General features: G+C 36.5%; 2 protein-coding genes and 1 pseudogene across 5 annotated transcripts; 1 reads left to right on the top strand and 2 right to left on the bottom strand.

The window, feature by feature from the left end:
- Positions 1-88,963: 88,963 nt before the first annotated feature.
- Positions 88,964-89,364, bottom strand: LOC699392 (large ribosomal subunit protein eL37-like). Its single transcript, XM_077947601.1, has one exon. It carries the CDS (start codon positions 89,335-89,337, stop codon positions 89,044-89,046), a length of 294 nt encoding a protein of 97 aa, XP_077803727.1. The 5' UTR covers positions 89,338-89,364; the 3' UTR covers positions 88,964-89,043.
- A 13,782-nt stretch (positions 89,365-103,146) lies between these two features.
- ATRNL1 (attractin like 1) lies at positions 103,147-934,216 on the bottom strand. Of its 4 annotated transcripts, XM_002808513.4 has the most exons (29): positions 933,533-934,216; positions 907,688-907,771; positions 905,824-905,937; positions 899,915-900,043; positions 898,394-898,602; positions 876,628-876,802; positions 871,257-871,344; positions 865,615-865,870; positions 822,295-822,478; positions 796,822-796,976; positions 779,330-779,414; positions 777,609-777,817; positions 776,174-776,292; positions 760,470-760,602; positions 756,028-756,209; positions 745,197-745,410; positions 743,376-743,564; positions 725,537-725,755; positions 708,683-708,820; positions 647,138-647,231; positions 615,172-615,224; positions 579,270-579,364; positions 574,040-574,118; positions 571,939-572,096; positions 528,828-528,889; positions 504,720-504,798; positions 329,162-329,269; positions 205,172-205,286; positions 103,147-105,075 (listed from the first exon to the last, which is right to left on the bottom strand). In XM_002808513.4, the coding sequence occupies exons 1-29, from the start codon at positions 933,820-933,822 to the stop codon at positions 104,954-104,956; spliced, it is 4,137 nt and encodes a 1,378-aa protein (XP_002808559.3). In that variant the 5' UTR covers positions 933,823-934,216; the 3' UTR covers positions 103,147-104,953. The 4 variants fall into 4 exon arrangements, with proteins under 4 accessions (XP_002808559.3, XP_015003741.2, XP_015003742.2 ...); XM_015148255.3 differs by lacking the exon at positions 329,162-329,269; XM_015148256.3 differs by lacking the exon at positions 708,683-708,820.
- On the top strand, positions 191,558-193,040 carry LOC144331353 (uncharacterized; annotated as a pseudogene).
- Positions 934,217-992,923: the final 58,707 nt, after the last annotated feature.

The following is a 992,923-nucleotide window of genomic DNA, read 5'->3' as shown; positions in this document are numbered from 1 at the left end:
ACCTGTGGTTCTGTGAACATGAGCCTCCCCTCCCCAGCAAGGCTGGAAATGTTACTAGTGGAGGGTGTCCAGGTTCTTGGCGCTTTGAACAAAGAATTGGACAAAACACACAAACAAAGCAAGGAAAGAATGAAGCAACAAAAGCAGAGATTTATTGAAAATGAAAACACACTCCACAGGATGAGAACAGGCCTGAGCAAGCAGCTCAAGGGCCCAGTTACAGAATTTTCCAAGGTTTAAATACCCTCTGGTGGTTTCCTATTTGTTTCTTGGTGTACAGTCTATGTAAGTGAAGTCCTGGCCTGCAATCAGTCTGGTTGGTTGGGAAAAGCAACCAATCAACCGCTAAAGTGCAGTTACAAAGTTACACTCCTATGCAAATGAAGAATTGGCCTGCAACCAACCTGACTGGTTGTGGGAGGGGACCAATCAGAGGTACTTTCAATGTTTCATCTGCCATGCAGAAAAAGAGGGGGGTTGCAAAGGGAGTAGCCTCTGGCCCTTTTGTTACTTGGGTGTGGAAAGTTGGAGTTTTCCTTTTGATTTAGTTCTAGGAAGTCAGCCTGAATAGGCCTTAGGTTCCCTGCCTTCCAGACCCTATTCCCCTGCCTCAGAGACACCCCCCAAAAGAGAGGACAGACTTCTCTGTGTGTTCCCAGTCCACAGACTCTGAAGATACAGACTTTGGAGATGAAGTGACTTGACTTCTCTGAGCCTCAGTTTCCCGCATGTTGTCAAATGGAGTAAATACAAGAACCTGCCTCAGGGAGTTGCTGTGAAGTCACTGTGTTGGTAACAGCTGCTGTTGTAAAGAAGATGACAACAAAAACTGACGGTGACACTAACAGTAAAACTGAAAGTGATGCTGGGACCCAGGAGGGCATTTAGGGCATTTAGTAGGAGTCTGAATGTGCACTTTTTCATTTTTTGAGACCAGGTCTTACTCTGTCTTCCAGGCTGGAGTGCAGTGGCGCTATCTCTGATCACTGCAATCCCTACCTCCCAGGTTCAAGCGATCCTCCTGCTTCAGCCTCCTGAGCTGAGACTACAAGTGCATGCCACATACACAGTTAATTTTGTATGTTTTGTAGAGACAAGGTTTCGTCATGTTAGCCAGGCTGGTCTTGAACTCCTGGGTTCAAGCGATCCACCTACCTCAGCCTCCCAAAGTGCTGGGATTATAGGTGTGAGCTACTGCGCCTGGCCACTGACTTATTCTTGAAAGAATAGATGAACTGGTTTCCCCTCAGGCTCATTCCTTCCTCCATTAGCAAGTTCGCTGGAGGCCTATCATGTGATGGACTCTATCTTTGGGAAACAGAGAAATATAGATTCCTGCCCTACTGGAAGTTTATGTGCTTTTCTCTCTTCCCTCTGTTCAGACCTTGAAGAATTCAGACTTTTCAGGGAATGGAGGGAGCCTCTCACTCTAAGGAGGTCATTCCATCTGATCTGCCCTGGGGACGTACGACAGAACCTATGACATCCCAAAAGACAGCTGGTTCTTCTAATACACAATAACAATCTTGTGGGAGTAAGATTCTCCTGAGTTACGATGCCTCATGTGCCCTTGTTCATTGATTTTGTTAGGAGAGACTGAAGTCTTCAAAAGATTGCCAAGTGCCTGCTACCATTTACTAAATTCTTGCAAGACAGGCTTTAGTAACTCATAACGCCTCAGCGTGTTTACCTCAGCGTGTTTACCCAGTTAAATGACATTGCATTTGGTGGAGAAGAGCCATTTCTGCATCTACTCACATCCTGTCACTTAATTGTCATTGTATAGGAGTTCATTAACATTGCCTTAATTTGCTATGAAGAGTTAAAAGGCTTTCAAATCTAGTCAAATTCAAAAGCAGTTTATTTGCCTTTTATGGTGATGGAAATGATGTGCACTGTAAATAACCTTATGTTCAACACTCAGTGATATTAATTTCACTTGACTTCATGACTTAAGGTCAAATATGTTAATCAAAGCCGCTGTCATTAACACAGTTTCCTTTTCTATTAAGTGATTATGATCACTTACTATTAATGAGTCGTGAAGTTTTAATAAATTTTTGCTGGTGTGAAATTACAAAACAGTAATTATGACACATACTGTATGGATGGCTTGTTCCGTGATGTAAATTTGGCCCAGTGTTGGTAAAATACAAAAGAACCGCAAATAATTAATTAGTTGCTGCCGTGGCACCAAAATAAGCCTTCACTGTGAAAGCAAATGAGTGACAAATGAAGAGCCTTTTGTTGTTATTAGTGAACTGTTACACAGTGAGACCTGGGCTCTCAAAAAGGCCTGATCCCTCAAAAACGACATTTGACTAAAGCCAGAGGAAAAATATCTGCAAGAATTCTTCTGGGTTGAAGTCAGTTTTTCTGGCATGGGGCTGATTATATGACAGTAGGGGACAGGAGGAGGATTTTGAAATAAAATTGAAGTGAAATTAAATGTTGATGCAGATGGATTGATGGGAATGGTACTTTGGAATTAGCATCTCAAGGCTGAGAGACCTCCTGTGAGCCTGGGAGAGAAACAGAGGCCTCAAGGATTTACCACCTACATTGAGAGCTCGTTGCAGAACACATCACAGTCCCTAGAGGATTATGTCAAAATGAAGATTCCTGGGCACTGCCCCCAGAAATGTTGGTTCAGTGAGTCTGGAATAGGGCCTAGGTGCCCGCACACACTCAGGACAATTCTGATACAGGTGGTCTCTGGCACACACTTTGAGAAATAATAATCTAGAAGGCCTAAACCACAATTCTTCACAACTATATAGGAGTCAAAATCCTCACCGCAAACACTAATGTACCAAGCCCCATATTGGGCACAAGATTGTGAATTTTCTACATTGTTTACAATCAAGTAAGAAAGGGATATGTATATAAAAAACAAATATATCATCATCTAAGATTTCTTGAGCATTTGCTTATAATGTGCCACACACAGAGCTGAGTATTTTATATGCACAATCAGATTTGACCTCAACACAAGCCCATTTTTCAAATCTGGAAACTGAGTCACAGAGAGATTACATAACTTGCCCAAGGTCACGCAGCCAGCAAGGGTCAATGCCAAGCTAAGAAGTGGGCTCTATTATGCAGGCAGTAGACAGCAACTGCACATGTTTAGATAGGGGAGAAACACAACCAGAGGGCTTAGGAATGTCTCCTGGGACAGCGCTGTGAAGCAGGGACTGGGGTGGATGCAGGTGAGCACCCTGGGTAGCAGTTTCAGTTGTCCAGGGCAGTGGTTTGCAAACTGCTCCCCAGAGCCTTGGAGGTTTTGGGGTGTGTTCAAGGGTCAATGTTGTGGTGGAGGTTTAAGTAGAGTTCCTTATCCTTTTGCTGTCCCCTTGACACCCCTGTTCACTTTTTTTTTTTTTTTTTTTTTTTTTTTTGAGACAGAGTCTCGCTCTGTCACCCAGGCTGGAGTGCAGTGGCGTGATCTCGGCTCACTGCAAGCTCCGCCTCCCGGGTTCATGCCATTCTCCCGCCTCAGCCTCCTGAGTAGCTGGGACTACAGGCGCCCGCCACCACACCCAGCTAATTTTTTGTATTTTTAGTAGAGACGGGGTTTCACCGTGGTCTCGATCTCCTGACCTTGTGATCCGCCCGCTTCGGCCTCCCAAAGTGCTGGGATTACAGGCGTGAGCCACCGTGCCCGGCTCACATGTTGTATCTGCTGTTGGAGAATGTTGTCATGTCTGAAAACGCCTGGCTTGGGACACGCAAGGAAAGGGGCAGAAGGTAGAAGTGCAGGCTCAGAAATACTTCCAGGATGGGACAGGTGGGGGCCATGAGACTGAGTTGGAAGTTGGGCCTGGGTTGTTTAACCTGCTGGCACAGGGTTTGGTGAGACAGTTCATCTGGAAGTCAAGAGACAAGTCCAGAGTTTGGGGATGGAAGATTTGATATTTATTTTGGAGTCATCTGTGGCCAGGGAATTTATTCTAGAAGGAACACAGCCAGCCAGTTTCTGAGTGAGGCTGAGAAAGACCCAAGTGCCTGTTCGTTCTGGGTACCGTGCCAGGGATGGTAAACTATCTATCACTAGCCAGGGATGGTAAACTATCTATCACTAGCCAGGGATGGTAAACTATCTATCACTAGCCAGGGATGGTAAACTATCTATCACTAGCCAGGGATGGTAAACTATCTATCACTAGCCAGGGATGGTAAACTATCTATCACTAGCCAGGGATGGTAAACTGTCTATCACTAGCCAGGGATGGTAAACTGTCTATCACTAGCCAGGGATGGTAAACTGTCTATCACTAGCCAGGGATGGTAAACTGTCTATCACTAGCCAGGGATGGTAAACTGTCTATCACTAGCCAGGGATGGTAAACTGTCTATCACTAGCCAGGGATGGTAAACTGTCTATCACTAGCCAGGGATGGTAAACTGTCTATCACTAGCCAGGGATGGTAAACTGTCTATCACTAGCCAGGGATGGTAAACTGTCTATCACTAGCCAGGGATGGTAAACTGTCTATCACTAGCCAGGGATGGTAAACTGTCTATCACTAGCCAGGGATGGTAAACTGTCTATCACTAGCCAGGGATGGTAAACTGTCTATCACTAGCCAGGGATGGTAAACTGTCTATCACTAGCCAGGGATGGTAAACTGTCTATCACTAGCCAGGGATGGTAAACTGTCTATCACTAGCCAGGGATGGTAAACTGTCTATCACTAGCCAGGGATGGTAAACTGTCTATCACTAGCCAGGGATGGTAAACTGTCTATCACTAGCCAGGGATGGTAAACTGTCTATCACTAGCCAGGGATGGTAAACTGTCTATCACTAGCCAGGGATGGTAAACTGTCTATCACTAGCCAGGGATGGTAAACTGTCTATCACTAGCCAGGGATGGTAAACTGTCTATCACTAGCCAGGGATGGTAAACTGTCTATCACTAGCCAGGGATGGTAAACTATCTATCACTAGCCAGGGATGGTAAACTATCTATCACTAGCCAGGGATGGTAAACTATCTATCACTAGCCAGGGATGGTAAACTATCTATCACTAGCCAGGGATGGTAAACTATCTATCACTAGCCAGGGATGGTAAACTATCACTAGCCAGGGATGGTAAACTATCTATCACTAGCCAGGGATGGTAAACTATCTATCACTAGCCAGGGATGGTAAACTATCTATCACTAGCCAGGGATGGTGAACTATCTATCACTAGCCAGGGATGGTGAACTATCTATCACTAGCCAGGGATGGTGAACTATCTATCACTAGCCAGGGATGGTGAACTATCTATCACTAGCCAGGGATGGTGAACTATCTATCACTAGCCAGGGATGGTAAAATCTATCACTAGCCCTAGGAGGTCTGCACTCCTAGGGCGGATGCTGTGCCCACCTGGCAGAGGAGGCTTTACTGAGTTGCAGCAGAGAAGGTTGCACCATCGACACAGCAGCTACCCTCACTGAGCACCCACATGTGCCGTGCACTTTAAATATCATCTCATTTTCTCCTCAGGAAAGCCCAGGAGGAAGACACAGTTATTTCCTCCATTTTAAAGATGAGACTAATAAACGTATCTCATGTGGGTAAGTGAGATTCCAAAGCTTGTGTTCTTTTCTCTCCACCTGTGATGACATTGATAAGACCAGAATCTATCTTAAGTATTAAACAACAAAAGACAGGGCAGCTTCCGTTATACAATGTAACCCAGACAGATGGGACCTGCCAGTTATGCTAATTCACAACTACACAGCTGAGCCTTGCAAACACTTTTCAAAGCCAGCCCCAGCTTGGGGTCACTCCTCCTGCAAGGAGAGGCAGTTTGTCTAAATTCAAAAATAGACAAAAAGGGTCCAAGAAGCAGAACTCCCACCCAAGGTGGTCAAAGTAAGAAGGAAGGAATACAAAATATGTCAGAAACTGGGTAAGGCATTTCCTATTACCCATCAAACACCTTATTACACTGAATAGGTTACGTGGGAAAGGTTTCTTTCTGTTAACCATTGCAATTGTCAACGTGAAGCACGAGTCTTCCAAGAATTTTCTGTCAAGCTCCTAACAAGTCTCAGACCTCACAACCGGAACCACAGTGCCTCTGCCCCATGGGTGCCCCATCCGAAGGCTTGTCCTGGTTTGCCAAGATCAGTGTAAGAGCCAAGCCAATGCTACTGTCTGTGTTCTTCACACACAGCGTCATCACCCTTATTCTTAGCAAGACTAGCGTCATTTAGCCTTACTTTATTAAGTTTTTATCCTCCTTTACCCAGGCAGGAGGCAAAAATTGGTAAGTGACTTGAAGACAAGGTAGGGCCAATGTGGAAACAAAAATAAAGATGCAGTAATCTGTAAATAGTTCCAGGGAAACATGTTTCCAAAGAGAGAGAGAGAAAAGTTAAGATGGCCCATTGCCCAGATTCCAGGGTAGGACTGCCTGTGATGTGGGAATTGCCCCTCTCTGACCACAGGAAAGCTTGGCTCAAGTATGTAACAACTTGACCCCCAGGGACTATCCTAGAGTAGTCACTGGTTTCATTTTAAATGGTGAAAACAAGAATGAATATCGAATTTTTGTTGAGCACTAACTGCGTACCAAGAACTCTGCTCAGTGCTCCTGGGTACATCTCCTCTGAGGCAAGGTGCACCTGCAGGGTCCAGGTAGATCCACGTTTCTCAGAATGAGAAGACTGCACAGATCTCAGTGTCAAAGACCTCTGTTGGGTTTGTCAGTCCTGGAAGTCTCCAGGGCTCCAGGGCACAATATTAACAGTGATTCTTTCCAGATGGCAGGACCTTGGACGATTTCTCTCTACTTTTTCATAAATTTTAAATGTTCAATATGGAACAATTAGTTTACACCACGAAAAGCACATCAAACTCTACTTTTTAAAAGTGTGCCAATCTATTAATTTGTCAGCTATAATAAGGAGAGTAAGGCTTTGCTATCAACGTGAACCACTGAACAACTACTAAGAAAAGGGCCCTAGGTCTTCCAGCACAGCCTGGAACAATCACTCAGGAGTTGCCAAGTTCTCTTTCAGCTACTTTCCTATTCCATCTATTAGTCTATTGTCCTATTTATTTAGCTAACGCTTGCTTGGTTCCTGTATTAGTCTGTTTTCACACTGCTATAAAGAACTTCCTGAGACCTGGTAATTTATGATGAAAAGAAGTTTAATTGACTCACAGTTCCACATGGCTGGGAGGCTTCAGGAAACTTACAATGACGACAGAAGGCGAAGGGGAAGCAGGCACAATTTTCGCATGTCAGAGCAGGAGAGAGAGAGAGAGTGAGGGAGGAAGTGCCACAGTTTTAAACCATCAGATCTTGTGAGAAGTCACTCACTATCATGAGAGCAGCATGGGGAAACCACCCCCATGATCCAATCACCTTCTACCAGGTCCCTCCCTTGACACATGGAGATTACAATTCGAGACAACATTTGTGTGGGACACAGAGCCAAACTATATCAGTTCCAAAAAGGATATTGACAGCTTCCATACAATTTAGCCAGAGAAAAACTTGAAGTGGGTGAGAAACAAGAGGCAAAGTAAAATAGCAGGTGAACCCAGCACATGGGCCACACAAGACCTAGCCACTTTCAACTGGGCCGTAAACATGGCTGCAGCAGACAACAGTAAAGAAAGGCACACTAATTGCAGTTACACTGATGGAGAGCACTCCTGAGATCAAGAGAAAGCTTCTTAGAAGAGGCATGACTATTCCCAAGACTATGAAGGGAAAGTATTTGTTGCAGAGTACCTGGTAAAAATGACACTTGGTGACATAAGAATGATCAATGTGCTCAACAACATCCCTACTCTATGTCAGCCATGCTTCTCAGGGGGATTCTCTTACAGAAACAGACCAAAGGCATCGCTCCAACACACTGTTCAGGAAAGGAAATTCTAACGGGCCGTGCGATTGGGTCCAAGACCTTTATTCACTAGTGGTCTGAATTAATGCAGGTTTTAGGGTATCTTGAGCAATAGCACCCCAGGAGGTATGCAAATGTTTATTTTAAATTTTACCTTCAATACCTTTTAAATATCATAAATCTTTCAAATCATATCATAAATATAATCATATTACCTCAACTCAAATGTGCTATATAATAAATTCTAACATTTTGGAAACTACTAAATTGATGAATCATGCATCTGGGTTGATGTGTTCTTTTGTAGCCCAGACAATGAAGCCCTTACCATACTGGTTTAATTGGAAAGTTTTCTGAGATGGCCAGGTACACTGTGGAAGAAATAAATATTGCCAAGTGTACCCTCTTATCTATGTGAATTGTGACATTCTTAACCCACATGAACAAAACCTAATGTAGTTACCAATTAGATGGGAAGGTGAATGTTAGAACGCGGCTGTCCCCTTAACTCTTAATTTCAGTTTTGGAGTCATTAAAGCAACCTCTTTGACTAGGAAGACATAATAACTAAATGCTATGTGGTTCTCGGATCCTGAAGCCAAAAAAGAATATTAATGGAAATACTAGTAACATCTAAAGAAAGTCTATAGTTTAGTTAATTTTATTATAATAATATTAATGCCAGTTTTGAAAGTGTACCAGTTATATAAGATGTCAACATTGAAAGAAATTGATAAAGAATATACTTCTCTCTATACTATCTTTGCAAATCTAAAATTATTGCAAAATAAAGAGTTTAAAAAATTTACACACTCTCATTGTTTTCATTTATTAACTTTGTAAGAGCATATTAGACATTTGAGTTAACAACATGGTTACATAATATATTACAATGCCATGTGACTCTGTTTCATATATTAATGATCCATATCAGATTCCATTTGAAGAAAGGATTCTGTGGTATAAATTTGATAATTGTCCTTCCCCTTTACCAATAATTTAGTCCAAAAGACATTAGAGGGAATTGAGCAAGGAAGGTGAGCTTGCTAGTGTGGTGGGGGGAGCCTGGGTGGTGCAGGACATGGGCAGGGTGTCATATGCCAGCTGGAGTAAGGAGGATGTTCACACAGGGGGGCAGCTTTGTGCATGGAGTCCGGTCCAAGTGGGGAAGAAACGCTACCCAATGCAGAACGTCAGAACTGAGAGGAGCAAGGGGAGCTTTCACGTGCAGGGGTGGCTCAGCATGGAGAGTCAGTGCTCAAGAGGGTTGAGCAAAGCGTCCATGCAAGCAGGCAGGATGGGGGTGCACCCTGGTGTGGGGAAGCAGAGGCCAAACAGAGTGACTGAGGAGAGCTTCTGTGTAAGGGTGCAGCCAGCATGGGGAGTCAGAGCCTACATACGGTGAGCAGGGGCACCCCAGCGGACGACTTTTGTATGGCAGGGCGCCATGGCAAGGGGGCAGTTAGAGAGGAGGATGAGGCCAGTTGGAGAGGAGGCCATGCTTGGGATAGGGGTGCAGTAGGCACCAGTGACAGGAGACTGGATGCACACAGGTTACTCGTCAAAAAAGTTGATATACTAAGGATAATAAGAGTCAAGTTTCTTATTGTCAGAGAGTTACAAATAAAGGGAGACAATTAGAAGGAATTTTGTGATATTACATCAGAATTGGAAATGTCACTGTAAACTCTTGTTTTTCAACATACAATGTTGAAATAAATAAAAATGTAAATATGCATGTGTCTGTATTACACATACATATAACCCCTTGCCCTGTCCATGAGAAGGCTGGGAACAGCAATGTCCCAACAGCCGTGAATACACCTACTGGTGAGACCTCATTTTTGAAATACCATCCTCTATTAAAAGAAACCAGGGATCCCTGGAGAAACAGCTGATTCTAGGGCTGGAAATGCGAGGAGTCTGGAATATTTTGTCATGTCAAAAGTTAGGAAATAGTCAAAGAATAATGGGAATGTGTCAAATGAAAGGGCAAACCACTGGTCACATCTGGAAAATTTGGATATCAAAATATATAAATGGGAATAAAATAGGAAACTATGGGCCCATACTGACATAACTACAGGAATAAATTCAAAATTTGATACGGAGTGGGGTGTTTACATAGTCTCAGAGAATGTCTCCATAAATTAATACTTTCTAATTACAAGCAAGTGTCAAGGGAGTAACTTTATACTAGAGAAGCTTGACAGATACCTTAATCTAGTGATTTAACTTAACACTGTTAGAAATAGGAGGAGTCAACATTTGATGTCACCTGATTGGAGGCTTAGGAAGAACTCATTGTTGCTTCTGTAACATTCCCACTGAAGATGCATCACCTAAATCTAATCATAAGGAAATATCAAACAAACCCAAATTGAGATACATTCCACAAAACATCTGACCTGTAATTTTCAGAAGCTTCATTGTCATAAAAGCTTCAGAAAGACTAAGTTAAAAGACAGCAAAAAGGCAGGACAACAAAATGCAACACGCTTTCCTGAACTTAATCTTTTTGCATAAAAGACATTATTGGGACACTTCACAAAATGTGAATGAGGCCTGAGGATTTGATGGTAGGAATTTAGCAAAACCAACTTTCTGATCTTGTTGGTTATATTGTAGGAATGTGGAAGAATGTCCTGATGTATAGGAGGTGCACAAAAATGGTATCCAGGAGTGATGGGGTATTCACGTCAGCAGCTTATTCTCAACTCTTCAGGACCAAAAAAACTTATTTGTCAAACTTTTCAGTAGGCTTGAAATTGATTCACAAAAATATTTGAAAATCATTGAGGTAGCAGAACAGATAAGATACATGTCAAGGTCCCAAACCTACACAAGGAGGTCACCCCATCTCTACTCAGAGATGACCATCTGAGTGGACATATTGCAGAATGAAGAATTCCTTAGAGTACACCCCAAAAGATCTTCTCTTACAGACATATAGATATTGATGAGTTTCATGTCATAGAGCATAATTATGATCATTTTATCTTAGAACATTTTTGTAGTAAGAGACTATACACCCACCTTATCCATAGGAACGCACCATTGAAAGGCCCATGGAGTACAAGGCTGATGGTCCCACCTACAAGAGCTACTTGCCAAAACTGATGCCAAGAGGACTGAATGAGGTGAATTGCTGAAGTGTTTATTAGCTATAAAGAAATTATTAATGAGTTTTCATTCTGGCAATAATTAAATAGCAGGGGCAGTTGTTTATGAGATTAATTAGATGAGATCATCTGAATCCATTAATCCAAGTAAGTGCTGAGCATGGTGAATGGTACAAAGTACAGGAACACCACTGTCATCATCATCCTCATTATGATTATTATTATTGCTGTTACTGGTCATTCACAGCTAGTAACAGCAAACTATCTCCATGGCAAATTTTTATATTATTCATCACAGGTGGGCATACTCCAAGCTCATTCAAAAGTAGCATGCAATCACCAAGAAACAAGCTAACAACTGTTTCCTCAATTTTTGAAATCAGTAACTGATCAGCCCAGCAACGATTTGTGCTGAGACAGTGATTTACGTGGGGTTATCCCAGTGCAAGCCTCAGTAACTGGGGGACTACATTATGTTCACACACATTGGCCTATAATTGGTTCCAGCCAGAGAGTCAAAGGCGAAGGAAAGGTCTGTGAAAACAGCAATCTAATAGTGCTTCCAGTTTATTTCTCCATCTGAAACTCCTGTAAAACACTGACCTAAGAAATTCAGGCTAGCTGTGTACTGAGGATAAGACAGATAGAGTCTTAAATGGCACACCAAATAAACTAATTTGTTTGTAACTGGGAAAAGAACAAAAAGGTAACTCAATATCTATGCTAGCAAAATAACAAACTAGGTACCTTGACCAATTTTCTCACTGAAAATAACTAAAAATGCTGGCAAAAATGGTAAACACCTTCTGAATTTCATTGATGAGCTGGCAAGGAAATAAGAAACATTAAGAAAAAAAGTAAAGTGAAGGTCTGAACCCAAGAATTAGGCAGAAAAGGGACTAGCTTTCACCCTGGGGGCATTTGCAGAAGCAAGAATATTGAGCTTCGAGTTTCACAGCCTCACGAGGCACCAGAGACAAAATACAAGGTCCACCTGGGATGAGAAAGTCAAATAAGAGACCTTAATTAGTAAAATCCGGATCCCACAAGCAGGATTTTCAGAGTAGAATGGATTATATGTAAGTCCACTACCTCCTTACCACCAATGGGGCTACCAGAAATGTTACCATTCTTGAACCTCAAAACAGAGGAAAAAGGGAAAACAGTCCCTGAGAACTGATACCCACAAGCTGGCCCTCACTCAGGTTTGCAGCCTAAATTCTTATGACCTGGGAGTCTGAAAATCCTGAAACCAACAATTTAAGTGGTTCTACAGTAGTAGTGATCCCAGGCATCCAGCAGAAGCTAAATGAAATCCTCTCTGAAGAAAACCATCTTCATCTCACAGATAAAGAATTGCCACACACAAAGTTCCAAGGAAAATGAGCAAGTCTTGCTCAGCACACAGGAAAATAAAGGACCATAAATAAGAATCAGCAAGAGCAAACAAAAATCAGTAACTACGACTTCAGATCCTGAAATTAGCCACAGAACATAAAATCATTGTTCATAGAAATTAAAGGTAAATTTGAATATAAGCAGAGACAACGAAACTGACAAAAATATAAAACTATAAAACTTTGTAAACATAAACTATAAAAATAAACTAATAAAGCTGAAGACAGAAGTAGTGAAGAAATTATCCAAATTTCTGTTCAGAGATGACAAAGGTTTGGAATACATGAATGAAACATGAAGAAACAGGAAACACAGATTAAAAAGTTTAACATATGTCTAAATTAATGGTGTTCAACCAGGGGCAACTTTGCCTTCCAGGGAACATTTGGCAATGTCTGGAGACATTTTTGGTTGTCACAACTGGCAGGGGTGGTGGGTGTGTGCTACTAGCATACAGTGAACAGAGGCCAGGAATGTTGCCAAACATCCTACAATATTTTGGACAGCTCTGCACAAACACGAATTATGTCAATAGTGCTGAGGTTGAAAAATTGTGGTCCACGTGGAGTTCTGGTATTAAAGTATAGTGAAAATGGGGCAAAAAGTAATATCTGAAGACGTTAAAAGAATCAATTCCAATGAATCCCCCCCAAAAAGATATATATAAAAAATACACATATAAAACTTTAATACATCAAAGGGAAGGAGCAAATGTTTTAAGAACCAGAGTACACTAGGGGTCTTTATACTATTCTATGTTCTTAAAAATTTTCTATATTAAGAAGTTAAAATTTTTTTTATAAGACTAGCCAAAGAACAAAGACAGACTACCTTTAAAAAACTGATAGCTAACTTTTCAACAGCAAAAATGAAAACAAAAATGCAATAGAATGATATCGTCAATGTACTCAGAGAAAGATTTTACTGTCAACTATAATTTCATACCTCGTGAAAATATACTTCAAGATTAAGGGAAAAAGCACTTTCAGATAAACAAAAATGGAGTTTTTTGACTACAGACCTTCAATAAAGGAAATTCTGAGGGATATACTTCAGGAAGAAGAAAAGAGATTCCACATAGAAGGCCTGAGATCCAAGAAGAAATAGAGGGAAAAAAATTTGATTATTCAAAATGATGATGATAATAATAATAATAATGCCCTGAGGGTTAAACTGTCACCAAATAGTTACTTGAATAAAGCTTGTGTATAAAGCACTGCACCAGGCAAATGCATAATATGTATTCTTTTTTTTTTTTTTTTTTTTTTGAGATGGAGTCTCACTCTGTCACCCAGGCTGGAGTGCAGTGGCCGGATCTCAGCTCACTGCAAGCTCCGCCTCCCGGGTTTACGCCATTCTCCTGCCTCAGCCTCCCGTGTAGCTGGGACTACAGGTGCCCGCCACCTCGCCCGGCTAGTTTTTTGTATTTTTTAGTAAAGATGGGGTTTCACTGTGCTAGCCAGGATGGTCTCGATCTCCTGACCTCGTGATCCGCCCGTCTCAGCCTCCCAATGTATTCTTTTCAAATGCACATGAAACATTTAAAAATTTGATCACATACTCAGCCATAAATAGGGTAAGATACATTGTAGTTTCAGGGTAGTATCAATTTACATCTCTTGCCTTAACATCCATCTGTTGTCATAGATAGCAATCCAAAGACCAAGAGATCCAAAGACACATCAGAGATAAAATGTTAAAATAAAAACACAAAGGCAAATCTTAAAAGCAGAAAGAGGAAAGAGACTCGTTACATATAAAGGAACCTCAATGAGATTAATGGCTAATTTCTCATCTGAAACAATGGGGGTCAGAAGTCTGTGATATGACATATTTGAAAGGCTGAAAAATTGTTTAAATTGTCAACCAAAGATTTTATGTCTAGCAAAACTATCTAGCAAAAATGAAGGGGAAATGCATTCCTAGATAAATAAAAACGGAGATAATTTGTTGCTAGCAGAACTGCCTTATAAGAAATGCTGAAGTTAGTTCTTCAACTTTGCTGAGAGCAAGTGACCTCAGATGGTAATTAGAATTAATGTGAAAAAAATAAAGAATGTCAATAAAGGTAATTATGTATGTAATTATAAAAGACAGTATAATTGTATATACTTTCTCCATTCTATTATTGACTAATATAAAATATACTTGCATAAACCATGTACATAATTGCATTGTTGGGGCTACAACATAAAGAAATCTAAAATATTTGACAATAACAGCTCAAAGAAGTGAGTGGAAACAAAGCTGCATCAGAGTAAGAAAATGACAGCAGTTAATCAAATCCACAGGAAAAAAGAAAGAGAACCAGAAATAGTAAGTAAGAAGGTTAATATAACCAACTCTATAAATATATATTTGTGATCCACTCTTATTTTTAAGGACATATTGTAAAATTATAAAATTATTACAGTATATTGCTGGGTTTGTAACATAGATAGATGTAATACGCATAATAATAACAGTACAAAAAAGCAGAGGAATGAATAGAGATATCTAGGAGCAACATTTGTATATCTCATTGGAATTTAGTTAGTATAATAACGACATAGATTATAAAAAGATGTATATTGCAAGACCTAGAACAACTGCTAATAAAATAACCTTTAAAATATGGTAAAATAAATCATAAAAAGAGTTAAGATTATACACTAGAAAATATTCACTTAATGCAAAAGAAATCAGAAAGGTGGAACAGAGGAATAAAAAAGGCATAAGACATATAGGAACAGAAATCTAAATGGCAGACATATATCCAATTATGTCAACAGTAACATTAAATGAAAATAGATAAAACAATCTAATCGAAAGGCAGAGGTTGTCAGACTGGATAAAACAGACAAGATCTATTTGCTGTCTATCTACAGAAGACACATTTTAGGTTCAAAGACACAAAGAGATGGAAAGTTAAAGGATGGCAAAAAAGATATAATGTAAACAACAATTCCAGGAAAGCTGGGGTTGCTAGACTACTAGCAGGCAAAGTAGAATTTAAGACAAAAAAAGTTACTAGTAATAAAAAGGGGCATTTTATAATGTAAAAAAGTCAATCCATCACGAAGATATAAGAATTATAAACACATATGCACTTGACAAGAAAGCCCCAAAATACCTGAAGCAAAAGCTGACAATAATGAAGGGAGAACAGACAGTTCAACAACAATAGCTGGAGACTTTACTACCCCACTTTCAACAATGGATAACCTCTAGGCATAATATCAATGAGGAAACAGAAGATTTGAACAACACTATAGATAAACTAGATATAAAAGGCATCTGTAGAATATTCTACCCCAAAATAGTAGAACATACATTTTTTTCACAAATGCACATAGAACATTCTTCAGGATAGAACACAAGCCCTGATATAAAACAAACCTCAATTAATTTAAAATGATTGCAATCACACAAAGTATGTTCTCTGACTGTAATGGAATGAAATTTAAAAGCAATGATAAAAATAAACTCAGGAAATTTATAAGTATGCATAAATCAAACTACAAACTCCTAAACAGCCAATTGATCAAAGAAATAAATCTCAAAAGAAACCTGAGAATACTTTGAAATGAATGAAAATGAAAACACAACATACTGAAATTTATGGGATGCAGCTAAATCAGTGGTTACAGGAAAATTTATAGCTCTAAAATGTCTATATTTAAAAAAAGGAGAAAGACTTCAAATCAATTATCTAACTTACTACCCTGAGACACTAGAAAAGAGCCAAATAAACTGATAGCAAACAAGAGGAAAGAAAAAATAAAGATTAGAGTGAAAATTAATAAAATATTATGGAGTTACTTCTCTGTTTACAGCCTTTCTGTGTCTCCTCAGTGCTTTTAGGATAAAATCCAAACTCCCAGGTCATTCAAATCTCTTCAGAATCTGACCTTTGCTGACCTCACCGACATTATCTCCCATCACTCCCCATTTTTATCCTGGGACTCAGCCACCCTGAGTGAGTTATGAGCCATCTTTCAGATACCGTATATTGAAGTGTAGTGGTTAAGTATAATCTCTGAAGAAGTGAGGAGTGATTGCTAATGGGTACAGAATTTCTTTTGGCAGGTAACAAAATATTCTACAAGTGATTGTGATGGTAGTCGAACAACTTTGTGAACACACTAAAAGTCACTGAATTATACACTTTAAATGAGTGAATATGTGTAATGAGGGATATGGCAGCAGACCCAGAGCAGAGCCACACAGTCCACAGGGATGAACTGCCAGCAGATGACTAGCTGGAGAGCCATAAGACTCCTTCACCTGTTCTCCGTGCACTGTCTTCAGGGGTTGCATAAAGGGAATGCCCACATTGGGTATACTTCAGGAGGCATCTGACCTTCCAGTAAGAAAAGGTCCCATTGGGCAGGTCTGGTTCTTCACCAGTGTATTCCTCATTGTGGTTAGTTGAAATAATTACCAAATGAATGCAATGTCAGGTTAGATTTGAGGATTCCTGGGGAAACTGCCTCCCCCTACACAGACAGACCTTCCCTAATAACTTTCCAACCTAAGCCTCACCATAGCTCACATTTGAACACATGCTATGTGCTCCATACTATCTTAGGAGATTTGTAAATATCAACTCATGCAATCCTCAAAACAACTCTAGGAGCTAGATATTATTCTTATCCCATTTATGCATGAGGAAATTGAGGCACAAAGAGGAAAAGTAACATGCCCATAACTAAAAAGTGGTAAATATGAGATCTAAACCTAGACACACTAACTCTGGGGCCCATGTTTTTCACTTCTTCACAGTGCCTGCTATTTTACTATGCAAGATTGTGTTTCCAGATTCCTCTGCCGAGGGTTTGGTTTGTTTTTGTAATCTTAGCAATATTCCTAAAGACTATATTAAATTGTTACCTATTCAGGTTTACTTCTTTTTTTTTTTTTTTTTTTTTTTTTTTTTTTTTTGAGATGGAGTCTCGCTCTGTCACCCAGGCTGAAGTGTAGTGGTGTGATCTCGCTCACTGCAACCTCTGCCTCTAGGATTCAAGCAATTCTCCTGCCTCAGTCTCCAGAGTAGTGGGGATTACAGGCACGCACCACCATAGCCAGCTAATTTTTGTACTTTTTGTAGAGATGGGGTTTCACCACATTGGCCAGGCTGGTCTCGAACTCCTGATGCCAAGTGATTCACCTACCTCAGCTTCCCAAAGTGCTGGGATTACAGGCATGAGCCACTGTGCCCGGGTCAGATTTACTTTTTTGTTTTTCAAGGACCATGTCACTTAAGGAGGCCCAGGGAGAGTGTGGGCAAGGACCCCTGGCACAGTTAGTGGCATCTTAAGGTGGACTGAGCCAGAGGGTAATTATAAATTCAGTCTTTAGGGGGGAGGTGGCGGTCAGAAAGGTTGTATCAGTTCTGAGCTTTAAAGGCTAGGGCAGGCTCAGCCTATGGTTTGGTGGGGTAGATTAATTGCAAACATGGCCCCAGTTTGCCATGTGTCCCATGTATGTCCTTTGTAAGGTGACTTTGTAGCTTCTTCATCAAGAAATGGCATCTGCTTCCTCACAAGAGGTGGTCTCGTGATGCACTTTAGCCAGTAGAGCTTTGTGGCTCAAAGTTCTGAGCCCGGGCTTCCAGTGGCCTCAAACACCTTAGCACTCTCCTGGATGTCTGCCAACTGCCCCACACACATGGTCAGCTGGCCTGATGGGGGATGACAGATCATGTAGAGTTCAGCTGTTCCAGCTGAGGCCATTCTAGATTAGTAAGACCCCAGCTGGCCTATCAGCTGACTGCATGAGTGAGCCCACCGAACACCACAAGTAGTATCCAGTTGAGACCAGCCCAAATTACCAACTGCTAATAGTAATTGTTTTCTGCAATCATGTAGGGTGTGGTGTGTAATACAGAAACATTTATTTGATCCCATTGGTGAGGAACAAGGTTTGGAAGGGGGAATATGCAGGAACAGAACAGGAAGTGAGGCACAGACTGAGGCCCTGTGGGAGGCTGAGGACCCAGCCCCTGCAATGTGGGGTGCAGTGGGAAGCATTAGAAGGGGAAAATCCCAGGGTCTGGGGTCAATTTTCTTCCAACTGAATGGACTGCAAGGATCTGATATCCTCTCCAAGGTGCGCAAGAACAACTCTAACGCTGATGTGGAATCTTCAGGAAATAGAGTGCTTAGGGCAGGGAAGTGGGAGGATATGGATGGGATGGCAGAAGCAGATGGACGGGCAAAGACTGAAGCAACTCCTACTTTCCAGATGTGCCGCAGGCAGACTCTATCAGATTAACCTCCCCCCGCTCCAACCCTGGGTGGAAGACCTGCTGGATATGCTAAGTGGAGGCTGCAGAGAGCCAGGGGCCAGGGACGCCACCCGTCACTCATTCAAGGGCGCTTTTCCTGAAACTAGTGGAATGGAAATGTGCTACTAACAATCAGCAAGATCAAAGAAGGAGGTCTGCCCTGTGCAGGTGCTCTTCTGAAGTGCCATCTGTTGGCCCTGGCTTCTCCTATCAGGGCACAGCATTCCCACAGAAAGGATTGCAAAGAAGAAGTGGAACCTGGAACATGTTTATGATCTAATGCAAACAGCAGGTGGGGTCTGTCAGTTCTGGGAAGCCCCGAGGAGCAAGGGGAAGGACAGGCCAGGCTTCTCGTTTGTCCCCAGACAATGGCAGCTGGGGATGGGGGGATAGAGGGTGAGCTTAGCCAACCTTCACAGGTACCAGCCTTAATTTCCCAGTTCTCCCAAATCCTCCTGTGGACAGCAAGCTCCCCGGGGCTTCACTTCTCTTCTTTACAACTCCGCCCACTCCCAGACACCAAGAAACCCACATCAACAAAATTAACCCAATAGTCACCCATCCTGGAGTCAGACAGACTGGATTAGAATCTTGACCCAACCAGATATTAACTGAGTGACACTGGGCAGGTTACTTCTCAGGTTCTGTTTCTCTTATCCACCAAAGGACTTGGAAGATGGCAGTCCCTCCACCTCCTGGGGCTGTGGTGAAGAGGTGACATGCTCAGCACAGGGTCCAGCACGGAGTAAACCCACCCGTAGTAAGTATCCTTGTCATTGTCATCATTCAAACACTCACTGAACATCTGCAGAGGGCCAGGTATTGGGGGCTTGGGGTGCATCAGAATGGCTCCTACTCCTGAAGGACTCAACAGAATGAATGAATGATTTACAAAGCAGATAAGAGCACCTTACCCTCAGAGACCCCAGAATGGTAAGCAGGCAAGGGGCTCCCCTCATTCCTGGAGCAGAAAGAGCAGATGGAGCCTTTCCATGAGGCCCTCTCTGTTTCTCCTCTGCCCTCTTACTGCTCATCCCCCAAGAGTTAAAAACTGGCGGAAGCATCATCTCTACAAATTAAAGTCACCCAAGTACACTATAAAGTTTCCTGCACATTATACTCAGGGAAGCAGGTCCAAGCCGGACTTCCTCCTTCTTGGAGAAGCATCCAAGAGGGAGGAAGCTTCCTAAAACATCTGGAAGATTCAGCTGCTGAGGATGAAGCTCTTAGGGCAGACAGAGGCAACAGACAATTCCAGAGGCCCGGTGGGGGTCTATTAGAGAAGCTGCTTCTCAAACGTGAGTGTGCTCAGGAAGCACCTGGAGCTCTTGTTAAAATGCAGATGCTGATCCAGTAGGTCTGGGGCAGTGCCTGAGAACCTGCATTTCTAACAGACTCCCCTGTGAGGCCAGTGCTGCAGCTCTGTGGACCACACTTTGAGTAGCTAGTGTTTATCTAATCTAGGCTACAGGAGAATCACCTGAGAAACTTTTTTTAACAGCTTTATTGGGGCATAATTTACATACAGTGTGTACAAAGAGACATATCTTACCATTCATCCATTTAAAGTGTACGATTCAATAGTTTTTAGCAGATTCACAGTTGTGCAATGATTACTTTAAATAATTTTAGAACCAATCTTTGGTTGGGCCAAGATTCTAATCCAGTCTGTCTGACTACCCTGGATGGGTGAATATTGGGTTAATCTTGTTGATGTGGGTTTCTTGGTCTCTGGGAGTAGACAGAGTTATAAAGGTGAGGTGTGAAGCCCCGTGGGCCTGCTGTCCACGGTGGGATTCGGGAGAACTGGGAAGCCGAAGCTGGTACCCATGAAGGTTGGCTAAGCCCACCCTCCATGCCTCATCCCCAGCTGCCATTGTCTGGGGACAAAAGAGAAGCCTGGCCTGGCCTTCCCCCTACTCATCAGGGCTTCACAGAACACCTGACAGATCCCCCCTGCTGCTTGCATCTACACAGCAAGACCCAAAGAATATCAGTACCAGGTGGTGTTTGTCTAGATGACACAAATACTCTTACATTCAGAGCAATTTCATACACGAAGCCACTGCCACAGTTATTCCCTGGTGCAGCGTAAGACACCCTCACTCGAGAGAGATTTACTGCCATAAAAAATATTGCCCTGCTGGCCAGGAAAGCCGCAGTGCCTGCTGTACCCGTCGGAGGCCCGCTGCCCACGGCCACACACACCAATCTAAGCAGGATTATTAAAGCATAAATCCCTATCGCTTGTCTCCCTCTCATTGAGCCAAAGCATCACCATGTTCATTAACAGGAAATGTGAGGTTATATAACGTAATTGTTATAACTCTCCAAGGATAGTGCGGGTCATACATTAGGCTGAGATTTCAACCTTTAAAGATAAGGGGAATGTCATTTTTATTAAAAAGGACCACAAAGCATAATGAGAATTATTACCCCAAATAGCCAAAATAACCCAGAATCCATAGAAAGGAATGCTGATAATTCTGTCTAATACTGTGGTCTCCGAAGCAGGTGTGCAAATTAAGCAGCTCAAGGGCAATTGCCAGGGATGCCCAAACAGCACCCAGCCCTACACACAGACAGAGGGATGTATGGCACCATGAATCCTGACGCCTGCTGGCCAGGGACTGCCCAGGCTCCATCTGCGTTCCCTGCCTGGGCTGGGGAGGGGTAATCCTGTGGCTGCCCTGGCTACCCTCACCCTGGAAGACCTGGGCTGGCACCAAGGAACACTCAGCCTGGGAAACCCAGGTGGCTCAGGAGAGGAGGCCAGGCCTCTGTGACTGCTCTAGATCTCCAAGTTTGGGTGCTGGACTTCTCTCCCTCCCCTAGATGCTCCTCTCAGCCCTCTGTGAGCTGCCAGAGCCAATGACAGTGCACCAGGGTCAGACGAAAGTGCTCTAGGGTCCGAAGCCACCTCATACACATGGACTCTGAAGCATCAGCCAAAGTCACCAGCACTTGCCCCATCTGCCATATATTTAAGGGATCCCAGAATAGGTTTACAGGGGGCTGGGTGCAATGGCTCATACCTGGAATTCCAGTGCTTTGGGAGGCCAAGGTGAGAGTATTGCTGGAGGCCAAGGCGAGAGTATCACTTGAGACCAGGAGTTTGAGACCAGCCTGGGCAATATAGTGAGACCCAATTTCTACAAAAAAATTTTAAAATTAGCCAGATGTGGTGGTGTGTGCCTTAGTCTCAGTTACTCAGGAGGCTGAGGTGAGAGGATTGCTTGAGTCCAGTAGTTGAAGGCTGCAGTGAGCTATGATTATGCCACTACACTCCAGCCTGGGCAACAGAGCAAGACCCCGCCTCTCTAAAAAAGAAAAGAAATGAAATGAAATAGGTTTCATGGCACATTAGCTGTGTAGAGAACGGGCCATGGGTGGCCAAGATGTTCTTGACTACAGAGTTTCAAGAGATTTGAGAAAACACTGAAGAGTCCAAAATTTTGACCTGAGATTGCAAATTGCTGGTTTCCCTAGTAAGCCCAGTCTCCCTAGGTCTGCATCCGGTTAATGCCCCGCCATGCTCAGGATGTAAGCGTTCCTAGCTGGGCGGTTTCCCTCATTGACTCTTCCTGTCTCCTGACCTCCATCCCGCAAACACGGATTGGGAACTTCTGAACTGGAGTCTGGCTATTCACCCACCCATCCCTTTGCTTCAGGTACTCCTTGGTCCTCTGCCTACCTGTCTTTGAAGATGTCTTACTCTGTGGGTGAAATCTCTTCCTGGTTCCCACTGCCTGCCCTTCCCCTTCTTTGCGCTTTCCTGCAGCTCTGCCTTGGGGGTGAGGTTGCTGTGCTGCCCACGGCTTGACCCCTTGGCCAGATGTTGAGGGCAGACACACAGTACCCAGACCAGTGCCCTGCATCATGGAGAAGGTCTCAGTCACTCCTTCAGAATCCATCGCAGTTGCACAAATAGGAAGTGAGGAAGCCAACCAAGCTCCTTCAAATTCATTTTCCCACATGTCTAATTATGCTGGAGACAGTAATGACCCATCTACTCTATAGCTCAAGGAGAAGTTCAAGGCCCAAAGAGAAGAAGAAGGGATGAAAATCTGAAGACACACAGGCCCCGTTCAGGGTGCACCCCCAGCCCCTCACCCTCACCAACAAGAGTTGCTCAGGCAGGAAGTTCTGCTTCAGCTAATCTCAATCTTTCTTGTTGCAGTTTAAGCCAATTTTCTGGGCAGCGTGATGCACTTTTCATCAAGGACACATGGGTGGATATTATGTTTGAGAGTGGCTATTACGGGCAGGCTTAGCGGATGACAGCCTTTTAAGTTTTCAGAAGTGTGTGTGGCTTTATTCTATGCCATATGGACTTCCTGCTTTGTTGTTCTGCATATTTAAAAACTCATCTTCTAGCTTATCTATTTGAAATACATGTAATTCATTGGAACAGTCAGGACATCAAATAAAAACATGTTTGCAGTTTCTGATCAATACCGCAGCAAGGGAAGTACTTAAGCAAAGAAGACTTACACTCCAACCTCAGAGCAAGCCTCACTCAAGAATGTTCCAAAGCTTCACTTCTCCAACTCCCTAAAATCCTGAACTCCTGAGATTTCTGATAAAACACAGAAACAGGTGTTTATAATCAGGTTGGTTTAACCTTAAAAGTATGTTTTTTAAAAACAATTGTGCAGTTTTATCGATGTTTGTAATCAGGTATCCTAAGCTGGAAAAGTGTTTCCTTAAGACAGTATGTGCAATTTAGATCATATACTCTTATGTACGATTTAAAAAGTCATCCTTAGACAATGACTGTAGGTGGGATTTTGGTAGCTCCTTTCTCGTAAAGAGCTCCAGGCCCTTGAACTTAGACCTTGTGGAAATAAATATTGAAGGAGATGCTGGTATTATGTTATCTTTACAAAATACCCATAGTGAAACCAAGTGTTAAAAAAAGTAATCAAATCCTTCACACAGATCTGGATGGAGTACTGAAACTTTAATTAGAAGTGTCTCCTCCACCCCTCATTTAGTACAGGAGGCATTTTTCTGTGTGTGTGTGGTCTGATTTGGGATGATATTAACTTTTTATAAAATGTGCATATGGGAATGTCCTCTCTTCCTATAACCTTCCAGTTCTCATTATGTTGGGCATGAGTAAAATACTTAAGTTTTAAAATGCTCCTTTGAGGAAGGAGGACAGACAGCTCTTCGCTGATGTATATCAAATCTTTGCTTACAATTAAAAACAAGGAGCATGCAGACATTTCAAAACAAGTTGTGGGGGTTTGCCAAGGCAGACTTTCAATTTCTAGATGCTAGATCCAACAGACCCTCACAACAAGGTGCTCTGCTACAAACCGTGGGGCCGCAGTAGGGCTGATGACATCCTGATAAGGGAAGGTCTTCTTAGGGTCATGGAGAAATGACCTGAGACACTATGGTGGCAGGGGAGAGGCTGGTGAGTGGCTTTTGAACCCCAGTTCTGGGACTTGTGGATCCCAAAATGTTCCCTAAGTGAAAAGCCAGAAACACAGGTATCTGCAGCTTCTGTGAATGACTGATCCATTCTCCTAATGATTCCATGGGAACAAAATGCCTATGGAACAGTGGCAGAAAGAAAACTAATTCTGAGCAGGAAACCACTGAAGATCTCAAAGAGTAGAGGGAAAGAACGGAAATTCATTATTTTCCTAATGGGGCAAGAAAGTATTTTTCATCCAGTTATGATTGATAAAACAGACAACCTGATTGTTATTAAAAATCAAAGGATTCATTGGCCTCTGGAAAGGCACAATTGCCATGTTTCAGATCTGAACAAAAGGGTTTGGTCTTCATCATTTCAACTGACATGACAATTTTTAACTTCAGTGACAATTTTAAAAAATATGTATACTGTCCGGATATTCCTTTTAATTTTCAATGCTTTTTCTATCCTCAGAATGAGCACAAAATCAACAGATATTAGAATCAAAAATTCACTACAAAACCCCTTGAAAAACTGAATGCATTTTATTTTTGTCAACTCTCTAATAACTAAATCTATTTGCTAATACAAATAGAAAAATATTAAAATAACAATCATTATATACCAAAAGATTCCATTATTTTCTCTCAGCCTCACCCCCCTTCCATTCTACTTTATTGTCTTTATTATAATAAGCACCGGAAGATAGAAGATGTGAAAGCAAGAAATCCTGGTTCCAGGGAGGCAATTGCATTTCCAAGCACAAGAATTGATCATCTACTTTTCCTATTCATGCTGTTCAAACTCATATTGGTCTTTCTAATTTTAACAGCAAAAGTCAGCTTGGAAAGAATGATTTTGTGCATATTTTCACAATATGTTAACAATTCCAACAGTGAGAAGTCAATAGTTACAGCATACATCATAATCATCAAGACTGCATTAAGATGGGATAATTATGAAAGAAAAAATATATATTATTTGTGTCTAATAGCATCTCTGAATGATGAGAATAGGGCCTTGCTCGTGAGAACACATGTTTGGTAATTGAGCTCTCATTTTGAAGATTAATTGTTCAGTGACAGCTGTCTGAGACACAGTCTCTTATCACTGATGGAAAATGGTCCCCCTGAGTCAGTCCTTCTGGAGTCCTAGGCTGGGCTGACAATATAGGAAAAGTAAAAAGCTCAGGGCTGTGGTTTTGTAAGGGTGTTCGGTCATGGTTCTGCCTCAAATAGATCAATCCTTCTTAAGAAATTCAATCTCCCACCAGACTTAGGGCTGTGATCCCCCAAAGGGTGCTTTGTATCCCAAAGGGGGCAGGTAAGTTCATTTTAGGTGAGATAGATGTGGAATTTATTTTAATCACTATGTAGTTACTTTCTTGTGTATTATTAAAAATACAATTAGCACATTCAAATGTAATTTCAGAGGTAGGATTACTTAGAATGAAGCAGAGTAACAGAAGCCAGTGTATTTAGGTACATGGAAAGAATAACAATAAGTACAGCTGCCCTTGGTATACGTGGGGTATTGGTTCCAGGTCCCACGTGAATACCCAAATCTGTGCATACTTAAGCCCTGCAGTCAGCCCCGTGGACCCCGCATATGCAAAAGTTGGCCTTCAATATATGTGGATTTTGCCTCCCCTGATTATTATATGTGAAAAAATCCATGTATAAGTGGACCTGTGCAGTTCAAACCCACATTGTTCAGGAGTCAACTGTAAATTATAATGCAGGCATTGCTCTGACATGGCAGGAGACATGAAGATGGTTTGCAAATGACTAAGGTTTGGAAACCAGGCTGTGAAATTTTATTTCTTCCTACACAGATAAGACAGAAACCCTGACTCTTTTCACTGGAAGAAAGGTCCAGAATGAGGGGAGGGGGTTTTGACTGCATATGTCCAACACTCAAATTGAATTCAGATACAGCAATGCTCCCTAGTGGGCTTAAAAACAACACGAGTTTATGTTTCCAGGGTTCTCCACATGCGGTCCTCAAAATTACAATCCAGCCTTCAACTTTGGCACAGAAATAAGAAAGGTAGAAGCTAAACAATGTGCACATCTCTGAATTCTATGCCTTAAAAGTCTCCCAAGCACTGCTTTTAAGAATCCTGCTGATATGGTTTGGCTGATATGGTCCCTATCCAAATCTCATCTTGAAATGTAGCTCTCATAATTCCCCATGTGTTGTGGGAGGGACCTGGTGGGAGATAAATGAATCATGGGGGCAGCTTCTCCCATACTGTTCTCATGGTAGTAAGTCTCACAAGATCTGACGGTTTTGTAAGGGGTTTCTCCTTTTGCTCATCTTTCATTCTCTCTTGCCTGCCACCATGTAAGATGTGCCTTTTGCTTTCCACCATGATTGTGAGGCCTCCCAGTCAAATGGAACTGTGAGTTCATTAAATCTTTTTCTTTGTAAATTACCCAGTCTTGAGTGTGTCTTTATCAATAGTGTGAAAATGGACTAATACACCTGTTCTCTCAGATCCAAAGACTTGGAATTATAGATACCACTGGGATCTGCAACAACCACCACCACAACATCTGCACTGTCCATGGTCAGGTCCTGTTCTAAGATCTTGACCCAAATTGTCCCATTTCAGCCTCTAACACTCCTGGGGGATGAATTATTATCCCCACTTTATACACGAAGCAACTGAGATGTGAGGAACTAACAGCTAGCACAAGAAGCTAGATTTGGGCCCACGTCCAGAGGCTGACCTCTTAACTGTTACAAATATTATACTGCCTCGAACTTTCTATCACTCAGTGCAATCCCATCATCAAACACTCTGGACTATGAAGAGTCACATCAAAGACCAAGTCCAGAGAGACTGAGCCGGGAACATGGAGGTTGCTGAAATATCACCTCTTCACCCAATTGCTTGCTCCCTCTCCTGAAGGTTGTGGCCCTAGCTTGCCATCTATTTTTGAGAAAAGAGTAAAGGTGTTGTCATTATAAAGTGAGATGCTTGTAAGAAACTGATAGGTAATTGCTTTCTTTCATTTTTACTTAAATTTCTGGTAAGAAAGAAATGTAATGTTCGGTGATAGCATGGTAGAAAAAAGTCTGATCACTACATCTCAACTTGATCACAGAAATGAAACACTTTTAGCCTTTTCTTTTTTCAAACTTGATCTTCTCTCCCAGGCTCCATCACTTCAAGATCAGATACGCCTTATGAGAAAACATGATTGAAGATAGTCTACTCATCATTTCTCAGCTTTCCTTGGTTTTTCCCAAAGAGAGCACCTGTTAGGATGCACAGAGGTGATTTTTCAAATCTACTGTCAAATTGCTTATGAGAACGACTCCTCTTCTCAAGGTCAAATTAGTCTTTGAAGAATATTTGGAATCACTGAAGGAGAATTACTTTTAGGCATCATAATGATAGGCAATAGCGAAAGAACTCCAATCCCTTTTAGGGTGATTATGAGAATTAATCAAATGCTAAACTCAGAAAATGAGAAAAATATGCACTGTGTGAAGACAGACACACATTATTTGAGATGGGCAGGGTGCGGGTGTGGAGTTTCTTCTGCTTTTTTGCCGATGCTACTTAATGCCAAATTTCTGACGTACATGTGGGGAAGCTGCTAGGTCAAAGGCCCTGAGTGTGTTTTCCAGTTACAATAAACCCTGTTAAGTTAGGTTGCAAGAAACACATGTATATTTAGCATGGGAACAAGACAGAAAACCATCAAACACTGCAAGTGCCAGCTCCTTCTCCACGTCTGAACAAAGGCACGAAAAGAACACTTAACACTTGAAAAAAGCAAACTGTGTAGTTAAACAACCTAACAGGGACATCCCCAAAATGAAACCACTCAAAAATTCAACCAAGCAGCTTTTGACACTGTCATTTTTTCTTTCTCTTCAATTATCTCCATTAGGCCAGCACCAAAACCAATGGCAAACCCAGAACCACCATCTGCAACTCCAGCTGGGATCTGGGGGACAACCAGCTACAGGACAGGCCTAAGTGAAGGGCATGGCCACATTCCTGTCCCTAATCCTGACTGACACCCTACAGACCAGTCATTACAATCTCCCGTCCCATTCACATTGGAGTTTCAGAACAACAAAAACCACGGGCGTCCACATTCTCCGAGTCATGAACTAGATCATTCAAAGAGCCATCACTAACCCCCTGTGTACATTGCAGGCTGAGAGCTTACCAGAGCCATCCCGTCCACTTCAGGAATGACTAATGGTGACTGGGCACTTACTGTGTGCCAGGCACGGTGTTTGCAACTCTGCTATGTCTTCTTTTGGACAGTGAAGATTCTCATTTTGCAGGTGAAAAAACTGAGGCTGGGAGAGGTCCACCTGGCCAAAAGGCATGTAGATAGACCAGCCCTGGCCCCTGGGTGAGGCTGCAGACTCCAGACCTCGTGCTGTCTATCCTGGCTAGTTCAACTCCAGCTGAAACTGGGCCTCTGAAGTTGATGCTGACAACAACCACTCTGCTGCACAAGTCCCTCGAGAGGGACCCACACGAAGGGTAAAGCTGCCCTGCAAAGCATGCCTTTTCATTCATTAATTTGGCAAATATATGAGCACCTCCCATGATCCAGACCTGTTTTGGACACTCCAATAAAGCAGTGAACAAAAGAAATCAGCTCTGTAAGTTAAGGAGCGTATATTCTAGTGAGGGGTGGCAGACATACCCATAAACAAATAGGAACTTCGGTGGTTAGTTTTAGGGAAGAATGAAACACAGTGTTATGTGTTGGAAGGGTGTTATTTCATGCAAAATGGTCAGGAAAGTCCTCTCTGATGAGAGGACTGAGTAGAGACCTGAAGGAAGCAAGGGAGAGAATCATGCAGACCACTGAGAGCAGAGTATTCCAGACAGCAGGGACAGTGAGGGAAGCCTCTGAGCATGGGTGTGCTTGGAGGAACATCAGGAAAGAACAACTGGGTTTACGGGACAGGGAGCAGTGGGAATCTGACAACCACTCATTTAGTGGAACACACACTGAGAACCCACTCTGAGATACCAGGCCCGGGGAAGACACAAAGAAGCAATCCCAGCCTTCAAGGAGGTAATAATCCCATGGGTGATTCAGGATACCTGAAAGAATTACTTGGAGAACAAGAGACAATGAAGCAAAACGAGCTGCAAGGGGAATGTCGAGGAGACAGAAAGAAGCATGTCGAGGAGTCACAGAGCATCTCTGTGGCCAGGGAGCATCTGAGAAGGCAGAAGAGGTGCAAATGTCTCTTGGCCTTCAAGAATAGCAGAATTCAAAAAGGTAGGGAAACGGGGGAGGATTATTTACTCCACAGCACGTGCTGGGCACATAGCATTTACTCAGTGAATCCTGGTCACACAAGCAATAAATTATCAGCAAATAACGAGGCAGTGGGAGGTAAAACTGGAAGGCTAATTGAGATCATACCTTAGAAAGAGCTGAATACCATCCTACAGGAATTCGTAGAGAATTAGTGTGTTTCCCGCATGTTCTCGCTTGTAAGTGGGAGCTGAACAATGAGAACACGTGGACACAGGGAGGGAAACAACACACACTGAGGCCTGTCCAAAGGGTTGTGGGGGTGGGGGAGCATCAGGAAAAATAGCTAATGCACGCAGGACTTAATACCTAGGTGATGAGTTGATAGGTGCAGCAAACCACCATGGCACACATTTACCTATGTAGCAAACCTGCACACGTACCCCAGAACCTAAAATAAAATAAAATAAAATATTTAAAAAAGAATTGGCATGTTTGTGTTCATTCTTACCTTAAGAACAATGATAAATGCACTATGTAAATTGCAACCTTATTTTTCATTATCAACCACTTTGGAACACATTGGCTTAGCTTTGATGGAGCTAAGAAGATACATAGTACATAAGTTTAAATTTTTCTTTCACTGGCTTTGGCACCAGCGAGCCTGACATTAACAAGACTGGTCTATAAAAGCATGTCATCAAGTTGCATTTTTCACAAAGAGATGGGAGGCCAGGCAGAGCCTAGATCTCCTGAAGGATAAACTCAAAAATTCACAGGTAATTGCTTCAGTAACCCCAGATTCTTCCTAACGTTAGGGATGCATGCCAATGTAGATTGAAAGTGCTGATGGGCTTGTTTTGTTGGGAAATGTCTGAAGAATTTTCACACAGCCCTATTGCACTAAAGCACTTGAAGGAGACTAGTAAATGACATCACATTGGTTGGGGAAATTTTGTTTTTGTTGTTGTGGAAAAAGTCTCAGGGTAGGTGAGCTGTTCCATTTTTCTCTCAAGAACCAGGGCAACATGTACACTTCAGAAATGGACTATCCACGTCCAACTGTCAGGAGAATCAGTTTTGATGTAAAATTGCAATTCGAACTGAAGACCAATATCTTGCATGCCATATTAAATAAAACATCACATGAAGCTTAGAAGCAGTAGGATAGAGGGGAACAAAGTTTGCAAAAATTTAGCAGAGTCACAGATGCCAGTGAAACCCAAGACAGAAGCTAACTTCCCAAGACACTGTATTATAGCCTATTGCTTCTAAAAAGGAATGCATAAACAAGTGGAATTAAGCCACCATAGAGCTAGCAACTATTATAGGAAAAACTGATTTGCTTATTTGATCAACAGAACTCTAACAGCAGCATCTGCGCTGCAAGAGGTAATTCACAATCAACATCGCTTGGCACCATTGCTGAATTTATTACAAATTTCAAATATATCAACCTGTGTCGGTTTCTACTGAGAAAACAAGACTGGGGTTCAGAATTTCCAGCTTGTGAGGTGGGGTGACCATGACAGCTCAGAGAGAATTAGCCAGGAAGGGCAGAGCCCTGGCTTTAATCCCCCCTTCAAATCCATTGGCTTCTTCTGCCAGAGTTTACCTAACCCAAGCCCACCCTGGCAGGCTAAAATGCACACCACCCCCAAGATGGCGGCATGGGTGCAGGTGGAAGTGGGGGAAGTTGTCTTTTTTTTTTTTTTTTTTTTTTGAGACAGAGTCTCACTCTGTCGCCCAGGCTGGAGTGCAGTGGCATGATCTCGGGTCACTGCAACCTCTGCCTCCTGGGTTCAAACGATTCTCCTCCCTCAGCCTCCCGAGTAGCTGGGATTACACCACACCCAGCTAATTTTTTTTTTTTTTTGTATTTTCAGTAGAGACAGGGTTTCACCATGTTGGCCAGGCTGGTCTTGAACTCCTGACCTCGCGATTCACCCGCCTCAGCCTCCCAAAGTGCTGGGATTACAAGCGTGAGCCACCATGCCCGGCCAGGTTTTCTAGTCTCTTCCTTTAATCCTACACACTCTTTCGTAAGCAGCCAGTCAAGGTGTGGGAACTTATTCCCTGTTGTGCACCACTGCCCCAGCAACAGCATAAGGATGCCTGGAAGTGAGGGTTCCACAGGTGGTGGAAAGCTTGGTCTGCCTGGGAAAGATTAAGTATCTCCTATTTTTTCAAAATTTGCATTAAAAGGCCAATGAATGGACACCTCCCTGTACCTCCTCAGTAAAATGACTCAAGCCCTGAGGCTGGGAGAGACAAGTTTGATGGATTTTCAGGAGATGAGAACAGGAGCTGCTGTGATCGATATCCCAGAACCATGCATCGTGTGGGATGGAAATGGTCATATTTCCTGTGCTCTGATGAGGACTTTATCTTCTCAGGTCCAGGAGGAGGAAGAAAAGCTTGACTGATCTTTCTGATGACTGCATTATTAAAACTTCCTATCTCTCACCATTCCGTTTCTTTCTCATAGTCTGGTGACCTTTGTTATTAGATGGTGAAGAGAGAGCCTCGTTGCCTTAAACCTATGATCCATTGCCTCGATTTAGTATTCTATTTACTCAAAAACATATCTATGGCCCAGAACCTCTGGCGATATGTTGGAAATACAGATGGGAAAAATATGACTCTTATCAGCTTAAGTGCTTGGTTTAAAAAATAGCCCAGAGCATTATCTAGCAGAAAATATCAGACAATAGATGCAATGTGTTGTATCCCAGGCAAAAAGGTTAAGAAAATGGGAAGGTGGCCAGGTATGGGGCTGCTATGTTTACGAAGGACACAGGTAAAGTCCAAGTACTGAGAGTACAAAACTGAAGGCAAGGATTGAAGCCCATGTGGGTAAATCTTTATTTCCCAATTCTTCCCTCCTTGATGCAGTTGTCCCATTTACATATTCGCTTTGATGAATTATAATAATGGCTCTGAATGGTACAAGAGTGCTTGCAATACGTATTTATAGAAGACTAATTTATTCAACACATAGTCTCCAGGGAAGAGGGCTTGACTGATGGTGTGTAAATCTGCACATGTGAACAAGCAGCTTTCTTTTTCCTCGTCATGGAAAAGAAGCATGCATTTCCATAACTGACATATGGACTCTGAGGTCCCAGGTAGAGAAATGCAACTTGAAAGGTCCACCTCCTCATAAGAATATCTTCTGTGGAATCTAAAACTTGGAAACATGTGATTTTTTAGTCCATTTAGTTGAACTTCTGGTGACCTCAAAGAGAGAGCCAGCGGGCCCAGATCATCATAACATCCAGGTCTAAGGGAACCGTGGTCTTCAGGGGCAGCCATGAGGAAATGAAACCAAAGACTCTAAACTCCTGGAGGTTGTCAAGCTTCTGTTTAACATCAGCTCTGACACGCAGGTCTCAAGTTCTTAAATGCCTGCGGTAGGAGGTGCTGTGAAAACAGTACTTCATGGCTTTTATCTTTGCCGTCTTGGTGATTATAGTGTTAGAGAAAAATGTACTGAGGTTTTCGTTGGTGGTTTGTTTTTCCCTGAATTAAGATTCCACAAAGAGCTAGGGAAGGACTTTTTGCCTCAGACTTCTCTTTGTTTTTGTTTGTTTGTTTTTAACTGGCTGGCCAACTATCCAAATCATGTCAGGATCTAAGAAGCTAGCAGTAGTCAAGAAAAACAAGACCATTTTTGGCAAACATGAGTACTATTCCAGATTCAAGGCAAGTTCATGAGCCAGCTTAAAGGCCAAAAAAGAAAGAAGTTAGCTGCAAGTACCAGGAGTTCTAAAAAGTGATGGTATGGAACCAAAAAGGTGGCATGCAAACTAATCACTGTCCAGGGTTTGTAGCAAACCTGCACTCCATCTAAAATACTGGGTGACATCAGCACCAGTTTGGAATGTTGAGCTGGAACTCCATGTCTAGACCTGAATCCTTTGCTATGGACATTCCTTCAACAGGGAAGGGTAAGACCCGAGACCAGAGGTTCGCCTGGCCTTCCCACCAAGATTGCAGTTAAAGCAGACGAATCCTTCAGAAGAAAAGCACATCTGACATCAAAACCTCTTTTTGGTAGGTATATTTAAGGGGCTGCATTGAGAGGTGGAGTTCAGTTTCCCTCGCCTGAACTGGGGCCCTGTGACTGCTTAACCAACAGAAGGCGTAGAGGTGAAGCTCCTGAGCCCTTTCTAGCCTTCAGTAGGGCTGGCATCTTCAGATTCTTTCCTCCTGCAATGTGTGTGCTTGAGAGAAGCTGGGCTTCCATGTACATAGTCCAGCTGGAGAGAACATGCAGAAACACTGTGCAGAGAGAGGCCCTGAGACCACACAGAGAGTGAGAGAAGACCAGACATCCCAGCATCTCAGGTGGCCTCCAGACAACTCTGCCCCATTTTACTTCAACTAGCAGAAAGATCCAAGTAAGATCAAAATAACTTCCAGGTTGAACCAAGTCTAACCCCAGAACTGTGCAATATAAGAAAATGTTTGTTGTTTTAAACAGCTAAACTCCGGGGTAATTGGTTATATAACAGTGAATAACTACAACACAAAAGCATCTGAATGTATTTTTCATCCACGTATTGATTTATTCATCTATTTGTCCATTTAACAAATACCTGCCTGATTCTCTGCAATAGACCCAGCACTCTGCTAGTTACTGGGGAATCAGACGTGACATTCCTGGTTTTTTTCTCCCTTGGAGCCTCCAGCATCAGAGACAACCATGACCTTCGAACAAGGAATTATAGCCATGATGGATGGCATAAAGTGCTAGGATCAGGATGCTGTGATTGGAGTACAAAATAGCCAGCACCAAACAATTGGTAAAATGTACAATGCCCAGCATCCACTCACAAATTACCAAGCATGTAAAGAATTCAAAAAAAGTAACCCATAATGATGTTGAAAAACATCAACAATTAAAACAGACTCACAAATGACACAGATGATTGAGTTAAAAGGCAAGAACATTAAAACAGCTATAATGATATTCCTGGCCAAGGCAAGACATGGAAGGAAAAAGAAAAGACCCAAACTAAGCTTCTAGAGATGAAAACTACCATGAGATGGAAAACACACTAGATAATATTAACAGCAGATTAGATAGAGCAATTGGGAATACATAAAATGAAGCACAGAGAGAGAAAAAAGATTAAAAACAAAACAAACAAAAAGCAATGATCTGTGGAACAATATCAAATTCTCTGGATTGGGGGAGATGGATAAAATATTTGAAGAAATAATAACCAATTTTCCCTGAATGTGATGACAACTATAAATCCACAGATCCAAGATGCTCAGGAAACCCCAAGCCCAAGATATATGCAGATAATCTTTGACTTATAGTGGGGGTATGTCTTGATAAACCCATCCCAAGTTGAAAATATTTTAAGTAAAAAACACATTTAATACACCTAATCTACCAAACATCACAGCTTAGCCTAGCCTACCTTAAACATGCTCAGAATATTTACGTTAGCTTACAGTTGGGCAAAATCATCTAATGCAAAGCCTATTTTATCATAAAGTATTGTTGGGAACAGGCCCCCAAATCTGGCCATAAACTGGCCCCAAAACTGGCCATAAACAAAATCTCTGCAGCACTGTGACATGCTCTTGATGGCCTTGACACCCACGCTGAAAGGTTGTCGGTTTACCAGAATGAGAGCAAGGAATACCTGGCCCACTAAGGGCGGAAAATCGCTTAAGGCATTCTTAAACCACAAACAATAGCATGAGTTATCTGTGCCTTAAGGACACGTTCATGCTGCAGATAACTAACCAGAGCTCATCCCTTTATTTTGGCCCATCCCTTTATTTCCTGTAAGGAATACTTTTAGTAAATACTATGACTGGCTTGCTGTCAATAAATATGTGGGTAAATCTCTGTTCAAGGCTCTCAGCTCTGAAGGCTGTGAGACCCCTGATTTCCCACTCCACACCCTATATTTCTGTGTGTGTGTCTTTAAATCCTCTAGCTCCACTGGGTGAGGTCTCCATGATCGAGCTGGTCTCAGCAAAGTATTGAATATCTGATATAATTTATTGAATACCATACTGAAAGTGAAAAACAGAATGGTTGTATGGATTCTCAAAGTATGGTTTCAACTAAATGTGTATTGCTTTTGCACTGCCATGAAGTTGAAAAATCATAAGTCAATCCAGCATAAGTCAGGGACCCATCTGTATATAAAAATATATACCAACATATTTCATAATCGGATTGTTTAAAATGAGTTATACCAAGAAAAATCTTAAAACCAGCCAGAGGAAAAAAATACGTTATGTACAGAGAAACAAAAATAAGATTGATAGCAAATTTCTTGTCTAAGTAATGTAAGACAGAAGATAGTGGATTCACATCTTTAAAGTCCTGGATGAGGGTGCGTGTGAGAGACAGAACTAGCTGGATTTCCTAGGCGGACTAAGAATTCCTAAGCCTAGCTGGGGAAGGTGACCACACCCACCTTTAAACATGGGGCTTGCAACTTAGTTCACACCCGACCAATCAGGTAGTAAAGAGAGCTCACTAAAATGCTAATTAGGCAAAAATAGGAAGTAAAGAAATAGCAAATCATATATCATCTGAGAGCACAGGGGGAGGGGCAATGATCGGGATATAAACTCAGGCATTCGAGCAGGGAGTGGCAACGCCCTTTGGGTTGCCTCCCATTGTATGGGAGCTCTGTTTTCACTCTATTAAATCTTGCAACTGCACACTCTTCTGGTCCATGTTTGTTCCAGCTCAAGCAGAGCTTTTGCTCGCCGTCTACCACTGCTGTTTGCTGCTGTTGCAGACTCGACTTTGACTTCCACCCCTACAGATCCAGCAGGGGCACTGTGCTCCTGATCCAGCAAGGCACCCATTGCTGCTCCCAATTGGGCTAGAGGTTTGTCATTGTTCCTGCATGGCTAAGTGCCTGGGTTCGTCCTAATTGAACTGAACACTAGTTGCTGGGTTCCACAGTTCTCTTCTGTGACCTATGGCTTCTAACAGAGCTATAACACTCACTGCATGGCCCAAGGTTCCATTCCTTGGAATCCATGAGGCCAAGAAACCCAGGTCAGAAACAAAAGGCTTGCTGCCATCTTGGGGCAGCCCACCCCATCTTGGGAGCTCTAAGAACAAAGACCCACCAGTAACAGGTGGAAGGAAGCTCCAAACTCCCAACCTAGAATTCTATAGCCAGCAAAAATATCATTCATAAATAACAACAAGAAGCTGAGTCAGCTTTTCATCTCACATTTTCTGGATTCATAATTTAATTTGGTTGTCCAGAACTGACAAGTTGATTGTAAAATTTATATAGAAATGCTAAGGACCTAGAATAATCAAAATTACTTTGAACAAGAACAAAGTAGGAAGACACACTAAATTATTTCAAGGCTTATTATAAAGTTACAATAATTACAACAGTGTGGTACCATGTAACAGTTAAAAAGAAATGATCTAGGCAGATAGTGAGGGTAAGGAAGTCCTCGGTAAGGTTTCCCTTTTAATAAAAAGCAGCCCCAAAATTACTTCTTTTCTAACAGCAGCCTGTAAAATTGAGCTGCAGACATTGATGAGCAAGCTGGAAGCCTGTATGGGTGAATGTCTGCAGGTATGACCATAAGAAAAGGCTACATGGGGGCATGTTCAACATGGCGGCCCCATCTTCCCTTTTCTTTGTCAACTAAAGGAAATTAAAGGAAAGTTTTTACAACAATGTGTACAATAAGAAGCAGACAACATGGTGCCAACCAGGTAGAAAACTCATTTGCATAATAAAAGATTAGGGTAGGGTGGCCAGCTTCTTCACATGCTATATACACATCACACCTGCTCCAACCAATCTTTGGGCTCTATGTAAATCAGACACCGCCTCCTCAAGCCAGTCTATAAAATCCCACACACTTCACCACAGGACCAGAAGACCCACTTGGAAACTCCTCTCTCTCTGCAGGAGAGAGAGCTTTTCTCTTTCTCTCTATTAAAACTCTTTCTCTATTAAGCCTGTGCTCTTAAACTCACTTCTTATGTGTCTGCATCCTTGATTTTCTTGGTGTGAGATGACGAACCTCGGGCATTTACCCCAGACAATGACATTGCTTCAGTACTGGTGTAAAATGGAAATATAGATTAATGTAACAGGATACAGTTTAATTAAAAAGCACTTTATTGCTAAAAAAAAAAATCGAACAATCATGTGAACCTTCAAGGAGTTATATAATCTTTGTGCTGGTGGAGGATCTTGCCTCGATGTTGAGGGCTGCTGACTGATCAAGGTAGTAGTTGCTGAAGGATGGAATGGCTATGACAACTTCTAACTTTTTTTTTCGTTTGAGACAGTTTCACTCTTGTTGCCCAGGCTGGAGTACAATGGTGCCATCTCAGCTCACCGCAACCTCTGCCTCCCAGGTTCAAGCGATTCTCCTGCCTCAGCCTCCCGAGTAGCTGGGATTACAGGCATGTGCCACTGCGCCTGGCTGACAACTTTTTAAAATAAGACAGCAGTGAAGTTTGCTGCATTGATTGACTCTTCCCTTCAGAAAATCTTTCTCTTCAGCATGCCATGCTATTTGATAGCATTTCACCCACTGTAGAACTTCTTTGAAAGTTTGTGTCAATCCTTTCAAAACTTTGCTCCATTATCTACTATGTTTATGTAATATTCCAAATTTTTTGTCATTTCAACAATATTTATAGCATCTTCAGTAGGAGTCAATTTCATTTCAAGAAAATTTATTTTTGGCTCATTTATAAGAAGCATCTCCTCTTCCACTAAAGCTTTATCATGAGATTGAAGCAACTCAGTCACATCAGGCTTCACTACTAATTCTAGTTAACCTTGCTGCTATTTCCACTACATCTGCAATTACTTCCAAGTCTTGAACTCCTACAAGTCATTCATAAGGGCTGGAATTAACGTCTTCCAACTCCTGCTAATGTTGATATTTCAACCTCCTCTCATGAATCACAAATTTTATCAATGGCATCCAGAATGGTGAATCCTTTCTAGAAGGTTTTAAATTTACCCAGATCCATCAGAGGAATCACTAGCTATGGCAGCTACAGCCATATGAAATGTTTTTCTTTTTCTTTTTCTTTTTTCTTTTTAAGAGACAGGGTCTGACTCCATTACCCATGCTGGAGTATTGTGGCAAAATAATGGCTTGCTGCAGCCTCAAACTCCTGGGCTCAAATGATCCTCCTGCCTCAGCCTCTCAAGTATCTGGGACTATGGGCTCACACCACCATGCCTGGCTGATTTTTAAAATTTGTCCTTACATTTTTTAGAGAGAAGGTCTCACTATGTTGCTCAGGCTGCTCTTGAGCTCCTGGCCTCAAGCAATCTTCCTGCCTCAGCCACCCAAAGTGATAGGGTTATAGGTATGTGCAACCATGCCTTGCCAGTATCTATTTCTTAGATAACAAAACCTGAAAGTCAAAATTACTCCTTGACCCATGAGCTGCAGAAGGAATGTCGTGTTAACAGACATAAAAACAATATTAATTTCCTCGTGCATCTCCATCAGAGTTCTTGGGTGGCTAGGTGCATTGTCAATGAACACTAATATTTTGAAAGGCAACCTTCCTTCTGAGCAGTAGTTCTCAACATTAGGCTCAAATTATTCAGAAAACCGTACAATAAACAGATGTGTTGCTATCCAGGCTTTGTTGTTCCCATTATAGAGCACAGGCAGAGTAGATTTAGTATAATTGGTAAGGGTCCTAGTAGTTTTGGAATGGTGAATGAGCATTGGCTTCAACTGAAAGTCACCAGCTGCATTTGCTTCTAATGAAGAGTTAGCTTGTCCTTTGAAGCTTTGAAGCTAGACATTGACTTCTCCTCTCTAACTATGAAAGTCCTAGATGGCATCTTCCTCCAAAAGAAGGTTGTTTTGTTTACACTGAAAATCTATTGTTTGGTGTAGTCACCCTCTTCAATTATCTTAGTTAGGTCTTCCAAATGACTTCATGTAGCTTCTACATTAGCACCTGCTGCTTCACCTTGCTCTTTAATGTTATAAAGATGACTTCTTTCCTTAAACTCCCTAAACCAACCTCTGCTAGCTTAAAACTTTTATTCTGCATCTTTACCATCTGTCTTAGCCTTCACAGAATTGAAAAGAGTTAGAGCCTTGCTCAGGATTAGGCTTTGGCTTAAGGGAATGTTGTGGCTGGTTTGATCTTCTTTCCAGACCACTTTATATCAGCAATTAAGTCATTTTACTTTCTTATCATTCATGTGTTCACTGGAGTAGCAGTTTCAATTCCCTTCAAGAACTTTTACTTTGAATTTACAACTTGGCTAACTGCTGCAAGAGGCCTAGCATTTGGCCTACCTCAGCATTCAACATACCTTACTCACTAAGCTTGATCATTTCTAACTTTTGATTTAAAGTGAGAGATGTATGACTCTTCCCTTGAACATTTAGAAGCATTTGTGCATTGTTAGTTGACCCAATTTCAATATTGTTGTGTTACAGGGAATAGGGAGATCTGAGAAGAGGGCGAGAGACAGGGAAATGGCTGGTCAGTACAGCAGCCAGAACACATGCAACATTTATCTATTAAGTTTATCATGTTATATGGGCATGGTTTGTGGCAACCTAAAACTATTACAATAGTAAAATTAAAGATAACTGATCACAAATAACCATAACAGACATAATCATCATGAAAATGTTTGAAATATTGTAAGAATTACCAAAATATGACTCAGAGACACAAAGTGAGTACATGCTGTTGGAAAAAAATGGCACCCATAGGTTTGTTCAATGCAAGGTTACTACAAACCTTTAATTTTTAGAAAATGCAATATCTGTGATGTGCAAAACAGCAAAGTACAATAAAATGAGTATAAAAATTAGTATATAAAATGCCTGTTTGTTTCACCACAATAAGAAAAGGAAAAAGCTATTCATATAAGATATCCCTTGCAGTGTTGTGTGTAATAGAAAGACGACCAAAAACAATCTAAGTACCTGTGGATTGGGGGCTGGTATAAAAATTATAGCACATTTTTTAAATGTAGCTATTAAAAATAATTAGATGGTTTCCTATATATAGGAGATGCTCCCCAAAGCTGATTTCTAAAATAGACATAAGCAAGACACAGAACAGTGTGTGCTCCCAATTGTGTAAATAAAAAGGAAGAAGGAAGGGGCTAGGATTATGCACACACATCCAGATACACACAGTTGCATATGCATAGGGTATTTCTGGAAAGATATATAAAGAACTGGCACCAACAGTTGCCTCTGGAAAGGGTGAGAGAGACACCTTTTAATTCTCTGAATTTTTACCATGAGCATGCATAACTTTTTCATTTTAAAAAGTTGTTAAAACAACTGGTCACCTACGCACTAGAAGATTTCATCCTTTTGCAGCTTCCAGTGAACATCACTCCCACACCGAGCTCCTCCCTCTTCAGTAACTTATCCAGCTTATTCCTCACTTCAAAGCCTCTCCTCAAATCTGCTGCCTCCGAATCTGCTGCCTCCTCTAGAGATCCTTTCTCCCTTCTTCCTCTTCCTGATAAGCCTCTGGAAATGGTGGTGATGCCTGCCATCCCTGCTTTCTTGCCTGCCAATCACTCCTCAGTCTTCTGCCCTCTCACTGTCCCTGACTGCTGTCACTCCATGCCCTGCAACTACTGCCTTCTTGCCTAACTCAAACGCTTTCCTCATTGCTGCTTTTCCTCACTGACTTCCTGGCAGTATTCAGTAATGCTGATTGCTTCTCTGTCCCCAAATTCTATCTTCTTCCCTCCCTAAACCATAGCACCATGAGTCTAAGAGCTGCTTGATCACCACCGCCCTATCCTTGGTACTACACAACACCTGGCGCACACCAGGAGCTCAATGCATGTTTCCTGAATGAACTGGTCCTCCACTTACTCCTTTTGTTCTGCAGACTCTTCTTTTTTTCCCTAGCTGAGCACATTCTTCAATGCTCACACTTTGCCTTTCTGCTCTTCTCTCTGTTGACACAGTGTACACCTTTCCCCTACCCAGCCATTGATACGATAGTCTCATTTGTTGCTTCTTCTCCAACTCCTACCTCCAAGGCTTTGTAGAAAACATTCCTTGGATGGCATACCACCAATTCAGAGTCAGGAGCTTGTCTGAACTCATTTGCTCCTCCAAACCGGTCACCTCTCCACTTTTCAGCAATTTGTGATTGTTAATTCTCACTTATTCTTCTATGCAGTTGATAAGGCTGACTGCCTCTTCCTAGAAATGTGGCTGCCCCTTCCTCACTCACCTCACCCCACTACTGCATCCCTGATACAAGCCTCACCCTCTCAAACCCAGTGCTCTACAGCAGACTTCCAACTGGCCGTCCTATCTCGTATCTCTTGCCTTATCAATATTCTTCACACAGCCATCAGATTACTACTTTAAAAACTTTTTCACAGCCACAACTAAAAATGAAGCTACTCACTTAAAAATGGTTAACTCAATGTTATTTGAATTCACTTTAATTTTAAAAAATCAATTGCTGACCCATTGTAACATCTTACTAGTTCCCTCATTAATTAATGAGTAAATAAAATCTTGAACAGGTGTTCATTAAAAAAATTAAGCTACTTTACCCTCATGCAACCTGCATAAAATACTGTAAATGGTTCTTCAACACCCTCATGAAAAAGTCCATATTTCTCAGATTGGAATTCAGCATCCTGGGATGTCCATTAGAACTTTCTGCTGTGAAGGAAATGGTCTATTACTGCAGTGCTCAATAGAACAGGCACTAGATACATGTGACTGTTGAGCACTTGCACTGTGACTAGTGCAATCAAGAAACTGCATTTTTATTTATTTAGTTTTAATTAAGGAGACTTTAAATAATGACACGTGCATTCTGACTCTTATTTTGGACAGCACACTCCTAGACAATCTGAGGAACACTGGTCTTTCCTTCTAATGTTTTCTCCCACTTGTCTTCAGTGTGAACTCCCTTTGCAGCCAGGCTGATCTCTTCTTTCTCTTTGGAATGGGTTATGTCACTGAAGATTTTCATTCTTTGCTTATTCCTTTCCTCTATATCCCCTCTTGCTCTCTTTCACCTATCAAAACCTTCTCCATGTCCAATCCTTATCATATCTTCTCCTGGAAGCTTCACTGATGGTCAACAGTGCTTTCCTTGGCTCAGTTCCCTGGAGACTCCATCTGCAGTGCTTACTCTGGTGCTCAATGAAACTGCTCTTGAAGAATGGCGTCCTCTGGGTTTGTCTAGATCCTCTCTCTAGATGGTGAGCTCTTGATCAAGAATACTTTGTACTGTTTTCTTGTCTCCATCTCCAGCTCATCTTATGTCTCACCCATACTCAGAGCATGGTAACAAGACAGCAGCGAAGTGACCAGATAACAACAGTGAGACCATATGCTCACTTCTCCATTCACATTGGCCACTGTGATATTCAAATGAGCATGAGCTGATAATATGAGAAGACTTGCCTGAGCTTTCATATCTATGAGGAAAAAGTGTTTTATAGTATATCACACATGGTCTTCATGTTTTTCTTCAGTGGAAGATTTCTCTTTCAGTCTAAACCCCAAAATTTGTTGAACATATCCCACCAATCGTGTCATTGGGCCATGTAAAGAGAACAAAGGTAACTCAAGGGGACTTAGGTAGAGTTGTGTATCAAGCCAAGAGAGTGAGAAGCTGTGCCTGGGGTAATGAGATAAGCAGGCAGTGGCATTTTGGAAGGGTGTTTTTGAGGAAAATCTACTTTCTTGTGCAATGGAATTGATCATCCTATACCTAAATTTGAGCAAGTTCAAACACAGAGGCTGAGCGTAAGCTGCTTAGTATGATGAAGTAAAATCCAAGTGCTAGGTAGGAAAACATAAGTGCAGATTAATGCATAAAGAGAGAATCTGAGAACTCAGACAGTGCCTGAAAATATGTACCATGCTTTGATCATAAACTCTCTTCTCTTTTTGGCCATTTTTGTTAAAAAAATTTACCAGTTCTTTAGTGTAAAAGAACTAGAAATTAATCAGACCCTGGCTATATACTACTGCTAGTAACAATAATAAGGAGGAGGAAAAAGAGAAAGAAGAGGAGAAATAAAAAAAGAAGGAAGAGAAAGAGGAGGAGGAGAAAAGAAGAGGAGGAGGATGAGGAAGGGGAAGGGAGAAGGAAAGAAACAGGAGGAAGAGGAGATGGAGAGAAGAGACATCAAAAATAGCAGTGGTAATAAATATTATAATTGACTATGATAAAATATATATAGTTTTCCTCCACACTGTAGTTTCAGTTGTTCTCAACTAATTTGTTGGGCTGTCTTTGTAAAGCCTCCAGTGAAAGAACATTTCTACTTGCTGTTACAGATAAGTATCTGAACTGAGCAGACCTTGCCTGACTTTGCAGTCAAAATTATAGTGCCCAGAGCAGATAAACACAGGGAAGCAGTCAATTCCCCTACAGAATTGTGTCTTAACAGAGCTTATTTCTCTGTGGATAAGTGCAACTCAGGCTGGAAGTGAGTGGCCCCAGAATATAACGGATCATTCCTGCAGTCAAAGACCTATGTCATGGGTATAACAATCCTGTGCAACGATTATAAAGACTAGAGAAAATGAACATAGCTTAATCAATGGTGGAGATGATAATGACAATGAAGATTATAGGGACTTGGCAAAGGAGTGGTAAAGGCCTTTGTGGCCTGAGATCCTGGAGAAACGGGCCAGCTCTCTTGGCTCTGAAGGGTTTGGCCAAGACTTCCTCATGTCCTGGGGCAGGGGCCAAGCTATAGAAAGGATCTTCATAGGGAGAAGGAGTCTGCCTCAATCTTCCTCCCTCCCACCCAGGGCTACATATAGGTGCCATTGTGGATGGAGACATGGAGGTTGGACCAAGCTTCCAATGCAATTATAGCCATACAAGTGAATGGAAAACTAAATTCAAAGAAATACAGAAGAAATACAAATATTGTGAAAAACATTATAACCCCCAGGGCTCGGCTTCTGTCTTAGAAACACAAACATGGCCAGGTGTAGTCGCTCACACCTGTAATCCCAGCACTTTGGGAGGACGAGGTGGGCGGATCATGAGGTCAAGAGATCAAGGCCATCCTGGCCAACATAGTGAAGCCCTGTTTCTACTGAAAACACACACACACACACACACACACACACACACACACACAGACAAATTTGCTGGGCATGGTGGTACATGCCGGTATTCCTAGCTACTTGGGAGGCTGAGGCAGAAGAATCACTTGAACCCAGGAGGCGGAGGTTGCAGTGAGCTGAGATCACGACACTGTACTCCAACCTGGTGACAGAGCGAGACTCTGTCTCAAAAAAAAAAATAAATAAAAAAAATAAGAAAAGAAACATACACACACACACTCTCTCTCTCTCACATACACACACACATACACACACACACAGTGATTATACCAGAATGATCATTCCCAACACCCCTTTTCCTTTCAGTAAAGAAGAATTGCAGGCCATACATTTCTCTAGCTGGGTTATTGATTTTTGAAGACAGCAGTATGACAAAGGGAGGGCCTGATCAGGACTGAGGTGATCAGAAAATATGGTTGAGGTACAAAATGGACAAGCCTGGAAGGAAGAAAGCCATGTATCAGCTGAATAGTCCCAGTGACCCTTTCCACCCAAACAAACAGGAGCTACCTCTGACCTGGCTCTCTCCTCTTCTCTAATATAATTCAGGTTTGAAAACATCTGACCATGACCAGAAAGCAGCATGCACCGTACCTGCTAATGCTGCCTATAACAGAAACCAACTCTTCTTTTTTCCGGTTCTGAACAATAAACAACAGTTAGGGGGCCAAGGACTCCATGTAATCCTGTCAACTGCCTTAGGACGTAGGTATCACTATTGTCCTCATCTTTCAGATGAGACAAACCTACTCAGAGAACTTAAACCATTTACACAAAGTCCACACATGCTAAGTGGCAAAGCCAGAATTTATACCAAAGACGACCGGAGGTGAAGCCCCTGCCTGTGACCCCTATGCTGTGCTGCATGCAAGCAATGTCTCCAAGGGCTGTGGTCACACTGGCCAAGTCCTCAGCATCTCCCTGTATGGAGAGGTTGCCCCTGACTACTTGTCATGTGCCCAAGGCATTCCCTGGGCTGCAGGGAAGTTGACTCAGGGTTGAGAGTGTATGGGAGGGAGGGAGTCCTACCTCAATTTCTCTGGCACTGGAGATGCTACTGCTTCCAGCCTAGATTATAGTTTCCTCTGTCCTCTATCTGTGATTAAATCATGGCATCTTCTATGTCCTGTCTCCTCTAGAACTATTTTGGTAACTCTAGTCGCCAACCCCTATTGCCTTAATGTGTGGTCTACATCCCACGCTGACTTAGTACAATCCTCCTTCAACCCTCACATGGCCGTTCTAGACGCTGAGCGGGTGGGGACTTGTATTAGTCTGTTTTCACACTGCTACAAAGAAATATCTGAGACTGGGTAATTTATAAAGGCAACAGGTGTAATTGACTCACAGTTCCTCATGGCTGGGGAGGCTTAAGGAAACTTACAATCATGGTGGAAGGGGAAGCAGGCACATCTTACATTGCAGCAGGCACATCTTACATGGTGGCAGGCAAGAGAGAGCGAGAGCAGGGAAAACTGCCTTATAAAACCATCAGATCTGGTAAGAACTCACTCTTATCACAAGAACAGCATGGAGGAAACCACCCCCAGGATCCAATCACCTCCCTCCCTCAACACATGGGATTACAATTCAAGATGAGATGTGGGTGGGGACACACAGCCAAACCATATCAGGCCTGTTAACTTAGAAATGGGCTGCCCAACATGGTAGCCACTGGCCACATGTGGCTTAAGAGCACTTGCAATGTGGTTAGGCTGACTTGAGATGTGCCAGCAGTAATAAATGCACAGAAGTTTCCAGACTTCCTACAAAAAAATTAAAATATCATGTTAATAATGTGTTTATATTTATTTCATGTTGAAATAATATTTTGAATATATTGTGCTTCATATGTTATTAAAATAATGTCACAGATTTCTTTTTTACCTTTTTAAGTAGCTGTGAAAAAATGCTAATTTCATATGTGGTTGATATTAATTTTCAACAGGGCAGCTGTGACATTAGCCTTGGCATCTCCACCATCCCCCTACCGGCCCTGGCTCCCAGTTCCTGCTAGGTGAGTGTTTGAAGACCTGACTCAGTTGTCACAGCCTTGCCCTCTACCCTGAGAGTTCAAGGGGACAGACAGCTCAGGGTGACAGGCCCCTAGGGCCAAGAAGTTAACCTAAAGCACTTTTAAGGGGCAGCTTCCAGGTCAGCTTGGCTTAAGGTCCCCTTGGAAGCTGTTTTCTCAGCACTCAGAGCCAGAGGGGAGCAAGGGGCAGGGCAGCATCTGGTTAAAAACCAGAAAAATCCACATGAGGCTCTCACAAACATTGTCTCCGAAGGAATTTTGAATAATGAACAAGGGAAATGAAAACTCAATTTTCAAAAATAAAAAAAAGAGTCAAATTAAACTAAATTGAAAAAAAAAATAACTTCTCGGGGCTGTCAAACAACAGAAGAGAATTTGCGAAAACATATTATTCTTGTTTCAGGGGTTTACCAGATAGATTGATTTGGTGATAAGGGGCTCCGAAAGCTATTTTCTCAGCTTCAGCAGAAGTTAACCACCTCAGAATGCCTCAGTATTTAGCTCTGCAGCTGACAGCAACCATGTCGGGGAAAAGCAAGATAAATGAATGAACATACTGGATCAGAGCCCCTAGCAATCTGTACAGCTCTGTCCCCGGCGGCCACGATTAACATCGAGGCCAGTTTAGAAGTCTCACATTGTTATTCCGGGAACAGGACGGCAGCCAAAGTTCAGTGACATGGAACCTGTTGTCAGCAGCCCTACAAATGGCCAGGAAAGTTTTAATTGGTTTTTCAGCCAGGGAGACAAAGGGGGAAATGGGGAGTGGGGGCGGGGTGGGGACAGACATTTTTTCTAATGTTCTGCTGTAAGCAACTTCCAGCCTCCAGGCTCCAGCCCCCAAAACATACACACGGTTTTCACTCGTTTTTGCTCTGGGTGCAAAGCAAAGCAAAATCGTTTATTTATGTTTCTCACCATGAGACCGAGCAATGACACACTTGTAAACATTTGCTCTTGCAGGGAAAAAGAGAAACCTAATTTCTTGTGTGACACTTGTACAACCCCACTGTGTTTGGATATTTTTGAGACAAGCAATAAAGGAAAGGCTCTGTCTTCAAAGACTGGTTTGTTCCTGCCGTTTCTAAAAACAAAGGTGTTCTCGAAAACATGTCTAGAAAATGCTCCCAAATTCCAGGTGGTGCTTCTGTTCTCTCTTCCCTCCCCCCTGCTCAGCTTCCCTGAGTCCATTACTAATTTCCCGTCACATCCCAAACCACAGATATATAATATTGCTGTTCCAGTCACCGGGGAGAAGGAAATGCCTTTTATTAAAAGCTGATAAATAGAAGTGACAGATTGGAAGGTCTTGATGGGATGCGCAAGTCAGAGTGTGTCCCTGGCCCGGTCCTTCTGTTGGCTCAGGAAGCTTGTCGTTCTGACCTCTGTCTGACCTCAAGAATATATCAGAGCAAAATTCGCTCAGCTCCATCCTCCATCAACCAAGAAACTCACACGGAGTGACAACTGTGTACTGTGCTCCTGGAAGAAGACACCGAACAAGCCAGCCAACCTCCTGTGGTGGGGTGGGCTGTGCAGGGTGTACATGCTGGGGCCCCGGTGGTTGAGCTTGGACACCAAGAGCTCCCAGCTCGGGCCAAGGAGTGCTGAGGTTTTTACAATATATGTGATCCTGGTAGACAAAACACGCACACACACCTTCCTCTATCAGCCCGTGGGTGGCTCTACTCTCTTGTTTGGAATGAAAGTACACTTAGTCATAAATTTGAGCGACAGTAAAATGCAGCGGTCATATGTATAGTGTCTAGAGCCAGACGGGCCTAGGGTCAAATGCTAGCTCCTGCAGATACTGACCATATGACCTCAAGTCATTTGTTAACCTCTCTGAAAATGAAAATAACACCTGTGATTATTGCTATACTGCAGTTCTATCCAATAGAATAGACTGAAAGTCACCAATGTAAACAATGTATGTAATTTTAAATTTTCTATACTTTAATTTTCTATTACTTTCTATACTTTTCTATATTTCTAAACAATACTTTAGAAGGTAAAAATAAAACAGGTGAATTAAATTACATTTGTATCTAACCCAATAGATCCAGAATGTAGCCTTTCAAGTCTTTGAAATCCAGTGTCTATTTTACACTAAAAGTGCATCTCAATTCAGATTCACCAGTAGTCACAAGTGGTTAGTGGCTACCATATTGGATAGCTCAGCTCTGGGGGTTAAATAAGTCAGCACAAGCCCAGATGCATAGAGAACGTTCAGCAAATGCTGGCCACTATGACTGTTATTAACACATCTGCTTAGGAAAATGTAGATGAGGAAGTCAGAACTTTCTTCCATCATGGCTGCACTGAGTTAAAGCTTGTTCATTCACAAGTCAGCCAGCAAGGGCTCATGTGGTGTATCTAGTGTGCTTTGCACCTGGCTAGGTCTTACAGGGTGAATATACCCATAACCAATAAATCCATCATTCCTGCCTCCAGGAAACTTGCAGATGAGCTGATCACAGGAGTTAAAGTATCACAGAAATGTCATTAAAGATGAAAAAATAGAGCTAGACAGGGGAAGGGACTAACTTAAGGAAGCAAAAATAGCCAGGACCAATGATCTCCAATTTATGAAATGATCAACTCATTAAGTGCTTGGTGAAAGGCTTAGGGCTGTAAGTCGGAGAGGGTAAGGTCAGACAGGGCTGTAAGACTCTGGAAAATTTCACTCTTGAGGCATGAGGAGAGGGGCAGGCTGTGCCAGGAAAAGTCACTTAGGTTGAGAGCACATGGATTCTCCTTTCATCAAAACTCACCTATCCTAGCCTCATACTGGGGCATGCCTTGGCACTGTATGGCGAAGGACCAATGACTTCAGCAACTATCCCAAATATAAGAACATATATTTGTCCCTCTCCACAAACATGATAGCCCATTAATTAACCCCAAATCTCACCATGTTAGTGAGAATTCTGTCCCTGTTACAAATCTGTGGGTGATAAGTCTGGGGTGAGGGAGAGGCTACAATCCTGTCCCATGGTTTGCTACTCTGAGAGGTCCAGGTAGGTCAGCAGGCAGGCATCTTCCTCCATACCTGGAAGGTTAAGCACCACCTTCAATGGGGGTCAATGCTCTCTTGAATTCCTGTAAGTCCTGAACAAATAATGATGCCTTACCAGCAGCCAACTACAATGACCAGGCAAATGTGAAGAGAGACAGCCAACACAAGAAGAGAGTGTAGACCATTGATGATGCTACCTGGTAAGGGTGTATTCTGCCAACCACCAAGTCCTTATATGTGCACAGCATCTTGTAAATTGCAATCGGTTTTATTTGAGCCTCACAAACACTTTGTTTGACAATGGAGCAGGTAATGAGGACCTTTTTAACTCCCATGTCTTCTGGCTCTGACTTCCAGTCCTCTAGTCATGAGTCAAATACATGTGTAATTATATTGAATGATACATATAATAAGCTTTATTGAAGAGTGAGAATAACCTAAAATCAGGACTTTCCCATAATAGTCATGCAGTAAGACCAGTTCAGGATGTCACAGGGCAGTAGATAACCATCTGCCTGACTCATCAGCCCAGCAAGTAGCACTCACTAAGAGTCAGGTGATCTCATAACTGGGGATAGATGAAGTTGTTAAAAGGTGATTCTCCTGAGCTGAGGTCAAGGTAACCATTGCCAGAAGCTCACACAGACCCAAATCCTTGGGGAGAGGTCTTCAAAAGGCCCCTTCTGACAGATCTCCAGGCCTACTCTGCATTCCCTTTTCTTCCCTTCTCTATTTGTCAATTAAAGGGAAGAGACTAAGTCAGGAATAAGGCACTTAGATCAGTGAGGTCTCCTTTTGACAAGGTCAACAAATTGAATAGAAAAACCAGAGGAGCCCTGAGTAGAAGTGCTGTCCAGTCACCACCTCATCCCATTGGTGAGTGCACAGTGGCCTTGAGAGCTCAGCAGCAAGGTACAGGCTAGACTCCAGATGATGACAACCCAGGGCTCCTGAGTAATCCCTGCTCAGAGGCCAAATCACTTTTCTAGGAAATTTTGTGCTCTAAGCAAGGGCAGGCTCCTGAGTGACTAGATGTATGGCCTGGGTTGGGTGACTTGAGCTGCCTGGCATGTCTACCGTGTCTACCCTGCAACTCCTAAACAACTATAAAACCCAGTCCTTCTCACCCTCCCTGACTCATCTATGCATTGACTGTCCAACCCAAGAGCATTTACTGGACATCAACTATGGGGAGCTCAGGATCGTGTCCCCAGAGCTTCTGAGCTCATTTCTGCCCCATCTCTTCTCATGCTAAACACACTGTATAATACCAACAAATGGATTTCCTAAAATACTTTTGTTTTGCCACTATGAAGTTCAAATTTTTCCTATGTTCTACCATAAGAGTTATTTTAAATATTAGAATTCCTTTTTCAAACAACTTCCTGTAGAATCCCAATAGATTATGGACTTGGACCTTGAATCGCCAGCCTTGTGCTCAAGTCCCTCCGAACTTTCCCTCATGGGCTGACCATCTCCTAGCCACAGGGCCTCAGATCCTATCTAATGGACTAGGTGAGCAACAGATGCCATGACACCTCTATCATTACAAAATCAGCCCTGGCCTACTCTTTTGTGTCCTGGGGCTATTGTAACAAGCACCACAAACTGAATAACTTAACAGAAATGTGTTGGAGGCCAGCAGCCTGAATTGAAGTATCAACAGGGTGATGCTTCCTCTGAAGGTTCTTGGATAGTATCTGTCTTAGTTTCTGGTAGTTCCTTGGCTTGGCAACATAATTGTAATCTCTACATGGTGATCTCCCTGTGTGTATGTCTTATTTCTGTCTCCACATTTCCCCTTTTCAGGAAGAAGCCAATCATATTGGAATGGAACCTACCCTAACAATCTCATCTAAACCAGAGCAACTCGATCTTGAATAGGGGCTGGGTAAAATAAGGCTAAGACCTGCTGGGCTGCATTCCTAGGTTAAGGGATTCTAAGTCACAGGATGAGATAGGAGGTTAGCACAAGGTAAAGGTCATAAAGACCTTGCTGATAAAATGGGTTGCAGTAAAGAAGCCAGCCAAAACCCACTAAAACCAAGATGGCAATGAGAGTGACTTCTGGTCGTGCTCACTGCTATACTCCCACCAGCACTATGAGAGTTTACAAATGCCATGGCAACATCAGGAAGTTATCCTATATGGTCTAAAAAGGGGAGGCATAAATAATCCACTCCTTGTTTAGCATATAATAAAAAAAACTATAAAAATGGACAACCAGCAGTCCTTGGGGCTGCTGTCTATGGAGTAGCCATTCTTTATTCCTTTACTTTCCTAATAAACTTGCCTTCACTTTACTCTATGGATTCGCCTCGAATTCTTTCCTGCACAAGATCCAAGAGCCCTCTCTTGGGGTCTGGATTAGGACCCCTTTCCAGTAACATCTTTCTGGTGACCACAAAAGGTACAATACTGAGAAAACCCCCAATCCAAAGGCTAACTTTGGGTAAGTGGTGGGGTCTGGTAACACCTCTGTGAAGACCCTATTTCCAAATTCATTCCATTTGAAAGTACAGGAGGTTAGGAATTCAACATATGTTTTGGGGGACATGATTTAATCCATAATAACTACCCAGAAGCATCTTTGTGTCTGCCCACCCAACCCAGGCCAACTTCCCTCTGTGCTCCCAAAGCAGTTTTTAGCTTCTTAAAGCCACAGCTTGAATCTCAAGCATTTCCATTTCAGAAGAGAGTTTTGTGTTGACATTTCCATAACTAAAGGCTCCAGTTTGGTGTTTTTCCAAAAACAAAGAAACCATTTAGCCCATCACCACTTTTTATAAGATGGCAAGTTCTGGCTTTTTAAAGGCAAATTGTGTTTCCTTCTTTGCTTTTTTAGCTTTAGCGCAGTAAGATTTCAAAAATTTTAACGTCTGTGTTTCTGCTTAGGTACTGTGCAATATTAATATACATTTATTTCATGAGTTCAAATGATTAAATGTTTGTGAATATAATGAAGTCAGTCAATGAGAAAAATGAACCTAAAACTTTGAAATCTGGGCCTATGGAAGAAAATGGCAATCTGATATCAGCCTCAACATGAAGTTTATTTGTATATGTGGTTTAAATTGTACAAAATGGAAAAAACCTTGATTCGCTCCAGTAAAACTGGGACCATTTACAGTTTAATAGCACATACTACAATCTCAGAAGTGCCTTCCATTAAACAGCTATGGCCAGAGTTTTATTCAGAGAGTTGTTCTAGTAGCACAAGTTAACCCACTGGAGGTCAACAATGTGTTAGAATTTAGTGTAAATCAAATTTGCATGTGCCAATGTAATTGTATTACTGTTTAAAATATGTAATTTGGAAAATTAAATTTAAATTATTTACAGAACTCCTGAAGTGCCTCTGTGGTGCTCTGGGCTTCTTTGGAAGAACATAATTAGAATATCTCTGACCTACTCAGCCAGATCCAAGCTCCTCTGTGTCTTACCATCCCCTTCCACCTCATTCTCTTTTGCTCCTCCAGCATGCAGCAGGCACATCTAGCTTCAGGCAGATCAACTTCTCAAGGATCCTGGTTCAAGTTCAGTGTTAAGTCTTTTTCAAGTGTTTTGTTTACTCTGTGACCACCCCAGCTCCACCTATGTTCCTGATTCTGTTTCTTGACTTTTGAGTCCTTTTCACTTTTCAGTGTCCACTTACCCCTCCACCAGACATCTGCTGCAAACTGTGATGTACAGAGTGTGGCTATAAAGACAATCAGACCACAGTGCTATCCTGTGGAGCTCCAGGGGCAGGTGCAGGGGAGACACAGTGTGAACAGGACATTAGAATACAATGAGGTTGCTGGTGGAATGAATGGAGGGCAGGCATCTGCAGGATCACAGAGGAGCAAGGAATTCCCTTGGAGGCCTCCAGTATACCCTGGTTTCTGTCATTTATGAACATCAGGTTGCTGCCAGTTTTCATTTTATTGTTCATGAATGTGTTCATAGGCATTAGCTCTGTTTTCCCCCATCCCAATTCCATTAGAGACAAGCCTCAAACACCTTTGCAAGCCCCTCAGTGCCAGGCACAAGGATAGGCACATAAACATTTAGGAAATGTATGTTGGTTGATCAATAAAATAAATACAAGGATAAATGTAGATGAGGTCAGAGGAGGGGAAGATTGTAGGCAGAAAAGTGTCCAGGGGTGCCCATAAGGCTCTACAGTATAGTGCAGAAGGTCACATTTGCCCTGCCAGCATGGCATCCTGCAGGGACCATATGGTTGTGCATTTAGCCCTGGCCCCAGTTATGATGTGGCCTTGTTCTGGTAGCTTTCTGCTGTCACTCCCTGGAACTGCAAAGTAAGACTTTGTACCTTCAGAGCAGATTTGACTGGTCAGGCCAAAGCCAATAGTGTTTTGCTAGAGGATTAACAAAAGCTCTGGTTTATAACACTTGCCAATTGCTGTAGTGTAAATATTCCCATCATGGTTAATTTCAAGCTACCAATGTGACTTCACTGAACAGGGAGCTGAGAAGAAATGCACACAATTGGCCAGTATGAGCTAGCTCAGACACAACATTGCTTGAAGTTAATGTTTCATGCAAGGGATCTCATTCAAGGATGGCTCCCTATAATCAAATAGGACATCCTGTCTTTGATTAATTTCTATTTCACTGTCAAAATTAGAATATACAAGAGCTTATTCATAGTACAAGACAGAAAGACAGCCGAATGCCTCCCTTCCTTCTAACTGTCTGTTTTGATGAGTAAATAGTGATTGACTGGCTTACAGATGAGACAGATCAAAACCAAGAACAAGATGCTATGCTTTGCAGGACTCTGAAGGTTCTGGCTCCTGAGTGTCTCATTACATTTGCATTCCAGAAATAAAGCCCATCCTAAGATCCTATGCAATGTTTCTAAAGGTAGGGTCTGCAGACCAGCCTATGAAGCTGTGAAAATGAAGATTTTGGTCCCATCCAAACTCCACTCTCAGATTGCAATGTGATAGCTCTGTGGTAAGGCCCCTGAATGAGCACTAAGGTATAAAAACTATTACTCTACAAAAGATTTTGGGGAGAGATGCAAGACTGCTCAGGCAACAACTTACTATGGGCCAGTCTCTGTTCTAGGTGCTGGGCAAACAATGACAAACAAACCAGACGCAGGCCTTAAACTTTAATGGAGAGGTTTCCCCTTTCTAACTTACCTCCCACACTCCCTTCCTCTCCTCACTTACCCCATCTATTCTTATTGTAGGATCCTTCCTCCCCAGATGACAGCTGATCTGCCTTCCCAAGCCATAGGGCTAGACCTGGCACGTGTGGCCCCTTGGAGCTAAGACCCTGCTCAGGGGAGGCAGCAGAGGGTGTGCACGGCCCTTCAGACCCTCCATCATCTTACTGTGGGCATTGGGGTAAACAGGAATCTCAGACTCCAGAATACTAGAACATTTCAGAGACACACATCTTGGAAAAGAGTAGAACTTTGTGAATGCCCATCCATCTGCCAAAGAGGAACGTTCTCTCAGAAAGATCCTGTAACCCCAAAGACTCAGTGTCCCACCTTTTACTAGGTCAGCACAGTTCTTTCATTAGTGTCATCATTCTCCTTTCTCAAGGTCACCAGTTTCCACTCACTGGGAGTAGCTTAAAGGGCTGACATAAGTTCAAAGGGATACGGGTCTCCTGGCTACGGTTTAGTACCAAATTTATGAATGCTGCATGTCAGTAACAGTTGTTGCTTTGACTGATTAGCCAGCCTGTAAGAGCAACGAGTAAAAGTGACTTTCATGAGATAGTTATTCAAACTTCTCTTCCAATTCCTGAGCCATGTCTGCAGTGACTTTGAAATGCAGATGGCAGACATTATTGTTCTGTATCCAGATTCTCTCCTTAGAGAGCCTGGTGGATTTGCTTTTCCTGCCATGGAGGAAGAAACACTTCTCTAAAGTTCATGCATTGAAAGCCCATCTGTTGGAGTCCTCTGACAGGCATCATGGGTGTAGACACCCCTAATTTGCCTCTGTCTTTGCCATTGCATGGTCCAAAATTCATGAATGGGGTTCTTTGCTTACCTCTTGTAATTAATCTGTCTCATTGGGAGAAAAACCCAGCTAGCAACAGTGCAGCTTGTGTATCTGCAGGCAGCAGACATTACACCTATTAGAAGTGCATGCACCAAGTTTATTTTTCCATCATTAACTCTTCAGGTTTCTAAAACCAGACAGCTGGGTGAGCAAACAAATGAGCCTATGATCGGCAACTGGGCCAGTTGGTGTGGTCTGGGGGAGGACACGGGGTCAGTGAGCAATGAATGGGATGCATCAGGTCTAAGGGCTTTCTGTTGAATGCCTGCCCCAGGGAGCACTTTCCTCCTCAGCAAGTGTCTGCAGTTGAGTGGAGTGGTATGACGAGCAGCCTTTTTTCAGAAGCAGGCGACCACAGCTCCCTTCTGCGTGTAATGGTCTCTGTTTTCCCCTCCCTTTTGGCAATTAATACTGATGCCATACTGGTTTTTAGGAGGTGCCATTTTCCTTAAGTGGGCTCCATCTGTGAACTTTGCTGAGTTCTGGCACCCTCCATGGGGGCTGGGAATAGCACCAGGCTTGGCCATTAACTTTCTTGTTGGCAATTTCTGTTCTCTGCTGTTCTGCAGAATTATATATGTGATGGGAAGTACAAGCACACATGGCCCTACTCCAGAACTTGGTTCTCAGTGGTTTGGACACTATATTAGTCCATTCTCACACTGCTATAAAGAACTGCCCAAGACTGGGTAAATTATAAAGAAAAGAGGTTTAATTGCCTCACAGTTCTGCAGGGTTGGAGAGGACTTAGGAAACTCACAATCACGACAGAAGGGGAAGCAAACATGTCTTTCCTCACATGGTGGCAGGAAGGAGAAGAAAGAACTGAGCAAAGGGGGAAGCCCCTTATCAAACCACCAGATCTCGTGAGAACTTACTCACTATCATGAGAACACCATGGGGGAAAGCAACCCCCAGTTACCTCCCACTGGGCCCCTCCCACAACATGTGGGGATTATAGGAACCACAATTCAAGATGAGATTTGGGTGGGGACACAGCCAAACCATATTAGACACATCTGCTTTACTGGTTTGTGGGTGCTGGTCTCTTTCTAGATGATGCTCTAAGTGGAATCTCTTGGCTTGTGGAATCTTAAGAGCAAAACATATGGGGCATAGGTGAGAGGAGGGGAAAAGAAGCAGGCTTTTCAAAATGTGGATGCTCATTACTTGAGGCCAACACATGCAAATTACCTTTTGGATGAAGGTTAAAATACAGTTTTTAGAGGAAGTGTTCACCTCCTTAACTTCTGTGGGCCTAATGTGCCTATGGTTGTGGGCACCTGTTCTTCTCTCTCGCTAGCCATTCCTTCTCAATTTTTATCTGAAGACTCACTTGTTACTGCCTTGGTAGCACGGCTTACCCACTGTAGTCTGAATGTGTCCCTCCAGAATTCATGTCCACTTTGTGGTGATATTAAGAAGTAGAGCCTTTGGGGAAGTGATTAAGTCATGAGGGCTCCGCCCTTATGAATCAGATTAGTGCCCTTATAAAAGCGGTTTAAAGGTGCGCCTTTCCACCTTGTGAGGATGAGCCTAGAAGATGCCATCTTTGACAGCCCTTATCTGACACCAAAGCTGCTGGCACCTGCATCTTGGACTTCCCAGCCTCCAGAGCAGTGAGCAAGAAATTTCTATTGTTTAGAAATTACCCAGTGTGAAGTGTTTGTTATAGCAACCCAAATAGACTGAGATACTGCCTAAAACTGAGTGTACAAAAATCATTCTGTATTTAAATCAGAGTGAAGATCTCTGTGCTTTCTCTTTGTGACCCACCAGATTCATCAGCACATACATGCTCTGGGTAGATTGGTTGACTTCCAGACATTTGTTCCATCCCTGCCTCAATCCCCCTTCCCGATGATTGGTCCAAGAAAGTCATACTAATTCATTCCCTTTGCTATTGACTGGTTCAAGAACAGGTTTGCAGCCCAATCAGACAACAAAATTTGAGGGGATGAGAAAGCCTTAGAAAGAAGCAGTTTCTTCCCTACATTCATCCAAGTTTCCACCCTGGTCAGCCAAGATATCCCCGTCCAAATCTACATTTTTAGTCTGTTTCTTTCCTGAGCTCCAACTCCCTGTATCCAGTTGCCCACAGGAATCCCAGTGCGGTGGAGTGTCATGAGTAAAGCCCTGGGTAGGCATTCAGGAGAACTGTTGTTCCCTGACCTCCGAAACTGTTGACTTGTTGGGTTGTTCCACATGACTCATGCTAGGTAAAATTCAATTTTTACAACCAAATTTGACTCCAACCTTCTGAGCCCTGAGCCCCTAAAGTAGTTAGCTGCTCCTCCTGCCTACCAACTCTGTTGGTTAATATCATCACTAGTTATCCTGAAACCAGGCTGCAAATGTCAGGTTTACCTTCAATTCTGCCTTTCCTTTATTCTACCACTTGCACTAAGCTATCCAACCAGTGCCCTTTCTCATAATTCAGTCTTGCTCCTGCCCCTGCCTGTGGGATCTGCCTCCTTGAGTATAAGGAGGATAATTATATTAGCTCCAGATCCTAGGTGCTTTGTACAGTCTCTTTCCTCTGAATTGATCTACCATGTGGATATCACACAATTTCTAAAGGTACTGATTTAACTCCCTCTGCCCTCTGCTCAGAAAGATGAAAAGGCAACTGATTGCCTTTAGAATAATTACACAACTTTGGTGCACTGTTCATGGATCAGCATGATCTAGCACTAAATTCAATTTTCAGCCTTATGACTCACTATTCTCATGTTTTCTTGATGCATATTTTACAGAGCTTGGATTGGGTTAAATTGTATCCCCCCAAAATTTGTTTCTACCTAGAATCTCTGAATGTTCCCTTATTTGAAAATAGGGTCTTTGAAAATGTAATTAGTTAAGATGAGGTCATACTGGATTATAGTGGGTCTTAATCCAAAGACTGGTGCCTTTATACAAAAGCCATGTGGAGACACAGATACACACAGAGGGAAACACTGTGTGCAAATGGGGGCAGAAGTCAAAGTTATGCTTCCACAAGCTAAAGAACACTAAGGACTGCTGAAAACTACCATAAGCTACAATAAGCGAGAAAGAATCCTCCCCAACAGGCTTCAGAGAGATTACGGCCCTGCCAACACCTTGATTTTGCACATCTAAATTCCAGAATTATGAAGTTAGTGCTCTAGGCTAAATTACTACTATTTCAAGACAGTTAGTTTACGTCATGGCAGCCCAAGGAAACCAACATAGGGCCTTTCCACAAACTATTCTCTGTTGTCCCATCTCCATGCTTCGGTCCACATTTCCAAAAATCCCTTCTCTCACCTCTTGTCCTTTGACATCTGTAGATTTCTAGGAATTCAACAGATAAGTTACCATAAGCAGCCCTACAAGGCCTGGAAGGGATTCTCTGCCCACTTGTCTCACGAGTACTTTGCACGATGGTTTTCCAAGCTGTCTCCCCCTAGACTGGGAATCAGACAACCCTAACCTGGTGCTCATCCTCTTTGGTGCTCTGCCACCCAATGCAATAGGCCATGGGCTATGGTGGGATCTCAAATGTTAAGGGAAAGATGGAAGAATGAATGAGTGAATGTACTCCTTGACAAAAGTTTGTACTGGACTTCCTTTTGTGGAGAAGGTAATGGCATATTTGTGAGGCAGTTAGCAAGCTGGGGAGGGCTATGCCCATTTGTTTATTCTTCCAGGTGAACTTTAAGATAATATTTCAAAGTCATAAAAACATACATGGGGACTTCATAAGAATTCCTGTCTTTATATTATGTATTCAAGTATTCTTTTTATTAAATTTTTCTAAACAGTTTTGAGATATTTTGAGATATAATTAACACATAAACTATACTTTTGTTTTTTTTGGACAGGGCCCCACTTCCTTTTCCCAGGCTGGAGTGGGGTGGCATGATCACAGCTCATTGCAGCCTCGACTTCCCAGGCTCAGGTGATTCTCCCATCCTAGCCTTCTGAGTAGCTTGGACTACAGGGGCACCCAACCATGCCCAGATAATTTTTTGTATTTTTAGTAGAGATGGGGTTTTGCCATGTTGCCCAGGCTGGTCTTGAACTCCTGGGCTCAAGCCATTCACCCACCTCACCATCCCAAAGGGCTGGGATTACAGGCATGAGCCACCATGCCCAACGAAAATGTACGTGTTTAAAGTGGTATTCAAATTGATGTTTTGACATTTGTATATAGCAATGAAATCATCACTATAATCAAGATAATGAAAAAAATTACCCCATAAGTTTCCTTGTGCCCGTTTAAAAAATTGTGATAAAATTTGTATAACATAATATTTACCATCTTAACTATTTTTCAGTGTCTAGTTCAGTGACATTAAGTACATTCACATTGTTGTACTGCTACCATCCATCTCCAGAACTTTTGCATCTTCCAAAACAGAAACTCGGTTCCCATTAAATATATCACTTCCATCCTACTCCCCTCTAGCCTCCAGTAATCACCATTCTACCTTCTGTCACTATGAGCTTGACTACCATAGGTACTTCATATGCATAGAATCATACAATATTTGACCTTTCGTGACTGACTTGTTTCACTTAGCATAATGTCCTCAGGGTTTATTCATGTTTTAGCCTGTGTCAGAATGTCCTTCATTTTTATGGCTGAGTAATAGTCTATCTTATGTATATGCCACATTTCCTTTATCCATTCATCTGTCAATGGATACTTGTGCTACTTCCACCATTTGACTATTGTAAATAATGCTTCTCTGAACGTGGCTATACAAATATCTGTTTGCAACTCTGCTTTCAATTATTTTAGGCATATACCCAGACGTGGAATTAAGGAACTGTTACTTGTGTCCTTATGAAATTCCACTCTTCAGCCCCCTCAACCCCCATTCCCAGGCAATTGTTGATGTACTTTGTCACTATAGGTTAGTTTGTATTTTCAAGAATTTTAAATAAGTAGAATAATACAGTATGTACTTTGTCTTCTTTCACTCAGCATATTTATTTTGAGGTGCATGCATGCTGTTGGGTTTACCCACTCCTTTTTATTGCTAAGTAGTTTTCCAATATATAACTATTTCACAATTTCTTCATGTATTCACCTGTTGAAAGCCATTTGGGTTATTTCTAGTGATTATAAATAGAGCTGGTATGAATGTGCATGTACAAGTCTTTCTATGGATATGTGCTTTCGTTTCTCTGAGGTAAATAGCTATGAGTGGAGTAGTTGGATCACATGATGGGTGTATGTTTCACATTTTAAGAAACAGTCAAACTATTTTTTAAGTGATTGCATCATTTAACATTTCCATCAAGGTATGAAAGTTCCAATTGCTCCACATCCTTACCAACACTTGCATTGGGTGATCTTTTAAATTTAGGCCTTTCCAGTAGGTGTGCTGTGGTGATATGGTTTGACTCTGTGTGCCACCCAAATCTCAACTTGAATTGTAATCTCAATCGTAATCCCTATATGTCAAGGGAAAAAGGGAGAGAACCGGTAGGAGGTGATAGGATCATGGGAGTGTTTTTCTCCAAGCTTTTCTTATGAGATCTGATGGTTTTATAAAGTACAGTTTCACCCGTGCTTGCTCTCTTTCTCTCTCTCTCTCTGTGTGTGTGTGTGTGTGTGTGTCTCTCTCACCTGCTGCTATGTAAGATGTGCTGGCTTCCCCTTCGCCTTCTGCCATGATTGTAAGTTTTCTGAAGCCTCTTAGCTATGCTCCCTGTTAAGCCTGTGGAACTGTGAGTCAATTAAACCTCTTTTCTTTATAAATTACACAGTCTCAGGTATTCTTTATAACAGCGTGAAAATGGACTAATACAAGTGGGATCTCACTGAGGCTCAATTTGCATTTTCCTATTGACTAATAATGTTGAACATCTTTTAATCTTTATCAGCCATCTGTACGTCATCTTTGGTGAAGCATCTGTTAAGTCTTTTGCCCTTTTAATTGGATTACTTGCTTTTTGTATTGAGTTTTAACGTGTCTTTATATATTCTGGATGAAAGTCCTTTAACACATATATACTATTTTCTACCACTCTGTGACTTGTCTTTTCATTCTCTTTACCGTGTCTTTTGAAGAGCAGTAGTTCTTAATTTTTATGAAGCCTTATTTATCAATTTTTGCTTTTATGGGTCATCTTTTCAGTGATTCATATAGCTCTGTCTAACCAAGGTAACAATTATTTGCTTGTGTGTTTCATTCTGGAAGTTTTATAGTTTCAGGTTTTACATTTTGGTCTGTGATCCACCAGGAGTTAATTTTTTTATATAGTGTGAGGTAGGGATCCAAGTTTATTTTTTGGAAGGGCCTATCAAATTGTTTCTGCAACATTTGTTAAAAAGACTATTCTTTTACCACTGAATTGCCTTTGTATCTTTATCAAAAATCAATTGACAATAAATATGTGGGCCTTTTCCTGGACTCCTTTCTCTGTTTCATTGATCCATTTATCTATCTTTACACCAATACCATACTATCTTGGTGAAGTCTTGAACACAGACAGTACATGTCTTCTTTGTTATTTTTTAGGGTTTTGTTTTTCCCTTTTTCCAATTCTAAGGTCCTTTGAATTTCCATGCATATTTTAGAATCAGCTTGCCAATTGTATTAGTTTTCTATTGTTTCTGTAACAAATTACCACAAAATCAGCAGCTTATACCAACCTAAGTTTATTATCTCACAGTTCTGCCAAAGCTTGACCTGCATCCTACTGGGCTAAAATCAAGGTGTCAGCCAGGCTGTGTTCCTTGTTAGAGACTCTAGGGAATGCTCTGCTTCTAAGATCATGCAAGCTGCTCGTGGAATCCAGTTCCCTGCATTAGGAAAAAGCTCCCCATTGCCTTGTTGGCTGTCATCTGGAGCCTGCCCTTAACTTCTTTATGCCTCTCTCATTCTTTCCACATGGGCCTCTACATCTCAGAGCCAGCAATGGTACACTGAAGCTTTCTCATGTCTGGAATCTCTCTGACTTTTCCTTTTGCCACCTCTTTCTACTGCTGCCTCTTCTTTCAGTTCAAGACAGTTATTTGCTTTTAGGAACACATGTGATTAGTTTAGATGGGCCTGTGGCTAGAGAAGAGGGTTTGGGGACAGGGAATATAAGAACTTCCTAGAAGTAAATCAAATGGAAACACTTCAGCTATAACAAGAAATATCCTCTCCATTTACATAGGGTGTCTGCCAAGTAAATGACTTGTAACTTTACTTCACCCTCTTCATTTACATAAGGCGTACACCATGTAACCAGTGGAAACCTGTAGAGGATGTTTAAACCCCAAAAAATTCTGTAACAGGGCTCTTGAGCCCCTATGCTCAGGCCTGCTCCCATCCTGTGGAGTGTACTTTCATTTTCAATAAATCTCTGTGTTTGTTGCTTAATTCTTTCCTTGCTTTATTTGTATGTTTTGCCAGTTCTTTGTTCAAGGTGCAAAGAACCTGGAAACCCTTAACTGGCAAGAAGTCTACCTGAATAATCCATAACTTCCCTACGTTAAGGCCCATAACCTTAATTATATGTAAAAAATCCCTATTGCATGCAACATAACATATTCATCTAGGGATATGGGCATTATTGAGGGGTTATTCTGCCTACTCAATTAAAAAGAAAAGCCTGTTAGTTAAGATTTTGATTAAGATTGCATCGAATCTATGTTTCAATTCGGGGAGAATTGACTTCTTAATGACTGAGTCATCTGATTCGTTAACAAAGTATCATTCTCCATTTATTTAGGATTTAATTTCTCTCATCGATGTTTATATTTTCAGTATACAGGTCTCACACATCTTTTGGTAAGATTTATTCCTAAGTGTTTCATGTTTTGATGATAAGTGATATTTTTATTGTAATTTTAATGATTTGTTCCTAGTAATAAAAATCTAATCAATACTTTATATTGACCTTGCCTCTTGCAAACTTCCTATACTCACTCATTAATTCTAGCAAGATTTTTTGTTTTTTTTGTTTTTGTTTCTGGTAGATTTCTTAAGGAGATAATCATATCGACTGTGAATAAAGACAGTTTCAGTGCTTCATTTCTAATCTGAATACCTTTTATACTCTACCTTTCTTGTGTTATTGCACTGGCTACAATGTCCAGTACAATGTTTAATAAAAGTAATGAGATCAGTCATCTTTGCCTTGTTCAAGTGTTAGGGGCAAACAATCATTCTGTCACCATTTAGTGTGATGTTACCTATAGGTTTTTTGTAGATGCTCTGTTATTCTTAGTTTGTTGACATCTTTCATTAGGAATACTGGATTTTGACAAATGTCTCTTTTTTTGCATCCACTGAGAGGATTGGTTTTCTTTTCCAGTCTGTTAATATGATGAATTAAATTGATTGATTTTCAAATGTTAAACCTATCTTGTATTCCTAGTATAAATCCCACTTGCTATGATGTATTATTCTTTTGATATATTAATTCTATTTGTTAATGTTTTGTTAAGAGCTTTTACTTATATGTTCATGAGGGATATTGGTCAGTAGTTTGCTTGCAATGTCTTTGTCTAATTTTGGTATCAGAGTAATGGTGGTCTTACACAATGATTTGGGAAGTAGTTCCTCCTCTTTTATTACCGGCAAGAGTTTGCATAGAATTAATATAATTTGTTCCTTAAATGTTGGGTTATAATTCACTAGTGAAACCATCTGGGCCCGAAGCTTTTGATTTGCTTTCTTATTATACATTTATTTAATAGATAAAGGACTATTCAAAATATATTTTTTCCTGAGTGAGCATTGGTAGTTTGTGCCTTTCAAAAATTTTTTCTGTTCATCAAAGGTGTTAACGTTTATTGGCATAAATTTGTTCATAATATTATTTTATCTTTGTAATATCTAGTAGGATCTATGGTAATATCATCTCTCTCATTCCTGATATTGGTAATTTGTGTTCTCTCTCTCTTTCTCTCTCTCTCCCTCTTTCACCTAGTCTAGCTAGAAGTATATTCATTTTATTGATACTCTCAAATAACTTGACTTTTATTTTATTGGCTTTATTGTTTATCTGTTTCCTATCTCATTGATTGTCACTCTGATCTTTATTATTTCATTTCTTCTGCTTATTTTTTGTTCAGTTTGCTGTTATTTTTCTATTTTTTAAGGTGGAAACTGAGGTCATTTATTTTAGACTTCTCTTTTTTTATGTATTTCATGCTACAAATGTCCCTCTCAATAATGCTTTAGTTGTATTTCACAGATTTTTTTTTGCATTTTTATCCTGTTCAAAGTATTTTCTAGTTTCTATTTGATTTCTTCTTTGATCTGTATGATATTTAGAGGTGTATTAGTTAGTTTCCAAATATTTGGGAATTTTCCAAATTTCTTTTTATAATTGATTTCTAATTTAATTCCATTGTGATCAGAGAAATACTTTGTATGGCTTGAATCCTTTTATATTTATTGAGACTTGTTTTGTAACCCAGCATGTAATTTATCTTGGTAAATGTTCCATGCATATTTGAAAATAATTTGTATATTTCTATTTGGGGCTCAACTGTCCTATAAATGTCAACTGGGTCAAGTTGGGTGATATTGTTGTCTTTTATATCTTCATTAATATTCTGGATTTTTTTTCCCTTCTTCCAATAATTATTGAGAGAGGGGTGATGAAATCTCTGCCAATAACTGTGGATATGTCTGTTTCCAGCAGTTTTCTGGAGTAGGGGGAGTATGGAGGTGAGGAGGCTGAGCGCTATCCCTGGCCAAGAGCTAAGAACAAAGCATCACAGTTGAACATAGCAGAGAAGGGCAGCAGTTTGACAAAAAAAAAAAAAAAAAAAAAAAAAAAAAAATCCAAAGTACAAGAAGGGGCCCTGTTACAGTGGCCAGGATAGAGGGAATGTCTCTTCCAGAAGGAAAGATGCTCAGATGGGCTGACCTCTTCGCTAACTTCCTCTAACACGGAGGTTCTCAGACTAAGGTGTGAATCAGAATCACTTGAGGCCTTGTTCAAACTGACTGCTGAGCCCTACCCTTAGAGCTTCTGGTTCACCGAGTTTAATTTGCTTGTGATGCTGGTCTGGGAACTGCCCTTTGAGAAGCATTGTTCATGCAGCAGGCTCTGCCTTTGCTGTGAGTCTTACACCTGCTCCCCTCTGTCTTGAACACTCCTCTACCCCCACAGCCACCCAGCCCTGGTTAGTATTTCATCAGCTTCTCCAATTCTTCATAACCAGGTTAGTTGCCTCCTCTGGGTGCTCCTAAAGCCCCTGTACATCTCCTTGTCACATTCTGCAGTGATTGCTATCATCTGCCATCTGTCCTCTCCCCCCTAGGGCTGTCAGATCCCTGGAACAAAGGCTCTGTCTTGCTTGTTCACCATCGTACTCCCAGAGTGGAGCACTTGCTCAAATTTTCACTGCACAAAGGATGTGTAATTCCCCAACGTTTGAGTAGTCACACAAAGCCTTACCTGAGCTTTCCATAAATTCTGTGAACCAAATAGGAATTATAATGTCGACACTATAAGCTATCTGGGAATGGGACCAGAGTCTGCGGAGACTTTTCTTTCCTTCTTGGGTGTTAGACTTGGGAAAGAAATACACAGAACCAGAGTGGAGGTTTGCAGTAATTTCAAATGTGCCTTCTCTTTGCAATTTCTTCCTGGAACACACACATAACAAGTCACAGGGTGCTGTGGCTCCCTCTCAGAGGAGCTGTTTCTGTCATTTCTTAGCCCTTCAGGGCGGCATCTGCTTTGTGTCGGTGGCAGCAGTCAGGTCTAAAGATAAATGATCCAGGTTCTGCCTTGATGGATAGCTGCCCCCAACAAATTGGCATATGATCTGCAGAGGTATTCTTTAGAAAATGTGACAAATGGTGACAGATGAGGAAGGTGAGCTGTACTTCTGCTGCCAGATACACCAGCTCTGAAGAAACTTCCTGTAGTGGATGAAAACTCGCCCACCAAAGATTTAAAGGCGGGGGGAAAAACACCTAGTTCAAATCGCGAAATTAGGAACACAATGAATTTGAATAATTTTGCACTTCTCAGAGATGCTTTCACTCAATTTTTAAAATTACCCAGTGAGAGAGTCTGGAGTGGGGGTAGCATTTCCATTATTCTCATGCACAAATTGAGGCTAGAAGAGGTTCAATGTTAACCCCAAGGTCACAGGGAGCAGAGACAGGGCCACAGACCATTCTTTGCGATCCCCCATCCAGGGCTCGTCTTAAACACTAACAAGGCAGTGGGGTGAGGACAGCGCTTTCATTTATGTTGCTACAAAGTAGTAAAGGAAAGGCTGACTGGTAAGAAATGATTGTGTACACATGCTTTATTCTTGAGGCTGATTTATGGGAGAAAAGCATCGTGGGAAAGCATATGGTTACAGCTGAGAATGAAAGAGAATCGTGTTTTTTGTCATTTCAGGTACTCGGGCATGCCACATTGCCCAGCAAGCCCGAGGTGCGTGGCGGGCGGGTGGTCTCTGCTGAATGCCTTTGATGCAGCTTTATCCCTACTGTAAAGGGGCCTTGAGGAAGCCGCTCATCCACTCTCAGACTGAATTTTGGCATGCATCACTTTAGGGGACACAGCTAGGGACCATGTACCAGCCTCGGGCCAATTAAGCCTAAAACAAATTCTTAGGCTGCCAGAGCACAGATTACACTTGAAGTGCTGTGGACTCCAACCCACAGTGTAAAGCCTGGACGCGCCCCAGTAATTGGGCTGATGCACCGGCTCCGTCAAAGGCCTCCCTAATGACCAGTAGTGCTGGCTGTTTGTTTAGGAGCATTTAAAAGCGAAAGTGCTAGAAAATGCAGTCAGGGAGCCCACAAGCCTGCCCCCCTTCACTTCCCCGGAAGTCATTTGCTGGACACACACTCTGGATTTTTCTATCAAATCTAGGGGCATGGGTAGAGGAGCAGAGATGAAAGGTCAGAGAAGCCAGAGTTATTAAAGCAAGAGCTGAGAAGGCTTCCAGTATGAACAGCAGCCTCAAATCAGGTGGGAAAAAAACCATGGATTTTTCATCAAGAAAATACAAGCTCAGCATTGAAGAGGAAACAATTATTCATGAAGTCCACACGTTGTAAATGCACGACCCCTCGTCCCATTGGGGAGAGATTCCAAATGGCTAATAGCTTCAGGATGATTAATTTGGGCTAGATTAACTTTGTGTTATAAATGGATCAAATCCACACAGTTTAGAGGTTACAAAATAGTCCCTTCCCTGCAGTGCATTTTCATACACAGAAATAAGAAAATGAGACTCAAGGAGGAGATAACTTCACCTGCTGGATTCCACAGATGTTTTCTGAGTGCCTGCTACATGCCGATGAGGAATACGCCTACCGCCAGGAAGACACAATCTCCTAGGGGTTTGCCCCTTGGGCAGGAGATGCACAGTGACCAGGTTTCTGGATCAGAGAGGTCCTAACAGTCATCACTGTCTAGACTAAGGGTTGCACACCAAAATACACAGACTGGCCGGGTGCAGTGGTTCAAGCACTTTGGGAGGCTGAGCAGGTGGATCACTTGAGCCCAGGAGTTTGAGACTAGCCTGGCCAACATGGTGCAACCCCGTCTCCACTAAAAAATACAAAACTTACCTGGGTGTGCTGGTGCACACATGTAATCCCAGCTACTCGGGAGGCTGAGGCAGGAGAATAACTTGGACCCAGGGGGAGGAGGTTGCAGTGAGCCGAGATCATGCCTCTGCATGGGTGACAGAGCAAGACTCCGTCTCAAAAAAAAAAAAAAAAAAAAAAAAAATACACAGGCTGCCTCTCCCTCTGATCCAACCAAATCTGAGGCTGGTACCAGACACGTGTGTTGTTAAAAAGCTCCCCAGGTGAATCAGTTGGAAGCCAGCCTAGTCTAATTCTCCCATTGTCCTGATGAAACTGAGGCCCAGACTAGGGAAGGACCATTTCTGGCGTGAACCGCAGCCCTGCTGGGATGAGGAATCCACACTCCCAGCATCCCCAGCAATGCTTTTTCTCCTGTACCTTCTGGTCACTCACTGGTCATCAGGAAGATTATGATGTCCACGGAGGTGTGCCCTGGCCATGGATAGCAATCATTCCAACTGGGCAGATCTGGGAATGTTTCTCGGCAGAGGTGGGATCTGAGCTGAGCTTTGACACATAGGCAGTGATAATAACAACTTGTTATTACTAACAACACCTGCCTGTCCAGCCCCGGGCCTCTGTTGGATTTCCCCTCCCCTACATCTCTGCCAACACCTCTGCTGACAGGTGGCTCTCTCCCTCCCTCTTCCTCTGATTAGACAGAGATAATCTTCTTAATAGAAAACCATCCTCTGGAAATCAAGAAGGAAACTAAAAACAACCACTCAACTAGAAAATGGACAAAATACATGAACAGCTAAATCACAGCAAAAGAAGTGCTAATGACTTGTGCGCCGGTACACTTATGAATAAGAGAAAGATTGACATCATGCCGGGGAAACCTCTTCTTACCTAATAGGCCAGGAAATCCCAGACCCTGAAAGCAGTTGGGGAACCTGTGGCAAAATAGACATTTGAAGGCTTTTTTTTTTTTTTTTTTTTAAAGACAGGGTTTGCTCTGCTGCATTGGCGCAATCATAGCTCACCGCAGCCTGAAAATCCTGGCTTCGTGTGATCCTCCTGCCTTAACCTCACCAGTAGCTGTGATTACAGGTATGCACCACACTCAGCTAATGTTTTCATTTTTTGTAGTGACAGGGTCTCACTATGGTGCCAAGGCTGGTCTTGAACTTTTGGCTTCAAGCAATCCTCTCACTTCAGCCTCCTAAAGTGCTGGGATTGCAGGCAGGAGCCACCATGCCCATCCTGAGTGCATTTTTTATGGGAGTACAAAATGGCACAACCCATGTGTAGTCAATCTGGCAACATCTATTAAAATCACAGTATTGCTTTAACTTGTGATTCAGCAACCCCACTTTTGGGTCCGAATCTTTCTAATCTCCACCCTCTCCAAACAGATACAAAATCACACACATACAATCAAGGCAATGGGTCCACGGCAAGTCAAGGTTGGGCAATGAAGCATTATCTGTAGTCATAAAAGACTGGAAACAGCTAAAGAATTCGTCTATAGAGAATAATGAAATCATGGCACGTTTGCCCAGTGCATCTACCACATTGCTAAGGAAGAATCAAAAATCTCACATGGAAAGTTCTCCAGATATATTTTAAGAAATGAAAGGAAAAAAAAATGTGTAAAACAGTACATAATGCATGCTACATTTTGCATTAAAAGGGGGAAATAATACATATTTGTGTTTGCATGTGTTTGCATGAGGTAGCACTGTGAGAATTCTTAATAAATTAATAAAAGTCAGTGTGGGTATGGTAGACCCCGTGTGACAGACAAAGCAGGTGTGAGCACAATTTGTCTGTGTATCCTTCCTTATGTCCTCTTTGATTTTTTGAACCTTGTGAATATATCACTTTCTCCAAAAAATTAAATGTAATGTTAACAAGTCCTTCCTCACATTCAGTCCACACCTGTGCCCCCAGCTTCTGGCCCTGCCCAGCTCTGATGCTGAGCAGTGCACACATGGTCCTTCAGAACCGGGGGTGGATGTTAGGGTCCCTTTTCAAGGCCTTCCTCACCCACCCCCCGACCAACTCAAGCAGACAGGGTCCCTTTCTCACCCACTGTGTGTCCTCAGGGAATTGTCGGTGTTCGCATCCACTTGCCTTTATAATTCTAAGGCTGTTCCTGACTTGGACCCTGTGAATATCATTAAAGAACCACCCTCGGAGCCGATATTTACAGAGCTTTTGCTATGTGTCAGGACCACTGAGAGCACTCACAGCGTCACCTCATTTCATCTTTGCTGCAGTCCTGTGGAGTAAGTATGGTGCATATACCAATTTTGCAGAAGAGAAAACTGAGGCCTGGAGAGTTCAATCAGGTGTCTGAAGACACACAGCCATCTCAGCCCCGAGACAGGGCTCCTGGATGCTGTCTCTGCTGTCACAGTAACCTTCAACTCGCCTGCATCAAAATGAATGATAGTAAAAAATAATAGCCGGGACCTGCCAAGAGTCACTATTCACCAAGCTCCGTGTTAAACACGTGTGTTCCTTCATGTCGTCCTTAGAACAAACCTGAGCAGTGGACGCAGTCTCCCTTGTACACAGGTGGAAACTGAGGCCCAGAGAGGTTAAGAAGTGTGCTGTGGTCACAAGCTAGTGAGAGCAGAAGCTGCCTGGACTTTCAGTCTCCTGGTGCCCCCTACGCTCCCCCAATTTCAATGTGCTTCTGGTTTCTCTTTCTATACTCCAGCTCATGATGCTGATAGGATTATGGGTCTTTCTCCAAGTGTCATCTGCCCCCCACCTGTGTCATGTCCCCACACCTAGTGAATTCTCAGCACACAGGTGGGCAATCAAAGGTCTGTGCCCCTTCTTGCTACCTCTTAATCACCACTCTTTTACTGCCTCCCTGACGCTCATCTCCGGTGCTGGGAGTGAGACAGGAGGGAGAGAAGGAAGAAATCTCTTTTGGCTACTTGCATTGGCTTGGATGCGTGGGAAGGACTGAGTTTAAAGGGTCACCTCTCCTCTGGGACCTTCATCTTCCCTGCATCTGTGTCACAGTGACAGGGAGCGGCCCCTCCCAAAGGAGATCCCAGGGCAGAATTGGGATCAATTGACTTTTGAGCTGGCCTGTTGCACCCACAGTTTTCCGTGGTGGCATAAGGTTTTATTGTTGTTTTACTGCTCGGACATTAAAGTGTTTATACACAGAGCCTGGCTGGGGCAGCCCCAGTGCAGGCAAGGCTCATTTCTTCTTTCTTTCTCCATTTACCGTCAATGTTCTAAATTGCAGTGACCCATTAGGACTATTAGGACCGAAAATCAGAAGGGACATAATGCAAGTCTTTCCTAGGATCTGGGACTGTCAAAGCCAGAGCCACACAGCAGGCTCCAAGCCCACGAGAGCAGAAAAAACCTGGGGACACAGAGTCAGCTTTAAGAAACGAAATTCAAGAAAAAGCCCAGCATTAAGAGAAAACTGCATTTGTTAGGAGAATTCATGGGGAAAGAAAAAAAAAAGTTGTCACAGGAATATTTTTTTTTTTTTATAACTCAAAATTTCCAAGTTTGTGGAGCTCAGTGTCTGATTCTCATCCAAGGGGAATTTCAAAAAGTGCTGGATTAGGGAAACGCGACTGAGAAGCAGCAGAGCTGCTGGGAGGCTGCTGGTCATTACTGAGGCAGGAGATGGAAGGTGTCAGGGATCAGAATATCATCTGAACAGCTTGGGAAAATCTCAGAGGGAAAGAGGTGTGTGATCCCTTCACTGGCACACCCCCCCACCTTCCTCCACCTCTCCTGTGGCGTCTGGTGTGGGTGTAGCTCAGCAGCCCAGCTGTGCGAGTCGGGGGGACCCTTCTTCCCCTGTGATGGGCAGCCCGAGGGCAGGATGCACACACTGAAGTCTGCAGTGAAGTCGCTGGTTCCACCCAAGTCAGAGGAGCTCATTGTCCACAAAAGCCCTACCAGCCAGGGATCAGACGCCATCCTAGCCACACACTGAGGAACCCCGAGAGACCACTGAAGCTCTGTAAACCTCTGTTTCCTCATCTGTTAAGATTCCTTACAAGCAATCTCTGCTGGGCAGATGAAAAGAGGAAATGCAAAAGCCCTTGACCCAATACCTGTCCCTTCCAGGAATTCAATGTCCATCAGTTCATACGTTCATTCCTTGTCAATAACTTAACCATCTTTATTTCACTCATAGAACCCTGCAGTGCATTCTACACACAAAGGTGCCAAATAAAGAAGTTAAATTGATAGAAAACGAATCAACTAGAAATAAACCAAACCTTATACAAAACCCTCCCTCCCAAAACACAGCCAAAATCTTAGGCAATAGGTGGAGGTTGCTTTGAACTTCGCCATTCTCCCCAGTTCTTTTCTGACTTCAGCCTGTCTTTTTTGCATATCTGAAATTAATATGTTGCTGAGCATAAAAAGAATAAACAGTGCTTCTGTTCGTCGAGTGCTGCCCGAGCTATGTATCCCCAAGCCCTGTGAGTTGCCTGCCAGTTACTGATGGGGAAACAGAACGGGCAAAATTTGAAGATTCACTACCTCACCCCCCATGAGGAAGTCGGCAGCCCAGATTCACAGCCGATTTTGCAGCGGTTCCTCTGCCCCACAAATGCTCTGGCCTCCCTGAGCAGAGTCATCTTATAGGGATGCAGGAGTGTCAGACTGGGGGTGGATTCTTTTCTCTCTCCCAGTAGCACCTATTTAACACATCCTTAACAATAGCACTTCACAACTGGTTTCCAACACAGAGGGTAAAACTGATCACATTGTTGCATCTTTAAACCTCTGTCTGCAGATCATTAAATACTTAATCTGGGGTGAATTGGAGATGTTCTAAACAAATAAAGCAACAGTCAGACATTTTCCAAAAAATAAATCTGACTCCATAGTGACAACAAGATACACTCACGCATGGAGAGGACACTGTATTCTGCTGTTTGTTTTTAATGTTTGATTTACTGGATAGAAAACACAGCCCTTGTGAGTGTCTCCAGGGCTTTGAGGGGGGGGTCTCCCTGTAGCCCTAATCCCTGGCCCTCACCAACCTTCCCGAGATTCAACGCCCCCCTCCCCACCAAGGCCAAGGCCGAGCCCCCAGCCTGCCCAGGGAAGCTGCTTTTGTGCCACCGCTGGCCCCAAGAAGGGCCTTTGAAAACCCTCGAGCTGAGATGCACTCAGAGCTGCTTGAGACTGCTTCACAGTAAGGGTTTATAAAGCCCTTTTCCCAGAGAGAGGCATAGCCTGAGAAGTGTTTCCAAAATTGGTGCAATTTGGGACAGTGCAATGTTTAGTCTAACAGGTCCCGCTTCTCACGAGTCCGCTTCCAAAAGCAGGGAAGATTCTGGCTGCCTCTAAAAGGGCCTGCTGTAGGCTTTCTCTCCCCTGGGCTCCACATTCTTCCACAGTAGACAGGATCCTTAGAAAGAACTGGAAGGCCCTTACCCTACAGCCCCCGTGGTGGCCCCAAGCCCTCCGATCTTCTCTCTGCAGAGTGGAGGGAGGCCGCTCAGACCAGGCAGGGAAACAGGTAAGCAGGAGGCAGCAAGGGTCAGTGTGGAGAGGAAGCAGAGCTAAGCTCCCTCCTCCAGCAGAGATGGGGAGCCCAGGGACCTGCCAGAACCCCAGGCCTCCCATTGCCCAGGCAGCTGCATGACTTAAAAAGAAATTAGTCAAGGGCGAGAACTGAGGGCTGGAGTCTCCTGCAGTCCATCAACAAGCACTTTTGGAGCATGCACTAGCATGTCAGGGACCTTTCCAGACACCCTGTCCTGACAGAGTAAGACTGAATACTTAAACTTGTAAGATAAATGAAGACCATTTAAATGAGAACAGGCAGAGGCATGCAGAGCTTGCTATAGCAAGGGAGTCAGCCACTGACACTGGTGTTTGGCAGAGGCTCCAAGGCAGGCAGGGGAGTGGGAAGGCTTTACAGCAGAAAAGAGGAAGGCATGCTTGGATTGGAGGCTATTAGTATGGGCAAGCTGGAGGCACCTAGAAAAGAGGCATCCTATGCAACTGATTAGGGCTGTATTTTGGGCTGTCTCTGGTTGGTCCTGAGTTGAAGTTTGCACTCACAGACCAAGTCCTGCCCAACCTGAGTAGGTTGCTGCAGAGGCTGTGGGTCAGAGTGCTATTGTCATGTATGGTCTGGTCACTGTCCATTTGTATATTCGGTCTCTTAGGAATCAATGTCTAATGATGGGACCATAAGATACTACTACACACCGGTTAGAATGGCTAAACAAATACAATGAAACAAAAAGTGACAACATGAAGTGCTGATGAGCAGGTGGAGCAACTGCAGCTCGCATCTATTGCTGGTGGGAATGTCAAATGGTACGACCACCTTGGAAAAAAGATTGTCAGAACCCAACTAGCCCACTCCTAGATACCTATCCAAGAGAAATGAGGACGTATGTGTACACAAAAACTTGATCACAAGGGGTTATAGCAGCTTTATTCATAGTCACGCAAAACTAGAAACAACCCAAATATCCTCAACAGAGAATGGATATACAAACTGTGGTATATGTTTGCACCAGAATACTATGCAGCAATCAAAAGGAATGAACTACTGATACCCAGCAACGTGAATCCTGCATGTATTATTAAAACTTTTTAAAAGGAGATGGGAATCTTGCTGTGTTGCCCAGGCTGACTCAAACTCCTGGGCTCAAGTGATACTCCCACCTCAGCCTCCTGAGTAGCTGGGACGACAAGCATGCACCACCACACCTGACTTCCCAAATGCATTATTCTAAGTGAAAGAAGGTAGACTCAAAATGCCACATACTATACAATTCCATTTATATGATATTATGGAAAAGGCAAAACTGTAAGGACAGAAAAGCAATCTGAAGAGAGAGTGGTTATTAAAGGGCTGGGAATATGCTGAGTCCAAAGGGGGGCAAGTGCATTTTGAGGGCGATGGAATTGTTCTCTGTCTTGATTGTGGTGGTGCTTATAGGGCCGTGTGATTTTGTCAACACCCAGAGTAAATTTTATTGTACATAGCTTATATCAAAAAGATGGAAAAAATATAATTATGGGAAGTTATAACTGCTCGGAAGAAAAAACAATGCAGAGGCCAGGCTTGGTGGCTTACGCCTGTAATCCCAGCACTTTGGGAGGCCGAAGTGGGCAGACCACTTGAGGTCAGGAGTTGGAGACCAGCCTGGCCAACATGGTAAAACCCTCATCTCTACTAAACATACAAAAATTAGCTGGGGGTGGTGGTGGGTGTCTGTAATCCAGCTACTCAGGAAGCTGAGACAGGAGAATCACTTGAACCTGGGAGGTGGAGGTTGCAATGAGCTGAATCAGAAAAAAAAGTGAAAATAATGCAGGGGAAAGAGGAGGAGAGAGATACAGGGGGCACAGTTTAGTTGGGTTTCCAGAGAGGAACTGGGAAATGACATTAGATCAGAGACATTTGATTTAGGGAGGATATGACTCTCTAGTGGAGACTGTTCTGGGCTGAGGGACACAGGATAGAGGTGGGGACAAGTGTTGCAGGGAGGTGAGAGAGGGGACACAAGTGCTGCAGGCACATCATGGGGCCTGAAACCCAGGACACACTTTAGATTTGAAGGTGGCTGGGGAATACCAGAGGGTTTTATGCAAGAGAAGAACTTGATCCAACGGACACCTGCGAAGGCTGGCCCTGGCTGAAGTGTGGAGTGTGGAGCACACGGGCAAGCCGGGAGGCCAGCAGGTGTCCATGGCCCATGTCCAGGTGGCGGGTGATGTTGGCTTCACTCAGCAGGGGACTGTGAAGGCCTGAGCTGCAATTCCATTTGAGGCAGCTTGGGCGATAGAGACAGTATTTACTAATTGATTCTCAATGAGTTGTGAGAAAATACAAGAGAAGGGCATCTGGGGTCAATTGAATAGTGAGGCAAGTGGGCCCAGTTGGGTGTCAGAAACAGTCAGAGAAGGGGCCATGAGATATTAGATTGGTACAAAAGTAATTGTGGTTTTTGCCACAGAAAGTAAGGGTAAGTACTACAATTACCTTTGCAGCAGCCCAGGGAAAGCCTCTGGATTCCCAGGCTCCTGGCTCCACAGCTCCCCTCCCTTGACAATCCCTAAGGAAGCTTGGAACCCCTCTGTCCCCAGGTCTCCACCTCTGCCTCTGCCTCCTCCCATGGCTCACCCACAGCCTGCGGTTCCTGCGCAGCCCTGGGCCATAGACCACCTCTGACTGCACTGCCAGCTCTCTGTCCTGCGGCTCCCACACCCCTCATGCTGGAGCCTCTCCAAGGGCTTTGTCCAGCATCCTGGCCTGGCCTCTGTTCTGGCTGCACTGTCTCTCCACTATTCCATGCCTTCCTTCCATTTCAAATGTCTGTCTCTCCATTGGCCACTCTCAAACTGGTCTGGCTTCTTGCCTATCAGCTGCCTTGCATTTCCTTCTGCCTGTAAGATGCTCCTTGGAGCCTCTCATTTAAGAGTTTGAAAGCCAAGCCAGTTGTCTTTTCTGGTGTGCCTCTCTGTGATGGGTGTCCACTCAACCCACATTAGACACCTCGGGCCTCCCCTGCACCGAAAAGTTCCATTGTCACCTCAACTGGCCTCTGGGCATCTCTCATCTACAGCCTGGCTCCTTCCTGCCATTCCCACTGTCATTGCCTAGACTCTGGCTACGACCTCCTTTGCCCCCACTGGAGTCTCCCTGTCTCCTTATTTTCTTCTCCATCCTCCTCCTCCACGCTACTGGGACAACCTTTCCAAAGCTTACATGGCTATCGGGGCCTTCCTTATAAGCTCCAGCCATCCCCACCTGCAGGACCAAAGCCTTGCTCTTCGGAAAGCACCCACTGCCCCCCACCAGACTCTTTCTGGCACAGGGTGATCATGGAATTTATCGTCTAAACCAGGCCACTTCTGAGCGCAGAGGGCACTACTAGAAGTCACGCTGTGACAACGGGCACGCATTGGGACATGTGGGGTCCTGGCTCTGGCCTCATCTGCAGCCCTGTTTCCCACCTCTAGCCCCAACATGATGTTCACAGGGTCATCTCATCAGACGAGTGACACCTCAGGCCAGCCTTGGTGCCCATGGGCTGTGTTTTTCCTTTTGTTTGAAATGACATTCTTCCTCCCCAGCTAAACTCAACCTCGCTTCTCACTCAGACACAGCTTTCTCCACACTTGTCTGGAAAAGTCTGCAAAAACTGTCAAGAGTGCCCTCAAAATCCATCCTGCTCCCTCTGGCTCTGTATTGGTGAGCACTCCAGCCCTGATGACTGGCAGACAAAGCGGCAACTTTGAGCAGTCCCGTAGGATTCATCTCAGTTTCCAAATCCATGAAATGGGTATAATCGCATTACATGTCCCATTCTCATGCAGGCTGCTGTGGGCACTGAATAAAGGGTACGAGGGAGTCACCCAGTGCTGTGCCTGATGGATGGGAGCATTTGGGTCCTCAATTCAATTGTTTTCTCGTAGTATTGTAGACAGTAGCTTCCCTCATTAAAAAGTAAGAAGTGTCCAGGCACAGTGGCTCAGACCTATAATCCCATCACTTTGGGATGCCCAGGTAAGCAGATCACTTGAGGTCAGAAGTTTAAGACCAGCCTGGCCAACGTGGCAAAACACTGTCTTTACTAAAAATAAAACTTAAAAAAGGCCAGGCGTGGTGGCTCATGCCTGAAATCCCAGCACTTTGGGAGGCTGAGGTGGGAGGATGACCAGGTCAGGAGATTAAGACCATCCTGGCCAACATGGTGAAAACCCATCTCTACTAAAATACAAAAAATTAGCCAGGCATGGTGGCAGGTGCCTGTAATCCCAGCTACTCGGGGGCTGAGGCAGGAGAATCGCTTGAACATGGGAGGTGCCACTGCACTCCAGCCTGGTGACAGAGCAAGACTCCATCTCAAAAAAATAAAAAAGAAACAATAATAATAATAAAAAAATAAGCTGGGCACAGTGGTGCGCTCCTGTAATCCTAGGTACTTGGGAAGGCTGAAGCACGAGAATTGCTTGAACCCAGGAGGCAGAGGTTGCAGTGAGCCAGGATTGCACTACTGCATTCCAACCTGGGCAACAGAGTGAGACTCCGTCTTAAACAAAACAAAACAAACAAAACAATACAACAACAACAAAAAAAGAAGAAGAAGCATAAAGTCATGGTTTCCTCTTCTCTACGACCCTAGGTAAAGGCCCGACTTCTCCGCAAGTGCCCAAAAAACATCTGAATAATGGATGACACTGGAGGACGAGCAAAGAAGGCTGGCATCTGAGCAATTTAGAGACACGCTCCAGGGCCAAGCAGAGTAATTAGCTACTCCTTTGCAAGGGTCCCCAGGAGAAGCCAGGCTCCTAGGAAGGCCTGGGGAGAAGGGGCGGCCCAGCCGGTGCAGGCTTGGATGAAAAGTCCCGCAGGATCACTCCAGCCCAGGCGACAGAGCCGTCACCTCCTCTGACTCCTCTTCCAAGTGTTGTGGCTGGGTGTACTGTGAGCTCATTAGTAGGAGGCTCCTGTCATCGGTCTTTAATAATTGAGTGTTTCCCCATCTCCTGGCACATCTTGTATATGTGTTAAACTCCCATTGAACACCACGCTTGGCTGCTCTGCTCTTCAGCAGCCTGTGCCAGTGAGCTGGAGTGAGCAGAATTTGGGAGAATTTCGCAGCAACTCCTGTCTCCCCAAGCCCATTGTGTCTTAGTGGGTTACAAGGTGTCCAGTGCATCAGGCCAGTTCAGAGGCTGGTGTCTTGACAGTCCCGCATCACCATAGACCACATAAACCCCCTACCCCAAAAGAAAGGAAAAAGAGAGAGCACACGGAGCTTTAAATAGAACCAAAAGCTGTTTGCTATTATGCTAAAGCTGGAACAAGGGGGTTTCTTTCATGGAGGATAAAAGACTAAAAATCGATGGCAGGGTTGTCTGAAGACTCAGGTTATTTCATTTCAAGGGGGGAAGAAACCAACAGGAATCAGTTATTCCAGGCCTTCTCTATTAGATTTAGTTCAAAGATACCACTCATGTTGGCAGTCAAGCAGTATAGGCTATTTATCTGAAGGATGCTTGATGATCCATTTGTTTATTGATTTAGTTAAGCAGGTGTAAGTAACCTTGTTTACTTGGAAGAAAAAGAGGTCTTGCTGTGAGAAAGAAACTGTGTATGGGTTAAAAAAGAGTTCTGCTAACATAAAATAGAAAGAAAGTTGGAGTAGAATAACAAAACCTAGTACTGTCTAAGCTCTCAGTCAATTCAGAAGAATCTGAAATATTATGTCAAAATGATGGTTTGCAAAGAGGGGGAGACGTTCTCATAAAACCCAGAAGTGGAGAAAAATGAACCCAAGCGCCTGGAAGTAATGGGTAGTCAGGGAGTTAGAGAGAGAATGGTCCATGTGTTTTGTGTTTGATGCCTGCAGATTTGAAACCTTGTCAGGAACACGGGAGGGAGTTGGAGATTCAGCCAGAAAGACGGCTTTTTATCCTCAGGCAAAGAGATATGTTAGTGTATACAAAAGAGGGAGCATCCTTGAGGAAAACCAGGGCGTCTTCTAAAGAGTCAGGTATTTTAGGGAACAATGGGTTTCTGGTTGCTTACAAAACTTTAGGACAAGGAGCTAAACATGGACAGAGTTATAAGTTGGTACTTCAGACATGAGCAGATAATCTTACAAACAAATGTGTAACTATGAAAGGCAGTTGTGGTGCATAAGCAGTAGGCTCTCTTGGAAGAAAACCATTTAAAAAGGTACTCTCCAATCTTGCTCTGTCTCTGGAGCCTTCCAGGGTAATTTTCCTGTTTGGCTGGAGGTTGGCAGCTGCAGTCATTGTGGCTACCATGTGAAGGAATGGGCCTTGCACATGGCACAGCACATGCGAATGTTTTTCTGTGCCCTCCTGACAGGATACTGCGTTCCTTCACCACCCTCCGGAGGCACCACTTCTGATGTCACAGGCCAAATGCTTGGTGACTTCCCACCAGCACGACCACATGGGACTTTCAAAATCCATCCAGACCTAACCACCCTTTACCACCCAGACTGCTTCCATTCTGATCCAATCAACCCTCACCTCCCCCAGATTGTCCCCAAGCCTTGTCATTCATGTCCTATGTCCATTCCTGTTCTTTGGCACTTTTTAATCCATACTTAACTCAGCAAGCCAGAGTGGTTCTCTTAAACCATGTAACGGAACTCAAGCTAAACAGCACATCTCTTGATACCACTTGGAAATGTGTGCACAGTCCCCTGAAAACCTGTGTAAGGATGCTCATGGCAGCACTATTAAAGAGCACTCAACAGAGCCCATTAACAACAGAACGGATACACACACAGATGTGGTTTTGCTCCACATCTCATCTGGAATTATAGTTCTCATAATCTCCACATGTCACGGGAGGGACCTAGTGGGAGGTAACTGAATCATGGGGATGATTTCCACCATGCTGTTCTTGTGCTAGTGAGTTTTCACCAGATCTGATGGTTTTATAAGGGGCTTTTCCCCTCCTTTGCTCTGCACTTCTCCTTGCTGCTGCCATGTGAAGGACATGTTTGCTTCCCCTTCTGCTATGATTGTAAGTTTCCTGAGACCTCCCCAGCCATGCTAAACTGTGAGTCAATTAAACCTCTTTCCTTTATAAATCACCCAGTCTCAAGTATGTCTTTATTAGCAGCGTGGGAACGGACTAATACACACACTACAGTCCTTCTGCACGATGACACAGCACGGAGAACAAACCCCTCCTCGCCACAACATAGGTGAATCTCACGAACATAATGTTGAGCAAAAGAAGCCAGACAGGAAAGAGAAAATATGTCATCATCCATTTACATGAAGTTTACAAGTAGACCAGTCTAGAATATGGAGATAGAAGTCAAGAAAGTAGTTACCCTTGGGTGGGAGGCAGAGTAGCAACAAGGAGGAAGAAGTCACAGGGTTCCTCTGGTGAGGCCAATATGCTGATTCTTGGTCTGGTCCTGGCTAAAGAGGCTTGCTTTGAGAAATTTCATCCAGCTGTACTTTAATTAATTGCATGCTTTTCTCTATGCTATACTTTAGTAAAATGTAAAACATTTCAGATAGTTGCATAAAGTGAGATTTAAGAATGGACAGTAATGAAGATCATGAGAACTGTTTTATATGCTATGGGCATAGAATATTTAGTGCAAATTTTGAGTACTTTGTATTGGTGATATGAAAGAATTACTGTTAAATTAGAGCCGTTAAAGGTTATAAAAGAAAATTGGTACTGATATTACCATCTCCACACCATTTTTTTCACCAAAGGTATTTGGTACTTGTATTCTAGATAAAGTTTTTAATGTAAGTTTTTGAGGCTGTTTTATACTATTCGATTGAGGGTATAGTAAGACCAACTTATGGATATCTTTATCCCAAATATCACCGGTACAGTGGGGAGCAGGTCAGATGATACAACTGTTATCTTCCAAACCTTTCAATGGTCCCATCTCAGAGTCAAAAGTTAAGTGCAAAATGTCCTCAAGGCCCACAAAGCTCTGCTTGGCCGACATGCCCTCCCCTTATTTACTGGGCTTTGGGCACAGTAGACTCCAGCACACCAGGTGTACAGTAACCTCAGGGCCTTTGTACCAGTTGCCTTGCTGTCTGGCTGTCCTTCTAGAACATTCTTCCAGATGAAGGCAAGCTTTGTTCCTCACCTTTTTCCATTTTTGTTTAAATGTCACTATATTAGTTCATTTTCACACTGCTATAAAGACATTCCTGAGACTGGGTAATTTATAAAGAAAAGAGGTTTAATTGACTCACAGTTCTGCATGGCTGGGGAGGCCTCAGGAAACTTACAATCATGGCAGAAGGGGAAGCAGGCATGCCTTTTTATACTTGGTGGCAGGTGAGAGACAGCCAGCAAGAGCAGGGAAAACTGCCTTATAAAACCATCAGATTTGGTGAGGACTCACTCACTATCATGAGAACAGCATGGGGGAAACAACCCCTATGATCCAATAACCTCCCTCCCTCAACACCTGGGGATTATAATTTGAGATGAGATTTGGGTGGGGACACAGCCAAACCATATTAGTCACTGTCTCTGTGAGTCCCTTCCTGACCACCAGCCATCCGCACCCTCCTCTGCTTTTCCTCCTCATAGCACTTACCTTTCATTACACTACATTATTTGGTTACTTATATTTATTTTCTGTTTCTTTCCATTAGAATGTAACTCCATGAATAAATGAATTTTCATCTATTTTGTTCACTGCTTATGTCCTTGTGCCTAGAAAAGGACTTGGCAGGTAGCAGAATTATCAGGGGAATCCACCCCTGATGATTCAATGTGAGTCCTTTTCTATTTTCCCTAAGTGTTGGCCGGTCTGAGAAATAAAGGGAAAGAGTACAAAAGAGAGGAATTTTAAAGCTGGGTGTCCACGGGAGACATCATATGTCGGGAGGTTCCAGGATGCCCCCTGAGCCGTAAAACCAGCAAGTTTTTATTAGCACTTTTCGGAGGGGAGGGGGTGTACAAATAGGGTGTGGGTCACAGAGATCACATGCTTTAAGGGAAACAAAAAATCACAAGGCAGAAGGTCAGGGCAAGATCACAGGTCAGGGTGAAACTAGAATCACTAATGAACTTCCATGTCCCATGGTGCACACATTGTCATCTTAACAGGGTTCAAGAGCAGAGAACCGGTCTGACTAGAATTTGCCAGGATGGAATTTCCTAATCCTAGGAAGCCTGGGGGTGCTGCAGGAGACTAGGGCGTGTTTCATCCCTATCTACATTTGCATAAAGGCAGACACTCCCAGAGCGGTCATTTTAGAGGCCCCACCCTGGGAATGCATTCTTTTCCCAGGGCTGTTAATTATTAATATTTCTTACTGGGGAAAGAATTCAGCGATATTTCTCTTACCCATATTCAGTAATGAGAGAAATATGGCTCTGTCCTGCCCAGCCCACACACAGCCAGACTTTAAGGCTATCTCCCTTGTTCTCTGAAAATCGTGTTATCCTGTTCTTAAGGTGCCCAGATTTCATATTGTTCAAACACACATCCTCTACAAACAATTTGTGCAGTTAACACAATCATCACAGGGTCCTGAGGGGACATACATCCTCAGCTTGCGAAGATGATGGGATTAAGAGATTAAAGTAAAGACAGGCATAGGAAATCACAAGAGTATTGACTGGGGAAGTGATAAATGTCCATGAAACTTTCACAATTTATGTTCTCCTGCCATGGCTTCACCTGGTCCCTCCGTTTGGGGTCCCTGACTTCCCTGACTTCCCACAACAGCAGAAGTTTAGTATTCCATGAATGCAAGGGTGAAGGAATTAATGAATTTACAAAACTTGCTTTGAATCCCATATGGTGTGAAGCAAACTAGAAATGCAGGCAACATCCTGGTCAATAAAACTCGGTTGTAGGAATTCCTTGAGCCAAGTTTAAAGTCAGATCAGGACTAAAGAAAGGGGGAAAGGCTTATTTCCCTGAATATTCCCTGCCTCCAGTCTCCCTGTGTTTTTATTTGGGTGCGCCAGCTCACTCTTTCATTCACACTAAACAATATTGGTGCACCTACTATGTGCTAGGCTGTGCTGGTTGCAGGATCCCTGGTTAAATGGCACCATGATGAAAGATGATGAAGGATGAGAATCATTTTTAAGGTTTAAGCATTACTGGTATTATCTCAAAACATCATCACTGAAACCATCACAAGAAACTACTATCTCCTAATTTTATATCCTAATTTTACAAAGAGGCTTTCTGAGGTTAAGTGACTTGCCCAATTTATTGGCGCCAGGAAATGGTAGAATGGGGATTTGCACTAGCCTGCTGGGCTCCAGCCTGCACTCTGCTTTCTCCAGTGAGAGACGAGACTTCAGCCAGAGCTCATCAGGACATGAGTGTTTAAACCAAATCACACCATCACAGACCAAAGAACCAAAGCACTGGCCACAGGGATGTTGTCAGGACATGCATCATGGGGCCTTTGAGGCGATCCTAAAAGACCGGCTGCATTTTGGCAGGTAGGGCAGAGGACTGGGTGCAGAATCAAGGAGGGCAAAATCTGAGCAAATGGATTGCAAATGAGCCAACCCCAGGGAAAAGCAATTCAAGGAACTTTCTCTGCCACCTATCCTACGGCGGACAAGATGATCAAGCTCTTTTTCTGAGACTATGATGGTGGATGTGAAAAGGGTCTGGGATATACTAGGTTTGCAATAAATGTCAGTTTCCCCTCTTACTATGCCCAGGGTTTGGGGAGTCATAGAAAGAACATAGACATGGAGTATTCTATTTCTTCTAAGTAGGTCTGGCTCTGACAAACTCTTTAGACTGATTGCATTTCCACAAGAGTGATGTCACAATCTTCTCCTTGCTGGGGATAAACCCCCTCTGCTATAATCAAAGAATCACAGTGTTTCAGGACTAAGAGTGGCCCCAGCTCTCCCAAGACTCTCCTCTTCAGAGTTAGACAGGAGAGGACAGGTAACTGATTCCTGATCACACAGCTAGTTGCTCAGAAGTAACAAATTTATGATTACACAGCTAGCTGCTGGCACCCTGAGAACTATACTAGGTGATTCAAATGTGGGTGCATGCAAATGATGGCCACCAGGGTAAGGGAAAGGGCGGGAATGATGCCCTCCCGCCTTGCCCTTTACCCCACAAACCCCCTCCCTGACAGCATCCCTTAATGGCTATGGTTAGGAAAGTCAGCTGTCAGTGACACTTGGGTCATGGTTGGTTCTTTCTCCTGCAAACAGCACCTCTTTGGGATTTCTGGGTTCATAGATAGTCAAAGAATAAGATGCATAGTAGAATACCAGATTACTTGACTATCTGTGGGCTTATGATTTTCCATGTGACATCCACTTAATCAGACTATTCAGTGCTCTGGAATCTGCTATTTACTGATTATGCCTCATTTAAAATCATTTTCTCCACTGCCATCTACCAGACTGAATTCAAGCCCCTGGAGAGGCAGTTCCCCGGGTGGAGGCATATCGAATGTCTCTGGGGAGTCTAATATTTTACCTACTTGCATAAACTATTGTGAGTGACTTTTTTGAAGCGGCTTTCTCAGGAGTGGGAAGAAAAGAAGCTGGCTAACAGTGGGATCTCAAATACCACCAGGCACAACTGAGAGACTGTCCTGAACAATGAAGGAGGAATAGAGCTGGAAAGAGGGTCAGGCAGTGAAGTGTGGAGTGGCTGGGGTGCAAGCATCCCTGACACAGAGAAAGGAGAAACACCCACGGAGTCAGGGGAAGGCCTGACGCTTTGCCATCTGGCAGACCTGGGTGTGAATGTAGCCCCACTTACCAGCAGGTGGCCTTTGAGAGTGACTTAACCCCTTTGAAGTTTCTGTTTCTTTCTTTATACAAATGAGGCCAATGATTCTGCACACCGAGTTGTCAGGAGGGTGAGTAGAACTGAGCCTGGCATGTAGTAGGTGTTTCACTGAGCTGGCACCCTGCCTTCCATGTTAAAGCAGAAGACACCATTTACCAGCCTTGGCTCCATTAGCCTGGAAGGTGGATTGATTGCCAGGAAAATGCCTCAGTTCTCCAAAGCCTCTTGAATAATTATCTCATGGGCTTTGTCAGAGCAAATGAGGTCTTGCCATACTGTTTCCAAAGAAGCAAAACAGGGATGCATTAGAGGCCCATTTTGTTCAAGAGACCTTCTTGTACCACCAGACATCAGAGTAATGGGGAAACTAGGTTTAGAGTTAGACTATGAACTGGATTCTTGGGGAAACTTTCCCAGCTTGGATAATGATGAGAGCTAATGTCTTCACAGCACCACCATGTGCCAGGCCTGTCCTGAGTACTTTATGCCTGTAACTCACGCGCTCATCTCCAATTGTAGAGAAGTCTTGAAGTAGATACCATTATTATCTGTGTTTTGCAGATCAAGCAACTGAAGCACAGAGAGGCTGAATCACTTGCCCACAGTCAGTCCAGGACATGAACCCAGACTACTTGGTTCCACAGGTCATGAGTGCAGCCGCTGTGCCACACTGCCTTCCAGTGCCTCAAAGAGAACAGGTTAAGTGACCCAGATTGGACAAATCTGAGGGTTCAGCCCAGCACTCTGGACTTCTATGCCATCTGAGGACTGCCAAGGATTTCAGTGCCAGGGAATAAGCCCAGACCCTCTTTTCTCCAGGAAGAACGGGGGTCCAGGAATGAGTGCTGTGGTCCCTGCACCCTCCAGGGTCTGTTGCCCACGTGCCCTTTCAACATCAGCTCTCCGCCTTTGCCAAAGCAATTTGATGGCTATGTTTTTAGGGAGGAAACGGAGGCACAGGGAAAGTGGTAGTCAAAGGTTAAATCCATTTACAGCCAGCATTTTCTGCCTTCTAACTCTTAGGTCTCTTATAGATCTTGTATTCAGTGTATTTCTTTGTTTATTTGATGAGGCAGTTCAGTATGACCAGTGCACCCTTGGGGAGGCACTTCTTCCTCCTCTGTAGGTAGAGAATATGGCAGCCACATCACAGGTGACTGGAGGGAACTGAGTTGAGTAAGGTTCTACATACCACATCCCTAGGACAATGCACCACAGCAAGTATTTAATGAGTGGTAGTCCTTTTTGGATGGTGTTTATTTGTATCATAAATAAATTTAGTCATGCATGAACCATATTCAATGAGTCTGCGGGATGAGTGAGATCATTCATAGGAAGTCATCATCCGTTCAGATCAGCTCCACTGGGAATGACAGAGAAGGAAGTAGTAGTGAATAAAACGTCCAAGCTAAATCCCTCCAAACAATGAGCTGAAATCCAGAGCTGAAGGTGTATTTCTAGCTCATGGCAGGCTGAATCAATTTGGCATATTGGCTATATTTCACAATCCAGATACCCAAATGTGAAAAGAAAATATTCTCTAATTGAACCATTTTCTTCTCAACCTTCCACTCCAACTGTGGCAGGATAGTAGGCAAGAAAAGAAAACTCAGCCACTTGAAGGTTTCCCTGAAGGTTTCCAGTCGTTTCAGCCCTCCTCTCTTCCCTAAGCCACATCTACGTTCTTGTGGGGCAGGGTGATGTCAGAGATGGGGTTCGAGCCTCTACGTCATTTGGGAAGGTGTTTCCCGTTCCCACCAACTTTTGACCATAGTGGCATCTCTGGTGAGGGCCACTGCATGGTTTTGCTCTGATAATCAGCCTCTGTCCCCTTTGGTATCTGTTGAGACAGCTGGGTCCTTCACTGGCCATGGGCTTGCAGAATCTACAGGCTACTTCCAATAGCCAAGACCTTAAGACACTCCAATTTGCACGTGCACATACACCATGCACACACACATCAAGCACACACACATATGTATCCCCTTTGGTGTTGGTCCAAGGAGAGGGGCAAGGGGGCAGGGCCTGGACTCCCTTCCATACATTCTTCCTGCCTCCATCTGGTCATCTACCATCATCTCTTTCCATGACTAAGAGGAATGGCCTTTGGCTGAATATTCTGTTCAACCTATTGCTTATGCTAGGACTTGGGCCTTTGTAACCTCAAAATCCAGAATTGAATATTACTGTATTATTTCTTTTTGTATTTTAACTTGGGGCTTCTTTCTTTTGAGATAAGGAGCCAAGCTGTGGTTTTCTTGAGGATGTGTTATATTTTCAGAGGGGCACCACCAAGATGATGTAAATAAGGGGAATGTTAATGTGCACGCATGCACGCAGGTGTTCACACACACACACACAACCACTCTAAACTTCATATATCAGTCCTCGCCATTGGCAAAAGGTTGCACCACAAGGCTCAGATGTGCCAGTGAGGCAGTGCTGAATATTCCTTTATTTCCAAATAAAGAAGTCAAGGGCCAGAGGATCAGGCTCTGTACCCAGCAGACCTGGAGGTGGAAAAGATGGCTCTGCAGCATGGTGGCCCACCAGCAGTGGAAAGAGCCACAAAGGTGGCTGCGTTGCAATGAGCACCATTTAGAAGAACATGAGCTTAGGAGCAGACGGCAGGTCTGCGAGCACATTTCTGAGAAGAAGCTGTGCTTGCAAGATTGTGACAGCTTCTTCCCCCTCCTTCCCAGCAGTGAAAACAATTATTCTTCACATTAGTCTCCCTCAGTTCAGACCCTCATCCATCTCTATCCAAATGGCCTGAGATGAACAGTCCAAAGAGCTTCTTTAAAAGCCTCCATCAGCACAAACGTGCCAACGCCAGGAATGGCTGCTTCTCCTTCTTGGAGGTCAGGCCTTCCCGTCTGCAGAATTATGGCCTCCCCCGGGCTGGCCTGAGCTGTGGCCTTTGCCCATGGCCATGGCTGTGCATGAGACCTTCCCGTCCCCTCTGAGTCTTCTCCCGAGTCAGCTCGCATCCCTTCAAGGTTGCTAATGGCCGCCCTTTATTCACTCCGGCAGCACGTTTAGTCTCCTCAGAGCTGGCGCCTTGACCGTTCTCTGTCTTTATTGTCCTGTCAAATGGTTTTGGTGGAGCAAAGTACAATTTACTCAAATCACTGTAGAAAGGAATCAGAAAAGCATCTGTAAAGTTGGTTGACTAATTGTGCTCCTTCCTTTCTATTCTATGAGCAGCTGAAGTGAAGCTGTGTGTGTGTGAGGGAGGAGGGGTGCGAATCTCAGGTCCACCCTCCTGTTACCATGTCTTGCAGGTGGGCAAGGTAATGATGGTAACCAATGACCTGCAAGTAAGATGGCGCAGGATAACTGCCTCTGTGAGCTTCCTGGAGTCTAAATCTTATCCTAACCCAACTGGGACTGTATTCTAACAGGTTTTGAATGTCTTGTCAAAAAAAAAAAAAAAAAAAAAACAAAACTATCTATAATGTCATTTGTATTTATACTGAAATAATTAAAAATAACATTGCTGGGTTTAAAGTTGTCAAACAGGGAATGTCGAGGGCTGCCACATGGGCATGTTCACTTCTTGGTGGCTGCTGTAACAAATTATCACAAACCTAGTGGCTTAAAACAATAGAGATGTGTTCTTTTTTTTATTTTTATTTTATTTTATTTTTATTTTTTAAAACCAGAACATTTATTGCATGACTAATCGCTGACATTCTTAAGATGAACTAGATGCTGCAACAGCTGCCCTCTTGGGTTTAGGTGTTGTTCCTTCACGGAATCCATGCCTGAATCTGCGGTATACAATTTTTAGGTGCCTCATTCGACCAGTTGCGGTGGTATTTCGTCTTTCAGCCTTGGCACTCCAGTTATACTTTCTCTTGCGCTTGGCAGGGTAGCCACATTTGCCACAGGTCGACTTCTGAAGGTGGTAGGCCTTAGAGCCACAGCGGCGGCACGATGTGTGCGTCTTATTGCGACACTTTCCAAACGATGACGTTCCCTTCGTCATATGGCTTCTGCCGAGATGTGTTCTTTTATAGCTCTGGAGGCCAGAGGTCCAAAATGAGTGGTACATGGCTAAAATTAAATTACTGGCAGGTCTTGTTCCTTCTAGAAACTCCAGAGGAAAATTGATTCTGGTTCCTTCTAGAAACTCCAGAGGAGAATCCATCCTGTAGCCTCTCTGGTGGCTGATGACATTTCTTGGCTGATACTGTCCTCACTCCAGTCTTTGCCTCTGTTGTCGCATTGCCTTCTCCTCCTCTGTAGTCAGTCAAATCTTCCTCTGCTTCACTCACAAACACACTTGTGATCACATTTAGGGCCCAAGTGGATAACCCAGGGTAACCTTCCCATCCTCATATCCTTACCTTAATCACATTTACAAAGTCTGTTTTGCCATATCTGCTAACATCCACAGGTTCCTGGGATTAGGACATGAATATTTGTCCTAATATTCCATCTGTCATAGTGAGGGGCCAGTTTCAGCTTGGACTCTATTCAGAAAGTCATGCTTCCTGCCAAAGGGAGTGGAAGACATGTGCCCTTTGTCTCGGCACCCAGAGAATACTAAAATGGTCAAAGTGCCAGTAGACAGGGGACATAGCTGCAGGGTCACCCAAGTGCACCACAACCATTCCCTGGGTTAGCAGTAATATAAACAGCCAGTATTTTGCAGAACATTTTGGAGAGAAAAGTAGTGGTCGCCAAAACAGGTGACATTCCCAGTCTAAGTGATGAGGAATTTTAAGACTGCACAGACACTGATGGGTTGCCCACCCTAAAGCCATTTCCACTTATCTTGCTAACATAATCTTGATTTTCCCAAGTTGCAGTGTGCTCAGCCCAGGAAACAACTCCTTTGGATCATACTTTGAATAGAGAGGGTCTAGACTGATCCCATTCCCCCTTGCCAGAAGATTCACTGGTCTAGGGTAAGCATGTGGCTCAGTCTCAGCTCATGAAAGCTGAGAGGATATGCTGAAGGGCAGGTGGGCTTCTGAAGATTTCCCTTCCTGATGAAACACAAGAGGGTTTTAAAGAGAAAGCAAGATCGCCCCTTCCCTGCCTTCTTGCTTTGCACAGTCATGTGAGGAGGTAGGGCCCGGAGCCATGGCGGCCATCTTGTGACTGAGATGCACACATTGGTGGATAAAAGCCAATCCACTGAGGGTGAGAAGCAGAGCAGGGAAACACCTTTGAAACATCAAAACAATCTCAGGACTGCCCACTGCCATGCTGTCTTGTTAAGTGAACTATAAATTCCTTATGGCTCATTCCACTACTACTCAAATTGTCTGTTATTTGTAGCTCAATGTACCCTAAGTGATGAAACAAACATAAGGTCCTCAGAAGGAACCAACAAAACAGGGACAAGGCACAGAAAACTGGAGTTCAGATGCAGCCTCCTGGATACCAAAGACCCACCCCCATTCTTCCCAGCGAAGAGGAACCTTACATTGCTGTCCGAACCCCAGTGCATGGCAGTGTATCACTAAGCATCTTCCTGAGGAGTTACTATATGGCGATGTGCCTAGAGCACTCACTCTTGAGTTTGTAACAGAATCTTAAGAATCCTTTAATCATCTTCAAATGTCACAAACTCAACATTCCCTTCAAGTGCCATGATACCTGAATTGGGTAGATGCTAACGATAATAGTTAGGACTCTGATGCTTACACTGAACTACTAAACTAGGTAAGTCTCATTTCCTCCGCCCCTCCATTTAGAGATACTCCGGCGTGTCCTTTTTGGGATACTTATTTCAGTCTGGTTATATCAGGTCTCCTGCACGTACCTTCCAAATCAGAGGGATGTCCCTCAGCTCCACGCATCACAGCAATCAACCACACGATTAATTAATCTTGAGTGTAACTTAAGCTACTTTAAAGCAAATTCCAGGCAAACAGACATAAAATACCTATCTTTCTTGCTGAATTGCTTGTTTCAATTCCCTCATTGATATCAGACTTAATTATGCAATATCTTAGAAATACACAAACATCTGCGATTTTATTTCAAAGTGTATTTGAAAGACAAAGATTTCAATGCCCTGTGTGGTTTCAGGCACATGATGGATCTTACTGAGGCTGAGGTGGGGGGAAAAAAGAAGAAGAAATAAACCAAACTCCCTTATTCAGGTGAAATAGAATTCAAGCTATGTCGAATAATCTAAGGAGGACGACACTGACTCATTTCACAATGTAGATTCTAGGTCCTATACTGATTTTTCTTTTAAGGAATGCACCTTTAAAAAGTCACCTCCTCTGTTGGGACATGGTTAAAGTATGTCTGTACCACTGATTAGCTACATAACTTTTAATCTAGGAGGTTACTAATTTGTCTGACAACTCCCTGACCATCCGACTCTGTCCTTCTTTTTTCTGAGTCAGCATACTCACTCTTAGAGAAGCCTGCATCTTGCAGAGCTGTCACTTCTATCAAACACAATGCCCTCAGGGTTTATGCTCATCATTAAAGAAAAAAAAAACTTGTTAGAGTATTAGCCAGACCCAGTGCAGCGCCGTTAAATTAATTTTAGAAATGTATCTAGGTCAGACATCTATCTGCATGTTGCATACAAACACACCAGCTAGTTACTTAGTATTTGCATGTTTCTAGGCTGTTAGGGCCATGCTTGATGGAGAATTACCCTTTATTTTGGCCCCAGATGGAAAAATGGTTGTTCCTGTTCAATATAACCATAAAGTAATTGTGGTATTTCTTCTGAAAGTTGGCCACCGCAAAATATTTCCAATAATCTTTTTAGAAGACTGTTTCTACAGGGCATCAACATTCCTGTCTCTGTTAACTGGCAATTTTTATACAGAATCGTTTGATGCCCAAATAATTTATGAATCCTCCACATCTCATTTTATCTTCTGTGTGGAAAGAATGTGTTTCATAAAATCCCTTTAGAGGTAACGAAGTTTCAACACAAAGCTGAGATGATGAAGTTACAATATATAGTCCTTTGGCTACCCAAATTGAGCTTCACTGAGAAATAAGAATTTAGTATTTTGGTGCTGGTGGATAAAGAATATTTAAAGTATGTATGATGCAGAGGATCTGTATGAGAAAATATAAAATCTCTGAGAAGAGTCTTCAATACCCATGTTCTTTCAATATGCTAGGATGCCAACCCAAGCATAACCAAAGGAGACCAAAAATATTACAGAAGGAAACCTTTTGACCTTGCACATCACATTCCTAGGATGACTCGTGTGCCATTTTAAGAACATGTATTTCTTGTGGAATTGAATGAAGCTGACAGGTCCTCACAGTCTTCTCAGAGCTATTTCATAAAAGCCATGGCAATGCAGGTAAGCACAATAGCATTATCACCAGCTGAGAATTCAGACAGAATCTGCCAGTATGTCCTGAAAAAGGCCCTTGTTAGACAAATAAGGAAACCAAGGTTGGGACAAAAAGAAAAAGTAACCTACCTAGTCCCACAAGCATGCTTTAACTGAAAAGTGCTGTGTGTGAATTCCTGTTAGTATGCAATCTGTATAAAGAAGACCTCCATGCTTAGACAGTGTTTATGATAGCAACACTAGAGTTCTAGGAAGGAATGTTAATGCCTTTCATAACAACTTGTACTGTGACTTGACCCGATACATATACTATCTAGAGGACACATGATAACTGGTGCTTTGTTTTTCCAAAGCTTAAGAGTCGAGGAAAAGCTGGGTAAATGACAGCAGAAGACACGGTCCACTGCTCAGTAAGCCCAAGGAGTAGAGAAGGGAGGTGTGCTTAACACTATCCAAGGTAAGTACTAACGAAGCACAAGTGTCACTAGATTGAACTATTGTGCTGATGACTTTTTGCACTGGACTGAAACAAGCATTGCAACTACAGCCTAGAGATCTGAAAATCCCAGCGACGTGGAATACGGACGAAATGATGGCATCAAGATGTAATAGCAAGTCACTTTTGATTAGATCACTAGCACTTGTGACCCAATGATGTGACATGATTAGGTCTGAAGCCAGCCCAGGAACACGCACAGTGATGACTGTGTGATTCACCAGGCTGACTCATGGGCATGGTGGGTCACGGGCAACTGAAAGTCTAAGACTTCCTGAAGCTGGAGAGAGCTAGAGCTCATTTACCTTCACATGGGAGACCGAGGACAACTTGAAAAATGAAGGGTGCCCATTAGAAAATGGAGACTATGTCTTGGATTAAAAAGGTTTCTGTCATTGGAAAATATGATAAAGGAATGGTGGTCAGAGTTTCTGACATCATTTTTTCTGACACTGTATGAAGGTTGTGTGTTAATCACAGCAGGTTTGGGGGAAGCAACACATGGTGGATTTTTCCCCTGTCTGCACTTGCTAGCCATGTGAGCTTAGACAGGTCAATGCTCTAAGCCTCAGTATAATGGGGACTCTAATATTCTTCTTTTACTGGTTGTGGGAGGATTAAATAACATGGCATGGTGTGTAGCCCATAGTAGGTGCTACCAAATACTCGAACTTTCAGAAGACGCATTTCACTACAGGGTCATCTTTTGACTTGATTGCATGTCTACTAATTAATTCTATGTCCACTAATGAATTTTAAGGGCAAATGTAAATGCAATTAAATAATCAATGAAACCAGTATGAGGATCTTCTCGCTTCTTACTCTCGTAAAACTACCTTATGAGAGTCAGAAAAAAATAAACCAGCATTGACAGAACAAAAACGAGTCATAATTGAATGTATCACACTGTGCATGAAGATTATACAACTGAGAGGCACACTGGGCCAATTCACAGCCACCAAGGAAATTATGCCACACGTCAGGGAAAGCCCCAGCAGAGGAGGTCAGCGTGGGCAGCAAGGGGGCACGTGCCCCAGACAGAGGCTTGATGTGAATGGCCTTCTCCCTGAAGCTCCATGAGCAATTTAGCAACTCCGTGAAGAATAGTTCCAAGGAAAACCGATTGCGTCCTTAAATAGAGCTCCCCAAACTTGTCTGTTAAGAATCAATTGCAGCCTTATTTAAAATACTCATGTCCAACAGAACACCAGATCATTCTTATTAACAGCAGGGCTGAGAAATGTCTCCCTGGTCTAGCTTTTCACAAGTCAGTTTGGTGCTAGCATTGCCCATTTGCACAGGTGTACCACGACACTATTTCCATTTAAAAGTTTGTTTTCAGGTGTTTGTTATTCCAGCAAAGCCCTCCAAGGAGCACTCCATGAATTAAAATACAGACAATAATGTCATCCCACTTACCCAACTCCACCACTTAGCCCCTGCCCAGAAATTCACCCTGGAGGCCACTTCAGAGACATATGAGGACTGCCTACTTTCTGGCAGAGACCCTGTGAAAAATATGCTGAAATATATGAGGAAGGCAGATTCTTTGCTCAGTGCTGCATTCAAACCACGACCGCCTTATTTTTGATTTGTTTCTAACAGTTCTCACATGGCGATCCTCGAGTTCCAGCATTACTTGAGAATTTGTTGGAAATAAACATTCTGGCCCAACCCCAGACCTACTGAATGAGAAACTCTGGGAGTGGGCCCCAGCAATCTGTTTTAGCACACCTTCAGAAGATTCTAACGTACTCTAAAGTTTGAGAGCTACTGGTTAAAAAACAGACAAACAGGCTGGGCATTGGTGGCTCATGCCTATAATCCTAGCACTTTGGGAGGCCGAGGCAAGCAGATCATTTGAGGTCAGGAGTTTGAGACCAGCCTGGTCAACATGGTTTCACTGTCTCCACTAAGAAAAAAAAAAAAAAAAAAAAATTAGCTGGGTGTGGTGGCAGGTGCCTGTAATCCCAGCTACTGGGTAGGCTGAGGCAGGAGAATCGCTTGAACCTGGGAGGTGGAGGTTGCAGTGAGCCGAGACTGCACCATTGCACCCCAACCTGGGCAACAGAGCAAGACTCTGACTCAAAACAAAAACAAAAAACAGACAAACAAAAAAGCAGGCCATTTCCCCACTTATTTCAATACAGCGACCCACTAAGTTTGTAACTAGTTAGGCCTCCCAAACATTTGTTGAGATTTTTCTACATTCAGTTAGAGGAAGGTAAAAAAATAAACATCATTTTCACATGATTGGCATTCTGTAAAGTAGCTATGATTCGAAAACATCAGAGTGAGACAAAAGCTGATCATTAGAAAAGCAGTTATTCTAATTTCACTACTTTGAGTATTTACTTTCGTAAGGGCAAAGTCACCTGGTGAAGTCATTTTTCACACAAACTAGGATCTAATCAGGCTGCAATGCCTCTTCAAGGCGCAACGGCTGCAGAACTTATGAATGTTTGTGTACATTGTAGGGTTTGATTTTAGCTGCTCAAAATATGAACAGCCACTCAGTGACAGTTGTCCAAGGGATAAAAAGAATGTTTTAAATGTAATGCTTATTTGTAATGTATCCTCCAGCATTCTTTCGCTACATATATATACGTATACTCTTACATACATGTTTCCTACTTTTCCTAGTGTATATAACAATTAGGAGGATTAAGATGTATGTATAAACATATTCTATATACAGAGAGAAATAAAGGTTGAATGTAAGCAGGCTTTAAATGGGAGAAATTGAAGTCCATTATATTTACACACAAATATATAAGGAAAAAGTGTACTATGGAATACAACATACTCTATTTCTTAATTCTCGCATCGGTTTAGAAAACTCAAAAGAACACAGTTAAATGAACAGGAATTGAAGGCGCATGATGGATGCATCCCTCATAGCATTTAAATCTCTTCCACTTGATTAAAAATTCCTAGTTCCTCTTCACTGAATTGTTTAGAGTTTTTGAGAAGCCTCTGCCCTGATTAAAACAAATTAGCATCAAAGATCCCCTGTTGAATGAGAAATCATTAATTGAGAAACATGCAATGCTCCTTAATTACCTTTAGAACAGTGAGAGAACAAATAATCTCAGGTTCCAGAGGGCCCTGCCTGCTCTGCACTGTGGACTCATTTCGTGTAGCTGCTGGAATACAACTCCAGCAGCAAACACTATTGGGGGATATCAATGCAAGCTTTAGTAAACACACTGTAGATTGTTTATCTAAAAGAAAAATATCTATCTAGGTAATGACTAACCGGAAGACAGGAAAACGTTTTAGTCTGTTATTTCAACGAGAGCTTTAAAAGTGTTTTACATATGCCAGTATTGATTGAGAAAGAATGTGAGCTGCTCTTTCTGATACAAATTTTAATGCTTTGTGTAAAACACTTCATTTATGCAATTACCTGATAAGATTTCAGATTCTTAGGTACAGATGTGTAAACTTTATCATTTAACAGTGGAACGGAAAGCTCCAAAGTGTTAAACTGTACAAAATCCAGCTACAGATGGAAATTCAAATTATGATAGGGCACCATATTTCTTCCTTCCTTTATATACCAATACAATGATTATGATAGCTTAGGTAGGTCAGTGATAAATGATGCATCCCTCCACCTTTAAAATCTGGTAAACCTTTCAGAAGACCCCATGGGAACGTCAATAGAAAATCAAATTGTTACAGATATTATGACAAGGTAAAGAAGGTTGCTGAATGCTTGTACACACAGTGCCATATGGAGAGGCCTCTGACAAGAGGGGCATGGCACTGGGTGTGAGGCTCTGAAGATTCTAGAAGCACATTCCTCCCAAGCACCCTGGCAGATAGCAATGTTATCATTTTTCTACATGGGGTAAATAAAGCATAGTAAAATATAATTATTCAGCTGAGGGTAGAATTTTGGTTTTATTCTAGTTTTCCCAGGCCTCCGTTTTAACCACTAGATCATGCTTCCTCAGCAGTCTTTAAAAAAATTGACAGAATTGATTTAACTATCTCTATTTTTTGGATATTTTGGTTCACCATACAGTTTACAGACTGATTCAGATAAAATAAAGCACAAAACTTCCCAAACAATGTTGCCATAGAAGATCTATATTAATGTGATTAAGACCCAATTTGGGGAATTTGCATTTAATTTTTAGTGACATGAAGTGACATATTTTACAAGTTGAATTACACTTTTTACCAACAGTCTTAGTAGATTTCAAACTTTGTAGAGATTATTAATCACTATTCTTTGTCTTGCATCCCACCAAGACAATAAACTTGATGTTGCTACAATCTTTGCTAATATCTCAAATAGTCCCTTAGTGCCTACATTATAAGGGCAATTATCAAGACTCCATCAAGAATATGTACACAAAGTAATTTGCACCAAAAAAGAGAATGTTATTAACTGTCTTAATGCAGTAAAGAGGACTATAAGCATGGTCGTAATATTTTGAAACAGTAGGGAAATTGTTTTTTCTCAAAGGGTTCCCAGGAAGGTATATGCTTTTTGGGATATCCACAATAATGATCAATCCAGTAATGTGCAAAATGAAAATGGTTCAGATATATTATCACTTATAAGAATTACTAAAAAAAAAAAGGCCATCACATAACTGTCTTCTAGACATTGCACATAAAAAGAAAAATCATTTAAACATTGCACATTATGTATGAAAACACAACCAAGGCATCCTTCTACGTCGTTAAAAATTTCTAGTTTGTAAAGCTCATCATAGACACAGCCTCCTGAGAAACTATTCTGTAGTTCTCCCTTCTAGAAAGGCTGCTTCAGTTAACAGCCTGCACTGGTAGAGTTTTGGTTTGGTTTTGTTTTTGGCTTTGGAAGGTCAAATTGGAGCTGTCACTTCAGAAATCAACAATGAGTGAACACTGGATTCTCAGAGTTTTTTCCCTCTTCTGAGTAGTTCGTCTGCCCCTAAATGTTTGGGGAGATCATATTATTTTATCCTTACATGGAAACAAGTTTCAAAGGAACTTGGAGATCTCACTCTCAGAAGGGAATAGTCTTGATAAGTAGCATATCCTGTTTGCCATTATCTATTTGTGTTGCAAGGTAATTCATTTCAGGTTGAAATCAAATTGCTTTAAGCTGAGCTGGTGTTTTTATTGGTGTCCTTCCAGTCGGCCTTCCCTTTTAAGTGCCATCGTATTTCAAACAAGCTGATCTAAAGGAAAAAGATTACTGCTGCCAACGTGCATTGTAACAAGGGAATGAAGATGTGCAAGACCTATTTGATGTTATTTATTTATATTTAAAACATTGGTAGAGGTATGAGAGAACTAGTCTGCCACCGGGGGAATGAGCTGACTAGTTGGTGAAGGGTTAGGAGAGGTGTGTGAAGATGAGAAAGAACATCGAGCACAATTTGTTAGTATTTACTATAAAACTGTCATTTAAAGTTGAGGAAGGTAATATTTAAAATATGTAACAGACATTGTAAAAATCTTGAAAAACACAACTCTAAATCACCAGGCAACACATACCATTGGTTCCAATTGCAATTGAATTATTTGGGAACTTTGGCACATATATGCACTTTAGTGGTACTGCCACAAAAAAACAAAAACAAAAACAAAAAAAAAAACGGGAAAAAATCAACGCCCATGATTCACTGAATTTAAGTGTGTGGACCTTTTCATAGTAAAAGGAGAGAACATTTAACCATGATCTACTTATCATTTCAACAACAACAAAAACCCATCGCAAAGCCTACATGAGGTAGTGAGCATTTTTATCTTAGAAATTTAGATAACTGGCCCATGGCATTAAAAAAAAAAAAAAAAAACTCGGCATTTGAGTTAAAATTCGAGTATTTCTTCACACAGGACCTGTTCTAAGAAAACTTATATGTCACTGGAAAGAACAAAATTTAAAATATCTTTGGGCAATAGAGGCTATAGAAACACAAAGAATTATAAAAGAATGTGCTCGCTAATGCTATTTTCCTAGGCAGATTTTCTAGAGTGAGATTTTCTGACTGTGCACACAGCCAGGTTAAAGAAACTTATGTTTAAACAACCATCTTCCCTGAGCGAAAATACCACTTAGGCCAGATACCACTTCTGCCAAAAATAACCAGAAAGTACCACTTCTGCCAAAAATAACACAGGTTAAAGCTTTTGAGGGTGAGAAGAATACAGTGTTCCTGTGAACGGTCTTTCAAGGGTTTGGTTTCTTGTTCAACTAAAACTACTCTGCACCTAATCCCTGAAGAGTGAGAAGGTTGGAATGGGAGTGAGGGTGGGTGGGGGTGTAGTTTACAGAAGCTAATTTAAAATTATACTGTTGTTTCATATTTGGAAAACAAAAAAATACTAGCTGTTTTCATAGTAGGGCTGGAGAAAGTAAAGCTTAATACTATCTTGGCTGCCATGGCCATGCCAGGTACCCTGATTCTAAACAATTGAGGAAGCATGTAAGAATCTGGAGAGGGAATTGTGTGTTTACCAAAAGGGTTATAGGTTGGAGCTGAAAGAACGCCTATCACACACACCCGCCACTCACAGGTGATTTCTCTGAGCAAATCCTTTTAGGCCAGAGAAAAGTCAGTTTTAAGCTCAACTCTCCGAATCTCGTTATAACCACTGAGCCACCATCATAAAGCTGAAAAGGAGAGTGAGGCTTACATGTTCACAGAGCAGCTGCTGCTCTCTGTTGCCAGAGTCCACCCATCACCCTACCTACTTTGGGCGCATCTTCATCCAGGACCCTCCAAAAGCTGCTTTCTTCTCGGACGTTCCTGGGAGACGGCAGCCAGGCTGGGCGTGTTTGTCAAGGTTCGGTGGTCCTCTTCTTCCCAGCCCCTTCCTGGCCTGGCCTCTTGGAGGTGGGATGGGGAGGAGACCATTCCATGCCCTGGAGCACAGGCAGAGCCAGCTTCAGGGTTAGGGCTCAGGTCAGGTTCTTGGCAGAGCCTATTTGAGGCCCTGAGCCCAGGAAGTATCCCACGTGCTGGGCCCAGGTGCTGTGGGGGAAGGGGGCTGGAGAGAAGAGAGAAGTTTAGATCCTCCTTGGTTTTGTCCTTCTCGGTGAGACCTGACGGAGGCCTGGCAGAGCCATGCCACTGAAAGAAGGCTGGGCCCCAGATGACCACATAGGGACCAAGCCCAGAGCTTGCCAGAGAACGTGCAGGCTTTCCCCAGAAGACTCAGCTATGCCAGAGCTGCCCTTGTCTCAGATAGCTGACTTTTACTCTAAGTAAGAGCAATTTCAATAACACATGTCCTGTGGCGTAGACCCTCATTATAGCTAGAATCTCAGCTGCTAGGCCTTGTGAGTTTTGCCTTTAATTCTCAGGAACATTCCAAGTGCTCAGCACGCCCTTCACAGCGAACATGCAGGAAAGGTCAGTGCAAATCTGGTGAAGAGGAAAAGAGGGGAAAATGTATTTTGAATGTCAAAATTCAGTAACAAATTTTATGATCACCTCTTCGATGGAGAGAGGCTTTTTCAAGTTCTCAGAGTGCTTTTTCCTGTGCGACCATGGAAGGATTAAAAGAGAAAAAAAAAACAAAAACAAAACAAAACTGCATTTGGCAGTGGGGGTTGGAAGAGCCAATGTTTTTATTTCAATAAAGTCCTGATTAACAGCACATTATAATATAAAATGTTGGCTTTCTAAAATGGGCTTGAACTTTTACACAATCTGTTTTTAACCCTGGCATGCACACCGGCGTACATATATACTGATAGGAGTTCTGGTTCTAATTCTTAATTTCAAAAAATTTTGATAAAACTAAAATGTTAAATGTACATTCTAATGAAAACACTGCTGTAACACCAACCAGATGGCTTGTATTCCTTGGAAAATTCTTTAACGCATTTTGAATTAGAGCAATAACTTCGTTATTTAAAGAACTCCCTCTAATGGTCGATAAAGGCAGCACTTTGACCCAATGCCGTTTCCCTAATTTGCCTAATGGTAAGAAGCACTGAGGAGCTTATTAAGAGTACTGCTCTCCAGGGCTTACCCCAGTGTTTCTGAATCTAAATCTCTAGAGGTGAAAGTGGGAATCTGCCTGAACCCAAGCAATTCCTGTAATCAGGTAAATTTCAAACTCACCCTAGTGTATGAAAAATGGGTTTTGAAACTTGACATTTAAAAAGAGCATAGGCGGGTAGAAATAGTTCCTTTGATCAGTTTTTTTAAAAAAGATTTTTTAAAAAAGATTTTAAAATCTTTTTTAAATATAAGACACCTTTCAAATCATAGTTTTATCTTCACTGAAAAAAGATGTATCATGTATAACCACAAAATGTAAGCACTGACCCTGTCTTGCCTAATTTGTATGTGAAAGGTGACCACTGATGCTCTTGTCTCAATGTCATCAGTCAGTAATTTTATGAAATACTCTCCTAAAACTGTAGAGATTTAAGAAGAGTTTAAGTCTTTATTGACCCAATGTCAAATTCGTTTCGTAGAAATCCCTGTATCTTAGAAATACAGGAACTTGAGTTATTCAGGGAGTCTTTCTGAAAAACCTGATTGACCTTTACCTATGATGAAAAGATGGATGAAAATTAATAGGTGGATTCATAAAACAACTGGTAGAATAAGAGTGGCCCGGTGTCCCCACGGTTGTTAATGCCAGCTATGCTGCATCAAGGTCCCAGTGTGGGAACTTTTTGTGTGTTACCATCTAGCCTCCCAATGCCTCGAAAGGTGGGCACCATTGCCGCCCTTTACAGATGGAAGCCTGAGTTTCAAAGGTGAAACGCACCCAGCACCACACACCTGAAAGCTGGGTCCAGTGCCTGTTTTCCAGCCTATGTGCCAGTGTGCACCCTAAATGACCTTATGCCATGAACTGCAGCCATACAGTCACCTCTATCTTACTGCAGCCAAAAGAAAATGAGATGTTGGGAAGTAAAGCAAGGATCAATTACCTTTTTAAACATGTCCTATTTGAAGTTTTCCTATTGAACATAACACTATAGTATATGGCATCTCTGTGTATCACTAGAATGCATTTTCATTTAAAGCAATTATGAGAATCCTAATCCTCTTAAAATTTATTAGCTGAATCTGTATGTGCAAATTCTTTTCCAATAGGAATTTTCTAGTTCAAATAGAATCCTCAGGTTAATTTTTAAAACTCCACTGTATTTAACCAATTTTTTTTTTTTTCATATTTGGTAGAATAAAACGTCCTAAAATCTAAGGAATTTTTCAAAGTCATTCTAAACTGAAATGTTTACAATTCCATTAAGGTTAGTTTTCAAGAGAATCAGCCATTTAACTGAGAAATTCTGGGAAAGTATCTGCATATTTGTGTGGTTTTATTTAAAAAAAAAATGAAAACATCCAAATTTAAACTGTCTGGAATGTAGGGGGAAAAACCAAGACACAGACTCAAAGTGATTATCCTTGATCCTTGATGTCTTTTCAATCCACTTCACCTGAGGGCAAAGAATTTATTGCCAGTAAAAAGCTTTGATAAGTTAAGAACTAATTGCATAATTAGCCACAGAGTTAGCAATATTTGGCCCAGAAAGGTATAGTATGACTTTAAGTTAACATTGCATTGTGTCTCATAATCCTCCACAATTTGAATTTTCAAGTTTTAAGAACCCAGTGGGATTTGAGGTGAATAAAACTTGATAATTCTTCCACAGTAATACCATCTGCTTAGCCTCCCTAAAAATATAGCTGATATAGATTTTACATCTAAATCTGTATGTTTTTATATTTTTATTACATACGCTTTCTCTTGTGACAATTGTTAGAGAATTAAATACATTGGGCCATCACTTTTATAAAATGATTATATCTTTGTAATCACTAGTTATATCAATTTATTTTTTAATGGGAGAAGTCAACATTTAAAGGGTCCAAAAGAAGCTAATAAAATTACTTGATTGTTTTTAGGAGACATTTACAAACTTAGCTCATTCCTTTAGTGAGAGAGAAAATATCACAGGGAAGTAGAAACAACCAGTGGCCTCCCCCTCCAAAACCCCCACAGATTATAGATAAAATTACTAAAATTACTCTAAGAATTTGTCTTATTTTTAATGCATGGAAAATAGCAAAATTATCATGCCAACATGAGGAATATATACTATAATTCATAAATGCCTAATTATCAAAATAATGACATAGTCATGGTAAGATGCAACCTAGCAATCTTATATAAGATGCAACTACATATTGTATAATCATTCCTGTTATATATTACATTCAATCCTCATCAAATTAAGCTATGTATAGATGGCATTATGAAATAAACATTTAATATCACGATAGGGTCGTAGTCTGCTACTGTACAACCATGGCATGCAAGTAACTATGCATTAGCTGTAAACAGTAAGGTGTCATTACCTTCCAGAAATCCAAAGAATGTGAAAAGTACATATATAGTACTAAACATCGATTGTATTTAAATGACCTTCATATTTAACAAAGCTATATCATATACAGCAGCTTTGGAGATTTCTGTCACTGTTACACATATCTTGTCGTCACCCTGAAGTTAGGAAAGTGCAATTCCAAACTACATCTGTTAATGCTACTGAGCTTTAGTGAACTGTGGTCAGTATTAGGATGTAAATGATTCTATGTTCTAATGTGAAGTCTATTTTATTTTTCCTTTCTGCCATAATTCAGAATTTTGAGTCATTAAGAGTATGCTGACTGTGGGCAACCATGATCATATTTTCTAAACCACAGATTTTTTCTCATGGCAGGGATGTGCTCATGAGAGCACATCCCTTAGGAAGAAGACTCTGTTGATGCTTGCCAGCCAGTGCTCTTCTCTACTTGTATTCTAAGTGGAACAGTTGGCAGGAAGGAACTCAGGTCATCTTGAGAGACGTTGCCTCTAAAATACATTTTGTAACATTTGTAAAAGGTAGTTAAAATATAGCAGCTAGGAGAGGAAGGGCAAAGAAAGATCCATTCTTATAAAAATGCAGATGGATCATTTAGGTCTGATCCAATGATTCTTAGGCAACTAAAAATTATCATACTGGAGCAGAAGCTTGTATGCTGTAAAATAACCATTTCGGCTCTCTTCAGGTCGTGGCATTGGAGGCTGTTTTTGGAAGGAGGGGAACAACTGACTGCTGGACAGGCTTTTCCATGCTCTATCAGCTCTGATAATGAGTTAGGCAGTTGGCATGGATGACAGGAATGTCCTCTACACCGAGCATTCTAATAAACCTCCTGTGAAGTTGCACAGAATGAGTTGAACTCATTCTGATCTGCATTCCAGTTAGATGGAAAGCGGTCACATTCTCAGACTGAGTTTGGACATGATATGGTCATGTGAAATATTTAAATACATTACCTACATCCTACTACATCAAAGTCTGGCCTTCACATTTACAATGAGATAAAAGAGCATTTAAAGCCATTGCAATGTATTCATTCCCTATTCATATACAGGTGATTCAAGTTGGCTTATGAGGCAAAAACTGTACAATTCTCATCATTCAGGCATTAAAAAATGTCTTTCTTTAAAGTCTTGGGATATAAACAGTTGATTTATATGAATTACATATTTTTCATCTTCATTAAGAAACAATATACATCTTTTTCCAGAGTAGTTTAATGTTAGCTATAATAAGCCTAAGATAGTGGTAAAAACGGACTTTATCGCCTGTGACCATCAATACTTTTATAAAACTCATGAACATTCTTTGGCCACCTGGGTCACTGCCCATTTGGAAGGAAACTGCACTCAGGCTCGGGATGATACAGAGATTTGCCTCCATAAAATCCGAGGCCATAGAACAGCTTTAACAGAAGCCCAGAGTAAAACAGTACAGAATATACAGGAGCGGTTTCCATTTCTCAGACACAAGTTCCTTGACGTGTTGAAAGGTGTTTTCGATTCCGGACTCCAGAAGTCTTATCTTTACTATCTGAAGCTTTCTGTTGTGAAATATCTATTAGGGCACTGGCAATGGCAAGGCCTGGAAGAAAAGAGAAAAGCATTTAAATGCTTGCTTAGACATTTCTGGGATGGCAACAGTGGTGGTGAAGGACCCCGTCTGTTAGTGCTTTTCATTTAGTCATCACACGTTTGGCTGTGACTGGAAGTTTTCAAGTAGTTTGCCCTTCACCTAAAATGTTTCTTGACTTGGGCATGTGAACTGCATGAAGGAAGAAGAACAAAGGTCTAAGAAAGTTAACTGACTCTGACCTGGAACAGTCACATCAGTGTTTGACAAATTATCACATCTAGTTGTGCATAGGACCCTAAGCCTTCCTCTCTATGTCTGAACACAAGTTTGCTGTGGAGGTACTAGAAATTTTCAATGTTACTATTTTTTTTTTTGGAACAAAACTAGTCATGTTAAGATTTTTAAAAATATTTCAAGCAGTTTTAGGTTTACAGAAAAATTGAACCAATATTGAGATAAAATTACCAACTAACGTCCATCACTTAAATTACGGTTTACTCTTTCTGTTGCATAGTTCCGTTGGTTTTGACAACTGCATAATGCAGGGTATCCACCATTAAAGTATCATACAAAATAGTTTCACTGCCCTAAAATACCCCCGGCACTTCACCAATTTATTCTTCTCTTTTCCCAAGTCTCTGGCAACCACTGATCTTTCTTTAATGTCTCTGTAGTTGAGCCTTTTCCAGAATGTTGTATGGTTGGAATCACACAGTACATAGCCTTTCAGATGGTCTCCTTTCACTTACAAATATGTATTTAACATAGCTCCATCTCTCTTTTTTTGGTTTGATAACTCATTTCCTTTTATTGCTAAATTATATTCCATTGTGCGGATGTGCCACAGTTTGTTTATGCACTCCCTACTGAAGGACATCTTGATTGTCCTTGCTTCCAATTTTTGGTAATTGTGAATAAAGCTGTTAAAAACATCTGTGTGCAGGTTTTTATGTGAACATAACATTTCAATTCATAAGTACCTAGGAGCCTGATTGCTGGATAATATGGTAAGCTTATGTTTTCGTTTAGTAAAAAAAAATTGCCAAACTGTATTTCACAGTGGCTGTGCCATTGTGTATTTCCACCAGCAGTGAATGAGTTTTTATTGCTTCACAACCTCACCAGCATTTGTTGTTGTCAGTGTTTTCGGGGTTAGCCGTTCTAATAGGTGTGTGGCAGTATCTTACGGCTGTTTAAATTTGCAGTTCTCTAATGACATATGATGCTGAGCAACTCTTGATATATTTCTTTGCCAAATGTATATCTTCTTTAGTGAGGTGCCTGTTCAGATCTTTTGCCTGTTTTTCATTGGGTTGTTTGTTTTCTTTCTGTTGAGTTTTAAGAGTTCTTTGAAGATTTTGGATAACAGTTCTTTACCAGATATGTGTTTTGTAAATATTTTCTCCCAGTCTATGGCTTGTCTTTTCATTCTCACAAACTGTTTTAAAAAGTATAAAAGCATTCCATGGATAGAGTTATGCTATGTACAAATGGACATGGAAGAAAGCTCACTTGACATGTAGCTGACACGTGTCTTAAGTATTAGAAACGGACCTTGAGTATTATTAACAGAAAGTGACCACAAAGGCAGAGCTGTAGCTATCACAGGTAATTTAAAAAGTATATTGTTTAATTATGTTGATCTGCTTTGTTACATTGTTTGTCCAATGATGGACAGGAACACTTGGTAAGATGCTCAGGGACAGTAAATTTATATTTAAATTTATGGAAGCAATAGCTCAACCAGATAATTTGGCTTATCATAGCTACATATGAATCATTTTCATATATGTTGAGTCCCATGTAATTCTTGAGTAAAACCAAATGTATCAAATCACCATACTAAACCATGAGGCCAGACTGTTTGGCCTTGCTTAAGAAAAGGCCACAAAAGGACTTTTGGCTCATTTTCCTTTCTCCAAGATCTTCAAGACCTGATTTTGAATTGAGCTGACCTCTTCTCCACATGTTACTCTTAGAGGAAGATCATTTTCAGATCTTATCCTACATAGAATATCATTGAATTATTTTGTTCCTGTGGGTCGGTTAATTCTAGGTAAGAGTCACATATTTCCTGGCAGGAACAGAATTCAGAGATTGATGGACAGAAAGAAATGCCAGTAAAGGGACGTGGGCACAGTAAGAGGAAAGCAAACTAGCCTAATGCAGTGTTGTGGGAGTCAAGGGAGGGCCAAGCCCAAGGAGTCTGTAAAAAGTGGCAAACAGGCCAGCAGGGTAAGGCCTATGGCAAAGGCCATTAGACTTCCTCAGAGAAGATTCTGGTGATCTTTGAGTCATTTCTGTATCTAACTGAGGATAGAAGCCTGAAAGTTAAGCAAGGAATGGAGTGACAGAAAGTGTGGCCAGCAGGCGTAAGTTCCATGTTTAAGATGCTCAGCAATGGGAAGAGATAAGTAAGCTTATCTACATAACGGAAGTAGCAGTGTCAGATGGAATACATGTGGATGCATGGGATTATGTAAGTGCATTATTTAAAGGAAAAGGGAGCCTTGGGTACATTTGAAAACAGAAGAGAAGAGATTTGTGGAGAAGGAGAAATTTATGGTGTTAGCAAGGAAAGAAATTACAAAATTACAATAAGCACTGGCTAACCTGATAAATTTACAGATTCACCTGGTAAGGGTTGCTCTTAGGTAATTTGCTCTTTCAGGATATTAAATATCATCCTGAATTTTTTAGAGTTACTACAAGTTCAAAGTTTAAATAAAAACTGTTTTCTTGACCTTTGAAGAGCACATGGGAACTTCTGAAGAGTCTAACATAGATGTTTTAAACACTTATTCTGCGGTAGTTAATAATTATTTCATTATTTGTTTAATTAACGGAGCCGAAGGACCTTGTTGTTATTTTTAAAATCACAGATTGTGGTGGTGCTAACTAAGAGTTCAAGCTGACCATAAGTTTCTGCTGATCTTCTGGCATACTTCTGTCATTATTTACAACTTCCTGCTATTTTATTCCTGGCACCAACTAATCCAGAGACAGCCAAGCATGACAAATAATATATGTCTCCTTTAATGTGGACAGAGACTACTTACACTAATTTCAATGATCACAACATCCAAGTATGAAATCATGTTATTCATTAAACTACTGCATGATGTAGTCCAAATAAGCTCTGAAAAAATAATACTTTCCGTTTACATGTGAATGCAAATGTTTTCGTTACAGAAGATATATCATCAGGAGAGGAGTAAACAGTTTGAGTTGCCAAAACAGGATATTCTATGCTACTTCAAAACTGCCACTGTATCGCTGTATTTCATGAAGTCCAGAACCTAATTGAAGCAGCGTCTCTCACAACATGTCCTGGGTTTACTAATGATTCTGAAACTTGGAAACACATTCAGTTGAAAATTGTAAATCATATTTCAGTTCTTAATTTACAAATAAAATTGCAAATCATACTTATTTTTAATTTGACAGCTTTTTGTCATTTCTTATGAAAATGTAACAACTGCATTTTCAGATCCGTGTAAATGGCAATGTGTATGTAGAAAGACTTGCACTTCTCTAGGCAGAGATATTTAAGTGTTCACCATGGTGCACTCACAGAGAACACTCAGGGCCACTTGCCCAAAGTCTTGTCTGCCCATTTGATGGGCCAAACGACGTTTCATTTGGCTTAGGTCCTTTACTGGACCCCACTGCTTGTGGCCCATCATGAGTTACTCTTCTTTATAAATCTTGTAATTTAATTATGAATAGGATAATAATCATAATAACTGCATTTATATGTGTGTGTGCCTTAAATATCAAGTTATTACCACTTTCGCATTTCTTCATGTTAAATATAAGGTGAACCTTAAAAAAAAAATCAGAAGTTGCTATGTTCTTGTTCAACCTACAAGAGAACCTAGATACAAGAATGAAAAAAAAGAGACAAAGCCCCTATCTTATTGAATTCGATAGTGTGTATGGAAGACTCACTAAAGAGAGAGAGAGAGAGAGAGAGAAAGAGAAAGTAATCTCTGTCATTGCCTTTCAGCACACTTTGTTATTGTAGGGAATCTAATTTTCTTAATTGATAAAAAGAAAAGTCAAGTCAATAGCTTTTTTACAAAGACAGTATTACCTCCCCCATCCCCTAAATGTAGCGGTTATATTCTGGTAAGAGACCGAACATATAGATAATGCCCAGACCATGTATAAATAGAATTCTGACCCACAACTTGCAGCAACCTGCTCAGGAAACCAAGCTATGATCTGCAATAACCAGCCCAGGAAGCCAGCTTGCTATGTCGACTTGTAAGAAGTCAGACTGCTATCTCTAGTAATAACTCACGAAGTTAAACTGTAATCCCTGTCATGAATGGCTCCAAATGGCCAGGACTTGATTAATAAATAACAGCTTCCCTAATTTGTGTCCTCACTTCCAGCCAGAGGAAGCCAAATATGTACCCCTAACCACGTAGGATGCCCCACTTCTAGTTAGCCTGTCTACAGCTCCCACAAGCCAACAGCCTCTAATCATGGCACACCTGAAGCTTCCCTTTTTTCACGATAAAGCTTTCCCACTCCTGCCTGTCTTTGAGTCTCCGCCAAAACACAAGTGAAAGTGCTTGACTCTCTTGCTATAGCAAGCTCAGAATACACAACTTTTGCTTATTTTCATTTGCTTGGTCTTGGTTTATTTTCACACTGGCAGTGAAGACATAAGGGTCGTTTGCGATCTTTTCTGGGTTTTAAAAAAGATACGTATCAATAAAAGAAAAGCAACCTATCGATAGGTTCTTTGTGTTGCCATTTTCGGCACACACTTTCTCTTGTCTTTCCTGAGAATTTTTCCCAGTGAGAGGTCCTCTGGGGATGATCCCGCACTCCTTGTGCCATAGGAGGAAGTGCTTCCTCCTAGTCGGATGCTGGGCAGCGGCCCATGCTGCATGCTGCTAGAGTTCCATTAAAATCAGGTCACTCCAGAAGATCATTTTTCAAAACGTCACACAAATCATCTGATGAAATTCACTTACTGTGTTCTCTAGGCCTAGCACAGTTCCGTGTTATCAAAGCAATACAATTAACTGGGGGAACAATTCATTATTTTAGACTGGTGGTCTAAAGGAATTTCATTTACCATGTAAAGATGATGCACAGATGCTGCAGGCTAGCAGGATTTACATAAAAATATATCAGTAGATTTAAAAAAATGCTGGGGTTTCAATAGTTATTATCAGCTTTACCTTTTTGTACTTTTAGTGCTTAAACACTAGACAGTATGACATTTAGATGATTAAAATAGGAAGTATAAACCGCATAGGAAGGAACATACCATCCCTCTGTTTCCTGTTCCATTATCCATGGTCTCTTGGTGTTTCAAACTGGTCCTTGCTAACAGAGAGTAGCCTCAGTGGCTGCTCTTGTTCACCCAGGGCAGGACAAGCCCTAAAGGAAGCAGGCTCCGGCCGGGCGCGGTGGCTCAAGCCTGTAATCCCAGCACTTTGGGAGGCCGAGACGGGCGGATCACCAGGTCAGGAGATCGAGACCATCCTGGCTAACACGGTGAAACCCCGTCTCTACTAAGAAATACAAAAAACTAGCCGGGCGAGGTGGCGGGCGCCTGTAGTCCCAGCTACCTGGGAGGCTGAGGCCGGAGAATGGCGTGAACCCGGGAGGCGGAGCTTGCAGTGAGCTGAGATCCGGCCACTGCACTCCAGCCTGGGCGACAGAGCGAGACTCTGTCTCAAAAAAAAAAAAAAAAAAAAAAAAGGAAGCAGGCTCCTTCAGGACCATAGTAATTTCCCTCAGAAAATGGGCACAACTCAGTGGTCCCTGGGCTGGATGCCAAGAGTTACCACAGCTATTTTTAAAGCTTATTTTTAATTGACAAATAATTGTGGATATTTATGTGATACAATGTGGTGTTTTGACCTATGTATACATTTTGGAAAGATGCAATCAAGCTAATCAACATATCCATCACCTCTCCAACTTACCATCTTTTTTTGTGGTGAGAATGTTAAAAATCTATTCTTTTAGTAGTTTTGAAATATATAATACATTGTTATTAACTGTGGTCACCATGTAGTGCAACAGATCATTAAAACTTACTCCTCCAGTCTAACTGGAGTTTGTACCCTTAGATCAACACCTTCCCTTTCACCATCCCTCCCCCTTCCCCTAGCCTCTGGTAATTAGCTTCCTACTCTGAATTTCTGAGATCACCTTTGTTAGATTCTACATATAAGTGAAGTCATACAGTATTTGTCTTTCTGTACCTGGCTTATTTCACTTAACGTAATATGCTCCAGTTCCATTCATGTGTTGCAAATGACGGAATTTCCTTCTTTTTAAGGCTGTATAATATTCCATTGTTTATAAAGACCACATTCTCTTTATTTATTTTTTCCCTTTATCCATTGATGGACATATAGCTGCTTCTATATCTCGACTATTGTGAATAATGCTGAAATGAATGTGGGAGTACCCCACAGCTATTTTGTAAATAAGTAGAACATACACCAAAATCAGACCTGCACTTGCAACCTTAGGAAAAAACAATATGTAACTCCTGAAATTTAAGAATTTTATTTATCTTTAAACATGTGAAAACATGACCTGAAGAGACAGCAATGTAAATAACAGCTAAATAATTAAATGGTAAACATGTCTTTTTAAACCACTAAATTTGCAATGAAAACCACCAAGGAGAAACATCAGGAATTTAGTCATTGTTAGCAAAACTCTAGTTTTCCCTAATGGAAGTGAAATGGTAATAGTAGACTTCAGCAGTAACAATCTAATCATAAAATTACTGATGTGTGTTTTTTACAATTATGCAGAACAATTAATAAGTACAGTAATAAAATACTGCACATCAAATGAAATTGTCTTGGAAAGAACATTCCTGCTTTATATACAAACAGAGCACTTCCATTTTACATTTGAACAAAAGCCTCAGAAAAGTCATTCATTTTGAAATGCTCTCCTCCGAAGTCTGTGTAAAAGCAGGCACCACTATATATTTTAATTTTCCAGGAAAACAGCTTCATTAGGCGTGAAAGGTTAATTGTAGGTTTAAGTGGAGTTCAGGGAATGGTGCCGGGTCTGTAGTGAATTGTACAGTCTGCTTCAGGACGACTGAATGAGTGCTATAAACTGTTTGCCCTGCCGAAATGTTTTACTACCTCATTTACTATCTGTCTTCTTTTACTGCTTGTATTTGTAGTTCTTCTAAACCTTTAATGGCTACAGTTTTATTTCACTGTAATCAGATTTAAATGGAAATACCATGCTGGGATGTTTAAATGTTTTTCCTCTGATCGTATATAGCTGCATACTACTGATCAGAGTCTTGGCTATCCTTCACATGATTAAGAAAGTGACTTTGGGAAACTTTGATGTTACATAGACTCTAACTATTGTGCAGACTTAATTTAACATTCAGTGTGGCCACCCTCGCCAATATGCAACTAAGGCTGGATGCATAATTAGAAAATATGCATTTCCATTTTCATTTATCTGTTGGAAGGCCAGCACAAGTGAAGTCATTATTAGGCAAAACTCCAAAGGTTACATTGTTGAACAAAAATGGAAAAACTTCAAGCGAAGACACTGGAATGACAAATGCTCTAGTCAAACTTGTCTGATCATTTGAAGAGCTATTTCCCCTCACCTACTAAAAACCAGTGACAACTACAGATGCCAATGTTTAAATATAAATAGTCATTGTATTCTGGTTATAAAATTTTGCTTGGCCTTTAACATATCATAATATTTTACAATTTCATTTAAAGACACACTGTTCAAGTTATAGAAAATGTTATCCTACTCTAGCACCACAGACACCTTATCCAACACTTTCTATAACATTGCTGAGCACTCCCTCACTTTGATACAAATTGTTCTCTCATTGGGTAGAATGTGCTGAGTAAATCATGACCATGACTGTCTGAAATCATTGTTTTTAATGCAAATCCTCACTGTTCTTGGCAAGTGATCTCATCAGTTCTATTTTCTAATTACATACTCAAAACTTTACTTGGTTTATTTAAAACATTTTGTTGCCATTGATTTTGGAGACACAAATACTTACCAGAATCAGACTTGCAGCTACCTTTCCAGATGGTTAAGTAAATTTGGAACTCAAATGGAAATTCCTTCTTTCTAAGCCAAGTGGAGAAATATTTTCTAGTATTTTCTTCTTTTAATTAAAAAAAACCCCAACAATTCTGATACTTGACAATCCTTATTGTAAACCCTAGTCATTCTTAATTTAAATGCTTACTGCTCATTGAAGAAATGGAATGATGGTGGTATTGTAATAATGGCTATGTTTTATTTTTCACTTGGTAGAGACATTGTATTTCAGTGTTTCTAGTGGAAAAATGTCATTGGCTGCTTTAAGTGAGGTTATGTATGTGAAAGTGTTTTATAAACTATAATGTATTATATAAATTTAGTTAATAATTTCAATAATAATCTGTTACTACCAATAAGCAATCACAGTCAAACTATAAATGCTCAGAAAACTCCAAAGACTTGAGGATTAAAAAATCATTTGAGAAGCAAGTAACTTCACTCGACAAGTGTTCCCTGAGCACCTGCTATATGCCAGGCACTGCTTTAGTCCCCAAGGATTTATCAGTGAAAAAAACCAATGATATATGAAAGATTCTGTACCTCTTGGAGTTTACATTATAGTGGATCTAGCACATGAATTCTTTTGACCAAGTCATTGTGAGGATTAAATGTAAAAGGGCTTAAAAATGCCTGGTATATAAGAGTTCAAAAATGTCAATCTTCATCATCATCATCGTCATTCTCATTAACATCAAGTGAGAAGCTTGAAGTCAAATAGGAAATAGTAGACAAAACTCTAGGCACTCAAAGATTTTGCCTGTATCTGTAAAAGCATTCATTCATGCAAAAATCAGTGTGTCTACCATGGGTTGAAATGCCGTGTAAGGAAAAAATTATTAGAAAGATAGACTCAAAGACAGACAATGCCAATTTACAGCAACATCATCAATGAGGTGATTCTGTATACAGTCCTCAAAGCAGAATTTATGTGATGCCTGGGATGATGAAAATGAGAATTTGCTCATGCGGAAATACATGACTTACGTGTGTTGTCCATTCATTAGGAAATGCAAAAATAACCGAAAGTGATAATGGCAAAATAGAGGAATGACAACATTCAACAGAGAAAGCATTTGTTTATACTAATATTGCTCATGTCATTGGAAATACTACTAATAATGGACTTTTATCATTTTTCAGAGTTACAAAATGCTTTTACATTCATTATCTAGGTTGTTTCTCAAAACTATTCTGTTGAAGTGGGTCAGGAAGCTATTTTTGTCCTGATGTCACAGATGGCCAAAATGAGGCAGGGAGCGGTTAAATGACTAGTTCATGCCCACACAGCTGGTGACAGTGGTGGCACCTGAACCCACGACTCCAGATCCCTTGACCTGCACTCTGCTCATTTGCAGCCAGAAGAATGAAGTCGCTACTTTGGTGCAAATGTCTCCCACGTGATTGTGAAACAGAAGAAAAAGAAAAACAAAACTTAGTACAGATGTGAAATCAGCTATGGTCAAAAACATTGAGTAATTGCTGATAGTAATAAAAACAGTAATGATAATAATACAAAAAACCATGATTGATTCTGTTAACATCAACTGAATGCTTGCAATAAGCCAGGCATTACCGTCAGCACTATATATGCATTATTTTATCAGGATATGCAGTTAGGAGTGGGTGACGATACAGGTTAAATTGAGAAACACGTATTGAGGGCATATTGCAGGCAGTGTTGTAGCTGGCTGCTCTCAAAGAACATCAAACTAGGGCAAAGATGCAAGAGCTCCTAGATTTGCTGACAATGGCACAGAGACCAACTCTGTGAAGTAGGCAGAAGCCACAAGGAAAAGAAAGATAGAGGTGTGATCTCTAAGGGGAATGTGGAGGTTGACGATTCCCAAGAGACATGATCTCTGAACTGAGACTTGAATGATGAAGAGGAAGAAGTACACTGGCAGGAGGGGTATAGTGTGTTCTGGATACTGGAAACTGCAAAATCAGCAGCATGGAGAGAAGGAATATTTGAGAAACTTCGGGACATACGTTGTAAACGGAACGATGGGAGAATGGTAAGAGAGAAGACAGGAGGTCAGCAGCAAAGGGTCCACAAAGCGGCCTTAGGTGTTACACTAGGACTTTTATTTTTAATCTGCAAGGCAGAAAGAGCCATGGAAGGATTTTAAGGAGTAGAGAGGCATAATCAGATTTTCATTTCAAAGAGACAGTGTAGCATGGAGGACAGACTGGAGTAGGGGGTGAGGCTACTATTATTGAAACCAGATAAGAATATGGCAATAAGGAGAGATAAAGGTGATGGACAGGATAGATATTTAGGAGAGAGTACTATGGGAGATAAAATAGGGCACTCTTGAGTACCTGGGTGCATACAATTGGTATTCACAAGCATATGATGGAACAGGAATGGCCAGGGTGTGTGGGAAAGCAGTGGATCATTTGTTTGGCTTCAGACATACTGAATTTGGTAACCTGCAGGTCATTATAGTGGACCTGTCTACTTGAATATGCAGGTGTGAAGCTTAGGAATAAAATCTATGCCAGAGATGCAGAATTGGGAGTAATTAGCATAGATGGAATCTGAAGATTTTATAATTATATAGGCGGGGAATGCTAGCTGTTGCAATAGTTAAAGCCTGAAATCTCAAGGGTTTAACAAAATCGAAGTTTGTTTCTCATGACGTAAAGTGTTCCTGATTGGTGGCAGGCTGTCTGGAAGGGGATAGAGAGGAACACAGCTTAGCTCTGGTCTATGGCATTATTTAGGGTCTCAGACCGATGACACTTCTGTCATCCTTAATCCAGGGCATCCACCAATGTGTTGAGCGTTGGCATCTACATGGTAGGCAGAAGATAAGCAGGTGGAAAAGGTACCCCCACTCTAAAACACTTTGTTCCCATGCCATTAGCAAGAACTGCTGCCGGGCAACACCTCTCCACCATTCAGCTGGGGCGGGGGTGTGTGTGCAAATCTTGGGTGGAAAACTAGCACTCTGCCATGAGAGTGGATGAGGCTTCCCTAGTAGAAAGAATAGAGTAAGAAAGGGAGAATACCCAGAGGAGGGCTGATGGTGAAGAACACAGGAAAATGAAGAGAGGTAGGAGAAACCAGGAATGAGATTGTCCACAAGCTCTACAACACTGGTCAGTAGCTAGTTATAACCTGTGGATCCTGTTTCTGTTTGCAGCAAATAGTCCCAAAATTCCATGGCGACTGTAAGCCAGCTTAGTTTGTGGCTTCCAAGCTGCTCTTGACTTGAAATTCAGCATGTCTCTTGAGAAATTTCTCTTGGAAAGCAGTTAGAGTAGGTGGCTGCTAAGGTCACTTCTGGTTCTACGAATTCATGACTGCAGCTGCCTTTCTTCATCAGCCCATGGGCGAGGACCACCCCTGCTGGCTTCCCCTCCATGTGTGCTTGCAGGCGGCAGCAGAGTGGGCTGCCACAGCATTGCTGTGAAGTCAGGGGATTGGATGGGCTCAAGGACTCCCTGGCTAGAAATGTGCATTTGGTCTTGTTAGTTAATGACTTGAGAAGGACTGAACATAGTTCTACAAGAATGAGAACTGCACTGGTAGTATCAGCTATGGTTTGCATTTATGGTTAGGTGCCGTTTCTATGATGCCAAAAACACTAGTGAAGAAGCTGACTCTAAGTTTCACATTACAAGAGTAAAGAGACTGGGCAATGTCAAACACCTGGCTGGGACTTGATCTTGTGTCTAGCCATCTCTGAACAGCCTGGTTGGTTGGTTGTTTTAAAATTTCCTTTTCTAATTGGAAGTCCCACCATAAGCGTAACTCAGTTCCTGAAGGAATTGCTTGCCAAATGGAAGAATCAGTTCACCTTCCATATGAGTTCTGATCTCTTTCAAGGGATCTGTGCAAAGTTAGAACCAACAGGAATGTGTTTTTATTTGTTGTTTTTTTAAGCTCAGATACCTATTTATAAGAAATTATATTACAATTTAAGTCAAGGCTAAAGTGTTGGGTAGTGATGCACATAATAATTTTCCATAGTATTTATGTGAGGGTATAGGAAAGTATAGGAGACAGATACAAGGCTTATAATATTACATAGCACAGATATACCACAATGAATATTAAAAGACAAGGTATCAACTAGAAAAAATGAATGTTAGTATTTTTCAAAGTGATATTTCTGCTCTCTTAAGTTCCTAGCAGTCAATATTTTTAAAAGTTTGACATCAAAATAAATAGAAAATACACAATGATCTCTGCAAAGTCAAAATATTGTTTTAACAAACTCCATTGGTAGAACAAATTTATGACTTCCATATAAAACTAGATCATGGCAAAATGGGAGAAAAAAAAACTAGAAAAAATTATGCAAACACTCACTTGTAGCCATTCAGATGAAATGGAAGGGAAAATGCTGTAGAGAATCATGATTTTTTTCTATTAATATTATTATAAATTGCTTAGACCTTACTGAAAGTTATTATAGATAATGTAATGGCCAAAGGCATTTTAACGAAAACAGGTATGTCTGTAGCCAAATTGATCCTTGATAAATCTCCTTTGCTGAAGGAAAAAGCAGTAGACTTGGACAGTACATTTCTCAAAACAGACTTGAAACCTTTCCTCTGATGTCTGCTAAGTGATCCGGGACCCTGAGAGTACACATGCTCTCCAGTAATTCAAAACGGGGACTTTTGGAAAGTTGTTTGATTAAATGACCTCCTTTAATCTAACAGAGGATTCTCTGAAGCAATGTTGAGAATCTGACTGAGTATATCCCATAAATGCTGGCCCTTTTGAGTGAAAAAAGTGTCATGGTGCCCCATTTTGCCTTTGGGAGCAATCAAAGTGGCCTCTGAGCTACTATAGATTGAGAAGTGTCAGAAAGAGTCAGCACTAGTGAGGACCTTTCAAACTCCACAGGCAGGTAAATCAGAGAGAGAACAGACTTCAGAGTGATCTGGAACTTTCTGATGTTATATTCAGGGGGGTAAATACTGCCCTGCATCCACTCCATGGTATTTTCAGACACAAAGAGAATTCTCATAGATTGGTTCCACAATCCCTGCTGGCATGTTTCCTCGGTCATTTGACATGTGTATCTGCAGAAAGGGGCCCTTGTTAACCATAGGTTCCCCATAAGATGGCAACATGATGAGTTAAGGGATGGATGGAGATAGAAACTATTAGCACATGTCATTACAGAATGTCATTTGTGGGGAGAGATGGAAAACTTTATTCTCTTTATTAGGCATATTCACTTTGGATGCCGTGTACCTACTTTCAGTAAGTGCCTTAGCTGGCATGAAGATGAAAACACCTTTCTTTCAGGTCAATAAAGGGAATCTCTTATGATCAATGGCTGATTAAAGCAAGATCTTCTGAGCAGTAGGCTCTGGGCTGTGTTCTGTAAAGAGTTTTCAAATTAATCTTCCTCTGAGGTCTGGGCAAGGGGCCAGTTCACCATCCAGCTGTCTCTGACTTTCAGCCCAATGGTACATGAGTTCCCATAATTAGAGTAATCATTTTATTTTTAAATAAAGAAAAGAAACTTATATTATCATTATACTTTAGAGGCATTAAATCTAAGAAAGTGCAGTGCAGCAGAAGTAAGGTACTGTCAGGTTTCAAAAAGTATAATTTAATCAGATTTAGTTTCATATTCTCTTAAACCCAACTTTCACTTACTAAAATTGGAGAAATGCAGATTACAATTTGTATTTGCAAAGATATTTATCATTTGCCCTAAAGCAATGTAAAAGCAAATCTTGAAAAGACAAATATATGGCTTATAATTAACCTGGATATTCACCCCTCCCCCCTCCCTTAGTAAAAGGCTGTAAGACTGTTGTTAAAGCATTTGACAAATTGGGATCCTAATTATAAGAACAAAAGCAAATCCTCTGTGAATAACTGCATATTTAAATTAATTATATTTTGTCCCTCTTTCACTTTCAGGAGTTGGAAATAGCAGACCAGTTGTTTTTCTTTCTTTGTTCAAGTGCTAACTGAGAAGAGGATGGAAAAGTAAAAATACTGACCCTGAGCCAGTGAGCCACAGTGCCAAAGGGCTACCCATTACTTCTAGAGAGTTAGAATAATCTGCAAAGATGAAAAGTCAGTGAACAAAAACACATTAACCCATAATGCTCATGCCCAGACATTTACCATCCACCAGTATGACTCTTAGTTGTATATTTAATGCACTCTTTGTAGCAGATTTTAAAAAATGCTATCTTTAAAAATGTTGAGTGAGATGCCTGAGATAAAATGTGGTTATATCTTTGTGCAGAATCACTTATGTGACCAAAATTGACCCAGGTGAATATTTTAGCTAAGCCAATTATACCCCAAATTTGATTTTCATTCAAATAAAACCAATAGTTGAATTGTAGGTGGCTGAATCGCCTGGCTGTTGGACTGAACTGTTCAGATCAGTATCAGTTAAGATGCTCTTCGTGGGGTGTATGACTAGTTCTGAAGCTTATGTATGGCTAGTTCTGAAGTTTATGGGATGTATGACACGTTCTGAGGCTTATGATCCGACCTGAAGAGGTTTACACTTCAACTCTGAGCATGGTCTCTATTCAGATGTGCAATCAAAAATGACCGAAGCAACTTCTGGGGAAGGAAAAAACCAAATAAATCTCTAGAATGACTGTGGTTAAAAACACATCTTTAGTAATTTTAACTAATTTGGGAAAAGTACGGCTTGAAGAAATAAACAAGGCATACAATGTCACATTAAAATAATGTTAAAATACAGACACTGGCATTAAAGTGTGAACTGGGCGTAGCTTATCAACCATAGCTACAGCCCCAGAGTTCAAGTTCAGAGGAAATATTTCCTAAACTTCCTAGAATGTCAATATTTTAATATGTAAGCATCTATACCACATTCTTTGGAAAGATTTTAGGAACTGCACCATCAAATTTCAAATGGTGCTTCTTTCACAGGTTGCTTAACCTTCCTCAAACATTGAGATTGGGTTAGTATTTGAAAAGTAAGGTGAACGCAGAGAAAAAATATTTTTATATAGGAAAGTAATCTGTTCAACTTCCCATCTTTAACATATTGGCATATGTTTTGTTCTAGTATTAGTCAAAATTAGCTTTGAGAGTTCATATGAATTATCCCATAATGTAGCCTAATCACTGCTGACATTTTGAAGGAAGATGTTAAGGCAGCCAAGATAAAAACTAAAAAGTGGACACAAAAATATTACACATGTTCATCACAAAAATTATAATGGTCCTCCGTGAAGTTATTTTTTCTTAAAGTAAAATCTGAAAGTGACCATGTCTGGAGGATGGATAAAGGATAAGGCAAAAACATTTTGGATATGTTTCAGTTTCAATTTTATTGTTTTGTCCATTTTTATGACTTTTAATATGACATAAATATAAGATAGAATGAGTCAAAGGATGTATGCTTTAGTTTTCGCTTTTTCAACTACAAAGATTAGACCCAGAATTAAGTGAACATTAACTCCTATCAGGCATTACCTTCAGAATTTGGTGAACCTTGCAAATTTTAATGTTAAAAATGAGAAGTGTTTATTATTACACAAATTCCTAAATACCAGTAAGAAATAAGTGTAATCAAACATAGCATCTATAAATTTTTCCTTTTTAAAAACATAAATTAGCCCCTACAGTTTATTTAGTCAATATAAAAAGTTGAGATTTCCCCTTGTTGAAATGAGTAAAAATGCAATCATGATGCAAAAATCAAAAGAAAACACAGATTTCGATTCTTCATGTTTTCCAGGATCAGTATTCAAAATGGGATTTGTGAATAGTTACACTAAAGAAGAACATAAGGATTCAGTGAGTTTGAAAATAACTTTGTTTTGGACAATCACATTGAAGTGAACTTAAACAATCTTAAAAGTATGAGATAATCAAGTTTAAAGGACATGTTTCTAAAATCATTCTTAAAATCTTATTCCCAGTAATAAAGGTGCTTTTCATACCCACATACATGAAACACTGATTAAGTCCTATGAACCAAGAAGTTGAAAAATATTTTATCATATGTATACTAGTACTCTTTGTATTATCAATATGAACAGAAGCAAAATACGTCTCTATTTTTAAAAAAAATCTGTTTTACTTCTGGTTTTGATCAGAATATTCAAACAGGAAAAAGATAAGAAAGTGATCACCAAAAACTGAACCTGGGACCCTTGGTTTGAGATAATTAACTAATCAATAGACAATTCTTCTCTCCAGGGAATGCATAGAAACAGACATTTATTCAGTAACTTTTCAGACTTTCATACAAGGTAATTAATACAAGCTTCACTATAGAAAATTACATTTTAATGACTTTCTGTGCAAATTACATGAATTTTATGTAAGGAAAAGCTTATGAAGTCTAAGATTTTCTTTCCACCCAAGTTATTAAAATTTGTGTTTGAATATAGTTCCTTTCATTAACATTAAATCAGTTAGCTTTAATTTATAAAAAAAGACTGCTAAGTTTTACCACAATAGTTTGCACAGCTTTAATTTGCATTCATGAAAAAACACAATAAATTAATTTGCTACTTGGAACGAATTTGACAAATGCATTAATCATGAAGAAACCAAATTCAGTTTTCTTTACTCTTTCTCACAAAGATAGATGTAAGATACAAGACTACTGATGTTAGCATTCTTTAAGCAAAATGAGATGTAATGATAATAATGAGGATATTCATAGAACTAGAGAATTGGAGAGCTGGAAGGAGCCTTAGAAATTTCCTGGTTTAACAAATGGGAAAAGAACAATTCAGTCTCCCAAACAGTCCATAGAGCCGAATTCTGAAGAGGGATTATTTTCATTTTCTCCATTGGAAACCACCACAAAAGTTAGACTTTTTCAAGTACTGACTAGTTTGGCTTTGAAATTACTTTGGTTCTTCCTGAACCGTGCTACTTCTTGTCCCTAAAGTTTTGAGAGTACAGTTTGAGCTCATAGATTATGCTAAATCATAACATGAAAAACTTACAGCAAAATATAGGTTTTTTAACAAATAGCATGAAAACAGCACTAAAACGATTCCCAACACCTACATTGCGCACTGATTCTCTTGACAAGTCAATAAAATATTATCAAACACATTTACAAGTTTGTATCTCTGTGAAAGGTTTGGATAAAGAAGCATTTAACAACAATATACTGTATTGCAAATATTTCTCTTATTTGCTAGTTGTCATTTCATGCTTATTTTTTAAGCTTCAAACTTTTGCTTTTATATATAGTTCAAGCTGAAGATCATCTTAATGTTTATATGGTGTTTGGAAAGGACTTCCCTACTCTTAGATCATAGCAAGATTCTCCCATGTTATCTCCTAATTTTTTTTTAAATTTAATTTTTTGGTATTATTGAGAAAATTCAAAGGAAGCAACAGTACTCACAGTACTGTTACTGAAAACAACAGTAATCACAGTATTCTTAGCAAATGTTCAAACATTATTAATCATTTTTGAATGAAATAGACTTCTACCAGTTTTCAAAGAGAATGCTTCCAGGTTTTGCCCATTCAATATGATACTGGCTGTGGATTTGTAATAAATAGCTCTTATGATTTTGAGATATGTTCCATCAATACCTGAGAGCTTTTAACATGAAGGGATGTTGAATTTTATCAAAGGCCTTTTCTGTATCTATTGAGATAATCATGTGGGTTTTGTCTTTAGTTCTGTTTATGTGATGGATTATATTTATTGATTTGTATATGTTGAACCAGCTTGCATCCCAGGGATGAAGGTGACTTGATCATGGTGGATACGTTTTTTGATGTGCTGCTGGATTTGGTTTGCCAGTATTTTATTGAGGATTTTTGCATCGATGTTCATCAGTGATATTGGCCTAAAGTTTTCTTTTTTTGTTGTGTCTCTGCCTGACTTTGGTATCAGGATGATGCTGGCTTCATAAAATGAGTTAGGGGAGAGTCCCTCCTTTTCAGTTGTTTGGAATAGTTTCAGAAGGAATGGTACTGGCTCCTCTTCGTACCTCTGGTAGAATCAGGCTGTGAATCCTTCTGGTCCTAGGCCTTTTTTTTTTTTTTTTTTTTTTTCTGGTTGGTAGGCTATTAATTACTGCCTCAGTTTCAGAACTTGTTATTGGTCTATTCAGGGATTCAACTTCTTCCTGGTTTAGTATTGGGAAGGTGTATGTGTTCAGGAATTTATCCATTTCTTCTAGATTTTCTAGTTTATTTGCATAGAGGTGTTTATAGTATTCTCTGATGATAGTTTGTACAGTCTGTGAGGTTAGCGGTGATATTCCCTTTATCATTTTTATTGTGTCTATTTGATTCTTCTCTCTTTTCTTGTTTATTAGTTTAGTTATGGTCTATCTATTTTGTTAATTTTTTCAAAAAATCAGCTTCTGGATTCATTGATTTTTTGGAGGGTTTTTTGTGTCTCTATCTCCTTCAATTCTGCTCTGATCTTAGTTATTTCTTGTCTTCTGCTAGCTTTGGATTAGTTTGCTCTTGACTCTCTAGCTCTTTTAATTGTGATGTCAGGGTGTCGAGTTGAGATCTTTATAGCTTTCTGATGTGGGCATTTAGTGCTATAAATTCGATTTGAGATCTTTATAGCTTTCTGATGTGGGCATTTAGTGCTATAAATTTCTCTGTTAACACTGCTTTAGCTGTGTCTCAGAGATTCTGGTATGATGTCTCTTTGTTCTCATTGGTTTTCAAAGAACTTCTTAATTTCTGCCTTAATTTCATTATTTACCCAGCAGTCACTCAGGAGCAGGTTCTTCAGTTTCCGTGTAGTTGTGCAGTTTTGAGTGAGTTTCTTAATCCTGAGTTCTAATTTGATTGCACTATGGTTTGAGAGACTGTCATGATTTTAGTTCTTTTGCATTTGTTGAGGAGTGTTTTACTTCCGATTATGTGGTCAATTTTAGAATAAGTGCCATGTGGCACTGAGAAGAATGTATATTCTGTTGATTTGGGGTGGAGAGTTCTGCAGATGTCTATTAGGTCCACTTGATCCAGAGCTGAATTCAGGTCCTGAATATCCTTGCTAATTTTCTGTCTCATTGTTCTGTCTAATATTGAAAGTGTGTTAAAATCTCCCATTATTATTGTGTGGGAGTTTAAGTCTCTTTACAGGTTTCTGAGAACTTGTTTTATGAATCTGGCTGCTCCTTTATTGGGCGCATATATACTTAGAATAGTTAGCTCTTCTTGTTGCATTGATCCCTTTACCATTATGTAATGCCCTTCTTTGTCTTTTTTGATCTTTGTTGGTTTAAAGTCTGTTTCATCAGAGACTAGGATTGCAACCCCTGTTTTTTTTTTGCTTTCCATGTGTTTGGTAAAATTTCCTGCACCACTTTATTCTGAGCCTATGTGTGTCTTTGCACATGAGATGGGTCTCCTGAATACAGCACACTGATGGTTCTTGACTCTTTATCCAATTTGCCAGTCTGTGTCTTTTCATTGGGGCATTTAGCCCATTTACATTTAAGGTTAGTATTGTTATGTGTGAACTTGATCCTGTCATCATGATGCCATCCGGTTATTTTGCACACTAGTTGATTCAGTTTCTTCATAGTGTCATTAATCTTTATATTTTGCCCTCTCTCACCACTCCTATGCAACATAGTATTGGAAGTTCTGGCCAGGGCAATCAGGCAAGAGAAATAAATAAAGGGTATTCAAATAGGAAGAGAGGAAGTAAAATTGTCTCTGTTTGCAGAGGACATGATTTTATACTCAGAAAGCCCCATCATCTCAGCCCCAAAACATCTTAAACTGACAAGCAACTTCAGCAAAGTCTCAGGATACAAAATAAATGTACAAAAATCACAAGCATTCCTTTACACCAACAACAGAGAAACAGGGGACCAAATCATGAATGTACTCTCATTCACAATTGCTACAAAGAGAATCAAATACCTAGGAATACAGCTAACAAGGGAGGTGAAGGATCTCTTTGAGGAGAACTACAAACCACTGCTCAAGGAAATAAAAGAGGTCATAAGCAAATGTAAAAACATTCCATGTTCATGGATAGGAAGAATCAATATCATGAAAATGGCCATACTGCCCAAAGTAATTTACAGAGTCAATGCTATTCCCATCAAACTAACATTGACATTTTCACAGAATTAGAAAAAACTACTTTAATTTCATATGGAACTAAAAAAGAGCCCGCATTGCCAAGACAATCCTAAGCCAAAAGAACAAAGCTGGAAGCATCACCCTACCTGACTTCAAACTATACTACAAGGCTACAGTAACCAAAACAGCATGGTACTGGTACCAAAACAGACATATAGACCAACAGAACAGAACAGAGACCTCAGAAATAACGCCACACATCTACAACCATCTGATCTGCAACAAACCTGACAAAAAGAAACAATGGGGAAAGGATCTCCTATTCAATAAACAGTGCTGGAAAAACTGGTTAGCCATATGCAGAAAACTGAAACAGGACCCCTTCCTTACATCTTATGCAAAAATTAATTCAAGAATGATTAAAAACTTAAATGTAAAACCAATCCATACAAAAACCCTAGAAAACCTAGGCAATAACATTCAGGACATAGGCATGGGAAAAAACTTCGTGACAGAAATGTCAAAAGCAATTGTAACAAAAGCCAAAATTGACAAATAGGATCTAATTAAACTAAAGAGCTTCTGCACAGCAAAATAAACTATCATCAGAGTGAACAGTCAACCTACAGAATGGGAGAAAAGTTTTGCAATCTACCCATATGACAAAGATCTAATATCCAGATTTTACAAGAAACTTAAGTAAATTTACAAGAAAAAAAAAACCCATAAAAAAGTGGCAAAGGGTATGAACAAACACTTCTCAAAAGAAGACATTTGTGCAGCCAACAGATATGTGAAAAAAGCTCAACATCAATGATCATTAAAGAAATGCAAATCAAAACCACAATGAGATACCATATCACGCCAATCAGAATGGTGATTATTAAAAAGTCAAGAAACAATAGATGCTGGTGAGGCTGTGGAGAAATAGGAACGCTTTTACACTGTTGGTGGGAATGTACATTAGTTCAACCATTGTGGAAGACAGTATAGTGATTCCTCAAGAATCTGGAACCAGAAATACCATTTGACCCAGAAATCCCATTACTGGGAATATACCCAAAGTAATATATATCATTCTACTATAAAGACACACATATGTTTATTGTGGCACTATTTACAACAGCAGAGTCATGGAACCAACCCAAATGTCTATTAATGATAGACTGGATAAAGAAAATGTGGTACATATACACCATGGGATACTACACAGCCATAAAAAGAGTGAGATCATGTCCTTTGCAGGGACATGGATGAAGCTGAAAGCCATCATCCTCAGCAAACTAACACAGCAACAGAAAACCAAACACCACATGTTCCCACCCATAAGTGGGAGTTGAACAGTGAGAACACTTGGACACAAAGTGGGGAACAACACACACCAGGGCCTGTTGTGAGGGGTTGGGCGCGAAGGGAGGGAACTTAGAGATGGGTCAATAGGTGCAGCAAACCACCATGGCACAGGTATATCTATGTAATAAACCTGTACATTCTGCATATGTGTCCCAGAACTTAAAGTTTAAAAAAAATAGAATTCTAATTTTTGATCTACTACATACATATATACATATATGTTTTGTGTATATATGTGTACCCACATATATTTTGTTGCTGGGTTACATGAAGATATTGATACAATAATTTAAATCAGGAGATCACTTCATTAGAGCCACTTCACTGTTATTAGAAACACTTCAATCCTTCAGCTAAGGCCTGGACAAGAAGATACTGTAAGGGACTACAGAATAATCTTTTAAAAATTAAAAATCTTTTGGAGACTCATACATTATATTGATTCATGGAAATTATTTATATTCCCCCTTTACTGTGGGCTAAAGTAACACTGATATCTTAGGAATAGGAAGAGAATAACCCATCTGCTACCTCACCATGCATGGTATTTTCCTTGTGCTAAAAATTCTAAATTCTTTTGATCCCATTGGGTCTTTGTTTCTGTAGAAATAAATTTATTTCTTCTCCTCTTAACCTATTGTTCTTTCCTCTATACATTGTTTTTATATGAAGAACTTGCCTTACTTATTTTCTTATTAGATTTTAAAACTTAAAACATGTTCTTATACTACTACATATGTCAGATGGGAAAACTCAGCATTGATGGAGTATTTCTGCTAAAGATAATCTTAACTGACTTATGAAAATGAAAACTATCGCAGGCTTCCCAGGCTGGGTACAGTGACTCATGCCTGTGATCCCAACACTTTGGGAGGCCAAGGTGAGAGGATCCCTTGAGCCCAGAGTTTGAGGCTGCAGTGAGCTTATGATTGTACCACTGCACTCTATCCTGGGCGACAGAGCAAAAACCTGTCTCTAAAAAAAGAAATTAAAATATAATAAGTTTTAATAAAAAGAGATTGAAGATTGGGGTGATGAAAATGTTATGGAAATATATAGTGCTGATGACTGCACAATTGTGACAATATGAAGCCACTGAACTGTACAATTAAAATGGTTAAAATGGCAATAAATAAATAAATAGGTAGGTAGAATGAAAACTATCCTGGTTGCTTATTTATTTATATGAAAGGATTTTATTACTTTATGTTAAGTATATTTAATTTTTCTGGGTTACTCATAATCAGAAAATGTAAATGACACGAAATTTTAGCTAAGTGACTACATGCAAACCACCCTTTATCTGCTTTCTTTATTAAAACATACAGATCCCTGTTGACAAATGGTTTTTCTAAAAGACAAGTATTAAAATCAAAATATTTTCCCATACTCAGATAATGTCAAACTGTCCATATGTATTTAGAGAATTTCTTCACTTCAAGCAGATCTTAGTGCTGAAAACCAGTGAACATGGGGGCAGGGTTCAGAGCAGTTTCAGGCCCTGGTCTGGCACCTCCTTGACCTACAGCCCTGGGTAATGAGGCTGGCAGCAGTCTCAATAGCTGAGCTATCCTTCATCCTACAACTGGAGGTGAGTCAACAATCCCTAAGGCAGGGAAGCCAACTAATGTTTAAGAAACATTTTCAGTCATATGTTTAAAACACAATAATTTTTGGTTAACTCTCGATTAGTCACAATATTAAGTTAATCTGTTTTTATTTTCTAATACTTGAAAATGTGGTGTTATAAAAAGGTTATGTAAATTGGGATAATCCCATGTAAAAATGAGTGGATTCACCAACACTTTACGCTACCACAATTTTTAAAAAAGATTAGCTACTGCATGAAGTGAAATTGACTAACATGGTATTTCTTCTGGGATTAATACTGGGTATACTTAGGTGTCTCTACTAATTGTTCTCAACACCTGAGCAATCTCCTTAAGAATCAAGCCCTAACAAGGAAGAAGAGCTATAGCTCAAAGGTAAATTAGGGCTGTATTATCAAACTATAATACAGTGAAAACCAGAAATATGGGGGTAAGAGGTGTAAAAGAATGTAAGAACCTTAACAGTTATTGTAACTGGAGCCTCTTTTCTCATCCTTTAAAAAAGGTGCTAATTTTCTTAATCCAGTCTGTCACTGATGGGCATTTGGGTTGATTCCAAGTCTTTGCTATTGTGAATAGTGCCTCAATAAACATATGTGTGCATGTGTCTTTACAGCAGCATGATTTATAATCCTTTGGGTATATACCCAGTAATGGGATGGCTGGGTCATATGGTACATCTAGTTCTAGATCCTTGAGGAATCGCCGTACTGTTTTCCATAATGGTTGAACTAGTTTACAATCCCACCAACAGTAAAAGTGCTCCTGTGTGGCACATATACACCATGGAATACTATGCAGCCATAAAAAAGGATGAGTTTGTGTCCTTTGTAGGGACATGGATGCAGCTGGAAACCATCATTCTTAGCAAACTATCACAAGAACAGAAAACCAAACACCGCATGTTCTCACTCATAGGTGGGAACTGAACAATGAGATCACTTGGACTCGGGAAGGGGGACATCACACACCGGGGCCTATCATGGGGAGGGGGGAGGGGGGAGGGATTGCATTGGGAGTTATACCTGATGTAAATGACGAGTTGATGGGTGCTGACGAGTTGATGGGTGCAGCACACCAACATGGCACAAGTATACATATGTAACAAACCTGCACGTTATGTACATGTACCCTAGAACTTAAAGTATAATAATAATAATAAAAAAAAGTGCTAATTCCTAGAGTTTTCTTCTTTATCTTTTTCAAAAAAACCGCTTTATTGAGGCATGACTGACATACAAAAAGTTGTACATATTGCTTCTTTATCCTTTAATACATTTTAGTTCATATATAAACTTCTGAGACAAAAAAATACTGCTTAAATGCAACCTACCTCCATATCCTTTAGACTATCTATAATTAATTTTTTCTCTTCTTTTTGTCATTTATTCTTCCTCTGTCTCTTTTTAAACCACCCCTTTTAGTTCCAAGCTTCCTTTACTTTCAAAAGCAGGTGGTGTGATTGCTGGTATTTGACATTTTTGATTAAATAATAGCATTATCTAAACCATCTTCTATTCTTCAGGGACCTCCTTTTGTGAAACTCCAAAAATGTCTTCTAAAATCTTCCTAACGCTATCTTATTCTGTGAGCAACTCAGACTGTCATATCATTATTTGATACTGTAGAAGAGAAGGAAATTTCAGATGATTTCAATAACTATTTCTGTTATTGTACTATTTCTAACTTCTCATTTTAGTTCACAGATAATTTCCATTTAAATATCTTCTATATATACATTAGTTATAGAAATAAGTGCTGATATTTTGATACTTCTTAACTTCTTTTTTCTCTTAAAAACTGTTTTTTGCAATTTTAGTGTTAATATCTATGTAATATTGGGTTTAAACGACTTCTTTTTATGTGTATTGACTAGAAGAGCTCTTGCTTTCATTAATGGTTCCATCTAATGCTGTGAAGGTGACTGTTGTAAAAGACACAGTAAAAATGAATCCAGATTTTGGTTAACCAGGCAAGGTCATTTCAAGGGATAGCTTAAATCTATTCCATGCACTTTTGGGCTCCCCTTCTCCTTATACAGATTCCACCTGGGGGCCTTTAGCAAATGAGTCTCAAGCCAGATCTGGCTAGATGGGGTCTTGTGCCTCTCTTAGATTCTGGGTGTCTGTAACACAGGTAAACAATTATATCATTCCCCAGCAGGGGATGGGTGACTGTCTCACAATTACAGTCTTCATATTACTCCCTCTTGCTCACAACCAGTCATTTGCCATTTCTTTGGAGGTGCCTGTACTAGCTCTGGCTTTCCTGGTCTGAGTTCCATGAGTAGCAGCAAAGATGACAGAGGTGAGGACAGAACACATTTTACCACAACTCCACGTGCCTGATATGATCAGAATTAACTGGTAAGGCAGAGTTTGGGGTGACCTGCTGGACATCCATGAAGGTGAAAATAAAAAGAGCTCAAAATATGTTTGTTTACAAAATCATGAGTCTAACATAACATGGGCATGGGGTAGTGGAGAATAATGTGACAAGATTGCTGTCCATGAGTCTAAATTTTGAGTTGTTAGGAAGGATGAGACTGGACTTCAATGACAAGAGGATACTGGGGGACACAGGCAGGTGAGCAGACTCTTAAAACAATGATAAATTTCAATTTATAGGGTTATGGAGTGAATATGTCCCCCCCAAATCCACATGTTGCAATCTTAGCCCACATGTGATGATATTAGTAGGTGGTACCTTTTGGTGGTGATTAGGTCATGAGGGTGGAGCCCTCATGTATAGGATTTGTGCGCTTATAAAAGAGATTCCAGAGAGCTTTCTCACTGCTTTCCACCACGTGACAACACAGCAAGAAGACAGTATCCATGAATCAGCAAGAAGGCCCTCACCAGACACCAAATCTTCTAGCACCTTGATCTTGGATGCCTCAGCCTCCAGAATTGTGAGAAATAAATGTTTGCTGATATTTTTGTTGTAACAGCCCCATGGACTAAGACTCTCTCTCTCTCTCTCTCTCTATATATATATATATGTGTGTGTGTGTGTATGCATATGTACATATGTATACATATATGTATACATAATTAATATTATGTATTAATACATATTATGTATACATACATATTCAGTATGGCATCTATAGCACAGAATGTTAACACCTTCATCATCATTTTATCTGAAGAAAACCAGCCAACATTCACTGTGATTTTTAAATGTTTGCACTTTTTGATAGACTTAGTGGGAAATAATCAGACATGTGGGAAGTTTCCAATATGCCTTCTGCACCTATCACTGAGGAACTTTGAGCTGAGATCATAATGAGTAGAGCTGTATTAGAAAACATTCTCCATTCTGCTGTACTTCCTCCAGGCTGAGTGAACACACTGCTTCTTACTGAGTATGTTTCATTTAGCATTTCAGCCAGCTTTCCAATTTAGCTAACTTTCAGGTTCTCTTGTTAACTTATTTACTTGTGTGCCCAAGTAGAATTGGAACACCTCTTCTGCATAATCACAATCAGTAGAATTGGAACACCTCTTTTGCATAATCACAATCTGTTGACCCCTTATCTTTTGAAGATCTGATGCACAAACTTAGGGCAATGCTGGTTCCCACTGGAAATGTGGACCTCAGTGGTGGTATTTCTTCTTCCCATGGGGTTACGTCTGCGAAGTTTTATTGCTGAGTCAGGAATTTGAGATGGGTTTTATTTATGTCTAGAAGTTTTATTGCTGAATCATTTTAGGCAGTCACAGTCAAGTTCTTACGTTTGCTAGTTATTTGGAAATATTTTACATCCTTATAATGTGAAAGAATTTGCAGATTCCCACTGCAGATCAGCGATATTAAACACTAAGGAACATTTATTACCTCTACCTATCCAAATTCTGTTCATCCCTTCAGACCCAGATCAAGACCCAGCTTCACCAGCAAGCTTCTCTGATTATCAAAGACTGCACTAAAATTTCTCTCCTTCTGAACTTCTTTAGCACCTAAAGCCCATATTACATAATTCGACCTCTGGTGGTTTTGTTGTTTATTGCTGTTTTAGCAGTTACCAGTGAAGAGGGTCTGGCTGTGTGTTTTATCCCCCTTTGCCATTCCCAAATCCCTAACCCCACTACATCTCTACTATGTAAATACTTATTGGTTAATTCTAAAAATTCTAATTATTTCTTCAGAGTTACTGAAATAATTGCCTCGAAATTATTTAAACTTTTCCTGGGAATTTCTTAACCTTATATTCCACAAGGAATGTAGCTAGCACTACTTCTTGATCTGTACAACTACTTAGAAGGCAAAGAAAAGACACTAAAAAGGCAGGGTGCAGTGGCTCATACCTGTAATCCTAGGACTTTGGGAGGCCAAGATGGGCAGATTACCTGAGGTCAGGAGTTCAAGACCAGTCTGGTCAACATGGTGAAACTCCGTCTCTACTACAAATACAAAAAAATTAGCCGGGTACAGTGGTGCATGCCTGTAATCCCAGTTACTGGGGAGGCTGATGCAAGAGAATCGCTTGAACCTGGGAGGTGGAGGTTGCGGTGAGCCGAGATTGTGCCACTGCACTCCAGCCTGGGCTACAGAGCAAGACTTCATCACACACACACACAAAAAAAGACACTAAAAAATAGATTGCTGTAAGCTAGGACACATATCACACAAATCTGAGATTTTTTTTATTCTACAGCAAGGCAATAAACATTTTGAAATGGAGTTTAAACGTGATATAAATCTTATTTCTGGGACCTCTTATTTACTATTTTAACAATTATTAGAAATAGAATTTTACAAAAGAAAAGCCAATCAACCAAAGAATACTTGTTAATAATTACAATAGCAGTGACTTTTGTTGCCCCCACTTATTTTGTTACTTGTTAATATGGAAAATACCAGGTGAGGGAGTGCTGAGCTGACCTGAAATACTGTAGTAAGAATCAAGCCCTGCAGAAAATTTTCATTGGAGCATTATTATGAACGAAATGTGGTTAGCATAAATATCTTAAATATCTAGTGAGCTTTTTCACGGGGTCATTGTTCCTTACAAAATGAACTATGAGAAAAGTAAATAATAATTTTTCCTTCAAAATATTAATCACATATGAGTTTTTACTCCATGGTAAGGATATTTAAATAACCTCTCTCATTGAAAACAACACAAACAAAAAACCAAAAACCACTACATAGTGAGCAGACATTTTGCTTACTTTGTCTAATGTAGTCCACATGATCACTCTAAAAGGTGAATATCATGGCCCTGTTTTACAGAGGAAGAAAGGCAGGATCCAGAGAGTGCCCGAGGTAGCACAGCTACTAAACTGGCAGTTAGAGTTAGACGCCATCTCAAAGCCCTGACAAGGTTCAGCTTTGGCAGTGTTGCCACATTTGTGATTCGGACTGTACGACCTCTATGGTTGTATATAGCAGCTCTCTTCACTTGCACTGCAAAAGTGAAAACTTGGAACTTAATTTTTGTACCTAGAGGCAGTTCCTGACAGGGGGCCGATCCTGAGCCTGGTCCTCCTAAGCAAAATAAATACCCAGACAGAAGGAAAAGGGAGATGTTGGAAACACGGATTCAGGGTATCTCAAAGTGGGATACAAATAACTTTCTCTTGGTCAGAGAAAGAGCTCCCAGTAAACGGAAGACCCTGAGCTCCCAAGGCTGCAGCTTGTCTCAGCGCTGAGACGTCTGGACAGACGCAGAGTAGCTGGGGAGTTGGATGTCTGGCAGTCTACATTGTCGGGATCTTTCTCCTAAAGAAATATTCAAATAAGACTTTCATGAATTCTAATGCATGTGGGGTTACACAATGAAAATCAGTACAAAAATAGGATTTGCTTTACAGAAATTTACCGTGCAGCCACGTGCTATAACCTATGTAGTCCGTGAGGCGAGGGAGAGCTGAAATCATAGCACGATGTTCCCTGTCTGTGCAAGTTCACTTGCTTTAAACGTTCTATTTACAGCCATTTTGCTTCTTTGCCTCTGCGTTGGTGCATGACCAATAGACCGAGACTATTTCAAACAAAAGGTCTCTGAGGGCCAAGGCTATGTAGACTTGACTTGATGTGTGGAACAGCAGTCAGAGCCCAACAGGCCTTGTAGGAATTTATAATGTTATTTGGGGCTGGTAATTATGATTAGGCTACAGCTTAAATCTGAAGCAATTTGGCAGTAAAGTTGAGACCAAAACATGGAGTCACTGCCTTCCAGCAGTCACAGTCCAGTATGCGGTGCATGAGTATGATGCTGCAATTTTAGGGAAGATGACTGCCCTTTAAGATGGTCCATTCAAACTGGAAAGCCTTCTAGACAAATTTGTGAGAAGGAGTTGACTCACCAATGTGCCTGCGAGCACTTTCAAACTATACTTTAAACGATGCTTTGCTTTGAACAAATCACTGGCCCAATTCTTCCCTTTCTCTGAGTCTGTAACTCCCATTGAAATCAATGAGAACTGAATATTCAAAAGGGACCAGAGAACAAAGTTGCAGGTTGAATTAATGGGATAAAGGAATGCAGATCTCTTAAAGCCTCTGCAATTAAATTGTGGCCTTATACAATCCTCTAGGGTCACCAGCAATTTGCTGGCCTAGGAAAGCCAGCTGACTTCACTTTCAGAGGTGTCACAATTTATAGCATGCATTTTCTTAGACATTAACGCATGATCCTTCTTAGCTCAAAATCTACCTCCTCACTCTAATCTCTTTAGAACCTGATACCTTGGAGTCTGGGATTTCATTCACATGTCCTTATCACCAGCTAAGAGAATCAATCAAAAGGCAAGACATTCATTTAAAAGTGCACAGCTAAGCACATGTGGATATATTATTTTTCTATGCATATATTAGTTTATGCATCTTATCTATATCTGTACCAACACATATATTTATATATCGTATGTTAATTATCTGATGTTTTTCCCAACTAGAATCAAAGCTCCAACTGACAAGAACTTTGTCTTATTTAATCATTACATCCTTAGCACTTGGCTTCACTGTAACTGTCAAATATTTTTGATCATCGAGACATTTACAAACATATTTGACTAGATATTCGTAATGCCACAAGAAGAATATTTCAGTAATTCTCTTAATTTTTTTTGTCCAAAGACAAAAACAGTATCACTTACTAACCATATACTGTATTCTAGCTTCTTTCCAAATACTTTTCTTTCTCAGTAAATTTTAACAACAGTGGAGTGTGATGTCATATTTTTACATTTTTGTTACAAATAGTTTAGAAATGGAGGTTTAGAGAAATTAAACAACTTTGCCAAGGACACAGAACTAGGAAGGGTCAGTACACAGAGCAGTAGAAGGATGAATCCTCTTCTGACTGCAAAGCCCACACTCATTTCCCTTATCTCACTTCTTAACATTTGAACAATCGGGAAAAGAAACATACTTATAAAATGGAAAGGTCTCCACCAGTCAACCATAAGAAACAGTGATGACTATGAAGTGGCCTTCAGTATGGGGAAGTACCAAGTAGGTGTCCAGATAAGCTGAAAGGGAATGAAGTGACAGGAAGGAAAAGTCTGGGACTGCCTCACCAGCAGAAATACACCAGGCACCTGGAAGTCCTTGCTGGTTGCTTGCTCACTGCTCAGGACAAGACCACTCAAGCTGGGTACGTATGTGGCATAAACCAATCTCCATCTGCCTTGACTCATTTGGTGGCCTATTCCATACAACCAAATCTCTGTTCTTTGGTCAACGTGACCTCAGAATCCCATCATTTCCACAGGTGTAATAGACCACACCAGATTTCTTCCTCTCTATCCTATCCTTCTCCGGTGATTTCTGTCTTCCCTGATATACCATCTGTATTAGGTCATTTTCACACCACTATGAAGAAATACCCGAGATTGGGTAAATTACAAAGAAAAGAGGTTTAATTGACTCACAGTTCTACATGGCTTGGGAGGCCTCAAGAAACTTACAATCACGGTGGAAGGGGGAGCAAACACGTTCTTCCTCACATGGTGGCAGGAGAGAGAAGTGCCAAGTGAAGCAGAGAAAACCCCTTATAAAACCATCAGATCTCCTGAGAACTCACTTACTATCACGAGAACAGCATGGGGGAACTTCCCCATGATCCAATCACCTCCCACGAGGTCCCTCCCCCAAAATGTGGGGATTATAATTTGTGTTACAATTCAAGATGAGATTTGGGTGGGGACACAGGGCTAGGTCATATCACCACCCCTCCCAATATCTTCATGAAGTGTTTCAAATGCTAACTACATTCCCAATTTGTACCTATTCCCAAAACCTACATCAGGGTAGGTTGAGATGCCCCCAGTCACAGTTTGGGGGCATCCATGAGCAGTCTGGATAGCCCCAAAGGCTGTGAGCCATGCATTGTGACTCCATCCATGCTTTCTGCACCGGCTGACATTGTCCTACACTCTGGAGGCTGCTTCTATTGCCCTTAACTAAACACGCGAGCAGTGCTGGGAGGCACAGCATTGTGTAACTGGAAGCTGAAAGCCATCTATGAGTTAGATGCAGTAGTAGTAATAAAACCTACCATGTACTGTTTCCTCTGTGCCAGGTATTGCACAGATGATTAAATGAAATAATCCAAATAAAAGCTTACCACCCCAGGAGGTAGAAGCTGCTATCCCCATTTTATAGTTGAGGAAACTGTAGATTTACAGTAGTTAAGCACTTTGGCTAAAGGTTTGCAACTGGTCTGTGACAAAACTGGGCTTTGAATCAGGTCTTCTGGCCCTAGAGCTAGTCCTTTGCCATAGAGCTACCCTGCAGGGGTCTGGGTGATTTTTGGAGCCACCTTTGGGGGCTGGTGTGGATGGGGATGATCAAAGGACTCGGGACTGTGTTGGTAGAGGACATCTGCATAATTAGGCAACTGGAATGTTTAAGATACTGAGGGCAGCTGGGGATATGAATGTTCTGTATGTGAAAAAGAATGAAAATTTGTAATCAGTTAAAATATTGCTTTAGCCACATACTGCAATTTAGTTCATAAAGTACTTTTGCAGTCTGTTATCCATCCCACTAATAGTTTTTTCTCTCCAGTGCCTGCATTCTAGGCTACCAGCAGCAGCTGCTCCAGCTTCTTTACCACATCAAAGTTTTCATACACATTATCTCACAATTTGTCTGCTGAGGTAGGTTTAGGGGACACTGGGGGGAATTGGGAGCTCCGGGCAGTCTAGTGACTTTGCCATGGCCACACGGTTAGTAAGTGGTGGCAGCCAGGTCTGGTCCTCAGTCCCATGCTCCCTCCCTGACTTGTGTGGAGGAAGACCCTTGTCACTTCACCATTGCTACCATATGAAGAGTGATGACATTCTTCCAAGATTTCAGGAGAATTAATTGTGGTTGACATTTTGTGACATCCTTAAATATTCTTTGCATTACTATGATATAGCACAGAGCTTTGTGATAATTCATGGAATTTTTTTTTTAAACCATTCATCTAAGCTGTCAATTTTCTACTTTTATAAATCATGTTGTGTTGAGCATTTCTGTTTTGAGTATTTGACGAAATTTCTAATTATTTCCTGAAGGAAATTCCTAAAAATGAAATTACTGAACCTGAATATGAACTCTTTTGAAGCTCTTGATACATAGCTCCAGTTGCTTTTACTAAAAGACCTATCACACTGTTCCTCCACCAGCAGTATTTAAAATGTGCCTATTTCATCACATGCACACACACACACACAAAGATATATATATATGTATATCACTAATTTGACAGGTGAAGATTATTGTTTTAATATCGATTTTATGGACTACTAGTTAGACTACATTTTGATTAATCATTAGTTTGTTTATCAAGTTTATATTTTGTCCCTTCATTGTATAGATATGTTAATTTCCTTCATTGATTTCTGTGAGCTTTTCCTATAATCAACAATCAACGGTTTATCATTTGTTTGTAGTATTTCCCTGGATTTCCCCCTTGCTTTGGCGGCATTGTTGTATCTTCATTATTGATGATGACTTCTAGAACTAGGCTGCCCTGTCTCCTGTAGTTCTTCCCCCCAAATGCTTCTCGATGTCCCAATGTGTGGGAAGCTGTTTAAGCCACAAGCCTGAGATTCAATCATTGAATAGTCTTGTGTTAGCACATGGTGTAGTGGTGAGAAACATAGTACATAAAGGAAGCACACCATACAGGGTTCTATGAAGGTATGCAGATGCAGGAAATGAATCATAAATCATGACTTTCCAGGCTTCAAACCTTCCAAATGGGACTACAGGCACGCACCACCATGCTCGGCTAGTTTTTTGTGTTTATACAAAAATGGCAGCTGCCTGCTAAGGGCTTGGTGGAGGATGAATAGATGGATGACCACACTCTTCTCTCCTGATTGCCACGCCCACTGGCTCTGTAACGTTAGACAAGTCAATTGCCTCAACTAATGAAATCGGGCCTCAATTTCATGATCTATAAAATGGGTTTTAGCCAGGTGCGGTGGCTCACGCCTTTAATCCCAGCACTTTGGGAAGCTGAGGTGGGTGGACCACCTGAGGAGTTCGGGACCAGCCTGGCCAACACGGTGAAATCCTATCTCTACTAAAAATACAAAAAATTAGCTGGGCGTGGTGCTGGGCACCTGTAATTCCAGCTGCTCGGGAGGCTGAGTCAGGAGAATTGCTTGAACACAGGAGGTTGCAGTGAGCCAAGATTGAGCCATTGCCCTCCAGCCTGGGCAACAAGAGTGAAACTCCATCTTGAGAATAAATAAATAAATAAATAAATGAATAAATAAATAAATAAATAAAATAGGTTTTAGGCCGGGCATGGTGGCTCACGTCTGTAATCCTAGCACTTTCTGAGGCTGAGGCAGTCAGATTGCCTGAGCTCAGGAGTTTGAGACCAGCCCGGGCAACATGGCAGAACCCCGTATCCACTATAAATACAAAAAATTAGCCGAGCATGGTGGTGAGTGCCTGTAGTCCCAGCAAAGGCTGAGGCATGAGAATCGTTGGAACCCGGGAGGCGGAGGTTGCAGGAGCTGAGATCGCACCATTGCACTCCAGTCTGGGCGACAAAGTGAGACTCTGTCTCCAAAATAAATAAATAAATAAATACAAATAAAATGAGTTCTACACTGGGTTGTTGCCAAGATCCACTGAGATAACGAATACGAAAACAACTTGTAAACTAGAAAGCAAAAAAGGAAATGTCAGTCATGCATTTTAGTAGAAGTTTTGCTGTAGTTATTTACTATCTTATAGGAAAAAAATATTGGCAGGCAGGATGAGAAGTTAGGATTTTTCTCAGAGGGTTACTCTTGTTTCTTTGTGTGCCCGTCTCCCTGCTATGGTGTACATTCAAATGCCTCTAAAAGGCAGGCACCGTAGTCATTTAACTTGATTTCTATGGTGACCAGCACAGCCCAGTGACTGAAATATTTTCATGAAAAGTCTGCAGGAAAATTCTGCTCTACACACATATATATCCTGTATAGTCCATTAAAGGTTAGCATAAAATATTAATGAATGGCCTTTCCTCGCTTGTGCTGGGCGTGGCAGCCGCTAGGAAGAGCTTCACAGATGGGCTGCTGAGTACGGACAATGGGCAGGAACTGCCTGGTGAGCACATAAGGAGGGTGGGGGGTGGCTCAGTTACTGGAACAGCATGTGTAGTGGTCAGGAGGTGTGACAGGGTGACAGGGCATGGCCTGGGTCCCAGAAGGCTTCTCTGAGATGGGGAGACAGATGTTGACAAAAACCACCTATCAAAAATTCATGCACTCAGAATAGTCAAATTGAGTGCCCTTGACACAGCATTTAAGAAGTAAAAGAGGTCTATGTAAAGGGTATCACGACCAAGAGTGCGGCTGAGAATGTGGTAACAGCAGCCTCTCCGCTGACCTTGTGGCTTTCAGTCCTGTGGGTTTAGTCATTCTTCCTCCATATGGAGGTGACTTGGGGAGGATGTAATGTCAATGGCCCTTCTCAGGTTGGTTTCAGTTGCTTTCTTACCACCTAGTAGTGCTAAGGGATCAGGTGAATAAAAAGTGGAACCCTTCCGGAGTGCCAAGCCCTGTCCAGAGGTGAGAGCTCTCATGGTCTTCTCCTCCTCCACTCCTCCCCAAATCAGGTTGCAACATCCCTAGTAACAGCCAACTTTCAATTTATTTAGTTACTCCTAATGTCCATTGAGTAAAATGAGGACTCAGTTATTTGTGGGTATCCCATTTACTTTATTTAGGGAAAATAAGATTTAATAATGCCAAAAACATCCTTCTGTCTAGGAATCACTGACTGCTAGAAAGTTATCTCTGATTAACTATATGTTGTAAAAGGAAACGCACATTTAATCTGAATTTAAACATATTCAGTATATGTCCTCCCCTTTTTCGAGGCATGATAATTCTCCTTGGGAGTTCTAGAAAATCCCTCTCTAACATTGGCTGGCATTTGTCCTCCCACCATATTATCAAAGTGGAAAAAAGACAAAAAAACAAAAAAAACATGAAGCTAACCTGAAGTCGTGTCCTGTCTTCAGTATGTCTGGCGCCTGGCAAGCAGATCTGGTTTGGGGAGGGTGAGACGCAGTAGAAGCAACGGAAGACGAAGCTGGAAGGTCAGGATGGGATCTGATTTGGAAGAGCCCCGTATCTATGCTGAGGAGTTTAGCCTGTATCTTATAGGGGCTTTGTCTTAACCTCGATGGCAGTTTAAACCTCAAATGAAATACTGAATCCTGAGTACAGTGTGAAGTGGAAAAGCTGCCACTATTTGCATTTAATCTATAAAGAAACTGACGCATACAGAGATTAAGGAATATGCGGAGGAGGATATCACAGCTGCTAAGTGGCAGATCTGAGTCTGACAAGTCTATGCTACTGTTGCTTCTTGTACCTTTAACTGACAGGGCACGAGGAGGAAGGGGAGGGGGATTGCGCCTAGGGAGAGAGAGAAAACAAGTTCACTACAGCCGTGTAAATTATTATTTCACACAAAGTCTTGAATGAATTCCTTGCATGTGGCAATTCTCTAAAGAATATATGTCTATTTTCTGAATAAACAGTAGTGAAAACCCAGAGGTAAAGATGGAAAATAAAAATGACGGGGGTGTGCAGGCATGACGTGCGCACGTGTGCCTACATCCACTGCTCTGCCCACCAAGGGTCTACTGCACAGGGCATTATTACCAAGAGAATCAAAGGGAGGTAGTGAATCATACATTCCCTGTTATTAGGTTTAAGAAAAAAGTAATGAGTAGGAAGAGAGGCAGCAGCAACTTTAGAAGCAGAATGTAAGGTGCATTAGGGAACCAGTAGCAGGAGCAGAGTGAGATGAACCGAATATACCTCTGAGAATCACTAACAGCGTGTGCTAGGCAGCAGCTTAGGTGCCCTGAGAAATCTGTTCTTCTAGATTTTGCCACGGGCCTCTGTGGCAGGCAAAATAATGGCCCCTCAAGGATGCACATGTACTAAGCCTTGGAATTTCTACATGGCAACAGGGACTTTACAAAAGTAAAGTGAAGGCCCTTCCGATGGAGAGATTATCCTGGACTACCTAGGTGCGACCAATGTCATCATAAGCATTCTTCAAAGTGGAAGAGGGAGGCAGAAGAGGAGGTCAGAGGGGTGCAGGGTGAGAAATCGACCAACCAGATCCTGCTAGTTTTGAAGATGCAGGAAGGTGGGCATGAACTAAGGAATGCAGGCAGCCTTGAAAAGCTGGAAAAAGGCAAGGAAACAGATTCTTCCCCAGAGTCCCCAGAAAAAAAAATGAAGCTTTGCAGATCCATTTTAGACTTCTGACCTTCAGAACTGTAAGGTAATACATTTGTGTTATGTTTGAAGCTGCCTAGGTCGTGGTAATTTGCTAGGGCTTCCTATATGCTCAGAATTGTACTCCATGGAGAGGAGTCAAGGAATATTCAAAATCAAGCAAGCAGCCAAAGGGTTCTGGTTTTATGTGTTCACGGACTCTACATTTCCTCTTCTCTGCTGTTTCTTGTAGGAAGTAGAGCTCAAAATGACCAAATCAGAAAAACGAGAATTAGAAATAATTCAGGAATTTGCATGGTAATGGATAGGAAAAATAGCTATTACTTTTAAAAAGTTGATTACTTACAAAACTCATAAATAAGACAGTGTATGCTTTCTCCTTTGCCTTATTCAGTATACCTAGTGCGTACAGAGAAGTAGGTAGGCAGCTTGCTGGTTAGTTTGTCAAGGATTAAAATGAAGTAAATCCTAACAAGGCCTTTAAGACCTTCATCAGATCTTCCACATGTCATGTCAGAGTAAAAGGTACTCACATTAAATATAACATTTTATTATAAAATATTTTAAAAGTTTTTTATAATTTTATTTTAAAATATTTGCTCTAAGTATCTTATATAATGTATGATTGGTTACGATTATTCTGCAATGATCCTGCTTACTTGGGAATTCTAATGAAGTGAGCAATTAAACATACAGACTACAAGTATATTGAAATGTGTATGAAAACTACACTTAACAATAATGTGGGCATTATATTACATGTTGTAGCTAGTAAATTAAGGGATTTCTTAATTTTAATTTTGCTGCTTTCTTATTTTGGAGTAAAAATTTTGTTTTCATTGTCAAACATGTTCATAGGCCCATGGCCTTTTGCTCATAGTGCTTGATGGATAAAGTAGCCCTGTGAGATGAAATAGCAAAACAACACCTGCAACTAACTGAGCTCAACTGTATGAATGAGCACATACTGAAAGGGAAGAGTTAAGGTTACCATAGAAACTGTAATACAAAAATTCTGGAGCTAAATTATTACCAATCCAATCAGCTTGCTACCGCAGCTTCCTTTTTGATGATGATAAGCATTGTCATTAACGGGAGGCAGAATGGTATAAGGATCAAGAGAATGGACATTAAAGCAAGGCAATGATGAGCTCCAAGCCGGACTCTACCACTTAGAAGATGTGTAACTTTGGCCAGGTCACCTGGACTCTCTAGACCTCAAATTCCTCATCTAGGAAATGGGGATAGTAACAGTACAGGTTGAGCATTCCTAATCTGAAAATTCAAACTCCAAAATGCTTCAAAATCTAAAACCCTTTGAGCGCTGACTTGACACTCAAAGATCATATTTAAAGGAAATGCACATTGAAGCATTTCGGATTTTGAATTCCTTGATAAGGGATATTCAACCTGTACCAACCTCAGGGGATTATAAGGATTAAGTGAGTTAATATTTACAAAGCACTGGTACATAAGTAGTTTTATATACATGTTTCTGATTTTTTAAAAAAAGTATTTGTTCAAAATTTACGAAGTTCAACTATATGGCCTTCACTGTAAAGATGAAGTCTAAGATATAATCCTGTACTCTAGGCACTGAAATTCTAGGGGGAGGCATGTACTGGAATCCAGGTATGAATAAAGTAATATGAAAACTTTGAAGAAAGTAGTCAATTCTAATAATGAAAACTGTTTAACCCACTTATAGTTAACATTGTTTAATTAAAATATATCCAAATATTGAAAAATGAAATTAATCAGCAGATTTACTAAATGTCTATTTTGTCTGTAGGCCTGTGTAATCTACTGTGACTGTTTGGAATAAAGGCATTTGTTAAGAGAGGAGGAAAACAAGACAGAGGGTCTGCTTTGTGCCAGGGCCTTTTAAGATTTTCTTACTGAACTTTCTCAATCCTGCAACAAACTTTGAGGTACGTATAATCATTTCCATTTTACGAAATAGTTACCTGGGTCTAAAATATGTTAAGGCAGAGAGAAATCTGAATCCAGATAAAATTCTCACCCTCAAAGCCGAATTTACTTTCGCCAAGCCAGTGTTTTCAAACTTTATTAGCAGAAACCGAGCTTTAAAATAAAATCATGCATTGTTAAGTGTATTATTTTATTAGTGTAAATATAAGTTATGTTTATAGTTTTTAAAACACAGTCATAACAGTAAATATTTACTTGTTATAAAGTCAATCAATGAGAATAATGTGGGTATAGTGATTAACATAGAAATTGGAAATCAAAGGTTATGTAAGTTAGTCGCAGTTATGCTAGTCTCAGAGCTTGATTTATTTTTTTGTTATTGTTACATAGTATTAAGAAAACCCTGCATCACACAGTTGTAAATTTTAAAAGAGTTCACCCTATAAACCAGGCTATTCTTCAACTAAGCTGATATAGAGGCTTGAATGACATGAGTAGGAATTAACTTCTATTAAATTCTATTTCATAAAAACAATTATTTATCAAGTCCCTCCTTTATGTTAGGCATGGGGCTGGATGCCAGGGATTCCATGGTGCTCATGACAGATGTGGTTCTTGGCTTCCAGATAAGTGCTTGAAAGAGGAATAACCAGGTCAAGAACATTTACTGGAGTAGACCATTTTCAAGAACATTTACTGGAGTTGACCATTTACACGGATGGCTTTTTCCCATAAATATAAACACAGGGTCTAGTTAACCTCTTACGGAAAGATTTCTTTCACTTGAATTTATATTCACAGGTCATAGATTCTTGGCATCAAGTACAGCCTGACTGGAATCATTGGAAGACTAAAACCAGCCAGGCACAGTGGCTCGGGCCTGTAATCCCTGTACTTTGGGAGGTCGAGGTGGGTGGATCACTTGAGCCCAGGAGTTTGAGACCAACCTGGGCAACATAGGAAGACACTGCCTCTACAAAACTTAAAAAAAATTAGCTGGGTATGGTGGTAAAGGCCTATGGTCCCAGCTACTCGGGAGGCTGAGGTAGGAGGATCACTTGAGCCTGGCAGGTTGAGGCTGCAGTGAGCCATGATTGCACCACTGAACTCTAGCCTGGGTGACAGAGTAGGACCCTGTCTTCAAAGGAAAAAAAGACTAAAACCAATATTTCCTCCCTCTACTCTCCTTCACTCACTTAGCACTCAATCTCTGCTACAGTTTTAGTAACCCTGGGCACTAGACTAATTACTTTAGTAGCTGGGGACTGGCTCACTTTCTCGTTTGGGTAAGTGCCAAGCCAATAATAATCTTGAGATTTTTAAGGATTTATTTTGAACTCTTTCAGACTTCACTGTAATTTATGAAGCACTAAAGGGACTACATCCATGCGAGTGACAGAAACTCCAGGCTGAAGCTGCTCAAGCAATCCTAACTCATTCTATGTATCAATAACTCCAGTACCTGGCACTCAGCAATTATCAAAAATTGGAGAGAATAAACTGTGGATATATATTTTTAAAATTTAGCTCACTAGGACAAGAGAATCTGATGGCAGACTTGATGTTCTCTGGACTTTAATTTGTAAAGTGATTGAATATTTGGACTTAAATTTCTCTCCAGGAATTTGAAAATGGTAGGCAGTTTGTATTCAAACTTAAGGCATCTTTATGTTGACAGTTGATTAAGTATCCTAGCTTTTTCAGGTTGTTTGATCTCTACAACCTGTTATGCTGTCTTTTAGAAACATGACTATATATAATTTGAAATGGGGAATAGGAAATAGATTTTGAGCCTTGGCCACAGCATAGTCTTGGAGCTAATTTCATGGATGTACAGGTGTCATTAATCTCAGAGCTTGCGAGGGGGAAATCTACACCGTCTATAGTGATCCCATGGTGACTTCCAAAGCAGCATTAGTTGGCACTGGGAGAAGGGCCAGTAGAAGACAGTCTTACTCCTTGACAGGTTACTGATCTCTTTTCCTGAGGGCAACAGCCACACTGCAGGTAGGAAAACAAACAGCTAAGAGTGGTGGCCTAAAAAGGTGCTAATCAGATTTCCTGTGAAGGTGAACATAGTTGACTCAAAACCCAAATGCCACCCCTCTGGATCCAGCACCATGTGCAGTGCTGCCAAATTCTTCCAGGATGGTCCCAGCCAGTGCTGAGCTTGGTGGGAGTAATGGTACAGGTCCATTCCTGCCTGATGTGGAACTTCACTGGCAGGTATTGGCTTGAGGACTTTCCATCGGTCTTTTCAAAACTTTCTTAGGACTGCACCATGGTACCCAATCATTGTTCCTTCCTTTAGCCTTCCCCCTACTGCCTCCCACAGGTGCCAGACTTACATCCTGGTCTGAGGCTGTCCTTACTTACTCATGCTTCCTCCCTGTACCCTTCATAGGCATGTCCCCCAATAAAGCTCTTGCACATTTCACCTCATCTTGGTGTCAGCTTCTCAGAGGTCCTGACCTAACACACTAAAAAATCTTAGAGGGATGAAAGGATTTTTAAAATGCAAAGTTAAAATGAAATGCTTATGGGATCTCCTCGCCATTACCTTCTCCTTCTCCTCCAGCCCAAGTTCCTCTGGATACATTTTGCAAACCACTTCACAACATAGGAAGTATGGAGGAAAATGTGGTTTTACTGTGAGAAGAAAAATATAGGTGATTCTTTAGGAAATTCTGACGAGAGGAGATGAAGGCTGAATTGGACCCCAAGACAGGAGAAGGTATTAAAGGTGATAAATATAACACAGGAAAAGTCACACTTTAAGCTGAACAAAGAACTCTGGCTAAAGGATTTGAATCTCTTTTGGCTCCAAAGAAAGTTGCAGGTAAGGTTCTGAAGCAGGGAGTTTGTCATAGTTAAGAAAGGAAGCAATTAAAGTGAGAAAGTATCTCAGAAGCATTTTCCAGGTCAGTATGAATAGTAACAACATTCCAGAGATAGTGCTAACCAGACAGGGGGAGGGAGAGACTGGAGGCAAAATAAAATGCTCCTGAGCCTGATTGAAGCAGCTAAAGCAAAGTCCAGGCCAGGGAAATGGAGGACAGCGGCAAGATACTACGGAGAGGTTTGTTGCTCAGAAGACTGCTTGTAGTTTTGAAGTACATTTTCAAAGGGTAAAAAGCAATTTGAACTTAGCACCCACCAGATGCAAAATGAATATATCAATATTTTAAAACAATATACAGCATGGAGAGCTAGTCACACTTTAAATAATTCATTCCCTGGTAATTAACCCAAGAATGATATGATAAAAGAGAAACTTCCCCAGTTTGTGTCAGATTATGTATGTTTAAAATTGAAAACTTTCATAAGGTACACAAGGGGGCCAAGGGGATCACAGATTCAGAGGCTATCCTGAAAAGTCAGAAGCAGTCTCCAGATTTTGATAGATTTCTGGAAAGATGTATCAAAAGATCAGCTTGACACGGACAGCTGGTCTTCCTTGAAAATTAAGTTTCTGTGTACAGCGTTCTTCAGGTATCCAATTTCTACTCTCACCTCTGCCTCCAAAAGCAGGTCTCACAAGACTCCACTGCAGCAAAGACCTGTCAAATCCCCCCGTTGCTTTTCATTGCTGAGTTCCTCCTGTAAGTTGTGTCATTCGTGTTAAAATAACAAATTCACATCCAATTGATTTTTGAAGGAAGGAACTGCCTCCAAATTATTCGCTGATTTTCCTCAATATACAAACAAGCAGAAAGCGTAGGGGGAAAACACATTCGTGAATTGAGCTATTTGCTTTTTGTGTAGCTTCTGTCGTCAAAAACGTGGGGACATTCACTCCAGACTCTGCTGTTTTCACTTTCTAATATGAGGTCTCCACTCATCTCCATGCAAGTATTTCCCTTCCATTAATGTTAATGGAAGTCACTCTGGTGTATCAAGGGGAGAATAGATCCCTTTGTCTTTTTAATTAGTCCTATAAAAAATAAATGAATGCACTATGTGAGTTCTATCGAGAAATAAATTTTGGCCATCCATACTATGCTGCCTTTAAAAAAACATTTTTTTAAAAAAGAAGATAATATGTAGCTTCCTGGTTGGACACTAGCTAGGAACCAAACACATAAAAAAGTACATCAAGATTAAAGGGATAATAGGTAATTTTGTTCTTTAGGAAGATGATGTTACTAAGTGTGTCTGCAGAGCATGGGGCAGAATACAAAGCACAAGGCGCCTTTTAAGATGAAGCAATTGCAACCGCAATTTAATGGAGGACAAGAAAGCAATTAACAGTGTAAAGTCATTGATGCGAAGGATAGACCTCAGGATTAGAATCTTATTAAAACAAAGGCTGTACAACTTGATTATAATGAGCTAAGTTAAAAGATCTCCAAAACAATCTCAGCATGCAGATGTGAAAAATAAAACATAATTTATGCTATTATTACATTTTGGGCCCTATAAGGTGTTGGTAGCACTGAGATCTTTCACAGGTCAATCTCTAACAAACTGGACAGCTGCTGTTCGCAGGACTTAATTCTTCAGGACTGAACTGAGGGGATAGAGGGCATTTTCTCGCTATCATGATTATCTAGTCAAAAAATGATAGTTCAAAGCATGATGGTTTTTAGCACTGATGTTAGAAACTGTTCTAGAAAAGCAAAGCTTTTATTTTCCCCCCCCCCTCTCAGTTCTGTTCCTCTCTGGTGTTTTTATAATAACATCACTAAGACTGTCCTGCCGGTCAGTGTAAAGATAAGCTGTGGTTTGCAATGAACTAATCTGTAATCTTCTGACACTTTCCTTGCTGATTTAATGTTTTAAGATAAAAGCATACAAGGGATAGTGAGAAATGAGACAAAGGGCACCATATTAAATGAAAAAAAAAAAAAAAAAAAAAAAACCACTGCCTAAAATCCTGCCATCAATTAACAGTTACCATTTTGATTTGTCAACATCTCCAAGATGGAATAAAAATCTGTCTTAAATAGGCCCTTAAGAACAAGTTAAATAATTTTTTTCACTCAAATATGTACTATCTTTTTAATCAAAATAGACTTGAGTGAGGCTCATACTTTCCTTCAAGTTTTAAAGATGAATTTTATATTTTACAAACCATTTAATAAACTCCATATACATATTTTATCAATTGAGACATATTTGCTTCTATTTTTAATAGAACTGTTACATGTGTCCATATGAGAGAAAAATATGACCTAAAGAGATGACTTTTTCCATAAAATTTTTACATAGTAGGACCAAAAGATAAATTCATTAACTCTTAAGAGAATGATGACATTAATATAGTCGTCAATCTATGCTCCTTCCAGCAGTGTAGGGGAGTCCATATCTGTGCCATTATTTCACACTGGCAAGGAAGTGGACTCTCCTACATCATTGTAAGTCAGGTGGATGTAAAGTTGTAGCTATAATTTGCATTTCACTGATTACTAGTGAAATTGACTACTAGTCATATATTCACTGACCATTTATTTTGCTTCTTCTGTAAAATGACCCTTAAATCTTTTGCTATTTTTTCACTGTACTGCTAGTCTTTTTTATTGTTGATTATAGGTGCTCTGCATATATTTTGAATGATCATCCTTTGTTTAATATAGCTGAGGCAGTATAGTGTAATGTTGGAGTGATTAAAATAACAGACTTTGAAGCCAGTCAGCCTGGGTTCCAATTCCAGCTCTGCTACTTCCTAACTACGTGGGCATGAGCAAGTTCCCTAACTTCTTTGTGCCTCAGTGCTATCTACAAAATGGGGATGACAATACTACTTGTCTCATGGGTTTGTTGTGAAATTAGCTGCATTAATATATGTAAAAGCTTAGTATAGCATCTGACACATAATAAGCACTCAAAAATAACTAAATATTATTATTTGCCTTTTGCAGGTTTTAAAAATATTATCTCCTGTTTTGTAGCTTATCTTCTAAACTTTTTAAATGAAATCTTTTGATGAACAGAAGTTCTCAACTTCAATGTAGTTGAATTAATTTTTTCATGGTTTGAGATTTATATTAAAGAAACCTTTCTCTTCCTTTAAAGTCATTAAGATCTTTTGTAGACTGTCTTCTAAATGTTTTATGATATCACCTTTCATATTAAAATTTTAAGCCAAGAGGCATTAATTTTTGAGTTATAATGGGAGGTATGGGCCCAATTTCTCTTTTTTAAAAAATATGGACAACCAATTTTCCAGCACAATTTATTGGAAACTGTTTCTTTCCAACTTGTCTACAATGCCCACTACATCATGAATCAAGTTTCTGGATATGTGTAGACTCTCCACTTTTTAAAATTGGTTCATATACTTGTATTATGCCAGTAGCACATTGCCTTAATTAGTATAGCTTTACAATAATTCCTGAAATCCTGATAAGCAAATCTTTGCTCTTTGATCTTCATTTTCAGGAGTGCCTTGGCTAGTCTTGGCTCTATAATCAAGTTTTTATGAGATGAAGATATTTACTTTCTTGAGGGTGAAAAATTATTCTGGTGGAATCATTTTATGTTCTATATGGCTCTTGAGATCCTTTTAACCATCGGTCATGTAGAAATACTAATTTCTTTTTACAAAGATGATTTGTTACAGGAAATCAAGAATACAGGAAACTGGAAAAACTAGAGTAAAATCTGTCCCAAGTCCAGCGTCTCAAGACAATCACTATTAACAATTTTGCATATCTAACAGGCTTTTCTTTAATACATCTAGCTATATGGAGGTATATTAATATGCAACATTTTACTTTAAAAGTTTTATATAATGGCCCTGGCACAGTGGCTCACACCTGTAATCCCAACACTTAGGGAGGCTGAGGTGAGCGGATCACCTGAGGTCGCGAGTTCGAGACCAGCCTGGCCAACGTGGAGAAACCCTGTCTCTACTAAAAATACAAAATTAGCCGGGCGTGGTGTCGCGTGCCTGTAATCCCAACTTCTTGGTAGGCTGAGGCAGGAGAACTGCTTGAACCTGGGAGGTGGAAGTTGCGGTGAGCCGAGATCGCACCATTGCCTTCCAGTCTGGGCAATAAGAGTGAAACTCCGTCTCAATTAAAAAAAAAAAAAGTTTCAAGTTATGTATTCTGTTTGGCTGCTTATTGTTTTCCTCCACTCAGCCACACAACGTAGAGATCTTTTCATGTCAGTGAAAATTGCCAAATTTTAAACAATTTTAAAAATTAGTCAGCTTTGCTACAATAACAAACCCAACAGTTTCAGTGACTTGTAACTACAAGTATTGATTTCTTGTTTACACAACATATCAGGGGTTGGTCATTCATTACAGTTCTGCTTCATGTGCTGTCTCATTCCAGGATTCAGGTGGTCCCTGTTTAGGACAGAGGCAGAGTGTGGAACAGCAGAGTGGAGACCTGTTATAGCCTTAAGGTCTCCTAGACAAGGTGTGTGTCACCTCCACTCATATGTGTTTGGCCAAAAGGAAACACATGCTCTGCCCCACGTTAACAGGCTGGGCCAGTGCAATGCTCATACAGCAGCACTGCCAGACAGGGGTAGACACTCCTGTCTCGGAGATGGAGAAGCCCATGCGGGGGCAGCAGAACAGCCTGCCACAATGATGGCCTGGAAGTCTTTCACTGCAGAAATCACATGGTGCGAACTAGATTTTGAAAGCTAAATTTGGTATTTGATTAATTAATTTTAAAGTAAATTTGTCAATAGGAAACTAAGAAAAGGAAGTGAATAGACAATTCACATACATACATACATACCTATCAAAGAAAAAAAAGGGGGCCAGGCATAGTGGTTGATGCCTGTAATCCCAGTACTTTGGGAGGCCAACGATGGTCTTGATCAAGACATCCTGGCCAACGTGGTGAAACCCCATCTCTACCAAAAATACAAAAATTAGCTGGGCGTGGTGGTGTGTGCCTGTAGTCCCAGCTACTTGGGAGGCTGAGGCAGGAGAATCGCTTGAACCTGGGAGGTGGAGGTTGCAGTGAGCTGAGAGCACGCCGTTGCACTCCAGCCAGGTAACAGAGTGAGACTCCATCTCACAAAAAAAACAAACAAAAAAAGTAACGACCTATTTGAGAATATATTTAATGTTGCTAATAATTTTAAAGAAATGCAAGTTATGACTAACATGAACAATCACTTATGATGTATTAGATAAACAAAGAAGAAACAAATTTATGATATCCAGAGTTGGCAAAAGTATTGGTTATATATATGATCCACATTGTGTTTTCTTTTACATTTTAGTTTAAAAATTCGGGACTGCATCCTCAAATTTCGATTTTCACCTTCTCTTCCACAAAAATCTGGCAGCCTGGGCTCATCACTCCCTACTGGTGACAAATAGCTGGAGCAGAGAGTGCCTGTCCCTTTGTGAGGACACTCTCCCATTCTCTATGATCCCATCCCTCCCTATTGTCTTCCACCTGAACCATTCCTTCATTTAACTGGCTCCATGATCCTCAAGCATTTAAGCCTTGTATGTCTGCATAGATCAACTGTCTCTCCTTCCGATTCACATTTAAAATATTTCAATTTTCATTAGGATCAAAAAAGCTGAAATCAATACTCTTGAATATTTCTTCAAATATCTTTAATTCCTAAGAGGGGTTGCTAGATAAAGTACCTTCCAAATTTAGATTAAAAATTGCCTCACTGTCCCTGCAACAATGCATGAGCATGCCCGTTTTGTCAGACACTGCCAACATACGATATTATGCATTTGTTTCATCTTTAATCATAAATGATAATCCACTATAGTCATAACTTGCATTTCTTCAATTATTAGAAAGATTGAATATATTTTTATGTTCATATAGGCCATTCCTATTGCTTTCTTTGGGATGTATGTATGTATGTATGCATGTATGTATGTATGCATGTATAACTGCCCATTCACTTCCTTTGCCTAGTTTCCTATTGGCACATTAAAAAAATTAGTTAATCAGGACTCTTTATGTTAGGGATACTGATTCTAAGTGATATAAATAGTGTGCTAGTTTGATTTAGTCTTTCACTGAGGTTTTGGTTATAGGATTTATGTGTCGGTGTTGCAGTCACCAGCGATTAGTCTTTTTCTTTGTGGGTCCTCCTTATTACGAGTTTCTAAAAACATTTATTCATATTTCGAACTTATGTATTTATGTATGCCTTTTTATAGTACACTATTTTATCTATCTGGAACTTAAAAATTAATATAAAGAGTAATGGTTGAATTCATATTTTTTGAACACCTTCTAGCCAACTCTCCCCATACTATTATTGAAAAGTCATTCTTCCTCCATTTATTTTATATTCTTTATTATGGCGCTAAATTACCACATATATTTGAGTCTATTTCTGTATTCTTTTTCTTTTTAACTAATTTGTGTAGTGAGGCCAAGGCCCATATTGTTTTAATCTCTATAGTTTTATGTTTTAATATCTGGGATAATTATTCATGCTCCATTAGACTTTTCATTATTATTTTTTCCAGACTTTTACCAGATATTTTTATACCTTTATTGTCTTGAATAAACTATATAACCATTTTTTCAAGGCATCGTTTTACTGCGCTATCTTTGTCAAGTTTTGCATTCTGTAATAAAAGTGTAACTATTTACACTTGCTGTGGAAAACACTGAGTTTTTTCTCTATGCTGTGAAACTGTTTAATTAGCACAGGAATTACTGATTTCTTTGAAATATAAAAAAGTGATATCCTTAAATCATTTTGTGATTATTGGTCACTTTCAGCTTTCCAACTTGTGAATCATTACATACTTTATAATTTAATAGTACAGGCAGAACCATAATCAAATAATACATATTAGGAAGACAGCACATTACTGAATCTTCACAGAATGGGCAATACGGTTTTACGGTTTTTTTATAAAATCAATCTGCTGAACGTGTTAGAAGAATTTTACAAACATGGTTTGATGATGATGATGATGATGATAATGACAGCGACAACAATATAGAAAACGATAACGGGGCTCCCCTTCTCTCCTTTTGTATTCCTTTTCTTGCCTTACGGCAACCTCATTCACCTGGTAGATCAAATTAGTAAACACAAAGCCATCCTTTCCACATTCATATATTTTCTTTCCCCTGTCTGCTACTATCTTGACTTCTCATTTGAACCACTTGGCAAATTCCTTGCATCTTTCTAGACCCAGTTCAAGCATCAGCTCCTCTGTGAAGGCCTCCCTGATTCCTCTTCTGTACATCACTCTTGGATACAATTAGGCGTTCCCTCTTTGATTAAGAGTTCTTACACTTTATTGTAATTACTTGTGTAAATGTCTGTCTTCACAGGACATTAGCATCTTTGAACACAGGGCCCACGTCTTACTCATTTTTACATCCCTGGAATTCAGCAATGTCCAGTATTCAGTGGATGTTCCATAACTGTTTGCTGAATGCACAAACAAGGTCTGTGATTTTCCTGAGTGGAGGGGGACAGTGACAGGTAGAAGATGTTTCACTGAGGGTTTGTCAGATGAAAGAGTCATAGTCAAGAGCGAGTAGAAAGTGATTATGAATGTGCTGGAGCTTCCACAAAGCTGGAAATAATGCATTCACACTAGAACGGCAGGATGAGCACAGTCCGTGTGCAACACGCTGCTGTATGCCTAACCCTGCGGCAGCTGAGAAGGTACTGCTACTGCACCCGAGAATACTGAATGACAACAAATACCTCCAGGTTATTCAGCTGTATCCCCGGTGGACCAGTGCAGTGTTGTTCCTTCAACACACACGACCACCTTGGACTGTGTACCTCTTGTTTAATTGTAAATCATGCAAATATCTGATTATTTGTGCTAGTTATGAAGGTAAAATATTGTTTTTATTTTATTTTTTTATTTTTAGAAATGGTCTTTGGAGGAACCAAGAGAACATTACCAATATAATGGCAACTTAAAATACGAAGCTTTTGATGACATTGTTTTAATTACATAGCCCACTTCAGCATACTTCAGTCTTGATCATTATTCTGGATCTCATGCACACGGCAATTTGAGTTTTACTTAAGAAAACAAGTAAACTAGAATAACCACACACAGCTTGTGAGTGAAACCACAGTTACAACTGAGCGATTGAGAGCCATGTAATTAACCTAGAGGTATGGTAATTAACTACCAGGGGATAAACTAAAAGCTCATTTTGTAGACTCCAAGTGTTTCTACAGAGACCCCACATGTTATTTCAGTCTGCCAGAAGCAAAAGCCATTATGGTTGCCTTTGTACAAACAGAAGGAGGGATATATTTGTGTTGGATTTTTAAAGAACTGATATTGTCATTCTCTCCGTCCAGGAGTGTTATTGTGGGTAGTATAACAGACACCCCGCGATTTTGCTGCTAACTTAAACAATTATGATAAAAATGTCTTTCATAAGAATATATTCTAGATCTTTACAAGAATGCAACAATGGTCAATATCTTGGCATCAATTTCAGAAACTAATGTTCCTTGGGATTTTTTGGTGCTTCCCAGCACATTTCTGTTATAACTCCAGCAATTTTTTTTAAAGGTCTGGTAAATATTTTGTTATCTTAGAGGAAAAAAAATTCTCTTGGGTGCTACCTGCCTTACATACATTGCACCTGTATGTAGCCAATTTCAAAGCTCTTAGATTTCTGTAAAGGTGAGAGTAAAACATTGCTTACTGGATAAATTTTGGCAAGGCTAGCAAGTTCATGACCGATGCTCAGGAATTAGGGAAACACAACACAAGAGCCGAAATTCTGCTGCAGTCATTAATTGCATGTCCTATAAAGAAAAGAAACTCAGCCATCATCTCAGTCCCATTCCTCCAACCACTTTGTGGACAGTGGACCTACAACAATGACCTCTGGTGCATCTTCGATCAAAGATTATGCTAATTAGCATCACCGATTCCATGTCGGTTATGTTCAAGACACCTGGCTTTATATGTGGTCCAGGAGTCAGCTCAGGGCTTCCTTGCCACCTGAAGTCTCGTTGAAATTTCCATCTATTCCCCTTGCCTCTTTCCTCATCCTGTAGAAGCACAAAGTCTTTCCAAAGACTTTTTTTTTTTGGTTCATTTTTGAATAACAAGTTGTGATGGTCTTTTGAATTTTGTCTTCCCTGAGAAACTTTCCTTTAACCTACTGACCCTGGCGTGAAACAAAGGTCCTTATTTGGCTCCCACTATATCCACACCAAACATTTGTGAGTTCAACAGAAATTATTGTTTGCGTGGGGGCCCTGTGGAAGTAGTCACGTTGCATGCCAGGCATCTGTCTCACTTGCTAGCCGTTCACTGCCCACTGCCACCTCTGCTGCCCAGCCGCAGGCTCCTGAATCATCAGGAGGAGTGGCTGGATCTCTGTTCTCTGAATCCAGGGCTATTCAGCTTTTCCCAGGCCTGCACCCAAAGTGCTTATGCTAACCCATCAACATGCTCAGTAGAATACAGTCTTCCAACAGAAGATAAGATATAAAGAAAAAGAACACATTGTGCTATATCATCTACATTTTACTTTATTCACCCAAAATCTTTTGAGTCTTATATTATTTCAGTCTTATAGAAGGAGCAGCTAGATGCTCAAAGGTTAAATATATTACTAAAAGGCACACAGATTGCAAACCCAAAACCTTGCTCTTTCCTCTGCATCATACTCATTAAACACCTCTTGCTCTTTTAAAGTCTTTTCTCTCATACATACTCTTTTAAAGTCCTTCTCAGCGTTAGACTATCAACTTCTCCATAACTCCTTCCTCTCCACCTCACCTGGCTGCTGAATGACGCCACACAATCATGATCTTCATGTCCTGTCCCCATTTCCCTCCACCTCATGCCTAAAATCTTGAAATCCAGCCTTTGCCCTTACCTATACGATGAAACTTGAACCTGCACTGTCAGCAGTAGCTCCTGAGTTGCCAAGCCCATGGCCTCTTCACATTCTTTATTTTCCTCCTATTCTTGAGGCACTGGCACACAGTGGAGCATAGTCTGCTTATGGAAATTCGCTCCTCCCTAGGTTTCCATGACATATATGTTTATAAAGAATTCAATAGCAGTTTTTAAAAGCAACTTGTCTTGAGTCTCTCTAAAGTATTAATATAATTTTAATAGAAACAACTTTTGAGCTAATATTTTATCAACTTATGGAACATTTAGTTAAATTAGTTCATTTAATACAGTACAAATATAATTAGAGTTACAATCACAAACACTGGGGCATAAGCAGACTTGTGAAACAACTCGATCCCTTCTCTTTTCCCAGCTGCCTGAATTTTCTATATCTAGAGTAAATATTCCCTGATCATGAATGATTTCAATCAGAATTCAAATCCATTATGTAGTATGCAGTGCTATGACTTAATAAGATGGGTGGCTTGAGGAAACTCAGGCCCTCTGTAATCTCTAATGCATGCAGTAGAGTTTAAATTATATGCTTGCTATGCCTGCTTTCAAAAAGTTCATAGTCTTACAAGATATGTATCATCAGCATGAAATATTGCTAGCCTAGAATCCACTATTCTTATTAGAAGGTAACAACAAGTGGTGTATCATATAAAAGTTTTTAAGAGCAACTATATATATTAAAATTGCTGGTAGCTACACAGGACAGAAAGTATATTACTAGATGTATACATAACATGGGGAAACTGAAGATTGTTTTTATATTACACTTTTGGAAACTATAAATCCCCCCTTATTGGGTAAAGAGTGTCTTACACAAAAATTTACCATATTCCTTCTAAAGGAAATAGTAACTGTGTTTGCACTGTTTGGCAGGTCTCATAAACAAAAGCCATCAAATTTTGCTTTAATAACAGTCACCATTACAATGTCATGAAATTCCAGAAATATCTTTCTGAGGAGAGAAAAAAGCCTCAGATGCCTGATTTTAGAATAAACAGAGTAATATAACAACAACAACAAAAACCCAAAATATTTGAAAGGGTTTCAGCAGACTCAGTAGACTCTTCTCCATATTTACCTTAATATATGTCTTGACCACAGATATCATGAAGCTGGTTTTGCTTTTCTTACCCTGCATCTATCATTCAGGGAGTAAATGTGTGAGCATCTGTACTGCACCTTTGTAATGAATTGAGGAACTGAACTAACAATGTCCTATTTAAACTGCACAAAATTTAGAATATACAAGATTGTCTGATTAATGCAACAAAAAATCAGTCTTATCAAGCAAAGACAAACTTTTACTAGCTTACCTGACTGAGTTAAATCAACCTCAGCCAGATAATCTAACTGGTAAAACAAAAGAAAACTAAAGCTACCCTTTCTTGTGATATCTGAAGTTCCTGTCCATTTCGAAGATACAAATTCTCTACCAAAAGGAACCAAGTGCTCTTCTAGTATTTGGAGAAGAGTCATTTTAAAACAGAAGACATTGAAAAATAAATGTATAATGACTAGATCCAGGGCAGAGGAGTAACTGACAGATGATTCACGATCATTCTACCTTGCAACTCAGTCATCTGCTCCAAACATGGCATTATATATGCACAATATAATTTGCTGTACTGTTTACATGAAATATTTGCTTGAAGATAATTAAGTATCCCCTTATTTATTTGCCAAACTCTGTATTTCCAAAGAAAGACAAGGCTAGTGAGCCTGGTTTTTCGATGTTCTGTTCTTAGATGAAGTTCACAGGCACAGGCAGTTTAGAGATAACAATTGGCCTCCCTTTTCCTTCCAGAACACTTATCTTTTGCATTCTCTGCTTCCTGACCCCACGTTCTCCTGCTTTTATAAGTGTCCTCACTCTCGATTTTCTTCTGTGGTTGCCCAAGTTTTGAATATAAAGATAAATGCTATTTTACAGGTTACAAGCTTTCATTTACCACTAAAAGAATCTGTTTAAAATAAGATGAGCATACGAATTTTTTTTTAACCTGGGGAAGATAGAACATACTTTACAAAATAAAATGTCTGTTAATGCTGTAGGCAAGAGATGCCTACCCACCTGCCCACACACCTTGATTTGCACCCTCACAGCCAAACAAGAGTTTCTTGGGCATTTCATGAGTCTCCAGTCAGTCTCTGCAGTAAAAGATACCATCTGAGATAAACCAGGCTGACCGCCTCCAACTTGACAGCCATAACTCTAATATCCAAACTGAATATTCTTCTCATCGGAAACCTCCCTCAACACTAATTTGGCACAGAAGCAAACAGGCCATCGAGCAGACCTGTAAACTGAAGGTGTCAGACACTAAAAGGTACCATTAAGCTGATAAAATATCTCTGCATATGAGGAGGCATCATTTCGGGGCTATATTTCTTAGTACCTAAAGTTTATTGGCTCATTCCCCAAATCTGACAGTGTCCTTCATGAACTATCAAACATATCACAACACAAGCTATTAAAGGAAATAGAAAGTGTATGTTTCTCTAAATAATCTTTTCCCGTTGCAGGTAAACTTAATGCACTTGGAAAAAAATATGTGAAATAACAAGCAGCAGCAGTTTTCAAAAGATGATCTGAAGAAAAAAAATCGTATTTTATAGGGACTGTGAGTCACATAAAGCCCTTTTATACAGCACCATTACTGCAAATTTTAACAAAGATTCGGTGAAAATAGGTGATGAATGAGAGTGGCAGAGAAAGATTCATACTACTAAGTGCTCAATCAAATGTCTTTGTGTTCAATAAATAGCTTTAAAGATTAACTATGTTAGAGCTGGTGAAAAATGGAATCCTTCAACTTCTCATTCTCTGCTTAATAGGTTCCACATTCTTAACATAACACAGACTGCCACTCGGTCCCCATGTGCTCTGATGGTCTACCACCCACAGGGAGCTGGATGCACAGACAATGATTTATAAGGCTTACGAGGGCTTCTTTGGTTTTCCTGTGATGAACACCTTCACGATTTAATGTTTGTACTGTACATAAAACTAAGCATAAAGCCAAAAGCTAGTCTTATTTGTGTAAACATATATGAGCATATATATCAATGGAAGAAATGACAAGGTACTTTGTGGCCGTTGTCTCATCTGGAAACCACCACTCCCTCAATGCACACACGACAGAAACATTATCCAAATTGCTCATCACCCTAGCTTTAGAATATGTAACTTAATTAAATACACATATATTCTCTGGAATTTGGTTACTGTCTTGGCAAAATTCTACAAGTGTTTCCTTAGAGTCCATTTCCAAGGCTAAGTCACAGGGATTATAATGGGTAGATTAATCACATTACTTACATGTGCTCATTCTTGGGGTTGATAAATACTCGGATGTTTAATAAACTTCAATGTGGTGTCGTGGTTAAGAACATAGGTTTTAGAGGCAGACAGAGTTCGAAGCACATTCTGAGGCAGAAAATTGTGAGTTCTGTGATAAGAACGCCTGCACTGCAGAATTGTGAAAGAATTACTGTATAACAGTATATGTAAAACACCTTGTGCACTGTCCAGCACAAGGGCGTTATTCTGAAACTTTTCGGTAATATCACATATAGGAAGCCACGCTATTACAACAAAAACTGACTTCGGGCCGTGCATGGTGGCACATGCCTGTTATCCTATCTACTCGGGTGGCTGAGGGCATGAGAATTGCTTGAACCTAGGAGGCTGAGGTTGCAGTGAGCGCCAAGGCACTCCAGCCTGGGTGACAGAGCAAGACTCTGTCTCAAAAACAAACAAAAACCCCAAAAAACTGACTTTGGGAGGTGGGGGTGGGGATGGGGTCTGCTGTTTGTCAATTTAGTTAACACTGCCCAAAAGTGTGTCAGTAGCTGAAACAAACAGTAATGGACTAGGAGAGAAACGCTGTCTTCTTGCACTGCTCTGTATCTGCCTTTCTGCTTCTCTCTGCTTTTGTCTCCCCTCTTCTGAAATCCTGAGCCATTCACTGAATCAGCAATTTGTATTAATTGGTAAACATGGGAGAGGTTGAGTACTTTAGTGTTCTGAAAGTGACTCGGGCTTAGATCTTGTCCTCTTTCAAGAGTTTACATACAGCTTGGTAGAGATGACGAGTTTTCCCTCATAGCTGGCTCTGTGCATCCTCCTGGGCATGTAGGAGACTACATTCCATGGCACCATTCATTTAGGAGGAGTCAGATTACTAGTTCCAGCCAATGAAATGTCAGCACAAATGACATGCCATTTCTGTGCCCTGTCATTTAAGAGACTGTGAGTCTTCTCCATGCTTTGTGGCTGCCTTGTGAGCCACATGCGAGGAAAACGGCCTGATAAGATGAAGGGGGCCTAAGAGTGCTTCAGTTAGCCATGTTGAACTGGGTGTGATTGAAATTCAACTTCTGTTTATCTTTTGCAGCAACTAATGGTCACTTACATTGATTGATACAGAGAGAGAAAAATGCATAGTAATTATTGTAGAAGGTAATAAGGACCTTATAAGAGGATTTGAAGAGGACTTCAGCCGGGAAGATCATATTGAGGAGTTGTTCCTTTAATTCAATCTTGAAAGACAGGTATTATTTATTTAAGTGACAACGGAGGAAAAGGGCATTCCATGTGGAAGAACCACTCATGAAGACAGCCAGAGCGGTAAGGACCTGTAAGACATCACCTGTCATCCTCTAGGCCCTGGAAAAAACAGATGTGGTCTCTGCCCTAATGGAGCTTGCACTCTCATGGGGTGCCAGATACTAATCAAAGACACCAAAAATGAATGCTGAGTTACAACAGTGATAAAAACACAGGGGAATAAGTGGTGTAATTTGAGATCACAGAACAAGAGGAATGAATCTAATTAGGGAGATCAGGGAAGGTTTTCTGAGGAAGAAATGACTAAGCTACAATCTAAGGAACAATAGAAGTTCACTAGGTAAACTGAAGGGTGAGGAGAACAGAAAGTGAGAGAGGACTGCTACCTTATAGAACTCGGCATGGGACAAGTTCAGAGAGCAAGCAGGACTCCATCTCGTGGGACCACCTTACAGATTTCTGTCTTTATCATGAGAGCAATGGAAGGTCCTTGGGATGTTTTAAGCAAGCTGGTGATAAGTTCCAATATGCCTACCCAAAAGATTACTCTTTTCCACAACTTATTGTGGAAAATAAACTAGAGGGGATAAGAATGGAAGCAGGGGGACCAGTTCAGAAGATACTGCAAAATATCCAGGTAATACACAAGAGTAGCTTAGACAAGGATGGTGGCAGTGGAGAGAAAGAGCAAAAAAATAGGAGGGATGTGAGAGATAGTGAACTTGGTGATAAATTAGATATAGGGGTAAAGTAGAGGAAGGTTTCTGGTTTGCATGAGAGAGTGGATGGTGATGCCACTCACTGAGATGAGGAAAACTGGAAAAATAAATAGGTATGGTGGAAAAAAAAAAAAGAACTCTATGTTGAGCATTGTCATGGTCTGAATGTTTGTGCCCTTCCCCACCCCCTAAATTCATGTAGTGAAACCTAATCACCAATGTGATGGTATTAGGAGATGAGGCCTTTAGGAGATAATTAGGTCACAAGGGCAGAGCCCTCATGAATGGCCCTTATAAAGGAGACCCCAGAAAGCTGTCTTGCACCTTCTACTGTGTGTCGTTACAGTGAGACATCCGTCTAGGAAGAAGCTGCCCCTCACTAGACAGCAAATCTGCTGGTGCCTTGATCTTGCACTTCCTAACTCAGAACTGAGGGTAATAAATGTTTGTTGTTTATAAGCTACCCAGTTTATGATATTTTGTAATATTTTATAATAGCAGCTCCCAAAACTAAGACAAACATATTGTGTTTGGGGTACCTTCGAGATGGTCAAGAGGAAGTGTCAGAGAGACAGTCTACCTCCAGGTCCAGTTCTTAAAACAGTGCATCTCAAACTTGGATATGCAGTCGTATCACCTAGGGATCTTGTGAAAATGCAGATTCTGATTCAGTGGGTCTGGTGTGGGGTCCACGATGATGGATTTTTAACATGTTCACTAGTCAATGCCAATACATGATGCCTGCACATGGTTAGCACTCAATAAATATTTGGCAAACTAGAGTGAATGTACTACTGCAGAAAGTATTACAAATGAAGGGTAAACTAAAGGGAAAAGTAACTTGAACAGTCTGTACTCAAATTTAACAGAAACATCAAAAGCCTTAGAATGTTTATAACATTTGACAATAATTTTATGTTTAAGAAATTTCCCTAAGGAAATAATTTATTCTAAGGATATGCATAATGATGTAGTTATGAGGACAGTGTAACCCAAATTGAGAAAATGTATGGATCTGTTTTAAAATGAAAACTTCTTACAGACCCTCATTTTTGACTTAATTTTACTGTTACCTAGATGTGTGAAAATATGAAATTACATAGTAGCTGTTTAGGATTATGGTTCTTATACAACTGTACAACCCAAACAAATGTAAAACAAATCTACAAATTAAATACAACATTTACAAAACACATGACATTCAAAACAACAACATTAATTTAGGGTTACTAATGTTTTTGTTCTTGTTTTTGTTCTTGTTTTTGAGGCAGAGTTTCGCTCTTGTTGCCCAGGCTGGAGTGCAACGGTGCAATCTTGATTGACTGCAACCTCCGCCTCATGGGTTCAAGCGATTCTCCTGCCTCAGCCTCCCGAGTAGCTGGGATTACAGGCATGTGCCACCACACCCGGCTAATTTTGCATTTTTAGTAGAGATGGGGTTTCTCCATGTTAGTCTCGAAACTAATGACTTTTATGAGAGCCTTGATTGCTGTCTGCTGTGAATATGGTATCAATTTATTGGGTTTCTATTTTCATTTTTAGTTTTGAGTTTTATGTATCTCTGCTACCTCCATGTGATGGCTCAGTCCTATCACTACTTTTTGGTATTTGAGCTTCCATTCGTTCTGCATACTATGAGGTCATTTGGTTTCACTTGGTGGAACCAACTATATGATCATTTACTTATTTTTATTTTTATTTTTTTTTTGAGATGGAGTCTCGCTCTGTCGCCCAGGCTGGAGTGCAGTGGCCGGATCTCAGCTCACTGCAAGCTCCGCCTCCTGGGTTCATGCCATTCTCCTGCCTCAGCCTCCCAAGTAGCTGGGACTACAGGCGCCCGCCACCTCGCCCGGCTAATTTTTTGTATTTTTTAGTAGAGACGGGGTTTCACCGTGTTAGCCAGCATGGTCTCGATCTCCTGACCTCGTGATCCGCCCATCTCGGCCTCCCAAAGTGCTGGGATTACAGGCTTGAGCCACCGCGCCCGGCCGATCATTTACTTATTAAGCAGACCTCTGTCCTTTCTCATCAGCTCACAACAATGAAAGTGACACACAGCATAGCATACTGTGAATACAGATGCGAACGCAGGCACTGACATTGTCACAAGGTAATAATTTAGAATGAATGAATATGTTTTCATGAAAACAACATCTAAAAATTCTTTTAGAGAACCCTCACATGGTGAATAGTAAAATAATAGCAATTAATGTTGAAAAACTAGCCTAAATGTCCATCAAAACTGGTTAAATAATTTAGGGACTATCAATATTACAGAATATAATGGAGTTGTGAGGAATATGATAAAAGACAATAATACTTCATTAGAATGTTCACAATATACCGCTTCTAAAAAGCAGGTTGCAAGAAGTATACATATATATGTATGTACAGTGAGATTCATCTACAAGAGAGAATGAAAGCATATAGGGACAAAAGTTAACACTGATAAGGAATTACAAGTGATTTCTATTTTCTTCTGTGTGTTTTTCAATATTTTACAAACTTTCCATGATGAATATATATTAGCATTGTGATCAGACGAAACCATTGTTTTTTAAAAGAATTCTTGCACAAAGCATCTGACATAAAACTACTGGATTTCATAGCTTAGAGACAGGTCAGATTTAGTAAGACAGTGTCTAAGTGCTTGTTATTTGATGCACGCCGAGAAAAATACCATGAGACTTGCTTGGTGCCGCTCATCCCTGGTGGTAAGATGAGCCACAGTGGGCATCTTCCTGACAGAGCGGCAGGACTATCACTTTCCACCTTCAAGGAGCTAACAGTATTATTATCAGTTCTTGACATGCTATACAATCTCCCTGAGAACAATGGAATTTCAAATGAGACATGAGTCTTTGAATCTGTTTATTTATTTATTTTTGATAAGACACACATTTTACATAAGTACTCTCTACTTATACAGTCACTGTTCATCATTTAATTACATAGCTAATGCCACGGATTACAATAGTGAGTGCACAAAGATGTAATTATGGGATAAGTACCTGGTAATTTCTATTCTCTAAAGTGAAGACTGAATGTTAATTAGCTTTAAGCATATTACAGTAGGTGCAATTATCAGGTAATCTTTGGGAATGTGTACTTTTTGGATCAGCACTTATTAAGGAAGTCCCATGCAGTTACCAAGGAATGCTACAAAAAGCTGCAGACCTTTGTGCATGGATAAAAAGAAAGTATAATTAGAGAAGTCAATTCCACTGTCACCTTATTGGTATTACTGTATTCCCATTGTTCCCTTGTAATTCTGTCCCTGTAAATGCTCAATTATTCACTATTCCCAGGTACCTGGGATATTTGGAAAACCTGTACATGTGATGCATATCTAAGTATGAAATGCCTGAAGAAGCCAAGTCCATCAAATAGAACCTCTCTTCTGCAGTTTTTTTGCATTTAAATATGAAATCAGAATGAAGTGTCCAGGTGGCAGAATTTTTTGCTCCAGCAGCTGCAGTACCGACTCAGGAATTCGAAAGCAGAAGCCCAACAGATTAACGATTCCCCATAATATTATCTCTGTAACATGCAATTTGTTCTCAATGATAATTAGATATTTAGAGAGAGACATAATTAGGAAGAAGCGGCCTAATGCTTTTTGTTGTTGTTGTTGTTTGCTGAGAATCTCCTAACAGTCAGATGATCCACTATGGGAGCAATGTGATTCCGGTATTGGAATTTGCAGTAGCTGGCTATGCGGATATATGGCTTCAACATTCTGCATGGTGAAATAAAACCACCCTATATTCAAACCTTCCTCGAGTTAATTGGTGTGTCATATCTCCCATCCTTGAAAATAGGCCAGGATTCTGCTTATAAGGGCTTCACAGCCATGGATTACCAAAAGAAATATTGGGCCAGATATAAAGAGAAATGAGGTAAAATGTGATTTCAAATTCATTTTGGAATGCTGATGGCTAAAACAGCCATGTAAAGGTAAGGTCCAGATGGAAACTGCTATTATGACAGCTTGTTCCCTTTTTCCTCAGCTCTAGCACTGTTGCCACAGAAGCCCATATTTAAATGCACGCCATTCCTTCCTGAAATTTTACTTACTGAATCAATCATTAAGTCCCTTCCTATGAGCAGAGTGGACACCAAGCTATTCAAAATATCCTTCTTCATATCCACTCCCAATGCCCCCACTGCAGGCTGAACGGACAGTTTGAAAAGGCTGCCTCTGCATCTGATGAATGTAGGCCATTTCTGAACTGCTCAGAGATTCTTACCCAGGCAGAAGGCCTTAGTCAGAACATTCACCTCCAAATCAGTCATTTCTACACCAAAGCTCTAGAAGATCCCCTCTGCTCTCTCCTCCTGAAATATAACTACTAAACTGACTCCTAGCACTATTAATTAGTTGTCCTTTTAAAAAACTTCATGTGAAACCATATAGTTCATAGTCTTTTGTGGCTGGGTTTTTTAGCTCAACCTTATGCACACAGGATCCATCGGCACTGCTGCATGTAGCAGTAGTTCATTCCATTACTATATACCATACCTGGGTATCAGTACACTACAGTTTATCTATCCATGTTGTTATTGATGGTTATTTGGATTGTTTCCAGTTTTCAGCTATAAAAATTATGCTGCCATGAACGTTCCTTTGGTACACATATCCACCCATTTCTGTGGGGTGTTTATCTAAAGATAGGATTGTCCTGCTCACTCCCAACAGCTGTAGCTCATTCACTCATGTGCACAAGAGCTTTGTTTTCCTAATAGAAGAGTTTTATTAAGGACAGGTCTTAGATGGAGTGGGAAGGATAGCGGGGGAAGAAATAGAACCTATTCTCCATTGGAGTTTGCAGACTGGATGTGCAGGAAGGGTAAAGAGGTTCTTGCATGGCTGTTGTTCTGGGATGGGTGTAAAGAGAGTTGTCCAGGGTCCAGAAGGTGCACTCCTATCATCTGCGCAAAGCCCTGCCCAGCGCTGATGCCTTAGAGAACAGGAGTTTGGGATTATCAAGAGGCTGCAGGCTTGGATGGCTACTGGCATCTGCTCCCCTGATAGACCATGGCAGTGGTGAGGCATCTGTAAAGGCTTTATGGGAAGAGAACATGGGCAAGGATAGCTAGAGCCAGAAAGTTTAAACAGCTGGAATTACATCGTAACTGGCTTATTCCTTCTAGAAATAACTAGCGGCCCACTGGGAGCAGGGAGCACTAAAAGCTTGCTCTAAGGCAAGGCTGAAGTACCTGTAGACATCTGTCTATTTTACAAAACTAGTCACCATACAAAGTGGCTAATGCCATTGCAGCAGAATGAGCAAAGACCTAAGAGCCCTGGGGGGAATAGATGCCATTCTACTCCTAATCCTGCTTCGCACTCTCCAACTCAGACTCCTTCTTTACCAAAACATTCTCCCTTTCTCTATAAAACCACAAAGGAGAGTTGTAACACTGCCCACAAGGAGTCTGGAGGGCTTCACAGAGAAGATGACAATAATGTGTGACACTGGAGAGTGGAAAATTTCTCCAGGTGACAAGTCTTACAGGTTGAAAACATAGCACATGTACAGGAATGGAAGTACGAAAATACAGGGTACCTACGGGAAAGAACAACTAACTCAATGTGACTAGGAAGTGCAGTGTGGGTGTCAGAGCCTGGGATGGGGGCATCTTAAGGCCACTTATTTAGGCAGTTCGGTGAAAATCTTCTCAGCAGCCCTCAGTGGGGCAGACCTGACCACTGGCCTTTCTCCCAAAGCCTGCCACACCCCTAACTAGTCTGGGCACCCTGCAGGCATTCTAACGCACATGCTTATTTGCTCAGCTCTCAGTGTTTATTCAAGGCCTTTTGTGGCTCAGCTTTCCCACCCACAAATCTCTTCCCCAGAGACAGCAACTGTTTTTGAATGCTGAGTGTCAATCATGCAACATCTTCCCATTACCATTTATGCCCAGGGCCTGGATGTGTTGGTCTCAGTCTGATGGTGTTGGAGATGGGGCAAGAGTGTTAGGAACCAAGGCTGGGGAAATAAGTAAGGGCTGCATATGACAGGCTGGGAAGGGTGAACTTTACCTGTCAGAAATGGCTAGTCCTCAAAGATCTGCAGGTGACAGAAGAGGTGGTATGCATTTAAGGGAGCCACCTCCAGCACCAGTGTGGAGATAGGCTGGTGGATGGGAAGTGCGAGGTTGGCAAAGCCATTTAATGGTGGGTCCTGGAGCAGATTGATGAGCACAGTGTGATGCAGTGCAGGTGAGCCTGGAATTTAGAAGCAGACAGACCTGGGTAGGCAGCACTTACTAACTTGGGGCCATGATACTTAAACTCTCCCAGCCTCGCTTTCCATGTTTATGAAATGAACACAACGGATGAGGAAGATAGCCTATAATGAGTAAAAGACACCTAAAGTACCTAGCATATGGCAGGGCTCTGTCAATGTTACTTCTCTTGGTTTTTGAACTACAGAAATAGTCTTTGAGAAATCAGAGGGGGGATCAACACCAGTATTTAACTGAATGTAAAGGTTGAGGGAGGAGTCAAAGAGGACTTCAATATTTTGGTTAGGTAAGCCAGAGAGAGTATAGGAAATAAAGCTTTGTGGCTGAAAGCTATTGAGCTACAGAGTTGATGTGTTGGAGCACCCCTTCATCACCATCCGGCAAAAACAGAAGCAATCCACAGGGGCACAGCAAACTGCAAATGGCTGTGCGAGTTCCTCACTGCATAAGACTCCCGGCTGAGGGCTGGGTGCCGGCTGCAATGCAGATTCCACTCTGTGCCAAGCCATAAACTCTGGAGCAGGACAGCATTTGCTCAAAGGCAACGAAAGCTAGTGGTGGCCCTGGAACTATGGTACTCCCATGTATCGCTGGGTACGCAGCCTAGCCTCAGTGGAAGTACCCAGAGATAGGCTCATGTTAGCTAGGCAATGCCCTGAGCACAAAACAGAGAAAGCCCTTCATAGCGAGAGCCTGAAGTCCCAGAAAAGACAGGCCACGCATTGAGGGCACATGCCCCAGTACAGCTCCACAAAAATACAGTAGGTAGCACCTGCCTCTATGAGTCATTTTCACCCTGGGGGGATTAGGACATTCAGAGACTCATAGAATGTTAAAGTGGGAAGTGGCATTGCACCTCTATTCAAAGCTTGTTCTTTTTGGTTTCTCAAGGGGAAAACAACTCTTATGATTCCCTGCTTCTCCTCTTTCTTTTCTAAAGCAGTCCTTTCAAACCTCATTGATTACCATACATTGCAGCAAGGTAAATACTTAAGAGCATAAAGGGTTTAACTACTTTTACATGCACAAAAGACTCAGGATGAAAAACCCAATACTGATTAGGTAAATGCCAGGGGCACAATTGGCCTAGATGTTCTACAGCATCCATCAAATTCTTCCAGGCTCTTCCAGTTCCACAGTACCAGTCCTTTTCTTTCTTTCTTTTTTTAAATTGCTTTTGTTTTTGAGATGGAGTCTCACTCAGTCACCCAGGCTGGAGTGCAGTGGTGAGATCTCGGCTCACTGCAACTTCTGCCCCCCAGGTTCAAGCGATTCTCCTCAGCCTCCCAAGTAGCTGGGATTACAGGTGCCCGTCACCATGCCTGGCTATATTTTTTTAATTTTTATTAGTAGAGACTGGGTTTCACCATGTTGGCCAGGCCGGTCTTGAACTTCTGACCTCAGGTGATCCACCCACCTTGGCCTCCCAAAGTGTTAGGATTACAGGCGTGAGCCACCGCACCTGGCCCCTTTCTATTTATCACAGATCTTCTCTAGCCAAAGCCTGGGATTCCTTCACTTTTCTCCATAGTTCACCCTCTCCCATGGCCAGGCTCAGGTTGACCCCAGTGTCTCAGATCTCTGGGTCCTTGTAAAAGCAGGCTTTTCAGTTAGAGCTACAGAGTGCTTCTGCTTCTCCTTGGCTGACAGCCAGCGCCAGTTGAGGTGAAGCACTCTATTGAAAGGCTCCAGCAGGATGACTTTATCTTGGGAAATAACTTCGGTTCCTAGTCCAGCATATAAGCTGCTTCCTCCTGTCTGAAGCTGTTTTTGCCTTGTTTCCAGGTGCTTTTGGCATCATCTCTGCTGTGTTGGCTTTTACCATCTGGTGACTTTTGATTTCTAGCTTCTGAAACATTTCCTGGCTCCTGAGCTCAGCTTTTACTGCTTCACCCTGACCCCAGGCTTCTGCATACTGTTCTTTCAACTTGTTCCCATCCATCACCCACAGCCTCTCCGAGGCTCCCCTGATTTCCTGATGCCTGCGAATGACTGCAGCCTCTGCTGCTGGTTGAAATGCTTTCCTTGCAGCCACTCGAACCACAGTTGGACCAGAATCTCTAGTATTCCCTTCAAAAAAACTCACAGTGATTATCATTGTATCCCACAATCTATTGCTAAAAGGGGATTTAACGTGGCTAAGTGACTACTATTGTTTTTATTTTCTGTTTATTCATCACAGTCAGGATCTTCCCCAGTTCAGCTTCCATTCAGCCCTCTATTCCTTTCAAAATTCTCAGTTCCCTTTCTCACAACTCCCTTTACCCCATTATACAGATTCACTGAGTCTACACCCACCTTTTGGTTTATAAAGAAATCTTCCCTCTATCTGCATGTAGGGCTCTCCTATGGCTGCATAGTCCCAGGCTTTGAGCATTGACTTGACAGCTGAACTGTCTGGGTTGAAGTCCTCACTCTGTCATTTGTTAGCCATGTCATCTTGGCCAAGGCACTTTACTTTGGTTTCCGGAATCTATAAAATTTATTTTTCTTTCTTTTTTTTTTTCTTTTGAGATAGAGTGTTGCACATCACTCAGGCTGGAGTGCAGTGGCATGATCATGGCTCAGTGCAACGTGGAGCTCCTGGGTTTGAGCAATTCTCTAACTTCAGCCTCCTGAATAGCTGGGACTACAGGCATGCATCACCATGCCGAGCTACTTTTTTTAAATGTAATTTTTAGTAGAAACAGGATCTTGCTATGTTGCACAGTCTGAAATTTCAGTAAGTATGTTTATCCCCTGGGGCTGCTGTAATATTTAGATGAGTGTGTGAATGCATATACATAAACCTTTTTAACACTACCTGCCATAGAATATGCAACACATATGTGATGCCATTATAATTTTTCTCTTCCTTATACTATTTTTATGCCTATACATTTTCATCTTTTCTGGTTCCCACCACTGGAATCTCTCAATTCTCCAATCAAACAATCAATATTTAAGGGGTCAGGAGGTAAATTTTTCTACATGTACAGACCATGTTGCTGCTGGGCGAAGAAGCTACTTGTATGCCTCATTTATACACAGTATCGGGGCACTAGTATTACATGGTATTAACGGTATTAACAAAACACATGCATTATGCAGCAGAGTCTTGAAACTGAAAGGCTCCAATACAACGTCAAGCAGGACTTTCTTGCTCTAATTATAAATGAAGCAGATCCCCAGGTCCCTGTTTTGCACAGAGGAAATGCAAAAGGAAACTGCTTGTAGAAACAACAACAACAACAACAACAACAACAAACAGAGAAAATACACTCGTACCCTGGATTAATCTACCCAGACTAGAGATGTACTGATATGTCTAATTATCTGATACTCTGCAAGTTCAGAACCCTTCATGAGGTTCAAAGTCCTTGGCTGATGTGTGTGTGTGTAGACAGGTAAGCATATTGAGGCTTCTTGTCCACATCTATTTATTTCTTAGGGTTTCTTATAATCTATTTATTTCCTGGGAGAAGAGTCTTCCTACTGGCATTCTCTCTGGCCTAAGCCATGCAACAAGTAAATTATGTCTTTCATTGTAATGAGCAAATTGTGTGGCTTTAGGTTGGTTGGAACGAAGGCTTTTTCTTGCATGTGTGTGGCCAGTATGGCAAGGCTGGCCAGTAAGATCTGAAACAGATTTAGTCTAAATGAAATAGATTCAGCAAAGATTCTTCCATTTTTCTGCACATCAGAATCATATGTAAAGCAATCTTCAAACTAGATCTGCAGAGCCCTACAGAGGAGCGCTAAGAGCGCAGCGGGGAGAAGGGGAGTGGCAGGTCTTCTAGCCCTGGGCCACTTCTACCAGAGCTGTTCCCCTCTGATCTGGGAGTCGTCCTAAGAGGGGAGGATACTGCAGACAGGATACTGAGACACTATTTGGTTCCTGTCTGAATCCCACACAAGACTCTAAGTGTCCATTTAGTGCTGGGCCGTTTTAGTGCCTAGCACAGTGCTTAGGAATTTTCTTGGACTTAGTTAAAATTTTTGAGTAAATGAATAAAATATATGTGAAATCTACCTATCAAGAAAGAAATATTGCCAAGTCCCTAGAGAGATTAAACGAACATAGGATTTATATAGTTATGTGGTTGGCTGAACTATTTAATTGTAAAATTCGCTTACTGTTTGTATTTACTAGGATTTAGATATTGCCAAACAATGCTTTTGTTCTCAAAATCCAAATAAAATAATCTCATCCAGGTATTATTGCAAGAGAAATATTTAAACATCAGTGTACTTTACCCATTTATTGTCACTAACCTATTTCTGATCTACCTGTTTATACAAATAAGTAAAGCTTTTATGTAGGTAAATGTAGGGACCCTCTGGAGTGGGCTTTCCCAAACTTCCATATTCTGGAGAAGTGCAAGGAGAGGTTTTAGTAACTCCCATAGATGTACTTGATTTGAGCAAACCTGTAGCTTCCCACTGCGATGACCGGAACAGTATCCCAGGGCCTGATCAGATTCAGGGAGGTCTAAGGCTATATGGGTAGCTTTGTTTCTAGCCATGTGTATAGGCTATAGATATTTTTTTTGCAGGCTACATACAAAAGAGAAGTGATATCTCTTTTCACATTAATAGCAAATAAAATGACTGCCTTTCTACCTAAAGTGAAGTACAATGCAAGTAGCATCCTAGCTTCAATCAGATAAATGCCTTCTTCCCAATTTTGTTCTCGTGCTTCTAAGAAAGCCGGAAAAGTATTCTATGGTAATAGCAGCTCAAAGCAGAGTCTATTACAATATACCAGTTACTCATTTTAGTTTACAATTGCTTATAAAGCACAAAAGTTCTATGGTTTTTGGCTTGGATCCATAAGGCAGAAAATTTACTGTACTATGCTTCTAATTGTCTGCTATTCCTTTTAAAGGGAAAACCATTCTAGATAAATTGTTTGGCTGAAATGCTAGAAATGTTTTAAACAGAAAAAATGTTTCCTTTCCTGGAACTGTCAGAACATTTCTCTGATTAAAACATGGAAGATTTATAGTTAAGAGAATATTCAGAGAACAAAAGGTTGCAATTCAGTTTACTAACAACTTAAAAACACCAATTACTAAAAAATGCTTTAAAATTATTTTTTAATGTACACGATCTTAGCAATTAATTAACTATGCTTATCACTGTCAAATCTCTATAATTATACAGTAATCATTCATTCATCAAATCTTAATTGAGCACACACTGAATTCTATGTCTATTTACATACGAATCCCTTAACCCTTTCCCAATCTGGAGACTTCACTTCAGAGCACCTCAAAGATATGAAACACAATTACAAACCAGGGAATAGGTGGAAAAGACTCAGATAAGCATCTGAGCAGCAAAGAAAATGCCTGTTATAAAGTTTCTACGTTTTACTAGGTATGTGGGTATCTTCATGTTGTTAGGTCTCCTAGCCCTGGGCCACTTCTACCAGAGCTGCTCCCCTCTGATCTGGGAGTCGTCCTAAGAGGGGAGGATACTGCAGAGAGATGCAGAGATCCAAATACATATGAATTAAATAGAATAACAAAAGGATTGGTGACATGTGAAGGAAGAGCATATATTGTCTGTCAGGTACTGAATTAAGTATATTATAGACATTATCTCATTTTGAGCCTTTCACAATCCCCAAGAGATAAGTAGTATTAGTCCCATTGTACAGATTGAAAAATTAAAGCTAAGAAAGGGTAAGTGTCTTTCCAGGATAAAACACCCAAGAAGGGGTCCACATTCATCTAACTGCAAATCCAATGTTGTGATGTTCTGACCATTAAATATGCTGCCTTTTTCATTTAGTGTGTGTCTGTAGGTTCTGAGCTGGGTAATCTGAGGACAATTTGTAATTACATCCATTCCAAGTTCCAGTTTCACCTTGTTCCAAAGCTTAAGCCAAACACCCCCTTCCTACTCCAAGATTCCCAGTATTTGATCTACTTTGCCTTTCAATGTACCTGACACTGAACCTTTTAGTCTTTGCCTGGCTAATTCCCAGTCATCCTTCAAAGTTTCTGCTAGAATATTATTTACTCAGGAACACCATCTTTGACTGTGAAATCTAAGTGGGGAACCCTTGTTATACCCCCATGCCACTCTATATTTCCCTTTACTGCAATGGTCACAATTTGTAACTAAGTATGTATTTGTATAATTATTTGTTTGATGACTATCTCCCATACCAGAATATAAGCTCCATAAGGGCTGGGAACATACTTGTTATGCTCTTTGCTCAGCCAATACCTAGTAAGTGCTCAATACATACAAGTAAAACCAATGACCTGTGCAAAGCTTTCAGCACGGAAGCAGGTACTCAATGTACATAAGTAATATTATTTCATTAATGAATGGACTACTTAGATCCTTGAATCTGTATCCTCATTTCATGTTCCATTTTGTCTCAGAGACTGATGTCTTAGTTGGGGGAATTTCTTTTGGAAGTCCCCCTCCTGTTCTTAGAAAAAGTGCCCCTGAATTTGTTTCTCCATTTGTCCCGCAGGATAACTTAACCACAAAATGGTATCTGATCTGGCCAGTCCCTCTGGACTGCCTCCCCAAACTGGGCAATGACAGCAAGCTTCAATTGTCTAAATATTTTATTTATTCAGATTACCTAATTGTAATGATGCCAGATAAATGTGGCCTTGCCTACTAACATATTTAGGGTAAATCCAACAGCCTGCCAACTGAATTCAACCAGAAAAGAGCTCTCAAATCAACTTACATTAAAAACTTTGCTATTAATATAAAAATCTCTTTAATGAGTTCACTGGTGGAGATGTAGAATGCTGAGATGCGCAAAACAATAAATGATTTATTAGTCAATTTAATTCAATTTGTCACGAAGTCCTATCAATTTCCACTTTGCAATAACTTTTGAATTCATCGGAGCCTCTCCTTTTCTGCTGCAATCTAGACCCTCACCTGCCTGGATTACTGTAATTTTTCCTAGCTAATCTTTAGTTTCTGATCCCACTCTTTTACAGCTGAGTTTGTATACTCCAGAAAAGTAAATTTTCTTAAAACTGTGCATTTTAAGCTTGGGTCCCTGCTCAAAAATCCAAAATGGTTTCCCAATTCCTACCAGATCAAATTCAAGCTCATCTTGGAAGTAAGGGCCTTCCTAGCATCTTCAATCTTTCTCAGCAACCTCCTACTTCCAAAGAGCTCTGATTTCTGAGTCTTCTTTGCTCATATGACTCTCCACTTAGATTGTCATTGTCCCTCTATGCTGCCTGTCCAGGTTTCCATCACGTGAAAATCTCAGGTTCTGCTGACTCCATTTAACTTTTAGTAAGTGTTCTTTCTCTTTCACCTACATTTTTATCTTTTGTAGAAATGGAAGATACCCATATTATCTGTTATCTGCCTGAAGAGATTGTAGTTTCCTTCAGAGAAGTGATTATCTAGATGTTCTTTTGTATTCCTACGGTTTGTATATAATTAACATTAATTTCTTTCTCTGATAGTGCCTAGTACTTGAGAAACAAACTCAAGAAACACCTGTAAAGAAAAACAACATTTTATAAATTCTCAAGTTGTTATTGGATGGCAACCTAAGACAAGGCAGGGACCTGATTACCAGTAGGTGATGCTATCTCCTTCAATTAGTATTGCTCAGTGTGAGAATGGAAACTGCAATGGAGAGGCAGGGCGATCAGGGAGGTCAGCTTCAAGCTGAAAGGACTCAGCCCAGTGAGCTCAAGACTCCTCCAGCTATGGACGCTGCTTTCTAAGAAAGCCCAGTTGTGGCAGAAGACATCACTGACTGCCAGAAAAGGCAACAGATCTTCTCCAGCAGGCTGTCAGAAGGGCATCAACCATGACTTTCCCCAAGTTGACAAGCAAGAAGAGCTGTGGAGGAGATAGGAAGATGGAAACAGTGAAAGAGGGGAGAGTGGTGGTGCCATTTCTGGGTACCAATTTTGATCCTTTCAGACCTTCTGTCTCGAGTAATTCCTAGTACATCCAGAACCTTGTCATTAGTCATTCCAGCAGTTAGTTGCATCTGGATCAACACCTTTAACTGATCGATGCAATTACTGAAAGCCTTCTTCGAGAATTCTCAGTATCATTTCTCCTACCTGAACACTAAAATTAATGAAGTCATTCAATAAAATATTAGAGAAGAGTCCATAGGTATTGTCTCAGTCTCACTGGTCTTTGAATACATGACTGAAAAGTGGTCAATATATTTCCCTCTGCCGTTTTGACTGAAAATCCAAATGCTAATCTAAATAGACAATCAATACAGTAAACCACAGACCAAAGCTTTGGAGAAATGAGGTATCTTCTCCTTCTGGTCCAAAGGGACCTCACTCCTCCCTTTCTGAAACCAGAAATCACCTTAAAGAAAGGGTTAGATAAACTATATACCTATATGTTAAAAGGTTAAAAGCTTAAGACAAATAAATAAATTGTTAATCATAGAATTTCAGCAAGTTAGAGCAAGTATTTTGTGGTTGACTAGGGTGGTAAAGATCAAAAGGCACAACTTTTAAAATCATACAGTATATAGCTTCTCACTCTGAACAAGAGGTTGATATTTTTCAATCCTAGCAAAATTTACTTTTGGATGAATTTAGTAGGTTGTGAGAGTACTCCCAGGAGACACTTCCCCGCAATGTTTGCTACTTTAGGGTCTAGGTCCTGGTTCCTTGTCATCCTTGCCTTGGCAATATTTTTCTTTCATTGTGGCATCACCAGTGACACAAAAACAGCATCTTTGCTGACAGTACAGGTAGAAGTTATATGAAGGTCACAGGAAGCAAACAGGCAGACAGACAAATGAATATCTTTCTGAAACCGGCCATATCTGGCATGTAGATCTTAATTGATTATGCTTAGCTACCGCGTGGCTATTGTCTCCCATTTCAGGGTACTTATAAATACTATGAGGAAAACAAAGAAAGGAAACTGTGAAATATGATCGGAAAGATCTTCTTAAATGCTCAATAAATAGTGTGTACAGCTAGAATTTCACAAGGAGCAGCTATGCTGTAATTCTTGAAGATTCCCAGAAAACCTGGGTTTCCCAGAATTCTGGCCTGATTTACATAAACAAATCAAGGAAATGTTTTCCTGATGGGTTCTTCATTATTTCTCTGACAAATGCTAGAAAAATTGGCAAACTGAAGCATCTGCCTGATTTACAGTTGCTCTTTCTCTGGGGCTCCTGCAGTCAGGATATAACAGTATCTCCCGGAAACTGCAAATATTCACTTTATTTCAATTAGTTTTCTCCACACAGTCCACTGCTTCTTCAGCCAGCTCAGAAAACATGACTTTTAGCCTTGCTTAAGCTGCTTGACTTGTGAGATAAGCACTGGACTTCTACCTAGTCATTCCCTAGCAAGATTGGATCCTTTGTGTCTTATCAGTTTACCTGCTGGTATTTATTTAACACCGTTTGTGATGAGCTCTCACTTTTTTTGTCCGTTTGAATTTTGACTTGATATTAATTTATCTTTATTTTCTGATTAACACAAGTCTACCTTTGTGACCTAGAGTCAAATTTTTCTTTGAATAGGCTAATCCAAACACAAACGTTGAAATTGGACAGTACCCACTTTTGAATAAGACTTTAAGCTGACATAGTCCCTATTAGGCTTTTGAACTTTTAACAACAGAAAGCACTGACATCTTTCTGTCAACATTTTCCTGAACCACAAATTGTGCATACATTAGAAATTCTCTAGAAATGACATAGAAGTGCTAGGAAGCAAATGTATTCTTGTAGTGCAGGTCTGCAAGTCCGGGTAATTTCAGAATATACCACAGAAGCTGAAAAGATGGCAGATGCAAGAATTGGATTTAACCATAGATGATAACCCAATTTTCTTCATAGCACTGTAACTCAATAAGTCTTTAATGGCTTCTTAGATAAACAGATGGATGTCATCAAAAGGCACAGGATGATAAATCTGATTGGTGTCTGAATAATTTGCACTGCTTCATCCCCAAAACAAGTAGCAAGAGAAAAATGGGAGAACACACACTTAAGCCACAGCATGGGAGTTTAAATTATTTGATTAGAAACAGTTGTATTTTCCCAATGGCATAATATTGAAAACAACCAGAATGGCAAAGTCCAGGAAGTGCAATCTATCTTTTTAATTAGGGTTCTTCTTTTGAAGATTTATATTGTTTAGTTTAGCTGTGTTTATTCTTATTTAGTTGACTCAGTTTATTTTCATACAAATTTTCAAATATTCAATTAAGCCCTTTGGAAAACTATGACTTTCAATTATCCATGATAGCCCAGAGTTTATAGACCCTCATGTTCATGGTCCAATTTCTGCTGGTCAAGCAGTTCCTGCTTCTTTGAGTAGTTCCTTTCCTTGGATGCTTTTCATTTAGCTTATTTATTTATCTGGATCATTCAGTGGAATTAGATTTCAGATGGTTCATTGTCAAAAGTCATATATATATATAATCTGAACAGGCCTTTTTAGGACTGGTACTGTCAAATTCTAGACGCACTCTGATAGCCTCAACCTATTAGTGAGATTTATCCAGATGAATCCAAGAGAAAGGCTATGGCCCCCCAAAAAAAAAGTTCTAAAAGGAAATATGCCTTTTGTTGTCATTGTCACATCTGGGTTGTAAGATTATGGGAAAAATGCCTTAGTGTAAAGGCATTTTACTTTCAGATGGGTGGTAATGCTAATGGTCCTTGTCCCCAGAATAAGACACTGCTTTCAAATATGTCTGAGAGATTCAAAAGTTTACTAACTACAGTCATCATAAAAAAAAAAAAAACTTTTAAAGGACAGAACTGAAATATAATTGAGATCCTAGTTGAAGAAAAGCATTCCTTTTATTCCCAAAGCTCAAGCAATAGCTTTAAAATATTTGTATTATCCAATGTTAGTTTCTCTGCTGAAGTTAATTCTTAGCAACTTGAAATAATAATAGTAGGAAATTTGTATATAGCATTTACTATGGGCCTGATATTGTTCCTAGAACTTTATATGTTTTAACTCACTTATTCTTCATGACAACTACAAAGAAAAGAACTATTATTATCTTCAATTTATGGATGAGAAAACTAAGGCACAGATAGATTAAGTAACCTGCCTAAGATCACACAGCTACTAAATTGTAGAGCTAGGAATTAAATCTCAGACAGCTTGGCTCCAGAGTCTATGCTCTTAGCCATTTTAATGTTTTCCTGCTTTTCATAAAAGCTTGATTGATGTATAAAAATATCCATGATATTATCAGAAATAATGTCAAGATGGATTGGTTAGGTCACACTGAATATGAGGATAATAATCTCTGCTTTGGAATCTGGTTACTTAGTCATGCAGGCTGGGGAGTTCAGGGGTTAGTCCTTCAGGAACAGCTGGGTCCCAGATAAGCAGTGCTTACCTCAAATGCTCTTAGGATGCAGGTTATGCATCAAATAATGAACTGCATATTCCAAAAGCACTGGCTATATATTGGTACCGTTTGCTACCTGGTCCTTCATATGCAAAAGGATGGCCTTGTCTTAATTTCAGATGATTTCTGCTAGACTCTTCCTCTATTAGGCCTCTGCCAGCCTTCTGGTTTGCCAAAGGCAGGAGCCAATAGCTAGTCAATTGTGATCAACCCCTTGATTTGGAAAATCTGACTGCCTTTCTATGTCCCACTGCCATTTTCTTTAGGGAGAGAGTATGGCCAATTACCACAATTTACTATAGTGGTTTTTGTGACATTCAAAATACCTCAGTTGGCTGAAAACACTTGGTAAAATTTTCCAGAAAAGCAATTTAGCAATATGTATTGATAAACCTAATATGGTTCATACATACTAGCTTCCGAACAAGTATGTTGCCCAAGGAAATAATCAGAGATGTGGACAAAAGTTTTACCCAGAAATCTTTTTCACAGTGTTATTTATAACACCAAAAAAAAAAAAAAAAAAAAAAAAGTCTGGGAACAACATAAATAGCCAAGAAGAGGAGAATAATTAAGAAGTTTATGATACATCCATAAAATGCAATATGCAGTCATTAAAATTATGTTTCTGAAGAATTTTTAATGACATGGAGAAATACTCATTTTATAACATTCAGCAAAAATGCAGAATACAGAACTTCATTAAAAAATGATGGCACTTATGTAAAAAGAAATCCAAAAATGTCTAAAGTCCTGAATAAAATATGTGTTTTATTGGTTATCTCAGGGTTGTAAGATTTTTGTTTCTGTTTTCTAAATTTTAAACAATGAAAACATTAATTTTATAATCAGAAAATCAATCTATAAAACATAAATAGCCATGAGCTATGGGGGAGACTAGCAGACGTTTGTGTGTGGTGGTGGGAGATGAGTGGAAGTGAACAGTAGAAGAGAAATGGGTCCTCCTTTCCCACAAGGAATATCCCAACTCCCCTGGCCCCTCTTCCACCTCCACCATCCATAGGACCTGTGCATGCAGGCATGCACTCACAGGCACACACACAGACAAACATCTGACTGCCCAAGAAGCCTGGCTCTTTCCCACTCATGTTGGGGATTCCTGGCTACTACAGATGAGAAGAGAGTCAAAGCCTCCCATGGTATATTTTTATGCAAATTGCTCTGGCTAATAATGCTCCCACTATGAGGTCTTAAATTATTTAGGCTAAAAGTAGACTGGACAGCTCTTTTAATACCCCTTTGCAGAGTTTGTAATGCCTTATAGGTTGTGACACACGTGTGTCCTGGTAGCTTTAGGATAATTCCAAAAATAAAACCCACCAATTAAAAGAATAAAGACTTGCCACCAAATATATTCAAAAGAATATACTGTGGGCTTTGAAAACAATTTAAAAGGAGTCAAAACGTCTTTTTTTTTTTTTTTTTTTTTTTGAGACGGAGTCTTGCTCTGTGCCCCAGGCTAGAGTGCAGTGGCGCAATCTCGGCTCACTGCAAGCTCCGTCCCCCCGGGTTCACGCCATTCTCCTGCCTCAGCCTCCCGAGTAGCTGGGACTACAGGCGCCTGCCACCTCGCCCGTCTAATTTTCTTGTATTTTTAGTAGAGACGGGGTTTCACCGTGTTAGCCAGGATGGTCTCGATCTCCTGGCGTCGTGATCCGCCCGCCTCGGCCTCCCAAAGTACTGGGATTACAGGCTTGAGCCACCGTGCGCGGCCCAAAACGTCTTTTGCGCACACACATCAGTATTATATGAAACCAGTTGACACTGGCCTGGGAGTTAGGAGACCTGAGGTCTCATGCTGGTTCTCCTAATAATCATCTGTATAACCCTGGGCGAAGTGCATGCCTTCCTTAGGGCTTCTGTGTCTATATGTGTAAAATGAGAGGGGGAGAGTATGCATTCATTCATTCATTCATTCATTCATTCAGTGAAGCCTTGAGGGTAGGTGATATCAGGTGTGTGCTGGACATAGAGAATACTGTGATAAAGAAAGAAAGATGGCCCTCATCTCCATGGTGCTCCTAGTTTAGTTAAGGAGGCAGATGATAACTCTTAGTGTAATGAGTGGGCTGGAGAAAATGAGAGTGCACCCAATTGTCCCTATTAAGAGACATGGAGGTCACGGGTAACCTCATTGGTGAGAGTTTTAATAGAGAAGTGAGTGCTGAAGTCAGATTACAATGGGCTAGGGAATAAATGAAGACGGCAATAATAGATGCTAATGTAAGAAATTTTGGAAGAAGATGAAAGAGAAGGCACAGGAGCTAAAATAAGTTGTAAGTCCCAGAGTCTTCTCTGTACCTAAAATACTAAGGTGCGTATCACTAGAATATGTACATTTAAACTTCCAAGGTAACAGTCTTGAACAGGGCAGCAACCAATTCAATGTATAAGCTCTATGTTTGTATAAAAGTCACATGATGGTCTGGGCACGGTGGCTCAAGCCTGTAATCCCAGCACTTTGGGAGGCTGAGGAGGGTGGATAGCTTGAGAGGGTGGATAACATGACGAAACCCCATCACTACTAGAATACAAAAAAAAAAAAAATAATAATAATAAAAATAAATAAATAAATAAATAGCTGGGAGTAGTGGCACGTCTGTGATCCCAGCTACTTGAAAGGCTGAGGCAGGAAAATCACTTGAACCGGGAGGTGGAGGTTGCAGTGAGTCAAGATCGTGCCATTGCACTCCAGCCTGGGTGACAGAGTGAGACTTTGTCTCAAAAAATTAAAAAAAGAAATTCACACGGTGGTCACATTCCAAATACTAAAAGGAAATTAAGATGTGGAATTATTACTGTGAGAAACTGTGTATTCTCAGTCTGTGGCTATGTTAAAAAATACAAGATGGAAGTGGCGCAAGACAGCGGGCTGAACAAGATGAACTCTAGTTGTCTGATCCTGTTATGCTAATGACACTGAACTTGGAAGAGAGGAAAGAGGACCCCTTCAGTGAGAGGAAAAAGCATCCGAGGAACCCTAAGCAGCCTGCCAGGCTGCTGCTTCCAGTAAGGAGACTTTGACCTTGGCTTGTACCATTCTTTTCTACTGAAGATGGTATAAGTAAATGGAAACTTCCACTTATTATATGACATAGAAAAGACATTAATGCTTAAGCAGTTAGTTGCTTGGTATTCCTAGATGTGTTATCAAGATGACATTAAAGCCCACAGTGACAGCATGGAATTCTATTGCTCTAAAAAAAGAAATGCAAAAATTGAATTTAATTGTATAAAACAGTTAATATTTTCAATTAAAAGTTCTAGGTAATTCTTACATTACCAGTTTAACATTAATACTTTCTTAAAGGACAAATATGGTTTTATTTTTTAAAGAAAAAATATGTTTTTTTACTCTGTGAAAAATAAGAATTTCAGAAAGGCAGTTACATTCATCTCTACTGATCAGAATTCAGATTTATTATGGTAAAGGTTTGAATTTATTTTCTCATTAGCATTTTATCAATTGGACCAATTAGTCTGAGCAAGACTGAAATTCCCAGGAATTTCTGTTCCCTTCTTAAGCTGCTGGTGACACACATGATGTAAATTTACCAATTACGAGACTCAGAGGCGGATAAGCATCAGCAGCAGTGAAGCCTTGGGTTTGAATCTGAAGTGCTCTGGGACAAAAGATAAAATCATGTTTGATCTTTGAATTACTCTTTAAAATCCCTGGTAGCTTTTCTTTTTGCTACGTAAAAAAAAAAAAAAAAAACCCATAAAACAGCAGATTAAATGTAAGCTTAACATATGTCATGTTGGTGCCATTTTTCCTTCTTAGTTTTCTATGCTGTATTTAATGCTTTCCTGTCAGGAAACACTAGAGTACTGTACAAGGATTAAAGGCATAAACTGTAGAGTAGACACAAAAACTAGGTTCATATCTTGGGCCTGTCAGTTATGAGCTCTCTAACTACTGGTAGGTTTTTGACCTTTGATTTTGCTAATTTGTAAAATACACACAGCAGTATACAGAGTTACTCCAAGATTAAATGAGAAAACATAAGAATATGCGTATGATAGTGACTGACAACAGTAAATACGTGATAAATGGTGGTTTTTGTTTGTTTTCATTTTGGTTTGTGTGTATCTTTTGGACAGTTTCATAGACTACTTGAATATATTTTCTAAGTTCAGAAAAAGTCATAATAGGAGTGACATTTGCATTAGGAGCCCCTCTCCTTATAATTGTTCAGAACACCATGTTCATGTCAACATAATTTATGAATGTTTTAATAGGAAAGAGCTTCTTACTCTAATATTATAGTCTTGAGATGCTTAATTATCCAAAGCATTTAGAAAATTTTAACAAAAATATGGTAGCACATTATAAGCACAGTGTAATTTAGTAAATATATATCATCTTGTTTTATAATTTTATTAACTTTGCTCCAAATGTTGCATTAGGAGTTCTATACTTTTTGATTTATCTATAAAATATGGTTTTAAAATGGTAGGCAGAATTAGAGAAAAAAATCCACAAACTATTTAAAAGTCAATACTTTAAAAATAAGGCAATTCTCATAAACAAAATAAAGATGAACATTTTGTTCAACAATCCAGGAAAAGAAAAAGAATCAAGGGAAAGATTCCAGAGGACAGCACAGAAGCGTCCATAAGATTTGCCCATTTTCAGCGGCTAATATGTGAGTGAGTGGCCTAGCAGACGAAGCCTCATATGCTTCAGTATGGAAACTCAGCATACGGCATCACACAGACCTGGCTCTAAAATCAGGTCTGCAACCCGCTTGCTCTAAAATCTTAAAATAAAAAATGTGGGGCAAGTAAAGAAACCTTTCTGTAACCTAATTTCTTTACCTGTAAGATAGGGGTATTTTTCTATAATGGGAACATGGCTATACTACGTTATGTTTAAGAGTACAGTGAGACTACTTAATAAATAGAGATACACATACATATATAAAAATTGTAGGTTAAGTAAGCTTTTGAGGCTGGCCCAGGAACCATACAATGAAATAAATATGATTTCTATGAAAAAATAGAGCCTGTAAACTATAGATTGAACTTTGGAATATGACCAACTTATAAAAGAGTCCTGACAAAATACTTCTATTAACTTTTTACTTTGAGATAAATTTAGACATACAGGAACACTGCAAATGAGTACAGAGATCTCATTTGCTCTTCATTCAGCTTCCCCAAACAAAAACATTTTACATAACCAGAGTACAATGATCAAAATCAGAAAATCAACATTGATATACTATTATTGAATAATTAACAAACCCTATTTGAATTTTACCAGTTTTCTCAGTTATGTCTCATTTTTGGTCCAGGATTTAATTCAGGATTTCATTGCATGTACATGTTATTAGACTCTAATGTGCTATTTCCTCAGTCTTTCTTTGTCTTTTATGACCTTAGCACTTTTGAAGAGTTTTGGTGGTTTTGTTTTGTAAACTGTCCCTCAATTTGGATTCATCTGGTCTTTTCTTATGATTACATTGGTGTTACACATTTAACAAGAATACCACAGAAGTGATATTTTACTCTTCTCCATGCAGTATATCAGGGGGCATATGATTTCTCTATGTTTTATTACTAGTTATATTGACCTTGATCACTTGGATAAGTTGTGTCTGCTGGGGTTATTACAAATTTACTGCTTTCCCCTTTGTAATCAATAAATGTCTTGTGGGAAGATACTCTGACTATACAAATGTGTTGTTTTACAACATATTTTGCCCTATTAACTTTAGATTTCATCAGTGGTTCTTGCCTTTAACAATTACTACTGTGGTATTTGTCTAATGGCGATTTTTCTATTTCCCTTACTTCCACATCCATTAATTAGAATTCTACTATAAGAAAGTACTGCTCTCTTCTCTCCCACTTCTTCTTTTTTTTTTTTTTTCCTTGTGAAACTGGGCCTCACTCTGTTACCAAGGCTCTGAGGCTGGAGTGCAGTGGTGCAGTCTCAGCTTACTGCAGCCTCAATCTCTTGGGATCAAGTGATCCTCCCACCTCAGCCTCCTGAATAGCTGGAACTATAGGCACACACCACCATGGCTGGCTAATTTTTGTATTTTTTGTAGAGACAGGTTTTTATCATACTGACCAGGCTGGTCTCGAACTATCTATTCTTATCTATTCAATCTTTCAGTGTGGACTCATGGATCTTACATTTATTGAGTACTAATCCAATACTATACTTATTTATTTTGTTCAAGTTGTTCCAACTTTGGCCATTAGCTGCTCCTTCAGGTTGGCTCCTAAGTCCTTTTAACATGTCTTCATAATTTTTTGAGTACTTATTTTCTGGAACCATTAGATATTCCAAGCTTATCTTGTGTTGGCCCTTCTTAGCCCTGGAATCGACCATATACTCAAAAATCCTGGTTCATTTTATTGGAGAATGGTGTTATGAAACCAAGAGATGAGTGCTAAGTACATTTATTGCAACTGAGATATCATTGCTTCTAGGACCTCTCAGCAGGCAGCATTAAGAAACATACAATTGTATACCAGCACATATGCATACATCTGTATTTCTGTGTGCATCCACCTATATGTGAATAAACTCATGCTGATCCCTCTAATTCCAACCCAATGCCTCAGGGTTCATTCTAGTCTTCTCACTTTCCTCATATGTATCATTTTTCTCTGACAGTGAGAAAACTAGCTCTCATCATCCAGAAAATATTTATTTTGTTCAATCCTAGCATGGACATTAAATAATATCAGAATTGCTGGTCCATGCTCCTGTTTGTAGAAGCGAATATACAACTATCGTACATTCATATATATATTTTTGGTTGCCTTTAATGTTACAGTATATAGTCAAAATAATCATTTTCTAAAGATACTTAGGTTGCTCTTTTCTTCTCTATACCCCCAGCATAGTTATTTATTCATTTGAATCCATTTAGGTTCATTTTTTACAGTTTGTATTTAATTTGGGTTCTCCCACATCCTAACTGATTGGGTAGGTGAAAGGTCAGGTTTTTTAAAGGGTCAGAGTTATATACAAAGGTGTACTCAAAGAAGGGTCCCTCCAACTCCCCCTTTCATGGCTCAATTTTTATACCCCATCTCGCTTTATTTCCTGTAGGTAACCAGTCTTGTTGGTTTCCAACTTATCTTTCTATACATCTTTTGCAAAATGAGTAGACATTTGTAGATTTCCTTATAGTCCCTATTTCTTACATTAAGGACAGACACTCTAGATATCTGTATGCACTTTACTTTTCTCACTTAATACATTTTGGAAATAATTTCATATGAGTGTCTCAAGGTCTTCCTCATTCTTTCATACAGATACAGTGTATTTCATTTATGCATGCACCAACTTCATTTTACTGCTTCTCTATGTATGGTCATTCAGGTTATTTCCAACATTTTGTGATTACAAAAAAGTACTAAAATAAATAACTCATGCATATGTAGTTTCATATTGCTGGAGATGTATTTTAGGGTAAATTCCTAGAAGTGGGACTGCTGGGTCAAAAGAGTACAAGTGAGGCTGTGTTAGGTTTTGTCAAATTCCTCTCCAGCAGCGTTGCTGTGCCAGTTTGCATTCTTGCCAGCACTAGGTTGCCACACTTTTTAAATTTCACCAACATAATGGGTAAGAAATAATCTTTCAGTAGTGTTTTAATTTGCATTTCTGAGAAATGCTTTTAACGCAGATGAAAAAAGCTGGCTGAGGGAAAGTTCAACTGGACAGGCAAGAGCAGCACAAAGAGTTAAAATGGAACTTAGGAGTATTCTAACAAGACTATAAGTCACCTAAGAAGCCGAGCAAAACACGATGATTCTGAAGCATCAGGGAAGGTGAAAAGCAATAATGAGAGAACTGAAGTGATCCACTGGAAACATAAAGGGAAATTGAATATAACCTGTAATGCAATAGGCAATAGGTTTAAAAATTTGGCTTGTTTTTATATGTAACAGAAAATACTAATAACAAATAATGCTTAAAAGAGACTTTCAAAGTGCTTGAAAATTTTCAGTCTTAAAGAACAACTGTGATCTAAAAATCCACAACAAAGGATACAGGAGCCAGATAGCCTAGCAAGAATCAGCAGAAACTATAAATGGATGATCCAACCAGCAGAAGCACAGTCTGGTGACTCATACCTAGGCCGTCAAGAAAAGTGGTAGGAGCTCTGATCCTGCTTAAAGCACTGATAATAAATAATCTATGAAACATTATTTTTTTTCTTTTCTAATTTTTGTATAGATGGGTGTCTCACTATGTTGCCTGGGTTTGTTTCAAACTCCTGGCCTCAAGCCATCCTCATATCTTGGCCTCCCAAAGCACTGGGATTACAGGTGTGAGCTACTGCGCCTGGCCTCATTTTTGAGAAAAAGAAAAAGAATGGTGTTAAAAATGATCAAACAATGATCTTATGAACGACCAGAGTATCAAAGTGGTATTTTTATATCTGGAAAAAAATAACAAAAGACTGAAAGATATTTGTTAAACATAGAAAAAATCATGTATTGCAAAATGACTACTAAGACTTGAGACAAATAGGTCACAAGGATGGGGCTGAGACAACAGGCCTAGTTAGTAGTAAGGAACTGATTTAACCTCAACAAAGTTTTCATTTCTATTTCATAAACCAAATTTCAGGCCAGAGATTAGGGTGGTTTATCATTTTTAAAACCTGAGAAGCATTTGTAATTAATTTATAGCAAGGTACATGACAAAGGGCAGTAGAAAGTGTGAATTTACAGCTAGCTTAAGAGTTGGACTCTGGGAAGGTAGCACCAATATGTACAGGTGAGTAAGAGAAGTGGAGGAAATAATTAAGCAAATCTACTGGCCTTTTGCTATGTTGTAGGCACCATTTAGCCCCTACAGATATAATACGGGAAACATCCCTGCCCTTAGCTCACCTGGGTGGGAAGGAGACAGTGTAAGAAAAATTTTATAACAGTAAATGAAAAAAAAAAAAAACAAAGCAGAGGACAGAGGATGGGTAGACATAGGGACAAGTTTCATGAAGAGGTGACCTTTTAATTCGAAACACTCTTGGTGCAAAAGGGGAGGTGTGTATATTGGAGAGGGGCTGACGGGTAGGACAATCTAGGCAGAGGCAATGGTACCTGCAAAGGGACAGAGGTATGGTGCATTCATAACAAATGGCATTTTAAAAGTCCCTTTGGAATCCAGCACTGTGAGGCATCAAACATCTCCCTAAAATTATCATATTTTCAGAAAATATCAAATGGGTCACAGGGCACTAGAAAGGCATTTAAAAGGACAGGATTAAGCTTCAAATATGACCTTGAAACATAAGAGAAACTAACAAACTAACTGCTCCCTTTTTTGTGCAAGAAAAACTGTGGGCATAGATACACAATGCAGAATGGCATAAAAGGTCAGGCAGGGACAAAGGAGTCCTACTGAACTGCAAGTGGGGAAGCGGCCAACAGGTCAGGGCAGCTGGTTGAAAAGAGAGGTTAGGCACTGAGAAACAAACAAGGAGAGGAAAGCCCAAGAGGGCTCTTGGATTGGCTCTTCCATACAGTAGATGGTGGACTCCGAGGATATCTTTGGAGGTTTTTTCCGATAAGCCCCAGTTTCCTCATCTGTCAAACAAATGGACAGAGTCCCTTTGTACTTCATGTCTCTTGAATCGATAATATTTGGGAAGGTTGAAGAGCATTCTGAGAGTCACCAGATGACTCAAGCTAGAAGCCAGGCTCTTTAAAGGCCCAGATGGAAGGACTGGGAGTGCTGTATTGAACCTGAACTGAAGGCTGGGTGGTGATTTCAAAACTGCCTTCTACCACATGATGGATTATTATAGGAAGTATAATTAGCTGTTCTCTATTTCTAGAGAGATGAGAACAAGAAGAAAGAGAACAAAAGAAAATGGAATAAAATTGCAGTGAAGACTGTTAAATAACAGAATGAATTAGTCCCGGAAGTCATCAGCATGACTTCTGGGAATGTCTTTAGAAACAGTCTGTCTGTCCAAGATGATTCTGGACAGGGTCGCCAGCTGTGACTGCACACAGTTGGAGGAGCCGTATGTCATTTCAGTGCCCTTCCTAGCTCTGTGTTTCTGCAGTTGTATAATATTATGCATAAATAGAGTAATACCAAATTACCCCATTTATACATTTTATGTATCTATTAATATGGACAACAGCTTCCTTTCCATTTTACCAGTAAAGTTTTGAATACAAATGTAACTCAGCCTCTCTCCATTACAGCTCTTCCTTCAGAGTTAATTGCCTCGCAGAACACTTAAGGAGTCATTTTTCATTGTGATGGTGAGCAAAGGGAAGGCAGATGGCACAGTCATGTTATTGATTTGATGATCCTTGCCTGGCTTGTTGAATAAATGGAACTGAATGTATGGTCACTGCATCCAGACTTTTAGGGGCTTCAAGGCTCCATTCAAATTATATCAGACAGCAGGTTTAGAGAACAAGAATCCATTTATTCCCTCAAGGCTTCTAAATGATGATCCCAGGGACCATGTAGGATTCCTCAAACCACCTCCCTGAAGTCCTGTGGACCAGCTTCAGTCCCAGCTCCTAAGGAAGAAGATGAGCTCTCTCAGGTTTACTCCAGTGCTTTTACCTGCATGAAAGCTTTGGATATGCCACCCATCAGGGAGAGAAGCCTGCTCAACTTGCATGGGCTATGCTCACTTACAAATTATAAAGTGGATAAAAGGAGATAAATTACTCTCTTTTCAGAGGGCCATTAACTTTTTCCCTACAAGCTCTTAGAGAATGATCACTGTGGCCTTAAGGAGTTAATATAATTGTAATCAACATTTACCTTTTATAGAATTACATTTCTACTGCTGGCACTTGCTCCTCCACCAGGACTTTCATTAAGAGTAAGGGGACATCCACACTCAAAAATGCCTTTGGTAGATACTATGACGCCATTAAATAGTCTATGGCAGGACCCGAGATTAAACCAGCTATCAGTATAACATGAAGTTTTGATCAAAATTTGACCACACTTTTGGATTTGCTGAGGGACCACTGGCCCTATGAGGTGACCCCCAGAAAAATGTTTCTGTGACTAGAAGGAATTTGCAGGGCCACTTACCCACTCTTAACCTTTTATATATTTTCTCAAGTCACTGAATTTTCCTTTTTGGATCTAAGGAGTTCCCCTCTGTCTGCCTTTTGAGGGCTCTGGGTGGCAGAATTGTGCAGTACTGCCTGCTGGTGAATTATATTATTTTCTTTTTCTGGTTAGGTTTGTACAACATGTTACAATAAATATGAAGGAGGGGTAATATGAGCAGGGACTAGAACCAAGGTCTCTGGATCTCTCGCTCCCTGCTTGAGAGATCCAGATACCTTGGTTCTAGTCATTCTGAGACTCAGAACCCATCCACTCTTTTTAACTACAGAAGGAGGCTGAGTTTGTCCTGTAAGCCAAAATTTAGCCCTTCTCCTATTAGACTCGACATGACTAGAAAAATCTATACCTAAAATAATCTCACAAGCACACATCACTGCCTCCATAACTGTAACCACCCAAAAAGGCATAATCAAACTCTATTCCCTTTCTTTCCTCATCCCCCTTACCCTAGCCCTAATTCTAATGATATAACCTATTACCCCGAACAATCTCAATCACAACATACACACCAACAAATAGTGTTCAACCAGCAACTACCACTAATCAACGCCCATAATCATATAAGGCACCCGCACCAATAGAATCACCTCGAATCAATCCTGACCCTTCCCCCTCAAAAATTACCCAGTCACCAGTATCACTAAAACTAACCACCACTACTACCGCCTCATCCAAACTTAAAACCCATAAAACTAATATCACCTCCATTATCAACCCTACTAAAAGACCCCCTAAAACCTCAAATCCAGAACCCCATGTCTCAGGATACTCTTCAATAGCCATTGCAGTAGTATAACCAAAAACAACCATCATACCCCCCAGATAAACTAAAAACATCATTAAACCCATATAAGCCCCCCCACAACTTAAAACAATCACACAACCAATTACACCACTAACAATTAACGCCAGACCCCCGTAAATAGGAGAAGGCTTAGAAGAAAACCCCACAAACCCCATAACTAATAAAACACTCAATGCAAACAAAATATACGTCATCGCTTTCACATGGACTCCAACCATAACTAATGGTACGAAAAACCATCGTTGTACTTCAACTATAAAAGCACCAATGATTCCAATACGCAAATCCAACCCAATCATAAAAATAATTAATCGCTCCTTCATTGATTTACCCACCCCACCCAACCTCTCCATGTGATGAAACTTTGGCTCACTTCTTGCAGCCTGCCTAATTTTACAAATCATCACAGGCCTACTCCTAGCAATACACTACTCACCAGACACCTCCTCCGCCTTCTCCTCAATTGCACATATCACCCGAGATGTAAAATACGGCTGAATCACTCGCTACCTCCACGCCAATAGTGCCTCTATACTCTTTATCTGCCTTTTCCTACACATCGGTCGAGGCCTTTACTACGGCTCATACCTCCTCCTAGAAACCTGAAACATTGGCATTATACTCCTTCTTATAACCATAACAACAGCTTTCATAGGTTATGTTCTCCCATGAGGCCAAATGTCATTCTGGGGGGCAACAGTAATCACAAACCTACTATCAGCAATCCCGTATATCGGAACCAATCTAGTCCAATGAATCTGAGGAGGATACGCCATCGACAGCCCCACTCTCACACGATTCTTCACCTTACACTTTATTCTACCCTTCATTATCATCGCCCTCACAACCGTACACCTACTATTCCTACATGAAACAGGATCAAACAACCCTTGCGGAATCTCCTCCGACTCGGACAAAATCGTCTTCCACCCCTACTACACAACCAAAGACATCCTAGGCCTAGTCCTCCTTCTCTTTATCCTAGCGACACTAACACTACTCTCACCCAACCTCCTAAACGACCCAGACAACTACATTCCAGCCGACCCACTAAATACTCCCCCGCATATCAAGCCAGAATGGTACTTCCTATTTGCATACACAATCCTACGATCCATCCCCAACAAACTGGGAGGCGTACTAGCACTCTTCCTATCGATCTTCATCCTAGCAGCCATCCCCATACTTCACAAATCCAAACAACAAAGCATAATATTCCGCCCACTCAGCCAATTTCTATTCTGACTCCTAATAACAGTCCTATTAACCCTTACCTGAATTGGAAGCGAACCAGTAACCCAACCCCTTACCACTATCGGCCAAGTAGCATCCATAATATACTTCATCACAATTCTAATTCTAATACCACTGGCCTCCCTAATCGAAAACAACCTACTCAAATGAACTTGCCCTCGTAGTATAAACTAATACACTGGTCTTGTAAACCAGAAATGAACACTCTTCCTAGGGCAATCAGAAAGAAAGTACCTAACTCCACCACCAACACCCAAAGCTGGCATTCTAACTTAAACTACTTTCTGCATTCTTATGTTGCATAAACTTCATAAAATAACCCTAACACCAACCTACTCACAATATTACTATGTAATTCGTGCATTACTGCTAGCCAGCATGTATAATATATAGTACTATATATGCTTAACTGTACATAACACATATTATTACATATCAACTTAACATCCCAGACAACATGCTTACAAGCAAGTATCCTAATACAAGCTCCAACAATAATACATAGCACGACCTCTTCAAGCTTAACTTGTCCTCCCCATGAATATCAACCGAACCAATCCATGCCAGTCGTCCATAGTGCATTAAGTCGTTCATCGGACATAGCACATATTCATTAAATAATCCTCCTCACCACGGATGCCCCCCCTCACTTAGGAATCCCTTGTTCACCATCCTCCGTGAAATCAATATCCCGCACAAGAGTGCTACTCTCCTCGCTCCGGGCCCATAACTCGTGGGGGTAGCTATACTTGAGCTGTATCCGGCATCTGGTTCTTACCTCAGGGCCATAACAACCAAGATCGCCCACACGTTCCCCTTAAATAAGACATCTCGATGGATCACGGGTCTATCACCCTATTAACCAGTCACGGGAGATTTCCATGCATTTGGTATCTTTTATCTCTGGTCTGCACGCAACCCCATTGCAGAATGCTGACTCCCACCACATCCCGTCCTGTATGCGCCTGTCTTTGAATGTTTGTGCCCCACCTCCTACCAAATTCATACATTGAAGCACTAATCCCTGATATAATGGTATTTGGAGGTGGGGGTCTTTGGGGAGGACTAATTAGGTTTAGATCAGGTCAAAAGGGTGGAGCTTCATGATGAGATTAGTGCCCTTATAAGAAGAAATCAGAGTCCTTTCTCTCCGCTATGTGAGGATATAGCTAGAAGGTGGTCATTTGCAAACCAGGAAAAGGGCCCTTACCAGACACCAAATTGGCCAGGCATCTTGGTTTTGGACTTTCCAGCCTCCAGAACTGTGGGAAACAAATGTTTGTTGTTTAAGTCACCTAGACTCTAATATTTTATTAGCGTCTATAAGCAGCCTGATGTAATGAAGGCAGCAACCTTCTTTTAAATTCTCCCAAACCTATGTAAAGCAGGACTATTTAATTCATAACCAATTAAAAGTAATTTTTTTTTTTTACTAATTGGCAGTTTTATATAAACCAAGGTGTTAGCTATCACAAGAAATAATGAAGGAACTCACAAACTTATCCTTAACATTTATATTATTTTATTTTAAGTTCTGGGGTACATGTTGCAGATGTGCAGGTTTGTTACATAGGTAAATGTGTGCCATGGTGGTTTGCTGAACCTATCAACCCATTACCTAGGTTTTAAGCCCAGCATGAATTAGCTATTTTTCCTAATGCTCTTCCCCCTTCTTTCCCTCCCCCAACAGGCCCCAGTATATGTTGTTCTCCTCACTGTTTCCATATGTTCTCATTGTTCAGCTCTCAGTTATAAGTAAGAACATGCAGTAATTGGTTTTCTGTTCCTGTGTTAGTTTGCTGAGGATAATGGCTTCCAGTTTCATCCACATCCCTGAAAAGGACATAATCTCATTCCTTTTTATGGCTATATAGTACTCCATGGTGTATATGTACCACATTTTCTTTATCTAGTCTATCATTGATGGGCATTTGGGTTGATTCCATGTCTTTGCTATTATGAACAGTGCTGCAATGAACATATGCATGCATGTATCTTTATAACAGAATTATATATATTTCTTGGGATAAACACTCAGTAATGGGATTGCTGGGTTAAATGGTATTTCCAGTTCTAAATCTCTGAGGAATTGCCATGCTGTCTTTCACAATGGTTGACCTTTAACATTTTATTCATACCCACAACATTCTTGTTGTGTTGTTTTGTTGCTTCAGAGGCAGCTTGGTTATTGCAACACATTTTGATTTTCCTCTTTGGCTTTGTAAGTTGTCTTGACGAGTTTTAATTTTTTCCTATTTTCCTCTTTGACCACATTAATTATTTACCAGTCAATTCCAGCAATACCAGAAAGAGGTGGCAGGTGGGAAAGAAGAAAAAAGAAAAGAAAAATGTGTTGGTCATGTTTCAGTGCTGGCGGTCTCATTTTTCATTTCCATGAATTCTGATTTTTCATGTGAGTTTGTTTCTAATTGCTCAGCCTTGAAAGTATTCTTGAGTTAACTTTTAAGACTGACTTATTTCTGCAGCATGTTTAATTAGCCATGCTCGTTATTCTTTTTTTTTGAGACAGGAGTCTTGCTGTGTCGCCCAGGCTGGAGTGCAGTGGCGTGATCTTGGCTCACTGCAAGCTCCGCCTTCTGGGTTCAGGTCATTCTCCTGCCTCAGCCTCCCAAGCAGCTGGGACTACAGGTACCAGGCACCATGCCCGGCTAGTGCTTTGTATTTTTAGTAGAGACAGGGTTTCACTGTATTAGCCAGGATGTTCTCGATCTTCCTGACCTTGTGATCGGCTGCCATGGCCTCCCAAAGTGCTGGGATTATAGGTGGGAGCCACTGCGCCGGGCCCATGTTCACTATTCTTTAAGCTTCTCATCCTTATTTTCCTCTTTGTTTCCTTTACATATTAATCAATTTCTCACAATTAAAAGTGACAGAAAGATAAATTTAAAAGTCTGAAATGGGAGGATCATGAGCATGTCATTTTAGAGTGACAGTGGTCAGTAAAAGAAAACCCTTGTGCTATCCTCAAAACACAAACAGCTAATGGTCTTTCTTATAGCTAAGAAATGAAAAAGCAAAACAAAAACAAAAACATCTATAAAAAGCACTGTGATGTAAAAGTTTTCTGGTTTTAAATTCTTGCTCCATAATTCTTTACTATGTGGCTATAAGCAAGTTACTTAATATCCACAAGTTCATTTTTCTCATATGTGAAAGAAAAGTGGTAACACAGTTGATCTTTGAACAAGATGTTCAGGTTAAAGTCCCTGTATAACTTTTCACTCCCTGAACACTTAACTACTAATAGCCTACTGTTGACCAGAAGCCTTATGAATAATATAAACAGTTGATTAACACACATTTTGTATGTTGTATATGTTATATATTGTATTATTATAATAAAGTAAACTAGAAAAAGGAAAATGTTATTAAGAAAATCATAAAGAAGAGAAAATATACTTACTATTCATTACGTGGAAATAGGTCGTTATAAAGATTTTTATCCTAATTGTCTTCATTTTTAGTAAGTGGAGGAGGAGGAAAAGGAGAGGCTGGTCTTGGTGTCTCAGGGTGGCAGAGACAGAAGAAAATCTGCATATGAATGAGCCCACACAGTTCAAACCCATGTTGTTCAAGGGTCAACTGTACATACCTCATAGCAAGGACCCCCAACCCCAGGCTGCATGCCAGTACCAGTCTGTAGCCTATTGAGAACTGGGCCTCACAGCAGGAGGTGAGCCATGGGTGGGCGTGAGTGAGCATCATAGCCTGCGCTCCACCTCCTGTTGGATCAGCAGAGGCATTAGATTCTCATAGGAACATGAACCCTATTGTGAGCTGTGCATGTGAGGGATCTAGGTTGCAAACTCCTTATGAGAATGTAACTAATGCCTGATGACCTGAAGTGGAACAGTTTAATCCCAAAACCATCACTCCTGCCGCTGATCCCCAGGTCTGTGGGAAAATTGTCTTCCATGAAACCCGTCCCTGGTGCCAAAAGGTTGGGGTCTACTGCCCTGTAGGGTTATAGTAACTCAAAGAACACTATGGTGCAAAGAATAGATTCACAACAAACAGTATTTATGGCTTTTTTGTTTTTATGTTTTGTTTTGTTTTGTTTTTTGGGACGGAGTTTCGCTCTTGTTGCCCAGGCTGCAGTGCAATGGCACAATCTTGGCTCACCGCAACCTCTGCCTCCTGGGTTCAAGTGTTTCTCCTGCCTCAGCCTCCCCAGTAGCTGGGATTACAGGCATCTGCCACCACGCCTGGCTAATTTTTGTATTTTTAGTAGAGATGGGTTTCACTGTGTTGGCCAGGCTAGTCCTGAACTCCTGACCTCAGGTGATCCACCCGCCTTGGCCTCCCAAAGTGCTGGGATTACAGGCGTGAGCTACCACGCCCGGTCTTCCAACCAGTATGTTTTAATGACACCACCAACAATTGATGCTTTTTAATTGCCAGTTATCTTTTGTGAGGTTATCTGTCCTGAGTATAACTAATATGTGGACATTTCCATAAAATTCAAAGTAATTTATTTTTCTGGTCATAAAGGGTAGAACTGAGTTGGGCTCTTTCAAACTTAAATAAAATAGTTAAAAAAATTACTATCCAAGGAATAAATCAGTATTCAAATCATGAAAACAGAAGATCTCTATGATTGGTTTCAGACATGCTACATTGGAAATATAAATTGCTTTATTGTTTTGTGTCATCTTTCCCTAATATTCTCATGTTCATTGAACCTTAAATCTAAACAAGTTAGTTTTCATAGATGTATTCCATTGAAAGTACAGTTTGGGGCTTGATTTCTATCCCTGAGATATGTAGCTTGATCCATCTTACATGAAATATAAAAACACAAAATCCAGTCTATAGGGGTTGTGGGCTTGAAGCGAAATTTTACGTTGTAAAGTAGACATTTGTGGAGTATACATCTTTTGCATATCTTTTATGGTGAAGAGTCTCCAAAATTGTAAGATAATTTTATTCATCAATTAAATATTTATCAAGCAACTATTAAGTACCAGAAACTTGTTAGCAGCTAGGGATTCAAAGATAAAATAAGATACAGCCACTGCCTTCAGAGAGCTTACTACTGGGGAATAATGAAAAGAACACAGCAAGTTTGATATATGTTAGAAGGTGCAGATATATGTTAGAAGGCATGGGATTTCAAGACAGTGAGGTCACATTTGTACGGAGGGGACTGAAAAGGTCTCATGGAAGAGGAAATACCATTTGAACCAGGCTTTGAAAACAAGCAGCTAACAGAGAGGATTTCAGGTACAAGAAACAACAGTATGGCAGACCACACCTGCACTCAGAGAATCATAAGAAAAATATGTATGGAATGATAGGCCCAGCAGCCATCACAAAGATATTTATCTAGTCATTCTTCTCATGTTGTAGATGAAGAAACTGAAGGCCTGAGAGTTTAAAAATAATTGTCCAAGGACCCCCATGTAGCCAGTGGTGCTGCGCAGGTAGGCTTAGGACTCTGAGGTGCTAAACCCGGACGGGAAGTTGAGGAGAGGTCAGAGAGGACCCTTCATGCCAGAGTAAACGTCTGGACCTATTTCAACAGGCAATGAAAAGTCTGCAAAAGTATGAGGAAGTGATATGATTAGAGCTGTGCTTTCCTTTGGGAGCAACCCAGGTGAGAAGCAACCACTCCCAGAACAAAGCATGGAGGGAATAAGAATGGAAAAAATAAGATGTCTTCCCTGTCCGCTCCAGGGGTAAAACCTATGGAGCTTCATGATTACTGAGATGTAAAAGGGCAGAGAGAGAGAAGACAGGCTAATTTGAAGGTTTCAAACTTGAGCCACTCCGAAACAGACTTTACAAAAACAGGCAAGTCAGGGGAGAAGAGCTGGTCCGGGGAATGGTGGGAGGTGATAGAGGAAAGGGGGAAGGAAGGCTGACTTTTTATCTGAACGGGAGGAAATCCAGGTTGAGATGCCGGTGCTCAGCATGTGAGAGGTGTTGGCTGAAGACCCACAGGATTGGCAGTTAGCTGCAAAGAAGTTTTCCCTAAATGAGTGGAAAGGGTAAAAGAAGCTGGCTAAGGATCAGACCTGGGGGAAAGCCTGTATGCAAGGGGCAGACGAAGCTGAGGATGCACAGAAAGGAGGTGCTCTACAGCCATTGCCGCTAAGTGAATTCTAAGTGGGTACCTGTGATGGGTCAAGGCACAAAACAACAGAGGAAGGGAAAGTTTCCAGAACGTGGGGAGGTGAAGTGGGGAATAATCGACAGTCAAACACTACAGAGATGTTAGAATTGAGGAAAGGGCATTTTAATGACTATGTTTATCACTCGATTACTGCTGTGGACAAATATTAAACTTAGCAATTGTACATCTGTTTTACTTCACCTCTCTGTTCTTTGTTCATAGCACTTTAACACAACTTGTAAGTATGAGTTGATTTGCATGCGTTGATTTGCATGAATGTTTGTCTCTGCATAGGCTGTAACCTCTATGAGGGCAGGAACTCTGTTTGGTTCACTATAGTAGATCCAGTGCTGCCATATAATAGATACGTTTACACGTTTCTTGAATGAGTAAGAGTAGCAAGGGAGGATTCACAATAACTCTATTTTGGAAACAAGGGAAAATTATTTCCTTCTGTTGATTTTAAGGTCTTTTAATATCAGATATTTTTTGACACAGAGTCATATTTATTAGCAAGAATCTCAGATATTTGTTCTTATCTCTGTTGTTTCCTGGGCTATCTGCCTAATTTTCTAGTTTATTTTACCATGAATGCCACTGTTTCTTTCTTCTTTGTGAAGACACATACACTGGCTATAAACAATATTTATATTTGAGGTTAAAGGGCAACTAACATGCCAGATTTTTATAATGAAGTTTTGATGTAATTCAGTAGTTCTATTTCTTATTCTAGCCACCTCTAACAAAGAAAGTGCTAAGATTATATCAACAGATGTATTTCTACAAGTGTGAAGATACGGTGGCAGAATTATAAAAGAAAAACAAAGTCTGAAGGGATAGAAATTTCAGAGGCTGCTAGAAACTGGAAATTTGCTTTAAAAAACTGTCTTCAGAGGAGAAAGTACTACACTGTGAGCCAGCAGACCTGGACTCCATTTCCCATCCATCTCTGAGATTACGGGAAATGTACCTCTCACTGGTAGTGTTAGCTTCTTTTTACTCACTTCGAAAATGGGGGCACTCTAAACCACCTACCTCTTTCAAACATGCTAAGAAGATTTCATTAACACAATTTTAAGATTTTGTTAAATTTAAGGAGCAATGCTAACTATTTTTAGTCACTAATAATCAATACATATGAAAATAGTTTCCCAATGGCTCTGAGCAGCTGAAAAGATAAATTAAAGTACCACTTAGACGCGAGTTATTTGCTCTCCCCACCCCAAACTGGCATGACTTAGCATAATTTGCAGTATTAAACCGTGCAATGGGGTTAGAGTGAAACGCATCCTAGGAATCTAATCTAACCCCATCATTTTTTGCATGGGAAAACAGAAGACCCAGAGACTAAAAGACTTGCCCATGGTCCCACTGCTAGTTAGTGACAGAGCTAGGTCTAGATCTTAGGGCTTGTGGCTCCAAGTCCAGAGCTCAGATGTACGAGTTTAATTTCTTTTCCTGTGAGTTCATGGGCTTCTTCCTATTACATATGCTGAGTCATAGTTTCATTAGTAGATGCGCCATGGCATGCAGAGATTTGCATTTCACCAAATTTCTGAAGTCACCGGCAAAGATAAAATTGTCCTTACTACCATAAGCCCACTGCTTAGCAGAGACCCTCTAGGGCCTTCCTCCTTGACTTTGGGTTTAAAGGTTTTTTAGGAATAAGGGCTATGCTCCATTATCTTTATCCACAGGAGCACAGTGATGAGGGAGAGTCACACAGGCTGAGGAGCCAATGTCCCTGGGTTTGAATTCTGGCTCACTCACTCACTAGCTGTATTTACCCTGGGAAGTCATTTAATCTCTCTAGAGTTTTGGTTTTCTAAATAGTAAAAGTGGGATAATCATCTCCACAGAATCATTAAGAGGGTTACACCAATGAATATATAAAGCACTTAATATAATGCCTGGTTCTTTTTCCTTTTCCTCTTTTCATGAAATTAAACCAAAGTTCTCTTATTGTTATCATTATAAACAAGAAAGACATCCATGACACTGTGGGAAAATGATTATTTTAAACATTATGTAATATTTCTAGATTATTCAAAACAATCTAATCATCCTGCCCAAACTTCTAAGGCTAATGTAGAAAACTTAAAAATTTCAAAACCTTAGACTTTCTAGTAGTATTCTTTTGGTAATGGTATAGTCAATCATCTATGAGGCAGGATCATGGCAAAATTCTACTTCCAGTTGTAGCACATAGCTTCTTTTCAGCAGTGGAGATTTGGGCCATTGGGATTTTTGATCCAGTGAGAAAAGTTAATCTGCTTCTCATTAGGAAGAATCCATAAACTATGAAATCCATAATCTTCCATCACAAAGTGACAGCAATCATTATCATTTTCAATTTATGCTTCTGAAGAGCTCTATTTACTCCGTCCACATTTCATCTTAATGTGCCTCTAAAACGCTCGGGGACCATGCTGTCCGGGGTGACTGGAGACATGCTTGGTTGTTTAGTGTCATGCAGGAGAGTTACTTAATGTGTCCTGTTTTCATGGCGATGTCAATCTTTCAACCACTTTGAGATCAGAAGACAAAGTGGCTGCACAGTGAACATAGGCATAAACAACAGCATAAATCCCACCTTAACCAAAGAGTCTGGCATGGCTGCTCACAGAAAATACAGAAATGAAGCAGCAGGTTTACTGGGCGGGGGAGCAGGAAACCTAATTAGTCCAGCTCTAGGAATGCCAAAAAGCCTACTTAATATCTTTTGCCTTACTATTCTAAGCCCCCTAAAGGGAGAATTTCTCCCAAGCACCTAAATTTATTATATTAAAAAGAGATTAGTGCATGGGTAATCTAAGGGATGAGTCGGCACAGTTTTTCTTTTGACCTCTGGTTAAGACAAAAGCCATAAAGAAGGGAGTTCACACATTTCAGAAAGAAACTAAAATGGCCACGTCTAAGTATTACTTGCCACATATTGCTGAAGCAATTGCTGGTGGAAAGAAAATCAAATCCAAAGATAATGCTATTTTTTAAATTAAAAAAAAAAATCACTAGCTGCTCCTGAAAAGAGATGGCCAAAGTAGTTCCTGTGCATTTCTGTCACTCATTTTCAGGGTTGAAATCCACTGTATGAGAGAAATCCACCATGCTCATAGGATGCTTCTGCCTTTGCCGATCCTCAGGCTCAACCTCCTTAAATGCTCTTATTCATGCCAACGGAGAGTACACATGACACTGACATTTAGTAAGTTACATTTCAAACAAAGAGTCTGATAAAAAAAAATTTAGTAAGCTACATTTCAAACAAGGAGCCTGATAAAAAAAATTTGAGATTATGCAAAGTACTACAAGAAGACTTTTAAGCTATAAGAAGACTCTTAATGAATGCTAATTTAATAACTGAACAGAAACACTAACATTTGGAGAAATAAATAGCTCAACAGCCAAGAGAAGACCCCTGGCACCCTGTCCTTCACACAGTGGGGGTGGGGTCAGGAGCCTGCCAATGAAGCTCCGCCTCTACCTCCTCCTCAACTCCCCCAACCTGTCACCCTGCACAAATAGTGGAGGAGGTTCAACAGAACACAGGGCTTCTAGGAGAGGAATCTGGGAAAGGGTTAATTTGAACCCAGTTGCTCATTTTACTGAAATTAACTGAAGCTCATAGAGTCAAGTGGTTGCTAAAGGTCACATTTCCAGCCTACTATCATTGTCATCATCATCACCAAAATAACTTATGAACTGATTTCTATGTGTAGGGCACTGGGATGAGCACAGGCATATATAAGGACTTTCTGTAAAGATATAGAATAAACTAAACTTCAACAATGAGATAACCAGTGTCAGCATTTGGTTCCCAAGAGCCAATATGGTTCCCAAATAATCATTGGAATATATTTCCTCTCAAATGTGTTAAGTTTTAATTGGCTGTGTATACACTAAATATTTGGATGAGGAGTGAAAAAAATAGTCATTTAGTTCATAGATCGGTGTCAGTATTTTTCTTGTTCAGGGAAAACCTAGATGATGATATTGGAAAAAATTTTCTCTACAGATATTGCCTTTTTTCTTGCAGTGAAGTCAAGATATTTTATTTTATTGTTTCCCAACATTTTATTATTAAATATTTAAACATGTATCAAAGTTAAAAGAATTTTATAATGAATACCAGTATTCCTAGCACCTAGATCCTACCATTAACATTTTACTTTACTTGCTTTATGACATATCAGTCCATCTACCCATCTTACCCATCTTCCAAATTGATGGAGATAACAGATAATGCTGCAATTTAAAGAGTAGAACCACTGTCTTATTTCTGTAAGAGCTTGAAAAATCTACTAGATTGTTTTTAGAAAACAAAGAACAAGCTCATCCTGAATTATGTACACAGATACTCATCATAGTTTAATCCTCAGGCTCTGTAAAAAGTATGGTAAGCTATTTCAATCTTTTTTCTAGCTCTATCAACCCTGTTGACATTTTCAGTATTCATCCAAATGCTTGCTTTTGTAAAGACATGGGTTGTTTATTATAGACAGGCTCTCTGCTACAGATCATCAGGAAAAATTACCTGGAATGCTAGCAATAAGTAATTTTTATTCTTTTGCTCTACACTCTAGTATCCCCTCTCCCAATTATTCCTTGAGTGCAGATATACAGTGCTTTCTACATCTCACTCCCCTCTTATAACATCTATCTCACAGCCCTGTCATGAGGATCACATGTGAAAAATAGAAGAACATTTTAGAAAGAGTAAAGTACTATGCATATCTAAGATAACATTACCATTAGTAATCATAATCCAGTTGTTAGAAAACACAGCTGAGGTCATGGTTCACACTGCTACTTGTCTCTTTCATATAAGTCAAAAAGGACTTCAAAGGTTAAAGGGACAGAGAATTGGCAGTTGCCTTCAGTCTGCCCATCTCGTGAAGGATCGAGAAAAACCTTGATGTATATCACACAGACTTGTTTTCATTAGTGAAGTGTTTGTTTTGGAAATCATCCCAGTTTTAAAACAATACTTCCATTAGCTGTGCAAGTACCTATAATTATCCATCTTATCTGACCAGTGCCAAACTATTTTACTTATTGCATCCCATTTACCTCAGAGGTGCTGAAAGGAAAAGAACAAGACATTCATTCAATGTATGAAAAGGTGCAGAAAATGTTTATTTCTTTGAATAAACATCCATAAATGAACTTTGTATAGAAATTCCTGCAATAAGATATCATCAGGTACCATGAATGATGAATCTGAAGGTGTTGGAAACTCTTTGCTCCCATATATGGGAAAAATTCTGTAAACCTAACGTTTACAAGGCATAAAGTAGTACATTTTCCATTTTTTGTGTCTGGTTGGACACAAGTCAAGAAAGCGAGGAACAAATTCAAAGCCAAGTAGGGAAGTAAGAAAAGATAAAATAAGCAAGGAGGCCAGTTCATCATCAGTTACTGTTATTGAGAACTTGCCAGATTGCTGGCATTTTATTTTATGCTTAAGGGGAATTGAAGAGAAAAACAGATTTGAAATCACCCTTGCCCTCAAAAAGCATTCATTCCAGAGTGGTTGGAGAGAGAAAATAATCAGGAGACAGAAAAATTCAAAATTATAAAGATGGAATAGTATATGCAAAAAGAGAGAAGAAATAAGTGTGGTCTGCAATTTAAGTATGATTTATATCCCACATTGAGCATGCTTAGAATGTGGACAACACCACTGCAATGAGCAGACGTCTAAGAGGACAGGTATAATTATCCTCAAATCAAAAACATGCTTTTCCTACAGGAAAAGGCTCAGAACAAAGGCTGGCTGTGCCCACCTAAGACAGAGGGTTCCCCTGGCCCATGAACTCCAGTTGGTGCTGAAAGCAAGGGCATATCTTAAACCTACTGAGATGATTGCATGAAGCTGTCATCCTCTGATGCCACTCAACATTCCAAACATACATGTTCCCCAGTTTGGTTCCATATTCACAAAGCAAATTTCTAATCATATTTATAATTTGGTTTCCAACATGCCACACATACCGGAAGAAAGGAAGCTGGCTGGAAGGGTCTAGAACACGGTGGCCCTGCTAATGAGATTTCTCATTGTAATACCAGCAATTAATGCAGGTGTATGTGTAAACATTCATACATGTGTGTATTATACAGAAATACACACATATTCAACATGTGTTTTTCAGAGAAACACTGGGAAATCTCCATTTATAACAATGCAGCTATCTAGATAGTTGGGTAAAAGTTTGTATTCTCATAAAATTTTACCATGCTCTAAATTAGAACCTTGCAAAGATCCTTACTGTGCTACTTAGTAGCATTGTTTATTTCTTCTGTTCAGTCTACAAGTTCTGCTTAACTGCTGAAGGCTCCTCATTTATCATACCTGACTGCCCAGGGGGAGGGGCACCTGATGATCCTCGTGGTAGACAAAGAAACACAGTCAGAACAGCAGCTCTGTTCCCAGCACAAGGTTCAATGGCGATTGGCTTGGGTGCCCCCTGAAAAAGAAAACCCACTTTAAGTTTGCACAATTGACATAGCATTGCTATTTTAATTTTCATCTTATCTATCCTTTAGGTAGCTGTGCTGTACATTCCTACTTGTTCAGGACACACCATGTGTTATTTTAACACTAGCTCCTTGCACACTATAGATGTGCACGTGGCCTACATTTGAATAAATCAACAAATTTCACTATATTTGACGAACAGCTTGTGAGCCACAAAGTTATGCAACTTTTGTTCCTTTTTCCCAATTTTTTCCTCTCACCAATGATGTACAACACAGTGTAGTTTATCCAATTAAGTGATCACAATTCAAAATATTCTGTTGGCTTATCTTAATTTTCTTATTTTTACTGTCTACAGAGTGTACAACATGATGTTTTGATATATGTATACATAGTGAAATTATTACTACAGTCAATCTAAGTAACATATTCATCACCTGATACAGTTACCTATTTTTTGGTGGGAAGAGCACCTAAAATACACTCTCTTAGCAAATTTTCAGTATACAATACAACAGTATTAACTATAGTCCTCCTGCTTACATTAGATCTATAGACTTATTAATCCCACATAAGTGCAAGTTTGTACCCTTTGACCTACATCTCCTCATATCCTCCCGCTCCCTGTCCCTGGTGACTATTGTTCTATTCTCTGTTTCTATGTCTTTGACTTTTTTTAAGAATCCACATGTAAAAGTGAGATCAGGCTGGCATATCTTTAATACTGTTTTATTGAAATACCTACTTACTAATCACCCACCAATGCACTTGTATAAATAACTTTAGAAATAACATAGAGTAAATATATAATAATAATAATAATAGCAATAGCTAGTATTTTACTAAGTTGTTACTATGGATTAGGTGTTCAAAGTGCATTACATATATTGACTTATTTAAACTCACAACAACTCTGTAACATGAGAACACTGAAGCAAGAGGTTAAAAAAGCTTGCTAGGACTTGTATAGCTAGGAAGAAGTAGTTGGGCTAGCATTTAAGCTCAGGCAGGCTGCCTCCTGAGTTCACATTCTTAATCACACAATGCATGCCCATGACATGTGTGCATATGCAAACATGCACCTCCACACAAGTATACATAAACGTATGCACAAGTACACACATGTGTATACAAATCCACATATGAAATTTGGAATGAAACACAATGTGATCTTTGGAATAGTGAGGCTATCAATTTAGCCTAGGAATGTTAGTTTTGGCCATTATTTAAAGAGCTGTAGAAGAGACATGGTTGATATATCAAAGCAACATTTCCTAGTAAAGGCAAAATTAAATGGAAGAATAAGTACCATGGCTTTAATTATTAGAACAAATGATTTGTTCAGGTTTTTTTCATTGATGATATTTAAACTTTTCAGAAGAAATACAGACATATGCAGTCATTCACCTAGAATATTCTAGAATACTGCCGTTTCTAGAAAGTTTAATGAGGCATTAAAGATAAAATATGTCTGCTTTCATGTAAAACTTAGACTGAAATTTCTGGTGACAACGGTTTTATGTGGTTATAAAGGATTTCTCCTTTATAGCAACATAAATCTCATGTTTTAAAATTATCCTCATATAGATAACATTTTGGGAGTATTCAATATAAAGGTGAAAGTGGACATGGTGGTGGAAGTAAAGGGCATAAAAATGTTCCAAGAAAATGCTGTAAGCCATGTTGCAATACTTGTATCAAGTTACATGATCTATGGTTTTACACTTTAAAGCTTACATTTAATTTAACAGACTTATTTTTGAAAATGTTAAGTCAAAATTAGCATAAGTACATAGATATTCTCCAATGAGGTAAATATTTAGAGAATAGGTTTGTCATATTCCAAGGCTAAAAGAAAAATACTATGAAATGTTTCAAATCATATTTACAGGCTACCAAAAGTTATTTTAATTTAATAAATGCAAACAATATATAAAGGTCAATTGATTAAAACATACTAACAGAACATAAAATAAACTCAGGGTTTAAATGAGAGTGATATATTGGAAAAACCATACCTAAGAAACAATCAATCATTTCTACCAACGGGCAAGCTTTTCTTTGTTTTTCTTTTTAAACTCTCAACATATTAACTGATACTCTTCAGCATATCCAAAGGCATGTTAAAAAAAAAAAAACTTGACTGCAAAAATTAGAACAGTAGAATTATATATTTATATTAAAAAGTTGAGAAACAGTGGGTCTTGCTTTAGGAGACTGAGCAAAACAACAAATGGTTCAGTAGTACATCACTTTGATCTTTTTGCCCGGCTATCTTTCTGCTGCTTTTAACACAAGCAGAAAACATTTTAAAACATCAACTACTGGTGTTTAAACATCAACAGCATCAATGGAGAAAAAAATTAATAAAAAATAAGTAATCTTCAGGTGGAATATGGCCTAATTAACACTTTAAACTTCAGAGACTTAGCAACAAATAAGGACAGTGTAGTAGAATATCTCAAAAGTGGAAAGGAAATTATGCCTGCATAAAAGCTACTTCTACAAAATCTTCCTTTAAAAAATTACTCTCTCATTCTTAGTTCTACTGCTATTGTAAAGAAAACATTCAGAAATTTCTGTATATTGATAAACTATATAAAAGGAGATTATACTTCTATTTAAAAAAATCAAATTGACTTACAACTTGGTCTATTTTTAGGTAAAAGAATTTTAATAAAAGGATATTAACAAAAATATGAATTATTCATCCTTTTTAAAATATTAGTTACTAGCTCAGCTCTTTGATAACTTCTGGAAGAAATTCACATAATTTAAAAATTATTTCCAGAGAGTGTGTGGCAAATATCACTTTCAATACAGAATTTTATATACAAAAAAACCAAACAAATCACTTTATAGCACTTGAATTTTACAACAGAAAATAGCAAAACCCCACGAATGATAATGTTTCTGATACCCTGAGGTTTGTCAGTTGTTTCGTGATAACTACATAACCATGAATCAAAATCATTTCACAATGACATAACATGTTCACTGAGCTGTGCAATTTATCATGTACTTTCCATTGCTGCCTTTCAAAGAGATAAAGCCTGGGTTTGTTTGCCCACAGCACTCAGCAACTGTGATTTACTTCAAGGCATTTTCATATTTGTTGTACTGCAAGAAGTTGGTATTAGGCTCTACTAGAAAACATCACTGACAGTTATGTAATTAGCAGTCCTTGTGTATTAAGCCCACAGCACTTTTAAAAAGACTTGTTTTGTTCACTGTAGTGTTTTTAAAGCTATTGTACTCTTATTTTCAAGTTGCTGTTTTAGGGGCAAAAATTCTATATTAAATGCTTTCCATTTTTCAGCTCTTACAAACAGAAAAAAAATTACCAGAGAAGCTTCTAGAATCATGGAGATTTTCAAGATTATAGTTCTTAAAACTCATAATAATTTGTTCTGAAAATGAGGCCTTCATTTGAGCTCAGGATCAATCCTGGGAAACTGCTGCTACGTGAATCACTGCACGTTTGGAAAACATCAATGGGTAAAGCTGGTTACTTGTTTCTTCTTCCACTGGCCCTCTCCAATGGTGAGTGAGGGATTCACTTCTGTAAATCACACTGAGACCCATCACTAGAAACCGTATTCCAGCAGCTGAGGGCTTAACAGAATTATCTGATGTCCTTGGACCAGTCATTATAATTTAAGTGGGGTTTAGTAGAACATTCAAGGACTCAAGATTAAAAAGATGTCACATCCTTTCTCAAAAACGTTTTCAGTAGTTCCAAAGTAGAACTTGTAAACTAACTCACTTCAAGGCACAGGCGGGTAACAGAGTAATAATAGTTAACATTTATTAAGCACTTACTATATGCCTGGTATCAATACCTACCCAATGAGGCATTGACTATTTCCATTTTACAGATGATGAAACTGAAGGTCTAAGAGTTCAAGTGACATAAATAAAGTTGTAGACCTAATAGGTGGTATAACCAGGATTTGGACCAATGCAGTCTATCTTCTGAGCTTGTATGCTTAACTTTATGCTATATTACCTGCAATAGGTAGGAAGACTGACTTATCCTCTAGAGTAAGACAATAAAATGTAGCGGGTACTAACTAGAAAGTATAACTTTTTAAAAGACATTAACTCTTAAAATGTGTGCTGACCAACAGAACATGTCTGTGGGTCAAAAGAGGCTTGAGTCCAAAATGACATTCCCTACATACTCATCTAATCACATCCTTTATTCTGCACAAGCTCTATGTTTTAGTCAAATTAAGTGCTATTAGTAACTGTTCAACTGTTCCCAGGATTTTCAGAGTCATCTGTGCCTTCTTCACTCTTAGTCTTCCTACTGTCTAAGGCATCTTTCCCACAGGTCTCCAATGTTCCTGATCTTATGCATCCCTCAAAGCCAACTCGTGTCACTTCATCTATAAAGCCTTCTCTGATCTGAAATATTTAGTTTCTCCCTCTTTAGTTCTTTAACTTTACTTTTTGTGGCCCTCTTTATTTTCTACTTTGAATAACAGCTGGGTAAATGTCTATTTCCCATTGCATCAAGCTCCTTGAAAACAGGTCTTGTTCCTTATTCATCCCTATATCCCCTGTGCTCACTTCCTCTCTTTGAAATGTCCAAGCATGGTGCTTGTGCCGCCTTTTTGGGACCTATGTCTACCAATGTTTTATTGTACTTATTGATATACATGTTGTATAGCTCTGCTTCTGCAAGGCATATATTATGTTAGATTTTTGTTTGTCTTACCTATAGCATCTACTAGAGTGCATTGCACATGGTAAGTGAAAGAGTCAATGAATGAGTAAATCAAGTTGTCACAGAGGTCACATGGTGAAATAAGCGATAAGGCATGACCAAGTTTCTCTCCAAATTTGGATATTAAAGGGATAATAAAACACTAAAAATAATAATATGTAACATTTTCTGAGTGCTTACTAGATGCCTAGTGCTATGCTAAGTTTTTACATGGATTATTGTATGTAATCTAAATAGCAACCCTATTAGCAGGATACTGTTATTTTCCATTTCCTACAGATGAAGTAATTGAAATTCAGACAGGTCAGATGGTATTCTCAGGGTAAGACAGCTAGTGAGGGGCAGATCCAGGATTGAAACTCTGATTCTACAATCTAGGCTTTCAGCCACTGTACAATATTACTAAAAAATATAGCTTAAGAAGCTAAGGAGTCTCTCATTCTCTCGGCCTGACTATTAATAGTAAAAATCAATTTAGAATACCAGTTATAACAATTATATGCAGATACTTACCCCATTTCTGACTAGTGATCAGAACATATGAGTCCTCAGACCAGCTCTCCCACTATCTAGCTGTGTGATCCTGGGCTTGTTACTAAGTCAGTTTGCCCAGTTGGAAAACTAAGTCAGTTTTCCCCAACAGGTAGGTTGGATGATTTTTAAGGTCCCTTTCCTCTTTAACATTCTGTGACTATGGTTTATGGACAACCTCCAGAATCTGTGACATACCAATATCTAACAGTTTGTGTAAGTGTGGTGAAATTTAAAATTTCCAATCCTTAGTATTTTTTTCTTCCTGCTCAGTTACTTTAAATGGCACATCTAATTTTTAAAGAACAGTTTTATACCATATGATGAATACATCACATAAGACTAAATGGCCACCATCGCATGCCAAAAAAGCAATTAGAAAATTGAATCAAGGAATTAAGGATTAATGTGGGTATGTTATACCTGTCAGCAGTAATAAGTATTTTGACAAGAACAGAATAAATTCTGACAGTATGCACAAATACTAATCTGATAGATGAGTGAAATATTAAAAATGCAAACAACTACACATTAATCACTCTAACATTTCCCTACTAAAATACTTTTAATGTTATTCTTATCAGAATTCATCTATAAACAAAAATGAGTCTTTTTCAACAGCTTGCATGACTTGGTATTTGCTGTTTAATGAGTGTGGATACGAAATTTAGTTTTTAGTCACATTAGTAAAACTGAATGAATTTACTGAGTATTGTATTAAGTGAGCCCGATGGCTTTTGGCTCGCAGCTAATCAAGCGTGCTGATTCCATAGGATCAGCAAATACTAAGATTCCAGATTTCAAAAACGGATTCTCTGATTCCATTGTTTAGGCTTGGGGAAAAAAATGAAAGCAAAAATCACATCTTTCCTTATTTACTTTTTGTTTTGCATGAAATGATGAAGGAGAAAAAACACATTAGCTGGGTTTACTCAGTAGGAAGGAGAAGAATTCATATTAATAAAAGAAATTAAGCTGATGGACACTCTCAAAAACAGGGTTAAATTGCATTAGAAGCCAATTCAAAGAGAATAAAGTATTACATGTGGGAATAGGTAAAGGAATAAAACATAATCTTCACGGAATCAGGATGCTGCACTTGAGGTTCTGAAGGTATTCCAACCATAAACTTCATTTTCATATCCTACTAAATATCTCTCCTTGCTAAAATGCCTCCACGTTCAATCTGTGTTCAAAATTTCTAACTAAACACACGCATGCACACAAACACAGACACTCATATATACCCATATTTAAGGATTATCTTTATAGTATACTATCTAGATAAACTGAGTTTTGTAGTTATTTTAATTGTGTGGCACTGACTTTGGGAATAAAATGGTTGGATTGTGACAGCTTCAGTTTTATCACCTATTTTTCCCTAGGTGTTTAGGTACCAGAAAGTAAAATGAGACAACACTACCTCTTCTTGAGCTATTATACAATCATGCTTTGCCCTGAGTTGGTTAATAATATGAATGTTAATAGGAGGTGACTTTGAATAGATTATCCTTAAAAGTTGATTCCTGTTAGCATTTTTCAAAACTTTAAAATAGATTTTCTATTAAATCATTATCTTAATTAGATTTGTAACAACCTGTACTTTTCTCCACAACTCATTGCAAAAAGCAACCTAACCACTATACTTTACGTATGAATTTCAAAATTGAGAACATCCTTTCTGGCCTTGAAAAGTACTGTTAAGTGTGAGAGACAACTGTGCCTGCCAAATCAGTCACTTCTCATCTTGCTCATGCCCAGACTTAGGCTTTTTTTCAGGCCCCTCCATTCACATAGACTTCTTGCCAACATCTACCATTCCTGCCATATTGGCTTAAACCTCTCTACCTGCAAGAAGCTATGCCAGGTTATGCTAGGCCACTCCAGGACCTCTTTGCTCTACTCTCTCTCAATACTTCTGAGTAAATAACTTTTCCTTTCTAACCATTGAGAAGAAGTGCAACGTGGTGGTTATGAGAACAACCTTTAGCACCCAACTTCCTGGGTTCAAGGCCATGCTCTCATCCAAGCATGAGTTTGGTTAAAGCACTTAACCTTCCTGTGCCTCAAGTTCTTCATCTGTAAAATAGAGCTAAAAATACCTTACTCATATTGTTATCATAATGATTAAACGAGTAATATATATATACATGAAGTATAGCACACAGTAAGTACTAAGTCATTGATTATTATTACACCATTCTGTCCAGTTTTCACTTTGCTTTAGAGTTGTTCTTTGTTCCGTATGAAGAATATGCTCAACTCAAAAGATAGATATCTGAGGACACAGACCATATTTTTTAAAGTCTCTGTTAATGGCTTGATATGAATTAATTAAGAAATTCAGCCTTGAGGAGAGATTTTTTATTGATGGTTTTCAGGGTAGGAAAAATCTAATCCCAATGCCAAACTTCCCACACTTCCACATCAACACTGCCCCTGAATGCCTGCCTGTTCTTCCCATTTTTGTTCCCTGCTTTTATCAAGGAATCTGACCTGACTGCAAGCATTATATGTTGCAGAGAATAGACTTTCCCTGGCACCTAAGACTGAGGCATTTAAGAAATATTTTATGAATAAATGGATATTTGTTTTCCCTTTTCCAAATTGTGCACAAGGTAACTCTCAAAGATATAAACAAAATCTCAATCTAGAATAGATAGATGTAAACCAGCAGGAAAGTTAGAAAAATCAAGATCTTGGTATTATTTCCCAGGCTAGTCCATTCTAACACACATTATGCCATTCATTAATGTCAAATGCCACCATAAGAATACAGCTGATAGATAAATTCTTTTTAAAATGTAAATGTGCTCATTACTGGTGGTCGAGTGCTACATAGGCACAGTACCCACTCTGGTGAAGCATCATTTTAAGCTAAATGCAAGTCTGACTAATTTAGAGCCAAATGCACTGGAAGAGTTATGCACAGAGTCCTGGGGGTAATAGCGGAGGGAGGCAGGCAGGAGAGGGTATGTGAAGTTCTGGAGAAGGACTTTACCTTGCAGAAGATGACTAGGAGTTCACCAGGAGAATGATGAAGGAGGATTTCTGGCAGAAGTAAAGGCATGCACACAGAGGTGCAAAGACATATGGGTTGTATTGGAAACTGATAGAAGTTCATTGGGGAGGTTAAGTGTTAGGAAATATTCTGTAAAGAGGGATGAGGAGAGGCAACAGAGGAAGACTGAGGCCCTTCAAAATATCCAGGTCTCCCATTAGCCCTTCTCATCCTTCCTGACCATGGCTGGAATTCTCACTACCTGCTTAAAATGTGCTGAGATGCTAAGACAGAACCTGACGTGTGCAGCACACGGTGGGTCATGGGCAGCCTTCATCAAGACGTGGTGTGCATCATCCCTCATGAACACGAGCAAACCTCTCCCTATTAGGAACTTGCGGTGTCCCTTTATTAAACTATTAGTCAAATCTGTTATACTGAGGGAACATTAAATTAAAACATTTATTCCTGAAACTTCAATCATAAAAGTAAATCAAGAAGCACTGTGAAAACTGTCAGCAGAAAGAATAAAAGTGCAGATTTGGCAATATTCTTAATGAAGAATCAGATGTTCATAGATTCACATAATAAATGACTTTCTACTGTAATTATCATACCAGTCGCAACCTATTATAAGTACAAAAGCATGGACGAAACTTTGAATGAAAGAGTTTAATATGACTTGGTACAAAAGCATGTGTGTAATTACCTGGATTTCTCAGAGAATAAGTCATTTTGGATTGCAGAGTTTTCCCAGAAAGCTGAACATTAACTCTACAAGAGCTAAAGCTTTGCCGTTTTAGGGTGTTAAAAAATACTGCAAAGTTGCTTGAAATAAATAGCATTTTCTCTGCTTCTCAACAAGTCTGTAATATATTAAACATAATTTAATATTGTCTTGATGTTCCATGATCAACATTGTGAACATCAGTTTTCACAGAATGCTAAAGACACATAGAGTTGCAAATGTGTGAATGAATGTACAGCTATAGCCCTAGGGGTTTCTTTTCCCTCCTCTTCCCCAGTCCCAGAAACCACCAATGCCAGCTTGCTTGTTACATATTTGTTTCTTTACATAAATGCAACCTTTGCAGCTGCCACTGGATAAAGTGACTGCTTTTCTGTAAACCCCATCAGTGATACAAATACTGAAATGACCTTCTCAAGAGGTTGTCTTATTTTCCACAATATCTTCTTCCCTGTTGCTGTCAGTGTGCTGTGACCTGTCAGTAACATTCAAAGTACTGCCTAATTTCTACATTACCAATCCCATGTACCACAGACATCCTCTTGACAGTCTGTAACCATCCTCCTATGTCCCTTGAAGTTCGTAGACAGAGTAGCCTTTGCAATTTCAAGAATTTTGACAATAGAGTTTGGAAATAATCTTACTACAAAGTCTAGAAATACTTCAACAGACCCAAATGACTTTATTTGACATGAAGTGGGTGGGGGTTCAAATATTATGGGATTTTGAATAAATTACTGAACTTTTCTGTGCCACAGCTTTTCTATATAGAAAATAGAGATTATAACGCCAATCTTGCAAGTTTACATTGAGGATTATAAAGAATAATATACGATTAAGGCACTTAGTATAGAGCCTGGCAAAAAGTAGTTGTTTAAATACAATTTTATATTAGGTCAAATCACTTGCAAATGCAATTTTTAAAAGTCAAAACCAATTGAATATCAGCAATTTTATATGGATCAATGTTAATAGTTCCCTTTCCCTTCCTTCCACTTTGCTTTGGTGATTGATGGCAGGTAAATAAAGGAGGCTTACACATCAAGATCTTTTCTTATCTTTCTCTCCTGGGTGATGTCATTCTCTCAGGATTGGTCCGAAAGTATGGCTCCAGTATTCTAGTGTCTGGTCTAGAACTGAGTTCCAAGTTCAAACATTAGTCTATTGTGCAGAAGATGATATTTGATCAATGCTAGTGTTAGAAAGCTCAGAGGCCAAAGCCATTAAAAAGGACATATTCTCCGCAAACCTTTCAGCTCACACAGCAAACAGAAGAATATTTTATGGATGGATAGGCATAGAAACGCCCCCTAAGGGTGTTCTGGTGTATCTGTGTGTGGCTTGGGAAGCCTCTTTGCTCACCGGCTGTCTCCTCATTATTTCCTAAATTTAAATATCCCTAATTTTATAATCAAGTCAGGTCAGAGGGAAAAATGAGAGAAAGGATGGTAGTAGACAGAGGATGCTTTTTGCAGGTTTCTGGGGTCTTCCTGCAGGGATCAAAGTTATTTCTAGGTTCTCTGGAACTCACAATACAGGACTTGCTACCCTTGCGTATGACCTATGTAGAGTCCTTGTGTGGCCAAACTAAATACACTTGTGTAGCATTCCTTTAGGTCTTTTCCTCAAATTATCTAATATGTGATTGTGTGAACTCATCTACCACATGAGAGGTTGCTTTAGAAAATGAAGTATATGAGAGTGAATAATATCTCTTCAAATCTGTCTTTTCCCCAAAGCTCCTTTTTCAGTATGACTAAAAATTAATGGTCAGAGTCTGTGTAATGATCCTTTCCCTGGTTTTACTTATGCTGCTTTACCAACTCCCTGTTGGTCCTACTAATTATCTAATTGATTAAGCCTTCAAGGAGCCTTCTATCATTGGGTGGCGCCCACTGCACACATCTGGCTCACTGTATTTTCTTTTAAAAGGACAACAGTTAATTAAAAGAGCCACAGCACAAATGCAGGTATCAACTGGGAAGCAGATCTTGGTTGTTTCCTCAGTTGTTCTCTGCAGAGGGTTGAATAGCATCTCCTAAAAGTTCATGTTCATCCAGAACCTCAGAATGTGACCTCTTGTGGAAATAGGTCCTTTGCCAATGTAATTAGTTAAGATTAGGTGAGAGGTCGTACTCCATTAGGGTAGGCCCGGCCTACTTTTGATACAAGGAGATGCCACACGGGAGAGTCACTGAAGAGTTCACCATATGAAGACAGAGGCAGAGACTGCAGTGATGCATCTACAAGCCAAGGAGCACCAAGGTTTGCAGGCAATGCCAGAAGCGAGGGGAGGGGCACAGAAAAACACTCTCCTTCAGGGTCTCAGAGGAATCAACTCTGCCGACACCTTCATTCCAGACTTCTGGCCCCCAGACTGTTTTTTTAAGCCACCAACTTTGTGGCCATTTAGCCCTCAGGAGCTAATACAGTCTCCCTAGTCACAAACCAACCTTTAACAGAATGGCCAAGGAGTATTGACTGCTTGCCATATTTTTCTTTTGTTTTGGAAACGATCATAAGTATAATACGGTAACTTACCAGTCTCAACACCTCAGAATATTTCCCCTATTTGGGGGCGATTCAAGCCACTTTCACTTCAGAAGTTAGCTACATATCACTAGCATGGCAAATGCAGCTCACACAAAGGTCAATGGGGAAATTCACTTAGTTATGGGAATTTTGTGATCATTGTATGATTGATGATGTTCCTAAAATGGAAAATGGTGGTAATTGCTCCTTAGAACGCAAAGGTAGTATATGTTGTATGCTGAATTCCCCAAGAAATAGATTCTGAGATTCTGAGACATGTGTGCAGGAGGTTCATTGGTAAGTAGCCACAGGAACAACATCGGTGTGGGGTGACAGAGCAGAGCGTGGCAGAGGGTGAAGTTCACCTGTGGTGTGGCAGCCTCTGCCCGACTGGGTGGTCCTTTAGAGTTGTCTCACATCAAGACAAGAGGCTAAGCCTTTGAACCTATCCATGGATGGAGGCTGTCCTCAGGGGGCGGGGAATGACCATTGTGAGAGGCAGCTTCTGTCAGCAGCGGGTGATTCCTGGAGAAGGACTGGGCTCAGAGCTGGGAAAATGAGAGGCTCAGCCTCGAAGTGGGAATGCAGGCAGCACATCTCAGTCGTACTATAATATTCACAGTTCTGAAGAGAAATTTCCTTATTAGCTAAGAGTGACTGGGCCAAGGCCAGATTTAATATGTTATGGTCTAGATAAGGTTATTGGTCATTTATACTTTTGTTCCTCACCAAGCTTCTGAGGCCGCTCTATATTGCCCTTCCTAATTCTCCCATATGAGTGCTTGCTCTTCAGGACTGTAACCTTCCTCTTCAATTTTCCTACCTTGGCTGGCAACTCTGATGGTGATTTTTATCTTCAAGAAAGGGCAGAAAGTATGATCTGGTGCTAACTCCATGGCTAGGTCAATAGTCTAAAGAACTGAGTAAGCATTACTCAATATTTTATTCTTCACAGTTGGTATTCAAATGATTCAGTGTATCTTACTTTTTGTTAAGTCATGAAGCTTTCAGAGGAAGAGGTCACCTTTCCTCTGAAATAAGGTCACCCTTATTTTGCATTCAGGGACGGTGGAAGATGAGTAATTAATTAATCTTACCAAGGTTCTGTAAGATGTCAAAAGGGATGGCAGAGAAGACGCCAATATCCTCTGTTTGCCTGTGAAGTCATATTCTGTCTTGTAAAACTGCAAGTTTATATGTCTTTTCTCTAATAATAATAATAATAATAATGTCAACTATTATTAATTGAGCATGTATTATTTACTGAACAGTCCCTTGAGAAGTGGAAGGTGAACTAAAAGCAGTTGCAGGACACTGTACTAATTACTAATACATGTTCCAAGTATTAGCAACATTACAAGGTTTTTGAACCCAGAACATGAATATGTCATATTAGTTGTAAAAACTGCTGCAACAAAGCAAATTAAACCCTTTGGATGGAACATTTACAACAATACTTTGAAGATCAATATTGGTCCTTATCATACTAAGGCAAGAAAATACACAGCAGAAAGAATTCATTATCTTGAAGATTAACACATAAGAGTATACAGGCTGGACATGGTGGCTCACGCCTGTAATCCCAACACTTTGGGAGGCCGAGGTGGGCAGATCACAAGGTCAGGAGATGGAGACCACAGCGAAACCCTGTCTCTACTAAAAATACAAAAAATTAGCCAGGCATGGTGGCGGGTACCTGTAGTCCCAGCTACTCAGGAGGCTGAGGCAGGAGAATGGTGTGAACCTGGGAGGCGGAGCTTGCAGTGAGCCGAGATAGCGACACTGCACTCCAGCCTGGGTGACAGAGTGAGACTCCGTCTCCAAAAAAAAAGAGTATACAACCTCAAACTCACAGGCCTACTGTGGGGAGCAAGTTCTTAGAGTGGACTAAAGGTGTGGGGAATGCAGGGATATGATAGACAACTGGCTCCTGAGGGCATAGCAGTAGCCACCAAATTAACTGTAGATAGAAAGACAGTCAGTCGCCGGCATCCCATTGAGGTAGAGCAGTGAAGTGCTCCAGCGGTTGCGCATAGCACAGTCATGGAAAACATTCCATAAGAAATGTTTGCTCCAAAGGATCCCCATCAGGGAATTATCCAGACTATGAACACATATGGTGAAGAGCAGGCCCTGTTGCTTATGAGGTAGACCTTTAAACTAAAACTTTACAAGATAATGTACTTTATATTAGAATTCAAAAGAATTACAACACAGGATTAAATTAGGCAGTTTGTATTGGATAGAGGGTAAACATGTGGGCTCTGGTACAATACCACCTAGAATTAATTCTTAACTGCCCCTTACTTGAGCATGTTTCTTAACTCTCTGTGCTCAATTTCCTCATCTGTAAAATGGCAATAATTATAATATGTACTTCACTGGATTGTTGTAAGGATAAACTAAATTGATACTTACAAAGCATTTAGAATACTGCCTGGCATAGGGCAAGTGTTCAATAAATGTCAGCAATTATCATTTAATTTTATCATTTTTAATGGTCTGTTTAACTTAGCATACATTTTTACTATAATAATAACTTATTCTTATAACTTAGCCTATATCTTCTGATTCATGTTAGAATAGCCCAGGAGCTTATATGTGGCCCTGGTGTGACACAGACTTTGAGGAAACTCTTGCAGGCAGGTTCTACATTCAATACATTATGCCATGAAAAGTAAAATCAAGTTTGAATCTTGGCTCTACCACATACAGATCACGTGACTTTAGGTAACTAGACTAATCTTTCTAGGCCCAGGTTTCTTCACCTGTAAAAGAGAATAATAATAGTGCTAATCACTCATAAGGTTTTTGCAACGAGTAAACTCAATAACTTATTTAAAGCACCTGGTATATTGCATTGCATAGAGTAGGCATTCAATAAATGGCAGCTATATTATGATTTAGCTCCTTTATCGCCTTAAAAATATATTTAACTTTCCTGCTTATTACAAATGAACACCATACATTCTTAGTTTGCTATTTCAATTTCTTTTTTTCTCCTCTTATATGTCCTGAAGGAATTTTTAAAAATATCACTAAAAAGAAATACTGAGACATAAAAATACTTGTGATGGTCATTTTCCATTTAGAAAGGAATTACCTTGATACTTCACTGCATCTCTTCGCCATAGATCTTTCTACAATGAAACTGTAATTCACGATCTTGTCAGAGCTGGGGCAGGGGATTCAGGGGTGAGTATCAGATAAAAGATTCAGACAGAGATGCAGGATCAAGAAGGGGTGGCTTTGAAGAAAGCAAGCAAGCAAGGACGGCAAAAGTAAAGGGTTAGAAAATGGATAAATCAGTTGTGGGTTTAGAAGTGACATACATAATAATAATGGCCATTTTTGAATACCTAATGTTTCCTTTACCTGTGCAAGGAAAGTGGAAGAGTTGAGACTTGGACTCAGACTTATAATTCTGATGCCTAATTCTTCCCCAATTTCCATACTAGCATCTAGCAGTAATGAGATGCCACGGGAGACAGACAGACACATGTATCATAGTTCAAGGTCTGAGACTCAGAATCCAGAGAGTCTATGAGATTTGAAGGAATGAAGTGAGAGCAAACACAATATCAAATGATGAGCAAGTATAGAAGAAATACAACAGAAACGGTTTTCTATCCTTCCCTTAGCATTCTGCTCTGCTTCTTGGTAACAGAAGTCAATCTTCCCACATAGGTTGGTGGAGGCTCTGCAGGTGAGAAAAGGTGAGTGGCAGCTCCTGACCAAGATGAGGCCCACAAGGCAGGAGTCAACAGCACGAGTGAATGGTGGGAAAATCCTAGATTCCTCCCTATTTTACCTTGACTATTTGATAGCTTTCTGACCCAGACTACAGTTAATTTGAAAAGTTCCCCCTTCCACAGAAACTAAACAGTTTTCAAAGCAGAAATATAAATTAATTTTGCCAATCCTGGCAACCACTAACCCTCAAATTTTCTATGACCTTAGCTTTTTCCCCCTTTATTTACCTCATAAAAGGGAAGTTAGGACATATTAATCTCTGTAAATAGCTCCATACTTTCAGAGATCACCTCAGAAGAAGACTATTTGAGTAAGATGAAATTACTATTTGTCAGGGAATTTAATCATACTCTTTTTCTTGGTGTTGGTTTTCGAGTTTCTTAATGCCTTTAGTTAATAGCAGGTAGCTATAGCAATTTTAAAGTATCTCTTTCAGTTATAACACTCTCTGTTGGCTTTTTTAAAGCACCTAACAATTGACAATACTCTTTAAAAATCTCACTTGGAAAAAAAAAAAAGGTCTCACTTGGAAAAAAAAAAGGTCTCACTTGACTGTTGTAGCTACTATGTGAGGTAGTGAGAACAGCCTTTACTACCCAAACTTTACAAATGATAAAACTAAGGTTTTGTGAGTTAACAAACTCGCTTGAGGACACAAAGTAGCTATGTCATGTTAGCTGGTGCAAGAAGTGAACATCTAAACACTGACTCCTGGGCTCTTCGTAATACAGGGAACACCTTTCCAATTGGTTTGCTTTCCATGCTCCACTCCACCCTCACCCCAGTGTGATTTTCACTGGGGGGATTTTCTCATGAGCTCAGGTGCGCTCTGGGCTGTAGCGTGCTCATCCATATGCACTCATCTATGAGATGCTCATTCCTCTTTATTAAGGAACTATGACAAATATAATCTGTTGAAAAAAGTTCTAGATCTCCAGTTCTCTCTCCTCATATTTGAGAGTTCTGTACACTCTTGCAAATATGAAAGATGTAAGATTGAGAGATTAAAGGGAAACACATACAAGGAAGGAGGCCAGGAGGTGCTAGGAGGGGAGAGGGGTGTGAACAGGCCTCCTCTGGCTTTCACATGCTCATTCTCTCCTGGGAGCAAAGAGTCAGCGATGCACTTAGGGACAAGGGAAGCAAACTGGCCAATACCAACAAACCAACCAGGCCATCTGTGTTTCTGGAAGAAGAAGGGCAGGTGGGAGTATTTATCTCAGGAAATTGCTTTTCTTGATTTTTTTTTTTTTTTCAGAAAACGTGGAAAAATCTATGAAGAATGTGGGACAGGGAAGGGAGCAGAACACAAGAGAATGTATGTGGCTAAGGACTGGTGTCCACAGCCGGGGGATAAAAAGGCAAGGCCTGCTCTGTGCTGTAAAGCTGTAAAACTTTCCTTCTGCTTATTTTCATATGAATTGGAGAAAAGTCACTCAGGCACTGAGGACTGATGCACAGAAATTAGCTGACATCAGAGAGGCCAAGAAGTTATCTTTGCACAACTGGCCAAAGGCACATAGTTTTCCATGGGAAATGACCACGGAGCTTTGGTCGAGGTTCCCCAAGAGGCAAAGCTCAACTGTGACAGCTTCTTCAATATGCCGCCAAGTGCCTGTGGTTCCATCAGAAACCCACAGTGCAAAAACAGTCACACCTCTGCACCTTTTATTTGAAAAGCAATACATTTTCAGATAATGCTATTTTTTCTAACAGAGGGTCTACATCTGAACACACTTGAATTTTAGGAATTGGTGAACACAAGTTCAATGTGAACTATCATCACGACTCACCCCAGCCAAACAGATGGTCCGACTAAAACCCCTAAAGCTTATTGCTACAAAGTCTTGGTAACAAGACAGTCATTCAATAAATGTTTATTGAGCATGGCCTATGTGCAAGATACTGTAGCCATGCCAGATTTCTTATTACTCAGTGTGCTGCTCCATATAATGAGAAGGTTGATCTTGCTGAATTTCTAATGAAGAAATACATCAAATCTTACCTCAAATGTTGCCAATGATCCATTTATAAAGAGCAAACAAGAATTTATCCTGGTTGTAACTTTTCTCCTACATATTCTTAGGTTATTTAGCCAGATGAATTAGTTTCTGCTTAAACAAAAACAAAAACAAAAACAAAAAAACAAAACCAAAGCCCTTTGTTCATTTGTATATCCACAAACAAAGTAATATTGAGATCCGCCAATACACCACGAACTGCATATATGCAGCTAGGACTGCAGACTTTAGGCAGTATTAGGGCAGGAGAATTTTGTAGTAACAAAGGACTCTCTTGTTGCAGGTCTGCTGATTAAGTAATAGAAGCTAACACCTACTGCACTTACTGTAGAATAGAGTCAGCCCCTACAGTAAGTGTTTTGCACTGCATAGACCAATATAAAGGTGAGTTCCTATTATGTAATTACATTTATGAGACATTAGTCACGTAAAATCCTGAAAAAGTGGGGCTAAAAGGTGGCATTGCTGTGTTTGTAAATGCCTGAGGAACTCTCTCAGGGCAGTCAGACGAGAGATAAAACCATTAAGAGTACATCTTCTGGGGCCATCTAGTGTTGATTTTTTTCTGGTTTAGCTCTTGGGGAGTCTCCAAAACCAAAACGAAAAGAAAATCCCTTGATGCTGCAACTACTGAAGTGGAATTCCTTGGTGGCATAAGACAGAGAAGGTCTTGGAAAAGGGTATAGCTTTTTTTTGGCTTAAAAGAATATGCTAGCTCAGGAAGGGAAATGAGTTATAAATACCAAGGAGCGCTGTGCTGCTCAGCTCGCATGGCAGATAAGGAACACTTTACTTTCTTTTTTTTTTTTTCTTTTTGAAAAAGAAAATTTAAAAAGAAAGCCTACTGAAATTTCCTGAAGAGACTGCAAAGTGGAAATCGACATAAGCTTGATCATGTAATACAGAATTAATCTTCCTAAAAAGTTGTTTTTATCTACCTATGTGTCTTACCTGCTTAAAATCTCTTTGCTCTCTTCTCTACATAAACTCCAACCCAGTCATGGCTGGTCTGCTCTACTGGTCTTCCTCCTGACACCTCTGATGCTCTCAACTCCTATCTGCCATACATTTCCCTTTTCTTTTCCTAAAGTAGAAATACTCTGTAGAGATAAAGGATTATCTTCCTGTAGGTCTGGTCATTCAGTGCATTTTTTTTCCTTCAAATGCTATGTGGCATATCACTCTTATGATCAAAATATTTTATAAATCATCACTTATGGCTTTGGGTCTTCATGTGATATTTATGGAGGGAAATTCTACAGATAGGAAAACTGAAGAAAAGGATGATTATAAAATAGTGCCCATCTGCAGACGTTAGGACTCTTTATCTTGAATCCAAGGCCCTTTCCCCTAAAAATGCTATCAGCATGTAGAAACCTTGAGGTTTCTAATGACATTGGGAATTTGGAGAGGGCTAATAATGGGACATTACATTTTTTAAAGAGGAATTTAGTAATGCTCTTTTAAATTTATTTTACATTTATTTATATTTTAAATTTATTTATAAAGCTCTTTTAAATTTATTAGGAGACTCTTAGATTTGTCCTGCACAGGCTGAGAAATGCATACTTATTTCACTACTTGCACAGACTAGATCAAGGTGAAACTTGGCAGCCATTTAATAGACTATTAAGAAGGTTAGATTTGCAAACAACTCCCCCTAGTCCACTGAAATAGTAATAAAATTTAGGGAGGTAAGTATAATGATTATAATTTGAGCTTGTCTAAATAATACTGAATATAAAACATTAATTAAATCCTGAGGAATTAGAAAACAACAACAACAAAAACAGGTAGACAACTGCCACCATGCTGTGTACCAGAGTGAGAAGCAAACATCATACTGTAGCTACCTGTCTATTTAAACCTTTCATTGCAATTGAAATATCCTTTAGAGTACAATAACTGACAAGCCATGAAGAAGCTCTGCTTTATTTCCTTGATTTCCATTTTCCACAGTGCCTTTCCACACAGCTTTAACAGCTGCAGGCAGTCTGCTCTTCCAAGCCTTGCACCAGGCTTGGCGTTTCTTTTCTTTTCTTTCTTTCTTTTCTTTTTTTTTTTTTTGAGACAGAGTTTCACTCTTGTTGCCCAGGCTGGAGTGCAGTGGCGTGATCTTGGCTTACCGCAACCTCTGCCTCCTAGGTTCAAGCGATTCTCCTGCCTCAGCCTCCCGAGTAGCTGGGATTACAGGCATGTGCCACCACGCCCAGCTAATTTTGTATTTTTAGTAGAGACAGGGTTTCTCCATGTTGGTCAGGTTGGTATTGAACTCCCGACCTCAGGTGATCCGCCCACCTTGGTCTCCCAAAGTGCTGGGATTACAGGCGTGAGCCACTGCACCTAGCCTCAGGCTTGGTGTTTCTTGAAGCATTCATTCCATTCCATGTGAGTTGGGGCCTTTGTTAATGGATCTGCCCTTGGCTCCATTTGGGCTGCTGCAGTTCTCTGTGGTCCACTTGTCTCGGGTGCTGAGCAAGAAAGAGCTCTGGGGTACTTCCTTCAGAGACAGTCCCATGGAATCATTCTTTAGCCATGATTTCATTGTGATCACTGCTTAAGGCTAGTCTATTTCATGCTCACTGAGTCCAGGAAAGCTCCCTTGGGTCAGTATTCAACAACTGCCTTTGTTCTTATGTCATCTCTTACCTATGCCAACATGTGACACGTGGAGCCAATCTGTTGACAAAGCAGCTCTCATCTCTTCTCTAAATTTCATATCTATCGCAGGCAGAAGTTTGGTACAGTCGTTAGGATGTTATTAGAATTCTTTTGTCCATATGAAGAGTGAAACCCCCACCACACTGTGTAATATGTTCATGATGTGGTCATTCTTCTGGATAATCATCAACATTAAAATCGACCAATATCCTGCCTGTGACCTCAAAGGGATTTAGACTGATGCAACACAACATGGGAAATTGTCTGAGACACCTTATGTCCTGCCAGCATTATCTGCTAAACTGGTATAGGCTTCCTTAGATAACACATTAATCATAGGCACTAATCATGCATATTTTAAACTGTGAAATCTCAGCACACAAGCCAATGTTATGACTGTTTTATCCAGAAACAGTTTGCAGGGGGTGTGGCCTGACTGACCTGTAATACTTTGGCTCTTGCCTCATGGGCTTGTTGTTTATAGTTTTTATAAAGCAATGAGTTAGAGTCAATGCTGTCGGACTTTCAGACGTTGGAGGCTCCCTCTATGGCAGGGACACTGTCGTCGAGAGCTCTGTCTTTGGGCATGTTAATGGTCTGTCACACAGCACAAGAGGGCCAGTCATGATGTTCACTCCCATCCAGTTTTGCAAAGGAATCTGTCTGTGGGGAAACACACTTTGATAATATGTAGCTTTTTGATGTATGGGAGGTGATAGAGACAGGAGACAGATTTCTAGGCAGACAGGGATGGGTCCCTGGTGAAACTTGACCTATAAGCCAAGGATCCTCTGAAGTCTGAAAACCAAACCACCAATTCTGGATAGAGTCCATGGACTAGAGTGAGAACTTCTATTCCTGTTACCCACTCTTTCCCAATTGGTTCTTTCTGAATAATGCTTTTTAATCAATCGAATGTTGCCTTTTCCAAGATTACCTACAGCCTGCACTTCCTCATTCCAAATGCATATAAAACCCCGGACTCAGCTTCACAGATGGCTACCCATTTTCAGGTGCCCACTCACTGTCGAGAGCTTTTCTTTTGCTCAATAAAATTCTATTCTGCCTTACTCACTCTCTGGCATCCATGACCTCATTCCTCTTAGTCATGGGACAAGAACCCAGAACTTGCTGAACGGTGGGAGCAAAAAGAGCTGTAACACCCCTGCTCACCAAGCTGCAGGAGGTGAGAGTAAAAGGGTTGTAACATTGTTTCCCATACGCCAAACCATGGGAGTTAAAAAGCTGCTGGGTGCCACTCCCTCCAGGTCACCGAGCTGTAGGCAGCGGGAATAAAAAAGCTGTAACCCTCCCTCTTGCTTGCTGAACAATGGAAGAGAAGATGCCACTGGGTGCCACTCCCTTCTGCCGAGCTATGGGAGTGAAGAAGGGAAGCCACTCCTTCCTGCTTGCCAAACTGTGGGAGCAAGAAAGCTGCGACAGAGGGTGCCAATGTCCAGCAACTCAAGAGAAATTCAGAGGGAAATAGATTTGAAAAAAAATGGGATAGTATATTGTTTGATCCATTTCCAAAAATATACTGGAGAACAGTCATAGCTAGCATGACCATCTATAGATTCCCCAGGAAACAGCTCTCCAAGGAGGTAGTTTTTATCATAGGTGTATATTTCATGTGAGTTCACCCTTGCAAAAACTTCAAGATGTATAACACTAAATGACCAAAAGCTTAATTAATAAAAGCTAAAATCCCATGTCTACATATATAATACCAATTTCTGTTTATAGCACTCATTCATTCAGCAGTGCACCATTGTGCTAGGCACTGAGCTTAACAGCTGGAATAGTTCACGTGGGAAAGACACTAAGGAAAAGAAAAGGTCACAATGCAATGATACATAGGCTATACAAGCTTGCACAGCTTGATTAAGTATACGAAGTTGACTAACTGCTAGAGCTAGGAATCTTCCAGGAGAAGACAGCATTTGGCCAGAAAGCTGGGTCACAAAGGATTAGCATTTATTATTGTTTGGGAAGTCCAGAGAGAGTCTGTCATGCAGCTTGACATGGTTAAAACACACTGACAATTAACAGGAAAAAGTTGAGAGATACAGACAGAGAGGAACAGTGTGGACAGATCTCAAAGGGCCTGTGTGCTATTTGTCGGTAAAGGATTTGTAACTTTAAGCATATTGTAGGTAGTGAGATGCCATGTTGGGGGTGGGGGTGGCAGATTAGGGCAACTTCAAGCACGGGTGTACCAAGTTAATAATGTCTAAATACATAGAAAGTCTACTATATGCTAGGTCCTTTATTATTATTATATGTTAAGTTCTGGGATGCATGTGCAGAACGTGCAGGTTTGTTACATAGGTATATACGTGTCATGCGGTTTGCTGTACCCATCAACCCATCATCAACCCGTCATCTACATTAGGTATTTCTCCTAATGCTATCCCTCCCATAGTCTGCCACCCATCAACAGGCCCTGGTGTGAGATGTTCCCCTCTCTATATCCATGTGTTCTCATTGTTCAACTCCCACTCATGAATGAGAACATGCGGTATTTGGTTTTCTGTTCCTGTGTTAGTTTGTTGAGAATGATGGTTTCCAGCTTCATCCATGTCCCTGAAAAGGACAAGAACTCACCCTTTTTTGTGGCTGCATAGTATTCCATGGTGTACATGTGCCACATTTTTTTATACAGTTTATCATTGATGGACATTTGTGTTGGTTCCAAGTCTTTGCTATTGTGAATAGTGCTGCAATAAACATGCATGTGCATGTGTCTTTATAGCAGAATGATTTAAACTCCTTTGGGAATATACCCAGTAATGAGATTGCTGGCTCTAGATCCTTGAGGAATCACCACACTGTCTTCCACAGTGGTTGAACTAATTTACACACCCACCAACAGTGTAAAAGTGTTCCTATTTCTCCACATCTTCTCCAGCATCTGTTGTTTCCTGACTTTTTAATGATTGCCATTCTAACTGGCATGAGATGGTATCTCATGGTGGTTTCGATTTGCATTTCTCTAATCACCATTGATGATGAGCTTTTTTTCATATGTTTGTTGGCAGCATAAATGTCTTCTTTTGAGAAGTCTGTTCATATCCTTTGCCCACTTTTTGATGGGGTTGTTTTCTTCTTGTAAATTTCTTTAAGTTCCTTGTAGATTTTGGATATTAGCCCTTTGTCAGATGGATAGAGTGCAAAAATGTTCTCCCATTTTGTAGGTTGTCTATTCACTCTGATGATGGTTTCTTTTGCTGTGCAGAAACTCTTTAGTTTAATTAGATCCCATTTTTCAATTTTGGCTTTTGTTGCCATTGCTTTTGGTGTTTTAGTCATGAAGTCTTTGCCCATGCCTATGTCCTAAATGGTATCCCCTACGTTTTCTTCTAGGGTTTCTATGGGTTTAGGTCTTATGTTTAAGTCTTTAATCCATCTTGAGTTAATTTCTGTATAAGGTGTAAGGAAGGGGTCCAGTTTCAGTTTTCTGCATATGACTAGCCAGTTTTCCCAACAACATTTATTAAATAGGGAATCCTTTCCCCATTGCTTGTTTTTGTCCGGTTTGTCAAACATCAGATGGTTGTAGAGGTGTGGCGTTATTTCTGAGGCCTCTGTTCTGTTCCATTGGTCTATATATTGGTTTTGGTACCAGCATCATGCTGTTTGGTTACTGTAGCCTTGTAGTATAGTTTAAAGTCAGGTAGCGTGATGCCTCTAGCTTTGTTCTTTTTGACTAGGATTGTCTTGGCCATACGGGCTCTTTTTTCATTCCATATGAGATTTAAAGTAGTTTTTTCTAATTAAGTGAAGAAAGTCAATGGTAACTTGATGTGGCTGGCATTAATCTATAAATTACTTTGGGCAGTATGACCATATTCACAATATTGATTCTTCCTATCCATGAGCATGGAATGTTTTTCCATTCATTTGTGTCCTCTCTTATTTCCTTGAGCAGTGGTTTGTCATTCTCCTTGAAGAGGTCCTTCACATCCTTTGTAAGTTGTATGCCTAGGTATTTCATTCTCTTTGTAGCAATTGTGAATGCGAATTCACTCATGATTTGGCTCTCTGTTTGTCTGTTATTGGTGTATGGAATGCTTGTGAGTTTGGCACATTGATTTTGTATCCTGAGACTTTGCTGAAGTTGCTTATCAGCTTAAAGTGATTTGGGGCTGAGACTGGGGTTTTCTAAATATATAATCATGTCATCTGCAAACACAGAAAATATGACTTCCTCTCTTCTGAAATGAATACCCTTTCTTTCTTTCTCTTGCCTGATTGCCCTGGCCAGAACTTCCAATACTGTGTTGAAGAGGAGTGGTACGAGAAGACATCCTTGTCTTGTAACCAGTTTTCAAAGGGAATGCTTCCAGCTTTTGCCCATTTCAGTATGATACTGGCAGTGGGTCTGTCATAAATAGCTCTTATTATTTTGAGATACGTTCTATCAATACCTACTTTATTGAGAGTTTTTAGCATAAAGGGATGTTGAATTTTGTCAAAGGCCTTTTCTGCATCTATTGAGATAAAGATAATCATGTTGTTTTTGTCATTTGTTCTGTTTATGTGATGGATTACGTTTATTGATTAGCGTATGTAGAACCAGTCTTGCATCCCAGGTATGAAGCTGACTTGATCGTGGTGAATAAGCTTTCTGATGTGCTGCTGGATTTGGTTTGCCAGTATTTTATTGAGGATTTTCGCATTGATATTCATCAGGGATATTAGCCTGAAATTTTCTTTTCTTGTTGTGTCTCTGCTAGGTTTTGGCATCAGGATGATGCTGGCCTCAAAAAATGAATTAGGGAGGAGTCCCCTTTTTCTGTTGTTTGAAATAGTTTCAGAAGGAATGGTACCAGATCCTTTTTGTACCTCTGGTAGAATTCGGCTATGAATCCATCTGTTCCGGGTTTTTTTTTTTTTTTTTTTTGGTTGGTAGGCTATTAGTTACTGCCTCAATTTCAGAACTTGTTATTGGTCTATTCAGGGATTCGACTTCTTCCTGGTTTAGTCTTGGAAGAGTGTATGTGCCCAGGAATTTATCTATTTCTTCTAGATTTTCTAGTTTATTTGCATAGAGGTGTTTATAGTATTCTCTGTTGGTAGTTTGTATTTTTGTGCAATCAGTGGTGATATTCCCTTTATCATTTTTTATTGTGTCTATTTGATTCTTCTTTCCTTTCTTCTTTATTAGTCTGGCTAGTGGTCTATCTATTTTGTTAATCTTTTCAAAAAACAAGCTCCTGGATTCATTGATTTTTTGAAGGGTTTTTCTTGTCTCTATCTCCTTCAGTTCTGCTCTGATCTTAGTTATTTCTTATCTTTTCCTAGCTTTTGAATTTGTTTGCTCTTGCTTCTCTAGTTCTTTTACTTGTGATGTTAGTGTGTTGATTTTAGATCTTCCCTGCTTTCTCTTGTGGGCATTTAGTGTTATCAATTTCCCTCTAAACACTGCTTTAGCTGTGTTCCAGAGATTCTGGTATGCTGTGTCTTTGTTCTCATTGGTTTCAAAGAACTTATTTATTTCTGCCTTCATTTTGTTATTTACCCAGTAGTCACTCAAGAGCAGGTTGCTCAGTTTCTATGTAGTTGTGTGGTTTTGAGTGGTTTTGAGTGAGTTCCTTAATACTGAGTTCTTATTTGATTGCACTGTGGTCTGAGACACTGTTTGTTATGATTTCCATTCTTTTGCATTTGCTGAGGAGTGTTTTACTTCCAATTATGCAGTCAACTTTAGAATAAATGTGATGTAGTGCTGAGTAGAATGTATATTCTGTTGATTTGGGGTGGGGAGTTCTGTAGATTTCTATTATCTCCACTTGGTCCAGAGCTGAGTTCAAGTCCTGAATAACCTTATTAATTTTCTGTCTTGTTAATCTGTCTAGTATTGGCAGTGGGGTGTTAAAGTGTCCCACTATTATTGTGTGAGAGTCTAAGTCCCTTTATAGGTCTCTAAGAACTTGCTTTATGTATCTGGGCACTCTGTATTGGGTGCATATTTATTTAGGATAGTTACTTCTTCTTGTTGCATCAATCCCTTTACCATTATGTAATGCCCTTCTTTGTCTTTTTTGATCTTTGTTGGTTTAAAGTCTGTTTTATCAGAGGCTAGGATTGCAACCCCTGCTTTTTTTTTTTTGGCTTTCCAGCTTGATAAATCTTCCTCCATCCCTTTATTTTGAGCCTATGTGTGTCTTTGCACATGAGATGGGTCTCCTGAATATAGCACACCAATGGGTCTTGAGTCTTCATCCAACTTGCCAGTCTGTATCTTTGAATTGGGAGCATTTAGCCCATTTACATTTAAGGTTAATATGGTTATATGGAAGCACTAAAAATGGAAAGCAAAAACTGGTACCAACCACTGCAAAAACATACAAATTGTAAAGACCATTGATACTATGGAGAAACCTTATCAACTAACAGGCAAAATGACCAGGTAGCATCATAATGACAGGATCAAATTCATACTAGGTACTTTTCTAAGAAAGATTGAATAACACATATTTAATCTTTGCAAATATTTATGAGGTAGGTGCTTTTATCTCCTGTATTAGTCTGTTCACACACTGCTATAAAGATATACCTGAGACTGGATAATTTATAAAGGAAAGAGGTTTAACTGACTCACAGTTCTACATGGCTAGGGAGGCCTCAGGAAATTTATAATCATTCTGGAAGGTGAGAGAGAGGCAAAGCCATGTATTACATGGCAGCAGACTTGGGAAAGTGACTGAGCAAAGGGGAAAGAGCCCCTTATAAAACCATGGGATCTCATGAGGACTCACCCACCATCATCAGAACAGCATGGGCAAACCACCCCCACGATCCCGTCACCTCCCACCAGGTCCTGCTCTAGACACTGGGGATTATGGGGATTACAATTCAAGATGAGATTTGGGTGGGGACACAGAGCCAAACCATATCATCTCCCCATTATAAAATGAGGAAATGGAGGCACAGAGGGGTGAGACAGAAGTGACAAAGTTAGTCTACGATAGAGCCAAGTCAGTGCGACTTCAGAGTACACACTCTTTACCACGACTTTGTACTGCCTCTCAGATGAGGATCTGAACGGGTGCTCTAGAGACTGTGAGAAATGGACTGAATAGAGAAAACACTGGAACCAGAGCCCTTTGTCTGACAGGCTGTAGTCACTGGATGTGATATAGTGCAGGCCGACCTGTCTTCATTAGGAAAAAACAAACTGTCAGAGATCAGTTTTTAAATCATGAATATCCAAAGCCTTGAGATATGTTGCAAAAACGCGCTTAGTAATTTCCCCCAAAGATGGTTCCATCTCCTTTCTGTATCCTGATGGAGGACTTACTTGAAGCATTACAGTTCTGGACCACACAGGTAATGGGGTTCCCTGCCATAAACACCGTGTAAAGCTGGAGATATGCACAACTAGGGAAGACAACCAATATACTCTATTGTAACAGAAACTTATTAATCAGTAATAAGTAATAAACTTGATGGGCATGAAGATGACATTTACTTATGTGTGACAGAATGAAATGATGAAGGGGAAAATGAATATCATGTTCCAATAAATTATGAAATTTCTGGCAATGTCAAAACTTCAGTGATTTTTAGAGTAAGGCTCAGAGAAAAAGCTGTGTCCTACTCATTCTTTGAAAGAGGATGTACATAAATGATAAAAAGAGAGCAACCTAATATTGAGCTGTATTTTGAGGCCATTTTCACAGGTGGATTTGGGGCTGTAGTAACATAGCAGTGTTAGAGCATTTCCTGGTTTCATCTCCAAGGAAACACCCTCACTGCCACCTCTCCCACCTAGTCCTATTCCTCCACTTTAGCCAGGTGTTAGGATTTTTTTTGACTTATTTCTTGGAAATAGAATTCTAGTTTATAAATGAATGAAGGGGGTGAGGAGAAAAAGACCTGCTTTGAGATAAGGCAATGTTTCAGGTTTAGTTTAGTGTTTAGTGGCAAGGGCCAGTGACTTGGAGTGGAAGAACATGAAAAACTCTGCCTATTTCAAGCACTTGCATCTATACTGGGTATTTTATGAAGTAAAACTTAATTTTCATACAAAGTATGGGGTGCTACTGAGAGAGAGAGATAGAAACAGTGATAGAGAGGCAGAAATAGTATGTCAAAAGTATGAAAGGGCTTGAATTAGAAAGAGTGATAATAAAAAAGGGATGGATTTGGTGAGAGAATTTGGTGGTATAATTTGCAGGACTAGGGGATCACTTGAATAAATCATACTAGTGGTGAGGAAGTCAGAAGAGTCAAGAAAACCTCTTAATTTACTTCACAGACATTTTGAATTCCTAAATTTCTTAAAACCTAGAGATATAGGCCTGATCAGAAAAGTTCTCTATCCTCACAGAACTTGGTAGTGAAAATATTCTAGGTAGATAGTAACACAATTAACCAAGATATCAAGTATTACTGTAGGGGGAAAACAGTATAAAGAGTACACATATTAAAGTTAATGAGTTCAATTTTGAACATGCTTCATTTAAGATGCCAAAGGGACACTGAATGGGAGATGTCTAGTGAGCTGGTGGCTGATGGGCTTGTAGATTCAGAGAACCGGCATCACAGGCATATGGAGTGTGGCTGAAATCTGAAGAGGAGCTGAAATTATCTGTAGAGAACAGGTGGGGTGAAAAGAGAGCCTAGGAGGGATGCAACAGTCATCCTTAACACAAGGGACAAGCAGCCAGCAAATGATACTGTGATAGAGAAGTCTGATAAGGTAGATAAAATCTGGATTGGATATAATCATGACATGAAAGGGAAGAGAGTTTTGCGGGGTGTAATTGCCTGTTTTCTTTGAATCTGTCACTGGACAATAGACTCTGTGTGGGCGACGACCATGGCTTTCTTGCTCACCTTGTCTTCCCAGTGACTAGCATGGCATCTGGTACAAGGGTAGGACTCAATATATATTTTTGAATGACTTAGTGAAGGAGGAACTGGAAGTACAAAATGCTACAGTCGGTCAAGTCAGATAAGGACTGGAAAGCCTCTTCCGGATTTGCCAATTAGGAGATTCCTGGTAGTGCGAGGAAAGTGGAATTTAAGTGATTAGAGGGAAAATAACATCATAAATATCACTGGCTTTTAAAATATTAGAGATGTGAAGAACTGTTAGGAAGGGCACAGCCAACATAGTTTCTAGAAAATAACCTTTTTTTCTGACAACAGTTTAACTACAATGGAGTCGCGTCATATTAACGACTGCTGATTGCTAGACTAACATGAGAGAAGGATGCAGATTAAAATCCTTATAATAAAAGTATTAAACATTTTTAAATAGGGCATTAAGCCATCAGTATAATGCCAAGTCATTTTAAAATCCTGAATAACACAACAAGCCAAATGAGTTCCAACTGTTGCTTAACCCGAAAGCAGTTTAGGGACAGAACAGGCAAGCCTTGCTTGCAGTGTGGCTTCATGGTAAGAGAAGTCTATTCCTTTTCATAAAGCTCAGCAGCTCCATGCTTCTGGTACTTATTCACAGAAACTGAAACTAGTGAGTACAGTATTGGCTGACTGTCCAAAAAACAAACAAACAAACAAACTGAATCAAACAAACCGTGGACTTTAGCTTGGACTTCAGAAAATTTGTTTCCAAACAAGCACTTAGAAGCCCTGGAAAGCAATAAAATAAAAGGCAATTTGCACAGACTAATGGAGCAGCTAAAAGAGGAGGGAGTGGAGAATGAGTACTGTGTAATAAAGGAAAAGTTTTGTTTTGGAATTTTGTTGTAAAATAGTCTCTCCCTGATGATAAAACACTGGCTAATGACATCTAGAATTTTCTATTGGAGCCATGATAACTTCAAGTTTGTGTGACTAAACATGAAAACAGAAAAAACAACAACAACAACAAAAAAAAACAGCATAAAATCAAAGCCATATGTTAAAATTTTGTATTTGGGAGAGTAGCCGATGTCACAGGCTCTATTAAAATAGCTCTCAATTAAAAACAAACACAACAAAAATCTACTTTTTTATGGGCCAGTTAGCGTAGACATTTATTGCTAAGTGTTAATTCAGCACATGAAACATCTTGACAGTTTCTTTTCCTTCTTGTATAAGAGATGATTTATTTTTCCTAGTGAAACAAAAAGGTAGAAGAAGGAAAATTAAGATTGCTAAGCTATACCTCAACATAATCACCCTTAAGTGTTTCTCAGTGGGTCCACACAGGTGGCTCACTCTTCTTTCATGTCCTTCTATCATATATGGATGCATCTGGCTTTATTATATTGTAAGTAACTTTCAGGTAAAAGGCTGTGTCTCTTTTTCCTTTTTTGCCTGAGCCCTAGTGCCATATTTTATATTTAGTGCTTAATAAATATTGGTTAAATAAATTATGGTCTTTCAGGTGCTAGAAGTCCTCAGAGAATTTAGTCTCATGAAACTCATGCTGGGAATGTAAACCATGTTTATCATGACCTCAAAAATAATTTCATGATTTTTTAATGAAAAATTTTAAAATAGTGGTAGTACAGGATAATCATATTGATCCTCAATTCAAAGAGTCAAGGAAAACCTATGTTCTTGGTTATTCAAATCAGACCAGGAGTTGAAGCTTAAATTCTTGGTTTTAATGAGGATGTTTTTATATCTCTATGTTTCACTGGCTCTAGGGCCAAAATTGTGTAAGTAAACACGCAGACGGAGGCCTAGGGATTCTAAAGGCGTGGGGATTCTGAAGGGTCTAAAAGCTCTTTATTTCCAATCTAGCCTAAGAGTTGGGTTTAGGGAATCAATTTTCTTGCAAATTATCCAGCAACGCAGTAGGAAAAGGAACAGTTAGGTTAAAAAGTAGAATTTCTATTTGATGAAATAGAAAAATAAGGTTTGGTAAATACCTATTCTAACCCACATGTAGCTCCAGACATGATTCTATTCCAATTGTTGCTAAAAGATTTCAGAGGCATAGTATGGATCAGAGTTACCAGTTTTCTTTCTTCGATTCCTCACAGTGATGAGGGCATATGATACAGATGAAAGAGACAGGCATTACGTCAAGCAACACCTTAACATCTTGTAAGGTGGTTCTACTAAAAAATAGGAAAGTAGTTAAAGTGCCTAGTAGAGGACAGAAACTTAACAGGTAAGGCTGTTTTCTTCCTTCGTGTGTGTGTGTGTGTGTGTGTGTGTGTGTGTGTGTCTATAAGTGGGTCTAAACAGGTTGCTTACTCTTCTTCATGTCCTTCTGTAATATATGTATGTGTCTATCCCTGATGATAAGACACTGGCTAATGACAATATATGGCCTTACTTGTTAGGTGTATATACATTACTAATGATGTTAAATCTATAGAAATTCTTATGAGTGCCCCAGTATCTGGCACAGAGTAACTTCTCCCTAAGTATTTGTTGAATTAATGAACTAATGAATGAATGACTTATACAATATCTGATTCTTAAGCCAATGGAATGTTTCACTGGATTTCTCATTGTTTAGCAACATTCACGTGGAGTAACAGCTAAAAGAACTTAGTGAAACAATGTGGGCAGACTTTCCTTGCAGAACAAAGTGGCCGGCTGTGAGAAACTGTGGTTGGCAGATCACATTGTGTGACCACAGACTCAAAGAATCTGACCAATTTGGCAGGTAGAGCTAGATGTGCAGCGATTAACATCCGCACTTGCTGAATTTCAGTGATAAGATTGACGTTTCTTATGTTCTACTGTCACATTAGAGAGGGTGTTGTTTTTTTTTTTGTTTTTTGTTTTTTGTTTTTTTTTTTTGCTTGAAATTGTCTTGGTTAGTCCTAAGACTGTAATTCACTGAATCTGTTTCTGGACAGTGTTTGCAGAGAACATAATCAGGCCCCAAATGCATGCTTAAAGTTCATAAACTAAAGGTTTATGAAATCAGACTGGTTTCCTGCTTATTCTCCTCTTACTTGGCAATTTGAGGCTATAAGGTGATTTTTTCAAACAAGTATAAGGCAGGAAATCACTGAGAAGATAAAATACATAGTACCTATTCAGGGTTCTACTATTTTCTTATTTTCCAGCCTTTCTAAACAGACGCAGATCTAGAGGCTTCTCCCACTACTGCCACTTATTCTTTGCACACATTTCTACTCCTGGATACATATACTTTTGTTACATCTTTCCTGATAAAAGACCAAAGAGGAAAGATAGATTAAAAAAGGAAAAACCAAAGCCTGTGTTCTGAAGTCAACCTCCACTTGAAGATAGTCCACTAACATTGACCTAAAGATGGTAGAGTATTTTGCAGCTAGGTTAGTGTTTTTGGATATCTGTTAAGCTTTGCATAATTTGTGATTTAAGAAAAGTACTGAAAAAAAAAAACACAATGGAAACTTACGAATGTAGCATATTCTATATTAGAATACACACACACACACACACACACACACACACACACACACACACACCCACCCCAGCATCTGGATCTGTGGTGGTAAAACTCAATAGCAACTTCATTTTAGATACTTTAATTCAAGTATTAATACATGAACAGAAGAGGTCTATTACTCTCAAATAATAAAACCTGACTTTTCTACAATGTAGAGCTCTCACAATACGGGAGGAGATCCTTAGCCCCAAGTCTTAGCTTGTGAGTCTCTATTATATTCAGTTAAAAGTGAGAATAAGTTAACCCTGAAATAAGTATAGAAATAAACTATGCATTTCATATTACCATCACCTGGGACTAATTTTGTGGTGTTTGTTTATTTGTTTAATAGCCACTGTCTATTCATATCAGAAATCTGTAGGTGGGTTATCTTGGAAATGTGCTCCTCAGATTTTCTTCTAACTTGATCGGGTATGTTAACTGAAACTAAGATATGTAATATTCTTTGCCATTTTAAAACGTTCATTTCACATAATTATGGAATTTAGGTAGCATAGTAATTCTGTGGTGTAGACATTACAATCATCTTTTTAATGGATTAAGCCACTGGGGCCCAGAGAAACTTGGTAACTTGCCACAGATTTTCTACCAAGTAGGTACAAGAGCTGGAACTCAAACTCAGGTCCCATGACTAACTTTTTGTGTTTTCTGACCAAGCTGGACAGCAAGATGGGCTGCATAAAATGAAAGTGCTTTGTCAATGGCCAAACCAGTGCTGCTTCTTCCTCTCGGTCTTTCTGCCTTACCCTCTCAACTGAAGCCCTTCCTGAGACATGAACGTTAAGAAGAAACTCTTAGGAAGAAAACATTTCGTCTGCCTTGTCCAGTAAGCAATTGCTCATTTTAATACTTGGATCTCTGTGGGACTGGTAACTTACTATCACATGTGTCTCCATAACTGAAATTCTTCTTGTACTTCAAAAATTTATTTTCAAAATTTAAACTTTCGCTTTCAAAAGTTGAACTCTATCATTTGATTATAATGAGTGTATAAAAGTATCATTGTTAAAGGAACCACTGGAATATTCTGATCTTCAGCCAAGAATGAGTCTTGAAAATTCTCTTTGGAAATTGTTTTTTACTTAAAAACATTCTGTGGGACAAGTAACTTGCCATTGCCGACCATATCAAGATCATGATATTTTCTTCAATACGGTTATTATCATGACTCAAGGTTAAAAGTATGAACTGATTCATTAATTTTACTTTCATATGTACTCCTTAAATTGAAATACAGGAATATTTAGAAGGCTGAACATTAGGTCATTCACTTACTTAATCTTACATTTATGTGATGTCAGGGAGTGAGCTGGGTGTTGACCTAATTTACTCATTTTTTAAACAAGACATAATTTTAATTTTCTTTCCACAAAACAAAACACAATGGTAGATTCTTAACACCAACATAATGAGATTCACTGTCATTATGTCAACAAAGGAAAATGAAAAAAGATAACTTATAAGGTTCTTCTTTTCAGAGTGTACTTGGTTGTCAAATAATATCTTTTTGTAGGTACAAGATGATCTATGAATGTCCGAATAAACTTCATTAAAGGAGAAATGAAAAATACTACTTTAAAATGTCTGCTATAGTTAGCTTTTCTATAAATAGACCAACCACATTTTTCATCAATACCCATTACTGTTTATCTTTTAAGGATTTACAAAAACTACATATTATTATTCAGACATCTATTCTATTATTTAATACCATTTTATAATTGCCACTAACTTGATATTTTAATGGTGATGAACTTTGTTGTGGAAATTTAAAAATTAATTTAGAGAAGGTTATTTAAATGTTAGTGATAATCTAATGCCAAAAGAATGTTTCATAAGGATACCAAGTACAACCAGCAGCTATCTTATTGCAATAGCATAAAATCAGTTTTTGATATTCTGCCAGTGATATAATCCGGCAACTATTAGTGAAAAACAACAGCACGGTATTTTCACCATCTCAGCTTCAGTTTTCTAAACTTATGGACATGCTTTTTTAGTTTGATAAATATAGAAATTATGTGAAATAGACCCCTCTTTTGGGTATTAATCTCTAAGAAACAATGAAACAAAAATGCAACATTATAGTTGAACAGACTATACATAATAACTTACATCCCTGCAGGGATGTCAGGGACCTCTCTCATATTTTCAAGTGAGATGATCCCAGGCAGGGTGGGCAAAAGAACCCCAAAGAGGCACTTCAAAATGACATTCTAACAGTGTGAAAGAATGGTTTGCTGCCACGGCAATTTGGCTAGGGCGTTCTCCATTTAAAGAGGAAGAGAAGACATCCACATTCACCCTCTAGCATACTTTCTTCTATTCACAGTTTAAACTTAATAATTAATATTGATATTAATTCTATTAATTCTAGGGATGGTGAAGCAAAAGTAGGGAAAGGCACTTACTCTAGACTTGAAATATAAGAAAAGCTTCTTAGAGGAATACAATCTTACTGAGATCTGAAGGATGAGCAATAATTAGTTAAGTGTGGTTGAGAACAAGGGGAAAGGCCGGGCACGGTGGTTCACGCCCATAATCCCAGCACTTTGAGAGGCCAAGGTGGGTGGATCACCTGAGGTCAGGAGTTTGAGACCAGCCTGGTTAGCATGGTGAAACCCCGTTTATACTAAAAATACAAAAAAATTAGCTGGGTGTGGTGGTGTGCACCTGTAATCCCAGTTACTTGGAAGGCTGAGGCAGGAGAATCGCTTGAACTCAGGAGGCAGAGATTACAGTGAGCCGAGATCATGCCATCGCACTCCAGCTTGGGTAACAAGAGGGAAACTCCGTCTACTTAAGCAGGCAGAGAATAGCTTGTGAAAATATCAGTGGGGTATAAAAAGTTGGCCCTGTGAAGGTATTAGAATATGCTTATGAAGGCTACATATAGAGTAGAAGAAAAGAAGTGTGAAATATGTATGAGACTATAGAGGTAGCAACAAGATCCAAATGAGAACCTTGTAAACAAATAATAATGTAATAGATTTTATCCCAACTATACTGATAGTTACACTAAATGCAAATGGTCTCAACAGATGAATTAAAAGGTAGAGATTGTCATTTTGGATACAAAAGTAAAAGCCAATTATAGTTGTCCATATGAAACCCATTTTAAATAAAAATATGTAACATAGATTAAAAATAAAAAGGTAAAAGAGAAATTTCATGCAAACACAAAAGAAAGCTGGAGTGATGGATGTGCAACATTATGAATGTATTTAATGCCACTGAACTGTATACTAAAATAGAATTAAGATAGTAAATTTTAAGTCATGTGTATTTTATCATAAAAATAATACTTTTAAAAATAAGTATATATACCAAGTTGTTAACAGTGATTACTTTTGGTTAGTGAGCTTATGGCTGATTTTATCTTCCTATTTTTGATTATTAGTATTTTCAAATTTCACATATTTTTATAATTAAATGTTTGTTACCTGTATAATAAAAAAGAAATCTAAAAATTTTTAATTAAAGAAACAAAGCTACAGTGGCTATTTTAAAGGCACAAAGAGACAACTTCAGATCCAGGAATAGTACCAGAAAATATATAACATTATATAATGATAATGAAGTCAATTCATCAAGAAGACCTATCAGCTTCTAGCTAACAGTAGACAGCTAAATGTGTATGTGCTTAAAGATAACAGAGCTTCAAAACACATGAAGCAAAAACGGATAGAATATAAAGCAGAAATAAGTAAGACTACAATTATAGTTGGAGATTTTTAACACTTCTCTCTGAAGAAGAATCAGTAAGAATGTAGAACTAAGTATGTGGAACACATAATGGCATTATCAATGAAACTAATCTGACAATTCTAGAACTCCATACAAGAGCAGACACCTTCGATTCAAATCTACATGAATTTTTCACCAAACAGTCCATACTCTCAGCCATAAAACAAACCTTAACAAATTAAAAAAGATAAAAACCATACAATAGTATTCGCTGACCATAATAGAAATAAACTAAAAATGAATTTAAAAATCTGGAAAATTGTGAAACGTTTAGAAACAACACACTTGTAAATAATGCACAGATCAAAGAAATAGTCACAAGGAAAATTGAAAAAAGTTTTGAATTGAATAAAAATGAAAATATAACAAGTCAAAATTTATGCAATGCAGCTAAAGGGTGCTTGAAGGGAAATTTATAGCTTCAAATGCTTATGTTAAGAAAGAAAAAATGTCTCTAATCAATGTTCCAAGCTTCCCTCCCAGGACACTAACAAATAGTAAATTAAACCTAAACAGAGAAAAGGAAATAATAAAGATACAAATATCGATAACATGCAAAATAGAAAAACAAAGGAAAAAAAATCCATAAAGCCCAAAAGCTATTTCTCAGACAATATCAATAAATATGATAAATCTCTAGCCAGACAGACCAAGAAAAAGAAACAACATATATCAAGAATGAAAGAGAAGACATCACTATAGTTCCTATAGACATTTAAAAAATAATAAGGGAATATTTAAAAGATAAGAGACTGCCAATAAATTTGACAACTTAGATAAAACAATAAATTCCTGGAAAATCTAAAACTACCAAAACTCATTCAAGAACTATATAACTTGAACAGCCATATATCTACTAAAGAAATAGAATTTATTAAAGAATATTATATATAGTCACATATATAAACACTTGTGTTTTTACTTCCAAGAATTAACAAGTATTCTTTTTTATGTTAAAGGTGCTTCAAATCAAGCTTATTACCATAATCGCCACTTTATTATCTTACAAACACTGTCAAAATCACCCTCGCCGAAGGTTAATATGTCAAATAAAAGCCATCAAGTTCTTTTATGGAAAAATAAAAGAATATGTTGTTAAAACTGTTCCACAGAAAACCCCAAGGACTAGGCAGCTTCAGTGGGCAATTTCTACCAAATACATTTGAGGATGATATAATACCAATTCTATGCAAACTCTCCAGAAAACAGATGAGGAGGAAATATGTCCCCAGTCATTTCATGAAACCAGCATTCTTCTGATATTAAAGTTGCAAAAGAAATGGCAAGTAATAAAAATTACTGACTAGTATACTTTATGAACATCTCAGTAAAAATCCTTTTACAAATTGGCAAATTGAATCTAGCCATGAACAAAAAAGATATGCCATGACAAGTGAGGTTCACCCTAAAAAGGCAATGTCATTGGAAAAACCAATCAATTAAATTTACCATAACAACAAACGATACGAAGTAAAAACCGTAAGATTTTCTCAAAAATAAGAAAAATAATGTTAAAAGTCAATATTCATTCCTGGAAAAAATTTGCAGCAAACTAAGAATAGAAAATTTCCTAAACTCTGATAAAGACCATCTTACAAAACCTAAAGTTAACATCATACTTAATGGTAAAAGACTGAATGTTTCCCCCCAATGTATGAAATAAGATAAGGGCATTTGTTTGAATCGTTGCAACTCCACAGTGTACTAGACGTCCTAGTCAGTGCAACAAGGCAAGTAAAAGAAATAATAGGCATACAGATGGAAAAGGAAGAACTAAAATTCTGTTTATTTGAAGATGACAATGTTGTTTCATAGGAAACCCTAAGGAATCTACAAAAAAGCTATTAAAATTAATAACTTGAGTGTTGCAGTGTCACAAGATAAAAAGATAAATACACAAAAATTAATTGCATTTCAGTACTGAGTAGTAACAAACAATTGGAAATTGAGATGAAAAAAGCTACCATTTATAGTGGTATCAAAAATTTAAATAGGTACAAATTTATTAAAGTAGTTCACTAAAAATCCATTACTGACAGAAGTTAAAGAAAATCTAAATAAAAGAAGTAACATTATTTAACTTGTAGATTAGAAGAGACACAAGACTGCAGATATCAATTCCCCCATATTGATCCATACATTCAACCCAATCTCAATCATAATCTGATTTTTTTTATAAATTGAAAAGTTGATTCTAAAATTTGTATGGAAATGCAGAGGATCTAGAATAGCCAAAACAAATTTGGAAAAGAAGTACAAATTGGAGGCTTCACACTACTTTAAGACCGAATATAAAGTTACAATAACTAAGACACTGTGGGAGTGGTGTTAGGATAAACCTATAAATTGATGAAACAGAATGAAGTCAACAAATAGAATCATACATATATAGTTGATTGATTTGCAACAAAGTGGTTAAGGTAACCTAATGGGGGCAAAATAAATGCTGGAACAATGAGGAATTCTTATGAAAAAAACCTTCAGCCCTTATCACATACAACATTAAGAAAAACAAACAGACAAAACACGTGTCAAAATACAATACAGATCTAAACGTAAAAATAAAAGTAATAAAACTCCTGGAAGGAAGCATAAGAAAATCCTTGGTACCTTGAGTTAGGCAAAAAATTATTCAATTTGACATCAAAGCATGATTCATAAAAGGAGAAAAAGTTGAACATCATTAAAATTAACAGACACATTGCCAAAGTTGTATCAGTGGTCAATAAGCAAATGAAAAGATGCTCAACCTCGGAAGTCATGAGGGAAACGGAAAAACAAACCACGGTAAGGTACCCAATAGAATGGCTAACATTAAGAATGCTGACTAGTTCAAGAGTTAAAGGTGTGTGGAGCAGCTGGACATTTTGCACATTGCTAGTGGGAACGCGTAGTGGTGCCGCCCCTGTGAGAACAGTTTGGCAGTTTCTCATAAAGTTATACGTATACCTAGCCATACAATCTAGCAATACTATTCCTGGACTTTTACCCAAGAGAAATGAAAACATGTGCCTACAAAAAGACCTATAAACACATGTTCATAGCAGCTTTTATTCATAATAGCTCCAAACTAGAAACAAGCCAAAAGTCCATAAACTGATGAATGAATGATGAAATATTCATAATCAGGATATTTTTGTTTACTTATAATAAAAAGAAATCTACTTTCTTACAATAAAAAAATTTCTTCCTAGCACTGGTTTAAGTATTCTACACTGAAAAAGACATCATTTGGAAAAAGTCATTTATGTCATTTCCAACATGAAAACATACATTTGCAACATCATTTTAATAATGTCTTTCTCACTGTAGTCCACTTAAACCAGTACTACAAAGGGGGATAAAACAGATAAATTTGTTACCAAATATATTTTAATCATTTTATTAACATTTGTTTCAATCACTTATTGTTACTTTATGAAAAATAATAGCTGAATAATACACACAGCAAAGATAAATTATATAAGGTGGAATGATAAAAAGTAGTACTCTTCCAACTGTCTTCTCTCCAACTTCACATACACACAAAAAGAACAAACCTCTGAAAACTAGGGAGCCTGTAATTGTAAGGGAAACCTTTAATTAACTTGGGAAATTAAAAACGACTTTTATAAGGCAGTCCTAGTAACAAGACATGCTCAGATGAGCACATAAACACATAATAAAGAACAAGAAGCTATTTCAGGTATGCCATCGACTAGGTGGCATTTACATGGAGTTCAAAGGAAGCTAGAACTAAAATTTGTTAATGCTATTAACTAGATAAACAATAGAGTCAAAGTAGTGGGCCTTAATTCTATCTTGCATTATGTCTTTATTTAAGTGGCAATACATATTGATTGTAGAATGAACATAAGCATGACAATGAGGAGGCAACCACATTCTGAAAAGCCTGCCACCCTTTCAATGTGGTTGAGGTGCAGATCTAAATGTGAGTAATTTCTGTGTTTCTTTTTATATCCTGGTCAATTACTAATATTCTTCCAAATATTTTCTCAATAATTTCTGAAATCTCAGCAAGAGAAATCCTTTTACTCATGTGGTAAAATTATCAGACACTTGGAATTTAGTACCCATAATATTCACTTAAAAGTATATTGAGTAGGCCAGGTGCAATGGCTCACACCTGTAATCCCAGCACTTTGGGGGCTGAGGCGGACGGACTGCTTGAGGCCAGAAGTTCGAGAACAGCCTGGCTAACATGATGAAGCCCCGTCTCTGCTACAATTACAAAAATTAGTCAGGTGTGGTGACACACACTTGTAATCCCAGCTACTCAGGAGGCTGAGGTATGAGAATCACTTGAACCCAGGAGGCAGAGTTTGCAGTGAGCTGAGATCATGCCACTACACCACTGCACTCCAACCTGGGCAACAGAGCGAGACTCCATCTCAAAGAAAAAAAATAAAAGTACCTGAGTACAACTACATGTGTCCATTGGAGTTTATGGTAACTCACTTAAAAAGGACTCAGAAAAATGAAGCAAAATTTGCGAATATTTTAAAAACTTAAATTTGTCATCTTAAGATTTGACTCCAGAGGTTGTAGAAGGGAATAGCTAAAGTCAGGTGATTTTTCTTAAATTTTAATACTGAGGGAAAAATAGACGCTAATTGCCATCAACGCCTGTGTAGTACTTTCTATATACCAGGTACTATGCATATTAACTCATTTAATCCTCATACCAACCCCATAAGTGTTATTATAATTTGTATTTTAAACATAAAGAGGTATAGCACGTTAAGTAAATTGTTCAGTCTCATGCTAGTAATGGAAGAGCCAGATTTTAAACTCAGGCAGTCTGTTTCTAGAATCTACCTTCTTAACCATTAAACAACACTGATCTGACAAATTTCATATTCTAAACAATTAATTAATGTCTGTATATTATATAAAAGTTGATCATTTTTAGATAGCCCTGTTTCTTTGTCAAACTTACCTTAAGAATTGAGAAGCTTTATAGAATTAAAAAAAGGAAACCTGTGCAGTTTAATTTATTCTGATGAATTTTAGTGACTTGCAACTGTAGCATATATTTATTCTTGCCGGCCACCCCCTCTTTCATTTTATTAATTTCCTACAGGAAATTGCAAGTTAATAGAAAAAGCAGCACTGGAACTGCCTCATATCCTATAGTTATTAATTAAAGCAAAGTCTGGTTCAGTAACTTTGGATACTAAAAATATAGAGTTAAACAAAGCTGACTGCCTCTTGAAATGAAATTTCAACTTCAATAGTCTGTCTAAAAAATTTATGCATTAAAATTCACATCTTCCCTTAAAGAAATTCTCCACAAAATATTTAGTGAATACAGCAACTCAATATCTGACCGTTCCTCACTAAGACTTCAGAAGTAAAAGGAATCCAAGAAACACAGAAATACATTACTGAAGTTTAAATAAGTTCTTTTAAAGGCAGTTAGGCACATTATTCCACTATATTCCCATCTACAGGTTATTACCCACAATCAATAAAGCAAGGAACTGTATAAACTATCTTATTAATTTTATATAATGGTTAGTAAACTTTAAAATACTGTACTATAAAACTTTTAAATGTTTCTGATGGCTTTAGATCACACTAGATAATTTATCGTTTTATGTGGCATAAAGTGTTAGGTAAGTGGATACCATGCTGGGGAAAATGCACGTAATTTCTGAATGCAAAAATCTATTCCATTGTAGAGTTTTCTGACATGATTTGAGGTTATTATTGGGATGATTTTTAGAATCTAGTTCCATAAAAGTCCCTAAGTGACAAACATGCCAGATACGACTTTTAGTCACACAGGCTGTCTACTTGTGCTTGTATTATCTTCCCCACAGCCCCCAACCCTAACCCTGGTTTCTTCTACAGCTGAAGAAACAGGACCCTGACAAGTTTAAGGTGCTTTTTGGTTCTGTGATATTACATAGAACTAAAGCTCCCTGATGCCCTCTCACTGAACTCTTAGCATAACAGAGTCAAGTAGGTGATGCTGCCATGGAGTGAAACAGATGGAAATAGTAGTAAATGTTTGATTTAATACAAGTAAGATATGAGTGGTAGGAAGTTCCAATTTATGTAACCATTGTTTTATGGGTTTATGAAAACTTACCTTACATAATTCTAAATGGTGACAGACAGAGAATGGACCTGCACAAGTGGGTCACTCCAAGATGTAAAGAAATGAAAAAGTCATGGCATTGTTTTAAAAAATGTATCATCTTGAAATCAACACAATTTGCTTTCACAAGTGAGTGAATCATCCAAGAATAACCTCAGAATGGCGTCTTTGGGGACAGGCAAAACTTTCCAGTGTCAAGGGAACAGATGGACTAATATGATTACAGATAAGGCCACATTGGATTCTTGGGCTAAATAACCAAGGGGCTTCTTCTTCTATGATTAGGAGGTAGATGGGGAATGTTTGGGTATAGAATTGTACCCCTTGAAAAATAACTCCTAGAATTTTACATATTTACCTAAGACGCATGCTGTGCTGAACTCGATCTTCACCCACTCAACACACAAATGTAACACATACACACAGTTTGCAAATTACTCTTTAGACTTAACCAAAATGTTGTTAGACTAACCTACAAAACTATAGACTAAACTATAATTTAGACTAATCTTCTTAAAAAGAAATTAAGATATATTCCCAAGAAGTTATAAAGAATAAATTATTTACATATGAAATAATAGTTCCAAGTTGACTCCCCTGTAATCTTAATATGTTTCCCACTTGGGAGAGGTATAGATGAGAGGAAACCTACCTCCACTACATGATGTTACAACCCACTCAAAGTCTTGGTTTTTATTAAGGATCCTTGAGCCTTTGTTGTTTGTGGTACGCATGTGTCTCCGTCAGTTCAGGCTATCATAACAATTTACCATAAACTGGGTGGCTTAAACAACAAACATCTATTTTTCACAGTTTTAGAGGCTGAGAAGACCAAGATCAAAGCACCAGTAGGTTCGGTGTCTTGCAAGGGCACTTGTCCTACTTTGCACATGGCTGTCTTCTCATTGTTTCTTCACGTGGCAAAGAGCAAAGAGCAGGAGCAAGGTCTCTGTCTCTATTAGTAAGGGCACTAATGCCATTTATGAGGTCCCCTACCTCATGACCTAACCACCTCCCAAAGGCCCTGATTCCTAATGCTATCACATTGAGGGTTAGGATTTCAACACATACACTGTAAAGGGGCACAAACATTCAGGCCATGGTAGCATGAATTCAGGTATTTTGTGTGTCCTGGGGAGAGGTTAATCAAATAGATAATCAAAAAAGCAAGTTTAAAAGGCAATGCATCAAAGTAGTTAAGAGCCCCAATTGGGGAGTAGTATACAAACTTGCATCTAAGTCCTGGATATTTTTCACTTGCTACATGTTTTGGACCTTCTATTTAACTTCTCTAAATGTAGTTTTTTTCCTTTCTGAAGTACCGATAACAGTTACTGTAAAAATTAAAGAAGGTAATTATGCGACATTCTCGTATGTACCTGGAACATAGTAAAAACTAATTAAATGTCAGTGGTATGAGTCAAAATCATTTACAATGCATAACAATTACTAATTATTAAACAGATGTACCCTAGTCCATAGATATCTCGTCATCTTTATGTGTATTGGTCAGGCCATGATCCCAAGTACCAAGGAGATGTTAAGGAGTGCAGAAAAACACAAGACATAAAAATGGAATAAGTTAATATGTTCATAACAAAGTATACCCATTCTGACTTTGCAGTTAAAAGAGTTTATTTATATGTTAGTAACAATGGTTAAAATTTCCATAAAAGAAAAAAACATGCAAAAATGGCCTATAGTGAGAATTTCACTAGGATTCAATCTGTAGTAAAGAATGTACCTAATCAAAAAGATATATAAAATGCCCATTTGCTTAAAATGTAAAACAAAACAAAAAAAAAAGAGAGAAAAAACCCAAACTACTAAAACAAAAATTATGCAAGAATAAACTTCCCTCCATATCTCTAGCGGAAACTATAGGAGAAACTAAAAATAGAATGTGATTCTATTTGTTCTCATTAACAGTTTACATAGTGATGTTTACCTGCAAGGTCACATAAAATCATAAATGTAGTCTATATAAAATGCAGTCCTTATTCATATTTCAGAAATGGCTTAATTTACCTTTTACTTTCATGGCTGTTGTAAATTTGTGTTAATGCAATATATTATATCCTTCAGGAAAAAAAATGCACCATTTAAAAATATTAACATATAAATTTTATTGAATGAGGATTTGAACCAAAATAATCTTGCCAAATTAATTTAGGTAAGTATACTAGGTAAATAAATCAGCACCCTTTTACTTCTAGAAAGCATTCCAAGCAATTTCAAGTCATTAAAAATACTTTCAGCTGCAGCATTTTGCCTTTTAGTGTGGTCTTAGTGGTTACATGACAGCATTTTTTAGTATTGGCTGTATAGCTTTTATTATGTCCTGATAACAGCAGCATTTTAGAAAACTACAAAGAAAATGAAAATCAGGTGTAATTTTGGAACAAGTCTTCTAAAATTGTTAAATCAAAAATGACATAAATGTTGTAAGCTCTTGAAAATTCTAATTTCATATATTCTTTTTGCCTGTCAATGGGAGATGAACTCTTCCTAAAAGGACATATAAAACAGGTAACAAATTGCAAAGGAGTAAGGAGCCCCTGGATAGTATTCTGGAAAAGTTTTACTAATTTATCTGATTTGCTGATTTACAGATTAGCCTTATAGGCTTCTGACTTAATTTCTCTTACGTTAATAAACGTCTCATATAGATGAATGTCATTTTGTTTCATATCTATTTAGATTAAAAGCCAAGTCCCACAAGGCAAGAGATAGTCAATTATTTTCATTTTATACTGTTATTATGAAATATTGTCATTTTTAAAATGTACTTCTGGAGAATGAGATTTGTTCACCAACAGATTTTAAAGTGAATTTTAGGTGTCTAAATGCCAGAGAGAAAATAATGTAATCTCAAAACAGAACTTCAAATGAATTGTATTTATAATGATTTTGTAATTTTTTTCACTAAGTTTTCCCTGACAAAAATGATCAATTCTTTTTTTCCACTTCTGTGCTTACTATTATAAGCTTCTGAGAGTTAGCATCCTTTCTTTTCAAAGAAAAGTATGATGGACATATGGATTCTACATGATAAAGCAGAGAAAATTCCTCCCTGGGCAGAATCAGACCTTTAGTTTACTTTCATAAGTTTGAGAGGAAATGGCTTCAATCACTTGCCTGCTGAATGGTAGCTTTCCCAAAATATCAACAAAATCAGCTTTTTATAGCCTACCATATGACAAAGCTGAGTCCATTGTTTACCACCATAGGGGAGACAGCTTCCTTGACATGGCCTTAGTACTCTCTGGGAAGAGGAAGGCAAAGTGGGGATATTTGAGAGAATTTGGGTTTGGGGGTGTGTGTGTGGTGGTGGGGGCGGAAGGCAGACATTCTGTTTTTTTTTTTTTTTTTTTTTTAGGCAGGTTTTTCCATACGGGAGCATTTGATTGTGTGTCACTAATGTTGACACTAATGTCTTAACGTTGGTTAAGACATTACATAATAATTTAAGATTGGAAGACACACAAGATGAAGGTTTCACAATGAATTTTGGAGCATAAACATTCATCTGATGCTAACTGTGAAAGTTGAATTATTTAATATTCCTTTAAATGAATTTCAAAAAGTTTCTGAAAGGGACAAGAAAATCATTTGCACTTTTTATCTTCCTAGGCAAGAGTTTCTCCGAATAGTAAAATCACGTTGATGAAGACAGTAGAACAGTAAAGTCATGTTAACAAAGACAGCTAAAAAGTAAAGTCATGTTAATGTTGACATTAAGTTGTGTGAGTGTAGATCATTTTGTTTTGTAACCAATATAGTCCTAAACAATATTCCCCATCCACAATTTAAATACTTACAGAGTTTAGAAAATGAACAATAGTTAACCACATAATTTGCATTTCAAAGATAATAATACCCCAATATTTTTATTGCAAATAAAGGGCAGAATGGTTTGTTGGTTTATTAAATATAGTTGGAAGCAAAATAATTTGCTGAAATTTGAGAACTTTGTATACTACTAGTTTGATTTTTCTCTTCCTCTCACTGATCTTTATTCTCTTTCTCTCCTCATTTGTATCCTCTGTGGCAAGGTACCCTATTCCACCTTAAGGTTTTTCAAGTGGCCATAAAGATTGTAGTTCCTAGTGGACTCATATTTCCTCAAGGTCAAAACAAGCAATCATTTAAAGTCAGATGAGACAGGGGGTTAACTAGCATACCATTACCAGAGGTCTGAGTCACTAATGAATGGAAAATACAGGGTGTTAAAGCAAGAGAGGAAGGGTTATCCTCACCAAAGAAAAGGAACAGACTAGGACTACAGATGGGCAAGCCTGTGTTTAGGTGCAGATAATGACTAGGAAGACAAAAACTTTTCCATTTAGGTCAATGACTGGAAGATGGGGATGTGAACCTGTTTCTGAAGACAGGTTTGAGAAGAAGATCTCTATTTTCCTTAGAGAATAACAAGTTAACAGTCTTCACCTGCTCTGACTGCTATAACACAATGTCATAGACTGGGGTGGCTTAAACAACAGATATTTATTTCTCGCAGTTCTGGAGGCTGGGAAGTCCTAGGTCAGGGAACCTGTGTGGCTAGGGTCTGGTGATGACTCTCTTCCTGGCTTGCAGATGGCTGCCTTCTTGCTGTGTCCTCACATGGCAGAAAGAGAGAGGGAAAATTCACCCTCATGACCTCATCTAAACCTAATTACCTTCCCGAAGCCCCACTTCTTTTTTTTTTTTTTTTTAAATAATAATAATTTATTGCAGTGAAACAACATATAATTAACCATTTTAAGGTGACCCTTCTGTGACATTTTGTACATTCGCGGTGTTACACAACCACCACTTCTATCTAGTTCCAACACATTTCCATCACTCCAAAGTAAAAACCCCTTCACCATTAAGCAGATTCTCCCAGTTCTTCACTCCCCATAGCCCCTGGCAACAGCTGATCTACGTTCTGTCTCTATGGATTTACCTATTCTGGACATGTCTTATAAATAGAATCATATCATACGTGACCTTTCTGTGTCCGGCCTTCTTCAATTAGCATAACATTTTTGGGGTTCGTCCATGTTGTAGCATGTTCCCAAACTTCATTCCTTTTTACAGATTAATAATATTGCATTACATATATATGCCACCTTTTGTTTATTCATTGATCCATTGATGGACATTGAAGACTTTGGGCTATTATGCATAGTGCTGCTATGAACATGCATGTACATATACTTGTTTGATAACTTGTTTTCATTTCTTTCGGGCATGTGTACAGGAGTGAAATTACAGGGTCATATGGTAATTCTATGTTTAACTCTTTGAGGAACCATCAGATTCTTTCCATAGTAGTTAACCCATTTTGCATTCTCACTAGCAGAGTATGAAGATTTCAAACTTATTTATTTATTTATTTATTTATTTATTTATTTATTATTATTATACTTTAAGTTGTAGGGTACATGTGCATAATGTGCAGGTTTGTTACATATGTATACTTGTGCCATGTTGCTGTGCTGCACCCATCAACTCGTCATTTACATCAGGTATAACTCCCAGTGCAATCCCTCCCCCCTCTCCCCTCCCCATGATAGGCCCCGGTGTGTGATGTTCCCCTTCCTGAGTCCAAGTGATCTCATTGTTCAGTTCCCACCTATGAGTGAGAACATGCGGTGTTTGGTTTTCTGTTCTTGTGATAGTTTGCTAAGAATGATGGATTCCAGCTGCATCCAAGTCCCTACAAAGGACTCAAACTCATCCTTTTTTATGGCTGCATAGTATTCCATGGTGTATATGTGCCACATTTTCTTAATCCAATCTGTCACTGATGGACATTTGGGTTGATTCCAAGTCTTTGCTATTGTGAATAGTGCTGCAATAAACATACGTGTGCATGTGTCTTTATAGCAGCATAATTTATAATCCTTTGGGTATATACCCAGTAATGGGATGGCTGGGTCATATGGTACATCTAGTTCTAGATCCGAAGCCCCACTTCTTAATACCATCACATTGGGGATTAGAGCTTCAAGCTATGCATTTTGTGGGGACACAAAAACTCAGTCCATTAATGGTCATGGTAAGAGCCTCTGGTGCTGGAGATAAGCAGGGCAGGTGTAGAGATAAAGGACAGGCTAGAAGCAGCTCTTTCCTGGGGGGGAGTCAGACCTCTGGGGTTGAAAAAAACAGATGGTAACATACTTCATTTACTTCTCTTTCAAACATATATTTCTCCCCTTCTCTTTCTGTTTCTTTCCCTAATCATCTTCTCAACTGTCTCTTTCCTTCCTTTCTTTGATCATTAAATTGAAGTAGAGTGGAAATATGACAAGCATGGCATTAAAGTCAGACAGGCTTGAATGTAATTCTTAGGTCTGTCACTTGTAACTTAGCTGTACAAGAGACAGCTCTTGGGCAAGAGACATTTCTTCTCTTGGCATCAGATTTTTTTTTTTTTTGAGACGGAGTTTTGCTCTTGTTGCCCAGGCTGGAGTGCAATGGAGCCATCTTGGCTCACCGCAACTTCTGCCTCCTGGGGTTCAAGCGATTCTCCTGCCTCAGCCCCTGAGTAGCTGGGATTACAGGCATGTACCACCATGCCCAGCTATTTTTGTATTTTTAGTAGAGATAGGGTTTCTCCGTGTTGGTCAGGCTGGTCTGGAACTCCCGACCTCAGGTGATCCACCCGTCTCGGCCTCCCAAAGTGTTGGGATTACAGGTGTGAGCCACCGTGCCTGGCCCAGATTCTTTGCTAAAAGAAGAAAAGTATCAGTACCTATTACCTTACAGGTTACTGTGAGCATTAAAGATAAAGCCTCTAAAGTGGCTGGCAGAGTATCTGTATTGTAAGATTTTAGAAAATGATATAACAAAATTCTGCCATAATGCAATAAGTAGTGCCCCAGAAATTCAGCTGTGTAAAATGTAGGGTTGTGTTATTATGAGATTAGCTAAATGGTAAAGGTCAGCCTGTGCAACTGGCCGTCTGAAGTTCTGAGTCTATTTGATGCAAATTTCACCTACCCTGGGCTGAAGTTCGGCGCCACCTAGTGGTGGCTGCTCTAACATAAAAATTGATGGGGAGAATTCTGGGGCCTGGCTGGGACTTCTGGGAGAGCAACTGTGATTCCAGGAATCTCTTCGTTAATTGGTGAATGTTTTGTTGGCCTGATCCAGAGAGAATGGGCTGGGAGAATACGGGGGACCAACCCCCACCTCTCTGCTTCCTGAAATAGGATTGTCTGATTTTTCCCTGTCCAGCACCACCATGAGGGAGAGGCCTTCATGTTCCCTTCTCCTTCCTGAGAAAAGGAATCTGGTAGAGGACAGAAAGCTGCTGGTCAATCATTCTGTGTTTGAATTCAAGCTATTCTAATTTGCATCATTGCCAGGTGTGTTACTGTAGAATTTACTACTATTACAATTAATATGAGTTGCATTCATAACATTAAATTCAACAAGCATGTATTAAGTCCATATTGTGTGCAAAGCAAAGAGACAGGTATTGACAGGATCTCTGACTTAAAGAAAGCTTGTTACTGGTGGTTCATGCCTATAATCCCAGCACTTTGGAAGGCTGAGGCGGGCGGATCACAACGTCAGGAGTTCAAGACCAGCCTGGCCAACACAGCGAAATCCCATCTCTGCTAAAAATAAAAAAATTAGCCAGGCACGGTGGCATGCGCCTGTCGTCCCAGCTACTCGGGAGGCTGAGACAGGAGAATCGCTTGAGCTCGGGAGGCGGAGGTTGTGGTGAGCTGAGATCATGCCACTGCACTCTGGCCTGGGCAACAGAGCGAGGCTCCAACTCAAGAAAAAAAAAAAAAAAAAGCGTATTACCTGGTGGGCAAAGAGGTATTTAAGTAAAACTAAAACCAGGTAAGTAGTTTATTCTAATTGGAGAGATCAAGAAACATTTCAAGGAGAAGACTCAATAGTTCTGCAACTGAACAAATATCCTCCAGGATGAGCAAAGGCATGGAGGTGTAGATGACCAGTTGGTGGTCCGTATCAGGACAAAACCAGTTTGGTCAGCATATGGGGCAGATCATTTTATGGCATTTCTGAACATAACATAGGGTCCTAATACTTCTGCATTTTGGTATGGTACAAGAAAGCCACACAACGGGTCTTCTGAGTGAGAACACACAGTCAGCTACGTTTGAGACTTGAGCTCCAGCAGTGATGAGGGCAACAGGCAGCGGTATGGGGAGCAGACAGCTTTGAGGCAGGAAGTTAGAAGCCTCCTGTAACAGGTGACAGATAGCAGGAATCTCACCTAGGCTAACTAAATTTGGAAAAGAGAAGATGGAACAAATTCCAGAAACAAGATTAGTGACATGGGGAAAGGTAGGTGGGGGGGGTGGGGGTGGAGTAAAAAAAAAGTCTCTGAGGAAATTGGACTGTCTCACTGAAGTATTTGCAGCATTGACTGAGAAGAATTTGCATTTGTTCCTCCCTCTGCTTGCAACATGCTGGCCCAGAGAGCCCTCTGGTTGGCTACTGCACATCTCCCAGATCTTTGCTTGAATGTCATCTTATTAGTGAAGACTTTCCTAACCTACTTTAAATTGGAGCTCATTTCTATCCACTACACTGAGTACTCTAAACCCCACTTTCTTGCTTTGTTTCTTGATTGTCACAGGATTTATCACTGCCTAACAGATACTACAGGCACGTGCACACATACAATTTTTTTTTTTTTTTTTTTTTTTTACCTGAGTCTTCTGCTGACATGTACATTCCATGATGCAGGGACTTTTTGTTTGTTTTGTTCATTCTAATATCCCCAGTGTCAGTCCAAAAACTGGCAGAAGAAGCCTTGCACTTGATGGGCTGCATAGGCCTGCACCCCAGCCCCTCCTTCTGCCCCAGGTGAGCCTCCAGGTGCCTATAAAAGTTGATATCTGCTTGGTGAGTATCCCAGTGCCTGAGTGTAAAATTGAATTACAAATTAAAAAACACTATTCAGGCTGAGAGAGAGACCACGGAAAAAAGGAAAAGGTGTTATATTTTAGGACTTTTAAGGGCCTATTTTTCCTACTTTTTGAACACGAGGCCCTGCATTTTCATTTTGTACTGGGCCCCACAAATTTTGTTGTTGGCCTTAGTTGTCTACTAATTACATTTTGAATAAATGAACAAACTTCCCAGAAAAGACACAAATAAAAGCTTATTCCTGCCATTAACAGGAACTAAAAGTCCAGGTCCCTATATTTTAGAATAAAGCCTTTATGTTTGTTATTCCTATGTAATGCTTCAGTCCAAATATCATTTAATTCTCTTTTCATTTATTATATTTCTTGAATTACCTATAAAGTTGAAACTAAATAGAAACTAATTCACTTGCCTGTATTATGAAAATGGAAGAAACAAGGCATAATTCTGGTCAATGATTTTTGATACTAATTAAGAATAAAAACTCTACATTTAATGAACATTGCTCTTTTTAAGTTTATGATTTCAAAATAAATCAATAGATTTAATTTATATTATTAGCAAATTGTATATAGAAGGGTTAGCCCCCATGAAAAAGCTTCATTTTGTTATACTTTTTTCAGAAAGATCCTCTTTGGAGGACAACTGGCCAAACTGCTTATGATTTACTTTCCTTTCTATAATAATGCTCAAAGAGTTTGACTGAGATCACTGATAAGGGCCAAAGACTGGAATTGCTTAAGTTCTCAGCTTTCCACTTGAATGAGGCTAATTTAACAAGCATTTATCGCATTGCTACCTACCTCTATGTATCAGATATTTTGTTAAGAGCTGAGAATAAAAAGATGGAAAAAATGTGGTTCCTTCTGCCATGAACTTCAGTCTAGTGGGTGAGAAAGACATATTAAGTTAAAATATTGTGTGAGCTTTTCCCCTTCTTCTTCCCTTTTGCTTACCTGTTTCAACAATTTAGTCCTAAAGCCATTAGGGGCAGCAGAGCAAGGTAGGTGTCCATATTAGGGGGGAAGGGGAAACCATGGTGTGCCAGAACAGGGCATCAGAGCGCCAATGGAGTGAGGAGGTGCTCGTGAAGGAGGGCAGATGTGGCATCAGAACATGAGTGGGGTGAAAAAGGCATCCACATGTGGTAGTTGCCTAGTTTAAAGCTGTCCCAAGCAGGGTGATGATGGCATCTCCACAGAGAGGCAGCCTGGCATGAAGTATCTGAGAGCCAGCAGAGTGCAGCATGTTGTGGCCCATGTGGGGATCCAAAGCCTGAGTGAGGTGAGACATGTGCGCATTCAGGGGGACATCTCTGCACAGGGATTTGGAGTTCAGGTGCCCAGGTAGAGTGAGGAGGGAATCTAGATGTGGGAGTGATCTGGCACTCAGCACAAGGGCATTAGTAGGATAAGGAGGAATCTGTGTGGGGCAGAAGCCAGCCCAGCATGGGTGCTGGAGATTGAATGGGGGATGATATGGTTGGCTCTGTGTCCCCACCCAAATCTCATGTTGAATTATGATCCCGAGTGTTAAAGGTGGGGCCTGGTGGAAGGTGATTGGATCATGGGGGTGGTTTCCAGTGGTTTAGCACTTTGCATCATCCCTCTAGTGCTGTCTCATGATAGAGTTTGCAAGAGACCTGGTTGTTTCAAAGTATTTAGCACCTCCTCCTTTGCTGTCTCTCTCCCTCTCCTGCCAGTCACGTAAAGATGTGCTTGCTTCCCCTTAGCCTTCCACCATGATTGTAAGTTTCCTGAGGCCTCCCCAGAAGCAGAAGTCTGTATAGCACACAGAACCATGAGCCAATTAAACTTCTTTTCTTTATAAATTACACAGTCCCAGGATGTCTTTATAGCAGTGTAAGAATGGACTAATACATGGGAGACTGGAATCTGTACTGGGGAGGGGAGGAAAGCTGAGACCAGGAGACTGGTCACATCAAAGGAGGCTTTATTTTTGACTCCATACATTAAGGATAATGGAAACCAGGTTCATCACCTAGTTAGGTAAAGGAGTTATAAATATGGGAACAGATAAATGAACCTTGGATTCTGGATCAGAATTTTAGCCATTTATATATACTCATGGTGTTCAGTATATAGACAGAGAAATAAATATACATATAAATGTATATATACATATGTTTTCCAGCTCTGTCTACAGAGAGGCCTGGGAGCAGCAATACCTCAATAGCAATGAGCACACCTAATGTCAGATTGTGGCTTCTAAATACCATTTTCCACTAAAAGAAACCAGGACTTTCTGGAGAAATCACTGAGGCATAGAAGTACAAGATGAAAGTGGAATATCTTGTGCCAGAAAGTAAAGAGGGCAGATGAGGGCAGATGTGAGATGTGGCCTCAAAGAATATAGAGACTTTTCAAAAGGACCCAGAAGCCATCTTAAACGGGCCTCTCAGATCTGGGACAATTTGAGCATCAAAATAATGATAGTAACAGATTATTTTTCAGTGAATAAAATAGGAAGGTGTCATATAAATAAGGAAATATTAAATTGAAAGTTTGATAAGGAATGGGAGGTTTACATAGTTTAATAGTACTTCCCATAAAGTACTTATTAATTGTACAAAGGAAAATAATAATTTTATATTGAAGAAAACACTACCTTATGCAATGATTAAAGCAAACATCATCAGCAATGCACAAGATGAAACTGTGCACATCCCAACAGGATGCAATGAAAAGAATATAGAATTACTTTTGCTGAAGTGAATGTCACCACTAAAGATTACATTACCTCGATATAATCATGAGGAAACACTGAACAAATCCAAATTGAAGGACATTCTAAAATCCATTATAAAATAATTATTCAAAATTATCAAGCCCATGAAAGTCAAGGAAAGACCAAGAAACTGTTCTATACTGAGGAAACTAAATGCAGTGCATGATTCTAAACTGGATTCTTTTGCTATAATTTTGCTGTAAATGGAAAAATTGCTGTAACTTGAATGGAGTCTGAGGACTAGGTGTAGTCACACATTATTGTTAATTTCTCCATTTTGATGGCTACATTTTGGTTACGCAGAAAAATGTTTTTTTAGGACATGCCCATTAAAGTATTAGGAGATAAAAGTGTGTCAAGTGGCAAATTACTCTGAAATGGTGTGAGGAAAAATATTATTTATATATACTTGTAAATACTTTTTTGTAAATTTGTGATTGTTTAAAAACAAGCATGCATATTGTGTCACAAAGCCTGAGTTTTCTTGTGCATGCAAAGGACAGCAAATGTTAATCCCAAATCCAAACAGTCCGACTTCTTTAGGATTGTCTCATAAACTGTTTGATGCACACTTGCCTACTTGTCAACACTGACTGAGAGCCAATAACTTTATGATCAATATCATTATGACATTGTTGTCTTCCATCAATAAAGCTTTGTTTTGCTAAGTAGCTTTACTGAGATTTAATTCACATACCATAAAAATCAACGTGTTTAGAGTGGATGCACATAGTTCATTGATTTTTAGTACAGTCACAGAATTGTGCAACCATTATTGTCATCTAATTATAGAACATTTTCATCACTCACCACAAAGAAAAATCCCACACTCATTGGGATTATCAATCAGTTATTCCTCATTTGCACCCTTATTCATTGTATTTTTAAAACTTAATTCAGTTTCTACTGGTCCAAGGTGTGATGGTACATAAATATATTTGGTAGTCAATAAATATTTGATGAATGAATCAATTGCCAACTAACTGGTATTACAGCTATTCGACTGGCATCTTTATGGTTCTTTCTCATCTGCTACTTTCCATGTTTTTATTAAAACCAAAGTGGTCCTCAAGCATCTTATTACTAAATTAAATGAAGCTTTCAGCTTCTTCAAAGTTATTTTATAAAATCCATGGTATTAATATTAACTTTATTGTGGTTTAATAGAATATAGATGATGTGCTCCTATTATATCAATGTATTTTGGAAAGTGTTGAGGTCACTTTAACACAGATAATAATCATCAGCATATCTAAACTTACAGCCTTTGCCACATGGGCAACCTACCATCATTTTCTATGATGAGAGACTACATAAAATTCTTCACAGGCTGGATAAATTTATTACATGATTGAGTTGAAGTCGAATATATAAAAGAAGATATTTCTTCAAATATAACCTTATGACCAAAAATCAGTAGGGGCACAGATAATGACTAACCATACAATTATTTTTTTAAAAACTGTATTTTATTTTCATTGAAGTCTTGCAACAAGACTTTCTTTTCATAATCAGTTCAGTGCAGAACCCTTAAAAATGGTGAAATTATTATTTTGTGGTAGTGATGAAAAAGCGTTTGAGCCTCTTCTTTAAAGTATCTCCTTAAAGTTTTACTACTTATATGGAAATAATCATTTGTATATTTGTATTCTTCCAGATACTACTTATTCTAAATACCTGGCAATAACATGTCTCTCAAAGAACTGGATCAGTTTGACACTGAAGCTAGGTACCCTCTAGAAAGAATGATTTTTTTTTTCAAACTGAAAATAGATATTTCAATTATATTTTTAGAAGTAGAATTTTGTGTATATTTTTGTCTATTTAAACTTAGCCTTATTGAGCAGAGGATATAGTAGATTTAGCTATCAGTTAAAAACCTGTTTGAAGAAAGAAATGAAAAATGCTGAAGCTAATAAGTGAAAAAACTACAGAAAAAGTTATATTTTTTCATATAACATTTTGAATATCCTTTATCAAAAAAGCTTCTAGACTATGTATGGATAATTCATTGCTCCACAACTTTTGTTTCTGGTAAAATGCAGTCAGTGTAGAGAAAAGGCAGAACACTGATAAAATGCTACAAAAGAGATTAATTTAGATATATACTGCTACACTTAACTGCATACTGCTTTAGATAAGTAAAATGGCAATATTCTCAACAGAAGATTTAGATGCTACACCTAATATATGTTGATAGTTTAGTGATTGTCCAATCTAAGAATTCATTTCAGGGGCCAGTGACACAGTGATTACAGCTATTGTAGAACTCAGATTATAGCTGAATGATACATCTAGTTCTAACAACATAAAAAGAAAATGAGTACAGTTCTTTGGACTCTGTAGCATACAAAAGAAAGGTGGACATTGTTCCACTGAAAATTCTGTAGAAGAGAATAATAGCTAACTTCAACTAGATGAGGATGAAGGATACTTGCAAATAGGCAGCAGTCCCAATGATGATAAAGTTTCATTTGCATAACCTCTGATTACTCATTTTGATTGTATATGAAATGATTGAGCACATTATCAAAACAAAATGAGATCATCTGTGAAGCAGTATGCTTGCTGAAGTCTTTGGAATAAATCTAAATGGAAATTGTACATGGGATAATTCTAAGCAAAGCAAAGTCACTCTGAGGATTGTACCAGAGAACAAAAAGTTTGGCTGTCCGGATAAGCATGAGGCTTTCTGTTACCAGAATAGGTAACAAATAGCAGAAACTCTATAACCATTTAAATTTGTTTCAGGAATGAAAGAAATTATCTGCTATTTTTAGTAAAATTCAATTACCTTGGTCAGTTGATTTTGACTTATGTCAAAAGTGAAGACTGTCCTGTTAAGAGAGTTGGAGAAGAACCTAAAAATCTAGTAGGGGTATGCCAAACTAGGTAAGGAAGGTTGGAAAGAGATGGAAGGTTGGGGGTGAAACAGACAGAGCTAAGAGGGCTGGTGAAGGAAGAGGCAAGTTGATTGGGCTGAGAATAAGTTTTGGAGTATTCTGGAATAGGTCTAGGAACTCATCTATATATAAAGAGTGCCAGATATCTTAGCCTGTTGTTTCTACTAGAATAAATGACTAAATTATATATTATTATTTGCAAATATACATAATTGAAAAAACAATAAGAAAACATAAGGGAATGACTATCATAAAAGTTGGAATAGTGGTTACCTTTCAGAACACCTAGGGAGCTTCTTATTTCTTAACCTTTAACCTGGGTGGTGATTAGACAGATGTTTGCTTACTCAGGTGTTTGTTCTAAACTGTACATATGTGTTTTGTACACTCTCCTGTACACATGATATATTTCACAAATGATAATGAGAAAAAGCATAGGTAAGATGATGATAGATGTTATGGAGAAAAATAAGGCAGGAAATCTTGGTGGTTAGTATGTTGGCATGAGGAAAGGGAAAATACAATTTTAAAGGGTCTGGCTCTTTAAGGCCTCACTGAAAAGGTGATATTTGAGTAAAGACTTGAAGCAGGTAAGGAAGTAAGCTATGTGGACCTCTGGGAGAAAAGATTTTCAGCAAAAAAGAGAAGGATATTAAAAAGTCCTGAGACAGGAACATGTCATAATATATTCTTCCAAACATCACCATTGTCATTAGACAGATTCTAATTACCATTGATGGAATTTTAGTTTTTATTTATGTCTCTGACTCTTCTGGGTTATCTCATGTAAATCGTATAGAAACTGCATTGGTTTGGCAGATGGTAGAGTAAGAGAAAATGTGTTCAGTTCAAAACCCCCGAACATGTTTAATGCTAACAAGCATCTACACGAAGCTCGAAGTATGTGTAAGAAACTGAGTAAAGAAAATAGGCACCTTTTAATTCTTTCTATTTAAGCTTATTAAAATAAAGTAGTAGAAGATAGAAAAATTAAAATAAAGTAGAAGATAGAAAAAGGAGAATAAAGCTAGAAAAGCAGACGAAATATTACCTTAGGTATGGAATTTCTAAAAGCATTCTGGTCTAGATCTCTCTGACACCAATATATTCAGTTTAAAAGGTTTTTTTTTTTAAGTCAAATTACAAGTTTTTAAAGCTAAATGAGGCAGAATATTTCATTTTCCTTCCCTCTCTCTATCCTCACTCAAATTTGAATAATGCTCCTCTGGTTGGACATAAGCTTAACTGAATTATTGTTTGGACACTGTTTAGGAACAGATATTAAATCAGCTAAAATTCAATCGTAACAGAAAGGCCATAGAGGCCTTGGGGATTTGGAGGAAAGATTTAGTATATGAACCTTTTGATATTTGAGAGGTTGCCATTTTTTCAGGGTCAGAACCTCCCTGTGGAAGTTTTGGGGAACAGAAACTGTGGGTGGAAGTTACAATGAGCAAGTCAATTCAAGGAAAGAAGGCTCTTTCAAATAATAAGAGATTTTTTTTTCTTTTTAAACTAACAAGGCTGCTTTGGGGGCCACCGCGGGGTAGAGGCTGGGTGCCCACTTGTCAGATTGTCCTGCTCTGGAGAGGCAGGGTAAATGACAGACCACGCAGTCTGTGATCTCAGAACCAATTTGGGAAACACATCCCAAATGTGTTTTCCCAGAACGCACAAGAAAATGTGTTTGAAAAAAATACAAGCATGGAATATTTAATGGAACAAACATATCTTCATTCTCTGGCTAACAAAACTGTTTTATACTACTTTTTAAGAAAAGTCTGCTTATTCTTTGTCTCTTGTATAATTAATGCCTTTAATCCTTCTTCTGCACTATCCTTCAATCATGGTTCATTAAAAAAATAACCTCTTGGTTGTATGTTTATGTTGGATACCCTTTTCCAGAATTTAATCCTCACTTGTGCTGGAGCATTTAAACTGCTCAACTCTAATAGCAGATTTGCATTTGTTTTGACTTTTACTTCGAGGCAAAATTTTCCCATAGTTCTAGACATTTTGCCCTGGCTTAGGAAGCAGGGGGTCCTGATTAAAGTAAATGACTAAGACTGAGCAGGAGGAATGATGGGAAAATACAGAGTAGGGCAAAGAAATTTTAAAATAGGAAAAAATGACAAAAGCATTTTCCCAGTGAAATCATTAATTCTTCTGGCATATTTGCTCTGTTCTTGGAAACTCTGACCTAACAGTCCTTTGCTCTCCCAGGCAACTATCTGTGCACAACCCCCACAGTTGAACCCTTTTAGCAGTAGTGCTTGCTGCCCTGGGAGGAGCGCTGGGTGCTGTTATCACCAGCACCATCAAGCACACTATAATTTGTGCTATGTATCCCCATTTTGAAATGTGTCAGGAGATGCAGCGATTCAGGCTTTTTCATTTTTCTTGACAGCAGATTTAAATTTTTCAGACAGAGTACCAACTTTCTCAACAAGTTTTATTTTCTTTTTTCTTGAGAGCTAAATTGTTTGACTTGCTGTCAGATAAAACAAATTTTCCTATTTCTACCCTTTCTCATTTACATGGGATAAATAGTTGGGTAATAAAGAACAAAGAGCCCAATCAGAAGCTTAATCGGGCATAAAACCTGCAGGGATTTCGACAACAAAACCTGCTAACCACAGGAAGCGTTCTGCAAAGATGAATTCACTGAAACATTTAACTGAAGTTCTGTTACTTAAAGAACTGGTCAGATGCAGTTGAAAAGCAACTAAAAACGAGCGGTGTTCCCCACAGAATCCTTTATTTTATAACGTGTGAAAAATAGATACTGATAACACAACATCATAAAAAATGGCCACTCGAGAATGGATTTCATAATATGTTATTTCTAGGAATGAAAGAACTTTGAAGATCACAATGCTCCTGACAGGGATACAAGTTCATGTGCAGGTTATTACTGGCAATAGGGAAACTGCCCCAGCTGCCGCCCTTTGCCACAGTTAGGAAGGCTTCTGACAGCCCTCTCACAGGAGGTTGCTTATAGATTATGTAGGTCTAGTTGATTATTTGTTTTACTGCCTGCCATTCTAACACTGCCAGATGCATTAAGTCTCCTGTCACTTTCCAGAGACTGGTTTTCTGCCCAGTAGACACTGGTACCATTTTGGTGGGGACAATTTTCATTCTTGTAATTAGCTGTGGGCACTACTAATTGCTTTACTAATTACCTGCTTGAGAATGCCAATTATCTCCTTGCCCCCACAAAAGCATATGCAATTGGCTAATTAGACCTTCAAGTAGGCAACTAGAAATATAATTAACCATTTGAGAGAACAATTTGTTGTACCATCAATTTTGCACCCATAAAGGAGGGAAGCTTTGGTTTAATCTGTAATTTATGATGTGAAATGGAAACTGAACAGAACGTTGAGTCTTTATAAAGAAATATGAATGTTTACAGAGGGGGCAAATCAGAAATACACTATTTAGATAGGAAAAGATGTGCCTCGTTTTAAAAGACATCACTGAAATAGTCTCCCAATTTAAAAATCTATTCTATATGGAAGTTCAGAATTAATTTGACAGGTTAAGTATTTCACTTAAGAACAAAGTGGAGGAATGTTACTCGAAACCCAGTATCAACTCAGAGGATGCGCTTTCTGCATAGAACTACTGAGAAACATAACTACTACATATAAATCCAGCAGCCTATTACATTTTTGTTGGGAGCATGGTGTATCTCATATTTTCCAAGGGAAAATGTTACATACCTGTATCATTTTACTGAGACTACTGTAACAGATTACACAAATTTGGTGGCTTAAAACAATATAAATGGATTTTCTCACAATTTTGGAGGCCAGTGATTAGAAATCAGTTTGTGTCTAAACTGCTCAAATCTCTGCATCTACTATCATATTGCCTTTTTCTTTTCTGTCTGTTTTCAAATCTTCCCCTAACTCTTCTTCATAAGGACACTGGTGATTGCATTGAGGGTTTATGTAATAATCCAGGGTAATCTTCCATCTCAAGGTCCTTAACCTAATCACATGTGCAAAGATTCTTTTACCAAGTAAGATAATATTCACAGGTCCCAGGGATTAGGACATGATATCTTTTGGGGCAAATGGGGGTGCTGAAGAGGATTTTTTTAGCCAACAACAAACCCAAATGAAATAGGAGCTTGGATCATATTTTCAAAATAAACTTCAAGAAATAACACTCCAGTACAGTTAATAAGTAGTGGGACATGAAGTTTCTGAATACAATATCCCTAGTATGTGGATTACTATGAAGGTAAGACAAGTAAAATCTTACAAGTATATGATGAGAAAAAAGCCTGCACAAAAACCAAAAGGATATTGTTTCATAAGTTTCAAAATGATAAAATAGACGTATCTTCTAACAGCCAAGTAAGTAAAGAATAGTATTCCTGGCATTAGCTTCATCAAGTGAAAATAATTAAAGCTATGAGTATCAGGCTTAGTGGCCCGAATGGGTAAAGCCTGGCTATGTATTGATGTTGCAAATCTCTACTCTCAAGAGCTTAGAAAGTACAATGAATTTACAGTCTTAGATATCATTCTTTTCTTAAAGAATGACCTTCAATCACAAATAAGGTACAAGACTATTGAATACAAAGATGCTTCCAAAATCACTAGCAGCTTACACATTGACTTTGCCATTGATTGATGTGTTAAAGTAACAAATCCCAGGCTGGGTAACCATGGCAGACCATGTATTAAATATCAATTCACAGAATCAGTTAAAGAACTTTTGATATTTTCAACTTGAGCATGTAATTTACTATGAATAAAAACAAACATTATTATTTAACCACAGTTAGTAGCAGGCAGACATATTAATCCAATAACTTAAATACAATGTTTTACTGTTTCTGACAAAAAACAAAATGGCAAAAACATAATGTTTAGATTTCTGTGGGTGTTGCCGCAGTCTGACATAGTAAAAGTTTAACATATAAGAAACACATTTGGAAAAGAAATAGAATGCAGATAGTAGGTCAAATAAATAAACTATCACCATAGCAACTTAATATTAGTGTCTTGTCACCAAAAAGAGAAGATGAGGAAGAATTAGAGGTCTATAAGAACTCAGACTGGGTTGAATAGTGTCCCCTTTAAAATTCTTGTCCATCTAGAACTTCAGAATGTGACCTCACTTGGAAATATAGTCTTTGCAGATATAATTCATTAAGATGAGGTTCAATTGTGTTAGGGTGAGCCTTAAATCCAATGACTTACATCTTTGTAAGAAGGCCATATGAAGACACATAAGGAGGAAGAGGAAGCGCATGTGATGATGAAGGCAGAGATGGGAGTGATATAACTACAAGCCAAAGAATGCTAGGATTGCCAGGAACCACCCGAAGGTAGAAAGAGGCAGTGATTCTTCCCTAGAGCCTTCCAAGGAAGCATGGCTGACACCTAGATTTCAGACTTCTGGCCTCCAGAATAGTTAAACCACACATTTCTGTTGGTATAAGCCACGTAGTCTGTGGTAATTGGTTATGGCAGCCCAAGGAAACTAACACACATTTTGGTATCAAGTAAGGGATAATAATACTTTAAAAAAATCTGCAAATGGCTCTGGAATTTGGAATTGGGTAATGGGTGGAGGCTAGAAAAATTATGAAGCACATAACTGGAAAAGCCTTGATGACTTAAAAAGAATATTAGTAGAAATAAAAATGTTAAAAGTGATTTTGGTGAGGGTTCAAAAAGGAATGAGGGAAGCTGTAGAGAAAGCTTCTATGAGCTTAAAGAGTATATATATATATATATATATATATATATAGAGAGAGAGAGAGAGAGAGAGAGAGAGTCATGAAGAGAACGTTTCTAGAAATAAGAACATTAGAGGTGCCTCTGATGAGGTCTCATATAAAATGAAGAACATATTATGGGAAACTGGAGGTAAGTCAGTACTTGTTACAAAGAAATGAGTTGTGTTCAACTCAATTGTGTTGTATGGAAGGTAAACATGTACAGGATGAATTTGGATACTCAGCTGAGGAGATTTTGAAGCAAAGTATGAGAAGTCTGGCCTGCTTTCTTCTTGTTGCTTATAGTAAAATGCGAGAGGGAAGAGGTAAATTGAGGCACAAACTGTTAAGCAAAAACAAACCAGCACTTTATGATTTGGGAAATTCTCAGTGTATTTGGATAGCAAAAGATGAGAAAACATGCTCTGGAGAGAATGTGAAGGCTGTAGCTGGATGTTTTGTTGAAGAGATTAGGTATGTGGTTAACAGATCTAATAACCAATCTCAGCAGAAGCCAGCAATAGACATGAGGTCATCTAGAAAAGATCTGTGGAGGACCTTCTTGCGTAATGGCATAGATTCCCATGCATTGCATGAGCAACCAACACGGTTTTTGAGAATTTTATACCAACAAGCACTGCTAGGCTTGGACTGAAAGGGACACAGATGAGAGAAAACGGAGGAGGAATGACTCTAAGGGTGGAGCCACGGATGAAGAGGCCATACAGGGTGGGGATGCCCCAACAAGGGCCCACAGGATAGAATATTGTAAGAGAGGATTATTCCCAAGCCTTGAAACCTGATGCAACTTTCTGTGCTTGGTTTCAGATTTGCTTGGAACCAGTGATCTCTTCATTCCTTTCATTTTCTCCCTTTTGGAATGGGAATGTCTAAATCTATGCCTCTCTCACCATTGTATTTTGAAAGCAGATACTTTGTTTTCTAGTTTCACATATCCACCGATGGAGAGGGGTTTTGCCCCAGGATAGATCATACTCACAGTCTTACCTATACCTGATTTAGATGATGAGATTTGGGACTTTTTGAATTTTTAGATGAGAATTTGGATTTAGATTTAGTGCTGGAATGGGTTAAGACTTTGGGAGATGTTGAAATGGGGCAAATGTATTCTGCACATGAAATAGAACTTAACTTGGGGGAACCAGAGGTTGAATAGTGTGCCTCCAAATTTCATTCCCACCCAAAATGTGACCTTACTTGGAAAGAGGTCCTTTGCAAATATAATTAGTTAAAATGAGGTCATACCAGATTAGGGTGGGCCTAATCCAATGACTGCTATCTTTATACGAAGGCTGTGTGAAAACACACAGGGAAGAAGGCCATGCGAGGACTGATGCAGAAACTGCAACTGTAAGCTAGGGAACACCAAGGATGCCCAGAAACCACCAACAGCTAAGACAGAGGCATGGGATGGTTTCTCCCTCAGAGCCTCCAAAAGAAACCAACCCTGTTGACATCTTGATTTTGGCTTCCAGGACTGAGACAGGACACATTTTTATTGTTTAAAGTCACCAAGTTTATGCCAATCTGTTATGGCAGTTCTAGAAAACTAACACAGAATCCGCCTTGCAAATGATACACATCTAACTCATTTGTTTTACCTGTGGAAATCTTTTTGGATTCTACTACTACTCCATGAACCTTGGGCATACCTGTATCATGGGAATTATCATTTTTTATTGACATTATGTCTTAATATGTGATTCCCCCCACGATAGTTTATGGATTTGAAGGCAAGACTCATGTCTTTTCCTATGTATCCACAGCATCTAGGACTATGCCTGGCATACAAAATAAATCTTAATCCTAAGAGCCAATAAGCCCTGCGTGTAGTGATTATATAGTCTCTTTGAAGTTTTACAACACTCTATAAGGCATATTATTCCAATTTTACAGAAAAGAAAAGTAACATTCAGAAAATTTAATCTCTTGTTTTAGTTCACAAAACAAGAGATAAAGCTAGGTCTTCAACACAGTTCTGACTCAGAATCTTTTTTTTTTTTTTTTTTGAGATGGAGTCTCACTCTGTCACCAGACTGCAGAGTGGCACGATCTCCGCTCACTGCAACCTCAGCCTCCTGGGTTCAAGTGATTCTCCTGCCTCAGCCTCCCAAGTAGCTGGGACTACAGGCGCCTACCACCACGCTTGGCTAATTTTTGTACTTTTAGTAGAGACGGGGTTTCACCATGTTGGCCAGGATGGTCTCAATCTCTTGACCTCGTGATCTGCCTGCCTCGGCCTCCCAAAGTGCTGGGATTACAGGCATAAGCCACTGTGCCCGGCCCCAAATCACTTTATACTTCTTTCTCCTTACTATCTGAGCTAAAGAATTCCTGCCGATCTCCTGTAATTCACTTACAAGAATCAGAGAAAGAGTAACTACCCTATGAGCCTAAATGACATTCTATTTGAATGTGAAAACCCAAAGGTTATCTCAATAATATCTTAAATGTGTAGGTACTTTGCAATTTATACATATTTTAACATTTATTATCATACTTAATAGTCACAGTAAGCTCTTAGGCATTATTGTTCTATTTTTCCAAATGAACCTGCTGAGGTGAATGGAAGTTAAATGACATGTTCATAGTTATTTAGCTAGTAAGTCTAAGGGACTTGAACTTCTACTTCCATCTCCAAAATTGAACTCTTTTTATTTGATCATGACAGAGGCCCTTATGTCTATGGATTTTTATCAGTCTAATTTAGAACTTTAAAAGCATTTTTTGTCTCTTTACTACAGGCCCTTAATACACACTTAAATGTGTGTGTGTGTGTTTGGCATCATATAGACAAATATGAATCCATAGCCTCTAGTTTTTCATCCTGTTCATAAACTATTGAGAGGGGCTAAAAATTCACCATCACCTCTGCAGTGCTATTAGACTTTAGATGTCCACAATACATTATATTTATTGTCTGCTTTTAGAAAAAAATTAATCCATGCTGAATAATACTGACCAGATCACCAAGCCCTATTAATATCCTTAAATGAAGTATTTAAGATTTGAAGACATTCTTTAAAAGAGGCTGAGTCATGTGTACTGATTAATAAAAATGCCCCTAACAAATATACTTGATCAATAAACATGACAATGCTCTCCAGAATCTTTCATAACTGTCCTGTCCGTTTAAAAAATATTATGTGGCAAAACGATTTGCCCCAAGAGTAAGCTCCTAGAAACTCTTTTATATAGTTATCATCTTATCTTTTTATGACTGCTGCTATGTTAAAAGTCACCATTCAAGACATTTCACTGCCAAGGGTTATTATTAAGTTACAGATTGAAACTCTGAAGGTCAGAGAGGTAAAATGATTTTCCTAAAAGATCCAATAGAGTGACCAATAGAATCAAGAACATGACAGACTCCCAGTTTCAACTTCTCAGCCCTTTTCTCTTTTCAGAGCATTGAAGAGTCATGCTGTAGGATAGGCACAGCTGCTTTACAGGTGGCCTACTATGGCCAGGTGAATGAAATCAGCCACTTAATAATCAATTAGATGATGTGAGGCGGTTTAACAAAATGAGGAGGCTTAACAATTACCAAAATGTCAAGTTGTGATTACATCAACCGTTTTTCTTTTCATCATAATTATTTAACAGAAACTACAATCAACATTAGGGATAAAATAATGATAATTGAATGTAAAAGTTCAATTTCATTTTGCCCTGTTTATTTCTTTAAAAACAGATTTTGCTGTGCCTGCTGTTAGTTTCTAAGGAGCTTGGTTAAATAAACCATAAAGTTGAGATGGTTAAGGTTTGAAGCAGTTAAGAAAAGCTAAAGATCTTACCTGCTTCAGATTGAAGAATGTTTACTGGTTCAAGAACATCTGGACTCTGTGGCATATGGCCTCCTTACATACCACTTTATATGAGTTAAAACAGTGTAAAGACACTTAAACTGAGACATTTGCAGTCTTCCCATTTTCAAAAGCATAGTGATATTAACTCTTTCTTTAATCCTTTCTTGGGTTCATGGGTCATCATTTGGAACAAATATCCTAAATTATCTAAATATATCCATGGAGCTACAGGAATTACCATTCAGGGCAAAAAGCGAAGAGAATAAAAAACATGGTGGATAAGAGTTGATACTATATAACAGCTGACCATAATTACCCAATCTGGCTGATTTCAGCCAGTGGAGAAAGATTACTTTTCTTTAAATGGATGGGTTATTACTGAAATATAGCTTATACGGAAAATTGTAAAAATATTAAATGTATAGCTTGGTGAATTTTTATGAAGGGAACAGACCTACATAACTGTTACCCATATTAAAGGAGAAAAATAAAAGATTTTCATCATCCCAGAAACTTGCCTTATTCCCTCTTCCAGGCACTTGCCCCACATTCCCCAGGGTAACCACTATGCTAGCTTGTATTATCATAGATTAGTCTTTCCTGTTACTGAATTTGATATAAGTAGGATACTCTTTTAGTGTCTGGCTTCTTTCGTTCAACATTATGTTTGTGGGATTTGCCCATATGGTTGCATATAGTTGTGATTTGTTCACTTCAGTATTCCATTATGTGACTATACTAAAATATATTTTTCCTAATCTTGATTGACTTTTGACTGTCATACAGAGTGCTGCCAGAAACCATCTCGTACATGGTTTTTTTTTTTTTTTTTTTTGGTGAGCACTTGTACTCATTTCTGTTAGGCTTATATCTAGGAGAATTGCTTGGTCATAGAGTATGTATATGTTTAGCTTTAGAATATACGACCAAATTGTTTCTCCAAATGGTTGTACCAATGGATATTCCCAAAAGTAATGTGTGAGATTTATGGTGGTTTCACATCCTTGCTAGGATTTGGTGATGCCTGTCTTTACTTTTAGCCATTCTTGTGGATGTGTAATGACATTGCCTTGTGGTTTCAATTTGTTTTTCTCTGATGACTAACCGAAGTCGAGCACCTTTATATATGCTCATTGGCTATTTGCAGATCCTCTTGCGAAGTGTCTCCTCAAGTATATTGCCATTTCTCTATCGAGTTGACTGTGCCTTTTAAAAATTGATTTGGAGTTTACATATATAGATGTATATGAGAACTCGCATACATATTCCCTCTTCCGGTCTCCCTCCACTTTTCTGAAGCGGAAGTCTCGCACTGTAGCCGCCACAGCTGGGAATGTGCTGGGTCTCACCTGAAGCCAGTACATCTGAGTCTCACTCAAAGCCCGTAGCATTCTACCCAAAGCCCACAGCATCACTGCTGGTTTTTAAGGGCCCAAAGACTCTTTAGTCAGCAGGTGATGAATCTTGCCTGGCTTGGGTCCTTCCTTTCAAGGCCAGCAGGTTCCCTTCTGGCCCAGGATATATCTAGAAATGTCATCCAGGAGCTAGGGCCTGAAAAGGTGGCCTCATGACTCTGACCAATGCCCTACCCTATTGTTGCTAAGCTGGTAACCAAGTTGCAAGACAAAGTCCTCTTTACTCTTCCCTCTCCTCTCCTCAAACAGAAAGGAATCACTTTCATTGCCATGAGCTGTGCAGCCTGGGGTTTGGGGAGGGATGGCACAAGCGCTTCCTCAGCAGCCCCGACTAGTGTCTCACTAGGTCCTGTGCCCCTAGCCAAGGTCTACTGGCCCAGCACAACACTAGGACTTGCCTAGGAATTGCCGTCCTCGCGGCCTAGACTATGTTTCAAGTTTGTTGGAACCCCAGAGCACTTCAGCCTCTGGTGTTGAGGCTTGCTAATACTCAAGTTCTGACCACTGGAACAGGTGATTCCCCTCTGGCTAGGGCTGGTCTAAATGCTCCCTCTGTGGGTGCTGGTTTTTCTGCATCCTGTGACAGAGCAGCACTGAGTTCAATCACTGCGCTCTCCTTCTCCCCATCAAACAGATTCTCCATGCATGTGGCTGCTGATGAAGGAGGAGTGGCAGTGGCAATTTAAGACTGTATTTCCTACTCTCTTCAGTGCCTCTTTCAGCAATATGAAGTTAAAACCAGCAAACGTGATTGCTCACCTGATTTCTGGTACTTAAAAGGGTGCTCTTCTTGTGTGTAGAAAGTAGTTAAATTTGGTGTTCCTGCAGTAGGGATCATCAATGGCCATTTTGCTTTGCCCCTTTCAAAGAATCATTTTTCCAGGACATATCATGTGTGTATAAGACAATATGTTTCATACTAGTTTTATAGACTACATTGGCATTTTCTAAATGTTTTATACCAACCCTCGAGGAAGGCTAAGGCAGAACATTACCTTGTAAATCATTGAGCGTATTTCCTGTAAAAGCTAAGTTCTAATGTATTCAGTGTAATCTATTTTCTGATATTTATGGTTATTTGGACACAAATAATTAAGTTGTAGTGATAGAATGTAGAAAAAATAAAAAAGGATATATGCACAATCCTCCTAATATTTAGCTTTTAAGTGCCAATTATCTCAACTGTATTTTTGGCAGGAGCCTAAAGGAAGGAAATTCAATATGGAAATTTCTGGTAGGTGCCCTTCATTGTGTATATTGAGTATTGTTTGCTTTAAGATCCACTCGCTTTAGAGACCAGATATGTGAGTGACATTGTAGATACTCAATTATAAATATTAACTCCCTCAGAGCTAGAGGCATTCCACTAGCCTTAATTACCACCTCTAAACAGAGGACTCGCTGACCTAGAGCGCTGTCCTAACTTCTCAGCTGACTTACATCCACTATCACATTGAGAATGTTGGACATTATCAATCGGCCAGCCAACCACAACTCACATGTATAAAACTGAACTCATTCCCAAATTTGCTTTTATCTTCCTGATTTCCATTTCTGTTAGAGGCACCATCAAACTCCCAGGTGCTAAGCTTGAATTTCTGAAGCTTCTTTAAGTGCTTCTACTTCCATGCAATGGCCTACCAGGTGGGGGACACTGGGAGCAATCTGCCCTGGGTGCAGGCAGCAGAAGGAACATTGTTTCCAGGGAATTTAAGAACAATAATATAACTAAAAACTTGTCAATTCTAAGCAATGTCAATATCTTACTGAACCCCACTTTGGTACACTCTGCTGTCCTGTTGCTCTTGATACTGAATTGGTTGCAAGGTTATATCCTTTTTTTATTTTATTTTATTTTATTTATTTTTTATATATTTTTTTTATTATTATAATACTTTAAGTTCTAGGGTACATGTGCATAACGTGCAGGTTTGTTACATATGTATACTTGTGCCATGTTGCTGTGCTGCACCCATCAACTCGTCAGCACCCATCAACTCGTCATTTACATCAGGTATAACTCCCAATGCAATCCCTCCCTCCTCCCCCCTCCCCATGATAGGCCCCGGTGTGTGATGTTCCCCTTCCCGAGTCCAAGTGATCTCATTGTTCAGTTCCCACCTATGAGTGAGAACATGCGGTGTTTGGTTTTCTGTTCTTGTGATAGTTTGCTAAGAATGATGGTTTCCAGCTCCTCTGAAATAGCTCCTTGTATGTCCTTGGTTCAGGTCCTCATTGCCTTGAGGTCATTTTGCCTCTAGATTTGTCTTCCTCCAGTTCCTCCTACACAAGCTACCAGACTAACACCAAACAAAAAAAAAAAACAAAAAAGCTCTCAACTTTTCATTCCTCAGGTCATAATCTTTTAATGGCTTCCTGTTGCCAGCAGAATAAAGCCCAAGACACTCAGCATGGTATTCAAGGCCTAGGTGATCTGGCCCAATTTTCCTTTCAATCATCCTCTCCATACAGTCTGCACTGTAGCTGGAAAGAATCACGTATTCGATGTAATGCCTAAGATTTAGTTTCATTCACTGGATCATTCTTATCCCTTTCCTTACTCTTTTACTGTATCTCTGTTCACAATCTACTCATTCCTCTTTAAAGACCAACTCAGTGCTACCTCCTGCATAAATACTTATCCTCCTTTATACAACTATAAGAAAACTCTTCTCTGAATTCACTTTGCATTTTATCTGGTCTTTTAAAATGACATTTGACATTTTATACTTTGTATATTACAGTTTTTTTTTCCTTACCTCTTCTAATAGGCCATAAACTTCAACTAGCCCAGCATACTCTTGTCATCTAGTACATAGCTCTTGTTATTGTCACTCTTAAACCTCTTGAAGTTAGGGTCAAATTTCATTCATAGTAACCCTCAGCACCTATCTCAATGCTTTATATGAACCAGACAATAAACAAGCACCTCTTGAAAGGAAGAAAGGTTATAATATTCAGCTACAATTTCTAGCTGACTGTGGCTCAAACTTCTGTTTTTATTCTTCCCTCTCTCCACAATTCTCAAAGAAAGTCCTGCCTCTGAACATTATTCTTTATTCAATTGGATTTTGTCTTCCATCAAAACCACATGTTCCCAATAAGTTTCTTTCATGTTCCAAAGGGCTTAAATAGGCAGTGAAACTCCCAAAATTTTCATTTCAAGGCCATAATGATTTTTTTCATCTTCTGAACTCTCAGCTCATATTATCTATATTATTCACTTGATTCTTAATCATTTACTTCTTTGTTACGTTTAATATTTTTAACTCATGCATTGTTCCTTTTTTCCCCAAGGGTTGCATATTTCTTCCTAACCACACTGAGAGTCTTTTGTGGGTGAGGGCCTTGTGTTAAGCAGCTCAATTTTCCCTCCCACAGCATTTAGCACAGGGCCAGTTTTTGTTAAATGAACTGTTTATTTGAAAACAGTATATTCAGTTAGAATTGTATGCTGGATATCTTCTTTCTTGTGTTAAACTAGAGTTAAATTTAAATTTAGTAAAACTCATTTTAAAATACATCTAATATCATAGAATTTGGGTCAATTAATTTTTCTTAGTGCCACAGGATTATTACTGAATTTCAAGATCTACTATAGTAAATATACTATTTGCTCAGTAAGACTTTACATTTCTTGATATAACAAAGTCAAAATTGGTATACTAAAATTAATATTTTAGAAGAATTTTTCAAGAAAATGAAGCTGTATAAATATTTCATTCGGTTACTAGTAAATATAAAACTAGTAACAATTTTAAAAACTTTGCACTTTTTGCATGTTTACTAGGTGTCAAACACCTCACATCTTTGTTTTTCGCAACATTTCATAAAGAAAATGTTCAAGCATGCAAAAACGTAGAATTGTATATTAACTACCATATGCCTGTCACCTCAATTCTACAATTCTTAATATTTTGCTACATTGGCTCTATCACAGCCTCATCACAGATCAGTTTGTTCCTTTATTAATCCACCTTTTCTTTTGAGACAAGCACATTTCATCCTTAAAACCTTCAGCATGTATTACAATTAATGTTTATGCTTATCTGTACTGAGAAGAACTCCTGGCCTCAAGTGATCTGCCCGCCTCAGCCTCCCAAAGTGCTGGGATTACAGGCGTGAGCCACTGCGCCTGGCCCTTCTCATGCGCTCTTAAGATGCTAACCACTGCTGCAAACGGCGGCATTCAGTCCCAGAATTCCCAATAAACTGAATCTAATTTGAGTAGGGCTTGGAGGTGTGGCCCATCTCTCAAGATCTTTTCCAAGATATTCCTATGCCTAGAATGGTGGTGCTGGCTGTCAGCTGTCAGCTCATCAAGGGCTGTCAGCAGGGACATTGGTTCCTTTCCACATGGGTCTCTTCAAACATGAGCTTCCTTACAGCATGATAGCTTAGTTTCAAGAATGAATATTACAAGAGACAGGAGGGGAATCTGCCATTGTCTTCAAGCCTGGACACCAAAACTGATAAACTTCACTTCCACTATATTCTATTAGTCAGACAGTCAGATCCCACCCAGATTCAAGAGGAAGAGACCTGGACCCCACCTCTTAACAGAAGAAGTGTCAAAGAATCTGAAACCACCTTTAATCTGCCAAAAGAGGTAAGATTATCTAGCAACTGCACATTATTATGAAAGGTTCTTTATTCTTCATCAGGTCACGTTTTTCCAGGGAGGCCAAATGGCACTTGGTAGTGGCATATACTATCTAGCTACAGATACTCCATGTCCAGATTAACATATGCTTTACATACTTTGGAGAAGATCCTAGCGACTGATTTTGGTACTGAATTTACTTGCTAGATAATATACCACTTATTCCTGAACTATCTCATTTATTTTAAATATGTATCATCTTCCATTTGTGATTAAGCTTGATACCTGCCTAGATTACAAACTAATTGGCTATGTCATCAAGAAAGCAGACAGCCTATAACAGTGTTACCTCTTGTATAATGGAGCTGCTTTAATAAAAGAGTATTTAACTTTTCTGTAAATTCATTTTCTCCTTTTTTTTTTTTTTTTTTGAGATGGAGTTCCATTCTCGTTGCCCAGGCTGGAGTGCCATGGCATGATCTCGGCTCACTGCAACCTCCATCTCCCGGGTTAAAGCAATTCTCCTGCCTTAGCCTCCTGAGTAGCTGGGATTACAGGTGCATGCCACCATGCCTGGCTAATTTTTACATTTCTTTTAGTAGAGTCACGATTTCACCATGTTGGCCAGGCTGGTCTTGAACCCCTAACCTTGTGATCTGCCCAGCTCAGCCTCCCAAAGTGCTGGGATTACAGGTATGAGCCACCGTGCCTGGCCCATTTTCTCCTTCTTAAACACTTATCGTACCTTAAATAAAATTGTGCTTTTAAAAAATTATTGCACTGACTCCTTAAGATATATTACATATTTTGAAGTCCATATAGGATATTTGTCTTTTTAAGTTCAAATGTTACAACTTTTGCTATAGAGCTTTGGTTTCATGTTAATTTTGTTATATTGGGTAATAATTGGAAGGCTTTAAATCTTACAAAGATTCAATTCAGAGGAATAACCCAATATTTTCTAATTGAAGGAAAAACGTTGTTTCTTGAAGTCAAAGTAATCTATTAAGAAAGAAAGCTTTGTATACAATAAATTGAGGTTTGAAAATGAATACTATTTTACTTAGGTGTTTTCTATAAGTAAGATGAAAGGATAATACTATTCTAAAAAATCTGGCCAAGTATTGCAAAGCTGATTCAACACATTTTAACTTAAGTATTGAAATTCAATGCCAGTAAACTGACAAGCTAAAGCTGTATGTTTTAGAAGGGATCATTGGGGGTAAATATTTCAGAAGTATGCAGTGAGAATTACATTGGACAGAATGTAGTTACTCAAAATATATTACTTTTAAAATAAGTTTTTTAATGAACAACTCATGAAAAGCAGGATTTATTATTATTTTCTAAAGTATAATCTTAAAAATTAACAGCTGATCATTCAGAACCTCAATGGTATTCATTTCTTAGCTAACGTCTTATGACTATTAGTCAATGTCACAATAGCCATTCTTTTATTTAACTTCCTTTGATGCCTGTGGGATGGTGGTGGGAAGAAGATAGCTTTTCATTAAATTAAAAAAAAAATGACTTCATTTACTCCAAATATAACTCAGTGAAATATTAGCAAGAAGTGTTATCAGCGCTACCTGATCTTGAAAAAAAAATAGAGAAAATATTCTGTCAGTGGTAGGAATTATGTGATACTGATTATAGTGCTGTGTGAACAAAAGATGAAGAGGGAGATTTTAATAGAGAATACGTATCTTATTGTTGGACTGTACTAAAGTTGAAATATATGCTAAGAGAAAATAAATCTTGGCTTAAACCACAGCATACTCAAGATTGAATTGGAATATAAAAACCTCTTCTACCCAGAAGTGTTTTTTATAGTTTAGGTGACCAAGACTCTTATAGGCTTAATTACCCTATTATATGGGCCCTTAAAGCACCTTGCCCAAAGCTACCCCTAGCTTTCATTAATCTATTTTTTTTTTTTTTTTTTTTTTTTTTTTTGAGACGGAGTCTCGCTCTTGTTGCCCAGAATGGAGTGCAGTGGTGTGATCTCAGCTCACTGCAACTTTCAAGGCCCGGGTTTAAGCTTCTCCTGCCTCAGCCTCTTGAGTAGCTGGGATTACAGGTGCCTGCCATCATGCCTGGCTGATTTTTGTACTTTTAGTAGAGACGGGGTTTTGCCACATTGGCCAGGCTGGTCTCAAACTCCTGACCTCAGGTGATCTGCCAGCCTCAGCCTCCCAAAGTGAATCTACCTTTAGTGTTTGGCATAACCAGGTATTATCCACACTCATCCTAACTCCAAACCCTGGATGGGGAAATTATTGGTTATTCTAGGATGAGTGCTGGTTTGGGGTGTCTGTTAGAGATCAGTCTTTGGCTATTTTCAGCTAGACGGTTCATGAGTTAGGAATAGAAAGTGAAGATTAGGCTCTTGAACCTCAGGGTTAAGGGAGAGGGGACGAGGTCCAAATCTGAAACGATAATGTGGAACCTCATAAATCCTATACCTTTCCATAGAAGATCACACGAAAAGGGAGGCATACAGGAAAAAATAGTTAAATTTAATGATTCGCAAAGCCTCTAATTAACCCAAAAAGAATTTGGGTTTGAATTTCCGGTATTAATATTAGTGTTGACCATTTACAAGCCAAAATATTTAGGTAATCTGTAAGGAAACACTTGCGTTAACTAAGTTTGGAATTCACTCAGTCCACTACTATCAAATAAAATGAAGGCTGATTTCATGAGCATGTGATCTGTACAGGTGCAGGGGTCCCCAGTCTTAGAAGGGCTATAAGCTTGGCTGAACGCTCTGCTGAAATTCTTAATAATTTGTTTAACAAGTGGCTCCTACTTACATTTTGTACCATAGATAACACAGCCACACCTGAATAAGATCCACTGTGACTGGGCTATATCTTATATATTACTAGTGAGACAGAATAAAATAAATACTAAGCAAAAATGAGGTGTTGGCTAGCATAAGCTGTATAGTAATCTTTTTTAAACACCTTATTTTCCTGAGGCCCGATCTTCCCAAAGCAATTTTCTTGTGCTCCCTTTGTAGTCCAGATAGGAAATAACTTCACGTAGGAAGATTTTTACTCCTCTGGGCGTATGAATTTTAAGGGCAACTGAGGAATGAACTCAATGAAGAAATCTAAAAGGAATGAATTGGTAATGGTAGATATTTAGGAGAAAGTTTTTGGGAATGGATTTTTTGCCACTTTTCCTTTTATATACAATGTGCACTTCCCTTCAATATTTGAGCTGACAGCTGTTAAAAAGAGCCATTCTCCCTGCTCTTGCTCCCTACTGCAATTTCATTTCTCATAGCAAAGTCCCTCTTTTTCTGCTTCCCTAGTAGTTTTCTTCACTAAAATTTCTCTAATGTTCTTTGTATAAAGAGGGTAGCAAGAAAACACCTCCCCAGTCAAATATCAGTTGAAACCGCCTATTGGCTGTGGTTGATTTTTACCTCAGTCAGTAGCCACAATTTCCAAGACAATTTCCCTCCATGCTCTTTTATACCACCCCCAAATTTCTCTGCTCACAGCATTATGAATCTCAATACAGCTGAATCATGCAGGTCTGATTTAGCCTGCAAAAATGTCAGTCAAAGCAAGCAAGATGTACTCTTTGGCCTTGAGTGCTCTAAGCTGCTATGAATCACAGGTTTAGTTTTTGCCAAATGAAAAGCAATTTCACTTGCAAAAAATATCTGTAGGGATACTTACAGCTTTTAGCTTATAGGGAAAATGTACTTAAATTGTCCAGGGAAAAGGAGTTTGTGTAATACACATACACACACACACACACACGGAGTATATATTTTGTATATTTATACAGTATATATACAGAATATTGAATATATATTCAATCTTTTATGGAACCAGATAAAAGCTAGCATTTACTGCATTTGCTTTTAATTAAAATCTTTTTCACTTTTGAGCTTCATCTAATAGGTGTTAACCATTAGACTAATAAATTGCTTCTTCAGATGGACCATGTCAATGAGTTGATACCTAATAAAGTTCACGTTTTCGTAAGGGAACACTTCAGTGAGACTTGTTAATCGAGAATTTTGTGATTAGTTGCCAAAGTATTAAGCAACATGATATTTTCTCTGACTCCTATTTAAAAGCACCAGGCACAGTGTGAAATGCCATTGTGAATATTGTAATCAATAATTTTGGAATTTCTGTTCTTGAGGGAGAAGGATTTTACACAAATTGCTAACCTTCTTTTTCACCTTGGAATTCAATTCCACAAATTGCAAGCTTTGTTCTGTAGTGTGGCACTTCATCTCTAGCCACAGAACACCTATAATGGTCAAAGGAGCAGCTTTCGTTTCTTGTAAGGACTGTCTATCCTGACTTAAAGTACAACTTAAGATGGTGTTCAATATGTTCAGTCAACACTAGCCTTCAGCTAATCCAAGACAGCTCTAAACAATGGTTATCCAAGACAGTGGCAGCCCCATTAAGCTGTCTAAAACATCTCATCTTATTTTTCCCCCAAGATTGTTCTTGTTATGAGCAATTTTTGTGGTGTAGAAAAGAATGTGAAGAAGTAAGCATTTCGGATAACATTTCAGATTAGGCTATTATAGTAAAATTGAGCATCCCAATCAAGTCATTGAGCTTCTAAACCGATTTACCACATCTGTGATCTCTTATGTTTTTAACTATTGGGAAGAGACAGAAAACTATAACTGATTTCTCTCCTGAAAGCGTTCTCAAGGAAGGAAAGCATAGAAAAGGGTAACGCTGGTATATTAGATTCACAATCTGCTATAATTCAAAAAGCATTTTCTAAAAATGCTGAGAGATTTTGACCTAACAGGATTAAGAGGCAGAGAAGAAGTAAGAATTCTATGAATTCTAGTCCTGGTTGTAATAGTAACTTTGGTAAAGTCATTTAACCCTGGTTGCTCTGATATTTCTTTGTCTGTAAAATGGGAATGATGTTTCTTATCATAATGCCAGGGAAACATTTGATAAATGGTAGCAAATCCTTTCTGTTATTAACAGTGAGCTTCAATTTCTACATTTGACTTCCTCAAAAGTTAATATTGTTTGTTTCATAAAATTGCAATTTTGTTTTAAGATGAAACAATGTTAATATACTTTATATATTTTGAGTAGATATATACTTTTCAAGGGGAAGCCACATTTTTTTTTTTTTTTTTTTTTTTTTTTTGAGACGGTGTCTCGCTCTGTCGCCCAGGCTGGAGTGCAGTGGTGCGATCTCCGCTCACCGCAAGCTCCGTCTCCTGGGTTTATGCCATTCTCCTGCCTCAGCCTCCTGAGTAGCTGGGACTACAGGTGCCTGCCACCACGCTTGGCTAATTTTTTGTATTTTTAGTAGGGATGGGGTTTCATCATGTTAGCCAGGATGGTCTTGATCTCCTGACCTTGTGATCCGCCCGCGTCGGCCTCCCAAAGTGCTGGGATTACAGGTGTGAGCCACCATGCCTGGCTGGAAGCCACATATTTTAAAAGCACCTGACTTAAAAATGCTTTGGATATTTTTCATATTTTATACTGAACATGTAGTTATAATGAGAAAATCAATAAATTCTTTTAAAGAATGAGATAAGCAATGCAAATTACAAAGTATTTTTACTGGTTTTATTAAGGTTTTATTCAAACTTACCAACTGATGTTACCAGAAAAACCTTGAAGTATTTTTTTCTCAAAAATTTGAAGCTAACCATTTTAAATATGAATATATCTTCTGTGGATTACAGTGCATATATATAATACCAGAGTTTGTTTTATTGATTTCAATTATGTAATTTTCTCAACTTCAATTTTTGCATGTGTGAGTAATGGACATTTAATTTATAATTTGTTGGAAGATTTATGCCTCAATATGCTTTTGACACAGTCTGCCTTGAGGAAGACAGATATTTATTTTGAATAAACTTAATCAGTTACCTTTCTCACTGATTGGTTAAAACTATTTTTTTTTCTTCTGAAAAGTAGCTTAGAAAATATTGAGTATACAAAATTACATAATTCTATATCACTGATTACATTTCCTTCGAGTTTTATTGCTGTACTCAAGTTCTCTCTTATTTTCATTGTTTAGTATGCCATTTGTATTACTGGTAGAATCATTTTGAAGCTGAATGTACAAAATAGAACTTACAGGATTTAGGCTTAAAATAGCAATTTAAAATAAATATTGCTCTCAATATATTCATTAGATGGTATACATTTTTGTGCTTCTTTATAGACTTTCCCTTGATTTTTTTAGTTTAAAAAAAAAAAAAAAGCCCTTCAAATAGTAGTATAACCTAGACCCAGGTTTTCTGGAACCTGAAATTTTTGGAGCTTCGGAGGTCTTCTTTAAGAAAGAGAATATAAAATTAAGAAGAGTATGAAGTGTCAGTTTGGAAGGGACTTGTGCAAATGAGGGGCCCTTAGGCTTAAGCTGCATTAGCTTCAAAGTCAATATACGCCTGGGGTAATAGTTGTTTGACCCTTCCACATTGTTCAAAGGCATATTTATAAAGAAGTCAAGAACCTAAGACACAGTTTTTAGCAGTAAGAATAAGAGTAATAAGAGCTACTACTTATTGAATGCTTATGCTATGTAACAGGCATTGGAAGCCCTTTACATGTATGATCTTATTAAATCCTCAGAACCACCCTATGAGGTTGTTATTATTTCACTTTAGCTTATTGTCAAGGAAACTAAGTTCAGAGAAGTAATTTGGTCCAAATCAGCTGGTTATCAGATGATAGATCTGGAATATAAAACCAGGCATGAATAACTCCAAAGTCAGTGATATCCTGTCTCCACACAATCTTCTCAAAACAGCACAGCCCATTACTATGATGTACTGAGCACTATGTGCCAGGCACCATGGTAAATGCATGTAATCCTTTCAATAATTTTATAAAGTAAGTATCAATATATTTATGTTACGGATGAAATGAGAATCAAACATATGTCTTTTTGCCTCCATAAATATACTGTAAGAAAGGTAATTCACACAAGGTCTCAAGCACTTTCATTTTAATTCTGAGCCCACAGTATTGTTGATATCTGTATAAATTGCAGCTACAAATATTCAGGGAACGGAAAATGTGCACTATTTAGCAACACTTTTTCTTTAGCTTTGACTAATTTATGGGAGCAACTAGCATGATTAATAGGCATTCCAAAGAAACCTATACAGTTTCTTGTTTTAGTGCAGGAGAAGATAGCCTCCATGCATTACTTTTACAACTTCGAAACTGAAAAAACAGTATAAATGTCCATGGTTAAACAAATAATTTCTTTCCTTTAATTGCTCTGGAAACTTTCTCCGGTCTTATGATTGACAATGTGCCACTTTGGTTAACTCCTTTTTTATTGTTTTCATCTAACTTAATGAAGATAAGTTATTAATTAATACTTTCTCGTTCATATGTCTATGTTTTCATTTAATAATACAATTTAAATTTTTTCACTAGTAAGAAAAGAAAAAGATTTAAAAGTGACTCATTTAAAGATACAGAACTTAATAATAAAAATAATTTATATAGGAAGTGTCTTTTGTGGAAACAAAGTACTTTATGTTTTCTTGCTGATCACAGGAGCACAATCTATGAGTCTAAATTTAATAGGATAGTATTATATTCCTTTAATTTTAAAATTAAATGGGATAGTTATAAACTATGAAATTAAAATGAGCTAAGTTAAAAATAAATATTCTTTTAAAGTACAGTTAGGAGGAAGAAACACCTACTTGGCAATGTCAGGTAAAATAAAGGAGATACATAAACTTAGTGTGTTCACGGCTTGGAGTTGCTGCTGACAAGAAAAAACTGTAATGGTGCATATTCTCTTATAACCAAGAAAACAGTCAGTAGAACGATGATCAAAAAATAGAATACTCATTTGCTCCTTAAAATATGAAAATGTAATTAGGTTTCAAAGACATAAAAATTACATAGTGATTTGACAGGGCCTTGATATCCTGTCTTCTTAATTCCAACAGTAATATAAATAAGTAAATCTACTAAGTCATAAAATAGCAAATCATAAAGCAAGAAAGAAAAGGGTTTTTTAAAGAATCTCTGCAAGAGCAGAGAGACTATATAATATTAATAGTAATAAAAACGGCCACCATGTAGCTCTGATGATTTATTTACATTAGCTCTACTTCTCATAATAATTAGCAACATATATGTTATTATTCTCACTTTACATATGAAGAAACATGAGCGTGAAAGAGATTCAGCAATTTATATGAAGTCACGGAGCCAGAAACTGGAAGAGGCAGGACACAACTTACAGGCTGTGCAAGAAATGAATAAGAAATACTTTTATATCACACTATCAGTTAATCAATTATTGAGCAATGGGTATATTGATGTCTTCGACATTCTTACTACCAGTAAATTTATAAATCTGTGGTCTGGAAGAGAAAAATGACCTGCTTAAAATATCCATGAAGATGTTCAAATCACTCAGTATTAAAATTATAATGACAAAGCTCTGTCTAGAATTAGAATCCTCAATCACGGTCCTGGGATTATATTAAGACAACAAAGAAAACTCTACTGAGGTGTTTCTGATATGCAGTCAGGATTGGGATTCACTTTGATACATTAAGTTAAACTGACCAATAACAATGAGTGAAGTGACAAAAGAGATTAGAGTAAGCTAAACTATTAAGAAAAAGAGAAACATAGAGTAATAGGGATGATAGAGGTCTTGAAAGTTGGTGCTGGTTGATAGGTAAAGGAACAGGTGAAGAAAATTCTAGGGAGAAATACATGATGAACAAAAACATAGGTGCAAGAATGAGTCTGGTGCAAGGAAAGAAAAAGTAGTTAGGAGAATATGGGTAATAAGGAGTGCTACTGAAAAATAATTTGGATTTGATGTGGCACTCAACAGGGGACTCTCAGCATATAATCACAAGAAGGGACCTGTAGTCTACAGTAGTCTTCTGTAACTAATCTGGTTGTGGTATGCAGGATCCATGGGACAGGGAGCACAAGCACAGTCAATGACTGCAAAGTTCCCACCCTTAAGACTAGAATAATGATGGCATTGACAAAAATGGGGCTGTTGGGAGGAAAAGGCAGTTTGGGGGAAGACAATGGTACTTATTTAAGGAATGTTGAATGAATGATGAGTCTACCTGGGACTTGTTCAGTTAGGAGGAGAATTGTTCTGAAATTATTTAGGCTACAGAGGTGAAGATATGGTAAGGGTGTACAATGCCTGTGTTTAATAAATAAATGAGTGAGAACAGTTTGAGGTGATGGTAGAAGCACTGAGAAGAGATAAACTCTCGGGACACTGTGAGTCATGAGATAAAGCAGTGGGTCATAAAACCTTCATAATAATTATCATAAACCCTTGCAATTGTGAAAGGCTTTGCAGTCTAAAAAAATAATTCTTACAATAACCCAGTGATGTAGAGAGAGCGAATGTTATTATCCACAATTTTCAGATGGGTAAATTGCAGCTCAGAGTTTATATGACTTCCCCAAGGTAACACAACTGGTAATTAGGAGAGCCTGCACTCAAATTCCAAGGCTTTTGACTCCAAATTCTGTTCATTAATCAAGGCCAGTTTATATAATTCTAGAGAAGATTCAACCCATGAATGCATAATGGTCTGAAGATAAGAAAGGATTTATAAAGCAGATATTTTGACAAAGAAAAATAAGGGCAAAAAGCACTTTTTCTACACCTGATTGTGGATTTCATATCTTCACTCTATCCCCTTCCCTCTACAATGGAAAATCAAACTTACGTCCGTCATTACAATGTGCAGTGCTGGGGATTTTTTACAGCAAAGTTCCATCAAAATGTGAATTCATATACTAGTTAAAACTATGAGATACTACTTTTCTCCATTAGATTTTTAGAGTGAATTGTTTCCTAAAAGATGATATTGGCAAGGCTGTGGGGACATTTTCATAATTGTCAGTAAGAGTCAAAAGTTATGTAACAATCAGTGCTTCTTAACAAGGGACATTTAGTAATATCTGGAAACATTTTTGATTCACAACTGGAGGATCTGTTAAACAGCCTACAGCACATACCTTCACACAATAAAGAATTATCAGGCCAAAATGTCAGTAGTGTCAAGGTTGAAATACTCTGTTCTATAAAGATCAATTTGGCAATATCTGTCAAAATTACAAATGCCTATCCCTTTTGAACTAGCAATTTGACTTCTATGATTTTTTCCTCTAGATATACTTGTGTAAGAGGCATTCAATCAACAAATATTCATTAAACATTTATTCTATGAGCTAGGATTACAGTAGGAAACAAAAAATATCTCTGCTTTTTGGATCTAACATGCTAGTATGTGACAGGAATGAAGTTTGATAATGAAAGCAATAAAGAAAATACATAGTATGTTAGATGATGATAAGACCTTTAGTGAGCAAGAGGGGAAAGGATGGTTAATAAGGAGAGCTGGACAAAAATATTCACTGTTGCATTGTTTGCAATAGCTAAAGATTGGAAAATGTCTAATTGTACATCAATGGGAGACTAGTTGAATATAGTACTGTGGAACACTATGCAGTCATTAAAAATGAGGTAGTACCCTCCACAAAAATTAACTCAAAATGAATTGTGGACCTAAGTGTAAAATGCAAAATGATACAACCTGTAGAAGATAACATAGGAGAAAACCTAGATGACCTGGGATACTGTAATAACTTTCTACATAAAACACCAAAGGCCTAATTCATGAAAGAAATTATTGATAAATTAGACTTTATTAAAATTAAAGACTTGTGCTCTGTGAAAGACAATGTAAGAGAATAAGAAGATTAAGTTACAGACTGGGAGAAAATATTTGCAAAGGACATCTGATAAAGGCATGTTATCCAAAACATATGAAGAACTCTTAAAACTCAACAATAAGAAACAGTGGGTGAAAGACTGTTAACAGATACCTTACTAAAGACGATACACACATGGCAAAGAAGCATATGAGATGATGTTCTACAGATCAGAGAAATGCAAAGTAAAACAGCAATGAGATACTATTTCACATCTCTTAAACCGACCAAAATCCAAAACACTGACAACACCAAATCCTGGCAAATGCATAAAATAACAGGAACTCTCATTCTTTCTTTGCTCATGGGAATGCAAAATGGTAAAGTCATTTTGGAAGGCAGTTTGGCAGTTTCTTACAAAACTAAACTACCTTGACCCTATTATCCAGCAGTTGTGCTCCCTGATACCTACCGAAAGGAGCTGAAAACTTATAGCCATACAAAAATCTGCACGTGGATGTTTGTAGCAGCATAATTCATAATTGCCAAAACTTGGAAGCAACCAAGACTCCTTTTAGTAGGTGAATGAATAAGTAAACTGTGATATATCCAGACAATGGGATATTATTTAGCTCTAAGAAGAAATTAGATATCAAGACACAAAAAAAAACATGGAGGAGACTGGGCACGGTGGCTCACACCTATAATCCCAGCACGTCGAGAGGCCAAGGCAGGCGGATTGCCTGAGGTCAGGAGCTCGAGACCAGTCGGGCCAACATGGCGAAACCCCGTCTCTACTAAAAATACAAAAAATCAGCTGGGTGTGTTGGCAGGCACTTGTAATCCCAGCTACTCAGGAGGCTGAGGCAGGGAGAATCACTTGCACACAGGAGGCGGAGGTTGCAGTGAGCCAAGATTGCACCACTGCACTCCAGCCTGGGCAACAGAGCGAGACTCCATCTCAAAAAAAAAAAAAAATGGAGGAAACTTAAATGCATATTTCTGTGTGAATATACATTTCACAGTCTGAAAAGTCTACATACCATCACAATAATCATAGAAATGTATGATTCAAACTATATTACATTCTGGAAAAGGCAAAATTATGGAGACAGTAAAAAGATCAGTGTTTGCCAGGGGTTGGTGGGAGTGGGGATAGGAATGGGTGTGGGGATGATGCATAGGCAGAGCACAGAGGATTTTTAGAGCATTGGACATACTCTGTATATTATAATGGTAAATACATGTCATTACACATTTGCCCAAACCCACAGAATGTAAAACACAAAGAGTGAACTCTAGTGTAAACAATGGACTTTGGATGATTGTGATGTGTCAATGTGGATTCATCAACTCTAACAACTGTATCACTCTGGTGGGGATGCTGACAATGATGAAGGCTGTGCCTGTAGAGGCAGGACGTATACAGGAAATCTCAGTACCTACCTCTAAATTTTGCTGTGAACCTAAAACTGCTCTAAAAAAATAGTATTTAATTTTTAAAAAATGTAGTAGTTCCATAATTGCTGATATGGAATTATCTAGCAAGATGAGAACACTGTATCTATAAAGGAGATAACACAAATACTAATACCTATATACAATACCTCAAAGGAACACAAATCCCAAAAACAGTGATTGCCTCTAGGAAAGCAAGTAGGTGGCTAGAAAATTGAGGTGGAAGAATGGCTTAGTTTTCATTTTCACTGTATCTTCTTCTGTTTCTTTTGAACTTTGAATGTAAATGTTATGTAGTAGGCATTTAATATCTACTAAAACAATTCAGTATTTTTTCTAAAAGTGTTTTCATGCTATAGAATTTTTTAAAATATACATACATATGTATATGTCTGTATATATACATTAATGGATATTGTGTGTATACAAGCACATACACAGACATCTTTCTAAATACATGTAACAGATACACACACATTTTCTTAATTTATTAAAAACACAACCTGACACAACGATTTCCCTAGGAACCACCCTTATCCTGAATACATGACTGAGGTCAGGTGGGAAAAGAGTCCCTGAGGCCTTTCATGCTTAGGATATAAAAATCCATGAGCACAGAAATTGTGTCTGCTTTTTCAAACTCTAAGCAAATATTTGTTGAATTAAATAATTAATAAATGAATAGTCATTGGTTACTCCTATTTCTTCTCTGACCTAACTCATAGCATCCTACCATTTTTCTCTGCCTTCTTTTTCTTCCAATATATTCCCCATAATATCTCCAGAGAGTTTTATTCAAAACACATATTGATTGTGCTTAGAAGTCTTCTCCAGTTCTCCACTGTCTACATGATTCAGAATCTGTGTGTCCATCCCCGACTCCCCTCCCTTGCCTCTCATTTTCCTCAGGCTCCATGTCACAACTAGGCCAACTAGAACATGTTCCCTCTTGAATGGAATGCCCTCTGCTCACTAGGGAAATTTATCTTTTTTTTTTTTCTCAAGATTCTGCTAAAATACAGTCCTCTTATTGAATAATTACCCCACTTATTCTGAGCATAGTTTCTATTTTCTTTTTGTTCACGAGAATACGTACATTCTCAATGTATGTACTATGTCACGTGGTCTAGTATTTGTGTCTCTCCCTTAGTAGACTATGAGAGTCTCGGGGGAAGGCCTGTGTTATAATCATGTTTGCAATTCCAGATTTAACATAGAACTTGGTCTAAAAGAGTTGTTCAATAAATATTTTTGAATGATGGATAAATGAATGAATAAATAAATACATTAATTCATGGATTAATCTTAACCTTTGATACAAACTGCATAGAGTAATAGGATTAAAATATATATGCAAAACAAAAAAACTCACTGATAAGAATTTGAGTATATTTATTGCATGATAACTTTTATAACTTACATAAATTATTTAAACCTTCCCAATCCACCTGAAATTTTACGAAATATTATACAAATGCCATAAAAAGTGATGATCACATTTTAATAGACCTTTATATTTTATCTGTTAGTGTTTCTAAATAATTTCCATTTAAGTTAAGAGAGAACATTTCAAAAATTTAAACAAAAATGAGTAAAGATATTTCAACAGTTAGAAAAATTATATGCTTTCATTTTCTAAGCCACCGAAGAAATTCAAAAGTAAAGTTATGAAAGAATAATTAAGCCGGGTGCGGTAGCTCACACCTGTAATCCCAGCACTTTGGGAGGCCGAGGCGGGCGGATCACAAGGTCAGGAGATCGAGACCATCCTGGCTAACACAGTGAAACCCCGTCTCTACTAAAAATGCAAAAAATTAGCCGGGTGTGGTAGTGCGCACCTGTAGTCCCAGCTACTCGGGAGGCTGAGGCAGGAGAATAGCTTGAACCCGGAAGGTGGAGGTTGCAGTGAGCTGAGACTGCGCCACTGTATGCCAGCCTGGGCAACAGAGCGAGACTTCGTCTCAAAAAAAAAAAAAAAAGAATAATTATGTTAATCATTAACTAGTTACACGTACAACTTTATGTCATTAGAATCTGTCAATATAAATTATTGATAGTAACTTTCTAAAGCATGGAGTAATTTGTATTATTATAATTTATATAATGTTATATACTATTTTTGGGAGGTTAATTTTAGGTGGGATGTAAATGTACTCTTTCTCCCCAAATCATGTTACAATCTAGATAAATCACATGGCAGATTTCAGTTCTTTAAGTTAATCCTTAAGAAAATAATTCATAAGTCCTGATTATTTTTTAAATACTGAGTTCTATATTACTGTGTTGTTTCTTTTCACATTAAATGTCTGTTCTATCAATGAATTCTTAATTTTGAACTTTTCATTATTTTCTAGGATGTACTAGATTTTCTGCATTAAATTAATCTGACCCTTCTATATACTTTTAGCTATCATAGATGAGGTCATACAAATCCTAACAAATCTGCCAAAAGACCAGGCAGGCTTTCTGAAGAAGTCATCAGTGCAGTCTGAGCCAGGAGGAATAAAACGTTCAGGCTTACTGACATACCTATTAATAGGTTTTGAAACAGGAAGAAAGAAGGAAACTTAGTTTTTTGAATTCCTTTTTCCAAGCAGCAAAGAGCCTTCTACTGGGGCTGGGGCGTGACAGCTACTTCTCCTCTTCCCCAGAGTTCATGTGTGACGTGTCATACGTGGAGCAAGTGCTCAAAGCAGCTTTGGTGAATAATGAATTCTGACAATGGCCAATTCCTTTTTTACATAATTTGGATACTTTTATTGTGATCCTAGATACTTAAAAGACAATAAGTTGACATAGAAAGAGAAAAGAGCCCTTGTGGATAAGCTTCCTTAAAATCACCAATTTCTTAAGGGAGGAAAAACCAGAGGGAAATTAGTGGTTATTGCTGAGCCCCGACTTTGTTTCGGGTAGTATGCTAGGTGTTGTACCTATTTTAGCTCATTTATTTCTCACAACAATCCTGAATTAGTCATTATTGTGCCTGATTTTATTTAAGTAAACAAAGTTCAAAGAACTGAATTAACCTACCCAAGTCAACATCTTATAAGAGAAAAAGCTAGGATTTTTATCCAAGCTGGTTTGACTCCAAAGTTTATTCTAACACACCACTCACAAAACCCAACACCAACACCACCAGCAACAACAAATGTGCTGTTATTTTGTCCTTTCTTTTAATTGTATGTCATCTCAATTCTTTTTTGGAAGTAGGTGAGGCCATAGTAATAAATGCTGTCAACAAGGGCATCACTCTTCAATCCTGTTTTCTCAAATGAAGAATTTAATTGCAGCAATATTTAACCGGGGGGAAGTTATTTATGATTTTTGTGTCTCCACCATCCACATATCTGGATCAGCAGGTGGTCCAATGAGGTCTTAGAGCACTAGAATGTGTGTTCTAACTTTTTGCTTATCTCGCCCAATGTCTATGCGTCTCCTCCACCTCTCAAATTATTCCACAACGAGATGACAGAGTGCCTACAAAGAGGCAAACTTACAAAGTGCAATTATTGGCTTCTTTAATATGTGTTTTAACAGTATTTGAGGCCAATTCCAAGCACTTCACATAATGCATTATTATAATAGAACAAAAGTTTTCTAATAAAACCAGCCTTTTGCTATTATTTTCAGCTTTCTTTTGATAACGTGATTTGATTTTTTAAAAAAGGGCTCCAACAGTGCAGTCTTTGAAACTCTACCTCAAATAGGTCAGAGTCTGACTTCCCTAGTTGTGTTGTGCAGCATGAAAGGCTGCCTGTGTTTTCTCATGACTTTACTCCTCAGGAGACCTCCCATGGATCATTTCTCTTAGTAAAAAAGAATCTATTGACTGAGCCTATCCTAAAGCTAGCAAACTGGGCTTTCCATGGGGAAATAACAGCAAATTGAGTGCAGCTATTGACCAGCCTTCTGTAGTTAAAAATACAACAAACTATACCTTGTCTGATTTACTTTTAAATTACTGGTCATTTTCATGCTCTGCTGGCATTACTTACTACTTGACAACCTTTCAGACAAGTAGAACAAAAATACTGGACACTATCTGCTATCTGTTTTTGTCATCTGATATCCTGTGTATATGTACTAATGTATTTATTCATAACTGATAAAAAGAATATTGTGTTATATATGTGTGTGTGTATTGTTTCAGAAGAAAGATGTTTAAAATTCAATGGTTTAATTATACCAATAATAACCCAACATTTATATTTATCTTTCAATCAGGGTAATAGGATAATAGGAAATAATGTGTTCTACTAAGTCATATAATTAAACTCTAAACTGTTTTATTCAATTTTTAAAAGTCTGCTAGACATACCATTTAGGAATGTTTAAAATTAGTTATAAATCATTTTTATTTAAAATTCAGTACCAGTGAATATAAAAAAATATATTTTTCATTCATCTGCTGTCTTTTTGAAGGAGGAAAATGTCATCACAATAAAATTTATAGAATATTACATGTACTATAGTAAAAAATAAAACTAACTTCTTCCCTACTAACATTTAATCAGTATTTGTAAAACCAAAACCACAACCATTAAAACCAAAACCACAAATATATTTAGTACGAGTTTAGTCGTTTTTTTTTTTCTGGAAAGGGGAGTAATGAACAGTGTTTTGTAGAAAGTGTTAATTGAAATCATATGTAATGAGCTATATGGAAATATATATATTATATATCATTCTCTTTGTTCTGACTAAAATTCACATTTTTCTTTCTGTAAATTTTATCAGATCAATGTAAAATGTTCACAATTAGAAACTTTTATTTACTCAGGTCGGATGCAGTGGCTCATGCCTGTAATCCCAGCACTTTGGGAGGCCAGGGTGGGCAGATCACAATGTCAGGAGTTTGAGATCAGTCTGACCAACAATGTGAAACCCGGTCTCTATTAAAATTCAAAAAAAAAATTAGCCAGGTGTGGTGATGCATGCCTGTAATCCTAGTTACTCAGGAGGCTGAGGCAGGAGAATCACTTGAACCTGGGAGGTGGAGGTTGCAGTGAGCCGAGATCGCGCCACTGCACTCTAGCCTGGGTGACAGGGAGAGACTCTGTCTTAAAAAAAAAAAAAGAAAAAAAAAAGTTTTACTTACTCAAATATTTAGTGACTATACCATAAAATGCTTTAAAATTATCATCTTTACTTTTTAATACAAAAGAAAACATCAGTCAAAACCTAACTAATTAAAATTTTGCTCTACTGTAGTTTAACACATCTCACTAATTCTCACTTTTTCCTCACTCACTTGTTCTCACAAATGTACCCTGGTCACTTCCCCAGGGGCCGTCTGACAATATGTGTAGGAGACATTTTTGGTTATCACAAATGGAGCAAGTGGGTTACTGGCATCTAGTGGGTCGTGGCCAGAGAGGGTGCTAAACATCCTACGATTCACAGATCGGCCCTCCACAACAATAGATCACCAGTGCAAAATGTCACTAGTGCCTATGTTTTCTCATAGAACAACCCAAATATGTATTCACTAGTGCCAACTGTCACTAGTGTCACTAGCTGAGAAACCCTGATTTAAAGAGAAAGGTAAATCAAAACAGAAATTTATTTAAAAATGCCAGTTTCCTCAAGACAAAATACATTCAGTCTAACCCAGACTTCCTGCATCTGCGTAAACACAATAATATAATATAATCAGCACTAATTTTTGTATTTCTGAGCTCCTTTTATTGCTCTATATGATTAAGGTAGTATAAATGCCTATACTAATGGGCTGTTACAAAGACTGAATGATTTTAAAATTGTAATACAAATATTTTGTTATTGATACTATTACATAACAAAAAGTGTTTTTATAAAAACAAAATTGATTCTGTTGCATCTGCTCTACATAGTAAAGTACAAAAATAAGCTAATGTATTTTAACATTTATGTACAACCATTAGAATTAAAAGTATTCTGCCATTGCTGAGGCTTGAGTATGTGATTTTACCCTTACCGTGCGGACAAAGCCCCAGGAAGTTCGGACTGGGTGGAGCCCACTTTAGCTCCCTGGGACAAAGCACCTGGGGAAAGGTGCGGCTGTGGGTGCAGCTTTGGCAGATTTAAACGTCCCTGCCTGGCAGCTCTGAAGAGAGCAGCAGTTCTCCCAGAAGAGCGTTCGAGCTCTGATAAGGGACAGACTGCCGCCTCAAGTGGGTCCCTGACTGCCTCCTCCATGTATCCAGACTGGGAGACACCTCCCAGTAAGAGCTGACAGACACCTCATAGAGGAGAGCTCTGGCTGGCATCTGGTGGGTGCCCCTCTGGGATGAAGCTTCCAGAGGTAGGAACAGGTAGCAATCTTTGTTGTTCTGCAGCCTCCACTGGTGATACCCAGGCAAACAGAGTCTGGAGTGGACCTCCAGCAAACTCCAGCAGACCTGTAGCAGAGGGGCCTGACTGTTAGAAGGAAAACTATCAAACAGAAAGGAATAGTATCAAAATCACCAACATCAAAGACCAAAGGTAGATAAATCCACGAACATGGGGAGAAACCAGTGCAAAAAGGCTGAAAATTCCGAAAACCAAAATGCCTCTCCTACACCAAAGGATCACAACTTTTCGCCAGCACGGGAACAAAACGGGATGGAGAATGAGTCTGACGAATTGCAGAAGTAGGCTTCAGAAGGTGGGTAATAACAAATTCCTTTGAGCTAAAGGAGCACGTTCTAACCCAATGCAAGGAAGCTAAGAACCTGTAAAAAAAAGGTTAGACAAATTGCTAACTAGAATAACCAGCTTAGAGAAGAACATAAATGACCTGATGGAGCTGAAAAACACAGCATGAGAACTTCGTGACGCATACACAAGTATCAATAACCAAATTGCAAGTGGAAGAAAGGATATCAGAGATTGAAGATCAACCCAAAGAAATGAAGCAAGAAGAAAAGATTAGAGAAAAAAGAGAAAAGAAACGAACAAAGCCTCCAAGAAACATGGGACTATGTGAAAAGACCAAATCTACATTTGATTGTTGTACCTGAGAATGACGGGGAGAATGGACCCAAGTTGGAAAACACCCTTCAGGATATTATCCAAGAGACCTTCCCCACCCTAGCAAGGCAGGCCAGCATTCAAATTCAGGAAATACAGAGACCACCACAAAGATATTCCTCGAGAAGAGCAACCCCAAGACACATAATTGTCAGATTTACCAAAGTTGAAATGAAGGAAAAAATGTTAAGGGCAGCCAGAGAGAAAGGTTGGGTTACCCACAAAGGAAAGCCCATCAGACTATCAGCGGATCTCTTGACAGAAACCCTACAAGCCAGAAGAGAGTGGGGGCCAATATTCAACATTCTTCAAGGAAAGAATTTTCAACCCAGAATTTCATATCCAGCCAAACTAAGCTTCATAAGTGAAGGAGAAATAAAATCTTTTACAGACAAGCAAACGCTGAGAGATTTTGTCCCCACCACACCTGCCTTACAAGAGCTCCTGAAGGAAGCACTACACATGGAAAGAAACAACTGGTACCAGCCACTGCAAAAACATACCAAATTATAAAGAACATCGACACTATGAAGAAACTGCATGAACCAATGGGCAAAATAACCAGCTAGCATCATAATGACAGGATCAAATTCACACATAACAATATTAAACTTAAATGTAAACAGGCTAAACGCCCCAATTAAAAGACACAGACTGGCAAATTGGATAAAGAGTCAGGAACCATCAGTGTGCTGTATTCAGGAGACTCATCTCATGTGTAGGGACACACATAGGCTCAAAATAAAGGGATGGAGGAAGATTTACCAAACAAATGGAAAGCAAAAAAAAAAAAAAGCAGGAGTTGTAATACCAGTCTCTAATAAAACAGACGTTAAACCAACAAAGATGAAAAGAGACAAAGAAGAGCATTACATAATGGTAAAGGGATCAATGCAACAAGAAGAGCTAACTATCCTAAATATATATACACACAATATAGGAGCACCCAGATTCATAAAGCAAGTTCTTAGAGACCTACAAAGAGACTTAGACTCCCACACAATAATAGCGGGACACTTTAACACCCCACTATCAATATTAGACACATCAATGAGACAGATAATTAACATGGATATACAGGACTTGAACTCAGCTCTGGACCAAGCAGACCTAACAGACATCTACAGAACTCTCCACCTCAAATCAACAGAATACACATTCTTCTCAGCACCACATTGAACTTATTCTAAAATTGACCACATAATTGGAAGTAAAACACTCCTCAGCAGATGCAAAAGATCAGAAATCATAACAAACAGTTTCTGAGACCACAGTGCAATCAAATTAGAACTCAAGATTAAGAAACTCACTCAAAACCGCACAACCACATGTAAACTGAACAATCTGCTCCTGAATGACTACTGGGTAAGTAACGAAATTAAGGCAGAAATAAAGATATTCTTTGAAACCAATGAGAACAGAGACACAACATACCAGAATCTCTGGGACACAGCAAAAGCAGTGTGTAGAGGGAAATTTATAGCACTAAATACCCACAAGAGAAAGCAGGAAAGATCTAAAATTGACACCCTAACATCACAATTAAAAGAACTAGAGAAGCAAGAGCAAACAAATTCAAAAGCTAGCAGAAGACAAGAAATAAGATCAGAGCAGAATTGAAGGAGACAGAGACATGAAAAACCCTTCAAAAAAATCAATGAATCCAGGAGTTGGTTTTTTTGAAAAGATCAATAAAATAGACAGACCTCTAGCCAGACTAATAAAGAAGAAAAGAGAGAAGGATCAAATAGACACAATAAAAAATGATAAAGAGGATATCACCACTGACCCCACAGAAATACAAACTACCATCAGAGAATACTATAATCACTTCTATGCAAATAAACTAGAAAATCTAGAAGAAATGGATAAATTCCTGGACACATACACCCTCCCAAGACAAAACCAGGAAGAAGTCAAATCCCTGAATAGACCAATAACAAGTTTTGAAATTGAGGCAGTAATTAATAGCCTACCAACAAAAACGTCCAGGACCAGACAGATTCACAGCCGAATTCTACCAGAGGAACAATGAATAGTTTCCTTTTGAAACTATTCCAAAAAATAGAAAAAGAGGGAATCCTCCCTAACTCATTTTATGAGGCCAGCATCATCCAGATACCAAAACCTGGCAGAGACACAACAAAAAAAGAAAATTTCAGGCCAATATCCAAGATGAACATTGATGCAAAAATCCTCAATAAAATACTGGCAAACTGAATCTAGCAGCACATCGTAAAGCTTATCCACCACAATGAAATCGGCTTCAACCCTGGGATGCAAGGGTAGTTCAATATACACTAATCAATAAAGGTAATCCATCACATAAACACAACCAATTTCAAAAACCACATGATTATCTCAATAGACGCAGAAAAGGCCTTTGACAAAATTCAACAGCCCTTTATGCTAAAAACTCTCAATAAACTAGGTATTGATGGAACGTATCTCAAAATAATAAGAGCTATTTATGACAAGCCCACAGCCAATATCATACTGAATGGGCAAAAACTGGAAGCATTCCCTCTGAAAACTGGCAGAAGACAAGGATGCTCTCTCTCACCACTCCTCTTCAACATAGTATTGGAAGTTCTGGCCAGGGCAATCAGGCAAGAGAAAGAAATAAAGGGTATTCAATCAGGAAAAGAGAAAGTCAAATTGTCTCCGTTTGCAGATGACATGATTGTATATTTAGAAAACCCCATTGTCTCAGCCCAAAATCTCCTTAAGCTGATAAGCAACTTCAGCAAAGTCTCAGGATACAAAATCAATATGCAAAAATCACAAGCATTCCTATACACCAATAACAGACAAACAGAGAGCCAAATCATGAGTGAATTCCCATTCACAACTGCTACAAAGAGAATAAAATACCTAGGAATCCAACTTACAAGGGATGTGAAGGACCTCTTCAAGGAGAATGACAAACCACTGCTCAAGGAAATAAGAGAGGACACAAACAAATGGAACAACATTCCATGCTTATGGATAGGAAGAATCAATATTCTGAAAATGGCCATACTGCCCAAGGCAATTTATAGATTCAATGTCATCCCCATCAAGCTACCAATGATTTTCTTCACAGAATTGGAAAACACTACTTTGAAGTTCAGATGAAACCAAAAAAGTGCCCACACTGCTAAGACAATCCTAATCAAAAAGAACAAAGATGGAAGTATCACGCTACCTGACTTCAAACTATACTACAAGGCAAAGCAAAACAGCATGGTAGTGGTACCAAAACAGATATATAAACCAATGTAACAGAACCAGAGGCCTCAGAACTAACACAAACATATGAAAAAATGGTCATCATCACTGGTCATTAGAGAAATGCAAATCAAAACCACAATGAGATGCCATCTCACACCAGTTAGAATGGCAATCATTAAAAAGTGAGGAAACACAAGATGCTGGAGAGGATGTGGAGAAAGAGGAATGCTTTTACACTGTTGGTGGGAGTGTAAATTAGTTCAACCAATGTGGAAGACAGTGTGGTAATTCCTCAAGGATCTAGAACCAGAAATACCATTTGACCCAGCAATCCCATTACTGGGTATATACCCAAAGGATTATAAGTCATTCGACTATAAAGACATGTGCACACCTATGTTTATTACAGCACTGTTCACAGTAGCAAAGATTTGGAACCAACCCAAATGCCCATCAATGATAGACTGGATAAAGAAAATGTGGCAGATACACACCATGGAATACTATGCAGCCCTAAAAAAGGATAAGTTCATGTCCTTTGCAGGGACATGGATGAAACGGGAAACCATTATTCTCAGCAAACTAACACAAGAACAGAAAACCAAACACTGCATGTTCTCACTCCTAAGTGGGAGCTGAACAATGAGAACACATGGACACAAGGAGCAGAACATTGCACACTGGGGCCTGTTGGGGGTGAGGGGTTAGGAGAGGGATAGCATCAGGAGAAATACCTAATGTAGATGACAGGTTGATGGGTGCAACAAACCACTATGGCACACGTATACCTATGTAACAAACCTGCACATTCTGCACATGTACCCCAGAACTTAAAGTATAATAAAAAAGACACTTCTGGCCGGGTGAGGTGGCTTACGCCTGTAATCCTAGCACTTTGGGGGACCGAGGCGGGTGGATCATGAGGTCAGGAGATCAAGACCATCTGGCTAACAGGATGAAACCCGTCTCTGCTAAAAATACAAAAATTAACCAGGTATGGTGGCGGGCACCTGTAGTCCCAGCTACTTGGGAGGCTGAGGCAGCAGAATGGCATGAACCTGGGAGGTGGAGCTTGCAGTGAGTGAGATTGTGCCACTGCACTCCAGCCTGGGCGACAGTGTGAGACTCCGTCTCAATTAAAAAAAACAAAAACAAAAACAAACAAAGGACTTCTAGTTAAAGAGAATTTTTATTATCAAAAATATGAAAAATATGTGAATAACATCAAATATTCCACATTTGCATCCCATTTCATGTTTACAACATCACTGAACACAGGTATTATTATTCCTATCTTCTAGATGGAGAAATTGAGCTGTAGGTAAACTAATTCACCTAGTGTTATGCCACTATTACATAGGATGTAATAGTGAAGGGAGTCTCCCAAATTTGACCTTAGCCCTTGACCAAACTCACGCAGAACAGTCCTCACGCAATACAGGACAGCTTAATTGACAAAAGTGTTGGAAATACTTTGTTTCTATGGAATTTCACTGGTAAAGTAAATAAAATGAAAGAATGCTACTTACTTAAAATACTAGGCATAAATATATCAGAGGCTGGACAGTCTAAGTACAAAATAATTGCTAACATTAGTTTGCATAACTCTATCATTTTCTTGTCTATTTATGGAGCACTCACTGTCTATTAAAGTGCACAATATACTGTAAGCTCTATAGAGGCTTCTTTAAAATAGGTATGATATATCATACAGCATAGTACTTGCTTATGTAAATGTCTGTCTTCATCTAGGGGGACTATGAATGTCCTGGTGATAGGAATGTGCAGGCTCTTGCCATGGTCAACACCTATCTTCACTACACCAAATGTAATGGTCAATTCTCAGTTCTTCTCATCTTTTATTTATTGTCTGTTACCCTTGTTCTTATAAGAATGTAAGCTCTATGAAGGTAGGAGTTTTTGACTGTTTTAAAAATCACTGAACCCTACTGCCTATAACAGAGTTTGCTCATAGTAAGTGCTCAGTACATATTTGTTGAATACATAACTAACTCAATAAGCACAAAATCTTTCTTAGTCTCCTAGGTGGAAGTACGCTCTCATTTCTCTGAAATCCCTTTAAATCTCTCTTTCAGATGTTTCACCATCTTCCTTGCAGTATAATTATATATCATCTGATTCCCCTACTTGATGATGAGGCCATAATGAATTCTGAATAAATATTTTTAATGAACTCCATCCTCTATCAGTTTTGAAAACTGCTTTCTGTAAATTAGGAAATTCTCGTAAGATTCAGTCATTCATATTTATATTCATTCACATATTAATTCTAACTTTCGCACATTTGAAATATTTTGACTTCCTAAATCAGTAAAACTTTATAGCTGTAATACATTCATAGGGCTATAGGGTCAGATCTACAAAGTAAAGTACACTTAGATCTACCTACCATCCCTCCTTCCTTTATGCTGTTCTTCTCAGTCCTATGAATAACTACCAAAAAAGAAAAGAAAACCCAAATAATACTTTTTAGTTTATCATTTTATTGTTAAAAAACATATATATGTGTAAGTAAATGTGTACTTATAGTCTCCCTCTTCTTCGTCAAATAGTAATATATATTTGTTTTCAACTTGCCACTTTCACTTAACAATATTGCCTGAGATCATTCCACAGCAAAATATGAAAACTTTAATATTTTTACAACTGCATAGTACAACATAATGCCACACTTCATTCAACCAATTTCTATTAATACATATTTGGGTTGTTCTCAGTATTTTTTGCTATTACAAACATGGCTGAAAAATCTTTTTACAATATTTGACAGTGACAGAGATGAGTTTGTGGGATCTAAGTATTTACATATACACTCACGTATATGTAAACACAGTAAAAATTTCCTCCATAGAGGCTGTACAGTTTGCATTCCCAACAATAAATGAAAGTGCCTGTTTTCTCACAACCTTCCTCTTAAGAGTATTGTATTTGTCGTCTAGTGCTATAGTAACAAGTTACCACACATTTAGTAGATTAAAAACACAAATTTCTTGTAAATTTGTTTGAGTTCTTTGTAGGTTCTGGATATTAGCCCTTTGTCAGATAAGTAGATTGCAAAAAGTTTCTCCCATTCTGTAGGTTGCCTGTTCACTCTGATGGTAGTTTCTTTTGCTGTGCAGAAGCCCTTTAGTTTAATTAGATCCCATTTGTCAATTTTGGCTTTTGCTGCCATTGCTTTTGGTGTTTTAGACATGAAGTCTTTGCCCATGCCTATGTCCTGAATGGTACTACCTAGGTTTTCCTCTAGGATTTTTATGGTATTAGGTCTAACATTTAAGTCTCTAATCCATCTTGAATTAATTTTCGTATAAGGAGTAAGGAAAGGATCCAGTTTCAGCTTTCTACTTATGGCTAGCCAATTTTCCCAGCACCATTTATTAAATAGGGAATCCTTTCCCCATTTCTTGTTTCTCTCAGGTTTGTCAAAGATCAGATGGCTGTAGATGTGTGGTATTATTTCTGAGGACTCTGTTCTGTTCCATTGGTCTATATCTCTGTTTTGGTACCAGTACCATGCTGTTTTGGTTACTGTAGCCTTGTAGTATAGTTTGAAGTCAGGTAGCGTGATGCCTCCAGCTTTGTTCTTTTGACTTAGGATTGTCTTGGAGATGCGGGCTCTTTTTTGGTTCCATATGAACTTTGAAGCAGTTTTTTCCAATTCTGTGAAGAAACTCATTGGTAGCTTGATGGGGATGGCATTGAATCTATAAATAACCTTGGGCAGTATGGCCATTTTCACGATATTGATTCTTCCTATCCATGAGCATGGTATGTTCTTCCATTTGTTTGTGTCCTCTTTTATTTCACTGAGCAGTGGTTTGTAGTTCTCCTTGAAGAGGTCCTTTACATCCCTTGTAAGTTGGATTCCTAGGTATTTTATTCTCTTTGAAGCACTTGTGAATGGAAGTTCATTCATGATTTGGCTCTCTGTTTGTCTGTTACTGGTGTATAAGAATGCTTGTGATTTTTGCATATTGATTTTGTATCCTGAGACTTTGCTGAAGTTGCTTATCAGCTTAAGGAGATTTTGGGCTGAGACAATGGGGTTTTCTAAATATACAATCATGTCATCTGCAAAGAGGGACAATTTGACTTCTTCTTTCCCTAACTGAATATGCTTTATTTCTTTCTCTTGCCTGATTGCCCTAGCCAGAACTTCCAACACTATGTTGAATAGGAGTGGTGAGAGAGGGCATCCCTGTCTTGTGCCAGTTTTCAAAGGGAATTTTTCCAGTTTTTGCCCATTCAGTATGATATTGGCTGTGGGTTTGTCATAAATAGCTCTTATTATTTTGAGGTACGTTCCATCAATACCGAATTTATTGAGCGTTTTTAGCATGAAGGGCTGTTGAATTTTGTCAAAAGCCTTTTCTGCATCTATTGAGATAATCATGTGGTTCTTGTCTTTGGTTCTGTTTATATGCTGGATTATGTTTATTGATTTGCGAATGTTGAACCAGCCTTGCATCCCAGGGATGAAGCCAAGAAAAAAACAAACAACGCCATCAAAAAGTGGGCAAAGGATATGAACAGACATTTCTCAAAAGAAGACATTCATACAGCCAACAGACACATGAAAAAATGCTCATCATCACTGGCCATCAGAGAAATGCAAATCAAAACCACAATGAGATACCATCTCACACCAGTTAGAATGGCGATCATTAAAAAGTCAGGAAACAACAGGTGCTGGAGAGGATGTGGAGAAATAAGAACACTTTTACACAGTTGGTGGGATTGTAAATTAGTTCAACCATTATGGAAAACAGTATGGCGATTCCTCAAGGATCTAGAACTAGAGGTACCATATGACCCAGCCATCCCATTACTGGGTGTATACCCAAAGGATTATAAATCATGCTGCTATAAAGACACATGCACACGTATGTTTATTGCAGCACTATTCACAATAGCAAAGACTTGGAATCAACCCAAATGTCCATCAGTGACAGACTGCATTAAGAAAATGTGGCACATATACACCATGGAATACTATGCAGCCATCAAAAAGGATGAGTTTGTGTCCTTTGTAGGGACATGGATGCAGCTGGAAACCATCATTCTTAGCAAACTATCACAAGAACAGAAAACCAAACACCGCATGTTCTCACTCATAGGTGGGAACTGAACAATGAGATCACTTGGACTCTGGAAGAGGAACATCACACACCGGGGCCTATCATGGGGAGGGGGGAGGGGGGAGGGATTGCATTGGGAGTTATACCTGATGTAAATGACAAGTTGATGGGTGCTGACGAGTTGATGGTTGCAGCACACCAACATGGCACAAGTATACATATGTAACAAACCTGCACGTTATGCACATGTACCCTAGAACTCAAAGTATAATAATAATAAAAAAATAAAAATAAAAATAAATAAATAAAACCACACAAAAATTATATTACAATTGTGGGAATCAGAAGTCAAAAATGGTTCTCACAGAGCTAAAATCAGGGCGACAGCAGATTTGTACTCCTTTCAGAGGCTCCAGGAGAAAATCCATTTCATTGCCTTTTCCAGCTTGTAGAGGTTGCCCACATTCCTTGGCTTGCAGCCCCCTTCTACCTTCAAAGGCACTGACCACACCACTCTGACCTCTGCTTCCATCACCAGATACATCTTCTCCTCTGACTGACTCCTCTTTCACTGGTAAGGACCTTTGTGATTACTTTGGTCCCATCTGAGTAATCCAGGATAATCTTCATCTCTCATAATCCTGAATTTAATATCTTCAAAATCTCTTTTGCCATGTGAAGTTCTGGGAACTAGGATGTACGTATCTTTGGGGGTCATTTTTCTGCTGACCACAAGTATGTTTTCAATCTTTTTTTACTTTTGCCAATCTTATTGATAAACAATAGTAATTTCAGTGATTTCAATTAGCACTTTTATGAATGAATTGGAACATCTTTACCTATATTTAAGGGCCCTTTGCATTTATGTTATGCAAACTATCTTTTGATGTCTCTTGCCCATTTTTATAGAGTTGTTGGTCTCCTTTTAATTTTAAAAGTGTTTTATATTTTAGGGATAACAATGCTTTGTTTATGACAAAAATTGCAAATATTTTCCATTTGTTATTTTGCATTAACAAGTGGAAAATATTTGCAATTCTTTTAGTACCAAAAATTTTTTTCTAAATTTTCATATTGTCACCTTTATTAGCCTTTTCCTTTATTGCTTCTGGATTTAGAATCATGAGGTTACAGAGTAATTCACCTTTGTTTTCTTCTAGTAACGTAACAGTTTCTGAATTTAAATGTTTGATCTTTTTAGAATTTGATTCTGTTACATTTGGAACAGATTCAGTTTTCTCTTTTCCTGTAGAGCTGTTCAGCTATCCCAATACCACTTGCTGAGAAGCCCATCTTTTTCCTACTGATTAATGCCAATTTTTTCATTTACTACATTTCCACACTTAATTTGATCTATATATATTTTAATTCTGTTTTTATTAATATATCTTTCTTTAAAACTATTATATTTTATTATAAAACAACTACTCAGAGTTGGCAAACATTCTATTAACAACCTGCCAGTTAGTGACTGTAACTGAAATTAAAGTATTTTATTATGTGTTCACGTGTTCTTGCCCATGAGGATTTGAAGTGTTTGGGTACTACCTTAATTCCCTTTTATTTCCCTAGTGTCTAGCAGTGCTCTTTGCATATTGAAGATAATCAATAAATCACTATTTAAAATGTACAAATGAAAATGGTGGACAGTAATTCCCTGCTGGAATACTTTATGTTTAGATAACAATGCTGAGTTTTCCAACTAAATGTACAAATCTTGTTTGATCCAACAAGAACTCTGAGTGCTAGGCATGGAAGGTATTTCTTGCCTTGACTTTATAAATGAGAAACTTGAAGCTCAGAAATGCTTAAGTAACTTTCTCAAGGTCACATAAGCTAAAAGTAGAACTGGAACTGAAATTGTGACTCCAAATTTAATTTTTTTTATGTTAGAGATAAGATGTTTGGCATGATTTCATCCCTTTTTAGATATCTCTCTTTCCATTCTAAAATAATTTTCATCATAGGGATGTACATGTTACTAAGGTCTAAAGCTGACTAATAATGAGATGAATCAATTATTCTCCACCAAAAAGAATGCATGAGAGCTGAAATAACAGCTATAAAAGATCAGTTTTAAACATTATTCTGAGGATAATATTAATTACATGCCTGAGGGTGGTATTAAATAATAAAAACATGTGCGTTTTTGTTCATCATCTTTACTGTACACGTCTTTTACCCGTTTTTCTACTTTACTTATTTTTTTACTAATATATAATGAAAACTATGTGTAAATTTATATGTTTAGATATCAGCACAAGGCTCTACACAAAAGCAGCCCAGGAAATGTCAATACTGTATTTCTAAGTACAATTAACAGGACAAAAAGGAATGAACAAGAATAAAAAGAATTAGTAAGTTTTCTTTGTTTTGCAAGTATTGGTTTATTGTTTCTAATGATAAAGAGAGAAAACAAAATAAATACAATAAAAATACATAAAATTATTATAAAAAGATGGTTGAAATCCACTATGTTCTTATACTTAAAAAGTTGAATACCTATTTAACAAAATTGCTCTGATAATATAGTATCATATTCTAGTTTGTTTGGCAATATATTAACTAACTGATTAACTTAAGAACATCAATTTTGTACTTGAGCTCTGTGGTTCATCTTAAAGATTTACAGTAATATTTTTAATTTAAATACATTTCATTGTGATTATATTGAAAATCATCATAGACCCTAGTAAAATGTCTTACACATTTCATTGTTACTCTGGATCATTAAAAATATATTATTTAAACTAAATATATTTGCATTTAATAAATAAGCATTCTGAATCTAGATAAAATGTTCATTTCCAGAATTAAGATTCCTAAGGGAGAAAACAAAATTGCTGCTCTGGAAGCTAAACATAATGCTCTATAATCGATTGGTTCACTAAAAGGCATCAGCCATGCTCCCTTTGATGACAGATTAAGTAAATATGAGAGTAGACAGCACAAACATTATGGTATTCTACAACATATTGTAGCAAAGACTATGAACATTGGTCATGCTCTATAGCAAGCAATATGGGTGAAAATGTTTTATGAGAAATGTGCTTATAAAGAAATTGAGGAAAAATATTTATATTAATGATATAAATGGTGAGTAAATAGTGATATACAGCAAAGGGTGATTGAAATCAAAATGGTCTCCAGGGCTTTCAGAGACAGAGAAAAGTTCGACTTTTAAAAATAACCACAATGATCATAAAGATTTATTTATGTAAAGAACAATCTCCATTTGCATGTGTAATGGAAAAATCCAAAGTGAACAAGAAACTACAATCCCTACCAATTTACAACAGAGAGGCAAAAAATATGCAGCTGACCACTAACATTAATCAAATGAATTATAGATCAGGTAAGCATGATGGCCTGTTATCCTTCCTTTATTGTATAAAACAGCCTGGAAGCTTCAGGAGAGGTCAAATTGTTATCAACATTGCTGGCTGCCTTGGGAGTAGGTGTCTTTGTTAAATAATATCAGAAAAGCAATAGCAGTACATTCTACATGACTTACAGGCTTCACTAGCAAGGCCAGTAGATACAGCCACTGTAGGAATGGTTACATGCTTAGAGGCAACAAAGAATATGTAGCTCCTGCTATAGTCTGAATGTTTGTGTCCTCCCCCAAATTCATATGAAATCTAATCCACCAAGTGCTGGTGTTACCTACCAGGTGAAGTCTTTGGGATGTAATTAGCTTATAAGAGCCAGACTCTCAAGAATGAGATTACTGTCCTTATGAAAGAAGGCCAACGGAGTGTTTGCACCTTTCACCATAAGAGGATACAGCAAGAAGGCACTATTTATGAACCAGAAAGTGGGGCCCTCACCAAATACTGAATGTGCCAGTGCCTTGATCTTGAACTTATCAGTCCCTGGAACTGTGAGAAATAAATTTCTGTTGTTTATAAGTCAACAGAAGTTTACAGTATTTTTGTTGTAGCAGTCCAAATGGAATAACACACCTCTCACTAGTTGGAATAGTGAAGATCACTAGTGGGAACAATAAGATCAGAGGAAAAGAAGGCTGTCATTCCAGAGTCAAAAACAAGATCATGTCTCTCTACCACTCTAGATTCAAAAACAAGAGCATGTCTCATACAACCACAATGAATGATACCGTATTTGCGTTCTATTCATTACATATTCCTTGGTTAAAATCAGCCTCCTGAATAAGCATTTGGTTGATCTTTCAAGTAATCTGAATCTGTTCCCAGTATTACCACTGAATTATTGACCCAGTTTTACCTGCAAGATGCGGCCAATATCTTGATTGCCTTTCTTTCTTAACCAAGATGTGATGAGAGCAAGTAAGATAACATGCTGTCAGCTATTTGGAAGAATGAAGCAATGTAGAATTTGAAGGTGTTCTAACAGCATATGTAAGATAACAGGATCATCATTCTAGCACAGGTTGGGAGAATGAATAGAAATGAATTGGAACCCAAAGCTGTTATCAATAGAGGGTGATATGACACAATAAGAAAAGGCTGCAGGCTGTATTTTGTTTCTTTTCTATGATAACTATGTTCCTTATCAAAGTGAATCCCAACTCCTATTGCTCATTAAAGCTGTCATGTTTTCACAGTCTCATCTGCCTTATAATTGAAATTCTTATTTTAACAGCATTATCTTAATGTTATTGCTAGCTATGGAATGTCTTGTGAAGAGTGCAACATTAAAGTTAATTTGGCCCTACATCTTTGGTAATGTATACTGTCTGGAATATAATAAACTACAGATACTCGTACTTCAACTGAAATGTGTCAAGGTTACTTTCTCAATTATTGTAATTTGTTATAGGTGACCCCTAACATGGTTAGTTATCATTTCTCACATCTGACTAATCTCATATTGCTTGTGGTCTTTTTTGTTAGAGCAGCAAAAATCAGAATTCCTAATGATGTGAAGTTTTGCTTTCTTTCCTTTTTTTATTCTTAATTAAAACCTGTTATGCACTTCAGCTGAGCTTCCCAGTAAGAAAAACTAGATCAGTATTATAAGAATTAAGAAAGTACTCCTAGGATTATAGTCAATGTGTAACTCAAAAATATAACATAGTGAATAAAAAATAGGGGCCAATATTGTTAAGTGGCAACTTCCATTAAGCAAAACCTACAGTTCATATAATTTAATGTTTATTAAGTGCTATTAAAGAAACTATATACACAGTATGCTAATAAGCAAAACAATCTCACTTAATGAGCTTTTATTCCCATTGAGGTATAATGATTTTCCTATTGCTTATTGAATAAATGCCTGGACTAGCAAATACTTCACATGTAAACAGGTCAAATCAAAAGACTACTAAAACCTTAGGGATTAATACTAAAAGTTTAAAAATTCAAACATTTTAAGATAATTATTTCCAATATTAATATGATAAATCAAAATATCTGAGATTCAATTAAAAGTTAATCTTTGATGCCTGGGATGTGCTTCAAAATAATCAATGCTGAAGCTCGGGGTAAGAGAGCATAAAGATGAAACAAGATTGGCCATGAGTCAGCAATTCTTGAAGTTGAGTGATATGATTTATCTCTCTATTTCTATGTATGCTCAGTTTTCTTTCTTATAAAAGTTAAAAATTAACCTTTGATATTAATATTTCTTTCCTTCTTTAATGGAGTTATTTCACTAAGAAGGCCTCATAAGAACTGGAAAATACAGCCGTTTATTTTATGAAGATATTTTCCAAAATTCAATTTTTGGATTCTTGTTTTATAAGTACATATTATATACCCCCTACCCCTTGTCTTTCATTAAAGAATATTCCTCAGTTAATATCTATGCATATATAGCTATGGGAAAATTAACATTTGAAGATATGCATACCTATAAATGGGTAGCCAGACCTCACCAATGTTGGAAATTAATTTAGGTCTCTTCAAAATCAAATTTTGGGTTGGTGCAAAAGTAATTGCAGTTTTTGACATTACTTCTGCACCAATCTACTACAAGATACCATCACACAGTCATTAGAATAACAAAACAAAAGACCAAATCTCAATACCTAGTGCTGGTGAGGCTGTGAAGCAACTGGAACTCTCATGCGTTGTAGAGAGAAATACAAAACGGCATATACACTTTGGAAAACTGCTAAAGTTAAACATACTTTTACCACATGGCCCAGAAATCCTATTGATAGCTTTTCACCTGAGAGAAACAAAAATATATTTTATTAGAAAGACCTGTATGCAAACATTAATGATGGCTTTATTTACAGTAGCTCCAGGCTGGGAAAAATACAAATGTCTACTATCTGGTGACTGGATAAACAAACTGTGGTGCATATCCAATGGAATAAACTTAGCAATGGAATAAACTACTGATATATTTAATGGCATGGTTGGAGCTCATTGAAAGTCTGTGCTAAGTGAAAGAAACAAGACATAGAAGTCTGCATAAAATGTGGTTCCCCAGGAGGCAGAGGTTGCAGTGAGCCAAGATCATGCCACTGCCCTCCAGCCTGGCAACAGAGTGAGACTCTGTCACAAAAAAAAAAAAAAGTTCCATTTTCATGATGTTCTGGGGAAAGGCCAAACTATAAAGACACAAATAAGTGGTTGTAAGGGTCTATGGGCAGAGGGACGGGCCTTGCTTTCCATGGTGATGAGCACATTGTATATCTTGATTGGTGTGATCACTATATGACTGCACACACTTGTAGAACAAAGAGTGATGGAGTATGAATGAGGCTTTTCATTTGTATAATATATTTTTCTGTATTTTACAAAATTTTACAATTAAGATATATTAATTTTCTTAGAGAAATAGCTAACATTATTTAAAAATTAATAACTGATGTTATAACTATATTGACTCATAATTCAAGAATATGTAGGAAAATAATTATTGCGACAATCACATTGTCCTTCATTGCTTGATGAAAACTGTGTATATGTATTATGTGTGCATTTACATATTCATACACTCACATTACATTCAATACAGTGGGAGGCTGATTGGAGGTATCTAGTTAATCAAATATTATGGTGAAAAGAGGGTTTATATATTAATATAAATATAATGAAGTATCTTTATTACTAATTATACTAACATTAAACTTACTTAGATGAATCAAAAGTATTCTGAGATCCTATGGTGCTTTGGGTTTATCATTATATGCATGTTAATATAACACATGAGAAATAGTGTGTAGTAAGAGAACTAGACTGAAAGAGAATGAAATAAGAAGCAGTAGTAGAAGAAGAAAGAGATGATTCAAGGAGTGATATAATTAATGTCATTCTTAACAGCAGATTCTAACATATTCTAGAGTATCAATTATGTCATAAGCACCTTTGTGCTATCTGGAATGTCTAGTATAGTGCACTGTACTTTTTTTGCTTAAGGAATGAGGTCATCAAAATTTAATGTACTTTTAATAAAATGTTATTTGGAACTGTTTGAAATTCAATTTATATAGGCATAATTATTCTATTTTGTGAATGTAGTTTCTAAAAATTTCTAAAATTCCTCCAAGCACATAGATGTTATAATGTATCCTTCAAAGAGATTCAAGAGGCCACATATGCAATACATTTTTAAAAGTTTTGAAAGAATGATTCTTCTAATAGGAAGTTATAATTTATGTAAGTTTATTAATACTCAATATTTACTCATATTTATTCAAGTTGAATACATATTCATTTATATTTACTCTTAGAATAAAAACATATGTGTAGATGTGCACAATATACTGGCTGAACAACTTCTTTCAATGTGGTTACCAAAAGATTTTTCCTGTTCACTTAAAATCTGTATTTTTTCTAAACAAATTTCTTTTTATTTTTTTTAAGTCTGAGGTACTGTATGTGTATTTTAATGCACATAGTATTTTATTGCATTAAAATACAATAAGTTGCAAAATTGAGCAATGAAAACACAGATTTACCTAATTGAGAATCATCAATAAATAAAGAAAAATCAGGCAGTCCTAATTACTTTGTAACTCAAATATTTTTTAAGATCTTAAACATCAGTTTCCCCCTCACTTCTACTTGAATTGTTATTCACAAGAGTAGGGACTGTGCTCCTACATAATTTCTATATCCTCAATACTTCACTGTTGCTCAGCAATCCTTTTGATCACCTTAAGATAATGTTTCTCATTCATTTTTTCTTTATTATTTCTTTCTTTTGTTTCAAACTTCAATAATTAGTTAAACTCTACTATTTTAGGCAATTTCCTCTAGGACAAGAGAACAACAGAGACTGACTCAGAGGCAAGGACAGGGATGTTATGTGGAGTCAGTTTATTGGGGTGAAATAAGAAATGGCTGGATAGGAATGGTGGTATCAGATCCATGTAGGGTATATAGTATGTTATGTAGAGGAGTTATATATATACATTTTTCTTTTACTGTAAGAGATAGGAAGCTAATATGGTTTGGCTGTGTCCCCACCTAAATCTCATCTTGAATTGTAGTTCCCATAATCCCCATGTGTGGTGTCCTGGGAGGGACCTGGTGGGAGGTAACTAAATCAGGGAACGGTTACCTCCATGCTGTTCTTATGATAGTGAGTGAGTTATCATGAGATCTGATGGTTTTATACGGGACTTTTCTCCTTTTACTCGGCACTTCTCCTTCCTGCTGCCATGTGGAGAAGGACATATTTGCTTCCCCTTCCTCTTTGATTGTAACTTTCCTGAAGCCTCCCCAGCCATGCTCAACTGTGAGTCAATTAAACCTCTTTCCTTTATAAATTACCCGGTCTTGGTTGTCTTTATTAGCAGCATGAGAATGGACTAATACAGAAGCCATTGGGGAATTTTGAGCAAGGTGATATGAGAAGATTTGCATGCTAGAAAGATCACTTTAGTAGCAATGTGGAAAATTGCCTGGAAGAGTGAAGGCAGGGAAACCAGTAAGGAGGATAATGTAACAGAGCAGAAAAAAAAAATCATGAAGGCTTGAAACATAGGGCAGTAGTGAGAATAAAGAGATTCATTTAAGATATACTTAGGCTGTAGAACAGACAGGGCTCAATGACAGATAGAAAATGAAGAATCGAGTAAAAGGAGATGGATAACTCAGTTTTTGTCTTAACCATCACAGCCTTTGAAACAAATGTTCTACATCTCTTACTACTCTTAAGCCTCCACATTATACATCAAGTTTACTCTCTGCAAGTGACCTTACTTCTAAATTATCATGAAAAACTAGGAGATCATTGAAGGTAAACTCCTATCAAATAGAACGGCTCAAAATTTCCTTTGATCTTTACCCATCATTTTATTATCCTTTTTCATCTTTCTAAAATTAATACTTATACTTGACTTCTTGATACCTTCTCTGCTTTCACCTCCCCTTTATCCTGCTACACATTTTTTCCCTTGAATATTTCTTCCCCCAAAAAACTTTCTCTTGAAACTGCCAATTTCTTAAATTACAATCTCACGTCCTTCCTTCCTTTAAATATTGTCAGTTTCGAGATGGTCATCTATCCTTGTTGCATCCACTTTCTCATTTTCACACATCTCTTGTGGTCTGGCTTCTGCCATTCAATAGAAACTACTTCCTCAAAAGCCACCGATGACTGCATAATTACCAAATTCCATCTTCTCTCCTAGTGCTTGTCTTCATTGACTGCTTTGAAATGGATGACATCTTTTACCACACCATCCTTCTTGGCGTGCTGTCTTATTCTTAATTCTAATGGTTCTAAAACTCTTCAATCTTCTTAATTCTGTACTCTTTATCAGCCTGTCATTTGAATCTTTGTTTCCTTATAGCAATTTTCCTAGATTCTACCTTCAATTCTCTTTTCTCATTCCCATGACTTCAAGTACATAGGAAGAAGATCCAACCTACTGACCCCTCCCTCTTTTTGACCCAGACTATCCCTATATTCAGTTGCTTACGTTCTGTATATTCTACATTGTCAAAGTTTTCAGTGATATTTGCACCTTAACATTTTGACAATCACTAGTTCAGGGCCTGCCCTTTCAAATTGTTTCTCTACCTCAAATATTCTTCAATCCAATTGATGCTACAAAATGCTGCCAGTGTAATCTTTCTAAAATTAATCATAAAACTCTTCTCAAAAACCTTCTGTGTGATCCTCGGCATCTTGTTTAAATTGTCTTCCATGATGTGCTCCTACATTTGCTACTTTAACTCTCACAGCTGTTTCCTCACTGGGTGAATGTGGCCTTCACACTGCCTCACTCACATACCACCCTGTTTTCTCTCTCCGTCCCTCGCTCACCTTGCTCTCTCAACTTGGCATGCTTCTTACTTGTCTCCATCCTCACCTATTCGTATCTCTGCCTACTGACATTTTATGTACCTTTAAAGGCCAAGATAAATGACCACAACCTTTCCTGAAACATTCAGCAATACATTGAGTATTGTATTCCTTTTTCCTCTTCTTCATGCTTATTGCCCTTTTGGTATTAATAACATATTTTTATTAGAGGTATTTTTACAGTTACATATCTTTCCCGTTAGTCTGTAAGTTTCTGAAAGGCAAAGATAACATATTTTCCATATCTACCTCCCATACTGCTTTGCATATAGGTGAATATTTGTGGAGCCAATTGTTCATAGTATATAGAGTTTGGTTTTAAGGTAGAATTTCCAGTTTAAAATATGGAAAAATAAAACTGAGCTGTTATAACTTTTATTTTCTAAGATACACTTGGATGAATGAAAAATCAAGAAATAAAAACTCCTTCATAAACAATTACACTTAAACTTTACATATTTGATAGTCTGTTCCATAACATTGTGTGTGTGTGTGTGTGTGTGTGTGTGTGTGTGTGTGTGTGTGTGTTTAAAGACATAGGATTGGCTGGGTGTGGTGGCTCACACCTGTAATCCCAGCACTTCGGGAGGCTAAGGCAGGTAGATGACTTGAGGTTAGGAGTTTGAGACCAGCCTGGTCAACATGGTGAATCATCATCTCTACTAAAAATACAAAAATTAGCAAGGCATGGTGGTGTGTGCCTGTATTCCCAGCCACTCAAGAGGCTGAGGCAGAAGAATTGCATGAACCCGGGAGGTGGAGGTTGCAGTGAGCCAAGATTGTGCCATTGTACTCCAGCCTGGGTGACAGAGCAAGATTCCATCTCAAAAAAATAAGATAGATAGATAGATAGATAGATAGACAGACAGACAGACAGACAGATAGATAGATAGGATCTTGCTATTGCTCAGCCTGGCCTGGAACTTCTGGCCTCATATGATTCTCCCACCTCAGTCTCACAAGTAGCTGGGACTACAGGTGTGTGCCGCTGCACACAACTTTCTGCCCCACTTTTCTATGTCATTTATGGTAAATCCAGAGCTTTTCTCTACAAAGCAAATTTAAAAAGGCATATAATAATATAAACAAAATTATCAAGTGTAAATATAAGAAAAGGTCTCTGGTATGAAATATGTAAGAACTATGACCTTTGATGAAAAAAATCTATATTAAGATTTGAGGTAAATTTGCATATTTAATACTCTAAATTTTGACCTAGTTGCTATTTTATTTTCTAAGAAAGTAAAATATGGGAACACATGAAAATATTTATTTAGCTAAAGTATAACATTATTGATTTCTTAGATTCTACATATAAAATATCTAGCTTTACATTTTTAATATCTGGTATTTCACTTCATAAGATTCTATTTGATTTAACAGCATTTTATAGGATTCTTACAGTCAGGTATTCCATTGAGGATATAAACCTGATGAGATTATCTCCTACTGCATGTAACAGAAAAAAGGAAATACAAGTTAAGTTAGTAACTGATTTTATGTGAAACATGAGCAAAAAATATATTAAACAAACTCATAAATTTAGTGTAAAAGTAACTGTTATAGGCAACAATAGCCTAATAAAATATTTAAACAAAAACTAGGAAATAACTACTGCATACTACCAGACATACAATGAATACTTCAAGACAATCTAAAAAGTTAGAAAAAGGAGCCAAAAATATGACTAGCTGATTGCTGTTACTGAGAAAGTTGTATTAATTAAGATGTTAATACTAGTTTCATGTTAATGATTTAAACACAATCATTTAAAAATACATAGGAGTATTCAAAGGGGTTGACAATACTCAAATTTACCCTACTGTGTTTCATAGCTTGTGGAATGTTCTTTGGTGCAGGAGATACAATCTGCCCATTCTGTTGAGCGCAGTTATTTTTGGTGGATTCAATATGTTACCTCTTTTATCTGAGAGTAGGTGAAGGGTGGAGGACAGTGTGGCAATTCAGTCTTGTTTATCCAAAGCTATTAACACTGTTCCCAAGCATTGTTAAAACTGTATTCATAACTTTCCAATAAAGGATATTATAATCTTACTTTACATAGCCATTTATTAGTTGCAAGGATGCTATATAAAAATAGTTTATGCTAGATTGATTCAGCTGTGATATGACCATAACCTTAAATAATACATTATTCTCTTGAATGGCAGCCAGTATGAATAAGGTTGATCAGCCTTTTGTACATCCAAATGTTTCTATTTATTATGTCAGACACAGTGAAGAGAAACCAGTTTTTTGTTGTTGCTATTGTTCATTTTCATCTTTACATTTTCCTCCATCATAGATTATATTCATCTTAAATGATTTAAGATAAGATAAAAATAATATTTCAATAGCATCTTAAATGATTTAAGATAAAAATAAAATTTCAATAGCACAATGAAAAATTTCATTTGTAAAATTTTAATTTGGGATGTATACAATAATTATAAATATATATATTTAGCTTTGGACTCAGTGAATTCTGAATGAAAGATGCTAGCAGTATTTTACTTTATAAGGACAGTTAACCTAGGGCATTTATCAAATTATTTATTAAAAATGTAAACACATGACTTTTATCATGCTTAAACTTTGGATTATATTAACTCAAAGCCATGTAGATTTCAATAATTTCAGTAATACATTATATTCATACCATTTTAATAGTTCTATTTATATCATGTTAATATTGAAGAAGCACCATTACTTAATTCTTATTTCATGCTTCAATCAATCATGAAACTCATGATATTTATGTTACTATTACAAATCTGACATTTTCAAAAAATTTTTTTCAAAACATTGTCTGCTAAATGGTTTTGGTGAAGAAGGGTCTTTTTATAATTTTAAATGAAAGATGAAGAAAATTCCAAAGTGCTGCTGGGAAACTCGATCTTTCCTCACTTCAAGAACCAAACATGTGCCTATAAAACTCTCTTATTTATTGTCAATAATTTTCTTAAAATAAAAAATCATGGCTGGGCACAGTGGCTCACACCTGTAATCCCAGCACTTTGGGAGGCTGTGATGGGTGGATCACCTGAGGTCAGGAGTTCCAGACCAGACTGACCAGCATGGTGAAACCCTGTCTCTACCAAAAATACAAAAATCAGCTGGGTGTGGTGGTGCATGTCTGTAATCCCAGCTACTCAGGAGGCTGAGGCAGGAGAATTACTTGAGTCTGGGAGGCCGAGGTTGCAGTGAGCTGAGATCATGCCACTGCACTCCACAGTCTGGGTGACAGAGCAACACTCCATCTCAAAAAAAAAAAAAAAAAATCTTCTAAATCATTTATTATGAAGAATTTGGTAATTTCCTTACAATTTCTTTCTGTCTACTACCAACTGAAAATCAGCTCCCTCTCTTAAGGAAAATGGCTCATGGGGCCTATAGGCAACTATGTGCAATTAGGGATTGGGTCCTATAGAAATTCTGGTGGAGGGAACTTATGCCTTACTTTCTCCCCTTTGGACTGGCCAAGCGCATAGAAACCAGCATCAAGACTCAGTGTAAGAATTTTACAGAGGCTTGGTCTAGAGAGAACTGTAAACACCAAGAGAAAAGTCAATATAATTCCTCAAAGACTATACCTGGACTCTCTGGTCCCCAAGAGGCTTAGAAAAAAGCAGAATTGAGGGTCTGGATCCTCCTTTTCCCTGAAACTGGGGGAGTACCAAAAGGTCAGTAGGAAATGGGTGGTGTGACTGTTTCTATGCCACTAGCACATGAACAAGTGAAGCGGACCTCCCTTCCCACCCCTTTCGACTTGCCAAAGCCTGAGTCAAATTGGTGACAATGAAAATAGCGAGCCAAGGCCAGGAAGAGGAATGGCAATCCAAAGAGAACCTGTGTTCAGTAAAATAGAGTTGCCAGAGGAGACAGCTATAGATAGTGTAAGCAAGGCCTTCCCACTTCAAAATAACCAAATGCTTAATGAAGTATACTTTTTTCTTTGTTTTTAGACAGGGTCTTGCTCTGTGCAACCAGGCTGGAGGGCAGTCTACGATTATGGCTCACTGCAGCCTCGAACTCCCAGGCTCATGCACTTCTTCCACCTCAGGCTCCTGAGCAGCTGAAACCACAGATGAATGCCATCATGCCTGGCTATTTTTTTTTTTTTTTTTTTTTTTGCATTTTTTGTAGAGACAGGGTTTTGCCATGTTGCCCAAGCGGGTTTTGACCTCCTAAGCTTAAGGAATCCTCCTGCCTAGGCCTCCCAAAGTGCTGGGATTACAAGCATGAACCACCGTGCCTAGCAAATGAAGTATACCTTGTAATGCATTGCTGAGAATGCAGCCAGTAAGGGAATGCTCCAAGGCACCAGATAAAACTGGAGAGGGTGCAATGAGCAGCAAGCAAACATGACAACAGAGTGGCCCTGAGGGTAAAAGCTAATATAAGCAACTCACACGGTAAGAAAACTGAGTTTGAAAATACAAAAATTAGCCAGGCATGGTGGTGCACACCTGTAGTCCCAGCTACTCGAGAGGCTGAGGCAGGAGAATCACTTGAACCTGGGAGGCAGAGGTTGTAGTGAGCTGAAATCGTGTCATCCTGGGTGACAGAGCAAGACTCCGGCTCATAAATAAATAAATAAATAAAAGGAAAACTGAGTTTGAGATTCCTGCCCTATTCCAGAAACCCTGGAAGAAGAGACTAAAGAATAAGGAGAGGCCCTTGGTTTTTGGCAGAAGCAGTCCTCTATGAAGGAAAGCATTATTTAGGTCACTGGCAAACCACAAAGTAAGATCAAAGAGGAGCTCATAAAGATCACCAAATACACAAGGAAATCAGTCATAATGAGTGAGAGCCAGCAGAAATAATCAACAGATTTAGATTTCCAAGGATTTCAGATATTGAAATGATCAGATACAACATAAAAATAATTTTGTTTGGAATGAAAAATGAAGTAATGAAAATAGTAAGGAAGAAGAGACTTTCAAAAACTGTCAGACTTAAAAAAAGAACCAAATAGAACTTTAAAAAATAATAAATAAATCATAAAATATAACTTTAAAAAGTAATACAAATATGTGTTGAAAGTAATCCAAATGGATATAGTAGAAAGCAGGTCAAAAACAGATTTTATACACTTAAAATAATTAGTGAATTGGAACAATGTTCAGAATAAGCCAAAAGAAACAGCAGAGAGAAGTAAATAGAAAACAGAAGAGAAAGACTCAGAGATTGTGAAGATGGAAAGAGGTTTAACGTGCATCTAAGAGTCTTAGGAGAAGAATAAAGAAAATGGAGAAGAAAATACAAATGGGATAATGACTCAAGAATTTTTAGAAATAACCAAAGACTTGGATTCTCAAATATAGGAAGCACAAAATATGTCAAGCTGGTTAAATATAAATAAATGTATACTTTGTTCAGTTGTGATAAAACTGCTGAACACCAAACCCAGGGATTTTAGAGAGAAAAGCTAGATTATAAAGGAGTGACAATTATACTGAAGGAAAGTTTTTAGTACAGTAGTTTTCCCTTATCCATGGGTTCACTTTCCATAGTTTCAGTTATTTGTAGTCAACTGTGGTCTGAAAATATCAAATGGAAAAATTCCAGGAGAAAAAGATTAAATTGCACATAATTCAGACTTGGAAAAAGATGCGAATCATCTCTGTCTAGCATATTCAGCCTGCATCTACACTGTATAAACTACTTGCCCATTAATCACCTAGTAGCTGTCTTGGTTATCACATCAGCTTTGTAGAATCGCAGTACTTGTGTTCAAGTACCCTTATTTTATTTAATAATGGCCCCAAAGTGCAAAAGTAGTGATGCTGGCATGTTATTATAATTGTTCTAGTTTATTATTAGTTATGGCTGTTAATCTCTTGTTGTGCCTAATTTATAAATTACACTTTATCGTAGGTATATATGTCTCGGTTTGGTACTATCCCATATTTCAGGCATCCACAGGGGCTCTTGGAACATATTCCCTGGGGAAGGGACCTACTATAGCAACAATGAAAATCAGGAGCCAGCCACTGTTTTCACATGAACACAATGTTTGAGTGTGGTTCTCCCAGTGAAAGATAACTAGAATGCTTGATAAAGTATATTTTAAATAATTTCTTAGATTGTAAAGAGTAAGAGGATACTGAAACTGGAGAGGGGAATAGGAAGACTAAGAGTTTATTATCAAAAGACATATGCTAAAGGGATTTCTTAAAGACACAGAGCAGGAAAGTGGAAACATTTTAAGAGGAAGCTCTGAAGGCAAAGAACAACTGTGAGCAAAGATGTGTACACATGCAACAAACCTGCACGCTGTGCACATGTACCCTAGAACTTAAAGCATAATAATAATGATTAAAAAACAAATAAAATAGACAGTATGTCAGTAAATTTAAACACACATTGATCATATAATACAACAACAATAATATTTAATTCAAGGGATGACAAAACTCATAGAACTTAACAAAGGCAACTAAAACAATGAAAATTGGAAGCAAGATTTAAATTGTTCTTACATTGGGAAGAGGGAAAAATGTTCATTAATTTTTGACTTAAACTATGCCTGTTAAAACGTTAAGAGTAACAACCAAAAGAAAAGAAATACAATTTTATAATCCCAGCACTTTGGGAGGCCGAGACAGGCAGATCACGAGGTCAGGAGATCGAGACCATCCTGGGTAACACAGTGAAACCCTGTCTCTACTAAAAAAAAAAAAAAAAAAAAAAAAAAACTAGCCAGGCGAGGTGGCGGGTGCCTGTAGTCCCAGCTACTCAGGAGGCTGAGGCAGGAGAATGGCGTGAACCCGGGAGGCAGAGCTTGCAGTGAGCTGAGATCCGGCCACCGCACTCCAGCCTGGGCAACAGAGCAAAACTCTGTCTCAAAAAAAAAAAAAAAAAAAAAAGAAATACAATTTTATAACATCAATTGAGGAAAAAAGGGAATATTTTTTAAAGAGGGAAAAGTAATAGGAAATTCAGGATGAAAAGAAAGCAAATGGTCTTTGCTTTCGTCTGAAAATATTACCAAAAGACACAATAAGCTGATTAATTAAAGTAGAGAAAATATAGCATTTAAAATCAATATCTAAAGAGAGAAAACATTTATAGCAGGTAATTTACAAATGCTCAATATATTTGATCTAGAAGTAAAAAGGCAAGGAATGTTCCAATAGAAGGATGAAGAAAGATATCAAATGAGTTATTCTATCATTTCTAATTTTTCTAGAATTAATACAGTATTTCTTATATAATCAGATGACTATCAATAAATGCTTTTAAAATAGAAAAGGATAAGAGAATAATGGTCAACAAATGAACATCTAGGAAAAATACAAGTGGTTACAGACAATACAAAAATACTCAATTTTACTAACAATAAAAATTTGATTAAAAGAAGAAAGAAGGCAACATTTCTTGTATCAAATTAATAAAGTTGTAACAATGCTAACAATCATGTTTGACAAGGATGCGGGAAAATAGAAATTCTCATACTTTGCTAAAGATAGTGTGAACAGAGACATTTCTAGAAAGTAAATAAGCAATATACCTCAAGATGCTAAAAGTTAATAACTTTTGATTCAGTAGGTTTTTTTCATAAACTAAGGTCGAGTTATATACAAAAATTAAGTACAGTCTTTATAATAGTGTGAAATTAGAATAATGCTAATTGAAAATAAAATAGGCAAGTAAATGATGATATACCACAAAATAATTAAAACATATTTTTGAATCAAACTTAGAAGTGAAAAATGTTCTTATTCTAATACTGACAAAAACAGAATGCAAAATCACATATAAAATATGCTCTTAATTTTGTAAAAATACAAATATGCAAAATGAAAATGTTATTGGAAGGAAATAAAAGTTCTGGCACTGAATATTTATGGGTAATGGGATAACAAAATATTTTAATTTGTATTGTATCTGCATTAATATTTATCTATAATGAGGATGTATTCTTTACATAATCAGAACATTGATAGTAAATGATAATAATTAAAAACATAAAACATCACAAATCAGTTATAAGAAAAAAGGAAACCTGGGGAAAAGTAAATAAGCTAGCTTAGGCCAGTCACTGGAACTACTGTCCATGGATATGGCAGGACAAGAATGAGGAACCAGGGGGACCTCTGGCTGCGCCCAAGAGCAGAGGACTGGGGTCATCCTGCTCTAGGAATGAGGCCAGCAACGCTCTTAACAGGACAGCTGCTTCACTTCGACTGCCTTAGACTTTAACAATGTGTTTTTCACCTTGGGAGAGAGGTTTCTTACATAAGATACGAGGTTGAACTGTCCCAATAAACAGAGAATGAACTTCAGTGCGATGTCAAAATTAGCAGTTAAAACTACCAAATAGAAAGTAGACTCCAAATTAATTTTTTCTAGGTTAGGGGGCATTGAATTCACGTATGCTTCTCCATTGTCCAATGCCTTTTTGAAAACTCTACTTTATAGCACTCTTTATATGCGGAGAGAATCAAAACATTACAAATTTGTAAAATGAAAATTCTGGTATAAAGTAGTTAAATATATACACAGAATACTAATGAAATGATTAGTCTGGTAAAAATTAATCATGCTGTAAACATTGTCTTTAAAATTATTAATTAGCCTACTTGACTATAATTACCAAATAAAACCATCTTAAATTACTTTGTTTCTACAGAACTGTTACTTCATTAGCATAGCAAAACTACAAAAGTTATTTTTATAAGAAACTTCTAATATAAAAATAACAGAAAGCTTGTGTGCTGAGTTTATTGCAATTTAGTAAATCACTTTGATTTCTTTATAGCAATTTAGATTACAATGGATAACTGCTGGAATACTCTGATATACTAAGAGAGCCTATAACTTTCCAAGTGAAAGTTCTTCCTTAATATCCACAATTATCTATGACTATTTGAGCACCTGGAATCAAAGTATGCTATATGAACTTTAACTCTATGCTTTAAGGAACTCTATTCTTTACAAAAAAATTCTATAGATATATTGAGGTCTAAGATGTATTCTCAATTTGAACTAAAACCAGCACATATAAAAAGTAATGTGGGAAAGAAACCCTTGGGCCAATATGAGATTTGAACCCTGGTTCTTGCTCTAGGTGACCGAAATTGTGATCTTCAGCATAGGTCTGAAGCTCTCAGAGCCTCAATTTCCTCAATAGTAAACAGAAAAAAAAAAGATGAAATATGCTCTTCCTATTTTATATGATTGACTTAAGACTCAAATGAGATTGAGATAGTTTATGTAAAGGAATTTTGAAAAATAATGTTTTAAACTCAATTTAAACATTTCGATCGTTCCCAAGACCTAGCAAGTTCAAATTCAACCTCTAAAACAATCTTTAAAAAGAACAAAGTTGGCTGTAATCCCAGCACTTTGGGAGGCCGAGGTGGGCGGATCATGAGGTCAGGAGATTGAGACCATTCTGGCTAACAGGGTGAAACCCCGTCTCTACCAAAAACACAAAAAAACTAGCCGGGCGTGGTGGCGGCGCCTGTAGTCCCAGCTGCTGGAGAGGCTGAGGCAGGAAAATGGCGCGAACCCAGGAGGCGGAGCTTGCAGTGAGCCGAGACGGCGCCACTGCACTCCAGCCTGGGCGACAGAGTGAGACTCCGTCTCGGGGGGAAAAAAAAAAAAAAAGAACAAAGTTGGATGACTTACACCGTTAGATTCCAAAACTCGCTACAAAGGTAGAGTCATCAAGACAGTGTGGTACTGTCATAAGAATAAATAGATTGGTGGAATAATACTGAGAGTCCAGAAATAAATCCTCATGGTTATGGTAAATTGATTTTCAACAAGGGTCTCTAGACTATTCAATGGAGAAAGAAAGTCCTTTTCAACAAGATATAATCCAGTAATTCCACTCTTAGACATATATCCAAAAGAAATGTAAACATGTTTATACAATGTTTTTACACAAATGTTCACAGTGGCATCATTCATAGTATCCAAAAAGTGGAAACAACTCAAGTAACCACCAACTAATTAATGTATAAACAAACTGTGCCACATCCATACAATGGACTATCATTTGACAATAGAAATGACTGAAGCACTGACACGTGCTACAACATATATCAACTTTAAAGACATTATGCTAAGTGAAAGAAGCTAATCACAAAAGATCACATTGTATATAGTTTTATTTGTATGAAATGTCCAAAACAGTAAAATCTATAAAGATAGTAGATTAATTCTTGCCTAGGGCTAGGAGATGGGTGTCATGGGGAGGGGCTGAAGAAAAATGTGGGGTACGGGGACTGCTAAAAGGCATAGGATTTCTTTCAGAGGTGATGACAGTTTCCAAAATTTACTTTGGTGGTGGTTACATAACTGTGTATACCAAAAATCACTGCATTATATATATTAAATTGATGAACTATTGATATATGTTCTATATTTCAATAAAGCTATTTCCATAAAAATACCATATATTCATAACTAGATCTTGATCCCCAAATATAAAGGCCTTTCCTAAATGAGAATTTACATGTAATTATTTTTCCTTTGACATACTCAATTGAAATTTCTGAAAAAAACTGGTACAAAAGAAATAGAGGCATGCCAGTTATTAAGAGAACTGAGTAAAAAATAAAAATAGTAAGAATTCCAACAATTAATATAATGCTTTATGTTATACCAAGTATTTGCAAAAACGGCCCCATAGACAACAAAACAGTAAATCGGAATGAGTCATTTGTTCCCTCTCCTGATTTTAAACATGGAGATAAGTTCTCAAAGAGAATGTCACACACAGTTTCTCTCTCTCTTTTTTTTTGAGGAGTCCTACTCTGTTGCTCAGGCTGGAGTGCAGGGGTGCAACCGTGGCTCACTGCAATTTTGGCTCATTGCAACTTCGCCTCACTGCAATTTCCATCTCCTGGGTTCAAGTAATTCTCCCGCCTCATTTTCCAGAGTAACTGGGATTAAAGGCGTGCACCACCATGCCCAGCTAATTTTTGTATTTTCTGTAGAGATGGCATTTCACCATATTGGCCAGGCAGGTCTTGAACTCCTAACCTCAAACGATCTACTCGCCTCGGCCTCCCAAAGTGCTGGGATTACAGGAGTAAGCCACAGTGCTGGACCCAAAGTATATCTTTGAAAAAAATCTTTTAGAGAGGTTATCTTAGTGAAAAATACAAGAAATACATGAGCAAACAACTAGATATCAAAAGTAAAGGAGAACAAAGAAAGTTCACTGTTCTTTACATAGGCCATAATAAAGAAAGAAGTGCATCCATAATGTTTGGATAAAAATTACAGGTGTTATTAATATACGGAAGGAGAAACAAAGGGAAGTTGAGAGCATGTTAAAGTATTAATTTTATTTGAGATGGGCAGTGGAGGAATATGTTTTAAAAAGCTTTAAGCATAGCTAGGGAAAAATCACTATGAATCTTGATAAGGAAAGGGTAGCTATCAGCAACATAAAAATAGAATATGCAATATTCTGTTTAGTAGATGAAAATCAGTTTATGGACAGAAGCTGGGAAAAAAAACCCAAAAAGAAGCAAGGCTGGTAACAACACACACACACACACACACACACACACACACACACACACAAAATGGGGTAGCTGAAATAAGCCTTGGTAGAACAGTAGTTCATGTCAGTGTTAATATCAATTAAAAATCAATATCAAATGATTTTTATACCAAATCAATCAAAAAAAAAAAACCACATTGATTTGATTTATATCAAATCAATCAAAAAAAAAAAAACAAAAAAAAACAAAAAAACCAGGCCGGGAGCGGTGGCTCAAGCCTGTAATCCCATCACTTTGGGAGGCCGAGACGGGCGATCACAAGGTCAGGAGATCGAGACCATCCTGGCTAACACAGTGAAACCCCGTCTCTACTAAAAAATACAAAAAAACTAGCCGGGCGAGGTGCCGGGTGCCTGTAGTCCCAGCTACTCGGGAGGCTGAGGCAGGAGAATGGCGGGAACCCGGGAGGCGGAGCTTCAGTGAGCTGAGATCTGGCCACTGCACTCCAGCCTGGGCGACAGAGCAAGACTCTGTCTCAAAAGAACAACAACAAAAAAAAACAAAGTACATGAAAAAATAAAAAAGCTAACAGTTTTTTCCAGAAAGTACAGGTGTAAAACAAAAGGATATAGTGCAATCGGAAATGAAAGAATGAAATAAGGAATATCAGAGAATATGAACTAAAAATAAGTAGGGCTAGACTTTTTTTTAACTCTATAAAATAAAATTTAACGTTAAAAATTCACAATGATAAAGAAGGAACCAAAATTTGGAAAAAATAGAACATGAAGATGTAATGATTATGAACACATGGGCACCTAACAATACATTATTGAACACTATTAATGTGCAACTGACAGACTATGGTGACACAGTCTGTGTCATATTTGTTCCTTAAGTTTGTGAATTTTCTAGTTCTTTGATTATTTCTTTTCTTCTTTAGTCTGTGCATTACAGACATTTTTTTCTCTTGTTACTCGATTTTTAGCAGTATTTGAGAATGTTTTAAACAGATGGGGAAAAAAAGAATTTATAATAGTCCAAGAATAGTCTAAGTTTTCTCTGTGTGAAAGGTTTTTTACAAAAGTTATCTGAAACAAGGAACCAAAATGAAATTAGAGCACTTGCTGTACCTTTCATTTAATCATTCTCTTTTGTAATTTTTCCCCAAGAAGATATACACATACATTTCCTAATGTTCTAAGCTTCCATGGCAACCTGTGATCTAGAGTAGTAAAAAATCAAAATGTCTTAAAAATCATAGGGGAACATGCACCCAATATTTCATTTCCTCTAAAAACTGACCCTTTGAGTAGCATCCATGAGTTGTGATTTTTTCTTATTTTTTCAGAAAAACCAAAAATGCTACAGAGAGAATCAATTATATGTATACCTAGGTTTTTGAAGGATTCTATTTTTCCATTCCTTATTTCCCTTGACAAAAAATAAAATCTGAAAATGGCAACATAAAATTAGTCAAATAAAGGCATTTTTTGCGTTCTGGTCATGGTGTGACGCAGGGATTGGCCAGCTCTTAAAAAAAAAAAAAAAAGGCATCTAAAAAAGAATAAAATGCTTCAATTCTACAGTTTCTTAACCCTTCTACTTAAATATATTTTACCACATATAAAATGTAAACAAAAGTAATAAACATACAATTAAATTAGTATGCATCATAATGCTTTGAATTTTGCACCTTTAAGGGTTATTATTTGCAGAAACCACTTCATGGATTACTTTTGGATTCTAATACCATATTTAGTTGCATATGATTTCTGTTTCATCATACTCTATTTCTGCCTTTGCAATAAAGGAATGTAATAATACAGCAATTAACCACAAATAAAAATATTCATTTTATATGTGAGAAACATTCACTTCTCAATATTCAAAAATGAAGCTATGTAATTAAAATGCAACTCATCTCCACCCACGTTTTCTAAGTAAACTTTGTTAATAAACATAGATGTGAACTGTTAACTAGGGGCACAGAGTACTCCAAAGACTAAATATAGGTGCTTTGTTTCTCCGATCATACCTATATCTTAAATTCCCTCAGCTCCTATCTGTCAGAGAACGGCTGCCAGGTGAGCAGTCTGTCACTCTTGCCTAGGCTAATAGATTCTCCAGTGGCTTTGGTTACAGCTCATGTCATACTATTAAAACTATGTGCCTTGAAAATGGCATAACATATGTAGCTGAATCTTGTCAACTCTAGATAATCAGACTCTGTTTGGCTTCATAAGCAGATGTAGATTAGAGAAGCAATATAATAAATATGCAAACACAGTGGTCCTCTTTCAGCACTGCTGTTCCTACCTCTAATGGCCCTCGCAGAAACTCTGTTTGTTCAGCTCCCACTTCCAGAGCTACATCAACAGAAGCAAAGGGACGGCTGGCCATCTGTTGTCGTTCTCGAAGCAGTTGCTGGAGGGGGTTAAAAATGATTTGTCTTAAAATAGGTTTAAATGCTCATGAAATTCAACAATATCTGGTTCCCTTTTTTAACAAGTGGCATTGAAAAGTTAGGAATCATGTTACACACATATCCATATCTCGAGTACTAAAGATGAAAATTACTTTCTCCCCATGGCCTCGGTTATATGTCCACAGAGGCTTTTAATGTATGGTGCCTACAAATAACTTTTCCCTTGACCTCCATCCTGTAGGTCTAATACAATGTACTCAAAACCACTTTGAAAGTCTCAGGTGAGAGGTGCTACTTGAGTAAAAAGCGTTATTACAATGATGGCTGTGCCAAATTTTCCTACTGAAAATAACTCATACTTTTGTCTTAGCTAAAAAAGAAAAAAACAGTAAAAATATTTAAGAAAAGATAATGAAAAGTTGCCAGAATGCATTAATAGAAATTACAGGAACATATACCTGACAAGGCTAAGTTTTATAAGTCATTAGAATCCCCTGTCAACTGCTATGGAACCAGAAGGAATTATTATTGGCAGTGTTTATAATTTTGGTCAAAGCCTTTGTTTATTATTCAAAATGAGTCATGATTAGTAAGTTGAGAAATTGTGTGCAAGAACTTCTAGAGCACCCCCACATACTTGTTTCTTTCTCTTTGTGACTATTCTGGGCTTTGCCCAAGCTAAAACCAATAAACTAGCAAGTCCCAACCAACTACTAAGCTAATTTATCTTTTTGCCTCTCTTTGTAATTATAATATTCATTAAGTCATGATAAAAAAAATTGATGACCAGCACTAGATATTGCAACTTTTGCCCTTCTCATTCTATACAGCTAATAAAATTATTATTAAATATTAAAATAGGACGTGTGATGCAATTAAATACTCTTTAAAATGAGAAGAAAATTATATTATTGAAGAAAGGCAAAATTCTTGAACACAACGAATGGCTTCATTATTCACAGATATTTTTAAAGATTCTCTGTTATTAACTTAAAATGTTAACTACTCATCTTTGAATGTAAATGGATGTAGTCCTGTGAGTGAACATTCATAAAACTCCCTTGTAGATGATAAAGGAACACGGGCCAAATTATTTAAACACATGTTTATTTATTTAAGCAGAAGTTTAGATAATAAACTGCCATCACACTTTATTATTTAAAATTTTTGTTTTAATAGCTGGTTTTTATTATTAAAAGAGAACAGTCACATGACAATATGGGATAGAAATAATGCAACTGTTAATGAGTAACAATTTAAGTTTGTAGATTACATTTTTTTGAATAAATTCATTTTAAAAATACATATTCAAAGTAAAAAGTGAATGTGATCTAAATTTTCAAATTATTCACTTTAATATAACTTCAAAATTATATTATTAAAAATACAGTTCCTGGCAAATAGAATCTGTTTCTGCCTCTCTCAATAGGAATGGGTAATTGATCTGAATAGTATTTCTATGAAAAATGCAAACATAATGTTATTTCAGATGCTGAGGGATAGTAAATGCGGAAGACACCAGGTTCTTTGTCTTTGGTAACAACACATACACCAACATGCCCATACAACACACACATGAATATACAATCTACCCTTCCTATGATCATGTACAAATAGTCTTGAGAAAATTGTAAATTCCACTTTGTGTTTGAACACAATTTTCTAAGATTTGTATTATCAATTTTCTCCATTTGTATTAGTCTCCTCAGCATACAAATGGCATCTCATATGACAAGTGATTGCTAGAAAAAATGAACAGCTTCTTTTTCCTCATCTTGCCTTTTCCTTATATCTAAAAGTAAAAAGTCTACAAAATAGAATTAATGAATACTCAATATCACACATTGTAATATAAATCTGCAAATATTCCAAACTCACAATCGTTGACAAAAAATAGAGTGCCATGGACTATAATATGTTACTGTGCCTCCTAAAACTCATTAAAAAAATCAGTGACTGATACTTTTGTTCAATTTTTAAATTTGTAGAATGCAAAAGTATATTTAAAAATTCTAGTTTGTTTTCTGAGCTTTGTGTTTCCATCACTTTTTAGGAACTGAATGTCTACTAAATTACTTTATATAAAGAACAAGAAAAATATTCTTCCTGCCCAGGACTTTACTACTACAGCTTGTAAAGCAAGTCTGGTAAAATGGAAATAATTAGGGCACAATATAGAGTATTAGTAAAGTTACAAATAAAGAATTAGACAAATAAATTTATTCTGGGTCACCTAGTGGAAGACTGGTGAGAGAGCCCTTGCTGAAACAGCTGAGTTTCTGCCTCTGGGAGACTAATGCAAATGTTCTTACTGTGAAACTTAGGAAGAGAAAATCATTTTCCCCTGTAACACTCTTGCTTTAGTGTGATAGCCCTAAAATAATCAAATGGAGTAAATTGTGATGATCTTTGCAAATGATTTCTGCCCTCCTCCCCTATTCTTAACAATTGTCCTACTTTTAAATACCAGTCTCTCCACTTTTTAGCTGTTTGAGCTTAACCAAATTATTTGGACCTCTCTAAGCCTCAATTTTTCTCATCTATAAATAATAACAGTACCTACACTATGCCTATACCTTAGAGGACCTGTTTTAAAGCCCAGCTGTTGCACTTACTAGCAATTGGATCATAATCTCATTACTGAGGCCTTTCACTCATTCTTTCTCTCTATAAAATGGGAATAGCAATATCTTTAAGTCATAAGGTTGAGACTAAAGAGATCACACACTTGGGCTGTTCTGCACACAGGCTGGCACATTGTGAGCACTCAATAACTGCTAATTGGTACAATTATAATGTTAAATTTCAAGCACTATTTTTGTCTCCGAAGATGGCACACTAATTACCACAGGCCCATTTTCTTCAGCAATAGTGACACATTTTCCTCTACTAGTCTCCCTTTTAACAAATGTTGCAAATTTATGAGACAGTTGGAAAATGTCATTATTGTGCTAAAATGAATTTAGATTTGGAACTGCCTTCCACCATTTGTGACTAAGAGTGATAAAAACTCAACCTGAAAATTAGGAAAAAATATAGAGTATTTTCTTAAGAAATTTTGAAAATTAATCTATTTTCTAGGATTATGTTTTATATAAAACGAAGTTTAACATTTTGTATACCCATAAGAAGCCATATAGCAGATGTGTCTGTTTTATAACTAATCTGCTATTGCCAATTATTCAGCAGAACAATAAAGCCAAGAGAACAAATCGATCATAATACAATAGATTATAATCATACTGCCATAAACATTGTTGTGAAGAAAATTTAAAAATTAAAGAGATGTTAGTATCTTATTAGTTGTACATAGTAACTGTTTTGCTATTCAAAATCTCATATAAAACAAACCATGGAATTAAAAATGATATGAAAATCAGGCTGGGTGCAGCGGCTCACGCCTGTAAGAACTTTGGGAGGCCGAGGCAGGTGGATCACCTGAGGTCAGGAGTTCAAGACCAGCCTGACCAACATAGTGAAATCTTGTCTCTGCTAAAAAAAAAATAAAATAAAATTAGCCAGGCATGGTGGCACATGCCTGTAATCCCAGCTACTCAGGAGACTGAGGCATGAGAATCACTTGAACCTGGGAGGTGGAGGTTGCAGTGAGCCGAGATTACGTCATTGCACTCCAGCCTGAGCAACAAGAGCGAAACTCCATCTCAAAAAAAAAAGAAAAAAAGAAAAGAAAAGAAAAGAATATCTATGCTTAAATTTGACTACCAGGTAGAGTCGGGTAGAGTCACTGATTCTATCAAACATGAATACAGATAATTCTTCAACTTAATACTATTACTTCAAATATGGTATCATTCCCCAAACTTCATACTCGCTACCTTTCCAAATACCGCAAGACATATAACTCTTTGAATGACTTTAGGATAATAATCCTTAAAACTACACATACATAAAAAACAAAGCAGTAACTAACTCTGCCTGCAATTGGCTTCTAAAATGTTAATAGCATATATAAGTGATATGGGTTGACTGTGTCCCCACCCAAATTTCAACTTGAATTGTATCTCCCAGAAATCTCCCATGTTGCGGGAGGGACCCAGTGGGAGGTAACTGAATCGTGGAGGCTGGTCTTTCCCATGTTATTCTCACGACAGTGAATAAGTCTCATGAAATGGATGGGTTTATCAGGGCTTTCTGCTTCTGCTTCTTCCTCATTTTCTCTTACCGCCACCATGTAAGAAGTGCCTTTGGCCCCCCACCATGATTCTGAGGCCTCCCCAGCCATGTGGAACTGTAAGTCCAATTAAACCTCTTTTTCTTCCCAATCTCAAGTATGTCTTTATTAGTAGTGTGAAAATAGACTAATACAATAATCTTATATATATGTATATACCCATGCATATATAGTACATGGGCATGTCAATGTATGTAGAAAGTATAAGCATGACTATGCATATACATTAAGTAAATTACTATTGAAAGTAAATATATTATCACTCAAAGTAAAATTAAAACAAAAAGTCCAAAATAAGGGATTAAATGATGTCAACAAATGAGGGTCCTGTTGGCATCTGGATAACACTGATTATATAATTCATATGACCAAGACACAGTCTCCACAGATTTTTAGACCTGGTAGGAACCTCACAGATCCTCTAGGCAGGAAATTCTTCAACCTGCAGATCACAGACCTCTAAAGGGCAAATAGATGAGGACTAGAAAAGTTATGAACCTTTCACTAATAGATGATACTTTTAATTTTTTCCCTGCAATTTCAGTGGATTAAATCATTAACTTACTGCTGTCTTCAGAAGTTAACAGCCCCTCATCCTGAACCAAAATGTAACTCTACTTCCTTAAATTCTTTCAAGAAATAAATCAATCAACTCATATTAATGCTTAAAAATAAAACAAAAGGGAGTAAATTCTAAAAGCCAGCAAAACTACTTTAGATTTACTGACACATTCCTATTTGCTAGATAAGAATTTGAAAATTATCTTCAAGGCAGAATTAGTTCAAAGCTCAGACATTTAATTGGAAACATTTCATTTATTTGTTGTCTTCATGTAGCTCAGTGGTTCCCAAACTTTGTTTTTTCTGTAAACTTTGGCGTATATGCAATGCCACCCATACTCTATACTGAATGATCTTGTTTCTTAAAGATATCAGCCTTACATACTGATTGTAGATCATAACTTCAATGTAAAATTAGTCTCCTGGAACTCTGGAAATTGTCAATATTAACAAGAGCAGGGGGCTACAAACTATATGACCTGATAGCATCAACATCAAGAGCAGGGGGCTACAAACTATATGACCTGATAGCATCAACATCATTTCCTTGTAATAAGGTATTTTTAAAAGGTTCCTACTGGCAGGAATTAAATAAAATATACCTTACTTTTATAAGTATGGTCCTTTTAAGCATGGACTGTCATTGTTTAGGTTAATTTAGGAAATGTCAAAGAAAATGAATAATCTTCATTAGCAAATCTTCCTTATCTTTACATATCTATGTTATCCATTCCTACTTACACATCATGGGAGACAAAACAGTACTTCTTACAGGGGCAATTCTTTGTAATTAAGTTTTGAAGTCAAGAAAATGGAAGGGGTGCCTGAAATCTGTCCATTGATAAGTCTTCATGAAAATAAGTTTAATTTAAAAGGGATAAGAGCCAGACACAGTGGCTCATGCCTATAATCCCAGCACTTTGGGAGGCCAAGGCAGGCAGACCACCTGAGGTCAGGCATTCAAGACCAGCCTAGCCTAGCCAACATGGCAAAACTCTGTCTCTACTAAAAAATACAAAAAACGTATCCAGGCCTGGTAGTACACACCTGTAATCCCAGCTACTCAGGAGGTTGAGGTAGGAGAATGGCTTGAATCTGGGAGGCAGAGGTTGCAGTGAGCCAAGATCGCCACTGCACTCCAGCCTGGGACAACAGAGCAAGACTCCATCTCAAAAAAAAAAAAAAAAAGAAAAGAAAAGGAAAAAAAAGGGGGGGTGGGGGATAGAATTTTACCAAAATTTGAATTTTTCTCAACACAAAAGCTGTGTCTTGAAGCATATCACAAAGTTGTTAAGCAAATCGGTTAAGCTTTATATCTTTGGATAGACCTTGGTAAAATCATTTTTTGGTCAGGGGTATGATCATGCTAATTTGCAGTGTGGAGCAAACAAAGAAATATCCCTATCTGATTATCACATCCATTCCAGAAATTTCTAATATTTGCTAACACTGAGTATTTTGAAATAAATTAGGAAAGGGTTAGAATTTCGTCATTTCTTTTTAGTCTAAGTGAAACACTAACATGATCCAGCATAGACAATCCCTGGTTTTTCTCAACGGTGTGCTTGCTGACTTCTCATTAACAAAGAATTCCAACTTGTGAACACTTTTCCAAAAGAAAATCACTTAAATCTTCATAATACTGAAGAGTTAATATTGCATGCAAAACTTTGATTATGCAGATGATATACCTGTGTATACTTGTTTTTATCTTATACCTGATCACATATCTCATTTTGTTCCCTAATGAGAAATGAAGCTCTGTATGTCATGTGGCACATCTCTTCATGCTTTAGCAATAAGAAAATAATTTTCAGTAAAGTCTTAATGCCTTGTCAAGAAACTTCATTAAGGACTGGAAGCAAATTATGACGTTCTTCAAATTCCAAAGGATGATCTTGAATAGTTTAGACTAAAATTCTAGGAAAAAAATTCTTTTTTTCCTTTTTTTTTAAAAAAAATAAATAAATAAAAGCCTATTTGTAGAAAAATTTGATAGAGTTTTCTCATATCAAGATTTCCATGGTGAATAAGTTTGCTTGTAATAATTAATTGAATGAATTTTTACTGAGCTCTAACTGCATGCCGTTTTCCTAGGAACTGATGTATAGGGTAACCCTTTTGATTCTATTCAGCAAGCTTCTCCATGCCAGCAAAAAAAATACCAGGGACTCTTCTGAACCATGTGCCAGGAAACTGGAAGTTGGCAAACTGGCAGATAGTATAGTCTGATATTGCAGGAAGTATTTATGTAGCCTGGAGTTAAAAGCAACAAAGCTATTCGTTAGTGGATGAAGACGTCCATATATGCAAAAATATTGCAGAAGCTTTGAAGGTGACTCTGGGAAATTTTAAAATTAAAATATGGACTCTAAATATTTTCTGTGTTGACACAGATAGCATCACTGATAAAGACTTTGCCAAAGATGATCTCATTTCAGGATAAAAGAAATAATGCAAAATGGATTTATGTAGGAGAGTCTTATAAACTGTGCTATGGCTTGATACAGGCTATGCTTTCTGGTGACCAACAGGAAATTCAATGGGCCTTTGCAAGGTAATATTTTACCTTGCTTTTTGTACTTGTTTACATTAAAACGAAATGTTGAAAAATGAATGCTTATTGACAACTTTAAAGAATACTCTGGGCACTTAAGAATCATAATTAACAGCACATGGAAGTCTTGTTTGTTTGACATTGACTTACATAAACAAATAAATAAAAGTATTACAGAAAAAATTGCTGTGGGAAACAAAATGGTCAGGGGAAAGGTACCGTGCAGAAGGAAAGTGCTTTAGATGGAGTGGTTACAAAAGGGAAATGATATTTGCCCTGAAACCCTAAACAGTTAATCAGAATAGGCACACATCCCCAAAAGCTCAGTAGTTGAACATAGAAAAGTTTATTTTTTGCTCACACAAAATCCTCTGGTCTAGGTAACTTCCCATCTGGTAATTCAGCAATATAGATTGCTTCAATCTTGTCACTTTCCATCTCAACCCAAGACTTCCCGAAGAATCATGGCAGAAAAGGGACTAGTGAATTGTGTATGGAGTTTTCAGTGCTTCAGCCCACAAGTGACACACTTCATTATCAGAAATAGTCACACAGTCCAACCTAATTACACAGAAGTCAGAAAATGTAGGGTGGCAATTGGAATGTTAGGTGAATGGAACAAAGGAAGCTAGAAAAGAACTTTTCAGGCAGGGTCCGGGGGCTCACACCTGTAATCCCAGCACTTTGGGAGGCCGAGGCAGGCGGATCATGATGTCAAGAGATCGAGACCATCCTGGCCAACCAACATGGTGAAATCCCATCTCTACTAAAAATACAAAAATTAGCTGGGTGTAGTGGCACACACCTGTAGTCCCAGCTACTTGGGAGGCTGAGGCAGGAGAATCGCTTTAACCCGGGATGTAGAGATTGCAGTGAGCTGGGATTGCGCCACTGCACTCCAGCCCAGGTGACAGAGCGAGACTCCAATTCAAAAAAAGAACATTTCAGGCAGAGGGAAAAGCAAGCGCCACATTTTGAGGCAAGCCTGAGCTTAAAATATTCAAGAAACAGACAGAAAGAAGCCGGAATCTTAATAAGCAAGATGGTGAAGGGTAGACTGGCCAAAGGATAATATTGGGTTTATCAAGATTAAGATACACTGAAATCACATCTGTAAATCATTAGGCACACAGGAGCTAAATAAATTCGATTCATTGTTTTCTAAAACATAATTTTCTTTGTATTTCTCAGACAGTCCATTCCTATGGTGTTAGAATTAGCCTGGAACAAAATGGCACAAGAAATAGGTTTTACCATCCTCAACTAAAGTTATTTAACACATCATTCAGAAAACAGCAACAGCAGTTAATCTCAAATACAATGAACCTAGCTCTCTCAATAAGTATCGAAAGGTCAATTTTGTATGTAACCTTTTTTAATACAAAAGGCCAGGTGGTTATAATTTATCTGAGCAAATCAAAATGAGCAAAAGGATGAGTACTGAAAAGGTCATTTAAAAGCTAGATCCTCAGAATGGATTTTAATACATATTACTCCTCAAAGAGCAAAAATGAGAACCTGGTTAATTTCAAATTTTGAAATCTGCACTTGAAAAAAATTTTCACACATAGAATACCCCCACAGTCATACTATGGAGTATATTTCTTCTCAAACTTAGAAGTTTAAGTTGTGAAAGAAATACCTGTCCTGCTCTCAAAGAGAAGGACAAATGAATGCTATGTCTTTGACATCCAGGAAGTGCACAATATGATCAAGTCAACCTTGACAAGTGGAAATATAAAAGCATCTGACCACAATAGAAATGACACACTGACTTCTGCTGTGTGCCAGTAATTTATGACTTGAGGCTCTTGCTACAATAAAGCTCAGATCAATCTCTCAGTAGTTCTCCCCACCCGAAGAAGTAATTTACTAAAGAAAGATTTCTTTTCTCCCTGATTCTGGGAATTAATGCAAAGCTAATGATTCAATTCTGAACTACAACATGCTAGTTTCTAGGTTAAAAAATTCTAAATGCAACATAATCCAGTTAGCTTTTACATTTAGTGTATAAGGAGTTCGTGTTGAACATTTCAGTAGTTTATGACTATAATTTTGAAGTTCTTCAAGAGGTTCTTAAATCTTCCTGGCTACGTAAATGACCCAAACACTGGCATTTTCCATTTAATCAATACATATTTTTTTCTTTGAGGAAATGGGATTATTTTGCTATTAGCTAATGGAGTCATTTTTAGTTCAATATTGCAAAATGCTAAGAAATGGTTCTTCAGTAAAATGCTCCTTTGTGAAGACATCTGCTAAACATAATTTTTTAAGTCTCCAGTGGAAGATAGCTATAATGACCATTGACTAACTGGTGTGATAAATGAATAGGCAATCTGACTTGTTTTCAATATTTTGTGAAAGGAGACATGACAGGCATTTTTTTAAAAAAATGAATTTCAATTGTTTGAATTTTTTTAATGTGAAGGGCAGTTTGATGTAGCACAGATTACTCATGACTGATATAAATCAGCTTTCTTATGTACTTGGAACAATGTGTTAAACCACAAAAATCAAAATGTGAGAAAGTCACAGACTCATTGGAATAACTTATTCTCAGATTTGGAAGCAATACTGGAGCTTACTTAGTCCAATGTTCCTATTAAAGCAGGCTCAGAAGTGCTGTGACTTACCTGACAGATGGTCATCTAGGGCCCTTGAATACCCTGATACGAACTTTGATCAAGACAAGTCTTCTCTATTTAGCATGTCTATAAGTAAATTTTTGAAACTAAATTCAGAACTTCACATTGGTATTTATTATAAATTTTTCATGTTTTACTGTTGTGATTGCTTGTAACTTATTTTTTTTATTGAGTGCAGAATTCTCTTTGAACTTTTAAACTTCCAATGTGTTAGTTATCTCTCTGCATGTGGTCTTTCACGTTGACCCCTATTCCATTTCCCTGAACAGATCAATGCCCTTTGGGGGCAAAGAGAATAATCAAGATAGTGAGTTGCCATACTTGCTAGTAATTCAACTCAAATCATAAAAGCCACCACAAGAATGAGTTTTGCCTTTTCATATTCCAGGGTTCCCTCCATGTAGTATATCAAAAGATAGGACAGATAAGGTATATGGATTTAGAAACATTCAGTTTATTTTCAAACACTATGTCCACTCAAGGTGGCAAGAGGTATATAGGTACATGATACCCAAGAAGTTCCCTAGCTAGCAGACTGGGCATGTTTTCCCTTATTTTCAAACTTCATGAAACCATCTTTTGTCCACTGCAAAACTTCTCCAAAACTTAACACTCCTTAGCCCTTGTCCTGGAATACAACTTTTTGGACCATATGTTATTGAATTCTAATTTCTGTACTTTGTATACATTTTTATAAGGAGTGGGTTCTAAACTTGGGGCAACTGAGAAAGGCATCTGTGTATTTCTGACTTAGCTGGCCCCTCTCTAACTGATGACCAGACAGATTTCTTGGCTCATTCAACCTCTCATGGTCCAATGATGCTCCCAAGAACTTTGCAGCCTCTTCCTCTATGTCTTCTCTGCTTCACCAATCAACTGGTACATTTTCCTGAATGTATTGGCTTATGATATATTCCTGCTAAGAGGACACATCTAACCCTACAGTTATCTTCCCTTTACCAAAAGCATTTTAACTTTCACCAAATATATTCGATATACTTCACACTTAATCTACAAATTCCCTTTATTCTAATATATTTCCTTTCTATGAATTTTCCCATAAATATCTAAATTTGACAATCAGGCCATTTATTTCTCGGTTGATGAAAATTTTAAGTGGATCAGAGAAAAGAAATAAATGCTTCATTACCCTTTCTCTAGAAATGGACACTTACCTAGCAATCAATAATGAATTTATTGAACTGTTGGGGGTCTCTGATAAAGTTTCTATTATTAAGTAGACGCTTCTCATCTGCTTGAGATTCTGAACAAGTTAAAAAGTAAAAAGTGAAGATAGACAACACAATATCATTGAGACAGCCACGTAAAATAGGCCGCCTGGCAGAACCTCTGATAGGCCTGCGCAATGGGAGGAGTGCACACTGGGTGGAGCCTTGGGAAGTTCCTGCTATTTGCAGCTGGAGGAACCTGGCCTCTCCTGTTCTGGGGTGGTACCTGGGAGTCAATTGGTGAGATGCGGGCCTGTTAACAGGAAATTCTCTCACTTTGCTGAGTTTTTTTTTTTTCTTTTTGCCCAATAAATTCCATTTTTCCCACTCTTAAATGTATCTGTGAGCCTAACCTTTCACGGTCATGGGATAAGGATCCCATTTTTAGCTGAACTAAGGAGAAAGTCCTTCAACATCATCTTTATTACTGATGCTGTTTATTTCACTTAAATTTAGAAATCAAATAAGCCACTCCATTTCCTTAAGGATAGAAGAATTAACGGGGCAATCCAGAAAACAAAAATGAAGATCACTGGACTTCAACTAGGGCCAAGGCCTTAATGTACCGTTTACTATGCAAGTGCAACTATTCCTAAGCTTCGCTGAGGCAGTGACTTAATTATATGGAAAAAAAGGCTTTGGCAATTATTGAGCAGAATATTTGCTGTTATTCAACATATTAAACTACAAAGAAGTCAAGTTCTAAATTTATAGAACTCGAATTTTAATTTTTGTACTTTGTATACATATATATGAGCAGTGAGTCCCCAACTTGGGGCAACTGAGAAAGGTATCTGTGTATTTCTGTCTTAGCCAGCCCCTCAGCAACTGATGACTAGACAGCTTTCTTGGCTCATTCAATCTCTTATGGAGAGCTGATAGATAGATAGATAGATAGATAGATAGATAGATAGATAGATAGATATAAAATAGAACCCGAATGAGCTTTAAATGGTTACTGTGTATATAAATAGATATTTGTGTGTGTATATATAAACAGAATGTGAATGAGCTTTAAATGGTTAGTGTTAGGCTTAAGTAGCCAACACTAGTTCCTTTACCTAAAATTTCATTTTCTACTTCTTCCCTGACCACCTCAATTAAAATGCCAATCATCTTCACACAGATACACACACAAACACACACACACTGCCACTTTCCCTCTTCCTTATTTTGTTTTTCTCCACATTATTCTTTATCATCTAATATACTATATATTTCACTTATTTGTTTAAAGTTTGTCTCTATTGATAGTATTGGGATTTTTATATATGTTAATCTCAGCATCTAGAAAGTAGTTGGTAGATGGAAGATATTCAACAAATATTTGTTGAATTTAAAAATTAATTTAGGACCAAGATAGGACCTATGGATGAAACTTACAACCATTTAGTTTGAACACAAGCTCAAGGTCACTCTCTACCACGTGGTCTTAGATTGTCTCTGAATTGGCTAATGACAGAGGAGAGACAAATACTTCCTGGGAAGTGAAGTCATAGAGACATATAGTGGCAACAGCCACAGCAAAATAAGATTGAAATGCCTTCTGGTTAGTCACAAAAGCATGGGTGCTATTCACCAAACACAGTCACTCTCAATTTAGAGTTGGGATATATGGAAACTAAAAAATTCTTAAAATACTGTCTTGGAGGAGAAGGCTTGAATAAGATGTGCTTGGGGCTGATATGATTACAAATGTCTAATTTTTTTCTTTTTTTTCTTGAAACACTGTCTCGCTCTGTTGCCCAGCCTGGAGTGCAGTGGCACAATCTTGGCTCACTGCAACCTCCGTCTCCTGGGTTCAAGTGATTCTCGTGCCTCAGCCTCCCAAGTAGCTGGGACTACAGGTGTATGTCACCACGCCCAGCTTATTTTTGTGTTTTTAGTAGAGACAGTGTTTGCACCACGTTGGCCAAGCTAGTCTCAAACTCCTGACCTCAAGTGACCCACCTGCCTCGGCCTCCCAAAGTGCTGGGATTACAAGCATGAGCCACTGCACCCAGACACAAATTTCTAAATTTTGCAAGAAGGCAGCAATGTCTCTCTAAGAGATAAGTATGCATAATACCAAAATCAACCATTTGCTTATGGATTTCTCCCACTGAGATTTAAACTCATAGCTCATGAATTCTGGACAACTTGTATAGACTGATAGGTATCATGGCAAGATGAAAATCAGGGTTTCACAATCTACCCTTCTTTCCTTAGACACCACTGAGTCTCTGTTATGGTGTCTGGCCACACTAAGAACTAGGTTTAGGTATATCATTTTGCCTGAGATAACTCATTTAAAGGGTAGGAATTGGTCTGTTTTCTAAATTTGATGACTGCGTGGCCAGTGCTCTGAACATTTTCCATATATTATTAATAATTTGTATTATTTAAAATTAGGTCCATGGAAGGCTTGGCATTGAACTAATATAGCAGTGTTGACGCTGAAGGAGCTTTATGTATTCTGGTGAGAAAGAGACAATCCCAACTCTTCCTGTGAATGGTGAATGCTTATGGCTGAGATTAATATTGAAGAATGTTTAATATTTTAATAAGAAGTATTGAAGAATGGTTTTGGAATTTATTTGAAGAATTTTTAACTCACAAAGGCAAAATAATTTTAGACTTTACTTATGGTTTTAACTTGCCAACAAATAAAATCTTTTAAACTTTAATGATTGTTCCCTGGGAATTTGATAAAGTGAGGAGATTTTATTTAATTAGGGCATTTCTATGTTTTTGGAATTTTATTACTGATGTATCTTTATGCATTCTAGTATTAGAGTTATTTAATATGGCCATAGAGTTATATATAATTTAAGATAAGAAATAAGTTGGCGGTAAATTTCCAGCTTCGGATACAGAGTGTCATTGAAGCTGATTTGATATATGTCCTGTTCCAACCCATTTCAGAATCTTCTCAATGTAGAATCAAAACTGACCACCATGGATCTCAGGATAATGGTCAAAGCAGCTGACCTTAGAATTGGCCTCCTGCCCAAATAAACTGCTGATCTCCTCTCTCACATAGTTGACCACAGGCTTTATGGTTAAACTCAGTGGCCTAAGAGAACAGATGCAAGGCAAAGTTAGAGGGGAAAGAAAACCTTTTGCCCTTCCTAATTTTGATGAAGAAGTATTTTCCATAGTCTCCTAGCTTGTCTCCTGCTCTTACTCATTGTGCTCCAAGGAGGTGAAATGATTAATTCTACAGATGAATCTGCCTGTCTTCCTTTTAGAAGCAAATCTGCCTGCAGATGATGTGAATTTGATTTGGATCCTCTCTCTCATAACTTATCTGGGAAGGCTACCCACAGGAGGCAGCATATCTTAATGTATTATCCATGGCAGGTGACAAAATCTGCCTAATTGTGGAGTTCAGAATTAGCAAAATAATTTGGTTTATGGACCCAAAGTTATGTCCTTCAGCATGAGTTTTATCAATAATAAAAATGATATATTGACCAGTATTTTCAAATTAACTGTTTAATTCCTATTTGTTTAGAACCCAGAGAAAGCAAAAAGTGTTAATTATTGGCCCCTCTCAGAAGCCACCACCACCAACTATGCTATTACCCAGTGTCCATTTTTCGATCAACTTCAAAAGAACACCAGATATTCATAAATGCCATTATAAAGTTAAGATATATCATATCTGCAGCATAACATTGCTGTATCAGTCAGGTTATCCTTACAAAAAAGAACAAAAGTTCATTTTGAAGCCTTAACTCACTTGTAGCTTTACACTTTCTAATACCATTACTTAAACTGAATAAATGAATGAACAATTTATTGGGGTATTTTATTTTAGCTCTCTTGCCACAGAATCAAAATAGCTTTCCTGTAAACATTTTGGAATAAATGTTGCTAAAATCTGGGGGTATGTAAATGCTTCTCTTCGCTATTCTCTTTCCTTTCTATTATATACTCTCAAATGGCATGATGGTTTTCTCTCTCCCGGGACGCCTACATCCCCCGCCTGTTGGTTGTTCATCTTACTATTCTCTCTGTCTTCTCAAAGTTAGAGCTATTAGCAAAGCAAATCAAGAATGGATCACATCTTCAGCTTTCAGTGGAATATCCAGACAGTTTCTGCTTCCCTATAATTACTCTATCTTGATGCAGCGCCAAATGTGTAACCTGTCTGTGGGACAAAGACAATGTGTCACAGGTCATGCAATTATGACTACACACACTTTCAGCTCAAGGGAGATCTTTTGGAATTAATTCAAGTGCAGTACTCACTGCAGTCACCATCTCCAAAATGTAAATAATCTGATTCATGTACCCCTTTTCTATTTATTATACTCTTTCTGTCGATACTATCTTGGCTTACACTGATCTTCCATGTCAGGACTATCACATAAACAAAGTAAATAACTTACTGATGAAATACATGTTCCAAAGCTTCTAAATTTCACCCAAGTCTCTGCATGCTTTCAGTGTTATTTTATCATTTTCTTTGAGTATAGGATAAATGACTCTTTCGTTTGAAAAATGCTGTATATTATACTAAGTCATTAAAGAATTGAGATCCCTCTACAATGCAAGATGCTTTGCTAAAACTACAGAAACTAGCAAGAAATAGGACAGAGTGCTTGTCTTCCAGATTTGTATCCTACTTAGAAAATTGAGATTTAAAGCATAAAATGTTAACTTATAATAGAAGATTGTAATCACAGAACAATTCAGAAATGCAAATATGCAATCAGTTGTCAAATAAGTGGCATAAACAAGTGATGAGATTTTAGGAAAAGACATTGTCATGGACTGGACTGGTACTAAAGGCCTTAGATGTCTGTGAGACAAAGGATGTGTAGAATTTGAATAACAACATTGTAATAATTAAATAATAATTTGGGTTAAAATAATTCTTTCATTATACAATTCTAGTTTTGTGAGACTAAATGTACCCTTTTATCCTTCTTCTTTATACTACAAATTCCTGTTCATTATTTCTTCTCATTTGTCAAAGTCTATACATTGCTCTTCCTTTCTAACTTCTTTTTCTTCAAATCTCTCACATTTTCTCATCTCTGAATCCCATAAATCTTTTCCTGCCCTGCCTTTTCCATTCCCTTTTAATTACAGTAACCACAGGAACAAGATTTTACTCTTCAGATATATTGGAATAAGTTTGTGATACTAGAATTCAAAAAAAAACAGAACTACATTTGTGTCAATCATTTACTTGACACAAACTTTGCTCACTTAATATATATTTTTCTCACTATGTTTGCTCTTCATTACATATATTTCAGTATGTAATAGTTAGACATGCAAGGTATCTGAATGTGTGACATGCCAACAAATACCAATTGAATTCTAGCACTGTAGTGAGTGTTCTGGGTTTTCTTCAGAAACTGCCTTATATTCACTGACAATTCTAAGGCCAAGTAGGTCAAAATTCAAATAAATATGCAAATTATTATAAAGTGAATGAATTCGTATAAATATTATTAAAATAGATCTGAACATTTAACTGGTCTCTGCTACCTTTTAACCAGCTCTTCTTTCCATCAGTAATAAAAAAGTAATGAATAAAGGATAAATTATTATTCAATCTACTGAATGCCACTGTTGTCAACAAAGCACGTGTGTTCCCTTTCTGAGAATCCTAAGTAAACAATTATAATTTATTTTCCCAATTCATTGCTTACTTGCCTCAAAAAAAAAGTGAGATGACTAACTAAGCAAATTATATTCTAATTTAAATCTTATCTTGACCTTAAAAGGATTGACCAAAACCGTATTTTAATTCAAGTTAGAAGTCACTGTAAGCTCGTCAAAGTAATATACACCACAGACATTAGCAAATACACAAAACCAATAAGAGCTTAAATGATATCCTTTAGCAATTTTCTTGCTAACACTTCAGCTTGAATTTACAATAACATTTATGATAATTTACTGTATACTGCTAACTTAAAACATTTAATTGGAAATGATGCAAGCATACCTTTAGAGAATGATGTATCAGATATGGCAAGGCTCTCTCTAGTGCAAACGAAAGAGGAAGAGCAAATATAATGTCACTGGAAATTATGTCCCCTTCCTATGCAAAGAACTTAGCTGTTTCCAATAAACAGTATTGAAAATGAAGAAAGAGGCCGGGCGCGGTGGCTCAAGCCTGTAATCCCAGCACTTTGGGAGGCCGAGACGGGCGGATCACGAGGTCAGGAGATCGAGACCATCCTGGCTAACCCGGTGAAACCCCGTCTCTACTAAATAATACAAAAACCTAGCCGGGCGAGGTGGCGGGCGCCTGTAGTCCCAGTTACTTGGGAGGCTGAGGCAGGAGAATGGCGTAAACCCGGGAGGCGGAGCTTGCAGTAAGCTGAGATCCGGCCACTGCACTTCAGCCCGGGTGACAGAGCGAGACTCCGTCTCAAAAAAAAAAAAAAAAAAAAAGAAAATGAAGAAAGAGTTTATACATTTTCATATGTTTTAAAATTATCAACGTATGTAGATTTTGTTAAAACAATAATTCCCTTTAGGAAAATCACACTTTTTAAAGTGATTGTATCTTCATAAGAACCCTGTGAGTTCAGGCTCCAATTTTCTCAGGGAAAAGAAGCTACAAAGTAAATATGGGACTTACTAAAAGCTAAAGGCACAAAATATTCTAGTTAATAGTGCTACTTTTATTCTCATTATCTTTCTATTGCAGTATTGACAACACTAATCTATGTGAAGTAAAAAGCCAGAGAACCCTATTTTAAAAGATAAAGAGGACTCTGAATTCCATCCGGTAACTCCTGCCACCTTTAGAAATTATATTCATCATCCCAAATGTTTATGTTCCTTTTTAGTATTAGTGCAGTAGGCTGGATAATGATGATTTTATATAAATTTCATTATATATAATTTACATACCTTAAAAGGAAAGGGATTCATAAGATAAATTAGTAAACAGGAGCACATCAAGGAATATTTTTACCTAGTTGGCAAAAATTAAATTAATGAAGCACTTTGGCAAGAGTATTATTAAGAGAATGCCACTGGTTTGGCCCTTCTGGAAACTATTTGCTATCAGATATCAGAAACATCAAAAGTCCACATATCATTTGACCTAGTAATTCCACTGCTAGGAATCTATATTAATGAAATATATAATGAGCGATATAAGCAAGATTTATAAGTTTCTATGAAAGTGTCATTTATAATAGTGAAAAATTGAAGACAATTTGGTCTATTTGGCTGAATTTGAATACAAAAAAGATAAAATATCATACGACCATTAAAAATTTTTCAAGGAATTTTAATAACATTGGAAAATGTTAAGAACATAATTTTTTGAAAAAAATCAGAATAAATGTGTATATATATGTATATGTAAATGCATATATATATATATAATCACATATATATATAATCAAAATAAGGTTTGGAATAATGTTTACTTTGGCTTGAGGAATACAGGGAGATGGAATAGGGTAGGGCCAACAAACTTAACATGATATTGTGAATGAGGTTCAAAAGAAGAAAAAACTCACTGTAAGAATGATCCCAATTATATTTCTGTATCACTGATGTCCACATCTATACCTATAACTTTATGCCCGGGAAATACAAAAAGTGTTATCTTTAGAATACAAATTTTAATTTACTTAAATATACATTTTCTGAACTTTTCTATAAAAGTTTCTGTAAGAGGGAAAGAAGAAGAATATTAGCTGTTATTTTGATATCTCTGAATTGTTTAGACTGATAATATAAGAGTGCAATGATTTTGGAAAACAGTAGAACAATAAAATAATAATTTTTGCTATTTTAGAAAGCTGCCTTATTTGTACCCATTATTTATATTATATATTATGTGATACTACAGAATAAAAGTGACATGGATTAGTACCTGCCTGAGTTGAATTCATTAATGAAACAAGTTCCAGGAGAAATCCTGTATATAAGTAATTAAAATTGAGATGAATAATTCATCATATCAATTAAATTTAGAATTTATAAGAAATTACCCAAAAACTAAGAGAGAGGGTGTTGGAAGAATTTTCTGTGAAATAGAAGCATGCTTAGTTGTTGATGTTAGAGCTAGATAAGGAAGTAATCTTTTTCAGAAACCATTAAAGTAGCTTAGATTAATATCTGATTGTGTGTAGTTGTTCTCATAAAAAATGACCTAGTGTGACAAAACTTCAGTTGATCTAAACTGCATGGCATTATACGGGACTTTAAATTGGCATATTTAACTACTCAGGCTGTCAAATTAATTTAGATTAGGACTAAAGATATAATGACAAAGTTTGCCATCTGGTGGTCAGTGTGATACAAGTCGGATGTCTGCACTTAACATATTTCTATTTCAGAGTTTTGAATTGAGTGTAAAAATGTAAAGACAATATCGGTATTAAATAAATTCATGGATGAAATTAAAGCTGTGGCAGAGAAAAGTGCATTGTGTGATTTGGTCAGATAGTAGCTGTGGTGGGCTGAATAATGCCCCCCAAAAATCTCCAGGTCCTAATCTCTAGAATCTGTGAAAGTTTCTTCATATGGCAAAAGAGACTCTGCAGATGTGATCAAATTAAGTCTTAAGATGGGGATATTTTCCTGGATCATCCTGAAGGGCTCTAACTGTAATCACAGTGCCCTTATAAGATAGAGGCATAGGGAGATTTAACTAGAGAGAAGTCAAGGTAATGTGACCACTAAAGCAAGATGTGATAATACTGGTTTTGAAAAGGGCCAGGAGCCAAGGAATGCAAGAAATGTAGTTTTAGAAGCTAAAAAAGGCAAGATCATGAATTCTCCCCTACAGCCTCTAGCAGGGGCGTGGCTACAGAGACCTTGATTTCTGCAAGGTAGGACTAATTTCAGACTTCTGACCTTCAGAACTGCAAGGGAATAAATTGTTTTAAGCCAATGAGTTTACAGTAATTGTGTTGTACTAGTCACAGGGAAGTAATACGACAGCTAAGCGGAAGACAGCTTGAGGCCGGAATGATATAAGAAAATATAAGAAGTATGAAAACATTAACTCTGTCCACTAATTAGATGCTAAATATGACCATGTCTGTCAATAAGTAATGCATTAGCACACAAACTAATTTTTTTAAGCCTAGAAAAAGTTAAGATTGTTTAGAAAGAAATCAAACAGAATGCACAAAAATAAACTACTTTCTGCATAATCCCTGTGGTCCGACCTGATAATTCAAAGGAACAGAATAGTAAAAGTATTTTATTCTATAAATCTTTTGGGAGATAGTAATCTTATAGTACATGCATATTTTACTGTGACAGTGGTCTTATAGTAATCTATAGTACAGTAATCTTATAGTAAAAGACAGTAATCTTATAGTATATGCATAATTTTATAGTGACAGTAATCTTACAGTACATGAATATTTTGCTCACCAAGGTAATGTGATATATTTTAAAAAGTTAAATATTAACCAAAGCAAGGAACTCTCCTGTAGTAGAGAACAGATTTAGAGTAAAATGAGGCTTGAGATAAAATTCACTAAGGATAACGAAATGAAAAAATACCACTGATCTGGGAAGTAATAAATATACAGCATATTCCCTCCTTTTTAAAAAAATAAATACCTCTATTATTTTAACCAACCTTGTTTTCTGGGAAGTGAAGAAAATTTCCAGATATAATGCTAAAATATCTGTTAGTATTTGAATTGCTATAATGTGTACTTGTGCTTGAAAAACAGAAGCATACAGACAGTATTTTTACTTCTCAGGATCCAGAGGACGCAGGTAATCTGATGGCCAAGGTCATAGTCAGGCATAGATAAAACATAAATGAGATATATATGGTTTGGTTCAATTAACATTTACTGAGTACAGATCAGATTTCGGGGACCATGCTAGGCATTGAGATTCTCTGTCTTCAGTACACATAAATCAAACAGGCAATGAAAGAGAAATGCACATGCAGCCATGGGAGCCAAAGAGGAGGGCTGTCTCATATGAGAGCAACTGGACAGTGGGGCCGGGAAGGCTTCCACATGAAACGTGAGGTAGAAGAAGGAGTTAACTAGGAGAAGAAAGAGAACGAGAAGAGGGTTATGGAAGAAGAAAGGAGGAGAAAGAGAGATAGAATAAGAAAGATGAGGACATAATAAGCAGAAAGACTATAAGAGGAAATGGAAAGACACCAATATTTCTAATATTTCTATAAATAGCATAGAACAGTCAATATTTTACTTTCCTTAGAATATAAGAAAATGTATTGGGAATGAAGCTATATAGGTAGGCAAGACCTTATACCCCATATCGCAAAAAGTATTCTATAGGGATGGTGAATGTGGGTGTGTTAGCTTTCATTTTTTATCTTAAAAATTTTAGTTCAAGGCACAAAACAGTTATTGTTCATATTTATTCTGCTTAATATTTTTCCTAAAAATAAAATTATTAAATGTATCCTGAAAATAGTACATATAACTCATACATACAATTTAAAAATAACAGTTACATGGGTTGAAAATACGTCTTCCCAAAAAGGTAATGTTAAAGTCCTAAACCCTAGTATGTCAGAGTAGGGCCTTATTTGGTAATAGGGGTATTGCAGATATAATTAGTTAATACAAGGTCACAATAAAATAGGGTGGGCCCCTAATTCAAGGTGACCAGTTTCTTTATAAAGAGAATTCAGTCTAGAGAGACAGAGACATAGGGAGAATGCCATATGAAGAAGAAGGCAAAGATCAAAGGGATGAATTTGTAAGTCAAGAAATGTCAAATATTGCCAGCAACCCACCAGAAGCTAGGAAGAGGCACACACAGCTCTCAGAAGGAATCAACCCTACTGATATTTTGATCTTAGACTTACAGTCTCCAGAACTGTAAAATAATACATTTCTGTTGTCTCAAATATTCTCCTATACTTTTTCAAGTTTAAAAATTTTCTTTCTTTTAAGTCAAAACTGATTGTCTTTAATAAATCTGGGATTCATTTTTGTGCATGTGCAAATTGGGATTCTATTTCATTTTTTCCACAGTGAGTTGTCCCACCATCATTAATTAAATATTCTATCATTTTCCCACTGACTTAAAAATCAAGAAAACCTAAGTAATGCCATTCAGGACATAGGCATGGGCAAGGACTTCATGTCTATAACACCAAAAGCAATGGCAACAGAAGCCAAAATTGACAAATGGGATCTAATTAAACTAAAGAGCTTCTGCACAGCAAAAGAAACTACCATCAGAGTGAAGAGGCAACCTACAGAATGGGAGAAAATTTTTGCAATCTACTCATCTGACAAAGGGCTAATACCCAGAACCTATAAAGAACTCAATCAAATTTACAAGAAAAAAACAACCCCATCAAAAAGTGGGCAAAGGATATGAACAGACACTTCTCAAAAGAAGACATGCATACAGCCAACAGACACATGAAAAAATGCTCATCATCACTCGCCATCAGAGAAATGCAAATCAAAACCACAATGAGATACTATCTCACACCAGTTAGAATGGCAATCATTAAAAAATCAGGAAAGAACAGGTGCTGAAGAGGATGTGGAGAAATAAGAATACTTTTACACTGTTGGTGGGACTGTAAACTAGTTCAACCATTGTGGAAAACAGTGTGGCGATTCCTCAAGGATCTAGAACTAGAAATACCATTTGACCCAGCCATCCCATTACTGGGTATATACCCAAAGGATTATAAGTCATGCTGCTATAAAGACACATGCACACGTATGTTTATTGTGGCACTATTCACAATAGCAAAGATTTGGAATCAACCCAAATGTCCATCAGTGACAGACTGGATTAAGAAAATCTGGGACATATACACCATGGAATACTATGCAGCCATAAAAAAGGATGAGTTTGTGTCCTTTGTAGGGACATGGATGCAGCTGGAAACCATCATTCTCAGCAAACTATCACAAGAACAGAAAACCAAATACCGCATGTTCTCACTCATAGGTGGGAACTGAACAATGAGATCACTTGGACACAGGAAGGGGAACATCACACACTGGGTCCTATTATGGGGAGGGGCGTGCAGGGAGGGATAGCATTAGGAGATATATGTAATGTAAATGACGAGTTAATGGGTGCAGCACACCAACATGGCTCATGTATACATATGTAACAAACCTGCATGTTGTGCACATGTACCCTAGAACTTAAAGTATAATAATAAAAAAAAAAGTTTTATTATTTAAAAAAAAAATCAAGCCATAGATCAAATTTCCATATAATGAATATCCATGAACCTACCACTTAACCTAAAAACTAGAATGTTACTAGATCATTCGTCAACCTATGTGCTACTTCCTCATTTTATCTCCCTGCTTATCACTCCAGAGATAACCACTGTCATAAGTAGTTTTGGTACTTTTTGATATTTTTAACAATGTTCTCTTTTGCTGTGCAGAAGCTCTTTAGTTTAAATAGATCTGACTTGTCAATTTTTGTTTTTGTTGCAATCGCTTTTGAAGACTTAGTCATAAATTCTTTCCCAAGGTCAATGTCTAGAATGGTGTTTCCTAGGCTGTCTTCCAGGTTGTCTTCTAGGATAATTACAGTTTGAGGTCTTACATATAACTCTTTAATTCATCTTGCATTAATTTTTGTACATGGTGAAAGGCAGGGTTCCAGTTTCATTCTTCTGCATGTGGTTAGCCAGCTATGCCAGCACCATTTATTGAATAGGGAGTCATTTATTCATTGCTTATTTTTGTTGACTCCGTTGAAGACCACAGGGCCATAGTGTGTGGCTTTATTTCTGTGATCTCTATCTTGTTCCACTGGTCTATGTGTCAGTCTTTGCACCAGTACCATCCTGTTTTGATTATTGTACTCTTGTAGTATAGTTTGAAGTCTATAGTTTGTTCTTTTTGCTTAGGATTGCCTTGCCTATTTGGGCTTTTTTTTTTTTTTTTTTTTTTTTTTTGGTTCCATAGAAATTTACAATAGCTTTTTCTAATTCTGTGAAAAATGACTGGTAGTTTGATAGGAATAGTGTTGAATCTGTAGATTATTTTGGGCAGTAGATATTGATTCTTCCAATCCATGAGTACAGAATGTTTTTCATTAGTTTGTGTCATCTATGACTTCTTCCAGCAGTGTTTTGTAGTTCTCCTTGTAGAGATCTTTCACCTCCTTGGTTACGTGGATTCCTAGGTATTTTTTTGTGTGACTATTGTAAACAATATTCTATTCTTGGTTTGGTTCTCAGCTTAATGTTATTGGTGTATAGAAATCCTGCTGATTTGTATACATTAATTTTGTGTCCTGGAACCTTGCTGAAGTTGTTTATTAGTTCCAGGAGCATTTTGGTGGAGTCTTTAGTGTTTTCTAAGTATAGAGTCATTAGTGTTTCCTAAGTATAGAATTATATCATCAGCAAAGCAAGGTGATTTGACTTATTCTTTTACTATTTAGATGCCTTTTATTTCTTTTCCTTGCCTGATTGCTCTGGCTAGGACTTCCAGAACTATGTTGAATAGGAATGGTGAGAGTGGGCATCCTTGTCTTATTCCAGTTATCAAATAAAAAGCTTCCAGCTTTTGCCCATTCAGTATGATGTTGGCTGTGGGTTTGTCACAGATGGCCCTTATTATTTTGAGGTACGTTCCTTTGATGACTAGATTTTTGAGGATTTTTATCATGAAGGGAAGTTGGACTTTATTGAAAACTTTTCTGTGTCTGTTGAGATGATCATAAACTTTTGTTTTTCATTCTGTTTACATGGTGAATCACATTTATTTATTTGCATATGTTGAACCAACCTTGCATGCCAGGAATGTAGGTACTCAATCGTGGTGAATTAACTTTTTGATGCGCTGCTGGATTCAATTTGCTAGTATTTTGTTGAGGACTTTTGAATAACTTTCTTTTTTTGTTGTGTCTTTTCCAGGTTTTGGTATGAGGGTGATGCTGGCTTCATAGAATGCTTAGGGAAGAGTCTCTCCTGCTGTATTTTTTGGAATAGTTTCAGTAGAATGAATACCAGCTCTCCTTTGTATGTCTGGTAGAATTCAGCTGTGAATCCATCTAGCCCAGGGCTTTTTTTGGTTGGTAGGTTTTTATTAGTGATTCAGTTTTAGAACTCAATATTGGTCTGTTCAGGGTTTCATTTCTTCCTGATACAATCTTGGGGAAATTGTGTGTTTCTAGAAATTTATCAATTTTCTCTAGATTTTCTAATTTGTGTGCATAGAGGTGCTCATAATATTCTCTGAGGAACTTTTATATTTTTGTGGGATTGGCTGTAATATCATCTTTGTAATTTCTGATTTTGGTTATTTGGATCTTCTTCAATTTGTTTGCTAATCTATCTAGCAATCTATCAATCTTCTTTATCCTTCCAAATAACCAACTTTTGGTTTCGTTGATTCTTTGTATGGATTTTTGTGTCTCAACTTTATTCAGCTATGCTCTGATTTCAGTTATTTCTTTTCTTCTTCTGGCTTTGGGGTTAGTTTTTGTTTTCTAGTTCCTCTAGCTGTGATGTTAGATAATTAATTTGAGATATTTCTAATTTTTTGAAGTAGGTGTTTAGCACTATAAACTTCCTCTGAATACTGCTTTTGCTGCATCCCAGAAATTTTGGTATGTTGTATCTATATTTTCACTTATTTCCAATAATTTTTTGATTCCTGCCTTAATTTTGTTGTTTATCCAAAAGTCATTCAAGGACAAATTTTTAAATTTCCATGTAATTGTGTGGTTTTGAGAGATCTTATTGCTATTGATTTCTACTTTTATTCTACTGTAGATTGAGAGCATGGTTGTTATATTTTCAATTTTAAAAAATTTATTGAGACTTGTTTTATGGACAAGCATGGGGTTGATCTTAGAGTACGTTTCATGGGCAGATAAAAAGAACGTATATTCTGTGGTTAATAGGTATAGTTTTCTATAGATATCTTTTAGGTCCAAATGGCCAAGTATAGAATTTAAGTCCAGAAATTCTTTGTTAGTCTTATGCCTTGATGATCTATCTAATCCTGTCAGTGGGGTGTTGCACTCACCCTCTATTATTGTTCAGCTATCTATGTATTTTCATAGGTCTAGAAGGACTTGTTTTACGACTCTGGGTGCTCAATGTTGGGTGCATATATATGTAGAATAGTTAAGTCTTTTGTTGAATTGAACTCTTTATCAATATATAGTGCCCTTCTTTGTCCTTCTTTACTGTTATTGGTTTAAAGCCTGAAACTATCAACAAAGAATAACGGACAACATATAGCATGGGAGAAAATATTCACAAGCTATGCATCCAATAAAGGTCTAATATCCAGAATCTTTAAGGAATTTAAACAATTCAACAAACAAAAGGCAACTAACCCCAGTAAAAAGTGGGCAAAAGAGGTGAACAGACACTTCTCAAAAGACGACATATATGTGGCTAAAATACATATGAAAAATGCTTCCTATCACTCACCATCAGAGAAATGGAAATCAAAACCACAATGAGATACCATCTCACACCAGCCAGAATGCATATTTTTAAAAAGTCAAACAACAGTAGATGCTGGTGAGGCTGCAGAGAAAAAGAAACACTTACACCATGTTGGTAGGAATGTAAATTAGCTCAGCCACTGTGGAAAGCAGTTTGAAGATTTCTCAAAGAATTTAAAACAGAACTACAATTTGACCCAGCAATCCCATTACTGGGTATATATCCAAAAGAAATAAATCATTTAACCAAAAAAGGTACACACATTTGTGTACAATTCACAATGGTAAAGACATCGAGTCAACTTAAGTGTCCATCGATGATGGATGAATAAAGAAAATGTGGTACATATACATCATGGAAGTCTACATAGCCATAAAAATGAATGAAATCTTGTCCTTTGCAGCAACATGGATGTAGCCAAAGGTCGTTATCAGCTTATTAAGTAATAATAACATAGGAACAGATTAAGCAAATTAACATAGGAACAGAAAACCAAATACCACATGGTCTCATTTAAAAGTGGGAGCTAAACATTGAGCACTCATGGACACAATGATGGCAGCAACAGACACAGGAGGCTACTAGAGATGAGAGGGGAGGAGGAAAGGGCTGAAAAAGTAACTATGGGATACTATGCTCACTACCTGGATGACGGGGTCAATGGTACCCCAAACCTCAGAGTCATGTAATGTACCCACGTAAGAAACCTGCACATGTATCCTTGAATCTAGAATAAAAGCTGTAATTATTCAAAATAAATCATAAATAAACAAACAAATCAATGTTCTCTGACTGTGAATGATCCTTTATATCTTACTTTTTTCACTTCACCTTAGGTTTCTAACATCCATTTATGTTTCTGTGTGAAGCTCTCATTTATTCATTTTCATTTTACTCCCAATAATTTGCAATGACACATATCAAGTTTTTAATTCTGTGTGAGTTTGTTGTTGAACTCTTTATTCTGTTTCTTGATCTAATTGCCTATCCTTACACAAAAACATCACACTTCTTAATTACTCTAGTTTTATTTAAAAATAAAATTGGTATCTTGAAAGGCAAGTCATCTAATCTTATACTTCTTGGTCAAGAGTGTCTTGGATATTCTTGATATTTTGCTTTTCCATGTAAATTTTAGAACTATCTTTATATTTTATAAAAACCTGTTGCAATGGGAATTTTATTAAATCTATAGATCTATTTGATAACTTTACTACACTGAATCTTCTTAGATTCAGTAGAATTGATAACTTTACTATACTAGATCTTCTTATTCATAAAGTTGCTATTCCTCTCCATTTGGTTGAGTCATCATTAATACCTCTCAATAAAGCTTTACAAAACTTTATAATATTATAACTTCATAATTTTCTACATAACAATCTTGAGCATCTGTTAAAATTATTCCTAAATAGCCATTTTTGTTGCTAACATAGATATTTTTTTAAAAAATCACATTTACTATTTGTTGCTGGTGTATGTAAATATGAAATTTCCTTTAATGTATTTAGTTTATCGGGCTACTTTGTTAACTTTTATATTACTAAAATTTAATAACTTAATACAAAAAGCACTGAGAAGAATATTGCTAGTAATGGCCATTTCTGGATAGCTGCTCTTTTTTTTTTTTTTTTTTTGTCTACTCACACTTCTTCTTCTTTTTTTTTTTTTTTTTTTTTTTTTAAATGAGACGGAGTCTCACTCTGTTGCCAGGCTGGAGTGCAGTGTCACCACCTCGGCTCACTGCAACCTCTGCCTTCCAGGTTCAAGTGATTCTCCTGCCTCAGCCTCCCAAGTAGCTGGGACTACAGGCCTGCACCACCACGCCCAGCTAATTTTTGTATTTTTGGTAGAGATGGGGTTTCACCATGTTGGTCAGGATGGTCTGGATCTCTTGACCTCGTGATCTGCCTGCCTCGGACTCCGAAAGTGCTGGGATTACAGGCTTGAGGCACTGCACCCAGCCCACATTTCTTCTTGACACTAGTAACAACTGCAGCATCTTTACGTTCAACTGAACTCTATCAGTGTGACATATGTTAAGAAAATTCATTGTGTTAAAATGCCTCCATGATTTCCCCTGTCCTTACTTGTAAATTCTCCACGTATTCTGGTTCAAGGGCATCAGATTTAGCAAAATTCACAAAAATCATGTGGATACAAATCCACTATTTTACTTGGACTTAATTTGATTTTTTTTCTGTTAGAGTTGCTTGTTTTCATATCATTGAACTAGTTGCATTAGCACTAAATTAGTAAGCCTCTTCATTACATTTCATCTTATTATTATTTAATGCTTATTCTGGTAGTATATTTAAACTGGGTCCATTTCTCTGATTGTTGTGCAACCAAATATACATATAGAAACTATGAAAGTATCCCTAAAGAGTTAATTCCCATTTCTCTATCACTACAATGAGTTTTTCAGTATTAATGTGACAAAGAGTATAAATCAAAATACTCTGTCTGGCATTTTAAGCTCTACTTAGTGTGCTTCAAAAGGGAAAAGTGGAACAATTTAGAGTTCATCAATTATATCACATTAAATTAGCCTCCATCATTGGCTTGGCTCGACAGCCTTCATCTATTTTAATTTACGACAGAAAGGACAGCCAAGTACAGGATAGTAGCAAAGACACGGTCAAATGCAGGCTCTGTCTTCTTAGTTATAAAAAATGCTTTGTTTTTATAGTATTAAGATAGGCATTAAGATAAAGACCTCTAACTCAAATGACATTCCAAAATAGCATATCATATATGTCATAATATTTACATTAATAAAAGTAAATTATAATAGAATTCTGTATGTAACACACATAAATATTTTATTGATTAAAAAAATAGGCCAGGTACAGTGGTTTATGCCTGTAATCCTAATACTTCGGGAGGCTGAGGCAGGTACATCACTTGAGCTCAGGAGTTTGAGACCAGCCTGGGCATCATGGTAAAACCTTGTCTTTACAAAAAATACAAAAATTAGCTGGGTGTGGTGGTATGCATCTGTAGTCCCAGCTACTCAGGAGGGTGAGGTGGCGGAATCACTTTAGCCCAGAAGGTGGAGGCTGCAGTGAGCCATAATCACTACAGCCTGAGGAACAGAGCAAGATCCTATCTCAAAAAAACACATAATATGCTTGTATGTAAAGTATAAATTCCAACTGTGATATTCTGTTAACATGGCAGAATACATTGGTTCTTTAAACAAATTTACAAGGAAAAAAACACACTAAAAAGTGGGGAAAGGGCATGAACACTTTTCAAAAGACATACATGTGGTCAACAATTACATGAAAAAAAGCTCAACATCACTGATCATTAGAGAAATGCAAATCAAAACCACCATGAGACACCGTCGCACACCAGTCAGAATGGCTATGACATAGTTTGGCTTTGTGTTCCCATCCAAATCTTATCTCAAATTGTAATCCCCACACGTCAGAGAAGGCGCCAGGTGGGAAGTGACTGGATCATGGGGGTGGATTTTCCCCCTTGCTGTTCTCGTGATAGTGACTGTGTTCTCATGAGATCTGATGGTTTTAAAGTGTGGCATTTCCCCTCCCAGCTCTCTCTCTCTCTTGCTCTGACATGTGATGACTGTACCTGCTTCCCCTTTGCCTTCTGCCATGATTATAAGTTTCCTGAAGCCTCTCAGCCATGTGGAACTGTGAGTCAATTAAACCTCTTTTCATCATAAATTACCCAGTCTCAAGTAGTTCTTTATAGCAGTGTGAAAGTGGACTGATACAGGCTATTATTAGAAAGTCAAAAAATAACAGATGCTGGCAAGGTTGTGGACAAAAAGGAATGCTTATACACTGTTGGGAGTGTAAGACAGTTCAACCATTGTGGAAGACAGTATGGAGACTCCTCAAAGACCTAAAAGTAAAAATATCATTTGATCCAGCAATCCTGCTGCTGGGCATATACCCAAAGGAACATAAATCGTCCTATTGTTTTGTTTTGGTTTTTGAGACAGGGTCTCTTTCTGTCAACCAGGCTGGAGTGCAGTGGCACGATCTTGGCTCACTGAAACCTCTGCCACCCAGGCTCAAGCAATCCTTCTACTTCAGCTTCCTGAGTAGCTGGGATTATAGGCACATACCACCAGGCCCAGCTAATTAAATCATTCCATTATAAAAACCATGCACACATATGCTTATCACAGCACTGTTCACAATAGCAAAGACATGGAATCAACCTAAATAAGCATCAATGCTAGACTGGATAAAGAAAATGTTGTACATATATACCATGGAATACCATGCAGCCATAAAAATTGAATACAGTTGTATCCTTTCAGGAACATGGATGGAGCTGCAGGTCATTATCCTTAGCAAACTAAACTAATGCATTCATTCTTCAACTATTGTGATGTTACCATTAAATGGCTGGGAACAGTCAATGACTTTCTTATTATTTTATAATCTTTATCATTACCTAAGCATCAACAGGTAAATGTTCTTTATTTTTATTCAATTTAATATCCTTAGCATTTTCTTTGTTTATAGTATAGAAAATGATGATATTGTTCTAATATATAAAGTTATCAACATAATGAATGTGCAATTCATACTGAATGTAGATTACAATACAAATCACATTGACTCTTCATGGGTTTTAGAATGACATCATGTTAGGTTTAAAATATCGAAAGCTTGGACTGAATGCTAGGACATTCAAATAATAACTTACCCATTACTAATTTCACCTCCCATCTTTGAAAAAAAAGAATGTTGAAATATTATTTATAAATACTTCATACTTTTCAGAATAAAACTCCTATAAAAATAAGCAGTAGTATTATCACATTATCGAATTCCAGTGCTGTTTAAATTCCTAACTTTGATAATGGCTCCTTGAATTTGGACCTGACTGATGAGCATAAAAAATTCTCCTTCACGGCCGGGCGCGGTGGCTCAAGCCTGTAATCCCAGCACTTTGGGAGGCCGAGACGGGCGGATCACAACGTCAGGAGATCGAGACCATCCTGCCTAACACGGTGAAACCCCGTCTCTACTAAAAAATACAAAAAACTAGCCGGGCGAGGTGGCGGGCGCCTGTAGTCCCAGCTACTCGGGAGGCTGAGGCAGGAGAACGGGCGTGAACCCGGGAGGCGGAGCTTGCAGTGAGCTGAGATCTGGCCACTGCACTCCAGCCTGGGCTACAGAGCGGGACTCCGTCTCAAAAAAAAAAAAAATTCTCCTTCAGATTAGTACTATATAGCCAAAATTGAATTTGGGAGAACTCAGGGTATTGACAATGGTCCTTTTCTAAATTAATAAAGAGTTTTTTCTTTTTTGTTTTTCTTTTCTTTAAAAAAATGTGTTAGTTGATCTTTCTCTGAGCACCGTTTTGAAAGTATCACTCTTATTTCATGAAAATCAGTATTCTTTTGATATTTAGGAAATATTAACTAAATCCAAACCATGTTTCTCAACCCCTTTTATCTCTAAGGATTCATAAAAATGGATGAAGATTGTGTGTGTGTGTGTGATAACATTTGTAAAAAAAAAAAAAAACAAGAAAAATATAATGCACTCAAATTGCATTTCTACCAACCTCCACCCTCCCAAAATAAAGCAAGAAAAAGTGAATCTATTATTTAGGCTAGTCATAGAAAGTGCCTTATTCCCACCTAGGGAAAAGAAGCTTCATTTTTATAGTATCATTGTGTTCCACTCACAATTTTGTTAGTTGTATTGAACATCAAATCATGTTTAAATAAGCTTTAGTACTCTCCAAAATATCATTTATTTGCTATCAAGAATCTAAAAGGATGTCAGAAATAACATCCAGTATACACAAAATGAATATAGCAGTATCTGTGTCTTTGAAAATGTATTTTATATATAAATTCAAAAGTCATGCTTTGCATAGCTGTTTACATTATGAGAAGTTTTAACACTGCTACCTGGATTTTACTTTAATCAAGATATTTGTCTAGTATTTACTTCCTAAGAACTCATCCACATTAGTTCCATATTAGAGCATCCAAAGCCTTTCTATAATAAATTGTATGTATTCAGAACATGCTTTTACATATTTTTATTTTTTGAATTCATATATGCCTATATTTTTCAGTAACTTATTACTATAAATATGAACATATTTGTAAACACAACCAATCACCAGACAGGTCTAGTTTGTATACACCGATATAGAGTGGGAAGTGAGTGTGTGTGTGCGTCTGCATGGACTGTGGGAGTAGAAGTGAAAAATAGGGAAGTTATGTTTGGGAACAGAAAATGGCAAACAGAAAGAGGCATAGATAAGGAACAAGTACTATGATTTAGGGATTATACAGGGGTTACTATACAGATAGTCATTTGGTATTATGACTTCATACTATATGGATAGTCATTTGACTAACATTATATTTTCCATTCATAGGAGAATTAAAAGCCAGTAAGCTTCTGGCCCCTTATGCCTAGCACCCTGCTGTCAAAGACAGCCATGTGATGTTTAATTCTGTTTCTGGTCAATGATGGACTGTATATATTATAGGGCTCCCATGAAATTATAATGGAGCTACCCTATGTAGGTGTGCCCAATTTTTATCTTACATAAGGCATTATTGCATTTTTACTCTACTTAATTTTTATATTTAGATACACAAATACTTATCATTGTGTTCTAGTTGTTTACAGTATTCAGTACAGTGACACGCAACACAGGTTTGTAGCCCGAGAGCAATAGGCCATACCGTATAGCCTAGGTGTGTAGTAGGCTATCCCATCTGAGTTTCTTCAAGGAAACTATGATGTTCACACTATGATGAACTTGCCTAATGAGGCATTTCTCAGAAGGTATCTTTTCATTAAGTGATGCATGATTGTATAGCGTTTTTAATGTTGAACTTGTCTTACATTTCAGCTTGTGAGTAATTTGGTTTGGACAAAAGATACGGAAGCTAACAAAAAGACGAAGCCAATATTCTATAGAAGAAATGTAGAACAGCCATTGGATAAATAAAGTTGTCTGGTTCAATAGCTCTGCTAAATCTCAGCCAATATTTGCTTACATGAAATAGTGATGCATTTAGAACTCTTAGACTATTGGTAACAACCTGAATTTAAGTCTCATTTCATTTCTGCCCATAATAGGATATTAAAACAGAAATATATGTAAAAACATTTTTTAAAAAGTGGTTACCTTTCAGCCATTTAAAGAGTAACAAAACTATTACTATATATAATCATAAAGGGGCTGGTGAAATGCCCTTATTTGAATGAAATCTTTCCTTTTTATTGTGTTACATATAAACTTATCTAATTAATTTAGGGAAGAATTTTCCACAAAAATGCTCTTCAGTACATAAATATATCAAATATCAGTGATCTTGCTCAGTGCCTTTTTAAGGATATGGCAACTTGGAAGCAATATCGCCTATTATAAAGAGGGACTTTGCATTCAAAAGAGGTTTTGAAAAAACAAGGACTCTTCTTTACTCATAGGTTATATCTTTGGCCAAATGATAATGATCTTAGCATCACACATACGTTGAACAATAAGCTAGAAATATTCTGTTCTAAAATATCAACGTCTTCTACAACTATGACTTGTTTTTTATAACTATTTTCTACATATTATTTATACTGGATATCAGTATGTTAAAAATACATTCTAAATAAGTAAATAAAATGTTTTAAAAATACATTCTATGAATCTCTTATAGGATTATATTTCATTTTGTTTCAAATTTTTAAAAAATTATTTTATGGATTTAGGAATACAAGTGCTATTGTATGACATAGATATGTTAAGGGATCATTTTTAGAGTACTAGAACAATCTAACATCTGTTGTCAAGTTAAACTTTTCAGGGCCCATAGGCTCATAAATGTAATACAGTGACCTTCACCTGTAATGTACTTAGAACAATATATGCTTTGGGTTCATGGCTCCTGACTGAAACTTTGTATACTTTCAATGATATATGTCAATTTATTCTTCCTGCACAATCTTGTTTGCTAATCATTATTCCTGAACTCCTGCTTTACAAGTCAAAGAATAAATAGTTCTGTGTGCAATTAGATCCTCAAAGCAATAGGGTCCCATCACGCACCTATTAGCTTCACACATTATTAACAAGAGTTCAGTTGTTTAATAGCCAAAACTTTGCCTTACTATAGTTGGAGGAAATAGTTTTTCTTTAATTTGTTAAAGAATTAGGGATTTAAATTGTATTATTTGATTCAACTCTAGGAAAAAGTTTCAGAACCTCACCACGTCAAAACTGCCTCAATGGTGAAGAATTTTATATTTGGCTTTGTCAATGATTTCTTGGAAATGACACAAAAGAGCACTGGCAACAAAACTAAAATTGTCAAGTGGGATTACATCAAACTAAGAAACTTCTGCACAGCAAAGGAAACAATCAGCAAAATGAAAAAGCATAGTTTTGGAGAAAATATTTGCAAACTATGTATCTGGTAAATGACTAATATCCACAAAATATAAACAAAATCAACAACTTAATAACAAAAACAACAACAAAATTTAAAAATGAAAAATAAGAAAAAAGAAAAGAAATTAAAAAATGAACAAAGGAACTGAATCAATTTTTTATTTTTTTTCCAGACAGGGTCTGCCTATGTCACTCAGGCTGAAGTGCAGTAGCGTGATGATGTCAGCTCACTGCAACCTCTGCTTTCAGGGCTCAAGCCATCCTCTCAACTCAGCCTCCCAAATAGCTGGGACTACAGGCATGCACCACCATGCCCAGCTAATTTTTGTATTTTTTGTAGAGAGGGAGTTTTGCCATGTTGCCCAGGCTGGTCTCCAATTCCTGAACTCAGGTGATCCACCTGCCTTGGCCTCCCAAAGTGCTAGAATTACAGGCATGAGCCACCACACCTGGCCTGAATAGATATTTTTTCAAAGAAGGTATACAAATGGCCAAAATGTATATGAAAAGGTGCTCAACTTTAGTACCCATCAGGGAAATACAAATCAAAATAATGAACTATCACCTCATACCTGTTAGGATGCCTATTACCCAAAAAGCAAAAGATAATCAATGTTGGTAAGGAAGTGGAGAAAAAGGAACCCTTGTACCTTGTTTGTGGGAATGTAAATTGGTACAGGCACTATGGAAAACACTATGGAAGTTCCTTAAGGTTAAAAATAAGAACACTGGTTCAAGTGGGCTAACTACAGACATTGGACACCTGTTCTCTTCAGAAGAAAGCACCAAAATTATGAATAGATAGTCATACCTTGAATAGAACATCTCTACTGTGGACTGCTGCAATTTGAGCAATGGGAGATTTCTTATACCCACACAAATCCTGACACTAGCATAGGGAGTGATTTGCAGGGTCCATCAGGGCAATGCTCCAGAAAGAGGACTTGCACATGGTCACTCATTCCTGTCCCTGCCAAGACCTAAGCAGCAGCAGCAGCTGAGCACACTTGTGAGGGCACAGTTGCCATGGGACTGCATCCTGCTCTGGGCATCATAGCCCCAATATCTCTACATCCCATGAGCCCCAACTGACATCTCTCAGTGTCCACCCAGAGAACTAAAGTGGCACAGTGTTGGCTGGATCCAAAGATTCTGCAGAGTCCCCAATACTCTGGTCCAGAGGTCTCCAACCTCTGGGCCACAGACTGGTACCTGACCATGGCTTGTTAGAAACCAGGCCACACAGCAAGAGATGAACAGTGGGTGAGCGAGCATTACCACCTGAGCCCCACTTCTTGTCAGATCCGCAAGGGCATTAGATTCTCACAGGAGTGAGAACGCTATTGCAAACTGTGCCTTTGAGGGATCCAGGTTGTGTGCTCCTTATGAGAATCTAACTAATGCCTGATAATCTGAGGTGGAATAGTTTCATCCTGAAAGTATCTCCCCACCTACTCATCCCCATCTGTAGAAAAAATGTCTTCCAGGAAAAATGTCCCGGGTTCCAAAAAGGTTGGGGACTGCTGCTGTAGTCCACAGGGAGCACTATTACCTGGGGAAAGGATGGTACAGCATACCATCCTTGGGGCAAAGGAAACAAAGCACATGCTTTTCAGAGGTCAAGACCTCTATGTCTGGGACTATGAGAAGTGACTCTGTCTCCAGCAGTAGTGCAAATTTTGTACTTGGCCTTGCAAGCAGAGAGTGAGATCCCCTCTCACCAGCAAAGTGACCTCTCTGCTAGGGCTCATATGTAGGGAGTAGGACACCTTCTTTCCCTCTGCACACTGTTACAAGTACAGCCACTGCTGCTGCCACTGGAGGCTGAGGTGCATGAACAGAGGCTGCCTGTGTGGGGCTATGAATGGCAACTGTGCTCCCACTGATGGTGTGGCCCCAGCGTCCAGGACAGTGTGTGACACGCAGGGTCCCTCTCCACCTCTACAGCACCATTGCTGCAGAGAGCAGGACAGCCTGAGAGACATGTGTCTGGGGCTATGAATGGTGACCCCACACTACAGCCACTATCAACACCAGTGCACACTGATCAAGACCCAGAGATACATACTTTCCTGGCCCACTGCTGCCACTACCAGCATCCAAGCAAGCAGCCACTTAGAGGCCTAAAAATCAGTCTGTCTGGTCCTGCTAATACTGGTGCCAGTGTATGTTGCTCTGTGGCCCAAGATCAAGCATGCTTGTCCCACTGCTGCCAATATGGGCATAGCAAGATGAGGACAGTTCTTAGAGGAAAATTTCTTTAAGCAAACGCAAATGAAAACACAACATATGAAAGCATAACATACTTTGTTTGTGGGACACAAAAACAAAGCAGTGCTAAGAGGCAAGTTTTTAGCAATAAATGCCTACATAAAAAAGCCAAAAAGATTTCAAATAAACAATCTAATAATGCATCCCAACAATCTAATGATGCATCTCAAGGAGCTAGAAAAGCAAGAACAAACCACACAAAAAATCTGTAGAAGAAAGAGCCAAGTTGGAGGCATCGTATTACTTGACTTCAAAACACATTATAAGGCTATGGTAAACAAGGCAGCATGGTATTGGTATAAAAACAGACACATAGACCCATAGAACAGAATAGAGAACCCAGAAACAAATGGAAATATTTACAGCCAACTGATCCTCAACAAAGCTACCAAGAACATACACTAGGGAAAGGATACTCTCTTCAATAAATGGTATTGGGAAAGCTGGATAACTGTCTGCAGAAGAAGGAAACTTACACCCCTATCTCTCCTCATACACAAAAGTAAACTCAAGCTGGATTAATGACTTAAATGAAGACCCAAAACTATAAACTACCAGAAGAAACATAGAGAAAAATCTTTAGGACATTGGTATAGGCAAAGATTTTATGGCAAAGCCCTCAAAAGCACAAGCATTAAAAAGGGGGCGGGGGGATCATCCTAAATTTAAAAGTTTCTGCATAGCAAAGGAAACAATCAGCAGAGTGAATAGACAACCCTTTGAATGGAAGAAAATATTGGCAAATTACTAACTGACAGGGGACTAATATACAGAATATATAAGGAATTCAAACAATTCAACAGTTTCAAAAAAAAACCTCATTAAAACATGAGAAAAGGACATGAATAGTTGTTTCTACAAAAAGACATAAAGATGGCCAATGGGTATATGAAAAAAATACCCCAGCATCACTAATCATTAGGAAAATCCAAATCAAAACCACAATCAGATACCATCTCACTCAAGTTAGAATAGCTATGACTAAAAAGACAAAAAATAATAGATGCTGGTGAGGATACAGAGAACAGGTAACTTATATGTTGTTGGTGGGAATGTAAATTAATACAGCCACTGTGGAAACAGTATAGAGGTTTCTCATAAAACTTGAAGTAGTCCAACCTTATAATCCAACAATCCCGCTACTGGGTATCTATTCAAAGGAAATCGGTATATCAAGGGGATACCTGGACTCTCACGGTTACTGCCAGCACTGTTCATGATAGCAAAGCTATAGAATCAACCTGCATGCTCATCAATGGATGAATGAATAAAGGAAATGTAATATATATACACAATGGAATACTACTCAGCCATAACAAGGAACAAAATCATGTCATTTGCAGCAACATTGATGGAATTGGAGGACATTATGTTAAGTGAAACAAGCCAGGCACAGAAAGACAAATACTGCATGTTCTCACTTACGGAAGATAAAAGACTTGATTTCATGGGCAGAGGGAATAAAACCATAGATACCAGAGTCTGGGAAGGGTTGCAATGGGGACCGGGGGAGTGAATGAAGACAGGTTGATTAGGGGTAAAAACATACAGTTAGATAAATAAGTTCTAATCTAATATTTGGTAGCAGGCTAGGGTGACTATACTTAGCAATAATATGATGTATATTTGAAATAAGTACAAGAGAGAACTTGAAAGAATACCAATACACTAAAAATGATAAACATTCAAGGTGACTGATACCCCAATTACCCTGAATTGAACATCACACAATTTTTGCATGCAAAAAACACTTCCATAGACTCTGTAACTATATAAATTATTATATATCAACGAAAAGGGAAAAATTAAAAATAGAACTATCATTTGATGGAGCAATCCTGCTTCCAAAGGGGCAATGAAATTAGTATCTCAAAGAGGTACCTATATTCCTATGTTTATTTCAGCATTGCTTACAATACTAACAACCATGTTCATGTCCAACCTAAAGGTCCATTAAATTTGAATGGATAAAGAAAATGTGGTATATACACACAATGGAATATTACTTAGCCTCAAAAAAGAAGGCAATCTTGCAATTTGCAACAACACAGATGTACCCAGAGGATATTATGCTAAGTAAAATAAGCCAGACACCAAAGGACAAATACTACATGGTACCACTTACATGAGAAATCTAAAATGGCCGAACTCATAGCAGCAAGAGAGTAGAATGGTGATTTTCCAGGAAATGGGGGAAGATGGAAATGGAGAAGTGTGAGTCAAAGTGTACAAAGTTTCAGTTAAGCAAGATGAACAAGTCCTAGAGACCTACTATACAACACAATTGTATGTATAATTATAGCATAATGTGTATAATGATAAAGTATTATATACTTAACATTTTGCTAAGAGACTAGATTTTACATTGCGTTATGTAAAACATCATAATCCAAATCAAAATTGCTAACCATCAGGAAAATCCAAATCAAAACCACAATCACCTAAATCAATAAATAAATAAGGTGGAAGGAAATTTCTGGAGGTAATGAATAGGTTTATAGCATAGATTCTGTTGATGGTTCCATGGCTGTAAATATGCACAGTTTTTTGAATATGTCATCCTTAAATATAGTGGTTTAACAAAACTTTATATTATTACTCAATAAGGTGCTTAGCCAACTTCTACTCCAAATGTAGTAGTCAAGGTTTCTATCAGTTTTTTAATAGGTGTAATGCAAAATGATGGAAGATAACTTGGATATCAAGCCTAAGAGTGTGAAACATGAATTAAGTGACTCATTTGAAACATGACTCCTTAAAAGTAATCATATATTTGATATGTGCTGGTTTGGTTAGCTGACTTGAAATCTGTTCAGTTTACAAATGCTCATTGAGCACCTATTAATGTGCCTTGCAAACGTCATACTAAGTAATAGTGATGAAAAGATAAATAAGATAGAGTATCTGCCACTTAGATTTTACATTTTAGGAATGGGATTTTGTTAGTGTTCTAAAAACGCAGATAAATGAAGGTTAATAGCAGGTCCTACCAAACTCTCTCATTTTCCCATAAAGACAAAGGGTAAATCTTTCACACTTAGAAAAAGTCAGACTGAGGTTTTTAAGTAGGTGTAGCTCAAGAAATGGTGAGGCTAGAATTCTCTAGAACTATCTAAGGAAGCAGAGTCTTTTGCTGTAAGGAACCATTTGCAGTACTGTACTGTTTTCTTTCTCAAAAGGCAATGCTTCATCTTCAACCATTTAAACGTGGATGTACTTTTTGCTTACAGTGTGTCATTAATAATTCAGAATTTAGATAAAAATAGCACTTCCTTCTGAGAAAAGATAATAAATACTATTCATATTCAAATAAAATGCTAAGCTATTTTAAAAACGTTATTCAATTATTGGATAAATAATAAATAAATAAATAAATTATAAACATTGTTCTAATTTTCCTAAACATCTATAAATAAAGTTTGTAGAGGATTCTAGAGTTCTATGTATGGTAACTCAAAAGTGAACAAAAATTAGAAATAATATTTCATATTTAGCAACTATTTATTTTTATTTGAAACAGAACTATCGAGAATCTCATCATTGTGCATTTGGTATATGAAGAAGTTTTATTTTAAGAAATATTTAAAATTTAATAAAAATTTTGATACTTAAAATACATGCAAAATATAATATAGGCATCAATTGTATTCTTGGACTTAACAAAAGCATCAAAAGCCTAGTCTAATATTAAAAAATAGGCCTTTTAAAACCATCAAATAAAAATACAGATGATATTCAATGACAATATTCAATCTATTGTAGCAAATAGGTATATTTTGTAAAATACCTTCACATTCAATAACAATTTCATGTCTACAAAGACTGTCTATGACTTTGAGGTACTATAACATCTATAAACATAGGCTTTCCTACTTTTAAAGTAATTTTGGCATAAGATGAATGATCTAAGTGGATGATTCACACATTTTGGATTTCACAGACTAGTGATGATGACAGTAACTTTAACTCTTTATGGAATACTTACTATATGCCAGAACTGCTCTGTGAGTCTTACATGTATTATCTAATTTTATCTTAACAATCCACAAGGTAGTCATTATTGATATTTCCATTGTATAGATGATAAAATGATATCATAAAGATGCCAAATAACTTGTCTTAAGTCATACAAGTAGTACATGGCAGAGTTGATATTTAAAATAAATTTAGAAATAAAGATGAATAACTGACAGAGGAGTTCTAACTTCTTGATTTTGCTACAAAAGGGTATTTTTAAAATCTCAAACATCACTATTTTATAATAATTTTGTGGAAGACATCTGAATCACAACACAATTAGACCACAACAATAATTAACTGAAATTAACTTAGCTTAATAAAAAATTTTATTATCCTTATTTTTCTAATTGCACAGTAAAAACGTAGTCATAGGCCAGTACCCATCCATGGATTTATGATTGGAAATGGCTGACATACTCCAAATTGCTAATTCTATCTGTGTATAACTACTTACTTCTTACATGTTGAAATTATTCTAAAAGAAACATTATTTTAGAATATACTATATTCTGTGATGACAGCCACAAATCAATTAAATTAACATAAAAATGAGCAAGATTAACAGTTGTTAAGTATCATAACATGCTAGCCATTTAGATATATAGTGTGTAATATACAGATATTACACTATATGTGCATTACACTATTTAGTCACAATTTGGGTTGAATTACCTGGTTCAATTTATCCAACAACTCTGTGATGAACATATACTCATTCTAGTTTTTGGAAATAAGGATACTAAGATTCAGGGAAGTTAGATAATTAACCCAAGTTTATTGATATAGTACATAGTGGAACTTTTCTAAGGGAACTTTTACTCAAAAGCTCATATTTATTTTAAATTATGCTACATTATGGACAATAATGAGCTCTATTTGAACAAAGTCTCAGTAATACTATTTCTTAATGTAAATATCCTGAACCAAAGCTGTTTAAAAAACCTTAGAGATATAAAATTGTTGGGGGGGGGGGAAACCAGAAACTTTTTAAATTTGTAATAATAAATAAATAATTAGAAATGTTATTACAAAAAATGCTTGTAATAACATTATACACACACAGGCAACACAGTGGATCATTAGACACATAGAGAAAAATATTTCTTGCTATACTTCATATTTAAGTTGTAACATACCCTCAAAATGCATTGATTGATTTTGGAGGACCCAAGATAAATTTGCAGAAATATCTTTTTAAGAACATAAATATGCCGGGTGCAGCGGCTCACGCCTGTAATCCCAGCACTTTGGGAGGCCAAGGCGGGCAGATCACGAGGTCAGGAGATCGAGACCATCCTGGCTAACACGATGAAACCCCGTCTCTACTAAAAATACAAAAATTAGCCAGGTGTGGTGGCGGGCACCTGTAGTCCCAGCCACTCGGGAGGCCGAGGCAGGAGAATGGCATGAACCTGGGAAGCGGAGCTTGCAGTGAGCCGAGATCACACCACTGCACTCCAGCCTGGGCGACACAGCGAGACTCTTATCTCAAAAAAAAAAAAAAAAAAGAACATAAATATTATATACTATATACTAAAAAAAAAAAAAAAACTAGAAAGTTTAAATTATAAGCCCTTGCTAATGAAAAAAATATAAATTGTACAGAAATTACCAGGTATCTAAAACAATTTTCCTTTCAATTAACAACTACTAGGTAATAATTAATACAGAATAACAATAATTTCTGGATATGGAAATAATTACCATAAATAGTATACTGATACTATTCCTAGAAGAGCTTATGATTAGACAAAAATATGTGTATCAAATATCTAGATTATTATCTCACAATCTAATTGGGCTAAAACAAATACGGATCAATGAAAACTTTCTTAGGCAGAGCTTATTTATATGCCATGTCTATGCTTATACACTTTTTATTAATGTGTATGCTATTTATACTAAATCTTTAAGAAATAGCTTACATAAATTATATCAATTCTTTGAGGAATAAATTTCAATTTGCTTATACAAATTTCAACTTAAGAGTTTGTTTACATGGTTCTGTAATTCTCTGTGATTCATCAGAATTTTAATTATTTGCACTCTCTGGATTTTGGAGGTAAGTTTGGGTTGAATTTTCCAGCACTACAATTTATGTTATAAAATCTTAGTCATGTAATTTTATTGATACGTTATGTAGTCAGTGAGGCTGCTGTGTGGTTAATATCAAAAGGTTTAAATATATTAGGCATGCAAAGAAAAAAAATGCTAGTTCTCTTCTTCTTCCCATATATCTTGCTTGTAGGGTTTCTATCAACACAGAAAGCATATTCGTTTTCATTATCTAAGAGGATCTTCAGAAAAACTCTCTAGGTATAGAAGATAGAAATAATCCTTTCCTTACAGATAATGAAATTAATGTTTGAGAAATTAAGTGGCAATAAATTCAATACTGGAAAGCTTCTTTATCATAATAAAAATTATATAAATGACAGTGTCTTTTTGTTTGGTCTTCCAGGAAGCTCAGAGTCAAATATAAAGTTTAATATTTGCACCTCTGTTGGTCCAGAATTCCATGAAATAATTGAAAAGATATTTTAATATGGAATAACATACGTGTTGGTAGACAAATATATTTAAATTTAAAATATAACTTAATACATTATATCCTTACATATAATTTAAGATATATTAAAAACTTTATCAATTTATTTTACAAATGTCATTATTTTACAAACACTTTAGTAATGCTAATATGTACTTAATAATAGCTTTATGAGGAAAGTTTTATGTTTCCCTACTCCCCTTTTACAGAAGATGAACTCGAATCTCTGAGAGAATACGTAACTTGCTTAAAGTTACATAGCTAGAAAAGGCAGAACCAGAATTCAAATCCAAGTAATCTCAGTCTAGATTCTGTGCTTTTAATCTCTTTCCTAATACTGCTTCTGTTGTGATACTTTAAAATGTAGTTTCTTGATGAAACTGTGACTTAAGGTCTACAGCTTCTAAGAGCTAGCAGTTGCCAACTATTTTGTTCCTTTAGAGGGGGATTTCCACTGGTGGAGGCACAAGAGCATACAGGTAGGAAACTGGCTGGTTCTTCTCCTATCATCATCATCATCATCATAGATATGCATTATTATCTATTGAATGTTTACTATAAAATAGGCACATTTCTATACAGTTTACAAATAGGCATTATTTGGTTACCACAGCAACATATGAAGTATATATTCCTTTTTGTTTGTTTGTTTCGTTTGAGACAGCATCCTACTCTGTTGCCCAGGGTGGAGTGCAGTGGCGTGATCTTGGCTCACTGCAACCTCTGCCTCCACACTGGTTTCAAGCAATTCCCCTGTCTCAGCCTCCTGAGTAGCTGAGATTACAGGAACCTACCACCATGCCAGCTAATTTTTGTATTTTTAGTAGAGATGGGGTTTCACCATGTTGGCCAGGCTGGTTTCGAACTCCTGATCTCAAGTGATTCACCCGCCTTGGCCTCCCAAAGTGCTGGGATTACAGGCATGAGCCACCATGCCCGGTCCACATTCCTTTTTTCTTTTCTATTTCACAGATTAGGAAACAAAGGCACAGGATCATAAGGTAATTTGTCTAAATTTACACAGTAAGTTGTGGAACTAGGGTGAGACCTGTGTTCAGTTTATCTATCCTGCTAATCAAAGGGAACAAGAAAGGAAAACCCAATAGACTTATTTTCGCAGCTAGAGTAAGAACTGGTGTTAGACATTTATCAAGTCTAAAACAGTCTAAAAATAAAAATCACTACAACAATAAAGGGCTGCACACCAAGTTCACACCTTGTTTGACCATGAATCCTTTACTTTTAACCACTGCATTGTATTTCAGGATCAATTTATGGTAATGTGTTTCAGAAAAATTACCTACATTTCTTTTACATGTCACCTTTCTCCTTACACAGTAAAAACAGTTACCAATATAACCAAGAGCAGTGGTTCTCGAAAAGAGGTGGTGGGTGGGATGGCATATTAAAATTACATGAACGTTCTTTTTTAGTTATATATTCACCCAGGTAAATATGTGAGAATGAATGACCGACTGTGAGGCAAGGGAGAAGAGCAGGAAAAAGATCTATGTAGCTTGGAGAATTCTCCTCAGTTGACTATGACATGATAACTACTGAGTTACAGTCTCACAACACAAATACACTCTCAAGATGATTTAATTTGATGATCTAATAAAAACACAACCTTCTATCATATGGAAGGAGACTAGTATACAGTTGGAATTAAGAATGTGGTCTTTTGGAGTCAGACTGCTTGGGTTTGAATACCAGTCCTGCTACTTTTTGTGTGACACTGGGTCAGCTGCTGAACCTACTGCTATCAGTTCTGACATCTTTAAAGTGGGGATAATAATTTTACTGCCTCATTGGATTATTATGAGAAATAAATGAGATAATGCAGGTAAAAGTCCTTACATGGTAACTCAATGAACAGCATTATTACTATAGCACTTTGTTTAATACTTACTCTGTATTAATTTTGATCTATTAACTTTTCAAGGACTTAGTCTCTAATTAACACATGACATAGAAGGACCAAACAAATCTATTTTTAATAGTCCTATTAATTGACATTCAAAGCTAGATTTTAAATCCTTCTATTTTGTATATGAGAAAGATGTATTCATCATAATCCATTCCCTAGTAATAGCAGAATCCCATTCCACATGTCTGGAAAGAGGTATGCAATGTAAATTTTGATAATTTAAAAAGGGATATTATTCATAGACTGCCAACTAAAGCAGAACCACACTAGACTTCAAATACAGATACACTATAGGTATAAATCATTTCTCCTGAAACACAAAAACTGCTATGCGAGGTCAGACAAGTGTTCTCACAAGTCCATCATTCAGTCTAATAAATGTCCCAAGAGTCTCCCTGTTAAAGAGTATGGTATTCACATGATTATCTTTCCAAAGCTCAAGGATACACTTCAAGGATACCATTTGTTTTCTAGAGTCCACTTAATATATATATATAGCTACTGCTTTGAATACATCTCTTTCGTGAACGTATTTTAAAATTTGTGTCCATATCATTCCTTAATGTGTTTGATAAATATATTATTAATCCACTGAAAGAAGAATTAGTTTTGTTTATCTGATCTAGTCTTCCAAGACTTCAAAGCTCAGGATTCCTAACAGCTCTGGAACTATAGCCTTAGCAAATACATACAGCCATTAATTTACATAGACTTTTCATAACTGCATATACTTTAATAAGAGTTTTCTCTGCAGAAGAGACTGCAATGCTCACCAAATATTTCATATGATCCCCTATAGTTACTAGGCATCTTCAAATTAGGCAGGGCCATGTAACTAATTTTGCCAATAAACTGTGAGTGGAAATAACATCTATTAATTCTGGGTCAAAGCAGAGAAGATGTCAACTCTCCATGCACTCTCTCTACATCTGCTTTGGTGATCAGTGAGGATCTAGATGTGGCTCTTCTGTTAGCCTAGGTCTCTGAGTAACTAGATGGAAGAGAGAACCTTTGCTGATCTGTCTTACATATGCCTTAGAAGTGAGATATAAACCCCTGTCATATAAAGCCATTGATATTTCAAGGTTAATTTGCCATCACGGCATAACAAAGTCTACCTTGACTAGTCCAGAAATTGGTATCAGGAGTAGAGTGCTGCTGTTACAAAAACCTAAACTACGTGGCATTGACTTAGCAGGCAGATTATGAGAAAATTGATACTGGAAGCTGAACAGCTAGCAATCTATGTTATGCAGTACAAAAACATTTGGTTAAATGTTGTCTTTGATGAAGTGGGAGACAGATCACATATCTCATGTGTTTAAGTTCTAGGAGAAGATAGTGGAAAACAGAATATTAGTAGAGTATGTTGACTACTTTTAACAGGGTATTAAGGAAAGACCTTTAATCAAAAAGTAATGTCAGTTTACAAAGAGAAATGAAATGGAATTCAGAGAGTCTAAAAATTTGAGGCCTTGCAATTTTGGAAAAGTTAACTACTGAAGACCCTAAACAGTAGCTGAGAAAGACTTTGAATGACAGAGGCCCATTAAAATTTAATCAGTACCAAAGATATGATTAAAGGTATAGCCTTCATGCCTATTGTTAAAATTGTTGAACTCATTATGATGTCTCAGGGCAAATACCAAATTAGGGGTTATTACCCCGAAACATTTCAACTGGATAAAATGACTCAGGGTAAAGATCAGAATGAAAGTTTAACCTTTCCACAGAAGTCAGATAGTCTCAGTGTAACTCTCACTGAGTCTAGAGAGTGAAGCATGGGGAGGGAAAGCAAAGCAATGCAGCAGATCTGAGAATTACATCTCTAAAAAAAAACCTGCAGGCAGGGTAACTGGCACATAGGACTCACTGTAACCAAACAGATAAGAAACTCAGTGAGTTTCAGAGAGGGTTGTACTACAAAAGGAACAACAAACTTGTAATTAAAACAAAACCAACCAACCAACCAAACAAAAACTAGTACTGTTCAAGACTTAAAATTACACTTGGGCTACCAACTTGCTTTAAGCAGGAAGTAGGAAGAAAATCCTTCAATGAAGCCCCCAAGTAAGGGATATTCCACCACATGTACTTCAGATATGGCCAAAGAGGATAATAGAAAAGAAGTACCTTCCAGAGAGTACATGCCATGCAGGGACTCTAGGAAATAGTAAGGGAAGGACCTTCTCCCAGGCATCAGGATCCTTCACTTTCACAATTACTGCCATTTTTCCCATTTTTGAATGGAGGTTTTACACTGTTTAACCTATTCCTCTTCTACCATTGTCTATTGGGTATGGAGTGAGGAGATACTTTCTTTTATCAGTTCATAGGTTTCGGGACCAAGAAAGCCAAGTCAGAACATATTGTGCAGACTGTATCATATGACCAGATTTCTAAACTTGAGCCAGTTGCAGTGACTGGATGGGACTTTTGGGTTGTTCTCCCTTGCTGGCATCTATGATATGCATATGACATCTTTAGTGACAGAAATGATATAAATAACCTACAGGCACTTACAGCATTTGACTTAATATTTAAGTTCCTTTTGGAAGGAGACAGATAATATAAGATAAATATAAACTTTTGTCTTTAATGCTAATACTTACTATTATGCTATGTGCATAAGAATGATTATAGGTATTCAAATGATATTAAACACAGTTACAAACTGTTTCCCAAAACAGAAGCCAGAACTGAGTTTACCTAATGAGCAGAGTGGTAATAAAAGAAAATGTAATGATGATTTACTTTTCTTCAGAGTTTAATTCATTTTAACTACTCCACATAAATTTTTAAAATATTAACAAAAGTGGGAGAGTTCATTTCATAATCAATTTTATAAAAAGATTCGTAGTTTATTTCTTACCCTATAGAGATTGGTGTTTATTGTTCAGTTGTACTTATATTAGTTAAATCATAGAAATGATCCTTATATTTTGTACATGTACAGTGGTGTACACCTGTTTCTTAATGTAATGTTTTAGCTTGATGTGCCTGAAGAAATTTAGTATATGAAATAATGCTTGGTAAAAGCCAATAAACTCACTTCCTCTCTTTGTTGAATTATTATTTTTATATCATGCTTATTTATTGTTACATAAATCAGTCAAAGACCGCTCCTGTATATTGGTCCATAGATTGTTTATTTCTTCACAGTAGGCTGAGACCTGGTAGTTCAAAAGTAAACCTGTACCAAACTCAAATTTTCATTCGTTTCACTATGTTTTCAACATAGACTAAATAAGTAGATATTTAGGTAGTTAGAAGTAGCCTACTTTGCATACCCCATGAAACTGTGCCCAATATCTCCTGGCCCCAGGCTATAGATAAGCCCTGGGCTATAAATATGTCAAGCCACTGATGCCCTTTGGAGCTCTCTGACGAAGAGACTCAATGTAGTGCTGCTGAGGAAAATCATTTAGACAGGTAAGCCCCCTCCCTATCCTCCCCCTCCTCTGGGAGTTTCCTTGCTGTATTAGTCTGTTTTCATGTTGCTGATAAAGTCATACCCAAGACTGGAAAGAAAAAGAGGTTTAATTGGACTCACAGTTCCACATGGCTGGGGAGGCCTCAGAATCATGGCAGGAAGCAAAAGGCACTTCTTATATGGCGGCAGCAAAAGAAAAATGAGGAAGAAGCAAAAGCAGAAACCCCTAAAATAAACCCATCAGATCTCGTGAGACTTGTTCACTATCATGAGACTAGCATGGGAAAGACAAGCTCCCATGATTCAATTACTCCTTGTGTCCCTCCCACAACACGTGGGAATTCTGGGGAGACAATTCAAGTTGAAATTTGGGTGAGGGCACAGCCAAACCATATCACTTGCCATCCTCCCCTACTGAATGGTGGCTCCCATGCAGTAACTTCTGGACAGTTCCATGCTATGAGGGACTTTTCTGTATGCAAACCTGTCAAAGTGCTAGCAAAATAAAGCTTATGTATGCTACCTCTACCTGTGGCCGTATCTTTTTCATTGACTAGCCCTGAAATTCCTGGAACCCTTTATATTTGCATTTAGAGCTTTTAGCCCATGAGACTACATATACACATCAACAGCCCTGTAGTGACTTGTTTTCTTTTATTCATTCTTTCATAAATGCATTTATTCAACAGATATTAACCAAATGTGTACTATATGTAAGACACTATGCTGAGTACTCAGAAATAAGCAAGTAACACTGCCAGAAATAAAACCAAGTACAGCAATGGAAGAAGTACTGTAAATAAGAGGTATGTATCAGGAAACTTAAACATTTGTTTGTCTTTTGTCTCTTCTTTCTTTAACTGAGACGTTGGTCATGGGTGTTGTAGAAAAAACACAAACTCAGAAATAAGTTCCGTATTGAAGCATATCTGACATGATGTTCCCTGTGAGTGTCTCCATTCAACAGATGCTGTAAGTAATCAGCCATCCTGCTCTGCTTGTTTATCCATTTCCTGTCCCTCTTTCTCCACTGTTACTCTTTATTTTCATTCCCCCTCCACTCTATATGCTCCTTTCCCCCTGACTTATGTTTGCCTTTTCTTCATCCTTTTTTTAAAAAATACATTTGACACAGCATAAACTGGACATTAGATGTTAGAAAGTTCAGAACTGTGTTCTTAACTTCATACTTACTGGATCATAAATACATAAACAGATACAATTGTAGATAATACAGATAGACATACCGAATATAGACAGAGATCTCAGTCACTCACTCCAGATTATATACAACAAATCTGCTGTTTTTTCTCATTTGGAAAGTGAAGTTGCATGTGGATTAGAATTACTTAGATGACTGAGTATATAATTCTACTAAATTTTGCATATAAGATATATATTGCAGACTGTTATGCCAAGGTATTGCTGAATAAACATACACTTCTCCAGAAGTATTACTGACTGTTTTCTTTAATGAGTTAAGCTATGGTCAATCTCTAGTAAAATGTACAACATCTTTGAAACAGTTTTTGTGTTTTCTCCTGCCATGATTACTGAGAAACTTGCTTTCTTTAGTTTTTGTGATTAAAGTTTTGTGCATCACAACATCCTTCCCTTATTGTCACTGTATATGGTTTCATATGCTAGAGTAAATTTCGTCTAACATTAAGAATTATCCTTAGGAAACTATAATTAAATGGACTGTTAACTTTTGGCTATTAACTATATATATTATTATTATATATATAGTTAACTATTATATATACACACATATATAAATATATAATATAATATAGTTAACTATTATATATGTGTATATATGTGTGTATATAGTTAACTATATATATAAAATTAACTATTATTAACTATTGGTTAATAGTCACTGAAACGACTATTAGATTTTCTTTCCAGATAGATTGATTTGCAAAACTTTGCCCCGTGTTATTTAGGAACAACTACAAAGGGCTTGGAACTTCCTTTCTTGCTGAGAGCATTGCCAGCACAGCTCTGGAGACAGACAGCCTGGGATCCTGCGATCTTGACTTACTGTTTTCTAGCTCACTAGCTTTTTGACCTTTCTTTATGCTTCATCTTTAAGATATGAGCATAATAATAACCTATTTAATAAAGTTGTTATAAGAATTAAATTGAATATATGTAAAGTATATAAAAGACTATCTGGCACACAGTAAGCAAACATTAAATATTACACCATTATTAAAAACATCTTGCCAGGTATGTAATCACAGTGAGTACCCGAGTAGAAGTCCTATGGCCTTCTGCATTTTTTCCATTCTTATTTGCTGTAATAAAAATAACTGCAGTGAATAAAATGAACACTGAACCTTGGAAGATAGCATGCCTAGAGAAATATCTGTTAAAAGGACCTTCATTACAATGTATTTCTAGAGAAGCAGGAACATAAGGCAAGACAGAAGCTCCTAAAATGTCTGTTTGGCTTAAGCAGATAAATAATATACACCATGACAGAACATGAACTTTTCTTCTTCTTCTTTTCTTCTTCCTCTTCCTCCTCTTTTTCCTCTTCTACTTCTTGTTCTTCTTCTACTCCTTCTTCTTCTTTTTTAAGAGACAGGGTCTTGCTCTGTTGCCCAGGCTGGAGCTGGAGTGTGCAGTGTCACAATCATAGCTCACTGCAACCTTAAACTCCTGGGCTCATGAGATCCTCCACTCCCAGCCTCCCAACTAGCTAGGACTATAGGCTAATCTTTTCAGTTTTTGTATAGATTAGGTTTTGCTATCTTGCCCAGGCTGGTCTCCAATTCCTGGCTTCAAGCAATCCTCCCACCTAGGCCTCCTAAAGTGTTGCAATTACAGGCATGAGCCAGCATGTGCAGCCTAAAATGAGATTTTAAATGCATTCTAAACTGTGTGTAGGTTCAGCAGAAATAAGTAAGTAGTTCGTGTTCTCAAGGAACCCACAGTCTAATGGAGAGAGAGTAAATAGAAATGAACACAAACTATCACTAAGGTTTTAGAGAGAAATGTATCATATTTGGTGATACAGTCATGACATATTTCATAAAGAGGTGGTATTTTAACTGGGTTGTAAAGGCTGGGTTGAATTTTGATGAACGGAGATAATTTACGTCATTTTATGCAAAGTTGCTAGCATATGCAAGAATCACAGTGGTCTAGAAATACAGTCCATTTTTTTAGAAAAGTGAGATTTGTGGTGTGGTTGGAACTTGTGAAAAATAATACATGTATGACAAGCAAAATCAGATTTGAAAGGCTTTGCATTCCAGGCTAAATAATCTGAATTTTCCAAGAATATCTCTTTCGAAGAAAGTCTATAAATGGGCAAATAAACAGTCAAGTACTTAGAAAAAGTTCACCACTAGACTCGGAGCTCCTTGAGAACTGGGACTACATCTTATTCATCTTTGTACTCCCAGGATGTAGCTGACATGCAGTAGAAGCTCAGTAAGTGTAATAAATCAATGATTAAGTAAAATGGAATTTTTAAAAAATGAAGAAAGTATATTATTCAAGAATAGGCCAGGTAGTAAAATAACTCCAAAATCTCAGTGGCTTGCCATAAGAATGTCTATTTTTCACTTACACTACATGATGTCTAACATAGGTGGGCAGGGCTTTCTCTTCCACATAGTGACTTAAAGATCCAGGCTATCTAAAATTCTGACATCAGAAATGTCATGTTTATTCATACCTGATCTTCTCCGTTATGGTTGGGAAGTGAAATTTATCATGAAGCTCATAGCTTACTCTTCAAGAATAATTACTTGGTCTCAAATAACTGCAAAGGGCCTAAAAATGTGAGGGTGTGCATAGAATATTTGGTAAGCATTATTTCATTATTGTCTCTGCTGCAATATATTATTCTGGTCATCGAAGATCTCTTTGCTTTCTCCTTTGCACATAAAGACCTTCACTCCTAAGTCTAGCACCTGAGTTGGGATGACTTGGAGGCTGGGCCCAGTTAGATATATTAAGTGTAGTGTTGGCTTGTAGCCTTTTTATGTAGCCTGGGGTTCTGACAACATGGCAGCTCCCACGAGGAAGCATGCTGAGGGGGAATTTTCCAGAGAGACAGTGTTACAGAACAGTACACCAAGGACGAAGCTACACATCTTCTGATCTAGCCATGGAAGAAACACAGATGACTTCTTTTGCATCCCAATGGTTGTAAGTGAGTTGGTTAGTCCACATTCAAAAAGAGGGGAATAAGATTACCTGTTTATGGGGAAGTAGCAAAGTCACACTACAGAAGAATATATGGGATAGGAGATATTGTGGCCATTGCTGGAAAACATAAACTGTCACAGATGTTGAAATTGGTTATATTAATTTGCTTTACTTTTATATTACCTAGTGTTTGGTTGCATATAGTTCTTGATCTTAACATAACTGTACTTGACTTAAAAATCACTGGTACATATTAAGGGTCTCTCCTACCATTCCAATCATCTTTACCAATGGAGGTACCACTATTTTCTAGAAAATGCTGCTGTCACTGGGACTCAGATGCCTATCTGATATTGCAGTTCAGCAACCCTTACATGCCAGCTATTACTGTAGTTGCTTCTGACTCTGGGATTTGCAAGACGCTCATGGGGCCAGTTGCCCATCAATGGTAGACTGGATGAAGGAAATGTGGTACATATATACCATAAAATACTACACAGCCATAAAAAAGAATGAAATAATGTCTTTTGCACATTTATTTTTACTTCCCTTAAAGGAGGGCCACTATCTCACTCAGATTTGAAACTACTGTCTTAAATAGGATCCTAAATTCTGACCTCCCAGGGACAATCTCAAACACCTGCTGGGTATCTCCATCAGAATGTCCTGGTAATACTTCAATATCCACAAGCTTTACTGAACACTAGAAAACAACACAAACTTCTGGGACACGTTTTAGTAAATAAGGGGACCATATTCATTCCTAAAATCAGTATGATAAAAGATGAGCTGGATTGGATATGGGAGTGGAATAAAGGGAAATGTGGCAGGATTTGACAATGAACTAAGTTGCTAAAACAAGATGTGGTGAGGGTGGAGGAAAAAATACTATAACGTCATACACTGAAGACATAGTTATTAGTTTACTATGAACATAAAACTTCAATGTGTATGGAGATTCAGAAAGGAAATTCTTTTGCCTTTTTTCTTTTTTCCCCCAAATGAGATAGAAACATTAAGATTAAAAGTAATTTAAGAAATACAAAAATTGGCCAATGTAACAACTTAGTAAGTTGGTGAAATTAATGACAGATAATTAATCTTTTTGTAGTAATAAGGATCATACATAAAAAACACTTTCTGTAATAAGAAAGGTTATTATTTTGAAAATGTAAACCTAAGAAGCCTATATTCTTAACTTCTCAATGTTCAGCTTACATTTGCCTAACTTAATACTATTGCCTTGGGCTATTTTTATCCTCTTAATCATTTTCTTTGCACCAGTCCAAATGTTTTCCACTTTTTTATACATTATATTCTAAAACACTGTAATTTAAGTTTCAATTTATGAGACTATAAATATCGAATTAATAGAAGATGCTTCTATGAGTAATTCCTAAAATAAGTTTTGTTCTTTCAAAAGGAATACAATAAGTTGGAAAAAGAATAGACTTCGGAGGCAACCTCAATTGAAATTCCAGCTCGGCAACTTCCTAGGTTGTTTAATCTAGGGCAAGTCACTTAACCCCTGAGCTTCCTTTTTCTAATATTAAAAGTAAGGCTATCAATATCTACCATGTTTCAAGTTACTGTCAGGGTTAGATCATATAAATGCATTTAGAATATTTCCTGCCTGGGCATATATAAATGCTAGTAGTAATTGGTTTTATCATTAAAAGTATAATGTGTATATACAATTATGTTATTTGTTTTTCTTTCAATTATTGACTTGTTTAGAGGTTGTGACCAATAATATTTACAATTAAAATGTTATTTAAAGTGAATATTATGTAAAAATCTAGTGGCAGTGTCCCTGTATTTTGTTCATTTCTTTATAAATGTGTATGCAAAATTTATTGGGACATCTGGTTTCTCTCACCTTATGGGCAGTGTCAAGATAATATCATATCCAAAAATAACTCTATATACCCACAACTTCAACTCAAATAGATTGAAATGAAATACGGAAGTTCAGAGACGCTTTCTTGGGATAAGAAGAGAAGGGTACATTACTTACAAACAAACTTCATAAAAAACCTTTAAATCTCTTGCCTCAAAGATCCCTTTCCTTTGGAGGCTGCCCTAATTGTTCCCTGCCAAGGCAGTGGTCTGGCTGCCCTCACCTATCCCACAGATTCTATTACTCATGCTGTCATCTTTGTCCTTACCAAACAACCTGATTAGGGAAACAGTAGAACTCTTTCAGATAGCTTGAGGAGAAATGTAGATACTTTCCTTGATAGATGTCTTTCCTCAACTAGTTGAAGAATCTCAAAGACAAGGCAGATCTAATCATGATTGGAATGCTATCAAAATGTGTAGCGCAATAAATGTTAGTTAAAAATATCAAATATTTTTCCTTTTTCTTATATAGCACTCAGCCTATTGGAAATCTTTTATATTAGAAGCATCTACTCTATCCATTGCTTTTTCTTTTCTTCTCTTTCCTTTAGGCTGTATTCTGGACTCTATCTTGGAGAGTAAGGATGAAAAGGAGATACAACTGAAATCTGTTAATTTTGACATTTATTAATAGTTCTTAGAAAAATACTTGATAGAAAATTTGTCAAAAGGCATTGGACAAAAAGAAGACTTCTAAATCATCTTTTGGACACCATGGATCTGACCTCTAGGTTGGATCACTTCTGCCAAATGCAGCCTGTGTTTCACGACCACACAGTCCTTCTGAGACTTGGCTAGAAATCATCGTCCCTCTCCCTAAGCATGTACATCAGCATGTTCTGCAGTACTCCAACCCCACGACCACAGAATGCATATTCAAAACCAATTGAATCCTTAACCTCTTCAGTAGGATAAAGGTAGAGTGGCTTCAATAATACTGCTTTTTATTTCTGTAATATTTTCAGCATCTAAAGTGTTTAATCATTATTTCTCATATTTGATTTTTATACTAATCACAGAATTAGCTGACAAAGAAACTGTGAGTCACAAAGGTAAGAGATCAACATAGCAAGTAAATGGCAGTGACCTTGACCTGAACTCAGGTGTTCCATACCTTATTGAAACACAGGGCACTCTCTCCTTCTCCCTCTTAAAGAAATATATTTTATAGTCAAATCAAGGTCTTAGTCTCTAATCAATATAAGAAACAGTAAAGTATCAACCTTATATGCTTTAAAGAGTAACATGTATATGGCACCCACAAAATGGGCTGATTGCAAAGAGACTACTTGCTTAGTAGTTAAGAGAGTGATTTACTTTGTCTTGTTAAGAAAGTGTTAGAGTCTCTAAGACTAGAGACATTACTCACCAAAGTTATTATTAAAGTCCCAATATATCATATATTATGAAGTATTGTAGAATATGTTATATATAAACTTAAAAATGCAACTTAAAATATCAAATAATGGCAAAAGGATCCATTGCATTCTTTTTCACTGCAGGAAAAATTAAATGAAATACATTAATAACAATGATTGGAACTAATTAAATGAGCAAATGTGCTTTCATTTTCTTTCAACAGCAATAATGATAGCAAACACATCGAATGTATTATATGACAGTCATTTTTTTAAGCACTTTACATATATTAACTCTTAATCCTCACTATAACTTTATAAAGTATGATTACCTCTATGTATATGGATAGTATTTCCATTTTAAAGATGAAGAAATTGAGGCATTGAGACAACATGTACAGTGTTAAAAGCAAGTAAGAAACAGAGATGAAATATAAAACCCAGTTCTCTGGCTCCAGAGTCTGAGCTCTTAACCACTATGCTAGAATAATCCCTCTCAAAGTATTCAATTTTTTACATGTCTCGAATGTGAAAAGTTCCAGGAGTATAACACATTTCTAAATCAAAGAAAAGGGAGATGACAAGTTATGAAATTGGAGAGCTGTTAAAAACACCTCTAAGTAATAACACCTTTTCTTGTTCTGAGTTTTTACATTTGGCTGGGAATTCAGGTGAAAAACCTAACAATGTATATTGAAGTTCACAAACACCATCATATATGGGAATTAAACACCTGAAATTTTATCAAAGTTGTAGAAGAAAGGGCATTTAATCAAAATCTCCCTACTAGAATACCAATTTTACCTGGTATATCACCAAAATATTTTGGTGCTCCAGTGAATATATACATGATTTATTGCTTGGCAGAATGTACCTGGTCTACTGTTACAAAGTAATGCTCTGTTGCAAAGCTTCTGCACTTGCAGTATGTCAATAAAAAAGTCACTGTAGTTCACAAGAAAGGGATTCTCCCAGGAAAGGAAATGATGGGAATATATCAGAAGCACAATGAACCTGAACATAAAATGTCAGTTGCAAAGAAAAAAAGATAAATTTTGCAAAGTTGGCATTTACCTTATGATAAGTCATAAAAATTTATGATAGCTGCAATGAAATATCACAGTAATGTGATCTCAATATTAGAAATCTAGTATTTCTATATCAGATACACTCTAACTCTAGGGTGTATCATATTAATGGGTTGCATCTGCTATATTCCCATTTATAAATATTACATATCCTTCAGACAGCTATCATGTTCTGTCAGAAAAATAAGTAAAAAAGTAAAAATTCATATTTTCAATGATATGACATATTAAATTTGTTTAGTATAAATATTTTCTTAAGTCTCGGGGTAGTAGGCCACTTTAAATTTGCTAAAGCCTTTTATTTCTTTAAGCAGAATCAAAAACAAATTATAAAATAAAACAACATGGTATCAGATATTTACAAATAATCATTTGGAAACCCATTTTAGGTAAATTAAAGGTGGAAAGCCCTCTTCCTTCTAGAACAGGAAGCATTTTTTTTCTGGATCTAGTTCTATAAACCTTAAAATAATTTAATATCAATAAATCAGTATGTCTGAGGGGAATAATGAAATTTAGTTTTTAAAATCCTCAATCCTGAAAAGAGTGAGCAATCATATGACCATCTGGTTTAAATCTCAATTGTTAAAACAAGCTCATTAATTTATTAATAAATCAGAAGAGAAGCATTGATGAGAGTAGCAAAAGTAGTGAATTCTGTTGAACATAAATGATATAAAAAGGTTAAAGTTAAATGCCTGGTGAACTGTTTAAGACACAAATGTAAAAGATTTATGTAATCCTAGAAAAAAATGGACATTTTAAAATACTACTGACATTGAAACTGAACACAGAACTGAGTCATACAATTAGAGATTGTTATTCTGGTCACTGGAGGTTGCAGATGCTACCAAAATCATAAGATTTCATTTTGAAATAATGGTTTACAGATATGTTAGTTAAATTTAATATTCATTCTCCATTCTCCATCAAGATTAAATCCTAATGTAAGAAATCATAAAGACTAAATGTAAAGCTAACTGGGTAAAGAAAAATTTTAAATGCTTTATGGTTGCTAAAAAAAATTAATAGAATATTATGGAAAATTTCAGGCATAAGGTAGTAATATAAAGCAATATAACTAATTTTTGAGAATAGATGAAATAAGATCAAGCAGGAAAATAATTCTCCATTCAGGTATTTTGAAGTTAACGAAAGGACTATTGACCATTGGGGTAGACAGGCACAGGAAATTCACAAGGTATAATTCAGTGTAGGGATTCGTAAGAACTGGGGAGTCACACCACCCCTAAGCTTGGAGGGGTAATGGGAACAAGTGGTTACCAAGAAATCAAAAGCAAGAGAGTCACGTACAAAGGTCCCTAGACAGAATCCGTGACTTTGAATGGTGGATATGGCTACCAGCAATCCCTCCTGTATTTGTAGGTACATGCTACTTCTCCCATCAAGCCTCATCTCCATCCTTTGAAACTAAGTTGATTCATGACTTGCTTTGGCTAATAAAATGCAGTGGATGGTCCAGGTGTGGTGGCTCACACCTGTAATCCCAGCACTTTCGGAGGCAGAGGCAGGTCGATTGCTTGAGCCCAGGGGTTCGAGACAAGCCCGCAACATAGTGAGACCTCGCCTCTACAAAAAAAAAAAAAAAAAAATTTAAAAAATTAGCTGGTCATGGTAGCACACACCTGTAGTCCCAGCTACTGGGGAGGTTAAGGTAGGAGGATAACTTGAGCCCCCAGTAGTTTGAGGCTGCACTGAGTTTTGATCACACCACTGCACTCCAGCCTGGGTGACAGAGCAAGACCCTGTCTCAAAGAAAAAAAAAAAAAAAAAAAAAGAAGATGCAGTGGATGTAATGTTGTGGATGTAATGCTGGATCAGTTCCAGGCCTAGACTTTCAGAGGTCTAGAAACTTGTACTTTCCTCTTCTTGAACCCCTGAGCAATGATGTAGTGTTATTCAACTATAATAATATAGAGAGAAAAGATCAGCCACCCTGAGCTCTTCTAGCTACTCCAACTGAGATGCCAGACAGGTTCTGACTTCAGCTGACCTCCCAGTTCAATGTAATCGCATAAGCCAACACAACACGGAAAAGAGGAACTTCTCAGATTATTTATTAATGCAGAAAACCCATCAAATTGTGAGAACGAATACATTATTGTTTAAAGCCACTAAATTTTGAGATGGTTCATTACACCACAATAGGTAACTGATATACCTTGGGTTGTGCAGCACAGTCAGCCTTTGAGACCTTGCTAAGAAGGGAGTTGGAGACATAATATCCTGATCTCATACTCTATACCAAACCTACTGGAAGAAAAAGTACAAGGAAGTCTATTGGCACAGTCACTACAGTCAGCTTCTGGGGCAGAAAGCAGGGTAGACAGGGGTGAAGAGTGGACCTGGAGGGGCATGCAGAATATACCTAGCACACTACCAAAATGTACATATTCATATAAAAGCTGTGCTATTCATCTATAGTCATCCATAGTCCCTAAACTGCATGTATTTGAGATAATGGTCAAAATACAAGCACTGTACTTTCCCTTAGATCCTAAGGAAAAATTATTTGACTATCTTTAGTGTTGGCAAATTCTTTTACCCTTTAAAAGTGGATGTGAGTATTGCAAATAATTAAAATAATTAAAAGTTCTACAGACTAGTCTTGTGAATAGGGTAGGTGATCATTCTAGATGAGTGCTGTCCAATAGAACTTTTTGCTTTACATTTATGCTGTTTAATATCGAGAGGTTAAATACCAAGTATTTACTGTGCCTACTGAGGATTTGATATGACGCTGGTATGACTGGGAAACTAGATTTTAAATTGTATTTAATTTTAACTAACTTTAAATAGCCATATGTTGCTAGTGGCTGTCATATTAGATGGCTCAGATCTAGATATCATTCTGGGGAAAAATATGAGGCATAGCTATAGCAGTGAGGCTAATTTCTTTATGTGTTTTGCCAATTACCCCTGAAGGTAGTTCCAAATAATAAGTCTGAACTCTATTTTAATTATAAAAGTATGGAGTTGTAGAATTGCAGAAATATAGCTTTCCAAAGCAACCGAGCCAACTCTCAATAAACTAGGGTAATGGGAGTCAAGGAAGCTATGAATAATCCAAACACAGAGTAAAAGCATAAACAAACACATAAAAGCAACAACAAACTACTCAAAACATGATATACAATGAATTGAATATAAACTTTATCAGTTATTCATAATAGCTGATATTTAGACAGTATAAGTCAGTGTTTTTCAAACCTTGGATGACCTTTAAAATACTCTGGAAGTTTCTTTTAAAATTGTATATTCCTACATCAGAATTTCTGAAGATGAGGCTTAAGAATCCATATTTTTGTGAGCGCAACTTTTTACAGCTATCTTTCCACTTTCTTATAGGTGTCCTCTGAATTTCACTATGTCTTAGAACATTTAACTTTATTTATATTTATCACAATCAAATTACCATACCAATGTTATTGTCACCAACTTTTCACCCCGAAACCTAAGGAAATAAACAAAACCAAAACTGCAAAACAGAAGATGCCTCAAAGTTACAATCCATTTAAGAATCCTTAAGATTTAATGAGTCTGACAGTAAGGACCAGGTACCACTTTCTGAACAAAAATATACAGGAAGCACAACTTATTGAAATCGAGTCCTAGTCACAGGGTGGGGCTGCTTTGGTCCAAAGTCTGCCTTATTCGGTTGAATCTTTCTAGGTATGACTCTGTACAGGTTGCTCTGGATGAGCAACAGTGGTCAAACTATGACTTAAGGGCGGTCACGAGTTGTGTTTTTGTTTGATTTCTAACATTTATTTAGTAATTCTTTTTTTTTTTTTTTTTGAGACGGAGTCTCGCTCTGTCGCCCAGGCTGGAGTGCAGTGGCGCGATCTCGGCTCACTGCAAGCTCCGCCTCCCGGGTTTACGCCATTCTCCTGCCTCAGCCTCCCGAGTAGCTGGGACTACAGGCGCCCGCCACCTCGCCCGGCTAATTTTTTTTTTTTTTGTATTTTTAGTAGAGACGGGGTTTCATTGTGTTAGCCAGGATGGTCTCGATCTCCTGACCTCGTGATCCGCCCGTCTCGGCCTCCCAAAGTGCTGGGATTACAGGCTTGAGCCACTGCGCCCGGCCTATTTAGTAATTCTTAAATATATGCGGTGAAGAAAGAAAATTTCCAGATAGCAATAGATTTAAATTGGTGTCCATTTTTTATTAGAAGTTTTCACTGATTCTCAGTAGCTTTTTCATGGATTTCTTCTTCCTCCTCCTCGTCATCTGCCTCTTCCTCCCTCTCCTCTTCCTCCTTACATATTTTTCCCAAATATTGGTGCATATAAATACTTACGTAGGTTTGCATTCTTTCAAAGGCCAAAAGAGTACTGGCTGAAAGTCATGAGATGACATCCTAGTCTTGGCTAATTATTAATTTTTTGGATTATATAGGGTTAAGTCACTTACTTTCTTTTTGCCTTAGTTTTTTCTAGGAAAGTGAGGAGTGATCTTTGTATTAGTAATCTTTAAATATCTTCATAGTTTAATAATCAATGACTCTGTTATATATTTCTATTAAAAATAGTGCCTAAAGTCCTCTCCCCAACTCCTGTCTCCCAACCTACATCAGTAGTCTTTACCTTCTTGATTACTTTTATTTTAATGCTGGCCACAACAGCAAACATATTGCCTCTTCTATTGAACTACATTCTCTGGATTAATGAGAAACCGTTAGATGTTTTCCCATCTGGTCTTCAGTTTCAGTGGCCAAATGACCAGGCAGTAACAACATTTCTAGGATAATGTTCCTATGTTGAACCATTTTATCTGTGGCTTTAAAATTAAATAAACACAAACTCAGAATTTAATATCAAATGATAGATTTTTAAGTACAGAAACAGTTAAGAAGTGGAATAGCTTGACATAGGGCAAGGTGACCCTGATCCTGTAGATTTTCACCGCTGGATAAAATTACAGTTAGGTAAATTTAAAAGTAAGCATTAAAAGAAATACCTACAAATGATTTGGATTCTAATTCTAGGAGTGAAAATAAGAAAAAAAATACTGAAGTTTTTCTATATCTAAAAATTAAACTTTAAAATGTGAAAAGAGCAGAGTCTTCTATTAAAGTATTTATATGATAATTTTCGTGTACTGGAAAGTGATTATAAACCTTGATAAAAATAGACTAACTTGAAAAATGTATAACTATTTTATATCTGAATTTTATTTTATTGCAAAACATTCAATTGTTTCAAAGTGGTATGCTTATCTATACACAGTGATGACATATATTTAATAAGCAAAATACTGACTCATTATCTTGAACACAAATATTTTCTTTTCACATATATATTATTCATAGCAAATTAAAAATAGAAATTATCAAAAGCCTACATATATCCTCATAAACTATTATTGCTCATATCTAATAGCACAGCAAGAAAGAATACATTTGGGATTCATAATGGTGTCACGATTTACTGCCTTTCTTTGCTATGCTTTTGCTATGGTGAAGCTGTTACTGCTTTTAAAACACAAGTTCTGAATATCTGACTCAGCCATGGAGAACACAGCATAATACTGACTGTGAGGCTTCCTACAGATTGGTACAGGGAGTTAGTAAGTTCTGGAAAAGCCAGCCACAGAAGCTGTGTGGAACATCTCTTCAGTGGAGAACACTGGCAAAGGGACCAGGAAGGTAGTCTCAATGAGAACAGGAATCAGGGAAGGATGCTATTGTAGGAAGACTGGATTTAGGTGAGAGCATGGTGGGACAGACCACCCAGGATGAAACTCAGGGAAAGTGGGAGCTGTGGGAAAATGGTATGGGTCAAACAGTGGGATTTGCCAGTGAGCCAAGGCAGGTGCTAGAATTCCAAGTAAACTTCTTTGGCTACATCAGAGAAATATAAAGCAATCATAGGGCATACAGATTCACAGAGGCCACTGTGCCTGAAAATAACACTGTGGTATTTTCAGAACCAGAAAACTCATGGAGCTATTCAGCTTTAGAGGAACCTTACTCCTAAAGCAGATGGATCTCAGCAGGTCCAGTTTGTGTGTACATAAGCCAATGTGATTATTTGGCATCTATCCATGTTTAGTCCTCATCTCCCCCAAGAAGCTCTACTTGATGACATATGCCTACATTGAACTCATTTTTAACAAAACTCCTATAGGATTTGCGGCCTCTAACACACACTTTTTGTATATTATACTATTATATGATAAAGTATATCATACAATTTGAATTATATCACTATTTTATTCATATATGTCATCCTTTTCCAAGTAGAATGAAAGGTAGATAGCATATTATATATGCTTGTAAATCATAATTCCTATAGCTGTTCTAGGCATAATAACAGGTACCACATATTCTTTTAAGGAATTTAAAATATATAAACAGATATAGCCTATTTGATTATGTATGCACAAATATTACACTTAAAGTATAGTAAAAAAGTTGCAAATGGCTTAGATTATAATATACATAGTAAGGGTTTAGTGCATGGGCTTTCAAGTTAGAGAAAACCAGATTTGAATCGTGTTTTGCCTAGTTACTAGCCTGTGAGCATATCAAGTTATCTAAGTTCTTTGAACCTCAGTTTACTTACTGGATAAGTGGAAATAATAATAATTCATAGTATTGCATAAATTAAATAATACAATGTATATTGAGTACTTAACACAGGCCTTGGCATATACTAACCAGTTACAAAGAGACAATCAGATTTTAAAATTACACTAAATTTTAATTTACATTACAATTAAAATTTGAATAACTCTTCAGAAGAGATAACAGTAGATATTTCTTTACTTGATAGTTTTCATGTTTAACATTATTTACTTTAGATGCTAATATAAAGTAATCTAATTTTTAGTAGCAGATGTCAAGGATATATCAACTATTTCCTTTTTCCCTTAAATACTTTGAACATATGAATTTTGAAGTTTGTGTAAGATCAATGGCAAAATTATTATGATTTTAAGTAAAACTTTTCTATTTGGAGCATCATTTTTTATAATATATGAAAGTCAATTTGCCATCAAATTAATAATGCTGCCTTTGGAATGATCAGATAGGTGAAATTTATCTTCTATCATTAAAAAGTAATTTTTAAAATGTATTTTGAAATTCTATTATGAGAGTTATCATATAAATTCATGAATCAGATGTTACTGCCAACTAAGCATTCTACCAAAAATTCTCAAAAGATAAAATATCTTTTAAAAAATATTCAATAAGTTATAGAAATAAAGTATGACAAATTGGCTACAGGTGACTGGTCAAAGAGTACACATCTGACTACCACCAGCATAATTAGATAAAATTTAATGTTAATTGAGTCACAGCCAAACTCTACAGCATATGTCATGACTTTTATTACAGAATCTAGATTACTTCTGATCTTACGTTTGACATTTTAGTATGACAGAAAACCATGTGGTTGGTATATAGTCTAATCTAATGTAAACAGATTCGAGTCTCTTGAAATATAATCAACCAATAAAAAAGAACAGGTGAGATATAGGGTCACAAAAGCAAAAACTTTCTGCACATAATCATCTTATGACTGGAACTTATACATTGAGGGAGTTATTATCACATATCATAGTGATATCACCATAGAAATAATGTAGATTCTTTAGTTTGAATTTTATTAAGTTTAACCATATTGATCTAACTCATCTCTCCCATTTATCATTTTCTGTTTTCATTTAGTATATATCAGGAGAGCACTTAAATGGCACTTAGTACTAATTCAAAATTATTAAAACTGTTATTTAATGTCCAAAAGGGATCATTTAAAAAACATTTCTATGGATAAAATACCTAAAGAACATATGTTTGATAGTTTTTGAAGGCAGGATATAATGCAAATGTTGGTTGAGGATCTTGGAAGAGTTCTGAGGTAAATTAACTATTTTAGCAAGCTATTATTCCTTTTTCCTAAAACTAAAATATGGAAGATCCCAGTATTCCCTAGGTAATGTCTTGGATGCTGAGGATACAAAGAAATACATAGTCTTTGCCTTTTTAGGGATCAAGCTAGTAAGAAAGAACAATATACATTAATAATAATGATATTGCTCATATCCTACCTTCCTATAAATCTAAATCTAATGATTATTCTCATTTCCCTATACCTTTAATCCATTCCCTACTGCCTGTTTCCATCAGCATTTAAACCACTTTAAGATACCCCCATTAACATACATATAATTCTATTCTTCATATGTGTACTTACATATGTAAACACATGCATGCATGCAATCCATGCCCCTGAGCCACCACCATATTTACCAAAACTACAACCTTTTCTCTTCTTTCATGGAGAAAAATACTTGAAAGAGTTATTTATACTCACTCTACTTTCTCATCTCTTACTTCTCTAATCTAGGCTTTCTTCCCCACTTCACCATGGAAACTGTCTCAGTTAAAGTTTCTTTGTCACCTTGTTCATTTCTTTCTTTGAGCCCTTCTCAGTCCTTACTTATGTGTCATCCTGAAGCATTCTTAAAATATCCTTGCCTTAGAATGTGATACACTATAGTCTGACTTACCGCCCCCACTGCTTCATCTTATCTCCTTTGCTTTAATGGTCAGCTTATGTTGATGACTTCTAAAACCATACTACCAATCCTCATCTCTCTCATAAAACTCAAGCCCACTTATCTATATAATTAGCAGACATCTCCACTTAGATTTCTATCTATTGCTGCCTTCATGGTTTCTCCTCCAAAACTTGCTCACAGTTCACCCTCTCTATTTTGTTGACGATCACTACCAGCCAACTGGTTGCCTGGTCATAAACTCGGAGGTTTAGCCTTGAAATCTCCCACTGTCTGTAGGATGAGGGATTCAGAGCCCCAAATACCAGTAAATTACCCTGTCTTGTAGGTGCTACCTATAAAATCTCTCTGAAATCTGATCAGTCTTATTCTTCCCCACCAGGTGAATATACATTGGTTCAATCCCCTATCATGGCCATACATCCAGTCTCCCTCCCTCCATTCTTATTCTCCTCTTACCCACGTTCTACAACTAATCAGAACAACGTTTCCAAAATTACAACCTGTTCATTTCATGCTTCTTGCTTCAGGGGATCCTCATTAGAATAAAGGTAAACTTCTTAGCACAGTTTATAATGTCCTTTATAATCTGACCCATATTCTCCAGACTGATCTCTTGAAACACCCTCACTCATCATAAACAAGTCATCTGCTACTTTCCATTACTCAAATATGCCATGTCTTCCTGTTTTGGTTTTATAAGTATGTTTTTCTTGAGCTGGAACACTGCCTTCTCACCATCAGCCCTCTCTGCAGGTCTAATTCTTACTCACCTTTCTGGTCTCAGCTTAGATTTCACATTCTTTGAGACAATGTCTCCAATGATTATGCGTAAGTTAGGAACCTTTTTTTTTTTTTTAATAAAGTTCCATAGCACTATAAACTTCTGTATGTGTAGGACTCATTACATTAAATAATTGCCTATCTCAATAGCATATAACTGCCTAACTAATGCTGGCATAACTTATGTGGATATATTTTCCATGTGGGCCCAGGAGACTGCCTGGCACTTAGTGGATGCACAATAAATATATGTTGAATTATGTAATAAACAAATGAATAAAGGAGCTATATGCACAATATCATGGGAACACCAAGCAGAGAATTAACTGTGCTTGGGGGTTATATCAGTCAGTGCCTAAGAGGAAAGAGATGACACATTCAAATTAGGATAATTTGAGGAAGGTCCACAAAAGGATTATTTACAAAGGTGTGGGCAGAGTGCAGGGAAACTATATTGGATTGTGTAGGACTCTTCACAAGCCAAAAAAAAAAGGAGGGAGAGGTTATTAGAAGCTAGGGGAGAAAATTGTGTAGAGATGGTGATATGTTCTGGCTGTGTCCCCACCCAAATCTCATCTTAAATTGCAGTTCCCATAATTCCCATGTGTGGTGGAAGACACGCAGAAGGAGGTAATTAAATCATGGGGCAGTTTCCCCTATGTTATTCTCGACAGTGAGTACATTCTCATGAGAGCTTATGATTTTATAAGCGGCTTCCCCCATGGCTCAGCTCTCATACTTCTCCTTGCTGCTGCCATATGAAGAAGAATGTGTTTTCTTCCCCTTCTGCCATGATCGTAAGTTTCCTGAGGCCTCCACAGCCATGCTGAACTGTGTGTCAATTAAACCTGTTCCTTTATAAATTACCCAGTCTTGAGTATGTCTTTATTAGCAGTATGAGAATGGACTGATACAGATGGCTACCTTGAGAAAGACTCTGACCTTACAGCAAAGGATACAGCCAGCTTGAGGCAACCCTGCAGGGAAGAGGCAGAGGGAATAAATACCCTTATCTCACTAGTGTGCTTTACAAAACTCCAAGCTGATGCCTGACCTGATATCCTCCTGAGCACACAGGGAGGATATTATACCCCCTGGTACTCTCCCTCCTTCAGTGGAGAATGCTGCTAATTTGAAACAAATTGCTTAAAAGTTTATCAAATTATTCCTACCATTAAAAAAGGCTGAAACTTCCAAGACTCATAATTATCCATAGAAGAAGGATACTAAGAGAATAGTCTGTTTTTCATTCATTCAACAAATATAACAAATACCATATACATATATCTACCTATTTTGGGTAAGAGATCCCTAAAGACAAAAATCTGCTCTTTCCCTTAAGGGGCTTTGTATGATTACAAATGAGTAGACTCATATATAGATAGAAAAGGAAAAAAAATTACTAAGAGTATAAATTGAGAATTATAAAATATGAGGAGTAACATTAGTTGAAAGGTATAAAATTAAAAATAGGGTATAGTTTAACATTTATATGTCAAGATTTATGTATATAGAATATATTTGGTTTAAGACAGTTCATAAAGAGTTACGATTATGTTATTACACCAGTTTGATAACATTTTGTGGTATGTTTAGTTAGGATACATTTTATGTATTAATCCAGAGAATTCAGGAAACATGTACTGTCAGCAAGATACCTGGGTAGAAACAGAAAAGATAAAAAAGAAAAGCGAGAGTGTTTAAAGCAAAGATTTTTAATTGGTGAAAGTGACATCCCAAAGGGATGTTATGGAAATTTCTTGTGTGTGTGTGTCAGTGAGGGCGTTATGACAATGAATAGGGAAACAGCTGGTCTGGCATTTAATGGGCTGGGAATTCTAAAGATCCTGCAATGCTCAAGATACTTCCCCCACCGTGAACTGTCTTGACTCCTGCATGACATTCAAATGTCTAACCAAGTACTCACCCATTCATAATTATCTAAATCCAATCCCTAACGATATTTTTATGTAAACACTAAGTACATTTTGCACAGTTATTAACAGTGAATTTTTGAAGAATGCAACTGCCGTGTGCATTTTAAGAGAAGAAGACTTCCCTTCACTTTGTTTCTAAATTTATCATGAGTCATTTATCCTTTCAAAAAATGTCACTGTACTGCAATGCTGCCCGTGGTGGATGAGTCATCAAAACAACAAGCATCCATTTGTCAGCATCTGTAGCCATCATATTTCTGCTAATTCTATGAATAGATGAAAGCATCTAACTACATCATTATGTCTATAGCACAGCCATATAAGCATTTAGCTATTAAACATATATTGATTTATTATAAATTACCTTCATTTTATGTATCTTTTACATTAGGGCACTTTACGTTTTTTTTTTAAATCATGTATATTAAGTCCTCACCTAACATTATTGATAGGTTCTTAGAAACTGAGTTTAAGCAGAATGATGTATAATGAAACCAACCTTACTGTAGGCTAATTGATATAAACAAGAGTTAAGTTCCTGTGGTATATTTCTAATTACATAACATCATCAATTCTAACTAAAGACCTCAAACACTTCTAATATTAAACATTGAAACAAATGTGAGCTATATATATATTTAAGAAGGAGTAATTAAAGCAAGTAAGATAATGATTTACCCAATTTTTCGTGAGTCAGTGAGTGACAGTAATCATAGTGGTGGCGGAATATATCAGGGAATAAATGTTTGTGAAGTGAAAATTATAAGGAGAACCTCCCACCACCACTCAGTTCAAAAACAAACGATCACAAGTTGGGGGGTCAGTGAACACTCTCCTACCACATCATGTACTGCCATACACTTGCATGACTATAGTAAACTTTATGAAATTTTATTTTACAATAATTTTTATTCATTCATTCATTCATGCATTCATTCATTCATTCATTCATATTCCAACCAACTTATTCAAGTTCAGGGTGGTGGGTGGCCAGAGCCTATCCAGCTCAGGACAGCAACGCAGGTACCCACCCTGGACAGGATGCTATCCCTTCGCAGGGGACACTCACACACACACCCATACTTACTCAGATTGGGACCATTTAGACAGGCCAATGAACCTAACATGAACATCTTTTGGACGTGGGAATAAACTGGAGTAGCCAATACATACCCATACAGATATGGGGAGAATGTGCAAACTCTATAAAGATACTGGCTTCATCCAGGAAGTAATTTTTTTCTCTTTAATATTATATCAAAACAACACTGAATGAAAAGAAGTAATTTGAGGAGCTATATATATAAAAAAGTCATGCTGGTGGTGAGTTTCATTTCATGCTAATAAACATGACATTGCAAAGTATTTGTTATAATGGCACATAATTCAGAATCACTGGTTTACATTCATGGAAGCACAAGAGTGAAATGAGCCAATAATACTGTTGGAGATCAGTTAAGTATAGCAGAAGGCCTGGCTAATATCAAAGAGCAGAGGTGCTAATTTCAGTTGTCCTGGTCATGGGGATCCTGATATATGTTAATAACATAATAAAGAGAAAACTTGTGTGCAAATAAAGAGTATTTAAGGGCAGCAGCACATATGGTCATGCTTATTTTCCTATTTAGTGCATGGTGCAAGTAGGAGTTTGGGGAGGAAATTTTTGCAGTAGACAAAGGACAAAATCACAGGGCAAAGATCTTAGTTATAAATTAAATTAAAGAAAATATATTGACCCTAACAGCTCAAAGTATTCTTGCTTCTCCTACTGACATGATCATTGGTAGGATAAATAAACAGAACTTTCATTAAGTCACATCTGAATTAATTTTTTTAAGTTTTATTCATTAATATATGGAAAAACTTAAACTGATTTGGATTACTAGCTCTTTGTCGTGGCTTGTTGTTCTTGCTGTCACCTAAGTGAGCTGGGCTTGCCCAAAAGGTAAAAGTAAGCCTAAAAAATCAACACGCATATCAAAAAAACTGTTTACAAAATTCAGAAGAAGTAGTTATCACAGAATGAAATGATCATCTTGAATTCTACTTTATTTACTAAAATTTTATTCCTTAGGGTCCTTCAAACATTTTCATGTCAATCTATGAACAAAAAATAACTTGAATAATTAATTAATAAGGATATGAAAAGAAATTTTGGCAACATATGCCTATTACCAAGGATGCTCAAGATATAATTCACAATCCACTCTTTATATGTACTATTCATAAATTAGAGACTAAACTTTGTGAAACTTCCGTATTTGTATAAAGTGATTGCCCTTTTTTTCTGGTTATCAATTGCTTAACAAACCATACCCATAGTTAAATCACAACTGTGAGTCAGGAATCTTGGAAGAACTTGGATAGGTGGTTCATCTTTGACTCATGTCATGGCAGCTGGAGAAATGAGGACTGGAAAATCCACTCCCAAGATGGATTCACATTCTTCATTCATTTATCTGGTATCCTGGTGTCCTTGGTCTCTCTCCATCTTTCTCTGTCCCTTCTCTTTTCCCTCTTTCATTCCCCCTCACTCAGGGAAGACAGACTTAAATACATGGTAGCTGGCTTACCCAGAACAAACATTCTAAGAGCAAGAGCTCTAAGAGACAATAAGTGGAAATTGTCAATCTCTCAAGGTCTCGGCTAAGAAACTGGCACAGCATCACTTCTACTGTACACGACTGGACAAAGCCTTCTTAGAGTCCTTTAGGATTCAAGGGTAGGGGACATAAATCTCACCTTTCTTTGAGAGTAATGTCAAATAATCTGTGGTCATCTCAAATCCATCACATCTGGTCTGCAGCAATAATAAAAATGACTCTATTTCCATCAATAATTTTCATTACTCATCTAAACATGAACACCAACAACATGTACAGTTAAGGGGCTATGTAAAACACAGTCTCCTAAAGGAATTAAAATTTTTACTCAAAAAATGTAAAATGCAACCGTTAACAGTTAAACAATCAGTTTCCGAGGTAACATTTTAAATTAGTCAATGAGAAAAGAAGAATGATGGGAATGATAGTCTCTCATGTCTGTAATCCCAGCACTTTGGGAGGCTGAGGCGGGTGGATCACCTGAGATCAGGAGTTGGAGACCAGCCTGGCCAACATGGTGAAACACCGTCTCTATTAAAAATACAAAAAAGAGCCGGGTGTGGTGGCCGGTGCCTATAATCCCAGCTACTTGGGAGGCTGAGGCAGGAGAATCACTTGACCCTGGGAGGCAGAGGTTGCAGTGAGCCGAGATCGCGCCATTACACTCCAGTCTGGGTGACAGAGCCAGACTCCATCTCAAAAAAAAAAAGGAAATTCACAGATTTTCATTCTGTCTACAAGAGCAATGCCAGTCTCTCAAACAAATAACTGGAAAACACTTCCTGTTTTGAGAAAACGTCAGTAATGAATATTTTCAGACTGTATATATTTCAATATATATTTCAGACTGCATATATTGTATTTAGTTCTGAGGATAAAATACAGTTTTAGAGACAAATATGGTGGGTTATTTCACATTCTCACAGGAGATACCTGAGATAATCATATTTAATATCAGTATTCATGGTACATTGTTAATTCCAGAAGTTACACACAAAAAAGGATGTGATCACAGGCACATTTAAGATTTCATTTGTAGGTGAACCTCATGAGTGATTTTGTTTGACAACCACTAATGAAACAAACATTTATTTTGTGTCTGCTATGAGCCAGGGCACTATGCAGGATTGTTTTGGAGATAAAAAGATAAATAAAACACAGTATTTGCAAACAAGGAGCTTAGAGTGTTGGGGAGAGAAATGAACAAACAGGAAATTCCCTAACAGCATGACCAGTCGCATCACAGAGGTAAACACAGGCTGCTAGAGAACACAGAGAAAATACTTAGCCTGGACTGAGGGTTAACATGCATTGGAAGACCTTCCAGAAAACAATGATAACCAGAGTGCTAAAGGTCCATCGGAAGAATATTGTTATGGTTGTTTGAAAATAGGGGCCAGTTTTTGGTAACAGAGGACTTAGCAAACATTCCAAACAGAAAGGCAAAGTTTGCAAACAGATCTAGAAAACAAAAATCATGGTGGGTTCAGGGCAAAGGCAGTTGGGGTGAAGAGAAAATCTGGGGCAAGAAGTCACACTGAAAGATAGGCCTAGGGAGATTCCTGTGATCACATCATTTAGTGCCTTGTATTAGATGCTAATGAGTATGGATTTCATACTGAAAGCCACGAGGAGGCACTCATGACCAAAATAAATGTACATGATAATTTCAGATGAATACTTACATGTGCACAGCTACATATATAAAAGCTATTTGTAAACAGCCAATATAACACTTTTGAAAAGTGACACATCAGAGCTTAAAAATAAAAGCATGTGAAAGCCTTTTACATTTAATGTCATAAATCTGAAGGGTTTTACTTATCAGCCAAATGTGTCTTTTCAGTTGCTTACATTTATTAGATTACCTATTGATTTAGTTTACAGTTTTAGTGTTGTAATTATTTTATGCAATGACAAATAAAAACTATTATTTAAAAAGTAAATCAAAATCTTCAGTTCTAGTTTTTAACTAGAAACTACATAACTGACAATATATAAATTAGTAATAAACTTTCCTTTTTACTAAATTGAGGGAAAATCTACATGCATTATAAATCTCTTAATAATTCATGTATAATAAATGACAAATATTTAGTTAAAAAATAAGATAACCTCAGAAAAATTATTTTTATCCAAGTAAAATTTAAATAAATAGCAAATGTTCTCTTGTCTAATGGCTTTTAGGATTAATAATATATAATGTTCTCTTAAAAGTAAAATGTATGCAGAATGGTATGCACTCATTCTGATGCTTTTATAATATATGAGACTTCAAATATATACTGCTTCCTTAAGGTGCTGCCCTCAAAAAAGATCAATGACATTTTCTTATCAATTAATAGTAAAGGTTATTAAAATGTCCATTTCTTCTAGTTATCATAAATATGTTCTCAATTCTTTAAGCCATCTGCTAATGTTCACACTGGTTTGGTATATCTCAGTAATAATTCAATAGAAAATAGGTATGTTATTAATATGTTAGGGATAAAATGTGCATCAGAACTTCTTATTATTGGTCAGTGCAAGAATTTATACGTATCTGGCTTTTAACTCACATGGAATTCAGTGAATTACTTTCTAGTAATTGAGAATGATGAATGATTTTGTCATCTCAAATATAATGAGAAAAATACAAAATAGAAAAACTTCTAACTTTCCTTAGACTATGTCAGTCTAATGGGGACAAAAAACCTGATTTCTGGCAGGTATATTTGGATAGAGAAATGCTAACAATCCCCTTTACAGCTATGAAAAATAGGAAAAATTATATACAAAATTAAAACTGCATAAATCTTTACTAACAATTATTTAGGATTCTACTTTGCAGCATAAATTTACTACAATCCATAACAAATTTGTGAACAAAATGGTCATTTGATGTATAGAACAATTCTTTTTTTTTTTTTTTTTTTTTTGAGATGGAGTCTCGCTTTGTCGCCCAGGCTGGAGTGCAGTGGCGCGATCTCAGCTCACTGCAAGCTCCGCCTCCCGGGTTCACGCCATTCTCCTGCCTCAGCCTCGGAGTAGCTGGGACTACAGGCGCCCGCCACCACGCCCAGCTAATTTTTTGTATTTTTAGTAGAGAACGGGGTTTCACCGTGTTAGCCAGGATGGTCTCGATCTCCTGACCTCGTGATCCGCCCGCCTCGGCCTCCCAAAGTGCTGGGATTACAGGCGTGAGTGACCGCGCCCGGCCTAGAACAATTCTTATAACCTATTTTATAAATCCTTTAAACAAGGAAACTACAGTTGTTTTCATGATCATAATAGTAGTTAACTAAACAGTTCATTCTAACATATATTTTCTACAAGTATCTTTTCGTTGGCCGATTACAAATTCTCCATATCATATTTATTTACTGTTGCCATATAGGAGGATGATAAATTCATCACTAACCAATCATCGGTAAACAAAAAGCCAACTTCAAAATACATAATTAAAGCAAACTAACCAAACATGCCATTGCATCTTCTTATTAATCCCAATAGAAACACATTTAATAACTTCTAGCAAGATGCTTATGTAAAGATCGCCCTCTCTAATTTCTCATAAGTTGTATTAGTGTCACGAATGCCTTGCTCACATTTTTATTTTCTTTAAATTTCCAAATTTATTGAAAAACGTTAATCTACACATCCAGGAAGCTAAACAAACATGAAGTAGGATAAATGCATAGAGATCCACATATAGACACATCATGATTAAATTGCTGAAAGTCAAAGAAAGAAAAGGAGAAAATCTTGAAAGCAGTAAAAGGAAATGACTTGTCAGTTACAAGTGAAACCCAACAGTATTAATGACTAATTTCCTCTTTTTGATATTAGTATTTATTTATTTTTAAAATAATTTCAACTTTTATTTTAGATTTAAGGGGCATATGTGCAAGTTTTTGTTACATAGGCTAATTCGGGACGCTGAAGTTTAGGGTACAAATGATCCCGTCACCCAGGTAGTGAGCATCGTACCCAATAGGTAGTTATTCAGCCCTTTTCCTCTTCTCTCACTCACCGTCTAGTAGCATGAATAAAAAGACTGGATCACATTTTCAAACATACACTGTCTTTTAATTCATGCAGAGTCTAGGAACACTGATCACCCCTTATAAATTAAGTGGTGGCCAGTAGCTGAATAGGGCTTGTAGTTGTGTGTGTTTCCAAAGCAAGTCAGCAGAACATTCAATCTGACTCTCATTCTGCCTAGAACTAAGTATATGTATTGAAGCACGTGTAGATATTCTTAGCAGCACATATTCCACAAGGGGCAAATTAAAATATATTCAGAGTTATAAATTAGGAGACTTACTTTAGTGATTGGTACAAAAACCCTCCTGCAGAGAGAAATTATTCAAGTGGGAATAATCAATGAACCAAAACACAGAAATGCCTTTGGGACAAGTCAATAAGGAAAAAATAAAACATAAAAAACACAAAACAATGAACAACACAACATTCTATAAGCTCTTTCTCTTATTTAGCAGAAGTCAGTGCTTCTAAAATTGTTGACTTAAGTATACCATTTAATTTTTATTGGCAAAAGAAAGCAAAGTGATAGAAGAAATAAAAAAAGAAGACAAAACAACAAATCCAATCCCCTTCCTCTCCAGTTTCTTTTGAAAATCTTTTAAAATCGACATGATCAGTTTTTCTGTTCAAACAAACGTATCTGTGTGCATGTGTGTGCATTTCATTGGAAGTTACTTGTTTGTTTTGCTTTACCATTTCATTAGGTATCAAATTATCATCCATATTTGATACCTCCATAATCATTAATAATTATATTAGTGCCTTATACTCAACCAGCAATTTGACTTATGAAAGTCTTCTGACCAATAAAATTTTATTTATATTTAAATCATGATAAACAATATAAGATAAACAATGCCTCCATGATTTGAACAAACAGCATCTGAATTACCAACATGTTGAGCAATCGTGTCCAATCGTGTCAGCTCTGCATACACTGAGATTTCGACATCTTTGAACATATTGGGAAGAAGGTCATTGAACTGATTTATCCTGCATGTGCACAGCTTAAGTACTACAATAATGAAATCACGTTTGCGTGGAAGAAAATTGCCCAGTGTTAAGTTGCCAGTGGCCATGTTAATAAGGCTTTCTACCTAACTTGGCTGATAGAAGCTTCCAGATCCAATACTATTTATTTAGTAATTGTAAAACTCATAAGCACAGAAATGAGAAAAGATACTTTGTAAAGAAACATAGATAATTCAGGTCTATTGTTGTTCTTTATAACAATAGAGCTTTTAGTTCTATTCTCTAATTTACTGTCACTTTATCACTTTTATCTTCCACTTTAAGTCTGTTTCTTTTATTGGACTATCTATTCAACTGATAATTCATTTAGACTTTTGAAGTTACATGCCATAAAAACTCCACTTAGATGCTTCCTAAACGGTGGTTAATCTGCGCAAATTTTAAAGTTGACCTTAATGCAACAGCTTATTTCTGAAGTTATTAGGACACTGGGAAAACAGATCATGTCCTTAAAAGTGTACTTATTTTAAAGGTTTTCTTCTTTTCATTCACAAAATGAATTTTGCACAGAGAGATATTTGCAAAGTGCCTTTTACAATAAAATGCACAGTCATTTTCCCATCTGAATTCCATCTAGACAGTTCAGAATCTCACTTAAGCATCAGATGAGGTGTCAAAGTGCTTTGTTAACAAACTTATTTCCCAGATGCAGATAGAACAAGGACAGAAGGCTCAAATGCTCTAACATACCTAACAATTCAATTACAGTTATCTTATGGTGCCATCACATATTTTTCTTCAACAACCAAACAACCTCAGCTGGAAACCTCTAGCAATAACATAAATAAAGGACCATCTGGCTAGAATAATTAAGGAAGGCTGGAAATAAAACATTAATTAGTGCAGTATTTCAAATGACCTTCAGAGGCCTTATTATGAAATTATATCTAAAACAGGTAATCATTTATTTCATGTTGCTATTAAATTTAACTAGGCCTGAATAAATACAAATAGCAAATTTTTACTGTTTTAGTGAAGACTGTTGACTCAAAATGATAACATATTTCTTAACCACAATAATTAAAGCAACAAATAAATAAAACAAAATGTCACTACAAATTTTATAATTTATATAACTCAAATATCATATAATTTTAACATTGAAAGGTCCTTTGGGGATCATAACCCGTTATCTAACCTCCTTGATTTCTGGATGAGGAAAGACAGGCTCAGAGAAATTAAGTGATTCCCTAAGGCCTCACAACTAGAGAGTTACAGAGGCTAGAGGTGAACACAGACCTGATTCTCACTCAAGAAATACTCTGCATTGCAATGAGAATTCACACACAAATGTTCTACCGCAAAATGGCACACAACAAAGTGTGGTGGTTATTTTGCCACTTCAGTGAATTAAAATAAAATTTTCACAAAACCTGCCAATATATTAAATTTCAGGGCCACATAATGAAACACCACCAAAAGTAATAAACTACCTTAAATGGAGTTTGTGCAGAGATGAATAGCTATTTATCAATGGTTCCCTTTCTTTGGGGAGGAGTTAATGGTAGGAAGTAGTTGCCTAGAAAAGGACTACATATCACTGAGGGCTCTTTTCTGTTCCATTGGTCTATTATCTCCATTTTGGTACCAGTACCATGCTGTTTTAGTTACTGTAGCCTTGTAGTATAGTTTGAAGTCAGGTAGTGTGATGCCTCCAGCTTTGTTCTTTTGGTTTAGGATTGTCTTGGCAATGTGGGCTCCTTTTTGGTTCCAAATGAACTTTAAAGTAGTTTTTTCCAATTCTGTGAAGAAAGTCATTGGTAGCTTGATGGGGATGGCATTGAATCTATAAATTACCTTGGGCAGTATGGCCATTTTCACGATATTGAGTCTTCCTATCCACGAGTATGGATTGTTCTTCCATTTGTTTGTGTACTCTTTTATTTCGTTGAGCAGTGGTTTGCAGTTCTCCTTGAAGAGGTCCTTCACATCCCTTGTAAGTTGGAATCCTAGGTATTTTATTCTCTTTGAAGCAATTGTGAATGGGAGTTCACTCATGATTTGGCTCTCTGTCTATTATTGGTGTATAGGAACACTTGTGATTTTGGCACATTGATTTTGTATCCTGAACATCTACAACCATCTAATAAAAACAAGAAATGGGAAAGGATTTCCTATTAAATAAATGGTGCTGGGAAAATTGGCTAGCCATATGTAGAAAGCTGAAAGTGGATCCCTTCCTTACACCTGATACAAAAATTAATTCAAGATGGATTAAAGACTTAAATGTTAGACCTAAAACCATAAAAACTCTAGAAGAAAACCTCAGCAATTACTATTCAGGACATAGGCATGGGCAAGGACTTCATGACTAAAACACCAAAAGCAATTGCAACAAAAGCCAAAGTTGACAAATGGGATCTAATTAAACGAAAGAACTTCTGCACAGCAAAAAAAAAAAACTACCATTAGAGTAAACAGGTAAACTACAGAATGGGAGAAAAATTTTACAATATACCCATCTGACAAAGGGCTAATATCCAGAATCTACAAAGAACTTAAATTTGCAAGAAAAAATCAAACAACTCCATCAAAAAACTTTGCAATCTACTCATCTGACAAAGGGCTAATATCCAGAACCTATAAAGAACTCAATCAACTTTACAAGAAAAAAACAACCCCATCAAAAAGTGGGCAAACGATATGAATAGACACTTCTCAAAAGAAGACATTCATGCAGCCAAGAGACACATGAAAAAATGCTCATCATCACTGGCCATCAGAGAAATGCAAATCAAAACCACAATGAGATACCATCTCACAACATTTAGAATGATGATCATTAAAAAGTCAGTAAACAACAGATGCTGGAGAGGATGTGGAGAAATAGGAACACTTTTACACTGTTGGTGGGACCATAAACTAGTTTAACCATTGTGGAAGACAGTGTGGCGATTCCTCAAGGATCTAGAACTAGAAATACCATTTGACTCAGCCATCGCATTACTGGGTATATACCCAAGGATTATAAATCATGCTGCTATAAAGACACATGCATACGTATGTTTATTGCGGGACTCTTCACAATAGCAAAGACTTGGGACCAACCCAAATGTCCATCAATGATAGACTGGATTAAGAAAATGTTATACATATACACCATGGAATACTATGCAGCCATAAAAAAGGATGAGTTCATGTCCTTTGTAGGGACATGGATGAAGCTGGAAACCATCATTCTCAGCAAACTATTGCAAGGACAGAAAACCAAACACTGCATGTTCTCACTCATAGGTGGGAACTGAACAATGAAAACACTTGGACACAGGGTGGGGAACATCACACACCGGGGCCTGTTGTGGGATGGGGGGAGGGGGGAGGGATAGCATTAGGAGATATACCCAATGTAAATGACGAGTTAATGGGCATAGCACACCAACATGGCACATGTATACATATGTAGCAAACCTGCACATTGTGTACATGTACCCTAGAACTTAAAGTATAATAATAAAAAAATTCATAACATGCTATTCAGTGAAAAATAAAGCAGATTATAGTATGAATAGTATTATGCCCTACCTAATACACATGCATGGATATATATATATATATATGTATTTATTTATTTTAGTCCATAGGGAAAAGTATGGGAGGCCTTATAATAAAATATTAACAATAGTTATCTCAAAAAAAAAAGAAAAAGAAAAGGACTACATATCTCAGTCCTCTTCCAACTAGGTATGATCACATGCAACTATTTCTTGTTGCTGAAATGTAGCAGATGTGGTTATGAACCAGTTCAAGGCCATAGTTTTTATGAAGCCATAGAGCCAGATGCCTTCTCCGCTGTCTCTTTAACATTCTGCTAGTCACAGAGTCTAGAAAATGAGACAGTCATAAAATGGAAAGAAAAGGGGTCTTTAACTCACTCTATGGAGGAAAACATCTTACTGGTGCGAACATCCGCATTAAACTGGTCCATGAGAAGTAAACACATTTCTTTGGTCATTATATTCAGTATTACTATAGTATCTAATAAAGGGTCCAAAGCAGACCTTATGGACAAAATGTTCACACTACAGCAGCCATTATTATAAACTAATATCAATACGCAGTGTTAAATGAATATTAGAATAAAGTTATTCTTCGTTAAAAAAAAATCAGTATAATTTTAAGGCTCTTTCAATAAAGATCATCTCCTTTATACAGATCATCCATAACTTCTAGTATTCCCTTGGCTTAAATGGGCGTGTGTGTGTGTGTGTGTGTGTGTGTGTGTGTGTAAATTTTAAAATTTTGTAAAAACATACCAAAGATGATGAAATGGACTAGAGCAAGGTATAGGTGAAAGAATATGTGATCTAAAGGCTGATATCTGGTTTCAAGTACCAATTTTGCCTTGAGATGCCAAGGACTAAAACATGTCTGCGTTCCTCTTCACCATCTTATAACACTTTAGCTTTCTACTTCGAACACAATAGGGATGGCGTGGCAGGAAATGAGTGGAGCTTCAAGAACAGTAACAATGAAGTTCAACAACAGCTCCAGACTAACTCCATTCTGAATCACTGCCAGAGACAAACAGATTAAGTAAAACTAGTAAACATTCAGAGTATGTTTCTGACGTCTGTTATTGTCAATCCTCTTAGCAGACATACTAGGGATCCACATGGAACAAACACATCTTTTCATCTAAATGGTGTGCCAAGAACTCAGTTTGGTTAAATGACAAAATTCTTGACAAATTCTGTAGTGCTTTTATATGCATTCAAAAAAGAAGAAATATTCAGAGGGAGATATATATACACACACACACACGTATATATACACATGTATACATGTATATACGTGTATATATGTGTATATACGTGTATACATGTGTATATATACACACACATATGTGTATACATGTATATACACACACATATGTGTATATATGTATACACACACACATATGTATATATGTGTGTATATATATACACACACACACATATATGTCCCCTATATATATTTTATATATATAGAAAACCCATTGAGAATGGAATAGGAACAGTGTAGATGAGGAACAAAGGAAAAAGAACAATTTTCACTGCATTAGTTTTTGGAAATTTTTTTTCAAGAAAGACAGTGTATTTAAATGAAAATAATACATGTTTTTAAAAAATGAGTTATGGGCTTAAACAGAAGTATCCCATACAGTTTCTCATTTATATGATAAAATGTCATGTAAGGGAATGAACTGGACAAGCTTGATATATACCCTTCTATTTTTGAACACAGAACAGACAGTAAACAATGAAAACCTTAAGTGTGCTTCAGTCTCTTCGAAAAATAAACTATTTCAGCTTGTCCATTAGTCTCAAGTAATGAAGCAAAATCTTGGTATCTTGATAGCATCTCTGATCATATATGCTCCAAACTCAACTGAGAATGAATGTCAGAAGTGATATATGCCATTCTATCTTTCAAGTGACTGGTTCACAAATGGAACTGTTTCACGAGAAATTTTAGATAGAATGCAAAGCACATTTTGAGAATGAACTTACTGGAATCAAAGCGGTTTCCCCAATTAAGCATGTATAACAAGTAAAATAATAATAATTAAAGCTAACAACATCCCAGATACATTGCTTCTAAGCACCTTATATCTAGTTTTATAATTACTGCAAAATCTCTACTATGTATACAGATGAGGAGAGGCATTGAGGCATAATAACAGTCAGCATTTATTTAGTGTTTACTTTGGACCAAATTGTATATCCTTTTATTTCTTAAATTCTCACAGCACTGTGAAATAGCCATATCCAAATTTATCTTTAACATCTATCAAATCTTAAGAGGAGTAAATAGCTAACGAGGATTTGAACCCAGGTCTGTCTGACTCACAACCCTATATATGGCAAAAGTATACAGACTTTGGAACTGATCTGAATACAAAACGTTTGGGCTATGCGACCTTGAGCAAGTTACTCTCTCTCTTTGAGATTCATTCTCTTCTGTAAAAATGAGTTTAAAATGCCTACATACAATATTGTCGTGAGAACTAAATGTGAGAGTGCAGCAGTGTTTGGTATACATTGTGCGTAGTTAAGGTAAAGTTGGCCATTGTAACAGAGGCCTCCAAGAACACACAGACTAAAGAGCAAAAAAAACGTTTTTCTGTAACACAAAACAAGCTCAATGTGATTGGTTCAGGCTGCTAGGGCAGCTCTTGTGATCATTCAGGATCCCAGTTTCTTTCCAAGTTCTTGCTCTTTCACTTCCTTGAGCAATGTTTCTCAAACTTTTTGGTATCAGAATCCCTTTTTCCTCTTAAAATACACAGAGGATCCCAAAAGAGCTTTTTAAAAAACGTAGGTTATTGCCATAGCTTGATAAATCATTCCACAATGTATACATATATAAAGACATCACATTGTACCCTGTAAATATATACAATTACTTGTCAATTAAAAATAAAAGTTTAAATAAAAAACATTAAAAATGAGCATTTAAAAATATTAATTCATTTAGAATAACAATAATTTCTAATGAAAAACTATATTTAACAGAACCAAAAATTTGTGTCAAGAATGGCATTGTTTTATGTTTGCAAATCTCTTTAATGTCTAGCTGAATAAAGGATGATTGAATTCTCATATCTCTTTCTACTTTCAATTGGTTATGAAATGTTTTAATTGAAATAGATGAATAAAATTCAGAGACACACAGACATGTAGTTGTAAAGGGGAGGAAAGATTTTACTTATTTATTTCATTTTTATTTTTATAAAATAGAGGACGTTGGACGAGGTGTAATTTTTGTTATTTAAATATTAGGGTTGGTTTTCAGGTAAAACTAACACACTGTAACATTCACTCTTTAAATTATAGATTTCTGAATTTTGATACACATATACAGTTGTCTAACAACAACCATAATCAAGAAACAGAAAAGTTTTCTTCCATCAAATATTCTCTCTCTCAGGGACCATTTTTAGCTAATATGTCTCTATATGAGTCCCTGGTAATGACTATGTATTGACTCTCTATTTTTGTGGCCATAGTTTGTCTTTTCCAAATTTTCACATAAAGGGAATCAAATAAAATCTTCTGAGTTTTTGAAATTTTGCTTCTTTTGTTTAGCATAATGCATTTGAGATTCATCCATGCTATTATCAGTAGTTTAGTTCATTTTAGTACCAGGTAGTGTTCCAGTATGTAGATGTACCACACTTCGTTTATATATTCACCAGGTGATGAATATTAGATTGTTCCCAGGTTTTGGTGTTTATGAATAAAGCCACTCTAAATGTTCACATACAGCTTTTGTGTGCACAAAAGTTCTTGCTTGCTTGGGGTAAAGAAGAAATGAGATTATGTCATTGGTATGTATATGCTTAACTATACTTAAAAACTGCCTGTTCCTGTAGTCCCAGCTACTCGGGAGGCTGAGGCAGGAAAATGGCGTGAACCTGGGAGGCGGAGCTTGCAGTGAGCTGAGATCGCGCCACTGCACTCCAGCCTGGGCGGCAGAGAGAGACACCGTCTCAAAAAAAACAAAAAACAAAAAACTGCCTGTTTTTTCAAAGTGACTGTACCATTTTGTATTCTCAACAGCAAGGTACAGAAATTGTAGAAGTTCTGTGTTCTCATCCGGTATTTTAAGGGGTTTTTGTTTGCTTGTTTGTTTCAGGGTGTGCATGTGTGTGTGTGTAGTAGTAGTAGAATTGGGAGTAGCAGTGGTGTCATACTGCATTCTTAATTTGTATTTGTCTAAGACTAATGATAGTGAGTATCATCCTATTCTTATTGGTCATCCATGTATCTTCTTTGTTAAAGTGTCTACTCAAATCTTTTGCCCTTTTTAAAAACTGCATCATTTTTGTTTTCTTGAGATTTGAGAATCCTTTATATATTTTAGATTCAAGTTCTTTGTCAGGTATGTGCTCCACACATTTTTATCCCTGTCTGTGGCTTATTTATTCACTTTTACTTTGTAATTCTAATTTATCAATATGTTCTTACAAGGATCATGGTTTTGACATCGTCTCTAGAAAGTCTTTGCCTGGCCCAGGTCACAAAGATTTTCTCCTGTGTTTTGTTTAGGTATTTTATGATTTTCAGTTGTATGTTTAGGTTTATAATCAATTTTGAGTTAATTATTGGATATGAATGTCAAGCATGAGGTTAAAGTTATAATTTTTTTTGCATATTTATACCCAATTGTTCCAGCACTATCTTGAAGGGTTTATCTATTCTCCATTGAAACACCTTTGCATCTTGGTTAAAAATCAGTTGATCATATATATGTGGGTATATTTATGTTTTATTGATATATGGACCTACCCTTTAATGCATGCTGCACTGTCTTGATTACTGGAGCTTAGACCAGGCTTTTTCAACTTTGCCAATATTAACATTTTGGGCTGGATAATTTGTTTGAGTGCCACACTTTGCATTGCAAATGTTTATCAGATTCCCTACCCTCTATCCACCAGATGCCAGTAGAAACCTCGAAGCTATGAGAAGCAAACTGTCCCCAGACATTGCCAAATGTTTCCTGAGGGTGCAAAAGAGTCCCCTGTTGAGAGCCACTGCTTTAGAATAAGCCTCGAAATCAAGTGTTACGAATCCTCCAACTTCATTCTTTCTCAAAATTGTTCAGGCTATTTTCATTCCTTTGTATTTCCATATACATTTTATCAGCCTACTAATTCATAAAAAAGAGGTCCTTCACATCTTTTGTAAGTTGGCCGGGTGCAGTGGCTCATGCCTGTAATCCCAGCACTTTGGGAGGCCAAGGAGGGCGGATCACCTGAGGTCAGGAGTTCGAGACCAGCGTGCTCAGCATGGCGAAACCCCATCTCTACTAAAAATACAAATAGTTAGCCTGGCATATCGGCGGGCACCTGTAACCCCAACTACTAGGGAGGCTGAGACAAGAGAATCACTTGAACCTGGGAGGCGGAGGTTGCAGTGAGCCAAGATTGTGCCATTACACTCTAGCCTGGGCAACAAGAGCAAAACTCATCTCAAAAAAAAAAAAAAATTGCACTAGAAATTTTATTAGGAGTATGTTGAATCTATTGATTTGAGGAAGATTGACAACATTAATTCTTCTAATTCAAAAAATGCCTATTTTTTCATTAGTTAGGTATTCTTTGATTTCTTTCCTCAGTGTTTTGTAGTTTTCAGAACACTTTGTTAAATTCATATGTGTTTCCTATGTTAGGAGGTATTAGGAATTGTACTCTATTGATTTCAATTTCTTACTGTTCATTGTGAATATATGGAAATACCCTTGATTTTATATTTTGGCCTTGTATTTGCTACCCTTGCTAACATCATTGAGTTTGAAAACTTTTGTTATTATGCTGTACAATGTAATTTAAAATATTAGTAATATTATGATACTAAAATCTCTAGGTTCAAATATATAGTAATAACTCTATTTCTCTGTGTGTTTATTTTATAATAGTGCCAGCTTACATTATAGTTCACCTGTTTAAGTAATTAATTACATACTTTTCAAATATTCTATAGAGAGCTCATGAAATGATTATAATAATCAAGTTGAAATCAGATTGAGAAAGGAGTCTATGATTATTACATGGGCAAAGAATATTAAAATATTTTATATATAATAATTTTATAATTATCTACAATAATGAATTACCTTGTTTTTCTGTCCCTTCAATAGATATGATTGAATATCTAATAAATATGTTTCTTATCTAGTTGCATTGGCTTATCTTACAGAACAGTGCAAAATTAAAACAATTTTAACATAAAAGGTTTAAATAAGCATGTTGTTAGCTAATGCTTTATGAGAAAATTATGTAAATAGTTAAATGAAATAATACAGAATTTAGTAGAGTAGTAATATCACATAGGTGCAAACAATCCTCCATCTGTGGAGTCTAGTTTTTTTTATCTAGGAAGATCTTCCTCTTAAACAACCTGATTTATTTTCTCAAATATTAAGAACCATATCTACAAAGATGATTGGTTTTGGCACTGTAACAATATTTCAGGAACTTAACTGGACAGTTTAACTAGGGCAATGTGTGACTTCCTTAGAGTAAAAGCTTCTCCTATGAAAGCATGACAGAAGTAGAGACTCTCAAACAAGTAAATGGTAGCTCCTATTATATTCCAGTCTGGAAGGGTACAGAGAAGTCATCAAATGATTACACTATCAAGTTGAAATCAGACTTAGAAAGGAGGCTATAATTATTCCACAGTCAAATAATTTTAAAAGCTTTTATATAATGTTATAACTATGTACAATAATGAATTATATTATTGTTTTGCTGTTTCTTCAATAGATATGATTGCATTTCTAATAAATATACTTCTTATCTGCTTGCATTGGCTCATCTTCCAGACCAGGGCAAAATAACAATAGTGGTTGTAAGGAACTGCATTTTGTTCCTACCTTTAAAAGCAATGTAAAGGAAGGGATCCAGTTTCAGCTTTCTACATATGGCTAGCCAGTTTTCCCAGCATCATTTATTAAATAGGGAATATGTTCCCCATTTCTTGTTTTTGTCAGGTTTGTCAAAGATCAGATGGTTGGAGATGTGTGGTATTATTTCTGAGGGCTCTGTTCTGTTCCATTGGTCTATATCTCTGTTTTGGTACCAGTACCATGCTGTTTTAGTTACTGTAGCCTTGTAGTATAGTTTGAAGTCAGGTAGCATGATGCCTCCAGCTTTGTTCTTTTGGCTTAGGACTGACTTGGCAATGCAGGCTATTTTTTGGTTCCATATGAACTTTAAAGTAGTTTTTTCCAATTCTGTGAAGAAAGTCATTGGTAGCTTGATGGAGATGGCATTGAATCTATAAATTACCTTGGGCAGTATGGCCATTTTCATGATATTGAATCTTCCTATCCGCGAGTATGGAATGTTCTTCCATTTGTTTGTGTCCTCTTTTATTTCGTTGAGCAGTGGTTTGTAGTTCTCCTTGAAGAGGTCCTTCACATCCCCTGTAAGTTGGATTCCTAGGTATTTTATTCTCTTTGAAGCAATTGTGAATGGGAGTTCACTCAAGATTTGGCTCTCTGTTTGTCTGTTATTGGTGTATAAGAATGCTTGTGATTTTTGCACATTGATTTTGTATCCTGAGACTTTGCTGAAGTTGCTTATCAGCTTAAGGAGATTTTGGGCTGAGTTTTCTAAATATACAATCATGTCATCTGCAAACAGGGACAATTTGATTTCCTCTTTTCCTAATTGAATACCCTTTATTTCTTTCTCCTGCTTGATTGCCCTGGCCAGAACTTCCAACACTATGTTGAACAGGAGTGGTGAGAGAGGGCATCCCTGTCTTGTGCCAGTTTTCAAAGGGAATGCTTCCAGTTTTTGCCCATTCAGTATGATATTGGCTGTGGGTTTGTCATAAGTAGCTCTTATTATTTTGAGATACATCCCATCAATACCTAATTATCACTAATTTAATAATGTACTTTGACAAAGATATGTTCTTACTTTAATATGGTCCAGGTTATTAGTTTTTTCTTTTATGATTAATGATTTGAAAAGTCTCATTTAGAAAACTTTGCCTATTCCAAGATCATGAAAATATATGTTAATAAATATTTTGCTTTCACATTTAGATTTACAAAGTCTTTTAGAGAATCTAAGATAGCATTTATTAAAATTTCTACAGGAAAATATAACTTTATTTTTGTAATTTTTTTCAAACTCTTTAGGCCCTAAGGCCCTTTTATTCTCATGGATACAGCAATTGTTATAACACAGCTTTTGAAAATTCCAGGTTTTCTAGGAACTACACTATCAGCTGGTGGCAGACCAGATGCCATCTTGCCGGCACATCTAGAGACTGACAATATTTGCATTGTAGACTTACAACCTCTTTAGAAGTGATAAAGTGCATCTATTTTTAAACTCTTGAGCATGTTTATTTTTATCTAGTAAAATATCATATAAATATTTTAAACATTTTAGATTAAGCATTTTTCTAAGTTACATTCAAACAGTAAAGAACTAAGCATTTTTCTAAATTATATTCAAATAGTAATGGATGATTATCCAAAATAGAATTCTACTTGAATCCTTTGGTTTATGTGGGATATAACTCCATTAGGCTTAATGGACTACTAAATTATATGAATTTTTGACATTTTATTTGCATACTGTCTGGTGGTCAATTAAACTCATTGTTCCAGTATTAATTTCATCAGTCATAAAATACATTACCTTTTACCAGAATCTAAGGCTATCAATATCTAAATATATGTATCACCATTCTTTGAATCATCCTGTAAATAGGTCAGTTCTTAATATGGTTGATTGAATTCAAGTGCCATTATAGACACTAATGAATTGCCACTGTGTAGCATGAAGTGGAAAATCTGTTTCATTGTAGTGACCTGGAAAATCGTAAGGATAATTTGGCAAAGATATAAAAGTGCATAATAACCACGGTATGTTGTATATATCAAAAGTTGATTTTAGATGTTTTAGTGAATAACATTAGTTTGGCTTACTTTTTCCATAGATACTAATTTTAATTTTCAGAGCCTGGTATCAATAGTTCCTTATCAAGATGTTACATATAAAACTTGCTTTTTTATTTTTAAGAGGAAGCAAAATTTCAAAGTTCTCAGACTCAAGAACCCTCTTTTCCCTATGATAGTACTGGCAATTCACTTGAAGATAATAAAACATAATAATTATAATAAAGGTAAATTTATTTTATAATAAAGGAATTTACTTACAGTTATGAGCAAACATAGCCCTGCTAATATGTCCGTCAAGGGAAATATCAAATTGCTCACTTTCCAAGAAATCATTGGTGTCAAAATAGTTTGGGATATCTACGTTTTATTATTCTTAGAAATAATCTATGATCAAAGGACTTGTTAGATAGCTAAACGTGTTTCAAAATTCCATATTAGATCTTGCTTTCAGTATCTGTAACTCTTAAAATGCACATGTCACATATCCAAATAGGATGGTTTGGGAGTCAATAATGATAACCCATTACTAATTGCATTTATCTTGCAAAAAATTAACGACAAGTTAATTAACAACTCATAGCAAGTAACTACGAGTATTACTGACTGGACTTATTTTTGAATCAGAACCCATGGTTATGTAATCTTCTATCAAAACATTTCAACTCATAACTTTGAAATTACTATAAATTCTTACAAAAGAAAATAATAAACTTGTTTCCTTATAGTGTAAATCTATAGACAAAATTCAAACACACAGTAAGAAACTGTCCAAGACAAGTCCCAAACAATCAAATGTACAAACTTACAGTGATAAAAATACTTACATTAGCACAGACAGAATCAAGACTCACATACCTTTATTTCATGATAGAAATGGTTATCCCATTAGAGGTATGTGCATTTTTGCAATGACAAATGGGCAAGAAGATTGTCTCTTAAAATGCTAACTTTAGGCCAGGCGCAGTGGCCTGTAATCCCAGCACTTTGGGTGGCCGAGGTGGGAGGATCACTTGAGGTGAGGAGTACGAGGCCAGCCTGGCCAACATGGTAAAACCCTGTCTCTACTAAAGGGAAAAAAAAATATATATATATACACAGACACACACACACACACACACACACACACTAGCTGGGTGTGGCAGTGCATGTCTGTAATCCCAGATACTTGGGAGACTGAGGCATGAGAACCATTTAAACCCGGGAGGCAGAGGTTGCAGTGAGCTGGGATTGCGCCACTGCACACCAGCCTGGGAGACAGAGTAAGACTCTGTCTCAAAAAAAAAAAAAGAGAGGAAAAAAAAAAAGAAAGTTAATGTTAGGTCCTAGAATTTGTATTTGTAATAGTGACTCTTTTTTTTTAAGTTAGTTTTACATTATTCGTGTATTGTGACTTAGCAAAAAATCCTGTGTTTGTGTGTGTGATAATCTCACCAGTCTCTACCCTTAGGATTTTCCAGTATGATGAGTAACAAATAAATAATGGAGCACATTCATCCGCCTGATGCATTTTCCCTTTCTATTATCAGTTCTTTAGGCCTCTCACAGAATATCAAGTATATCACGACATGTAAAATTAGGTTGCTTGTCAAGATAATCAAAATATGCTACGTATTTGAGTGAAATTCGTAAGAGAAAGACAGTTCTTGTCCTTTACAAACTAGATTCTTTAAAACTCTAAACCATGTATTTTTAAAAAGAACCATCCTCTTTCTGATCCCTATTATTACTGTTAATGTAACAGGAGTTCTTATTTATAACCAACTTGATTACTCACTGAAGATCATATAAAAATAATCACGCGTTGATTTTTATTTATTTCTTTTTTTTTCCAGTCATGAAGTTATAGTGCTGCTTTCCTTGCAACATTTATTGGATCCACCCAATCCTTTTCAGCTCCAACCTCATAAGTCTCGTAGCATTATTTATTACTTCACATCTAGATAACTAGATTACTTGCCTATATGATCTCCTTGCCTCTGCCTAGTTCCTAGGCTAAATAACTTACTGTTGGGGATTTATATAATTCCACAGTTAATTGTTATCCAGAAATAATTCTTCCTTTCTTCTTTTTAGTAATAAAACATCCTGAGTTTTAGACAGGTACAAGGATGCAAAACTAAAACCCATGCTTCCCAGAATCCTTTTTAGCTAGCATTTAAATTTTGGTCAGCAGAGTATGAACACAGTGATGAGTACAACTATTGATATATATTCTTGATAGATGAATTTCCAAAGTGCCAAAACTTATTTCCCCCTAAATATGGGTTGGAATATAGACTCCACTTGCCATTGTTTTCAGATTACCACTATTCACAGCTCAGTCCTAGAAAACCACTGAAAATGGTCTCTAGGCATTCTCTTCCTTGTGATCTTGATAATATCAGAAGGTATCAATATCTTAGATTTGGTAACAGCACTGTAGTTTACAGATTTAATATGCTACTATAGGCAGTAATTAACTAGACCATATCATTATCTCTTTATTATAACTTTGATCCTTTGAAAACTCCTCAAGGTGTGGTATCAACACATCTGGCCTCAACAATTATGTGCTTTTAAAATCATGTTGCTGTTGAGTTACAGCATTTCCAAATGTCTCTTCCATCTATTCCCCTATATTCAATTATCTTCCTAAGAAGATTGATGTGAAACCTAGAAAACACATTACATATGACAGCATACATTGTCTTTTTATTTCTATATTCTATTATCCTATTTATACTGTAAAATCTTTGTTACCATGTGTAATATCTTAAGGCTCTTTTTACCATTTGTGCTTCCTATTTAATTACTGTTAATTTATTTTTATAAAATTTATATGTGTTTAAGGTATGTAACATATTTTGATATACATAGTGAACTACAGTCACGCTAATTAATAAATCTATCCTTTCATGTAGTTACCATTTTTTTGATGTGGTGGGAACATTTAGGATCTAGCCTCTCAGTAAGTTTCAAGTATAAAATATTAGTAACTATACTCTCCATGCTGCACATTAGATCTGCACATTGACCAACATCTCCCCATTTCCCATACACACCCCCTCCCCACCCCTGGTAAGCACAGTTTTACCTTCTTCTTCTATTAATTAGACCTTTTTTCTTTCCACATATAAGTAAGATCCTGCAATATTTTTCTTTGGTATCTGGCTTATTTCACTTAGCGTAATATACTCTAGGTTCATCCAGGTTGTTGCAAATGACAGGATCTCCTTTTTCAAGGCTGAAAAATTTCCAATGGGTGTGTGTGTGTGTATAATATATATGTTATATATCTATGAAATATAGATGTATACTATATATCTATTAAATATATATAAAATACAGATCTATTATAGTAAATATCTATTAAATATAGATATATAATATCTATTAAATATCTATTCAATATGGATATATAATACACATATAAATACTAAATTTATAAATACATATTTAAATATTTAAATATATATTATTTCTTTATCCATTCATCTATCAATAGACAAACGGGTTGTTTGCATATTTTGACCATTGGGAATAACGCTGTAATGGGAGTGCAGATATCTCTTGGAAAGACTTATTTCAGTTCCTTTGAATACATACCCAGAAGTAGATTTGTTGGATCATATGATATTTTTATTTCTAATTTTCTGGGGAATCTCCATATTGTTTCCTATAATGGCTGTACCAACTGACACTCTCACTAACAGTGCTTCAAGTTTCCCTTTTCTCCACATCCTCGCCAACACTTGTACTTTTTATTTTTTGATAACAGGCATCCCATCATATATAAGATAATATCTCATTGTGGTTTTAATTTTCATTTCCCTGATGCTTAGTAATGTTGAGAACCTTTTCATATACCTATTGTCCTTTTGTATGTTTTCTTTGGGAAAATGCCTATTCAAGTCTTTTGTCCATTTTTAAATTGTTTTTGTATTAAGTTGTATGAGAATTGAAACCATAAAATTCTGATAATTAAACAAAGGGAAAAAGCTCCTTGACACTAGTCTTGGTAAAGATATATTGGATATGACACCAAATACAGTCAACAAAAGTAAAAATAAGTAAGTGGGACTGTACCAGACGAAAAGGCTTTTGCACAGTACAGGAAACAAACAAAATGAAAAGGCCACCTGTAAGTTGAGAGAAAATATTTTAAAAATCATGCTGCTTCTTACAGTACCTCCTTCTGTCTTTGATTAGCTAACTATTACTTGTTCTTTAATATTCAATTCAAAAGTCAACATTCAACTCAAATACCATCTTCTCTGAGAAGCCGTTTAAGTATTCCTTGATCTCATTTAGATGTACTTCTAGTACTGTGTTCCTTACAGGATTTTTTATCTTCAGGAAACAGAATTCCATGTTTAAACTATAATAAAGAGTTAAGGATACGATAAGCTCACATAAAAGGAAGACTAAAGATGGTTCTGACTTCAGAGTTGGGTCAGCCAAAGATTCAGTGATGCCATCAGAAGATAGTTCAGTCTTGACTCTCTGCAGTCTCCAGTGTGGCTTCATACAACAATTACCATTTTGGAACACATTTTCTCATTTATTTTCACTGGCAAGAGAGAAGCTTCCTATCGCTTTCTCTTAAGAGCAATAAAAACATATCCAGAACTCCTCAGTAACCTCTCCTGCGGACTCTCATGGCTTAAATTGACGTAGGCATACCTATCCTTGAAAAAATCATGCCTGGCAAGGAGAATAGGGTTCATGATTACTTCAGACTAATTACTTGGAGTAGAACAGACACTGGTGAGTACCAGCTATGTCCCCTACACTCCTATAACATCCCGTATTCTATTTGAGCATTTATCAGACTGAACTTAAATTGTTGATTTACTAATGTTGGACCCACACTAAACATTAAGCTCTTTTTTGAGAGTAGGGACAGTATCATATTCAGTATCATATGTTTGTTCTACCTAGCACAGTGCCTACAACATATTATCTACATAATTATATCTTAATTTAAAATTCCAGATTAATCATTTAAAAACATTTTGGATAATGCCCAATTCCTAGCTTATTTAGCTTTGAAATGTTTGTAAAGATAAACATATAGAGTAATGGAATAAAAGTGAGAGTCCAGAGATAAACCCATACATCTACAGCCAATTGATTTTAGACATCAGGGCCAAGAATATTCAATCGGGAAAGAATAGACTCTTCAAAAAAATTGTACTGGGACAACTGGATATATTAGATTGCTGCAAAAATAACCAGTTGCCGGGCACGGTGGCTCAAGCCTGTAATCCTAGCACTTTGGGAGGCCGAGACGGGCGGATCACGAGGTCAGGAGATCGAGACCATCCTGGCTAACACGGTGAAACCCCGTCTCTACTAAAAATACAAGAAAATTAGCCGGGCGAGGTGGCAGGCGCCTGTAGTCCCAGCTACTCGGGAGGCTGAGGCAGGAGAATGGCGTGAACCCGGGGGGGCGGAGCTTGCAGTGAGCCGAGATCGCGCCACTGCACTCCAGCCTGGGGCACAGAGCAAGACTCCGTCTCAAAAAAAAAAAAAAAAACTGCAGTTTTTGCCATAAAAGTAATACCAAAACCACCATTACTTTTGCACCAACCGAATACTAATGCAAAAGTAAAATGACGTTGGACTCACACCATATATAAAAATTACCTCAAAGTTGATCAAAAACCTGATTACAAGAGCTAAAGCAAAACTGTTAGAAGAAAACAGAGGGGTAAATCTTTATGATGTTGGACTTGGCAATCAATTCGTAGACATGGCACCAAAAGTACAAGCAACAAAAGAAAAAAAGTATAAACTGAACTTCATCAAAATTTAAAACCTTTGTGCATTAAACAATATGTTTAAAAAAGTGAAAAGACAATCTACCGAATGGGAGAAAATACTTGCAAATTATTTATCTGATAGGGATCTAGCATCTAGACTATATAAAGAACCCTTACAATGCAACAACAACAAATCATCAATCCAACTAAGAAATGGGCAAAGAACTCAAATAGACGTTTCTGTGAAAAAGATACACAAATGGCCAGAACCATATGAAAAGATGTTCAACATTATTAGTTATTAGGGATAACCAAAATGAGATACGCCTTCACACCCATGAGGATGGCTGTAAAATTTTAAAAATCAAAAATAAGTGATGGCAAAAATGTGAAGAGATCGAAACTCGCATACATTGCTGGTGGAAATACTATAAAATGATTCTTTTCTTTTCTTTTTTTTTGTTTAAGACAGAGTCTTGCTCTGTTGCCCAGGCTGGAATACAGTGGTGCGATCTCGGCTCACTGAACCTCCGCCTCCCGGGTTCATGCAATTCTCCTGCCTCAGCCTCCCAAGTAGCTGGAATTACAGGTACACACCACCATGCCCAGATAATATTTGTATTTTTTTTAGTAGAGACTGGGTTTCACCATGTTGGCTAGCCTGGTCTCAAATTCCTGACCTTGCGATCTACCTACCTCAGCCAACATGATTCATTTCGAACTGTGGAAAACATTTTGGTGGTGTCTCAAAAAGTTAAAAATAGAACAACCATATTAACCGGCAATTCCACTCCTAGGAGTATACCCAAAAGAAGTGAAAACAGGTTATCAAACAAATACACTCGTGTTCTTAGCAGCACTATTCACAATTGTCAAAAGATAGAAACAGCCCAAATATCAATCAAGGGATGAAGTGACAAATAAATTGTGTTATGAAAATACAATGAGGTGGGGTGTGGTGGCTCATGCCTGAATCCCAACACTTTGGGAGGCTGAGGGGAGTGCATCACTTGAGGTTAGGAGTTCCAGACCAGCCTGGCCAAGTTGGTGAAACCCTTTCTCTACTAAAAATAAAAAAATTAGCCAGGCACAGTTGTGTGTGCCTGTAATCTCAGTTACTCGGGAGGCTGAGGCAAGAGAATAGCTAGAACCCAGGAGGCAGAGGTTGCAATGAGCTGAGATCTTACCACTGCACTCCAGTCTTAGAGACAGAGTAAGACTGTCTCAAAAAAACAGAAGTACTAATACATGACATAATCTGAAAAAACTTCAAAAACATAAAGATAAGGGAAAGAAGCCAAACACAAAAGGTCACATATTGTGTAATTCTATTTATTTGAAATATGCAGAATAGGTAAATACAAAGATACACTTCAGGTTGGTGACTGCCAGGGATCTGGCCAAGGAGAGAATGAGGAGCAACTGCTTAGTGGGTAGAGGGTTTTACTTTGTGGTGCTGAAATGTTTTGAAACTAGATGGAAGCGGTGGATGCCCATCTTTGTGAATACACAAAATGACACTGGGCTGTTTAAAATGGTTGATTTAAAGTTTTGTGAATTTTATCTCACTAAAAAATATTTTGTAAAAATTACCTCATTTATGTGCCTAATTATATTTCTATCATCTAATCATAAAATATGGAGGTTATATGCAGGCAAAAACCATGTCAAATATTAGGAGACAGAAATATACATGTGCTGAGGATATTCAAAAGGCTAATCAACAGCATACCCTCTCTGTTGATGATTTCTGCATGAGGAAACGGTTCGTATGCAGATGCTACTCTGGAATTCATATGTAAATCAACAATAATATAATAACTTGAGTTAGAAAAATAAATTTTATATATCTATATGAATAAGTAATAAATATTTTCTTTTCTGTGACAATTCACCTATTTTTCTTTCAAATCTAACCTAATGTATTCCGTAAAATACGAGAAAATCATTTGCAAGTTCATTGCTAGTATCGAATTTGAATAAGATGAAAAGTAGATTAAGAAGCACTTAAAACGATTTAAATTGCTGCCTGTCTAAGGAAACATATTAAACATTATCCAAGGACTACTTTGAAAATCTATGGTATTAACTTACTGTAACAGAAACAAATATACCCAACATGAACCAGAACATATTGAAACATTACAAAAGCTAATTCATGGACAGATGCTTAAGCAATATAGAGACCAAAAATGAAGTATTTGAGCCAAATTACTATTACATCTAAGTATGATAATTACCAGAACAGCTGATGTTTAAAATGAACCTATGCTGATTTGGCCACTGAGCAACATATAAAATAAAGAATAATTATTCCTAATTCCCTCTTCCACCTTCCAGAAACAACAACTGACATGGGAAACGAAAACAAATACTTCATCTGACAATTTATAGATTACGTATGCCATTGTTTTTAAGTTCTCTGTATTCTCAACAAAGTGAGTGTATGTATATGAGTGTGTGTGTGTTATAAAAATGGTGAATGGGAATAGGAACAGCTCCAGTCTCCAACTCCCAGCGCAAGCGACACAGAAGACCGGTGATTACTGCATTTTCAACTGAGGTACTGGGTTCATCTCACTGGGGAGTGCCGGACGATCGGTGCTGGTCAGCTGCTGCAGCCTGACCAGCAAGAGCTGAAGCAGGGCGAGGCATTGCCTCACCTGGGAAGCGCAAGGGGGAAGGGAATCCCTTTTCCTAGCCAGGGGAACTGAGACACACAACACCTGGAAAATCTGGTAACTCCCACCCCAATACTGCGCTTTAAGCAAACAGGCACACCAGGAGATCATATCCCACACCTGGCCGGGAGGGTCCCACACCCACGGAGCCTCCCTCATTGCTAGCACAGCAGTCTGTGATCTACCGGCAAGGCAGCAGTGAGGCTGGGGGAGGGGCGCCCGCCATTGCTGAGGCTTAAGTAGGTAAACAAAGCTGCTGGGAAGCTCGAACTGGGTGGAGCTCACAGCAACTCAAGGAAACCTGCCTGTCTCTGTAGACTCCACCTCTAGGGACAGGGCACAGTAAACAATAACAAACTCAGCCGAAACCTCTGCAGACGCAAACGACTCTGTCTGACAGCTTTGAAGAGAGCAGTGGATCTCCCAACACGGAGGTTGAGATCTGAGAAGGGACAGACTCCCTGCTCAAGTGGGTCCCTGACCCCTGAGTAGCCTAACTGGGAGACATCCCCCACTAGGGGCAGTCTGACACCCCACACCTCACAGGGTGGAGTACACCCCTGAGAGGAAGCTTCCAAAGCAAGAATCAGACAGGTACACTCGCTGTTCAGAAATATTCTATCTTCTGCAGCCTCTGCTGCTGATACCCAGGCAAACAGGGTCTGGAGTGGACCTCAAGCAATCTCCAACAGACCTACAGCTGAGGGTCCTGACTGTTAGAAGGAAAACTATCAAACAGGAAGGACACCTACACCAAAACCCCATCAGTACATCACCATCATCAAAGACCAGAGGCAGATAAAACCACAAAGATGGGGAAAAAGCAGGGCAGAAAAGCTGGAAATTCAAAAAATAAGAGCGCATCTCCCCCGGCAAAGGAGCGCAGCTCATCGCCAGCAACGGATCAAAGCTGGACGGAGAATGACTTTGACGAGATGAGAGAAGAAGGCTTCAGTCCATCAAATTTCTCAGAGCTGAAGGAGGAATTACGTACCCAGCGCAAAGAAACTAGAAATCTTGAAAAAAAAGCGGAAGAATTGATGGCTAGAGTAATCAATGCAGAGAAGGTCATAAACGAAATGAAAGAGATGAAAACCATGACACGAGAAATACGTGACAAATGCACAAGCTTCAGTAACCGACTCGATCAACTGGAAGAAAGAGTATCAGCGATTGAGGATCAAATGAATGAAATGAAGCGAGAAGAGAAACCAAAAGAAAAAAGAAGAAAAAGAAATGAACAAAGCCTGCAAGAAGTATGGGATTATGTAAAAAGACCAAATCTACGTCTGATTGGGGTGCCTGAAAGTGAGGGGGAAAATGGAACCAAGTTGGAAAACACTCTTCAGGATATCATCCAGGAGAACTTCCTCAACCTAGTAGGGCAGGCCAACATTCAAATCCAGGAAATACAGAGAACGCCACAAAGATGCTCCTCGAGAAGAGCAACTCCAAGACACATAATTGCCAGATTCACCAAAGTTGAAATGAAGGAAAAAATCTTAAGAGCAGCCAGAGTGAAAGGTCGGGTTACCCACAAAGGGAAGCCCATCAGACTAACAGCAGATCTCTCGGCAGAAACTCTACAAGCCAGAAGAGAGTGGGGGCCAATATTCAACATATTTAAAGAAAAGAATTTTAAACCCAGAATTTCATATCCAGCCAAACTAAGTTTCATAAGTGAAGGAGAAATAAAATCCTTTACAGATAAGCAAATGCTTAGAGATTTTGTCACCACTAGGCCTGCCTTACAAGAGACCCTGAAGGAAGCACTAAACATGGAAAGGAACAACCGGTACCAGCCATTGCAAAAACATGCCAAAATGTAAAGACCATCAAGGCTAGGAAGAAACTGCATCAACTAACGAGCAAAATAACCAGTTAATATCATAATGGCAGGATCAAGTTCACACATAACAATCTTAACCTTAAATGTAAATGGACTAAATGCTCCAATTAAAAGACACAGACTGGCAAACTGGATAAAGAGTCAAGACCCATCAGTCTGCTGTATTCAGGAGACCCATCTCCCACGCAGAGACATACATAGGCTCAAAATAAAGGGATGGAGGAAGATTTACCAAGCAAATGGAGAACAAAAAAAAGCGGGGGTTGCAATACTAGTCTCTGATAAAACAGACTTTAAACCATCAAAGATCAAAAGAGACAAAGAAGGCCATTACATAATGGTAAAGGGATCAATTCAACAGGAAGAGCTAACTATCCTAAATATATATGCACCCAATACAGGAGCACCCAGATTCATAAAGCAAGTCCTTAGAGACTTACAAAGAGACTTAGACTCCCATACAATAATAATGGGAGACTTCAACACTCCACTGTCAACATTAGACAGATCAACGAGACAGAAAGTTAACAAGGATATCCAGGAATTGAACTCATCTCTGCAGCAAGCAGACCTAATAGACATCTATAGAACTCTCCACCCCAAATCAACAGAATATACATTCTTCTCAGCACCACATCGTACTTACTCCAAAATTGACCACGTAATTGGAAGTAAAGCACTCCTCAGCAAATGGACAAGAACAGAAATTATAACAAACTGTCTCTCAGACCACAGTGCAATCAAACTAGAACTCAGGACTAAGAAACTCAATCAAAACCGCTCAACTACATGGAAACTGAACAACCTGCTCCTGAATGACTACTGGGTACATAACGAAATGAAGGCAGAAATAAAGATGTTCTTTGAAACCAATGAGAACAAAGATACAACATACCAGAATCTCTGGGACACATTTAAAGCAGTGTGTAGAGGGAAATTTATACCACTAAATGCCCACAAGAGAAAGCAGGAAAGATCTAAAATTGACACTCTAACATCGCAATTAAAAGAACTAGAGAAGCAAGAGCAAACACATTCGAAAGCTAGCAGAAGGCAAGAAATAACTAAGATCAGAGCAGAACTGAAGGAGATAGAGACACAAAAAACCCTCCAAAAAATCAATGAATCCAGGAGTTGGTTTTTTGAAAAGATCAACAAAATTGACAGACCACTAGCAAGACTAATAAAGAAGAAAAGAGAGAAGAATCAAATCGACGCAATTAAAAATGATAAAGGGGATATCACCACCGACCCCACAGAAATACAAACTACCATCAGAGAATACTATAAACACCTCTATGCAAATAAACTGGAAAATCTAGAAGAAATGGATAATTTCCTGGACACTTACACTCTTCCAAGACTAAACCAGGAAGAAGTTGAATCCCTGAATAGACCAATAGCAGGCTCTGAAATTGAGGCAATAATTAATAGCCTACCAACCAAAAAAAGTCCAGGGCCAGATGGATTCACAGCTGAATTCTACCAGAGGTACAAGGAGGAGTTGGTACCATTCCTTCTGAAACTATTCCAATCAATAGAAAAAGAGGGAATCCTCCCTAACTCATTTTATGAGGCCAACATCATCCTGATACCAAAGCCTGGCAGAGACACAACAAAAAAAGAGAATTTTAGACCAATATCCCTGATGAACATCGATGCAAAAATCCTCAATAAAATACTGGCAAACCGGATTCAGCAACACATCAAAAAGCTTATCCACCATGATCAAGTGGGCTTCATCCCTGGGATGCAAGGCTGGTTCAACATTGGCAAATCAATAAACATAATCCAGCATATAAACAGAACCAAAGACAAGAACTACATGATTATCTCAATAGATGCAGAAAAGGCTTTTGACAAAATTCAACAGCCCTTCATGCTAAAAATGCTCAATAAATTCGGTATTGATGGAACGTACCTCAAAATCATAAGAGCTATTTATGACAAACCCACAGCCAATATCATACTGAATGGGCAAAAACTGGAAAAATTCCCTTTGAAAACTGGCACAAGACAGGGATGCCCTCTCTCACCACTCCTATTCAACATAGTGTTGGAAGTTCTGGCTAGGGCAATTAGGCAAGAGAAAGAAATCAAGGGTATTCAGTTAGGAAAAGAAGAAGTCAAATTGTCCCTGTTTGCAGATGACATGATTGTATATGTAGAAAACCCTATTGTCTCAGCCCAAAATCTCCTTAAGCTGATAAGCAACTTCAGCAAAGTCTCAGGATACAAAATTAATGTGCAAAAATCACAAGCATTCTTATACACCAGTAACAGACAAACAGAGAGCCAAATCAGGAATGAACTTCCATTCACAAGTGCTTCAAAGAGAATAAAATACCTAGGAATCCAACTTACAAGGGATGTAAAGGACCTCTTCAAGGAGAACTACAAACCACTGCTCAGTGAAATAAAAGAGGACACAAACAAATGGAAGAACTACCATGCTCATGGATAGGAAGAATCAATATCGTGAAAATGGCCATACTGCCCAAGGTAATTTATAGATTCAATGCCATCCCCATCAAGCTACCAATGAGTTTCTTCACAGAATTGGAAAAAACTGCTTTAAAGTTCATATGGAACCAAAAAAGAGCCCGCATCTCCAAGACAATCCTAAGTCAAAAGAACAAAGCTGGAGGCATCACGCTACCTGACTTCAAACTATACTACAAGGCTACAGTAACCAAAACAGCATGGTACTGGTACCAAAACAGAGATATAGACCAATGGAACAGAACAGAGTCCTCAGAAATAATACCACACATCTACAGCCATGTGATCTTTGACAAACCTGACAAAAACAAGAAATGGGGAAAGGATTCCCTATTTAATAAATGGTGCTGGGAAAATTGGCTAGCCATAAGTAGAAAGCTGAAACTGGATCCTTTCCTTACTCCTTATACGAAAATTAATTCAAGATGGATTAGAGACTTAAATGTTAGACCTAATACCATAAAAATCCTAGAGGAAAACCTAGGTAGTACCATTCAGGACATAGGCATGCGCAAAGACTTCATGTCTAAAACACCAAAAGCAATGGCAGCAAAAGCCAAAATTGACAAATGGGATCTAATTAAACTAAAGAGCTTCTGCACAGCAAAAGAAACTACCATCAGAGTGAACAGGCAACCTACAGAATGGGAGAAAATTTTTGCAATCTACTCGTCTGACAAAGGGCTAATATCCAGAACCTACAAAGAACTCAAACAAATTTACAAGAAAAAAACAAACAACCCCATCAAAAAGTGGGCAAAGGATATGAACAGACATTTCTCAAAAGAAGACATTCATACAGCCAACAGACACATGAAAAAATGCTCATCATCACTGGCCATCAGAGAAATGCAAATCAAAACCACAATGAGATACCATCTCACACCAGTTAGAATGGCGATCATTAAAAAGTCAGGAAACAACAGGTGCTGGAGAGGATGTGGAGAAATAGGAACACTTTTACACTGTTGGTGGGATTGTAAACTAGTTCAACCATTATGGAAAACAGTATGGCGATTCCTCAAGGATCTAGAACTAGATGTACCATATGACCCAGCCATCCCATTACTGGGTATATACCCAAAGGATTATAAATTATGCTGCTATAAAGACACATGCACACGTATGTTTATTGCGGCACTATTCACAATAGCAAAGACTTGGAATCAACCCAAATGTCCATCAGTGACAGACTGGATTAAGAAAATGTGGCACATATACACCATGGAATACTATGCAGCCATAAAAAAGGATGAGTTCGTGTCCTTTGTAGGGACATGGATGCAGCTGGAAACCATCATTCTTAGCACACTATCACAAGAACAGAAAACCAAACACCGCATGTTCTCACTCATAGGTGGGAACTGAACAATGAGATCACTTGGACTCAGGAAGGGGAACATCACACACCGGGGCCTATCATGGGGAGGGGGGAGGGGGGAGGGATTGCATTGGGAGTTATACCTGATGTAAATGACGAGTTAATGGGTGCAGCACACCAACATGGCACAAGTATACATATGTAACAAACCTGCACGTTATGCACATGTACCCTACAACTTAAAGTATAATAATAATAAATAAATTTAAAAAATAAAAAATAAAAAAAAATAAAAATGGTGAATGATAAGTAACCAAACTATCTGAGAAGGGTTTAATATTTTGGAGTATTTTGTTTCAGGTCAATACCAGTCTTAGGGGTCACAGAGATATACCATGTGGTAGAAATTATTATTAGAAAAATATTTACTCTGCAAGGCAGGCTGGAGAAAATTCAGGAGATGATGGGGAAAGTGTGAGGATTGATTAAGTAAGGGTATAGATTCAAGGAGAATCTTCATACTGACAGAGGAACGAACAAGTTGGGGCTGCTTGAGGGGCTTAGTTTCACGGGCTTGGAAATGTCATCTAGAGAAAGAAGAGTTTGTTCAATGAGATTGGAAATATAGGCATATAGGGTCATTCCTATGCACCTTGGCATCCAATTCTAGGTTCTTGATTAAATTGCATGAATGGAGTTCTGGAAATAGGTTCTTGATTAAATTGCATGAATGGAGTTCTGGGAACTCAGGGACTGAATGTGTAAGGTTTCCTTTCTTTCAACCCTCATTTTTCTGTATTTATGTACAGATAAACGCCTGCAAAGGTGTTTCCAGAATGTTATGTATAAAAATTTCCAGATAGAATATTTGGGTTATATTTTTTCTTTCTTTTCTAAACTTTTTTGTTTGAATATTTTCAATAAACATGTATAATACTTTTCAGTAACAATAGTGATTTTTCTTAACAAAAAAGGTATAAAATTACAAGCAACTATGCCAAGAAAGTAATAGCATTAAATTATGAGTGTGGAAATACAAATTATTATTTGCTTCTTAGTATTTTTGAAAATTTCTGAAGTAAAAAATTCAATCAGAAATTTCCCTAAGCTCAAGAAATTTACAGTGACAATTCTTCCATTTTGAATTTCACCCACACAATTTCGAATGAAATTCTAATAATCCATGTTTGTGGCTACCAAAGACCCTTGTACTGAAAAACAAAATGTACTGTTCCAGATATATTTATATTTTCCTTATTAAAGGCAGCATCCATTAACACTGTGAAATATCAAATAAGACACTGTTATAAAACTCAAGATCTTATTCAGCTTTTAGGGAAGGTATATAATTTTTGTTTCTGCCAGTCTACACTGCTTGTTTTCCAATCTCCCTTCCACAAAGTATCACACTGAATTTTAAAGGCCATACCTGTTTTGGTTTTAATTTAGTATTGTGATAGTAAAATAATATTGCCTGAAAACATCTGAAATCATCTAAGCGGAATTAAAAAGTAGTTCTGGTTACAAATTCTAAAGATACTGCAGATCCAACTTAGAAATTTAAAGAAAAGGAAATATATCCTGTAACGAGGAGTATAAGCTATACAAAGATAATCTCCTATCACCCCCTAATTATTTTATATAGGAGCATTATAAACACTACTTTTATGTATCATATAGTCCACACCGTGGTGTGGTAGTAAATGTTTAACAGTCAGCTGTCCAAACAGTGGGGTAGGGGTCCTGATTTGCTGGGTTTGCAGGTTCCTATGTTGTAAACCCTCTCATTATGGCCTACTTCAAAATATCAAGGTGATGACACTGAACACAGAGTTGGGAAGAGTTGCACACAATAGACTCCTACAAATCAGCTCCATGCAGCTTCTGTATACCACTCTCACATTGCTTTTATATCTTATTGTTAAATTTTATAATAGAAGATGATATTGCTTAGCTTTTCCAAAACAATTATGTCATTCCAATAATGTTAATATTCAAGTCTTATATTTACAACTATATAACATATATGCTTATTGCTGACAATTTGTTTTGCTGTAAAAATTAAAAACTGATTCTTAAGAGGACCTTAATAAAATATTGTTTAATATTTTTCTATCTTTAGAAAACATAATTTAAACGTGTAGTTGCAAAACATACTACGAGGCATAATTATATTATTATAAGATCACATAATATATATTGTACTTAATATAATGAGGTATTTTAAAATTGATTATTGTATGCTATTGAATTCAGGGCTGTATCATGACTTTAGTAGGCCCAAAGCACTTTTGCCTTTGTTAGCTCCTTCTTTCCTAAACATATATTAAAAATAAATACATAAATTCAACAAGCGATATAGAAAAATTATATTTCATGACTTTGTAGGTATAGAAACAAATATAATCCTGCCTGGATTCATTATTAGATATTCATTATGATCATATTCATTTTTTTTTTACAATTTGAAAAGTAAAATTAAATCCTTTCATGAGTCCGTAAAAATATCCTGAGCCCTAGGCCCTGTACCCACTATGACTAATAGACTGCTTGGCCCTGTCGAAATGCAGCAAATTTGTAAACACATTATTTTATTAAATATCTATATTTTTATATTATAAGAATCAAGAAAATGCATAGTATTTTACTATGTTTACCTTTTCAAACCTATCATTAATTATGTATACCTTCTCTTCCATCTCTTTAATAATCCAGCCAGTCTCTCTCATATATTAGTATTTTTTAAAAAACTGATTGTAGTATTTGTTTACCCTCTCTATTTAATTTTTTTAAAATTTTTGTTACTTCATTATTTTTTCTTTGTAATTTATTTGGGTTTATTTTGTTGTTCTTAAATTTCTTATGTGAGATATACAGCTCATTAATGTTCAGCTTCTGTATTTGTTTTAAATATGAACAGTTAAGACTATAGAGTTTTCTTTAAGTACTGGTACTGCTTTTTCCATATTTCAGAAGGTTTGGTAAGTAATATTTCTAGTATTATTCAACTCCAAGTATTTTCTAATTTCTACCTGAATTACCTCTTTGTCATATTAGATAGTGCTTGCATTTTAAAATCTGCTAATTCCTGGCATTTCAAGTTAAATTTTTTAATGTCAGTTTGAAACTTTTTGCATTACACTAACAGAATGCGGTCTGTCTGAAACTGATTCTTTAAAACATTCAGAAACTTGCCTTTTGGTGTCATATATAGTTAATATTCACAAGTGTTGTATATGCACATACTTTTTTTGTTCCCTTTTTGATCAGGGTTCCATATACCTCATAAATCAAGGTGATTCATTACATTGTACAATTTTTAAATGATTTTTATATGCTTGACCTATCATTTACTGAGAAAGTTATATTAAAATTTCTCACTGATGGTAGATCTAATTTTGTCATTTTTAAAAATACAATGAGGCTATGCTATTAGGGAATTATAAATTATAATTTATTACACCTTTGTGATAAAGACAACCTTTTAGCAGTGAAGATTTTCTATCTTTGCTTTCTGTTGTAAATTCTATTTTACATAATATTAATACCACTACATCCATTTTCTTTTGCTTAGAATTTGTTTGATATTGTAAAAGTTATCAAACTCAAAATGGAGATGCTTGGGTCAAACCCCAACAAAACATAAAGATAAGAGGTTAAGAAGGGAGGACCCTCACACATACATGCTTATGATCAGAACAATTACAAATGCCTGTAACAAAAACTTTTGCCAATGACTTTTCAAACTTGAGCTTGCCACATGAGTTAAAGGACAGCTAGCTGGATGTATAAGAACACTTGCCTAACACTGTCTCCCTAATGAACTGGTATCAACTCCTGAGATAAGCCCTTATCACCAATACTCTCTTTGCTTCAAAACAAACTACATGTTCTTTTTCCTTTTGTCTTTAAAAGTTTATCCTTCCCTCAATGTCTTTGGATAGGTCTATGAATCCTACAGCCTGCATATCCTGGAAGTGCAAATTCCTTGCACACTCCTGAATAAACTCAGTGTTTTTGTAGACTCTCTCTTTGTCTTTTATTTAGGTTGACATATCTAGAATCAGAAGTGGAGCAAGATTACCTGCAAGGAGACCCCTTGAAACTATTGCTATGGGATAAAAGATGAAATGCTCCTGATTATTGTAAGTACAAAATTGCATGTAGGATTGTGTAAAGACAATGCCAGTTTGGACTGCCAGAATGAGCCAACAGTGCGTGATGTGCTTCCCCCTGCAGAGAGCCTACAAATGGACATACAGTCAGGGAGGTTTCACATCACCAATATTCCTATCCCAGAAAAGCAGATGTTCATAGCTCTGGGAATGGAATGCGACCCTTGAGGAGAGCCTATAAACGGACGCATGGGGGGTGTCTGTCCATATGGATAAGATAGGGCTATAAACGCCCTCATCTTGCCACGGCTCTTCTAGGCCTCTTTAGGGTTAAGGCATACTTCCTTCTGAGAATTTCTGGTCTAACCAGTTATCTAGCTTTATGTCCTGTTACTATGGATTGTTTGTAACCAGCTTTTGCTGCAACTTTTACTGCTGATTAATATCTTGCTAATCATAGGTTATGGAAAGACTGTGTTTCTGTTTTAAGGCTCTGTTAGAAATTACTGATGTACATACTATATTGTAAATTCTTACCTCTGTATACTGTACTTCTGCATACAGATGTTACGTTAAAGAACTACTTCATCCCCATGTGACCATCTCACCTCATAATCAAATGATCCTAAATCCCTCACTAACCAACCCCTGCCCTCACTAAACTTAATAATAAATGCTGGCATATCCAGTGCATTGTTGGCATCATGGAACCAGAAGGCGGTGACCCCCCTGGACCCAGCTTTCACTATCTTGTGTGTGTCTATTATTTCTCGATCTGCCGATCCGCCTGGGAGCAAAGAGAGAGCCCCATTGCATTGCAGGCTGCTGGCCAGATCCCGCAATTATTACCTTTGGAAAAAAGCAGTAATTCTTAAAAACAGTATGCAGCAGTCACCTGAGCCCTTGCTCTCCCCTTCCACACCTCACCGTTAGTGTCTGGTGAGTCTCCTCTCAGGCCAAGATGCCCTATTTTTGGTAGATGTTTCCTGCTGACTTTATTTGAGATCTGACTTAGATAAGCCCACTTGAATAAGGAACCTGCATTTCTCCTAGGATGACAAAAGACTTTTTGCATTTTTAAAACAAGTCCTGTCTATTACAAGGACATGTTGAGTTTCTGGTAAGTATACACTTTAAATTTTCATACAGCAGGGAAAATGATTTTCTTTGCTCTGAAAGATTAATAAAGATATTCAAATTCTAAAGGCATTCCAGAACAACCTTCCTTCAGGGATTCTAGGAGGGCTATATTATAGCACATTCTTGTACACATTTTTAAACTGATGAGGAAATTACACAAAAAAATCAGAGCTTGTCCAGGAGCAGTGGCTCACACATTTAAACCCAGCACTATGGGAAGCTGAGGTGGGTGGATTGCTTGAGCCCAGGAGTTCAAGACCAGCCTGGGCAATATGACAAAACCCCATCTCTACAAAAAATTCAAAAATTAGCCAGGCAGGGTGGTATGGGCCTGTGGCCTCAGTTACTCAGCACACAGGAGAAGGATTCCCTGAGCCCAGGAGGCCAAGGCTGCAGTGAGCCATGATTATGCTACTTCACTCCAGCCTGGGTGACAGAGTAAGACCCTGACTCTCTCTCTCTCTCTCTCTCTATACATATATACATATATATATACATATATATATAAAAAAATATATATTTTTTTTTTCAGAGCTCAATGGCCATTATTTGAACTCTATAAGAAAACTGCACCTATAACATTTACATGTACAGGCTTTCAAGTACTCTATGTATTGATTTTCTTCTGCCTCCTCTGAATCTGATTTTTTTTTGCTTGTATTAAAATAAAAACTGAATGCTTCAACAATCTTTGTAGTTACAAATTTAAATAAAAACAAGGAAAATCTCACTCAAAGATTGTTTTTCTAATGGCATTCCAATGATAGAAGGCGGCAAGGAATTAACCCCTAACTCATTTGAAAATGAAAAAAAGGGGAAATGGAGTAAAATATGCATTTTTTTAGAAAAGAATTTCTATGAAAACTGCTTTACCCAAAATTTGGTTTACAGCCATGATAAGATTACAGATCAGGACATATTAATGTCTCATGTCTAAAATTCTAAAATGAAAGCTATAATATCTTTGTGTGTATATGTGTGTTCATGTGTGTTTTACACATGTGCTATGTTGTGTCTACAGGGTAAAATCTACAGGTAAAATTAAGAAATTCTATTAAGATAGGTTTTAATAAATGAGAACTCATATAATTTAATACTTAAGACTGTTAAAATATTTACTAATTTACCCAAAAGCCTTTTAGTTCACATGCTTTGAGTAAATAATAAATAAGGTGGCTTTAAAATTTTTGGTAAAATAAAAATAAAATTATCTTTAGAATTGTTAGCATATATTTTTTAGCCTGGGTGTAATGGCCAGACAGTTTTATATTTGTCTCTAAAATGTTTTAAGGTCATAAAATTATATAAGCAGCTTAAAAGCAAAATGATCATCCTTTATGCAACTCCTTGATAAGCAAGACTGACATATTTTGGATATCTGTCCCTCCAATTCTCTGGTGAAATGTGATTTTCCAGCGTTGGAAGTGGGGCCTGGTGAGAGGTACTTGGGTCATGAGGGTGGATCCTTCATGAATGACTTGGTGTCTTTCCTGAGGTAATGAATTACCATGAGATCTGGTTCTTGAAAAGAGTTTGAGACCTCTCCCACTCACATCTTACCTATGTGACAGGTATGCTTCCCTTTCCTCTTCTGCCATGATTGTAAGCCTCCTGAGGCTTTACCAGAAGCAGATGCTACTGTCATGCTTCTACAGACTGCAGAACTGTGAGTGAAATAAACCTCTTTTATTTATAAGTTATCCAGACTTAGGTATTCTTCCATAACATAAAATGGATTAACAAAAAGACTAATTAAATATTGCCGGCTTAATGAAAACACTTCTATCTTATTAATTATCAGCAAAATACCAATACATTAAACCTTAAGATTCATATTTGGGTGATAAACACCTGATCTTGACAGGCTGTAACAAAAAGATAATTAGAAATGATGACTATCTTTGTCTAATATCTCAGTTTTTATAAGTAATCCAGGTATAGTTGTTAAAAATAAATACATCAGGTAAATATAAATGAGATAAACTTTATAAATGAAATTTTTATGTAATTTAAAAAGTAAAGTTATATTAAATTAAGCAACAGATATTCATCAAAAGTCTGGGTCATATCCAAATGAAATAAAATACTGAAAAATAAATGGTTAAACACAAAGTTTAAATTTCTATACTTTTAAATTCATATTACAAAAGTATCACAGCACCCATGCATGCTGCCCAGAGGCCTCAGGATCAGACTGCCTGGAGTCGGTCAATAGCACTATGGATGCCTGCAAGTGTGGCCTAGGGGCCTGAAGACTGGCCCACCCAGCACCCACCCCTGACACAATCAAAGCTCATGTGTACTCACCAGGGGCCTGAGAATCAGTTTGCTCAGGGCACACAGTCCACTTCACTGGTGGAGCTGCTATGCACCTGTGGTACTAGAGGCTGTGGGGCCAGCCTGCACAGGGCTCACAGTGGACCTTCCAGTGTTCACATGTGCCATTGATGGCCCCATGGAATGGCTCACCACACGTGGGACTCACCACTGCTGCTACCAGCAAACCCACCCTCTTCTGTAGAGGGGCAACCATGTACTTACACATGACCCCAGAGACCCAAGGATTGGCCTGCCTGATGTCCCTGTCCCCAGCAAAACCACTCCACGACCTACACAAACAACCACAACCTAAACCATGAGGAATACACAGGCATAACTGATGTTGATTACAGCCAAAGAAATCATATGAAGAGTACCTTACTGTACGGTCACAGAACCAAAGCCAAAGTACCCTATTCAACTGACACTATAAATACATCTAAAGGAAAAATACATCCTATGAAAGCTATTTCATAACACTAGAAGAAACAACAGTTACACCAGATGCATAGATATCTAGGTATGAACACAAGAAACATTAAAGGGCAAAGAAACATTGCATCACCCAAGGAACATAATATTACTCCAAGAACCACAGAAGAAAATGTCTTAAACGCATGAAAACCAAAATAACAATCTTAAGAAACCTCAGTGAGATAAAAGAGCAGAATATTATCCAATAAATAGAAATCAAGGAAAAATTGATGATCTAAATAATTCAACAAAATAATAGATATCATTATAAAAATCCAAATCTTGAAAATGAAGAATTTAATGAACAAAATAAAAAATATAAAAGATAGCTTCAACAACAGTGTAGATCAAGCAGAAGAAAGAATTTACTATCTTGAAGAAAGGTATTTTGAAATAAACCAGTCTGAAAAAAGAAAAAGGAAAAGGAAAAAAAAATTTTAAAAAGGCCAGTGTAACATATGAGATACCATTATTCAAATAAGTTCAAATACTTGCATTAAGTGAGTTCCAGAAAGGGAAGAAATGGAAAGCTGCATAAAAAGTTCTTATTTAATACAGTAACAACTGAGTACTTTCCAAGTCTTGGAAAAGACAAAGACAATCATGGCAGAAGACAAAGGGGAAGCCGAAACTTTACAAAGCCAAAACAGGAGAAAGAGAGATAGGGGAGGTGCTATACACTTTTAAAAGACCAGATCTCATGAGAACTCACTATCACAAGAATGGCAACAATGAGGAAATCTACCCTATGATCCAATAACCTTCCATAAGACCCCACCTATAATATTAGGAAGTAGTTTTCAAGATGAGATTTGGGTAGGAACACAGATTCAAACAAAGTAAGTCCACCCCAGGCCCTCCCAAATCTTACGTCCTTCTCACATTTCAAAATATAGTAATGCCTTTCCAATTATCTCCATGCTTTAACTCATTCCAGCACTAACTCAAAAGCCCACAGTCCAGTCTCATCTGAGATAAGGTTTGTCCCTTCTGCCTACGAGTGTGTAAAATAAAAACAAGATAGTTGACTGGGTGTGGTGGCTCATGCCTGTAATCCTAGCATCTTGGGAGGCCGAGGCAGGTGGATCATGAGGTGAGGAAATTGAGACCATCTCGGCCAACATGGTGAAACCCCGTCTCTACAAAAAATACAAAAATTAGCTGGGTGTGGTAGCACATGCCTGTAATCCCAGCTGCTTGGGAGGCTGAGGCACGAGAATTGCTTGAACCCAGGAGGCGGAGGTTGCAGTGAGCCGAGATCGCATCATTGCACTCCAGCCTGGTAACACAGCAAGACTCCATTTAAAAACAAAACAAAACAAAAAACCAAAAACAAGTTAGTTACTTCCAAGACACAATGGGATTATAGGCACTGAGTAAATACTCCCATTCCAAAATGGAGAAATGGGCCAAAAGAAAGTGGTTACAAGCCCCATGCCAGTCTGAAGCCAAGTAGGGCAGTCATTAAATCATAAGACTTCAAAATAATATCCCTTGACTGCATGTCTCACATCCAGAGCACACTGGTACAAGAGGTGAGCTCCCAAGGTGGCTTTGCAGGAGTTAGTCCACATGACTGATCTCATGGGCTGCTGTTGAGTGTTTGTGGCTTTTCCAAGCACATGGTGCAAGTTACAGTCGGCCCTAACATTCTGGGGTCTGAAGGATGGTGGCCCTCTTCTCACAGCTCCACTAGGCAGTGCCCCAGTGAGGACTCTGTGTAGGAGCTCCAACCTGACATATCCCCTCTGCAGTGCCCTAGGAGAGTTTCTACATGAGGGCTCCAACCTGCAGTCCAGCCAGCTTCTGCCTGGACATCCAAGCTTTCTCACACATCCTCTGAAATCTAGGCAGAGGCTCCCAAGCCTCAAATCTTGCACTGTGTGCATCTACAGGCTTGAAACCATGTGGAAGCCACCAAGGCTTATGGCTTGCACCCTTTGTAGCAGTGGCATGAGCTGTACTTGGGTCCTTTTAGCCATGGCTAGAGCTGGAGTGACTAGGATGTGGGGAGCAGTGTCCCAAGGTTGCACAAGGCTATAAGCCTGGGCCTCACCCATAGAAGCACACTTTCCTCTAAGGCCTCTAGGCCTGTGATAGGAGGGGTTTCCATGAAGGTCTCTGAAATGCCTTTGAGGCATTTTCCCCATAGTCTTGGCTACTAGTACATGGCTCCTCTTTACTTCTGCAAATTTCTGTAGTCTGCTTGAATCCCCCTACCTGCCCCAAAATGGGTTTTCTTTTCTACTACATGGTTGGGCGGTAAATTTTCCCAAATTGTATGCCCTGCTTTCTTTGTAAATATAACTTCCAGTTTCAAGTCATTTATTTGTTTATGCATATGAGTGTAGGCGATTAGCTGCAGCCAGGCCACCACTTGAATGCTTTGTTGCTTAGAAATTTCTCCCACCAGATAACCTAAATCATCATTACAAAGTTCAAAGTTCCACAGATCACTAGGGCAGCAACACAATGCAGTTAATTTCTTTGCTAAGGAACAAAAGTGAACTTTGCTCCAGTTCTCAATGAGTTTCTCATTTCCAACTGAGATCTCATCAATCTCACCTTTACTGTCCATATCACTATCATCATTTTGGTCATAACAGTTTAACAAGTCTCTAGGAAGTTCCAAACTTTCCTTCAACTTCCTGTCTTCTGAGGCCTCCACACTCTTTCAACCACTGCCCATTACCCAGTCCCAAAGTTCCTTCCACATTTTCAGGTATCTTTATAGCAATGCCTCCTTTGATACCAATTTTCTGTATTAGTCCATTCTCATATTGCTATAAAGAAATACCTGTGACTGGGTAATTTATAAAGTAAATGGGGTTACTTGGCTCACAGTTCTGCAGGTTGTACAGGAAGATTGGCAGCATCTGCTTGGCTACAATCATAGCAAAAGCTGAAGGGGAACTGGTGCCTTGCAAAGCTGAAACAGGAGGAAGAAAGACAGAGAGGAGGTCCTACACATTTTTAAATGACAAGATCTCGTGAGCACTCACTATCATGAGTATGGCACTGATGAGGAAATCTACCTCCATGCTCCAATCACTTCCAACCAGGCCCTACCTCCAACAATGGGGATTACATTTCAACATTAGATTTGGATGGGGACACAGATCCAAACCATATCAAGTATCAAGTCATATCTAAAGGAATCTCTATCAGGCTAATAGCAGATTTCTCAACAGAAACTGCACACTCCAGAAGAGAATGAGATTATATATTATATATATAATTATATATTATATTCAAAAGAAAAGAAAAGCATTCAACCAAGAATATTATACCTGACAAAGCTGTCTCTTCAGAAATGTGCAGAGATTTGCTTGTTGATATCTCAGACAAGCAAAAACTGAGGGAATTCATCACAACTGGACCAGCCCTACAAGAAATTATTTTAAAAATCCTATATCTGGAAGCAAGAAGACAATATATATTATTATAAAAACACGCAAAAAGCATAAAAAATACTGGTATAGCAGATACCCAAATGAGAAAGAAAAAGGAATCAAATGTTATCATTGCAGAAAACCACCAAACCACAAAAATAATAAAAGGAAGAAAAAAACAAAGGATATACACAATAATCAGAAAATGATTAACAAAATGACGAGAATATGTTTCAACAGAAAAGTAAAAACCTTGAATGTAAACACTTTAAATTCCCAACAGAACTGCTGAACTGACTTAAAAGAAAACAAGACCCAACAATATTATAGCTATAAGGAACTCACTTCACCTCCAAAGGCACACATAGACTTAAAGTGAAGAGATGAAAAAAAGATATTCCAGGCAAATGGAAAACAAAAGCATGCAGAAGTACTATACTTACATCATACAAAATAGATATTTTAAGTCAAAGAACAAAAGGGACAAATAAGGTAATCATATAATGATAAAGAGATCAGTTTGGCAAGAAAATACAACAATTGTAAATGCACACACACACACACACACAGGAGCACACAGATGTATAAAGCAAATATTATTAGAATCAAAGAGAGATATAGACAGCAATATAGTAACAGTTGGGAACTTGAACACTCTACTTTCAGCATTGTACAGATTATCTAGACAGAAAATCAAAAAATAATCATCAGACTTAAACTGCATTATAGACCAAATAAACCTAACAGACATATACAGAATATTTCAGCCAAGAGCTGCAGAAAACAATCTTCTCTTCAGTGCATCAAACATTCTCCAGGAGAGAACATATGTTAGGCCATGAAACAAGCAGCAACAAATATTGAAAAATCAAAAATCAAAATCACATCACATATTTTCTTAGATCACAAAGGAGTAAAACTGGAAACGAATAACATGAAGAACTCTGGAAATTGTAGAAATACACTGAAATTAAACGACATGCTCCAGAATGACTGATGGGTCATGGAAGACATTAAGGAGAAAAAAAAATCTTGAAACAAGTGAAAATAGAAAACAACATCCCAAAACCTAGAGGATACAGCAAAAGCAGTACTATGAGGGATGTTCATAGCAATAGAAACCTACATCATAAAAGTAGAAAGATTTTAAATAAATGATGTAGAGATGCACCTCAAGGAACGAAAAAAGCAAGAAGAAACCAAACCCCAAATCAGTAGAAAAAAATAAATAATAAAGATCAGAACAGAACTAAACAAAAGACAAAAAAAAAAAAAAAAAAAAAAAAAAAAAAAAAAAACCACATAATACAAGATCAGCAAAACAAAAATCTGGTTATTTGAAAAGATAAACAAAAATCAATAAATTATTAGCCAGAGTAAGAAAAAAACAGTGGAGATCCAAATAAATACAATCAGAAATGAAACAGGAGATATTACAACTGATATCATAGAATTGCAAAAACATCCTGTAGAAAAAAATATGAACTAGAAAACCTCAAGAAAATGAATAAATTCTGGGACACATAAAACTTACCAAGATTGAACCAAGAAGAAATAGAAAACCTGAACATATATAAAATCAGTAACTGGATTGAACCAGTAATAGTCTTCTAATAACAAAATACTCAGTACCTGATGGGTTCACTGCTGAATTCTAAACAACCTTTAAAAAATAACTAACACAAATTCTTCTCTAACTATTCCAAAAAACTGATGAAGAAGGAATTTTTTTCTAATTCATTTTATGAGGCTAGCATTAGCCTGAAACTAAAAATAAACAAGAATACAACAAAATAAGAAAACTATAGGCAAAAACCCCTGATGAATACAGATGCAAAAATCAACAGAAATACTAGCAAAGTGAATGTAACACAACATCAACAAGATTATACACAATAATACAGTGGGATTCATATGAGGGATGTAGGGGTGTTTCAACATGTGCAAATAATTAAACATGGAACATCACATCAGAGAATAAAGAACAAACAACACGATAATCTCAACAGACATAGGCAAAACATTTGATAAAGATATATCTTTATTGCCTGTCTAACATCTGCAACAGCAAGGCTCCTAATAGAATAATATTGGTCCAGTTTTGTTAAAATGATAGCCAACACCTTTGGAACTGACAAAATAGTACTTACCAATAGACTTCAGGCAAAATTTAACCAGAGATCCACGGCTTTCAAACATCCTTGTTGCTCTAATTTGCTAAAATGTTTTTAAAACTGACTCAAAATTTGCTGACCATCCTCACTGATGTGAGACAAGATGAACAATCAGGACAAGATCATCCCAGCACTGAGAAATAAAACCTAACTATGAGATGCTTGAGATGGTTGATCAGCAACGCTTTTAGAGAAAGACCTTGATCAAATGAGGAAATGTGAAAGTTGTCAGGATCAAAATGGAGTCATATGTGTCAAACTTGGACTCCACAAATGGAGTAATTTGTGTCAAAAATCAAGCTGGTAGGTTAGGAAGGGAGGGCCCTCATGCACGCATGCCTGTGATAAGAACTATTACAAATAACATCTGAAAGTCTCTTACTTGTACATATGCCTGTAACAAGAACTTTTGCCAAGGACTTTTCAAACTGCATCTTGCTATATGAGTCACAAGGACAGCTAGCTGAATACATAAGAAGACTTGCCTAACACACTGTCTCCACAGTGACCTGGCATCAACTCCTGTGATAAGCCACTGTCATCAATATTTTCTTTGTTTTAAAACAAATTATGTTCACTTTTTCCTTAGAAAGCTTCCTCTTGTCTCAAACTCTTTGGCTATGCCTATGATTCCCCATAGTCCACATATCCTGGATTAGTATCTATACTGCACACTCCGGAATGGAATGAGTATCTTTAGATAATCTCTGTTATTTAGGTTGACAGTATGTTAGTAAACATTGCGGCAAGAAAGAAGTTGCACACTAAAACTGGTTATTATGGTGAGTTTATTGAAAGAACAGTTTTAACAAAGGCCGAACTTCCTTGGTTGTCTTTTTTTTTTTTTTTCTTTTGAGATGGAGTTTCACTCTTGTTGCCCTGGCTAGAGTGCAATGACATAATCTCAGCTCACTCAACCTCTGCCTCCCAGGTTCAAGCGATTCTCCTGCCTCAGCCTCCCAAGTAGCTGGGATTACAGGTGTCCACCACAACACCTGGCTAATTTTTTGTATTTTTAGTAGAGATGGGGTTTCACCATGTTGGTCAGGCTGGTCTCGAACTCCTAACCTCAGGTGATCCACTTGCCTCGGCCTCCCAAAGTGCTGGAATTACAGGTGTGGGCCACCGTGACCAGCTCTCAGTTGTTTTCTTATTTTCCAATTCCCCCTTCCTCTTAGTTTTTGGCCTTGTAATTACTATCTCTCTTGTCAATTTAGTTCTTTGATGCTATTAATAAATTTTTTAAAATTGCATCCAGTATTTTAAAATTTACTGGAAAGATTGCTCTGATTAACATATCCCATCAATAAAATTCCCTACATTACTGGCCTTGATTTTTTGGGATGAAATATTATCCTAAATTATAAATTATGTTTCAAAGAATATTAATCATCTTAATATTAATAACCTTTCATGTCTATATGCATTAGATGACAACTGATAGCATTTAAGGAAATATATCACACCATTTAACTATTAAAATTGGCTTTTTAAATCAATTAAAAATGAGTTATAAAAAATACTTATTTCCTTACTACAAATATCTTCACAGTAGAATATAAACACCTGAAAGACAGTAGTTAATAAATAATTTATAAGTTTACTTAATACATATGCTAAACCTATTGAATTATATCATCCTAAGGGGAAACAAAATAACTATTCTATCGATTTATGTTTTCTAAAATATCTAACTCTGTTTAACTTTAAATGTTCTATTTTGACAATACCCAACCAATAATATCTGAAGTAGAATCTAAACAACCCAAGATAAGTTAAACAAAAATTGCTCTCCAAAGGAAATGTATGTATTGTGTAACCCTGAAATACTCCTTATAATTAAGGATTGCACATTAGATATAAAATTATTTTTCCATTGTTCTTATGATTTACCTTATTTATGTCACATGTATTAATCTGCTTATTTAACAACTCAATTTCATGGGCAGTTAAACAATACCCAAAGAGGTATACAAATGTCCAGTCCAGTCAGTTCCATTTTAAGCTGTTCTTTCACTAATTTTATCAAGAGGTATATAGTTAAAAAAAGAAAGGCCCTTTGAAAATTACTGTGTTGGCTGGAAAAGATTCATATTTTGAAACTCTAAATTTGTGTAATATATCATGTACATGTTTAAAATTTTAGAACAAATTAATGTTTATATTTGTTATTTTCCCTTCAGGGTAATCTCTATTAATTTAAAAAGTTATAATGATAATAGTCTTCATTCTGCCATTTTGAAGGTTCCTTAAGTATATAACTCAAGTCGATGATATTTAGTTGAACTTCAATAAAAAAGAATCAACTTTGGTTTCCCTAGCTTTGACATGCAATCCGATTTAACAATAATTGCTAAATAACATTTATCATGTGCTTAGACAAGGTAAGCACTGTTCTAAGACCTCTACATACAACAATTTATTTATTGTTGACACAACTTTATAACTGAGGTACTATTATTTTCCCTGATTCATAGACTTAAAAAATGGGCATAAAAGACATTTAATAACATGATTGAAAAACTGGCTCTAAGCCACCATGCTATTCTGTCTCTATTAAAGGTTAATCATAACCAAAATTAATTCACTCATAAGAATAAAATTATAAATAGCTGCAAGTATCATTCTGGGGAGTGCTCAGGCAAGAAATGAAAAATTCTTGATGAGGCACTGACTCATCACTTCTATAGAAATAAGCTATCAAGAGAAAAAACAAAGGTTTTTTTTTGTAGTCATATAGATTTGATAATGCAAAACTATTATCATAGAAATCAATTGTGTCATTTGTTTATTAAATTTCCTCTATTTGCTACTAAAATTTGGTTTTACTGCAAGTTTGGAAAGGCCACAGACTGTATGAGAGTGTAGCAGTTAAGAGCATAGTTTCTAAAATAGTGACACCCTGGGTTTGCATTGTGGTTGCTCCATTACTACCTATGTTATCTTGATAGTTACATAACCTCTACAAGCTTCATTTATAAAATGAGGATAATAATTTTATTCATCTCACAAACTGAAAGTTTTAGAAAGTTGAAAGAAAAATGAAAGTTTATTTTAGAAAGTATTTAGCATAGAATATAGCATAATACAAGGTAAGAGTAAGTTTATTTCTATTGTCAGTTATCTATTTCTATGGTCAGTTATCTTATGTCCATATGATTATACTCACAAAAAATACATCTCACAAAATCAGCATCCATAAACCTACTTGTCCCAAATGTACAGAGTGGGCCACAGATATTGTAAGAACAAATCTATCCTCCTTCCACTTATGTTGAGGGATCTATAGATGCCAGATCTTTTACCCTTTACCTCTCCTCAGTGTAACCAACTATTTGAATCTCAGATTCACTCCTTTCTGTCTCATATTAACAGTGCCAAAATTTGAGATTTTATCCCCTGCTTCCCCCCACAACACACTGCCCATTTCCCTATTTTCAGGCACTGTGTTAAAAAAAAAAATGAATAGGAGAAAGCAGGCAAAATAATCACACTTGTGCAGAGTAAGTGTAATTAAATACATTTGTGTATATTTCAGAACATAGAAAAACAAAATGTGAGTTCTTAAAGGACTGACACCATTTTAATGATTATTACAAAATAGTGATTCATAAAAACAAAGATTTATTTGGTTATTTAATATTTTTAACTCTAACTCTAAATTAAGCATTCTTAATTTATAATAATGGCCTATATTACTTAAACTCAGGAGTCAGGGTAAAGTTCCCTGTGGGTGTAACTTCCGGTGCTTCACAGCAGAGTATCTTTCCTTGAAAGTTCCTCAGCAGTGCTCTCAACTGCACCCATCCTGGCTACTCCACTGACAAATACTCAGTGTACTCCACATCATGTCGGCAGGGTGCGGGAGAACTAAAGAAACGGTGATGCTTCTGGAGACAGCTCTGTAATTTTGACCGAGTGAAGACTCTACAGCCCTATTACAATTATATCTTTAACAAATAATTCGGAATTTTCACCAACCATAACTCACGTGAATTAGTGTTAACCCATTTTAATAACATTAAAATAGATAAACATTTCAACTTAACTTACGTATTTTATTTAAAGATATTTATTAGCAATAAAATATTTTATATTAATAATACAAGTATAGTATTTAGATATACATAATCAGTAAGCTCATGCTATCCAAACAATTGGAAATTTAAAAACAATCCCCAGTAACTATTACAATTTGAATACAGTAAAGTAAACAAAAGCTTGAAGCGATTTTTTTTTTCAATTTTGTCTACTAGGAGTTATAACTATTGAGGAACTTATTGTTTCCAAATAAAAGTCCAAAGCGTATTTTTGACATTGAGAACAGAGAAAAGCCAAAGTTGTCTAGCTTTAACCTGTGGGTACTCTTGCTGAACCTAATCCTTTTAAGAACTAACGTTTTCATAATAGGTAAATAATTTTAATTTTCCAACAATGAAAACACTTCTATTTAGTGGCAGTGATGTATATTCTTGATATATTATGTATTTTACTTTACATATCCTTAATAATAAAAAATCTAGTGATTGTCCATGTATGATAATTAAAGTGACCGAAAATATGAATGCATACTTTTAGTAATAACCATGAATCCACTGTGATATATTTGGCCTACTATAACATGTGGTTATAATAAACTTTTGTCCAAAAGTATGGTATGTGGTGTTTTTGATTCTTCTTATTTGACCTATAGAAATTTTTCAAAATCAAAATTCTGATACAGAACTTCATAGTTCAGATCTGTTTTTCAAATGGTAGTAGCTCTAATAATCTGGAGAATTTCTGAACACCAGAGTTCAGATTTCTGAACTGTACATTTTACTCTTTAAGACTCTTTGTAGATGAGTAGCTATCGGTTATGGATGTGAACTGATGTATATCACATTGCTAGTAACACAGAATTTAAAAGATTTGCAGAGTCTTCTTGAAAAATATCACTGAGTAGTGTAACTTTCACTGCAAATTACCATGTCCTTAAAAACTCTGAAAATGCTAAGGGGAAAGAATAAAGACAATTTACGACATATAAAGGTGGGCTCCAATTGGAAAGGCAGTTGCTACTAAACCAATAGCATATATACTGGTTCCTATTTGACCAATAAAATGTAATTATCCCATGTAAACATTTATAATCAGTATGTACCCTCCTAGGTGAAATTAGATCAACTACAGTAATTGAAAATCTATGAACAATGGCATCTCTAACCTGAGAAAATATATCCAGTGGAAGAAGATGGTGATTTCCATATATGAAGAAGGAATAGGGTTGGCAATGAACCATGAAGTTTTGTGAATAATGAAATTACATCACTAGAATGGTGACTTAGAAATGCTAATCCAAAAGCAGTGAATATTTAATTATATTAGCAGTAACTTCGTTATCCTATAACACACTGCAATATTTATATCAGTGATATGCAATCTGCAGAATCTCTATAAATATGAACAAATAAGAATGGAATTGAAGAAAAGATACTGGAATTGGGGTCCAAAAGTCTAGATTTCAGTTCAATATCTGTGACCTTAGGGTACTAACAACAATGAGCTCAATTTCCTCAACTGTAAAAAGAGGGTTATATTTCCTAAACTCTCTACCATATAGAATTGGTATTAGGGCAAACATAACTATTGCTTGTGAAATCAAGCAATTTAAAGTTGTAAACGTTAAAGGATTATATGAATAGGACACAATTACTAAATACATAGCATGAATGGTTATCATATAATGATTATCATTTTTTAAGTAAGTTTTATATCCAGAGATCATAAACAGAAAGAGAATTCAAATAGATCAGATAAATCTAGAGTCTATCTCAAGTTATATTTTCATAGGTAGCAACAAAAAGAACAGTAACTAGATGCTATTTTATTTATTTTAAAGGATGAATTGAAAAATAATAGTTGGTTATTTAAAATACAATTAAATGTAAAAATATGACAGTGTCTTCTTTAAATTTTAATATACATTTGTCTTGAATTTAAAAATGTACCTAAAAAACTTGAAGGAACAGGCTAAGATGACAAGATATTGATTAATAAACAAATTATTGAAAAATACAGATGAATTTCATCATTTTGACCTTGAGTAGAAAGTCATTGAGAAATATCATCACTGCATTAATACATTTAGCAGTGCAAGAAGACAATGTCCCTCATACTTTATCATGCATCACTGAACTGTAACAAGCGCTGACAGTTAGAGAGCATATCTCTAAACATTATGACACCATCTTAGTGACAGCTGAAGAAGAAAACTGAGTACAATCATTGTTTCATATTTACTAGAACAGGCATGGCTAGAAAATATAAAATAAACTGATTTAAAGCATTTGGATAAACGTTTTTAATTCTGGCACTGTAGAAATAAAAATTGTGGGTGCATTTGTTTCGTCTTTTACCATCAGCAATTTATTTTCAATTCTTATGTATAATACTGTCATGGAAACATCTTTTTAAAAAGTAGTGCTCAATAACCTTGCCCCATTACAAAGCAATTCATGGCAAAGATCTTTTGCAGTAGCAATAATATTTGCATAATAATTGCAAGAAAGGAAGAAAAGATTGAAATGCTACAACTGTATTCTAAGAGTTTTCTTTTTCATAAATTAAATTTTCCCAAAAAGCACTTCAAAACCTCATTATTTTATTTCTGAAATTTGTTACTTAAACATTCACTTTTAATGGAATATAATATTCTTGTGTTATACCTTGAAAATGAAAAGCAGATAAGACTACTTCTTAATGAACATTATTGATTGAATATGTTGAACAAGAAGGGATATATTTTCAATGTAGCAATAAATCCAGCATGCAGCTCCCATTAACAGCTTGGCAGCTGTGCATTATTTTTCTATGAGTGTGTTGCTGAAAATGTACATTCCTAGAATCAAATATGCAAGCCTAATGTGTACAATTGCTATCTGAACTTTTGCCTCTCAATTAAAGCATCTATATGAAAAATATTTGCAAAATATACAACAGTGTACATTTGCAAAAATAACAATCCAAATCATCCCTAATACATTTCAATTCATGTCAGAACAATGTCAGAAAATGAATCTTAGGCTTCTGATACGTAGGAATACAATAAACTCAGATAAAAATATCCTTAATTTTCTTCTTTTTCTCCCTATCCCCACATTTTTTGTTCATTATGCATGCATCTTTCTTACTGATATAGTAAAGATCATCTCACTCTTATTTTTGTTTCCAAAAGCTAAGTTATATAGTAACTCAGTCTGTAGGAATTAGGATTACAAATGTTGGAAATACTTAGCATAGGATAAACAGATTGAATTATTATTATTATCATTATTTTGAGACTGATTGTACTCTGTTGCCTAGGTGAATACAGTGGTGCAATCATGTCTTGAATATTTTGATGAATGAGAGTCACTGATATTTTTTCGATCAATTTCCGTATGTGCATACTAAAAGGCACATGTCTATTTAATTATTCACTGTTGTATAATAAAACACGCTGAAATATAAGATGATCTTTGACTTACAATGAGGTTATTTCCCAATAAACCTGCTGTAAATTGAAAATATTGTAAGTTGAAATATATTTAATGCCCTCATAAACCCTTTGCAAAGTCAAAAAAATCAGAAATCAAACTATCGTAAGTTAGGGGTCATATGTATAAACATGAAAATAAATGTAAGTAATCTATGCAAAGGTGTAGTATTAAAATATGTATGCTAACTGTAGTTACAGAAATTTCTATTATTAGTTGTCATGTTTGCACATTCCTCAAGAAGTAAGCTTATTCCATCATCAAGATCTAGTATATTATTTGTAAGTAAGAAAGACAAATTACTAACATCAGATGGAGAGCGAAACCAAAAATCCTGCTCCATTTCCAGGGATCAGAACAGATTGCTCCTCGTGAACAAAAGATGATAGCAACATTGGACGCACAAAAACTTTGGCAGTCAAGGTATTATAAGGAGATAACTGTAGTAAAAACATTTAAATTGATGTATGCCTATAAACTTTGTAAAAATGACACTAAATATATATAATCTATATTTAGTACGTAGTTGTTATGCATAATTAGCCATCTTCTAATATGTCTCTCATGTTAATTTACGTTAAAATTTAATATTTTAAATAATACAAAATGTTACAATCCTCTATTACTTAGGACCTGTATAAAGCTCATAATTGAGATAAATATCTTTGGTAACATATATTTCAAGTACTCATTTAAGAAAGGAAGAAAATTGCAAATACAAAAATGAAGCAAAATAAGATCTCCACATCTGGCCTTAATTGAGTAACAGAGATCAGATTTAACCTCCTGCCATAAATAACTAGAAAAGTGGAGAGAATCTATGAAAGGCTTGCTTCCGGGTATTAGACAATAGGCAGAGAAGCACAGTGATTCTTTAGAGAAGGGAAACAAATAAAGTGAGTCAACAATTGGCCTAGTTCTCTGTCTTGCAGCATGGTATAGCCTGTGATGTTGAAGGGTAGCCTAAATGGGAACTGACTTAAGGAGTAAAAAGGTCTAAGTGCAGAAAGGCTGAGTTGTAGGATGTCAATCAGAAGAGGAGGGATATATGCTGAAAAAGAGCTCTAAATCTCTCTTTGAATTTTTACTGAATCCTAAAAGGCACAAAGGCAGACAAAGGGTGACCAAAAAATGGTGACTTGCACAGTTTCTGAGCTCAGAAAGGGCAGGAAGACCGTGGAGCTCCAACTAGCCAGAGTGGAGTCTTTGCTGCTCATTCAGAGTACTCAATAGAGTACTTTTGCTGATCATTCAGAAAATTCAAAAAGGATATACCTCAATAGTAGGCTGAATTCTAGGAAAAAAGCACAGTCAAGGCTTTCAAAAACAAGCCGCAAAAGAATTAAACCTAATCACAAGTAACTTCACTGTCTAGCAGAATAAAACTCAATGCTTATTAAAAATACAACCAAAATCATACACTCAGTAATGTAAATTTACAAAAATAATGTAAAAATATAGAATGTCTTGAATCAAATAAAAGTTTCTTTGACCAAGAAGCAGGAAATTGACTATAATGAGGGAAAAATAAGTCAGTAAAAAAAAATAGACCCAGAAATGACATCTAAAGAATGACATAGTATATGCAGATGAACAGATACAAGATAGAAGACATTTTTCAAGAAAAACTAGACAAAGATGAAAAAGAAAAGACATTTTTAAGGACCTCCAAGAGGTCTGCCTAGAATTCTATAATAATAAAAATATCTTTGAAAACTGAAGGCAAAATAAAATATTTTCCATATTAAGTGGAAAGAATCTGTTGGCAACCTATCTGAACTAATGAAAACACCAAAGAAACTTTTTCACGAGTAAGGAAAATGATTCTAGCTAAAATCATTTTTAGCTGGACAAAGCAATGGAGAGCAAAGGATAGGGTAAATATTTAGATAAATGTAAAAACTTTTTCATCTCAAAATTTCACTTGAATGAGATTTGATGCCTGTTTATTATGATGCTTGTAACACATATATAAGTTAAACGTACGACACAATGGTATAAGGTACAGGTGGGCGAAATAAATTGTCAGAAGTTTAATACACTGAAATGTAAATAAATTATAAGTTTCTTAAAATTTTAAATATGAGGGTACACTCTAGTGATATAATAATAAATATGTGTAAAATTTTTTACACATATTTACATTACACCATAAAACTCTTGTAATTTTTTAAGTGATATGGGTACTAGAAGCATCGCTTGCTCTAATGTTTGGTCTTTAGCTGTAGTACCTAAAACAGCTTCTAAAATCCTTATAATTTCCTGATTGATGGGGTGTGGGAGTATCTTAATGTAAAGCTCCTAAATCCCTTGGTATTTCCCAGGTGATATTAGCATCTTTTGTTCTAATGAAGTAATTCTTGGTGGGCTTTTGGGTAACTTCAGGAGGGCTGGTCATGAGAATGACTAACTTATCATTAGCTTGTAATTTTCAGTCCTATCCCCTGTCCTCCAGGGAGGGCAGTAGGGCTGAAGACTGAGTTAATTCATTATGCCTATGAAATGAAACCTCCATTAATCTCAAAACTGCAGTTTAAAGAGCTTCCAGGTTGGCGAACATCCACGTGCTGGGAGAGTGGCACACCTCCACTACATGGAGACAGAAGCTACTCCACTCAGAAACTTTTCAGACCTTGCCCTATGTACCTCTTCATCTGGCTGTTCATTTGTATCTGTTTTAATATTCCTTATAATAAACCAGTAAATTTAAGTAAAGTGTATCCCTGAGTTATGTGAGTCATTCTAGCAAATTATCAGATGATACGAAGGGGCTATAGGAAGTCCCAATTTATAGCCATTTGGGACTGGACTTGTGATTGCTATTTTTCTTTTTTTTTTTTGAGACAGAGTCTTACTCTGGCACCCAGGCTGGAGTGCAGTGGTGCGCTCTCTGCTCACTGCAAACTTCACCCCCTGGGTTCACGCCATTCTCCTGCCTCAGTAGCTGGGACTACAGGCGCCTGCCACCACGCCTGGATAATTTTTTGTATATTTAATAGAGACGGGGTTTCACTGTGTTAGCCAGGATGGTCTTGATCTCCTGACCTTGTGATCCACCCACCTCAGCCTCCCAAAGTGCTTGGATTACAGGCGTGAGCCACCGCACCCAGCCATGATTGCTATTTCAAGTGAGGGGCAGGCCTGTAGGACAGAGCCTCTAACCTTGTCGAGTCTGACACTAATTCTGAATAGTCAGCGTCAAAATTGAGTAAGCATATAAGACACTAAGTTGGTGTTGAGAGAGTTGATTTCTTTGTGTGTGTAAACAAAAAATCCCAAACATTTAGTGTCAGAAGTATTGTGAGTAAAGAAACAGTTTTCCTTTTACTTTATTTATTTATTTGAGACTGAGTTTTGCTCTTTTGCCCAGGCTGGAGTGAAGTGGCACGATCTCGGCTCACTGCAACCTCTGACCCCAGGGTTCAAGAGATTCTCCTGCCTCAGCCTCCCAAGTAGGTGGGATTATAGGTGCCCACCACCATGCCCAGTTAATTTTTGCATCTGTAGTAGAGACGGGGTTTCACCATATTGGCCAGGCTGGTCTCGAACTCCTGACTCTAGTTGACCACCTGCCTCAGGCTCCCAAAGTGCTAGGGTTACAGGTGTGAGCCACTGAGCCAGGCCTCCTTTTACTTCAATAAGTTCAAAATCCATGTTGTAAACTCTAGAGCCACTGTCAAAAAGAAAAGTAGATCTAGTAAGAAAATAGTAAAAAAAAAAAAAAGAAAGAAAAAATCCAAACAGTACTTAATTAGCCTGAAAAAAGGAGGGAAATGAGGAAAAAGTGAACAATGAAAATATAGAGAAAAAATTCAGATGGGAGACACATAGTATTGATAATTACATTAAAGTGATGTAGTCTAAACACTGCAATTAGAAATGCAGGTAGAAATTACTGTGCTAGAGTAACGAAAGAGATACAATTATATGCTGTCCATAAGAAACTACTTTTAAATTAAATAAACAGACAAGTTAGAAAGAAAGAAAAATGATATGTTGTGCAACTAGCATAAAAAGCTAGTTGGTTACACTAATATCATAAAAATAGACTTTAGAACATGAGTTAATACTACAAATAAAAAGGGATATTCATCATAATAAGATGTCAAATCATAAACAAGTCATACCAATCCTAAAACTGCATGCATGCAGTAACAAAACTTCAAAGTACATGAAGCAAAACTGACAGAACTGAAAGGAGCAATAGATACATCCACAATTATAGATGGATGTTTCAACACTTCTCTGTCACATTATAGAATAAGCAGACAGAACATTAGCCAGAATATAGAAGACATGAAACTACAAGCAAACATTGTCTAATCTAATTGACATTACAATAATTAACCCAATAATTGCATTTTTTTTCTAACATATATGGGACATGCATGAATGTAGATCATATTCTGAGACATAAAACACGTTTCCAATAGCAATGCGATGATATGTATATGGTCTACGTATGTGGTCTACGTATGCGGTCTAATACAGAACTAATTAGAATTCAAAAGCAGAAATATATATGGGAAACAATGTCAAATATTTGGAAATTATACAAAATACTTTAAAGTAAATAAATCATGAGCCAAAGAAGAAATTAAAAGAGCAAATATAACTTATTTTGAAATGAAAAAAATGAAAATGCAACATATCAAAATTGTGAGATGCTACAAAAGCAGAAAAAGAGCAGACTGTAGGAAATGCAATGCAGAAAGGATAATGTTTTCCACAATGGTTCTGGAAAATGTGGACATCCATACAGAGCAAAATAAATAAATAAATAAAAAACCTCAATCCTTACCTTATACCAGACTCTGAAATTAACTTGAACTAATCATATACTCAAATATAAAAGCTAAAACCATAAATTTTTAAAAATGGGAGAAACATTTTTGTAACCATCAAATAGACGTTTCCTTAAGTAGAACAAAGAAAACACAAACCACAGAATATTTTGTCAAATTCATCAAAATTAAAACACCTGCACTTTGACAGGTAGTAAAAATATAAAAAGCAAGCATACAGACCTGGGGGAAAACACTTGCATTGCCTAAAACTGACAAGGGATTTATAACCCAGAACATACCATATAAGAACCCTTTACATCTCAATAATAAGAATACTTCGCCAATTTTAAAAATGAGCAAGAAAATTGAAGACATATATGACAAAAGAGAAACAGATGAAAAGATATTCAATATCATTAGACAACAAAAACTGGAAATTATAACCATGAGATACTAGAGTAAAACTCCTAGAATAGTTACAATGAAAAATACTGAGAATACTACATGCTGGCAAGGATGTGGAGAAACGGGAACTCTCACATGGAGTAGGTGAAATGGGGTATTATACAATCCTTTTGGAAGAGGGTTTGGCATTTCTAATAAAATCAAACATATATTTACAGTAAAATCCATAAATTCTACTATTAGGCATTTACTCAAGTTAAATTTTTAAAAATTTCACAAAAGCTTCTAAACAAACATTTATAAAAGTTTTGGAATAGAACTTGGTGAAATAAATGAATGAAGTGGTATAACACATAAAATTACTTATATATCTCAATATCGTTAAGGTGGGTCAAAGAAGGGAGACAGGAAAAACACACACACATATACATGCTGCATGGTTCTATTTAAATGAAACTCTGGGAAAGACAAAATAAAATCCTTAGTGATAGAAAGCACATGCATGGTTGCCTGGATGGAGATGGCAGTGATGAGTGAATGAAAAGGGTCATGAGGGAACCTCTTGGGATTATGAAAATGTTCTTTATCTCGACTGTGTTGGTGGTTAATTGGATACAACTTTTGTCCAAATTCATTCAGCTATACAGTTAAAATTAATTGCTTTATCGTATATAAGTTATATTTTTATAATACTGATTTTTGAAGTTAGCACATTGCTATAGAGCGACAGTTTTCGTAGTGTAGACAGTGGGTGTTGGGGAGTTCTAAAGAATCTTTTTGAGGTTACAACTAAGTCAAAACTATTTTAATAGTCATTCCAAATTTCCATTTGCCTTTTGCACAGTGATGACGTTTGCCATGATGGTGAAAAAGCAATGATGGGTAAAACTGCTGGAACCTTAGCACAAATCAAAGCAGTGTTAGCAAACTACTAGTAGTCACTGAATTTTCACTGCTAAGCCCTTGTAGAATAACAAAAAAATCCAGGTTTACTTTACTTAAAAATATCCTTGATGCATCAGTAAAATTATTAATTTTATTAAATCTTGACTCAAGTACACCAAATGGGAAGGACAAATACAGCACTTCTGTAACTAATGAAGTATCTCCTGGAAATGCATTTATGAGACTGAGTTGCACGCTGATTTAGCTGCCTTTTGTGAAGCACCATTTTTAGTTGAAAGCACAAGTGACACAAACTATTCACACTAGATATTTTACAGATATTTTCACAAAAATGAATAAAGTCTGTCACTTGAAGAAAAATAACTGACTGTATTTGTCGGCAATGATAAAATAGGAAGGTAAAGCAAAAATCACAGTTTGGGAAAAATTGTATAGTACACTGTGAGCTTGATAGCTTTCCAATACAGTACTTAAAAGCTTGTTCTTATTATATTGGTGGTGATTTCTTGGTATTACAAAATGAAATGGGTCAATATTCAGAAGACCTGCATAACTTAGTGAATCAATATTTTCCAGAGAACCAATGCATGATGCTAGCAAATCTTGCATGGGTACAAAAATATGGAAATAAACTTCAAGAAATTACCACTTGTCAACTTTCAATAAAGTATAACAGAAAAGTATCCGCAACTATGTGTAAATACTTTAAAAATACTCCTCTCTTTTCTAACTATGTATCTGTGTGAGGCTGGATTTTCTTTAAACACCTCAACCCGACGAACGTATTAAAACAGATTAAATGTGAGAAACAGGTATGAGAATTTAGCTGACTTCTATTGAGCCAGGTATTAAAGAAACTTGTAAAGAGTGAAACAAAACCACTCTTCTAGCTTTAAAAAAATATACAGTTACTTTTATAAAGAATATGTTATTTATTATAACAGATATGAGTTTTTCATTATTTTAAAACTGATTTTTACGTTGAGAGGTTGAGGCAGGTGGATCACGAGGTCAGCAAATCGAGACCATCCTGGTCAACAGGATGAAACCCCGTTTCTACTAAAAATACAAAAAGTAGCCAGGCATGGTGGTGTGTGCCTGTAGTACTGGCTACTCAGGAGGCTGAGGCAGGAGAATAGCTTCAGCCTGGGAGGTGGAGGTTGCCGTGAGCCGAGATCACACCTCTGCACCCCAGCCAGGGTGACAGAGAGAGATTCCGTCACAAATAATAATAATAATAAATGTTTAAAATAAATAATGTAAAATGTTCTCAATTTAAATTTCCAAAATAGTAAATTTCTAAATTTCTAAATGTAAATTTCTATATTTCTAAAGTAGTAAATATCTATAGTTATACCCTCAGACCAAACAGTCTGAGAGCTGCTATACTGGATAAAGGAATATTGCTGTTAATATGCTGATGCTATTGCTTATTGCTTGCCTGGGCTTGCTCTCAGCCTGCTTCCCCATTTCTTCCTTCCTCACCTATGATGCAACAATTATATAACTATTCACCTCTAGTTAACTTACTATGTTCAAATTAGGTCTATTGCTCTTACGTCTTACAATTTTTCAATAGCAGCTAAATATCTGGATTTGTATGTGAAGATTTTAAATTTTTAAAACACTGTTTAGGCCAAAAATAATCTACGTATCATGAGTTGAGAAGTTCAGTTATATGAACACACCTCAATTTACTACAGAAATGAACAGCAATGTTGTTGAAAACGTCTTAATCTAAAGAGTTCACATAGTGGCCCAGCATGGTGGCTCACGCCTGTAATCCCAGCACTTTGGGAGGCCGAGGTGGGCAGATCACCTGAGGTCCAGTCTGGCCAACATGGTGAAACCCTGTCTCTACTAAAAAATACAAAAATTAGCTGAGTGTGGTGGTGGGCGCCTGTAATGGAGAATTGCTTGACCCAGGATGCAGAGGTTGCAGTGAGCTGAGATCTCCACACTGCATGCCAGCCTGGGTGACAAGAGTGCTACTCCGTCTCAAAAAAAAAAAAAAAAAAAAAAAAAAAAAAAAAAAAAAAAAGCTTGCATAAATGAAGTGTTTCATGTAATGTTTACAAAGTTTTTTCTAATATTTTATAATTAAAATTTCATCATTATTAACCCACACTTGTATTCAATTGCCATTTTAATTCACACAACAGATATTTAGTAAACCTAAAAATACAATTCTCTAAAATTGTGTCATCAACATAAACAGGTACATAGATAGACACTATTGTATATTACATTTACTTTATTTCTCAACCTTTCATAAAATTAAGAATTTTGTGTAATTATGAATAAATTATAATTTGAACTAGTTTTTAAATTTACATATGAATATTTGTTACAGAACTTACATGATTCACTACAGCCTTGAATTATTTTGGTATTATGGAAGAGAAGAACTAATTTCATTTCTCTACTGAGGAAAAAATTTTAGTAAACATAGAGAAAAATTATTACCTTACATTTAAAATAATTTAATGATGTATCCTTTGGAGTAAATATAATCAAAATGTTTTACCAGACTATTTAAACTAGAAGAAACTCATTTAGGACTGACATATTTTGTTAAATGCGAGCTGTGAATACCAAAGGAAATTAACAATATAGTGAAGGATTTTTTTTTACCTTTTTGGTTGTTCATACTTATTGGCAACCAAAATAAATAGGAAATAAATGTAACATTATAAATCAATTATTGTAGTAACAATAAATTTCACTTGATTTTAGGATACCAATAATTAGTCCTATTTGCTAAAGATTGATGTCTCAGATTTATAAATAATATTCTTAAACTAATATTCCTAAAAATAAATGGATTTATAACAATAAGTAATACTCGTATATTACCTTAAGGCTTAACAAAGTACATTTTCACATACAATCTTCCCATAGTCTACCATGTTAAATGTCAATTAATCTGACTGTCATGGGTTTCCAATACTGTCCTAGCTCTACCTTTTAGCCAATTCCAACTAAACACCCCTTCAGCTCACTGATATTTGCCCATTTTCCCTACTGTAAGATGTCAGGTGAAATTACTAAGATAAAAGCACAAAGACCTTCCTTTCCATTTGTGACTACTTTAACTTGTTCATGATAATCCATGAATGTCATTGTGTTTACCATAAGTTGAAAATTGTATGTAGTCATATATTTATTTAAATGATAATTTATGCCAACTGATTCAAATGAGAATAATGACTGGGCCGGCGTGGTGGCTCATGCCTGTAATCCCAGTATTTTGGGAGGCCGAGGCAGGTGGATCATTTGAGGTCAGGAGTTCAAGACCAGCCTTGACAACATGGTGAAACCCCGCATCTACTAAAAGTACAAAAATTAGCTAGGTGTAGTGGCAGGTGCCTGTAATTCCAGCTACTCAGGAGGCTGAGGCAGGAGAATCGCTTGAACCCAGGAGGCGGAGGTTGCAGTGCGCCAAGATCATGTCATTGCACTCCTGCTTGGGTGACAAGAGCAAAACTCAGTCTCAAAAAAAAAAAAAAAAAGAATAATGACATAATTTGGGAGTAACATTTCCAAACACCAACACAATATACATACAAACCATTATGTAACTTTTACTAATAGCACTTATTATAGCTCATACCTGTTTTCTAGTTACGAAACCATGGAGATGAAAACTTGGAACATACCTTTAAAAGTTGTTATCTTTTGACTTGAGATGAAGTAGTTATGACTGGTGATATATTAGTGAAATTATCAGCCCATTCAAGCAATTTCACAATAAATATAATGATATTTTGATTTTAAGTTCTAATGATTAATTGTTAATGCTTCATTATAATTAATCCTAACCTTTCAAATTGAGACCAAATTGTAACATTTCAAGTGAAGAATAATCAATCTATAAAATACTGAGTCATAAATATAAAAAACTGAACAACTGCCATATTGCCATTTTCATGTATAAAAAGATTCAAATGAATCAAATATTATTGTGCACTCAGATCTTAAAAGGAAAAGATAATAAATAGATCCAGCCACTCAAAGTAAGTGTGAGTGTAATATATGAGCAAACAAGGAAATGAAAATCCCTGTTTTTCTTTTTGCACAACAATTAAGCTCTTAACTACTGCCTTAATACATTTAACATATTAAGAGAAAAATGTAAATGGAAAATAAATTACCAAACTCGAAGTGAAAGCACAACAGCTTTTAATAACTATTTTCACTAGTTAGTATATAATATTACAAATCTCATGGCAGTCTATACTCAAAGTAGAAATATAATTCATGTGTGCTTGATATTTTCCAGTTGAAAACTAGTAATTTTATATAGATTATATCAGTGTCTCACACTTGACCCCTTTTAAAGCTAAAGAGAAGTAAGGAAAAAGGGAAGGAAGGAAGAATATGAAGGAAGAAAGGAAGCGGGGGAGGAAGGAAAAAAATTCAAACACCCAAAGTAACCCATAGAAGACTTTAATTAAAATGTCAGAACGGCTATCGTTTTGGACAGGCCTGTGATTGGGAGGAGACTTACTGGATCTTCCATGGTGCCAGTAAGTTTCTATTGATTTACATGAATGTTTATGGATGATGGTTACACAGAAGTGTCCATTCTGTGAAAATTCATCAAGCTATATATTTCTGATTTGTTTACTGTTCTGTATGCAAATTACACCTCAATGTTTATTTAATGAAAAATTTATGACTAGAGACTTGAAAAGAAGGCTCAAGAAGGATGTCATGTACCTCTAAGAGCTCTATTTGACTTGGAGCCACAAACCACCTGATCTCTTTAGAGACACAGAGAATTTAGTTGAAATAGTGTTACTGGCCTGGTGCGGTGGCTCACGTCTGTAATTCCAGCACTTTGGGAGGACGAGGCAGGCTGATCAGTTGAAGTCAGGAGTTTAAGACCAGCCTGGCCAACATGGGGAAACCTTGTCTCCATGAAATATACAAAAATTAGCCAGGTGGTTGTGTACGTCTGTAATCCCAGCTATTTGGTAGGCTGATACAGGAGAATCACTTGAACCCCGAGGCGGAGGTTGCAGTGAGCCATGATTGTGCCACTGCACTCCAGCCTGGGTGAAACAGTGAGACACAGTCTCAGAAAAACAAAACAAAACAAAAAACAAGTATTAGTGAAGAATTATTTTCTTATCCTAGAGTTCCTCATTAGGATATGCAAATTAAGACCCACCCATAGTCACACTATACCTAACTCAAATTTTGAGTCCTTGAGCAAGTTTATTAAAGCAAAGATGAAATTTCCCAGATTAAAAAAGGAAAGCTCATAAAATCTGCTTAAATTTAGCTTAAAAACACATCAATTATATAATCTGTAATATGTGAGAAATATAAAATATTAGGTAATGATTTATAATATAGAAGTCACATATGATATCACGCATATATATGTATAGATTATAGTACTTAGAATTCTTGAAGTATTATTGCTTTTGGATATCAAAGAATAATAAGTGTTTCTCCCTCTTCCAAGAAGAATTCTAAATCACTCATAGGTATATGAAAGTATAGTTTTATTTCTTCTGAATCAATAAAAGAAATATGAATTATGTCACAGCTGATAGAAATAGATCAAATATAAAGATATCTGAAATTGTACTGACGTATTAATATGTTTTAGAGTTTATTTTCTAGCAAGGTATGAAAACTCATCTCTCTTGGGTCATTTAAATATATTAAATAAAGTATATATATTTGGAAGAAAATAATTAAATTTGCATTTTAAAACAGGATAATGATAATAAGTGTAAGCAAAATTTTTATTTAAACAACAAAACTACCCATTTGACAACCATCTCAGAATTATTACAAGGAACTGTCTACACCAATTTTGTTTCAATGCAAATTTTAGATATAATTGTTCAATTATATCATTAAAATAGAGATGAATTGAGAATGTTTATGATATAGTTTTAATTGAAAAAATACTATAATATCCACACATACAAAGTATTCTGTTCCATTGGTCTATAAGTCTGCTTTTGTACCAATATCATGTTGTTTTAATTATTGTAGCTTTGTATAGATTTTGGAATTAGGATGTGAGATGCCTCAGCTTTGCTCTTTTTGCTCAAGATCGCTTTGGCTATTTAGCATCTTTTGTGGTGATTAGGTCATGAGGTCCCTGGCCCCATAAATGGATTGATGTTGACATCAAGGGAGTGGGCTAGTTGCCATGAGAATGGGCTTATTATAAAAGGAAGTTCAGCCCCTTCTGGCTCCCTTATGCTTGCATTATTTTGCCCTTCTGCCTTCTGCTATGGGATGATGCAGCAATAAAGCCCTCGCTAGATGCACGCCCCTCAACCTTGAACTTTTCAGGCTCTAGAACTCTAAGAAATACATTTCTACTCATTACAAATTACCCATTCTGCGTTATAGTGACACAAAATGGACTCAGATAGATAGATAGATAGATAGATAGATAGATAGATAGATAGATAGATAGATAGATAAAGAAAGAGGGACAGAGAGAAACAGAGAAATCAGGAACTCACATTCCCTAAAAAGAATTGCAAGTAGGCACATGTGGCTGACTATAATCAAATATATAGAGTTTCAACAACAAAAGCAATTATGTTTTGAGGAAGCTGTGCTGTTAAAAGTGCCACCATCCTGGATAAATAGAAACTGATTGCTAGAGAAAGAAAACAGATGATTTGTAGTATTATTTGGCAATAAAATGTACTTGGATGAATGTTGAAAATATTATACCAAGTGAATACCGCTAGTCATAAAGGACCACATATTATATGAGTTCACTAACATGAAACGTCCAGAATAGGCAAACCCATAGAGGCAAAAAGTAGAGGTGGCTACCTAGGACTTAGCGGGATGGATCAAGGTAGAGATGGGTGGGTCTGCTAATGGTTACATTGTTTCTTTTTAGGATGATGAAAATGTTCTGAAACTGTAGTGACAGTTGTAGAGTTGTAGAACTTTGTGACTACAGTAAAAGCTGCTGAATCGTACACTAAATGAATAAAATGTATGGTGTATAAATTATATTTTAAGAAACACCATCATTGGCAATCTCTTGTTTGTTTGTTTCAACTTTTAGATACAGGAGATACGTGTGCAGGATTGTTACATGGATATATTGCACAACGCTAAGGTTTGGGGTATACTGATCCCATCATCCAGGCAGTGAGCATAATACCCAACAGTTTTTCAAACCTTGTCTCTCCATCCCTCACTCCACCCCTGGCAGTCCCCAGTATCTACTGTTGCCATCTTTATGACCTTGTGTATCAAATGTTTAGCTCCCACTTAGAAGTGAGACTATCCAGTATTTGGTTTCTGTTCCTGTGCTAATGAGCTTAGGAAAATGGCCACCAGCTACATACATGCTGCTGCAAAGGGCATGATTTTTTCTTTTTTATGGCTGCATAGTATTCCATGCTGTATATGTACTACATTTTCTTTATCTACTCTAATTTTGATGTGCACTTAGGTTGCTACTATGTCTTTGCTATTGTGAATAGTACTGTGATGAAAATAAGAGTGCATGTGTCTTTTTGGTAGAAAAATTTATTTTCTTTTGGATACATGTGCAGTAATGGGATATATATCCAATCATCAAATGGTAGTTACAAGTTATTTGAGTAATCAGCTACTTTCCATGTAGTTGAAATAATTGAGATTCCCACCAAAGTATATAAGCATTTTGGACCTTCTTTGGACCAATGTTATAGGTAGAAGAAAGGTTGAGAAACTACACAGTGCCAGGAGACAATGTTCCATGAATATTTCATGTTTCTGCATGGTCAGAGTTTCCTGAACAAAAATTCCAAGTAACATGGGTTAAAAATGATTGAACAGCAAATAAGTCTTGTACAATAAAGATAGAAATTTCCAAGAAAATTTATGGACATCTCCCTCAGAGAGTTTTATTTACATTCCAGAGTGGTGAAGTAGAGATCTCTCCATCTTCTCCCCAGAGAGGACTTGCTTACATTCTAGAGAAGGTTCCCTCTCTCTAGAGGGAGTATGTCCCTCTCTCTAGAGGCAGTAGGGCCACATGTGCCAAGTACCCTATATAAGCTCCAAGATTCATAACTTCAGAGTTCCTCTCCTGTGTCATAAACCCCATTTTCTGTGCACGATATATCTGGTACTATGTTATCTTGTGGGAAACTGAGGTATAGGGAAGTGACACAGGTTACTTTGTGAGTAAAACGTCTAGCTCCAAACCAGAGGTCTCAAGATATTGCTAATATGTGTGTGTGTATTTTTGTGTATTCATATATGCTAGTGTGTGTATGCAAAATATGTATTAATATATACACGTATACGTGCATATCTTATATGTGCAAGTACAGTGGTACCTAGAACCTTTCATGGTTTCAGACTCAGTGCTCAGATCCAAAAAAGGCAGATTCTCAGATGCCGTGTTCAGATATAAGGAAGTGAGATAATTGAAACAGACGGATTTGCCAGAGGCCAGAGCCAAGAGTCATGAACTATAACTAGGGAGTTGTTCCCAGAAAACCTAAGCAAAGATTTCCCACTCACACAGGAAGGGGGATGGTGAAACCTCTGACCAACGAAGTTCAGAAATGCTAGTATTCAGGGACTACTATATGCATCCAGCCTTCTATTTCCAATTAAAGTGTTTATTATGATTATCTTCTTCTGTTTCCCCATTGAATGTTGAATGTGGTGAGTAAGGAGCCAGATAACTTGCATTTTTACTTCAAGGCTATTAAGATTAGACAATTAGATGAGATTTTGAGTTTCTTCCTGGAGGAGGCAGGTGGGAAGTGACTATATTCTATATACAAAAGGAAGGGAAGTATGTATGATAAAATAGACTGTAGTAGATTTATTAATATTCATAAATATTCCCCTTCCCTTCCTCTACTCCATAGTAGTAGTATGTTTTCTTCATATATTTATTTACTGGACAAGCAATGGACCTAGAACACAAATAATAAAGAGCACAAGCAGAAAAAAATATTAAACGTGTACCAAAGCAAATAATAACTAGACAACCAAAGGTTAACACACAGAAAGAAAGCAAACTGCTAAAGAAAATAACTTTTAAGATGATGATTAAAAACAGGGTGACACTAAAGATTCAAGCCTCTTCAACATGAAGAACAAAAGTAAGTCATGTGCTTAATAAGCCTACTCATCTTCTTAGGCTATGTATTCGTTTAAAATTCGTTAAAATTTCTGCATCTCTATCTGAAAGAAGCACTCAGACCTTTTAAATTTCTGTGGCCTATGGCAGTAAATGATCGTTATCTTTTAACGATCAGGCTCTACAATTCAGATTTATTCTTAAGGCTGGAGGAGTCAATGCTTTTAATGTAACTAACACTACATTGTATTATTTTGCGGCAGTATATTTTGCATTGTGAATCTGACAATGCTAAAACAAACTGCTATATTAAAGCTAACTTACAGAGAACCATCACAAAGGTGTGTCAGATAGAATTCAGTTTCACACAGAAAATAATAAACAAGAGCAACGAAGATGCCCTATCACCAGCGGAACTGTCTGACAAAACTGGTACTAACCATGATGAGCTCCTGACCTTTCTTGTGGAAGACTAACAGTAACCTATCGTTAATAACCAATTTGACATTTCTCATGTAAAGACTTTTGGGAAAAATTATGTGTTATATAAATAATTTTAAATCAAAGCAATGTAATTCAAAGTTACAATCAAAATTAATGAGATTTGCTAAATTTTTGTCAAAAATTATCGCTAAAAAGACAGACATAACTGTGTATCATGATCTAGGCCAAGGAAACATATCATCCTAACACTCAAACAATAAGGGGGTGAGGGAAATTTTATTTGTGTTTTTGGAAGCATTTGAAAGTAGACTTTGTACACTGAGAATTTAAGCTTTGTGAGGTCTGGAACTCTAACACAATTACTGTCAAAGGAACAGATATCAAAATATAGTTCCTATAACAATTTAATGTGTTTTCTTCATTAAGTAAATGAGAATCCAATGACAAAGCAAGGATAATTATAAAATACTGTGAATAAATACAATATTTTCCATACTGATATAGTAAGGCCTAAGAACTTTTTGACCAGGATTATTGATCAAAGAGTAATTAATTTTAAATAGGTTATTTAAATATTCCTCCAGCTTTATATAAGTAATAACCATTGCACATAATCCCCTGAAATTATTGGCAGAAGTTAGTTTATGTTTTGTTTTGTTTTGTTTTGTTTTGTTTTTTGAGACAGTCTCGCTTTGTTGCCCAGGCTGGAGTGCAGTGGTGCGACTTCGGCTCACTGCAAGCTCCGCCTCCCGGGTTCATGCCATTGAACCTGCCTCAGCCTCCCAAGTTGCTGGGACTACAGGCGCCCACCACCATGCCCAGGTAATTTTTTGTATTTTTAGTAGAGACGGGGTTTCACCATGTTAGCCAGGATGGTCTCAATCCCCTGTCCTCATGATCCGCCCATCTCGGCCTCCCGAAGTGCTGGGATTACAGGTGTGAGCCACCGCGCCCGGCCTCAAAAATATCTTAATATGTTATAGTCAAAGTCTAATTATATCCTAAATTATTCTTTCTTTCCAGTATCTACCATCACAAATCATTGAGATATGCATTTTTATTATATTTCTTATCAAATCTCTGTATCTTATCTATTTGCCATTCTCACAACCACTACTGATCAATATATTACCAGCTGGAATGATAGTCATAACTTATTTAGCACTGAAAATTCAGTCTAATCCTCTGAAAAAAATGCTAAACATGGAAAATGCAACAACTGCAAGGAAATTACTTATACTTGTTTTATATCTACCATTCTGTTCCAAGGACATTTGCAGTGGTAATATCTGCAAGATGGAAGAATAGGAAGCTCTTGATTTTCCCTCCTTCCATAGATGCACCAAATAAATATCTACACATTGGTCAATCCCTCTAGGAGAAAACCAGAAACTAGTTGAGAGACTTCTACATACTGGGAAAATAAGAATATACCCACATCAATACAGGTAGGAAAATCTGGGACACACTCACACACAAACCTTACCTAGGGATAGTTAGTACTTTATGACTGGGAAGGAATCCTGAACTCCCAGCTTTTCCGGGAGTAGTAAAGGGCTTAAACCACACATACAGCACCCCAATTTTAGTTGTTTCTCCCAAAGGGTTTGGTTCCTAAAACACTTAGCTTTGAAAGCAGAAAGAACTTTGCATTCATAAGTCTTCCTAGGCACAGAATACTGTGGAAGGCCATCTTACTAAATTTGTGGCTTTTGACAGAAGAGCACAGATACTGCCATTCTGTGTCTCTCAGGAAGGGACTTGGGAGAACAATGCTCTGACCTCTCTATCTGCCAATTGTCTAAGCTCCAGATTGTGTCCCCCACTGGTTGAGACCATCAGAAGCTGCAGGGCAAAAGAGGCTCATTGATGTAGTCCACAGATAAATCACCATCCATGGCACAGAGCTGAGGTCAGAGTTGGGGGTAGGAGAGGTATGGGAAGGGAGGATGGTCTAGAATGGTTCTGGAGAGCCAAACTGATCCTACATATTGGGTTTAACATTTTCCATCCTTTCATTTTCAACAGTACTGCCTCTTTATGTTTTAGGGGTGTTTTAGTAAAAAAAAGAGGCAAATTTCCATTTATTACCCAGTCTGATAGTCCCTGTGTGACCTAGTGAATTTGCATTTATCATGTTTATATTATGCTTGAATTTGCTTTTCATTTCTTAATCCTTTCTCTTTTTTTTTTTCATTTCATTTGAATTAATAAATTCCTCTCCTTTCTCCATTACTTCTTCTATTCTATTTCTTTACTGGTTTGGAAGATAAACTTTGTTATTTTATTGGTTAAAATGGATATTTTTTACATCTACTTTAAAAGTTTAGTGTCAATGGTTTCTTTACATACCTTCCAAACTTTGTAAGAATGGAAGACCTGTTTACCTTGGATCAATCTCTGTCCTGACTTACATCTGATTATTATCCACTACTTTAGCTATATCCTTTTTACAATAGTTTGAAATTATCATACATACACACATATATATTTTAATTTATATATATCAAACTAGACTTTTCATATTTAATTTTTATGTTTCTATGAGTTTTAATGCATGTGATTTTTGAATGGGTGCACTTCCAATAGCTATGCCGCTAGGTCAGAGTGTGTAGTTCAAATGAGATGCAGGAATTTCCCACAGATCCTCTTCCTGGCTCAGTGCAGAGTGAGTAAGGGGTAAACTCCTGTCCTCAGCTTCTCCCTGAGAAAACACATCTAACATGCCAACTTTTCCAGATATATCTCAAGGGACTGGCTTCTATCTTGTCTGTCTTGGGGCACTGACAAAACTTGGCACATATTAATCGGGTATCACTAAAAAAAAGATAGAGATTAAGATAAGCATAAAAGTTGGGGCACCTAGAATCTCTTGCTGATTAGTGAGGTACATCTCTTACAAGACACTAGTCCGATAACACAGGGAGAGACAGTTGTCTTAGCAAATGTGCAGAAACCAACACAGAGTGTCAATAAAAGTGAAGAAACAAAGAAATATGCTCCAAATAAAAAACCAAGATAAATCTCCAGAAACCAGCCTTAATGAAATAAAGCTATGTGATTTACCCAAGAGAAAATTCAAAGAAACAGTCATAAGGGTGTTCACACCAAGGTCAGGAAAACAATGCATGACAACCTGAGAATTTCAACAAAATGATAGAAAATATTAAAACGCACCAAACAGAAATCATAAAGTTGAAGATTACAATAACTGAACTGAAAAAATCAATAGAGGAATCTATTGATCAGCAAAACTGAAGATAGGTCATTGGAAATTAATCTAAGTAGAAAATAATGAAAAAGACTGAAGACAGCTTATGGGAAACAATTATATAAATTATAGGAGGATGAGAAGGAGAAAAAAAAGAAAAAGGGACAAAAAGAGTATTCAAAGAAATAATGGCTGAAAACTTTCCAAACCAGGGAAAGAAAACAGAAATCCAGATTCAGGAAACCTAAGGCACACCACATAATATGAATCCAAAGAGTTCCACGCTAAAACACATTGTAATTGATTCGACAAAAGTTAAAGACAGAGAGAATTTTGAAAGCAGTGAGAGAAAAAAGGCTTGTTACTCAGAAAATGCCATCAGATTATCAGTTGATTTTTCAGTAGAAATATTGCAGGCCAGAAGGGAGCAGAATAATATATTCAAAATGCTAAAAGAAACAAATTGCCAACTAAGAATTCTATACCCAGCAAACAGCCTTTCAAAAACAAAGGGAAGATAAAGACTTCCACAGACACACAAAAGCTGAGGGAGTTTATCACCAGTAGACATGTCTTATGAGAAATGCTGTAGGAAGTCACTGAAGTTGAAACAGCACAATGCTGAACAGCAACATGAATGAACACCAAAGTATGAAACTTATTAGCAAAGGTAAATATACAGGAACAGAAAGAATATTGTATTACTGTAAGAGTGGTAGATAGATATATGGTAATTTGCTATAAAAAGTAAAAGAGAAAAGTTTCAAATACAACTATAACTAAATTGGGTGAATGGTCCTACAATATAAGTAGTTGTAAATTGTGACATCAGCAGTGTATAATGTGAGGAAAAGAAAAGTAAAATCCGTGAATTCTGGCATGCAAGTGAAGTTAAGTTGTTATCAGCTAAGCACAGACTGTTATAACTACTAGATATTTAAGCCCCTTGATAACCACAAAGAAAATACCTATAAAAGTTACACAAAAGAAAAAGGAACTGCAATTAAAACCTAGCAATATGAACAATAAAACAAAAAAGAGGCAGGAAGTAAGAAAAAGAGGAACAAAAGAACCACAACACAAAAAGAAAACAGTCAACAAAATGGCAATAGTAAATCATTCCTTGTTAATTATCACTTTAAATATAAATGGTTTAAGCTACCCAATAAAAAGATATAGACTGGCCGTATGAATTTTAAAATCCAAGATTCAACTATATTCATCTATAAGACACTCACTTTTGATTCAAGAACACACATTGGCTGAAAGTGAAGGGATGGAAAAAGACGTTTCACGCAAATGGAAACCAAAAGAAAGCAGGGAAGCTAAGCTAATATCTGACAATAGATTCTAAGTCACAAACTGTAGCAAGTGACAAAGAAGGTCAATGATAATTACAGAAAGTCAATATAATTATAGAAGGTCAATATAATAATAAAGAGATTATTCCATCAAGAAGACATATTATACACATATACGCATCTTAGATCAGAGAATATAAATATATAAAGCAAACATTAACAACTAAAGAGAGAAATAGACAGCAATAATGATAGAGAACTTTGATACTACACTTTCAATAATGGATAGATCATCCAGATGAAAATTCAATAAAGGAACATTAAACTTAAGCTATACCTTAGACTTAATCAACACATATAGGACATTCTATTCAACAGTAATGGAATACACATTCCTATTAAGTACACATGTAATAGTCTCTAGGATAGATCACGTTAGACCACAAAACAATTCTTAACAAATTTAAGAAGATCAAAATCATATCAAGAATCTTTACTGATAACAATGGTATGAAAATAGAAATCAATGAGAGTAGAAAAATGGAAAATTCACAAATATGTGTAAATGAAACCAAATGCTTCTGAAAATGCAGTCAAGAAAAAAACTCAAAAGTATGTTGAGACAAATGAAAATGGAAATACAACATAAGAAAACTTATAGGACGCAGCAAAAGCAATCTAACAAGAAAGCTTAAAGTGAAAAATGTTTACTTTAAAACAGAAGAAAGATCTCAACACACCTCACATCAAGAAACTAGAAAAAGAACAAATTGAACCAAAAGTTAGCAGAATGAAGACACTAATAAAGACCAGCATAGGAATCAAATAGAAAATTGAAAAACCATAGAAAATATTAACAAAACTAAAAATTCTTTGAAAATATAAACAAAACCAATAAACCCTCAGCCAGAAGAAGAAAGAGAGAGGATGACATTAAAATTAGATATGAAAGAGGAAACACTATAAGGGATACCTCAGAAACAAAAAAGGATCATAAGAAATATTATGAACAATTACTTGCCAAAAATTGGATAATCTAGAGGAAATAAATTCCTGGAAACATGCAACATATAAAGACTGAAGAGAGAAGAAATAGCCTGAAAAGACCAATGACAAAAAAAGTGATTGCAGTGGTAATCGAAATCCTCCTAACAACAACAAAAGCCTCAAATCAGAATTTACAGCAGAATTCTGCCAATTATTAAAAGAAGAATTAATATCAGTAATTCCTAAACACCTCCAAAAAATGAAAATAGAGGGAATACCTCCAAACTCATTTTATGAAACTAGTATCACCCTCACATCAAAGCTGACAGAGACACCATGAGAAAAGAAAACTATACGCCAATGTTGCTGCTGAACATAGATGCAAAAATCTTCAACAAAAAACTCACAAACTAAATACAACAACACATCAAAAAGATTATTCACCATGACTAAGTGGAATTTATTCTTGGGAAGCAAGTTTGCTTTAACATACATGAATCAATACATGTGACATACCACATTAAAGGATGAAAGATAAAAACCACAGGATCAAGTCAAAGATACAATAAAAGCATTTGACAAAGTCAATATCTGTTCATGATTTTTTTAAATCTTAAAAAATTAGGTACAGAAGGAAATGTCTTGAACATAATAAAGGTCATTGATGAAAAGCCCAAAACTAATATCATAATAAATGGGAAAAAACTGAAAGCTTTGCCTCTAATATATGGTACAATGTAAGGATTTCCACTGTCTCTGCTTCTATTAAACATAGTACTGATAGTACTAGCAGGAGCAATCAGACAAGAAAAAGAAATTAAAGGTATCAAAATTGAAAAGGAAGAATAAAATTATAACTGCTTATAGACTGATCATGATTATACATGTAAAATACCCTATAAGACTACACACACACACGCGCACACACACACACACAACCTGTTAGAACTAACAAAACTAACAAATTCAGTAAAGTAGTAGCGTACGAAATTAACATGGTAAGATCAGTTGCATTTCTTTATATCAACAATGATCTATTAGACACACAATTAAGAAAACAATTCCATTTATAATGTCATCAAAAAGAATAAACTACTTAGGAATAAATTTAACCAAGAAAGTAAAAGATCTGAACAATAAAAACTATAAAATATTGATTAAAGAAACTGAATAATAAATGGAAAGTTCTGTGTTAATGGATTAAAGAATTAATATTGTCAAACTATCCATACTACCCAAAGAACTCTGCAGATTCAACAGAATCCCTATTAAAATTCCAATGATATTTTTCATAGAAATAGAAAAAACAATATCAAAGTTTGACTAGAACCACAGACTCTAAATAGCCAAAACAATCTTAGAAAGAAAAACAAAGTTGGAAACATACCACTTTCTGATTTCAAATTATATTATGAAACCATAGTGATTAAATATTATGATACTGGCATTAAAACACACAGACCAACGGAACCAAAAAGAGAGCTTCAGAAATAAATCCGAGCACATATAGTAAGTTATTTTCCAGAAGGCCACCAAGAGGACACAATAGGGAATGGATAGTCTCTTCCATAAATGGTGGTGGGAAAACTGAATGTCAATATGCAAAGAAATGAAAATGACCATTATCTTACAGCATTCACAAAAATCAACTTAAAATGAATTAAAGACCTAAATACAAGACCTCAAACTGAAAAACTCTTAGATGAAAATATAAGGAAAAGCTCTCAGATATAAATCTGGGAAATAATTTTTTGGGGTATCACAGCAAAAGCTCAGGCAACAAAACCAAAATTAAGAAATGAGACTCTATCATACTAAGTTACTTCTGCATAGCAAAATAAACAATCAACAAAAGAAAAGGCAGCTAAGGACTGGGAGAAAACATTTGCAAACCATGTATGTGTAAGGGGTTCATATCCAAAATATGTAAGAAATTCATACAACTCAATAGTAAAAAAAAAAACCTAATTTTAAAAAGGGGAAAGAACATAAATAGACATTTCTCCAAATAAGACATAGAAATGGCTAACGGATATATGGAAAGGTGCTCAACAACACTAATCATCAGGGAAATGCAAATCAAAACCATAATGAGATATCACCTGACACATGTTATGATGGCTATTATAAAAAAGACAAGAGATAAAAAATGTTGGCAAAGATTTGGAGGAAAGTGAACCCTGTACACTATTAATTGAAATGTAAATTAGCACAGCTATTACTGAAAACTGTATCGAGATTCCTCAAAAAATGAAAAAAAGAAACACCATATGGCTCAGAAATCTCTCTACTTTGTATATGTACATCCAAAGGAAACGAAATCAGCACTTCACAGAGCTATCTGTGATCCACGTTCACTGCGGCATTATCCACAACAGCCTGGATATGGAAACAACTCAGGTGTCCATCAATGCATGAATGGATAAAGAAATTGTGGTGTATATACCACGGAATATATTTAGTCTTAAAAAAAGAGATACTGGCATTTGTGGCAACATAGATGAGCCAGGAGGATATTATGCTGCGTGAAATGAACCAGACACAGAAAGAAAAGTACTGCATGATCTCACCTATATGTGAAATCTAAAAACAGTTCAAATATATACAAATAGGGAGAATAACAGTGGTTTTTAGGGGGAGAGAGGCAGAGCAAAAGGAGAGATATTCATCAAAGTACAAACCTGAAGTTACACAGGATGACTAATTATAGAGATCTGATGTATAGTTGAAAAATTATAGCTAAAAATACTGTATTGTATATTGAAAATTTGCTAAGAGAGTAGATTTCAGGTGCTCTTACCACAAAAAAGGTGAGAGCTTACTTATAATAATCATTTCACTATGTATATGTATATCAAAACATTATCTTGTACACCTTAAATATATGCAATGAAAAATAAATAAAAAATAAAAAATAATATTTGCAAAAATGCAATTGTGGCAAGTAGGTGACATTAGCATGCAGAAAGAGAAAGGTTTCTAACACTTGGGAAACACTAACAGAAATGGCAAATGACTATGTGATGAACAATGAAATGAAAGTAAAACACATTATAAAACATGTTGAAAAACACTCCAGATGTCAACAACACTAAAACTTCAGACATTCAGATAATAAATGCAAGAAAGTATACAGAGTTTACTTCTCAACTTAATCCTAGTTAGGGCAGAATTCTGACACTATTCTCTGCTTCATTGCAAATGAGCATGAACATTCTTTAATGCAATGCATTCTGTTTTAAAGGTTTTACTACACACATAATTGCTCAATCTCAGTTCTAGCTTAGTAAACAAAATGACTTGAAAGTCGATGGTCCATTAACAACACATATTTTCTAAAACTCAACATTAAGTGGTAAAAGATGAATATATATTACATGCTCTACTTAAATCATTTTTAAAATATGATTTTTTTTTTTTTTTTTTGAGACGGAGTCTTGCTCTGTCGACCGGGCTGGAGTGCAGTGGCCGAATCTCAGCTCACTGCAAGCTCCGCCTCCCAGGTTTCCGCCATTCTCCTGCCTCAGCCTCCCGAGTAGCTGGGACTACAGGCGCCCGCCACCTCGCCCGGCTAGTTTTTTGTATTTTTTAGTAGAGACGGGGTTTCACCGTGTTAGCCAGGATGGTCTCGATCTCCTGACCTCGTGATCCACCCGTCTCGGCCTCCCAAAGTGCTGGGATTACAGTAAACATCGTTGCTTTTTCCTTGCACCTTTTAAACTCGTTGTTATAATGGAAAGTGCTTAAACACTCTTTATCCCACGAATTTATAAAATATATATATATTTATATTTATATTTATTATATATTTATAATTATATATATATTTATATTTATTATATATAATATATATTTATTTATAAAAATAAATTCTATTTTAAAATATCTATAAGTTCAGTTACATCATATTATGCACATTGAGTCAGACCTAAAATGCCATAACCTGTTTTGAAATATTGTCTCAACCAATTTCCACAGGTTATAACCATTTCAAAGTGATTTACATTTGTCTATTAGCAATTTTATTTAATTAAGAGATGTTTCTAATATTTTACAAAGAAAATAGGCTAGGTTTAACATTAATAAGCAAAAAGGCAGAGAGGTGGAAAGTTTTGTGCCAGCACCCTATGTGTAGGAAATTGGTAGTCAATAACAGGGCTGAGCAAACCTTAACTGCCTTTGGTATCAGCAATGGCCAGAGAATTTCTAGGGCTCCTGAAATCAGCATGCAGAAATCAACTAAGGAGCATCTGGTGCCCAAGTAACATAGGATTTAAATGTGATTGAGACGGAAGTAGATGGGAACACATTTAGCAAGGAATTTCAGCCAAATATTCAGTACAAGTTGCGGCAAATATAAAAGATTAAGATACATGGTAGATTTGATATTAAATATTTTTGATAATGAAATACTAGTTACTGTCTTTTGATATAAGTTCCTAAAAACAAGTGAAGTAAATTTGAAGGAATTAGTTTTAGTGGAATAGCATTGGCAACTACAGTCTTTTTTCTTGAATAATTTCATTCATGCTTCATGTGTGTATATATATACATTTTTATATATGTAGTTATATATAAAACTACATGTACATATGTAGATATATGTATCTGCATATAGATATAGATATACATGTACATATGTAGTTATGTGTATATAGCTGTAGTGTTATATATAGCTTTCATTATATATGTATATATAGATACACAATATATGTCTTATATATAATTATATATAATGGCTGTAGTTATACATATAAAACTGCAGCTGTAGTTTGCTAGTTTGCTTTTTATCATAAGCAAGACAAATGGAATCATGATTTTGCAAGAAATAATTGAGATAACCACTTCCCAAAGAATGTTCTGCTTTAAGTGGTTTACACAAGTTTAGGTTACCCATTTCTTTCCTGTCACAGGTTCTCCTACAATCAGACACAGAAGTATCTTTTCAGCTTTGTCTTTCAATTCTTTTCTTAATTACATACCTGGCATTTGATCATTCAGTATTTTGAAAACAATGGTACTGTCATAAATGCTAGTATTTTCCAAGGACCTTCTCTGTGCCCATACTGACTTTTAATAACATCCTAACCAATTTATCCATCGAGCAAAGGGCTACATATTCTTGATAGCTCAAATGGCACCTATTTGATGAGGGCTATTCTAACCATCTGCCTTCACCTGGTGTTGGAATTTAACACTTTGTGTTACTCATTTATCTTGGTCACTGAGTTGTAACATTCCCAAGGACACTGTGACTTCTGCTCTGAAAATGATAGACAGGAGACAGGGAAATACTGGGTAGAAGAGGGCGGTTTTCCGACAAAGACCCTACCCTCAAGCCTGGATACCCGTGGCCCTAAATGAGAACAGGTATTTCTGTTTCTGTGCCCCAAAAGTCACTTTTGGCCTGCCACACTCCCTATCCTACCCCTAGCCATGCCCCCCATCCTGCTCCTATATAAACCCTGAACCCCAAGCTCCAGAGCAGACCAGCAGGTGAGGAGATGAGGAGGCAAGCAGACAGACAGTGGAACAATGTGAGGGAGAAAAGGAGAAGAGGGACATCTGAACACTGAGAAGAATTTGGCTGGGGGAAGTCAGGAAAGAGTTCGGCCACTGGGTGGCCCAACTCCAGAGGAAGATCACCTTCCCACTCCATCTGTGTTTCCGGCTCCGCATCCTTATCACTGAGAGCCACCTCTACCACTCAGTAAAACCTTGCATTCGCCTTTGAGCCCACAGGTCATCCAATTCTTCCAAGATGCCTGGCAAGAACTCAGGATACAGAAATCTGTCACACTGGCTCTTTACCCTGGCAATAGGGCAGAAGGTCCGTTGAACTGATTAACACTCAAGCCTTCTGCGGAAGGCAAAGCTGAAAGAGCTTGGTGACACTGGGGTTGCAGACACAACCCCCTAGACACTACAGTGGAGCTGGAGCCCAAAGCGCTCACCTGGCCTCTGCATCTGCCCATCTGCACACTCCCCTTCCTTCAAGGGGTCTGAGCTGCAGGGCGACCAAACAGGCAAGCCACACTCCAGTTATACATCCTGCAAAGGGAATCAGGGAACTCTCCCATTTCCAAAACAACCCCTGACAAACAGTATTTAACATTAACCAAGACTTAGACCTTGAATATCAATTTTATGGTATTAATTAGTAAAGTTATAGATTCAGCCCAGACCTCTCTCTGGAAACCCAGACTTGTATATCCAAATGTCTGTATGTCCAACTGCTATGTGAACCTTCTCCCCCTGCATCTCTTTTAGGCATTTCAAACTTAACCTCAAATAATGCTCTTGGCTGCTGTCTAACTTCCCTCACATTTTTGTCTTTCCCAGTTCTTATGGTTTAGGTTAAGGTACCACTATGTATCTAGTTGTTGAAGGCAAAACCCTAGATTGTAGAGTGAGAATTAGTCTTCTTTTTCCCACCGATTGCATCCAGTCTATCAGCAGTGACAATATATTCTACCTCAAAAACAAATCCTAAATTTTCCTCTGTCTCTCCACCTCTATTACCACCTATGTAGTCCAAACAACTATTTTCTCTTATACCCTAGCCTCCAAATTGTTCTACTTCTTCCCTTGTTCCCCTATAATCCATTCTCCATACCGCAGCCAGAGCTATGATTTTCTTTTAACAATTTTACTGTAATACCATATCTAGGGTAAAATTTACTGTGATGTATAATTAAATGAATTTTAGTATATTTAGAGTCATATAACTGTCATTACACAATCTAATTTTAGAACATTTCCATCACCCCCAAAACCAAACTTCTGTCCATTTGCAGTAATTCTTCATTCCAACATCCATCTCTAGGTAGTCTCTTTATATTTCCCTTTTTCTTCACATTTCATATAAACAGTATCATACAATACATGGCTTTTTCTATGTGTCTATATAAACTTGAAAGAGAATATACAAAACCTACTTGAGGAAAACATTTTTAAATTCCCTAAAGTCACAAAAGTAGAACAGATGGTAAGACATAGAAACACGTCTTATATGAATAGGAATATTTTATAATTTTATAAGTAACATTTTATAATAGAAATATTAGTTTATTATTATGAATAGTAATAGAAATACATGAATATGAATTAGAAGGTTCAATATCATAAAGGTAATAGTTGAAAATAAATTAATTTATAATTTTAACTCTAACAATAAATATACCGACAAGCTATTTTCTCCAGAAAGTCACAAACTCCTTATAAAATCTATTTTGCAGAATAGTTATAGAAAATAATACATAATAAAATTATGCAAGCAAAAAATGAGAAGGAGCCAGTCTACTAGAGAGAAAATATATTGTAAGGTCTCAATACTTACAACAATGTTGTAGTAGTGCCTGGATGGGTAATCCAATAGAAGCTAACAGCCCCAAAATATATGGAAATATAATATGCAGTAATAACAGCATCTCAAAATACAGGGGTAAAGAATGTATTAATAAATAAATAGTGTTGGAATGACCTAATAGCTATCTGGAAAACAATAAGTTGAAGCAAATACTTAAATGTGTGATAGATCAAAGATAGAAATTCTTCATCACTGCTTCCGTCCATGAAAAAATAGGACAATCCATTTTTCCACACTTTTATGTCTGAGCTGGTCCTATACTGATTTTGCCAATATAATACAGGTGCAGGTGACACTGTGGAAATTATAGGTCTAGTCTATAAAAGGACTATAAGCTGCCATTCCCTCCTCTTAAAACAGCTGCCATGGTATAAGAAAAGCCAGCAGCTATATGGATAGACCCATATGGAGGAAAATTGAGGTCCTTAGCCAACAGCCTGAGCTGAACTCTTAGTTAATGGGGGTAGAAGATTCTCCAACCCCAGTGAAGCTGACCCAGCTGATGCCATGTTGGGGAGAGATAAGCTATCCCTGCTGAGCACTGCTCAAATTATGAACAAACCCTATGCTTGGGTTGCTCAGGATGGCTGAAATCAACTGAAGGCTCAAATGAGAGCTCATGTGGAGTCCTAACTGAGGGCTCAGTTGAGGTCACTCTCTAGTAGTGTCAGCTCTCTGGATATAGGCCTCTTCACTGAGGAAGCCTTTATACATGGTAGCTAGATTCCAGAAAGGAGCATCTCATTAGTAAGCTCCGAAGAGGGAAGAAAAAGGATTGTCAGTATAATTAAGGGCTAAACGTAAAACTACCAACACATCACTCCAACCACAGTTGACTGGTCAATGCACTCATAGCCCCCATCTACAGTCAACATAGTACAGATGGGCATGAAAATCTGGATATTGAGGTCACTTGGGGGTGACCAAACTAACAGTGTACACAAAATGTAAAAATGAAGCCATAACTGGGTAAAATCCTGTGTAAACTTGAAGTAAGCTGAGTCTTTCTACCTATGATTCAAATTCCAGAAACCATAAAAGAAGTTTACAAAATTTGAAATCAAGCATAAATATATCTTCATGTTTGCTATGGTCAGGAAGTTTGTATCCTTCAAAATTTCACATGCTGAAATCTTTATCCCCAGCATGATGGTGTTGGGAGGTGGGGTCTTTGGGGAGGTGTTTCGATCATGAGGGCTCTGCTTTAATAAAAGAGATGGCAGAGGCCAGGTGCGGTGGCTCATGCCTGAAATCCCAGCACTTTGGGAGACCGAGGTTGGGGATCACAAGGTCAGGAGTTCGAGACCAGCCTGGGCAACATGATGAAACCCCCATCTCTACTAATAAAAAAGAATACAAAAATTAGCCGGGCATGGTGGCGTGCACCTGCAATTCCAGATACTCAGGAGGCTGAGGCAGGAGAATTGCTTGAACCCGGGAGGCGGAGGTTGCAGTGAGCTGAGATCGCACCACTGCACTCCAGCAGAAAGCTAGCTAGCTGCTTTCACCATGTGATGATACAGCTGTAAGGTGCCATCTATCAACCAGGAAATAGCCCCTCACCAGACACCAAATCTGCTGATGCCTAGATCTTAGACGTCCCGCCCTCCAGAACTGTATGAAATACACTTCTGTTTTTATAAGCTACCCAGTTTATGGTATTTTTTTACGGCAACCTTAATAGAGTAATACATTGTTTTTTTAAAAAAAAGTATTTAAAGAATTAAATGGTAAACTGAGAAAAATATTTACAACTCATACCAGAGACAAACAGTTATCCTACTCAAGGTTAAAGAGCTTCTAGAAATAAAGAATAAAAAGATCAACAATCTAAAAGAAAAATGAGTAAAGGACATGAATAGTTTGCAGAGAAAGAAAATACTGCCCTTGAACACTGGAAAATATTTTTGGCTTTGCTCTTCTTCAGGATGTGCAAATTAGAACCACTTTAAAACATCATTTCTTACTTATCAGATGGCAAAAATCCAAAGTTTGACAAAATACTCTTCATGCAGTTGGTAGGAAAATAATGTGGTAAAACCCTATAGAGGGCAATCTGCTAATAGCTATAAAAATTACAAATATATTTTCCATTAAGCAAGCAATTCCATTTGCAATTTCTCCTATAATTATATCTGCACACATACAAAATGAACAATGTACAAAGTTCATAACAATGAAAAAGAAAAACATCAAGAGTCTGTTTATAGGGACTAAATAAGTTGGGGTATAATCATACTGCAAAATAGAATGCATTTATAATAAAAGAAACAAAAGAGGTTGGCAATGGAAAGATATCCAGTTATATTGGTAAGTGACAAGAGGAATGTGTAGTAGAGGATACATACCATATTTCTTCAACTCTAACAGATGAGGTTTTTCACATTTTAATATTTCTAACATTGCAATGTACTTTATAATCAATGTTGTCACCCTTTAATTGCCAAGATTTTTTCTTTCTTGGTGTTACATAAAAATGTGCAAATTGAACTCAGGTTTAATGAAATATGGAAATATATTATTTTTGTATAATAAAGGAGGGATACAAGTTTACATATTTGCATATGTTGATGTTGGAATATGCAATATCATGATAAAGGAAACCTGGAAGGATACATAATAAACAAGTGTTTATCTATGAAGGCAGGGAGGGAAAGTGTGGACTAGGTTATAGATAAATGTAAAACTTTTAAATTTATAACTTTTTATTTTTTCCTACATTTGAATTATGTTAATATATTACTTATTTTAAAAATTAAATTAAATTGAAATAAAACCTAACACTCCAAAATCAAATTTCGTTTTTAGAAATCTAGTATAGAAGAACCTACATTTGTTTTTTATGTACTACCTCATATTCTAGCTAAGATGAAAGCTGAGTTTTTTCCAAGCATTAAGAACTTGCTGAGAGCTTTATATTTAGAATCTAAATTCTGGCAAAGATATTTAAGATAACATCCAGTTCACGTAGACACGAACATATGTGCTTTATAATCAATATTACCTGAAAATATTACTACCAAAGTGATGTTGCTGGCATTTAAAATCTTTAATAAAGCAAAAAGAACATAGCTTTAGTAATTGGGCATCCTATTTTCAATGGCTATACTTAAATTGTTTAGCAATCCTGTATTCAGGTAATTAAATTAACGTTAAATATTAAATTTTTAACATAAAAAGATGAAGCCAATTATAATTTATTCTGTTTCTTGTGAATTTCAATATTGAGTAAGGACTTCTCTTTTTCCTTCTCTTTATATTGAATATCACCATGATTCCATAGCCTGAACAAAAGTGCACTGGCCACTTACTATGTATGACAACAACTTCTGCCAGGCGTGATTCTATGTACCCACATTCATCAAATGTTTTATTCCACTGTTATCGTTAACTGCCAGCTTTCAGCAACAAAGTCACCTTCACTTGAAATCCAACAAACATTTATATTAAGAAAAAATAGGAAGTAATTCTAAGCACAATAATTAGACATATTAAGTAGAATAACAACTAGATAAAGGATGACAAGTACTCAGGCTGCCACCAAATATTTCACTCATTAGGTAGCAAAACTATACAGGTTTTACAAAGGTTAAGAGATCATAGACATTGTGACTGTTGCTTATTATGCATTATTCTCCTTGCCAAGATTTTTCTGGAGAGTGTATTTAGTTTTCACCATTCTCATTAAACTAACTGTTATTAAAATACCTCCTAGTTGTTCACTAATGAGCAGGTAATTCACTAATTAGGAAACATTAAAAATAAGTACATTTTAACAAAATAAAAATGTTCCTGCATTATTCTAAAATTACATCTCAACATAGAATTTGAATCAGTATATGATTAAAATTTTGGATTAAAAATAGACTAAAACTATCAACAATGACAGCAAAAGTGAAATGAATCTTAAAATTCTTCATTTTTTAATAGGCTGCCAGCATGCATGGCATCCCTGGCTAAATCATGTGATATGTACTTTTAATTAATATAAATTTTTTTATAAAATAGATCTGCAAAATTAAGTGGAAAACAGTTTTCACCAGGCAAACTCTAATTTTGAATTCATCTTCAGGACAAAATGAGATACATTTTCATTTAGAAAAACTTATTCCAATACACATGAAAGAGTAGCTAAAACACAGTAGTTCACTTTACCACACATATTAAAAGGAAAAGAAGGACAGTAATCTAAAAAAGCATTACTTTGAATTTGTAAAGTATTGACCTCACTAAACTGTGATTTAATACATTAAGATTCTGGATAATAATCAACTACCTACATAACATTTCACAGCTACCATAAGATTCTACACTCAATCTTTATTATAAAATTAGGAAATTTTCAGTTTTAAAACTAAATGCCACAGTTTACCCAATATTGGGTACTTGCTGAACAAGTGTGTTAAGCAAATAGGAGGTTCTTGACAAATACTTATTGTTTGTCCTGGCTGGACAAACAGGTATATCATTTACCACGCCTTCTACAAAATTGAATTTCAGTTGCTAGTAATTGGAATATGATTCATTAACAAGTGTGCCATTAAGTGATTATAAATGTGTTGATACTCATTGTTCTTGAGCAGCCTCCTGGGGTGTGTGTGAAAGCCCCTGGGTGGAATACCTACAGCCACAATCAGCCTCCTCTACTAACCTTAGTGTATCTTGCAAACATTATTTTAATATGTACCTTAATGGAAATTGTCTAGGTATCATAATACAGTAACAATTGCATTATTTCTAAATATAGTATATGTAAAAAAAAATCAATAATCTAAGTATCTAGGCAGTTTTTCTTGTTTCAGCTGACTGATAAAGTAACCTAAAGTAGTCCATAGAGGTTATAATTTAGCTTTCTTATATACTCCACTCAGATTCCTAAAATATTTATAATAGTCTCCATAGTATCATTTAGCAACTCAACTGTCCTAAAATAGTGCATTTTAATTAGATTTTGCATTTCAAAGCACATTCTACATAGAAAACAATTTTATGCAACTTATATCAATACCCTAAGATAAAAGAATAGCCAAAGGTTATATGTAAATTACTAATTATCTAAAGGAAGCAAAACTGATTTGCTGCTTAATTTATGTTAGCTCATCTGTTAGGCAAATAACCATTCTGAAAGTAATAATAAATTGTCCACATCTACAGGAGATATGTGTTTCATATTAAACAATATAATACAAAACCAGCTTCTAAGAATAGCATATTTCTTGCACTATGATTAGAAAACTATGGCTCTTGCCCAGGTGCAATGACTTACACCTGTAATCCCAACAATTTGGGAAGCTGAGGTAGTAGGACTGCTTAACCCTAGGCGTTCAAGATCAGCCTGGGCCATACAGCAAGATACCATCTCTAATAATAACAAAAAAGAAGAAGAAGAAAAAAGAAAACTATAGCTATCATATAGAATTGTTTAAACAATTATGTGTTTTCTGAAAGTCAAAGATAGTTTACCAATTATAGACCTCATTGGAGTTCACAATGTCAGTACTTCAGCATGAATAGAAATAAGAAATAAGAAGTTAACATTTTTACTCAAACAATTTTAGAGAAATAGACTGAGTAGAATCTTGCTAACCTGTATGTTTAAGGAAATTAATGTTATTTATGGTAATAACCTGGCATTTTTAGGAACAAAATATACTTTTATACTAGTAGAAAAATTTAGGATGGCAATAATAAATAATAAAAATAATCAAATGGTAAATTTGCAAAATATATAATGATTTTTAAAGTTTTTAATTATAATCTTATATAGTTTGATTGAAAATACTTACCATGTATAGATTTGAAATTTGGATGCTATTGTACCATAAGCTATTACTAGTTGATGAGTGTGTGCTTCTAAGCCATTCTAAGTCAATTTCCAAAGCAAGCCATTAGGATCAAAGTAGTAAATATTAATTGCTGTAAATGCATAGGTGGAAAGCTAGAACTTGAAGGCTGTAAGTCTGTACCATTACTTAACACAATAATACGATACAAAATTTATACTTGCATAATACAATAACCATGCAATTACATAGTCCTTCTACACTAATATAAAAAGCAGTTACACACACACACACACACACACACACACACAAACTCACACACACATTCATTTAAATGAAGGAAAAAGTAGCAGAAGCCTTTATTATTTTATATTAGTCATATTTCATAGAATTTATAACATGATCTAAAGCAGTTTGCCAACATTTTAATTTAATTCTCTAAGACTGTAATTTAGCTTGCTGTGTCTTAAATTTCCTACTGAAATTCTCAGTCATTTTCCTTATATTACTGTTATAAACTTGAGTTAGAGCCATGTAGTTTTTGAGAGTACTCCACTGTAGTGTGGTTCTAAAAATTATTTCTCAGAATTACATAGCTGGATTGGTATCCTGGAATTCTTAAAAATATCTCTCTAAAAGAATATTCTAAGTGCATTAGAAATGCTCCACTGTAGAAATAAATAGTAAAGAGAAATAAAGATATAAAGTGGTCAAAATGTGACTATAATGGAAAAAATACATTTTTGACTTCTCATCAATAGATGTGAAATATTTTTATGTTGCTAAATAATTCAGAATTATAACAATTTATTAGAACTTTACAGTTACATTAAAAATATACAAAAACAGGGTATAAAGAATATGCTATTATTAGTATAAGTAATGTAGAAAAAGATGTGTATTCATATTGCTTCGGTATATATAAAATAACTTCAGAAGAATATACACACACAAAAAAACCCTGATAACACTGATTAGCTATAGAGGGGAGGGAATAATTGAGTGGGTGGGTAATGCTGGTGGAAATGTTGAACTCTGAAACCTACAGACATATCACCTATTAAAAATAGATATGAAAACATGTACAAGGTATAAAAATAATGCTTGATTTGATAGCAAACTGTCCATGTTTATTTCCAATAAAGAGGAGATGACTTCTAAAAATCTCTTCCATTAATAGAATAAAATTTTATAATACCAAATTGCCAAGGAAAGGAAATACATAAATCTATTAAAAAGAGATATAAGAAAAAAATTATCTTCAATTCTAGCTACTCTAGGAACTAGAACAAATTGGCCACAGCAAATGAGTTTGAATAGGCTGTGGGAATACAGAATCAAGCTCTGATTGACTGCCCTTGTTCAAAGTATTGGTTACAACGCTTCATAATTGTTACAATAAAATAACAGTGGATTTCAGACTTGAAATAATTAATATCCTATAATAGTTAACATTTTCAATATTACATTCATGCATGAATCTAATACCATGTTCATTCAATATACTCTAATAACGCTTTACCTAAATATCATGACTAAAGTAAATGAATCATTTCAGTGAATGACAATAAACTAAATTAGACCATAATTATGCTGGCATCAAAATGATTTAAAAATAAATAAATATACTATACAGCAGGAATACCCAGTAATTTATAGATAAGGACAGTACAGGCTGAACACCAGTTCAGCATGATTTCCAGTACAGATGTGATTCTTGGACATGAGGAGAACAGGATTACTTATCTAATGGGGATATCAAAATCAACCAGACTAGGCCTCTTTTTCTAATTATATTTTAAGACATCCTCTTTGGTTGAGAACCACTGTTATAGTGAACCACTACTAGTGATGGAGTATGCACAATATCTATCATTCAGTATATTACCTATTTCCATGTTCCTTATAATGTGGTTGAATTATTGTGAAAGCCAATTATCCAGGATGCTATTATTGCAAACATATTTTTATTCTGAGATAAAATACAAAATAGTTACTAAGACAACTATGTATTGTTAAATGACTAAATTTATTTTCAGAAAATTAATAAAGTATTATAATAACTATGTTCAAATCACAATAAAATTATTTTGTTTAAGGTTTTTTTTCCTTAAATTAGAACCAGTAGAATATATTTTAAAAGCTCACATGACAAGAAACTTTAGTTCATAAATAATACATACTGCTGAATTCTGTATTAGGTTTAAATCTGTATATAAATGCCTAACTGTTAACAGTATATACCTAGCAAACAAATTCCCCTGCAAGGGGAGGTGGGTGGTGGCAGGAAGAGAATTGCTCAACACGGATGTGCGAATTATGGCATAATTCTTTAAATGAAGGAAATTCTATATTTTAAGCAACAATTTACAGAATGATGACTGAAGTTAATATGGAATGTAGGTAGCATTATCACCTGCAAACTCAACTTTTAACATGTCAAATCCTGTCAACAAAATTCAGGGAAACTATATTACTATCATTCCACAATAATTTATGCAATATAAAGAATCTTACACTGTTGCTTTAACAGGTGCTCACCAGAAGCAGATACTGGTCCCATGCTTCTTGTACAGCCTGTGGAACCATGAGGCAAATAAACCTTCTTCCTTTAGGTATGGTCCTTCATAGCAACACAAAAGAACTAAGAAATATACTGTATAGTATAATAATACCATCTTGATTACTATAATTTTGTAGTAAGTTTGAATTCAGGAACTGTAAATTTGTTCTTTTTCAAAAATGTTTCTGCTAGTTAGGGTCCTTTGTATTTCCATATAAGTTTTTGAATCTACCTGTCAATTTCTAGAAATGTATTAGCCCATTCTCATACTGGTTATGAACTTAAGCCCAATTTGTGCAAGACATACCTGAGACTGGTAGAAGCTTAATAGACTTACAGGTCAGCATGGCTAGGGAGGCCTCGGGAAACTTACAATCATGGCAGAAGGGGAACCAAACACGTCCTTATTCACATGGGGACAGGAGAGAGAATGAGTGCCCAGACTCCCCGTATAAAACTTCTGATCTCAGCTGGGCACAGTGGCTCATGCCTGTAATCCCAGCACTCTGGGAGGCCGAGGAGGGTGGATCACCTGAGGTCAGGAGTTCAAGACCAGCCTGGCCATGGTGAAACCCCATCTCTACTAAAAACACAAAAAATTAACTGGGCATGGTGGTGTGTGCCTGTAATCCCAGTTACTCAGGAGGCTGAGGCAGGAGAATCACTTGAACCCAGGAGGCGGAGGTTGCAGTGAGCCGAGATCACGCCATTGCACTCCAGCCTGAGCAACAAAGGTGAAACTCTGTATTGAAAAAAAAAAAAAAGAAAAGAAAAGAAAAGAAAAAAAAAAACCACCATCTGATCTCAAGAGAACTAACTCACTGTCATGAGAACAGGATGGGGGAAACCGCACTCATGATTCAATTATCTCCATCTGGTCCCTCCCACGTCATGTGGGGATTATGGGAACTACAATTCAAAATGAAATTTGGGTGGGACACAGACAAACCATTTCAACAATGAAGCTTGTCAGTTTCTACAAAGAAATTTGTAAATCACCCATTTAGAGCATAAGATTCAATAATATTTAAATTTTTCATAAAGCTGTACAACAATTACCACAGTCTAATTTTAAAACATTTTCATCATCCCAGAAAGAACCCATGTACCCATTAACAATCATTCTCCATCTGGCCCCACATTCCATCAAATACCCAAGCACAGCCCAAGGCAACCGTGAATTTACTTACTGTCTCTTTAGATTTGCCTAATGTTTTCAAGGCTCTTTCACTGTTATAACATGCATCAGTACTTCACTCCCTTTTAATGTAGAATAATATTCCATTTACACATATATCACCTTTTATTTGTCCATTCATCAGTTGCTGGGCATTTGGGATATTTCTACTTTAAAGCTGTAATGAATAATGGTGCTATGAACATTAATGTAAAAGTTTTATGTAGACCTATGTTTTCATTTTTCTTCAGTATTCACCTAAGAGTGGAATTGCTGGGTCATATGGAAACTTTAACATTGCAAGGAATTGTCAGACTGTATTACACTACAAAGTGGCAGTTTTAAATATCCAACAACAATGTAGGAGGGATCTAATTTCTCCATAGCCTCACCAACATTTTGGTGATAACTGGTGATGATTATTGGTGAATAATAATAACAGTATTATCAATCACAAGCATTTAGTGGTATCTTATTGTAGGTTTGATTTCTATTTCTGCTAATGCTAATGTTGTTGAGCATCTTTTCATTTTCATGAGTTGCTGACCATACACACACACACACACACACACACACACACACACACACACAGAGTTGTCCCTCGGTATCTGCAGGAGATTGGTTCCAGGATCTCTGCAAGAATACCAGAATCCACAGATGCTCAAGTAACTTACTTAAAAATGGTGTCATAGTGGCATATAACCTATGCACATTTTCCCATTTGTTGCAACCAACTACACCACTAACAATCAATGCCAAGCCCTTACAGCATCTCTAGATTACTTCTAGTGCCCAATGCAATGCAAATATTATGTAAATAGTTGTTATAATGTATTTTTATTTATTTTATATTTATTGTTATATTTTTCAACATTTTTTCAGAATATTTTCAATCCTTGATTGGGTGAATCCACAGATGTGGAAACCATGACTACAAAAGGCAAACTGCATTTATTATATGGAGAGATGCCTATTCAAATTCTATATTCATTTTAAGTGCGTAATTTGCCTTTTGATTACTGACTTGGAAGAGTCCTTTGCATATTTAGATACAAGTATCTTATCAGATATATGATATGCAAAAGTTTTCTCCCATTCTGGAGGTGGTATTTTCATTTTCTTCATGGTGTCTTTTAAGCAGAAAGATTTTAATTTCAATGAATTCCAATTTTTTTTTCTTTAATCATCTTTTCTTTTGATGTCATGTCTAAGAAGATTCTGAAAGATCAAGAAGATTTTCTTCTGTATTTTCTTCTAAGAGTTTTATAGTTTAGGTCTTACATATTGGTGTATCGATTCCTGTTGACTTTATTTGGGTATGGTGATATGAGTTATGGGTCCAACTTCATTCTTTTGCATGTGGCTACCCAGTTGCCTAGCTCCATTTGTTGCAAAGATGAATCTTTCTTCCATTTAATTGTCTTGGTACTCTTGTAAAAAACCAATCAACTATAAATGTAAGAGTTTCTTTCTAGATTCTCAGTGACATTCTATGGATCCAAATATCCAGTCTTATGCCCATATCACACCATCTTGATTACTATAATTGTACAGTAAGTTTGAATTTATGAAGTGTAAGCTTTGTTCTTTTTCAAGAATGGTTTTGTTGTTTAGGGCCCTTTGCATCTCCCTGTGTATTTTAGGATATACTTGTCAATTTCTACAAACAAGCTACCTAGTATTTGGGTAAGTATTATGTTGAATTTGTAGATCAGTTTGGGAGTACTGTCATCTTAACAATATAAAGTCTTTGAATCCATCAACATATAGTATCTTTCCATTTATTTAGGTCTTCTTTAATTTCTTCCAACAATGTTTTATAGTTTTCAGAGTGATATGGTTTGGCTGTGTCTCCACCCAAATCTCATCTTGCATTGTAGCTCCCATAATTCCCACCTGTCATAGCAGGTACCCAGTGGGAGGTAACTGAATCATGGGGAGGGTCTCTCCCATGCTGTTCTCATGATAGTGAATGAGTTTCATGAGATCTGGTGATTTTAGAAAGGGGAGCTCCCCTACACAAACTCTCTTGCCTGCCACCATGTAAGATGTGACTTTTCTCCTCATTCACCTTCTGCCATGATTGTGAGGCCTACCCAGCCATGTGGAACTGAGAGTCAATTAAGCCTCTTTTCTTTACAAATTACCCAGTCTTGGGTATGTCTTTATTAACAGTGTGAATATGGACTAATATACATAGTATATGTTTTCTACAGATTTTGTTAAATTTGTTCCTATGTATTTTGTTCTTATTGATGCTATTTTGAATTGAATTGTTTAGTTTTATTTTCAGATTCTTAATTGCTAATGTATAGAAATATAACTGATTTTTATATTGCTCTAGCATCCTGAACCTTGCTAAAATTGTGTATTAGTTCTAACAGTTTTTTTAGTGGATTTCTAAGGAATTTTATTTACAAAACATGTTATTTGCAAATAGAGACAGCTTTACTTCTTTCTTCCCAATCTAGATGGCGCTTATGTCATTTCCTTGCCTAAATGCCCTGACTACAATATACAGTAAAATGCTGAATAGAATTAGAGAGTGGATATCCTTGATTTGTTCCTGATATAAGTGATTTTAAAAAAGTTAAGTACGATGCCAGATGTGGGTTATTGGTAGACGCCTTTTATCAGGTTGAGGATTTCCTTTTTGTTCCTAACTAGCTGGGTGTTGTTATGGTTAAAGGTTGTTGGACTTTGTCAAATGCTTTTTCTGTATCTATTGAGATTCTCGTGTGATTTGCATCCAAACTCCTTTTATTGGTGAATGGTATTTAGAAATCAAAATCTAGGCAATATGTATGCTACAAGAAAGGGAACCAGAGATCCTTGGAGAAATGGATAATTCTAGGACTGGGGCAAGAAGTATACAAGCTAAACTTGAAGTTTCTTATAGTACCAAAATGTAAGAGGGGGCGTGCATGCACCCTCACACACACACACACACACACACACACACACACACACCAAGAATGAGAGTATGTTAGGAATGGAGGAACCGTTGGAAAGAGTTCTCTAATATTAGAAAACAAAATCTGGGTGCTAGATGTGCTTGCTGTAAACAGAATGTTGATGTATCTAATTGGAAATTTAAAAATAACAAATGCAATCTCTGTGCTTGCTATAGGTTTATTTAGATTTTATATCTTTTTGAATTGGTTTTGCTAGTTTGTGCAAGCTCTAGAGCTAATGATGGGGACAGTGGCCCATAACTCTCTTAAATAATTTTCCTGCTTCAGGAGCAGGGTGTCCAGCAGAGGTGTTACTTTTTTGTATTCTCATATTATCTCCCCAGTCACGAAATCTCTACCCTATAAGAAAGGTGGAGAAAGGGAGACTTGGGCCCTGTTATTATCAGGCTGCTATGCCTTGAGAAGAGCTTCTTGCCATACAAGTGGGGCTCATTAGAATGAGAGAGCCTCAGGCCTCAGCTGATTTTGTCTGGAATACAGCGTCTGCAAAAGGGAGCTGGGGGGATAAGAAATGCTAGTCACAGTGAGCTAGGAGCCAGTAGGAAGGGAGCAAGTTGAGGCTCAAATGCTTTAGATTTGCTGTTCTTACTGAGAATTAGTAGATTTTCTTAAACAAGTGTGAGGCAGGAAAATAGGTCTGCAGACAGGGAACTTAAGGTCAATTTGAGCAAACTTCTAAAAGAGAAAACACCAAGGTCTAGGGGCAGAAAATCTAGGGCCAATTCATGATGACTTCCCAAAACTGGATCAAAAGGAAAACGCCTGGGTTTGGGGGCAGGGAACCTGAGGCCAATTAACACCAACTTCCTAAAACTAAACCAAAAGGGAAAAAAAAAACCTCTCTCCCCAAGCTGAGTAACAAAGGATCAAAAGCTACTCTCCCTACAGCCCTCCCCCTTCCACCACATCTCAGACAGAAAAGGAGAGTGCCTTGGATAGGCCACAGACCAAGCAGGGACCATCCCTTTATCCACATGGGGTGCCAGTTCACCTCAGCCTTTAACTAGTCACAAACCAAAACCTTCTTCCAGATAAGGGGTAGCCAATAAGAACCTCAATTTGGGTACTTAAAGTCCAGAAAACTTTGCACCCAGGCCCTTGAGCAGCTTGCTCAGGCCTGCTCCCACTCTGTGGAATGTTTTCTCTCTTTAACAAGTTTCTGCTTTTGCTGCTTCTTTCCTGCATTTCATTCCTCTGCTACTTTGTGCGTTTTGCTCAGTTCTTTGTCCAAATCTCCAAGGACCTGGGCAAGGTCAAGACCCTCCACCCGTAACAAGTGTTTGTTTTCCGTATGCACTTAAAACTATTTCCAGATATTTTAAATGGTTTTTATTTTCTTTTTTTTGAGATGGAGTCTTGCTCTGTCGCCAGGCTGGAGTGCAGTGGCTGGATCTTGGCTCACTGCAACCTCTGCCTCCCAGGTTCAAGTGATTCTCCTGCCTCAGCCTCCCGAGTATGTGGGACTACAGGCACGTACCACCACACCCAGCTAATTCCTGTATTTTTAGTAGAGAGGGTTTCACCATGTTGGTCAGGATGGTCTCGATCTCTTGACCTCATGATCCGCCAGCCTTGGCCTCCCAAAGTGCTGGAATTACAAGTGTGAGCCACTGAAACCAGCCGGTTGTTTGTTTTTTAAAGATTTTTCACTAGTTAATGATGTTTGCCTGGGGAATAGGTCTCAGGGGCTCCTCTTGCTGTCAGTCTAGAAGTCATCTTGTTCTATTCTTTCTCATCAAACTTCAATCAAACTTTTGCATCTATCAGTCCACTAAAATTGCTGTTGTTGGGGTCAGCAATTATTTCTAAGTAGCTAAATACAATGGTCAATTTTCAGTTATTTCACTTGAACCACCAGAAGTTTTTGGACAACTGATAACTCTGTTCCTTTTTATACAGTGTTTCCTTGGCTTCCAGAAGCTCAGGGTTTTTTTCCACCTTCATTGGTAGCTGCTTTCCAGTATTCATGCTGGTTGCTTGTCTTCTCTCTGACTTCTTAAATTTGAATGCCTCAGGGCTTAATCCTCCTCTCTGTGTAAATTTATCTAGTCCCAGAGTTTCAAATGCCATCTACATGCTGAGATTCCCAAATTTAACTTCCTACTCAGCTCTGTTTCCTCATGCCAGATGCAACTCCTGCCTCCTCGATAGATCTAATTAGATGTCTAGTAGATGTACCAAACTTAACATTAAAAATTAAACTCCTTTCCCTAAACCAATTTTACTTGGACTAACCACAGAAGCACAGTGATCAGCTTAAAATCAGATCCTTTTAACCTAGATATCTTTACAAGTTTGTTGGAAACCCTTCAATAGTTTCCCAGCTCTGTCAGAGTAGAAGCTAAAGCAGTGTTTCTAGGCCAATAGTGCATATTAGAACATTTGAGGGCTTTAAAAATAAACACACTTGGCTGAGCCTCACACATAGAAATTCTGATTTTGTATATCTGACGGGGATGGAACAGTAAAATGGCATGCAAATACACACACACACACACACACACACACACCACACACACACACACACACACACACACGTTTTAAAGATCCACAGGTGATTCTCAAGGGTCTACTAGATTGAGAACCATCGCATTACAGTAGAAATGGAGGAGGAGTCCAAGATACACAGGAGTTGTTGTTAGTAATATTAATGTATAATGCTGATCATTCTTTGTATGACATATCAATAACAGCTAACATTTATTGAAGTCTGTTAGGTAAAATGCAGTGGGGTTATGCATTAATTCGCTTAGTCTTAAACACCTTATAAAGAAGGTTCTCCCATTTTAGATTGACTCTAAGAAACATTATTTCACATTTTAATATCTCTAAACTCTAATGTGTTTTAAAATCAATGACATTGTATAATCACTGCTGGCCAGATGACAGTTGTGATGTAGTTCTCATTGCCTGCACAGACATAAACTTGATTATTGTAGTCAATGATACTATGTGAAACATACAATATATTTAGCTTAACTCAAAAAGTGATTTTTAAAATCTTGGACTATGAAGGTAAACAAGCTGTAGCAAAACTTTACCCAATTTATTTTGCTTTTATTCTCCTCTCTGTATAAATATGAATGGCATACAACAAAACTATATCTAAATAATTATATAAGAGCTCTTTCAATATGTAGAAAATAAATATTCTCAGTGGGAAGTGAACATTGTGCAATAGTTGAATAAGTGTCATGTTTTCTTTGTAACTGGTACATCAAATAATGATTGATTGTGTCATAATATTAGATGAAATACAACATATTTCCTGTACAACAAACAGATGCATAAGTTACATTATAAGTGGTCCATTATGAAACCAACTTGTTCAAACTCAGGCTATCTGTAAAGTTCTCTGTATGGTTCAGTCTGACAGACTTGGTTTTAAGTTACAGCTTCTTCTTTTACTAGTTGTAAGCTTTGAGCATTGCACTCTGTCTCCTCAAATTCCTTATATAGGTAAAGGGCAAATATACATATTTTTAGTGTGAAAATTAAATACTATTTTTATTAAGTGCCTAACTTAAAATGTTAGGTCATGTTCTCTCAACTTGCCCATTATTTGACTATTTGTTTGCATTATAGTTATCAAATAACATAGTCATTCTTCTTTATCAAATACCAACAGACCCATAATTTCCATGCACGTTATGCTTGTGCATGTGTGATTGATACAAATAGCAACATCAAAAAAACTATGTCATGTATTTTCCAGTTAATAATATAGATTTTCAGATCTGTAAACATTTTTGAGGGCTGGGATTTTATTTGGCTTGTTCATTGCTGTACTTGTCTAAAAATATGCTTGAAACAACAATAGTGGTTCAATAAATATTTGTTGAAGGAAGGAATAAACTAATTTAATATTAACACAAATATGTCTCATCCTTTTTTTCAGTTACCTAATAAGAACACAGAACTTCTTTCTAGAATCTTTTTGAATGATATGAAATAGTTTTGATATACAAAAATCTCTCTGTAAGTATCTATAAATGAGTATAGTTTGAAAAGGTAGGCAGGTACATATATTTAAGATATATTTTCAGAAATCTAACTAGTGAGCCAAAGAGTTTTTAATTTTGATAAATAATATATGGAGTAAACATCTTTTATTTTTGCTTGCCCAGTATAACTCTCCCTTATTTTGAAAACAAATCAAGATTCTACTTTAGAGAATTATTCCTTTTTACTTCTCTCTGAGTTCCTGTGGATTTTATGAGGTTGAACCCACCCCTGAGCTCCAGGGTGAGCATTTGTGTTGAAAATAACGTTGCCAGATTGAGCAAATAAAAATACTGAACACTTGGTTAAGTTTGAATTTTAGATAAAAAATGAACTTTTTAGCATAAAAACACATATATACACATAAACATCAGACACATATATCGAGATATACATTCGTTTGAGTATATAAGACAGATAAGATGTTGCGGTTAGTGAGACTACAGTTTTTAGAATAAATCAATATAATGTTTTAGTCTAAGTGACTGGGTCTAAATATAAAGATAATAGCATATAATAAAGAAAAAGTGATTTGAGACAAATCTGTTATATTGCACATATAGTAAAAACAGTGTCCAAAGTTTTTTGGTTTAGGGTTTTTTTTTTAAATTAATCCTGTGTATAATTATGAAACAGTTCACATTTACTTCCATTACTAATCTGATTTCCAGAAAACTTTTCAATATATTCTATCTCCCTATGCATGACATCACAATAAAGTAAATCCAGGTGCTCCCCTAAGAACTCTGTACGTGTATGTGTGTGTGTCTGTCTGCCTCACTGAAATGTTTTAAAACTACAAATTCCCCAATAATGGGGTCAATGTCTTTTTCTTTATATCCTCAGTATTTATCAATTTGCTTATAATATAGCAAGAAACTGATATACCTTTGTTGAACAGAGCAAAATGGAAGCACTATATTTACCATAAGGTCTTTGGAAACAGGTTTAAAAGGCATATATCAGTTATTTTTCAAATCTCAGCCCCATACATATTTGACTTCTCAATTCAAGTTATTTTAAAGTAAATTTATGTTAAAATTTTCAAAGTATGATAACGCAATAGGCATGCTGAAGACCTGTAATTTCTAGTCTCACAGGATAAAGGAAGAAAATTAATACAATAATAATCATTTTAGTTTGCAATTCAATAAAAAGCAAATGACAAGCAACAGTAAGCTGACATTGTGGCCATTAACTGCAAAGACATTTATTTGAGTGAAATATTTACTAATGAGTTTTAAAAAGTATGTGTTTAATGGAAAGCTTTATCTATATGTTAAAATGTTTAAACATTTACAAACTACAGAGCTTTGAAGTGCTATGAAATTCTACAAAAGGTTGCAGGCAGTATGTAATCAGTTAATTTGAATTTATCCACCTAAAATAACACTTTCATTGTTTCCTTAATGTTTTTATTCTGTGCCCAGTCCTCTTTCTGTAAATATATTTAGTGTCTCAGGAGAAAAGAGTAGTTCAATTTGTAAAACACGGCTACATTGCATTAATATTACTTAGATGAGAGTCTATTTATCACTATTTACCACATCAGAGAATATTTTATAACTAATTGGTTTATATACCCATAAAATGTCATTATTAAAGTATAGTTTAATATTATTACTTATGTCTGGTTTTGTAACAATAAAACAGGTATAGAAGGAAAGAACTAACATATTTGCCTCTGGAAAACTAGTTTGTTACTCAAAGCTACTAAAACTCTACTTGTGGATATTGGTTTATTATTTTTAACTCAAATTTAAGGGTGATAATAAAAAATACAAATCTAGGTTTATGCTTCATGATTACAAACTGTGCAGGGAGATAGGGTACTATGAACATAAATTCAATCCCTCATTGGACATGTCTTATCCTCCAAATTCTCCTGTATTGATTTTGAAGCAGAAGAGAAGTCTAATATGTGAGAAATAGTAAAAAGTAGCGTGGTCGCCCGGCGCAGTGGCTCACGCCTGTAATACCAGCACTTTGGGAGGCCAAGGCGGGTGGATCACCAGGTCAGGAGATCGAGAGCATTCTGGCTAACACGGTGAAACCCCGTCTCTACTAAAAATACAAAAAAATTAACCGGGCATGATGGTGGGCGCCTGTAGTCCCAGCTACTCTGGAGGCTGAGGCAGGAGAATGGTGTGAACCCGGGAGGTGAAGCCTGCAGTGAGCCAAAATTGCACCACCGCATTCCAGCCTGGGCGACAGAGCAAGACTCCATATCAGAAAAAAAAAAAAAAAAAAAAAAAAAAAAAAGTAGTGTGGTAAAGTTCTACATTAAAATATTTTTAAACTTTAAAAAAACTGTAAATTTACAAGAATTAAAAAGGAAAAAATTGCTATCACATGAAATGTAGTGATCATTCAAATAGACTCACTAGTAATATGAAGTTAATGTAAAAATAACCCTTCCTTTGCCTATGGATCTTGTATTCTACAGATTTTGCAGTTAAAGTTTCACTGAGACATGCTACAGTTAAACAACTCAAAATGGAAAAAATTAGCTTCTTGTAACTATTAAAATAAGCATCATATTTGCACACATCATAGTCAAATTTTTGATCAAATCTCTTCATTGCAGTGAACAATTAAATATCTTCAACAATTAAATATCTTTACACCGTATGATACCTATTAAAATTCAAATTTCAGATTAAGAATGAAGATTATCAAGCATAAAAACAGCTCAATAGACTCCTTTTTACATATACTTGCTCCTGACAAATATTTTAATAATGTGATGACTATAACTGAATGTGCCACTGAAGCTAAATGTTTTTAACACCTCTGTAAAAAGGACAAGCTATATAAATGAATTCATCTTTCTAGTGTATTATAATATTTCCACTTATCAATATACACTTATTGTTTCCATTCATTAGCGCATCCCAAAAGAAAGTTTTCATCTTTTTAACAGGGTTACCATAGAAATTTGTTTGGGGTTAGTGTATGAAGGGGTCATATCAAAATTGAAGCCTTTTGTAGTTTCATTTTTTTTAATGTGTGTTTAAGAGCCCCTGAATTCTCAAGGGTGTTATTCAAAAGTCATAACATGACTGTCCTCTGAATTTAAAATTATGCCACAATAAGTATATCTGTGTTTATGAGAAAACAAAACTTTAGTTAAAAAAGTAACACACCTAGTTGAAGGAACACAATATGTTAAAACATTTCCAAAGATTATTTTCATTTTAAACTTTCATTACATTTGGAAACGCAACTAGTATAACTGCTGTAATAAAACTAAATAAATTCTAAAAAGAAAGAATCCTTTAAGTAACTTTCATTTACTGTAACACATAAACTGTCATTTTACTAATCAAAGGTGTCCTCTGAGCTTTACAATAATTGATCTCTTCAATGTTTTGAAGAGACAGTAACATTCACATAAAGAAATAATAGTGGGTTATTTTCCTTTTGGAAATACTACAGTTAATCTAATATTTAAAACTGAATAAAGAGAGGATTAGACATAAACATATTTTTACCTCCACTCACATGAAGTCTATAAATGGAATTAGCACATAACTACAACTAGTGTGGTTAAAAATCTCCAGGTCTCTTAAGACCAAAATGAAAACCAATTTCTTAACATAGTAGTTCCCCCTTAAATATGTTTCAACACACCCAGGGGATGCCTAAAACTGTAAATACTACTAAGCCCTATACAGACTATGTTTTTCCATATATATAAAAAACCAATGATAAATTTTCATTTATAAATTAGGTACAGCAAGAGATTAACCACAATAACAATGAAATAGAACAATTATAATAATATGCTGTACTAAAATTTATGTAAATGTGGTCTCTCCCACTGTCACTTCCCACCTCCCCCCAACATTTCTTTCTCTCAAAGTATTTTAATGTTTTTGGACTCCAATCGTCTGTGAGTAACTAAAACTATGGATAAGGGGGGACGACTGCAATATAAACATTACTAGCTAATAGCAGCTCTCTAATACTCATCAAAGTCAATGTCATCTTTACTTTGGACATCAATATATGAATAGTTTCTAAAATATTTAGGATTTTACATTTAAAGGAATTTATTAAAACTATATTTGAGAAAACTCTTCACAATATTTTTAACGTGTAATGCTATAGCATAACATAAACTCTCAAAACACGTTTTCTTTTTTGGAAGCGGTAGCAAATTAAATGCAAACACTATTATACACTTTAATAGAAAGAAGCACTACCTGGATGAGTTTTGGAAAGAAGGGCATTATATTAAAGGAATTTCCAGAGGACATAGTAATATTAATAATACAGATATAAACTGGAAAGTGATCCTAATCTAGCTCCCCTCTACTATTTCTCTTTTATCCTTTCCACATCTACCACATATATTGAACGATTCTGACTTCCAAAAGATAAATTTATATTAATATTTTAAAAATTAAAGTAGTATCAGCTTGCCAGAGCACCTGTTTACTATGTAATAAACAGCATTACTACACTGAGATAATACAATATTAGCCAAAATCACTTTGTCATTTTGAGAAGTATGAAAGTTTTATAGCTAAACTATTCATATTAGTTTTAACAAATATTAAATATCATTTTTAAACTTTAGTTACATGTAGACATTTATAGGGCTTGAAAGAATAGACCACAACTGAGAATTAACTCTAGGGTACAAATCCTTCTTTTAAGAGGTAAGGAAATTTAACTAGACCACTTACTTATATTTAGCTGCCAATTAATGGTAGAGTTACAATTCGATATTTTCACAATGCTATATTTACATAGACACATTTTATAAAGTTTAGAGATCAGATATTTAAATAGTGCTCCTCACGATGCAATGGGAACCGAGGATCCCTGATTGATTCAGCCTTCTCTTCTAATGATTAAGGACATAAATTGTCACTTGCCCTATTCCATTATGGAAGGAAGGCCTTCACACTACCTGCCTATAATTTTGATTTTTCCTTCCCAAATCTATAATTTTACTGTAATAGATCATCTAACATGTCTAGATGATTGTTTACCTCTGCAGAGAATTTGACTTCTTGCCAAATATTTATATATTTATATTTAATAAGCTTTTTCAATTGGATTACTTTTTAACATGCAGTCATTCCAAGTAAACCCTCACTGATGTTGCACTGGCCAGATACAGAAAATCAGAGAGGCAGAGAATATTAAGATGAATGATTTGAAGGCAGGGAGGGACTCCAGTTTACAAATATATTATACATAGGTACTGATCTTTGATGGGTGCTTAAAAATAGACTAAGAAGAACTCATGTCACTTACTAATTCTACAGCTTAGAACACCCTGGATTATTTTTACATCTTTAAATATTACATTTTTTTAAGTGGAAAAAAGAAGGTAAGCAATTATACTGTTGTTTTATATTGTTACCAAAAAAAAACCCATATAGAAATATATGGAGAAGTGCAATAGCAAATAAAATACTAAGATTAATACTAATAGAATATAGTATAATAAAAGAATACTGATAAAAACAGAAACTAGCTTTCTGAATAAATGAGATATAGAAGAATAAATCTACTGCATACTTTTGCTCCTCAGATGATTTTGTTTCTTCATTCCTTTCAATTAACAAATATACACAATTTACATAATCAGTTGTTATTTTTAAGAATATTATTGTTTTCATCAATTTTAGGATTATAAGAAAAATAATTAATTCTAATACAGAAATTTATCCAATGGATGTGCTCTTTAAACATAGTTGGATTAGATAATCAAAAAATGGAGAAGATTTGATTCCCAAAAAGAGAATGTTATAATAAATTTCTAGGCTATAAAATCTTTTTCAAAACCAAAAATATTTACCACTCAGAATTTTAAATTTCAACAGACACTCAAGAAAAATAAATTATGTCTTTATAGCATAACTAAATGCCTAAGTTAAATATATTACAAAATCATTTAAACATAATAAATAATTGTATTCACTATAAATTCCAATACCATTTTTAGAAACTAGTTTGCAACACACCAATGCCTTTACAAATACTAACTTAAAATTACAGTGATAAAGTTTGCTCTAAAGCTTAAAAAATACTAGAGTGATTTTTGAATATTAGTATGTAAAAATGATTTGAAATTCTGTATTCTAAGACAGCATGTTAATTAACAGACAATAGAGATTCACTTATTTGCTTAAATCTTTAAACAAAAGATTAAATAATATTACTGATACCTCTCTCCGTCGAGAAGCCCAACAAGTTTGTTTGATCTTCCATACCACAGCAGCCACCAGCAATAAGGACAGGAAACAACTGGAGAATAAAACACAAATAATTTTTGCTCAAAACTTATTTGAACTATGTAATTAAAAAAAAGTACATGAAAGACTCAAAAATATATGTAAGTAATTACTTTGTCTAGATAAACAATCAAAAATAGGATAAATTTCCAATGTTTAAAATGTTCTCTCAAATATAATAAAAATGTACAGGTAGAAAAAATATTTACATTTCTTGCTATAGATTATGGTCAATATTTAGAATTTTCTCTGTCAGAAGGAATGTAAATTTATAATTCCATTGGTCTTATGAAGCAACAGAAATCACAACCAAAATCTATTTAGAATTGCTATTATGAGTCATAAAATATGGAAATTTTATAAAACCAAATGTTACACATGTACATTTATATTATTTTTATCACTATTTTATATATGAACATATTCCAGTGGTTCCCAACCAAAGATTATTTTGCTCCCTCCCCCTAGGGATCATTTGGCAATGTCTGCAGCCATTTTTGTTTGTCAGAACTGGGAGAGGAGTGCAGGGGTGTTGCAAGAATTCTACAACGCTGAAGACTGTCCCCAGCAGCAAAGGATCAGCAATACGAAATATCAGTAGTACCAAGGCTGAGAAACCCTGGCATATGCTAATGTTTACATTAAGAAATAAGTCAGTTACAATGTTCATACATGTGGTCTAATATATTAGGTACTATATGCAATAAACTATGATAATGCAGGGTACTTTGTTAGAAGGAACTCAAGCCTAACAAATCTCAAAATGACAGAGATTTACATGAATCTCATTAATCAATTGCAACCCTGTATCACTGTTTATTTTCCCCTTATTTGCTCTGTAGTCATAGATTATGCTATGAGAAGACCCAGAAGTGAACAGAACTGGGCCATTACAGATTCACTGGTCACTGGACACCACAAGTAAAACCTGGTACTCATCCTTAATTGATAATCACTGTGTTCATCACTTGAGTCACTCATAAGCAGTGACAATTTTTGACACTTTCCACTCTTGTCAAGTCTTCAATACATTTTTTCTCCTTGCCTATGCCTCATTTGAAGCAGAAGACCTTAGAATATCCTTCAATGACAATGATAACAACAATGTCAATTTTAACATCTATCCATTGAGTGCTGCACACATTCCAGATGCTGTGCTGGATACGTCACACCGATGATTGGATTTAGTCTTAGAAATCCTTCAAGATAGCATATATTATTGTTATTTGAGAAAAGAGGAATCCAGTCCTCAGAGATTTTGAAGTTCATTGCTTATAGTCACACATGGAGTAAGTCGTAGTACCCAAATACAAATCCAGCTACTTAAGCCTCAAAGTTTTTTCCTTTCCATATGCTGGCAGCTCTGAGTGTGCCCACTATCTCATAATCATTCTGTTTCAATATCCGTTCTCTAATCCTGCCTGCAGAATCAAAGGAAATCTATTTTTTTAAAAGTCAGTGATACTAACCTTTCCAACCATAGAAGTGATTTTAACATAGGTACCCTTTATGTAATATTCAACATTTTAGGGGACACTTTTCTCAGAATTTGTTTTCAACAGAAAGTCACCATGATTTTCTAGAAATTATATAAACTGGTGTTTTCTCTACTATCAGACTTCAACTTCTCAACTGACAATACTAATCATTCATTCTTTAAAACTCTCTCCTGAATACATTCTTTCATTTTGTTTTGTTTTGTTTTGCTCAATACTTCCTAAATCAATATAGGTTCAATGAATATAGGTTACATTCCAAATTCCCTCTTTTAAATTATGGACATTCCTTAAAATTCACTTCATGCAATTGTGCTCTTCTTTTCTCTTGCCCTCAAAGAGAAAGCACAGTTATTTTCATGATTTCAACTATGACCTCAATTAAAATGATTTCCAAATCTGCATCTTTACATCTGTCAAAATGAGAGCATCTTATCCTTGAAAGGGATATAAAAGATTTCTTAGTTCCAAGTCCCTCCCAGGAAGGAAGTTCCCAGTACAGCTCTGATAGTGATACAGCACCTAATTAAATACTCATTGTAGCTGAGAAGTTGAGAAGTTGCTGACTCACAACTTAGTGCATTCTATTTCTAGTTAATTCAAATTTTGAAAATATTCTTTTTTTTTTTTTTTTTTTTTTGAGATGAAGTCTCGCTTTGTCACCCAGGCTGAAGTGCAGTGGCACAATCTTGGCTCACTGCAACCTCTGAACCTCTGCTCCCGGATTCCAGCAATTCTCCCACCTCGGCCTCCTGAGTAGCTAGGATTACAGGCATAGGCCACCACCCTGGCTAAATTTTTTGTATTTTAGTAGAGACGGGGTTTCACCATGTTGGCCACACTGGCCTCGAACTCCTGACCTCAGGTGATCCGCTGGCCTTGGCCTCCCAAAGTGCTGAAATTACAGGCATGAGCCACCATGCCTGGCCAATATTCTAACTTCTATCAATCAGTGCTGTGTCTGCCTTCTAGGTTAAACAAAATCAGTCCGCTGTATGCTAAAACTTCTTTATATATTTAAAGAATAGACAGGTTTTTTTGTATGGAGGATTGCCTCAAGTCCAGTGTCTCTCAACAAGGAATGTTTTTGTTCTCCAGGCGATATCTGGCAGTGTCCAGAGACATTTTTGGGTTTCACCACTTGACAGGCATCTAGTGGGATGCTACATAAATATCATACGATATATAGGTCGGCTTTCCAACAGCATTTTCCCAGCCCAGAATGCCAATATTGCCAAGGTTGAGGAACCCTTCTCTAGTCTGAATTATCATCATAGTGGTTATAATTCTGTTGTTATACCTGGATTAATAGTGTACCTTTTTTTTTTTTTTTTTTTTTGAGACAGAATCTCATTCTGTCGCCCAGGCTGGAGTGCAGTGGCGTGATCTCAGCTCACTGCAGCCTCTGCCTCCCAGGTTCAAGCAATTCTCCTGCCTCAGCCTCCTGAGTAGCTGGGACTACAGACGCGCACCACCACGCCTGGCTAATTTGTTTTGTATTTTTAGTAGAGACGGGGTTTCACCATGTTGGCCAGGATGGTCTCGATCTCCTGACCTCATGATCTGCCTGCCTTGGCCTCCCAAAGTGCTGAGATTACAGGCATGAGCCACCGCGCCCAGCCAATGTAACTCTTAAGATGTGGTACTGAGAATGGACACTGTAGATATGGTCTGAGGGTTCATTTATCTGAATTTCAGTCAGACCATGATACCCTTAAGAATTATGACAAAAATATTAATATCACCTCAAACCTACCATATCCAAGCTTAACCATTAATAATGTTCATGATTAGAAAAGCAACTAACATCTATTGAGTAATATGTACCAAGCACTATGCTGAGTATTTTACATGAATTATCTCTTTAATTCCTATAATTGCAGATGATAGATCATGTATACTGTCATGTGGTCATTGAAAACATGGGAAAGCTAAGTCACAGAGAGTTGAAGTAAATCCTCTAAGATTCAAAGTATTAAATTGCAAGTTGTTCCCTTTGCTCTCACTCCTCTGTTTCACCATTACTTTCCAGCTAAAATGTTAAAAACAATTTACATTTCAATTATATCATCCCTTACACCCAGATTACCAGATCCTGTCAACTGTTTCTTTCAGAATATCTGTTGCAGTAAAAATAGTATATATAGAAAAGTTACTTATATTCAGTAAACCCAACTTAAATACCAAAATGTATTTTTATTTGATTAATAATTCACAGCATTCCTCTTCCTTAAGAGTTACATAATAAAGATTCAGTTTGAGACAGGAATACTAGTTGAATTTCTCATGAGGAGCTTAAATTCTTTCTTATCTAAACTTTATGACTCAAATAAACATCATTTTTGTAATGATATTCAAGGATAGCATAAAATATACAACTTTCATAATTTCACTTCGTTGAAACAAGGAGTTATATACTTTAAGGTTTCGTATCAGATGCTTTCTATGCTAATTCCTATTAGGTTAGCAGTAAAAGAGCTAACATGATGTAAAAACTTGGCTGCTAAAATCAATAAACAGTGTAAGAAAATACTTTTAAAATAATATTCTCATAATTTCCAATAAATATCAAAAATCCAGTAAAATATATCTTACTACTTGGCATACAATAGTTGTCAATACATTTTTGCTAAATAAATGAAATTTTTATTTTATTTTATTTTTTTGAGACAGAGTCTCGCTCTGTCGCCTAGGCTGGAGTGCAGTGGTGCCATCTCAGCTCAGTGCAAGCTCCGCCTCCCGGGTTCACGCCATTCTCCTGCCTCAGCCTCGTGAAATTGGTTTTTTAATTGATTTGAATAACATCATTTTTTCTAATACTGAATGTCTCATTTGGCATTATTATCTTTATATAGGGTAATACTTTATCAATGTTCTTGATTTCTAATAAATTACATTGCAAACAAAAGTGACAGTTCTCTTAAAAAATATACATACAAACAAAAACCAGTTTATTAAGAACACTTGCTTTGTTAAAAAGCAAAACAAAGAAGCAAACAAACAAACAATAAATATTTGTCATATTTATTCAGCATAGTTAAAAAGTCACATTCTTCCTTTGGTGACTACTAGAGAGTCTCTGTCTTTATTGACAATCTTGGACACCTGAAGAATGACAGAATTTCCACCATCTGAATTTCTTGAATGACCATGTGAAGCAGTGTCCTGTATTCCATGCTATCCCTTCTGATATAGTTTGGATATTTGTCCCGACTCAAATCTCAGGTTGAATGGTAATCACCAGTGTTGGAGGTGGGGCCTGGTATTCGGGTCAGGGGAACAGATCCTTCATGGCTTGATGCTGACTTCACAATAGTGAGTGAATTCTCCTAAGATCTGGTCATTTAAAAATGTGTGGCACTTCTCCTCCCCTAACTCTCTTGCTTGCTCCTGCTTTCACCATGTGACAAGCCTGTCCCCCCTTCGCCTTCTACTATGATTGATGGGACAGAGAAGCTTTGCAAACTTTTATTATGTTAAATGACAGATTTGTAGGTTTGTGTATCCTAGTTAGCTTTTCTCTATCTCTTAAATCAAAGGGTTTAATGGGTAACATTGAACATTAGTATCTTTTAATTTGGTATTGTGGCAAATTTGTCAGAAAAAAATACGTATTTACGGCTTTCTTTCAGGTCTTCTTTTTCTATTATATTATGCAAAAGTTTTTATGCTCCATGATATAGATATTGGTGGGATAACTGGGCTTTCTTTTTAAAAAAAATAATATGTTGTATGATAATAATATCAAAAGATCTGAAAGGTTCAACACCCCTCAGTACAATCTGCCCAAAGGAAATAGGGAGTAAAAAGAACAAAGAAAGAAAGAAAGAAAACAAACATTAAAAAGAAAGTACATCAGCTACAGTAATAAAAAAGGGAAGCATAAAAACTTAGGGAGAGATATTTCAACGATTTGATTTTATTATTCATAAAATGGTCACTTTGAAAGGATTGTTAATGTAAAACAATTACATTGTTAATGTAAAAAAAAGGATTGTTAATTGTTAATGTAATAGAATATGGAACTTATTAGGTAATCTTATTTAGGTAAAATTAAAAGAATTCAATATAAGTAACATAGTGTGCTGTAAGGTTACACTGTAATGCAGGTTGCTAGTGACAAATAAATACCCTCTGGTGGTAATCTAGTTGGCCAATTGCAAAAAGAGATAATATTGTCGCTATTTTATAGCAATTTGAGGTTAACTGATCATAAATGTCAAGTCTTAAGTACATATTTTAAAAGATGGTTTGGATATATTATTTTATTTCACTGAAAAATGTTAGAAAATGAAGAAATTTACCTCCTAATAACTGTTATTCCACAAAATATCTTTAAATTTCATACCTTCACAACATTTAATGGATTTTTTTCTTACCAACTAAAATATTAACAGAATACACTTCTAACTTAAAATGCAATAAGAGCTATGAATATTAAAAAGAAAAAAAATTGCTTATATGTTCAAGTCATCAGTTTGAAAAAAGATGAAAAATCAAAAAAGCCCAGTGGTTGAATGTGGTAAATAATACACTCATAGAAAAAATTGGTACAAACTTCTGAGGGTTGTTAAGCAAGAGTTACTGAACCTTAGGAGCACTATCAGTTACGATTATTTCAAATGCAAGTAACAGAACACCTAACTCGAACTGGTACAAAGAAGAGATCTACATGAAGTTTACACTCTCTGGTATGAACTGAATTGTGTTCTCAAATTCATATGTTGAAGCCCTAACCCCCAGTGTGGCTGTACTTGGAGAGAGGGCCTTTAGGACACATTTAGGTTTAAATGAAGTTAATAAACATGGGATCCTGATCTGATATAATTAATGTCCTTAAAGGAGAGGCACCAAAGAACTTGCATAATCTCCCTCTCTTCCTGCATGCATGGAGGAAAGGCCATGTGAGTACACAGTGTGAAGGCAGGCATTTGCAGAGCCAGGAAGAGAGGTTTTACCAGAGACCAATAATTGGCACCCTGATCTTGAACTGCCTACCCTCCAGAACTGGGAGATAATACATTTCTATTGTTTAACCCACTTAGTCTGTGTTGTTTGGTTATGGCAGCCCAAGCAGACTAAGACACTTCCCAAAGTCCAAAGGAAGAAAAGTTCCAGGTTTGGTCTGATCAGGGTCCTAGATACATTTTCTTATGATTCTCTGGACTATGCATAACACTACACACCAACTTTATTTTCAGGCTTGTTTAACTCTTAGGAACAAAAATGATTGCAGCAGTTCCAGGGTTTATATAATACACTATTATACATGCCCACTCCTTACCAAACACTGACAATGCAATAAATGGCATTGGTACAACCATGAAGCTGGTGAGAGATAAACCCCATTCAAATTAGATGGTTTGCTACACAGCCACATGGAGGGAGTTAAATGAAGGCTGGAAAAGAATACAATCCACTAGATATCATTTATGAAAAATTTATAGAAGACTACCTATATTAACCTCTCTGCCACGGCTCTGTAACAGATTTTGAGTCTACAGAGCATCTTTAGTAACTCTTAAATATTTTCCTAAACCTCTACAGAAAATAGAGTAGTCTCAAGCCTCATCTGATGGAGTATTAGAGAGACTCATATCTAATAAGGAAAATCTTCCTGGGTAAGTCCTATTACAAGTAGCCTACCTGGATAATACCTTATTCTTTCAAACTTGTAACAAAAAGTGACAAAGGACAATGTATACAGTGTTTCTTCCTACATTAAATGTGTTTTGAAACACATCTTTTAAAACCATATAGTTAGGACAAAAGTTTTAATTATTTTGAAAACCTTTTCTAAATCATTAGTGTATAACACAATAGAGAAACCCTAAATATATAGCTCAATAAACTATCACAAAGACAATATACCCTTGAAACCACCAGCTTGAAAAAACAGAACTTAATTCAATCTCTCCTTCTCAAAAAGAACTATCATATTTATTTTTAATGCTATATTTTAGTTTTGTCTATTCCTAAATTTTTTACAAATATAACACTATCATATTTATTTTTTTGTTTCTGCCTCTATCATTCAACACTATGTTTGTGTTACCTATTTTGACCCTTTGGCATTCGTTTTTTTTCCCCCCCATTGCTCCACATTATATAAGTATATATTTCCATCCTATTATTTTTGGGTATTTTGGTTATTCCCAGTTTGGGGCATGTAAAACATGCTTCTATAAATATGGTTCACATGGCTTTGATGACATGGAATTGTTGGGCCATAGAGTATATGTAAATTCAACTTTAGAATATAATGTCTACTTGTTTTCAAAGCCATCGCATCAATTTCTAGTGTACTAAAAGTATTAATAGTTCCACATCCTCTCCAACACTTGGTATTATTTGTCTTTTTCTTTTTATCCACTGTAGTAGGTATATAGTAGTATTACATTGTGGTTTTAATTTGAAGTCCCAGATAAAAATTAAGTCGAGTGCACTTGCGTATTTTGTTGGACACTTGGATGTCTTCTTTTGTGACGTGTATGTCAGTTTATTGTCATTTTTGGAGGAGTTTTCAGACTATTTTTAATTGATTTATATGAGTTACATAGTGTGAATATAAGGCCTTTGCCTTTTATACAGTTTGCAAATATTTCATACCACTGTGTGACTTGACTCATTATAATGTGAATGGTGTCTTTTGATAAGAAAAAGTGTTCTTTTTTTTGTAGTGTAATTTTGTTATAGTATTTTATGTGTCCTGTTTAAGAATCCATTCTATATTCTAATGTTATGAAGAATAATTCCTACATTACCTTCTAGATGCTTCATTGCTTTTACCTTTCCTCCTAGAATTTATTTTATATTTGAAGCAGGGATCAAATGTCACTTTTCCCATATGCATAGGTAATAGATCTAGTACCTGATGAAAGTTTTCTTAAAGCACTAAACATTGAGAGATAGTCCTTGACTTGGTAATTAAGAATGACTACTTCCATTAGAGCCCTCTCCACTGTTATTTCTTTTTTTTTTTTTCTAGATGGAGCTTTGTTCTTGTTGCCCAGGCTGGAGTGCAATTGCATGATCACTGCAACCTCAGCCTCCCGGGTTCAAGCGATTCTTCTGCCTCAGCCTCCTGAGTAGCTAGGATTATAGGCACGTGCCATCGCTCCTGGCTAATTTTTGTATTTTTAGTAGAGATGGGGTTTCACTATCTTGGCCAGGCTCATCTCGAACTCCTGACCTCGTGATCCACCTGCCTCACCCTCCCAAAGTGCTGGGATTACAGGTGTGAGGCACCACGCCTGGCCTCTGCTGTACCCTTTAATCCATCTCTCTTGTACTACCTTGACTTTAAAAGGGATTGAGGTCTTGTTTATACTCTATAGATAATGTTGATATTCTCTACAGAGATATTTTGTTTTATCCATCTGGAGGCTATGGTCACGATGTATCCAAAGCTTTCGAAGTGCTTCTTGAGTCTGTCCAGCAGGAGGGTCACCCACTGTTCAGTCCAGGGCCAAAGCAGAGTTCTACCTGAGTTCAAAGCAGAGCTCAGTTCTCAAATTCTTTGGTATGATAATGTTAATTAGGATCAGATTAGCACACAGGCAGCTCAGGGGTGATCCCAGAAGTTTATAAAGCATTTGATGGGAAGGCTTTTCTATCTCCATTATCTCTCAGGTCCTTTCTGGTTTTGTGGGCTCTACTTTTCCATCATATGGCCAGAAACTACACCCTTTTCCTATCGCGCCACGTTTTGTGCTGGGAGGACAGATAAGAAGGAAATCAACAGGGTTTATCTTGGCTCTCTGTGACCAGAGCTCCCCTATGATTAGAAGAATATTCCTTTCCCTTGGGATTTTGGTTCTTACTGCTTCCTGCTGTGAGCCAGTTTGCTGCTGCCCATGTTCCTGCTTCAACTGACTGGGGTATGGGTGAGTGAATTCAGGAAAGGGAAAAATGGAAGGGAGGTCTCCCTCATTCTCTCTGAGTTTAAGAGTTCCCTTTTCCACATCATGGGCCAGAACTAGAGGACTTTTCCCTGTCCAAACTATAGTAGTTACTTTCAAGTTTCAAATTGCATTGACTTCAGGTCAGGGGGCACTAAAGGGGAAAAATGGCAAACTTCTAGACAGTTCAACAGTACTTTGAATTCAGGTGTTCTCTGCTCTGCCTGCTGATATCATATACCAAATAGCTGCCCATGAATTTTGTCCAGGTTTTATGGTTGAGTTCAGTTAGAGAAAAAGAGACGTGTGTTTACACACTCTTACCCGGGACTGGAACCCTATGGTGAATGTTTGACAAAGTTGCAAAAGCATTTCAAAATGGAAAGGATAGTTTTATAACAAATCATGGTGGAACAACTGGATATCCACATATGGAATAATCAGCATTGAATTACACCTCAACATAAACAAAAAATAACTGAAACAGATCACAGATCTAAATGTACAACATAAAAATACAGTCACGTGTCACTTAACAATGGGGATATGTTCTAAGAAATGCATCATTAGACAAATTTCATCGCTGTGCAAACATCTTAGAGTGTGCTTAAACAAACACTGATGGTGGCCAGGCGCGGTGGCTCATGCCTGTAATCCCAGCACTTTGGGAGGCCAAGGCAGGAGGATCACGAGGTCAGGAGATGGAGACCATCCTGGCTAACACAGTGAAACCCCTTCTCTACTAAAAATACAAAACACTAGCTGGGTGTGGTGGTGGGCACCTATAATCCCAGCTACTTGGGAGGCTGAGGCAGGAGAACGGTGTGAACCCAGGAGGGGGAGCTTGCAGTGAGCCAAGACTGCGCCACTGCACTCCAGCCTGGTGACAGAGAGAGACTCTGTGTCAACAAACAAACAAACAAACAAAAACATTGATGGTATACCCTACTACACATGAAAGCCATTGGTATAGCTTATTGTTACTAGGGTAAAAATCTATATAGCATGTTACTGTATTGAATACTGTAGGTAATTATAACACAATGGTTTTTGTGTATCTAAACATATCTAAACATAGAAAAGGTACAGTAAACATACAGTAATATAATCTTATAAGTACTATCATATATGTGGTCTTTGGCCAAAATGTTATGTAGTGCATAATTGTATAAAACTCTTAGAAAGAAATCTATGTAAACTTGAGTTAGGGAGAGTCCTTGGATATGACATCAACAGCATAATCAATTTTTTAAAAGTGCATTAAATTGAATTTTATAAAAACTAAAACTTTTCACTACATTAAAGATACCATTAAGAGAATGAAAAGACAATTCAAAGACTGAGGGAAAATATTTGCAAATCACATCTGGCAAAAAGAGTTGTATCCAGAATATACAAAAAACATTCAATATTCAAAAATAAAAAGCAAAACTAAAAAGCAATTAAAAATAGGCAAAAGATTTGAAAAATACTTCACCAAAGAAAATGAAAGTATAACTAATAAGCACATGAAAACATATTCAATGTCATTAGCCATTAAGGAAATGCAAATTAAAATTACCACAAGATACCACTGCACATCTATCAGAATGGCTAAAATAAAAAATGTTGACAGGACCAAGCACTGGTGAGAATGTGCAACAACTGGAACCCTGAGCTTTGCTGGTTGCAACACAAAATTGTGCAGTCACTCTCTGAAAAACAGTGGCAGTAATTATAAAGATGAATACATATCCACCCTGTGATCCAGCAACCCTACTTCCAGGTATTTATGCTAGAGAAATGAAAACTTATGTTTGTGTAAAACTTGTATGTATGTTGATCATGCAGCATTATTCATAAATACCAAAAAATGTAACAATCCATATCTCTCAATGGGTGAATGGGTAAACAAAGTGTGATATATCCGTATAATGAAATACTACTTAGCAGTGAAATGAAATGGACTATTGATACAAAAAACTGCCTTGGATGAATCTTAAATGCAGTAGGCTAAGGGAAAGAAGCCATTTGAATGACATTCAGGAAAAGGCAAAACTGTGAGAACAGAGATCAGGTCAATGGTTGCCAGGGTGTATGGGTGGGGAGAAAGTCTAACTGCAAAGAAGGTATGGGGTATTCACTGGGGCTTTGGAATTATTCTGTATCCTGGGAGAGCCGGTAATTATAACAAATGATCCATGTGTTAAAACTCACACAACTGTACTCCCCTCAAAAGGAATTTTACTGCACAGAAATTTTTAAATGCTTCCAACAGAAGTAAAAAACAAACACACAATAAGGACCAAAAATATGCTGGAAAAAAAGGCAAGTAATTAACCACTGCCCCGTCTAACAATGAAAAAGTGACTGGTATATTTAAGTATGAGAATACTTATGCTTTGAATTATACAGGTAAAAGGAAGCTTTTAAACAGTGGAGTTAATAATGTATGTTTAAAATAACCACTTTGGCTAATTTACATACAATATATTGATAGAAAGAAGGTAGAACTGGGGTTCATGTAGAGTATTAAGGAAAGAGGATTTCAATGAGTCCCAAGTATTCAAGTGAGTTAAACAGTGACACCTATAACTGAGCTACAGAAAACTGGAAAAAAAGAAAGTTTGCCAGTACAGTAAATTCAATTTAAAGCATGTTAAGTTTGAGGTGTAAAGCAATATTTAAGTCAAAGTGTAAAGTTACTGACATGACTCTCGGAGAAATCTATTTCAGCATCTAGTACACTAAACCTCAACTTTGTAAACTAGATGGTGAACACCGGTTTGACTAAGTTGCAAGAAAACGTACCGTCACTAGTTTACTCCCAGTGCATTAAATATTTTGCTTTACAAGAACAGTTCGGTCCTAAATAGCTACTTTATTCCACAACAAAACCATGGAGAAAATTCCTAAGTAAACTTCCAATACTGTAAGAAATCATGTATTGTTTCTACTTAGCAAAATCCATATCTTCAGGTCTCATTTCCATTCACATATCCATCATTATAATCTCATTTTTTTAAACGGGGACTTACATGTATTTGTAATTCTTCACAGTGCCTTTACCCATTTTTAAAAAACTTTCTGGCAAATATACCAGGATTATACCACTTTGATATAGAGATTCTGTGACTAAATTAGGTTTACTTTTTTCTCTAGGGAGTTACATTTTCTTCTTTTTTCTCTTTCAGAATATCTTTATGTACAACATGATTAAATGTCTTATTTTTCCCGAATCATGAACACCATACTTAGCTTTGCATTATTCTGCCCACGTGCATGCTTGCTTCCATGTAGCCATCTTTGATTGTTTTTTTCAAGTGCTTAACTCTTATTATTTCTTTGCCTGTTGTATTCTTTAGATTCTTCTAATCTTTCATTTTTAATTCATCTAAATATGCATCATCTCTCACCACTTTATGCCCACCAAGATGGCTATAAGAAAGGCAGTTAATACAAACTTTAGTAAGAATGTGGAAAAAATGAATGTCTGACCCTTGCTGGTAAGATTATAAAATGATACGTCTTCTTTAGAAAAAGCTTGGCAGTTTATCACAATGTTTAACCTAGAGTTACCATGTGATCAACAGTTCTACTCCTAATTATATACTTAAGAGAAATGAAAACATACATCCACATAAAAACTTATACACAAATGTTCATAGTAGTATTATTCACAACAGTGAATAAAGAAGAACCCAAATAACAATCAACTAATAAATAGAGAAATAAAATGTGTTATACACATAAGATGAATTACTATTCAGCAATAAAAAGAAACGAAGTACTGATCCATACTATGTTATGGATAAGAAACATTGTGCTAAATGAAAGTAACCAGTCACAAAAGAACACGTATTTATTGTATGATTCCATTTACATAAGATGTCCAGAATAGGCAAATCTATGGACAGAGAGTAGATTAGCGATTTTTCAGAACTAGGGGTATGTGAGAGGGAGAGGAGTGACTACCGATGAGTACATGGCTTCTTTTGGGGATGATGACATGTTCTAAAATTGATTGCGATAATGGGTGAAGAATAACTGTGCACTTTCAATTGGTGGATTCTATTATATATGAATTGTATCACCAAATAAAACACAAATTAAAATTAGAAATTGGAAAATATGTTTAAAAATTAGACAATGATAAGTAAAAGTAAAAATGTTAAAGATTTTTAGTTCTCCTATACGATTCAGGAGGATAAAAGAGATACCGATTAATATTATTGTTAGTTAGGGAAATACGCTTGTTAAAATTTAAGAGTAATCATTAAATAAAAAATATAAAACTATAATTCCTAAACTGCTAAAAGGAAAATAAAAGAATATTGGAAGCTCACTCAATTAATAAAAATCAGAGAGAAGAAAAAAGAAAATTTCCATTTATTTCCCTGTCACATAAAATTAAGAGATTCTCAGATTATTAAAACAAAACAAAAACATCCAGATATTTTTGGTATAAAAGAAACACACACAAAATATAACAACAGAAAAAATGTTAAAAGATATGCAAAAAGACACAGACACATTCTAATAAAGAAATACTATATTGATGCTAAAAATGTTCTTTAATGCAAAAAGTAACAATAGGAACAAAGAGAAATCCAAACGATTAAAACAATAATTCAACTCCACTCTCAGTAAAGGATAGAACAATCAGACAGAAGATAAAAAAAAGAAACAGAGGTCTAGAGCAATGCAATAAACCACCAAGATCTAATAGATATATACAGGATACTCTATATAAAAACAACAGAATACATATTCTCCTGAAGGGCACAGGAGACATTCTCCAGGACAGAATATATGTTAGGTAATAAATTATATCTTGAAAGATTTTAAAATATAAATTATAAATGTACAAAGTGTCTTTGCCACCCACAGCGGGATAAAGTTAGAAATCAATAACAGAAGAAAAACTTGAACATTAAAAAATATATGGAAATTACCAACACACACTTGATCAATGGATGAAAGACAAAATCACAATGAAATTAGAAAATATTTAGAGAAATGTGAAAATTAAAACACAACATACCAAAACTCATGGAACCCTGCAAAGCAGTGATAAAAGGGAAATTTTTAACTATAAATATACTAAAAAAGAAGAAAGATCTCAAATACACAACTTAACTTTACAACTTAAAGGACTAGAAAAAGAACAAACTAAATTCAAAGGTAGCAGAATGAAGGAAATCATAAATATTAGAGCAAGATAAACAATAAAGAAAATAGAAAAACAATAGAGAAAATCAACAATACCAAAAGTTGATTCTTGAAAAAGAGCAACAAAATTGGCAAACCTTTAGTTAGACTGACTAAAAAAAATAAAAGAGAAAGAAAACTCAAATTACTAAATTTAGAAATGAAAGTGGGGTCATTATTGCCAATTCTACAGAAATAAAAATGATTATAGAAGAGTATGATGAACAACTGTACACTAATAAATTGGATAAGCTAGGTGAAATGGACAAATCCCCAGAAACATAAAATCTACCAAGGAATAGAAAATGGAATAGATCTATAACCAGTAAGGAGATTGAATCAGTAATCAAAAATACCACAACAAAGAAGCCCTGAACTCAATGGCTTCACTGATAAATTCCACCCAATCATTTAATAAATAACTAATACCAATGCTCAAACTTTTCCCAAAAAGTGAAGAGGAAGGAACAATTCCTAAATCATTCTATAAGGCCAGCATACTACATATTAATGTCTACAGAAAGCAGCTGAAGCAGATTATTTTTAAGGAAGGAAGGAAGGAAGGAAGGAAGGAAGGAAGGAAGGAAGGAAGGAAGGAAGGAAGGAAAGGAAGGAAGGGAGGGAGGGAGGGAGGGAGGGAGGGAGGGAAGAGAGGGAGGGAGGGAGGGAGGGAGGGAAGGAAGGAAGGAAGGAAGGAAGGAAGGAAGGAAGGAAGGAAGGAAGGAAGGAAGGAAGGAAGGAAGGAAGGAAGGGAAGGAGGGGAAGGAAGGAAGGAAGAAAGGAAGGGAGGGAGGGAGGGAGGAAGGGAGGGAGGGAATGAGGGGAGGGAAGGAAGGAAGGAAAGGGAAGGGAGGGAAGGAGGGAGGGGAAGGAAGGAAGAAAGGAAGGAAGGAATGAAGGAAAAGAACGGAAGGAGAAGGAAGGAAGGAAGGGGAAGGAAGGAGAAGAGGAGAAGGAAGGAAGGAGAAGAGGAGAAGGAAGGAAGGAGAAGAGGAGAAGGAGGGGAGGGAGGGAGGGAGGGAGGGAAGGAAGGAAGGAAAAATAGGCAAAATTCTCAATAAAAGGGTAGGCACAATTCTAATATAGAAAAAACTTCAGAGTATTAATATTGTAAATATGTCAATGAATTTGTAAAATGAAACAAAGAGGACAATTTCCATTAAAAAGTCAATTACCAACTAGGTCAAGAAAAAATTAAAAACCTGCATAGACATAAATATTACTGAAAGTTAGTTAAATTTAAAAATCTACCCTCAAAAATATAAACTACAAAAAAAAAAATACAAACACATTACCAAAATCATTTTTTACAGGTTTTATACGTCAGTTCTATCAACTATCACACACAACAAATAACTATTGTGCCAACCACTAAGATATATACTTCTCTGGCCGGGCATGGTGGCTCACACCTGTAATCTCAGCACTTTGGGAGGCCGAGGTGAGCAGATCACTTGAGCTCAGGAGTTTGAGACCGGCCTGGTCAACATGGCGAAACCCTGTCTCCACCAAAAATACAAAAAAAAAAAAAAATTAGTCAGGCGTGGTGGCAGGCACCTGTGGTCCCAGCTACTCGGGAGGCTGAGGTGGGAGGATCGCTTGAGCCTGGGAGGCAGAGATTGAGTGAACTGAGATTGTGTCACTACACTCCAGCCTGGGAGGCAGAGTGAGACCCCATCTCAGAGAGAAAAAAAAAAAAAGTACTTCTTTGATCGCTGATGGCAGAGAGCATAACTGACTGGTGGCCCCAGCTACTGCACTCTGAAATCCATCATTTTATTCACACTGAGCCCATGCTTCCCAAGGGCTGTCCTTAGTCAAGGACTAAATATGGCAGAGATACCAAGGCAGGCCTGTTCCTGGGAGATGGAACACTCCGCTGATGGGTGACTTTTGCTCAAGGCTGCACCACTGGCATTAAACATTCTTAGAAGTGCCTTGCACTCTCAGGCTCTTTCACTCACCTTCCCTTTCTTCCTTCTCTCCCTCACAAAGGCAGGTAGGCATTGTGGTCTAAAGGTTTCCCATTATCTCCCCTCCTCTCTCCCAATTTCCCCTTACAGGGAGTTCCCCTAACACATTTATTGCTTATCTTATCTCATCTTGGCTTCTGTGTCTGAGAGGACTTATGGTCCAAGAAAACAAAAGGTAAGATGGAGATGAGGAACTGATTCACTCACTGACTGGCAGGCTAAGAGGACAACATCCATGTTGGTGGAACACAGTTCCTGGCAGAAGACTTAAATTGCTAGATTTCACCGGTAGTGACCTAAGAAAATGCCCTGATAGAGAAAAAACTTGAAGGTACAGCAATTCAGGCATTTGGAAGATGGGGAAAACACCTTCAAAAGAGAGTGGAGTAGACTGATTATCATTACGTTGTACTGATACCTGCAGAGGGATAATGAGAGACTGAAGGCCATTAAAAAACCTTACTGGCTAAATAAAAGAGCCAGTGGGTCTCTTTCATAGCTTTAAATGAGGCCCTGATGACTGACAGTAGAAATGCCAACATGAATGACCAGCAGGATGATGATCTAATTGTTATAGAATTGCAGAGTTCCGGAGATGACAGAATGCTAAGTCAAAGAAGTTGTGTTATACGAAAGGGCCATGGTTCAGGAGACCTAGGAACCTGAAATATGGGATAGGAATATCTGAATGAATGCTTCTGAAGATGTTGGTTTTACCGCCCGCTTTCCTAGTAATACTTAGCATTTTGTTATGCTGGAAGACACTAAAGAGTTCTTTTCTCTCTTAGGTAACAGGTGCCCCCTCACAAGCTGTCACCACTTCTTTTCTTGGCTGCCAGACTGATAAGTGGGATTAAATCACAGCATGACCCAACTGAGCCTGATAAGAAAGAAAATGGATTGCACAATTGAAGCAGGTGCAAGATTTAAGGAGCATGTACTGGCAGGGGCTGTGGAAGTATGACTAGATTTAAATATTTGATAAAGGGCAATGAAATGTTAAGACTGGATAAATAAAAATTCATTGATTTTGGTACACATTTTAGGGACCACAGAGATGTAATATCCTACTGAGGATTCCAGGGAATGGAGCAAACTTGTTGCTAGAGTGACTCGTAGAAGCCTGACAAATGCAATGTCCAGTACAAGTGAAATTGAAATGCCTGAGTTGTCCTGGTTTATGGAAGAGAAAGTTATAAAAACACTGAGAGAAGGGGATATGCTGGAATGGTTCATATTATATGAGGCCAGAAGAACTACCAGGTTGTGTTCCATGGGAGGACTGAGAGGACACCCTATGCATTAAGGCTGTTATGAATATGCTGATGAGAGAGGCACCAGTATTATAAGGAGGCTTAGAGTTGGCTCTCCTCTACAGAGCATGCCTGAAAATAGGAGAGATAGTCACAGGGCTAGGTTTGTTAACTGCCATAAAAAGATGGAGACTCAGAGTTAGAGGACAGGTGTCAGTGCTTAACTGCCAGAATCCAGAAACCACAATTACCATAATTAGATCAACAAGACTGTATGAACTGCCAAGAGGGTTGGCTCACAAAGAGTTGTAGGAATTATTAATAAAGCATGGTATTCTGAAGGGCAAAATAGGTGGGCAGCTAACAGTGGTACTATTTAACATCTGGTTTCATTTTAAGTGAGAATGAAGGAACAGGAGACTGAGGGTTGTTGCTTCAATGGAGGGCCATGTTTCTCTTCACAGTTCCCAGATTTCAGCTAATTTTCAAATTCAAAACCCATTAACTAATCAGGTGATTGAGTCTATAGAAGGAAGGTCCTTGAAACATTTTGAAAAGTGGGTAAAATGATCCCTGAAAATACCTACACCATATACTTAATTATATACACAGGCATATGCATGAGAATATATAGACAGTACAGGAGGAATAAGCAGACATTTTGACTTCTATTGGACATGAGGGTAGAAGCGACACAGACAGCCAGGCATTCAAAATATCATCCTGGCCTCTTATTAGAGTTGGGGTGTTCAGGGGGTGGGGGCACATAACAAATTCTGACTAAATTCTTGCTCACAGTGTGCCCACTATGTCAATGGAGCCACCCTTTGGTCATTTCCCCACTCTTTAAGTGTATAAATAGACCTGATGTACAAGGTAGCTGGAATAACCCCTACACTGTGTCCAGGGTTATAGGATAAGATCAGTCATAGTGGAAAAGACCAACTGGTAATCTCTGAAACTACCCCCAACTGGACAAGTTAATAAATGCAAAATGTTATGTCATCCAGTGATATAGAAAACTAATGCCACCATTAAAAGTCTGAAAGGTACAGGGATAGTAGTCTCTACCAAATCTCCATTTATTTCTTTACAATAAATAATTCAGACTTTCCTGACTCAAATACATCTACTTTTCCATTTTACAAATTTAAAAAATAATTCTTTTCAATTTTTGAATCATTTACTATATTACTTCACAGCAACAACAACAACAACAACAAAATCCTTTAGTTCAATAAATAAAAGGACTGAGATTTAGAGAAGCTAGGTGACTGCCATAGTTTGGATATTTGACCCTCCAAATAAAATGTTAAAATTTGACACCCCATGTTAGAGGTGGGGCCTAATGGGAGGTGTTTGGTTCATGGGGGTAGATCCATCATGAATGGATTGGTGCCATCATTGTTTCTCATGTTCCCATGAGAGCTGGTAATTTAAGAGTCTGGAACTTCTCTCCTCTCTCTCTTGCCTACTTTCTCACCATGTGATCTCTACACATACGAGCTCCCCTTCCTTTTCCACCATGAATGGAAACAGCTTGAAGCCCTCACCAGATGCAAATGCCAACACCATACTTCTTGCACAATCTGCAGAACCATGAGCCAAGTAAACCTCTTTCCTTTATATAGGGTTACTCAGCCTCAGGTATTCTTTTATAGCAACACAAATGGACTAAGACAGAAAACTGGTACCAGGAAGTGGCATGTTGCTGTAAAGATACCTAAAAATGTCAAAGTGGGTTTGGAACTGGAATGCTCATAAGATAGGAAAATGAGGGAAAGTTTGGGACATCTTAGAGATTGGTTAAGTGGCTGTGACCAAAATGCTGATTGAAATGTAGACAGTAAAGGCCATGTTGAGGGTCTCAGACTGAAAGGAGGAAATAATTCAGAACTGAAGCAAAGATAACCTTTGTTATACCCTGTCAAATAACTTTGCTACATTGTGTCCATGCCAAGCAGCAGTGCTCAAGAAGTGATGTGGCTGCTTTTAACAGCTTATGTTCACATGTGGGAGCAAATGAATAACCTAGAGTTGGAATTTATAATCAAAAGGAATAAAAGTTTGTAGAATCTTCAACCTGGCCATGTGGCAGAGAAGCAAAGAGTGTTTTCAGAAGAGGACACCAAGAGTGCTGGGGTAGCAAACACTTGTTAAAGAAAGTAGCATGAATAAAAGGAGTCAGGTACTATTCATAAAGACAATGGGGGAAAGACCCTGAAGGCATGTCACAAATCTGTCACAATTCTGGGCTTCCCATCACAGACCAAGAGACCAAAGAAGATGGTATGGTTTTGGATGACAGGCTTGGGACAACATTGTCATGTCCCATCTCTAGAAAGTGTTCCCCAAATCTCACTGCTCAAATGGCCGCAGGTATTGCTCCTGCTGCCACTGAAGGAGGCTAGAAAGTATGAGTAGTAGAGGCTTGGCAGCTTCCACTGAGATTCCAGGGGATGTATTGAAAAGCCTGAGTGCCCAGCCACAAGCCTGCCATAGGAGTGGAGACGCTGCAGACAGATGCTAGTGAGGCAATGCTGAGCAGAAATATGGGGTTGGAGGGCCTGAATAGAGTACCCACCAGGGAAATGCCTAGTAGAGCAGGGCCATGGTGCATCCATGTTCCCAGGGTACAGGATGTGGAACCAAGGGAGATAATTTTGGAGCTTTAATATTTAATGTCTTCCCTGCTAGATTTTGGATTTTCATGCAGCATGTTATCACTATATTTTGACCAATTTCTCCCTTTTGGAATGAGATGTTTACTCAATATCTGTTCCACCATTGTATCTTGGAGATAAATAACTTGATTTTGATTTTACAGGCTCACAGCTGAAAGGAACTTGCTTTGAGTCTCAGGTGAGAGTTTGGACCCTGGACTCCTGAGTTGATGCTGAAACAAGTTAAGACTTCTGGGAAGTATTGGGATTAAATGATTATAATTTATATGTGAGAAGGACATGAGGGATTTGAGGGGCCAGGGATAGAATGCTATAATTTTAATATTTGAACCTCCAAGCCACATATTGAAATTTGATGCCCAATGTCGGAGGTTGAGCCTAATGAAAGGTGTTTGAGTTGCAGGGGCAGATCCCTCGTGAATGACTTGGTGGTGTCCCTATGGTAATGAACTCATAGAGTTCTCACTCTATGAGTTCCCATGAGAGCTGGCTGTTTAAAAGAGTCTCTGGCTCTCACCTCTTCTCTCCCCATGTGATTGCTACACATGCCAGCTCCCCTTCCTCTTCTGCCATGAGTGGAAGTAGTTTGATACCCTTACCAGATGCACATGCTGGCACCCTACTTCTTGTACAGCCAGCACAACTATGAGCCAAATAAACCTCTTTTTATAAATTGCCCAGCCTCAGGTATTCCTTTTCAGCAACACAAACAGACTAAAATAGTGACCTACTTAAGATGGCACAAAACATTAAGAACAGAGCCAGGCTATGTCTGGAAGCGATCTCCCTAGTACTGGCCCAATTACGTTGAACTACACACAACATAGAGGTAAAATCTAACAAAGAGTTTGAGAACTGGCCCCTACAGAACTATGGCTAAACTGCAAAGCTGACACACTCAGCTCTTTTACCAAAATAACAGCAATAACAGTAAAAATGGCCTGATTGAGGGGTCTCCATAAATGTTAACCTGTTTTAAAATCTCTTAAAGTTTAGCAGTAACTTTATAAAACTTAATAATTAATAAGCTTCAAAATATCCTGTCCATATTTTTCTTAACAGTGATGCATTTTTAAGTGATCTAATTTACATTTCACTACTGGAAGAATTTAAATGACAAAAAACCCATCAAATATATTTTATCACACACAAAGATTAGAATATTTTATTTTACATTGTCCATGATGACAACATAATAAATAGGATCATCTCTAAGACATGGTACACATTAACAGTAATTTTCTTTTACTTAACAAAAGAGCTATTGAATTTAAATATGCACACAAATTCAAAAGCTTAAAATAAAAAACCTCAAGATTCAAATAATTTACATACATATTCAACTATGTGAAATTTTGCACTTAACCAAACTTCCAGTGAATTTCCATCAAGACTATTCTGCATCAAAAAGTTTTTTTTAGGCGAGATGTGGTGGCTCACACTTGTAATCCCAGCACTTTGGGAGGCTGAGGTGGGCAGATCATCTGAGGTCAGGAGACCAAGACCAGCTTGGCCAACATGGTGAAACCCCATATCTACTAAAAATACAAAAATTAGCTGGGCGTGTTGGCAGGTGCCTGTAATCCCAGCTACTCAGGAGGCTGAGGCAGGAGAATTGCTTGAACCCAGGAGGTGGAGGTTGCAGTGAGCCGAAATAGCAACACTGCACAGCAGCCTGGGTAACAGGGTGAGACCTGTCTCAACAACAACAACAACAACAACAACAACTAAAGTTGTTTTAATGCATTCAATAATGCTTGTTCAATTGTAACTTCTAGTACTTTCTAAAACCATATTGTAACTTTGTTAATAGCCTTAAAATTCATTTGTTTTCTGAAGTAAAAAGTTATAAAATATTAAACATATTTGAGATGTTTCCTCAAATTTCATTTTAAGGAACAAATTTAAAGTATGAATGAACTTTTTACACATATTAGTGATAAATAAGTTTATCAAAATACATTATAGAAATTATAGTATTTTAAGGTGCATAGACGAACATGATTGTTTTCAGAGTAAACTGACCAATATGGCAAAGGTTTCTCTTATCAAGAGAAGTAGAAAAATGAACAAGGAATGTGTGAATTGTAGAAAATAGTTTACAAATCTGAAGGGCTGTAAATAGAAATGAGAAATTGAAATTGTTATATATGGGCCCATATGGAGGAATTAGGAGAGATATCAGAGGGAGACAGATTTCAGCTCAGTTATAAAGAACAATTTGTTATCTGATGATAGAAAATGCTATCTGAGGAGCTGGTGAGCTTCCTGTCATTAAAGGCATTCAGGCATAAAACTGATCAGTGGTTGGGCAAATTATGTCCACAGGCTGAATTCAATCCAGTAGGTGTTTTTATAATAAAGTTTTATTGGAACACAGCCACTCCCATTTGTTTCCATATTGGCTTTGTCCACTTTAACACTATAGAAGAAAAGTTGCATAGATGCGATGAAGACAATACAGCCCACAAATTTTAAAATATTTACTATCTGGCCCTTAATGGAAAATCTTTGCAGACTCCAGTGAATAAGGTATTAGAAATTCAAATACTTTATGGATGTCTGGACAAGACAATCAACAAGATGATGTTACTTTGTGCTTAGAAAAGTTCCAAATACATCATCTGTGCTAAGGACTGAGTTGTGCAGGTCTTTACTGTATGGCAACCCAGCCAAGTTGATGAGTGTTGGTTAAAATTCATACTGCACTATTTTCAAAGTTGTGTGCCATGATGTGGGGCTTTATCTGCCAGAAAGAGAAGTCATACTTGTCTAATTTGCACAAAGCCACCCAAATGACCAGCATAAAATTCAAACATGAATAACAATGTTAACAAAAATAAGATCTCTTCCAATCCAGAGGATCTACGATCTCATAACACAGACATTCTATAACTTTAACTCCTAACCCAGAGTCTCTATATTTACATCCCATGGAAATGAAAATAAATGTTCCCTGAAAACAGTTTTCATGTTTTGACAAATGCTACAAACTATAACCTCTACTGCAGAATGACACATTGCAAATTAGCATTTTAAAAGCTCTGAGAAAGATTGCCAGTTGAAAACCAACCAAAAGAGCGCTATTTAACTTTAGGACACATAGCATTTTACAAAGTTGCTTCACTGTGGAACCCTTTTTATGAACCTACAATGAATATGTCACACAATTAACAAAATTATCTAATAAATAAACAAATTGGTTTAGTTCTTGTAGATGTAACTAATCCATGTGATGCATGCATTGTTAATTTCATTAATTAAAACAGGCTATAATTATTTATGTGATGGGGGACACAAAGTTATCCTCTTTCCACTGAATCCATTAGCCATTAAATAGTGTTAACAGCAAAATAATCTTGCACAAGTACACTTCAGCTATGTTCCCTCTGCTCTGTGGGATATGTTTAAGCATATAAAGCTATTCAAGACACACTCTATGATACTTTAAGGTTACAGAATTGGTCAATTATCTAACAGATTGACAGCACATATATCAGAATATAGGCTTGACAAGTTCAAAGTCAGTCAAAGCAAACTTTTACCTGAAGAAGGTGACAAAAAACTGCACAAGGTCCATGATTGTATTGTGTTGTGAGAATGCAATCTGAAAAATCAAAATAAAAAAAATTGAAAGTATGTTCTTCTCTAAAACCTGTGGTGATACTTTGTGACATTTGTAAATATAGTTTTTCTAAATCACCAAGACATTTGGATTGTCATATTATAAATCAAATATGTGATGGAATCAAAACTTCATCTAGAATACCTAATATATCCAACTGCTAATGATGGTCATAGCATAGAATATGACATGAAATATTTTAAAAACGATTAGAAAATTACTTTAAGGATATATGCTAAGAGTTTCATGTGAAATACTACGACAGATTAAATATGCCTAACCAAAACACCCAAATTTTCAACTCAGTTAAGAAAATAGGGAATTTTCTCCCTATATATCTTCATCTGGAGAAGCTTCATATATATATATATATATATATATATATATATATATATATATATACACACACACACATATATATATACACACACACACACACACAAATGTTTTGTTTCACACCATTCAAATAATAAAATATGTCACATCATTTTAAAACTTGTTAATGTTAATAAGAAGTTAATTTTAAAAGGTGAAACTAGCCAAAAAAGTTAAAATCATTCTCCATTTCTGTTAACATTATAGAGATCATACTATAACATCTGCCTTGAGGAAGAGTATTATAGTGTATCATTCAACAATATAGCATCTGGATAGAGAATAACTGATGGTGTAATGTGGCTTTTCACTTACTAGCCCTGTATATTTTGAAAAACTAGTCTATTTATCAGTTTCCCCATATGCGAATGGTAATAATAAAAGCATCTACCTTATAATGTTATAGAAAATCTAACTGAATTAATACAAATTTAATGATTACCATAATTTCTGGCATGTAAAAGTTACAATATAAACATTATTAAACTTCTGTATCATGTATAAATGAGATGTCAGTATAAGTGAGTTTTCTCACATTGCTGAAGCTAAACCATTCAGGTATTAAAATCTTTTTCTTTTAATAATATTTTATGAAAATCTTTCAAAAACATAATAGAATTTCTACTGAAAAGGAATGAGTTTTCTCTCCTGCTGTAAACAGCTGGAAAACCAGGTGAAGTATATGAAACAACCAATTTCAGGAATTGGACAAGTGGCCGGAGATTATGATCCCTGAGTGAAGAAAAACTAAGGAAATGAATCCTATAATTGTCCCAGCTTTCAGTGCAAGGAAAGAACACTAAGGAATTTAAATGGCATTCTAAAATAAGGGATGTCAGTATTTCTTATGTAAAGAATTACAGTAAGTTGAGAAAATGATTCTTTGGCATGTACATGTAAGCTTAAATATAGTAATATTCATTTCCTACGAGCTTCTAAGCTATTGAATTATGAAACACTTATACAAAGGCTGAAGAAAGATACTGGCATAGGAGATTGGTTATAGGTGAAAATATCATAAAAGATTAAAGAAAAAACATCTTTTAAAGTTTAAAATACTGAATTTTCTTCCTAGGTGATTGTCCATAAGAATGTCATAGAAATGAAGCTTATCAAAGAATATGGTCAACAAGAACTTAAATCCATGGTAACAGAATTCTGGAAACAATAATTAAGAACTAACAGGAAAATCTTCAAAATGATAATATTTTGAAATCATAATAAAGAAAATTAGTTTAATTAAGCAATAGGAGGAAACCTTATGCAGTGTTGATAAATATAAATGAAAAGGGGGTATAAGGAGCTTGAACAAAGGCTTAAATAAATTAGCAAATATATAAAAAAAGAGAACAGATGAAATAACAAAATAATAAATATAACATAAAATTAACAAAATAAGATAAAGTACAATTGCAGTAAATATCAACAGGCTGAATCCACATTGAAAGACAGACATTTTTGCAGTACATTAAAATATACAATTCAGCTTTATGTTTTTAGCAGAAAACACATATAGAACAGTGACACATTTTTATTCAAAATATAAAATACTGTAAGAAGATATAATAGGCCCTTAAAAACAAGAAAACATGTAAACCAATATTAATGGCAAAGTGAAATTCAAAGTCAAAACCTGATCAAATAAAACACTGAGACAAAGAAAATATAACAATAATAAAACAATATACACCAAAAATACAGGCCAAATAAGTAAAAACACAATGCCTGGACATATAAGGGGAATTTGATAATGACAAAATTTCGGAAGAAATTATTAAGATGCATATCTCTTTTAAAAGTTATCTGATCAAAAAGACACAAAATTAATCTATTTAAATCATTTAAATCATGTAAAAATATTCAAGAAATAGTCACTAAACAAGTTCTGTTCTAGGTGCTAGTGACACCATTGTACTAAGACAAAGCTCCTATTATTTTGGTGTTTATTTTCTAATAGCAAGAGGGAGAAAATAACCAGGTAAACTTGTAGCGGGATATCATAATTGTTGACAGTGGTGTTTTTAGTGGGAAAAAAAAGATATGGGCTAGGAGGATTTGCGGCTAATTTGGATCAGGTGGTTAGAGCTGTTGGCCACACTAAAGGGGTGATATATGAGCTTTTATCCAAATAAGATGTTTAAAACCACAAAAATGTCTGTTGGTAGAGGTTTCTCAAGTGTAAAGATGATGATTAGGTTAGACATGTTTATGAAAAGTCATAAGATCTGGAGTATTGTGAGCAAAGGACAGAGTAGTTGTAAATAAATTCGGACTAGAAAGCAAAAAGCAAGTCACATAGGTTATTGGCCATGACAAAGAGTTCAGAACATATTATAAGGGCAATGGGAACCCATGGAAAGTTTTGAGCTCTCGGAATGACATGATCTAACTCTCAAGAAAAATATCATTCTGGCTGTTGGGTGAGAAAGAAATAACTGAGGGGATCCAGAAGATAAGAGAGGAGGATATTTGATTTTTCTAGTCATAAGGTGACAGTAGCTTGCAGAAGAGTAGTAGTCATCAAGACAAAAATAAGTAGTTGGGAACATAATTTAGAGAGAGAAGTGAGGAGACATGCTGAAGGATTAGATATGACAGGTGAATGAAGGAGAAGAATCAATCATGACTATTGCAGTTTGCTCTCACAAGAACAAGTGAAAAGATATTTCTACTTACTGAGAATAGAAAAGGGCCATGAGGATCAAGGGAGAAATAAGAAAAGAAAAACTTACTTAGAATATGCTAAATGTGAAATACCTATTAAATGTTCAAGAGTAGACAGTAGCTACTAGCTTGAAGTTCAGAGGAAAGGTTAGATTTAAAAATTTGGAAATCAAAGGAACATAAATGTCATTTTAAAATCATGTACTTGTAATGATAGTCCCTAGGAAACAGAATAGATGCAGAAGAAATTATCTCTAAGAGGATATTCAGGGCCACCCCATCATTAGTGCTTAAAAGAAGAACTGGAAAGGTAGGTGGGAGGAAACCAGGAAAGGGTTGTGTCAAGGCGGTCAAATAACAGAAATGTTGCAATAAGAAAGTAGTGGTTGATTTTGTTGGTTAAGATGAGGATGAAAATATGGCTACTGGATTTAACAACATAAACTTCATGAGTAATTTACACAAATGAACTTTCAACAGAGTGGTGGGGATGTTAATATAAACAGAATAATATACGGAGAATGTGGAACCTGACAAAGTAGAAACAAACTACAGGCTGAACTTTCAAGAATTTATGTTACAAAACAGAGCAGAAATCAACAAGAACACAGACGATTTAAAATATATATTTTAATCCATAGAATATTTTAAAAAGAAGACAATAAACACTGTACAGAGAAAGTATTTTTAAAAATCTAAATGGTAGCTTTTATGAGCTATATTAACATATTCCAATAAAATAAAATTAAAACTATAATTTCAAATATGGCCAAAACAAGCTTAACTACTTAGAAATTAACAAATGCAATCCATGAGACAGAGTTCTGAGTGGGCAGTGGGAGTAGCAGGATAGTTTTTGATATCCTTGACTGCCAATATTAAAACATACAGCAGCTAAATTGAAAAGCCAAAAACAACAACAACAACAACAACAATTCTAACAAAAGTAAGTGGCAGATTATCCCCTTAAATGCCAAAACATAAACCGGTATGGGTAAATGACAAACCCAAGGTGTATATGCTACCAGTGTCTATGAGGCAGGAAAAAGAGGGAATCAACAGGAAAACTCAAAAGTTTCAAAAAGGTATTAACTAGAACTAGGCCAGTCCAATTTGAATAAGAAAGTGAAAGCAGAAGTGTAGAATTGCTCAATACAAGAGTAGGTTAGTTCAAAGGGATCCTGAGGAAGTTCTAAAGAAGCCTGGAACAGTTGGAGTACATGAATTTTCAAAAGCAACCAGTCAAATCTCTATCCCAGGGCAGGTCTCATAATGAGGAGAAACTGCTAAAAGTGAAAATGAAAATTAAGCAGAACAAAGTAAATATAGACAAAACAAAGAAGGTCCAACAAAAGTGGGGAAAGGAACTGAGATGGAAAATTTTCAGAGTAAGTGGCACATTTGCAGGGGAAAAAAAGTATTGATTATTAACATATATGATATTCAAATATGGGCCTTCACTAATCCATTTGTGCAATCCCTATTTAACTCATTATTATCACTCCCAAATATCTGCCATTCTTTAACATATAAAAAGATTTTGCATTTCTTTAATTTAAACGGTAAGTAAGTAGTGGGAGTAACCAACAGAGTAACAATATACTTAAATTGGTGAAGCACACGATTCAGGCTGGAATGGCAGAATTTTATTATGGTTTACCTGCCATCTGTGGATCCATATAACTAAGTGCCTTATAAGAAAGATCATAATTTCAGGCAAGTAAGCAAGACATACATACACATGAAACATCTCTATATATTTTTTTACATCTGTCCAAAGAATATTTGAATAAATAAAGTAGCCAGGGGAAAAATGACTACTTCTTCAAGTAAAAGTCATAAAGTAAAGAACCAAAACATTCTAAACTTTGAAATAATTATATTATCTATCTCTACCTATTAATAAATATAATAAAGACAAATGTAAAGAAATATGAATGTTATTTTGATTCCAGCTTGTTTTCAGAGAATAAGGTGAAATACCATTTCTGGGGGGGTGATGAGACACTTGGACCTCCCAAAATTAACACTATTTTTTAAATTATCAAAAATAATAGCTGCAGTTCAAATTAGGTTACACATGATACTTGAACATTAAGTAAAGTACTGATTGAAGACCTCAACCAACTACTGCTACAGATAATACTCTCCTACCTTTTACAATAAGGACTATTAATGGTGGGATGAAGTTTATGGGTAAAGTCTCTATAAAAAGTACCATCTGAAATACGGACTTTCTTAAAAACTGATGCAAGGGACACTCAGAGTAACTAATCTGTTAAAATAAATGGCACTGAAAAGTAAATGTAGACTCAGCACAAGCAGTTTTTGTACTTGGAGTCCCATCTGGGGGCTACAGGCTAAGGTTGAATATATTCCATACTGGCTATTCAACAGAAGAGTCAGCACTACAATTTGTTGTACAAATATTTCAAAATGTTCCTCCACCCGAGACTTTCCATAGAAAATTCCACAGGAAATTGCCTATGGGAAATACTGTTGCAGTCCATTGTCAGGTACATACTTTAAAAATAAGATGTAATTGATTATGGAAATGGAAGGCAGATCCAAGGATGATTTGGTAAAATTAGAAAGCAATACCAAGCAGACACTAACTCAGATTCTCTTTCAAGATTCCCTCTTATGGGGTATACATTTATGCATATATCAAATAAATCACTAAGTATCTATTATGTTCTGGGCATTGTACCAGGTCCTTGGATGTATCAGGGAAAAAAAAAAAAAGCTAGCAGTGAAAAAATTCTTACTGGGAGAGCAGATAATAAATGGTGATAATAATAAATTATATAATGTGTTGGAACTCAGTACGTGCTATGAGAAAAAAGAACATGAAAAATATCCTGTCTTCTTACTATTCACATGGGTGGGACAAGAAATCGCTCTTTAACGTCTAAAAATATGCAGAAGTGCTGAGATCAAGCAGAAAAATTAGATATAGAGAGCAGCAGAAAGAAATGAAGCACAGCATTAGGTTCAAGTGTATCTGGCTATTCTCAGTTTTTCTCTGTCTATAATAGCATACAGCAATTCCAGTACCCTTCTAATAAAACTGGAGGGTGCAGGGGTGCCCAATCTTTTGGCTTCCCTGGGCCACACTAGAAGAAAAAGAATTGTCTTAGGCCACACATAAAAAACAGTAACACTAACGATAGCTGATGAGCTAAAAACAAAAAGCAAATTGCAAAAAAATCTCATCATGTTTTAAGAAAGTTTACAAGTTTGTGTTGCACTGCATTCAAAGCCGTCCTGTGCCACATGTGGCCCGTGGGCTACAGGTTGGGCAAGCCTGTTTTCTAGGAAAAGGAATAAGCACAGACAAAGGAGAATCATTCTTAAGTGATGTTGGGCAACTGGTCTTCACATGCTTTGCTCTGTATCATGTAGGTCTCACCATAAATATTATACTTCTTAAAGACACTCATGTAAAGTAGTTTACTGCTCCCTTACTCTATAGTATTGTATAAAACTATGTTTTGTTTTTTTTTTTTGAGACAGAGTCTCGCTCTGTCGCACAGGCTGGAGTGCAGTGGCCAGATCTCAGCTCACTGCAAGCTCCGCCTCCCAGGTTCACGCCATTCTCCTGCCTCAGCCTCCCAAGTAGCTGGGACTACAGGCGCCCGCCACCTCGCCCGGCTAGTATTTTGTATTTTTTAGTAGAGATGGGGTTTCACTGTGTTAGCCAGGATGGTCTTGATCTCCTGACCTCGTGATCCGCCCGTCTCGGCCTCCCAAAGTGCTGGGATTACAGGCTTGAGCCACCGCGCCCGGCCAAAACTATGTTTCTCAAACTACAATCTAAAATTATTTTATGTTACTGGTTGATGATTAGTTAAAATGTCTTTTTCCCACTAAAATAGAAGCTCCTTGAGAATAGTAGCCTTGTTCATACTGTTCACAGCACTCTTTCAATGACTAGAACAGTAGTTGGTAGACAGTAAATAGAAAGAATTCAATAAAACTATTGAATAAATTATTATAAATAAATGAATATAATTTACAAATATGTATAAATAAATAACTTCAAGAAATCTATTGAATTAAATAGATTCAATAGCAAGATTTAGCACAGGAGTATTCTTAGGACTTCATATATCCTTATTAAGAGCTATGAAAGGAAGAAGGTACAGATGTTATTGTGTCTCAATTAGGTGGCATTACATGAAATATCATTTCTTAATGTATTAAAAATGATACCATTTTAAAAGAATGTTTATTTAGCCAACTGCTTTTAAAAAACAGTGAGACAAATCAATAACGGCACAATATTCTAAATATGTATTTTCTATGAAAGTATAGCTTCTCAGGGTATGGGATATTTATGATTGTAAAATCTATTATGGTCTAATTAGGAAGATTCGTATTTGTTGATGCCATGGCTAGAACATGACTCTTGCAAATAACGTTTTCCATTTTAGTTCTGTGGTATTCCCATGAAAAATATATGTTTACACAAGTTACATTTAAAGTTAGTTTTAAAACTTAAGCCAGTATAACTGCACCTTTGTAATTCTGTCTTCTGTAATAATTTCATTCATTATCCAGTGATTATTCAAAAAAATATAATCAAAATAAAAACTGATCAATGATACAATTTCATATTCTTATCTCCCCCATATGTTTAAAGAACCCCAAAATAATTGATAAGACAACATGCTAAAAACTAAGTTAGCTGAAACTACAGTAACCCTGATAATACATTTTGTCAATTCAAATGTAAATGTAAATTCATATTGAAAACATGTCCATAATCTAAAACTTGAATTTAAGATATGCTATATTTTTCATGAATTAACAATAATGATGAATATTTTAAATTTTCTGATTTTATGAAAAAGTTACATTAAATGCATTTGGACAGAGAAGTAGATTAATAGCTCGATATTTATTACAAAATGTCAAAATTTGTGAGAGAAAAATTCTTATTTTATGAAACATAAATTGATGTTTTTGTGCAAAATGTCAGCTTGCCATACATAATAAGCTCTGATATATTTAAGATAAACAAAAATGAAAATATAATATAAAAGAATGTGCTAAAATTATCAAGTTCATCTAATAAATTGAAGGGAAAGAGAGGGTCTTGCAAATCACTGTTTGGATTAAAAAGCATAGTTACATAAAGGAAGCTAGTTAACTAGTCATATCTTAAAGACAATCGGACTGCTTCAGGCAAGTAACTTGAGATCTTATTAGGTTATATTCTTACTTGTTCTTTTAAAAAATATAAATAAATTCAAATTGGAGATTAAATTAGCTGTTACTAAGATCCACTATGATAATCTATTCCATATAAAATTGCAACATATAATTAACATAATGATATAATAATATGTATAATTCAGACAAGGTAATATTTTTTAAAATATGGTTACACAAAAAATAGACAATTTCAAAAGACAAAATAAAACATATTTCTGAAATAAAACATAAGGAATAAATATACCAGACAGTTCTGCCTAAGTATCATAGCATATTATTCTGATGATAAATCCTTGGATATTGTTTATAAATATTAAATAGTTTAAGTTCTTTCTATAGCAAACACATGCCTAATGAATGAAGGCACTCATAACTTTCCTCATGGTTTAATACACAAACTTAACTGACAAAATGCTCTCTTTAATCCCAAAAGATGTTTCTGTGATTATCCTCCAAACACCTCTTAATTCCCTTGCTGAAATTTCCTCAGTGTTTCTCCTTCACTTTTAGTTTGACGTCCAATCACATTAACATATCATATACCAATCTTAGAAACTTAGCCCTTGCTTCTTTCTCTGCTAATAGCGTTAACACTGCAGTCAGATCACAGTACAGGCATATGTTAGAGATGTTGCAAATTTAGTTCCAGACCACCGCAATAAAGTTAATATCACAATAAAGTGGGTCCCAAATTTTTTTTTTGGTTTCCCAGTGCATATAACAGTAATGCTTACACAATGCTGTAGCCTATTAAATGTGCAATAATATTATGTCTAAAAGAAAATGTACATAAAATACTTCATTGCTAAAAAATGCTAATGATCACCTGAGCCTTTAGCATGTTATCTTTTTGCTGGTGGAGGGTCTTGCTTCAATGTTGACAGCTTCTGCCTGATCAGGGCAGTGGTTGCTGAGGGTTGGAGTGACTGTGGCAATTTCTTAAAATAAGACAACAATGATATTTGCCACATTGACTGATTCCACCTTTCAGGAAAGATTTCTCTGCAGCATGCAATGCTGTTTCATAAAAATTGACCAACAGAACTTCTTTTGCAATTGGATCGAATCCTCAAATCCAGCTGCTGCTTTATCAAGTTTATGTGATATTCTAACTCATTGTCATTTCAACAGTGTTCACAGTATCTTCACCAAGACAAGTTTCCATCTCCAGAAACTACTTTCTTTACTCATCCATAAAAACCAACATCTCATGAATAAAGTTTTATCATTACATTGCAGCAATTCAGTACATCTTCAAACTCCACTTCTAATTCTATTAATATTACTCATGCTACCTCTACCACAAGTGCAGTTACGTCTTCCACTAATATCTAGAACCCCTCAAAGTCATCCATGAGGGTGGGAATCAACTTCTTCCAAATTCCTGTTAATGTTGATATTTTGATCTACTCCCATGAATCATGTATATTATCAAAGGCAACTAGAATGACGGATTCTTTCCAGAGATTTTTCTTTGCCTAGATTCATCAGAGGAATCATTATCTATGTCAGCTATAGCCTTACAAAATGGATTTAAATAAAAATAGTACAAAAAATCAAAATTACTCCTTGATCCACAGGCTGCCAAATGGTTACTGTAATTAGACCATTCTTGCATTACTATAAAGAAATATCCAAGACCGGGTAATTTATAAAGAAAAGGGGCTTAATTGGCTCATAGATCCACAGGTTGTACAGGAAGCATGATGCTCGCATCTGCAAGGCTTCTGGGGAGGCCTCAGAATCATGGTGAAAGGTGAAGGCAGAGCAGGCACAGGAGCAGGAATGAGAGAGTGAAGGAGGAGGTGCTACACAATTTTAAACAACCAGATCTCTCAGGAACTCACTCACTATCAGCACCAAGAGAAGCACAAAGGGGATGGTGCTAAACCATTCATGAAGGATCCCTCCCCATGATCCAATCACCTCCCACTAGGCCCCCACCTCCAACATTGGGGATTACAATTGAACATGAGATTTTGGTGGGGACGCTGACCCAAACCCTATCAGTTATTGTGTCAGCAGGCAAGAAAACAACATTAATCTCCTTGTACATCACCATCAAAGTTCTTGAGTGACTAGGTACATTGTGAATGAGCTGTAATATTTTGAAAGAAGTCTTTTTTCTCCAAGCAGTAGGCCTCAACAGTGGGCCTAAAATATTCAGTTAACCATGCTGTAAATAGATATGCTGTCATGCTGGCTTTATTGTTCCATTTACAGAGCAAAGGCAGAACATATTTAGCATAATTCTTAAGGGCTGTAGGATTTTCAGAAGGGTAAATGAGCACTGGCTCATTACCAAGGCTCATAATCACCAGATGCATTAGCTCCTAACAAGAAAGTCATCTTATCTTTTGAATTCTGATGTCAAGCATTTACATGTCTTCTTTGCTATAAAATTCCTAGGTGGTATCTTCTTTTAGAAAGCTGTTTCATATAAATTGAGAATCTGTTCTTTAGTGTAGCTACTGTATCAATTAAGTTAGACATGTATCTTCTGTATCAGCACTTATAGCTTCACCTTGCACTTTTGTTATGGAGATGGCTTCCTTACTTAAACCTCATAAACCACCTTCTGTGGGCTTCCAAATTTTCTTCTGCATCTTCCTCAACTCTCTCAGACTTTGTAGAATTGAAGAAAGTTAGGCTCTACTCTAAATTAAGCTTAGGTTTACAGTAATGTTATATTGGTTTTGATCTTATATCCAGACACTCAAACTTTCTCCACATCATTAATAAAGTTATTTCATTTCCTAATGATTTGTGTGTTCACTAAAGTAGCATTCATTTCCTTCAAGAATTTTTCCTTTGCATTCACAGTTCAGCTAATTCTTCGGACGAGAGGCCTAGATTTTGGCTGTACTGGCGTTCGACATGCCCTCCTCACTAACTTAATCACATGTAGCATTTGATTTAAAGTGACAAGACATGCAACAATTCTTTTCATTTGAACACTCGGAAGCAACTGTAGCATTATTAAATGGCTTAATTTCAATATTGCTGTGTCTCAATGAAAAGAAGGCCTAAGGAGATGGAGACAAGAGAATGCCCAGTCAATGGAGCACTCAGAACAAATACCACATTAATTAAGCCGACTTGTCTTATATAGGTACAGTTTGTGGCACCCCAAAACAATTACAAATGTAACATCAAAGAGCACTGATCACAAATTGCCATAATCTATATGATAATAATTTTAAAAATATGTTTTTAAAATAACCAAAATGTGGTACAGAGACACAAAGTGAGTACATGATGTCGGAAAAACTGTACGAACAGATTTGCTTAACCTACGGTTACCACAAAACTTCAATTAGCAAAAAAACTACTACATCTCTGAAGTGCAATACTGTGAAGTAAAATACAAGGTATGCTTATACTGGTAGTTTCAAAACCTTGACATACATTAGCAAACCTCTGTAACTCTGTTTGGCACAAAATTTTCCCTCATCCCCTTACACCTTCCACCCATGGGTAACTCTTAGTCTAGAATCATTGCCTACCAGTTCTAGATCTTGTCTAAATGGCAATCCTCATCTTACTCCTGATTTCTCTACATACACTTCTACAACACTACTACTAAAAAGAGCTGATATTCATAAAGTGTTTACTATTTCCCAGGCACTGTGCTAAGTACTTTTTGTACATTAACTGACTTATTACCCTGAATTACCTCACCAATTAGGTAATGTCATTAATTTCATTTTATAGATGATTAATCAAGGCTTAGAAGATTACTCAGTCAATAAGCAGTGAAACTGAAATGAAAATTTGTGCATTCGGACTCTAGTTCTCAACTACTACACTTTCCTAACAACAATTACTCACAGTGTACTATCATTATTAGCTTATCTGTCCTTTTTCTTCATTTGACTTTATAATATTTGCAATCACGCATTCGATTATTATTACATTTCTAGTAACTAGCAAAAAATCCTAGCATTTTTACTTATTGAATTGCAATATCTACTAGAGATGTAACACTTGAGAAAGGAGAATAAATCTGAGGGCCCCCAAATCACTAAGCTAAAGGGAAAAATCAAGTAAGGAACTGCTTAGGGCAAACCTGCCTCCCATTTCATTCAAAGTCACCCCTCTGCTCACTAAGATAAATGCATATCTGATTTCCTCCTTTGGAGAGGTTAATCAGAAACTCAAAGGAATGCAACTATTTGTCTCTTATGTACCTATAACCTGGAAGTCCCCTCCCTACTTCAAGTCTTCCCGCCTTTGCTTCAAGCTGTCCTGCCTTTCCAGACTGAACCAATGTTCATCTTACGTATGTTAATTAATGTATCATGTCTCCCTAAAATGTATACAACTAAACTGTGTTCTAAGCACCTTGGGCGCATGTCATCAAAACCTCCTGAGGCTGTGTCACAGGCGCGTATCTTCAATCTATGCAAATTTTCTAAATTAACTGAGACCTGCCTCAGATTTTGGGGGTTCATATTTTGGTAACCACAAAGGGATTCTGACTGGAGATGTCTCTGACCTTTCACAAATCTCCTACCGGTGCTTGATATCAGCATGAGCGAACATTAGGGCTCAAAAAAATAGGACAATTTGCTGAGGTCTGGGAGCATACTGTCCAGAGAATCCCTGATCTCCCAAAATTTGGTTGAGATCTAAAGTTTACTTTGCTGCACAACTTCCCTTTTTTGGAGTTTTACTTGCTTCCAATAAGGAAGGCAAGATTTTCTGTTTCCATGATGATGAAAGGCAGATAACTCCTTTATGGAGTTTGAGCTCAGTTGCAGCAGGGAAGATGAATTCAGGTTTTTGTTTTTTAGTTGTTTTTTTCCCCAGCTTCTAGGATGGCAGAGTACAGTCTTCAGCCTGAGACCTATCCCTAGGTAAGGAGCTAAATTGGGGTTTTGTCTTGGCTAAGTTGAACAACCAGCTGGTCTTAATTTCTCCTTACCATTACAATATTCAGTAATCATATAACTTGTTTGTTTGTTGTCATTTGTTCGTTTAACTGCTTTTTTGTTGTTGTATGTTTTTCCTGTTTTTGTTCTTCCTTCGGTCTTTTTCCCATTGGTTTTAACCAACTCTATTGGACTTGATAAAATTTGAAGGAAAATTCCAAATTATGGGGAACAAGGCCTCTGAAGCGGCTAAATTACCCCCACCACCCCGATGCCCTCCCCTCCCTGCACACACACACAAAGGTGGAGTGGTGGGGGAGAAAATGGACAGCAAAAGAAAAAAAATGATTTTTTTAAAAAATTTTAACTACTAAAGGGGTTTTATTTACATAACAAGGCCACCTTTTTGCTAGCCAGGTCAAACTGAAAGAATAAGGTTCTGCCTTCTTTTTTTATTTTCCACCATGACATGCTGGATTTGGTTCCTGAATCCAACCCTTTATGGTTTGATACTTGGTACTTCTGAAATAGCAGCAATTTGTCCTAGCTGAAATATGACAATAAGATTTTAAATTTTTTTTAAAGGAACTCAATGGTTAAGCTTAATTAAAAGTTAACAACCAAGATATGTGTGTGTGTGTGTGTGTGTGTGTGTGCGCGCCTGTTTGTATTTAAAAGGCACTCATGTTTTTTTCTCTCCTAGAACATTGCCTTTTTTTGAGCAAAATATTTTTTCGGCCGGGCGCGGTGGCTCAAGCCTGTAATCCCAGCACTTTGGGAGGCCGAGGCAGGTGGATCACGAGGTCAGGAGATCGAGACTATCCTGGCTAACATGGTGAAACCCCGTCTCTACTAAAAATACAAAAAACTAGCCGGGCGTGGTGGCGGGCGCCTGTAGTCTCAGCTACTTGGGAGGCTGAGGCCGGAGAATGGCGTGAACCCGGGAGGCGGAGCTTGCAGTGAGCCGAGATCACGCCACTGCACTCCAGCCTGGGAGACACAGCGAGACTCTGTCTCCAAAAAAAAAAAAAAAAAAAGATTTTTTCTTCTCAGTTAACTGAATTCTGTTTTCTTCATTTACTTCTGCTCCCTCTCCTTTCTCTTGCACCATCTACTGCTTGAGGGACCTAAAATAGTTTAAAATAGCTTGGGGGTCCTTAAAAGAAATCAAAGAAGGTAGCAGGTTCCCTTTTGGGGAGAAACGTCTCTCTTTGTTTGTTTGTTTTATGGAATACCAAGAGAATAAACAGACAAGTTTGTCTTGGCTCTTAAACTGCTGGCTTTTGTATTTTGTAACCTGATTTTTAAAATTAAAATACCTATTACAACAGAGGCTACTTTGGGGTTTTAAGGAAGCGTGCAGTTCAGACACTTAGAAATGTCTTTGTTCAAAAAAAATTATTTTAAGAGCACTGTAAAAGCATCACATAGTCTAAGATCATAATTATTCTCCCTTTTTGGAGACCCAGGATTCAGTGTGGGCTCTGCCCAGAGCTCAAAGATCCAGTTTAAATATAGGTAGTCTGTATCTAAATAAAATTGGTCTCCTTATACAATTCTGTGATAGATTTCTATAATTTTATATGTAATTTGGCATCCATCTTTAATCTTCCGCTAGCATCACCAGACTTTTTGTTTCAGTACCTTATTATGTAAATTTTGCTATTTGATTTTCACTTGAGTTGTTTCCTTTAATATGCAAATTTACGGCTATTTAGTTGAAAACTCCTCTGGGTTATAAAACAGGTTATCAAGAATCTAAAAGTCTAAGATAGAAAAAAAGTCTTTATAAATCTATAAATCTAAAGATGTACTTGTATCGGCATGCCCAATACATCTATGTATGTTTGTGTTGTGTATACAATGTTTCACTACTGAAAATATATAAAAGATCTCTAATTGGCTTAGGAAAATAAAAGTGCTGAAATCAAATACCTTATCATGAAAAAAGAAAAGGCTAGTCAAATACTTTTTCAAGTTTATTTAACTTAAGTAGAATCTTTAATAAATAAGCCAGCTTTATTGGTAAAGTAATATTTAAAATGTCTTAAGAGTTGCCAGCATACATTTTTCTTTGCATTTATTAATCAAGCAATTTCATACTTATTCCTGCCAAATACTATACAGTGTCAAAATTTGGCATAGGGTTTACAAAACTATAAGCCCAGCCCAAGACAAATTAATCTTTGCTTCTGTAATCTTTGGTAAATAAGACATTAATATGGATTTAATAAAAATAGATATATCTTAAATTTAGTAAAATTACCAAAACTTCTAATTCTGTGGCTTTAGGTGGACTAGTCCACAGGCAATACGGTTTGTTTCAGGAAGGCACTGTTATCTTCGTCTTTGATTCAAAGCTAAACTATAAATTAAATTCCTCCTAAAGTCTGTTCAGCCAACGTCCAGGAATAAACAAGAATCAAGATGAAGTCAGTTAGGTCAAATGTTTTTTCTGTCTCAGGTATAATTTTGCAATGACAGTTCAATAACTTTAAATAATGACTATTGTAGTTTTCAAAAACAATCTAGGTAAATGATAAAAAGAAAATAGGTAAATGTAATGAGATAAATACTTGTAAACAAAAGTGTCATAATTTAAAATCTAAAGTTATATTAAATTAAATAATAGATATTTCATTATTTGGGCATTTTCCAATAACATATTTGTATGAAAACGTTCTTTCTAAAAAAAAAATTGTGTCCTTTTTGAAAACGTGAACAAATTTTGTCTAATTTAAAGGTTGTATTATAAGAAGGTACAAGGAACCAGGAAATAAGAAAGATGTAAAGGAAGTTGTAAAAATAAAAAGGGTTCTTTTGGTTTAAAAAAAAAAAAAAAAAAAAAAAGCTTAACGAAAAATAATTTAATATGAAAAAAAATCCTGTAGGGTAGATTTAGTTCTATAATAAAATAACTGGTTGTTTAAGAAAAGGGGATGATCAGGACAAACCAGAAAGTCCAAGTATGTCAGTAATAGTCTGTGTGAGTCACAAGAAGAGAATTTGTTTAAAAAAAAATAAAAACTTTTACATAATAAAGTTGTCTATAATTAAAGGGAAATTGTAATGGTCTTTCTAAAGACTGGGCTTGATATATACAAAAACATTCATACACTACATAATTGGTTAAAACAATGAAATTTTCTTAAGGGATTGATTTACTCAATAAATTATATGAGATTGGAACTTGTTTTTAACACAATGTTTAACTTTTATTGCATCTCAGCTTTTTAGGTTTTGTCTCCCCTTTTAAGGGTGTAAAATATCAAAAATTCTCCTTCAACACATTTTCAGCTCATATAAGTTTTTTCACTCATGTTCTGTTTGTTATTGCCTAAGGCTAATAATGTTTTAAAGACAATGTTTTCTTCCAACATAATGTTGTATGCAGTGCAAAAGGCCTTTTCTTTTCCCTTTGGTAACTGTCCTAAAAGATTTTACAGATTATTGAAATGATTCCTATGCCATTATTATTAAGTTTTGGTTTGCTTAGGAAAATAACTAAAATTAATTTTTAAATTAAGGTTATTACATACGCATATCCTTCTTTATGTGCTTTTAAAGTCCTTGTAATATTAAGTTACATGGTTTTAACTCCTGAGTCTAAAAAGGACACAAAGTCCTGCTAAAGCATAAACACTAAAAACAGTTAAAGCCTCATCTTCAGGCCCAGTAAAAGATGCCAGTCAAAATAAATTGCATTCCTGAGACACAGGGCCAGAAATTAAAGCTATTCAACTCCTCAAGGCCCAAGAACTATCACAGAGGAGGTGGGGATGTGAGACTGTTAGGGCTTTTTAAAAAAAATTATACTTTAAGTTCTGGGGAACATGTGCAGAACGTGCAGTTTTGTTACATAGGTATACACGTGCCATGATGGTTTGCTGCACTCATCAACCCATCATCTACATTTGGTATTTCTGCTAATGCTATAGAGGCATTTTTAAAAGATAAAGTTCAGGTTCTCTATAAATCAATCATTAATGTCAAAGGCACACAAAGGCAATACCACCACTGCAGCTGTGTCAGATTAACAAGGTTTTCTTAAAGCATTAACTGACTCCTTAATAAAGGTTATAAAAGGATTATGGAAGTTATATCCTATGGTCAAGATTAAAATTTTATAAATTGTTTATAAAATTTTAAAGAACAAATTTAATTGGCTTCATGCTATTTTTATTAGGGCTTCTTGTTTGGAAAATTAAGTCTCCTCTCTCAAAGAATACGGGTCTTTGCCTCTTATTAAAAATCCTTGAGTTATCACTTTGGTTGAAAGTACTATCTCAAAAAAAAAAATGTCTTACCTGAAATACCTTCTATGAAACAAAGTTCCATCAAAGTCAATTTAAAAGCCTATGTAAAAATATTATTATTTGGGTCAGGCACGGTGGTTCACGCCTGTAATCCCAGCACTCTGGGAGGCTGAGGCAGGCAGATCACCTGATGTCGGGAGTTCAAGACCAGCCTAATCAACATGGAGAAATCCCGTCTCCACTAAAAATACAAAATTAGCCGGGCGTGGTGGCACATGCCTGTAATCCCAGCTATTCAGGAGGCTGGGGCTGGGAATTGCTTCAACCTGGGAGGCAGAGTTTGCAGTGAGCCGAGATCATAGCATTGCACTCCAGCCTGAGCAGCAAGAGCGAAACTCCATCTCAAAAAAAAAAAAAAAAAAAAAAAAAGCTTATTCTTGCTGCACTTTATACGAATGATCAGGCCAAGTATAATAAAGCAAATCAGTCCTACCATGATTTGTCTGTAATAAAAATGGGAAACTGGAAAAAAAAATATATTTCAAAAACTATAGGACACCTGATGTTAGATTCTAGTCTTGCCTAATGTTTTTCAATTTTTATTATTTTCTAAGATTTGGACCAAATTCTAATTTTTATTGACTACAAATCTGCAAACTAAAGTTTTCAATTTGTTTTCCTTATTTTTTCCCCATTTTTTCTAATTTGGAGTCACCAAAAATCAAGCTGTGCTTTTGTGAAGCCCTGCAAACTAAAGCTAAACAACTTAAACTTCAGAAAAAAGTAACAGCAATCTATTTACATACATAAGCCACATTCATACCTGCCTACTGATATATGGACTTCAAAGTACTGTGGCCTATGTCAGTTATCCAGGACTTTTTCTTTGTTTGAGGTCGTGGTTTTTCTCCCTTCCTCCCCCTACTTTCTCTTCATAAACGTAAGTCTTCAAAACCTGCAAAAAATAAGCTTTCCTAATACTTGGAACCTACCTGTCTAGGAATAAACCATCCAAGCCATAAGAGATCAGACAAAACCTCAGACCAGAAACTTATTTTCTTCTGAAATGCTTTCTCCAAAAGATTATTTAAAGGAAAAGAGAGCAAACGTTAAAGGAAAATAAACCTTGGTGCCTCCAAATCACTAAGCTAAAGGGAAAAATCAAGCTGGGAACTGCTTAGGGCCAACCAGCCTCCCATTTCATTCAACGTTGTCCCTCGGCTCACTAAGATAAATGTATATCTGACTGCCTCCTTTGGAGAGGTTAATCAGAAACTCAAATGAATGCAACCATTTGTCTCTTATCTACCTAGAACCTAGAAGCCCTCTCCCTCCTTCAAGTCTTCCCGCCTTTACTTCCAGCTGTCCTGCCTTTCCAGACTGAATCAATGTTCATCTTACATATGTTAACGTCTCATGTCTCCCTAAAATGTATAAAACCAAACTGTGCTCTAACCACCTTAGGCACATGTCATCAAAACCTCCTGAGGCTGTGTCACAGGTGCATGTCCTCAACCTTGGCAAATAAGCTTTCTAAATTATCTGACACCTGTCTCATCTTTTCGGTGTTCACACACTCAATGTTCAAAGTAAAAACTCTTAAAATGGTTTCATTTTAGCTAAAGGTCAAGCTGTACTAGAAAACAAGCACTACTTTTTCACAAAGATTATATCAGTTAAAATATGTAGAATTTTATATCTGCATTAAAATTGTGCCCAATCTCTTGAGTTAGTTTCTTGAAGAGTATAATTTCTTGAAGATAAATGTTATTTTTGTCAAAAACAATATTGTTATAAATGTTAAAAAATAAAACAGAACCTTTAAAATGACAAGATAAAAATTAGTAATTATAATGCTACCTGTATTTAATTATAGTATTTACATATTTATGAGATTTCTTAAAGATTCTCAGATTTCAATTCACAAATCAAAGATTCATAATAGCAATTCATACTTTTAACACCATTTTATAGAAATTATAATTTTTTCATAACCTATCTTTTCCTGCATACTGTGTTAAGTAGCCGAAGGTACTCATTTTGTAAAGGAAATGCACTAAATCGACTTTATCATTCAGTCTTGTCTCTAAAACTTTAGAAATCTGGGTTATGTTTAAAAGCTGAAAGTAGCAAGTATATCCAACAGTCTAAGAGTAAAGCATGTTCTACTAACCAAAACATCAACTTTTTAATGAATATGTATTCCTATTAAATGAGTAATAAAACATTTGTATTACAAAAATACATTAATAGTTGTTAAGGAAACAAAACTATTAAAATTTTAAAATATTGATATCCATATTTATATTTTGTATATTAAAGTATATACTTATATATAGAAAGTATCTAATTTTTAAGAGATAGTCGCTATTCTGTTGTGACTGTTAGACTAATGAAACAGAATGTAGTAAAAGTGAGGTGCTTTCCAGAAGAAAAATCTTACAGAGATGATTTATTAGGTACCCCACAACTGCTGATATTTTTCCCTGAGGCATAGGTTTCCATTAATAAACTACATCCAAAACAATTGCATCATAGAGCTTAAGACTCATTATAATCAAAACATGATAAATTTTTAAAACCCACGTTGAAAGATCATGGCTTTTTGATTTTTTTAAAAATGAAATCTTACGATTATCCAATATAGCTAAAAACAAAGTTGAAAGTCATGTAATGTATGTAAAGTCATGTAATGCCATATATAGTTTACAGTAATTTATTTGTAACTTTAAAAAAACTTCTCTATTCTGTGGTATTTGGAATGCCTTTTATACCGGAGTATATAAGGCAAAATAATAAGAGGCAAAGAAAATAAGTATCAGACATATATTTAATACGGTATTTAAAATATTATTTTCTTAAGTCATGGGTAATTATTATATTTAAGTTAAATATAATGTTGGAAATAAGATGTTGCTGAGGACTAGTGAAATTCAGATTTGGTATCAATTTAATGGCATAAAGTAACTTATTCTTTGAGAAGATTCTTTCTAATGAGTTTTCATTCACTCATAGATAATTTCATGCTTTGCTGATGTTTCAAAAGTAAACTAGGCCAGGCGCGATGCCTCACGCCTATAATCTCAGCACTTTGGGAGGCCGAGGTGGGTGGATCACGAGGTCAGGACAACATGGCAAAACCCCACCTCTACTAAAAATATAAACATTAGCTGGACATGGTGGCACACGCCTGTAATCCCAGCTACTCAGGAGGCTGAAGCAGGAGAATTGCTTGAACCAGGGAGTCGGAGGTTGCGGTGAGCCGAGATTGCAACACTGTACTCCAGCCTGGCAACAGAGCAAGACTCCGTCTCAAATAAAAAGAAAAAAAAAGTAAACTTAACTTACACTGAGACTTTACAAGATAGCTAATTAGAACCAATTAGTTTGTACCACTTTGATGGAGAGAAGAGTGGTAAGCAACACCAGCACTTCAAATAGAACATCTAGGTGGACACATTGGGATTCATCAGGGAAAACATGTGACCCATGGAGAACAGAAAAGAGTGAGACAGAACAACTGCCCACCCAAAAGTGGCATTGATCCAAGGGATGTCCTCCACCATGGGGAAATGATAAGTGAGTGATAGTCCCCATGGACTCACATATGTGCCACAGACTTTTGCACCCTGCACTTAGATCCCCTACGAAGATCATAAAGATTAAGGAGATTCAGGGGAAAGATGAAACCCATCCATAGACTTTACGAATTTCAATAAAATAATACAGGACCTGACAGATAAAATGGCCATTATAAGAAAGAATGAAACTGATCTGATAGAGCTACAAAACACACTACAAAAATTTCATAATGCAATCACAAGTATTCACAGTAGAACAGACCATGCTGAGGAACAAATATTAGAGCTTTTAGGATGGTTCTCCAAAGTAACTCAATCAGAAAAAAAAAAAAATTAAAGAATTTAAAAAATGAACAAATCCTCTGAGAAATACGGGATTATGTAAAGAAACCAAATCTACAACTCATTGGTGCCCCTGAAAGACAGGGAGAGAAAGCCAGTAACTTTCTTCCCTATCCTTGCTAGAGAGGCCAACATTCATATTCAGGAAATGCAGGAAATCCCAAGAGATACCTCACAAGAAGACCATCCCGAAGACATGGAGTCATCAGATTCTCCAAGGTAGAAATGAAAGAAAAAATGTTAAATGGAGCTAGAGAGAAGGAGCAGATCATCTACAAAGGGATGGTCAGGCTAACAGTGGACCTTTGAGCAGATGCCTTAAAAGCCAGAACAGATTGGGAGCTGATACTCAGCAATTTTAAAGAATAAAAACTCAAACCAAGAACTTCATATCCAACCAAACTAAGCTTCATAAGAGAAGGGAAAAGAAGATACTTTTCAGACAAGTAAATAACAGAATTCATTACCTGCCTTATAAAAGGTCCTTAAAGAGTGCTAAATGTGGAGAAAAAAGACCACTACTGTCCACCACAAAAAGACACTTAAGTACATAGATAACTGAAACTATAAAGAAACTGCACAAACAAGTCTGCATAATAACCAGCTTACATGCTGACCCATCTTACGTGCAATGACATCCATAGGCTCAAAGTAAAAGGATGGAGAAAAATCTACCAAGCAAATGAAAAACAGAAAACAGCAAGGGTTGCTATTATAGTTGCAGACATTGAGCCAGTAATGATCAAAAAAGACAAAGATGGGTATTACACAATGGTAACGGTTACAATTAAAGAACAACTAACTATCCTAAATAGATATGCACCCAACACAAAAATACCCAATTCATAAAACGAGTTATTAGAGACATATAAACAGACATACATAACCACACAATAATAGTGGGTAATGTCAACATCCCAATGGCAATATTAGACAGATCATCAAGGCAGAAAACTAACAAAAATATTCAGAACCTGAACTCGACATTTTATCAACTGGACCTAACATACACCTACAGAACTTTCCACGCAAAAACAAAAGAATATATTCTTCTCATCTGCAAATGGCACATACTCTGATATTGATCACACAATTGGCCATAAAACAATTCTCAGCAAATTAAAAAAAAAAAACTGAAATCATGCCAACCACATTCTCAGACAGTAGTGCAATAAAAATAAAAATCAATACTTAGAAGATCACTCAAAATTATAAAATCACATGGAAATTAAACAACCTACTCCTGAGTGACTTTGGGGTAATCAATGAAATTAAGGCAGAAATCAGATAATTCTTTGAAACCAATGAGAACAAAGATGCAAAACACCAGAATCTCTGGAGCACAGCTAAAGCAGTGTTAAGAGGAAAGTTTATAGTGCTAAACATTCACATCAGAAAGTTAGAATGATCTCAAATTAACAACCTAACATCACACCTAGTGGAACTAGGTATTCAAGGGCATACAAAACCCAAAGCTAGCAGAAGACAAGAAGTAACCAAAATCAGAACTCAACTGAAGGATATTGAGATACAAAATCATACAAAAAATTAACAAATCCAGGAGTTCATTCTTTGAAATATAAATAAGGCTGATAGACCACTAGCTATACTACTAAAGAAGAAAAGAGAGAAGATCCAAATGAATACAATCATAAATGACAAACACAACGTTACAACCATTCCCACAGAAATACAAAACACCCATAGAGACTACTATGAACGCTTCTATATACACAAACTAGAAAACCTAGAATAAACTCCTTGAAACACACAACGTCCCAAGATTGAACGAGGAAGAAATTGACTGCTGAAGAGACAAATAATGAGTTCCAAAATGGAGTCAGAAATAAAAAGTCTACCAACCAGAAAAAACCCAAGACCAGACAGATTCATAAACAAAATATATCACTTGTATAAAGAGCTGGCACCATTCCTACTGAAACCATTCCAAAATTTTAGAAGGAGGGACTCCTCCCTAACTCATTCTACAAGGCCAGTGTCACTCTGAAACCAAAACCTAGCAAAGACACAATGAAAAAAGGAAACTTCAGGCTAATATCCTTGATCAACATTGATACAAGAATTCTCAAAAAAATACTAGCACAGTGAATGCAGCAGCATATCAAAAATCCAATCCACCACAATTAAGTAGGCTTTATCTTTGGGATGCAAGGTTGGTTCAACACACTTAGATCAATAAATGTGATTTATCACATAAACAGAGCTAAAAACAAAAACCACATAAGCATCTGAATATATGGAGAAAAAGCTTTCAATAAAGCCAAACATTCCTTTACGTTAAAACCTTCAACAAACTAGGCATTGAAGGAACATACCTTGAAATAATAAGAGCCATCTAGGACAAACCCACAGCCAACATCATACTAAATGGGCAAAAGCTATTAATAGCAGCATTCCCCTGGAGAACTTGGACAAAACAAGGATGCCTACTCTCACCACTCCTGTTCGACATAGTACTGGAAGTCCTGGCCACAGCAATCAGGCAAGGGAAAGGAAGCCCGGGAGGAACAATGCACTCCAGGCCAGATACTGCGCGTTTCCCTCGGTCTGCGTAACCAGCAGACCAGGAGATTCCCCTCTGTGTCTATGCCACTAGGGCCCTGGGTTTCAAGCAAAAAACTGGGCAGCCATTTGGACAGACACCAAGCTAGGTGCAGAAGTTCTTTCTCATATCCCAGTGGCACCTGGAATGCCAGGCAGGAAGAACCGTTCACTCCCTGAAGCCAGGGAGTGGTCTGGCTCAGCTGGTCCTACCCTGACAGAGCCCAACAAGCTAAGATCCACTGGCTTGAAATTCTCGCTGCCAGCACAGCAGTCTGAGGTCGAACTGGGATGCTCCAGTTTGGTAGGGGAGTGGCATCCACCATTGCTGAGGCTTGAGTAGGTGATTTTGCCCTCAGAGTGTTAACAAACAAAGCCACTGGGAAGTTCAAACTGAGCTGAGCCCACTGCAGCTCAGCAAGGCCACTGCGACCAGACTGCCTCTTTAGATTCCTCCTCTCTGTGCAGGACATCTCTGAAAAAAAGGAAGCAGCCCCAGTCAGGGACTTAAAGATAAAACCCCCATCTCCCTGGGACAGAGCACCTGCAGGAAGGGGTGGCTGTGGGCGCAGCTTCAGCAGACACAAATATCCCTGCCTGACAGCTCTGAAGAAAGTAGCAGATCTCCCAGCACAGCGTTCAAGCTCTGATAAGGAACAGACGGCCTCAAGTGGGTCCCTGACCGCCGGTGTATCCTGACTGGGAGACACCTTGCAGTAGGGGCTGACAGACCCCTCATACAGGAGAGCTCTGGCTGGCATCTGGCAGGTGCCCCTCTGGAATGAAGCTTACTGAGAAAGGAACAGGCAGCAATCTTTCCTGTTTTGCTGGCTCCGCTGGTGATACCCAGGCAAAAAGAGTCTGGAGTGGACCTCCAGCAAACTCCAGGAGACCTGTAGCAGAGGGGCCTGACTGTTAGAAAGAAAACTAACAAACAGAAAGGAATAGCAGCAACATCAACAAAAAGGACGTCCACTCAGAGACCCCATCTGAAGGTCACCAATGTCAAAGACCAAAGGTAGATAAATCCATGAAGATGGGGAGAAACCAGTGCAAAAAGGCTGAAACTTCCAAAAACCAGAACACCTCTTCTCCTCCAAAAGATTACAACTCCTTACCAGCAAGGGAACAAAACTGGATGGAGAATGAGTTTGACAAATTGACAGAAGTAGGCTTCAGAAGGTGGGTAATAACTAATTCCTCCAAGCTAAAGGAGCATATTCTAACCCAATGCAAGGAAGATAAGAACCTTGAAAGGTTAGAGGAATTGCTAACTAGAATAACCAATTAAGAGAAAAACATAAATGACCTGATGGAGCTAAAAAAACACAGCACGAGAACTTCATGAAGCATACACAACTATCAACAGCTGAATCGATCAAGGGGCAGAAAGGATATAAAAGATTGAAGATCAGTTCAAAGAAATAAAGCGAGAAGACAAGATTAGAGAAAAAAGAGTGAAAAGAAACTAACAAAGGCTCCAAGAAATAAGGGATTATGTGAAAAAACAAAATCGACATTTCATTGGTATAGCAGAAAGTGACAAGGAGAATGGAACCAAGCTGGGAAACTCCCATTCACAATCGCTACAAAGAGAATAAAATACCTAGGAATACAACTTACAAGGGATGTGAAGGACCTCCTCAAGGAGAAGTACAAACCACTGCTCAAGGAAAGAAGACAGGACACAAACAAAGGGAAAAACATTCCATGGTCATGGATAGGAAGAATCAGTCTTGTGGAAATGGACATAGTGCTCTGCTCAAAGTAATTTATAGAGTCAATGCTATCCCCATCAACCTGCCATTGACTTTCTAAACAGAATTGGAAAGAAACTACTTTAAATTTCATATGGGACCAAAAAAGAGCCTGCATATCCCAGACAGTCCAAAGCAAAAAGAATAGAGCTGGAGGCATCACGCTACCTGACTTCAAACTATACTACAAGGCTACAGTAATCAAAACAGCATGGTACTGGTACCAAAGCAGATACATAGACCAATGGAACAGAACAGAGGCCTCAGAAATAATAGCACATATCTACAACCACCTGATCTTTGACAAACCTGACAAAAACAAGAAATGGGGAAAGGATTCCTTAATTAATAAATGTTGGGGAAACTGGCTAGCCATATGCAGAAAGCTGAAACTGGATCCCTTCCTTACACCTTATACAAAAATTAACTCAAGGTAGATTAAAGACTTAAATGTAAGACCTAAAACCATACAAACCCTAGAAGAAAACCTGGGCAATACCATTCAGGACATAGGCATGGGCAAAGACTCATGACTAAAACACCAAAAGCAATTGCAACAAAAGCCAGAACTGACAAATGGGAATCTAACTAAACTAAAGAGCTTCTGCACAGCAAAAGAAACTATCATCAGAGTGAACAGGCAACCTACAGAATGGGAGAAAATTTTTGCAATCTACCCATCTGACAAAGGGCTAATCTCCAGACTACAAGGAATTTAAACAAATTTACAAGGAAAAAAAACAAACAACCCCATCAAAAAGTGGGCAAAGGCTATGAAGAGACACATCTCAAAAGAAGACATTTCTGTGGCCAACAAAAATATGAAAAAAAGCTCATCATCACTGGTCATTAGAGAAATGCAAATCAAAACCACAATGAGATACCATTTCACACCAGTTAGAATGGCAATCATTAAAAAGTCAGGAAACAACAGATATGGAGAGGATATGCAGAAATAGGAACACTTTTACACTGTTGGTGGGAGTGTAAATTAGTTCAACCATTGTGGAAGACAGTGTGGCGATTCCTCAAGGATCTAGAACTAGAAATAACATTTGACCCGGCAATCCCGTTACTGGGTATATACCCCAAGGATTATAAATCATTCTATTACAAAGACACATGAACACATATGTTTATCGTGGCACTGTTCACAATAGCAAAGACTTGGAACCAACCCAAATGCTCATCAACGATAGACTGGATAAAGAAAATGTGGCACATATATACCATGGAATACTATGCAGCCATAAAGAAGGATGAGTTCATGTCCTTTGCAGGGACATGGATAAAGCTGGAAACCATCATTCTCAATTCTCAGCAAAGTAACACAAGAACAGAAAAAGCAAACACCGCATGTTCTCACTCATAATTGGGAGTTGAACAATGAGAACACATGGACACGGGTGGGGGCGGGGATCACACACTAGGGACTATTGGGGGGTGGGGGGCTGCGGTAGGGATAGCATTATGACAAATACCTAATGTAGGTAACAGGTTGATGGGTGCAGCAAACCACCATGGCACGTGTATACCTATGTAACATATCTGCACATTCTGCACATGTATCCCAGAAATTAAAGTATAATAAAAAAAGAGAGATCTTCATTTCTAATGTGTAACACTAGAAGATTCAAATAATTGTAGCAATGCTTACAATAAAATAATTTATAAACTAAGCCTTTAAAAAAATAGAGAGGTTGAGTGATTGAGGAGGGTGTTTGGAGGGACATTGGTTAAAGGATACAAAATTAAAGTTACATAGGAAGAATAAATTTAACAGATTTATTGTATAGAATGGTGACTAAAGTCAATGATAATATGCTGTATTCTCAAAAAATGTTGAGAGAGTGGATGTTAAACACTTGCACCACAAAAATGACAACTATGTGAGGTAATGCATATTTTAATTAGCTAGATTTAACCATTCCAAAATGTATATATACTTCAAAATATCATGTTTACATGATAAATACAATTTTATCTGTCAATTAGTAATAAATAAATTTAGAAAACAATAGCTTAAATGGAAAAGATTCCATAGACGAAATAGAGGAAGTTATAAATAAATTACTCTACAAAAAATACCAGTACCAGAGGTTTCATAGGGAAATTCTAGTACGGTTTCAATAACCAGGTAGTTTAAATGTTCTACATATTTTTATAAAACAATAAAAATGAAGGAACACTTTTTAATTCTTTCTATAAATAAATTATAACACAGATGCCACATCTGACATAGACAGTACAGGAAAAAAAAGTTACCAATATCACTTATTAATATCAATGCACACCTACTAAATATTTGCAACACCACACAAAAAACAGACCATGATCAAGTGATGGCTCATTAAGAGCTTACACTCATTTTTGCTCACATAGTGATTCTTGCCAACTCCTTCTCTCAATTTCATGATTAATATTCTCCCTATTGCATGCTCCTGATTTTTACCTAATTTAAATTCTTTAGGTCAATAAATACCTTATATTTCTTCTTAGTCTCCCCCACATAATTAGCACAGAGCAAATTTTTTTTTTTTTTTTTTTTGAGACGGAGTCTCACTCTGTCCCCCTTGCTGGAGTGCAGTGGCCGGATCTCAGCTCACTGCAAGCTCCGCCTCCCGGGTTCAGGCCATTCTCCTGCCTCAGCCTCCCGGGTAGCTGGGACTACAGGCGCCCGCCACCTCGCCCGGCTAGTTTTTTTGTATTTTTTAGTAGAGACGGGGTTTCACTGTGTTAGCCAGGATGGTCTCGATCTCCTGACCTCGTGATCCACCCGTCTCGGCCTCCCAAAGTGCTGGGATTACAGGCTTGAGCCACCGCGCCCGGCCGCACAGAGCAAATTTAAAGCACTAAAACAAACATATTATTTGAACAGTCTAAAAACTGAAAGATTTTTGAACTATAAAATATGGCTAACACTGAGAGAAATTTGTAGTCTTCCTCAGCAGACAACTACAGGCAGTTCACGTATTGTATATTCAAATATTAAACATAGAGTTTATGTTCAAATACTATAAAAATAAATATAAGCTAAGATGCCATGGGAATTCAACGAAGGCAAATATCAATGAAAGTGGTGTTAAAGAAGCACTCATTGGGAAAATAAGATGACTCTTAAAAATTGTATGACTTATTTAAATACATCCTAAAAAGTATACTGTATATAATAAAAGTATGAAGACTATAACTTGATACATTATCCTATTAAGATAAATTAAATATTCTGCCACCGCCGTTTATATATATGAATACATTGATTCTTGGTTTTTTTAAATTGTAAAAGAGTGAGTACAAACAAGACCTGAGATAAAATCTCAAGATTAAAATATAAAATAGCATAATCTGTAAGTAGAGAGTGAATTGGAAGATTGGATTATTCAAAGTACGATAAAACAAAATGAAAAAACATATTTAGGAACACCATTCAGTAATTTGCAGAATACTTCATAACCTAAAATCAAGGAGATATAGATTTAGAATTTTAAAAGATATCAAAAAGATCTAAGATTTGACATTTAGTGAAAAAAAAAAGATAATCAGAAACAGAGTCTCTTCAATGGCAGTTCAAAATTATTACCATTATCCCAAGAAAGGGAGTATAAGGCACTCTGCTTTTGAGAGACCTAGTGTAGGATTATTCGACTATATTCTTACAAATTCTTACAAATGCTACCTGAATATTTCACTTGAGTGGTGGCCCTCTCTCTCCTTCTTTACAGTCTCACAAACAATTAGCCTAAAAGCATGTCAAACTCTAAAAACATGGGCAAATATGAGAATGATTCCTTCTTAGAGTGTGCCAAAAATAATGAATATTTCAATACGTTTATTTCATCTGGACTCTATCAAAAACATTGACCTAGCATACAAAATGTTTTAAAAATCATAAGCAAAACAGAATCATAACACTTACATTTAGTTAATCATATTTGTATTAAATTTTAAAGTACAATGTGTAAATAATTAAAACAACATATACATATAATAGTTTACACAATTTCTTCTACCATCTAGATTTTGTGAAAATTAAGTATGATAAAATTGATAAATCTAAAGAAATAACTGAGTTACAATTTATAAATTAGGTCTGTACATATATTCAGGTGGTATATGTCTTCATTTCTATATTTTTTGTTACATCAAATTATATTAAATATATTTGGCAATAAGCCAAAATTGTATATGCACAAATGACCCATAAAATGTATGCTGAAAGTTGCTTACAACTTCAATGAAGATGCCCTCTCTTTCTAAACAATTTTTTTCCAGCATGAACGTTAGAGAACAGTTCTTTATGTAATACAAGTTTCTGGTGACTTCTTTCACTATCTAAAAAACTATTGTTGATTTATGAAGGCATATGAAATAAATGATGGAACTAATTTCATATCTGACTTGTAAGATGCAGATGTCTTTTTATAGGAGATCAACATGCAATGAGTTTTTTTTTTCCATTAGCACTCGGGTTAGTAAATTAATAATTATAAAGAACAATTTTCATTTATAATTTGATAGGACTGAAATGTTTTAGGAAAAGCAAAAACTGTCCAGAAATGTTAAAATATACCATTGTATTTGCTTAACAAATAAAATATATGCTCTTTTATTAGCAAACAGATTATCCATTACTCTTTCTTACCTTATAGTTAGTATAGAACTGGGAACCTAAGTAAAGAATATGTAAACAAATTACTCAACATCTGGGTATATGCTAAAACAAAGAACATCTAAGACCTTCACCGCTAACTTCTTTTATGCCTAAATTTTAGTTACTAACAATATTCAGTAGGGAATAAAGTCTGCTTTTGTATACATTTTGGATTCTACTTTACAGTTCTCTGAGCTTCCTATATGAGGCAACAAAGTATGATTCTTAAATAAAGCTCTAATTCTTGGGACAGATTCAAACTTTATTCTTTTTTAATTTTTTATATGTATTTTTACTATAATTTATTAGACTACGCAAAGTGAATAACTCAATAAATGCTTATTAATGAAGAAATTCATTACTACATAATTAATTAAAATTATTGTATTTGTTTATCCAATCATCAATGTACAAATAAGGAGAAATATATGATTCAGTATTATAAATCTATTAATAAAAGAAACATTTTTATCAAATTACATAAAAGTTAAGAGACATGGAAATTTCAAAACTACTACAATTTACATTATCTTATATAATCATTTACTTTGCCATTTGAATGAGCAACTCTTGTAGAGCAATTACAAAAATAAAGACATTAGTAAAAATTCTAAATTTCAACCTACATCTTTCTACATAGAAGCCACTGCGTGCTGAATATTCATTTGCAAGGCAATATTTAAAGAATTGTTGTAATCCTCTATTCTGTATTAATTCAATATTTATTTAGGGATTCTGGTAACATTACATAACAATATGAAACAAGAGTCCAGAGTAGAAGTAGAAGTACAATTATATTAATATTTTATTTGATCCATTATTGTAAACATACTGCTTTCTGAGATTATGGATACTGATGAATTCTTAAAGATATGCAGTAGTTCACAAATCAAACCCAAAATATAATACTCATACTTTAATATCTTTGCCAAAAATTAAGTCATTCTTTTTTTAAATTTCTGAAGTAGAAGTTCTTTACAAACCTCAAGAGGTAATATTTAATTGTAATTGCAAACAAACCAAGTATAGTTATATTTTTTTCAAATGACTAACTTTTACACACTTCCAGTTTGGGTTTAAAATGGAAGAGTGTCTAGAGCTAAAATAAAATATCCTCAGGAAGTTGTCCTGAGATATAAATACAACGTAAGATTATAAATATGTTTGTTTATAAATTCTCCTCAGTAAATATTTTATAAATGGAAAAATGTTTAGCCTTAATATTAATACTAATAAAATTATAGTAAAATAACGCAAGTGTGAGTTAATAGTTGTAGAATGGGATCTGGTGTCAAATTTACCAGTCTCATATCTCAATTCAATTGCCTACTGTATGAAATTGAACAAGTTATTTTGTTCATTTATAAAAATTTAGATAATAAAAATATGTTATAAGTTAGGAATAACAGCACTAAATCATGTAAAATACTTTGAATAATGCCTAGTGCATAATATCCAATCATAAATTTGTTTATATACTTTAACCCAATAATTTAATTTGGGGACATATGTGCAAAAGAAATAATTTTCCAAAATAAAATGCACACAAAGGTATTCATCATCTTGTTGTTTTTTAAAACAAAAATAACTCCAAATTTCCAGTAAGAGACTATGGAAGTATATGATCTGAAAAAAATTCTCAAGTATTAAAAATATTAATGATTATTATATTAAAACTAAAATTGTTTACAGTATGTTATATAAAAACCAGGGTATTTTAGAAAAGAATATTATATTACGAGGGCAACCATCTAAAAATATCTATGGGATTATTATGAATATTTAACAAAACTGCATTAAAATTTTTAGAAGAGTTTCATTAGATTTCAAAATATAATTAATGACTTTTTAAAAATTAATAATTTAAAGAAATAAAAATCTTCTTTACTCAAATTTATTTTACCACTGGAAAAGTTGAAAATGTTTGTCATATGACATTTTCTCAGAAAAGCAGATGTTACACTTATACCATCTCACCTAATTCAAGCAATTTTATTGTTTGTAAAGATAGCTCTGGATAAGGCATTAGATAAGAGCATTTTGGATAAAAAGTCAACGAACTTTTTCTGTAAAGAACCAGACAGTATATGTTTTCCGCTCTGTGGGCAATATGGTCTCTGGTTTCACCACTCAATTCTGTTAACGTAGTGTAAATGTAATACATCTTCCTTGTGTGAATTTTCTGAACACTTGTACCTATCATAGCCAGTATTATTTTATAGCTATTAGAAAATCCTCCATTCTCCTCTATATGTGTTTCTTACATATTTGTTATATCATTCACATTTATATTTCTTTTTTTTTTGAGAGAGAGTCTCGCTCTGTCGCCCAGGCTGGAGTGCAGTGGCCAGCTCTCAGCTCACTGCAGGCTCCGCCTCCCAGGTTTACGCCATTCTCCTGCCTCAGCCTCCCAAGTAGCTGGGACTACAGGCTCCCGCCACTTCACCTGGCTAGTTTTTTGTATTTTTTAGTACAGACGGGGTTTCACCGTGTTAGCCAGGATGGTCTCAATCTCTTGACCTCGTGATCCACCCGTCTCGGCCTCCCAAAGTGCTGGGATTACAGGCTTGAGCCACCGCGCCTGGCCCACATTTATATTTCTAATTAGTATAGTTAATATATCTTTAACTGATAAAATTAACAATTTCTAATACTACCTTTTGAATTTATGTCACCTTGGTTGGTTTAATGACAAAAAGAATTGAAACCTTTTTAGAAAAGAAAAAAGCATATTTGAAAATATATACGATAACTTATTGAAGCATATAACAATTTAAAAGACAAGAACCACAAATAGCAATATAATTCTTCTAAGTGTCCTCAATTTGAAAAATATATATATACAAGGGCAACTTCATCAGCACATATTTATGATAGCTTTACTTTTCAAATCATATGTATAAGTTAAAACATCCTCTTTAATACCTACTTCACCAGTAGTTTTCTGTTTCGTGTGTGTGTGTGTTCAAATGACTCATCTATGTTGAAAATGCTAATTTATTTGCGATAAAATTTTATAGACATCAGCATTAGGATTCATTCCTTTTTCGATTTTCTTCTGTATAACTTAACCAATATTAGTAAGGAAATTAACCAGTACAGAACGGAAATTAGAATTGCAAATTGAAGAATAATTCCCAGCATCATTCTCATTAAAAAAATCTAATCTACATTATGACATCACTTTGCAGATTGACATAATAGTGAATTGTCAAAACCAGTTTGCTCAGAAACAGGTAATTTAGAGTCAATTTAATTTAATTTAAACTGTGCTATATAAATGTTGATGAACAGCACCATTGTAGGAGAATACAAAGTACTGAAGTTCAATACACTTTTTTTGAAGTTATTAGCACAACCGCTATAGTAGTAATTTTTTTCTATTGTTTATTGTCAAGATTTAATTGCATGGCATTATAAATCATGAAGAACAAGTGCTACCAAAATAAAATCTCATATTACAAACATGCAAATGAACTCAATGGCAGGATTCCCAGCATTTCAAAACAAAAAGGGTTTTTTCCCTGTTTAATTACTATATTATTGGAACATTTATCACATAACACTGCTATATGTCTCACAGTTACAATTAAAATTTCTAAAGGATCTTAAGGATATTTAAATGCTAAAGAGATTGGCAACCTAAAACATAAACATTCTATTGAAGTTAGAAGACAATGAAGAAAACTTTTGATTTACATTAGATCAAAACAGCTTTCCAAAGTACATAAATTAATCAAATAATATGTTTAAATGGTAGAAGATCTCAATGGTTAAATTAATGTCTGATTAATTCTGTACAAATAGCTGCCAACTTAAAATTTCCTACTCTAGTAAGTATATTATGCATTTGACATTTTAAAACATGTCTTGATTTCTAGAATTCCATTCAGATATAAAAGACTATGGTACTAGAAGAAATGTTTACAACACATATAATTTAGGAACAGTAAAAGAAAAAACTTCTAATTAGTTATCAAAAACTTGGTATAGTATTAACAAAAATATGATAAAAATCCTTAACAAGGATATTTATTTCTCAAACATCTGTATAATTATAAAGAAAAATAGAACCAGTGAATTTTGGCAACAATGATGCTACTAGACCGAGAAGATAAAACTTGCCTTTTAATTAAACAGTTATTATCACTGTCTTTACCCACATGCAGTCTTTATACCATAATAATTGCTTGATTGGCATGTAATTCACACTAAAATGTTTTATAAAGTAATAAATTAATAAAAATAAAATTAAAATCTAAAGGGTTTACAGAAGAAAGGACAGGAAGTAGGTAGTAGGAGTGAAAACATATTTGATAATATAAATTGTAAGAAAATTTATTTTATATAAAAAGAACTATTTTGATAAAACTATAATACTATTATTTCAGTCAATATCTTTACTGTATTTTCATATTACTTTAAATAACTTTCCATTTTTTACCCTAATTCGAAAGATAAACATATACACATTTCTAATATTTTAATTCAATATATGTTAAAGCCTTTCCCTTAAGTATAAGTGGAATATGTGAGTACAATGGAAAATTCACTCCCTTGATTAGGTTACATTATACGCCAAAGGTGGAAGAATGGTCACTCCTATGATTATTGAATTTTATCAGTCTCCATTATAACAGACTGAACAAAGAGATTTAAAGGAAAAGAGATTGTATAACTGGTCTGAAAGAAGCACAGTGTCATATTGTAGAGAGGGCCATGTAGCAGAGAACAGTGGCCATCTTCTAGGGGCTAGGAAGAGCCCCTGGCTAACAGTAACTAGAAAAACCTGAGACCTACAACTTCAATGCACTGAACTCTGCCAACAACTAGTGACCTTGGAAGAAGTCCTTCTGCCTCAGACAAGTCGGTACCTCAACAGACCGTAATTTCAGCCTTGTGAAACCCTGAGGACAGGGTTTAACACAGGGCAGTTAATTCATGCCCAGATTCCTGACCAACAGACACTATAAAATAATAAATAGTTCTTGTTTTAACCTAATAAGCTTGTGATAACTTGCTACACAGCAAGAGAAACTAATAAAGGTAGGCAATATTATCATCTCCCATTTGACAAAGGAAGAAATGGAAAGACTGTGACTTAAAAAACAAACAAAAACCTTCCTCTCAATCGTATCACTTATAATTTAAGAATTTCAAATTGAGGTAGTAGTCTGACTTAGAACCCGTGTTCTTAATACCTACTGCTTACTGACAATGAGAAGGCAAACAATTGTAACCTGGAAGCAAGATAAGAATATCTACATTAGAACTGGCATTGATGAAAATGTTACATATAATTCACTTTGCAGCAGATTAATTGCATATTTTTAAAAATCACAGTAACTGAAGCCTTCTTTCTTTAATATCAATTACATTATTTTATAGTCAAGTGTGCATTATTTCCCTAGAATAAGGAAACACTGATTTCAGAAAGATATTCTTATTTATTAGATAAATAAGATATATGCTTCTACCAAGGTTATCCATGATAACAAGTATTTGTTGACTTTTGATCACCAAATATCTCCTGACCAAACAAAGAATTATTTCTTCAGATTTTTTCCCTATTGGGGTTGTGAATCCAAGTCCCATATCTTCTAGCATAGAAGCCTAAAAACTACTTTCCAGGACAATTTTTTTTTCTTGCACCATTATGGGTCAGGAGGAAGTTAGACAGGTGTCCTAAATTTGCCAGTTGGATTTATTCACTTAAGATTTTAGATCTTGAGTGAATATTTATAGGATGCGTTAGAGAAATCATGAGATTTCATTCAATACAGCAGGCATGCCCAGTTAAGAATGTTAACTAATGCACATAGGTGAAAACTGCTGGAATGAAAGCTTTCTGCTTATTGAAAACCTGATGATTTATTCTTCCCTTTTATATTGTTAGCAACACCTTATGCTAAGAATACATTTCCTTCTGTTTGTTAGTCATGCACGATTTCTGTTTCTTATAAAAAATATTAACTAACAAAACAACTTACTATAAAATTTCATTTTGGGAAAAGAAAGAATTTGGGTTATTATTAAATAAGAAACCTATGTGACTTTTGTAAATATAAGGGAGGAATCTCTTATTGTACTAATAAACTACATTGCAAGTTAAACTTTTTTAAGAGTATAAGAAAGCATATTTTATCTGTACATTCCTTTCTCCAGAGAAATATACTACTCATCTCTTAATTTAAAAACTATTCCTTTAGCTACCTCAGCTAAGTACTAAAAATACAAAAAATTATATAGTTTCTTCTGTAAAGGAGTTTAAGGGCTAATAGGGGATAAATAAGTGGAAACAATAAATATAAATAAACTGTGATAAGCTGAAGAATATGCCAGTTGTAAGAAAAGAGTAATTTCTAGTAGTTAGGTATAAGGGAGGTTACATTCACAATTAGACAAAGGCTAAGCAAGAGTTGAATACAAGGTTAAGACCATAAAGGTCATTTGAAAGAAAAATAATATAGAATGTAAAAATAACCAGCAAAAAGAAATCAATGAGAGAAGACAGATATTTGGAGAGTAGAAAGTAGTTTGGTATATAGATTTAATAAAGACAAAAAAGAACATTTCATAAAAATAAAGGGGTCAGTAAAGGGACCTTTTCTGTAAATGTATATGCACAAACTACTACAATTTCAAAAAACAAGAAGAAAATCTGACAATATTACAAAAAAGAAACACATCACCAAAAATAGTTGGAAATTTTCAAAATATTCTCAGTAATTGATAGAAAAAGTAGAAAGAAAATCAGCAATAATCTCAACATTGAATAACAATCAAATAAATATCCAATCAAATCAAAAATAACAATCAAATAAATAAATATTGGGGATACAATCAAGAATTTCTAAAATAGCCCTTTTTGAATAATTACAAAATAAACAGTTCTTTAATGATGAGTTTGTGTCCTTTGTAGGGACATGGATGCAGCTGGAAACCACCATTCTCAGCAAACTATCGCAAGAACAGAAAACCAAACACCGTATATTCTCACTCATAGGTGGGAACTGAACAATGAGATCACTTGGACTCGGGAAGGGGAACATCACACACCAGGGCCTATTATGGGGAGCAGGGACGGGGGAGGGATTGCATTGGGAGTTATACCTGATGTAAAAGATGAGTTGATGGGTGCTGACGAGTTGATGGGTGCAGCACACCAACATGGCACAAGTATACATATGTAACAAACCTGCATGTTATGCACATGTACCCTAGAACTTAAAGTATAATAATAATAATTAAAAAAAACCCAGTAGAATGACAAAAAAAAAAAAGAAAGAAAGATCTCCACATTCATGGAAAACTAATAAAATGTGTTCGCTTTTTTCTTGTTAAAAAAAAAAATGTGCTGAAAACTGTCCATAATTACTTTGTGTTTATATAGCACTTGATTTTACTTAGTGGATGCTTTAAAAATGTATGCATCCACCACCAGACTCAAGACACTGAAGAGTCCTAACACTACCAAGATCCCTGGTGATACTCTTAAAAACCTCTATATCTCCCTTCCATACCTGCTCTATTTCACCCACAACAGTCCCTAAACTCGAGGCATCTATTAACTTGAAAATAATGGCTAAAAACTTCCCAAATCTGATGAGAAATACAGATGACTAGATCCATGAAGCTGAACATCACTAAACAGATTAAATCTAAAAAGGACTTCACTAAGACACATCATAATCCGATAGTAAAAACTAAAAAAGAAAATTGCAGAAGAAGATAAAGGTGACCCATCGCATGTAAGATAATACTTCTAAGGATATCAACAGATTTCTCAGCAGAAACCTCACAGGTGAGGAGTGAGACGATATATTTAAAGTGCTGAAAGAAAAGTACTGCCAACCAAGAATACCTTACCTGGCAATACTGCCCTTCAGAAAAGAAGGAGACATAAAAACTGATAAGGCTGAAGAAGTTCATGACCACTAGATCTACCTTACAATAAATGGCAATAGAATTGTTAAACCATGAAGCCCAAAGTTAGCAGAAGGAAGGAAATAATAAAGATCATGGCAGAAATAAATGAAATACAGAATAGAAAAACAATAGAAAAGGTAAACAAGCAGTTGGTTTTTAAAACAATTTAAAAAATTGACAAACCTTGCACAGGACTAACGAAGAAAAAAGAGACATGATTTAAACAAATTATAAATATATTAGGACACATTACAACTGACACCATAGATACCAAAAGGTCATAAGAAACGACTGTAGGGAATTGTATGCCAAAAAAGTATATAACTTAGAAAAAAAGGAATAAATTCCTAGAAAACTACAACTTGCCAAGACTGAATCATGTAAAAACAGAAAACTTGATCACACCAAAAATAACTAAGATGATTGCATCAGTTATAAAAAGCTTTCCAACAAAGAAAAGCCCAGAAATAGATAGCTTCACTGGTGAATTCTAACAAACATTTAAAGCATTAACACCAAGTCATCTCAAACTCTTCCGAAAAGATGAAGTAGAGCGAACACTTCCAAACTTATGCTGTAAGGCCAGCATTTCCCTGACACCCAAGTCAGACAAGGAGACTACAAGAAAAGAAAATCAATGGCATTTCAGAGATGTTGGTAAAAGGACACAAAATTTTAGTTAAATAGGTGGATTAAATTGAAAATTTCTATTGTAGAACATGGTGACTATAGTTAATAATGCTGTATCCTGTTCTTTCAAAAATAAATAAAATAGTAACAGTAAGAGGGAAAACAAACAAATAAATAAAAATGAATACTATTGTACCACAGCTTACCACAGGGAAGATGGAAAAAAAAGAAAAATTACAGGCAAATGTCCTTGATGAACATAAATGCAAATATCCTCAACAAAATGCTAGCCAACCACATTTGATTCAACAGTACATTGTAAGTATCATAAAACATGATCTAGTGGGATTTATCCCAGGAGTGCATGGATGGCTCAACATATGTGAATCAAAATGTGATATACCACATTAACAGAATGAAGGACAAAAATTATATGATCATCTCAATAGGTGCTGAAAAAGCATTTGACAAAGTTTAACACTGTTTCATGATAAAAACTTCCAACAAATTAGGTTTAAGCAGAATGTACGTCAACACAATAAAGAACATACACACCAAGCCAATAGCTAACATCCTACACAATGGCAAGATGCAGAAGGTTTTTCCTCTAATTTTAGGAAAGAAAAAAGAATGCCCAGTTTCACTACTTCTATTCAACATAGGACTAGTAGTCCTAGACAAAGCAATTAGACAAGGAAAAATAAAAGGCATCCAAATTGGAAAAGAAGAAGAAAACCTGTCTCTGTTTGCAGAGACATGTTCTTATATACAAGAAACCCTAGACACTCCATCAATAAACTGTTAAAAAAATAAAAAACTCAGTCAAGTTGCAGGATACAAAATCAACATACAAAAATCTGTTGCAATTCTATACATTAACAATGAACTCTTCAAATCAGAAGTTAAGTAAACAATCATATTTACAAGAGCAACAAAAAGAATAAAATACTTAAGAATAAGTTTAACCAAGGAAATGAAAGGCCTGTACACTGAAAATTATAAAGTAATTTTATGAAAGAAATTGAAAACATCAAAAATAAATGGAAAAATATCCTATGTTCATTGATTGGAAGAATTAACATTGTTTAAATGGCCACAATACCCAAAGTGTTCTACAGAGTCAATACAATTGCTATCAAAATTCCAATGACATTTTTCACAGAAATAGAAAAAATTCTAAAATTCAAAAAGAACCACAAAAGACTGCAAATTGTCTAAGAAATTTTATGAAAGAAGAACAAAGCTGGAGGCATCATACGTACTGATTTCAAACTATATAATGAATCTATAGTAATCAAAACAGGAAGGTGCTGACATAAAAATACACTAATACCAGTGGAGCAGAATAGAGAGCCTAGAAATAAACCCATAGACAGGGTCAACTGATCTTTGACTCAGTGCCAGGAATAAACAGTGAGGGAAACACAGTCTCTTCAATAAATGGTATTGGTAACACTGGGATATCTATATGCAGAAGATGAAATTGGATTCTTACTTTATACCATATACAAAAATCAACTCAAAATGGATTAAAGATGTAAATAAAAGACCTGTAATTATAAAAATCCTAAACAGAATAAAGGGACTAAACTCCTTGACATTGGCCTTATCAATCATTTTTTTTGGATATAATACCAAAAGTGGAGGCAACAAAAGCAAAAATAAACAAGTGGGACTGCATCAAACTAAAAAAAGCTTCCTTGCACAGGAAAAGAAACAACAAACTGAAAAGGCAACCTACGGAATAGAAAAAAATATATTTGCAAATAATCTATTCAATAAGAAGTTAACATCCAAAATATGGAAGAAACTCATGGAACTCAATAGCAAGAAAACAAAAACCTAATGTAAAAAATGGGCAAAGGACCTGATTGCACTTTCTCCAAAGAAGACATACAAATGACCAATAGGCATATGAAATGGTGCTCAGCATTGCTAATCATCAAAGAAATGCAAATCAAAACCACAATGACATATCACCTCACAGCTGTTATGATGGCCATTATCAAAAATACAAAAGCTAACAAGTGTTAGAATGGATGTGGAGCAAGGGAAATTCTTACACACAATTGATGGAATGTAAATTGGTATACCCATTATGTAAAGCTGTATGAAGATTCCCCAAAAAATTAAAAAGAAAACTACCAATGATCCAGCAATCCCACTACTGGGGATATGTTCAAAGTAAATGAAATCAGTATGTCAGAGATATAGCTGAACTCTCACATTCTTTGCAACATTATTTCCAATAGCCAAGATATAGAAACAAGCTGTGTCCATGGATAGACAGATGAAAGCATAAAGAAATTGTGATTTATATCTATATGTTTCATATACATAATATGTATATATTTATAAGCATACATACACACACATAACAATGGAATATTATTCAGCCTTTAAAAAGTAGAAAATCTTGCTATTAGTGACAACACAGAAGAAACTGAAGGACATTATGCTAAATAAACAAGTCAGTCACAAAAAGACAAATATTGCATGATATCACTTATAGGTGGAATCCAAAAAACTTATGAACTTACTGAAAGGGAGTACAATGATGGCTGCCAGTATTTAAAATCATAATTAAAATAATTTTACTGTGTTTTGTTTAATATTATAATTTAAAGTTTATTATAGTCTTATAAATAAACACATATATTAATACTTCTATGCTTTAATGTAACATATTTCTTAGGCATAATATAATGAGTTTAATAAAGAGGAGAAATCAGGACCACGTATCTTGTCCATCTCAATTATTTTCCACACTGTATTATTTTGAGAGAGTGGAGTATTTCAACCTCGTTACACAAATTTTGATTTCGCTTCAGAAGAGTAAGTTCTCAAAAAAACCCAATGTAGAAAGTTAATTCCTAGCCATTAAGTATTCAAGAACATTCTAAAATAACTATGTAATGGTTTTTTCAAAATTATATAAACAAGAAATAAAGGACAGGAAGCAATTTAAAATATAATCATGTCAATTTTAATAACTAATTAGTAAGTTCTATAGATGAACCCTTTTCCATTTCAATCATAACTGAATAAATGAAGTGAAATTTGATAAATATTTCTCTATGAATTTTAGGAAATAAAATTATACATCCTCAACGTTAAAATTTTAAAAACAAATATTTATGGCATTTTTCTGACTGTATCATCTTCTAAATCACTATACAATGAAGAAGTAAATTTCTCAAATTAATTCTCAAACATGTACTGAATAGTAATTTATACTCATATTTCTTGAACAGTTGAATAATTACCATAATTTAAGTGTTACATCAACCTTAAAAATAAAAAGAAAACATTTTTCCAGTAAACATATTATTTTTAAAATCACTCATTCTTTCCACGAATCACATAGAAATTGATATAAATAAAACCTGCAAACATTTCTAGTTACAGAGCATATGCTGTAATTTACTAATATATAGGGAAGGGATGATCTGAAAATATAAAACATAAAAGCCATGAACAAGGATTGATATATATAAGCTATTCAAATAACTAACGTAAATTCAATCTAATCAATCAGTTGTAAAGGAATGAACAAATCCCAACATCCCAATAGATAGGTTTTCTTTCATGAAAACATAAATTAAGAACACAAACCTTGACTACAAGATAGAAAGAATATTCCAATTCTTTCCTAGTAGTAAATCTGAAGTCTTCAGTAGGCTACCTCTAACCATAACAAAAATGAAAAGTAAAACACATATATAGTATAGATTAGGAAATTAATGATGAGAGGTAATTACTTAAAGAGGTAACTTAAATACTGCTAACTCAAAATCTTTAATGAAAGATCAGATTATTTTCAGAATATGCTAAAGTAAAAAGATTACTCAAACACAGAAAATAATTTCAAGTGGCGTTATATGAGAACAGTATTTATTTAACCCTCAGTTAAAGTATAGAATTAATCAGAAAATCAAAATATTTCAGTTGGATGCACAGCTTAGTATATAATAATCATTGAAAATTTTAAGTATAGAGTTTGTTGGTTCCATGAGGGTTTTTATGGAGAAATTCATCATCACAGACATTCGCAGACCTTTATTTATCAAAGGTCAATACATGTTTTTGTATTAGTCAAGAAATATATATATATCATCACTTTGGACAAAATCATCATTCTTTTCTTAATGATATAATGGTCATTAGAAGTAAATACTCTTAACACTTACCTGTATTTTAATAGGCCAGGAAAAGTTGCTGACGTACACATAGAATGTAATGTTAGGATTGCTTCTAAAGTTAAATTTTTCATAGGAAAAACTATCTCTGTATTCCTTTATATTATTCTTGGAAACTATAGGAGTCTCTTCCCCAGATATTGTTCCAGCTAAAATGTAAATAATTTAAATAATTAATATTAGGAAATATCTTTATGAATTTAAAATGCATATTATACTTAGTTTTTATAATTGCTCTTATAAAAATACAACTATCAAAATATACTCAGGCTTATAATTTTGAATTAAAGAAAATAGGTTTGCCATAAATATAATGGAAATAAATTTAGTATAAAAATTATTTTAAAAAATGCTACCACTGATTAAGTGCAATGTACTAGGCACTGGCTTAGATACTTTATATTCTTTTTTAAAACCAATAATATCCCAGAAGTATCATCACCTCCATTTTTCAGATTTCAACCTGAGCCTCAGAAAGATTAAAGCACTTGCCCCAAGTTTATAGCTACTAAGCAGTAAACTCCTCTTTGGAACTCAGGTATATGTGGCTCTAGAAACTGAGCTCATTCTGTTTACAATGCTACAGAGCATTTCAAAAGAAATCAGACCATATTTTCGTGTGTCTCGATCCAATTTAAAAATGGGAAAAAAATCAATTTATTTGTCTTACCACAAATTGAACCATCACTGCTTTAAATAAATTGGGTGGAGGCCACAATTTAAAACATGAGCTAAATGCTCAATTAGTTAAACACATATTGAGTGCTCAGTAAATATTTACTGAAGTTAGTAAAATAGAACAAAGCATTTCCAACAATCTTAGCAAACTTTCACCTTAATGAATAGTAAAAATAAGTAGAATTAGTATACTGAGTAATTGAATTAACTAACCACTTATTACATAATCACCTTGTGTGCTTTTATAAAATGCAGATTCCATGACTTCATCTCCAAATCTGATAAATAAAAATTTCTGAGATTTGGACTGGGAATCTGAAAGAACATGTGATTTCTTGCATACTAAAATTATTGTTCTAAAGTGATTAGAAATGTATTATAGACATTTTTGTAGACACATTTTTAAACCCTTATAGTTTTTTACTGGTCAGAAATAACTTTCAAATTAACAGGACAGGTTATTATGAATTTTTTCCTTAATGAAACCTATAGTGCCAACATTTTACTATATGTTTGGCACTAATAGTAACAAAATGCCTATTTGCCTGAATTTTCATTTTTTGAATGTAATATATAAATTCTGGAATTGCAAAAGATCTCTTAATTCTTGAATTAATATTCTACATATTCAATTATAATATTCTACATATTAAAATAGCATAATGACTTAATTTTCAGAAGTCAAATATAAATTTCTAAGAATCCCTAAATTCTCTATATAAAGGAAACAATTTCCAGCACATCTATGCAACAGAATACCTTTGATATAGAAAATAGATGCCAATAAAATTTTTAGAATAAAAGTAAAAATTAAATTAAGGTAAGAATATATTTCATAATTCAACATAAAAATTTTAACAGCTTCTCAGATATACTTTTTAAGCCAGTAATTTAAATTTACTAGCCTTATTATGAAACACATATTATGTATCAGTTTTTTAACTCCTCTGAGCACTGAAGCTGACAAGAGGGATTATATTTTCTAAGCTTGACAATAATAGATGTTTACTTTAATCAGTATGTACAGAAGAATTTCATTGTTTTATATAAATATTAAGGTTAATAATTAAAATTTATAGTTTCAGTAGCAAATCAAACAATTGAAATTTCAGTCTCTTAGTCATTAAAGAAACAATTTATCTAAATTAAAATCACATTTTATAACACTGCCATTTAAAAATTTAATTTAGTGTCTAGTATTTGTTACTAATCTAATTTTAATTGAATAAAGGAGAAAGTTAACAAAATAATGAAGCTCTATTCATTTTTCTACTTATTTTTATCAGTAACAGCAAAATAATTACGGCATATAATATTTTTTAAATTTCATTTATTTAATTAACAGTAGATCATGTTAGAACAACTTCCAGATAGGAACACATGTAAAAGAGATATGACATCAACATTTTTTTACCTGTTGAACCGACAGACCACGTAATGTTGAGATTAAAGTTGTTTGATGCATTAATTGATATATCCAGATTTTTGTTCGACTACCAGAAAAGAAAATATTAACGTTAAAAAATAAAAATTACACTCTGATTTAATTACGGCTGCTTTATTCCTTAAACTCTATACATTTTGCAAATATTCAACTGAATATATGTAGATGCCATTTATACATTTTAACGAAGAAAATGTGTAATAAATTCAAAGGTAGATATCAAGTTCCACATTTATCTTCTCTATTGTGATTTGGTCTTTTGTATGTAAGCCAGAGGCTCCTATAATTTAATATTTTTATTTGGATCCTCTTTAATTAGTTGTAGACTAAGCTTACTTTAAATTTGATATTTGTATTTTGATTCTTTTTGCTAGGTTTAAATGATACAGGTTTGGATTAGTCCCAAGCTATTTTATAACAATGTAAGATTATTTTGTGGAAAGACTTCTTCTTAGGTGTATATTTTTATTATTACACCCATATTTTCAAGTGGGAAAAACTACATAAACTAAAACTTTCAGGTAAAAATGATGAACCTATTCCAAAAAAAAAAAAAAAAAAAAAAAACCCAGCAGATCATATTGTTTACACAGTTATACAACAGAAACACTGAGTATTTAATTTTATGTCAGTCAACCCACTCTTGTCATTCATTAATGGAGTACAGACTCTTTCCATTTAATTTCAGGGAAATATGCCTAAGAGATTTCTTTAAATGTTATTTGTGATTTTCAAATAGTTTCAATAGTTGTATATTTACAACTATTTGTTCCTGTGGAAAGGCAAAGAATGATGGTCACAATGGGTAAGTTTAGCTTCAGATACTGAGTGTATTATGCTTATTTTAAATATTCTCTACAAAGACTTGTAGAAAAATCTATACTGCTAAGATCTAGCTAGTGAAACGCAGTAAGAGAGATAGAGAATATATTAATTCCTTAGTTTTACCATTTTTCTAAATATGATAAAGCAGTTAAGCTAATAGAAAATATATTACCAATTTTCTGAGTGGCTCCTAGGAGAAAGTAAATATGGAAGCAACTAAATTCCCCTTTTCTGATATAACAGTCTTAGGGGAAAACTGACAAGGAAATGGCCTTTCCCTGATGAATAGCAGGAGAAATAAGGAACATCATAAAAAGCAAAGGCTGCTGGATGATGTGTGATGGCCATTCCATTTGACAGACATATAAGCCCCAATCTTATACCTCCAAATAACATCTACTCTTAATGATTTCCCTACATGGAAGAACAGCTTAGTCTCTATGAAGAACTCTTAACAGTGTTCCGTATCCATCAAATGATATTGTCACAGTTTCCAGGAGGCAAATAAGATTTCAAGAAGAATGATCATCTTGAAAGAGCATGTAAAATAAAATTTGTTATAATAAGGTTGAGTGATTGTCATGCATTTTTTTAGAGTAGTGCACAGTAATATTGTGAGGAAAGCATTTGAGAATTTGAAGTAGTCAAAGAAAACTAAAACCTTGGATTTTAAAACATAGAGTAAATCAGAAGGCTATTACATTAGGCATCATAGTGATATTCAAAAAAGGCCATGAATATAAGAAGGAAGTTAACTTCCTTCTTATTTTCTATTGATTATCAAATAATACTGAATTCTATTGACAAGCTGTTAAGAACCCTTCTGCAGTACATGCCACAAAACTGTCAAATATATTGAGATTTTCCTATTTCTCTTAAGATATAAGTGAACACAGAGTTGGCATAAATTAAATGGAAGGCGAGAAAAAAAACTGAGTAACTCTTTGACTGTAGCAATAAATGCAGAATGCTTTTATATCAGCATGCAGATAGGGACTATTCAATACATTATATTGTTCAGTTGTGGTATACAAAATATACTTCCAAATATACACAATGTATTCCTAAGGAAAATCTGGATATTAAAGGCAGATATCTGGTAGCAAATGTTGATTTATGTCATCATAATAAACAAACCATACTTGAATCCAATAACAGTTTCATATACAGTAAATCATTTTCATGAAGCAATGAAAAGAATTAGTGAAGAGTCAGATAACCTTAGATTGAAATAGTAGGTCTTTAATGTACAGACTGATTGATTAGGGGGAAATTACTTTTCCTTTCCAAAAATCACTTTTCTAATCTCTAAAATGGGGATGTAATTACTTCCCTCAAGAAGTTCATGTGAGCATTAAATGAAGTAATTTCTGGAAAAAAACTTTGGTTTCAGCCCATAGTGCTTATAATTATAGTGTTGCTGTCATTATTAGGTATAGTACAGGGTATATTCTTTTTCTTCTTTTTCTTCATCTTCATCTTCACTCAGAGGATTGGGAACTCAAAAAAAGGACATGGTCTGAGGAGTGGATTTTTTTTTTTACTATGAATGAAATGGATCCAAAAAGTCACTTTTTAATTAAAGTAAAGCATGGTGAAAACAGTATATCCTTGAGGAGGCTTAAATCTTTATTTTCTCTTGAAATTGCCTCTTCTTAATTATGTGTAGCTTATCTGGGATGAGATTAATATGAGCATAACTGTTGCTGCTAAAACGTCACACAAAATTTCCAATTGATATAAAAAAAACTGTAAAACGCTTTTTAAACTTCTAGTTCATTCTCTATCAATTCCAAGTTTAGGCAATGCTGAATTATATGGTACCATAACTAAAGCCATATAAAAAGCATTTAGGGTTTAAAAAGCTGTACTGAAAAAGTGACACGGTAGCTATTCCAGTAAGTGATAAAATCAGTGATTTAGAACATTGTTTGTTAGATATGGATAAGTTTGGCAAATACTGTTATAGAGAAACCTGTTCAGAAATTGTTCACATGAAAGCACTGGCTAGAAGTGATGGATAGTGAGTTAAAATTAAATCTATTTTTCAAAATGTAGGAAATGTATAAGTAGTTAAGGTATCTACTTTTTATTATTATTTTCTTATAGAATAAGCCTTGCCCAATAATACATAATAATTTCAGAGATTATTCCCATGTGAATATATCTTTAATTAAAGAGGGTTACACAAAACGACACTATAAGCATTCTTAGTGATGCCTCTCATGACAGTTTTGCATCCTTAAGCTTCACAGAACACTTTTCTTGTTTCTTGACTTCAAGTGGACAAGATAGTAGAAAGTAAAACAAAGCTGGGACATTGGAAAGCACTTGGGATTGCTAGAAATTGAAGGAGAAATTGAAGGAGAAAAAGAGAAGCAAACTAGAATTGTGGCTAATCTGGACATAAGTGTATGACACTATGGACAATACTGTGGAGGAATATTATTCACTCTCAAATTGTGAGTCAGACATACCTCTTACATTAAATTTCGTAGATCTTCAAAGAACCCCACAGGTTTGGAATTACTATTAAATAATCAAGAAGCCAAAGGTAAAGAATGACCTCTGACACCTGCTACAACATGGATGAATCTTGGAAACACTATGCTAAGTGAAATAAGCCAGATACAAAAGGACAAATGATTACACTTATATGAAGTGCCTAGTGTGAGTCAATTCATAAAGGCAGAGAGTAGAATAAAGATACCAGGGGCTGCAAAGAAGTGTGGAATGAGGCATTATTGCTTAATAAACACAGAGTTTCTGTTAGGGATAATGAAAATGTGGATGATGGTGATGATTGCACCACACTATAAATATACTTAATGCCATTGAATTATATACCTGAAATTATTAAAATAAATTTTATTTTATGGCTATTTTACTACAATAAAAAGTCAATGGTAATTATAATGCAAGTATAAGAACTTTATCACATTGAAAAATGTAGTTTCTGAGATTATTAATGTATCTATATATAAACAGATAATCAGTGAAGGATGGCTTCATTTGAAACAAAATATCTTTTAAATTCTTATTTAAAAGTCAAAACTTTAAATGTATTTCCCAAGAATATAGTCATTCTTAAACTCTAGGGAATAAAGAGTAACATAAAATGTAAAATAAACTGTTCCTTTTTTTTGGTGATGGGGGAGGCAGAATGCTATTTTACTGGAAAAGAAAAATTTAAGAAATTATATTAGTTGTCAGCAAGTCCAATGAACTACATTAAAAGGAAAGAAGCTAGAAAATGTCAAGGTAATAATATATTTAGAGGTTCCACCTACTTGAAAAAACATTAAATATATGATATGGATTTAACAATATGGATTAATTTATAAAAATAATTATATATATATTTAACATAACTTCATTTCAAATGTATGAATGTTAGTTTTAAAAGAACTAAAATTCAACCCAAATAAACCCTATGTTTGATATTTCCATTCTCAGGATTTTCAACTTAATAAAGTCTCAGATGGATAGCAAAATATGTGTATTATTTCAAGACAACCTAGGAGTCTTTACCTGAATTGATGGATTGAAATTAAAATTCACAATTAATCTTTCATATATTTAAACTTCAAAAGCTTATACAATGATATCAATGATGTAGTCATTTCATTAAAGAAGCCATCATTCATATAACTCAGACAAACTACTGACTTAAAAAAAGGACAGTGAAAACCCATTACTATGGAATGGTATAAAGGAAAGGAAAATATACTTAATATAGTATGCTTTGAATTCATTAGTTTTATTTATTTATTTATTTATTTATTGAGATGGAGTCTCACTCTGTCGTCAGGCTGGAGTGCAGTGGTATGATCTCAGCTCACTGCAACCTCCGCCTCCTGGGTTCAAACAAATCTCCTGCCTCAGCCTCCTGAGTAGCTGCGACTACAGGCGCACGCCATCATGCCCACCTAATTTTTGTATTTTTAGTAGAGACGGGGATTCACTACATTGGCCAGGATGGCCTCGATCTCTGGGCCCCATGATCCGCCCACCTCAGCCTCCCAAAGTGCTGGGATTACAGGCGTGAGCCACCGCACCTGACTGAGATTTATTTTTAAATAAGAACAGTCTGTGTTTGCATAATTATAGGCATAAATTTTGTTACAAGAATATATAAAGGGAGAAATTATATATAATTTAAAATATAGGGCTATTTGCAAAATCTGAAATATCAAAATCACAAATTATTGAATCACGAAGACAGAAAAAATTAACAGGATTAGTAGTTTCTACAAAGTCCCTACAATGTGATAATTCTGAGAAGAGGTAAAATCACAATGAAATATGAAAAAAAAAAGTTGTATCCATTGACACTAGGATAATCATACTTTAAAAGATCACAATCTTTCCTCACCTGTTCTGGGTTTGCTATAAAGTTTATGGCAGTATGGTGGCGATCATCTTCCTGTAATAAGCTGAAGGTAAACTGATAATCAATCAAAAGGCTGTCTGTAGGGAGGAAAGAAAGTACAATCCTGATATGTACTTTAAAAACTGTCTAAAAAGCAAAATTTAGGTTACAATATATTGTACACTGATATTAAAAATGATTATCGTTAAATACTAGTGGTATATTTAAGTATAACAAAATACAAATCTTCGTCCTCAATCAACAAAAAGCAAAACATAGTTATGGAAGAAGTAAGAATTATATTTATTATTTCTGATGCTATTATAAAGTTAAAACAAACATTATAGACATTCTGGAAACTATACAAAAGAGAATAAAATAAAAATTATCTATAATTTTATAACTAGAGGGAAATACAGTTAACATTTTGGTACATTTTATTCCAGTTAGAATTCTGTAGCCATAAAGATAGACATTTTCATAAAACTTCATAACTTTCATAAACTCAAAATTCTTTGAAAACATGAAGTTTGATAGCTAAATAATATTTATCATATACTGTAATGTATTTACTTGTTTTTCAATTGTGTTCACTTCTACTTTTAGTAATTTTTAAATGATTCTCTGATAAACATCATTTTACAGATATGACATTTATTCACAATGATACAAGGAATTCTGGGAAAAGATATTCTTAATTTTGTTCACACATAATGCTGAAACCAAGGTGAAACATTTAAATGTTAAAGGACATGAGTGGCTATGCATATTACATGAGGGTGACGTATTGCTAATAACATTAAACTGCTACATTTATAAAAATTATTTCAAATTATTTTAAGTAAATATAGATTACTTCTACCTTTTGGATGCATACCTTTCATATTATACCCTTAACCATTAAAAAGTATTAATATAGAATGTACAGATTGAATTACATTAAATGAATTTATTTTTAAAACTATTAAGGCATTATTCATATGCTTACTTATATACTTCATAAGATTCACCCTATATATTTATTGTATAATTCAGTGTAAGGCAACATTTTGTCTAAGAATTTATAGGTGTCCTTATACCTGATAACGAGAATTATGCAATAGGTCATAGTTCCAATTTTCATCTGACTGCCAAAAAATTGCAGAGGAAAATTCAATGTGCCAGTGTTCTAGGCACTGCAGATACAATAAAAAAATAAAAATTTCTGTCCTCTAGCAACTTATACTCTACTGAATGAACATCAGTCTTTTGGAGAAGAATAAACCAGTAAAGAGGAGGGAGATACTGTTAGGTAGGAGTATGCCTCCAGCTTTGAGAAGAAACATTTAGAGAATTGAGATAGTAAATGAATATGGAGTTTACCAGAAAAAAATATTCCAGGCACAGAGGACAAGTACAAAAACCTCAAATGAAGAGCAAGCCTTAACTGTGATTCTCATAAAGGCTGTGCCAGAAATACAGGCAGGAAGTAATGGAGGCCAGGGTAACAGCAGTGAAGGTCACAGGAAGTGGTTAAATACAGGGAATGCATTTTTAAGATACAGCAAACAGGATTAGCTAAATAAAAGAACGTAGCCTTTGTAAGAAAGAAAGGCAAAGTTTTTTTTTTTTTAATTTTTTTCCTAAGACAAAGCAAAAATCACCATTAACTTAAACGGAGAATAGTTTGACTGCGATGGAACTTGGGGGAATAATTAGGAGCTTAATTTTAAAGATATTCCTGTCTTTTTTTAGGAATTTTAAAGATATTCCTGTCTAGGATATTCCTGTCTAGGAGCTTAATTTTTTTTTTTTTTTTTTTTTTTTTTTGAGACGGAGTCTGGCTCTGTCACCCAGGCTGGAGTGCAGTTAGGAGCTTAATTTTAAAGATATTCCTGACTGTCTGTCCATCAGTGACAGACTGGATTAAGGAAATGTGGCACATATACACCATGGAATACTATGCAGCCATAAAAAAGGATGAGTTTGTGTCCTTTGTAGGGACATGGATGCAGCTGGAAACCACCATTCTCAGCAAACTATCGCAAGAACAGAAAACCAAACACCGCATGTTCTCACTCATAGGTGGGAACTGAACAATGAGATCACTTGGACTCGGGAAGGGGAACATCACACACCGGGGCCTATCACGGGGAGGGGGGAGGGGGGAGGGATTGCATTGGGAGTTATACCTGATGTAAATGATGAGTTGATGGGTGCTGACGAATTGATGGGTGCAGCACACCAACATGGCACAAGTATACATATGTAACAAACCTGCATGTTATGCACATGTACCCTAGAACTTAAAGTATAATTAAAAAAAAAAAAAAGAAAAAGAAAATGGACTAAAAAAAAAAAAAGAGATATTAAGTTTGAGAAATTTATTGAATAGCCAGATGTTGAGTCAGGCTCAGGAGCATGTGTAGTAGATAACAATTTGTAAGTTATCAGAAATTACATGGGATTGAAAGCCATGAAGGCAGGAAATAGTCTTTGCAGACAGACAAGAGGTCTGAGAGATTAGCCCTGAGGCCCACCAATGTTAAATAATCAGAGCCTGAAGAGAAACTGGCAAAGGAGACTGAGAAATGGCTACTCCAGGAGAGAAAAAGAAACCCAGAATTTAGTGCTATGGACATCAAGCAAATACAATGTTTAAAAGACCAAGTAGTGATCATCTTGGGCAAATGCAGCTGAGTAGATTCAAAAGTACGGCTGCAGTCTTGAGAAAGAAAATATGTATTTAGAATGGAGAAAAAAATATCACTAAGGAAAAGCAAGCACTTCAAAACTATTTCCACAAATTCGTCCGCTCAAGCATCTTTATTTTTTCAAGACTGCAACTAAGCATTAAGAAGTCAGGAAATGAATGCCCTTTAGGAGGTAGGAACTGGGAGACTTCAGAACCTGGAGCAGTCCTGAGTAAAGGCTGCAATGCCCCAGACCTACAGACATTTTTCTGCCTATATAGACTCCAGCATCTGCCACAAATATGCCCAACCAAATTCTTGTCCAGGCATTCAAGCACGATTTTCTCTCTTCTTATATTTAATAGAGTTGAAAATACTAGATCAGCATGAAGTATCTTGTGTATGGTAATGATCAACCCTAATGTCAATTGGGCTAAAAATATAAAGCTGAAATCTAGAACAAAATTAGTATGAGTATTAATCAATTCAAGTGTCTAATAAGAATACCAATCAATGAATGTGAATTACCATAAAGAAAGAAAATTTAGACTTCTACACAAAATGTTTCCTTTTAAAGCTGCTTAGAATGAAAGTCCTCCAGAAGGCAACTACACAATTTTCCACTTAACTAGGAGATTATATATTTCTCCTCAGAATTTCAAAAATCATGATGGTGTATTTGGTTATGAATGAATAATTTACCTGGCACTTAAACATGTAACTTAATGCTGAAATATGCTCTGAACTTCTTAGCGAAGTAGGTACAGGATATAAAACATTAAAATTTAAAATATGTCTCAAATTTATCCATAAATGTACATAACTTGAAAATAAATTTTTATGCCGCCTTAATGAACTACTCTATTATGGCATAAAGAAATGACAACATGATTGACTGTAAATCAATTCAAATAATTTATTGCTTTATTGATAAATACAGATAAATGACAAATTAGCATGAAGAATAACTATGATCAAGACACGTAAGAAAACTTCAGTTTTAGATTGGGGAAATAACACAATTTATGCTGATTGGAAAAAAATTAGTAGAAAAGGAAAAATTGCTAAGAGAAGACAGGGAGGAGGACTTTTGGAACTATTTCCTGAGGTAGGTAAAAGGTGATGAGATCTTGTGAAAAAAACATAAAGACTGAATAAACACAACATGCAGAGAGGAGATCATATTGAACAGAGAGCAGGAAGGGAAACGTGGTGGTGGGATCATATGGAAGTGCCCTTTTGATTGCTTGCATTTTCTCAATAAAATCAGAAAGGCCATCAGCTGAGAAAGAGAATGGAGGATGAGGGGATGGGAAATGTGAGGGCAGAGGAAACATCTAAAATAGTCATCAAAAAGAGGGAAAGTAAATAGACGGAGGAAATATAGTATTTATAGTGACAGGAGACAGACAAATTCCTAGGTAGACATGGACAGGTCCCTGGTGAAAGCCAACCTTCAAGCCAAAGACAGCCTAAAGCCTGAAAATTGAACTGCCAGTTCCAGATAGAGTCCACAACTGGAGAGATACTTCTATCCCCAACCCACCAACTCTCTCTTGATTCCTTCTGTATGATGCCTTTTAACTAATTGAATGCTGCTTTTTCCAAGACCACCCATGGACCAATTAGAAAGTACCACCCTCTTCCTGCCGATTTTAAGCCCATAAAAACCCAAGACTCAGCCTCACAGAGAGCTACCCACTTTCAGGGTCCCCTCTGTCCACTGAGAGCTTTCCTTCTGTTGCTCAACAAAATTCTTCTCTGCCTTACTCACTCTCCAGTGTCCACGTACCTTATTCCTCTTGGTCACGAGACAAGAACCCAGAACTCACTAAGCTGTGGGTGATGGAAAAAAAAGACCTGTAACCCTCCCATTCACCAAGCCGTAGGTGGTAGGAACAAAAGAGCTGTAACCCTTCATTCCACTTGCTGAACAATGGGAGCAAAAAAAGTCATTGCACACCATTCCTTCCTGCTCGCCAAGCAATGGGAGCAAAAAAGACACTGGGTTCCACTCCCTCCCACTCACTGAACTACAGGAATGAAGAAGCTGAAATAGTATGAGATTGGTGAGTATGCATCTAAAGTGAGACTGGTTAGTATATTTGTATGTTTTTCTACAGCAAAGTGTTCAAAAAAAGCTTCGAAGTTAGTTGATATTGCATTAGAGTATTGTCTGTTGATAGAGGATGAAGTAAAAACAGGGCAATGAAGTTGAGAATATATTCATAAGAGAGTATTATATATATATTACTATTCAAAAATTTATTTTCATTATTATTATACTTTAAGTTCTGGGATACATGTACAGAACGTGCAGGTTTATAACACAGGTATACATGTGCCATGGTAGTTTGCTGCACCCATCAGCTGCAGATGCTGTCATCTGCATTAGGTATTTCTCCTAATGCTATCCCTCACCTTGCCTGTCACCCCGACAGGCCCCAATGTGTGATGTTCCCCTCCCTGTGCCCATATGTTCTTATTGTTCAACTCCCACTTATGAGTGAGAACATGTGGTGTTTGGTTTTCTGTTCTTGTGTTAGTTTGCTAAGAATGATGGTTTCCAGCTTCATCCATGTCCCTCCAAAGGACATGAACTCATTCTTTATTATGGCTGCATAATATTCCATGGTGTATATGTGCCACATCTTCTTTATCCAGTCTAACATAATGGGCATTTGGGTTGGTTTCAAGTCTTTGCTATTGTGAAAAATGCTGCAATAAACATATGTATGCATGTGTCTTTATAGTAGTATGATTTATAATTTTGGGGGTGTATACCCAGTAATGGGATTGCTGGGTCAAATGGTATTTCTAGTTTTTGATCATCAAGGAATCGTCACACTGTCTTCCACAATGGTTTAACTAATTTACACTCCCACCAACAGTGTAAAAGCATTCCTATTTCTCCATATTCACTCCAGCATCTGTTGTTTCCTGACTTTTTAATGATTGCCATTCTAACTGGTGTGAGATGGTGTCTCATTGTGGTTTTGATTCGCATTTCTCTACTCACCAGTAATGATGAGCTTTTTTTCATATTTTTGTTGGCCACAGAAATATCTTCTTTTAGAATTGTCTGTTCATATCATTTGCCCACTTTTTGATGGGGTTGTTCTTTTATTGTAAATTTATTTAAATTCCTTGTAGATTCTGGATATTAACCCTTTGTCAGATGGATAGATTGCAAAAATTTTCTCCCATTCTGTAAGTTGCCTATTCACTCTGATGATAGTTTATTTTGCTGTGCAGAAGCTCTTTGGCTTAATTAAATCCCATTTGTCAATTTTGGCTTTTGTTGCCATGCTTTTGGTGTTTTAGTCATGAACTCTTTGCCCATGCCTATGTCCTGAATGGTATTGCCTACGTTTTCTTCTAGGGATTTTATGGTTTCAGGTCTTACTTTAAATATTTCATCCATCCTGAGTTAATTTTTGCATAAGGTGTAAGGAAGGGGTCCAGTTTCAGTTTTCTGCTGATGGCTAGCCAGTTTCCCCAACACCATTTATTACATAGGGAATCCTTTCCTCATTGCTGTTTTTGTCAGGTTTGTCAAAGATCGGATGGTTGTAGATGTGTGGTATTATTTCTGAGGCCTCTGTTCTGTGCTACTGGTCTATATGTCTGTTTTGGTACCAGTACCGTGCTATTTTGGTTACTGTAGCCTTATAGTACAGTTTGAAGTCAGGTAGTGTGATGCCCCCAGCTTTGCTCTTTTTGCTTAGGATTGTCTTGACTATGCAGGCTCTTTTTTGGTTCCATATAATTTAAAGTAGTTTTTTTCTAATTCTGTGAAGAATGTCAATGGTAGCTTGATAAGAATAGCACTGAATGTATAAATTACTTTGGGCAGCATGGCCATTTTCACAATATTGATTCTTACTATCCATGAGCATGGAAGGTTTTTCCATTTGTTTGTGTCTTGTCTTATTTCCTTGAGCAGTGGTTTGTAGTTCTCCTTGAACAGGTCCTTCACATCCCTTCTACGTTGTATTCGTAGGTATTTTATTCTCTTTGTAGCAATTGTATGGGAATTTGCTCATGATTTGTCTCTGTTTGTCTATTATTGGTGTATAGGAATGCTTGTGATTTTTGCACTTTGGTTTTGTATCCTGAGACTTTGCTGAAGTTGCTTATCAGCTTAAGGAGTTTTGGGGTTGAGATGATGGGGTTTTCTAAATATACAATCATATCATCTGAAAACAGAGATAATTTTACTTCCTCACTTCCTATTTGCATACCCTTTATTTCTTTTTCTTGCCTGATTGCCCTTGCCAGAACTTCCACTACTATGTTGAATAGGAGTGGTGAGAGCAAAAATCCTCAACAAAATGCTACAAGCCAAGTTCAACAACACATTAAAAGGACCACACCCCATGATCAAGCAGGCTTTATCTCCGAGATACAACGATGGTTCAACATATACACACCAATAAATATGATACACTACATTAACAGAATGAAGGATAAAAATTATGTTATCATTAACAGATGCAGAAAAACATTTGACAAAGTTCAACACCCTTTCATGATAAAAATACTGAACAACTAGGTATAGGAGAAACTTAACACAATAGAGACCATATGTGAATAGCCCACAGCTAACACCATATTCAATGATAAAAGGCTGTAAGTATTCCTTCTATGTTCCAGAACAAGGAAGGGATGCCCACTCTCACCATTTCTATTCAAGACGGTATTGGAAGTAAGGTCCAGAGCAATTAGGCAAGAAAAAGAAAAGGTATCTAAATCAGAAAGAAGTAGTAATCTCTGTTTGCTGATGATATATTATATAGATAAAAGACTAAAGGCTCCACACATACACACACACAAACACAAAAATCTGTTAGAACAAATAAATTCAACAGTGTTGCAGGATACAAAATCAACATACAAAAATCTGTTGCATTGCTATACACTAGCAACGAACTATCTGAAAAAGAAATTAAAGAAAACATTCTTACAATGGCATCAAAAGAAATAAAATACTTAGAAATAAACTTAACCAAAGAGAATAAAGACTTGAACATTAAAAACTATAAAACATTGACAAAAGAAATTAAACACAAATAAATGACATCCCATGTTCATGGACTGGAAAAATTAATATTGTTAAAATGTCCATGCTAGCCAAAGTGATCTACAGATTCACTGCAAACTCTATCAAAATCCCAGTGCCTTTCTTTTACATAAATAGAAAAAACTCCTAAAATTCATATGGAACCACCAAATAACCCAAATAGTCAAAACGATTCTGAGTAGAAGCAAAAAGGCTGGAGGTATCATACCCCTGATTTCAAAATATATTACAAGGCTATAATAATCAAAACAGTTCCATACTGGCATGAAAAAAGATATATAGATAAATGTAACAGGGTAAAGAACCCAGAAATAAACCCATGCATGTATAGTTAACTGAGCTTTAACAAGGATGCCAAGAACACAATGGGGAAGGGACAGTCTCTTCATTAAACAGTTTTAGGAAAACTGCATATTCACATGTAAAAGAATGAAATTGGACCCTTAGACCATACACAGAAATCAACTCAAAGTGGACTAAAGACTTACATGTAAAACCTGAAACCATCAAACTCTTATAAGGAAACAGAAATAATCCTTATCAACAGAGAACTTCACAATGATTTCTTGAACGTAATACCAAAAGCACAAGCAACAAAAGCAAAAATTGACAACTGAAATTACATCAAACTAAAAAGTTTCTGCACAGCAAAAGCAACAATCGACAAAAGAAAATGGTATAAAATGAAAGAAAATATTTGCAAATCATGCATTGGACAAGGGGTAAATATCCAAAACATAAAAGGAAATCAAACAGCTATATAGCAAGTAAACAAATAACCCAATTAAAATTGGGCAAAGAGTCTGAATAGACATTTCTCTAAAGAACTCTTGTATACTGTTTATGGGAACGCAAATTGGTGCTGCCATTATGAAAAACGGTATAAAAATAGAACTACCATCTGTTCCAGCAATCCCACTTCTAGGTACATGTAGATAAAAAGAAACTGAATTCAGGATCTCAAAGTGATATCTGCACTTCTATGTTCCTTATAGCATTATTCTCAATAGCCAAGACATGGAAGCAACCTTAGTGTTTGTTGACAGATGACAGATAAAGAAACTGTAGTATATACATACAATTAAATATTGTTCAGCATCAAAAAGGATGGAAATTCTGCCATTTGCAACAACATAGACAGACCTGGAGAACATGATGCTAAGCGAAATAAGCCTGACCAGAAGAACAAATACTGTATTATTCCACATTTACAAGAAATCTAAAATAATCAAATTCATACATGCAGACAGTAGTATGGGGGTTACCATGTGTTGGGATAGGAAGAAAGAAAAGGGGAAGTGTTACTCAAAGGGTACAAAGCTTCAGTTATGCAAACTGATTAAGCTCCGGTGATCTACTATACAGGATAGTAATTACAGTTAACAATACTATATTGTATATTTTTAAAATTTGCTAACAAGTTAGGTCTTATACTAAGTGTTAAGAAAATAAATTAGTTAAATAAATAAATAACTTAAGGTGTTGGATGGATATATTTATAGTCTTGATTGTGATGATGGTTTCATGGATGTATAATTATTTCCTAATTCATCAAACTGTGCATATTTATTGTGTACAGTATTTCTTTGCCAATTGTATCCCAATAAAGTATGCTAGAAAAATCTGTGGTGAAAGGGAGACTGCAATAAATGGCACAGGAACAAACAATAAAAATAAAAAACGAAAGTATGAATTTATATCCTATATCAAACATAAAATATCAAACATAAAAATATCAAACATAAAAATCAATTTCAGCTAATTAAAGACCTAAATATTAAAAGCAAACTTTTATAGCCTTTCAAAAATACAAGAGAACATCTGTTATGACCTTAAGAAAGCATGTCATTAAGATCTAAACCATAAAGGAAAAAATTAATAAAGTTTAAATCCCCTGCACAATAAATATTGTTTTCAAAAAACTTTTATTTTAGGTTCAGAAATATGTGGAGATTTATTACATAGATAAACTTATGTCACAGGGATTTGCCATACAGATTTTTTTATCACCCAGGTATTAAACCCAGTATCCAAGAGTTGTCTCTCCTGTTTCCCATCCTCCACCTTCAAGTAGCCCCCAGTGTCTGTTGTACCCTTCTTTGTGTTCTTTAGTTCTCATCATTTAGCTACCACTTCTAAGTGAGAACATGCAGTATTTGGTTTTCTGTACCTGCACTGGTTTGCTAAGGATAATAGTCTCTAACCCTATCCATGTTCCCACAAAAAACATGATCTCATTTTTTACAGCTACATAGTATTCCACAGTATATGCATACCATATTTTCTTTATCCAATCTGTCACTGATGGACATTTGGGTTGATTCCATGTTTTTGCTATCGTGAACAGTGCTGCAATGGACATTTGTGTGCACGTGTCTTTATGGCAGAATGATTTATATTCCTCTGGGCATATACCAAGTAATGGGAATAGTGGGTTGAATGGTAGTTCTGCTTTTGGCTCTTTGAGGAATTGTCATACTGCATTCCACAATGGGTGAACTAATTTACACTCCCACTAAGAGTGTATAAGTGCTCCCTTTTCTCTACAACCTCACCAGCATCTGTTATTTTTTGACATTTTAATAATATCCATTCTGACTGGCATGAGATGGTATCTCTATGTGGTTTTGATTTGCATTTCTCTAATGATCAGCGATACTGAGCTTTGTTTAATATGCTTCTTGGCCACATATATGTCTTCTTTTGAAAAGTTTCTGTTCACGTCCTTTGCCCACTTCTTAACGAGGTTGCTTGTTTCTTTCTTGAAAATTTAAGTTCCATATACATACTGGATATTATATCTTTGATAGATGCGTAGTTTGCAAATATTTTCTCCCATTGTATAGGATAGTATATAGTTTCTGTTGATAGTTTCTTTGCTGTGAAGAAGCTCTTTAATTAGATCCAACTTATCAATTTTTGCTTTTGTTGTAATTGCTTTTGGTATCTATGTCATGAAATCTTTGCCTGTTCCTTTGTCTAGGATGGCATTGCCTAGCTTGTCTTCCAGGATTTTTATAGCTTTGTGTTTTACATTTAAGTTTTTAATCCATCTTAATTTTTATATATGGCGAAAGGAAGGGGTCCAACTTCAATCTTCTGCATATGGATAGCCAGTTATCCCAGCACTATTGATTGAAAAGGGAGTCTTCATTGCTTGTTTTTGTGAGCTTTGTTGAAGATCAGATAGGTGTGTGGCCTAATTTCTGGCTCTCCATTTTGTTCCATTGGTCTACGTGCCTGTTTTTGTACCAGTATCATGCTGGTTTGGTTACTGTAGCCCTGTAATATAGTTTGAAGCTGGTAACTTGATGCCCCCAGCTTTATTCTTTTTGCTTAGAATTGCCTTGGTTATTCGGGCTCTATTTGGGTTCCATATGAATTTTAAAATAGTCTTGTTCTAGTTCTGTGAAGAATGCTGCTGGTAGTTTTATAGGAATAGCATTGAATCTGTAAATTGCTTTGGGCAGTATAGCCATTTTAACAATATTGACAGCTCCTATCCATGAGTCTGGATGTTTTTCCATTTGCCTGTGTCTTCTCTTTGAGCAATGGTTTGTAATTCTGACTGTAGAAATCTTTCACCTCCCTGGTTAGCTGCATTCTAAGGTATTTTATTCCTTTTGTAGCAATTGTGAATGGGATTGCCTTTCTGATTTGGCTTTCAGCTTGGCTGTTGCTGATGTATAGGAACACTAGTAATTTTTGTACATTGACTACTTGTATCTGACAACTTCACTGCAGTTGTTTAAAAGTTGAAGGAGCTTTTGGGCTGAGACTATAGGATTTTCTAGATATAGGATCATGTCTCTTGGAAAGAAGGATAGCATTCCTTTGGATGCTCTTTATTTCTTTCTCTTGCATGATTGCTCTGGCTAGGACTTCTAATACTATGTTGAACAAGAGTGGTGAGAGAGGGCATCCTTGTCTTGTGCCAGTTTTCAAGGGGAATTATTCCAGCTGTTGTCCATTCAGTACATTATTGGCTGTGGGTCTATCATATATAGCTCTTATTATTTTGGGGTATGTTCCTTTAATACCTAAGTTACAGAGTTTATAACATGAAGGGATATTAAATTTTATAGAAAGCTTTTTCTGCACCTATTGAGATAACCATGTTGTTTTTGTCTTTAGTCCTGTTTTTGTGATGAATCACATTTATTGATTTGCTTGTGTCAAGCCAACCTTGCATCCTGGGGATGAATCCTACTTACTTGATTCTGGTGTATTAGCTTTTTGCTGTGCTGCTGGATTTGTTCTGCAAGTATTTTGTTGGGGATTTTTGCATCTATGTTCATCCAAGATACTGGCCTGAAGTTTCCTTTTTTTGTTGTGTCTCTGCCAGGTTTTGGTATCAGGATGATGCTGGCATTGAAACAGAACATTTTCCCTGACCCCTTCATGGGTCTCAGAAAAGGGGTGCCTCACTCAGCACACAGCTCTTAAATAACCCCGTGTGGGAGGGGGAGCACGCAAGTGAGCAGGTGCAGGAACCAGGATGAATGCTTCTGGGTGCCGGCAGAAGCAAAACTCTGTGCAGTCCCATGGTTTTGGGTCTGGGGAGTACCCAAAACCCCTGAAGCCCCAGAGGGCATGTGTTACAGTGTCTTTTTAGCTTTGCCATCCTTGGAAGGCTTAAGTGTTAAATAGCTCCAGTGTCCACACCCATGGCTCCTGAGCTCTTGTTCAGCATCCAGGAAGAATCAGGTTGCATGAACAAATTGGAGGGTGGTGAATATGGAGGATTTTATTGCCAATGAAATTGGCTTGTAGTGGGAAGGGGAGGTGGAAAGGATATGAGGTGAGAAGGTGGTCTTTCCCTAGAGTCTTGCTCTCCCCAGCCAAACTCTTCTCTGATATTCCCCGTCAAGCCATCCCTCTGAAGTCAAGCTGCTTCTCTCCAATGTCTGGCTGCTTCTTCTCTTCTCTCCTTTTCTGCAGCTCATCTGCCAGTGGAGCCTGTGGTTTTTATAGGTACAGAATGGGAGGGTAGGGCGGACCAGGGTGATTTTGGAAAAGGCAACATTGGAGCAGAAAAATGGGGATAGAAATTTCTCACTTTGGGAGACTGTTCGAGGCTTGAGGATGGGGCCCTCCCAGGGACTGCCCTCTTCTACCCAGTGTTTTCCTGCCTCCTGTCCATATGAGTATCATAGAATGATTTGGAGAGGGGTCCCTTCCCCTCAATTTTTTGGAATAGTTTCTGTAGGAATAGTACCAGCTCTTCTTTGTACATTTGGTAGAATTCAGCTGTGAATTCATCAAGTGCTATGCCTTTTTTTTTTTTTTTTTTTTTTCCGGTTGGTTGGCAGGCTATTAGACTGGAGCAAAAGTAATTGCAGTTTTTGCCATTACATTCAATGGCAAAAACTGCAATTAACCTGATATTCATTACTAATTCGATTTCAGAGCTCATTATTGGAGTGTTCAGGGAATCAATTTCTTCCTGGCTCAGTCTTGGGAGGTTGCATGTCCCTAGGAATTTATCTGTCTCTTCTAGGTTTTCTAGTTTGTGTGCATTGAGGTGATCATAGCAATTACTGATGGTTGTTTTTATTTCTGTGGGGTCAGTGGTAGTATTCCCTTCATCATTTCTGATTACATTTATTTGGATCTTCTCTCTTTTCTACTTTAATAGTCTAGCTTGCAACGTATCTTATTAATATTTTCAAAAAACCAACTCCTGGATTTGTTTATCTTTTAAATGGTTTTTTTGTGTGTCTTGATTTCCTTCAGTTCAGCTGTAATTTCAGTTATTTCTTGTCTTCTCCTAACTTTAGGGTTGATTTTTTCTTGCTTCTCTAATTCTTTCAGTTGTGATGTTAGTTGTTAATTTGAGATCTTTCTAACTTTTCGATGTGGGCATTTAGCCCTATGAATTTCCCTCTTAACACTGCCTTAGCTATGTCCCAGAGATTCTGGTATATTTTAGCTCTGTTCTCCCTATTTTCAAATAACTTCTTGATTTCTGCCTTAATTTCATTATTTATCCAAAAGTCATTCCGGAGCATGTTGATTAATTTCATGAGCAATTTTCTTCATCTTGACTTCTATTTTTACATGGTCCAAGAGTGTGTTTGTTATGATTTCAGATCTTTTGCATTTGCCAAGTATTCTTTTATATCCAATTATGCGGTCAATATTCAATTTTAGGGTAGGTGCCATGTAGCAAAGAGAAGAATGTATAAAGGTCCTTTTTAACAAAGATCAAGAGCCAATTCATAGGCTATGAGAAGATATTTGCTGTATAAATAATGTACAAAAAATTAATATCCAGAAGCTATTAAATTAAAACTAGTACAAATCAAGAAAATGCCAACAATATGAAAGAGACAAACTACAAAATAAGAAAAAGACAAAGAATAAGACCAACAATTCAAAGAAGAGAAACTTAAATACACAATAAAGATGTAAAATGATATTAAGTTTCAACAAGTCATAAATAAAATGCAAGTAAAAACAAGATAGATATTCAAAACCATCCAATTGGCAAATATTAAAGAGAATAAAAATACAAAATGATGGTGAGGAAGTGGAAGAAAAGTATTGCATACCTTAGTGGAGCATAAATTAATATAAATATTTGCAGTGTAATCTGGGAAAAATCTTATAAATCTGCAATTCCACTCCTAATTGTATACCTCAAGGAACTTCCAGTTCAAGTAGAAATGTATAAGAATTTTAATTCCAGAATTATGTATTATTTTGAAAAATTAAGTACAACTTAGATGCGCATCAAAAATAGAATGAATAAATGTTATATCTGTAGAAATATTCTACATAAGTAAAATAAATGCACTACAGCTGCATATATTAGCATTGATAAATCTCAAATATGTTGCACATAAAAGTAATTTGTAGGATTCACAGCGTATATAATTTTTCTGTTTTTTAAATAATGTGGTATAGTATTACTTTTTATGGATGATTAAGTGAGCTAATAAATAAAAGGTACTTATAACAGTGTTTGACATATACTAAAGTACTCAATAAATATTGATTATATATATTGCAAATAAATAACATTAGCATAATAAAGACAAAATACAATTTGGTGGCTCCATCTAAAAAAAGACACAAAAAAATTCAACTCTATTGGTGATGTTTACTTTCTTTTTAAAAAATCTAAAGGAAATATAGCAAGGTGCTAAGCTTTATTAAAGCTTGGTAACAGGTACATGATTTTTAAGTATATTGTATATACCATAAAATATATATACTACATAAATAAAAGTATATATACTATAATTTTTAACACATTTTAAATTTCCATAACTTAAAAATAGATAAACTATTCTTTATGTTTAAATATGCTGGGAACACTTATTGGAAAACTTTGTGAATAGAAAAAAATATTGAATAGCTGTATTTCAAAGCTTGAAGAATCAAAGCTATAAGTATCTATAAATCAACCTTTTGATTTTAAAGAACCCAGAGTTTTGAACCACTTTAAATGATATATGTAACTCGTTTTTAAATATTTTGGCAAACAATCAGCAAACCACCTCTCTTAATTCCAAAAAAACAGAGATCCACAATTAATTTCCCAATTTTATATAAAAATAGAGTTTATAAAAAATAGGTAAAATTGATAGAAAGAAGGACCTCTCTTCTTTACCCCTTTCACTTTTTGTATGAGCTTGGTAGAACTTCAGGAGAATACAAAGTCATTCACACTTCAGGCTCCAAATTCCAATTGCATAGTTTTTTTTAATCATAAAAACAAAAAGATACGAAAAGTTAATATTTTTGCTTTTCTTACATTATTTTGACTTGCAATGGTAAGAAGAGAAAAAGAGCAAAATCTCATTTTGATACTAATAGATGAAGTAGATACAATTAATTAAGTACAGTGTTTTTTTAGTTATTTAAAATACCCATGGGAAACATGTCAAGAGAAAGATAAAATCTAAAAAACATTGACTCCACGAAATTAAAGATGAAAAATGAGATAATAACACCAAAGATTACAATAAAAATAGAGCTGAATAAATTACAAAAGGAAAAACAAAAAATTAATAATGTAATGGCAAAATTTAAAAAGTTAATATGAGAATCAGAAAACAGAATAATTAATACATCATAAGACCGAAATAGTGTTATGTAGGTCAAATATGAAAAAGCCTCCCAAAATAGAAATAGAGATGAAAATGACTCAAGAGAAATGATACACAGAAAAATTCACTGTATGCATGACTAATGCAGTTAGAGCAGAGATCATAATGAGATGAAGGGTAGCACATATAATATATTAAATAAAGAAAAAAATCTGATGATGAAGAAAACCTAAACACTTAAAGGAAGTATCTTGTATAAATATAAAAAGCATATTATATTATACCAATATTATTCATAATAGACAAAATGTAAAAACAACCTATGTCCATCAACTGAATGGTAAACAAAATGTGATATGTTCACACATAAAATGTTATTTTGTCATAAAAAGAAATAATGTAATGATATCTGCTATAACATGAATAAACTTCAAAAATACTGTGCTAATGAAAGAAATCAGTCACAAAAGACCACATATTCCATAATTTCATTTGTTATGTCCAAAATAGACAAATCCCATACAGAAGATAAATGGTAGCCACTAGGTGGTGAAAAAAGAATAAGTGACTGCCGATACGTACAGTTTTCTTTTTGGAGTGATAAAAATGTTCCAAAATCAGTGCAGATGGTTGCACAACTGTGTATATATTAAAAGTTACTGAATTGTACACTTTAAAATGGCGACTGTCATGGTTTTTTGAAAATATCTCTATGAAGTTATTGTTAAAAAAAAAAAACTACAGAAATCCAGGCATGTCCATGTAGGTATGTGCAGGCACACACACACACACACACACACTCACAGAGACAAATGAGTTATTTACAGAGTAAGATTAGGCAACATGCCAAGTGTACTTCTTTTTCGAGACGAAATCTCGCTCTGTCACCCAGGCTGGAGTGCAATGGCACAATTTTGGCTCACTGCAACCTCCGCCTCCCGGGTTCAAGCGATTCTCGTGCCTCAGCTCCTGAGTAACTGGGATTACAGGCGTGTGCCCACACATCCCGCTAATTGTTTGTGTATTTTTAGTAGAGATGGGGTTTTGCCATGTTGGCCAGGCTGGTCTCAAACTCCTGACCTCAGATGATCTACCCGTCTCAGTCTCCCAAAGTGCTGGGATTACAGGCGTAAGTCACTGTGCCCAGCAGCCAAGTGCTCTTAAGCAGAAATAAATGTCAAAAGAAAAACAATGAAGTAATATTTTTGGAAAATACATACTCAGCAATGCTATCCCCATTCATAAACAACATAATAATAATTTCAGGGTTGGGTGCAGTGGCTCAAGCCTGTAATCCCAGCTCTTTGGGAGGCCAAGGTAGGCAAATCACCTGAGGTCAGGAGTTTGAGACCAGCCTGGCCAACATAGTGAAACCCCATCTCTACTAAAAATACAAAAATAGGCTGGCACGGTGGCACATGCCTGTAAGCCCAGCTTCTCGGGAGGCTAAGACAGGAGAATTGCATGAATCCGGGAGGCGAAGGTTGCAGTGAGCCAAGATGGCACCACTGCATTGCATCCTGGGTGACAGAGCAAGACTCATCTCAAAAATATAAAATAAAATAAAATAAAATAAAATAATAAAAATAAAATAAAAATTTCAAGTAAACAGATGTCCCAAAAGGACATAACCTACATATCAACTTTGAAAAAGAAAAACTCACACACATTACAACTAAGAGACAAATACAAATATGAAAATGGCAAAGACAAAAGGTGAATAGATGATAGAGGTAAATTACAAAAATATAATTACACAGAAATATGAATATTTTTAAAAAGAAAACAAAGTTGTCTCTTTCTGCCTAGAATCAGTGTTTACCAAGAAATTAATATAAAACAACTAAGAAGCTATTAAATAATAAACAATTCAGTAATGTAGCCAGATAAGATTTAAATGTCAATATATAAATACCTACAGCTTTTATTTGGAGACTATCTTATTACATCAGTGACTATGCCTATCCCTGTGACTAAAATACAAAACGAAAACAACTCTATACTGCCTTAATTACTGTAACTCTCTAGTTAGCCCTAACAGCTGGTAGAGCAACATGTCTAAGAAGGCACTTTAATATTAACCTTGTCTCCAACAACCTGACAAACATTCCTGTTATTTCTGATAATCTGCCTGTAGACACTTCGATTTCTTACGGAAACAATTATATCATCTGTAAAATAAATGCAAATTGAAATCCTCTTTTTAATCTTTATGGCTATAATTCATATTTCTATTAACTGTGTTCTTCAGATCTTTGATATTCTTTCTGAATTTTGTCTGCTTGATCTATTAATACTCTAAAGAGGTATGTTTAATTTTTTATTGTAGCTTAATCAATTTTTGCTCCACATATTAAGTCTACTTTATTAGTTGCATACACTCAAATATGAAGGAATAATAAATACTCTGAGGCATACAGACTTCAGAAGCTTTGACATGCAGACTTCCGTTAAAACAATTTTTGATTAAAGACTTAAAAAGAGAAGAGATAAATATAGAATGTGTAGCAAAAAGTATATCAAGAGATACGGACATGGGGCTGATAAAATACCTTGGTGAATTTGTTATCTTTGTAAAAATTGCAATGACCAAAGAAAAATGCATATCCATAATAACCAAGAATAGAAAGTCTAGAGAATATCAAAACACTGTGGTTTAATACAAGAATTCAAAAAAAAAAGTTACAGAATGCTAAAATGCTTATCTTATAGGAGGGGGATATCAGTATGTTTCCACCTCCAAAAAAACTATAAAAGGCTTAAAAACAAACATATAAAAAGTAAAAATATAAAATAAAAAATTAAAATAGTAGAAATTGATTCAAAGATATGAATAATAACACCAAAAATAAATGGATTCAACTCATCATTAATCACAAAAATTTACAGATTAGGAAAAAGCAAAATCAAAGTCTTCTATTTTTAAGAGATATGCCTATAATAATAGAGCCCACAAAGACTGTAAGGATGAAGGCACATCAGGCAAATGCTAATCAAATGAAACAGGTGTAATTATATTTATATCAGTTATAGACTTTGAGACCAAAAATGTGTCATTAATGACATCACTACAAATCATCAATATAATAATTTGGTGATGTCAAATCACCCAAAAAATGCAAAAACTTAAACACATATAATCATCAATAGCTTTTCTTTTACATCAATAGAGGTTTTACATTCAACAGAAAATGTAATGGTTGAAAAATACCATCTGAATAACAAACTAATAAAAATTTCCAACCAGAAATAAACTAAATAAATCTTTAATTTACAAAACTACAAAATCTATTTTAGGTCATAAAAGAAGATGTAACTATACATGATAAATAGATTGCTAAGGAACATTCTAAATTTTAACACTTAAAAAAATATATATGTTCTCCTCAGATTAATCTTTTAAATTAACAAAACTCCAATCAGAATTATAGACACATAGAAGAGAGAAGTGAGGAATCAAAGACCTTGTTCCGATGGAGTTTGCATTCTATTAATAGATGAGAAAACCAATAATAATCACACAAATAAGACATTTTAAGAGAGTGGTATATGCTATGAAGATAGCAAGGTAGTGTTTTGGAATAGGTGTTACAAATTGCTGCCCGCAGACCAAATCTGGTCCACAGTCTGTTTTTGTAGATAGTTTATGATAACACAGCTACCACCAATCATTTACAAATTGTCTATGGTTGCCTGTCTGCTACATTGGCAGAGTTTAGTAGGAACAATAGAGACCATCTGGCCTGTCATGCCTAAAATATCTATTATTTGGCCCTTTACAGCAAAGCTTACCAATCCGTATTATAGGTTCAAAGAAGGTTGCTTTACAAAAGGCACACAAAAGGAAATAACATCTGAAATTATAAATGAAAAATGAGAAGCAAGTCATGTAAACAATCAGTGAAAAAGTTCCTGGCCAAACACACACACACACACACACACACACACACACACACAGAGAGAGAGAGAGAGAGAGAGACAGAGACAGAGACAGCGACAGAGACAGAGACAGAGACAGAGACAGAGACAGAGACAGAGACAGAGAGCGAGCGCAAAGACAAATGAAAATGAGGTTGCGCTGTTTGAGGAAAAAAAATAATTCCACTGTGCTTAGAATGACTTTTGGAGGGTTGTAAGAGACAAAGTCAGAAAGTAGGTAAGGGCCACATCATGGAAAACCATGAGAAGACCTCAAGCTGGGGAGTGAGATGGTCTGATTTTTAATTTTTAAATGTCACCCTGGTGGCAGATTGGAAAAAGTCTGAAGAAAATCAAAACTGAAAATGGGAAAACTACTCAAGGAGGCGTCTAAAAAGGACCAGACTCAAAATGACACTGCCTTGGACAGGGTGGGAGAAGTAGAACAAAGATATATATCTTTGGGATATATTGTATAAGGAAATCCAACTGAACTACTAAACACCCTCACAAAGTAAGGGGAGGAAAGAAAGGTATCAGAGAATGGGACTCAAAGAAGGTTTTCCATTCAGGAATCAAAGGCTTTCAGATATTTGACAAAAGTAAGTATATAGGCATTATGTACATTTACTGAAATGAGGAAGTCGAGTAAAGAATGAAATTTTGGAAAATGAGGAAAAATCAAGAGTTCTGTTTTGAAAATATTGAATATGACTTTCTAATAAAATATCTAAATGATGATATCAAACAAAGTCAGAGAAATCAGTCTGCAGCTCAGAAAAGTGATCAAAACTACACGTTTTGGAACATCAAAATTTAGATGCTACTTAAAACTATGGGAACTGATAAGGTCAAGTGGGGAAAAAAGTAAAAAGACTAAAACGGTGCAGTCAGTGACAGAGTAGGAAAAATTGGAAAGTATGATAGGAAAGTCAAGAAATAGACTGTTTCAACTGTTCGATTCTGTGGGATGCTTCCTTAGAAAAGCAATGTCTATGGAGTTGTGGGGATTGAAGAGGAAATGGGTGGTACAGATTTGGTGACGAGTTTAGGCAACTATTTTGGGAAGGGTTGATCTGAAATAAAATACAGAAATGGTGCTATAGTTGGAGAAGTACAAGGGGAGTAGAAAAATTTTATTTTTAACATAAGATATATTAAAACATGTATATGTGTGCTAAGGAAATTGGTCCAGTAGAGTCTAAGCAATTGTTGATAAGGGAGAAATGGAAGAGCAAAGGCCCTTATAGTGTTAAAGGAATAAAATTTAGAGCAAAACAATTTAAAAATAGGCTTTTGTTAGGAACAGAGGCATTCTTTCCTTGATAATAAAGGCAGAGAAAATAAGTATGAGTGCAAAAAAGTTTGTTGATTGTGGTGGTGAAAAAAAATGGGGATATTCCCATCTATTTGCTTATATTTTCTCAATGAAGTAGGAGGTAAAATTATTAGCTAGTGCAGATAAAGGTTTGAGAATAGAGATGAAATTTTAAAACACTTATTTGGAGAGTATTAAAAGGGAAATGCAGGAAAACTACCAGGGAGTTTTGCATTTTCCTTTGATAAAGTTGAAGACCAACCAGTCAACACAGCTATATGATTTTTCCCCCCAGCAATGTGAGGGTGAAGAAAGTCAGACACAGAGTAGTGAAGAGTTGGGTTAACCAGAGTCTGAGTTTTGCTACACAAATAGAAGAAACAGGAGTGGGAAGAAAATATGCAGTATTAGCTAAGGACTGATAACTATAACGGACCATAAAACCTCACGTGGGTAAGGGTATAAAAGAAGACAGCAGGGCACTAGGAAAGGGTGAAAATGAGAAAACAAGTAGGGTTAATGAATAACAAATTTCAATGAGTTTGAATAATTATGGCATGGGTACTTAGTGAGCAAGAAGGACTAAAGGTGGTAAGATATTTGAATTTGATATTTCATAGGTAATATTATTAATGACAAGGTATAGGATAATACCATTGTTATACCCTAGTGCACGGGTCAGGGAACCCATAAAATTTTTAAAGGAAAGAAAGAATAAAACCCCAGAATCAATGAGCATATATAATTCCCAATTTTGGTTTCTAAATATTATTCTCCAACATAAGAAACCATGGCATCTTGTGGAAATGGGAACTAGTTGATACCAGGGCTGGAAGACGGAAAGTACAAGGTAAGCCTGAAATATCTTGTAGTGCCAGAAAATAAGGATGCACTCAACAAATGATGCAGTCATGTTAAAAAACACAGAAGCCAAATTGAGGGGGAATCTTAATGACCAGATCTGGAACAATTTGAGCTATAAAATAAATAATGAAAGTAATTTCATATATATCATAAAATTAAATAGATATCCATGAGTCCATACTGATATAAATAAATAATTAAACAAATTAATGAGGAGGGAGAAGGAACAGCTCTCCCTTACAGTTAACAAATGTAAAAGAAATTATGAAATAGAAAATCATCATTTGGTAAATACATTAATAATAATTCTTTCATATAAGAATAATCAATGTATGGTAAAAGTTGCCTTTTCCAGCTTCCAAAGCCTGTCCTCATTTGTTGGTTCATGGTCCCTTCCCTCACATCTCTCCACTTGCTTCCATCATCACATCTTCTACTACTGTAGTCAAATTTCCTCCACTTCCCTTTCATAAGAATACTTGTTATTACACTGAGTACACCAGAATAGTCCAGAATAGTCTCTCTCAAAATCCTTAGTTTAAGCATATATGCTAACTTCCTCTTATCTTTTAAGGTAAGTATGTATCACAGGTTCTTGGGAGGATGTAGACATCTTTGGGGATGCATTACTCACCCTAACACAGAGTATCAGTAGATAAATAAATGACTGGAAAACTAATACAATTTAGTAACCATTTTCTCTAGGTAGAGAAATTAGTAATTTTTATTTTTATTTATCTCTTTTCTAGAACGAACATGCAGTATTTCTACTATTGGGTCAAAAAAAAAATGTAAACCAGTGTTCAGAGAGTTTCTTTGTTTTAATCCTTGATCTTCAACATGTTTTTCACATGATGTATACCTACATATTAAATAGACTGATATACAGATGACCCTATACAACACAGGTTTGAACTATGCAAGTCCACTCATATGTGAATTTTCTTCCACATGTGCCACCTCTGAGACAGGAAGACCAACCCCTCCTCTTCCTCATCCTCAGTCTACTCAACATGATGATGCTGAGAATGAAGACCTTTATGACGATCCATTTCCACTTCTACTTATAGTAAACATAGTTTCTCTTCCTTATGACTTTCTTAATATATTTTCTTTTCTCTAGCTTACTTGACTGTAAGAATACAGTATATAATGCATATAACATACAAAATATATGTGAATCAACTGTTTATGTTATTGGTAAGGTTTCTGGCCAATAGTATCCTATTAGCAGTTAAGTTCAGGGAGAGTAAAAAGATATATGCAGATTTTCGACTATATGCAGGGTTGGTGCCTCTATACCCCATGGGGTTCAAGGGTCAACTGTATTTATGTTTCTCTCCAAAAATGGCATATTTTATTCCTAATACACAAACTTCTCAGATATAGGCTAACAAAAACATACAAGATAATCAGTCTCTCATCCTAGTCTTACATGACCAGAATATGCCCAGGGTTAAGTTTCAACGTGCAGAAGTTGATTTTTTTAAGGTTGTTTAGTCAATACTGGTCTAGCAGCCATAGTGCAAAAAAGTGTCTGCTATTTACTACAAGAACAAATTATATACTAAATTAAGCTGATGAGTAAAACACATTGCATGAAAAAGGAGTTTAAGCAAAAAAATATATATATAAAGAGAAAAGGCTTTTAACGTATACAAGATGTTTAAAGAAGTCAGATATTAAAAACTAATGATGAGCTGGAAAGTAATGACTAAAAATGTATATGCATAAAAAGACATTTTGAAAGAGAACTTAAACTAAGAAGAAAGTTTCTGAGTACATTATATGCTTGGAATGATGAACAGCAAGTAGCGAATATTTAAGATTTGCTTTACTCTTGCAACAAAATCTGCAGGAAATAATGTATTTTTTAAGAAGATAGTAACCAGTGATAAAAAATCATCAAGGTATATATTGGAAATATCTTTATATCTGAGATGCAAGATGGCAGGCATGTTAGGATAACAAATAAAAATAAGCCTGATTTGCATATGCTATATCAATGGCACTACTCATGTAAATTTCAACTAATTGGAAACAAGAATCTTAGATATAAATTTTGAATTGTTTCTGAAATTTTATATTTGAAGTTTTTGAGAAACAAACTGCAGCTTAATAATTTGCTTTTTCACTGAGTTACTGTTTCCGTTTTAATTTAGCATCATCTATACCATTTAAGGAGATCTTGGTTGTAATCTCCCATGTAACAACTAAGTTATTTTATGCAAGTTAATTAAGTTCAATGAGACCCAGTGGTACAACAGGGATAAAACCACCTATGTCATAGGATTACTCTGTGAATTAAACATAATTATGTGAGTGTGTATTTGGCTTAGAGAAGACTGTCTGATAAAATAAAGGCATTCGATAAAGTTATTTTACTTCCTTATTCACTGTAGTGATTTCTGAATGAATTCTGAAGGATTTCAAAAGTTAGATTCTCGTATGTATATTTATATTCATATGTTTGTTAATAAACATATGTTTATGATCTTACAGTCAGCCATCCTGAGGAGTCTGTAAAGGATACATACAGACTTTGACAAAAATATCAAGAGTCCAAAAACGTTTAAACAATGGTACGATTATAAATATAAGTATTTGAAAACTTAGACTATTGTTTAGTAAATGATAAAAACCCATGTGAATAAAAGCACAAGTATTTTAATAGTCTCAGTGTGCTGTAGTGATATTTTACAGATAGCTCTAGGAACATACCTCAAAAAATAAACCAAAAATGGTCTCTTTTATGCTCTATTGCCCCCACCAAGCTGCTTTACATACTGAAAGCAGGCTGATTATTTTAAAAGCAAAATGTAACATTTTTCTCTCCTCTAAATATCCTTCAATGGCATCCTATTTTTCTTATGATAAAGACCATATCTTACATGTTCTATAAAGCACAGCATTGTTTGGATCTTGCAGATCTCGTAAGCTTCCTATTTTTGCTTTGTATATTCTAGGTGTTTCAGTGTTGGTTTTCTTTTAGTAACTCAAACATTCCATGTTCTTTCTAGCCACAAATCTTTGTACATGCTGTCCCTTTTGGTTTCACTTCTTCCTATCTATCCTCATACTATCACATCTTATCAAGTCATTTCTTCAAATCAAAACTCAATCATTCCCTTACCTCAACTACTCCCTATCCCACAAATTAGGTCACGCCCTCTTGTAATATATTCCCTAAGCTCTATAAAGTTTGGGAATACATTCCCAAAACTCTACAATTCTCATTCAGAGTTCTTATGAAAATCACACCTAAGAAAATCATATAACTGGTTTAATATTTATTTTCTCTAGTAGCGTATAAGCTTCAATAGAGGAAAAACCATTTTGTTCACTTTGTTATCCAGAGTCTAACAAAGTAGCTAGTCAATAAATATACGTAGAATGAATAAACACAAGTCAGTAAATGCAAGTAAATGACAGTCTCTCCAAGCTCTAACAGTCAAATCCTCCAGAAAGTAATTTAATGAGAAAAAATATGTCACACTTGGGAATACTGAAATTATTAGAAATTATTAATATAAAATTGTTTTGTATGTAAATATTTAATAAATACTAATTTTTCCTTGTTTGCTCAACTGTACTATCCATGTTTAAAATTACTGAACCTGAAACATTTAAAACAATTTCAAAAATAAAATCTATTGCACAAATTTTGCAGGTTCAACATTTGCTGGATATCATATCATAGCAAAAAACACAGTTGTAATCCAGACTCTGAAAACTACTAATTGTCTGACCTAAATACACATTTAAATTCATTCAGTCTTACAAATAAATTTTTTACATAAATAGATAAAAAAGAATAGATGATTATCACCAATGCCATACATTAATTCTTCTAATTTATGGGATTTTTAATAATATGCCATGACCTATCAGAAGTCACCTTTTTTTTTTACTTCATAGTAGCTCAAAATCACTAAACTTTCAATTATCCTGCAATGATGAATGGTCATCTATTTAGTTTCATTTGAAAGAAATGTTCAACAGGTTAAGAAAACAAACCTTGAAATTCATTTTTCTTCAAATAAAAGACTGATGCTTAAAGTTTTTCAATGATATAATAGTATTACCTTATGTCCATAATAAACTTAAAGCAACTTTTACTTGATAATCTACAATATGATCTCCAGACATTTTTGCTCAAGTACCCTAACAATAAAAATGCTTGCACATACAGCTACAATAAATGTATATTCACTTATTTATTAATAATTTATATGAGTCTACTAGCATTAAACATAACTGAAGGTCTGTTATGAGTCATACAGATTTCTAAGTATGGAAATCCAATAAAACAAGGTCCTGTGTTCAAAGAATTTCTTTCTAGTAAAATTTCATTTTACTTAAAAACCTAAATTCAAATTAAAAACAGAAAACAACTGAGATAATTGTATACTATGTAAGTGTTAAGATGGAAATAAAAGGTTTGTGATATCTGGAGAAGTCACTTTTGTTAGGGTTGGAATATTAGCTGGGGATAGAGTACTTGAGAGAGAAAAGTAGTAAATGCTATAATCTATCGTAAAGTTTGAAATATCTAAGGAAAAGTAAATTAAGTAATTAAAGACATACAAATAAAATGACTTGCCATATGTCTTAGTCTGTTTTGTGCTGCTATAACAGAATGCTACAAAATATCACATACTGGACAATTTACAATAAATAGAAATGTATGGGGTCACAGTTTTGAAGGCTGGGAAGTAAAAGACCAAACAGCTGGCATCTGGTGAGGGCCTTCTTGCTGTGTCATCCCACGGCAGAAGGCCAAAGGGCAAGGGAGAACAAGAGGGGACTGAACTTGCCTTTCAATAACAGCACAAATCTCACCTATGAGGGTGGAGTTTTCAAGGCCTAGTCACCTCTTAAAAGTCCCGATCCCAGCACTTTGGGAGGCCAAGAAGGGCAGATCATGAGGTCAGGAAATCAAGTCCATCCTGGCTAACACGGTGAAACCCCGTCTCTACTAAAAATACAAAAACAAAATAAGCCAGGCATGGTGGCAGGCACCTGTAGTCCCAGCTACTCAGGAGGCTGAGGCAGGAGAATGGCGTGAACCCCGGGGCGAAGCTTGCAGATAGGGCCACTGCATTCCAGCCTGGGCAACAGAGCAAGACTCCATCTCAAAAACAAAAAACAAAAAACAAAAAAAAAGGTCCCATGTCTTAATACTGTTAAAATGTCAATTAAATTTCAGCATGAGTTTTGGAGGCAACAAGCATTCAAACCATAGTACCATATAAATTCCCAAATTATCAAGAACTTAATCTTATACTCCATCTTGTTCATAGATTTAGTGGCATATTCTAATACAAGTATGGGAGCCAGTGGATGCAGTTAGAGTTACAGCTTGTTTGGATATCTATTAAAGTAGGAATTTCTTACTATTCTTCCTGTTTGTAATCTAAGTGAATATTCTAAAAGTGTATTTTTAAATTTGAACCTTAAGGTAATTTATTGGAATGAATGCCTTTCAGAAAAACTCAGTTGAATGAAATTCTATAATGGAATTACATAAATTTTTTATATCAATTTTGGGAAGTTACGGTATCTTTGGATGAAGATTTCTTATTTGAAAAAATGGTACGATTTTTTAATTGTTTAGATCCTCTTATTTCCTTCAGCATAATGTTTTTATTCTATTCATATAAAAACTTATTGCTTACCCATACCACTAATTTCCACTTCTTTAATGGTTAAGAGGGTTGAAACCTGCCTTTACTATTTCCTGTGTGATCTTATACAAATTAGCTCAGCTTTCTCTATCTCTGTTTTCTTATCTATAAAATGGGAATAATAAGCACACCCTTCCCATTTGAGTATTACATAAGCTAATACATATAAAAAGCTGAGAACAGTCTAGTACAGTAAGTTCTCCATAAGTGTTAACTAGTATGATCGTTTTTTTTTTTTTTTTTTTTTTTTTTGAGACGGAGTCTGGCTCTGTCACCCAGGCTGGAGTGCAGTGGCCGGATCTCAGCTCACTGCAAGCTCCGCCTCCCAGGTTTACGCCATTCTCCTGCCTCAGCCTCCCGAGTAGCTGGGACTACAGGCGCCCGCCACCTCGCCCGGCTAGTTTTTTGTATTTTTTAGTAGAGACGGGGTTTCACCGTGTTAGCCGGGATCGTCTCTCGATCTCCTGACCTCGTGATCCGCCCATCTCGGCCTCCCAAAGTGCTGGGATTACAGGCTTGAGCCACCGCGCCCGGCCATGATCGTTATTTTAAATTCTGGTGGTTGTTCTTTACCAGTTTGGGAAAAATTATGCTTTATTTACTAAATGCTAATAATGAGCTATATATCTATAAGAAAAAAATTCACAGTAAGAATACTATGCATGTTATGACCTCTATGACATAAAATCATTCTCAGGACATGATGCAGAGATTTATTTAGAAGGCAGGCAGTCCTTTCAGTAGGCCATTCAACATTTTATACACAAATAAGGAACTATTTACCTCTGGCTCAAGGCAGACACAGCCCCACACTAGGGTACATGGCTTAGTAAGAAAAGTAAGTACAGCATATCAACTCTCAATCTTGCTCTCAGCTGAGTACCCTTACAAAGCATACACACTACACAACTCAACTTGGCGGACCCGGTAGGAGGTTTATGGACATTTTATTTCCTTCCTTAAACTTTTTCTTGTATTATTTTTACAGTGAGTCTATGATTTTTTTTCCTTTTAGCTATTTTAAATTTTCTTAGAATCATGTTTATTATCCTTCATTTTGGATATGCTAAAAGAGTAAATAATTCTGAAATAAAAATTTAAAAGTACGGGGATATAGGCTTCAGAAAATTTAATAAAAACAGTGATGAATCAAAGAACAAGGTCAAAATGCCAAAAATGTGACTCATTTATGTCTTGTCAGATACTGTTCAACCCATCATGTCTGCAATCTGTTAAATATAAGAATTTAGATTCTTGGTTTTTATTAAGGTCACTCTGCCCCATTTGCAAAGGAAACAGCCAGATCCTACTTAAATAGCAATTTATATCCAACGGTTAAAAAGTAATATAAAACATTCACTAACAATATGTTCAGTTTAAAACCGGAAAAATATTTTATTCAGTTGTAGAAAACCAGGATAATAATTAGTTTCATTGTTTTCTATTACATATTATTGTAAGTAATTAAACTGACATACTATTTTAAGTCATCTTTTTCAACTTAAATTTCCTACTCTCAAAATAGGTAGTTTTATTATTACTACAAAATTCCACCATGAACTCTAAATGAAAGAAACTCTAAAAAAAGAAATTCAATATAAAACAGTAATTTTTTAAAGAGTAAAAGATGAAATAAAATGTGTTCAATTACTTGGAACTATATTAAAACACAATAATTAGTGGTGTGAGCATTGCAAATTACACGTATTTAAAGAATTAGCAAATTCTACATTTTGAAATATATCATCTATATAGCATTTCCATAGTCTAGTCTTTCATTTTAAGGTTTTCTGTGTTAAAATTGTTATTACAATTAAAAGAAAGCATTTAAGAAAAAAAAAAACAGTAGTACTTTGTGACTACTACTTTTTGTATTTACTAAGAATATATTGAGTAATTCAATGTTTACAAGGGCCAAATTAGTTAACACTAAATGTTTTTCCTCTTTTGTGAGGCATGCTTTGGTTTTTGGTTTTAAACTGAACTTTGAAAAACTACTAAGTAAATAGAGTACAACTGGTGACATATTGCTTTCAGTTAAGTTAATACATTGCACTCAATTGCTTTAAGTTACAATGTGGACTTGCATCTTAAATTTCGATCTAATCTTGAAAATTAGAATAGTTTCTATTAACATTATTACAAGAGTTATTGTCCTTTTCTTTTTTAAGCATCATTTCCTTTCAAATATTAAGCTTTAAAGGTCTCACAACAATCCCAAGAGTGCCACCTAGTGTTTTATGGTTATGCTTTTGATATTTCTAAAAGAACACAGGGGTCCTATATAATCTAGAGAAGAGTTGTCCAATAAGGTCACCACTACCATATGTGGCTATTGACTAGTTGAAAAGTGACTGATTTGAATTAAAATGTGATGTAAGTATGGAATGTAAACTTTGTTTCAAACAGCAGTACAAAAAAAGTAAGATATCTCATTAATGATTTAATGACTTTTAAAACTGATTACACATTAAAATGAAAAAATTTTAGATATGTTAAGCTAAAAAAACTTTTATTAACATTTATTTTACTCATTTTCCATAACTTTTTAAAGGAAGCTACTAGAAAATTTTAAATTACATATGTGGCTCACATCATATTTGTATTGGACAACATTGATATAGAAGAAAACTTATGTTAGTCTTCAATATAAAAGTGTTAGACATTAGTATATTTGTAATAAACAGAGATTATATAATGTGTTCATAATGGTAACTAGTTACTCCTTTGGCAAATAAAAGAAACTAAAGGCTCAAAAATATAGAAGAGGAATTTCTAATTTTAAAAAATCAAACAAAAAAATATATTCCTATAAAATAAATCCAGGATATTTTAAATAAGAAAAACAAAAATCATGTGGAAAAGCTAGAGAATGAAGACAATTTAAATGACATAGTAATTGGACAGTCTGAGCATCAGTGGGAATAATAATTTCACATGGATTAAAACATGTATGAATCTATAAGCTCATTAGTGACAAAAACTAATTGTCATTTTTGAAAGATATTGAATGAACTTTTTATTTTAAATAAATACATACATGCATAAAAGTAAGTAAAGGAAATAAAAAATACAGGGAAAAACTATAGCTTTTATTATGCCTTTCCTATGCGAACTGTAGCAATAAGTAACCAAACAGCTGATGAAAGAAAATTTGTTTTTACCTAAGTATTCAAAACAAAACATGAAGAAGAAATTGGAATATTATAACTTTTCTTTGCTTTTCTTTTTTCTTTCTTTCTTTTTTTTTTTTTTTTTTTTTTTGAGTTTTGCTCTTGTTGCCCAGGCTGGAGTGCAATGGCGCGATCTCGGCTCTCCACAACCTCCACCTCCCAGGTTCAAGCAATTCTCCTGCCTCAGCCTCCCATGTAGCTGGGATTACAGGCATGCACTACCATGCTCAGCTAATTTTGCATTCTTAGTAGAGACAGGGTTTCTCCATGTTATGTTGGTCAGGCTGGTCTCGAACTCCCCACCTCAGGTGATTCACCCGCCTCAGCCTCCCAAAGTGTTGGGATTACAGGTGTGAGCCACTGTACCCAGTGGAATATTATATCTTTTCAATCTTCATCAATTAAAATCTAAACATTGAGCATCAGTGTGTGCCAAGAACATAAGAGACACCAATAGACATGATATGGCTCTTCTAGACAAAGAAAACCAAACCATCTACAATTATTATTTTCTCCAAAATCAAATACAAATTTGATTAAGCCTCTAAATCAGGGTTTCTCAACCTCAACAGTGTTGATATTTTTGGCCACATAAGTCTTTGTTCTGGGAAGGCTGCCCTTTTCATTGCAGGATATTTACCAGCATCCCTAGCCTCTACCCCTGAGATGCCCATGGCACCCACGTCCCACTCCCCAGTTGTGACAAACAAAAATGCCTCCAAACACTGTCAAATGTGTCATAAAGGGTAAAAATGCCTTAACAAAATTTGGGATTTTATTTGCCACATTCTCAATAAAATTTTTTAAAATTAAGAATAGCTAAAAAACGTTTTGTGGATTGGAGGAGGGTGAGGATCTGAAAACTACCTATCAAGTACTATGCTTATTACCTGGAAGATGAAATAATCTGCTCACCAAACCCCCACAACATGCAATTTACCTATATAACAGGCTGCACATGCAGCCCTGAACCTAAAATTAAAGTTAAAAAATAAAAATTACTTTAAAAAGCAACTAAGAACATAATTATGTTTTTAAAGATAAAACCGGAATTCATAAATTCTGTAAAAAATAATGATAATTTAAAAATCTTCTAGCAAATGTGGGCAAAACAATAGCAAACAGTATATAAGAGAAGGAAATTATTAAACACAAAATCTGAAATTGATGAACTAAAAAACATGATCCACAGAAAAGAGAAATAAAACCAAAAGCTGATGTTATGAAATAGCAAAACATAAATAAAAATAACCACCAATTAAAAAGCACTAGACCCAAAAATTTTTGTTGAAATACTTAATTTTTATTTAAAGATTTAACTATTCCCATTTTAAAAGGAGATATAGCATTGTTCCAAATTCATTTTTAAAAGCTATTACCACAATTGCAAATAGAATGGAAATTTTCTTTTTTTTTTTTTAGATGGAGTCTCGCTCTGTCACCCAGGCTGGACTGCAGTGGTGCAGTCTCGGCTCACTGCAAGCTCTGCCTCCCAGGTTCACGATATTCTCCCACCTCAGTCTCCTGAGTAGCTGGGACTACAGGTGCCTGCCACCACACCCGGCTAATTTTGTTTTTGTTTTTTATTTTTAGTAGAGATGGGGTTTCACCACATTAGCCAGGATGGTCTCCATCTCCTGACCTCGTGATCCACCCTTCCTGGCCTCCCAAAGTGCTGGGATTACAGGTGTGAGCCACCGTGCTCGGCCAGAAAATAATTTTTAAAAACTGCAGTCATAGGTCATTTATTTAGAAAAAATAACATACAAAAAAGACAGACCATCTTCATTCATACTAAAAATATTCTAAATTAAAATATAAACAACTAATATTTAGCAGTATCCAAATACTAATATGCCATGACTAAGTTTGGTTTAGCCCAGAATGAAAAGATGTTTAACATGAGAAAATCTACTAATGTAACTTAGTATTTAATAAGGTAAAATAAAGTTATTCATGATATAACCTTGTCACAAAATACAATAGGAATTTGCTTAATTTGATTCAAGGAATATTCCATAAATTATAATAAACATCCTACCTGATAAGGATATCTATTATCATCACTGTGATTCAGCCCAGAAATAGAGGTCTCAACATCCCAATAAGGGGGAAAAATATTGAAAAAGGAATAAAACTGTGCTTATTTGCATGTAATATAATTAACTGCATTTAAAATCCAAGCAAATCTACAAACAGAATTTAGTAAGCATTCACCAAAGTGAATGAATATAAGATCAATATACTAAAATGAATTTTATTTTTATATGTCAGAGTAGGAAACAAAAGTTTGAAAAATACAATTTAAAATAGCAACAAAAAACTGAAAAAAAAGATAAATTTTGCACACCCAACAAATCATTTTCAAGGCATGAACACATAAAATCAAGTTCAACATTATTAGTCATTTCAGAAATACAAAACAAGATCACAAAATGCCACTACACACACTCTAGAATGTCTATGATCAAAGAGACAGACAATGTTGTATTGATGAGGACATCAAGGAATGAAATTTCTAGTATCAAAATTTTCTAGTATAAATTTTAAAATGTTACCAACGTTCTGGAAAACCATTTGGCAGTTTCTAAAATAATTAAGCAAAAACTTATCATACAACCAAACTATACACTGCTAGGAATATATCCAAGGAAAATAAAAACATATGTTCACATAAAGACCCTATGAATGTTCATTCACTGCAGCATTTTTCTTAATAGACAAAACCTAGAAAAAATCCCAAAGTCCATGAACTTACCTATGGACAAAAAAGACAGTATATTCACACAATATATACCATTAACTAAACTAAAAATACTAAAATCGCGATACTAACAAAGTAAAATAGAAATTTCTGATAATCATATAAATTAAGGCAGGAAATGCACTGGACATAAACACCCTTTTCTGATAAAAAATGTACAGCAAAGTAGGAATAGAAGGCAATTTCCTTAAAAGACTGAATGCTTTCCCTCTTAGATCAGAAACAAGACAAGAATAAATACTTGCATGTTCACATCTTTTAAACACATTATTAAAGGTGCTAGCTATAGCAATAAGGCAGAAAAAAGAAATAAAACCATCAAGATAGGAAAAGAAGAAATCCAACTGCCATTATTTGCAGAAAACATTGTATGTGTAGAAATTCTGAGAGAATCAACAAAAAATGGTACTAGAAGTAAAATGTGACTTTTGCAAAGCTACAGGATGTAAAACCAATATAAAATCAATTATAAATGCCAGAAACAATCAGAAATGAAATATTTAAGCTATCATTATCAATAGCATCACAAATTTAAAATACAGAAGGATAAATCTGACAAAAATGTGAACTACACATTGTAGTTATAATTATAAAATATTAATAATAAAAATTAAAGAATTGAGAAAAAATGAAAAATATGATAATTCCAGACTCACTACAGTTAACATGCCAATTCTCCCCAAATTCATCATAAGTTAAACAAAATCACAAAACAAATTATAGCATTTTTTTGAAAACTGAAAGGCAGATTCTAAAATTCACTTGCAAATGCAAAAAAAAAAGGAGTAGTCAAAACAAGTTTGAAAAGGAAGAACAAAGTTGGAGAATAAATACTAACCAATTTCCAAACTTATAAAATCACATTAATTGTAATGTCCAGTGTCTGGACTCTTTTCTGTTTCATTAATCTATTTGCTTATTTTTATGCTAATGCGGCATATTTACAAACAAGTGTTTTTCAGCAAAGATGCATAGGAATTCATTGGTAAAAGTATAGTCTTTATATAAAGTGTGCTTGAATATTTAAATATTTACGTGGAGAAAAAGAACTTCAATCCATCACCTACTATATACACAAATATTAATTCAAAATGGACCATATACTTAAATAGAAAACTTAAAAATGTAATATTTCTACCAAAACCTTGGGAAAATCATAGTCACCTGTTAGGCTAAGATTTCACAAAAGAACAAACTGATAAGTCAAGCTTCATCTAAATTAAAATCTGTTCTTCAAGAAAACAGTGTTAATAGGGTAAAAAGACAAGTTACCACTAGTAAAAAATATTTGCAAGTCATATATCTGATAAAGGACTTGTATCTAGAATGAAGTATGTGGAAAATTCATTAATATAAAAACAATCTAAAAAGTGGGCAATGGATTTCAACAGACCCTTCATCTAATAAAATATACAGATGGCAAACAATCCTATGAAAAGATGCTGAACATCATTAGTAATTAGGAAAATGCAAATTAAAATGACAGATACCATTCCACACCTATTAGAATGGCTAAAACTTGTACTAACTCTGAAAAAGGCTGTGAAATGTGGAAGAACTGAAACTCTCATACACTGCTGATGGGAATGTAAAATGGTACAACCATTTGGGAAACAGCATTTGGCTGTTTCTTTAAAAGTTAAAGATAGGCTGGGCGCAGAGGCTCGCATCTGTAATCCCAACACTTTGGGAGGCCGAGGCAGGCAGATCATGAGGTCAGGAGTTCGAGACCAGCCTGACCAACATGGCAAAACCCCATCTCTACTAAAAATACAAAATTTAGCTGGCCGTGGTGGCAGGCTCATTTAATGCCAGCTACTCGGGAGGCTAAGGCAGGAGAATCACTTGAACCTGAGAGGCAGAGGTTGCAGTGAGCTGAGATTGTGCCATTGCACTCCAGCCTGGGCCACAAAAGCAAGACTCCGTCTCAGAAAACAAAACAAAAGTTAAATGTATACCTATCATATAATCAGTACCCAATGAAAGTATCTGTTGGTACAAAATCAGTGCAGCCTTTTAGTAATGCCCAAAATTCTGCAAAATATCTATTATAAAATTCAAGTTCTTCAAAAATCCATCATAATGAAAAAGATTACATTAAAATCACATGAGTTTACTCAAGTTCTATACTTTGTTCTATGTTCAGAATAAAATCTATTGCTATTTCACTGTTCAGAGTAGAAAAAAATGCACCAAATATAATTAAGATAATATATTTCTTAGCAATATACATGAAGTTATATTATAAAATTTAAGAAACAGAAATTGCAAGATATTAATGACAATTTTAGTTATTTAAGATGACCTTTATTATTTGAAACTAATAGTATGTACCAATTATTTAAAATGAAGAATATACAAATACTTACAATAACATGTTCCTCTAAGTGGATTACCAACATAGCGATTTTCAGAGTCACATCTGCAGAAACACAAAAACTCATTTACTATTAAACAATGCAATTCAAAAGCCTCATGTTTTACTACAAGCAAAAAAGTATTTATATTCTACATCAAAACAAACTTAAAACTATACCATTATTTGAAATTTCAAAAAAACATCTTCGAAAGATGTGTGTGAAATCTGAATTAATTGTAGAAAGCTTTATATATGAGAAAAAGTGAGAGATGAAATAGTGAAGAAAAAGAAAAACATACATGATAGGCATATAAGGAATGTTAAAAGGCAGATGAAATATAATTATGAGCTTTGGGATATGTATCCTGCCTTAATAAAGAGAAGAAGTGAAAGTCTGAAATAAGATACAGAGATATTTTTAGGTAGAAGAAAATTCAGGGAATTCATAAATCCACATTATTTTCACACTTGTGATTTTTTTTTTTTTTTTTGAAATTAACATATTTTCTCCAGTTTCTCCACCAATTAATCTGTTTTTTTTTTTTTTTGAGACGGATCTCGCTCTGTCACCCAGGCTGGAGTGCAGTGGCCGGATCTCGGCTCACTGCAAGCTCCGCCTCCCGGGTTTACGCCATTCTCCTGCCTCAGCCTCTGGAGTAGCTGGGACTACAGGCGCCCGCCACCTCGCCCGGCTAGTTTTTTGTATTTTTTAGTAGAGACGGAGTTTCACCGTGTTAGCCAGGATGGTCTCGATTTCCTGACCTTGTGATCCGCCCGTCTCGGCCTCCCAAAGTGCTGGGATTACAGGCTTGAGTCACCGCGCCTGGCCAATCTGTATTTTTAAAAACAGATCTCCTCCAGTAAATAATGGGAAAAAAAGGTTTCCCTAATTAATCCAAACAAAATTGACTAATATATATTAAATTCATGAGCTCAAACTTTGAATTCACATAAACACATTTTTAAAAAGTGAAAGAACATATGAGCATTCATACTCAGGTACTCTTATGTTTAATACATAAAAATATAGTTAACTATAGTGGTGGGAGAAAATCATAAGTATTTTCAAAATTTTTCAAGTTCACAAAACCTTGTTTGCCAAATAAAATTGACAATGTCTAATACAGATATAGCATGGTTTTACATAATGGTATTTCTTGGAACATCCTCCAAAATAAATTATTATAAAATTTATGCACCAGGGTAACTTAATAAAGTGACTTAATATTTAAATAATAAAAATTATATTTGCATATAGCTTAAATAATTATTTCATAAATATTATATATAAATATGTTACATATATTTCAACTCTAGTTAAGTTTAAAGAGGTAAAAGTCTAAAATGTCTTCAGTTTTTCAGAAGAGTTCATAAGAACAGAGGAATAGTAGAATACATATATATAATGAAGAGTCAAACAGTGAAAAATTAGAGGCTAAATAATCAGATTACATTCCCAATGCATTTTTCAACCATGTGCTAGCTAGTTTTTACATTCATGGAAAAAAGAATGAGTTGAAGAGTAAATTTTACTGTATATTAATTATAAAATTAAAGTCAAAATATGATAATCCTTTAAAACACTAACTTGGAAAAAAAGGACTCTATGAAACAAAGGAAGTTTGGGTGTTAGGTCTTCTGTGACATTTCCGAACACTACTTTTAAGATTTTGTCATTGATGGTAGTTTTCTAGTTTTAGAAATAAGCAATAGAGCACCAGAAAGTGTGATTCCTATCGAACTGTAACTTTGTATAAATTGATGACCAATCTCTCCCCATTCCGCCCTCCCCATACCCTCCTAAGCCTTTCAAAATCCTCCACAGCCTCTCATAACCACAATTCTCATAACCACAATTCTACATTCAACTTCTGTGAGATCTTATAACCACATTTCTACTCTCAACTTCTATGAGATCAGTCTTTTTAGATTCTACATATAAGTGAGATCATGCAGTATTTGTTCTGTGATTGACTTATTTCACATAATATAATGTCCTCTAGGTTTGTCCATGTTGTGTCCCAAATGACAGGATTTCGTTATTTTTTATGGACAAAATACATTCCAAAAATATATCACATATATTTATCCATTCATCTCTTGATAAGACTTAGACTGATTCCATATCTTGGCTACTGTGCATAGTGCTGCAATAAAAAGAGTACAGATATATCTCCAAAATACGAATTTCAATTCCTTTGGATAAATATCTAGTCGTGAGATTATTGGATCATATTTTCATTCTATTTTTAATTTTTTGAGAAACTTCCATACTGTTGTCCACAAACAGCTGTGTTAATGTGCATTTCCATCAACGGTGGATAGAAGATCCTCTTTTTCCATAACCTCGCCAGTTTTGTTATTTTTTGTCTTTTTCATAATAGCCATTCTAACTAGCGTGAGGTGATAACGCATCATGATTTTGATGTGCATTTTCCTAGTGATCAGGGACGCTGAGTTTTTTCTTCTTATATCAGTGGGCCATTGTTATGTCTTCTTTTGAGAAATGTCTATTCAGATCTTTTGTCTACTCTTTATATTTGTGGGTTTTTTTGCTATTGAGTTGTTTGGGTTCCTAACATAAGGGATATTAATCCCTTGTCAGATGCATAGTTTGCAAATATTTTCTCCCATTCTATAGGTTGTCTCTTTGCTCTGCTGATTATTTCCTTTGCTGCACAGCAGCTTTTATTTTGATGTAATCCCATTTCTCTATTTTTGCTTTTGTTGCCTGTGCTTTTGAGGTCTTTTCCAAAACAAACAAACAAAAACCTTCCCCAGAGAAATGTAATAAAGTGTTACCTCCATGTTCTCTTCTAGTAGTCTCACAGTTTGAGGACTTACATTTAAATCTTTAATCCATTTTGATTTGATTTTTTTAAGCGGTGACAGATGGGGTCTAATTTCATTCTCCTTAATGAAACTTTTCCCCAGCATCATTTATTAAAGAAACTATTATCTCCCTAATGTGTATTCTTGGCACTTTTGCCAAAAATCAGATGGCTATATATGCATGTATTTATTTCTGGGTTCTTTATTCTGTTTCATTAGTTTATGTGTCTTTTTAAACTTTTAATTTTGTTTGTTTTTGAGACAGAGTCTTGTTCTGTTGCCCAAGCTGGAATACAGTGGTGCAGTCTCAGCTCACTGCAGCCTTTACCTCCTGAGCTCAGGTGATTCTCCCACCTTAGCCTCCCTAGTAGCTGGAACTACACACCACCATGCCCAGCTAGCTTTTTGTATTTTTATTAGAGATAGGGTTTTGCAGTGTTGGCCAGGCTGGTCTCGAACTCATGAACTCAAGCAATTCACCCACCTCAGACTCCCAAAGTGCTGGGATTACATTTTGAGCCACCGCACCTGGCCAATTTTTACCTTTTAATGTTTATGGATACATAGTAAGTGTGTTTATGTATGGGGTACATGAGATATTTTGATACAAGCATACATTGTATAATAATGACATTAGGGTAAGAGGGACATCCATCACCTCAAGGAGTTATTTCTTTTTGTCACAAACTTTGCAATTACACTGTCTTAGTTACTGTAAAATGTACTATAAATTATTGTTTCATATCATTTTTCTTAACTTTTATTTTAGGTTATATTAGAGGTACGTGCGCAGGTTTGTTACATAGGTAAATTGGGTGTCACAGAGGTTTGGGGTACAGATTATTTCACCACCCAGGTAATAAGCATAATACTTGATAGGTGTTTTCTCTAACTTCACCCTCCTCCCTTCCTCCACCCCCTAGTAGGCCCTGGTGTCTGTTGTTCCCTTCTTTATGTTCATATGTACACAATGTTTAGCTCCAACTAAAAAGTGAGAACATGCAGTAGTACTTGGTTTTGTGTTTCAGTGTTAGTTCACTTAAGATAATGGCCTCAAGCTCCATCCACGTTGCTGCCAAAAACATGATCTTGTTCTTTTTCATAGCTGCATAGTATTCCATTGCTGGGTCAAATGGTAACTCTGCTCTGAGTTCTTTGAGAAATTGCTAAACTGCTTTCCACAGTGGCCAAACTAATTTACATTCCCACCAGCAATGTATAAGGTTCCCTTTTCTCTGCAACCTTGCCAGCATCTGTTATTTTTTTTTTAATAATTCCCGTTCTGACTGGTGTGAGATAGTATCATATTCTGATTTTGATTTGCATTTCTCTAATGGTTAGTGATGTTGAGCATTTTTTCACCTGCTTGTTGGACACATGTATGGCTTCTTCCAAAAAGTGTGTGTTCATGTACTTTGCTCACTTTTTAATGGGGTGGGTCATTTTTTGCTTGTTGATTTAACTTCCATACAGATTCTAGATATTAGATCTTTGTGGGATGCATAGTTTGCAAATATTTTCTCCTATTTTGTAGGGTGTCTGTTTACTCTGCTGGTAGTTGCTTTTGCCATGCAGAAGCTCTTCTGCTTAATTAGGCACCATTTGTCAATTTTCTTTGTTGTTGCCATTGCTTTTAGCATATTCGTCATGAAATCTTTGCCGGGTCCTATATCCAGAATGGTATCTAGGTTATCTTTCAGGGATTTTATAGTTTGGGGTCTTACATTTAAGTCTTTAATCCATCTTAAGTTGACTTTTTATATGGTGTAAGAAAGGGGTCCAGTTTCAATCTTCTGCATATGGCTAGCCAGGTTATTACAGCACCATTTATTGAATAGGGAGTCCTTCATCACTACTTGTTTTTGTCAGCCTCACTGAAGACTAGATAGTTGCACATGCACAGTATTATTTATTGGCTCTCTATTCTGATCCATTGGTCTATGTGTCTGTCTTTGTATACATACCATCCTGTTTTGGTTACCACAGCCTTGTTATATAGTTTGAAGTCAATTAACATGATACCCCCAGCTTTATTCTTTTTGTTTATGATTATGTTGGCTACTCGAGCTCTTTTCTGATTCCATATGAATTTTAAAATAGTTTTTCTAATTATGTAAAGAATGTCATAGTTTGATAGGAATGCCATCATCCTGTCTTGGTTACTCTTGCCTTGTAGTATATTTTGAAGTCATGTAGTGTAATGCCTCCAGTTTGTTACTTCAGCTGAAGATTGTTTTGGCCATTTGGGGTCCTTTTTGGTTCCATATGAATTTCAGAATTGTTTTTTCTATTTCTGTGAAGAATGTCACTGATATTATTATAGAAATTGCACTGATTCTGTAGAATCTTTGGGTAGTGTTTATATTTTTAAAACATTACTTCTTTCAATCTTTGAACACAGAATGTCTTTCCACTAATTTGTCTCATCTTCAATTCTTTTAATCAATGTTTTACAGTTTTCATTGTAGAGATCTTTCACCTCCCTGACTAAATTTATGCCTAGGTAATTTTTTAAGTATTTTGGAATTTTTTTAGATATTTCAGGTGGAATAGCTCTCTTAATTTCTTTTTCAAATAGTTTTCTATTGACATATAGAAATGCTACTAAATTAGTCCCAGCTACCGGGGAGGCTGAGGCAGGAGAATGCCATGAACCCAGGAGGCAGAGTTTGCAGTGAGCCGAGATCACACCACTGCACTCCAGCCTGGGCGATAGAGTGAGACTCTGTCTCAAAAAAAAAAAAAAAAAAAAAAAAAGAAAGAAAAAGAAATCCTACTAAATTCTGCACATGTATTTTGTATCCTGCAACTTCACTGAATTCATGTGTCAGTTATAAGTCATGAAATTTGTATAGTTTTCTATATATAAGATCATGTCAACAGTAAACAAACATGAACACTGAATTTCTCCTTTCTAATTTGGATGTCCTTTCTTTCTTTCTCTTTCCTAATTGCCCTTGCTAGGAATTCTAGTGCTATGTTGAATAGAAGTAGTTAAAGTAGGCATCATTGTATTGCTTCAGCATTCAAAGGGAAAGCTTTCAACTTTTCCCTGTTTGGTATGATGTTAGCTGTGGATGCATATATGTGCATATATGTTGAGGTGTGTTCCCTCTAAGCCTAATTTTTCAGGGGTTTTATCATGGAGGAATGTTAAATTTTATCAAATTCTTTTTTGGCATCTATTGACATGATCCTATGGTTTTTGTCCTTCATCCTAGTAATGGAATGCAACACATGTATTGATTTTTGTGTGTTGAACTATACTTGCATTACTGGGATGAATTTCACTTAATCATGGTCAATGATATTATGATATGTTGTTGGATTCAGTTTGGAGTACCGTATTATGGGTTTTTGCATCTATATCCATCAGGGATATTGGCCTGTAGTTTTATTTTACACTTTTGTCCTTGTCTGGTTTTGTTATCAGGGTAATGCTGGCCTCATAGAATGAGTTTGGAAAAATGTCCTCTACTTCAATTTTTTGGAATAGTTTGATAAGAATTGGTATGAGTTCATTTTTAAATATTTGCTAGAATTTAGCAATGAAGTAATCAGGTCCTGGATTTTTTTTGATAGGAGTCTTTCTTTTACTAATTCAATCGTGTTTCTCATTATTGACCTGTCCAGGTTTTCTATTTCTTCATGATCCAATCTTGGTAAGATAAGCTATAGGAAATTTATTCATTTCTTCTAAGTTTTCAAATTTGTTCGTCTATCATTGCTCATTATAGTCTCTAATAATCCTTTGTATTGCTGTGGTATCAGTTGTGATGTCTCCTTTTTCATCTTTGATTTTATTTATTTGAGTCATTCCTCTTTTTTCCTTAGGCTAGCTAAAGGTTTGTCAATTTCGTTTCTTATTTCAAAAACCAACTCGTCATTTTCCTGATGCTTTGTATTTTTTTATTCTCTATTTCCTTCATTTCTTCTCTGTTATTTATTATTTCTTTCCTTCTCATAATTTTGGGCTTAGATCATTCTTGTTTTCTAGGTCTTTGAGATACAACATTAGGCTGTTTGAGATATTTCTACTTTTTCAAATAGGTGATTATTGCTACAAACTTTCCTCTAAAAACTGTTTTTGCTATATCCCATAAGTTTTGGTATGTTGTATTTCCATTTTGATTTTTCTCAAGAAATGTTTTAATTTGCTTTTTAATTTCTTCATTGACTTGTGTAATCTCCATATACATATACAGTTTCCGAAGTTCCTCCTGTTATTGGTTTTGGTTTTATTCCACAGTGGTCAGAAAAAAAATACTTGATATACTTTGATTTTTAAAAATTTGAGGCCAGGAGCCGTGGCTCATGCCTGTAATCCCAGCACTTTGGGAGGCTGAAGCAGGTGGATCACCTGAGATCAGGAGTTCAAGACCAGCCTGGCCAAAATGGTGAAACCCCATCTCTACTAAAAATACAAAAATTAGCGAGGCATGGTAGCAGGCACCTGTAATCACAGCAACTCAGGAGGCTGAGGCAGAAGAACTGCTGGAACCTGGGAGGCGGAGGTTGCACTGAGCCGAGATCGCACCACTGCATTCCAGCCTGGGTGACAACAGTGAGACTCCGTCTCAAAAAAAAAAAAATGTTAAGACATGTTTTGTGGCCTTACATATAATCTATCCTAAAGAATGTTATATGTGCTGTTGAGAAGACTGTGCCTTCTGCGGCTGTTAGACGGAATGCTCTATAAATATCTGTTAGGTCCATTTGGTCAAGAGTGTTGTCAGACACTGAAGTTTCTTTGTTGATTTTCTGTCTGGATGATCTACACATTGCTGAAAGTGCAGTGTTGAAGTCCCCTACTATTATTGTATTACAGTCTATCTCTCCCTTTAAATCTATTAATATTTGCTTTATATATATAGGTCCTCTGCTAGTGGGTACACATATGTTTATAATTGTATCTGCTTGCTGCATTGACCCCGCTATTATTATATAATGGCCTTGTCTCTTTTTACAGTTTTTAACTTAAAGACTATTTTTTTTCCTATAATTACAGCTACTTCTGTTCTTTTTGGGGTTCCATTTCCATGAAATAGCTTTTCCCATCCATTTACTTTCAATCTATGCATGTTGTTTTATAAGTAAAGTAAGTCTCCTGTAGGCAGCATAGTTTGGTCATATTTTTCTATCCATTCAGCCTCTCTTTTAACTGAATAATTTAAACCATTTACATTCAAGTTAGTTATTGATAGATAAGGGATGACTATCACGATTGTGTAACTTGTTTTCTAGTTGTCTAGATATATTTTTCCTTTTTTCCTCTCTTAAAGGCTTCCTTTGGGGTTATGTGATTCTCTCTAGTAATGTGTTTTATTCCTCACTTTTTTAGTGTTATCTATTATAGCTTTTAGCTTTTTCATTACCATGAGACTCACAAAAACATCTTATAGTCATAATAAGTTATTTTAAACCAATAAAAACTTAACTTTGATTGCAAAGGAAAGAAGAAAACAACAAAAAATGGTATATTTTAACTCATTATCCCTCCATGTTTTGAATTTTGATGTCACAGCTTACATTTTTCATATTGCCTATCTCTTTACAAATTATCGTATTTTTATAGTTTTGTTGTTTATTATTTATACAAAGATAAATGTGGTTCATACAACACAATTACAGTATTAGCCTAACAATCAATGTAAGTATTCTTTTCTTTAAGTTTGAAGAGCTCTCTTTAGCATTTCTTGCAGAACTGGTCTGGTAGCCATTAAGTCCCTCAGCTTTTGTTTGCCTGCAGAAGTCTTTCTCTCCTTCATTTTTAAAATACACCTTTTCTGCCTATAGTATTCGTGGTTGGCAGGTATTTTCCTTCCACATTCTGAATACATCGTCACTGTCACATTTCCTACTGCCCTGAAAGGTTTCTGCTGAAAAATTAGCTGCCAGTTACATTAGATCTCTCTTTTGTGTTTTTTGCTTCTTTTTTCTCACTTCTCTCTAGACCCTCTCTTAGTCATTGATCTTTTGTGAGTTTAATTGTGACATGCCTTGTGGTATTCTTATTTGGATTGAATCTGGTGACCTTTGACCATGCTATAATTGGGTATTCACATCTTTCCCCAGGCTTGAAAAGTTTCCTGTTATTATTTTTAATAAGCTTTTGGCCCCTTTGTCTCTCAACTCCTTCTTGAATTCTAATAACACAAATGTGTTGTTTTGATGTTGTCCCATAGATCTGGTAAGCTTTCTTTGGCCATTTTCATTCTTTTGGTTCTTTCACCTCTGACTATGTTCTCAAATAGCCTACCTCTGAACTCACTAATTCTTTCTTTTGTTTGATCTATTGTGCTGAAGATGCTCTCTATTCCATTTTTATTTCATTCATTGTATTTTATTTCACTCATTCATTTCATTCACCTCCAGGATCTCCATTTGCTTTTTATTATTAATATTTCAATCTCTTAAGTTTCTTTCATGTATTTCTGATTGCTTCTCTGAATTTTACTGAAGTTTGAGCTTCAGTAAATTTATTAACTTTCTAAAAACAGCTATTTTGAATTATTTGTCTGAAAGACCACATGTCTCCATCACCTTAAGGCCAATCTCTGGCACAACCTTATTTTGTCTGTTTGGTGAGATCAGATTTCCCTGAATGATCTTGATGCTTAAGGACATGCAACAACGTGTGTGCACTGAGAGATCAGGTGTTTATTCTAGTCTTCCCAGTCTAGCTTTGTTTTTGCTCATCCTTCTTCAGGGCCTTCCAGAGTTTCTAAGGGGACTGACTGTTGTCTTCCCTGAGCCCATGACCACTGCAACTCCCTAAACACCAGAGGGCAGTCTAAGCCCAGAGCTGCCACAAGTCTCAGGAGGGCTCCAATGTTGGCAGGGCTCTCCAGGGCAGATGGACCCAGGGAAGATCCAAGGAGGGTAACTGGGCTGTATGGGAAAGCTGGCCAGGAAACCTAGACCAGAAGACTATCCCAGTGCCCCAGACAATCATGCCTCCCAGGAGGTCTCTGTATGTCACCAACTGCAGTAGGAGGGGCCAAATCTGAGGCTGGGTCCCCTCAGGATCTACTGTGGGACAAAGGCTGGAGAGTCCACCTCAATTCCTCAGATGGTTGCACATCTCCTAGCAGGTCACTGGACAGATATGATAGTTACCTGACTACAGTGGGAGAACTGGGGGTGAGACTGGATCCCTCAGGATATGCTGTGAGATGACAACCTGGGATCTACTGAAAGATAAGTTTGGCAAGCCTATCAAGGAGGCTCAGACTCACAGTCTGCAGGATATGGGCAAGTGTCCCTCTGGGGTTTTGTGTGAGCAGTTCTGTGTTGGGAACTCAACTGAAGAGGGCAGGAGTCAAGCCACAGGACTACTTCTAGGTTCACTGCTGAGACTGATATCAGTGGCCTCTTACACTAGTATACACGATTCCTCCTAGATCCCTTAGAAGATGATTTTAGTTGCGGGTTCAAGGCCAAACAGGGCTGTAGTCAAATCCCTTGGGGATTAGGGCCATTTCTGGGCTTGAACCTTGAAGCAAAATTAATGCATCTGTCACCTGGGTGCCAGTCTGCATTCTCAAAACAACCCTCTTGAGCCTTGGACTCCACTGGGCTTTCACATCCTCCTGCCTGACTCCTGAGGCTCCTGCCAGTGACTTTTGTCAGTAGATGGGTGCAGAGTTCTTGTCGTTGCGAGGAAATATTAGCAGGTTATCTCCTATTCTGCCATCTTGCTGGCATCACTCTCCCTCAAGTGTTTTCAAAGTGATAATACCGACTTTAAAAGCTCAAGGATACAAACTCATTTCTCTAATATGCAAGTTATAATATTTTCTTTTTTGTTAACAATATTGGGTTTATTCAAATTATATAATCTTATATTGAACTGAAAATTACTATAATAGATTTACCTTCAACACAGTATAAGTTTTACAAAGGAGTGGTTGAAATTTTATTTTCTCTAAACTACAAATTTCTTGAAAGGATGATATCATATGTTCTTGTGTAGGAAGTAACTTTGGCATCCCAATTTTAAGCTTTCAATAGTCAACCACAGAAAATTAACAGAAATAACAAATCAACACCACCTTGTTAAGAATTAAACTGAAAGGCTTTGCAGAGTTTTGGAAGGTGTCTAATACAAGAACTACATTCTCTATTAAATATTTATAGCTCAAAAAACCAAATGAGAAACATATATTATCTAAAGTGGTTTATATTAACAAATAATTTTTGAAATAATTTTGAATATATTAAAAGGGTTTTCAAATTTTATGAGTTAAATTTAAACACAAATTTTTGGTAGTTTAATTCCATGTGTCATTTAAGGAAACACAGGTACCTCCAAAAAGTTAATGAAATAAATACTTTCAATAAAAACATAACAATATGATTTTGGGCATGAAACTCAGCTTGAAAAAGACAAAAGTAGATGTAAATAAATGGAAAGACATTATTTATTCTTTAATAGGACCCCTCAATATCATCAGAATAGCAACTAATTTCAAAGATAATCTTTAATGTGATTCCATGAAAATGCCAATGAGATTTTATAGGAGCCAGAAAAGTTGATCTCAATGTTCAGGGACAAAAGTAAACATACAAGAATAGTTAGAAAAACACTGAAAAAGAAGAGCTTTGAAGAGAGGTAGACCTAAAAGACATTGAAATATACTCAAAGTCTCTATCATTAAATAATATTGTACTAGCACATAAATAGACAAAATGTATACAATAGAAATTCCAGAAACAGGCTCAACTATTGCATACTAAAAATCTAGTAAATGATAAAAGTTGTCTTAAATGACTGGAGTAAGACAGTCCTCGTAATAAATTAAAACAACTTGATAGCTATTGTAAAACTATCAAATCAGATCCAATCCTCATACTATAAACAAAATAAAACTCTAAATGAAGCATCAATCTAAATGTAAAAAATAACATTTTGATACAGTCAAAAAGGATAGGTTAATTACACAATAAAAGGCTTCCTAACCATGAATAAAATTCCAAATGTAATTTTTAAAAGACTAGGAAATATGAGTACATTAAGAAAGCGGCACAGCAAAAAAAAAGTACAATTAGTACAGTCAAGAAACATGACCAACTGGGAGGAAATATTTGCAACTTATGTCTCACTGAAAAAGAGCTATAATCAGTAATTCATAAAGAACTCTTTAAAAATAATGGGGAAACAAATAATTTTATAGAAAAACTGGCAAAAGACATGAAGAGACAATTCACAAAAATGATACAAAAATGGCTTTTAACCACATGAAAAAATATTCAACTTCACTTATAATAATGGAATTATAAATTAAAACTACACAAACTATTCTCCACAAGATTGGCAAAATTTCAAATGCATAGCAATACATCCTGCTTATGAGCCTGTAGATAAATAGGCCGCCCCATATATGGCTGATGGGGATAGAAAATGAGAAAATTCCTATGGAGGACGACTTGACAATATCTAAAAAACTACATATGCATGTATTCTTTGACCCAACAATCCCACTGAAAGGAATTTACTCTTGAGAAAAACCTCCAATATTATAAAATTACACACATACAAGTTTATTCAGTGTAGCATAATTTTAATTGCAAGATACTAGAAAAATGTCTAAATGTCCCCGAATAGATTTGTTAACCTATGGTACATATACATAATGGAGTACTATACATCTGTAAACAAAACAGAACCAAAAAAATGAACATCTTTATGAACTGATATTAACTGAGCTCCAGGAAGTATTATAAAGAAGAAAAAAATGTAAAATTCAAAAGAGTATCTAAAATACATCTAATAATATGTCGGCTTTTGTGTAAGAAGGTGAAATAATAACTATTTCTCTAATATAAGATACACACAAAGACAGAAACACACATAGCTCATACAGCTTTACTTTTATGAAAGGAAACACAGGAAGGATAAACCAGAAAACAATAAAATTGGTTACCTACTGGAAGAGGGAAAAAGAAATGCGCAATAATCTCTCTGAGTATACTTTAAGTAGCTTCAGCTTATTAATGTTCAACATATTTAATTAATTACTTTAATACAGTAAGAATGGAAAAGGAAAAAATTCATAAAATGAGAAGTAAGTAGAAATAAATGAGCCTAATAAACTTCAAGTGAATCCTATTTCCATATTGATGGAAAAAGAAAGTAAAAAAGGAGGGAAATAGGAGGAGAGGTAAGGGGAAGAAGAGAAGAGGGAAAAAAGGAAAGAAAGAAAAAAGGAAGGGAGGGAGTAAGAAAGGGGAAGGGAAGCAAGATTCAAAGTAACTTATGAATCCAAAATTTGGCTACATACTCTGAATTGGTGCAGGGCAAGGTGGAGGAAGGAAGCTTGAAATCAGATTCCAAATCTTTTATGTAGGTTTTATTACTGAAGTGATATAAGCAAAGCAAATCTGAAACTATTTTAGATTATAATATAGAATTGAGCAAATAAGGAAATATGTTGATGTCATTGGAAGTTAGTGTTCATTTACTGTAGAAGAAGGAACAAATATTGAGCTGGAGAAGGTACAAAGGCCTTGTAGAAATAGATCTGAATTGGAAGTTTTAGTATGAAGAAATGTTTTATAAAATATTTATATGTGTGTATATACATGCATATGTATGCATGTATGTGCACATATGTGTATTTATATGTGCACATGAATAACTTATTATTTCCTAACTTTGTTCACCAAACAACCCACTAAGTAAAGATACCTCAAAGAGCAAAGAGCATACCTAGCACCAAGATCTTGGTCTCTAATATGCTATTCCATTACAAGCAACTAGAGCTCCAAAAGGACATACAGCTGATCCCACAACTGAGGCAGAAGAGGAATAAGATAAGCCTGAAATATCTTCTTACACCAGAAAGTAAGGAAGTATTCACAAAATTACAGGTGTGTCACAAAAACAAAAGAGCTAGCTTGAAGCCTCTCCTACTGGCCAAATCTTGGACAATGTGAGTGCCAAAGTGGTTAAAAACAGTAGTGAATTATAAATCATTGGGAAAAAAATAGGAATTCATGAGTCCATTCCAATAATAGATAAACAAATGGGGGAAGAAAGGAGGACTCTTGCTTCTAGAAAAATGTTGAGGTCTATCTGGTAAATGTGAAGGGGTCTACCATAGGAGTTGGTAAACATCATCATAAAAAATTAAGATTAGCAAGAATAAACAAATTTTTCTTTTCATTAATGTCATGTCCTGTCAGATAAATTTATTCCATGTTTAATTCACTTAAAAAAGACAAAAGAGAAAAAAGAATGCACACCTACTGGTCATACCTACACTCAAAATCCAAGATCCTCACAGGCTAGCAAATTCATTCTAATAGGAGAGTCATCACTCGTGGGAAAATATCTCATTACAAAGGATAAAACAGATGAAATCCTAAACAAATGTACAAAGTATTACTTATACACAATGCAATGCTATGTAAACCAATGACCCCCCACATCATTTCTCACATGCCAAAAATAAATTGATAAAAACTATGCTAATCTGTTATAAATATAATAGCTGATGTTAAAATGTTTGGCATATCCCTTATGGATTATGATGTAACCTAATAACAATATGATCCAGAATCAAGATTATCATAATCCATCAATTTCACTGTAGATCTCCCAAAGAAACGCAAATTAAGAAATCAGAATGGAGGATCTAACAACTATTTTCAACATAAGAAGAAAACAATATAACAAAAGTATAAATACCTTATTAAGGCAATTTTGCATATAAAATGTAAATTACTCAGATCAATTAAAATAGTTTAAATCATTTATTCTATAACAGTCTACTGTGTTTATTTACACAAAGGTAAAATTTCTTCAGAAACGCTCTGTTTTAGGAAAAGTCTTAATCTGCATTGTTGAAATTATTTTACCCATTCAAGAAAATATCTATCAAAGACTAGAAATCTCCTTCATAGTCTGAAAACACTTAAGGAATATATTACGTAAATATCTAATATAGAATTGTATAATTCGGTAAATAAAATACCAGAGTACTTGGTATAATATTTGTACTAGTTATCTATTGCTCAGTAAAAATACATAAATTTGGTAACTTTAATCAACACACATTTATTATATCACAGTTTCTGTGGATCAGGAGTCTGAGCATGGCATAACTAGGTTCTCTGATTCAGAGTCACAGCAGACTGCAATCAAGACATTGGCTGGACCTAGGGTCCACTGTAATCCTGCAATCACGTGTCAGCTGGAATTGGTTTTAATCAGAGGACTAACTAGGGATATGCCTGCTTCTATTTTCCCTCAGGTTATTGGCAAAATTTATTTCCTTACCACTACAGGACTGAGGGCCTTGGTTTCTTACTTGCTATTGGCTGGTGGCTATCCTCAGCTGCTAGAGGATACTTTCAGCTACATTTTTCTCAGAGCCAGCAAAAGAAAAAAATCACTAGAGCAAGTTTTCTGGCAAGCACAGACTTCACAGCATATTCACAGAGTGAAAACCATCAATTTTACCATGTAATGTAACAAAATAATGGTAGTAATATCCCATTAACTTTGCATTATTTTCTGGTTTAGAAGTGAGCACAGGTCCTGCACACACTCAAGAAAGGAAATGGAATTACACAATGGTATGAATATCAGAAGTCATAGATAATTAATGGTCAGTATAGGATCTGCCCAATGTAATATTTTTGTTATAGATAGAATTTTATAATGTAAAATATTTCAGTATATTTACTTGAGATATGAACATGAACCACTAATCTAATTCACAAAATAAAAAAGCAAATTGAGACATTATTTTAGCAAGTTCAACTTCAGATTACAAAAGGTAAATAAAATGTAAAACGTTTAAATATAAATAATTTCTTAAAGTGATACTGTACAACATAAATCATGTTAATATTTCTGATATTTGAGCTAAATAATATTTTAAAAACTCAGAACCCTTCAAGACTGATACAAACATTAAAAGCCTTTAGAAATCTTCTGTATGGCTTAATTAAAAATGTAACTTCAAAAGATTTCTGTATCTAAGGAAAGAGATAATCATACTCCTTTTCCACTAAGCAAACTAATCAAGCAGCTGGACTTTTATGGAAAACAGATTTAGGCTGAAGTATATATTACGGACTTTGAAGAAGTAAATAATCTCATTAAATGTCACCTAAATAACAATTATCATTTATATAAATGCTAACATTACGTAATACACATTTTGTATAAAACAAGATATAAAATAATTCTACATTTATAAGTTTTAAAATATTTTCAATTTAAATGTTTAAATTAAAATTTTAAAATTTAAATATTTAATTTATTTAAATATTTGAATTTATAATACAAATATTTAGATTAAAAAATTTAAATATATATCTAAATGTTTAAATATATACATATACCTTGTCAAAAGATATAATTTTTTTACTCAGAGACTAAAATAAGGGGCATGTAACAGCCATAATTTTAAAATATGACAGATTATTTAAAACAGCAAAAATGTGCCAAATAATTTTGCATTTTTATGATTAAATATGAAGGGATAGGCCAAGTGTGATGACTCATGCTGTAGTCCCAGTACTTTGGGATACTGAGGTGGGTGGATCACGAGGTCAGGAGTTCGAGATCAGCCTGGCCAACATGGTAAAACCCTGTCTCTACTAAAAATACAAAAATGAGCAGGGCATGGTGGCGCACACCTGTAATCCCATCTGCTCAGGAGGCTGAGACAGAAGAATCACTTGAACCCACAAGGCGGAGGTTGCAGTGAGCCAAGATCACGTCACTGAAATCCAACCTGGGTGACAGGTTGAGTGAGACTCTGTCTCTGAAAATAAAATAAAATAAATACAATAAAATATTTCTTTTTAAATGAAGGTATAAAGATATAAAAGGTAAAACACACTTATTTTGCTTTTTTCCCTAAAGAAACCCATCAAAATGCTATCATATAATATTTTTAAAACAGAGAGAGAGAAAGGCCAGGTGTGGTGGCTCACACCTGTAATCCCAGAACTTTGGGAGGCCAAGGCAGGCAGATCATGAGGTCAAGAGATCGAGACCATCCTGGCCAACATGGTGAAACCGCATCTCTACTAAAAATACAAAAATTAGCTGGGCATGTGGTGCGCACCTGTAGTCCCTGCTACTTGGGAGGCTAAGGTAGAATTGCTTGAACCCGGGAGACGGAGGTTCCAGTGAGCCAAAATTGTGCCACTGCACTTCAGCCTAGCAACAGAGAAAGACTCTGTTTAAAAAAAAAAAAAAAAAAAAAAGGGTGGGGGGAGAAAGAAGTAGCAATTTTTGCAGAGAAATGGCTAAACTTTCTGAAATCCCCAAAATGATAAATGAAAAAATAGCAGCAAACAAGAGCATCATAGTAAAACAGGAGTACGTTAACCCTGATACCAAAACCAGGTAAGAACACAACAAAAAGAAAACTATAGGCTAATATCCCTGATGAACATTTTCAAATATCCTGAACAGAATACTGCAAATCAAATCCAATGATATATAAAAAGATAATACACCAAGATCAAGTGGGGTTTATCCCTGGAATGTAAGGATGGTTCAACATAATGCAAATCAATAAATGTGACATATCACATCAACAAAATGAAGGAAAAAAGCCATATGGTAATCTCAAAAGATGCAGAAAGAGCATTCAACAAAATTCAACATCTCTCCATGATTAAAAAAAAAAAACTTCCCATAAATTAGGTATAGAATGAAAGTACCTCAACACAACATAGGCCATACATGACATACTACACCAAACACTAATTCGAATAGGGAAAAGCTGAATGCTTTTGTTTTGTTCAGGAATTTTGCATACATGTTCATCAGAGATATTAGCCTATAGTTTTCTTTTTGTTGTTGTATCCTTATCTGGTTTGGGTATCAGGGTTAATCTACTCCTGTTTTACTATGATGCTCTTGGGTTTGTTTTTGTTTTTGTTTTTCAGTAACAACTAAAACAAGACAAAAATTCCCACTCTCACCATGCTTATTCAACATAGTGTTGAAAGTCCTAGCCGGAGCAATTGGGCAAGAAAAAGACATAAGAGGCATCCAAACTGGAAAAGAGGAAGTGAAATTGTCCTGTTTGCAGATCACATGATCTTGTGTACAGAAAATCCTAAAGAATCTGCCAAAACACTATTATTTAATTGAACTGTTGAATGAATTCATTAAACTTGTAGGTTACAAAATTAACATTAAAAAATCAGTAGCATTTCAATACACAAACAACAAAGTAGCTGAAAAAGAAATCAAGAAGAAAATCTCATCTAGAATAACTAACAAAAAAGTACCTAGAAATAAAGACAACCAAGGAGGTGAAAGAATTCTACAAGGAAAACTACAAAAGAAACTGATAAAACAAAATGAGGAGAATGCAAACAAATAAAAAGACATCTCATGCCCATGAATCACAATATTGTTAAAATGGCCATATTACACAAAGCTATACAGATTGAATGCAATTCCTTTCAAACTACCAATGACATTGTTCACAGAAATAGAAAAAAATAAAATAAAATTTGTATAGAACCTCAGAAGACCTTTAGTAGGCAAAGCAATCCTGAGCAAAAAGAACAAAGCTGGAGGTATCATACTACCAGACTTCAAAATATACCACAAAGTGGTACCAACCAAAATGACAGGTCCTGGCATAAAAACAGACACATAGATCAATGAAACATAATGGAGAACATAGAAATTACATATCAACAGCCAACTGATTTTTGACAAAGATGCCAAGAACAAAGATGACTTGGAGAAAAAAATCATCTCTTCAATAAATGGTTCTGGGAAAACCAGATATCCATATGCATTAGAATTAAACTAGACCCCTCACCTTTTGCCCTATATAAAAAACAACTGAAAAATGGATCTAATATCTAAATGTAAGGCCAGAAACAATAAAACTACTAGAAAAAAACACCACGGGAATGCCTCAGGACATGGATCTGGGAAAAGATTTTATGAATAAGACTTCAAAAGCCCAGGTTTACAAAGGCAAAAATTAACAAATATAACTATATCAAGATAAAAAACTTCTGCACAGCAAAGGAAACAATCAACAGAGTAAAAAGACAATCCACAGAATGGGTTGCAAACTATTCATCTGACAGGATATTAAGAGGCAGAATACATAAGGACTTCAAACATTGCAACAGCAAGAAAACAAACAATCTAATTGTAAAATGGGCAAACAATCTGAGCAGACATTTCTCAAAAGAAAACATACAAAATCGCCAGCAAGTCTACGAAAGAATGGCCAACATCACTAATCATCAGGGAAATGCAAATCAAAATCACAATGAGATATCATCTGACCCCAGTTAAAATGGCTGTGTTAAAAAGACAAAAATATAAGATGCTGGTGGGGATGTGGTAAAAAGGAACTCTTATACATTGTTGATAAGAATGTAAACTAGTATAGCCAGTATGGAGAACAGTATGGAAATTTCTCAAAATACTAAAAATAGAACTACCATATACATGATGCAGCCTTCCCACTACTGGGTATTTATACAAAGGAAAATAAATCAGTATGTCAAAGGCATACTTGCATCCTCGTATTTATTGCAATGCTATTTGCAACAGCAAAGATATGTAATCCACCTAAGTGTATATCAATAGATGAACAGACAAAGGAAATGTAGTGTATATACACAATGGAATATTATTTGGCCATTAAAAAGAAGGAAATCCTGTCGTTCATGGCAACATGGATGGAACTGGAAGACATTACATGAAGTGAAATAAGCCAGGAATAGAAAGTCAAACACTGCATGTCTTTACTCATGTGGAAACTAAAAAATAGTTGATCTCATAGAGTAAAACGTAGAACAGAAGGTACTAGTGACTGGGAAGGGTGTGGGGAAAGAGGAATAAGGAGAGATTTGCTAAAGCATATTAAATTACAACTTGATAGGAGGAATAAGTTCTAATATTCTACACTACTTTAAGAGGACTATAGTTAACAATAATACATTATATAGCTCAAATAGCTGGAAAGATAATTTGTGTGAATGTCCCCAACACAAAGAGATTATAAATGCTAATTGCCCTATCTGATCATTATGCACTGTATGTACTGAAACATCATTATGAACACCATAAATATGTATCATTATTATATGTCAATTTAAAAATAAAATCAAATTTAAATAAATGAAAATATTTTAAAGGAAAAGAACAAAACAGACTCTAGAAGAAACAAAAATCTGACTAGTTTATCTCTTTCAAAGAAACTAGATGAAAGTTAAAACCTTCAGGCCAAAAATGAATTCTATGACCAACTGGCTACCTGAATACTACTTGATAATGGAGAAGAGAAAGAATTTTTAAACAGAACCTAAAAAAGCACTAACCATATGGAAAAGATGGATATATTGGATTATACTAAAATTAAGAATGTCTCATTATAGATATATAAATTGGTATGAAAGTCCAACCACAGAGTGACATTTACTAAACATATCACCAACCAAAGATGTGTACATAGCATGTATAAAATATTACTAAAAATGATTAAGAAAAGGATAATCCAGCAGAAAAATCACAAGAAACTTGAGAGAACACTGCTTCACAAAAAGAGAAAATCCCACTGGTGATTAAATAGATGAAACCTTTAAAGATTAAACATAATAAACTTTTAAGAACTAAGGAATTTTTTAAGCTAAAGAACATAGCAATTAGAAATGTCCACATCCATCAGAAATGTCAAAATTAAAATGCCTTGGAATAACAACTCTCAGCAAAGATGTGGAGCATTAATAAAATTCATAGAGACTTGGAATGGGTATAATTTAATATAATCACTTTACAAAATAGTTAATTTTCTAAAGTTGAAAATATGAATAATGAATACACATTCAACAAAATGTATGCATTTGTAAGCCAGGAAACATATAAGAATACTGATAAAACATTAACGGTAATGGTGAAAAAGAAAAACAAAACTGGAATTATCAAAAAAGAAAACAGGCAAATGAATGAATGAAGAGTGTTATAATTATATAATGAAATATTCTACAACACTGAATAGGACCATATTACAGCTATCTGAATGCAGCAACTTGGATAAATCTCAAAACATTATGTTGAGGTGAGAGGACAAACATTATTAACAATAAAGAAAGGATATCATATTTGCACCTGCAAATTGCCAAAACAAGACAAAATAGAAAATCGTTTTAAAAAGAGATTACACTGAAATATGTTCAGTCACTTACCATTTTTCCATAAAACTAAAAGTGCTAAACTATACAACACAGCCACTACACTGGAGCCCCCAGAAATAAATCAAAAGGACGTACTAGTGTATAGCAGTAGTTCATGTTATAACACACACGCATTTGACATGAGTCCATATTTTGATAAAACACGTACACATATACCAGATATATTCTGCACTTAAATGTTAAAACTTTATTTCTTCATACAACATTAAGTTGGGACATATTTGGCTATTTATTTCATCCCCTGATATTTCAAGATAACTTAATAATAAATATATAGAAGACTGATCAAAGTAAAATAAATGCTTAAAGTGCTGTCTCTTTCTTTGACACACACATCTGCTTCTTTTTCTAAGTTCTTCCAACTTGTAGGTAGTATATCCTAAATCTTAACTTGATACCCTGTTCTTTACTGTGCACTTTTCTTTTTTATTAGCAATTCCAACAATTCTATAATGTATTAGGAACCATTCTGACCACCTAGAGTTAAATAAAGTCATTTAACTTTTATGCCTTATGTGAATGTAATAATCAAGTGGGAAATCATGGACTCTGCTAGTCTCAAAAAAAAAAAAAAAAAAAAAAAAAAAGCTTTAAATGAGAACAGCTTTGATTTAAAAAAAAAAAAAAAGCTGGGAGGTTTTTGCAAGTTTTAAGAGATGAATGGGGATTAAAGAACAAATTAACCCTAAATACCCCCACACTGTTCAATAACTTACTCCAGCAGTCACACTTAATGAACAGGACCCTTAAGGTTATTTCAGTGAAAGTACAGTAATTAAGGATGTCAAGCTAGATGCTAAGGGAATACTAATTAATCATGAAAAGATAGGCAACTCCAGTAAGCAACCTTAAAATCTCAGTAGTTCTATATAAGAAGTTTAATTCCAGCTGAAGACACTGTCCAGTGTGGAATGGAGTTGGAGAAAAGGTCTTGCTCCGTGCCATCTTCACAGGATCTGGGCTATTCCTAGCCTCTGCAATCTGTCAGATCCTCATCTTCCTCTCCACTGCACTGTTGAATGGGGAAACAGAGGGTGTATGGCACATGAGGTTTTTAAGAGCCAGGCCTAGAAGTGCTGGGTGTTACTTCTGTCCACTGGACAGAGCCCAATAACATGACTTCCAACCTAACTGCAATGTAGGCTGGGAAATACAGCTGGGTTGTGTCCACAACGTTTTCAAAATTGGTGATGAAATGACATTCAATCTAGTACAGTTTTGAGGGACAAGGTGTTGGTATAGAAAGACTGATGAGAGAACATTTAACTTCAAAAGTACATTCCTAAAATCCAAGAGCTTCAAATTCAATAAGTCATCCTCCAAAAGAACCCAAACATTTACCTGACATAGGAAGTTATATGCTCAAGTTAGACTTGTTACCAGAACATATTCCTCAAGGGTAGAAATTGGACAAAACCATATATGGTTTCACACTGGGCAAGCTTAAGATTAGTAACATGCTTTCTGAACTGATATTTTCAGATGTATGGCTTTTGCTACTGTCTCATAGCCTCTCAGTGAATAAATGTTTACAGAATAAAGCAAGCATAAGAGTTCCTCAAGTATCTTATATATTAGACATCAAGGCTGCTTAACTCATTATCACAAGGAAACCATTAGTCTTATCAGCAGTTGCAAATACAGCAACAAAACAACCTAGAAAAATCTTAACAATATTTAGTGTTGGAGGCTGGGTGCAGTGGCTCATGCCTGTATTCCCAGCACTTTGGTAGGCTGAGGTGGGCGGATCACTTGAGGTCAGGAATTTGAGACCAGCCTGGCCAACATGAAATCCCATCTCTAATAAAAATACAAAAGTTAGCCAAGTGTGGTGGTAGGTACCTGTAGTCCCAGCTACTCGGGAGGCTGAGGCATGAGAATCGCTTGAACCCAGAATGTGGAGGTTGCAGTGAGCCAAGATTGTGCCACTGCACTCCAGCCTGGGTGACAGAGCTAGACTTTGTCTCAAAACAAAAAAAAATTAGTGTCAGTATTTGAAGACTATAGTCACTACTTATCCAATTGTGCTTATAAAGGTGATAATCTATGTGTAAGCAGGCTGTACAGCAAATTATTCTCCCTCTGTAGTCTCTATTATAACAATGTAGATTAAGTCACATAGAAAAAAGATGTACTTTTTATCCCCATTCCCCATATAGTAGACAAAAAAAAAAGATGAGAGTAATTAGGAAAAATAAAGATCCAAGAGATATTATTTTTTAAAATATAAAGTCCCTACTATGTGCCAGAATCTGTTCTAGAAAAGAAGGTACAACTTTGATCTTCCTAAAATGGAAAGGAATTCATTGGCATGATCATCAAGGCAATTTCACAAAACAAACAAACAAAAGAGACTTGATAAAAGATGGAGAAAAATGGGTAATAATCTTAGATATTACTGGCCTAAAGGTAAGCCAAGGAGGAAAAAAATGTTCAGGAAGATCCTCCTATGGCAACATTTCTCAAAATGTATCAAGAATTTTTATTTCACTATTTACCTATTAGTAGAATTTTGGTTCCCATCCCAGGAGTTTAGTCACCATATCCCAGATTTTTCTGTGCCCTAATTTTGAGAACCAGGGTCTTAAGCCTGAAATAAGTAGTTATGAAGAAGTTGTAAGATCAGTAAATGGCAAAGGTATAAGGAACAGAAAAGGGGAGCCAGTTATAAGTTAATTAACACAATTAAGATCCTGATTAATAATATTGCTATATATCTTAGGGAATTGTATTTTTAATTCCAAATGCCTTTGACAAGTTTATCTTCAATTGACTGTGAACAGAACGTAAAACAATTTTGAATCAACTTATCAATTTTGACTAATCTACCAACAAAATATCTAAGAGTGCCATTTAGAGTACTTTTCACCAGAAATCAATAAAATGATCTCAGATCTTATATTAAACAGTGAAACAATAAACTTTTTTTGGCTAGAGAAAACACTAATTTTTAAGGCCAGTTGTTCTGAGTGGGGATAAATTTGTGAGTAAAATTCATTATTTCCATAATTATGGAGTTCCACTGGGATTTACTGAAAGGAATGAAAGAGAAACCAGGGGTGCAGACATCCTATAAACACACAAAGTAATTCCACAAAATAAAAAAGTGATCAAAATCTCATATAACTTTAGAATAACATGGCAGATGTTTAAGTAGGTGAAAAATGTGCTCATAAATATTTGAGCCTGGAATCTAACTCCATTTTACATATAAACACAAAATAGTTTTGCATATTTATAACACATATTGAATTTTCTAAGACTGCAACTATCATGTAAATTGAAAATCTACCTTTTATAATACTATTCAGAATTTGACCAAGATTTTCATTTAAGAAAATCTCATCACCAATAGCTATCCTGCTCACACACATCTGTGAGTATACAATGTGTGTGGAGAATATTTGAGACACCTCTTAAGAGACTAAAAACAAAAACATATTAGTGCCAAATTGTGAGTACTACTGAATTTCATAATATAGGAATTAAAATTATCATATTATTCCTGTCCTACATATTTGTTAAAATTTCATAGTGCTATAATATAAAATGTATGCAGTAGAAACTACATGGTAAAATTACTGTGGGGTAGATTGCAATTGTTTTTAAACAGGGGACTCTGATAATGTTCCAGAGGTCTACAACATGACTTGACTGGCTCTTATATTATTATTTCCTTTTCAAATATGTCCCCTGTTTCCTAAGACATGATGTAGTCTCTACAGTCTTTTTACATAGCAGAAACAGAACGTATACATTGACATGTGGTAGGATTTCAAGAAAGAAAATATATTTTCTGTTAGATTTTATCACAATTCTGTCCATATTTTAAGCTAGGGAATTATTTTGGCACTACACTTATAAATAGGATCCAGCTCATATTTGAGAATATTATAATCCCTCATTTTCTCCATTTCAACAGCCTGCTATTTGTCTTGACATAAGATTTCTGATTTGCCATCTTGACTGGGTCCAGAATGAATGGAATTAGTTTCAAGGGTTTCTTTCTCTTGGCCCCCCTCTACCTTACTGGCTCTTTCTCCACAGGTCAGGAAGCCAATATGAGAGATCTGCTGGCTGCTACATACATCCATTTTAATTATGAACTAAGGAACAGGGAAAATGACTACAGAGTGAGTCTGTAGATTTACTGTCCTCAATGAAACATATTTGGACTTAGATTTTATTTATTTCCTGGTCTCCATAAGTGCCCATTCTAATAAGGGACTGTGACTATTCATCCTCTTATGCCAGTAGCACTCCCCAATTATTAGAATAATTAATTATGAAAATCCATGAAGTTCTAGGGGGTGTTATTCCATCTCCACCAAGAACCATTAACCTAATAAATTGATGTTTATCTTTTTCCATCCAAAATACATTTAGTTAGCACACTTACTGTGTATAAGACACAACAATGTTTTTGCTAAATTCTGTTGGAAATTAAATATTTTATGGTAACCTTAAATGTAAATGGGTTAAATGCCCCCAATTAAAAGACATAGAGTGGCAAACTGGATAAAGATCCAAGACCCATTGCTATGCTGTCTTCAAGAAACCCAATTCACATGCAATGACACACATAGCCTCAAAACAAAGGAATGGAGAAAAATCTACCTAGCAAATGAAAAAGAGAAAAAAGCGGAGTTGTAATCCTAGTTTCTGACAAAACACATTTTAAATTAACAAAAATCAAAAATGCAAAGAAGAGCATTACATGATGGTAAAGGGTTCAATTCAACAAGAAAATCTAACTATCCTAAATATATATGCACCTATACAGGAGTATCCAGATTCATAAAGAAAGTTCTCAGAGACCTTTAAAGAGACTTAAGCTCCCATATAATCATAGTGGGAGACACTAACACTCCACTGACAATATTAGATCACTGAGACAGAAAATTAACAAAGATATTCAGGACCTGAACTCAGCACTGGATCAAACCAAACGGACCTCATAGATATATGCAGGACTCTCCACTTGAAAACAACAGAATATACATTCTTCTCATCACTGCATGGCATATACTCTAAAATCAATCACATATTTAGAATTAAAACACTTTTCAAGAAATGCAAAAGAACTGAAATCATACAGTCTCTTAGACCACAGCACAATCAAATTATATAGTTTTACATTTAAGTCTTTAATCCATCTTGAGTTAATTTTTGTATTAACAGTGTAAGGAAGAGGTCCAGTTTTAATTCTCTCTAATGATCAGTGATGTTGAACTTTTTTCATGAGTTTTGGCCACATGTATGTATTCTTTTGACAAGTGCCTGTGTCCTTTGCCCACTTTTTATGGGGTTGGTTTTTTCTTGTAAATTTAAGTTCCTTATAGATGACAGAAATTAGACTTTTGTCAGATGTATAGTTTGCAAAAATTTTCTCCAATTCTGTAGGCTGTTTACTCTGTTGATGCTTTATTTTGCTGTGCAGAAGCTCTTTAATTAGATCCCATTTGCCAATTTTTGCTTTTGTTGCAATTGCTTTTGGTGTCTTCATCATGAAATATTTGTCCAGGCCTATGTCCTGAATGGTGTTGCCTAGGTTGTCTTCCAGGAAGTGTTAAGAGAGAAATTTATAGCACTAAATGTACACATCAAAAAGTTAGAAAGCTCTCAAGTTAACCTAACATCATAACTAAAGAACTAGAGAACCAAGAGCAAACAAATCCCAGAGCTAGCAGAAGACAAGAAATAAACAAAATCAGAGATGAAATGAAGGAGATAAACACACACACACACACACACACACACACACACACAAAATACAATAAAAAGATCAATGCATCCAGGAGCTGGTTTTTTGAAGAAAATAATAAAATACATAGACCACTAGCTAGACTAACAAAGGAGAAAGAGAAGATTCAAATGAACACAATCAGAAATGACAAGAAGGGCATTACCACTGACCCCACATAAATACAAACAACCACGAGAGAATATTATGAACGCTTCCATGCACATAAACTAGAAAATAAAAAAAAAAGGATAAATTTCTGGACACATAAACCCTCCTAAGACTGAACCAGGATGAAACAGAATTCCTGAACAGACCAATAATCAGCTCTGAAATTGAGGCAGTAATAAATAGCCTACCAACCAAAGAAACCCAAGATATGATGAGTTCACAGACGAATTCTACCAGATACACTCTCCTCAATAAAAAATTGAGGAAAAGGGACTCCTCCCTAACTCAATCCATGAAGAGAGCCTCATCTTGATATCAAAACCTGGCAGAGACATAACAAAAAAAGAAAATTACAGGTGGATATCCTGGATGAACATTGATGCAAAAATCCTCAACAAAACACTGGCAAACAATTCAGCAGCACATCAAAAAGCTTATCTACCATGATCAAGTAGGCTTTATCCCTGGGATGCAAGGTTGGTTCAACATAAGCAAATCAGTAAATGTGATTTATAATATAAATAGAACTAAAGACAAAAAGCACATGATTATCTCAATAGATGCAGAAAGGGCTTTCTATAAAATTCAACATCTATTCATGTTAAAAACTCTGAGTAAATTAGGTATTGAAGGAACATACCTCAAAATGTTAAGAGCCATCTATACCAAACCCCAGCCAACATCATACTGAATGCACAAAAGCTAGAAGAATTCTCCTTGAAAACCAGCACAAGACAAGGATGCCCTCTCTCACCACCCCCATTCAACATAGTATCTGAAGCTCTGACCAGGGCAGTCAGGCAAAAGAGATAAACAAAGCGCATCCAAATAAAAAGAAGGGAAGTCAAACTATCCCTGTTTGCAGACAACATGATCTTATATCTAGAAAACCCCATAGTTTCGGCCCAAAAGCTTCTTCAGCTGATAACTTCAGCAAAGTATCAGGATACAATATGCAAAAATCAATAGCATTTCTATACACCAACAACAATCAAGCTGAGAGCCAAATCAGGAAAGAACTTCCATTCATAACTGCCACACAATTATGTGTGCCTAGGAAAACACCCAGGCAAGAGAAAGATCTCTACAAGAAAAACGAAAAACCACTGCTCAAAAAAATCAGAGCTGACACAAACAGAAATTCATTTTTAAGTTACAATTTTTGATGATCAGCTGTGTTTTGGGGCAAAACAAGATTGAGAATTATCATTGCTATGGCAAAATGAATAATTTGGTGCTCATCTAAATGAATATTTTGACTGTACTACTGATGTCCTGCCCACTGTGGCTGCCAATCCCTTCCACAAGGTACAACACAGGGAATGCTCTCTTGAAATGTTCACTTTTTTCCCCTAAGCAACTGGTGGAAGGGAATGGCAGCCACAATAGGTGGCTTGAAAACTCTACAAAGAGTATGCTTCTCCATACTCTTCCAATTTCTGTGGCTCCCAGGAGCTTCACACTATTGACAGTGTATACCTAATCCCTGCCAAATATCAACCACCCTAGCTGATCTCATCTTATCAGTTTCCAGATGATTTCACTCCAGGTAAGCCAATGTTCATGCCTCATCTGTCTGCAGTCTATTGTCTCTCTTTAGATTTGTGGCCATTTGATTACCCTGTTTTCTCAGTTCTCCAATGGTTTCAAGAAAACTCATGAATTTGCAGTTTATCCAGATTGTTTTCCTTTCATTGTAAGGGTAGAAGCGATATTTTTCCAGCTCTAAATATTCTTGAGCAAAGACCGGAAATGCTATGGTCATGTTCATTTTTACTTCTTTGCTTTTATTGATGCCGTTTCCCCTTGTTTCCTATTTTCTTTTCCCAGAAAGTTGATTTTATTACTCCTTCAGGTTCCAGTTTGAACATCCTCTGCTTAAATTTTCCTTATCCTGCCAAAATAAATTAATACTTCCCTTTTCAATGCTACATCAATACTTTCTTCATTCTATTCTATTAAACAAATTTATTGAACACTTACACTGTGGTATTGTTGCAGTGGTCCCCCCAAAACTTCACTCTAGTAAAGGATACAGACAAGTACACAAATAATGCAAGAAAAGAAATGAACAGATATGAAGAGAACCAATTTCAGTTTAGGATGGTTATTAAGAATATGTAAGATATGACATCTGACTAAATACTTAAAACCAAACAGAAATTATCCTAAGACGTGGAAGGGGGCCGGGCGCGGTGGCTCAAGCCTGTAATCCCAGCACTTTGGGAGGCCGAGACGGGCGGATCACGAGGTCAGGAGATCGAGACCATCCTGGCTAACACGGTGAAACCCCGTCTCTACTAAAAAATACAAAAAACTAGCCGGGCGAGGTGGCGGGCGCCTGTAGTCCCAGCTACTCGGGAGGCTGAGGCAGAAGAATGGTCTAAACCCGGGAGGCGGAGCTTGCAGTGAGCTGAGATCCGGCCACTGCACCCCAGCCTGGGCGACAGAGCAAGACTCTGTCTCAAAAAAAAAAAAAAAAAAAAAAAGAAGTGGAAGGGGTTCATAAGCATATCAAATCACTAATGTAAGTAATTGATAGAGTGTATTTTGGTCAGTGTCTTCACTGCTAGTCTGAGATACTTTCAGCAAAATTGTTTACTGATTTGAAGGACTAGCTCTCTTTCCTAACCTTTTTTTTTTTTTTTTCAGGTATAAGCACATTATAGCAATTAATTGCTCTAAGTATAATGAGCCTATTCTTTACTGTTTCATACTCAAAAGCCAAATAAACAAAAAAGTAAATGAATGGAATTCTGTGTACAAATACCACCAACAAAATACTCTTTACAAATTAGTATTCCATTATTATCCTCCTCATAAAAAACCATAAATGAGAATGGGGAAAATGTACTTTTATCATTAAGAACTACATAATTGATTTTCTCATATTTTGCACATATGCCAAATCTTATAATTCTATTTTAGCTAAGCTTACAAGCTCACTATTTCAATGAATTAAAATTCTACTTTCTTTTGTCTGTAAACAAAAATATGTTACTGTAATACTGTATCACAGAAATAATTATTATGGATAGTTATATGGCTATACTAGTTATGTAAAATTATACTAAGAAGATTGTCAGTGTTTACTATCATGGTAGAATCTCATATATTATTTTTATCTGTAATACTGCCACTATGGTCTATAAAAAATATTTTCATTGCTGCACACTGGTATCCAACCAACATATTTAATAGAAGTTAATCAAGAGAAACAACATTACTTATAACCAGAACCTGCTATTATTACATAATTTGAGGGAATAGGAGAGGATTGCGCGAAAGAAGAATGTAGAGTTCCTCTTTAAAAGTTATTAAGAATTTCAAGACCATGATAGCAGAGCACTAAACGAAGTGTGTTGTCCTTGTAAGTGTGGGAACCTGTATAAATTCACAGGCCAAACGCCCATGAAGTTGGCCTTACTTATAATCAAGCTTTAGTGTTGCAAAGTATTAGCAGCATCCTTGATCTTAGAACAGAAGATTATGATTTAATTTCATTGGTTTTAAGACCAAAATGGCCTTCCTTAATGGGAATTTCGCCAAGATCTTTTGCTGTGAACTTGTATTTAACTTCAGAGACTATAGAGAAGAAATATAAACTGATTGTGCTTACCTTGTCTGAATTTGAAAATCTGTAATACTTAGGTGGCTAGCTAGGCAAAGACATAATCACCTAACTTGAAATATTTAGGATAACTCTGCAACAAGTAATATATTTATTTTAAATAAAAACAAAAGGATCATTTTCCATGTTAATAGACTCTAGATATAAGTTTTTATATATTTATAGTTTTGAAGAATTCTTTATTAAACTTTCCCTATGTTTCTGTAATTATTATAGTTGAGATTTATTATTTGTGTTAAATACAGTACATATATAGCTAATATAAACATGTATTTGTACACATATAATTCAAAACCATAAAAATTTAATTTTAATAATATACATAAACCAGAAAAATAAATAACAATTTAAATAGCCTAAAATGTTGCCTTTTAAAGTTAATTTTTGAAGGAAAATAAAATTTTAGAATAACAACTACATGCTAAGACAAAAATCATTCATGTAAGTACAGAGAGGAGAGTAGCAATAGTGGGTTCCTGCATACTGAAAGAACAGAGAAAAGAGAGGAAGATGAACATAAGGAACCAGCTGAAAGGGTTAAAGGACAAGAATTATCAGAATTAATAATAAATGACTGAAAAAAGTACATAGAGACATTATATTAGGTATAATATGAAAGAAAACTGTAAAGATAACAATGTAGATTTGATACATAAGATTAAGAATGCTTCTTTTTCTAGAAATGCAAAAGATAACACGTTCTATGGGTTTGTTTTAAAGCCTCCACAAAATTGTTATTTAAAAGGTTTAATTTTTAAAGAGAATTCATTAGATGCAAGTAAATTCTCAAAGGAAAATAAATCATTCTACCAAAAAGACACATGCACCTACATGTTCACTGCAGCACTATTCACAATAGCAAGGACAGGGAATCAACCTAAAAGCCCATCAACAGTGGACTGGATAAAGAAAACGTGGTCCACATATACTACAGAATACTATACAGCCATAAAACATGAAATCATATCCTCTGCAACATGGATACATTATCCTAAGCAAATTAACGTAGGAACAGAAAACCAAATACCACATGTTTTTGTTTCTAAGTGGGAGCTAAATATTGGTACATATGGACATAAAGATGGGACCAACAGACACTGGGAACTACTAGAGAGAGAGAGGCAGGAAGGGGAGAAAGCAGTTTAGAATTATCTATTGGGTACTATGCACATTATCTCGATGATGGGATCAATCATATCCCAAACCTCAGCATCATGCAATATACCCATGTTAAAAACCTGCACATGTACCCTCAAATCTAAAATAAAAGTTAAAATTTGTAATAAAGGTATGCCTAACTAGCACAACACTAAATTAAAAAGTAAAACATAAAAATTACTTCAACAACACAAATTCAATCCACAAAAGTTCTAAAATGTCATTCTTACTTACAATTGACATTGGTCACCTTTTATTCCTTTAGTTGTGCAGAAACATTTTCCTGTATGCAGATGACAGATATTTGCATGGCCACTGCATGTACAAGCTGTAAGTCAAAACCAAAATGATATTGAATATTCTGCATCACAAACATGCACATTTCACATTTCAAGTATTATTATTACCTTATTTTTATGTCCTGTAACTTCCTCATGCCATCCAAAAACTAAGGTTACCAGATAATATAAATTATTTTTAATTAAATGGAAGTAAATTCACTTTTCTGAAAATTTTGTGAAATTCCTTAAAGTCTTTTGGGGATATCCTGAAGTCTACTATGAATCTAAGTATTTATCTAATTCTTCTTTGGGCTTCTCTCCATTTTCACTTTGGTATATTTCTTTAATAAAGTGAGTTTCAAAGCGTTAGTGCAAGAGCTTTGGACTCAAACAGCTTGACTTCAAAATTTACATCTAAAATCACTATATGACCTTGGACAATTTACTTAATCTGTTTATGCTAAATTTCTTCATCTGTAAAAGAAGAATAACAGCACTTAGCTTTCAGGATTGATGTGAAAATTAAATGAGGTAATGTAATTTAAGACACCTAACACATATTGAGCACTTAATAATTGGCAGGTATTACTTCTACTGTTATTACTACTGCTAAGATACTGCTAAGAATAATACGAATATAGCTACAAATTGTGTTTTAAAAAAGAACATCTATGTATTTCCTTTAAATTCACCCTTTTAAGCTTCTGAGAACATCCTCACCCTTTTAGAGTATCCTTTTAGATCCTTTTAGATCATCCTTTTAGAGTACTAGATGAAACTTTCCATTTTGTAAAAGTTGCATGATTAATTTGATACATATAAACTTGTCTCCTTCTCTCACTTTGCAATCCTTTCTTAAAGAGCACTGTTCAATTATTTAGGACATAAACCTCACACTTTATTGTGTACAACATCCAGTCAATTGGTAGATTTTAATTTCTACATGTATAATCTCTCTTGTATCTGACCCCTCCTTTTCATTCTAACAGCCACCACAAAGTATTTTCATCCACTTTCTTTTACTGACAACAATATAATCACATAGCAGATATCTTTGCCTTCAGTATTTCTAGGTTACAATTCATTCTCCAATCCAATAACACATTCTAAAGAGACAAGGCTGATGGTGTCACTAACCCTTTCAAAAACACCTAATGAGAACTACTGCTGTTCTTGTACACTGCCAGTTAGCTAAACCATTCTATTGACAAAAATGAAATGATATGATCTTTTCCTGAATTGTATAGACACATAAAATTAAGTGAATGAGTCAAAATTTCCCAATGTTCAACTTTTTCATTATTTTTCTTCCAGTATCAATAGTAACTCTAACATATATGCTAATGAATTAATAAATGCAAACAAATGTAACCAGATAATTATATTGCTAATTCAATTGAGTCTCTGAAAGAAAATAGATACTGTATACCTAAGTGACGTATAAGACCAATATGAACATTTTCAAAAGAAGAGACTAAAACAAAGGTCAAAACCAGTAATCTTTGAATCAGATGGAGTCAATAAAAGAGGCAAAAAGAGTGAAAGGCAGAAAGACTGGATGAGGATTATCAGAAACGCCCACTTCAGTGTTAGTAATCCAGTTTTCTGCCTGCCAAGGAAGTGGTTGTCTGTCCTCTTACACAAGCCTAATGAGTGGGACTTCACAGAAGTTTTTGAAGAGTCTGCTGTGGGTCCCCTTAAAATCGAGGTTGTATATTAGAGGAAATTTTGAATTAGGTGTGACCAGCTATGGCTATTTAACTGAGGTAGAAGGACAAATAGAAACAGTTCCTTTTAGGAAGCATTTGTACTAACACTGAAGTCAAGAAAAAGAAAGTATATTTCTTCCATCTAGCCAGCATCTACTTAATATTCTGACCAAGAGGATTGTCTGGAAGCACTGGAGGACTTCAAATGAAAACCGAAGTAAAAGTTGCTAGAACAGGAAGAAAGTATGTGTCTCCCACACATCATGAGAATTGCCTCTAGAAAGGTCAAAACTCAGAAGAGAACCCAAAGACACCTACGTGAGAATGGATCAGCCATTGTGCATCTCTCACATAGAGGACCTTAACTAAATATGACAACTATTCTTCACACATAAGACTGTAATTTTCTCCTCTCCCCTAGAAAGATAAAAAAATTATTGAGCCAGGAAAGGAGGAAAATCCTAGGTTAAGAATGAAAGAACATATAGAATAGAGGAAAAGAGAAAATTTGGCTTCAAAATATGTTCAGAATTCTTACGTTTATCTGATCTAGATAATTTTAATTATTTATTTACACACGTTTGCAAATTAATTTCTCTGGAGTTCCTTATATTAACTAAGAGTGAGTCTGAGATTTTATACAAGATTAAGGGAAAAATGTATTGCACTGAATACATTTTAAAAGGTCAGTGACAGAGAAAACTATTGTATTTTGATTATACTCTATGTCTGGCTTGGGAATTATATAAATTGCATCTATATAAGAAAAAATCTGAAAAAAACATAAATATTGCTTATTATTTTTGTGAAGACAAAAGATTATGGTGGTGATTTTAAGTGGCATGTACATTTTCTGCTTATAAAACTGTTGGTAATTTATATAATGGGATAATTAAACTATCTAATTTAAGGACTAGATTTCTAATGCTACCACTTGTATCGATCTGTGTGTTGCTCCCTTAACCTATCTTACTGCCTCTTCCTACCAGAAGTAGCCACTAGCCTAAATTTTATGTTCATCAATTCTTTGTTTTTAAAAACCAGAATATAAAAATCATTTATAATATTTAACTTGCCATTAGCAAATGAAGATTACTACAACAAATTCCTAAAAATAGTACCAAAAAATGGGTCCTGATGACAATACAATTAAGTCAAAAGTTAATAATAAACAAATAAAACTCTACTAAAACCCCCATATATCTGGGTTAAAAAAAAAAAAACAAAAACTCTAGAGGAGTGACTTTAGGAAGATAGTGGAATAAGACTTTCTAATGTTCATCTCTTATAGAAACATCCATTTGAAAAACTATCCATGCATGAAAATACCTTCCCAAAAGCTAAGGAATCCAGGCAAGAGATTATACCACCTTACTGAAGTCCAAAAGAAAAAAAAATGCATTGAAGAGGGTAGAAAAGCCAGTTTAACATTATCCATATTACCTCTCCCAAAAGCCCAAGCAGCATAACACCAAGCAAGATATCCGCAAGTCAGGGAAGAAGAATGAAATAAGCACTCAACTTTTCACTGGACGGCAGTACCAGGCCTGCCTCTCTGAACCCAGGGCCAGGCATGACCCCACAGTCCCAAGCTCCATGCTGGCCAATGCAGTATCAGAATCCAGACTCATCCCACTATCAGACTAGTCCCTGCATTGTCAGGCTCCAGGCCTTAACACAATAAAGGTCACATATTCCACAATTACTTTTGCATCAACCTATGATATGCCCACAGCTAACATCATACTGAAAGGTAAAAAGTTTTAAGGTTTTTTTCTATAATCAAAAAGAAGAGAAGGATGTCCCCCCTTACCACTTCTGTTCAATGTAGTACTAAAAGTTCTAGCCATAGCAAACAGATAAAAAGAAGAAATAAAGGGCATCCTAATAGGAAATTAAAAAGTTAAATGGCTTCTGTTTGCCAATGACATGATCTTGTCTACAGAAAACCCTAAAGATTCCACCAAAAATATGTTAGAACTGATAAAGAAGTTCAGTAAAGTTGCAGAAAACAAAATCCACATACAAAAATCAGTAATATTCCTTCACACTAACAATGAACTAACTGAAAAAGAAATTAAGACATCACTACCATTCATGATAGCATAAAAAATACTTTGAAGTAAATTTAACCAAGGACTTAAAAGATCTAAATACTGAAAACCACAAAGCATTAAGGAAAGAAACAGTGAGTGACTTATATAAATGGAAAGGTAGCCCATGTTCATGGATTGGAATAATTAATATTGTTAAAATGCCCATGATACCAAAAGTAATCTACTGATTCAATGCAATTTCTGACAAAATGCCAATGGCATTTTTCACTGAAAGAGAAAAAGCAATTTTAAAATTCATATGGAAATTAAAAAGATGCCCAGTAGCCAAAGCAATCTTGAGCAAGAATAAAACTGAAGGCATCAAACTATTTGATCTCAAAATATACTACAAACCTATGTTAAACAAAACAGCATAGTATCAACATAAAAAAAAAGGAACATCAACCAAAGGAACAGAATATAGAGCCCAGCAATAAACCCAAGTACTGACAATCTACTGATTTTTGACAAAAGTGTCAAGAACACACAATGGAGAAAAGACAGATTCCTGAATAAATTATGCAGGGAAAACTAGATATTCACATGCAAAATAAAGAAATTAGACCCTTATTTGATACACAAAAATCAACTCAAAATGCACTAAAGACTTAAAGCTAAGACCCAAAACTATAGAAGAAAACATAAGAGAAATGCTACATGACATTGATCTGGGCAAAAATTTCTTGGTTTTCCCAAAAGCACATGCAAAACAAAAGCAAAAATAAACAAATGAAACTGCATCAAACTAAAAATCTTAAGCACAACAAAGGAAATAATTAATAAAGAGACAATCCACATATTGGGAGAAAATATTTACAACCCACACATCTGGTAAGAGGCTAATATTCAAAATACATAAGAAATTCAAGCAACTCAACAGCAAGAAAACAAAGAACACAATTTTAAAATGGACAAAGGACCTAAATAAACTTTTTTGTAAAAGCAGACATACAAATGGCCAATAGGTATATGAAAAAATGTGCACTATCACTAATCATTAGGAAAATGTAAATTAAAATGACAATGAGTTATCGCCTCACACCTGTTTAAAATGGCTATTATCAAAATGATGAAATTTAACAAATGCTGGCAGGGATGAGCAGAAAAAGAAACCACGTGCACTGTTGGTGAAAATTTAAAATAACCATCAATATGAAAAGGGTTTGGAGAGTCATCCGAAGAGTAAAATTACAATTACCATATGGTCCAGTAACTCCTCTTCTGGGTATATATCCAAAGGAAATGAAATCAGTATGCCAGAGAGATAGTTATACTCCTGTGTTCACTGTAGTACTATTCACAATAGCTAAGATATAGATGCAACCTAGGTGTCCATCATTGGATGAAATATATATATATACATACACACACACACATTTGAATACTATTCAGCTTTTTTCTTTCTTTCTTTTTTTTTTTTTTTGAGATGGCGTCTTGGGCTGAAGTGCAATGATGCAATCTTGGCTCACTGAAACCTCCACCTCCCCGGTTCAAGCGATTCTCCTGCCTCAGCCTCCCGAGTAGCTGGGATTACAAGCACCCGCCATCGCTAATGCCCGTCTGGCTAATTTTTGTATTTTTAGTAGAGACAGGGTTTCACTATATTGGCCAGGCTGGTCTTGAACTCCTGACCTCGTGATCTGCCCTCCTTGGCCTCCCAAAGTGCTGGGATTACAGGTGTGAGCCACTGCACCTGGCTTCAGCTTTTAAAAAGACAAGATGAATTAATGCTAAATGAAATAAACCAGGCACAAAAAGACAAATACTACATGATCTGAATTATACGTGGGATCTAAAAAATATCAAATTCATAGAAGAAGAGAGTAGAATGATGATTACCACAAGCCAGGGTTAGGAGACATGGAAGGGGAAAGAGGAAAGGCTGATCAAAGAGCACACAATTTCAGTTAGGGGGAATATGCTTTAGTAATCTACTGGACAAAATGTATGTTTCAAAATTACTAAGAGTAGATTTTAAATGTTATTAACACAAAAATAATTAGTTTAGTTTCATCCTTCCAAAATGAAAACATATATCAAAATGCCACATTTTACCCCACAAATATATAATACATATAATTATTATTTGTCAATTAAAAATTAAAAATTAAATTCAAAACATAAAGAACAAAGGTGAGTAATGAAACACAAATACAAATCTCCATAAATCTAAATATTATTTTTTAATTAAAGAGCAGAGAAACACATCACAGAGAAATAACCACAACAAATATGATACTCATTATAAATAATGTGTATATATAACATACATGAGAAAAAATAACCTATCAATAATAACAATGAAGATGAATAGGCTTAACTTATATATTTTGTCTCATAAAGAACAACCAACTACATGCTCTAAAGTAGACCCACATTTAGAACCAAGTGACTCAGAAAAACTAAGAATAAGAGATAGAAAAGGTTTGCCAGGCAAACGGAAACAATAAGAATGCAGAGATTACAAACCTGGTATCAATTAAATTAAAATAAAACTTAACCCAAAAAGGCATTAAATATGACAAAGACCTTTTTAGTACCAAAGCTAAAAGTCACCATGAATATATAACAGTTATGCATATTTCAGTGACAGATAACAAAGCAACTATGTTTACAAGCAAAATCATAGAAGATATAAGGAGTAAGGAGACAAATAAAAAGAGTTTAGCACACCACACCAAGTAGAAACCAGCACACCACTCTTAGTACAAAACAGTAGATACAAAATATGAAAAACTGTAAAAGGCCTAAAGAAAATAATCACTAAGTTAGATATTATAACAAGATAGCCGAACAGATTTCAAGCTTATGCCTTGATACTAAACAATATGCCTTCTTCCCAACTACACATAAAACATTCACAAAACATAATCATCTATTATGTCACAGGAAAACATCAGTACCTTACACAAAGTGGTAATGACGCTTCATCACACAGTAAAACTAAAAATGTACAATAAACACAGATTTGATGTGTGATGATGACGATACTATATATCATAATGTAAGTAGTAGATTTATAGTAGTGATATGAGTGATCAGATTCACAATAGTCAATAGTCAGTAAGTGGAAACAACCAAAAGGCCCATCAACTTATGATGATAAAATATACATACAATGGAATATAACTCAGTAATGAAAAGAAATAAAGTACTAATACATGCTACATAAATGAATCTAAAAACAAAATGCAGTGAAGAAAAGCCAAACACAAAAGATTACATATTGCATGACTCAATTTATAGGAGATATTTAAAACAAGTAAATCCATAAAGTCTGAAAGCAGACTTGTAGCTGCCCAGGGCTGGGTTGTTTAATGATCATGGGTTTTCTTTTGCAGTGATGGAAATGGTTGGAAATTGATACAGGTGTTGCCTGCACAACGCTGTGAATGTCCTAAACACCACTGGATTGTAGACTTTGTAATAGTTAATTTTGTGTTACCTGAATTGTACCTCAATAGAAAACAATTATATTAATAGAGTAATAACATGCAACTAGAAATTGAAATTAACATTTGTTGGGGCTCAATCAGGCTGTGGGAAAAATATTAGAGATTTTATATAGATAAAATTTATCTATCTCTATAAAATATTAGAGATAGAGATAGACACAAATCTTGAAAGGCCAAGAAGTTTGCATAGCTTCGGTAATAGAACTGGCTGGCTAAAGGTGACCTAGTCTCTTTACTGTTAAACAAATTAAAGTAGCAACAAAGGAAGGTATCCTAGTTTACCTAGCTAGCTTGTTTACTCATGTGATCTTAAGACTAACCTTTCATGTACCTTGGGTGCTTAAGTGCTTTTTACTGGAGAAGTCCACAGTGTCAATTACCTTCTACTGGTGATGACTCAAGCCTTTGTTAATCAGTCTTACTGAATAAATGCAAGTCTCACTAGCTGATCAAGGCAGTTGCAACTGTTTACAGTACTCGGTGGGGAGTGTGTAAGCAGCTTGAACACCCTCAGCTGGATTGGCAAAGCAGAATATCTCTGTGTCAAGTATATGTTATTCATCCGTCACCCAGTCAGGGGTCTACAAGGGACAGCCCCCCCGCAGCTGGTACCCCTGTGAAAGGAGCGCTGCCTCAAACATTAATGTCATTTATTAGCAACAAGTTGTGAAATATTTAGAGAAAAATTTAACAAAATATGAGCAAGCTCTATACACTGACAACCATATCTACTGAAAGTGATATCTAAATATCTAAATAAGTGGATATACCATGCACATGAATTGGAAAATTATATATTGATAAAGTATCATTTCTCCCGAAATTTATATAATAAATTCTATAAAATTTCAATAAAATTCCAGCCAGCTTTTTTGTAGAGACTTGCAAGCTACTTCTAAAACTTATATACATCTTAAAACATGAAAGGAAAAAAAGCATTTAAAAAAGACGAAGACAGAAGCCTTGAAAGACATAATTTCAAGATGTGCTTTAAAACCATAGCAATTAAGAAAGTTTGGTAATGACATTAGGCCAAAGAGAGTGATCAAAGGACCAGAATAGAGAAGACAGAAAAAATCCTACACATATTCCATCAATTTAGTTTTCAACAAATGTGCTAAGGTAATTCAATGAGAAAAGAATTGCCATTTCAACAAATGGTGCTGGAACAACTGGATATCTGTATGGGAAAAAAGGAACCAGTATCACAACCTCACATTACACACAAATTTTACTCAGAATTAATCACAAATTTACATGTAAGAGTTAACACTAAACAATCTCTGGAAGAAAAAACAGAGAAAAAAAATTTGCATCCTTGGGGTAGGTAACGATTTCATGCATGTGATACAAAAAGTATAAAATATCAAAGAAAAAATCATATATTATAATTTATCGACTTTAAAATATCTTCATTTTATAAGAGGATACTCTTAATAAAATGAAAAGTGAAGTCATAGGCTGAGGGAGATATTCACAATCCATATATCTGAGGGAGATCTTTTATCTGAAATATTATAAGATCTCTTAAAATTTAACAGAAAGAAAACTCGACCAGTTTTTAAAAGGAGACAAAAAATCTGAATAAATACTTCACACACACAAGCAGAAAAGACAGACAACTTGCTAATAAACACAAGAAAAGATATTTAATGTCCTTAGCCATCAGACAAATATAATTGTAAATCAACAAGACATATCATCAAACACATATTATAATGGCTAAAATGTAAAAGATTGATAATACTAAATGTTGACAATAAAATGAAACACTAAAATCCTCATAAACTGCTGGCAGAAATATGCAATGATACAATTACTTTGAAAAACAGTTTGACAATTTCCTATAAGGTGAAGCATACCTATACAAATTTATGATAGTACAAAGAGCAATTCCACTCTAAGGTATTTACCCAAGAGAAATGCAAGACGTGCACACATACACTTACACATAAATATTAAGAGTAGTTGTACTGCAACTTACTAAAAACTAGAAACAAACCAGGCGTGATGGAATAAACAAAACGTGGTATATCCAGACAATAAGATACTACTCAGCAAAAAAAAAAGAAATTAAAATGCTGAGTGAAAGAAATCAGAAACAAAAGTGTCTATTTTATTTTATGTATGCAAAACTTTAGAAGTAACAAATACAGTCACTAGCAAGGATCATCAAACTATACATGAGCCAAATCTAGCTTGTCTCATATTTTTGTATGACCCACAAGCTTAGGGTAGATTTTTTAAATGTTTAATGGTTGAAGAAAAAAATGAAGAAAAATGCATAACATGAAAATTTCATGAAATTCAAATTTCAGTGTATATGAAATAAGTTCTACTGGAATATAGCCACATTCATTTGTTTAGATAATACACATGACTGCTTTCATTTTATAGAAGCAGAGTAGAGCTGCTACACACAGACCAAATGGCCCATAAAGCATAAAATATTTTCTTAAAAGAAATAAATACCTATATTTGTGACCAAAAAAAATTAAAAAGCAGGCAGTATTTGGCTGAACCTTGGGGCAGGTGAGGAAGTGATGGGGAGGAGATACAATGGAAACTTTTGGGGTGAAAAATGTTTTTCTTGATTGTGGTAGTGGTTCCTTGGGTATACAGAATTTGACAACATTTACCTAAGGGTACTTTTAAAGAACATGCACTTAATATTTATAACTAATTCTATGAAGATAAAATATATATAGTTATGACAACATGATGTTCCTTGGTAGGGAATTGAGAGAAGTTAATATATTTACGTTCATTCGATTGCATAGGTTTTGCATCATTTAGTCCTTTAATAACATAAAGTCACATTTTTTCAAATATGAAATGAAGATAATACTAATTTAAAAATTTTAATTTTAAGACCTGTACTGTTAGATTGTGCCTATTTATAAATGCAAAATAATATATTTTAAATTAGGTTACTTTTTGATATTTTCCTTGCTTCTCAGTCGATACCAAGTCAGCTAAAGTACAATTAATTAAAGGGCATCAAAGAAAGTGAAACTTACATAAAATAAACAAAACTGCATTTTTATAAGTCTATATTTGGAAAAGGTAACTAAATTTTAAAGTATTTGAACATACATCATGCTGTCTTTACTTCATTTACTTTGTCAACAAATATTTATTATCTTAATTTTAAAAGTAGCATAATTTGTTATAAATAACATTTTATGATAGATGTCTCACATATCCAATTTAAAATATATTTCTGAATATTTGTATATTTTTGGAAGCAGTACCAAGTATGATATATTCAATGCTGAATTTTGCAATTTTCTTATGTGACCCTTGATTTGGAAAGGTATCAATCTTATGCCTATAGCACAACTGGACATTTTTCATTGATAACATACTCAATTTTATAAATATAAACTTACAAACATAAATGCAGTAAGGGGAAAATGTCTGCAAGTCTTCTACACATATATAAATATCTAACTATACAAATAGTTAATCTAGCATGCATATTACTTTTCTGAAATTACATACAGACACAAACCATACAGACACACAAAGATATGAAGATTTTCTCACCCAGTCATAATTATTATTTTTAAAAAAATTTTTTATTATACTTTAAGTTCTAGGGTATATGTGCACAATGTGCAGGTTTGTTACACATGTATACATGTGTCATCATGGTGTGCTGCACCCATTAACTTGTCATTTACATTAGGTATATCTCCTAATGCTATCCCTCCCCCCTCCCCCTACCCCACGACAGGCCCCGTGTGTGATGTTCCCCTTCCTGTGTCCAAGTGTTCTCATTGTTCAATTTCCACCTATGAGCGAGAACATGCGGTATTTGGTTTTCTTTCCTTGCAATACTTTGCTGAGAATGATGGTTTCCAGGTGGATCCATGTCCCTACAAAGGACACAAACTCATCCTTTTTTATGGCTGCATAGTATTCCATGGTGTATATGTGCCACATTTTCTTAATCCAGTCTATTACTGATGGACATCTGGGTTGGTTCCAAGTCTTTGCTATTGTGAATAGTGTCGTAATAATCATATGTGCGCATGTGTCTTTATAGCAGCATGATTTATAATCCTCTGGGTATATGCCCAGTAATGGGATGGCTGGGTCATATGGTATTTCTAGTTCTAGATCCTTGAGGAATCGTCACAGTGTCTTCCACAATGGTTGAACTAGCTTACAGTCCCATCAACAGTGTAAAAGTGTTCCTATTTCTCCACATCCTCTCCAGCACCTGTTGTTTCCTGACTTTTTAATGATTGCCATTCTAACTGGTGTAAGATGGTATCTCATTCTCATTTTGATTTGAATTTCTCTGATGGCCAGTGATGATGAGCATTTTTTCCTGTGTCTGTTGGCTGCGTAAATGTCTCCTTTTGAGAAGTGTCTGTTCATATCCTTTGCCTACTTTTTGATGGGGTTGTTTTCTTCTTGTAAATTTAAGTTCTTTGTAGATTCTGTATATTAGCCCTTTGTCAGATGGGTAGATTGCAAAAATTTTCTCCCATTGCATGGCGTGAACCTGAGAGGTGGAGCTTGCAGTGAGCAGAAATCGCACCACTGCACTCCAGCCTGGGCGGCCAAGTGAGACTCCATTTCAAAAAAAAAAAAAATTTCTCCCATTCTATTGGTTGCCTGTTCACTCTGATGGTAGTTTCTTTTGCTGTGCAGAAGCTCTTTAGTTTAATTAGATCCCACTTGTTAATTTTGGCTTTTGTTGCCATCGCTTTTGGTGTTTTAGACATGAAATCCTTGCCCATGCCTATGACCTGAATGGTATTGCCTCGGTTTTATGGTTTTAGGTCTAACATTTAAGTCTTTAATCCATCCTGAATTAATTTTTGTATAAAGTGTAAGGAAGGGATCCAGTTTCAACTTTCTACTTATGGCTAGCCAGTTTTCCCAGCACCGTTTATTAAATAGGGAATCCTTTCCCCATTTCTTGTTTTTCTCAGGTTTGTCAAAATCAGATGGTTGGAGATGTGTGGTATTATTTCTGAGGCCTCTGTTCTGTTCCATTGGTCTATATCTTTGTTTTGGTACCAGTACCATGCTGTTTTGGTTACTGTAGCCTTGTAGTATAGTTTGAAGTCAGGTAGCGCGATGCTTCCAGCTTTGTTCTTTTGGCTTCGCATTGTGTTGGCAGTGCGGGCTCTTTTTGGTTCCATATGAACTTTAAAGTAGTTTTTTCCAATTCTGTGAAGAAAGTCATTGGCAGCTTGATGAGGATGGCACTGAATCTATAAATTACCTTGGGCAGTATGGCCATTTTCACAATATTGATTCCTCCTATCCATGAGCATGGTATGTGCTTCCATTTGTTTGTGTCCTCTTTTATTTTGTTGTGCTGTGGTTTGTAGTTCTCCTTGAAGAGGTCCTTCACATCCCCTGTAAGTTGGATTCCTAGGTATTTTATTCTCTTTGAAGCAATTGTGAATGGGGGTTCACTCACGATTTGGCTCTCTGTTTGTCTGTTATTGGTATAGAGGAATGCTTGTGGGTTTTGCACATTGATTTTGTATCCTGAGACTTTGCTGAAGTTGCTTATCAGCTTAAGGAGATTTTGGGCTGAGACGATGGGGTTTTCTAAATATACAATCATGTCATCTGCAAACAGGGACAATTTGACTTCCTCTTTTCCTAACTGAATACCCTTTATTTCTTTCTCCTGCCTGATTTCCCTGGCCAGAACTTCATCATATCCCTGATGAACATCAATGCCAAAATCCTCAATAAAATACTGGCAAACTGAATCCAGCAGCACATCAAAAAGCTTATCCACCATGATCAAGTGGGATTCATCCTTGGGATGCAAGGCTGGTTCAACATACGCAAATCAAAAAACGTAATCCATCATATAAACAGAACCAAAGACAAAAACCACATGATTATCTCAATAGATGCAGAAAAGGCCTTCGACAAAATTCAACAGCCCTTCATGCTAAAAACTCTCAATAAATTAGGTATTGATGGGACATATCTCAAAATAATAAGAGCTATTTATGACAAACCCACAGCCAATATCATACTGAATGGTCAAAAACTGGAAGCATTCCCTTTGAAAACTGGCACAAGACAGGGATGCCCTCTCTCACCACTCCTATTCAACATAGTGTTGGAAAACGTATGTTTTAATCAGGAATGAAAGAGGAGACATCACTACCAACTTTACAGAAATCTTCAACAAATTATTAGCAAAGCAAATTTAGGCAAACATATTGAAAGATTCCCGCCATGATCCAGTGGGCTTTATCCTAGGAAAATAAAGTTGGTTTCACACACAAAAATCAGTAAACACAATGTACCACACTAAAAGAAAAAAGACCAGTAGAGAAAATAAAAAGAAAAAAAAAAAATAACCCAATAAATACAGAAAAATTATTTTGAAAAATCCAACATTCTTTCATCATTAAAAATACTCAACTAGAAATAAAAAGAACTTCCTCTCTATTTCTATTGAACCCACATGATACTGGCATAAATATACAATGCATACCAAAGGAATGAAATTGAGAGTCCCAAAAGAAACCATTACATTTATGGACAATTGATTCTTGACAAGGGTACACAAATATGGGTACTTGATAAATAACATGGGCGTTTTTTTAAAAACTCACATCTAACCTCATGTTTAACAGTAAAAAACAGAATCTTTTCTCCCACTGCAATTAGGAACAAGAAATGGATGCTTGCTTTTGCCACTTAGTTTCATTCTTGTACTGGAGATTCTTATCAAATCAAATAGCTATTTTTAAAAAAAAGCACAGAAAAGAACTAAATGTATCCAGACTGGAAAGGAAGAAGTGAAGCTATCACTATTCACATATGACATGATCTTGGATAGCCTAAAGAATCCACGAAAAGTCTATTAGAACTAATAGATTAGTTAAGCAAGGATACCAAATCAATGTATAAGCAGGATACAAAATCAATGTATAAAGTCTATTGTACTTCTTTATACCAGCAATAAACAATGTGAAAATGAAATGAAAAAGACAATTTAATATAAAATAGCATTAAAACAAAATTCTCATGATATAATTTAATAAAAGAAGTACAAGATGTACTGTGAAAAATTATAAAATATTGTTTAAAAATTAAAGATGGTATAAATAAATTGAAAGACAGCCCATGTTCATGGATAAGAAGAATATTGGTAAGATGACTTATAAATTTAATCTATAGATTTCAGGTAATCCCTACCAGAATCTGAGCTGTCTTATTTGTAGAAAATGACAAGCTGATTCTAAAATACACATATAATTACAGGGAGTTTCATATAGCCAAAAAATTTTTTAAGAATAAAATTGGAGGACTCAGCCATCCCAATTTCAAACATTACTACAAAGCGACAATATTAAAACTACATAATACTGGTATAAATATAAAATGTGTATAAATGGAAGAACACTGAAAGTCCAAAAATAAACCATTACACTTACGGCCAATTGATTCTTGTCAAGGGTGCCAAAATAAGTAAACGGTGGAAGAATAAGTCATTTCAACAAATGATGGCAGGACAACTAGATATGCACATGTTTTAAAAAAATAGGGTTGGACTCCTACACATCAGACCATGCCCTAAACATCACTCAAAATATGTAAGACATCTAAACATAAGAGTTAAAATTATAAAGCTCTCCGTAAAAATGTATAAATAAAACTTTGTAACCTTGAGTTAGGTAATTGTTTTACTATTAGGAGCACACAAAAAACAAAAGTATAAATTGGACTGGATCAGTCTTTAAAAATATTGTGCTACAAATGATACCATCAAAAAAATAAGAGGACAATAAACAATGGAATAGGGGGGGCAGAGCAAGATGGCCGAATAGGAACAGCTCCAGTCTCCAACTCCCAGCGCGAGCGACACAGAAGACCGGTGATTTCTGCATTTTCAACTGAGGTACTGGGTTCATCTCACTGGGGAGTGCCGGACGATCGGTGCTGGTCAGCTGCTGCAGCCCGACCAGCGAGAGCTGAAGCAGGGCGAGGCATCGCCTCACCTGGGAAGCGCAAGGGGGAAGGGAATCCCTTTTCCTAGCCAGGGGAACTGAGACACACAACACCTGGAAAATCGGGTAACTCCCACCCCAATACTGCGCTTTAAGCAAACAGGCACACCAGGAGATCATATCCCACACCTGGCCGGGAGGGTCCCACACCCACGGAGCCTCCCTCATTGCTAGCACAGCAGTCTGTGATCTACCCGCAAGGCAGCAGCTAGGCTGGGGGAGGGGCGCCCGCCATTGCTGAGGCTTAAGTAGGTAAACAAAGCTGCTGGGAAGCTCGAACTGGGTGGAGCTCACAGCAGCTCAAGGAAACCTGCCTGTCTCTGTAGACTCCACCTCTGGGGACAGGGCAATAACAAAGACAGCCGAAACCTCTGCAGACGCAAAGGACTCTGTCTGACAGCTTTGAAGAGAGCAGTGGATCCCCCAACACGGAGGTTGAGATCTGAGAAGGGACAGACTCCCTGCTCAAGTGGGTCCCTGACCCCTGAGTAGCCTAACTGGGAGACATCCCCCACTAGGGGCAGTCTGACACCCCACACCTCACAGGGTGGAGTACACCCCTGAGAGGAAGTTTCCAAAGCAAGAATCAGACAGGTACACTCGCTGTTCAGAAATATTCTATCTTCTGCAGCCTCTGCTGCTGATACCCAGGCAAACAGGGTCTGGAGTGGACCTCAAGCAATCTCCAACAGACCTACAGCTGAGGGTCCTGACTGTTAGAAGGAAAACTATCAAACAGGAAGGACACCTACACCAAAACCCCATCAGTACATCACCATCAACAAGACCAGAGGCAGATAAAACCACAAAGATGGGGAAAAAGCAGGGCAGAAAAGCTGGAAATTCAAAAAATAAGAGCGCATCTCCCCCGGCAAAGGAGCGCAGCTCATCGCCAGCAACGGATCAAAGCTGGACGGAGAATGACTTTGACGAGATGAGAGAAGAAGGCTTCAGTCCATCAAATTTCTCAGAGCTAAAGGAGGAATTACGTACCCAGCGCAAAGAAACTAAAAATCTTGAAAAAAAAGTGGAAGAATTGATGGCTAGAGTAATTAATGCAGAGAAGGTCATAAACGAAATGAAAGAGATGAAAACCATGACACGAGAAATACGTGACAAATGCACAAGCTTCAGTAACCGACTCGATCAACTGGAAGAAAGAGTATCTGCGATTGAGGATCAAATGAATGAAATGAAGCGAGAAGAGAAACCAAAAGAAAAAAGAAGAAAAAGAAATGAACAAAGCCTGCAAGAAGTATGGGATTATGTAAAAAGACCAAATCTACGTCTGATTGGGGTGCCTGAAAGTGAGGGGGAAAATGGAACCAAGTTGGAAAACACTCTTCAGGATATCATCCAGGAGAACTTCCCCAACCTAGTAGGGCAGGCCAACATTCAAATCCAGGAAATACAGAGAACGCCACAAAGATACTCCTCGAGAAGAGCAACTCCAAGACACATAATTGCCAGATTCACCAAAGTTGAAATGAAGGAAAAAATCTTAAGGGCAGCCAGAGTGAAAGGTCGGGTTACCCACAAAGGGAAGCCCATCAGACTAACAGCAGATCTCTCAGCAGAAACTCTACAAGCCAGAAGAGAGTGGGGGCCAATATTCAACATTCTTAAAGAAAAGAATTTTAAACCCAGAATTTCATATCCAGCCAAACTAAGTTTCATAAGTGAAGGAGAAATAAAATCCTTTACAGATAAGCAAATGCTTAGAGATTTTGTCACCACTAGGCCTGCCTTACAAGAGACCCTGAAGGAAGCACTCAACATGGAAAGGAACAACCGGTACCAGCCATTGCAAAAACATGCCAAAATGTAAAGACCATCGAGGCTAGGAAGAAACTGCATCAACTAACGAGCAAAATAACCAGTTAATATCATAATGGCAGGATCAAGTTCACACATAACAATCTTAACCTTAAATGTAAATGGACTAAATGCTCCAATTAAAAGACACAGACTGGCAAACTGGATAAAGAGTCAAGACCCATCAGTCTGCTGTATTCAGGAGACCCATCTCACACGCAGAGACATACATAGGCTCAAAATAAAGGGATGGAGGAAGATTGACCAAGCAAATGGAGAACAAAAAAAAGCGGGGGTTGCAATACTAGTCTCTGATAAAACAGACCTTAAACCATCAAAGATCAAAAGAGACAAAGAAGGCCATTACATAATGGTAAAGGGATCAATTCAACAGGAAGAGCTAACTATCCTAAATATATATGCACCCAATACAGGAGTACCCAGATTCATCAAGCAAGTCCTTAGAGACTTACAAAGAGACTTAGACTCCCATACAATAATAATGGGAGACTTCAACACTCCACTGTCAACATTAGACAGATCAACGAGACAGAAAGTTAACAAGGATATCCAGGAATTGAACTCATCTCTGCAGCAAGCAGACCTAATAGACATCTATAGAACTCTCCACCCCAAATCAACAGAATATACATTCTTCTCAGCACCACATCGTACTTACTCCAAAATTGACCACGTAATTGGAAGTAAAGCACTCCTCAGCAAATGGACAAGAACAGAAATTATAGCAAACTGTCTCTCAGACCACAGTGCAATCAAACTAGAACTCAGGACTAAGAAACTCAATCAAAACCGCTCAACTACATGGAAACTGAACAACCTGCTCCTGAATGACTACTGGGTACATAACGAAATGAAGGCAGAAATAAAGATGTTCTTTGAAACCAATGAGAACAAAGATACAACATACCAGAATCTCTGGGACACATTTAAAGCAGTGTGTAGAGGGAAATTTATACCACTAAATGCCCACAAGAGAAAGCAGGAAAGATCTAAAATTGACACTCTAACATCGCAATTAAAAGAACTAGAGAAGCAAGAGCAAACACATTCGAAAGCTAGCAGAAGGCAAGAAATAACTAAGATCAGAGCAGAACTGAAGGAGATAGAGACACAAAAAACCCTCCAAAAAATCAATGAATCCAGGAGTTGGTTTTTTGAAAAGATCAACAAAATTGACAGACCACTAGCAAGACTAATAAAGAAGAAAAGAGAGAAGAATCAAATTGACGCAATTAAAAATGATAAAGGGGATATCACCACCGACCCCACAGAAATACAAACTACCATCAGAGAATACTATAAACACCTCTACGCAAATAAACTGGAAAATCTAGAAGAAATGGATAATTTCCTGGACACTTACACTCTTCCAAGACTAAACCAGGAAGAAGTTGAATCCCTGAAAAGACCAATAGCAGGCTCTGAAATTGAGGCAATAATTAATACCAACCAAAAAAAGTCCAGGACCAGATGGATTCACAGCTGAATTCTACCAGAGGTACAAGGAGGAGTTGGTACCATTCCTTCTGAAACTATTCCAATCAATAGAAAAAGAGGGAATCCTCCCTAACTCATTTTATGAGGCCAACATCATCCTGATACCAAAGCCTGGCAGAGACACAACAAAAAAAAAGAGAATTTTAGACCAATATCCCTGATGAACATCGATGCAAAAATCCTCAATAAAATACTGGCAAACCGGATTCAGCAACACATCAAAAAGCTTATCCACCATGATCAAGTGGGCTTCATCCCTGGGATGCAAGGCTGGTTCAACATTCGCAAATCAATAAACATAATCCAGTATATAAACAGAACCAAAGACAAGAACCACATGATTATCTCAATAGATGCAGAAAAGGCTTTTGACAAAATTCAACAGCCCTTCATGATAAAAACGCTCAATAAATTCGGTATTGATGGAACATACCTCAAAATAATAAGAGCTATTTATGACAAACCCACAGCCAATATCATACTGGATGGGCAAAAACTGGAAAAATTCCCTTTGAAAACTGGCACAAGACAGGGATGCCCTCTCTCACCACTCCTATTCAACATAGTGTTGGAAGTTCTGGCTGGGGCAATCAGGCAAGAGAAAGAAATCAAGGGTATTCAGTTAGGAAAAGAAGAAGTCAAATTGTCCCTGTTTGCAGATGACATGATTGTATATTTAGAAAACCCCATTGTCTCAGCCCAAAATCTCCTTAAGCTGATAAGAAACTTCAGCAAAGTCCCAGGATACAAAATTAATGTGCAAAAATCACAAGCATTCTTATACACCAGTAACAGACAAACAGAGAGCCAAATCAGGAATGAACTTCCATTCACAAGTGCTTCAAAGAGAATAAAATACCTACGAATCCAACTTACAAGGGATGTAAAGGACCTCTTCAAGGAGAACTACAAACCACTGCTCAGTGAAATAAAAGAGGACACAAACAAATGGAAGAACATACCATGCTCATGGATAGGAAGAATCAATATCATGAAAATGGCCATACTGCCCAAGGTAATTTATAGATTCAATGCCATCCCCATCAAGCTACCAATGAGTTTCTTCACAGAATTGGAAAAAACTGCTTTAAAGTTCATATGGAACCAAAAAAGAGCCCGCATCTTCAAGACAATCCTAAGTCAAAAGAACAAAGCTGGAGGCATCACGCTACCTGACTTCAAACGATACTACAAGGCTGCAGTAACCAAAACAGCATGGTACTGGTACCAAAACAGAGATATAGACCAATGGAACAGAACAGAGTCCTCAGAAATAATACCACACATCTACAGCCATCTGATCTTTGACAAACCTGAGAGAAACAAGAAATGGGGAAAGGATTCCCTATTTAATAAATGGTGCTGGGAAAATTGGCTAGCCGTAAGTAGAAAGCTGAAACTGTATCCTTTCCTTACTCCTTATACGAAAATTAATTCAAGATGGATTAGAGACTTAAATGTTAGACCTAATACCATAAAAATCCTAGAGGAAAACCTAGGTAGTACCATTCAGGACATAGGCATGGGCAAAGACTTCATGTCTAAAACACCAAAAGCAACAGCAGCAAAAGCCAAAATTGACAAATGGGATCTAATTAAACTAAAGAGCTTCTGCACAGCAAAAGAAACTACCATCAGAGTGAACAGGCAACCTACAGAATGGGAGAAAATTTTTGCAATCTACTCATCAGACAAAGGGCTAATATCCAGAACCTACAAAGAACTCAAACAAATTTACAAGAAAAAAACAAACAACCCCATCAAAAAGTGGGCAAAGGATATGAACAGACATTTCTCAAAAGAAGACATTCATACAGCCAACAGACACACGAAAAAATGCTCATCATCACTGGCCATCAGAGAAATGCAAATCAAAACCACAATGAGATACCATCTCACACCAGTTAGAATGGCGATCATTAAAAAGTCAGGAAACAACAGGTGCTGGAGAGGATGTGGAGAAATAGGAACGCTTTTACACTGTTGGTGGGATTGTAAACTAGTTCAACCATTATGGAAAACAGTATGGCGATTCCTCAAGGATCTAGAACTAGATGTACCATATGACCCAGCCATCCCATTACTGGGTATATACCCAAAGGATTATAAATTATGCTACTATAAAGACACATGCACACGTATGTTTATTGCAGCACTATTCACAATAGCAAAGACTTGGAATCAACCCAAATGTCCATCAGTGACAGATTGGATTAAGAAAATGTGGCACATATACACCATGGAATACTATGCAGCCATAAAAAAGGATGAGTTTGTGTCCTTTGTAGGGACATGGATGCAGCTGGAAACCATCATTCTTAGCAAACTATCACAAGAACAGAAAACCAAACACCGCATGTTCTCACTCATAGGTGGGAACTGAACAATGAGATCACTTGGACTCAGGAAGGGGAACATCACACACCGGGGCCTATCATGGGGAGGGGGTAGGGGGGAGGGATTGCATTGGGAGTTATACCTGATGTAAATGACGAGTTAATGGGTGCAGCACACCAACATGGCACAAGTATACATATGTAACAAACCTGCACGTTATGCACATGTACCCTACAACTTAAAGTATAATAATAATAAATAAATTTAAAAAAAAAAAAAGAATGGAATAAAATTTTTTGCAATTTGTATTTCTTATTTGTATCCAGAATATAAAGAACTCTTCTATTAAATAATAAAAAGACGGCTGGGCATGGTAGCTTGCACCTGTAATCCCAGCAGTTTGGGAGGCCAAGGCAGGTGGATCGCCTGAGGTCAGGAGTTCGAGACCAACCTGGCCAACATGGTGAAACCCCATGTCTACTAAAAATAAAAATAAAAAAATAAAAAAAACAGCCGGGTATGGTGGCATGTGCCTGTAGTCCCAGCTACCCAGGAGGCTGAGCCAGGAGAATCGCTTGAACGTGGGAGGCAGAGGTTGCAGTGAGTCAAGATTGTGCCATGGCACTCCAGCTTGGGCAACAGAGTGAAACTCCGTCTCAAAAAATAATAATAATAAATATAAACAAAAAACAAAGATAAATGCCCAACTAAAAAAAGTCCAGCAAAATATCTGAATATTCCAAAGAAGATTATTCCAAAGAAGATTTACAAATGACTGATAAGCACAGAAAAAGATATTGAAAATCTTTACTCATTAGGGAAATGCAACTCAAAACTCCAATGAGATCACTTCCCACATACTAGCATGGCTATAACAAAAAAGACAGATAATAATAAGAGTTTGTGGAATGTGGAGAAATAGAAACACATATGAACTGCTGGTCAAGATGTATAATGATGCAGCTATTCTTGGAAACAGTTTGGTAGTGCATGAAAATATTAAACATAAAATTTACATATAACCCAGCAAATCTACTTCTAGAAATATATACCAAATTTTTTTTAAATGTCCACAATAAAACATACACAGAATGTTCATAACAGCATTATTCATAATAGCCAAAGAATGGAAATAGGTCAAAAGTCCATCAACTAATGAATGAACAAAATATGATATAGCCATATTTAAATTGGATATTATAATTGAATTGTCTGGCAATAAAAATTAGTAAAATTAGTAAAGTCCTGGTACATAATAGATCACATATTTCATGATTTCACTTATATGAAATTTCTAGAAGAATAAAACCTATAGAAATAAAAAGTAGATTATTGATTGCAAGGGCTACCAGGGGCAGGGCTGGGGGACAAGGGAAGAAGGTGAATGGCTGCTAATGACTGAGGGCTTTATAGAGGGGGGTGATGAAAACATTTTAAAGGTAGATTGTAATTATGTTTGCATGACCCTGTGAATATAGTAAAAACAACTGAATTGTACACTTTCAAATGGTAATTTTTAAATGTATTAATTATATTTTAAGAGATGTTTGAAAAATCATCAGCACTTGTCATATTATGAAATACTGTAGAACACTAAGTTTCTTATTACTTGCTTATGATTATTACTTATGAAAAAATAGATGATTAAAATAAATACACACATCTCCATATGCATACATAAAATTACTTTTGATACTAGAAAAGTTTCTAAGAATCTGTTTTTCTACTAGAAGACATTTCATAAAGGTATAAAGTTGGCCAGGCACAGTGGCTCACGCCTGTAATCCCAGCACTTTGGGAGGCCGAGGCGGGCAGATCATGAGGTCAGGAGATCGAGACCATCCTGGCTAACACGGTGAAACCCCATCTCTACTAAAAATACAAAAACAAAATTAGCCGGGCGTGGTGGCAGGCACCTGTAGTCCCAGCTTCTCGGGAGGCTGAGGTGACAGAATGGTGTGAACCCGGGAAGCGACGCTTGCAGTGAGCCGAGATCATGCCACTGCACTCCAGCCTGGACGACAGAGCGAGACTCTGTCTCAAAAAAACAAAAAAAAAGGTATAAAGTTTACTTCATAAAGAATATTTAAATAAACCTAGAGTGTTTTCATTAAGTTTGTAGAATTGACTGTGGGAACATAAGACATGAGAATTACAGAGTGAAACACAAGGCAGAGAACTGCAGGGAATAAAGGAAACCGTCACCAAGTAGTAAAGACACACAGTGATATATTAGTAATATGTAACTTCAAAAATAATGAATATATTATGACATCTTTTAATATTAATCTGCACAGTTTCATATTAATTCTGTCTCATATTCAGAGTTGCACTAAAAATGATGCATATTAATATTTTTGAACTTGGATAAACCTTTTGTTTATCTGTTATGGCAAAACTGGATACTAGTTATGCTTGCAGCATTTCTTAAAAGAATTACCATTGTACAGTAACTTGAATAATTTCTCAGACAGTACCTTTTTGTGAACTCATTTTGAGAGAATTCCCTTGTGGCACTGTATTTCAGAGTAAAATAGCACAAATGCGCTTTAAATTCAATTGTTTAAAATTTATACTTCATGACAGTGTTGAAATTATTCTGTTGTTGTCAGCATTTGTGGCTATCTTTTTATGCTGAACCAGCACCTATGAAGGCATTATACAGTGGCCTTTGTTTAAAATTTTATGTATGATGATGATTTTACAGTCTAGATATACACTAAAGGAACATAATGAGGCCACATATTTCTGCCCCCTAGAATATAAAGTTGTAGTATCAACTTATAAGCAAAACCAAAGAATAAGGCTTAAAAAAGATGCAAAAAAGTTATTCAAACAAGTTGTTTATATTTAAAAAAAAAAAACTTTAGAAACATAAAACAGAAGAGTAGTCACTGGTAGTACCTGTTTCAAAATCAGTTTATGTTCCTATGCCCATTCTTGCTATATCATTATTGCCTTCCTTGCATCATCATCACCTGTCTGTTATATACCTGTAACAACTCCTAGAGGTTAGGCTATCATGAAATTTAATTTTCTTTGTATCCTTACAGCGTAATTATACTTCAAGAAACTTAATAGATGTGTTATAGATTAGATTTCAAAAATAGTAAGACGTCTAACAAAGACAAAAGTTCAAATAGCCCATAATTTAAAATTCTGTGCCTCAAAAACACTGGGAGACTTGCTGATCAGTGCCACTGTGACAGGTTTGTTGGCCTTATCCCAGGGCAGATCCTGAACAGCTCCCCAATCTCTGCTCCAGCCCCTCTCTGCTGTGGTCTAGAAACAATCCCACACACACAGGGAACTGCTGGGAGACTAACTCCTCTGCCACTGTGAGAAGCTTGTCAGACAGTCCCACAGCACATCCTGGTACAGCCTTGAATCTTGATCCCAGCATCTCTTATTTGCAGTTGTAAAACAGTTCTGCCTAGTCAGGGTCCCACTGGGAAACAAGCCCATCTGAGTCCCCAGGACAGGCTTATTAACTTTAGTTCCACAGTAGAACCTGAAATGGCCCTAGATCTTGGGCCTGGCTCATCTTGACTGCAGCCTGAAATCAGTTCTGCCATCCCACAGACCTACAGATGGGCATGCCTGTTACTGCCCCTACAGGATAACCTGTTGACATTAGTCCCACTGTGAATCTTGAAACGGCCCTATAAATCAGTTGTATCCCCTGCCTACTACAATCTGAGAGCAGGAGTGACTACCCAAGAATGTGCTGGTAAACACACATGTATGATACTCCAGAGACAGATATGAAGACCTTGGCCTCAGGTACAGATCCTGAAGCAGCTCTGTGACTCAGTTCCAGTCCATCTAGGACACAGACCAGGGAAGTGCTGTCTGTCTGCTAAAGGACCCACCCAGAAATCCAGTAGCAGCCCTTACAAGAATGCAGAAGAAGCCATAGTAGTCCATATATGTGGTCATAGACCAAATGTTTGTTAACTCTGAACCCTCATCTCAGTGTAACAAACCAAATCTTTGTTAACTCTGAACCCTCATCTCAGCCCTCCAAACCAAGGTCCTGGAGAGACTGCAGTCCACCTAGGGACCGGAGAGAATTCATACTTGCTAGAACCACAGTAGCAGGGTCATCAACCTCAGTCCCTACTGCAGAAATAGCATCAGCCACATGAACCAACTACAATTCCATTCAACCATAATTCCAGAGGCAATTCCCTCAGCCCAAGGACCCAATAGGAGAAGGACTTATAAAGACATATACAGACTGTCAAATATTATAAGGATCGGAAGAGGTGTTTGTTCCTTAACTGCACAGACCCTGGTACAAGGCTATATTGTTAAGAAAAAAATCAGACAAATATGATACCACAAAAGGAAAGTAATAAAGCTCCAGTAACTAATGCCCAAAAGTGGAGAAATAAAAATTGCCTAAAAAAGAATTCAAAATAATAATGCTAAAGATGCTTTATGAGATGCAAGGAAACAGACAACTGTATTAATCCATTTTCACGCTGCTGATAAAGACATACCCGAGACTGGGAGGAAGAATAGGTATAATGAACTCACAGTTCCACATGGCTGGGGAGGCCTCACAATCATGGTGGAAAGTGAAAGGCACTTTTTACACGGTGGCAGCAAGAGAGAATGAGAGCCCAGTGAATGGGGTACCATCAGACCTCACGGGACTTATTCACTAACACAAGAACAGTATGGGAAAATCCGCCCCCATGATTCAATTATCTCCCACTGGGTCCCTCCCACAACATGAGAAATTATGGGAACTACAATTTAAGATGAGATTTGGGTGGGGACACAGTCAAACTATACTAACAATTAAATAAAATTATAAAAATAATGCATGAACAAAATGAGAAGCTTAATAAGAAAATGGAAACAATAAAAATAACAAAACAGAAATCCAAGAGCTACAGAATATGACAGAAATGAAAATCACAACAGAGAGCTTAAACAGCAGACTCAATCATACACAAGAAAAAAAATAGTGAACTCAAAGATAGATCATTTGAAATTAACCAGTTAGAAAAACAAGCAAAAACTGATTCTTTTTAACATGAAGAAAGTATAAGGAATCTTCGTGACACCATCAAACATACAAACATATGAATTATGGGATCACCAGAAGACGTGACAAAGGGGGGAAAAGCTTACTTATAGAAATACTGGCTGAAAACTTTCCAAATATTGAGAAGGTAACAGACATCCAGATTTCCAAACTTAAAAAATCTCAAGTAAGATTAATCCAAAAAAGAATACTCTGTGACATATTATAAAAAAATTGTCAAAAGTCCCAGACAGGACTGGGTGGTTCATGCCTATAATCACAGTACTTTGAAAGCCTGAGGCAGAAGGATCACTTGAGACCAGGAGTTCAAGATCAGCCTGGGCAACAAAGCGAGACTCCATATCTTCAAAAAGTAAAAAAGTGGCGGCAGGCATCTGTACTCCTGGCTATTGGGAGGCCAAGGCAGGAGGATTGCTTGACCTAGAATTTAAGGTTACAATGAGCTATGACTGCACCATTGCACTCTAGCCTGGGCAACAAAGCAAGATCATGTCTTGAAAATAAAGAAATAAATAAAGTCAAAGACAGAGAATCTTCAGCAGTAAGAGATAACAGAATCATCACATATCAAGGACTCTCCATAAGGCTACTAATGGAAATCTCTACCTCCTCTATAAAAAATAACAACCTTACAAAACAGGAGGAAGAAGGATGATGTATTCAAAGTGCTTACAGGAAAAAAACACCACCAAGACTTTTACATCAGCAAGTGTCCTTCAGAAGTGAAATAGAGAAAAACACATTTCAAGACACACAAAAAGCTAAGAGAGTCCACCACCACTTGACCTGATTTACAATAAATACTAAAAGTAGTTCTTCAATTTGAAATGCAAGTATGATAAGTAACAACATTAAAAATATGAAAGTATAAAACTCACTAGTAAATGTAAATATATAGTCAAATTCAGAATACTGTCATACAGTAACAGTGGTATATAAATCACTTTTAACTGTAGTATAAAATTTAAAAGAAAAAAGTATTAAAATATCTATAGTCATACTACATTTTCTAAAAACAATATAAAAAATAAGTTGACATCAATTACATAAAATGTGATGGAAAGGTGAAAAAGCATAGTTTTTGTATGTGATTAAATTCAAGTTATTATTAGCTTAAATCAGAATATTATATTTTATGTATGCTCAATGGTAATCATGAAATAAAAGCCTCTAGTACATGCACAAAAGATAAAGGAATTAGAGCATACCACTATAAAAATATAACAAATCACAAAGTAAAAAGCAAGGTTGGAGGAAAGAAACAAAAGAACTACAAAACAGTCACCAAACAATTAACAAAATAGCAAGATTAAATACTTATCAGTAATTACTTTAAACTTACATGGATTAAATTTTCAAATAAAAAGACACAGATTAGCTAACTGGATTTTTTTTAATGATCCAACAATAGACTCCCTATAAGAGACATATTTTAATATTAAAGGCATACATAGAAAGTGAAGGGATGGAAAATGATATTCCATGTAAAGAACAACCAAATGAGATCAGGGTGGCTATATCAGACAAAATAGACCTTAACCTAATGTATCGGTAGACACAAAGAAGGTCATTAGGTAATAAAAACAAGATCAACTCATTAAATGGATATAACAATTATAAATATATATGCATTGAAACCAGAGTACCTACATATATAAAGAAAATGTTAATAGCTCTGAAGGGACAGACAGACTACAATAAAATAGTAGTAAGGTACTTGAATACCCTTGCTTTTGACACTGAACAGATCATCCAGACAAAAGTTCTATTTAAAAAAAAAAATTGGATTAGACCTATGCTTTATATCAATGAACCTAAAAGACATATAAAAAACATTCCATTCAACAACAAAAGAATACACATTCTTCTCAAACACACAAGGAACTTTCTTCAGGATAGATAACATGTTAGACCATAAAACAAGTCTTAAAATTCAAGAAGACTGAAATCATGTCAAGCATCTTTGTCAATCACAATGGTAGTAAATTAGAAATCAGTAACAGGAGGAAAACTTGAAAATTCACAAAGATGTAAAAATTAAACTACCTGTTCCTAAACATAAAGAATAACTCAAATGAGAAACTTAAATACATCTTGACAAAAATAAATGTGGAATCATAACCTACCAAAAGTTATGGGTTGAACAAACAATTCTAATAGGGAAATTTATGCAATTAATGTCTACTTCAAAAAAGAAGAAAGTTCTCAAATAAACAGCCTAACTTTACATCTCAAGAAACCAAGAAGAAGAAAGAAAAAGAGAGAAGAAGAAAGAGGAAGGAAGAAGGCAGAAGGCAGAAGAAAGAAGGAAGAGGAAGAGGAGGAGGAGGAGGAGGAGGAGGAGGAGGAGGAGGAGGAGGAGGAGGAGGAGGAAGAAGAAGAAGAAGAAGAAGAAGAAGAAGAAGAAGAAGAAGAAGAAGAAGAAGAAGAAGAAGAAGAAGAAGAAGCAGCAGCAGCAATAGTAGTAGTAGTAATAGTAGCAGAAGAAGAAGAAGAAGAAGAAGAGGAAGAAGAAGAAGAAGAAGAAGAAGAAGAAGAAGAAGAAGAAGAAGAAGAAGAAGAAGAAGAAGAAGAAGAAGAAGAAGAAGAAATAGTAGTAGTAGTAATAGTAGTAGTAGTAGTAGTAATAGTAGTAGTAGTAGTAGTAGAAGAAGAAGAAGAAGAAGAAAGTTGAGTCCAAAGTGAGCAGAAGGGAGGAGGAAATAATAAAAATCACAGCAAAATAAATAAATAAATAAATAAATGAAATAGGAACCAGAAAAAGCATAAAAAAGATCAATGAAACTAAGAGTTTTTTTCTTTGAAAAGATAAACAAAATTGACAAACCATTAGCTAAACTAAGAAAACACAAGACTCATATGAAGAAAATTAAAGAAAGATTACAACTAATATCATTGAGGATTATGAGACTACTATAGGCAATTTTACATCAACAAATAGAAACACCTATAAGAAATGAGTAAGTTTCTAGAAACATACAATCTACCAAAACTGAATCATGAAGAAATAGAAAATATGAACAGAATCAAACAATTTAGAAGATTAAGTAAATATTGAAAAGTCTACCATCAAAGAAAAGCTCAGATCCTGATGGCTTTGCTGCTGAATTCTGCCAAACATTTAAAGAATAAATATTAATGCTTCTGAAACCTTTCCCAAAACATTAAAATAGGAAATGTTTCCAAACTCATTTTTATAAGACCAGCATTACCCTAACCCTAAAGCCAGAAAAGAACACTAAAAGAAATTACCAATCAATATCTCTAATAAATATAGATGAAAAAATAATCAACAAAATATTATGAAACAAATTCAATCACTTTAATAATCCTTTAATGAAAAAAATCATTCATCAAGATCAAGTAAGATTTATCCCAGGGATGCAAGGATGGTCCAACATACATAGATCAATAACTGTTATATACTACATTAAGAGAATAAAGACTAAAAATCACGTAATATCAATAGATGGAGAACAACTATTTGACAGAATATAACATTCTTCCATGATTTAAAAAATGCTCAGCAAATTAAGTATTGAATGTACTTCAACATAATAAAGAACTTAGATAAAAACCCATGGCTAACATCATACTCATTAGTAAAAAGTCAAAAGCATTTCCTCTAGAAAATAAATAAGACATGGTTGCTCACACTCACCACTTCTATTCAACATAATACTGGAAGTCCTAGCCACAAAAATTAGAAAAGAGAAAGAAAAGCTATCCAAATTTTAAAGAAATAAGTAAAACTGTCCCTGTTTGCAGATGACATGTTCTTACAGGAAACCCCAAAGACTCCACCAAAAAACCATTAGAAATAACAAATTCATTAAAGTTCCAGGATACAAAATGAACATACAAAAATCAGCAGCATTTCTATATGCTAACAGTGAACTATCTAAAAACAAAATCAAGAAATAATCTCATTTATAATAGTTATGAAACATAAAATACTTAGGAATAAATTTAACCAAAGAGGTGAATGACCTATATACTGAAAATTATAAAACATTGTTGAAAAAAGTTGAACAGGACACAACTAAATGGAACAATATCCTGTATTAAGGGGCTAAAAGAATTAATTTTGTCAAGATGCCCATATTACCCAAAGTGATCTACTGATATAATACAATCCCTATCAAAATGCCATTGGCATTTTTAGCAGAAAAAGAAAACACAATCCTAAATTATGGAACCACAAAATAGCTCATATAGTCATAGCAATAATAAGCAAAAAGAACAAAGCTGTAGGCATCACACTAACTTATCTCAAAATAAGGTACAAAGCTATAGTAATCAAAACTCCATGATACCAGCACAAAAACAGACATATGACTGATGAAATAAAATAGAAGAACTAGAAATAAATCCATAAACATACAGTCAATTCATCTTCAACAAAGGTGGCAAGAACACACAATAAGGAAAGGATAGCCTCTTCGACGACTACTGTTAGGAACACTGGATATTTACATGCATAACAATGAAAATGAAAATTTCATCTTATACCATATTCAAAAATAAACTCAAAATGGATTAACAACTTAAAGGTAATCCCTGAAAATTATAGGAGAAAAAGATAGAAAGCCTTCTTGACATCACTCTTGGCAAAAATATTTTGAACATGGTCCCAAAAGCACAGACAATTAAAGCTTAAAAATAATAGACCAAAAAAATAGACAAATGGGATTGTTTCCAATTAAGAAGCTTCTGCAGAGCCAAGGAAGCAATTCACACAGTGAAGAAACAACTTATGAAACTGTTGAAAATATTTTCAGATCTTATACCTGGATGAGGGGTTAATATCAAAAAATATAAAAGGAACTCAAACAACTCAATAGCAAGAAAACAAGTAATTTGATTTTTAAAATGGGCAAAGAACATATATTAGCCCGTTTCCATGCTACTGATAAAGACATACCCAAGACTGGGCACAATTTACAAAAGAAAGAGGTTTAATGGACTCACAGTTCCACGTGGCTGGGGAGGCCACACAATCATGGCAGAAGGTGAAAGGTATGTCTTACATGGCAGCAGACAAAAGAATAGAGCTTGTGCAGAGAAACTCCTCTTTTTCAAACCATCAGATCTCGTGAGACTTATTCACTATCAAAAATAGCATGGAAAGGACCTGTCCCCATGATTCCCTTATCTCCCACCAGGTCCTTCCCACAACACATGGGAATTATGGGAGCTACAATTCAAGATGAGATTGGTGGGGGGGGGACACAGCCAAACCATAACATTCTGCCCCTGGCCCCTACCAAATCTCATGTCTTCACATTCCAAAACCAATCATGCCTTCCCAACAGTCCCCTGAAGTCATAACTCATTTCAGCATTAACTGAAAAGTCCACAGTCCAGAGTCTCATCTGAGACAAGGACAGTCCCTTCTGCCTACGAGCCTGTAAAATCGAAAGTAAGTTATTTATTTCCTAGATACAATGGGGGTACAGGCATTCAGTAAATACAGTTGTTCCAAATTGGATAAATTGGCCAAAACAAAGGGTCTACAGGCCCCATGTAACTCCAAATTCCAGCAAGACGGTCAAATCTTAAAGCTCCAAAATGATCTCCTTTGACTCCATGTCTCACATCCAGGTTATGCTGATGCAAGAGGTGTGTTCCCATGGTATTGGGCAGCTCTGCCCTGTGGCTTTACAGGGTACAGCCTCCCTCCTGGCTGCTTTCACAGGCCAGCATTGAGTGACTGTGGCTTTTCCAAGTGCACGGTGCCAGCTGTTGGTGAATATACCATTCTGGGGTCTGGAGAATGGTGGCCCACTTCTCAAAGCTCCACTAGGCATCGGTTGCCCCAGCAGGGACTCTGTGTGGGGGCACCCACTCCACATTTCCCTTCTGCACTGCCCCAGCAGAGGTTCTCCATGAATGCCCCACCCCTGCAGCAAACTTCTGCCTGGATATCCAGGCATTTCTATACATCCTCTGAAATCTGGGCAGAGGTTCCCAAACCTCAATCCTTGACTTCTGTGTACCCGCAGACTCAACACCACATGAAAGTTGTCACGGTTTGGGGCTTGCACCCTCTGAACCCATGACCCAAGTTGTACCTTGGCCCCTTTTGTTCATGGCTTGAGAGGCTGGTATGCAGGGAACCAAGTCCCTAGACTGGACAAGCAGAGAGACCCTGGGCCTGGCCCACAAAAAAGTTTTCCTCCTAGGCCTCCAGGCCTGTGATTGGAAGGGCTGCCTGAAAGTTCCCTGGCATGCCCTGGAGACATTTCCCCCATTGTCTTAGTGATTAGCATTCAGCTCCTCATTACTTATACAAATCTTTGTAGCTTGCTTGAATTTTTCCTCAAAAAATGGGATGTTCTTCTCTATCATATTGTCAGGCTGCACACTTTCCAAACTTTTATGCTGTTTTCCAAACGTTTAAAACTGAATGCCTTTAATAGCACCCAAATCACTTCTTGAATGCTTTGCTGCTTAGAAATTTCTTCCGCCAGATACCCTAAATCATCTCTCTCAAGTTCAAAGTTCCACAAATCTCTAGGGCAGGGGAAAAATGCTACCAGTCTCTTTGCTAAAACATAACAAGAGTCACTTCTGCTCCAGTTCCCAACAAGTTCCTCATCTCCATCTGAGACCACCTCAGCCTGGATTTCACTGTCCACATCATTATCAGCATTTTAGTCAAAGCCATTCAACAAGTCTCTAGGAAGTTCCACACTTTCCCACATCTCACTGTCTTCTTCTGAGCCCTCCAAACTGTTCCAACCTCGGCCTGTAACCCAGTTCCAAAGTTGCTTCCACATTTTCAGGTATCTTTTCAGAAGTGCCCCACTCTTCTGGTACTAATTTACTGTACTAGTCCATTTTGACACTGCTGATAGACATATTAAGACTGGGCAATTTACAAAAGAAAGAGGTTTAATGGACTTACAGTTCCACATGGCTGGGGAGGCCTCATAATCATGGCAGAAGGTGAAAGGCACATCTCACATGGCGGCAGACAAGAGAAAATATTTTGTGCAGGGAAACTCCCCTTTATAAAACCATCAGACCTTGGGAGACTTATTCACTATGACAAGAATAGCATGAGAAAGATCCACCCCCATGATTCAATTATCTTCCACAAGGTCCCACCTGGGATTTACGGGAGCTACAATTCAAGATGAGATTTGGGTGGGGACACAGCCAAACCATATCAGGACATGAAAAGACACTTCTCAAAAGATTAAAAAATGGTCAATAAATACATGAACAGATGCTCAACATCATTTATCATCAGGGAATTGCAAATTAAAACCATAGTGAGATACCACCTCACATCTGTTAGAATGGCTGTTATCAGAAAGACAAAAGATAATAAGTGTTAGAGAGGATGTGGAAAAAGGGAACCTTTGTACCTTGTTGATGAGTGTTAGAGAGGATGTGGAAAAAGGGAACCTTTGTACATTGTTGGTGGGAATGTAAATTAATACAGCCATTATGGAATATAGTATGCAGGTTTCTCAGAAAACTGAAAATGGACCTTTCATATGGTCCAAAAATTCCCACTTCTGTGTATATATATCCAAGGAAAATGAAATCAATTTTCAAAGAGATATATGCACTCCCCGTGTTTACTGCAGCATTATTCACAATAGCAAAGACACAAAATCAACTTAAATATCCATCAATGGATACATACTACCCAAAAATGATCTACTCATTCAAGCCTCATCCTTTCACAGAACCCCAATCCCCCTCACAGAATCCTTCATCCCTCTCATGGAGTACCATCCCATTCACAGAATCCTATCCCCTTCACAGAACTCGCATCCCCTCATGGAACCCTCTTCCCCCTCACAGAACCCCAATCCCCTTCACAGAATTACCCCATCCCCCTCACAGAACCCCTCACCCCCCTCACACAACCCCTCTCCTCATCACAGAATCCCCCATCCCCCACATTTTCTCCACATTATATACATAGTATTTATATACATAGTATTAATAATATATATATTTTTAAATGAAATATTCAGCCTTAAAAAAGAAGCAAATCAATATGGATTATTATTGCTCAATAAGAGTTATGAAAATGGGAAATCATCTGTAATAATTAAAACCAATACTCATTCAGAGCAAATATAATATATACATTGGAACTACCAGAGTTATCTCACTGTTGGCTCAATTGCTGAAAATAAAAGCAAGCAGAATAATCAATACTTTTAAAAACAAGAAGCTACTTTTTGCCTCTTCCTGTGAAGTAAAAATATTAGTTGAAACTAGAAAACTAGTTTGCTAGGAAGGCTAAATAATATTTTATTTTAGATAATATAAAAATGATTAAAACAGATGAAACAAATATTATTTTGTAGTAATATTAATAGAGCAAAATTCTAACTATGTACCGAGTACAGTACTACCCATGTAGTGAGGATACAAGAATGTAAAAAAAATACAAAACAAGTAAGACAAAAATTCTCTCATAAAGATGTTCACATCCTGCTAGATAGAAAGACAAGTAAATTATGACTTAACAAGAACGCTGATGGTAACAATCATGAAGGCACAAGCCTGCCTGAAGTTAGGGGGGATATTATGACAAGTTTTTAGGCTGGAATTTTATCAGAGCTGAGATTTGAAAAACAAGTAATTTGAGTTCAAAGGCAGGGACATAACACTCATTTAAATGGGCAAAGACCTGGGTTTATATGGAGGAGTGGTTGGATATGAAGTAAAAACTATACAATATTGTGGAAGTCCTGGAAACAGAATAAAACACTGATTAAAAGATCTGTTTAGAAGCTAATATAACAGTCAAGGCTAAATAATAATAGACATAAGTAGGACAATGGATATGCAATATTATGGCCTTAAAATGGATAGAAGTTGGCCACTAGTTGCATGTGAGATTCAAAGAAAATATAACAACATACTGGTTTAGACCACTGTTAGAATCAGGTAGTTCAAGGTTTCAATTATCATAGCACTTAATGACTTAACCTTTCAAAAAGGGTGTAGGCTTATGTCCTTGGTTTACTTATTTGTAAAATAGGTATAATAAATAATTCTAAGTATTTAATAAAATATTTATTTTATTAAATATAAAATTATAAAATTATAAATATAAAATATAAAACTATAAATATTTAATAAATAAAATATTTATTAAATGCTTAGAATTAAATGAAAAACATTTAGATTAGCTTCTTAGCAATGTGCCTGGCATAATCAATAAATATCCACATTTTTAGATATAATGCTTGGAGCTTAACTGACAAGGAAAATGTTAGTATTATAGACTAAAATGTGAATTGCAAAACATAAAAAATAAAGATATGATAGAATATGAAAAATATAGTAAGACATAAAGCAAGAAAAGTTATCTGAACTCAGCATAGAAGGATTTACAAGCCTTTTAAAGGAGTTTTAAATGTACTTCATAATTTGCAGGCAACAAATATTTTAGAAATGGTAATAAAATCAACTTTTTCAATGATTTTAGGAAGAAAATTGTCTCTTTTTTCTTTACCTATGCAGGAAGTATAAAGGTGGATTGTAAATGGAGTCTATATATACATAGTGAGAGCATTCATGCATTAGTTCAACAAATATTTAATGAGAACTTATACCATGTCAGGTAATCTGTAACACCTAACAAGAAGAGAAGCAGGATCATGGAGGCCTAAACTAATAAGGGCAATGAACTGCAAAAAGGGAATAAATATCACAGATAGTGCAGAGCCAGGATCAGTTTGGAATTGAATATACTGGTAGAGAGAAAAGATGGAATCAGAAGATGCTATTAAAATTGAGCCTAAAAGGGTGACAGTATCATTTTTAAAATAATAACAACAATGAATTCCACTTCTTAACTAATTAATTTGTATAGTAGTGGGCCTTCTTTGGAAATGTTCAGCAGAACGTTAAAAATTTTAAATTGCCTAATACAATAGGCTGTACTGTTCAGCAAATATAAAATTAAATGTTTACATACTTCCTTTAAAGCATAAAAATGTAGATTATTACTATAAAATCAATAAATTGGCCATAAAGTAAAGGTAAGATAAAAGATACAGATAAAAGTATGTGTAACTAAGAGAAAAGTAAATATTTGGATCCATGTCCTATGGCATATAAAAATGGATCTTTGAGAGAAAGGCACTTCTTCCTAAATAACATATTAAGGAGGATGTTAATGTGTTTATGAAATATTTATAAACGATATTTATGCTGAAGCTTTCCTACACCTGCTGTAAGCATGACTAAAATATAATTAACTTCTCCACCACCACCAATTAGTATTCACGCACTATTTGAGCAATGCAAAAGTGTGTGTCCAAATTGGAATTTAGCTTGGTTTTGCTTTTTGAAAAAAATGTACAAATATCAGAATAAAACGAAAAGTATGTTAAAAGTTTCTTAGGTTAACCTATAATCTTCTGAACTGTACTAAATAAATGTTTTATATGTATTAGAATATAAGTAGAACTATGCCCCACTTTAAATTTATCTTTTCTTCACCCTAAGCCTGTCATTTCAAGCCAGTAGGAATTCTACAATATTTGTGAGTTGGCATAAGAGAGATATTTATTATTAAGTTAAATCATAATATCTTACATCACTTTTTAAAAAACCAAATAGTGCCATATTCTTGTAATGCAAACCTCAAGTGATACATTATAGGGGCTAAGCATCACAACAAATAAAATTAAAGAGAAATATTAAACCCTTAGACAAAATAAAGTTTCTCTCTGGCCCAAATAGTATTCTACCTACAGAACTAAAACTATTGAATAGTTTTCAAAATTCCATAGAGATATATTAGTCCACTTTTTCCTGAAAAGAAAGCATGTAAATGACACACTTCGTTGTCAAAAACTTGTAAACCAGAGGTGAAGATATTCTATAATATCAGATCTAAGGGCCTAAAAATCACTATCCAAATAGCAAAAGTTGAAGTAATGCTTAGTCAAAGTCTGAAGAGGTAGAAAATAAAACTTTGTGCAAATAAAAATTAGAAGAAGAGGTTCTGAGGAAGGGAGTAGGTCTGATAAAGCCATGGCAAAGTTCTCCAGAGAAACTTTGGTAATTAGCCCACAGATAGTTCTTTTTTAAAGCATCTAACAGAAATAAGTAATAAACTTCATCTTCCAGTAACCCATAATGAAGTCATGCTAAAATATATGACATCAGGGCCAAACAGTTTTCATAGCCTCAGTTCTCCTCACTCTTGAAATTCCTTTTATAAAAACAAAAAGAATGAAAACAGCTCAAAAAGATGGAGATGTTTATAACCTAAGGTTACTAAGCATTGAAGTTAGAGACACTTTAACCAAAGGAAACAAATGGTTTTGAAAATTGGTTTAGCAAGAAGAAAAACTAGCTAAAAACATCATAGAAGCTATGCAATGAGGATCTTTTTAATCATGCAGTTGAAAGTAAGCAGCTCTGCTTTGCGAAAAGACTTTCTGGCTTTACTCAACATGACTGACTTTATTAAAAAATGTTTTTCTGTAGAGATTATTTATCAAAGTGTAACTTTATGGCTATATCACATACTAAACATCTATATATAGTTATATTTTGGCCCACATAATTCATGTAATGGCCTCTCTTTGAAATATTCAAAATCTCAAGTTGGCTTTCCTGTGCTACACAGAATGTAGTATGTACTGAGAGAATACAAACTTTTAACATTGTTGTGTCAAAAGGATAAATAGAACCAATATTTCCATCTGAAGTGATTTTCATTTATCTGCAGCTTGAGATTTTTCAGGTCAATGTTCCTAATTTGAGAAAATTAAACTTCCTACACTTATTTTAAGAAATGATCAACCTCATTTGGTAATAAATTTTCTGCTTCTCTGAATAATCTACAATGCGTGAGAATGGTTTCAAATGAAAAATTTCCTCATCTTAGAAGAGAGAAAAAAAGTTAATTCATCTTCCTTTTTACTACCCTCGAATCTCAGAGAGTGGTTGGGTCACATCCTAGTTTGTTAATTAAAGTATTAAATACTTCTGTAAAACTCTGCTATGAAGAGATAGTCATAGTATGCCAAAAAGAGAAACATAAAGTTTGCTGATAAGAAAAAAAGGTAAAAACAGAATTGTCAGTATGTTGAAATAACTATTTTTTCCCAAAACCCCAAAATTAAAAAGTTTATCACTGTTAAAAACTTAAAATATATAGAGAAATTAAGAAAATCAGATATGCCTACTATTCAAAAACCTATAAAAAGATCAACAAAATGAACTAAAACATAATATATATAAAAACAGACATTACCAAATTCAAATGTAATGTTAAATGGAAAAAAATGTATTCCTAATACCAACAAAACCTATTAAGCACCTTGCAATAAACTTAACCAAAAAGAGTAAGACCTAAATGGAGGAAACTATTAGTTATACAGGATTGGAATTTTTTTTTTAAATGTCTGTATATTTCATGATTTGAAGACGTATTTTTCTTACAGTACATTTTTTGTTTTACAAATAATTGGATACAAAAATATGTAGATAAAAAGTGCCCGGGTCACCACTTCCCCAACTCCTGACAGTCCAGGGTAGAGAAGGGCTCCTTATGCTTGTGGAAAAGACAGAAAGGGACTTTGCCTGATAACAAAAGGAATTCTCCCTTCACTTTCAGAAGTCTACCCAGGCTATTTACGTAGGAGTCTGCAAGAGTTCAGCATACCTGGGCTTAGGGCTCCCTCTAGTGCTAAAATAACTGCAGGGACAGAATTAAGTAATTTTTTTTTTTTTTTTTTTTTTTTTTTTTTTTGGAGACGGAGTCTCGCTCTGCCGCCCAGGCTGGAGTGCAGTGGCCGGATCTCAGCTCACTGCAAGCTCCGCCTCCCGGGTTCACGCCATTCTCCTGCCTCAGCCTCCCTAGTAGTTGGGACTACAGGCGCCCGCCACCGCGCCCGGCTAGTTTTTTGTATTTTTTAGTAGAGACGGGGTTTCACCGTGTTAGCCAGGATGGTCTCGATCTCCTGACCTCGTGATCCGCCCGTCTCGGCCTCCCAAAGTGCTGGGATTACAGGCTTGAGCCACCGCGCCCGGCCAGAATTAAGTAATTTAACACTCAATCCCATTTGAATTCTCAGAAAACTTTCTCAAGGACAGGTATAAACCATGCCAGACTGCAAAGACTGGAATAAATAGCTTCATTTTTAACTCTCATACATCATCAAATGTCCACAAGCATCAAGAACATCCAGGAAAATGTTACCTCATCACACGGAGTAAATGAGTTACCCATGACCAATTCTAGAGTGGCAGATATATATACTCTCAAAGAATTCAAAATACTTGTTTTGAGAAAACATGATGCATGTCAAAATAAAACAGATAAATTTAACAAAGACACTGAAATAAACAATAAAAAAATCACTCGAGCTGAAAAATTCAACTGACTGAAAACTTCATCAAAATCTCTCAAAAACAAAATTCATCAAGCAGGAAAAGGAAATATTTAGTTCAAGACATGCTATATGAAAATAGATTTAAAAGAATCAAAAAGAATAAAGTATGATTACAGGATCTAAAAAAGAGCCTCAAAAGGTAAAATCTTAAGAGTTACTGGTCTTAAAGAGGATACAAAGAAAAAGACAGGGGTAGAAAGTTTATTCAAAGAAAGGAATAAGAGAACTTTTCAAACCTAGAAAAAGATATGAATATTTAGGTAAAGAAGGTGAAAGAACACCAAGAAGATTCAAGTAAAATAAGACTACCACTAGGCATATAATAATCAAAATATTAAAGATCAAAGATGAAAGAATCATCCTAAAAGCAACACGAAGAAAAAAGCAAAAAACATACAAAGGAGCTCTGATATTTCTGGCAGCAGCCTTCTCAGCAAGAAGTTTACAGCCCAGAATGAGCAAGATAGCATATTAAAAGTGCTAAAGGGAAAAAACTTCCAACCTAGAATACCGCATACAGGAAAGATATCCTTCAATACGGAGGAGAAATAAAGACTTTCCCAGACAAACAATAACTGAGTAAATTCATCATCACCAGATGAATGCTGAAGAGATTTTACCAAAAATGCTGAAGAGATTTTATCAGTCTGAAAGTAAAGGCTGCTAACATATAACAAGAAAACATCTGGTATGAAATTCAGTGGAAAAGGTAAGAACAAAGAGAAATTCAGAATACTCTAACAGGAGAGTTCAACATTAGAAGAAGAATTGTCATAGGCCACATATAAAATACACTATCACTAATGATAGCTGATGAGCTAAAAACAATTTTATAATGTTTTGAGAAAGTTTACCAGTTTGTGTTGGGCCATATTCAAAACTGTCCTGGGCTGCATATGGCCCACAAGCTGCGGGTTAGACAAGCTTGCACTAGTACAACAATTGTGGTATGTAAACGACTTATATTTTCAGCATGAGGACCAAAAGAAAAATCTATCAAAAATAATAACTACAACAATTTTTGAAAGATAGACAATATAAAAAGATATAAATAGAGACAACAAAAAGTCAAAAAGCAGGAGGGAATTAGAGGAAAAGTTAGAGCACAGATTTTTTTTAGTTTTTTTCTTTGCTTGTTTTCCTTTTTTTTTTTCCTCTTCTTTGAGACTAAGAGTTTTTATCAACTTAACATTGTTGGCTATAAAATATTTTTCCAAGCCTCATAGTAATGACAAAGCAAAAACCTACAATGAAATCAAAAAAAATAAAAGGCAAGGAATTAAAACAAACAGCCAGAGAAAATCACTAATCTAAAAAGGAAGACAGGAAGAAAGGAAGAGAAAATTTACAAAACAACCAGAAGAAAAATGACAAAATGGAAGTAGTTAAGTCATAACTTTTTAACCATAACACTGAATGTAAATGGACTAAATTCTTCAAATAAAAGACAGAGAGTGGCTGAAATTATGCTGTCCATAAGAAATATACTTTAGCTATAAAAACACACATATACTAAAAATGAAGGAAATGAAACGAAATATTCCATGCAAATGGAAACAAAAAACAACAAGAATAGCTATACCTATGTCAGATAAAATAGATGTCAAGGCATAAACTGTAAGAAGAGTCAAAGAAGGTCATTATATAATAATAAAATGGTCAAATTGAGCCAAAGAATATTAAAATTGCAAATACTTCTTGCACAAAACACTGGAGCATCCAGGTAATATAAAGCAAACATTACTAGACCTAAAGAGAAAGACAGACTCCAATATAATACCTGGGGACTTCAACACCCACTTTCAACACTGAACATATATTTTAAATAGAAAATCAACAAAGCAACACTATACTTACTATGCACTATAAACCAGATGGACCTAATGATCATTAAGAGAAAATTTCATCCAACAGGTAAAAAATTATACATTCTTCTCATCAGCACATGGAATATTCTTGAGAACAGACTATCTCTTAGGTCAGGAAAATAGTTTCAACAAATTATTACATGTCAAAATAATATCAAGTTTTTTTTTTCTGTTTGTTTTTTTTTTGTTTGTTTGTTTCAAGACAAGTTTTGCTCTTTTTTCCCAGGCTGGAGGGCAATGGCATGATCTCAGCTCACCACAACCTCCACCTCCCGGATTTAAGCGATTCTCCTGCCTCAGCCTCCCGAGTAGCTGGGACTACAGGCATACGCCACCACGCCCAACTAATTTTTTTGTATTTTTAGTAGAGACAGAGTTTCTCCATTTTGATCAGGCTGGTCTCAAACTCCCAAACTCAGGTGATCCAGCTGCCTCGGCCTCCCAAAGAGGGTATCAAGTACTTTTTCTAATGACAGTGGAATTGACTAGAAATGAATAATGACATATTGGAAACTATACAAATATATAGAAATGAAACAATATGCTGCTGAAGGAATTAAAACATTAAATTTCAATGAAGCAATTAACAATAAAACTTTAAAATGGCTTGAAACAAATAAAAATAGAATCACAACATACCAAAACCTATGGGACACCACAAAAACAATACTGCCTACATCAAAAAAGAAGAAAGATTTCAAATAAAAACACTTAATAGTATACCTTAGAAAATAAAAAAGCAAGAATAAACTAAACCCAAAATTAGGAGAAGGGAAGAACTAATAAAGACTAGAGCACAAATGAATAAGTTATAGACTAAAAAATATATATAAAAGAACAAAATAAATTATTTGGGAAAAAATAACTAAAATTTATAAAATTTTAGCTACACTAAGAAAAAAAAGAGAGAAGATGAACATAATTAAGAAATGAAAAAGAAGACACTACAATTGATACCACAGGCATTCAAAGAATCATTAGAGACTATGATAAGCAACTAGATCCCAATAAATTGTAACATCTGGGAGACATGTATAAATTCCCAAATACATACAAACTACCAAAATTGAACCATGAAGAAATACAAAAACTAAACAGACCAACAGCAAGTTATGAAATAGAAGCAATAATAAAGACTCCCATCAAAGAAAAGCCCAATATCAGATAGTTTCACTGCTGAATTCTATAAATCATTTACAGAAGAACTAACAAATTCTACTTATTATATTCTACAAAGTCAAGGATGAGAGAATACTCTCCAATTCATCCTATCTGGCCAGCATTATCCTGATACCAAAACTGGACAAAGACTCAATTTTAAAAAAAGAAAAGAAAACTACAGGCCAATATCATTCATGAACAAGATGCAAAAATCTGTAACAAAATTCAGCAAACTGATTTCAACAACATATTAAAAAGACCATTCATTGTAATGAAGTAAGATTCATCCCAGGGGTGCAAGGATAGTTCAACATACAAATCAATAAATGTGATATATCATATCGCATTTAACAAAATATAGCATATTTTGCCATAACATATAACAAAATAAAGGTCAAAAATCATTTCAATGGTTGAAAAAGCATTCAATGAAATTCAACATCCTTTAATGATAAAAAAAAAAAACTCTCAAAAAACTAGGGATATAAGAAATATAACTCAAAACACTAAAGGTCATATACAACAAACCCACCAGTGGCATTATACTCACTAGGGAAACACTGAAAGCCTTTTCTCTAAGATCTGGTACACGACAAAGATGCCCACTTTCACCACTTTTATTAAACATAGTACTGGAAGTCCCACTCAGAGCAATTAGACAAGAGAAAGAAATAAAGAGCATCCAAACAGAAAAGGAGGAAGTAAAATTATCCTTGTCTACAGATGATACGATCTCATATTTCAAAAAACCGAAAGACTCCACCGAAAACCGATTAGAACTGATTTAAAAATTCAGTAGAGCTGCAGGATACAAAACTGACATATAAATTCAGTAGCATTTCTGTATGGCAACAGAGAACAATCTAAAAAAACAAAAAACTAATCCCATTTAAAATAGCTACAAATAAAATAAATGGAATCAAAGTAGTAAAAGATCTGTACAATTAAAAATATAAAACATTGATGAAATAAATTGAAAAGGGCATAAAAAAGAAAACATATATCATGTTCATAAATTGGAAGAATAAATATTGTTAAAATATCCATACAACCCAAAGGTATCCACAGATTAAATGCACTCCTTATCAAAATACCAATGACATTCTTCTCAGAAAACCAAAAAAAGTCCTAAAATTCATATTGAACCATAAAAGGTTCAGAATAGCCAAAGCAATCTTGACCAAAAAGAACAAAGCTGTAGGCAGCATATTACCTGACTTCAAATTATGGTATACAGCTATACAGTAAACAAAACAGCATGATACTGGCATAAAGATGGACAAATAGTCCAATAGAATAGAGAGCCCAGAAATAAACCCACACACTTATGAACAACTCATTTTCAAAGAAGGTGCCAAGAACATATGCTGGGGCAAGAACAGTATCTCAATAAATGGTGCTTGGAAAACAATATCCATATACAGAAGAACGAAACTAGACCACCAAACTCTCAAGATATATATAAATTAAAACAAAATATATTTAAAACTTAGATGCAAGACCTGAAACTTTGAAACTACTAGAAGAAAACATTGAGGAAATTCTTTTTTCTTTTCTTTTTTTTTTTTTTTTCTTGTGAGATGGAGTCTCGCTCTGTCACCAGGCTGGAGTGCAGTGGTGCGATCTTGGCTCACCGCAACCTCCGCCTCCCGGGTTCAAGCAATTCTCCTGCCTCAGCCTCCCAACTAGCTGGGACTGCAGGTGTGCACTACCACACCCAGCTAATTTTTGTATTTTTAGTAGAGACGGGCTTTCACCATGTTGGCCAGGATCATCTCAATCTCTTGACCTCGTGATCCACCCACTTCGGCCACCCAAAGTGCTGGGATTACAGGCATGAGCCACTGCGCCTGGCCAACATTAAGGAAATTCTACAGAACATTGGTCTGGGCAAAGATCTCAAGAGTAAGACCTCTAAATCACAGGTAATGAAAGCAATATTGAAAAAATGAAATCACATCAAGCTAAAATGCTTCTGCAAAGCAAACAATCAACAAAGTAAAGAGAAAACCTACAGAATCGAGAGAAAGTATTTGCAAACAACTCATATGACAATGGATTAATAACCAGAACACATAAGGAGCTCAAACAACTCAATAGCAAAATAATAATAATAATAATAATAATAATAATACAATTAAAAATTGGGCTAAAGACCTGAATAGACATTTCTCAAAAGAAGACTTAGAAATGGCCAACAGGTTTATGAAAAAATGCTCAACATCAGTAATAATCAGGGAAATGCAAACCAAAACCACAATGAGACATCACCTTACCACAGTTAAAATGGCTTTTATCCAAAAGACAGAACATAACAAATGCTGGTGAGGATGCAGAAAAAAGGGGCATGCTCTCACACACTGCTGGTCAGGATGTAAATTAGTACAACCACTATGGAAAACATTTTGGAGGTTTATGGAAGTTCCTCAAAAAGCTACAAACAGAACTACGTATGACCCAGAAATTCCACTACTGGGCATATATCCAAAAGAAGGAAAATCAGTATATCAAAGAAATATCTGCATATTCATGTTTATTGCAGCATTATTTGCAATAGGCAAGATTTGGAATCCATGTAGGTGTCCATCAACAGATGAACAATGAAAGAAAATGTGGTATATATACAAAAATGGAACATTGTTCCACCATTAAAAAGAATGAAATCCTGTCATTTGCAATGACATTGATGGAACTAGAGAACATTATGTTAAGTGAAATAAGTCAGATACAGAAAACAAATGTCACATGTTCTCATTCACATGTGGGAGCTAAAACAATTGATCTCCTGGAGGTAGTGAATGAAATGGTGGTTACTAGAGGCTGTGAACACCCGTGAGGAGGTGAGGATAAATAAGAATGGTTAATGGATATAAAAACACAGTTAGAAAGTAAGAATAAGATCTAGTGTTCCACAGCATAATAAAGTACTATAGTGTAAAATAATTTGTGGTATATTTCAAAATATCCAGAAGAGTAGACTTGGAATGTTCACAACACAAAGAAATGTTTAAGGTGATGGATATCTCAATTACCCAGATTTGATCATTACACATTATCTATTTGTATTAAAATATCACATATACCCCCAAATATGTACAACTATTATATATTTAATTAAGGTTTTATTAAATATTAAAGAAAGACCTTCCAAGACCAGATTCTTCAATGAGAATCTCTTTGCCACTAATTCTATCACTCAATTTCTTCGTCACACTATAATAGCACCCACGCAATGTATATAAATTTAAGTCCTAACATTCTTCTTTGCATTTATTAGGCATTCAATAAGTATTTATGGAGTTCAAGGATATTCCTTCATTGCAAATAACATAATTTGTAGTGTATTGAGCCATTCTTCTATTCAGCTAAACATTCGTTTCTTTTACTACAGTTTATAAATCAGCTTGAAAATAATGACAAAAATAATACTGCCAGAAAAGTTTGAATCATACATTTTAATCAAAATGCAAAACTTATTGATGTTATGAATAGTAATAATAATATTAAAATAATAGCTAGGATTAGGGAGTTAACATTTGCCAGGAACATATATTATACAACATATAAAGTACCACATTTACGACTTACTATTATACTATAAATTAAATTAGCTGCATTTTGCAGATGAGAAAACTAAGACACTAAAAAGTTAAGTAGGCCAGGCGCGGTGCCTCACGCCTGTAATCCTACCACTTTGGGAGGTCAAGGCAGGCAGATCACCTAAGGTCAGGAGTCCGAGACCAGCCTGGCCAACGTGGCGAAACCCAGTCTCTACTAAAAATAGAAAAATTAGCTGGGTGCGGATGCACGCGCCTGTCGTCCCAGCTACTAGGAAGGCTGACGCAGGAGAATCCCTTGAACCTGGGAGGCTGAGGTTGCAGTGAACCAAGATCACACCACTAAACTCCAGCCTGGGCCACAGAGCAGGACTGCATCTCAAAAAATAAAACTAAGTTACAAGTTAAATAATTTATCCAAGGTGACAATGGCATTGCCAGCATGTAGTCTCAAGCAGTATGATTCCAAAGCCCAAGCATTTAACATTGTTATATTTTTCCGCAGCCACAAAGATTACATATACATATATATACAGTATACATATACACACACATAAATATTATATATATATATCTCCAAAGCAAGTTTTTAATCAGAGAATCTTCCTGAACATTATAAATAAAATTTTAATAATAAAACATTTTAAGAGTAAATTATAATAACTGACTAACCATAATATAATTGACAGTCATGTTAGATTGGCTTTATTAGGTTGGATTTTTGAAATAATATATATGCTGTAGTATATTTAAAGTTTTCCCAATCAAACATAAATTCATTTTCTACTTTCCCTTAATATCGGCATGGACTTTGAATTTTAATAAGTATGTTTACTAGTTTTAAAAATGAGCTTTTCCAATAAAGTGAACTAAAAATGAAAGAATAGTAATAAATGTTTAATTTCCATGCCTTATAAATTGATTTTAGATATTACTACATTAAAATAATTCATTATATGTGACATATTGTTTATTATTAGGTAGCTAATGTGGCCCCCCCAAAAAAAAATGACTTTTACATCTCACACCACAATATAAAAGTCATAGAGAAACCAGAGTATGGGATGCAAGGCTGGTTCAACATACGCAGATCAATAAACGTAATCCAGCATATAAACAGAACCAAAGACAAAAACCACATGATTATCCCAATAGGTGCAGAAAAGGCCTTTGACAAAATTCAACAGCCCTTCATGATAAAAACTCTCAATAAATTCGGTATTGATGGAACGTATCTCAAAATCATAAGAGCTATTTATGACAAACCCACAGCCAGTATCATACTGAATGGGCAAAAACTGGAAAAATTCCCTTTGAAAACTGGCACAAGACAGGGATGCCCTCTCTCACCACTCCTATTCAACATAGTGTTGGAAGTTCTGGCTAGGGCAATCAGGCAAGAGAAGGAAATAAAGGGTATTCAATTAGGAAAAGAGGAAGTCAAATTGTCCCTCTTTGCAGATGACATGATTGTATAGTTAGAAAACCCCATTGTCTCAGCCCAAAATCTCCTTAAGCTGATAAGAAACTTCAGCAAAGTCTCAGGATACAAAATTAATGTGCAAAAATCACAAGCATTCTTATACACCAGTAACAGACAAACAGAGAGCCAAATCATGAATGAACTTCCATTCACAAGTGCTTCAAAGAGAATAAAATACCTAGGAATCCAACTTACAAGGGATGTAAAGGACCTCTTCAAGGAGAACTACAAACCACTGCTCAGTGAAATAAAAGAGGACACAAACAAATGGAAGAACATACCATGCTCATGGATAGGAAGAATCAATATCGTGAAAATGGCCATACTGCCCAAGGTAATTTATAGATTCAATGCCATCCCCATCAAGCTACCAATGAGTTTCTTCACAGAATTGGAAAAAAACTGCTTTAAAGTTCATATGGAACCAAAAAAGAGCCCTCATCTCCAAGACAATCCTAAGTCAAAAGAACAAAGCTGGAGGCATCACGCTACCTGACGTCAAACGATACTACAAGGCTACAGTAACCAAAACAGCATGGTACTGGTACCAAAACAGAGATATAGACCATTGGAACAGAACAGAGTCCTCAGAAATAATACCACACATCTACAGCCATCTGATCTTTGATAAACCTGACAAAAACAAGAAATGGGGAAAGGATTCCCTATTTAATAAATGGTGCTGGGATAATTGGCTAGCCATAAGTAGAAAGCTGAAACTGGATCCTTTCCTTACTCCTTATACAAAAATTAATTCAAGATGGATTAGAGACTTAAATGTTAGACCTAATACCATAAAAACCCTAGAAGAAAACCTAGGTAATACCATTCAGGACATAGGCATGGGCAAGGACTTCATGTCTAAAACACCAAAATCAACGGCAACAAAAGCCAAAATTGACAAATGGGATCTAATTAAACTAAAGAGCTTCTGCACAGCAAAAGAAACTACCATCAGAGTGAAAAGGCAACCTACAGAATGGGAGAAAATTTTTGCAATCTACTCATCAGACAAAGGGCTAATATCCAGAACCTACAAAGAACTCAAACAAATTTACAAGAAAAAAAACAAATAACCCCATCAAAAAGTGGGCAAAGGATATGAACAGACATTTCTCAAAAGAGGACATTCGTACAGACAACAGACACATGAAAAAATGCTCATCATCACTGGCCATCAGAGAAATGCAAATCAAAACTACAATGAGATACCAATCTCACACCAGTTAGAATGGCGATCATTAAAAAGTCAGGAAACAACGGATGCTGGAGAGGATGTGGAGAAATAGGAACACTTTTACACTGTTGGTGGGATTGTAAACTACTTCAACCATTATGGAATACAGTATGGCGACTCCTCAAGCATCTAGAACTAGAAGTACCATATGACTCAGCCATCCCATTACTGGGTATATACCCAAAGGATTATAAATCATGCTGCTATAAAGACACATGCACACGTATGTTTATTGCGGCACTATTCACAATAGCAAAGACTTGGAATCAACACAAATGTCCATCAGTGACAGACTGGATTAAGAAAATGTGGCACATATACACCATGGAATACTATGCAGCCATAAAAAAGGATGAGTTCGTGTCCTTTGTAGGGACATGGATGCAGCTGGAAACCATCATTCTCAGCAAACTATCGCAAGAACAGAAAACCAAACACTGCATGTTCTCACTCATAGGTGGGAACTGAACAATGAGATCACTTGGACTCGGGAAGGGGAACATCACACACAGGGGCCTATCACGGGGAGGGGGGAGGGGGGAGGGATTGCATTGGGAGTTATATCTGATGTAAATGACGAGTTGATGGGTGCTGACGAGTTGATGGGTGCAGCACACCAACATTGTACAAGTATACATATGTAACAAACCTGCACGTTATGCACATGTACCCTAGAACTTAAAGTATAATTAAAAAAAACAAAACAGTAGTTACTATTTTGGTTCTAAGCCGTCTTTTAACCTTTAGTAATATTAAATAAAAAATTTAATGCCTTTTTTATTCATTGAAAAAAGAAGTCATAGAGAGCAAAATATTTCCTGCCAACTTTAAGAAACATAGAAACTCTTAAAGAATTATTTTAAAAACTTTATAAACCACCAGAGAAAGTATAACAGTGAATATAATAGGCATCTATTATTCACTCTATTTAATTTTTCATTGCCTTGTACTTTGGCTTGTCAAATGTATAATGTCAGTAACAAAAATTAATGTGAAATAACTAAACTAGTCTCCAACCTAGCAGGGAAGTATCATCCTTAAAAGGGAACATATTCCTAAAAGCACTCTGCCTGTTAGAATAATAAAACTAACAATAATAATTTAAGACATTTTGTAGCTAATAGAGCCTTTTATATATTCCTTTTGCCTATGTTGGCAAAAAAAAAATCATTGTGATGTTACATATGGCGATGGATTTGTAGATATGGCACCAAAAATATAAGCAACAAAATTAAAAAAATAGATAAACTATTAAAATTGAAACTTTTACGTTTTAAAGGATACCATCAAAAAAGTGAAGACAACCTACAGAATGGTGGAAAACACAAATCATGTATCTGATGCGAGCCTCGTATCTAGAAGATATATAGAACTTTTACAATTCAACAAAAAAAATTTAAAAATAAGCAAAAGATTTGAATAGACATTTCTCCAAGGAAGATAAAGAAATGGCTAATGAAAAGACACAAATACTCAAAAAGATATGTGTAAGCTATATTCTTAGCAGCATTGTTTACAACAGCGAAAAGGTGGAAGCAACTCAAGTGTCCATCAATGAATAAATAGACAGACCAAATATCATGTGTGTAAGAACTAGATAAAGGTGACAGCTGTACAACATTGTGAATGTTCTAATACATAATGAAACATTATTCAACCTTAGAAAGGAAAGACAGTCTGATACATGCTATAACACAAATGAACCATAAAGGCATTATGCTAAGAGAAATAAGCCAGCCACCAAAGGACAAAAACTGCATGATTCCACTTACATGAGGTATCTATAGCCATCAAATTCACAGAAACAGAAGTAGAATGGCAGTTCTCAGGGTTTGGAAGGAGGTAGGGGGAGTGGGTAGCTATTTTTTAATGGGTATAGAGTTTCAGATTTACAAGAATAAAAAGTTTTACAGAGGAATGAAAATTGTGGTGGCAAAACAATGCACATGTCCTTAATGCCACTAAACTGTATACTTAAAAATGCTTAAAATGATAAATTTTATATTGTGTATATTTTTCCAAAATTTAAGAAAACAAATTATTTTAAACAGGCAAAGTACTTGAATAAGTATTTCTCCAAATTAAGATACAATGGCCAGCAAGCACATCAAAAGATACTTAATATTTAATCATTAAGGAAATGGCAATCAAAACCACAGTATTATTCAGCTGTAAAAAGGTATTAGGACTGGCACTTGCTACAATGAGAATGAACATCAAAAACATTACATTTAGTGAAAGAAGGAAGTACCGAGATGTTACATATTGTGTGATTCCATTTATGTGAAATATTTAGAATATAAGTAAATTCATAAAGACAGATAGCAGATCAGTGGTTGACAGGGGCTGGGGTGACTCCTTAATGAGTACACAGTTTCCTTTTAGGATGATAAAAATGTTTAAGAAATAGATAAAGGTGATAGAGAGGCAGAGCAAGATAGCGGAATAGAAGGTTCCATCAATCGTCCCCCCCAACAGGGACATCAATTTACAACTATCTAAAAGAAAAAACACCTTCATAAAACCAAAAATTAGGTGAGCCCTCATACTACCTGGCGTTAACTTCTATCAGTGAAAGAGGCACTGAAGTGATTTTTTTAAAAAGTCTCCAATTGCCAACATCAGCCCTCTCCCACCTCCCTGCAGTGGCATCATACGGTGCAGAGAGTATCTCTGGGCACTAAAGGAGGGAGAAAACAGCAATCCTGAGGGACTGAACTCACTGATGTCCTATTATTATAGTAGAAAGGAGAGAACTGAACAAAACTCAGGGGACACCCGCCTATAGAGGGCGCATGTAAACCAACATGAGAAAAAGGAAAATTGCCAATCGTAGCAGTCTGAACTTCAGTTCCCAGTGACCTCACCACCAAGGGCTAAAATGCTCTGCATCTCTAAGTAAACCTGAAAGGCAGTCTGGGCCATAAGGACTACAACTCTTAGGCAAGTCCTAGTGCTGAACTGGGCCCAGAAACAGTGAACTGGCAGGGCACAGGACCTGCTGGGACAGCAGATGGGGTAACTAAGGGAGTACTGGCATCACTTCTCCTCTAACCCCAGACTGCACAAATTGTGGTTCCAAAAGAGACCCCTAACTTCCACCTGAGGAGAGGCATGGGAAAAGTGGAGAGGACTTTGTCTTGGCACCAGTCAGAATGATGAGGCCCTCCTTCCAGGTCTTAGCTTCCAGATGACATTTCCACACACATACTGGGCCAGAAAGGAACCCACTGACTTGAAGGAAAGGACCCAGTCCTGGAAGCATTCATCACCTGGTTAACTGAGGAGTACTTGGGTCCTGAATAACCAGCAGCAATACCACATTCTATATTGAGGGTCTTAGGTGAGCCTCTGAGACTTGCTGGCTTCAGGTAAAACTCAGCACATTACCAGCTGTAGTGGTTACAGAGCAAAACTCTTCTACTTGAGAAAAGCCCAGGGAAAAGTAAATGAGACTTTGCCTTGCACCATAGGAACTAACACAGTCACAGGTGGATGGAGCACCAAGTGGGGTTTTGAGGTCCCCAATTTTAGGACTTGACTTTTGGATGGTATTTCTGAACCTACCCTAGGCCGGAGGGTAGCCCACTCCCCTGAAAGGTGAGTCCCAAGCCAGGCAGCATTCACCTTAAGCTTACTTAAGAGCCCTTGGGCCTTAAGGGATCATCAGCTGTAGTCTAGCGGTACTCCACATGGCCTTCGATGGCAGTGGCTACGAGGTGAGGCCCCTCTCCCTTTGGAAAGGGGAGGGAAGAGTGGGCAGGACTGCTTATTGTGGTTTGAGTGCCAGCTCAGCCAAAGTACAACAGAACACTAAGTAGACTTCTAAGGTTTTTAACTCTAGTCCCTAACTCCTGTATAGCACCTCTGAACCCACCAGGGGCCTGAGGGAACTCATCATCCAGAAGGGAAGAACACAGGCCTGGCTGGCTTTGCTACCTGTTGATTGTAGAGCCCCAGGACCTTAGGCAAACACAGGAAGCAACCAGTGAGTGGATACAGCAGGCTGTTGGCAAGATCCAGTGTTGTGCTGGCTTCATGTCCAACCAGCACAGTCATACTGGTGATGGCCACAGGGGTACTTTTGTCACTCCACCCACCCCCAGCTTTAAGTGGCCCAGAACAGAGGGAGAAAGTCTGATTGTTTGGGAGAAAATAAGGGAAGAGAACAACAGTCTCTGCCTAGTGATACAGAATTCTCCCAGATCTTATCCAAGACCATCAAGGCAGTCCCTCTATGAGTTTGTAAGTAAAGTGTTACTGGGCTTAGGGTCCCCTCTATAGCAGATACAACTAATACCATAATATCCCAGTCCTTTCAAATATCTAGAAAGTCTTCCCAAGAAGGACAGGTACAAACTAGCCCAGACAGTGATGGCTACAATAAATACCTAACTGATCAATGCCCAGATAATGAAGAACATCTACAAGCATCGACACCATCCAGGAAAACATAACCTCATCAAATGAAGTAGATAAGCCACCAGGGACCAATCTTGGAGAAACAAAGATATGTGACCTTTCAAACAGAGAATTTAAAATACCTGTGTTCAGGAAACTCAAAGAAATGCAAGATAACAAAGAGAAGAAATTGAGAATTTTATTAGATGAATGTAATGAAGAGATTGAAATAATTAAAAAGTATCAAGGAGAAATTCTGTAGCTGAGGGATGTAACTGGCATATGGAAGAATGCATCAGTCTTTTAATAGCAGAATTAATCAAGCAGAAGAAAAAGTTAGTGAGCTTAAAGACAGGGTGTTTGAAAATATGCTGTCAGAAAAGACAAAAGAAAAAAATTAAAACCAATGAAGCACATCTACAGAATTTAGAGAATAGCTACAAAAGTGCAAATCTAAGAGCTCGTGGCCTTGAAAAGGAAGAAGTGAAAGAGATGGGGGTAGAAAGTTTTTTCAAAGGGATAACAACATAAAACTTCCCAAACTAGAGAAAAATATCAATATCAAAATACAAGAAGGTTATAGAACACCAAACAGAATTAAATCCAAAAAAGACTACATCAAGGCATTTAAACAGTCAAACTCCCAAAGATCAAGAATAAAGAAAGGATCCTAAAAGCAGCAAGGGAAAAGCAACAAATGACATACAGTGGAGCTCCAATACATCTGGCCACAGACTGTTCAGTGGAAACCTTACAGGCCAGGAGACAGTGGCGTGACATATTTAAAGTGCTGAAGGAAGACAACTTTTATATTTGAAATGTGTATATATATATATCCTAAAATGTATATATTTGAAGTATACATACATCCTACAAACATGAGGGAGAACTAAAGAGCTTCCCAGACAAACAAAAGCTGAGTGATTTCATAATCACCAGACCTGTCCTAAAAGAAATGCTAAAGGGAGTACTTAAAACAGAAAAAAAAAAAATGACATTCATCAGCAATAAGTAATCACCTGAAAACACAAAATGCACTGGTAACAGTGAGTACACATAAAAACACAGAATATTATAACAGTGTAACTGTGGTGAGTAAACTGCTCTTATCCTACATAGAAAGACTAAACAATGAACAACTCAAAAATAATAACAACTTTTCAAGACTTGACAGTAAAATAAGATATAAATACAAACAACAACAAGTTAAAAAGCAGATGGATGAAGTTAAGGCATAGAGTTTTTATTAGTTTTCTTTTTGCTTGTTTGTTTATGCAAACAGTGTCAAGTTGTTATTAGGTTAAAATAACGGGCTATAAGATACTTTTTAGAAGACTCATGGTAACCTCAAACCAAAAAACATACAATGGATACACAAAAAAATAAAAACTAAGAAACTATATCGTATCACCAGGAAAAAAATCACCTTCACTAAAGGAAGACAGAAGGGAAAGAAAGAAGGAAGAGAGGACCACAAAAAGTGTCAAGTTGTTATCAGCTTAATATAATGGGTTATAAGGTACTATTTCCAAATCTCATGGTAACCTCAAAACAAAAATAAAACATACAATGGATACACAAGAAATGAAAAACAAGAAACTAAATTATATCACTAGAAAAAATCACCTACACTAAAGGAAGACAGAAAGAAAGAAAGAAGGAAGAGAAGAACATAAAACAACCAGAAAACAAATAATAAAATGGTAGAAGTAAGTCCTTACTTATCAATAATAGCTTTGAATGTAAATAGACTAAACTCTTCAATCAAAAGAGAGAGAGTGGCTGAACGGATGGAAAAAAGAACACTCAATAATCTGTTGCCTACAAGAAACATACTTTACAAATAAAGACACATGTAGGCTATGAATAAAGGAATAGAAAAAGATATCCCATGCAAATAGAAACCAAAAAAGAATAGGAGTAGCTATGCTTACATCAAACAAAATAGATTTCAAGATGAAAAACAAAAGAATAGACAAAGAAGGTCACTATATAATGATAAAGGGGTCAATTCAGCAAGAAGATAAAAAAATTTTAAATATATATATATACACACACACCCCCAACAATGAAGCACCCAGATATATAAAGCAAATATTATTAGAGGTAAAGAGAGAGATAGGCCTCAATAAAGTAATAGCTGGAGATTTCAACACTGCCCTTTCAGCTATGGACAGATCTTTCTTTGAAGAAAACCAACAAAGAAACACGGGACTTAATCTGCACTATAGACCAAATAGATCTAACAGATATTTACAGAAAATTTCATCCAACAGCTGCAGAATACACATTATTTTCCTCACCATATGGATCATTCTCAAGTATAGACCATATATTAGGTCACAAAATAAGTTGTAAAACATCTTTAAAAAACTGAAATAACATAAAGCATCATCTCTGACCACAATGGAATAAAACTAGAAATTAATAACAAGAGGAATTTACAAATACATGGAAATTAAACAATGTGCTCCTGAATCACCAGAGATTCAATGAAGAAATTAAGAATGAAACTGAAAATTTTCTTCAAACATGATAATAGAAACATAACATACTAAAACCTATGTAATACAGCAAAAGAAGTACTAAGAGGGAAGTATCTAGCTATAAGTGCCTACATCAAAAAAAAGAGGAAAAGCTTCAAATAATCTAATGATGCATCTTAAAGAACTAGAAAAAGAAGAGCAAACCAAATCCAAAATTAGTAGCAGAAAATAAGAAAGATCAAAGCAGAAATAATAAAATTGAAGTGAAGAAAACAATAAAAAAAAGACTGATGAAACAAAAGGTTGATTTTTGAAAGGTTAAATAGAAAAACCTTTAGCCAGACAAACTAAGAAAAAACAGAGAAGACACACACACACAAAATACAATCAGAAATGAAAAGGAGACATTTCAAATGATACTGCAAAAATTCAAAGGATCACTAGTGGCTACTATGAACAACTACATGCCAAAAATTGGAATATCTAGAAGAAATAAAAAATGCCTACACAGATACAACCTATCAAGATTGAACTAGGAAGAAATCCAAAACCTGAAAAGACCAATAACAAGTAAAGTTATTGAAGGTATAATAAAAATTCTCCCAATAAAGAAAAGCCTGGGATCCGATGGCTTCACAACTGAATTCTACCAAACATTTAAAGCAGAACTAATACCAATCCTACTCAAAATATTCTGGAAAATAGAGGAGGAGGAAATACTTCCAAACTCATTCTACAAGGCCAATATTACCCTGATATTAAAAGCAAAGACACACACGACACACACAAAAGGAAGGAAGGAAGGAAGGAAGGAAGGAAGGAAGGAAGGAAGGAAGGAAGGAAGGAAGGAAGGAAGGAAGGAAGGAAGGAAGGCAGGCAGGCAGGCAGGGAGGGAGGGAGGGAGGGAGGAAGGGGAAAAGAAAGAATACTGGTCGGGCGCGGTGGCTCACGCCTGTAAAGCCAGCACTTTGGGAGGCCAAGGCAGGCGGATCCCGAGTCAGGAGATCTAGACCATCCTGGCTAACACAGTGAAACCCCATCTCTACCAAAAATAAAAAAAAATTAACCAGGCACGGTGGCATGTGCCTATAGTCCCAGCTACTCGGGAGGCTGAGGCAGGAGAATCACCTGAACCCAGAAGGTGGAGGTTGCAGTGAGCCGAGATCACACCACTGTATTTCAGCCTGGGCAACAGAGTGAGACTCTCAACAACAAATAAACAAAGAAAACTATAGGCCAATATCTCTAGTGAATGTTGGTGTAAAATACTAGAAAACAAAATTCAACAATACATCAGAAAGATCATTCATAACCAAGTGGGATTTATCCCTCTAGAATGCAAGAATGGTTGAACATATGCAAATCAATCCATGTGATGTGTCATATCAACAGAATGAAGAATAAAAAAGATCTAATCATTTCAATCGACAGTGAAAAAGCATTTGATAAAAATTCAACATCCCTTCATGATAAAAACCCTCAAAAAATTGCGGACTGAAGGAACACAACTCAACCTAATAAAAGCCATATATGACAGACCCACAGCTAGTATCATACTGAAGGGGGAACAATTGAGAAGCTTTCTTCTAAAATCTGGAACAAAGTAAGGATGCCCACTTTCACCACTGTTATTGAACATAGTACTGGACGTCCTAGCTAGAGCAATAAGAAAAGAGAAAGATATAAAGGGCATCCAAATTGGAAAGGAAGAAGCCAAATTATCCTTTTTTCCAGATAATATGATCTTATATTTGGAAAAACCTAAAGACTCCATAAAAACCTATTAGAACGGATATCAGTAAAATTGCAGGATACAAAATCAACATACAAAAATCAGTAGCATTTCTATATGCCAATAGTGAACAACATAAAAAAGAAATTAAGAAATTAATCCCATTTATAATAGCCTCACATAAAATTAAATACCTGGGAATTAACCAAAGAAGTGAAAGATCTCTATAATGAAAACTATAAAATACTAATTAAAGAAATTGAAGAGGACGCCAAAAATGCATTGGAAGAATCAATTCATGGATTGGAAGAATCAATATTGTTAAAATGTCCATATTACCCAAGGCAGTCTACAGATACAATGCAATCCCTCTCAAAATAACAATAGCATTTGTCACAGAAATAGAAAAAATATATATTACAATATATATGGAACCACAAAAGACCCAGAATAGCCAAAGCTATCCAAAGCAAAAAGAACTGAAGGAATGACATCATCTGACTTCAAGTTATACTAAGGAGCTATAGTAACCAAAACAGCATAATACTGGCATAAAAACAGACACACAGTCCAATGCAACAGAACAGAGAAATCAGAAACAAATCGACACAGCTACAGTGAATTCATTTTCGACAAAGGTGCCAAAAACATATACTGGGGAAAAGACAGATTCTTCAATAAAAGGTGCTGGGAAAACTGGAGATCCATATGCAGAACAATGAAACTAGACCCTATATCTTGCCATATATAAAAAGCATATGGTATAAAGACTTAAATCTAAGACCTCAAACTATGAAACTGCCAGAACAAAACATTGGGGAAAATCTCCAGAACATTGGTCTGGGCCAAAATTTCTTGGACAATACCCTGTAAGCACAGGCAACTAAAGCAAAAACAGACAAATTGGATTACAACAAGTTAAACAGCTTCTGCACAGCAAAGGATACAACTAACAAAGTGAAGAGAAAACCCACAGAATGGGAGACAATATTTGCAAACTACCCATCTGACAAAGGATTAGTAACCCAAATATATAAGGAGTTGAAACAATGCCACAGAAAAAAAAAATCTAATAATCCAATCAAAAACTGGGCAAAATATTTGAATAGATATTTCTCAAAAGAAGACATACGAATGACAAAAAGGCATATGCAAAGGTGTTCAAAATCATGGATCATCAGATAAATGCAAATCAGAACTGTAATGAGATATCACCCCAGTTAAAATGGCTTATATCCAAAGACAGGCAATAACAAATGTTTGTGAGGATGTGGAGAAAACAGAACCCTTGTACACTTTGGTGAGAATGTAAATTAGCACAAGTACTATGGAGAAAAGTTTCGAGTTCCTCAAAAAACTAAAAATTGAGCAATCATGATCCAGCAATCCCTTGGCTGGATATAAACCTTAAAACTAGGACATTGGTATATCAAAGAGATACCTGCACTCCTATGTTGCAACACTGTTTTCAATAGATAAGATTTGGAAGCAACCTAAGTGTCCATTAACACAGGGGTCCCCAACCCCTGGGTATGGACTGGTACCAGTCTACTTCCTGTTAAGAACCGGCTGCACAGCAGGAGGTGATCAGCAGGTGAACAAGTATTAAGGCCAGAGCTCTGCCTCCTGTCAGATCAGGGGCGTCATTAGATTCTCACAGGAGCTCAAACCCTGTTGTGAACTGCACATGTGAGGAATCTAGGCTGCACACTCCTTATGAGAATCTAACTAATGCCTGATGACTGAGGTAGAATAGTTTCATCCACAAACTATACCCCATCACCATCCCATCCGTGGAAAAACCATCCTCCCCAAAACCACTCCCTGATGCCAAAAGTGTTGGGGACTGCTGTATTAACAGATGAATTGATAAAGAAAATGTGGTATATATTTTTTATGGCATTCACCCATAAAAAAGAATGAGATCCTGTCATTTGCGACAACATGGACAGAACTGGAGATCACTATGTTAAGAGAAATAAGACAGGCGCAGAAAGACAAACATTGCATGTTCTCACTTATTTGTGGAATCTAAAATTCAAAACAATTGAATTCATGAACACAGAGAGTAAAATGATGGTTACCAGAGGCTGGGAAGGGTAATGGGGTGCTGGGGAGAAGGTAGGGATGCTTAATGGGTACAAAAACAATAGTTAGAGGGCTGGAGGGCAGGGGGTATAGTTAAGGAGTACAAAAAATAGGAAGAATGAAGAAGACCTACTATTCGATAGAACAATAAGGTGACTATAGTCAATATAACTTAACTGTACATTTTAAAATAACTTGAAATAAAGAGTGTAATTAGATTGTTTATAACACAAAGGATAAATGCTTGAGCAGATGGTTACCCCATTCTCCATGAAGTGATTATTTCACATTGCATGCCTGTATCAAGACATGTCATGTACCCCATAAATATGTAGACCTACCATATACCCACAAAATTAAAATTTGAATTTTTTTTTAATTAAAAACTTTAAAAAATGGCCAGACATGGTAGCTCACACCTGTAACCCCAGCACTTTGAGAGGCTGAGGCAAACGGATCACGAGGTTAGGAATTCAAGACAAGCCTGGCCAATACAGTGAAACTCCATCTCTACCAAAAATACAAAAACAAATTAGCCGGGTGTGGTGGTGGGCGCCTGTAGTCCCAGCTACTCGGGAGGCTGAGGCAGGAGAATCGCTTGAACCCAGGACGCAGAGGTTGCAGTGAGCCAAGATCACATCACTGCACTCCAGCCTGGGCAACACAGCGAGACTCTGTCTAAAAAAAATAGAAAAAAAATCAGATAGTTGCACAACACTGTACATAGTTAAGTGTCTGTTGTGGGTTTCACTTTGTTAAAAAGTCATTCTCTAGAATTGGAGTTATGGTTAGAAGCATTATATAAATGCCAACAAATATATTAAGTAAATTACAGAATGAACTAATTACATATGGGCATGAAAATACGTTGAAAAATATATCTAAAATAATTGTCATAAAATTAAAATAAAACATACACAATTTTATATTAAATACATGACAGTTTACAGAGACATACAAATTGTAATGTGAATGAAAACATCTCATACTCTGAGTGCATATTAGAGTCACTTGGGAAACATTTAAAAAGAACAATTACCCAAGAATCACCCTAGAACCACAACCCAGATAATGATTTAATTGTTTTAGAAAGTGGCCCAGACATCCATATTTTTAAAAGCTTTCCAGCTGGTTCTAATATGCAGCTAGTGTTAAAAAAAAAAAAATTATCTAACCAAAGTCAGGCTCCACTCCCTCAAATACCTCACATTTTGACAGTCAATGATGTATTTCTGTGGGTGCTATGTAGGCAAACTCCATTTAGAGACGGTAGATTAAAAATTTAAAACACAAGTTCCAATCTAGAGATAATGAAGGATTTCTATTAAATTCTACTTTAAAAGGAAATTATATTTAAAAGTCAAATATCATTTACCGTAGGAGAAAGAAGTGGCAGAATAGAGAGGAAGATGGAGGAAAGCAGGGTTTAGTAAACAAGAATGTGATGATTATGGCTAGCATTTATAATGCTCTTTTTTATGTGCTTCAATTCCTAAGGCCTATATTACATATAATCTCATTCGATCTTTACAACAACTCAGTGAATTATCATCATCTGCATTTTACATATGGGAAAAATAAGACAGTGAGAGGTTAATGAAACAAGGTCATACATTTGAACAGTAACAGAGTTGGGATTTCAGCCCAGAATTGGTTCCAAACCCATACTCTCCTAAATACTATTCCATACTATCACCTTGTGCAATAAAAATCTTACCTGATGTAAGTTAAACACATTTAACTTTTAATTATTATTTCTAAAGTCAAAACAATAAACTACTACTTATTAAAAAACTATCAGCAATGATTATTTTTGAATAGTGAGATAGTAGTTTTTTTCTTTTATCTGTATTTGATAAATTACAATAAGAAACATGCCTTCATCTTGAAATAAGAAAAAGGAATATTTTTGAAGCAAGTATATTACAGAATTTTTACAGTTCGCAGTTTCTAATATATATTACTTTAGAAAACATATCAAAACTGAATAAAAACTTGTCTGTAGTAATATATATTCTCCACAACAGGCGCTGCTTTCTTAATTATCTTTTCCTTAGTAAAAATACACTAAAATTTGCTTAAAAGAAACTTACCTGTACACTGTCCTCCATTGGTTGGATCTCCATAATAACCTGGCATACAATCTTGACACTGCTTTCCTGTGGTGAGATTTTTACACTGTTCGCACACATTATTATTGATGCAAGTGCTATGTCCATTACACTGGCAAGCTAAAGGAAACAGTAAAAAGTATTACAAATATCTAACATAATATCAAGTATAATAGTTATCAAAACAAAGAACGTATCTTAAATAGCTGGATTGTAAAAATGTCCCAAAGGCATCTTCCAAGTTTTGCTTAAAAATTAATAACACATATAGCTCAGAGTTTTATGCAAGATAATGTGTACCATAAATCATGTGTTGATATTTTACCTTAACCTCTTTACAATGCTGTGGTTAAAGATGACCTGGAACATAAAAGTTATAGCTAAAGAGGGAATAATCTTTAGCATAATCCTTAAAAATTCGTAATAATGGTATGTCTGCTAAGTTATATAAACACAAGGCTAAATACTATAACTTTGATAAAGAATGCTAAAATTCATCTTTTATATTAACATATAATAAAGAATCAATCAATATAGAAAATTGTGTGCCAACAGATTCTTACTAGAATAAAGTAAACCAATAGTAAAATTATTAAAAACAGTACTTTTGAGCCAGGCACAGTGGCTCACACCTGTAATCCCAGCACTTTGGGAGGCCGAGGTGGACAGATCACTTGAGGTCAGGAGTTCGAGACCAGCATGGCCAACTTGGTGAAACTCCATCTCTACTAAAAATACAAAAAGCTGGCCAGGCATGGTGGTGCATGCCTGTAATCTTAGCTACTCGGAAGGCTGAGGCAGGAGAATCGTTTGAACCTGGGAGATGGAAGTTGCAGTGAGCCAAGATTGTGCCACTACACTCCAGCCTGGGCAACAGAGCAAGACTCCTTCTTAAAAAAAAAAAAGGTACTTTTGAATTAATTTGCATAAATGTGTATCTTCTTTAGGTAAGAAAAACTTCAAGGCTTAACTAAAAGTCTATTTAAGTTTGAACTACACAGAATGAAATATAAAGTATGAGATTGTTTCTATATCTGTATAACTGAGACTTCTATGTTTTGATTTTAATATTACAGCAGACTACAAAAATTTCAGAATAAAGTTCATATATGAAAGCTCCTGCTTTTTGTGCCTATTTGGGACATAAGATTAACTTAGTCTGGTAACTGCTTGGCCAAAAATCATCTTGTCAACCTCATGATTATTTTCACTTATTACAACTATGATAGCAACTAGCATTTAATAGAGCTCTCTCTCACTCCATGAGGAAAGCCAATATTCTGCTGATGCCAATTGTTTGTAGTTGGTATCTGTTCTGATTGGTAAGTGCACATAAGCATCAATTTTTAAACATTGTAAACACCATGCCTTGGCCAGAAAGAGGACCAAATGGTACACATGAATTTTATTATTTAATCTTCAAAACAATGCTATGTGAAAGTTGCTGTGTTTAGGACTGATTCTAAGATGGGAAAATCTAGGTTAAGCAACTACACAAAGTGACACAGCTAATCAATCACAGAAACAAATACATACATGGAACTCTGAATTTAAAAAAAAAAAAAAGGATATTAATTAGCATGCAAAATGGCCTCTTATATTCAGAAAATCTGAAAGTGAGAGGAATTCCCAGGAGGCTAGCATAGGATCATCAAAATAAATTAGCATGTGAAGAAACAGACATACAAAAGAGTAAAACCAAATACTTCACACAAATTCTTAGAGGTGCAACTCTATTGCAATGCATTATAGAAATAATATGCAGTTATGAAAAAAATGCTCATCATCATCTTTATGAAACTGAGAAAAATTATAATATGTTTTTAAACTTCGTATTACATTATGAAACAATTACGAGAAAATTTAATAACAAGGAATAATGTTCACGACAAATCAAGAGAAGCAATTAATACATAGCATTATATTTACAAAGATCACAATGTTAAACTCAAGGAAGCAGAGCAAACAGCAAAATAGGTTTCTCCAACAATCATACCCATGAAGAAACATCAATTTGAATAACCACCTACACATACAATTGCTTTCACAAGGGCTAAAAAAACAACCCAGAATGCACAAGTAAGGCTGTGAAGCCTCTCTGGACTACAGACTAGTAAAAGTATGGTTGATAGTAAGAGAATCAGTTTTCTGTGACCACAGCACCCCATCCCCAAGCCCTTAGAGTACTATATGCAGAAAGGCCTCCAGGACTCAGGGATTCCACACTCAAAAGAAGAAGCTGGAGGTAGGCATTATGCTTCTCTACCATCCTGAACCCCTCCATGGGAGATTTGCTTCTGCATCATCCCATAAAGCGCACCACAAGTACAATGGGGTTGAACCACCTGAGGCCACCTATGGAAAAAAAAGAGAGTAGGGCTAGTAACAGGCAGCACAGAGAACTTGGTATGGCTTACCATCCCTAGCGGAGAGGATGCCACACCACAGAGGATGTTTGTGAGTGCCACAATGTCAGATGGATGGTCTACAATCCTTCATATGTGAGGGTCTGACCCTGATCTCTTACATGGCCTGGGCACCCAATGTGGATCTCCCACGATCACAATGAGTTTGGACCCTGCATTAGACAATCATGTCAAAGCTGGGCTCAGGGCACCTTCTAGCACTAAAATGAAATACAAGGGTCTGCTCAGAATATATCAACAAGGCCACCGAAATAGAACAGTCACAAACAAATTCAGACTGCAATGACTGGAAAAAAAATACCTAATTCATCAAAACACATACAGAGACACATGTAAAGAAGAAGAAAGATTAGCTTGGAAAAGATGGCCTCATGAAATGCCCAAAACAAGGTGGCAATTACTAATCCTAAACATATGCACATAAATCATAGGCAATCAAAGAATTAAAATATAGCTGCTTTAAGAAAAATCAGCAATGTCAATACAACACAGTGGAACAAATGAAGAATTTGTTAAAGAAATTCAACAAATTGAAATAATTTTAAAAATCAAACAGTAATCCAGGAGCTAAAAAGAATAATAAACGAAATGAAAAATGAAGACTTGGCGCAGTGGCTCACGCCTGTAATCCCAGCACTCTGGGAGGCCGAGGCAGGCGGATCACAAGGTCAGGAGATCGAGACCATACTGGCTAACATGGTGAAACCCTGTCTCTACTAAAAATATAAAAAATTAAACAGGCATGGTGGGGGGCACCTGTAGTCCCAGCTAATTGGGAGGTTGAGGCAGGAGAATGGCGTGAACCCAGGAGGCGGAGGTTGCAGTGAGCCAAGATTGCGCCACTGCACTGTAGCCTGGGTGACAGAGCAAGACTCCATCTCAAAAAAAAAAAAGAAAGAAAGAAAGGAAGAAAAAATGCAGTAAAGTGCATCAATAGCAGAATGACAAAGCAGAAGAATCATTGATTTCAAAAACGAGCTATCAGAAAATATACATTCAGAGAAGAAAAAAGACAAGCAATGAGAAAAACACAGAGGTTCTATGAAACAGTGTCAAAAGAGCAAATCTGTGTATCACTAGTGTTCAAAAGAGAATAAAAAATGAAAATGGGGAAGAAAGCTTATTTAGAGAAATAATAACAGAAAATGTCCCAACCTGAAGAAAGATATAAATATTCAAGTACAGAAAGGTGAAAGGTAACAAAACAGATTCAATCCAAATAAGATAACCCTAAGACATATATAACCACTCTCTCAAAAGTCAAAGATGGAGAACACTGAAAGCAGCATGAGAAAAAAAAAGCACATAACACATAAAAGAATTCCAATATGCCTGACAGGAGAGTTACCAGGAGAAACCCCACAGGCCAAGAGAGAGTGGGATGACATATTCAAAGACAACAAAACTGCCTGCCAAGAATACTGTATAGAGCAAATTTATTCATTAGAAATAAAGACATTCCCAGATAAACAAAAGCTGAAGAAAACCTTTGCAACTAGAACTACATTACAAAAAATACTGAAAGGAGTTGTTCAAACTAGAAGAAAAAAATAATAATCTTAATGTGTAACAGAAAAAGTTCAAAACTATAAAACTGACAGGTAAAAATAAATACCTAAACAAATTCAGAATACTCTAACATGGTAATCATGGGTCAAGAAATACTTATATCCCTATTAGGAAGGTTAAAAAACAAAGCAAATAAAAATAATAACAACTAAAATGATTTGGTTAAGGGATAAGCAAAATAAGATATAAATTATGACCTCAAAAATGCAAAATGTAGAAGAGTAATGAAGTTAAAGAATAGAGTGGGTTTTTCCTTTTCTTCAGACCAAAATTAACTTATCAATTCAAAATAGCCTTTTAAAATCATAAGTTTTTTTTTGTTAGGCTCAAGGTAAGCAAAAACCAAAAGGCTATAATATATACACTAAAAATAAAAAGCAAGAAATCAAATCATATTGATAGAGAAAAATCACTCAACACAAAGGGTGGCAGTAAGAGAAGAAGAAAGAAAGAAATGTTCTACAAAACAACTAGAAAACAAGTAACAATATGGTAGTACAAAATCCTTACCTACCAATAACTACCTTGAATGTAAAGGGCTTAAATTCTCCAAATAAAAGACAAACAGTGGGTCAATGAATAAAGAAACAAGACCCAACTACATACTGCCAACCAAAAATTCAATTCACTTTTAAGAATATGCATAGACTTAAAATAATGAGATGCAAAAACATATTGCATGCAAATGGAAAACAAAAGTAGGTAGGATTAGCTATACTTCTATTAGACAAAATAGACTTCAAGTCAAAAACTATAAAAAGAGATAAATGAGGTCAATATTTACTGATAAAGGGATCAATACAAAAGGATAGAACAATTAAGAATTTATATGTAACCCACATTGGAGTAACTTAATAGAGAAAGCAAACATTAATAGATCAAAAGGGAGGTATAGAAAGTAAAACAATAGTAGTAGGGGAATGTTAACACCCAACTTTCAGCAATGGACAGATCATCGGCACAGAAAATAAATGAGGAAACACTGGACATAAACTGAATTTAAGACAAAAATGACTTCACATATGCAAAATACTCCATCCAAAAGCTGCAGAATTCACATTCTTCTCAAATGCATATGGAACATTCTTCAGGATAGCTAATATGTCAGGGAAAAAAGTCGTAATGAATTAAATATATCAAAATCATATGATGTATCTTTTCTGACCATAATGAAATGCAACTAGAAGAAAAGAGAAGGAACTTCAAACACTGTACAAATAGATAGAAATTAAAGAACATGCTCCTAAACAGCCATGAGTAAATTATAAAATTGACAGTGAAAAAAACAAATGCTGGCATGTATGTGGAGAAAGGGGAACTCTAGACATTTTTTATGGGAATGTAAATTGCTACATCAAAAACAGTTGGCGGTTTCTCAAAACAATAAAAATATAATACTATATGATCCAGCAATCCCACTATCAGGTGTACATCCAAAGGAAATAAAATCAGTATGCTGAAGAGACATCAGCACTCCAATGTATTAATATATTGCAGCACTACACACAATAGCCAAAATATAGAATCAACCTAAATACCAAACATGGATGAATGGATAAAGTGTGAATAAATAAATAAACACACACACACACACACACACACACACACACATAATGAAATATGTTTCAGCCATGAAAAAGGCCATAAAAAAATAAAATCCCATCATCTGGGACAACATGGATGAGTTTAGATGACATTTTCTTAAGCGAAATAAGCCAGGCACAGAAAGACAAATACCACATGATCTCAGTCATATGTGGTATCTTTTAAAAAAAGATCTCATAGACATTAAGAGTATAATGATGATTACAAGAAACTGGAGAGAATAGGAGGGGGGGAGATATGGAGAGGTTGTTTAATGCATACAATGTTACAGATAGGAGGAATACCTACTATGCAATAGAATACAAGAACAGTAGCAAGGTGATTATAGCTAACAATAATGCATTTCAAATAGCTAGAAGAGAGGATTCTGAATGTTCTCACAACAAAGACATTATAAATGTTTAAGGTAATAGATATGTTAATTACCATGATTCGACCATTATACAACATATACCTGTATTAAAACATCACATTGAACCCCATAAAACATGTGCATATTTTGTTTCAATTTAACATAATGATGACAATTTTGTGATGAAATGTATAAATATGCTTATGGAAAAGCTGATGGGTATCTTACTACAGTAAGATTTTTCTGTATTACCAATTGTCTATAATAAATTAATATTATACAATAATGCTATTAAAAACTTTAATTTTATAACATTATCCTTAAAAGCTTAAGGTATTGTTTCACAGAAAATTTACTCTGTGACACCACTAATTAATTCACTCAGGTAAAAACCAAATGTATTGAGTGCCCACTACATGTAAAGACTTAACAGAAGATTTAAAGAAATGGGTTGCTGTAACAACTTCATGAAATTTCTGGGCATTTGGAAGAATCATTTAAAAAAAAAAGTTTTCACATCTGAATGAGACAGCTAAATTTAGCACTCATATCTAACATCTCCCTCACAGATTAACAGTAAAATAGAAAGTAAAGGTACCAGCAATGATAGGCATTAGGGTGACCTACATGAACAAACCTAGAAGGTATTAATCTACAATACCTCTTGATGATAAAAGAGGTTCCCTGGCAAAATGCCACTCAACCCTCCTTTCTGAATAAGAAAAATTCTGAAAACAAAGGTTACTCATAGGGCAGTCAAGAAGCATATCACTGGTATTCTTTCATCCATCTGGCGGAAAGTGTAAACCAAGGAAGCCTGACATGGTCTATATATGATGCAGAAAGCCAGTATACTTTAGACCTAACTGCAGAAAAAATACCTGGTGAAAAAAGTCTGGTAATTGTCACACCTTATAACTAGTATGGTAGCAATGGCAAAGGAGAAAGTATATTATAGGAAAGGGACCCAGGCATAATGGCTGTATCAAATACGAACAAGAAAATGATACATTAGTAAGCCTATGATTATGTTATATTCCCCACTACCAAAAGAGTGTTAGATCGACAGGAAATTTAAGCTTGTACATAAGAGTCTGTTGAGGTTACATTGTTGCTTGAAAGGTTCTAATATCATCTAATATCTCAGTAGCTATGGAATACGAATAAAACTAAAGAGAAGTCATCCATTCTATTTTCTCTAAATTTTAAAACCACTCCAGATGGCTCCTCATTTATGGACACACAAACAGGAAAAAGTCAAAATAAAATATAATGACAACTCAGCATTTGATATGCAAATAAGTACATAGTTTTGAAAAATAGTTGCTCTGCAACAGATGCGCAACATTTAAAAATATCTTTGTGACAATCTTAATAAATTTTAAAAATATACACAGAAATTTAAGACAAAAATTTACCCAAAGCATTTTTTCAATACATATACCACTTTAAAAGAAATGGGAATTATCAGATGCTAGAAATGAAGAAGAGATTCAAAGTAAGAATAGTAAAGCTAAGTTTGAGCTAGCGACCAACTTTTACTATACATGGAATAGACTAATAAGAACTAGGAGGCATGGGTTCCAAAATCCAGCAGACCAAGAAGATATAATTCTTGGCATCCTAAAGGAAGCAAGTTAAACTGAACCATGTTCATAAAGTGATCCTATCAACTGGAGATACTATTTATGAAAAAGGTATTAAAATACTTTACAAGCTCTGCAAAAAGCAGAAAATAATTTTAAGTCGCCTGGGATATGCGTATGAAAGAAAAACATCACTTGTGAGAACTTAAAGGCTATGTCAGGCTTATATGGTAATTTTAAATTCACATCATACATTTGGTGAACAACCCACCAAGTAAAACATTAATATAAACCTGCGCTGCAAACAAAAAAAACCCCACAGATATTGTAAAAGCAGATGTAAATGGCCCTTGTAGATACATCCACAACCCAGGTCATACAAATATACTACAAGAAAGGAATTGGTAAAACTTTTTTTACATAAAGGACTAGACAGCGTTTTATGCTTTGCAGGCCACCCTCTGTTACAACTATTCCTTTCTGCAACTGTAGTGCAAAAGCAAACAAACATAATACACAAATAACTGGGTAAAGTCGTACTTTGATAAAAGTTTCTTTACATAAATCTGCAGCAGACCAGATTTGGCCTACCAACCTTGGTTTTTCAAACCGTGACAAGGAAGAGAAAAAAAAATTCTAAATTAAATCTCAAAAAAAAAAATTCAAAAACACCATAAAAACCAGGAGATTAAAAAAAAGAGAGAGAGAGAGCTGATTAAAACAAATAGTACACATAAAAGATAAAAATAGGTTGGGCACAGTGGCTCATGCCTGTAATCCTAGCACTTTGGGAGGCCGAGTCCGGCAGATCACGAGGTCAGGAGATTGAGACCATCCTGGCTAACACGGTGAAACACTGTCTCCACTAAAAATACAAAAAATTTAGCCGGGCGTGGTGGCAGGCGCCTGTAGTCCCAGCTACTAGGGAGGTTGAGGCAGGAGAATGGCATGAACCTGGGAGGCGGAGCTTGCAGTGAGCCGAGATCGCACCACTGCACTCCAGTCTGGGCGACAGAGCAAGACTCTGTCTCAAAAAAAAAAAAAAAAAGATAAAAATATTCAAAAATAATTAAAGATATAAAAAGTAAGGGGCCAGGCAAAGTGGCTCACGCCTGTAATCCCAGCACTCTGGGAGGCCGAGGTGGGTGGATCACCTGAGGTCAGGAGTTGAAAATCAGCCTGGCCAACACAGCAAAACCCTGTCTCTACTAAAAATACAAAATTAGTCAGGTGTGGTGGCATGCGCCTATAATCCCAGCTACTCAGGAGGCTGAGGCAGGAGAATTGCTTGAACCCAGGAGGCAGAGGTTGCAGTGAGCTGAGATCGTGCCATTGCACTCCAGTCAGGGCAACAAGAGTGAAACTCTGTCTCAATAAATAAATAAATAAATAAATAAATAAATAAATAAATAAAGACAGAGGGAGGGAGGGAGGGAGGGAGGGAAAGAAGGAAGGAAGGAAGGAAGGAAGGAAGGAAGGAAGGAAGGAAGGAAGGAAGGAAGGAAGGAAGGAAGGAAGGAAATAAATCATGCCAGAAGGAAGGAAGGAAGGAAGGAAGGAAGGAAGGAAGGAAGGAAGGAAGGAAGGAGGGAGGGAGGGAGGGAAGGAGGGAAGGAGGGAAGGAGGGAAGGAGGGAAGGAGGGAAGGAGGGAGGGAGGGAGGGAGGGAGGGAGGGAAGGAAGGAAGGAAGGAAGGAAATAAATCATGCCTGAAGAAGAAAGGTATGATGACAATGTCTCATCAAATAGAGAATATCAACAAAGAAATAAGAATTGTGAAGAAATGTACAATAACAAAAAATACACTATAAGAATTCAACAGAAGATCTGAACTGGTAGAAAAATAATCAGCAAGATTAAAGATAGACTGACAGATTATGTAATCTAAAATACAGACAGAACTAGGAATGAAGAAAAGTAAGCAGACCTTGGAAAAACATATGGGACATCATTAATTTTACTATCATATGAATAATAGAAACATTGGAAAGAGAGAAGGGAGAAAGAGAAAAGAAACTAAAAAGTATTTGAAAACACAGTTTCTGAAAACTCAAATTTGATGAAAACATTAACTTACACATGCAAGAAACCTAAAAAACTCTAAATAGGACAAACACAGTAGATTGTATAATCTACAAAAAGACCCATTATAATTAAAATGATGAAAGCAACAACAAGGACAAAATCTTGAAAGAAGAAAGAGATAAAATCATTTCTCACTTACAAAAAAGCCCAGTAATATTAACAACTGATTTTAAATCAGAAATAATAGAGACCAGTAAGCAGTACAATAATATATACTCAAAAGGACAATGCCAACCAAGAATCCTCAATCAAGCAAAGCTACATTTAAGAAATTAGAGAAATAATGACATTCCTAAATATTAAAACATTAGGAGAATTAGATGCTGGAAGGCTAGTCATACAAGAAATACTAAAGGAGGTTGTTCACAGGAAAGCAAGTGACCCAGATGGTAATTCAACTCCATGCAAAAAGAAAAACAGTAGTGGTAACTATTGTGTAATAATAAAACCAGGAAATGCATATTTATTTTCCTTTTTTCTATTACCTGATATTTTAAAGAATTATTTTTTAATATATGTATATAATGGTATTATTTGTCCTATAACCATAAAAATGCAACATCTTTACCAATAAAAGCACAAAATAGGTGAGTCAAGAAAACCTGTGTTGGGCTAAAGATACGATATGATGGTTTGGAGCCACAGGAACAAATAAAGAAAATCAGAAATGGTAAAAAGATTAATATAATATGAGCTATAAATATATGCTTGCCCTCCTTTCATCATTCAAATTCTTTAAAAGATATAATATTATATAAAGTAATAATTTTAATAAAGTACTGTTGGATCCACAACATATATGGATGTAGTAGTAAAAATAAGACAAAAATGAAGAAAAAGAATAGACCTATATGAATAGCATTATTATATCTTACTGGTATTAATATAAATCTGAAAAATATTTTAACAAGTTAAAATGTATATGTTAAAGGTTTCTAGGTCTTTCATCTCCTTGGTTAAATTTATTCCTAAGTATTTTAATTATTTGTAGCTACTATAAATGGTATTACCTTCTTGATTTCCTTTTCTCCTAGTCATTGTTCATGTGTAAAAATGCTACTGATTTTTGTGTGTTCATTGGGCATTCTGTAACTTTACCGAATTCATCTGTCAGTACTAACAGTTTCTTGATAGAATCTTTATGCTTTTCTACATATAAGATCATGTAACCTGCAGACAGGTACAATTTGACTCCCTTCTTTCCAATTTAGATCCATTTAATTTCTTGCTTTTGCCTAATTGCTCAGTCTGAAGACTTTCATGACTATGTTAAACAAGAGTGGTGCAAGTGGGCATCCCTGTGTTGTTCCAGTTCTTTAAAAAAAAAGCTTTTGGCTTTCCCTCTTCGGTATTATGATAGCTATGTTCAGACAAGCGAAAACAGGGAATTCATCACCACTAGCCAAGTCCCGAAACAGACACTTCAGGAAGTGAAAGGACAATATTTGCCATTATAAAAACAAATGAAAGTATAAAACTCCCTGATGAAGCAATGACACAAATAAGAAAGAGAAAGGACTCAAATGTTACCACTACAGAAAACTAAAAAGCCACAATGATAAACAACAGAGAAAGGAACAAAGGATATATAAAACAACCATAAATCATTAACAAAATGCCATAAATAAGCCCTCACATATCAATAGTAATTTTTTATGTAAATGAATTAAACTTTCCACTTAAAAGACACAGACTTGCTAACCCTCAAGTTTAGAGATCCCAGAAGAAGGAGCAGGCACCCATCTGTGCTGTTCTCCAGTCTCCTTGAGTGATATCTCCAGATGCAGGAGCGAAGCAGATGAATAGGGGCTGAAGTGAACCCCCAGCAAACCACAGCAGTCCTACATAAGAGGGACCTGATCATTGAAAGAAAAACAAACAGAAAGCAACAACAACAAAAAAGTCCCCACAAAAAACCCTATCCAAGGGTAAACAGCCTCAAAGAAACAGACAAACTGAAACTCAAACTCAAAACTAGACAAACTCAAGAAGATGAGAAAGAATCAACAACAACAACAACAAAAATGCCAAAAACACAAAGGCCAAAGTGCCTATTCTCCTCCGAATGATCACAACATCTCTCCAGCAAGGGCACAGAACTGGACAGACAATGAGATGGACGAATTCACAGAAGTGGGCTTCAGAAGGCAGGTAATAAAAAACTACACTGAGCTAAGGGAAGCTAAGAACCTTGATAAAACATTACAGGAGCTGCTAACTACGATAACCAGTTTAGAGAGAAACAAATGATCTGATGGAGCTGAAAAAAACAGCACAAGAACTTCACGAAGCAAACACAAGTATCAATAGCCAAAGTCACAATGCGAAAGAAAAAATATAAGAGTTTGAAAATCACCTTGCTGAAATAAGGCATGCAGACAAGACTACAGAAAAAAAGAATGAAAAGAAACAAAGCTTCCAAGAAACATGGGACCTTGTAAAGAGACCAAACCTGCAATTGATTGGTGTACCTGAAGTAGACAGGGAGAATGCAAACAAGCTGGAAAACACACTTCAGAATATTATCCAGGAGAATTTCCCCAACCTAGCAAGACAGGCCAATATTCAAATTCAGGAAATACAGAGAACACCACTAAGATACTCCATGAGAAGATCAAGCAAAGACACATAATCATCAGATTCTCTAAGGGTGAAATGAAGGCAAAAATGTTAATGGCAGCCAGACAAAAAGACCAGGTCACCTACAAAGGGAAGCCCAACAGACTAACAGTGGACCTCTCAGCAGAAACTCTACAAGCCAGAGGAGACTAGGGACCAATATTCAGCATTCTTAAAGAAAATAATTTTCAACCCAGAATTTCATATCCAGCCAAACTAAGCTTAATAAGAGGAGAAATAAAATATTTTCCAGACAAGCAAATGCTAAGGAATTTTGTTACCACCAGGCCTGCCTTGCAAGAGATCCTAAAAGAAGCACTAAATATGGAAAGGAAAAGCTGGTACCAACTACTACTAAAACACACCGAGATATAAAGATCGATGACACTATGAAGAAACTGCATCAACTAGTGTGCAAAATAACCAGAGAGCATCATGATAACAGGATCAAATTCACATATAACAGTATTAATCTTAAATATAAATGAGCTAAATCCCCCAATTAAAAGACACAGACTTACAAACTAGATAAAGAGTCAAGACCAATCAGTGTGCTATATTCAGGAGACCCATCTCATAGGCAAAGACACACACAGGCTCAAAATAAAGGGATGGAGAAAAATTTACCAAGCAAATGAAAAGTTAAAAAAAAAAAAAAAAAAAGCAGGGGGTGCAATACTAGTCTCCGACAAACAGACTTTAAACCAACAAAGATCAAAAAAGAAAAAAAAAGCATTACATAATAGTAAAGAGAACAATTCAACAAGAGAGTTCAACTATTCTAAATATATATGCACCCAATTACAGGAGCACCCTGATTCATAAAACAAGTTCGTAGAGACCTGTAAAGAGACTTAGACTCCCACACAGTAATAGTGGGACACTTTAACACTCCACTGTCAATATTAGACAGATCGAGACAAAAAATTAAGAAGGATATTCAGGACTTGAACTCAGCTCTGGATCAAGTGGACCTAATAGACATCTACAAAACTCTCCACCCTAAACCAATAGAATATACATTCTTCTCAGTGCCATATGGCACTGATCCTAAAATTGACCACATAATTGGAAGTAAAACACTCCTCAGCAAATGGAAAAGAAGTGAAATCATAAACAGTCTCTCAGACAACAGGGCAATCAAATTAGAACTCAGGATTAAGAAATTCACTCAAAACCACACACTTACATGGAAACTGAACAACCTGCTCCTGAATGACTCTTGGGTAAATAATGAAATTAATGCAGAAAGTAAGAAGTTATTTGAAAACAATGAGAACAAAGAGACAAAATACCAGAATCTCTGGGACACAGCTAAAGGATTGTTCAGAGAGAAATTTATAGCACTAAATACCCACATGAGAAAGCTGGAAAGATCTCAAATTGACACCCTAATATCACAACTAAAAGAACTAAAGAAGCAACAGCAAACAAATCCAAAAGCTAGCAGAAGACAAGAAATAACTGAGATCAGAGCAGAACTAAAAGAGATGGAAACATGAAAAACCCTCCAAAAAAATCAATGAATCCAGGATAGTTTTTTGAAAAATTAACAAAATAGAATGCTAGCTAGACTAATAAAGAAGGGAAAAAAAAGCAACAAATAGACACAATAAAAAAATGATAAAGGGGATATGACCACTGACCCCACAGAAATACAGACTACCATCAGAGAATACTATAAACACACCTATGCAAATAAACTAGAAAACCTAGAAGAAATGGATAAATTCCTGGACACATACACCCTCCCAAGAGTAAACCAGGAAGATGTTGAATCCCTGAAGAGACCAGTAACAGTTCTGAAATTGAGGGAGTAATTAATAGCCTACCAACCAAAAACAGCCCAGGACCAGACAGATTCACAGCCAAATTCTACCAGAGGTACAAACAGGAGCTGGTACCATTCCTACTGAAACTATTCCATACAACTGAAAGTGACAGACTCTTCTCTAACTAATTTTATGACGCCAGCATCAACCTGATACCAAAACCGGGAAGAGACACAACAAAAAAAGAAAATTCTGGCCGATTTCCCTGATGAACATCAATGTGAAAATCCTCAATAAAATACTGGTAAACTGAATCCAGCAGCACATCAGAAAACTTATCCACCAGAAGTCAACTTCATCCCTGGGATGCAAGGCTAGTTCAACATATATAAATCAATAAACATAACTCCTCACATAAACAGAACCAAAGCCAAAAAGTACGATTATCTCAATAGATGCAGAAAAGGCCTTTGATAAAATTCAACATCCTTTCATGTTAAAACTCTCACTAAACTAGGTATTGATGGAACATAGCTCAATAATAGGAGCTTCTTATGACAATCCCACAGCCAATATCATATAAAATGGGCAAAAGCTGGAAGCATTTGCTTTGAAAACCAGTATAAGGCAAGAATGCTCTCTCTCACCACCCCTATCCATCATGGTACTGGAAGTTCTGGCAAGGGCTATCAGGCAAGAGAAAGAAATAAAGGGTATTCAAACAGGAAAAGAAGAAGTCAAGTTTCCTCTGTTTGCAGACAACATGATTTTATGTTTAGAAAACCCCATCATCTCAGCCCAAAAACTACTTAAACCGATAATCAACTTCAGCAAAGTCTCAGGATACAAAATCAGTTTGCAAACATCACAAGCATTCCTTTACACCAACAATACACAAGGAGACAGCCAAATCATGAATGAACTCCCATTCACAATTGTTACAAAGAGAATAAAATACCTAGGAATACAGTTAACAAGGGATATGAAGGACGTCTTCAAGGAGAACTACAAAGCACTGCTCAATGAAATAAGATAGGACATAAACAAATGGAAAAACATTCTATCCTCATGGATAGGAAGAATCAACATCGTAAAAATGGCCACACTGCCCAAAGTAATTTATACATTAAATGCTATTCCCATCAACCTACCATTGACATTCTTCACAGAATTAGAAAAAACTACTTTAAATTTCATATGGAATCAAAGAAGACCCCCGTATAGGCAAGATGATCCTAAGCAAAAAGAACAAAGCTAGAGGCATCATGCTACCTGACTTCAAACTATACTACAAGACTACAGTAACCAAAACAGACATAGACCAATGGAACGGAACAGAGACCTCAGAAATACCACCACACATCTACAACCATCTGATCTTCAACAAACCTGACAAAAACAAGCAATGGGGAAAGGATATCCTACTCAATAAATGGTGCTGGGAAAACTGGCTTGCCATATGCAGAAAACTGAAACTGGACCCATTCCTTACATCTTGTATAAAAATTAACTCAAGATGGATTAAAGAGTTAAATATAAAACCCAAAACCATAAAAAAAAACCTAGAAGAAAACCTAGACAATAACATTCAGGACACAGGCATGGGCAAAGACTTCATAACGAAAACCCCAAAAGCAGCTGCAACAAAAGTCAAAATTGACAAATAATATCTAATTAAACTAAAGAGCTTCTGCACAGCAAAAGAAACTATCATCAGCATGAACAGGCAACCTACAGAATAGGAGGAAATTTTTGCAATCTACCCATCTGACATAGGTCTAATATCGATAATTTACAAGGAACTTAAACAAATTTACAAGAAGAAAAATGAACAACTCCATAAAAAACTGGCAAAGGATATGAACAGCCACTTCTCAAAAGAAGACATTTACACAGCCAACAAACATATGAATAAAAGCTCAACATCACTGATCATTAGAGAAATGCAAATCAAAACCACAATGAGATTATTAAAAAGTCAAGAAACAATAGATGCTGGCGAGACTGTGGAGAAATAGGCTCGTTTTTACACTGTGATTCCTCAAGGATCTAGAACCAGAAATATCATTTGACCAAGTAGTCCCATTACTGGGTATATACATAAAGGAATATAAATCATTCTACTATAAAGACACATGCACAGGTATGTTTATTATAGAACTACTTGCAATAGCAAAGTCATGGAACCAACCAAAACGCCCATTAATGATAGACTAGATACAGAAAATGTGGTTCATATACACCATGGAATACTGCATAGCCATAAAGTAATGAGACCATGTCCTCTGCAGGGACATGGATGAAGCTGGAAGTCATCATCCTCAGCCAACTAACACAGGAACAGAAAACGAAACACTATATGTTCTCACTCCTAAGTGTGAGTTGAACAATGAGAACACATGGACACAGGGAGGGGAACAACATGACCAGGGCCTGTTGCGGGGTTGTGGGTGAGGGGAGGGAACTCAGAGGATGGCTCAATAGGAGCAGCAAACCACCATGTCGTACATATACCTATGGAACCTGCATGTTCTGCACATGTACCCCAGAACTTAAACTAAATAACAAAATATTTAAAAAGAAATGAAAGCTAATCATGATATTCCATTAATTCATTTAGCCTATCTAATGATTCTAAACAGAATACCAGCTGTATAACTGAGATAGATATAGTCTATGGAAAAATTTTTTATCTTTGACATTTTAGTCTCATTTTCATTGTTCTTTTCTCCTAAAGCTAAATTCCTTTATTATAAGAATGGAAAACTCCTTCTAGGATCCCTTAAGCAGAAACTGAAATTGTTTCCATCACATTATTATTACCTGGACACTGGATAAAGGACCACTCATAGCTCTTTTCTTTGGGGCAAAGATTGGTGTCAAGAACCATCTCATTGTGGTGCATTCCAATAAGCTTCATTGGTCCCCGTGAAGAACCTTCAATGCAATGTCCTCTTCCTGTATTACTAGGATCATTGCACCAGCCACATCCAGGCTGTTCCAAACACTGTCCACAGGTTCTCAATCCAGAACAATTTTGAGCTGCGTGACAGGAACATTGACAAATATGTTAACCTGACTATACATTCAAACAGAATTATAGGCTAATAAAAAAATAAATATGATCATGATAAAAACAATGAAGGGTCATCTATAGTTAATATAAACATTTTTGCAATAATACTTACAAGACAGCAATTACTAAAAGCAAATAAAACATAAAACAAAGAGGAGATAAACAGGCCGCCATAGGAGTGAAAAAAGGTGTGGTTAACCATGACATGGAGAAAAATAAAATCAGTATTGAAGACTCCTGAAAATTTTGGCAGTACTAGAATTTTTGGGGAGCTCATCTAGGGCCCTACAGACCACCTTTATTATTGTCTGTGATATAAAGCCATGTTAGCTGTTCTTGTTTTGCCTCGTAAGAACCTTCAACAAAAGAACTCTCTGTATTCTGCCTGTGGACATCCAGTGTAAGTGATGTCTGCCCATTTCCTGAGATTGCTGGGCTATATTTGGACTACCTGTTACAGATAATGCTCCTCACAAGGGTCCAAGATACTAGTATTTGGCTACTATGTGATGAATAAACTTAATCTCATCCAAAAACCCAAGCTGGGTGGGAACATGAAAACCTGGTACTCTCCTTCAGCCAGGCAATCAGAGCACACATTCTAATTTTCAGGGCTATAAAACACTCCATGACTCATTTGCTGATACTCAACCTTTGTTGTTGTTGGTTTTTTGTCTTTTTGTTTTTTGATTCAGGTATAACCTATGAGACTCAACAAAGCCTATGAATACGGTAATGTTTGTCAAAGATAAGCAGACATTATAGTCAAAACATCACAGTCATAGCCATTGCTATGAAATACTTTAAACTTTGACTTAACAACCAAAGCATCTTACATTAAGCTGAGAGACTTTTCATATTTACATAGTTACTTTTACTATTATTTAGCTAGGAATAGTATATTTTGTCTTGGGGATTATTTATAAATAGAAGATAGTGACAGACATACAAGGCATATGAATGATGTCTTCTGGTCACATGAAAGAAAAAACAATGGAAGAAAAAAATTGTAGATTTCTGGCAGACTCAATTTCATTGTATGTTAATGGCTTAGCTGCCACTCAGTGTTTAATGCTACTGGAAACAAAAACATTCCTAAGAAAAACTACAAACAACAATGGCACAAATTTCTCAGTGAACATCAGGAACTTAATATCGTTGACTGTGCACAGATAATAGAATATTGGATTTAAAAATTTACCAATTATAACATTATTTGTAGTTGTCAATCCTTTGAGGGGTAAGGATCTCATACCTTCATAGGAAGGTAGAGACTAAGTACCATCTCCTGTATTTTCTTAATAAGAAATAAAAAAGGAAGAATACTCTTTGAGTCATTAAATAAAAGTGGCTAATGTTAAATTTGTAGATAAATAATTCATTGACACAGAGTCTTCCTTTAAAATCTTACATTTTTTCAACAGTACACAGTGCTAAATAACACAATTTTTTAAATCCTCAGATAACTGAACATTTACTATTTACCATATCCCTCCTTAGTTTTGTTGGTTTAAAATACTTATCATATATCTATGGTTAGTTAACCCACAGTATTGCTAACTAGTTTATTCTAATTGTTTTCAAAAGTATATTGGGTTACTATGCTATCAATAGGACACAAGGGAAAATATCTAATTAGTAATATTGGCTTGGCATTCCAATTATTTACTATCATGTAATGATTTGTATCATATATCATGTGAGGAGAAAGTAAATCTTTAGTGAGACTCACCCTTAATAAATCAAATTTTTTAATATTGTTATACAGGTATTTCCTAAGACAGTAAGTTTTATTTTAAAACTATCTTTTTTTAAGAAAGGATCATGATACCTGCTTTAGCAACAGCCAGATTTTACCTGTGGACACCACCTATTGACCTAAAGTCTGAATTGTTCAACCCAGTGAATAAAACACTGGGGAAAGAAAAAATAAATAAATAAAAAAGTCACACCACTGGCAAATGAAATAAGCTTCATGATACCTCTGCCATTCCAACCCCACAGGAGACAGTGAACCTGCTTATAAATGGAGCACATCACTACTACATCCAGCATCTGAGAAAGCCACCATGAAAAGGCCCTCTATAACCAAGGAACTCATACAGAGTCCTCACGACTAAAAGCAACAAGAGCCAAATTAGATTAAAATAAACTACAAACATTAAAGTCACATCCTCAAGGGGAAAAAAAGAAATGAAAAAAGCACAGTTGAATCAAAAATAAATTCAAAAATAATTATAAGAGCCCACAGAAGTAAGAAGGGACCAGAAAAATAATTCTGGCAATACGAAAAACTGGAGTTTTATAATATCGCCAAAAGATCAAACTAGCTCTTCAGCATAGATCCAAACCAAGATGAAATCCTTGATTTGCCAGACGAAGAATTCAGAACTACTATGTTACTCAAGAAGATAAAAGAGAAAGGTGAAAACCAACATAAGAAAATTTTAAAAAACAATTCAGGATATAAGTAAAAATATTAACAAAACATTTAAAAAAAAAACTTCTGGAAATGAAAGGCACATTTAGAAAATTGCAAAATCCAAGTGGAAAGTTTTAACAATACTTTGTCTTAGACAAATACTACTCTAAGACAAAGTAGAAGAAATAATTTCAGACCTCATAGACAAAGCTTTTGAATTATACCAATCAAACAAAAATAAAGAAAAAATAATTTTAAAAAGGAACAAAGTATCCAAGAAATATGAGATTAGGTAAAACAGGCAAACCTAAGAATCACTGGTGTTCCTGAGGGAAAAGAAAAAGAAAAACATTTGAAAAACTTATTTGAGGGAATAACTTGAGAAAGACATCCCTGGCCTTCCTAGAGATTTGGACACCCAAATACAAGAAGCTCAAAGAGCTCCTGAGAGATTCAGTGCGCAAATGACATTACCAATGTATATAGTCATCATTCTATCTGAAGTCAACATGAATAAAAGAATTCTAAGAGCACTAAGACAAAAGTATCAGATAATCCATAAAGAAACACCTATCAGACTAATAGTAGATTTCTCAGCAGAAACCTTACAAGCCAGAAGGGATCAAGGTTCTCTATTTACCCTCCCTAAGCAGAATAACTGCCAGCCAATAATTTTGTATCCAGCAAAACTAACTTTCATAAATGAAGGAGAAATAAAGTCCTTTTGAGACAAGCAAATGCTAAGGATTTTGTCACTAACAGACCAGCCCTACAAGAAAAGCTAAAAGGAGTTCTAAATCTGAAAATGAAAGGTCAATATGCACCAGAACAGAACCTCTTGAAAGTATAAAACTCACAGGGCCTATAAAGTAATAACACAATGAGGAAAACAAAGTAACTAGGTAACAATCAACATGATGACTAGAAATGTACCCCACATCTCAATATTAATGTTACATGTAAATGGTATAAATGCTCCACATAAAAGACATAGATTGGTAGAATGGATGAAAAACCACAAACGAAATATCTGCTATCTTCAAGAGACCCATCTAACATTTAAAGATTCTTATAGACTCAGGTAAAGGGGTGGAAAAAGATATTCAATCCAAATGGAAACCGAAAGCAAGCAGGAGTAGCTATTCTTGTATCAGATAAAACAGGCTTTAAAGGAACAACAGTAAAGAAAAAAACAAAGAAGTTCATTATATAATGATAAAAGTATCAATGCAACAAGAAGATATTACAATCTAAAATATATATTCATCTAACACTAGAGCTCCCCAAATCATAAAACAATCACTACTAGACCTAAGAAAGAGATAGACAGCAGCACAATAATGGTGGAGGACTTCAACACTTCACTACACAGATCATCAAAGCAGAAAGTCATCAAAGAAACACTGGACTTAAATTACACTCTAGAACAAATGGACCTAACAGATATTAACAGAACATTCTACCCAAGAACTGCAGAATATGCATTCTTCTCATCAGCATATGGAACATTTTCCAAGATAGACCATATGACAGGCGACAAAACAAGTCTCAATAAGTTCTAAAAAATAAAAATCAGCCAGGCATGGTGACTCATGCCTGTAATCCCAGCACTTTGGGAGGCCAAGGTGGGTGGATCATGAGGTCAGGAGTTTGAGACCAGCCTGACAAACATGGTGAAACCTCGCTCTACTAAAAATACAAAAATTAGCCAGGTGTGGTGGCATGTGCCCGTAACCCCAGCTACTCAGGAGGCTGAGGTAGAAAAATTGCTTGAATCCGGGAGGCGGAGGTTGCAGTGAGCCGAGATTGTGCCACGGCACTCCAGCCTGGGCCACAGAGCAACATTCTGTCTCAAAAACAAACAAACAAAAAATATCAAAATCATATCAAGTATCTTCTCAGACCATAGCAGAATGAAACTAGAAATCAATCCCAAAAGGAACCTTCAAAGCTATGTAAATACATGGAAATTTAACAATCTGCTCCTGAATGATTTTGGGGTTAACATTAAATCAAGATGGAAAGTTTTAAATTGTGCAAAAAGAACAATAACTGTGATACAAGTTATCTAAACCTTGAATATAGCAAAAGCTGTGCTAAGAGAAAAGTTTATAGCACTAAGTGCCTGCATCAAAAAGTCTGCTAGATCACACACTGACAACCTAATGTCACATCTCAAGGAACTAGAGAAATAAGAACAAAACAAACCCAAAGCTAGCAGAATAAAATAAATGACAAATATCAGACCAGAACTAAATAAAATTGAAACCAAGAAAATACAAAAGACCAATGAAATGAAACGTTGTCTTTTTGAAAAGATAAAATTGATAGATCATTAGTTAGATTAACAAATAAGAGAGGATTCAAATAAGTTTAATTAGAAATGAAAATTGAGACATTACAAACAACATCACAAATACAAAATATCATTTGAGACAACTCTGAACACTTCTATGCATACAAACTAGAATATCTAGTGGAAATGGAAAAATTCCTAGAAACATACAACTCTCCTAACTTAAATCAGGAAGAAATCAAAACCCTGAACAGATCGATAACAAGCAGTGGGACTGAATCAGTAATATAAATTTGCCAGCCAAAAAGTCAAGGGTCGGAGGATTCACAGCCGAATTCTACTAGATATTCAAAGAATTGGTACCAATCCTACTGAAACTGTTGCAAAAGACTGAGAAAGGAAATTTTTCCTAACTCATTCTATGAAGCCAGTATCACCCTGATAGCAAAATCAGGGAAGAAAATAAGAAAACCACAGACTAATATCCCTGATGAACACAAATGAAAAAATCCTCAACAAAATACTAGCAAGCTGAATCCAATGGCACATCAAAAAGATAATTCATCATGATTAAGTAGGTTTCATCCCAGGGATGGTTCAACATATGCAAGTCAATAAGTCAATAATTATGATTCATCATATAAATGAATTAAAAACAAAAGTGATATGATAATCTCAAATAATTACAGGAAAAGCACTCATTAAAATCCAGCATATCTTTATAATTAAAAACCCTCAACAAACTAGGCAGAGAAGGAACATACCACACAATAATAAAAGCCATATATGACAAACCCACAGCAAACATCATAGTGAATGGGAAAATGTTGAAAGCATTACCTCCAAGTACTAGAAGAAGATAGGTAGGCCCACTTTCATCACTTCTATTTAACATAGTACTGGAAATCCTACCCAGAGCAATCAGGCAAGAGAAAGAAATAAAGGGCATCCAAATAGGAAACAAGGAAGTCAAACTATCCTTTTTTGCCAATGATATGATTGTATACCTAGAAAACCCTAAAGACTATGATGTGATTTTATACTGTATACCTAGAAAACCCTAAAGACTTTGATATGATCATATACCTAGAAAACCCTAAGGAATCCTTGTCCAAAAGGCTCCTAGATTTGATAAATCAATTCAGTAAAACAATGTACACAAATCAGTAGCACTGCTATACACCAAAAATGACCACCCTGAGAATCAAATCAAGAACTCAACCCCTTTTACAACAAATAAAATATCTAGGAATATACTTAACCAAGGAGGTAAAATATCCCTACAAGGAGAACTACAAAACACTGCTGAAAGAAATCATAGATGACAAAAACAAATAGAAACACATCCCACACTCATAGGTTGGAAGAAATGATATCATGAGAATAATCACACTGCCCAAAATAATCTACAGGTTCAATGCAATTCCAGTCAAATCACCAACATCATTTTTCACAGAATTAGAAAAAATAATCCTAATATTCATATAGAACCAAAAAAGAGCCTAAATAGCCAAACCAATCCTAAGTAAAAATAACAAATCTGGAGGCATCATATTACCTGACTTCAAATTGTATTATAAGACTATGGTAATCAAAAGATACATAGAAAAATGGAGATACACAGAAAAATGGAACAGAATAGAGAACCCAGATATAGAGCCAAATACTTACAACCAACTGATTTTTTGGCAAATTATACAAAAACATAAATTGGGGAAAAGACACCCTATTCAATAAATGGTGCTGAGATAACTGGGTCAACACACGTAGAAGAATGAAACTGGATCTATGTCTCTCGCCATATACAAAAATCAACTCAAGATGGATTAAAGATTTAAATCTAACACCTGAAACCATAAAAATTCTGGAAGAAACCTAAGGAAAACTCTTCTGGACACTGGCATAAGCGATTTTGACTAAGACCCCAAAATCAAATGCAACAAAAACAAAAATACATAAAAGGAACCTAATTAAACTCAAAAGCTTCTACACAGCAAAATAGATAATTATCCAAGTAAGCAGACAACACACAAGACAGGAGAAAATATTTGCAAACTATGCATCTGACAGAGGACTACTATCCAGAATCTACAAGGAACTCAAACATATCAGCAACAAGAAAACAAATAATCCCATCAAAAAGTAGACAAATGACATGAATAGATACTTGTCGAAAGATGATACACAAATGGCCAACAAAAGTGAAAAATGTTCCACATCACTAATCATCAGGGAAATGTAAATTTAAACCACAATGAGATATCACCTTACCCCAGACAAAATGGACATTATTAAAGGGTCAAAAAACAATAGATGTTGGCATGGGTACGGTGAAAAGGGAAAGCTTATACACTGCTGGTGGTAATGTAAATTATTACAACCTCTATGAAAAACAGTATGAAGGTTTCCTGAAAAACTAAAAGTAGATCTACCATTCAATCCAGTAATCCTACTGCTGGGTGTCTACCCAAAGGAAAATAAGTCATTATATCAAAAAGATACCTGCATACATGTGTTTATCACAGCACAATTCACAACTGCAAAGATATGGAACCAACCTAAGTGACAATCTAGTGACAAGTGGATAAAGAAAATGTGCTATACGTACACCAGGGAATGTTACTGAGCCATTAAAAAGAAGAAAATAATGTCTTTTGCAGCAACTTGGATGGAGCCAACAGCATTGTTCTAAGTGAAATAACTCAAGAATGGAAAAACAAATAGTATGTGTTGTCACTTATAAGTGGGAGCTAAGCTATGGGTTCACAGAGCCATACAGAGTGGTATAATTGACAATGAAGACTCAGAAGAGCAAAGGAGGGAGATTAGGGATAAAAAAAAAAACCTATATGTTGGGTACAATGTACACTACTCAGGTGACAGGTGCACTAAAATCTCAGACTTCACCAGTATACAATTCATCCATATAACTAAAAAACAATTGTACCCCTACAGCCACTAAAATTTTAAAAATTAAATTTAATTTAAAAAATAAATAAGACCAGGCGCGGTGGCTCATGACTGTAATCCCAGCACTTAGGGAGATCGAGGCGGACAGATCACGAGGTCAGAAGATCAAGACCATCCTGGCTAACATGGTGAAACCCCGTCTCTACTAAAAATACAAAAAAAATTAGCCGGGCGTGGTGGTGGGCTCCTGTAGACCTAGCTACTCAGGAGGCTGAGGCAGGAGAATGGTGTGAACCCAGGAGGTGGAGTTTGCAGTGAGCCGAGATGGCACCACTTCACTGCAGCCTGGGCGACAGAGCGAGACTCCGTTTAAAATAAAATTAAATAAATAAATAGTCCTTATAGGACTAAAATTTCAAAACCAAAAAATAGAAAAGACAATCATTAAAATATCTTAAGGTGCATTATGGACAAATTAAATCTGAACTGTTCTCAATACAACATTCTTATTCATGTTTCCAAACAGCTGGGGAAACCTTAGCTTACATACAGAATCCTGGGTTTTCCGTACTGACAACGAGAAACTATTAATCCTCTAGTTCTGCTTATCTATTAGATTTAGCCTTTAATAATAAGTTCAAAAATGTCAAGTTCAGAGCAACATCATAATTCTCTTGGATTTCATTTCAGATATAAAGATATTAAATAAGGTAATGCTGATTTTGTTTTTCAAGAGTAGAAAGCAACATGCATTTTAACAGAAAGTTAATTACTATTTAGCAGGGACTCAAAAACTGACATATGCTAATTTTTCTTCTCTTTCTTATAGAAAATAAGATACGAGAAACCTTATGCAGGCTATGCTATTGTTCCTAAAGTTACGTGTGGTATAAGGACTTGTATGAAATATGGGTAATTGGAGCAAACCTTTTTATTTTATTTATTTTTGGCTTTTCAAAAGATCAAGTTGTAAAATATCCAATATGGTTTTTCAAACGGGTAAGAATATTAAAAAACCAACCTGTAAGAAATTGTCATCAAATTTTAAAAATGATTACCTTCCTTAATTGTGAAAGTGTTTAAATTGAACACATAAACTTACAAATACTGAAAAAAATATAGATTTGTGAGATAATACCTTATCCTCAAGTTGTGTATTATTCTATTTTACTATATCAATTTAACTGCATTTTCATTTCAACCTTTATACATTTAGGACTAAATCTCCTACTATTGCTTTAAACATTGCCCTGGAATTCATTTTCACAAGTAGAATATCTGACTATCCAAAATATATCAATTATTAATAATGCCAAATATTAGCAAAGCTTTCTCAGAAACCATTAGTCAAAAATTGTCTTAATATATATTTCCTCTCTTCAATTTGTGAATTTTAAACAATGATATCACAATATTATAACTGAAAAATACTGGAAAATATTGCAAAATCCTATTTGTTTCTCCTTTCCAAAGAAAAATTTCCCTTAATTTCCATTTACTAGTAAACCTCAAATGAACATTGAGGCAACTTCCTGAAGGCAACTAAAAGACCACTTCCAATACAAAGTTTTGTTGATACATATAAAAGTATTTTAAAGACTCAAATGTTAAATGAATAGACATGTGTAGTAGAAAACGATAATGTAAATATATATAATTTATCCTGAAAAGTTAAAAAGTTAAAGTCAACAGCATACTAAAACCATTGCTGAGAAGCTGACACCTACGAAAGAGTAACACTCAGCTACTTTTAAATTGTATTTTGAACAAGAATGTCATTGTACTCCTAGTCCCTATTGTATTTCCTGGCATTTCTTCACTACAAATGTTTGTTGGTTAAAAACATGGGAAAAATTAAACAATGAAGGAGTTCGTTATTCACACATAGTGGATCACTGCCAGGTAACTACTACTTCCAGAAATACAAAGTCTCCTTGAGGCAATGTCCAATGCCCTTCTTCCCCACAACGACACACAGGTGTATAATAAAAAATCTGTGGAGGCCGGGCGCAGTTGCTCACACCTGTAATCCCAGCATGTTGGGAGGCCAAGGTGGGCAGATTACTTGAAGTCAGGAGTTCAAGACCACCTGGCCAACATGGTGAAACCCCATCTCTACTAAAAACACTAAAATCATCCAGGCATGGGGGTAGGCGCCTGTAGTCCCAGCTACTCGGGAGGCTGCGGCAGGAGAATTGCTTGAACCCAGGAGGCGGAGATTGCATTGAGCCAAGACTGTGCCACTGCACTCCAGCCTGGGTGACAGAGCAAGACCCTGTCTCTAAAACACAAAACCAAACAAACAAACCCTGTGGAATAGAAATAACTGTTAGAATAGTCCTGGACATTATCAGCACAAATGATCTATACACAGCTTCCGGAAAGGCGAACTTGACAACAGAACAGAGAACGGAACTACAGAGAAGAAAAAATAGCAAACTAGACTACCTGCTCAAGGAACAAATGGTAGAAGTAGACAATGAAGCCTCTATAATAATCAAGAAAACAAAAGAAGCAAAAGATCAAAAACAAGAGATACAATGACAGACCTGAAGATCTGATATATGCTTGCCTAGCTGACAATTCCACCAGCAGTATATAGTTATCATTATTTGATTTGTCAGTGGTAGAAATTTAATTCATACCTGTGTTAAAATAGTGAATTATGTTTCACTAACCTTCTCAAAAAAAATCAGTTACAACAATTTTTATATTTGTACTATATAATTACAGTGTTTTCAAAAAACTTATTTCAACTAAATAAAAAGTCCCAAGTAAAGGATTATAAAAGGAAAAATAGCTAAATATTAGCAAACAAAAATACAAAAAATACGAATAGAGTTGAGATATTAAGATATATCTAGACATTCTAGCAACTATTTTAATATTTGCAACAAGAGTAAAGATAAGAAAACATGTATTTTAAGACATTACAGAACATTTTTAGCAGATGAAGAAACAAACCACTCTTCAGATTTAAAGAGCCAATGAAAAAATCTAAAAAATCTAAAAATGATTTTCTTCAATGAAAAACTGTAAAAAAAAATTAATTTTAAAGAACCACATCAATCACTGAAAAACTGAATTAAAACCATGAAAAATTTTAGAATGCCAACAAGAAAGAAAAAAATCTTAAAAGCTCCCAAAGCAGGGATAAAAAAGATGTTCCACAAAGGAATGAAAATTAGATTGGCATTGGCATTCTCATCCACAACACTGAATGCTAAAGAGGTTCCAAGGAAAAAATTACTTAGAATACTACATTTAGCCATTTTATCATTCAAGTGAAAATGAAAAGTATACTTTTAGACATGCAAAGACTCAAAAGTTTATGTCACAAATTTATTTGAAAAAATTTACTAAAGATTGTTTACCAATGGTTAAAATGGTAAAATTTACGTTATGTGTGTTATACCACCAAAAAAATTGTGAGAAAACAAAAAAGTAGAACAAATGAGAAGGAATGGGATGTAAGAAAAACTTGTGAGAACATAAGCTTAATTCTAAATAATTTTTAGAAAGTTGTTAAGAGAATAAGAGCTTAGACTTTCACAAACCACTTTTTCCCTACTTTTTAGCCTTTTTTATTGTGAAATATAACACATATACAATTACATAAAGAAAAATATAAGATTAATAAATTATTATACACACACTCTGGACCTGCACAAAGCCTAGCAGTGGATCACTGCCTCTCTTGTCTCATTTCCTAATCGGCACCCCAAACTTCTCCCAGCAACATCCTCTAGCTGACATTTTTGAGAATAAACTTTTGCCTTACTCTATAGTTTTACCACCTAAACACACATTTCTAAACAACATAGTGTAGTTCTGACTATTTTTGAACTTTATACCTAAATGTAGTCAAACAGTATGTAATCTTTCATGCTAGCTTCATTCATTGAACAATAATATTTGTGGAGAGACAACCATGACTATCGAGGCAGGAGAAGGTGCTCATTGTCTCATTCCCCACAAGTCTTCAACTCTTGTATTCAACTCTCCTGGGCAGCTGGCTCCCAGTTTTGAAATGTTCTGCTGTGCTAAAAAGGCCATTTTATGCCTGAAACCACTACACTGCTGCACACTTGATCAGGTACAACACCCCCATTCCTTATCACAATCCCTAAAAAGGGATATCAACGGGGAGCTCAACCCATAATACATCCAACCATGCCCATCCCAGGCATATCTCTCCACTTGATGCCAAGAGCCTGAAGGAACAAATGAACACAACAGCTGCAGCTGGGATTCTAGCCTGCATTGTGTTACTGTTTTGCCTTAGCTCTTCAAGCAACAGTGGTGCCCACTATGGACCAAATACGTATTTGACTGGACCGCTGGGAGTGATGAAAGGCCTAGAAAGTCAGTGGGTCTCTACGTGCATTGCCTCAAGTAGTGGCTACCTCTAAATGGGAAGATGACTCATCTGGGCAAGAAGGACTAGTATCAACTGGGTGACCATGTTGTCTAAGGGCCATACACTTATAGGCTTCAACATAGTAGACTTACCACCAACAGGAATCTCAGAATTATGAAGTTACTGTGATAGCAGTTATTAAGAAATTATTTTAGGTAGATAGAGAGAAAAGGGATCCTTGGAAAGTTTTCATTTCTTTTTAAAACACCTCCAAAAGCGTTGCTTGTCTAACAGAAAAGTCCAGGCTCTTAGAGCCAAGCCGCAACCTTTAGTATGCATACGCAAGCCATTAGAAACTGGGTCCACTCAACATGGCGATTCCTACCTTTGTCCTCTTGCCCTTGCTCCACATATCCCCGCGTGTGTAGAACATCATGGTGCCCTGCATTTGCATATTAAAAGGCGAGGGTGGGAAGGCCAGTTTTTTTCCCAGGGCTACGTGAATGAATGCCTGGTCAAACCAATCCCCTAAGCCCTATGCAAATCAGACACGGACTCCTCCAGCCTCTACATATACCTGCCTGGTACGCACCACACTTGGGGTTTCCTCTTTGAGCTGTGGAGCCCCCATCCCTCTGTCTCTGTAAGGGCGAGCCTCTTCCTTCTGCCTTCTCTTTTCTTTCTTGCCTATTAAACTCTCCGCTCCTTAAAACCACTCCACGTGTGTCTGTGTTGTTTAATCTAATTCAACGTGAGACAAGAGCCCTGGTGTTCCTCCACTCATGGGAGCCATATCATTACTATAATTGCTAACTAGAATGGGTTGCCTCTCAGAGGAAAAACAAGAAAGCTCAAAAGGAGGGAAGGAAGAGTGGACAGGCAGAAAACAAATATTGCTGCTGGGATAGTTGTTTGTATTTTCATCAGTCAGGCTGCCAGTGGCTGCTCCTACGGAGGGACTGCAACAAAGTCAATGTTCTAGTAAGAAAGTCCTGAAGATACTTAGGAAGGTTATAGAAACAAGCTGTGTTATGGCCTGCACTCCTAGGAAAACTCCAAGTGACTGTTTCCTGGAGAGAAAGGGACACAGGGAAACCACTGGACGGATACAAAAACCTAAAATGGACCTTTCACCTTTAAAAGTTTCAAATATGACAAAAGAAGAGAGATGATCATAGTGGAGAACTTAGGACTGTTAGGAGAAAGGAATTAGAATTGCGACAAAGATCCCCTGGAGAGAATTCCTGTGTAGAGATGGAAACTGTTGCTTTCCCTATCTCATTGAATACATTTCAACCACAACATATTCCTGAGTTTAATAGATACACTGGACTGCAAGTGGCTGTTATTTTGTCTCCTTTGACTGAAGTGTAACTACAATTTCTTTGGAACCTCGAAAAAACATACCAACATGTTAGATTCACTCATTTCAAATCCTGTTTACTGCAGGTTAAAGTATTGGAAGAAAAAAAAAAATCTAAGGACTTTTGCTCCTATTTTCTTTGTGAGCTTCCTAGACACTCAGATGTTGAGAAGAAGGGAATTGAAAAAGAACCAAAAGAACTTCTCATTTTATTTGTCTGTTTGGACTTTAACAAGTAACTGATATTTTGCTTTGTTCAAATCAAAGCATCCTCAATGGACATAAACTTGGATACCAGCCAGGTGCGGTGGCTCACGCCTGTAATCCCAGCACTTTGGGAGGCCGAGCCGGGCAGATCATGAGGTCAGGAGTTCGAGATCAGCCTGGCCAACAGTGAAACTCCATCTCTAAAGAAAGTACAAAAATTAGCCGGGCATGGTGGCGCATGCCTGTAGACCCAGCTACTTCGGAGGCTAAGGCAAGAGAATCGCTTGAACCAGGGAGGTGGAGGTTGCAGTGAGCTGAAATTGGGCCACTACACTCCAGCCTGGGCCACAGAGCGAGACTCCATCTCAAAAAAAAAAAAAAAAAAAAAAACAAACCTAGACACCAACTTTATCTCAGGTGATTCTACAGCTTTCTATGGTGGTAGCATGGTAACTACTGGGCCCCTGAAAAGTATATTATTCCCAAAAAAAGGACATAAAGTCTGGATTAATTACAAGATGGACAGATACCAATAAGTGGGATATGAATGAATGCAACCAACATTGAGAACAGGTCATGAGAGCAGCAGGAATAAATACTACTCTCTACTTTTTTGTTCCAAATCTGAAATTCCAATTAATTCAGCTGAAAAGGTGTATTTTTGATAAGCAGCAGTGTCAAAGAGTGGACTGTGGAAAGATAAACCATATTCTCTGCTATGAAGAAGCTAGCTAAGATCAGTACTTTCTTCTCCCAAGCAGAAAGAGTTTCACATGGTCTCAAGTTCCCACAAGGCTACCATGTGCTACCAGTAGCATTATGCAATTCCCTTGGCACCTATATTCTGATGCCATTTGTGTTTGTAAGCAAGGACACTCTCACCACATAGTATCCAGTATTAAATATTCATTCAGGCAAACCGAATCCAGCAGCACATCAAAAAGTTTATCCACCATGATCAAGTGGGTTTCATCCCTGGGATGCAAGGCTGGTTCAACATACGCAAATCAATAAACGTAATCCAGCATATAAACAGAACCAAAGACAAAACCACACGATTATCCCAATAGATGCAGAAAAGGCCTTTGACAAAATTCAACAGCCCTTCATGATAAAAACTCTCAATAAATTCGGTACTGATGGAATGTACCTCAAAATAATAAGAGCTATTTATGACAAACCCACAGCCAATATCATACTGAATGGGCAAAAACTGGAAGCATTCCCTTTGAAAACTGGCACAAGACAGGGATGCCCTCTCTCACCACTCCTATTCAACATAGTGTTGGAAGTTCTGGCTGGGGCAATCAGGCAAGAGAAAGAAATCAAGGGTATTCAGTTAGGAAATGAAGAAGTCAAATTGTCCCTCTTTGCAGATGACATGATTGTATATTTAGAAAATCCCATCATCTCAGCCCAAAATCTCCTTAAGCTGATAAACAATTTCAGCAAAGTCTCAGGATACAAAATCAATGTGCAAAAATCACAAGCATTCTTATACACCAGTAACAGACAAACAGAGAGCCAAATCATGAATGAACTTCCATTCACAATTGCTTCAAAGAGAATAAAATACCTACGAATCCAACTTACAAGGGATGTAAAGGACCTCTTCAAGGAGAACTACAAACCACTGCTCAATGAAATAAAAGAGGACACAAACAAATGGAAGAACATACCATGCTCATGGATAGGAAGAATCAATATTGTGAAAGAAATCAATATCGTGAAAAGGTAATTTATAGATTCAATGCCATCCCCATTAAGCTACCAATGACTTTCTTCACAGAATTGGAAAAAACTGCTTTAAAGTTCATATGGAACCAAAAAAGAGCCCACATTGCCAAGACCATCCTAAGTCAAAAGAACAAAGCTGGAGGCATCACGCTACCTGACTTCAAACTATACTACAAGGCTACAGTAACCAAAACAGCATGGTGCTGGTACCAAAACAGAGATATAGACCAATGGAACAGAACAGAGGCCTCAGAAATAATACCACACATCTACAGCCATCTGATCTTTGACAAATCTGAGAAAAACAAGAAATGGGGAAAGGATTCCCTATTTAATAAATGGTGCTGGGAAAATTGGCTAGCCATAAGCAGAAAACTGAAACTGGATCCTTTCCTTACTCCTTATACGAAAATTAATTCAAGATGGATTAGAGACTTAAATGTTAGACCTAATACCATAAAAACCCTAGAAGAAAACCTAGGTAATACCACTCAGGATATAGGCATGGATAAGGACTTCATGACTAAAACACCAAAAGCGATGGCAACAAAAGCCAAAATTGACAAATGGGATCTAATTAAACTAAAGAGCTTCTGCACAGCAAAAGAAACTACCATCAGAGTGAACAGGCAACCTACAGAACGGGAGAAAATTTTTGCAATCTACTCACCTGACAAAGGGCTAATATCCAGAACCTACAAAGAACTCAAACAAATTTACAAGAAAAAAACAAACAACCCCATCAAAAAGTGGGCAAAGGATATGAACAGACATTTGTCAAAAAAGACATGCATACAACCAACAGACACATGAAAAACTGCTCGTCATCACTGGCCATCAGAGAAATGCAAATCAAAACCACAATGAGATACCATCTCACACCAGTTAGAATGGCGATCATTAAAAAGTCAGGAAACAACAGGTGCTGGAGAGGATGTGGGGAAATACGAACACTTTTACACTGTTGGTGGGATTGTAAACTAGTTCAACCATTGTGGAAAACAGTATGGCGATTCCTCAAGGATCTAGAACTAGAAATACCATATGACCCAGCCATCACATTACTGGGTATATACCCAAAGGATTATAAATCATGCTGCTATAAAGACACATGCACACGTATGTTTATTGCGGCACTATTCACAATAGCAAAGACTTGGAATCAACCCAAATGTCCATCAGTGACAGACTGGATTAAGAAAATGTGGCACATATACACCATGGAATACTATGCAGCCATAAAAAAGGATGAGTTCGTGTCCTTTGTAGGGACATGGATGCAGCTGGAAACCATCATTCTCAGCAAACTTTCGCAAGAACAGAAAACCAAACAACCGCATGTTCTCACTCATAGGTGGGAATTGAACAATGAGATCACTTGGACATGGGAAAGGGAACATCACACACCGGGGCCTATTATGGGGAGGGGAGAGGGGGAAGGGATGGCATTGGGAGTTATAACTGATGTAAGTGACGAGTTGATGGGTGCTGACGAGTTGATGGGTGCAGCACACCAACATGGCACATGTGTACATATGTAACAAACCTGCACGTTGCACACATGTACCCTAGAACTTAAAGTATAATAATAATTTTAAAAAGACACCTAAAAGAAAATAAATAAAATAAATAAATAAATATTCATTCAGGTGCAGCCTTATCCTATAGTACTTAGAAAACATAGAGACCAGTAAGGGGCAAGATTTGTCTCCTGGAGTACAACTCATAGCAAGTCCAGTACTGCTGACATAACTCTATGTGATGTCAAGACTGTGCATTCTATACTTGTAGCAGATATACCAACATTGATACGATATTCTTGCCCCAAAATGCTTTCCTGGATCTAATCATGAGGGAAAAATTAGACAATCCAAATTGAGAAACCTCCAAAACAACTGGTATAGGTTATTCAAAAATATCAAAGTCCTGTAAGGAAAAGACATGGGAACTGTATTAGATTAAAATACACTAAAAAGGCTCACCAAAGCAATCTGTGATGTTTGAGGTGAACACCCTCATGAAGTGTTATGCTGTCTGCAACATACACACAGTTCAGGGAAAAGGGGCTGTACATATGTGGCAATATGTTAATAGTTAGGGTAAGATAGTGGAATGCCAAATGATGATATTATAAAAATCAGAGGTTAACAGTACCAGTTGGTTTCAAAAGTAGCTGTAGCAATATTTTTTCTCATTTTCTGAAACTCCTTCAAATATTTAATTCTTCTTTACATCATAGAATAGTAATTTATGTTGCTGTCAAATGAAAAGTACTCTAGATAAATACTCACGAGAGCAGGTGGCAGTTTGCCACTCTAGACATTGTCCATAGGGAAAAGAGATGATATAGGCATTAGAGTCAACACATCGTTTCGTACTGCTGCACCACATACACTCCATGCCATTGCTTGTACAGTTGGAACATGATGTCCTTAGAGAGCACGGCTTTTTGCATGGCCTCGCATTTTGATTTGGACTAACTGGAATAAATAAACAAATACAATAATTTCATTTTTAACTTCATGTTAACACAATTGTATGGGTTTTCTTTGCTTTGCTGTTCAGAGCATGTTTCAATTAAGCCAACTTTGGCATTATAATATGATGAGGTAAATAAAAACAAAGGTGATATATCAATACTTCTTAAATTTTTTATTAAATTTGAAAATGTACAACTTCTTTGATATTTTTAATTATTTACAAAGTAAAGTTGTATAATTTTAAATATTATAAGTAGTAATGTAATCTATGACCTAGTTTGTATACTAGCAGTGTTTACTTTCCCAGCCACAATGTTTTCCCAGCCACAATGTTTTCCATAACATTCCACATCTTACAAAGTAAATGTCCCATAAGTGAACATGTCTCTGATATAAACAAAGAATAAAAATACAGCTTATCATAAAATATTACACAAGATACAATATTTATCACAGCCTTTAGGACGACTATTATTTTAAAATAATAGGAAATAAATATTGGCAAGGATGCAGAGAAATTGAAACCTTTGTTCACTGCTGGTGGGAATGTATACAGCCTCTGAGAAAAACAGTATGGTGATTCCTCAAAAATTTCAACATAGAATTGCCACATGATTTTGCAATTCTGCTTCTGGCTATATACCCCAAAGAAGTGAAAGCAAGAAGCTGAACAGATGTTCATACACCCACATTCATAGCAGCATTACTCACAAGAGCCAAAAGGTAGAAGCAACCCAAGTATCCACTGATAGATGAAGGGATGAACAAAACGTAGTAGATACATATAATGTAATACTGCTCAACCTTAAAAAGGAAGGAAATTCTCATACATCCTACAACATGGTGAAACACTAAAGACATTATGCTAAGGGAATAAGCCAGTCACATAGGACGTATACTATATGATTCCACCATATGAGGTACCTGAAGTAGTAAATTCATAGAGACAGAAAGTAGAATAGTAGTTGCTAGGGACTGTAGGGGGTGGGGTGGAGGAAACAGAGAGTTATTGTTTAATGGGTACATATTTTTAGTTTTGCAAAATGTAAAAAGTTCTGGAGATAAACGGTGATGATGTTTGTACAACAGTGCGAAAGTACTTAATGCTATTGAATTGGCATTAAAATACATTTAAAATGGTTAAAGTGGTAAGTTTTAAGCATATTTTACCATGATAAAAATATAACATTTAAAAGAAAATAATTTCATATTCCTTTCTCACTTAACAAAAATCCATTTCAGAAGATGTAACAAAAATGTTTCTTTTAACTTGATAACTGAAATAATATGTCTACAAGAGTAAAAGGAGTCCCAATTAAACAAATCTTCCCAAACACTATCATAAGTGAAAGACATTAATGAATTAAGAATAGATTATTGCTATATTGTAAGTAACTACAACCATATATTCATAATCTCACTATTTGAACCAACAGAGATTGCATAAAATAATAATATTATGTTATTTTCACAAGTTAATGCTGAGATCACTAATAGTAAGTGGGGAAGAATGTGTATAAAAATAAAATTTACATAAATATCAGAGAATCAGACTACACCCTAGAAGGAAGGAATGAGAAGATGGGATGGAAACATACTTTTAAAGGAATGCTAATTTACTGGACTACTTACCAACAGGTTTTTCACAGACAAGGCCATTTGCCATAGATGTACAAGGATTAGCTTTTAAGCCTGCCACTGCAGCCCTTTCTAGATATGCACAAAACCCAGAATCATTGGGTTCACCAGGAAGCCACTGTAGTGTTGTGTTTGTAAAAGGAGACATGTCTTCCCATCCCCAGTAGGATATATTGATCTTGCGCAAGCCTACCCAAGGTGATACTTTCTGTAAACAACAGGAAAAGAGGCATTCAAAGAAAGTTAGATGTAAAAACATGCCATGTTCCTTAGCAAATGGTTCATTATTATTAAAAATTATATTTGAAGATATATATAAAACTGCCTTTCTAATGAGTTTTAGTACTAAGAATAATTAACAATTATAGCATAGTTTGGAGAATGATGTAGAACAGAACACTGTTTTTAAAACACAGGTTTTATGTTTAGCTACATGATTGGCATCATTTATTTAGCCTTCGCGAACCTCAGTTTCCTCTCCTATAAAATGGAGGTATAATTATCTATCTGATAAGGCAGGATTATTTAAAAACTTAACATACTGTTATTTCTGCTGCTGCTTCTATTACTATTACTACTATCAGTGTAATCAGTTGAAAGATTAAGATTCTAAAGATAAATTGCCATTATCTGCACTGTGAAAATAGAAAATAAAATCAACAAACAGTATATAGAGTCTGAGTGAAGTCTTCATAACAAGACTTAGCAAAAAGACTTAGAGAAGCGTAACTGCCTCTCTCTTAGCTTAGACCTCTACATATAAATTTGGGCTTCTATATGATTTTTAGATAAATTAATGTCATATAATTTTATTAATAAAAAACAAAAATAATAAAATATGATTGCTTGGGCCTAAAATTTAACTAAAATTGACAAATACCACACAACTATTCTTAATGCTGTAAGTAATATTTCAAAATTAGCTTGAAATAAACATCTTTAGCATATTTATAACCTTAATAATTACTCAATTTTAAAATGTTATTCTTATATTAAAAAGTGATATATTCATGATCCAAATTACTAACCTTTACAAATTTTTTTAGATTATAAACACCTCTATTTTAATATATATATATACACATATTTTCCAAAATACTAAGCTACCAATATTATATTACAATGTGAAATGATTTCAAAACTCCCCATCGTTCTTTTTTTTTTTTTTTTAACATTACAGAGTATCAGGACAGAGAAAAATGTTTCTCCACCTTGCACATTAGCAACATGGAAATAAGATATTTGTATCCAGTATATGTTCTAATTATGATGTGTACATGGTCCTAGAGATCTTAAAAGATAGCCATACACCTAGAAATGTGTGCAGTGTACAAATACAATAAAGTTCACATAGTAAACACTCGACAAATGTTTCTTGAATAAAATTTAAATATAAATTCTTGTTATGACAATAAATCTTATATTGCCCAAGTACTGTACACATAGTAGGTAATCAATAAATTTTGCTAAACAAAATTCATTAAAGATTGCTATCTTCCATCATCTGCACAGTGCCTGAAACAAAGATGGTACTTAATAAATAATGTTTCTAATTATAAAAATACACATGCTGCTTCACACTGTGATCAGCGTATATTTCATATATTATTCTGAAAAATATTTTGATAAGCAAAAAGCTAAAACATTCTTACAGCTCTTGATAATAACAGCAGGAGTCAATTCAACATAGATATTTCAGATTAACAACTATGTTTCACATGACAGCAATTCTGCCTATATCCCTGAACTATCTATAGTCAAGACAAGTCATTTAAAATGAAATATTACTCCCTAACTCATCATGATAAAAATCTGAGAGGAAGAGGAGGAAAACAGAAAAACGAAGCTGCTGATAAAACATTTAAAGTAACTATTACTCAGTAAATGAACTGGATAGGCAGTTCATTATCTTATGTAAGATAAATAACTATATCATGAAAATTTGCTGCAGCACACCATAAATCACTGTAACATTTCATTAGCCATTTCCGATAAGTAAATGATCATTTGACCCAAGATATCTCTATAAAGTGAATGAATTTGTCGATCTTTATTTGCCAAAGAAAGGTTGTCTTAAGTTTATATAACTGCAATGACTCAGAATTCATTTTATATAAAGATATGCACAATTGAATGTCACCTTGCAGAAGTCTCCACCTTTGAAATCTTGCTAAAGCTCAGCTTTCTGATAAAGCAAAACATTCTTCATTTACAGGGCATGCTACTTAGCATCACATTCCTTAGCAAATGGACCTTTTGAATGCGTCTAAGTTCATCACGCATTCAAAATAATTATTAGTTCAATCATTATTATTCATAATAATAGGCAAGAAAAAATGAACACTAACATAAGAATCTTGAAATATGCAATCTCAAAAAAGTACATTTCAAGGTTATATTGTAAGAACTAAAAATAATATGTCTTAAGCAAGAAAAAAAGCAACAGAATTATAATATCAAATACCAGTACTTTCTAAATATCAGGAAATTTGAATCTGCCAATAATAAGCTCTGCATAAGTGGTAGGTAGTGAGAACTAATTTTCACATGTTCATTGGTAATAGCCCCTTATTTTTTGTAGTAAAAGAAATAAATTGGCATCACAAGAATATAGACAGATTTTAACTCATGTTGTTTGTCCCATATGCTAAAGTAAAACTTTACAAATACACCTTGTCACATTCTTCAAAAATATTATAAAACTGATAGGTCTCTCCTACATGCTACCTCATATATCTTATCCTCTAGCCATGAAGCCGGCAGCTCTCAAGACAAGTTGAGAGAAAAGACATAGGCATTTCTCTGGACTCTTTACCAATATTTTCATGTGCTGGCCAACTCTGAATCCTGTAAGACATAGCTAGGGCACTCCTCTAGGAAATTATTCTTAGGTCCACATTACTGGTTAGATGCCTACCCTTTATCTTCATATATCACCCTATGTGCATCTGTCATTGCAATTATCACATTTCAGTATAATTGTGTTTCTTTCTCTCTCCACTAAGCTCTTTGAGAACAGCAATTGTCTTTTGAAAAAGTACTGCAGTTCATTTTCATTCCACCAAGCCCACACAGGTGGCTGAATGCCACAACCCCAGCTGAATGAAGCCTAGGTCCAGGATTGGCTGTGACTCTGGTCCTACACAGCAGGGAAATCAATCCCCACCACTGCACTTTTGAGCCAAAGGAATGGTCTGGCAGTCCCACACAGGACAATGCGGTCCTTGAGCCAGCCTAGCCAGCCAAACCACTGCATGCCCTCCCCGAAGCAGGAGAGGCCCTTGAGCCTCTGTGCAGCTAATACGCCCTTAGGCTAGAGGAGCAGCTACATGCCTGCACTCAGGGCCTGAGAAACAGCCACACTGCAACCTCTCCAGGCAGGCCCTTGGCCTGCCTAACAGCCCTACACTGGCAATCAGGGCCTAGAAACAGTTCCACAGGCTGCCACTGTTGGGCATGCCTCCATGCAATACAAGCAGCCAGAAGTCCACATCCAGCACCTGAGAAACAGCCCTACAGGCCACCCCTGGCAGGCACACCCACAGGCTAGCCAGGAAGCCATATAAGCATATCCTGGGCCTGAGACACCCCCATGAGGCATTCCCAGCAGATATTCCCCCAAGCCAGCCGAGCAGCAATGCACCTACATCCCGAGATTAAGAAATAGTCCTGTGGGTTGTTCCTGGCAAGCAAGCCCCCAGGACAGCCAAGGAGCCTTGAACCTGTCTCCTGGGCCTGAAAAACAGGCCCAAAGGCCATCCCTAGAAAACATGTTTCCAGGCCAACCGAGCAGCTATACACTCATATCTTAAGCTTGAAAAACAATCTCATAGGTTGTTCCTGGCAGGCCAGCCCCCAGGTAAGCCAAGTGACTACATGCCTATACTCCCAGAGCGAGAGTCCTGTGGCCTCAACCCCAGCAAGCCAGAATGCAAGTTGCCCTACCCACTGTGGGTACTCACATGCCCATGACCTGAGAAACAGCAAGGTGAGCACACTCTCCAACAGAGCCACACCACCACTGCTACAAACTGTCTTTGCTAAGGCTACTAAGACACTTGAAAATGTCACTAGTGTGGACTAGAGCTAAAGAAACTACATGGAGACTACACTACTGCATCTACCTAGAACCAATACCAATACACCCCATTGAACTAATACGCCAAGACCCATTCATACTAATAACTCTTTCCATACAAAACCTACTCCATAAAATTGGAAGAATTTTATGTAGGAATTCCTACATAAAATGTAGGAATATATCAAATAAGAAAAAGGAAAAAAAAAAAAGGAATCTCCAAAGGAAAACAATATTTCTCCAGTAATAGAACCCAACATAAGTAAACATATGAAATATCAGAAAGAAAATTCAAAATAATCTGAAGGAACTTCAGTGAGATATAGGAGAATACAGATAGACAATTCAACAAAATAAGGAAAACAATTCATACTTTGAATGAAAAATTCAACAACAGAGATATCAGGAAAAAAAGAACAAAATAAATCCTAGATCTGAAGAATTCAATGAATAAAAGTTTTAAAATGCAAAAGAGAGCTTCAACCACAGACTTGACTAAGCAGAAAAAAATAATTACTCTTTCTTATTTTTAATAGAGATGGGTTCTTGCTATGTTGCCTAGGCTAGCCTCGATCTCCTGGGCTTACAAGCGGTCCTCCTACCTCAGCGTCCCAAGTAGCTGGGACTACAGGTTCACACCACCATCCCCAGCTAGAAGAATTACTGGACTTAAAAGCAAATAACACAGGCAACAAAAATAAAATAGAATATGGAGTGAAGAAGGCCTACATTTATAAGAAACCATTTAGTGAAAACCTATTTGTATTACAGGCACTACAAAAAGAGAACAGAAGGAAACAGGTGTCTAGAAATATTTAATAAATCACTTGAAAACTTCCCAAGTCTTCAGAAAGAAATGGACATCCAGGTGGAGGAAGCTTAAAGAACAACAAATAGATTCAGGCTATACAGGTCCTCTCCAATGTACATAATCCTCAAATCATCAAAAATCAAACACAAAGAAAGAATTCTAAAAGCAGCAAGAGAAAAGCATAAAGTCAGATACAGGAAAATCCCCACTACAGCAATAGTAAATTTCTTAGCAGAAACCATAAAGGCCAAGAGGAATGGAAAGATATATTCAAACTATTGAGAAGAAAAATAAAACTGTCAACCACAAATATTATACCCAGCAAAGCTATCCTTCAGAAATTAAGGAGAAATAATATCTTTCACAGACAAAATCTAATGAAATTCATCACCAATAGACTAGCCTTACAATAAATGCTCAAAGGAGCCTAACATCTAGAACCGAAATGATGATAACCACCATCATGAACACATACAAAATTATAAAACTCACTGGTAGAGCAAATATACTAAGGAGAAAGAGAAAAGAAATAAAACTGTATCACTACAGAAAGCCATGTAAATACAAAAATAAACAATAAGAGAGGAAGAAAGGAACAAAGAATAGAAAGGATATACAAAGGAAGAAAAGATGTACGAAAATCAGAAAACAACCAACAAATCGACAGGAATATTTTTCACCTTCCAATAATAACCTTGAAAGTTAATAAATTCCCTTACGTAAAAGATATAGACTGTCTGAAGGTATTTTTTTTTTAAATAACTAACAATATGCTGCCTACAAGAAACTTATCTCACCTGTAAAGACACACATAAACTAAAAGTGAAGGGATGAAAAAAGACATTCCATGCAAACAGAAAGCAAAAGTGAGCGAGAGTAGCTACACTTATATCAGACAAAGCAGACTTTAAGTCAAAAGCTGTAAAAGAGATAAAGAAGCATATTATACAATAAGAAAGGGATTAATTCAGTAAGAGACAATAAATTGTAAATATACATGCACCCAACGCTGGAGCACTTAGATATGTAAGGAAAATACTATTAGATATAAAAAGAGAAATATGCCCCAAAACAGTAATACTTGGATACTTCAACACCATGCTCTCAGTACTGGACAGATGATCTAGATAGAAAATCAACAAAGAAACATCAGATTTAAACTGCAGCATAAACCAAATGGACCTAACAGACATTTACAGAACATTGTACTGCAGAATACACATACTTTTCATCAGCACGTGGAACATTCTCCAGGAATGACCACATATGGTAGAACACAAAACAAATATCAACAAATTTTTAAAAATCAAAATCATACCAAGTATCTTACATGACCCCAATGGAATAAAAATAGACTTTAATAAAAAGAGGAACACTCAAAACAATATGAATAAATGAAAATTAAACAATATAGCCCTCAATTAACACTGGGTGAAGAAAGAAATTAAGAATGAAATTTAAAAATTACTTGAGACAGCTGAAAATAGAAACACAACATACCAAAGCCTATAGAATATAGCAAAAGCCGTACTAAGAAGGAAGTTTATAGTAATAAATATATACATCAAAAAAAGAGCAATTTCAAATAAACACCCTAATGTTGCATCACAAAGAATTAGCAAAGTAAGAAAAAAAACAAATCCAAAATTAGAAGAAGGAAAAAAATAAAGATCACGGCAATCACGATCTTTACTGAAATGAAATCAGGACTAAAATAACACAGAAGATCAACGACAGAAAATGTCGGTCTTGTTCAAAAAATAAAGAAAACTGATAAACCATTTGCTAGACTAAATAATAAAGAAAGAGAGAAGACCCAAATAAATAAAACCAGAAGTGAAAAAGGAGACATTAAAATAACACAGAAACATAAAGGGTCATTAGAGACCACTATGAACAACTATATTTCAAGAAATTGAAAACTCACAGGAAATGAATAAATTTCTGGACACATGCAACTTAGAAACTGAACCAAAAAGAAACAGAAAAATTGAAAATACCAACAAAATTCATGATTTTGAATGAGTGATGAAAAGTCTCACAATAAAGAAAAGTCCAGGACCAGATGGTGTCACTGCTGAGTTCTACCAAACCTTTCAAAAACAATTAAAACCAATTCTTCTCAAATTATTTCAAAGAACTGAAGGAGAGGGGATTTTCTTAACCCATTCTATGAGGTCAGCATAACACTGACACCAAAACCAGACAAGGACATTAAAAAAAAAAAAACCTAGAGGCCAAAATCTCTAATGAACATATGCAACAATGCTCAACAAAATATTAGCAAAATAGCAAAATGAATCCAACAACATCAGAACAATACACACCACGACCCAGAAGAATTTATCCAAGGGCTACAAGGATGATTCAACCTACACAAATTAATGAACATCAAATATCACATCAATAGAAGGACAAAAACCACATGATCATCTCAATAGATGCAGCAAAAGCAATCAACAGAATTCAACATCTCATCAAGATAAAAACTTAAATTAGGTATTTACATAGGAATTACCTAATTTAGGAAGGAAATAAATAAATAAATACCTTTATTTAGGAAGGAATGTACCTGAAAATAATAAAGGCCATATATGACAAACCCACAGCTAACATCATACTGAACAGGAAAAGCTAAAAGCCTTTCTTCTAAGAATTGGAACAAGACAAGGATGCCCATTCTCACCACAATTATTTAACATGGCAGTATAAGTTCATGGCCAGGGCTGTTAGGCAACAGAAGAAATAGAAGACATTCAAATTGAAATAGAAGAAGTCAAACTGTCCCTGTTTATAGATGGCATGATCTTATACAGAGAAAAACTGTAAGACTCTTATACAAGAGCCAGAAAGAAATTATTTAGGCAGATAGTGAGAGTAAGAGACTCCTCAGCAAGCCTTCCCTTTTAACAAAAAGCAGCTCCAAAATCATTATTTTTCTAACAAAGAGCAGCCTGTGAAATTGAGCTGCAGACACAGATAAGAAAGCTGGACGCTTACACGGGTGAATGCCGGCAGCTGTGCCAATAGTTTGTAAAGGCTACCTGGGGGCCAGGCATGTTCATCATGGAGACTCCATCTTCCCTTTTCTTTGTCAACCATGTGTACAGTAAAGGAACAGGCAACATGGCACTGGCGCAGTAGAGAACCCATCTGCATAATAAAAGATTAGGGTAGGGCAGCCAGCTTCTTCACTCACTATGTAAATGGCACATCTGGTCAGATCAATCTTTTGGGCTCTATGTAAATCAGACACCACCTCCTTAAGCTTGTCTATAAAACCCCATGCATTTCACCACAGAACCAGAAGACCCATTCCGGAGCCCGTTTTCTCTTTCCTTCACCTATTAAACCTCTGCTCTTTTTTGGCTAGGGGATTGCAGTTTCACTCTTGTCCCCCAGGCTGGGGTACAGTGGCGCGACCTTGGCTCACTGTAACCTCCGCCTCCCAGATTCAAGCAATTCTCCTGCCTCAGCCTCTGGAGTGGCTGGCATTACAGGCCCCCGCCACCAGGCCCAGCTAAGAGATGGCGTTTCACCTTGTTGGTCAGGCTGGTCTCAAACTCCTGATCTCAGGTGATCCACCCGCCTCAGCCTCCCAAAGTGCTGGGATTACAGGCGTGAGCCACCATGCCTGGCAACCTCTGCTCTTAATTTCACTCCTTGTGTGTCCCCGTCCTTGATTTCCTTGGTGTGAGGCAAAGAGCTTAGGGTATTACCATAGAGGAATGACACCACTTCAACTCTACCAGAAAACCCTTAGTACTACTGATAAAGTAATTCAGCGAAGTTTCAGGATACAAAATCAACACACAAAAATCAGTAGCACTTCTATACACAAACAACAAACTACGTGGAAAATAAATCAAGAAGGTAACACCATTTACAATACTATAAAAAATTAAAATACTTAGAATTAATTTAACCAAGGAGGTAAAAGACCTCTACAAAAAAAAAAAAAAAACTACAAAACACTAATTAAAGAAATTGAGGCCGGGCGCTGTGGCTCACGCCTGTAATCCCAACACTTTGGGAGGCCGAGACGGGCGGATCACGAGGTCAGGAGATCAAGACCATCCTGGCTAACATGGTGAAACCCCGTCTCCACTAAAAACACACAAACAAAAAATTAGCCAGACGTGGTGGCGGGCACCTGTAGTCCCAGCTAGTCGGGAGGCTGAGGCAAGAGAATGGCGTGAGCCCAGGAGGCGGAGCTTGCAGTGAGCTGAGATGGCGCCACTGCACTCCAGCCTGGGCAACAGAGTGAGACTCCATCTCAAAAAAAAAAAAAAAGAAAAGAAAAGAAAAGAAAAAAAGAAATTGAAGAGGATCCAAACAAATGGAACAACATTCCATGCAAATGGATCAGAAGACTTAATATTGTTAAAACAACCATGCTACTCAAAGCAATCTACAGACTCAATGCCCTACCTATAAAATACCAATGACATTGTTCACTGAAATAGGAAAAGCAATCCTAAAATTGTATGGAACAAAAAAGAGCCCTAATAGCCAAAGCAATCCTGAGCAAAATGAACAAAGCTAGAGCTAATCAAACTACCAGGCTTCAAAATACACTACTAAGTTGTAGTAAACAAAACAGCATGGTACTGGTATAAAAACAAACACATACACCAATGGAAGAGAATAGAGAAGCCATAAATAATTCACATAGCTGCAGCCAGCTGATTTTTGACAATTACACCAAGAACATGCATAGGGGAAAAGACAATATCTTCAATAAATGGTGTTAGAAAAACTGAACCTCTATATGCATTAGAATTAAACTAGACCCCCACCTCTTACCCTATACAAAAAAAAAAAAAAGAAAAATGGATCAAAGAACTAAATTTAAGGCCCAAAGCAATAAAACTACTAGAAGAAACCATAGGAAAATCTCCAGGAATGGGTTTATGAAAAGATTTTATGAACAAGACTTCAAAAGCACAGGAAACAAAAGCAAAAATAAACAAATGGGATTATATAAAAATAAAAAGCTTCTGCACAGCAAAGGAAACAATCAACACAGTGAAAAGACAACCTACAGAAAGGGAGATTATATGGTTTGGCTGTGTCCCCATCCATATCTTATCTTGAATTACCATCTTGAAGTACACTTGCTACTAAGTTGTAGAAATAAGCGTATGTCCAGATTTTATGCTCTCCACCATTTTGATAGGCTATCTACAATGCTTCTTTAAAGTAAGCTGTACCAAGCAAGCATTATTTGTTTCTATATAGCAAGTAATTGGTAACATAGTCATCTCTCTCTGTCCATGGAGGATTAGTTCCAGGTCCCTTGTGAATTCTAACATCCATAAATATCACGTCCCTTACGTGATATAAAATGGCATCGTATTCCAAGTAACCTATCCATATCCTCCCATATACTTTAAATCATCTCTAGATTATTACTGAAAACAACATAAATGCTATTGAATAGCTGTTATGCTGTATTGTTTAGGGACTAATGGCAAGAAAAAAAAAGTCTGTACATGTTCAGTACAGACACAACCATACTTTTTAAAAATATTTTTCATTTGCAGTTGGCTGACTCCATGAATGAGGAACTCATAGATACAGAGGATTGACTATAATTGCTCTGAAAAGTTTTCAAGCAAAAATTCTTTCTGCCACACTATACCAAGTGGAGTTATAATTCTTAAATTATACATACTCTTTAAGTGTATTTATTCATATAAGATGACTCTGGTAAGGTAATACAGTGGTGTGCTCTGCAAAAAGTGATAATTTATAAACCATTATTACCTTATTACTTATACAAAATAAGTCTTCTGTCAATTCACTTGAGAAATCAATTTTACTTTTATTTCCAAAATCAGCAAAATAATGTATTAAAAACAAAAAAAATCATTTCAAATAATTATGAGATTATCATAGCATATTTCCATAATGTAAAAAAGTAGAAATGTTACCTGTTGTGTATACTTCTGTATTTCATCCAGAACAAATTCTACTTCTTTTGAGGTTGTTAATGAAGCAAGATTTCCACTAAGATTATAGCAATAAAGTTTTGCATTGTCATAGTTTTCTCTACTGGCATTGATTCTAAGACAAGCATCCCCAATATGACTCCATCCTTCTCCACAAAGATGAGCTAGTAAAAAAAATATGTCTCAGTTTTAGATGACCAAAAAGCAAATGTATTTTTCAATCATTTCAGAATACTTCTGTATTTGTTTAAATTATTTTTGAAATAAAACATATTAAATATCTCCATATAATATTTCAAATAAATTTTTTCTAATAGTTTGGTAGAGAATGAAAGCAGAACATCCCAATTTTTTCTTTAAATCTTAAATATGAGATAAATCATGGCTCTATGACATCTGTTAAATGTGTTGACTGCTAGGTTTTCTGTGTAACGTCTGGTATATTGGCATATGGTATTTCAATAAGTAAAATCACTACTATATTTATGTCCCAAGGTCTAGTTTACATAAGACAAGATTACTTTAATAGAAGCACAACAAGCTTATACCAAAAGCAGTTTCAAAGTTACTCCTATAAGTGAAGCTAATTGACCTCTAAATCTAATTTCCATAGCTCAGGTATATCGTTGTGATATAAGTTGGGTTCTCTGATTCTTTCATAAGTATGGGTAGAGAAGTCTCATTTCACTTATAATTAGTAAAGGAGCTATGATCTTTCCTTACTAATGTTTATTTTTATACAATTATTCATGTCTTTCTAAAGATGAAACATATTATTCAGTAATAGTGGTTTATCTATAGAATCCAAATTGAACTTGAAACAGTTTTCTAAAACACAAGTTTATATAATAAATACATTAATAAGGCTAAACTTTAGCGTGTGCTAATTAACAATAGTGTTTCATTAATATACTGATCTATAAAGTTAGACTACATTTTAGTTTCTATATCACATGAAATGTATCCGCACCTCTGGCCCTGTGTGAAGGACCTTGGATATATTGCTGCAACTCTTATAAAATTGTTTTAAAGCAGCTGTTTTCAAATTTTTGGTCTTTAAGTCTTAAAAATTATTGAGGGTCCCACAGAACTTTTCTTTATGCATGCTATATCTACTGATTTGGAGCATTTTAAAATGAAAAATGGTTTTAAAATTAAAAATGGTAACTTTAACAAATACATGTACTTATTTAAAATAATAATTTTAAACCCCACTATAAATTCACTCTTCAGCTGCTGAGATGTCTTGCTCCCTATGGTATACAAATAGGCCCAAAGGAAATATATCCTCAAATTCTCTTCCTGAGGGAAAGTAGCTGACAATTCAAATTAGACCTCAGCATCAAAAAATAAAGAAGGATTAATGAATGAATAGAGGATGGAGAGGCAGAGAGATCAGGGATAACACAAAGAGAGCAATATGTTAATTGTAGAATCTAGAATGTAGGCGTTCGGTGTACTCTCCACAATTATTTCTGTTTTTCAATATTTGAAATATTTCAGAACAAAATGTTGAAGGGGAACATTACAACTTAATAGCATATTTTATTTTTATTGTTTTATGTTTCTGTAAATGTCTTTAATATTTGGCATTTGACAGCTATATTCTCATACCTTCTTCTACATTCATTTTATAGGAATAGCATACATCAGATAGCCTTTATAAAACTCCATGGTAAACCCATAACAAATGGAGAATTTTAAAAGCAAATAATGTCTCAGTACTACTAGTCTTCACCAAATAGACCCACTCAAAACCACGTTGGGGACTTCTGTTCGTTCATGGTTGCTGCTCTAAGGATTAAATTGGGTACCATGAATAACTCACAGCAGCTGGAACATAGTAATCCCTCAATAAACTATAATTATCATTTAATAAGACTGTGTACCATTTCCTGGTTTTCAGTTTGAGGCTATATGTGTTTCAATTATTCCAGTCATTTTAAATCCAAAATACCAAAAAAGTTCTCCTTACAATGCAAAAGTTTTCTTAAATTATGTTTTTTTCTCACCTTACTGACTCAAGGAAGAATTTAGATTATTATTGCCTGTCTCCTCATTTATTTTTTAGTGAGAACAAAAATAGTTAATTGACAAATCATTCAAATAAAAACAAATGCATGGGCCTTTGTGGCTAAACTAAATTATATTACCAAACCAAATATTTTTATACTTCAGGCTTTTGTAGTATTGAGCATCAACTTGGCAGTGGGGTTTAAAGGAAGGCAATTAATTTATAATGAGTTTAGTGAGATAAATTCAAATTGCCAAGCTCATATGAGATCAATGTAAAAAAATGCAATACACCAATTGTCATGGAACTGTACAACTGCTCTACAGACTGGGCCCTCTATTTAGAGCATTCACTTCCTTGAGATAAGCTGAATGGAAATCAAACGATATATAGCCAGTTGGCTGCTTAGTAAATATGAATTAAGAAAAGGGAATTTGTGTATAATATATTTCATTGTATCTCCAAACTAACAGCCTGGTCAAGTGCAGCCTTTATAACAAAGCAACATTTTTCTCCCAGGGAATGAATAGATGAGTACTACCAAAAGTAAATTACTGTCATTTTTCCAAACTTCCACTGGCAACTAATTTCCATTCTTATCAAAGTAATATTCCTTTAAATACATACATTCCTTCATTCAAATCTTGTTTTGGTCCAAGACTAACCTTGTCATTTTAAGGAAACTTTGTAAATATTTTCATTGATCTACATTTCATTTTATAGTTTAATTCTTAGAGATCAACACCACTTTCAACTTCTTAGCATCATCTCACTGTTGCTTCTTAAATCCTGCCTACTGCATTATTAATACTATCTTTCTCAAAATGAGCACACATGCACATCACACTGTTTAAAAGCTTTAAAGGCCAGTATGTAAACAAAATTCAAAGTATGAATGACATTCCAATGCCTCAATGTTGTGTTTGTTTGCTTGTTTTTGAGACAGAGTCTCACTCTGTCACCCAGGTTGGGGTGCAGTGGCGTGATCTCTGCTCACTGCAACCTCCACCTCCTGGGTTCAAGTGATTCTCCTCCCTCAGCCTCCCAAGTAGCTGGAATTACAGGTGCCCACCACCACACCCAGCTAATTTTTGTATTTTTAGTAGAGACAGGGTTTCACCATGATGGCCAAGCTGGTCTTGAACTCCTGACCTCAAGTGATCCACCCACCTCAGCCTCCCAAAGTGCCAGAGTTACAGGTGTGAGCCACCACACCTGGCCTCGATGGTATTTTTAAAGGCAAAATAATTTTGATTTTATTACATGAACTTGTAAGAAAGATTCTCTTTTAGACAAATTCTGTGATGGAATTTTCCAATATGTTTTAGAATTACATAGGCTCAGAAACTTTTCTTTAAAAAAAAAAACCCTGGGATTAAGAGAGGCAAAATACTAAACACAAATAAAACACCTAGTTAATAGCTACAACTCTGTCATTTACCAGCCACATAATTTTGAGCATATCACTTAACCAGCATGGATCTCAGTTTATCTGTATAAGAAGCAGAACTGGTTAAATGCCTGTATTACCTTTCAATTTTCTCATTTTATCTTTTATATTTCAAAGGAAGAGTACTTAGCATCCACTAGCAATGTTAACTGTGAAAACATGAAATTACTTTTAAAAATGAGCTTTGCTGTAGTTTGTAAAATTTGGATTCTCATAAAAGCAGATAATATTTATTATAAGAAATTTATTTATTATAAAAGTATATTATATATAGGATATGTTATATAAAAACAATTTATATTCTATTATATGTTATAAAATATAATGAACATATAAATTTATGGTTTAAATTTATTAAACATATAAATTATATATTTATATCATTAAAATTACTAGATATATAATTTTAATAAATATACTACGTTACATATCATATAAGTAATATATTTATGTATTTATTTTTAACATATTATATATAATATTTTTAAAACCCTGGGATACAGAGAAGGCAAATATATAATATATAATAAATATGTGCTATATTATTATTTCCTTAAAATATTTTTTATAAATGTTATAATATATAATGAAAATATGCACTGAGTTTGGAAAATAAAGGGCACTTAAATAAAATATGACAAAATGTTAATATTTGTTAAATCTGAATATCAAGTCTGAGTGCTTATTATTATCTACATTTTTAAGATTTTTTTCAATGAAAAGGTATCTAATCAATTCAACAGTATAGTAAACATATGAACACCTTAAAATAATTGGAAGCAAATATGCAATCAAAAAACTTTTCTTGTAGAAACAGTGCTATTAGTACTACAATGTTATAGGTTGATATTTGTTATGACTTTAATTTTAGAAAATGTAGTGTCCTTACGAAATGTACTTTTCTATGTCAGTATTTATCTGTATACCAGAAACTCATTCACTAAATTTTGAAATCTTTACCTGGTAAAGCCTGGCATTCTTGCTGTCTCTGATCCCACTGGCAATTCAAGTTTAGTGAACAGCTTTTACAGCTGGTAAGTTTGTTACAAATCTGCTCATTTCTCACATGACATTTGGTGTAGTTCTTGACAGACTAGAAAATTTAAAAAGCATGTTATTTTTCACCTTTGTACAGCAATGATTCTTAAACTTCAGTGTATATTTAAATCCTCTAGTGAACTTTAAACATTTCTAACTCCAAATACAATTCAACTGAATCAGGCTCTCTCTTATTTATTTCATTAGTTTATTAAATTAGATTAAATTTGGCCTAAAGTTGCCTCTATAAGTGGTGAACTACAACCTAATTTAGGATGTAAACAAACTGCACTCTAACTTACAAGCATATTCTTGTAACAGATAGTTGAGTCTCGGCCAATCATAGCAATAGAGGCATATGTTTCAATGGACAAACTGCAAAATAGTCAAATAAGGTATTATAAACACAATGGCAATAGGCAAAGCTAACTACACTGCCTTGTTCAAAGTTATTACAAATTAAAATGGCAATCATATTCACTCCCACTGGAAAACATAGATTGATCCCTTATAAAATGGTTACTGGAAGGCCTATGCTCCTAATAATAGAACTTATGTACCTCCTGCTTTTACAAACTCTGACATGACTTGATATTGCAAGGCTTTAATGTATTTTGCCAAAGTATATTTTCACCAGATAGAAGAAGCCCCCACGAACTGATGACAACCAGACCTTTCATGGTCTACACCCTGGAGACTGGCTCTTTTCAAAAGAGACACCAGAGGAAGACTGCCCTTGAACTCAGCTGCAAGGGACTACACTAAGTTCTTCTCTGCAGCAAAACTTCAGGGCCTTGAGCCTGAGCCTTGGATCCACATTTCTCAATTTAAGAGGACCCGTCCAGCCTCAGGCCAGTACACCCACTGGAAACTTCAAGGCAAAATTGACCAGGGACATTTCTCCTCAGAAACAAATGACATCCCAGACGTGAACAGCTTTCCCAAGATGACAGATCAAGACTTCTTTCCTTAGTCACCATGAAACTATGGTTCTTTTCCTCTTTTCTCTGTTTTTATTTTTTATGTATACCCAGGAAGATAACATGCTTATTATGATTTCATAATCAATAGCTTTTGCAGGGAAAGTAACTGAATGTTGGATATGTTATGTTGAACCTAAATCCTTAAATGATCTTAGAGATTCTCTGCTTCACCTTCTAACAAATTTCTCTGATGTTCTAAGAGCAATATCTGGTCCTTTGTATAGGGTTAGGCTTTTAGATTCATACATTAGGTTCTTTGTTTAAATCTTAGTCAAAACCTATAATGAGGGATTTGCAGTTACATTATGCCAGAAATTGAATAGGATAACCAAAAGAAAGATAATTCAACAGTTTGTCAAGAAATTTATCACCCTAATCCCTTTAATTGTCAAGATCCTTCAACCATGCAATGATTTCATAATGGAGCCTTGGAGAAATATTACTAGTGCTTCTCTACTGTAGCCCCTAACACACACAGCAAGGAACCATCTGTCGTACCTCTCCAGAGTATATTTTTATCTGTATAGGATTTAACAACCAACCATATATATGAGCAACTCCATGTCTCAGTAAGTGGAAAATGTCAATTAGGGATTTTAACAGTAATACTGTTAGAATTGTCATGATTATTTCCAATAGCCAACTGGAAATTGAACATTGGTCCACACCTCTTAAGTTACACTAAAGAATAAAGAGGAGTTTGCCAGCAAGTCTAAGTATCCATAAATGGGCATCTTTTGGTAGAATGCTCCTTCCCTGGCTTGGCATAAATGTAACAAGACTACGATTAGAAATCTGTCTCAAACATTAGCTACTATAGCAGAAATGGGCTACAGTTGCCCGTCAAACATCTTTAAATTCTCCTGCTACAGTTGTTTTAGATAACATGATTGCTTTGGCCTATCCGTTGACTGATGAGGGAAGAGTGTGTGCAACAGATAACACCTCCTATTGCCCTTGGAAAATTATGTCTGACATGATAGAAAGTCAGTTTTAAGAAATCAACAAACAAGATGATTGATTAAAACAAGTAGATTCCTCTTCTGGCATGTTGTTGATATATTTGATTTTGACCAGTTTGATTCATGGGAGCACCTACTAAGAAGTATACTTCAGTCTCTTAATATTACCCTCCTGATAGTCATTATAAATAGTCTCCTTAGTATGCCATATCCTCTCGATGCCTTTTTTTTTTTTTTTTTTTGAGACAGAGACTCGCACTGTTGCCCAGGCTCAAGTGAAGTGACGTGATCTCAGCTCACTACAAGCTCCACCTCCCAGGTTCACACCACTCTCCTGCCTCAGCCTCCCAAGCAGCTGGGACTACAGGCGCCCACCACCACGCCCAGCTAATTTTTTGTATTTTTAGTAGAGATGGGGTTTCACCGTGTTAGCCAAGACAGTCTCAATCTCCTGACCTTGTGACCCGCCCACCTCGGCCTCCCAAAAGTGCTGGGATTACAGGCGTGAGCTACCGCACCTGGGCCCTCTCAAGTCTTAAATGTTCATATGCAGCCATCTGTTATACATCAGATGGTCTCACTATAGTTAAAATAATAAAAACACAAAGATAATATAAAAAATCATCCAACTGACTTGACACTGGTAATTGTGAATTCCATATTCAGACCAAACAAGTCCATTATGATGGTGACAGAAAGTAGTATTAGTGCCTAAGGTTTGTGGTCAATTTCTCAAAAATGACAGTTGACCAAAAGGGGAGATTGAATTAAATTTGGCCTGATTTAGTATGTAAACAAACTGCAACCTAATTTATGAGTGTATTCTTATAACAGATAGCTTAGTCTCAGCTAATCACAGCAGCTGAGCTTCAGCCAAACACATGCTGCCAACTGATTAGACTATTTCCATAAAAGGCAAATGCCTCATCTCACCATGCCCAAATAGGGCAAATGGTGAGCTGTAGCCAATCAAGATGTTCCTAAATGTCACTTCCTTTTTCTGTCTAAAAATACTTCCTGCCCACATTGATAGCTGGAGGTGTCTGAAGCTCTTCTTTCAAAGTGCTGCTTAATTCATGAATCAGTCTTTGATCAAATAAGCTCTGCTAAATTTATTTTGTCTTAAGTTTTTCTTTTAACAAGTTAAATTACTGTTCTTGGAATTGGAATGAATGTTTATTAAAAAATAAAGTGTGTAAATTACATAATTTGAAACAGGCACCATCTAATGAAAACTTTTTCCAGTGAATTCGAAAACAGTCTTCCAATTCAAAAAATAAAATCATGCACAAAGTCATTTCCATTAATGATGAAATGAAATGGTTCTCGTCTTAATAAAAGTATCATGCAGACCCTTGGGAATGAGGCAGAAATTAAAAGTAGTAAAAGGTAAAGAGATGCTTTATCAAAATCCAATACAATATAAAAAGATAAATGACTGTCACAATAACTCAAACTAATTTTACTTCCACAGACACTAAATGGTTTTGGTTAATTGAGATTTCTTCTGTATATATCTGTCACATTTCCTTCATTGAGTCTTCAAAGAATCTGCAAAAGTTTTATTTTATTTCCAAATCTCCATAATATAATCATATTTCAACTAATCCTGGCATTGAGAAATTAAAAGTTAATTTCGAAGTAAGAAAAAAAATAAGACAATATACAAACTTTAATGGTGGTTCCTCACATATACCCAGGTTCAGATAATTGACATATTATCAATACCTATAATAAAACCTACCTCATGAAAATTAGATATTAAAATTTTTATAAAAAAAAAAAAATACAAAGTATTTAATGCTAAACACTGAGCCCCCACCTCAATCTTTTTGTTTTGTTTTGACTATAGTTATAAACACCTGAGGCCTTCTCATGTAAGGGAGCTAAATATTTGTTTTCACTCAGTAAAGTTCAGAGTTAAAATTAAGTTATACCTATCCCATAGATAAAACTTACTGAAGCAATTTTTAACCACTTAGAGACTTTAAATGTCATTCACCAAGTATTTATTTATAAGTCACTTCCTTCATAAAATACATTGCCATCACCTCCATTCCAAAGGTGTTAATTTCTATTAGAGCATATTACATTTACTGTAAACTAACAGATAAAAAATACCCAGATATAATTTTTATCTTTATTCATCCTAAAACATTACAGAAGATACATTTTTGTAAATTTCAAATCACTTTATGACTTTTTCAACCACTCCAATTTCATTAGAAACAAACTTTCTTATTGTTATTTTTTCTGATTCATAATTTTTTGCTTTCATATAGTATATAAATATTAGCATTATCCTATATAATCATTACAGTATAGTTCTAAACATTTGATAGCTAATTAAAATAATTAAATTTACATGAATTATCAGATAAATAACCTATAAAAATGACACGAGAATGGCTAACATGTTAGAATAAGAAAAAGAATAATAGTTTTATGTGAATCTTTAGAATAACAATGGTAACAGAGTCTCCATCCAAATAACTCTACTGCTCTTCATTAAGAAAAAACTAAGATCAGAGCAAAACTGAAGGAGAGAGAGACATAAAAAAACCCTTCAAAAAATCAATGAATCCCGGAGCTGGTTTTTTAAAAAGAGCAACAAAACTGATAGACTACTAGCAAGACTAATAAAGAAGAAAAGAGAGAAGAATCAAATAGACGCAATAAAAAAATGATAAAGGGGATATCACCACCGACCCCACAGAAATACAAACTACCATCAGAAAATACTTATAAACACCTCTACGCAAATAAACTAGAAAACCAAGAAGACATGGATAAATTCCTGGACACATACAACCTCCCAAGAATAAACCAGGAAGAAGCTGAATCCCTGAATAGACCAATAACTGGCTCTGAAATTGAGGCAATAATTAATAGCCTACCAACCAAAATAAATGTCCAGGACCAGATGGATTCACAGCCGAATTCCACCAGAGGTACAAAGAGGAGCTGGTACCATTCCTTCTGAAACTATTCCAATCAATAGAAAAAGAGGGAATCCTCCCTAACTCATTTTATGAAGCCAACATCATCCTGATACCAAAGCCTGGCAGAGACACACACACAAAAAAGAGAATTATAGACCAATATTCCGATGAACATCAATGCAAAAATCGTCAATAAAATGCTGGCAAACCGAATCCAGCAGCACATCAAAAAGCTTATCCACCATGATCAAGTGGGATTCATCCCTGGGATGCAAGGCTGGTTCAATATACGCAAATCAATGAACGTAATCCAGCATATAAACAGAACCAAAGACAAAAACCACACGATTATCCCAATAGATGCAGAAAAGGCCTTTGACAAAATTCAACAGCCCTTCATAATAAAAACTCACAATAAATTCGGTATTGATGGAACATATCTCAATAAGAGCTATTTATGACAACCCACAGTCAATATCATACTGAATGGGCAAAAACTGGAAGCATTCCCATTGAAAACTGACACAAGACAGGGATGCACTCTCTCACCACTCCTATTCAACATAGTGTTGGAAGTTCTGGCCGGGGCAATCAGGCAAGAGAAAGAAATAAAGGGTATTCATTTAGGAAAAGAGGAAGTCAAATTGTCCCTGTTTGCAGATGACATGATTACATATTTAGAAAACCCCATCGTCTCAGTCCAAAACCTCCTTAGGCTCATAAGCAACTTCAGCAAAGTCTCAGGATACAAAATCAATGTGCAAAAATCACAAGCATTCCTATACACCAATAACAGACAAACAGAGAGCCAAACCATGAGTGAACTCCCATTCATACTTGTTTCAAAAAGAATAAAATACCTAGGAATCCAACTTACAAGGGATGTGAAGGACCACTTCAAGGAGAACTACAAACCACTGCTGAGTGAAATAAAAGAGGATACAAACAAATGGAAGAACATTCCATGCTCATGGACAGGAAGAATCAATATCCTGAAAATGACCATACTGCCCAAAGTAATTTATAGATTCAATGCCATCCCCATTAAGCTACCAATGGCTTTCTTCACATAATTGGAAAAAACTACTTTAAAGTTCATACGGAACCAAAAAAGAGCCCGCATTGCCAAGACAATCCTAAGCCAAAAGAACAAAGCTGGAGGCATTATGCTACCTGACTTCAAACTATACTACAGGGCTACAGTAACCAAAACAGCATGGTACTGGTACCAAAACAGAGATTTAGACGAATGGAACAGAACAGAGTCCTCAGAAATAATACCACACATTTACAACCATCTGATCTTTGACAAACCTGACAAAAAAAAGAAATGGGGAAAGGATTCCCTATTTAATAAATGGTGCTGGGAAAACTGGCTAGCCATATGTAGAAAGCTGAAACTGGATCCCTTCCTTACACCTTATACAAAACTTAATTCACGATGGATTAGAGACTTAAATGTTAGACCTAATACCATAAAAACCCTAGAAAACCTAGGCAATACCATTCAGGACATAGGCATAGGCAAGGACTTCATGTCTAAAATACCAAAAGCAATGGCAACAAAAGTCAAAATTGACAAATGGGATCTAATTAAACTAAAGAGCTTCTACACAGCAAAAGAAACTACCATCAGAGTGAACACGCAACCTACAGAACGGGAGAAAATTTTTGCAATCTACTCATCTGACAAAGGGCTAATATGCAGAACCTACAAAGAACTTAAACAAATTTACAAGAAAAAAACAACCCCATCAAAAAGTGGGCAAAGGATATGAACAGACACTTCTCAAAAGAAGATATTCATGCAGCCAACAGACACATGGAAAAATGCTCATCATCACTAGTCATCACAGAAATGCAAATCAAACCCACAATGAGATACCATCTCACACCAGTTAGAATGGCAATCATTAAAAAGTCAGGAAACAACAGGTGCTGGAGAGAATGTGGAGAAATAGGAACACTTTTACACTGTTGGTGGGACTGTAAACTAGTTCAACCATTGTGGGAGACAGTGTGGCGATTTCTCAAGGATCTAGAACTAAAAATACCATTTGACCCAGCCATCCCATTACTGGGTACATACCCAAAGGATTATAAACCATTCTACTATAAAGACACATGCACTTGTATGTTTATTGCAGCACTATTCACAATAGCAAAGACTTGGAACCAACCCAAAAGTCCATCAATGATAGACTGGATTAAGAAAATGTGGCACATATACACCATGGAATACTATGCAGCCATAAAAAGGATGAGTTCTTGTCCTTTGTAGGGACATGGATGCAGCTGGAAACCATCATTCTCAGGACACCATCATAAGGATAGAAAACCAAATACCGCATGTTCTCACTCATAGGTGGGAACTGAACAATAAGAACACATGGACACAGGAAGGGGAACATCACACACCGGGGCCTGTTTTGGGGTGGGGGTGGGAGGGATAGCATTAGGAGATATACCTAATGTAAATGATGAGTTAATGGATGCAGCACACCAACATGGCACTTGCATACATATGTAACAAATCTGCATGTTGTGCACATGTACCCTAGAACATAAAGTATAACAAAAAAAAAGGAAAATTATAGTCATTTATTGATACTAAACAAGTACAAAAAATGAAATTATGTTTCAAGCATACATAGAGCCAAGTTAATCAATGGTAAAAGAAAGCTGTTATTCTGAAACATAGCTGGCATTTCTGGCCTAATGAACCAGACACACATTATGAATAGTAACCACTATTCTACTGATCTTCACTCTAATATACTGAGATGTACATTTTAAATGAAAATATGTGAGAATAAAGCACATTGTTTGACCTATATGAAATAGGATATCAATGCACATAATCTAGACTGAAATCCCAAAGACCTCTCTGTATCCATTAACATTTGGTTTCACTTAATCACAAGACATTCTGATAAAACTGTCTAAAGGACACATGACATCAAATTCTAAATTTCAAGTGAGTACCATCTGCTCTCTTATGCTACCTCACCCAATTCTTTCCTTGTTAACACATCATCATCAAAAATAAAATATAAAGCAAAATGCCACTTTATAAATACTTGATAGCAATTTACATAATACAATTTTTAAGAATATCTGTTTTCACTCAGATATGTTGTATTTTCATATGTAAATGTCTGTCATGGACTGAATGTTTGCATCTCCCAAAATTCGTATTTTGAAACCCAATCCCAATGTGATGTTATTAGGAGGTGCAACTTTTGGGAGGTAATTTAATCATAATGGTGGAGTCCTCATATGTGGGATTAACACCATTATAAAGTGCTGAAGACACAAGAGCTCCCCTTCTACCAGGGGAGGAAGCAGTGAAAAGACATCTTCTGTGAATCAGAAAGTAGGCCATCACCAGATACCAAATCTACTAGCACCAAGATCTTGGACTTCCCAGCCTCCAGAATGGTAAAGTATGGCAAAATGATAGACAAAACATAAAGTTGGATCAGGCAAAATTTATTGATATAGGCTAAGCAGACATTATACATTTAATGTTATAGGTTGGAGAGTCAGAAAGGGCTCTTCCTGTTAGTTAGCTAAAACGTAGACCAAAAGGTGGCCTACAGTGAATGATTTGGAAATGCTGGATCTGCCTTGGTTTAACATAGAAGACATTTAATGGCTTAGGGAGATTGGAATGTTAGAGTGGATTTGTCCTTTAAGATCTGCTCACCCTCCGTGAGAGGATCTAGAAGACACACCTTTCACCAATATTGAAAGGAATAACCTTGAGAGGGGAGCACTGGCATCCTTGAAGAGCTCCATGACTGCTCTTCTCCATATGCCCTGCCTTGCAGTGGGAAGTGCAGCCACTGAATTGGGAAATATAAATGCAATAGGAATAATTGGATCTAGGTTGGCAGGGGCCAGGTAGCAGCACTCAACTACCAAAGGCAAGGTGGGTGTGGTTACTATGATGAACAGCAGAGTTAAAGCAGCAATTGGAATAGTCTGACTTGCTCACATTTATGGCATTGGTGAGTTGAGCATGAGGTTGTTCCTAGAAGTAAAATATATAGAAATCCTACTAAATTCCTAATAGATTTCTATAAGCAGAAAAGTTCTAAGTAAAGAAAACTCTAACCTGAATCACAAATACAGAGAGTCAGAGTTCTTCAATTAAGTTCCAAAACTGAGCCAGTTTACAGACCCAAAGGCCTTGAATGAAGGGGATGCTGGGTCCCCTTAAGGAAGGACCTCAACATACTACCAAAAAGGTATATTGTTCATCTTTCTCCTTGCCTTTCTCAAAGGGATTTACGGTGTTTACCAGAGTAACTATGCACTGAGGAAAGGGAAATAATCAGTGTCAGTACTAGATGCTGGTTCTGAACTGACATTAATTCCAGGAGACCCAAAACATCACTGTGGGCCACCCGTCAGAGACTTATGACTGCCAGATGATCAGTGGAGTTCAGGTCCCTCTCACAGTGGGCCCACTGGGTCCGAAACCCATCCTGTGGCTATTTCCCAGTTCCAGAATGCATAATTGGAATAGACATACTCAGCAGCTGAAAGAAAACTCACACTGGTTCCTTGACCTGTGGAGTGAAGACAATTATGGAGGGAAAAGCCAAGAAGAAGCCACTAGAACAGCCTCTATGTAGAAAAATGGTAAGCCAAAAGCAATACTCCATTCCTGGAAGGACTGCAAAGATTAGTGCCACCATAAAGGACTTAAAGGATGCAGGGGTGGTAATTCCCACTATATTCCCATGAAATTTGTCTATTTAGTCTATGTAGAAGACAGATGGATCTTGGAGAGTAACAATGAATTATCATAAGCTTAACCAGGTGGTAATACCAATTGTAATTGCCTTATCAGATGTGGTTTCATTGCTTGGGCAGTTAACACATTTCCTGGCAACTGGCAAGTAGCTAAACATCTGACAAATGCTTCTTTCTTGAAACTTGTTAGTAAAAATCACTAGAAGCAGTTTGTTTTCAGCTGGCAATGGTAGCAATACACCTTCACTGCTCTACCTCAGGAGTATACCAACTCTATGCTCCTATGTAATAATTTAGTTCTCAGGCATTTAACTGCCTTTTCACTCCACAAGACATCACACTGGTCCATAATATTGAAAACATCACACAGATTGGACCTAGTGAGTAAGATGTAGCAACTAGTCTAGACTTATTGGCAAGATATTTGTGTGTCAGAGGTTGGGAAATAAATTCATCTGAAATTCAGGGACCTTCTAACTCAGTGAAATTTCTAGGGGTCTAGCAGTATGGGGCATGTCAAGATATCCCTTTCAAAGGTGAATGTTAAGTTGTTGCCTCTGGCCCCTCCTATAACCAACAGAAAAAAGAGGGAGAATGTCTAATAGGCCTCTTTGGATTTTGGAGGTAACACATTCCTCATTGGGGTATGTTACTTTGACCCATTTACCAAGTGATCCAAAAAGCTGCTAATTCCAAATAGATCTCAGAATAAGAGAGGGTTCTGCAGGTCCAGACTACTATGCAAGCTCTGCCAGTTGGGCTACATGATCCTGCAGATGCAATGGTGTCTCAAATATCAGTGGCAGACAGGATGCTCTTTGGAGCCTTTGGCAGGCCTCTATAGGGAAATAACAGTGCAGACTCAGGATTTCGTAGCAAAACATCACCATCCTCTGCAGATAACTATTCTCCTTTAACAGAAACAGCTCTTAGTCTGCTACTGGGCATTAATAGAAACTGAATGTTTAACCATGGGCCACCATGGTGATTTTGGCCCATCATGAACTGGGTGTTATCTGACCCACCAACCCATGAGGTTGGGTGTGCACAGTGGCACTCTATCATCAAATAAAAGTGGTATATACATGACCAGGCTCAAGCAGGCCCTGAAGAAGCAACTAAGTTACATGAAAAAGAGGCCCAAATGCCCATAATCCCCACGTCTGCCACAGTGCCTTCTCTCTCCTAGTCTGCACCTATCACTTCATGAAAAGTTCCCTAGATCACTTGACAGAGGAAGAGAAGACTGGTTTCATTTACAGATGGTTCTGCACAATATGCAGCCTCTACCCAAAAACGGACTGCTGAAGCTCTGCTGCCCCTTCCTGGGACCTCCCTGAAGTACAGTAGTGAAAGGAAATCTTCCCAGTGAGCAAAATCAAGCAGTGCACCTCATTGTTCATTCTGTTTGGAAGAAGAAATGGCCAGATGTGCAACTGTGTACAGATTCATGGGCTGTGGCCAATGGTTTGCCTGTATGGTCAGGAACTTGGAAGGAACATGAATGGAAAATTGGTGACAAAAAAAATAATTTGTGGAAAAGGGATGTGGACAGATCTCGCTGAATGGCAAATAAGTGAAGATACTTGTATCCAGTGTAAATGTTCACCAAAAGGTGACATCAGCAAAAGAGTATTTTAATAATCACATGGATAAGATGACCAGTTCTATGGATACCTTCTTCCCTAGCCACCTGTGTCATCACCCAACATCATGGACAAACTGGCCATGGTGGCAGGGATGGAGATTATGCATGGGCTCAGCAAAATGGACTTCCATCCACCAGGGCCATGACCACAAGGTACCCCATATGCCAGTAGCAGAAACCAACACTGAGCTCCTGATATTGCGCCATCCCCCTAGGTAATCAGCCAGCTACCTGGAGGCAGGTTAACAGAGCTTCCATCAGGGAAAGGGAAGCATTTGTTTTTACCGAAACAGACATTTATTCTGGCTACAGATTTGCCTTCCTTGCTCACAATGCTTCTGCCAAAACTCCCATCAGTAAACTTACAGAATTCTTTTTCTACTATCTTGGTATTCCACACAGCATTGCTTCTGACCAAGGAACTCACATCACAGCACATGAAGGACAGCAGTGGGCCTAGGCTCACTGGTCTTATCATGTTCCCTACAATCATCAAGCAACTTGTTTCATAAAACAGTGGAATGGGCTTTTGATGATTCAGTTACAGTGCCAGCTAAGTAGTAATACCTTGCAAGGCTGAGAGAAGGGTTCTCCAGAAAGCCATATAAGCTCTGAGTCGGCATCCAGTACATGGTGCTCTTTTTCTCACAGCCAGCATTTATGGGACCAAGAATCAAGGGTTGGAAATGGGAGTGGTACTACTCACTATTGTCCCTAGTAATTCATTAGCAAAACGTTTCTTCCTGTTCTTGTGACCTTACTCTTTGCTGACCTAGATGTCTTAATTCCAGAGGAAGGAATATTTTTTTCCAGAAAACACAACACTGATTCCATAGAATTGGAAATTAAGATGGCCACTTGGCCACTTTAGGTTCCTTACACCTCTAAATCAACAGGAGCAAGAGTGAGAGTGGAGGTGGAGATGCCACACACTTTTAAACGACCAGATCTCAAGTGAACCCAGAGCGAGAGTTCACTTATCAACAAGCGGATGGCCCAAGCCATTCATGAGGGATCCACTCCTGTGATCCAAACACCTCCCACCAAGCTCCACCTCCAAGACTGGGGATTACATTTCAACATAAAGTTGGACAGGGACAAATATCCAAATTATATTACCCTGTGATTGAGATCAGTGGAAAACTACAGCAATCCAATTCAAGCAGGACTACTAATGAAGAATGACCCTTCAAGAATAAAGGTTTGAGTCACCCTAACAGGTAAAAAACCACAAGCAGGTAAGGTGCTTGCTGAAGGTAAAGGAAATACAGAATGGTTAGGTAAGAATATACATATAATCCAGTCTGTCACTGATGGACATTTGGGTTGGTTCCAAGTCTTTGCTATTGTGAATAGTGCCACAATAAACATACGTATGCATGTGTCTTTATAGCAGCATGATTTATAATCCTTTGTGTATATACTCAGTAATGGGATGGCTGGGTCAAATGGTATTTCTAGTTCTAGATCCTTGAGGAATCACCGGGGCCTGTCGTGGGGTGGGGGAAGGGGGGAGGGATAGCATTAGGAGATATACCTAACATAAATGACGAGTTAATGGGTGCAGCACACCAACATAGCACATGTATACATATGTAACAAACCTGCACATTGTGCACATGTACCCTAGAACTTAAAGTATAATTTTAAAAAAGAATATACGTATAAATACTAGCTACAAACACGCAATCGGTTACAGAAATAAGGACAGTAATTGTATTTCCTCCTCATTTTGCTAAGAATACATCTATGTGTGTGTTTGTGTGTGTGTAATATCTTTGTTTTCATTCCCGTCTTATTCCCTCATCATGTAACATAAGATGCTCATATCAGAATTTAAGCACTGTTGATTTTACATCATAGTATTTAAGTTATAGAATATCAAGGAGAGGAGTAAATATCACTCAAGGACTTTACCTCCTTTTCTGGGAAAGAGATTGATGTGTTTTCCAGTTGTACACAGGATACTTGTATCATGTTAGGTAGAATATGACCTAGTTATTATCTTCATTTGAAAATTAAGTATGTTTATGTAGCTATGTATAGGTGCCAAGTTGACAAAGGGTAGACTTGCAATGGTTAATTTTATGTGTCAACTTTTCCAAGACATGGGGTGGTCACATATTAGGCTAAGCATTATTTCTGGATATGTCTGTGGGGAGTTCTGGATAAGACTAAATTGGTAAGCCAGGTAAAGTAAAATGCTCTGCCTGTGGTGGGCATCATCCAATCCACTGAGGGCCTAAAAGAACGAAAAAGTAGAGGGAGGAAGAATTTCCTCTCTCTGCCTTTTCTTGCTCTTGGACTGAGACTTACACCATCTGCACTCCTGGTTCTCAAGCCTCCATACGTGGAGTGGAATTTACATCATCAACTTTCCTGGGTCTTCAGTTTGCAGATGGCAGATCCTGGGACTTTTCAACCTTTATAACCACATGAGTCAATTTCTTATAATAAATCTCATTATGTACATACATATTATATATTTATATATTATATATAAACAAATATATATTTATATATTATATATAAACAAATATATATTTATATATCTACAAACTGTGTATATGTGTATATATATAGACAGATTCTGTTTCTCTGAAGAACTGTAATACAAGTCCCTGATTCCCATGTCTTATTTTATTCAACTCCCACTTCTACTAAAATAACTCCCATTAGATGAATATTAGTGGATATCTTAAAATGTAATTTAAATTTGCAAAACATAACCATGTTATATTAATGTTAAAACTCAAATAAAATTGAAGTATATCTTGTTATTAAAACAACTTGTATCACTGGAAAGTACACAACAACAGAGTATGTATGAAAACAAAAGGGTTCAATCTAATGAGTCAGTGACTGCAAATTTCCCTCCATTTTAAGTTTTGAATATTAGATTAAAATCATAAAACTTACATATTTTGAATTATTAATTAGTGGAGAAATTTTTTTAATTATACAATCAAATTTTTTACTTAGTTTCAACTCCCTTTTCTTTGCCTTTTAGCTCTGCCTGCTATCTTGAAAAACAAGTACTTTCATTGATAAAAATTCCAAAAAATAAAAAATAATACATTATATTCAGTTGGAAATATGTATCCACACTATTTATTTTTACTCAAGCTATAGGCCCATAAAAGAATCTTTAGGCTGGGTATAGTGCCTCATGCCTGTAATCCCAGCACTTTGGGAGGCTGAGGTGGGCACATCACTTGAGGCCAGGAGTTCAAGACCAGCCTGGCCAACATGGTGAAACCCTGTCTCTAGTAAAATATAAATTAGCCAGGCATGGTGGTGCTTGCCTATAATCCCAGCTACTCAGGAGGCTGAGGCATAAGAATCACTTGAACCCAGGAGGTGGAGGTTGCAGTGAGCCAAGATCATGCCACTGCATTCCAGCCTGGGTGATGGAGCAAGACTCTGTCTCAAAGAAAAAAAAAAACAATCTTTAATCCTACTAAATACTACTTTTTAAAATTTTTCCTTTCAATTTGTTGATATCTTCTATGAAACATAGAATGTTTAGATGCGACCACTTAAAATCTTAATTTTTGCTGCTCTTAATCCATTTTCATCTGCCATAAATATTTTATAAGTTTTTTTTTAAATTCTGCAATATATAGAACAGCTCTCCCACAACAAATAAACAAATATAGGGCTTAAAATGTCAATAGTGCTAAAACTCTATTTTAGATGTAAAAGGCCTTTTAAAAATCTTATAAAAATTATAGAATGTTTAGCAGCATCCCTTGCTTCTACCTATTAGATGACAATAGCAGCTCCACATTTGTGACAACCAAAATGTCTCTGTGAAATGTCCCCTGTGAGACAAAATTGCCTCAACTTGAGAACCACTAATATATAGACAGTTAAAAGAGAAACTACTACTACCAACAGCTGAGGCTAAACTTACACACAAAGTGTGAAAACAAAGCACTAGACCACACGACCACTAATGCATGTCTGACAGGAATCCACTGGGAATTATTTCAATACCTACCTATATAATCTTATTTTCATTAGGACAGAAGATAATATTTACAGTTATAGTCTTTTTTAATATCAGTTTTTAAAAAATGTTCCCAGTCTCATCCACGAAAAGAAGTAAAGTTGATGGATCCAAAATGGAATCTAGACTGACAAATTTGAACAACAAACCAGTCTAACTTTACAATTTACTAAGAAGTGAATGATTCCCTATATACTTTCTAAATGTCTTAATGTGTAAAGTGCGTTTTTTCTACAGTGCTATTAAATGGTAAGCTAATGATCATAAAGCAGCAGTGTGTTATAACTACAGCACCATTTACCCATAAATACTGACCATACTACAGTTGCTATTTGCCGAAATGCATTTCTTGTCATCACACCATTGGCACCCATTTGTATTGGCAGTACAGCTGGCACAATCTGCATATCTGTAACATCTGTCATCAGAAGCAGCTATAATACAAATGGGAAACAATACATCAGCACAAAAAAGAAAATCTTACTCTTCTTAATTTACAATATCTATTTAAGAATCATTAAGAATCACTAAGACATTTTTTAACCAAAGAAATGACCTTCAGTTTCAAAGTAAGTTTCCTAAAGATTAAGACAACATTCGTAGTTCAATTGTGTTTACAGGATTTTCGAGACCTTTTACCCCCATTTTAATTATTCAATATACAAGGATCCTACAGTCACTTTAAATTCACACATTTGGGCCAGGCGCAGTAGCTCACGTCTGCAATCCCAGAACTTTGAAAAGCCAAGGCAGGCGGATCACTTGAGGTCAGGATTTGAAGACAAGCCTGGCCAGCATCACGAGACCCATCTCTACTAGAAATACAAAAATTAGCCAGGCGTGGTGGCACATGCCTGTAATTCCAGCTACTCGGAAAGCTGAGGCAGCAGAATTGCTTAAACCCAGGAGATGGAGTTTGATCACACCACTGCACTCCAGCTTGGTTGACAGAGTGAGACTCTGTCTCAAAAAATAAAATAAAATAAATAAATTCACATATTTTAGAGAAGGTCAAAGGATTTACAGACATTTTACTGAACAAAGGGTATTACTATACACACAAAAGAAAACATCATAACAAATACAGTTTATCATCCTTTTTAAAGATATCAAAAGACATCTGAATTAATACACATTAGTAAAACTTAAAAATACATTTATTAATTATAGCCTCAAAAATGTTTAACAACGCCCATCATTTAAAACACCAAACAATATTTATCCAAATAGTTAATTAGCTAACTGATGAATAATTGACTGGTAACTTTTCATAAGTCTCATTTATTTATTCACCATTCTATAAGAAATATAATACCAGAACATTAGTCATGAAATGCTAGAAAATTTTTTTACTTTATGGTGTGGTTTAGCAATAATTCAGGAAAAAAAAATACCACATGGAAAATAAATTATTTCATTTTATTTCTTTAAATCTAACAGTATATCTTAGAAATGATGTATTGGAAAGTATTTTAAAATTATATTAGAAAATTCATATATATGACCATGTCATATATAAAATATTGATATATATATACTATATATACAGATTTCAAAAATAAAACTAAAAATAGCTAATAAAGATATTAAATTATTAATCACTAGATTCAGACATTAGAATTCCTAATTAGGGTATTATAAATTTTTCATTTCTGTAGCTACTAAAGTAATTCTTATAAGCAGAAGATATTTCTACTTCTGGAGAAGAGAAATTTTGCTGCCAGAGAGAGGAAAAGAAAAAGAAATTTACCTGTTTTAGGAGGGCACTTTGCTCTAACAATATTATTATTATTCCCAGATTCCCAAGATTCACAGTGATTTTTATTCCAAACACATTTTATCCCTGGACCAGCATTTTTACAAAGTTCTTCATCTCTGAAAGCCTTGCAATTTGGAGGCTTGTATACAAGGATATCATTAAGGAGTACACTAGAAAATCCCCCAAATATATACATGGACCTATTAAAAACAAAACAAGAATCTTAAAGAAACACTGTTAAAAGTCTGTATCTAATGTTATTTATAAAAATAAGCATATATTTAAATATACATTTTATACTATTTTAAGTACTTCTTTAAGATCATATTTCTAGCATACAATATGATATAAAAACACCAGAGGAAGTACTATATAATTTCTTGAAGACTTTCCAGACAAAATATGAAATATTCTATAAATCTTAATATATTAAGAAAACACTAAGTCTTCAAAACGTGTTTTATTGTTAATACAAGAAAGGAAAAAAAAACAAGGATTATATACAACATCTGTTTGTCAGAAAAATAAGTGTTGTTTTTAATAAGGTAGTAAACAATATTTTTTTAAAAAGATAATAGCTGTACATAGACAAGACACACTTTAGAACTGCTATTTAGAATTATAAATTTTCAATATAGACATAGAATTCTGAAACTAGACACAGAGTTTTTCTTATGGTGTTTCATTCTTTTAAAATAAGAAAACTAAGAGTAAAATAATCAAAAAGATTTTTAAAATTTCATTCTGGAAAGAGATGCCTAGACAATACTAAATTCTAACCAGTGCCAAAAAAGGTTGAGATGCCCTTAAAATAGCATATTTTTCATGTCAAAAATATTATTAACATAATAAATTGAATCAGTTAAAAAAGGCTTCCAAAATGTATTTTATAATTTAAAAAGGTAAAATAAAAATCAACCAGAGAACCCGAGAGGTTTTATGTTTCACAGTTTTCATTTATTACTGTTTGGACAGCCAATTGATATCAGTTACACAGTTTCATTGTGGTCAAGTCATTTTGTGGCAATAGTGGAGAATTTTTACATATTTAGGATAAGGCAGTAATAAAAATGAGCTTATAAAAAGGTCATTCTGATTTACAAATGTTAAGCTACTAAATGAGCTAGCAGATTGTTACATGTCACTGGATTCCAAATTACCAAAATTTTGAGATAGAAATACAAAAATTATATTAACTTAAATGGGGAAGGCAATGTAATGACCATCGAGTCCAATTTCTCAATGGATATAAGGATTGTAAGGTCCAGAGAGGTTAAGAGACTTGTCAAAAATCACCCATTTCGTAAATGACAGAACTAAAATGAGAATCTAATTCTTCTCACTTTCCTTGTTCTCCTTGATAGAAATATGGGGCTAGCCTCTCTATCATTTCAGTTCCATCTTTTTAAAAGAAGAGTCATTCCTTATCTGATCTCTGGAAAAAGAAAAGAAGGCAGGATGACATAGAAGGGTATCTGATGTTTTATCTCAGCACCTTTCTTTTACCTACTCCCATGTCCCTTAAATATATTAAACAAGAAAGGAAAAAAGATATGATTAACAAATCAAAATGTATTCTATGGTAGAGCAGAGATGCATAAAATCCAATACCACTAAGTACCAATGATAATTTTCAAAAAGAATACCAGAATATGAGGATAGTATGACTGATATCGGTGACCCTCTAAAAATTGGAAATGTGCTTCTTTTACCCATTAATGACTACTGCAGAGTGTCCAAATCTGTTGACGTCTCTATGAAGATTTGGTTTTGGTAGTATTTTCCATTCATCACAAGCTAGAAAAAAGAGAACAGAAAACCAAAAAATGAAATAAAATAATAAACTAAGACAAATAACATAAAAACATCATTGGCCAAATTAAAGATATACTATGCACAAGCAGGAAGCCAAAAAAAAAATTCTCACTAATTTTCCATGACCTTCAATTTAGCATAATTACTCAACTAGCACTATTCCTTAAATAAAAATAACTCTTGCCAAGAATTCCCATAAATAATTTTAAGCATATGAGAATAAGAAAATGAAAGGAATGAACGTAGAGGTATTTTATATTGGAAGATAATTTCGAAGAGCTATCTTTATTAAATATACCAGGTAAAACTTATGAATGTCAGTATAGGGCACGCCTATTTGAAAGTTTAATACTGAATCAAATATTACATGTATGCATACAAAAGTAAATGGCATATATAATGTCCGCTGAAAGAATACCTAAAAATATAATCATCAGGATAAAACATTTAAATCACTTTAATGATTTGATATTTCAAAAGAAAAGCTTTTTTATGTAGAAGGGAATTATTTTAACTGCAAAATTTCTAGATAAAAAATGAAAATCATAAATAATCTATGAACTATATAAAAACTATGGAAAGTGGTTAAGAAAAACGTGTATTTCAATATAAACTCAAAATTGACATATATACTAACATAAATTTGAGATTTAAAATAATTCATCATTCAATGACTAGTAACATTGTCAATACAGTGTTTTAGATTTCACCTTCTTAGAAATGCCATATCTATAAAGACATGCCTTGGTATTTCATAAAAGCATATAGATATAACAAGATATTTTAAAACAAATTAATTTTGTTTAGGTAAAAGCCTTTATGGAACAAGAAAATAATCTTAAGTATAGTTAGTTGTAAAAGTTAAAGTAATGAATTACTTGTTTTCTTATTTAAGTAATTATATCTATAATAATAATAAAATAAATTTGGTTTCAACTCAATATTTTATTAATGAATATCAAAAAGTTATAAAAACCAAAACTGTAAGTTTAGAAAATGATGTTGAAAGACTAAGAACAATAAAATACATGTTGACTTGTATATGCTAAAGTATACTCCAGGAAACACAAATCTCCCCCGAAAAAGTGTATTCATTTAGTTTGTATAATCTGTCTTTTAAGTCCACAAGGTATATCTGCCTATTAAATACTCTCTAAACAGAGAGCGTAAAGGTACAAAACCTAACCTAACTTTATGTAACAGTGTTTTCCCAATGTGTTGTCCAAAGGAGCACTTTTCACATAATGCCTATTAAGATCCTCAAGAGTCAATGCTCTGAAGATCAATCACATTTTAGAAAATATTATTATAGAGGCCTATGATAAAGAATAACAGACTGCCAATTTTACATGTTAGAGTTAATTTAAGAAATGTACATTATATGTGTGTAGTACTGTTAGGTTGGTACAAAATAAATTATATAAAGTATAAATTGTATACTTGTATATATAAAGTATATATAAAAGTTTCAAAGTGTTTTCATCTGCATATCTTAAAATGCTCTTTATAAGAATCCAGTGAAATTGATTAAGCAGGTATTACCCTATGTTAGAAATGAAGAATCAGACCTATGGGAAGGTAAATAACTTGTATGAGGTCCATTAGATTAATGGATCATATAGTAATTCTGTGTGTAATTTTTTAAGAAACTGTCGTTCTGTTTTCCATAGTAGCTGGATCATTTTACGTTTTTACCACTAATGCAAAAGGAACAAATATGTCTCCATGTCCTCGTCAACCCTTGCTATTTTCTGTTTTTTGTATCATAGCCATCTTAATGAGTATGAATAAGTATACCACTGTGGTTTTGACTCGCATTCCCTAATGATTAGTGATGTTGAGCGTCTTTCCATGTGCTCATTGGACATTTGTATATCTTTGGAGAAATGTCAATTACACAGCTCATTTAAATTTATAGATATTAAGTGGTACTGTGCAATCATTGTAACCATGTTAGAGTTTTCCATGTTATGACTATATGAAATATTCACCCATTAAACTGTCAGTGATTAGCCTTTTTTAAGATTTTTTCCTATTACAGGTCATGTTGGTATATTCACTGTTATATGTATCTTGTGCATATTTTGAAGGTTTCTCCAGATTTCCAAGAGGTATAAGAAAATACACAACTTTGATTTTACTAGATTTTCCCAGTTTGCTCCCCAAAGTAGTTGTGTTGACCCACATTAGCAGTGTACAACAGTTCCTCTTGTTTTATATTCTCTACAACATGTAGCTCTATCAGACTATAAACTTTTACCAACCTGATAAATGGCTTGATTTTGCATTTTTCCAGTTACTGGTGAGTCAACTTATTTTCACATGTATAGGTTATTTGTTTTAGTCTTCTATGAAATCACTGCTCAAGACTTGCACATTTTTCTATTTGCTTTTTGTCTTTTTCTTAATAATTTAAAGAATTCTTGATTAAATACTCCGGATACTAATCCTTTGCTGGCTATATGTATTACCATTTATTCTTCCATGCTACAGCATCTTTTTTTCACTTAGTTTATGAAATCTGGTTTCACAGAAAGTTGGTCTTACTTTTAGGTTACCTTATGATCTGTGCTTGTTTATTCAGTAAACTCAGATTTTAAAAATAATCTCTAACTTTCTAGTAAAGGTTTTCAGTTGGCTTTTACTATTTTGGTCTTCAATCTTTTTGGAACTTATTTTTGTATATCTGGTAAGCATCAAACTTAATTTTTCCCATATATATTTTCCAGATGGAAAATTTCCAAGTATATGTCCATGCACTAATTTTCCCAATTTTTGAACATTTATCCTTGACCCACTAACTTGTGCATCATTTAATTTCTGTACTGTTATGGTTTGCTTTTATTATTTTTAAATATATACATATGTGAAGCTCAAACGTCCAATATTTCTACAAGGCTTATCAAAAAAAAAAATCCACTGCCCCCTATCTTCCCAAAGCATATTCCAGAATCACAGAGGTAAGCACTTTTAATTCTAAATAAACAGCTAGAAAGAGTTTGTTTTTGTTTTTTTGTATTTTCATCTGTCCTAAACAGCATGCCTCATTCCCAGTTTCAGATAATATGTCTGACTTCCTTCTTCATAGAAGCTCTTACATAGACTTACACACACATACTTTCTCTCCCTCCATTCTTTATACCTTTATATTATAATTTTTTTAGAGCAATATTCAGTTTCTTATTTGTTTTTTGGAGATGGGGTCTTGCTATATTGCCTAGGCTGGTCTAAATTAATTCCTGGTCTCAAGCAATCCTCCTGCCTCAGCCTCCAGAGTTTCTGAATTACAGGTGCACACCACCGCACTTAGCTAAAGTTCACTTTTCACTATTTCTAATAGTATATATCTGTGATATTATTTACAGATAAGCCAGGTAGCATAATACATATTTATTCTTAAATAACTTCAAACTATACTACACGCTACCTGACTTCAAACTATACTACAAGGCTACAGTAACCAAAACAGCATGGTACTGGTACCAAAACAGAGATATAGACCAATGGAAAAGAAAAGAGGCCTCAGAAATAACACAACATGTCTATAACCATCTGATCTTTGACAAACCTGACAAAAACAAGAAATGAGGAAAGGATTCCCTATTTAATAAATGGTGCAGGCAAAACTAGTTAGCCATATGTAAAAAGCTGAAACTGGATTCCTTCCTTACACCTTATACAAAAATTGATTCAAGATGGATTAAAGACTTAAATGTTAGACCTAAAACCATAAAAACCCTAGAAGAAAACCTAGGCAATTCCGTTCAGGACATAGGCATGGGCAAGGACTTCATGACTAAAACACCAAAGCAATGGCAACAAAAGCCAAAATAGACAAATGGGATCTAATTAAACTAAAGAGCTTCTACACAGCAAAAGAAACTACCATCAGAGTGAACAGGCAACCTACAGAATGGGAGAAAATTTTTGCCATCTACCCATCTGACAAAGGACTAATATACAGAATTTACAAAGAACTCAAACAAATTTACAAGAAAACAGCAACCCCATCAAAAAGTGGGCAAAGAATATGAACAGACACTTCCCAAAAGAAGACATTTATGCAGACAACAGACACATGAAAAAATGCTCATCAACACTGGTCATCAGAGAAATGCAAATCAAAAACACAATGAGATAACATCTCATGCTAGTTAGAATGGCAATCATTAAAAATTCAGGAAACAACAGATGCTGGAGAGGATGTGGAGAAATAGAAATGCTTTTACACTATTGGTGGGAGTATAAATTAGTTCAACCATTGTGGAAGACAGTGTGGTGATTCCTCAAGGATCTAGAACTAGAATTACCATTTGACCCAGCCATCCCATTACTGGGTATATACCCAAAGGATTATAAATCATGCTACTATAAAGACACATGCACACGTATGTTTATTGTGGCACTATTCACAATAGCAAAGACTTGGAACCAACCCAAATGTCCATCAATGATAGACCGGATTAAGAAAATGTGGCACATACACACCATGGAATACTATGCAGCCATAAAAAGGATGAGTTCATGTCCTTCGCAGGGCCATGGATGAAGCTGGAAACCATCATTCTCAGGACACTATCGCAAGGACAGAAAACCAAACACTGCATGTTCGCACTCATAGGTGGGAATTGAACAATGAGATCACTTGGACACAGGGCGGGGAACATCACACACCAGGGCCCGTTGTTGGGTGGAGGGCTGGGGAAGGGATAGCATTAGGAGAAATACCTAATGTAAATGATGAGGTAATGGGTGCAGCAAACCAATATGGCACATGTGTATCTATGCATCAAACTTGCACATTGTGCACATGTACCTAGAACTTAAGGTATAATAATTTAAAAAAAAAAAACTCCCCTGCCAACCAATGATGAACATGTATAATAGGTGAAAAATAAATTTTTATTCGGTGTTAATCATCTGAAGTTTGGATATTTCTGGTAGACATGGATATATGCTGCCCAGATCATCATTCAAAAAAACAAATTTGTTGTCTGGGTTGTTAGTAGTGCTGTCAGTGAATAGTCAGTTGCAAGCTACCTCACAAACTGCCTGAGGAACACAGGCCCACTTTGCTCAAGGGCACACCCTTCTTAGAATGACCCATATCCAATGACTGATAAATGTGGTGGTAAAAAGGCCTGGCCATTCCAGCCCAACATGGGAGAAGTATGACCAATTATTTTGCCTTCAGTCAATCCTTACAGGGTTGACTAAGGTTATCTGTCCACATCACAACTCAGCTTCTCCCTTTGTCCAATTCTGCTTCATCCCCCTACCTCTTGCAAAGGCATTGATTGTAAGGGTACTCCCAATTAACATCATGAATACTAAACTCTACCTCAGAGTCTGCTTTCCAGAGGACTCAAACTCTGACTTGTTTCAGGAATGGTATAAGAAAGTAAGAAATAAGTTGGAGTTTGAGAGCTGGATCATACATTGCCAGGCTAGCAATGAAAAACTCATCATTGGTGGTAGGTGGAGCACAGACAGCTCTTGGCACAAAGTGGCCATCAAGCAACTGCAAAAACTTAAACTAGTGGTAAATTAGGACGGCATACCAATAGAAGGGAATAGTGTAGCAGGAGGAAGTACTAGATGCTTGAAAAACATGAGGAAGGGTAACTATTAAGATATTAGAATTGCATGTCTACTGCTTAGCCCCAGTGTGCTCTAAAAAAAGATAATGAAAGGCTGATAAAGCCAGAGGGTCTCCTCAGTACCATATAAAAAGACTGCCAATTATAGAAGATCTGCCAATTAAAGAAGGTCAAGCCCCAGAAGAAAAAGGACTCTGACACACAACATGGGAGTATCAGAAGTTGATGCACCTTAAAATCTCCCCAAATTTTGAATTCTCAGATTTTCCTGAATCATCTGACACTGCAGAAATGATCCACCCTACCCTCCTAAAACACAGATAGCACTCTGCCTTTGCTTAAACACCATGTAGAGGTTACTCTCCAGCAAGACCTGTGGCCCAGGTCAGGATCTGCTCACATCTTCAGTACTGGCCAGAGGGCCTATAACTTGGGTTGGGTATCAACATAACTCATCCAGGTACATGTTGGGACTGCTAAGGAAAGAAAGAGAATATACCACCAAAGAATCTGTAAGACCTTCGCCGGTCGCAGTGGCTCACGCCTGTAATCCCACCACTTTGGGAGGCAGAGGTGGGCGGATCACAAGGTCAAGAGTTCAAGACCAGCCTGGCCAACATAGTGAAACCCCCGTCTCTACTAAAAGTACAAAAAAATTAGCCGGGTGTGGTGGCAGGTGCCTGTAGTCCCAGCTACTCAGGAGGCTGAGGCAGGAGAATTGCTTGAACCCAGGAGACGGAGGTTGCAGTGAGCCGAGGTCACATCACTGCACTCCAGCCTGGGCGACAGAACAAGACTCTTGTCTCAAAACAAAACAAAACAAAACAAACAAACAAACAAACAAAAAAACCTAGACAGAGAGACAGTACATGTTGGAAGGAGGTGGGAGAGCACAGGTGGTATGAGGTTCAGAGGGGAGCTTGATCAAGCAGGCCAGAACCTTATCATTGGATTAGGGAGAGTTTATTGATTTGAAAGCCTTCTCCCAAGATGCAGGATTTACCTTTCTGACAAGGATGCCACAAGAGGTGATGTTAACTTGCTGTCTGGATGAGTCCTAGAAACATGTAAAACATGAAAAATATACCCCATGCTAAGTAAGGTCAAAATGCCGGAACTGCCATAGCAAACAGTAAAGGCAGTGATTAAAAGTCTAAAAATGTGCACATGCTGAAACCAATATACATTGTAATGCCAGAAAACCCACCAGGCCATTTTATCTACGGAAAGGGCCAGATGATATGACAATTACCAAAGCCATGAAGAATATGATGGTGGGAGAGACACTAAGAAGCACCACTAAGAATTTCGTGGGTCTCCTCCATAGACCAAAGCTGATGGTAAGAGAAACTGTAACAGAACTGAGCCCAATGATGGGAAACAACAGGACAACAGAGGCCAGCTGGTAACACTGAAGTAACAGAAGCCAGTGCAAGTAGAGGGCAATTATTGTAATGAGCAGCAAGGTCAAAAGTGTCAATCAAGGGAATTAACTTATAAAGAATTATAGAGATATTTAACAGAACATAGTATCCCTAGAGGCAAAACAGATAGTCAACAAGGGTATTCCCAACTTACATTATCAAAAGAAAACAAGGGCCGGGCGCGGTGGCTCAAGCCTGTAATCCCAGCACTTTGGGAGGCCGAGATGGGCAGATCACGAGGTCAGAAGATCAAGACCATCCTGGCTAACACGGTGAAACCCCGTCTCTACTAAAAAATACAAAAAACTAGCCGGGCGAGGTGGCGGGCGCCTGTAGTCCCAGCTACTGGAGAGGCTGAGGCAGGAGAATGGCGTAAACCCGGGAGGTGGAGCTTGCAGTGAGCTGAGATCCGGCCACTGCACTCCAGCAGCGGCAACAGTCTCAAAAAAAAAAAAAAAGAAAGAAAACCAAGATGGATGATCAGGAGGCTAATTGTAGATGCTGCAATTAAAAAGTCACAATGCATTGCTCAATTTCTGGACATGAGCCATTTTGGAAATCCAGAGATGATAAATTTTAAATTCTGGGGTGCAGGAAGAAGGACTCTGAAATACCACAGCAAGTGTATGTGTTATTAATTTCCCCAGCTATTCCTCAAAAACATCCATAATAATCTTTTTGGTTAAATTGTAGTCTAGAAAGAAAGGCATCACAAACATTTCAAGTACTATTGAACACAGAGTCTGAGTTGACACTGACACCTGCAGATACAAAGTATCATTATTGCCTCTTTTTATAGTAAGGATATATGGGGATGAGGAAACAAAAGGAATCCTGGACAAGGTCCAGCTCAAAATGGGTCCACTGGGTCACAGACTCACCCAGTGATCATGTCTTCAGTCGCTGGATATAGAATTGGAATAAACAGACTTAGTAAATGGCACAACACCTACCATATTTGGTCCTTGGTTATCACAGTGGAGGCCTCTGGGAGCTTTTATGCCCTGGGTAACACAATAAATGTTAAAATACTATCACATTCCAGAGAGAGTGGATAGAAGCAATTAGTATCACCCTTAAGAACCAAAATAATGCCAGGATAATGGACCCCATCAAATCTCCATCTAAATCATCAGTTTGGCCCCTGCAAACTAAACAAAGCTTAAAGGATAGCAGTCACCTACCACCAAGTAGAACTAAAATTGTGTTATGCAAGATGTATATGTTTTATTAGAGCAAATTAACATGGCCATGGAGTTGGCAAATGTGTTCTTTGCTAACTATCAAAAAAGAGGATCAAAAATCATTTGCATTCTCATGGAAGGGAAACTAGTATACCTTCACACTTTTGCCTTATCCTGTTGGATATTTTGCAGAACATTACGTTGTTCTACTACATTAACACCATTATGCTAATTGGGCCAGATGGGCAAGAATAATGCAACAGAGACCTTCTTAAGACATATGCTTCAAAGGGTGGAAAATAAAATCTACAAAGATTCAGAGACTTTCATGTTGGTAAAGTATTTAGTGGTCCAGTGGACAAGAACATTCTTAGACAGCTCATCCGAATTAAAAGACCAATCACGTATCTTGCAACTCCCATTACAAAGAAGAAAGCAAACCATCTGGTAGGCCTCTTTGTGTTCTAAAGGCAGCACATTCCGATCCTAGGAATACTGCTTCAGCCCATATACTGCAAGACATTAAAGGCTGCCAGCTTTTTCCAGCCAGGGTAGGAAATAGCTCTGCTGTCAGTGAAGTCTACCCTGCATGCAACTCCACAGCTAGGGACATATGACCCAGTACATACTACAGTTCTTGGTAGTGTCACTGCTGGAAAAAGTAGTATATGGAATTTACGGCAAGCCCCAGTGAAAGAATCACAATGCAGTCTTCACACACATGTCAAAGGCCATACCATCTGCGGTGGAAAGTTATATACCTCTATTACTGCCTTGCCATTGGGTCCAGATAAAAATAGAATGCTTAAGCACGGGTAATCAAATGACTATGTGTTGAGAGTTTGCAATCATGAGCTATATTGTTACCAATAACCCTAAGAATATGAAATGGAAGTGGTACCCCTGATCAAGTATGAGCAGGAACACAGGGCACAAGCAATCTGTTTAAGTATGTAGCTCAAATCCCTATGTCATCCACCACTGTTACATCAACACCCCTCCCTATGGCCATATGGGGAATTCTCTGCCGTCCAGATAACAAGAGGAAGAAAACACAAATATGTCAGCTTGATATGTGGGCATGAATCAAATGCCTTAAGGCTCAATACTAAACAAATATAATGTGTTTACATGTAGTCTAAACCAATTCTTACACTAAAAAGTCTCTTACATTTTTAATCTGTCTGACTACAATTTATATTTCTTGCCAAGAAGAAAATATATTTCTGGAGTACTTAGATTATTATCACTTCATAAACAGTTCAAGGCCAAACAAATTAAAGCAAATTCCATAGTTACTGACATCATGAAAATTACAGAAATAATATTCTATACCAACAAAACAGCCACAATGAAAAGAATGAAGACCAAGGTAATATACACTCTCTGGAATACAGGCTTAAAAAAATAAAAAATAAAATAACACACCTGTTAACTTACTCATTATTTAAGGTACTAACTATTAGTTATGAACCATATAATCAATACACATAAGATCAAAAACTTAGAGTTACTATTCTCTCAAACCCAAATTTGAGCAAACAGTACTATACCATCAAAACTATTTACACATGAGGGATAGATAATTATATTAAAACTCAAGCTGAAGGGAGACTGATTTATTTTAACTATTATACCAAAAAAATGCAAGTGGAAAATGTAAATTCACTGGCTAATTTTTCCATAAATGCTCATGTTTTTTCATAATATATATACATATACATACGTGTGTGTGTATATATGTGTGTGTGTGTGTGTGTGTATATATATATAATCTGTATTACTGTAAAGACACTTTAAAAAATCTTTTGGCCAGGTGCGGTGGCTAATGCATGCAATCCCAGCACTTTGGGAGGCCAGGCAGGCAGATCACCTGAGGTCAGGAGTTGAAGACCAGCCTGGCCAACATGGTGAAATCCTGTCTCTACTGAAAAATACAAAAATTAGCCGGGGATGGTGGCGGGCGCCTGTAATCTCAGCTACTCAGGAGGCTGAGGCAGGAGAGTCACTTGAACATGGAAGGCAGAGGTTACAGTGAGTCGAGGTCGTGCCATTGCACTCCATCTCAAAAAAACAAAAAATCTTTTACTGTTTCACTTAGAATGCCAATTCATAAGTCAGTCTTAATTGCAAATTTGAAATAAGACAGAACGTACACACAGGTTGTATGTAAAGGGCTCATAACAAGATGAATATAAAGAAAAACCTATATTAGCCATTTCAATACTTCTATAATAGAAAATTACATTCTGGATGTTGCCAAATATCTTCTCCCATCTGCCTCTGAAATGATGGTACTTTACTGGGGTTCTGTTTTTTGGCTCCTTACTTCAAAACTTCTTTTAATATTCTGAAATAAGCACAATTTACCCTAGGTTATCTCATTCTCGGTTAAAAAAACTCATTCATACCCATACCTTCTCTTAGGATTTGTCCCCTAAGACATTAAATACATATGTATTTAGTTTTTTACTTTCTGCCAGGCAAAGTAGGCATTACTGTTTGACACCTAATCTTAATTGAAATGATTTTATAATGTTTTGATATACAATTATATGTCCTGTTGCCTTAATAGTTTTGAACTAATAAATTATAATTATAGATTCCCAGATAATGAATCACAGTTGAATTCCTAGAATGAACCCTATTTGATCATAGTTTATTCAACTTTTGAAATATGTTTGGATCCTACATGTTAATATTTTATTTTAAATTTTTCATTCTACATTCATGACTTCTTTGTCCTTCCTCCTTCTTCCCTCAAGAGGTAAGATTTTTTTTAAACTTTTTTCCTTTTTTACATTTTTAACTAAGAACTAATAATTGTACATATTAATGGAGTAGATAGTGATACTTCAATACATATAATGTATAGTGATCAGATCAGGGTAATTGGCCTATCAATCATCTCGAACATTTATCATTTCTTTTTGTTAGAAATATTCAATATCCTCATTCTAGATATTTGAAACTATACATAGTAGCTAACTATAGTCATCTTACAGTGTTATAGAACACTACAATGTATTCCTCCTATCTAGCTGTAATTTTGTATTCTTTAACAAATCTCTCTGTGTAACCTACCACTTCTCCCTACCCTCCTCAGACTCTAGTATCCTCTGTTCTACCTTTTTCCTCTAGATCAACCTGTTTTAGCTTCCACATATGAGTGAAAACATACAGTGTTTAACTTTCTGTTCCTGGCTTATTTCGCTTAGCATAATGTCTTCCAGTTCCATCATGTTGCCACAATGACAGGACTTCATTATTTTTATGGCTGAATAGTATTTCAGCATGTATATATACGACATTTTTCAAATTCATTCATCTCTTGTTAGAAACCTAGTTGGTTCCATATCTTGGAATACTCCATATCTTGGAACCAACTTTAGAATATTTTAATACTTTAAATTTAGTTTAGAATATTTTAATATTCTAAAATAAGCACAATTTACCCTATCCATATCTTGGATGTTGTGATGTGTACTGCAATAAACCTGGAGGTGCAGGTGTCTCCTTAATATACTGATTTTCTTTCCTTTGGATACATGTCCAGTAGTGGTATGTAATAGTTCTATTTGTAGTTTTTTGAAGAACCTCCATACTGTTCTCCATAGTGGCTGTACTAGCTTACATTTCCACCAAAAACATTTCCCCTTTGTTCTGCATCCTCACCAGCATTTGCTATTTTTTGTCTTTTTGATAATAAATATCCTAAATGGTGAGAGATGATACTTCATTGTGTTTTGATTTGTATTTCTCTGATGATCACTGATGTTGAGCACGTTGTCATATATTATTGGTTATTTGTATGTCTTCTTCTGAGAAATGTCTGTTGAGATCATTTGCCTATTTTTGTTAAATATTTACAAAATGGTGTGGTTTTGTGTTTACACAAAAAAATATTTACAAAATGGTGTAATTGTTTGGTGTGGTTTTCTTTACTGTTGAGATTTTCTTGGTTCTTTATATATTCTGGATGTTAATCCCCTGTCAGATTTGTTTGCAAATATTTTCTCCCCTTCTGTAGGTTGTCTTTTCACTCTGTTGATTGTCCTTTGCTTTGCAGACGCTTTTTATTTTTATATGATAGCATTTGTTTACTTTTGCTTTTGTTGCCTGTGCTGTTGTGGCCTTTTTCATAAAATCTTCTCCAGACCCATGTCTTGAAGCATTTTTCCAGTTTTCTGTTGTTTTATTGTTTCGATCCATTTTTAGTTTAGAGGGGAGGGTGTGGTTTCATATTCCTGCAAATGAATGTCAACTTTTCCCAGCACTATTTATTAAAGAGTCTGCTTTTTCAGAGCATTTTTTCATTAATCTTTATTCAGTAATTTTTGTATTCAATAGAGTCTCTCAAAATGGATGTAGACTTGTTAAGAATGAGAGAGATTCATTATCCATTATCCTTTTTTTTCTCCTAGATTTTCTATCTTGAGGTCACTATTTTCCAATCAACTTATGGTAGGGGGACAGGTAGAGTGAAATTCAAATACATCTCAGAAATATGATTAAATCTATTGATAAAAACTATTTTTGAATGTCTTATTACACTAACAAATTCTTTCCAACTAAAATTCCATTTTTCTCCTGTTAAACCAGAAAAAAAAATATCATAGTGTATAGTGTTGGTATCAAAAGGACTCTGAATGTACACTTAACTTTAAATTCTGAATACAACATCTTATAGCCTGTGTGACTTTGGGTTTAACCATGGTAAATCAGTGTTGTCTTCTACAAATTAAATATACTAATGTACACTACACAGATGTAATAATAATTATATTATAAATCATGTGTGACATGCCAAGCACTATTGAAAACATTAGATAAATGTTAGTTCATCCTTTCCTCAAAATAAAAGGTTATTTTTTCTTTTACTGAGTGGCCTCTTTTTAAAAAAGAATAAACTACTATTTCTTGTATAGAATCCCCCAAAAAAGAAAGCGAACACCTTAAGCAAAGGATATAATGAAGCTTAAAACAGTCAACAGTTGGCTAAATTCATTGAAAAAAATGTGCGAATGATTCTAAGGATTTTCCTGATCTACAAAGAAACTGTTTCTTTCAGGTGGCCAGCTAAGTGGTACCACTTTCATCAAGAAAAAGCCCTAAGAATGTAACAAAGTGCATAGAGAAATACTGATAAACAGAGAGAGGAACTAATAAAATAACCTCCAGAAAATAAAAATAACTATAAACATGAAGAGCAAGCAGATTGGAATTTTCATAATCTTGCCTGAGTATTCCAAAAAATTAAATAACTAGATGACTTAATTTGAATATGATTTTGCTATGAAATTATATGCCTTACCAAACTATATCTATTATATATGTATACATATATATCACTCCAAAGAGTTGGGCAAAATCAAGTATCCTAGGCTTCATTAATAAGCTAAGTGAATTTTTTTTTTTTTTTTGAGACGGAGTTTCGGTCTTGTTGCCCAGGCTAAAGTGCAACGGCGCGATCTTGGCTCACCACAACCTCTGCCTCCAGGGTAAAAGCGATTCTCCTGCCTCAGCCTCCTGAGTAGCTGGGATTAAAGGCATGCACCACCACAACCAGCTAATTTTTGTATTTTTAGTAGAGATGGGGTTTCTCCATGTTGGTCAGGCTGGTCTCAAACTCCCGACCTCAGGCGATCAGCCTGCCTCAACCTCCCAAAGTGGTGGGATTACAGGAGTGAGCCTCCATGCCCGGCCAGTTAAGTGATCTTTTAAGAGTACACAGAACTGCAATTTCACTGTATAATAAAATGGTTAAGAATATACATTATTATATACTGCCAATTAAAATATTACTTTCTCAAATACAAAATTACTTTTCAGTTTTTACTGATTTAGTTTTTAAATAATCACCTATAAGGAAATTAATGTCATAAGTAAACCACTATGTTCAGGGAATTTATTCTGAAACTCGATTATTCTTTCAATCTCATTTGAAATTTTGGCTATTCTGCTTTCTGCAAGATATAGTTCTTATACAAATCCTATTCCCTACCCATTCTTAAATAATTTAACTCAGGAAATTACATTTTCATGTTTATATTATCCTCTATTATCTTTTTGATGAAGAAAAATATGGTCAATAAGTTGTTTTTCATCTTGTTTCAGAATTCTGTGTGAATTCTAAATAGAAGGTTATCTTAACCAGAAAGTTCTTGTTAACCTTGAAGAAGGTGTCATGGTGGCTTTCTGAAAGTAATAATAACAGCGCTAACAATAACAAAAAAAATTAAATCTGACCTCAAACTAGATTTACAAACTAGAACATTAGGAAGTGTGTCACGTCATATGTTACAGTCAAATTAAGAAATGTGTCATGCTATGTGTTATATTCAACCTATCTTATTCACCACCCTAGCTGTATTATCAGCTGCACTTTAGTCACTTTTTAAAAACATAGAGGCCCAGTATCTAATCTCAAAGAATCTGATTATATAAGTTAGTTTTTTTTTTCCAACCAACCTCCAAAGAGGATGCCAAGGTATGGCCATGTTTGGAAATCACCAGCATATGCCTTCTACATCCATTATGCAATAATAGAATGGGAACTGTGAAGGCAAGGTTATATACCCAAAGATTAGCGATATTGACTGGGTAAAATTTACTATGGCAGTAAGGTTGACATAATACATTTCGCAACAATAAAAAATTAGAAATGGTACAAATATTCCTATTTCTTTAAACATCATATAACACAAAGCAATCAGCTAAGTTTTTAAGTGCCTTCCATAAATGCACCAAAAAAGTCCTAATGCACCACAGTGAAAAGAAAAATTAGCAACATGACATTTTTTCTGTTTCCTAATTGGTTTATTATACAACGCTTATATCTATTTCCACAAAAACATACTCTATAAGCAAAACAATTATTTTGAAAGACATTTGTTGAAGTATAAAGAATAACATGAAAAATACCTTTTCCCAGGAAAATAGTCCAACATTTCATACTACAAACCCAGGAGGATAAATACAGATTATCTTAGAGAACCTTTTTGAGAACTACCTACAAATAATCAAATGAGATAAAGCCAAACAGTTTTAATCTATGTTGAATTGTGGAACTGTCTTTATGTTTTTGTTGTCAGCGTTAGCACAGGGAAAAAAAAAAAACTTTGTTAAAATATAAAATTGTTTAAAATACGCTATTCCTTCCTCCAGTCTGAACAACTTGCTTGAAAAAATGGAACTCATATTTGCTTCTATATTTCCACAGCATTAAGAAACAAGCATTACTAAGAATAAGGTAATTTGTTGCCATAATTAAGAACATACAATGGGCCCAACTAATCAGCATGATGTAGTCAAATAGAAAGACTACCACAAGTTTCAGGAGTTAAAAAAGTTATATCTACCACCTACTACCTGCATGGCTTTGGCAAGTTCCTGTTACTGTCATCTGTTTAATCTTCTGAAAATTAGGATAATAATATCATACTACAAGGTAGGTTAAAAATTTTGTATATAAATTACTTAACACAGTACCTAGCACATAGAAGGAAATTAAATAAGAGTAATAATTAGAATCATCATAATCTGACATCTTTCTATTTCTGAAACAAAATTCTCCAAATTTTTTCACCTAAGTTTTTTGACACATAAAACTTGATATATCATAATCTTCAACAATATGAAAAAATAAAAATACATTCTCATTATGTCAGCCAGAAAATAGCTCAACCTTAAATTCTTCATCGAAGTACAGACGTTGTGTGGAAGCTCCTTGAAGAACCTTTTGCAAAAGTTCAAAATTCCACTTCATGGATTTTTAACAATAACAACAACAATCTATACTTTTTGTGGGACTTTTTCCCCAGAAGAAAAACAAACAAAACTTTCATCAACTTCCATAAAAATAAGCCCAGTGTCTTATCACCATAGCCAAAACAAATACATATTGACAGGCCCAACCTAGCAATGAGATAAAGTCACTGCCAGCCTAGATTCAGTACTTCATTCAACTCATTTGATTAATTTCAAACAATGATTAATGAGCCTCCTAAAAGCTAAGACAATCCCATATTCATCAGGAGTTATCACTTCAAATTATTATTTCAAAACGAAAAAGATTAAATTATTAGTATGGAATGATTAATCACAGAATGACATTCAATACTTAGATTTAAAAACCATGCTTAACTTTATTACTAGGAATTTCCTTTGAAACAACCGTAATAGTAAAAAGATTAAAGTGCTTATTAATAGTCATAGTTTTCTTTACATGATTCTACTTGAAATAATTTACCAAAGCAGATTATGTGCCTTTACGAGGTTTAAGAGAAAAAGTATACTTCTTACATCTATTAAATGTGTTATTCTTTTATTTTTACTTATAAAAATGTTTCCTAATTGCTTCAAATTGGTATAATACTTTATAGCCTCGATAAAAGGTGCTCTTAAGTACTGATAAGTATATTTTAAATATCAGCTAGGTTTTATATATAGTTTGATACATAGAAAAACAATGTTTTCACTACAAGGGTCTACTGGATACCTAAATTTAGTATTTCAATAAATACATTCACGTAAATATTCAGAAATTGATAGGACTACATTGCATAACTAAAACTGGTGAGTCGTATAAATGCATTCTGTTTTTGGTTCTTTGGGAAAACATGCTTATGTAGTTGTTTCCCAGATACATCTGGGTTTCCATTTCGTCTCAAAATCTTATTTCTTTAGCTCTACTATCTCTATTCCTTTCTCCAGTTCTATCAGATTCCTATACTTAGTAAGTATATCTGAAATGTTTAATATAAAATATATTTTTGCTTATCCCTTAAAATCTAAAATGTTTACATTCCTACTATGTATAAAAATTTACATAATTTGACAGTATTCCATATCTACCCATTATCAAAATTAATATGTAGCAAACACAATAAACTGATAATAGTGTTCACAAAGGGAAACAACATAAAAAGTCATCAAAAAGGACATCCAAATCTAGCTTTTTGTACTCCTCTGTATCTACCACTACTTCTGCTCAGTACTTCTGTTCTCATGGCTCTATTACTATAATACTACTATGCTGAAATTAGAAAGAATTCCATTCATATTCTATCACTTATCTCTAAAATGACATATACACATGCTATCAATTAATGTATTTGAGAATATCTATATGGAAAATTTCTGATATTTCCTACTTTGTACAATCCTAACAGATACATACCTATGTCATATGCCAGGAAATCGGCAGAAAAACATTTTGCACCGTTACTCAAGGAAGTGTCATTATGGGTATTTCCTCCAAAAATAAGCATAGCTCCATTGATAAGAACAGCTGAATGAAGGTATCTGGCAAACCCACTTTCTTTCAAAATAGTCCTACAGAATAAAATTTAAAAATGTATTACAAAGGATAAAATGACCTCCCTGATTTTATATATGTTATATAAAGGGTGTACTTTGCATATAGAGTTTTCCCTGGAATTGTGGTGGGAAAAACATATTTTTTAACAATTTATAAATGACCTCTAAACTTCAATATTTCAAAAAAAATATTTTGAGGTTCATAGCATCTTAAAATGCTTTGAGGAGACACAATATCAAAAAGAATTTTTAATACTCATAATAATTTATGTTATAAATTATTTTTTCAGTTACAAAGATAGGAAACAAGCCATCTTAAAACTAGAGGCTCAAAACATAATTTTAAAATACCAAATAAGTAAAATGTTAAATGTAGTAAATTTAGTCTAAACTGTATTTGTTTAAAACTGTATAACTCATACAGACCCCATAATAAAATGTTAAGTTTTTATTTAAGTATAACATGCATAAAACTGCACATAACAGAAGTCTAAAACTCAATGATTTTTCACAACATGAACACAACTAAGTAATCAGCACTCACCTAAAAAACTATAAGAATATTACCACTATTCTAACAGCATAAATTCATTTGCTGTTTTTGTACCTTACCTAAGTGGAGTCTATAGATTGTACTCATTTATGAATAGGTACATTTGCTCAAGATATATATATTTGAGATAAATATTTTGTGTGTAATCAAAAATTACAATTGCAATGCATCTTGTGAAACATTAAAATTAATATAAAATTTTTTAATTAAAGTATAATTCTGAGAGAAAGTATTATAAATATATGCTCACAATTATAACTGATCTGAATGAATGGATATATAGTAAAGGTGCATGGCAATATAAATAAATACTAAATAACTACTCTAACACCCTGATACAAACAATTAGAAGTTAGAATTATTATATACATAAACATAGCTAATATGTAAAGTATAGCTAGTATAGTATATGTAATAGCTCTAAAACCATGATTATAATACCAATTAATTCCTAAAGAATATGAAGCTCAGCCAGGCGTGGTGTTGTCTCACGCCTGTAACCCCAGCACTTTGAGAGGCCAAGGCAGGTGGATCACGAGGTCAGGAGATCCAGACCATCCTGGCTAACACGGTGAAACCCTGTCTCTACTAAAAATACAAAAAATTACCCGAGCATGGTGGCACACGCCTATAGTCCCAGCTACTCGGGAGGCTGAGGCAGGAGAATCGCTTGAACCCAGGAGGCAGAGGTTGCAGTGAGCCAAGATCGCACCACTGCACTCCAGCCTGGGCAACAGAGTGAGACTCTGTCTCAAAAAAAAAAAAAAAAGAAGGAAAAAGAATATGAAGCTCAGTTACAGAATGGTAACATGAGGAGTTCCACAAACACTCCCACTAGGAAAAGAATTATAATTGGTAAAAATTATAAAAAGCAACCATTAACCTTCTCAGAAAATATTACTAAGAGCAACACCAAATAAAGAAACATTTACTCAAAAAGAACAGCAATAGTCTATGGCAATAGATACATTACTTACCCCAACCCCCTCACCCCTGCCTCACACACACACAATCAGTTCAGCATGATAGAAATTCTACCACAGGCAAGTAAAGCCAAGAACATAAGGCCCCTTCATCCCTCAACTCCCACTCCAGGCCAGCGATATCTCACTAGGAGTGGCAGGATACCAGCACTTCTCATTCCCTCCAGCTCTGGGTTACAGAAGCTCTGTTCTGGGAAAGATCATGAGAGGTCTGGGTGCTCTTCCTCTGCCCAGTGGCCACTCATAGGGTGGTAACTATACACCAATTCCTGCAGATTAACAACATGGGACCCAAAAGTCTTCATCCCACCTCACTCATGAGGCAGAGGGTTGCATGCCAAAAGACCCAAGCTGAGAAGACTCCAGAGACTACTATCTCCATCTAGCGCTCTGCACATAAAGTAGTGGTGTCACTCTAAGAGGACCAGGCCACTAAGCCCACCAACCTACAACTCCAAAGCAGTAGCTCAGAACTTTTCCCCAGGAGGAGAGGTAAGCTAAGAAAAAATACAGCCCCGGCCGGGCATGGTGCTCACGACTGCAATCCCAGCACTTTGGGAGGCCGAGGTGGGCGAATCACGAGGTCAGGAGTTCTAGACCAGGGTGGCCAACATGGTGAAATCCCGTCTCTACTAAAAATACAAAAAATTAGCTGGGCGTGGTAGTGCACACCTGTAGTCCCAGCTAGTCAGGAGGCTGAGGCAGAAGAATCGTTTGAACCCGGGAGGCGGAGGTTCCAGCGAGCTGAGATCGCACCACTGCACTCTAGCTCAGGTGACGGAGTGAGACTCCATCACAAAAATAAAATAAAATAAAATAAAATAGTCTCTGGTCTCTAATTTTTCTTTATAAAACAAACAAGAAAAACTATAATCTAGTGAACAGTAAATTAATAATATGGATCAAAGAACAAAATATTCTCTACTAGAGCAATATTTAAGCTAAGCTAAGATAATTTAAATACAATAATGAAGCAGGTAGAACTCATTCCAAGTATGGTAGGCTGGTTCAACATTCAAAGTCAATTGATTCAATCCATCATGTTGATAAGCTAACAAAGAAAATCATATGATCATATCAATAGATGGAGAAAAAGCATTGACAAAATTCAACATTCAGTCATGATAAAAACTCAGCAAACTAGAAATAGAGGGAAAATACTTCAGCTTGATAAACATCTATAAAAACATCATATTTAATGGTGAGAAACAATGTTTTCCTTCCAAGAAAAGGAATAAAGTAAGGATGTTTCATCTCACCATTTCTATTCAACATTTTCATTGAAGTCCCTGCTACTGCAATAAGAGAAGGAAATAAAAGTTATACAGATTGGGAAGGAAGAAATAAAACTGTCTTTTTTCACAAATGATATGACTGTCTACGAAGTAAATCCCAAAGAATCAACAACAACAACAACAACAAAAAGCCCTCTAGAACTAATAAGCTAGTATAGCAAGGTTGCAGAACACAAGGGTAACACACAATTGATTTTTTTATACACCAGCAGTGAACAAGTAGAAAAACACAATACCATTTACATTAGAACCAAAAGAAGACAAATACTGAGGTATAAACCTAACAAAATATGTACAAGACTGGTATGAGGAAAGCTACAAACAATAAAAGAAACCAAAAATCTAAATAAATAAAGAGATAGTACATGAACACAGATAGGAAAACTAATACTGGCAATATGCCAGTTCTTCCCAACTTGATATACAGATTCAGTGTAATACAAATCAAAACCAGTAAGATTTTTAGTAATAAATTTACTAAATTTATATGTAAATGCAAAAGACCTAAAATAGCCAGCACAATATTGAAGAAGAACAAAGTCAAAGATTGACACTACCTGGCTTTGGGACTTACTATAAAGCTACAGTAATCAAGTCAGTCCCTGGGACTGGCAAAACAATAGACGAATAAATCAAGGAAACAGAATAGAGAGCTCAGAAATAGACACATACAAATATAGTCAACTGATCTTTGACAAAATAGAAAAAACAATTCAACAATGAAAGGATTGTCTATTGGACAAATATTGCTGGAACAACAGGGCATCACAGTAGCAATAATAGAAATAATCATCTAGATACAGACCTTACATCTTTTACAAAAATTAACTCAAAATAGATCACAGACCTAAATGTAAAAAATGTAAGACCAAAATTATTTAATATAAAACTCCTAGACGATAACATAGGAGAAAATCTAGGTGACCTTGGGTTTGGTGATGACATTTTAGATACAGCAACAAAAGCATAAATGATGCAAAAAAAAGTCATAATTTGGACTCTATTAAAATTGAAAACCTCTCCTCAGTGAAAGGCATTGTTATGAGAATGAAACAACAAGCCACAGCTTGGGAGAACATATTTGTAACATAAAGCTGATAAAGGACTGGTATCCAAAATATGCAAGGATCCCTGAAAAGTCAACGACAAGCTCAATTTTTAAAAAGGCAAAAGATATGAACAGACACCTTTCCAAAGAAGACATATAGATGTCAAATAAACACGTTAAAAGATGTCCCACATTACATGTCACAGGGAAATGCAGATTAAAATAACAATGGGATACCACTACACACATATTAGAATAGCTAAAATCTAAAATGCTGACAAAAGATGGCAAGGATCTAGAACAACAGGAACTCTCATTCATTGCTGCTGGGAATGAAAAATGATACAGCCAGCCACTTTGGCAGTTTCTCACAAAACTAAACATAACTTTATCTTACCATCCAGGAATTGCGCTCCAAGGTATTTACCTGAATGAGCTGAAAATATGTACACACAAAAACCTGCACACAGATGTTTATAGCAGCTTTATTCATAATTGTCAAAATTTGGAGGCAATCAAGATGTTCTTCAATAGGTAAGTGGATAAACAAAAGATGGTTTCCATACAATGGAACATAATTCAGCAATAAAAGGCATAGGCTATTATGTCATGAAGAGACATAAAGGAACTTTACATGCTTATTGCTAAGTGAAAGAAGCCAAAATTAAAAGCCTACGTAGTACATGATTCCAGCTTTATGACATTCTAGAAAAGGAAAAACTACGGAGACAGTAAAAATATCAGTGGTTGCCAAGAGTTTGGAGGGAGGAAGAGATAAGCAAGAAGAGCACAGGTTATTTTTAGGAAAATTAAAATATTCTGTATGAAATGATCATGGTAGATACATGTCACTATACATTTGTGAAAATCCATAGAATATACAGCACAAAAGTGAACCCTAACATAAACCATGGACTTTAGTTAATGAGTAATTTATCAACACTGACTCATTGATTGTAACAAATGTACCATATTCACGCAAGACACTTATAACAGAGGACCTAGGGATGGGGTGATAAGGGAGTATTTGGAAACATTCTGTACTTTCTGCTCATTTATCCATTAAACTAAAACTGCTCTAAAACATAAAGTCTATTGTTAAAAAAAAAAAGGTAGGGATTAAAATTACATCTGCTTTACCAGATATGGTATATTAAGTGGAAAAAGTAAATCTTATTCCTCATACTTCATGAAAAATATACAAAAATATTTTGTAATGCATGAAGCGTAAAATGGAAACCAAGTTTCTCACTGGCAGAAGAGATTTACAAATGTGAAAGAGGGGAAGGCAAAAATGATCCCTGTAATGATGTATGGCTCATTATGCAATTTAGACAGACAGCATTTAAGCACAGATACATATGTAGAGCTACAGATATATGCCCAGATCTATAAATGGATAAATGGATATAGAGGGGGGTGTGTGTGTGTGTGTGTGTGTGTGTGTGTGTGTGTATTTTCTAGCTATATCTGCTGAAACGGTCTGGGGAAAAATTACATCAAAACAGCAATAAGCATGTCTAGTTCTCTAATCTTAGTTTTTAAATAACATTCTCCACTAAAAGGAACCTAGGTTCCTTGGGGGAAATGACTTATTCCAGCACTGGGGCAGGGAGAGTACAAGATGTGAATCAAATTTTTGTGCAGAAGGTAAAGGAGTGCACAGAGAATGATGGGGACATATCTAAAGAATACAGACGCCTGACTGAAAGGAGCTCACTGGGCAAATCTGGGACAATATAAGCAAAAAGAATAGAGAATAGCAATTGATTATAAAACATTAAATAAAATAAAAATACATGAATTCATACTGATATAAATGAATATACAGGCTGGGGAGACTAAGAAGGAATAATGAAATATAACCACTTAGTAACCATCATAGTAATAACTCTTTCTAGTGAGAATCATCAATGGGTATTAAAACTATTATGTAAAGGTTTAATAAGAAATAAAATATTTACATAATCTGAAAGTATCTCCCAATAAGGCAGTTATTAATTTAAAAGGAAAAATAGTATCTTTACCATTGAGAAAACTAAAATATACCACTTTTACCAAGATATAAAACTTAATCTTTACAGAAATATTCACAGCAGCCTCATTTTTAATAGTCAAAAGTGAAAACAACCCAAACGTCTATTAATTGACAAATAGATTTTTAAAAAATGGTATATTGAGATAACGGAATATTATTCAGACATAACAAAAACAATGAAGCACTAATACATGGTATAATATGGATGAACTCTGGAAAAAAATTACAATAAGTGAAAGAAGCCACACACAAAAGGCCATGTTTGTACAATTCCATATATACAAAATATCCAGATTGGACAAATCCATAGAGAAAGAGAAATTAAATTAGTGGTTGCCAGAAGATGGAGATAGGGAGAATAGACAGGTATAGGGTTCCTTTTGAGGCTGATGGAAATATTCTGGAAGTAGTGGTAATAGTTGCACAATATTATGAATATACTGAAAACCACTAAATTTTACTGTTTTAAATGATCAAAATTAACAAGTTTATGTTATGACTTTTATCTCAATAAAAAAGGTTTTTTCACAAACAATTTAACTTCACCAGCCATGGGAGAAGAATATGACATTTTGGTATTCCTAACAAAAATACAAAATGTGTATCTAATCATGTAGAAACATCAGATAAACCCAAACCAGGCACATACTTCAAATGAAAGAGCACGACTATTCCAAATTAAAAGAGACTAAAAAGACATGACAACTAAATGTCTGCGTGCTCGTGGATATAATCCTGGATCAGGAAAAGATACCCAAACTCGGTAAGGAAAAAAGTATCAAAATCTGAGAAGGAGAGTATAAAAAGTGAAAACCACAGGCCAATCACATTAGTGAACATTCATGAAAATTTATTAAGAAATCAAATCTGGCTCATACCAGTAATCCCAGCAATTCAGGAGGCCAAGGTGGGCGGATGGCTTGACCTCAGGAGTTCGAGACCAGCCAGGGCAACACGGCAAAACCCAGTCCCTAATAAATACAAAAATTAGTCGGCCCTGTTGGCACCCATCTGGGGTCCCAGTGACTCAGGAGTCTAAAGTGAGAGTATCGCTTGAACCTGGGACACAGAGGTTGCAGTGAGCCTACATCACACCACTGCTCTCAAACATAGGCAACAGAGTGAGATCCTGTCTCAAAAAAAAAAAAGAAAAAGAAAAAAATCGAATCCAGCAACTTTAATAAGTTATAATTTGTAAAAAATATTGGTACAATTAAAAAATTAAATAAGTGTTAGATTATAATAGTCTATCCATGTTATTTTCTAAATTTGATCCCATGTAAGAGAATATCTTTGTTTTTTAGCAAATACATTTAAAAATATATATGCTTAAGAGGGCATCATGTAAGCAACTCTGTTCAAAAACAATACATAGCTATACAGATATAAATAAATGTATTAAAAATAATTAAAAGGGAACACAACTACAGATATTGCAGATATTAAAAGATCCAGATAGAATATATGAACATCTTTATAACAATTTAACTGAAGATATCAGTTTCATGGATAAATTCCTTTAAATATATCTTACCAAAACAGACTCAACAACAAATAGAATATCTGAATATTCTTATGACTATTATATTGAATTCAGTAGTCAAAATTCTATACACTGAAGAAAAGGTCAGACCTAGTTGGCCCAAAGTTTATTATTTTAAAATAGGTAAAAAAATTCCAATCATATATACATTTATATATGTTTTAAATGTTCCAAAGTATTAAAAAGAATACTCCCCAACTCATTTTAAAAGCCCAAAATAACACCACCAAAGAGCTGATATGAATAACGCGAAAAAACCATGTGCAAATCTCACATATTAACATCAATGTAAAAATCCTTATAAAAATAACTAGCAAACTAAAAACACACATAATATATTATGACTAAGTTTGATTTAACCCAAGTTGAGTTAATAATAAAGTAAATTAAAATAATATTCCACATTAAATTATTTAGTAGAAAAATCAAGTAAGTAATTCCTAAAACAGCTTTTGGCAAAATCCAGCATCCATTCATAATATAAACCCTTATCAAACCAGGAAAAAAGAGACCTTTCTTTATAGTGATATCTAAAACACCCAGAATGAACATCATTCTTAGTGAAGAAACACTGAAAGCATTTTTTAAAAGCTCAGGAATAAAACAGATGCCTGTTATCACACTTCTGTTCAACAATGAGCTGAAGGTTATAGCAGAAATGATAAGACAAGAAAAATATAAAGCTGTAAGACCCAGAAAGGAAGAAACGAAACTGTCATTATTTGTATATAATCTGATCAACTATTGTAAAAAAAAAAAATTAAAAAAATCTACACATAAATTACAAAAATACAGCAAACTGTTAGACATACGAGTAATATAAAAATCAGTCACCTCACACCTGTAATCCCAGCACTTTGGGAGGCCGAGGCGAGTGGATCACGAGGTCAGGAGATCGAGGCCATCCTGGCTAACACTGTAAAACCCCGTCTCTACTAAAAAATACAAAACAAAATTAGCCAGGCGTGGTGGCGGGCGCCTGTAGTCCCAGCTACTCGGGAGGCTGAGGCAGGAGAATGGCGTGAACCTGGGAGGCGGAGCTTGCAGTGAGCCCGAGATCGCACCACTACACTCCAGCCTGGGCGACAGAGTGAGACTCCGTCTCAAAAAAAAAAAAAAAATTCAATTGTCTTTCAGTCTATCAAATCACAAACAGAAAAAGAAACTAAAAGATATTGTACTGGTTGAATGAATACTGTCCTCCCAAAATTGCTCACCTGGAACCTTGGAATGTGACCTTAGTTTGAAAATAGGGTCTTTGCAGATAGTTAAGTTAAAATAAGATCATATAGATCTAATATTAAACCAGTATGGGTCCTAAATCCAGTGACTGTTGTCCTTTTAAGAAGGCCACGTTCAGACACATACAAACATACAAGAAGTAGTCCATATGCAGTCCAAGACTTTTAGACTGGAGTAATGCAGCTACAACCGAAGTATGCCCAGGAATGCCTGGAGCTGCCAAACGCTGGAAAAGGCTGGAAGGATTCTTCCCTGCAGGCTTTCAAGAGGGCGTGGCCTTGTTGACACCTGGATTTCAAACTTTTAGACAACAGAACTGTGGGAAGAGAAATTTCTGTTGTTTTAAGCCTCCAAGTCTATGACAGTTTATTATAGTAGCAGTAGGAAATGAATACAGATTTCACTTTAAAAAGCATACAAAATATTAATCACTTGGAAGTAATTCCAACCAAAATAACTATTAGCATTGCAGACCACTAATGGAATGGACTTTTCAATAAATAGTTCTATGAGCACTGGTCGTGCACATAAAAAAAAAAAAAAAAAAAAAAAAAAGGATCCTTATCCAGTTGGGTTAAAGACTAAATGTGTGGAAGGCAATATTGAAAACGCTAAGGTAAGTATTATTTAAGCAAGACACAAGCAAAATCCATAAAATACTGACAACTTCTGCTATTAAAATTAATAAATTTTGTTTATCAAATATCACACAAAGAGTAGAAAGATGATCCACAATCTGGGAGATAAAATGTTTGCAAAATGTAAAACTAACAAAAAGTTATTATTAAAAAAGTGTACACAAACAACTACATATGACAAAATGGGTGAAAATTTCAAAGAGTAGTTGTTTGGCCAATAAACATAAAAAGATGTTATACCTCATTAGCAATTAAGGAAACACAAAAACCAAAATAGGACACCATTTTATATTCACCATATTGGCAAAAAAATATTCAAAAATGAAAAACATCAAATCTTAATGAGATTGTTGAGAAGAAATGGGAACTCTCATTCACCACTGGTAGAAGTGCGAATTAGTAAGATGAGGTTGGTGTATAGTTGGGTAAAGTAGAGCATGACCAAGCATTTATACTATTAAGTAAATAGCTTAGGCAAACTTGTCGTGAAACAATAGAAGACAAAATAAGAACATTTTTGCTACAATTGCTCATAATAGTGAAAACTGAGGACAGTTCCAGTATGCATCCACAGTGGAGCAGAAAATATAAAAAGGATCTGTGTTCGCACATTAAGGTCTCTCACATGGGAAAATTCTGCCAAGGGTCCTACTACACTTCCCTAACTCATTCACTCTTCCTTCCTCCCTCCTAAATGATCATTTCATACTTCTCTTTTCAAATCTCAAGCTTCCACTATCTTCTCACCCTCAACTGATGACTCTACTTCCTACTTTACTGAGAAAATAAAAAGAATCAAAATTTTCAACAGTTCTCCCCACCTCTACTTATTTACCTGTATTTGTATTCAAATAACCTGACTTCATATCTGTTCCTATGAATAAAGTGCCCATGCTCTTCCTAGGTAAGGTTTACCACTCTATTTGTTCATTAGATCCCATTGCTACTTGTTTTCTTAAGTACACCCCTCTAGCAAATTATTCCCTTTATTTTTTGCATTATTTCTTACATCTTCTTAATCTTTCCTGTTAAGCTACAAACATAATTATTTCTCCAAACTTAAAAAAAAAACTCTTGTCCCAAATCCCTTACCACTTGTTACCCTGTTTCTTTCCTTTCCTTATAACTCCTCAAAAAAGATGTTAGTATGTTTCTTTAATTCCTCTTCTCCTATCTTTATTTGACACATGCCAGTCAAGACTTCACTTCACCACCCACTGAAACTTCTCTTGTCAAGTTTAGCAAAAAGCACTGGTTTGCCAGATTCCATGACCATTACTCAATCCTCATATTAGTTTACCAATCAGCAGCTTCTGACAAATTCTCTCTCCTTTGAAATATGCTCTTGGCTTCTAGAATACTATATTCTCCCAGTTTTCCTCCTAACTCATTAACCGCTCATTCTCAGTCTCCTTTTCTGGTTGTTTCTCCTCATCTCTTTGACCAGAAAATTAGAGTGTTCAGATCCTGAAATTTCTACATTCAGCCACCTATTTAACATATCCACAAACTGTATAATATGTATCTCAAATTAAACATGTCTAAAACCAAGTTTCCATTCTTCCTGACACCAAACCTACTTCTCCCACAAAATTCATCATCCCAACTAATGCCAACTCCCTGCTTTCAGGTCTTCAAGCCAAACGCCTGCTTCATCTTTCATTGTTCTCTTTCTCTCTCTCTCTCTCTCATCCACTCTATATCCAGTCCCCTAGTTTTTTCAATTCCTGTTGCTTCTACCTTGAAAATATATTCGGAATCCAACCAATTCTCACTACCTTCACATTGGCCTCTATGGTTCCAGATACTGTCATCTCTTTCTTAAATCATTAAAATAGCCTCCTAAATGGTCTTCCTGCTTCTGCTCTTGCATCATAATTATAACACTGCTCCTGTAAAAATCTAAGTCAGAGCATGTCACATATGTCAGATATGTCACATATCTGTTCAAAACCCTCAAAGTCTACCCATACCAAAACAAAAGCTCTACAATGTTTTCTAAGGCCCTACATGATTGGGTTTCCAATTATTTCTCTAAGGGAAGATAATTTCCATCCTACTCCAAGACACTCAACTACACTAGCCCCTTTGCTGTTCCAAATGACAAGGATGTTCCCATCTCAAGTCTTTTGCACTAGCTGGACCTCCTCCTAAAACACCGGTCCCCCAGCTATTTGCATGGCTCACTGCCTAATCACCTTCAGGTTTTATTAAGATGCTTTATGAGGTCTTCTCTGGCCACTCGTTTTAAATGCAACAATCTGAAACTCCCTATCCTCCTTTCATGCTTTCTTTTTTCTTCATAGCCCATATTATCATTTAAAATACATTTTACTTATTTCCATATTTATTGTCTGCCTCTCTCCATTAAAATATATCTCCAGAGCATAGAGTTTACTTTTTAAAGATCTCTGAAGAAAGCATACAATGATAAACAATATATGCAAAATTTAAAAACAGAAAAACTAAATGAAAGGTTTGCAGCCAAATACATATATGGAGGGTAAAAACGTGCAATGAAAAGCAAGGAAATAACACAATATTAAGAATAATGGAGGGGGATAATATAAGGGGTACAATCATAAAGGAACACATGGGGGCTTCTAGTGTATTGTAATGTCCTCTTTCTTAGCATAGGTAGGCAGGGAATTCATTTTATTATGGTTTTGAAACTATATATACATACTATCATACAGTCTTTTGTCCATATGTAATATTTCCCAATTTACAAAAGAGAACTAGTAAAAAATAAGTACTACAAATTTTTTAATCACTGTGAAAAGCAAAGCTACAGAGATAAGTACTTATTTAAATTATCTCTGCACTCTAGCCTGGGAAACAAGAGCAAAACTTCATCTCAAAAAAAGAAATATAATTGAAGTCGTTTTTCCCTCACTGGAAAAAAAATTTTTTTAAAACACAAGTTGATAATTACAGCTGAAAGTTATAAATGGTAAAGTTTAATATATTCTTTATGTGTTAAAACTTACTGTGCTTTTTCACAGGCACAACAATTGAGGAAAGGACCTAAACAATAGGCCAAGAAAATCTGAGGTCTCCACTATCAGAGAAATGTCTTCACATAGTAAAATAATGAAGATGTAGGCTCCTATTATCAGTTGTACAAACATATGTAAAGAAAGTTATGAGATGCCTCATTTAACAAAGCTATAAAATCAAGATCACAGTGACCCCAATACTCAAAATCATTACACCAAAGTTAAAGTCCTTGAGCAAAGATAATATTAATCAGCAAAACATACCAAAAACATAAAAGGAATCATTTTGAGCATCAGGAATTCCTATAAGTTCAAGATGTTTATTTCTCTTACTAAATGTAAATAAACCAGATGCAACTACTCCTAAAGGAGTAGGACAGCAGAAATGACTGAACTTTTATGTCTCCATCCTTTTCTAACACTGAAAATAAAATTGTATTTTGCTAACTTTACATAATAAATTGACCCTCTTTTCATATGTCAAATTATTATAATCTTTTAGCATATAAGTCAAATCAAACAGATTTACATTTTCTAAATAAATTTTATGAAGTATAATATATATGCCAAAAGTATAAAAATCTTAAGTTCAATGAATTATCACAAAGTGAACACATAACCACTCCTGAAGCTTTGCTGCTACTCGTTCAAATCACTACACAATCATAGGCAATCCCTATCATAACTTCTAAGCCCATAATTCTGTTTTTCCTGGTGCTGAACTTTATATCAACAGAATATACTATATTTAATTTTATGTCTGGTTTATTTTATTTTTTGTTCCTGCATTGATTCGCTTAGGATTATGGCCTCCAACTGCATCTATGTTGCTGCAAAAGAGAAGATTTCTCTCTTCTTTATGACTGCATAATGTTCCATGGTATGTATGTACCACATTTTCTTGATCTAATCTTCCACTGATGGGCACCTGGATTGATTCCATGTCTTTGCTACTGTGAATAGCACAATAATGAACAAACAAGTACATATGTCTTTTTGGTAGAATGATTCATTTTCCTTTGGGCATATACCCAGTAATGGGATTGCTGGGTCAAATGGTAGTTCAGTTTTAAGTTCTTTAAGAAATCTCCAGACTATTTTCCATAGTGGCTGAAATAATTTACATTCCCACCAACCAGTGTCTAAGCATTCCCTTTTCTCTGCAGTCTCAACAGAAACTGCTGGCTTTTTATTTATTTTTATTTTTTTTGACCTTTTAAAAATAGCCATTCTGACTGGTGTGATATCTCATTTGCATTTCTCTGATCAGTGATGTTGACCATTTTTTCATGTTTGTTGGGCGCTTGTATGTCTTCTTTTGAGAAGTGTCTGTTCACGTCCTTTGCCCATTTTTTAATGGGGTTATTTGTCTTTTGCCTGTGGACTTAAGTTCTCTATAGATTCCGGATATTAGGCCTCTGTCAGACGCACAGTTTGAGAATATCTTCTCCCATTTTGTAGGTTGTCTGTTTACTCTGCTAATGGTTTCTTTTGCTGTGAAGAGCTCTTTAATTTGATTAGGTTCTACTTGTCAATTTTTGTTTCTGTTGCAATTGCTTTTGGGGACTTAGCCAAAAATTATTTATCAAGGCCAATGTCAAAAAGAGTTATTTCCTTGGTTGTCTTTCAGGATTTGTATCGTTTGAGGTCTTACATTTCAATCTTTGATCCATTTTGAGTTGATTTTGTATATGTTGAAATGTAGGGGTCTGGCTTCAATCTTTGGCATATGGCTAGCCAGTTATCCAGCATCATTTATTGAATAGGGAGTCCTTTCCTCATTGCTTGTTTTTGTCAGCCTTGTGAAAGATCAGATGGTTGTAAGTGTGTGGCTTTATGTTCAAATTTTCTATTCGGTTCCACTGGTTTACATGTCCATTTTTCTACCAGTACCATGCTGTTTTGGTTACTGTAGCTTTATAGTACAGTTTGAAGTCAGGTAGTGTGATGCCTCCAGGTTTGTTCTTTTTGCTTAGGATTGCTTTGGTTACTCGGGCTTTTTTTTAGTTATATATGAATTTTAGGATAGTTTTCTTTTTCTAATTTTGGGATGAATGACACCAGTAGTTTGATAGGAATAGCACTAATTCTGTACATTGCTTTGGCCAGTATGAACATTTTTACAATATTGATTTTTCCGATCCATGAGCATGGAATTTTTATGTTCTTACTGATTTTTAGACTTATAAATACAGCTCAGTCTATCATTTTTCTTTTATTAATACTACTACTCAAATTCCATTTTAAAAATCTTTGTTTATTCATGAATATGAACATATTTGCCTCTGTTATATTCTAGAATATTATTGTACTTCCACATTTAGATCTAAAATTGATCTGAAACAGATCTTTGTTTATGATGATGTGAGGTAGGGCTCAATATTCATTTTTTGCAATTGTACACCCAATTGGCCCAGAACAATTTATTAAGAAAAATTGCTCTCTGTAGTTCCACCTTTGCCATAGATTAAGTACCCATACATGTATAGGTCTGTCTGTGGAATTCCTATTTGCTGCATTAGTCTATTTCCCTATCTTTGCAACAACACTTAATTATTGTACCTTCATAAGTGATGAGATCTGATAGAGAAGTCCTCCAGCTTTGTTCTTCTAAAATTTGGATAGAAAAGTCCTCTAGCTCTGTTCTTGTAAAGCTTTTCTTTTGGAAATTGACATGGAGACTCTAAAATTTATACGAAAATGACCCTTCACATTTTTGTGTAAATTTTAGAATCACCATGTCAATTTCCAAAAGAAAAACACCTGCTAAAATTTTGTTTGGGATCACATTAAATCTACAGATCAATTTGGGCACAATAGACATCTGCATAACATTGAGTTTTTCAAACAATTGTCATAATTTGGTCTGAGATATATTTAAATTTTATTTAATTTCTCACAATAAGATTTTATAGTTTTCTGTGTAAAGATCTTGCATATAAGTCATTAGATTTATTCCTTAGGTTATTAATGTTCTGACAGTAACATAAATTATATTACTTTTAAATTATCAGTTTAAACTGTTCCTGGTATACAGAATTACTCTGGATTAATTTTTTTATATTGATGTTATTTGCAGCAACTGATTACCTACATACATATTATATTATATTATATTATATATCTGCCTTATTACAGTGGCTGGAAATTCCAATACAATGTTGAATAAAAGTGGTGACAGTGAGCACCCTTAACCCATTCCCAATCTTAGAGGGAAAGCTTTCTATATTTCACCATAATGTTTGCAGTAAAGTTTTCATGTGTCTTTGTACATTTTACCACATAAATGATTTGCTTCCATTCCTAGTTCACCAGAGGTTTTATCATAAATACATGTTAAATTTTATCTATACTTTTTTCTGCATCTTTCAAGAAGATTACAGATCATTACTTCTCTATTTTCTTATTCAAATTTTGTAAATTTTAGCTAACCTTATATTCTTTGAATGAACCAAAAAAATCTATTATTTTCTTTCTAAATTGCTGGAATCGTCTTCATGGAAAAGATACTAAAATTTTTCTTACCTGTAACATCCTTTTCATATTTTTATATCAAGGTTATGCTGGCCTGATAAATCTCAACATAATTATTTCTGTTTCCAGAAAGTTTGCAAAAGATTGATGTTATTTATTTCTTAAATGCTTATCTCTTAAATATTTGGGAAAATTCACCAGTAAAGTGATCAGGGCCTGGAGAATTTGTTTTGTTTTGTTTTTATTTGTTTATCTGTATGTATGCTTCTGTATTTTGAGGCAACAAGGTTTCAATTAAAAATTCTAGTTATTTGACATAAGATTATTTCAATGTTTATGTGTCAATTCTGGTAAGTTTTGTTTTTCTAGAAATTTGCCATAGTTCATCTACTTTTTCACATTTACTGTCATACAGTTGCTTATCATATGTTCTTACTAACTTTTAAACTCTATATGATCTGTCATGACATCCCTTTTCGTTCTTGGCATGGATTATTTCAGTAATCTTTGTTTCTAAGTCTCTGTGGGGATTTACCTATTTTATTACTTTTAAAAACAACCAACTTTGTTGAGTTTTGGTGGCTTTATGGATCATTTCTATCACATGTTTCCTATTTCATCAATTCATGCTCTTATCTCATGTTCCTTTCCTTTATCATGTCTTTATTTTCTTTATCCTTTCTTTGGGATCAGTCTGCTGTTCTTTTTCTAACTTCTCAAGGGGATTCTTACACTATTGATTTTCAGACTTTTAGAAAATCACTTCTAATAAATGCATTTAGAGCTACAAGTGTCCCTCCTTAGCTGAATCACATGCATTTTGATGTGTCATCGTTCAGTAATTTTAAGTATGAAAATTTTCAGTATGAAAATTATACTAGGGTTTTTTGCCCAGGTACGGTGACTCATGCCTGTAAACCCAGCACTTTGGGAGGCCAAGGCGGGCGGATCATGAGGTCAAGAGATCAAGACCATCCTGGCTAACAGGGAGAAACCCCACCTCTACTAAAAATAACAAAAAATTAGCCAGGTGTAGTGGCACACGCCTGTAGTCCCAGCTACTCAGGAGGCTGAGGCAGGAGAATTGCTTGAACCCGAGAGGCAGAGGTTGCAGTGAGCCGAGATTATATCACTGCACTCCAGACTGGGTGACAGAGTGAGATTCTGTCTAAAAATAAATAAATAAAATAAAATAAAATAAAATTATATATATATGTGAGTGTGTATATGTATAAAAAATGGTTTTTCTTATTATTTTTATGGAATCACCAAAAGTTACTTTTGTGTTTATTTCACCGTGGTCTATTAATTTGTATTATTTCAATCCTTTTAAATTTGTTAAGACTTGCATTAAAACCCAGAATACAGTAAATTCTGGGAAAGTTCCTTTGTTCTTGGAAACAATGTATATGCCTCAATTATAACGTATTATGTTCTCAAATATCAAATGAGACAAAATTGTTCATTGTGCTATTCAAATGTTTTATATTCTTGCTGGGTTTTTTTGGGTCCCCTGGTACTACCACTTACCAAGAAAATTGGGTTAAAAACATCGCACTATGTTTTGTCCTCTTTTGTTTGGTCAATTTTACATTATTTCAACACTGTGCTATGAATTATACATAAATTAAGAACTATTATGCCTTCCTTTTACTTTCAACTTTTCTAAATATTTTTATTTAAGGTTTATCTTTTCTAAGCAGCAAATGGCTGTTTTGTTTTCATATCCAATTCAAAAATTCTTTGCTTTTAACTGGAATATTTAGTCTCTCACACTTAGTATAATTGGAATTTTTGTTTGTTTGTTTTTTGAGATAGAGTCTCTGTCACCCAGGCTGGAGTTCAGCGATGCAATCTCAGTTCACTGCAGCCTCTGCCTCCTGGGTTCAAGTGATTCTCGTGCCTTAGCCTCTCAAGTAGCTGGGACTACAAGCACATGCCACCATGCCTGGTTAATTTTTTATATGTTTAGTGGAGATGGGATTTCTGCATGTTGGCCAGGATGGTATCAAACCCCTGACCTCAAGTGATCTGCCCGCCTCAGCCTTCCAAAGTGCTAAGATTACAGGCATGAGTCACCGTGCCCGGCCAACTTTCGGACTTTTTAATACTGATTTACCCCTCTTTCTGACTTATGTGCTATTAGGGCCATGTATTTAAATTTTGTGTATATGCAAGCCACTATTATTACTGTGGCTTTATATGATAGTTATTTAGAATCATCTCTATAATTTCATTACATTCCATCCAGTATCTGGGATCATTTTTCTTCTACTTCAATGGCACTTATTGTAATTAGTATTTCCTTTATTGAAAGCCTACTACTGTCAAATTCTCTCAGTTGTTTTTCTAAAAATGCTCTTATTTTGCTTACATTTTAAAGAATATTTAATTATGTAGAATTTTAGATGGATGATTATTGTCTTTAAGCTATTTGAAAACATGTATTCTGGATTCCATTTCCTCAGCTAAAAAATTAGTTGTCATTCTTCATGCTCTTCCTTTAAAGGAAATATGCCCTTTTTCCTCTATCTGCTTTGAAATTTTTGTCTTCATGTTTTGACTTTCAGCAGTTTTACTATAATATTTCCGAGTTTCTTTGTACTTATGCCCCTTGGTGCTCACAGAACTTCTTTTTTTTTTTTTTTTTTTTTTTTTTTTTTTGAGACGGAGTCTCGCTCTGTCGCCGGGCTGGAGTGCAGTGGCCGGATCTCAGCTCACTGGAAGCTCCGCCTCCCGGGTTCCCACCATTCTCCTGCCTCAGCCTCCCGAGTAGCTGGGACCACAGGCGCCCGCCACCTCGCCAGGCTAGTTTTTTGTATTTTTAGTAGAGACGGGGTTTCACCGTATTAGCCAGGATGGTCTCGATCTCCTGACCTCGTGATCCGCCCGTCTCGGCCTCCCAAAGTGCTGGGATTACAGGCTTGAGCCACCGCGCCCGGCCAAGAACTTCTTTAATCTGTGGCTTAATGTCTTTGTCACTTTTGAAAATTTCTTATTCATTATCACTTCAAATAATGTTCTACATTTGTCTTCACTCTTCTCTTTTTAGGATACTGATTACACATGTGGGTTAGACAATTTCCACATCTTCCTTGTATTTATTTCTGTCCTTTTTTGGTCATCATTTTGTCTTTCTTTACTTTATCTTGAATGTTTCCTTCTGATCTCTCTTCCATTTCATATTTCCCCCTTCAGCTGTGTCTAATCTGCTGTTAATTCTATCCAAGGAATTCTTAATTTACTCAATGTATTTTTCAGTTCTAGAATTTCCATTTGATTGAGTATCCAGTCCTGTGCTACTATTCTCTCCCTTACATTTTAATTCCTTGAACATACAATAATTATTTTAAAGTTTGTGTCTAAAACACTCCATTATCCTATATGTATGTTTCTAATGGATTTTTTTTTTCATATCATATCTTCTTCTAAGCTTTTTTTTAGTTTGTGCCAGATATTGTATATGATATATAGAAGAAATACTTTAAGGCTCTGTATGATGTTATCTCACTCAATAAAGTACTTACTTTTTATATTGCCATCTAACTACATTATGAGCATTTCACCAAAATCTAATAAAAGATTGTGATGATTCAAAGGTAAGCTAATTATCACGAGTAAGCTTTAGAACCTCAGGGGCCAGACTAAATCCTTAAGTATGTACCAAGGCTCCTCTTCCTTGGCACACCTGGAAATCTAATTTTGTTCCTCCATAATGACTGACACAAGGACTGCTCAGTGTCTCAAGAAGTTTCCAGGATTTCTAACTGTCTCAAGGTTAAAATTACACAAAATGCCAGTCTTGTATCCCTTGACATTGTACCTCTCCTACATCTTTGACAAATTCTCACGGTTTTGATAGTTCTCTCAAGTTTTAGGCAAATAAAATTCCTAATTTTTCTCAGGGGAAGTAACAGTCCAAAAGAATACATTTCACCACTGAAAAAGAATAAGTCCTCAAAACACATTTCCTAGTATCTCAACAAAGTGCCCTATCTGTGTAACCGTATCTACTAAAAACTGAAACCAGTTCTGAGGTGGTAAAAAGTAAATATAGGTCTATACAGTGGATACACAATGCTGATACATAATAGGTACATAATGGTGACATCACATACAATATAATCCAGGGGTTCTCAACACCCTGTTAGGAACCAGGCCGCAGAGCAGGAGGTGAGTAGCAGGTGAGGGAACACAGCTTCATCTGTCTTTACAGCCATTCCCCATCACTCACATAACTGCCTGAGCTCCACCTCCTGTCAGATCAGCGGCAACATTAGATTATCATAGGAGTGCAAACCCTATTGTAAACTACACATGTGAGGGATCTACGTTGCATGCCCCTATGAGAATCTAATGCTTGATGGTCTGAGGTGGAGCTGAAGTAGTAATGCTAGGGCTGGGGAGTGGCTGTAAATATAGATTAATGTTAGCAGAGAGGTTTGACTGCACAGGGACCACAATAAATCAATTGCTTGCAGACTCATATCAAAACCCTATCAGTGAGTGAGTGGCAAATGATAATAAAGCTGCATCTGGTAGCAGGCTTTACAGTGGCAAGTGAGGTGATGTGCTTCAATTGTACAGTTGCATCTGGTAGCAGGCTTGAAGGCAGAATCTAATACTTATTTTAGTCCATGCGGGCACTGCGCACCCCCCCCCCCATTATTTTATTTACCATTTCTGTCCACACCTCTTTCCCACACTGCACACTTGTCTCAGTTACAGTTTTAGTAAGTCCACAAACAAACCTCAGACAAACTGAGTAAAAAACAAACGTCAATGGAGAGCTTCTTTGAAAAGAGGGAATGATGAGACAGCAGAAGACTCTCAGACTGCCTACAAAAAGAAAGCTGCATTTCAAAGAAAATACTAAGAATCCTACTTAAATTATAGGTTCATTACAACAGGTGATTCACATTCTCCAAGTCCACTTTGTATAATACATGGCAACCAGCCATCCAATGAAACCATGAAACCTTCAAAACTGCTTCACCACAAGGAGACCAAGCACTCTGCATTAAAAAAAATAAGCCTTTGGAGTTTTTCAAAAGAAAAAAAAAAAAGTGAACACAAAGAGCCAAAGCAATTATTGAAAGCCACCATTCATCAAATGGTCTGTACTGAGAGCATCATTCTTAGTAGCTAACAGCATTGCTAAACCTTAGAAGCCCTTTACTATTGATGAAGAGTTGATCCTGCCTACTGCTAAAGACATTTGTAGTCTTTTAGAAGAGGCTACAGTTCAAAAGGTAGCACGTGTTCCTCTTTCAGCTAGCACCATAACTAGATGAACTGACGAAACAGCAGAGGATACTGAGGCACAATTGTTAGAGAGAATTAATGAGTCACCTCGGTAAGCAATCCAGGTTGATGAGTCGACCGACGTTGACAATAACACAACAACGTTTGTTTTTGTGCAATATATTTTTCAGGAGGATGTGCATGAGGATAAGTTATGTGCACATTTCTCTCTCTCCCTCTCTTTTTTTTTTTTCTTTGAGACAGGGTCTCACTCTGTCACCCAGGCTGGAGGACAGTGGCACGATCTCGGCTCACCACAGCCTCCATCTCACAGGTTCAAGCAATCCTCCCACCTCAGTCTCTCAAGTAGCTGGGACTACAGGCATGTGCCATCATGCCTGACTAACTTTTGTATTTTTAATAGAGATGGTGTTTCACCATGTTAGCCAGGCTCGTCTCAAACTCCTAAACTCAAGCAATCCACCCGCCTCTGCCAAACAAAGTACCGGCATCACAGGCATGAGCCACCATGCCCAGACTATTATGTGCACTTTTGTTGACAACCAACACAACAGCTGCAGAAGTATTCAAATCTTTGAATGATTACGTATCAGGAAAACTGAATTGGTCATTTTGTGTCAATATATGTACAAGTGGAGTGGCTGCCATGACTGGACAGCTTTCTGGTTTTACTGCTTGGGTCAAAGAGGTTGCTTCTGAATGTCAGTCTACTCACTGTATCGTCAATAAAGAAATGCTGGCTAGGCGAAAAATGTCACCTGAACTTAACAATGTTTTGCAAGATGTGATGAAAATTATCAACCACATTAAAGTATGCACCCTCAACTCACATCTGTTCACACAGCTCTGTGAGGAGATGGGTACACAGCACACATGTCTTCTCTCTTTTTTTTTCTTTTCTTTTTTTTTTTTTTCGTTTTGAGATGGAATCTCACTCTGTCACCCAGGCTGGAGTGCAGTGGCACGATCTCGGCTCACTGCAACCTCCGCCTCCCGGGTTCAAGTAATTCTTCTGCCTCAGTCTCCTGAGTACCTGGGACTACAGGCGTGCACCACCATGCCCAGCTAATTTTTGCATTTTTTAGTACAGACAGGGTTTCGCCATATTGGCTACGCTTGTCTCAAACTCCTGACCCCACGACCCGCCCACCTCGGCCTCCCAAAGTGTTGGGATTACAGGCACGAGCCACCGCACCCAACCCACATGTCTTCTCTTATACACAGAAGTGAGATGGCTTTCTAAAGGTGGGTCACTGGTCAGAGTTTTTGACTTACAAGGGCTACTGCAGAGATTTCTTTTAGAAAAACTGGCAGCACATTTCAGTGACACAGAATGGGTCGCAAAACTTGCTTACTTATGTGACATATTCAACCTGCTCAAGAAACTCATTCTGTCACTTCAGGAGAGAATAACAACTGCATTCAAGCTGGCAGGTGAAGTGGCTGCATTCAATGCCAAACTGGGATTATGGGGCGACAAGTAAACACTGGAATTTCCGACATGTTTCAAACATTAGAAGAGATTCTTTCTCCCAGCACCTTCTTTCTCCCAGCTGATGCATGAACAACTATTACAGCTTACAAAAGAATTTCAGCATTACTTTCTAACTACAAAAGGCCCCCATACTGGGAAGGAATGGATTCACGCCCCATCTGCAAGTAAGCCAGGTGAATCGACTTTGTCCATGCTAGAAGAGGATCAACTGCAGGAGATCGCAAATGACAGTAGCCTTAAAAGTATGTTTGAGACAACTTCAAATCACTATACATTGTGAATTAAAGTCAAGGCAGAATATCATGAGATTGCCACAAAAGCACCAAAAAGCCTGCTTCTATTTCCAGCATCCTGTCTTTGTGAAGCAGAGTTTTTCTGCAGTGACAGCAACCATAACGAGATTACAGAGTAGACTGAACATAGGCAAAACACTTGAGGTGTCACTGTCTCCCATCACCCCCAGAATGGGACCATCTAGTTGCAGGAAAACAAGCCCTTACTCTACATTATGGTGAGTTGAATAATTGTTTCATTATATATTATAATGTAATAACAATAGAAATAAAGTGCACAATAAATATAATGCACGTCAATCATTAACAAACCATCTCCCCTCCCTGTGTCCGTGGAAAAACTGTCTCCACAAAACCAGTTCCTGATGCCAAAAAGGTTGGGGACCGATGATATAATCCATATATAATAGCAAACTTGACAAATAAGCTAAAAAAAGATCAAAACTTAAAGAATACTACAAACTTTAAGGATAATGAAAAAATCAATTAGTGCACACTGATAACTGTGTGTGCTTAAGAAATTTAAGACACATTAAAATATTAAAGCATCATACATCTACAACATATTTTTAATGAGGTATTTAAATTAATTTACAAATTGTTTTAGTAAATTGTTTTACAATATAAATATCTACTGCCATTTGTGCACATACTAAAATTGCCAAGGCTGATAAATATATTCATCTAGGCAAAACTTTCACTACGTAAAGTTTTCCAGTAGAAAAGCGTGGAAAATTTGAGAAAATTTCATTCAAGTAGTAAGCAACAACTAAATCTCTCATTTTGACTTTACACAAATAACATCCAATTCTGCTCTCTTATCCATTCAGTTTTATTAAGATTCTTCTTACCTGAGCATTGCTATATCCATTATTATTACTATGAACTACACTGCCTCCTTCACACAGAAGTTATTCTTCCCTTTTGGTATGATTTAGCATTTAAAATATATTTTTAGGGCCAGGCACGGTTGCTCACACCTATAATCCCGGCACTCTGGGAGGTCGAGGCGAGTGGATCACCTGAGGTGAGGAGTTCAAGACAGGCTGACCAACATGGTGAAACCCCATCTGTACTAAAAATACAAAATTAGCCGGGCATGGTGGTGCGTGCATGTAATCCCAGCTACTCAGGAGGCTGAGGCAGGAGAATCACTTGAACTTGGCAGGTGGAGGTGGCAGTGAGCTGAGATCATGCCACTGCACTCCAGCCTGGGCAACAAGAGTAAAAACTCCGTCTCAAATAAATAAATAAAATAAAGTAAAATACATGTTTAAAATGTGAAACAGACTGATAGTACCTTAATCACTATACCACAATTCCACTTGCTAACATAGCAAAATGTCAGAGAAAAATGTACAAATATTAAATGTAACGAAGTAAGATGTTATTTATGAGTTACACAAAATAAAAATGAAAATAAAAATATAAAGAATAAAACTGCATTTTATTAGACAAAAAAATAAGAATTAACGAAATTACCAAAAGAAAAAAAGGTGTTATAATTCCATATTTTTTTAAAAAAGTAGAAATTAGGATATATGTATGAAAGTGAAGGGGGTAGAAGAAATCGTGATTTGGTAGAAACCTTTGTATTTTCTTAGATCACATAAAGTAACTTCATGCTGTATGTTTAAAAGAATGTATAGTGCCTTAAAAGAAAAAAAAAGTCATTTCCCAGATTTTACAAAGAAAAATTAGGATAACAAAAATTTTATTTTAAAACTTCTATACCCAAAAAATCAATAAATGAAAAATTAATAATATTTCAGTCACAAAGAGAATATTATGGATATTAATTGGCAATTCACTAAACAGGAAACAATAGTAAGTGCACACATAAAAAGATGTTTACAATAGTAATCAGGAAAATGCACATTAAAATACTATTCACTCCTGTCACCTTGGCAAAAGTAAAAATTCTCAAAATTTTCAAGTGTTGGTGAGAACATGAAGAATCAGGGACACATACCCTGTTGGTGGAAGTATATATACATTACCACAGTGACTTGAAAAGCACTTCAGCAGCATGTGATAAAGTTGAGGATATAAATACTCTCAGATACAACAATCTCACTTTTAAGTATGCACCCTAGAGCAACTCTTAAATATGTACATGAAAAGACCAGTACAAGAAGTGCAGTGCAGCATTGTTTATAACAACAAAAGGTGAAAATTTACCTAAATGCCATAAGCTCTGTAGTTCACAGGAAGTTAGATGATGAAACTAAATAAATGCTTTTTAAAAAATACAGATGACAATAAAACGTGAGTGCAAAGAAGAGCAAATCCCTGAACAGATGATATTGAAGTCATACTGGTAAACAAAATTACTCATCTGAAATTAAGACAGTATCAGCATTTATAATGAATGCATATAAAGTAATTCTATGTCAGAAACCATTTTAAAGTCAATCATTCATAATAATAATGGCAACATAGAAAATGTGTTATCTTGTGTACTCACCAAGTCTTAGTGTTAACTTCATATTTATAAAGATCATCAACCAATCCATATTTGTTGCCTGGCAATGCTTTATACCCTCCATGAACATAAATGGACTTTGTTATTTCATCATACACACTGGTATGGCCATATCCACCTTGTACAATAGCTCCTTTAGTTTCTGGAACAAGCCAAGTGTTTGATGCTGTAACAGAAAGAAAATGCATTGTAAATTTCAAGTAGTATTTTTAAATATAACTAATATATCACCAGAAAACAAGTTAATTCTAATGACATATTTTTATGAGTAAATATCACAGAGTTAATATTAATTTAATCAAGAAACACTTATTAAATATGTGCCAGGTTAGGTGCTGGGGTTGAAGCTGAGTAACACTGGTCTTTCCATAGATGAAGTTAAACTCTGAAATACTAAAAAGAACATTTTGTGTGTTTGCAAGAGAAAAAAGAAAACTTTATTCTTATATTACATAAATAGCTCTGAAAAAAAATTTTAACAAATATTTTATGAGAGCCTACCATGTGAGTTAGTCACTGATATTACAAAGATAAAATGATGAGATCCCTACCCTTAGCAATCTAAAATTAAATTAATTGAACACATTTTTAGTACTGTGCTGGTCCTTTATTTGTTGGATATAAGCCCCATTTTCCTTTTATAAAGTCCTTTGTATTGCGGAGGATGAAAATCTAAACAATAAAATTTCCAAGACTCTCTTGACAATTGTGTTACTATTAGGTTCCATCAATGGGAGTACCAGTATGAGATTAAAGGGCAAGAGGAAAGATTCTGATTTTGCCTCTAGCAGCAGGAACAGGAAGGCAATTACAGTAGGTAATGGCAGTGCTGGCTTAATAGGTATTCCCTGTTCATTAGCAAAACTGGTACGTTTAGTTGCTCACTGGCAAATGTGATCATAGGCTCCAGCCTTGGTATGTAGCACTTCTGGATTTCTGGGTGATCCCTTCCCTTTGGTATCTCTAGTCCTTCTAACACTTTTGTAACTAATGTCCGATATTAAAATCCCACTCTGCTTGCTGTATCTACAAGAGATTCATTTCCCAATGCAGTTTCACTAATAAAAACACCAATCATATGCAAGGGATGCTCTTAAGAAATGCGTATGAAAAATCCACAATTTCTTGGCCTTAGAAAATTTACTCTAAAAAGCAGCTATATAAAAATATGTTATTTGTTTTTAATTATGCATATAGATCATATATCCATCCTTCCTCTAACCAGCCACCTAAAATGTGGCTTCCTAGTCAGCTCATTGAAAATACCCAAATCAACTAATAGAAAATGATAATGCTTAAAAACTCTTTGCATTTACAAAATTGTAAGGTAGTAAAGAAAATGATTCTACAATGGTCATAAAAAATACAAATATCAAAAAAAGTCATCCAAGCCACTGGTACTTTACCTGTTAAGAAACTTTGTGGTACTCGTACGTAACTAACGGGCATTACATTTTGGAGTTAATTTCCAAAAAATGATGTAAAAGACAACTTATCATAAATAATTTGATTAATATGCTTTAACCACTTATTATAGCTATACATATAAATTTGAACTAAAAGATTTTCATATTTTTATTCATTTTCTTTTAATAAAGATGAACTGGATCCTTACAAAAAAATATTAAGAGGTATAAAATGTAAAAAAGTTACCCTTTCCCCCAACCCACTACCTAGAGGTACTTTCCACAATTTGTTATGTACAGACTATTTTCAAACTACAGTTCTGAATATTTTAGTATACATAAATCACATGTATATGATGTACACAGATATGTTTATGTATATGTGTGTGTGTGTATACATATATCTGTACCCCTAAAAAGTACTATGTTGCAACTACTGTTTCACTTAACAAGATATTTGGGGCATCATTCTGTGTCCCATTTATTACTTTTTTAACAGCTAAATTCCATTGTGTTGATAATATATAATTTATTTAAATAACTCTACGTTGTTACTCATTTGGGTTTCAATTTGCCCTTAGAAACAATGGTGCAATAAACAACCCTGGAATCAACAGCAGCATCATTCTCTAATAGAGCACAGTTCTCAGTAACTATCTCATTATCTCATTTAATAATAACCTTTGGAGGGTTATATTATTGTTATCTCTTCTTTACAACTTAGGAAATTCAAAGCTAGAAAAACTGAGTAACACATCAAAAGTTTAAAAGTTAATAAGTGGAACAAGATAGTGTAGACTGATTTTTCCCTGCTCCTCCCCACAGACCGTAGAAATTGTATAAGAGACAACCAAAGAAAAAATCTAAAAAGTGTAAAGAGGAAGGCAGACTGGCTAGGGGCTGGAGGATGTGCGTCGCATGACACTCACTCACCCAACAGAAGAAGGTTACTCAGGCCCAGCATTTCTCAACCCACATCCTTACAATAAAAGGTTACTTGGGTAGGCTTATTCCTTACCCAAATTGAACAAGAGTCCCATGGACAACACCAGATGACCCAAACAGCACTAACAAGAGGGACCCGCCAAATACTACTTATAGTAAGTACGCAGGGAAAGCACTCCCCTTCCCCACAAGGCCTAAGACTGGAAAGGGAGATCTCACCACGAGAGCTGAATGCAAAACCCAAACTAGGTGACTACCTGCTAAGATAAAAGATTTAAAATAGGACCCAGAAACTTCCATTATAAAACCCAAAATGTCAAGATACAATCAAAAATTCCTTGTCATACCGACAACAAGAAAAATCACAACTTGAATGAGAAAAGACAATCAAGTAATACTGAGATGAATGGATCCGATGTTAAAATTATCTAAAAAGAATTTTAAAGTAGCTATGATAAAAATACTCCAACAAGTAATTATAAATTTATATTTTCAACTTTTGAGTTCTAGGGTACAAGTGCAGGTTTGTTACATAGATAAATCTATGTCACGGGAGTTTGTTGTATAGATTATTTCATCACCCAAGTATTAAGCCTAGTACCCATTAGTTATTTTTCGTGATCCTCTCCCTCCTTCCATGATTCACCTCCAACAGGCCCCAGTGCGTGTTTTTCACCTCTATGCGTCCATGTGTTCTCATCATTTAGCTCCCACTTATAAGTGAGAACATGCAGTATTTGGTTTTCTGTTCCTGTGTTAATCTGCGAAGAATAATGGCCTGCAGCTCCAACCATGTCCCTGCAAAAGACATGATCTCATTGTTTTTCGTGGCTGCATAATATTCCATTGTGTATATGTACTACATTTTCTTTATTCCGTCTATCACTGATGGGCATTTAGGTTGATTCTTTGCTATTGTGAATAGTGCTGCAATGAACATATTTGTGCATGTGTCTTTATAATGGAATAATTTATTAATATATTTCTCTGGATATATACCTAGTAATGGGATTGCTGAGTTAAATGGTATTTCTGTCTTTAGGTTTTTAAGAAATACCACAGTGTCTTCCACAATGGTTGAACTAACTTACACTCCCACCAACAGTGTATAAGTATTCCTTTTTCTCTGCAACCTCACTACTATTACAAATTATCTTGAAACAAACAAAAATATCTCAGCAAAAAAAAAAAAAAATTTTTTTAAAACTACAATAACAAATAAAAACTAACTGCATAGGCTCAATACCAGAGTGGAAATGACAAAGGAAAGAATTGTTAAACCTGAGGATGGAACAATAAAATTTATCAAGAGAGGGAGTGGGACAAGGGGTGAAAAAGTAACTATTGGGTACTAGGCTCAATACCTGTGTGACAGGATCAATCCTAGTCCAAACCTCAGCATCATGCAATATAGCAACAAACCTGCATTTATATTCACCCCCCTGAATTTAAAATAAAAGTAAAAATTATAAAATTAAACAAAAAATTAAAAATAAAAATAAATTAAATAAATAAAATTTATCCAATATGAAAAATAGAGAAAACAGACGGGGGGGAAAAAGTGAACAGAGTCTCAGAGACCCTTGGGACAATAACAAATGATCCCACATTTGTAGCACCATAAACCCAGAAGTAGAAGAAAAAGAAATGGGGCTTACAGAGTTTTTAAAGAAATGATGGCCAAATACTTCCAAATTTTGTAAGACATAAACCTACAGATTCAAGAAACTAAGTAAATCTTAAATAGGTTAAACCCAAAGAAATCCATGCCAAGACACCTCATAATTAAACTTCTAAAAACCAAAGACAAGGAAAAAAATATTGAAAGTAGCCAGAGTGAAATGACAAATTACCTAGGAAAACAATAATTTTAATAATAGTGGACTTCTCATGTGAAACCATGGAGGCCCAAAAGAAGTAACACAACTGTTTTCAAATGCTGGAGAGAAAAAGAACTGTAAAGTATGAATTCTATTTCCAGTGAAACTATCCTTCAGAAATTAAGAAGGAAAAAAATTCTTAAATTTAAAAAAACTAAAAGAATTTGTCATTAGCAGTCTCTCCTTAAATAATGGTTAAAGGAATTTCTTCAAACAGAAAGATAAAGGAAGGAAGCCTGGAGCATCAGAAAAGAAGTCAGAATTACAAATAGAGCAGAAATATGAGTACAAACAACAGATTATCCTTCTCATGGATGTTTATTAATAATATATGATGGGAAAAAAATTATAACACCATCTGATACTCAAGATAATGATATTTAAAAGTGAGAAAAGTAAAGGTAAAGTGATGTAGATGAAAGCAAGGTTTCTACGTGTCACCTGAGGTGGTAAATCATTGATGCCAGTAGACTGTGATAAGTCAAATATGTGTATTTTAATACCCAGAACAACCACTAAGAAAATTATACAAAAGATACTACCAAAATTATACAAAGAGATACTATAAAGAACACTATACAAGTGCATCAAAATGGAATCCTAAAAATTATTCACATAACTCACAGGAAGCAAGTAAAGAGAAAAAGAGGCACGAGAAAATGAAACAAACAGAAAACAAGTAATAAAATAGCAGACTAGGTCACTAACATATCAAAATTACCTTAATTGTAAATGATCCATTTATAAAACATTCCTAGAATTACAAAATTATAAAGATGGAGAACAAACTGGTGGTTCTGAGGAGCCAGGGTAGAAAGGAGGTAGGTGTGGTTAAAGGGGCAATGAGAAGGATCTTTGGGGTGAAGAACTACTCTATTTCTTAACTGTGATGGCAGATACATGAAATAACATGTGTGATAAAACTGCACAGAATGAAATATGCACACACACACACAAATGAATACAAATAAAACTGGGGATATCTGAGTAAAATCATAGGATTATATCCATGTCAGTATCTAGACTTAAAATGTTACACATTTGCCGGGCGCGGTGGCTCAAGCCTGTAATCCCAGCACTTTGGGAGGCCGAGATGGGCGGATCACGAGGTCAGGAGATCAAGACCATCCTGGCTAACACGTTGAAACCCCATCTCTACTAAAAAAAATACAAAAAACTAGCCGGGCGACGTGGCGGGTGCCTGTAGTCCCAGCTACTCGGGAGGCTGAGGCAGGAGAATGGCGTGAACCTGGGAGGCGGAGCTTGCAGTGAGCTGAGATCCGGCCACTGCACTCCAGCCTGGGCGACAGAGCCAGACTCCGTCTCAAAAAAAAAAAAAAAAAAAAAATGTTACACATTTGTGCAAGATGTTACCATGAGAGAAAACTGTGTAAAGGGTATACAGAATCACTCTCTTATTATTTCTTACAATTATATACCTGTAACTATATTTATCTCAAAACAAAAAGTTTATTTTAAAAATATAATGTTCACCCTACTAGTAATCAGCATAATTCATTATGAAATAAAGTATTTCACTTAACTACTTGACAAACATTTTTTTAAAAACTTTTGGAATTGTAAGAGCCAAGATACGGGTCTAACACCAAAATGCATTCTTAAGTACTACCTCAATGTTTCTCTAGGTTCAGTTACTAGCAGTTCAGGCAAGGAATTCATAAGTGGTATAGTAGTTTCAGATGAAAAATTAAGGACACAATTGTGTTCCCATACAGGAGACAAATTTTAAAAGTAAGATTAATTTGATTCACATTATCATATTCTTCTTATGTTTTGCATTTGGAAATGTGTATATACTCTAAGGAACCAGCTGGTCTCAATAAACATGCAAGGTAACAAAATATAGATCACCTCAGAAAAAGTATTTTCTTATCCTCTGTTGTTACTTGAATATGCATGAATTTTTTTTCAGTTTGGTAGTGTGCTTTATTATATTCTCCATTTATAAAAAAGTAAATCACTGGTTCAGAAGTAGGTCATTAACGAGAAAAGACAGTGGTGAAAACAGATGCATGAATACATGAACTCAGGATAATACTGCAAAAGTAAAAAGCAAAAATGACTCAAATATATCAAGAGTTCTTCATTAGGCCATGATGGAGTAATCTGGAAAGTATTTCCTGCCACAAACAACTCAAAAACCAGAAAAAAAATAAAAATAAAAACAAAAAATTGCTTTACGGATACTGGATACCAAGTAGCAAAAGACTGTTATTCTGTGACAGCATAGGACTACGACTCTAAAAGAAACAGAAACAATGCAGGCTCTATGATTGCCAGAGCATACTGCTTGTAGGCAATACCCTGGCCATGACACAAGATAGGGGAAGTAAGAGAAATAAATAAACTTTTTAGTGTGAAATAAATATTTCTCTTCTTTAAAGAGAAATAAATAAATATTTTACTTCGGCTTGTTATCCAACATCTGTGAAGCATTTTTCATATAATTTTTCTGGTTTTTGAGTTGTTTATGGCAGGAAATCCTTTCCAAATTACTCCATCACAGCCTAATGAAGAACTCTTGGTATATGTGAGTCATTTTTACTTTTTACTTTTACAGTAGTTTTTGCTTTTATAGTATTTTAAGTGAAATACTATATTTCATAATGAATTACCCGGATTACTTGTAAGGTGAACAGAAACTCAGTGAGATCCCAAATAGAGTGGTGATCTCACTAACTTGAGAAAACAAAGATTAGAGTTTAAAGAAATCATGTACCCTAGAACTTAAAGTATAATCATAAAAAAAAGAAAGAAATCAAATTAGCTCACACACCGAGAAAACTCAGAGATCTGCAGAAAAGTCCCAAATGTCTTTAGCTGAGTACTGATCTGCAAATACAAAGGGGGAAAAACTACTTAAGGCTATGGAAAGGACCAAGAAAAAGCTAGTAAACAACTCTTGAGACTTACACAGCGCTGGGAACAGTTTGCGCTCCAAGCAACAACAGAAAAATGACCTCATACTACAGGAGGCATTAGGTAGAGTCCTGAGAAGGGCTGTAGTACCAAAATAAATCAGCAATAAAGTGAAAGTTGCTCTGGATCCACTCTAACAAGACTAAGGAACAAACTCCCAGAATGTTCAAACTGGTAAAAGGCAACTTAACTGCGTGTCAGTACAAAGTCCAACACTTCCTAAGAGAACACAACAAAACCTAATAGCCAACAAGTTTAAAATATGCATGTCTAAAATGTATGAAAAAATTAACAAGTATAGAAGGCAAAGAAAATATAATTCATAACAAAAAGAATATCATTCAATAGAAAGAGACCCAGAAATAAAACAAAAGATAGAAGTCGTAGAACAGAATGTTTTAAAAAATGATTAGAAATATACTCAAATATGTTTAATAATGTTGCAGAAAACATGAATATGATGAAGAGTAATAGAAAATTTTTTAGAAACTAAAATAGAATGCCTATAAATGAAATAAAATGCCTATAAATGAATGCCTCAAATGAAAAATACATTTAACAGAATTAGCACAAGATGAGAGAGTATAGAAGAATAGTAAACTTATATAGAAATAGAAACTATCCAAAATGAAGCACATAAACAAAAAAGATTGAAAACCTGTATGACAATATCAAGCAGCCTAATCTAGAGTGATAAGAGTTTGAGATAAGTGATGGTGATGTGGTGGACAGAAATATTATTTGAAGAAATAGTTTCCAAAATTTAACAAAATCTGTAATTCCACAAAACCGAGAAACTCAAAGAAATACACACAAGATTGGGGGGTGGGGGGCAGGCGGAAATATAAAGAAATTCACACCAAGAATTTCATGAAGTGATGAAGACAAAAAAGCAGAAGAACAAAGATAAGAATGACAGCTGACTTTTCATCAGAAACCACTTGCAAGTCAGAGGACAGTGGAGTCATCTTTTTAAGCTAGTAAAATGTCGGGGCAGTGGGGGCATGGGAAGGAAATGGCAACAGATAATCCTATATTAAAAACAAAGGAAAACTATCAAAACAGAATTCTGCACTAAGCAAAATTTTTTTTCAAAAATGAAAGTGAAACAAAAATTTTCAGACTAAAAGAAAAAAAAAAATCAGAGACTTGCCCTACAAGAGATGACAATAAAATTCCTTGGACTGAATGAAAATTATACCTGCTATTGCCAAGAGACACATGAAAAAAATGCTCATGCTCACTGGTCATCAGAGAAATGCAAATCAAAACCACAATGAGATACCATCTCATGCCAGTTAGAATGGCGATCATTAAAAAGTCAGGAAACAACAGATGCTGGAGAGGATGTGGAGAAATAGGAATGCTTTTACACTGTTGGTGGGATTGTAAATTAGTTCAACCATTATGGAAGACAGTGTGGTGATTCCTCAAGGATCTAGAACTAGAAATACCATTTGACCCAGCAATCCCATTACTGGGTATATACCAAAGGATTATAAATCATGTTACAATAAAGACACATGCACACGTATGTTTATTGTGGCACTATTCAACATAGCAAAGACTTGGAACCAACCCAAATGTCCATCAATGATCGACTGGATTAAGAAAATGTGGCACATATACACCATGGAATACTAGGCAGCCATAAAAAAGGATGAGTTCGTGTCCTTTGCAGGGACATGGATGAAGCAGGAAACCATCATTTTCAACAAACTATCACAAGGACAGAAAACCAAATATTGCATGTTTTCACTCATAGGTGGGAGTTAAACAACGAGTACACATGGACACAGGATGGGGAACATCACACACTGGGGCCTATCGGGGAGTGAGGGGCTGGAGGAGGGATAGCATTAGGAGAAATACCGAATGTAAATGATGAGTTGATGGGTGCAGCAAACCAACGTGGCTCATGTATACCTATGTAACAAGCCTGTGCGTTGTGCACATGTACCCTAGAACTTAATGTATAATTAAAGAAAAGAAAATTATACCTGCTATTATACAGAATTTGGATTTATACAGATGAATAAAGAGAATAGGAAAAAGTTAATATTTGGATAAATATAAATCATCTCTCATTTTTATCTCTCTAAAATGATAATTTACTGTTAGAAACAAACATTGTAACAATTATGTTGTTTATAACATATATAGATATGATATTAGCTCAAGAGAAATAATTTAAAAAATAAGGTATATTATTTTAAGGTTCTGACACTATATATGAAGAGATTAAGGTAGAATCTGATAAGCTAAAGATATATATTGTAAATAATACAGCAACCATTTGAAAAAAAAGATGTAGTTAATAATAGTCCTACAGATTCAGGAACCTGAGCAAACCACAAACGAGGCATTTTTTAAAAATCCACACCAAGCATATAACAATTAAACTGTTGAAAAATAAAAATGAAGAAATCATCTTGGAAGCTGCTACAGAAAAATAACAAATTATATAAGGGAACAACAATTTAAATGACTATGGTTTATCATAAGAAATCAGAAAGGCCAGAAAGAAGTGGCCCAACATTTCTGAAGTGCTAATAACTACAACTCAGAATTCTATATGCAACAGAAACATCCTACATGTATAAGTGTGACATAAAGGCATTCTCAGATGCAGAAAAACTAAGATAATCTATACAGTCAGTGTAGCTGCTCTAAAAGCAATGCTAAACGAGGCTCTTCAGATAGAAGGGATATGAAGCAGAAGGCAACTTGGAATGAGGAAATAACAATAGAAATTGTAAATTTCTGGGTAAATGCAATTCACTGCTCTTCCCTTTTTGAGTTCTTTAAAGTACGCTTGATGGTTGAAAGCAAAAATATTAACATGGCCTTATGGGATTTTCAATGTTTGTAGAAGAAATATATAAGAAATGGTAGTATATGAAAGTAAAAGGTAAAGGTACCTGTAATGTGGTAAGGTTTCTGCATTCCAAACCACGTGACAAAATATTGATTCTTAGTACACTCTAAAAACTATTACTTTTTAATTTATGGAGCAATCACTTAAAAATTACAAAGAGATAATAGTAAATATCACATTAAGACCACCCAATTGTCCATCAATGACAGGCTGGATTAAGAAAATGTGGCACATATACATCATGGAATACTATGCAGCCATAAAAAAGGATGAGTTCATGTCCTTTGTAGGGACATGGATGAAGCTGGAAACCATCATTCTCAGCAAACGATTGCAAGAACAGAAAAGCAAACACCATATGTTCTCACTCATAGGTGGGAACTGAACAATGAGAACACTTGGACACAGGAAGAGGAACATCACACACTGGGGCCTGTTGTCGGGTGGGGGGAGGGGGGAGGGATAGCACTAGGAGATATACCTAATGTAAATGACGAGTTAATGGGTGCAGCACACCAACATGGCACATGTATACATATGTAACAAACCTTCACGTTGTGCACATGTACCCTAGAATTTAAAGTATAATAAAAAAGAAAAAAAAAGAAAATTTTTCAATAAAGATGTTTAATATGAAAAAACGATTAAAATGGAATACTAAAAAATGTTCAAATACTCCAAATGAATACAGGAAAAAGGAAACAAGAATAAAAATCAGGAAACACAAAGAACTGAATAATAACATAGTAGACCTAAGTTTAAATATATCAACAATTACATTCAAGAAGTTAACAATGGAGAAAAAATGAAATCATAAGAGGAAAAAGAAACTAATAGAATAATCAGAGGGCAAAAATCAAAACAGTATGATTAAACCCAAGCATATTGATAATTACATTAAATATAAATTGTCTAAAGCTGTCAATTAGAAGGCAACATCTGTCACATTGAAAAAAAATAGGTAAAGTCCTATCAGCTATCCAAGAGACTAAAATATATGAAAGTATAAAACTCACTATTAAAAGTAAGGACACAATTCAAAATATTCTAATACTGTAATGGTGGTGTGTGAATCACTATTATCCGTAGTATAAAGGTTAATAGACAAAAGTGTTAAAAATAATAGCTACAATAATTTGCTAAGGAATATACAATAAAATATATAAATCATGACATCAAAAACATAAAATGTGAGGGGCAGAGTTGGCATAAAAGTGTAGAGTTATTTTATGTGATCTAAGTTAAGATGTTATCAGCTTAAAAGAGCGTTACAACTATAAGATTGAATCACTAATCAAAAGTTTTAGAATCATTAATCAAAAATCCCCCAACAAAAAAAGCCCAGGAAAAAATGAGCTTCGCTAATGAATTTTACCAAATATCTAAAGAAGAATTGACAACAATCCTTTTCAAACTTTTCCACAAAATAGAAGAGGAGGGAACACTTCCAGACTCATTTCTCAAGGCCAGCATTACCCTAATACCAAAGCCAGACAATGACACCATAAGAAAAGAAAAATGAAGGCCAATATTCCTGATAAATATGGAAGGAAAAATCTTCAACAAAATACTAGCAAATAAAAATCAAGATCACAGTAAAAGAATCATTCACTGTGATAAAATGGGATTTATCCCAAGGAAGCAATGATGGGTTAACATGCAAAAAATCAAATAATGTGATACACCACATTAACAGAATGAAGGACAAAAATTCTATGATCATCTCAATAGATGCAAAAAAAGCATTTGACAGAATTCAACATCTTTTCATGATAAAAGCTCTCAGCAAATTAGGTATCAAAGGAATGTACTTCAACATAATAAAGGCCATATGTGACAAGTCCACATCCAACACTACAGTCGTGAAAAGTTTAAGGCTTTTCCTCTAATATTAAGAAAAAGACAAGGATGCTCATTCCCACCACTTCTATTCAACATAGTACAAGAAGCCCTAGCCAGAGAAATTAGACAAAAGAAAGAAATAAAAGACATCCAAATTGGAAAGAAGTGTTGCCTCTGTTTGCAGATCACATGATGTTATACGTAGAAAACCCTAAAGGCTCCACCAAAAAACTGTAAAAAAAAATAAACAAATTCAGTAAAGTTGCAGGATATGAATAAACATACAAAAATCAGTAGCATTTCTATGTGCTAACAATGAATTATCTGAAAAAGAAACCAAAAAAAGATCCCACTTACAACATTAAAAACTAAAATAAAATACTTAAAAATAAGTAAGGATTATATCTCCAAGATATTATTTACCAATAAGACTATATATTCTTTACTTGATTATGTCTATATTTTTAAATTTAGAAATATAGTAATTTCAACCATAAGATAAATTTTAAAGTTGACCCAATCTAGGCTGGGTGCAGTGGCTTATTCCTGTAATCCCAGCACTTTGGGAGGTCAAGACAGGAGGATCACTTGAGGCCAGGAGTTCAAGAGCAGCCTAGTCAACATAGTGAAACCTGTCTCTACTAAAAATACAAAAAAAAAAAAAAAATTGCCGGGCATGGTGGTGCACATCTGTAGTCCCAGCTTCTCAGGAGGCTGAGGCACAAGAATCACTTGACTTCAGGAGATATAGGTTGCAATGAGCCAAGATCGTGCCACTACACTCCAGCCTGGAATGACAGTGCAAGACTCCATCTCAAAAAAAAAAAAAAAGTTGGCCCAATCTAGTTTTATACTTTTAAGAATCCTAAGAGGCTCAAAAGTAAATTAAATGCTCAAGAAGAGTACATTTTATACTATATCACGTACCAAGAAATGACCAGATCATGGGCTTATTTCCTAGCTTGCCTTTCCATAAGCATTCAGTTAGACAGTTAAGACACTAGGGGGCTATTATTTACTGTGAACCTGACATAGGGTGTGTTTTTTCTCTAAGAAGTCATGGTAGATGTCTTCAAAAGATTCCCTTCAACAGCTTACATGGCAAACACCAATCTCTATTACTGCTCTAGGTTTGAAGTTTCACTTGTTTACATTTGTTGGTGGAGTACAACCACTTTTTTGAAAACTTTTATACTTATAGATGCCATAATAAAAGAAACTCAATGTTGTTAGGGCTTTTGAACCCTGCCTCTGGTTGTAATAACAGAGTAGCTTTGTATTAAAATACAACCATTTCAAAATTCCACAATAACCAAGCTATTCTCTGATTCTAATAAACAAGTAACAAAAAAATCAATTTTTAAAAATTTGTGGCTAACCCCAAATTGTTGGTATTATCTAAATTCAGCAGAAATGAAATAAATGTGATAAAACTGAACTGTACTTGTTCTTTGTATCTTACTTTAATGGGTTTTTTTTAATCACTAGATTAGTTCATTATTCTTGCTAACACAGAAAAATATACTCTGGTCTACTGAACACGCCATGCAAACATTAGTCTGAATTCCCTCCCGGATGGTGCCCTCTCAGCAATTAAGCACAAATCTGATTCAGAGGAAATTAAGTAATGTAACTGTTCACCTGTCTATAGAGACGACTTCTAGATGTCTCTTTGCTTTAATGTAGAAAGAATAGAAGCATTCTGAAAAGAAGCATTCAAACATTTTTTTTCTCATGTTCTAGTCCTGTTAATTCTTGAAAATAGTTTACTGAAAAAGCAAACAAACAAGTTTACATTTTCCCACTAATGCCAGTATAGCTAAATTTCCACAATGTCTCATAATTACTACCACTTTAGCTTGCTAAGAAGTCTCCACAACTCCGCTGCTATTCATGTACCTAATCCCAACCCTACTATGTTATCTACACAGATATCAGGATATTTTTATAAAAAGCAGATATAATCAAGTTTCAGTCATACTTAACTATTGAAACTTTTTTTTTTTTTTTGAGATGGAGTCTCGCTCTGTCGCCAGGCTGAAGTGAAGTGGTGCAATCTCAGCTCACTACAACCCCCACCGCCCAGGTTCAAGCTATTCTCCTGCCTCAGCTTCCTAAATAGCTGCGACTACCGGCACGCACCACTACGCCCAGCTAATTTTTGTGTTTTTAGTAGATTTCACCATGTTGGCCAGGATGGTCTCGAGGTCTTGATCTCGTGATCCACCCATCTTGGCCTCCCAAAGTGCTGGGATTACAGGAGCCACCACACCTGACCGAAACATTTTCTTTTATTGCTCATTTAAAAAACTGAAAATCATTGAAATAAATAAATAAATGTAACCAATGAGGTGAAAGATCTGCACAATGAAAACTATAAAACACTGATGAAATAAATTGAAAAAGACACAAATAAATGGAAAGATCTCACATTCACAGGGTGGAAAAATTAATATTGTTATAATGTCCATAATACCCAAAGTGATCTACAGATTAAGAGCAATCCCTACCACACTCTCAATGACATTCCTCACAAAAATTTTTTTAAAAATCCTAAAATCAGTATGAAACCACAAAAAGCCCCAAAGAGCTAAGGCAACCTTAAGCAAAAAGAACAAATCCAGAGGCCTCCCATTAGTTGATTTCAAAATCTACTATAAAACTGTAGTAATGAAAACAACATTGTACAGGTATGGTACTAACACAAGACCAGTGGAACAGGACAGGAGGTCTGAAAATATATTCACACATTTATAGTCAATTAACTTTTGATGAAGATGCCTAAACACAAAACAGGAAAAGGAAAGTCTCTTCAATTAATGATTCTAGGAAAACTGCAGAAGAATAAAATCAGACCCTCATTTCACACCAGACATAAAAATCAACTAAAATGGATTAAAGACTTAAAGACATGAAATGGTAAAACTACTAGAAAAAAACATAGTGGAGGCCGGGCGCGGTGGCTCACGCCTGTAATCCCTGCACTTTGGGAGGCCGAGACGGGCGGATCACGAGGTCAGGAGATCGAGACCATCCTGGCTCACACTGTGAAACCCCGTCTCTACTAAAAATACAAAAAATTAGCCGGGCGTGGTGGCGGGTGCCTGTAGTCCCAGCTACATGGGAGGCTGAGGCAGGAGAATGGCGTGAACCCGGGAGGCGGAGCTTGCAGTGAGCTGAGATCGGGCCACTGCACTCCAGCCTGGGCAACAGAGCAAGACTCTGTCTCAAAAAAAAAAAAAGAAGAAGAAGAAGAAGAAGAAAACATAGTGGAAAAGTTAATAACATTCATTGGGTAAAGATTTATTAGATATGATGCCAAAAGCACAGGTAACAAAAGCAAAAGTAGACAAATAATATTACATCAAACTAAAAAGCTACTGCATAGCAAGGAGACAATCAACAAACTGAAGAGATAACCTATGAAATGGGAAGAACACTTGCAAATCATGTATCTGTTAAAGGGTTAATATCCAAAATATATAAGGAACTCAACAGCAAGAAAACAAATAACCAAATTAAAACATGGGCAAAGGACATGAGTGAACATTTCTCAAAAGAAGATATACAAATGCCCAACAGGTATATGAAAAAATGTTTAACGTTACTCACCATAAGAAAAATGCAAATTAAAACCAAAATGATATATCATTTCACATCTGTCAGAATCGTTATTATCAAAAAGACAAAAGAAAACAAGTGTTGGCAGGAATGTGGAGAAAAGGGAATCTTTGTATCCTGTTGGTGGGAATGTAACTAAGTACACCCATTATGGAAAACAATATGAAGCTTCTTCAAAAAATTAAAAGTAGAAACTACCATATGGCCCAGCAATTTCACTATTGGGTATATATCGAAAGAATATGAAATCAGCATGTCAAAAAGATATCTGCATTTCCATGTTCATTATAACATTAGTCTCAATAGCCAAGATACGGAATCAACCTAAGGGCCCATCAACCTAAGGGTCCATCCAATGGAATGAATAGATGAAGAACATGTGGCATATTGATGATGCTTGAATAACATGGGTTTGAACTTCATGAGTCCACTTATGTGTGGGCTCACTTATATGTAGATTCTTTCAACCAAATGCAAATAGAAAATACAATATTTGCAAGATACAAAACTTGTGTTTAGGGGGAGCCAACTTTTCCTACACAGAGAGGGCCAATTTTTCCTACATGTGGGTTCCCCAGGTCGACTGCACTGACTTTGGTATGGGGTCCTGGAACCAATCCCCCATATGTACTGAGGGACAACTGTACATACACAGTGTAATCTTATTTGACCTTAAAAAGGGAGAAAACCCTGTCATTTGTGCCAAGATGAAGCTGGATATCTCTACATCTATTAAAGAAAATATACACACAGTTAAAATCATTCTCACAAAGTCCTGGAACAGATAGTTTCCCTGATCGAATTCTATCAACCGTTTAAAACAGAAATAATATCAATTCTACATAAACTCTTTAAAAAGATGAAACATGCTTTAAATCATTTAAGATTACAAAACCATATAAAGATATTACAAGAAAAATACATACTCTAGTATCTCTTATGAATATAGACATAGAAGTCTTTAAGATATTAGCAAATGAAATTCAGCAATATATGAAAAGGATAACACATTATGACCAAGTAAGCTTTATCCAAGAATGCAATGGCAGTTTAACATGTAAAAGTCAATCAATATCATTCACCATATTAAAATATCGGAAAAATTAAAAACAAAAGTTTTTCTCAAAAGATATGAAAAAAAAACTATTTTGAGGAAATTCAACACTGTTCATAAAAAAAACTAAACAAACTAGAAATAAAAGTAAATTTCCTCAACCTGATAAGAGTCATGTTAAACACATTGGTAAGACTGCCTATTTCCCTACTAAAATAAGGGAAAAGGCAGGAATATCTGCTGTCACTACTTCTACTCAGTAGTGTACTAATGATCCTAATAATACAAGACAATTAGTAAAAGGCATATACATTGAAAAAGAAAGAGTAAAACAATGTTTATTACCACACCACATAAGCATCTATATAGAAAATAAGTTGTTGACCAGTGGGCTACAGGGATTAATAAATGTGTTTAGCAAGGTGTAATGATACCAAACCCATATTTGAAAATGAATTTTTTCCATAGACTAGCAATTGACTATTATAAATTTAAAATTTTTAAATACCATTCAGTAATATTAAAAATATGAAATATTTAGGAATCTAGCAAACTATGTACAACACCAATACATTGAAAAATATAAAATACTGAAACAAAAGAGACCTAAATAAATAAGTGATATACCATGTCTATGCATTAGAAGACTCAATATTGTTAAATACTCAATTTTCCCCTCTCTAGATCCAATGCAATTTCAATTAAAATCCTTGCAGCCTTCTTTCAAAAATTGACAAGTTGATTCTAAATTTTATACTGCAATATGAAGGACCTAGAATCGCTCAAAACTTTTTAAAATGGACAAAAAGATGGAAGACTTACATTGCCAGATTTAGAGAGCTATGGTAATCAATAGAGTGTGATACTAGAATAACCATAATACACATCACGGACCAGAATACAGTCCAAAAATTGGCTCACACATATATGGCCAATTGATTTTTCAACACAGATACTAGGGTAATTCAATGGAAAAAGCTGGAACAATTGGATATTTATTTATTCATTCATTCATTCATTTAGGCACAGGGTTTTGCCTGTCTCTAAATAACAGGCTGGAGTGCAGTGGCACAATCATAGCTCACTGTAGCCTTGAACTCATGGGCTCAAGCAATCTTCCCACCTCAGGTTTCTGAGCAGTTGGGGTTATAGGTGAGAGCCACTGGACCCAGCCTATTTTTATAAAAATCTCAGCCCTTACTTCACACGATATATGAAAATTCACTCAAATGGATCACAAATATCTGAGGACAAGAGCCAAAATTATAAAATATCTACTAGAAAACACATGAGAAAAATCTTTGTGACCTTGAGCTTGGCAAAGGTCTTTTAGATACAATACAAAAAGTACAGACATTTTTTAAAATAATAAGTTATAATTCATCAAAATTTACAACCTCTGGTTTATAAAGAAGATGAAAAGTTATCCTAAAGAGTTACTGGCTTTAATTAGTATATAGAAATAAAGATTGAGCTAGAAAAGTTTACTCAAAATAATAACTGAGAAGTTTCCAAACTTGTAGAAAGATATACACATCCAGATACAAGAAGGTTATAAAACACTAACAGATACCTCAAATAAGACTACTTCAAGGTATATAATAGTCAGACTCTCAAAGGTCAAGGGTAAGGAACAGATCCAAAAGCAGCAGAGAAAAGAGGCAAATAACGTAAAAAGAATCCATGACATATCTGGCAACAGACTTCTCAGTAGGAAACTTACAGGCCAGAAGAGTGGGATGACATTTTCAAAGTGTTGAAGGAAAGAAAACATCCAACTTAGAATGTTATATATATCCAGCAAAATTATCCTTCAAACATAAAGGAGAAATACTTTCTCAGAAAAATAAAAACCAAGGAATTTTATCAACAAAGTGTCTGTCTTACAAGAAATGTTAAGGGAGTTCTTCAATGTGAAAGAATGTTCTTCAATGTTAACAAACAACAAGAAATCATCTGAAGGTATAAAACTCACTTGCAATAGTAAGTATACAAACATACATAGAATACTCTAATACTATAACTGAAATACATAAAGCACTCATATCTGTAGTAGAAAAACTAAAAAACAAACCAATCGAAACTAAAAACTACCACAACTTTTTAAAGTAGACTGTATAAAAAGATACAAATATAGACAATAAAAAGTCAAAAGCCAAAGAGAATGTATAGAGTTTTTTTTTAGTTTTTTATTTGCTTATTTCTTTTGTTTTTTCTTTTCCTTGTAATCAAAATTAACTTGTCATAAGCTTAAAATAACTGGTCATAAGATTTTATTTGCAAACCTCATGGTAACCAAAAAACAAAAACCTAAAACAGATATACAAAAAATAAAAAGCAAAAAATTAAAATATACTACCAGAAAAAAAAATCACTTTTATACAAAGGAAGACAGAAGGAAAAAAGAAAGACCAACAAAATGACCAGAAAACAAATAATAAAATGGCAGTAGTAATTTCTTATGTATCAGTAATAATATTGAAGGTACACGGACTACATTATCCAAGCAAAAGACATAGAAGAATGGATAAAAAAATAAGACCCAAATACATGCTGCCTAGAAGAAATGTTTCACCCATAAAGACACATAGACCAAAAATAAAGGGATGAAAAAAGATATTCCATGCCACTGGGAACAAACAAACAAAAACAAAGCAAGAAGGAGTAGCTATACTTCTATCTCATAAATAGATTTCAAGAGGAAAAAACTGTAAAAAGAAACAAGGTTATTACATAATGATAAAGGAGTCTCTTCAGCAAGAGGCTATAACAATTGTAAATCTATATGTACCCAACACTGGAGCACTAAAAATATAATGCAAATATTATTAGATCTAAAAAGAGAGACAGACCACAAAACAATAATATCTTGGGACTTTAACAGCACATTATCAGGATTGGACAGATCATCCAGACAGAAAATAAACAAAGAAACATCAGATCAGACCTTAATCTGCACTACAGACCACATGGACATTTACAGACCATTTCATCTAATAGCTGCAGAATACATATTCTTCTCCTCAGCACATAGAATATTCTCCAAGACAGACCATTCATTAGGACACAAAACATGTCTCAAAAATTCAAAACAATTTAAATCATATCAAGTATCAAGTATCTCTTCTGATCACAACAGAATAAAACTAGAAATCAGTAGCAAGAGGAACTTTGAAAACTATAGAAACTCATGGAAATGCTTCTTAAACCACTTCGGTCAATGAAGAAATTCAGAAGAAAATTTTAAAATTTCCAGAAACAAATGAAAATGTAAACAAACATACCAAAATCTAAAGAATACAGCAAAAGCAGTTCTAAGAGGGAATTTTATGGCAATAAATGCTTACTTTAAAAAAATAGAAAAACTTCAAATAAACAACCTAATCATACATCTTAAAGAACTCAAAGAGCAAGAGCAAACCAAAATTAGTAGAAGAAACAAAATAATAAAGATCAGAGCAGAAATTAAATCAATAATAAAAAAATACAAAAGGTCAATAAAATGAAAAGTTTACTTTGAAAAGATAAATAATATAGACAAATCTTTTATCAGACAAAGAAAAAAGAGAGGAGAACTAAATAAAGAAAATCAGAGATAAAAAGGAGACATTACAAGGGATACCACAGAAAATCAAAGAATCATGAGAGACTATTAGGAGACAAAGTGCCAATAAACTGTAAAACAGAAGAAACAGATAAATTACTTGCAACATACCAAGATTAAACCATGGAGAAATTCAAAACCTGAGTAGGTCAATAACACATAGCAAGATGGAAGCACTGATGAAACGTCTCCCATCAAACAAAAACCTAGTACCTGAAGGTGTCAACAGAATGAAGAGCAAAAATCATATGACCATTTCAATTGATGCCAAAATGTATTCAATAATTCAAAATCCCATCACTACAAAAACTAAAAAACTGGGTACAGAAGAAACATACTTCAACAGATTAAAAGCCATATACAACAAATCCACAGATAGTATCATAATAAATGGGGAAAAACTGAAAGCCTTTCCTCTAATATCTGGAATATGACAGGATCCTTTCATCACTTTTATTCAACATAGTACTGGATGTCCTAGCTACAGCAATTAGACAAGAGAAAGAAATAAAGGACATCCTAATTAGAAAGGAAGAAATCGAGTTTTTCCTTGTTTGTAGATTATATGATCTTATATTTAGAAAACCTAAAGACTCCAAAAACTATTGGAACTGATAAACATATCCAGTAATGTTGCAGGGATACAAAATCAAGAGACAAAAAAACAGTAGCATTCCTATATGGCATCAGTGAACAATCTAAAAAAGAAACCAAAAAAAAGTAATCCCATTTAAAATAGCTACAATTAAAATAAAATGTCTGGGAATTAACCAAAGAAGTGAAAGATCTCTACAATTAAAATTATAAGACACTGATGAAAGAAATTGAAGAGAACACACAAAAAATGGAAATATCCCACGTTCACGGATTGGAAAAATATTGTTAAAATGTCCAAACTACCCAAAGGATCTATAGATTAAACATTAACAGCATTATTGCCTATCAAAATACTAACGACATTCTTCACAGAAATAGAATAATCCTAAAATTTTTATGAAACCACAAAAGACCCAGAATAGCCAAAGCCATCCTGAGCAAAAAGAACAAAACAGGAGGCATCACATTACCGGACTTGAAATTATATTACAAAGCCATAGTAGTCAAAACAGCATTGTACTGGCATAAAAACAGAAATATAGACCAATGGAACAGAATAGAGACTCCAGAAATAAATTCACACATTTACAGTCAACTTGTTTTTTACAAGGGTGTCAAGAACATACATTGGGGAAAGGACAGTCTCTTCAATAAATGGTTCTGGGAAAACTGGATATCCGTATGCAGAAGAATGAAGCTAGACCCCTCTCTCTCACCATATATGAAAATAAAATCAAAATGGATTGAAGACTTACATTTAACACGTGAAACTATGAAAATACTAGAAGAAAACACTGGAGAAACACTCCAGGACATTGGTCTGGGCAGATTTCTTGAGTAGGACCTCAAAGGCACAGGTAACCAAAGCAAAAAATGGGCAAATGCATTGCATCAAGCTAAAAAAGGCTTCTGCACAGCAAAGGAAATAATCAACACAGTGAAGGGACAACCCACAGAATGAGGGAAAATATTTTCAAAGTACCCTCTGACAAGGGATTAATAACCAGAATATACAAAATTGTCAAACAACTGAAAAGGGGAAAAGGATCTTATTTTTAAATAGACAAAAGATCTGAATGGAACTTTTCTCAAAAGACAACATATGTTATTAGCCCGTTTTCACACTGCTATTAAGAACTGCCCAAGACTGAGTAATTTATAAAGGAAAGGGGTTTGACTCACAGTTCAGCATGGCTGAGGAGGCCTCTGGGAACTTGCAATCATGGTGGAAGGTGAAGGAGAAGGAAGGCACCTTCTTCAAATGGTGGCGGGGAGAATAATGAACACAGGAGGAACTACGAAATACTTACAAAACCATCAGATCTCATGAGAACTCACTCATGATATATATAATGAGAACAGCATGCGGGAAGCTGCTCCCATGATGTAATTACCTCTACCTGGTCTCTCCCTTGATACGTGGGGATTGTGGAGAATATGGGGATTACAATTCAATTGAGATTTCGGTAGGGACACAAAGCCTAATCATATCAATATAAAAGTGGCAAACAGGTATATGAAAAAATACTTACTAATCATCAGATAAATACAAATCAAAATTATAATGAGATATCATCTCACTCCAGTTAAAATGGCTTTTATCCAAAAGACAGGCAATAATGCTGGTAAGGATGTGGAGAAAGGAGAATCCTCATACACTGCGGGTGATAATATAAATTAGTACAACCACTATGAAGAACAGTTTGGGGTTCCTAAAAAACTAAAAATAGAACTACCACATGATCCAGCAATACCACTGCTGGATATATATCCAAAAGAAAGAAAATCTGTATATCAAAGAGATATCTGCATTCCCATGTTTATTGCAGCACTATTCACAATAGCAAAGCTATGAAAGCAACCTAAGCGTCCATCAACAGATGAACGGATAAAGAAAATGCTGTACATATACACAATGGAACATTATTTAACCATAAAAAATTAATGAAATCCTGTCATCTGCAACCACACAGATGAAACTGAAGGGCACTGTTAAGTGAAATAAACCAGACACAGAAAGACAAATATCACACGTTCTCACTTATATGTGGAAGCTAAAAATAGTTGAATTTACGGATATAAAGAGTGGAATGATAGTTACTAGAAGCTAGGAAAGGTAGCAGAGAGCAGGGGACAAAGTGAGGCTGGTTAATGTGTACAAAAATACAGACAGAATGAATAAGAGCTAGTATTTGGTAGCAAAATAGGGTGACTACAGTTAACAATAATTTATTGTATATTTTTATTAGGTTGGTGCAAAAGCAGTAAATAACTAAAGAAGTAGAACTGAAATGTTCCTAACACAAAGAAATAATAATGGGTGGAAGTGATAGATATCCCAATTACCCTGATGTGATCATTACACATTGTATGCCTCTATCAAAACATCACATGTATCTCATAAACATATACAACTATTATGTGCCCATAATAATCAAAAATAAAAAATGTTGTAAAATAAGTACAAATTACAGGGAGTGCATATTTCTTCCAAACAAATAAAATGTTTAAAATATATAAAATAAAAGAATGGCTGCTTTTTAAGGCACTGATATGTCCATTAATGAAAGAATATTAAGCAGATACAGAAAAATGAGAATTTTCTGAATATGAATGCACATTAAAACTTTTTAATATAGTCAATGCAAATTTTCAAAGATATGTATTTTATAGTTCCTGAATAGTTTAAAAGCATATGGTTTAATAATTCACTTAGTAAAACTAAAAACATTTAGTAAGTAAAAAAAAAAAATGTATACAATTTTAATTGGAGCCTTTGTCACACTGGCAAAACAGTTTGCTAAAATGATACAGTCATGTGTTCCTTAACAACAAGGATACGTTCTGAGAAATGCACTGTTAAGCAATTTCATCACTATGTGAACATCACAGAGTATACTTCTACAAACCTAAATGGTATAGCCTACTACATACATAGGCTGTGTGGTATAGCCTATTGCTCCTGAACGAAAAACCCGTATAGCATGTTGTTGTACTGAATACTGTAGCTAATTAGAACACAATGGTATTCGTGTAGCTAAACATATAGAAAAGCTATAGTAAAAGCATGGTGCAAAAAATTAAAAATGGTATACCTGTAGCTAAACATATAGAAAAGCTATAGTAAAAGCATGGTGCAAAAAATTAAAAATGGTATACCTGTATAGGACACTTACCATGAATGAAGCTTGCAGGACTAGAAGTTGCTCTGGATGAGTCAGTGGGTAAGTGGTGAGTGAATGTGAAGGCCTAGGACATTACTGTATACTACTATAGAATTTATAAGCACTGTATACTTAGTCAACACTAAATTTATTTTTAAAATATTTTTCTCCTTTCAATAATAAATTAACCTTAGCTTACTATAAATTTTTACTTATAAACTTTTTAATGTTTTAACTTTTTGATCCTTCTGTAATAACAGCCTAAAACACAAACATATTCTACAGCTATAAAAATGTTTCCCTTATATCCTTATTATATAAGCTTTTTCCTATTTTTTAATTTTGTATTTTATATTTTTGAGTTTTTTGCTAAAAACAAAGACACACACACATTAGCATAGGCCTACACAAAGTCAGGATCATCAACATCACTGTCTTCCACCTCCACATCTTGTCCCACTGGGAGGTCTTCAGGGGCATTCATATGCATGGAGCTCTCATCTCCTATGATAATAATGCCTTCTTCCGGAATACTTCCTGCCTAAGGCTATTTTACAGGTTTTTTTTTTCTTGTAAGTAGAAGGAGTACACTCTAAAGTAACAATAAAAAGCAAACACATAAATCACTAACGTAGTTATTATCAGCATCAAATATTATGTACTACAGAAAATTGTATGTGCCATACTTCTGTATGACTGGCAGTGAAATAGGTTTCTTTACACCAACATCACCTCAAACACATGAGTAGTGCATTGTACTATCACATTTTGACAGCTACATCATCTCCAGGGATAGGAATTTTTCAGTTCCAGCATAATCTTATGAGACCTCCATCATATATTCAGTCTGTGATTAACTGAAATATTATGCATGGCATAACTGTATTTTACTCATTATATTGATACTGTTTTATTTTACTTAATTATACCTAAAAAGGTCTGCACAAATGAAACTCTACCACAAATGCCAAGCCTAATTGCAACACACAACAAAATTTTGCTTTTTGTGATTCCTATGATTGAACTGTTTTTAAACTGGAGATTTCTCCTATTAAAAACTCCTATTTCCCATCACTTAATACATCTGTTCTATGGATCTATTTTCAGACACCAGTGTGCTAAAAATCAATGCCCAATCTACACTTAAAATTCACCACAAAATTTTTAAAAACATGTGATATTAAGAGCAGAGGAGAAACTCATAGTATCACTAAATTTAATTTAAAAAATACCTTTCTGAAAAAATCTAATGATTTTTAGATCAAAAGGAAAAAAGTTAACATTAAATGACATTAATAATGGCTTCCCAACTATACCTCCAAAATTCTTAAAACATGAAAAATACTAAAGCAAAACATTAATATTATACTCACCTTGAGACTCACATTGAGATTCTTAGAAAGTTTATGAGGTATTGCTAACCTAAAGTGAAATAAATTTCCCTCAGGACCAACCCAGAAGAGCTTTATGGTCCAAGTTAGTAAAACCATCCACATAATTCCCCTCTGAGATTTGTAGATTCCCTAAAAGCCATAATTCTAAGTATAACAAAAAAGGACAAACTGACATTTCCTTTACTGCCACAGCAAATTCAAGGGAATTCTGAAAATCTTCACTTAAATATATATTCCACATAACCAAATATCAAAAAACATGTATCGACTTCTTCTATTTTTGCATTTTATTTGCAAATAATTTCAAAAGTGCAAGAATAGCCAAAGAACTCCCCATACACATATACCTGTCATTCAGATTCCCTAAGTGTCAACATTTTTCCTGTTTATCATTAGTTCATTCTCCCTCTCTCTCTTCCTTCCTCTCCCTTTCCCTCTCCCCCCCTTCCCCTTCCCCTCTCCTCCCCCTTCCCCGCCCTTTGCCTCTCCCTCTCTCCCAGTTGTATACATCATTCTTATTGCCCCTAATACTTTGGTATGTATTTCTTAAGAACAGGCTGGGTGCGGTGGCTCCACTGCCTATAATCCCAGCACTTTGGGAGACCGAGGTGGGTGGATCTCAAGGTCAGGAGACCAAGACCATCCTAGTTAGCATGGTGAAACCCCATCTCTACTAAAAATTAAAAAAAATAAACCGGGCGTGCTGGCGCGCGTCTGTAGTCCCAGCTACTCAGGAGACTGAGGCAGGAGAATCACTTGAACCCGGGAAGCGAAGGCTGCAGTGAGCCAAGATCACTCCAGCCTAGGCTACGGAGGAAGACTCTGTCTCTCCCCCCCCAAAAAAAAAAAAAAAAAAAAAAAAAAGCACCCTTTCTATTATACATAACCATATTGCAGTTATCACCTTTAAGAAAGTTAACATTTGTACAATACTTTAATGTATCTATACATTTTAATTTTGTGAACTGAGTATATAATGTCCTTCATAGCGTTTTTTAATTTTTCATCCAGCACAGAATCCAGTCTGGAATCACCAGTTCTCATGCATTTGTTGTCACCATGTTGTGCACCAGTGGTCAACAACCAGTTGTCATGTCTTGTAAGCTTCCTTTAATCCGGAACAATTTTTCAACCCTTCTTTCTCTCCCAAAACATGGATATTTTTGAAGAATAAAGCCAACCATCCCTCTTTTTAGATGGCATATTCTTTATCTGAAGTTTGTGATATTGCTTCACGATTAGCTTCAGGTTAGGCATTCCTAGTCACAATACTGTAAGGTGGGGGTTGGCAAGCTATGTCCTGTGGGGTCAAACCTACTCTGCCGCTCATTTTTTTAAAAAGCAAAAAAAAAGAAAAAAAAATTATTCCCACCAATAGTGTACAAGGACTCCCTGTTTTCCACATCCTCACCAATACCTGCTATCTTTTGTCTCTTTTATAGCCATTCTAACAGGTGTGAGGGGATAGGTCATAGATAATTGTAGTTTTAATATGCATTTCCCTGATGACTAGTAATATTGAGCATTTTTTTCATACACCTGTTGGCCATTTTTATCTTTTGCTTTATAAATTTTTTTATTTTTAATTTTTATGGTTACACAGATGTATATATTTATGGGTTACATGAGATGTTTTGAAACAAACATACATTGCATAATAATCACATCAAACATTTATTCATTTCTTTGTTACAAACAATCCAATTCTACTGTATTATTTTAAAATGTACAATAAACTGTTGTTGACTAGTTACTGTTGTGCTATCAAATACTAGACTTTACTCATTCTATATTTTTTCACCCATTAATCATCCTCACATCCCCACCAACGACCCTTCCCAGCCTCTAGTAACCATCATTCTACTATCTCCATGAGTTTTTTATTTGTAGCTCCCACAAATAAGTGAGAACATGCAGTTTTCTTTCTGTGCCTGGCTTATTTCACTTAATGATTTCCAGTTCCATCCATGTTGCAAATGACAGGGTTGCATTCTTTTTTATGGCTGAATGGTACTCCATTGTATATATGTACCATTTTTTCTTTATCCATTCCTCTGTTGATGGACACTTACGTTGCTTCCAAATCTTGGCTATGATGAATAGTACTGCAACAAACATGGGAGTGTAGGTATCTCTTCACTATAATGATCTTCTTTCTTTTGGGTATGTATCTAGCAGTGAGATTTCTGGGTCATTTAGTAACTCTGTTTTTAGTTTTTTGAGGAACCTCCAAACTGTTCTCCATCGTGGTTGTACTAATTTACGTTCCCACCAATAATGTATGAGGGCTCCCTTTTCTCCACAACCTTGCCAGCGTTTCTTATCATTTGTATGTCTTCTTTGAGAAATGTCTACTTAGATCATTTGCCAATTTTTTAATCAGGTTGTTTTAAGTTGTTTATATATTTTGGATATTAACCTCTTATCAGATGTTTAATTTGTGAACATTTTCCCCCTTTCCATAAAACGCCTCTTTGTTCTGTTCACTCAGTTACTTATCTATGGCTTGCTGTCACCCGATAATGGCAGAATTGAATAGATGAGACAGAAACTGCATAGTCTACCAAGTTCAAAATATTTACTATTTGAACTTTTACAGAACTGGTTTTCAGAACTCTACCACATGTAATGTCTCTTTCTGTAGGTATTATATGCAAAGGCACATAGTGTCCAATTCCCCTTAGTTTGTGATGTTAATTTTGATCACTCAGACAAGTTATTGACAGGTTTCTCTACTGTGTAGTTATGATTTTTCTCCTGCACCTTATCAGCAATCTATAGGGGAGACTTAAATGCCATGCACATCTCATTAAAAAACTTCATACCCACTCCCACAGAATTAACATCCATTGATGATTCTTTCCCATACCAACTTTTACTACGACTTTTGCAAAATGATTTTTCAACTCCAGCTATGACAGTCTGCATTCTATGTAGAGGCTTCCCTTCTCTGTATTTGTACCTGTCTGCTCTCAGTGTAAGTTTATGCATTCCTATTTTTTCAATAGTTTTTAATGCACTTCCTTCCTAAATTATTTTAATGCTCAAATTGTCCCATGTTTTACCAATGGGATCCCTTAGAAGGTGACTCCTGTGTTCTTTTGACATGACCCATCATTTTCTTGAGCCCTTCCTTAATTTGATATAACAAGATATACTCAGCTTATCTTTACTTTCCTTCTGTCACTCATAGAATAAGCAAGTCCTCCAAGGAGCCCTGCTTCCTTTTCATAGGAAATATTACAAACCAGATCTGGGAATATGAGTGTTCTGTGTACTCATGACTACTGGAGTGTCTTAGCTTCTGGGCCCTTTCAGAAGAATCTACAACTATGTATTAACCTATTTATTTATGCATCTACACATCTATGTATCTATTTATCTAAGTAACCATAAACTCATACTGATACCTCCTATTGCAATCCATCCAGGGCAGGATTCTTCCTTGACTTCCCCATTTCATATCTGCCGGTCTCATCTTCCACATGGAGAACTCTGGTTCCCAAAAACAATACATTTACTTATTTTTCAGTCTAAAAATATATCTAAAACAATTTCAGAATTGCTTCACCTACACCTTCAAAAAACAAACCTGAAAGATTTGTTTACAGTCCTTCCTCACATCTACACCTAGTCTGAGAGCATATAGTCAAATACTGTGTTCAAAAATCACTTGCATTAGTTCTGTTCACCCACTTTCAGAATGATTATCCTATTCATTTGAAACACAGTTGGGTTCATTTGTTTCAGCTTACATTGTTTTATTTTTTTCTTCCTTTTTTATTTAATTGTTCAATATGTAAATGATTAATATGCTTCTAAAAATCAATGCTTCTAAAAGTCAAGACTATTTTTTAAAAGAGTAAACACAGGTAAATATATTTTCATATAATATATTTACCATACCATTCTCTACCACCACTTGTAAATAACCAACATATTTGTTTTCTGGTTTATCTTTCCTGTGTTCATTTTTGCTCAAATAAGCATGCATAACTATATTTTACTTCCCTTACACAAAAAGTAGCACATGTATATATATTACTACTTCATAGTGTATATATATATAGTTGTGTATATATAGTTATATGCATAGTTTTGTGTGTGTGTGTGTGTATAAAACCTTGCACTGGAGATAGTGCGCACCCTTGTTTTGCTCTTGAAGTCAATAGAAATGCTTTTTTCCATTATGAAGTATAAGATGCTAGCTTTGGGATTGAAACATATTTATTATGTTCATATAGTAGCCATCTATTCCCATTTTCTCAAGTGTTTTTATTAGAAATGTGATTTAATAACAATGGAAATAATCACATCATTTTTCTTCTTTGACCTACTAGTACAGTGAGTTTTATTAATATATTTCATAATAGTAATCCTTGGATGCCTGGTTATATATCCCACTTAATTAATGATCCTTATCTATTAATGTGTATTTTATTATTAAGTGGGATATATAACCAGGCATCCAAGGATGGTTATTATAAAATATATTAATAAAACTCCACACACATTAAGACAAGAATGTGTTGGAGTATTCATTTTATTTAGAATTTTGTGTTGATATTTGAGGGGGAAAGGTTTTATTTAATTTGTAATCATATAGATATGTAAATTTTCTATTTCTGTGTAGTGGGTTTAAGTGGTAATGTTATACTTCCCTTGTAAAACAAATTTGGAAGTTTTCCTTCCTTTTTTATTCTCTGAAACAACCTACACAGCATTGAGACTATCCTGCTATTAAGATTTTGCTAAATTTATTCTGTGGTATCATCTAGGCCTGGTGCTTTCTCCACTTTTTCTATGGAAAGTGTTTTATGTAAACTTTCTATATTTATTGTGTTCAATTTGGAAAATTGCTACTTTCTATGAAATAATTCATTTCTTCAACATTTTCAGATTTAACTGCATTGGTGTACAAGATAGTTTATTATTTTAATATCCTATCAATATTCATTCTCCCTTGTCATTTCTTCTTTTGTGCATTTGTGCTTGCTCTCTCATTTCTTGATTAAATGAACTGCTGGCTTGTCTATTTTTTTTTTTTTTCAAAAAAATTAATCTATTTTTCTGTTCTTACATCATTAATTTCAGCTCTTATTTTTATTTTCCTAGTTATGTAAAAAGGTACGCAAAAGTCTTTATTTGTTGTTTTAGCTATTTTTTTTCTAGCTTTTTGAATTGGGAATGTGGTGCATTTATTTTCATTCATATTAATATAGTTGTTTAATATTATAAATATACTTCTGATAACTGCTCTAAATGTATCCCATAAATTTTTATATGTGTTGCTTTTACCATCACTATTTTTCAGAAATTCTGTAATTTTTCCTTGTATTTCCCCATTCACCCAACAGAAAGATTTTATTTAATATTCAGGTGTTCATTTTCAATACTTCCATTCTTGGGAAACGACTAATTTTTTATATAGTCAGTCAATTTTTGTGGGTTTTCCATGTGCACTTGAAAAGATAACATTCTCTATAATCAGGCTGTATTGTTCGATATACATCCTTAACTTCAACTTTATTAGTTACATTGTTTAGATTTTTTTAGGTATTTTCTTATTTTTATCTTGTCATGTATTGACAATAATGATGGACCTGTTTTGTACTGAAGTGACACTGTTTCTCTTCACTGCCTGTGGTTTCTGTTTTCTATAGGTGGTTGCTGGGTTGTCTGGTATATAGGTAAATTCTTCTAATACATATGATATCAATTTGGTGAATTGTGGGTTTTAGTAATTATAAGGTATTCTTGTCTCGTATAATGTTTCGATATTCCCTACTGTCTTATTGTAATCATTCACCTATGAAATCCTTATCTGTTCATTTTCATCGTTTCTGAATCAATATGTTATAAATGTCTCCTAAATAATGCATAGATTTGGGTTTTGTTTTATGCAGCAAGTTGAAATGTTTTGTTTTAATAAGCAAGTTAATCCCATTCCCATGTACTGATATTATGGTGAATCTCAACTCTGTCACAGAATTTTATGTTACAATTACTGTGTGTATTATAACGCATTTTTCTGGGTTTTTTTCCTATTTGATATTTGCTTTTATTTCTTTTGGTATGTAAGAACATTTATATCTTTGTTACAGTGTTTTCCTTTGTGTATATACCTTGCATAGTGCCCTTAATTCTCATCTTTCTTACCTAATTTTATTATCTGTTCTGTCAGTTTTAATCCTCAGTATACCTAGAACAATAGTCATCAGCATTTATCATGGTTCAATGGTTCCTTTTAGTTGCTTTATCACATCATGTTATAAGGAATTTACACAATAAAAAAGTGTCAGTCAAAAACTACCTTTTGCAGATTCCAAAAAGAATTTAAATATAGCAAACCTCTTTGTATTAAAGAAGTGTTGGGGCATATAAACATAATAAAAAATGAAACCATATTGTTCACTCATTGAATCTTTGGATTTCAAAAAATTCATTTAGGATATCATTTCCTGAAGATCCATAGTCTGAGATTTAAGTAAATGATCAATTACACTATCACCAGAGTTTACAGTGTCCTATCTGTCTCTTTGCATTGTTATTTGTCTCTTTGCATTCATCTTCTTCTTTAATAACTGTGAAAGATCTTTCAACTTTTTACTAGTATGGGCAGAAAATGAAAAATTCTAAATTCTCAACTGTGTTCAACAAAAAATAAAAGTGGGCTACAATGATGGTACTTTGTCTTCTTGTATGCCTTCTTTAAAGGTAATAAAATACTTTGGGCACTAAAATAATACAACTAAAGGATGACAGTTTTTTTCACTGTGGCATCATCTTTCTAAAAAGCTTCTGTTTTATTGTTAATTTTTAGCATAGTTGGAAATAACTGATAAGCAATGAATTAGTCCCTAAAATGATAAATAGCAAAATGCTTCAGAACATAGAAAATAACAACATTTAAATTCTACAGTGTATCTTAGATTTTTAAAAGAATGCAACAGACCCATCCGGTAATTACAGACAGAACATTTTATTCTGATTTTTTTAACAAGTAAATGTTCTCTTTGTTCTTTGAAAGACTTCTAAGAAAAAATAAAATGTATAAAATAATAGTCTTCACAAATAGGTAGGCCTGCTCAGAAAACAAACTAAAAACTAAAATTGGGTCCAACAGACCTTGATGGGATATCAAGTGTTAAATGGCATCTTGTGATTCCTATCTATTACATATGCAGCTGTCAATGTTCTTATCTTTGATTTCCCCTTTCCTCTCCCTTCTCTCATTTTTAACTGCATTGTTTCTACTTGGACAGAACGTGTAACATTTACACACTTAGTTGTCTACCCATATTCCCACCGTTATTTTAGTCTTAGCTCTAAAATTAAGTATGTGAAATGTTTTCCAACAATCTTTTACCTGAAGTGTTCCCAATTATCTGTTCATTAGATGAAGCTCATTCTCCAGGACAGGGATTGGAAAATTACAGCCCATTAACTCCACCAATTGCTTTTGTAAATCAGGTTTTATTGGACATAGCCACACTCACCCTTTTATGCAATTTATACTGTTTGTATACAGTTTCAGTGGAAGAACTGAGTAGTGATAACAGAGTCAACAGAACTTAGCAGGGTACAAAGCCTAAATTACTTACTATCTGAACCCTTACCTAAAAACATCTGCACACCTCTACCCTAGTATATAAATTTCTCAGGTAAGGGCACACACATACAGTATTAACTGAGTTTTTCTATGTTCAAAATTATTTTTGATAGCCTTGACACCTGAGGTACAATTTGGCAAGACATAAAACCCTTGGTCTATACTTTCTTAAGTCTCTTGAAAATTTTGTTCCATGGTTGCTTTGATCTGTATGTTGTTTTTGAAAAATCTGATACTAGTCTAATCTCTTGCTTGTAAGATATTTCATCTTTCTGCTGGAAAATCCTAAGGATTCTTTTCTTCACCTCTTAAAATGCAACAGTTTATCAGGATATGTCTCAAAATGGCTACGGTGGATATATTTTACCAGGTATCAAACCCAAAAGCTCAAAAGCAAGGAAATGGGTAAATAAATTGTGGTAGAGTTATACAACGAATAAAATACTAAATATAAAGAAGTTAATTGCAGCAATATATAATGACATAGATGAATCTTGGTAATAATCGTAGTAAACAAAATCAAAGAAAGCCTGAGAAAATGGCATAAATACGACCTTTTTATAAAGGTCAAATACAAGCAAACCGGATGATATGCGCATGTATATGTGATAAAGCTACTTTTAAAAACAAATATACAATAAGAATTTCTGGATTTCAGAATAATGGAAAGTTGAAAACAAAAAATTCAACATATTTTTTAAATGAACATGATTTTAAAGAGAAAACTTAAAGGAATACAGCAAATGGGCTTTTTAAAAAATAAATATCTTCCCATCAAATACACTTCAGGGGTATTTTGCTAGTAAGATACAATTACTTCTACGTTGATAGCATAATAACCAACAAAAGTTGAGCCTGAGTTAGCATAATTCAAAAAGAAATTTAAAAGAATATACAACAAAAAGATTTTCTTTAATAAACAGGAAGACATACATAAATAAGGGTGCTGCGTATTAAAAAATTAGAACAGCTACTCTTGAAAGATGATAAATATATCAATCTTTAGCATTAAGAGAAAATGCAACATTAAAGATGACCATGTGATATTAAAATTTAAAAATTCAAGAATAAGCATAGTAGAAATGGAGTGAAGGACCTAATTCCGTGCTATTCTGAAATGTTTATACTTCTGCCAACATTTTTCTCCACTTATAAAGTGTGAAATCCTCTCACAAGACACTTCTTCCTCTCAACTTCCAGAATAAGAACATATTAAGGATCATTTTGGTCAAAAGTTATATTTGAATCTCTAAAAAGTCAATAGTAGCTACTATATCAGCCAGGGTTCTGACAGGAAATAAATAATGTGCTCAAAATAATTATAAAGTATCTAATAAAAGGCTATTTATAAAGGTATGACCAGGGCAATATCCTGAGACCTACCACAACAGGAAACCTTTACCACCCGTTGGCCTTAAAAAAGCAAGAGGAGGGAGTGTTTCCAGAATTCCTAGAGAATAGCTATATGAAGACACCTGACAGTTCGGCCTTCAATAGAGCAACACAACTAACCCAAGGTTATCCAGCAGGGAGAAAGGTGGTGGAATAAAATACCTCAACCCCACTCATCTCCCACCATCAGATCTACCATCACTGGCTCAGCCTACCTGGAAGCCAGAGGGCATGGAAACAGGATGGAAAAAAATAAAAGGTGGATGTGGAGAGACAAATGGAGAACAACAAGCACAGCATATTATGAGTTACCACTAGAAGGAGAATAATAATTATGTATAGTACACAATTTAAATAAGTTGGTTAATATACTAAAAACAAAGTGTGAAACAGATTCACACTTTTAAGGAAAGTATGCTGAAAACCCTATTTATTCATCCACAAATATTTATCAAGCATTTAATATATGGCCCTTTACTGGAAAGTATACACACAGGAGGTATGTTGCAGAATTCCTGCTCTAAAACTTCTTAGAAAAAGAATATAATTTTTTTTAGAAAAAAAGAGAGTACCCATATAAAACAGCATATATGTAATTAATAAACAATGGAAATTTATTTCTAACAGTCCAGAAACTAGGAATTTCAAAATCAAGGTGCTGGCAGATTTGGTGTCTGCTGAGAGCTACACTCTGCTTCAAGATGGTGCCTTGTTTGCTATGTCCTCCAGAGGGGAAGAATGCTGCGTCCTCACATGATGGAAGGATGGAAGACAAAAAGGACCCAGCTAGCTCCCTCCAGCACTTTTTGTAAGGCACTAATCCATTCATGACAGCAGAGTCATCCTGACTTCATTACATCCCAAAAAGCCCCACCTCTTAATACTACCACACTGGGGATTAGGTTTCAACATGAATTTTGGAGGGGACATACTCAAACTGTAACATGTCATATTCATTTAAAAACAAAAGGACACAGGAGCTTAGAGGAAAATAAAACATCTTCCAGAAAATGAAAAATGCAGGAAATAAAGCTGTGGATTAACAAGTCTTTTCATCACTATACAATTATGAAGGCCACTTCCACTCTGTGACAAACAAAAGCATGTAGAACCTTTACTGCAAGCTGATTCCTTCATTATACATTTTCTGGATTTTTCCAATAATTTTGAACATAAATCTTGTCACTGTCACACCTAAGCACGTGATAACCCGACATCACTTTTAGAAGCTGTACTCTAGGATGCTCTCACAAAAAAGTTCCCTTCCTTGGCCAGGCACAGTGGCTCATGCCTGTACTCCCAGCACTTCGGGAGGTCGAAGCAGGCAGATCACTTCAGCTCAGGAGTTCGAGACAGGCATGGCGAAACCCCATCTCTACTAAAAATACAAAAATTAGCTGGGTGTAGTGGTGCATGCCTATAATCCCAACCACTTGGGAGGCTGAGGTGGGAGGATCACTTGAACCCAGGAGGCAGAGGCTGCAGTGAGCTGAGATAGTGCCACTGCATTCCAGCCCCTGTGACAGAGTCAGACTCTGTCTCAAAAAAAAAAAAAGGCACAGCTCCCTTCCAGATTTATTTGTGTATGCTTCACACAAGCTATTTTCTTAAGTATTCTATTGTCTTACCTCTATAAACATTTTCATATTAATCAAGCCACACTGGATGACACAGTACTTTGTAATCTCAGAACTTTGGGATGTCAAAACAGGCAGATCACTTGAGCTCAGGAGTGCGAGACAGGCATGGAAAAACCCCATTTCTACTAAAAATGGGTGGGTTCTCTACTAAGAATGGGTGGGTTTTGGAGACATAGTCCATGGGACACATCAACTGACAGGGTTAAAAGTTAAAGAAGAAAATTTCAGAGATTATGTGTCAATTATAGCCTAGACCCTTAAATGGCTGCCTTCTCATCCTTGTATCACTTCTCAACTTCCCTAACAGTGTTACCTACACTTTCTCAAATAAAATTATTTCACTGAAATCTTTGTCTCATTGTCTGCTTCTGTAAAAATCCAAGCTAAAAAGGATCCTACATTTCTTGACAGTTTCTGCTCACTTTGTGCTTTCCTTTTCAAACACATTTCCTTGAAAGAGCTGGCTCCACCCATCATTTCCACTTCTACTCCTCTCATTCCCTATTAAATCCAATATTGTGAGACTTTCACCCCACCAATACACCGAAACTGTTCCTGTCAAGATCACCAATGACTGCACAGTGCTAAATTCAATGATCAGTCCTTAGTAATCATCGTGCTTGAAGCATCAGCAGAATGTGGCTCCGTTGATTACTTTCCCACTTCATATTATTTCTGCACTTGGCTTACACTTCACCGTACTGTTCCTTGCTTATCTTCCTTTTCTCCCCTACCTCTTATTATTTGGGGACCCTATAGCTCAATCCTTTTATTCTCCTTTTTATTTACAACCACTTCATTAGTGATCTGATCTAGTCTCTTGGCTTTAAGAACTCCCAAGAACTCCCAAATGTACACCTTCAGCCCAAACCGTTCTCTCTAGGACTCCAGTAAGAATATGGTACTTTACTAGAAAGTATACACACAAGGAGGTATACTGCAGAATTCCTGCTCTAAAACTTCTTAGAAAAAGAATATAAATTAAAAAAAAAAAAAGAGCACCTGTAGCAGCATATACATCCAACTGTCTGCTTGACATTTTCTCTCTGACATCTAGTGGCTATCTCACATACAACGTGTCCAAATTAAACTTCTCATCTTCAAAACACCTTCGCCCCAAACCTGCTTCACAATCTTCTACATATCAGTTGATGGCAATTTCATCTTTCCAGCTGCTCAGGCCAAAAATTTTGCAACCACCCTTGGTTTCTCTCTTTTATCTCATACTCTACACCTAAACCCTCAGCAAATACTATTGGCTCTACTTTTCTAAAACATCAAACAAATCAACTAATTCTTACCATCATTTTTGGACCAGATTACCGTTAACAACTTCCTAACTATCCTCTTCCTGTTCTTTCTTCCATAAAGTTTATTTACAACATGCAGCCAAAACAATTCACATAAAAATTATCTCATTTGCTCTGATCAAAATCTTGCAGTGTTTCCCCATTTCACTCAGATGAAAGACAAAGGCCATACAAAAACCTGGTGATCTAGCTCCTTATTACTTTTCTAATCTCATCGCTTAAGTTTTATTCTCCTGCTCTCACTCTTCTCTAGACTCCATATTATCCCTTACACATGCCAAACATTTTCTCACCTTACAGTCTTTGTACTAGCTGTTCCCACTTCCAAGGAACACCATTCTCCCAGATATCTACACAGCAAACTCCTTCATTCCTTTAAGTCTTTGCTCAAAATTCACTTTCTCATTGAGGCCTATCCCGGCCTTCCTATTTTAAAATGTAGCCACCTCCCACCCCCAGTAGTTTCAACTGCCTTACCTTGCTCTATTTCTAAAAAACGTATTATCTACCAACAAATCATATGCATGCTTATTATGTTTATTATATGTATGCCTGTGCTAGAAATAAGTCCTGCAAAGATAACGCTAAATGCCTGACGCACCATTTGCTGATATCCATTACTGCATGTTCCTAGAATCAAACAGAACCAGAAATGTACTCCTATAAGCCACAAACTCAATCCAATGTTTGGAGGTACTCCTTAGCTCAACAGATACCCTAAAACACATGAAACAGTGATGTCAATGCCATAAACAGCTATAGATATCTACAGTCTCAACAGTTAGAAAGTATTCTCTAGTATCTTAGATTATTTTAATGTTAATGTGTAATGCTCAAACTAACATAATTAAAGATAAGTAAATCAGATGGTTTCTTTGTTCTAGATGAGATTATGACAAAATCTCCAAGGAGACTTCATAGTACTAGTATAGAACCAGCAATACCTCACAACTATTTGCAATATTATTAAAAGTTGAATAAGTGATCATTTTCAGGTATGTTAAGTGAAAGTTTATCTCTTTTTAAAATGTCCACATTATGGTGAAATCAATATCCTTCATCAGAATATATTTCAGAGTAAATTTTTAATCTAGTAAAATACCCTGTTTTCATGAATTACCCTGCTATATTTTTGGCTTACTTTTCAGTTACCTTCCCCACAATACTAGTTAAAAAGATAATCTGTTTTTTAATACAAAAACATTCAGGTTCTTAATTTTCTAGAAACTTCAAACATGTAAGGATATTTAAAGTAAATCCAACCTGCATTTGGGTAGCTGATACCATTAAAATCAGTCAGGAAAAAGAGGCTAAACTAGCATCACAGCATAGTAGTTCTAAAAAAAAAAAAAAAAAGGAAAAACACAAAAAACTAGTCTCTGTGGAGATAACAAGCATTTACCTTATAACTAAGATAATAAATCACCCCCTCCTTATATTCAAAGCAGCCCTACTTAATATAGTATCATTCCCTAAAGTAGCACTTTTCTGTAGTGAACTTAATTATTCTGACAGCATCTTTAAACTACATTTACCCATCCTTTTGTACTCTTTTCTTTGAAAGTGCTATAGATTATCTTATGACACCACATACTTTCAACATGTAAGCAGCAAATTCAAAATGCATTAGGGATAAGTAAAGTAATATATTAATTTTTCTACTAAGAAATAATTTTACAAAAAATTTGTTGGGTTTTGCTTTGTACTTCGATAATTCACAGAATGTTAAACTGCTCATGGTTTATCTATTATTCTTATAAAACTCATCAATAATGTATTCTTCCCATTTTCATCTTACACTACATTCTTAAGTATGCCTGACAAGTAACACAGTTAGTAAGACAAAAATCAAGCCAAAAATACCCTGCTGATAAATTTATTTAGACACAGTATTTTGGTTGTAGAATAAGCCAAAAGAAACTCAATATAAAAATATGTTTAGATTATCTAAAACAGAATTGGCATTCTGTAATCAGATTATCCCAAATCAAACAAAAATCTACCAGCAGATGAATATATCAGCTAACAACCTATATTAATATTTATCACTAATAGTTGATCAGAATAAACCCATTGTGCTTTCCTGGCCACCCTCGGAAAGCATAACCACCATTACATCTGATGGCTGAATGGGATGAACATTCAATAAAGGAAACTATGAAGTACATGAAATATATTCGGCAAACTGTGAATTATAAACTATATTCAGTAAGGATGACATATACTAATCAGGTGGCCTAGAGATTCCATTTTAATGGCCAACACTGAAGGTGGGCCCATGTAGGTATAAGATTAGAGAGTATCTATATATATAAAGTCAAGATCCTTGAAGATGTACATCCTCAATGAAAAAGTGAGTTTTTAAAAATATGCTCCGTGGAGGCAGACAGATAGCATCTATTTCAGCCTTGGTTCCACATAAACAAAACAACTGTTCCCCCTGGGAACTTTGGGCCATTTACTAGATATCACGCTACTTTGGGGCATGAATTTTCCCTATATAAAATGTCCAAAAAAAAATTATATGCCAAATTTCAATTTAAGTTGGATCAGGGTTGCTAGGGCCCTAGAAGCATACTCTCTCTCTCTTAAGAGCAGGTGTAGGCAAAGTAAGGCCCAAAGGCTAAATCTAGCCCACCACCTGTTTTTGTAAATAAATTTTTATTGAACATAACCATGCCCATTTGTTTATGTATTGCCTATGGCAACTTTCATGCTACAAGGCAGAGTTAATTAGTTGTGACAGAGATTGTATGACCAATAAAGCCTAAGAAATTTACTATCTGGTCCTTTATAGACGCCTTTTGCTGACTCCTGTAAATAAATGTAATACTTACTGTTTAATTTATTTATAATATAAAATGATATAATAATCATTATATCATCCTGTTTGAAACAAAACAAAAATAATTAAAACACTGGAAAACAGTATCCTATAAATTGGAGGCTAATCAAAGAATAAGAGTATTGCTTAACTTTAGACTAAGTTAAGTACTCATTTTAAAATTTCAAAAGTCAAAACCTGTGTTTCAAGGACAAACATGGTGACAGTTTAGTTCTGAATCTCCCCCATCCTCCCTGGAAAAAGAAATAGATAACAAAAGGAAAACATGGGGAAAGTGGATGAAGTGAAAGGAAAAGAAAATTACATTTCCAGAGAAATTATAAGGGTTAAAAAAAAAAAAAAATTCCTCATAAAGTCCAGATTAGGTATGAATGTACAAACATCAAGTGCAACCAAAAGAGCTAAACAGAAGCAGCCACAAAATTGCTGAAAGGGTGATGAGAAACAAGTAGCATAGAGGAAACTAATGGAAGCAGATCTCAAAACTTACCATACCCATCCCACAAAAAAATAAAACAAAGTAAGGGGAAGGGGAGCCCTAAACGTGTGAAGAGGTATAATTAAAAACAAATCAACAAAAAAGGCAAGAATTACTTTTGAAAATACAAGACGTGCACAGAAAATTTACCAAAAAAAAAGGAATCACAAAGCAAAATTCAACTCTCTCGTATGCAAGAAATACATTTTTTTTAAAGTGATTCTAAAACACTAAACAATCATAACCATAAAGGGATGAGCAAAAGTATACTAGGAAAAGACTGAACAAAAAAAACAAAACAACGGCAATATTAATAATGGATGAGGTAGAATTCAGGTCAAGAAAACATTAAACAACAAATCACTTTATAATATTAAGTAATACAATTTACAATAAACACATAACAGTTATTAATATCTGTAATAGCAACTTCTATAAAACATAAATTCCAGAATATATATGGAGAAATAGGAAAAACAGACTAACACTTTAAAATTTTACTTCAACTTTCACAGCAAGATAGATCAAGAACAAAAAATACTAAGTCAGTAATAGAAGGCCTAACAATATAATCACTAAAGTCAATATTATAAATAAATAATATCAAACTCCATACCTTGATATTATTGGATTTATCTTCTTCTCAAGTGCCTATCAAATATTTATGAAAACTGAGCCACAAAGAAAATTTCAATAAATTTAAAAAGTAGAAATAATACCAACAACATTTCCTCAGCACTATAAAACCAAAAATTAATAGCAAAATCAGAAAATTGTCTTTCTACATAGAACATCTGTTAACTGATTCAAAAGTTGGAATAACTCAGCCACAAGTCTGCCTCCACATTATCGTAAGTTTGTTATGACAATAATGTATGTAAGCAAGCGTATTCAACGTAGCATTGCTTATTAACCATTACCCTCCAATGTGTTCCCATCAACAGCCATTCTCCTCTGATTACTTCTATTTTCTCAGTAAAATAAGAACTAAGGTCATCAATTGAGAGTGATGATAGAGAAGGAAGTGTCTGAAACTTGAGGAGAGAGGAAAAGATATGAAATAGTCATCCAGGAGAGCTGGGAGAGAGACCAAGCTAGACTGGCAAAAGTTTCAGATGTCATTAAGGGCCAACTTGACATGAGTAATTATAAACTTACAGCTAAGTAAGTACCAGACATCATTTAAAAAAAAACAACTTGAGAATGGTAATTACGAAATTTAAAGCTGGGTAGGTTTAGAAGTATGGGTAGGGTTAGAAGTACAGATAAAAAAGGTAGGGTTAGAAATATGGACAAAAAAGAGTGAGAGAGTGGAAGAACTGATAGTCTCAACAGACTAAAGGCTCTGGTAAGGTCAAAGAATTATCAGAGTGTGGGCACTAGAAATAGTAAGCTGGAGAGATCAGTGGTACTTGAAAAGTAAGATATTTCAAATGGAAATTATGGACTCATTGTACTGGAATAACAAGGTCTGGAACGTAACAATGGAGAGAGTGGCTCAAGGAGGATGGAAAACAAAATCTTTTGTTAGATCAAGAAATTGAAAGGCCAGGTAGGAGAAGTACTTAAGTGCATATTTACAACATAAAAATATCTGCCTTATGTATTCTGGACACAGTGACAGTAAGACAGAAACTAAAATCCTCAAGAAATAAAACACAGCCATCTGAGAGCAAAAGATGAGTGCAGGAAGGTGAAGTAATAGGTGTTATATTCTGATGATGTAAGAGTCAAAGCCAGGCAATTTAAAGGAGGAGGATTTGAGAATAGAGTGAAAATGGCAACAAGAAGTAAAGGGGATATGTAACCCACCTTCAACCCAGCTGTACTGAGAATATGTAAACAAAAACAGCCATCACTTGAAAGGACTGCAAGGGAAACAGTGGAATATTTTGAAGGGGAGTCTCGGTCAGGAAACGAGTTTTCTCATTAAGTCTGAACAAGGACTCTAAATAGTTGTATATATAGTTGTCCATACACAAAAGAGCCAAGAATTTGAGTTCATAATACTGGCCAGAGCCAGAAAAGAATTATTTTCTTGAATCTGAATAACCACCATGGGGTATATATTTGTAAACAAACTAAAAACAATAAAAAAAGGTTACCAGTGTTTTAAAAAATGTTATAAATAATTCAAAAAAATTAAGTACCAGAAAAACAAAAAGGAGTAAAGGTATAGTACAGAAACTCACATGCAGATTGCCCTAGTCACCTTCACGTAACAGATAATAATCTCTTGTAGAAGCCAGCAGACTATCCTTGAGAAGCTGACTTTAAAGAAGTAATACATACATAAAGATATAGCAGTAAGATTAGAAATAGAATGCTCAAAATGAAAAATCTTGAAATCATGCAATGCATAGTAAAGAGATTGGGATAGTTTCATTGCTTGGTTCATAAATAAAATCCAAAGAAATAGCACCACCTACTGGAATTTCACATATTTTTTTAAAAATTCACAAATCTTAGAAAATGAGACTATTATGTAATATTTCCCCTCATTTGGTTAGAAAGGTAACCTTAAATGTTAAAGAACAAAATATAACATAATCAAAAAAGTTTATATTAAAAATTACCAATTCTCAGCTTATAATTTCAATCTCAAATAACTCACCATTTTGACTAAATTAATATGAAGATTTTATTAAAGAGAAAAACATTCCCAATCAATAAAGAAATTACAATTTTTAAGTAACTCACAGATATGGTATTCCTGTATGCTGCTTGTATAACCATATATTGCAGAATATCCAAATATTATGATCATGACAACATCTCTACTATCCAACTCCATAATATGTGCTGAATGTCCCTCCACAGCATACTGCTGACCATGTCCAAGAACAGTAGGAGTTTTTGTACTCCATGACTGACTATGTATGTTAAAAACCCATAATTCATCTGTGACATTGCCATCATTTGTTTCAATTCTGCCTCCATACATAAAGATGTTTTCCTGTAAATTAAAATACATATATTAATAGACAAAATAATGTTATATCTTAACACATATTAATTAAAAATAAAGGTTAAATTTACATAAAATTTTAGTAATTGCTCACAACATGCATAAGGCATTGTTCTTATTTGTAAAAAGTAATAAGAACACATGAATAATGACAACTAATGCTTTTATATACAAAAAGGGGGGAAGAGCAAAGCTTTCAAAAAGCTACTTTAAAATATATTTTTTAACTATTACTTTATATACTCAATTAAGTATACTTTTAATTATCATACAGGAAGAGAACACTAAACTACGGCTTTAAGAATGGAAAACACAATAAGCTAATCAAGAACTTAAAATTTATGGGTGAGGTAGTCCTATAACAAAGAATAATGTACTCCTCCCATATAACTGAAAAGTAACAAACTAAGTTGCTGATTAATGTTACTCATAGTCTTTTCAATATTCGAATCATCTGAGTCCCCAGTGGTTACGTTTGAATTTTACCATCTCCTCGTACTGCTTTGTGCTATTCTCAGTTATGCACTGTTTTCGTCAAGTGCTCTTCACCAAAAAGGCATATCACATTTGTGCATCACATAGAGTACACCTCTGTTACCATTTCTAATGGCTATGGACAGACACCACATGCCTTCAGTTCACCTTTGGTAAATCCTTGTAGAACTTTTAAATTACACAAATTATTTCAAATGTATATGATGGAAATAAATGATGTAAATTATCATTATTTCAACAAATTAGAAATAGAAAAAAAAATTTCCAACCTGACAAAAGATATTTAAGGAAACCCACAGCTAACATTATACCTAACAGTGAAAGACTAGATACATTTCCCTAAGGTCAGGAACAAGATAAGCATGCCTGCTTTTGCCATTTATATTCAACTTTATACTGGATGTTCCAGCTAGAGCAAAAACTAAATAAAGACATCCAGCTTGGAAAGAAGAAGTAAAATATTTCTATTTGCAGATGATCTGATCTTGTATATAGAAAAGTCCTTAAAAATTAAAAAAAAACACTTAGAGCTAATAAATGAATCAGCAATATTACAGAACATAAGATCAACGTACAAAAAGTAAATTGCATTTCTATACACTTGCAATGAACAACCCAAAATGAAACTGGGAAAATAATTATATTGACAAAAGCATCCAAAAGAATAAAATATTTATGAATAAATTTAATAAAGGAAGTCCAAAACTTATACTCTGAAAATTACAAAACACTGTTTAAATAAATTTTTTAAAGATATAAATAAATGAAAAGACATCCCATGTTTATGGGTCTGAAGACTTAACATTGTTAAGATAATACTCTCTAAATTGATTAAGAGGATAATACTCTCCAAACTGATCTCAGATTCAACATATCCCTATCAAAATCTCAGCTGGCTTCTTTGTAGAAACTGACAAATTGATTCCAAAATTGATATGAAATTGCAAGGGATGCAGAACATCAGAACATTCTTGTAAAAGAACAAAACTGGAGTACTCACACTTCTCAAAAACTTACTGCAAAGCAAAAGTAATCAAGATAGGCTGGGCATGGTGGCTCACGACTATAATCCCAGCACTTTGAAAGTCTGAGGCAAGTGGATCACTTGAGGTCAGGAGTTCAAAACCAGCCTGGCCAACATGGTGAAACCCCATCTCTACTAAAACTACAAAAAAATTAGCTGGGCGTGGTAGCAGGCACCTATAATCCCAGCTACTCAGGAGGCTGAGGCAGGACAATCGCTTGAACCCAGGAGGCGGAGGTTGCAGTGAGCCAAGATTACACCACTGCACTCCAGCCTAGGTGATAGAGCAAGACTCTGTCTCAAAAAAAAAAAAAAAAAAAAGTAATCAAGACAGAGTGATACTGGGATAAATCAATGGAATAGAACTGAGAGTCCAGAAATAAACCCATACATCTAAGGCCAATTGATTTTTGACAAGAGTACCAAGACCATTCAAAGATTAAAAGAACAGGTCTTGTGAACAAATGGTGCTAGAACTGGATAGTCACATGCAAAAAAAAAAAAAAAGAACTTGCACCCTTACTGCATACTATATACAAAACTTAACTCAAAATAGGTCAAACAACTAAATGCAAGAATCAAAGCTATAAAACTCTTAAAAGAAAAAAAATTGGGTTAAGTCTTTATGACCTGAGATTTGGCAGTGAATTATTAAATATGACACCAAAACACAAGCAATAAAAGGAAAAAAGCTAAATTGGACTTTATCAAAATAAAGTCTAATTTTTTGTGTTTAAAGAGATAACATCAAGAAAGTGAAAACAGCACACGAAATGGGTGAAAATATTTGCATATTATATACCTGATAATGGCTTGCATCTAGAACATATAAAGAATTCTTACAACTCAATAATAAAAAGACAACCTAATTTTAAAATGAGCAAAGGACTTGAATAGACATTTCTCCAAAGACAATATACAAATGGCCAAAAAGCACACAAAAAGATGCCCAACATCATTAGTTAACAGGGAAATACAAATCAAAACCACAATGAGATAACACCTCACCCCACTAGGATGGCAATAATCAAAAAAGAAGATACTATTAAGTGTTGGCAAGGATGTATAGAAATAGAAACCTTCATATATGGCTGGTGGGAATGTAAAATGATGCAGCAGCTTTGGGAAACATTCTGTCAGTTCTTCAAAAAGCTAATTTGACCCAGTAAGTCCACCCCTATGTATATACTCAAAGAAATGAAAACATATGTCCAGACAAAATCTTACACAGAAATGTTGTTAGTAGCATTATTCATAACAGCCAAAAGGTGGAAACAAGTCAAATGTCCTCAACCGATAAGTAAACATGTTATATATCCATACAATGTAATATTATTTAGCCATAAAAAGAAATGAAGAAGTATTGATACATTCTACAACACGGATAAACCTTGAAATTACGCTAAGTGAAATATGGTAATCATAAAATACATAGTATATGACTTCATTTATATGAAATGTCCAGCATCGACCAATATATAGAGAAAGAAAGTAGCTTTGTGACTGCTTAAGGCTAGGGAAGATGAGGAAGTCTGAGGTGATACCTAAAGGGTACAAAGTTTCTTCATGAAGTGGTGAAAATATTCTAAAAATGATTACACAACTCTGCAATCTTACACAAATATGCAACAAATGGTTGCACAACTCTGAATATACTAAAAACCACTGAATTGTACACTTTAAATGAGTGAACTGTGTGGTATATCAATTATATCTCAGTAAAGGGAAATAAAGAAAAAATAAAACGACAAAAAATGTATCTATATGTTTTCATATGTAGAAATATTTTTATTTTACTTTTAAAACACACAAATGTATGGATAAACAGGTGGTAGTTTGTTCTTTATACTGCTCCCATGCTTTCCAATTTTTTTAAAACAGCACAGAAATCATATAAATTCATATTTAGACGGCCTAGCCAAAGGCCACAAAATACATGAATTTTTATTGATTCAAAATGAACACCAATTAAGGGTCCTGTCATTTTAATCATGCTAAATTTATGAATCCCACAAATACATAAAAATAACTAATGTCAATACAATCCCTGTCAAAATCCCAACATTTTTGCAGAAATAGAAAACTCAACCCTAAAATTCATATAGACTTTCAAGGGGCCCTGAATAGCCAAAACAATCTTGAAAAATAAAAACAAAGTAGGAAGTATTACACTTCTTAACTTCAAAACTTATTAAAAAGCTACAGTAATCAAAATAGTATGGTACTAGCATAAAGACAGACATATAGATCAGTAGAATAAAATAGAGAGTCCAGAAAAAAAAAAAAAAAACCTCATATATATGGTCAAATGACTTTCAGCTAGGGTGCCAAGACCATTTAATCGAAAAAGGCAGTTTTTTTTAAACAAATGATGTTGGGGAAACTGGCTATCCACATGCAAAGGAATGAAAATAGACCCTTACATCAGACACAATTAACTCAAAATACAACAAAAACCTAAACCTAAGAACTAAAACTTTAAAACTCTTAAGCGAAAATATAGAGGAAAAGCTTCATGACATTGGATCTAGCAATGATTTCTTGTACATGACACAAAAGCATAGGTAACAAAAGAAAAAATAGATAAATTAAACTATATCAAAATTAAAAATTTTGTGCATCAGAGGACACTCTCAACAAAGTGAAAAGACAGCCCATAAAGGGGGAAAATATCTTGAAATCATATTCTGATAAAGTGTTAATACCATAATATATAAAGAGCTCCTCCAACTCAACAGCCAAACAAAACAACCCAATTCAAAACTAGCAAAAGACCTGAATAGACATTTCTCCAAAGAGGATATACAAATAGCCAATAAGCACTTGAAAACATGTTTAACATCATTAATCAACAGAGAAATGCAAGTCAAAATCACAGTGAGATACTCGTTAGGTCGATTATCAAAAAAACAAAAACAGAAAATAACAAGTGTTGACAAGGCTGTGGACAAACTGCAACCCTTGTGCACTACTGATGGAAATGTAAGATGATGCAGTCATAGTGAAACACACTATGGCAGTGCTAAAAAAAAAATTAAATATAGAATTACCATATGATTTAGAAATTCCACTTCTGGGTATACACCAAAAAAAAAAAAAATGAAAAGAGAGACTCAGATAGTTGTACACACAAGTTCATAGAAACATTATTCACAATGGCCAAAAGATGGAAGCTATCTAAGTGTCCATCAACAGATGGATGGATAAACAGAATGTGGTATATACACATAATGGAATATTTATTCAGCTTTAAAAGGAAGGACATTCTGACACATGATACAACATGGATGATCCTTGAAGATAGTGTGCTAAGGGAAACAAATCAGTCATAAAAGGACAAATAATGTACGATCCCATTTACATGAGGTACCTAGAGCAGTTAAAATCACAGAGACCGAAAAGTAGATTGGTCGTTTCAAGAGGATAAGGGAAGAGCGGAATGAGAAGTTATTGCTTCAGTTTTGCAAGATGAAAAGTGTTCTGAAGATAATGGTGGCCATGGTTACACAACAATGTCAATGTACTTAATGCCACTGAACTCTATACTTAAAAATAGTTAAAATGGTAAATTTTATGTTACATGTATTTTGCCATAATTCTTTAAGTGATTGACTAGGCATAAAGTAATAGACAAAAACTCAGTCTTCATTTCTTTACATGTCATATGGAGGATTGTTCTAAAATCTACTCTTTTACTAAAAGCATAAGAGTATGTGGTATCTCAAGTTATTATGACCCATATAATCTATTGTTCTCATTTAATGTTTGAAATAAATCTGAGATTTAGTAATTTTTACCCTGTAGTAAACTATCAAAAACAAAATCTGATTAAAATTTAAAAAGCAGGAGCCATACCTGATATAAAGCAAGAGAGTGTCCATATCTCTGGAGAGGTCCCCTTGATAGAGTTCCTACATTCCATATACTGCTTTCTAAATCGTAACTAAAAGCAAGAAAAAAAAATAACTTCATAAGCTAAGATTCATTTTTGTTTTTTTAATTTTCACATGCTTTTTATTCACTTGTGTCCAAGTACTCATTAAATTCAAAGAGTTACAACTAATAGATTCATAATTTATGTGCCATATTAGAAATTTTTAATAAAGACTCATTCAAGATGTACCTACACTAAATTAGGATTCAATCTCCTAAATGTGTAATATACATTAACTTGACTAGGATATTTATTACTGGAATTAATTGTCCAACTGCCTTCAATAATTTCAATCAATTGATTAAGCTAAACAATAGTGAACTGACTGTATTTTTTAATTTTTTCTTAAAGCCAGGTTTCCTTCTTGGAAACAGCTGAAAATTCTCTCCATTTGTTTTAGGTATTTATTTTTATTCCTTTTTTTTTAGTCGGCCTGATACTTATATAAATTTTTTAATGACAAATTTAAGTTGTACGTATATGTTATACATATGATATTTTGATATATGTATAGAATGTATAATGATCAAATCAGGGTAATTAGAATATCTATTACCTCAAACATTTATCTCTTCTTTGTGTTGGGAGCATAACATTTCTTCTCTTCTAGGTATTTTGAAATATATAATAAATTGTTAACTATAATTTCCCTACGTTACTATCATATACTAGAACTTATTCCTTCTATCTAATTGCTTTTTGGTACTCATTAACCAACTTCTCTGTCTCCTTCTCCCCGCTTCCCTTCTCATGCTGTGGTAACCACCATTCTACTCTCCACCTATATGAAATCAACTTTTCTAGCTCTGACATTTGAGTGAAGACACACAATATTTGTCTCTCTGTGCCTGGTTTATTTCACTTAAAATGACTTCCAGTTCCATCCATATTGCCGCAAATATGAGATTTCATTTGGAGGGGGCTAAATAATATTCCACTGTGTATATATACCACATTTTCTTTATCAATTTATCAGTTGATGGACACATGTTGATTCCATATTATGGCTATTGTAAATAGTGCTGCAATAAACATGATATATCGCTTTGATATACTGATTTACTTTCTTTTGGCTACATCTAGCAGTGGGTTTGCTGGATCATATAGTAATTCTATTTTCAGTTTGAGGAACCTCTGCACTGTTTACCATAATGACTGTGCTACTTTACATACCCACACACTTATCTTAGCATTATATAAATTAATCAATAAGCATCTATTTCCTATGCACAAATATAGCTTGTTGACTGATTTTTTTAAGATTGTATAAAATGAATTTGGTAGTATAGAAGCTTCCATAAAAATAAGTTACTGTTGGATTATGTAACATAAAAAGAAAATTTGTGTTTTTTTCTACTGGTGTAATACATATGAAAACAGAAGTCCCAAACTATGAATCTCAAATGCTTATACTCTATGCTCAAATCTCCTCCATTTGCTAAAATATACAAAAGCAAGCATCCAGCCAAGAAATAGGGGCCTGTTTTAAGTTAAGAAGCTTGCTATCAATTGTTATCTCCCCACTTCTCTTTCTTCCTTCAATGAATTAGGAAAGGCAAGGAAGTGCCCAAGTGCCCCTTGACAAGAAAGGTAAGGGTTACCAAATTTGTCTGCAGCATTGTTTATTTCCTACCTTGGAGTTGTAAAATAAATGTGTATGATACAAATGAGGAAATATAATCAGAACATAACTTCCACAGATTCACACCACTAGTCCACTCATCTACCAGTATCTGCAGCCAACATACTGCTTTCCAAGTTATCATAAATTAGGGCTGTACAAACTACTTCTGTAAAGGGCCAGACAGCAAATATTTTAGGCTTTGTGGGCTACAATGGTCTCACATATTCTTCATTTTTTTCACAGCCCATTAAAAGTACAAAATCCAGGCCAGGCATGGTAGCTCACACCTGAAATCGCAGCATTTTGGGAAGCCAAGGTGGGAGGATCACTTGAGCACTGGAGTTAGAGACTAGCCAGGGCAATATAGGGAGACCCTGCCTCTACAAAAAAAATTTAAAAATCAGCCAGGCATGATGGTGCGTGCCTGTAATCCCAGCTACTCAGGAGGCTGAGGTGGGAGGATCACCTGAGCCCAGGAGGTCAAGGCTACAGTGAGCCATGATCACACCACTGCACTCCAACCTGGATGACAGAGCAAGACCCTGTCTCAAATAAAAGAAAAAAAGCAAAAACTAAAAATGCTAAGAAAAAATTCTTAGCTTCCAGGCCCTGAGCCCCTACTCTGCAGTTTGATGAGCCCAAGAATAGCAAGTGATTCTTCTTCCTTGAGCACAAGATCTCTTTCCTACATCACCATGTTTTGTCTTACTAGATCTTTGCCATCAGCACACAAACATGGTGTTATAAACCATTAATAATAAAAGAAAAAACTCTTGACCACAGTCTCCCTTAAGCTACTCCCCCATTTCTTTATTACCTCCAACCCCACCCCACTTTCCATTCTGTCTTAAACTAACTCCAGACATGCTTTTAACCCCACCACTCTAGTAAAACTGCTTTTGTTAAGGTCAATTTCCTCAAGCTAAATCTATGACCAGTTTTCAGTCTTCATTTTCCTTGACCTGGATAATCGTCAGCATTTGACATTATTAATTATTCCTTAATCCTCACATACTGTCTTTCCTTGCCTTTGAAGATACTGTACTCCAGGTTTTCCTATCTCACCAGTCATTCTTTTTCAGTCTCCTTTGATGGCTTCCCCTGTTCTCCACAACCTCTTAGTGATGTGGTGCCTCAGGCTCAGTTCCTGGTCCTTTTCTCTACCTAGAATGCATTCCCTTGATAATTTCATCTTAACTCAAATTCTGTTTCTACTCTTCCTCCTAATCCCCAGTATATCATCAATAAACAGCCATGGTAACACTTTTAAAGTAGGCATCAACACATGCTCAAAACCCTCCCACAACTCCCAAAAGATCTACAACATCCTACATGATCTGTATCTCTCCTCTGTTATCACTCTAATTTAATGTATCCCTCTCATATATTCCATGCAAATTGCATGGGCCTGATTGTTGTTCCTCAAACAACTCAAGGAGTTCCTATCTTAAGTCTTTGATGTGGCTCTTTTCTGTGCCTACAAATAACTGCAATCCCCTGATCTCCTTCAAGTTTTTGCTCAGTTCTCACCTTTGTTATGAAGCCTACCTTAACTATTACATTGATAATTGCAACTCCCTCTTCTTTGGCCCTCCTGCTTTACCTACCCCTACTATCTATCTATATCTATCCATTCATCCATCCCATCTATGTCTCTATAGGTATATATGTTCATATCTATAAATTATTTTGGTAATTATGGTTTTTTTTTTGGTCATTGCCAGCCTTTCCTCACTAACTTTACAAAAACAGGGGCATTTGTTATATCCAATGATATATCCCAAGCATCAAGCAGGTAGTGTTTTCAAAAGTTTGCTATCCTCATGAATACATGTTAATTTTCATTAATGTTAATGTATACATATTCTGTAAAAGTCTTTCTAATTTAATAGATACTAGCACAGACCTTTTATATTTAGTGAACAATTTGTCTTAAAATGTAACATTTCCACCCCAATTAAATTCCACTATAGAAGATTATTAAATCAAGTTATGACTGATCCTATCACTTCTGAAAGCTGTTATCCTTACCTACAATTGAACTACATTCAGAATGATGAAAAGTATTATCTAACCTGTGAAAACAGCAACACAATTATTCTACTCTGATACCTCATTTGTTTATATAAACAAATCTATATAAACACTGTAACCAAAATACCCAGATTTCAGACCAAAAAAAAGGTTGGCTTAAATAGTTTATCTGGTTCCAATGGAAAATATACAAATTTAAAAGAATATCAAATAACATTCATCATTTAATTTTCAATATGCTACTCATCTTGCAAAGAACATAAACTTAAAATTTACAAACTTCCTTGTTGACAATTTTGCTCTTTGTCTTCACAAACTCAGCTTTGGAAAATCACAATTTAATTCAAAGTTCAACTCTACTTTCACAGACTTTTCATTTTCTTTAAACATAGTTAATTTCCTTTTAATTTTCACATTTAAATATCATTATTTCTTCAGGTTTTTATCTTAACAATTCATTTTAATCCCACTAACTCTCTTTCAATTCTTCCTTCTGTATTTTATTCTTCATATGTTAAAAAATTCTAATTTGTCACTTAAATACTTACATAAAACTTCCTCCTTCTCTCCAGAATTTATTCGATTTTCTAATTTAATTCCAGTCACATTCAATCATAGTTTTAAAGCAATCTCCTCTTAGAGAATTTCTGAAATTTTCCTAATTACAAGGGTTAATATATTCAGTGGTTAGGGTTGGCAGATAAAATACAAGATACCCAGTTAAATTTGAATTCAGATAAACAACAAACAATTTTTTTGTTGAAGCATGACCCATGCAAAATTTGTAAGAAACAAAAATATACATACAGCAAAAGGGCCTTCTTATACTAAAAATGTACTTGTTTTTTTATCTGAAATTCAAGTTTAACTGGGTATCCTGTATATTTATCTGCTAAATCTGGCAATCCTATTGGGTATACACCATTACGGTATACTGTCCAGGGCAAGTTTTGATTGTTTGTTGCCCAAGCTATTCAGTTGTTACATAATACGAACACCACCCCTGGAAAGAACATTAAACATCAAATGATTCTCCCTATTACCTTTTTTATTCTATTACTAAACAGTTCATAAAAAATAATCATTAGCTGAAAAAGAAATTAGATAAAGCTACCATCTATATGATTCCCCTTATTCAATCATGCAGAGAACAATCTGTTGAGCCAACAGTAAATCAATCATCTCTCTCATAATACCAGAACTGTTCTCCCAGTGAAAGCTTGTAAAGTACATACAAAGTAAAAGTTCCGGTAAAGTAAAATTTACAGAACAAATTGAGAGGATTTTTTTATATGTGATTATACTTGATTAAAAAAAAAAAGATGGCATGATTCATTTTATCCATTATAGGCAAGGCCTGCCTGTATTTGAAGTTAATATTTTCTACTCAGAATTTATTAAAAGCACTCTAGAGAGGTAATAACATTTCTATATGAAGCAAACTTCTATGTACAATGACAAATCTTTAGCTATGGACATATTGAGTTCATATATTCACAAATCAGTCTCATTAGCAAATAGATACTACCACAAAAATAACCACTTTTACACTTGGACAACAATTTTTTTAAAAAAGACATTTTGGATAAAAATCCAGCTTAAAAAATAGCAAGAATCTGAAAATAAATACTTACTTTAGGACCATTTGAAAAGAACTGTAGTTAAAAGTATATCCACCAATCACCCACATAAATTTCCCATGTAAAACTGCTTTATGTGAAGCCCGACCTACAGAAGGACTGAAGGGTTTAACATTTGGCAGAATCCAGTAAGACTCAGTAGAGGGAACATTCAAAGAACAATCAGGACCTATTAAAAAAAAATCAAACAACACACTAGATTAAACAAAGCCCTCAGATTATAGAAATACAATATATGGATTAAGAGAATTTAAGAATTCAATGTTTATCATATTAACAAATATAACATATATATAATAAATTATCTGAAATATAATGTACAAGAGTAATACAGCAAATGTAATGCTTGGAGGCAAAAAAAGTCATATACTCACAATCGAACTTGGATGTTCAAATAAATTTCACAATTTTAAAGAATTATTTAAATAATATAAAATGTCAGATTTACTTTAGCATGCTACAAGAGTATTAAAATAGAAAACAGTGTACTCAAATATCAGTTCTGTCAGGCAAGTATGTTTACCTCTTTCATCATCAAGCCTCCATCTACAGAAATGGATATGATAATCTACTACCAAGGGTTATAATAAATATTTATTTTTTTTAAATAGTGGAAGTAAAAGCATTTAAAAATTAAAGTTTAAAAATTATTAACTATTAAACAAATATAAAAACGATTAAATTTTTCTTAGCATTATTTTTAAGAACAGCCAAAGTCTGCTTCAGTAGAGAGTCCTCAAAAAGAAAAAAATATTATCCATCATAAAATAAAAATTATGCATGAGATAAAAATTATTAAATCAGTGCAGAATAATTTCAAATCCTATGAAATTGAAAACACAGCCTTTTTCCTATCCATATTCATGATGTTACTTATAAGTCTTGGTTTCCTCATCAGTGTTTCTCAAACATAATAGAAGGAATCCTCCTAAAGGAATATATTTTCTTTTTCTTTTTTTTTTTTTTTGAGACGGAGTCTGGCTCTGTCGCCCAGGCTGGAGTGCAGTGGCGCGATCTCGGCTCACTGCAAGCTCCGCCTACCGGGTTCACGCCATTCTCCTGCCTCAGCCTCCTGAGTAGCTGGGACTACAGGCACCCGCCACCGCGCCCAGCTAATTTTTTGTATTTTTAATAGAGACGGGGTTTCACCGTGGTCTCGATCTCCTGACCTTGTGATCCGCCCGCCTCGGCCTCCCAAAGTGCTGGGATTACAGGCGTAAGCCACCACGCCCGGCTTGCTAAAGGAATATATTTTCATCAAACTTTAGGGCTCACAAATTATTTTAATCGTGATGAAACTAAAAAATTCTCAAATACTAGACATAAACTCCTATGGTTAAATTTCTTTTATAAGCACAAAACCAACATACATTTATAAATTATATATAAGCAAATTTATAAAACTAATATTTACTGAATATGATAAATGATACTGTTTTGCTTAAAGTAAATAATGGGTCCCAAGTTAAAAATGATACTAATTCTCACAGCGCCCTTTTAATATAATTTTAGCATACCTATGTTATTTTGACAACATAACTCTCCCACCATTTTTCTTCAACCCACTTTTTACAAATCTTTTAAATTCATATACTATGGCATATAATCATTTACTCTTCACTTGTCACAAAAGTATTAGTACACTTCAGTTGTATTGTTTTTAGCCTACAATAATTAAAGTGATACTTAATCCCAACTTTAAATTATCAACACAACTGCTGGCATTACAATACAGTGGCACTACTCAATTATGAGATCAGACAGTGAATCTTCAATTTGCTTATATCAAAAGTTTTAGATTATCATTTAATAACAAAATTTTAAAACTCCCAAGCAGAGTCTGATTTAAGAAATATTGGCCCATAAAGTTTTCATTTCTTCATTTGTTCACTCACCCAGGTATTAGTTGATTCATCTTCAAGATTTTTTTCAATGCTTACATTGTATGGATCTGTATTTTTCAGGTACAAACTAGGAAGTATCTCAGATTATGTCTTTGATAATGATAATATTTTAAATCAGCTATAGAAAACTATTATTTCTGAGTGAGAAAAGACCGTGAACTATTCCTTAGTAATTAGAAATATTAAAGGAACTTCTTTTTTAATTTAACTACTGTAACTTAGAAATCATTTAATGGTTTTATTAAAACACAGCCATGGTCATTCAGTTAAGTATTGTCTATGGCTGCTTTAGCAGAGCTGAGTGGCTGCAACAGAGCCATGTAACTTGCAAAGTAAAAAATATTTACTACCTGGCCTTTTACAGAAAAGTTTGCCAATCTATAATTTAACTGAAAAGACATGAAATCATATAGAAATTATATATAATGCATCTATTGGTATAAATTTTGTATCTATTTTCATAAAAGGAAATATAGATTTTAACATGTAAGTCACACAAAGCAAATAGAGTAAAATGTTAATAGGTGAATCTGGGAAAGGGCATTCAGATAGTCTGTACTATTCTTATTCTTGTATAATAAGTTTTCTAAAACTTTAAAATTATTTCTACATAAAACATTAAAAACAGGCCACCAACCAAAGGCACAGAGTTGAAAGCAGTCAAGTAATATACGGGTATTACTTGGAAAAGAGTTTGATAGAGAACGATGGCATGAAAAAATCTTGAAAATTGGGTATATTTTTAAATCACCAATATATTTATCAAACCTGCATTAAAGCAAAATACTGCAGAGCAAGTTTCCAGTAGGCTGAATAAAGGTATCCAGGTCTTAATCACCTGAAGCTTTGGATTTTACCTTATATGGCAAAAGGAATTTTACAGATGTATTAAATTTAGGATTTTGAAATTTGGGAGAGATTATCATGGATTATCTAAATTGGCTCTAAATATAATTACAGGTGTCCTTATAAGAGAGGGAGATTTGACTGCAGAAGGAAGCAATGTGACTATCAAAGCAAGATGTTGTACTCCTGGATTTGAAGATAGAGGAAGAGGCAAGGAGACAAAGAATGCAGGGAATGAAGTTCCAGGAGCTGGAAAAAAAATCAAAGACACAGATAATCTCCTTTACCTTCCAAAGGAGGTACAACCCTGCTAAGACCTTTATTTTGGCCCAGTGAAACTGATTTCCGATTTGTGACCTCCAGAATGGTAAGGGATTAACAAATGCATTTTGTTTTAAGATACCAAATTTGTGATAATTTGTTACAGCATCTGTAAAATACTAACACTAATAATTAAATTTATTTAATTTAACAAAATATTGCTATTTAATACAGAAAATAAGCTTCTAATGATTTCAATTCTGTACTCTAAAATACTTAATTTTCCACACAAAAAAAGAAAATAATCAAAATTCTTCCTATCTTTGTTACTAGTAAATTTTATGTAACTTGTGGAAACTACTAGAAGAAATGGTCTGTAGCCCAATCTACATGTTGTCGTTATTTTACTCTAAATTAATCCGTTTATAAATAGAATGACAAGATTTATAAATATAACTCAAACATTTTTAAAAATTAAATGTCTTAATTTGAAGCTTTCTGTATTCTATAACCAAAATGACTTAAAATGTAAATTAATAAACTGAATATTAATTTAAAACACAAACAACTACACTTAGTGTTAAATATCTAACACTAATATCTACACTAAGGCCATCTAAGCAAGACTCCTCTTCTTTTAATTTTATTTCTGCTACTGAACAATTATACACATTTATGGTCTACATGTGATATTTTGATACACGTTATACAATGTGTAATGACCAAAACAAGGTAATTAGGATATCTATTGCCTCAAACACACTTGTGCTGTAAACATTCCAAATATTCTAGCTATGAAATATATAATAAATTATTAACTATAGTCACCCTACTGTGTTATTGAACACTAGAACGTATTCCCTCTGTCTGACTATATTTTTGTACCCATTAACCAACCTCTTGTCATCCCTCTCTCCCCGAAACCTTTCCCAGCCTCTGGTAACCATCATTCTACTCTATCTCCGTGACATCAACTTTTTTAGCTCCCACATATGAATGAGAACATGCCATGTGTGCAAGACTCTTTTTTTATAAAAATATATCCATGAAAAATCTTCTACCACTTCATACTTTAGTATCTCATGCAACATCTCCCCATAACTCTCTTTGCATTACTTTTCTCAATCAATATGGCAACTTCTCAAGGTAGTATATCTCAGCTGTTTTTTAAAGGGTGTAATAAATTCACCTTATAGTCCCTTTTCATAAAGAATCTTCTCCACAGGTTATGTATAGTTTTAAAAAACCAAAGAGGATAAATGAATTTCTAACACTATAACTTTAAGCGTTAGTGTTGGGCTGCTGAGAGATTTTTGAAGGGAAAAAGCTACTACATAATCAGAGTAGAAATGTACTCTGATATATCGCAAATGTATATGTCCAGCCCCACGATCTCTCATGAATTCAAACTACTACTTGCCATTTCCACTTGGATATCCATAGAGGGTCATCTCAAACTTTACATATGTAAAACTAAAACCTTGATCAGGAAGTTTCCTCCCAAACCGATTCCTTCACCAGTGTTTGCCATTTGAATAAACGGCACTTCCATTCATCCAGCTGCTCAGGGCAAAAACTTTGGTGCCGTTCTTAAGTTGCCTCTTTCTCCAACACTCCATACAAGCAACCCACAAACAGACTGAATATTAAGTAGGTATGCAGGGATTACAGTCTTTCCACATGTTAAAGTATAAATGTTTCAATGATTGTTGGTAAGTAGATGTACCTCAGCAACCCAAGTATCAGCCTTGCTGTCCTAGTTCCCCTGACTCCTCACTTGAGATAATTCAGACCTCCCTACAATAGATAACTAGAGGGGTAATGTTGGCACAACATGGCTCATCAAGATCTTACTCTAGTCCAATGGCCACAATCCATTTTGATTGATGTCTGGTCTGTACCTTACTAATTATAAGCATTTTTAAATTCTAGCACCCCACCATACCCCAACCACTGATCCCTTTCTCTACAACTACCATTTCAGTCCAAGCCACCATCCACTCTCACCTGGACTACTGCAATAGTCTACAAACTGGTCTTCTTATTTCCATTCTTATCCCTTTCCTATAACATTCAACTATCCAGAATACAACCAGAATGATTAAAAACATAATTCTACTCCTATCATTCCCCTACTAATAATCCTTCAGTGACTTCCCATCATATTAAAATACAATGAAAAGTACTTAACATAGTCAATAATTACTACATGATTAGCCTCAGTATACACTTACGGAATCAATCAATCAATGGATGGATGAATGAAAAGCACCTTAAGCTGTAAAGGAGTAACAGTATGAGTTATGCAGTCAAATCTAGCTTTCCTACTTACTAGCTGTGAAACCTTGGACAAAGTTACTTAATTTCTCTAAGCTTCAGTTTAATTGTGGAACTTCCACCTAGAATATACAATTTTTCTAAAGATAAAATGAGATTCTATGTAAAATGCTTAATATGTAATACTATAATAAATGCTTCATAATAGTAACTTTATCGTTATTATTAAGACAACCTTCTCATTTTATATACAAAGAAATTAAGTATAATTAAGTCCCATACATAAATACTAACCTTGATTGTAAACAAATTAAACCTTCCACTTAAAAGACACAGACTGGCTGAATGGATTTTTAAAAAAGAAAAACAAAGAAAAACATGATCCAACTGCAGGAAACTTGTATCACCTGTAACAAGGTATAGAGGCTGAAAATAAAGGGATACAAAAAAAATCCACTGAAACAGAAACTAGAAACTAGCAAGAGTAACTCTACTTAAATAAAACAGGTGTTAAGTCAAAAACAACAGAGAAACAAAAAAGGTCATTTTATAATGATAGAGGGATCAATTCAGCAAAAAGATATAACAATTCTAAACAAACACATAGCCATCACTGGAGCACATACACATATAATGTAAATATTATTAAATTTAAAGGGAGAAATTAATAACTTTAAAGGTAGAAATTTAAAGGGAGAAATTGGCCTTGGGCCAATCTTTGGGTCTTGGAGTGACAGTGGCAGTCTAAGAGTGCCTGTCTTGGGCTCCCTGGCACCGTTTCTTGGCACCAGTGTTATCTGATCCAATAAAATAACAGTTGGGGGCTTCAACACTCTACTCTCAGCATTAGACAGATCATCTAGACAGAAAAAGAAATATTGGATTTAAACTGCACATTAGACCAATGGACCTAGCAGACATTTATAGAACATTTCAATCAACAGCTACAAAATACACATTCTTCTTAACAGCCATAAAACGTTCTCCAGGATAGACTATAGGTTAGGACACAAAAGAAAACTCAAAAAAATTTTAAAAGTCAAAATCATGCCTTGTGAAACCACAATGAAATAAAACTAGAAATCAATGAAAAGAAGAACTTTGGAAACTGTATAAATATATGCAAATTTAAAAACATGTTCCTAAATGATCAAAGGATTAAAGAATAAAGAGAAAATAAAAAAAAATTTTGAAACTAATGAAAATCAAAAACTAAAAGCTATGGGATACAGCAAAAGCAATGCTAAAAAGGAAGTTTACAGCAGTAAGTACCCATGTCAAAAAAGCAGAAAGGTTTAAAATGAACTAATGGTGCACCTCAAAGAACTAGAAAAGTAAGAATAAACCAAACCCAAAATTACTAGAAGATAAATAATAAAGATCAAAGCAGAACTAAATGAAATAGAGGCAGAAAAAATATATAAAGGATCAACATGAAAAGACAGGTTTTTAAAAACATAAACAAAACCAATAAACCACTTGCTAGATTAAGCAATAACAACAAAAAAAATTAAGAAAACCGAAATCAACAAAATCACAGGCCGGGCGCGGTGGCTCACGCCTGTAATCCCAGCACTTTGGGAGGCCGAGGCGGGCGGATCACAAGGTCAGGAGATCGAGACCATGGTGAAACCCCGTCTCTACTAAAAATACAAAAAATTAGCCGGGCGCGGTTGTGGGCGCCTGTAGTCCCAGCTACTCGGGAGGCTGAGGCAGGAGAATGGCGTGAACCCGGGAGGCGGAGCTTGCAGTGAGCCGAGATCGCGCCACTGCACTCCAGCCTGGGCGACAGAGCCAGACTCCGTCTCAAAAAAAAAAAAAAAAAAAAAAAAAAAAAATCACAAATGAAAAAGGACACATTACAACTGATACCAGAGAAATACAAAAGATTATCAAAGACTATTATAAATAACTACACACTAACAAACCAGAAAACATAGAGAAAATCCACAAATTCCTAGACACACACATCCTACCAAGATTGAATCAAGAAGAAATATTTAGAAAACTGAAACAGACCAATAACAACTGAAGAGATTCAAAGTAGTAATAAAAAGTCTCCCAACAAAGGGAAGTCCAGGACAGGACGGCTTCACTGCCAAAGTCTACCAAACTTTCAAAGAAGAATTAATGCCAATTCTCTTCAAGTTAGTCCAAAAAAAAACATGGAAAAGGAGACAATTCTCCCTAATTCATTTTACATGGCCAGGATTAACCTAACACCAAACCCAAATAAGAAAGCAACAAAAAAAGGAAAACTACAGGCCAACATCCCTGATGAACACAGATGCAAAGATACTCAAAAAATACCAAATCCAGCAGCATATTAAAAAAATAATCCCTGATCAAGTAAGATTTATCCCAGGGATGCAATGATGGCTCAATATATGCAAATCAATAAAAGTGATATATCATATCAGCAAGATGAAGAACAAAAACCGTATTATCATCTCAAGAGATGCAGAAAAAGCATTTGATAAAGTTCAACATCCCTTCACAAAAAAATGTCTCAACAAACTAAGCATGAAAGGGACATACCAAGATATAAAAAAGGCCATATATGACAAACCCACAGTTAATATCATACTGTTACAGGAGTTAAAAAGAAAGTATTTATAGGCAGTTAGTAAAGATAAAAGAGTTCTCAGTGGAATTTCCTTTTAATAAAAAGCCCCAAAATCACTTCCTTTCTAACAAAAAGCAGCCTGAAAAATCAAGCTGCAAGCACAGATAAGCAAGCTGGAATGCTGGAAGCTGTGCCAACAGAAAAGGGATACCTGGAAGCCGGGTATATTCAACATGGAGATTTTCTCTTCCCTTTTGTCGCCATGCGTGCAGGCGTCTACACTAGCCAGGTAGATACCCCAACTGCATAATAAAGATTAGGGTGGGATGGCCAGCCTCTTAGTGCACTATGTAAATGGCACACCTGGTCCAACCAATCCTCTGGGCCCTATGTAAATCAGACACCGCCTCCGAAAGCCCCTCTATAAAACCAACCATAGCCAGGCACAGTGGCTTACGCCTGTAATCCCAGCACTTTGGGAGGCCAAGGCAGGTGGTTCACCTGAGGTCATGAGGTCGAGACCAGCCTGGCCAACATGGCGAAACCTCGTCTCTACTAAAAATATAAAAATTAGCTGGGTGTGGTGGCGCCCACCTGTAGTCCCAGCTACTCAGGAGGCTGAGGCAGGAGAATCACTTGAACTTGGGAGGCGGAGATCGCAGTGAGCCAAGATCACGTTACTGCACTCCAGTCTAGGTGACAAAGTCAGACTGCAAAAAAAAAAAAAAATACTGCATCCGGCCTCAAAGCGGAAGATCCATTCGGAACCCCACTCTCTCTGCTCAGGAGAAGTAAAACTTTTCTCTTCTTTACTTTGCCTATTAAACTTTCTACTCTTAAACCCACTCATTGTGTGTCCACGTCTTTGATTTCCTTAGCGCAAGACAACAAACCTCGGCTATTTCCCCAGATCGCTTCAATACCAAATGGGGAAAAACTGAAAGCTTTTTCTCTAAGAACTGGAGGAAGACAAGGACATCCACTTTCCCCCCTAATCAATATCCTACTTCAAGTCCTAGCCAGATAAATTAGGCGAGAGAAAGAAAGAAAAGGCATCCAAACTGGAAAAGACGAAGTCAATTGCCACTCCTTGCTGATGATATAATTTTATATCTAGAAAACCTATAGACTTCACCAAAAAACTCTTAGATCTAATAAATGAATTCAGTAAAGTTGCAGGTTACAAAACCAACATACAAAAATCTGTAGCATTTCTATACACAAATAATGAACTAGCTGAGAAAGAAATCAAGAAGGCAATACAATAGCTACAAAAAAATAAAATACCATGAAATATATTTAACTAAGCATGTGGACAATCTCTACAGGAAAACTACAAAACACAGAAGAAAGAAATTGAAGAGGACACAAACAAATGGAAAGACATCCCATGTACATGGATTGGGAGAATTAATATTGTTAAAATGACCATACTACCCAAAGCAATCTACAGAGTCAATGCAAACTACCATAGTCATTTTTCACATAATTAGAAAAAACAATTCTAAAATTCACATGGAATCAAAAAGGAGGACAATAGCCAAAGAAATCCTGAGCAAGAAGAATAAGGCTGAAGGTATCATACCACCAGACTTCAAAATATATTATAAGGCTATAGTAACCAAAACAGCATGGTACTGGTACAAAAACAGACACATAGATCAATGAAACATAATAGTGAAAGAATAAATCTATATATTTATACTCACTGATTTCAAAGACACCAAGAACATACATTAGAGAAAGCACAGTCTCTTCAATAAATTTTGCTGGGAATACTGGATACTCACATGCAGAAGAATGAGACTACACCCCTTATCTCTCACCATATACAAAAATAAACTCAAAATGGATTAAAGACTTAGAACTATCAAACTACTAGAAGAACACATAGGCAAAACGCTTCGAGACATTGATCTAGGCAAAGATATTTTGGCTAAGACCTCAAAAGCACAGTCAACAAAAACAAAAATAGACAAATGAGACTACATTCAACCAAAAAGCTTCTGCACAGCAAAGGAAACAATCCACAAAGTGAACAGACAACCTGCAGGATGGGAGAAAATATTTGAAAACTATGTTACTGACAGGGACCTAAAATCCAGAATATACAAGGAACTCAAACAACTGAACAGTAAACAAATAATCCTATTTAAAAGTGGGCAAAGGTCATGAAGTCATTTCTCAAAAAAAGACTTACAAATGGCCAACAGGTACATGAAAAATAGTTTAACATCACCAATCATCAGGGAATTTGCCAATCAAAACCACAATGCGATATTATCTTAGTTAAAATGGTTATTATTAAAAAGACTAAAAATAACAGATGCTGGCAAGGATTCAGAGAAAAGGGAATTCTTAATACAGTGTTGGTAGGGATTTAAATTAGTACAGCCACTATGGTAAACAGTATGGAAACGTCTCAAAAAACTTAAAATAGAACTATCATATGATCCAGCAATCCCACTACTGGGTATTTATCCAAAGGAGACGAAATCACTACAACAGAGAGATACCTGCACTTGCATATTTGTTGCAGCACTATTCACAATAGCAAAGATATGGAATCAACCTAAGCGTCCCTCAACAGACAAAAGGATAATGAAAATATAGTGTATATACATAATGGAATGCTACTCAGACACACAAAAAAAGAGAATGAAATCCTGTCATTTGTAGTAACATGGATAGAACGGGAGGTCATTAAGTGAAATAAGCCAGCCACAAAAAGACAAGTATCATAAGTTCTCACTCACATGTGGGAGCTGAAAGAGTTGATCTCATAGAGGTATAGAACAGAATGATGGATACCAGAGGCTGGACAGGGTGTGTGTGTGTGGGTAGGTGGGGAGGACAGACATTGGCTAATGGATATAAACATATAGTTAGAAGATACAAATTATAATATTCAATGGCGGTGTAAGGTAACTATAGTTGGCAACAATGTATTGTGTATTTCTAAGTAGTTAGAAAAGAGCATTTGAAATACTCCCAACACAGAAATGATAAATACTCAAAGTGAAGAATACTCCAAATACCGTGACGTCATCATTACGTATTCTATGCGGATAACAAATACTCACATATACCCCATAAATATGTAAAGTATTATGTATCGATAAAAAATAAGTAAAAGGCAAAGTAAGCAAAAACTAATCTTACTCCAGGATTTTAGACTTTTTGATGCAGTTTTGGCTCATACCCTTAATTTATATTTAATCTATACTATCATGAAAAAGCATTTATTTTACTGTTAAAGTGGTACATGTTGAAAGAGCCAACTATATTTTCTTTTTGCAGTTTTCAACTGAACACATTAAATAAATTGCTAACTTTGAACTATATCAAATGCAGGTTGTTGATATGATTTTGGGTATTTTAAATAAGTCTAATAACCAGAAAAAAAAAAAAAAACCGTACTCTAACAGTATCTCTAAGGTGGTACTTCAGTTAGTTTTCTTACATGCGAGTCACAGAAATTAATTAGGCTAGCTTAAGGGAAAATGGGACTGTATTGAAAAAATATGTAGAAATTCAGAGAGTTTTTCAAAGAGGAAAATCACGCTTAGAATAGACAGGTACCTGGATTTTTTCATCCCAGCAAGACTATGCTACGTTAGCAAAAGGCAATTTCCCAAAAGAAACTGGATTATTAATAAGAAGGGGAAGATATGCTGGAAAGAAAGACTTTAAGAGCAAGACGGGCCAGGCGCGGTGGCTCAAGCCTGTAATCCCGTCTCCAAAAAAAAAAAAAAAAAAAAGAGCAAGACGGGTAAATGTAGCTTATTGTAATCATTCAAGAAATAGTCTTATGATTTAGTGTGTACTGAAACTGAAGTTCTCCAATAAAAATCAAAACCAGATTTCAATGCAAGAGTTCTCTCTTCTAACATCATTTAAAAATTTTGATTTTGTTACAGTATCCAAAGTATTCTACACATGTTCTAGACCCATAAAATCAATCTCCAAAGGCCAGGTATTAACTTTTGTCTATTTTAAATATCCACAACTATTCTGACAATCTGTTAATTTTGTAAGACAATGAATTGTATGAGTGGTAATCATTATACTAGATCTGTTCCAAGAATACTTGGTTCTTAGAGTTTAGGTCAATGATGCTATTGTAGCACAGAAACAAATTGCCCTCTTGTTTAAAGATCAGTGGTTTCAAATTTACTCTTTTTGGGCTGTGGAAGAATTAAAACAAAGTTTTACAAGGAATCTCAATATTTAAAATATTGCAAAGTGATGAGGCAGGAAAGAGTCACTTATCTTCCATCCTATCCCCACCCATCTCCTTATATAACCCTTGCAGCACACATTTTGAAAACTCCTGGTATTATCAAAATATGTCTGCTTAGAAAAGACTAACTTCAAAAATTTTGAAGACCAATTTTTTTGAATAATCATAACTGTCAAAATTATATTTCAAAAACATCTAAAATAATAAATTATAAAATAATGAAAGCATGTATGCCAAAATTTCTTCTAGGTACAAAAGTTAAACTGCCCATTTTATTAGACTGGTGAATGTATAATGCTCACAGAATATCTAAACGGTTGCCTAATGTATAAATATTATTTACAAATTCAAATCTTTATTAATAAAATGTACTGAACCCCACTGCAGAGAGAAGATTTTACTAAATTGAACTATTACAAAATGTCTACTTACTAAAAAGGAAACTGCTACTGTAATATCAGCCAGTCAAGCATATACAGCAAGACACTATTTCAATTCACTTTGATCCAGTTAGCATCCCAAGACTCAGACAAGGGCAAATAATCTCTTTGTATAAATAATGAAATTTATAACCAGATAGTTAATTGACTTTCCCAAGATAACTTTCATTGTGAATAGAGAAGAGTTCCTCCATAAATTGAAATAACATTAAGAAACATTCATTCTAAGAATTTTCATGACCCGGGCCCGGTGGCTCACATCTGTTATCCCAACACTTTGGGCGGCTGAGGCGGGCGGACCACGAGGTCAGGAGATTGAGACCAGCCTGGCCAATGTAGTGAAACCTCGTGTCTACTGAAAATACAAAAAATTAGCTGGGCATGGTGGCGGGCACCTGTAATCCCAGCTACTTGGGAGGCTGAGGCAGGAGAATCGCTTGAACCTGGGAGGTGGAAGTTGCAGTGAGCAGAGACAGCGCCACTGCACTCCAGCCCAGGCAGCATTGCAAGACTCTGTCTCAAAGAAAAAAAAAAAAAAAGATTTCTCATGTTATGGACTGAATGCTTGTGTCCCTTCAAAATTTACATGTTGAAACCCTGACTCCCAATGTGATAGTATTAGTAGGTGGGGCTGTGGACAAGTAATTAGATTTAGATAAGGGTAGGATTATCAGGATAGGATCCTCATGGTGAGATCATTGCCTTAAGAAGAGAGACCAGAGAGCCTGCTCACTCCAGCTCTCACATGTTCGCACTCTCGCGTGCGCTCTCTCTCTCCCTGGCTCTCTCTTGCTCTTGCTCTCTCCTCCTCCCCGTCTCTCTGCCATATAAGGATAGAACAAAAAGGCAGTCATCTTGTTCTATCTTTACGTGGCAGAGAGAGAGGGCCAGGAAGATGGCCCTCACCATGATGGCACCCTGGTATTGGACTTCCGGTCTCCAGAACTGTGAGAAATAAATGCCAATTGTTTAAGTGACCTAATCTGTGGTATTTTGTTATAACAGCCTGAGCTAAGACATTATGCTTTGAAGAAAATTGATAAACCATGTTAAGAATATGGACAGGGCAATACACAGCATTTAAAAAGCAACTGCAAGAAAGATTTAAGACCTTGGTTCTGATCAGCTGAAAACGACAAACGTAGAATTAGCTATATTGAGAGGAGGATTTGCTCATTTTACATTGTCCTACACAGTCAGAGGCAACAAAATCTTATAAAGTCAGAGGCAACAAAATAAGTGGCTATAAATAGTTCAACCTAAGGCAAACTTATCTAAGAAAGGAATTTATATGCCTAGCACAGAATACTCTGAATTTTGTTGTGACCCATAGTTCAGTCATTGGTTCTATTCTCTCTCTCTATGCCAACTTCCCTGGTAATCTCATCCAATTTCCTCAATGGTTTCCAACTTAATATTTAAGCCAACTAACCTCCAAATTTATATCTACAGTACAGATCTCTCTCCATCAATTTCCAGATCCATATATCCAACTGCCTCCTCACTGTCTCCTTTCTGATATCTCAAAGACATCTCTAACTTGACATACCATAACCAAATATTCTTCCTAAAATCTTCCTCATATTAGTTGATGACAACTCTTTCCATCTGCTCAAACCAAAAAACCTTAGTCATCTTTGACTCCTCTTTCCCTCACCCCCCACATCTAGACCATCAGCAAATCCTATTAATCCTGCATTTAAAATCACATTCAGTATTCAAGCAATTGTCACCACCTCCACAGCTATCAACTTGTCCAAGCTACCATCATCATCATCTCTCACCTAGATTATAGCAGTAGCCTCTGAACTGGTACACTGCTACTACAGTCTATTCTCTGGTAGAAACTAATAGGAGCTTTATAAAACTAAGCCATATAATATTAATCTTCTGCTCAAAATCCTTCAATGGCTCCCTCATTTCACTTAGGGTAAGAGTCAAAATCCTTACAATGGTCTACAAAGCTAAGAATATTTAGCTGATATAGCTCCATCCTTCACTGATCTCCATCCCCTCCAGCAACCCCTTAATTCCACATCCCCAACCATCTCCCTTGTTGTGTAACTTCTCTGAGTTCATATCTGACTAATCTCCCCATCAGTAATTCAATTCTAGCCACAATGGCCTTTATACTGGTCCTCATGCACACCTGGCTTGCTCCTACCTTAGGGTCTTTGAACTGACAGTTCTCTCTGCCTAGAATGTTCTTCCCCTTGATATCTATATGGTTGAACTGTCTCACTTGCTTGAAGTCTTTTCTCACATGTCATCTTTTCAATAAAACCTAAGCATATCATCACATTTTAAATGTAACCCCCAGATCTTTCTATTCCTCTTTCTCTGTTCAACTTTAATTTTCCATTGTACTTATCACCATCTAACATACTATATAATTTATATTTATTATTTAGGGTCTGTCTCTTCTAGCTTGAATGTAAGTTCCACAAGGATCTTTGTCTTCTTTGTTCCGTGATGTATCCCAAGGACCTAGAGCAGTGCCTAGCACTTAATAGAGCTCAAAAAACATTTTTTTACATTAATAAATGAAATAAATAAATAAATGAATTCATGAAAGAGGGCTGTCATATACACATTTTAATGCTACTTTTATTTTTAAACAGTCAACTTTCTTAGTAGGTTAAGAGTAAAAATTTAATTAGCTCTCACAAAAAAAGTCAGATCTGCTGTTTTTGTTAAGTGGGAAGAATTTATTGGAATTAAATGCATTACCTGTCACTTCTCCCTCCTCAAAGTTAAAAGAGAAGAAATAGATTGACCGTGTTCATTATTATTATATTTCTAAAGGAAAATGTAAGCTACTTTGTGAATTTCAAGGCAACCTATAATCTCATGTGTACTTACATACTATCCTAAAATAACTAAATATGTCCTTATATGTTATATGACTAACCAAGATAAAATACCTCAGATAAAATATTCATAAATTTGAGTTGAAAGATTTTACATTTTTCTAAGTCAAACAAAACTACCAAGTTTTTACAATTTGAATGCCAGAGTTTAAGTGCGTTTTCTGGTAGTCAATACTGCCACCCAATGGCAAATGTTAAAATCTAAAGCCAAAAGATTGAAACAAAATAAGACCAAGATTCCAAGAACTAATGCTTGATAAAGTAACATTTTAAATGTTCAAATTCAATAGCTTCCCTCAATGTTCAGAAGTAATTATACAGGAAGCAAATAACATAATTTATTAGAGAAATAATCTTATAAAATATCTCTAATTGAATGTCTACATATCACTATACTAGTAAACTAATACATTTCTAATTCATTCATTCAACAACAAACAAATTCCAGCGGCTAGTACATGCCATGCACTATATTAGGTTCTGGAAATGCGAGGATGATCAAAACATAATCATTCTTAACTTCTTGGAGTTTATATTCCACTGGGAAAGATAATCAAAGAATCACACAAGCATATAATTATAAACTGTGATAAATGCTATACATTTAAAAGATAGGGTCTTATGACAGCATATTGCAGGGGGATCTGACCTGGACTTAGAATATAAATGGGGTAAGGGTTTTCTAGGAAGAACTTTGGAATTAAGAAAGGTCTTCAGATAGTGAGGGACAAAGAGCATCTGAGAAACTGGAGTAAGTTACAATAAAGTGTGACTTTAAATAAAGAGCAGAGGCACTATGCAACAAAACTATTAAATTACATGATTTACATTTCCAGATCCTATATTTCAATCAATAATTTAAGAGTTTAAAACAGTCAACTTCAATCCTTATATGAGAACCGTACCTGAATTGAATTAAAAAGGAATACTAAAAACATAAAAATGTCCTGAAGACATTTAAAAGAATCGAGCAATAGGATTGAGCAGGACATTCTGGAATAGAAAAGGAACAGGAACAATTTGATAACAGTTAAGCAACTGTCTTATATATAAATGAGGGTGACCTATTTTTCACTGTTCTCTGTAGAACAGGGGGAAAAAATCTGTTGTAATACATTAAGAAAAAATTGTATGCTGAAAAAATTAAGCTGGTTTGTTGCTTAACCTGTCTACCCCTACATCTAGTCCACACTGCAAAGTTCCTCTGAGTAGACATGAGAGAACAAATTGGCCCATTCCTTGTTAATTATGGTAACAATCTAGAGTTAAAAATATATCATTTGAATTTTTTGTTTGGGAATCTCAATCATTTGAATCCCCTTTCCTATGTTTGGGAGAATCCTTTATTGTGTGAATTTTGTTCAGAAAGAGAACCTCTTTCACTACAGATAACAGAAAAGTTAAATTCCCTATTTCACATCTCTAGCCACCCATGGTATGGACAAGACCTAAGTTTAGCCAAGCAGATACTATTAAGCAGGACTCAGTCTTAATAAGTGATGCAAAGATGTAAAGACAATTTACAATTCTTTCTCTCCATTCCTGTAGCATGCAGTATCTACTTTAAGGGTGCCACTGGTAGTAACCCAGGATCCTGTGGCAATGACAGGAATGTCCTACTCAAACTTTCCTTTGGCTTCATCTTTACTGTAGGCCTAGCCTTTCTTTGTATCTGGCCTATTTCCAACAATAGTTTATCCAGTCTTCTCATTTCTCCTGTGAGCTACTCAATATCCTTTTGTATTATTTAGAGAACAGGTTGAGAGAAGCAAAACTAAGTTGTTGAAATAAGGTGAAAGCTTATTTCTCTCTAATGAACATTCTAGAGGTGAATGGGCCAGTGCTACTTATTATAGTTTATGTCATTTATCAGCCACAGGAAAATATCTGAATGATCTAATATTTGCATACAGATTTTATCCAATCTAAACTTGGTAACTGATATGGTTTGGTTGTGTCCTCACCCAAATCTCATCTTGAATTCCCACGTGTTATGGAAGGGACCCGGCAGGAGGTAACTGAAACATGGGGGCAGGTCTTTCCTGTGCTGTTCTCGTGATAGCAAGTAAGTCTCACAAGATCTGATGGTTTTAAAACAGGGAGTTTCCCTCCACAATCTCTTTTATCTTGTCTACCGCCATGTGAGACATGCCTTCCACCTTCTGCCATGATTGTGAGGCCTCCGCAACCATGTGAAACTGTAAATCCATTAAATCTCTCTGTTTTGTAAATTGCCTGGTCTCTAGTATGTCTTTATCAGCAGTGTGAAAACAGACTAATACAGTAATTGGTACTAGTAGAGTGGCGTGCTGCTGAAAAGATACCCGAAAATGTAGAAGTGACTTTGGAACTGGGTAAACAGGCAGCGGTTGGAACAGTTTGAAGGGCTCAGAAGAAGACAGAAAAATGTGGGAAAGTGTGGACCCCCTAGAGACTTGTTGAATGACTTTGACAAAAATGCTGATAATGATATGGACAATGAAATCCAGGCTGAGGTGGTCTCAGATGGAGATGAGGAAGACCTTGTTGCCCAGGCTGGAGTGCAATGGCACAATCTTGGTTCATCACAACCTCCACCTCCCGGGTTCAAGTGATTCTCCTGCCTCAGCCTCCTCAAATTTTTTTAAAGTTATATAAAACAGAGAAACATACAACTACTCGGAAGGCAGTTGGTGGGAGGAACATCATACCTTGGAATCTACTTTGAAAATTACTGTTCTATTGTATTCTTTACACATGAACATGAATTCAATTTGTTATATGTTGCTTTTGATGTCTTACAAAAATTGATCATCTATCCCAATGTTTGGAAGCCATTTTAAGAGATCAGTGCTTTTCAAAGTTGCCTTTTTCCCTCAGATGACTTATTAAAATTTAAACAAATTTTACAGAAGCAACCAAGATGTCCTTCAGTAGGTGAATGGATAAACTGGTACATCCATACTATGGAATACTATTCAGTGCTGAAAAGGAATTAGCTATCAATCCATAAAAAGACATGGAGGAAAGTTAAATGTATCCTGTCAAGTCAAAAAGACCAATCATAAAAAGCTACATACTATATGATTACAACTATATGATATTTGGGAAAAGGCAATAGTATGGAGACAGTAAAAAGATCAGTGGTTGGCAGGGGTAGGGGGAGGAAAGAATGAATAGGCAGAGCATAGGGGATTTTTAGGTTAAAAAAACTATTCTGTTGATGATACTATAATGGTGGATACATGTAATGATACATTTGTTCAAACCCACAGAACGTCCAACACTGACAGTGAACCCTAATGTAAACTATGACTTTGGTTAATAATGATTTGTCAATGTGAGCTCATGAACTGTAACAAATATACACTCTGGTGGGAGATAGTGATAATGAGAGAAGCTGTGTATGCTTTGGGGCAGGAGGTAAATGGGAATTCTCTGTACCTTCTGCTCAATCTTCCTGTGAACGTAAAACTACTCTTAAAAATGAAGTCTATTTTTTCTATTTTACTGTCATAGAAGCAGACGAGTCTACACAGGTCCCTGTACTTTTAGTCATATATCTAATATGTATATATCATTATCTTTGACAACTATACATTATGACAAAATTAAATATTATACAACAAACTTGTGTGCCCTCAAGTAGTCCCAGCTACTCTAAAGGCCAAGGTGGGAGGATCACTGGAGCCCAAGAGTTTGAGACCAGCCTGAGCAACACAGAAAGACCTCATATCTACAAAAAAAAAAAAATTTTAATTAGCTGGGAATGGTGGTGTGCAACTTGTGGTGCCAGCTACTCAGGAGGCTGAGTTGGGAGGATCATTTCAGCATGGAAGGTCAAGGCTGCAAAGAGCTGTGATCATGCCACTGCACTCTAGCCTGAGCCACAGAGTGAGATCCTATCTCAAAGAAAAAGAAAAACCAAAGAAAAAAATGACACACAGAGACCAGGTAGGTTAAGCAAAAGAGAAATGTTAGGAAGGAACTCAAGACTTAGTATAAAGCTAGGTTTTTTCTCTGTGTTATCTTAATAAAACCCAAGTTTCTAGAGGGTAACTCATTTTTTAAAAATATACATTAGCATAGAGGCAAACAGAATAAGTCAAGCAGCAACAAGGGATAAAATATAATGGAGATAACAACAATCTGTTACTCTAACCTAAAGAATCCAGTTCCAAATAACACCTTATATAAAACTACCAGATTTTGAACCTCATAAAGATCGCCTTGGCAATGCGCATTTTCAAATGTCTCTCATTCTTTGATCATTCCCCATTTGGCCTAGAAGCAAATCTATCTCTTCTTACCTCACTGATTCCTTCCCATTCTATATATCTGAAATAAAAACATCATTTTCCCCTAAATGATTTTGCTCACAATCCTACCTACTTTGGAGCTATGTTTCCTTAAATACAGAATCAGGATCAGGTTTGAGGCGCAAAGTAACCAGTCTGCACATAATTTGTCTCGAAAACACCATACTATCTCATTTACCAGCCCTCTACCTTCAAACATATAAATTGAGAAATCATTTCCTTAATTATTAAGAAAATGGTATAAAAATTGGTCTTATTTCTGCATTTTATAATTTACAAAGGACTTTCACACTATTCTCCATAAAAAATGTGTATGTATTTATAAATAAATGTGTATATATGCATACACACTCACACATACACATACATAGAGATGCATTTCTTAGATTATTGCTATTATAACTTTGCTTTTAAAGTGAACATACCCAGTATTTGCTTCCCCATTTCCATTTGCTTATAGACATATTAGATTCAGGAATTCTTATGATTTGGGACATTACTGATGAGAATAATGGGATATGAAAAGGCCAAAAATCAAAGGCCAGAAAAAACTCATAACGCTTTGAATCAGATCTATATTACAAGACTCACAAAATAAAGCATTTCAAAGAAGGACTAATGAAAGTAAATAAAAAACAGAAAAGGGGACAGAACTGTTCAGAGAATGTTATACAAATGTATCCCTCATTTGCTTTTAAGACTGCTGAAATGAGGTGGAGACTAATGGCAATTGAAGACCAGTTTGAAAAATACTGTGTGTATGAGCTATATCTCTATTTATCAGGCCTTAAATTAAATATAATACGGATAGACCATTGTCTCTATAGAAAAGACAATTATTTTAGTTTCACATCAGAAATGAAAATAAAATTACAACTCAAGGCACTTTTGGGGGGAAGAAAAGTCACAAATGATTAAAAGAGTCACTTAAAATACATGTCCCTGTAATTATAGAACATTTAGAAATTTGTATCTGTCATAATTGTAATTGGTAACCAAATTTGATTTAATAAGATATCATAGATCTTTTGTGCAGTTGACATACCTAATATTTTTTATGACCTAACATGAGCTTAAGACAGGCATAATTTATACAAAGCCTAAAATAATTCCTCTAAGTACTGAACATACTTAACAACACTTTTTTGAAAACATCATCTCAGCAATAATGAATACAACTACATGAAGAGTATGTTCTCTTTGGTTTTTAACTTGGGAACTATTGCTACTATTTATTACACTGTATTATAACAACACATAATCAAGTACTTCAGGTTATATAATTATTGAGTCAAATTTCCCTATTTCAACAGGATTAATATGTTGGCACAAAGGAAGCTCTTCATATGTAAATGCAACTAGCAAAAAGTAAACTCTAGGTGGGTAGGTGTATGTATAACTAAGTATATCTCTTAATTTCATAATGACAATATTTATTATTTTATGTCCAGATAAACAAGTAAGCCAACATTCTTCAGTATAGTGTAAACTTAATCTTTGATGATAGATATTTATAAAAATTACTTAGATATTCTTTCCTAGGAATCTGACTTTTGCAATAGGCAGCTAAAATACTTTATAAAATATTCCAGTTCTTTTTAAAATAGCCACCAGATGTCAGCCTTTCCTAAGAAATAAGTTTCATATACTGCAGTACCTTGTAAGATGGGCATTTATTTTTGTAATATACTATTTATATTACCCTTATAAATCAAATTTGAATGCACCACATTAAATTCAGTGAAGTCACCAAATTTGGGGAGAGTCGACAACAAATTACAGAAGACCATAATGATCACACACCTAACAATTCAGTTTCATATATCACTTCGTTTAGTCTTCAAAGTAGTATGGAGACAAAATCTCTGCCAATTAATTCTATTTGTGACAAAAAAATTAAGAAGTTGATTATTAATCTGAACATTCTAAAAATAAAAGTAAATACATGAGGTTTGGGTGTGCAAACTATAACGAAACAAATAAATGTGGAATTTGTATTAATCTATTACACATATGAATCAATGTTTCAAAAGCCATCACAACACACGTGCTTACCTTGCCAACTATCATTGCAGACACATAATTTTTCTCCCGTTAGGTCACAGTAACCATGATCTGGACTACCGCAATTGGCTTTACAGTAAGGAATATCACAAGCTTCACCCTTCCAGTATTTATCACAATCACAATATACTTGACTTGGAACAGAGATACTAGTTGTACACTTCCCATGACCAGAGCAATTGTTAGGACAAGAATTGATTCTGTAAAATATAATTCATATATATTCAAATTGAAAAAGAATTTCGGTTGATACATCAGAAACTTCATAATTTTTATACTGTGTCCTATGTACTTATAAATGTAACACAATTTCACAATGTAATTCTTTACTCTGTATCCTCTTACTCTTATGAAATTGTTAGTATTTATTTGCAGTTGGTCTTAGTTTATTCAACAGATTTACTTTGATACCAAGACTCCAAATGTGTAATGACTACATGCTCAACATCTGCAGGATCTGTACAGTTCCAAGCAAAATGTTTTGTAAAGACTTAAGTACTCAAATGTTTTGAATGTATATTTTACATAAAAAAAATTAAATTCATGAATATTCAAAACTATATGAGAAGTCAAGACATAACTTGGCTGTATAATATTTAAAGAGCATGCTATCCCCTGTACACTCTTATGGAAGGAAAGGGATGTTTATCATATTTAGTTTTAAGACTCTTTAACTGATTATATTCTACTATATATTTGTTATCCCTTGCATACATACTTGGATACATTGTAAGATAAATAATTCCATAATAAATTGTTAATTCAAAGATATTTAGAATATTTCTGGTGAAAAATTCTCTGGTTATCAATTTTTACATTCTGAAGAAAAAAAATAATATATAGACTTCCTCTCTAGCCATTCCTGTGAAAGCATCTGAAAGCATCTCTCATTACTTTACCCTCAATCTTCTAGATATAAAAATGTTTATAAAGTGTCAGGCATATAATAGATTCACAATGAATATTACTTTTCTTATTTTAGAGGAGATAGTGGTATACAGCCATGTATCTCTTAAGCCACAATTTCCCCATGTGTAAATGGGAAATATACCCACCTGACAGAACTGAAGGTAATTAAATGACATAATGTATGTACAGCATTCAGTACAGTCTCTGCAATAGAGACTACAAAAACTTAGCTCCCATAATCCTCTTCAAATTACAAGTGATATTCCTTAAAGCACTGAAAGGCAGTTCACAACTCTGTGCAGTCTCACACATCTGTTACTACCAGTAAAGTTACACTAGTATTTGTTTACTTAATCACTTGCCAACAAACAATTGTAAATTTCATAATTAATTTTCAACCAAACTTATAGGCTTAGATCACATTTTGTGGCATACTATTAAGATTTTATGTCACTTAAGAAGGGATCCTACATACTAATTTGAAATTTTACACAGTAGTCTGCTTCTGGTATATAAGACATTAACAAAAATAAACCAAAAAAAACTCTTTTACGTTGAATTACAAGAATCATTAAAACATAGAATTTTTAAAAAAATACTTACGAATAGAAAATGTTGAAACCAGTTAGATTATATGCAGCATCGCTAAAAAAATGTAACAGTGCATAGCCAGATGTAGTAACAACTTCAGGCACAGTTTCATTGCCCCTTATTTCAGGGACTATCAAACCACTAAAAGAGAACAAAACTGAGTATTGTATGTGTAGATAGACATAAGACTGTTAAGCACATAAAATTTACTCAGAAATATTCTTACCAGGATCAGAAATGCTTGTACATCAGAATGGGCAACTAAAAGCAGAATAAATCTGAAAGAAGTTCCTCTCCATTTCTCATTAAATTAGTTCTACTACTGCTGCCAATACACTAAAATCTACTCTCATGCCACTGTACCCCATTTTTTTTCTTATCATTATTTGTAAGGCAATGTCTCCTTTCTCCTTTTTGTCCTGCTATCCATCCTGTCATAATACTACAGGGTACTCTTTCCCTTAATTCATATAAAACTTCACTTAAAGTCACCTGGCTACTCTAATAAGTGACCCTGTACCTTTACTTATTCTGATTGGTTTAAAAATCCGATGAAGCTGAAGACACTCTACATCAGGTAAGCAATTACAATTACATTCTAATTATAGCTGTACATTTCCAATACATTTATCTAGGTGATTTAAAATTAAATATTTTTAAAAATTTAAAAATACATGCTTTTATGTTTTTCTAATTTTGCATACCTATGCAAATTGCATTAATATATTACTATTATATTACTATTCCAAAACGAATATTGCTCACATAAGCCCATAAGCACACAAACAAAAATTTGGGGTGGGGGAGATATAAATGTACAAAATAGTTTTAAACTAGTAACTTGTACTTCGTTTTAAGACTACTTGTTCATGAGAAAAATTACCTATCTTCATTTAGTTTTATGCTCTAGCCTCTCTAAATCCATGAAAACATGCAATAGGTGAAAGAAAAGAGGCTGCTAACAAACAAATTACATAACTCGACACAGTGAATTCCTTTAGAAAGAGTTAAAATTATGTCTAGGTACCGCTAAGAACTGAATTCCCCCATTCAAATCATATTTGACACATAAATGAAATACTATAGTCAAATAATTTATTTGGAAAATACATTCTCAAAGACAAGTTAAAAAGTAATCAATTCTTGATTTAACGCTTTAGTAATTATTATTACATCTACTAGGTTATGTTTGTGAAGCAACAAATGATTTTAAAATGAGACTCTCAAAATAATACAAACCCTATGACACCAGTCTTCGTTATACATACATATTGTTCCTTGTAATAAAATTATATAAAGGTATTACTAAAAATAATAGATCTTTATAATAGATACAGCTAGTCTCTGAGAGCTCTCTGAAAGTGATAAAAAGAATAGGTCTGGGCTGGGTGCAGTGGCTTACGCTTGTAATCCCAGCACTCTGGGAGGCGGAGGCGGAGGCGGGCAGATCATGAGGTCAAGAGATTGAGACCATCCTGGCCAACACAATGAAACCCCATCTCTACTAAAAATACAAAAAAAATCAGGTGGGCGTAGTGGCACACGCCTGTAGTCCCAGCTACTGGGGAGGCTGGGGCAGGAGAATCGCTTGAACCCAAGAGGAGGGGGTTGCAGTGAGCCAAGATCACACCACTGCACTCCAGCCTGGTGAAAAGCAAGACTCCATCTCAAAAAAACAAACAAACAAACAAAAAAGAATAGATCTGTTTGGTTTTTTTTTTTTTTTACAAATATTTTTAAAACAATAAATAAAAGAGAGTTTCTACTTATTGTATAATACACCAGGAAATTTGGACCAACTGAAGTCTAGTAAAATGACAAATTATATAAAAACAAAAAAATCAGCTTGAAGGCCTGCCCAGGCATTGAGGCCACTTACCCTATTGGCATTTGCTGATTTCAAGGCTGGAGGTAAGACTTGAGGGGCTAAAAAAAAACTGCGTGGTAAGGATTTCAAGGATTTCACAGAGTAAGGGAAACAACAAGCGAAACCCAGGGCCTTCATGTTGAACTGAGATTTCAATGGTTGGAAGTAAAAGCAAACTACCTAAAGTTAGGCCCTCCAAAGGACTGCACTGCAGCTGAGGTATGAATCACCCCAATATCTGAGTTTGGATTGAATTGAATATGGATTGCTATTGTCCCCAGGTAGTCTCTGCAAGAATATAATCTTTCTAGGCCTCAAATTATTACTGTATATGATTTTCCAAACACAACATCCAACACACAATTGTCCGGCACACAGTGAAAAAAAATAACACTTCTCCATTCTCATTCATTCTCCAGATTCTAAAAAGTCTTGCCTACAGAATAAAAGTCCAACTTCTTTAGTGTGGTGTACAAGAAAGCAGTATTAGAGTGATTAAGGGATTAGGATCTACAATTACATAACCTAGATTCATTTTCTGACTTACTAGCTAGGCAACCTTTGGGCCACTCACAGAAAATCTCAATTCTGTCTCAATTCTGCATTTGTAAAATTGCAATATTAATACCTACCTAAAGGTTACTTTGAGGATTAAATAAACTAATGCTTATAAAGAACTCCTGCACATTGTCTGGCACAAAAGGAGCACTAAGTAAATGTCACTGATTGCTGTTTTGGAGGAATGTGACTCCTACGTATCCTTCACATTTCCTACAATAAAGTTACTCAAAACTTTTTACTATTGCACTAAAATATAATGCTCTTTAATGTGTCTATACCTTTGTATATATGCTTTTCTCTCTCTAGAATGTCCTACTTGACCCTCCTACTTCATTCTTTTACTTATGATGAAAGTCAACATGAAGGATTATTTATTTTGAAATTATGTAGTACTTTCATAACCTGACTGTAACATTAACTAGGCTGTGTGAAAAATCTGTTTACATACCCCCACTAATGCAGGACTACTGCATACTAAAGAATTGGCTGGCTTTTGTCCCCAGTTCTTGGGATATAACCTCTAAATTCCTGAAATTTCCTGAGTGATAGGAGTATCTTCCTATTCACGGTGAGCCCTGAAAATTTATGCTAATGAGGTCACTCATGGTGGGCCACTAATTAATTTAAGCTAAAGATATAATTGAGAATAGGGGATGGCCACTCCAGAAACACTAACCATGTGATGGAAGTGTTGGCGCCATATGGTATTAGCCTAACTTCCCAAGAGAGAAGGGGATGGGAGGGGCTAGAGATTTGAGTTCAGTCTCATGGCCAATGATTCAATCACTCATGGGTACATAATGAAACTTCAATAAAACTCTGGACACCTGAAGCTCAGATGAGCTTCCTTGTTGGTGATACATGTTGATGTGCTGGGTGGCTAACACATTCTGAGGACCCAGAAGCTTTGCATTTATGATCCTCCTAGACCTCACTCTATGCATCTCTTTATTTGGCTGGCTCTGATTTCTATCCTTTATGATAAAACTATAGTCATAAGTGTAGAACTTTCCTGAGTTCTATGATAATTCTAGTGAATTACAAAATTTTTGGAGAGAGTAGGAACCCCTAAATATGTAGCCAGATGGTCAGGGTAGGTGGGGACCACCAAGCTTGCAGCTATTGTCTGAAACGACAGCAGTGTTATAGAGCAGCAGTCCCCAACCTTTTTGGAACCAGGGACCAGTTTCATGGAAGACAAAATTTGCACAGACCAGGGGGAGGATGATTTTGGGATAATTCAAGCACATTACGTTTATTATGCACTTTATTTCTATTATTATTACATTGTAATATGTAATGAAATAATTATACAACCCACCATAATGTAGAATCAGTGGAAGCCTTGAGCTTGATTTCCTGCAACTAGATGATCCCATCTAGGGGTGATGGGAGACAGTGACAGATCATCAGGCATTAGATCCTCACAAGGAATGAGCAACCTAGATCCCTCACATGCGCAGTTCACAACAGGGCCTGTACTCCTATGAGAATCTGATGCCGCCGCTGATCTGACAGGAGGCGGAGCTCAGGCAGTAATGCAAGCAATGAGGGCAGCTGTAAATAAAGATGAAGCTTTGCTCACTTGCCTGCCACTCACTTCCTACTGTGTAGCCCTGTTCGTAACAGGCCAAGGACTGGTAAGGGGATCTGGGGTGGAGAGGAGACCCTTGTTGTAGAGGACTGTGCTCTTAACCTCGGAAATCTGTTCTAGCCCAACTGCAGGTAGTTGGTATCTAAGGTCACTGCAATAGCTATGCCTTCTTCCTTACTATGTACTCTAAGCCTGTGACAGTCTCTGGAATTAAGTGTTGAGTAATAAATATTTATACAATTGAAATAATTCAAACATATTAGATTCTGAATTCTTAGCAAGATGAAGTACAAACAGCATACGCTTTTAAATCAGGAGACTGAAATTCAAGTCCTAATCCTAGCTCTACCATCTATTAGAAGCAAATAACTTCTCGAATGTCAATTTTCTCAACTGTAAAATGGGGATAATAGTACTTAGTACTTCCCCAACAAGATATTTGTGAGGATTAGATGACATTTAAACTGCCTAGCCTAGTGCTTAACATCAAGTGGATATTCAATATCAATAAACATGAGTTTTCCATTTCCCTTAGGAGGGCTAACAAGAACACTTGCTAATGAGAAATCACTAATTCCATCTTCACAGCCATATACTAAATCCCACCTGCTAATTATCTTCCTTTAGTAACAAGAAAGTGTTGGTAAGAATGCTAATGGATGAGTATTAATACAAAGTAATTAGAATTACTAGATAAACAAATGAACAGGCACACACCTAAATGATGGTCAGCCAACGGTATCATAAAAATAGAGTTAAGATAGCAAAGTGATGTTTAAATTGCTAAAAATAAATGTATGAACTGAGGATCAAATTTAATTGTTACAATAAATTGTCTTACAACCTAATTATTTGCAAGGCTCCACTCTATTTTCTCTCTATTGTCCTTAGATGAAGGACTGCTTATGGCTATCCCTTTTCTAATGTTCAAACAACTCAAAAATTTAAGCAATAGCAATATCACAGAAAAAGTACCTAAGCTCCTAAGGAAATACAAGTCCTTACATTTTTGTCCAAAATAATAATTCACATTCCTGATAAAATAGAACAAAATAAAAGGTATTAGAATGGAATGAAATAGAACATTTGCCACATGAAAAGTAAAAAGAAAAATTGGAAAGAAAAAATTTTGAAGGGACCAATAAGCTTTTATCCATACTTAAATTTTCAACGACAGAACATATAAGAGATACTGTATAAATAGCAAAAGTAAATAATATGAGTAACTTAACAATCATGTTAAATTGTATACAAAATCTATACTACATGTTCATAATTTTTTCTGTGTCTAATAGATTTTCTCCTATTCCTGAAACTTTTTATAATAAACACACGTAAGATTTTTAAATTGATACAATGCTATAATTTTAAAATTAATAATCTACCATACTACTAACAATAAAATATTTTGAAGCAAACAAAATTCTCGTATTTTCAGAATTGGTAGAAACTCCATCTTTATTAACCATTGCACAAAGCGTAACTTAACTCTTTTATGCAGAATTTAAAATTTTACCATTTCACTAAAATAAAAAGACAACTATTGAAAAAAAAAAACATCTATTCATTTGTCAGCTGGAACTCACTCTAATATATCCAAATAGATAGTTCTGAAAACATATTCAATCCACTTTAAAAGAATAAACTAAATACAATGAGAATAAAAAATATTTAGAAAGAAATCTATATTTCCAATATAGTACTTATGTGTTATATCAATATTTACATAATTATTACCTAAATTGACAGTTACAGCAAATAACAAAGTATTATAATCATCTGTGAAATGTAACTATCAATACCTTTACTAAATTTATTTTGCAGTACATATCAATATATATTTAAAGTTAAGGAATTATACAGTCACTTTTCTGCAACTGATTAAATATAATTACTCACCTAAGTACAGCTATTAAAGGTGCATATATTGAATCTCCATCATAAACATACATATGATCCCAGCTACATTCTGTAGCAAAATGATTGAATCTTAATCTTAACACTGCATTTGGACTGAAAATGAATATGAAATATTTTTAAAATAAAAATATACAAAGCACAGAGTGAATAAATACATAATATTTATTATATAAAAATACAAAGCACAGAGTGAAGAAACTTTAGATACACTATTTTATTAGAAATGTTTACAGATAATTTTGCTATAAATCCTTATATCATCAGGGTGAAAGATTGATAAGCCATCATATCTAATTTGTACAAATACAACGTAACTTTCAAAATCTATTAACAGGACATATGTATGTATCATTATTTTCTTAAAATGTAGTCAATAAAAAATGTTCAGCCAAGCGCGGTGGCTCTTGCCTGCAATCCCAGCACTTTGGGAGGCCGAGGCAGGTGGATCACGAGGTCAGATCAAGACCATCCTGGCCAACATGGTAAACCTGTCTCTACTGAAAATACAAAAATTAGCTGGGCATGGCAGCACACGCCAGAAGTCCCAGCTACTCGGGAGGCTGAGGCAGGAGAACTGTTTGAACTCAGGAGGCAGAGGCTGCAGTGAGCCGAGATCACAACACTGCACTCCAGCTTGGGTAACAGAGTGAGACTCTGTCTCAAAAAATAAGAAAAAATTCTATGTCTTGATTTAAGGTAGAGGTTACATAGAACTGTATACATCACTGAAACCTTGTGGAACTGTACACTTAAAATGGGTGCATTTTGTTGTATGCAAATGGTACTTAAATAAAGTTGATTTTTAAAAATCAACACTCAAGAAGCCACTATTCTTATTTTTACAGAACCCTTAAATGGAGGCACTAAAAAACTATTTAAATTTTAATCAAAATTCTCAATGTGATATAATGTTGACAAATAAAATTTAACTATAGGTGCACAGCAGAGAATGAACAGCGTTTAAGTTAGAAAAATTTAAATAAAAAATTTTCCAAATATACTCTTTAGAAATTATAAAACAGTTCAAAAATAATTCATATCTATTCTTTTATGCTCCACTCACAATACACTTAAATAGATAGATTCTGTTTCAAGCCCTAATTACTGAAAATACCTCTAAATGAATAATTAACTCTCTCTTCTACAAAATGTTCTTTTAAAAATACTCTTAGAACTAAAATGCGGCCGGGCGCGGTGGCTCAAGCCTGTAATCCCAGCACTTTGGAAGGCCGAGACGGGCGGATCAGAGGTCAGGAGATCGAGATCATCCTGGCTAACACGGTGAAACCCCGCCTCTACTAAAAAATACAAAAAACTAGCCGGGCGTAGTCCCAGCTAATGTAGTCCCAGCTACTCAGGAGGCTGAGGTAGGAGAATGGCGTAAACTCGGGAGGCGGAGCTTGTAGTGAGCTGAGATCCGGCCACTGCACTCCAGCCTGGGCGACAGAGCGAGACTCCGTCTCAAAAAAAAAAAAAAAAAAAAAACTAAAATGCTAAATGATATCAATAGCATAACTCAGCATGAAATATTTTTTAAATTTCTATGAAGTCTTCAAATTTCATAACAAGATGTTCAAAATAAACCCAAAAAATGCCTACTGAATTTAATACCACAGTAGTATAACTCAAAAACAAAATATATATAAAAATTAAACTATTGTCACAAGTGAAGAGGTAGTCTAATTTACATTAAATGTGATGTCTAGAAGTTGTAAATATTATCTAATAATAAACAAATAAACTAAATGACAAAGTAATTATACTTTAATGCTTTGACATTAATATGATCACCTTTATCATTTAAGAATAAAATACATTAATTTGACCCAGACTATATACTTACTAGCCTTCAATGAGCCATGTACATTTAGTTTTATATTTATAGTTAATTGGGCCATCTGTTAAATATCCAGAAGGTTCTGTTAACCTGGAAGAGAAAACAAAATAATGAAAATAATTACCTTAAACTAACTGTAAGACATATAGCAGGATAAGAAAATTTAAAAGTCATTAAGGCAAAGGAATGGGACATAACAATTTTCAAAAAGGAGGATTTATTTACAACTTTGGAAAATTTCAAAGTGCTGTATTTTTCTCTGCATCTCAAAAGATACTTATTTTGGATTTCTTTAAACCTTAATATATCATTAAACCTTAATATATCTTTAAACCTTAATATATCAATATATATCAATGTTGATGCAAAACAGAATAAGTTAAACTTCATCTGCACAAAAATTAGGTTGAGGCAGAAGAAAGAAGATCAAATACAAATCTACAGAATAGAGAAACAGTATACATATGTCCCATTTTGGGGAATTACCATGTAAGCTATATTTTTCCTCATGCACTGGTATTGCTAAACTAGGTGTCACCAAACTTTAAAAAGAGTTCTTCTATAAATATATTTTTTATTATCATTTTCTCCTGTCTACATTACATCTAGTCCAAGAACTCAATTTTTAAAACAGGACAAATAAAAAAAATTGTATCTTCTATTTTATGGATAAAAAGAAAAAGATATTTGGAAAAACTCTCTATTTTCAGAAATTAAAAATATTTAAAACAAAAATCTCAATTCTATTTCATTGTTTTTCTTACTTCTAGCCCAATTATTTTATCAAGAGACTATATTTTAAGTAATTAAAATGTCTTCCCATTTAACATTTATATACTATACTTATATATGCATATACACACACATCACAGCTAATCAGTTTTTACATATTCACATAAACATACATATACACACACACATATATATATCAGGACCATTATCAACTTTTAGATAAAATTAAATGTGCCTTATAGTATAGAGCCTTAAATACATTAGGGGGGAAAAACTTTAATTTACCTAAATCAGGGTTGACAGAAATGTCAGTGTTAATGTCATCTGCATGTCTTTCATAATCCCTGCAAATTACTTCAGTAATAAAGTAGCTAATTGATGCTTAGAAAATCTTTGAAGAGCAACAAACAAATTCCTATATTCTCAAATAAACGTAATAATAACGAGCATTTTCTACATGTCAGGTACCACTATAAACACACAATGTGTTGTCCCATTTAAGAATCTCAAAAACCCTATAAGATAGTAAGTAATTAGTAACTCCATGTTATAGATGAGAAGTCTGAAGCACATTTTAAGTAACAAGTTAAATAACTTGCCCTGATTTTTCACTTCCAATAATATTAATACCAAGTACAGTAATTCAGAAAAACTCTCCACTGAAAGTTAAAGGACAATTTTTAAATCTTACAAGTAAAAAAATGATAAAATGTACGAAGCCAAGATCCAGAAGTTGCAAATTCTTTAAGAGGAGGCAGGCATTCAGAGATGCTTTTGTTCTGAGAGATCTGCTTATTTAGAAGACACTGCCAAAAGATTGAGAGTGCACTTGGTAGCCTCAAGGAGAGAGGAGGACAAAAGTTGGAAGCAACAACCCACAAAACATAGGGGCTCAAAGAAACAACAGGGCACTTTGACTTGGGACATAATGACTTGCTATTAAAAAATGGTATACCAGAAGTTAACCAGCCTTTACCTCAACTATAGGTTAGCTATGAGTCAACTGAGCAACAGAAAACTCCCAAGTCTTAAAATCGGCTTATGGTGCTGCTAGAACTGCCAATATGCCAAGTATCCTAACAGAAGATACATGATACTCTCTAAAGAAAGATAACATTATCCTGGGCCTCAAATTATTTCTATCAGTAATTTTGAAATAAAATGTCTAGCATAATAAAAGACAATTCAGCATATGAAACTACGACAAGAAAACACTGGGGAAACTCTCCAGGATATTGGACTGGGCAAAGATTTCTTGAGGAATAACCCACAAGCACAGACAACCAAAGCAAAAATGGACAAATGGGATCACATCAAGTTAAAAAGCTTCTGCACAGCAAAGGAAACAGCAACATGAAGAGACAACCCACAGAATGGAAGAAAATATTTACAAACTACCCATCTGACAAAGGATTAATAACCAGAATATATAGGATGCTCAAAACAACTCAACAGGAAAAAAAAAACAACAATCCAATTTTAAAAATGGGCTAAAGGTTTGAATAGACATTTCTCAAAAGAAGACATACAAATTTCAAACACATGTATGAAAAGGTGCTCAACATCACTGATCATCACAGAAATGAAAAGCAACACTACAATTGAGATACCATCTGACCCCAGTTAAAACGGCTTATATCCAAAAGATGGGTAATAAGAAATGCAGTTGAGGATATGGAGAAAAGGGAACCCTCTTACACTGTTGGTGGGAATGTAAATCAGTACAACCACTATGGAGAACACTTTGGAGGTTCCTCATAAAAGTTAAAATTTAACTAACATACAATTCAGCAATCCACTTTTGGGTATATACTTGAAAGAAAGGAAATCGATATACTGAAATATCTGCACTCCCATGTTTGTTGTAGCTCTGTTCACAATAGCCAAGATTTGGAAGCAACCCATGGGTCCATCAACAGATGAACAGATAAAGAAATGTGGTACATATACACAATCAATTACTATTCAGTCATAAAAATAGTGTGATTCAGTCATTTGCAACAAAATGGATGGAACTGGATGTCATTATGTTTCATGAAATAAGCCAGGCACAGAAAGAAAAACATTGTATGTTCTCACTGATTTGTGGGATCTAAAAGCAAAACAATTGAATCCATGGAGATACAGAGTAGGAAGATGGTTATCACAGGCTGGGAAGGGTAGTGGTAAAGTGAGGAGGAGGTAGGGATGGTTAAGAGGTACAAAAAAAATAGAATGAATGAATGAATAAGAGTAGTATTTGAAAGCTCAACAGGGTGACTATAGTCAATAATAATTTAATTGTACATTTTAAAATAACTGATAGTATAATTGGATTATTTGTAACACAAAGGTTAAATGCTTGAGATAAATACCCTACCTTCCATGATGTGATCATTATGTGTTGCATGACTGTATCAAAATATCCCACATACCCCATAAACATATACACCTACTCTGTACCCACAAAAATTAAAAATACATATCCCCACTCCTCCAAAGAAACATATATTGTAGGAGTTACCACAGTAATCCTTATCTCCTCTTATAAGAAGTGATGTGAAGGAACTGTTATGCCTCCCCACCTAAGCTAAACAATAGGAGTACCTGAAAACTACACTCCCTGTCCCATCCTATTCAACTTCAGTAGTACAATTTCCCAAACTTAAAAGGAAACTACTCAGCACAATCCCCGAATTCCTCATCCTTAGCACTAAAGATCCTACCAAGAGCCCACCTTTTCCTCCACTTACTACAAAAAGGTTTCCTCTTTGCCAATTCCAGTCCACTGGAAGCATGGGAGGATGTCACCAATCAAGGTAAAAGAAATGGAAAATTCCTTCTCACCACCAAGACATGTGTAAAGGGGAAAAATCTCCTGCTACTTCTGTAATAAATAACAATTCTCCTTCTGCAGTTTCATGATCTCTTCTTAAACTTCGCCTGCATGCCACTTGGGCAAAGCATTCCCATTACATAAGTTGGACCTCTTCACAATCTAGAACTGTCCTTCTAAAATTCATAAGTCTTGCACTCCAGGACCATACTCTAACAATAAACACCTAGTTTTCTATTTCCTTTTTTTACTTCTTACTCCTAATACCCTTACATTCCAATTGTGTGGCGCTCTCCAGAAATTAGGTAGCACATAGTTCAACTCCCTACAAAAAGTAAAATAGGCTCTTACATAACTACTATTTCTAATATTATTTCTAAAATGCATTCTAAGTTTCAAACAACTGTTTTAAAACTTTCTATCATTCCTCTTGAACTGAGAACCATATTGACTTATTCATCTAGATCAGTACTACATACACTACTAGCCTACTGTCTGTTTGTGTAAATGAAGTTTTATTGGAACACAACTACACTAGTTTGTTTAAATATTATCTAAGATTGCTAACACACTACAAGGACAGAGTTTAGTACTGGCAACAGAGACCATCTGGCCAACAAAGCCTAAAATATCTCCTATCTGGCCCTTTACAGAAAAAGTTTGCCAATCACTTGTCTAGATGCCTGCCACATATCCATATGCCTTGTCAATATCTCTTTCTAGCTGAAAGTGCCTAATGCAGAGTCCTTAATTAAAAGCATGCTGGGCTGTTTATAATACAAGGTTTGCCATTAATAAATGCAGGAAAACCAGCACAAATATTAGACAGTACTAAAATTAAATCTAGTGGGATGTTGTTGTGTATCCTGACTATGGATATATAATTTAACACATTATAAAAATAAGAAAGTGTGACAGTTTTAATATTACAAAATCTCTGAAACAATAAATCCTGTTTATCACAGAATATAGGTTTAGTCCTGGCATAACCAGCCTAGAAGGAATAGTCAAATCCACTCAGGGATAGTCTTTATGCAGGGCGGCTTTTGTAAGCCTTTTTCACACAAAAATCTTTTTTAAAACAGGCTTTCTAGTTAAAATACTATTTATCAGCTTATTCCTTTTTATTTTTTATTTCATCTTTATTGACAAATAATAATTGTATATATTCATGGGGTAAAATGTGATGCTTCAATACATGTATATATTGCAGATTGAGCAGATCAGGCTAATTAACGTATCCATCACCTCACACACATATTTTTTGCAGCAAAAATATTTAAAATCCACTCTATTAGCAATGTAGTATGTGAAATATACAATGCATAATCAGTAACATTAGTCATTTCATTGTACAATAAAACAACAGAATAATAGAACACTTATTCTTCCTAATTGAAACTTTGCACCCTTTGACCAATATTTTTCCTTTCCCTGCCCAACCGACCACCACCCGCAGCTTCTGGTAACCACCATTCTACTCTCTACTTCGATTGATTCAAATTTTTGGATTTCACATTTAAGTGAGATCAGGTAATAATTGTCTTTCTAAGTCTAGCTTATTTTGCATAGCCTAATGGCCTCTAGTTTTATTTATGTTGTCACAAATGACAGGATTTTGTCCCTTTATAGGCTGAATACTATTTCATTATGTATATATACCTCTTTTTTTAATCCATTGATCCCTTGGTGGGCACTTAGGTTGTTTCCCAATATTGGCTATTATGAATAATGCTGCAATGAACATGTGAACACAAACATCTCTCCAACATACTGATTTCAATTCCTTTGGATATATACCCAGACTGCTGGATCATATGGTAATTCTATTTTCAGTTTTTTGACGAACCTCCATACTGTTTTTCAAAATGGTTGTACTAATTTACTTCCTGCCAACAGTGTACAAAAGTTCCCTTTTTGCCATATCCTCACCAACACTTGTTATCTTTCATCTTTTTTATAAGAGCCATTTTAAGAAGTATGAGATGACATCCCATTGTGGTTTTGATCTGCATTTCCCTGATGATCGATAATGTTGAGCATTTTTTCATATATGTGTTGGCCTTTTGTATGTTTTCTTTTGAAAAATATCTATTCAGATTCTTTGCCCATGTTTAAATACGATAATTTGTTTTCTTGCTATTGATTTGAGTTCCTTTTATGTCTTGGGTATGAGTCCCTTATCTGATGTATGATTTGCAAATATTTTCTCTCAGTGTGTGGGTTGTCTCTTCACTCTGTTATTTCCTTTGGTGTATAGAAGCTTTTTGATTCAATACCATTTGTCTATTTTTGCTTTTGCTGCCTGTGCTTTTCGAATCATGCAAGAAGTCATTGCTCAGACCCAAGTCATAGCTTTTCTCCTATACTTCCTTCTAGTAGTTTTAGTTTCAGATCTTCCATTTATATCTTTAATCCATTTTGAGTTGATTCTTGTATAAGGGATAAGGGTTCAATTTCATTCTTGTACATTTGGAAACCTAGTTTTTTAGAATCATTTATTGACAAGACTGTCCTTTCCCCAATGTGTATTCCTCGAGCCTCTGCTGAAAATCAGTGGACTGTAGATGTATGAATTTATTTCTGGGCTCTCTATCCTGTTCCATTGGACAATTTGTTTTTATGTAGGTATCATGCCGTTTTAATAACTATGAGATGACTTTAAAAGTTCATGAAAAAATAAACGGATAAAAATAAAAAATATAAACTTTATTTCTCAACATAAGTTCCATCAAAGTCAAGAAGCTTTTGTAAGCAATGATATCAGTCATTTAGTCCATCCCTAAAGAGCTGAAGGTCCTGTGAATTTAACCATGTCAATGCAGTCTTGTTTACATTATTAACTGAAGAAAAACAGGTGCCCTGAGAAAACATTTTAAGATTAGTGTATTAGCGTCCATTTTCATACTGCTGATAAAGACATACCCGAGACTGGGCAATTTACAAAAGAAAGAGGTTTAATGGACTTACAGTTACACATGGCTGGGGAGGACTCACAATCATGGTGGAAGGCAAGAATGAGCAGGTCATGTCTTACATGGATGGCAGCAGGCAGAGAGAGCTTGTGCAGGGGAACTCCTCTTTATAAAACCATCAGATCTCATGAGACTTATTCACTATCATGAGAACCACATGGCCCCATGATTCAATTACCTCCCACCAGATCCCTCCCATAACATGCGAGAATTCAAGATGAGATTTGAGTAGGGACACAGCCAAACCACAATCATGGGGCCAAGTCTACTTTTGCTTTGACTGAACCCCTTCTACCTCCTGATAGCCATTGCTTTGATTGTGCTTTGTCTTCAGAATTGTAGTGGTAAAGTCATGTTTCACCTATTACAATTCTTCAAAGAAATACTTCAGGATCTTGATCCCACTTGTTTATAATTTCCACTAAAACCTCTGCTCTTATCTGTAACTAATCTGGTCCGAGTGGTTTTGGCACCAATAGAGTGGAAAGTTTGGTCAACTTTAATTTGCATTCAGAATTAAGTTGAATTAATTGAGATGTCTATGGTGTTGGCTATTGTTTCTGCTGTCAAACATCAGTCCTCTTCAATTAAAGAATGAACAAGATGATTTTTTCCTCACAAACTGATGTGAATAGTCTGCTGCTGCAGGCTTCATCTTCAACATCGTATCATCCCTTCTTAAAATGAGTTACCCATTTGTAAACTGCTGATTTCTTTCGGGCACTGTCCTCATAAACTTTTCACAAAGCATCAATAATTTCACCTTCTTCCACCCAAGCTTCACCAAATAATTTGATGTTTGCTCTCGCTTCAACTTTAGCAGAATTTATGTTGCTCTGACAGGGGCTCTTTTCAAACCAATGTCTTATCCTCCTTAGTGTCTCAAACTTGATCCCATTGTTACAACAATTTGGTATGAGTTTATTTTGGTGCAAAAAAAAATTTGAAATCCATGCAGATTTTTCATAATACACATTTTCCATTAACTTTTTAAAGACAAATCAGGTAGTGTAATGCCTCTAGCTTTGTTCTTTTTGCTCAACATTGCTTTAGCTATTTGGGGTCTTTTGTGGTTTCAAACAAATTATAGGATTTTTTTTATATTTCTATTTTGATAGGATTGCATAGAATCTGTGTATCACTTTGGGTAATGTGGACATTTTAACAATATTCTTTCACTTCATGAATACACAAAGTATCTATTTGTGTCATCTTCAATTTCTTTCATTAATGTTTTCTAGTTTTCTACATATAGATCTTTTACCTCTTTGGTTAAACTTATCGTAAGGTTTTGTTTGTTTGTTTGTTTTGATGCTACTGTAAATGGGACTGTTTTTCCTAACTTCTTTTTTTTTTTTTTTTTTTTTTTTGAGACGGAGTCTCACGCTGTTGCCCAGGACTATTCTAGGCACAGGAAATGCATTCTGACTACTATATTCCACTACTGCTGTCCTACCCGCAATACAGACCAGCAGTTGCCTAACTTGGCCCATAAATGAGTGGGTAATTTAATTTTGAGGTGAAGTATTAGCCCATTACGGCCACACAAGAAAATCATGTTCTCCAATTCAGTATTGATATAGCTGACATTTTAACCATTATCTATCTGACTTTGAGGTCTAATTCTCAACCGCTATGGTTTGAATACATGACTCCTCCAAACCTTACACTGAAATTTGATCCCCAATGTCAGAGGTGAGGCCTACCCAGAAGTGTTTGAATCATGCAGGCAGATCCTTCATGAATGGCTTGGTGCCATCCTCACAGTAAAGAGTGAGCTCTCGCTCTATTAGTTCCTGAGAGAGTTGGTTATTAAAAAGAGCCTGGCCCCTCCCACCCCTTGCTTCCTCTCCTGCCATATGATCTCTGCAGACACCAGTTCCCATTTGCTTTCTGCCACGAGTAGACGCAGCCTGAGCCCCGCAATACAAGCAGATGCCGGTGCCATACTTCTTGTACATGCTGAGGAATCATGAGCCAAACGAATCTTTTTACTTTACACATTATCCAGTATCCAGCCTCAAGTATTCCTTCATAGTAATACAAATGGACTAAAACATCAGCTAATTCTGAGCTCTATAATTCTAACTAGGACATTTCCAAATAAGATTCCAGCTCATTAATACATTTTTCCTCAACATTCCCTTAAGCTACTGAGATAACTATACAACTCGAACATTTTTTAATCATGGAGTACTTCTCTTGCACATGGTAATCATTATTTTCAAATTAATCTACTATCTAATGACAAGATCAATCTCTTCCCCTTTTGGCTAAACTGCATCACATCTACTGATCATTTCATAACTTTATGCTATCTGTAAAACATTTCTCCTTTTCCCTTTTTGGCTCAAATGGTAGACTGGAAGTATACTGTGCATCAGATAGGGTCAAATAAATCACTATCTAAAATGCCAGAGCATCTTCCTTTCATGGATCCAGACAGCAATTAGTAACCTTATACCAAACATTTTGAGCATTAATTCTAATCATTCATGGCAGACCAAAGAAATCAAAGACAGGTACACAAGGTGTTATAAAAAGCTTAAATTAATAAATCACAATCACCTTGTATTATTACTGTAAAAGATAATAAAACTCAATTGACCATCACGTTTAAATAATTAATTTTCTGGTAACTTAATATCATTGACTGAAATTCAGCCAGAATAACTTTTCTCAATGATTTGTTGCTAAATATGCCCCTAAATTTGTTTTTACTGCTGGTAACAAATTACCATAAACATAGAAATTTAAAAGAACATCCATTTATTATCTCACAGTTCTATAGGACAGAAGTCCCTACAGACTCAGATGGGTGTTAGCTGAGCTAGGCTGTTATCCAGAGGCTCCAGAAAAGCATCCACTTCCAGGCTTATTCACGGCTGGTAGAATTCAGTTCCTTCCAGTTGTATGAATGAGGTCCCAACTTTCTTGCCAGTTGCTGACCAGGGCTTGCTCTCAGCACCAAGTGGCCACTTTCTCTAGTACTTTCAGGCATGGCTCCCTCCATCTTCAAACCAGCATTAGCATGTCAAATCCAGTTTACGCTTTGAGTCTTTAGCTTCCTCTTCTGCTAGCACCCAGGGGAAACGCTCTGCTTTTAAAGGGCTCATGTGATTAGAGTAAGAAAACCCAGATAATCTCCCTTTTGACAAATGACATAACATAATCATAACAGTAATACCAGGGATAAAAGTCAAAAGGGCCATCTTAAAGTTTTGCCTACCTCAATTTATTTCCACATTTTTGGAAATTATAATATGCTTTGATAACTCAGGATGGTAAAATACTGATATAATAATGATGTTATAATAAAACATCATTATAAAAATTCATTTTTATACATCTAAAGTATAGATTAGTTTGATTTCATACTGACTATATAAGATACCCTGGAAATTATTTTTTAACAAGTCACAGATACCAATTTGTTTATATAATTTGGCTCTTCAGCCTAAAATTAGGTAATGGTGATGGCTGTATCACTCTCTGAATATGCTAAACATAAGTGAACTGTACATCTTTAAAAGGTGAATATGGTGAGGTGTAAATTGTAACTCAGTAAAGCTCTAATTGTTTTTTGAAAAGTGAGCTAGGTCATGTGTGCTGAACCAAAACAAGTTGATTGCCTCCTAAAACAGCATATTTAATTATGAACCAGAGTCTCTGCTATGGTTTGAATGTGCCCGCCCCCCAAAAAAAGTGTTGAAAACTTAATCCCCAGTGCAACAGTGTGGGGATGTGGGGATAAATGAGAGGTGATTACGCCATAAGGGCATAGCCCTCATGAATGGATTAATGCCTTTTGTTATTGCAGGAATTAATTCCTTATAAAAGGGTAAGTTCACCCCCTCTTGCCCTCCTCTCTTTCTCTCTTCACCCTCTCTTTGCTCTTCTGTCATGAAATGATGCAACAAGAAAGCTCTTGCCAAATTCTGGCCCCTCAATCTTGGACTTCCCAAGAGAATCATAAGCCAATAAATTTTTATTCATTATAAATCACTAGGTCTCAAGTATTCTGTTATAGCAGCACAAAACTGAGTAAGACAAAAAACTGGTATTGAAGCATAGAACGTCACTTTATCAAATATCTGAAAATAGGGAAGCCACTTTGAAACTCAGTAATAAGTAGAGGCTGGGAGACTTTGGAGAAAAAGGCTAGAAAAAGCTTGTATTGCCATGAAAAGAACATTAAGGATGATTCTGATGAGGGCTCAGAAGAGAACTTCAGGGAAAGTCTAAAACTTCGTAGAGATTACATTAGTGCTTGTGATCAGAATATTGGTAGAAATGCGGAGAGTAAAGGCAATTCTGAGGCGACCTCAGACAGAAATGAGGAAAGCGATATTGCAAACTGGAGTAACAGCCATCCTTGATATGAAGCAGCAAATAACTTAGCTGAATTGTGCCCATATCTGAGTGCTTCATGGAAGGCAGAATTTAAGAGCAATAAGCTAGTATAATGGGAGTTAGAAAGGAATTACTTAGATAACAAGGGCATGGGAGTCCTTGGTAAGGCTTTCCTTTTCAATGAAAAGCAGCCCCCAAATCATTTTCTAACAAGGAGCAGCCTGCAAGCTGGGAACTTGCATGCGTGAATGCTGACAGGAACCAAGGACTAGACATTTTCAAAATGGCGGCTCCATCCTCTCTTCTCTGCCAGCCACGTGTATTGTAAGGAGCAGACAAGATGGCCCTGATCAGTTGCAAAGTCCATTTGCATGAGAAGATTTGGGTGGGGCAATCAGCCTTCCCCATGCACTAAGTAAACGTCATACCTGATAGAACCAATCTGTGACCCCTACATAAATCAGACACCGCCTCCTCAAACTGGACTATAAAACTCAGCACATTTGCCACCAGCCAGTCCTTTCCAATCAGAGACCCCTCCCTTTATAAAGGAAGCTGTTTCTCTTTCTCTTCTCTTCTATCAATTAAACCTCTACTCCTAAACCCCTTGTATGTGTCCATGCCCTAAATTTTCCTGGTGCATGATGATGAACCCCAGGGTATATGCCCCAGAAAACGTAACTGCTTCACTAAGATATCTGGTGGAAGAAATTTCTAAGCAAAATATTGAAAGAGCTACGTGGCTACTTTTAACTGCATATAGTAAAGATGCGAGAGGGTAGAATGATTTAAAAACAAAACATATTATTAAAAGGGAAGCAGAAAGTAAGGATTTGGAAAAGTCATAGTTTGCATATGTAAAGAAAAAAGCGAAGCATGCAAGGGTGTGGCCAAGTAACCCTTGCATAAAGAGATTAGCATGGATAAAAGGAAGTCAAGTGCTAGTCATCAAGATAGAAAGAGATCTTGAAGGCATTTCAGAGGTCTTCTGGGCTGCCCCTCCCATCTAGGATCCTGAGATCAAAGTTTCTAGAAAGGCATCTATGGGACCTCAGCATTCACTGCTCTGTGCTGCCTCAAGTATCTGCTCCCTGCATTCTGGCACAGCTCCCCTTAACCTCCCCAGTCACTGCTCAAGCAAACCAGGGTGTGTCTCTGGCTGCAGCTCTGGGAGGTATAGGAAATACGCCTTGGTGGTTTCCATCCATGTGGTGCCAATTCTGCAGGTGCACCGACTGCACAAGTTGTGGAGGTGTGGCTACCTCAATGTAGATTTGAAACGATGCTACAGCAAGAGTCATCATAAAGTACTTGCTAGAGCAATGCCTAATAGGGCCATGGGAGCAGGGCTGCCTCTGAGACCTCAGAACTACAGAGTCACCCATGTGCAGCCTCAGACTAGAGAGCGACAGGCATGAGCCTCCAACCCATGAGAGCTGCTATGTAGGCTCAACCCAGCAAAGCCTAAGGGCTGGGCTGCCCGAGGTCTTGGGGGCCCAATCCTCATCCCAGTGTGCCCAGAAGGTAAAATATGAAGTCATAAAAAGATAATTCTCTAGCTTTCAGATTTAACATTGTTTGTTCTGTTGGGTTCTGGACTTATTTGGGGTCTGTTACTCCTTTTTTTTCTTTTGGAACAGGAATGTATACCCTATACCTGTCTCACCATTGTACTCTGGAAGTAGGCAACTTGTTTTGATTTCACAGGCTCACAGCTAGAAGGGAATTTGCCCCAGGATGAACTGTGTCTTGAATCTCACCCATATCTGATTTAGAAGAGACCCTAGACTTCAGACTTTTGAGTTGGTGCTGGACTGAGTTAAGACTCTGGATTAGTGTTGAGAGGTGGGGCGTAATAGGAGGTGATTAGACCACGAGGGCACTAACGCTGCTACCCCAAGAGTGAGTTCATTCTCAGGGGAATGGGTTCCTTATAAAAGGATGAGATTTGAATGCTTTTGCCTACCCCTTGACCCTCTATTTACCCTCTGCCACAGGATGATACAGCAAGAAAGCCCTTACAAGATGTCAGCCTCTTAGATTTCCCAGCCTCCAGAATCATGAGCCAATATATCTCTATAATTATAAATTACCAAGTGTATTAGTCCATTTTCACACTGCTGATAAAGACACACCCAAAACTGGGAAGAACACGAGATTTAACCAGACTTACAGTTCCACGTGGCTGGGGAGGCCTCAGAATCATGGTGGGAGGCGAAAGGCACTTTTTACATGGTGGCAGCAAGAGAAAAATGAGGAAGAAGCAAAAGTAGAAACCCCTGATAAACCCATCAGGTCTTGTGAGACTTATTCACTATCACGAGAATACCACGGGAAAGACCACTCCCCATGATTCAATTACCTCCTGCTGGGTAATTCCTTCACATAACACATCGGAATTCTAGGAGATACAATTCAAATTGAGATTTGAAAGGGAACACAGCCAAACCATATCATTCTGCCCCTGGCCCCTCCAAATCTCATATCCTCACATTTCACAACAAATGATGCTTTCCCAAAGTCTTAACTCATTTCAGCACCTCCAAGGTCTCATCTGAAACAAGGCAAGTTTTTTCCATCTATGAGCCTGTAAAATCAAAAGCAAGCTAGTTACTTCCTAGATACAACAGGGGTATAGGTATTGGATAAATACAGCCATTCCAAATGGGAGAAATTGGCCAAAACAAGGGGTTATAGGGCCCATGCAAGTCCAAAATCCAACAGGGTAGTCAAATTTTAAAGCCTCAAAATGATCTCCTCTGACTCCAGGTCTCACATCTAGGTCACGCTGATGCAAGAGGTGGGTTCCCATGGTCTTGGGCAGCTCCGACCCTGTGGCTTTGCAGAGTACAGCCTCATCCTGGCTGCTTTCATGGGCTGGCATTGAACATCTGTGGCTTTTCCAGGCACACAGTGCAAGCTGTAGGCGCATTTATGGTTCTGGGGTCTGCAGGACAGTGGCCCTCTTCTCACAGCTCCACCAGGCGATGTTCCAGTAGGGACTCTGTGTGGGGGTTCCAACTCCACATTTCCCTTCCACACTGACCTACAGAGGTTCTCCATGAGAGTCCCACCCCAAAGCAAACTTTTACCTGGACATCCAGGCATTTCCACACATCTTCTGAAATGTAGACAGAGGTTCCCAAACCTCAATTCTTGACTCCTGTGCACTCACAGGCTCAATATCACGTGGAAGCTGCCAAGGCTTGGGGCTTGCACCCTCTGAAGCCACAGCCTGAACTACACCTTGGCCCCTTTTAGTCATAGCTAGAGCAGCTGGGACACAGGACACCAAGTCCCTAGGCTGCATACAGCATAGGAACCCTAGGCCCGACCCACAAAACCATTTTTTCCTCCTATGCCTCAAGGCCTGTGATGAGAGGGGCTGCCCTGAAGGCCTCTGACATGCCCTGGGGACATTTTCCCCATTGTCTTGGGAATTAATATTTGGCTTCTCATTACTCGCGCAAATTTCTGCAGCTGGCTTAAATCTCTCCTCAGAAAATGGGATTTTCTTTTCTATCTTATTGTCAGGCTGCACATTTTCCAAACTTTTATGCTCTGTTTCCCTTTTAGAATGGAATGCCTTTAACAGCACCCAAGTCACATTTTGAATGCTTTGCTGCTTAGAAATTTATTCTACCAGATACCTTAAATCATCTCTCTGAAGTTCCAAGTTCCACAAATCTCTAGGCTGGGGAAAAATCAAAGAAATTGAAGAAGGCACCAAAAAAATGGAGTATTTCATGCTCATGGATTGGAAGAATCAATATTGTTAAAATGTCCATACTATCCAAAGCAATCTACAGATTCAATGCAATCCCTATCAAAATGCCAAAGACATTTTTCACAGAAATAGAAAAAAAAATCCTAAAATTTATGCAGAACCAAAAAGACCCAGAATAGCCAAAGCCATTCTGAGCAAAAAGAACAATACTGGAACTATCATATTACCTGACTTTAAATTATACCACAGAGCTATAGTAACCAAAGCAGCAAAAAAAGATACATAGAACAATTACAGAATAGGGAACCCAGAATAAATACATACTTACAGTGAACTTATTTTTGACAAAAGTGTCAAGCACATATACTGGGGAAGTAATAGTCTCCTCAATAAATTCTGCTGGGAATACTGGATATCTATATGAAGAATAATGAAGCTGGACCCCTATATCTCACCATATACAATAAACAATTAAAGACTTAGAAATCTAAGACCTCAAACTATGAAACTACTACAACATCGGGAAAACTCTCCAGGACACCTGGAGACTAGGCAAAGATTTATTGAGTAGTACCCCACAAGCACAGGCAACCAAAGCAAAAAGGGATAAATGGGATCACATCGAGTTAAAACGTTTCTGCACAGCAAAGGAAACACTCAACAACATGAAGAGACAATCCACAGAAGGGAAGAAAATATTTGCAAACTATCATTCTGACAAGGGATTAATAACCAGAATATATAATAAGCTCAAACAACACTATAAGAAAAAAAATCTAGTAATCCAATTCAAAAATATACAAAGGATCTGAATAGACATTTCTCAAAAGAAGACATACCAATGTCAAAAAGTATATTAAAAGGTGCTCAACATCACTGATCATCAAAGAAATGAAAATCAAAACTACACTGAGATATCATCTCACTCCAGTTAAATAGCTCATATCCAAAAGGCAGGCAAAAACAAATGCTGGCAAGGATATAGAGAAAAGGGAACCCTCTTACACTATTGGTGGGAAGGTAAACTAGTATAACTACTATGGAGAGCAGTTTGCAGGTTCCTCAAAAAATTAAAAATAGAGCTACCACATGATTCAGCAATCCCACTGCGAAGTATATACCTAAAAGAAAGGAAATCAGTATATTGAAGAGACAGCTGTACTTCAATGTTTGCTGCAGCTGTATTCACAATAGTCAAAATTTGGAAGCAACCTAAGTGTCCATCAACAAATGAATGGATAAATAAAATGTGGTACATATACACAAGGGAGTACTATTCAGCCATAAAAAAGAATGATATCCTGCCATTCACAACAACATGGATGGAAGTGGAGGTCATTACATTACATGAAATAAGCCAGGCACAGAAAGACAAACATTACATGTTCTCAGTTATTTCTGGGAGCTAAAAATTAAAACAATTGAATTCATGGAGATAGAGAGTAGAAGGATGTTACCTGAGGCTGGGAAAGGTATTGGGGCGGGGGAAATGGGGATGGTTAATGGGTAAAAAGTATAATTAGTATGAATTGTGTATAACACAAAGAAAGGATAAATGCTTGAGGTGATGAATACCCTATTTACCCTGATGTGGTTATTAGGCATTGTATACCTGTATCAAAATATCTCATGTATCCCATAAATACATACAGCTATAATGTAACCACAAATATAAAAAATAAAGAGATATGAGAGAGGAAATATCACCAAAGAAAGATTTCCAAATGTTTAGTCAGCCTTGTACTACTGGGATAAGCCATACTTGGTCACAATGTATTATGTTTTTTATGTATTGCTGGATATGATTTGCTAATACTTTGTTAAAGATTTTTGCCTCTGTGTTCATAAGAGTTACTGCTCTTTCCCGGTAATATCTTTTTTTGGTTTTCTTATCATGGTAATGCCAGCCTTGCAAAATAAGTTACAAAGTATTCTCTCTTATTCTGTTTTCTAGAAAAACTTGCCTAGAATTAGTATTACTTGTTTCTTAAACATTTGGTAAAATTTACCAGTGATGCCATCTGAGCCTGACATTTTCCTTGTATGAAGTTTTGCAATTTGAATTCAATTTACGCAACAGACATAGAAATATTCTTTTCATTTACCTCCTCATGAGTGACTTTTGTTAATCTGTATGATACAGGGAATTGGTCCATTTCATTTATTTCAAATTTATGGGCATAAAGTCATGTATAATCTTCCCTTATTATGTTTTTAAAGTCTACAGACTGGAAATTGAAATTAAAAGAAATACTGCCAACTACAACAGCCTCAAAGAACATAAAATACTTTGGTATAAAATCGAAAAATATGGCCAGGTGCAGTGGCTCACATCTGTAATCCCAGCACTTTGGGAGGCTGAGGCAGGCAGATTGCCTGAGGTCAGAAGTTCAAGACCAGCCTGGCCAACATGGTGAAACCCCATCTCTACTAAAAATACAAAAAATTAGCCAGGCGTGATGACAGGCACCTATAATCCCAGCTACTCAGGAGGTTGAGACACGAGAATCGCTTGAACCCAGGAGACGGAGGTTGCAGCGAGCCAAGATCATGCCATTGCACTCCAGTCTGAGTGACAGAGCACAACTCCATCTCAAAAAAAAAAAACAAAAACAAAAACAAACAAAAAAAAAACCTAACTAAAAATATATACCCAGAATCTGTATCTGATAACTACAAAAAATGTTGTAAAAAAATCAATGAAAACCCAAATAGATGAAAAAACATACTGCAATGAAGAACGAGATAATTCGATATTGTTTACACGTCAATTCTCCTCAAAATGACTTACTGAGTCAACACAATCTCAATAAAAATCCCAGCAAGACTTTTTTAATTGACAAATTGTTCTAAAACGTGTATGAAAAACAAAATGAACCAAGTAAATTTTCAAAAATAAAAATAAAGTTGGGGGAATCTCGTTATCTAACTTCAAGATTTACTGTAAAAATATACTAATCCCAGCATTTTGGGAGGCCAAGGTGGGTGGATTACCTGAGGTCAAGAGTTAGAGACCAGCCTGGCCAACATGGCAAAACCTCATCTCTACCAAAAATACAAAAATTAGCCAGGTGTGGTGGCACGTACTTGTAATCCCAGCTGCTCAGGAGGCTGAGGCAGGAGAACCACTTGAACTCGGGAAGCGAGATGGCAGTGAGCCGATATCACGCCACTGCACTCCAGCCTGGGCAACAGAGTGAGACTCCGTCTCAAATATATATACATATACACACACACATACACTAATAAAGTAAGTGAGGAATTTGCAAAAGGATAGAGATATAGATCAATGGAACAGAAAAGAGTCAAAAAATAAATATACATAAAGATGTCCAATTAACTTTCAATAAAGGTGCAAAGACATTAATGAAAAAAGGATAGTCTTTTCAACAAATGGTCATTGGATAATGATAAAGGCTCTGTTTATCAGGAGGACATAATCCAAAATTTTATGCACCTAATAACATAGTTTCAAAATACATGAAGGATAAACAGATAAGACTGTAGGGACAAACAGGTAAATACAAAACTATAACTGAAGATACCTTTCTCTCAATAAGTGGTAAAAACAGACAGAAAATCAGAATGGTTGTAGAAGACTTGAACAAGACTATCAACCAAGTTGAACTAACTGAAATGTATACAACACTCCATCTTTTCACACGCACAAAAAAATACCAAGATAGACAATATTCTGGCCAATAAATTTTAAAGGATTCTAGTCATATAGCCTCTGTATATTAAATAAGTTGAATTTATATTAATAAAAGTCAAATTTGGAGTTAAAGAAAACTTTAGGCCTAGAGGGCTTCAATGGTGAATTCCACCAAACACTAATGAAAAAATAATCCCAATTCCATAAAAACTCTTCCAGCAAATGATCAAGAGTCCCATGGGGTTCGTTATAGGAGGCCAGCATTATCTTGTCACCAAAACTAGTCATATATTATAAGACAAGTGCAGACTAATATCTCTCATGAACACAGATACAAAAATTATAAATAAAACTTTAACAAACCAAATCCAACCTAAAACAAAAAGGAAAGCATATTGTGTCAGAGGAAGTTTATAGGAATGTAAGGTTGGTTTAACATTCAAAAGGTATATACATAATTCACCATGTTAACAAACTTGAAAAAATCATATGATTATCTCAACAGACACAGAAAATGCATTTAATACAATCCAGTTTCCATCACTGGCAAAAACTCTTGGCAAAGTAGGAATAGAAGGGAACTTTCTCAATGTGATAAAAGGCATCTAAAAAAAAAAAAAACTTACAGATAACATCATACTTCATGGTTAAAGATCAAATATCTCCCCCTAAATCATGAGTAAGATTGACTACTCTCATCACCTCTATTCACCACTGTAATAGAGGTTCTGGCCAGTGAAATAAGGCAAGAAAAAAAAAAGGCATCTAGACTGCAAAAAAAGGAGTCAACATATCTTTATCTGTAAACAATATAACCACCTAAGTAGAAAACCATGAGGAATCTACAAAAATCTACAAGTAAGTTTGGCAAGATTGCAAGATAAAAAAATCAAACATACAAAAATCAGTTGTATTTCAGTATGAGAGCAACCATCGAAACTGAAAGTTTAAAAAATGCCATTTACAATAGTATCCAAAAATATTAAGTACTTAGGGAAAAATCTGACAAAAGAGCTGCAACACCTATTCACTGAAAATTTAAAAACACTGCTGACAGATTAAAGAACTAAAGAAATAAACAGATCTACCATGTTAGGAAACTCAATATTGACAAGGTATTCATTTTCCCCAAAACTGATCTATAGACTCAACATAATTACAAACAAAATCCTAGTAGGTTTTTTATAGAAACTGACAAGCTGACTCTAAAATTCATATGGAAATACAAAGGACTCAGAGTAGCCAAAATAACTGGAAAATAACAAAACTGAAAAACACTCCCTGAATTCAAAACTTACAAAGAAACAATAATCAAGACATTGTTGTACTGATATACAAACAGACAAAGAGATCAAGAAACAAAGCAGAGCTCAGAAATAGAAACACAAATTTATGAATGGTTTCAACAAAGGTACAAAGCTACTTTAACAGAGAAAGAATACTCTTTTCAACAAATAGTGCTAAAACAAATACCTATATGTCAAAAAACTGAAATTAGTTCCATACCTCTCCCCATATATAGAAATTAACTTAAAATGGACCATAAATCTAAATGTAAAATCTAAAACTACAAAACTTCTAGAGAAAAGAAAAATAAAGAAAATCTTTATCAACTTGGTTTAGGCAGTTTTCTTTTTTATTTTTTTATTTTTATTTTTATTTTTTTTATTTTTTAAAGACAGGGTCTTGCTGTGTTGCCCAGGCTGGAGTATGGTGACACAATCCCAGCTCAGCTCACTGCAGCCTCCAATTCCTGTGTTCAAGTGATCCTCCCATCTCAGCCTTCCAAGTAGCTAGGCTAAATAGGCACACCGCCACGCAAGCTAATTTTTCAAATGTTTTTGTAGAGGCACAGTCTTGCGTTGTTTCCCATGCTGGTCTCAAACTCCTAGACTCAAGTGATCCTCCTGTCTCAGGCTCCCAAAGTGCTGGGATTACACACACAAGCCACAATACCCAGCCTAGGCAAAGTTTTCTTAGGCACAACATGAAAAGCATAATCCATAAAAGAAAAAAATGGTAAACTGGAATTAATCAATTTAAAACTTAGATTCTTTGAAAAATACTGTCAAGAGACTTCATTCTCTTTTCATTGTGTTTTCATAGACAAGCCCCAGACTGGTAGAAAATATATGCAAATGATATAGCTCATAAGAAGCTAGTAATCCAGAAAATGTAAAGAACTCACAAAAATCTGTAAGAAAATTTTTTAACATGCAAAAGATTTGAATAGATGCCTATTAAAGAAGATATACAGATGGCAAGTAAGCACATGAGAAGATACTCAATATCATTAGTCATTAGGGAAATGCAAATTAAAACCCAATAACATACCATTCACTTATTAGAATCACAAAAATTTAAAAAACCATACCAAGTATTGGTATGGATGTGAAATTAACTAGATAGAACAGACTCACTGCTGATGGGAACATAAATGATACAACTACTTTGGAAAACAGTTTGTCAGTTTCTTTAACGGTTACATATATATTTGCCATATGATCCAGCCATTCTCAGGTATTTCCCCAAGAGAAAGGAAAGCATATATCCATACAAAGATAGACTTCCACATGAAACTTCATAGCAGCTTTAAAAGGAACAGCCAAAAATTTGAAACAATCCAAATGTCCCTCTGCAGTTGAATGGATAAACAAATTATGGTGTATCCAGACACTGGAACACTATTTAGCAGTAGAATAAACTACTAATACACCGTGATTGACTCTCAAAATAAACATGCTGTGTAAAAGAAGTCAGACAAAAAAGAAGTATATAATGTATGATTCTATTTACAAAAAGTTCTAGAAAATGCCAACAAATCTATAGTGAGAGAAAGCAGATCAATAGTTGCCCGGGGACAGGCATAGGCAACTGGAAAAGGGAGGGTTTACAAGGGAAACATATGGAAACTTTCTAGTGTGATTGATATTTTTATGATTTTGATTGTGGTGATAGTTTCAAATGCAAATACATATGACAAAACTTATCAAATTGTACAATTTAAATAAATAAGTTGTACATTTTAAATTGTGCTGTTTATTTTGACAATTATACCTCAATCTCTTAAAAATTTTGTTGAAATAACTATCAACATTATAATTAAACACCTCATTTTTGACAATACTAAGATGGAAAAATAGTGTTATCAGGGCAGTATATAAGGGGTAACCCAGTGTGAAGAGTCAGACAAGCCTCCTTTAGAAACTAGTATTTAAGGTAAGATTAGAAGGATGATCAATAATCATCCAAGCAAAGACCAGAGAGGGAAGAGTTCACAGAAGTAACTGTGTATAAAATGCACTGAGGCCAAAAAGAATGTGACACTTTCAAGGAACTTTAAAAGACCAGTCAGGGCAGGGAAGCGTGAGTCGAATCAGCTAAAGGGGCCAAATCATGCAGACACGTGTTCTTGAAAACCATGCTACTACAAGTAACTTACCTTATCAATTTAGAATCTAAGAAACACTCAATTTAAATTATTTTAAATTCCTACTGTATGATTATATACTTTAATAATGTAAATATAATCCATGGATATAAATTATCCATTAGAATAAAACTTTGAAATAAGGAAGTCTTAGGGACAGGGAACATTCAGTTTAAGTTTATAGTTACTGTCAGTTTCCTTACAAGTAAAAAGGATTCCAAGTATATATGTATTTACATATGCATATATATGTTTTGTTTTGTTTTTGTTTTTTGTTTTTTTGTTTTGAGACAGAGTCTCACTCTGTTGGCCAGGCTGAAGTGCAGTGGCACGATCGATGCTCACTGCAACCTCCACCTCCTGGGTCCAAGTGATTCTCCTGCCTCAGCCTCCTGAGTAACTGGGACTACAGACGCATGCCATCACACCCCGCTAATTTCTGTAGGTTTAGTAGAGATGGGGTTTCACCATGTTAGCTAGGATGGTCTCGATCTCCTACCTCAGGATCCAGCCGCCTCGGCCTCCCAAAGCATTGGGATTACAGGCATGAGACACCACGCCAGACCATATGCATATATTTTTAACAGCTTGGGGGAAGAGTTCACACACTTAATTCTGCCCCTTTTTGTTTACAATAACAACCTAATTCCTGACATTATATCATTATATCTTCATTTTGCTGCAGCTACAAATAGAATGCTTCATATATGTATATATAAAATTTTGAGAAGTCTTGCTCTGATACCCAGGCTGCAGCGCAGTGGCACGATTACAGCTCACTGCAGCCTCAACCTCCTGGGTTCAAGTAATCCTCCCGCCTCACTCTCTCTTGTAGCTGTGACCACAGATGTGTGCCACCATGCCCAGCTACTTTTTTAACATTTTTTGTAGAGATGAGGTCTCACTATCTTGCCCAGGCTGGTCTCAAACTTCTGGGCTCAAGGGATCCTCCCATCTTGGCCTCCCAAAGTGCTGGGATTACAGGCCTGAGCCACAGCACCCAGCATACTTCCATTTTAAATGTGTGAAATGAAGTATCCAAATTTGACTAACCTAAGAGGGGTAAAAATATACCCCTTAATATTTGACTAATATAAAGAGCAATACTCTTTATATTTATATAAATTTACATAAATCTCAACTACTCTACAAAATTAATTCTCAAGAACTGCCTTCTAATAGAGAATGTCATTCAAATAGATTATAGCAAAATATTTTCTTGCTTAACATTACACTGAACTATTCAAATAAATACGATTTGAATTACAGTCTGTATCTTTATTATACTTCAAATATATTTTCCTATTCTCAATCCCAAATCCTTTAGTCTAGCTTTGACTGAAAAATCAATGTTCCTTTTGTTTTACCTGTGTAAGGAAGAAATGACTTGTTATTCTGAGTACTTTATTCTTTTCAAATGGAAACAGAAGACTGGAATCAATGCTAAGAGAACTGAAGTACCACTTTTGATACTATATTTGCTTCTGTATTTCTTCCCCCAACTATCAATCTTCTATCCTCAAGAAGCATTTGAAGAACACTTTTATTCCCTGGCGAAATCCCTATAGTAGAAAAAAAGCTAAGTTACCATGGAGCCAACCAATTAATTTTGACACCTGCTTACCAAGATTGATCAATCATTTTTGATGTCTGTTTGTAAGGTTGCTATACTTTAGTTTAGAAAAAGATTTTCAAGATAATTAGTGAAGTGAGATTTTCTAGTTAAAGTCTTTCCCACTGTGTTATTACTTCAAATGCCAGGTAAAACAAGCTACTATCTTCAAATAAACCTTTCATAGGTTTATTTGCATGTACTTTACCAAGAACAATTATTTTCTACTAAATATAATCCTTCGCTTTAACATTAAATACCAATGCGTTCTTTATCCCTAAGAGTATACATAATAAAACACAGATAGTTACACCAGTTATATTTATTCTAATTAATAGCTTGTATTCCACAGAGAAATGCAAAAGCATTTACCCAGTAGAGTACAATGAGTCCTAGGAAATAATAGCTTCCAAGGAAATGACGAATACTCAAATGATTAGCTCAAGATTTATCATTATTTAACAATATCTACATCAAATATCTATTCTTCTACTCACTAATGTATTTTGTTTATGAACACCACCTCTCAATGTTATTTAAGCTAGTTTTAACTTGATCTGTGATCTTTTTAACTGGGATGACATCTGCTAGTGAGGTCAGAGGCTGCTGATCCAGCTGATTAACAAGTTCTGCTACTTTAAAATGTATTCTAAATATGAAGCTTCTCAGGACTGCAGGAATTTTTGTCCTCTCTAGACAAACGGAGCAAACCCACCCACACAAAGGCCAATATCCCTAAATTACATATAAATCAGGCACTCTCCCTATTTATGTAAAAAAAAATGTAAAAAATGGATGAGGCTTTTTCACTGCTGATGACCATTTTTTATGTTCAAAATTCTCTCTTGCTAGGAAAAGACGCTGAATGCTACTGTGTCATAGCAAACGTTTAAGAACACAAGCAAAAAAAAAGCAACTAACAAGCAGAATTTAGTAAGATCTCTTTCCTCATCTTGAAACACTTTTTAAACTTTTAATCAGCATCTCTCCTAATTTTTTAAAAAGTATTTTTAAAACTACATTACATACTAACTTTAAAGTATAAACCCTAGAAAAATTTCAACCTATTGCATAAATTTCATAAAACTTCACTTTAAGATTTCACTTCCAAAACCTACTAGTTAATTTAAATCATAGACTACCTAAAATTTTAAAGTGCCATTTTAAAAATATACATTTTTACATTGAGTTTTAAGGAACATTTATTTTAATCAGCAACAGTTTTTTTTTAAAGAAAAAAAAAAAAGGAAATATGCTGTGTTTACAACTCCAGGAAATAGTCCTAGAATACATTAATAAGGTGAACCAGTCTTACCTTTGCCCTAGAGCCCAAGAGAAATTTCACCTAGATTTTGGCTATCAGCCTAACAGTATCAGTAATCTACAATATTCAAGAGCCACAAACCAGCCAGCAAACTTCATATTAAGTATCTAGAAGACTAAGAAGTTGACTTTCTTAATGACTGTTACCCGCATGTTGTTAGAATCCTGCCCCAACGTTAACTGACTTTTGCTACTCCCCTACACTGACCCATTGCTTTTTTTATCAGGCAAGAATGTAATAAACATCAACCAGTACGAAGAAAGTACCTTCACCTTAGCGAAGCAAACTTCTTAGGCTCCTTGAGCTTCAGATAAGCCAAAGCGATGTTCCCGCACAAAAGCTGATAGTAAATTAACCGATTAGAAAAAAATCCATTATCCTCACCACATAAAAACGTCCGAGTATTTCATCCTTCTATCTAACCTAAAGTAACCTTTGTATTTCTCAATTCAAGATTGTCCCAGCAAATTCAACACAGCAAATTCGTTAAAAGTACACATTCTGGAGTGTGTACTGGCTCCAGCATGTGCCAGCTGATTTGGAATCATACCTCGGCCCTTACTACTGTGTAATCCTGGCCAAGTTACTTAAATGTATCGCCTCGATTTCTCTCCGTAAATCCAGCATAATAATTCAGCAAGTCATAGAGTTGTAAGGAATGAATGAGAAAATCGACATGAAGCGCTTAGAAGAGTGTCTGGCACTTAGCAAGCCCATCATAAACTCTACTTATTAAGATCACTATGATGACTAAATAAATGTTAGAAGGGGTCACCTCCAGAGAGAAGAGGAGGATAGGGGAAGACAGAGGTACTGGTGGATCATAACTGAACCTTTACACTTTTGTGAATTTTTCACAATGCGCATGTATTTCATGAGTAACTTAGATAATTTCCGATTTTAAAATATACTCCTAAGAAAATGGTGCTGGGCATCGTAACAGATTGTGAAAATGTTCGTGCTGAGCAGCGGATCAGAAGTCGCTGCGGACATCTGGAACGCTCGAGAAAGGCTTAGCTCCCGTCGGTCAGGACTCCCGCGCGGGCCCGAGCGCTCCCGGGGCGCCCCGGGGCTGGAGGGGGCGCGGCGCGGGCCCCACTCCCGCCCGCTACCGCCGCGCGCTGCGGTTCACTCCCTGCCAGGGGATCCGAGGCCGCGACGGGGGCGGGGTAGGCCGCGACGGGAGCGAGGCAGGGCTGGAGGTTCGGGGTCTGGCGAAGGCACTTACTTGAACCTGCCCTGGCAGTGCTGGCACTGGTCCCCCACCCAGCCCGGGTCGCAGAGGCAGGTGGAGTTGACACAGCGGCCAGAGAAGCAGGAGCCGGTCCTCTCGCACGGCTTGGACTGGGACACCTGCGCGTAGAGCGCCAGGTAGAGGAAGCCATAGCACAGCAGCCAGCTGTTCCCGTCCAGCAGCCAGGAGGAGGCGCCCCCGCCGCCGCCCGCCGGCCGAGCCCTCCACAGCCCCGGGGTCGCCGGCTGCGGGGCACCAGTGCGGGCCCGGCCCCCAGTCTCCATCTTCCCCGGCGCCCCTGCCCGGCGAGACTGCGCTCGCGGGCGCCGACAGGGATGCAGTTGAGGGAAATTCCGGCCGCAGAAAACCTCTCCGCCGCCGCTTCTCCTCCTCCTCACCGGCGCCCGTCCCAGTCCCGCTCCCCGGTCAGGAGGGACAGATCCCAACCGCCGTCGCCTCCGCTCGGCTGCCTCCAGTCGCACTCGGGCATCGCCGCCACCCAGTATCCTGACCTTGTCCTTAGCGGGCCGGCCCCACACCCGCGGCGTCCCGGGCCGGGCCGGAGACTGGGAGCGGGAGGCGCACACTGCGCCCGGCGCTCCTGAGGGGACCTGACCAGGAGGAGGAGGGGACCCCGCGAGCGGCCCCGCCTCGCCCGCGGCCCGCGCCAACTGCCTCGGCTCCGAGCGCCGCGCGCCCGGGAGGGCGGGGGCCGAGCGGGAGCCCCGAAGTGGGCGCGCCCAACGCGGAAGGGGGCGATCGGGGAGGTGGCGGTCAGCCCCGCCTCGCCCGCCCGGCGGCCAGCGGCGCCCCAGCAGTCATTCTGTCTCCGGTGCCTCGAGCCCGCAGCGGCGGCAGCGCCTGGAGCCGGCGATGCGTGGGGCCGCCCCCCGCCCTCGCGCGCGCCTACACTCCCCCCCACAGGCCCGGCGCCTTGGTCTCGCCCCGCCCCTGACAGGGACCGGGGACTCCCCCCGCGCGTGCCCACCCCGCCTGGCCCGCGCGCTGACGGGAGACAGGCCCCCCAGGTGTGGCCCGCGTGCCCGTCCCCCCGGCCCGTGCGGGCACCCTGGCCCCACTCGCACCCCGCGTCCCCGGAGTCCCACAAATGAGAGATCGACACGGGCTTCGCAGCTTCAGCAGAAAAGAAGCCCTTCCTGTCCGCCGTCTGCAGCTGCAAAAGTGCAGCGCTTTTTCCCTAGCGCTTCCCCCTTCTTCCGCCCCATCCTCCTGCCTATTTCTTCTTTTTCTCTTAAGAGAGAAAAACTCCAACAACACACAAAGAGCTGAGCATGTGCAGCAGGCAAAAGCCTTAAAGGCACCGCAGTCCGACCACGTTGTGGGGTCAGCGAGGGCTGGGAGGGGCGGGGATTGGGGACGGCGAGAGGCGCGAGGCGGTCTCTGCGGAGGGACCTCCGAGGGGGAGCCATTGCTGCCTCGGAAATAACGAGGCCCCCGCCCCCAACAAAGAACTGCGAGGCTCGGAGCCCCGCGCTCCCCACCCCTTGCAGATGCTGCCTCAAAACCCCACGTCTCTCCTTTTCTGCTTGTCAGTGCTCTCTCCTCCATCTGGGACGATATTCTGCCTTGAAAAATATTGCAGCATCGGGGCTTTTTTTTCAGAAGAGCAGAAGTGATGACCAGGAAAGAGCCGTTTTCCTTCCTCAGCAGCACTTTTTTTTTTCAGATGACTTTCCAAGATTGGCTGGCATATTCTGAGATTTTTGTTTTGTACTTTTTGTACCTTCTCTAAACAGTTGCCTTTTTATTTGACCCCCTTGAGAAAGGAAGCCAAACACACATTGTAGCCATATATCCTCGAGTTACAGCAATGTTGCTGGAGTCCCACCAAAGAACAGGCAGTATGAAAAAAGAACTCGAAATCCACCAAAGGCATTTCTCACAGGAAAAAAAAAAAAAAGAAAGAAAAGTTTGTTGTAACTACACAGTCAAAATATTATTGTTAGGATTCAACTCGTGTTTATTTCGCGTCAGTTCTTTTCATGTCTCTTATCCCCACTTGCAGATGAAATCCTCCATTAACCCCATTTTGCAGATAAAAAAGAGCAACTCAGAAAGGTTGAAATATTGGCCAATGGCAGATTAGGAGTAATGAACTGAGCTTTAGACACGAGGCCTCTGACTGCTTTGCTTTTTCCACTGCTTCTGTTAGCAGATGCTTTGTTCTTCCTTTGGTGAATAAAATATACGTGCTGGCTTGGTTTACAAATACCTCAGCAGTGACTTAAAGAGGAAAAAATAAAAACAAAGATCCAGAAGGAGTTGGCTCCTTCGCAAGGAAAAAAGCAAAAGGAAAACCATGATTCTCATTGGCATACAGAACAAATTATAATTTCCATAATTTCAGGGTTTTACCAGTACCAAAAATGTCCTTATCAAACCTAGAATTAGGATGCCCCCTTCTTCCCTTAACATCTTTTCCACATCAGGCTGCCCCTTAGAGACTTCCTGAAATGAGTGAAGAAGCAGAGGAGAGAACACTGCAGACACCAGTTAAAAGGAAGATCCTGTTCTGGATCACATCTTTTCATTTCAATGACTGTGAAATCCAGAATTCTTTCTAGTGTCAGCCATGCATGAACATTGTCTGCTGCTTTTCCATTCTTCTCCATCTGCCAGCCAAAGTCAGCCGCATCTTTCTCACATCTAAGGTAGAGTTGCTTTCAGGCGTGGGGAAAGTGACCAAGCTCTTAAAACCGTCAGTGAGTGTGAAGGTAATTCAAAGGGTGCGCTGTAGTCCCTTTGACAAGAGAGATCACAGCTCAGTCACAGACTGTAGCCTGTATTTGAGCAGAGCTTTCCCATTAAAAATATACTCATAAGTGGGAGTTGAACAATGAGAACACATGGACACAGGGAGGGGAACATCACACACCAGGGCCTGTTGGGTGGGGGGCTAGGGGAGAGAGAGCATTCGGAGAAATAACTAATATAGATGACGGGATGATGGGTGCAGCAAACCACCATGGCATGTGTATACCTATGTAACAAACCTACACGTTCTGCACATGTATCCCAGAACTTAAAGTATAATAACAATTTAAAAATACATATCTTTTAATTGAATAACCACTATAATCAGCTCAGTACTTCACATTACACTGAAGAACATGCAGCCCCACAGGCCTCCTCTCAACATTGCCTTTAGAATCGAGCTGAATATATTAAATTTATATGAATTATTCTCACAAGGATCTCAGAATTTTCACTCACCCTGTATTGTGTTTCTCTCTCAAACACTTTTAGTCAACATTTACTATTATGAATTTAAGCGAGAGAAAACAAGTGTGAATAAAGCATGATTTCTACCCCAGATTAGCTTATCTTCTATCAAGCTCACTAGACTGTGAGCTCATTATACAGTTGAGTGTCATATACTTTACAAATGTAGACACAGAAAACTTAAATGATTTAAAATGGTCACACAAAAACTCAATGGCAAAGCTTGCCTAGAATCATGACTTATATTTCAGTACCTTCCATGATCAAGAAATTTTAAAGCTCCAACATGATATTTTCTTTTTTTCCAATAAAGTAGAGTCAGCCTCCTAGAAGCGCTATATCACACTAAAATAATTCATAGTATTTGTAATAGCAGTCATAAATCTAGCAAAAAGGTGAAAATTTACTCCAAAGACATAGTGGGGGAAAATTCATTCTACTGAAGTAGATGAAACTGTTAAGAATTATCTATTTAAATTTATCCAAGGGGAAAGATAAGAAAATATTTGTTTTCTTTGGCCTTATATCAGGATCATTAGATATTTTGAGGTGTATGTTTCATTTCCATTCATACTACTCAATGATGGTGTTATAATATGATGTGCAAAAATCTGATATCACCAGACTGTTAAAGGAAATTTAAATAATTTTTTAAAAGAACAAGAGAAATGATAGATTCAATATCTTTTGATTGCTACTCAAAAAGAAAAAGATCTTATTTGGGCTAATGAACCAAAGCAGACTCTTCTCAGTTGCTTAATTTAAGAATCTCTGCTCTCTGGTTATTGTTCGCCCTTTGACTTATATGAGGCTTCTGAAAGCAACCAAGATAATGAGAGCTGCAGATAGCCTGGCCTCAAGAGCTAGAAATGCATTCACTCAAAGGGACCCGCAGCGAAACTGGGGCAGTATTCTTACGACACTAACAGATGATGAATGGTCTGTAACGTTAGACAGTTAAAAAAAAAAATCAAATTTAGGTACTTATTAAAAAATTATTGATGATATTTAAAATGTTTATATGGCTATGGATCTGAACCACCATCACCCCCCCAATCAAAATCTAACATTCTGCTTTCTCTTGGATTCATTCTTTTCTTCTATCGGTTTCCCTTGCTGTCACAGTTGCAAACACACACATACACTTCTGCCAATTTTTCTACTTAACACATTTCAAACATATTGTTATAAGTAAATCCAAGGAAATAAATCCAAAGATTATAAATTCACTATGCTGGGCTACTACTTTTTTTTTTTTTTAAGCTGGGAAATAAAATGAACATCCTTAAAGTTTTAATCCTAAATATTCAGTCTTGTCACTAAAAAAAGTTGATTGCTAATAGCCAATTGCAGAAACTTGTCTTTTGTGAAATCTAATACAATAAAAATATGGGCTAGGACTTCCTGATAAAGTAGATCAAGTATGTGCATTTACCTCTGCTCCCTCTGCAAACTCTACCAACATGACAGGAAAGGTTTTGTTTTTTTGTTTTTTGTTTGTTTTTCAGTTATAAACTCACAATGATAAAGAAAAGGAGAAAACAGCCAACTTGTAGATGAGAGGTGACAAGGCATTTGGAAGTGTCAATGAAGGAGGAAAGTGAATGGAGAAGTAATAACTAAAACATACACGCCATCAGAGATGAGTAACAACAAGAAACAAATCTGTTTCTCCCAAAGATACCCAGAAAGCCTCAGGACTCAGATGCAAGAGTTACCGCACCTACCAGAGGTGGGGCTCTAGGATAAAAATAAGGGGAGGGGTTAAGAGCAGAATAAGGACCCCATAGTCTCCCTCTCATCCCAAGAAGCTAAACATTACCCCAAACCCAGCCCTGACAGAGGTTTAATCTCTTGGGAAATTGAATTGGAGGCTCTAGACTTGGAGCACCAGGCACAGTAGAAGGAGTGAGGCACACAGCTATAACTTGAGAGACTGAGTGAAAAATCTACCTATTGAATGGTAAAATTTCCCTGTCATCTTTTCCTCCTGTTCCCAGAACATCAGTAATCAAATGAATAACCCTCAGACAGAAAACTGAAGGATATTTATCTGCAGAAGTTTAATGGTTCCAAGACAAAAGATACTGTCATTTGGCGTCTTCCAACCACATGAAAATCCAGCTTCTGGATCACTGTACAGTGAAGCCTGATAGTCAATAAGCTTTGCCCAATCCCTTTTTCCATAATTTCCTCCTAAATAAGGTCAATAAATGTTCACTAGACATAAAAGATATAAACAAACAAAAAAGAAAAACAAAGAAAAGGAAATTAAAGGAAACAAAGTCAAATGATACAGAAAGATTGTGCACCATGAAACAAAAGTGGATATTCTTTTTTTTTTTTTTTTTTTTTGAGACGGAGTCTCGCTCTGTCACCCAGGCTGGAGTGCAGTGGCCGCATCTCAGCTCACTGCAAGCTCCGCCTCCCAGGTCTACGCCATTCTCCTGCCTCAGCCTCCCGAGTAGCTGGGACTACAGGCGCCCGCCACCTCGCCCGGCTAGTTTTTTGTATTTTTTAGTAGAGACGGGGTTTCACCGTATTAGCCAGGCTGGTCTCGATCTCCTGACCTTGTGATCCGCCCGTCTCGGCCTCCCAAAGTGCTGGGATTACAGGCTTGAGCCACCGCGCCCGGCCCCAAAGGTGGATATTCTTTAAAAAAAAAATGATAAAGGAACAATCAGGAAATAAAAATATAAATAAACAGTAACCAAACTTAAAATGCAATAAAATTTGAGAAAATAAAGTGTAGGAAATTTCCTAGAAATTATAAAGAAAAGGTAAAGAAAGTTTCTCCTTTATCATGAAGGAAAAACTAAGAAAATTAGAGAATTCATTAATATATACTATTTTAAATTAAGCATTTATACTATGAATACATGTATTAATGTGAGAGTTCAAGAATACACAAAATATATAGGAGCAGACAAAATTTGTTTATATCAGTTCATCCTAGTATTAACATAAGGAAATTTCCCAGAACTAAACTGAACCTTCAGATGAAAGGCCCACTGCAACCTAAAACACTGAGTAAAGACTCACAAATTGAGGGGGAAAAGACAAATGCAACGTATTAGACATAAGAATCGCATTAAAATTCTCAACAACAAACCTGAGATATAAGGGAAAAAGTAGATATATGAGGGAAAATTATTTTCAACCTAGAATTCTATACCCAGCCAAGCTATCAGTAAAGTATGAGGATAAAGACATTTATCAGCAAGATATGAGGATAAAGACACACAAGCATTTATAAAATTTATCTCCCAGTGTGCCTTTTTTTAGGCTACTACTAGAAAATAGAATAAAGGAAGAGACAAAAAAACAGAAGAGAATTGTGCAGGGACATCTCAGGATGGCATACAGCTGTGCCCCAGGCCAACAGAATAACCAGTCTAACCTGGAACAGAGGGCTAGGGAGAAAGGTATCCATGAAGATCATAGATATGAGTTGATATGATTTGGATCTCTGTCCCCACCAAATCTCATGTTGAATTATAATCCCCAGTGTTGGAGTTGGGGCCCAGTGGGAGGTGATTGGATCATGGGGGTGGAGGTATCATAAATGGGTTAGTATCATCCCAACAGTGCTATTCTTGTGATTGTGAGTGAGTGAGTTATCATGAGATCTGGTTGTTTAAAAGTGTGTGGCACCTCCCTGCCTCCTCTCTTCCTCTTGCTTCAGCCATGGAAGACATGCCTGCTTCCCCTTCTGCCATGATTGTTAAGTTGTCTGAGGCCTCCCCAGAAGCAGAAGCCACTGTGCTTCCTGTTCAGCCTACAGAACTGTAAGCCAATTAAACCTTATTCTTCGTAATTTATCCAGTCTTACATATTTCTTTATAGCAGTGTGAGAACTGATTAATACAGGAGTATTTGGAATGTTTGGATTTTTGGAAAGAAGATTAACAAGATGTGACAGATCTTGGAGTATTGGGGGAAGAAATAGAATAAACATATAAGAATTTGAGAAAATGAACAAAATAAGGCAATTGTGACTAGAAAAAAATGTGCAAGATGTGATCAATACCTCCTTACATAGTCATAATAAGGTAAACACTGACCATCAATTTAACCAAAAATTAGAATTACCTATTTTTAAAAGATAGAAGCAGGGAAACAGTAATGTTAAATCCTAATTTTTTAGTAAGAAGTCATTATATGTCCAAATTGATAAATCCAGAAATAGCAGTATAATCACACTACATTGAAGAAAAGATTTGAAAGCTTCTTACTCTGGGGCATAGGAAAGAAGGGCAGGAGATGTACATTTTATTATAAGGCTTTTAGTACTCTTTGATTGATTGAAAAGTAAAAATTAATTCTAAGACAGATAAAAATAACAAATAAATATGCGCATTCATAATAAAATAGAGAGTCATGGCACCTAAGACTCATAAAAATCTGGGTTTGATTCCTAATTCTGCTGTTGATATGCTGGTTACCCTTGAGTGATCCATTAACCTCTGCGCCTTAGTTTCCCAACACATAAAATTATAGTCAAATATCTATCAATATCCATTTTAGGACTGAGATGAGGGTCCAAATAGAACATATGAAAGCACCTAGTAAATGATATGAAGCACTAAACAAACTTTGATATTTAATGTTCACCAAAAATTATTATTAGGTAGAGAATTAATTATATTCTCATGTGAAGGGGAGGATTACTAAAAGGGATTTGGGTCAATACACACACACACACACACACACACAGAGCTAGAAGAAGAGGAGATAATTTTAAAGATGGATGTAGCCAAAGCTCTTATTTTCTAAGGTTCAGTAAAGTTAAGTGACTTGGCCAAGATCACATAAGTAAGTAGTGGAGTAAACCAAACAAAAACCAAACAGCCAAAGCACAAACCTTGAACCAAAAAGTCAGAACCAAATGAAAGTTCACCAGAAGGGTTAAAGGCATAAATTAAAAGCCCAGCCCAGTCTGTAACATAGCAGATTATCAATAATATAATCTGCTATATTGCTATATTAACTAGCTGATTACAGTTCCTGCTTAAACATGGAGAGAAGAGCTAGAAATAAAATAGACATGCTTTAAAAAGAAAAATAGCAATTAGACAAGCAGAGTCAGCAACAGAGTATTTCTCTTGAAAACAGAGATGTGAAAATTGGACTCATGGAATCAGGAGAGAGTGTGAGAAAAAGGAAAGGAAACAAATGAAGAAAGGGCATGGCCCAGTGATTGACAAAATGTGTTGAGAAGTGCCTGAATCTGGAACTCTTGAAGCTATTGCAAAACAACTAATAGACTTCCCCATTCTCTCCTCCTTGGGATAATGTTGAAAGGGATGAGAGCGTGAGGAAGATAAAAGGGTCAGGGACCTTTCCTCTGTTCCATACAGGAAATCATTTGCTGGCACTTTTCTTCATAAAAGGCCAGGGGGCGGGGGGTTGCTGGGACTCTTTTTAAAAATACAGTTCTGTGAATTAAACTGAACAGAAGTTCAATTTGAATCAAGTAACAAAAAAGAAAATGTCATATTATTTTATTTTCAGAAGTCATAAATTAGTCTAATTTCTCAAGGTAACTCTTAATAGGAATCGCTGCATTGTGTTGTATCATCTTAAATCTAAATAAACCAATTTTAAGTGTCATTGAACATAAAGAGAGGCACTTTTGATTTTGAGAAACAGGATCGTTTTGGTTGTGAGAACATCCAACAACTGCTACAATAAGGCATCGCTCACATGTAGATAAACCAGGTAAAATTTTCTATAATCCTTAAACTGAGGTTTGTTTCATGTGCTCTCTGTTTAAAGAAAAAGTCAGTCACAGGAAGTACTTAAAAAACAAAAGCTCCCAAGCAAAATAAACAATTCATAAGAACAATAACATACTGACATTTAGAAAGCTGCTTGGGGTTCTGACACAGGAAAATATGTTTATGTTTACAAGGAAAGGAGCATGAAAGAGAATTATGGACCCTCTCAAAGGAGAGACAAAGCCATCAGGTTGCAACAAGGTTTTCTTGAAAAGAGCTCAGAGACAAAAAGGAACCACAAAACAGCACACACATAAAAAAAGAAAAATATCTGACAAATGATAGCCAGACCCCACAAATCCCGATAACACGACAGTCCACTTATTAAAACCATCAGTCTTGGAAGACTCCAAGCACAGTAATTTTGAAAATGTACACAAGTAAATTAAAACCAGGCTTATGATTCTTCTCATTTTAAGTCCCTCACTCGTACCCCTCTGCAAAAGCTGATGTGAAATTTAAAATTAAATGGAAAAAAAGTCAACATGAATCTTGCTGATTTTAAGCAAGATCCCCACATTTTACATTTTTAAATCGGAACGTAGTCTAAAAGTCTCTCTGCACATGAAAAGGAAGCATACTTTCCTAGGAAAATTTGTTCCGGGTAAACAGAAAATGCTATACCTACAACTAGGAAGCATGTGTGACAGTTTTATTTATTAAGTTATCTGAGCCACTTGGTAGCGGATATTTTAGGACATGTTTTATGGTCATGTTCTTTATTACTGGACACGATCCTTTATGGAGGTAGCAGGAGGTAGTGCCAAGAGAACTGGACAAAGAGCCAGCAGACCCAGTCTCAACAACCAAACAGGACATGCCTCATTCACCCTCAGTTTCTTTATTCGTAAAACAGCAAAAAATAGTGGCCCTCCCTGAACATTGTTGGAAGAATCCAAAGTCCAAATAAGATGTCAAAATTATTTTTAAAATAGTGAAACCTTATTGAACTGTGTCAGCTTCGATTCCTTTCTCTGCACAAGGACCCAGTGGGGCCATGTGACACTAGAGAACCATAGAGTAAGCTCAGTAGTTCCTCTGCAGCTAGGGCCCCCATTGCCTGTCACTGGCGCAGGGAGTGGTGGGGGAGCAGCAACTTCACAGCCCATTGCTTTATTCCTAGGCAAGGTAAGTGACCACCTGTGTAGGGTGACTGAAGCGACCATCAGAAGACCCCAGAGAACAAAATACACTGCCCCCACACTCTTGCTATAAACTTGGAACTCCAGCTAGGGATTCTGTCCTTCAGGCTAAGGGTTTGGGGGCACTTATTCCATTGCAAAAGCCTTTGAAGGGCTAACACATTTCGTTTGGTACATTAACATCTTACCATGAATGACTTTGTACCTATTCTTGAAGTAGTTTTCATAATGAATATAAGAAAAATATAAAGATGTATCACTTCTACTGCCACCAACAACTCCCCCCAACCCAGCACACACACAGCACATACAGGGTGAACATCCTTTGTTACCTGGCCTCTTAGAGGAAACATGAATATGAGAATCACTAACATCTTCTAGTGATCTTAGCCTAATATCTCATCCATGGAGGGAATGCTTATTTTTTAAAAGCATACCAAAAGAGGGAATGAACACAAAGGAGTTAAATACTAATGGTGAGATTTGAGACAGAGTGGCTCCTGGATGAAAGATTTGACATATATCTCAAGTCAGTTATGGTAGGTAGCTGCTTACATCCCCTAAGTGGAGATCAAAACTAGCAGAGGAATTTTGGCATCTCTGACTACATAGTGAATGAACCTAAGGGGAGAATTAAAATGAAAGGTTAGGTCTTCACTGGGAAACACTCTTCCTAAACTCAAGTCTGGCAGATACCATCAGCAACAGTTCTGCTATTTTTAATGGCTAGGAGGGTGCTTAAGGAAATGTCAATCTCTAAGATTATCCCAACTCTCCTCTGCATAAATAATAACATCATTACCGACAGATTCTTGGCTCAAACGGTCTTCTTTTAAACATGCAGACTAGTCAAAATGAAATACTTATTAGAGAAAGATTAGAAAGGGTAAAACTGAAAATTATCACTCAAAATTAGAAAAAAACCAGCTCATTAAAAGGGGGAAAAATATGGGCATTTTGAGCTAGCCAGACACCAAAAATATGAATGAATAAACAGCAAAGCAGCAATACTGTGTTGGTAATATGGCCTTTGAGGGTGCAATGACTCAAAGGAAACCACCAAAGAAGCCAGTGCTAACCCCCAGTACATGCTCAGAGGCTTGTAGATCTCCAGCAATCCTGGCAGGTCGACAATATTACACCAGCTGTGAACATTTCCTCTGGCTTATGCTCAGTGTATGCCCTAAAGTCTCAGGACTTTTTAATGCTCATTAATTTTAACTCTGGTGCTGGAAACGCTATCCTCATTCCCATGAATGCTTAATCTTTCTGAATCATTCTAAACTATCTGTAGCAATTATCCTATGATTGAACTTATAAAGTTAATTGTTAAGTTTGAAAAAAGACTCATGAGTTTTACATTTTTCTGCCTTTTCATTTTATCAAGTGTCTTTTTATTCCCTTATTATTAGAAAATGTAAATAAGCATCCAATCATCCTTCTCTTTAACATTTATTATTTTATAGCTCTTATCAAATTTCTACTGTTTTTCTCCCAACTTAAAAGTCCTAGTCGTTCACCTGTGGGCTCTATCTTGCCAGTGTAATTTTTGTAGCTGACCTCCTTTACACTATTTCTTGTCTAGCTCAGTCATTTTTAAGATGAAGAAGATAAAATGGAACAGGCCATTCAAAATAAGGGTTGGTTATATACCCTGTAAAAACGAACATAAATGTATCATATTGTTTTCTATAACCCTTTTTAACCAGAATAGTTTCTTATTTACTTAATTATCACTGCTCTTTAAAAAGATGTATTCTTTGAACTGTCCATAATGTTGTCTACATGCTTTTCCTGAAGGGTTGTAACTAACTTAGTACCCATGAAGATATTATTTAAGTTATTTCCTTCTGAGATGCATTAGAATCATAGACTCTCAAGGTAAATTTCTGCCTTTGGTGTGTTCATCTACCTGGTTAAGTAAAATATCTAGATGCTTCTAGATTTTTAACTCCTTTACCATCTGTACTAGATAATTATGATGGGAGACAGGCCCTTAACACTTTCTGAGGAAAACTGTCCTGCACACGTCCTCCACTGATAAAGCCCACGTATGCAGCTGTGTTTTGTACACACGATTCTGCTCTCCTCAGCTACTGATTACAACAGAGGCAAGCACCAACTCTCGGGCAGCCAATCCCTAGGCTCACTAGCAGTTTTACAAGTTGATTGGCATGACAGTGCCAATCAAACACTGGGATGCACTGGGACACCCAAATTCTCACTTTGGGGAATTTGAATTAAGAAATATAGAAAGGGCCGGCCGGGCGCGGTGGCTCCAGCCTGTAATCCCAGCACTTTGGGAGGCCGAGACGGGCGGATCACAAGGTCAGGAGATCGAGACCATCCTGGCTAACACGGTGAAACCCCGTCTCTACTAAAAAGTACAAAAAACTAGCCGGGCGAGGTGGCGGGCGCCTGTAGTCCCAGCTACTCGGGAGGCTGAGGCAGGAGAATGGCGTAAACCCGGGAGGAGGAGCTTCAGTGAGCTGAGATCCGGCCACTGCACTCCAGCCTGGGCGACAGAGGGAGACCCCGTCTCAAAAAAAAAGAAAAGAAAAGAAAAGAAATATAGAAAGGACCAAGTGTAGTGGCTCACGCCTGTAATCCCAACACTGTGGGAGGCCGAGGCAGGCAGATCACTTGAGGTCAGGAGTTTGAGACCAGCCCGGCCAACATGGTGGAAACCTGTCTCTACTAAAAATACAAAAATTAGCCAGGTGTGGTGGCGTGCGCCTGCCTGTAGTCCTAGCTACTGGAGAGGCTACTTGGGAAAATCGCTTGAACCCGGGAGGCGGAGGTTGCAGTGAGCTGATTGCACCACTGCACTCCAGCCTAGGAGAGACAGAAAGCAAGACTCTGTCTCAAATATACATACATACATACATACACACACACACACACACACAGAGAGAGAGAAAGAAGTAATTAAAATCAAGAGCTGAGGCTAAAACTTTGCGCAGAAAAAGAGAGATCATTAGATAGGGAGGGGCAAAAAAAGACCTGAGTAACAGTTACAAGAAGGTAAAAATTATGAGTAAGAAGAACTTGTGGATTAATAACAACTAATGACGTGGAGACATAGAGTAGAAGATGAAGAGATTTCTGTCTACTGGTGATTAGACATAGAGAAGCAAACACTGGAGAGTTGTTGAGTCGTATTGCTAGCTAAGCAGTAGAGATTCAGGAACTCTTGCTGCTGAGCATTTTAGAGCTGCCTTGGATTCAAAATGGCTGTTGAGTTCTAGTTTCAGTCTCTGTTTCTTAAAAAAAAATTATTTTAATTAATTAAAACAATTTTTTTTGAGAGAGGGTCTCACTCTGTAACCTAGGCTGGAGTTCAGCAGTATGATCATGGCTCACTGCAGCCTCAACCTCCTGAGCTCATTCTCATCCTCCCATCTCAGCCTCCCAAGTAGTTGAGTATATAGGCACGTGCCAACATGCCCAGCTAATTTTTTTTTCTCTTTTTAAGACGGAGTTTTGCTCTAGGCTGGAATGCAATGGCAGAATCTCGGCTCACCGCAACCTCCACCTCCCGGGTTCAAGCGATTCTCCTGCTTCAGCCTCCTGGGTAGCTGGGATTACAGGCGCCCACCACCACACCCGGCTAATTTTGTATTTTTAGTAGAGACGAGGTTTCTCCAAATTGGTCAGGCTGGTTTCGAACTCCCGACCTCAGGTGATCCTCCTGCCTTAGCCTCCCAAAGTGCTGAGATTACAGGCGTGAGCCACCACCCTGGCCTGGAATTGTGATCTTAAATAAAGTAATCAGGCAAGTGCCCACTGATAAAATGACATCAGAGCAGAAATCCAGAAGGAAGGGGTGGATGAACCGGACAGTTGGAGGAAGAAGGTCCTAGAGGAGAAGAACAGCAAGTGCCAAGACTGTGAGCTGTGAGTGTGTGTGGTGTGTTTGAGGAGAAGGCCAGAGCACCTGGAGCAGAGTGAGTTGAGGGATAGCATAGCAGGAGATGAAGTTAGAAAGGAGGAGACTAGGAGTAGATGACATAGGGTCTTATAGGCCAATGTAGAGACTTTTAGTTCCATGACCAGTCATTGGAAGGTTTTGAAAATACCTCCATGCTCTGGCTTACAATTTTAAAGGTTTGTAGGCAACCATTCTGGCTGCTTCATTAAGATTATATTGTAGGGGAAACAAAGATGGAAGAAAGGGGATAAATTATTAGGAAGCTGTTACAATAATCCAAGAAAGAGATAACAGTGGCTTGGACCAAAGTGGTAATTGCAGAATGAAAAAAAGTGGTGAAAGTCTGAGTATATCTTGAAGATAGAAGCATCAGAATGTGGTGATTGATTGAATGTGGTGTGTGAGAAAGAGAAGAGTCAAGGATAACTCCCAAATTTTTGGCATGAGCAATTAGAAGGATGGAATTCCCACTTACTGAGATGGGGAAATCCATGAGAGAAGCAGGTTTGGGAGGGAAGATTAGAATAGAACCTCACTTCTGAACATGACCAGTTTGAGATGCCTATTCGAAATCCAAGTGAAGATATTGCATAGGCAGTTGGATATTAGAGGCTGGAGGTTAGGAAAACAATTGGGGATGGAGATATTAATTTGGGGATTATTAGTATATAGAGTTATTTAAAATATGTTCAATGATGACACTGGATGAAATCACTCAAGTGATGATAAAGGAGAGAGAGGTCAAAAGGTTATATAAAATAATGCATATAAAAATCTGAATACAGTAGATGTAGACTTCTACAGGTTTGGCACACTTCCCAACTCCCTTTTAAAAATTAGGTATTATAACCTGATTAGTCAGATGGCCAGAACACTGACTGGGAATTTATACTAGTGTTCAGAATCACCGTGTGTTTAAAAAATTGCACATGTGGATATGGCAGTTCTTTCCTCCACTGTTTCTCTAATCAAGTAGCCAGATCAATAAGAGAGCCACTTTCTCATGAAAATGAAAGAGGGAAACGTCATCATCTCTCTTTCCTCTTTGATCAAGTGTGCTTGGATTCTCTCATCAGTTTTTTTTTTTTTTTTTTTTTTAAATCTCAATTGCCATGGAGGGTTTGGGCTTAGGAGGAGAGAAAGATTTCCCTCTTTACCTCTTATCCTGACCTTTGGACCTTGTCTCTAAGTCCTGTAATCCAGTCTGTTTTACCAGCATATTCTGTAGTGAAGTTTAGGGCACAAGTTCAGATGATAATGAAGTGATACTTTCATCATGCCACTGCACTCCAGCCTAGCAACAGAGCAAGACTCCATCTCAGAAAAATTAAATAAAAAATGAAAATGAAAAATAAAGTGATACTTTGATTTCCTATCTTCCATTAGCCCTTGCACATATATCTATCCCACCTTGGTTACCTCAAGGGGAATGGTGGCTCTACATTGAGGTAGAATTTTGGCATTCCTGGACCCCATGCCATAACAGTATCAAATTAGTATTAACCCCAATCAGTCGGCACTCAATAAGCATATGTTCTTTTGCCTTAACATGCCGATAATTCCTATTGGAGAGACACGGACCCAAACATCAAAGGGAAGGTTTGTTAATAAATAGAAGGCTGACTATTCCCTTAGTCCTTCACTGTGACACCAAACCCATACTCAACTTGCCTGCAAGGTCAACACCAGAGTCAACAGAGAAAGAGAAGAATGACAGAGGTTCAGGTGAAGAAATTACAGGAAAAGTAGGGAAGTGGATATATGCAGTCCTGCTAGCTTGTCTGATAATGCATATCTAGTTACTTGCACATAAGAGTGTGGGCAAATCTAGAAAAAGAGGTGCAAGGATCATGGAAGAAAGGTATAAGGAACGTTCTGAGGCGTCACTCTGTAGAAATCTTTCATCAGGAGCTATAATGGAGTGGATGCTAGCAGCCAACAGAAGGAAAGCAGGCCCCTGCTGCTCCAGTCATTTCTGCTGTGCTTACCTGCTGACTCCCAGGACAGATATCTTGCTACCTTTGAGGTTAATTCACCAAACCCTGAACTGTCTGAATTCTGTGCAAGCGAAATATATTGAGGTCCTGACCACGGTGCCCAGCCCTGCTGTAGAACTATGTGGATCATTTTCAGACTTGATTCAATTTTCTGTTTTATAGAGTCACTCACTCCAAGTTTTGATTCTCAATGGGCCACCAGAGACAGAGAAAGCAAAATATGTTAATATGATTTATCAACATGTCCTGTATGTGGAGCCATTCCAATAGCTCACATTTATAGCAGATACTCATCACCCTCAGTCCTTCCACCCATCTCCCCACCCAGAGACTCAGCCCTGTCCCAGATGCCAGACAGGAAGTACTTGAGCAGCCTCAGCTTGTCAGCCTACAGAGCTTAGTTATGTTGATTTAGAAGCAGTGTCCCAGCAGGGATCACTAGGCCTCCACACTGGGCCCTAAATGCCACCCTTCTTAGTATGTTGAGATGAGTCCTAATCAGAACTAACAAGCTCATGCCAAATGTGGTCAGTTGATAGGTGGGATAACTGCAATATCCAACTAACTCATAGAACATCTGCACTTCAAATTTAGTTTTAAGGTCATGTATAGTTGAGCCTGCTAAGACTCTACCTCTTACCCTGAAATCCCACAAATTCCATCATCCTTAGTAGGTACCACTGATAGAACTACCTAGGACCTATAGCAAAGATTGTTCGACCAAAGGACAGCTGATGTATTTGCTCTTGAGCCTAGAATGCAAATGTATGTCCCAGGCAGGACTCTGAGTCCTCCCTTCAGTCTATGCCTCTGAATGTGAAATCTAACCACTCCTGAGAAGTTTCTAGTCCTCCAAGGTGCTCCTGGTCCCTTACTATCTGTGACGTAGTAACAATAATAAGACAATGTTTGTTTATTTTTCCTGTTTTAAAAGACAAAAAAAAAAAAAAAACACCTGCTATATGCCCAGAATAAAAAATGATGAAGAAAAGGTAGTGTGTGGAATAAAATGCAAATGTTTTCAATGTACATTAAAATTTTGATATATTGATCTTAGATTTAAGAGGTTAGATGTGGGTGGTTCCTTGCTCTTCTCTTTTTTTTTTTTTTTTTAATTTTTTTGGAAGGTCATTTACTTGTGAAATAATGGATTTTGACTCATATTAATGGCTTTTTTAAAAAATCAAAATTTAGCATGGAAATTTCTACGTAACCAAGAGATATCTTGAGATTAGTAAGAACATTTCAATTATCTGAACTTTGACTTTTACACAGGTGAGTATTCAGTGATTTCAAGGTCCTGTTAAATGCATTCTGTTTAATATTTCTGTTTTCTGACACCATAGTTTAAAACATCTTTCACAAAAAATGCCTAATATAAGTAACATTCTTTAAATGCAATTTAAGTTCATCTATTTGAAGAGGATTAATAAACACAATATGCTTACCAGAGATTTTTACATTTTGCTACTACTGTCAGCTCTTTGCTTGTTGGTCAGCCCTGTGGTGATGACACTGGACATAATTACAAATAATACTTAAGAGTATCCAGTTGATTGATAACAGTAATATTTAAGATCTTTGCATCTTTGTTAACATCGAGAACATTTTCCAGCTATGCAGGAGATGCCTCAGGACTTGGCTAAAAGTAACATTTTATATCACATTCAACAAACAAGAAGAATCTTTTTGCTATGCTAAAAATATAGATAACCAGAAGTTTTCTAATAAAGTTTATAAAAATCTCCAGATGTGAACTTGACTTTAGAAGACAGTCTGTTCCTAGTTTTAATGGATTTGATTTTTTTTTTTTTGCTTGTTTTACTGCAGAAACAAATTTCCCCTGGCAATCATGATTGATATTTTCTTGAACTAATTTTTTCTTAATTTTTTCTGTGAAGGGAGAACTATTTTAATTGACATTTATCACCAGACAGACTAAGAATCATTTCAGTTCTAAAATTTTGGAAGAAACATTTCCCATCTGTTTCAATAACCCAACTGGCTAATTACATTGCCAAGAATAATTTGTCACAAGCAGAAAGACCATTCTTTGGGGTTGGGGGGAACTCTTACTGCTTTATCTTACATCACATACTGATTGATGAGCAATTATAGAAAACTTATGATACTAATTTATGCCATGGATGTATTCTGTGAATGAGATTCTGAAAGGAATAACAGAAAGCTGGTTAATCATTTACATTACTTAAAAAGAGGGGATGGAGTCTCTTGGTTAGTTCATATCAGATAAGGTACATATATTTACCTTTATATCCTGCCTTTAAGGTGTGGACCACTGAGGTATGAATGGCTCAGCCTAACAAGGAGGAGATAAAATGCAGGCAGTGTGTCTGCAGTATCATCACTATCCTCTGCGATTTTAACACTGCAGGTGGGCAGTCCACCAGTGTGGTGGTGAAGAGTGTGGGCTCGGACACTAAACTGCCCGTGTTTGAATTCCAACTTTAGCAGTTACTTGTTTGCCAAATTATGTAGATTTTTGGTATCTTGAATTCTTCATCTGTAGAGGGGCTATATTAATAATAATAGTAACTGCCTCATAGAGTCATTGAGAATTAAATCAGATAACACATTTAAAGGTCATTCAATGTTAGTTATTAATATTATGATCATTATTAATATTAGTATACCTATTTGGGTATTAACAGCTTTCTGGTCTCAATTCTGGCTACATATTGGAATCGACTGAGAAGCTTTAGATTAAAAAAAAAAAAAATGCCCAGGATCCACCTAGAAGAGACTCTAATTTAACAGGTCTTAGTTAGGGCCTAGGAGTGCCCCCCAACCCCCATGCCAAACATTTTTTTTGTTTGTTTAGTTGCTCAGGAGTTTTGTAATGTACAGCCAGGAATCTTAGCAAGAAAAGCTAAAAGTCAGCAGGGTGAAAACCTTAGGAACAAGTATATTAACACTAGGAAAGACAAACAGACAGGAAAGACTGAAGACCAGGACAATAAGATAAGTTAGGGTGGAAGGGCCTCTCCACTTTGTCCAGGGAGAGCCATGCTAAAGTGCTTGCTTCTTAGGGCTCATTCTACCATAATTATTTCTTTATGAGGCCCTAAGATTAGGCTTGACAACCAACTTTTCTGGTGACCTCTGCCCTTTCCTGTGTCTTCAACCGCATATCTGACTTTTCCTTTTGGTGGTGCCCCTATTTTAAAAGCATCAGAATCCTCCTTTGAATATTTAGTTTGTAAATTTCAACGAGGAACCCCATTTCCTTAGTGATAATGTATACCTCAGACAGTTTGAATGTAGTTATGGTGATGAATGGTTTCAGCTCAAGAGACTCTTAGCCACTAAATAGATATGTTTGTTCTTTGGAAGGAGTAAGAGGCTCCAAAATGTGAGGATGAACTAGGCTGTTGTTCTTGTTCTATAATAGCTTCAAAAGCTCGCTTTACTTTTAACTAAAAAGAGAAGAGGCGGGAGAAAGATGAGGATAATACCCACATTCAAAGAGTCAGAGAAATGGGCCATGCAGTAACAGAAAAAAGTCTTACATTTCTGATGCTTTATAAAAACCTGAAATTCTGAGTGATCTTATCCTTTCATTTCTGTCTTCGCCTCGCATATTCATTATAGGAAAATTCCAAATGGTAGTGAAAAGTACAAAAAGAACTTGAAAATGACTCATAATTTCAACACTTGTTTCCTTCTTTTACTTTTAGTTCACAAAATGAAGAGTAAAAGTCTACCTTCTCCATGTCGTCAAAGGTAAACTCTTGCAAAAATGTTTTATATTTTTGTGTATGTATACATCTTAGCCCTATCTTATGTTTCAGTTACTATGTTAAGCAATGCATGGGAATGACCTCATTTAATCTCTACAATAACCATTGGAGGTAGATCTATTAATATTTTTCTTACTCTCATTTTAGAGATGAGGAAACAGAGCCTTACAGAAGTTGCTTTACCCAAGTTCAACTCCCATTTATTCATTCACTCCATGAGTATTTATTGAGTCCCAACTATGTGCCAAGCATGATGCCTTAGCATAGGGGATATAAGAGTGAATCAGCCAGACACACTCATAATCCATCTCTTACCTACTCTGCTGCTGTCACTCAGGTCTAAGCCACTATCATCTCTCACTTGGATTGTTGTAACAGTTTCTAACTGGCCTTCCGACTTCTATCCTTATTACCCTGCGGTCCATTCTAAATACAGTCACTCCTCTACTCAAACACCTTTCATGGCCCTTCATGTCACTCGGAATGGAATGAAACCTGGAGGTCTGCCAGTGGTCAATAACATGCTGCCTGATTTGTACCTCCTGTACCATCTCCTCATCTCCTGCCACCCACACCCTCATGCTCTGCTGTCATTCATCACCTTGGCTTCCCAGATGTGTCTTGAATATACCAGGCATGTTCCTGTCTCAGGGCCTTTGCATTCCCAGTTCCTTCAGCCTGGAATATCCTTACCCCATGAAGTGGCTCAGAACATGCCACCTCAAAATATGCCACTTTGGCACCGTGATTATTTTGAGCTGAAGGCACCTGAGAAACAGTAAGGGCAGGAAGAGCTCTCAGACTTCCCCTTTCTACCTAAAAGCAGGTCATAAAATTTCCCATGAGAAAGGTGCCCTCCTTGTGTCAGGAAGAGAATAATAGTATCACCAGAGACAATTAGAGTTATCACTGAAATGGACCTGTAAAAACAAACTGAAATCATCCTCATTTTCCAGTAGTTTCACCTGTATACCCCCTACTCACTGTCCCACAACTTACTGCTTCTAGCCCAAGGCCTTTTGTCTTGTCACATCTCCATAGTTTATCATTCTTTGTGTAAAAATGTTTGTAAGCTTTGGGGCATAAAGTCTTCTTTGGGTCTTCATTTTCCTCTGAGGACTCCCATGTATACATAAAAACATTAAATAAATGTGCATGCTTTTCTCTTGTTGATCTATGTTATTTTAATTCTTAGGTTAGCCACCAAACCTAAGAGGGTAGAAGGATATTTTTTCCTTCTCTACACCCAAATACCCACATGGCTCATTTCCATAACCCCTTGAAGACTTTGCTGAAATTTCACCTTTTCAATAAAGCCTCCAATGACCATCCTATTTATAACTGCAATATCTGCCCCCACCCCATGTTCCCCCTCTTCATTTTTATTTTACATACATACCATGTAGTTTGTTTTGCTTATTTTTCTCTCTTTACAATGTAAGCTTTATGAGGGCAGGCATTTTTCCTGCTTCAATCACTGCTCTTTGCAGAATGGCTATTTTGCTTTTCGTAGCATTTAGTTATTTAACAAAGACTGGGCACTTAATATGTTCCAGCAAAACCAACTCAATATTCTTCTACAAATAGCAATTCACTTAATCCTCACAATGTCTCTATAAGACAGGTATTACTGCTACCCCTATTTTGAAGATACCAAATCAGAGGTCTACAAAGAGTAAGTAACTTACTACAGGTCGCACAGAGAGTAGTGGCAGGACCAGGATTTGAGTTCAGGCAGTTTGGCCCCAAGGTCCACGCTTTTACCTACTTTACTAGGCAGCCTCATCTTCAAACCCATGCTCTCCTGTGAGCAACAGTATAATCCAGGACCTTAATACATGGGCTATCCCTTTCATTGCTACGGTAACCATGTTCTTCAAATCCAAAATATGGATATACAAGTTCACTCTGTTGACTAAAGGATAATTTGAGAGCAAATGAAAATAAAAATACTAATTTTACTATAATTTTGATAAGAATACAATAAATAAAACATACATCGTATCCTCATACTTGCAGGTAAGGTTTACAGAGTCTCAGGGATTTCCTCTTTCATCAACACCTCTTATTTCTAAAGCAAGGAAAACTCAGGTTCAGAACTGTACATGTTTATGCATCATGTTCAACATAAAAAAAAATACAGCATTAGTCCTCCATAGTTGACTGCAATGTAGGTAAAGGTACTGTTTAATGATATGAGGCAGGAACAGAAGATTAAATTTAATATCCAAGAATTGAATGAAGTACTTCAACAGTGTTACAGATTGTTCCAAGAACTTTATATTTACAAAACATGACATGTGCAAGAGATGCAGATTGGATCATATTTTACTGTTAATATTTGGGGGATAAGCCAAGACTAGTGAGCATATAAACTAGACTTAGGTTCATCTGGTCTGACGTCCTTTAGCTCTGATATTGTTCTTTTGTTGATTTTTTTTATAGTAAACTTGAAGCTACTGATTATGACAGAAATGCATTTAAGAAATATATCATCAGGCACGGTGGCTCAAGCCTGTAATCCCAGCACTTTGGGAGGCCAAGACAGGCGGATCACAAGGTCAGGAGATTGAGACCATCCTGGCTAACACGGTGAAACCCCGTCTCTACTAAAAAATACAAAAAACTAGCCGGGCGAGCTGGCGGGCGCCTGTAGTCCCAGCTACTCAGGAGGCTGAGGCAGGAGAATGGCGTGAACCCGGGAGGCAGAGCTTGCAGTGAGCTGAGATCACGCCACTGCACTCCAGCCTGGGCGACAGAGCAAGACTCCGTCTCAAAAAAAAAAAAAAAAAGAAAGAAAGAAAGAAATATATCGTAAATTGGAAGCACAAGAGAAATAGGATATCGTGCTTTTTTTCCAAATTTGTATTTGATATAGAAACTCCATTAATATATATGAAATAAAAATTTTTAAATAATCACCCATAGCCCTACTATCAAAGCACAGTAATTCTTCTCTTTTTTTCTGTATCTTCCTCATCTGTGCTTATGAAGCCACTTACAAAAATCAGTAAATCTCCAACTAAAGGAAGAATTGGGTCTTTTGTATAGTTGAGTTCAGTCACTGCCACACTCTTTCTAAGAACCCTTCCTAAATATAGCATATATTTGAAATGCTGAAATCAGGGTATGGTGGAGCTGGGAGGAACCTTAGAGATTATCTGAATTCAACCCCAGCATTTTAGTGGTGGCTGTATTGTCAGTATTGTCAGTTTTGGTAGTAGCTATAATAGCTACTGCCATTCCTTCAACATCAGGAATATGTGCTGGATACTTTCTATGTCTAATCTTCCTGACAATTATGAAAGGAAGAGTGAGTAGAAATGATTTGGGTTTGAGTCCCATAGCATAGGAACAACAATGCCTCCGACCTCCTAGGGTTGTAAGGAAGAGGAATTGAGGGGAAATACGTAAATCACTTGACATGGAGCCTAGTTTTTTTTATCATCATCGTTCATTTTTCAGGTGAGGAAAATGAGGCTCAGAAAGAACTTGGTCACACAATTTTGTGCTTCAGTTTCTCACGGTCAACTAAGCCAGTGCCTAGGACCTAAAGTTAATGTTTCATAGGCATACTCAGTAGACCCCATGCTTCAAAATCACCTGGTGTGAATAATAAAGATTCCATTTCTTAGGGCCTTCCCCAAGCTAACTCAGTTAGACCCTCTGGAAGTAGAGAACAGAAATACACATTTTAGAATTTCACTGGCTGTTTCTGTACACTAAGATTATAATCATTGCTGTTCAAGCTTTCCAAACTCACCAGCCAAGCTCCTGGGCCCTAACCCAGGTTTCCCCCTCTGTGAAACGGGAATAATATTACTGCCTATCAAATTAGTTGGAAGGATGAAAATAATATATTGTATAGGAAAGTGCTTCGTACACCGTAAAATAATTATTGTTTCTCTCTACTTGAATCAAGCTCTTATCAAATAGGGAAAGACAATATCCAATGTCTCCATCACAAATTAATAGCACCATCACAGACACAGTTCCTGCTAGGTCTAACCAGGTAGCCAGTGAAATTGTATTGTATTTGTTTTCTCTCATTATTTAACTCTTCGTCCTAAACATATAGGCACTGTTCTGAAAACTTGACGTCATCCCTCACTGCCATGGCCTCCCCTGACAAAATTACACATTGCCACAACTGATCTTAAATACCATTCTTCACTGTGTTCTTTCCTCACCTGTTCTAATAGAATCGGTTCTATTTGTCTGTGGGTGACTAGCAAGCCTGCAGTTTTCTGAAGAGGTCTTCTTACTTCATGTTTTGTATCTGGAGCTATTATAGTGTGTCTGACATTCTTTTCGAGGTATGTAATTATGAGTTAAACCAGCACATAATCAAACCAGGCTACTTGCCTAATCTCCCTCTTACTAGAGTAGCTTTTAGGGAAGGGAATATAAGCAGCATGCAAAGGAAAAAGAAAAAGCCCAGAAGCAACAAGAGTAAGGAATAATGTGTGATCCGTGGGCAGGACTGGACTAAAGTAGCAATAAGAATGGTCCCCAATGAAAAACAGCATGAGTTGTTTCTTCCCACTCTCTCCCACAAAGCTAGCCTCTCCATGGAAACTCCCCTCAAAGAGAATGGAAAAATTTTAGCTAGAAGAACGTGGATTTCCATCCGCCTAAAGGGAAATGTTCAGGTTCACCTAGGCTATGAATATCTGGGTTCCCAGAACCATATACTATAAAGCCAGTGGTGATCTATTGATTTCTGTTTGATGAGTTCCTACTTTGCTCCATTTTTGTGAGATTTGTGGAGCCACCAATCCTAGTTCTGAATTCCCCTATTCAAAGTGAGTTCTCCAAGGTTAGACATGCAACTCAGGCCTAGCCAATAAATGTTCTGCCCTGGGATTCTCTTTTTTTTTTTTTTTTTGAGACGGAGTCTCTGTCGCCCAGGCTGGAGTGCAGTGGCGCGATTTCCACTCACTGCAAGCTCCGCCCCCCGGGTTCACGCCATTCTCCTGCCTCAGCCTCCCGAGTAGCTGGGACTACAGGTGCCCACCACCGTGCCCGGCTAGTTTTCTTTTGTATTTTTTTAGTAGAGACGGGGTTTCACCGTGTTAGCCAGGATGGTCTCGATCTCCTGACCTTGTGATCCACCCGTCTCGGCCTCCCAATGCCCTGGGATTCTTATTAAATTTTGAAGCTGAAGAAACAGCAGCTTTGCATTTTTGGTCACAGAGCTAGAAGGGTGAGACTGAAGGAATGTTGTTGGTTATCATCACCACTGTGGATAGAAGGTCTGCTTGTGGAAAGAGAATAAAACTATACAGAATTCAAGAGAATCTGGAATGAGGGTGGACACCCTGCTCCCTGGTCCCTGCAGTTACCTAGTGCCTTTGTAATAAAATCTCCTATGGCTTAAACTTGTCTGAATTAGCTTCTGTACCTTGCAAACCAGAGTTCTTCCTAAGTACAGCTGTGCCCTCAGTTCCTTCTTGTCTTCTCACATACAACCTGGATACACAGTACTAACCTCAGATCCATCATAAATTACATCTACATCTTCCTCATCTTGATAAACCATCCCTTTGGGAAACAACATGAAAGGGCTAGTAAATTAATCTGCCTGAGGTAACTCATGACTGATCCTGCCTTAAAGTGCTACCTTTCCCAGGAAATCATGCATCTTCATACAATGACTACTGCTGCTACTACTACCACCAATAATAATAAAAACAACAACAATAGCATTGAGTGGCAGGTACTGTGCTAAGCACGTTATATATATTAACTCATTTAATCCATATAACAACTTTAATATTCCCATTTTATAGGTAAGGGAACTGACATGTGGTGGTGAAGGGACTCTTCAGCCAAAGAAATAATCCCCAATAGTATATTTTCAGGAATGGTATCCAGGAGTTATATGCGCAGCCATCCTTAAACCTATGTTACCACCCATATATAGCTCCTCATATGCAATCAGCCAGGGGTAAGAAGTAGCGCTGGTTAGTAAGTCTCATATTTTGCTTTTTATCTGGAGACGTGAGGCTTAAGAGAGGCCACAGTTCAGCACTTGCCAGATAAGAAGGGAAGTCAGATATTATTTGTTCAAAACAAGCAAGGAGCAGGCTGGAAGCCAAGGAACTCTGGCCAAAAGAGACTGAGGCAAGAGAATATTCATCATCAACTCTGATCCATACAGTGAACACATGGTTGAATTACTCCCCAGGGGAAAGGAGTCAATGACACTGGGAATATGGTTCAGTGAGATAAGCCAGTGTTTTCTAGTCAAGCCCCTTGCAAGACTGATCTTTACCAAGCTTAGGAGTAAGACAAGCTCCATTCTAGAGTTTCTTCCCTCCTATCCCTCCCTCCCTCCCTCCCTTCTTTCCTTCCTCCCTCCCTTCCTTCCTTCTTCCTTCCTTCTTTTCTGTCTTCCTGTCTTCTTGCCTTCCCTCCTTCCTTCCTTTCTTCCCTCCTTTCCTTCTTCCTTTTCTTCTTTCCTTCTTCTCTCCTTCCTTTCCTCTATAGATATTTAGTGATTCTCTGTGATATATTGAGATAAGATTCCTGCTTTTGGAGAGGTTATAATTCACAGGAAAAACAGGCAATAAAGCCAAAATAACAATAGAGTATGGGATATGTGGTGATATTGTAAGAAAAGCATAAGCTTAGGAGCCAAATAGATTCAGCTAAGAATCACGACTCTGCCTCCTACAAATAGATATGATTTTTTTTTTTTTTTGGCAAGTTATTTAACTACGTGTGCTTGGCCCAGTGCAGTGGTTCATGCTTGTAATCCCAGCACTTTGGGAGGCTGAAGCGGGCAGATCATCAGGTCAGGAGTTTGAGATCAGCCTGGCCAAGATGGTGAAACCCCATCTCTACTAAAAATGCAGAAATTAGCCGGGTATGGTGGCACATGCCTATAGTCCCAGCTACTTGGGAGGCTGAGGCAGGAGAATGGCCTGAACCTAGGAGCAGAGATTGCAGTGAGTCAAGATGGTGCTACTGCACTCCAGCCTGAGTAACAGAGTGAGACTCCATCTCAAAAATAAATAAATAAATAAAAGTATGTGGACCTGTGTTTCCTCATCTGTAATATGAGGATAATGATCATATATATTTACTAGTGTTGTTGGGATGATCAAATTAGGTATATTTAATCATTGTGTAAAAAAGTTGACATGTAAAATCCAAGTAAAAAAGTTGGCAGTACAGACAAACTGGTAAAGCAGCCGTTCTTCATTTCTGATTTCATTCAACAAGCATTATTAAGAGCCTAGCAAGAACACAGTATCTAGGAAAAATCAAAGATTATCAAGCTCATGTTCTATAATCAAGCAAGTTATAAACTAGCAGAAGAACAGGACAGATGAATAAGAAACCGTGTATTTTTAAATGCTAAGAAGTTCGATTCAAATAATAAATGTCCCTGGAGGACTAGAGTGGTCAGAAATGTTTCATAGAATTGGTGGGTCTGAACCTGGGCTTTGAAAGAAAGATAAGATCGCTTCTCAGCCTTTTGGCTAAGATCAAGATAAGATGTAGTGAGGAGAAGGAAGGTAATCACGGCAAGGAAACAGCATGAGTAGGTACTGTTCTGGGATGAGGCAGACCAGTCTTGCTAGGGTTTGCTTCCTATTGGGAATCAGTAGGTCAGAAGGCTGGAAAGGATCATTGGGTCCTATATGACAGGCTGGGGAGTGTGAACTTGTTCTTGAATTCAATGCGTAACCATGAAGGTTTGCATTTTGGAGTATGGCACAGCATTGGTGCTTTATGGGTAATACTGATGGCTCCATGCATGCAGGGTAGATTGCTGGGGACCAAATGCCAAGGGGGTGGAAGTGGGGAGACCAGTTTGGTGACTACGATTGTCCATACATTGAGCCATGGAGAACTGAATATGGCTGTAGTAGCAGGGAAGACAAGGAAGCTGACTACAACAGGCTATTTTAAACTTTTTTAAAACAGCGATAACATATACATAACATAAAATTTACCATCTTAACTGTATCTAAGCACAGAGCTTAGTAGTGGTAAGTATATTCCTATTGTTGTGCAACCAATATCCACAACTTTTTCCTCTTGCAAAGCTAGAACTATAACCATTGAGCAATTTTCCATTTCCCTCTCCTCTTAGCCCCTGGCAACTGTCATTTTACTTTCTGTATAACAGACATTTCATATCATTTAGAACTCTTTAGATTTTTAAGAGCAAAAGACAACTTAAGCTAACACGCAAAGGGGGTGACAAGGGATTTATTATTGATTTACAAAAGAGGATCACGATGCTTCGAGACAGGAATGTGTCTGGGCCTCTGAACTGACTCAAATCTAACCAGAAAGGTGTCAGACGTCTCCGAGTGTCTGCTTCTCTCTGTGTGCTACTGCATTCCGTCTGTGCAGACCGGCTTCCTCTGCTTCTCTCTCTGCTTGATAGAATATTGCATCTCTTTAGCTCTGAGTTCATATGTTACAGTTCCAGCCACGAACAGAGACTACATAGCTGTTTCTGAATCTCAATTTGAGATTTCAGAGAGCAAAAGAGAGCAATAGAGAATATCAATACGATTGGTCCAGCTTGTGGCAACTGTCTATCACTGTTCTAATCAGCTATTGTCTCAGAAAGCGTCATATGGAACACACATGGCGGCCGGGCGCGGTGGCTCACGCCTGTAATCCCAACACTTTGGGAGGCCAAGCGAGGGGTGCGGATCACGAGGTCAGGAGATTGAGACCATCCTGGCTAACGTGGTGAAACCCCGTCACTACTAAAAATACAAAAAAATTAGCCGGGCGTGGTGGCGGGAGCCTGTAGTCCCAGCTACTTGAGAGGCTGAGGCAGGAAAACGGCGTGAACCCGGGAGGCAGAGCTTGCAGTGAGTTGAGATGAGGCCACTGCGGCTCACTGCGCTCCAGCCTGGGCGACAGAGTGAGACTCCGTCTCAAAAAATAGAATAGAATAGAATAGAATAGAATAGAATAGAATAGAACAGAATAGACCATATATGACTGCAAGGACAGATTTCCAAAGAGGGCAAGGGTCTTGGTGAACTGGGCAAATACCCTAAAAGGAGTCTACTACACATTTCAGAAAAAGAATTACAACGGCCTGGTAACTTGTGGGGCAGAAGAGCGGCTGAGGAGATCAGGGAAGAGTGAAAGATACACTCGCTGCCTTCAGGCGGCTCACAGCCTAACTGGGAAGACAGATTACACAAGAACCATTCAACTCAGAGATGGCTGCAAAGAACTCACCCATTTTCAAAGTAACTATTATTGTTATCCCCTTTTGGAGGCACTGCTACAATCTCGTAAATTTAACAAGATATTACTAGACTGGGAAAAGAAGCTAAAATAAAACGTTTACATTTTTTCATGAGAAACAGAAGAAAGAGCACCTTTACCTCTAGGGTCATTGCAGAAGGACAGCAGACACATCTCAGGCACAACCTAAAGGCTGAGAATCACTGGCTGTGATTTATAAAACTGCCTCTAAGATCAAGGTAGTTTCAGAGGCTTTCTGGGGAGATTTCTGCAAAGGCACAGTTTGTTCCTATTATAGTCATGCACCGCATAATGTTTCAGTCAATGATGGAACTGCATATATAGCAGTGGTCCCATAGGATTATAATACTGTATTTTTATTGTACCTTTTCTATATTTAGATAGGTTTGGATACACAAATACCAGTGTTACAGTTGCCTACAGTAGTTAGTACAGTAACATGCTATACAGGTTTATAGTCTGGAAGTAATAGGCTCTACCATATAGCAGAGGTGTGTAGAAGGCTATGCCATCCTGGTTTATGTAAGTACACTGTGATGTTTGCACAATGGCAAAATCGCCTAATAATGCATTTCTCAGAACATATCCCTGTCATTAGGTGGCACATGACTGTATTAAGCAACAACAACAACAACAACAAAAATATGAGAAGGCGGAGTTCAGAGGAACTAAAGTTAAAAATAAAATGCAAATCAAATCAGTCTCGGATACATCCTGAGCACCTCCCACAAACCATTCTAGACTTTGTTATCAGCAGATCGGTGACTCCAGCTGTACTTAAAATGCAATAAATATAATTAAATATGGCATTCAAAAGGATAAAGTGATATAGTCACAAAGCTACAGGAGGCTTCCTTTCCTCAAAATATTTAAGATCTAGCTTCTTTAAATTTAATTTTACCTGAATATTTCAAGAGACCGGTTGAGTTCTTTGAGATTACATATTCTGTTTTAGATGAAAGCTGAGTGGTTCAGTGAATTGTATTTCAACTTATTTCTCTAGACATCAGTTACCAGAAACCCTTTAATGAAAGCTTTGAGGACTGTCTGTCCATTATGCTACTAAGGCTCCTGAGTCAGCAAGCTCATTCAGATTTAAAAATTTAACTGACTCTCATCCAATCGTTAATCAAAACCTAATGCACTTTTCCAACCTAAGTCTTTTGCAGTCACTGTCTAGAAAGGATGCCGAATAAAATGTTTTAGGGAAACAGCTGGTTCAGTATGCAAGCTGCCATCACGGTTGTGTTGCAATATTGTTGTGAGTATGTGCATGTGTGTATTTTTTCTTAAGAGGCATGACTTATAGCAGGTCCTCACAGTTATCGAGCATTAACGAGCCTTTGTCAGGTCAGACTTGGTCAGACTTTCTCCTGCCCTGAAAATGGAGCAAGGTGGACAGAATTAACAACTGAATCAGTTTGGCTAAGGGCAGGGAAGTTCTTCAAAGAATCTAAGTTCCTTCCCTGGAAGAACTCTGTGATAAGGCTGAGTATATCCCAGAAGGCAAGAAGTTGAACATTTAATTCCCTGTAGTGGAACTAATCACAAATGAGAGAAAAATTACCCATGTTGGGCCCTAGGACAACATTTAATGAATCGGAAAAGGTAACTACCAGATAGAATTCTAGCAGAATGACTTCACCAAGGATGGAGGAGAAATTCTCCCAGAGGGATTTGTTTATCCCCTTCAGTTCACTGAAAGACTAAAACAGAATCCAGCGTGCTTTAAAGAGCAAGCCTAGGCACTTAATTTGACACCTGTGCCATGTAAGACTTTATGACAAAGCCTCTTTTCTACGTAGGCACCAAAGGCCAAAAAGCTCACCACTGTCCACTTGAGTCAAGATAGTTCTCATTACAAAGAATCCAAATACTTTTTAATAGATTCTCAATAACCTGATTAAACAAATGCTTTGACTTTCACATGGTTTCTTTTTCTTATTTTTATATTGAGCAAAACCAGCTTGTTCTTCTAATTACATAGATTGTATTTTTTGTTCCTTAGCTAATGACTTCCTTATGATAAGTCAGCACAGAAATTGACAGATCAGTCTATTTCAGCCAATCTAATGAATTCTTTACATATGAGAACTGTGGAGAAAAGACTCCTGTATCACATTGCTCAATACCCTTTTATATGTAAGCCAAGAGCCTTAGTGCATATAAAACATTTACGCTTAAGAAGCACAGCTCTCATAATAGATATGTATTAGCAAAGCCAAGTGTTGCATGAGAGGGAATTGTGTGTAGATGACTTATGGGAAAATTGTAGAAATTATCAGTGAATTCAAAATAATTATGTTGTAAAATTAGGGGGCTTGTGAAAAAGCAGGCTTTACCTGAAGAGCTCAGCATTCTCATTTCTCTCTTACGGTGTGTCACATGCTTTGGAGATCCAGCAGTAGACGCCTTCTAGGATGGTCAGGAGCACTTACTACTCCAGGTGGTGGTCTGAGGATTCAGGACTGACGTTCCTATGGAGACTCAGCAGAAAACACAGCTGACTTCTGAAGGAAGAAAGGTTGGACACACACAAGAGGTCAGTTCCACTCCTGAGGCTGCACTGCATGAAACTAACTCCATGGACATGACAAACTTAGTGGTGTTAATTTCAGTGCTGTGCCCTAAGTAGTGGAGAATATGTTAAGTGCCCAAAATACAGCTCTCTAGAACATCCCATATTTAGGAGGCCACCCTACCTTCCAGGAGCAGCTTAGTTGGTGTTGGTTTCCATAGGGGAATGCTTTAATTACAAAATGTGAATAGATTTTACATGTCAAAAAGAATCAATTGCTAGAATGTCTATTGTTAACTAGGCCTTTCCTTTTCCAAGAGTGCTTGACCTAAACTAAGGTGAAGAGCCCTGGGAACATGGTCCAGTTGGAGGAGGAAAAGCCTGGCCAAGAGGCTATAGTTTATTTGGTCTAGGATAACCTGAAGACATTGTCCCCAGGATAAAAACAAAAGCAAAGCTAAGGCAGCCCATGCAAACAGCCACCAGTCCCACAGGTGAGGAAAAGAGAAGATCACTAGAGTGAGGCAACAGAAAAGGGAGAGCCATATAAGGAACCCAGCTTAGGAGAAACCCTGCAGACGCTTTTACAGGGCATATGGCCTCAGGTCCAAGCAGTGAGTAAGCTATGAAAAGCAAGTACAAGGCTTAAGATACAAGCACCCACCAGTAGAGTCCCTGTGTTCTTTTTCCTGTGTGCTACTTTGTTGGAAGCATTTGTGAAATTAAGGAAGACATCAAAGAAAACCATTTTTAGCATGATATAGTGGCCCTTGTGCTTGTTTGCTTAGCCCTACCTTCATCCTAACATGCCCTCCTTCCTCCCATAAGACTACCATCGCTACCACCACCTCAGGAACAGGAAGGTGACCCATTCTGGACTAGTCCTAGTATCTCATTCCCTTGTTCCCAAAGCCCCTTCCATCCTGCCCTCTCTGTGAGAAGGTTACATGAGCCAATATATTTTCCTTTTGACTTAGGTTGGTTTGAATTGAGTTTCTGTCGCTTGCAATCCAAAGGTTCTGAATAATATACCTGTTAATCTATTTTTCACTCTTTTCTTTTTCTCATACAAATAAAGATTGCTTATCCTAAACAAACACCAGAATACTCAGTATTCTCACTCTTATAATTACATAAAATGATTTTCTATTTATCTAGCCCTTTTACTATGGGGCTTAGTCCTCATAAGCCTAGCACAGGTACACAGTGTAGGTTGGGGAGGAGATGATCACGCAATAACCCCCAAGCTGTGGAGCATCAGAAGGCTGAGGTCCTGATAACAGGATAGCATTTAAACATGTTTCTCTGGGTCCTCTTTTAGCTGCTATGGGGATAGAAACATTGCTGCAAGTAAAGCTACCTGCTTTCTCTGGTACTCCCATGGAGATGTTTGAAATTATTGGGAAATGCTGGGGATAAAGAAGGAAAAAATGGAGCAATGAATCAATAATGCCAGTTGTGTACTTCCTCTGTGAAAGACACTGCTAGGTGCTGTGATATCTACAGATGGATAGAACATGGGCCAACACGCTTGAGAAGACCACATTTTATTTGAGGAAACAAGACATGCATATAAACAGACAATTACCCAATAGAAGGAAGCAAATGTTAAAGACTAGTAGGTCAGGGCCAGGTGCGGTGGTTCACGCCTGTAATCTCAGCACTTTGGGAGCCTGAGGAGGGCGGATTGCCTGAGCTCAGGAGTTTGCAACCAGCCTGGGCAACACGGTGAAACCCCATCTCTCCTAAAATACAAAAAATTAGCCGGACGTGGTGGCGTGCACCTGTAGTCCCAGCTACTCAGGAGGCTGAGGCCGGGGAATTGCTTGAACCCTGGAAGCGGAGGTTGCAGCGAGCCGAGATTGTGCCATCGCACTCAATCCTGGGCAACAAAGCGAGACTCTGTCTCAAAAAAAAAAAAAAAAAAAAAAAAAAAAAAAGACTAGTATGTGGATTAGATAGTAAGTGCTGCATAAGTTTGGTGGAAGCAACATAGAACATTAGAAGCTGGTGTCTTGCATGTTCTCACTCATAGGTGGGAACTGAACAATGAGATCACTTGGACTCGGGAAGGGGAACATCACAGACCGGGGCCTATCATGGGGCGGGGGGAGGGATTGCACTGGGAGTTATACCTGATGTAAATGACGAGTTGATGGGTGCTGACAAGTTGATGGGTGCAGCACACCAACATGGCACATGTATACATATGTAACAAACCTGCACGTTATACACATGTACCCTAGAACTTAAAGTATAATAATAAAAATAAATAAATAAATAAATAAAAAGCTGATGTTTTATTTGTTCTTTGGTTGGAGATGCTGGCCAACTTTAGCCAAAATAGAAACTTATTGAAAAGGCAGCTCGTAGGACTGAAGACAGAGTTCAGCAACAAACCTTCAGAAGGATCAGAACCAGGGTAGCCCCAAAAGACCTCAGTGGTCACGATAATAGTGTCAGCTGAATAATAAGTGGCTGGACTTAGTGGGAGGCAGTGAGAAGGAAAAAGGGGCAAGAAGAAAGGCATCTGAAAGTTCTCCCGTCCCCTCAACCTGACACAATGTGTACTTATCACTCTTGGAGACTGGAGACAGTTGATTATATAACATATATATCTCTATGATTCAGGGATCTGAGAGATGGAGGAAAGACATATATATTGAGGGCAAAAATATCACAGCAGAATGTCAGCCATAACTAAATTCTCCAGGCTCAGATTAAAGACCAGCTAGGGATTTTAACCACTTAGGAACCAAGAATAATATTCTAAAATTGACTGCCTAGAAAGCCCTTCTGCACTGAGAAATCTGACTCAGCAATCAGTATGCAGAAGGGAACGCTTGGCCTTCTGGCTTTATTGAGCGCTATTGACAGGACCAGGCATCCATGACAGCTAATCACAAAGTTACAATTAGCTCTCGTCATCTCCTGCCCTTCCACAGGGCATCTGCTGCCCAAATGAGGCTGGCACTCACTTTGGCCTGGATGGGACCCCACAGGGAAACAGAGAGAATAAGCTGCCCAAACATTGTGAAAGGGTTACATCAGAGAGCAAATAATACAAGGGTTCTGACATTGAGCTGTATTTTATAGAAACAAAACACATTTTGTTTTTTAAAGGGAGTCTTATGACCACATGGTAGGGCGTCAAGGAGTGGGTGTGGAATGACAAAGTTGACAATATCATATGCAGCAGCCACAGATGGTTCCCTTCCACTCAGCCAAGTAGGAGGCAGAACGAGCTGAGGAAATACTCCCCATCATCCTTGTAAGCGATCTCCTATTACTAATAGAGCTGGGGATTCTTCACTGTTAAAGGGAAGCCTTATTCCCCCAAACCTCATATTCCCATAAAGAATTCCAGGACAAACTTGGGAGGAAACTGCCCTCTCTTTCTCCACACCACCTCGCTGGCTTTGTCCTGAATGAATTATGTGATTGTTTACTTAGGAAGGAGGACCTGACCAGCTGGTGCCTTTGGTGCTCTGCTTTTTGGAGTAGCCTGTTCTCGGTCGACTTTTTCGTCCACCTTCATGCAGTAAGAGGTTGTTCTGTGGGAGAGACACAGAGTGTCCAGCCCTGCCAGTGACTGGGTGAGAAAGCTTGTCTTCTCACCCAGTCAGGAAGTGTTAGGAAGCTCATTGTGGCCATACAAGTAAGCCACATTCCAACCCAGTTGATATTTTCAACCTCATCCACTGGACGTACATATATATCTCAAATGCTTCACAACTCAGAGCAGACAGAGAGGAGTGGGTATCCCAAGGCCCCAGTATTCTTTGTTATTATTATTATTATTATTTTCTATTTTTTTAGAGACAAGGTCTCACTCTGCTGTCCAGGCTAGAGTACAGTGGTGCAATCACAGCTCACTGCAACCTGAAACTTCTGGGCTAAAGTTATCCTCCCACCTAACCCTCCTGAGTATCTGGGACTACAGGTATGTGCCACTACACCTGGCTGCCTTTTTTTTTTTTTTTAAGAGAAGGGGTCTCGCTATGTTGCCCAGGCTGGTCTTGAACTCATGGCCTCGAGTGATCCTCCTGTCTCAGGCTCCCAAAGTGCTGGCATTACAGGAATAAGCCAACGTACCTGGCCCCAATATTCTTTATGACCTCTAATAGCAGTCAGAGACATTCATCCATGGTGTTCAGGGATCTAAGTAATCATGCTAAGACTTGACATCTGTATAGCACTCTTCCACATTATCTCTATGTGCCTCACGAAATCTTATGACATAGGTAGAGCAAGCATTATTGTCTTAGCTTTAAAGATTAGAAAATGAAGATTCAAAGAGGCTGAGTGAATTCCTCAAGTTTGTCTGGTTACTAAGTGGTGAAATTGGGACTCCAATCCAGCTTTCTAACCTTAAGTTCTGTAGGAATAAGATGGCTGAGATGCAGTTTTAAAAGCCATGTAGATTTGGGTTCTGGCTCTGGTACAGCCCTTGGGAAAATCAGTCATGTTCTTGAAGTCTTCCTGTCCTTACTTATAAAATAGGAAAAATAGTAGGGTCATTTTGAAGATGTCATAGAATAATACAAAGCCCCTGGCAAAGTGCATATTAAACATTCAGTAAGTGTCATCTTTCTATTATAGATTTAAGCCAGTTGAATAAGCAATTTGTTTAACCAACCTAGGTTTGGTACAGATCATCTATAAATGTCTGTTTGGCCATAACTCTAAGGATTCCATAAATAACCCAATGAAATTATTTTAAACTGAAAACATTCTATGTTCTTATTTCAAGTACTTTATCATCTATTACAAGGTCCTTCTGAACAGAGAGACAAATTTTTGTAATATTTTTTCAGTAGTACTTTCTGTTATATATAATACAAAATGTAAACTGGTATAATCCTCTTAAAAAGCATTTGCACAATTTATATTAAGAACCAGAAAAATGTTCATACCTTTTGACTAAGTAATTCCACTTCTGAGAAATTATATAAAATATATAAAAAGCTACATCCATACAAACAGGCACACACAAAGATGTATATCACAGAAGTATTCAAGATAATAAAAATAACCAAAGTGCCTAGCAACAAGTCTATCATTCAGGGTTCCTTGGTTGCAAAGAACAGAAAACAACTCTATCTTCTTTCCTGACTATCTGTCTTCCAAAGACACTGTTGGAAAGACTGGGTAGTTCCTCAAATGAATGGCATCAGGAAGAATGTAAACCAGGAATGTCAGTATAAAAGCCTCACTGACAGTGTTTCTTGTGATACAGCTTTAGTCATCTTCCGCTCATCTCCAACCAAGCCTTGAGTGGGGTGATACTGTGATCAATATGGTAATTATCTGAAGATCGTTGTAACTGGCCTGGCTTGGGTCTTCTGCTTACCTCTTGGTGAGGCAAAATGGGGAGTAAAAACACTGTGATCAACAGTTCCATCCAGATCCCATGCAAAGAATGGGTAGCAGTTCCCTAAAAGAAAGACAGGTGCTGAGCGGGCAGAATGACAGGTGTCTGCTACTTGGCAATAAATTATTATGAATATATATCGACGATTTCAGACTATTTTATTGTCTCAATCATGACCATTATAGAGACTATCCAGAATGTTTATCCTGTCATTTTTTTTTTTTTTTTTTTTGAGACAGAGTTTCGCTCTTGTTGCCCAGGCTGGAGTGCAATGACAAGATCTCGGCTCACTGCAACCTCTACCTCCCGGGTTCAAGCGATTTTCACGCCTCACCCTCCTGACTAGCTGGGAGCCTGCCACCATGCCCGGCTAATTTTTGTGTTTTTAGTAGAGATGGGGTTTCACCATGTTGGCCAGGCTGGTCTTGAACTCCTGACCTCAGGTGACCTGCCCACCTCGGCCTCCCAAAATGCTGGGATTACAGGCATGAACCACCACTCCTGGTCCTATCATGTCATTTTAAATAAAAAGGCAGGATATTCAAATGTGTGTGTAGGTGCATGGTTATATTTACCAAAAAAAAAAAAAAGGTATTAGAAAAACAATGGAAGGAAATTCACCTAAATCCTTGCCAACAGCCAGGTTTCTGTCTGATCTAGGCTCACTCAGTAGGGCACCTGCCTTACAAACTAAAACCAGAGAGAGGTCTGGGGCTTGGAGCTGGTTCTGAAAGAGTTGTCTCCAGTTGTTACAGAAGGTGAGAGTCAGGGAGTGAGAGCAACTAGAGGGAAAGAGAACTAACCACTTAACCTGATAAAAGAAACCAGTTCCTAGGACTTGAGCAGAAACAAAGCCCAAAGTCAAGGGCTGAGAACAAGGTAGAGGAGAGGAAGCTGGAGGGTCAATGGCTTTCCTGTGACCAAGAGTGGATTGCCCAGACCTCCCTCTGTGAGGTGTGACTGCTCAGTAAATTGAGGCCTGGGCCTGAGGAAAAGGCACAGATTTGAAGGAGATCACTGGGGAGAGGAAAAGCAGGTAATTTTCTGCCCCTTCCTTCTTTCAAGCCTTCTGTGATGATTTTTAAATTGTATGTGAATAAGGGCCAGACTTGATGGCTCATGCATGTAATCCCAGCACTTTGGGAGGCCGAGGCGGGCTGATCACTTGAGATCAGGAGTTTGGGACCAACCTGACCAACATGGTGAAACCCTGTCTCTACTAAAAATACAAAAATTAGCCGGGGTTGCTGGCACACGCCTGTAATTGCAGCTACTCAGGAGGCTGAGGCAAGAGAATCGCTTGAACCCGGGAGGCAGAGGTTGCGGTGAGCTGAGATCGTGCCACAGCACTCCAGCCTGGGCGACAGAGCAAGACTCCTTCTTAAAACAAAACAAATATATGTGAATAAGGGAGATGAATAAAAAACACATTATCGTTTTCAATTGTTGATTCATTCTTCTTAAATGCTGACTGTTATTGTACCTCTATTAGGACAGCAAAGGAAGCTTTAAATTTGGAATGTGAGAAGTCTATTAAACTCAACTGCTATTGATATTCCTGAATTGTAAAATTTTACTTGTTTGACTTACAAGTTACCAAGCTTTATATAAATTTCAAAATGCAGGCTTTCTATTCTTCTATAACTTAATGATCCAAGAGGAGATTTTGCTTATGCTTAGATGTAATGACTTCACGATTGGTTCTCTTACAGGTTCAGTAATCTGTTTGTTTTTATAACTCCCCAAAGATTCAGGGATGAAAACATTGCCTAGAGCTTCCTTTAAAATTTCTACAGTTTTTCCCTTGATAACATGAGGACAAGGGAACTGTGAATAACAAATTACTTTAACCAAAGAGAATGACCTCTTCACAAAACAAAGTAAAAAAAAAAAAAAAATACAGCTTCAAGATTTCATATATTTGGTTAACGATACAACACTCTTTCTTTCATCTCTGTGTAATAAAAAAAGACATTGGTCCTGGTGTCATGTAGAAAAATTTCAAAGTTTCTGGGAGGGAGAAGAAGAAATAATCTGTGGGAAAAAACATTCATGATTAGGTACAGGTTTTTGAGGACTTTGAAAACAAAGTAAAAAAAAAATACTATTTTCTGACTGCTAACATTCACATTTTGAAATATACACTTTCTTTAGAGCAGGAGGAAAAAAAACTGTTTTACACAAAGATTGCCAACCTTATTGTACAGATCTATTTAAGACTTCCATGAGGAAATGATGTGTCTGAAGTCAAATGAGCCTCTAAAGTCATATCGTGAAACTTCCTTTGATGTAAAACTGTATCCTCTATTTTTGACATGTCCTTCAACCACAGAAGAATTTTTCCTTTAAAAAAAACTTACAGAATATAAATAGAATATCAAGAAATACAGGTTATGAGACAGAAGGAAGCCCAAATATGCATAGAATCCTTTGCTGGACTAAGAACATCTTGAGAAGAGCCACACACTTTAAATCTTCAATGCTGTCATCTTTTCATGATGAAAGCCTAAAATCTTAGAGCCCAAACCAAAAGGTTCCAAGGAAAATTAATTGTGAAATTAGAAAGAAAAAAAAATCCAGCTTGTCATTTGAAATAATGAATACCATAATTCAGTACTTACATGATATGCACTAGACTTGAATATGCAAATAATACCCATTACGTTTTGAATTTAACTTTTATGCTAGCTGAGCTTTCTTTTTGAAAAAGGAATGGGAAAAATGTAAGATAAGCTTATTTCCTGTCTTCCACACAAGGTATAGACCCCAAGTCTGCATAGGAAACCCCTACATGAACCAAGTTTCTGAAGGCCCGGTCTACACTTTAAATCCTCTCTGAAAGCTGACTGCCAAAGGATTTAAAAGGACGTTCAGGAAGCCTCTGACTTCCCTGGATGCTCTCAGATAAGAGATTTTTCTTATCACTTCAAGCTGCAAAACATGATCTTAGTTTAATAATTAGTATATCTAATCTCAACATTGTCAAAATTTAAACTTTTAAAATTAAATGATACTGTTATGTTTTCAGTTTTAAAAAGAATCCTTCTAGGCTGGACGTGGTGGCTCACGCCTGTAATCCCAGCACTTTGGGAGGCCCAGGCAGGTGGATCACGAGGTCAGGAGATCAAGACCATCCCGGTTAACACGGTGAAACTCCGTCTCTACTAAAAATACAAAAAATTAGCTGGGCGTGGTGGCGGGCACCTGTAGTCCCAGCTACTCGGGAGGCTGAGGCAGGAGAGTGGCATGAACCTGGGAGGTGGAGCTTGCAGTGAGCCGAGATCATGCCACTGCACTCCAGTCTGGGAGACACAGTGAGACTCCGTCTCAAAAAAAAAAAAAAAATAATAATAATAATAATAATAATAATAATAATCCTTCTTCCTGATTCCCCAGCTCAGGCCTAGGACGAGGGAGAATCCAGCAGCTGACAAAGGAGAGAAGGCTGCTCTTTTTTCCCCACCTAATGCTTCTCCTCCTCTCCCCATCTTGCTAGCTACTAAAGTTGGAAGGCCAAGAGGAAGAGGAAGGAAGGGAATCAGGAATGTTCTTACTTGCCAGGTACCCTGGTAACTTAGTATCTGAGTTTACTAGGCTGGGCATATGTTTACAGCTGACGGTTGTATGTGATTTTCTTTTTCTTGGGGGTCAGGGCAGGTGGGTGGGTAATTGTTAGAGACACCCCCACTCTCCATCACTGGGCATCTTTCCTATGTAATTCGCTCCCAGATGGGAATTAATCTAGGTTCCAATTCAGCACTGAAGGTACCTCCAGCTTCTCTCCCACTGAGTGTTTGTTCTTCCAGGGATCTCTTAGACTAGACCTAATCAACACTCATGAGGCTTTTCAATGTAGGCCATCTTCTGGACTCCACCATCACAGCAGCCAACCTGTCTCCCTGACTTAGCTGTGAGTCAGAAGCTAGACCATAATGCCCCCCTAAGCAACAGTCTCCACACATTAGACTCTTGAAGTGGTTTGTTGAGGTCCTTTTCCAACTATGCTTGAAGAGCACAGGCTTCTCCTACCCTGCCTCAGCAGTGGTAGGGGTGGATTCATTCATAGCACACCAACATTTATCTTTAAAAATACTCTCCAACTGATTTCCAATATATATAGTCTTGTCAAGGGTGAAATACTTAATAATTGTAAAACTGATTTCCCCCTACCTCCTCCTATCCCACACAGATATATGTTAAATATATATAATACATACACATATATATGTATAGATATTTAAATCCTGTATGGTGTTCTGGCATTCATTTTAGACTATGATATTTTTATTGTCTTCAGTCTTCAGCAAAACTTTCATTTTAATATCTTATACTGACGTTCATAAGAATGTTCTAGTTCTGCCCTAAGACTTCAGAGAATGCACATATATGTCAGGTATTTGATCTGTAAAAGTTATAGGTCCTCAGTATAATCCAAAAGTAATACAAATGTGAGTGCTGGTAAATTCAAAATGTAAAAGAAATTAAAAGAAAAGTAATGCCTACAAGCTACCACGGTTCTGCTGTTGTCATATTAAGCAAGTCAGTATCAAAGAAAATATGCTGAGAACATTTGAACTGCAGAAATTATATACTTTTATCAAATAGCCACGGTTTTCATGCCTGTTCATTTTCTTAACACTATATTTCGTGCTTCTTCAGATCTGCCTAGTCAATTACATGGGCTTCCTTTCACACTTACATTAAGGCCAAGAGTAAACTGTTCTAAGCACAATGCAACAGCCTGTTTCTTTTGAAGCAAATAAAATAGGACCATCATTTTCAATCTTTTTTTTTTTTTTTTAATTTTGCCTGAAAAGTGACAGGATAAGAATTAGGCTAAAGAGAGAAGCATGAAGAAACCTTTTCTTCCAGAAGGCTGAACAGTACTGCATTAACAATACACTTCCTGATGGGTAAGTGGTGGGTTCTTTTGTTTACTAAAATACCTCAATCAATTTTTCTTTTAACGACTTTCATCACCACTACCTACATATGCTGAAGGACATTTCAGCCCTGAATCTTATCTTTCCTCATGTACTTTACCGTTCAGAACAAGCACACACCATGGTCATGTGATATTCCTTATTAGCGTAACTGAAGCTTAACGGATATAATTAATGGATTATTCCAACCCTCTCTTTAGTTCCTCAGCTCCTTTTATTCTTAAAGAGATGAATTCTAATAGGGGCTTTATCAGATTCTAAATACAGGAGAGACATATTAGAAGAATGAAATGCTCCTTATGACTCACCGTGTGGCTTATTGTAGTAATAAAATAAATGTCCATCCAGAGGGATATTCTTAGGTTTTAGAACTTCTCCCTTGATTCTTTACTGAAGACTTGAAATTTGGTTCCAATATCCTCCCACGCCCCTACTAGCTGTGTGAGAGTGGCAAGTCACTTCTCTCACTAATGTCATCCGCAAAATTAACCCATCAAGAAAATGTCTAGCTAGATAATTTCTTAAGTCAGCTACCCTTCCCCAAACTTTAACTTTCAATGCTGCACTCTATTTCTGGTACTTATCCAAGGCTAATTTGTTCAGGGTTTAAAAAAATCAGAATGTATGGTACAATTATGGGTCATTTTAAATTTATTCCTTCACTTGTCAATATTTGCTATGGTTTCTCCATTGAACATGAATTACTCTTATAACAAAAAAAGTTATTTAAAAGAGGACAAACCAGAAAAATAAAAATTAATAAAAATATATTTGGGATCTTACATATCCCCAAGCCTTTGTCAGTTATGTGTTAAAACCCAAAACAATTTGATCACCATGTGATGTAGAGATCACCATGATACACTTAAGAAATCTAATCACAACACTCTAAATGTAGCATTGTATCAAATTTTCTTTTTTTAATTTTTTAATTTTAATTTTATATCAGATTTTAAAAACATTCATGTAGCATCTGTAGGTGGAAAAAGCATATGAGAAAAAAAAAATCAAAGACAAATCACATGTTTTCCCGTTTCCCAGTAAGCCGACAATTTTAAAGTGCTCCAGATTATGATCAGATATTCTGGGTTCATTTACTTCTGTTCAACCAACATTTACTGAGTTCAAGGCATTGGAGATTGAAGATGAATGAAGAGATTATGATACAGTGGAAGGGACAGATATTTAAGCAACTTCAAAATTAGTCAGACTGGCAAACATGCTAAACTGTCAGAAAGGGTGCCCTGGAAAGTTCTAGTTCATTCTGACTGAGGAGATCAAAGGCCTTGTATACTCTGCTAAGAGGTTTGCGTTCCAGTACAGTCTGCACTCAGTGGTCCTTAACAAATTGTTTGACCTCTCTGGCCATCTGTTTTCCCAGATGAAAATTAATGAAATTGAGTTTTGAAATTTCTAATCCTATCAGCTATAAAATTCTAGGAGTCCATAATTTTAGGTTATGACAATGATGAGGACTCTTTATCTAAGGCTTTTAAATTTCTTTGTCCAGTCTCCCTGACCCCTTACTACTATTGTTACCGGAAAGGGGTCCTGATCCAGATCCCAAGAGAGAGCTCTTGGATGTCTTGCAAGAAAGAATTCAGGGGGAATCCATACAGTAAAGTGAAAGCAAGTTTGTTAAGAAAGTAAAGGATAAAAGAATGCCTATTCCACAGGCAGAGCAGCTGAGCTTCTGGCCTAAGGATACTTACAGTTATTTCTTGATTATATGCTGAACGAGGGTGAATTATTCACAAGTTTTCCAGGAAAGGGGTGGGCAATTCCCGGAACTGAGGGTTCCTCCCCTTTTTACACCATAGCGGGTAACTTCCGGAAGTTGACAATGCACCTGTAAACTGTCATGGTGCTGGTGGGAATGTCTTTTAACATGCTAATACATTATAATTAGCATATAATGAGCAGTGAGGACAACCAGAGGTCACCCTCATGGCCATCTTGGTTTTGGTCGGTTTTGGCTGGCTTCTTTATTATAACCTGTTTTATCAGCAAGGTCTTGTGCTGACCTCCTGACTCATCCTGTGACTTAGAATGCTTAGCCTCCTGGGAATGCAGCCAAGCAGGTCTCAGCCCTGTTTTACCCAGCCCGTGTTCAAGATGGAGTCGCTCTGGTTGGAAGGCCTCTGACACTATTGCCATTCTCTATAGCTGAATCAAGTCTGGGATTATACCTCTCCTTCCGTTCCCATCTCTCTGTGGCTATCAAACTATGGAAGCACCCAATTTACAGGTAGAGAACTCTGCATTTGAGCTGAGCAGGTACAAAAAAGCAAATTTGGTTCAGTGCTTCCCCTTCTTCGCTTTCTCTTTAAAGATTATTGACTATATGCTACTTGGAGAAAGAAGCAAGTTTGAAAACCTCTTAAATTAGCTGTTTTTATAATTAACTGGTTTTGGCTGTCATTCCGATTTAAAGGCATGCAGGGAGTTCATACTTTCTTTTTAGTCATAGTGATTTTTCAAGTTTCTGTAAGTCTTACACATTAACCTTGAAGCCACATGCCTTTCTGACATTCTTCAAATTCTTTAAATCGATCTGGTGGCTTGGATTCAGGGCTGGCTTCTATTCACACAAGCATTACATTCTCAGCAAATAATATCCATTTAATTTGTTTTCAGAAAAGCGTTATTATTAGATCTATTCACAGGAAAAAGCATGTAGCTTGCGTTTGTGTTTGATGATCCACTCAAGACATATACAAGAACAATTTATATAATATAGCCATCTTCCCATTATTTACTAAAACACATGCGAAATTAATGTTTTGATCTATTCACCATTTAATTTAAAAATATTTTATTAAGCTCTTGCTATATGAAAGGCAAAACATCATTAAACAAAATGACCCATCCTTTCATGTGAATGTATTTTTTTTCTTGTGACATTAAAATGATTCTATTTTTTAAAAAATTTCAACAAATTGCTGGGGAAAGAGGCTGCTGGATGAATCCTAATGCTGAAGGGACAACAGTTGACTAGAATGGAGAAGGGAAAAGGAAGCTAGAATGAGGTTTCTCAACTTTGGCACTATTGATATTTGGGGCCAGATAATTCTTTGTTGTGGGGGACTGTCCTGTGTTTTGCAGGATGTTTAACAGCATCTCTGGTCTCCACCCACTAGATGCCAGTAGCAACCCACCCACTCATTCCCCAGTTGTAACAAATAAAAATGTCTCCAGACATTGCCAGCTGTTCCCTGGAGTCAAATTCACTCCTGGTTAAGACCCACCGAGCTAGAAAGATTCTTTCTCTGATAATGTGCCAGTCCCTACTCACTTTTGCTTCTTAGAGATGAAAACAAACCCTTGCTCTTCAATCTGTATGCATTGAGATTTCACAGAAAAGCAAATTCCATTCTCGTGCCTCTATTTTTGCCCCCATGAGTGATCCCTTCATGAAAGAGATTGAAAAGGTGGCTACTGGCCTGAAGTCAGGGTTAGAACATAGTTTTCCTAAACAGGGATACATTTGTACTTACGTAGCTACATTGTCTCATGTATTCTCCCTTGCCTTAGTTTGGGCGCTATAACGATGTATTAGGTTGGCACAAAAGTAATTGCAGTTTTTGTCATTAAAAGTAAAGACAAAAATCGCAAATACTTTGCAGCAACCTAATATTGTAGCCTGGGTGGTGTATGAACAACATAAATTTATCATCTCACAGTTCTGGAGGCTGAAAGTCTGAGACCAGGTGTCAGCATGGTCAGGTTGTGTGAGGGCCCTCTTCCAGATACGAGACTATCAACTTCTCACTGCATCCTCACGTGATGGAAAGAGAGTGACAGAGCTGTCCTTCTAAAGGCACTAATCCCATTCATGAGAGCTTGATTTTAGCTGCAGAAGGCACCATCTCCTAATACCATCACATTGGAAGTTAAGACTTCAACGTATGAGTTTTAGAGGGACATAAACATTCAGTCCCTAATATCCCTCCTGACTAGAGTGTGAGTGGTATAGGGGTACCACAATACAATGCCCCCAGAACTTAAGACTTCCAATGTTTGGAGGGACACAAACATTCAGTCCATAATCTACTTCCTAACTAGAGTGTGAGTGGTATAGGGGTACCACAATATAATGCCTCCAGAAACTTAAAAATGCAAGTGCTTTGGGAGTTAAACCTAGAAGTCAATATTTTTTGTACTTATTGGAGATATGAAAAGAAACCTTCAAGCAGTGGTCCTTACACGATGGTATATACAGAAACTACCTAGTGATTTGTTGAAAATACAGATTTCTGGGCCCCACCAACAGAGATTCTGATCTAGTAGAACTGGGGAAGACCTAAACATTTTAATATACATCTAAATGATACAGATGCATATAGTCCATGAACTTCCCTTTGAAAAATACTGCCCTGAAGACAAAAAATAGCTACCAGCCTCTGATTGGAGGCATTGTCATGTGTCAAGAAAGGATAATTCCATCAGTAGGGTAGAAGGACAGAGTCAGCCACAGTCATGCCTGGAAAGGAGAGTCCTAGAGCAAGATGGACCGTGACAATCTAAGGTCCTCCCCAAGGACTTGCCTGTCCCTTCCTTAAGGCAGCAGGTGTCTCAGTTGTGGAAATGGATATTCTGTGTCACCTTACCCTAACGTCATTAAACATTCAAAATGTGCAACTAGCTCTTTTTGCCTTCACTTGGGGAATGGCCTGGGGTGGCTTTCTCCATTGTAAATTAATAAATTGATATTCTGAAGGTATATATCAGGCTTTGCACTTGGGTAATGTGAGTCCTTCTTAGAAATAATGGCTCTATTCTCAGCTTGCTGACAAATCCAGGTTTCTAAGTCTAGGTCAGAACCTGGACTTGGTAAATTACAAAGGTAAGACCAGTGGTGTATTGGTAAATTTTTAACAGACAACTCTCCAGGACGGGAAAAAAAAAGTCTGGATTTGTAGCCTTGACCAAGCCTCATGGTACAAATACTCCCACTCCCACTGTGGCCAATTTCAAGCTACTAGCCTGACATTGGGCTTTATAGAGTTATGAAGAGAAGCACACCACTTACATATGAATAGTATTATCACCATATGGATAAAATCAGTGTAAATAATCCCAAGGCACAGATAGTAAAATAATTAGGTAGGGAAGAGTTTAGGGATAATTAGTACCTTTGTTTTTATTTTAACTTATTTTATCTAGTATTATTATGTTTGTTTACATAATTTAATTTTAAATAATGACTATTTTTAACCAGCAAACAAAATTCCTAAAAATGTAACAACTGGCCCTCATGAGCTGGTACAGCTAGCTCCAGCACACCACTGGAGACTGATGTTCATGAACTGGTTTGGGTGAGCAGATCACCTTCCCCAGATGATACCTGTGTTTCAAATGTGCATATTCTTTAGAGTTTCCATGTGGTCATAGAATAGAGTCAGTCTTACTATTTACTCCATGCTTAAAATCATCAACCTGGTCTCATTAATCCCTTAGATGTACGGTCCTTATATAGTATACAAAGAGCTTCAATGCCCATAATTTCAACTGATTTTTATAGCCACCTTGTAAATAGAGTGTAACAGTTATTTTTCCTTCTTTACAGATGAAGAAACTAAACTGAGAAGAGGTAAATTACTTGCTCATGGTTAACCAGCTATTATGTGGCAGAGCACAGAATCAAGGCAACTACCATTTATGGAAGGTCAACTGTAGACCAGAGACACTGTTCTACAGCGTCTGTTACAGACTTCTTGCCTAATCCTCAAAGCAGTCCATGTGAAATAGATATTATTGAGCCTATTTTAAACATGAGAAAACTGAACTCAGTAAGATTATGTGACTTGTTCAAGATCACATGCCTGATAAGTCTAAGTCAGGGTCAGCTACCCAGTGGTTGTCAAACTCTAAGGCACATCACAATCCCAGAGAGCCTGCTAAAATACAAATTTCAGGGCCCCACACCTAGGGATTCTGATTCAATGAGTTTAAGGATCTGCAGTTCTAACAGGCTCTCTGAGGATACTCATGATGTTGGTCTGGGCACCACACTTTGAATAACCTTAAGCTGCACCGTGCAATCTATTCATTGCTTCCTAGGAATCCAGACATACTGACTCCTAGTTCTATGCTCTGTCCACTACAACACACCACAGTTTGTTCTAACCTCTAAACTAACCAGACAAAAGACAGTATTGTGTATATGTTTGTAAATATACATATTTTCTTTTAAGCAGTCGATATAACATGTGGTATTCTGAGTTTTTGTATGAATTGACATACAGAAAATTTAATTGTCAAGAAAACCATTAGATGAAAACATTTTAGAAACCTTTCATCAAGGTTTATTATGATTATTTTATTCCATTTTTTATTTTTTTGAGACAGAGTCTTGCTCTGTCACCCACGCTGGGGTGCAGTGGTACAATCTCAGCTCACTGCAACCTCTGCCTCCCAGGTTCCAGTGATTCTTATAACTCAGCCTCCCTAGTAGCTGGGATTACTGGCATGGGCCACCACACCTGGCTAATTTTTGTATTTTTAGTAGAGACAAGGTTTCACCATGTTAAACAGGCTGGTCTCAAACGCCTGGCCTCAAGTAATCCACCAGCCTCAGCCTCCCAAAGTGCTGTGATTATAGGCATGAGCCACTATGTCTGGCCCAAGGTTTGCTATTAAGGTTCTAGTCATCCCTGGAAATAAACATTGTAAGTCCAATTTTGTTGTAAACAGCCCATGTAGGGGAAAAAAGACATTGTGTGTGTTATGGACTCTCCGGAATCATGTATTACAATATAAGCTCCCAGAAATCGCATTTACAAATTTCAATTTTGCTTCAGGGAAAATTGACTTCTTACTCAGCTGATACTTTTAGTTGGAAGATCTGCACTGAAGCAATACTTAATGATAACATTAATTATAATATTTATAAGACATCTTTCCATGAGGCATTCACAGTCATGTAATCTTTTTCTCAGTGTGGGCTCAAGATAGATGGAATTATCAACTCTGTCTTAGAGACGACAAGCCTGTGGTTCCACGCAGACCTCAGGTGTCTTGGTGAAGGACATTCACAGAAAGATCCAGAACCTAAGCCTTGGGAATCCCAGCTCAGGATAGTCATGGTTACATAACTGCTCTTTAACAGATGCAGTCTCTCCACTGCCGGGTCAGGGAAACAGTGGTAAGCCTCAAGCCAACCAGTGTGGTTACTTGGTAACAGCTTAGCTAAAAGGCTAGAAGAGAGAGGAGAATCAAGCTATTGGATAAAATTAAATGATTGCTTTGAATTACACATTTCTCTCTTATTTCCCAGCACCATAGAAAAATAGGAGTTGGCATTCGTTCTTCATGGCTTATCAAATCTGACCTGGGAGAATCTACTACAGCTTCTGAAAATTGATGTTTTATTAAAACAGCTTAAGTTTAATGTATTATATTTGCACACTAACAATTAGGAGGCAATTCACTTTCAAATAATGAGGGCTCCATGAGTATTTACTCAATTAAAATGATAATTTAATTATCTTCAATTGCCATATATGATTGGGGAATCTATTTAAAGTTTTTGCCCCACCACCACTATTCTTCCCTTTGCCTTCTTTTTAAAATACCACGTATTCCTGGTGAGTATTCATTTTGCCCTGTTCAAGGGTGATACATCAACTTACTGTATCTCCCCGGAATGTTCATTTCATGGATGAATAAAAATAGTGATGCTCATTGTATTTCAGGAGCTCTACCCCATCTAAATGATGAGCAGCTTTATGAGTAGGGGAACTTAGAATTGTGTTATTGTTCAGATCTCCACAGTTACTAGAAAGCCTGTGTAACATTCAGGAAGTTCCAAAATCCAGGCTTTACAGTGTTGGGAGTCCCTATTTATTAGGAACCCGGGCCAGTCCCTGGAGGCCCAGGAACAGTCTGGAGGCAAATGCATAGGTACAGCATTGTGTCTGAATTTGGGAGGAGGAGGTTCAGTCCTCAGGCTTTGGTGAAAACCCCCCTTAATTCTGGTCACTCTTAAAAATACCCCATTAATACTGACTGGTACAGGCTTCCATCATATTGAATGTGTGCTATGTGCCTAGCACAGCCCCTGGCCCATCACAAGCACTCAAATATTAGCCGTCATTTTGCAGGCTTTTAAGGCCATGCATCCTCTCCCACTTCTAATCAAGTTTCCACTCGATTAGAACATAGATGTCCTCAGGTTTCTCCCCTGCTCAATAATGTTCAGTGACTATTAGTTCCACCAGTGCTTCTCAGAGTGTATCAGAATCACCTGGGTTGCTTTTTGTACAATTGCAGATTTTTAGGCTTTACTCCAAACCTACCGTATTAGACCCTTGAGGTGTTGGGTCTGGGAATTTGAATTTATTAACAAGCTCCACAAGTGTTTCTTACATACTCTACCAATAATTTGGGATTCCCCTACATGTCGCATAGTATGCATATACCTTTACATGGCATTTATTACCCCTTAAAACCTGGCCCCAACCATCCTTCCAGTCTTATTGCCTGCCATACAGTATGATCGACATTCCCTTATCAGGAAAACTTGTGAAAGACTTTGAAACAAGAAAAAAACATTCTGGATGTTGTACCTATCATACCATTCTGGGTTATCTATGCCTTTCATTGTATTTGAGTTATTTTATAATTCTGTGAATTGTAGAAAATTGATAATGATGCAAACAATTCCTTCTGTAGAAAAGCAACTGAATTTTGTCATGTGAAATGCAACTGATTATTTCTCTGTGGATAAATCAGTTTGCATCTATTTTTAAATTCATTTCAGCATTCCTTATTGCCTATATATGTGCATGAATTTCTTTGAACTATCCTTTGAACCATCTTACAGGTTCCCTCATTAATTAATAAATTAAATAAGATCTTTGACATGTGATCGTTTTATATTTTCATGAGGTTATAAGTTTACCTTAAAATAATTATCCTTTACACCCTGAACACACTGTAGTAGCTACAGACTCTCTGCTGTGGTACAGTTTCCTTTCCCTCCTTGCCGTGACCCTCCCCTGTTTCCCTGACCACTAGTTTCTCTGGTGAAGTCCCTCTAACAAGGTCCCACAGAGTTGCCAAGCACCAGCTTTTCTGTCAAACTATTCTTCATGCTCAACTCATTCATCCTTCCAACCCCAACTGCCCAACTCAGACTCAGTACCTCCCAACCCCTGACTCACTACAGCATTTCTCATACCAGATTCCTGTAGCAGTTGCTTCAAAAACTGAGAATGCAGTTATGGCCATTTCTCTACTTGACCTCTCTGTACTTCAGTTTCCTGATCTATAAAATGGAGGTAATAACAGCACTGACTTCATAGGGCTATTGTTAAGATTAAATGAGTTAATCCATGTAAAATAGTTAGTGTATTGCCTGGTGTATAGTAAGTGTTGAATGAATGTTAGCTGTCAATATTCTTGATTATATTTTTCTTTCCTTTCTTTTTTTTTTTTTTTTTGAGACGGAGTCTCACTCTGTCACCCAGGCTGGAGATGCTGTGGCGTGATCTTGGCTCACTGCAACCTCCACCTCCCAAGTCCAAGAGATTCTCCTGCCTCAGCCTGCTGAGTACTGGGATTACAGGAGCGCACCACCACACCAGGCTAATTTTTGTATTTTTAGCAGAGATGGGATTTCACGATGTTGGCCAAGCTGGTCTCGAATGCCTGACCTTGTGATCCACACCCCTTGGCCTCCCAAAGCACTGGGATTACAGGCGTGAGCCACCGTGCCCGGCTATATTTTTTCTAATTAATTGCTTGATAATCCACATGTCTCAGGTGCAAAGACTACTGTCTACAAAAACTGTCTCCCTTAGATTACATTTCCTGGCACTGCTTCCAGCTAGGTTTGATCAGAAATGCCCTATGTGCATCTCAAGCCTGGTCCATAACAATTCCCACATGTGCTCTTCCAAACCATCCTCTGTTTCCTTAAGGCTGCAATGGAGACCTCAGTGACTGGAGTAACTCTGGAAGCCACAGATCAAAAATACAGATTTCCTATTGTGTCCAGAATTGGTTTCTTCCGGTGAGTTCTTGGTCTTGCTGACTTCAAGAATGAAGTCAGCGGACCCTTGTGGTGAGTGTTACAGCTCTTAAAGATGGTGTGTCCAGAGTTTATTCCTTCAGATGTTCAGATGTATCTGGAGTTTCTTCCTTCTGGTGGGTTCGTGGTCTTGCCGACTTCAGGAGAGAAGCCCGCAGACCTTTGCAGTGATTGTTACAGCTCTTAAAGGTGGCGCAACCGGAGTTGTTTGTTCCTCCCAGTGGGTTTTTTGTGGTCTCACTGACTTCAGGAATGAAGCTGCAGACCCTCACAGTGAGTGTTACAGCTCATAAAGGTAGTGTGGAGCCAAAGAGAGAGTAGCAGCAAGATTTATTGTGAAGAGTGAAAGAACAAGGCTTCCACAGCATGGAAGAGGACCCCAGTGGGTTGCCGCTGCTGGCTCCAGGGGCCAGCTTTTATTCCCTTATTTGACCCCACCCACATCCTGCTGATTGGTCCATTGTACAGAGAGCTGATTGGTCCATTTTACAGAGAGCTGATTGGTCCATTGTACAGAGTGCTGATTGGTGTGTTTACAATCCTTTAGCTAGACACAGAGCGCTGATTGGTACATTTACAATCCTTTAGCTAGACACAAAAGTTCAAGTCCCCACCCAACCCAGAAGCCCAGCTGGCTTCACCTCTCACTATCAGCCTGCATTCCTGAATGACCATCTAAAGCAGGCACTCCTCCATGCCCCTCTTCCCCAACCAACATCCCAGAGAGGGCCACCACTTCCCTCAGATGTCACAGGCCCTTTCCTGGTGTCTTTTTTGTAGTCTGATCATGCCTTTTCTAGTCTACGATGAAGACGCAAATGTAATGGTTCTCTATAAGAGGAGAGCCCTCTCTGTTGCGGTTAACCTTAGTCAAGGATGTACTACAGGTGTTTCTAAGATTCCAGTTGTTAGTCATTAGATCTTGCAGGTTATGTACAGAGTTAGGGGCACATAAGCTCCAAATGTGGCTCTCATTTTCGTGTCTACCATCTGGCAGAACCATGTGTACCAGGTCCTCTTTACCTGGGCCACTTTTACCTGGCTACCCTTCCCCCGGCTTTTTGAGTCCCAGAGAGCACAAAGATCTCTTTATACTTTTCTTGAGGCCTGATCATCTAACATATATACAGCAAACAGCAGCCACTTACTGGCCTTTCCTTGAACCAGAAGCTTTGCTTCAGGGACAGGCAGTCATCATTCTGTGAGGGCGGAGAGACTGGAGTTGTCAGTCCAGCCTTCAAGGAATATCACATGTGGTCACTGTCTGGACTAGCACCCTGTTACATTAGTAGTACTTTATATGGGCCAGGTGCAGTGGCTCACACCTGTAATGCCAGCACTTTGGAAGGCCGAGGCAGGTGGATCACTTGAGGTCAGGAGTTTGAGACCAGCCTGGCCAACATGGTGAAACCTGGTCTCTATTAAAAGTACAAAATTTAGCTGGGCATGGTGGCGTGCACCTGTAATCCCAGCTACTTGAGAGGCTGAGTCAGGAGAATTGCTTGAGCCCAGGAGGAGGGAATTGCAGTGAGCCATGATCATTCCATTACACTCCAGCCTAGGTGACAGAGAGAGACTCCATCTCAAAAAAAAAGTAGTACTTTGTATGTTTTTATTTTACAATGAATATGCCTCAGGGATAGGGTTTGTAGCAATATGTATTTGAAGAAAAGAATACACATTACTGTGTTTGCAGGGGCCCAAAGATTGTAGCTATCCAGTATGTCCTATTGTTTTTTGCTTCATGCCCACTCCCTTCTGATAGCTGTAAGAAAAGATGTCATCATACGGTAAAGCGTTTAGCACAACCCTTGGCTCATAGTAAACACTCAGGAGCTGTTACTTTCCATTATAATTCTGGGAGCATAGCCATGACCTACAACCCTTCCCTTCACCATTGTCAAGAGCAAAAATGCTGGCCACCATGGCCCGTGTCCATTCTCATGTATCTGTGCAGGAATAAATGGCTCAATCTTATGAATTTCCTCTAATACCTGCACTAGGTCCTTCCGAACTTCTGGCAAGTTATAATTTCAGAACAGTTACCAAAGGAGTAGGGCATTTACTAAAGGGGTAGATCCTTTATTTCATGGTCAGTGCAGCCAACATGACCTCCACATACATTTCTTCACCCATCTTTCCTTCACATGGCTCTGCTCACTACTGCCCATCACCCAGCCTCCTGAAAGGCAGCTATGTCTTGCTCAGAAGCTGTAAGTGTTGGGGGAGGGATAGAAGGCTGCATTTGACAGGAAACTTTCTATTTGATTTCGTGTAAAGGACTGCTTCTGCCATGCCTTTCAGCTGTGCAAAGATAAAGGCATAAAGCATTGTCTCCGTGATTAAGAGCAAGGCTAGTCAGCATAGCTTCCTCAGATTGAGGCTTTTCTTTCCAAGAAGTAAAGAAGCAACTCTATTACTGTTGGCAATGAATAGGATGTGTGTGTGTGTGTCTAGAGAGAGAGAGAGGTGGGGAGACAGAGACAAAGACAACGACAGACAGGTGGGAGTGGAGAGGGATGGAATACATGAATGTTCCCTGCAATGAGTATAAAAAATTTAAAAATCCTTTCACAATCCAGTTCCACACCTAAACACTGAGTTCTCAGAAGTTCTGGGTCTTTTTTCTCTGTGAGCATTTCATTTTCTCAGTCTGCTGGGCAGTTACTTGAAGAGCATTTTCCAAAGAGGATGATGCAGCACAGTAAGTGGCCCAAGAGACTGCCTCGTTCAAACCTAAATCAGCTGTTGTTAACACTGCCTGAGAGCTATTTGGCAGTCTCTGTCCAAACATTTCACAGCAGCGGCTGCCCACCTCCTTGTCTCCTTACAGCTCTGACCAAATGGCCAAGTTGGGATGGACTGGCTACTTGGTGCAACAGACATTCAAGGTGAATGGGTAAGTCCTAAACCAGGTGAATCCTTATCCACATTGCCAACCCTGGAAAGCCATATCTTCAGAGACCACATAATTTGAACAGGCCCTGTGCCTGACACATCCGAGCTGAGAAAGCGGGTCAGAAGAGTTGGATATTTGGGAATATAAAACTGCCTAGTTGCCAGGCACGGTGGCTCATGCCTGTAATCCCAGCACTTCGGGAGGCTGAGGCGGGCAGATCATGAGGCCAGAAGTTTGAGACCAGCCTGGCCAATATGGTGAAACCCCCATCTCTACTAAAAATACAAAAATTAGCTGGGCGTGGTGGTGTGCACCTGTAGTCCCAGCTACTGGGGAGGCTGAGGCAGGAGAATTGCTTGAACCCAGGAGGTGGAGGTTGCAGTGAGCCGAGATCGTGCCGCTGCACTCCAGCTGAGGCAGCATAGCGAGACTCCATCTCAAAAAAAAAAAAAAAAAAAAAAACCAGAAACTACCTAGTCATGGCACCTGTTAGGCTCCCAAAATATCTAATTTGAATCACTAGGCACATCTATAGGCAACACTAGGTGACCAAATACTCTTGCTCTTTTCATACCATAATACAATTAAAATACATGTATCAACTCAGGGTGGACCAAAAATTTTATACAATTATCTGGAGGAAATTGTCCAGTAAATATTAACTGCGTTTAAATTATTGGCATGCAATTTCTCCCAGACACACAAAGAGCTGGTACTAATTCTACAGAGAAAATTCGAGGAGGAGGGACCCTTCCTGAACTCATTCTATGAAGCTAGTATCACCCTGATACAAAAATGTGGTAAAGATGAAATGAAAAAAGAAAATTACAGACCAATATCCCTGATGAACATAGATGCAAAAATCTTCAACAAAAGACTAGCAAACCATAAGATGGCAGCAAGGGTGAGAAAAAATAATAATTAAAAAAATACTAGCAAACCAAATTCAGCAGCACAACAAAAAGTTAACACCATGATCAAGTAGGTTTAATCCCTGGGATGCAAGTTTGGCTCAACATGCACAAATCAATAAATGCAATTCACCACATAAGACCCAGAAAAAGCTTTCAATAAAATCCAACATCCCTTCATGATAAAAGCCCTTGACAAACTAGGCATCAAAGGAACATACCTCAAAATAATAAGAACCAGCTATGACAAACCCATGGCCAACATCATATTGAATGGGCAAAAGCTAGAACCATTCCCCTTGAGAGATGGAACAAGAAAAGGATGCTCACTCTCAGCACTCCTATTCAACATAATGCTGGAAGTCCTAGCCGGAACAACCAGACAAGGGAAAGAAATAAAAAGCATTCAAATAGGAAAAGAAGAAGTCAAACTATCTTTCCTTGCTAATGATAAGATTCTATACCTAGAAAACACTACGGACTTTGCAAAAGTCTCCTAGAACTGATAAATGACTTCAGTAAGGTTTCAGGATACAAAATCAGTGTACAAAACTCCATAGCATTTCTGTACACCAATAACATTCAAGCTGAGAGCCAAATGAAGAATGCAATCCCATTTACAATAGCCACATAAAAAATGAAATACCTAGGAGGATCTCTACAAGAAAAACTAAAAAACACTGCTGAAGGAAATAATAGATGACACAAACAAATGGAAAAATATTCCATGCTCATGGATAGGAAGAATCAATATCATTAAAATAGCATACTGCCCAAAGCAATCTATAGATTCAATGCTATTCCTATTGAACTGCCAAGGTCATTTTTCAAAGAATTAGAAAAAACTATTCTAAAATTCATATGGAACCAAAAAAGAGCCTCAATAGCCAAAGCAATCTTAAGCAAAAACAGCAAAGCAGAGGTATAACATTATCCAACTTTAAACTATGTTATAAGACCATAGTAACCAAAACAGCATGATACCGATACAAAAACAGACACATAGACCAATGTAACAGAGTAGATAACCCAGAAATAAAGCCACACTCCTACAGTCATCTGATCTTTGACAAAGTTGGCAAAATAAGAAATGAGGAAAAGATTCCTTATTCAAAAAATGGTGCTAGGATTGCTGGCTGGCCACATGCAAAAGAATGAAACAGGACCCCTACCTTTCATCATATATAAAAATTAACTCAAGATGGATTAAAAGCTTAAATACAAGACTTTGAACTATAAGAATCCTAGAAGAAAACCTAGAAAACGCTATTCTGGGCATCAGCCTTAGGAAAGAATTTATGATTAAAATTCAAGAGCAATTGCAACAAAAACAAAAATTGACAAGTGGGATCTAATTAAATTAAAGAGTTTCTGTACAGCAAAAACAAAACAAAACAAGAACTGTCAACAGAGTAAACAGAACTATAGGATGGGAGAAAATATTCACAAACTATGCCTCCAACAAAGGTCTAATATCTAGAATCTATAAGGAACTTAACAAGCACAAAACAACCCCATTTAAAAAATGGGCAGAAGATATGAACAGACACTTCTCAAAAGACATACGAACAGCCAACAAACATGAAAACACGCTCAATATCACTAATCATCAGAGAATTGCAAGTGAAAACCACAAGGAGATACCATCCCATACCAGTCAGAATGGCTATTATTAAAAAGTTTTTTAAAAAAACAAATGCTAGTGAGGCTGCAGAGAAAGGGGAATGCTTATACACTATTGGTGGGAATGGAATTCAGTTCAGCCCCTCTGAAAAGCAGGGGTTTTTTGTCTTTCTGGTTTTCTTTTTTTGAGATGAAGTATCACTCTTGTGCCCCAGGTTGGAGTGCAATGGCGTGATCTCAGCTCACCGCAACCTCCACCTCCCCAGTTCAAGTGATTCTCCTGCCTCAGCTTCCCGAGTAGCTGGGATTACAGATGTGTACCACCATGCCCGGCTAATTTTTGTATTTTAAGTAGAGACGGGATTTCACCATGTTGGCCAGGCTGGTCTCGAACTCCTGACCTCAGGTGATCCGCCTGCCTCGGCCTCCCAAAGTGCTGGGATTACAGGCGTGAGCCACTGTGCCCGGCCAAAAGTTGAAATTATTTTTAAAAACTTAAATAAATAAATTAATGAATTACTGACATAAGAAGGCCTGCAGTGAATAAGAAAGGCATAGAGAGATAGTGTGCAAATAATTAAATAATACAACTACGAAGTTGATTAAAATAAAGATAAATTATAGTGACTGCCAGGAAGGAAATGAACAGAGTACAAAGAGTGAGAATAGCTGAAAGAGGTCAGTTGAGGCAAGCTGAGAAGATATCTGAACTTGGAAGGATGAGAAGCAGGTTTTGTGAAGGGATGGGGGTGTCTCTCAGACAAAGGGATGGATAGCAGGTGTAGGGCCTGGAGGCAGGAGAGGCATGGTTTGTTAGGACCAGAGAAAAGGCCAGTGTGACTGGAATGGGAAGGTCAGAAGGAGGGAGGGAAGACTTAAAGTGGGGAAGGTAGGAGGAGCCAGGGCACGCCAGCCCATGGCAGGAAGGAAGTGGAGTATATTAACACAATGTGGAGAAGAACGTGCCAGCCTCTGGAGCTGTCCAAATGGAATGGGCTACTTTAGCAGGCAGAGAAGCTCGCATCAGCCAAAACTCGTCTCCAAGGTTCTCAAAAGTGTGTTGCTGGAGTCTTTGGGCCTCGAGTTTCGCTTCGCTTTTATTCTTATCACATTGCATCTTGTTAGAGCCAATCCCTCCCTCCAGCCTGAGGAGCTTTTTTCAGACAAGCACCCAGTGTTCTCATCTGAAAGCCACAGATAAAAATGTTGACTAGGGCAGAGCTCTTCCCAGCTGGCAGCTAAATCTGCCCTCCAGCAGAGGTTAGAGGACATTATGAGGGACGTAAGTGAGGGATGCAGGCCTTACAGGGGAAGTGGATGACCTTACAATCTCTGCTATTTCTGACAGTTCATGAGATCTCTGGACTACATTACAAAGGACAGCACACACTATGGTGTTAGTGGAAGTTTAGGGGATCTTGTCTTCATGAAGATTCAGGATGCAGATCTGGCAAAAGAAAATTTCTTTTCTCAGTAGTATTAAAGTAGAACCATTTTTACTATAGATGATCAATATTTCTTTTTATGCCAACAAAATACCTCTGCAAGGTTCTGGTATACATGGTGTCTTTTCAGCAATTGCTTTAGCATTTGGACCCTGGGAGATATACAAGGCCGCTCATCCACTCATCACTTGAGGAGAAAGGTGTGTGATAACCATTGTGTGCTGGGTCCTTTTTAAACCTAGAAGCAGTTTATATTTTTGCTACTATTAGAATCTTCCTATTTAAGAAAGCTGGGCTTAAAAGCTAACATTTTGAGGAGCTACTTTCCTTTAGCACTGAAGCACAGCAGGCAGAACAAATTCTTTCTGAAAACTTCAGAGCATCTAACAACAGATCAATATTTTTGCACTGTGGCCAAAGTCCAGCTCCATTTGTATTGCCACAAATCACCTAGAGCTGGAAATGTTGAGCTTTGCCGCCTTGATTCCCTAAGTGCAGACACTTATATGCTTATGATTGTTTTTAAT

The sequence above is a fragment of the Macaca mulatta genome, chromosome 9 (genome assembly GCF_049350105.2).
Source record: "Macaca mulatta isolate MMU2019108-1 chromosome 9, T2T-MMU8v2.0, whole genome shotgun sequence".
NCBI lineage: Eukaryota > Metazoa > Chordata > Mammalia > Primates > Cercopithecidae > Macaca > Macaca mulatta.
The sequence above is the reverse complement of the archived record's forward strand: the minus strand, read 5'-3'. Positions and strand labels throughout refer to the sequence as shown.

Bases quoted from the DNA above. Each gene is read 5' to 3' on its own strand.
- LOC699392 (XM_077947601.1), bottom strand. From the start codon at position 89,337: ATGACGAAGGGAACGTCATCGTTTGGAAAGTGTCGCAATAAGACGCAC.
- ATRNL1 (XM_002808513.4), bottom strand. From the start codon at position 933,822: ATGGAGACTGGGGGCCGGGCCCGCACTGGTGCCCCGCAGCCGGCGACC. The intron at 871,345-876,627 runs GTAAGTATTTAT...TCTTGCTTTTAG, and splicing joins TCTTTTCAAATGGTCCTAAA to TTACGATTTAGAAAGCAGTA. The intron at 776,293-777,608 runs GTAAATTTCTTT...TTTGTATTATAG, and splicing joins AAAGTGCCCTCCTAAAACAG to CTGCTTCTGATGACAGATGT.